This window comes from Chiloscyllium punctatum, chromosome 11, assembly GCF_047496795.1.
Source record: "Chiloscyllium punctatum isolate Juve2018m chromosome 11, sChiPun1.3, whole genome shotgun sequence".
Classification (NCBI taxonomy): Eukaryota; Metazoa; Chordata; class Chondrichthyes; order Orectolobiformes; family Hemiscylliidae; genus Chiloscyllium; species Chiloscyllium punctatum.
This window is the reverse complement of record NC_092749.1, coordinates 64601899-65739403: the sequence shown is the minus strand read 5'-3', so window position 1 is coordinate 65739403 and position 1137505 is coordinate 64601899. Positions and strand designations below refer to the sequence as shown.

Sequence of the window (1137505 nt, the reverse complement as noted above, 5' to 3'; positions counted from 1 at the left end):
CCTTTAAAATGGCTGCCATACATCAACTGAATTGCAAAATGGCCAAATTTCTACAAGCTTTCAACAACACATTGAAGAAGGACAAGGCTAGAATAACCCTTGTGGAATTTCTCACCTGTTATTGTGTGGATATACTCAAAATCATTGAAACAAAGAGAGCTCAGACCGTTGGGTCAGGGTCTTAAAGGGGCCTGAACTGCATGCTCGAAGGTGAGATCTGTGGCAAAATCACATTTTAAGACTCAGTGAAGCCTACTTCGACATCAAGAACAATTCACTGCATCTTTTGAATATGTCCCAGGCATGGAGGCAAGGTTCTCTCTAGACAGGAGTGACTTGTCCATTCACTGGAATATCGCTTGTTAATAACATTATTAACTGTACATCTCATCTCATTAAAATACAACTGTCTATCCTTCCACTCATTGTGTGCAAACTAGATGCTGAGAATTCATGACATAGAAATCACAGTGGGTATCTGGCAACTTCAGCACACCACTTGTTCCAAAGAACCTCCATGTTGTACGCTAGGCACCTACATCTCAGAGCTTGTTCCATGAGGGCTCCCACCAGGTGGCAAAGGTGTTACCTTTGATGCTGTTGGGGAAGGATCTCAAGTGAGTGAATAGCTGTGCGGTGTGCATGCAGGGTTAGTGCTGTCAGGGTTGTAGTGTTCAAAGAGAATGACATTGGCCTTGGTGCCAGGTGGATATGCTAGCAAAGATAGAATGAGTGAGTGATATTGGAAAGGCGATGGTGGTACTTACATTGGTGGATTAGAGAAGGTCTTCCCACATTACTGTGTATTCCTCCAGACATCAGAGACTGCAGATGGTAGACTCAGACCAGGTTGGCATGGCCTAGTGTTCTGGTCTCCACTTCCAGTTACGACGGTACTTGATGTCCCACCTCTGCACCACCATATCCTCCAGAACATCCAGATCACTGCCTGCAAAGCAAAGTGTCAATTTCCCTTTGTCTGCCATATCTGGGCAAATATCAGGACTGTGCAGGGCAGCTCTGGACAGACAGTGCATGTCCCAGTGTACAGAGGACTTTTAAAGATGGCGCCAAGGATTCTGGTCCATTCCAGGATATCCCAGCAGTGGTGAGGTGTTCCAGTCTGACTACTGGTAGAATGGGGATAGAATTGGGAAACAGGTGCACTATAGAGGTGGGATAGGTTTGATAATATATGGCAAGATATATTACTTGGATTTGTGGCAAGATATCCCATGAAACTTGACAAAACTACCACTTAGCCAAAAAAATGTAAGATTCGGCCTCTGGTCTCCAAGCCTGGCTCAATCACAGATAGGACAGTCAGAATTCATTCTATTGGTGCTTAAAGTAATTACCCATCTCCTGAAGTTTGCATAATGGGTCTGGCCGAGTAACAGGGGTGAAAACACCTTTGTTTGCATTAATCACTCACTAATAGCCACCCAGTATATCCTGGATGGCCAGTGAAACATGATTAAATTCCTTTTCGATTTTGGAGTGCTTTTAATCACACATTCTTAAAACTTTCAATCAACCTGTCACCACCAGACAAGAAAGCTGCAGACTCCAATCTAACAGCTGCACCTGTCTGAAAGATAAAGCCTCAAAACCTGCTTCTGAAAGATCTTGAATTAACTGAAAACAAACTGATCTTCTGTCTAATCCTATTGCCAGGAATTGCTGACTCACCTTGCTGCATACTTTGGTTTTAAGATTCTGATCTGCGAAACTGCTTTTTTCTTTATTTTCCTTATAGAACATAGAACATAGAACATTACAGTGCAATACAGGCCCTTTGGCCCTCGATGTTGCGCCGACCTGTCATACCAATCTGAAGCCCATCTAACCTGCACTATTCCATGTACATACATATGCTTGTCCAATGACGACTTAAATGTACTTAAAGTTGGTGAATCTGCTACCGTTGGAGGCAAAGCATTCCATACCCTTACTACTCTCTGAATAAAGAAACTACCTCTGACATCTGTCCTATATCTGTCACCCCTCTATTTAAAGCTATGTCCCCTCGTGCTCGCCGTCACCATACTTGGTAAAAGGCTCTCCCTGTCCACCCTATCTAGCCCTCTGATTATCTTATATGTCTCTATTAAGTCACCTCTCAACCTTCTTCTCTCCAATGAAAACAGCCTCCAGACCCTCAGCCTTTCCTCATAAGACCTCCCCTCCATACCAGGCAACATCCTAGTAAATCTCCTCTGCACCCTTTCCAAAGCTTCCACATCCTTCTTAAAATGCGGTGACCAGAACTGTACACAATACTCCAAGTGCGGCCACACCAGAGTTTTGTACTGCTGTAGCATAACCTCATGATTCCAGCACTCGATCCCTCTATTAATAAAAGCTAAAACACGGTCTTCCTTCTTAACAACCCTTCATCAGGAAGGGCTTTTGCCCGAAATGTCGATTTCGCTGCTCCTTGGATGCTGCCTGAACACCTGTGCTCTTCCAGCACCACTAATCCAGAATCTGGTTTCCAGCATCTGCAGTCATTGTTTTTACCTTCTTAACAACCCTGTCAACCTGGGTGGCAACTTTCAAGGATCTGTGTACCTGGACACCGAGATCTCTCTGCTCATCTACACTACCATGAATCTTACCATTAGCCCATTACTTTGCACTCACACTTGTCCGCATTAAATTCCATTTGCCACCTCTCAGCCCAGCTCTGCAGCTTATCTATGTCTCTCTGTAATGTACAACATCCTTCGTCACTATCCACAACTCCACCGACCTTAGTGTCGTCTACAAATTTACTAACCCACCCTTCTACGCCCTCATCCAGGTCATTTATGAAAATGATGAACAGCAGTGGACCCAACACTGACCCTTGCAGTACACCACTAGTAACTGGACTCCAGGATGAACATTTCCTATCAACCACCACCCTTTGTTTTCTTTCAGCAAGCCATTACTGATCCTTGTATGCATCTGATTAAGCATGAGAGTAAATATTGCTCAAAACTAAAAGAGTGTCCATTTTGATGAGTCACTTCAAGATTGACTTTATACTAAAACACGTTTTTGGGAAATGCTCCTCAATGTTATCAAAATTAAAATATACTGTGTTTGGATAGAAGGTGAGGGGAATACAAGGTCTATCACTCTCCACTGTTTATGACATTACAGGTTAACAAGTCCTCCTTTACTAATGTTGTTAAGTTCAACAAAGACTATTGCAATCTCTGATGAGCTAAATACAAGATTCAGCCTGTCCAGGCAGAGTAAGAAGTTAAGGAGGTGATCCCATGATTTGCATCACAATGATTAGATACTGTTGAAAAGTCGAGAAGCGGACAATAATCAAAACACACTCATTTTTCATAATAAAGATTTTTTTGTTTAGCAATAGATGGTTTCATTTATTAACTTCTTAGTATTGTAGAGGTTTTGAAGTGAAATCTTAACTGAAATACAGGGTGGATTTTAATTTCGAGTGGATTGCCAGCTGAAAATTGTCTGGTACTCTGGTCCATTTCTCTCCTATTACAATGGGACTGTTGCGTACTGACGATTCAATCGCTCTTAGCCTACCAGATTCATATGTGATGTGTGACGGTGAGTTTTAGCATGATCCTGCAGTGAACAAGGATTGAGGAGTGGAGAGCTGAGGAAACTCAACTTTCTTTGACCCACTCCAGCATCTCCTGGTCCTTGGCTTAGACATCCAGTTACTTGTTGGGTCTTTTCTTCCTTGGCAACAGCTTCTGGTTGGGTTTCATCTCTGACAATTCTGTGTCTGTTTCCCCGCTCAGGCCTGGGTTAAAATGCAATCATGGTCTCATTGAGGTCATGAAGCTCTGAACATACATTCACAGCTATGTAAGTACAATGGGCACATCTTCTGCTGTGCTGGTAAAACCTGAAATCAACTAGAACCAAAATGTGAAATGGAGCTGCTCCAATTTAACTGCTGCAAAGTTGCATTCCCTTTGAGTAAGTGGGTGACAATCACCCCCTTTTCTTCTTGCTTCTTGCACATGTTACAGTTTCAAAAACAACAGAAGCATTTTACTGAAAATTTATTGACATTTCCTTGATATCCACTTTACAGTCATAAATAATTCTTTTCAGATTGAAAGTGACATATCCAGCACCTGGGGGAGTGGTGGATCAGATTGCTGTTCTCTGCCAAGTTCTCAGGAAAAATAAATGTATTGGAACTTAAAGAAAATCCAATCCATCAAAGTGTTATAATATGTTCAATTTGATCCTAAATTAAAATTGATGATGTCGTCTTCTGCTTAAATGACAAAATATCTTGCAACTTCAACACCATTGCATCAAGAAAACCTTGGCACCTGATTAGAATACATACAATACAATAAATAACCCTGTGGCTTTGCCAGAAATATCCTCATTATATTCCTCTGCCCGTCAAATGATCAATAACTTACATTCATTGGCATCAAAAAGATGTCACTTGATATTCATTTTTGCTCATACTAAGTGAGAGAATCAGACAAGCTGATCCCCAAAATGTTGAGACAGACAGATTAATTGCAAATGATCAGGACATGGATGAACCCCCTTCTCTACACAAACTGCAGTTAATATCCAATGTTGTCAATGGCAATTCACAAGCAATAAATTGATTCCCGTTGAATGGGAAAGGGTTGACTGAGACACCCAGAACATTTCTGCAATCGTTGACAAAAGATAGAAATTAATAAATCAAAGTTGTTTTATTTTGACCATGTCTGTTTGAGGATTCTTAAAGGAATAAAGTGAATGTGATAATAAATTTCTGGATAGTTTATTATTACACATCCTTCATTTTCTTTAAGAACATTGAAGGTTTTTCATTATTGGTGGATAGTTAATAGCAACAGACAGAGATCTAATTCTAAAGGTCAAATTGTGTATGTGTGAAATTAATATCATTAGTTGGTAAAAAGTGGGAGCAGGGGTGGTCCATTTAGCCCAGCCATTCTGTTTCACTATTCAATAAGATTATGGCTGATTGGATTGTGATTTTAACTCAACTTTTCTGCCAATTAACTCCCATCAGCTCTTCCCTTTCCATAGGGATTTAAGACAGTTTCAGTTGGTTAAAGGTTACATTTTAATAGTAAAGACAAAATGGAACCACAGATGTACAAAGGTGAGCTAGGGGTGCAGGAGCCAAGCAATCAGACTGATAGCGCTGGCCTCGGAAGAAATTCAGAAAGTGCCAGTGTAAACTGTGGGAAAACAGGAGAAAAACGGAAATTGCGATATGTAATGTTGTGATATTTTGTAAAAAGCTGAAATATGCCTGTCTCCCAAAAGAGAGGTTTTGCACTTCATGCTGATAAAATTATGTGTCCTCGCATACACATGAAAATAAATGATTGCTTTATCTCTTTTTCAGGTTCCTAACAATTTATCATGTTGTATAATTCACCCCCACACTCCATAATCTTGATTCCCTTACAGACCCTTTATATTAAGAAATATTTCACTCAGCCTTGATTGTATTCAATGATTAAGACTCCATAGCTCTCTGAGGAAGGGAATTCCTCAGCTCAGTGAACTTTCCTTTTATTGCTTCCTTTACAAGTTTATTCCTCCTCAAATAAGGTAGCCAAAACATGTACGTAAGACTTCTGTGCTTTTACATTCCAACCCTCTTTGTAATTTACTTTCCTAATTACTAGCTGAACTTGATGCTAAGTTTTAGTGATTCATGTAGAAGGACACTAAAATCCTATTTTAAAACCAAATATCCCAAGAAATTTCCACACTGTTGGGAAATGTGAAGTTAAAAATCACACAACACCAGTGCCTTGAAAGCTAGTGCTTCCAAATAAAACTGTTGGACTATAACCTGGTGTTTTGTGTTTTTGAACCTTGTCCACCCCAGTCCAACACTGGCACCTCCAAATTGAGAAATATGAAAGCATTTACTAGCATTTTCAAGACTACTGGAATCAGGTAATTAATTACCATGAGCTACTCTCACTTATTTTCAAATCTACTAGAGAATAAAAGCATATACCTAAATTGAAATGGCTGAAACATTAAATAGTAGATCAATCTTTGCAGCTGAGTATGCAGGGCAGGACTAACCATATCTACAATACTTTTAGTAACATTTGGAAAATAAAGAGCTGGATTTGTTATTGGAGTAAGGTTCCATGCTAAGAGCCATTGTAGTGCTATTCAGAAACACAAAAGTATAGGTTGCCCAAGTGGTCCTCCGTTTTTCACTGCTGGGCTCCTTTCACACCCAGAGTGAAGTTGTTCACCAGCAATTTTAGGAGTAAGGTAAGCTGGGACAGTGGAGGAGTCCAATCACATTGGGTGAGGCTGCCTGAGTTTGAGTAGAGACTCTCTAACACTCTAGAGTGAGTGCTGATTAGCCAGATCAATGTTTGACAGTTATTAGACTTGATGATGTTGGGTTGTTCAATGGCTTTGAGAGGGGAGCAAGTGTGTCACGTATTTACCAGGTAGTCTTTTAGAACATGGAGGGAACAGGCCTGCTATTGTTGATATGTACTCTGAAGAGTACCACTCATCACACCTCTTGCCGCTTCCGAGACCTGGGATAATTTTTATTTTATTTATTCACTGAATGTGGATGTCATGGCTGGGCCAGCATCTATTGCTCAACTCTAGTTGCCTATAAGAAGGTGGTGGTGAACTGCCTTCTTGAACTGTTGCAGTCCATATGCAATAAGTAGACCCATTATGTCACCAGAGATGGAATTCCAAACACTTAGGAATGGCGATATACCTAATGCGTGGCTTCGTGCTGCCGTGACAATGTATCTGCTGTCCTTTTCCTTATAGATGGAAGCCATTATAGGTTTGGAAGATGCTGTCTAAGAATCTTTAGTGAATCTCTACAGTGCATCTTGTTGATGTTACACACTGTTGCCACTGCGCATGAGTGGTAGTGGGAGTGAATGTTTGTGAATGTGGAGGGATTCAAATGAGCTGCTTTGACCTGAATGGTGTCAAGTTGGAGTGTTGCTGGAGCTGCACTCAACCAAGTAAGCAGGGAATATTCCATCACATTCTTGGCTTACATTTTGTACATGGGTGGACAGGCTTTGGGGTCTCTGAGATGAATTACTCGCTGCTAGATTCCTCACTTTTGATCTGCTCTTGTAGCTACTGTATTTATATGGCTGGCCTGGTTCAGTTTCTAGTCAATGGTAACTCCCTGAGAGTGAGAATTCAGTGGTGGTAATGCCATTAAATTAAAAATCAAAGGATGATGGTTATATTCTCTCTTGCTGATAATGGTCATTACCTGGCATTAATGTGGTACAAATGTTACTTTCCACTTTTCAGAACAAGCTTGGATATTCTCCGGATCTTGCTGCATTTAGACATGGACTGCATCAGTATCTTAGGAATTGTGAAAGGTGCTGAACATTGTGTAATCATCAACAAACTATCCCACTTCTGACCTAATGTTGGGGGGAAGGTCATTGATGAAACAACTGAAGATGGAGGAACTCCTGCAAAGACATCCTGGAGCTGAGTTGATTACCTCCAACAACCATGCCCATCTTCCTATGTGTCAATTATGATTCCATCTAGCAGAAAGTTTTCGTCTTTATTCTGATTGGCTTCATAGAGTTACAGAGTCATATTGTCATACAGCATGGAAACACATCCTTCAGTCTAACTAGTACATGCTGACCATAATCCCACCCTAAACTAGTCTCACATGCCTGCACTTGGCTGATATCCCTCTAAACCTTTCTTATTCATGTTCTCATTCAAATGTCTTTTAAACATTGTAATTATACCCACATCCACCATTTCCTCTGTAAGTTCATTCCACATAAGAACAACTGTCTGTGTAAAATAATTGCCTCTCACTTCCATTCTAAATCTTTCTCCTCTCACCTTAAAAGTAGACCCACTAGTCTTGAAATCTGCCACCATAGGGAAAAGACACCTGCCATTCACCTTATCTATACCCCTCATTACTTTAAACATCTCTATACGGTCACCCTTCAACCTCCTATGCTCCAGTGAAAAAAGTCCCAGCCTATCTTTATCACTTAAATCCTCCATTTCTGGCAACATTCTGGTAAATATTTTCTCTCCCCTCTCCAATTTAATAATATCCTTCTTATTAACAGAGTGATCAGAACTGGACACAGTACTGTAGAAGAGGCTTCACCAATATCCTGTACCACCTCAACATGACTTCCCAACTTCTACACTCAAAGGTCTGATCAATGGAAGCAAGCATGCATAAGTCTTCATAACTACCCTGTCAACTTGTGATGCGATTTTCAAAAGATTATGTACTTGAATCCCTAGTCTCTCTGATGCTACCCAAGGGCATACTTTTAATTGTATAAACCTTGCCCTTCTTTATTTTATCAAAATGCAATATCTCATGTTTATCCAAATTAAACTCCACCTGCCACTTCCCAGCCCATTGACCAGCTAGGACTCCTTGATGCCACACTCGGTCAAACACGGCCTTGATATCAAAGGCAGTCACTCGTATCTCACCTCTGGAATTCAGCACGTTTGTCCATGTTTGAACCAAGACTGGTATCTGTGAGAGTGGCCCTTTGGAGAAGACCAAGATGATTAATCCACTTGGAACTTCCCACTTGTAATTTTTCAACCTTGTCTTTTGCACTAATGTGCTGTGCTCCCCCATCATTTTGGATGGGGATATTTGTGGAACCTACTCCTCCAGTGAGTTCTTTAATTGTTCATCACAATTCATGACTGGATGTGGCAGGCCTGCAGAGCTTAATCTAATAATTGTTTCTAGAGTCACTTAGCTCCATCTATCAATTGCTGCTTATGTTGCTTGGCATGCAAGTAATCCATATTGTAACTCGACCAGGTTGACACCTCATTTTTGGGTTTGCCTAGTGTTGCTCATGGCATGCACTCCTGCACTCTTTGTTGAACCAGGGCTTATCCATTCGCTTGATGGTAATGGTGAAGTGGGGTACATGCAGGTCCACAAGGTTGCAAATTGTGTTGAAGTACAATTCTGCTGTTGCTGATGGTCCACAGCACCTCATGGAGGCCTGGTCTCGAGTTATTAGGTCTGTTTGAAGTTTGCCCCATTTAGTATGGGATAGAATTAGAATTAGAATTAGAATTAGGTTTATTGTCACCTATACTCATGTAAAAAGTACAGCAGTACAGTGAAATGTGTACCATGTCGCCACACAAGGTGCCACCTTGGGTACAAAGTACCTAAGTACAGATCTTAATAAAATAGATTAAGCACAAAAGTAGAGTAATAAAAAGAAAAGCTATAACTTCCACATAACAATTCTTCATAGTATAAATTAGGAAGATAAAGAAATACAAGTTAAAAGATAAATGTTACAGTTTTTTCACAAGGTAAAAACAATGACTGCAGATGCTGGAAACCAGATTCAGGATTAGAGTGGTGCTGGAAAAGCACAGCAGTGCAGGCAGCATCCGAGGACCAGGGAAATCAATGTTTCGGGCAAAAGTCCTTCATCAGGAAAGAGGCAGAGTGCCTGAAGGGTGGAGAGATAAATGAGAGGATGGTGGGGATGAAGGTGATAGGTCAGGGAGGAGGGTGGGGGAAGGTAGCAAAGAGTACAATGGGTGGATGGGGATGGGATGAAGGTGGTAGGTCAGAGAGGACAGCGGAGTGGATAGGTGGAAAGGAAGATAGGCAGGTAGGACAAGTCATGGGGACAGTGCTGAGGTGGAAGTTTGGAACTGGGGTGAGGTGGGGGGAAGGGGAAATGAGGAAACTGGTGAAGTCCACATTGATGCCCTGGGGTTGAAGTATTCCGAGGCGGAAGATGAGGCGTTCTTCCTCCAGGCATCTGGTGGTGAGGGAGAGGCGGTGAAGGAGGCCCAAGACCTCCATATCCTTGGTAGAATGGGAGGGGGAGTTGAAATGTTGGGCCTCAGGGCGGTGTGGTTGATTGGTGCGGGTGTCCCGGAGATGTTCCCTAAAGCGCTCTGCTAGGAGAGCAGTCTCCCCAATGTAGCGGAGCCCGCATCGGGAGCATTGGATAAAATAAATGACATTGGTGCTTGTGCAGGTAAAACTTTGATGAATGTGGAAGGCTCCTTTGGGGCCTTAGATGGAGGTGAAGGAGGAGGTGTGGGCGCAGGTTTTTCAATTCCTGTGGTGGCAGGGGAAGGTGCCAGGATGGGGGGCGTGGACCTGACCAGGTAGTCACGGAGGGAACGGTCTTTGTGGAAGACAGAAAGGGGTGGGGAGGGAAATATATCCCTGGTGGTGGGTCCGTTTGGAGGTGGCGGAAATGTCATCGGATGATTTGGTTTATGCAAAGGTTGGTAGGGTGGAAGGTGAGCATTCTGTCCTTGTTACGATTGGAAGAGTGGGCTCTGAGGGCGGAGGTGCGGGATGTGGATGAGATGCGTTGGAAAATTGCGGTCTCTAAAGAAGGAGGCCATCTGGTGTGTCCTGTGGTGGAACTGGTCCTCCTGGGAGCAGATATGGCGGAGGCAGAGGAATTGCGAATATGGGATGGCATTTCTGCAGGAGGTAGGGTGGGAAGAGGTGTAATCCAGGTAGGTGTGGGAGTCGGTGGGTTTGTAAAAACTGTTGGTATCAAGTCAGTCGTCATTAATGGAGTTGGAGAGGTCCAGGAAGGGGAGGGAGGTGTCAGAGATGGTCCAGGATTTAAGGTCAGAGTGGAATGTCAGGGTCAGGGTCTGACGCCTGGAGGAAGAATGCCCCATCTTCTACCTCGGAACACTTCAACCCCAGTGCATCAATGTGGACTTCACCAGTTTCCTCATTTCCCCTTCCCCCACCTCACCCCAGTTCCAAACTTCCAGCTCAGCACCATCCTCATGACTTGTCCTACCTGCCTATCTTCCTTTCCACCTATCCACTCCACCCTCCTCTCTGACCTATCACCTTCATCCCCACCCCCATTCACCTATTGTACTCTATGCTATGTTCTCCCCCCACCCGCCCCCCCCTCCTCCACTCTCCTCTCATTTATCTCTCCACCCTTCAGGCACTCTGCCTCTTTCCTGATGATGGGCTTTTTTCTGAAATGTCGATTTCCCTGCTCCTCAGGTGCTGCCTGAACTGCTGTGCTTTTCCAGCACCACTCTAACCCACAGTCTGCCATCTCTCCACGCTGTGGACTTCCCACAAATGATCTCAATGTCACCACACTGCTGGGTTTGATATCTCTGACAGGCTGACTCATACAAGGCTTCTGTCTACTGGCGAAACCCTCTGGATCACAAAACCACTGGCCACTCTCCTCCAGACATGTGACCTCTGGCTTGGGCCTACTGACCGCTGGCTGACCCACTCAGCTCAGGCCTACTGACCACTGGCTGACCCACTCAACTCAGGCCTACTGACCACTGGCTGACCCACTCGGCTCAGGCCTACTGACCACTCGCTGACCCACTCGGCTCAGGCCTACTGACTGCTGGCTAACCCGCTCGGATCAGGCCTACCGATCGCTGGCCATCCCACTTGGCCCTGGCCCGCCAACTGTCTGGCTGTAGGCCCTCATCTACTGCAGCATTGTCCCTCTTTTCACAAGCCAAGGTACGATAAAAAAGAAACAATAAAAAGAAAAGGAATAAAGTGAAAAAATGAGAAACAGATGGAAAGGACAAGACCCAGGCTAAGCCTGGACACTGCCTCCTCTGCGGCCATAGTCTTGAAAAATAATGCTATACAACACAATGCAAGGCATTTGCAATGTGTCTCCAGTGGACTGCGTGATTGTCAATCTTATTCATTCTGTCATAGGCAGATGCATCTGTTGCAGGCAGATTGGACAGAATGATGCCAAATATGGTTTTCCCTCCAGTTGACTTCCTCACCACCTGCCACAGACTCAATCCAGTAGCTAGCTCCTTTAGGACTCAACCAGCTCGATCTGAAGTCCAGCTGCCAAGCTACTGCTGGTCATTTGCTTGGCCAAAAGTAGTTGAAAATGACAGACAGTCAGCCTCATTGACATATTTAAATGAGCAATCCACCCCATCTATTGCAGATCTGACTTTTGTCCAATCCCAGTAGCAATCACTAACTTGGCTGGAGGTGGCAACACAAATTCAGGCTTCGTGAGGTGGTCAACAGGGTAATGCAAGGTAAGCCCTCACCCTTGGGAAACCTAACAGAGAGCTCTCGCAGGAGAGCCTGGCCCCAAGGTGTCAACCTCTTTTTGGCCTGCCTGGGTACCCAGCAAGTCATACCTGCTGGGAGTGTCCCCACAGCTCCTTCGCTCAAATCACAGTTCAAAATAGGAGGAAGTGAGGACTACAGATACAGAGATCAAATTCAAAGAGTGTAGTGCTGGAAAAGTACAGCTGATCAGGCAGCATCTGCGGAACAGGAGAATCAGCGTTTTGAGCATAGTCCTGATGAAAAGCTTACGCTTGAAACATTGATTCAGCTGCCCCTCGGATGCTACCTGACTGGCTGTGCTTTTCCAACACACTTCAACTCACAGATTAAAGTGACAGACCAGGCACTGACAACACGATTGCAATACAAATGATTTATTCAGACTTGCAGTTATAGAGTTATAGAGATGTATAGCACGGAAACAGACCCTTCGGTCCAACTCGTCCATGCTGATCAGATATCCCAAACCAAATCTAGTCCCACCTGTCAGTACCCAGCCCATATCCCTCCAAATCCCTCCTATTCATATACCCATCCAATTGTACCAGCCTCCACAATAGCCTCTGGCACCTCATTCCATACACATACCACCCTCTGCGTGAAAACGTTGCCCTTATGTTTCTTTTATAACTTTCCCCTCTCACCCTAAACCTATGCTCTCTAGTTCTGGACTCCCCCACCCTAGGGAAAAGACTTTGTCGATTTATCTTATCTATGTCCCTCATGATTTTATAAACCTCTATAAGGTCACCCCTCAGCCTCTGATGCTCCAGGAAAACAGCCCCAGCCTGTTCAGCCTCTCCCTTTGGCTCAAATCCTCCAACTCTGGCAGCATTCTTGTGAATCTTTTCTGAACCCTTTCAAGTTTTGCAATAACCTTCCGATTGGAAGAAGACCAGAATTGCACATAATATTCCAAAACTGGCCTAACCAATGTCCTGTACAGTTGCAACATGACCTCCCAACTCCTGTACTCAATATCTGACCAATGAAGGAAAGCATGCCAAATGCCATCTTCATTATCCTATCTACTTGTGACTCCACTTTCAAGGAGCTATGAACCTGCATTCCAAGGTCTCTTCATTCAGCATCACTCCCGAAGACCTTACCATTAAGTGTATAGCTCGTGCTAAGATTTGCTTTCCCAAAATGCAGCACTTCGCATTTATCTAACTTAAACTCCATCTACCATTCCTCAGCCCATTCGCCCATCTGATCAAGATCCCGTTGTAATCTGAGGTAACCTTCTATGCTGTCCACTACACCTCCAATTTTGGTGTCATCTGCAAACTTACTAACTATATCTCTTATGCTCACATCCAAATCATTAATATAAATGATGAAAAGCAATGGACCCAGCACCTCCACCACCACCCTCTGTCTTCTACCTTTGAGCCAGTTCTGAATCCAAATGGCTAGTTCTCCCTGTATTCCATGAGATCTAACCTTGCTAACCAGTCTCCCATGGGGAACCTTGTCAAATGCCTTACTTAGGTCCACGTAGATCATGTCCGCTACTCTGCCCTCATCAATCCTCTGTTACCTCTTCAAAAAATTGAATCAAGTTTGTGAGACATGATTTCCCATGCACAAAGCCATGCTGACTATCCCTAATCAGTCCTTGCCTATGCAAATACATGTACATCCTGTCCCTCAGGATTCCCTCCAACAACTTGCCCACCACCGACGTCAGGCTCACCCATCTATAGTTCCCTGGCTTGTCCTTACCATCTTCCTTAAGTAGTGGCGCAACATTAGCCAACCTCAAGTCTTCCGGCATCTCACGATTGATGATTCAAATATCTCAGCAGGGGGCCCAGCAATCACTTCCCTAGCTTCTTACAGAGTTCTAGGGTGCACCTAATCAAGTCCTGGAGATTTATCCACTTTGATGCATTTTAAGACATCCAGCACTTCCTCCTCTGTAATATGGAAATTTTTCAAGATGTCACTATCTATTTCTTTCCGTTCTATATCCTTTTCCACAGTAAACACTGATACAAAATACTCCTTTAGTATCTCCCCTATTTCCTGTGGCTCCACACAAAGGCCGCCTTGCTGATCTTTGAGGGGCCCTATTCTCTCCCTAGTTACCCTTTTGTCCTTAATGCAATTGTAAAAACTCTTTGGATCCTCCTTAACTCTGCTTGCCAAAGCTATCTCATGTCCCCTTTTTGTCTTCCTGATTTCTCTCTAAGGTAAACTCCTACTGCCTTTATATTCTTCTGAGGATTCACTCAATCTAATTGCTTAAAACTACATTTGGAAATGGTGATGGTAAATTTCCATTTTGATTTTAATTGTTCACCCATATGGAGAGGGTGGGGAGGCCAGTTAAAATGAAGGTCACTTGTTAAGGCAGGAGAGAGAGGTACTAAGACCAAGTCCTGTGCTCATATTATTGCTTGGGGAGATGTATCCAATTCTTTATAATGTTACATTATGGTATGTCTTTTACATTTAAAATAAGTAAAGGAATGAGGGTTTTCATTCAATTAACTGTTAAGTAAGATATTGCATCTATGTCTATTTTTGGCTTTTCTGATCTACTGGATGTGTCAGTTAGTAATATAATGCTACAGTAAGTGAGCATCATTTGAACCAGGGAAAGTGGCGGACTGGTGTTCCTTGGGGATCAGTCCTTGGACGGATAATTCTTCCAGTTTGCCTGCTTATTGGAGGTTGATAGAATTCAAAGGGATCTAGAGAGAATCAGCAGTTGTGCTAATGAGTACAGAACCATCGAGGGACTGTGGCCTGATGCAGGGAAAATCTGCAAAGAATGCAGAATATCTCAAAAAAAAGATTAAAAAGAACATTTTGCTCAGTTAATCACTAATCAATAAACACAATTTTCTAAGTGCAGTTTCACTAATAACTTAGATGGATTCGAATGCCATATTTTTGTGCAAGTACTCTATAGTTCTGACAATGAATACTTAGTCTTCTTGCGAGAACGTGGAACATAAGATTGCATTAATTCCTTCTCATTTAACAGGGAATATGCACTTTGAAAAGTGCTTTCATCTTGATGATTATCAAGGCAGGAATTGAACTCCTGGAGAGGAAGTTGTTGGACTGAGCAGTCTAACAACTGGAAAGTTGCACTGGGATACCTGGCCCAGTTTAACTGTTGGGTGTCACTAACAGTGCATTGCCAGGTGCCCACCTGAGCTGGCGATGAGAGACAGCTCATCAACATTTGGCCAGCAAAGTCTCTGTAACCTACAGGTCTCTGGAGCAGCAGCCAGCTAAGTCACATGACAATGGGCTAAGGTGGGATTTAGGGACATTTCTTCAGTGAGACTAGGAAGCTCCTTAACCACTTCATCAATTCATAGAGGGCAGGCAAGTCTCCACCCTCACAGACCTATTTGGTATAGAAGCAGGAAAGTGGTCACTTGTCATCCACTCTATTGATTAGATTCCCCACCCCACCACCCCTGCCCCCAGGCACCAATGCACACTTTTGCATTGAATACAACTTAGTTACATCTAATATATTACAACTCCAACTGCAATGAATTTCAAGTTGGCATTCAACACTATCAGAACTTGAATGAGCTGCCAGCCCAGAGACAGTGTAAACTCCACTAGATTATCCTGATTTACAGGAAGAAGCTCATAATGTTTTGTAGACTGGAACAGTTAAATCATTTCTCATAATCTTCCCTATGGCCGAGTCTAGACCTCTGTTAGCTCTTTTCACTGTATAACCACCCATATAGTAAGCACCATTGACATGCTACAGCTGGCAGGCAAGCATAAACATGTTTACGTGTTTGAGCATAATTGGTGTTAACAAGCCCTAAAGAGAAAATAAGTTTTTATTGGATTTGCCCATTAAACCAATTTACAACCCAGGAGAGTTTCGGCAGATTGGGCAAGATTTTGAAAATATTTTCTCCCAGTTAAATCATTTCACACTAAAACAGACTTAGCACATATTAGCTCTATCCTAGAGAGGAATTTCACATGGTTTTTGGTGCTCATCCTTGTGTTAGGTGCTTTGAATCTTCAGACATCTGTTTCCTCTCAGAACATTTTTCCTGTTACCAGTTTCTTTGTCTTGGTCACGCCTACTCTGATGACCTTTTACCTGAGCTGAAGAGATGCTGCTAGACCGAATCCTTGGTTAGTAGGAAGTGCTGTTAATGTAGATAAGGAAAGCTAATATTTCCAGGCATCGGGTGAAAGAATGGGTAAACTTCTGCAATGAGATGCCATACCCTCATTGCCAAATATCACTGCACACTCTGCATGAAAACACTGTTGATTAGGTATACACCTTCAGTATTCAGTATTTTTCTCAGACTTTTTTTGTTGAAAGATAACTTTACAAATAAATGAATGATTGTGGTCAACTTACCCTAGCTGAATAATAACACAATATCAAATTCATTAATGTCTGATTGACCCTATATTTTGGTATCTTTTCTTTGTGTTTAAATATTACAGTGTATAATACTTTAGAAACTTGCCTGTGTGGAGAAAAGTTAAATTCTGGCAATCAGTACCAGCCCAGCTAAATATGGGCCTCCTCATAATCTCAGAACTCCTCCACAAACTCTCCCCTCTGAGGTAAGATAGATAGCCACCATATTTATTTAACCATGTATGGACATTACTGTCCTGGCCAGCATTAACTGCCCTTCCCTAATGGCCATTGAGAAAGTGCAAGTGAGCTTCCCTCACACTGCAGTCTATTTATTATAGGTAGACCCTCAATACTGTAAGGGAGAGTGTTCCAGGAGTTTGACCCAATGACACTGTTTCCAAGTCAAGATAGTGAGTGGCTTGGAGGGTAGTGATGTATTTGTTCCCTTTGTCTTTTTGGATGGAAGTAGTTGTGGGTTTAGAAGGTTTTGTTTAAGGAGCCTTGGTAAATTGCTGCAGTGCATCTTGTAGATGATGCACATGTTTCTACTGAGCGTCGGTGGTGGAAGGAGTGGATGCTTGCGGATGTGGTACTAACCAAGTGGGCTGCTTTGTCCTAGATAGTGTCAAGTTTCAAGAGTGTTGTTGGGGTTGCACTTATCCAGGCAAGTGGGAAATATTCCATTACACTCCTGATTTGTGCCTTGTAGCTAGTGGACAGGCGTTTGGTGTCAGGAGGTGAATTACTCACCACAGTATTTCTAACCTCTAACCTGCTATTGTAGCTCTGCATTTATGTGGTGAGCCCAGTCAGTTTCTGGTGAATGGTAGCTCCCAGGATATTGATAATGGGGGATTTAGTGAGGGTAATGCATTGAATGTAAAGACGGTTAGATTCTTTCCTGATGGAGCCGGTCATTGCCTGGAATTTGTGTGCTGTGAATGTTACTTGTCGCTTGTTAGCTCAGCTTGGATACTGTCCAAAGCTTGCTGATGGTAAGGAGCCTCTTGCAGTCGACAAACATGCTCACCTTATGATGGCAGCAAGCTTGTTAATGAAGTAGCTGAAGATGGTTAGGCCATGAACTTACTTGAAGGAACTGGGACTTTTTGCGTCACAGTGAAAATGTCCCTATCGCTGAGAAGACCTGGGATCAAGTTCTTTCACCTGGATGGGTTGTTTAGAAATACCTCCCCTGAGTAATTCCCGCAGAGATGTCTTAGAGCTGAGATGTCTAACTTTCAATAAGCATAACTGTCTTCCTTTGTGCCAAATATGACTCCAACCAGTGAAGAATTTTCCACCTGATTTCCATTAACTGCAGTTTTGGCAGGGGTCCTTAGTTCCACGCTCAGTTAAATTGGGCCCTGATGTCAAGGACAGTCACTCTGACCTCACTTCTGGAATTCAGGTCTTCTAACAATATTTGCACCAGGGCTGTAATCCAGTCAGGTGCTGAGTGACTGTGACAAAACACAAAAACTGGGCATCTGTGAGCAGGTTATTGCTAAACCAGTACAGCTTGATAGCACTATTGATGACATCTTTCATTACTTTACTGATGATCCAGAGTAGACTAATGAGATAGTAATTGACAGGGTGGATTTGTGCTGATGTTTGTGTACAGGGCATTTCTCCCACTTGGTCTGCTGTAAGTGTTGTTACCATAGCGCAGCATGGTTAGGGATGCTACAATTTCTGAAGCACATGCCTCTAATATTATTGTTGAAATGCTGTTAGAATGCACAGCCTTTGCAATATCTCCTGACTCCAGCCTTTTCTTGATATCATGTGGAGTGAGTTGAATTGGCTGAAAACTGGCTGGGAACTTCCTAGTGAAATATTTACACTGGGATGGGCATTTCTGGCTGAAGGTTGCTGTGAATATTTCAGCCTTATATTTTGTATTGATATGCTGGGCTCCCCCTTTGGTGATATTTGTGGATCCTTCTCCTTCAATGAGTTATTTACTTGTCCACTAACATTCACAACTGAACGTGGCAGGAATGCAGAGTGTAGTTTGGAACTTGTTATGGACCAGGCCAGACCCCCTCAAAATATTTCAAAAAAGTAGCCCAGACCCTGACTTTGCTAGTTGTTTTAGGCAGGTGTAGAGTGGATATTCTAGGAGCTGACTCAACCACTTAGTTTTAACCAAAACAGAATTTATTTGCAAGATTACCAAATGAAACACAAATGAAAGAGAACAGAATATAGCATAACAACCTATCCAAAAACCTAACATATTATCCCAACTTAATGATGCTGTTCCAAATTCCTGGAACATTCCCGATAAACACCCATGGCACAAAAGATAAAAGCAAACACAGGGTCTTACAGGAGAGAGAGAGAGAGATGACAGAGGGACTCCTTCTTCCAAGTAGCTTTTTCTTGGACCAGCTTAAACCAAACCAGAGAAAGCTGAGCTGGGAGAACTGGAAACTCCCCTTTCATTGCACAAGTGTGTTTTTGTTTATTTGAAAGCCCTTTCCCTGAGGCAGTATCTGTTATCTATAATCAAATTGGCCCTAAAACCCATCCAAGTCAGACATATCGGCAACTTGATGTCTTGGACAAAAGCCCTTAATCAGGAATGATTTTCCTGCTCCACGAATGCTGCCTAGCCTGCTGTGCTTTACCAGCACCACTCTAATCTAGACTCTGATCTCCAGCATCTGCAGTCCTCACTTTTGCCTAGTTGATGTTAACCTTACTGCAAATCCTCTTCCAAGGATGCTTACCTTGAAGAAGTTCTCCTCCTCTCTCTACAAGAATCTCAGTGAGTCTCTTTCTTACTGCAACCCCCAGGTTGTCTCCTCTGCTCAGTGATGCCCAGTTGGGGTTCCGCCATGGCTACTCAGCTCCTCACCTCATTACAGCCTTGGTCCAAAAATGGACAAAAGAGCTAAATTCCAGAGGTGAGGTGAGAGTGACAGCCCTGGACATCAAGGCCACATTTGACCGAATGTGGCATCAGGGAGCCCTAGCAAAACCAGAATCAATTGGTATCAGGGGGCAAAACTCCCCAGAGGTTGGTTTCATACCTGACACATCGGAAGATAGTCATGGTTGTTAAAGGTCAGTCATCTTAGCTTCAGGACACCTCTGCAGGAGTTCCTCAGAGTAGTCTTAGGCCCAACCACCTTCAGCTGCTTCATCAATGACTTTCCTTCCATCATAAGATCTGGAATGGGGATGTTCAACAATTATTGCATAATATTCAGCATCATTCAGGTCACCTCAAATACTGAAGCAGTCCATGTTCAAATCCAAGAAGATCTGAACACCAACCAGGCTGGGGTTGAAATGTGGCAAGTAACATTAACATCACACAAATCCCAGGTTATGCCCATCACAAATAAGAGACAATCTAACCACCACTCCTTGGCATTCAATGGTGTTACCATCACTGAATCCCCCAACATACTGGGGATTATCATTGACCAGAAACCCAATTGGACTCACCACATAAAACACAATGAGGTAAAAACAATGACTGCAGATGCTGGAAACCAGATTCTGGATTAGTGGTTCTGGAAGAGCACAGCAGTTCAGGCAGCATCCAAGTAGCTTCGAAATCGACGTTTCGGGCAAAAACAAGGGCTTTTGCCCGAAGCGTCGATTTCGAAGCTAATTGGATGCTGCCTGAACTGCTGTGCTCTTCTAGCACCACTAATCCAGAACATAAAACACAATGGCTATAATAGTAGGTCAGAGGCTTGGAATACTGCGGCAAGTAACTCACCTTCTGACTCCAAAAACTTGTCCACGATCTACAAGGCTCAAGTCAGGAATGTGCCTGAATGAGTGCAGCCCCAACAACATGGTTATGGAGGGAGAATGTTCCTGGAGAATTGCATGCGAGTGCTTGCATTGGAATCACATGAAAACTATCCCGAATTAAGTTGGGGGTAGGAAGGAGCCAGTGCAGTAATCCTACCCACACAGTAGGATGTCAATAAGGCTCATTTATGAACCACTTCAGAGTAATTGTCCGAGTTCACAGAAACTTTGCCTAGGTCATAGATTAAAAACAATTTTCCCAGTTCTCTTTTGTTAGCTTACAAGCTTGTTCGATTTTTTGGGTTCTCTTATTGGTGGTTCTCATTTTCAAGCACAGAATGTATCAGATTGAGGGACCCTACAGCAGGAGAGGGCACAAATGTTGAAATCGACACCCCTATCCTAGTCTCTAATGTAACTGACATCCCAATCCTCCCCAGCCTCCCTGTCATGTCCCACCCATCTGTGATTAGGGTTTCACTGGGAACTGTTGGGCTAAGCCTCAGACCTGTACCACCAATCCCGACAATGGACAGCTGCCAGCTTCTGGTGGACTAGCAGCTCTTAGGGGCATGTTCTTCCGGTGACTGAGGGGCTGGTTTCCGTGGAAGGCCTGAATAGCTTCAGGTCACCCCACAGAAATGACAAGAACCAACATTCTCATTCTCAGCTGGCGTGGAGTAACTCCCATCACTATCACTGCATCTAAACTACTGTTACATCATGGTACTGGACAGCCCCAGAACCAGGATTGTGAAAAGACAAGGCTAAAGTGAACTTTATCTTTAATCTGCGAATAGCACTGAGTCTGTGCAAATGGAGGCAAGTCACAGTGACATCAGATCACATGGAACTACAGCATGAATACACAGGTCTCCTGGGAAAATGGCTTCTCTTAACAACCTCTGTATAAGAATATAAGAATGAGGAGCAGGAGTAGCTTACTTTACTGTTTAATATGATCGTGGCTGACCTAACCTCGTGTTCAACTTCACTTTTTTGCCCACTCCCCATAACGCTTCAAAATATTGCTATTTAAAAATCTTTCTATCTTATCTTTCAATTTACTCAATATCTGGCATCCAGCACACACTGAGATAGTGAATTTCATGGAGTAATGTCCCTTTGAGAGAAGTAGTTTCTTACCATCTTCACTTTAAATCTGCTACTTCTATTTGAAAACTATGATCTTTTGTTCTAGATATACACTCATGGTCAAGAAAGTTTGTTGTCAAGCATGTCAAGTTAAATTAAATCTGAAGTTTCAAGTCAGTAGTGTATATCTGACATCTCTCCATGGTGACAATGGTGACCAGACCAATAGGACTGAAGGCAAACAGTAAGAGCGTGAAGTGCAGATCAATGATGGTAAATGAGGAGTCCAGCCCAACAACGCAAATCCAGAGCTGGGAAATAAAGCTTAGTAGTGGTAGGGGTCCGTTATTGATAGGCATTGAAAGACATAGCCACTGAACTGTTGAACTTGAAAACTGAAGAAAGCCTGTGTCAGTAAATAGTTAACCACAGGAACAAAGCAACTGGTCACAGTCAGGAAAGTATTACAGAGAATGAAAGTATCTACAGCAATGGGAAAGAAATGAACATTCAGGAAATATACCAGGAATAAGGCCACAAAGGATTGGAGCACAGTCTAAGCCATGATCAAACTCCATTGGTAGGAGCCCAATTTGGACAGTTTTATAGAAAGTCCCAAGCATGAAGAAAGAGACATTTGGATAAAGCTGCAGTGACAGTGCTGAGAATTAAACACAGATTAGGACATTCTGTGAGACTCCCAGTGACTGGTGACCTTTCCTGGAAGATGATAGTCTCACAGCAACAATTCAACTTCAATGATGATACAGATGTGAATTTTAGTTTATGGGGTTTAATGTAAGTGACAGGGAAACTAACTTAAAATTGGATACTGGAGTTTTCTTGTATGTATCGATACTATCAGATACCTGACCATGGTTTATGCCAAGAATCCTCAGAACATCCTCCAATCAAGTTTGAGGCTCAAATGCAACAGCAAGAATAAGAGGCAAGATATATGTTACACTGTGTTATAATAGAAGAAATATTATACAAAACTTGCACATATCTTCTCGTCACAGTGACTTTATTAAGTGGAGCTGCTTGTATAAGTTTGGTTAGCAGGCATTAAAGAAACTTCAGTCCTAGCATTGGAAGAAGGTGGGGTAAACCATCTACATCTCATAACAGATGCCATAGTGTTAAGGGATCAGATGGGGAGGAATTTGTGAAGTGTGCACAAAAAAAACTTTCTCATTTAGCATGTGGATGTATATACTAGAGGAGGTACAAAACTTGACTTGCTCTTGGGAAATAAGGCAGGGCAAGTGACTTAAGTATAAGTATGGGAGCACTCTGGGGAAAGTGATCATAATTCTAGGCTGGTTAGCAATGTTATATCATACGGAATACAGGGAGAACCAGCCATTTGGATACAAAATTGGCTCACAGGTAGGAAACAGAGGATGGTGGGGGATGGTTGCTTTTCAGACTGGAGGCCTGTGACCAGCAGAGTGCAGCATGGATTGGTGCTGGGTTCACTGGTTTTTGTCATTTATGTAAATGATTTGAATGTGAATATAGGAGGTTTGATTAGTAAGTTTGTAGATGACACCAAAATTGGAGGTGCAGTGGACAATAAAGAAGGTTACCTCAGAGTACAACGGACCTTGATCAGATGGGCCAATGGTCCGAGGAGTGGTAGATGGACTTTAATCTAGATAAATGCGTGGTGCTTTATTTTGGTAGGGCAAATCAGGGCAGGATTTATACACATAATGGTAAGGTCCTAGGGAGTGTTGCTGAACAGAGAGATCTTGGAGTGCAGGTTCATAGCTCCTTGAAAGTGGAGTCCCAGGTTAGACAGATCTGCAAATCTTTCATGCAGAAGGTGGTGTGTGTATGGACTGAACCGCCAGAGGAAGTGATAGAGGCTGGTACAATCACAACATTTGAAAGGGTAGGTATATGAATATGAATATATGGATAGGTATGTGAATAAGAAGGGATTAGATGGATATGGGCCATATGCTGGCAAATGGGACTAGATTGATTCAGGACCAGAGGATCTATTTCTTTGTTGTACATCTCTATAACTTTATGACTCTAACTCAAAATGGCAGAAAAAGAAGATGCTTAAAAGGCAGCAGTCAGCTAACAAGGGCATTCTGGAAGGGATTTGCTTTTTCAGAATATACTTACAAAGAAGGAAGCCAGTATACAGGTCATTGATTTACATGCATTCGAATCTTCACAACATCCTGTACCTTTGGATTGAGAGGACTCTGTTTCAAGAGAATGAGTCCTTCCTTGATGAAGATAAAGAAGTAAAGTTGTACATTTATTGCATCCTGGTGATTCATCAGCAGCAGCTGCTGTCATAGTTGAATGAAGAATTTTTTTCCTCCATCGTTTTAGAAAGCAGGAAAGTAAGATTGTGTTAGATCCCTCTGTAATGAAAGCACATGAAGCTTCGGAAATTTCTTTAGCAAATTAAGTGACTACAGAATCTGTGATATCGAGAATTATGGAGTTAGAAAGAGATCTTCAATTCTGCAAGGAAGAGGTCTCAAAGCTTCAACACAAATTCAAGACAATCAAAGCTTCAGTCAGGATGGTGCCACAGTTGCACAAAAAGCAGCCCAATGTACACAACCAATCTTTACAATTATGCACTGGGAGTATTACAGTGAGCTGGAATTAGAGTTAATGTATTGAAATACATAGAATTCTTAGAGTAGATGCTGACACACACTTCCCCTGTCTGGACAATCTAGAATTAGGGATTTTAGATTAAGAATCAATGAACAACCATTTAGGCCTGAGATGAGGAGACATTTCTTTATTTAGTGTGGGCTTTCATAAAACAAAAGTTATATTCGCATCATTCATGTCCATTTCATGGCCAGGGAATGTTTACATTGTGAAACATCACTAGCAAAACATTAGAATGATTTCCTGTGAACCAACTGCAACTACAAAATAACTGACCCTTTTGCCTCCCTGCATACTTCTTTTTGACTTTAAATCAACAAAGTTAAGAGTTTTTTTTCCCCCTGAAAAAGATAAAGTTGAGAGTGGTGAGAAGCTTCTTCTGGAATCTTCATGAGCTGATTTGACCTTTGGATAAATTTGCTGTTCCAGTTATTATTCTACAATTATACAGAGTTGGTAGGCCTCAATTTGAAGCTTTTACTGAGGTTGGTATAAAAGGGGACCTTAAGGAAGAAGTAGAGAAAAAAAATGTAAAATATCTGTTCATGGCATGGATAATCTAAGACCACAAGACCAGAAGACATAGGAACAGAAATTAGGTCATTATGCCCATTAAGTCTGCTTCAACATTCAATCATGGCTAATAAGTTTCTCAACTCCATTCTCCTGCTATCTCCCTGTAACCCTTGATCCCCTTAATACTCAAGAACCTATCTATCTCAGTCTTAGATATACTCAATGACCTGCTCACAGCCTTCTGTGGCAGTGAATTCCATTGAGTCACCACTCTCTGGCTGAAGAAGTTTCTCCTTAACTCTGTTCTAAAAGGTCTTCCCTTTACTCTGAGGCTGTGTCCTTGGGTCCTAGTCTCTCCTACCAATGGAAACATCTTCCCAACACCTACCCTGTCCAGGCCATTCAGTATTCGGTATGTTTCAATTAGATCTCCCCTCATTCTTCTAAACTCCATTGAGTAACGATCCAGATTCCTCAAACTTTCCTTATATGTTAAGCTTTTCATTTTTGGGATCATTCTCATGGGCCGCCTCTGAACACGCTTCAGGACTAGTACATCCTAGTTGAGATATGGGGCTCAAAACTGCACACAAAACACCAAATGTAGTCTGACCAGAGCCTTATAGACCCTCAGAAGTACATCCTTGCTTTTATTTTCAAGTTCTCTCAAAATAAATGCCATCATTGTATTTGCCTTCCTAATCACTGACTCAAGCTGCAAGTTTACCTTGAGAGAATTCTGGACGAGAACTCCTAAGTCTCTTTACACTTCAGACTTCTGAATTTTCTCCCTATTTAGAAAATAGTTCAAGTCTCTGTTTTTCTTACCAAAGTGCATGACCTCACACTTTCCCACATCTGTACTCCATCTGCCACTTCTTTGCCCACTCTCCTAACCTGCACAAATCCTTCTGCAGCCTCCCCACCTCCTCAATACTACCTGTTCCTCTACCGATCTTTGTATCATCTGCAAACTTAGGCAGAATGCCCTCAGTTCCATCATCTAGATGGTTAATGTAAAAAGTGAAAAGTTATGGTCCCAACACTGACCCCTGCAGAACACTACTTGTCACTAGCTGCTATTTTGAGAAGGACTCTATTATCGCACCTGCTTTTTGACTTTAGTACAAACTGGATTGTTCCACCAAGTCTTGGAAGCAACGTAAAAGTGTCATGTTGAAGTTGACCATCAAAACATCAATTGGAGTAATTGCAGGAGATAGTCATGTTCTTGAAAGTTCCTCCTGATACTTTGTTGCTATATAAATCGACTAGACTGTCACTTTCTCCTTGGCATTCTGGAATTCATAAAAACAATCCCACAGTGTGTTTCAGGCTGTGCGTTTCAGTGTGTTTCATTGGACTCCATTCAATACGCCATCATCTTTACCATGTGCTTTGAAGCTGCTCTCATGTCTGATGCATAAGATCTGTGACTCTGAGTTAATGATTTTCTTTTCATGTCACCTTGAAATCCAAATCCAGAAGCTGCTATTATCCCACTCTCTGTAAGGAATGGTGTGCTCTAACTTTTCCATTCTCAGGTCTTCATGCTGATTAGGGCTCCAAAATTCAACCAGTGGAAACCCTTCTGATTCAATTACAACTTTCGCGTTGTTAGGGCAGATATTGGAGTTGATACGGAAGAGCTAAGATTTGTGTATTGCATATGCCCTGTTTTTGATCTCAGTTGCCAGACATTTTCTTTAATTTTCCTATAGGATTTTTAAAAAAGTTCAGAAGCTTATATAACCACCTGTGAAACTAAATAATTCCTTGAAGAATTTGTGTCTGTGTGCATTGCTGTTGCTGTATGATGACAATCGATATAAAGTTGAAACAGCCTGCAGACAACCTTGTCTTGTCTCAGACCTCCATTGATATCTTTGCAACTGATCTCATTCAGCCTCTCCTTTCATTTTCCTATAAATTGCAAAGCTGCCTTGTCATGCAAGACTATCAAGATTGTTGATCCTGCTTTGTTAGCAATTCTTTGGCATTGAATATTGTGGATGGCCGAACTGGTCCTCACCCTTAACAATTTCTCCTTTGAATCCTCCCACTTCCTCCAGACCAAAGGGGTAGCCATGGGCACACGTATGGGCCCCAGCTATGCCTGTCTCTTTGTTGGCTATGTAGAGCAGTTGATCTTCCGTAATTACACCGGCACCACTCCCCACCACTTCCTCCGCTACATTGATGACTGCATTGGCGCCACCTCGTGCTCCCGCGAGGAGGTTGAGCGATTCATCAACTTCACCAACACATTCCACCCTGACCTTAAATTTACCTGGACCATCTCTGACACCTCCTTCCCCTTCCTGGACCTCTCCATCTCCATTAATGACGACCGACCCGACACTGACATTTTTTACAAACCCACCGACTCCCACAGCTACCTGGATTACACCTCTTCCTATCCTACCTCTTGCAAAAATGCCATCCCATATTCCCAATTCCTCCGCCTTCGCCGGATCTGCTCCCAGGAGGACCAGTTCCACCACAGAACACACCAGATGGCCTCCTTCTTTAGAGACCACAATTTCCCTTCCCACGTGGTTAAAGATGCCCTCCAACGCATCTTGTCAACATCCCACACCTCCGCCCTCAGACCCCACCCCTCCAACCGTAACAAGGACAGAATGCCCCTGTGCTCACCTTCCACCCTAACAACCTTCGCATAAACCAAATCATCCACCGACATTTCCACCACCTCCAAACAGACCCCACTACCAGGGATATATTTCCCTCCCCACCCCTTTCCGCCTTCCGCAAAGACCGTTCCCTCCGTGACTACCTGGTCAGGTTCACACCTCCAAACAACCCACCCTCCAATCCTGGCACTTTCCCCTGCCACCGCAGGAACTATAAAACCTGCGCCCACACCTCCTCCCTCACCTCTATCCAAGGCCCTAAAGGAGCCTTCCACATCCATCAAAGCTTAACTTGCACATCCATTAATATCATTTATTGTATCCGTTGCTCTCAATGCGGTCTCCTCTACATTGAGGAGACTGGGCGCCTCCTAGCAGAGCACTTTAGGGAACATCTCCGAGACACCGGCACCAATCAACCACACCGCCCCGTGGCCCAACATTTCAACTCCCCCTCCCACTCTGCCGAGGACATGGAGGTCCTGGGCCTCCTTCACAGCCGCTCCCTCACCACCAGACGCCTGGAGGAAGAACGCCTCATCTTCCGCCTCGGAACACTTCAGCCCCAGGGCATCAATGTGGACTTCAACAGTTTCCTCATTTCCCCTTCCCCCACCTCACCCTAGTTCTAAACTTCCAGCTCAGTAACTGTCCCCATGACTTGTCCGGACTTGTCCTACCTGCCTATCTCCTTTTCTACCTATCCACTCCACCCTCTCCTCCCTGACCTATCACCTTCATCCCCTCCCCACTCACCCATTGTACTCTATGCTACTTTCTCCCCACCCCCACCCTCCTCTAGCTTATCTCTCCACGCTTCAGGCTCACTGCCTTTATTCCTAATGAAGGGCTTTTGCCCGAAATGTCGATTTCGAAGCTTCTTGGATGCTGCCTGAACTGCTGTGCTCTTCCAGCACCACTAATCCAGAATCTGGTTTCCAGCATCTGCAGTCATTGTTTTTACCTTGTGGAGTAACGAGTTAACTCTGCGGACTACCAGCGCCAAAGTCTAATTTTCACCCATACACATCCATATATATTGCTGCCCAAAGCTTTCTTCCAATACCAGAAATGCAGCCAACACCCTGATAACATGTGTAAATGAATCCTTCCAACAAGAAGAGGCAGCATTGGCTGCAACTGGAGGCTCTTCCCGACAATCAGCAGGTGGCGACAGAGGTTGCTCATGCTGGTGATTGGTGAGGGCATTAGTGGCACTAAAGGCAGTTGATGGAGCACACCCCAGGAGGAGGCTGAACAAAGCTCCAGGCCAGGGCTAGGCCCAGTGACATAAGGCTTTAAAATCTGGATATTTTTCCATTCTTTTCCATTCGGACTTTAACATCTGGATGTTTTTCTTTATCCTTTGGCTCTGTTTCTTTTAATTCACCTCTTATTTTCTTTTAAATTCTCATTTTATATTTTGTATTTTAAAATGACATCATAAAATGTCAACTTTGTACACTTTTCATTGTATGCCTATATTTGAGCACCCGTGACAATAAAATCTAATTCTAATTTTATTCTAATTCTGAATTTATCCTGGTAGAGAAGAAACAGCTCTGAGGAAATTCACGAGCATCAAGCTTTTAGGTACAGGGCCTGCCAAGGCATCTCTCCATCAGGACTTGGGGCTCAATGGGGGGTCATTTTGGGTTCTATAAGATGAGTTACTCATTATTCATTACTCCCATTATTTCCATTGCTAGCTTATTTGATGTACATATTGCCCAAAATAGAAATTTCCCAAATTGGGTTAGATTTGAATTAGAAGTAGGCTATCTGATAGAGAGTGGATAGGAGAGGCCTTAAAGTGTTATCCCTCTTCACTATCCAAGGCATCAGACACACTCTCAGGGTGAAGCAATGATTTACCTGCACTTCACTCAATCTAGTCTCCTGTATTCGCTGCTCACAATATGGTCTCCTCTACACAAGGAAGACAAAGTGCAGATTGGACAACACTTTGTAAAACACCTACATTCTGTCCACAAAAATGACCCTGAGCTTGCCAGTTGCCTGCTATTTCAACACATCACCACGTTCCCTGGCCACCATCTCTGGTTTGGGCTTGTTGTAGTGCTCCAGCACATGCTGGAAGAACAACATTTTCTGCTTGGGAACCCTGTAACCTTTTGGACTCAATATCAAGTTTAATAATTTTAGGAGCCTGAGCACCTTCTCCCATTTCCTTACCCCAGGCTCCACCTACCAGACCTTGTCATCGATGGGCTGCCACCACAAACCATGCATTGTCAGTCACTAATGGACCCCATTAGCAGCTATTCATTCTCCCAGGCTGACCTTTACACATGCCTTTGTCTGCCCAGCTGTTTTTTTTCTCTCTCTCTCTGGAGTCTATTTCCAACTATCACATACTCTTTCCCTCACCCCCAGCCCACCTTCAGTATATATTTTTTTCCTAGCATTGAAAAGTGGGGCACTGGAAAAGCACAGCAGGTGACCTCAGGAATGAAGGGCTTATGCCAAAACATCAATTCTCTGCTCCCTGGATGCTGCCTGACCTGCTGTGCCTTTGCCCTGCCACACATTTCGACTCTGATCTTCAACATCTACAGTCCTAATCTTTTCCCAGCTACAATCAGTTCTGAAAAAGGACCTGAGATTTAACTCTGCTTTCCCTCCACAGATGCTGCCAGAACTGCGGAGCTTTTCCAGCAATTTCCAATAATTTTTGTTAAAGTGTCTTTACTACCTTCATCAAGCTGACGCTCTTGCAGATGCCATCCTGTAAGGGTATTATAGCTGATCAGCTGAACGATCTGCTTATTTCACTTGGTGGGCCCTGATGATACACAGTTTGTTGACCAACTTCTTGTTGGTCAAAATCTATCTCATTGTGTTAACATAAATATATATACCTCATACCTAATCATGTGTCTTCCTAGTGCTTTAGAGTTAGCAGGTTCACATTCATTTGCTGAGACAAAGTGAGGACTGCAGATATTGGAAAGTCAAAGACGAAAAGTGTGGTGCTGGAAAAGCATAGCAGGTCAGGCAGGATCCAAGGAGCAGGAGAGTCGATGTTTCGGGTATGAGCCCTTCATCAAGAATGTGGGGCATGAGGAAAGGGGCTAAGAGATAACACCTATCGCCTTCCCAGCTACCTTTGCCCCAGCCCCACACCCACCCTCCGATTTATCTCCAATGTGTCAAAGCTTCTCCAATCACAATCCCTGCTCCAGTTCTTTGCCAATGCTGCAAAACCAGAGGCTCAGTCTTTGTTGCCCAGTGCAGGTTTTCTAGGGACTGCTCTGTGACAATTAAACTGATTGAATTGAATTAGCTTTATTGTCACATATACTCATAGGATACGGCATGGTAGCTCAGGCACGGCACGGTGGCACAGTGGTTAGCTCTGCAGCCTTACAGCGCCAGGGACCCGGGTTCAATTCCAGCCTCGGGCAACTGTCTGTGTGAGTTTGCACGTTCTCCCCATGTCTGTGTGGGTCTCCTCCGGGTGTTCCAGTTTCCTCCCACAGTACAAAGATGTGCGGGTCAAGTGAATTGGCCATGCTAAATTGCCCATAGTGTTAGGTGCATTAGTCAGAGGGAAATGGGTCTGGGTGGATTACTCTTTGAAGGGTCAGTGTGGACTGGTCGGGGTAAAGGGCCTGTTTCTACACTGTAGGGAATCTAATCTAATCAGACGTACAATGAAAAGTTTACAGTTGCCACTTACGGGTGTCATCTTAGGAACAAAGATACCTAAGTACAGATTCTTGAATACAAATTCTTAGGAAAGAAAATTAGAAAATAAAAAATAACAAGTCTAGCATTACAGACCTTCAAAGTTATAAAATCATAGGCATAAATTAGAAAAATAATGAGATTAAACTTCAGAATAATAGTCCTTCCACAATAAAATAGTGAAGGATCAAAAAAGAAATTTAAAAAAAGATGTTGAGACAAAAATTACTTAGTCTATTTCACAGCTCTGACCAAAGGACCTGACCCCAGTTGGACTGTCAGGCCAGACTCACCATGATGCCAAAGAAATCGATGCATGGAGTCACAGAATGACTGAGGCCACCACAAGGGGACCCAGACTGCCACCTACGAAAACAGCTACCAGAGCCGCTGGAAGAAGTCTCAGGCTGTCACTGAAGCCGCCTAAAGGAATCCCAGACCAGGCCAGACCAACCATGCCACTGCAAGGATGCTGCAGAAACCTTAAGGAAAATGGGAAATATCTGTAGGAATCTACCAAGGCATCTCCAAGAAATACATCAAAATACTTGCTTTCCAATAGAAATATTCCCACAAATTTGCCCCAATTGTACAGCAAACCCATTAAGTAGTATTACTACAGGATCAACTTTGTTGCTTCCCACATTTTTTAATCAGTGGATGGTTCATGAATTGCCAGAATCTGCATTGCCCCAATTCAGGATCCTGGCACCATTTCAGCCATTGTCAACAGGACAGCACAATTTCAGTGATTTCCCGCTCATTCTGGGAGTGCCAATGTTTTTGCAGAATTGTCACATAGGCTGGGCAGCTCAAGGCCAGCAACGCAGCTTGTTTGTGGGAAACCCAGATAAGCTTTCTTGCACCACTCTTCAGGAGAATTCCATGCTCAAAATGTTACAGGGGTTCTTTATGAATAAACCAGTTTTGATGAGACCAAGGCTTGGTCTATTAACACAACTTCTTAAAATGATTGCCTGGATGCCAGATTTTCATTCTGGAGGTGGTAAGCTATATTAGAATCAGGGGTATGTGACTCTCAAAGTCCCCTCAAAAGAGGATGTCGTATGTGGAGGCATTTTTAAAAAATAAAATGTAACATAAAAGATCACTTAGACCACATTCATGCCACCCAATGCCATTTATGGCCTATAACCCTGTGTGGTCCCTCATACTCTTTTATAATCAGTATGACAATCAAGGGCTATGGGGAAACCACAAGAAAGTGGAGTTAAGGATTACTAGATCAGTCGTGATCTCAGTGAATGACACAGCAGACTTGATGAACTGAATAGCCTACGTCATAGAATAGAATCCCTACAGTGTGGAAACAGGCCATTTGGTTCAACAAGTCCACACCGACCCTCCAAAGAGTATCCAATGCTGACCCATTCCCCTACCCCTATTAGTCTACATTTCCCCTGACTAATGTACCTAGTCTATACATCCCTGAACACTATGGGCAATTTTAGCATGGCTAATTCATGTAAATCTGCATATCTTTGGACTGTGGAAGGAAACCAGAGCACCCAGAGGAAACCTACATAGGTGGCACGGTGGCACAGTGGTTAGCGCTGCTGCCTCACAGCGCCAGAGACCTGGGTTCAATTCCCGCCTCAGGCGACTGACTGTGTGGAGTTTGCACATTCTCCCCGTGTCTGCGTAAATGTAGGGGAATGGGTCTGGGTGGGTGCGCTTCAGTGGGTCAGTGTGGACTTGTTGGGCCGAAGGGCCTGTTTCCACATTGTAAGTAATCTAATCTAATACACAAACTCCACACAGACAGTCGTCTGAGGCTGGAATCAAACCCAAGTCCCTGATGCTGTGAGGTAGCAGTGCTAACCACCACTTCTAATCCAAAATCTTGTAACCTTTTCCCATGAATGATTAAAATTTTTTTGAAAAAGCTTGGCATTTCTGAAATTCTTGCTTACGTTTTACAGGCATCCACTTTCACTCTTAATAACTGTAAGTCACACAATGCAGGAGATGAACCTCTCTCCAGTGAAAATTAGTTGTTTAAATCTGGTCCTTGTGAGTTTAAACCGATGTGGATGAAATTTCACCACATTTCCCCTAGTGCAATAATAGGGTCTCTTTGAAATAATGTGAGTCTGCCAGACCCAGAGTCTTGGGGCTTATTTTTGAATATAAAGAAATCAAAGCCTGAACAATTACTGCACCTCTAATGTATCAGTTAGAATGGCTGCCAAAATCAGGCAACACCGTGACTACTGTATCATGCAATGGCCAGACTGCAAAAAGGTAAAACCAGAAGGACTTGGCTTCCCATTGTCTAGTTATTCCTACGGCACTGAGTCCAATCTATGCTGTCCTCAATCGTGGGAGACGGATAGGGAATTCACACCAGTTGTGGCACTGGTTGACTGCTAGATACAGACAAATGAAACCATCAGATACTTGGTGAAAAAATGCATTAAAAGGTTCCAAAAGCACAAGGTGTTATGGTGGACTTGTTTTAATAAATGACTTTCACCTAACTGTCCCTCACGAATAAAAGGTACAGTACAATTTCAGTGCCTCTGATTTGTTATTTCTTTTTTAAAAATTTTATGTAGTCTTTCTATTTCGATTCATTCTGTTTGCATTCTTTTATTTGAAATACATACACGTTCACAAAAAATTGAAAGATTGATAAAGGGCCACAAAAACACAAAGTCCATAGACAATTGAGTAAAGCTCAAAGATATGTGAAATCACAGATGGATCTCACATTAATTGACAAACTGTTCAAAATCTATAGTATCCATCTTCAAATATTGATTGCAGCCTTAATTGATTAATGTAGATGAAGTGCAACAGCACTCTGTATAATGAACAGAACAGGCAATATCTCCACAAAATAATCTGAATCTGCCTGAGGCATCAATACTTTTCCCTCATTCAGTACCAGTTTCCCCATTCACCTTCCCCATTATTAGCTGCCACATTCACTTCGAAAGTTCAAAATTAAAGAAAAAGGCTCCTTCCACAGGAATGGATGCTTGACCAATGATTCCTTCCTGTCAGTTGTCTAAGTTGCAAAGAAAAGCTTCCTGACTGAATATTGATGAGTCTCACTTCATTTGAAATTAGTAAATTAAAATGTAATGCATCTCCCATACATACAATTTGCAGATTTCTTTATTTATTGGAATGCATGTTCATTCTGATCTTTAAAACAAAACAAATATTATCATGAAGGCATACACATTGTGCATAGTAGGGACATTGTAAAGTAGGTGAAAGAAAAAGAAAGCTATTAGCAATCCAAATCCTGAAGGTGCATGTCATTATAAAACTGACAGCACTATAATACAAGAGATTTGTTTTGGTACTGGATACAAGCTGTATACTATTGCTTAAATACAGTAATGCGACAGTAAACAAAGGGATTAAAGATAGCATTCTTTGGCATGTTAATATCAAAAGATAAAATACAGTATTGCAGTCTTAATATTAGCTGTCCATTAGAGAGACCAGGTCCTTCATGCAGATCTTAAATTTCTCAGGATCAACATGATGGGGTTACAAAAGACAGAGTATACAAATGTATCAAATTAAAGAAAGTTAAAGAACCAAATATAAAATAGCATGAAATCATACATCAGAATATTCATACTTACAAACATCATTATATCCTCTTAATTCCATGAATCTTTGAAATTCTTCCAATCTCATTGCAATTACAAATGAACTAAGAAAAGGTCTGAAGTACACATACTGATGCAGGACAAAATGAAATTTTTCCTCATATCTATTGTTATAGAGGAATTGTCCTAATTTGTTACAACCAGTGGTATGCATTTACAAATCAATATAATAAAATAGTTCAGGGAGTATTTAATTATTTGCTCAAAAGGATTTTATTTTTTACATTTTTATAAATTCTTTCTTATTTTAAATTCTAAAGAAGAATAGATTGTTTATCTTGGCCTAGTAAAATGGACTGGCAGAAATGTAAGAATCAGCTAGATAAAGCTGCTATGAGTGATTGCTAAAACTGTTATTATTGTTTAGTTATATTCTTTAAAAATGGTATTTTACTGCCCTCTACTGTTCAAAGATTCCTGATGAAAGTGTCGCAATTGGAAAGGTAATTCTTTGCAAAAGTTTCAACATCTGTCATTGATATAAGCAAACATATTTTAATATTATGATATTGATTTTTATTAATTAGCTTTAAGCAAATAATTTTGCCTGTTCAGACAATTATATTATTGTTGAACAGCTTGTTTGGGCACTTCTGAGATTATTAAAAGCAGTATAATTCACAACGGAGATGGTTCTAGATGAAGGACATTCATCAACCACTCAAATTTAAGTCTCCATTTATATATTTGTTTCTTGCATACTCAGTTTTTAAAGTCCTGCTTTTCGCGACACTTTTAGAAAATGTATTCTGAATGAGAATCCTAGCCTGAAATGGTTAAAGCCTGTTCAATTTATACCACTGTATTGCCTAAGAACAACTCATTGTTCTGCTTAGTGAGCATCTATCTCCTTAATTTTAATAATTTTGTTTCTCTGCAGTCAAAGCCACATATATACCCACACATAGTTTTGTTTAAACCAGTAATACTGATGAATTATAACATTAATATTCATATTGTTTAGATTAGATTAGATTACTTACAGTGTGGAAACAGGCCCTTCGGCCCAACAAGTCCACACCGCCCCGCCGAAGCGCAACCCACCCATACCCCTACATCTACCCCTTACCTAACACTACGGGCAATTTAGCATGGCCAATTCACCTGACCTGCACATCTTTGGACTGTGGGAGGAAACCGGAGCACCCGGAGGAAACCCACGCAGACACGGGGAGAATGTGCAAACTCCACACAGTCAGTCGCCTGAGGCGGGAATTGAACCCAGGTCTCTGGCGCTGTGAGGCAGCAGTGCTAACCACTGTGCCACCGTTTATCATATTATAAATTCATATTAGCACATTCAATAACATTTCAGTAATTGAAATTTTGTCTGCCAGTTAAACAGAGGATTGTATTCTCCTAAGCAGTTGTAGATTGCACATTTTTATTTGCTTTTGCTACTCAATTTTCAAAAAAAAACTGATTATTAGAGTTAATTGATTTGAGAGGAATTAAACTGGAGCTATGGATTACTTTGAAAAAGATTTTGATATTTGAAAGATAAATTTGGTCAGTTTGGTTGTATTTTCTCTGTTTGAATCCAGCCAACGCAGTAAAGATCACCACTTTAATGTCATGTCATATTATTTCCTGGAAATCTACTGGGATTATCTGTCTAAGCACACCCTTACAGAATGGTCATCTGGTATGACACTGAAGGATACCTGGTGTCTGTGGAGTACAGAAGAATATTATGTTGGCTGCAGAAAGATAAGGAAGGATGCAATCATAGAAAAATACTAGGCCCTTTCATCTATCAGCCACCTTTTTTATTCATTTGTGGGGTATAGGGATTGCTGGTTGGCCAGCATTTATTGCCCATCCCTCGTTGCCTTGAAAAGGTATCAGTGAGTTGCCTTCTTGCAGTCCACATGCTATAGGGAGACCCACAATGCCATTAAGGAGGGAATTCCAAGATTTTGACCCAGTGACACAAAATGGCAATATAATTCCAAGTCTGGACTGTGAGTGGCTTGAAAGAGAACTTGTAGGAGATGGCATTCCAATGTGTATGTTACCTTTGTCTTTTTAGATGGTGGTGGTCATGATTTTGGAAGATACTTTCTCAGGATCTTTGGTGAATTTCTACAGTGCTGCTACTAAGTGTCAGTATTGGAGGGAGTGAAACTTTGTGGATATGATGTCAATCAAACATTTTGCTTTGTCCTGGATGGTGTCAAGCTTCTTGTTGGATCTACACTCATCCAGGCAAAGGGGGAGTATCACCTACATTCTCACGTGAGCCTTGTAGATGGCGGACGGGCTTTGTGGAGTCAGAAAATAAGTTACTCGCTGCAGGATTCCCAACCTCTGACTTGCGTTTGTAGTTATTATAATTATATGGCAAGTCCAGATCAGATTCTGGTTAATGGTAACCACCCAAAATGTTGATGGTGAGCGATTTGGTGATGGCAACGCCATTCAATATCAAGGGGCAATGATTAGACTGGCTCTTAATAGTGATGATCATTGCTTAGCATTGGCACAAACGTTACTTCCTACTTCCAAGCCTGGATATTGTCCAGGTCTTGCTTCATTTGTATATGGACTGATTCATAATCTGAAAAGTCACAAATGGTGCTGAACATTGTGCAACCATTGGTGAACATTCCCAGTTCTGATCTTATAAAGGGAAGAAAGTCATTGATGCAGCAGCTGAAGATGGTTGGGTCTTGGACCCTATTTTGAGGAACTCCTGCAGAGATGTCCTGGAACTGAATTTGCTGACCTCCAATAATCAGAACTATCTTCCTATGTGCCAGGCTGGACTCCAACCCACAGGAAATTATCCCTCTGATTCTTATTGACTCTAATTTTGTTCAGGCTCCTTGATGCTGCGCTCAGTCAATTGCAGAAGTTACTCTCACCTCACGTCTGAAATTTAGCTCTTTTGTCTATGCTTGAACAAAATCCCTAATAAGGTCAGAGGATGAGCAGACCTAGTAGAACTTAAACTGGACATCAGTGATCAGATTATTGCCAAGCAAGTGGTGTTTGATTGCACTATTGAAAGTACCCTCCATGACTTTACTGATGATCGACAGTAGACTAATTGGACAGTAGTTGACTGGGTTGGGTTAAAGAAAAAAGAACAAAGAAAATACAGCACAGGTACAGGCCCTTTTGCCCTCCAATCCAGCACTGACATATTTTGCCCTTCCATACTAAACCTGCCTTCACTTACAGACCTGTATCTCTCTATTCCCTTCCTATTCATTTATTTGTCCAGGTGCTTCTTGAATGCAGCTGTTGTGTCTGCTTCTGCCACTTTCTCTGGCAATGTGTTGCAGGTGCTCACCACTCTTTGTGTGAAAATCTTGCCTCACATATCCGTTTTAAAATTTCGCCCTTGCACCTTGAACCTGTGTCCCCTAGTAATTGACCCCTCCACCCTGGGAAAAAAGCCTCATACTTTCCAATCTATCCATGCCATTTACAATCTTATAAACTTCTATAAGGTTACCCCTCAACCTCATATCGTCCATAAAAGCAAAACCAGTCTATCTATTCTTTCTTCATAGCTAAAATCCTCTGCACTAGACAACATCCTAGCAAACCATTTCTGTACCCTCTACAAAGCAGCCACACCCTTCTGTTAGTGTGGTGACCAGAACTGAATGCAATGGGTTGTCCTGCTTTTTGTGTATAAGACACGTCTGGACAATTTTCCACGAAGTCAAGTAGGTGTTAGTGTTGCAACTATGATGGAACTATAATAGGGATGCTGCAAGTTTTGGAGCACAAGTTTTTGGTACTGTTGATGGAATATTATCAAGACTCTTAACCTTTGCAATATCCAGTGCCTTCAACCATTCCTTCACATAATGTGTAGTAAACTGAACTTAGTAAACATTAGCATCTGTAATGCTGGGCAATTTGGAGGAGTTCAAGCAGCTGTGGAAGCCTGGTGCTAGATGCATTGGAGCCAAGGAGCTTGTACAAATGGAGATTTGTCTGGCAACGTGTGGCTGATTGGTCTGTGGACTAGTGGCCAATTATCAATAACAAAGGCCTTCTGCTTGCCACAACTATGTGAATCTTCCCAGTTACTTGAACAACCTGGGGGCTCTGAATGTTTTTATGGAAGCAATTAAATCTCCACAAAGGCAGGAGGTGTCTCTTTTTTCTGTAATAAATCTTGACCCTGAAGATAGCCTGCTTAATTCCTATTGTCATTAACTGGAAGCCGTGAAAAGTCCAGGACATTTAAAAGCTGGATAAGTCAGCCTGTGCCTCCTGCAAATAGGTAGAATTATCTGGAGAAGGAAGATCAAAAAGCAATTTTCTGACATCACAAAATTCATCTCAGCAAACCCATTGGCAGGGACCATACAGCTCCCTACCCTGGGTTTTCCTCCAGCCGTAACCACCACTTCTCTTTCTATTTGTATCTGTCTGTACATGTACATGGAGGGCGCATATATAAGGAGTTAGACTTTAAATAGTATAGTTATAAGTTGACAGTTCATAAAAGGTTTTCTGTAGTTAGAATCTACTAATGTGTTATAAATAGTCATTTGTGTTAACAACAGAAACCAGATCTAAAAGACAGGTAAATTGGGGAATTACGTATACTTTATAAAACTGTTAGCCTTTGTTACAACTCTGGGAGTATTAGCAGTGAGATGTAATGCCGAACAGAATAAATATTGAAGACAAATGAGTTTACCATTTGAAGAGCTTTTACAGTCAGTCAGCAGCCGAAACTCAACTAGTGACTGAAAAAGATTGCCGTTGAGAATGAAACAGCATCAGAGCAAGCTCAGGCTTGGAACACAAAGAAGCTGGTAAGAAGTGCAGGGGCAAGAGTGTGGCCTAGGAAGAGAAAGAAAGGACTGTCATCCTAGGAACAAAAAGAGAGGTCTCAGCAAAGGAGGCTCTGTAGGGAATACAATAAGTCTTAAGAAGTAGCATTAGAAATTCCAAAGAGAAAGGTGAATGATTCTTTACATACTGTGCAAAAATCAGAAAAGGAAACCAAAGAAATGATAAAAGAGAGTTCCCACCTCTCACAACAACTAACACAGCCATCAAAATTAGGCTCCATTACACACGGAAGCAAGAATTCTGCAAAAAATCCAGAAAAGAAATTTATATAGGGGCTGCAGAATTGGGAAGGCTTCAGAAATAATCCAACCGGGAAAAGAGTTATCTTACAGAAGCCTTGTGAAAGAGTCGAGCAGAAGAAGTAAAGTCAGGAGAAACTAAAGCTGTAAAAGGAATGTGACTCAGTAATAAATTACAACTTACACAAGAAGACTTATAAGTGCTAAGTCAGAGAAGCATATTTAAAACTTTGGGCAGAAGAATGTGCTCATTATCCTAGACCAGGAAAGGCAGAATCATAGAATCCCTAAGATGGGGAAAGAGGCCATTCGGCCCACTGAGTCTTCACCACCTGTCCGAAGAGTATCCCTCCCAGACCTAGACCTCCCACTTAGCCCAGTAACCCTGTCTTTAGCATGGCCAATCTACTTAATCTGCACATCTTTGGACTGTGGGAGAAAACTGGAGCACCCGGTGGAAACCCATGAAGACATGATGAGAATATGAAAACTCCACACAGGTACTCACCCAAGGCTGGAATTGAACTTGGGTTCTGGCACTGTGAGACTATAGCTCCAACCACTGAGGCGAATGGCACCAAAAAGTAGAAAAATTCCATCTTGATCGCAGATGAAAGAACAAGGCTGGAAAAGGTGTGCACCACCACATTGGGCACTAAAAATATGGTAACTTCGTTTTTAGAATCCCTACAGTATGGAAATAGGCCCTTTGGCCCAATAAGTCCACACCGACCCTCTGAAGAGTAACCCACCCAGACCCACTCTCCTACTCTATGTTTACCTCTGACTAATGCATTTAACATACACATCCCTCAACACTATGGGCAATTTAGCATGACCAATTCACTTAACCTGCAATCTTTGGATTGTGAGAGAAAACTGGAGCACCCGAAGGAAACCCGCACAGTCACCCAAGGCTGCAATCGACCCTGGGTCCCAAGGGTTGTGAGGCAGCAGTGCTAACCACTGAGTCACTGTGCCACTCCAATTTTCTTTAAACAAGAGTACACTCTCCATTCCATAGACCCCTTCAGCTGCTTCCAACACTCTACTTCCACCTGACCCCTCCCTCTTGTACTTCTCCTGCACTTGATATGTTCATTGAGAATTGTGTATGTGGCAGCAGTGTTAGGTTCTTTTTCTTGAGATTCTTGTACACTTGAAGCAACTGCAATACGCCAACTTCTGTGAACAGCCAAAATTTACGAAGCAAGGACAAGCTGTGGAGGAACCCCTAACACTCTTCGCAGTGCCTCTCTGAAGAAGGCAGGACAACCCAGTAATCAGTACAGAGAAATTATATAGCAAATAAATAGAACTTCAAAACTGGAAAGCAGTAAATCTTTACAAACAGCAGTAACCAGAACTTAAAGCTCAATGGAAGACTTTAATAGAGTATTACTGCAATACAGAGTTTAACAAGACTGGCAAGTAGCAAAAATGCAAACGTGGTCGAGTAAACTTTACCTAATTGAATGTAAAAAAGCATTGTTGAATGCAAGGTTACAAACTTAACGAACAGCAAATGACATGAAGTATTGAGGTGATACAGATGTAAAACCAATTTGCGGTAATAAGAATGAAGAAAGTCATTGTGAAGAAATAGTAAAATATATATTTCCCTAAAGATTCAAGTTTAAAGAAAGACCAACAGCATACAAAATTGGATATTGTGGGGTCAGCAGATGTTAAGGTACAGTGTTTCCTGAGATGGTAAACACCAAGTCTGAAGCTGAGTGGGTTGGGAGATTGATATATTCAATGTGTCTGATCATAAAATATCCAGCACAGTAGAGACCTTTTGGCCCACTGAGTCTGTACTGCCACTACTACCCACATTAGTTTCACTTCCCTGCACTAGACCTTGAATGTTATGACCAGTCAGGTGTTCCTCCAAACACTTTTTAAGCGGTTGTGAGGTTACCCGCCTCAATCACCCTCCCAAACAATGCATCCCATCCTCAGAATGGAAATCAAGTTCCTCAAAGAAGATTAAACTTTAGGGAAAGTTATTTAAATTGAGCTGGAAGCAGACCCAAAAGGACTCAGAGATGGATCTTCAGTGGGGAAGACTAAACCTAACTCAAGAGGCCAATGGGGTCTATTCAGTTTAGGAAGCATGGACACGCTAAAATAGTGTGCAACAAATTCACACAGAGATCAGGCCAAACACTTGATGCTAAAAATCAGTGTCAATTCTGTGGAACCATAAGGCCGCACAATGTCATAGAGTCATACAGCATAGAAAAATGCCCTTTGGCTCATGATGTCTATGTTGACCAACAACACCAAACTTCATTAATCCCAATGGTCTGCACTAGATCCATAGCCTTTTATGTCCCAACAGGGAATAAAACTTATGCTGTATAAGGTAATTGCTCAGAAAGATTTACTGTTTATTTTCCATTTACTTCTATCTATTTGTTTTGTTTGTCACACATATTTTGGTTAGACATAATGATTTCTACACCAGCTTATGAATTATGAATGAAAAACAATGTAGTTGCACTTATTGCAATCATGCAATAAGCAATCTTGTTAACTAGGAACAACTGTTTCTGTTAAACTCTAGTATCCTTTACCATTGATCATTGGACAGACCCCAGTCAAACTACCGATAAAGGAGAATTCATGATACTGCACTACATTAAACAACCCTTACTCTGAACCATATACAGGCAGAAGCGTCAGATACCATGAGGCAATAACACAAGGTGAGCAGTGGGGTGGATTGAAATTTTAACCAACAATGAGGAGAAGAAAATTCAAATGTGAAGATCTTTTTTTTTGTATTTCCGATTGTAGACTGACATGAGAAAATAACTATTTCAAAAACAACTGTTTGTTAAAGGATTGCTGCACTTTTTAGAAGCGAGTAACCTTACACTTATTGTCACTTTGACATATTTTCTAATTTTCAGTTCAGAAATAGCAATGCTGAATAATCCTTAAGGTTGTAGTATCTTAAAGTGTCATCAATAGTTTTATGACAGAAATGCAGGTCCTAAGCAAATAATTGGAATCAATCAAAATAAAAATGATAAAATCGTTGGAAGGAATATTTTTACCTCAATTCTCTTTCTTTTTACATTTTCTAAATTGAAATAACTCATGCAATCTTTTAGTTTTTTGATTAAGGAAAATTAAAAACCATGGTTATTCTGTGTGTGTTTTCTCGTGCACCACTTGTCTTGCTGTCAGGCCAAATTTGAAGCCAAAATCCTATCACTTATTCAAGCCCAGCCTGGCAGAAAAGACTATAAACAGTAAATTTGTACAAGCTAATATAAATGCATTGTTTCTGCAATGTCTGTTCCTCTGAGCATTTATAAACTTTGTGAAGTCCCTTTTAATCTGTTTTCACATTACAGTTTTATCATTATAACATATCACATTCAAGCTACGAAGCTTGAAGTCAAAACCAGTACCCAATTACACTTCACTATTCATTGGACAGAAACTACAAATATAACACTCTGTGGTATATTTGCCTTGTATCCGTTTCTGTTAAAGTTGAAAAGTTCTGGGGAAAATATTGTTGGACTAATATACAGGAAATGGTAACAGACTTAAGATTCAGCTGAAACAATAGAATCGATAGTCTTTACTAAAAGAAAGTATGGAGCTAATTAAGGCTCAAAATGTTCCCATTTACAGTATTTTCTAAATTGAATTCAAATTGGTTGGCTCATTAAATTTGAATTTCAATTAATGCAACCAGCAACAAAAAGAAAAGAAGATTGCTGAAAGAACTAATTTAGAACTTAGTTAAAAGGACTTATGGGGATGTAATTCCTCCTTCAATGATTCCAGCTGAAGGATTAAGCCAGATATCCTACTGTAACCTCATTTTGACTTTTTTGATTGAAATTAACAGCAGGCATTTCTCTCCAAGCATTTGTGATAACAATAGTGAGTTTACTGTTTTGAACTAATTTGTTTTGCGTACATATCATTGTGCTTTGTCTCTTTTACGTTTTGGCTCTTTTATGTTCCGCGTTGACTGCATTGGCAAAAAAACTTCATTCAATGATTGATCTGTAATCTGTAGCAAACCAGAGAGATCAGCTTCCTTTTTCTTCCTCATTCAAGCAGTCAGAGACCTAGTTATAAGCCTATCTCTTGACAAGCAACGATCAGAAGCAGTTATTATTATGTCAAGAAATATGAAAAATATGAATAACTTTAACTTCCAAAACTGGGAGATTTGGACAGCAGGAGAAATGAAAGTCTTACATTTTAAACTTGAGTCCAATGTCTTTGCAACTCAGTTCATTCTGATTTGAGCAATTTGTTCTCAGGAGGCAGGTTAACAATTAAAATCTTTTCAAGGAGGCAATATGCTTTGATCTTACCAACATTTTTATCTTTAATTCCAGTCAGCTGAGTTTTCTGGAACTTAGAAAACCAGACAGATAAAATTAGATGAAAAGGTCTAGAATTCATAAAGCGAGTGCTTTTATGACACTGATTTAGGGTCAAGCAGAGAAGGCCTGTCTCTTCCAACAGAGTCAAACCTATCTGCAGGTTCCACCTCCCCATCATACTCTCATCTCCCTGTTGTGTTTCTTGCTTATTTACATCAACTCACCAACCATACAGATACAATTGGGAATCTATAAGTAGGTTTGATTTATTTGAAAAGTGCAACTACTAACTAAAGCTAGTGCAAAAATAGGCCTACTCTAGTGATTCACCAACTGCCATTACTCATAGTAACTGCAGCTAGTTGCTGGTCACATGCTGCTTTGCATTTTGGTTCCTCAATGACATTTGTACATCAATTGCATATTCTCTTTAGATAGCATTGTGTCGGCCAGGTCTGGAAAGGGTTAAAACTTGAATGGAGAAACTGTGAGTTACTCAAGCTGAACATGATAACAGCCAAGTCCACGATTGCTGCTACCTGGATAAAATAAGGAAAGGGAATCAGACCTGGTACCTGAATGGAAGATTGGAGCTTAGCAACATGACATGGATGTCCCTGATTGGAAGAAGCTGATAAGGGGATCAAGGATAAAATAGGGTGTGACCGAGGCTCTAGAGTGAAAACTCCAGCGATCAACCTTCTCTGAAGAAGTGATCCCTATGCTTAGAAATGTGGAGCTTAAATGGAGTACCTGGGAGATTGCCTGGCCAGTGTGAGCTCCTATTCTCAAGTATTAGCCTTTATTTTCTGTGACTGTCCAGGGAACATCAGAGAAACCTAGTGGGTATGTGCATAGATTTTAATCTTGTATGAATTTCACGCCTGTTTTTAATCCTTTCTTAACCAAAATGGTGTGAATTGTATGTCTATTTTAACTAACCAATAAAATCGATCGTTTGTTGATGCAGACTTGACTCTTTTCTTCTGTCTACCAAACCAGTAACTGTTGTTGAGGGTGGTAACCAGCCAACAATTGTAATACCTCCAAGCTTCATTTTCACCCCGAAGTGAGTCCCCAGTCGTGATACCCACCACATTCCCACGCTCACTGAGCTCATCCCTCGGTGCTGCAACAGGCACTGCTGTCAGTGGTCCTTCCCTATCTCCTTCTGTGCTACATCCTTTTGCTGCAGACTGTTTCACTTGCCATGCAGCTAACCTGACTTGTCTTGCTGTCCAATGAGCACCCTGAAGAAAAGTGTTAAAAGTTGTGGGATATGCAGGAAATGGATTCTTCCAGGTTTTCAGTTTGAAACTCCTCCCTGTGCTTTGAACGTGTGAATTCTATGATCATTTTCTTCCTCACGAGACTGACAAATCAAGTAAAACAGTGGATAATGAAGGAAACAAGCCCTTCTAGTATATCTCCAGGAAATAAGAGATACTTTTCCATTCTTCACACTGTGCACACTGTGAGTGTAGCCACAGGAAACAATCACTTGATAGAGATTTATCATTGTAATGATTAAAACAGGTTGCACATTGTTTGTGAGCATATTTGTGGTTCGAAAGGACCCCTATGTGTGAGTGGTAGGGCACAAATACTGAAGAAGGTCAATACCATCAATCATTTCAAATAAAATTCATGAAATTCCAACTTCATGTCAAATTACAAACAACTACTATTGTAGTTTTTATATATATATATATATATTTATGTTTTTATATATATATATATCATTTACGGGCCTTGCCTGTATTTCATTCAGTGGCATATGTGGATTTCCAAAAGGTGTTCACTAAGATGCCACAGAAAAGTTATTTATTACACCAGATCAGGACTCATGGAGTTTAGATAGCACATTAACATGGATCGAGGATTGATTAATAGGAAGTTAATAATAATAGGGATGAACAGAACTGTTACAAATCAGCAGGCTGGGAATAGTGGAGAGCCATAATATTCAGTCTTGGGTTGTTGACTATTGACAATCTACATTTAGATAAAGAGTCAGAAAGTAATATAACTAAGTTTGCAGATGATACAAAGCTAGGTGCAATGAAAGAGGTGAGATGGCTGCGGAGGCATGTAAACTGGTTAAGTGAGTTGGCAACAGTTGGCAGATGTATTATTGATGGAAAGTAAATCTATTCAATTTATTAGTAAGACTAGAAAATCAGAAAAGTGTAAGGTTTTTAACTTGCAAATGTTGATCTTCAAAGGGACTTGGGTGTACTCTTATAAGGAACACAGCAAGGAAATAGGAAGGCAAAAAATCATGCTGGTCTTTAGTGTAGAGGGATTCTAGAATAAGCAAGTCAGGATACAATTATACCTTGGCATTGGTGAGATCAGATCTGGGAGCACTGTCTATAAATTTAGTCTCAACATGTAGAATTTTGTAAAAGCAGTGGAAATATTGGGAACTAACTAGAAAACTGGCGAGAGCCAAGTGTTGCCCTCAATTCAGGAAGGCTTGACTCATCTTGTGCCACTCAGGCATTTGACAGGGCTGCTCTCAGACAGTCCTTCTTGATCAAGGATATAGGGTGAAGAACCGACCTACTGAGATCTGCCAACCAATCAGAATCAGCCAGTTCTACTGAATGGCAGTATCACTGGGAGTGTTTGGCTACTGCTGTTAGGACACCCAGAAAAGATGTAAATCACTGGATCTGATTTGAGTAATGATAGATGTCTGGGTGGAAGAGTGTGAGACATGGGGGGGGTGTAGGGAAGGCCCAGCAGCAGGGGAATGACTGTCAGAATTTCCCTTACTTCTAAATGCCAGGTTCTCAATCAGGTACTGAGTGATTTTGAAAAAATGGATATTTACATGCCAGAAACCATGGGTAACCCTGTAAAGGTTTGCTTTTTATACTCCTGGTAAGGCAAGACCCCTGTTCATTACTGGATTAATTACAGTACATAAGGAGTTGAAGAGCCTTACTTAGTGATAAAGGGCAAGCAGCCTCAGGAGCAGTGAATGCCCAGCCACCCACAGTCTGAGAAACTCCAGGCTGGTATCTGAATGTGCAAGCAAGAGCTCTGGCTGAAATTACAAAATAAAGCAAGGAGGCAGCTAAGGAAAGAAAGCTTTATAGCCAGGATTTAAAGAATCCAAGGGATACAAATGAAAAACGAGGATTCTAAAGATGTGACAGAGCGTTTCCAGAGTTTGAAGATGAAGATTAGTAACAAGTATGAAGATGCCAACAGTAGGTCAAGACCTCAGGAGAGAAAAGAACAGCTGGAAAAAGAGAAGTCTCAGAAAGCAAGCAAAAGAACTCAGAAGACTTTGACAACAAAGGTCTACAAGCATGAACCTTCCATAGGATCAGAAAAAAAAAGTCTTGGAAGACTTCAAAACCTAGCCAAAGACTGGGAGTACTCTGAAGAGGAAAAATGCAGAATCAGAACACTTTGATAGTAAGAATGATAACTCCAAATACTCACTGACTCAGGTCAGCGAGACATGTTAGTCTCATTGTGGTGGTAACTTGAATAGAGACCTTGCCATTATCTTAACCATTTGATAGCACGGAAAGCCGACAATGGAGTCAGATGTGTAAACTCTGGAAGTAGCAGTTTCAATGCTATTCAACAGCTTCAGACTTACTTACAAAACAGCAGTACCATCAGGTCAGCATGTTTTTTTTTAAATATGCGGCAGGACCAATAGCTGATTGTGTTCTGGTAAGGTAAAACATGGAATAAAGTATTATAGGGAATGGCACGTTGATTATGGTATTCAACAGAAACCTTAGCCCCCAAAAGAAGTTTGGGCAGCATGGTGACTCAGCAGTTAGCACTGCTGCCTCACAGCGCCAGGGACCCGGGTTCAATTCTAGCCTCAGGCTGCTGTCTGTGTGGAGTTTGCACATTCTTCCCGTATCTGGGTAGGTTTCCTCCAGGTCCAACTCTGGTTTCCTCCCACAGTCCAAAGATGTGCAGTTTAGGTGAATTGGCCATAATAAATTGCTCATAGTGTTCACGGATGTGTAGGTTAGATGCATTATTCAGGGGTAAATGTAGAGTAAAAGAGTAGGGGAATGGGTCTGGGTAGGTTACTGTTCAGAATGTTGGTGTGGATTTGTTGGGTCAAATGGCCTGTTTCCACACTGTAGGGATTCTCTGAACAAGGTGACATTTAATTGGTGATGTTAGCTTTTGAGAATATCAACAGAAACTTTTGTAAGTCAATTATATCAACTAATAGGATGTGGTCATAGAGCTGTGAAGGAAGAAATAATTAGACAACCAATAGTAATTGATGTGAGGGATGAGAATTTATCAGAATTTCTTCAAGACAAGGAGGATTTATATTGGAACAGGTAATCCAATTCACTACACAGGCAAAAATCAAGGCCTAAAACCATTCTGTTCAGTGAAAGAATATTAGGGATTCTACTGATCTGGTCCAATAGGTTAGTGTAAGATGGCATCATCGCCCTCCCTTAAGACAGCAAACTGGGAAAAGTGTGTGAGTGTCAACATAGTAGACCGTACTAGGTTGAACAATATGTGGCTCCAAACAGAATCACAAGTGTAAGAATATCCAGCAGGGGCAGTTTTCTGCCACAAGAGTGGCCAGTTCAGATCCCTCAGAAAATATTGGAAGTTAATCTTTATCAACTCAAAGCAAAGAAAAGGTTCTGCAAGAGGAAAATTCCCACAAAATAGAGACCATGTTACAAGTAAAAGGTTCACATGGAGAAATTTAACAAAAATACGATTTTCAGTCGAACAAGGAAGATTGAAGCAAATTTGATAGTGGTATCAACAATTATTCAGGATTTTCATAAAATAAACAGCAAAAACTATTTTCGGTGGGAACGTCAAAAGGCTAGAACCTAAATGACATGATTTTAAGTTCAATATCAAATGAGTAAAGAGGTATGCCAGTAAACAGTTTTTTTGTTGCTGGGCTGTCAAATTCTCAAGTAAAACCACAAATGGGAGCAGTATCATGCAGGTAAATACATGAAAATAAAATGAATGTGCTCGTAAAAGGACAGATGAATGTAACTGAATGAATAGGTTCTTCTGAGAATGAACACAGTATAATCAGCCAAAAGCTTTCCGTCTGTGCTGCTAAATTCAATGGGATACATTTTCTGTTGCAGCACCTGGACTGTTAGACATTGAGTGGATGTTCTGCTTATTATGGAACCTGCCATATGTTCATTCCACTGATTGTAATGAAGGTGAAGTGAGGATGAAATCTCCCTTATGTTTTTAATTAAAAAGTTAGAAATATTTGTTGTGAAATTATAGTACGAACAATGCATAACAAGGATTAGCTATATACATTTTGATTCATAGGAAGTAGCAGGTGGAATAAAATAGACTTTCAGTTTATTGACCATCACTGAATCTCCTTCTATCAATATCCTGCCATTGACCAGAAACTGAACTTGACATACATACAAATACAAACCTGGGGCTTGTCCACTCTGTCTGCTTTTCTTCTTTTTTTCTTCTACTTTTCTTGGTTTTATTATTCTTTTTTAGTTTTCACTTCTATTTTGACAGGGTCAGGTGCAGTGGCAGTTTCTGTGGTTTTAGAGATGGTTTTTGCAATGGCAGCATTGTGGGCCCGGGTCCTTATGGCAAAGTGGTGACAGAGTTGGTCAGCTATTGAGTCAGGAGTGGGACTCTGGCATGGACATGGCGGTGGCTGGTGAAGCCCAGAGGAGGACTCTGATGGCAACATCAAAGAGGCAGCTATCGACAGCGGTGGAAAATTGGACTCTGTTAAATTATCTTTTCCTTTTGTTTTTAAAATTTATTTTGCATGTTAAGTTACTCAAAATGGTGCCGATGCTTGCCGACAGTTTAAAGTTTTGACTGTGTTTTACGTTAAATAAATGTGACAATAAATGATTCAATTTAGTTCAATTACAAGTTTGGAATCAAATCCAGGCTCCTGGCACTGTGAGGCAGAAGTGCTAACCACTGAGCCACTGTGCCATCTCTTTCAATATATTAGATCAAATGTTTACTACACACATACATGGACAGTATATTATGGATGCCAGAAGTCTGAGAATGTTGAAAATTCACACCACACCAGGCAGATTCTATGGGAAGAGAAACAGACATAATTTAAAAATGTCACATGTCACAAGATTTGAGTAAATAAGAAGACTCTGGAAAGGTGAGATTTCAGGTAAAGGATAACAGGAAAGGTCTTTAATGAGTTGAAAAGCATGAGCGATTAAATGAGATTAAAGGGATAGTCATGCAGGAAAGAAAGATAGGAGAAGCAACAAAAAAATAGCAACAGCATCAAGGGGAAGACTGGTGGATAGTCATCAAAATGGTACTACGTTCCATTGACTGAACATCAGCTATGTAGTCTCTTTCACAATATCCCTTGGTGAATTGAAGATCTGACAAAGGAAAAGTACTGAATGGTGAAGCTGCACCATTCAAGAAGAACTGAAGAGTAACACCATTTGATTGCAAATAGAAACAGAACATTATCTTGTGATTCCTGTGACACATTTTCAATTCTAAAGCAGAGAGATGTGTAAATAATTGTGAAGATTGCAGATTATGGACTCATTCATTCAGGGGATTCACACAAGGATTGCAAATAATCAAAAATCAAAAATAATTCAAAGATCTCTTCAGAGTTTGTTGCTTTTACTGGAAGATCCACAGTCAGGACTACTGGGACTACATCTGGAGTCTCTGTAATAAATAAATGACATATCAGGGACTTCAAAATTGCTTACTGTCACATCTGACAGTGCCTCCAGATCACCAGATGAAGGCAAAAAACATTCTTGGACTCTCATACAAAAATAGAACATCATTCTCATGTTTCAATTTCAGGGAAGAGTTTTCCCACAATATTGTTTATGCATCAATGAGGTAACACACTGGAAATCAAACCCCACTATTCCCAGTGTTCTCCCAAAAGTTAAAGATTTTATAAAAGTACACAAATTCCCCAATATGTCTCATCTTTTGGACTTAAATTTACAGAAAGCGCTGACCAGGTTTCTGTACTTAACAAAAATGACTGTTTATGAAAAATTAATAAATGTTTTTTCCACAGGTAAAAAGCATGAACCATCAAGATATAACTCTATGTTAAAACACTGACCCCCTCAAAACAAACAATTCAATGGTTCCTATGCACAGGGCTCATGGAGATGATCTTTTTCTGTTTGTCAGGTCTTGCTGTTGCTTGATCTTCCTTCTTCAGGTACATTCACTTGCTTACAGAATACATAGAGTGACTGGTTCATGCTTATAAACTCTGTGAAAAGACACAGCTTACTGCAAATGATGAGAGGAGGGAACTGGTTTGCTTCAGGTTTGGGGTGTTTTTCACTGGAGATCCAATGGTTCCTGACCAAGCATTCATACCCACAAGCTGTTCAACCAACTGGAAGCCAAATTCACAGTTATTGTCAGATAGAAAACCTTTGGCATCAACATTGGTCACCATTCCACAGACAAATCAGCTACTGATGCCAGCCAAATCTCACTTTGTACACATTCCATGGTTCCAGCTCACCGGCAACAAAACCTCTCTTAATATTTGAACAAACAACAATGTAAACAGCACTTACAATGGGTGTCAGGTGACATATTTTTAAAAAGATACTGTAATCCTTTCCACAATCCTTGATTTTTAAAAGAGTTCTCTTCCCACCTCATTTGACAATCAAAAATATTGTTCCCCATATCCTTGGACAAACTGAACAGGTACAGCCTGTATTCTACCAAATGAAATAGCAACGTGTCCACCCATGAAAGCTACAAGTCTTAGAAATTCCAGCATTTTTTAAACATGCAGCGCTTCCTTACTAGAACCACCAGTCATGCAAACTGAATCCTCATCGGTTTATCTGCATATTTATCAACCACTATCACTACACTGGCTGCAATATCAGGGCAAATATTTCACTCAGCAGAGTAGTGCTAGCTTTTGGAATTCCTTCTTGCTCAAAGATGCTGCATCTTCACTGGCATTAGAAGCTCTTTCTTCATTTTGAGCTTCGTAATATTAAGTGAAAATGACTGTCCTTAAAGGCTGCAAGTTCATTATTCTGTATCTGCCTGTCACATTCTGCTGTCTTTCCTTATGGGTATAAGGACAGCTGAAGTATTGTATGTGGTGTGAAATATGATGAGACTGAAGAGCCACTCCAATGTTTGAAGAAACAGTCAACAGACTTACCATTTTGTTTATCTTCCTCCCAGTAACTGAAATGTTTTGGCATGCTTTTCAACCTGCTTAACTTTTCTGCCAGAATAATTTTTTTTAAACAATTTATAGAGTAGGTCATGCATATTATCATTCCACGCTCAGTCATGCCTAACAGCAAGAATATTGTTTTATCTTTTTATAGTTAGACTTGCATATCTTATAAATTCAGCCTTCACTTGCGCAGAAGATTTAATTGTCTTCGGCTATTAATTGAATATCTGACTAATGATGTAATGCAACAATCTATGTTAAAAACAGTGGAGGACTTGAGAGAATGTCAACATTTTTAGATATTTACAGAAATGAGAGCAATTGCTATTTTTCTGAATTTTTCAGAGCATGGAATTGTGATGTTGTGAATAATTGAAATTGACCCCAGGCCCTGTATCCTTTGCTCTTGTTTATAATTTCACACATGTATTTCTGGCAAAACGATGACAATACGTTTTCGACATTGATTTCTGCATCATTAGATTCCTACCTAAAGCAGAACATATAATATTTTAAGAAAACGACTGAATGACTTTGCTTCGATTTTAAATTTGGCATAGCCAAAGCTTGCAACCTCTCAAGGTCTAACCGAAACCTAACTTATTCTAAGCAATCAGCAACAGAAAGTGCAACTTCATTCCCAATGTGTTTGTTGCTTTAAGTTTGTTTTCTTCAAAATTTAAATTTGACTATAATCTAATGGAACTAATCACTGCAGTTAATTGTTATATCTGGAATCAGAATCAAAGAAAACTTTGGTAGAACTTAATCGTTGGCATGATGATTCTGATAGCAACACTGGAATTGCACTGTTTCCATCCGGAAGCTGATTCTCAAGCAATTGCTATGAAAAGTCAAAGGACTGGCTATGAGCTTGGTGAAGACATGCAATAATGCAATGGAGTTTCTTATGGTCGATCCCACCACTGCATGACAGTTCAGCTGGTGCAACCCTTCATCCTCCTCAAACATCTGCCCCATCACTCCCTCTCTTAATAAACTTTGCTTTCCTCAACCTAACCACCCCACCACCCACATCATGGCCAAGCTCTTTCCACATTACTTTAGAAATGTCGGAATAAAGACTTAGACCAGATTTTCCTCCAAGCCATTAGGGAAAAGCAGGAGGTGACCTTCCCAAGTGATGAACACCTCTCTGAGCAAAGCGCTTGGATGTGAATTACAGACCAGCTTAGCAACTACAATATTGACCTAAAAGCCTGGATCCAATACAGGAAAAGGTCAATGATCTCACTTGAAAACAATGCCTTGGGATTGTCTCTCGTCTGGGCATAAGAGGTTAAGGGGAACATTGGCTTTGTCAAGCCACTTAGTCTTCACTTCCTCCTGTAGGAAAAACAGACCCATAAGCTGAAGGAAAAGGTGAAGACGGGTAGAGGGCCCAAGCTTGGCTCCTCACCCCAACTGAAGAACAATCCTTCAAGATTGCAGGAGACCATGCTGACCACATGGTGTGCCAAATTGCAAAGAGATCAGAGTAAGAAGACATCAAATCTTGTGCTGCCATGTAGCTGTTCAGCATCTTGTGAGCAATTGTACTGTACTCACAGTCTTTAAAACTTTACTTGTCCCTGGGATAACAAGGACCCAGAGGATGCTCTGTCTTCTGCCTCTCTGCACCCACCATCATTGCAGGGAATCATGCCTGAGTCATGGGAGTTTTCTATTTAGACTCAGTTCTACTTCCTTGTGAGTACAGCATGGTTAGATCTGAGCAGTTGAGAGAAGTTGAGACAACCATGGTCCCAGACCTTCAGAAGACTTTTGGGGAACTGGCCATTACTGAGGCCAATGCTAAAATATGGCTTCTGGTCATTGCTTAAGAAATGCAAAGAAGTTAGAGAAACATATGAAGGGAATGTCAGGAGCAATCTTCAACTATTCGTGAACAATAAAGGTGCTCATTTATTACCATGAGTTCTGCAGCAATTCAGGCATATGGCTTCCTACATGAAGAGTTTAGTAACTGCAACTGAGTCCCACTGAAGAGATTGAGCCATATGCACTCTGAGCAATATCTCATCACTTTGATCATGGACTCTTTTCAGCTACGAAAGAAGAGCTGAAGACCCTGTGTTTCCTATCAAATGCTTCAGGAAGGCAGGAAGCTGCTATTGTGCACACTCATATGTGAGGAAGCAAGAATCAACAATCCTGGACTTCCTGTCTGGGTACTCAGAGTCAATTATCTCTCCTCAGCCTCTCTCCCATTATCCCCAGTCAACATGGGCAAAGAGGCTGTCACTGCACTGCTAAATGACCTGTCTGATCTTCAGAGGATACCTGAAGGCAGTAAAGCATCACATTGATCAGCTGCTGATCTCAGGGTAATACCAAGATGTAGGAAAAGAAGACTTAGGAATTTATAGAGAGCAAATGTAGTATAAGGGTATGCATTATTATCTGTTCCTAGAAGTTGGTTAGTCAAGAAGTCTGACTATGTCATTATGTTCTTCTGCTTAGCACAGTCTCAATAACACTCTCTGCCTTCCATGTGTAACCCAACAACCTTCCATCCCACACTCTGAGCCCTGCCATTGTAGAAGTGGATATGCAATCTCTCCCCGACCTACGCCATCTCTGTTAACATTCTTCCTCTGATCCGTGAATCCCTCACATCTTCTTTTGAGTCTCCTTTAGGTCTTGTGAGACCTATGAGTATTGCCATCTCCAACTGAACCTACCTCTCTCCCAAATCAGGTTCCATCCTGTGACTGTGAATGTTCCCTTTGCCAGTTAGCACTCTGAGTTCAACACACAGGACCTAACTTTGGACACTACGCTTTAAGTATCTCATTCCATTTATCTTCATTATCTGCCTCCACTATCCCCAATCACAGGCATGATACTTGGCCCTTCCCAATATACACATGGCCGGACATCACATGCTGTTCTCCCTTGAAGACTTGTACTGCATTGCCCACCCAATTCCCTGGTTATCCTCGCTGCTCCCATTCCTTCATCCAAACTGCCAATCTAATCTTATGCTCCCTTGTGCCACAGAGTTCAGCAAAGACAGCTGATCATTTCTGACATAATGAGGGTAGGACTTGCTGTCACAACCAATGCATTGGACCTAAGTTCTGTAGTCCTACAACATTCAGTCATGAATGCTGGTGGACAATTAAAAAAAAATCACTGGAGGAAGAGACTCCACAAATTCCCCGTCCTCAGTAGTGGAAGAGCCTGGTACATCAGCGCAAAGGATAAGGCTGAAGCTTTCGCAACGACCTTCAACTAGAACTGCCAAGTGGATCATCCATCTTGACATCCTTCAAAAGTTCCCAGCATCACAGACACCATTCTTCAGCCAATTCATTTCAATCCACTGATATCAAGAAATGGTTGGAGGTACTGAATACTGAAATAGCTAGAGGCCCTGACAACATTCCAGCAACAGTGCTGAAGATTTGTGCTCCAGAACTTGCTGCATCCCTAATCAAGCTGTTCCAGTACAGCTCCAATATTGGCATAAATCCAAAAATGTGGAAAATTTCCTAGGTACGTCCTATACATAAAAAGCAGGGCAAAATCAACCCAGCCAATTACTGCCCCATCAATCTACTTTTGATTGTCAGAAAAGTGATGGAAGATAGCATCAGTAGTACTATTAAGCAGCACATGATCAGGAACAACCCGCTCAGTTTTCCCAGTTTGGGTACCATCAGGGCCATTCAGCTCTTGGCCTCATTACAGCCTTAGTTCAAAAATGGATAAAAGAGCTCAAGTCCAGAGGTTAGGCGAGAGTGATAGTTGTTGACAAAAAGGCCACATTTGACTGAGTTTGAAATCAAAGAGTCCTAGTAGAACTGGAAACAATGGGTATTATTATGGACTAGACCAGACCCCGCAAAACCTCTTTAAGCAGACCATAACTTTGCTAGCTGTTTTGCTAGATATATAGTGGATTTTCCCAGTATAAATTATTTAGGTCAACTGCCAAGTTTTAAACAAACAAAATTTATTTACAAAATTATGGAATGAAAAACAAAAAACAGAAAATAGTGCTAACTTATCCTATCCAAACCCAACGTAATGAAGCTGTTCTGAAAATATGTGTAAAAGTCCCAATACACACATCCTTTAGCGCAAAGAGTAAAACATGGCACAGGCAATTTACAGTTTGCAAGGAGAGAGAGAAGTCAACAGCCTGTTTCACACACAATTGCTGAACTGAACCAAAAAACCAGGACTGGCCACTGCCCTTTCATTATGCCAGTTATTTCTAAAACATGGAAGCCTTTGGCCTGAGGTATCATCTGTTCAAGGATAAACAAAAAGAACCCCAATAAACCATTTACCTCTGCACCAACTCATAGCTTGGGCTGTTTTATGACCCCTCTGAAAATATTGAAGGACACAGTAACTTTGAGTAAAAGGAGCAGCTTTGAGAAAGGGCCATCTTTGTGAAGGTATCAGGGGATAAACTCTTTCCTGGTTGTTGGAGGTCAGTCATCTCAGCACTAGGGCATCTCTGTAGAAGTTCCTCAGAGTAATGTGCCATACACAGCCATCTTCAGCTGTTTCGTCAATGATCTTCCCATCATCGTAAGGTCAGAAGTCAAGATATTCACTGATGGTTGCACAATGTTCAGCACCATTCATGACTCCTCAGTTACTGAAGCAATCCATGTACAAATGCAAGAAGATCTGGACAGGGTTGGGCTGACGAGTGATAAGTATCATTTGTGCCACATAAATACCAGGCAATGACCAGTCCCAATAAGAGATATTGTAACCTCTGTCTCTTGACATTCAATAATGTTACCATTACTGAATTCCCCACTATCACCATTCAGGGAGTTACCATTGACTAGAGACTGAACGGGACTCACCACATAAACACAGAGGTTACACGAGCAGATCAGAAGCCTTGAATACTGCGGTGAGTAACTCACCTCCTGTGTCCCCAAAGCCTGTCCATCATCTACAAAACACAAGTCAGACATGTGATGGAGCACTCTCCACTTGCCTGGGTAGGTGTAGCTCCAACAACACTCGAGATGTTTGACACTGTCCAGTTCAAAGCGCCAGCTTGTTTGATATCACAGGCACAAGCATCCACTTCCTCCACTGAGTATCATCCTGTGCTATCTACAAGATGAACTGCAGAAACGTTATAAAACCTTTATACTATACCTTCCAAACTCACAACTTCCAACTCAAAGGGCAAGCACAGCAGATAAATGGGAACATTACCAACTGCAATTTCTCCTCCAAGCCACTCACCATCCTGACTTGCAAATATATTGCTGTTCCTTAACTGGCACCGACTCAAAATCTGGAATTCACTCCCTAATGGCATTGTTGGTCTAACTTCAGCGTGAGGACTGCAGCAGTTCAAGAAGATAGCTCACCATCACTTCCTCATGGGCAACTAGGAGTGGGCAATGAATACTAGACCAGCCAGCAACACCCACGTCCCACAGGTGAATATATAAAATTGAGGTTTCAAGATGAGGGGATTACTCATGCTTTTGTTGCTGAGTACAACTTTTCTTTTCAACATGAGGTCTAGCGAGTTTCCATTCCATATCTTACCAAACTTTGCACATTTATTACCTTTCTCTGCCCCAATGGCATTGACCACATTAGATTCCAGCCCCATCTTTCTAAACACCATTCCAGGAGCAACTTGTTCCTCAATGGATATCTGCCAAGTTACCAATATTCCTTGCATCTTGCCACCTTTAAAAGACTATTGTGCAGCCAGATGAACACTGGCATTCTGAAATTGCCCTGTTCGCTCAAACGTGGAATCTTAACATGTTGGGGAAGGGAAAGATATTACTGCAATTCCCCATTCGGGATTTAGTGCTCACTATGGATGGAGCAGAGATAAGACTTCTTCACAAGGACCAGGAAAGGAAACTGTACCAGAAGATCCTGGGAGCCAGGTCTGATGTTGGCACAAAGCCCAGTGCTGTGGTGAGGAAGAATAGTCAGTAGTGTCAATAGAAGGTGGTTGACCTTCTTTACTGCACCAAGTTAAATGCCAAACTCTTTTCTCTGCTACCTCACACTCATTCTATCTCTGCACCCACTTCCCAACAAGACTCATGTTCTGCCACTTTCACTATCACCAAAAACATCTTCCCTTGTTCTGTCTCTCTCACCCCTCTTCCCACACAACTAACTCTGTATGGACTGTGTGCTGTCTCCTCACTGTCTCAGGATACCTCACCACATTCCACCACATGCAACAGTGCTGAAAGCTGTGCCACTCACTTTGATCTCACTCAATCCCTCCCTTTCTCTCATTTGAGGAGAAGACAGCCAATAACAGGGAAGAGCGAGACTATGGGCGGAATGGGTGCATGTGACATTCATGTGTTCACTCCCTGATCCAGAGAGAATCCTGGCCTTTTCCAGAGAAGACCGACACTACACCTGGGCAACTAGGAGTGGGCAATGAATACTAAACCAGCCAGCAACACCCACGTCCCACAAGTGAATATATAAAATTGAGGTTTCAAGATGAGGGGATTACTCATGCTTTTGTTGCTGAGTACAACGTTTCTTTTCAACATGAGGTCTAGCGAGTTTCCATTCCATATCTGAGCAAACTTTGCACATTTATTGTCGGAACATCCACATCCTACCAACTGAGTAAGTACCACTTTTCATTTCACTGCGTCTCTCCCAGTACCTCTGCAGTCAGTGGCATTCCTTGCACACTGTTTCTAACCATTGGCCGTGACAGCTTTTCTCTCTTGTGTCTGGCCAGGCACTACTAACGCATCTACCACACCCATGGTGACTAGCCCAGTTCTGCCATAAGACACCTTTTCCAACTCTGAGGATGAAAATATTGAGGCCCTCAGAGGAAGTATTGGCAAGTCTGTCTCCTGCAACCTGCACCAGATGAGATCCTGGCACCTCAGTGGGAACATTTGGTGCAGAGAAGGCAAGAGTACAAGCTGGTGGGCACCTCACTGTGATAGCTGGCTGTGGAAGAAATGCCCTAGATCGCTGGCACTCAAAAGTCTTTCGGAGACCAGACACCTTCTCAGGCCCAGGCAGGAGAGGACCTTGTGATGTCTGTAACCAGGGACTTCACCCCCAGGCAGATGGAGGAACAGAAGTAGCAGACAGGGATGTAGGAGAGAATGGCCCTCATTGCTCAGAAGCTGCAGCAGGGCAGTGAGTCACGTGACCATCGTTCTGTATCCCAGATGTAGTTAAAAGAATTATTCACCCTCTGCTGCCTTCAAGTCAAAACTAAAGTCACCTCAAACAGTGCCATCGAGCTGCAGTACGCAGATGATGCATGTGTATGTGCAGTCTCAGAGGATGTAATCCAAACTATCATCAGTACAGTAACAGAGATATATGAGATGTGTCTCACTCTGAACATCCACAAGACCAAGATCCTCCACCAACCTGGCCTAGCACTGTGAACGAAGCCCTGATCATTAAGGTCCACCACGAAGCCTTACAGAACATCGACCACATCTAATACCTCAGGACTGTCCTGTCAGCCAGAGAGGTCATGTTGTGGCTGTACAGGACATTGGTCAGGTCACGTTTGGAATATTGCATACAAATCTGTTCTCCGTCCTGTCGGAAGGATGTTGTGAAACTTGAAAGGGTTCAGAAAAGATTTACAAGGATCTTCCTAGGGTTGGAGGACTTGAGTTATAGAGAGAGGCTGAATAGGCTGGGGCTGTTTTCCCTGGAGCGTCCGAGGCTGAAAGGTAACCTTATAGGGGTTTATAAAATCATGAGAGACATGATTAGGGTAAATAGAGAGAGTCTTTTCCCTGGAATGGGGGAGTCCAGAACTAGAGGGCATAGGTTTAGGGTGAGAGGGGAAAGATATAAAAGAGACCTAGGGGATCTTTTTCACGCAGAGGGTGGTACGTGTATGGAATGGGCTGACAGAGGAAGTGGTGGAGGCTGGTGCAATTGTAACATTTAAAAGGCATCTGATGTGTATATGAATAGGAAGGGATATGGGCCAGGTGCTGGCAGGGGGGACGAGATTGGGTTGGGATATCTGGTCAGTATGGATGGTGTGGACCGAAGGGTCTGTTTCCATGCTGTACATCTCTATGATTCCGAGACTCAATGACTCTATGGAGAGATCCAGAGCCGCCTCCAGTGTGCTAGTGAAGCCTTCAGCTGCCTGAGGAAAAGGATATTCGAGAACAGCAACAACATCAGATCTGACATCAAGACCATAGTTTGTAGAGCTGTGGATCCTGCCCTCCTAAGTGCCTCTGAGATGTGGGTTTGTCTACACCAGACGCCTCAAAGTGCAGGAGCAGTGTCACCAATGCTGCCTGCATAAGATCCTGCAAATCTGCTGGGAAGAAAGACGCACCAACATCAGCACCCTCAACCAGGCCAACAGCCCCAGCATCGAGGCACTGACCACCCTTGATTGGCTACAGTAGGATGGACATGTCACCCGCATGACTGATACAAGACTCCCTAAGCAGCAGATGCTGTACTCCCAGCTTCGAAATGGCAGGCAAACCCCAGATGGACAGAGAAAGCATTTCAATTATACTCTCAAGGCCTCACTGCAATGTGCGGCATTCCCACAGACACCTGGGATTCACTGGCCCAAGACCATCCAAAGTGGAGGAGGAGCATCCAGGGAGGCATCGAGCACCTCAAGACTTGCCATCGGGAAAGAAATGGAAGCCAAGCGAAAACAGCAAAAGGAGCGTGCTGTCACACCATTCCCTCACCCAATGCTTCCTGTGATCACCACCTGCGCCAAGTGTAGCTGCGGTAGTCACATTTGTCTGTGCAACCATCTATGGACTTACCCTGAGAGTGGAAGACAGTCATCCTTGTCTGCGAGAGACCATCAATGATGATGATGATGATGATGATGATGCATTGCTCAGAAGCTGCAGCAGGGCAGCAAGTCATGTGACCATCTGTTTGTCTGTATGGACAGGTTGGGAGCTGCCATAGAGACACAGGTCTAGCCCCTTCAAGGTCTGCTGGATAGATGCACCAACTTGCACTCCATTGCTCTAGTCATTGGTCCTCAGTACCCAAAGATGTGAAGACAAAGGAATGGGGAATCTGACAAACTATTTGCCTCCTCCTTACGAGTAGACAGTGGGTGTCAGCTGGAGAATTAGTCAGACACAGCCTCCAATCTGGGCAATGTAGAGGTGACTAGATCCTCCACCTCCACCATTCCTTTCCTCCCTCAATTCTTGGAAGTTCAAGCCAAGGAGTGTCCACTAGCCTCTGGCAAATTGACTTTCAGCATATCTAGCCTGTCTCAAATCAAAACCTTCTGGGGTTACATTTGCAAACTTTCAGGGCAAGTGGCTTCACTGCCAAGATGGTTCCCTCCAGATACAGAACCAAGGAATACAGTGACATATAATGGGATGGAGAGGAAGAAGAAAACTGTTTGAGCCCATTTTGGTGGCACAGATGACAATGGCTTGTAAACAATTGTGAACCTTTGGATACATTTTTGTACTTTAACAGTACATCTGGCTGTTAGTCTTCCCATGCAATATAAACCATCCAGCATCATTTATGGCTATACATGAGATTTCATGAATGGAGATCTATACTCAGAATCTATTGTATCACATGGAAGCAATACAGACAATGTATGTACATGTCATTGGGTCATGCTGTTACCTTGACCCTCCTTGTACAGCATTCATATTGTTTCACGGCTTTGTGCTTAAATGTGTAGCTGCCAGGGTGTTGTACGGCTGTGTGTCTGGCATGGAGATGCAACACACATAGAGGGCCAATGCATTAGGATGGCTGTGGAACCTAAGCACTACAGATCTGTATTTAATGTATAGTGCTTGGCTCTATGTGCAATGTTCTTTCCATTTAAAAGCTCTTATACAGGTGAGATTTGCGGCTCCCTCCCTCATAGGTCAAGTCATTTACTCCACACCCACTCCAAGTGTTAGTACAGCCATTTTCTTCATAGTTGTGCACTTTCAATTTCCAGCACTCCTTGGCCAGTGGCTTCCATTTTCTACCTGAGCACATTGGTGAACACCTACATCCTTTTCCTGGTCAATCATGCTGCATACCTGACTATGATGACCTCCTCTACATTGCCCCCTTCCCAAGTGTAACCTACCCCTCCCCAGAACCTGTAGCCTCCAGCCCTAAAGATTGACACAACTGAGTATATTCCCTGTGCAAGGGCCACCATTAATCCCATTCCATCACCTTTCCCTTGACTTTCAGGGTGGACCTGATAGCCTGACAATGGCCCACCCCCTGGAGTGACCAAACTGGATAACCCTAGGTGAGAACTGCCCCAATTCCTGATTGGTGGCTTGACATTTCTGTGATACATTAGCCCTTAGCTACTATGGATTGATTGTGATGCACTTTCTGAACTGTACATTGGACTTCCTGATCAAAATCAGCCAAGATGAAACCTAACCTTGGCCAATCCACTGGTCTAGTATGGAAACTGACTTTGACTTATTGTGCCTGGGCCCCCTGAATGATGAATCCCCCTCCATGGATTTCAGCAAGGAATACTCACCCCACCTAAGGCCTTGAGACAGTTTGTTCCATCTGCAATGTTTTTGCCATGTGAGCTGTAGTTTGGTCATATGTAATATGGATGTAGTTCAGAGCAAGCAGCCAGCTGAAATCCAGTAGGCCCCTGCTTTGGCTTCCTTACAAAGCTTTCTAGATGTCTAGCGTCTTCTGTGAATTTTATAAGATACAAAGCTCAGTAATTTTTAAATTGGGGAAAGACAACAGAAAGTTGCAGCACTGAGAGATTTTGGTCTTGTGCATGAATCACAAGAAGTTACTGTACAAGTTCAGGGGTAATAGGGAAGGCAATAGACTGGTGGCCTTTATTTCAAAAGGAGTGGAGCACAAAAATAGTGAAGATGTGCTAAAACTATTCAAAGCAGTAATCAGACCACACCTGAATACAATGAATACTTTCGGTCCCTTTATTGAAAGGACAATATACAGTACTGGCATTAGAAACAGCTCAGAGATAGTTCATTAGGTCCACTGAGATCCAGGGTATGGAGGCATTTTCTTATGAGAAGAGCTTGAGTACATTGGGCTTGTCCTCATTGAAGATTAGGAGAATGAGAGGACATTTTACTGAAACATTTAAGATTCTTTGAGGACTTGACAGGGTAAATGCAGAGAGATTGTTTCCACTTGTGGGGGAATCTAGGAGGAGATGTTGTAATCTCAGGAGTTGACCATTTAAGAGAGAGGTGAAGAGAAATTTCTTCTCTCAGTGAATAGTAAGCCTGTGGAAATCTTTATCAGACAGGGTCATAGAAGCTGGATTGTTTCATACTTTCAAGGCTAAGATAAATGGATTTCTAATCAGTAAGGGAATAGAGAGAACGGGGCAAAGGTAGGAAAGTGGAATTGATGATTATCAGATCAGCCACAATCTCATTGAATAGTAGAGTAGATTTGATGGGCTGAATGGCCTACTTATACTCCTACATCTTATGGCCTTATGGTCATATGCAGGTGGCTCAGTGGTTAGCTCTGCTGCCTCACAGCACCAGGGTCCCAGGTTTGATTCCAGCCTCAGGTGACTGTCTGTGTGGAGTTTGTATATTCTCCCCATATCTGCAAGGGTTTCCTCCCACATTCCAAAAGATGTGCAGGTCAGGTGAATTGCCCATAGTGTTAGGTGCATTAGTCAAAGGGAAATGGGTCAAGGTGGGTTGCTCTTTGGAGGATTGGTTGGGTTGAAGGGCCTGTTTCCGAACTGTAGGGAATCTAATCTAATTTTAATGAGGTGAGTTACGCTGCTAACAAGGTTTTTAACAAGCAACAATCCTCTTTAAAAGGCAACTCAATGTTCCTATGAGAAACTTGCTACGGCACCTGTGAATAATATAAAAGTGGAGTGTGTTCCTCATGACATTGAGATGGGCCTCACTGAATTTATAGCTTAATGCTGGAAAACATCTCACCCTAGCCTACATTGCTCGGGCCAGTGTGAAGTTCTGCCCAAGATGTAGTCAAGGTGTGCAAGTGTTTTACAAGTAGGAATCTGCAGTAGAACACAGTGAGCTCTGCCCACTGCTGGAGGTAAGGTCACCATAGGCCTCTCACTCACTGAAGAGAGCGACAGCCACTGGAGGCTTAATCTGAGGGTCACCACACCTCAGGTGAGGGAGAGTGTGAGAATGAGAGTTTATGATAACTTCAGCCAGTCCAGGAATTGACACCACACTATTGGTGTCACTCCACATTTGAGACCAGCTATCCAACCATCTGAGCTAACCAACATCTCAAATGATACACTGATGATTTCATTTATAGAGTCGTAGAGTCATACAGCACAGAAACAGACTCTTCAGTCCCAAACAAAACTAGCCCCACTTGCTTGCATTTGACCCATATCCCTCTAAACCTTTCCTATTCGTGTACCTGTCCAAATGTCTTTTACATATTGTAATTGAACCTGTATCTACCACTTCTGCTACCAGTTCATTCCACCTACAAATGACCCTCTGTGTGAAAATGTTACCCCTCAGGTCACCTTTAAATCTTTCTCCTCTCACATTAAAAATATGCTCCCTTGTTTAGAACTTTCCCATCCTGGGAAAAGAAAACTTTTGCTATTCATCTTACCTATACTCTGCATGATTTTTTTAAACCTCTCCAAGTTTACTCCTCAACCTCCTACACTCCATTTAAAAAAAGTCCCAGCTCATCCAGCCTCTCCTTATAACGCAAACTCTCCTGTCCTGGCTATATACTGGCAAATCATTTTTGAACCCTCTCCAGTTTAGTAACATCCTTCCAATAGCATGATGACCAGAACAGTACACAATACTCCAAAGCTGGCCTCATGAATGACTTGGACAACCTCAACTTAGCATCCCAACTCCTATACTCAATGGTCTGAACAATGAAGACAAGTGTACTAAATGCTTCCTTTACCATCCTGTCTACCTATGGTGTAACTTTCAAAGGACTATGTACCTGAGCCACTAGGGCTCTCTGTTTGAAAATGCTACCCAAGGACCTTCTATTAACAGTATAAGGTCTGCACTTGTTTGTTTTGCTAAAATGCAACACCTCACAGTTATCCAAATTAAACTCCATTTGCCACTTCTCAGTCACTGACCCAGTTGGTCAAGATCTCTTTGCAATCTTAAATAGCATTCTTCACTGTCAACTGTACTACCAATTTTGGTGTCACCCACAAACTTGCTAACCATGCCTCCTAACTTCTCACCCGAATTGTTAACATAAATGACAAATAACAGTGGAACCCTTGACATCTAGGGTTCCCTGAATTTGCTGCCCTTGCCCTTCATTCCTAGAGGAATACACTGGCCCTGAATCTTCATTATACTACTTTTAAAAGATTGCCACTTTCCAAATGTGGACTTATGTGTAGGGAGTTGCACCCAAGCTAAGTTTGTCAGATCCCATTGAATGATATTGAAATTGGACATCCTTCAATTTAGACACTTCACTTCTGCCCTATCCTTATTCCTTTCCATAATGACACTGAAACTTCAAGAAGGTGCAATGACATTGAAACTTCATGTCTTGGTGTAAAATGTTCTCCTGAGTGCACTTAAAATAAATTTTACCTGATTGAATCCTTTCACACAAAAGCAACTCAAGAATTAGAATCGCTACAATGTGGAAACAGGCCCTTCGGCCCAACCAGTCCACACCAACCCTCCAAAGAGTAACCTACCCACACCCTTTCCCTACCCTATATTTGCCCCTGACTCATGCACCTAACCTACATATCCCTGAACACTATGGACAATTTAGCATGGCCAACTCACCTAACCTACACATCTTTGGATTGTGGGAGGAAACCCACGCATACATGGGGAGAATGTGCAAACAACACACAGACAGTGCTTTAAGGCAGCAGTACTAACCACTGAGCCACCGTGCTGCCCTGTTCAAGTTAATGTTAGCAAAGTTGAAATCACCTACTACTGCAACATTATTGCTCTCATACTTCTGATTTTCCCATATGTCTGCTTCTCTATCTCCCTCCTACTATTGGGAGGACTGGAGTATAATCCCAGCAAAGTGATCACCCCTCTTTTATTTCTAAACTAGCCAGATAGCCTCATTTGAAGAGTGTTGTAAGATATTTTCCCTTACTACTGCAGTAATGGTTTCTTTGATCAATAGTACAATGACTCTACCTCTCTTATATCTCCCTCTTTCACTCCTGAAACTTTGATACCCCAGAATGTTGATCTGCCAGTCTTGTCCTACCTTCAGCCATGTCTCAGTGACTGCAATAATATCACACATTAGTTCAAAACCTCCCCAACAGAATGAACAAACCTGCTAGCAAGGATATTAGACCCATTCCAGTTCAGGTGCAATCCTTTCAGGTTGTACAGGTCCAAGCACCCCCAGAAACTGTCCCAATGATCCAAAAGTCTAAAGCCCTTCCTCCTATACCATCCCTTTTGTCACACATTCAACTGACGTATCTTCATATCCTTATACGCATCAGCACATGGCACTGGAAGTAATCCAAAGATTACAACTTTAGTAGTCTTCCTCTTCAATCTACTATCTAACCCTCTAATTTCCTGCTGCAGGACCCCATTTCTTTTTTAACCATGTTGTTGTACTATGACTGCTGGCTATTCTCCCTTCCTGTTTGGATGCCCTGCAGCTGCTCTGAGACATCCTTGACCTCAGCACCAGGGAGTCAAAGACCAGTTGAAAGTCTTGCTTGCAGCTACAGAACCGCGTATCATTTCCCTGGACAATCGAGTCCCCTGTCACTAAAGCTGACCCAGTCTTATCCCTCCCTGCTGTGTAGTTGAGGCACCTGTGGTGTTATAAACCTGCCTGCTGCTGCTTTCCCCTAGAGGCTAACACCCCAGGGCTAGTATTCAACGTGGCATATCTGGTTGAGAGGGGTCTGACCATGTGGGACTCTGTGTCCAAGCCCATTAATCTTCCTGGTGGTCACCCAATATTTTTCAGCCACAAGGCTGAGTTCTCCTGCCATTGTGATCCTTACCAACCTCAAACAATATTCTCGGATCAAATTACACAATCTTAGCCATTACTCACCAAATCAGATTTATCTCTCTCTCTCCTTCCCTAGCAAACTACAAACCCTCAAAATAGGGACTTAACATTCTCTCCCTCCCGTTACTACTCAATCCCTAAAACTGGCTCCTAAAGAGATAATCATCTTCGCACTTCCCTGTAACATCACTCTGATTGTTTCTCCGTGTCCAGTGTTAGGTTTTTGTTCATTTTTGATTATTCACTTCTCCATACAAGCTCCTTCCCCATAGGCTCCACTCTGAGATTCTGATTCCCAGTGAGCATCTTCACAGTGTGGTTTTCCCTGTGATGTTATGGCTTGCTTTGCTCAGGGTCCCCCGAACCTGGGCTTCAATCTATCCTGTTTAAGAAAAATGTACAAACTGAGAAACAAAAGAAAAAGCAAAACGTACCTTTACCCTCGGCACTAAATTCCCATGATGCATCAAAATCTCTGAAATACGTATTCATTTGAACTATGCTTCTTTCTGGATGTGATCTCTCCTTCTTCACTCTGCAAAGCTTACAGAGTGCTGTGTGCAGTTCTGGTCACCATATTGTAGAAAGAATATGATTGTATTGGATGGGGTGAGATGGGATTCACCAGAATGAAGCACCTTAGCTTTGAAGAGAGGCTGTATTCATTCAATTGGAGAAGATTGAAAAGGGACCTGATGGAGGTGTCTAAGATTGTGAGAGGCATAGAAACGGTGGGTGGAAAATATCTGTTCATTAGTTGAAGGGTTAAGAACAAGGGGCATACTTTTGAATCGGCATATTTTTTACAGGGGACTTGAAACTTTTTTTCATTCAGAAGATGGTAGGATCTGGAATGCACTGAGGGTATTTGAGGCAGGTAACTTCACAACTTTTTAAAAGTACTTGATGAGGATTTGAAAATGATGGGGCTAGTGCTGAAAAGTGGTGCTAATTTAGATTGCGTGAATGTTTGGTAATTCAGATTTGATGGGCTGAAGGGTCTCTTCAATAGTGTAAGATGCTATGATTCTGTGAAAATGTACCTGGGTTTCATGAAGATTTCAATTTTAAAGCATTTGAAACATTTAGCAAGATTCTTGCCACTTCTGATCGCACAAATATTTGCAGAAATTTCTATTTCACTCCAGAACTGTTTGCTGTATTATATGCATTTGAATAATGACAGCTGGGTCTTTAGTCTAACAATTACATCAGGTTATTTAACAAGCTATTTTGATTTGTTGTTTATAAAATGCACTTTTAAAGGGTGCAAACAGCTTTTGTTGCTTCAAGCACTCTAAACTGTCAAAGCTCAACATTTCAGAAGAATATTATTCACTCCTGATGATGCACCTGGCACAGGATTAAACATTAATTATAAAGATTGATGAACAATTATTAAATTATAGTCAACACAAGAGACCAACACATTATCACTTATTTATTGTTTTACTTCCCCTTTTGTTTCCTGCCCTCAGGATAATGTCAGAGGAGTTTGCATTTTCGCTGGCACGAGCAGATCACCCATAATTCATCGAAGTGGCTGTTGCTTTTGTATGAACCTTCTCAAGGATTTTTGTGGAAGTCGTTCAAGCTGCGAATCTTTTCCTGCTAATCCTGCTTTTTACGTGTTGCCCTGAGGTGTCCACTTCTACCAGGGATCACTGGATTAGATTTCAAAGTCATAACCAGGTTGATTTTCTTATAGGTAATCCAGGGTAACTAATATTGAATTATATGGCTGAAAATTCAATTAGACTACGATCAGATAATTGAGCTTAAGTTCCTGGAATAATTGTTCTTCTGTTTGCTTTCCCTTCTCATGATTAAAATGAAAAATGGAATACAAAGTCTAGGCTGACACTCCACTACAGGACTGAGGGAGTGCTGCAGAGTTGGACATATTTGTCTTTCAGACAATCTTTCAACTGAGGTCTGAGTTTCTTCTCAGGAGAACATGAAAGAGTAAAAGTGTCTTCCACGCTCTCTTGACAAATATTTATCCTTCAGCTTTCAGTATATTATTTAAATGGGAAAAAAAAACTGCAGAATGCTGCAACACAAAGGGACTTGTGGGTGCACAAAGCACAGAAAGCTAGCACACAAGTGCAGCAGGTAGTCAGAAAAGTTAATGAAATGTTGGCCCTTATTTCAAGGGCTTGGAGGACAAGACTGGGGAGTAAGACAAGGTGTACAAGGCCCATCTGTAGCATGACAAGCAACTTTACTCCTCTCAGTTAAGTCAAGATATGACTTCAGGGGAGGCTCCTCAGAGAAGGTTCACTGGGATGTTCTCTGGTCTTATGAGCAAAGGTTAAACTGGTTGGGACACTACTCACTGGAGTTTAGAAGAATGAGAGTTGATCACAATGAAACATACAGGATTATTAAGGGGGATGACAGGGTAAATGCTGAAAGGATGATTAGATTAGATTACTTACAGTGTGGAAACAGGCCCAACAAGTCCACACCGATCCACTGAAGCGCAACCCACCCAGACACATTCCCCTACATTTACCCCTTCACCTAACACTATGGGCAATTTAGAATGGCCAATTCACCTAACCTGCACATGTTTAGACTATGGGAGGAAACCGAGCACCAGGAGGAAACCCACGCAGACACGGGGAGAATGTGCAAACTCCACACAGACAGTCGCCTGAGGCAGGAATTGAACCCGGGTCTCTGGAGCTGTGAGGCAGCAGTGCTAACCACTGTGCCACCATGCCACCCATGGTGGCACTGTGGTTCTCCTCATGGGAGAGTATTTGACCAGAGGGCATGGTCTTAGAATACAGAGGTGCCAATTTAAGTCTGAGATGAGGATGATTTTTTTTCTGTCAGAGGATTGTGATTTTTGAAACTCCTTTTCACTGAGAGTCCTTGAGCATATTTAGAGCTGAGATAGAAGAATTCTTGATCAGTAGGGGAATCACGGGTTCCAGGGAAAGGGCAGGAAAGTGGATGTGAAGAATGTTGGATATCATCATGATCCCATTGAATGGCAGAGAAGGCTTGAGAGACTGAATGGCCAACTCCTAATCCTATTTATAGAGTAATAGAGATGTACAGCATGGAAACAGACCCTTTGTCCAACCTGTCCACGCCAACCAGATATCCCAACCCAATCTAGTCCCACCTGCCAGCACCCGGCCCACGTCCCTCCAAAACCTTCCTATTCATATACCCATCCAAATGCCTCTTAAATGTTGCAATTGTACCAGCCTCCAGCACATCCTCTGGCAGCTCATTCCATACACGTACCACCCTCTGCGTGAAAAAGTTGCCCGTTACGTCTCTTTTATATCTTTCCCGTCTCACACTAAACCTATGCCCTCTAGTTCTGGACTCCCCGATCCCAGGGAAAAGACTTTGTCTATTTATCCTATTCATGCCCTTCATAATTTTGTAAACCTCTATAAGGTCACCCCTCAGCTCCAGGGAAAACAGCCCCAGCCTGTTCAGCCTCTCCCTATAGCTCAAATCCTCCTACCCTGGCAACATCCTTGTAAATCTTTTCTGAAACCTTTCAAGTTTCACAACATATTTCTGATAGGAAGGAGACCAGAATTGCACGCAATATTCCAACAGTGGCCTAACCAATATCCTGTACAGCCGCAACATGACCTCCCACCTCCTGTACTCAATACTCTGACCAATAAAGGAAAGCATGCTAAATGCCTTCTTCACTATCCTATCTACCTGCGATTCCACTTTCAAGAAGCTATGAACCTTCACTCCAAGGTCTCTTTGTTCAGCAACACTCCCTAGGTCTTATGGTCTTATGGACTAACATCATCAAGACAGACCATTTAGTCATTATTTTCTTGCTGTTTGTGGAATCTTGTTGTGAGAAACATAACTGCTGTGTTCTCTATATTAAAAAATCACTACAACATCGATTCAGTCGCAGAATGACATCATTGGCTGTGAACTACTGAGGGACATTCTGTTAGTATGAAAGGCATTGCATCAATACAAGCTCAAACATTGTAATGAGAAAGATAACCATTGTGTTTTTCAAACTACATCAGTTGTGGGCAAGTGTAATTACAGAATGAGTATTATATAGTGCTTTCCCATTGTAAAATGTGGGCAAAAGGAACTCTAACAGCAAAGTAAAAATAAGGGCAGACTGAGTGGGGTTGAAATTCTACATTAGCTCACCAAATCATCCAGAAAAATTATCATTGATGTTCAAAAAATTCTCTGGAAGTTCAGGGTCTAAACTTAGAAACAAAATTGTATCAGCATGACTTGGTGATGTTAGCAGAGGGTCTTTGACAATCCTCGTTTTGAAGACCTGAATATTTCAGTTGTATAGATTGCATGAGTAAGATAGAGAGGTCTACAATATGGTGGATATATCACCAATTTCTGTCATTACTTTTTGAAGAATTTCCCTCCTAATGTTAAACAAAAGAATGTCACAAACAGAAAGGAAATGATCATTACCATACATACAGCGAGACCACCAGATTCAGATCTGAAGGCAGATTACCAAGTGAATGATCTTGTAGACTTTCTGATTGACTAACTGCCTCCACAGGCTCATGTGACTTAAATTTTTAAAACCATCCTGTAAAAAGCAACCTTATCAAAATATGTAATTTAAAGTCTTTGTGGTAATAAATAAAGTGAGAAATATGTCATAATTTTTTCTTCATTTGTATAATGTTACTGCAAGGAGAAAGTGAGGACTGCAGATGCTGGAGATCAGAGCTGAAAATGTGTTGCTGGAAAAGCGCAGCAGGTCAGGCAGCATCCAAGGAACAGGAGAATCGACATTTCGGGCATCAGCCTTTCCTCAGGAAGGGCTGATGCCCGAAACGTCGATTCTCCTGTTCCTTGGATGCTGCCTGACCTGCTGCGCTTTTCCAGCAACACATTTTCAGCTGTAATGTTACTGCATACAATTCCCTGGTCAACTGAATGCACAGTCGAACTGGTCCTGAACAATTACCTTTTGCCACTGTGAGCTGTGACACAAAGTGGAGAGTGAAAGCAGTCTTGGTTGAGCTCCCTCCCCCTGATTTCCCATCATCCCCTGTGGGAAAACTTCATCCCCATTAATTATCTCCCGCTGACAGTTCAGTGGAGATCAGACCTCTGTATTGGGGAATCATGGGTGTGAAACCATTCAAAAACATAGTGTGTTAGTAAACTAATCCTTTGCTTCACTGGGTTGTCCTGTAAAGCAATTTGATGAGTGCATTAATTTGTGTTAATAGAATACTTTTAGCTATGACTTTCAAGAAGTATCAATCCTTTGGATCATAAAATTTCCTATATTTCTTGCAAAATACATAGATATTTCAACATGCTAATGCTTTTGTGAAAATGTGTATTCAAGAATTTTCATAGGTATTAACCCTTATACGTTAATAAATATTCTTGGATAAATTCCTTGTAGGTTAATGAAACTTCACCCAAATAAATCTATTAGCTGGACAGAAGTTGAATATAATTTTCAGATTTTATTTTTTAAGTGTACAATAATCTGACAGATTTCCATCATTTGCACCACAATCGGAGGTTTACCTTGACAGAGCACCAGATGTGCATAATTACATTTGCAAGGTAATCTTTCAGATTCCCAAAGTCTGTCTGCTGTAACTGATATAACCCCAGAAGATTATGTCATATGCATCAGTGACTAAATGCAAATTGGCAGAGAACAGAAAATTAAAGAACTAACAAAGGGCATTCAAATACAGCAGCACAATCTTCATATACAGCTTCGTCAGCTGGATGAGATTTTAACCAGCTAGAGTTTTTGATCCTGTAGTAAGTTTTGCTCAAGGCATAGGCAGGAATATTGGATAAACTGGATGGTGATGCATGATTAATCTACTTCTCCCTTCCAATGATGATAACAAGCAAACGGTGTGCTGCCTGCTAATGTAAACGCTAATAATATTCAGCGCAACACTTTAAACACATTGATTCATGACTGCGCACCTCAGCAGGAGTTCCAATTTTGTGCAAGGTTAGCACCATTTGAAGCTAGCCCACATTACTTCAAGCCAGCAAGCAAGTCCTCCAGACTGAAGCAGCAAAAGCAATGAGAGCAGAGAACCACCAAGGTCAATGCAGACAATGTCACCCCAATAATTTGGATGCAGTGCTAAAAGGAGTTTAACTGCCTCATATGAGCAGTCAAAGTCAGTGAAAATCTGTAAATGCATAACCTTATTAACACTAGCTTTGCATACTGCTCCATTCATGACCATTCCCTAAACCCATTTACCAATACACATTCATAGCTACACTTTATTCTTACAACTTAACGACTGCAGACCTCATATCCATACCTAAATTTGCACTCAATGTTAACTTTTCAACAATGCAGGCAACTTCACTCAAACATGCTGTACACTCATAATGGCACATTTCCCTCTGTCTTGCAGGTGAAGAAGGTGCTTAAGGGATGACTGCAAGACCTAACCTGTGCCTGGTCTCATCCTGATGGAGGAGATGGTACTCGTTACATTGGAACAGCCATGATTAAGATGCAACAGACAATCGTAGAAGATGATGACATGCTCTTATCTAAATTTTCTGTATCCCCTTCATCCCATTATACCTTGTGATTGCAATATAATGGTTGAAGGATGTTCCTTTTGCTTTTGCCTGCTTCTTCATTCTAACCTTAGCCTTATTCCCTTCTCTCTTCAGATATGTGAGAACTCTGCCTCCCCAGACTGTGGTGCAGGACTGGAATGTGGAAGTGAAAGAAGTTGATAATGAAACATTGTCACTTGATCTCACCCTCAGAGGCATCATGTGTTGTTAAGGGGTAACATAGAGACATGAGGGGCATAAAGCCACAGGGGACAAGGAAAGTGCGCCTACCAGAGTTGAGAGTGTGGTGCTGGAAAAGCACAGCTGGTCAGGCAGCACCCCAGGAGCAGGAGTATCGACATTTCAAGCATAAGCCCTTCATCAGGACTCAGTGTTATGCTCGAAACATCAACTCTCCTGCTCCTTGGATGCTGCCTGACCTGCTGTGCTTTTCCAGCACGACACTCTCGATTCTGATCTCCAGCATCTGCAGTCCTCACTTTCTCCTAGTGTACCCACCAGTTTGTCACAGGATAAGCTTGCACAAAAATTCTGCTGCAGAATACTTGATTCAGACAAGGGATTTGATGGGGAAGGCTGCAGAAAAATCTGATTGATGGGGACAATGAATGACTTGGTTCATTGACAGAATGCAAACTGTCCCAGTTGAAGACTAGGTGGATGTCTGCCTTCCACTTGATACTAAGCTTAATGCAGTGTCTGAAGCCCATCCTTTGCAGCATGGAACACAGCTTGGAGATGTTATAGCTCAAATGGCTGTTATCTCAGCTGCCATTGTAGCTCAGACAGAAGCTACTTCATGCCTCAGTGCTGCAGTGGATTCTAATTCTGAGGTTTTCCAATCTCAGCTTGTTACCATACAGACGCTATCATTATGCTTTTAGATACCAGTGCTGAAAAATGATTTTCAGGCTCTCAGAGCAGTCCAACAATCTGTTCTCCAGCAGATTATCTTTTATTGCTGAGATGACACATTCAGTCAGTGGATCTCTGGGCCCTGACCCTGCTGACCACCTTCAAGATCCCAGCATTCATCCTCCTGCCACTTCGCCGATGCTTCCCAGATAATACACAGGAAAAATGGGAGGTCCCCGAGAACCATTTGCATATTCTAACGTGTAGCACAAATGCACCCAACCAAGGGAATTAAAGCAGAAACTGGAAATTGCCACCGATCAAGCATTTGGTGAAAGGCTTAGCACTGAAGGGAAGCACTCACAACAGGCTGAAAGCAAACAAGGGCTATATCAACTCTCAATACTACGTTACTTGATTCATCTAAATCTGAGGATGTGGGCACCTAAAGTTCACCAGAGGATGTGAGGGCAATGGGTTATTTCATTCACAGGCCCATGTATCTGCAAGTTCTGGACATGGGTTGGGAGGGGATAAGACCAGTTTGCAAAGTTGTAGGGATTCTATCACAGGGAAATTCCTGGCCAGCAAAAGTCAGATTGAGATAATTGCCATGTATGTGGCGAGTTCAAGGCTACAAAAATCTTGCACATGGCAGAATGAGGAAGATGAAAACTGGACATGGGTCACAGAGGATTCTCCTCACTGTGCAGAGGTTGTAGAGTAGGATTTTACCCACCATATGAGCAACCAATGAAAAGGGCCCAAAGACAACTTGACTCTGTCAAGGTCTCAAAACAAACATCTAATTCCAGGCATTTCCTCACAGATCAATATTTCCACACAATCTATTTGACCAATTTAAAGCTGAAGTGAAGAAGGAGGAAAGCTATAGAGCCAGAGACACAACACTCAGAAGGCTGCAGGTTTGAACAAACAAGCAGTACCTCAACAAGAGAACCAGGATCTTTAATCCTGTCATGCAGTATGATCAAAGGTGTTGCAGCTACCTGCAGGTACGTGAAAGGGAGTGAAGGTGATGTCTTTATATCACAAATCAGGAAGCACGTGGCTTGGGAGGCAACAGTATGCCCTTGACATTGAGGGTCACTAATGATACTGTACTTCCTCACCACTGACTCCTTTCAAACCTCAACTGGGGACAATGGTAACACTTCACGTTCAGCAGACCACAAGTACATTCATGAGTACACTGATGCCCTTCATAGGAGAGTTTGTCCAGTTAACTGTGGGCCAGAGAGCAAAGGTCAGGTTTGCAGTAACTGTTGGGTTGCCTTGGGAACAAGAACTCTTCAACTGTTGATATGGGTGGTCAGAACTCTATCACATCATCCAGTCAGATTCCTGAACACAAAGGGATTTAATTCCCTCAGTCTCTAGCTTGATTGTAACCACAGGAAACAGTTCCAGCAAGTGTGAGCCTATCATCCAGGGAGCTGCCATAATGCTTACAAGCTGAACAAATCCCATGTGCCAAAATGTTTGACTCCCTCCCATCCCACTCTGCATTATCTCCAGGTCTAGCCCATGGGTGATCAGAGGGACCCACAAAAAGCATGATTCCAGTATGTTACACTCAGACTGATACCAAACAGAACTGCAACACTGCCTGAGTGTCCACCAGGGCATTGTTGAACAGACAATTGGTCTTCTATAGATGTGGTTTTGTTGCTTGGACTGTTCAAAAGGAGCACTCCAGTGCTTGTCAGAACAAGGTCTTCAGAATAATGATTATGTGCTGCATTCCTAAATCGATGACTGTTTGGACCAGCCGCTTGTCTCCTCAGATGAAAAAGCAAAGTCTGATGGGATACTGAAGGAGCCAACACTGATGCTGAGAGGCATCTATAACATCAGGCAGAACTTGGACAGAATCCTCTTCCTTAACTCCAGTCTATGCAGCTCTGATGGATGCTCCCATACTTGCCACTGAGTCCAGAGGCTCATCATCTGCATTGGTTCAGCTGGGGCCTGTTCTCTAGCAGTTCTCTGAACATCATAGATCTCAGTTCTTTTCTCCTTCCCTAACTGCAGGCTTATGTCAATGCTATGCAGTGTTTGCCAGAATGAAACTCTGAAACTATTCTAGATAGCTGACGCAACAAGGTGATTGTCTCTGATCTGGTGGAATGCAGGAGAATGGCATCGATGGTGTACCCTCTGAAGTTCATAACTGTTCATCCTCAAAGGTTCAAGGCGCTGGTAGATATGTGCCAGGGTTAGGTCTCTTCTCATTGTTTTGTTCAGGCTTGGCAGTGGGATCTGGAAGCTGCAGAGAAAAACATGAATATAGTGTTGCAAGTTGCCAAGAGACATTGAAAAATCCTCGAGAGTGACTGGAGGAGTTAATAATTAAGGAAATGGCAGGTGACTTTGAGAAATCCTTTGCCTCTCACTTTGGGATGAACACCTCATAATGTTCATTAAGACATCGGTTTTTGATATTCAGCTGAAAGTTGCAGGTTGGAGGCTTCCTCAGATGGTGTCTACAGATATCGAATCTCCCCTTCAGTACAGGTATGGTCTTCTAGCTCTCCTGGTCACTTGGCAGCTTGGTCCACAAAGGACCTCAGGAGTCTGATGACATGCTCTCAACCCTGACTGGCTGTTCTTTTGGATGTTCTTCTGCAGAAGGAGAGAAGCCTTGAGAGATATTAATATGGGAGCATGATCTTTGGCCTGATAGATACAGATGGAGATATTAGCCCCCAGAGCTGTGATGGTGTGTTTCTGGTAAGAAGAATATAGTATTGGGGAGAGTTCCGAGCTCTGATGGAGAGTCACTGGATTTGAAACATTACCTCTGCTTTCTTCCCAGAGTTACTACCAGACTTGCTGAGTTTCACCAGCAACTTCTGTTTTTGTTGTCGTCTTGGAGAAGTGAGGTGATAAAAGTTTCTGAATAAAAGATGGTTCTACATTGTCAAAGAACTACAGTTGGTGAAAACCAATGAAGTGTTTTGTGATGTGTCCACCTTAGACACCTGTGAGGTGCTCATCCCAAAGTGAGGGGCAAAGGATTTCTCAAAGTCACCTGCCATTTCCTTTATAATTAACTTTTCCATTCACTCTCAAGAGTTTACATACTCTATTTACTTACTCATTTTCTTTCAAATACCTATAGAAGCTCTTTATATTTCAAATTTCTTTCTCTGGATTAATGTTTACTGTTCTTTATATATTACAATAAAAACATAAGACGTAGGAGCAGAATTATATGGGTTGGCCCATGAAGACAGCTTCCCCATTCAATTATTATTGATATGCTTCTCAACCCTATTCTCCAGCCTTCGCCCTATATTCCTGGATCTCCTTGCTAATCAAGGACTTATCTACCACTGTCTTAAATACACTCTACAATTGGCCACCACTACCTTCTGTAGCAATGAGTTCCATAGATTCACCACCCTCTGACTAAAGAAATTCCTCTTCATCTCTGTTTTAAAGGGTTGTCCCTTCACTCTAATGCTTTGCCTTCAGGTCAGAGTCTCTCCTACAAGTGAAAACATCTCCTCCATGTCAATTCTATATTTTGTAAGTTTTAATTAGATCCCTGTTCATCCTTCTAAACTTCATTGAATACAGACTCAGAGTCCTCAATCGCTTCTCATATAACAAACCCATCATTTCCAGGGTTGTTCTTGTGAACCTCCTCAGGATTCCCTCCCATGTCAGCACATCCTTCCTCAGATATAAGGCCTAAAATTGCTCACAATATTCCAATTGCAGTTGACCAGAGTCCTTATTCAACCTCAGTGGTATGTACCTGCTCTCGTATTCTAGCTCTCTCATAATAAAATCTAACACTGCATTTGCCTTCCTAACTGCCAACTGCACCTGCATGTTAACCTTCAGAGGATCCTGAACTAGGATGCCACAGTTCTTCTGTGCTTCAGATTTCCAAAGCTTTTCCCTAGTTAGACAATGGTTGATGCCTCTATCTTTCCTATCAAAGTGTAAAAATCACACTGTGTTCCATTTATTCCATTGTGCCACTTATTTGCTCAATCTCCTAACTGTCCAAGTCCTTCCCAGTTCCTCAACACAATCTGTCTCTCTACCTAACTTTGTGTATTTTCAAACTTAGTCACAGTGCCTTTTGTTTCTTCATTCAAATCATTACTATATAACATGAATAGTTGTAATCTCATTAGCAACCCCTGCAGAACTAGTTAGTAGCTGCCAATCTGAAAAAGACCACTTTATCCCCTCTTTCTGCTTTCTGCCTGTCAGCCAATCTTCTATCCATGCCAGTTCCTTATCCTAAACATGATGTGCCCTTGTCTTATTTAGCAGCCTCCTACGAGGCAACTTGTCAAAGGCTTTATGGCAATCCAAATAGATTATGTCCATGGGCCCTCCTTTGCTTAACTTGTTTGTTACCTCCTCAAAGAATTCTTACGGACTTATCAGGCATCCCTTGATATAACTGTGCTGACTCTGCTGTTTTTACCAAACACTTCCAAGTCCTCCACAATTTAATTCATTATAATAGACTCTAAAATCTTACCAACAACCGAGATCAGGTTAATGATACATTTTCCCATCTTTTGTCTCCCTCTCTTCTTAAACAAGGGTGTCACGTTAACCATTTTCCAGTCTCTGAGACTCTGCTGAAAGATCACCTCTACAATTTTCTTAGTTTTGTCCTTCAGAACACCTGATCCTAGTGATTTATCCACCTCCAGACTTTAAAGCTTTCCCATTAGTAATGACCACTATATTCACCACTTTTCCCAACTCTCTTGAAGCTCTTGGTTTCTGCTGGTGTCTTCCATTCTGAAGACTGATGCAAAGTACCTATTCAGTTCCTCCACCATTTCTTTCTTCCCCATTACAACTTCTCTAGCTTAATTTTCCAGTGGTCCATGATGCACTCTTACCATTTAAATATGAAAAAAAACCTCTTGCAAACTTCTTTTATATCACTAGCTTCCTTATTTTCATATTTCACCTTCTCCCCACTTATTGGTGTTTTTAGTTGTCCTCAGCTGGTTTTTAAAGGCTTCCCACTAATCTTCAACACATTGTATGTTTTTTCTTTTGTTCTTTTTTCCTGTCCTGGCTTCCCTTGTCAGCCATGGTTGCCTCATCCTCTCCTTAGTATGCTTCTTCTTTCTTGGGAGGAGTTTCTGTTTGGCCTCCCGAATTACCCCAGAAACTCCTGCCATTGTTGCTCCACCACCTTCTCTGCTGGGATTCACTTCCAATCAATACTGTTACATCTGATTTCTTCCTCTCAAACTCCAGAGTGAATTCCATCTTATTGTGGTCACTGTCCCTTAAGTGTTCCTTCACCCTAAGCTCCCTAATCAAGTCTGCCTCTTTAAAAATGCACAATTGCTTGTTGCCTAGTGGGCTCTACGACAAGCCACTCTGAGAAAACCGTCTTGTAAACATTTCGCAAATCCCTTTTCTTGGGATCTGCTGCCAACTTGACTTTTTCAGGCCACTTGCATATTGACGTCATCCATTGTTATTCGTAATCATACTTTTCTTACATGCCTTTTCTATCTCCTAATTTCTATTCAATCATCTGACCTACTAATTCTGTGCAATGCTTTTTCCATAAGTTTGATACTTCCTTTAAATTCTTTAGTTCAACACAGATGGTGGACCTTTCCACTGGAATTTCTCCTTATAGTAAGAAGAGCCTTCTTTGTGTAGGCCCATTTGGCTGCCCTTACTTAATTTTAAAATAATTTGTTTTAAAGCTACTCAATAAAACTACTAAAGCTTTTATTATTTAGTTTTATAAATTCTAAATAATTTAGAATTATTTCTAAATTCTAAAGTTAGCTCTTCTTACTATAAGGAGAAATTCCAGTGGAAAGGTCCACCATCTGTGTTGAACTAAAGTTTTATAACTAAAGTTTTATAATTCTACCTTTCAATTAGATGCAGAACTCAATTTTTAACTCTTTGTATTAGTCACTAGTAAAGCAATCAAAGGTTATGGGGAGAAGGTAGGAAAATGGGGTTGAGAAACATATCAGCCATGATCAAATGATGGAACAGACCCAATGGACCGACTGGCCGAATTCTACATTTACATCTTCTGGTATTATGATCGCATTGGTTCACCTTTCACTTTTAGTTTTTGTCTTTAGGGTTTAGACTATTGTTATTGGCCATTTAATACGTCTTTACTGTTGTTCTACCATCCATGTTTTTTGTATTTTCCAAATGCATCATAGCCAACTTGCCCCTTGTGTCTTCAAATTTGCCTTGTCCAGATTTAAGACCCCAAGTTCAGAATTAAGGATCTCACTTTCATAACTAATGGAAAATTCTACTAGATTTTAGTCATAATTTCCCAAAGGCCTCTTTGCAGCAAGGTTATTAACTTGCCCCATTACAAAATACTAAATCCATTAGAATCTGATTCTTGGCTTATTTTTCAACATATTGCTCCAGGCACCCATCCTGTAACACTCCAGGAAATTCTCCTTCACATCATTAGTGCTGATTAAATTTGCTCAATCTATATGTAAGTTGAAGTCACCTATTATTTCTATTAGATCCATCTTCCATGTATTTCTGACTTATAGCATGCGTAACATTACCAAAGCTGTTTGGTTGCCTGTAAATAACTTCCTCCAGTGTTTCCTGCCATTTACTCTTTCTTAACTCCACCCAAACTGATTTTGCATTTTTATCATTCTAAGATCCTCAACACTGCTATGATCTTATCCCTTATTAGAGCGATTCCCCACCTTATTTTCCTTTTACCCATCCTTCCTAAAATTGAGTATTTTTGTACATTCAGTTTCTAATCTTGGTCACCTTGTAGCCAACTGTCGATAATTGCAATTAGCTCAGACTTATTTGCTGTTACTTGTGTTGCCTGCCTTGTTGTACATGTTAGGAGAAAGTGAGGACTGCAGATGCTGGCAATCAGAGCTGAAAAATGTGTTGCTGGAAAAGTGCTGCGCTTTTGTTGCACACGTTGCCATTAACTTTACTTGTTTAAACATTAATTCTGCATTTTGATCTTATTTGATGCTTGCCTTCACTTCATCTTTCTTCTAATGCTACATTCTAATTTTCAGCTTCCTGTTCCCAACTTTTCTTCCCACCAATCTGAGCTGCCTTTCAGATTTCTATCCCCCTGTCAATTTAATTTAAATCCTCTTCAACATCAGTAAATCTCCCTGCAAGGTTGTTTGTCCTGGGCTTGTTAACATACAACTCATTCAACTTGTACAGATTTTGTTTGCCCCAGGCGCAATCCCAAATTTGACACACTCGCTCTCACACCAATTCTCCAAATGCATATTCAATTCTTCTACTCCTATGGTTACTGGCATGTGGCATTGGGAGGAATCATGAGATAATTGCTTTTGAGGACCTGAATTTCAAACTCTTAGTTCCCTAAAATTTGCTTTCTGGACCTCATCCTTCTTCCTGACTATGTTTTAGCACCAATATGGACCACCAGTCTTCCCCAGAAAAATACCCTGCAGCCGTGCTGTGACATCTTTGACTTTGGCACTAGGGAAGCAGCTGGACTCAGACATCCATGGCCACAGAAATCCCTGTCTGTTCCCCAATCAAATTCTCAATCATTACTGCTTTTCTCCTCTTCTTCCTCCTCTGCCTCCCTTATGCATCTAAGTCACCTGTAGAGCCATGGAGTTGGCTATAGCTGCATTCATCTGAGGAACCGCTGCCATCACCAGTTTCAAACTCAAAAGACAGTTAATGAACAAGATGATCTCAGAAGTCTCCTGCATTACTTACCTGGTTCCCTTAGACTGCCTGATGTTCTCTCATTCCCTATATACCATGCTCCTAACTGATAGTGTGACCAGCTCCCTAACTGTGCCATCTTTGCAATACTTTCCCTGCAGATACATTGTAGTGACTCCAGTTCTCAAATCCAATGCTCAAACTTCTGCTGATGGTGACAGTTCCTGCAGGTATGTTTGTCTAGAATTTATGGTAGGTCTATGACTTGTCACATGCTTTTGGAAGCACTTCCAGCTTATCTGAACTGCCCAACCATACATTAGCTATCCAAACTATTAGTCATAATTGGAATTACTCACCATTCTGCTTCTTCACTTATACTAAAGCAAGAACCTTCCCTCTGAGCGTTCATCGTTCAGTCTGGTTCACTTATTTAGTATAAGGCTGACATCTATTACATGTACCCTTCCTCAGTTTCATCACACCTTTGATCTCTTGTGGCATTCAAGGAACTCAGTTTTGCTTGTATTATCAACTCCGTGCTCCCACCGCATGCAACCCCCACCCCACCACCTCCCCGCCCCCAAAGCAAAAACCCCGTGGCAACATATTTTTATTGTATTTATACTATATTCTTCTTAAAGACAGCCCAAAGTTCAATTGCAAATTTTCCAGTGAATACCAATAGCACTGTTAGGGTGGCCTTTCCTTTTGTAAATTCACATTCAGTTATATATATTTATGAAGGGGGTTAAGTGATTTGTTAAGGTCAAAATGGCAACATTGGTGTCAAATCACATTAGACATTGAGTGTCATCACAATTTGTCTGCTCTGTACACCTCCAATGCATATCCTAACACCTACACTATGGCATTCATCAAAATGGCTTCCCTGGAACAGTGAGTGCTTGTGTGAGAGGCAAAGACACCATTTTGCAACCAATATACAGACACTACAGAGCTGAACTTTGTGGTCATAAGTCTTTCCACTTGACAGGATTAGTTCAGCCAATTTATTTGCATGAAATTCCTACTTTTTTAAAAAAAGTATTTGTGACGATAAGACCTGGAATAGATTTTCCTGTTCTTACAACTGGACTGATTGAATTGCCTGACACATAAGGCGCAGAACAGTGAGGCTAGGAGGAGAACAGGTTTAGGCAGAAAATCTCCTCAGCTTCTTTGTAAGAAAGTGATAGACAGATGGAGGCAGATATTCCTATTTATGTGCCACTGGATCTCTTAGAGGTTTTATGCAGATAATAATCAGATAGGAAGGAACACGCCTGATTTTTCATTTTTTTATGATGAGTCTTAATGAATTTCCTGAAAATGGGCTCATGTATATTTCAGTTGAGTCCCTAGACCACCAATAAGGGTTGATGAATTTAGTGGTGTCTTGACTTCTCATGCAAACCGAGCTTGGCTTCGCTCTATGAAATTCATTTTCAATGCACCAACCTTTTGTCTATAAAGCAGGTAAGCTGATTTTTAAATTTATGTCTGAAATACTTTAGATTACTTTACTTACAGTGTGGAAACAGGCCCTTCAGCACACACCGCCCCGCCGAAGCGTAACCCACCCATACATCTACCCCTTACCTAACACTAGGGGCAATTTAACATGGCCAATTCACCTGACCTGCACATCTTTGGACTGTGGGAGGAAACCGGAGCACCCGGAGGAAATCCACGCAGACACGGGGAGAACGTGCAAGCTCCACACAGTCAGTCGCCTGAGGCGGGAATTGAAGCCGGGTCTCCGGCGCTGTGAGGCAGCAGTGCTAACCACTGTGCCACTGTGCCACCGTGCCGCCCACTTTGACATCAAGCATATAGGTCTAAGATATTCAATGTGAGAGACTGATGGTACTTGCTCAAGATTATTTTAATTTACTTACCGAATCTGACTCACCAAAGTTTATCCTGAGAATCGCTTCATTCCAATTTGTATCAACACTGATGGATGTGATTGTAAAATATTGTCATAAAAAATTGTAAAATTTTATTCTCGTACCTTGTACTACTGGAGATGACCTTTTGCCATTTATGGATTATGTTTAAAAAAACAGAAATGATGTGCATGACCGCGGAGGTGGAGAGAGATGAAAGCAATAACAACATTAATTGTTCTGTATTCTCCAATCAAGTGATGAGGGGAAGACTGTTTTCTTTTGTCCCAATCCTTGTTTGGCTACACGAGGTGATGGAATTCTTAAAAGAACGCAGGATTTTCAGTTTAGTACATATTTGTATACAGTCTTGGAAGAAATAAGTCAAACAAGTGCTGTAGAATTAAACATGCAAAGGATTATTGCTAAAACCCATTCAGGTAAAAATATTAAAAATGCATAAATGCATCTTATTTCCCACTTGTGTACAAATAAATATATGTGCAAAAAGGAAATACAACTTTAAAGAGTATTACATGTCAAGATTTATCAAATAAGATGCAAGTAATACAGTGAATGCAATGAAGTTCGCAGATTGTGCCCAGACACTGGTTCTTCATTAATGCAAATTCTTTTCACTCATGGTGAGTAGATTCCCTTTTCTCCTGGAATGACTGCTTTGAAAATCGTTTGGCTTTTTTTTTGCTGCAGGGACGTAGACTTGAATTTCTTAGCAAAACAGGGTGCAGATTTAGATGAAATATTGTGAAGTGTGGTGGGATGGAGAAGGGGTTGAGGACTGGTGGTGGCAAAAGAACCACTCTGCTGCTTCTAGCATCAACATCGGTCTGTAAGTTCAAAGGCAGCATTCGCACATATGAAGTGCTGGATCACATAACTGCTCTCTAACTTAGTCACCAGCAGTTTGCAGATGTTAGGTGTGAATGCTTAATGAAAACTTGTTTGTCCATATCAAGGGCTTCAGCAATTTTCATTTTCAGCCAAGTGATTTAATTTCTAATGTGACAGGCATTAAATCCTGAATGTTCCATTCTCTACCTTGAGAAGATAGGAAGGAGTTACTCACAACCCAAGAGTGAAACTGTCTCTGTTCGAGTCTCTATAGGCTCTATGTCTTCATGGAATAGAGTTTGGCTTAGTCCTGGCCATCTTAAATTGCAGGAGAAAGTGAGGACTGCAGATGCTGGTGATCAGAGCTGAAAATGTGTTGCGGGAAAAGCGCAGCAGGTCAGGCAGCATCCAAGGAGCAGGAGAATCGACATTTCGGGCATTAGCCCTTCTTCAGGAATTCCAATATGGCTAGGAAGAACTGTTTGTTTAGTGTATGGATTCTTCTGTGGATGAAGAACAGTAGAGGTCCTTTGCAAGTCTGTGAGAGTGCTGTCCTGAGCTGGGGTAGGGCTAATTGCAGGGAATGTAGGTAGCGGCGCATGGCTGCAAGCGTGGAGTGGACGATCTGGAGGGAGGTCTGTTACAAATTGTCAAAGGCAAACTGACAGTTGCATTTTAGCACACAAATCTGTTCGGATTTGTTGTAGGTACTGGTTGTCCTGGTTGGGTCCAAATTTTGTTGGTCTGAACGTAGCCCGGAGTCCGTGCGGGGTCAGTCGGTTCCGTAGGCAGGTGCTGAGGAAGGAGATGTGGCTGTGGTAGCGAGTCTCTTTGAGAACGTGGCTGAAGAGCTTCTGGGCAGAGGAGATGACCTGGGGTGTGCAGTGAGAGAGGGACTCACTGAAATCCTTGTAGAGGGAGGAAGAGAGCTTCTTCAAGGAAGGCATCATTGCAAGAGGATTCACAGTAGGTTAAAATCTTCTAGGAGAAAGTGAGGACTGCAGATGCTGGAGATCAGAGCTGAAAATGTGTTGCTGGAAAAGCGCAGCAGGACAGGCAGCATCCAAGGAGCAGGAGAATCGATGTTTTGGGCATGAGCCCTTCTTCAGGAATCTTAAATTGCAGCCAGCATTCTTTGTTTCATTTTAAAAGAACTGCCTTTTAATAAAGACTAACAACTTAATATTTGATAGAACACATTTTTGTAACACCACACAGGTCAATTAATATTGCCATTAAAGCCATTCAATAACATGTTTGTGATAGTTAATTATATTCAGTGTTAAATGATAAATACATCAATTATTTATTACTGTTTATGTCTGTGATAGATACCTGCAAATATTCAGTTACCCTGGGTTAAAAATTGTGTGTGATTCGTAAAATGCAAGAATACAATTTATCAGATATTTGGTACTTCCTTGCATTGCAACTGTAGAGATTCAAAATAAATTTACACCTTTCCAGTTGTCCTCGCTTCCAGACCTGTTTGAATTGACCAGTTTAGAATAACCATCAGAGTGTTACATTGACTGATAATTTATTGCTAAAAGAACACAATGCACCAGTACAAGTCATTATTCACTCATACTGGCAAGCAAAGCAAAATGCGAAATAGCAGCTGCTATCAGTGACTGACTCAAACGTTGAGACAAATGGCATTTGGTACGGCACATTTGAGTTTGGCTGCTTTTGAATTGTTGCTGACATATGCAAATATTTTCTCACAAAGGTGTATATTTATATCTCAGGGATGCCCTTGTAAGGTAGTTACCTGATGCTGGTGTTTAGATGGAATATTTAATAAATTGACAATCCTGTATTACTATGACAGCTTTGCAACAAATTGTTTTTCACTTTCAAGAGCTGATAACAAAGCATTTAAATTTAAAAATTTCTATCTGTCTTTCTACAATTTATATAAAGTAAAGACAGTCTATATATAAAGTTTATATGTCAAAATAAGCATTTAATTATTTACAATACTTCTGCAAGATAGAAACCTTACAAAATCAAGTGATGTGAACTTGTGAAAATGAGAGCAACATTTTGAGGAGTTAGGCGAAATGTGGAACTTTCACAGTAAAGATCCTAACAAAGCCTGCAGAAGAACCTTTGGTTTTGTAGAAATAGAAGATTCAATCACTCAGTCATGATCAGGAAACTAGCCTGAGATCCAACACTACACTGCATTTAACTCAGTTACTCATTGCTATCTTTCTTCAATTAGTGGTGCTGGAAGAGCACAGCAGTTCAGGCAGCATCCAATGAGCAGCGAAATTGACGTTTCAGGCAAAAGCCTTTCATCAGGAAGGCCTTTTGCCCGAAACCTCGATTTCGCTGCTCGTTGGATGCTGCCTGAACTGCTGTGCTCTTCCAACACCACTAATCCAGTATTTGGTTTTCAGCATCTGCAGTCATTGTTTTTATCTTTCTTCAATTGTTAAAGCCCCAGTTGGATGGGGAGCTTGACGCCCAATTATTGATACAGAACTCGACGGTAGGAAGCCACTCCCAGTGCATGATTGTCAAAGTCAGACACAACTGTGAAGGATCATGCTGCTATCTTGCAGAAGAGAGGGCAGGACATCAGAGAGTGAGCATCCTCACTCTGCAGAGAACCACCAGATGGCCAACTAAAAGGTACTGCATCTGATCTCACACAAAAACTCCAAGTGGCTAAAACTTTCCACCAGCAAAACAATTGCCTAACTATTCCACCCAAAACTTGTGTGCTAAAATGCAACTGTCTGTTTGCCTTTGGCAATTTGTAAATTAAAATTTGCTTTCTGACTTCCTGGACTAATTGACAAACTCCACAAGGAACTCAACAGATAACTAACTAGAGGGAACAGCTTTCTGACTGTCCCATCTAATGCTGGAAGGAAGTGATTTGTAAAAATACCTTGAAGTGAGAGGGAACTAAATACAGAATCAATTTGAGAATAAATATTGTTCTCAAACTGGAGGCCAGCATAGAACTGGTTAGTGCACCATCAAATTTGACAGGACATCTCCACCTTCCAAGTATGCTGACTTAACGGTGAGGAAAGAGAGAGCAGCATCCTTCTGTTGGTACTACGCATGATGAGTGATCAAGATTTAAATGCAACAGTGGCAATGCACGTGACACACAAAGATTGGAATTTGATTTGATTTGATTTATTGTAGTTATGTGTAACAAAGCACAGTGAAAAACTTTGTTTTGCGTGCAGTACAAGCAGATCTTAGCAAACACGGACAAGGACAAACAAGGACATACAGGTCACAGACTGCTGGACAGAGTAGGGCATTCAGGTTACAACTGCTTGTCAATTAGTCCAGGAAGTTAGGTGCACAAAGCAATATCAACATTAGCAAAATTGATGTTGTTTGAAGTTAGGGAATATATTCAGCAGTCTAACAACAGCAGAGAAGAAGCTGTTCTTGAACCTATTGGTGCATGTGTTCAAGCTTCTATATCTTCTGCTTGACAGAGGAGGTATTACCAGGATGGGAGGGGCCTGTGATGATGTTGGCAGCCTTTCCACAGCAACGAGAAGTGTAAATGGAGTCCATGGATAGGAAGTTGGCTTCTGTGATGTTCTATGCTACGCAATTAACTTGCTGTAATTTTGGATCCTAATCATATACGAGAGCTAATTCAAATATATTTATTTGTTTTCTGTCTGTTCCTGACAAGATCACTGGCTGTCTAAATTATAGAATAGAATAGAATTCCTACTGTGTTGAAACAGGCCACTTAGCCCCTCAAGTCCATACCAACCCTCTGAAGAACATCCCACCCAGATTCACCACCCTACCCGGTATTTCCCAAAGCTAATCCACCTAACATCTTTGGACTGTGGGAAGAAGCTGGAGCACCCAGAGGAAATCCACACAAACACAGGGAGAAATGTGCAAATTTCACATAGACGGTTGTTTGGGGGTGGAATCAAAATTGGGTCACTGACACCGTAAGGCAGTGATGCTAACCACACAGCCACTAAGCCACCCGAGTCTAGCTTGAAACTTATAGTAAAATGTCTCCCTGGTGGAAACTCAGCAAGTTTGTTTTCATGTCTTTTAATCGCATTTGCACTTAAAAGTGGATGGGTTCCTCACAAATCCAAAAAGCAGTCTGCTAACTCAAAGCACCACCTCACTTTAATCACATATCTTCCTGCTAACCAGGCAGCACTGACTTCCAATTGTCTCAGTTAACTGACTTGAGGATCATCAGCTTTGACTTCAAGTTCTTTTGTGGCCTGATTTATTCTTTCTGATCAATTGTAAGCAGCATATTTTACTTGACCAAATATATGTCACCTTCCCCTACCATCAACCTCAACTTTCTGGATTAGTGGTGCTGGAAGAGCACAGCAGTTCAGGCAGCACCCAAGGAGCAGTAAAATCGACGTTTCGGGCAAAAGCCCTTCATCGGGAATCAACCTCAACTCCCTATTTCTGTTCTCTTGGCCTGTCAGCTCTGAAATAAGTAGATTTCCTTGATTGTGTTGAATTGTTTTGAAAGATACTTTAATTGGGTAATGCAGTACAATTCTATGATTGAAGTGTAAGCAGAAAGACATTAGTAACAGAGACCATCATTTCATATATTTGAACACAGTAGAGCTGATTGCAGAACAATGGAAGTCCCTGGAATGCCAAGGGACAGCTTGTAGATTTTCCACAGCCTGGTGCAGCTTCAAAAAACCCTTGTACAACATTGGTACCTGACACTGCTTTCAAATTTGTGCATAAAGGGAGGCATTTCTAGACAATAACATTATATGACTGACAATTCTGTGAGCCAGAGAAATTTTGCTGAAAATCCGAAATAAAAACAGAAAATGTTGGAAACAGTTCCAACAGAATATAAGAAGACAGAAAATGAGTTAGCATGTCGGACCATTGTGCCTTTGTCACTTTTTGCCACTTAGAGCATAGAGAGAAAAATATTGAGATGGATACTTCAATCTTTGTGTCCATCAGGATAAATGCAGGTATTTTCAGAAAATGAGGGCAATTTATGTACAGGAGAAAATAAACTGATTGGCTAGCAAGTTGATACTGATTCACTGAGGCATTTCCATGGAGGAAACAGTGGGGAAATTTGGGTTCAAACCTTCCAGATCATTTAGAAAGGAGTAAGACTTGAACTTACTCATTTTGTTTGCAGATAATATGGCCCTCTGTATGAATGTACATCACTTCCAGTAAACATAAATGATATTCTAAGCGATCTATGTTACAAGCCTGATTGATTGTCTTAAATTGTTTTTTAGTGTTGGGTATAGCACACTCAGGACTGTACAACAGGGGCTGGCCAAACTCAAAATCATATCTAACAGTGAACATTTTGGGTTTTACATCCCCTGGCTACTTGAATCTGGTTTGTACTAGACCTATTATTGACAATTATAGAACCATAAAAATGATTCATCACCAAAGGGAACATTTGGCCCATCTTTTCCAGGTCAATACAAAGACACTCAGATGCTCTTTCTCACTCCATCTTCTTGCATACAGCCTATAGCCCTGCAACTCACAGCACTTAAAGCGCAGATCCAAGTACTTGTTAAAAGATTTGGTCTCTCTGCCCCCACCGTCAATTCAGGCAGCAAATTTCAGACACCCACAACCCACTGTTTAAAAAATGTTTTGCCTCATGTCCCCTTTAATCTTCTGCCACTTAGCTTCAATCTATGACCCCTGGCTTTTGCATTCTCTGGCAAGGGAAACAGGTTCCTCCTGTCTACTCTTTCTCTACCCCTCACAATTTTGTGAACCTCAATCATGCTTCCCCCAACACCCAACACTGCTCCCCCTCCAGCCTTCTCTGTTCCAACGAATACAATCCTAACCTCTCCGATCTCTCCAGCCCTGGCAATATTCTAATTATAATTTCTCTGTGCTCTCTCAACACAATTATATCCTTCCTGTAGTATGCTGACTTGAACTGCAAACAGGCAAGAAAGACTGAAGGAACATGCTGTTTGATTCAATTAGCCCATCATGGCGATGTGTGCTTGATAACTGGTATCAATCCAGCAATGAAATTTCTATAAAGTATTATTCGGTTTTGGGTAAGCAGAATGTCTTTTTGGGCTTGGGCAGCATCATGTTAGTGGAAAATTCCACTCAGGTTAACTCTGCATAGTTATAGTATGAAACGACAAGCTTGTTCAATAGTTGAGATATTTTTTTCTTTCTAGGATAACATAAAATAGAGCATGGACTCTGCTACTTGACTGCTTTCTTTATGTCCAGTGTTGAGAGATGCTTTTGTCTGCTGAAGCGTGCTAAATATGAAGGTACTATTTAATAATTGGGAGGGTGCAAATTTTTCACAGGATATTTAAGCAGTAAGAGTGAACAAGTTTTGCTTACGTCCTCTGCTGCACATCAGGAATGATTACCAAGCCAAAGAGTAGAATAGTTATAACTAAAAAGAATCTGCACAACCCTCATGGAATTGAAATGGCTGCACAATATCCCAAACTTTCTCAACAGATTTGATGGACCCTTACAGTATAATCTTTGACAGACAGTGAATTGTTTTCATTGGTGTGTGACTGTATTTCCATGCATATTTATCATTTATCTATAAGCTCAAGAATCCAATTTTCAGTACCTTTGGTTTTACCATTCAATGATACATTAACTCAATTATAAGTAAAACGTTCATAATCCAAGTAACAAATAATAGGACATTGCATGTTGTAAAATTCACTGCTGATACTTTGAGCAGTCACTTAATTAAAATTAGCTTTAAAAGTAATTTGTCCATAAAATGTTACTGCCAAATATGCATATATAATTTTACAGTGAAAGTTATTGTGTGTTAATCAATATTGTATATAGTTTTCTGAAAATCAGTCATATAAATGTCAAGGCTGTTTCATACAATAACTTCAAAATCCTATAAAATTTTATTGTTTTTTATTGCCATATAAAAAATGTATTGAAGAAAGCACTGTAGAAAATTAAGGGTACTGCCACACATAGCGAAATAAATGAAGAACATCAATACATTTCAAATTTAATGTTTAATATGTAAGTTCTTAGAATGAAAAAGCAGTTTGTTAAATCTTAAATAATTCCAAATGATTGACTTCATGATGAAGGTAAAATTTGTATGCACAATAATGTGATTTCATCGCCTCTACATTTTGGCAAGCATAGGGACATAAATAGATATTAATAGTTTTTTAATTGATGTTATAGTATTTATTTCATAATATACTAGCATCATAATGTGCAGTGAGAAAAAATGTGTTCAGCTACTTCAACTGTATTGGGATAGTGTAGTACCATGGCATGTGAGTACTGCAGCAGCTCAATCGTAAAGATTCTTACTGAAATGCTTACCTCTGTGTTGCTAATTATATTTGTCTTGAGTATTAAATATTAATGATCTTCATTTTGTTTTCAAAATTTCTTATTTCCTGTTTAGCCAACATCATGATCAGTTTACACCCTTTCCACAGAGTAGGGGCAAATCAATTCATTCTCCGAGGAAGATTCAGGGTAGAGTTTCCCCAAATTTTTATATCGTTATAAAAGCCATGCGACTGAATGCCAATCATACCTATAGAAATTAGCAGATTCCCAGATTGAATAAGTTGGCATGGCAAATGTTTCTCGGTTCACTCCTTGCAACCATTTGAAGACTATCTTCAAATTAAGTTTGATTTCTTTGGAGTAATTAAAACCATGAAGAGGGAGCTTTCAAGAGGATGTAGTTATTAAATCTGTTTAATTTACCAAAAAAGCTAACTACCATACACTAATGAAGCCAATGAATAATTTTCTATAGCTTTTTAAAGTAATTTTCAATTCCTTAATGTCAGGTTACTCAATATTGGTGGATGAGACAATCTTATTACAAGTGGCCTTTTTTTGTGATAGACACCTCAGCTGTGTTAATAAAATTGTCCTGTCAAATACACCACAATTAATGCAACTAAAAAAAAATCTTCAACTGCCAAACAATGCTGAGTTGTGGAAGATTTTATGCCTGCAATTATGCAGATGAGTTTGTGCAGAAATCTTTACCATAACTTCACTTCAGAAAGCCAACGTAATTTCTAGGACAATTTATGCCATGATTGCTATTTGCATGTAAAGCAGAAACCCCACCATTCACATTGTTAAATGATATCTCTGTTTCTAAAACACATTGTCATATCATATTTCATTCTCCACCATATTTTCATATCATTCACAAATTGAGAAGAATAACAGCTAACTCAATCTCCTCAGCTGTCTACTGAGATGCCCAGGGTAAGTATCTCTCTGATCCTTCATTGGTTTTTATGGGTGCCTTCCATTCTCATTCTTGATGCTATCATTGAAATAATGAATTCAAGTTGTAAGGAGGAATCTATTTGATTGAGAACTGGCATTTCTGCCAATATGTAAAAATATATAACAAAGCATCTGTTTCCATGCAGTTTGACTCTATGTCTCTGTATACTCGGAGAAGGATGTGGGGTTATGTGTGATAAATTATCTACTATTTACAAGCTGAATAGGAAAGTCATTTAGAAAGCAGTATTTTATACTTTATTGTTAGGATAGTGCAATAAAAAGTGAAGCACATTTCACAAGGCCTTTTCACAGACCACATCCAGAAAATTGTACTCAGTTTTAATCCTGCCCCAAGGGATAGCATGGCTGGTATAAAATGTACCAGCACAGTACCAAGACAAAATGAACATTATTGGGAGGGCTTGTTGTTCAAATCATTCTTGTGGTTGTGATTATTGGGTATCTTGCATTGCAGCAGCACAAAGAAGAAAAGTAGGCCAGGTGTTAAAAACAGATGCTACCAAGTTATCATGCTAATCCTTGATGTAATTTATCATGAGTTGAAGACATATCACAGACAGCATTGTTGCCTGGCCAGTTTCAGGAAATACTAAAGTCTTGCCACTATAATAGTTAAGTAACTAGAGCAATGTTTGCTAGAGTGGGCTCTTTGTATTTAGAGTCATTGGGCTGAATCTTCCCATTTGAGTTGCAGGCCTGACAATAGGCTGATTTCAGATTCACAAACCCAGAAATGGCAGGATATCAGATACAACCTTTCTATCAGCAGTGAATTGTGAAATGGCCCTGGGAGTACTCGTCACTTAGGGTGGCAGACAGGTGAGGATGTCAAAGGGTCAGTCGAGGCTTCTGAGATGAATGACAGTTGAGGGATCCAATGTGAATACTGTGTGCTGCTGAGGTAAATGCAGAAAGAGGGAATATGTTATTGCTTTAAATGTTGTGCTGCTTTAAGAACTGGATATGTTAATGAACCAAGGATAAGGGTGTAACTACATGGTCAATTGTCATGTGCAGTCCAGAAGAAACAAACTGTTTGCATACAAAACTGTATTTATAGTGTAAGCAGTTAAATGAACCTGTATGAGATATTCAACTAAATGGAATTCATGTTTCTTGGTCTACAGCTGAAACCAACACAGATAAGAATTTTAAAAGAAATAAACACATTCTGAATTTCCACAGACTAACTGTAGCTAAACTACTATAAATTCCCTAGACAGTGGCAGTATTTGTAGAAGGCAGAGACCATTAAAAGATAGCAAACAAATTTCTTAGCATGAATTGGAAGGTCACAAATGTCCTCGCCAAACTTAGACTCTGTAAAGAAAAGATGGAGGTGTGCTTTTCAGATTTAACATTGCAGAACCTGAAAAACAAATCATTAAAATAACGATCGCCTCAGGAAATGAGGAGTTGCACAGAGTCGCACCTCGGGCCTATCTCAGGAGGATTACACAGACCCTATCAAGTTATACAGGAAATGCTAATTTTTAAAAAATCAGCTTCATATCAAAGTAAAGTTTAGGATTCACCATCTAGAACTGATGTCTCACAAACAACAACCATATGAATCAATTAATCAGTTTGTCAGTGGATGCTGTGAAAGTAGTGAGAACTGTGTTTTTCAGAGATTGAGCTGTCTTAACAGTTAATGGTGTTACTAACAGATATTAATATATATCACAGCTTTCCAAAAAGAGCTCTTGGAGAAATAAAAAGGTCACAACATTGAAACATGACTTAGTGCTGGCAGAAAACATAAAGAAATAGAACATAGAACATAGAACATTATAGTGCATTACAGGTCCTTCGGCCCTCGATGTTACACCAACCTGTGGAAGCAATCTGAAGCCCATCTAACCTACACTATTCCATTTTCATCTATATGTTTATCCAATGACCATTTAAATGCTTGTAAAGTTGGCGAGTCTACTACTGTTGCAGGCAGGGCATTGCTTGCCCCTCATACTCTCTGAGTAAAGAAACTACCTCTGACATCTATCACCCCTCAATTTAAAGTTTTGTCCCCTCATGCCAGCCATCACTATCTGAGGAAAAAGGTTCTTACTGTCCACCCTATCTAACCCTCTGCTTATCTTATATGTCTCAATTAAGTCACCTCTCAACCTTCTTCTCTCTAACGAAAGCAGCCTCAAGTCCATCCGCCTTTCCTCATCAGACCTTTCCTCCATATAGGCAACATCCTAGTTAATCTCCTCTGAACCCTTTCCAAAGTTTCCACATCTTCCCTATAACGTGGTGCCCAGAACTGTATGCAATACTCCAACTGTAGCTGCACCAGAGTTTTGTACAGCTGCAACATGACCTCATGGCTCCAAAACCCAATCCCCCTATCAATAAATGCTAACACATTGTATGCCTTCTTAACAACCCTATCAACCTGGGTGGCAACTTTCAGAGATCTGTGTACAAGGACACCAAGATCTCTCTGTCCACCTACACTACCAAGAATTTTACCATTAGCCCAGTACTCCGCTTTCCTGTTACTCCTTCCAAAACAAATTACTTCACACTTTTCCGTATGAAACTCCATTTGCTACCTCACAGCCCATCTCTACAGCTTATCAATGTCCCTCTGCAACCTGAAACATCCTTCGGCACTATCCACAACTCCACCGACCTTAGTGTCATCAGAAAATTTACTAACCCATCCTTCTATGCCCTTATCCAGATCATTTTAAAAAATGACAAACAGCAGCAGACCCAAAACAGATCTTTGCGGTAGACCACTAGTAACTGAACTTCAGGATGAACATTTCACATCAACCACCACCCTCATATTCTTTCAGCTAGCCAATTTCTGATCAAAACTACTAAATCACCCTCAATTCCATGCCTCCATAGTTTGTGCAATAGCCTACTGTGCAGAACCTTATCAAACACCTTACTGAAATCCATATAACACCACATCAACCGCTTTACCCTCATCCATCTGTTTGTTCACCTTCTCAATGAATTCAATAAAGTTTGTAAGGCATGACCTTCCCTTCACAAAACTGTGTTGACTGTCCTTAATCAAATTATTCTTTTCTAGATGATTATAAATTCTATCTCTTATAACCTTTCCAACACTTTACCCACAACCGAAGTAAGGCTCACTGATCTATAATTACCAGGGTTGTCTCTACTCCCCTTCTTGAACAAGGGAACAACATTTGTTATCCTCCAGTCTTCTGACACTATCCCTGTAGACAATCATATCATAAAGATCAAAGCATATACTATACATTCTCCTCCCTGGTATCCCAGAGAATCCTAAGAGAAATTCCATCGGCCCAGGGGACTTATCTATTTTCACATTTTCCAGAATTGTTAACCCCTCCTCCTTGTGAACCTCAATCCCATCTAGTCTAATAGGCTGTATCTCAGTATTCTCCTTGACAACATTGTCTTTTTCCAGCGTGAATACTGACTAAAAGTATTCATTTAGCACTGCCTCTATCTCCTCGGACTCCACGCACAACTCCCTACTTCTCTTCTTAATTGGCTCTAATCTTACTCTAGTCATCCTTTTATTCCTGATATACCTAGAGACAGCTTTAGGGTTTACCTTGATCCTATCTCCCAATAACTTCTCATGTCCTCTTCTGGCTCTTCTTGGTTCTAACTTTAGGTCCTTCCTGGCTAACTTCTAACTCTCAAGTGTCCTAATTGAGCTTTCATGTCTCATCTTAACATAAACCTTCTTTTTCCTCTTGACAAGAGATTCAACTTCTTTGTTAACCCATGGCTCCCTCGCTAGACCACTTCTTCTCTCCCTGGCAGGTACATACCTATCAAGGACATGCATTAGCTGTTCCTTGATAAAGCTCCACATTTTAGTTGTGCCCATCCCTTGCAGTTTCCTTCCCCATCCTATGGATCCTAAATTTGCCTAATTGCGTCATAATTGCCTTTCCCCAGCAATAACTCTTGCCCTGTGGTATATAAATATCCCTTTCCACTACTAAAGTAAACATAATCAAATTCTGGTCACTATCACCAAAGTGCTCACCTACCTCCAAGTTTAACACCTGGCTGGGTTCATTACCTAGCACCAAATCCAAAATGCCCTCACGCCTTGTTGGCCTGTCAACATACTGTGTCTGGAAACCATCCTGCACAATTGGACAAAAACTGACCCATCTAAAGTATTCGAACTATAGTATTTCTAGTCAATATTTGGAAAGTTAAAGACCCCATAACAACTACCCTATTACTCTTGCTCTTTTCCAGAATCATTTTTGCTATCCTTTCCTCTACATCTCTGGAACTATTCGGAGGCCAATAGGAAACTCCCAAGGGTGACCTCTCCTTTCCTGTTTCTAACTGCAGCCCATACTACCTCAAATGTCCTTTCTGTCACATAATACTGTCCTTGACTAACTATGCTATACCTCCCCTTCTTTGTAAAGACATTGTAGCCAGATAAAAACACCTGCAAGCATTAGGTGTAGTTACCAATACTGCCACAGCAGTTATGATGCAGAAAGCAAGCAAATTGTGTACAACGTGTGTGTTCACCCGCATCAAAACTATTCTGTGTTCCATGGTCTCTGCATGCAGTCCAGAGAAAACTGGGCTCACCTATGCAAGAAATTCGATTCCAAAGATGCAGTTAAAAATACAATAGGATACAACCAAATAAATAGCCAAAAGCAAATTAGAGATCTGCATAAACACGAATACACACAAAAGGTGAGCCTTAAGACAGATCTAAGTCAAGATTTGGAGTGAAAGAATCTTTAACCAGACAGTGAACAGGCTTTTGATATTGTGAATGTGATACATTGTGTGGACAAAGTCAAAAGTTAGAAGCTTTTGTTATCATTAACAAATATGTCTCTACTTCCTCAGGAGGCAAAAGAAATTTGGCATGTTGTCAAGGACTCTTGCCAATATTTATAGATGCACCATACAAAGCATCTAATCCAGATGCATTTCAGTGTAGAATGGTAACTGTTCTTCCCAAGACCATACAAAACTACAGAGTTGTGAACTCAGCACAGTCCATCAAGCAAACCAGCCTTCCATCTACTGTCTCCATCTATACTACCAACATAATCAAAGTTCCATCCCACCCCGGTTATACTCTCTTCCACCGACTTCTGTTGGGCAGACGATATTAAAGTGTTAATGTATGTACAAACAGATTCAAGAACAGCTTCTTCCCCACTGTTATTAGACTTTTGAATGGACCTATCAAATGTTAATGCTGACCTCTCTCTCTGCACCTTCTCTGAGGCTGTAACACTGTATTGTGCACTCTGTTCTGCTATTCTGATGCACTTTGTTTGGTACAATCTGGCTATATAGCATGCAAAACAACACCTTTCACTGTATCTCAGTACATGTGACAACAACATACCAGTCAATCAACCAATTAACATGCCCAAAGAAAATTGATAAACATTCAAACCAAAGTTGAAAAGAGAACTTGAGCAAACATCCTACCTGTCTGAATCCAGAAGGATATGTACCTCGAACATTGGAAGTCAATGGTAGACCTTACAACAATAAATGAAACCACAGATAATAGGACAGCCATCCATGAGCCGAACATTCCAGATGAAACAATTTGGAAGAATTATCTGTAAACATAAATTAAAACTATTGAAAATAATTTGTTGTAAATCAGCTTGACTACAATCAAATCTTGTCAAACGACATGACAATATAAACTTAATATCAAACCTGATAACAAAACTACTACATCTCCGGATATGGAATTATTGTCACAACAAAGGTCATGTTTCGAAAGTAAGTTAGGATAACCCTGCCAAGCCATTACTTTTTCAAGTTCTCAGAGACACAAGTCAAACCTGTTGACAAACAGGGGAATATAAAAATGCTGTATACTACACGGATGTGTGGAACTACTTAACCTGCACATAGGATAGAAAGTCAGAGTTATACAGGGAACATGGTTTCCCACAGAGGTATCCAAATTGTGCAACAAACTTAGATCCTGCAAAATCACAACAGCAAATGAAGCAATGGTGTGGAGTGACAGAAACCACCTCAGGGAATTGTAGAATACTCCAAGCATGCACAAAACACAAACAAAAATAAGCTTAGATAATGAAGATATGGAAGAACAGCGGGACAACAACCAGCATACTAACAACATGCAAGATTCCAATACATTTACAATTCAAGAACATCTAAGTGTGCAGTCTTAATCTCCAGACAGTGAGATCATTGTCACAAGATCGAGAAGTGTTGTCCGTAAATAAACTCCTAAGCTCTTCATTTTCCAATTCTTGTTTCGGTGTTAGTAATTTTGCAAGTGTTTTAGAATATACACATACTTGGAGTCTTAACGTATTTAATTTTATTTTGTCAAATTGGTGGATGTTATATTATTGTTGGAAGAGCTGTGTTGCTTTAAATCTGGATGTGAGAATGAGCCAAGGATCAGGATGAAACCATATGAGCAACTGCTGTGGGCAATCCAGCAAAAACATACCAGAGTCCAGATCTATATAGAGTTTTCTGTATGAATTTTTCAAATAAACTAAAGTCATACTACTTCAGCTGTACTTACCAATAACACAAGAAAAATGAGAGAGTTGACACAAGATGGAGGAGCCAACTAATCTGACACCCCCGAGCCATCTGGTCAAGGGACCAAAAGCCAGTTCACCACAGTCAATATTGTCTGGTATATCCATCTATGGATTATAAGTAAATAATTATTTTGTAAATGTCCTGATGATTACTAATTTTATCCTTTAAAGTACATCACATAGTACTCTAACCTCCCAGTTTGCTTTTGCTTCTTTTGAGTACATGCGCTGGAGAGATATAGAGTGTCCCATGCACACTGGAATTAATATGTGATTGGCAAACAAAGTTAATTGCTTTCAAAATTACTTTAATTGGCTGGTCTCTCCTGTCACCACTTCCACACTGCAAAGCATTGACCTCGAACTCTGCATTAAACGCATGCTCTTTGCCTGGGGAAGCAATATTTCCGGCAGATCTGCCAATGTGCCAGACTTTTCTCTGCCAACTTTTTTCTGCAGGCTGCTCCATCAAACTTCTCATCTGAGTTGAGTCCTCTGCTGCAGATGTCATGTGCAACTTTGTCCAATGGCAAACTGGCAGGGTGCTCTACTCTTGTTCCCTGTGTGATTATGGTCACTAATAAGCAACACTGAGACACATGCAGATCATACCATGATGTTACCCTTTAAAGAGCGTTCAGTGCTAATATCTAGATGGGTGGTTCTGAGTGTGAGATCACATGGTGGTGTTTCATTAAGGTCAACCTCTTCCTCATTTCTCTCCTGACCCAGTGCCTTGCTGGATGGCAGTTTTCATGTAACTGAAAGGAGACGCAGGAGAGGCTACGCTTTTGGTGTGGAAAGCAGGATAAAGCAAGAGACACATTCTTAAACTATTTTTGACATGTAAAGCACAAAACATTGTAGGCTGAGAAGGCCATGGAATATCAGAAAAGAATTAGGTAAGAACATGGCAACATCACATTGAATGTAAGATTACTAATGTGAATGGTGACTATCTGGTCTTCTAATCTTCCATAAGTGACCCTGTAGAGGAACTTTTTGATCAGGCTGCTGAGCTGTATACATAGAACAGTAAGCATTTGTCGGTCTGAGAATCCTTCCCTTAGTCAATGATATCTTTCTTTAAATGAATTGAAACTAATTGTGATTACTTCTTGGAGTTTGGATCTATTGTAGCAATGAAAATATTTCTGAGATTGTTTGTGCTCCTTCTGAATAGTTAAGCAGAATTACTATGTGATCACAGCTGATGGTCCTGATGTTGGGACATCAGGCTTCAGTACCGTTGCTCATGCAGCATAATTGTTCTCTCTTCACTGTTACGTGGGCAAGAGGTGAGCATTTCTTAAACTGCAAGATCAAACATCCTCCACTGAGACACCTATTGAAGTCAAATGTAGAAATATGGACGTGCAGGACAAAGTGAAAAAAATAATTTTTAAAAATCTGGACAGATTGAGTGTACATATTTATCTGCACTGCACTGAGCTAACATGAGCACTTAGTGCCTGAAAAAAAAGCAGAAAATGCTGGAAGCACTCAGCAAATCAGGCACTATTTGTGGACTTCCATTATTTAAAGCATTGATCACTTTAGGCTGGATATTAACACACAGTGGGGATCTGTGGGTGTCAGTTTATGACTCACGTGGCAATATTAACTGTTGGACTTATTACAATGTTGCAGGTGCACTTCCTGCCTACCAACTATACAAGGATTTGCTGGGATGAAAGCTGTTATCCAAGAAGTGTTGTGAAGTTAGGTATACTCCAACCTTCCTCACAAGGCTCAGATATGTAATTCTGTTTCTCCTCCCTTCACAATGACAACAAAAAATTTTTTTTCAGGATCTCATCATGTTCTGCTCCTCTCCTTATGGGTTGATAGCTGAAACAAAACCATAAATCCTTCCATGATTAGATCTTAATTGTGGGTGCCAAAGTTGAGGTGAGCCTTTACTGGAAGTTTTCTAGTCACTACATCCAGTGCATTAAAATGGAATCACAGTGTGCTGCTGTGTTAATATCACATTCTTATGTTTGTTACTGGTTTTCTTTAAGACTGTAAAGGAACTGTTGGTGACTACTAATCTTCTGAGCAGATCTTGAGGGAACCCCTGTAAAACCAATGGCACAAGGAGCCTTGAGACTCAGCAGTCAATATACTTTATCCACTAAGAAATGTGTCTTGGTTTTCTAGCTGTCTGACTGATGTAGATCCAAATTGACATTCAAAAGACTGAGTTAACAAGGTATTGCATATAGAATAGAAAAAAAAAATTGCTGCTCCAAATAAAAAAAAGCATGGTAGTTCATTGTCCCTCTCCTCCATTGTTAATTTAACGACAATAACCAGGTTCCAATATTCCACTAGCTTCAGATGTTATCCACACACAATAAAACAATATATTATAATAATATGTTCTATTTTATGTCATTATGATTTATAGAAACTCTTTAAAAAGCATGTGTTAACATTCAGCTACTTAATGTGATGGACAAGGACCTAATTTTTGAATTGTAATTTAGTGTTATTTCAGGGGGAATTTGCTGAATCTGCAGAGGTGCAACAATAATGAAACAAGTCATGCTGCCATTATCTGCATTTTAAAAAATTTAATAAGGGAGAATATACATCTTCAAATGACTTACTGAAAGGATGAGAAAATTCCCTAATCCCAGACACCCAATGGGGCTATACTCAAAACAACTGAGCACTGAAAATAGAGTTTTAAAATACCCCAATTGTGCAACTCACTTCAAGAGCAACTCCGTAGGGAGGGTATCAATCAATGATTAACCTATAATCAGGTTTGTAAAAATGAAAAGATAACTCTCTTGATAAATAATTTTCTACAAATGGTCATTAAAATTAGATGTATGAAGCAGGACTATTTATGTTAGCATGTTACATTGCCTGAAAGTAAACAGACTTCAAGAAATATTCTTGATTCTATGAATGTAGTTATTTCTAGCTCTTATACCAAGTCAATTATTAAAAACAATTAATAGAATACTAATACAAATATTTTAGTTGTCACATCATGACATTTCAGGTCTCTAGAGTCAATATTATTTGTTTTATAGCCATTGGTATTGTGGGGCTTCAAGAGTACACTAGGTATGTTAATAGTTTTCTGCCAACCCATGATAATCTTCAGAAACTAAGATTTAGTATTGCTTTGAACTCTGAATCACTTTGTGCAGTCTATGACTAGATAGATGATTACCACTTATTTCTAATCATTTCAGTATAAAGTCTACTTTCAAAGCATCTGATGACTGGAATAATACATGCAGTATTAGTGACTTAGTGTGTTCTATGAAGAATCTTTGATAGTGTGTCAGAGCAAATTAGCTCCTCAGTGTTGCCAATTTGGCAGACAAAGCTGATTATTCTCTGAAATCACACTGCATATGTGCACAGGATTATAATTAATCACCATAGATGTCAATCATGGTTTAATAATAATAATTTAGTATTTAGAGGCCAAAGTGGGTATTGGCATCTGTGCCATCAGATGTAAAATATAGGGCAATTAATAACGATGAATTCATCTTCAGTTCAGAGCTACAACAATTCACGCATTGTAATTTCAAAAGTCAACTTTAGCAGCTGGACATACGACCCACGATGCAATTGAGTGTAGGATTGGCTACTGAAAAGCACCTGCAGTAAATATATGCAGAATGTGCTCGGCTCTTTTTCCCTTTCAGGCAAATGAGAAAAGCAATCAGCCTGACATTCATCTGACATGGGTTAAGGTACTGAATTCATAAGTTATTTCTCTTTTGCATTTTGCTCTCTGTGGAGAATAGGAAAATGATGTTATTTTCAGTAATGCAAGGCACAGATGGGAATAGTGTCGAACAAGTGCTGAAAACGAAGAGCCTGATGGATGGCTTCCAGTGGCAGGGTCCAGCTATCAAATCATGAAATAAACCTGAAATACACAGTTTGAATGCAAGGCTGCTGAAATTGAGCATATCGTAGGCTTATGAATCAGCCTTTGACTTCTGTTGGAGTATGTTGATAAGGAATATTAAGAACCTGGCTCCTGACACTTGCAGATTTGCTTTATACAGTAAATTTTGTTGCTTTGAGATTTCAGTCAAATATATAGACTGTCAAATGGGCTCTTTTCTCATTAACTAAGGAATGTCATTTTCACAAAAGATTCTACAAACCCAGATGAGTTGCGGTGACATGCAAAAGGCGAGGAATAATTTATTCTTTTAAATAGACTGTTCTCAACAATAGAAGGGAACCTTTTGACTATGTACCAGTATGTAAAAACATTGGTATTAAAATACTACATTTCCACAAAATCATTTAAAGCTTTGAAAGCTGAAGTCACCTTTTATGAGTCAGTCATGTAATTGGTTGCTGCTTCACAAAGCAAATGCTAATTCTGAGAGGAGTAAGCTGGCATATCTCTCCTCTGCATACCGTCAAGCTACTCCTTATCGACACCTGCAGTCGACAGAATCGGTAGCTGTGGGAAAGATGGCATCAAATAAATGGGACATGAGACCAGGTTTCTGACATGATCACCAGAGATATTAAACAGACCATGTTCAAACATTAGGTAAAATTGCTGTTCTACGTGAAAAATAGTTTTAATTGCAATTAAAATGGCAAACAACATATGTTGGTACTCTGGAGATTTACTTTGCTGTAACATGCAATCATTCAAATTAAAGGTGATATTTGACAAATTAGAACTTGATTGTTTCCATGAATCACTTGCTGGTAATAGAAGCAGAATATTACAACAAGACTGCATGTTATTGAACAGAGATTGTGAGGAAGTAAGCTAATTAATGAGCTAATAACAAAGAATCAGTGTTTAGCAATCAGTTGCTGGGTTTGTCACTTTGAGGCCTTTCAATAAAAAGTCCAAAAAAAATTGCTGGATGAACTCATAAATTATTGTGTTTTTTTAAGTGACCCTCAAAGGTAATTTTCCCATTGGTTGAGTTACAGGCATTATTTAAGACAAAGGAGAGTTAACAGTCTGCTCAGCCGATTGAAAGTTAGGAAGGTTATTTTGCATCGTAGTGGGACACAAGGGAGCACTCGGCTTGAGTAAACAAGCGTGCAGCACTAATTATCAGTGCTCTGGGCTCAGAAAGGAGTCCTAATGAAGAGAAAACTTCAATCTGCCCAGTATGATGAATGTCCTGGTCCCTATTGGCAGAGTGAGAGAAGAGCACTTGTCTCAACTGATCTTCTCAGATGCAATTACTGCAATGGAAATGACTGCTGACCCATAGTAAATGATAGGGAGGTTATGCATGCTGAGTGCCATGAGTGCAATGGGCAACTTGTAAGACAGCCAATTACTTTGCACTCAGTCACATGACTGACAAATGCAGCCGACATAGATTAGATGAGAGTGATCTACAGAAAACAGCAAGTGAAATTATTTTGAATTATGACAATACTCTTGACAACAATAGCTTCTTTCATTCCACGACATGCGCCTTAATGATAATTGCTGTGACTTTATCTTACGGTTAGCTGCAGGTGTGCTAGCAGTCTTATTGCATAATATCCCAGCCTCATCTATTTCGGGTTTGTGCAAACTATTTAAACAGTGAAATATGCTGCTTCCAAAAAGTAATTTGTTTCTTCCTGTCTGTGTAAATTTATCATTGCATATGCATGTTTACCACAAAATGTTTTTCAATAGCCCTTCACAAATGACACTTCTTAGTTCTTATTTGACCCTGGCAGTACTGTACTCACTTACAGCTTTTTTTTAAAGTTGGTGTACAATGTTGCATTAGTTTCCAAGTTTATCATGTAATAAATACACCTCGATGGTCATGCTGCTTACAGAACTGTTGAGAATTCTGTTCTTCAAGCATAGATGACTCTCCCTGTCCAATATCTATTTTGCTATTAATAATATATTTATAGATATTGCAGAAACGTGCGTAGTGTCAGCAATATTGTCATCCTGTGTATTATATTTGCTACAGGATTACACTGGCAGAAAGAGTAAATGTGAACTGTTGTTGAGAAATAACAATAAAAACTGAGTTACTTCCAATTCCCAATTTTAAAAAAATGTACTCAGTACCTGCATTTCCATACAGTAATGCAGGGATTTAGCTCAAGTAGATAGATCTGACTTTGTACAGTACAGAAAACCAGATGGTAAAGAGTTGGTAGCCTTTTTTATATCTCTGGAGATTTTCATTTCTATTGAGGAGAGTCAAGATGTACCCAAAGTTTGGAACCAGATCTTGGGGTCATGAATATTGTTGAATCTGATAAAAAATAATGGTGTTTTGCAACAGGATATGAAGAAATGCATTGACCTGGATTCTGCGGTCATTAGCAAATGAACAGTAATGCAATTACAATTGTCCATTATAAGATAGTCCAACAGCCTAGGGTTAGTACAGGGATCAGCTGGGGTTTGGGGGAGGGAAGGTGGCATTGAGAATCAGTGTTCTTTGGAAACAAAGTATAGAACTGTGTATCTCCCAAAGCAGTAAGATTAAAGAATTCTTGTATAAGCATATAGAGTCTGAACCTGTAAGTATAAGAATGTTGAATTTAATATAAAAGCATCAATATAAAGAAACATTGAGAGAGGAGAAAAAAGATGACATTAGGAAAAAGAGTAAAGGTGACAGAAAGAAACAGTACAAAATGTTCTCCTTTAAAATTATCGATTAGTTAAACTATCCAATAATAATTAAAATTGAAGGATTGAGATTTCGGACTTGAACAAGTTTTTCTTTAATGTCAGAGAGTTTGTTCGACAGTGATCACACTATTAAACAATTACTTACCCTGCAATTGGCATGCCAAACTACTTCTTCTGAGTTTAACAAACATCTATCAAGTAATTTTAACAATTTCACACAACCCATGTATTTAAAGATTAGAATTTCTTGGTTAGAAATTGCTGTAGTGCAGTTTCTGCAGGAGGAGGACATGATTTCTGTGTTTAACTGAGTAGAAGTTGCTGATGAAATTTGTTGCTTCAATAAAGGTGGTGGCTGATTTTGTTTTTATTCACTTGTGGGACATGGACATTTCTGGCTGACCAGCGTTTATTACCTGCCCCTAGCTGCCCTTGAACAGAGTGGCTTGCTAGGTCATTTCTGAGGGCAGTTGAAGGTCAACCACATTACTGTGGATCTTGAGTTACATGTAAGTCAGACCAGCTGAGGATGACAGATTTCCTTTCCTGACGAACATTAGTGAGCTAGCTAGACTATTCTGACAATCGGCAAAGATTTCATAATTGTCAGTAAATTCTCAATTCCAATTTTTCTTTTTTGCATTCAAATTTCAACCATTTGCTGTGGTGGGGCTTGAACCCAGGTCCCCCGAACATTAGCTGAGTTCCTGGATTAATAGTCTAGTGGCAATGCCACTAGGCCATCGCCTCTCTGATAACCTCATTGCTACTTTTACTGCATAAGTGGGGGAGGAAAATCCATAAATTATTTTGTTTTCTTAAGTACTAATAATATACCAAAAACCATTAAGGATGTGTTGAAACCATTTGAACTGTCAAGTACCACATAAATTGATGAAACAAACTGGATAGACTCTCCCACCCTCCCCTTTGACTGGAGAATACTAATTGGTGTCCTGGTGCTGGCCTTGGAAGATCTGCTTCATTTTGAAAGCTGGTCTTCATTAGCATGGCAATAGTGGGCTGCTGCTGAATATCAAGGGCTTTGGAGGAGAAGGGGATCCTGATGTCTCAGCTTGGATAAGAGCTTCAAAGGTCTGGTTTACTCAGCTTTGGACATTGGTTTGAATCTTAAAAGGGTATGCTTCCTTACATAGGTGGTCCTCCAACATTCAACTGGCGGGTCCGAAATACAGTTATTCCTGATGCACCAATAGAGTCATAGAGATATACAGCACGGAAACAGACCCTTCGGTCCAACTTGTCCATGCCAACCAGATGTCCCAACCTAATCTAGTCCCATTTGCCAGCACTTGGCCAATATTCCTCTAAACCCTTCCTATTCATATGGCAATTCAGATGCCTTTTCAAAGCTTTTTTAATTGTACCAGCCTCCAGTGACAACAAGATATGTCACTGAACATCTTTTTGAGGCCACTTCTGTGCCATTTGAACACTGGAGCATCCTGAGATTGTGAAAAATGCATAAAGGTAATTTCTTACCATTTTTCTAATTGTCAAAAATAACACTTAGCTCAAAGCACCGGAAACCAATCCCAATACAATTTCTTCTGAGAATACATGCTAAAACTGAAAAGGATGAGGAACAGAAGACTATATAGCAATCTTTGTTCTGCCGCCTCCCCTATGAATCCTGAGCCCTGAGCCAGCTGACCAACGACACCCTTCTGCCACCCTTCTGCTGCATGAGCCCAAACCACCAAAATTGCAGTTGCCACTCATCGGGAACCATCTCTTCATCTCTGGGCCCTCCTCACTGACAGGCTGTTGATGCCGGGTCCTGTACTAGACCCATACTCGCCCTGCAAACATGATCCCCCCGACTCCACTGCCACCATCACCTCGACGATGCCGGGAGTTTCCACTCCGGGTGTAACACAACCGCGACCCCCCCGACTCCACTGCCGCCGTCACCTCGCCGATGCCAGGAGTCTCCACTCGGGCCTAACACAACCAGGAGCCCCCCGACTCCACTGCTGCCATCACCTCAACGATGCCAGGAGTCTCCACTCCGGGCCTAACACAACCAGGGCCCCCCTAACTCCACTGTTGCCATCACCTCAACGATGCCAGAAGTCTCCACTCTGGGGGCCTACCACAACCAGGACCCCCCACAACAGGACTCCGCTGCCAGACCAGGCCCCCACCTCACCAAGGGTCCTGCTCTGGCCACTGTCCTCCACAATGCCATCTTCTCCACCACTGCTGACAGGAAGTAGTTGAAGAAAGCAGAAAATAAAAAGAAAGAAGATGCAAAACAGGTGAGGAAAGAAGGGAGAAAGCAGCCATCTGGAATGAATGGGCCCAGGAGAGTGCCTACCTTACTGCAGCACTATTTTGTAAAAAATTGGCAATGGGCTGGAAATTTTTTCAGAAGGCTAGGGCATCATTCATGTCCCATTTAAATGAATAAAAATATTTTAAAGATCAATTTTGAGTGTTTATTTTTAAGAGATGTTGTTTTATATATTCTGCTCTTCTGAGCTCTTCATAAATTTGAGCTCATGCTTTTCATGCAAAGCCACTGTGCTCATTGACTTAAATTGGCTCCTGGTTCAGCATGCTGGGATTTAAAACTTCACAATATTGGTCTCACCTTCTTCCCACACCTCAGTCCTCCTTTTCCAACAATCAACCTTACAACTTACTTAGAATTCCATGCTTTTCCAATTCTGACCTCTTGCTCATTCCTGATTGTCATTGCTCCATTACAGACAGTGGCTGCCAGGAGCTACAGTCTCAGCTTTAAATTCTTGAACTTATGTCTTCTTATTTACATATTCCTTCAATCCCTTCGTCGCATTTTGGTCGCCTATCCTCAGTGTTGAATTTTATTCAATAATGCTTCTTAGGATGTTTTACTATTTAAAGTTTCTTTATTAACTCTTTATTGAGATTACTGGCAACAACTGCTGGATTTTTTTCTGTTTAACCAGAAGTTTCCAGAAGATTTATCACGTGATAATGGCATAAAGTGTCAACTTTGCCAGCGTTATTACAACAAACTCTGTGTCTTAATCATAAATAGTATTGATTTGAACTGATACATGCATGAAACTATTGTTGAGACTTCTAAATTCCACTTTCACCTATTCTTATGAAAGACAATTTAATTTATGATTTTGCCGAATTGCTTTGGTAGGTCCAAGATTTCAGCTACCCCTATGCAATTGACTTCTTTCTATCTTGGCTTTATTTTGTTTCCTTTATCCAGAATTTTCTCACATGTAACCTTTTCTTTCTAATCAACATGTTCAGAGATGTCATTACACACGTCTGGAGAAGGTGCGAATTGAAAACGCAAACCTCCCAGTACAGAGGGCCCTGTATGTGTGACTATTACATCACCTTTCACCGCTTTACAGTTTCCAGTTTCTGGCCCAATCGGTAGCAAAAATAGAAATTTCTGTAAAAGCTTAGCATATCTGGCAGCATCTGTGGAGAGAAATCAGAGTTAACGTTTCGGGTCAAGTGACACTTCCTCAGAATACAGGTGTGGCAAGCAACTTTGAACAGCCAAACATCTGATTCAATCAAATTCTTAAAATGAGACATAGATTATATTAAATTCCCAAATCAGTGAGATAAGCACATTGCCTCAGTCACATATCTCAGTCCATTTAACGTCTTCAAATCTACTGCTGATACAAAATGCATATCTCAGTGAGATAAGCAGATTGGGACATCTAAATCGCTTAATCCATCAAGCCTCTTCATGCCTGAAACTAATGGTACAAATACAAATCTCAGTGAGATAAACACATTGTCACATCTAAATCTCTCAGTCCTATGGAGAGAAATCAGAGTTAATGTTTTGGATTGAGTGACCCTTCCTCAGAACACAGATGCCGCCAGACCTTCTGTGATTTTCCAGCAATTTCTAATCTTGTTTCTGATTTACAGCATCTGTAGTTCTATTGGTTTTTATCTGGTCCAATTCTTTTTCACCATGAGCATCCAATCCCTGTACCCCTGTAACCTACACATGAACAGTCTAAGTGCTGTCCATTTTTCCCTTAGCTGGAAGCTTAATCACCCCCCATCCAGGACCTCCTTACTCTGCCTTGCTGAACTTGCCACAACATTGAATAACTTCCCTCTTCATTCATGGGATGTAGCCTTAATTATCTAGGCAATCACAAATTAACCATCCATGATTGCCCTGGAAATGTTGGGGTGGGACAGTGGCTCAGTGGTCAGCATTGCTGCCTCACACAGCCAGGAATTTGAGTTCGATTTCACCCTTAGACGACTGTCTGTGTAGCGATTGCACATTCTCCCCGTGCCTACGTGGGTTTCCTCTGGGTGCTCCGGTTCCACCCCACAGTTCAAAGATGTGCTGGTTAGATGGATTGCCATGCTAAATTGCCCATAATGCCATGCCCAGGGATGTGTAGGCTTGGTGAATTATCCATAGAAAATGTGGGGTTGCTGTGGACACAATTGTCAGAATGGCCTGCTTCCGCATTGTAAGTTTTCTAAGATGGTGGTGAACTGCTGCAGTCTTTGTCTCAACTCACTTCCTCCAAATAAAAGGTGGTGCTCTGAAAACAATACAGGTGGTACCTACATCTGTCTTTTTCACGAAATATGAGAAATTTCCTTTGTTGAAGCATGTCCTCAACTCTCTCTTCTTTTTTATCTCTCAATCCATTGAGGACTGCTTCAGTGCTGTTTTGGCCAATCACTTTAAACTGGAAAAAGTCATAAACTTTGCTTCCAACTTCCACACTGCCCTTGTCTCCACAAGGTCCATCTCCAAATTTTCCTTTCATCTTTATTTCCTAGATTTCTGTTCTCACCCTTTACTCCTCTTTCCACAACCAGAATTCCTTGTCTTTTCTTTTCCCATCACACCATCCTTCAATTTCAATTGGTTGTTTTCTGCTATTCCTGTGTCTCCACTGTGATTGCACCATTAACTTAATATTCCATTCTCTCCCCTTGCAGTATTCTGAAGGGACCATTCCCTCAATGACACTGACGTACTTCTCAATCAGCCCAAGACTTTGTACCTTTCCAACAGCACCCTTTTAATGCAAGCACAGCAAATGCAACACCTGCCCGCTTACTTTCTGCAATTTCCACTTATTTCTCTTTTTGACATACCTGTTATTTCTTTGGAGAAAAAGTAGAGTTAACATTTCAGGTCCAGTGACCCTTCTTCAGAACGTTCAGTCACTGGACGTAAAACGTTAACTCTTCTTTCTCTCCACAAATGCTGCCCAACTTGCTGAATTTTTCCAGCAATTTCTGATTTTATTTCTGATTTCTAGCATCCACAATTCTTTAGTTTTCTGCTGTTTCTTTATTTGTCTTTTTACTACCTCCTTTTGTGTTGCACTATTTTTGTCATTTAATCTCTGCTGCCGTCTGCCTAATTACATCCTTTGCTTATTGTTCTTTCCTATCTCCTCCATTTTCCTATCCCTATACTTGCTTAAATAATCAAATATAATATTTTCTAGATCTGATATGAAATCATTGACCTGAAGCAATGAACCTTGGTTGCATTTTAGAAAAGACCACAGGCATTGCTGCAAAATTTGGAAGCAGATAGTGTTTCCATTCAGAAATTGGTGGGGAGAACATAGGACAAGCATGTACTGCCAGTAATATGGGAAAAACCTGGCAGCTCTCTTCCTGAACAGCATTCTGTCTTGCAAGGATGGTGTGCCTTTGCAAAGATCACATCTATAATTGATGACCATTCTGTCCCAAAATTATTACTTGCTGATACTTTAGCTTGCAGTGTTTTTCTTGACATCTCTGTCAGTGATGTTTAGCCATTGGTTTCCACTTCCAGGGACAGGGTGAGGAGGCAGACCCCAAATCCACCTTAGCTGGCACAGGAACTAGTTCCATGCTATTGGCATTATTCTCAACTCTGTATATACCACCTGGGGGAAGTGCTGAGAGAAGCTAGTTTACAAAACGTATCATGGGCGAGGACTTCAATACCTAACAGAAAGGATTCAGTTATACCGATACGAAAAGATCTGACAGAGGATGTACTTAGATGTGTACATGTGATGCCAAGGTATAGGAGGCTATGGGCCAAGCACTGGAAATTGAATTAAAATAGATGCTTGCTTTTGACTAGTTTTCTGTTTTGCAGACCTCTATAGCCCTATGATTAGGTCTTCCAGTGTTGGCAAGAGATCAATCAGGACTGAAAAAATTATAAATGCACAATGAGGTTGGATGACAGCTCTGTCATCCATTATTCTATTCAAGCAGCTGTGCTCAAAGGATAATATGGCTCAATTAACATGACTTTACCTTAATTGTATTTAATCAATTTCAAAATGTTTATTTACATTTGACAAAACATGTCAAGTGATTGCTGTTTCTGCCAATGATATTTTAATAGTCTGAATAATTGGCAGTTTTGTAGAGCTATACTAAAGTCAAAAACCACACAGCACCAGATTATGGTCCATACTTCCAAATAAACCTGTTGGACTATAACTTGATATTGGGTGATTTTTAACATTGTCCACCCCAGTCCAAAACTGGCACCTCCGCATTATGTTAGAGTCAGCATTTTTAAAGACAGCTATTAATCAATTACTTTTAAAACGCTTTCCCACATATACTTTTGCTATTATATGATTAATTGGTTCAATAAAGCTATTAGTTCCAGTGGAATGGAGGGGAGGAGGTGGGGCAGGTGCTAAGTGGAAACCTAGGACATGAAAAGCCATTGGTGTAGATGGAATGGAATAGGTAGGCATGGATGGGTCATGACTGGCACACATTGAATGTGAGAAAGAAATGAATGATGTAAAGGTTGAGGACTAGACAACCAATAATTAAACAAACAACTGGGAAGAAGTAAGTGAGGACTGTAGATGTTGGAGATCAGAGCTGAAAAATGTGTTGCTGGAAAAGTACAGCAGGTCAGGCAGCATCCAAGGAGCAGGAGAATCGATATTTCGGGCATAAGCATAAGCTCATCTCACTTCTCAAGGGTCATCCTTCCATTCTGAGGCTCTGCCAATGGATCCTAGTACTAGTGGAAACATCTTCTCCACATCCACTCTATCCAGGCCTCTCTGTATTCTGTAAGTTTTAGTCAGACACCCCTCATCCTTCATGGTAGAAGACTATAATAGCATTTTAAAAATATGAAGTAATCAAGGGTTTAAAGGGGTAGGGCATGGGAAAAAAACTCAGTAACTATCACTAGAAGAAAAGTACTGGGGTAACTAAAGGGCCCACAAGACAATATGTTCCCTGGATTTCAAAGGAAGGAGCTATAGAGTTAGTAGATGCATCGGTAGTAAACTTCCAAAAACTCTTAGATTTTGAAAAGGTCCCAGAGGATCGGAAAATGGCCAATATAACCCTTATTCAGAAAGGGAGGAAGGCAAAAAGGGTAACTATAGGCCAGTTAGCTTAAAATCTGACATTGGGAACCTGTTAGAGTCTATTGTAAAGGATTTAATAGTAGAGCATTTAGAATTACATAACATAATTAAATAGAGTCAATGTAGCTTCATGAAGGGGAATCTTACCTGACAAATTCATTAAAACTCTTTGAGGACGTAACAAGCAGAATAGATAAAGAAGAATGAATAGGTGTAATCAATTTGGATTTTCAAAATGTGCTTGATAAGCTATCATATGTAAGGCTACTTAGTAAGATGAGCTATGTGGGTTTTGGGGGCAATATATGTGCATGGATAAAGAATTGACTAACTATTAGAAGGCAAAGAGTTGCATTAAAAGGGGCATTTTCAGGATGGCAACCTGTAACTAGTGGAGTACCAAAAGGATTAGTTCTGGGGTCACAATTATTTACAACATATTTCTGTGGAATTCTTTACCAAAGAGGGCTGTAGAGGTTGGGTTGTTAGGTACATATCAGGCTGAGATAGGCAGATTTTTAATCATTAAGGGAATCAAGGGTTGCAGGCATAAGGCAGGTAAGTGGAACTGAGGGTTATCAGATTGGCTACTACTTCAGTGAATGGCATAGCAGATGTGATGTGCTAACTAGACTACATCTGGTCCTACATCTTATAGTATCATGTTCTTTTTAAATTGTATACTGTAGTCTCACTCTCGCCCAGTTCCCAGTTGCCTCACTCTATCTCTCCACTCCATTATTGCTTTCCAAGTGCCCAAGGCTTATGATCCTGATCCTGATCCTGCCCTCTGTAATAGGTTGTCTGCCTCTGGACTTTGACGGATGAATGTAGTCAGCCTAGACTATAATAATGAAGCCACCAAGCCAATACATTATCGCTGTACCGGCAAACTCATTCGGCACCTCACTATCAACACAATCTGATCTCCTGGCACGATATGTAAAATTACAAACTGCCGTCTTTCAAATATTACACTTGCCTGTTTATATTTCAGAGGTCTTATTTTGTTACAGATGCAAAGGAATCTTAAAACTGGAAGTTAAAAAGAGGTCAAATAAATGTCACTTAGAATTTGGTGCAACCTACAAAGAAACAATCCCCGTTATTCACCTTAGGCTTTTAATTCCTTATTGATTAAAAGGCAGAATAATTTTGTGATTATTTACAATCAATTACACACAGCTACTCTCTTAGCAGCAGAATAATAAACAGACGATATGTTGCACAACACAACCAGGACAGTCCCACAGATAATTAAATGTTTCAAAATATACCAATGAACATTAGTAAGTTTTTTTATTGCTAGAGAATGTCTACAACATGGAAGACGGCTATGCAGCCCACACCAACACTCTGAGGAGCATCCCGCCCAGACGGATCCCCCTCCCCTATCCCTGTATTTCCCATGGCTAACCCACCTAGCCTGCACACAGCTGCAATTTACTATGGCCAATTCACCTAGCCTGCACATTTTTGGACTGTGGGAGGAAACCCATGGAGGCAGGGGGAGAATGTATGAAACCCATGGAGGCAGGGGGAGAATGTATGAAACCCATGGAGGCAGGGGGAGAATGTATGAAATCCACACAGACAGTCAACCGACAGTTGAATCAAATCTGGGTCCCTGGTGCTGTGAGGCAACAGTGCTAACCACTGAGCCAATGTGCCACCCTGTCATGGAGAATGCTCTTTACCAGCATTATTTTGGAACTAAGACTGCATGTGAATAATTTATTCATGTATGGCTGTTCAAATTTATAATACTACTTAAGAAATGGCTCTTGCAGCTGAGAAGTATTCTTCAATCAAACATTATTCTGCTGTATTAATGGCAACATTTAATAAAGTTTGAGGACCTCATTTAACAATAACAATTGCTTTTCTGAAAAATAATTTATAAAAATGTATAAATGTATAAAATATATAAAAGTTATTAGCTATATGTCTTAATTTTAAAATAATACTGGACATTTCAATATAAGGTGGAAAAATTGTGTATTTCCAACAGAACTGACTCACCCAATGGAATTTTACGCTCGCCCTTTGAACGCTGAGAGTGGGTAGGAGCTGCGACACCTTCCTAGCTCCATTGCAATTAAGAATGGTCAGGCTTATTACCATTTGGCCTGAAGGGAACAATTTACCTGCTTAATGACCTCATCCCACCACCCAGCAGTGAGTGGGACAGTTGTCATGCTATATATCAATGATTTGAGAGGCTCCGGTGTGGTCCTCGATTCAAGGGCACTAAGTGCTTTATTGGAAGACTTAGCATTGGAAGGAGTGGCAAAATAAGAGCTAACCGCCCCCACCCACTACCCCCCCCCCCCCCCCAACACCACCACCACCACCACCACCACCACCACCACCACCAGACTATCTTGCCGACAATTCACTCACCAGTGTGCTGGAATCCAGCAATGATGTTCATTCCAGTATGGGTGCAGTACCAGTAGCAGCCACCACCTCCTGGATGGTACTATTGTCCAAGAATGTAGTTGACCTCTGGCTGGTCAGCAGTTCTTGAGAGTGTAAGCTGGTTCCCTGGGGTCCTAGATCATAAGAAAGTCCTCCTGTTGACCAGATAAATGACTGAGGGGCACTTACTCAGATAGCCCTCCATGAAAGATGAAATACATGACTCTCGCCAATGGTGATGCCTTTGTCATGTTCATAAATCCAGTTAACCATTTGTAAAACGGACTGTGCTCCAATTTGTGTAAACAAATTAATATTAATATAGTGCTATCATTTAACGTTGAATGATAACCAAATTATCATTAAAGGTTGTTTCAACTGCTTCAGTGAATCACAAGTCTTTATTAAATATAAAGATATTCCTACTTAACAGCAAATTCCAAAAGATGCTCTGTAAACAAAAAAAAAGCCCAGATTTTCTGAAGGACAAATAGTCACTTTTGTTGCTTCAGTGGGAGTTATAGGACAGAACACAGTGGAATTCTTAACATAGCAGACTTCCAAGGAATCGACTGAGAAATTGAAGATTCCAATAGCCAATTATCCTGCACTGGGAACCGTCAAAAGTATCCATTGAAGTTGGAGAAATCGGAAGATTCTGCGAAGAAACTTAGGTAGTGATAAATCTAGCTTAACTCCTGGATAAGCAGTAAATTGACCCCCAATTTACCACACATATCCCCGACAAACCTCCTTTAGAACAATTCTATCCCCTGCATCCTGACCCGACACATTCATGGAGTCATAGAGTCATAGAGATGTACAGCATGGAAACAGACCCTTCAGTCCAACCCGTCCATGCCAACCAGATATCCCAACCCTATCTAGTCCCACCTGCCAGCACCCGGCCCATATCCCTCCAAACCCTTCCTATTTGTATACCTATCCAAATGCCTCTTAAATGTTGCAATTGCACGAGCCTCTACCACTTCCTCTGGCAGCTCATTCCATACACAAAACACCTTCTGTGTGCAAAAGTTGCCCCAAAGGTTTCTTTTATATCTTTCCCCTTTCATCCTAAACCTATGCCCTCTAGTTCTGGACTCCCAAACCCGAGGGAATAGATTTTGTCTATTTACCCTATCCGTGTCCCTCATAATTTTGTAAACCTCGATAAGGTCACCCCTCAGCCTCCAACACTCCAGGGAAAATAGCCCCACCATGTTCAGCCTCTCCCTATAGATCAAATCCTCCAACTCTGGCAACATGCTTGTAAATCTTTTCTGAACCTTTTCAAGTTTCACAACATCTTTCCAATAGGAAGGAGACCAGAATTCCAACAGTGGCATGCAATATTCCAATGTCCTGTACAGCCGCAACATGACCTCCCAACTCCTGTACTCAATACTCTGACCGATAAAGGAAAGTATACCAAATGCCTTCTTCACTGTCCTATCTACCTGCGACTCCACTTTCAAGGACCTTACTATTACGTGTATAAGTCCTGCTAAGATTTGCTTTCCCAATATGCAGCACGTCGCATTTATCTGAATTAAACTCCATCTGCCACTTCTCAGCCCATTGGCCCATCTGGTCAAGATCCTGTTGTAATCTGAGGTAACCCTTTTCGCTATCCACTACATCTCCAATTTTCGTGTCATCTGCAAACTTACTATCTGTACCTCTTATGCTCCCATCCAAATCATTTATGTAAATGTCAAAAAGTAGAGGTCCCAGCACCGATCCTTGTAGCACTCCATTGGTCACAGGCCTCCAGTCTGAAAAACAGCCCTCCACCAACACCCTCTGTCTTCTACCATTGAGCCAGTTATGTATACAAATGGCTAGTTCTCCCTGTATTCCATGAGATCTAACCTTGCTAATCAGTCTCCCATTGGGAACCTTGTTGAACGCCTTATTGAAGTCCATATAGATCACATCTACCTCTCTGCCCTCATCAATCCTGTCTGTTACTTCTTCAAAAACTCAATCAAGTTTGTGAGCAATGATTTCCCACACATAAAGCCAGGTTGACTATCCCTAATCAGTCCTTGCCTTTCCAAATACATGTACATCCTGTCCCTCAGGATTCCAATCAACAACTTGCCCACCACCGACGTCAGGCTCACTGGTCTATAGTTCCCTGGCTTGTCCCTACCATCCTACTTAAACAGTGGCACTACATTAGCCAACCTCCAGTTTTCCGGACCTCACCTGTGACTATCGTTGATACAAATATCTCAGCAAGAGGCCCAGCAATCACTTCTCTAGCTTCCCACAGAGTTCTAGAGTCCTGCTTCCAGGACCGACAGAGCCCATCTTCCAGGACCCCAACACCCCACCCTCTCTCTCTTCAGGGATCATTAAAACTGCTCACTCATGACCCCACAAAGCATCCCTGTGATCTGAAACCCCCTTCTTCAATACCTACCACTCACTCAGTCTGACTCAATAAACCCAACCATTTAAAGGTACTCTGTCATTCATGTGGCAACACCTCCCATTTTGCACCTTGGGATCTTGCCCAGCTGGCACTTTAACTTCACACTCATAGAGAATAATGAACTCCTAGACATCTAAAGCAGAGAATGAGGCTATTTGGCTCACTGTATCCATGCCAGAGGTGTTTGGGCACTCTTCCTTGGGTTTTCCTCCTCCTCATCTGGTTCATCTTCCATTTGGAGCAGACAGCGATCCGAAAACCTCCTGATGAAGGACACCAATGAAGATTTCCCTCTGCTCCTGACCATTTCAACATATTCCCCAATTTAAGAAGATGTTTAGCTCGGTTATCTGCAATAGGGTTCGAGTAGGGAATAGCATTGTGGCCAATGACCACGGGAAGGCTACTCGTGATTTTAGATGACTGTTGTCTCCTTGTCTAACTTGCTTGTGGAAGACAACAGACTATTGTAACACAGTTAAATAAGATGTCATACTACTCAGGAAGCTCCGAATATGGAATTCCATTAGCACAACATGTTAAATGGTCACAAATTTCCAACAGTCCTCAAAAGATTTGCTCAAATTTATCAAGCATGACATTCCCTTAGCAAAAGCGGTGTGACTATTCCTGATTAATCCGTGGCTCTCCAAGTGCAGGTAATTTCTGTCACTCAGATTTTTTTGTAATAATTTCCTCAACACTGAGAATAAACTGACTAGTCTGTAATGCTAAGGTGTATCCTTTCCTCCCTTTTTTAAATAATGGGAAAATGTTTGGAATTCTCTAGTCCTCTTGCATATTACCTGTGGCCAGATAGAATTTCAAATTCATTGTCAGGGCTCCTGATATCTGTTCCTTTGTCTTCTTCAACAGCCTGGGATACATTTCTTCCAGGCCTGAAGATTTATCCACTGTTAAGTCTTATAAACCCATAGTACCTCTTTCTCATTATGTTAAATCCTTCCAACAGTTCACAGTCCTCCATCTTGATACTTATACCTGTGTTGTGAAGACTGATGCAAAGTACTGTTGCTGAACGGTGCCCACATCTTAAATGTCTACATCTGGATTGCCTCTATGGTCTCTAATGGGCCTTACCCTTTCCCCACTTACTCTTTTGGTTTACATTTTTAAATAACCCTTTGGGTTTTTCTTTATTCTACCCGCCAATGCTTTCTCATGCATTCTCCCCTCGTTCCCAATTTTCTTTTATAAAGACAATGTCTTTTTATTTTTCAGAGTTTTTTTTATAGTGGACATTTCTACAGTACTCCAGGGAAGTGAGTTCCACAGATTCACAACTCGCTGAGAGGAGTCGATTCTCCTTATCTTAGTTCTGAACCTACCTCCCTCATTGTATGTCTATGTTCTCTTGTTCAAGACTTTTAACCTATCTTACATTTCTCTTATCTACTTATCCTTTCACAGGGACCATTCAAGTGTCTGTCTGTGCTACTGTACATTTAAATTAACACACAAATGCACCAGCCGGCTTTGAAACAGTTTCTACCCTATTGTTAGAAGACTGAATGCACTCACAAGCTCTTAGCATTCGCTTGTACCTGTGTTTTTGTTTTACCGCTGTTTACCTATTATTTATTTATCTATGCTATTTAACTCTGTGATCTGCCTGTATTGCTTGCAAGACAAAGCTTTTCACTGTGCCTCAGTACACGTGACATTAAATTCAATTCAATTACAGAATATGCCAACCACAGCTGTTAAAAAAAGGGGATAATTTTACTTCTCCCAGCAATTCCGCACTACAAGGGACTTGTTGGATGTAAGGTACGCTGTGCATTTCTGTGAGAGCTGCAATTCCAATCTCCTGCTAGAAAGGTTGAGTTCTGTCTTAACATAAAAGATAGGAGCAGAGTGGCAAGCTGTGGTTCCACTCCTCTGAAAATCTAGCCCAAAATGTGCTTGATGTCACAGTTTAAAAATGAAGTTAGGAATAATGTTATTAAATATGTGTTTTAATGTAATTCATTTTCTGAAGAAAGTCCAAGAACATCTATCTTATAATTTTCTTCACTTTTTTTCCGCTAGAAATGGCTTATTTGTTTCATGTGTGTAAAAGCTAATTGTTTTTTTTCTTCGTTCTTCCTTCATGCTATGGCATTATCCTCCCAACGATTGCGCGTTCTCTGTACCATTCAATGTCACATGGCTGAGCATGTAAACATGAAATCTGTGCCCGGATGTCTGCGAATGCTGCTCTCGAACAAACAACAAAACAAGGACCATCTGCTAGGTACTTCCTCAAGATCAATCCAGACAAGCCACAGGGGCATTGAAAGGCTGAACTCTGGCATCATATGCTGTTAGTGCATTGATATATATAGCTCCATGGTTGCTCCACTTGTACTGAACATTTTCAGTACATTAACCATGTCAACAGCTCAGAACTGTAGCTATTCTTGAATAAACAGCATGCAGAATAGTATATATCACATTTTTTCTTTGCGGTCCCCTCTTCAATTTTTCTGGAATTAGAAACGCGCCATGAAATTATGTGTATGTAATTGGGTAAACTGATGAGATCTAGTTGCATTTAACAAGCTGAGTAACTGACGACTGCTGACTTCTAAGTCAAAAATGGTAGTTAGAAAAACAGCTAAAAGTTGATTCTAACTAGAAAGCCTTTGCCTGACATAACTGCAATTAAAAAGCTTAATATAGGAGAGATCGATCATTATTAAAGAGTTACTGATTTGAATTCCTGCTTTGCTGGTCAATCTGCCAATTCAGTTTGTCCCTGAGGTCCATATTCAGCACCAAATGAAAGCAAAGATTAGAGTAGTGCTGGAAAAGCACAGCAGGTCAGGCAGCATCCAAGGAGCAAGAAAATCGACGTTTCGGGCAAAAGACCTTCATCAGGAATGATGCCATATGAAAGCAAGTTGATCCAGCCCAGCAAGAGAAACAAACTTGAATTGCTCATGTTGGTCTCTCAAATTGTGCTTACCACCTGTCAATCACTGACCAACATTACACATCCAACAGCCTGTAGCCATGCTAGTCTCAGCTTCTTGCATGTCAATCTATCAAGAGAAACTTTTAAAATGAAAGAAAAAATTGATCTTTTCAAATAAATTGAAACTTGAAATTGTAAATTACTCCAAATAATTATTACATTTTTATTTACTTTTGGTGATAAGTATTTTTTTTATGTTTTGTAGACCATTTCTTTCAATGAGTCAAAAAGTTGCGCTAAATTTTACATGTAAAAGAAGTGATAGAAAAGATATATTTACAGTACATTGGATACAAAAGCTCACAGATTCTTTTGCTTAAATCTGATATTTCCCCTGTTCCAATGAGCAATAGATTTTGAAACTATGTCTGGGTGGAATCAATGAAACTAAAGGAAAATTGTGTGATATTGAACTAGACTTCTCATTTATTTTGCAGTAGATTGTTAATAATTTTCAGAGCAGCTGCTGTGAATGATTATGTGAAGATTATGAGTAAATGAGCCATTCTTTCTTGAAGTTTGCATCAACTGAGGTCAAACGTTATTGAGAATAAAAAGTATGAAATGGGATGAAAACTAATTACTCAATTGCCAGAGCAATCACTGTAACTGCTCAATCATGCCGCGAGTCAATACGCACTCACCTAGTAATGCACAGTGAACTCTTACCAGATTCTAAACATTGCTTTTGGAATTTAAACTATTAATTTTACATATAAATATAACAACATCAAAAATGATCGACTTGTACAGAACATGTCATTGATGTGGTTTCTTTAAAAATGAATTTCAGGAATGGGTTTGAAAGCCCCACTGATAATTTGATGTATATTACTGATAAATATGTTCATAATCATTCAGCTTGCAGATTTCTCAGATTTTTTGATCATTTAGAAGCTTTGTTACACCCTCTTATCCATGTTCGATTATTTGACAAGTGAATAATAAATAATTTCTTGGGAAATCATTTGTTATACCATCCCCTGTACTCTACCATCCAAAGGACTTTAAGGTTAACTATGGCATTATTTCTTTAATTTTATACTTATGCTATGAAGGCAAAGCTTAACATTTTTAACTTTGTTTATTTTGTTTCCAGATTCAGACACAGAAGTGACTCTGGGCAAGCACAAGGACGGCAGTAAACTGAAGTGTGTGTAGGTTAAGTTGATCTTAGATTACATTAAATGCTTGGCACAAAATCGTGGGCTGAAAGGCCTGTACTGTGTTGTATGTACTAAGTTCTCTTCCAACTTTGTACCGAAGTTTTTTTGTACCCAGGTACCTTTGTACCTAAGATGGCACTGTGTGAGGCAACATTATACACTTTTCACTGTACTCCTTTATGCCTGTACTTGAGTACACATGACAATAAAATCTAAAATCTAAAAATCTAAAAAAAAGTCACTAGAATGTGTGTGAATCCAATCTCCTTTAGATTTGGCTATTTTCTTGCTTGGAAGCATTGAAAGAAGGAGTTGACTACACTTCTCTTGGACAGAGCATCTATTATTAACTCCCAGCATAACCTTTCAAATAAAATTGTCAATGCATCAAAGGAAAAGAAAACTGTCCACCTTCTCCTAAAATATAACAGTGCTCAATGTTTGGGTAGTACAAACAATGAAGGCAACCTAATCACAAACTATGAGAGGATCTGGTAATGTTTAAACATAAAAAAGGATTCAGGTACCATACCCAGAAGTGTTAGTGAGGGCCTCAATGGAATTGAAGCTGATGATGGCATTAAAGATTCCACTGATGATATCCACCAAGTGTGAAGCATTCAGTGGATGGGACAAGGACCTGAACAGGCAAAAGAGACAATGACACTCCAAGACATTCCCAGTCCAAGTGGTGACTTTGAAATTTTGCTGATCCCCTGGGCTTCTTATCATCTTCCAGTTGATGAATCCAGAAGGCAGAGTCTCATGAGTATTTGGGAGGGAGATTCTCTAGGAAGCCAGGCTACTTTAGTCACTATCAATTGCAAACAGCAGGCAGAAGGTAAACCGCCAGTGACAGAGTCCTTAGATGTGGAAGGAAGAAAAGTCTTGTCAAGGCAGTGAGGTAGTGGTAGGTGCCCGATTTGACAAAAGTTAACTCTCTCCTACTACAAGCTCATCCAACTTAAGTGTTAGTTCATGTTAAAGTTGCAAACGCTGAGTCTAGTTGATTTGGGTGAGGGTTAATACATTTTATAAAGTCAAGTTAAACTTCAATTTCAAATCTTGTGAAACAAATATTTAAACTGCTGTTAAATAAAAGCTATTAACCAACACTACTGAAACAGAAGGAAAAACCAATTAATCAGAAATTATCCACTTTTGTGAGTGGCAGATACTAAAATAAGACACAGTTCAGGACCAAACCAGTGATTGCCACTGGAAATGCCACCCATCAAACTTTGAATCAGAGAGTCTGTTTTTTGAATAGAATGTCTGGAAATTTGTTGGGTACCACATTGTGGGTGGTGGCTCAGTGGTTAGCAATGCTGCCTCACAGCACCAGGGTCCCAGGTTCAATTCTGGTGACTGTCTGTGTGGAATTTGCATGTTTGCCCTGTGTCTGCATGGATGTGCTCCTCCCACAATCCAAGGATGTGCAGATCAGGTGAATTGGCCATGTTAAATTGCTCAAGTGATAGGTCCATTAGTCAGAGGGTATTGGGTCTGGGTGGGTTACTCTTCGGTTGGGCCAAAGGGCCTGCATCCATAGTGTAGGCAATCAAACCTAATCCCATCATTTAAAGTAATCCACTTTTGCATTTCTTTTGCTTTAAAAAACGAATACCAACCTTATTTTCCTGTTTTCTACTTTAGAAATTGCATCGTCCATTAAAAATAAATTGAAGTCTGGACTCAGACACATTGGAATCACATTTCAGGAAAATGTCAATAAGTATTGGATGGTTACTGACATTGCGCTACTGGAGCTTTTTACAAGCATTTGCCCATGTGCTGTACCTTTCCTGAGTACAGAGAAGTATAAACATGAGAAATCCTCAGCTTTATTCTGCAGTAACACACACTCTGAGATCAAAAATCAATGTCCTTTTTTATATACATTTGAAATACTTGTTTGAGCTTTAACAATCAACTTTTATATTCCTTGTTGGTTTTCTCCCATACTGTAACTTCTTGTTAGATTTTAAAAACATTCTTTTACTGCTTTTCTAAAATATTCCCAAATTTCGTGTCTAATCTTTGTAGTATTGTATGATTTTTTACAATTTGATATCATCCTGAACTTTCACCTGGATTAGCAATGAACGGAGCAGGGAGTGAAATCAAAGTGACATTATGGGGAGGCTAAGGGAGAGAGGAATCAGTGACAGATCCTTTGAGAGAGATGCATGGCGAGTGGAGTCAGTGATGTGCTCTGTGGGAATGGGGCATGGGGAGAGGAGTCAGTGATTGGCTCTCTGGGAATGCGGCATGGGGAGAGGAGTCGGTGATGGGCTCTGTGGGAATGGGGCATGGGGAGAGGAGTCAGTGATGGGCTCTGTGGGAATGGGGCATGGAGAGAGGAGTCAGTGATGGGCTCTGTGGGAATGGGGCATGGGGAGAGGAGTCAGTGATGGGCTCTGTGGGAATGGGGCATGGAGAGAGGAGTCAGTGATGGGCTCTGTGGAAATAGAGCATGGGGAGCGTAGTCAGTGATGGGCTCTGTGGGAATGGGGCATGGGGAGAGGAGTCAGTGATGAGCTCTGTGGGAACACAGCATGGAGAGAGAAGTCAGAGATGGGCTTTATCGGAATGGGGCATGGGGTGAGGAGTCAGTGATGGACTCTGTGGGAATGGTTCATGGGGAGAGGAGTCAGTGATGGGCTCTGTGGAAATGAGGAATGGTGAGAGAATTCAGGGATGAGCTCTGTGGAAATGCAGCATGGGGAGTGGAGTCAATGGTGGGCTGTGTCGGAATATGGCATGGGGAGTGGAGTCCGTGATGGGCTCTGTGGGAGTTGGACATGGGGAGAGGAGTCAGTGATGACCTCTGTGGGAATGCAGACTGGGGAGAGAAGTCAGTGATGGGCTCTGTGGGATTGGGCTGTGGGGAGAGGAGTCAGAGATGGGCTCTGTGGGTGTGGGGCATGGGGAGAGGAGTCGTGATATGCTCTGTGGGAATACAGCATGGAGAGAGAAGTCAGAGATAGGCTTTGTGCGAATGGGGCATGGGGAGAGGAGCCAGTGATGGGCTCTGTGGGAATGAGGCATGGTGAGAGGAGTCAGAGATTGACTCTGTCGGAATGGGACATGGGGAGAATAGTCAGTGATGGACTCTGTCGGAATGGGACATGGGGAGAATAGTCAGTGATGGGCTCTGTGGGAGTCGGGCATGGGGAGAGGAGCCACTGATGGGATCTGTGGGAATGGGGCATGGGGAAAGGAGTCAATGATGGACACTTTGGGAATGAGGCTTGCGTAGAGGAGTCAGTGATGGGCTCTTTGGGAATGGGAATGGGGAGAGGAGTCAGCGATGCGTTCTATGGGAATGCAGCATGGGGAGAGAGGTCAGTGATGGGGACTATGGGGATGGGGCATGGGGAGAAGAGTCAGTGATGGGCTCTGTGGGAATGCAACATGTGGTGAGGAGTCAGTGATGGGCTCTGAGGGAGTGGGAATGGGGAGAGGAGTCAGAGATGGGCTCTGTGGGAGTAGGGCATAGGGAGAGGTGTCAGAGATGGGCTCTGTGGGAATGCAGCATGGGGAGAGGAGTCAGTGATGGGCTCTGAGGGAGTGAGGCATGGGGAGAGGAGTCAGTGATGGGTTCTGTGGGAATGAGGCATGGGGAGAGGAGTCAGTGATAAGCTCTATGGTAATGCAGCATGGGGAGAGAAGTCAGTGATGGGCTGTGTCGGAATGTGGCATGGGGAGTGGAGACCATGATGGGCTCTGTGGGAATGGGGCATGGGGAGAGGAGACAGAGATGGGCTCTGTGGCAAAGCGGCATGTGGAGAGAGGTCAGTGATGAGCTCTGTGGGAATGGGGCATGGCGAGAAGAGTCAGAGTTGGGTCTGTGGGAATGTGGCATTGGGAGAGGAGTCAGTAATGGACTCTTTGGAAATGAGTCATGGGGAGAGAAGTCAGTGATGAGCTCTGTGGGAATGCAGCATGGGGAGATAAGTGATTGATGGGCTCTGTGGGAATGGGGCATGGGGCGAGGAGTCAGTGATGGGCTCTGTGGGAAATGGGGATGGGGAGAGGAGTCAATGGTGGGTTCTGTGGGAGAGGGGTATAGGGAAAGGAGTCAGTGATGAGCTCAGTGGACAAGCAGAATGGGGAGAAAAGTCAGTAATGGGCTCTGTGGGAATGGGGCATGGGGAGAAGAGTCAGAGATGGGCTCTGTAGGAATGGGGCATGGGGAGAGGAGTCAGAGATGGACTCTGTGGGAATGGGGCATGGGGTGAGGAGTCAGAGATGGGCTCTGTGGGAGTGGGGCATGTAGAGAGGAGTCAGTGATGGGCTCTGTGGGAATGGGGAGAGGAGTCATTGATGGGTTGTGTGGGAATGGGGCAAGGGGAGAGGAGTCAGAGATGGGCTTTCTGGGAATGCGGCTTGGGGAGACGAGTCAATGGTGGGCTGTGTCGGAATGAGTCAGTGATGGGCTCTGTGGGCATGGGGCATGGGGAGAGGAGTCAGTGATGGGCTCTGTGAGAATGGGGCATGGGGAGAGGAGTCAGTGATGGGCTCTGTGGAAATAGAGCACGGGGAGAGTAGTGAGTGATGGGCTCTGTGGGAATGGGGCATGGGGTGAGGAGTCAGTGATGGGCTCTGTGGAAATAGAGCATGGGGAGAGTAGTGAGTGATGGGCTCTGTGGGAATGGGTTATGGGGAGAGGAGTCAGTGATGGGCTCTGTGGGAATGAGGAATGGTGAGAGAATTCAGGGATGAGCTCTGTGGGAATGCAGCATGGGGAGTGGAGTCAGTGATGAGCTCTCTGGGAATGAGGCATGGGGAGAGGAGTCAATGGTGGGCTGTGTCGGAATATGACATGGGGAGTGGAGTCCGTGATGGGCTCTGTGGGAATGCAGACTGGGGAGGGAAGTCAGTGATGGGCTCTGTGGGATTGGGGCATGGGGAGAGGAGTCAGAGATGGGCTCTGTGGGTGTGGGGCATGGGGAGAGGAGTCAGTGATGGACTTTTTGGAAATGAATCATGGGGAGAGAAGTCAGTGATGAGCTCTGTGGGAATGCAGCATGGGGAGAGAAGTGAGTGATGGATTCTGTGGGAATGGGGCATGGGGAGAGGAGTCAGAGATGGGCTCTATGGGAATAGGGCATGTGGGGAGGGGTCAGAGATATGCTCTGTGGAAATGGGTCATGGGGAGAAAAGTCAGTGATGGGCTCTGGGAACTGGGCATGTGGAGAGGAGATCGTGATGGGCTGTGTGGGAATGGGACATGGGGAGTGGAGTCAGAGATGGGCACTGTGGGAATGGGGCATGTGGAAAGGGGTCAGAATGGGCCATGTGGGAATGGGCATGTGGAGAGGAGTCAGTGATGATCTCTGTGGGAATGGCGCATGGGGAGAGGAGTCAGAGATGGGTCTGTGGGAATGTGGCATTGGGAGAGGAGTCAGTGATGGACTCTTTGGAAATGAGTCATGGGGAGAGAAGTGATTGATGAGCTCTGTGGGAATGTAGCATGTGGAGAGAAGTGATTGATGGGCTGTGTGGGAATGTGACATGGGGAGTGGAGTCAGTGATGGGCTCTGTGGGAATGGGGCATGGGGAGAGGAGTCAGTGATGAGCTCTGTGGGAATATAGCATGGAGAGAGAAGTTAGTGATGGGCTCTGGGAACGGGGCATGTGGAGAGGAGTCAGTGATGGGCTCTGTGGGAATTTGACATGGGGAGTGGAGTCAGTGATGGGTTCTATGTGAATGTGACATGGGGAGTGGAGTCAGTGATGGGCTCTGTGGGAACGGGGCATGGGTAGAGGAGTCAGAGATGGGCTCTGTGGGAATAGGTCATGCGGAGAAACATTAGTGATGAGCTCTGTGGGAATGCAGCATAGGAACAGAAGTCAGTGATGTGCTCTGTTGGAATGGGGCATGTGGAGAGGGGTCAGAGATGTGCTCTGTGGGAATGGGGCATGGGGAGAGGAGTCTGAAATGGGCTCTGTGGGAATGGGGCATGTGGATAGGGGTCAGGATGGGCTCTGTGGGAATGGGGTATGGGGAGAGGAGTCATTGATGGGCTCTGTGGGAATGGGGCATGGGGAGAGGAGTCAGTGATGGACTTTTTGGAAATGAATCATGGGGAGAGAAGTCAGTGATGAGCTCTGTGCGAATGCAGCATGGGGAGAGAAGTGAGTGATGGATTCTGTGGGAATGGGGCATGGGGTGAGGAGTCAGTGATGGGCTCTGTGGGAATGGGGCATGGGGAGATGAGTCAGTGATGAGCTCTATGAGAATGGGGCATGGGGAGAGGAGTCAGAGATGGGCTCTGTGGGAATAGGTCATGCGGAGAGACATTAGTGATGAGCTCTGTGGGAATGCAGCATAGGAACAGAAGTCAGTGATGTGTTCTGTTGGAATGGAGCATGTGGAGAGGGGTCAGAGATGTGCTCTGTGGGAATGGGGCATGGGGAGAGGATTGATTGCTGGGCTCTGTGGGAATGGGGCATGGGGAGAGGATTGATTGCTGGGCTCTGTGGGAATGGGGCATGGGGAGAGGAGTCAGAGATGGCTCTGTGCAAATATAGCATGGAGAGAGAAGTTAGTGATGGGCTCTGGGAACGGGGCATGTGGAGACGAGTCAGTGATGGGCTCTGTGGGAATATTACATGGGGAGTGGAGTCAGTGATGGGTTCTATGTGAATGTGACATGGGGAGTGGAGTCAGTGATGGGCTCTGTGGGAACGGGGCATGGAGAAAGGAGCCAGAGATGGGATCTGTGAGCATGGGGCATGGGGAGATGAGTCAGAGATGTGCTCTGTGGGAATGTGGCATGGGTGGAGGAGTCAGTGGTGGACTCTTTGGGAATAGGTCATGCAGAGAGATATTAGTGATGAGCTCTGTGGGAATGCAGCATGGGAACAGAAGTCAATGAGGTGCTCTCTGGGAATGGGGCTTGGGGAGAGGAGTCAGTGATGGACTCTTTGGAAATGAGTCATGGGGAGAGAAGTCAGTGATGGGCTCTATGGGAATGCAGCATGGGGAGATAAGTGATTGATGGGCTCAGTGGGAATGGGGCATGGGAAGAGGAGTCAATGGCGGGCTCTGTGGGAAATTAGCATAGGGAGAAAATTCTGTGATGGGCTCTCTGGGAATGTGGCAAGTGGAGAGGAGTCACTGATGGGCTCTGTGGGAATGGGGCATGTGGAGAGGAGTCAGTGATGGGCTCTGTGGGAATGTGGCATGGGGAGAGGAGTCAGTGATGGGCTCTGTGGGAGTGGGGCTTGGGAAGAGGAGTCAGTGATGGGTCTGTGGGAATGTGGCATTGGGAGAGGAGTCAGTGATGCACTCTTTGGAAATGAGTCATGGGGAGAGAAGACATTGATGAGCTCTGTGGGAATGCAGCATGGGGAGATAAGTGAGTGATGGACTGTGTATGAATGGGGCATGGGGAGTCGAGTCAGTGATGGGCTCTGTGGGAATGTGGCAAGTGGAGAGGAGTCAGTGATGGACTCTTTGAGAATATGTCATGCGGAGAGACGTTAGTGATGAGCTCTGTGGGAATGCTGCATGGGAACAGAAGTCAGTGATGTGCTCTGTGGGAATGGGACTTGGGGAGAGGAGTCAGTGATGGGCTCTGTGGGAATGGGGCATGGGGTGAGGAGTCAGTGATGGACTTTTTGGAAATGAATCATGGGGAGAGAAGACATTGATGAGCTCTGTGGGAATGCAGCATGGGGAGATAAGTGAGTGATGGACTGTGTATGAATGGGGCATGGGGAGAGGAGTCAGTGATGGACTCTTTGAGAATATGTCATGCGGAGAGACGTTAGTGATGAGCTCTGTGGGAATGCTGCATGGGAACAGAAGTCAGTGATGTGCTCTGTGGGAATGGGACTTGGGGAGAGGAGTCAGTGATGTGATCTGTGGGAATGGGACTTGGGGAGAGGAGTCAGTGATGAGCTCTGTGGGAATGGGGCATGGGGAGAGGAGTCAGTGATGGACTTTTTGGAAATGAATCATGGGGAGAGAAGCCAGTGATGAGCTCTGTGGGAATGCAGAATGGGGAGAGAAGTGAGTGATGGATTCTGTGGGAATGGGGCATTGGGTGAGGAGTCAGTGATGGGCTCTGTGGGAATGGGGCATGGGGAGAAGAGTCAGTGATGAGCTCTATGAGAATGGGGCATGGGGAGAGGAGTCAGAGATGGGCTCTATGGGAATAGGTCATGCGGAGAGACATTAGTGATGAGCTCTGTGGGAATGCAGCATAGGAACAGAAGTCAGTGATGTGCTCTGTTGGAATGGGGCATGTGGAGAGGGGTCAGAGATGTGCTCTGTGGGAATGGGGCATGGGGAGAGGATTGATTGCTGGGCTCTGTGGGAATGGGGCATGGGGAGAGGATTGATTGCTGGGCTCTGTGGGAATGGGGCATGGGGAGAGGAGTCAGAAATGGGCTCTGTGGGAATGGGGCATGTGGATAGGGGTCAGGATGGGCTCTGTGGGAATGCAGCATGGGGTGAGGAGTCAGTGATGGGCTCTGTGGGAAATGGGGATGGGGAGAGGAGTCAATGGTGGGTTCTGTGGGAGTGGGGTATGGGGAGATGAGTCAGTGATGAGCTCAGTGGAAAAGCAGAATGGGGAGAAAAGTCAGTAATGGGCTCTGTGGGAATGGGGCATGGGGAGAAGAGTCAGAGCTGGGCTCTGTGGGAATGGGGTATGGGGAGAGGAGTCAGGGAAGGGCTCTGTGGGAATAGGGCATGTGCTGAGGGGTCAGAGATGGACTCTGTGGGAATGGGGCATGGGGAGAGGAGTCAGAGATGGGCTCTGTGGGAGTGGGGCATGTAGAGAGGAGTCAGTGATGGGCTCTGTGGGAATGGGGAGAGGAGTCATTGATGGGTTGTGTTGGAATGGGGCATGGGGAGAGGAGAGAGATGGGCTCTGTGGGAATTCAGCATGGGGGGATCAGTCAGTGATGGGCTCAGTGGGAATGGGGAGAGGAGTCATTGATGGGTTGTGTGGGAATGGGGCAAGGGGAGAGGAGTCAGAGATGGGCTTTCTGGGAATGCGGCTTGGGGAGACGAGTCAATGGTGGGCTGTGTCGGAATGAGTCAGTGATGGGCTCTGTGGGTATGGGGCATGGGGAGAGGAGTCAGTGATGGGCTCTGTGGGAGTGTGGCATGGGGTGAGGAGTCAGTGATGGGCTCTGTGGGAATGGGGCATGGGGAGAGGAGTCAGTGATGGGCTCTGTGGAAATAGAGCATGGGGAGAGTAGTGAGTGATGGGCTCTGTGGGAATGGGGCATGGGGAGAGGAGTCAGTGATGAGCTCTGTGGGAATACAGCATGTAGAGAGAAGTCAGAGATGGGCTATATAGGAATGGGGCATGGGGTGAGGAGTCAGTGATGGACTCTTTGGGAATGGGTTATGGGGAGAGGAGTCACTGATGGACTCTGTGGGAATGAGGAATGGTGAGAGAATTCAGGGATGAGCTCTGTGGGAATGCAGCATGGGGAGTGGAGTCAGTGATGAGCTCTCTGGGAATGAGGCATGAGGAGAGGAGTCAATGGTGGGCTGTGTCGGAATATGACATGGGGAGTGGAGTCCGTGATGGGCTCTGTGGGAATGCAGACTGGGGAGGGAAGTCAGTGATGGGCTCTGTGGGATTGGGGCATGGGGAGAGGAGTCAGAGATGGGCTCTGTGGGTGTGGGGCATGGGGAGAGGAGTCAGTGATGTGCTCTGTGGGAATACAGCCTGGAGAGAGAAGTCAGAGATGGGCTTTGTGGGAATGCAGCATGGGGAGAGAAGTGAGTGATGGATTCTGTGGGAATGGGGCATGGGGTGAGGAGTCAGAGATGGGCTCTGTGGGTGTGGGGCATGGGGAGAGGAGTCAGTGATGTGCTCTGTGGGAATACAGCCTGGAGAGAGAAGTCAGAGATGGGCTTTGTGGGAATGCAGCATGGGGAGAGAAGTGAGTGATGGATTCTGTGGGAATGGGGCATGGGGTGAGGAGTCAGTGATGGGCTCTGTGGGAATACAGCATGGAGTGAGAAGTCAGAGATGGGCTTTGTGCGAATGGGGCATGGGGAGAGGAGCCAGTGATGGGCTCTGTGGGAATGAGGCATGGTGAGAGAATTCAGGGATGAGCACTGTGGGAATGCAGTATGGGGAGAGGAGTCAGAGATGGACTCTGTCGGAATGGGACATGGGGAGAATAGTCAGTGATGGGCTCTGTGGGAGTCGGGCATGGGGAGAGGAGCCACTGATGGGATCTGTGGGAATGGGACATGTGGTGAGGAGTCAGTGATGGGGTCTTTGGGAATGGGGCATGGGGTGAGGAGTCAGTGATGGGCTCTGAGGGAGTGGGAATGGGGAGAGGAGTCAGAGATGGGCTCTGTGGGAGTGGGGCATAGGGAGAGGTGTCAGAGATGGGCTTTCTGGGAATGCGGCTTGGGGAGACGAGTCAATGGTGGGCTGTGTCGGAATGTGGCATGGGAGTGGAGTCCGTGATGGCTCTGTGGGAGTGGGGCATGGAGAGAGGAGTCAGTGATGAGCTCTGTGAGAATGGGGCATGTGGAGAGGAGTCAGAGTTGGGTCTGTGGGCATGCGGCATTGGGAGAGGAGTCAGTGATGAGCTCTGAGGGAACGCAGCATGGGGAGAGAAGTGATTGATGGGCTCTGTGGGAATGCAGCATGGATGAGGAGTCAATGGTGGGCTGTGTGGGAATGGGACATGGGGAGTGGAGTCAGAGATGGGCACTGTGGGAATGGGGCATGTGGAAAGGGGTCAGAATGGGCCATGTGGGAATGGAGCATGTGGAGACGAGTCAGTGATGATCTCTGTGGGAATGGTGCATGGGGAGAGGAGTCAGAGATGGACTCTATGGAAATGAGTCATGGGGAGAGAAGTGATTGATGAGCTCTGTGGGAATGCAGCATGTGGAGAGAAGTGATTGATGGGCTCTGTGGGAATGTGACATGGGGAGTGGAGTCAGTGATGGGCTCTGTGGGAATGGGGCATGGGGAGAGGAGTCAGTGATGAGCTCTGTGGGAATGGGGCATGGGGAGAGGAGTCAGTGATGAGCTCTGTGGGAATGGGGCATGGGGAGAGGAGTCAGTGATGAGCTCTGTGCGAATATAGCATGGAGAGAGAAGTTAGTGATGGGCTCTGGGAACGGGGCATGTGGAGAGGAGTCAGTGATGGGCTCTGTGGGAATATGACATGGGGAGTGGAGTCAGTGATGGGTTCTATGTGAATGTGACATGGGGATTGGAGTCAGTGATGGGCTCTGTGGGAACGGGGCATGGGTAGAGGAGTCAGAGATGGGCTCTGTGGGAATAGGTCATGCGGAGAAACATTAGTGATGAGCTCTGTGGGAATGCAGCATAGGAACAGAAGTCAGTGATGTGCTCTGTTGGAATGGGGCATGTGGAGAGGGGTCAGAGATGTGCTCTGTGGGAATGGGGCATGGGGAGAGGAGTCTGAAATGGGCTCTGTGGGAATGGGGCATGTGGATAGGGGTCAGGATGGGCTCTGTGGGAATGGGGTATGGGGAGAGGAGTCAATGATGAGCTCTGTGGGAATGGGGCATGGGGTGATGAGTCAGTGATGAGCTCTGTGGGAAAGCAGCGTGGTGAGAGAAGTCAGTGATGAACTCTTTGGGAATGGGGCATGGGGAGAGGAGTCAGAGATGGGCTCTGTGGGAATGGGGCATGTGGAAAGGGGTGAGAATGGGCTCTGTCAGAATAGGGCATGGGGAGTCGAGTCAGTGATGAGCTCTGTGGGAATGGGGCATGGGGAGAGGAGTCAGTGATGGGGTCTCTGGGAGTGTGGCATTGGGAGAGGAGTCAGTGATGGGATCTGTGGGAATGAGGCATGGGGAGAGGGGGCAGTGATGGGCTCTGTGGGAGTATAACATGGGGAGTCGAGTCAGAGACGGGCTCTGCGGGAGTGGGGCATGGGGAGAGGAGTCAGTGATGGGCTCTGTGTGAATGGGGCATGGGGAGAGGAATCAGTGATGGACTCTTTGGAAATGAGTCATGTGGAGAGAAGCCTGTGATGAGCTCTGTGGGAATGCAGCATGGGGAGAGAAATGGTTGGTGGGCTCTGTGGTAATGGGACATGCAGAGTGGAGTCAGTGATGGGCTCTGTGGGAATGGTGCATGGGAACAGAAGTCAGTGAGGTGCTCTTGGGAATGGGGCTGGGGAGAGGAGTCAGTGATGGGCTCTGTGGAAATGTGGCATGGGTAGCAGAGTCAGTGATGGACTCTTTGGGAATAGGTCATGTGGAGAGAAGTTAGTGATGAGCTCTGTGGGAATGAGGCATGGAGTGAGGAGTCAATGGTGATCTGTGTGGGAATGTGACATGCGGATTGGAGTCAGTGATGGGCTCTGTGGGAATGGTGCATGGGAACAGAAGTCAGTGAGGTGCTCTTGGGAATGGGGCTGGGGAGAGGAGTCAGTGATGGGCTCTGTGGAATTGTGGCATGGGTAGCAGAGTCAGTGATGGACTCTTTGGGAATAGGTCATGTGGAGAGAAGTTAGTGATGAGCTCTGTGGGAATGGGGCATGGAGTGAGGAGTCAATGGTGATCTGTGTGGGAATGGGACAGGGGAGTGGAGTCAGTGATGGGCTCTGTGGGAATGGGTCATGGGTAGAGGAGTCAGAGATGGGCTCTGTGGGAATGGGTCATGGGGTGAGGAGTCAATGGTGATCTGTGTGGGAATGGGGGGGGAGTGGAGTCAGTGATGGGCTCTGTGGGAATGGGTCATGGGTAGAGGAGTCAGAGATGGGCTCTGTGGGAATGGGGCATGGGGAGACGGGACAGAGATGGACTCTTTGGAAATGAGTCAGGGGAGAGACGTCAGTGATGAGCTCTGTGGGAATGCAGCATGGGAAAGAAATGATTGATGGGCTCTGTGGGAATGGGGCATGGGGAGAGAAGTGATTGATGGGCTGTGTGGGAATGGGACATGCGGATTGTAGTCAGTGATGGGCTCTGTGGGAATGGTGCATGGGGAGATGAGTCAGTGATGGACTCTTTGGGAATAGTTAGTGATGAGCTCTGTGGGAATGCAGCATGGGAACAGAAGTCAGTGAGGTGCTCTGTGGGAATGGGGCTTAGGGAGAGGAAACAGTGATCGGCTCTGTGGGAATGGGGCATGGGGAGACGAATCATTGATGGACTCTTTGAAAATGAGTCATGGGGAGAGAAGTCAGTGATGGACTCTTTGGGAATAGGTCATGTGGAGAGAAGTTAGTGTGGGAATGGGACATGGGGAGTGGAGTCAGTGATGTGCTCAGTGGGAGTGGGGCATGGGGAGAGAAGTGAGTAATGGTCTGTGTGGGAATGCAGCATTGGGAGAAATGATTGATGGGCTGTGTGGCAATGGGACATGTGGAGTGGAGTCAATGATGGGCTCTGTGGGAATGGGGCATGGGGAGAGGGGTCAATGATGGGCTCTGTGGGAATGGGGCATGGGGAGAGGGGTCAATGATGGGCTCTGTGGAAATGTGGCATGGGTAGCGGAGTCAGTGATGGACTCTTTGGGAATAGGTCATGTGGAGAGAAGTTAGTGATGAGCTCTGTGGGAATGGGGCATGGGGTGAGGAGTCAGTGGTGGTCTGTGTGGGAATGGGACATGGGGAGTAGAGTCAGTGATGGGCTCTGTGGGCATGGTGCATGGGTAGCGGAGTCAGTGAGGGACTCTTTGGGAATAGGTCATGTGGAGAGAAGTTAGTGATGAGCTCTTTGGGAATGCAGCATGGGAACAGAAGTCAGTGAGGTGCTCTGTGGGAATGGGGTCTGGGGAGAGGAAACAGTGATTAGCTCTGTGGGAATGGGGCACGGGGAGAGGAGTCAGTGATGGACTCTTTGGAAATGAGTCATGGGGAGAGAAGTCAGTGATGAGCTCTGTGGGAATGCAGCATTGGGAGCGAAGTGATTGTTGGGCTCTGTGGGAATGGGGCATGGGGAGAGGAGTCAGTGATGGAGACTGTGGGCATGGGGCATGTGGAGAGGGTTCAGAGATGGGCTCTGTGGGAATGAGGCATGTGGAAAGGGGTAAGAATGGGTTCTGTGGGAATGGGGCATGGGGAGAGGAGTCAGTGATGGACTCTTTGGGAATGGGTCATGGGGAGAGGAGTCAGTGATGAGCTCTGTGGGAATGCAGCATGGGTAGAAAAGTTAGTGATGGGCTCTGGGAACGGGGCATGTGGACAGGAGTCAGTGATGGGCTCTGTGGGAGTGGGGCTTGGGGAGCAGAGTTAGTGATGGGTCTGTGGGAATGTGGCATTGGGAGAGGAGTCAGTGATGGACTCTTTGAGAATATGTCATGCGGAGAGACGTTAGTGATGAGCTCTGTGGGAATGCTGCATGGGAACAGAAGTCAGTGATGTGTTCTGTGGGAATGGGACTTGGGGAGAGGAGTCAGTGATGGGCTCTGTGGGAATGGGGCGTGGGGAGAGGAGTCAGTGATGGACTTTTTGGAAATGAATCATGGGGAGAGAAGTCAGTGATGAGCTCTGTGGGAATGCAGCATGGGGAGAGAAGTGAGTGATGGATTCTGTGGGAATGGGGCATGGGGAGATGAGTCAGAGATGGGCTCCGTGGGAATGGGGCATGGGGAGAAGAGTCAGTGATGAGCTCTGTGGGAATGGGGCATGGGGAGAGGAGTCAGTGATGAGCTCTGTGGGAATGGGGCATGGGGAGAGGAGTGATTGATAGGCTCTGTGGGAATGGGGCATGGGGAGAGGACTCAGAGATGGGGTCTGTGGGAATATGACATGGGGAGTGGAGTCAGTGATGGGTTCTATGTGAATGTGACATGGGGATTGGAGTCAGTGATGGGCTCTGTGGGAACGGGGCATGGGTAGAGGAGTCAGAGATGGGCTCTGTGGGAATAGGTCATGCGGAGAAACATTAGTGATGAGCTCTGTGGGAATGCAGCATAGGAACAGAAGTCAGTGATGTGCTCTGTTGGAATGGGGCATGTGGAGAGGGGTCAGAGATGTGCTCTGTGGGAATGGGGCATGGGGAGAGGAGTCTGAAATGGGCTCTGTGGGAATGGGGCATGTGGATAGGGGTCAGGATGGGCTCTGTGGGAATGGGGTATGGGGAGAGGAGTCAATGATGAGCTCTGTGGGAATGGGGCATGGGGTGATGAGTCAGTGATGAGCTCTGTGGGAAAGCAGCGTGGTGAGAGAAGTCAGTGATGAACTCTTTGGGAATGGGGCATGGGGAGAGGAGTCAGAGATGGGCTCTGTGGGAATGGGGCATGTGGAAAGGGGTGAGAATGGGCTCTGTCAGAATAGGGCATGGGGAGTCGAGTCAGTGATGAGCTCTGTGGGAATGGGGCATGGGGAGAGGAGTCAGTGATGGGGTCTCTGGGAGTGTGGCATTGGGAGAGGAGTCAGTGATGGGATCTGTGGGAATGAGGCATGGGGAGAGGGGGCAGTGATGGGCTCTGTGGGAGTATAACATGGGGAGTCGAGTCAGAGACGGGCTCTGCGGGAGTGGGGCATGGGGAGAGGAGTCAGTGATGGGCTCTGTGTGAATGGGGCATGGGGAGAGGAATCAGTGATGGACTCTTTGGAAATGAGTCATGTGGAGAGAAGCCTGTGATGAGCTCTGTGGGAATGCAGCATGGGGAGAGAAATGGTTGGTGGGCTCTGTGGTAATGGGACATGCAGAGTGGAGTCAGTGATGGGCTCTGTGGGAATGGTGCATGGGAACAGAAGTCAGTGAGGTGCTCTTGGGAATGGGGCTGGGGAGAGGAGTCAGTGATGGGCTCTGTGGAAATGTGGCATGGGTAGCAGAGTCAGTGATGGACTCTTTGGGAATAGGTCATGTGGAGAGAAGTTAGTGATGAGCTCTGTGGGAATGAGGCATGGAGTGAGGAGTCAATGGTGATCTGTGTGGGAATGTGACATGCGGATTGGAGTCAGTGATGGGCTCTGTGGGAATGGTGCATGGGAACAGAAGTCAGTGAGGTGCTCTTGGGAATGGGGCTGGGGAGAGGAGTCAGTGATGGGCTCTGTGGAATTGTGGCATGGGTAGCAGAGTCAGTGATGGACTCTTTGGGAATAGGTCATGTGGAGAGAAGTTAGTGATGAGCTCTGTGGGAATGGGGCATGGAGTGAGGAGTCAATGGTGATCTGTGTGGGAATGGGACAGGGGAGTGGAGTCAGTGATGGGCTCTGTGGGAATGGGTCATGGGTAGAGGAGTCAGAGATGGGCTCTGTGGGAATGGGTCATGGGGTGAGGAGTCAATGGTGATCTGTGTGGGAATGGGGGGGGAGTGGAGTCAGTGATGGGCTCTGTGGGAATGGGTCATGGGTAGAGGAGTCAGAGATGGGCTCTGTGGGAATGGGGCATGGGGAGACGGGACAGAGATGGACTCTTTGGAAATGAGTCAGGGGAGAGACGTCAGTGATGAGCTCTGTGGGAATGCAGCATGGGAAAGAAATGATTGATGGGCTCTGTGGGAATGGGGCATGGGGAGAGAAGTGATTGATGGGCTGTGTGGGAATGGGACATGGGGAGAGAAGTGATTGATGGGCTGTGTGGGAATGGGACATGCGGATTGTAGTCAGTGATGGGCTCTGTGGGAATGGTGCATGGGGAGATGAGTCAGTGATGGACTCTTTGGGAATAGTTAGTGATGAGCTCTGTGGGAATGCAGCATGGGAACAGAAGTCAGTGAGGTGCTCTGTGGGAATGGGGCTTAGGGAGAGGAAACAGTGATCGGCTCTGTGGGAATGGGGCATGGGGAGACGAATCATTGATGGACTCTTTGAAAATGAGTCATGGGGAGAGAAGTCAGTGATGGACTCTTTGGGAATAGGTCATGTGGAGAGAAGTTAGTGTGGGAATGGGACATGGGGAGTGGAGTCAGTGATGTGCTCAGTGGGAGTGGGGCATGGGGAGAGAAGTGAGTAATGGTCTGTGTGGGAATGCAGCATTGGGAGAAATGATTGATGGGCTGTGTGGCAATGGGACATGTGGAGTGGAGTCAATGATGGGCTCTGTGGGAATGGGGCATGGGGAGAGGGGTCAATGATGGGCTCTGTGGGAATGGGGCATGGGGAGAGGGGTCAATGATGGGCTCTGTGGAAATGTGGCATGGGTAGCGGAGTCAGTGATGGACTCTTTGGGAATAGGTCATGTGGAGAGAAGTTAGTGATGAGCTCTGTGGGAATGGGGCATGGGGTGAGGAGTCAGTGGTGGTCTGTGTGGGAATGGGACATGGGGAGTAGAGTCAGTGATGGGCTCTGTGGGCATGGTGCATGGGTAGCGGAGTCAGTGAGGGACTCTTTGGGAATAGGTCATGTGGAGAGAAGTTAGTGATGAGCTCTTTGGGAATGCAGCATGGGAACAGAAGTCAGTGAGGTGCTCTGTGGGAATGGGGTCTGGGGAGAGGAAACAGTGATTAGCTCTGTGGGAATGGGGCACGGGGAGAGGAGTCAGTGATGGACTCTTTGGAAATGAGTCATGGGGAGAGAAGTCAGTGATGAGCTCTGTGGGAATGCAGCATTGGGAGCGAAGTGATTGTTGGGCTCTGTGGGAATGGGGCATGGGGAGAGGAGTCAGTGATGGAGACTGTGGGCATGGGGCATGTGGAGAGGGTTCAGAGATGGGCTCTGTGGGAATGAGGCATGTGGAAAGGGGTAAGAATGGGTTCTGTGGGAATGGGGCATGGGGAGAGGAGTCAGTGATGGACTCTTTGGGAATGGGTCATGGGGAGAGGAGTCAGTGATGAGCTCTGTGGGAATGCAGCATGGGTAGAAAAGTTAGTGATGGGCTCTGGGAACGGGGCATGTGGACAGGAGTCAGTGATGGGCTCTGTGGGAGTGGGGCTTGGGGAGCAGAGTTAGTGATGGGTCTGTGGGAATGTGGCATTGGGAGAGGAGTCAGTGATGGACTCTTTGAGAATATGTCATGCGGAGAGACGTTAGTGATGAGCTCTGTGGGAATGCTGCATGGGAACAGAAGTCAGTGATGTGTTCTGTGGGAATGGGACTTGGGGAGAGGAGTCAGTGATGGGCTCTGTGGGAATGGGGCGTGGGGAGAGGAGTCAGTGATGGACTTTTTGGAAATGAATCATGGGGAGAGAAGTCAGTGATGAGCTCTGTGGGAATGCAGCATGGGGAGAGAAGTGAGTGATGGATTCTGTGGGAATGGGGCATGGGGAGATGAGTCAGAGATGGGCTCCGTGGGAATGGGGCATGGGGAGAAGAGTCAGTGATGAGCTCTGTGGGAATGGGGCATGGGGAGAGGAGTCAGTGATGAGCTCTGTGGGAATGGGGCATGGGGAGAGGAGTGATTGATAGGCTCTGTGGGAATGGGGCATGGGGAGAGGACTCAGAGATGGGGTCTGTGGGAATGTGGCATGGGTAGACGGGGCAGTGATGGGCTCTGTGGGAGTGGGGAATGTGTGAGGAGTCAGTGATGTTATCTGTGGGAATGAGGCATGGGGAGAGGGACAGTGATGACCTCTGAGGGAGTGGGACATGGGGAGTGGAGTCAGTGATGGGCTCTGTGGGAATGGGGCATGGGGAGATGAATCAGAGATGGGCTCTGTGGGAATGGGGCATGGGGAGAGGAGTCAGTGATGGGCTTTTTGGGAATGGGGCATGGTGAGAGGAGTCAATGATGGGCTCTGTGGGAGTGGGGCATGGGGAGAGGAGTCAGAGATGAGCTCTGTGAGAATGCAGCATGGAGAGAAAATTCAGTGATGGGCTATGTGTGTGTGGGGCATGGGGAGAGGACTCAGTGATGAGCTCTGTGTGTGTGGGGCATGGGGGGAGGAATCAGTGATGAGCTCTGTGTGTGTGGGGCATGGGGAGAAGAGTTAATGGTGGGCTGTGTGGGAATGGGGCATGGGGAGTGGAGTCAATGTTTGGTTGCATGGAAATGGTCCATGGGGAGTGGTGTCAGTGATGGGCTCTGTGAGAGTGGGGCATGTGGAGATGAGTCAGTGATGGGCTCTGTGGGAATGCAGCATAGGAAGAGAAGTCAGTGATGGACTCTTTGGGAATGGGTCATATGGAGACGAGTCAGAGATGGGCTCTCTGGGAGTGGGGCATGGGGAGAGGAGTCAGTGATGGGCTGTGTGGGAATGGGGCATGAGGGATGTTGTCAGGGGCTGACCCTGAATTTCATTCCTTTGTTCAACACTGGACTGGAAAAATAATTTAGACTGACGCCACAGGAAATCAGTGACTTGACCACTTCGGGACTAACCCTAAGTAACAGTAATTTAGAAAATCATGTTGTTCATGAATTGACTGATAATCTCCAGGGTTAAGTAAAATAAAGAGAAGGGGACTAAAGTTAAGGTGAAGGGAATGACTTTTTGTGCTGTTTGTTCTGAGCATTTTATTTTAATTTTGAAGTACATTCGGTCTATAACTCTGAAAACTAAGGCAGAAGGACCCTAGAAGTAATATTATTTGAGTTTAAGGGCAGTCCAAGAATTGAACGTGATAAAAGGACGGTTCAAGGCTGTGGTGTGCTCTCCTGCTCTACGTGGGGAGTTGGACAGAGTTCCAGTTTCCGGGACCAGCGCATAAGCAGAAAGTGTCACTATCTGCAGTTCCTAGTAGCCTGGGCTTTGGAGCTGGGGCAGAAGCTGAGCACACTGAGGAGTCTTTGTGAATTGTGAGGCTGGGAGAATTGTGGACAGTATGTACAGAGAGGTGGTCACACTTGCAGACTGGGCTGTCCTGGCAGAAAGGGGATGGGTACCTAGCAGGCAGAGTAAGAGGACTAGGCAGGCAGTGTAGGAATCCTCTATGGCCTCCCCTGGGAAATAGATGTGCCCCTTTGGATATTATGGAGGGGAATAGTGTCTTAGAGAAAACTAGCAGCAGACAAACTCACTGCACCACAATCCTGCTGCACAGGAGAGGAGGAAAAAGAGGAATGCTACTGTAATGAGGGATTCAATAGGACAGGGAACAGATAGATAATCCTGTGGCTGAAAATGAGATTCCAGGATGGTACATTATCTTTGGATGCCAGGGTCAAGGACATCTTGGAGCAACTAGAGGACAATCTACAGTGGGAGTATGAACAACTAATGATTGTGGTACACATCACTACCAATGACATAGGTAGTGAAAGAGATGAAGTTCTAAAAGCAGAACATAGACAGTTAGGAAACAAGTTAAAAAATAGGATCTCAAAAGAAGTGGTCTCAGGATTGCTACCAGTGCCACATGATCGTCAGAATAGAAATAACAAGATATATAGGATACATGTGTAAAGGAAATGGAATGAGGGTATGGGTTTCAGATTCCTGAAGCATTGGGATTGGTTCGGGGGAGGTGGGATCATCACAAACTGGGCAGCTTACACTTAGGCAAGGATCAGGACTGATATCCTTGGAGATGTAGTTGTGAGTGAGGTTGGGGAGAGCTGAAACTAAAATGGCAGTGGAATGAGAACGTATACAAGGAAACCCATGCCAGGGTATTACTGCAAAAACGAAACACAAGAAATGAAATAAAGAAAGGTGATAGAGAATTCAAGGTCTCGGCTTGAGCAGGGTAACAGCGAATGGGATTAAGAATGCTGAAAAGATAGGCCTTAAGACCCTATTCCTTAATGTTTAAAGTATTTGCAATAAAATGGATGAATTAGTTATGCAAATAGGTCTTAACGGGTGTGTGGTATGGTGGGAACATAGCTGCAGTGTGACCAGGAATGGGAACTGAATATCCAGGAATATTTTATTTTTAGAAAAGACAAACAAGAAGAAAAAGGAGATAGGGTAGCACTGCTGATTTAGAAAGGACATTAATGCATTTGTGTTGAAGAATGTTAGCTATGGTGAAGTAGAATCCATATGGGTTGAGCTTAGAAATATCAAGGGTAGTGGTTGAATATAGACCCCCAAGTTGTAGTAGTAATATTGGGAAAACATTGAAAAGGAAAATAGAGATGCAATTAATAATTATGCTGTAATTATGAGTGACTTCAAACTGCATAAAGATTGGGCAAATCAAGTCAGTAGCAATACCAGAGGTGGAAGTCTTGGAGTGAATACAAGACAGTCTTATGAATCAATATGTTGGGAACCAGCTATAGCAAAGGCCATCCTTCGCTGAATATTGTTTAATGAGGAAGGAATAATTAACAATCTAGAGTGACCACAATCAGCTTGAATTCTTCATTAATATGGAGAGTGACATAATTGTTTCTGAGACTGGGGGCCTGAAGTTAAATAAAGGAAATCGGTCAGTAAAAGGGTATTAGGCACAAACTAGCTATGACAAATTGGGAATCATTGTTTCAAGGGATGATGGTGAAGACAATGGCAAACATTTAAAGAATATGTGGATAAATTGTAAGTTAGTTGTTCCAGTCTGGCAAAAAAACAAAATGGGAAATGTGGTTAGACCATGGCTGACAAGGGAAATTCACAGTGGTATTAAATTCAAGAAAGAGGCATACAAATTGGCCAAAACAAGCAACAAGACATGGGGATTGGGAGAAATGTAGATTCGAGCAAAGGGAGACAAAGAAACTGACTAAGAGAAAGAATTAAGGTTTGACAGTAAGCTCACTGGGAACATATGAGCTGATCATACATGCTTCAATAGATTTGTGAAGAGAGAAAAATAAATAAGGGAAATATAGGCCCTCTACAGAGAGAAACAGGGGAATTTATAATGGGTAACCATGATGTGGAGCCGCTGGTGTTGGACCGGGGTAGACTTGACCTGGTGAAGGGGCAGCACTCTGAAAGATTGTGATTTCAAATAAACCTGTAGGACTATAACCTGGTGTTGTCTGATTCCTGACCTTATAATGGGTAACAAAGAGATGGCAGAACAATTAAATACACACTTTAGTCCTGTCTTCACAAAGGAAGATATAATAACATGACCAAAAAAGGTGCAACACAGGATCTCATGGGAAGGAGGAAGTGAAATAAATATGAATAGAGAAATAAATTTGAGGAATCTAATGGGATTAAAGGCAGATAAATCTGCAGGGCCTGATAACCTTCATTTCAGTACACTTAAAGAAGTGACCCTACAAATAACAAATACGCTAGTTGTTGTCTTCTCAAATTCTACAGACTCTGGAACAGTTCCTATGTATTGTAGTGTAGCTAATGTAACTCCACTATTTAAGAAGGGAGGCAAAGAAAACAACAAATTATAAACTGGTTGGTACGACTCTGGTCAAGGGAAAAATGCTAGAGTCCATTATAAAAAATGTAATAACAGAGGCTTTGGAAGATAGTGACAAGATCAGACAGAGTCATCATGGATTTACGAAGGGTAAGTTGTACTTGACAAATCTGCTGAAATGTTTAAAAGAGTTAACTAGTAGCATGGACAAAAGGGAGCCAGTGGGTGTGGTTTTCTTGGATTTTCAGAAGGCTTTTGATAAAATGCCACAATAGAGATTACCATGCAAAATTAAAGCACCCGGGATTGAAGGTCATCGACTGAAATGGACTGAGAATTGGTTGACAGAGTAGGAATAAATGGATCTTTTTCTGAGTGAGAGCAGTGGATAGTAACATATAAGACAGATAAGTGTTTTGATATGCTATTCACATTTATTGATGATTTAGATTGGGAAACTACATTGTCATATCTCTGGATTTACAGATGACACAATATTGAGTGGGAGGGTATGTTGTCTGGAGGATACAGAGAAGCTTCAGTGCAATTTGGACAAGTTAACTAAGCGGACAATACATAGCAGATGCAACATAATATGGATAAATGTAATGTTATCCATTTTGGTAACAAAAAATGGCAGGCAGATTATTATCTGAACAGGGATGGGCTGGAGAAGGCAGTGATGCAATGAGACCTAGGTGACCTGTGCATCAAGACCTGGGTGTCATTGTGCACTAGTCATTGAAATTAAGCATGTAGATAGACAGAGCAGGCAACAAAGAAGTTAAATGGTCTGTTGGGCTTCATAATGAGAAGATTGGAATGCAGGAGCAGGGATGTCTTGCTGCAACTGAACAGGGCCTTTGGGAGACAACACCTCAAGTGCTGTGTTCTGTTTTGGTCTCTCATCTGAAGAGGGATGTTCTGGCTGTTGAGGGAGTGCAAAGCAGGTTTACCAGACTGACTGCTGGGATGGTGGGATTGATGTATGGGAGAGAATCAATTGGCTATCACTATATACACTGGAGTTTAGAAGAATGAGAGCGTATCTACAAAGGTCTAACAGGATTGTTAGATAGGAAGGATTTTCTCAATCACCAGGGACTCCACAACCAGGGGTCACAGTCTAAGGATAAAGAGTAGGCTATTTAGCACTGAGATGAAAAGAAATTTCTTCACCAGACAGTGTGAGCCTGAGACATTCTCTGCCACTGGAAACTGTTGAGGCCAGATTAAAGACTTTCAAAAAAGATATAGATGTAGATCTTAGGACTAAAGTGATCAAAGGATATGAGGGGACCATGGGAAGAGGATACTGAGCTGGATGATCAGTCATGATCATATTGAACACAGAGCAGGCTTGAAAGGCAAATGGTCTACTCCTGTGCCTATTTTCTAAGTTTCAGTGCTTCTATGTTTTGTCTGTACAGTCCTTCTTTCTCAAAGGAATACATTTGTATTGAGAATTTCCTCAAATGTCTGCCAATGCTTATCTACATTATTATCTCTAACTTATTTTCGCAGTCTACATTACACAGCTCTGTCTTCATATCCTTGCAACTGCCTTTATTTAAATTCAAGGTGTCAGGCTAAATTTTCGAACACTTAAACTGAATATGAAATTCATCATGTGACGATCACGATTCTGTCATTTATTAATCCAGATAAATATACTTAATTAATTTGGTAATTAACATCAATGAAATAAATGACTAGATAATATGATTAATGTATTGGTTGAGTATTGACCAAGGCACAAAGAGAACTCTGCTGCTTTTTAAAATAATATATGCTGAATGAATCACAGTTGAACATGTGGGTAAGGAGCTATGTTATGTTGACATCAGATCACATGGAACAGGAACTGGGTCTGTAACGTTGTTTTGTTCATGAATCGTGATGATTGCATATTAGGAGAGCACTTATTTATAAGTGCCCTGAAAAGGTGGTAATGAGCTATCTTCTTGAACTGCTGCAGTCTTTACAGTATAGATGCACCCACTACCCAAGAGTATGGTGGAAGCATATTGAAAGATTGAATTGAGGGATTCAGGACAGAATTGGACTACAATCGGAATATCAAACATGTGCAGAGAGAAGGCAGAAAGGTGACACTAGATGCATTTTGAGAGCCAGTGGAGACTAGATGAGCTGAATGGCTTTCTGTGATTCTGTGAAGTTACAAAGCGAGTGACTCAGAGATGGAAGGTCACAGTGGACTTTGTTGACACCTTACACATGTCTACAAATTTATTGTAGGAGTGAGCTTCTTTGATATATGCTGTAATATATTGCATTAGCTTGTTTGCCAGCACACTCTCAGCAATTGAGAATTTAAACTATTAGAGATAAAATGTTATGTTTGCATTTCAACATATTTCTGTTAATATTATGATGTGGCTTGAGTACCATTTGACACTGGAGTTCCTGTGATAAAATTCTCCCAGTATGTTGGCAATGATTCTATCAACATATATATTGGAAGCTGTCAAAGGAAGTATGCAACATACATTCTCTTTACAGAACTATAGCCAGTGAAAATATATAACTAAATTGCTTCAGAATTCCATATTTTACTGCAGAATTCCAGAGGGCTTGATCATAAATTGTACTTTCCATTTGTTAATGAACATTACCTGCAGTTGCAGGTTTTCTTTTCACATATTTAACAGCTTGATTGCCTTTAATAGTCTTTTTGCATCAATAGCATTCTCATTTAAATGAGAAATATTCTGAATAATTATCCCTCATGGTTGTAATAGTACCTTTTGATATACAACAATATCCATGCTATTTAAAAATTGATACTGCAATGTCTTTAATCATTTCTTACTCCAACACTGCTCAGAATATAACGATTTGATGGATGGCTTTAACAACCTTTATTCTTGCAGAGCTAAAATTCAGAACCTCAAAGATTGATGCAATGATAGCTTTAATTTTGTATGAAATTCTATCAGAATTCTAGGTCTATATTACCTTGCAAACAAAGACTCCATTGATAGCTGGTTGCTGCTTTCTGTGGTGTTATACTGAGCATGAATCTAATCTTGAAACCTGACCTGTGCTGGGCTAGATAATCACATCTGGGGAAATACGATTTAAAAGGATACTATCTTTTCTGAAGGATAGCAATATTGTGCAGCAGTGACTAATTCCTCATTGTTCTCTTAATATAATCTCCTTCTTGTGTGCCAGAACTTCATTTGGTGTCTCTACAATAAGGGTTGGTGGAATCTTAAAAATAAGTAAGTATCAACTTTTGGAATTAAGGAGACTGAGAGTTAGCCACGAGAACTGTTTCATGAAGTGTTGGGGATGGTGCAAGTGCTCAGTCAGTAAACTGCCCACCAGCTACCTCAGCATCTCCTGTGAGCACTGAACACCTTACCATCATTTAGTCTCTGAAGTGGTTAGATATTTCAGAGTGGAAATACCTGCATTGAGCTGGCAGGAGGTCCCAATTATTCCAGCAAAGAGACATTCAAATAAAGGTGAGACTACAATTGTGTGTGACAAATGGCATGAGAGAGGCGAAATGAAACATGTCTAACCATATTGTCTTGGAATGTTAGAAGAGCTGTGTAGCCATAATGCAGGGACAGAGTTGGAAGCTTCCTTAATCTGACAGCATTGCAAGGTATCAATTATGGAAGTGTAATCTTTAGAAGGTGAATGTATGATGTCCAAGGTGAGTAAGTAAGAAATTAGGCACCATGTTTTTGCATAAGATTCGGGCATGTGGCATTGTGGTGAATGTATTAGCATGGAAGGAAGACTGGTTAACCAACAGAAAGCAAAAAGTAGGGATAAATTGATGTTTTTTTCTAGCTGGTGATCAGTGGTTAGTGGTGTGCCTCAGGGCTCAGTGTTGGGATTGCAATTGTTTACAATTTACATGGATCTTGATTTTGAGTTGGGGACCAAGTGAAGTGTGTCAAGGATCACAGATGACACGAAAATGTATGATAGATTAAAGTGTGCAGAGGACACTGAAAGTCTGCAGAGAGATACAGATATATTAAGTGAATGGGCAAAGCTCTGGCAGATGGAGTACAATGTTGGTAAATATGAAATAATTCATTTTGGTAGAAATAACTTCAAAATGGACTATTATTTAAATGGTGAAAAATTGCAGCATGCTTCCTTCCAAAGGGACCTGGGTATCCTTGTGCATGAATCACAAAAAATTGGCTTGTAGATATAGCAGGTAATGAAGAAGGCAAATAGAATATTGTCCTTCTTTGCAAGAGGGATGGAGTTTAAATATAAGGAGGTTATGCTGCAGCTATATAGGGTGCTGGTGAGGCCACACCTGGAGTATTGTGTACAGGTTTGGTCTCCTTACTTGAGAAAGGATGTACTCGCACTAGAGGGGGTACATAGGACGTTCGCTAGGGTGATTCCAGAGTTGAAAGAGATGGTTTATGAGGAGAAATTGAGTAGACTGGGACTATACTCATTGAAATTTAGAAGAATGAGGAGGGATTTTATAGAAACATATAAAATTATGAAGGGACTTGACAAGATAGAAACAGGGAGGTTGTTTCCATTGGTGAGTAAAACTAGAACTATGGAGCATAGCCTCAAAATAAAGGGAAGCAGGTTGAGGACAAAATTGAGGAGGAACTTCTTCTCTCATAGGGTTGTGAATCTGTGGAATTCCTTGCCCAGTGAAGCAGTTGAAGCTACCTTGCTGAATGTTTTTAATGAAAAAATTGATTTTTGAACAGTAAGGGAATTATGGGTAATAGTGAACAGGCAAGTAAGTGGAGCTGAGTCCACAGAAAGATCAGCCATGATCTTATTGAATGGTGGAGCAGGCTCGATGGGCCCAGTGGCCAACTCCTGCTCCTATTTCTTAAATTCTTATGTTGCCTTGCTTGTCTTGCTGGGCATGTTGAAGTGCTATGAATGATAGATTTGGCACTCTGTGCTTATGTCAACTCGCTCCAGCTGGGATAAGTATAATTCTGGGAGATTTTTGACAGGAGTCTTTGGTCCTGCTCTATGGCTGTGTGGGAGGGCTTTGATTTTTGAAGTGAAATTTTAAATTCTCTCCTAACACAACAGACTGAATGAGCTGCCTATTTAAAAATGGGAAAAAAAGCAACAGAAGAACTGCTAAAGATACTCACCTGTAAAGAAAGAAACAGAGTGAAGGAGCTGGGTGTTCTGAAAAGGTGAGAAGTCCAATGTGGAAACCGCAGCATTAACACAATCCATTTGAGGATGGAGGCTCACCTCTCATAACATGGCAAAGTCAGAAATGCCATCCATACAGTTGGCCACTGCTGAGGCTGCAGGAAGAAGGAGAGGAAGCTTCAGTGCTGAGGTACCAATAAGCGTGAGGTGAGTTGCTTTAACTTTGGTGCTGGAACCATGTAGTCAGGTACCAAAGATTGGGGAGGGGGAGCACCATCCAGTGATGGTGCCAATGACTAGGAGCAACGTTTGCCATCAGGCAACCCTTCTGTAAGCTGTGGAATGCCAATCAAGAAGGGTCCCCCCCCTTTAAACCTATTGAAGCCAGTGCTGCCATTTTATGAAATCACTCAGCTCTAACCTTGTCTCCAGAGGGTTGGTAAAAATCATAGACATGGACGTTTGGTAGCAGCTGTGATGTGTTAGATTGTACAAACACAAGAATTAGGGAAGCTCTTAAGAAAGAAGCATGTTTTTAATACATTATTTTACCTTCCTTGAGGAAGTAAATAAGCTATGTCAAGCAGGTGGTTAATTTTGTCAGGGTGTTTGAATCATTTTTTGCAATAATGTAACCAAAAATCAACAAGAATGAATACCTCATGAGATTTAACAATTACTAATAAACCAAATGTAGTTAACTGCCTGATGCTGTGTTAAGTCTTAACTAATTGTTGCTAAGGAAAATAATGAGAATCTTACTGAAGAAGAGAATGGAATAACATCTAGAAATGCAAAATGTGATAATTAATAATGAATATTAGTTTTAAACACAAAACTATGCTTGATTAGTCTTAGCAAACTTTTTGAGAAGGTGGCAGAGAGAGTAGACAATGGTATGTAGTAAATGTAGTTCATCTGGATTATCAGAAAGCCTTTGATGAGGTGTCTCATAATGAACTGATGAATAAAGTGGCACATTGGATTACTAGCTGGCTGCATATCAGAAAGCAGTGAGTGGGAGTAAAGGATAGTTATTGAAAGTCTAAAAGGTGGTTTTCCACAAAGATCTGTGCTGTATTCACTGCAGTTCACAATGTACGTTGACAATTTGGACTTTGGAATCCAAAATATAATTTCAAAATGTGTAGATAACTCCAGCTGGTGGGATTGTGGGTGGGAGAGGAGATATAGTCAGTGCTGAGGAGGACTGAAACAAATTACAGAACAACATTAAATACACTTGCAGAATGAATAACTAATTGGTAAATAATATTTAATGTAAATAATGTGAAGTAGCATATTTTGTAGAGAGAATAGGGAGGTCACTTACTAAGTGGAAAATACAAGTCTAAGTGAGTTTGAGGAGTAAACATTATGATCATAGAAGTTGTGCTACAAGTTGAGAAAGCCACTAAAAAAAACTAGTACCAGGATTTGCTTCCAAGGGATATAATTGAAAAGAACAAAAACAGTACAGCATAGCAACAGGCCCTTCAGCTCACCAAGCCTCTGTGCTGTGCATATTCCTCTATTCCCTGCCAATTCATGTAACTGTCATATTAGCCAAATTGAAGGTATTGACTGGACACTCCTGCTCTGTGAGCTGTGGCCAAATCATTAATAATGTCACTTCAACTGGGCCCCAATGGCCTAGCTCTAGCCTTAACCTGTGTCAATTCCTGTTTTCTGTCTCAGTAATCGACCTTTTAAATGTAGGTACCATTTCTGAAGTGGGGAGGGTACCACTCTGGCAGCTGGGTTCTAGATATGTCTAACATCATAGGTACCAATATGTGGTGCATGTTATCATACAGGGACTTTACCTGTGCATTTTAAAGCGAACCTATTTTGTGCTTCTGGGATAGTTCTCAGACAAGCATGGAGGAGTACTCTTAGAGCCAGTTTTGACCCTTGCCTTATTTCACACACTAAGTATTTATTATCTGTGAATTTTCCCATACAGCTTTGACCTAGCTTTAACTGTTTCTCTCAATCAAAGGCCAAACATCCCAATTCAGAGCATCCATTGGTGGGTAATCCCCCCCAGTCACCCATGGGTTTGACATTTACACAACAGTGCCCTGAACTCCCATTTAGTTTCCTATACACCACTTGCTGATTGTTACATTCATACATTATAGTGTAGTCCAGATGGAACCAGAGAATACCATCATCACTCTTGGCTGCTGTTGCAAAAGAGAACCACATGTAGCAAGGATAGTTAACTCCTGATTCGCCTGGTCTCCTGAAGACAAATTAGACGATAACAACAAAGGCTTTCAGTTGCATGCTGCTAGATTCCTAACAGATGTCAAGGTAACATCTGAAACTGTTTTATGTAATACCTATGTAGGCTCACCAGCTAAAAGTAGCCCCACCCATAAGATATATCAATATACAGTTGACCCATGCTTCTTGATCAAATCTTTTCCCCATTATTTGAGTTTTGTTCTTTAAGAATTGATTCCTCCCAAGTGCAGGATAATGATGGTTATAAATCATACTATACAATGAGGTGGCTTGCTGATAATCAATACCAATTATACTTGTGTCGTATGATGGTGGGCTGTGAGAGCATGCTCTTGTCTAATCAAACCGGATACTTGTATAGGCTTTGTGGGTAGAAACGACCAGATAAAATACTAACAGAGGCCACAGGGTCTGGGCTTGTTTGAAAGAAAATGAACATAAGATGAAGGGTAGTTCAGGGTGCCAAGTTAGGGTCAGTGTCTGAATTGGGCTCACTGAGGGTGCTAGAGGGCTCCCTGACTAATTAGAAGGACTCTGATTCTCAGAGACTTATGACATCTTGTATGGAGTTCTTGAGTGAATACCTCAGCAAGGCTAGAGCTCCGAACTGGACCGCTCCTCAAGGGGACGACTTTTATTCACCTCTTTCACTTCAGGTCTGCTACGCACTGAGGCCTTATTCTCCCAGTTGGGTTGGGTGGGGTCAAATGTGAATCAGGTTCTGAAGTCGACAGTTCAAAAAGGACAGTGCTCTAGATTAGCTCAGGGTCAGGGCCTGGATCAGTGACTGGAACTGGGACTGAGACGTGCCTGGGATCAGGATCAGGATCAGTAACTGGGGCTTGACTGGTTTCAGGATTGGGAACAGCGACTGGGACTTGCCAGGGATCATGATCAGGATCAGTGAGTCGGAGCTTCCCAGGATCAGGATAGGGAACAGTGACTGGGACTTGCTGGGGATCAGGATCAGCATCAGTGAGTCGGACTTTCCCAGGATCAGGATGGGGAACAGTGAGTGGGACTTGCTGGGGATCAGGATCAGGATCAGTGAGTCGGACTTTCCCAGTATCAAGTTTGGGAACAGTGACTGTGAATTGCCTGGCATTAGGATTGGGAACAACAACTGGGACTGTCCTGGGATCGGGATCGAATACATGATTGGGACTTGTACTAGATAGGATTGGAAAGAGCGACTGGAGCTTGCCCAGGATCAGCAGGAGCCACAGAATTAGGATCAGGGTTTGCTTCTTCCAATCCCATTAAAAACCGGTGGAACTGGTGGCTATCGTTCTGAGCTCCATGTGCCTTTAATTGGTGTTCTTCTCATAGTCCAGTAAAATTTTATATGTTGACCAGCTTGCCTTCTCGACAACAGAATGGGGATCAAGGACAGGAATGTTCCTGCAGCAGTAATAAAACAAAGAACTGCAGCTGCTGGAGATCAAAAACCAAAACGAAAACAAAAATTGCTGGCAAAATTCAGCAGGCCTGATTTGGAGGTGCCGGTGTTGGACTGTGGTGTACAAAGTTAAAAATCACACAACCTGGTGCTGTGTGGTTTTTAACTTTCGTCAGGTCTGCTAGCATCTGTGGGAAGAAAGCAGAGTTAAGTGTGGAGACTCTTCATCAGAACTATTAACAGCTAACAAGACGTGGTATCCATGCTGAAGCTGAATTTAGGGTCGGGGTGTTGGTAAGGGGAGTCGTAAGGAGAGAGGTGAGCTGATAGGTGGTGATGGAGCCCAGAAAGAAAGACAGAGAAATGAAAGGGGTAAGTAAACAAGGAGATTATAGATAGCAGGCCAGTACAGAAGAGAAGCTGAATAAGTGATAATCAGAGCTAAGAATAGGAGAACCTAAGTGCTGGCTGATGCCCATTTTGTCTTGTTGCAGTTAACTTCCATTGAATAGTGAGACATAATCACCATGATATTTGGGACAGATTTCAAACAACTGCAGCAACTTAAAACTGGGCATCCGCAAGGTACTGTAAGTACACAAAACAGCAAAATTGTGTTCCAGCAATCTAATCAATCTGTTTCAATCTAATCAAGCAGAGCCAACATGGCTTCATAAGAGGGAAATCATGATGTATTTGGAATTCTAGAAGGTGTTCTACAAGGTACTTCACAAAAGGTTAATTCGTAAGAGTCCACCATGTTGGAGGTTGTATATTGGCATGGATAGAGAACTGTCTTGTGGGCAGGAAACAATGAGTGAGGATAAAGAGTTCTTTTCCAGGTTTGTGACTGATGATTAGTGGGGTTCCACAGGGATTAGTGCAGCTATTTATAATTTAAACGAATGACTTGGAAGAAGGAAGTGAATGCATTGTAGCCAAATTTGCAAAAATAGGTGGAAAGGCAAGTTGTGAGAGGGATACAAACAGTTTATGGAGACAACTTGACAGATAATTAAGTGGACAAAAAAGTTGGCAAATGGCATATAACGTAGGGAAATGCAAAGTTGTTTATTTGAAAGGGAAAACAAAAGAACAGAATATTATTTGAATGGAGAAAATCTATAGAAAGTTGCAATACAAAGAGACTTGGAGGTGCTTGTGCATGAAGCAGAAAGCTGGCACACAGGTACTCCAGGCAATCTGAAAGGCAAATGGAATGTTTGTCTGTATTTCAAGGAGGTTGTAGGATAAGAGTAGGGAATGTTCTACTGTAACTGCATAACATGCTGGTGAGACCACATCTGGAGTACCATGAGCAATTTTGGTCCCTTATTGAAGGAAATATATCATTTCATTGGAGGCAATTCAGGGAAGGTTCACTTGGATGATCCCTGGTGTGGAGAGATTGTCTTATGAAGAAAAGTTAAACAGGTTGGGACTCCACTCACTGAAGTTTAGAAGAATGAGAGGTAATCTTATTGAAAAACACAGGATTCTTAATGGGCTTGACAGGATGTTATCCCTCATGAGAGAGTCTAGGACCAGAGGGCACAGTCTCAAAATGAAGGAATTTCTTCTCTATTACGAATCTTTGGAATTCCTTGCCACAGAGAGCTGTGGGGGCAGAAGCCTTGTATATACTTAAGGCCAAGAAAGGTAGATTCTTGATTAAAGTTGATGGGAGGAGGACAGGAAAGTGGATGTGAGGAATGGTGGATCAGCCAGAATCCTGTTAAATGGAAAACCAGCTCCAAGGGGCAGAACAGCCTCCACCTGTTCCCATTTATTATGGTCTTATTGTTTTATCTATAACCCCCATTCTACCATTAAAACCTAACCAGAGGACTAACCCTGGTTCAATGAAGAATGCAGATGAGTATGCACAGCATGGGACACATCTAAAAAGTGAGGTGTCAAGCTGGTGAAATTGCAACATACAATACTTGCATGCTGAACAGCAAAGCAATATGCATTAGACAAGAGCTAGGATATTCCATAACCAACAGATCAGAATTAAGCTCTACAGTCCTGCCAACCCAACAATGAAAGGTGGTGGACAATTAAACAACTAACAGGAAGTGAAGTTCCTCTAAAATCCCCAATCTCAATTATGATGGACATTGTTTGGCATGAAGGTAGTAGACAAGAAGGTGGTGGCAGAGGTTTGCTTTTCAGACTGGAGGCCTGTCAGCAGTGGTGTGTTACAAGGATTGGTACTGGGTCCACTGCTTTTTGTCATTTATATAAATGATTTGGATATGAACATAGGAGTGGAGTTGCAGGTAGACAGATTGATGAAAAAGGCATTTGGTATGCTTGCCTTTATTGGTCAGTGCACTGGATATATGAGTTGGGAGGACAAAGTGAGGACTGCAGATGCTGGAGGTCAGAGTTGATTGTGTAATGCTGGAAAAGCACAGCAGGTCAGGCAGCATCTGAGGAGTAGGAGAATCGACATTTCGGGAAAAGGCCCTCCATCAGGAAATCGTATGAGTTGGGAGGTCATGCTGTGGCTGTACACTACATTGGTTAAGCCACTTTTGGAATATTATTTTAAAATCTGATCTTCCTGCTATAGGAAGGATGTTGTGAAGCTTGAAAGGATTCATAAAAGTCTTACAAGATGTTGCAAGGGTTGCAGTGTTTGAGCTATAGGGAGAGCTGAATAGGTTGGGACTATTTTTCCTGAAACATCAGAGGCTGAGGGGCAAACTTATAGAAGTTTATAAAATCATGGAGGGCATGGATAGGGTGAATAGCCAAGATCTTTTCCCCAGGATAGGGCAGTCCAATATTAGAGGGCATAAGTTTAAAGTGAGATGGGAAAGATTTAAAAGGGACAGAAAGAGCACTTTTTTGCACAGAAGATGGCGCATTTTTGGAATGAGCTGTCAAAGAAGATGGTGGAGGCTGGAACAATTACAACATTTAAAAGGCATTATAGGTATATGAATAGGAAGGATTTAGAAAGATGTGGGCCAAATGCTGGCAAATGGGACTAGATTAATTTAGATATTTGGTCAGCATAGACAAGCTGGACTAAAGAGTCTCCTTCCATGCTGTATGTCTCTATGACTGTATCAGTACAAAAGTCAAGGCTGAATCCAGGAGTACCAAGTGGATGATCCATCTCAGCCTTCTCATGAAGTCCACAACATCAGAGATGCCAGTCTTCAAACAACTGAATTCATTCCACATGATATCAAGAAACGGTTGAAGACAATGCACCGACTGCAAGAATGGCTCCAATCTTCTAATTGTTTGCCATGTCACATTCTCATTCTTGGCCCTGATCTCCTGTAGTGTTCCACTTCCTGTAGTGGTGCAAGCTGAAGGATCATGTTCTACTTAGGGGCTTCGCAGCCTGAACTCAGACCTCCATTTTAATATTTCCTTCCCAATCTTCATGTCTTTTACTTGTTTCAATTATTTTGGCTTCAGTCAGAGTTGACTTTTATTCTGCTATCAGCACCTACTTTGGACTTATGCTTTGTCAATTCTTAACCACCAACAGTACTCATTTTGTTGTTGACAGTTACCTAATATCAGCAGTCTATAATTGTCACAATTTTCTGATAGCTTGCTGAGTTTGTTAAGGAGCAACAACTTAGAGATAATACATTAATTAAACTAGTTAACTGTAAGAATATTATACAACAGTGACAATAAGGGATAGTTTGCTGATATTAAAGCACAAAAAGAATTTAGTGCAAAATTGATCTTGTCAAAAGGTTAGCTACGGTGTTACAGAACTCTTCTCTGTGTCTTCCTCCTTTTCTTCTGGTCTATCTTCCGTATGAAGAAAACAATTCTCTGAGGATGATAAGGACTGCTGCATGCAAGGTCTGCTCAATGAGAGCTGCTCAATGCCTGATGAGGTCTCCCTTCTGCCCTGAGTACTTATTGCAGCAGTTGTTTTAATTCATTTTCTGACCCCTTTTAGCCAAAGGCCATGCGACAGCTATTCATGACTTTGAAGGATTGTTGTCTCATTGCCTGACTTCATTTGACAGTTAATTTACCATTCTAAGAACAAACGCTTCTTAGTTTTGAGCAGTGGAACAATTTTGAGATAGTCGAAGGCTGGGGGTGTTGTGGGGGTCATAGAGGATCAAAGGAATTTCAGAGCTCAAAGTAGGAACTTAACTCTACTCAAGCAACAGTGGTTGTATGAATAGGAGGAGAAGGAACTATCAATCTTTATTGTTATAGAATGGTGGGCACGTGAGTGCAAGAGAAAATGTTGCACTGTCTTTTCTTTAATACATACTTGTAAAATTTTGCATTACTTTGCAACTTTTTCCTTTGTCTTGATTACTGGGTGATGATTCTTCAGTTCTTGATGATAAAAGTAAGTTTACAAATTGATGGATCAATTAATGTACAATTAATGGCCGGTTAGTTGTAGGGCATCTTTGTATCAGTTGGGTTATGCTGGGGATGGAGGTCCAACTGATAGTTAAAGGGTGGTTGTGGTATAATGGAATTCAGACAAATCATTATGTGGTACCTGACCACATGACTCTGATGTTAATAAGAGAGAAGTCATTAATGGACAATGTGAACCTGTGAACAGAGATGTTTTAGACATGACACATGGGACAGATATTTGTTACCCTGCTGTATATTGATGTAAGTGGAATGTTATAAAGCCCAAGTAATTGAAGCGCTTTACTTAAAGATGAGGAGCAAGAAGTGACAGGGATAGTCATAGCTCGGAAATACTCTAAGCAAGTTTTTCAATTTCTATATAGCAGTATTGGGCTAAAGTACGAAATAAAACAATGGTAATTAACTAGAACTTACATCTATAACGGAACTTCTGGCATGCAGATAGCAAAATGAACGGCTGGCGCTGCATTGATATTATTGTCATCCTCCTCCTCTTCCATAATGATGCCTCTTTTCTCCTGTAGTTTCAATCCCTAATGTTATGAAGCGCGCAGTACAGTATGATCGTTCCGCAAACCCTGGTTGCTGACTGAAGGATGTCTCCCCAGCAGTCAATACAACTATTGGAGTACCTTGTGCATGCTGTTCACTTGTGTAATTAGATACCTGGTTATCATAGGCACTTCATTGTACTCCTTGATCTTGAGCATCACTAGTTTGGTTTTGTACATGTGTAGTATATTTTCCAACTTCTGGCAGCTACCTCTATTTGCAAATCCAAAAGGCCTTTCTTGGTCAGTGCATTAAGTATAGGAGTTGGGATATCATGTTGCGGCTGTGCAGGACATTGGTTAGACATCTTTTGGAATACTGTGTTCATTCCAGCCTCTCTGATATAGGAAAGATGTTGTTAAACTTGAAAAGGGTGCAGAAAACATTTACAAGGATGTTGCCAGGGTTGGAGGGTTTGAGCTATAGGGAGATGCTAAATAGGCTTCAGCTATTTTCCTTGAAGCATCAGAAGCTGAGAGGTGACCAAGTAGCCAGGATAAGATAAATAGCCAAGGTCTTTTCTCTGAGGTGATGAGTCCAGAACTGGAGGGCATAGGTTTAAGGTGAAAGGGCAAAGATTCTAAAAGGACTGAAGGGGCAACCTTTTCATGCATAGGGTAGTTTGGAATAAGTTGCCAGAGGAACTGGTGGAAGCTGGTACAATTACAACATTTAAAAAGCATCTGGATGGGTAAAATGAATAGGAAGGGGTTAGAGGGACATGATCCAAATGCCAGGAAATGATTAATTTAGGATATCTAGCTTGGATGAGTTGGACCGAAGTGTCTGTTTCAATGCTGTTAAACCCTATGACTCAATGACTCTATGTCAGGTGTTAGGGACAGCTGTAGGATAGAAGCATCATAGCCACTTCCTGAAAATCTGCTGCCTAGTCATGGTTTATGAATACTTTTTCATGAACTGAGTGCAAATGAATGGCCATAAGTGTACAATTGAGTAAAGTAGGTGCTAAGCATCCATCCTTCAACAGGATGTCCTGAGAATTGTCAGTGATATTGTTTACTGAAACCAACATATATCTTTAAAGTTACTTCATTGTTTGTATTGTCTGAGGATCATTTTAAATCCAATGATTGTTTTATGGTTTGAAAAATCCACTTTACGGAGGCATCGGAAAGCATCAGAATTGCTATTCTGAATAAGGCCACAAGCCTGACAGTCTGCATTACAGAAAGCAAAACAAACCAGCTGTCACTCGCTCCCAGGTACTCTTCTGCTCATGTGGGAGTGACGTCTAACTGCAGAAGCTATCACAGTTGGTTTTAAAAAGAAAATTGAAATACTTGAAAGCTACCCATAGAGTTTTGACAAAAACCTTAATTCATGGACCAATCTTAGGCCATTACCAATGTGTGTTTGCCATTATTGTCTTTAGTGTTTTGGAGCAAACTTTAACTGTAGCAGGCAAGAATTCCACAAAGGATTGATATTTCAGCATATGGTTGGGGCACCCATCATTTTACTCAAACTTTGAGGAAGCATGATAGACTGTTAGAGTTGCACAGGTCACCTGACCCTTTTGTCAGTCAGACTAATAAGTTATAAATTTCTACTTAAAAAGTTGTTTTGAATTTTCATGTATATACTGTTTTAATGCACCTCTTTCCCGAGGGAGAGAAGCAATTTTATTTATTTTTGTTAGATTAGATTCCCTGCAGTGCAGAAACAGGCCCTTCGGCCCAACAAGTCCACACCGACCCTCCGAAGAATAACCCACCCAGACCCATTTCCCTCTGACTAATGCATCTAACACTAAGGGGAAATTAACATGGCCAATTCACCTAACCTGCACATCTTTGGACTGTAGGAGGAAACTGGAGTACCCAGATGAAACCCACACAGACGCAGGGAGAACACACAGACAGTCGCCCAAGGTGGGAAATGAACCTGGGTCCCGGAAGCTGTGAGCCACCGTGCCGCACTGTTTCTTATATAGTTTCCTTGTGCAATAAAAGGAAAATGTGCACGCACACTACACGTAGACAGTTAGGCTCTCCTACACTATGGTTTTACACTATGATCTGACAGTGTGACTGTTTCCCTATCAGATGCTAATAATTTGTGTACACAAAACTTTTGGAATGGTGTTTTTACCAGGCATATGATTATCAAGACTATTAGCACTTGAGGAAAGGTCAGAATTAAACCTTCTTGTTAGAAGAAGTTAAGCTTCACTAGGCTGAATTACGTTTGGAAGCTTGTCATACTTAAACCATCCTTATTGTTTTGCTGTGTGATCTACAAAGTCCTTAACACTTTCATGACAGTTTTAGCAAGCCATGTGTCTGTGAATTTAGGTCTGCAGGTTTTTATTTCAACTTTCCCTCATCTGTTAGATTTACTTTGGATATCAATAACTTAAAGCCATTCTAACAATGGAATGGACCCAATTTTCTTTATTAAATCAAAGTGCACGACAACGAATACAACATAAATCTTACCCATGCAATGCTCACAATTACAAGTGCACTCTTTTACATGGACTTGTCTGAAGATAAACCAGAACAAGGGATCAATTCGGTCTGTCTCAACTTTCTAGACATTGAGCAATCAACATCCCTAATCTTGGAAATATACTCTTTCCATATAAAGAACTATGCATTTACACACTTGACACTATCCAGTGTTCAGCATATGATCAGTTTGACATCTTGTAAACATCACAATGGTACTGTATCATGTTTTCCATGTCAGTTTGATCAATTAATTCATTAAGACTTGCTTATCTTTTTATTGAACATTGACATAAAACTTAGCTTGCTGTCACTTTTCACCAATTTAATGTTATCCATAATATTTACACAGCACAATTGTACAACAGTCATAAAGTTAGCTGATAAATTGTCTATATTATCACATCTGATTCACTGTATCTGTTTTAAACAAAGCTTTGTTAGAGTTACAGTGACAGTTCAGTCCATTAATGCTGACTAACAAAGCTTCAATCTAAACACACACATTCCTTCAGCCTAACACAGAAACACTTTAAAAACCAATGCCCTCTTCCTAATCATTAAGCCATCACCAGGTTTCATATGTTTTTCTCATTGCCTTTCATATCATTTTGGCTAACTAGCAGATTTTAATTTAAACAAAAACAGAAATTACTCTAAAAGCTCGCAGGTCTGACAGCATCTGTGAAGAGAAAGCAGAGTTAAGGTTTCAGGTCCAGTGACCCTTCCTCAGAACTGATGGCAGCTCAGAATATGTTGTTTTTAAGGTAGAAGATAATGTGGGGGCAGGGGGCAAGGAGTAAATGATAGTTGGAGATAGAGCCCAAAGAGAGAGAAGAACAGTTGGACAGACCAAAAAATGGATAATGATCAGGCAATGAGGGTGAATAGCTGTTAATAAGGACTGCTAGTGGCTACCAATTCCATTGTGTGTAATAGCAGATTATGTGATAACAAGACCTAGTGTGTGCTGGTTGGGGTAAGGGCATGGGCAAGTCCAAGTCCTAAAATTGTTGAACTTGATATTGAGTCCAGAAGACTGTAGAGTTCCCAAGGAAACACCGAGGTGCTGTTCACCCAGCTTGCACTGAGCTTCACTGGAGCACTGCAGCAAGCCTGAGAGAAAGATGTTGGTCAGGGAATACGATGGTGTGTTGACGTAGGAGGCAACTGGAAGGTCTGGTTCTTGTTAGCAGACGGGTTAGATTCGCTACAGTGCAGAAACAGGCCTTTCGGCCCAACAAGTCCATACCGACCCTCCAAAGAGTAACCCACTCAGACCGATTCCCCTACATTTACCTTGACTAATGCACCTAACACTACAGGTAGTTTAGCATGGCCAATTCACCTAACCTGCACATCTGTGGACTGTGGGAGGAAACTGGAGTACCCGGAGGAAACCCACACAGACACGGGGAGAATGTACAAACTCCACACGGACAGTTGCCTGAGGTGGGATTTGAAACTGGGTCCCAGGCACTGAGGGGCAGCAGTGCTAACCACTGAGCCACCGTGCCAGAACAGAGGTGTCCTGCAAAGCGGTCACCCAGTCTACACTTTGTTTCACCAATGTAGGGGAGACCACATTGTGAGCGGTGAATGCAGTAAACTAGATTGAGTGAAATAATTTAGATTAAATTTGAGGTTAAATCGATAGGTCCTGGTCTCCTGAAATGTGCTTTTCTAAGGTAGGGGTGTGTAGTGTATTGTTCTTCGCTACCTATGAGGAATCTGGCTTCTCCCCTGACATTCTCCCTTCCGCTGACCACCACCTCCCCCCCCTCCCACCCACCACCCCTTCCCCCATCATCTTATCATCAGTTTCCTGGGAATTGAATGTCTGCTTTCAGGTGGAGTTAAGTTTTGAAAGTAATCCTGTGAAATTTCTATGACTGCTTCTGTGTGGCTTTCACAAGGGCAGTATTTCAGGGCTAGAGACTTCCTTATTTCTGTTACTTTGGGAATGGGTTAGTCCTTAATCTGTCTCATGCTATTTAGGACGCATTTGCTACAAAGACCTACTGTTAATTCTTTAGAACTCTAAGTAGATCTGTGTGGGTTTTATATGAGAATTCTGGGATTCAAACATATATCTCTGACATGAGCTCATAAGCATTTGGAGTAGCAGTTTTTGACTTAGCGTAACTGGCAGAACTATCAGCAGGTAACGTGAAAGAAAGCCATGGTGTTTTCTAATCAACTGCCCCTGTATCACAAGGGTCCAAAACTCTGGTGGCCTCTGTAATTGAGCTGTCAATTTCTTCAAGGATATAAAGAAAGATGCCACATCCTCCTCTGTAAACCTGGGGTCAAATCAGCAGTACCTGAATATGAGTAATTACAATGTGCCCCTGGGCTAAGCAAACGTGGTTAAAGTCAGATTCTCCCTGTCAAGCTATATCAAGTCTTTATCTTTCTGTGCTTCGAAGTCCACCTCCAGTTTCTGCAATTCAGTCTGTCCCTGACACTAGCCTTTGCCTTTTGAGGTGACTTTTATCTTGGGCAGTCTCATCTGTTTCAGGTTCTGTTTATTTCTGCCTGTTCTGACTCTGGATTGAAGCTCAAATGCTAAGCCAACAACTTTCAGCACATCTGGCCTCTCTATTTTATTCTGCATGTCACGTTCTGCCTACTCAATAATAAAAACAGCAGTTGCTGGAAAAGCCCAGTAGGTCTGGCAGTATCTGTGAACAGAAATCAAAGTTGTGGGTCCGGTTACCCTTCCTCAGAACTGAGCTTTCTAAGCAACTGCTGTGTTTGTTTCTGATTTACAGCAACTGCAGTTCTTTTGGTTTTTATTTTCTATCCACTTTGTGATGGTCTTTAGTTCTTTGAGATTTTGGGATGCTCACTTTTAGAAAGTTAAGACTTTATGTCTCTCAAGTATTTTTGTCATTAAAATGAGCCGTGTCTCCTTCTCATGTTTTAAAGAAACTGTTTAAGTTATTGAACTTTCCCGTAATGGTTTTGAATTTATTCTTTAATGTTGTGGTTCTGATCGCCGAGCTGGGAATTTGTCTTGCAAACGTTTCGTCCCTTGTCTAGGTGACATCCTCAGTGCTTGGGAGCCTCCTGTGAAGCGCTTCTGTGCTGTTTCCTCTGGCATTTATAGTGGCCTGTCTCTGCCGCTTCCAGTTGTCAGTTCGAGCTGTCCGCTGTAGTGGTCGGTATATTGGGTGCAGGTCGATGTGTTTGTTGATAGAGTCTGTGGATGAGTGCCATGCCTCTAGGAATTCCCTGGCTGTTCTCTGTTTGGCTTGCCCTATAATGGTAGAGTTGTCCCAGTCGAATTCATGTTGCTTGTCATCTGTGTGTGTGGCTACTAAGGATAGCTGGTCGTGTCGTTTCGTGGCTAGTTGGTGTTCATGGATGCGGACCGTTAGCTGTCTACCTGTTTGTCCTATGTAGTGTTTTGTGCAGTCCTTGCATGGGATTTTGTACACTACATTGGTTTTGCTCATGCTGGGTATCGGGTCCTTTGTTCTGGTGAGTTGTTGTCTGAGAGTGGCTGTTGGTTTGTGTGCTGTTAAGAGTCATAGTGGTCGCAGTAGTCTGGCTGTCAGTTCGCAAATGCTCCTGATGTATGGTAGTGTGGCTAGTCCTTTGGGTTGCAGCATGTCCTCATTCCGTTGTCATAAACTCTTTCATGAGAGAGACAGAGAGAGAAAGAGAAAGAGAGAGAGAGAGAGAAAGAGAATGAGAGAGAGTGACATGATCGATGGTGGTGGTTTAACCTGAATGGAGAAGTTGAGTAGGAGAGTCCTTCATGGTAACCTTAGCCAATGTGAGTAGTGAGCCCACACTATTGGCTTCACTCTACCTTGCAAATTAGCTGTCCAGCTAATTGAGTTAATCAATACCCTTGAGCAAGTAAATGTGCGTTTTTCCAAACTCTTGTTCGTGAATGGTCAATTTATAACATGCCAGCAGCAGATTTTCATCAGTTTAAACAAAGTGGGGTACTTACTAACACACCTTGAAAGATCAAAGTGCTCAGTCAGTAATACGCCACACACAAGAAAAATACAGGTAAATATGGATGTCTACATTACAAAGCTTAAATTAAAATAATGTTTAGCAATTTACATGTCCAGTAAAGAAGAAATGTTTTCCTACTCTTGACTTGTATTTCAAATAAGTTCAGGTATCTGGGGTCAGAAATCCAGATTCACTGCTGGATTTCTTTGAAGTGAAGATTATTTTAATCACGTTGGCTGACACTTGTGGCCTTTGTATCAGGAAGACCTATTTTTGTACAAGTAAACTCAGAGCTTTAGAATCAGACTGGAAAACAGTTAAAAATACTTTTGGTTCTTGAAAGACCACTGGTGACACTGCCTTTCTGTGCAGCTGTTGTCAGTATTATCCTGCAGATTACTCCGATATCTTTTCTGGGTTTTGGGATAGTGTAGGTTCCAATATCAGATAACCAGTTTCAACCAAATGATTGATGGTCATTGATATACAATATAAGTTTCAGATAGTCCTTCAGTAGCAAAGAAACAGTTTCAATCATATGGTCAAAGGCCATTGATAAACAATAGGAAATAATTATCTTTCACACTTACATTATCATAACTGGGTCTTGTCAGATTTCTTTTGTTAATTTTCAAACCTGGAGACACAGACCCTAGGCATAATTGTCTCTGCTTTGGAATAAGCTTCAATTATAGCCAGAGAAGAGATCAGGGATTTCAAGAAAGAGCATAAACAGAGTCAGGAAATGAGCGACAGGCATGAATCTAACTTCTCGGGTAGATGATCTGGCATTGGTCTGCTCCCGGGATCAAGGCTTGAAGATCAGAATCTCAAAGGAGGGGCATGAAAAGAGGGCATGGCATTACTTTTGGAGCCACAAGCAGCAACAGCAAGCTTGGCGCTAGGTGCAAGAAAGAAATGCACTGTTTTAGTGGGAAATCTTCATGGTTAGTTTCCCTGAGTGTGACTAGCATTGCTGTGGACTGTTTGGAACAAATCAATTTTTTCATTGGGGCCCACAGCAGATGTTAGACTGTTATTTACGTACGTTAAAGAGTTAACACATTAAGATGCATATTCAAGGGCATTGTTCACTGGTCTTTACCTAATATGGAGTTCTGGATTTTTGGTTATGTGCGATCTTTCTGACTGCTGTAACTGTGCCATTTGCAGCATCCAGTTTCTAGGGCAATACATTTCACTTTAACTTAGAGCATTATGTTATGTACATATACAAATGTAGGTATCCTAAAATCTTCCTTCATGAACAGAATTATTTCTTTTTGATAGCTTATTTGGATGTTTGTGTATTTATCATTAGATTTCTCTCCCTTTCCTAGTGTGGAATTTATTTCTGATTAAGAAGCTGTTACTGGCTATTCCTAAACTCCATTATAGTGGAGTTGCCATGACAACCCAGCATTCTGGCCTCTTGTATAACAATACATGCTATTTCTGTATGGTGATTATTCTGTAACCCCAGCACAAACAAAATATATTCCACAATTCTGCACTTGAAACTGATAAAGCTTTTAACAGACTGTCAAGTGATACCAGGTCTATAGAATGCTGCTGGAGGACAATTGAATGTGTTAAACATTGTTTTCTCTGGAAGCTGAGGTTCAGTGACATAACAGTATTTTTATAATTAGCTAGTAGTCATAGGTTCGAGAGAAACATGGACATGGCTTCTTAAACTAACATTCTAGTTTAAAAATCTATCGAATGAACAAATTTGTTTGTAATGGACAATGTTTAATTCATCCAATCGTTTTGAGGGAATATAGCCATGTATTTGTCTAAATAGATATGTTTTTCTGATAAGATTCTGCAATTATTATTTTCATTAAGGACCTAACTGTATACATCTTGACTACAAATAATAAAAAGAGGCTAAATACTATAAATCTGAAAAAAAAAATATCTTGAACAGTCAACATCTGAAAGTGAAATAGACATCAACACTTCTGGCTGGGTTCTGAACCTGCTTCTTTTTGCTGAAGGCTAAATGAAAAGTGTATTTTTTAGAACATTTTGTATTGAATGGTATACAGGATCAAAGTGAATTGAAAACAACTGCAGATACAAAGTACAATTACATGCTGCTCAATATAAAATACAGGTGACATTCAGCAACCACACATAGTGCAAAAAAACAAAGATCATTGATTCACAAGACCCTGTAGGGGGATGCAGAATTATATTGGTACACTTAGAGAGTAATGGCTTCCTACAGAGCAAGAGAGGCTTTAATAAGCAATTTCTTTGTACCTCCTTTTCTCTACTGACTTCAGCTCACTCACACAACACCCAAAATCGAAAGCCTTGCATGATCCTTTTGTAGATCCATAAAGTAAAACAAATACAATTTATCTAATTATTCTAAATGAAAACGTTACTTGACAAATTTCATTTTTTCAAATTTACTTTGAGAAAAGTCCAAATCAATGTAAATTAAGCATAAATTAACAGCAAAACATAGTTTGGCACAAGCGATAAATTTTACATGGAATAGCAGATTTAATGGGAACTTATCTCATTGGGTTTTCAGGTAGTTCACTTCATCAGTGTGGTCAATGTATTCAGCCATAATGCTCTTTGAAGTCTGAGTCTTCCTAGGATTCTAGTTTTTTTGTTTCTATCAAGGAACTAGATGGTTCTCCACAAGTAGCAGCATCTGCCAAAATAGAGTTCCATCCAGTGGTGCACTACTTTTCAGAAGCTCTGAACTTTAGTGACCCATTGTTCTGGATTTTCTCTGGCTCTCCTATAATTTGGCCTTTCATCCTGTGACCCTAGTAAGGCCTTTGTGTTCCAAACTGAACAGATGTTGGTTCTATATTTGTGTTTGTTTCTGCACAAGCATCAAGCCTGGATCTTATGTAGTTTGTGTTTGAGATATCCTGAGAGCGAATGTACGGACTGGCAGTGAGTGGACATAATCAAAACTGGAATGGGCTGCCCAGCTGCCATCCCCTTTATAGCCTCCCCCTTCCCCACCAAATTAAGTTTGTACAGTACAGCAACACTCCTCCACTTGCATTCCGTAGACCTATCTTTCTTATTCATGGTTCCATATATGCATAATCACATTTCTGTCAAAGTCATATAGTTTTCATTCCACAGTACATGAATTTCCAGATCATCATCGATTTTTAAAAAATATATCCATTGTGTTGTCATATCTAATCCAAGTGATCATCTCCAGCCATATCTTCTTATTTTGTCCCCTGCCCATCTTCTCCCAATTGTACAGCACCATTGGATCTTTGAAGAATGCTATAAGATGTTATCGAAGATTCTGCATTTTTTCATTAATTTAGCTCCACAAGTTATAAGCTAATGCTATAAAATGCATCAAGTAATAATCCTTGAATTGGTATCTTCCATTGCATCTACAGGTTAATGTAATGGTCTAAGTTATTCACAAACAAACATCAACTCAAACATCTAACAATTACATTCTTTCAAAGAAATTCCCATATAGATCACAGGAATATCATTATGTTACATACTGCAGAGTGGATCATTTATTTAAATTCTGAGACTGTGGTTTACTGAAAAGTAAATAATCCCTTCTATCAAATAATCATAGAATCCCTAGAGTGTGAAAGCAGGCCATTCAGCCCATCGAGTCCACAACAACCCTCCAATGAGCATCCCACACTGATACCCACCCCTCCCACCCCAACCCTTTCCCTGTAGCCTGCATTTACCATGTCTAATTCACCTAGCCTGCACATCCCTGGACACTAGGGGTCAATTAACATGGCTAATCCATCTCTACTGCACATCTTTGGACTGTAGAAGGAAACCCACACTGACACGGGGAGAATGTGCAAACTCCTCACAGACTGTCACCAGAGGGTAGAATCAAAACTAATAACTGAGCTACTGTGCCACCTTTATAGAATCCTTACAGTGCTGAGAGAGGCCATTCAGCCCATTGAGTTTGCACTGGCCTCCTGAAGAGCATCCCATCCAGGTCCATCCTCCTCAACCTAACCACGCCTTTTCCATCTTTCAAGGATTTGGTTCATACTTTCACAGGAGCAGATTAATTCACTTATAAAAGCTCAGAAAAGTGCAGAACTCGGTACTAAATATTCCTGGACAAACAAATTCAGAAAAGTCGGACAAAGAGAGAAAGCAGCATTTATTAAGGAGAATATTAAAGAGTAGTCTGATGGGCATTACAGTTCTCTGTATGGTCGCTCACAAAACATAGAAGGATAGGTGTGTTTGGAATAGATGGAAGTCCCTTGCACAATTAGTATAGTTTAAAGTGAGCAACTAGACTTAATTGAAAGGGAAGTAATGGCAGCAGAGCGCACACCCATGATATGCTCCTCCTGCACTATATAGGAACTCATGGGCACTGCCATTGTCCTCAGTGACCATGTGTGTAGGAAGTGTGTCCAGCTGCAGCAACTGGATAACCCCATTTTGAAGCTAGTGTGATGGCTGGGCTCACAGTGGAGGATCTGCATTGGTGAGCTTATCATGGACAGAGCATTTAGGGAGATGGTCACACTGTAGCTAAAGTCTGAATAGGCAGAAAGGGCATGGGTGACCACCAGGCAGAGTTAAGGAAGGCAGGTAGTGCAGGAGACCCCTATGACCGACCCCTCTCTAGTAGATGTACCATTTTGGAAACTGCTGAGGGTGTGTGTGTGTGTGTGTAGGGTGGGGGCGAGGAATAACCATGGGAACCTGTTGCTCAAAAGGGGAGGAAGAAGAATGGTAAGCTACAGTGATAGGGGATTCAGTAGAAAGGGAGTGGACAAGTATTCCTTGTATACCAGTCACGAAAGTAAACAGGCGGGGAAGCAAATAATTAGGAAGACAAGTGATATGTTGGCCTTTGTTTCAAGAGGATTTGAGTTCAGAAGTCAGGTTATCTTATTGCAATTATGTGATGTCTTGGCAAAACTGCAGCTGAAGAATTGTGTACAATTTTGGTCCCTATACCAAAATGTTCACTAGGCTGATACCAGGAATGGCAAATCTGTTGTATCAGAAGAGATTAGTTTGGCTGGGTGTACATTCACCAGAGTTGAGAAGAATAAGAGGAAATCTGATTGAATTCTAATATGGTTGGACAAACAAGATGCAGGGAGCATGTTTTTGTGGTTGGGGAGTCTTGAACCGGGGTCCCAGGCTCAGGATATTGGATAGGCAGTTTATGATTGAGGTAAGTAGACATTTCTTCACTGAGAGGGTGGTCATCTTGTGGAATTCACTCCCACAGAAGGCTGTGGAGGCCATGACACTGAATATATTCAAGAAAGAGATTGCTAAGTTTTTAGATCATAAAGGCAGCAAGTGTCATAGAGAAAAGTGGGAATATGGTGCTGAGACAATCAATTTTGAACATACTGAATTGTGGGACAGACTCAAAGTGCAGAAAGCCTACTCCTATCTTCTATGTTCCTATATGCTATAGCCAGTGTAGTTCTTGCTGAGACAGATGTCTTGAAGTTTATAAACAATACTAATTATTTACTAAATAAAAACTAAAAAAATCTGTGGATGCTGTAAATCAGAAACAAAAACAGAAATTGCTGAAAAAGCTCAGCAGTTCTGGCAGCATCGGTGAGAGAAATCAGAGTGAACATTATGGGTTGATTGACCCTTCCTCAGAACGAATTATTTCCACATCTGTACTATCAAAGACTATATGCATATTCTTGGTTCTATGGTTCCTTTACATAGAGGAAACTCGATTATCCGAATACCAATTATGCGAAATTGGATTATCTGAAGGAGATCTTGAGGTCCCGATAGAAACATTACATCAAAGCTGTGTTTCCAGCAGTGATCGCGTCTTTTGTTTACAGTGATTAAACAGGCACTGTCTCCAAATGACTGACCTCCCGCCCTCTCTCTCTCGCCACACTTTCCCTGGAGTTCTACATAGGGGTGTACACTAACCTTCTCCACTCCCCCGCTTCCCAGGAATAATCTCTGCAACATGTCAAATATTTGCAGTAAAAAGTTGTGTGTGTGGCTATGTCTGTGTGTGTGCTATTTGGAGACTTACCCCACAAAGTCTTGTTGTTGGTGTGCAGTCCAGATGCCCCGGAGAGGGGCCGGGGGTGGGTGGGGTGGGGTGGGGATGGACGGGGGGGTGCTGCAGCTTGCGCACTTTGTGCTGGGGTTGGGGTTGTACCGGGTGGGGAGCGGAGGGTGGGGTTGGAAGGGTTAAGGGGGCGGGGACTAGTTGGAATGGGTTTAGGGGAGGGGTTGGGAGCAGGGGGTGGGGTTGGAAGCGGTTTAGGGGGTGGGAGGGCGTGGTTGTACCAGGTTGTGGGATGATATTGGATGGCTGGGGGGGACAGAGTGGGGCGCTGTTGGGGGCGGGGTCTCGCATGCTGTGCTGCTGCTGTTGCTAGTCTCCTGAACAAGGAGCAGTCTTAAAGCTCCGAGCTGCAGAGGAAAGGCATTTAATCGATTTTCCAAACAATCAATTATCTGAACAAAATAGTGCCCATTCAGATAATCGAGGTCCCACTGTATAACACACACATCACTAACTGACTGAATGCACTAAAGCTGTTCCATTACTCACAGACTGAGCAACTGAAACAAAGGTGTGGGTCTTTATACTAATATCGCATGTCATGATATCATGTAACCATCCTAAAAGTACAGGTCTATCTGGTCTGGAATCTGTGCCATGACACATCAGAGTTGAGGACAAAATCTACCTGATTAGAGCTAAGAAACATAGAGTCATAGAGATGTACAGCATGGAAACAGACCCTTCGGTCCAACCCGTCCATGCCGACCAGATATCCCAACTCAATCTAGTCCCACCTGCCAGCACTTGGCCCATATCCCTCCAAACCCTTCCTATTCATATACCTATCCAAATCCCTCTTAAATGTTGCAATTGTACCAGCCTCCATCACTTCCTCTGGCAGCTCATTCCATCCCTGTACCACCTTCTGTGTGAAAATGTTGCCCCTTAGGTCTCTTTTATATCTTTCCCCTCTCACCCTAAACCTATGCCCCCTAGTTCTGGACTCCCTGACCCCAGGGAAAAGACTTTGCCTATTTATCCTATCCCTGCCCCTCATAATTTTGTAAACTTCTATAAGGTCACCCCTCAGCCTCCGACGCTCCAGGGAAAACAGCCCCAGCCTATTCAGCCTCTCCTTATAGCTCAAATCCTCCAACCCTGGCAATATCCTTGTAAATCTTTTCTGATGCCTTTCAAGTTTCCCAACATCTTTCTGATAGGAAGGAGACCAGACTTGCATGCAATATTCCAACAGTGGCCTAACCTATGTCCTCTACAGCTGGAATATTGCCTTCTAACTCCTGTACTCAGTACTCTGACCAATAAAAGAAAGCTTGCCAAACGCCTTCTTCACTATCCTATCTACCTGCGACTCCACTTTCAAGGAGCTATGAACCTTCACTCCAAGGTCTCGTTGTTCAGCAACACTCCCTAGGAACTTACCATTAAGTGTATAAGTCCTGCTAAGATTTGCTTTCCCAAAATGCAGCACCTTGCAAGAGATCTTTGTCCACATTGGAACCGATGACATAGCAAGGGAAAAGTGTGAGATTCTGAAGGGAGATTACAGAGCGTTAGGCAGGAATTGAAAAAAAAGGCCCTCGAGAGTAGTAATATCTGGGTTACTCCCAGTGCTACGAGCTTGTGAGGGCAGGAATGGGAGGATACAGCAGAAGATGAATGCATGGCTGAGGAGATGGTGTATGGGAGAAGGATTCACATTTTTGGATCATTGGAATATCTTTTGGGGTAGAAGTGACCTGTACAAGAAGGATGGATTGCACCTAAATTGGAAGGGGACTAATATACTGGCTGGGAAATTTGCGAGAGCTGCTTGGGAGGATTTAAACTAGTAAGGTGGGACCCAGGGAGATAGTGAGGAAAGAGGTCAATCTGAGACTGGTACACTTGAGAACAGAAGCGAGTCAAACAGTCAGGGCAGGCAGGGACAAGGTAGGACTAATAAATTAAACTGCATTTATTTCAGTGAAAGGGTCCTAACAGGGAAGCAGATGAACTCAGGGCATAGTGAGGAACATGGGACTGGGGGTATCATAGCAATTACAGAAATATGGCTCAGGGCTGAGCAGGATTGGCAGCTTAATATTCCAGGATGCAAATGCTACAGGGAGGATAGAAAGGGAGGCAAGAGAGAAGGTGGAGTGACATTTTTGATAAGGGATAGTACTACAGATGTGCTGAGGGAGGATATTTCTGGAAATACATCCAGGGAAGTTACTTGGGTGGAACTGAGAAATAAGAAAGGGATGATCACCTTAGTGGGATTGTATTATAGACCCCCTAATAGTCAGAGGGAAATTGAGAAAACAATTGAGGATTCAACAAAACACTGTGTGTATTCTATAGATTACAACTAGTGGAAAAACAAATCTGCAAGGAAATTACAGTGAAGTACAAAAACTATACAGTACTTAGAGTATTTTATGTGAATTTGGACTTTAACAATAAATATGCAAAAGGAAAAGAAAGGCAAGAGTTTCTGAAGAGTAATTTTGAAAACGTGTCTAAGTATTGTTTTGTCATAGAGAGAGGGATCATTGCGACAACTTGTTCTAGCAAGTGAATCAAGTTAAAAGTGGAATATTTGGTGAAAATATTGACTTGGGTATAAAAGAACGTTTAGGTTAACTATGTGAAAGACAAGGCGCAATCTAGACCAAAGATATTTAATTGAAAAGGTGCCAATTTCAGTGCTTTGAGAACAGATCTGATGCAGGTCGAAAAATCTCAAACATTAGCAGAGAGAAACTGTGAAGGAGTGCAGGGCTGACTTTAGAAAGGAGATGGTTTCGGTACAAACAAAACGTATTCCTATAAGAAGGGAAATAGATTAAATAGAAACAGAAATCGTTATTTTTTATGGAATGTGGGTGTCACTGGAAAGATCCCAGCATTTGTTGCCCCTCCCCAGTTATCCTTGAACTGAGTGTCTTACTAAAACTATTTCAGAGAATTATTAGGAATCAACACATTGCTATGTGATTGAAGTCACATGTAGGACAAACCAAGTAAGGATGGCAGATTTTCTTGTCTAAAGGACAGTAGTGAATTAGATGGGTTTCTACAATATCAATGATAGTCTTATGGTTACCGTTACTGAGATGCATAGTGGTAATCTCACTGGATGAAAAATCTAAAACACCAGGCTAATATTCTGAGGGAATGGGTTTGAATGCTCCCACAGCAGATAGTAATATTTGAATTCAATAAAAATCTAGAATTAAAATGTCACTGTAATGTTAAAAAATGCAGTCATGTCGATAGCTGTAAAATAAAACATTTATTTCTTTTTCCAGATCTCCTCAGTTTTGCCAACAGTCTGTTTTTATTCTACATCATTACAGGAGTTCCTTAGGTTAATATCGTAAGTTCAAACATCTTCAGCTTCTTTAGCAATGACCTTCCCTCCATCATTAGTTCAAGAGGTGGGGATGTTTGCCAATGATTGTCCAACATTCAACACCATTCACAACTCCTGAGATACACAAGCAGTCTGTGACCATGTGGACAACATCAAAGGTTGGGCTGACAAGTGGCAAGTAACATTAATGATACACAATTGCGTGGCAATGACCATTTCTATGAACAGAAAATCTATTTATCAACCCTTGGCATTCCATAGCTTACTGATTCTGCCACTATCAACATTCTAGGGGTTGCTAATGACCTGAAATAATTTGGTCCAGCCATATAAATACTCTGACTTCTAAACTGTACACACCACTGTAACTGTAATTGAAGACATGAGTAAATAATTTGTTTATTGGCTTATGGCTGATTCTGGCTAAGAAAGCATAAACCCATTGTATATAAATATTATTTTGGTCCATTGGGGTGGGAGATGTAAACCTTTCTATTCCCAGAATTATCACACAACATAAAAGTTTAAAAAAGTATGCAGAACGCCCCAATTTACCTATCTTTCTGACCCAGATTAACAGAAAGCATGGGCCAAATTTCTGTACTGAGCAAGAATCGCTAATTATTACAAATAAATAGAATCTAGTTACAGATAGACATTTTTAATGCAGCAATATAGAATTCTTCTAGTTAAAACTCTAACCCACTTATAAAAGCATTTATTTTCATATGCACATACAGACAGATACAAAAGGCAGAGGGAAAGACTGGCAAGGCAATTCAGCAGTCCCTGTCAACAAGGTTTGTTGAGATGATCCTTTTGTCGATAAGAAGACTGCTTCTCAATTTTTCTACTCCAAGTACTTTCACTTATTTGATGGATGAACTGATTTTACATTTAAAGGTCTCTGATTTAATAATTAAAATCACAGCTTACAGTAACAGAGGGAAAATAAACTGGCTAACTTCAGGTGTGAAGTGCTTTTTATTACAGAGCAAAAATAATTCCTTCCTTTCCAAAGGTCCCAAACATTTCTACCCTGAAGTTATTCAGCTCCCTGGGACTCAGTCACATAGTTGTTGGAAGTCTTTGTCATTGATACCTGTTGCGGAAACAATTCATCTGGTAATAAGTTTCAGGAGACAGCAGAGTTCAGGATCATGGTAGTTTATTTGAGCAATTATTGATAGCTTGGAAGTAGAAATAGATTAGATTACTTACAGTGTGGAAACAGGCCCTTCGGCCCAACAAGTCCACACCGCCCCGCCGAAGCGCAACCCACCCATACCCCTACATCTACCCCTTACCTAACACTACGGGCAATTTAGCATGGCCAATTCACCTGACCTGCACATCTTTGGATTGTGGGAGGAAACCGGAGCACCCGGAGGAAACCCACGCAGACACGGGGAGAATGTGCAAACTCCACACAGAGAGTCACCTGAGGCGGGAATTGAACCCGGGTCTCTGGTGCTGTGAGGCAGCAGTGCTGACCACTGTGCCACCATGCCGCCCAAATACTCAAGACATACCAATGCAGAGCTATGTCAAATGCCATCTGTTTTCATTACAAACAAATTCTCATTTTATACTTTTTTCTTGTACTTCTGATGCATTCCCTCCCCCATATACTATTGCATTATAATGTTGGTTGTCCAACCATGATTTGATTTTTAGTACATCATTCTATATTAACAATTAGCTTGTTGCTGTGTTTTGATGGGTTATTTTAATGCCTGAGAAGTCTAACTTTGAATTGTTACCAACAACCCTTATCTCTTAATTCCCAGGGACTTCTAAAGTTTCCACGACAGGGAGTACAGTATAATTCAATATGCACTCCAATCCTCCTAGTTGCTCTCTTTGTAAGAGATAAGTAGCACCCCTTCTGTTTTGTCTGAAATTAGGTTTTAAATCTTCTAATGCTTTTGGTGATTTACATGTATGTATGTCATCTCTTACTACTTTGGAATCTATATCTATCATTATCTTGAAGAATCTTAACTAAAACATACTGGCAGTGTTATAACTGATTGATTAAAAGTACTTAAGAAAAGCAACTAATTAATATGAAATGTTCTTTACTAGGATATCAGTTTCAGCTGCACATCCAGTCTTAAATAAGAACATAAGAACTAGGAGCAGGAGTAGGCCTTCCAGCCCTTCGAGCCTGCTCTGCCACTCAACAAGATCATGGCTAATCTTTTCAATGGACTCAGCTCCACTTATCTGTATTTTCATCATATCCCATAATTCCTTTATTTTTCAAAAAAGTATCTACCTTAGCTTTAAAAGCGATTACTGAAGTAGCGTCAACTAGTTCCCTGGGCAAGGAATTCCATAGATTAACAACCCTCTGGGTGAAGAAGTTCCTTCTCTGTTCAGTTCTAAACCTACTTCCTCTAATCTTGAGGCCATGCCCTCTTGTCCTTGTCTCACCGACCAGTGGAAACATCCTACTTATTTCCAATTTATCAATTCTCTTCAGAATTTTATATGTTTCAATAAGATTCCCCCTTTATTCTTCAGAATTCCAATGAATATAATCCCAATTTACTCAACCTCTCCTCATAAACCAACCCCCTCAACACTTAATCTTACTTAAGTGGACAGCTATTGTTCTATTTGCTGAGACTACATTAGGGAAGTCTTTATCCCACCCTTTAATTTCTGTCAGACATGTCCTGCAAAGCTTGTCGGGGCTTACATTTTATGTTGTTCTCCCAAGGGCAGCCCTAATGCCTGTCACAAGCCCACAGACCAAACAGTTACTTGTGGCCAGGCAAATCTCGATTTGTACACAGCTTATTGGTTCCAGTTTATCTGTAACCTGGCTTTTTCCACTGCTTGAACCAACAGCTGTGTGAACAGCACTTACAATAAGTTTCAGGTAACCTGCTTTTAGAAAGCAAGTGCAGTAATACTTCAACTATGCTTGGCTTTTAAAACAGTTATTTTCCCATTTCAGTTTATGATCAAAAATACAGAAATATACACATCAGTGGTTTTTACAATACCAACTGTATACAAATATAAGCCCCGACAAGCATACATAAATATGAACATAATGCAAATGTGCATTGAAATTTCCTCACATGGGAGCATTAGTTGTCACTTGTATTTCATTCCTAGAAATTTTATTCTGTGATAAAATAAAAACTGCAATAATGAACATGCTACACTGATGTTTCATTTAGAGTTTAATATTGTAACCATGAAAGGAGCAGAGAGTAAAGGTAGGAATGCAAGAGGAGGTGTGAAAGCTAGGAGTTGAGGGGGATGCTGGCAGGGGCGCAGGAACTGTGAAGTTTTGGAGACTGGGTTAGATCTGTGAGGATGGGGAGTTGGGGTGTTACGGAATATGTGAAGGTGGGGTATTGTGAGTGGGCGGGTGTCCGGGATCTGTGAAAGTGGGATGTTGGTCATGGATGAGCAGAGCTTTGAGAATGGGACAGAGGAGGTGAGACCTATAAGAGTGGGTGTTGTCAGGAAGAAGGATTGGTGATAGTGAGCAATTGGAGGGTGGGGTAGGAGATGTGAGGGCAGACCGAAGGAGCTGTCCAAAAATTAAAAAAAGACAAATGAGATGATGAACATGGATTTTATATGCCATTGCGCATTATCGTAAAATGACACAATCTGGGGATTAATGCAGGAGGAATCCCAGTCTGTGTTGAAAACTGAGGAAAATTACTGTTGCCAGTTTGAAGAACTGGATTTCTAACAACACAGATAGAATTGGGCTGGTATCACACTGAATACATACTGGTCCATATGGGTATTTCCTTCCGGATGGTAGGAGGTCACTATCTGAGCCGGATGATTTTGGAATACCCAATTTTATGGAAGTAAAGCCTTAGGTAATCATGCTCAGTCATGTGTTTTTATTGAGCTGTTAGTTCAACAACAAATAATTTTTCCAATTCTGCTTTGACTTGGAAATTCTGTCTGAAATGTAAAGCAATGGCCAGTAGGTGGCAATGCAGGATCTCGTATAATTGAACATCGACATTGTGGTCCCAAGAACATTGAAATAGAGGTTTCAGATTATTAAGAAAAGGTCGTTGTACATTCAATTCCTCTTAGCACTATAGAAATTAGGTGCTCTGGCCCATCAGCAGCTCTGGAATAATGTTCAATCACTTTATGAACAGGTTATCCCCAGGTGCAGGATGGCTTGCCAGCAGCAGAACAAAGTAAACCTTAAAATTTAAATGTCAATCTGATGAACCTGCAACACAGGACTTGTCGTTGTTGGCAATCAATTGCTAATGAGTATGATTGTCCACCTAGCAAATTCAGTGTCACTGGTCATGGGCTCTGTGGGTGCTTGCATGGCTGATGAGTTCATTCCTGGAGCCGCATCTCTGATCAAACATTTGGCAGGGTTTCCCGGGAAGTAGAATTCTGCCTTGGCCTTGACATTGCTGGCATTTCTTTCTCTGGTGCCTTTCTTGTACTTCCTCTTGCTGATGTGTGTTTTCAAAGAATTCTGCCCTGTCGCACAGGAGTTTCCTCCAAGTTGGTTTCTTCAGAATGAGGGTCTCCCAGGCATTGTCATCTGTGTTGCATTTCATTAGGGAAACATTTAAAATGCTTCCTTTGTCCTCAAGTCATTCCGGTGCCTTCCCTCACCAGGGCAAAGGTGATTTGGCTGATATGGCAGATAAAAATGTGTTGCTGGAAAAGCGCAGCAGGTCAGGCAGCATCCAAGGAGCAGTAGAATCGACGTTTCGGGCATGAGCCCTTCTTCAGGAAGCAGAACATACTTTGTTCTGCTGCTGGCAAGCCATCCTACACCTGGGGATAACCTGGTCATAAAGTGATTGAACATTATTCCAGAGCTGCTGATGGGCCAGAGCATCTAATTTCTACAGTGCTGCATTCCTGAAGAAGGGCTCATGTCCGAAATGTCGATTCTCCTGCTCCTTGGATGCTGCCTGACCTGCTGTGCTTTTCCAGCAACACATTTTCAGCTTTGATCTCCAGCATCTGCAGTCCTCCCTTTCTCCTCATATGGCAGATAAGGCAGTCAGAAAACGTAGGCATCCTAAGCACATGGTCGGCCTAGCGGAGTTGGTTTTGAATTATTTTAGCGTCGATGTAGCCTTGCTATATCCGTTCATAAGTGATGGTGGAAAGTTAATGAAGTAGCTGGAGGAGGATTGTTCAAAAAGTATCCCAGTTGCCATGGTGAAGCCCAGTACATCAACGCAAAACATAATGCTGAAGGGACCTCAAGTGTCATAAGTTCTTCAGCTTGGCCTCCTCCAGAGGTTCCCAGCATCACAGTTGGCTGTCTTCAGCCAATTTGATTCACTCTGTGCGTTATCAAGAAATGGTTGAAGTCACTGGAGACTGCAAAGACTTAGGGCTCTGACAACATCCCAGAAGCATTACAGAAGATTTGTGCTCCAGAACTTACCACTCCCCCAGCCAAGTTGTTCCAGTGTAGTTACAACACTGGCATTTATCGGATAATATGCAAAATTGCCCAGGTGTGTCCTGCACATAAAAAGCAGGACACATCCAACCTAGCCAATTACTGTTCCAGGGTTACCTCAGATTACAACAGGATCTGGACCAGATGGGCCAATGGGCTGAAAAGTGGCAGATGGCGAGGTGCTGCATTTTGGGAAAGCAAATCTTAGCAGGACTTATACACTTAATGCTAAGGTCCTGGGGAGTGTTGCAGAACAAAGAGACCTTGGAGTGCAGGTTCATAGCTCCTTGAAATCGGAGTTGCAGGTAGATAGGATAGTGAAGGTGGCACTTGGTATGCTTTCCTTTATTGGTCAGAGTATTGAGTACAGGAGTTGGGAGGTCATGTTCCAGCTGAACAGGACATTGGTTAGGCCATTGTTGGAATATTGCATGCAATTCTGGTCTCCATCCTATCAGAAAGATGTTATGAAACTTGAAAAGGTTCAGAAAAGATTTACAAGGATGTTGCCAGGGTTGGAGGATTTGAGCTATAGGGGGAGGCTGAACAGACTGGGGCTGTTTTCCCTGGAGTGTCGGAGGCTGAGGGGTGACCTTATAGTGGTTTACAAAATTATGAGGGGCATGGATAGGATAAATAGACAAAGTCTTTTCCCTGGGGTTGGGGAGTCCAGAACTAGAGGGCATAGGTTTAGGGTGAGAGGGGAAAGATATAAAAGAGACCTGGGGTCAATATTTTCATGCAGAGGGTGGTACGTGTATGGAATGAGCTGCCAGAGGATGTGGTGGAGGCTGGTACAATTGCAACATTTAAGAGGGATTTGGGTAGGTATATGAATAGGAAGAGTTTGGAGGGATATGGGCCAAGTGCTGGCAGGTGGGACTGGATTGGGTTGGGATATCTGGTTGGCATGGACAGGTTGGACCGAAGGGTCTGCTTCCATGCTGTACATCTCTATGACTCTATGATTCTATGTGATCGATCTAAATCATACAATAGAAACGGTTGTCAACAGTTAAGTGGGTTATCCTCAACAACAACCTGCTCAATTTGGGTTCCACTGGAGCCACTCATATCCTGACCTAATTACAGCATTGGGATGAAACAGCTAAATCCTGCGAGTGACTGCCTTTGATATTATTTAACCGAATGTGGCATCAAGCAGCTCCGCCTTTTGGCGTCATACCTGGCACAAAGGGAGATAGTTATCGTTGTTGGAGGTCAATCATCTCAGCTCCAGGACATATCAGCAGGAGTTCCTCATGAGTGTGTCCTCGGCCCGATCATCTTTAACTACCTTCTTTCATCATAAGGTCAGAAGTGGGATGTTCACTGATGATCGTTTAGCGTTCAGCATCATTCACAACTTATTCCCATTTATCTCCACCCTGGAGGCTCTCTGCCTCCATTCCTGATGAAAGGCTTTTGCCTGAAACGTTAATTTTCTTGCTCCTTGGATGCTGCCTGACTTGCTGTGCTTTTCCATCACCACTCTAATCTCGACTCTGGTCTCCAGCATCTGCAGTCCTCACTTTTGCCTACCATTCAGAAAAGTAATCCCTGTCCAATTGCAGAAAGACAGGGACAATATCAAGGCCTGGGTTGACAAGGGGCAAGTAACTTTCATGCCACACAAGTGCTGGCAATGACCATCTCAACAAGCAGTAAACGTCACTCCTTGATGTTCAATTCCATTACTATCACTGAATACAACACCACTAACAACCTGGGGGTGACCAATGAGTGGAAACTGACCTGGATCAGGCCTGTACATACAGTGGCTACAAGAGCAGCTCAGAGACTAGGAGTTCTGCAGTGAGTAACTCACCTCCTGCCTCTCTAAAGTTTATCCACCATCCACAAGGCACAAGTGTGAGTGTGACAGATTCTGTTTGTCTGAATGAGTCAGCTCCACGAACTCTCAAAATGCTCGATATTTTTCAGGATAAGGCAATCTGTTTGATTGGCATTCCATCTACCACCCTTAACATTCACAGTCATTTCACCACTAATGCATAGTGGTGGCAAGGAACACCACCTACAAGATGCGCTACAGTAATACGCCAAAACTCCTTTGACAGAACCTTCCAATCTACTATCTAGAAGGACAAGAATAGAGGATGCATTTAACACAATCACCAGCTAGCTCCTCTCCACACCACTAACATGGAACAATGGTTGGATTCTTTTGTCGATAAAATGTTGGTGAATGAGTGTCATGGTATTTTGTTCACTATGTCCCAGAATAAATTTTCTGACACAATCTTCAGCTTCTCACCTCACTAAGTATGCAGTCAAGCTGGTGAGTGCAAACTTCAGGGAATTACACAGCCAGGAAGGCTGAAGCTTTCCACCTTACACGCCTTTGTTTCCATAGTTAAAGCCCAGCTCCACACTGCCCAGAAACTGCCTCTGGAACCTGACCCTGATGTTATCACAAAAGCAAGGAAGGTTCATTCTCTATTTCCGGGACAACAATCTGGTCGATGGAGTAATACTGATGGAAAGGAGGTCAGTCCTATTTTGCAGCTGAATGTCTGAGGAGATTACACCCAACAGACCCTGCCAGCTTGCAGCCAAATTACAACTGGGGTCATTGCTGTGTCCTGAGTTAGAAGGGCCAGTCAGCAGTGCAGAAATCAGGTCAATGATCTTCTGCACTCACTGCCAAAGAAGTGAAAATTGAAACCAGATGGGTAGCATTATCTTATCAGTGAAGATATGTTTTTTTTCAATTGCCCTAACAGCAGCCTTAAAATCCAAAATTTTAATTCCACAATCAAATAAAAGGTTGACAACTTACTTCACCCACTTAGCATGGAGAAGTACCTGAAGTAACTCTATAGAGGCCAGTGCACTCTACTTGACCCTTCCTCAGAGCTAGCTTTCAGAGTGAACAGAACCCCGACATTCCTGTTTATATCTGTCAGCCAGAGCTCCCTGATTGGGGTTGTTAACCTGGTCCAATCAGGGAAGTCAAATTCTATGAGGTCCACCTTGCTGACTTTGATATAACCACTACAACACCCATTTTTTAATGTTACTATGCAGTTGACTTTTGAAATGGCAAGATTTTAAATTCATGTTAGCGTGAGGAGCTTGCAAGCTCTACCTGTGATGCATACAGCTCCTTTCATCCTCCACATTCCCTTTTCTGTTGCTGTTCCCATGATCCTGATAACCTTCTACTTCCCTGTGTTTGTTGAATGCTTTTACTAAATGACTATTGTCCCCACTTTTTGCCCACAGACTATGATTTGGATGTTCCCATTCCCTTGTTGGCCTGACACCCTTTCCACGTTACTGTGACCGGTTTGTAGTCCTGGTTCCAGAGTACTCAGATAATGAATTCCCTTCCTACTATCTATGACAGTCCCCAAGGAATCCTTGGAGTCAAGTGGGACCAAATGCCTGATTACTCATGATCAACCCTCTGGGCTGGACTTCGACAAGCACCTTGAATGACTACAACCATGCCTTTGACTGACTTTACCTTCCTCAGAATGATTGACTTTTACACATTACCATTTGCCTGAATCACATTTTCTGCATAAACTGCAGGCACATGCTGCAGATGCGATGTTGAAATAGAATGGTGCCCCACAGCACTGACTCTGACTGACAGATTGTCTGTTCAGTGCTCCCTACTATGCAAGCTGCCTGCCTCTCCCTCTGCACTAAGAAAACAATACAAGCTACACAGGGGCAGGCAGCTTGTAGCTGAGCATTAAAGACTTTGTGTACTAAGAAAGAAATGTGAGGTTAGCAGAGGCTGTCAGCCTCCAAGCAAGCACTAAATTCGATGAATGCTACAAAGGTAGGTTACGATCTATAATGGACATGTATCCATGTCAGCACAAAAGCATGCAGTGTAGAAACATGAAATGTGTATCTGGTCCTACATGCAAAATAAAACATGGCAGAATTTAAAGGTGTCACTGAGCTACAAAATAAAATGTTGAAGGGTGAAAGCTGTGTCTGAGTTGGTCCAGTTGCAAGCATGATGATGTGGTTGCTGACACTGGCAGCTTTGCTAATGCTGACTTACATGAAGTATTGAGGGGAATGGTGGCTATGGAACAAGTAGTGATGTTGTTATTTAGAGTAAAGAGAAGACCTTTTAGAACAAAGAGAAGGAGAAACTTCTTCAGACAGAGAGTGATGAATCTATGGAATTCATTGCCACAGAAGGCTATTGAGGCCAGGTCATTGAGTGTATTTAAGACCGAGATAGATAAATTCTTGAGTATCAAGGGGGTCAAGAATTATGGGGAGAAACATGAGAATGGAGTTGAAAAATGTATCAACCATGATTGAATGATAGAGCAGACTTGATGGGCTGAATGGCTTAATTTCTGCTCCTATGTCTTGTGATGTTATGGTTATGAAGAATTGGTTGGAAGATGACCAGGTCACGTTAGTCAAATTGGAACTGCCAGGTACTCACTCTGATTGATCTGTTGGGAATTTGTACTGTCTGATTTCTCAGTGGTAGAAGAGAATTGAAAGTGGTGGGAAAATAGGAACAAGGTGGTGTTCCAATAAGGTGCCTAATGCATTGAAGTAGAGAGCTGAGTTGTGACTTGAGGATGAGATTATGAAGTCATTATTTAAGGCTTGAGGGCAAAAACTAGGGAAGTCTCCCTCTATGACAAGAATCTGATTTTTCACTGTCACCACATTGGAGAGGAATACTCTGCCCTATATTGCCAATCCTTTATTGCTTTTGGGTTAAAATCCTGGAATTCCCTTTGTAACAGCACTGTGCATGTCCCTATCTCCCAAGGATTGAAAAGTTATACCCAGATAGCTCACCACCACCTTCTTCAGGGGAACTGGGCAATAAAAACTGGGATCCACATCCCATGAATAAATAAGATCAAGGATTTTATTTAAAACTTGAAAACAAGCAAGTAGATTTATGATTAATTGTTGGACTACAGAATCACTGAAAAATTCTGAGTTGAGCTATTCCATTTATTGATAACAATTTTTCCGCTAGGTCCTATTGATAGATATTTTTAAATCAACTTGGTCCGACCTGTTACAATACACCTCTAGAGCAGATGGTACTTAAACCCAGGCCTCTTGGCTCAGAGGTAGAGGTACTGTCATTGCGCCTTAAGAGCCCTCGATAAGCTTTTAAAATTGGGTTCTCCTTTAAAACTGTGTTCTCCCAGCATTCCATATTTGATGTTTCCTCATTTAACTGGAGTGTTACTGAAATAACCAGCCTTCTACAAATGTAAGCAAAAGATTTATTGGGTGCCACACTCTCCTATTATATATGTAGTGATTTGAAAAACAAGAGGTTTTATTCTTAGGAGGAATGAAAACTAACCTTCAGTTGGAGGTGGGCAAGAGGACAATGGCCATTTGACATCATGAGTACTAGCCAATGGTCATTGGCCAAAATGGTTCTAATAATTCATTGACACAATGTAAGTTACCTACCCCTTGAAATAGGCCATAGCAATAAGTGCTCAGGGGCAGAGGACAGTCCTTGTCAGACACCTCTCATCCTCATCTTGAGTTGCATTCTTGAGATGGAAATAGTCCAGAACAGCAAGAGGAGGAAGTATGGAAGAATGCAGCTAGAGAGCAGGTTACTGCCTTATCAACTTTAATGAGACTGAGACATTCTGCACCATCCTGTTTTTCCTCTGACATCAGTGAAAGAATCCCCAGCAGTTATGGTTGTTTATTGTCTTTGTCCAATTGACTAATGTTGCTTATTAACAAGCTCTATAGACTATGACAATTACCTACAAATGGTCAGCTGCCAATATTCAGTAACTGTGATTACAAACACCACGCCCCCAAGTAAAGATCAACAAAGCACCTTTAATTAGCTTATTGAATGGAACTAATGCCACAGAAACATGAAGTTTATGAAAGTGGATCCACAAATTTAGCATCAGGACCAACATCTAGACAAATTGGGTGCAGGTCATCCCATTGTTAAATTGATGTATGTATCGTGACAGTTTTTCGATGTAAAACATGTACCAGTTTCAAGGAGAATTCTGTTCTTGAAAGCCAATCAGATTCTATGCAGATTCTAATGCCCTCAGTGACATACTTAAATGCATCTTCTGCCTGAGTGGTAGACATCTGAAGATGTGTTGTTGATGAAAATGTCAGAGGTACCTGGGCAAAAAGTCTACATGTCTATTTTGAAGATGGCAATGCTACTTTTTGTAGGTTTCTCCTAGAAGGATTTTACTGAGTAACCTTATATCTTGCACAGGCTGATTTCTTTAAAACGCACTTAAATGGTTGCATTAACTAAGAAGTGCATATGTCCTATACAACAAACTATTATTTATTATTTGCTTTATCCTATGGTCCTCAATTATGAATATGATGCAAATTCTTTTGAGTCGTTAACCAACATAGTATTAATAATCCTTGCTTGCAGTGTTCTCCACATCCTGTACCTCTTTTGGTGAATAAGTCATTTCAATACTAGGTCTTGCCCCAGGCTTGTTGTGCTGTTCTAAAATTTATTTCAGACTTCTGCTCATGAAAACTGTAATGGGAGCCTGATTTATCAATTCTGGAACTGTATATACATTTTGTGCAAAAGGGATTAGGTAAGGGGCTCGTAAGGTTATTGGGACACATGCCATGTGATGCTTAGCTTTAAAAAATAGATTAAACAAGCCATTAGTCTTACATGAACAATTATTAAAATAATAGAATTCATCAGCAGAAGAAACAATCTAGGAGGATACAGGGACAAAATATCTCCCAGAAAATTGCAATTAATAATTACCAGTAATAAGAGTTCTTGATTAACCAACACTATGAGTACAAAATGCATTTACACTTCTTTTGGTACAGGAGCTATAATTAATGGTGTGCTGAAATTAGATTAAAGTGACTATCCCTTATTCCATCACAAAAATCTCTCCCATCTGAGTTCCTGCCTTCCCATACCGAAACTACTGCCTGCCCCACCAAAGGAGCCTCCAGTAGGAAGAGAAAGGGCATGAAGTAAATAATCAAAGCTCCTGCTTGAGAATAGCAGTCCCAGCTCATACATTCACACAGCACATGCCATTGAGGCTAATACACATCTGGGATGAATATATAGAATCATAGAATTCCTATAGTGTGGAAAGCAGGCCATTCGACCCATCGTGTCCACACCGATCCTCCGAAGAGCATCCCACTCAAACCTACCCCTATACCCTAAACCTGTACCCCTGCATTTCCCATGGCTAATCCAACTAGCCTGCACATCCCTGGACAGTGTGGGCATTCTCCCATGGCTGATCCACCTAATGTGCACATCTTTGGAATGTGGAAGAAAACCAGAGCACATGGAGGAAACCCATGCAGACCAGGGAAAGGAACAATTTATTGCAGGTGCTGGAATCTGTACTGAAAACAATTTATCATAGCGGGTCAGACTGCATCCATGGAGAGAAAGCAAGCCAACGTTTTGAGTCTAGATGACTCTTTATCAGAACTGAAGTGTGGAGGAGCAGCATTTATGTAATAGTTGGGTGAGGGGGGGCACGGGGGGTATGTTGCAGTGCTGAGGGAGAAAGGATGTTGATAGTGCGGATTAAGTGATCAGAATGTGAGAATGGCAAAACAATGGTGTGTCTAACTGCTTCACTAGAAAGAATAGACAGTCACACTGGTGTGGCGCTGACATGGCTTCCTTCTCCATAAGTTCTGTGGTTGACAGGGCCCTCAACCGCATCTGACCTATCACCCAGGCTTTCAACCTTGCCCCTTCCTGTCACTCACAATAGCATGATCAGGTTCCCATCGTCCTCACTTTCCATCCTGCCAACCTCCACATTCAAAGGATCATTTTCTTCCATTTCAGACAACTCCAGCAGAATGCCACTACCATACAATTCTTCCCCTCTGTCCCCCATCTGACATCTTGCAGGGGCTGTTCCCTCTGGGACACACCAATCCATTCCTCGACCACTCACACCGCCACCCCTTTTCCCGTGGCACCTTCCCATGTAACTGCGAAAGGTGCAACACCTGCCCCTCCACCTCCTCCTGCTCAGCATCCAAGGGCATAAACAGTCTTTCTAGGTGAAGCAACATTTCCCCTGTATCTCCTCCTATTTTGTGTATTGTATTCGTTGCACCCAATGTGGCCTCCTCTGCATTGGAGAAACCAAAGGCAGACTGGGTGACTGCTTTGCAGAACATCTCTGGTCTGCACCTAGATCACGTCAACCTGACTTTCCCGTAGCCAGTCATTTTAGCACAGCATCCCACTCTCATGCCCACTTGTCTGTCCTCGGCATACTGCAATGCTCCAGTGAATCACAGTATAAACTTAAGGAGCAAAATCTCATCTTCAAGTTAGGCATGGAACATAGAACATAGAACATTACAGCGCAGTTCAGGCCCTTCAGCCTTCAGTGCTGTGCCGACCTGTGAAACCAATTTGAAGCCCATCTAACCTACACTATTGCATTCTTGTCCATATGCCTATCCAAAGACCATTTAAATGCCCTTAAAGTTGGCGACTTTATTAAAAGAAAAAGCTTTCATTCCATCAATGTGCAAGTGATCTGTGATGATTTGCGCTAGTGGTCTGCTGCAGGTACCCTTGAGAGTTGCCATGATTGTCACGTCATTGAGAATTCTCACATTCCTACTGCATTTCAAAGATCAAAAGCCGTATAAAGATGACCACTGGGGGACAAGGACTACCTTGTGCGGCCACAGCTGAAGACACCATCATGCATCCCTCTGACTGAGATGGAGCAGAGATATGATACAACCCATTCTCCAACTAAGGCCACGGTGGAGCAGACAATAGGGCTGCTAAAGATGAGGTTTCAATGCTTGGATCTGTCTGGAGGTGCCTGGCAATACAATCAGGCCAGAGTGGTCCCATAATCTGAACATGCCGTGCTCTGCACCATTGGAACAATCAAATAGGTTATGTGATGGGGGCTATGAGTGACAGTAGTCTTCCATGGATGAAGATGGTGAAAAGGAGGAGCATCACTTTTGATAGAATCATGAAGGACGTTCCCAATGTCAGAGGAGTCCAGTCACAGTCACAGTCTAGAGACATAGGGTAAACCATTTAGGACTTCATTCCAGAGAATGAAGAGCCTCTGGAATTTGTTGCCGTAGAAAGCAGTCAAGGCCAAAACATTGCTTGATTTCAAGAAGGAATTGGATATAGCACTTGGGAGTTAATGAGTTGGATGATCAGCCGTGATTGTATTGGATAGCAGAGCAGGCTCTAAGGGACAAATTGCCTATTTCTGCTCCAATTTACTATGTTTCTATGATTCAAGACTTTAATGAGCATTCAGTTCAAAAATATGTGATCTAGGTGCAGTGATCCCTCATTGGCTGCAATGTATAGATGCTCAGAAAGCAAGCAATAAATTTCTGTTCCGAAAGGCAAATGTCGCTTTTGTCTATTTGATTTTCAGTTCACTTTTGCTGTCATACAGTCATAGAGTCATAGAGTCCTACAGCACAGAGACAGGCCCTTTGGCCCAAACTGGGTCATGCCAACCAAAATGTCTATCCATGCCAATGCCTTTTATATGCACTTGGCCCATATCCTTCTAAACCTTTGATATCCATGTATTTGTCCAAATGCTTTTTAAATGTTGTTAATCTACTTGCCTCAACCACTTTTACCTCACTTACACCTGCAGCTCATTCCATATGTATACCACCATCTATGTAAGAAAAGTTGCACCCCAGGTTCCCTTTTATTATTTCCCCTCTAACGTTAAACTGATGCCCTCTAGTCCTCGATTCCCATCCCTGGGAAAAACACTGAATACATTCACCCTATCCATGCCTCTCATGATCTTACATGCCTCTATAAGATCCCCCCTCAGCCCCTACACTCTAAAGAAAAAAGTCCTAATTTGTCCAACCTCTCCCTATAATTCAGACCCTTGAGTCCTGACAACATTCTTGTACATTTCTTCTGCATTTTTCCAGTGTAATGACATCCTTCCTACAGCAAGGTGACCACAACTGAACATAATACTCCAAGTGCGGCCTCACCAATGTCCTGTACAACTACAACATAACTTCCCAACTTCTATCAGCAATGCCCTGACTGATGAAGGCCAGTGTGCCAAAAGCCTTCTTCACTGCCCTGTCTACCTGTGACTCCACTTTCAGAGAACCGTGCATATAAAGTCCAAGGTCCCTCTATTCCACTACACTCCTCAATGCCCTACCATTCACCACGAAACTTCTATCCTGATTTGACTTTCCAAAATGCAAGACCTCACACTTATTTATATTAAACTCCATTTGCCATTTCTTGGACCACTTCTCCAGCTGATCAAGGTCCTGCTGTAATTTCTCACAAGCTTCCTCATTGTCCATGGTAAGTCCTTTTTTAGTGTCATCTGCAAACTTACCAGTCATGCCTTGTACATTCTCATCTAAATCACTGATATAGATAACAAACAGCAATGGACCCAACACTGACCCCTGAGGCACTCCACTACTTACAGGCTTCCTGCCTGACAAGTATCCTTCCACCAATACCCTCTGCTTCCTATGATCAAGCCAATTGTGTATCCAATTTCCCAGCTCCCCCTGGATTCCATGCAATCTCACCTTCCATAGCAGCCTACCACATGGAACCTTATCTAAGGCCTTACTATAACCCATATAGACTATGTCTACTGCCTTGTCCTTGTCAACCTTCCTGGTCACTTCATCAAAAAATTCTAACAAATTTATGAGACATGATCTCCCATGCACAAACCCATGCTGACTGCTTCTAAGCAAACTCATGTGTATCTTATCTCACAGAGTCTTCTCAAGTAACTTACCTACCATAGTTGTAAGGCTTACTCATCTATGGTTCCCAGGTTTTTCTTTGCAGCCCTTCTTGAATAAAGGCACAATATCCATTATCCTCCAGTCTTCTGGGATCTCACTCATGGCCAATGATACAAAGGTATCAGCCGGGGTCCCTGCAATTTTTTCTCTAGCCTTTTGCAGTGTTCTTGGATACATCTGGTTAAGACCAGGAGATTTATCCACCTTCATGCATTCTAATACGACCAACACCCCCTCTACTGTGATATGGACTGTCCCCAAGATATCACCGCTGACTTTCCCAAGTTCCCAAGTCCTCATGTCTTTCTCCACGGGAAACACAAAGGAGAAATATTCATTGAGTATCTTGCCCATCTCCTATGGTTCTACACATACATGCCAAATTTGGTCCTTGAGGGGTCCTATTTGCGCTCTCTAGTTTTTAAAAGAATATGCTCAAATAACCTCTTTGGCTTAACCCTAACCTTCTCAGACAAGAATATCTCGTGCCCTCTTTTTGCCCTCCTGATTTCCTTCATTCAGTAAACTCCTGTATCCCTTATATACCTCCAAGGATTCCCTTGATCCCAGCTGCCTGTACCTGAGCCATGCTTCTTTTTTTCCGGTCAAAGCTTCAATATCTCCTGCCATTCAGGGTTCCCCATTCCTGTCAACCTTGCTCTTCACCCTCACAGGAACACATAGATCTTCAACTCTAACTATCTTACTTTTAAAGGCACCCCCACTTGCCAGAGATCCCTTTGTCACTGAATAAAAATGAATGTTTTGAAATGTTTGAAGGCTTATCTGTATATAATGATCCCATATTGAAAAATGAGAAGTTTGTGGGCATCACTGGGCACTGGGGAAAGAGTATCTTTCGTTTAGACAGGATTGGGTGGGATGAAGCTAAGGATGAGTTAGCTGTGTCACTTAGGTTCTTAAATAGTAGTAGATGTAAGAATGTGAACTTGAAATAAGTATTAACTATGCCATCTATGTGCCCAGAGAAGTGTTGCCTTGTGGTTGCTCTTTCACTTTGTCTATGGTGAAGGGCAACTCTGGATTGCCAGTCTATCACTAGATGTACAGCTTGGTGCCAGGAATTCCTGGCAGTGAAGAGTACTTCTGATTATGGCAGAATATGATGAAAGAGTGACATAAGAACACAATGCATGGATAGAGTTTAAGTAGATGGCATGAGGAAACCAGTGGAGAGAAAACCTCCATGAAGCTCACCAAAATGTACAACTTCTGGAAAAAATTAATCAATTTTCCAAACATCTCACTTGTATATAATAACGATGGCAGCTGGGCCTTAGACTAATGCTACTGAAAAGACCACTTGGTTCTTGCATGCTTACGTTTTCAAATGTGGATAATACAGGTTTTGCCAGGGCCTAAATTGTCCAAATTAGGAATTTGATGTAGACAAATAGTAATATTATTCAGTACCCTCTGTTGAAATAACGTATCCATCAAACTGATAAACATTAATGTTTACAAAATCCTCCTGACATGAATTGTAGATTGAAAAATGGACAAGGAGATGAATGGAGTTAGTCTAACAATCCAAGGCATTCTGGAACTGTAAAAGGCAGATAGGATTTTAGGCTGTGTGTATTTACGGTAAAAGGCTAGTAAATAAATTGGCTTAAAAAGAATAAGCAACAAGTAATAGTTAAAGGTATCTCAATAACTCTCCGTGTTGCTTGGCTAGGGACAATGCCCTGGCTGAAATACATCAGGAATTACTGCGTGAACCAAAGAATTATAACTTGATTCAGAAACAAAACCGAACTTGGTCGAATTCAGATATGATAATGTTGGTGTGTGCGTAGCTAGAGAGACCAGCTAAAGTAATGAAGGAAAACCTTGAAAGTGGAAAGAAAATGACAGATGAGACTGGGTATGGGAAATACAAGGTATTACATAGTGAAATAATACATTTCATTAAAGCAATCGGTAGATGGATATTAGTTTGTTCCCTATTCGGAGAGAGGTTAGCTGGACCTAAGTAAAGGGACATCAATATATTTCCTAAAGTTGATCTGTCACTTGGTTACTGGTGATTGTAACTGGTAACAGGCTTCCTTGTAATTAACTGCTGTTTGAATTGTGAGGTTCCTTTACACTATTTGTATAACAAGATACTAATGGCGTGTGAGAATTCATTGCCTTCTCTCACTTGAAAGGGAGAACATTAGCTAGCTAAAAAATGATATGTTAGTTTCTGTAATTTATGACAACTGTGTTCCCATGCCCCGAGCATGGTTGGAAAATACAGCAGGAACTATAACCAGTCATGGGGTTCATAGCAGCTTGATTTCAAATGTCTGCTTCATTTTGCTGCTGTTATTCAGCACACACCGGCACACCACTGAATTTAAAATACCTCTGAGGGGCAGCTTTGAATAGAAGTGCTTGATAGAGCGAACATGGCTCCGTTAATATATTCAAAAGAACTCAATTGTCTTTGGGAATCTGTGGCTTCACAATGTACTTGGGATTCTGAAGTTGGTAGAACTAAGAACAAGGAAAGGTGCCATGGGACTGTGAAAAGAATATTATTAACTTGCAGCGGATTCACCTTTCAACAAAGTTTAGTAAATCCTGCATAAAACTGATAAGTTAAGATGGTTGAATTCCTTCCTCAAGTAGGTGGATTGGAATGACATAGATTTCGAATCATAGAATTTTACAGCATGGAAAGAGACCCTTCAGCCCACTGTCTGTGCTGTTCATCAAATATTCATTTATTCTCATTCCATTTTCTAGCATTTGAACCATAGCCTTGACTGCTATGGTGTTTCAAGTGCTCATCTAAATCATTCTTAAATATCTTGAGGGTTCCTATCTCTACCAAGTGAGTTCCAAATACCCACAAAACTCTGGGTGAAAAAATAGTTTCCTAAAGTCCCCTTTAAATGTCCTGCTCCTTTCCTTAAAACTGCTCATCCTGGTTAATTAGCCTTCCACTAAAGGGAAAGGTTTCACACCATTTACCCTGTCTATGAACTTCGCATACCTCATACAGATCACCCCCTCAGACTTCTCTACTCTGAGGAAAGTTAGCCGAGCAAGTCTTTCTTCAGAGCTGAATCAATCCAACACTTGAGTGAATCCCTTCTGCATCTTCTCTAATGCAATCACATCTGATTGCATGGCAACTAACTATAGAGTTTTAGGATGTAACCTCCAAGTCAAACACACTGATGCACTCTTTGTGGATTTGCCACATTCCAACTGATTCAATTTTGGCACTGAGCTCCTTTAACAGGCAGGCATGTATAATGGGATATAGTTACATTTACATTACTTGCAGTCCTCTACGGCCTTGAACCTGTTTTGGAGATTTAACCTTTTAAGCTAGTGTAAAGCAGGAGGGGAGAGGTAGGAGAGGAGAGGCTCCCTGATACAACTTTCCCTTTGTTGAACCCACAAAGGAAAGCCAACCTGTTTACAATTAAACTTCATTGGATGTGGGAGTGGAGAACATTATTCAGCAATCCTGGGCAGATCATCTAAATTTCAAATCCACTTTAACCACTTGAGCATCTCTCCATGCCTGAAACACACAGGCATTCTTTGCACAGGATGCAAATAGTGAAAATGTCAGAAAATGTGTGAATCTATTGTACCATTCTTACACCCATATTTGAGGGAATATTTCCACAACTTGCATCAAAGATTCTAGGGTGTAATAGGGAGCTGACCAAATGTCTCCCTATTCACTAGCACTAGATCCATATAAATCTAAGCAGAATGAAAAACATTCCTTCAGTTTTAATGTGTTATCATCTGAAATCTTTATGAAATAGTGAAATTCAGGAATGGAATTGCACTTGAGAGAATCAATATTAATAGTGATGAAAAGGGCCCTTAAGTTTTATGGTCTTACTGCCTTTTCAACCCTAATGATTAGGTGGTTATGACCTTTAAAAGGCCCTTATGCTCCAAATATCTGCCTGGAATGAACTGCAGTCCTCATCTTAACAAAATCTGGATCCTAATGATCAGAAACATCACGTGAAATCTTAAGGGCCATATGGACAGAGATAGTGACAAAATTGTTGAGTCCATCGGTATCGATAGTGTTCCCTGAGAAAAGTTAAGTTTTTAAACAATTTTGTTTTGGAGTAAGGGGAAGGCTTAAATATGAGGAGCTGCATTGGGATAGCTGTTTATCTTCTGTAGCTGGCCTGTTAAATTCAAATGAGGATCACTCCAGATAAATGTGAGATGATGCACTTGGACAGGACAATCAAGGTTGGGGAATACATAATGAACTTTCGGACCCTTAGAAGCACTGAAGATATGAGGGACCTTAGCATGTACACTGGTCCTTAAGATATCAGGACACATAGATAAAGTGATTAAGTAAGCATATGATATATTTACCTTTATTAGCTGAGGTGAGCTTATGTTGGAACTGTACAAAATGTTAGTCAGGCCACAGCTAGAGTATTGTGTGCAGTTTTGGAATCTGCATTATTGAAGGGATGTGATTGCATTGGACAGATGTTGAAGAAATTTGCCAGAATGTTACCTGTGCTGGAGAGTTCAAGTTATGGGGCAGAAGGTTCAGAGGAGAATGAGGAAAAACTGAGAGAGTGGTCAGAATCTGGAACTCGCTGCCTGTAAAGCTGGTATAGACAGAGACCTTCATTACATTTACAAGTAGTTAGTTGTGCATTTGCAATGCTGAGGTATACAAAGCTGTGGGCCAAATGCTGCAAAAGGAGATTGGAATAGATAGGTGGTTGTTTTTGATCAGCACAGATGCAATGGGCTGAAGGACCATTTCCTTTGCTGTAAATCTATGTGACTCTATGACTGTAAGGTGTCCCATTCGGTCAGCCTTACCACTGCTGGATTGGGAAGTTGGTTATGGTACTCCAGTAGTGAGTTTGAACCTGAACTCAAAAACATCCCTCATAAATTCAGGACGACTAACTGTACTGAGCAGCAAAGAGCTAATTTAAGTACCTACTTATGGCAATTCTAGGTAGTGAGATTGCTGCTATAAATAAACTGAATATATTTATGGTGGTGGAAGTGTAAATGTATTTAAATTGAAGTATTAAAAATCTATTTTGTGATTTATCATTTCATATCTCATTGTCAAATGATGCAGTGGATCTGACACATATTTCTTACAGTTTCATCGGTATGAAAATTCGTAGCAAAGCTTTGAAACAAATCTTGGTTCATATATCTTACCTCCACTTGATGATCTGCAGTCCTAGCAAGTGCACTGGAATTAGATGGTATGATACGCTGAAGCTGCAGGAAGTTATGTAACTAACAGGAAGGTGCCTATTTTTGTTGGTCAGATGGAAACATTTATGCTGTCAGCTGATTGCTGATGTCATGTCCCTATGACAATGTGCAGTTTACATAGAACATAGAACATTACAGCACAGTACAAGCCTTCAGCCCTCGATGTTGCGCCGACCTGTGGAACCAATCTGAAGCCCATCTAAGCTACACTATTCCATTTTCATCCATATGTATATCCAATGATCATTTTAGTGTTTTTAAAGTTGGCAAGTCTACTACAGTTGCAGACAGTGTGTTCCACACCCCTACTACTCTCTGAGTAAAGAAACTACCTCTGACATCCGTCCTATATCTATCACTTTGAATTTAAAGCTATGTCCCCTCATGCTAGCCATCACCATCCAAGGAGAAAGGCTCTGACTGTCCACCCTATCTAACCCACTGATTATCTTTTATGTCTCAATTAGGTCACCTCTCAACCTTCTTCGATCTAACAAAAACAGTCTTAAGTCCCTCAGCCTTTCCTCATAAGAGCTTCCTTCCATACCAGACAACAGCCTAAGAAATCTCCTCTGCACCTTTTCCAAAGCTTCCAAATCCTTCCTATTATGCAGTGACCAGAACTATATGCAATACTCCAAAGTTTGGCTGCACCAGCATGACCTCGTGGCTCTAAAACTCAATCCCTCTACCAATAAAAGCTAACATTTGCTTTCTTAATAACCCTACAAACCTGAGTGGCAACTTTCAGGGATCTATGTACATGGACATTGAGATCTCTCTGCTCATCAACACTACCAAGAATCTTACCATTAGTCCAATACTTTTTATTCCTGTTGCTCCTTCCAAAATGAATCACCTCACACTTTTCTGCATAAAACTCCATTTGCCATCTCTCAACCCAGCTCTGCAGCTTGTCTATGTCCCTCTGTAACCTGCAACATCCTTCAGCACTATCCACAACTCCACCAACCATAGTGTCATCCACAAATTTACTAATCCATCCTTCTACACCCTCAACTAGATCATTTATAAAAATAACAAACAGCAGTGGACCCAAAACACCTCCTCCTGTGAAATTCAATCCCATCTGGCCTAATACTCTGTATCTCAGTATTCTCCTGGACAACATTGTCCAGTGTAAAAAAAAATTCATTTAGCATTCCCCTATCTCCTTGGACTCAACACACAACTTCCCACTACTATCCTTGATTGACTCTAATCTTACTCTAGTCATTCTTTTATTCCTGATATACCTGAATGAATTGAATTGAATTGAATTGAATTGAATTGAATTTATTGTCATGTGTACCGAGGCACAGTGAGACGTTTTGTCTTGTGAGCAATACAGGGAGATTACAGAGTTAAGTAGCAAAGGAAAGTAAATAATAGGTAAACAGTGGCAAAAACAAAAACACAGGTACAGGCGAATGTTAAGTGTTTGTGAGTCCATTGAGTATTCTAACAACGATAAGGTAGAAACTGTTACGAACCGGCTAGTGCATGTGTTCAGGTTCTGTACCTTCTCCCCAATGGTAGAGATTGTAGAAAAGCATTACCAGGGTGGGATGGATCTTTGAGAATGCTGGCAGCCTGTCCTTGATAGCGGGTCTGATAGATGGATTCTATAGATGGGGGGTTGGCCTTTGTGATTGTCCAGGCCAAGTTCACCACTCTCTGTAACCGTCTCTGATCTTGAATGGTACAGTTGCCATACCAAGTAGCGATACATCCAGACAGGATGCTCTCGATGCCGCACCTATAAAAGTTGGCAAGGGTATTCGCTGTCATGCCAAATTTTCTCAGCTGCCTGAGGAAGAAGAGAGGTTGTTGGGCCTTTGTAACCAGTGCATCCACATGAAGAGTCCAAGAAAGCTTGTGGATGACCACCCCCAGGAGCTTGACACTCTTCACTCGTTCCACCTCTGTGCTGTTAATGTGTAGGGGGGCATGGGTAATATCCTGCTGAAAGTCAATAATGAGTTTCTTGGTTTTGCCAGCATTGAGAGCTAGGTTGTTCTCAGTGCACCATTTTTCCAGGTCTTCCACCTCCCATCTGCAGTTTGTTTTCATCGCCATCTGAGATTCGACCGACTTTGGTGGTGTCATCAGCGAATTTGTAAATGGGATTAGTCTGGTATTTGGTGACGCAATCATGGGTATACAGTGGGTACAGTATGGGGCTGAATACGCCGCCCTGGGGGCTCCAGTGCTGAGTGTTAGCAATAATGAAATATTGTCCCCAATCTTCACTGATTGTGGCCTGTGGGTCAGGAAACTGAAGATCCAGTTGCAGAGAGTGGGACTTAGTCCAAGATCACTAAATTTAGTAATCAGTCTCAAGGGGATAACAGTGTTGAAGGCTAAACTGTAGTCAATGAGTAGGTTTCTTACATAGCTGTTGTTGGTGTCAAGATGTTCTAGGGAGTAGTGAAAGGCAAGTGATATGGCAGCTGATGTGAATCTGTTGGTCCGATAGGCAAATTGGAGTGGGTCAAGACTAGTGGGGAGGCTGGAATTGATTAATGCCATGACCAGCCTTTCAAAGCATCTCATGATCACCGAAGTTAGGGCCACTGAGCAGTAGTCATTGTGACATATTGCATGGGCCTTCTTAAGCAAAGGGATAATGTTGGCCCTCTTGAAACAGACAGGGACAGTGGCCTGCTGCAGGGAGAGTTTGAAGATGTCCGAGAAGACCACTGCCCAGTTGATCTGTGCATGCTCTGAGTGCACGGCCCAGTACTCTGTCTTGGATTCACATGAAGGAAAACTGATCTGACCTCTGATGCAATGACTGTTGGGATAGGTTCTTCAGGGCTTGTCAGAATAGGTGTTACCTCTCTGCCAAAATTCTGCTCAAAGCGAGTATAGAAGGCGTTGAGACGATCTGGGAGGGATAGGTCATCATCTGCTATCTTGCATTGTCTCTTCTTGGAACCTGTGATATCGTTCAGTCCTTGCCTTGGTCACCAGGTATCTGTTTGGGTCTCTAGTTTGGATTGGTATTTGTCCTTGGCTGTCTTAATGGCTCTGTGAAGGTTATATTTAAATTCCTTACATGTGAGTGGGTCTCCAGATCGAAAGCCTCATGTCTGGTTTATAGCAGGTTCTGTCTGTCCTGATTCACTCAGGATTTCCTGATGGGGAATACTCTGATTGACTTCCTCGGTATGCAGTCCCCTCCACACACTTGCTGAAAAAGTCTGTGGCGTACTTGTCCAAACTACCTGTACTACTTGTTCAAACTACTGTTGAACATGGTTGATTCCAGATAGCACTGGGGTTTATCCTTTGCCTCCTCCAACCAGCACTGAACCTGTATCCGTGAGGTGGTCTCCTGCTTCTGCTTTTGCCTGTAAACCAGGAAAAGAAACACGGCATTGTGGTCGGAGTTCCCGAAATGAGTGCGGGGGATGGAGCAGTAGGCATCCTTCACAGTGATGGAACAGTGGTCTAAAATGTTCGGGCACCTGGACGGGCAGGTAATGTTCTGGTGGTACTTGATTAAAGTCACCAGTTACAATAAACAGTGTCTCGGGTTTTCCATCTCCAGGGTGTTAGTGCTGGAGTACAGCACATCCAGAGCTTCCTCAACCTTTGCCTGTGCAAGGTTACCTATGGAAAGCTTTAGGGTTTTCCTTGATCCTATCTGCCAACAACTTCTCATGTCCCCTCCTGGCTCTTCTTAGCTCTCTCTTTAGGTCTTTCCTGGCTAACTTGTAACTCTCAAGCACCCTAACTGAGCCTTCATGTCTCATCCTAATATAAGCCTCCTTCTTCCTCTTTTTTAGTAAACCATGGTTCTTTCGTTCAACCTCTTCTTCCCTGTCTGACCAGTATATACTTATCAAAGACACGCAGTAGCTGCTCCTTGAATAAGTTCCACATTTCAGTTGTGTCCATCCCTGCAGTTTCCTTCCCCATCCTATACAAGTTAAATCTTGCCTAATCACATCATAATTGCCTTTGACCCAGCAACAACTCTTGCCCTGTAGTATATACCTATCCCTTTCCAAATTATGGGCACAATCACCAAAGTGTTCACCTACCTCCAAATCTAACACTTGGCTAGGTGCATTACCCAGTACTAAATCCAATGTGGCTTCGCCCCTTGATGGATTATCTATGTACTGTGTCAGAAAATCATATGCACACATTGGACAAAAACTGACGCATCTAAAGTAATCAAACTATAATATTTCCAGTCAATATTTGGAATGTTAAAGTCCCACATAACTACCCTTTTACTCTCGCTCCTATCCAAAATTATTTTTGCTATCCTTTCCTCTACATCTCTGGAATTATTCAGAGGCCTATAGTAAACTCCCAACAGGGTGACCTCACTTAGCCTGTTTCTAACCTCAATCCACACTACCTCAGTTGACAAGTTCTCAAAATGTCCTTTCTGCTACTGTAATACTGTCCTTGACTAACAATGCCACAGCTCCGCCTCTTTTACCATCTTCTCTGTTCTTACTGAAACATCTAAATCCTGCTCTATCCATGTCTCTGAAATGACCACAACATTGAAGTCCCAGGTACCAACCAATGCTGCAAGTTCACCCACCTTATTCTGGATGCTCCTGGCACTGAAATTGACACACTTCAAACCACCTTCCTACTTGCTGGTGAACTCTTGCGACCTTGAAACCTCATTTCTGACCTCACTGCTCCCAACCTCCTAGAGACTGGAACTACAATTTAGGATCCCAACACCCTGCTAAATTAATTTAAACCCTCAGCCCTGCTTGGCCTGTTCTATCCAGGCAGACCATCCCACACATCTCCTAAGCAAAGAAGTCAGGCTGTTTTATTGACCCTTGAGCAAGTCACAGCACTTCTACCTACTAAGTGTATGGGCCACCACTTAAATGCTTAAGTCTGGAACTTAAGGAGTGAGCCTCTGCAAATGTGTACACTCTAGTGCTGTCTTTAACCCTGACCATCATAATGAAGAGAGTCCTTGGAACCTTTAAAAAAAGAGAAAATACTATGAATCCATTGTGATTTAATATGGACCACCTCTGACAGTTTCCAATGGTCTGTTCCTGCGGTTATTGCAGACTGTGAGGGGAATCCTTGAGTTTTAAGTTGGATTGCTTCAACCTATTATTAACTACTGTCAAATCAAATCAGATAATGGAAATACTCAATGGATCTGGCAGAAGCTGTGGAGTGAGTTACTGTTCCAAAAACCTTTCTTTGAATGTTTTTACTGGTCTCAAACCAGTTTTAAAATTAATCAACTGGGACACGAAATTCAGCATCACAGTGCCATTTTCTTTGGCGCAACAGCGTATTTTGTTTCCAAAATGACATCAGACCAAGGTGAAGAAGCTTCTGCTGCTAAGTGTGCAGCATGCAATTTTGATGACATTGTCAGTGTAATACTAACCTGACTAAAGTTGCCGTCCAAAATTACCAACAATTATCTCTCAGATGCGCATAACTGATCATGTGCACAGTAGTGGGAAGAAATTCCCAGATCTGTCAATGCTTTGGTATTGACTGCTTGGTTTCTACTGATTGTTCCTGCAATTGTAGAAATGCTAGGTGGATGCAGTCTTGTTTAGAAGTGCTGATGTGCTGATGTGCTAGAAGTGCTAAGGCAGTGCTGTAGACTGATCAAGGGACTTTGTCCTGACTTCATGGATTCTGTTCAAACCATTTGTTTCTAAACATAGCTGCAATAGCTAATAATGAAATAACTCCACAGAGGCTGGTATCCCATCACCAAGTCACGCTTTATATATGCATGGAGAGTTCTTGACACTGATCCAGCTCCCACAGAGCCAGCTCCCAGAGTGAACAGAACCTCTGATATTCTTGTTTATATATATTTTTTAATTTTGATAACCAGTACAAATTACAAACAGTTAACAATGTACAGCAGTTTACAAGAAACAGCAACTTACAGGGAAAACCAGTGGTAAAGCTAAACCCCCAAACCCCACCATACAACCAGCTCACAGAGAAAGGAGAGCAAACCTTAAATCCTATCTTATTATATCAAAAAGGAAACAGTAGACGCAATCATGTATAGACAGTGCAATAAAGCAAACAATAAAGCAGTGCATATATCACAGGCACCCCTGGCAACCCAGCAAACCACCCGTCCTTCCATCTTCCAGCCTCTATAGGGCAGCCCACCCCTATGCCCCTTCTGGCTCTCAGAACACCCAGGCGCATCTTCCAGCCACCTATGGGACAGCTCATCCTGTTTCCCCAACACCCCCCCCCCCCCCAGAACAACAGCAATCAGGACAGCCTACCCACCATCTGGCATCCCTAACCATCCTTCCAGCCACCTCTAGGACAGTACACCTGCAGATGTACCTGTACCTGCCCCGTGTAACAGCACTGAGGACAGCCTACCCACCTTCTGGCTCGAGAGGTGATTTATGAGCCTCCTAGCTCAAAGTAAGGCCTGTTTGACCCACAGACACACAAGACAGTGCAGGTGATAAACTCAACAACCAACAAGACAGAGTCTAACCAAACTTGCCCTTCAGTGGACTGGTACTGATGCTACCCTTGGGTACTTATTATCTCACTTCATGCAAATCTCACCTTAATCTACACCATAAAGTGACAGTAGCTGAGCTGGAGGCTCTGATTATGGAGTGAGTGACATCATTTACCATATCATTGCCTTGTTGTTCATGCAGCTGCTACTGTTCCACTGCAGCTGGTTAGGTTCTTCTTGGATATCTGAAATAAGAAAGGGGGCAAGGATAGGATTGTGGTGAATGAAGTTGGAGACGTATGCTTTCAATGTATAAATCTGAAGAGATAATGCAATGAGAGGGAAGTAGAATGTGAGAATTTGGATTGGGTGTGAGGATTTCTTAATTATCAATAGTCTCTGTCCTACAGCCTCAACTGTGGCTGCTTCAACAATGGGAAGCAGCATCCCTTCCCATGTGCACACTGAGATGCAGCCATTCTTGCCATATGAGGCACAGGTTACTGCTCTCCTTTACATGCCATCTTATTCTGCAAGAAAGAGGTAAGTGTGCCAGAGGATGCCTTGCAATTGTTTATGTGACTCCACATTAATTGAATAGTTGAGTAGTTGGAATGTGTACAAAACAGTCAGATGTGGGGATATGAGGATTGAGGCAACTCTGTATAAAGGTGAAGCAAAGCTATGTGTGTGAGGTATGAACAGTGATGATTATAAATTGTCTGTAGCCATTGACGGAAGCTAATTGTGCATTCCACAATGTGGGGCTAATGATTTAATTGCTGGGATGGAGCATTGATTAAGCACTAAGATTTCCCATTTGAATGAAGTGAAGGAATTTCTTGTGGCATTGATTCCAGGTCCCTGGCTACCTTCCTGACATTGACTTCCACACCTATCTGGCTGCACTGGCTTCACCTGAAGGCTGTCCTTGCCTTCTGTTGATAAGTGACATCTCTTCTTTTCTCCTGCATTGTCTCTAGTGCAGCATCTAATGCATTCATGGATACTTATATTTCAATGACAAGTGTGTGAAACTATATAATATATCACATAAATATAGAATTGAGCATGCATAATTATAAGATTACCATAAAAGGACACTCAGCAATTATGAGGAACACAGAGCAATTATGGAAGAAAAGATTAGAATGGGGTCATCTAAATTAACCTTGGATAAAGGAAGGTCGATTCACAGACAAAGTTTAAATTATGATTGTTTTTCCATTCTTAAGCCCATGACAGTGATATATTGTTCGATTTACTCCATTTTCCCTTTCTATTCCTGTCACTGAGGTAGATCAGAGGGTATTCTCCAAACCATGATTTCTGTATTTCAACTTTTAAAAAACCCCACAAGGAAAAGGTTTAAGATGAAATTATAGGTAGGATTTATTAAAATATTTGGAATGCTGGGGAAAGTTTTGCTACTCTACACAGACACAACAAACATTCAGGAAATTTAGGGACATGAGATAAGATAGGTTTTCATAAAACCAGAAGTATTAAAATTTAGTAACAGTGATTTACAATGTCCCAGAGGTTAATGCCCAGTAATAGTTTCTGCCATGAGCTGGGACAAGTGTTTTTGTCCTCCTTGTCGATGATGTATAGGCTTCTTTCCAACCAAAAGCTTGACAACAGTTTAGACAATGCAAGGCAGGTTGCCAACTCATCCTGAAGACCCATGTTCTCTCTGCAGGTCAAACAAAAATTGACTTAGAATTGTAGAATTTAATCAATTCATCAAGCTTCGATCTCTGTCATGTGACAAAGCCAGGCTGGAATTTCAGGTGTTGATGGCCCATCTCAGTGGGTTAATTCAAAAACTGTTAAGCTAATAATTGAGCTTTATCTCTCTTATTATAGTTTTCATTGTGAAGTGGCAAGGCAATTGTAAAAGCATTGGCGTAATAGTGCCCTTCACAGAGGCAGTAACAGCTCAGAGATGGACGAGTTTATTCAAGTGAATCAAACGGTTTATTGCAAGCTGGTAAATGCAGGGAGCGGCGTTCCAGGTAGACATGCAAGAATATTGGAATCACTCTCATTCATGAGCACGAATTACAGCGTTTTATACAATTGTCAAACAATCATCAGCGGTTTGTCTCCACCTCCCTTTCTAATGTGGTCACTCCCTAGAGCTCTCATTTTAGTTTGATAATTTAATCAACTATCTACTTTGTCAGCTATTCCTGTCCTATCATCCTGTCTAATCTCATAAACCAGCTACCAAACGGTCAGGGTGCATGGCCCTATGGTCTAACTGACATGTCACAGAGGTGTCAGCCATTTCAATATGGTCAACAGACTACATTGTTCTACCCGAATAAGCCTTGCTTAAGCATTCTCAGTCAACTATTTCATGTCTATTCTACTATACTTATGTGTGTGCAGGAGATTCTTCCCTTCAATCAGTATTCATTTTAACATAATATATCTTGATGGTTTCCATTGCTAGCTGGCTGGGTGCAGAAAAGTAATCTTCAATTCCTTTCTGTCAGCTTTAGCTAGAATGTCTATACAATACAATAGGTTCAGAATGTCATGTGATAATCCTTGGCTATTTTATGAATCCAGCAAACAGTCCATTTTAAAAGAACAGAAGTTAAACATGAAAGTATAGTAGAGAAAACTGTTTTATTTTGGAATTTATCTTCCTGCTGTCTGGCCACGACAGCAGGAATATCAGTTCTCTGTGGAATAGCAATAAAAAATACCCAGGAAGGATTTGCACAGGAAGCAATCCATTTGTGCAACTGTAAAATCATAAGAATTATATATCTGCAAATTCTTAAGCTGTGCCATGTCTTATCATAATGGCACTGGTCAGTCTGTCTGATTACTTGGAGCTTTGGCTAAAATTATTTTAATAGCTATTATTCAGTAGATTGTTGATTTTGTTGGAATAAATGAAATAGTACAACAATTTGTTTTGGTATTTTTCCATCCTATGATACATTTATTGTAATTTATTACTGAAGAAATCTTCAGTTTTGCACAAATAATATGACATTTCACACAATATTCAAAGGAGATTTTTTTTTAAGAAAGCAAATTATGTTTTGTTCTAGTCATGTATTCATGCAATGAGGAATGAGGGTAAAGTATTATTTAGGGCTGTTGGAACAGTGCTGTTATTAGATATGAAAATACAATTTACAAACAGGGATTAGGAGCATGAGTAGGTCACTTAACCCTTCAAGCCTACTCTACTATTCAAAAACACATGGCTGATTTGGTTACTCCACATCCACACCTATCTTGGTAAATTTTCACCCCCTTGTTAATCAAAACTCTCTCTACCTCTGCCTAAAAATATTCAAAGACTGAACTTCCACTATCCTTTGAGGTAAGAGTTCCAAAGCTTCATAACCCCTGTGAGGAAAAAAAATTTTCTTATTTCTATCCGAAATGATTTAATTTTTAAACACTAACTTCTAATACCCCTCACAAGACAAAATCTCCTTTTCACTTCCATCCTGTTAATACTCCTCAGAACCTTATATTTTTCAATCAAGTCATCACTCACTCTTCTGAACAGTAGATACATGGTTGCTTCAGAGATATCCTGGAGCTGAGATTATGCCCCCCCCCCCCTGCAATGTCGCAGTTAGGGTTGCCCATAAGTGAAGGACAAAATGACCAACAGCTAGCTCCCCCTAGCCCTGCAGAAAAATGGCTGACAGTAATTAAAAGCTTGGCAAAAACACATTTGTTAAAGGTAACCTTCACAAGAAGGACAAAAACAAGTCTGTATAACCAAGGTTGCTGAGCTCAGATAGAATGTACAGCTGCAAAACAACAGATAAGAACATTTCAGAGTAATTAGGTTTTTTTAAAAGCTATTCACAATATTAAGAGTATGTTCTAGTTAAAGATTCTTCAGATAATCACAGAGATAGATTATAGTATTTATAGATATACAGAATCCATGAATCACTAAAAATATTAGATGAAAAGATTCAAATAAAAAAATTAGTTAACTGGTCTCATAGTGAAGAAGCTGCAACTTATCATTAAGAAACAAATCGCCTACAACTCATTAACTAAAGAATGCTAACAGTAAGGGTAGACAGGAAACTTTGCATATAACAAACTTTATAGTGGAACTAATAACCATGAATTTTAAAGCAGTTAGTAAGAACTAACTTCCTTTGTATCCCTTGTAGTTAAAGCAGTGGGAAATATACAATGAATATAATTATTACAAATTATAACAATTAACTTTGGAATGTGAAGTAATTAAATGTATTGTTATATCCCAAGGCCAGGTGATTGCAATGTCTGGTAAACATTATGAGATCATGAGGAACCTAAGTCTGTCCATAGGACTGTCTATCACTGTTTATGTATTTCACAGGATTGGATATATAGGTTAGGGGGAAAGGCACAATGACCATGTTGTTTGTGATTATTATTGTCACATGAAATGTATAAAAATACTGTATCCCACTGGGAAAAACAAATCATCATTGATCTCTCTTCTGATCTGAGGTGAAGATTAAGGGGATAATTAAGCCCACACAACGAGACCAAATTGAAAGTGCAATTGCTTGACAAAACTGCTATGTGCCTGAATCCTGTTATCCCTGAGTCTTTGTCCCCAATCAGGCGGGTTCGCTTTTACAACCACAGTCATCCTTCTCTGTGCCCGTTATGTCTGTAGGGACTGGAGACTATCTCCTAGTTCCCAATAACTTTAATTAAGACACCTTAGCATTGCACACTGAAACCTTTCATTGATATACTATTGTCTGTTCTTTGTTCAAATTTGCTCTGCCTCTTAAACATGGACATCCAAATCTTTCTGCACATCAACGTTGAAAAGTTACTTATCATTTTAAAATATTCTCCTTTTCTACTTTTCCTACCAAAAGGTATAACCTCACATTCACCGATTGTACTCCACCTTCTACATTTTTATTAACATATCCTCTATGCTGTGCAGATGCATATGAGGACTGCGAAGGCTGTCAGCACACTGATCATGGCATTGATTTTGGATTGCTGTGCTTGCTCAGCTATTCAGAAAATTAGAGGAAATTATGCCGTTCACAGCTAACTGTCCCACCTTGCTTGAAATTGTCAGTAACTTAGATATGTTTTACTATCAGGCTTTTACTCTAAGCCATTATCATAGATTGTAATTAGCTGAATGCCCCCCAGACAATCTCATGGAATTTCACTAGGTACATCTTGCCAACTTGGAAATGTCCTCTTTATCTCTACCTTTGTCCAATAAACAGCCCTCACTCACCAATCCCATGAGTTCTTGTTTGAGAACCTTTCATGTGTCACCTTATCAAATGCTTTTCGGAAATCCAACTATATCATATCTGCTGGTGTCCTCCAAGAACGAACAAATTCATAGTTTCCCAATACTTTTTCTCTCATAAAATCATTTTGAACCTGACTAATTTTATGATGATTTTTAAAAGTGTCTTGTTTAACATCCTGTTACTAATTGATGACAATATTTTGTCAATGATTAATGTCAGATTAACCAGCGTCTGGTTATTGTTTCCTCTCTCCTAACTTGACTGAATAGCAATGTTATATTTCCTACCTACCAATGCAAAATTACCACCCAAAATCCAATTAGCATACTTAAATTTCAATTAGCAACACCTTGGGGACCACTTTTGACCAGAAATTGAACTGGACCAGCCACATGAATACTAAAGCTACCAAAATCTCTTTCTTATGATGGAAGGTAGGACATTGGTATTCTGTTGTGAATGACTTATCTCTTAAGCCTTCATCACCTCAGCATCTACAAGGTATTACTCAAGAGAATGATGAAATTACATTGAGTTATAATTTCACTTTACAGAAACAAATACTCAGCCTAACAAGTCTATGCTTCCACGAAGCCTTCTCCCAGTTTTTTCAATTCATCCACATGTCCTTCCATTTCTTTCTCCTTCACATACATGCCTAGCTTTCTATTCACCTTGACATCCAACATGTAATAATTTCCACATTTGAATGTTTCCTTGGGTGAATAAATTTCTTCTCAATTCTTAACTGCATGTTGAGAATATTATGTGGCCATTGATCTTAGGTTACCTCACAAATAAAGAATGCATTATCTATGTCTGCCCTATCAAAAACCATTTAATTTTAAAGACTTGATTTTTGATTACTCTTCAAATTTCTTCTGCAAAAGAAGTAGTCACAGCCCTTATAGTCTTTTTAGTTAGAATATTTTAGTTCTAGATTCATTTAAAATTGTTTTGGACCTTCTCTAGTTGCTCCATATCTCCAGTTTTCTCCATCTACATGAATGAATACAACTCCGACACTATTCCAGAGGTTCATCACCATTCAGAACAAGGCGATCTGGGTAGTTTAAGCATTCACTGCCTTCATCACTGATTCAGCATATCTTCAGGTATCATCACTACATAATACCCGGCAACACCTCCTAACCATGACCAACTGAGAGTAAGGAAAGGGGAAATTGGGGAAGAGGTAATGGGCAACTAAGGTGAAATATGTAGGGGCTCGGGTAGATGAAAGTGGGTCGGCTCCTTGGGGCTGTGGAGGTCCAATCCCTGGTGGTGAAAGTGGGTTTGGGTCCCAGGGTAGAGGGTCCTGTGGTCCATTTCAGAGAAAGGGAGCTGTGAGAGCTGGAATGGGGAAGGAGTTGTCAGGTCCTGTTGCTTGTCAGCCCATGGTTTGGGGCTGAAAATGATCCGGGTGAGTTATTTTTGTGGGTGCCTAATGTAAGTATGGGATCAGTTTAATGATTACACAGGAGTTGGATAATGTTCTTAATAATCTAACTTGTTGAGTAACTATTTACTTAATGTCATTGGGACACTCTGAGGTCACTGACAGGAATGGATATTTTCGGAGATGGATTCTTTTCAGGTTTGAGGTGTAGGAAAATTTCCCAGCAGAACCTTCAATTTCCTAGGTGATTCCCTCGGAATCTGCTATGATGGGGATTCTGCAGTGTTCCCATGTTTAATTATCATGCATACTGGAATAACAACTGTTGGGCTTAAAGAAACTTTAACACTGCTTCATTCATGCCTGTGTTTAGTACACCACCTAGCTCTCTAGTACTCTAGCTCTCTAATATGTTGTCTAAGACCTCTCTGTTCACATGCTCATTCGAAACTGATGTCTGATATCTAACTGATGTCAGAGCCATCTGATCAGTTATATCATCATTATTTACACAAATCTTATTCTATCACAAGAACACTTCTGGTCTGTCATTCTCTATTTCTGCAGGACCTGAAGGAAAACTACAAGAATATTTGAAAGAATAGAAAGAGCGGCAAGAGAGGAGAGGGAGTGTCATTTTTGATTAAGGAAAATATTACTAATGCAATTAGAGTAGATGTTTCTGAGGGATAATTTAGTGAAAATATAAAGGTTGAATTTCGAAATGAGCCATCGGTGATCACCTTGATGGGACTGTACAATAGAGCCCCCTCCATGCCCACCACCCCCAAGGAGTCAGAGGGAAATTGAGAAGCAAATCTGTAGAGAGATCTTAATTTTCTGTTAGAATAATAAGGTTGTAATAGTAGGGGATATTGATTTTCCAAACATTGACTGAGACTGCTGAAAGTGTTAAAGATTTGGATGGTGAAGAATTTCTTAAATGTGTGAAGAAAATTTATTTATCAATATATTAATGTTCCTTCTAGAGAAGGAGTAAAATTTTACCTTCTCATCGTTAAAAAGGCAGGGCAAGTGACTGAAGTGTTAGTAGGGGAACATTTTGGGACTAATGATTATAAATTAGTTTTAAAATAATTATAGAAAAGAAAAGTATCCCATAAACATTAAAGTTCTTCATTGGAATAAGGCAAATTTTAAGGTATGCAACAGGAACCTTCAAAAGTTGATTGGAGTAGACTGTTTGCAAGTGAAGGCAAGTGGGAGCCCTTCAAAAGTTTGATAACAAGAGTTCAGAGGCATTATGTTTCTGTTAGAGTGAAAGGCAAGGCTGGTAAGATTAGAGAACAATGGATAAATAAAGAGATGGATGTTCTAGTCAGCAATAAACAAACATATATTACATACAGACAGTTGGAATCAAATGAATCTCTTGAAGAATATAAAGGGCATAGGGACATTCTGAAGAGGGACATCAGGAAGGCAAAGAGGGAATATGAGATAGTTCTTGTCAGTTAAGGTTAAAGATAATCCAAACAGATTCTATAAATACTCTAAGAGCAAGAGAGCAACGAGAGAGAGTAAAACACCTTAAAGATCAATGGGGTCATCTCTCTGTTGAACCTCAGAATATGGGAGAGATGTAAACTAACATTTCACATCGTTTTTTACTGTTGAAAAAGAAATGGAAGCTAGAGAACTCAAGGAAATAAATATAGATGTTTTGAAAACAGTTCACGTTACTGAAGAGGAAATGGTGGAGGTCTTAGAAAACGCAAAGGTGGATAAATCTTTGGGACCTGATCAAATGTATCCCAAGACATTGTGGTAAGTTAAAATCTTCGAGGAGAAAGTGAGGACTGCAGATGCTGGAGAGCAGAGCTGAAAATGTGTTGCTGGAAAAGCACAGCAGGTCAGGCAGCATCCAAGGAACAGGAAAATCAACGCTTCGGGCATGAGCCCTTCTTCAGGAAGAAGGGCTCATGCCCGAAACGTCGATTCTCCTGCTCCTTGGATGCTGCCTGACCTGCTGCGCTTTTCCAGCAACACATTTTCAGCATTGTGGTAAGTTAAGCAGAAAGTTACGAGGCCCATAGCAAACATATTTGTATAATCTATAAAAGTGGGTTAAGTACCAGAGGGCTAGAGGGTGGCTAATACTGCACCATTATTTAAGAAAGGCTGTAAGGAGCTGCCTGGTGACTATAGACCTGTGAGTCTGATATTGATGGTGGGTGAGTTGTTGGAATTGATTCTGAAAGATAGGATTCACATGCATTTGGAGAGGCAAGGGCTGATTAGAGAAAGTCAACATGGCTTTGTGAGAGGAAAATCATGTCTCACAAACTTTATTGAGTTATTTGAGGAAGTATCCAAAAGATTGATGCGGACAAGTGGTAGATGTTGTTTACTTGGATTTTAGTGAAGCCTCTGACAAGGTTCTGCATGTTAGATTTATTAGTAAAGTTAGTTCATATGGGATTCAGGATGAGCTTGCGAATTGGATACAAAATTGACTTTATGTCAGGAGACAAATGATGGTGGTGGACAGTTGTTTTTCAGACTGGAGGCCTGTGACCAATAGTGTTCCACAGGGACTGGGTTCACTTCTGTTAATGATTAGTATATATGATTTGGTTGAGAATATAGGAGGAATGGTTAGTAAGTTTACAGATGACACCAAAATTGGTGATATAGTGAACAGTGAAGGAGGTTATCTAACATTACAGAGAGATCTTGATCAAATGGGTCAATGGACTGAGGAGTGAGAAATGGAGTTTAATTTGGATAAATATGCGGCTTTGCATTTTGATAAAACAAACCAGGGCAGGACTTACACAGTTAATGGTCGGGCCCTGGGTAGAGTTGTAGAACAGAGAGATGCTGGAGGTTCCGGTATATAATTCTTTGAAATTTGTATCACAGGTAGACAGGGTGGTTCAGCAGGCATTTTGTACGCTTGCCTTCATTGCTCATCCCACTGCGTATTCAGAGTTGGGATGTCATGTTGAGGTTGTACAGGACACTGGTGAGGCCTCTTCTGGAGTGCTGTGTGCAGTTCTGGTCACCATGTTGTAGAAAGGGTATTAAACTGGAGAAGGTTCACAGAAGATTTACCAGGATGTTGCCAAGAATGAAGGGTTTGAGATATAAAATTAGACTGGAAAGGCGTTTTTACTAGAAGGTAGGAAATTGAGGGAGTGACCTTATTGAGGTTTATAAAAATCATGAGGGGCATAGATAAGATGAATAGCAAGGGTATTTTTCTTGGAGTATGGGAGTTCAAAGCTAGAGGGCATATTTTTCAGCTGAGAGGAGAAAGATTTAAAAAGGACCTGAGGGGCAACTTTTTCACACAGACAGTGGTTTGTGTGTGGATTGAACTGCCAGAGAAAATGGTGGATGCAGATACAGCTACCACATTTAAAAGACATTTAGATAATATACAACACTGGGTAAATACCCCATGTTAATTTAAACCAAGAACACAGAAAAGATTTATCTCATGTGGTGATCATGTGGTAATTGAGAGTTCAAGAACTATCCCAAAAGGTCACTATTTAAAGTAAAAATTAACAACTTTATTTTTTAAAGTCTAACAGAGAATAATTAACTAACAACTATTTACAACCCCTTTCTCTAACCTACCTTTTACCCCCACCCCTCTACAATACTGGTCCATTAAACCCCCCGATTAAGATTTACAGAAAAATTCAAATTTCAAAACCAGCCAGCTATCGAATCTTCTCTTTGTATCTTCCTCTGTAGATTTTCTCTTCAGGTCAGTATTGATGTTTTTTTCCTGTGTGCAAACTCCTTCCCTAGACAGGTACCTCTCAGAGAGCTCTGACTAGCAGCCTACATCTGTTAGTGTTTTGGCAATCCTCTCCCAACTGTTCAATTTTTTTCCGGTTTTATACTCCCAAGGCATTGGATTGTTTCATTGGTGTTAGTATTGTCAAAATACCAAATTCAAAGTTGAATGGAGTTTGGTATTTTGGGGCATAATTTAAACTGATTGAACTAATTTGAATTTGTTTTTGTCTCCAGACAACCCAGTTATTCTAGCTGTTCGACCAAATGTTACATTGTTCCCTTGTTCAGAACACTTGGTGCTGTATCAGGTTGTTCTGGTAGCTTTTAACTCTCTTAAAGCTACAGTACCCTTACACCTTCATAACAATAAGTTCATGAATAGAAAAGGTTTGGAGGGATATGTGCCAAGTGCAGAACAGGTGGGACTAGTGTAGTTTGGGAACATGGTTGTTGGACTGAAAGGTCTATTTCCATGCTGTATGGCTCTATGACTGTATTTCAGCATTACTGCTTAAGGATTAAGAAATTAGAAGCTGTGTAAGGTCATGAATCTGTGGAGCTTCACTGGGTTTGCTAAGTTAACAGGGAACCTGTCAGCTGGTAGGGATGCCCCTCTGGAGGTCCATCTTTGGCAGGTATTGTGGGATCATTTGTTCGGCAACAAGATCCAGTGAATGAGGGTAAATCGAAGAGATGAGGAGTTTGTGACAAGAGGGAAATTGAATGATAAAACGTGTGGATGTGAAGCTGTTAAAATGGAGAAACATGTTTTTAGCTTTTAGATGTAGGGTGTTTGTAAGAACATTGCTGAATAAGAGATACGAGCCATGGTCCCAAGAGTACAGGGTGTTAGGCTCATTGTGATTTAGAAGGACGAAGAATGTGCTAGAGCCCAGGATGGGAAAGGAAACAAATGAGTGATCACTATGTTACCAGCTTTGGTGAGCTTGTTAACATATTTTAAGGTGCTGTTCTATAAATTCTTACAGTGGGTGTGTTAGCTCTTAATGCCAATGCCACTTCCCCTGAGCAACAAGACTCATGTTCTAGATCGCTTGGAGTTTGTGTTATCAGCTTTAAACTTCCTTGAGGAGATTCACCGTCTTGATGCCTTGATCTGCTGTGAGTCCAGACAGTTACAATTCAAGGCAAGTATAATAAATATTGCCATGACCTGTGAGCTCTATTCCTGATGAAGGGCTTTTGCCCGAAATGTCGATTTTCCTGCTCCTCAGATGCTGCCTGAACTGCTGTGCTTTTCCAGCAACACTCTAATTCTGAATCTAGTTTCCAGCATCTGCAGTCATTGTTTTTACCTTAGTGATTGAAGTAGTCAGACAATATTTATCTATTACCTGCTGTCCTTCTGCTCAGCTGAAAAGTGCAAATAGCTGAAGGACACTGTATAGCTCCATCTCAAGGTCATTATTACAGACATAATTCTTTTTTTAAATCTGCAAGAGTCACATAAGGTAACTCAAGGAAGTTTTCAACCAGTACACAAAATCAATTGCTTTCTCCCTGCATCCTAATAGATGATGCTCATTTTATTCCCTCAGAAGACTGGAAGGATGAATGAATCCTAATCAACTCAAACATTGCAACTCCATGACTCATTTCAGTGAACTGGCCTTGCACTCTATTTATAAAAAGTCAGATTTCTTTTATAGTCAGTGAATTCTTAAGTTTTCTAAAAAAAAGTCTGTTGAACTTGTATTTTCTCATAATGATCACTGATTTGTATGCAAAACATTTTAAATGTGGTAAACATGTTCTTATAAATGAAGTATTATGCAAATATATTTGCTCAATTTGTAAATAAAAATGTTAAGAATAGGGTAAATAATTTCTCAACGTTTCCTCTCTCGCTGACTTACAATTCCATTTGAATTGAACTCATTTACTTAGAATCAGAAACTGCTGAATAAGGATAATGCATTTCAGTCACATAGGTCTGTATCAAGCAATTTTGCTTTGCATATGCACCATCTTGTTCTAGCATTTCAGATACTCAGCATTTGCTGATCTTCTCTCCATCTTGTCTATAAGGTTTACTCGAGGCGGGTGGCTTTATGGAGCATTCTCTGAAACAATGTACACATAGAGATGTAAGTTCTGTTACAAACGTGGTTGCTATATTTAGAGTGCCTTTGCATAGCACAAAACTCAGGATAGGGTCAATGTGGGTAGGATGGAGGAGTTCAACTTCAAGTGCAGAGCACAAATTCATTGGGGAGTAGTCCCTGATATATATCCTAATTTAAACTAACTGCTTGCTATATCGCTTGAGCCTGATTAATCTGTGAAATTTTAAATATTGCATAAGTGATAACGGAACTGAGCGAGTAATCCAGTGACCCAGACTAATGCTTGGGGAGCACAAGTTCACATCTTGCCATGGCAGCTGCTGTAATTTAAATCCAATTATGAAATGAATCTGGAATTAAATGCAATTTGCAGGGTCATTTCCATTCCTCATGAGGAATAAGTCTGTTGTGTGAAAGCAAACTTTTGAACTGAAAAGAAAATGGAAATTGAAAGGAAATAACAGTCCAAATTATTTAAAACCAAACCAGAAGTTGCAGCAGAAGGTTTGTGTAAAACTGCTATCAAAATCTTAACCTGGTGAAGTTTGATGCAGAAGAGACTCTGGATCTGGAGGATTTAAATTGGCAAAAAATTAGCATCCTTTGATAACCAACATTTAAATGTTATTGATGTAGAGGTAAGGATAAAAAAGGATTGTGTTACATAGAACATAGAACATAGAAAAATACAGCGCAGTACAGGCCCTTTGGCCCTCGATGTTGCGCCAATCCAAGCCCACCTAACCTACACTAACCCACTATCCTCCATATGCCTATCCAATGCCCGTTTAAATGCCCATAAAGAGGGAGAGTCCACCACTGCTACTGGCAGGGCATTCCATGAACTCACGACTCACTGAGTAAAGAATCTACCCCTAACATCTGTCCTATACCTACCACCCCTTAATTTAAAGCTATGCCCCCACGTAATAGCTGACTCCATACGTGGAAAAAGGTTCTCATAGTCAACCCTATCTAAACCCCTAATCATCTTGTACACCTCTATCAAGTCACCCCTAAATCTTCTTTTCTCCTATGAAAACAGCCCCATGTGCCTCAGCCTTTCCTCATACGATCTTCCTACCATACCAGGCAACATCCTGGTAAACCTCTTCTGCACCCGTTCCAGTGCCTCCACATCCTTCCTATAGTATGGCGACCAAAACTGCACACAATACTCCAGATGCGGCTGCACCAGAGTCTTATACAACTGCAACATGACCTCAGGACTCTGGAACTCAATTCCTCTACCAATAAAAGCCAGTACGCCATATGCCTTCTTCACTGCACTATTTACCTGGGTGGAAACTTTCAGAGATCTGTGTACGTGGACACCAAGATCCCTCTGCTCATCCACACTACCAAGTACCCGACCATTAGCCCAGTACCCCATCTTTTTGTTACTCATACCAAAGTGAATCACCTCACACTTACCCACATTGAACTCCATTTGCCACCTTTCTGCCCAGCTCTGCAGCTTATCTATATCCCGCTGTAACCTGCCACATCCTTCCTCACTGTCAACAACTCCACCGACTTTCATATCATCCGCAAACTTGCTCACCCAACCTTCTAACCCCCCCTCCAGGTCATTTATAAAAATGACAAACAGCAATGATCCCAAAACAGATCCTTGCGGAGCACCGCTAGTAACTGCATTCCAAGATGAACCTTTACCATCAACTACTACCCTCTGTCTTCTTCCAGCCAGCCAATTCCTAATCCAAACCTCCAACTCACCCTCAATGCCATACCTCCGTATTTTTTGCAGTAGCCTACGATGGGGAACCTTATCAAACGCCTTACTAAAATCCATATACACCACATCTACTGCTTTACCCTCGTCCACCTCCTTATTCAATATGATACAGGAAAACCATTAATCTAACAATATGAGGGGGCTCTTGTCTTAAAACATGGCTTATTGCATGGTAGCAACTAGGTTGAAAACCTATTACTATGTTAAACAGTGTAACAGAAACTGTAAAGAAAACCACTCGGCCTTATATCTGTGAAATCCTAGACCCAAAGACCACATGTCATTATCATAGTGAGTGCTGCTTAAGTTATATTTCAGCATAACCCTTCCAGATCCTTTCACCCATATACAGCAGGTATAAGGTCTTTCCCCAGTAAGAATAAGAGACGGGAATTCTTGGAAATGCCAGCTGAGGATTGTGATTTGGATCCAGAACAGTTAACAGAAGCTGAATTGGAGCTAGACTAGGTTACTTAAGCCCACATGGAGCTGAGAAAGTGGAATTTGAGCTGGAGTTCAAGGGTCAAAGAGGAAGAGAAGAAAGCAAACCCACACGGATCTTAAGCTTAAAGAAGGGAGTTAGAGTTTTGGAGGAATTACAGGATAAAGAGAAATAACGGTATTTTCAGATATATAAGTTGGAAGAGGAACTGCAAGCACAAAGAGATAGAATTCAGACATAGCTTAAGGCTGCTCAGGGAACATCTCACCAAGCTGAATAACAGCCCAAGCCCCCACAACCCTTAACTAGGCCTCGAAGCCTGAAAACTCTTCAAGTTCTTTTTCCAAATTCTTCACTGTTTTTAGAGACATAGCAGATTAGCTGCACTTACTTCACACGCTAGAGCACTGATGATCAATAAACAAAAAAAGCCCTTAAAATCTGTTGCGCCCTCTCCCATCCCCAAAGTTATTGTTGATTACAAACAGACCAAGGGTGCTATCTTTAGTGCCAGAAACCTACTATTAGCAATTTGAAACTTCACAAAATTACGTGGAAGTTGGAGTAATTGGGTTGTGTTTGACCAGTGAGCACAATCTGCAAAAGCAGAGTGGATTTATGAAAGGATAAGAGAATTGGTGCAGTTAGGAAGTTCGAAAATTGTCTCCTTATGCAATATTAAAATGCAACTTGAGGAATAATAGGTTACTTTAGCAAGGGCAGGTTTCATGAAGGCCAAGGATCATGAATTAATTCACAGTCCTCTGGATGACAGTAGGTCAAATAGACTTTATAAACATGGTAAGGACAACAAGAGAGGGAGGAAAATGGAATGGATCCTAAGGTAAAAGTGAAAGTGAAAACCAGAAAAGCCAATCCCTATGTTCAAGAAGGAAAAATGTACAAAGCCATCACTTTCTTCTACAGTAGAGAATCTAACCATCTTCTGTTTGTACTCAGTGGTATTACCATTGTTGTATCCCCAGTCAACAATGTTCCAGAGATGGAGAGGGCCCAGTTGTCATTGACCAGAAACTGAACTGGGCTAAACATTTCAATATTGTGCCTGGAAGAGTAGGTCAATGGCTGGAAATTCAGCAATAAGTAACTTGCCTCCTAACTTTCCAAATGCTGTCCATTTGAAGACACAAGTCATCTAAACTGTTAAATCTGTTTATGATTTTTCCAGAATTATTTTTCACAGTCACGGAATATTGCCATAAAAGCAACAGAGACATCAAACATAGAAGCAGTTCATTGAACTGGTGACATCCAGCTCTAATACAAGGGCGGCTTTGTAAGAACTTCATAAAATATTCTGTGACAAGAAAAAAGACTTTGAGTTTGCAATGGATGCATTCATCGTGTAGACTCTCATGCAAAGAAACCAGCAAAGCAGTGACCTGAAAAGAATCTCTGCTCATTTTCAAAAATATAATTCCGACATGATTATTTTTATCCATCTAGAATTCTCCCTAGGGACAAAATGTTGAAATACAAATAGCAAAACTAGGGATGACAATAATGCCTTGTTAATGACTATTTATGTTAAATAGGAAAAGATAAACATGCAGTTTTGAACAGTGACAAATATATTTGAAATGGTGGTTACTTCCCTCTAGTCACACTTGCATTAATAGGTGGAAAATATGCAGTAGACTGTCATTTTCACAGTTGGAGCCTGTTAGCTGCAAGAAGCAGGTGTTGTATCATTTGTGTGTTATCAAATTGTAGAGAAACAGATGGAAGTAGACATATGAATTTGCCCAACAGCAGGTAAGTGCACCGCTCCTGAATGAGCTACAATGACTCACATAGAAGGTGAGATCCCTACTCTCAATCCTTAAACCGTGACATACAGTTAATACATTGGCAGAGTTTGCATTGTAATTCTGAATGGGGGCTAGCGGCATTTTCTTTTCTTCATGCTGTGTTCTCCTTGACTTGTTTCTCAAAATGCATTTGTGAATTCCCAGTAAGCATGAACAAGGTATGAACAAAATTTATTGTTTCTGACTTTCTTGACCCCTTTGCATCCACGTTCAGGTTTGAACAACATGAAAGGAATCACAAATAGAAAAAGAACATAAAAACATAACAACTTGTAGGCCATCTGGCCCTTCGAGCCTGCTCCACCATTCAATAAGATCATGGCTGATCATTTCGTGGACTCAGCTCCACGTACCCACACTCACCATATCGCTTAATTCCTTTACTGTTCAAAACGTTATCTTCCTTAGCTTTAAAAACATTCAATGAGGAAGCCCAACTATGTCCCTGGGCAGGGAATTCACAATCCTCTGGGTGAAGAAGTTCCTTTTCAATTCAGTCCTAAATCTGTTTCCCCTAATATTGAGGCTATGCTTTCTTGTTCCAGCTTCACCTGTCAGTGGGAACATCTTCTCTACTTCTATCCTATCTATTCCCTTCATAATTTTCTATGTTTCTATAAGAATCCCCCTCATTCTTCTAAATTCCAATGAATATAATCCCTGTCTACTCAGTCTCTCTTCATAAGCCAACCCTCTCACCTCTGGACTAAATCCTCCAGTGTCAGTACATCCATTCTCAAGTAAGGAGACCAAAACTGCACACAGTATTCCAAGTGTGACCTCACCAACATCCTATATAGCTGCAACATAATCTCCCTGCTTTTAAACTCAATCCCTTTAACAATGGAGGACAACATTCCATTTGCCTTCTTAATTTTCTGATGTATCTGCAGACAAACCTTCTATGATTCATGCACAAGGACCCCCAAGACCCCTCTGCACAGAAGCATGCTGCAATGTTTTACCATTGCTGTTATTCCTACCGAAATGGATGACTTCACATTTACATAGAACATAGAACATTACAGCACAGTACAGGCCCTTCGGCCCTCGATGTTGCACCGCCCTGTCATACTAATCTGAAGCCCATCCCACCTACACTATTCCATGTACGCCCATATGCCTGTCCAATGACGACTTAAATGCACTTAAACTTGGCGAATCTACTACTGTTGCAGGCAAAGCATTCCATACTCTTACTACTCTCTGAGTAAAGAAACAACACCTGACAACTGTCTTATACATATCTCCCCTCACTTTAAAGTTGTGTCCTCTCGTGTTTGCCGTCCCTATACTTTATTAACATTGTACTCCATCTGCCAGAACATTGCCCACTCACTTAATGTATCAATGTCCCTCTGCAAACTTGCAGTCTTCTACACACTTTGCTCTGCCACTCATCTTAGTGTCATCTGCAAACTTTGACACACTACACTTGGTCTCCAACTCTCAATCACCTTTGTAAATTGTGAATAATTACTGATCCCTGAGGCAGACCACTAGTCACTGATCACCAACCAGAAAAGCACTCATTTATCCCCTCTCTCTGCTTCCTGTTAGTTAACCTCCATTTTTACAGAGTGGTGAGGAGAGAGGGCAGAGAGAAGCAAAGGCTGCTGGGAAGGGAGAGCAGGAGAACGAGTTTTAAAGGAGCAGCAGAGGGAGAGGCCACAGTGAGGAGCAGAGGGCTGCCGGGTATATATTTGAGCAGCATGGTGTGTTGCTTACCCGGTGCTGAGTGCAGGACAACTCCAACCAGCTTGAAAGGATATTGGAGTGGGAGGGAGAAGATCTAGTTGTTGTGGTCCACGTTGGCACTAACAACATAGACAAGGCTAGGAAGGAGGACTGGAGTCATGTAGAAAGTTAAGCAGCAGGTTAGCATGTGTGCAGGTTTTAAGTTCAAGGCAGACTAGGGGTGAAACAAAAAGGAAGGATAACTTAGGACATATTACCAGAGATGATGGAAAACATGAGGATAAGAAAATTAGCATTAAGGCACTTTACATGAATGCTCATAGTATTCATAACAAAGTAGATGAGTTAATGACACACCTCATCGTGAATTATTATGATGTGGTAGGCATCGCAGAGACATAGTTACAGGGGGTGCAGGACTGGCAGATAAGCATGCAAAGATGTACAACTTATCGAAAAGATAGGGAGGTGGGCGGTGGTGGGGGCGGGATTGGTTGCCTTGTTAGTTAAGAATGAAATTAAATCTATGGCATCGAATGACATAGGGTCAGATGACATGGAGTCTGTGTGAGTGGAGTTGAAGAACCACAAAGGCAAAAAAAACCATAATGAGAGTTGTGTACAGACATCCTAACAGCGGTCAGGACCAGGGGTGCACAATGTACCAGGAAATAGATAGGGCATGTCAGAATGGCAAGGTCACGGTGATCATGGAGTCTTCAATATGCAAATGGGCTGGGTGAATAATATTGCCTGTGGATCTAAAGAAAGGGAAATTGATAAATTTCCTAGCCCCAGTGGGCTACATCCTAGTGTTCTGAGGGAGACGGTTGAGGAAATAGCGGAGGTGTTGGCTGTGATCTTTCAAAAGTTACTGGAGTCAGGGAAAGTCCCAGATGGTTGGAAAATCACTGTTGTAATCCCCTTGTTCAAGAAAGGATCAAGACAAAAGTTGGAAAATTATAGGCCGATTCGCCTAACTTGGTTGTAAGTAAAATTCTATAATCCATCATTAAGATTTCTAATGAGATTTCTAAATTCTTGGACATGCAGGATCAGATTAGATCAAGTCAGCATGGATTTAGTAAGTAAGGTTGTGCATGACGAACCTGTTAGAATTCTTTGAAGAAGTAACAAATAGGTTAGACCAGGGAAACCCAGTGGATTTTATCTAGCTCGACTTCCAACAGGCCTGTGATAAGGTGCCTAAGTAAGGTGCTGAGTAAGGTGAGGGCCCATGGGGTTCAAGGTGAGTTACTGGCATGGATTGAGGATTGGCTGTCTGACGGAAGGCAGAGAGTTGGGTTGAAAGGCTCTGTTTTGGAATTGCAGCTGGTGACAAGTGCTGTCCGCAGGGTTCAGTGTTGGGGCCGCAACTGTTCACTTTATATATTAATGATCTGGATGAAGGGACTGGGGGCATTCTGGTGAAGTTTGCCAATGATACAAAGTTAGGTGGACAGGCAGGTAGTTCTGAGGAGATGGGGAGGCTACAGACAGTTTAAGAGAGTGGTCCAGGAAACGGCTGATGAAATTCAACGTGAGCAAATGCGAGGTCTTGCACTTTGGTAAAAAGAATACAGGCATAGACTATTTTTTAAGCAGTGAGAAAATTCATAAAGCTAAAGTACAAAGGAATCTGGGAGTGCTAGTCCAGGATTCTCTAAAGGTTGACTTGCAGGTTGAGTCCATGATTAAGAAAACAACTGTAATGTTGTCATTTAGTCTCAGGAGGGTTGGAATATCAAAGCAGTGACGTGCTTCTGAGACTTTATAAAGCTCTAGTTAGGTCCCATTTAGAATACTGTGTCCAATTTTGGGCAGCACACCTCAGGAAGGACATACTGGCACTAGACCGTGTCCAGCTGAGATCTACACGAATGATCCCTGGAATGGTAGGCCTAAAGTACGATGAATGGCTGAGGATCCTGGGACTGTATTCATCAGAGTTTAGAACTAATAGAAACTTGCAAGATAATGTATGGCTGAGAAAGGGTGGATGCCGAGAAGTTGTTTCCGTTAGGTGAGGAGACTAGGACTCATGGGCACAGACTTAGAATTAGAGGGTGTCAATTTAGAATGGAAATGTGGAGACATTTCTTCAGCTATAGAGTGGTAGGTCTGTGAAATTCATTGCCATGGAGTGCAGTGGAGGTCAGGACGTTAAATGTCTTCAGGGCAGAGATTGATAAATTCTTGACCTCGCAAGGAATTAAGGACTACAGGAAGAGTGTGGGTAAAGGAGTTGAAATACCCATCAGCCATGATTAAATGGCTGAGTGAGCTTGATGGGCCGAAAGGCCTTACTTCCACTCCTGTGTCTTATGATGTTAACCAATCCTCTCTCCATGCTAATACGTTACCCGTAACACCATGCATCTTTATCTTGTGCAACAGTCTTTTGTGTAGTACCTTGTCAAATACCTTTTGGAAATCTAGATACGTTACTTTAACTGGATCCCCAGTGTCCACAGCACTCATAATGTTTTCACAGAATTCCAGTAAATTGGTTAAAGATGACCTGCATTTCATGAAACCATGCTGCATCTGTCCAATGGAGCAACTTCTCTCTAGATGTCTTCCTATTTCTTCCTTGATGATAAATTCAAACATTTTCTGGAGTACAGAAGTTAAGCTAGCCAGCCTATAATTCCCCAACTTTTGCCTACCTCCTTTTTTTAAAATAGTTGCGTTACATTTATTATTCTCCAATCTGCTGGAACTGCCCCCAGAGTCCAGCAATTCTTTATTAAATTATCACAAGCATATTTACTATTTCTCCCACAGTTTTTTTTCGTACCCTGGGATTCACTCTATCAGGGCCAGTTGGCTTGTCTACCTTTAACACCATTAGCATGTCCAACACTACCTCTTTTGTGATAATCATCATTTCTAGGTCCTCACCTACCTTAGTTTCCTTGTCAATTAGAATCATAGAATCCCTACAGTGTGGAAATAGGCCATTTGGCCCAACAAGTCCACACGACCCTCCAAAGAGTATTCCACCCAAAACCCTATCCTTTTGCTTTACATTTCCCCTGACTAATGTACCTAACCTACACATCCCTCAACATTGTGGGCAATTCAGCATGGCCAATCCACCTGATCTGCACATCTTTGGATTGTGGGAGGAAACCGGAGCACCCAGAGGAAACCCACGCAGATACGGGGAGAATGTGCAAACTCCACACAGACACTCACCCAAGGCTGGATTCAAACCTGGGTCCCTGGCACTGTGAGGCAGCAGTGCTAACCACTGAGCCACCGTGCCACCCCTTTAAATGACCAAAGGAAAATAACTGGTATGTTATTCATGTCTTCCACTGGGAAGCCCAACACAAAATATCTGTTCAATGTCTCACCGATTCCCTCATATCCGTTCAATGCAAAGCAAAAATTGATTTTCCTTGCAATTCTGGTCTCCCTGCTATAGGAAGGATGTTGTGAAATCATACCACTTAAAAGGCACCTGGATAGGTAAATGAATAGGAAGGGTTTAGAGGGATAAGGGCCAAATGCTGGCAAATGGGGCTACATTTATCTAGGATATATGGTCAGCATGGGTGAGCTGGACCAAAGGGTCTATTTCCATGCTATACGTCTCTACAACTCTATGACTGTATGACTCACCAATTTAGTCACATTTACATATTAATAGTTGAATAAAATATAATGGGATGATCATGCAGTGAACAATTGCTGTTTGATTGATCAGAAATTAAATGTTACAGGGCATGGACATGCAGCAGAAACTGTAAGTACTTTAACCTTAGTTAGTTTATTAGTCGTAGACCAAGCAGGCAGACTTGCATTGGTCAGGATGCTGTCATGTGGAATGGAGTCTCCATCAACATTTCCTCATTGAAAAGATGCAATATATGGAAAGTTGTGTGCAAATAAATATAGTTTCCAGCATGTACGAATTGCAAGCCTGACTGATCAACTAAAGTTGGTTTCTGACATAATTGTTAGCGCAATTGGGATTATTTCGTAAATGTCCATAGCAGAATCACATCTAATGTTGAGTATAGTGTGCAAACCTTTAAAACCATGAACTGGTTGAACATGGTTGGCACACTGCCTACTGTGGACAATCAAAGGGACATGTTGTTTTATCCTGTCAATCAATTCTTGGGACACATAAGCTTAAACGCCAGCAACGAAACCCATAACACATTTCCCAATTATCTGAAATATAAATTGTAGTTTTGCTTTATGGCAGCATTCTGTAATGGAAAATAGCACTTGTGTGCTTACTGCAAAACAGTAACATGAAACATGTATCTTTACCAAGCGATTGTAGCCCCTTCTCTTCCAGGATAATCTGGTGAAGACTTGAAACTGTTCAGGATCCAAAGTGGTAGCTATTGGCCTTTGCATAAGGTCAGACAATACATAGTGAGTGAGGATTTTATCAGGGTAGCCAACATTATGCAGATCATTTTGATGTGTCTCCAATATCAAACTGACACATGATGCAATGTGTAGGGCCTCATTCATGAAGTTGCTAATAAGTCAGGTCTGGTGGTGCATGGGCATCTCAACATATACATTCACCAGGAATCATAGGCTCATGGTCAATAGTAGCACAGACCCCTTGTCAAATTTATTAATAAATACATGAGGAAAATGAGTTCATGTGTTTGGTCCATTTCAATGATAAATGTGAGTGCAGCCTGGATTTTTTTAAGATGCGTAAAGAAATTATTTGATGCAGTTGTGGATTCAAATACTCAAACTGAAATTCAAACTGTTTATGTTCTGTACGACCAAGAATTCAGAATAACATATGTCATTAGTAAACAGTATTTTTTATTTAACTGATCCAATGCTAATTTTCTAGTGTATAGAGTATTCTAAAAGCAGCTTGCATGTGAACAAACCACAAATCAAATATGGCACATATAATATCAAAAACAGAAATTGCTGGAGAAGCTCAGCAGGTCTTGCAGCATCTGTGGAGAGAAAACAGAGTTATTGTTCCAGTGACCCTTCTTCAGAACAGAGATTTCATGACCCAAAATGTTAATTCTGCTCTCTCTCTCCAGATGGTGGCACGGTGGCTCAATGGTTATTGCTGCTGTCTCACAGCACTACAGACCTGGGTTTGATTCCAACCTCAGGTGACAATCTCCCTGTGTTTGTGTGAGTTAGATGAATTGGCCAGGCTAAATTGCCCATTGTGTTCAGGGATGAATATGCTTTTATATTGGTCCTGTCATGAATTGTATAATATTTTGCTTTATTACTATTGAACTTTTAATTAGCACCTGTTTAATACTTTAGTATAAGTTATATACAGTTGTAGTTGAGGAACCAATATCAATATTAAGTTAGTGAGAAGCAATAGAGGTCAATTATTTTTTTCCAAGCAGTATTTTCTATCATAAAGGGCTAGTTGTAGACAATTTACTCCTTATAGAGTATAAATTTTCCATATTTTTCTGTTATCTATACAGGGATGTGTAGGTTAGGTGCATTAGTCAGGGGTAAAATGTAAGGGAATGGGTCTGGGTGGATTGCTCTTCAGAGGGTCGGTGTGGACTTGTCGGGCTGAAGAGCCTGTTTCTACACTGTAGGGATTCTATATATATATATAAAAAGGCTACCAGACCTGCTGAGTTTCTCCAGCAGTTTTTGTGTTTGTTTCTGATTTCCAGTTCTTTGGTTTTTCTCATTTTACGCCAAATATGGTTCTTAATTTCTGAAACATAGCTGGTTAATGTAGATAACTCATAAATATGGAAAATTCATACTGTATAATGACTAAATTGCCTGCAATCAGCTCTTTGTGATAGAAAATACCGCTTGCAAAAATTAATTGACCTCTCCTGCTTGCTCACTAACTTAATATTGATATTCGTTCCTCAATTGCAACTGCATATAACTTATACTAAATTATTAAACAGATGCTAATTAAACGTTTAATAGTAATAAAGCAAAATATTATACAATTCAAGAAATAATTCAAAATAGGACCAATATAAAAGCAGATTCAGACTGAGGACATAATCCATGTTCGACCTTGACGATTTTCTTCACATGTATATCTGCCACTAACCTCTAGGGGGAGACAAATCAAAATTTTTTGGGCATTATATATATTTCATATTCACTGCTGCAAGGAATGATTTAAAACCTGTGTAATACAAGCAGCTAAACCTATAGAAGATTTCCAGGGATTCTTTAAAAGTGCTGTTCAGCATTCCTGGACGAAAGCAAGTAGCAATTTATCATTTTATTATTTTTCATATTGTATTTGAGAAATTCCATTGTTATATTTTTTTCAAAACGTATTTATTTTAGCAGCCTGTGTGTGGAAGCACAGTCGATATTTTTTCTTTACCGACACTAGGGGGCGCTGTGAGCTCTGTTAAGCAGAGTGTTCCCCCTTTGAGAATTGCCCAGAATTCACAGGACATCATTTTTTTATATATCAGGCTAAGATAAATAACGTTAATTCATGATATAGCCTATTTACATTATTTGTTTCTCTATTTTGCTCATTATTATCAAATTTGCAATGCATTGACTTAGCACATCTCAACTTTGATGATATTAACCAAATAATATACTACACTGGAGTCACCCAAATCTTTCTTCACCATTATTGAACTCTATCTGATCAATTTGAAGTAATTAAGGTCACTCTTATGCCATGGCTCAGGTTTTTGAGAAATAGTTTTGTGATTAATGGTGTAACTCAGTAGGTAGGTCAGTATTCAGAATTTCATATGGCTTGAGATTTGAAATCATTACCAGGCAGTCTTGTGGATGTTTGACTTCATGTTGGTTGTAGTATAATTGTATCATTTTAGAAGCGTCATGAAGTCCAGCAGAGGTGATTGCTGCTTTTTTCACTTTTTCTAACATTAAGGATTAGACTGCTGCAGGCCAGAGATTTGTGATCAAATTCAGATGCTCAGAACAGCGACTTGCTGTGATTTACATCACCATTGCATCTTCATTTTGATATGAAAAAATCCACCATTAGCCTGTCGAGAGATAATCAAAGGTTTCTGGGAATATACATTTCCAGATTTCACTGGAGCGAAGGAGGTCGAGGGGTGACCTTATTGAAACTTTATAAAATCATGAGGGGCACAGATAAGGTGAAAGACAAAGGTATTTTCCCTAGGGTTGGGGATTACGGGGCATATTTTTAAGGTGAGAGGAGAAAGGTTTATAAAGGATATGGGCGGGGCGGGGGGGACAACTGTTTTACACAGAGAGTGGATCATGTGTGAATTGAACTGAGGGAGAAAGTGGTAGATGCAGTTACAATGTTTAAAAAAAAAGGTACATTCATGAATAAAAAATGTTTGAAGAGATGTTGGGCCAAGCACAGGCAGGTGGGACTAATTTATTTTAGGATCATGGTCAGCGTAGACTGATTGTACCAAAGGGTCTGTTTCCACACTGTTTGACTCTATGACTCTACGTTGTCCGCAAGGTTCTAAAACCCATGTGACTCAAGCTGCTCAGCCTCCAAAAGATTTCCAGCCATCTGTTTGAAAGTGCTGGTCCTGGAACAAGCAGGCATGCCCCACCCATTTATTTTTCATCCTGAATTTGCTTCAATACATGGAATCACATCACATGAAGAGCTTGATTACATTTGAGCAGTGTTATGACCAACCAAACATTGCCCATAATCAACTGGAAGGAAGGCAGGACTTCAGGTCGGAGAAAGATACAGAACCTTTCAAATAAAGATTAAAAAGAACTCTCAGTGCTGGAGATCTAAATTAAAAACTAAAAGTGCTGAAGAAACTATCCCTGTTAATAAGGCTGGAGAGAGAGAAAGGTTGAATGGGTGTCAACAAGAAGTGTGAATAGTTGAAAATGGGTTGGCTGTGCTACTGCAACCTTTACAGAACAGGACAGAGGAAGTGTTCACACTTTGAAATTAGTTTCCTATGATCACCTTCTTCCATATTGTTACCCAGACCCCACTGCCAGTTCCTGTTCTCTATGGGTTGTTCCCAGCACAGGGAACCTTTTTTGAAAGCATTTATTTCCCTCCCAGTTTATCATTAGCAATCCCCTTGTCTCCCTCTCTTTTTTAACAAGCTCTATTTCTGGGCACTGTCTCCATCTATTAGACTCACTCCTTCCCACAACCCCTCACCCTCAACCTCGCCTCCCCGATCATCAGCGTAAATACCATCATTTCCCAGCCACTTTCAGTTCTGATGAAGTGTCATTGGATTCAGAACATTAATTCTGTTTTTCTCTCCACAGATGCTGCCAGACCTGCTGAGTTTCTCCAGTACTTTTCGTTTCCAAGAAAGATCTCCTGTGATTGAGAACTGGAAGGCTATCTTCTGAGCTCTGCTACATCAGTCGTGCCACCAGAAAGAGGTCTTAATGGAGCCAACCCCACCTATTGATCTCAGTCAAACAATAGCCATCTCTGTACTGCAAACTTTGCAAGGGCTCATCAGGTAGGGAGAAAACTAAGATTATCAATTACAGTGATAGATGTTTCATGACATTGACCCAGGCATTCAAAATTCAAACAAATATGTGGCTGAAATGAGGAGAGAGGGATTGCCCTTTACATCAAAGCAGCATACTAAACGAGTATTTTGCATCAGTATTTACTGTAGAGAAGGATGTGGAAAATGTAGAATGTGGGCACATAGAAGGTGACATTTTGAAAAATGTCCATTTAACAGAAGAGGAAGTGCTGGATGTCTTGAAATGCATAAAAGTGGATAAATCCTCAGGACCTGATCAGCTGTACCTTAGAACTCTGTGGGAAGCTAGGGAAGTGATTGCTGGGCCCCTTGCTGAGATATTTGGATCATCGATAGTCACAGGTGAGGTGCCAGAAGACTGGAGGTTGGCTAACGTGGTGCCACTGTTTTAGAAGAGTGATAAGGGCAGGCCAGGGAACTATAGACCAGTGAGCTTGATGTCAGTGGTGGGCAAGTTCTTGAAGGGAATCCTGAGGGACAGGATGTACATGTATTTGGAAAGGCAAGGACTTATTAGGGATAGTCTGCATGGCTTTGTGCATGGGAAATCATGTCTCATGAAACTTAATTGAGTTTTTTGAAGAAGTACAAAGAGAATTGATAAGGGCAGAGTGGTAGACGTGATCTAACTGGACTTAAGTAAGGCATTCAACAAGTTTCCTCATGGGAGATTGGTTAGCAAGGTTAGATCTCATGGAATACAGGGAGAACTAATCATTTAGATACAGAATTGGCTCAAAGTAGAAGACAGAGGGTGGTGGCGAAAGGTTACCTTTCAAACTGGAGGCCTGTGACCAGTGGTGTGCCACAAGGATCAGTGCTGGGTCCACTGCTTTTCATTATTTATATAAATGATTTGGATATGAACATGGGAGGTATAGTTAGTAAGTTTGCAGATGACACCAACACTGAAGTGAACACCAAAGAAGGCTACCTCAGAACACAACAGAATCTTGATCCAAAGGACCAATGGGCTGAGTAATGGCAGATGGAGTTTAATTTAGTTGAATGTGAGGTGCTGCATTTTGGAAAAGCAAATCAGAGTAGGACTTTAACACTTAATGATAAGATCCTGGGGAGTGTTGCTGAACAAAGAGACCTTGGAGCTCAGGTTCATTGTTCCTTGAAAGTAGAGTTCCTTGAAAGTAGGTAGTTCGGACAGTGAATAAGGTGTTTGATATGCTTTCCTTTATTGGTCAGAGCATTAAGTATAGGCATTGGGAGGCCATGTTGCTGCTATACAAGATATAGGTTAGGCCACTGTTGGAATATTGTGTGCACTTCTGGGCTCCTTCCCATCTGGAGGATGTTGTGAAACTTGAAAGGATTCAGAAAAGATTTACAAGGATGTTCCAGGGTTGGAGGATTTGAGCTATCGGGAGAGGCTGAATAGGCTGGGGCTATTTTCCCTGGAGTGTCAGAGGCTGAGGGGTGACCTTATAGAGGTTTACAAAATCATGAGGGGCATGGATAGGATAATTAGACAAGGTCTTTTCCTGGGGGTGAGGGAGTCCAGAACTAGACAGCATAGGTTTAGGGTGAGAGGGGAAAGATATAAAAGGGACCTCAGGGGCAATTTGTTCACATAGAGAGAGTAGTGTGTATATGGAATGATCTGCCAGAGGAAGTGGTGGAGGCTGGTACAATTACAGTATTTAAAAGGCTTCTGGATGGGTATATGAATAGGAAGGGTTTAGAGGGATTTGAGTCAGGTGTTGACAGGTGGGATTAGATTGGGTTGGGATATCTGGTTGGCATGGACAGGTTGGACCGAAGGGTCTGTTCTGTGCTGTACATCTCCATATGACTGACAGTGACATCAAAGGACTCTAATAACATTGAAATGATGAGAGCGAGAGGAATTGTTTAAGGGCTTTAGGACCCTGGAGAAACCCGACAATGATGTTACGGAGTTGCTTCGCTCAGGACATAAAGTTCATAAAGGTCTTTCTGGTCTTGGCATCGACATGTGCGTGGTCTTGATCCTCCCCTAGAAGTTCAAAGATTTACACCTCATAGGGGATGTCAAGATGAAAATCAGCCACCTAAATGTTTGTCTTTGTCCTTCCTGCATTGTAATGAGACATTTTCTCCTGTAATGAGGCAAATTACTGGGTTACATGAGATGGAAATCCAGTGAAGCTGATTCATGAGCGGGTAAGGCAATGCCAGACCCCGAGTGAGTGAGTACCAAGTGCACAGGCCAGAATGGCTGAGTGGTTAGGGAGGATAAAGTGAGGCAGAGACATAGAGGAAAGATGCTGCATGTAGTACTGAAAGTGGTAGAACATTAGCCTTGGTAGGAGGTGTGTGTCCATTTGCAAAATCTGAGTGAATAGGACGTAGTGGAAACAGGATAGTTACACTTACCTGCTCACCACACTGCTGGACATCTCTTCTGATCATAGACACCACACTGGGTGGCAACTACAATCTGGGCTGACATGATCTGCTTCTGTGGTGTCCACTGAAGTTCCTGATTCCCCCTCTCCACCACTCTAGGATCTCCAGGTCTCTGTCCACAAACCATAATGCCAACTTGTCTTTCTGAGCTGTTTCCTTTCGAATTGTGGCAGAACACACAAGGAAAGGCAGTTCTTGGCTTGCAGAGTGTGAGTTGGTGCACAGTTGGGGATTCAATATTGTGTCTGCAATGGCCGAAGGTCCCAGCAGCAGTGAGCACCTCTGTCTCTGCAACTGCATCATTCAATTAGGAGAGGGCCTTGGAGCCCAGATATTTATTTAATAAGCTAAACAATGTGAGAAACATCACCTCGGCCATAAATAGGGTAACTCCCAAATGATTCCTAGCCAAAATATGGGATGATTCAACCTATTGTCATGAGGATCAACATTCACTTTTACTTATTATTATTTTTAGAAGCACCTGCTGCATGTTTTCACATTTCTGGCTAACTTTTTCATGTGCTTTAATTTCTTCCTTTATTTTAGTCATTATTGCAATCTAAACTGTATTATTTCATGACATCAGGACCTGCAGTTTAAAAATACCTCATTGGTTGTAAGTCGTTTTGGGATCTACTGACATCATGAAAGGCACTAGAAACAGAAGTTCTTTCTTGTATATAGAGCCCACGTAATCATTGATCACATTCTCCAGTCTGCTGAGGTCAAAGGCCAGCTCCATCTCCGACCCAAGCACAGGGAACGTGCCCCAAACTGACAGCAGTGCACCAATACCCAACCCAATTACAGCCTCTAACCTCCAATCCCAACTCGAGTCAGACTTATGTGGGCAAAGTGAATGAAGTACAGCACAGGGACTGCCCCTCAATTCACTGACAGAATTATGGATTATCTTACTGGGTGAAGATAGAGTCATAGAGATGCATAGCACAGAAACAGGCCCTTCAGTCCAACTTGTCCATGCCAACTAGATATCCTTTATAAATCTAGTCCCATTTGCCAGCATTTGCCCATTTCCCTCTAAACCCTTCCTATTCATATACCCATCAAGATGCCTTTTAAATATTGCAATTGTACCAGCGTCCACCACTTCCTCTGGCAGCTCATTCCATACATGCACCACCCTCTGCATGAAAATGTTGCCCTTTAGGACTCTTTTAAATTTTTCTCCTCTCACCCTAAACCTATGCCTCTAGTTCTGGACTCCCACACCCCAGGGAAAAGACCTTATCTATTTACCCTATCCATGCCCCTCATGATTTTATAAACTTCCAAAAGGTCAGCCCTCAGCCTCTGACATTCCAGGGAAAACAGCCCCAGCCTATTCAGCCTCTCCCTATAGCTCAAACTCTCTAATCCTGGTAACATCCTTGTAAATCTTTTCTGAACGTTTTCAAGTTTCACAACATCCTTCCTACTGGAGGGAGCTCAGAATTGCACACAATATTCCAAAAGTGGCCTAACCAATGTCTGTTACAGCCACATCTTGACCTCCCAACTTCTATACTCAATGCTCTGACCAATAAAGAAAAGCGTACCAAATACCTTCTTCACTATCCTATCAACCTGCGACTCCATTTTCAAGGAACTATGAACCTGTACTCCAAAGTCTTTTTGTTCAGCAACAGTCCCAGGACCTTAACATTAAGTGTAGAAGTCCAACTCTGATTTGCCTTTCCAAAGTGCAGCACCTCACATTTATCTGAATTAAACTCCATCTCCATGTATTATCTCTGGACTCTCGTTAACTCATATTTGTAGGCTTCCCATTTTCCAGCCGTCCCTTTACCTGCGAACATCAGCCCGAATCAACTGTTGAAAGTTCTTGCCTAATACCACCAAAAATTGGCCTTCCTCCAATTTAGAGCTTTAACTTTTAGATCCGGTCTATCCTTTTCCATCACTATTTTAAAACTAGTAGAATTATGGGCACTGGCCCCAAAGTGCTCCCCCACTGACACCTCAGTCACCTGCCCTGCCTTATTTCCCAAGAGTAGGTCAAATTTTGCACCTTTTCTACTAGATACATCCACATACTGAATCAGAAAATTTTCTTGGACAAACTTAACAAATTCCCCTCCATCTAAACCCTAAACCCAGTCTATGTTTAGAAAGTTAAAGTCCCCTACCATAACCACCCTATTATTCTTACAGATAACTGAGATTACCTTACAGTCCAAATTGTTTATCAATTTCCCATGACTATTAGTGGGTCTATAATACAATCTCATAAGGTGATTATCCCTTTCCCATTTCTCAGTTCCACCCAAGTAACTTCTCTGGATGTATTCCCAGGCATATCCACCCCTAAGTAGAACATAAAGCTATCCCTTGTCAAAAACGCTACTCCCCCACCTCTCTTGTGCTCCCCCCCCCCCCCCCCCCGACTTCTGTCCTTCCTATAGCATTTGGAACATTAAGCTACCAGTCATGTCCATCCCTGAGCCACATCTCTGTAATTGCTTTGATATCCCGGCCCCGTGTTCCTAACTATGTCCTGAGTTAACCTGCTTTGCCTGATGAAGAAAGATAGGCAGAAGCTCAAGTAGAGATACCATTGGCATGGGCTGATTGGCTGGATGCCCTATTTCCTATATCCTCTGTTATCATGTGTAGTTGCCTGTTAATGACCATAGTGATGTAAAGTCGATATCCCACCATGTGGTCTCAACATTCCATGTAATGTCAATAGTTGCCTGACAGTAAATGGAAGTAAATTCACAACAGATAAAGGCTGGTTTATTTTGGTTTATTTCCACAAAGCAAAATACATGGTATTACAGAATCAGGTTATCTATGGCATCTGAACTATGTTCTTCAGAACTGCGTAATCTTCAACTAATATTATTTTCAAGAAAATGAGAATCCTAGGAGAGCAGTTCTCAGTTCTGTCAAACCACATAATGTTCTTTCATTGTGACTTTTCAAACAGCTGGGAAAGTCAATATGCTGGTAGCTCCCTCTTGCGCACTTCATCAATTGTTTCCTCTGCTTGGGGGTTAAAAGAAGTGTCTTCTCTAATAACTTTTTCAGGAGGATTAATCGTGAATAATCACAGCATATTCTTTCCGAATTGTTCCCTGTTCGGGTAATGCACACACTACTTATTGCCTTCTCAATCAGCCCAATAACTCCTAGGAAAAGATAAACTTCACCTTGAAGCCTCCAGCTCTCGACTGAGTAATTTTCTTCAGGTTGTGTCAAGCATATAACTGAAACATTAAACTGTCTTTCCAGTTTCCATAAGAAGACCATAAGAAATACCAACAGGAATAGGCTGAAAGATGTGCACTGAATCAATTTTTCCCAATTCATTTGTCTCTCTTTTCAAATTGTGAGCTTTATCTCTTCAACATAGTTTCTAAAATGAAAAAAAAAGAAAGTCATTTCAATAAGCAATATATTCTTACATTATTCACCTTGGTCATACAATTTAAACATAAAATGTAACTTCTCTGTAAAGAAAGATTTTCCGAATATGGCATTTCCCTTATTGCCATGGCAAAAGTGAGATGTCAATATTCATCAATATCCAGCTTTCTCTGAAACAAAAATAAGTGCCTGAAAATTGTGCTCATGAAGGAATTAAGAATAAAAATTTTTTAAAAAATGCCTCTCATTCAGTGGCCATTTGACATTATTTGATACATCAATCATCCACATCATTCCACTCTATTTAACTCACTGCCATGCAATGTTGTCATGTTTTGGTTATGCAAGCTGGAATAAACTGAAGAATTTCTCCCAAGAGTTCCACTGTTTTCTGTTTCATTTGAAAATTCATGTCTGGAAGTTATTTTTACAATTGACTGTGATAACTTTATTCATTTGAAAATTCATGTCTGCAAGTTATTTTTACAATTGACTGCGTTGTTCCACTCATTTGATTTACAATTGTTTTCGAAACTCGCAGTTTGATTGTTCAAGAAAGCAGGAATTGTATCTTAGTGCTATTAAAAATCTTGCATTTGGCAAGATACTGAATTAGGTTTATTGTCACATGTGCTCAGATGAGTACAATGAAAAGATCACAGGTTGCTACTTACAGTGCCGTCTTAGGTACAAAGTTACCTCGGTACAGAATGGTAGTGATGAAGAAAAATAAGGAAAACAAAGTTAAGAAGTTCAACATTACAGTCCTTTTCACTAAAAAGTAGAACAAAGAAACACAGTTAACAATTCAACACCACAGTCCATAAGCACCTAGTCATGCTGGACTCACAAGGGCTCGGCCATTCCCTGCCCCCACACCGGCTGCCTGCTCTCACCTCCTTGCAGGCTGTTCCTGCATCTGCCAGCTGCCTTGGGTTACCTGCTGCTGCTCTCATTGCCAGCCACCTTGAGCTGACTACTCCCGCTGTAGTCCATGTGAGATGTTTTTGTCAACTTTTGCGGTGTAAATTGTTCTACTGAAGTTCCATCGATAAAGGTTAAAGTAAAAATGTAACAGGAAAATCATTTGTGAATATTTTACTGTCGCGATTTGCTGCTGAGTCAATCGTATCAATTAAATTCTTGTCGAAAAAGAAACTAAGGGATCTTGTGAAACAGTGGTAGTGTTCCTACTTATGAGAGAAGGTGTTTGGTACGCTTTCCTTTATTGGTCAGAGTATTGAGTACAGGAGTTGGGAGTTCATGCTGCAGTTGTACAGGACATTGTCTCAGCCACTTTTAGAATATTGCATGCCCCCATCATGGCCGCTTCCACAGCCACTTCCGCCCCTCACAATTCCTCATGCACCACATGTGACATCACTTCTGCCCCTCTCATCATCGCTGATGTCACACATTCAGTGACTTCCACCTCCCCCACTGCTGTGTTTGCCACCACTTCCGCCCCCACTGCCACTCACCTGCATTCTGCTGACACGCTCCCCACAGATCCCACTGTCACTGTCACCATCCCTGCCCGCCAGAACCCTGAGGGGAACACCATCCCTGCTCATGACTCCACCCCCATTCCCCCAACCACCACACCCACTCCCAGCTCCACACCCACACTAGGTTCCAGGTCCCAGCCCTGCCGAGTTTTCACCATCCCTCCAGACCTCCCCCTCGCTGAGGACGAACAATGAGTCCTCAGCAAAGGACTCACCTTCATCCCTCTCCGTCCACGCATCAATGAATTTAATACACGCCGTGACGTCGAACACTTCTTCTGCTGCCTCCGCCTCCAAGCTTACTTTCACAATCAGGACTCCCGCCCACCTTCCGAGGACCCCTTTGCCCACCTCCAACACACTCCATCCACCTGGACACCCCGTGCTGGCCTATTACTCGCCCTCGACCTCTTCATTTCCAACTACCACTGGGACATTAACCGCCTCAACCTGTCTACCCCCCTCCCCCACTCCAACCTCTCACCCTCACAACGTGCTGCCCTCCACTCCCTTTACTCCAATCCCAACCTCACCATCAAACCAGCAAATAAAGGGGGTGCAGTGGTAGTCTGGCACACTGACCTCTACACCACTGAAGCCAGACGCCAACTCGAAGACACCCCCTCGACCATGACCTCACCACCCCCCATCACCTAACCATCATCCCCCAGACCATACAGATCCTCCTCACCTCAGGAGATCTCCCACCCACAGCTTCCAACCTCATAGTCCGGGAACCCTGCACTTCCCAAGATCCACAAGCCTGACCACCCTGGCCGACCCATTGTCTTAGCATGCTCCTGCCCCACTGAACTCATCTCTACCTACCTCGACACTGTCCTATCCCCCCTAGTCCAGGAACTCCCCACATACGTTCGAGACACCACTCACGCCCTCCGCCTCCTCCAAGACTTCCGTTTCCCCGGCCCCCAATGGATATCATCTTCACCATGGATATCAAATCCCTCTATACTTCCATCCGCCATGACCAGAGCCTCCACGTCCTCCATTTCTTCCTCTCCCGACGTTCCCAACAGTACCCTTTCCACTGACAATCTCATTTATTTGGCTGAACTGGTCCTCACCCTTAACAATTTCTCCTTTGAATCCTCCCACTTCCTCCAGACAAAAGGGGTAGCCATGGGCACCCGTATGGGCCCCAGCTATGCCTGTCTCTTTGTTGGCTACGTTGAACAGTCCAGCTTCTGTAGTTACACCGGCACCACTCCCCACCTCTTCCTCTGCTACATTAATGACTGCATTGGCGCCACCTTGTGCTCCCACGAGGAGGTTGAGCAATTCATCAACTTAACCAACATATTCCACCCTGACCTTAAACTTACCGGGACCATCTCTGACACCTCCCTCCCCTTCCTGGACCTCTCCATCTCCATTAATGATGACCGACTTGACACTGACATTTTTTACAAACCCACCGACTCCCACAGCTACCTGGACTACACCTCTTCCCACCCTACCTCCTGCAAAAATGCCATCCTGTATTCCCAATTCCTCCGCCTCCGCCATATCTGCTCCCAGGAGGACCAGTTCCACCACAGAACACACCAGATGGCCTCCTTCTTTAGAGACCGCAATTTCCCTTCCCACGTGGTTGAGGATGCCCTCCAACGCATCTCGTCCACATCCCACACCTCCGCCCTCAGACCCCACCCCTCCAATCGTAACAAGGACAGAACCCCTCTGGTTCTGTCCACCCTACCAACTTTCCACCCTACCAACCTTCACATAAACCAAATCATCCGACAACATTTCCGCCACCTGCAAGCGGACCCCACCACCAAGCAGACCCTACCACCAGGGATATATTTCCCTCCCCACCCCTTTCCACCTTCTGCAAAGACCATTCCCTCCGTGACTACCTTGTCAGGTCCATGCCCCCAACAACCCACCCTCCAGTCCTGGCATTTTCCCCTGTCACCGCAGGAATTGCAAAACCTGCGCCCACACCTCCTCCCTCACCTCCATCCAAGGCCCAAAGGAGTCTTCCACATCCATCAAAGGTTTACCTGCGCATCCACCAATATCATTTATTGTATCCGATGCTCCTGATGCAGTCTCCTCCATATTGGGGAGACTGGACGCCTCCTAGCACAGTGCTTTAGGGAACATCTCTGGAACACCCCACCAATCAACCACACCGCCCTGTGACCCAACATTTCAACTACCCCTCCCACTCAGCCGAGGACATGGAGGTCCTTGGCCTCCTTCACTGCTGCTCACTCACCACCCGATGCCTGTAGGAAGAATGCCTTATCTTCCGCCTTGGAACACTTCAACCCCAGGGCACCAGTTTCCTCATTTCCCCTTCCCCCACCTCACCCCAGTTCCAAACTTCCAGCTCAGCACTGTCCCCATGACTTGTCCTACCTGCCTAACTTCCTTTCCACCTATCCACTCCACCCTCCTCTCTGACCTATCACCTTCATCCCCACCCTCATTCACCTATTGTACTCAATGCTACTTTCTCCCCACCCCCACCCTCCTCTCATTTATCTCTCCATCCTTCAGGCACTCTGCCTGTATTCCTGATGAAGGGCTTTTGCCCGAAACATCAATTTTCCTGCTCCTTGGATGCTGCCTGAACTGCTGTGCTTTTCCAGCACCACTCTAATCCAGAATCTGGTGTCCAGCATCTGCAGCCCTTTTTTTACCTGTATAACTCTATGACTCTGTGAGTCTGAAAATTCCGGTTCAAATCCCACCTGCTCCAGGAGTGTGTAATAACATCGTTGAAGAGGGTGATTCAGAAAATGTAATTAAGATAACATGTTTTGAAATGGGATATAGTGCACCAATATGATACAATGAATGTCAATTTATATTTAGTAACTCCATTAAATTTTGCTTTTGAAGAGCTGTAACCTCGTCTAATCTCGGGTTTCATTTTCATTTCTTCGGGCACATTGTTAGTAGTGAGGGCATAATGGCGGACCCATAACAAGACAAGAACCATTAATGAATTCCCAATATCTATTGGGGGGGATCGTGTTCAAATTACACAACCAAAGTTGGTGAAGAGGGAAAATAGCCTCTTTTATTCAGCAAACACAGCACAAGTTCAAGACAGCAATAGAATCCCAAAATACAGTTCTTACATGTATTAAAATTCCATTACTATGGTGCGACATTGTTGTATTTATAGTATACAAATGTTTGAGGGGCTTCTGTCCTGGGAGACAGGAGATGGGTTAAAACATGTGCTGAGTGCTGGTTGCTACTGCCGATGGATTAAGAGAGTCCTTTTGTCTTTTAAGTTCGTAAATGTTCGTAAAAATACTAAACCTACATGCTCCAAGTAAGTTGTACCTGTACTTAATAAAAGAATAAAGGAGATTAAACTGATTACTGCAGCTGGGTTATGACATTTTTTATTATTTTCTAGTTTGAGTTTCATTCATTCATGCAATTCCAGTTAAGCACTGTTTTGACAGTTTCTTAAAGGGGTAACAGTCCAGTTAAAAAGGCATTTAATAAGTACATACTAATTGGGGAAAATGTTTGGTGTTCTGCAATCTATTCCGGTCCAGGAGACAGTTGGTAAGGGCTGATTAATATTATAATGTTTCATGGAGACTTGAATGGGAACGTTATTGTTTACAATATTGACACCTCTTCAGAAGTAGCTTTTGATGTAGAAATGTGGCCTTATAAGGGTTTAAGGTAAATGGGCTTGTAAGGATTGCTTTCGTGTTTGTCTATCCTGCAACAGTAAAATATACTACAGAACCACGGTTTTATAAATGAATGAATGAAACCGTGTTATCGTAAATAACGGGTTAGTAAAGGGTTATGAATGAATATACAGGAACCCAGTATTAATGAGTATAGTGAGCTAGTGACTGTTAATAAAGATAACCTATAGTACAATATCTCACACAATGTTGTCCAAGAAATTCTTGGAATGGCTAATAGCTGGAAAAATTTCTACCTAACTTGGTGTAAGTCATAGAACGTCTTTAAACAACTTTTAAACAAAGCTTGAGCATTGTATTGGATTCCAAAATCTGGAACAGGCATTTCAAAGGATCAAAGAAACATTGATTTCACATCATAATCCATCAGTATTGACCATGGTTGCAGCAATCAGCTCAGCTCCAAATTTAAGGGCAGTACTTTTTCAAGGACAGCCCAATGAATTTTGACGACCGATTTACCATGTTTCTCTAGCACTGTCAGATACTGAGAGCTACCTAATCATTAATAAAGACCTCTTCTAGTCACATAGTCTTGCAAAAAGTTCTCAGGTTATATCAGTGCTCTGAAAGTGGTTACAAAGACAAACACAAACACATCATGTCTGTACTTATGAAACAGAACCTGCACAAATGCCTCCAAGAAGACAACAATTCCAGCTGAGATTGCTGAAAGTCGCTCATGAAACAGCACATGTACAGGGCAAACTGCAAACAACTTTTGCACTCTCTACGGCAACTGCTGATAATCCTATACAATAACAACTTTAATTTCATTGAAGAGTCATACTGTCAGCCTAATGCAACACAACAGCTAGCAAGTCCAAACAAACTCAAACAAACATGACATGTGGAGATGACAGATGAGGAATGCATTCTGAATTTGCTAATATTACATGCAAGATTGGCCAGAACAATGTGATGTGGTTATAAAACCATTCTTCAAACACAGAAAGAACTTTTTGATGATTATATAGTTTCAGTTATTCTGATGATCAGAGAGTCATTAGAACAGCATAGACTGGAATTGAAAGTCAGCTCCATGCAGAATCTCTAGCACTGATGAGTCCACAGGAATAGCCCAGGGAATTGAATTTTCTGATATGCAAATCCCCTACATCTGGAACCTTCCATGGTGAATGCACAAATTAGTAGGGATTAACACTTACCGGCTAAGCTTCGTTAAATTTGAAACCAGGCAGGTTGAAACCAATTGGTGACTACTCCCTGGCCTGGGACACTTCAGCCCTGTTTCCCCACATACACCAGGATTAACAGCCATGCCACCATCTTTCAGCTCATTCAATTTCTCTGTTTCTCTCTTTAGAGGAAAAGACAACTAATACTAGGATAGAAAGGGCCTAGATAAGTGGAAAGGTGCGCCCTACTTTAGACTCCTCAGCTCCTATGAGAAGAGAAGCCTGGTCCTTACAGCACAAGACCAGTATCATTTCATGATCCTTCAACTGAATAAATCCGACTCTTCAGTCCACTGCAACTCTCCCAGTCACCCTGCTGCCAGGTTCATTCATTGCACAATGGCACAGTGGTCAGCACTGCTGCCTCACAGCACCAGAGACCTGGGTTCAATTCCCGCCTCAGGCGACTGACCTGTGTGGAGTTTGCACATTCTCCTCCGTGTCTGTGTGGGTTTCCTCTGGGTGCTCCGGTTTCCTCCCACAGTCCAAAGATGTGCAGGACAGGTGAATTGGCCAAGCTAAAATTGCCTGTAGTGTTAGGTGAAGGGGTAATGTAGGGGAATGGGTCTGGGTGGGTGGCGGGTTGGTGTGGACTTGTTGGGCCGAAGGGCCTGTTTCCACACTGTAAGTAATCTAATATCACTTCTGACCAGTATTTCCTCTAATTTTCTGAGGTCCTCGCTTAGCATTGATTTTGGGAAGGAGACATCATTGCATGGTCAGTGTAACGATGTGTGGATACTTGGATTGGTTGTGCTCATACACTACTGCACAGCTGAAAGGAAATGCATTCCTATCCACAGGTCATGATGCCTTCTCTTGCTTTTGTTGTCATGGTTTTTTATGGGATGTCCACCCACTCCATTGTTCAGCTGTGCCAGATGTCTCCATCTATCTCTATCCTCAATCTCTAAGGACCAGAGCGCCTCAGCCATGGGGAAAGCATTGCCCCCAACATCTGCCTCCAACATCCCTCACTAGATCAGAAACTGAAATGTCAAGTTGAATATTAGCCTTGGAAAATATGGGAACACAAGTTGGTGAGCACCTCACAGCTCCGCAGGTGGCTGAGAGAGAGATGCTCCAGATCGCTGGCACTCAGAGGGCAGCTGGAGAGCAGGCACCAGCTCAGTCCCTGTCAGGAGAGGATCAGCAATCAGGGATTGCTGGGGAGATACACACAACTGCACCCCAGAGACCCTGCTCAGGTCATCAGAACCGAAGCTGTTGTGGCAAGGGAACCTGGTACACTCACCAGATGCCCCAGGAGAGAGGGAGGAGTCAGAAGGCACCCAGTCAGAGAAGAAACCACATCAACGTCCCTCAAACATCTCTGGCAAGAAGACCCTCGACATGTCTGGCCCACGCAGACTCAAACACCCCTACATCCCTAAGAGAAATGCTATTGTAAATGTCATGAAGGTGAACTATATTAAACAATAAATTGTAATTTCATCAGCTGGATGTAGAATTTTCTTTGAACATGCTCTATTGCTGAACAAAGGACACTGGCTTGAAGTAGTTGTTAATTTTCAGCTGTGAAGCCACTTTCCATTCCATGGAGTTCAAAGTCTACACAGAGTCTAAGCCAAATAATGGCAGCCTTGGAGATACGAACAGCTCCTTCCTGTTCATCATGATAGAGGGATAAATCATACAGGGCAATTTCTCCATTGATTGGCGGCATATCTGGCATGTGTTAAGATGCTTGTAGTTGTTGGAGATCATTCATTACAGCTCCAGACCATCTCTGCAGGAGTTCCTCAGGGTAGTGCCCAAGTCTCAACCATCTTCAGCTGCTTCATCAATGACCTTCCCTCTACCAGAAAGTTGGAAGTAGAGATGATCACTGATGATTCCACAATGTTCATCACCATTTGCTCAGACACTGAAGCAGTCCATGTTCAAAAGCAATTGGATCAGGACAATATCCAGGCTTGGGCTGACCTTCAAAACGAGATAATCTAAACACCATCCCTTGACAGTCAATGGCATTACCATCACAGAATTCCACACTATCAACATTCTTGGGGTTACCATTGACCAGAAAATAAACTGGAGATGCCACATTAACACTGGCTAAAAGAGCAGGTCAGAGGCTAGGAGTACTGTGGCAAGTAACTCACCTCCTGACTCCCAAAGCCTGACCACCATCTCTATAAAGGACAAGTCAGGAGTCTGATGGAATACACATGGATGGATGCAGCTCCAACAACACTGAAGAAGCTTAACACCATCCAGGGCAAATTCACCAATGATTCTTAGACAGCACCTTCCACACCCATGATCACAAGGTAAAAATCCTGAAAGTTCCTCCCTTTGGTTATTGTGGATCAATCAACAATATGTATTGCAGCAGTTCAAGAAGGCAGCTCACCACCACCTTCTCAAGGGCAACTAGGAACATGTAATAAATGCTGACAAGCCATGCTCCAGGAGTGAATTTTTAAAAAGTCAACCGCAGGGATATTAAAAGTTAATCACTTGGATTAAAAAGAACCATGGCTAAAGGTAAGTTGGGCGGCATGAGTTGGTAAACTGATTTTTAGAGTATACCGAAGAAGGGCTGATGCCCGAAACATCGATTCTCCTGTTCCATGGATGCTGCCTGACCTGCTGCGCTTTTCCAGCAACACATTTTCAGCTCTGATACTCCAGCATCTGCAGTACTCACTTTCTCCTCCTTTTAGAGTATACTGCTAACAATGACCAAGGTCATGTTTTACAACCCTTTCTGTGAATGTCGAATATAGATTTGGTAAGTGCACACCTAAGATGGCAGGGTAAGATTTTCTCTCCATCTCTCTGCAACATTTTATTTAAGCCTAGATTGCTTTGTTTCCTCAATGTAGAGGAGATCACATTGTGAACAGTGTACATTAGATTGAGTGAAGTTCAGGTGAAGTGCTACTTCACCTGGCAAGTGTGTTTGGGCCCTTGCATACTGAAAAGGGAGGGAGTAAATGGGCGGGTTACACTTTCTGCGGTTGCAGGGGAAGGTGCTGTGGGGATGTGTTGGCAGTGAAGGAGGAGTGAACCATGGTGACACAGGACGGAACAGTCCCTGAAGAATGCTGACAGAGTATGTGTCTGGTGGTCGCATCCCGATGGATGTGGTGGAAATTGTGGCTCTGAATGTGGATGCTGGTGGGATGGTAGATGAGGACAATGGTGGGAGGGAAGAGAGGGCTCAAGTGCAGGAGATGGGTCAGAGTGGGCTAAGAGCCCTGTCTTTTCTCCCGTTCTTCTCTCTTTTTGGGCTCTATTTCCACCTATTTTTTATTCCTGTCCCCTCCCTCTACCCTATCTTCTGCATAAAAAGACAACCTTTTCCCGGCTACCATCAGTTCTAAAGAAGCTTCACTGCATTCTAAACGTTAACTCTACTTTCTCTCCACAGATGCTGCCAGAGCTGATGTGATTTTTGAGCCACTTCTCTTTTTGTATAGAGAACAACTGCCTCATGAGAACCAAGATAATTGGATGCAATCAGTGAACATTATTAACTTTACCTTGTTAGCTGCATCTTACTTGGCCAAGTTTAACATTCAATACTCTGTAAAGTCAAATTGCTTCCCTGTATCTGGAAGAACATTTTTGTTGGGGTGTTAGTGGATTGTAGATGCACAATTTAAACCATTTTTTAGTTACTTTTACCTAAATTAGGATTTGACCAAAAAAAACTAACTTTTATTGTGTTTAACTTAAATATAAGTGTCTATATTAATTCTTACAAATTGCAAACAGCCATGTGCACACAGAAATGGTTATTCACCATCCTATTTTTAAATTCAAAAACTTCTTGTGGTCAGATGTTCAATGAAAGGAGAAAGATCAGTTATCCCTACTCAAGTGGTCATGAAAGGATGGAGGATATTCAACAATAAGTTACATACTTTGTATATTCCCAATATTTTTACACTTATTTCTCCCTGCTCCTAACAAAATGCTGCAGAACTCAAATATATTCGCATATCAAACTGCATTATATGAACACCGCACCTTTCTTCATGTGACAGTGAGATCTCATATTTTTGAATGAGAATTCAAGTCCAGTGATAGATTCAGGTACAACTTTATTTTGGTACAACTTCACTACAGCTTCAGATTTCCTTCACAGCAAGGCACACAAAAACTTCAAATTGTAAACAGTTAAAACGTAAAGCGCACACGCTGCTCCCTTTGATTCTATTGGTGCCGGGTTATCCCTCTGTGATTGGCTCTCTGGTACAGCGCTTAAAGAGTCAGACAGGCTGGTGGTCCAGCTCCGGTGATGATGTTTTCACAGACTTTAATAATAAGTGGGGCCAACTCTACTGCCTGAAACTGGCTTGAATCTTTTCCTTTGGTGATTCTTTTTTTGTGTATGTGTGAATATATAACTCGGAATCTATATCCATGATTATCTGAATGACCTGAACTAAAACCTATGCTTAATATTGTAACAGACTAATTAAATAATTCAAGAGAAATGACTACTTAGTGTAAAATGTTCTTATCTATGTCAGCAATTGCAGCTGCACATTCCACCTCATCCAGTAACCTTGTTACTTATAGAGCTGCTACTATCCTACTTGCTAAGACTGCATTAAGCATATATTTTCCCACACACTCTTACTACTGTCAGCCATTTTCTTCACAGCTTGTAAGGGACAGTTGTCAGCCATTTTGTGCTACCCAGTCATGGACAGTCCTAACAGACAGTAACATATTATCTTCAACAAATTTGATTTATGATCTAACATGAGTACCTGATTTTGTGTACACAGTTTATTAAGGTAGGTTTTTCTCTTAATCTCTCAACAATATTAAAAAATACTTATCTGAATGAGGAGGCAATGGCTTAGTGATATTATTGTTGGACTGTTAATCCAGACACCCAGGCAATGTTCTGGAGACTTGGATTTGAATCCCACCATAGCAAATGGAGGAATTTGAATTCAAGTTAAAAAAATTGGAATTAAGCGTCCCTATTGTTGATTGTCAGAAAAACCTATCTGGTTCACTAATGTCCTTTAGGGAAGGAAACTACCATCCTTACCTGGTCTGGCCTGCATATGACTCCAGACCCACAGCAATGCGGTTAACTCTTAAGTGCCCTCTGGACAATTAGTGATGTGCAATAAATGCTGGCCTAGCCACATGCCATGAACAAATAATAGTAAAATGTAAAGTAAGTTTCTAAAAAAAATGCATGATTCATGAAGCTGAAGAATCACACACAGGAGGACTGTTTGATTGTTTTATTATGAAATAGTAATAAACTATCCCCCTTTTGGTGAAGTAAATCATCGTGTCTGCAAATAGTGGAGATATTTAAGAGATAGTGTTAAAAACAAATGATATAAGAACATAATGTAAATAATGAAAGATATAGGAAGTGTCAGACCGTCAGTGAGATATATGAAGCACTCATGTGCATAAGGTTGGCCATAATTCAAATACTCAAGATTTGTTATTCATGAGTTATCCAGGTTGTCTCAGTTAAGGAGATATATATCACATTTCACTTCTGTCCCTGACATACCGACTAAATGTTCCATGCTCATACATTAACTATGTGACAACACAAATAATTCTTTCGAAAACCTAGGTTTTCAGGCTGACTAGTAAATCAAGGCTCAGATGGACCGAAGATATGAATAGCAGAGATATAAGCACTGGCTTTAACCTAGTCCACCCTATGCATAAAGGTAGCCAAAAAATTGTAAATCACATCTGAGTATGCATTGCCTCCTTCCCACAGCAGAGCTGCCTGCCCCAACATTTCAACTCATCAGTTTCTGTATGTATATGAGGATCTTAATTCAAAGGCCTAATCTCAATTTAGATGAAACCATACTGACACCTGCATTTTAATACAACATCACGATGGTTTCAGACCAAATAGAAAATTGTGATATAATTGGTATCTTAGAATCTCTAAATCAGAATCCAAGGGCACCCTCATTTGCAGCTCACGAGCTCACAGGATTCTTCACTGTCTGGATAACCAGGAGGGGCTCCACCTTCACTCTTTTGTACATTTGCTTCGAGCATTGCCAATCATCCAGGATTGACCCAGAGTCACCTGGAATTGGAGATCAGTTATCTGAACACCATGTGTAATCCTGGAGAAAAATCATTTGGACATTAAAAAGGGTTGTATTTATCTTAGTAATTTTTTAAACTTTCTCTTTAGCTAAAGTCAAATTATCAAAAATGGAACAAAAGACTATCTGGCCGACAATCAAGGATCTTAGATATTGAGTCTAATGAAATCTAATTAAATTGGAAGACAGCACGTCACAAGCATGCATGTGTTGTTTGGGTAATTGTATGGGCATGTGATAACATCTCCAGGAATCCATTTAAAAAGACAGCTGGAAAATGGGAAGCATTCAGAAATGAGATAATGAGAGTCCAGAGACAGTATATTGCTGTTAGGGTGAAAGGACAGGCTGGTAGGTATAGGGAATGCTGGATCACAAAAGAAATTGAAGGTTTGGTTAAGAAAAAGAAGGAAGCATATATCAGATATGGACAAGATAGATCAAATGAATCCTTAGAAGAGTGTAAAGGCAGTAGGAGTATAATTAAGAGGGAAATCAGGAGGGCAAAAAGGGGACATGAGAAAGCTTTGCAAATAGAGTTAAGGAGAATCCAAAGGATTTTTACAAATACATTAAGGACAAAAGGGTAACTGGGGAGAGAATAGGGCCCCTCAAAGATCAGCAAGGCGGCCTTTGTGTGGAACCGCAGGAGATAGTGGAGATACTAAATGAGCATTTTGCATCAGTGTTTATTGTGGAGAAGGACATTGAAGGTATAGAATGTAGGGAAATAGATCTTGAAAAATGTCTATTTTACAGAGGAGGAAGTGCTGGATGTCTTGAAATGCAACAAAGTGGATAAATCCCCAGGACCTGATCAGGTGTACCTAGAACTCTGTGGGAAGCTAGGGAAGTGATTGCTGGGCCTCTTGCTGAGATATTTGTACCATCGATAGTCACAGGTGAGGTGCCAGAAGATTGCAGGTTGGCTAACGTGGTGCCACTGTTTAAGAAAGGTGGTAAGGACAAGTCAGGCAACTATAGACCAGTGAGCCTGACTTCGGTGGTGGGCAAGTTGTTGGAGGGAATCCTGAGGGACAGGATGTAAATGTTATTGAAAAGGCAAGGACTGATAGTCAATATGACTTTGTGCATGGAAAATCATACCTCACAAACTTGATTGAGTTTTTTGAAGGAATAACAAAAAAAATTGATAAGGGCCGAGCGGTATATGTGATCTATATGGATTTTAATATGGCGTTCAACAAGGTTTCCCTTGGGAGATTGGTGAGCACAGTTAGATCTCAAGGAATACAAGGAGAACAAGCCATTTGGATACAGAACTGGTTCGAAGATAGAAAACAGAGGTGGTGGTGGAGGATTGTTTTTCAGACTGGAGACCTGTGACCAATGGGTGCCACAAGGATCGGTCCTGACTCCACTAATTTTCATTGTTTATATAAATTGTTTGGATGTGAGCATAAGAGGTATAGTGAGTAAGTTTGCAGATAACACCAAAATTGGAGATGTAGTGGTCAGCGAAGAAGGTTACCTCAGATTACAACGGGATATTGGATCAGATGGGCCAATGGGCTGAGGAGTGGCACATGGGGTTTAATTTAGATAAATGTGACGTGCTGCATATTGGGAAAGCAAATCTTAGCAGGATCTATACACTTAATGGTAAGGTCCTAGTGAGTGTTGCTGAACAAGGAGACCTTTATTGGTCAGAGTATTGAGTACAGGACTTGGGAGGTCATGTTGCAGCTGTACAGGACATTGGTTGGGCCACTTTTGGAATATTACATGCCATTCTGGTCCCCTTCTTATTGGAAGGCTGTTGTGAAAGGGTTCAGAAAAGATTTACAAGGATATTGCCAGGGTTGAAGAATTTGAGCTATCAGGAGAGGTTGAACAGGCTGGGGCTTTTTTCCCTGGAGCATCGGAGGCTAAGGAGTGGCCTTATAGAGGTTTATAAAATCATGAGGTGCATGGATAGGGTAAAAAGACCAGGTCTTTGCCCTGGGAGAGGGAGTCCAGAACTAGGTTTATAGTGAAGGGAAAGATATAAAAGAGTCCTAAGGGGCAACTTTTTCACGCAGAGGGTGGTGTATGTGTGGAATGGGCTGCCAGAGGAAGTGGTGGAGGCTGATACAATGCTATATTTAAAAGGCATCTGGATGAGTATATGAATAGGAAGGGTTTGGAGGGATGTGGGCCAGGCACTGGCAAGTGGGTCTAGATTGGTTTGGGATATTTGGTCAACATGGACAATTTGGACTGAAGGATCTGTTTCCATGCCGTGCATCTCTATGATTCTATGACTGCATGACTCTATCTGAGCTCATCAAAATATCAACTCTTACACATCCTCAATTTTCCATCACCACATCATCACCTTTCAATACGTGGGTCGTAAGCTCTGAAATTCCTTCCCTAAACCACTTGTCATAACAATGGATTCTGAACTCAGGTTACTTATCAATAAAGTGAAGTTCTAATTACAACATGTTCTTTTGAAACAGTCAAAAGATGTCTGTGGAATTACATTTAGTGACTGTCCATGATAGTCCTGTGTGAATCAATTGGATATCACACCCATAGAGTGTCAAGGAATTTTCAAAAGAGAGACAGTTAAAAGGGGTTAATGCACCTCTCAGTATAAAGTGTCTACTGTGAATTATAGCTCTAACTGTAGACATGTTTGTGTTTTACGCTTCTAGGAATTTACAAAAAAATGTTAAATAAAAACTGCAATTACTGATCTTTGATTATTAATGCTCTGATGAGCATTAATGGATATTCACAGTTCGTTCACAGCCTGAGGATAGCCATTAGACACCCCTGCACTGTAATTGAAATAAAGTATCTATCTCAATCTGAGTGCTGCACACCCAGAAAGCCAGTTAAGTCAACATTGAGAAGGGAAAGGGACAAAAGCCTGTCAGCCAACTGCAGAATCAAGAATCTTGAACTGACTGCTTTACTGTCAATGTCAGCTTTACTCCAACCTAATGGACATAATTTTCCATTATTTAGTCTTCATAGAAACCAGGGATTTAGTTTTGTATCTTTTTAATTGTTACCTTTTTCTCAATTCATGTTTCTAGTCTATGCCATACCTGTGACATTTTGGTTTTTTTTCACAGATTTTGTAGCTAATAAGCTCATCCTTTCTTTAAGTGAAGAAAACCAGGTTAATTATGGCTGCTTTTAAAACATTCAAACAATTGGTTTGGACATGGAAATCCATGAGACAGTAATTTTTTTAAAAGATGAATCTTATCATAACAAGAGAGGGGTTAAATTAAAAAAGGGAATTAATTCATTGATCTTCACTCATGTGTGCAATCATTAAGGATATCTTGTCCAGATCGAAACAAATTGGGGAGCCTCAAACTGTGGACCTGCCATGACAATTTCCACATCAGAAATCTACTTTCTTCCATTTAGCCACACCTTAAAACTTACCTTTTGACCATGTTTAATAAATGGATGCAACCCTTTTCAAATAACGTTGGAAAACATATTCAAATTAGTGACACCACATGAGTGGACTGCCTGACTCGCAGACAATCAGGAGGGAAGCCCACCTCTAAATATTCAAGAAACATTGGAATAAAAATGAGTTCGTTTTGTGTTATGTCTCATGGTTAAATACCAAATCCTAACCTTAGCCATGATTTGGAGATGCCGGTGTTGGACTGGGGTGTACTAAGTTAAAAATCACACAACACCGGATTATAGTCCAACAGGTTTAATTGGAAGCACTAGCTTTCGGACCACCGCTCTAACCTGATGAAGGAGCGGTGCTTCAAAAGCTAATGCTTCCAATTAAACCTGTTGGACTATAATCTGGTGTTGTGTGATTTTTAACCTTCGTCAGGGTGCCATGTAGCAGGATTTCTCTGCCTGCTCCAACCAATACCCAATTCTTGCCATGAATCAAAATGAGGTGAGATTAGATGAGATGACAATGACAGCCCTTGACATCAAAGCTGCATTAGACTGAGTATGGCATCAAGGAGCCCTAGTAAAACTGGAATCACCTGGTGTCAGAGGGCAAACTCTCCGCTGGTTAGAGTCATACCTGGCGTAAAGAAAGGTGGTTGTGGTTATTGGAGGTCAGTCATCTCAGCTCCAAGATATCTCTGCAGGGTTCCTCAAATTGGTTTCCTAGGCCTAACCATCTTCAGCTGCTTCATTAGTAATCTTCCCTCCATCTTAGGGTCAGAAGTGGGGATGTTTGCCAATGATTGCACAATGTTCAGCATCATTTGCAACTCCTCAGATACTGACACAGTCCATACTCAGATTCAACAATATCTGGGCAATATCCAGGCTGGAGCTGACAAATGGCAAGTAACATTCATGCCACACAAATGCCGGGCTAGGATCATCATCAATAAGAGACAATCTAACCACATCTCCTTGACATTCAATATTGTTACCATCACTGAATTCCCCATTATCAACATCCTAGGGGCTACCATTGATCAAAAAACTCAACTGGACTGACCACAAAAACACAATGGCTGCAAAAGCAGGTCAGAATAGGAATACCGTGGCGAGTAACTCACCTCCTGACTTTCTTTAGCCTGTTCACCAACCACAGGGCAAATAGTCTGTCCACCATCTACAAGGGACAAGTCAGGAGTGTGATGAAATGCTCCCCACTTGCCTGGATGGGTGCAGATCCAACAACAATCAAAAAGCTTGACACCATTCAGGACAAAGCAAACTGATTGATTGGCATTACATCTACAAGCTTCAACTCCTTCCACCATTGAACCTCAGTAGTAACAGTGTGCACTATCTACAAAATGCTCTACAGAAATTCATCAAACATCCTTAGACAGTACCTTCCAAATTCACGGCCCTTGTCAGAAGGACAAGGGCAGCAGATATATGGGAACACCATAACCTTCAAGTTCCCTTTCAAGTCATTCATCATCTTGACTTGGAAATAGATTGCGGTTCCCTCACTATCACTTGGTCAAAATCCTGGAATTCCCTCTCTAATGGCATTGTGGGTAAACCCACAGCAGGTGGACTATAGCGGTTCAAGATGGCAGATCACCACCATCAAGGACAACCAAGGACAGGCAATAAAAGTGCTGGCCAGCCCAAATCCCACAAATGAAAATAAAGAATCAAAATAAATGCTTTGGGCTTCAGTTTGAGTCTGACTTCTATCAATTCTTTGCTAGAATTGAGGTGGAAGGGCCTTTATTACAAGAGGTTTTGAATACAGGTGTAAAGCTGTCTTGCTACAATTATATAGAGCCATGTTAAGACCATACCTGGAGAAGTGTGTGCGCCTTAATGTTCTTGCCTTTAAAAAAAAGTATACTTCCATAGAAGGAGTGCTAGAAAGATTTGCCAAACTCTTTCCTGGAATAAAAGGTTGACTTGTGAGAAAAGATTAAATAAAGGGCATTTATATTCTCTGTAGTTTAGAAGAATGAGAGATGATTTCATTCAAACATACAATATTCTTACATGGATTGAAAGGGTAAATGGAGGAAGATTATTTCCCCTGGGGGAAGGACTTCTAGAAGCAGGATACACAGTCTCAGTGTTAGGGGCTAGCAACTTAGGACTGAGATGAGGAGAAATTTCTTCACTCAGAGGTTGATAAATCATTGAAGCTCTCTACCCCAGAGGGTTGTGAAGGTTCCATCGTTGAGCATGTTCAAGATTGAAATTAGATTTTTTACATGTTAAAAATATCAAAATATAAGGGGTTAGTGAAAGAAAATGGTATTTAAGTAGAACACAACCATGATCTCACTGAATAGCAGAATAGGTTTGAAGGGCTGAGTGGCCTACTCCTGATCCTAATTTTGATGTAGGAAGTGGTCAGGGAATGTGTAGATCAGGATTGTTGCCGCACTTGATTTTATTGTCATCAACTGATTGCTTACTCTGTGCATTAAGTTCGCTTGTGCAGGTAGAGTTCACCTCTGTTAGTGAATATTACTTTCTCATTCATTCTTTGCTGTATTTGTTCACAGTCATTTTGCTCCTGTCGAAAGAAGAGGCTCTTGATAGATTAACTATTTGGATTTTCCCCTTGCCTGAGCAAATTTATCTGATGAGTTTCTCCTGAGTTAGTTCTGATTGTTATTCTGCGCCGTGATGGAAGCGTCTCAGTGCAGTTGTTGGATGAGAGCAGTATTCACCTTCATGCTTGGACAACCCAGTATCACGTTTCTGTCAGGGCTAATGTGTGAATATCAGCCACTTGAGGCTGGTAACAGAGGCAACCGGCACTTTATTGAACTGCATCACTGTGAGGAATTAACACCTTCAGGATTCAATCTATACCTTCAGTATAGATTGCTTAGGGAAATAGGATCAGAAAAAATACTGCTGGTTTGACTGTGCCAAACTAGTGTGACTAAGCCAAGCTAAATGTTTGTTTTATTTATTTTCTGAAAGATTTATTGTCATTGTGGCAGTCTTTACATCTCCTGCTCCTTGCCTATTGTTCAGTGGACCTAAGGCTGCAGTGAATTGAAAACAATGATTCAATGATACCAGGTAACATTCGACAACTCCTTCTAAATCCACAAACTCTACCACCCAGAAGAATAAATAGAGCAAACACATATGAGCCCCACCACCTCAAATTCCCCTTGAAACCACAGACCATTCAGACTTGAAACTCTCTCACTATTTCTTCACGCTTAGTCAGTCAAAATCCTGGATCTTCCTTCCTCATAACACAATGGATGTCCCTGGACAATATAGATTACAGCATTTCTACCTTCTCAAGCTTAATGGGGAGATGGACAATAAATGTTGGCTGAACCAGTGACCTCTATACATGTGTGCAAAAACAAAATAAAAATGCACATTTTGTGCTACACTGCAATTTAGATGATGGCACGCATAAGCTTTTAAAGATTGTCTACTGCCATATCTCACTGTGTATGACGCACAATTCTTTTTTATTATTCCCCATTCAAGGAAGTGAAACATAAGTGGGCATTTGTTACAAAACTGGCTTTGAACTAATCAGATCCTTTCATCTTATTTTTAAACTGAGCACCTGAAGACAAAAAAAAAACAGCATTTTTAAAACTCAAATTATCAAAGGTAATTCAAAAAAACTTACAATTTCCAAATCTATGCCTTCATTGTTGAAACCTGGCTTGAACTTTGATTGGAGGACACTTCTGACGCTATGCATGCTTATCATATTTTTTAATCAGTGTCTCTTCATACTTTTACATTCTTTACCTGTGTTCTTAATTACTATTTACGGAGCCCTGTTCAGAAGGAGCCAATACAGCAGCCTGTTTGAATCTTGATGTAGATGACAGAAGGATTCTTCTGGACTCTTGAACACATACTGAAAAGAAGCACAGATTTAAACATTATATTTAGATTTTATAAGTAAATAACTTATGACATGTGAGGAGTCAAAATAATGTGGAAGATTAGGCTAATATAAATATCAATGATAGTGACTGCAGGGGTCTGAGCACTCTTGATATTCATTTGCAAGATAACTTTGCATTGCTTTGTTCAACAGAAAATATCAATACTTCATTTTACAAACTTACTGTATTAGAAGCAAGAATGCCTAGACCTTCTGCATCACTGTATTATTCCCTAATGCAATGGCTACTATATATATCGTCAAAAGCATTTTCTGTCAAGAATATGCACATCTACTTAAACAGTGAAAGGTTCCAATCTAAAAATCTGGAGGCGAAACATAACATTATGTATGTTATTATTGATGTAGGCACTAATTAATTTGACAACATCTCAAATTTTAAATCATCAGGCATTGCATATTGATTGGATGCCAGATAAAATGATTAGATTCCCTACAGTGCAGAAACAGGCCCTTCGACCCAACAAGTCCACACTGACCCTACGAAGAGTAGCCCACCTCCCTCCCCACTAATGCACCTAACACTATGGACAATCTAACATGGTCAATTCACCTGACCTGCATATCTTTGGAATGTGGGAGGAAACCAGAGCACCCAGAGAAAACCCATGCAGACACGGCCAGAATGTACAAACACCACAGAGACAGTCGCCCAAGGCTGGAATCAAACCTGGGACCCTGGTACTGTGAGACAACAGTGCTAACCACTGAGCCACCATGGGTTTCACTTGCATTTTGCATAAGATATAATCCGGGCTTTTTCCATGCAACACTACGAAACTGTGAAAATCATAAATGTCCTGTACGATATTGCACAGACCCAACCTATGATTCATTCCCATCCTGTCCAGGCCAATATGGAAATTGCCCTACCTGTGAAAGTTCCAAGCAGTGACAGGGGTCATTGGTCAATCACTGGAGAGTCATCAACTATCACTGTTACAGAGATTTAATAGGATCTCAATTATTTGGTATCTTGGAACTTAACAGATTTGATTTGGAAGTGCTTTTGGATCACAACAGCAGTTTCCATAGCCCTGAGTATAGTTCTGGGCCACCATAGTACTGGAAAATGACACTAGACCTTTGCAGAAATGGCGGAAGTTGTCTTGTAGCTTGCCGCCACTTCTGTGAGACTTCTGAGTTTAGCTGAATCAGAACGAGACCTTGATCTGAAAAATAAATATTGAGTGAACTATAAGAAAGGCAGCCAAGGAATTCTTTCACAGGTCCAGGCAGAATGGGCCTTGGAGGAATATCAGAAGAGTAGGACAAGTCTTAAACAAGAAATCAAGCGAGCTAAAATGGGTCATGAAATAGCTTTAGCGAGCAGAATTAAGGAGATTCCCAAAGCCTTTTATTCTTATATAAGAAGCAAGTGGGTAATCAGAAAAAGGATTGTTCCACTTAAGGGGAATGAAGGAAGGTTGTGTGTCGAACCTGAGAGAATGGGTGAGATTCTGAATGATTCACTTTGCATCAGTGTTCACTGAGGAGGGGGACATGATGAATTTTGAGATTAGAGATAGAAGTTTGATTACTCTGGATCACGTTGACATAAGTGGGGAAAATGTGTTGGGTAAGCTAGAGGTTATTAACAGGGACAAATCCCTAGGCCTGCATGGGATCTATCCCAGGTTGCTGAGGGAGGTGAGAGAGGAAATAACTGGAGCCCTGACAGATATCTTTGCAGCATCCTTAAACACAGTCAGATGCTGGAGGACTGGAGGGTTGCTCATGTTGTTCTCCTGTACAAAAAGGGTAGTTACCCGGAATATCCCTACTACCCTTCTTGTACAGGAAACTACAGACTAGTGAGCCTGATGTCAGGGCGGGAAAGTTGCTGGAGAAGGTACTGAGGGATAAAATCTATTTATATTTGGAAAAGAATAGGCTTATCAGTGATAGGCAACATGGTTTTGTGCGGGGGAGTTCATGCCTTACCAACTTTATAGAGTTCTTTGAGGAAGTGACCAAATTGATAGATGAAGGAAGGGCTGTAGATGTCATATACATGGACTTCAGTAAGGCGTTTGATAAGATTCCCCATGGTAACCTAATAGAGAAAGTGAAGTCACATGGTGTGCAGGGTCTTCTAGCTGGATGGATAAAGAACTGGTTGAGTAATAGGAGACAGAAAGTAGTAGTTGAAGGGAGTTTCTCAAAATGGAGAAAGGTGACCAGTGGTGTTCCACAGGGATCAGTGCTGGGGCCACTGTTGTTTGTAATATACAAAAATGATCTGGAAGAGGGCACTATTGGTATGATCAGCAAGTTTGCAGATCACACAAAGGTTGGTGGAGTAGCAGAAAGCATAAGGGACTGTCAAAGAATGCAGGAGGATATAGATAGACTGGACAGTTGGGTGGAAAAGTGGCAGATGGAGTTCAATCCAGGCAAATGTGAGGTGATGCATTTTGGGAAGTCTAATTCTAGAGCGAATTATACAGTAAACATCAGGATCTTGGGAAAAGTTGATGAGTAGAGAGATCTGGGAGTGCAGGTCCATTGTACCCTGAAGGTTGCTGCACAGGTGGATAGAGTGGTCAAGAAAGCATATGATATGCTTGCCTTCATCAGACGGGATATTGAGCATAAGAGCTGGCAGGTCATGTTAAAATTATACGCGACATTGGTTTGGCTGCATTTAGAATACTGTCTACAGTTCTGGTCGCCACATTACCAAAAGGATGTGGATGCTTTGGAGAGGGTACAGGGAAGGTTTACGAGGCTGTTGCCTGGTATGGAAGGTGTTAGCTATGAAGAGAGGTTGAATAGGTTAGGTTTGTTTTTATTAGAGAAAAGTAAATTGAGGGGGACCTGACTGAGGTCTACAAAATCATGAAGGGTATAGAAAGGGTAGACAGAGATAAGCTTTCTCCCAGGGTGAAGGATTCAATGATGAGAGGTCACGCTTTCAAGGTGAGAGGTGAAAAGTTTAAGGGGGAATACATATGGCAAGTACTTTACACAGAGGGTGGTAAGCGCCTGGACTGTATTGCCAGCAGAGGTAGTGGAGGCAGGCACAGTAGATTTAAGATGCGTCTGGGCAGATGCATGAGTAGGTGGGGAGCAGAGGGATACAAATGCTTAGGAATTGAGTGATAGGTTTAGACAGTGGATTTGGATTGGCTCAGGCTTGGAGGGCCGAAGGGCCTGTTCCTGGGCAGTAAATTTTCTTTGTTTGTTCTTTGTTTTATATATTTCTGTCGTCTGTCAATAATAAGCAGAGTTAAAAATCACATGGCACCAGGTTATAGTCCATCAGGTATATTTGGAAGCACTAGCTTTCAGAGCGCTGCTCCTTCATCAGGTAACTAGTGGGGCAGGATCATAAGACACAAATTTATAGCAAAATATCACAGTGTCATGCAATTAAAATAATACATTGAACAAACTTAGATTGTTGTTAAGTCTTTCATCTATTAGAATGAGTTGCAGGTTTCAGTTCATTAATATATAAATCATAGAACTTCTCTTCAGTCATATTCTCGAGATAACTTAAGGTTTTATTAAAAAAAATTACATCTCAGCTCAGACAATGTATTAAAGGTGTGAGGTTAGAGTCTGTCTGTATCGTAATCTTGACTCAGACTGGTTCTATTCCCAAAGTACTCTCTTTCTCTCACATATACACACACCCTTACATAGCACACATACACACACACACTTACACACTCACACAGTCATGCACACCATCTGGCATACACGCGGTTTCTCAGGCACACAACACATACACCCCCATGCACACACCCTCTCATAGGCTTATACTCCATCACGAATGCACACATTCGAACCAAGCACACACACAAATGCCCTCTCTCACGCGTGCACTCACACTCACATGCACGCACTCACACTCTCTTTCTCTGCCTCACATGTACACACATACACACATATATAAGTCTATGGGGTGAATTTGCATTTGCAGAATTGTATTTGCAGATGCATTCTATTTTTGCTCAAAAAGCAGACAACCTACAGGTAATCAATGCATATAAAGCACTTTATAAATTCCTACTTTGGAAATAGAACCAGTGTAACTCAAGATTGGGAGTCAGACAGGCTCTAGCCTCACACCTTTAATGCATTGTCTGAGCTGAGATGTCACCTTTGTTTTATAAAATCTTAAGTTATCTCAAGAATGTGACTTGAAAATAGTTCTGGGATTTACATATTAATGAACCTAAACCTGCAACCCATTGTAAAAGATCATTTTAATTGCACAAAACTATAATCTTTTGCTATAAATTCTGTGTCTTCTGATATTGCCCCACTAATTACCTGATAAAGGAGCAGCATTCTGAAAGCTAGTGCTTTCAAATAAACCTGTTGGACTATAACCTGGTGTTGTGTGATTTTTAACTTTGCCCACCCGAGTCCAACACTGGCACCTCCACATCAATAATAAGCAGATGGAAAAGCGATTGGGCCTGAGAATACTGAGTTGGTGTCAAGCTGCCCAACCTTTTCAGATCACTTTATGATTTCTGAGAAACTAGTTTCTAAAGTGTTGTTTCAGCTGAGAAATGAAGCAGAACCTCAGGTTAAAGGAGACCAACCTATTCCTGTGCTCTCCAAAGGAGCAAGCTCATCTCATGAGCAAAGACTTAAAAGTTTAAACCTTGTTGAGCTTCTTCTGGTACTAACTCATCTTCTTACAATCTTCACCTCGCAACGAATCAATTTTCCCCATTAAACTGGTGATTAAAATAATGGTACGTTGCTATAGCAATATGCACACTCATTTGCATGCTGTACTCTGGATCCTTGGATAATGATGATAACTCCAATTTCCTCTCAATTAGATCACTGCCCAGGAAACCCTTCCTACTTTTGCAACATGCCATTGGCATATCTAAGATGGATCACACACAAACATAGGTGCCTGAGTAGACCCATACACCCTTCAAATCTGCTTTGCCATCCAATTAGATAATGGCTGATATTTTTCTGTTCTGAATTCCACATTGCCAAACTGAAAAAAAATCCCATTTGTGCACACTAATCCGCTTTCTGCTGGCTAACCCAGTTGATATGTTTCCCTCGACACTACGAGGTCCTATTTTATACAACAAATACTTACGTGGATCCCTATCAAAAGACGTCTGAAAATCCAAGTACAGTATATAAGCGGACTCTCCTTTATCCACAGTGCATGTTACTCCTTCAAAGCATTCCAATAAATTGGTTAAACATGATTTCCCTTTCACAGACTTCCTCTAATTACGTTGGGGTTTTGCAAGTGTAAAACATCTTACCCATGACAGACACCAACAGTTGCCCTTTTTTTGCTTCCCTTCTCCCCTACTTGAATAGAGGGGCTATATTAACTACTTTACAGTTTTGAGGAATCTTTTCTGAATCGAATAATTTAGAAAATTAACATAATGAACCTACTACCTTAGACCATAAGACCATAAGACCATAAGACATAGGAGTGGAAGTAAGGCCATTCGGCCCATCGAGTCCACTCCGCCATTCAATCATGGCTGATGCGCATTTCAGCTCCACTTGCCAGCGTTCTCCCCGTAGCCCTTAATTCCTCTAGACAACAAGAACCTATCAATCTCGGCCTTGAAGACATTTAGCGTCCCGGCTTCCACTGCACTCCGTGGCAATGAATTCCACAGGCCCACCACCTCATTAGATACTGATTTTAAGATCCAAGAATAAAGTCATAGAATAGAAAAAGGTAAAGATTCAACAAAAGTCTTTTAGGTTTAGCACTCCAAAAGCTATTAGACATGGATCTGTTATTATTCTCTTCCTACCAGACTCTCGGTGCTAGTGCATGTATTTATGCAAATATCAAGTGCACAAAATGCACAGAGTCATTTTCAATGCAATACACTCTTCCCCTTTTTAGTAAATTGGTGAAATAGCATGTTTCAATGATCCATTTCCAAATCATGAACAGTAAATTTGAATAGATCGTGAAAATACAAGCTTTTTAACAATGTCCTTGATCATCTACAATGAGATGAACGTTTCATTTAAAACTTAGATTCACTTTGTAACATAGTCACTTCAGTATGGTAAAAATGTTCTCATCTGAATAGGATGATATCTAACATCAGATGTGGCCTTATTTAACTCATACTCTTCAACTGAGATGTTAGTGTTGGATTTGGATTTACTGCTTCTGAATGGTGTTTTCAGTGTTTTGAAGAATGACCCCACTTTGTGCGATGATTTGCAAACCACACTCTAGAGTGATAATTGACCTTTATGTGTCAATCACAGGAAATGACTGCATGTCATTGAGGTGGTTTATTTTCCAATATGACTATTACATTTCACAAGCACTTCATCTTGCGATCGATCTCTGACTTTTATATTTCACTCTACATTTACTCTCATTCGATCTTTCGGTTTTAGAATCACAGAATCCCTATAATGTGGAAATAGTTCATTCAGCCCATTGATTCCACACTGACTCTCCGAAGAGCATGCCATTCAGACCCAACTGCCCTACCCTATCCCTGTAACCTTGCATTTCCCATGGCTCATCCACCTAGCCTGCACATTTCTGGACATTATGGGCAATTTAGCACAGCCAATCCAACTAACCTGCACATCTTTGGACTGTGGGAGGAAATTGGAGCACCCAGACACAGGGAGAATGTGCAAACTCCACACAGACAGTCGCTGAGGGTAGAATCGAACCCAGATCCCTGACACTGTGAGGCAGTAGTGCTGCCCATTCTTGACTACATTTGCTACAATTTGATTATTAGCTGCACTGTGCAGCTATTGAAGATGTGTGAGATGGACAGAAATGAATGCAACTGGAGAGTTTGCAGCATTTGAGTGAGGAGTAGCTCTGTTATTGGGAAGAAAGCGATACAGGTCTTTCTTCCATGAATTGCGTTCAACTATAGCCACACTTATTAATTATTTCAAAGTACACATAAACATCATAAACTTCTCTGTTGGCTCTTAACCAATGGAGTATGATTTTTCAATGATTGAACTGGGAGAGTTTGCAAATTTATTGAATGCAACACTGTAGGATGGGTGTCCAACATCCCTTCTTATCAGTTAAAGGATTCAAATAAGGTGAAAATCTGTCAAAGCTTTGGAGTAACTATTTATATTGCTAATAATGTAACAATTTTCATGACTGGGAATCCGTCACTGCCACCAGTAATAACAGATTCCACACAGAATGGCAAAATGTATCTCTGTCCATATTTGTAAAAAAAAAGTATTTAATTTACATGTCACTAAAGTATACTAAGAACTCAAGGTGAATTTGGAATAACCCCACACAACAATGCACAATGAACTCAAGGATAGGTTTCCCACGAACAGCATACTTTGGATGTAGAGCATCGATGAGCCGAAGGCTGCTTTGAAAGTTCAACAGGCATTCTTTACTAAACCCAGCAGCAAAAGGTAAGACCCACGTTGAGGCATCATTTCACATTTATAGAGTCATAGAGTCATAGAGATGTACGGAATGGAAACAGACCCTTCGGTCCAACCTGTCCATGCCGACCAGATATCCCAACCCAATCTAGTCCCACCTGCCAGCACCCGGTGCATATCCCTCCAAACCCTTTCTATTCATATACCCATCCAAATGCCTCTTAAATGTTGCAATTGTACCAGCCTCCACCATGTCCTCTGGCAGCTCATTCCATACATGTACCACCCTCTGTGTGAAAAGATTGCCCCTTAGGTCTCTTTTATATCTTTCCCCTCTCACATTAAACCTATGCCCTCTAGTTCTGGACTCCCCGATCCCAGGGAAAAGACTTTGTCTATTTATCCCATCCATTCCCCTCATAATTTTGTAAACCTCTATAAGGTCACCCCTCAGCCTCTGATGCTCCAGGGAAGACAACCCCAGCCTGTTCAGCCTCTCCCTATAGCTCAAATCCTCCAACCCTGGCAACATCCTTGTAAATCTTTTCTGAACCCTTTCAAGTTTCACAACATCTTTCCGATAGGAAGGAGACCAGAATTGCACACAATATTCCAACAGTGGCCTAACCATTGTCCTGTACAGCCGCAACATGACCTCCCAACTCCTTTACTCAATACTCTGACCAATAAAGGAAAGCATACCAAACGCCTTCTTCACTATCCTATCTACCTGCGACTTCACTTTCAAGGAGCTATGAATTTGCCAACTTCTGGCGCAGAAAAGAAATCATTCACAAATGGTGAAGCAGTTAAATAAGCTTTAATTTTGATTGATGATTCTTTATTCAAATAATAACAACAATCCAAAGAATTTCACTTGGTGACTCCACAGTAGAAAGGTGACTGTTTGACATAATCTTACCGCAGCTACAGCAGGACCTCAGGGATTGTGAATGCTTCTCACTGCAGTTTGAATCCATCGACGTAAACAACACAGTCCAGCTGATCATTGTGTGTGCATGTCTTTTTAAGCTTTTGTGTAGGGATTAGAGTTTAAAAACAGGGAAGTCTTGTTACAACTGTACAAGGCATTAGTGAGGCTGAACCTGCAGTGCTGTATTAAGTTTTGATCCCTGTATTTCAAAAAAGAATATTGTGGAATTGGAGGCTGTTCAAAAGAGACTCAGTTGGGATGAAGGTATTGTCTTATCAAGAGCTGCTAACCAGGTTAGGCTTTTATCTATTAGACTTGAGAAGAATGGAAGATGATCTTATCGAAACACACAAGATTCTGAAGGGACTTATCGGGTAAATGTTGAGCAGATGATTCCACTGGTTGGGTAGTCTCGAAGGAGAGAACATACTCACAAACTGAGGTAACACTTATTTAAAACTGAGAGACAAATGAATTTCTTCTCCCAGAGAATTTTCTACCCAAAGGAGTTGTGGAGGCCAGATCACGGTAAGTATTTAAAGAGAAGTAGATAGATTTTTGAAAAATCATGGAGGTGAGAGTTATGCTGAGCTGACATGAAAGATAAGTTGAGGCTGGGGGTTGGTAAATCAGCTATGAGCTTGTTAAATGATGGAGCAGGGTTGAGGGACTGATTGTCTTAATCCTGCTGCTATCCTTATGTTTTAGCAACTAAAGAAGATCTTCTCACTCTTTATCCCCATAAAACCAGAACAAAAGGTAAGGACATTACAATGAATTCAAAAGATTTGAGCTTAAACTAGGGGCACAACAACAGGATGAGGGAGGAGTTGGCTGAAGTAGATTGGAAGCAAAGACTTTATGGTGAGACAGTTGATGAACAGTGGAGGATTTTTAAAGCAATTTTTCAAAGGGCTCAGCAAAAGTATATGCCAATGAAAAGGAAGGACCGTAGGGAAAGGGGTTATTTGCCATGGATGTCTAAGGAAATAAGGGAGGCTATCAAATTGAAAGAGAAGGCATAACAAGTTGCCAAAATCAGCGGGAAACTAGAAGACTGGGACAGCTTAAAAGGTCAACAGCAAGCCACAAAAAGAGCTATAAAGAAAAGTAATATAGCGTATGAGAAATAAACTAGCTCAGAATATAAAGACAGAGAGCAAAGGTTTCTATAAATATATAAAACATAAAACAGTGGCTAAAGTAAACATTGGTCCTTCACAGGATGAGATCGAGGGAGTTAGAAATAGGATATGAGGAAATGGCCAAGACACTGACTAGGTACTTTGTATTGGTCTTGGTGGAGGAAATGAATAACATGCCAGTGATTGACAAAGAGACAAGGGTAGGTGAGGGTAGGGAAACAATCGCTATCATGAAAGAGGTAGTGTTGGAAAAGCTAATGGAGCCGAGGGTAGACAAGTCTCCTGGCTCTGATGGAATGCACCCCAGGGTCTAAAACAGATGGTGAGAGAAATAGCAAATGCACTTGTGATAATTTTTCAAAATTCACTGGACTCTGGGGCAGTTCCAGCAGATTGGAAGACAGTGAATGTAACGCCACTGTTAAAAAAAGGGGGATAGACAAAAGATGGAGAAATATAGACCAGTTAGCTTAACTCCTGTAGTGGCAAAAATGCTTGAGTCTATTATCAAGGACGAAATAGCAAGGCATCTAGATAGAAATCTGCCATTGGGCAGATGCAGCATGGGTTCATGAGGGCAGCTCATGCTTCACTAATCTTTTGGAATTCTACGAAGACATTATGAACAAGTTGGACAATTGGGACCCAGTAGATATGGTGTATCTAGTTTAACAAAAGGCATTTGACAAGGTGCAGCACAAAAGACTGCTCCATAAGATAAAGGTGCAAGGCATTATGGGCAATGTATTAGCATGTATCGAGGATTGAATAACCAATTGGAAGCAAAAGCAAAGAGTGGGAAACATGAGTGCTATTGTGGTTGCCAATCAGTGACTAGTGGTGTGCCTCAGGGATCAGTGTTGGGACCACAATTATTCACAATTTACATTGATAATTTGGAATTGGGGGCCACGTGTAGGGTGTCAAAGTCTGTGGATGATGCTGAGATAAATGGTACAGCAAAGTGTGCAGAGAACTGTGAAGCTTTGCAAAAGGACCATAGATAGTTTAAGTGAGTGGGCAAAGGTCTGGCAGACAGAGTACCACGTTAATAAAGATGAAGTCATCCATTTTGGTAGGAATAACAGTGAAAAGGACTATTGAATGGTAAGAAATTGCAGCATGCTGCTGTGCAGAGGGACCTGGGTGTCCTTGTGCATGATCACAGAAGGTTGGTCTGCAGGTGCAACAGGTAATTAAGAAAGCAAATGGAATTTGTCCTTCTTTATTAAAGGAATTGGGTTTAAAAGCAGGGAGGTTATGTTGTAGCTGTACAGGGGGCTATTGAGACCACACCTGGAGTACTGTGTGCAGCTTTGGTCTCCTTACTTGAGAAAGGATGTACTGGCACTGGAAGGGGTGCAGAGGAGGGTCACTCGGTTGATTCTGGAGTAGAGAGGGTTGGGTTATGAGGAGAGGCGAGGTGAACTAGGATTATATTCATTGGAATTTAGAAAAATGAGTTGGGGATCTAATAGAAATATATAAAATTATGAAGGAATAGAGCAGGAACGTAGAGATGATGTTTCCATTGGTGGGTGAAACTAGGACAGGATGGCATTGCGTCAAAATGAGGGGAAGCAGATTTAGGACTGAATTGAGAAGGAACTTTTCCACCCAGAGGGTTGTGAATCTATGGAATTATCTGCCCAGTGAAGTGATTGAGGCTTCCTCAGTAAACGTTTTTAAAGCTAAGATAGATAATTTTTTGAACAGTAAATGAATTGAGGGTTATAGTGAGTGGGTGGGTCAGTGGAGCTGAGTCCATGGAAAGATCAGTCATGATCTAATTGAATGACGGAGCAGGCTGGGAGGGCCAGATGGCGTACTCCTGCTCCGAGTTCTTTTGTCCCTATGTTCTTGAAAATAAAGATTCCAATCAAGAAATTGGTTTCCAATTCAACTAATCATGCACCAATGATGTTGCATTTTTCAGAAATGATCCAGATTTCCCCTCTTCTTTCAATTCCCAATGTGGAGTCTACCAGCAAGTATTAGCAAGTATAGATTCTTCTTAAGCAATGCAAGTTGTTGTTAAGATTACAAACTCAATTTAAACAAAAGTCCTTTTCAACTTTGGTTTAAATCATTATTTGGATAAACTTGATGCTTCTATTGTGAACTACTCCTCTACGCAGATGCAAGCTACTTAACTCAAGGGAGATTCCTGCAAAGATGTTTTAGATTTAATGCCTGAACTGGTCAATTTTCTTAGATCAGGGAATGATGTGTATAGTGAGCTGCCAGACAATATGTGCTTGCTCAACTTTGGATTCTTTACAGACAGAACATCCAAACTGAAGAAGCTAAACTGTGAACTGCTGGGAAACAGCAGCATCTTACCACAAATGAACAATACCATGAATGCATTCAAAGTGAAACTGGGTCTGTGTTCCTCCCAATTAACAGTGCAACACTACCCAGGTCTGCAGAAAAAAAATAGAAAGGAAATCAAAGGTAAAAGAGACCTGTGACCAGCAGTGTGCCACGAAGATCAATGCTGAGACCACTACGCTTCATCATTTATATAAATTATTTGGATGTGAATATGGGAGATCTGGTTAGTACATTTGCAGATGACACCAAAATATGTGGTATAATAGACAGTGAAGATTATCTCAGGGTATGAGACCTTGATCAGATGGGCAAATGGGCTGAGGAGTGGCAGATGAAGTTTAATTTAGATAAATATGTTGTGTTGCATTTCGGTGAGGCAGACCAGGGCAGGATTTATGTAATTAATGGTAAGACTCTTGAAAAGCCTCTGATGTAAGTGAGGACTGCAGATGCTGGAGATCAGAGCTGAAAAATGCATTGCTGGAAAAGCGCAGAAGATCAGGCAGCATCCAAGGAGCAGGAGAATCGCGTTTCGGGCATAAGCCCTTCTTCAGGGTATGCCCGAAACGTCGATTCTCCTACTCCTTGGATGCTGCCTGACCTGCTGCGCTTTTCCAGTAACACATTTTTCAAGCCTCTGATGAAGTCAATTTTCCTGCTCCTCGGATGCTGCCTGACCAGCTTTGCTTTTCCAGCACCACTTTTATTTTGTAAATATATTTATTAGCAATTTTTTTTAACTTTACAAACATATAAAATTATTGAAAAAAACAATCACAAATATCGGTATAATAAAAAGAAAAAAACACAAATTACAATACAACTACTATCTACTAACTACTAACCTACTTTATAATACAAAACAAACCCTAACACTGTGCAAAGCAACACCAAAAAAAAAGAAAGGGAAGCAAAAAAAGCAAAAAAAACCACAAAATACAGAACAGCTATGCTCGGTGCAAGGCTCCCAAACAGGGGAACAGGACCATTGTATACATACTCGTATTAACTCAGGAAACCCCCTCCACGGCCCAGGGCTTGACAAATCTAATCATCCTGGTTAAACAAATGCCCTAATTAAGATAACTGACAAATCTATATCCAAATAACTCCAGTAGGGCTTCCATGTCTTATAAAAATGGTCTGTTGTGTGGTGCACCATGTTTGTGAAAAAGTCCAAGGGAATGTGTTCCATAATTAACTTCTACCATCCCAACAAGCCCGGTGGGTTCTCAGACACCCAATTCATCAGTATGCAAGAATATTAAATAGTTTCTTCCCATGCCTGTCTAAAGATGGTAAATTTGGTAAACCATAAGAGGAGAGATATCAGATCTACTTTGACTTCAGTCCTCAATACCCTCCCTATCTCTCCCACCACAGCACTCCAATAAACACAGAGCCTATGGCATGTCCAGAAGCAATGGGTAAGAGTACCTACACTTAATATACATTTGGGGCACACTGAAGATGCCCCTTTTTTAAACTTCGCCAGACGGTCTGGTGCCAGATGAACCCTGTGCAGCACTTTTAACTGCGTAGCGCATGTCCTATTACAGATTGAGATCTTTCGAGTATTCTCCCATATGCTCTCCCATGTTTCAGAAGAGATCTCCACTCCCAGATCTTGCTCCCAGACCTCACATAACCGGTTAATATCCTGCCAGGCCCTGCCACCCAGCTGACAATACAGGGCACTAACTGAAAGGGTGCTTGTGGAACATAGCAGCAACCTCTCTGTATCGGGCTTATAGGGCATAGTGAGATGCGTAGTCTTCTTCTGGATGAAATCCCTAACCTGAAAAAAATGGAAAAGATCTCTGCTGGGCAACCTGTATTTGCGGCTCAATTGCTCAAAAGACATCATAACCTCCCCCTCAAACATGATTTGGAGATGCCGGTGTGGGACTGGGGTGTACAAAGTTAAAAATCACACAACACCAGGTTATAGTCCAACAGGTTTAATTGGAAGCACTCTAGCTTTCGGAGCGACGCTCCTTCATCAGGTGATTGTCAATCACCTGATGAAGGAGCGTCGCTCCGAAAGCTAGTGTGCTTCCAATTAAACCTGTTGGATGATAAACTGGTGTTGTGTGATTTTTAACTGTGTATCCCCCTCAAACAAGTCTCCTAAACTAGAAATTCCACCCTGAGTCCATCATCCCTGGTCGGAACCCTGGCATGCCAACTATAGGTGTAAGTGGCGAAGTCTTGGATAAACAAACCTCACTCTGACACATTGCCCTCCATGCCTTGACTGTACTAATGACAATGGGGTTCTGGCAGTGGTCCATAACTGTCCTCATCTTATCCATGAGCAACAGGTTAATAAGAGGGCACTTTGCTTGGGAGATCTCACTATCCAGCCATATTGAGCCGTGACCTACCCAATCACAGACAAAGGACAGCAGGGAGCTTAATTGACACCTTCTGATGTCTGGGAAATCAACTCCTCCCCCTCCTTGAGGCAACTGCAATTTAATAAGTTTGATGAGGGGCCCGCCCACGATGCCAAACAAAGGAACCAAACCACCCCATAAGCTTCTGCAGCGTTGACCTGGGAAACATTATAGGGAGCATACTCATGGGATAAAGCAAACGAGGAAGAACATTCATCTTAATGAGAGATGTTCGGCCCAGCCATGAAATTGGAGGAGCCTCCCATCTCTGGAGATCTCACCTAATATTGTCGAGCAAGTGAACAAAGTCAGTCCGAAATAACAGATCAAACTTGGGGGTAATAAAAATGCCTAGGTATCGGAACCCTGCCCGTGACCACTTAAAAGAGAACTTAGAGCCACCTTCAACTTCTGGCACATCCTTAATGCTCCCCAAAGGCATAGCCTCCGATTTTGCAAAGTTAATCTTATTTCCTGAAATAGCCCCAATTGAATTGATCATTGTATAAAATGGGGTACAGAGGTCATTGGGTTCGATAAAGACAGAAGGACGTCATCCACATACAGTGTAATCTTGTGTGTCCTTGATCCCACTTCCGGAGCAGTTATGTGGACGTTCTGACGAATAGCCTCCGCCAGCGGCTCTATCACCAACGTAAACAACAATGGTGAGAGGGGGCAGCCTTACCGACTATCCCTACCAATCCTAAAATTCACTCCTTTGGTGATGACTGCGGCCAGAGAGTGGCGATATCAAACCTCCACTCACCTACCAAAGACTCCACCCAACCCGAACTGTTCTAAAACATAAAAAAGATACAGCCATTCCACCTGGTCAAATGCTTCTCTGCATCTAAGGAAATCACCAACCCCTGAACCGATCATTGCTGACAAACTTGGACCATATTCAGCAACCTTCTAATATTATTCGAGGACCTACGGCCCCCTATAAAGTCTGTCTAGTCCTCTTTAATAACATGGGGCAACGCCCTTTCCAATCTCAGCGCCAGGATCTTGGACAGAATCTTGAAATCTGAATTTAATAGAGAGATGGGCCTGTATGAGGCACAATCCTCAGGAACCTTCCCCTTCTTAAGAATTAAGGAAATATTAGCTTCTCTCAAAGATGGTGGTAGGCATTCATACATATAGGAGTGATTGTACATCTCCAACAGAACCCTGACAGAATCCCTACAAACTCCTTATAAAACTCACCCGGGAGACCGTCAGGGCCAGGCACTTTCCCTCTCTGAAGTTGCCGATGCTGCCACATGTATTTCCTGAACTGTCAAGGGGGCATTAAGGAGAGAGGCCTATTCCAAGGTTACCCCTGGGAGGTCCAGGTTCTCAAAAAAGGTCTCCATTTTAGCACGCCTGTCTTTGCAACCTTCAGACTGATGCAATTCAGAGTAAAAGCTCCGAAAAACCTCATTAATCTTTTTAACATCTTATGTAAGGACCCTGGTGCTGTCTCTGATTGTAGTAATGGATTGGGGAGCATGCTTTTTTCTAGTCAGGTACACTTAATACTTCGTTGGCCTATCCCCATATTCGAACAGTCTCTGTCTAGCAATAGCAAGTTCTTTGTGTTTTTTGTCAGTATTGAATTCAAGGCAGCCCGAAGGGCTGTGATCCACTGTAGCTTAGTGACCGAAGGCCCCACAAAATGTGCTACCTCCGCGGCTTTCAACCATGTCTCAACCATGTTCATCCTTCTGTCGTTTCCGGCTTGTCAAATAGGGAATAGCTAATCCCCTAGCAAAGGCCTTAGCAGTCTCCCATAGCATGGACAGACCACGAGCCGTGCCTGAGTTGATAGTCAAGAATTCCTGAAACTACTTCAAAAAGTATTCCACAAATTTGGAATTCCACAAATTAAGGAGAAAAGGGTCCAAACGCCAGTGCCGCAAACCTAGCCCTTCACTCTTGGCCTTAACCTCCAAATATACTGCTACATAATCAGAGATAGCTATATTCCCAATTTTACAACTCATAATCAAATCCAGAAGGGCCGAGGGAGCCAGAAAGAGGTCAATCCTCATGTGACATTTATGTGGGTTGGAAAAAAAGGTGAAGTCCCTGCTGGTAGGGCGAAGACATCTCCAAATATCCACCAGCCCCAACTCCTCACATAAGTCAACCACCTGCTTGGCCTGTGAAAAAATAGTTGGGGGCCCACAAGACATCCTGTCCACTGTCAGATCCAAAAGACAATTAAAATTACCCCCTATAATAATGTGCCGTGTTCCAAAAGCACTCAACTTAGAGAAAGTACTAATCAAAAATTTGAGGGGATGCGCCGGAGGACAGTAGATGTTTAAAATGCCATATTTCTCCCCATGTATCAGGGCTTTAAGTATCACAAACCGTCTCTGCTCATCTTTCACCTGCTCTAATAATGTGAATGGAAGATTTTACTGGATAAGTAAAATCCCCTATTTTTAGTAGTAAAGGATGAAAAGAATACCTGGTCATAACCCACCTGTTGTAATTTCAGGTGTTCCCCATCATCAAGATGGGTTTCCTGCAACAAAACAATATCAACCCTTTCTCTCTTAAGGCTAGAAAGCTCTTTTTTCCTTTTAATAGGTGAATGACTTCCAGGTGCACCATTTAATAAGACACTTAGCCTTATCCACTTTCAGACACCCTTGAACCCCTTGGAGGGAGAACCCTGCTTACAAAGCGCGAGCATAAGTAAATAAAGACTCATAGAATCAAAGAACCATATATACAAAAACTACTCTATCATATCTATAAACAACTATTACCACTACAAAGCTACAAAGAAAACTAACGATACAACCTTGAATGGAAGACTCTTCCCCCTGCCCAGAGGGGGCACACACTCTACACCTCCCCTCCTTCACAGCTCCTTCAAACCCGGACTGTGCCCCAGCCTTAGCCCAGAAAAAAAAAACAAGGACATGATCCTTAAATCAAAAGACCAAGTCAGGATGAGCACTCCACCCATCCCTGGCTTCATGTCACCCCTACTTGTGACCAAAAGAGAAGCAGAACAAACAAAAAAAAGAGTGAGAGACACCAAAGAACATCCACAAAATTTCCCATCAGAAAATCCAGTTATTAAAAAAAAGGAACAACTTATTCCAGTCTTTTCCCCCCTTTCCAAAAAGGAAATTATTAGGAAGGAAGAAAGGAATAAAAGAAAGGAAGGGAAAACATGGAGAAAGATAGAAAAGAGAACAAATATTAACCTTATTCTCCAGGCCAATCCATCTATTTTAAAGTGTCCCTAAAGTTTTTAGCTTTATCCGCTGAGTTAAATGTATAAACTGAGTCCTTGTGGCTGAAACAGAGCACTGCGGGGGATCTCATGGAGTATTGGATGCCCAGGTTCCTCAGCCTCTTTTTAACTTCATCGAAGGACTTCCTCTTTCAAATTACAGCTACTGAAAAATCCTGGAAAAACAGCAGCGTCTGCGGATTTTTTCCCAGGGATCTGGAAGCTTCTCTGACTTTTTGCTTGTTCTTATGTGAGTGGAAGTACATTAGGACCGGGCGGGGATGCTGCACCGGCCCTGACCTGTGCACTGTAACCCGATACGCCCTTTCAATTTGCAGCCTGCTAGACGCGATGTGAAGGCCCAACAACTTCGGCAGCCAGTTTTCAAAGAAGCTCACTGGCTGCTCACCTTCCTCACCTTCAAGGAGCCCGACAATTCGGAGATTTATCCTCCGACCTTGATTTTCGAGGTCGTCGATATGGTCTCGCAAGGCCCGCACCTCTCACTCCAGCACCTGGATCCGACTGGATGAGGACTCCATCGCAGCTTCCGAGGCCTTAGTTCGACCCTCCACCTCCGCCAGACTCTCCCCGAGGCCCTGGATCTCCTGCTCGTGCTTCTGCAGGATGTGATAGGTGGGACCTGGGCACGAACCTCCCCACGGATCTCCTCAATCGCAGCCACAACTTTCAAGCTACGTCTCTCCATCGCCGCAGCCAATTCCTGTGAGTCTGTCAGGTCTTCGGGGGGTTCAGGAGAGGCTGCTGTTGCTGCAGTCTCTGGTATACCTGGTGCTGCAGGGGAGTGTCCTCCCTGCTGCTGCTTGTTTGTTCCTTTTCCCTTTGGCATCCTTCCCACTCCCAAATATTAACAAATATGTGTTCTGTAAGGCTTTAAACTAATATTTCCGTCACATAAGTTGGCCAGGGATGACAAAAAACACCGATATGTCTTGGCTGTTAGGCAGAGCTGTCCACAGCAGTCCTACAGAATTGCTGCCATCTTGCCGAGTCTTCCAGCACCCACTTTAATGTAGACTCTGATTTCCAGCATCTGCAGTCCTCACCTTTGCCTTGCTCTTGGAAATATTGACAAACAAAGAGACCTAGAGGTACAGGTGCAATAGTTCCTTGAAAGTGGCATTGCAGCTGGACAGAATGGTGGAGAAGGCATTTGGCACCTTGTCTTCATTGGTCAGAACACTGAATGTAGGAGTTGAGATGTCATGGTGCAGCTGTACAGGACATTGGTGAGGCCATTTTTACCATACTACATACAATTCTAGTTACTCTTCTATAGAAAGTATGTTGTTAAACTTGAGAGGATGCAGAAATGATATACAAGGCTATTGTCTGGACTGAAAAGTTTCAGCTATAGGGAGAGGCTGAATAGACTGGGGCTTCATTCCCTGGACCTTTGGAGGCTGAGGGGTGACCTTATCGAGGTTTATAAAATCACGAGGGACATGGATAGGGTGAATAGCCAAAGTTGTTTTTCCTTGGTTGGAGTAGTCCAAACTAGACGGCATAGGTTTAAGGTGAGAGGGGAAATATTAAAAAATGACTGGAGGGATAACTTTATCATGCAGAAGGTGGTGTGTATATGAAATGAGCTGCCAGAGTATGTGGTGGACATGGGTACAATTACACATTTAAAAGGCATCTGGATGGATATATGACTAGGAAGGGTTTAGATGGATATGGACCAAATGCTGGCAAAAAGGGATTAGGTCAGATTAGGATTCCTGGTCAGTGCGAAAGAGCTGGACCGAAGGGTCTGTTTCTGTGTTTATGACTCTAATGCATTGGGACTCAGATAATGTAATGAGGTCATGAATAAAACAATTATTATTATGTGACAGACTTCCTACATCTTTGTTGGCTCTGCAATGTTTGTAGTGACTTCAAATTTTGGCAGCTCAGTGTTGAATGTTTTACTGAAGTATTTGATTCTGATTTCTCAGCAGAAGCACTTAGCTTTGTTCAAGATAAGGTTACATTTTTGAAGATGCACTTAGCAATATCTCAAGTTCAGTTTCAGCATAACCAAGGATGAAAACATCATCACTGATGTTTAGTCTGTCTTCAAGTTCTGGAAGTACAAGAGTGAATCATTTACAGAACATCCTCTGTTGCTGAATAGACTCCACAGCTGTTCCACATGAATTGAAAAGAAAGTCGATCGTAAGTAGGGAATACTGTATGATCCTTCAATTCTTCTGCAAGCTCAATTTGATGATCACCTGCATTGAGGTTAAGTTCATCGAAGTGTCTCGCACCATGCACTTTCTCCATGATGTCATTAAGTATTGGTGTCAAGTGCCTTTCTTGTTGTGGGCTTTGAAATTGATATTGCATATGGACACTGGTCCCACTCTGGTTCTCACTCATGGTTTTCTTGATGCATCTATGGGTGAGACCCAAAGGGTAGGCTCATCCCCAATTGTCTCTATAAATGCTGAACTCCTGCTCTGTCTGTTATGAAAACACTTCTGCTGCTAAATCTCAAAGGCTAAACCTTTCATATCTGAATGCAATATTTCTTATCTTTCATCATCTTGCCACCATTGTGGAGCTCTTGTGTCAGTAACCCCTATATAGTCAGCCAGAGGCATTTAAGATTAGAACTGTATGAGCAGCTGATCTTGGATCCTTTATTAGGATTAATCTCTTACTATGCACACTCTGTGTCGCTGTACAAGTGTGCACGATCGTCTTAAATGGACAAAAGGCACAATGCAATTTTCAATAAAATTACAGATGCAGGCACTATCAATACTTTATGAATCCTGTATTAATGAATACCAGAATTCCCTTCACGACTGAGCTAATAAATTACTTGATGTCTGAACAAAGCCTTATCACTTGTCTTCCAGCAAATGTCTGCAACATTTCTACGGAGGTCTTATGACACAGCAGCCTCACTGCCTCTGGAACAGATTCTCTGGGTTTATAATGCTGCCAAACAGATTGAATATTAGTCTGCAAACCCTTCCAGTATGTGTTAATGCCAGGTGGTACAAGTGGGTAGGTACAAAAGAAAATAGGAACCTCTATCATCACTGTCTAGAGCTTCATGCAACAACATGTATGTAAAAGAGATGTGTTGTCACAGATTTTCTGGGTGATCTGTAAAACACTGCTACCATTCTGTATCAGCAGATGCTCATAAGTCTCCTGAAAACATGCTAATGGTATCATGTCAGGAATTAAAAAGAAATTACACAATGCATAATCCAGTGGCATTTCAGTTTAATGCTTTATTCAAATGATGACATCTACAACAATGCAGTGGTCACTCAGGTAATGTGATGAAATATCAGATTAGGTGATATCCACAAATGACTAACACAGAAGTGAAATTGTAACTAAACCAAGGCTAATCCATGCACATTGTTTGAGTGCATGAATCCTATCTGTATTTATACTGTATCAGTGCATTATAACATGTTCCTGTCACATTTGACTCCAATTAAACATGAGAATGATATTGAGCTCTTCCCCGGCAGAAAGCCAGAGCTTCATAATGTTGGAGTTCACTGAGGCAGGAGGGATACACACTTACATTCCAGTTAAGACCATTTTCACATGCAGCAGTGTGAATACTTGTATAATTGCATTCTAAACATGCAGAAATAGCTTTGGCTTCTGAAAGCCTCAGTATTCTATGCATCCCAAAATGATCGACCAACATCCATCAGCTGACTCAGTCCCTCCCCAAATCTCCTTTTTGTTTTCCCGATATTGTGGCACTGAATGAATATGTCACTGAAATCGTTTGTCCTTAAAATTATTTTTTTTCTTTTCACACTTTGACTGCCATTGTTATCACCCTGTGGTTCAACATTTTAAAAAATTTCATGCCATTAAGATCCTTCTCATTCTATTCTGCAAGACTTGTCAAGATTATATTTACTCTTTATTTTACTTTTAAGTTCCTTATTGGTCATGTAGGGTCATGGCTTGTTAAATTAATTCTGCTAATTTTGGATAGCACCCACACTAAAATGGGTGCATTCATATTAACATGATTTGCCCTCAATTGGTATTAGATGCACCAGACTCATTGATGCAAAACAAAAACGATTATTGAGTTTTTCATACCCTGATTGCTATTAATATTAGTGAGCATGTAGTTCCCATGATTCAACAAATCGCAGCTTTAAAAATATCTAATTTAACACACCTATAACCTCACTAAGCTTTAACTTTTAAGCAATGTACTGAAGTGCAATTTGTTTAATACTGAGGGTGTGAAATTTACTGACACTATGCTCTTGGCCTGGTGCCACTTTGTTGTGGTGAAAGGCATTTTGAGGCTCTTTCTGCATGGCCAAATAGCCAAATAGCTAGATGAAAATGTTCTGGGAGTCATGAAGGAACATAAGGCAGGAATATTTTCTCAGTGATGCAGGATGGCATGGCTTGGTCACTACCACATCCATGACAGTGAAAGGTGTGCCCTTTGTCAGGCTGAGAACACACAAAGTTAAAAATCACACAACGCCAGATTATAGTCCAACAGGTTTATTTGGAAGCATTAGCTTTTGGAATGCTGCTCCTTCCTCAGGTAGTTGTGGAGTATAAGATCTTAAGACAGAATTTATGGCAAAAGTTTACAGTGTGATTTAACTGAAATTATATATTGAAAAAGACCTGGATTGTTTGTTAAGTCTCTCATCTTTTAGAATAAACATGTTGGTTTCAGTACTTCCATATATAAATCGCAAAAAGTTTAAAAGTTACATTCTCAAGTGAGAACAATTGGTGTCATGTCAGCCTAGATAATGCACTTAAGTTGTGAGCTGCCCTGTGTGAGACTGTCTGTGCCACAATGGTCAGACTGATTCTAATCTAAAAACTGGATTTACAGAATCTTACATGGAATCATGCAGTTTTTGAGCAAAAGGAAATGTAATGCTGCAAGTACAAATTCACCCCAAAAACTTTTATGTGTATGTGTGCATCTGTGGAGGGGGTGGGAGGGAGGTGGTGGGGGAGTGAGTATGAATGTCTGTGAGAGAGAGTGTGTATGTGCATGTGTGTGACTGTGAAGGGGTATAAGTCTGTGAGAGGGTGCATGTGTGAGTGTGGGAGTGTATGTGTGAGCATATGAGAGACGGTCTGCGTGAGTGTATGGGTCTGTAGGAGTTTGTGTGTGTATTGGAGTCTGTGTGTGTGTGTATAGGAGTGTCTGTGTGAATGTAGGAGTGTCTGTGTGTCCGTCTGTCTGTGTGTGTCTGTCTGTGTGTGTGTATAGTGCAATGGGGTCACCTGTAGTCAGAACACATAGACACTCTTGTTTTCTGTTGGCTCCGCTTTCCTTTCTTCTTATTGTGTGCCTCCATGAGCTGAAGACAGAGGCTAGAATGCTATGATTGTGCACCACCAGGATACGGATAATGTTTCTGACATGGTTGAATAGCTGGAAGCATGTGGAGATAGAGAGGGATGGGTGTAGGATTGAAAGCAATGGTAAGTGGGTGAGGGCAATGTGGAGCCCTGGGATGTTGAATCTTGGGTATTAGATACTGATGATGGGTGAGCAATGGGAATATGGTCCATTGAGCAGCGTGAGAGAGTGGTGTTGTGGAGAAGTCATGTGAAAATTCACCTTGCACATGAAGTCATTAAACTCTGCAGAGCATTACTGTCAGGGCTTTGGATATTGAGAACAGGAATTTATATCCTTGTCTATCTGCTCTTCCAACCCTTCTGAGAATTGTTCAAAGCCTTACTGCCTCCTTACATAAACTCAGCATCCCCCATTTTGGTCTCCTTCACCAGTAAAGCTTCGAGAGTGTCTGTCATCACTCTGTTTGCTGTGCCATCATTTAAATTACACTAAAATAACTCAGTAAGGGGAGGATTGCAAATTCCTACCTCTGAATCAGATGCTTTGGTTTCGAGTCCTGCTCCATGACCCAATTGCAGTTGAAGGTATGCACATAACGTAGCTAAACAGGATGATTCTCAAACTGTAACCCTTCTAACATAGCTGTGTCGGGTGGAAAAAGCTGAAGTGCTTCCTGGTCAGTCATGTTTGATGTCGAATGGCACCAATCTAGGTATAGCCTGTGGCTTCAGGCTAGAGTCCAGTTCAAAGAATAAAGCAAGCTACAGAAAACAGGTGTAAGCATGTGCTTTGTCTGTCTCATGCATTCTCGACACTCATGAGTCTAAGTCTAAATGTCAAATTATTCAGCACAGCTTTAGGAAGAACAGATTGGTTGAAATACATGGCATTTGCACCATGCTTTTGCCCCCCCCCCCCGCAGTGCCCAGTATAAACCAGAAGGGTAAAAAAAGGAAGCAGTGTGAGAACTGCTCAGCCACAGGACCCAGCTCAATTTCAGTTCAGAAAAGACAGGGTGCAAATAGCAAACCCTAAACTGAAAACATGAGACCCAGGTCTAAACCCTGATCTTGCCACACTTATTGAGGTCATGCCTTTTGTTTATAAAGTTTTCAGGCTGGAGTGTTTCGACCACAAGCTGCGCAAGTTACCATAGGTGAAGACCAGGAGTCACACGGTCTTTTAATTTAAAGTCAGTGACAGGATAACGTAATGTTGATTAATTGCCGTTATGAAAAAAATCATGTTGCATCGTGAAAATGAATTTTTTTGTTGTTGGTGACAAATTAACTTTAAATAATCTAGTCCTGTACTACATACTGTTTAATGTGCTTATTTATAATATGTAACTCTCTGGCTTCTCTATACTTAATAATATTTTATATAACCAGAAACAAATGATTAACTGTCTTTAATAAACTACTGCCCAAAGTTGCTTGAAGTTTCCTTCAGCTATTCACATTGTTAACATTGTAGGAACTGGAAGATGGACCCTCAGGGCAGCTTCAATCAGTTACTCATGGAGCATTAACAATTCATAAAAGGAATGGGAGAATAGTGGTTTCAATGGACAAGATATGTACCAAATGGATTCCTTCTGTTTCATTATAGTGGCCCTGGAGTGGGCAGCCACTCAGCTCCTCAGATGAATGGTTAACAGTGTTTAACTGTACTTTAATAAGGTACTAAAAGCTTGTTGAATTGTTTGAAATAGCAAGTGTGCTTAATGTGTTATTTTGAATTTAATGGAAATGCAAAAACATAGTTCCTATTATCTTATAAAAGCGGATGACTGAGAAATGTGTGGGCAGTCTAAGCACAGAATGATTATGACATAGTTCGCCTTCCTGCAAATGCAAAGAAACTAACTCCTTAAAGATTTTTTTTAATATGCTTTATCAGATAATCTCTATTTTAACTCATTGAGCACAACTGACGAAGAGCTCGTAATTTAAGACGCACTGCCTAACACTGTACCCTGATAGTGCTGAAATGTGTGGCTAAGAAAAGACATTGAACTGTACAGTTCATGTTAAAATGGGCTGTAACATCATTGCTTAAACATGCTCTGTTGGACAATTAGTGTTAGAGGTGGATTTTGTTAGGACAGTACAAATCAGTGGATGGAATATTTTTGCCCATCTTGGAAGAAAAAGCAAGAAATAATTGCAAAGAATGATTAGATGTTGCAGTCAAGGCAACTTGGTTTGAGGAGAGCATGCTAGACTGTGGCATGTCCACAGCTATTCACCTCAACAGAGTGTACAGTAGCAGTGAACTCTATCATTATAATATGTATATTTAAAATTCATTTGAAAGCCATTCATTGATTAATTCCCATTTTCTTGAACAAAATCTTATTTTAGTAAAAGACAATAAGTGTTGATCATTCTGACCCTTTAAAAATCATTCACACAAACTGCAAGCATTTGAAACTTCTTTATCAAAGTAAATAAACATTGTGTCATTGAAAGAAGAGATCAGAAAGCCAGAGTTGACAACCAAGCAGCATTTTCCCTGAGGCTCAATTATTTCAATACTCTAATGTCTGTCTGGGCTAATGGTTAAGCTTTTGTAACACATTCTTTAGCTCATTCTGCTTTCATCAAATGTTATTCTTTCAGCTATGATTCTCTTATTTATACAATATTATGTAAATTCTATTGGCTCTGTAGAACTTTACTGATTATTGGTGATTATATTCAATAGTTGCTTCATTCTGAATTCTTCTTTAAACACTTGTTGACCTTTTGTTGAAGGAAATTGCATAAATTGAGTCTTCAGTATGAGTAGATCATAACAAGGTGACTTTCTTCAAGTTTTTCCAATGCAGCATGGGAGAGTCCTCAGAGTCAAGCTCCATGACACTCTGCTGGTTACAACTCAAAACCACATACAGTCGGTTAGTGATCATCAACAACAAGCTTTCTTGGACTCTTCATGTGGACGCACTGGTTACAAAGGCCCAACAACGTCTCTTCTTCCTCAGGCAGCTGAGGAAATTTGGCATAATGGTGAATACCCTTGCCAACATTTATAGGTGCACCATCGAGAGCATTCTGTCTGGATATACCACCACCTGGTATGGTAACCATGCCATTCAAGATTGGAGACGGTTACAGAGAGTGGTGAGCTTGGCCCGGACAATCACAAAAGCCAACCTCCCATCTATAGAATCCATCTACCAGGCCCGCCGTCAAAGAAAGGCCGCCAGCATTCTCCATGATCTATCCCACCCTGGCAATGCTTTTCTACAACCTCTACCATCGGGGGAGAAGGTACAGAAGCCTGAACACATGCACCAGCCGGTTTCAAAAAAAGTTTCTATCATACTGTTGTTAGAATATTGAATGGATTCACAAACTCTTAACATTCACCTGTACCTGTGTTTTTTGTCTTTGCCGCTGTTTACCTATTATTTACTGTTCTATGCTATTTAACTCTGTGATCTGCCTGTATTGCTCGCAAGACAAAGCTTTTCAATGTGCCTTGGCACACCTGACAATAAATTAAATTCAATAACACAATAGTTCTATTCTCAAGCTTTCTCATGCTTTGAGAAAATCATGCAATTGTCATGCCATTTAAACTAATGGGGCCGAAACTGCATTATCGCCAATGCAAGTAAGAAATGTGTGTGTTCTACAAATAGTGGTCTAAATACTTCAATTGCATTAAAGCCAATTCATATTGAAGAAACACACATTACAGCCGAACTGAGTGTATTTATATATTTTCACTTTTATGCTAATCCTTTACTGCAATAACAAGATGCAGCTTATTTTCTTGCAAGATGTTAGGTCCTCTTAATTCCAACATGACTTTGATGTCCATGTTATCTTTAGGGCTTATTTGTTCTCAACATCTACCCCAGCATCTAAGCTTTTGCTTATTATGCGTGACTGTCGTAAGCTATCCAATGGTCTCTCCAGACTAATTAACTGCAGACTATATTGTGTGATGTTAATAACCTTTGACCTACAGGTACTATATAAATTGACATTCTTGACCAATACAAATAACAGCTCCTCCTTCCGTTAACTGCTAATGTTTCCTTTCTACACTCCTGTGACTACACTGCCTGTTTCCTTATATGGATGTACTTCACTCGGCCATATTGTGTACTGCTTGTCCAGGCTTATTTTCTGATGTAGACCATGATTTACTGTATTTTGTTTATTTTCTTATAATTTCTCCCCTTTTACAGTCTCCTATCTCCCTTACCCTTCTTTACTTTTAAAGGTTACATGTGTATATCCTCATTTATAGTTGGCCTTGCCAATAATTAAAATAGTATTTGTGGATGTTATCCCTTTAAAGTATATTGTGACCTGTATTAGTGTTTTTGTTTAAGAAGCAATTATTAGTTTACTTACCTTCACATTGTCATAAAACATTACAGAATGGTGCTTCTTCATTTCACTGGTCACCACTCACCCAGGTCTCAATTCTCACCAAGACTGACAGTTATTGATGAGCTTCTATTTTTACTGAGCTTGATGCAGATCTGAAAGGAGTTATATTCTGATGGAGAATCTATACTACCCAATCTAACAGCAGCATTTGATGTGATGAGCAGTTGGATATATCACAGATAAGAAGTAGATTGAAGACATGTGGGATAGGCAGACACAGTGAATCTGACAAGACATGAGACATGATAGATCCACTCAGTTGGGATCATTAAGGTGTCAATGAAATCCAATTACTCAGGACTGATTAAAGTAACTTATAATTAACACTCCCAGTAGGGCTGCATAGTTCTATCATGAATGTTTTCTTCGAAATTTGAACTGTGGTTAGTCATCATGCAGTTAAAAAACACTGGATACCTCATACCATAGGTTTCAGATTCAAGGAACAGCGAGAAGTAAAGTTTAATGTCAGTAGAAGTGAAACTGACTAATAATATACTGCCATAACTATGCACCATCTGCATGATCTTTGGAAAGGACTGGGTTTGATGCAAGAAGTTAACTTCAGAGAATTTCTTATATTCTGAAATAACAAATTGAATATATCCAGCAGTTTCTCTATTGACAGAAGCAATTCACTAGTAAGAGATTACAGGAAAGATGTGTGGAGCATTTTCAGGGGTTCTCTCTTGCCTCAAATAATTTACTAAAATATAAGTTACTTACTTCCCCACAAGACCGCTCCGCTTGCTGTAGCTGCAAGCTATGCTTCTCACTGTAGAATGGAATAGAATAGAAAACAGAGGGCTGTTTTACATAAATCATAACAGTTCATGACAGTAATCGATCTTTATTTGTTTGTGCTCTCTAAGTAATAACATTGGATTGTTGTAATTTAATGCATTTATCGAAACATTTTATTTTTATTTTAATCACTTTTATTTAGTTGCTCTCTAGCTTTGCTGTACCAGTCCCAGGATCAAAATGCAGACGAGCAATGTGTCCCCGTGCTCTTTTTCTGTTGGGTGTCAAGTGATGTCAGCCCACTGTGGGAAGCAGCTGCCCTCCACTTGTGAATTTCCCTGACAGCACTGTCTAAATCATGAACTTGTAATAAGGGATATATAATTATAATTGCAATAGCTCCACAGAGACCAGTGTCCCATCATCTAGTCACTCTTTATTTATATGTGGAGAGTCCTTGACACTGATCCAGTTCCCTCAGCCAATTCTCAGAGTGAACAGGATGTCTGACACTCCTCATCTTATCTATCAGCCAGGGCTCCCTGATTTTAACCAATTTGTTATTTCAGAATATAAGAAATTATCTGAAGTTAACTTCTTGCATCAAACCCAGTCCTTTCCAAAGATCATGCAGATGGTGCATAGTTATGGCAGTATATTATTAGTCAGTTTCACTTCTACTGACATTAAACTTTACTTCTCGCTGTTCCTTGAATCTGACACCGATGGTATAGGCTACCCAGTGTTTTTTAACTGCATGGTGACTAACCACAGTTCAAATTTCGAAGATAACATTCATGGTAGAACTATGCAGCCCTACTGGGAGTGTTAAATATAAGTTACTTTAATCAATCCAGAGTAATTGGATTTCATTGACACCATGAGGACCACCTGGATGACCTTGCTATACTTACTACAATAACATATATTCTGTAACAGCTAAACCATTCTCTATAATACTAACATTTGCCTACCAAAACATTTTCTGAAGGCAAATTCCCCCTCAATGAGAACATTATAATTTGTTTCGCTAATAATTTATGAACACCAGCAAAACTGAAATAATATTGAAGACAAAATCTAGGCTAAAGTATATATTTCACCAATAAGGACAAACATTTGTAAAGAGTATTAAAAGTGAATTAATTTGAGTTTTTTTCACAGGCAAATATTATTTTCCAACAAAGCACAGTGAACAATTAAATACAGAACTGGGTGGTCAAAATGGTTAGCACATTGACCTTTCACAGTTAGGTTCAAATTCAGCCAGATGGATGGAAAGAAAATACTTTCTTAATTTTCTCTATTCCTACAGGGTACAATCAGGTTTGGAAATCTCAATATAGCACCTTTCAAATTCCCACCCACAACAAAATTCACATTAATTCGGTATCAAAATGGACAATTTTACTCCAGGAACGCATACTGCCTGGCACAGCATGCAAGAACTGAAATTTCTCTCTGGCTTCAGCAGCATAAATTTAATCTTTGTCTCAGTATGTTTTGTGCTTTCTGCACATGTTGTTGTTCACCAGACATTTTCTGCTAGGTCTCATTTAATTTTGCCTCCTGTGGAAAGGGTGGGGAGTCCAATCCCTGAGCTGTAGCGTAAATGTGATAGTTTTGCAATATTCTTGAATTGTGCCCTTCTTCATCAGCAGTGTGCTGAGAGAAGCCATAAGTCTTTCCATTGATGGCAGGGAGGGGTAGCTGCTTCCTTTTCTTAAAGACTCACCCAGAGTTTGCTGCGGAGGTAATACTAAGAAGGTGCTCTGTCTGTGAGTGTGAGGAAGCTGCATAAGGATTGCTCCAGCAATAAGTCAATAGGTAGACCAATGCAGTGTTTGCAGGACAGAGATTATCCTTCCAGATAAGAAAGAAATTCAACACTGTGATGTTTACCAAGATTATTGAGTCACTTATCTCTTAAGTGTCTTCTGCAAGCTTGAATGGAAGTGAATTCTATAAAGTATTGCTGGAAGTCAACTTCATAGGCACTTCTAGTAACTGTGCACGAACATGTGACTGCTCAATTATCTTGATCTTTTGACGTTAAGAACATATGAAGTAGCCCACTTGGCTGCTTGAGTCTTTCAATAAGAACATGATTGATCTGATTGTGAACTTAACTCCACATTCTTGCCAGCACCTTTCCCTGTCTAATCCAACCATCAGTGTACATTATATCAGAATCCCAAGGACAAAGGAAACAGAAAATATTCCTGAAAACCTCAAATTAAGCTTATGTTGATGTTTACATGAAATCCTGGCACTAGTGCAAGGCTACACACAATGAGAGGCGGGCTTCTGTACCCTCAGTGTCAGTTTTGCCATTTAAAGCTGATGGACGTCACATTGTGCCCAGTTCAGGTCAGGTTGAAATTTATGTCCAAAGCCATGATTTGTTGGACTTTGTACAAGACATGGAAGACTAATGGAGTGAGACTTTCCCCTACTTGAAGGATGCTGCAAAATCTCTGCCACAGCTTTTCTGGGATTTATCATTGTTTTGAAGGCCTAGCAGTCTTGACTAGCATCTACCGAGTATGGATCTATAAGATATCTGGAAGAGATACCACACACTGTGATGATTTTAGACACATGCAGTCGGTCTGTGAAGATATGGAATACAGCACTGCTGGAATTATGAATGTAACTTGTATGTAGGGGGAACCAATAAATGTCTTATTATTTACTTTAAGCAACGGTCAAGATTTCTACTAATTAGACCAATGAGGCAGATTGTCCACATTCAAAACAAACCACTGCATTCTGGCAGCAGTGGGTCTTCAACTAAACTCATTGTACTGACAACAAGATTAACTCTCATTTGAAGAAGAAAATCACAGCAGAATGAAAAGAGGGTCAGACCTTAAATAGAGACACAGAAGAAGTAACCTGAGGGACTCCAAGGCAGTGGTGTAGACCACATTACCTCAGACAAAATTGAGTTTTTGAAATCCAGCTTTGAGACGGTGAACTGAAAAGCAATTGAAGATTGGGTGAAAAATCTGTGACATGGGTGAAAAACTCAAATCATGGAACAACCTGAAAGGTGATGCAATTTTGAAAATTTCGCAGCTCTGACCGATTGACCACCATTATTTGTGCCAACCATGAGACATAGAGAAAGAGAAAGGAAACAGAACCATGAAAATGAGATATTTCAGGAACACAAAACACAGGGAAAAGGGTGTGAAGAAAAATTGGGGAAGCTGATTTAAACTGTTTCTCAGTATCAAAAATGAAATTCCAATACTGAGGAAAGATTTTCTCAAAGGGATAAATTCTGCAGTGGGAATAATGGTGAGACTCGGAAGCATTAGAAAACTTCAATTATCATGAAAAAAGATGTTGGCAATCTTCATTTACTGAAAAAAAAGGTTTAAAAAAATGAATAAGAATATCTAGAAAGTATACAAAATATTGCATTGAATTCCCATTGCCCAGGAATGTTTAACAACAGAAATGGCTCCCATCAGACACAAATTGGAAATTCGACATGACAATTTTTTAAAAATACAGAAATGAACATAAAACATAAGAACTAACTGGTTCAAAATTAGATCACAAGACTGAAACAGAATATAATTCCATCTACAATTTGAAGCATGGTTGTTCAACTGAAATATTAGACAAATTTGAGAAAGTGTTAAAAGCTTCTAATAATAATGCCAATTTCAGAACAAATAAAATTCTGCAAAAAGCGAGATTCACTCCAACAGTCCAGAAGCCTCATGAATCAGTAGATGATTTTCTTAACGATCTTTCCTTGTGAAGAACATGAATATGGAGATTTGAAGGCAGAATTAATCACAGATTGCATGTTTGTGGATGTTTCTTATGAGTCTTTGACAAATTTATTATAGTTAAAAGAAGTCCTCAGACTGGAGAAACTCACTCAGCTGGTCAAACGCGCAGAGGTTCAAAAGCAGAACAGGTCATTCCTCAAAGGAGATGAACAGTGATCAGTACAGTGATCTGTAGAGTCTATTTTTTCCCTTTAAGACAAGAAAGTGGAAGAAACACAAGAAAAGCAGACAAAGCTGGGAGGACTAGCGTAAGATGTCAGAATTCCCTGCTAATACAATGGTACCAGAAAGCTTAACAGATATGAACAGTCTTTAAACTGAATACTTTCATTGCAAGAGTCATAGAGTTGTACAGCATGGAAACAGACCGTTCGGTCCAACTCATCCATACCTACCAGATATCCTAAATTCATCTAATCCCATTTTCTAGCATTTGGCCCAAATCTCTCTAAACCCTTCCTAATGATATACCCATCCGGATATCTTTTAAATGCTGTAATTGTACCTGTCTCCACTACTTCCTCTGGCAGGTCATTCCATACACGCACCACCATCTGCGTGAAATATTTGCCACTTAGATCCCTTTTAAATCTTACCCTTCTCACATAAAACTTCTGCCCTCTAGTTTTGGACTTCCTTACCTTGGGGAAAAGACCTTGGCTATTCACTCCATGTCCCTCATGATTTAATAAACCTCTATAATGTCATCCCTCAGCCTCCTATGCTCCAGGGAAAATAGCCCCAACCTATTTAACCTCTCCCTATAGCTGAAAATGTGATATTTTCAGAATTTCAGAACACTGACATTGAAACAACATAAAAACGAAGTCTTCACACAGTATCAACAAAGTAGAGCAATCCTGTCTAATGATGAATTAAAAATCTTCCTTGGTGGCATCAATGATCCAGATATTTTACCATGCAGACATATACCTCAAAGAACATCTTATAAATTTCAAGTTAATACTGGAGCAAGTGCAATGATCAGAACATAAAGTCTTATTTAGCAAATCACTGCTTATAAACAATAAAAAATTGAGTTATATAGTCTGGGAGGAATTCAGTTAAATTTCAAAGATATGCTACAAGCAACTCTGCAGTATTGAGGCAACCAACCATTAAAAACAAACATTATTACATAGGCATATTACATAGGCAAGAATTTTCACCATTGGATGCCATGATGAGGAGGTGCCAGTGTTGGACTGGGGTGGACAAAGTTAAAAATCACACAACTCCTTGTTATAGTCCAACAGGTTTATTTAGAGGTACTAGCTTTCGGAGTGCTGATCCTTTGTCAGGTAGCTAGTGGGGCAAGATCATAAGACACAGAATTTACAGCACAAGATCATAGTGTCATGCAACTGACACGATATATTGAACAACCTGAGATTGCTGTTAAGTCTTTCATCTTTTAGAATGGGCTTCAGGTTTCGATTCACTAATATGTAAATCCCAGAACCTCTTGCAAATCACTTTTCTGAGATAACTTCAGGTTTTAGCTCAGACAATGTATTAAAAGTGTAAGGTTAGAGTCTATATGTATTCCTACCTTGCATCAGACTGGTTCTATTTCCAAAGTAAGAATTTGTAAAACATAACATTGATTGACCGCTTGCATTGACTTCCTGTACATTGTGTGTTTTTTGAGCAAAATAGAATGTATCTGCACACACTCACTCACAGACCCTCTCTTATATACATGCTCTCTCTCAGACAGGCACACACATGCACACACCCTCTCACAGGCTTACACTCCATCATACTCAAACACACACTCTACCAAGCACACAGACACACACACACACACACACACAGACGCACACACACACACACACACACACACACACACAGACGCACACAGACACACACACAAGCACTCTCTCTCTCTCCCTTACATCCATGTACACACACATATAAGTCTATGAGATAAATTTGCATTTATAGAATTGTATTGAAAGAAGTTCTGGGCTTTACATATTAATGAATCAAAACCTGCAACTGATTCTAAAAGATGAAAGACTTAACAGCAATCCAGGGTTGTTCAATATAGTTGAATGACACTAGATCTTGTGCTATAAATTTTACCTGACAAAACAGCAGCACTCCAAAAGCTAATACCTCCAAATAAACCTATTGGACTATAACCTGGTGTTGTGTGATTTTTAACTTTGTCCACTATTGGATGGACCAGCCTGGATGATCTGAATCTTATTCAGAAGGTCAAAGAAGTTAGCTAACAAAAGGTCCAGTCACTTTGAAGAAGACCATTCAAATTTTTAAAGGTCCTAGAATATTGAAGCCTATTCTTCCATCAAAAAAGAATGAGAAAGGATATTAATACTGTAGTCTTTATATGCCTAAACTTCATCACTCCCATTAATGAAGTCAGTTGAGAGTTAAAAGATGTCAAGAACAGGAATTATTTCTTCAATCAAAAAAGACAATCAAATGATCCTCTGGCATATTCCACTTCCCATGCCTAATATTACCAGTGTATTTAGATTTAACACAAATCAATAAGGCAGTAGCAGAAAAATCCATCTGATATCCACTGTTTGATGAAATAATATTAAAGAAAGTGTGCAACATGCTGACCAAATAACTGTTAACATAGACTAAATTTCCAATCAGGCCCTGGGAATGGCTCAGACTGGATCTATTTATTTGCAATGTGTCAAGTTTAATGGTCATTGATTACTTTTCAGGATGGATTGAAATTAAAAACTTGTATACTATGACAGCAGAAATAGTAATCAAAGTATTGAAAGAGATTTTTGCAACTCATGAATTTCCAGATAAAGTGTTTTTTGACAAAGAACCACAATTTGCAAATTAATATTTAAAGTACTTTGTAGAAATGAGTGGATCTGAACATAATACCAATTCCTCAAGATATAGAGTAAAGGTAAAGTTAAAGAAGAAGTCAGAATTATCAAGTTACTTTCTAAAAAGGATGAAAATTTTCACTAGCATTATTGAACCACTATGTGGACTAGAACTTTCTAAATTATTGATGAAAGAAAACTCAAAGCCCAAGTTTCTATTCTAACTAAGAAATTGGTATCAATGTTGCATCCCAAGGGTTATCACAGCTTGAGACAAAGAGAAGTTTTACAGAAATAAACCAAGAATTTTAATAAAATATCTTATACTAAGCATTTACCAAAGTTGCAGATCAAAAGGTGTGAACAAAATGGAGAAAGTTTGATCATTCAAAACAATAAAAAACTTACTTAATACATACAGTAGAGGTTATCGAGAAGACAAAATAGAAGGAATCTTATTCCAATCCATCAGAGTCATTCATACATATTGAGATGAACTGGATTTGAACCGTAATCTGGAAGAAACAGGTAACCACGCAACTTCAGAAAGACTTTCCAAGTGGGGAATCAACTTATACAAGAGTGTTACGACATGGAAGTCAAACCCGTCTGTTACTTAAAATCAAAACACACAGAAAATCTTGCCTTGCCTCTTAATCTGTTAAAAATGAGTGAGTGGACAATGTTCAAAGAAAAAACTTTTTTTTCCTAACTGCAACATGAACACAAAACAAAAACTATTAAGAAAATCCGAGCACCTTTTTTTCTTAACTAATCACTATCTGACTCCAACTCTATTAAAATGCTGCTCCAATAACACAATTATTAAGCATTACATTAATTTATTCTCTCAAAGTCCATACAGTCTCTTATGCTGTCTTTCTTCTGGTCTCCCATATCTGCTGTTTCTCCCTGGGTCATCTTCTATGATTTTTTTTTACAGGTTTTACTGGAAAAGGAAACTTTGGTAGTGCCTTCCGAGAGATTTCTTTTGACAACCCCTTTCAGATGACAAGTGCTCTCATGGTTGATGGCAGCTGCTCTCACTAATTTTCAAAATGACCTCTTTTTTTATACCCCTGATTACACCTGTAATTTTTATAGTCTGATTGGTTTCACACTGTCAGCATCATCAGATTTTAAATTTGATTGGCTTTGAAGAGTTGAGTGTTTAGTTTAAATTGATTGATTAGATTTGAATTGTCATCAAAACAGCAACCAAACTTCAGGTATCCATCTAACAGCCAATGGTCGCATGTATCTACATTGGAACAGCCTGTCTCTTAACTGTTCTGAATACTGCCAGCCTTTGCTGTACCTTAAACTTAGAAAAGTACTTCCTGTCTTAAAGTGATCATGCACTCTTTTCACTTTGTAACAGAGAGAGAGAAAGGACTGTCCTTCAAAGTCAAAAGTAATCAAAATCAGGGAGAATAGTGAAACCTCAGAACTGACTAAATCCTTGGAGCTAGAAATTTGGGGGAATGGATAGTATGTAGATAGAAAAAGATGATATGCCTAATAACAAAACAGAAATTGGGACAAAGACTTGATGGAGGTGGGATGTCGTATATGGGTCTGAAAGGATTAATACCTAAAAGAGTGTAACTAGCACCAGTCATGAAGTTGCCATACAGTTACATAGGCACAGTTACACAATCACAGAGAATGCTCAGCATTTCTGCAGCATCTGTGGAGACAAAAACAGAGTTAACGTTTTGAGTCTGGACTGATTTGTCTTCAGAATTCTCCTTTGCTTGTTGATCCTGAGAAACCACAATTAGAGATTAAACATCTGCATGACAAAGGATACTTTTCACTATCAGAAATAATGGCTCTTCCGATAAAACATTACTAAAAATAAACTCGCATTAAAACATTATTCTTTGAATTGCATCTCTAAACCCAATGGATACGCTCACTCAGTGAAGTCCCGGTGTTGCACAAATTACATATTGCCTGATTCTAGAAAGCTTTCAACCTCAAGAAAGATAAGCCCTTAAGAGGGTGGCTGAAACATTGCCAATAAGTTCTGATAAAGCAATTTATGAACTGAAGATGCAGTAATCTACACCAGCCTTCATATCAGTGGCAGAATTGATGCACCTAGTTCAACAAAAGCTGAAGACCATGAAAATGAAAATGACAGCCTTCTGTTAAACTATCTATACAGCCATATACTTTGCTATCTGTTAGCAACATTTAACTACTATTTATGAAGGACAAAACTGGCTGAAATAAACCCCTGCACGGATAACAATTTTGTACAATTACGACAAAAACGTGTTTTTAATTACATGGGAACACAGAACAAAAGAATCATAGAATGGTCACAACACAGAGGAGTCTACTTAGTTTATTGTGAGTATTTGCGAGAATAGAATACCAAGTCCCACCACCGTCTTCTTTTCCCTATAACTATACAGGTGTTTCCTCCTCAGATAACTGTCTAATTTCATTTTGAAAACCACATTTGGATACGTCTTTGGCGCATTCTGAGTTAGAAAATTACAGATTCTAATTACCCACAACATAAGAAAGATTTCTTCACGTCACTATTTCTTCTTTTGTTAACCATCTTAAATCTGTGCACTCTACAGTGTGATCCTTTTGCCAATTGAACTTAGTTCTCCTTACATACTCTCTCCAGGCTATCCATGAAATCTCTTAACATTCCCTTCTCCAAGAAGAACACTTCCAGTTTATCTACTCCATCTTGCTAACTGGCGTTCTTCATCTGTGGAACTATTCTTACAAAACTTTTCTTCACCGTCTCCGATGTCTTCACCTCCTTTCAGCGAACACAATACTCTTGTTGAAGGTGAACCTTTATTTCATACTATATAATGTTTTAGCTGTTTTCTCAACCTGCCCTGTCATCTTCAAGTGTCAGCCTGTGCACTTACAACCCCAAGTCCCTCATCTCCTGCATCCCATTTAGAAATTTAACTGTTATTCATATTGTCTCTCCTCATTATTCAACCAGATGAATCTTCACATTACCACCCCATGATATTCCCCAGCATTTTACAACCAATGAATAATTTTTTGAATAGTAACCATTTTTGCTTGATCACACAATAGCAGTTTCCTAATGTTACTCTGGATTATGGCATTTCAGCCCTTTAGAGGGGTGCTTAAACTGACAATCTTCTAATGCAAACATAATAATGCTACTGTTAGAGGAACAAGACTGATAGCTCAGAAATTCCCAAAGAAAAATTGGGAGGGAGTACAACATGTAGAACTTTATACAGTTCATGAAAGTGAAACATCAGCTCAATGATGGTTCCTCCATGTTGGAAATTGGGTGAGATAGCAGTAAACAGGAAGAGAAGTTGATCAGAATATCATTTTACTCCTCCCCACTGAGACTCTTTCTCCAGCACCTATAGGAGGGGCATGCTGGATGGAGGCAAGTTTGCCACGTCACCCTCATTTCTCTCCTGTCAGCTCATGTGCTAGCAATTCATCGGCTAACTTGATAGAAATCTTCAATGATTTCCTGTTAAGAAGACCAACATACCATTTGCCATCTCCACCATTTGCTGCATCTGTATGCTTACTTTCAGCAACTGGTATACAAGGACATCCAGGTCTCATTGCCCCTTCCCCATTTCCCAATCTATCTAACCATGGAGTCATAGAGTCAAACAGCACAGAAACAGATGTTTTGGTTTAACTAGTCCATATGGAACATAAGCCCAAACTGAACTCTTGCCACCGGCCTGCTCTTGGCCCATATCTCCCCAAACTGATCTTCTTCATGCACTTACATAAGTGTCTTTTAAACATTGTAACTGTGCACACATTCACCACTTCCTCTGGAAGGTCATTCCACATGTGAACCCCACCCTTTGTGTAAAAAGATTGTCCCTCCTCAGTTAATAACCTGCTGTCCTGCTTTTTCTATATAATTGAATAATGTCACATTTATCCAAAGTTTACTTTGTCTGCCATGCATTCACCCACTCGCTCAACTTGTTCTATGACTCAGCAGAACTAGCTTTGACCTGTGTTACAGTTTCTCTCCATGTCAACATATGAAATAATCAATCATTACCTGCTTTCTGAAGCGCTCTAATGAACTTGTCGAGATGACCCTCCCATAACAATTGCACATATAGGGCTTCTACATCAACTGTAATACTTCATCTAGCTATAAACAAGTAGGAAACAAAGGAATGAAAGAAATTAAAAATATTCATCACACCATCACTTTGCAAATGTTTTAAAAATGATATTTTATTTATTCTGCCATCTGTTCTTTTATTGTACAAGTGAAAATTCAGTTGTTCAAAATTAAAGGGAGCATGTGCAGTACGCATAATTTGTCAACGTGTTAAAATATTTACAGCTCCAGGGCTATTTCAAGACTTGAGTAAATTATCTAAGTGGTCACATCTGTATTGAAGTAAAATTATTAAAAATTACTTATTTCAGATCATACATTAAACTGAGGATCTCTGGACATCTTCAGTTATATTAAAAAAACCCTACGATATACTTGAGTTAAACAAGAAGATCTCAGAGCGTCTGGCTATTATTATATTTTCAGCCAAAGTCAATAATTTATCTCCTTTACTGACTGGGGTACCATGATGTGTACAAATTAAGAAAATAACCTTGTACAGAGGTTGGTCTCCATATCAAATAAGTGATCAAGCCACTGTTTACAGAAAAATTCCTGCAAGGTTTCATAATCTTAAAGATAATATCAGCCATGGAAATTGATGGTTAAGAAACGAGGCTGCAAAAGGCTGCAATTATTATTATCATGGTACGAATGCTTGGGAGGGGATTTATGGAAGTTTTTTTTAAATTATGAAGGAATTTGATAAAGTGAAGAGCGAAAGGCTATTATTTCTGGTTAGTTACTAATAAAGAAACCTCGCAATTAAATCTGTCATGAAGAGTATGGCAGAGTTTAGAAATAGTTCTTTAAAAGGATTATTTGGGTATGTAACACTTAGACACACAAAGTGATTGAAACAGAGATCATGGTTTTTTTTTACAGCAAAAAATAGATAATGAATTTAAGCAAATAAAAATTAGTGCTATTGGGAGCAATGGAATTAGATTACTTTAACAAATGAGGAGGCACAGAATTAATTAGCCTGTTTCCTTATGAATTGTAACTTCATTTTGAGCCTTGTACTTAGTGTGTTAGTATCATGAAATGGTGAGAGCATAGGAGCTATTTGACCCAACGTGGCTGTTCTGGCTCTCTAAGCAGAAATCAACATTGTGCTATTTCACTGCCTTACAGCATATCACTCCAATTTGTTTCATTGTCAGATAAAGAACCAATTCTTCTTTGAAAGCCTCAGATGACCTTGCCTCCACCATAGTCTCAAGCAGTGCATTCCAGATCTTAAGCACTTATGAAGATGTGGGTGTACTGTACCTTTAAGTGAGTTAAAAGCTAGCAGAACTACCTGACAGCACGAGGTGTACTGAGTAACGTAACAATGTAACACTTGGTCGAAAGCTAGATTAGCTGGGTTGCCTGGGCACAAAAAAATCAGATTCAAATTAGGCCAACCATTCAAATTATACACCAAAAAATAACAAACTCCAATCAAGTTCGAATTTCCTATATTGACAAGCTTAAAAGCCAATGTCACAATCTGATGCTTTAGCAGTATAAGACTGGGGAAAATTGAACAGTTGGGACGAGAACTGCCAAGTCAATGACATCTGCAGACTGCCCAGAGACTAGCTCTCTCAAAGGTATCTTTATTATTCAGTAACCTGTGAAGCAGAAATCCCTAAGAATAAGAAAAGAAGATTCAATGATAGGCTAGTTTTTGAAAAGTTGAATTTTGGTAAATCTTAATCGGGGTTTTTATTGGACTAGTATTGTAAAATGGGAAGGTAAAAGATATTTTAGAGGAAAGAGTTGTAAATAGTTGTTAGTTAATTACCCTCTGTTATACTTTAAGAAATAAAGTTGTTACTTTTACTTTAACTAGTTCTTGGCCTCTCAAATTCTCACAGATTACTACACGGGATAAATCTTTTCTGTGTTGCAGATTTAAATTAAGCAGGAGGGTTTACCCCGTGCCATAACAGTTTGTGGGCGCATCGTCAGGATTTTAAGTGGTGTAGACAGCATATCACTCAAATATCAGCATATTTGAATAGATTTGGGGGGGTATGAAAAATCCCAGCAGATTTAAACACTTACAGGTTAGTGTCCTAGATCTTTAAATAAAACTTAAGTGAGACAATTTGCTTCATTTCAATGACTTGTGGTTGATTGAATTAAAAGTGAGAGAAATGGCTCTTAATATTGCTAAAGAGATTCGAAAATGATTCTCAAATTTGCCAAGAAAGTTTCGAAGGAAAGAAAAAGGCCATACTTTTAGAATTGGCAAAAAAGTAAAGCTGAAATTGTAAGGGAATTACTCTAACAGACAAGTGGAGTAGAGGTAGAAAACTAAAATTACAGTTGAAGAAATTGGAGTTAGAAGATAAACACAATGAGAGAGAGGAAGAGAGGGAGAAATCAAAAGATAGAGAGGGAGAGGAAAAAGAGAGAGAGAAGGTTTATAGCTGAGCAAAGAGGGAGAGAAGAAAGGGAGAGACAATAAGAGAGAAGTTGAACTTGAGAAGTTGCAACTTCATCAGCAAAGTCAACTTAACAGAATGGAGGTTAAAAGAGAATTGAATTGAATTGAATTGAATTGAATTTATTGTCATGTGTACCGAGGCACAGTGAAAAGCTTTGTCTTGCGAGCAATACAGACAGATCACAGAGTTAAACAACATAGATAGTAAATAATAGATAAACTGTGGCAAAAACCAAAACACAGGTACAAGTGAATGCTAAGAGGTTATGAGTCCATTCAGTATTCTAATAAGAATAGGCTAGATACTGTTTCAAAACCAGCTGGTGCATGTGTTTAGGTTTCTCTATGTTCTCCCTGATGGTAGAGATTGTAGAAAAATATTGTCAGGTTGGGATGGATCTTTGTCAGCAGACCTGGTAGATGGATTCCATAGATGGGAGGTTGGCCTTTGTGATTGTCCAGGCCGAGTTCACCACTCTCTGTAACTGTCTCTGATCTTGAATAGTACAGTTACCATATCAGGTAGTAATACATCCAGACAGAATGCTCTTGATGGCGCACCTATAAAAGTTGGCAAGGGTATTCGCCATCATGCCAAATTTCCTCAGCTGCCTGAGGAAGAAGAGACATTGTTGGACCTTTGTAACCAATGCGTCCACATGAAGAGGCAAGAAAGCTTGTTGTGGATGACCACAGCCAGGAGCTTGACACTCTTCACTCGTTCCACCTCTGTGCTGTTAATGTGTAGGGGGCATGAGTAACATCCCACCGAAAGTCAATAATGAGCTCCTTGGTTTTGCCGGCATTGGGAGCTAAAGTTTTCTCAATGCACCATTTTTCCAAGTCTTCCACTTCCCGTCTGTAATCTGTTTCATCGCCATCTGAGATTCGACCGACTATGGTGGTGTCAACAGCGAACTTATAAATGGCATTATTCTGGTATCTGGCGACACAGTCATGGGTATACAGTGAGTACAGTAGGGGGCTGAGTACACAGCCCTGCGGGGCTCCAGTGCTGAGTGTTAGTGACGATGAAATATTGTCCCCAATCTTTACTGATTGTGCCCTGTGGGTCATGAAACTGAGGATGCAGTTGCAGAGTGGTGCTTAGTCTGAGTTCACTAAGCTTAGTAATCAATCTCGAGGGATAATAGTGTTGAAGACTGAACTGTAGTCAACGAGTAGGATTCTTACATAGCTGTTCTTGGTGTCAAGATGTGCTAGGGAGTAGTGAAGGGCAAGTGATATGGCATTTGATGTTTATCTGTTGGTCCGATAGGTAAATTGGTGTGGGTGAAGAGTAATGGGGAGGCTGGAGTTGATTAATGCCACGACCAGCCTTTCAAAGCACTTCATGACCCCCAAAGTTAGGCCACTGCGCGGTAGTCATTGAGACATGCTGCATGAGCCTTCTTAGGCACAGGGATGATGTTGGCCCTCTTGAAACAGGCAGGGACAGTGACCTGCTGCAGGGTTAGTTTGAAGATGTCTGAGAGGACCTCTGCCAGTTGATCTGTGTATGCTCTGAGTGCACGGCCTGGTACAACGTCTGGTCCCATTCACACAAATGAAAACTGATATGACCTCTGATGCAGTGACTGTTGGGATAGGTTCTTCAGGACTTGTCAGAATAGGTGCTACCTCTCCACTAAAATTCTGCTCAAAGCGACATAGAAGGTGTTGAGATGATCTGGCAGGGGTATGTCATCATCTGCTATCTTGCACTGTCTCTTCTTAGAACCTGTGATGTCATTCAGTCCTTGCCATAGTCACCGATTAAACAGGATATTTTAAGTGCTGATGAATTGGTACCAGAAGCATATAGACAGCCGTTCAGAAACACAAAGAAGAAACCAGGTCAGACTTATGCTGAGTTCAAAAGAATTAAACATAGTCATTTTGATCAATGGGTGCGTGCTTTGAAAATAGCTATGACCTTGAGGCTCGAAGCGAAATGATTCTGCTGAAGGAGTTTAAAAACTCAATTTCAAAGATGGTAAGAATTCATGTAGAGGAATAGAAAGTTAAGGACGTGAGAAGGGCAGCAGTATTAGCAGATGAATACATGTTGGTGTCTAAGATAATCTTCCGGCCAGAATTTCATCCTGTGAGGGATAGAAGTTCGGAGATGGGGAGATCCTACACTACAAAACCAAGAGTTGAGAGCACTGGTAATGATTTAGCACAGGATAAAAAAGAAGCCCAAGAGGGTGGAAAGGACGTGAAAAGCCTCAGGTGTTTCCACTGTGGTAAAGCGGGGCAAGTAAAGTCACAGTGCTGGTTATTAAAGAAAGGCACTGTGGGAAAAGATGTGGTAAAAAAAAGCTAGGCCAGTGGCATTTGTGAAGGTAGTAAAGGAAACCCCAAGAAAAGTCAAGGAGCTGCAGGAGAGTGCACAACATGGGCAGGGGCTGGGTATGGAGTTAGCACTTCCAAGGAAGACCAAGAAACTGAGGAGTTAAAACAGAAACATCCTGGTATTTTCCCAGACTGTGTGGTAACCAGATCATAAGTCACAGCACGAAGTGAAAAGTAAAGAAAAATATGAAGGAGTTGAGGTTCATTTAGTGGATATTCTGTTTGATGTAATGGTGCAGGAAAAGCCTGAACAGGCAGAGGATCAGGCTGAAGTGTTTAATCCTGAAATGCTAAGAGACTTGCAACAGCCTAGCAGTAAAATTTGACCCTTGGTCCAACTGAATCTCTCTGGGTCGCCCATACCATGTGAAGAAAGTTACTAACACTTCTGACTGACCCTCTGCCTGTTCTTGGTCTTCCTTGCCAGGTAAGTATTGATGAAGGGCTTTTGCCCGAAACGTCGATTTCGCTGCTCGTTGGATGCTGCCTGAACTGCTGTGCTCTTCCAGCACCACTAATCCAGTATTTGATTTTCAGCATCTGCAGTCATTGCTTTTACCTTGGTCTTCCTTGGGCTTCTCCACAACAAGGTGTATCACTCCCACCTTGGATCCTGCCAAATCATTCCCAAGAATCAACTGAATTCCTGGAATTGACATTTGTCACTCACTCCCACTGTAACTTCCCCAGTCTTGAGTTAGCACTCCAACCTGATCTTACATAAGGGAATGCTAAATTTCTGTCTATCTATCCCACAAATTACCAAGACAAGATGATACAAGATATATGTGTGGATGCGTAGTCCGAAAAGGCGGCAGAGAATATTCCGGAGATTTATTATCTGAAAGATAGAATCCTTAGACAGAAATGGAGACCATGGCAGGTTAGTGCAGAGGAGAAATGGGCCGAAGTGCCCCAGGTTGTGTTGCCAGTAGCATACAAGCAGGAGGCATTATGGGTAGCACATGAGCTCCCTGTAGGAGGTCATCTGGGGCATGAAAGACCCAGGCTAAAGAACAAAGACATTTCTATTGGTCTGGAATGCACAAGGATGTGGTCAACTTTTGCCGTGCGTGTCATACATGCCAAATGGTAGGTACATCACAGGCGGCAATAAAACCAGCACCTTTGTTGCTAATTTCTGCATTTGAAGAACCTTTCACCTGGGTTATAATTGATTGTGTCGGTCCTCTCCCAAGAACTAAAAGTGGGAACCAGTACCTGTTAACCGTAATGGATGTGTCAAACAGATTTCCGGAGGCAATGCCATTATGGAGTATTAAGGCAAAAAAAGTGGTAGAGGAATTAGTAACTTTCTTCACATGGTATGGGCTACCCAGAGAGATTCAGTAGGACTAAGGATCAAATTTTACTGTTAGGCTGTTTAAGGAGGTTATGGATAGCTTAGTTATACAGCACTTTAAATCCAGTGCATATCATCTGAATCCCAGAGAGTTTCAGAAAGGTGGCATCAGCCCTCGAAGACCATGTTGAGAGCATACTGTCAGGATTACCTGAATGGTTGGGATAAAGGTATCCCATTCATATTGTTTGTCATTAGAGATGCCCCAAATGAATCTACTCAGTTAACTCACTTTGAATTAATTGGACATGAAGTGAGAGGCCTTTTGACATTAATAAAAGAAAAATTGACAGGATTAAAGTTAGCTAAATGGCACCTTAAGAGGGCATGGTATAGAATGAAGCAGGTAGCAGATAAAAAGCTCTGAGACTCAAGATGTTTTCCAGAGGGGATGACATGTTAGTACTGTTACCAGTGATAGGTGGTATTCCTAGAGGCCTGGCACTCCAACCACAACGCCATAAACAAACACATAGATCTAGATGTCATCTATCAACCCCTCAAAAAACGAACAGGAAATGACATCACCACAAACCCCAGGAACCCCATCCAGGAGAAAGATATAAATAGAAAGCAGGAGACAACAGCTTCGCTTCACTTGGAGGTCGCCACTGATGATGTTACCTAGCCAGGTAATGAAATGTCTGGATATCAAACGTACAGCTCAGCGAGCAAACCTACACCCTAAAGTGATAGGGGATCACTTCAAAGCCAGGTTTAATGATCCCTATCAAATTGAGGAAAAGTTGAGTCAGGTCAACAATCTGGCAAAGATGCCAGATAGAAAAAAAAGGTATTGGGTATGTCATGTGAACATGTTGAAACCGTATTAGACTGGAGAGAAAGAACTGGAGAAACCAATGTTAGTTACTGCCCCGCAGAGTAAGGCATCAAATCCAGATGATATGGAGGCCCTGGAGGAGTGGGATAGGTTAGTCAGCTATCTGTCACAGGAGCACACAACACAGTTGAAAGATTTCTTACTGCAGTATAAGGATGTATGTAAGAATCAGATGGGGAGGACTAATGCTATTGTACATGAAGTAGACATAGGGAAAACAACACCCCTATTAACTTAATCCTTTCAAAGCCAGTCATGTCCAGATGGAGGTGGAGGTCATGCTCGACAAGGACATCATCGAACCAAGCCAGAGCAAGTAGAGTTCACGGATCATCTTAGTTGCCATCCCGGATGGGACTTAACGATACCGTGTGGATTATTGGAAGGTCTACACTGTTACAAAATTGGACTCATATCCAAATCCTAGATTGGAAGACAGTATTGAGAAAGTCGGACAAGCCGGTAACATTACCAAGTTGGACTTAATGTGTGGTTACTGGCAGGGACCTTTATCTGCGAGGGTGAAGTCAATTTCTGCATTTGTAACCATAAGTGGGCTTTATCAGTTTAAAATAATGCCCTTTGGGATGAAGAACATGCCTGCCACATTCCAAAGATTCATGAGCAGAGTTGTGGCTGGGTTAACAAACTGTGCAGTCTATTTGGATGTGGTAGTGATATTTAGTAAGATCACTCGCTACTGTTAACAGAGCTCTTTGAATGGCTACAGGAGGAAAAACTGGTGATAAACTTAAATAAAGCAGAATTCACAAAAGCAGAGGCCACAATCTTGGGACATAACATTGGTCTAGGAAGGTTGACCCCACGGGAACGTAAATGCAATGGCCATCAAGGAATCTCCAAAACCAACCTTGAAGAAAGAGATGCTTCAATTCTGAGGACTCAGCAGATTCTATCAGGTGTTTGTTCCAAACTTCAGCAGCATCGTGGCACCGTTAACTGTTTTGCTGAAGAAGAACACAAAGGTTCAGCAGGCAGAACAATGCTGGAAGACATTCAACCATTTGAAAGCCATATTAACCATCAAACTAGTTTTAGCATCACCAAACTTCTCAAAAACTTTTAACATCACCATCAACACTAGTGACATAGGAATTGGATCTATACTCCAGCAGAAAGATGAGGATGGGATTGAACTGCCAGGTGGTTACTTGTTAAAGAAGAGCAACATCCACCAGAGGAAATACTCCACAATCAAAAAAGAACTGGTGAGTTTGGTACTGGCCTTAGAACTTTTTAATGTGTATGACACGATCAGTGTTTCGGAGATGATTGCGTACATGGATCATGATCCTCTTACCTTCTTAGAACACTTTAAAGACAAAAATATGAGATTATTTCATTGGAGTCTTACATTACAGAATTTTAATTTAAAAAGTGTACACATTGTGGGTCCTACGAATGTAATCACAGATGCGTTATAGCGGACTTAACTGATAAAGTTTAGATGAGATTTGAATTTATTTAATGTTTATATACACACACACACACACACACACACACACACACACAGACACACACGTATTTGGGAAGAAGTTCAGGTGAACTTCTACTGAAGTTATCTTTCTGTTAAGGCAATGTGTTTAAAGAATAGGTAAAAAAACTGAAGCCATCTTTTCATTATGATGGTTCATTTTTTTCTTAAGGGGTGATGTTATGAAGATGTTAAAGAGAGTTAAAGCTAGCAGAACTACCTGACAGCACCAAGTGTTCTGAGAAAGGTAACAATGTAACACTTGGTTGAAAACTAGATTAGCTAGGTTGTCTGGAAATGACAAAACAGATTTGAATTCGGCCAATCAGTTTAAATTATACCCTGAAAAATACAAAACTCTAATCAAGTTTGAATTTTGTTTTTTGACAAGCTAAAAAGCCAATGACGCAATCCGATGCTTTGGGGGTATAAGACTGGGGAAAATTGAACAGTTGAGAGGAGAACTGCCAAGCCAATGGGATCTATAGACTGCCCAGAGAATAGCTCTCTCAAAGATACCTTTATTGTTCAGTAACCCGTGAAGCAGAAATCCCTAAGAAGAAGAAAAGAAGATTCGATGTCTGGCTAGTTTTTGAAAAGTTGAATTTTGGTAAATCTTAATCAGGGGCTTTTATCAGGCTAGTATTGTAGGATGGGAAGGTAAAGGATAGCTTAGAGGAAGAAGTTGTAAAGTGTTGTTAGTTAGTTGTTTTCTGTTATACTTTAAGAAATAAATTTGTTACTTTTACTTTTACTAATTCTTGGCTCTCAAACATTCACAGATTACTGCATGGGATAAATCTTTTCTGTGTTGCAGGTTTAAATTAAGCAGGAGGGTTTACCCCGTGTCATAACACATGCTGGATGGAAGGCTTTTCTTCACATCACCATTGCTTCTCTTGTCAATGACATTTAATCACTACCCTTTCATCAATGGGAATAGTTTCTTCGCTATCTATATTGTTCTCTCATGATTCTGATCATTTCATTAAATCCTGTCTGAACTTTGCTTTCTCCAAAAACAGTTCCATCTTCCTCCAATAAAACAAACTGTGGATGCTGGAGATCTGAAACAAAAAAGGACATCACTGGTGAAACTCAGCAGGTCTGACAGCATCTGTGGAAAGAAAGCAGAGTTAACATTTTGAGTCCAGTGACTCTTCATCCAAACTTCATATTCCTCAATCTGTCTGTGGAACTGAAGATCCTCATCCTGCAACTATTGTAGTGTATCTTTTAAGCACCCTTCCCAATGCTTTCACATCATTCCTAAAGCATTACACCCAAAAATGGATGCAACACTCCATTTGAGATTGAACAAATATTTTAACAATAATTTAAGATTAACATAAATTTCTTGCTTTAGTACTCTCTCCACCTATTGGCAAAACCAAGGATATTATATTTGTCATGGACCATATTCTCAACCTGACCTAGAACCTTCAATGATTTATACACAGGTCATTCTAGACTGCATTTTATATTGTCTCTCTACCTTCTTCCTACCTAAGTGAATTATTTCATGTATCTGCTGCTTGTTTGTGCGTTCCACCGATCTATGCCCTTTTGAAGTTTTACACTATCTTCTTCATGGTCCACAATACTTCCAAGATTTGTATTATCTTCAAGAAACTGTGCCCCATGAACCAAGTTCTAGGTCATTGTTATTCATCAGTGACTCCATATAATAAAGAACTATGGTGTCACCTTAAGTGTTACTGTTAAACATGGACATGCAATCCAACATGGAAGATTCATCTGAAACAAAAACAGAAGTTGCTGGAGAAACTCAGTGGGTTTGGCAGCATCTGCAGAAAGAAGGCAGAGTTAATGTTTCGATTCCAGCAACCCTTCTTCAGAACTGATTCCATATGTTTGTTAATAAAAGGACTCACACATAGAAAGTGCATTTCATGATTTCAGCATGATCTAAAATGCTTCACAGCAACAAAGTGCTTCTGAAATATTGATGTAATAAAGGAACTGTGGTAGGCAATTTAAACAGACCAAGCTCTCATTAATTGTAGTTTAGTAATGAACAGGTTATTTCCTTTTGTGATTTTGATTGAGAGACAAAGACTGAGGAGAAAAACAAACAGGAAGAGAATTAAAAAACCGGTGCTTCATTCATAGGTTGTCACAAAATCCCTTATATCCAGTTTAAGAGCAAATGCAACATTTCGTCTGAAAGATTGTGCCTCTGATAGGACACCACTTTCTCGACAGTATACTGCATGTCAGCTGGATTATGTCTCTGTTATAGGACTTGAAAGCTCAACTTTAGTTTCTACTGATAGTATAATGAAACAGTGACCTTGCTGGAGAATGAGCTTAAAAGATGTATCATGATGGTTGGGGTAGAAATGGAGAAAATAATTGACAAGCTAGAACAAAAACCCAGAAAAAATGAAACCCCAGGTCCAGATTAGATGAATTAATGCATATTTGTGAAAACTGTGTCAGGCTTAGCAGATATTACTATGCACCTAACACTATGAGCAATTTAGCATGGCCAATACACCTGACCTGCACATTTTTGGACTGGGGAAGGAAACTGGAGCACCCAGAGGAAACCCACCTGGGGTGGCACCATGGCCCAGTGGTTAGCACTGCTGCCTCACAGCACCAGGGTCCCAGGTTTGATTCCAACCTTGGGTCACTGTCTGTGTGGAGTTTGCACATTCTCCCTGTATTGGCATGGGTTTCTTCCAGGTGCTCCAGTTTCCTCCCACGGTCCAAAGATGTGCAGGTTAGGTGAATTGGCCATGCTAAATTGCCCATAGTGTTAGGTGCATTAGTCAGAGGGAAATGGGTCTGGGTGGGTAACTCTTCAGAGGGTCGGTGTGGACTGTTGGGCCGAAGGGCCTGTTTCCACACTGTAGGGAATCTAATACACAAATATTCTATTGAAGACAAGGTAGTGACAGCAGACTGATGGACAGCTAATGATACTCTGGTAAGCAAAAATGGATATAAGGCCATACTGATAACCATAGCCTGTCAAGCTTAATGTCAGTGAGTGAAAAACAGGTGGAGTTTATAATGCACTAAGTGATAGAATAGTGTATAGGAGTAAAAATTACAATGAGAAGTGCTCATGCGCTGAATTTTACTTGCACAGATTTGATGGGTCATATCCCCTGTGCAGAGGTTCAATATGATTCAGAATGAATCATTAGTTGGGTTGGTAATATGTTGTCAAACCAGCCTCAGATATTAGAGAAATCAGAGTTTTTAAAACAACAATAGTAGGAAAGCTTTGATTGCTTACTACATTTTTTGGGAAAAGGGTTTGAAATTTTTTTTTGGAGCGACTGCCAAAGCGACATGCAGGAGATAGAAAAGGCATGCCATTGAGTTTAGCACAGGTAAAAGTACTTAAAAGTTTTATGTGTGAGAATATCCAAAACCAATAGGCAACAAATACAATGTGCTTTTCAATAAAGAATGTGGAACAATCTACCATAGGAAACAGATGAAGTAAATAGCTTAGATGCTTTTAGAAGGAACCCAGACGATCTATGAGACTAAAGGGAATAGAAAATGTCTGAAAGGTTGAGATGAGGCTGTTTGGATAAGAAAGAGAATAATCTACCACAGAGTCTAATTGCGCTGAATGATCTGTCTCTATGTTGTGTTTTCAAAGTGATAAAAAGCTTCTGATTCAAAGCAACGAGTACTACCACAAAGTAATTGCTGTTACCTAATAGTTAAGAATGTGTTAACTTACTTCCCAGCAATGTTGAGAGTGTTTTATAATTGGAAAACACTTTTAGCCCATCTAACCTTCCAGCAATCCACAAGATGTGACTTTCAGGGTTATCTTAAAAATCAAAGAAAGAAATTATTCCGATTTGCTATCTTCTTTCACTTTCTGTGTGCTGAGAAACATTTTTCACCTTTAAGTAGAAGACCTCAAGATACACTCTAATACATGTTATTGGAAAAGCAGAAAAATGAGATCAATGTCAGTAGTGGTTTTAAGTCGAGATCTAATATTAAATTCGAACAAAGTGCATCATTACAAAGAGGCAGCATACATCCTGTTCTAATGGACTTTGGCAGTCACCCAGACAGAAGCTGCAGAACAACAGAAAGCAAAGGGAACAGTGCCAACTTCTTTCAATTCTCCATCAGGGTATCCGTAATACTGTCAGCTGATTTTCAACAGGTAGTTAAAAGGTCATATAATCTTCTTGATGCAGGCTTTTCAGTTGGAATGGTAAATGAGATTTTATGACCTCATTAGAAAAGTTTTCTTTCAAAGTGAGAATAAGTGAAGATAGTAGAATAATCTTAAAAGTTGGTTAATGCCATTGAAGATGGCATTTTTGGACTTTAATCTGTGTTGTCGAATAATTTCTATTCTTTTGCTTCTGAATCATTTTTATTATTGGTTTTAATAGAACACAGAGTTTTAAAGAACAGGTTTAACTTAAAGACCTGGAATTTTCGATGGGACAAATAGAACTTATTGTGGAAAAAAATCAGACAGCAAGCTCTGACAAACAGAGGTGAATATTCAAAAGGTTGTTGTGAGAGATATGCGACTCTTCCAGATGGTGCACTGTAACTACCCTCACTTACATACAGAGCTTTGAAATCAACATATTGGTTTGAATTTATTATACCAACCCATTAGTTTTCTACTAAAAAAAATTAAGGTAAGTTAAGGCTTGTGCTTTCAAGAATGTGAATTTTGAAATGCATTGGATTTTCTATCAAAAAAAACCTTTGAGGATGTTATTTTACAGTGTGGAGTTGCATTCTTTTTAAAATTAATTATGGTTTGTTAATTGAAAGAAAGATATTTAAACCTTTCCTCTCTGTCTCTTTTTATTGATTTTGTCTGTCTTTCCCAATTACAATGATACTTTTTGCTTTATTTGTCTTGATTTAGAAGTCACAGCCTTGATTTTAAATCGTTGGTGAGTTCCCTAGTATGCATGAGAAAACAGGAAGCAATTATCCAGCGTTTCACATTTATCTGTGGCTTACGAACTCAGTCACATCATTAACAACATTTTACTTCTGGGTTTCCTGCCCCAGCAAAATCAATTCCAGTATTTAAAGGGGAAGGTAATAGCCAAGTTGAAGGAATTTGGCTTTGGAAAGAAAAGAGAAACACACCTCAGAATGGAGGCAAGGTCTGTGAAGGTTGTGCTGCTCTTCAGGAACTCTTCTGTGAAGGGGCTGCTGGAGATTATGAGGAGTAGGGGTGACATCACCTTCCCCATCAATGGGAGGCAGTTGCCTGCTGCCAAACACAGAAGGCATAGCTAGATTTTTTTGAAAGCTCAGTGTCAGGTGAGTGGTGCCTTGCTCCTGAATAGAACACCTCATGACCTAAGGAAAATTGAGTGTAACGGCACATACACATAAAACCTATTGTAAGAATCATACTGCTTTGTCAAGCCTACTCCAATACACAATTTGTGATAGCCTGTCCTATAGCTCCTCATAGCTTGAGGGTACTCTTCAGGCATGTCTTCTTATGCAGTTCCATAAATACCTACCTGTATCATCCACCACTGACACTAAGCCTAATTTTTGTGCAGTGTCATACCTCTGCCATCACTAAATGCACTCTATCCATCAGATGAATAAATGTCAGTATTCTCATTCATAGTGCTGCTGTTTCTCTGCTCGCAGAAGACAGCACATAGCATCAGGGAGAGAGAAAGATTTGATGCCCCTCATTAGTCTCACAATTAATATCTGCAGGAGAGGAGCTGCTGACAATTTGCAGAAACTTATCATATCTGGCTGTTGAAAATATGAGGACCTTCCAGCTACTGGTGACACAATTAAATAAAAACCACAACATTCAGCACAAATGATAGTCACTGAAATATTATTTATCTATATAGTGATAATTTGCAGTATGGAAAATTATTACCTTGGCAGGACAAACTCATGGGTTTCACCTCCCACAATATCTTATGAATACAGAGCTGAAAATGTGTTGCTGGAAAAGCGCAGCAGGTCAGGCAGCATCCAAGGAACAGGAGAATCGACGTTTCAGGCATCAGCCCTTCCTCAGGAATGCTGATGCCCGAAATGTCGATTCTCCTGCTCCTTGGATGCTGCCTGACCTGCTGCACTTCTCCAGCAACACATTTTCAGCTCTGATCTCCAGCATCTGCAGTCCTCACTTTCTCCTATTTTATGAATACATCAAGCAGTCAGGATGAGGAGACATCAACTTAATGGCATTATTACTGGACTTCTAATCCAGCGACCTAGGTAATGTTTGGGGGTCGTGAGTTCAAATCCCACCTTGGCAGATTTAGAAATTTGAACTTTAAAAAAATCTGGAATTAAGAGTCTAATGATGACTGTGGCAAATGTCTGAAAAACCCACCTGGTTCATGAATGTCCTTTAAAGAAGGAAACTGTCATCCTTACCTGGTCTGGACTACATGTGATTCTGGGCCCACAGCAATGTGATTGACTCTTAACTGCCCTCTGGGCAATTAGGGAAGGGCAATAAATGTTGGCAACACCCTCATCCTATGAATGAATTAAAAATAAATATGGTAATTGATGAGCCCTCATAAAAGTTGAGTCTTCTTCAGTATTGAGACAGACCTATACCAACAGAGATATTCACAACTGGTGAGAACAGTTAAAAGATAAGAGTTGGGTTTTCACTTGATGGCTCATACTTTACGAGTGAGTAGGAACAATTGGTGGAGAAGAAAAAGCCATGCAGAATCCATGAAGGGGCTTCTGCTCAGCTGGCTATAGATGCTGTGCCTGGAGCTGAACAGCAATATCATTGTGCTGTAGCAGAAAATGTGTGATGCACTGACCTGGCTTTCTAAGCACACTAACAATGATTGCAGTGATATTGGAGGAGTTCAATTCAAACATGACTGAGGTGCAGCTGCAGAGCATTGCAATAATGTCTCCTTCATTTACAGAGTGGCTGTCATATGGATCATAGATACCTTCAACACCATGATGAAAACATTAGGTACCAACATGTTTGCCACCTGAGATAGATCCCTTGATGGATCCCTTAACATTGATATTACAGTGTCTCTTTTTATCTAAACCAAAGTGTTCTCCAACAGAATGCTGGCAGTTTTCAACATTTGATTGGAGTAGACCGTTCACAGGTAAAAGGAGGTCTGACAAGTGGGAGGTGTTCAAGAATGTAATGACGAGAGTTCAGAGGCATTATGTTCCTGTTAGAGTGAAAGGTAGGGTTGGCAAGATTAAGGAACAATTGATGAATAAAGATATTGAAGTTCTAGTCAAGAATAAAAGAGAATCTATTTTAGATGTAGATAAATTGGTTCAATTGGAACTATTAATCAATTTAAAGAGTGTAGGGACATTCTTAACAGAGAAATCAAGAAGACAAAAAGGATATATGAGATAGCATTGGCAGGCAAGTTTAAGGATAATTTACATAAGTGGAACAGCATAAGTGGAACAGCAGCAGCATATTAAGTATAAAACTCACTGACCTCAGGCATCCCTGAACCAATTTGATTCAGTATATGATAGCCACTCCACCTTCTGACTGCTCCCTGCAGACTAGGCTGTGATCCCTGAGCTCAGTGAGTTTTACATAGATGATTTGAAGTTGGAGACCACGTGTAGTGTGTCAAAATTTGCGGATGACACTAAGGTGGTAGGGCAAAGTGTGCAGAGGACTATGAAACTGTGCAAAAGGACATAGATAATTCAAGTGAATGGGCAAAGATCTGGCAGATGGAGTACACTGTTAATAAATGTGATGTCATCCATTTTGGTAGGAATAACAGTAAAAAGGTTTATTACTTGAATGGTAAGAAAATGCAGCATGTGCTGTGCAGAGGGACCTGGGTGTCCTTGTGCATGAATCACAGAAGGACACAATTGTCTGCAGATACAACAGGCAATTAAGAAGGCAAATGGAATTTTGTCCTTCTTTGTTAAAGGGATTGAGTTTAAAAGCAGGGAGGTTATGATGCAGCCGTGTAGGGTTTTGGTGAGGTCAAACCTAAAGTACTGTGGCAGCTTTGGTCTCCTTACTTGAGGAAGGATGTACTGGCACTGGAAGGGATGCAGAGGAGGGTCACTAGGTTGATTCCAGAGTTGTGGGGGTTGGTTTATGAGGAGGGACTGAGTAGATTGGGATTATATTTATTGGAATTTAGAAGAATATATAGACACATACAAAATTATGGATGAAATAGATAAGATCAACATAGAGAGGTTCTTCCCACTGACAGGTGAAACTAGGACAAGAGAACATAGCCTCAAAATTAGGGGGAGTAGGTTTCAGATTGAATTAAGAAGGAACTTCTTCACCCAAAGGGTTGTTAATCTATGGAATTCCTTGCCCAGTGAAGTGGTTGGGGATTCCTCAGTAAGTGCGTTGAAAGCTTAATTATATAATTTTTTGAACTGTAAAGGAACTAAGGGTTATTGTGAGTGGGTGGGTAAGTGGAGCTGAGGCTACAAAAAGATCAGCCATGATCTTATTGAATGGCAGAGCAGGCTCGAAGAGCCAAACAGCCAACTCCTGCTCCTTGTTCTTATGTTCTTATTTTATAACCCAAAGAGATTCTACAAATACATTAAGAGAAAGAAGGTAACTAGAAGGAGGGCGGGGCCTTTTAAAAATCAATGAGGTCGTCTTTACGTTGAAGTAGAGGTCAGAGTGATGCTGGAAAAGCACAGCAGGTCAGGCAGCATCTGAGGAGCAGGAAAATCGACGTTTCGGGAAAAAGCCCTTCATCAGGAATGGAGGGCTTTTGCCTGAAACGTTGATTTTCCTGCTCCTCAGATGCTGCCTGACCTGCTATGCTTTTCCAGCACCACTCTGATCTCTACTCTGGTTTCCAGCATCTGCAGTCCTCACTTTTGCCCTGTCTTTCTGGTGAACCCTAGCCGATGAGAGAGATACTAAATGAATATTTTGGGTCAGTAATTACTGTGGAGAAAGAAATGGAGTCTGAAGAATGCAGAGAAATAAACTTTGATGCTTTAAAAATAGTTCACATTACAGAAGAGTAGGTTTGGTATGTCTTAGAGAAAAAACATGGATAAATCTCCGGCACCTGATCTAATGTGTCTCAGAATGTTGTGGGAAGTAAGGGAGGAAACTGTAAGACCCCTTGAAGAAATATTTGCATCGTCTATAACTATGGATGATGTATCTGATGACTGGAAGGTGGCTAATGTTGTACCTTTGTTTAAGAAATGTTGCAAGGAAAAACCAGGAGACTATAGACCTCTGAGTCTGACTTCGATTGTGGATAAATTGTTGGAGGTGATTATTAGAGATCGGATTTATAGCCACTGAGGATAATCATGTCTCACACACTTGATTGAGTTTTGAGGAAGTTACCAAAAGGTTGATAATTGCAGTAGACGTTGTTTATTTGGATTTTAGTAAAGCCTTTGACAAGGTTCTGCATGGTAGACTAATTAGTAAAGTTAGGTCACATTGGATTCAGGGCGAGCTTGCCAAATCAATACATAATTGACTTAATGGCAAGAGATAGAGAGTAATGGTGGAGGGTTGCTTTTCTGATTAGAGGCCTGTGACCAGCAAATGTTCCTCAGGGATCCTGCCCCACCGAACTCATCTCTGCATACCTTGACACGGTCCTGTCCCCCTTAGTCCAAGAACTCCCCACCTACGTTCGGGACACCACCCACGCCCTCCACCTCCTCCATGATTTTCGCTTCTCTGGTCCCCAACGCCTTACCTTCACCATGGACATCCAGTCCCTATACACCTCCATCCCCCATCACAAAGGACTCAAAGCCCTCTGCTTCTTCCTTTCCCACCGTACCAACCAGTACCCTTCCACTGACACCCTCCTTCGACTGACTGAACTGGTCTTCACCCTGAACAACTTCTCTTTCCAATCCTCCCACTTCCTCCAAACCAAAGGAGTAGCCATGGGCACCCGTATGGGCCCCAGCTATGCCTGCCTCTTCGTAGGATATGTGGAACAGTCCATCTTCCGCAGCTACACTGGCACCACCATCTTGCTCCCGCGAGGAGGTTGAACAGTTCATCCACTTTACCAACACCTTCGACCTCAACCTCAAATTCACCTGGACCATTTCAGACTCCTCCCTCCTCTTCCTAGACCTTTCCATTTCTATCTCTGGCGACCGAATCAACACGGACATTTACTATAAACCGACCGACTCCCACAGCTACCTGGACTACACCTCCTCCCACCCTACCCCCTGTAAAAACACCATCTCATATTCCCAATTCCTTTGTCTCTGCCGCATCTGCTCCCAGGAGGACCAGTTCCAAAACCGTACAACCCAGATGGCCTCCTTCTTCAAGGACCGCAATTTCCCCCAAGACGTGGTTGACAATGCCCTCCACTGTATCTCTTCCACTTCCCGCTCCTCCACCCTTGAGTCCTGCCCCTCCAACCACCACCAGGACAGAACACCACTGGTCCTCACCTACCACCCCACCAACCTCCATGTACAGCGTATCATCCGCCTTCATTTCCGCCACCTCCAAACGGACCCCACCACCAGGGATATATTTCCCTTCCCTCCCCTATCAGCATTCTGAAAAGACCACTCCCTCCGTGACTCCTTTGTCAGGTCTACACCCCCCACCAACCCAACCTCCACTCCTGGCACCTTCCCCTGCAACTGCAAGAAATGCAAAACTTGCGCTCACACCTCCCCCCTTACTTCCCTCCAAGGCCCCAAGGGATACTTCCATATCCGCCATAAATTCACCTGCACCTCCACACACATCATCTATTGCATCCGCTGCACCCGATGTGGCCTCCTCTATATTGGGGAGACAGGCCACCTACTTGCGGAACGTTTCAGAGAACACCTCTGGGACACCCGGACCAACCAACCCAACCACCCCATAGCTCAACACTTCAACTCCCCCTCCCACTCCACCAAGGACATGCAGGTCCTTCGACTCCTCCATCGCCAGACCCTAGCAACATGACGGTTGGAAGAAGAGCACCTCATCTTCTGCCTAGGAACCCTCCAACCATAAGGGATGAACTCAGATTTCTCCAGTTTCCTCATTTCCTCTCCCCCCACCTTGTCTCAGTCAAATCCCTCGAACTCAGCACCACCTTCCTAACCTGCAATCTTCTTCCTGACCTCTCCGCCCCCACCCCACTCCGGCCTATCACCCTCACCTTGACCTCCTTCTACCTATCGCATTTCCAATGCCCCTCCCCTAAGTCCCTCCTCCCTACCTTTTATCTTAGCCTGCTGGACACACTTTCCTCATTTCTGAAGAAGGGCTTATGCCCGAAACGTCGATTCTCCTGTTCCTTGGATGCTGCCTGACCTGCTACGCTTTTCCAGCAACGCATTTTCAGCTCATTCCTCAGGGATCAGTCCTGGGCCCTCTTTTGTTTATCATTTATGTAAGTGATTTGGATGAGAATATAGAAGGCATGGCTAGTAAGTTTGCAGAAGAAACCAAAATTGATGGCATAGGAGACAATGAAAAAGGTTTTCTAAGATTACAAACAGATCTTGATCAAATGGGCCAACGGGCTGAAAAATGGCAGATGGAGTTCAATCTAGATAAATGCGAAGTATTGCATGTTGATATAATAAATAAGTGTAGGGTTTATACAATTAATGGTAGGGCCTTGGGTAGATTTGTAGAACAGATAGGCTTCGAGTACAGCTACATAATTCTTTAAAGTTTGTGTCACATAAAGACAAGTTGGTTAAAAGGGCATTTGGCACGCTTGCCTTCATTGCTCAGTCCTTTGAGGATAGAGTTGCAACTTTGTGTTGAGGTTGTACAGGATATTGGGCGTGGCACCTTCAGGAATACTGTATCCAGTTTTGGTCACCCAGTTACAGGAAGGATATTATTAAGGTGGAGAAGATTCAGGAGAGATTTACCAGAATATTACTGGGTATGGAAGAGTTGAGTAATAAAGAAAGGCAGGAGGCTGGGTCGTTTTTCATTCGGGCTGAGGAGATTGAGAGGTGACCAGGTAGAAGTCAATAAAATAATGAGAGATATCGATGGAGTTGATGGCAGTTATGTTTTTGCTAGAGCTGCTTGGGAGGATTTAAACGAGTAAGGTAGGGGATGGGGAGGTGGGATCCAGGGAGATAATGAGGCAAGAGATCAATCTGAGACTGGTACAGTTGAGAAAAAAAGTGAGTCAAACAGTCTGGGCAGGCAGGGACAAAGCAGAGAACAAGGTAGGACTGATAAATTAAACTGCATTTATTTTAATGCAAGAGGGAAGGCAGATCAATTCAGGGCATGGTTAGGAACATTTGACTGGGATATCATAGCAATTACAGAAACGTGACTCAGGGGTGGACTAATGTTCCAGGATATAAATGCTGCATGAAGGACAGAAAGGGAGGCAAGAGAGGAGGGGAGTGGCGTTTTTGATAAGGGATAGCATTACAACTGTACTTGGGGAGGATATTTCCAGAAATACATCCAAGGAAATTATTTGGGTGGAACAAAGAAACAAGGAAGGGATGATCACCTTATTGGGATTGTGTATAGATCCCTTAATAGTCAGCGGGAAATTGAAAAACAAATTTGTCAGGAGATTTCAGTGATCTGTAAGAATAATAGGGTGGATATGGTAGGGGATTTTAACTTTCCAAACATAGACCGGCACTGCCATAATGTTAAAGGTTTAGATGGAGAGAAATTTATTAAGAGTGTACAAGAAAAGTTTCTGATTCAGTATGTGGATGTACTTACTAGAGAAGGTGCAAAACATGACCTACACTTGGGAAATAAGGCATGGCAGGTGACTGAGGTGTCAGTGAGGGAACACTTTCCAGCAACCATATTTCTATTTATTTTAAAATAGTGATGGAAAAGGATAAACCAGATCTAAAAGTGGAAGTTCTAAATTGGAGGAAGGCTAAAATTGACAGCAATAGGCAAGAACTTTGAAAAGTTGATTGGGGGCAGATGGATGGAACATGGGAAGCCTTTAGAAATAAGATAACGAGAGTCTAGAGAAAGTATATTCCCGTTGGGGTGAAAGGAAAGGCTGGTTGGTATAGGGAATGCTGGATGACTAAAGAAATTGAGGGTTTGGTGAAGAAAAAGAAGGAAGCATTTGTCAGTTATGGACAGGGTAGATTGAATGAATCCTTAGAAGAGTATAAAGGCAGTAGAAGTATATTTAAGAGGGAAATCAGGAGGGTAAAAAAGGTACACGACATAACTTTGGCAAATAGAGTTAAAGGGAATCCAAAGTGTCTTCACAAATACATTAAGGACAAATGGGTAACTAGGAAGAGAATAGGGCCCCTCAAAGATCAGCAAAGCGGCCTTTGTGTGGAGCTGCAGGAATGGGGGAGATATTAAATGAGTATTTTGTATCAGTATTTACTGTCGAGAAGGACATGGAAGATATAGAATTGAGGGAAATAGATGGTGATATCTTGAAAATTGTCCACATTACAGAGGAGGAAGTGCTGGATATCTTGAAATGCATAAAGGTGGATAAATCCCCAGGACCTGATCAGGTGTACCCTGGAACTCTGTGGGAAGCTGGGGAAGTTTTTGCTGGACCCCTTGCTGAGATGTTTGTGTCATCGATAGTCACAGGTGAGGTGCCAAATGATTGGAGATTGGCTAACGTGGTGCCACTATTTAAGAAAAGTGGTAAGCACAAGCCAGGGAACTATAGACCAGTGGGCCTGACAACGGTGGTGGGCAAGTTGTTGGAGAGAATCCTGAGGGACAGGATGTACAGGTATTTGGAAAGGCAAGGATTATTAGGGATAACCAACATGGCTTTGTGCATGAGAAATCATCTCATAATCTCGATTGAGCTTTTTGAAGAAGTAACAAAGAGGATTGATGAGGGCATAGCGTGGACATGATCTATATGGAATTTAGTAAGGCGTTCGACAAGGTTCCCCATGGGAGACTGGTAGGTAAAGTTAGATCTCATGGAACATAGGGAGAACTAGCCATTTGAATACAGAACTGGCTCACAGGTAGAAGACAGAAGATGGTAGCAGAGGATTATTTTTCAGACTGGAGGCCTGTGACCAGTGGAGTGCCACAAGGATCGGTGCTGGGTTCACTACGTTTTGTCATTTATATAAATGATTTGGATGTGAGCAGAAGTGTTATAGTTAGTAAGTTTATAGCTGACACCAAAGTTAGAGATGTATTGGACAGCGAAGAAGGTTACCCCAAATAACAATGGGATCTTGAACTGATGGACCAATGGGCTGAGGAATGGCAGATGGAGTTTAATTTAGATAAATGTGAGGTGTTGCATTTTGGAAAAGCAAATCTCAGCAGGACTTATACACTAATTGGAAAGGTCCCAGGGAGTGTTGCTGAACAAAAGAGACTTTGGAGTGCGGGTTCATAGCTCCTTGAAAGTGGATTCACGGGTAGATAGGATAGTGAAGAAGGTGTTTGGTATGCTTTCCTTTACTGGTCAGTGTATTGAGTACAGGAATTGGGAGGTCATATTGTGGCTGTACAGGACATTGGTTAGGCCACTTTTGGAATATTGTGCGCAATTCTGATCTCCTTCCCATCGGGAGGATGTTGTGAAACTTGAAAGTGTTAAGAAAAGATTTACAAAGATGTTGCCAGGGTTGGAGGATTTGAGCTATAGGGAGAGGTTCAATAGGCTGGGTCTGTTTTCCCTGGAGCACCAGAGGCTGATGGGTGACCTTATAGAGGGGCATGGATAGGGTAAATAGACAAGGTCTTTTCCCTGGGGTGGGAGAATCCAGAACTAGAAGGCATAGGTTTAGGATGAGCGGGGAAGGATATAAAAAAGACTTAAGGGAGCAACATTTTCATGCAGAGGGTGGCACATGTATGGAATGAGCTGCCAGAGGAAGTGGTGGTGGCTTGTACAATTGCAACATTTAAAAAGCATCTGGATGGGTATATGAATAAGAAGGGTTTGGAGGGATATGGGCTGGGTGCTGGCAAATGCGACTAGATTAAGTTGGGATATGGTGGGCATAGACGAGTTGGACCAAAGGGTCTGTTTCCATGCTGTACATCTCTATGACTCTAAGATGCAGAATTTCAAGTCTGGGGGCACAGTTTTAAGATGGGAGGAGAGAGATTTAAAAAAAAGACATGAGGCAAATGTTTTACACTGAGGGTGGTTTGAGTGTGGAATCGACTTCCCAAGGGAGTAGTGGGTGTAGGTGCAATTACAACATTTTTAAAAAACATTTGGATTGAGACATGAATAGGAAAGGTTTGCAGGCATATGGGCCAGGAACAGGCGGGTGGGACAAATTTAGTTTAGGATTATTTTCGGCATGGACTACTGAGCACGTCAGTGGACAGAGCATGGATTGGAGCAAACTGCCTCTATCCCTGCTGAAGCCACAGAGATGGTGCCATGACTGGACATTAACGGAGAAATGAAAAAAATCTTTGTTATGCCTCAAGTATATTGACATGTGAGCTTACTTAGCTCTCTTAGATGTTATTTTCTTCACCACTTTCTTGACTTGATCATACTTGGGTACTACATGCTGTGACATTCGAACATGCTTGTCGTTAAATGTGAAAACATGAATTGATGAAAACCAGTGGAAGAATGTTGGAGGAATGGCTGACTGGTTGTAAGACTGCTTTTTGGCAGTGCCTTTGTAGAGAATGGGAAGTATCAGTTGCAATGGCTACATTGGTCAACCTAAATGAAGAGAACCAAGCATTAATAAAGGCTTCCCTGACATCTGAAGATGTAATGTCCTTATCACACAACTCCTCCTGCTCCTTCAATTCTTCTTCCTCCCTTGACTTTGGATCAAAGGAGGATTTGTGTTGTGTCTAGATCTTGATTTAGGGCAGAGGGGCATCTCCTTGCTGGAATCCACTCCATTGCTCCACTGATTACTGTGCAGCCACAGGTCTGGGACAATCAGGGTGCCGTTAGTGCTACTGGTCATCATGGTTCTCATTTGAGCTTCGATCTCAGTTATCATATGTAGCAGCCACGTAGGCTAATGTTCAAACTGGAGAAAGTAACCTTTCAGTAAAAGGACCACGAACCAACCCTTTCTCACTTAAAGTTAAGAAAGCAGCATTTTTTAAAGATGTTACCACTCCCCTCGATTGCCATTGTGTCCTCACCTCAGTTTCAGGAAGCTCAGTAATCTGTGGGCCTGATTTTAAAGTCAAAGAGTATGTTAGTATCGCTTGGATTGAGTGACTAACATGGTTTTGTCCAATCACCTCTTAAAGCAGGTCATATGTGCGCAAGCAGTCGAGTATATTCCGATGAGTCACAGAGTCAGCAAATTGGAGCAGGCTTCAAAGAGTTCTGTCAAATTTGTTGGTTTGATCTCAGTCTCCACCCAAATTGATGTGTTCCAGCAGATTAAAGTCAGGGCGGATTCTATCTGACTGGCTGAAGAGCTTTTACCATTTTTTCTTCTGCTCAGAGAAATCACAAAGCCCTAGTAGAAGCTGACTCACAGAATCAATGCTACACTTGTGCAAATTTGTGCTGGAAAATGTGTGTAAGTGTTGTGGGCAGTTGTCAGAGAACTGAAAACATGCTACTCCGTCACAGCTAACTACAAAATCCAACCAATAGTTAAACAAAATTTCTTCTTACAGTTTTTGGATACATACATAATGCCAGTTGATAACTTAAAGATGTACTTCAGATTATTCAGTAAGTGCCACTCAACTGGAAAGTATGCAAATTGATGCTGGGTTAATTTGTCCATTTTCCTTTGCTGTTCCTCGTGGCTCAGTTACAGTGAGGCATGAGGAAAATAATTGTCCCAGACTAACATCTCACTAATCCGTGATATAGTTCATTGGTGACCTGATATATTGCAGCATGCAGAAAAAAAACTTTATTAACTTCAACCAAAATACCACTTACCATTTATTGCATTCTGCCATCACCTCTACATTTAGATTAGTACAGCTATTATACAAGTAAGAGTTCAAGATATTCTCTGAAATTACATACTTAATTCCTGCTGTAACATTTTATCTTAAAGAATGAGGATTCCTGCCCTTGATGAGCAGCAGTGGAAATCAGAGAAGAAACCATATTGATATTGGTTTTAATTGTTTGCCTTTTTTGCAGAACAATAACGGGACTGACAAACTGCAGCACATGAGCATTCAATTCAAATAAAAGCAACCACTTTTCATTTAGCTCAGCTAATGCTCTGCTGCAACAAGTATTAAATAGATTTAAATCCAGACTTCAGAAGTAGGTGGCATAGTGCAGCATGGTGGCTCAGTTGTTAGCACTGCTGCCTCACAGTCCCAGGGACCTGGGTTCAATTCCTATGTCAGGTCATGTCCATGTGGAGTTTGCACATTCTCCCTGTGTCTGTGTGGGTCTCCTCCCACAATCCAAAGGTGTGCAGGCCAGGTGAATTGGCCATGTTAAATTGCTCATATTGTTAGGTGCATTAGTCAGAAGTAAATGTAGGGGAACAGGTCTGGATTGGCTACTCTTCAGAGGGTCAATGTGAACTTGTTGGGCCAAAGGGCCTGTTTCAGTACTATAGGTAATCTAATCAGAAGCTGTTTATTTTGATATTCTGCACAACTATAATAATGAGATTAATAAATTTTCAAATAAAATGTGCCTGTCTAAATTTTCACTGTGACTCGCTGGATGAGGCTTGTAATGCAGCCACTGATAGTGATAATTAATTAAAGTAAGGGGAATTTTATCTCAATATCAATGTCAATCACTAGATTCTTTAATTAGAATTCTGCCAAAATGAAAGGTTAGCTACTGGTATTCCAATCTTGAAGGTCAATGAACTCCCAGCTTCTGTTCTTTCGAGCTTGAAAAGGAAATAGTTTTGTCCAGGGGAAAAGTGAACTAAATCAATCTCTTGCAATGTTTTTCATTGGGCGCTTTATGAAGGCACATGCACTACAGTTTACCTTATAACAAAATAAGTCGGAAAGACATGAGATCTGTTGTAACCAGGATTATTCCTAATTTAAAAATTATTTGTATTAAATATTTATAAATATCAGAAATCGGTTGGTTTTGTAGATGTCAAGGCAGAATTGATACAGATGATCCTGCAAGAAAAAGCATTAGTTTATTTAGTTATGACTTCCCACAAAATCACAAATCATAAATTTACCCTCATCAGAGCCATGGAACATCAAAGTTTCAGGTCAGTGTTTATAACTGGATTAGATACACAAGCAATGATAGAACAAATGCTTCATTGTTTGTTGTATCAACCATTTAATCCCTATCTAGTTAAGAATCCAAATTTTGCTTTCTTCCAGATAAAGACAGAGTGAAGAAGGGAGAACTTATGTTTTTGCAAAATTCCATTTTTTTAACATATAAGAAAAACTAAAGAAACGCTAGAAGCATTGTACATTTGCCATAGTACTAACTTCAAATGATCCTAAGCAGGTACAGAATTAGACTAATCAGTCTTTACAACCCAACTAAAAACCTTTAATTTCTATGACAACTTAAGTTAATGTTCACTTGCAATGTGGCTGACTAAATATATACCAGTTGGCCTCAAATTGAAGGCAGTGTTATGCCCTCAAGGAACAAGGTACACAGAATGGATTTTTTGTGAATTCATGTGATGATGTGCCCAAAGCTGTTTTGCCAATACATCATATGTTGGTTTTCAGGTTTATGCAATGAAGCACTTTATAATCAACATTAAGGAAAATAAGGCACTAAAGGGCTGTGAATTAAATAGAAATTTAAAAAGCGCTAACTGGAGTGCACAAATACAAGTTTAGATATAATGAGTATAATAAGTATATAATTGACTTGAATAATTTGATTAATCCTTAGAATTTATTGTAAATATAAACAATTTTGCTAAGCTACAAACCATAACTTGAAAAGAATATGAAATAACACCAACTGCATACCTTTCCCATTTGCGAGTCCTTACAACATTGCCTTCAACAACATTTTGGAATTCTGTGGCATCACTATTACCAAAATAAATAAGGCCCTTTTCTATTCTTTTCTCACTATCCTAAACAATTTAAACTAAAATGTAAGTTTTGTAATGTATAATTTGCTTCAGAACAGTTCACAGCCTTAGAATTAGAGGGGGTAAATTCAGAACAGAAATGCAGAGACATTTCTTCAGCCAGAGAGTGGTGGGCCTGTGGAATTCATTGCCGCAGAATGCAGTGGAGGCCGGGACGCTAAATGTCTTCAAGACAGAGATTGATAGATTCTTGTTGTCTCGGGGAATTAAGGGCCATGGGGAGAATGCGGGTAAGTGGAGTTGAAGTGCCCAGCAGCCATGATCGAATGGCGGAGTGAACTCGATGGGCCGAATGGCCTTACTTCCACTCCTATGTCTTATGGTCTTAAAATTTGAACTGCAAACCTTAACACCAAGCAAACCTCTTAGAATGTGTGTTGTGTAATTAGTTTTGGAAGTCAATGCACATGCATACATATTAGTGGCACATTTGATTTCCCAGCCACTGGAGCACAAAATCACACTTTAAATACCTGTTTGATTTGTCTTGAAGGTTGATTCCCAAGCACTCACCAACTGCAGGCACCTTGCCCATTTGGTTTGGAGGCTTAGGCAATGAATATTGGCAGGTTAGTTAGAAGTGGGATATCACAGCCAAGAATCATCCTGACATTTAAAAATGCACATTTCCAGTTGGAATCACTCACTAGCTATTAGGAACAGGACTCCAGGTGTAGTTTTCTCTCTCCTGGCCGAGATGTGCGAAGTCTAGTTTTACCACTCCAAATTCTACATGGTTTCAAATAAAACTTGTGAGCTTTCTGGACTGCGTGATTCAATTGCACTACTCAGGTTGTCAGGAGGCCACGTCATTGTACCATTTCAACTTAGGTTCAAAATTAGGTTGATAAAATAGGCTGGTGTCATGCTAACCACCAACCACTGTGCAAATATAACAAATAGAGACTCCTGCTTGGTCATCAATTGCAGTGAAATAATGTAGATTTCTGTACCCAAACGAAATGGAGCACACAGAAATCTCTTACTGTAATGTATACAAAAAGGACAGAATGAAGACAATAGTTGTTTCATGTTTTATTAATGCTACATTTATGGATCCATACTTGACTGTATCATGGATATAAAAAAATAACACAATATCAAAAATTTCCACAAAATTTACATAGCATGTTATTTCCCAAAAGCATTTCAAATTTGAACTGCAGCTAAACACAGCAGGCACAACAACTTGGATAAATGTTACAATTTCAGAATTAATAGGTGTGCAAAGAATTCTTAAGGCCTTTACAATGGAATCAAATGAGACAAGAAAGAAATTGACAGAAATTTATGAACATTTGCATGGTCTTTATACACTGTGTTCATAACTAGCAGTGAAACAATACTTCAGATAGAAAGGGACTCCATTCAGCATTTGAAGCAATTTTGTTCGATAAATGTTTAGATAGTCTGATTGCAAAACTGTCAAAAAATGTTATGAGGAAACAATTTCTTCTCAAAGCCATTCAATCATTGTAAATTGTCCCAGATGCTTATCTCAGAGGGAGAATCCATTATAATTCATTTTTATGGAGCCATTCACAAGTCCTTTAAATTGCACAGGGAGATCTGTTTGCCCACTTTTACAGTTACTAGTAATATTTCTAAGGAGGAGCTAGGAACAGACAAGATATTGGCAAGTTGAGTTAAATCAAGCTAAAGCACCTATTTGTTAATTCAGCTGCCTTCCTGGAAACTAGTGACAGACCTAATTAAGCTGAAGCTCTAGTTATGGACTGCCCAGGACACAAACCTATTAACTCCTGGTCTGGAGTAATGCCAATATGCCTAATGAATCCCACTGTGAAAAAGAAAATTATATTGCTTTGTGAACAATTTTGTTCTCATTGAAAGAATTATAGTGCATTTTGCTCTGCAAAATACTGATCCTTTGTCCAAATTAACAAAATATATTATAGTGCTGCAATGGCTTAGTAGTTAGCACTGCTACCTTAGAGCACCAAGGACCCATGCTCAATTCTACCCTCTGGTGACTGTGTGGAATTTGCATATTCTCCCTGTGTCTGTGTTGGTTTCTTTCCACAATCCAAAGATGTACAGGCCAGATGGATTGTCTGTGCTATTGCCCATAATGTCAAGGAATGTGTGGATTAGCCATGGGAAGTGCAGGGTTACAGGAATGGGAACTAGGGCGGGATGCTGTTCAGAGTATCAGTGGGCTGAATGGTCTGCTTTCACACAGTAAAGATTCTATGAACTTAAGATCAAGAGCTATATTGCACCTTTGTTAATAATGCATTCATATTACAGCAATCACCCTTTGTGAGTGAGATTGCTAAATCTCTGCCAAACAAAACAGAATGACAGGCATGTTTTTATTGTGTTATTCATCTATTATGAATTAAACAAACATATATTTCATAAACAAGAACCCAAGAAGGTAGGACATTTTATTTCAAAATTCTGTGCTGGCTTTAAAGCTTTAATCTGGAGTTAAAATGTAAAAAGTGAGGCTTACAGGTGTTTCCCACTCATTCATTGTATCTTTGCAGAATGATCCACAGAACTCCATGTAAAATATGCAAATGCCATTGAATTTGTTTGTCTGGTATTTCTAAAGCTCTTCCACTGAACTTACGGTGGACTAGTAGAGGAACAACTTGTGGAAGTTCACAATGGTTGTGTTATGGGTTTAGTGATGAAAAGGTCAATATTAAACCGAAAACAGATCATGTTTTTGTTACATTGTATGTTGTGGGATCTTGTGGTGCCAATCTTTTTCCTACATTCCAACCACAGGAATATTTCAAAAATGCTTCATTCGCTGTTAACCATTTGGGCTGGCCAATGATTCTGAAAGGCACTAGAGAAAAGCAAGTCTTTCTTTCTTTTGTATCATCAAGAGCAGTGTGGTTTCAAGTCATCTCACATTGAGATAAAAGCACTAAGAGTCTCCCATGAGGTGTGTGAAACCAGTGTTTGCCAGTCCTTTATGAGTGAAAAATCAAGTCAAAATTCTTATTCAATAGTAATTGATAGAAATGCCATAATAATCATTCAGCAAGCTTTGGTTGGATTAAGAAGTGTTGTTATGGCAGAATAAAGGGAGTGTTAATCTGCATCTAACCTAATTATGTTTGCTCCTGATACTGGGTGACATAAATAGAAATTGTGTAGCTTTCATAGCATTAATTTTCCTTAAGTTTATAAGCTAGAACATTCACAAGGAAAGTAAATCATGAGGAACAAAAGAGCAGGGAATCTAGTTCAGCTTTTAAAAATTCATTTTGCTCTATGAATGAGTGCCTTACCAACTCATGCATAAAGATGGGCTTGCGGCTGGAGGATTGAAAATATTAGCTGCAGGGTATGTAAGAAGTTAAAGTAAAATAAAAAATGATAGTATAACAACTCTCTTAAGGTTAATGACAAACTTTAGCTGTAATGTCACAGGCTTTAGTTGGGGAAGACTAAAGGAGCAATGCTTTCTCAAAGCTATTTTGGTGTGTGGCCACACAACAATTAGGCATTTGTTATACAGGGAATAATTCAGCTGTGTATGGGATTCAATATTCTCTTAAGATATGCACAAGTGGGCCCACAAACATTAAAGGGGACTAGACTGTTCAACAAACTGGCTGAGCCATAGCAACCAGACATTTAAGGTAACATTGCTTTGGAACATTTCATTTTTGAAAGTTTTGCAAAAGTTTACAACAACCTATAGAATTTAAATTTTCATTTAATATAATTTGACCTCAAGTTTCTTAATTCCATTGCACCCTACTATTTACTGATCTATGGAGTAAATGCATTTTTTTCTAAAATCACATGTAAAAGCGCAAGCACCACCAAAGTCTGTTACATTCAGCCATCTTGTACAGCAATTTGAAAAATGCTTAACATATTCACTACTTGAAGTAAGCACCATTTTTCTCCAGAAAAATGACTCAAATGTTCACCATCATTTCTGACAGAAGAGACCAACATTATTAAATCTTTCAAAAATATTTTTCAGAAAACAAAGGGCTGGATTATTATGCAATGTTGTTTTGACGCTTATAAACTTTTCAAACGAACTTTCACACCCGTAATCTAATGAAGTAAAATATAGGAATTCACAAGATTCTCATAAGTAACTATTCCAAATAACTATTTGGAAAGACAGGATAACACTTAATTTAGTAGTGAATAGGTTAAGTCATCATATTACTTAAAATAAGATATTTAAAGGCATAAACATTCAAATTGGGGTTGATTCGAAACATTAATACATTCAAACATTCTGTATGACTAAAACAGCAGGTTACAAACGCTTCCAGGGCTTGAACCATATATTATACCAATCCTGTCAAAGTGCACAGAAGATGAACACATTTTGATTAATACTGACTGATAAGGAAGAAGGCATTCCATCATAAATAATCAGCTAAAATTAAAGGAATTTTAAAATATTGCCAGATTGTATAGCTCAGAACATATTGTACATCAATCTGTGTGTTTATTTCACACTAGCATGTCAGGGATGCATTTCAACATGCATTCAGAAGGCAGCATTGAATTTCATGTTGTAGGATTCCTTTTCATTGGCAAAACTAACAAAAACCAATTCACCACAATGCCTTCTTTAACACATTTCATTCTTAAAATGAAATATATAAAACAACTATGTAAAGTCCATAATAACGGGGAGTAAAGCTTAGCTGAGATTTTGCATATCCAAAGAATGTAACTGTTCTAAAACTGGAAATATGTAAAATGAGATGGGACTAAACTAGAAATGGAGAATATGTGTTTGAAAATCTGCATTAGAATAAATTGCTATTTGAAGAAAGAAATTATTGTTCTGTTTCAAAACCTATACAAACACATTGATTAAAATATTAAGGATTAAACAGGTAAAAAAACACAATGAAAGTCATGTGCGTCATGATTTTCAAGTAATTTAACAGTTTGGACTTTATGGAATGTCTGTTTATATGCTTCAATTGTTTCAACTAGGGAGATGACATGAATATGTTTCCAAGCTTCCATGAATGTGCTTTTTTATAGATTTGAATTGCCATTAAAACTATTTGTAGCCATCTAGATTTTGTCTTCTGGTGTGATTTTTCAAATCAATCAATCAAATACTGGCTAAATTATGTTCAAAGTATCCTGGGTCAAGAAGGACATACTTAAGTGAAGGTCAAAACTCCTTTATTCTTGCTTTGACATTATTCTCAGAACTTCAGATTTACTCCATCTGATGCATTGTGTCACCTTTCTCAATAAGGATCCCAAAGAAGGGACTGGTAACTTTTAACAAATTCTTTGTCATTCTTCATTTGCTCATACCCACAAGGGAATATAGGGATACAAATGTACTAGGTAGCTCACTGCCTTTATTCCTGATGAAGGGCTTTTGCCCGAAACGTCGATTTCGCTGCTCGTTAGATGCTGTCTGAACTGCTGTGCTCTTCCAGCACCACTAATCCAGTATATACAAATATACTATTCAATCTCTGGCCCACGTTCTCCAATCCAGTTAGATCATGGTAACTTTTAAGAGTTTTCCTTATGGATTTCATCATGGGTAAAAAAGATTGCTCATATCTACTCTACTGTATTCATTTATAATTGTAACCATGTTGATAAGAGAATTCTTTTATCTTCTAAACTTCAGAAAAATCAATTCAAGTTTCTGTAACCTACGTTAATAATGTGAACCCATAATCACTGGTATCATTCAAGTGCACAGCTTTCCAAGTTGTGAGTCAAAATTCTGCAAGCTCTGAGACTGTAATGGCTCTATGAGCTTAACAACTCTGCAAGTGAGACATTTATATATTACCGAAGCTCAACAGTCTCACAGGTTCCCCATTGCCCAGCCTGTCTCTGCTCTCATACATCCACCATCTTCCCCAAACGCTAACAGAGCACATTCCTATTGCTGTCACAGGTCTCTCATTAAATCACACCTCATTCTCCAAATGTCCTCACAGACCTCTCACTCTCATAATGATACCTTCCAATCATCTCCTCCCAAGTTATTACATTACTCCTTCCCATTTTTCTTTTAAATAGTTGACTGGCTTTTCCAACCATCAACACCAAAGACAAATTTCCCAAATAAGGAGATAAAATATTACAGCATGACAGCTGCAATTTTCTCATCTGTTTCTTTTATTACCCTGGAGTAAAATAAATGGTGCCCTTGAGTTTTAATGTTCTGAGCAGAACCAGAGAATTACCTGGAATAGTTACCTCCTGCTCCTCACTCTGATACCTCTGATGTTTCTCATCTAGATACTGTACTATTTCTTAGTGATGCCACCTAAAATCATAATATCAGGTTTCATATGGTTTATTGACAATATTCAATCCTATCTCACTACCACCTTTCTCACAACCCGGTATCCATTGTGACTTACTTTTTATTGAGCTCCCATCTTAGATCAACAGAATATTATGAAGGCTGAAGCCCTACTCATTAACAGCACAGAGGTGGAATGAGTGGAGAGTGTCAAGCTCCTGGGAGTGGTCATCAACAACAAGCTTTCTTCATGTGGACGCACTTGTTACAAAGGCCCAACAATGTCTCTTCTTCCTCAGGCAGCTGAGAAAATTTGGCATAACGGCGAAAACTCTTGCCAACCTTTATAGGCATGCCATTGAGAGCATTCTGTCTGGATGTATCACTACCTGGTATGGCAACTGTACCATTCAAGATCGGAGACGGTTTCATAGAATGGTGAACTCAACCCAGATAATGACAAAAGCCAACTTCCCATCTATAGAATAAATCTACCAGGCCTGCTATCAAGGAAAGGCCGCCAGCATTCTCAAATATCCATCCCACACTGGCAATGCTTTTCTACAACCTCTACCATCAGGGGAGAAGGTACAGAAGCCTGAACACATGCAACAGCTGGTTTGGAAACAGTTTCTACCCTACTGTTGTTAGAATATCGAATGGACTCATAAACTCTTAACATTTGCCTGTGCCTGTGCTTTGGTTTTGCCGCTGTTTACCTATTATTTACTTATCTATGCTATTTATCTATGTGATCTACCTGTATTGCTTACAAGACAAAGCTTCTCACTGTGCCTCGGTACCTGTGACAATAAATTCAATTCAATTCAGTTGTCTTTGATTAATGCACAAACGCACTTTCTTGAGAATTATTTGCACCCCTCATTACTGTGTTAAGCCTAGCATGAAATTCATGACTCGATATTCTGCTTGATCCAAAGATAAGTTTCCACTCACATAACTGCATTATTACAAAACATGATTCCTTCCCCCTCTATAATGTTCCTCAAATCCACACCTGCCTCAACTCTCTGCAGCTGATATCCTCATTCGTGTCTTTGTTATCTTGAGACTTGATGATGTAAGAGTTCTCTTATGATTCAAAGTGAAGTAGGGTACTTTAAATGGTGATGTGACCTCCTAGTAAAAGGCACACCAATATCATCTGCTTTACACACTGACAGAAGCTCAAATAGAAAATGTTTCATAGTAAGATGCAAGTTTTAACACCTGGACCAAGGACAAAACCGCTGGCCTTGCTACTTACAGACTCACAGACTCTCAGAGATAGTCAGAGAGAGGAATATCTGGGGGAGAAGGCCCACAACAGGCCTTACCACGCCAAGCAGAAGTGAAGGTCTGCTTTTGGTTTAATCATGAAGCAGTGTGCTGGCATGAACAAACTCTCAGTTAAGGCAGTAAGGAGTACAACAGCTAAAAACCAAGGAGTTCCCAGAGAGTATTTCACTAGTTGATGTTCATTCTATCATGCTCAGAAAATTAAGCAAATCATTTAAAAGGACACTGGAAGATTCATTGGTGTGAATTGGAGAGATAAGTCTGAAACAGGGAGAGCTTCAGATTTGTAAGCACAGAATAACACTTCTGCTAAGTACACATAATGTAGGGTATGTAAGGAGTTAATAAGGAATACCTCTTCTGTAGCTTTGTGTATTAGTTGCCTTCAGGTTTGTTTTGGTCTAAGTTGATGTTAGCTTGTCTGTTATAGCAAAAGTCTTAAAATATAAAGTCATGCTGTGCAATCCTTTCAAGTGGCTACCGAGAAATTTATATCTTTTAAAAATTAGGAGTGTCTACAGAAATTTTAATACTATTCTACCTTGGGAAGCATCACCTATGTATTTGATCCTGCCATTTAAACATGAAAACTTCCAGCCGATTACTGGATAATGTTTTGGAGCAAGAACCATAAATGAAAATAAAGGTTGGCGAGACTGAACATGATACTCCTACCAGCTAACTCTGTAAAGATGGATGAATGACTCAGCATTCACACTGGATAAAGTGGTGTGTGTATATATATATATATATATATATATAAATGAATGAAGATTGCTCAGCACAATCTTGTTTATTTGACATTGCGGTTTAGTAATAAGTTTTATCCTGAAGTCTGTTAAGATGCAGGCTGTTTGGAAAAATGTACATATTTGGAAAACTATCTAAAGTTATGAATTAGATGCATAGCAGTTGATGGAAATAAGAAGCAGAGTATTCATGCGGCATTAGACTCCTGTATGGAAATGTTACGTCTACTTTGCAGAAATCATGCAACAGCTATAAAATTGACAATTTAACTTATCTGCAGCAGACCAAACTGTCTGTAACAGTACATCTTTCACGGCATTACAATTTGCTTATCTCAGGTAAACTAATCATTGCTTCCAAATATTTAGCAAAAATGGAAGCAGTGATATCAAGAACATGGAAACATAGAGAGGTCTGTGTGTGAAGATATTGTGTAAATCTGATTTTTGATATTTTCAATCAGTCACCATTTACTTTTAATAAGATCTTCCAGACAGAATTTGATTGGATTTTAGTGTCAGAACTCTGTTTAGGAACCACAAAATTGTTACTTGATGAAATTCTGTTGTGGAAAATTACATTTCTCAAGCAAATTGAATTGTTTGGGAGACTTGGAAAAAGATTTTTGCTGGTGGCATAACATGAAGGAATGGATCAGATTGATTATTTAATTAAATTCATCACTTGCCGACCAGTGGGCGGCACGGTGGCACAGTGGTCAGCACTGCTGCCTCACAGCGCCAGAGACCCGGGTTCAATTCCCGCCTCAGACGACTGACTGTGTGGAGTTTGCACATTCTCCCTGTGTCTGCGTGGGTTTCCTCCGGGTGCTCCGGTTTCCTCCCACAGTCCAAAGATGTGCAGGTCAGGTGAATTGGCCATGCTAAATTGCCTGTAGTGTTAGGTAAGGGGTAGATGTAGGGGTATGGGTGGGTTGCGCTTTGGCAGGGCGGTGTGGACTTGTTGGGCCGAAGGGCCTGTTTCCACACTGTAAGTAATGTAAACCAGCAAAGCTCAAATTCGCAGTGGGGCCTTGTAGTTTCATCTTGCCCACAACAACAAGATTTTTTTTGGAGAAAGGGACATTACCTGACAACTGATTACTTTGTCCATATGTAAGAGGATAGAGCAAGTGCTACCTAAAAAAGGTTCTTCCAGGAATTACAATTACTTCAGATAATTCCCAAATGCTTTAAAGTACCACATTGGAGCGATTTCATTGTGGTCAATCAGAAACTGGTAGTTCTTATTGAAGAACAGTGCTACTGGGGAGATGAAAGCAGCTGCAGAAATTGCACTCACCTGAGGCTCAGAATTGTGGATGGCCCTATCACTGGTGAGTGCTACCAGGACATATGATAATAGACAATAGATAATAGACAATAGGTGCAGGAGCAGACCAATCTGCCCTTTGAGCCAGCACTACCATTCATTATGATCATGGCTGATCATCCTCAATCAGTATCCTGTTCCTGCCTTATCCCCACAACCCTTGATTCCACTATCTTTAAGAGCTCTATCCAACTCTTTCTTGAAAGTATTCAGAGACTTGGCCTCTTCAGCCTTCTGAGGCAGAGCATTCCATACACCCACCACTCTCTGGGTGAAGAGGTTTCTCCTCAACTCTGTTCGAAGTGGCCTACCCCTTATTTTAAAACTGTGTTCTCTGATTTGGGACTCACCCATCAGCGAAAACATGCTTCCTGCCTTCAGAATGTCCAATCCTTTAATAATCTTATATGTCTCAATCAGATCCCCTCTCAGCCTTCTAAACTCAAGGGTATACAAGCCCAGTCGCTCCAATCTCTCAGCATAGGATAATCCCGCCATTCCGGGAATTGACTTCATGAACCTATGCTGCACTCCCTCAATAGCCAGAATGTGTTTCCTCAAATTTGGAGACCAAAACTGCGTACAATATTCCAGGTGTGTTCTCACCAGGGCCCTGTACAGCTGTAGAAGGACCTCTTTGCTTCTATATTCAATTCCTCTTGTTATGAAGGCCAGCATGCTATTAGCCTTCTTCACTGCCTGCTGTACCTGCATGCTTGCTTTCATTGACTGATGTACAAGAACACTTAGATCTCGTTGTACTGCCCCTTTACCTAACTTGACTCCATTTAGGTAGTAATCTGCTTTCCTATTCTTGCCACCAAAGTGGATAACCACACATTTATCCACATTAAACTGCATCTGCCATCTGCATCTTGTGCAATGGAGGAATTGGTAAAGGTTTGGAGGAAGTGGTAGATGGGTGGCTCTCAGTATCCACCACAAATACTGGATGCCTTGACCAAGTGCTGAGTATCTATGAACAATAGGTTTCAACAGTTAATTTATAATTTATGATTGCAGCATTACAAAAACACTAAAATCTATTCTGAAATGCATTGCTGTTATGTAAGTTGCACTTAAAATGGAAGCAGTGATATTAATAACAGGGACACATTTTGAGGTCTGTGTGTGAAGATATTGTGTTAAAAGGGTCTTGAGGGACAGCCTTTTCACACAGAAGGTCATAGAATCATAGAATCCCGACAGTGTAGAAAAAGGCCCTTCGGCCCAATAAGTCCACACTGACCCTCCGAAGAGTAACCCACCCAGACCTATTCCCCTACCCTATATTTACTCCTGACTAATGCACCTAACCTGCATATCCCTGAACACCATGGCAATTTAACACGGCCAATTCACCTAACCTACACATCTTGGACTGTGGGAGGAAACCGGAGTACCCGGAGAAAACCCATCAAACACAGGGAGAATGTGCAAACTCCACACAGACAGTTGCCTGAGGCTGGAATCGAACCTAGGTCCCTGATGCTATGAGGCAGCAGTGCTAATCACTGAGCCATCATGTTGTCCCCCTACACTGCCCATGTCTGCAACTGATCTATATCCCGCTGTATCCTTTGATAACCTTCTGCATGATTCACGACTTCACTGATCTTTGTTTCATCTGCAAACTTACTGACCCACCCACCTATATTTTGATCCAAGGCATTTATACATACCTTATATATATCCTGTTGAGTTTTTCCATGACTGGTTCTTATGTGGAATGAACTGGCAGAGGAAGCGGCAGATGCAGGTACAGTTACAATATTTAAAGACATTTGGATAGGTACATGAATAGGAAAGATTTAGAAGGATATGGGTCAAACGCATGCAAATGGACTACTTTAGTTTGGGCTATCTGATCAGCATGGATGTGTTGGACTGAAAGGTCTGTTTCTGTGCTGCATGACTCTTTGACTCTATGATTCAATGACTCAAACTTTTGGCTTTAAAGACCTGCATTTTTCATACACTCTATACTCATTTTGGAATGGGTTGGATAGAAGCAGTACAGCAAGTCTCTTTTACAATTACTCTTTTCTCTTTTAAAGATCAGAAATGCCAGCAGATAGCTGGGGACAGCTCTTCACTGCTAAATTCAGAACCATGGTCAAAAAGCAATGTTACTACCATAATCGGCATCTGACATTCTTTTCAGCCCCTTGATAGTATTACTCATGGAAAAACTGATCCCTTGTCTTTTGCCTAAAAGTTTGATCTCAATTTTACATGAGTCTGTTTGATACTTGACAGATTGCAAAATTTGTCTGCCTAATCATAACAACACTCTTCATTCCATTGATGAAAACACTTCCTTGATAATACATTGCCTACAGTTTTGTGTAGGTAGTTCACTAGATATCAGTACAAAACCTTACAGATTTTGTAAAATAGTGCTGATGCATTGTCTTAAGTCACTGATTACTCATTATCACTTTGGATGAAGATTTAACTAAATTATCTAAAAATGTCACTATTCATTTACACACTGGTCAATTTCATAAAAATGTTGAAGCTATGTTATTTTCACTAACATTGCTTTTTTGGGTAAATATTTGAGACACCTAAAGTTTACACGATACTTAGGAATGACTGGACTGTAAGATACATTGGATTGGATTCCCATGACAAAGCAGTTGAGTTTCACTTCCCTCAGGACAAATGTCAGTCCTATGGATTTTAAATCCATGTGAAAGGTTCATAATCTAAACATGCCTGTAACCAGTTTCTAGAAATGAGGAATTAAACCTATTACAATGGCAACACTAAATTAAGATGTGTATTTGAATTTAATATTAGATTCATATTTTTGGATTAGTATGGAGAGTATTATGAGCAACACCCTAAATTTCCGAACATGTCTGCTGTGCCTGCAATGAAACAAAAAGAAACTTATTTTCTAACAGGACTTTTTTTTTCCCTTTTACAAAAAGTTGTTTAATAAAAGTATAACAAGTGTTTTGTTAAATTCTTAGCCTTACTTGCTGTGCTCATTTTCAAGAACTAAGGATCCACTAAATGAGAGTTAGGTGGCAGACACAACAGCAACTGAATACTGTGGCACAATTTACCCACATTACACATCTCTCTAACTATTGCTTTCTCTGTTTCACTCAGGTCATTCTCGTAGTCTTCATCTTTGTCCACTTTTTCGTGCACTTCCACAACCTAAGTTTCACAAAATATGCAAATGTAGATATTATTAGCAGCAGCATGAAGCAAAACAATTACAACACGTCTGTCATCACATGACAATAACTTCCATATATTTATATATGTGAATATCTAAAAGGTGGTATTAGGCAGATTTGAAAACAACTGCAGAGACAAGCAAACAATAGTAGACTTTAGTTTTTAAATTGGAGGACTATCAAGATGAAAATTTGACTCAAATATTATTTTAAGTTATATACTTTTTTTTCCCTAGAATGGGTGTGGAATAATAAAGATTGGCTACTGTGTCATTGCAGAGTTCATCAATGTGGTTTCATTATTGGCTGATTGCAACAAAACAGCTCAATGTAACACACTTTATTCTGAATCTAGATACTTGCAGGCACTCCATGAAAACAATACTCCAAAAGATGAAAGTGATTTGAGAGGAGACTGGAGATTACATTTTCAAACAAGGAGGCACTAGGCATCGTGGGAAACATGATTCAAGTTGTGATTTGGGCATTAGTGCAGATTAGCACTGTTAGCAATCACATAATATTTCATTTGTTCTAGAAAACCAAGTAAAAGTGGTAAGATTGAGATAAACTTCATACATGAACGCATTATTTTTATTCTATTTTACACATCCATTGCCTTCAAGTAAATTGATACTAGCTATAACAAAGTGCTGTTCTGACAGTTTATAGAACCGAGTGGACAAGGAATTGGTAAAAGAATTTGATAAATGTAGTGGGAGGAAGAACTATTGTAAACAGAAGAATATATTCACTTGATCTGAGAAATTAACCATTTGATTAGTGAACTGTTCCTCCAGTTTTCGACCTAAATAGGGCAAAATGTTTTTAAAGCCAAGATATTTCATTTTCCGTAAATTTATTTAGAAATCTGCGATAAAGTAAGTGTTCAGCATAGGTAATATAAGAGACCTTGTCATAGACAAAAGTTTAGAAAGGACCACCCTAACACTTAAATATTTTTTCATAGTTATCATTAGCCAAATGTTGCTCTAATATACTGCACTGGCATCAAGTTTATCTTTCTAAAAATTGACCCAGACTGGCTCAGGAAAGAAAACTGGCAAAACTTTGTCAAATATTACAGCTAAAAACAAAGACATGAATTTATAGGCCAACTAAGTATATACCTCAGAAACATCATTGCATGCTTTACATAAAATAAATTACACTGTGTAGTTCGAGGAGAGTAGATACTCATGCCAATAATTATACACACAACAGACCTCAAAATAAATTAATTAGATGAATAACTAAATAATCTCCATATATCAGTGGTGCTTGCTGATGAAGGAATTTTGCCCAGGATTTTCTTATCATACAGTCAGCCACAATGCCATATGATAGCTACCCAGGTGGTAAGTGAGGAGGTTCAACAATGAGTGTCCTGAAAGTAGTTCCTGATCTTGACGTTTATTGACATTCACACAGTTGCACTTCTATCAAAAATCATTTGATAGTGATCAGATAGGTAACACTGCAGTTAATTGCCCCTCCTTTTTCATGTGATTTTCATTGCTTCCCTTGTCACCTCTCTGGATGTGGAGTTGTTCTCTCTCCTCCTTGGGCTAATGTAGCTGGGTAAGTGTCACTGGGTGTCTGGAATCTGAAAGTGGAATGTTTGGCTTAGGGAAGAAGGGTACATTAGAAGGCAATAAAGTCCTGTAACACTATCAGCAGTTTGCCCATCATGCCTGCCAGCAGTTTGATGTTGCTGGAAATTTAGAAGCAGTATAAAACAGGCCTATAACACCATCTTCATTGTACACAGCCTTGCCATATGTGCTTTGTTGCAGCTAGCCCTATTTTGCAGAGAACCAGCTCTTACCATGGGGCTGAGGATTTACAAGTCATAGAGTCACACAGTATGGAAAGAGACCCATCGGTCCAACCAGTCCATGCTGACTATAATCCCAAACTAATTGAGTCTGACCTGCTTGTGCTTGGCCCATGTTCCTCCAAACCTTTCCTATTCATGCACTTATTCAAATGTCTTTTAAATGTTGTAACTGTACCAACATCCACCACTTAGAGTCATAGAGTCAAAGAGGTGTTCAGCACGGAAACAGACCTTTTGGTCCAACCTGCCCATGCTGACTAGATATCCCAACCCAATCTTGTCCCACCTGCCAGCACCCAGCCCTCCAAACCCTTCCTATTCATATACCCATCCAAATGCCTCTTAAATATTGCAATTGTACCAGCCTCCACCACATCCTCTGGCAGCACATTCCATACACGTACCACCCTCTGTGTGAAAAAGCTGCCCCTTAGGTCTCTTTATATCTTTCCCCTCTCACCCTAAACCTATGCCCTCTAGTTCTGGACTCCCTGGTCCCAGGGAAAAGACTTTGTCTATTTATCCTATCCATGCCCCTCAATTTTGTAAACCTCTATAAGGTCACCCCTCAGCCTCCAATGCTCCAGAGAAAACAGCCCCAACCTGTTCAGCCTCTCCCTGTAGCTCAAATCCTCCAACCATGGCAACATCCTTGTAAATCTTTTCTGAACCCTTTCAAGTTTCACAACATCTTTCCAATAGGAAGGAGACCAGAATTGCATGCAATATTCCAACAGTGGCCTAACCAATGTCCTGAACAGCTGCAACATGACCTCCCAACTCCTGTACTCAATACTCTGGCCAATAAAGGAAAGCATACCAAACGCCTTCTTCACTATCCTATCTATCTGTGACTCCACTTTCAAGGAGCTATGAACCTGCACTCCAAGTCTCTTTGTTCAGCAACACTCCCCAGGACCTTACCATTAAGTGTATAAGTCCTGTTAAGACTTGCTTTCCCAAAATGCAGCACCTCGCATTTATCTGAATTAAACTCCATCTGCCATTTCTCAGCCCATTAGCCCATCTGGTCAAGATCCTGTTGTAATCTGAGGTAACCCTCTTCGCTGTCCACTACACCTCCAATTTTGGTGTCATCTGCAAACTTACTAACTGTACCTCTTATGCTCGCATCCAAATCATTTATGTAAATGAAAAAAAGTAGAGGACCCAGCACTGATCCTTGTGGCACTCCACTGGTCACAGGCCTCCAGTCTGAAAAACAACCCTCCTCCACCACCCTCTGTCTTCTACCTTTGAGCCAGTTCTGTATCCAAATGGTTAGTTCTCCCTGTATTTCATGAGATCTAACCTTGGTAATCAGTCTCCCATGGGGAACCTTGTCGAACGCCTTACTGAAGTCCATATAGATCACATCTACTGCTCTGCCCTCATCAATCCTCTCTGTTACTTCTTCAAAAAACTCAATCAAGTTTGTGAGACATGATTTCCCATGCACAAAGCCATTTTGCCTATCCCTAATCAGTCCTTGCCTTTCCAAATACATGTACATCCTGCCCCTCAGGATTCCCTCCAACAACTTGCCCACCACTGAGGTCAGCCTCACCAGTCTATAATTCCCTGGCTTGTCTTTACCGCCCTTCTTAAAGAATTGCACCATGTTAGCCAACCTCCAGTCTTCCGGCACCTCACCTGTGACTATCAATGATACAAATATCTCAGCAAGAGGCCCAGCAGTCACTTCTCTAGCTTCCCACAGAGTTCTCGGGTACACCTGATCAGGTCCTGGGGATTTATCCACATTTAACCATTTCAAGACATCCAGCACTTCCTCCTCTGTAATCTGGACATTTTGCAAGATGTCACCATCTATTTCCCTACACTCTATATCTTCCATATCCTTTTCCACAGTAAATACTGATGCAAAATATTCATTTAGTATCTCCCCCATTTTCACTTTATCTGGAAGTTCATTCCACATACAAACCACTCACTGTGTAAAAACGTTGCTGCTCATGTCTTTTTAAAATCTTTCTCCTCTCATTTTAAAACATGCGCCCGGTCTTAAAATCCCCCATCCTAGGGAAAAGACACCTACCTTATCTATACCCCTCCTGATTTTAAAAACCTATATAATGTCACTCCTCAAACTCCTGCGGTCTAGTGAAAAATGTCCTAGCCTATCCTGCTTCTCCCTATAACTCAAACTTTCCATTCCTGGCAACATCTTATTGCATGTCATTGTGTCCTGCAAGAGAGAGAACAGAATGTCATTAATTGTGTTTCATTGTACGTGGGTGATATACCTTACACAATGGAATAGCTGCAGACATGTGAAAGTAGTCTGAGTGAAATGTGAGGCTGGAAGGTGCATGAGGGTGATGTGCATTATGTGTATATTAGGCACAAATCCTGAGTGCAGAGAAAACTAATAGGGGGTGGGTTATATTTTACAGTACAAGAGATCAGTGATATATCATGTAGGAAATGTCATGCAATGATGACTGTGGCCACTGCATTCTTCTTAAATTAATGTTGCTTAGTTCTTGAGGCCAGTCTCCTGGAATTAACCTCACTTTCCCATCATTACCTTTATCTGACAGCCTCACTGTGGAAACATACGCCTCACCTTTATACCTCAATGAACAATGCCTCAATGAGTACCTTAGGTCCCTCTCTCATCCCTCACAAGCTCCACTTGTGCAAGCTGCTACATTCTTTCCAGGCAATCATGCAATAGCTAATTTATAAATTGGGCAGACTGCCTTTAAGTGGAGCAGGCTATTTACACTGTATAAGAGAATGAATGCTGCTGAGACAGCCAACAGGATAGCATAACATAAATCAGGAGGCTGTAACGAATTTGAGCGCTCACTATCTTCATGGTAGCAGAGGCAGATTTCAAGTCATGACCTTCTGCACCCAAAAAATGATGCAGATTAATTTTTACCACCAAATGTGGTCCCCTGTGGGAGCAGTGCACAATGACAGTGTCATTTCAGCTCTATTGTGAGGACCCGAGCTAGAGCCAGAGTGAAATGGAATTCGCACCTGGCTGGGGATGGGGGCACAGGTTGTCCATACCCACAAGGTCTCTGCTCACTTCCCCATACTTAGTCTGAATTATAACACTACTAAAAATTATTTTTAATCTGCTTAAGTACATTTATGATAAGAATCCATACTCTGCAACGTTTTAACTGTTGGAGAGTGACCCATACCTTGATAGCATGAACCACAGCTTCAGGTTTCTGTGGCAATGAATTATATCCACATTTTCCACTTTGATGGCTTGGAGATGACAATGTCCCATCAGCCCCTGACATCCGCCTATATGGAGCCTGTAAAGAACAATTTAGGCATTATGAATTTTAGTCCAATTTTGTTAAATTAAGTTTTTTTTTGTCAACAATTATACCTTACAGTAGAAATATGGCTCAGTTGGAAACCTAATAATGATAAATGATCTAAAAAAATCCTGTTCAATTAACTTGCATCTAAAGTAGCCCATTGTATTAGAAATAGGAAAGCTTCATTCATTGTCTACTTTGAAATACCAAAAACAGAAACCGGCACGTTCTGAACAGACGTTTAAGCTGACTCATCACTTATTGAGCCATGAAGTATGCACATAATGATGGCCTGAGTAATGGTATTCCAATAATCATTTCTTGAGTGGCTTTTTCTCTTTCCTCTCTCACCACCTGGATCAAATTCATGAGACATTTATCCTCACACAATTATCTTCAGCTATACTCTGTGGCCACCAGACATACAATAAAAAGAGGAAAATAGCAAATTCATTTGTATTTTTATAGCTCTGCTCTTCCACAGATGAAAGAATGAAGTATTTTGCACAATGGAAAATATTTACTGCAGTGTAAGGTTTTGAGTATGTATTTTTCTAGACATCCTTTACAGTGCCAGAGGTGGAAAGTGGCCATTAAATAGCCACTTCATTAGCTAATTGGCACAAGACTTTCAAATACCTGACCCACCTCAGGTTAAATTGGGGCAGGGGCAAGAACGTGTGAGAGGAGATTGGAAAAAGTTCAATCTGTCAGACAGTCTCACCTGAAACCTGCTCATAGGGGACGGAAAATTGTGCACACAAGTTGAAATCTCACTATGATAGCAGCTGGATTAAAATTAAATTAGTTAGTAACTCTGGAATCAAATGCTAACTTCATAAATAACTGGATCATTATAAAATCCCAAGTGCTTCATTAATGCCCTTCAGGAAATATTTTTCATCCTTATATGATCTGGTCTACATGGCAGAGAGTTAAATAAGAATAAAACCCAATAAGCCACCTAACACCAACCTCAGCTCCAGAAATGACAAAGGCACACCCTGCCTGATCACTCTGTGATACTCCCTCACTAGTATCTGGGGATTTGTGCCAAAATTAGGAGAGCTGTCTCACAGCCTAACTCAAGGCATTAAACTGTTCAGCCAATACGCATTATGGGATCTAGTGAAACACTGGTACTTTCTACCTCATATTGCTCTCCCTCAGCTGATGAATTAGTTCTCCTCTGTACCGAACACCACATGGAAGTACATTGAGGGTCCCGTAAGGGACCTCAATGTTTGTCACCAAAGTTGGCTTGTTAGCATGACTACTGACAAAGTTGACCAAGTTCTGAAGGACATACTTTTCTGTTTGTATCTATGACAGAAATAACCTACTTATCCTTGATCTTCTTGGTCATAGATGCATCTGTCCATGACTCACAGAGTGACCACATTCCTTTGGCACCAAATTCCATCTCCACACTGAGGAACTCTCCATCATGTTACCAATGACAGTACTAATGTGTACAAGTTTATTTCCTGTTACAAGGTAATGTCCTGGATGAATGTAGAATGAAGATTCTACAACAGCAATCCTTACAATCTTCGCTTTACTCCCCATGCCATGTGCTTGACTTACCAGTGAGAGACAAATTTGACTCAACACAGCCGCTACTTTAACCTGCAGAAGGAATTGGGTGGATAAGGGCTGACGCTGATGCCAAGGTCCTCTGATCTTGGCAGTACATATCTCAGCCAATGTTAGACATAATTTGGAGATGCTGGTGTTGGACTGGGGTGTACAAAGTTAAAAATCACACAACACCAGGTTATAGTCCAACAGGTTTAATTGGAAGCACACTAGCTTTCGGAGCGACGCTCCTTCATCAGGTGAATATTAGACATAGACATCAGAGGTAAGTCACCCAGATGGTTTGAGCTCTCAGCCTGCTGGTTCTCTTGCTGGGTGAATTAGCTTAAAGTCACCCCGATTGTTTAGGGGGAAGACATTTCTTGTCTAAATGGAGCAAGTGGGGTAAAGGAAGATTCTACATTTGGGATTGCCTTTTTTTAACTGTGGAAGTTCATTTACTTTAGCAGCTGGATAACTGAAACAGATGTGATAAATTCAAATCAGGGGAGTGTCACAGATGGGCGGATGATGGTTTTTACAGCAGATAGAATTGGAGGTCAACATGGAGTAACTGACATTTAGCTCAAGGAAGCAGATTGAAAGGGAGTAATCTGCAATTTAAAGTGCAGCTCTAAAAGGACCTGCGTGGTACAGTTTATCAGACAGATTATTACACTGCTGAAAGGAAGGAACTGGAAATTAGCAGTCTCCAATGATGATTTTGTATAAACAAGGAACGTTTGTCAAGAATATGTTATAGGTCATTAGAATATAAAGCAAAGATCAATCACTCTGGGAGGTCATTTAGATTCTAATCATGCTAATTGACACTGGGACTGACAGCAGGGACAATCTGTATGCATGAGGGAGTTGTAAAACTACTTTGAAAGCTTTTCTTAAACAGCACGTAAAGGAAAACCTAGAGTGAATGAGTAATAATGGATCAGTTGCAAATTAATGAGGAGAAATTAATAAGCCAAATTGAAATAAGATAATAATTATGGGGTGTTTATCATAATACTTTTACATTTAATTTGTAAACAAGGAAAGAACAGATGATAAAAACAATGAATTGAAGTAACACATAAAAGGTCAAAAATGGGAAGAACTTCTCAAAGATAAAGTTCTAGATGAAAAATGAAAGTGCTTTAAGGATTATTGGTTTCCATTACAGATGTTAGACTTACATGGAAGAAAGCAGCACCATGAAGAAAGAAAGGAGTTATGAATCTCAGAGTTTACTGGGAAGAAACAGGATTGCAGAAAATATAAAACCAAGTAGTGGAAAACAAGAACTTGATAATGAGTGATTATCAGGGAAAGATCACTCATATATCAGAGGTTGAAGGTTAATAAGCACTTTCCAAAGAATGGAAGGTGGTCTAAAGCTGAACAGAGAGTGTTGCAGAAATCAGGAACATGGAGAGTGAAAGCAAGCTTGTATGTGGGGATAAATGGTCTGTGGATTTGTGAGAATTATGAAGCCAAAAAGTCAAAGGAAGTGCTGGAACCTAGTAACAGGATGAATTCTGGGCCCTGATCCTTGCCTGAACTGTATCACTCTCATGACACAATCTGACAAGTTTGACACCCAATTAGAGGCACAGTGTTCCTCCGGGAAGGGACAAAGGCATGCAGGACCATTGTTGGGGGACTCAAAGGCCTTGTGAGGAGAGCAGGCATCTCATCAAATATCCAGCAGGACAAAGACAATGCAAAATTGGCACCAGGTCGAGGTAACAGTTTTTGACCCACCACTAGGTGACCCCTCAAATCTCAGAAGGAAGCACAGATGGTGAATGGTTTTCTTCTGACAATGAGGACCACAACTGGTGTGCAATAATATGCATGAACAGTTCAATTTCATTTTTAAAAAAATTATTGAAAATCCCATTTTGAACTGGACAGGCTCTTTGCCTCTTTAAAGAGTTTAATTGCTGGTGAATGGGTTTTCCATTCCTCCCTCGTTTCAGTAGTGCCTGGATTGCAACAAGTGTTTCATGACTGGTTCAAGAATTATTTCTGCATGAAGTTAGGGTTCAGTTGAGGGGACTCAGAGCTTGGCTTTCAGACTCTTACTTATCCTCAATAATACACATGGATATCCATGCTGTATTGCAGATAGCCACCCAGCTTTTGATGTGCAAGGTCACTTGTTCGCCAACATACCAGGGGTAATTGCAATTTCAAAACTCACTGGATTTGAAGATGCTTCGGCTACAACCTCATGGAAACAAATCTTTCAACCATTGTCCATGAACGAATTCAACATCCTTTCATTCATATGAATAATTAAGGACTCATGAGATGAGGTTCAGAATCAACTATTAATGCTTGCTGTTTAAAAAAAAAGGCTTAGCCTGAGGCTGTGGATGATTTCACAGGATTCCCCAATGTTTATGCTGAATGAATCAAGATTACAGAGCTGGAAAGTAAGTCGCAGGGGAGGAATTTGATGACATGGCCACAAATGAATCAAAGTGTTTCCTCAGTCTCACTGAATTGGTGGAACTAATGAAATCACATAAATGTAAGGAAGAGGCTCATTTGATACTTGAGTTGATGGCAGACCTCATTAAATCAGGTGAAGAACTGAATAAAAGTACAACAGACCATAATATAAATATGGAAAAGAGCATTGTCTTTTGGAGACTGATAGATCTGCTGTTGCATCCCACTGAGTCCTTGATGAGATTCAAAAATCAAAGGCAAAGTAGTCAATAGGAACAGTTTTTTAATACTGCTGCATCAAGATCACCGTCCACCTGACCCACTTTCTACACCTCCACCTTTAAGCATAGCTCCATCAAATTAATCTCCAAACCCATCACTTTATAACGAAGGTCAGTATGACAAACTACATATATTTGTTGGCTTCTTGCACCATTTCCACAGTAGCCAATCTTTTTGCTTAATTAAAAAAATAAGTTTTTTTAAGGGAACTTTATGGTTTAGGTCTTCCACTGTGTACTTTAGATATCAAGATTTTGTCTGGTTGGAGCCCATTCAACTGAGCCTATTGTCAGAACCTGTTCACCATTTACAATTTCACTGTGTGCAGGATTTTATCCGATGTGATGGTGGCACTTTATTCTACTAACTTGCAAATGATGACTGATAAAGTTCCACAAAATGGACTTGCTAACAACATTAAAGCACATGGAATTAATAAAGAAGCAATGGTGTGTTCCCATGTTCTTAAGGATATAAAACTGGAAGGAAATTATGCAGTAGTGTTTCTTAGTGTTCAGTACAAGGACCACTAATACTTCCTCTAAGGAACATGCAACTGTGGGGACACAGTCAATTCAAATGTACTATGCATTGTCATAAAAAGACCAGTCATAACTGAAAGCTTCAGTGAGAGATGGGGCTGTCATTCAAATCTCAACATTAAAGGTTGGAGAGAGAATATGAGTTGTAACTCTAAATTTGGTGAGTCAGCCAAATTGAGAAAAAAAAAACATATAAAATATATGTCAATTGGTTGGATGGGGAATTGAGTGTTTTCTGTGTTCTCTGGAGGAATTTAAATTAAGGGTTGAAACTCAACAGGAGATGTACTGACCTGGTGACATGGTGCATTTGGGTTATGTTTCATTAAAACCAGACACAGAACACCAGATGTGACAGTCAACCATTTATCTGAAAAATAAAGTGCCGTTGAACACAGGATTACATTGTGTAAATATCCAATGATTGATTAGACAACACAAAAGCTGCAAGGAAATAGCTTTTATGAGTAGCTTGATCCCTTGACTGAACTGTATCAGTTTCCTGAGTATCTCTGAGCAGGCTGACCTGGTGTCGAGGTTTGCTAAAACTGAGAGATCAGCCTCCTTCCAGAGAAAGCACACAGATGTCCTGATGAGTGAAAGATCAAGGGACACTTACAAGTGTGATACATTTGGGGTGTTTGTCTGTGGCCAAACACTGAAGAATGAACAAGGATTGATCACACAGACTGCTTGATAGAAAGGAGTTGAAGAGAAGGTGCCTCAGAATGATAAGTAACTCAGGTACAGGAGCCATTTGTTCAATGAACAGAGCTTGGGACAGAGCAGGCTGATCACCTGTTTCAGTCTGAGCATCAATTTCACTTGATTGTAAGCTCTATATGGCTAGGCTTGTGATGCACTATTATAATTGCTGTATTTTGTAATGTATCTTGTTCAATAAAGAACAATTGCGTCTACCCCATTGTTAGGGCTGCCTTGGGTTATCTAAAGTAAATATGTTGGAACAGGGACAGTAGCAATAAAAGCTTAGGGATTTAAGACTCAATATCAAAGGCTGGAGTGAGAGTAAGAAAAGTATAACTGTAATTAGAGGAGCAGAAAACACAGGAGGTAGGGAATCTGTGAGTGGAGGAGAAGTGAGTGCAGAAGGGAATGAATCGATGCTTAAAGAAGTACAGGTCGTGCTGCTTTAACACAATAGTTGCATTCCTCTGCGACCTCGTGCCATAGAAAATTGTGCTATGGAAAATCATAGGACCATGGTGCTGTGAAGGTTGTTATAGAAAATCATTATACCCATTCAGTAGAAACGTTGTATTATCCAAACAGCTCATGACTCACGTTACAGTCAATTCATGTTATACCAGAATGATCTATACTGAGCTCCTGCGAGGGCTGAAGGATGGAGACAGAATTGTATTCCAAATTCAGTACCACACAGAAAGAAGAGAAGAAAGTGAGAAACTGGAGACCTGTGAGAGTTGAGATAATTGGAAAGCTCTACCAAAGACCTGCACTGGAATAATGTGCTGCGTGTTCTCAGTCTATGCTATATACTCCTATAAATTTATGATAAATGTAGGGAACAACTAACAGATGAACAGCACTGAAGCTTAGCAAGGAATGAGATGGTATGAAGCAGTGCAAAGCATTGAAGGGAAATGGGCTGCACCAGTCTAGCCAAAATATAGTTTTCAAGAAAATGAACATGGGATATAATGTAAACGCATCATTTGGGTCTCACTGGCAGTCAAGAAAAGGGATAGGTGGAAGTAGGCAATGTTTGAAATGCAAAAACATAACTTTGATAATGGATAAAGTGTGGAAATGGAAACCGAACACCGAGATGAGAAGGAATTCAAGGCTAAGCAGCTGATGTACTCCAGACCAAAAGAACTGTGGTAGGAGGATAGATTGAATCTAAGTGCAGACATGTCCTGAGCTAGAATTTCACCATTGCCTGATCCCAGTCAGAAATATGGGGATGTGATAGCAACAATGGCAAGGAAATGAGTGGCAAATCTTTGTCTACTTGATACATAACATTTAATGTTGTTGCTGTTGCCACAAAATGAAAATGAAAATCTGCAAAATGTTGTCATTTTATCCTTTCCAAAGTCAATTTTGAGGTCATGTGTTTCACCTTCCACAGATTCATCAAGCAACACAGAGAAGTTGTAAAGAATGCTATAGGGAGGTAGAGCCTTCGAGGAGGCACTGTCAGAGCTCTGCAGTTCTGATGAAGAATCGTCAAATTGAAGTGTTTTCTTTGTTTCTCTCTGCAGGTGCTACCTGAGTTGCTTGAGTTTTTCTAACATTTTCTATTTTTACTCTTCAACCAACTTCACTACAACAGTTTGGCTAATACTTCACTGCTGTTTGTGGCACCTTTTTAAGCCCGAATTAGCTGCCATGTTTCCTATATTGGTACAGTGACTTTTCAACAAGATAACATAATTGGCTACAAAGTACTTTGCGATACCTTAAGGTTTTGAAAGGCACATCAGAGGTTATTGACATTCTGTAAATGACATTTTAAAATGTTCTTTAATTAGTTTTCTCATTAGTTGCTCAGTTATGGTCTGGGTGAAATTTTCATCGCTTTATTCTCTTTTCTGGTATCTGTAACTTCTCTGCTTTCCATGGGGTGCTATGCATTTCTTTCTCACTCTTACAATTTCTCATTCCAGTTAAGAGGACAGACAGTGGAGGAGCAAGACTTCATGATGCTGAAGAAATGTGGAGATGAAGCAGAGAGATTTGCAAGAGCAGAAAATTTCTGATCAGGTTCCTTGTAAAGACAATGTATTGTTTATAAAGAATGGAACTTTCTCCACTGGAGATCATAACAAGGAAAGCGGGGCTATGACTTAATAGTTGAACAGCTCAATAAAGAGGCGTGAGCCTGACATACTGTAGTCCTTCCATAGGTTTCATTGTTGTTCACTATCCTTGACCTCCTTGACATCATCTCAGTTTTTTGACAATCCTTTCTATTCTTTGCAAAATTTCATTTCTAACACCTTCAATCTTGACCACCAATCTTGAGGTATTTACAGCACCATCACTTGAAATAAAGACTATCAGCAATCTAACTCTTCACATGATCTCTTAGCAATAAGACTACTTTAATTATGATAAAATGTATTGGAGACAACTCCTTCTTTGTTCATTATAGCCTTTTCAATGGTTTTGCTTGGTTTTTGTTTGGAATTTTGCTGCTGTTGCAAATCTCTCTGCTTAATTTCCAAATCTATCAAGTGGGATCCTACATGTTTGCATGGTTTTCAGCCTTTTAAAACAGAGTGTCCAGAAGTAACTCTTCCATTATCACTGATTGAAACATGTTTGCTCAAAAGACAGTAGTATCCTTTGCATCCTTTAATAAATTTGAAAATCAAAATATTATTTTAATTTCTGGTCTCACTGTCAATGTTTTGTAACACAATTTTGACAAAACCACAAATAAATCTGGCAGCTCTGTTTCTCTCAGTTTATTGCTTTTTTTGTGAAAATACAGCATTAAAATACATTATTTCATTGCCTAAAGACAGTATTGTTGTTATTTTATGAATTATGTAACAAACAAGGTAGAAAGATGAATTGTAATCATAAAATGGATTGCAATGTGAATTGAACTACTAGAAAATTATCAATGAACTTCTAAATTGTGCTAAATTTATTGATTCAAATAAAGAGATATGTTTCTTATGAAAGTAGAGAGGTACAATGCCTGTGGCCTAAGTGTGGCCTCACACTTGCATAGTTGCTTAGTATCCTATCATTCTGATGGATAAAAGCTCACAGATGATTGAATTTAGGTAATTTCAAATCTGCATCACACTTAATTCTGCTCAAGAAGCTCATATTCTGGTGATGCACTGACAAATAAGGTCTAATTAATTGGAGCTTTGGTGAATAAATAGAAATGCATGAAATTCCTTGTAAATTAGTGAGTAAAACAATTCCTACCCTCTGTAATAAAGCTAATTTTCATCACTTTATTTATGTGTAGTTTTTGACTGAATTCTCTCCTTGACAGCCTTTATTAACCGTAGGTGATTCATCCTTCTCAGAGCGCTTTCTAATAATAAATAATAAATGTAATAATTTTTGCAGAGTGTTATGAAATATCTCCTTAAATGATTCCCACTGCCCAGCTACTGACCTTCCCCTTAGTCTATTTTCCCAGCCTCACTTTAGGCAATCTTTCTTCATCTACCTTTGGAATTGTCCTTATTTAAGGACACTGGTTTGGGACCCAAGTTGCTATCTATCAACCTGAATTTGAAATTCATCCAACCTCATTACACATTACCAGGTCTAAAATAACTTATACCCATATAGGTTGTGTATTACACTGATCTAAGAAGCAATCTCTGATGTACTCTATAAACTTGTCTTCCATGTTATCCTTGCCTTTATTTATCTAGTCAATATGGAGATTAAAATCAATTAAGACCACTTTGGTATCCTTCTTACACACCTCCAATATTTCCTGATTTGTATTCTTTCCAAAAATGAGGCAACTGTTGAAGGGCTTATAGATGACTCTGAACCTTATTGGCTTATTTCCCTTGCTATTTCTTATTTCTAGCCAAGGTGACTACACATGATAGCTGAAAATGTGTTGCTGGAAAAGTGCAGCAGATCAGGCAGTATCCAAGGAGCAGGAGAATCGACATTTCGGGCATGAGCCCTTCTTCGGGAATGAGGAAAGTGTGTCCAGCAGGCTAAGATAATAGGTAGGGAGGAGGGATAGGGGGAGGGGCGTTGGAAATGTGATAGGTGGAAGGAGGTCAAGATGAGGGTGATAAGCCAGAGTAGGGGTGGGCGCGGAGAGATCAGGAAGAAGATTGCAGGTTAGGAAGGCGGTGCTGAGTTCGAGGGATTTGACTGAGACAAGGTGGGGGGAAGGGAAATGAGGAAACTGGAGAAATCTGAGTTCATCCCTTGTGGTTGGAGGGTTCCTAGGCGGAAGTTGAGGCACTTTTCTGGCGATGGAGGAGTCCAAGGACCTGCATGTCCTTGGTGGAGTTGGAGGGGGAGTTGAAGTGTTGAGCCACGGGGTGGTTGGGTTGGTTGGTCCGGATGTCCCAGAGGTGTTCTCTGAAACATTTCGCAAGTAGGCGGCATGTCTCCCCAATATAGAGGAGGCCACATCGGGTGCAGCGGATGCAATAAATGATGTGTGTGGAGATGCAGGTGAATTTGTGGTGGATATGAAAGGATCCCTTGGGGCCTTGGAGGGAAGTAAGGGGGAGGTGTGGGCACAAGTTTTGTATTTCTTGCAGTTGCAGGGGAAGGTGCCAGGAGTGGAGGTTTTTTTTTAGATTAGATTACTTACAGTGTGGAAACAGGCCCTTCGGCCCAACAAGTCCACACCGCCCGCCGAAGCGCAACCCACCCATACCCCTACATTTACCCCTTACCTAACACTACGGGCAATTTAGCATGGCCAATTCACCTGACCTGCACATCTTTGGACTGTGGGAGGAAACCGGAGCACCCGGAGGAAACCCACGCAGACACGGGGAGAACGTGCAAACTCCACACAGTTAGTCGCCTGAGGCGTGAATTGAACCCGGATCTCTGGCGCTGTGAGGCAACAGTGCTAACCACTGTGCCACCGTGCCGCCCACACCACTGTGCCACCGTGCCGCCCACACCACTGTGCCACCGTGCCGCCCACTTGGGTTGGGTTGGTGGGGGGTATGGACCTGACGAGGGAGTCACGGAGGGAGTGGTCTTTTTGGAACACTGATAGGGGAGGGGAGGGAAAGAAATCTCTGGTGGTGGGGTCCGTTTGGAGGTGGCAGAAATGACGCTGGATGATACAATGTACATGGAGGTTGGTGGGGTGGTAGGTGAGGACCAGTGGGGCTCTGTCCTGGTGGTGATTGGAGGGGCGGGGCTCAAGGGCAGAGGAGCGGGAAGTGGAGGAGATACGGTGGAGGGCATCATCAATCTCGTCTGGGGGGAAATTGCGGTCTTTGAAGGAGGCCATCTGAGTTGTTCGGTATTGGAACTGGTCCTCCTGGGAGCAGATGCGGCGGAGACGAAGGAATTGGGAACATCCCATATTCCCAATTCCTTCATCTCCGCCACATCTGCTCCCAGGAGGACCAGTTCCAATACCGTAGAACCCAGATGGCCTCCTTCTTCAAAGACTGCAATCTCCCCCCAGACGTGATCAATGACGCCCTCCACCGCATCTCCTCCACTTCCCACTCCTCCGCCCTTGAGCCCCGCTCCTCCAATCGCCACCAGGACAGAACCCCACTGGTCCTCACCTACCACCCCACCAACCTCCATGTCCAACGTATCATCCGCCGTCATTTCCGCCACCTCTAAACGGACCCCACCACCAGAGATATATTTCCCTCCCCTCCTCTATCAGTGTTCCGAAAAGACCACTCCCTCCGTGACTCCCTTGTCAGGTCCACACCCCCCACCAACCCAACCTCCACTCCCGGCACCTTCCCCTGCAACCGCAAGAAATGCAAAACTTGCGCCCACACCTCCCCCCTTACTTCCCTCCAAGGCCCCAAGGGACACTTCCATATCCGCCACAAATTCACCTGCACCTCCACACACATCATCTATTGCATCTGCTGCACCCGATGTGGCCTCCTCTATATTGGGGAGACAGGCTGCCTACTTGCGGAACGTTTCAAAGAACACCTCTGGGACACCCGGACCAACCAACCCAACCACCCCGTGACTCAAAACTTCAACTCCCCCTCCCACTTCACCAAGGACATGCAGGTCCTTGGACTCCTCCATCGCCAGACCATAGCAACACGACGGCTGGAGGAAGAACGCCTCATCTTCCGCCTAGGAACCCTCCAACCACAAGGGATGAACTCAGAATTCTCCAGTTTCCTCATTTCCCCTCCCCCCACCTTGTCTCAGTCAAATCCCTCGACCTCAGCACCGCCTTCCTAACCTGCAATCTTCTTCCTGACCTCTCCGCCCCCATCCCCACTCCGGCCTATCACCCTCACCTTGACCTCCTTCCACCTATCGCATTTCCAACGCCCCTCCCCCAATCCCTCCTCCCTACCTTTTTTCTTAGCCTGCTGGACACACTTTCCTCATTCCTGAAGAAGGGCTCATGCCCGAAACATCGATTCTCCTGCTCCTTGGATGCTGCCTGATCTGCTGCGCTTTTCCAGCAACACATTTTCAGGTCCGATCTCCAGCATCTGCAGTCCTCACTTTCTCCTCGACTACACATGATAATCTATTGTACCTATATCACCTGAATCAACTATTCACTGTCACATTAATACTGTCCTTTATTAAGAATGTTTCCTACTTATTTTCTATTTTTGCTTAGATTTCCAGAATATCAAATATCCTTGAAGTTGAGTTCCAGATTCTGACCACCTTGCAAACACATCTTTGTAATAGTTATTAAGTCATATTCATTTATTTATTTGTGCCATCAGCACATTTATACAAAGACTGTGCATATTCAGATAAAGAGTATTAAGTATTGACTTTTGCCATTATTGTTTATTCTGTTCTAATTTCTGTTGTCCTCTCCTGTTTATATTTTCTGCCCTTTTCACATTTTGATTATTATTTGCCTATTCAATACCCTGCACTTCATTTCTTTTTGGTTTGCCTGTCATGGTGATTGGTGGTTGGTGGATTCATTGGGATGGAAGTGGTTCAGTGGTTCTCTGGGGTTCAGATTCTTTCGGGAGGTGAAGCAGAACTGGGGCTGCTGAGGATACTGAAGTTTCTGAGGGTACTGAGGTTGTTAGGGGTATTGGAGGTAGGGGTCCTTCTGGATAGAGAGGTGGGAGTGCCCATCCCTCATGGTTTTCAGTATAGCAATGTGCCTCCTCCTCTCTTTCTCCCAATCCAACTCATTGCTGTTCTTCTCTTCTGCCCCTGCAGTCCTAAAGGCACATTGGGACTTTAATCTATCACATTCATATTGACACATATGCAATGTGTGCTTTACTCTCTTGTTTTGCTTGGGATAGAACCATGACTGTTGCCTGTAAATTATTACATTTCTCAGCTAGCTCAGTCACGGCTTTTTGGGCTACATCATGATCATGGCTCACACATTGTTGCCTGTAAAAGACCTTCTCTACCTGGGCCTGAAGCCGCCACATGTGCAGCACATTCACCTGCTTCCTCTGTTCCTGCTTTTCTTTAAGCTTTACATTTTCACCTTCTTTCCCTTTCACTTGCACCATAGAGCTGGCTATCCCTGAAGTGTGACTTAATTTGGGATGAGTTTACCTAACTCTTTATGTGTTCCCCAAAATAATTTTAGTCCTTTGGATCCTGAAATTCACTCATTTGGACCATTTCCTATTGAGATATTTCCTTAAGGTCTCCTCCTACATTGTGCAGTCTGCCTTGTTCTGCTCTCTTGCTCCTTTACAGTTTATCTGAGGGGTAGGGAAGCAACTGGAGTTAGGGGTTTGGCTTATGCTAAATTCCTGCCCAGTCCCTCTTAGTCAAACGCAGAAGAGGTAAGTGACTCACTCCCCACCTGCCCCCAGACTGACTTGCACAGTTTAGCCTTCCCCCTTGACTAGCCTAGCTTCAAAATGCTACTGCTTTATTTGACTCAATCCACAGAGCTGGTGTGTAATCCAATTACTGGTCAGTTGCCTCTATCCCTGTTCACCCATTTGAATCCTGGCCATCATGAGGGACAGCTGCCCTCTTAAATCAGGCTTAGGCTGGTTGGTCAGGAATACAAGGCTGGTGGAGTTCGACTTTGGAGTAACTATTAGACACTGATCATCGAAAACCACAGGATTCCAATGTTGTTTGTGTTTTGGACACTTTGATCATTTTCTACATAAACTTGTCTTACTCAAGGACTATCCGTTTGAGATAAAAAAGGTCAGTGTCAATTTGTTATTCAATACAATTTTATTCACAAAATATATTAAAGACACAAAGGGGCCAAATGGCTGAATATTATCTAAAATCCAGTTCTGTTGATATAAAACTCCCAATCTTATACTAACTGCCTTACCAATTGTGAGGTTACGTCTATGTTGCAATCCTTATCTAAACTACTACTAGCTACCAGACTAGAACCACTTACTACCCATGCAGTTAAACTTGGCTAGGCTGTGTAGTCAGCACTGATACGCTTGGTGAAGGTATGTCTTACATGTGGTCATCTTCTCTCTCTCTCCAGGTGGTCAGAGATCCACTGCTAGGTCAGATTGAGTCTTCACTAAGAGAATGGCCAGCAGGTGTCTTTTCTTATGCTCCTCTTTACATTCTTCCAAAATGATCTCTGACCCTCAGTCAATTGATCTTCCAGGTCTAGGGCAAGGTGTTCAAAGGGATCCTTGATGTAATCTATTCTCTGATGTGTCAAGGGCACATCCTCTTTTCCATACATGGTCATGGCAGGAACCCAGGACGCCATCCAATCTGCTCACCATACTGTAAAAATACGCCAAGACACAAACCAACCTTATTTTCCAAGGCAAGCTTGGTCAGTCCTTGCCAGCCTTTGTCTTGTGCAGATGCTTTGTGCTTGAACTGTCCTACAATCAAGCCTGACTGTTCAAAAGATGCCCATTCTGGATTCAGGCCTAGCCATTCAGGCTCTGAGCTACCTGGCCACACTCTGTCACTAGTTTCTATTTCCTGATGCCCTTGTAATACAGGTTTGCTCACACAATCTGCTTCACAGTGATAATGACTTGCTGCACAGTCCTCCTGGTTATTACACAGTGCCTTAGTTCTAAATTCCTTATACTTGGTTTCCTCAATGATCTCACTCCTTTCCTATCTATGAATCTTCAACAGCCTGCAATTCACCGTGATAAGACAATCCTTAAAAATTAATATTTTCTTTGAGGTTATCTGACCTAATCTTTCCTGCAGCTAAATTTATGATCACGCCTGTGAAATATTTTAGGATGTTTCATTATGTATAGAGCAATAAATACAAATTTTTGTTGCTCAATGAACTTGTGCGTGACCTCTTGCTGCCTGTTTCAAGCTCTAGTTCCTGGTTCTCCTTCTGTCATTGCCATCATTTGTCATGTTTTAATGTTTATTCTTACATGAGAGGGTACTATCACTAGATAGGCCAGCATTTTTTCATTTTGTCCACTCCAAACTGTCCTTGAGAAAGTGTTGAATCAGTGCCTTGAACCACTGCAGTTCATGTCATATAGGTACAGTCTCATTGCTACTGGGAAGAGTTTCATGATTTTGACCTAGCGACTTGACAATTATTTGGAATTATTACACATTATCTTTGAGTTATTTTGCATTTCATAGAATCTAGAGTATTGAAGCAGGTCATTTGGTCCATTAAGTCCACACCATCCCTCTGAAAGACATCCCATCCAGACTTGCCCCCGACCCAATCCCTGTAACCCTGCATTTCCCATGTCAATCTACCTAACCAGCACATCCCTGAACATTATGGTCAATTTTAGCATGTCCAATCCACCTAACCTGCACATCTTTGGACTGTGAGATGAAACCAAAGCAACAGGTGTCAGACATGGGAGAATGTGAAAACTCCACACACACCTGAGGGTGGAATCGAACCCAGGACCTAGTGCTGTGAGGCAGCAGTGCTAACCACTGAGCCACTGTTCCACCCTACTTTCCTTCCTGTTGCTCAACAACTGATGGATATCCCTCTGTACTGACAACCACAGCTTAATGCCATAAATAAAGGCACAGTCAAAAAGGGATGAAATCAACCTTTGCAGAGAATCCAGGGTAAGCCAGTATTTCAATCACACATACAAAAAGAAGATGCTGGGTCTTATTCCAGAGGGACTCCATAATATCACTTCACACTTAAACAGAGAGGAGACATCATAGCACAACATCCCCCCCCCACCCCCCCCCCACCCCCACCGAGGCTCTCAGCTTCACTTCTGATGAAAGGCATTTGTCCATTCTCCTGCTCCTTGGATGTTGCCTGACCTGCTGTGTTTTTCCAGCATCACACTCTCAATTCTAATCTCCAGCATCTACAGTCCTCGCTTTCACCTATGAATCAATATATCCTCTATTACCAGACTGTAGTGCAGTCCAATAGTACTTCCAAAAGAGAGAGCTTACAACCAGACTGATTCCTGGGATGAAAACGTGTTGCTGGAAAAGCGCAGCAGGTCAGGCAGCATCCAAGGAACAGGAGAATCGATGTTTCGGGCATCATCCCTTCTTCAGGAATGGGGAAAGTGTGTCCAGCAGGCTAAGATAAAAGGTAGGGAGGAGGGACTTGGGGGACGGGCGTTGGGAATGCGATAGGTGGAAGGAGGTCAAGGTGAGTGTGATAGGCCGGAGTGGGGGTGGGGGCTGAGAGGTTAGGAAGAAGATTACAGGTTAGGAAGGCGGTGCTGAGTTCGAGGGATTTGACTAAGACAAGGTGGGGGGAGGGGAAATGAGGAAACTAGAGAAATCTGAGTTCATCCCTTGTGGTTGGAGGGTTCCCAGGCGGAAGATGAGGCACTCTTCCTCCAACCGTCATGTTGCTATGGTCTAGCGATGGAGGAGTCCAAGGACCTGCATGTCCTTGGTGGAGTGGGAGGGGGAGTTGAAGTGTTGGGCTACGCGGTGGTTGGGTTGGTTGGTCTGGGTGTCCCAGAGGTGTTCTCTGAAACGTTCCGCAAGTAGGCGCCCTGTCTCCCCAATACAGAGGAGGCCACATCGGGTGCAACGGATGCAATAGATGATGTGTGTGGAGGTGCAGGTGAATTTGTGGTGGATATGGAAGTGTCCTTTGGAGCCTTGGAGGGAGGTAAGGGGGGAGGTGTAGGCGCAAGTTTTGCATTTCTTGCGGTTGAAGGGGAAGGTGCTGGGAGTGGAGGTTGGGTTGGTGGGGGGTGTGGACCTGACGAGGGAGTCACAGAGGGAGTGGTCTTTTCGGAACGCTGATAGGGGAGGGGAGGGAAATATGTCCCTGGTGGTGGGGTCCGTTTGGAGGTGGCGGAAATGACGGCGGATGATATGTTGGACATGGAGGTTGGTGGGGTGGTAGGTGAGGACCAGTGGTGTTCTGTCCTGGTGGCAGTTGGAGAGGCGGGGCTCAAGGGCGGAGGAGCGGGAAGTGGAAGAGATGCAGTGGAGGGCATCGTCAACTACGTCTGGGGGAAATTGCGGTCCTTGAAGAAGGAGGCCATCTGGGTTGTACGGTTTTGGAACTGGTCGTCCTGGGAGCAGATGCGGCGGAGACGAAGGAATTGGGAATATGGGATGGTGTTTTTACAGGGGGCAGGGTGGGAGGAGGTGTAGTCTAGGTAGCTGTGCGAGTCGGTTGGTTTATAATAAATGTCCATGTCGATTCGGTCCTGGGCTGACAGGTCTGATGTGTGAAGGGAGGCTGAATTGATCAGAATGATACACATTGAAGAATTTGGTGGGGTGGTGGTGGGGGGGAGGCGGTGGGGCGGTGGAGAATGAGGTTGGATCTCACAGAAACCTAGAAAATTCCAACAGAATTTAATGTGAGGAAATATGAGGTCCTGCAGTTTGGCAGGAAGCATAGATGAGCTGAGTATTATTTATCTGGAGAACGACTGTAGAAAGCTGCAGAACAGAGAGATTTGGGAGTCCTTAAGCATAAAACACAAAAAGCTAGCATCCATATTCAGCAGATAGTAGGGAAGACAAATGGAATATTGGCCTGTACTTCAAAAGACATAGGGTATAAAAGTGGGAGGATTTATTAAAACTATCCAAAACAGTAGTCAGATACACCTCAAATACTGTGAACAGATTTAGGACCTTACTGAAGAAAAGATATACTGGCATTGGAGGCTGCCCAGAGAAAGTTCACTAGGCTGATACCAGGAATGGAGGGAGAGGCTTGTGAGAAGAGGTTGAGTGGATTGGGCCTGTACTTGGTGCAATATAGAAAAATGAGAGTTTTATTGAAACATACCTTATTGAAACATATAAGTCAATTTAATGTCATTGGTGGGTTGCATCTAGAAATAGTAATTTAAAACAAAATTAATAGTCACTTAGGCATTAGTGGGGGAGGAGGAGAGAGGACAAGATAGTCGCATAGTAATAATTTTGCTGGACTGGTAAACCAGAGTTGCAGACTCGGAAAACATAGTAGAATTTAAATTTAATTAATGGAGCTGGCATATAAATCTAGCCTTCGTCATGATGTCACAAAACAGCCATCAACTCTTGTCAAAAAATTCTGGTTCATTAATGCCTTTTAGCAGGGGAGATCAGCTACCCTAAAGGTGTACATGTAATGCCCACTTCACAGCAATGTGGTTGATTCTTAACTGCTATCTTTAAAGGCTAAGCAAGTCACTCAATTCATAATCAATGAGGGATGCACAGCAAATGTTGGTCAGCAGTGCTCACATTCCGAGGAAGAACAAACATCAATTTGCAGTTAATTAAAAATGTGAACTGATCTTGCTGAAATATGAAAGATCTTGGGCCAGACCTCATGTATCTTTGGTAAAGTCTAGGTTGTATCAAGGAATTTGGTGGGATTTTTACAGTGAGCCCTAATAAGATGTTTCACTGTGTGTTACCAAAATTGTCACATTAACTACCTACCCCCCTCCAAATTGTCCCTCACATCCAATTTCAGTCCACATTACCACACTCCATTCCTAGAACAATCTATAACTCAGAGGATTTCCACCAAAAGACTGGCATACCTTGTGCCCCAACCAGCTTTAGATAGGTTCAGTGCACCTAGATGAATATTGGCTTTCCAAAGCTTCCCTGATCACCCAAAGTTGGACAAGTGGAAGATGGCACTGCAATGTAATGAAAGGGACCTGGAGGCACTGAACAAGGTGTGGTGCATAGGAGAGGAATCCTCTTTCTGGAGGTCTGAGGAGACCACACCACCACAGCTTGGCACAAGATCATCACCTGAATCAGTGCCGTATCCAACATCCGGAGGAATGGCTAGCAGTGCTGTAAGGTTGTACCTGAGGCACCACAGCAAGTGCCACACTCTTCTCTCTGCTACCTCACACTCATTCTATCTTTGCTAGCTCACCCACCTCCCAGCAAGGCTCACGCTCTGCTATTCCCACTATTGACTGCAACATCTTCCCTCACACTTTGTCACCTCACCCCAACAAAACTTCCACACCACTAATCCCACATGGTCTCTACGGTGCCTACCTCATCTCTCAGGGCAGCTCATCACCTTTCGACCATCTTCACCAGAACTAAGATCCTTGCCATCCACTTTCACCTCATACACGACAGATGAAATCAGATAAATTAATGCAACAAATACAACCCACAAATATTTTATGAAAACTAATTAATAGTCCCTTTCACCTTCCTCTTTTCTAAGAATAGTCCAATTTCCTCAGTTAATCTACATCCTTGTAACCACTCCAGTGAATCTTTCCTGCACTCTCTCTAAAGATTTTGAACCCTTCCTAAATAATTATTCCCAGAACAGAATGCAATATGCCAGGTAAAATTGGTGTTTTATATGTGACTTCCTCGCTTTTGAACTCTGTGCCCCTATTGATAAACACAGGATTGTACATGTTTCATTTACAGCTCTCTCAATGACAATGACCCTGTTTTGAAACTTATGTAAAACTGAGGTGATAAACTAATTTTGTTTGTCTCAGTTTCAGTTTCGGTGTTCCATCCATCATTAGAAGGTAGTGGAATAATGGTGTTTCCTAGGCCTTCTGCTATTTCCTGTTAAGGCCAATTAAGCTCTGGTTGGCTGCCTGCCAGGAGGGACTGACGCTGTTTCCAACAGTTGGTATGCATATGACTAGTTGTATTGCACTTACCTGTTGTGCTGATCTTATTTTACTGATAATCAAATGCTGAAGTCACATCAACATAACAAATATTCAGCACAAAGATGCAAGTAGACAAACTAGCTTTGGAGAATATATAAATAATAGACATATCCAATTCTGATATTTATTTACTGACATCTAACTCGATGTTTTTGGTTAAAAAGAATAATTTCTATAAGAAAATTTCTTCCTTATTTGTTCTTCTAGTACAATTTAATTTGATAAAATATGACTTCAATGCAACAAGTGAATTTTTATTTCCATCCTATCCCCAAACTATTGATTTAATGAATACTATTGTCTAAAAATTGATTTTCACAAAGTGGACTAGTGATATTCTATCTCCACGTATCTCCTGTTCTGCTAACCAGCATGCAAGAAAAAAATAAAATATTCAGCATAAAAATCCCAAAACTGTTTGATCAGAAGCCCTCTTATCCCAACAGTCAATGGGCACTGAAGCAGCAGTAACAGTCGAATACAGTCAGTTCTGCTGTAACGTGTGTTTCTTCAAAGTGAATTGGCTTTGATGCGATTGGAGAATTTAGATTGTTTTTTGCAGGACGTGAGCCTTCCTTACCTGTATTGGCTATAATGCAATTCCAGCCCCATTAGTTTAAATAGCACAGCTATTGCGCAATTTTCTTATAACACAAGATCACACGAGAGCAGAACTATTGCATTATATTGGAACAGACTGTATAATGAATTTACAAACTTGATTAGGAGGTTTGATATTTCAGATTTATAAATTAAGACCTTGTCTGTTCTCCCATGTAGATGCCATTTCTTCAAAGAATGGCAGAAAAGGTTCTCCCAACTATCCTGCTCAATATCGATCTCTCAAACAGAATCACTTGCCAAATTATTTCCATCATTGCTATTTGTGACCAGAACTGTTTCTCTAAATTAAGGCAGGCACTTTACTGGGGGTGACCACACTTGATCAGCTGTCACTCTTTGGATATTCAGGAATCATGAGGCTTTATATACATGCAAGTACTTTCAATGCTTACCTTCATTAATTTATTCCCAGTTTACATTTTAATCTATACAGGGTTTTGAACATTATAAATAACTTTGATAAGCACTCACAGAGTTGCAATGTCAACTCTCTGGTGAAATTTATTCATAAATTTCAAGAATGAATCTGTCAACTTTAGCTCAATGGTAGAACTATCTTTTTCTGAAAGACAAGGTTGTAGGTTGAGTTGAATTCATATACTTCAGCACATAATCTAGGCTGCACTATTGTGTAATATTGAGGAAGTGCTTTTTTTATTGTCTTTTGGATGTCCAGGTTCAAGGTCCAGTCAGCCTTCTCAGGTCATACGGTCATAGAGTCATAGCGATGGTCATCACGGAAACAGACCCTTCAGTTCAACTTGTCCATGTGGATCAGATGTCCTAAACTAATCTAGCCCCATTTGCCAGTATTTGGCCCATACCCAACTAAACCCTTCCTAGTTATATACCCATCCAGATACCTTTAAAATTTTGTAATTGTACTAGCCTCCACCACTTCCTTGGCAGCTCATTCCATATACACACTATCCTCTGTGTGAAAAAGCTGCCCCTTAGGTCCCTTTTAAATCTTTCCCCTCTTACCTTAAACCTATGCCCTCTTGTAAAGAACTGGAGAGTTCTCCTGTTGTTCTAGAAATGCATATACTTCATCACTAGCAGCAAGTAATTTATCTCAATGTTCTTTTTAGGATCTTTCTGTCTATAAATTGATGGCTGATATTTTACGGACTATTTCTTTCCCTGCCTGCCCCCAGAAAATCTCTCCCTGAGGTCACTTAGAAATGCACATTCTAAGGAATGCAGTGAATGTTATTCCTAAATTTCTAGCATTCGGCTCTTCATTCACCATGCCATCACTTCAGTTGCCTATCTGCTTAATCACACCTTCACATACTTTCATTCATTGCCTTTATACTTAGTTAAAGCTTTCTATCTCACATTGTGCATATCCTATCAGACATAACCCTCATTTCGACTCACTTAAGCTGAAGGGACACATGCATTAATGTCAATGGTAGGCAACAGTCGTAGACATTTTTTGACAGATCTGGCTAAATCAATAAAACAATAGTGGGTGTTACTGGCCTCATAAGGATAATCACAGATTCTCTTCTTCACAATCAACTATCTTTCTAGCTCCTCTACCTTTGCCTTCAATGCCAAGAATAAAGAGCTCACAGACCTCATTGTCATTAAGATTGAGATCAGTTGCTTTTGCCATTTCCCTCGTACAGCCTAGATCATCAGGCCAAATTTTCGCAAACGTTCTTGCTTATATCCTTCTGTAGTTTGTCAAAAGTAGACATTGGGCCACTTCAAACTGATGCTGGAAGCCTAGTGATGGGAGATAAGGAAATAGCAGGAGAACTTAACAAGTACTTTGCGTCAGTTTTCACAGTGGAAGACAGGAGTAATATCCCAACAATTAAAGGGAGTCAGGAGGCTGAGTTGAGTATGGTTGTCATTACAAAAGAGATAGTGCTAGAAAAGCTAAAAAGTCTTAAAATTGATAAATCTCCTGGCCCCGATGGGATACATCCTAGAGTTCTGAGAGAGGTGGCTGAGGAAATACCAGAGGCATTGGTTGAGATCTTTCAAGAGTCACTGGAGTCACGGAAAGTTCCGGATGATTGGAAGATCGCGGTTGTAACCCCATTGTTCAAGAAAGGATCAAGACAAAAGATGGAAAATTATAGGCCAATTAGCCTAACCTCGGTTGTTGGTAAAATTCTAGAATCCATCATTAAGGATGAGGTTTCTAAATTCTTAGAAGAGCAGAGTCTGATTAGAACAAGTCAACATGGATTTACTAAGGGGAGGTCATGCCTGACAAACCTGTTGGTATTCTTTGAAGAGGTGACAAGCAGGTTAGACCAGGGAAACCCAGTGGATGTGGTCTATCTAGACTTCCAAAAGGCCTTTGATAAGGTGCCACACGGGAGGCTGCTGAGCAAGGTGAGGACCCATGGTGTTCGAGGTGAGCTACTGGGATGGATTGAGGATTGGCTGTCTGACAGAAGGCAGAGAGTTGGGATAAAAGGTTCTTTTTCAGAATGGCAGCCGGTGACGAGCTGTGTCCCGCAGGGTTCGGTGTTGGGGCCACAGCTGTTCACATTATATATTAATGATCTGGATGAAGGGACTGGGGGCATTCTAGCGAAGTTTGCCAATGATACGAAGATAGGTGGACAGGCAGGTAGTACTGAGGAAATGGGGAGGCTGCAGAAGGATCTAGACAGTTTGGGAGAGTGGTCCAGGAAATGGCTGATGGAATTCAACGTGAACAAATGCGAGGTCTTGCACTTTGGCAAAAAGAATAAAAGCACAGACTACTTTCTAAACGGTGAGAAAATTCGTAAAGCCAAAGTACAAAGGGATATGGGAGTGCTAGTCGAGGATTCTCTAAAGGTCAACATGCAGGTTCAGTCTGTGATTAAGAAAGCGAATGCGATGTTGTCACTTATCTCAAGAGGGTTGGAATATAAAAACACCATTGTGCTACTGAGACTTTATAAAGCTCTGGTTAGGCCCCATTTGGAGTACTGTGTCCAATTTTGGTCCCCACACCTCAGGAAGGACATACTGGCACTGGAACGTGTCCAGCGGAGATTCACACGGATGATCCCTGGAATGGTAGGTCTAACATATGAGGAACGGCTGAGGATCTTGGGATTGTATTCATTGGAGTTTAGAAGATTAAGGGGAGACTTAATAGAGACGTACAAGATGGCTTGGAAAGGGTGGATGCTAGGAAATTGTTTCCGTTAGGTGAGGAGACTAGGACCTGTGGACGCAGCCTTAGAATTAGAGGGGGTAAATTCAGAACAGAAATGCGGAGGCATTTCTTCAGCCAGAGAGTGGTGGGCCTGTGGAATTCATTGCTGCAGAGTGCAGTGGAGGCCGGGACGCTAAATGTCTTCAAGGCAGAGATTGATAGAATTAAGGGCTACGGGGAGAATGCGGGTAAGTGGAGTTGAAGTGCCCAGCAGCCATGATTGAATGGCGGAGTGGACTCGATGGGCCGAATGGCCTTACTTCCACTCCTATGTCTTATGGTCTTATGGTCTCCAATCTCTTCCTCTTGAAGTTCAGTCTGTTCATGAGACACACTTTCTGCACCCTCAATCCTCTTCCCACTGGACTGACAGTCCTTCATTTTAACATGAAATGTATTAGATTAGATTCCCTACAGTGTGGAAACAGGCCCTTTGGCCCAACAAATCCATACTGACCCTCCGAAGAGTAACCCACCCAGACCCATTTTCCTCTAACTAATACGCCTAACACCATGGGCAATTCACCTAACCTGCACATCTTTGTGATGTACCCTCCAACTCTAACAGGGGAGGAAACCCACACAGACACGAGGAGAATGTGCAAACTCCACACAGACAGTCACCCGAGGCTGGAATCAAACCTGGGACCCTAGTGCTGTGAGGCAGCAATGCTAACCACTATACCACCGTGCCACCCCATGTATTGTGTGATCTTTCTTATTAACATGAAGACAATTACTTTTGATCCTCATCAGGAATGCAATGAATATTAAATAACAGAGTTAAGTTTAAAGGCATGAAGGTGGTAAAACTAAGGGAAGTCTTCAACAGAATTTCTCATTGGTAAACAAAGCTATGTACTAAAATGTAAAGACAAGCTCACCATTATATGGTCCATGGTTATTTCAGGAGATCGTGAAATTAAAACACACCAAAAAAATCATTGTGGTCAAATCATATTACAGACATGCCATTTACAAAAAGTGTCATAAATATTTAATAAAAATGCAAATTGCTTCAATATTAGAAGTTTCAATATCATAGTCCAGTTAAAAAATGATCTGTATCAAGTACTCTTACGTCAATTATGCAAAAGATCTGACCCAATTTAAGTTCAATGTTATTAAAAATACAGTGACTTAGAAAAGAAAACACAACTAAAGTATTTCACTCTATGAAAATGCACAAATTTACATGATTTATGCAAATTGTATGATTTATGCCACCTGACTGTCATATGCCCTATCCTGTTGAATTTTTCAGATTTGAAGTAAATGTTTTATTTCCTGTTAAAGTCATTTGTAAATTAAATGGAACTTATAGATTTAAGGTGTGATATCAAGTGTAGAAATCAATTTTGTAAGAAAAGATGGAATGAAGGTTGAGATACTTGTTGCAATCTATAGATGTAAAACATTGCACCAGCAAGACAGTGTTTGACTGCAACTGATAATGCTAAACCTATGTAGCAGGTGAGTCACAGAAGGTGGCATGAATAATAATCTAGCTCCATACTGACCTGGAGCTTATGGGGACATGCTCTCAGTCATAAGATAGTGATAGTGAAGGCATGGGTGTGGCGTAATGAAAAAATGTTGTCAGCTCATTTTTGATACCTACTGATTTTCCCAAAAAGTTTCTTTTCATAGTGTATCACTCAAAAAACAAAACCCTCACACTGGGACATTGAACGAAACTATCATTAGATTCCAAACTAATTAACCAAAAGGCATGAGGTCCTACTGTATAGAGGTTCATGAATTTTATGAAATCTGAGGGGACCTTGTAATAGAGAATAAGGCAGAACATGGACAGAGGGACCTAAACTTCACCCAACCCTCACCCACATTTCATTCAGCAGGAATATTCCAGCTCTTCAAGGTCCTACAAGGAAAGCTAATAACAAATTCTAAAAAAAAACCTCTGAGGCCTCTGTTGGCCCTAACTGTTCTTTCTGAAAACTTAATGAAGAAGTCTAATTTATTTCCTAACTCAGATCAGCAATTAAAATTTGATCTCTGTATATAAAGAAGGGCTCTAATGACTTCAACTGAATACCCTTACTGCCTGCTTACAGGAGCTGGTTTCAATGGAGATGTTTGCATGAAGGGAATGAGGTATATGAATGGAAGAAACATAGTGGGAGTGCTAAACCATACCACGCAGCAACAGCCACAGTTGAACAATGGGAGTTTGACATATTGCTGTCGTTCAAGATGATAAAGCATTCAACTTTTGCCACCTCCTTAGCCAAAGCTGGACTTCATGCAAGAAATGTAGACAGTAATATCAATCATTAAGGGGTTTCTATCTTTACTGGATGATGTAATATGTTGCCTTACATCTTTATGAGGTGTATCTTTAAAGCACTGTCAACCATTCCACCTTCATCATGATACAATATATTAGGCCCATGACTTATTGGGTAATCTGAACCAGCAGTGGTAGAGATCAGGAGAAACTAAGGATTGCAGATGCTGGAGATCTGAGTCAAGAGGGTGGTGCTGGAAAAGCCCAGCAGGTCATCACAGCATCTGAGGAGCTGGAGATGAAGGACTTACACCCAAAAGGTCAATTCTCCTGCTCCTCGGATGCTGCCTGACCTACTGTGCTTTTCCAGCACCACAATTTCGACAGTGATATAGATTAGATGCACTATACATAAGGACCCAGTAAGGTTAGTTTGATTTTCACATGAAGAACCCACATTGTTGCTTCATCAATCCTTGTGAGTGATTGGCATGTTTACATCTGAAGAGAAGAATGCAACATGGCAGCAGCATGCTTTTGAAGATTGATTGTAAAATAAACAAGCCTCAACTACTCTATATCTAACTGAACAAAAGAACTAGGGTGAAAGATAAATAATGCTCAAAAAACATCATGGTTATTTCAACGATTCTGCATCTCTGTAGGAATTCTATACATACTCTGGTCTTGTGTGGAATCAACCTTATAGTTCATCCTAGTGAGATTGTTCAAATTTGGGGCAGTTTAATTAGTGAAGTCTAGTTGCAGCAAAGTTGAAGCAGGCATCCAACCTAAATGCCAGAGTCTAAAGTGATATCTCATTTTAAGCAGAACTCACAGACAGGGAGACTGAAGCTAAATACTGGGTGGGCAAAAATAATCCATCTAGTAACAGGTCCTAGCAATGAGAAAACCGTAAAACAAAACCTTTTCACTGAAACTGGAAGAAATGAAAATAACTGTCAAAAATTTTCAAATAGCAATAAAAATAATGAAAAACCAGCAGAATGACAATAAAATTTCCAACATTTAGTTGGATATTAACAAATCTCCAATTTGAATATGTTGTTTTATAAGGCATTACACTGTTTTCTTAACCTCAATTTTTCTGAATCAGAAAAACAGGCCATTAGATCTAAAATTCGTCTTGGTAATGAAGGCCCCCACAGAACATTGTCAGGTATATCTGATGGCAAAAGGTGAGAAAAAATATGTTCAAGACTCAAAGATACATGACTCTCAGCTTTAAAATACATCACCTGGAACTCATGTTTATCCCAGGCAACAATCAAGACAATATTTATCAATTCATAGGTAGATGAAGGTAGATAGGTACAGAGACAAGGAGCGTGATTATAACTCCATGAAGTCAGAAGTCACATGACACCAGGTTATAGTCCAACAGGTTTATTTGAAATCATAAGCCATCCGACCACTGCATATTCATCAGGCGAAGTCACTACAGAAGCAGCACTCCAAAAGCTCACGATTTCAAATAAACCTGTTGAACTATAACCTGATGTTGTGTGACTTCTAAATTTGTCCACCCCAGTCCAACAACAGCATTTCCACATCACAACTTAATGAAAGTAGTGCCAGCAAACAAAATGACCGAGATCATGATAGCATGTACCCCAATGGAAGTATTCAAAAATTATATATTAGATCACCTCAAAGGTTATACCTTGGGAGCACAACTACAAGGCCATATTTGAGGATGAACAGTATGTATGTGCAACTTGTGCACCATTGGTGCAGTAGCCAATGAACCAAGCTAAGTAATCAATGAAAGAGGTTCATCCTCATATATGTACCAGAAATTACCCAGCTCTTGCTGTTGTATGCAAGACATGTGGAACATTAGAACTTACAAAGTGACATTGGAAACCAAAAGTCACACAAGCAATATGTTCAAGACAGTCAAGAGCCATTCAAAAAAGTGCCAAAGCCAGATCTATGAAATGTCTAACTAAGCCACATGGACATATGATGAGCGTAACAAGAGCATAGACACAGAAACTGAGCAGATATTAAGCACAGTGAACATTAAAGAATGTATTGGCACCATGATAGCAACAGAAGTCTTTGCCATAATTCAGATTACATGTCCAGAGATGAAGGGTGGGGATAATCCCTATTCAAATCTGGATATTGGTGCAGGAGCAAATATCCTTCCACTTTGCACATTGTGTATAGATCCATTTGGTACCTTCTTCATACACAATGTAGTTCTGTCATTGCCAGTGCACTCATGTCTACCAGGTAAAATATTTGTGGTTTGCACGCTGAACAGCATTGCATTATTAATGTGCCATTGCAAGAAGCGGGTGACCCATTGAATTCAATTAAGTTGGCTGTTGTCAGTTGTACGACTGGGTTCAAACCAAAAATCAGTCCAAATGTAGGAAATTTGAACTAGCTCTCATGCCAATGTTGATTTTGAGTTTAGCTTTGTCATTTTTCCTTGGGCAATGACAATGATTGAGGCAAAAGCTTGTAACTGCTTGACTTAGTCCACATAATATATTACAGTACTTCACAATATGAAAAGTCTATTTGTCCCATGGTTAGAGGTTGCTCTATTCTGTGCAGTTGCTTTTTCCTTCCACTTTTTATATATTATCGTGTTTCAACTTATACATGTCCTCTCTTAGTTTAGCACACGGCTGACTCCTTTCATCCCTTCACATTTTAAATAGCCTATACCTCAGTTTGTATTCAGCTGATTGTCTGTATGGACATAGCCTTGACTTGCGTCAGCCTTGCTATGACCTTTGGGAGAAAGTGACAACTGCAGATGTTGGAAAATCAGAGTCAAAAAGTGTGGTGCTGAAAAAACACAGCTAGTCAGGCAGCATCTGAGAGGTAGGAAAGTCAGCGTTTCGAGCATAAGCTCTTCATTAGGAATGTGGGGGGGGGAGGGCAAGGGGGCTGAGAGATAAATGGGAAGGGTTTGGGCTGGGGAGTAGGTAGCGGGGAATGCAACAGGTAGCCAAAGATGGGGGATGATGGTGATAGGTCAGAGCAGAGGGTGGAGTGGATAGGTGGAAAGGAAGATGGACAGGTAGGACAGTTCAAGAGGGTGGTGCTGAGTTGGAAGGTTGGATCTGGGATAAGGTCAGGGGAGGAGAGATGAGGAAAGTGCTGAAATCGACTTTCAGTGAGGCAGGAGCAAGCTGAGGCAATTGATCGAATGGGACAGTCAGGTTTGTGAATTTTGGGGAAGAGGTAGAACCAGGCAATGTGGGGTTCGTGGACTATGAGGTTGGAGACCAATTTCACCAGTTTCCTCATCTCCCCTCCCCTGACTTTATCCCAGATCCAACCCTCCAACTCAGCACTGCCTCACTGGCTGTGCTTTTCCAGCACCACACTTTTTACTATGGCCTTGTTTACCCAGATCTTTGGTGCACTCCTTGCTGCTGTTACCACACTGCTGCATCTGCCTTCTGTTTGTTGTGCCTTGTGTAGCCTTTGGCAACATCTTTGGAGCTAGATTTCTTATGCACTAAATTAATGTCCTTTTGTATTGCACATTTTGTATCGATCTACGAATGGAGGGCAACTTTGTGGTGAGTGCATTCGATTGTGCTTAGGACACAGTTTCTTGCTGTTTGTATACTGACTACAGTATCTATACTGTTGGCTGCACTTAGTGCTTGCAGGTGCTGTTGTCTAACTGCAATATTTTTGTATTTTCTGCCAATGCTGTTAATTTGTTTTATTACCAGGAGGCTTTTTTGGAATGCTTTGATATGTGTTGAGTCAATCATCAACTCCAATATTTGTTCCAACAGTTCTTTTTCTAAGAAATCACACTTGTGGCACATATGAAAGCATCTACGGACAAATTGATCTATTGATTCCTATGGCTGTTGTTGGTAGGACATCAATTCAAAGCAATGAATTTTAACATGGACTCTTCCATGAAGCTGATTTTTTAGTACTTTGTTTATTTTTGCAGAATATATTTCTGATACTCTTCAGATAAGCCCAATATATCAACTCTGTGCAATCTGTCAATACCGAGTGCTAATATTATTTTGACAGTTTGTTGAACCAGTTCTTCAGCTGCTTGGTTTATGAAGCATAGCTGCATTATTTTTAGACTTACTTTTAAGTTTGAACTCATTCGGGTTCCACGATATTCTAATTAATGCTGGGAGATTTAGTTCCCATCCTTCTGCTGATTTTCTGTCTTTTTCAGTCATCAAGGATCTACAGGAATCTTTCATTAATCCTGCTACAAATGGGTCACAGAATATGCCTTCAGCAATGTTTCAGCCTGTGATCTTTGCTTTTGCTTTTTATTTTCATTTTAAATATTTTATCATGCGTTAGTTTAGACATGCTCTTTCTTAGTTCAGTACAGGATGATTCCAAATGGATCTTCAAATTCAGAATAGCTTTTGACAGGCTTTTGATTCAGCTGGCTGCCCATATGGACATGGCCAGCTCAAAGGTATTCTCAGTTTGTAAAGGAACATTATTTTCTCCTGTTTTCTGGACTGCAGGTACTTAAGGATTGCTCTTGTATCTTGTTTGTTGTTTCTTCCTTTGGTCATCAAACTTGTATGGCTGTTTAATTTGTTCTGTTTTATTTCTTTAAAGAGAAAGGTCACTGATGTACACCATGTAGTAATGTCCCTGTTCTATCTAAATGCCATACATACGAGGTATCTGGATTCTACTCACTTGAAAATCTCTGCATTTATATATAGCTAAACAAATATTTATAATGCAGACTAATCTCTAGACATCTCTAGTAATCTTTGTCTAGGGTGTTGCAATGCAACATGACTATGGACTCTGGCTATGTAATTACATGCAGGTACCTGGATCATCTTAGTGAGTTTTCAGATTTGTAGCTCAGGTTAAGGTTCTGGATGTAGGTTTGCTCGCTGAGCTGGAAGGTTCATTTCCAAACATTTCGTCACCCTGCTAGGTAACATCTTCAGTTGGCCTCAGGCAAAGCACTGCTGATAATTCCTGCTTCCCAAACATATAAATAGAAAGCAGGAATTATCAGCAGGGCTTCGCCTGAGGCCCACTGAAGATGTTACCTAGTAGGGTGACGAAACATCTAGAAATGAACCTTCCAGCTCAGCGAGCAAACTTACATCCAGAACATGGTTTATCTGTCCATTGAGCTTCTGAAAGAGACAAAACTCTTAAAATGACAAGACAACAGTCACCATTCATGGTGTTGTCAAGATAGTGTTGTGGTTCATGAGAAGCATCACCCATTAATACATGCTTACACTGGGAGAAGATCACCTTACTCTGCCAGGCAGATCATCAGCCAACAGGTTACCTGACACTATTTGAATCAACTATGCATCCCTAATCCTAATGTGCATACTTCACCGTACCATAGAATGAATATGGAATTGCTCTTTCGGCTTTTAATCCCCTATTTGGTCAGATTTGCTCTGGATATCAATAACCCAAGACAATTCTAACAATGGAATATATCCAATGTTCTTTATTAAAGCAAAGTATGTTATAGAAAAACTGCAAGCCTCTTATCCATATAATATTTACATTCTCTTTCATGAAATCTTTAATACAGACTTGTCCAAAGGAAAAACTAAAGAAGGTGATAAGTCCACTCTCTCTCTCCAATTCTGATTATTGATTGTTATACCATTCCCTGAGGCTAACTAAACTTTTACTGTGAGGAAAGCTGCTTTATACTCTTTTTATACAATGCAGCTCTGCATTCAAACTCTTTGGCACTAACCAGTCTCCAGAAAATGATCAGCTTGACTACTGGATGATATCACAAATCTGTCATGTTTTCCATGTCAGTTTGATCAATTAACTCATTAAGCCTTGCTTCTGTCTCCTTGAAAAGGTGCTTAGCTCTTGCCTTAAACTTTGACATTAAAACTTTAGCTTGTGGTCACTGTTCATCATTTTGTTATTGTCCAACAACAGCACAACTCCATGACAATCACAAATTCAGCTAATAAATAATCACAGCGTCACATCTGATTCACTGTGTCTGTTTTAAACAAAACTTCAGCTTTTCCAGAGTTACAGTAACAGTTCGGACCATTACTGCTCAGTTACAGATTTGATATAAACAAACACTCACATCTCTTCAGCCTAACACAAACACTTTAAAAACCCATGATCTCTTCCTAATCATAAGGTTATCACCTAGTTTCATATGTTTTTTCCTTCTCATTTCATTCTAATTTAATTTTATTTTTGCTAAATCAGCAAATATTAGGTTAATATCCACAGTGTGGATAAGCCTCTCAAGTTATTATTCATTAATGCTTCCAGAGGTACATGACACATGAAATGATAAAAGGGAATGGTGAAAGGTACCTACAAGAAGCCTATGCATAATAAAAAAACAAGTTGAATATTATACAGAAAGATTGTGTAGAATGTCCAACTGATGGTCCGGAGAGATCAGCAGAAATTGTCAAATATGCCTAGAACTAAGATTGTATCAAATCTGTATACAAACAGCATGTGAGTGTGATGAAATGGATATGAAACTGAAATAATACCACAAACAGAAATACCAGATAATCCTACTGAAATTAGAACAAGATCTACTTCACAACACGAACAAAATAATTCTAGCTAGCATTCTGAAACTAGATCAGCCTCCAGTAAAGGTCATCATACCTGAAGCTCAACAGAAAAGAAAATTCCGAATACATTGTCAATTTATTTCTTTCTGTTAAAGCATATTCGGATATAATGTTATTGTTTTGGTTTCACTGACTCTTCAAGAATGAATATGCTATCAGGGAATATGAGAGATGTTGAAATAGGATGATATATACCTTTGGACAGCCATACCTTAAACTACCATCAATTATTATTCAATAAGGTATGATATATTAGTCCCAGGGTCTGTTTGGGCAGTCTGAAGCAGCAATGACATCGTTCAGATGTAGATGTAGACACCCAGTTAATCTGTCAGCAATTTCATCTTCAAAAGAAAACCTCATGTCACTGTTTCACTACTCTGTGGTGGATATATTTATTTGTAGAAAAGAGTATAACTTGGCCCAAGCCCAGAAGTGGCAAACATGAGGATCTTGAGTCTTCATTAGAAGCAGCATTCCACTTTATAATGTAGCCACCTCGACAGTGTGGGTTCAACTTGAACATACACTATGGGCTTCTTTGGGTGATAATTGGTTTATAGGGAGTTAGTATAAACCAAACAATTTTGAATCCACTTTGAAATCTTCATGTGCAGAGTGCAGTAGATGATCACTGTGCAATATCAGGTGAATGTTTATCAAAGTTGGTCTTTGGACAGAAGTAAGTTATTGGAGGACAGATGAAATGGAACAGATATTGAAGAGGACAGATCCTGAGATGGTAGATTGGAAATTGTTCAACAAGTTGTTGCTGATGGTCAGCAGATTACTGTTGGTGCACTTATGAGGAATCTTTAAATCTCCAGTTCACTCAAAGCCTGCCAAGAATGATAACTTGGACAGACCTGTAGTCTGAAGAGCATTAAGGTGAATGATGTAAGCTTTTAAAAGGCCCTTCATGTAATTCAATTAACCTTTGTGTGACTGCTGCTAATACTGTTACACTTTTTAATGAACAGCTAGGAGATATTTTGAGCTGACATGTTCAGAAGAATAAGACCATAAGATGAAGAGCAGAAGTAGGCCATTCAGCCCATCAATATTTCACATCATTCAATTAACTTATAGCTGATCTGATAATCTTTAACTTCTATTTCCCGACTTTTCCACATAACCCCATTTTCCTTTACTGTTTAAAATCTGTCTATTTTAGCCATGAACACACAAAACGATCCCACTTCTACAGTCCTTTGTGGTAATTAATTCCACAGATTCACTGCCCCAATTCCTCCTCATCTCTGTCTTAAATATGCAACTCCTTGTTCTGAGATTATGCCCTCTGCTTTTAAACTCTCTCTCAAAGGGAAACAACCTTTCTGCATCGACACTGTAAAGTCCCCTATGAATCATACAAATTTCAATAAAGTTGCCTTTCATTCTTCCATATTCCATGTACTGGCCCAATCTACTCATCTCTCTTCATATGACAGTCCCTCCATACTTTGTGAGCTTTAACTGGACTCGCCAATGACAGTATACCTTTTCTTAGGTGGGAGCTGAAAACTGTTCAGTGTTTCACCTCTGGTTTGACTTGTGCCTTGTATGGTTTTAGCAAAAACTCCCTACTTTTAGATTCCATCCCTTTTGAAATAAAGACCAATATTTAATTTACTTTCTCTATTACCCACTGAATTTGGATGTTAGCTGTTTGTGATTCATGGGTGAGGATTCCCAAATCCATTTGTTTCATAGCTTTCTGCAGTCTTTCTCCACTTAAATAATATTCACCCCCTCTATTCTTTTTCCTGCCAAAGGGCATATCCTCACTTTCCTCACATTATATTTCATTATATTACATTATATTGACATGCAACAACCATAACCATTTTTTCTTGTGCTACGTATAACTGTGACCAGCAGCAGGTTTTTCCCTGGATTGCCAGCAACTCCAATTTCACTTGGTGCTGCTTCATGCCAAACCCAGTTGAATGCTGTCTTGATATCAAGGGCAGTCACTCATCTCACCTTGTGGGTTCAGCTTTTGTCTATGTTTAGACAAAAGTTGTAATGTAATCAAAAGCTGAGCGGCTCTGGCAGAAACCAAACTGACTATCACCTAGATAGTGCCTTGAAAGCACTGTCAAGTCAATTAATTATTGAGAATAGACTAATAGGATCAGAATTAGCCAGCTTGGATTTGTCTTGCTTTTTTGTGAACTAGACATTTTTTTACATTGCCCAGTAGATGCCAGTGTTGCACCAAATCGGAACAGTTTGGCAAGGGGTAAAACCTGTTCTGGAATACAAGCCGTCAGAATTGTTGCTGAAATTTTGTCCGAGTCCATAGTCTTTGTATTCTCCGCTGCTTCAGCTGTTTATTAATATCATGTAGAGTGAATCAGTTTGGTTGAAGACTGGTATCTATGATGTTACAAACCTCAGGAAGAGGCTAAAGTGAATCATAAATTCAATCCTTCTCATAAAGATGGAAGCAATTGCTTTAGCCTTGACTTTAGCACTGATGTCTGGGTTATCTCACCACTCAGTAGGGTAATATTTGTGGAGACATCTCATCCATTGAGTTGCTTGATAATCTACCATGACTGATGACTGGATGTGGCAGGATGGCAGGGCTTAGTTCTTGATTATGGGATTACTTATCCCAGCTACTGTGTGCTGCTTCTACTGTTTGGCATGTAAACAGACCTGTGTATAAATAGCTTCACCAGGTTGACATCACATTGTGATATGCCTGGTGCTTCATTGAACCAGAAGTGATCATCTGGCTTGATGGCAATTATAGAGAGTGGGATATGACTGTCCGAGTTTACTTATTGTGAATGAATATAATTTTGCTGTTACTGATGACCCACAATACCTCATGAATGCCCAATTGTGCATTGCTAGATGTGTTCTAAGTCAATTACACTTAGTACTATGACAAAACATGATGGTGAGTATTTTCAATATGAAGACAGATGTCACTCCCAACAATAGTGTCATGGATGGTTGAGGTTGAGGTTTTGCCCTCTTGTTGGTGTTTTCACTGCCTGCTGCAGACCCTGTGAGGCAGTTACATTTTTTTAGGACTCACTCAGCTGAGTCAGTCGTGGTGTCACTGAGCCATGTTAAGTGGTGGGCATTGCCACCTCCACCCAGAGTGGAGGTGTTCTGAACCCCTCAGTGCATCCTGCAAGTGGTGTTCAACATGAAAGTACTGATTCAAGGGTACTTTCATTTCTCTGATGATGCCATGAGATTTCATGGGGCCTCGAGTTAATTTGCAGTCTCCCCAACTGAGTATCATTGCCATCACCTCTGGTGGGTCTGTCTAGTGGTGTTTTGGGCATTGTCTCTGAGGTGTGATTCCGTGACATGACTATGTCAGGCTGTTGCTTGACTGGTCTATGGGACAGCTTTCCCAATTTTGGCACAAATCCCTGGATGGGGGTAAGGAGAACATTGCAGAGTTGATAGGACTGTATTTACTGTGTTGCCATTTCGGGGCCGAGATTGATGCCAGGTGGTTCATCTAGTTTTATTCTTTTGTTTTGACTTTGTAGTAGTTTGATATAACTGAGTGACTTGCTAGACAATTTCAGAGGGCATTGTTAACCATATTTCTGTGGGTTGTGAGTCACAGAACATCCAAGATTCTTAGAGGACTTGAAAGGATAGGTGTGGAAAAGTTTTTCTCCTTGTGGTAGAGTTTAGAATGGAGGGCATAATTTCAGAATAAGGGTCACAAATTTAAGACAGAGATGAAGAGAATTTTTTTCTCTTAAATGTTAGTGAATCTGTGGAGTTCTTTACCACAGAGAGCTTTTGAGGCTGGGTCATAAATATATTCAAGGTTGAGCTATCCAGATTTTTAATCAGAAAGCAATTGAGAGTTACAAGGAAAAGGCAGGAAGGTGGAGTTGAGGATTATCTTTCCAGAGTTGAGAGTGTGGTGCTGGAAAAGCACAGTAGGTCAGGCAGCATCCGAGGAGCAGGAGAATCGATGCTTCGGGCATAAACCCTTCATCAGGAATGAAGGGCTTATGCCCAAAATGTCGATTCTTCTACTCCTCAGATGCTATCTGACCTTACTGTGCTTTTCCAGCACCACACTCTCAACTCTGTCTCCAGTTCTCACTTTCTCCTAGATTATTAGATCAGCCATGATTTCTTTGAGTGGTGGAGCAGGCATATTGGGCTGAATAGCCTACTTCTTCTCCTACATCTTATGGTCTTATTTTCTTCCTTAAAGAATATAAGTGAACCCATTAGATTTTTATGACAATGGTCACCATAAGGTTTCAATTTAGACTTTATTTTGAACCCCAGCATGCAGAATTAAATAATGTCCCTAGACATTAGCCTGGGGTTCTGGATTACTAGTCCAGTGACATTCCCACAACATCTCCACCTCCTCTGTGTGTGTAATCTCCCATTCATCAAGAGATCTGATGAAGCAAGATTGCTCTGCAGTCATGTAGATCAGTAATTTAGCAGGGCTAAAGTGATGTCACCAATCTTCAACGAAGATTTGATGGTGTAACCTCCCTTTTGATTTCTCCATCAGCCTTTGGGTAACTTGGATAGTAAGTGATGTGGACAAAATTGTTGGTCTTGTTAAAACATTTGAAGCAATCATAATCGAACAGGGGATCATGGTCAGGGATAACTAAATTAAGAATAACATGTGGAGGAAATGTTTTGTTCGGCATCGCAATAACCATTCCCAAGTGGCGCCTGAGGTTGGATGACCTTGGTAATAATCAAATGGGAGCAACAATCCAATGTTTTATCTTTGATCATAAAAGAAAAGTCATCCTGAAATATTCCCAAGATTGAGATAATATGACATCAGTGGTTCCATATGGTTTTAACTTTGAATGGCACAAGTAATACAATTAGATGTCATGTCCTCAAAAGCTTTGGAGATTCATGACCTCCAACCTGAATTGTTGGCCTTTGTCCAGTACTTAGTGATGTCCAGATGACTCTGGTGTAACTGTTCACCCGACAGCTATGAGAACATTGTTCAGCACAGACTAACAAGTCACTCCGCAGGCTGAATATTGTTTCAGAATTCAAATGATAGGAATGTAAATCAGTCATCTTGTAACTCAGAATTCCTGTTTCTGTGTCCATGATATTGAGAAGACATTGAACAGTTTGGACATAAGAATTTTATTTAAAAAAAAGTGAACTTGTGGCTTTTTCTTTGGAACTGAGGTCAAAATTGTATGTGGCCTGTAATCCATTTGTGGCCATCAGAAGACTTTGGAAAAATGGCCAAGCAATGCTTTTTGAGAGACTTTATTGTCCTTAATTGCTGAAGAGAAACTGCCTTTTAAAGAGACTGTGTTATCAGTTGCCGAGCAACTCTTTCTCATCTCAGTTTCAAAATCTTTGGAAGTCAGAAGGAAGAAAACACCCAAAGCTTGCACTAAAGTTTCAAATCTCTCCCTCCTTCTCTTGGCTGAAGTGATTGGAAAGTTTCACATCTCAGTGTATTGACCACTTTGTAAACACGGAGAAGGTAGACTCTGATTGCTTTCCAAAGACAAAGAACCAGCTTGATTTTCATCTGAACTGAATCTTGTTTGGAAGATCTGCCATTGATCTTTGGCTATCAGCAATTATTCATCCATTAACTAGAAATCCAGTGGACTGTGAGAATTCAATAAATTCTATATTTTGTTCTTTAGACCACTGGCCAGTCAGGGTGGGCTTTTGTTACCCTTTTCAATTTATTATCTCTGAAGTTTTGTTATGTTTTGTGTCACATTTGTATTGGGATTAAAGGGGATAGGCTTCGCATTCCTGATTATAGATTAGATGTTGAATAGTTTTGGAACATCTCGGCTCTCATTCTTGACACATTATCTGGCACTCTACTGACATATCATGCTAGTTTGTGAGAGCTATCTCATTGAATTTGGAACAATAGTCTCCCTAGTGCAATGGTAGTAGATATGGGCTGTAATGGATAAATAGAATGCATTTTAGCATTCACTCTAGTCCTAAATATTGGTCCTTGATTGCATGAATGGCCCATTGCTGCCCAGTTAAGACACTTAAATGTGGTGGTCCTTCACAAAGACAGGTGGATGGAGTTCTCACTAGCATTCCAGCTGGCAGATAAGATCTCTATCTCTTCATAAAATTCCAATCGATGAATCGATCATCAAGTAATTGTCATTAAGTCAAACTCCTTCGTAGTCTTGCTGGTTCAAGAAACATTTATTTTTAAAAGAATTGTTGGCTGTTTCAGAATCATTTGAAGGATTGACCAAAGGATAGAACTGTACCATCGCAATGAGAGTTGCCGACTACTGATCCCATGTATTACTAACTGAAAAACTCTCCTTCCGGTTAATAACCTCCAGCAAGATCTCGCGAGCAGAAAAAAAACTTACGGCTAAGTTGTCTTGTGCAATTCAAGCGTAACTAGCATAATTGGATAAAAAGAAATCACAGAATTGTAAGCAAAAGTTAACAAAATGAGTTTCTAAGGTCTCTTGCACTTGTTTCAAAAATGCATTACTTTCGAAATTAGCCTTACCCACAAAACTGATCATGCTCCTGATGAACTTGTCATTACTGGAATTCTGCTAAGCTCATTTGCAGACTGTTCATGAGGCTCGAAACTTCAAATTGGTTCTTTAGGGTTTAAGAACACTAATGGGCATGTTTCACATTTTGGTTCGTTTTAATGTACCAGGAAACAAACTTTTGTACCTCAATATAACTACAGTTATTGACTACACATTTCCAAAGTCAGTTTCAGTTAAGTAAAATCATGCACTCACAGATGGTGGAATTTGGCACAATGATCAAAAATGTTTATTGTTTCGTAAGGAATCCATTTTCAGCTGCATCATTCAAACTGTACTAAGTTGCCAGTCTTAAATAGATTAGGAAATGCTTATGGAAGTAATTTTAAAAAAATAATTAATGCTCTTGCACACAGCCTGATTATATTTGCAGATGATGAATATGGTGTCATGGGAACCGGTTTGAGCAGAAACTCCAGGGAAAAAAATACAGGTTTCAAACCTGGTGAGATTTTCTGCAGAATTTGTGTCTGGATCAGTGACTGTGCACTAAGTGGAACTCTCTCCCAAAATACATGTTCTCACAAGGTACAAGGGCCACCTAACATCAGTAAGTTTCTACCGATGGACAAGAATGGTAAGCTTGTGGAACAACATCTCATCTTTTGATCAGAAACTTTATCGACTTCCAGACTCAACACTAAGTTTCACAATTTCAGACTGTAAATTCTGTACCCCTGGCCCCTCACCACTAACTTTATTTATCATACAGAGTATACAATACATCTTTATGTGACATGGTCATGAGTACCATCGCAGTATTATAGCACGTGACCTGACGGTATAAAGGTCTCACTCTCCATCTTTCTGGTGTCACTTGCAACATGGCACGTCGAGGAAAATGTACCCTTGTTTGAAACTAAATTGATGAGTCCTAGCCCAGACACACAGTGTCTGAAAATGTTGTACATGTGCAGATACCAGGAGCTATAATAAACTTCTATTGAATCTTTTTACATTACGTAACTCATGCCTAGCTCTTATGTAATGGGAACTAACATAAGTATTGCTTGATAAGTTACCAATGCCTGCATCACTGCATACATGAAGGCAGAATTAATCGGGTTTAATTATAGTGTCAAGTTATAAAGGAACAATTCTCAGATCAGAGGCATCACATCATCCACATTCCCCTACCTCCCTGATTTCTTTTATGTTCAGGATTCAGGTTTTTCTCCTTTTTCGCTTTTAGACAGCAACCTACTTTTCCTCAGCCCATCTTTTGTTTTTTTCTTTCTTACTTCGGCAACATTTCATTTGGCTCTAGAAGATGAACACATCTGACATTCAATCTCCTGGCTTTCACCTTCTCACAGATCTTTTTGCCCTTGAGCCACCAGACCCTTGTTCAAATCCCCATGCACCTTCAATTTTTCCCAGTTCTGCTGAAAGGTCGCTGACCTGAAACATTAACTCTGTTACTCTCTTCACAGATGCTGCCTGACCTGCTGAATGTTTTCAACATTTTCATTTTTCATTATGATAATTGAGTATCAGATTTTGCATCTTCCTTTAACCACAATCTAACTAAAATGATGAAAAATAACTGCAGTGCCAGGCTTTCCTTTTAACAATCTCTTATTGCTGTCATATCCTATTATCCTGTGATTCTCAATTGAAAACACAGCGATAGATTTGCTGACTGCTTCCTCAGATACCTTTTTGTAACTGTACCTGCATGTGGGAGGCAAGCAGCAATTTGCAGGTTAAGATTAATTGCTTCCCTCATGATTAACCACTAGGTCCATTCCGAATATTGCTGCCCTTATGGTCTGAATATCTTCCTGTATTGTACAAAAAGAAAATCCAGAGCAGTCATGAATGTATTCTGTAACTTTCTATCATTACCCACTGGTATGAAGTGAAACATAAGCCCAATTACTACAGTGTGCCCTGACTGAACAACTCATAAAACAATTTAAAAGCAACAATGTCCAAATTCTTCTTGCAGCACAATTAATTTAGTAGCAGCGGTCAGCCTTATAATACCTAATTTCCCAAGAGTTTCAGTTTTTTCTTTCCCCATTCTTTTCTTTGATAAATAATAAACAAACCAATAACTTACAACTAGTCATCTCATTTAGATTGTTTAATACAGGATAATTTATTTCTATCTTCTGTTTTTTCAATGTCAGTAAAAAGGGAAAAATGGTCGATAAAATAAGGAATTTTCCCTTAACTTGTACTCGTCTGGCTCTTTCTCAGATGTAACACAATTGAAGAGTAATGCATTGCCGATACAGTGGAATGCCATCTACAGGTCACTGCGAGCTACAGTATATTTGAAAACAAGTCCAAAATGCTCTGAGGCTACTGAGGTTGCCAACAAGATATGCTTTGCTTCTCCTGGAAATGAATGACAGAGTGTGCTTATATTTAAGCTGCCATCCCTTACTCATGGTAGATTTACTTAAGAAAATACAATTCATTTAACAATACTACATATTACACCATAGCCTTTGTATGAATGTCATTGGAAATGTTGGAATATACCATGTAGATATATTTTCCATCTGCCCACATCAAAACAGTGCACAGTCAATTTATTATAGGAAAATCTCAATAATAAAAGATAGATAGAAATGGACACTTACACTTCCCTTACTAGTCCTAGTCGAGATAAGGTGATGGTGAGCGCAATTCATGCTGCTGAGTGGTTGAATATCTAAGAGTGTATACCTCCAGCTCCTAAATGTAGGGGGTCCCTCTTAAAGGGAAGTTGCACTGGAGAATTGAAGGCTGAAAATATGATGCAAGGTTGAAGATTGAGGGAAAAAAAATGATAAACCACCAAACCAAGGAGAGGGCTCCAAGATTCAGTGATGTCTCAACAGAGGTAGCAGTTTCATGCATTCAAGAAGCAAGGCAGCGTTTGGCGCTGAGGGAGTGCAAACAGATTGTAAGTGAGACCAATGCTCAGGAACTGACCATAAGGACCTAAGAACTTGGCAGCATTGCCGAAAGATCAATTAAGTATTTTCACATTGCTTTGCGTTCCCTCCAAATTATCATGCAGCTTAATAAACAACCAAGCAATTACCCAGTAGCAGTCCTTGAGACACACATATAATTTTTGTGATAAGGCATCTTTGATGGATGTACCAGTGGGCATCAGTGTGTCTACATTAGGGTGGTGAAGTTGGTTCACTGAAATTGGAGCCTGATAATTCCACTTTCTCATAGCCCAAACAGGTAAATAGGGTTCAGAATGCTTCCCTTGTTTCTCTTCTTCCCTTTCTTCCTTTTGCTCTTGAGTTGGCTTCTGGAGCCCTGGAGGCAAGATGGCAAGATTATGGACCAAATGCAGCACCAAACTCCAGTATCTAACAATTGATTCTATCCCTTCCTATTGCAATAGTATGAAATGAAGCTAATCTAATTTACAAATCTTGTGTTGAATTTGTTCCTAAGTAGAACATCAAACCAGATAAATATGGCATCTCCAAGATCACCATTTCTCAATCTGTAACACCCCATAACTTTATACTTGTCTCAGCTCAACTATTCTAACCCTCAAGGTAAAAACAATGACTGCAGATGCTGAAAACCAAATACTGGATTAGTGGTGCTGGAAGAGCACAGCAGTTCAGGCAGCATCCAACGAGCAGCGAAATCGACGTTTCGGGCAAAAGCCCTTCATCAGGAATTCCTGATGAAGGGCTTTTGCCCGAAACGTCGATTTCGCTGCTCGTTGGATGCTGCCTGAACTGCTGTGCTCTTCCAGCACCACTAATCCAGTATTCTAACCCTCATTCGTGCCTTTGAGGTATCTAGACTTGACCATTCCAACATACTTCTGATTGGACTCCGACACTCAACCTTCCATAAACTTTAGGTCACCCATAACTTTCTTATCCATTTCTTAACTCGCAATAAGAACTATTCTTCAATCACTGCCTGCTTGCTGACCAATATTAGCTCTTGATCAAACATCTTGATACTAAACTTCTCAACCTTGTTTTTCAATACCTCCATAGCTTTACCCCTCCAACTCTGTAATTTCTTCCAACCTTGCAAAACTGTCCAAGATATTTGTTCTTCTCACTCTGGTCCTTTACGCATTCCTGATCCTAAATACTCCACCAATGCAGATTGTTCTTTCCAATGCTGAGGTGCCAAGCTCTGGAATTCTTTCACTCCAACAGTTTGTTCTCTAAATTGCTTTCCTCATTTAAGAAATTTCTTAAAACGTATCTCTTTGACCAAGCTTTGCCCATATGATCTAATATTGCAATGTGATTCGACACCCTACTTTTTTTTATAATGTTCATGTAGAGCATCTCGGGGTGTTTAATTATGCTGAAGGCAAAATACAATATAAATAGTTGTTGATAATATAAGCTTTGGGAATCTCTCTGGCATGTACTACATGCGTTTCCCCACACGAGAAGTAAAGACATTGGAATTGACGTGTAAAGAACTAAACTACCTGCTTGAAAATGTTCAAGATGGTTCTGTGGTTCTCTGCTCTAGTGATAGAATGGTAGAAGGGTAAGTACCAGCCATGTATGAAGAGCATACCCCTTGCTCCTGAGCAGCAGCCTCTGGTCCTTCTGTGTACAGTTCTGGTTGCCACATTACCAAAAGAATGTGGATACTTTGAAGAGGATGCAGAGGAGGTTCACTAGGATGTTGCCTGGATTAGAGGGTGCTAGCTATGAGGAGAGTTTGAGTAGATTAGGATTTTTTTTCATTAGAAAGATGGGGTTGGGGTGGGGGGGGGAGGGTTCTGATTGAGGTCTACAAAATCATGACAGGTATCGACAGGATGGATAGCAAGAAGTTTTTTTCCTAAAATAAAATGAGAATAGAAAATGTGACTGAGTGGAATATTTAGAATTGATTCGCTTTTGAAAGGCTGCTGTTCTAGATTGTTTCAACTCATCAATTTTGAAAAGTATAAATTTCTAAACTAACAATTAGAAACAAAGAACCTCCAGACATAGGAGAGTGAGCCAATATGTAAGAAAACACGAAGGGTTTCTACTTTCTCCCAATCTCCAGTTTTAATCAACAGAAAAAAGCGAAAGATCAATGTTAAGTTAAAGTAATAGAGGACAACGAGAAGCATGGACCAGCTGGACCGAAGGTTCTGTTTCTGTGTTGTTTAACTCTATGACTCTAAATAACTAAAAGATGTAAATAGAATAGTTATCATGGGGGACTTTGATTATCCATAAAGAGACCAGGAGAGTGGTAGTATAAGGGATAGCAAGGAACAAGCATTTCTAGATTGTGCTCAGGAAAATTTTCTACGGAATTTTCCGGAAATTTGTTTAGGAATGTTTTGGCTACTCTTGTGGTATTACCTTGACTTCAGGTGATGTACTTTGTGTGACGAAACCTCCAACAGCAGATGGTAATGCGAGATGTGACAAGCATGGAATCTTGAGCAGTGTGTCCAGTCCAACAAAAATGGAGGCACTTCTAGGTGTGGTTTCTGGGAAGGAGGTGAATCAAGTGTCAGTGGGAGAAGATTTATAGGACCGTGATCATTGTATGGTAAGGCTATGGATGATGGTAGAAAGTGATATCGATCAGTCCATATGATTGGCAATCAATTGGAGGAGAGCTGGATTTAAGGGGGCAAGAATGAATCTGGGCCAGCTAGACTGGATTCAAAAGTTGACAGCAGAAAGATTAGCTGAACAATGGGCTACCTTCGAAAAGTAGATGATTTGTGCAAAATCAAGGTATATTCCCTCAAAAAGGAAAGTCTGCACAAACAATTCCAAAGTTCCCTAGATGACAAAGTAATTAGAAATTAAGTTAAAAAAAGACTTCTGTCAAGTAACAAATACAGTTGAGGACCATGCTGAATGCAAAAGATTCAGAAACAAGATGATAAAGCAAATAGAAGAAGCAAAGAGGGATTATGAGAAAAGGCTGGCAGCTAACATAAAAGAAGTCCTTAAAGTCTTTTATAAGCACAACATTAGTAAACAAGTGGTCAAAAAAGGAATTATGTCCATTTGCATTTGCACAAAGAGCCATTAGTCATACCTGAGGTGTTAAATGAATACTTTGCAACTGTCTTTGCCTGTGTGGCAGATGCTGCCTCAAGTTCACAACAGAAGACGAACATTAAGCACCAGAGGATTTGAAACTGATATTTGGATAAGGAGATATGGCATCAGGATCAGTTAAATATAATTATGGAAGTGGGCATGAAATTTGCAATGGCACTGACAATTATCTTAGAATCTTCTCTGTACTTGGGTTTTAAGACAATTGCAAAAATTATGTCCTGGTTCACAAACAATTGTAAAGATTGGCTCAGCAATTACAGACTTCTGTCAGTTTAAGTTTTTCATCAGAACTGTGTTTCTTATAATAATACTCCGGAAATCCTTCAGTCTCAGTTTCGGCATGAACTGCCTGTGTATTCCTGATGAAGGGCTTTTGCCGGAAACGTCGACTTTACTGCTTCTCGGATGCTGCCTGAACTGCTGTGCTTTTCCAGCACCACTAATCCAGAATCTGGTTTCCAGCATCTGCAGTCATTGTTTTTACCTGTGTTAATATATTTAACTGTCTGAGCCTCAATTAATGAAGACATGCCAACGCTTTTTTTGAAATTTGTTAAGGAATGTTTTGGCTACTCTTGTGGTATTACCTTGACTTCAGGTGATGTACTTTGTGTAATGAAACCTCCAACAGCAGATGGTAATGCGAGATGGTGACAAGCATGGAATCTTGAGCAGTTCAGCCAAGACCTCCATCAGGAGATGGTGACAGGGAGGGGAGCTGAAGCATTCAGGTGGATGACTTGGAAACAGGATGGCTTTGGGAAACAGACACCTCACTGGAAGGAGCAGACAGACAAAGGATTGCTCAATCCAATATAAACCACAGGCTTGATGCCATGTAAACATTGTTAACCTTAATTTCCCTTTGTAAAGTCCTATTACCAGTGGAATCCCTGATTCACTATCATGGTTCTTTTCCTGTTTTCAAATCTGATATTACATGTCTGACATAGTTGGCAGGATTCCACAACCCAGGCATCAAGACATGGTGAACAGATTTGAAAGGCATCTGGCCAAACTGAAATAAATGGTGAGGAATTGAAACTAGTAATGTCCAAAAGGGAGACTGGAGCAGGTCTGGAATCATTAGAGGTGTATGTATTAGCATTGGAAAATGATACTTTAGGCCAAACCCAGACAGAGGCTTCCCATGTGCATTGCTATTTTGTTCTGGAGGATAAAGGATGTTGTGAAACTTGGAAGGGTTCAGAAAAGATTCACAAGGATGTTGCCAGGGTTGGAGGATTTGAGCTACAGTGAGAGGCTGAACAGGCTGGAGCTGTTTTCCCTGGAGCGTGGGAGGTTGAGCGGTGACCTTATAGAGGTTCATAAAATCATGAGAGACATGGATAGGATAAATAGACAAGGTCTTTTCCCTGGGGTGGGGAGTCCAGAACTAGACAGCTTAGGTTTAGTGTTAGAGGGGAAAGATATAAAAGGGACGTAACGGGCACCTTTTCACACAGAGGGTAGTGCGTGTATAAAAGGAGCTGCCAAAGGAAGTGGTGCATCTGGATGGATATATGAATAGGAAGGGTTTAGAGAGATATGAGCCAAGTGCTGGCAAATGGGACTAGATTAGATTAGGATATGTGGTTGGTATGGATGAGGTGGACCAAAGGATCTGATCCCATGCTGTACATCTCTATGACTCTAATTAATAGTCCCATAGAAAAATGTGGATTTATTCAGAAACATCAGTATAGGTTTGTTTAGGGACAACCTGCAGGAAGTAACAGGAAGGGCTGATGAGGGGAAAGCTCTGATGGATTTCCAAAAGTCTGTCAATACAGTTACACACAACAGACTTGTGAGAAAAGTTAAAGATAATAGTATAAAAAGGACAGTAGCGAAATTAATACAAAAATAGCTAGGGAAACAGAGACTGCAGGTTAATTTTTTTTTGGGCAGAAAAAAGGTTAATAATGGAGATTCTAAGTGGTCAGTATTGAGAACCTTGCTCTCCTGACATACATGTATAAAAATAATTTCAAAGTTTGTGGAGGACATAAACTTTGAATAATTGTAAACTGTCAAGAAGAAAGTACAGGACCTCAAAATGATTTGACATGTTGGTGAATTGAGTAAAAAGGTGGCAGATGCAATTCAATGTGGAGAAGTGTGACATAATGGGCTTTGGTACAAAGAATGTGAAAAGACAGTATAAAACAAAGGGTACCATTCTAAAGGGTGTCCTAGAGCAGAGACACTGGGGCATGCGTGTACATAAGTCATTAAAGATAGGAGGACATGTGGAGAGAGTTGTTAGTAAAACATTTGGCCTTCTAGCATTCATAAATAGGAGCATAATGCATTGGTTGGATCTCAGCTGGAGTACTGGAGCGCTGGGGGCGTCACTATAAGAAGGGTGTGAATACATTGAAGAGAATATAGAAGAGGTTTATGGTAATGATTCTAAGAATGTGACATTTAAGCTCTGAGGAAAGACTGGAGACATTGGGACTCTTTTCCTTGGAGAAGAGAAGGCTTAGAGGAGATTTGCTCGAAGTTTTCAACATCGTGAGGCATTTGGATCGAGTGGATTAGGAAAAACAGTTTCCACTAGTAAACAGATAAAGACCCAGACAACACAATTTTAAGATATTTTGCAAAACAAAATGTGTGGTGAAAATAAAACAGTTTCAGACAGCAAGTTGTTACATTTTAGTATGTACAGTCTGGACATGTGTTGGAGGCACTCAAGAGCGCATTGGATGATTGTTTCTTTTGAATAATGTGCAATGGTAGGGGGAATAGCAGAAGACTGGCACTGAGCTTAAAAACTCAGGTTTAGTGCAAGTAGATGGGCTGAATGGTCTCCTTCTTCACTATAAGTGATTCTGAACATGGGGATCTCAAAAAACCACACACTTGCACCTATATCTTGCTGTCCTGGATAGGCCACGTGACATTTTCTTCTGCCTGTCCTTCCTCAGAAACAAGACAATGAATTGTTCTTTTTCATAGATGCTGGCACTGTTGAAATGTTGACACTGTCTCCCACCCAGGCAGGAACTCTGAGTCTCCTGTGAGGACTGTCTTCTCTTAGCTTTGAGATTCAAGTTCCAGTTTGGGTTGAAGGAGGATATTCAGTCAATGACTACATCCTTGTTGAACTCCATTTCACCCAGTACCAAAGCCTGAACTGACTCAAGGGAGGATAAATCTTCTCTAAAAGTATTTCTGTTGTGAGCACGGATCATCAGCCCTTCTTACAGAGCTTCAAGTTTCTGCATCTTGAGCTGCATTTTCTGGTCAGGTTGTAGATCCAGAGAACATTACAAACCCAGCCCCCATCTTTCCTCAATAAATATAATGAATAGCTTTAAATAAATAAAGCCAAACAACAGCAGATTGCTTGGGCTGTAAAGGCACATTACCTGACTAGCCCCTTAAAAACCCTGGATGCAGAGCCCATCCTCAGAGTTTATCTTTTGTGAGTGATGTGTATGTTTGTTTAATGAACTGTCTAGTCCAAAACTTTAAAAATAAATATCATGTCAACTGATATGACTCTGTGACATCAGAATTTTGTCAGTTTCATTGCTTCCATTTATTTTAAAGATGGCCAATACCCGAGGGACATCAGTTCGTTAGGGAAGAGACCTCGACCCATCATTTTCTGCGACTTCATTAATGACCCTACGACCATTAAAAGTTCAGAAATGGCTATTGATTGCATAATGTTCAGTGCTATTCTCCAGATAATGAAGCAGTCTGTGAGCAGCTGCATCATGACCTGGATAACATTCAGGTAAATGCAAAGCACTGCAGATGCTGGAAATCTAACATTTAAAGTAGCAAGTGCTGGAAATACTCAGCAGGTCTGGCAGCATTTGTGGAGAGAGAAGCAGAGATAATGGGCAGTTCTTGGAGCTGGCTAGCTTTGAACCAGGGAAAGGCTGTTTAGCAAAGGCTGTGGTGGTGTACCCAAACACCTCCCACCTCCAGCAGAATTGAGTTCTGGGTGGGACAGCCCATGGTTGACTTTCCTGCCATGCCAACAGAGGCCCTTAAGTGGCCAATTAAAGGTCAAATAGAGGCTTCAGCATGACACCACTGGGATTATCCCAAAAGGTAAGCGAGCCTGGCACCATGCAGTCTATTCAATAGGACAACTCGTCAGGTTGCTATATCAGGTGGTAGATTGGTGGGAAACAAGGAAGGAGGAAGAGTCATGCTCATTTGAAAGCATTTAATCTGTTTCTCCCTTTACAGATGTCGCTAGACCAGCTGAATATTGAAACCATTCAGGCTTGACGTTACGAATGGTTAACTTATACCAAACAATGATCATCTCCACGAGGAGAGAATCTAACCATTCTTCTTTGATATTCCATGATATTGCCATTGCTAAATACTCCAGTATTAACAATTCTGGTTTATCATTGAGTAGAAAGCTAACTAGGAAAACGTGAGGACTGCAAATACTGGAGAGTCAGAGTCGAAAAATGTCCTTCCTTAAAAAGCACAGCATGTCAGGCAGCATCCGAAAAGCAGGAGAGCCGACATTTTGGGCATATGCCCTTCATCAGGAATATTGATGATGAAGGGCTTATGCCTGAAATATCAACTCTCCTCTCTTTGGATGCTTAGAAAGTCTAACCACATTAATACTGTGGCAATTAAAGTGAGTCAGAGTTTGGGAATGCTGCAGCAAGCAATGTATCTCCTGATTCCATAAAGCCTGACCATCATCCACGAAGCATAGGTAAGGAGTGCAATGGAATTCTCTTCTCTTGTCGAGATTGCTGCTGCACCCCAGCTGAACCAATGGTGCAAATTGGTGCAATATGTTAGCCAGGGGTTGGGTGTGACCAGCAGGGGCTTGGGTTGAGAAAACTGGTTATAAATGGAAGGTATCTGCAGGGCAGCAACTCTTCATGAACCCAAAAGTATATTATTTTACTCACCTTTTTGAGCCGGGTGCAATTGGCATTGTGCAATTTGGGTGAGTAACTTGAAATTGCATAAGCGTTCTAATATATATATATCACAGGAAATTAATTTACTTCAGTAATGAGGTTCTACCTGATTTAGCTTGTGGCATGAATAAATATGGCAGTAGAACAGTAGAAATAGGCCAGTACATTCATTTAAGCAATGTTAATTCTGCTACAAATCCAATTTTCGCTGGACAAACGAACAAAAAAGAAGTGATGCTAGTAAATGTCTCAGTTTAAGTATTCCTGAAATCCCTCTACTAAAATTTTTATTTGTTTCCTTTAAAGTCTCAGTATTTTATCTCAGAAGTGTCCAAAATCAGTCTGTGTCCGAATGACGTTGGTCAGACCAGTAATTGACCTGGGAATGTGGAGTGGCCTGAAATTACTGTAACCTTTCCTCATTCTGATTGATTGAAAAATTTTAGGAAAATGTCATGAAGCAATTCCAAGTCTAGGACTGAATGAGTTAATTTTTTATCATTTTGTCTATTACGCACAAAGCAGTTGTGCGTACTCTTACCCCAAAGTTCAAAAGTGCAAAATCAGGTCTGAAAGTGGGACCAACAAAGACTTGGATTCACCCAAGCCCGTCTGATCAAGTCATTTTCACACAAAATGAATTTCATGTTCATTCCAGGCTTAATAGAACCTGTTTGGAAATGATGATTGGTATAATCTTTTACAGCTAAGATGCGGTAGATTATGATAACTATGGAACCTCCTGAGGGCACAGCATGTTAAGAAAAATAATGTAATATTCTCAGCTTGGTTTCCAGACATTAGTTAGTGATCCTAACTGTAATGACAATTACAATTCTAATGCTATCAGTTTTAAAGAAACTGTGCAAAGGGGAAACATATAGAACTGTTCAGAAAGGAGACAAAACATTTGTCTTTTCTTAAAGATTTCAGTATTACCTGGGGCAAATAGGTATTGCAATTTGCATTAGGTCAATTGTCATCTGCAAAGAGACAAACGATGGTAAATTTTTAATGCAGTGTCCAAAATGTGAGTGTGCATCCAAATTGCATCCAAATGCTGACTGACCACTGTGGGCTTTTTGACCTGAATTTTCCCAAGCCCATGGAGATAAGGTTGGATTTGGAAGAGTTCTGGAAAAGTGTAAGGGAGTCATGTTGGGGAATTCCCAGGAGTGGGCTGGAAACCAGGTCAACTGCCCCTTTCACAGAAGCCGGCAATGGATATGGTGAATAAAGGCCTCACTTAGGCACAACTCAAGTCTCCTTTTTCTACATTTGGAGCAAATGTCCCGATGTGTGGCGGCTCGTCAGCTCAGTGGAGTCAGCTTCTGGACAGCAGGATGGGTGGCCTTTGGAGCATTGTTCCAGTGATAGTTACAATTCAAAGATATTCTAATACCTACATCCCAGAGTCAAAATACAGGCTCGCTGTAGTTCTGAAAATTTATAAAATTTAGAGGATAAAGTAAAAATAACATGAAAAGTTTAGTAACTTTTCAACTTATCTTGGAGTATACACTTGTGTCTACTCAATGCAAACCGACAAGATGTTATTCATCCAACTGTCATTATAGGTAAAATATTCAACTGTCTGTTAAGAACAGAGTGACTGAGCAGAGGTACAATTGAATGAGGAATTCTTGAAATGTACGATGATAATTGAAAAGATATCCTTCAAAATCAGTGAATGCCTATTCCAGTATTTGTCTAATAAATTTCCGGCCTTTCTCTCACCATATCAACTGATAAAGCTAGTTATCCCATCTGTAAAAGCTAGTTAAGCTGAGTGAGTGAAAGATGAAAAGAATTCTGCAGGCAAGCTTGTGACAAAGAATGGGTGCAATAACTTTATATCTGAAGGAAGATCTGTTTTTACTTAAATTTCTTTACCCAATGTTATTCAATGTGCTTTGAGATCCCAAATCATATTGCAGAAATTTTTAAAATAAAAAACATAACAAGTCCCAATTCAGACAAGACAACAACACATGACACAGAAGTACCAGAATTAACAAACATTGTCTGGACAGATTTGCTGATCCATGATGAGAATGCTAACATGTTGGCAGGATAGTCAATGATACAACAAAGTAAGAAATCAATCTGCTTTGTTCCAGTTGCAGAATGGAACATGGAAAATAAAAATGTCGAACTGAATGGCACAGTATTCTAAACTCTGCACTTGCATTTAGGGCACCATTTTAGTAAAGGTATCATTCCAGGCATCCCTCACACCACCAGCAACAAGTTGCAGGTATGTTCTGGGAGAGGAGATGCAGATACTGCTAATTACTGGGGTTTCATGTCTCTAGGGGTGGCCTAGTCATTGGCCAATTTGTCTGTCAAGCTGGTAATGCTTCGGCAACTGACCATCCTGATTGACAGGTGACTTGGCCTTTGAAATAAAACAAAGAACTGCAGATGTTACAGATCTGAATCAAACACAAACAGAAACTGCCAGAGAAACTCAACAGATCTGGCAGCATATCTGGAGAACAAGTTCTGAAGAAGAGTTACTAGACTCAAAGTGTATACTCAGTTTCCCTCTCTCACTTCCACTCTAGAAGAGTCTTCTCTCTGCATAATGAGTGGAATGCTCTGTGTGGAATGCTCTGCCCCAGAGGGCAGTGGAGGCCCAGTCTCTGGATTCTTTTAAGAAAGAATTGGATAGAGCTCTTAAAGATAGTGGAGTCAAGGGGTATGGAGATAAGGCTGGAACAGGATACTAATTAGGAATGATCAGCCATGATCATATTGAATGGCGGTGCAGGCTCAAAGGGCAGAATGGCCTACTCCTGCATCTATTGTCTATTGTCTATTGTCTATTGAGTCATTTCAAATCAATGTCCTGGACTTCTTCCTCCTTCATTCTGAGTGACTCATGGTTGTTAATGCTGGCACCTTCTCCTGTTACTCCCAAGTGTTTCCCATACTGATCTCTCCCTTTCTTCACTCTCCTCCCAATGGTGTGTCATGGCTGATGGGGTCATTCCCCCACCTTGCTTCCCAATCTGACATCTTACCTCCCTCTCTCTCCACTTTGCTCAATGGTGTCTCATACAGTGGATTGATGGTGAAGGCCGCATTATGGCTCAGTGGTTAGCATTGTTTGCCTCACAGCACCAGGTTTTGATTCTAGTCTCAGACGACTGTGGATTTGCAAGTTCTCTCCATGTCGGCATGGATTTCCTCTGGGTGCTCCAGTTTCTTCCCATAGTCCAAAGATGTGCAGTTTAGGTGGATTGGCCAGGCTAAATTGCTCATAGTGTTTAAGGATATGCAGGCTGGATGGCTTAACCTTGAGAAATGTAGGTTTACAGGGATGGGCTGGATCTGCATGGGATGCTCTTCGGAGGATCGGTGTGGACTCAATTGGCCAAATGGCCTGCTTCCATACTGTAGGGATTCTGTGACTGTCTCTTGGATCACATTCCCAACCTGTTTGATATGTGCATGTGGGAGAGAGAGAGAGTGAGCATGTGAGAAAGAAAGAGAGTGAAAGAGACCAAGAGTTTTTGAGACAGTAACAATATGTTCGGGTGCATGCCTATATGATCAAGAACTATGACAGTGGAAGTGAGCTGATCACAACCACAGACTTAGACAGAGGCTGCTCAGTGCAGAGAAACATCCACTCCCTCCAAAATGTACCAACAAACTGGGGAAGAAGAGCACGAAAACGCAGGTTGAAAGGCAATCCAATTCTAGCCTCTATTTTTATACAGCCAACTTGGAGAATGTACCTCCAGAGGTGAAAAACAAATTAACTTATCTCCTTCAGTTGGGCCCAGTTCCCTCACCTTCTCTGCTGACTAGGATCTGGGGCTTAGTCTGTCTCCCTAGCTCTGTTTCTTAAGCAAAAAAAACCCCAAAAGTCAGCTCTGCTCCTTTTTAAATGTCATTGTTCGTACACCTCCATTCTTAGCTCCATTTCTTTTCAACAGCACTATTTTCTGTTCCTGACCCTCCTGTCAAAGCAATGTTTCTGGCCAGGACATGGAAGGGACACATGGAAGAGTGAATGACAGAGGATAAACATGGTTGGTTCAAAATTGTGGAAGCAGACATTGGTGGGAAGACATGGAGCTGAATTTCCACCTTAGACAGGCATCAAGACTATTTTTGAATCCAAAACCCAGCCCCAGGTGTGTCGTAAGCATTCACAGATCTAGAATGTTTACTTAGGCAGGGCTTGGTGTACTTGGCTACACCATAATTGACATGGTGATGGTTTGTCTTTCCTGTTGAAGTCGGTGTGCTGGCTCTCAAAATCAGAAGGGCCATATATATACCTTCCAGCTTCAGTGAAACACCCAGCTGACAGAACAAGATAGGTATCTGGAGGTAGCATGTCAACAAGAAGGTACCCTCTTTACAAATGTCAGCCCATAAATAGAGAAAGCAAGCAGGCCACCACTATAGGTGGGAGGGCAGTGAATTGGAATGAGGAACCCACTTCAGGTAGTGTTTCAATGCACCCTCATTCTGGTTGGCAGCAGGGAGGACACCCTACCATGGGTGCTGGCACCCTGGTCTGTCAATGGATGCTGCCACCTGACAATTGGTCTTCCCCCACTGCTACTTCCCCAATTATGTCAGAAAATTGAAAGCCAACAGGAAAATCATGGTGAACAGTGTTCCTTGGTCTTGTACACATGTCAGCCTTGTCAGGCACAGAGTTGTGAAACCAGGAGGAGAGTTCAGCTTTTTAGTTTTTGGACCCTGTCTATCTCCAGTCCTGACATTGGAAGAGCCAGAGGAATTTGTCCGGGTGCTGGGATGGGATGAGAAGCATATAAGGCTGAGGGCAGACATAGAGTAGAGGGATTGAAAAATATAATGACTCCTGAAGTTTACAAGGTATCGACAATGCAACAAAATATGAGAAAGTACTTCTCATATTTCTGCACTTCTGCTGTGATTGGAAAAAAAATTGAAATGAGCAACAAAAACTAGAGGAAGTTATTTAACTTAAAGGCAGACTATTACTTTTTTCCTTTCTTTTCAATCTTGGGGTTGGGCTTTGTGTTTTCACCTGACTTCCTCAACAGTTAATTTTCAGTCGAATGGGGCTCATGGGAAATCTTTCTTCTGGCCTGAACCATTTTTATGCCAATTATTTCAGTTTCAACATTTAATTTGCTCTCATTCTTGCAGCGAACAGAGGTCATGCAAAACAAATCATACAAGTCGCTTTGATGAGGAAATAAATAGAAGATATACAACAAAATGATGCACACGTACCAAAAGATCAAGGAAATCTTTCAGCAAATCATAAGACTTAAAGTAAGAAGTGCTTCCCAATGTGTTTATCTGGCCTCAAAGTAAAAGGTAATATCCACATCTAAGTGTCAATTTACACAGGCAAAAACACCAAGTAATAGGAATGAGATTTAATTCAAGCAGAAAGAAGAAAAAATCCAAAGAAACATGTCCATTATTTAAGTCTATAGATATTCATCAAACACTTCAGTGCAGTGTATAATATCTGCAAGCTCTCTATTCTGCTTGGGTGAATTCTTTTGAAGGAATTCAAGCAGACTGCCTTGATGTGTTTTCAATCAATGTTTATTCATTTTACTTACAGACGTGGTTGAACTTAAAATAAATCTGATTTGTGTACGAAAAGGCCAGCAGTGGTTTACATAGTTCACTGAAAAAATATTTCCTGATGCCACATATTATATATGGAAGCCCTCCTCTGAAAGATAATGGAATTAATTTTGAGTTACAAGTAATTTTTAATAAATATGCAATTTTAATTGTGATGTCATATACAGGTTAAAGATTTTTGCATGCACATGTTGGTAAACCCCAAATGAAAGAGTGACTGCCGAAGTGAATTAATCCACTCTATTGTATATAAAGCTACTTGAGGAGACTCCTCTTACACTTCGAAATATTTCTTAACTCTCGCCCAAACACCCAGAAGCAAAAAAGCCAGGAAAAATAAAAAATGCACATCTGAAAGTTACAGATACTAACAATCCCTTTGTGGCATATTGTCATCTCTGTTAGGATGATTATAGATGTCTGAGGCAAGACATACAAAAATCATGTGGACTCATTCATCTTGCCCATAACTTACCAAGGTATTTACAGTTTGCATTTAATTCTTTCCTCACCACATTCAAACAAATTTTGTCAAATCTTTATTTTGTTTTTCTATTATTAGACTAGATTAGATTACATTACAGTGTGGAAACAGGCCCTTCAGCCCAACAAGTCCATACCGACTCACAACCCACCCATACCCTTACATTTACCCCTTCACCTAACACTACGGGCAATTTAGCATGGCCAATTCACCGACCTGCACATCTTTGAACTGTGGGAGGAAACCGGAGTACCCAAAGGAAACCCACACAGACACAGAGAGAACGTGCAAACTCCACACAGTCAGTCGCCTGAGGCGGGTATTGAACCCAGGTCTCCGGCACTGTGAGGCTGTTTAATGGAAACTTCACATTCTCTTCTGTTGGTTGGGCTGTTGGTTCTAAACACCCTTCCGTATGTTTAATCCAAATGTTAAACCTACACTGGTCTGTTTCCTGTATGAATAATGGAATTCTGAAGTTTGTTAATTCATATAGCACTTCTCGTTACAAAGCAAATACAAAGCAAACCTGACAGGGATTAGTAAGAGAAACAGAAGGAATGACAACTAAGGAAAGAATATAAAATTGCTTCGTTTGGATTTTATAGTAAATGGAAAAAAAAGGTAAATTGCCCTCAACCTCAAAGAACATTGTCTACAAAGATTTAGTGATCTCAGAGGTGAGAATCTGAGCAAAAGGGAGGAACGGAGTGAGTTCAAAGTGGGTGCACTTTTGTTATTGTTGGTGGATGAGGGAAAAGGTGGTGAAGTGTTGAGAGGAAATGAGATAGTACGAGTCAGACAAGGTGTGGGATGTTAGAGTGGGAAGTGTGAGTGGGTAAGGGAAGTTGTTACAGGTAAAAGTGAGAGAGACACAATATGTGCCTTGGTGGGAGGTGGGTGCTGTAGCAAAGACAGTAAGGGTGAGATAGCAGAGAGGAGGTGTGGCACTCGTCATGATGCAATAGAGTAGGTTATTAATCTTCTTTCTAAATTGCTGGCTGTTTCTCCAGACTGTTCAGACTGCACTAACTTAGCTACTGACCTTGGACCAGACTACCAATTCCTGATGGGATGGCCTCCTCTGCTGATCTTCTGGGAAGAGGACACTTCCTCTTTTGTACCATCCCATCCACCAAGATCTCCAGGCTCCTGTCAGTGAATTACCTTCCCCTTCTTCGACATATTTAGTATGATGATATTCAAGCTTCAAGAGGTGTATTTTGTCCTTTTTCTGAATGAGAGGTGCAAGTTAGAGGTGTTGAGGTGTTATTTGAATCCAATTAAGTAAACAGCTTGTGACTTCTTGGAGTTTTCTTCTAAGATTTGATCAATAAAATCAGCCTGAATGAGTCAAGCTCCCACAGAACCAAGACTTTTTAGTTTTAGGTTTTCAGTAACATTTGTGCTGGGGTCTTGAAGTTGGATTTGGAAGCTGCAGTACATTTCTCATTGCTACTCTCTCTTTCTCTGAGTTTTCTCTTGATATTTTTCCACTAGGACTGGAGAATTGCCTGTGAGACAATCTATTTAACTGTATTTGCTTTTGACAAAGCTGTGTTTATGGGATGTTGCTAAAGAAACTGTCAATGTGCAGGCAAATTCAGAATGCCAGTGCTTAATTGGCACACAGCAGCCTTTTGAATATTGTTCAGATGCTAGGGACGCTGGTCTTTCGGTGGATACCTCATGAATGGTGAGTTGTTCTGGAAATGGTTGACAGTATAATAGGGTTAGGGTTGGATCACACTGACCCACAACTCACCCAGACCCATTCCCCTGCATTTACCCCTTCACCAAACACTGTGGGCAATTTAGCATGGCCAGTTCACCTAAACTGCACATTTTTGAACTGTGGGAGGAAACCAGAGCAAACCCACACAGACACAAGGAGAATGCGCAAACTCCACACAGTCAGTCCCCTGAGGCTGGAATTGAACCCGGGTCTCTGGCGCTGTGAGGCAGCAGTGCTAACCACTGTGCCACCATGCTGCCCAAGTTATAGGTCTTGAGGTAATGAAAGAGTCCAAACATGGATCTGTGCACCCTTCCATTAGTGGGGCAGGTTTGGTATAGAGAGGTGGGTGGGATTTATGGATTTTCAAATGCTCTTTTACCTCAGCCTGTCAGATGGTTGGTACCTTCAGATGCTCCTTCTCTAGTTCTAGTGATCTTGGCCAAGAGGTTCTTTCATGTCATTGGGAATATCGCATTTTGTCAGCAATGCATTGAGGACACCCTTGAAGTGTTTCCTCCGTCTTCCTGATAACCACTAGCAAGTGACAGAGTTCACAATACAGAGTTGATTTTCAAAGTCTTGGGTCAAGCATGGGGTTGATGTAGCTCGCACAACACAGCTGATTGACAGGAGCCAGTGTCTAAATGCTGGTGATGTTGACCTGAGAGAGGACACTGATATTGATTTACAGGATTTCGCAGAGGCATCACAGGTGATATTTCTCAAGAGTTTTGAGATGTCTGCTGTACTTTGTCCATGTAGTATTAAGCTAGAGAGGCTTTGGAAGTGATTTACAAGGATGTTGCCTAGTATGGAAAATTTGAGTTATAAAGACAGGCTGGATCGGCTGGGACTTTTTTCACTGGAGCATAGGAGATTGAGAGGTGACCTTACAGATAATGAGGAGTATAGATAGGTATAGGTGTTCTCCTATAACGCATGTTTGTGAAACGCGAATTGGTTATAACGCGATTAAGGAATTTAGACCCATTTCTTACAGAACACAAACTTTTCTTACCTGAATTGGTTATAATGCAATTTGACATCCATTACTTTAAATGGTGCTGCTACTGTGTGATTTTCATAAAATGCGAGATTGGAACTATTGCATTATATGAGAACCTCCTATTGTGTCTTTTCCCTAGGATGGGGACATCATGACTAGGGGGCATATTTTTAAGGTGAGAGGAGAGAGATTTAAAAAAGCCATGAGTGGCAATTTTTTTTACATGGAGGCTAGTTCGCCTGTGGAATATCCTCTGAGAAAGTGGTGCTTTGCAAGCACAGTTAAAACATGTAAAAGACACTTAAATAGTACATGGATAGGAACCATTTGGAGGGATATGGGCCAGAAGCAGGCAGGTGGGACGGGTTTAGTTTGGGATTATGTTTGGCTTGGACTGGTTGGACCAAAGGGTCTGTTTCTATGCTGTATGACTACATAACTTTATGGCAGCTAACAAGGCTGCCCATGGACTATGTGTCGTGTCTGTGGTCTTTGTCATCAAACACTCTGGTCTGAATCATACACTTTTTTTTGGCTAAGTCCAGGTTGCATCAAGTTTTTAAGAAGGTTTGTAACCACGAGGTCTAGCATGTGACCAACATCGCCTCATGAATGACTTTCCATGTCCCTATGGCATTCCTCACATCTAATTTCCTCAGCAAACTATCATGTGCCATTTCCAGAACAACTAGTCACTCGGTGGATATTTGCTAAAACATCTGCATCCTTTGTGTCCATGCCATTTTGAAAAGCTGATGGTGCATCCAGACAAACACTGTCAGTCTGGAGCTGCCAGTTCCTGATATTTGCCCTTGACTTGGGGATCTGTGCCCCATTTTCAGTCAGGTCCCAGAATTTCCTGCTGGATGTAGTGCTGCAGAATGGGACTTACTCTTTCTCCAGAGCCAGAAGTGGAGGCCATGACACCAAACCATACCTGTCTGTTCTGAGGTAAAGTTACTCAGCCATTTGGAGGAATGCCCTGTAAAGTCGGGAGAAGATCGACGACCTTCTCTATTCCTCAGGTAAATGCTACTTTCATCTCTCCATTACCTCACACTCACTGTCTCAACTACTATAGCTAATTTCCACTAAAATTTGTAATCAATCACTCTCATTATTGCTTGCAACATCTTCCTCACTCACTTTCACCCCCTGAACCCCGACACTATTAACCCTGCATGTACTCTGCACTGCCAACTCAAGCACTCAAAAGACCTCCACGTCTGCACAAACAGTAATAGCTGGGCCACTACTTTCATCTCCTGTAATACCTGCTTCCCTCTCATTCCAGGAGGAAAACAACTAATGATAGAGTATAAATGGTCAAGACAGGTGATGCCCTGTCCAATGTTGGGATCCTCAAATTTGTGTGAAGGCAAACCTGATTCTAACTTGCCCTGAGCAGGCCCCGTACTGGAAACAATCCCTGACTTACTGTGCCAGGACCCCCTGAGTGAAGCCTATCGCCCGAGACTTGATTGAGGCTTGCTGACAATCAGGACAAGCTTATGTCCTACTTTTGTGGCTGCACTAAACGGGATGACAAGACAGCAGTTCAATAACCCTGGTAGCTTTGGCTGAGGGGGAAAAGTGCAAAAGGGCAAGGCAAAACGCAAAACACCATGGCAACACAATGTGAGACAGGGATACTGTGAACCTCGAAATAGGATCAGAGTGAATGAGTACTAACAGAGAGAGCAACCAGCAGGTGATGCAACCTGTTCAAGTTTATGAATGTCCCTGGGCACGAGCATTCCATTAACATTGGCTGCTGGTGCTGCCCAATGTGCAGAACAGAACTATAGAAGCATTCTGTAAGTGAAGCTGTGATATGCCACATGTGCTCTCAGATGCTGGCACACACTGGATGCCAAAGCTTGTGGGCATGAGGTGCACATGACTAGTGCCAATGAAGTGTGCTCTGTTGCTGGAGATAATTCAGAGTAATCCGTGAGCTGAATTCAACAAGTGCTTGCTCCAGTTTCCTACAAGTTTTCCCAATGTTCAGCTTCTTTGGCAGATTTGGTAAAATGGGAGGCTTGCATTTAACAAGCAAGAGTACCATCATTTGGCAACTCACCACTGCCTAATGAGAATCTCGCCATACTGCTTGGGAAAAGCATAAAAACTGGAGTGAGAAGCTCCTGATATCAGCATGGGCCTTGCCAAACTTGTCAGCCAATTCTGCCACATATCTCGTCATAGTCCAAGTCACTCAGATCTCTACAAGCTTCTGCCCTCTGTTCCTCAGAGGTTACGGGCTGCATTCGTGGATTTCATTCTCCATGTCAGTCCTCACTGAAATGAGACTCCAAAGGCTTGAGAATTGATCTGTGTTTTTCCAGTGGCTGGCTGTGAATTTCGGAAATTGAGGGCCAGCATTGGATGATAGGAGCAGACTGGTAGCGAACTTCTATTTTCCAGATGTTTAGCCTGAGGCCAATTCTTTCATGTGCCTCTGTGTAGGCAGCAACAGAGATTAGGAGCTAGACCTCTAAATGCATGCAGACATAGGTTTATTGATAAAGGTTGGAGTCATCTTGCTCATGAAATGGAGACAACACAGGTTGAACAGTTTTTCACTTATCCTGCAGGTTTCAGGCTACAACATCCATGCAAATGTTCATGCTGCCACAGTAAATTGGGCTGTTGAGTGGTCCAGTTGTCTGGACAGTCATTATGGATCAGACTGATGCCACGCCACAAGGCTTGACTCTCCTTCCACTGGGCTAGATTCAAGTAGGGTCAGACAGTGTAGAATCTATGTGGGTAGAATTGAGGAACTGCAAAGGTTAAAAAAGACCTTAGTTGGAGTTATGTACAGGTCTCCAAATGGTGGTCAGGAGCTGGGGCACTAGATGTATAGAAAAGATGTATCGGAAAGGCAAACTTATAGTGATTATGTGGGATTTCAATATGCAGGTAGTCTAGGAAAATCAGGTTGATTGCGGATTGCAAGAAAAGGAATTTGTGGAATATCTACGAGATGGATTTTTTGAAGTAGCTTGTAGTGGAGCCCACTAGGAACAGGCAATGCTAGACTTAGAGTTGTGCAATGAGACAGACTTGATCAGGGAGCTTTTTGAGAGGGAGAAGATAGAATCAAAGATGATGGTATTACTGTTGAATAAAGGCAAGTACAGAGACATGAGGGAAGAACTTAGCAGAATTGACTGGGAGAGGAGCCTAGCAGGAAAGACAGTGGTACAGCAATGGCAGGAGTTTCTGAGAGTAATTCAGGAGACACAGCAGAGATTCATCCTGACGAAAAAGAGCATGGTACAGGGAGGATGAGGCAACCATGGCTGAGTAGGGAAGTCAGGATTAAAGTAAAAGGGAAAGTAAATAATTTGGGGAAGGGCCGTGGGAAACTAGAGGGTTGGGAAGCTTACAAAGACAACAGAGGACAACAAAACAAGAAATACAGAGGGAGAAGATTAACTATCTGGGTAAGTTAGCCAGTAATATAAAGGAAGATTTTAAGAGTTTCTTTAGATATATAAAGGGCAAAAGAGAGGCAAATGTGGATTTTGGAATGATGGAGAGATAATAGCAGGGAAGAAGGAAATGGCTGAGTAACTAAATAATTACTTCACGTAAGTCTTATCAGTGGAAGACATGAGGAATATCCCCAAACATTCAAGAGAGTGAGGTGGCAGAGCTGAGTATAGTGGTCATCACCAAGGAGAATGTGCTAGAAAAACTGAATGGCCTGAAGGTAATAAATCACCTGGACCAAATGGACTACACCATCGAGTTTTAAGAGAGATAGCTGAAGAAATAACAAAGGCGATAGAGGTGATCTGTCTGGAATCACCAGAATCAGGGAGGGTCCCATAAGACTGGAAAGTCACTAACATGACAGCCCTGTTTAAAAAGGGAATAAGGCAAAAGATGGAAAATTACAGACTGGTTAGCCTAACATCAGTCGTGGGTAAGATCCTGGAATCCATTGTGAAAGATGAGATTTCTGAATACTTGGAAGTGTATCGTAAAATAGGGCAGAGTCAGCATGGTTTCATCAAGGGAGGTGTTATCCACCTGGACTTCAAGAAGGCCTTCGACAAGGTGCTGCACAGGAGGCTACTGAGTAAGATAAGTGCCATGGTGTTTGAGGTAAGGTGCTAGCATAGATAGAAGCTTGGCTGTCTGGCAGAAAGCAGAGAGTCGGGATAAAAGGGTCCTTCTCAGGATGGCAGTTGGTGTCAAGTGGTGTTCTGTAAGGCTCAGTGTTGGGACCACAACTTTTTAATACATTAATGATCTGGATGAAGGAACTGAGGGCATTCTGGCTAGGTTTGCAGAAGATACAAAGATAGGTAGAGGAACAGGTAGTATTGGGGAGATGGGGAGGACAAGTTAGGAGAGTGGGCAAAGAAGTGGCAGATGGAGTACAATGTGGGAAATGTGAGGTCATGCACTTTGGTAGGAAGAATAGAGCGATGGACTATTTTCTAAATGGGACAAAATTCAGAAGTCTGAAGTGCAGAGACTTGGGAGTTCTAGTCCAGGATTCTTTCAAGGTAAACTTGCAGATTGAGTTAGGAAGGCAAATGCAATGATAGCATTTATTTTGACAGGACTTGAATATAAAAGCAGGGATGTATTTCTACATCTCTATAAGGCTCGGGTCAGACCACATTTGGAGTATTGTGCGCAGTTTTGGGCCCCATTTCACAGGAAGGATGTATTGGCCCAGGAGCGTGTTCAGAAGAGGTTCACAAGAATGGTCCCAGGAATGAAAAGCTTAACATAGGAACGATTAAGGACTCTGCGTCTGTAAGCAATGGAGTTTAGAAGGATGAGGAAGGATCTAATTGAAACATATAGAATAGTGAATGGCCTGGACAGAGTAGGTGTTGAGAAGGTGTTACCATTGGTAGGAGAGAGTAGGATCCGGCATGCCCTTAGAGGAAAACTCATTTGAATTGAGATAAGGAGAAACTTCTTTAGCCAGAGAGTAGTGAATCTACGGATTTCATTGCCACAGAAGGCTGTGGAGGCCAGGTCATTGAGTATAGTTAAGACTTAAGTACATACATTCTTGACTATCAAGGGGATCAAGGGTTATGAGGATAAAGTGGGACAATGGGGTTGAGAAACTTATCAGCCATGATTGAACGGTAGAGTAGATTCAATGGGCTGAATGGCCTAATTTCTGCTCCTATGTCTTATGTCTTACAGTCTAAGATTAACTTCCATTCTTACCCATGGTGAGGGTCTTGGCGCTTTGGGATGGATCTGCCTTTGGGTAGAGAACTGACAAAGACATTGATTGTTATCTCAGTGTAAAACGAAATAGCAACATTTGACTTTGAGACACTTAAAGCTTTTATACTGATACAATATGGTATTTTTATAGAACATTCAAATTGGCAATAGTGCAGATCCCTGTTTCTGTATTATTAAATCAGCCTGAACATGACCTGCTGCTTGCTGTTTTAATTTGACAGCCACACTGCTGTGTGTGCAATATTAAGGAGTGATAGCAGGACATAGAAGCAGTATGGATGGAACAGTGTGGATTGGGGAGTTGATGACAGAGAGCTGTAGTTTAACAGCAGGAAACCAATGAATCAGGTATAAACAATAAAAAAAAGCGGGTAAAGGAATATTTTTTGACAGTAATTTGAATACTAATTAAACTGGAGAACTGAGCTTAACAGGGGGGTGGAAAAATGGAAGACTGATAACAAGAGAACACTCTTTGCTGCATGACTCATAAACATAATCTTGGTCTCTGCTATGCAAGTGTTTAAACAAAAATACACACTTCTATTTTTGAACACATCAATTCTCCTGCTGGACTGAAGAACAGCGTGCAAAACCTTCCTGCATGCTGGGAATTGGTGACATGACTTATGGAGAACATCCAGGAAATTACTGTTGTAAACAAGACGGAGCAAGGCATTAAATAAGTCTTAGGCCCAGCAATCCCAAGGAAACTGTATTACAAAGTAAGACCTTTAAAGCTTGGCTATCTTGCTAGAAGGTGATCTATTGCTGATGTGCTCTACTTGTAACATTTATGTGGCACTTCTGAACACTAAGACACAAAAGCTGTGAGGTTGATGCCAGCGGTTCTTTGCCAGATGCATTTCTTTGTCTGTCTCTTTAGGTTTTGAAAGATTGATTCCAACTACTTTATGTTGCCCTTTTTTAATTATCCAATTCCAAGGATGAAAAGCGCTAAGTTCCTAATAACTCAATTACTTGCTGCCAGGGATGGGCTTTGCAGCTCTCCTCTATTCTTTCTCTGAACCTTTCCAGGTTTAGTTGGAGCTTAACGAGGGCTTGCAAAATAAGCAACAATAAACACAAACTAATCCAGGATGTTGGGGCAAGGGGAGAAAGAGAGGATGTTGGCTGCTATGAGGAAGTGGAAGGAGAGATATGATTTGTCGAACATCTATTGAACCCAACAATACATTGTACACATCATGTTTTACATCAGATTTTTAAAAATGAATTATGTATCCTGCTCCAAAAAGTAATTCTGCCTTTTATAATTACAATTGACTGGTTGCTGGGAAACACTTCATTTCAAGGGAACTATTAACAATGAATAAGTAGTTCATGGGTGTATGAATGGGATACAAGGTAATTTTTATTGGTGAGACAACTATAGCTCATTAGACAATTAAATCTCAGTTCTCCAAGGGCAGAAGTAAATTAATTGCTTTTCAAAATCCAGTAGCGCTCCTATTTTTAGATAGTTTGTTACAAATGTCTAAACAAGCGATTTTGCTTTGCTTTGGCTTTTATTTAGAATCTGCAGTTTCAAAAATTGAAAACTTGGGACTTGATAATAACCTGCCAATGACAGCCTGTCAGAGTTTCAAGCTTGCTGACTGCTAGCTATTGATTTCCTTAAAAATAAACTTCAGTTTGCCAATATAAATTTTAGTCTCTATCAAAGCTAAATTATCACAACAATTCTTCAGGTACATATAAATGATTAATTAAATATCTAATCAGAGCAATTCAATATAAGCACTGCCAACCCACTGTGACAGCCTTGAATTTGTTCTTTCTCCCTGTGGTTTGGATTATTGTTACATATCCATGACCAGAGAAAATTGACCACATGCTTCAGCTGGGAGCTTTACTCTGGTGCTTGTTATAAACTTTTACTTCTGTAGCAAATTCAGATAAAGAGACTAATGACAATTCATTAAGGTCAAGTACACAGTGAATTATTAATGTCTATCTTTACCTTTCTATATAACTCAACTTACAGAAATTTCTTGTATTTCTTGAATATGTTAATCAATGAAAATCCTCCAACCAAAGCATACAGCCTGAAGTCTATATTCATTTAACAACTAGCAATGTGAGAGGAGGTATTTGTGTCAGTGAATAAGACAGATGAGCAGAGGGGGCAGAGACTACCTTGCAGCTAATTCGTTCTCAGGGGAAAATTCATTCAAACTGTGGGAGGACAGTTATTCTCACTTCCAGATGGGGAGAATGAGGGCTGTTCACCAACAGATCCTTGAAATACTGTTGTGACACCATAAGGAGAACACACAGAATTTTAGCAATTGATTCACAGACCATAAAAGAAATTTCCCTACACGGAGCAAATATCTTTATATAAAACTGGGTATATAATTTTACAAGGCAGATCCTTCAAATGCTTCCCAGTCTTTCACCCTTTGACAAGGTACTTCTTTGGAATGATTGTCTCCCCTCCTCTCCTGTAGGGGGTGCCTAATGGTTTTCAGGTCAGTGATCAGTGGTAACTCTATTAGTTTATGCAAGTTGCCATTTGAGATATATTTAAGCTTCATTCTATCATCACCTTACATGTAAACATAATAAAGATATATTGAGAAAGTGAACCATTGCTTGTCATTAGTGGTTGAAAACTATCCTTCACTTTGCTTTGGCTGGAATCAACTAACCAGCAGTTCAGCATCAATTCAAATAGTTAGTACAATATTTAGGAAAAAAAAAGACTGAAAATGCAGAGCAGGTCAAGCAGCATCTGTAGAGAGAGAAACAAAGTTCATGTTTCAGCTCAATAACCTTTTATTAAGCTTTTATTTACGGAACCAGTTTTCCATAATACTAAAGGCAGAGATTCAACTGATGAGTCATTAAGTAAATCCAATGGACTCAAACCATTAAAATAGACAATATTTCAAAGATCATTACAATGGAATATTTTCCAAAAGTACATCCCAATTTTTATTGAGTGATATTTAGAGTGGATGCATGCTTTTGGACTTCTGTATATCCAAAATCTGCTCTGTTGCCCCAGCTCTCTTCCCTTGTCCCCAGTAACTCTACGGTCCATTACTCATCACGGACAACCAAAATGTCACATTCTATGTCAACTGTATTCACTTCTGAATGAAGAACCATGGGATAGGAACTTCTATATTCAGAGTTCAAGCTGATCATTCTCACGTGGCCTTATAGCAATGCAAATCTAAGTGTCAAGAGTGGGCTATGTAAATATAAGCTGCTCATTAAGATTTGACATTGGGTCAAGACTTAGCATTACCTTGTCAAAATTCCAGTAGTTCTGCCTACTCCCACTGATGTTTTAACAGAGGTATGCCAGAAAGCCTGGGGCATGTTATATTTATATTTTTTATTTATATTTTTATTTTGTACTTAAATCCTCCATATCTGCAAGTGAGAGTTCAGAGGTATCAGTTTCTGTCTATTGAATATGATAAAGTCTATTCAAACATGACAGAAAGAGCCATTGTATCAAATAAATTAAATGCATAAGGTTAGGTAAGATTGGAATGAGAAGAGGACAGGGCCAAGGAAATGAACCTGAGAGTAAAAGAGAATGAGATGATCCACTCTGTGAAATACTACAGCAAAAGTAAAGTGGAACAGCAAATGACATTTATAATTACAGATGGCTCACTTATGGAGTCATAGAATTACAAAGAAGGACAGAGACCTTTCAATCCAACTCGTCCTCACCGAACAGATATCTTAAAACTAATCAAGTCCCATTTGTCAGCATTTGGATCATATCCCTCTAAACCCTTCCTATTTATGTGCACATCCAGATGCCTTTTAAATGTTGTATTTGTACCAGTCTGCACCACTTTCTCTGGCAGCTCATTCCATACATGCACCATCCTCTGCATGAAAAAGGTCGCTTTTAAATCTTCCCCTACCTATGCCCTCTAGTTTGGACTCCCCTACACTGGGAAAAAGACCTTGGCTATTCACCCAATCCATGCCCTTCATGATTTTACAAACCTGTATAAGGTCACCCCTCAGCCTCCAATAGTCCGGGGGAAAAGAACTCCAGACCACTCAATCTCTTTCTCTAATTCAAACTCTCCAACATTATTGTAAATCTTTTCTGACAGAAATGTTCACAATCTAATCTCATCAGTTTGAATCCTATCTCACCTATAGGACTAAGACTCCCTCAAAAGAAGAGGGGAAGAACAGCTGGAGTTTTGACAAGGATCCAGTCATGACCAGATCTTGGACCAATCCCAAGTCTACAGAAGGATCGTGTGAGAATCCAGCCTCAACATACCAATTACAAGGGCACTGATATAAAGGCATATACAGATGAAAGTCATAAACCGAAGACTGACATTTCCATGCCATGGATTTTCATTGCTGCAACTGTAAAGGGATTTGGTATGACCACACCACATTATCATTTAGATATTCATCCCCTCTTTCATGTGTTTTACTTCATGTTATTGTATTTTGTGCATGTAATTTCATTCTTTGCACCAGTGCATTTCATTTTAGTCCAGCTTAGTTTCTAATGCTGCCTTTGAAATTCTTACATTTCTGATAATACCTTTTCTTTATCTAGGTCAAGCCTTTTTTCCACTTTGATCTTGGGTTATAGCTACTGCACAAGCAGGGAATAATCCAGGATATTCCTCCTGCAAAATTTTCATTGCTCTCAACTCAACTGGCTCTCTTGAAATTCTCAGAAATGCCAAAAGTCTCACACCTGCCAAATCACTACCCAATATAAAATGCACCCCTTCAAAAAGTACATTAAGAACAATTCCCACAGTAGCAATTCAATTGACTGAGTTATCTTATGACTTAACTTTGTACAAAAGAACAGGTTTCTAAATCCATTAGGGACCTCCTAATAATACTTCCTCTTTCACCAAACCATTCAGAGCACAGATTGTTTCATCAGCTAGCATCAATGACTGATCTGCACCATTAACTCTCAAATATGTATCTGTTTACTTGCATTGTTAGAGGGATAAGAGAACACTTTTCCTTTAGAACCTGTAAATCTCCAGTAACTTAAGTCGTTACAGCCTTTACAGTCGTTCCCTTGAATATCCTAAGTCACATTTTGCATTCTGAGGAAACCCTTTTCACGTGCACTATTGTGACTGTGTTGACACCCATTTGTGGGACATCATATCATATTAAGCTTCCCAAAAGGTCATAATTCTGATCTTTTGCCAATATGGCCCTGAAACACCTTCTCAGGAATTGCTTCATCGTGGACTGTCTAAATGACTGCTCCTGTTCTGGTCAATCACTGACCTTTCCTATGTCTAGGCTCCCTTGGACTCTGTAAATGCATCCTCGGACACAGTTACAAGCATATGTCCAATTCTTTATTGACAGACAACTTCACCAAGCTAAAATCACCCATGATTCATTTTTCCTTGAGCTCTAATCTTGCTCAGTTGCATCCAGCAAATACAGCTTTTGGTTTTTCAACACTCACTCACAGATACACTGAACTGTTTATGCCACATGGCTTCTTCTGAACCCCATGCCTGATGGCTCTGAGGACTTTCCTGGACACTCACTACACAAACCACATAGTTCAGCTGTTTTCATCAGCACAGTTAACAGGGGTCTAGTCGAACATAGAGTTACTGTCTCCTTTTGGAATTACTCATATTCTTTAAACACCTCCTTAATGACATCCAAACTGTCCTGAATGATCTACTGAAAACTTGGCAATAAGCTACTCCCCTATTACTGAGTAGAATTGAATGCACCTACATAGTAACACTGTAACTGAGTGTGCTCTGAATGTTACAAATCACAGGTATCTGGCTTATCCAGTAAAATCGGATAATACAGGAAATGATTTCATTAAAAAGTTAAAATATAAGATGTAAATTTTCTCGATCCAACACCTGTGTAATTGGATTGCCTGAGTGCAGAAAAAATAACTGAGACCTGGGAGCAGAATGTCTTTTTTCTTTCAGGGAACCCACAAGATTTTCTATCCCTTGAATGAACAGATATATTGGATGGATGCATATTCCTCCTACTAACATTTACTATTGTCAACAGAGCCAGTTAATTCAAATCAAATATGCAAAGACCATTAAAATTCAGTAACAAACTCTTAACTATTTCAGGAGCAGCTTCCAAACTTTTACATAATTCAGTTTTATTTACATATCTGCTTTTTAAATCTGTTACATGGCGATAAAGTGACAATTCAATTTCTGTCCATCACTTTTTGAAACAAATTTTTGTGCACCCAAGTACTTCATCACACTAGTTAGGTTCAGATATACCGCAATTAAATGCCAATCAAACTAGTTAGCATTCTGAAAAAGATGAGCGAGTTACATTAAATTGATTTTTTTTAAATCGCAAAGGAACTCATCATCAATATTGATCAGATGCAAGTCTAATTTTTCTTGAGGTGTAGCTTAGTACCTGAATGAGAGGCAGGAGATATAAAGTAAGAATAAAGGAAACATAAAGGATGCCACCAATGTGGATTTCACCAGTTTCCTCATTTCCCCTCCTTCCAACTTATCCCAGAACCAACCCTCCAACTCAGCACTGCCCTCATGGCCTGTCCCACCTGTCCATCTTCCCTCCCACCTATCCGCTCCACTCTCCTCTCTGACCTATCACCATTACCCCACCTCCATCTACCTATTGCACTCGCAGCTACCTTCCCCCCTGCCCCACCCCACCCTCCCATTTATCTCTCCCCCACACTTGGCTCACAAGCTTCATTCCTGATGAAGGGCTTCTGCTAAAATGTTGATTTTCCTGCTTCTCAGATGCTGCCTGATCTGCTGTGCTTTTCCAGCACCACACTCTTGACTCTGATCTCCAGCATCTGCAGTCCTCACTTTCTCCACACTGGTGATACTGGCCTGTATTTTCCGACAGGCAGACAGTTGTTATTCCAGGGTAGACTGCAATTGGACATGGGAAAACCCGTAGAGTCCCGATCATAGCACACTCTGAAGGAATTGCCCGATAAAATGAATATTCTGCTGAGAAGTTACCCTACGCTATGATCCTTCCAAAATTCTCCATTTAAGTCACAGAATTCAGAAGATTAGTCTAATGCTTAAGTAGTTATTAAAACTGACCCCATACTTACTTCACACATAACCTGCTTTGCAGATTCTGAACTGCCACCTCTGGGATCTGACATCTCTTTGCAAGGTCTGGGCCCAGATCACCCCCTTCACTCATTAGGAGCTTATCAACCATCAACATCATCTTCCAAACCACTGCCTGGTCCCAATTCAGGTTGGGTAACACAGGGATCAAGATAAAAAGTGTTAACTACTGCTAAAGCACTTTTCAGATGAAGTTTGCCTGGATAAGACTGTCGAGGAGAAAGTGAGGACTGCAGATGCTGGAGATCAGAGCTGAAAAAGTGTTGCTGGAAAAGCGCAGCAGGTCAGGCAGCATCCAAGGAACAGGAGAATCGGCGTTTCGGGCATAAGCCCTTCTTCAGGAATGGATAAGACTGTCACAGGCTTCTATGGTAGCTAGGTGTGTGACTGCAAGCACCAACAGTATATCAATCTCCTCCCACTCACCTACCTCTCCTCTAAGGATACCAGCAGCTCTTCAACTTTCTCCTGCATCAGCTCCAGTCCTCTCTTCACCATGTTGTGAAGGCCCCTGCAGACAGCTGTCCTGGAGACCTGTGCTGAGGAACATTGAAGGGCATCATTGCCCCAACCCTGTCACCACAACTAATGCTGGCATGGCTACTGCAGTATCTCTCCCATGCCTGTGATATGTTTCCACACTGTGATCAACAGCCAGGCCCTGACTGCATATCTGTTTCCTCCCAGGTCAATCACCAAGACAGACTGATGGAACATCTGAGAAACATGAGAGTGCTGATGGATGAAGGAGACTGTGACAAATCAATTAATTAAAATTTTCAGTGTTGACATTTATTGGTAAGAGTATGAAAGGAAAAGAAGAAATAGACTTTATACAGACCTGCAATGACCTAATAGAATCATGGACCAGAATGAAGAAGTTAACTGGCCTGTTCATACATCCCTGTCATAAGAACAGTAATCAATCTCAATAATGGAACTTTAGACTCAACACATGAACAGACTTCCTGGAATTCTCCATCTCCATTAATGATGACCGACTTGACACTGACATTTTTTACAAACTCACCGACTCCCACAGCTACCTGGATTACACCTCTTCCCACCCTACCTCTTGCAAAAATGCCATCCCGTATTCCCAATTCCTCTGCCTCCTCCGGATCTGCTCCCAGGAGGACCAGTTCCACCACAGAACACACCAGATGGCCTCCTTCTATAGAGACTGCAATTTCCCTTCCCACATGGTTAAAGATGCCCTCCAACGCATCTCGTCCACATCCCGCACCTCCGCCCTCAGACCTCACCCCCCTCCCAACCGTAACAAGGACAGAACGCCCCTGGTGCTCACCTTCCACCCTACCAACCTTCGCATAAACCAAATCATCCGCCGACATTTCCGCCACCTCCAAAAAGACCCCACCACCAGGAATATATTTCCCTCCCCACCCCTTTCGCCTTCCGCAAAGACCGTTCCCTCCGTGATTACCTGGTCAGGTCCACGCCCCCCTACAACCCACCCTCCCATCCTGGCACTTTCCCCTGTTATCGCAGGAACTGTAAAACCTGCGCCCACACCTCCTCCCTCACCTCTATCCAAGGCCCTAAAGGAGCCTACTACATCCATCAAAGTTTTACTTGCACATCCACTAATATCATTTATTGTATCCATTGCTTCCAATGCAGTCTTCTCTACATTGGGGAGACTGGGCACCTCCTAGCAGAGCGCTTTAAGGAACATCCCCAGGACACCCACACCAATCAACCACACCGCCCCGTGGCCCAACATTTCAACTCCCCCTCCCACTCTGCCGAGGACATGGAGGTCCTGGGCCTCCTTCACCGCCGCTCCCTCACCACCAGACGCCTGAAGGAAGAACGCCTCATCTTCTGCCTTGGAACACTTCAACCCCAGGGCATCCATGTGGACTTTAACAGTTTCCTCATTTCACCTTCCCCCACCTCACCCGAGTTCCAAACTTCCAGCTCAGTAACTGTCCCCATGACTTGTCCGGACTTGTCCTACCTGCCTATCTCCTTTTCCACCTATCCACTCCACCCTCTCCTCCTTGACCTATCACCTTCATCCCCTCCCCCACTCACCCATTGTACTCTATGCTACTTTCTCCCTACCCCCACCCTCCTCGAGCTTATCTCTCCACACTTCAGGCTCACTGCCTTTGCCCGAAACGTCGATTTCTCTACTCTTTGGATGCTGCCTGAACTGCTGTGCTCTTCCAGCATCACTAATCCAGAACACAAACAGACTGTCAATCAGACAGCTTTGTTCAAACCAGAATTGATTTGAAAACAATTTAAATCATTTTCTTCATTCTAATATCAACTTTAGCTAAATAATCAAAACCAGGTCCATCACAAGTTCCATATATGCTTTGCTTGTTCTAAGATCGATGCAAATATCCATTATCCTGAAATATTTGCAAGAATCTGAAAAAAAAACTCGAAAAAGATTTTGCCCACTTCATCGGCTTTTCACGTTTTTTAAAAATTACAGGTATCCCCTGCTATCCAAAAGTACAGCATTCCTATTAAACCTTTCCTAAGCCGAAATGGCATTAAGCAAAGAAGCATTAATTTATCTTGGAAAAATGTTGCTTTTTTTTGTAAAAGCAAAAATCCTCTTAGGATTTCTTTCAGTTAGCGCAAACAGTTACAAATGTAGATCTTTTGTAAAAGCAAAGTGGCGTAAAGCAGACTTTTGAAAAGTGGGGGATATTTGTATTATTATATTTCAAGAACATTTCAACAAATAAAATTCAAAAAGTTTTTTAAAATGTATTCTAAAGCATAATGTATTCATATGAGGTTATAAATATATACCTTAAAGATGTTTTGATCTGTTAGTAAACTCATTTGCCCCAAAGACAGCAAACAATAAGCAATTCATTAGCTTGTTCTAGTAATCAATAAACATTTCACACTTATTGTATTGGCAAGTCTTTGAATCTGTTATGGTTGTGAAAAAAGAATGATAAAATACAGAGATATCCAAAGGGAAACTTGCAAAGTGTTAAAAGAAGAGGCGAAGAGGGCATTGGTTGCATCTGAGAGGAGAAATGCTGGTAAGTTGTTAAAGGTTATCTTTTTTAAATCAAGTCAGATAACGTATTGATGTGAAGAAGCAAACATGTCATTTGTCAAGTATAGCTACCTGAAGATAAATCATTCTAATTGAAGTCAGTGATTCTAATTATAATTGACATACAATCTTTTTTTGTTTTACTTATCTTACCAAGTATTTGGCCAACCTTCTGAGATATGAGAGCAGCACATGTGTGTAAGGCACATATATTGTATTCGAACTACAAGGTAACAGGAGTAATATACCTTAATCAATGATTTGATTTAATTTATTATTGATACATGTATCAAGATACACAGTGAAAAGTATTGTTTTGTGAGCTAATCAGGCAAATCATACCTTACGTAAGTACAACAGGGTAATAGAACAGAATGCAGAATATAGTGTTACAGGTGCAGAGAAAGATCAACTCTGATATACAAGAGGTCCATTCATACATCTGATAACAGCGGGGAAGAAGCTGTTCCTAAATCTGTTGGTACCTCTTTTTCAAACTTTTGTATCTTCTGCCTGTTGGAAGAGGATGGAAGAGAGTATAACCAGGGTGGGAGGGAACTTGGCTGCTTTACCGAGGCAGTGGGAAGTATAGACGGAGTCAATGGAAGGAAGGCTGGTTTCATGATGGACTGGACCACATTCACAACTCTCTGTAATTTCTTGCAGTCTTGGACAGAGCAGTTGCCATACCAAACTGTGGTGCAAGATGCTGTCCATGGTACATCTATAAAAATTTGTAAGAGTCATTGTGGAGTCATATGCTATCCTGAGTAGCAACCAAACACATTATCACACAACTCAGTGAATAAGCAATAAAGATTAATGTTGTTATTTTGTTTCCATCAATTAATCTGCTGTTTGCTTCTATTTACTTATTCATGGTCTCATTAATATTGATAGCTACAGGATGACTGAGAATATATTGCAAAAGAATTTCTGTACAAGAAGGTTAAAGCAATCTTGTGCCTTTTCCAAGGTTACATTGAATCATCAATCTAACAACATAATTTATATTTTTAAATTGGAGTTTTTTTTGAATTTTGTAATGTCCTTGAAAAAAAATTCTTAGACTTTTCTAACAGCTGCTAATGGTTTTTTAAGTATCAAAACACTTTACAGTAAAAAAATTTATTAAATGTATTAATTCAGAAGATTTATTTTCCTATTATTTTGATTTACCTAGAGCTACAATACATATTGTATCATAAGAGTAATTAATGCAAAGATTCATAGGAATTGCCAATGAAGATAGCTGACTCGGTTAACGTGACTTCAATGTTACACTCTAATATTAAATATTGATAAATATATTTTGAATTTAAAAGCGAAAGTACATTGAACTGCATTAGGAATAAGCAGTAAAATTAAATCTATGCTGGTTGAAAGGTGATCAATTCATAAATATCTAAAATTTTAATCAGTTTGGTCCTGCCTCCCTTTTGAAGCAAACTGCAGTTGGCTAATATCAATGGAGGAAGTTAACATTTTAAACTGCTTCAAACAGTCAATATTAAAGGGTGAGCAAACTTTTTAATAAAACCAGAGCAGAGTAGGAGGAAAACGCCAGAGGTTTAAAAGAAAAAAAGAAAGGATGTACAGAGCAACCTTTAAACCATAATATAGAAAGAAGCATTATACAAGTTATATTTGAAAAACAAAGTATGCATAAGGATCCAAGATAGTGAAAGGTGCACCCAAAGCAGAAGCAAACTTGATATGAGATATTACAATCCGTAAAAAGTTTTGAAATAAAATAGGATATGCTGATAAAACAGTGAGGTATGAAAAGAGAGAGATAAAAAGAATTGGATAACATCAAGGGAATAAGATCCCCCACTACAATTATACAGTTCACTTCAAGTATCAAACTTTCCTCCCCTCCCCTCCTTAGGAGGTTACTGATGAACCGAAAGTGATGGAGCCTATGTAATAGGGTGAGAATTCTTCTCTATCTTGTGCCAAGGGTTTGTTTCCATTGTGATTGATAATAGTTCCAATAAAAAGATGCAAATGAAAATTGACCTTTGGCTTATAATCAATTGTTTATTTTAATTCCTGTTTCATAGTGGTGTTTGCACCGAATATCTTGCCAATTGTAGGCAGAACATCTGGTTCTTCAAAATTCCCTTCTTCAGGTAAAACAACCTTAGGCATCAGAGAATGCTGCTGTTATTCAAGGGTAGATTGCCTTCCCACTTCTTCACCAATATTCCAATTTTGGATTCTCATATTCCATGTTCAATGAATTTGCATCCAATTATATTCATGCCTGTTAAACCAATACCGGCAAGAATATTATCAATTAAATTTGCAAGACAGTTTTGGCCTATTGCCCTTTATCCTTAAAAGAAAGTTTTACCCGCTTAAATTCGAGAAAGTTAAATATTTAATGAATCAAGGGAATTCTGACACCAACACCTTATATTTTCTTTACACCAATGGGAATGTGGTACACAGTGTCATTAATCAAAAGAATGCAAATACCTACACTTGTTCTCTCCAGTCTGCAATGGGCTTTGCTTCTAATTAGCTGCATTGTGCAGATTTAAACAGCAATAGGATCACCAACCAGAAACATCCACCAGAGACAAGGTCTTTTCCATAATAAGCCATAAATCAAGATGAGTTCAGAGGTAGATCTAATTGAATTATAATAGTCAAATCGATTTAAGTGAATTTTAAATTCAAAGTAAACAAATAGAAGTAACAACGTTGTTCAAAGGCTGACAAATCTTAACAGTAGAAATCCTGTGTGACCAGACTAGAGTTAAGCTCTTCTTGAATTTACTCAAGTGCTCAGTTTGTCTTTCATTCCAGACATGGGACCATCATTCTATTTTGACCCCTACACTTTCTTGTTCACTTTTTTCTCCCCTCCTTCCAGGATTCTCTCTCCCATATCATCCCTCCTTTCACAACTCCCCTCTCAGATACTGTGCCCTTGCAATTCTCTCCCCATCCCCCCTCATTTGATGTTCCTGCTTTTTCTCCGTCCCCCAAGGCATGACTCCAAGATAAGCAACATTTTCACTCTGTGCCTTTCTTGTCATTCTCTAGCAGAGTCATCAAAGCACTCAGCGTTGACTTATTATGAACAGAAATCCAAATTGCCTCATCCCATTCTATCATCAAAATCTTTTTGAAGCTAACAATGTCAATCTCCTTCCTGTCTAACTCATCCCACCCAGTGCTGACCATGTGAAATCTCTCAGTGGATCTGCTCTCATCCCCTCTCTATAAATCTCTCTCCAGAAGGTCTACTTACTTACAAACAGGATCCTTGCCATCCATGAACTTATTATGGGTGATTGCATCAACATCATGGACTAAGTATCTGTCAATTTGTGATCCTGTCTCCATATTGGCAGTGTCTGTCCACAGTACTGTCATCCCAAGGACGCTGTCACAGTTATAACATTGACAAAACCTACAGAAGCAGGCCTGAGATAGCAATGGAGATGAATGAATATTGGAGCCTGCAGCTAAGTAAGCTCTCCTCTGTCCACTAAGACACCAGCCAATCCCTCAAAGTGTTTCTAAAACCCATTATCCTCACCTCTTTCCCCATTCCACCATCTACAACCCAAACCTCCTCCATACCATGCATATCCCATCCACTAACCTCATTTCCCTCTATAGCACCCATATTCCCTCGACATATTCAATTCCTCCTCTATAACACATATGCTTCTCCATGCTATCATTTGCTCTCAAGACAACCCATGCCACCTCTACACTTCCCATGCAATCTTCATAGCCACTTGTCCATTGTTCACCAGGTAAAGAACCACAAAAACCTATAATATCACTGTAAAATCTTTGAAATGCTTGAAAAACTACTAAATTAAACAAAATTCATTCAGAAATAATTTTTATGAGCTATGACGAGTATTACATTTCTTTGAAATGGATTTATAAATCGATGTTTGTTTATTTTGATAGGTTTATGAACACTTCATAAATTTCCCACTTTTTTCGGTGGCTGATGTATTCTGCCCATAGTAGATCATGGAAGAGTGCTTCAAAGGCTCACCAGATACCTTTGTTTTATATCAAGCTGAAAATAATTCTCTGTTTCCAAATGACACATTGAAGCCAAGTTTCCAATAATTCTGAAATGGGGGAGAGCTCTGTATTCATTGGATCAAGGAGTCTAATGTATGTGGATAAACACATAATGTTGCTCAATTTGATTGTCACTTGTCTTTTACTGACAGAACCCTATGATCAATACATTAAAAACATTTTCATATTTCATACAGTATAATAATCGGAGTTGACAAAAAAAAGGTTCTTGCTCCACAAGATGATTTCCCCAGATTCTCTTTTTTGAGACAATGTGAACTACGTATTTTATGAATATCGACCGAAATCTATTAAGCAGTGAGGGAGGAGATCAAAAATATTCACCTCTGCAATGGAGTAGGGAGGTTTGTTGACTGTAGAGTCACTGTCACTTATCAAAGGCCAATAAAAATCTCATATAGTGGAAAATGGGGCAGGAATGAGAAACGTGATCCTACTCAGCATTTTTAAAATCTCTCTTTTTCTATTCTAATGCATGCAGACGCATGAGAGTTTAAGCACATGGTCTTAGTGGACTTTACCCTTAATGTAGCCTCTCCACTGGGTACATTTTCAACCAGTTGTCCCATTAGAACAGCAGTTTGGCCGTTATCATCAGATTAAACTTTCACCTGACCCTTACTCCGCTATAATTTTCTTTATCCATGAACATCTAGTTATGGATCAGGCCAAACCCTCTTAAATGTATTCAAAACATAGTTTAGACTGTAACATTTTCTCATTTTAAAGTTTAGTGTAAGTTGTTGCGTTCTAAATGTATTTCGTTTTGTCAAACTACATTTGGTTAAGCAAAACAGACTTTATTTTTACATTCTGGTTAAAATACAGACAACATTAAAAAGAAATGAATTAGCTTAAGTGTAACTCTATGTTTAATGCTTAACAAAATAATAGATATATTAACTGCTACTAATTAACTGTTCTAATATAGTAACATCTCATAAACACACCCTTGGCAAAGGCAAGATCAGTAAAACAGCTTCTACATCCAACTTCAAAATGCCAACAGTTGTTGAGAAACTAAAACTAAAAATCCTGGTTCTGTGGGAGCTTGGCCCACCCTTTCAGGCTACTTCTATTGTTCCAACTTTAAAAAAAAACACTCAAGGCTTCACAAGCTGTTTACTGGATTCAAATAGACAGCTTAATGCCTCTGTCTTAAAACCTCTCTTCAAAAAAAGGACAAAATATACCTCTTAAGGCCAAAATATTGTCACAATCTCACTTTCTTCCAGCTCTCTCATCCTTCTTTCACTACTACCTTCACATGTATAATAAATACTGAAATGTCTTCATTATTCCTCATTAGTGTCTGTATTGAAAGACTTTTCATCCTTGGAGTTTTTGACCTTAACTCATTAACTTTCTCTTTCCTCTGAGTTTACTGTGCCTTGTTCTCCCTAAGTCTCTCCCTTGGTTAACCATATTCACAACCACTCATTTGGCCTTGCCATGCTACAAGGTGTTGATTATCCTGTCATAGCATTTACAGATAAAACTAACTCTGATCACATCTTTGCATCGCACTAGACCAACATCTGGTATATCTCTACCTCTTTTTGTGTCCACCCCTGGAAAATCCTACCAGCAATTCAGGACAATAGCAATTTTAAAATCAAAGACATTTAGCTTCTGGTTTTCCACTTGCCACAACACTTTTGCAGCTGCTGATTTACTCAAACATGCACCTCCTTTTAGGTCCTAATTATTATTATTATTATTATTATTATGTTATAATATTGTTTCTCTCACCCTAACCATTTCCCACTACACCCTTAATCAATGGGATCAAAAATAGTAATGTGGGCACAGTTAGGACACTCTCACATTGAAAGAATCACATGATTACATGGACATGAACACACGACGAAGATAGGTTAGGTGTATCTGTCAGTACCATGTATAGTAGTATTTCATTTTAATGTATAATAAAATACTGTTACTTTGAAGTCTCAGCCTGAACACAGTTCTTGACCTTGTCTTCTCCTTACAGACTGTAAAGAACCTGAACTTACAATGTGGCATCAAACCACAAGAGAAAAAAGGTTCACACCTGGTTTAGCCATGTACTGTCAAATCTGACCGGACCATATAGAACACTATCAGGTCCTACTCTCATCTGCTGAAATTGCTCTACATTCCAAGATCATTCTGGCAGATAAACAGAATCTCCGATTATTTTTCTCTTCAGTGAGCCATGTTTACCCACCTCTCTGGCCTGTCCTATCCACATTCACCTACCAGTCCAAGCAGTTCATGGACCCCTTTGTTGGATCAGCTTAGCTGCCTCTGTCCTATCTCTCCCTTCTCCTAGCCCATCTGGCACAAAATTTCTCTACTCATCCCCCTTTAATCCTGAGTTCACATCTTTCCAATTTCTCTGCCATGCCCTGACTAAGCACATTGTGCGCATGACACCTTTCTCCTGCTTCCTCCATTTCATTTCTACTAAACTGTTGACTATTGAACTTTCCCCCTTGGTCCATATGTTAGCTATGTGACCCTCTTTCCTTTACATCTGCTATCTTCATCCCTCTCTTCAAAAATGTAACTGTAGACACCACCAACCTTGCAAAGTACCATCTTATCTCCAATCTTCCTTTCCTCTCCAAAGTCCTTGAGCATTGTTATCTCCCAAATTTGTCCCCAACTTTTCCAGAACTCCATGTTTGAATCCTTCCAATTGTGTTTCTGTCGCAAAATGGCTCATACCAAAATCTCAAACATGTGACTGTGATGAAGGTAAAATTTCCCTCCTTGTCTTCTCAATCTGCTTGCAGTCTTTAAAACGATTGACTACATTATCCATCTCCAGTTCCTCTCCATCATTGTTGAGTGGGATAGGACTGCTCTCACCTACTTTCAATCCTATCTATTGAATTGTAGCCAGAGAATAATTTCCAATGTTTTCTCTTCCTATTACCTCTGATGTCCCCAGGGATCTATCCTTGGTTCCCTCGTATTTCTTACCTATGTCCTACCCCTTACTAACAAATATGGTGTCAGTTTTCTAATGTATCCTGGTGATCCCCATTTCAACCTCACAAAGAACCTTTCATGGCTCAATGTTTTTAAGCAATCTAATATCCAGTCGAAATTTCATCTAATTAATTGTTGGGTAAACTTAAGTAACTGTTTTCAGTTCCTTTTCTCTCTCTACCTACAAACTCTCTCTCTCTGGCAAAGGTCTGAAATTAAGTCATATTCACAACCTGGTGTATATTCAACCCCAATATGAGTTCCAACCTCAATTTCATGTAATCACTAAGAATTTCTATTTCTACCTCCTTGATTTTGTCTGACTTTGTTCCTGTTCCAGCTCATCTGCTGCTGAAAAGCACATTCCTGCCTTTGTTACTGCATTATTCTAAAATATTCCTGGATGGTTCTTCCAGATTTTACCTTCTGTAACCATAAGGTGATCCATAAAAGTCATTGTCCATGTCCACCAGAATGGGTTCAGTTATCACCCATGTTCATAGTCACCTACATTGAATTCCATCAAGCAACATTTTGATTTTGACATTCTTATCTCCCTTGCTTTCAAATCTTCCATGGTCTTGCCCCAAATCTTGGTAATCTCCTGAGCCTCACACCCACCGAGACATCTGCAATCTTTTAGTTCTGGCCTACTGAACATTGCCAGTTTCAATCATTCTAGCACCAGTGGCTGTACCTTCAGTTGCTTAAGTCCTACGCTTAGGGATAACCTTCCTACACTTCCCTGCTTTCATACTTCCTCTATATCTCTTTGACCAAATTTCCTGCATCTTGATTTAATTTCCCTTTATGCCACTCAATGGCTTGTTTATTCTATGTGAAGGACACTGAGATGTTTATTACATTAAAGGTATTACCTCAACAAAAGTTACTGTTGTTTCTGAAGGCAGGGCTGAATAAAGCCACCAAGTTAGTGCAATATGTCTTTCTTAAACTGACAAAGTAAAATTTATTGAAGTCAATAAATTTCCAGTCAGTTCCCATATCATTCAATAACCTTTGTGTGAGATAGACTAGAAAATCAAATTTAATGGAAAAAGTGCAGTATCTACATATGAAGGAACTCACTTTAAAATCCAGCCAGCTATTAAATTATAATGTTTATTGCATTGGAAAGCAATTTCCTTTTAAGCTCAAGATTCCATTTAACTTCAAACATTATCTGTTTAAAGAATCATCGACTGCTTTGATTTATATTATTGCAAGCAAGAACTATTTCTTAAGAATGCACTGGCAATATATATTCTATTCAATCATATGTACCTTGTAAAACACCATTGCTAGACATGCGGCCCAAACACTTGTTTTTTAAAATATTTCTACATCTTGTCAAAGTGCAGTGTGTTGGAGACCATCTTTCTATAATGTTTGATAACGTCAAGCACTCCTCAGCCAACTATAAAATGGATCAAACACAAAGAACTATTCTCCCTACATTGCATTAATCTTTGCTTAGAAGAACTCTGGAATTTCTCACATAGCTATTCTAATGAACCTTTCAGAGTATCAAAGTCAACTTAATGCAGTTCAGACCCAAATGAAGTTTTGCTCAGTGGGGTTACATCCAGTCAGGTATGGATGGGGAAAGTACAAAATATTTTGTATAAGGGGAGGCAATGACCTAGTGGTTAGATTAGATTACTTACAGTGTGGAAACAGGCCCTTCGGCCCAACAAGTCCACACCGACCCGCCGAAGCACAACCCACCCAGACCCATTCCCCTACACCTAACACTATGGGCAATTTAGCATGGCCAATTCACCTGACCTGCACATTTTTGGATTGTGGGAGGAAACCGGAGCACCCGGAGGAAACCCACACAGACACGGGGAGAATATGCAAACTCCACACAGAGAGTCTCCTGAGGCGGGAATTGAACCCGGGTCTCTGGTGCTGTGAGGCAGCAGTGCTAACCACTGTGCCACCATGCTTGAATGTTAATCCAGAAACTCAGCTAAGATTCTGGGGACCCAACTTCAAATCTTGCAATCGCAATTGGTGGATTTGAATTCAACACAGAATCTGGAGTTCAACATCTAATGATGACCATCAAACCATGAATTGTTAATTGCTGGAAAATCCACCTGGTTCACTAATGCCCTTTAGGGAAGGAAATCTGCCATTCTTACCTGGTCTGTGTTCTTCCAGCCTCCTGCCTGTCTACTTTGGATTCCAGCATTTGCAAGTTTTTTTGTATCTATCCTTACCTGGTTTCGCCCACATGTGACTCCAGACCCACAACAATGTGATTGACTCTTCACTACCCCTTGGGTAATTAGGGATGGGCAATAAAAGCTGGCCTAGCCAGAGATGCCCACATCCTGTGAGTGAACGAAAAAGACAATAAAGTGTTGAAAATTTCAACAGATCAGGCAGCATCTGTGCAGAGAAGCTGGTTTAACACTTCAAATTGGAATCATAGAGAAATAGAAATGTCAGTGTTTGTGAGCTACAGGAAGGGAGTTTTGGGGGGCAGAAGGAGGAGGAAGAAGAAAGATGAAAATGATAGAGTGGCGACCAAGGGAGATTAAGTAACAAAAGATTTAATGATAGAATCAGAAAAGAGAATGAACATAGTGAGGAAATAAAAGTTGTGTTCAAATAAGGCATGGATTGATACATACAAAGCATTTGAATGCAATGTTAAAAAATGAAACGAAATGAAAATCAGCCCAACAAACAAAAAGGGGGAAAACGTGCATGGAACAAGACAGAACAGAGCTAGACATATATGCTTGCAGAACGTGATGCTGCATTGAGCATCACTGGAAAACTGTAACAGGCCATGGTCAGAAAGGTCAGCAGTGGAGCCATATGGAGAATGAAAGTAAGAAGCAAATGGATGGTCAAGCTCATGATTGCAGACAGAATGGAGGTATTCCATTAGGCGGCCACCCAGATGGTTGATCTCTTCCACTTTGCAGAAAATCAAATTGTATCTGGCAAATGCTGGATTATATATTGGAAGAGATAGAAGTAAATCCATTTTTTACACTGAAGGAATATTTGTGAGAATGGAAGCAGTTAAATGGCAAGTGTAGCATCTCCTTTACTTGGACAGATTGATGCTATATAGGAAAAGAGAGGGTGTTGTGTGTGTTTGAGGAGTACATCCTGGTGATGCAGAAGAAATGGTCCTTATGGAATGCTGAAAGTGGGTGTAAGGGAATAAGTATTTGGTGATGGAATCATGCTGAAGTTGGCAGTGATGAGGGAAGATGACCTGTTGAATACACAGGCTGTTGGGATGGAAGGTGAGAACAAGGGGAACCGTATTATCTTCCTAAGTTTGGAAAATAAAATTTTATAGCATTTATAAACCACCCTTAATTGCCCAGAGGACAGTAAGAGTCAATTACACTGCTGTGCAGTTTGAATCACATGTAGGCCAGACCTGGTACGAATGGCAGATTTTCTTCCCTAAAGAATATTAGTGAACCAGATTTTATGTTCTAACAAGCAACAATGGTTTCATGGTATCATTAGACCCTTAATTCCAGACTCTTTATCTGTCTTGGTGGGATTTCAACCCAGATCCCCAGAACATTGGTTGAGTTTCTGAATTAATAATATGATAATACGACTAGGCCCATTGCCTCCCCATTGTATGAGACCATGGATCTGAATGAGTTAATGCTCATGTTACATTGAACTCTATCCAATCTGATGTCACACAGTTTAGGTGTAAACAGTTAAGTGCTGTATGAGTCTCTGAATTGAGATGTCTTCTGTTCAGTTCCAGAAAATTCTTTGTAATTTAAACTGTGCCAGCAGCAAAGAGGCGGTTTCAGCATTCTCAAGACAAACCCTCACCAAGAATTGGTGAAGAGATGCAAGAATAACAGGTGAGTTCAGGAAAGAGGAAAATCCAGCCAGATTGACAAAAGGACAGAGGCCTTATGGTGAAGACAACATTTTGGGGAGCAAGGGAGGCTCCAGGAGTGAAGTCACACAAAAGAAAGAGGAGAAGAAATGTTACAAAAATAGCATAAAGTTCAGAAAGGGTGACAAGGAGATATTCTCAAGTCTCAATAATGAGCATTGCTACCACTATATATACATATACTCCATAATACACAGATGCAAGGGGTAGTGAAATGCCCAGCTGCAGAGGCTGCAGTATCAGGCAAGTTTCAGAACTTATTTAAGATGAAAGAAAGGAAACTTGGGCAAATAGTTGAACAAAAGAAGAAAAGTAAAAAGGAACTTAATATTTAAATGAAACCATAATTTTGATGAGAAAATTTCTAAAGGCCACAGTCAAAGAACTTATTTAAAAAGCTGTACAGAAGCAAATTGCATTGCCTTGTGCTTTAGTTCATTAAACGTGAAAAAATATAAACTTTATCCACGAAGGAGTGAGAAAATTCAATTTTAATGCAAAAGGTGAGAAATCCTGAAAAATGACGAGAAGCCAGCATTTTGATTGTTAAAAATGGTGGGAAAAAGTAAGCAGAAAAGAGAGCATTACAATGAATCAGAATTGAAAAACTTGAAAGCAGTAAATCATTACAGAACAGCCAGTTAACAGAATGTATAACCAAAATAGAAATTTCTGGTGAAACTCAGAAGGCCTGACAGCATCTGTGGTAAGAAAGCAAAATCAATATTTCGAATCAGGTGACTCTTCACAGAACCACACTCAAAATGTTAACTCTGTTTTCTTCCCACAGATGCTGCCAGGCCTATAAGTTTTGCCAGCAATTTCTATTTCGTGTTTCAGATCTCTAGCATTTGCAGTTATTTGTTTTATTATAACAGAATATAGAAGCTTTCATAAAGAATTAAATGCAGTAATGTGAGAATAGAGTTCAAAGATGAAGAAATTACCACAACATTGCTGTACTAACAGGTGCATTGATCTTTGAACACAGAGTCGCAGATAGACCGGGTGGTGAAGAAGGCATTTAGTACACTTGCCTTCACTGGTCAAAACAGTGAGTGTAGGAATTGGGACATCCACAGATGCCTAACAGACAAACAATGCGAAGAGGTCATGCCACAACCTAACTCACTACCATGCTACCTTATACAAAAAGATCTTGGAACTGACAGCCAGACTTCTTCGAACAGCCAATTCATGACAGCCCATAAACTGACAGTCACGCTAAGACAACAACTTGCCAGGATAAAAAACCCTATACCCATCATGTGCAAGACAAACATAATTTACAAGATTCCATGCAAAGATTGCATGAAAGACTATATAGGGCAAACAGGCACTCAACTAGCAATCCGCATACACGAACACCAACTAGCCACTAAACGCCATGATCACCTGTCCCTAGTAGCCATACACACAGATGACAAGGACCACAAATTTGAATGGGACAACACAATGATCAAAGAACAAGCTAAACAGAGGACAGTCAGAGTATTTCTAGAAGCATGGCACTCATCCACGAACTCTTGCCAACAAACACATCAACCTAGACCCAATAGACCAGCCACTGCAACAAACTGGCAACCAGCAGGAACGGAACCAAACAAATTCCAGAAGATAAAGTACAACAGTGTTTCACAGGAGGCTCCAAAGCACTGAAGATGTTACCCAGACAGGAGACAAAATGTCTTCCTAGCTTGGCGAACATACCTACAACCATGGCAACCAGCTCCTGAGCTACAAATCTTTATGCAAACCTTGAAGACAAAGGTTTAACAGAAGAATTCAGCTTTGAGGGTAATCCACAGATAATTTCATTAGTAACTTTTAAAGATTAGTTGAAAACTGTGACTACAAAGCTTTGATATCAAAAATCACAAGAGACAGAATTACTGATGGAATTCTTGATTTAACTCTTTCAGATTCTTGCGGTCCAAGGAGATTAAACTTTGGAGAAAGCTATTCAAATTGTGCTGAAAATAGAAGCCAGTAAGATTCACAGACAGGTCCTGAGGGGAGAGAAGAGCTACCCTACCTCAGGAAAGCAATATAGTCTATGCATTCTATAAAATGTAGACATTTCCACGAGGCACATGATAAACCAGCAGATAGTAATCCAAACGGCCGGTGTTAAGAGTAAGTGTCAGTGCTGTGACACAGTAAGGCCTCACAAGCACAGACAATGACAAGTCATTACAAAGGAATGCTAAGTTGGTAAATACATTAGATGTGAGAAGTAAGACACTCTTTTAGAGCAGTGGAAATACAAAGTCTACGCAGTAGAGTATCCACAACCATTTGAACAAATTCTCACATAAAACAATATACATTAATTAGGTAAGAATTCAGACTCATTTAAGAAGAAATTACAGTGATAAACAAAAGAAGTGATTCAACCAACTCGACTTTCATAGAGCTTATTTATGTAAATTAACATTTTGTTAATTTTAAGCTTGCTACAGGAACAACTGTCACTATCCTATCAAATTAGATACCAAGGCTGAAAAAATTGAGATTACAGTCTACAAAGTGTAACTACAGGGTGGAACAATGCCTCATATGAATATGGGGCAGCACGGTGGCTCACTGCTGCCTCACAGTGTCAGGGATTCGAGTTCAATTCCAGCCTCAGGGACTGTGTGGAGTTTGTACATTCTCCTCGTGTCTGCTTGGGTTTCCTCTGGATGCTCCAGCTTCCTCACACAGTCCAAAGATGTGATGGTTTATTAGGTGAATTATCCAAAGAAATGCAAGGTTACAATGATATGGTAGGGAGGTGCATTGGAATGTTTTTGAAGGGGGTTGTATGGACTCAATGGGTTGAATGGCCTGCTTCCACATTATAGGAATTCTATGATTCTATGAAAAGTATGCTACAAATAACATTGCAACTCAAAGAGTGTGCAAGAGTTGAAAACATGCATGTGGTCCACCAACAACACTCCTCACCTTTGAGCCTACAAAGCTTGTCCTGACCTCCACATTCATGCTGTAGTAGAAGGAGTTCAGCTAGAGTCAAGAAAACAACTTGCTGTTCAGAGTCAAATTGTTGTTAACCAACTTTTCCATTCCCCATTCAAGCCGTGCTTGCTGTTTTATATTGACTGCTGGCCAAGTAAGGCCTTGGTTTTAAAATTCTTTCAATAACAAAAATTGCTGAAAAAGCTCAGCAGGTGTGGCAGCATCTGTGGAGAGAAATCAGAGTTAACATTTTGTATCCAGGGGGTTTCAGTTCTGAGGATGAGTCACTGGAACCAAAACGTTAACTCTGCTTTCTCTCTACAGATGCTGCCAGACATGCTGAGCTTTGCCAGCAATTGCTGTTTTTATGCCCAATTTCCAGCATCTGCAGTTCTTTCATTTTTAAAAAAAAAAATCTTATCCTTGTATTAAATCCCTCCATGCTTTTGCTCCACTATTTGTCTGGAAGTGTCTGCGATTGTTGCAATCATCCTATAATGTGGGCTTGTATGAGAACCCAACCATCGCATTATTGGAGGATCTGCATTCCTCTAATTCAAGTGCTTTACATATTTCCAACCTCTATTGCTCCACTATTGATGGTGGTGCCTTCAGCTGCCCTGGTCACAAACTCTGAAATTCCCTCCTTGCATTCATTTGCCTCTCTATCTCATTTTCCTCTTTTAGGATATTTCTTACTACTTACTTTTCAGTCCAAATGCTTGGTTATCTGATCTAATATTTCCTTTATGGATAGATAGCATATTTTGTTTGATCTTGCTCCAATGATGTGTTTTGGAACGTAGCATTTGATTAACCATGCTACACAAATGAACATTTTTATTATTGTTAGGGGTGCTTAATCAGGCTGACCTTGTTTATGGCAAATATCATTCAGGTCCATGTCAAGTTGGTGAACTCAAAAATTCAGGTTCTTGAGGTAATAATTTTGAGCCTCATTACATTTAATTAAATTCTGCCAGCTATGTCACAGCAGAATAAAAAAAATTCCATCATTCATGGATCATATCTTATTAAGTCGAGGACATGTACTTCTTGAGTTTGTCACTTTCTTATCAAATATTCCTGAGTACTCAGTACTATTGCAAAAAGATGGTTGCATGTGAATCTCATTAATGTAATTAGATATTCATAAATTCAAAGGCTTGCTGAAATATTCCCAGAGGATTTGCACAATAATTAAATCTGTGGCAATAAAAGAACAACGTACACTCAATATACAGATGAAATCTTAGTATTGAAAAGTGGAAGTTCAGCACTACTCAATAAATGTTTGGAGATCTAAGATTGGATAAGTGTAATCAAAGGCTACAAAGGGATGTGCATTGTGCAATATATTCCCGATATTACAGGTCGTTTTGTTGCAAGGCGTATTTTGTTAATGCGAATGCACTGTAATGTGATTGACAAAATGGGGACACTTCCTAAAGCACAACCTTTTAAAACGCGTGGTGGTTATAATGTGATTATATCATGAACACTTTAAGTGTGGTTTCTAAAGCGTGATTTTTCTATAATGTGGGTTTGTACAAGAATGCAACCATCGCATGTTTGGAGGACTAAAAGAGACCTAAGGGGCAACTTTTTCATGGAAAGGGTGGTACATGTATGGAATGAGCTGCCAGAGGAAGTGGTGGAGGCTGGTACAATTATAACATTCAAAAGGCATCTGGATGGGTATATGAATAGGAGGGGTTGGAGGGATATGGGCCGGATGCTGGCAGGTGGGACTATGTTGGATTGGGATATCTGGTTGGCATGGACTGAAAGCTCTGTTTCTATGCTGCACACCTCTATGACTCTGTGACTCTACGATTCTTACCTGTACTTTATATTTGATGGGTTTTTTTTCCTAGCAAATATATCAGCAATGACTTTAGATGAGGAAGTAGCCTAAGGGCTTTCCCTGAAGAATATACTATTACATTCTGCTGGAGATACAGTAGGGAGTTTGGTGATATCCAGCAAAAAGTTTACGAGATTATGGAAATAATACGAATAAAAACTTTTCACAATTTTATTACTTAGAGGAAGTGTTAGTTTTAACTCTGTTGTAACAGGAGATGGATTATTGTCCTCCAAAGATGTTAGGTATTTGTTACTGATGTTAACAGTCACATTTTCCAAACTCTATTTCTTTCCTGTTTTGTAAGTGTTTAGAAGGAAATTACTTCGAAATTTTGTCTGAATTATGTTCAACTTCTTCAGAGATGAAAATTGATCTTATTTCTGATTTATATTAACCAAATTATTAGAATGCTCTCTTGTGGAGCTAGATTTCAATTCAGAGTTGTGACAAGTTGTAGATGAGAAAGGCCATCAGCGTGAGATTAACTGTCAGATTGGCTCCTGGGTAACTGTGCAGTTTGTAGGTGTGTACAATACTGGCAGAAGCCTTCAAGGAGCTGCAACAGAGAAAGTGTGTCTTTCTGTTAGGTTAAGTGCCTAAAGTCTTTCTCGTGTTTAGTAATGAATAAAATCATTAATTTAAGAAAATCTGGTCAAATTGTCTCCTTTTAAAACATGAGTTCATTTGTGTTTGGGAGGAAGGGGTGTACCAGCAAGGATAGGTGGTAGCTAATATAGCTGATGGTTTCAGTGGCATCCCACATGATTCCACATGTCAACTAAGTATGGGCTGTTTGTAAAACACAGACCTCAGACATTCAATACCACTATGCCACTGGTATAGTATTATGCAACCTTCAAAACATCTGCCAGAACACTTCTGGTATGGGTTTCATTATGTGCCATGATTGTAAGGACACTGAGGTGAATGTGCTTTGTATATCCTGGAAGTTTACAAGCAGACCACCATATGATACCAAACAGGACTAACTGCCGACTTGAAGCAGGACCTGGCATTTTGAACCTTGTAAATACTGTTAAGGTCATTGTTCTCAATCACTGCCTACGTGTTCAGCAGCATTAAGGAAATCTCTATTGTCCACACATTCCCAATAACATAATTGAAAGGATTAACTATGTAACCTCCAAATGAGATGTTTCTGATTTTCTGTTGCTGTGAGTTAATAGAAATGGTATGGTGAATATTGCTGAAGGTTTTTGGAATTGGTTTTCATTTCACAAAGATGCAGTGCTGTACTTTGGCAAGATGATTCAAAACATTGGCAGCTATATCAAGAGAAAGCCGGTCTTCAGCGTTATCCTTCCATCATCTGGTCATATGCAGTGAACTTGCGATAAGATTGATACTGTGACCAAGAATTTCATAGAGCTATTCATATCATCAAATAATAATTTCACTGCCAGGAATTATCAGGAGTGGAGGTTTGTATATGGGGGGGAGAGGGAGGTTAGCAGTTGGAGGTTAGACAGTCCCCAGGGTCATGGTAGTGTCCTGTATCCTCCACAATCTCATGTTCATGAGAGCTCTCCACATTTGGTCCTGTACCTTCCCTGAAAACCATACTTTCACATGACCATTGCTCCTCAAATTCCTGCCACTCACTTCTCCTTTGTGACCCTGAGCTGGTGCCAGTGATTGTTAGATAAAGTGATGGTGCTCCTCATTTACAGGCCTATTAATTTCTCACAGCCCAGAAGGTGAGGCTGCACTGGTGGCAAATTGCAGACATATGAAATTTTAAAAAATGTCAAAGGTGAGGGTTAGAGGCAACAGAGTTAGAAACAAGATGTCTATATTCTCAACAATTGCAGTTTTTACTTTTACCAAGTAGCAGATTGAGAGTAAAGGTGGATTTGTGAAAGGGGATAAGGTAGGAATGTGTCCTCATGGATGGTTAACAATTAACCTTTTACCCCCTGTTACACTTCCCTACTACCCCCAAAGAAAAGATGCATAAATTTCACCCTGAATGTGCAAAATTTTGGAAGTATTGGGAAAGATTTAAGATTATTTTGATATAAAACCACTGGAGTTTATTATTCTTAGTAAAGGTCACAGGGAACCAACACATACCAGTACCATTGATCGACTATCCTCCAGAAGTCTGCCACCACATGAAGATACTATAAGCTTTTAAATGCCTACCACAACTTCACTGATTTACTTCCAGGCATTACCATTGAGCTGACCCTGTATGTTTCAATAGAGTCAACAACAATCTCAGCCTTGGTTGGACGTCCTGCCGTGTCAGTGTTTTTGCAGCAATGGTTCCCATAGAATTCTGGCCTCAGTAAGTGTAGCTTGATTCAAGCAATTTAATGATTATGTGTATGACCTGTATTTGAATTATTTGATGTCTAATTGTAATGTTTTGTTGCTTCAAGCTATTTGTACATCACATTCTGCATACTCAGAGAATGGTTGACAGGTGTTATTGTGATTTCCTAAGATTTCAATTGTCCAGAATTGAGGAGCCAAGAAACATAACAAGATAAAATGCGTTCCGTTGATATCACCTTCATATAGTCTGTCAGTGGGTTTATAGATAGATAGCTAATTATAATAAGATAAAAACTGTAAACTATAGTTTTGGCAGATTCATAATGAAGATATTCATCTGATAGGGAATTTATTTAATGGCACAATAATGAGAATGTAATTGTATTTTCTTACAACCACTTACTAATGAATGCATGATACACTTGAATCACATTCTGAAAGAAACTGTAGCTCAAAAACAAAATTGGTGACCGATGACCTGCATAAATAGAGACCAAATGGAAGTGAGTTCAGCAATAATGCTCCAATGATCTCTGTCATGCACTGTACCAGAGTACGTGTTGATCAACAAGCCCATTGGCAGATCACACAAAGGTTATACCACGAGGATCAATTGTATTTTGTTGCTTTCCTGGTATCTTTGTTCTGGACAACTTAACATTTGAGAAGCCTAGCAACAGCAGTCAATCTTTCCCAGAGGACATAATACATTGGGGTGGATAAGTTACTTGGAAGGGCCAATTTCCTTTGGAAGGATCACTTTCTTGTAATGGGAAAAACAAGCTGTCAGTGCAAATATTCCCCAATTAATGGATACCATTGAGAACTCGGGAAAATACATCTCCTCTTTACTATCAAGGCCATTATTTTGAGTTGTTTTAAATGTACCTTGAAAATTAAAAATAATAAATTTTAGATACATCTTTCTTGCACACCATTCTTAGTCTTGGAACATTACTTCAACATTAATGGTAGTCTTCAGTCCATATAGAGTCTAACCCTTCTTCAGTTCTTTGTAAATGCAGATCCTTGGTGACTATTTGCCCAGCGTGGCTAAGTGCTCTGTTTTGTTTACTGTGGGTAGGATATGGAGGCATATCCTCAGTCTACCTCAATTAGAGTCGAGAGTGTGTGCTGGAAATGCACAGCCAGTCAGGCAGCATCCGAGGAGCAGGAGAATTGGCATTTCGGGCATAAGCCCTTCATCAGGAAAACTTATGCCCGAAACGTCGATTCTCCTGCTCCTCAGATGCTGCCTGATCAGTTGTGCTTTTCCAGCACACACTCTCGACTCTGATCTCCAGCATCTGCAGTCTTCATTTTCTCCTTTCGACCCCAACTAGAACATGGATGGATCCCAACATTATTGGTATTGATCTGATCCATACACTAGCGATCTAACCAACTGAGTCAACTCCCAATTATGCCATTCACTGAATCCAATAAGGACAGTTAATTTCAAATTTTCAAAGGTTAGATGTACCAACAATTCTCAAATATTATTTATTTTATTGTGTTAACATCATTTACTTCAAGCAGAAGTGAAGAATCAAGTAAATAAATTGTTCAGGGGAGTGTAAAAGTGCAAAGAGTAAAACATCTCAAGCGGAAAAGCAGATAAGGCAAGGAGACTGGCCTGAGATTGTTGAAAGATGTTTTCTATTTAAGTATTAAGGACAGAAAGCATATATTATCTAGTTGCTGGTAATGAGGGCGTTTGGTATGGCAAAAGATGGGCCTTTCTTTACCCTTGAGTTGTGTACACCAATTAAATAATTCAACGATAAGTTTTTATAAGGTCAAAAATCAAGGTTCTTTATTCCGATACACTTTAGGTCTTGTAAAGGGTTTGCAGCAGGTTGAGAGACTTCTTGTATTAAATATTTAGCAAGTGGATTCACAAGTGAACTTTGAAACTGAAACAGGTTAAGTACTTTGACCAAGTGAGGACTTACAGTCAATTTCAGAGTTGAGTTCTCAGACTAACTGAAGACTGATGGTTCTGATGGATCTCTTCGGCCCTGAGGGTAGTATGGGTACAGTCCGAGGAAAATGTTTGATTACATGACCATCGGGCTAACGTTTCTGAGGTCCAGTGTGTCTAGTTTGGATAGGGAAGACATTTTGATATAATGGGATGTAGAGAGGGTCTAGAAACAGTAGAGAGATTTTAATGGAATTAGACAGCAAGATTAAAATTTAAAGTATTGAGAGGATGTCTGTGTATAGTGTCTTCAAATATTATTTTTCATCTCTAGTATTATATTGCAACCTTATAGTTGTACGTATTATCAACAATTATATTCAGACATCTTAATAGGCTTCTCAGAGAGTTTGATATCGCAGCAGAAAAATCTATAATTTAGCGACATTATTGATAAAAGTTATTTGAATGTCTGTTACAGAAAATGGACTTCACCTTTATAGTGGGACAACAACAGAACATATGTAAGAGTGAGGCAGGATCTATAATTTTTCTTGCAGTCATTTTTGAGAACACTGTCCCTGAACTATCCTGTTCTACAGGCACTCGATGCAAAATTTGGGGATCAAAAGTTGTGCATTGCCTAGCACTGATATCTATATTTCAATGAACAAAAATACTATACCCTACCAAAGAATACTTTAGTCGTTATTAAATCTAATCAACTTGGCCCTCACTTTCATTTTTGAAGATCTCTTCCTCACTTAAAGCCTTCTCTCACACCAAAAATGTTCCACCCACTACATTGCTCATATTCCTTCTCTCTCAAATTCAAGGATTACAGACATCTGACAAGTGAACCTGATGCAGTGTTAATTTAGTTGGACTACATTATGCACCATTGTGTTTTGTTCTCTTCTGCCAGACTACTCAAACCTTTATGATCATCTTTGAAAGATCACACTAAATACTTGTTATTTTTCAGATTATCTCCCCTCTCCATCCCCCCCCGCAAATGAAAAAGTGAGCAGCCTTTGTTAGTCAGATTGAGAGATTTGTTTGACATTTCCTATTGAATTCTTCTGTGACCTTTGCCCAAGGATTCCCTCTGCTTTAATCCTGAATTATTGACCTGTCTCGGGCTTCATTCTTGTTTTGCTTCTGGCCTTCTCCAATAATATGTCCAGGAAACTTTCATCCTGCTGACTTTACTGCATTCACACTAACCGGCTGTCAATGCAATTTCCATTCCACCTCTCATGTCAGTTTATATATAAAAAAAGTTATTTTCCGCAAGTTCTGCCCACTCCATTTCAAAATCACGAGCATCAATTGCCAACTCAGAAACTGAGCTTAACCCCATTGTTCTAGCAAACAATATCATTTCTAACCTCCCTTCCCTCACCAATAGCTTTGAATATATTGTCATTGTTGACATTTCTGTTCAATTTTCCTGCAACCTCAGATCAGATAGAGTTATAGAGTCATTGAGATGTACAGCATGGAAACAGACCCTTCGGTCCAACCCGTCCATGCCGACCAGATATCCCAACCCAATCCAGTCCCACCTGCCAGCACGCGGCCCAAATCCCTCCAAACCCTTCCTATTCATATACCTATCCAAATGCCTCTTAAATGTTGCAATTGTACCAGCCTCCACCACATCTTCTAGCAGTTCATTCCATACATGTACTACCCTCTGCGTTAAAAAGTTGCCCCTTAGGGTCTCATTTATATCTTTCCCCTCTCACCCTAAACCTATGCCCTCTAGTCCTGGACTCCCCGACCCCAGGGAAAAGACTTTGCCTATTTATCCTATTCATGCCCCTAATAATTTTGTAAGCCTCTATAAGGTCACCCCTCAGCCTCCGATGCTCCAGGGAAAACAGCCCCAGCCTATTCAGCATCTCCCTGTAGCTCAGATCCTCCAACCCTGGCAACATCCTTGTAAATCTTTTCTGAACCCTTTCAAGTTTCACAACATCTTTCCATTAGGAAAGAGACCAGAATTGCACGCAATATTCCAACAGTGGCCTAACCAATGTCCTGTACAGCCACAACATGACCTCCCAACTCCTGTACTCAATACTCTCACCGATAAAGGAGAGCATACCAAACACCTTCTTCACTATCCTATTTACCTGCGACTCCACTTTCAAGGAGCTATGAACCTGCACTCCAAGGTCTCTTTGTTCAGCAACACTCCATAGGACCTTACCATTAAGTGTATAAGTCCTATTAAGATTTGCTTTCCCAAAATGCAGCACCTTGCATTTATCTGAATTAAACTCCATCTGCCACTGCTCAGCCCATTGGCCCATCTGGTCCAAATCCAGTTGTAATCTGAGGTAACCCTCTTTGCTGTCCACTACACCTCCAATTTTGGTGTCATCTGCAAACTTACGAACTGTACCTCTTGTGCTCGCATCCAAATCATTTATGTAAATGACAAAAAGTAGAGGATCCAGCACCGGTCCTTGTGGCACTCCACTGGTCACAGGCCTCCAGTCTGAAAACCAACCCTCCACCACCCTCTGTCTTTTACCTTTGAGCTAGATGTCCATCCTTACCTTGGTGCTGAAATAACTCTGTGCAAGTAACCTTTGTGACTATGACTGTGGTACGAGCCCATCCTCATGTTTAAATCCAATCACGGTCTTCTTTCTCCAGATTTTGGGACAGTTCATCCAGCCCTATAATTCATGTTATTACTCTGCAAACGTCCAACCCTAGCCTCTTGTCTCACTGCCTGCAGCTGTGCACTCAGCCAAACAGACTCCAAGCTCTTACTATTCACTTCTTCAACCTTTGTATCCCCTCTTTGCTCTTCAATCAAGCTTTTAGTGAAACGTCGTAGCATCTGTGACTCTGATATTTGTCTGACTGTTTCTGTAGTGTGCCCTGGGATGTGTTTCTATGTTAAAGGTCCAATATAAACACAAATGTCTCTAATGACGCAAAGGAACATCATATACATTAATTTTCTAGTAAGTCAGAGACATTATAAAATTCTGACAGCCAATATGGTGCTATCATTAGTTAATCATAATTCATAGCAAATCTTTATCAATTATGATTCTCACTGCATTTTTGTATAGAGACTCTACAATGATTCAAATTGTTAAGCAAGCAAAATGGAGATTTTGCTGAAAGAATACTACAGCATTAAAAAGACATGCTACAGAATGATGGAAAGTAGAAGTCGGAATTGACCGATACATCAAAGGCTTGCATTTGAGAGCAAGAACATATTTGGCAATGTGTAAACTATACAGTAAGATTGAGACAAATTCAATTTACAATATGGCATTAAAATGCTCAACATCAGTCTCTGGACATGCAAGAGAAGATCCTGAACATTTATGCCTTTGTGTGTCAGTTCCTGACAGTGCACAGTGGCATATGCAATATATGGAAATAGATTGCATTAAAATACTACATTAGAATTGAAGCCTCACTGCAGTCCTCCAAATGCTGATTCATTTTTTTTTCAGTACTCACTTGAGGGAAAAATCATATTCACTTAATGCTCGTATGCATCCAGTGAGAATTTGTTACTATTTTCTATGTTTTAATACAGATTTCTATTTGCAGATCACGCCCTTTGAGATTACAATTACAAAATCCAGCTTCAAGAGCTGAAGTTTCCCATTTTATGGTGAAAAGTTTTATTGAGTGCGATTCACGGTAGCCAGACATGTAAAATGTAGGTACTTGAAAGTGGGATCAGCTAAAGATAGTATGTGCACAATCATATGGGTAAGAAAATATTTATTCAGCAACAGAAAAGTTTGAGATGTAAGGAAATGGCCAAGTCACATGTACTTTGGATCAACAAAGGACTGCTTGCCATATAATTGATAGAACAGTCCAGAATGAAAGGTCATCCAGGTCACTTACTCAGTCCACTCTGCTGATAATGTTGGCCACTTTGTCTCCTTATTACACAGATGACTTTGGAGTGAGGATGGCAAGGTTTTAACTTTGTTTTCGTGGGTGAACTGTGGGGTCTGCCTGAGGCAATTTAATTCATCCATTCTTCTATCCCCTTTTATGTTAGTGTTTCTGTCTTCCTGATTCCCTTTCAGCCTCTCCCATTTCTGTTTATCCCCGTTATGGAATTGTTAATGTCACAAATTTTCCCCTTCAGCCCAAGGCTTTGTGAACTGCAATACTTTTTCGGATTATACACTCTCCCCATGTTGAGACTAGAGTGACTGCCTCTTGTGAAACCTCCTTCCCCCTCCAATAGTTTACCAACCTGTCCTTTGGTCTATGAGATCTCACCCTTCAACTTTGAAAGCTCCCTTTCACTGTAATCATCCCGTCAGTGATTTAGTCCAATGAACCCCAATTCCAGAAGTGAGCTTTCCACCTACCCCAGACTCCATGGGCTGGCACCTGCAAAATACCGACCATTAATGTCCAAACTTACAGGATTGTCCCCTATCCAGTCTCCAGACTGACTTGACAAGACAGACCTGACTGATTGAGATAGCTGTAACCGTCGGACTGCTGGCTGTTGGCCTAGTTCCCAGACAGCAAGAGCATGACGGCGCGAGGGTGGGAGTTCCCAGACTCTGGTGGAACCAACTACCTGTCTGACTACAGTCAACACCTGAGATGTAATCACAGAAGCCCCTTGACTGCGTGCAGCAATAGCCCCTGTCTGACAGAAGTTCTCCTTGACCCCACAAAAGACTACGCCCCCTTTGACATTCGGACACAGTCATTTTCTTGAAACATATTCACTATGTATGATATGTAAGCTACTGGCACATTCTCTAAAAGTGATTTTGACAGAGTCCTGTGCCAGACAGCATCTTGACTGCCCCTTTCATCAATCAGTACTCCAAATTGTGATAAGTTGCCTGTCTCTCCCTCTACACCATAAAGCAATTCAAGCCACAAAGGCTAGCAACCTACAATTAAGTGCAAAGTAAGCGTGCACGAAGAAATTAAGTGAAGAAGCACAAGTTGCATTTATGCAGATGCATGAGATGTGCATTCAAAGCAAGCTGGCAGAAGTATGCATGCTATAAGTTCTCCTGAGTTCTGAAGTGAAGTCCTGAAGGATTGATGTGATGTGACAATTGGTTTGAAATCTACTATGATAATGGGGTGAGTCTAATAGTTTGCTGTTACCCACTGACGTGGATGAATAGTAGAAGATGTTGATGTCCATGGAATACAAGAGGACATGATTGTTAAGGTTCAGATTGCCTGTAGGTTCAGAAAAGCAAGTGGCAAGCTGTTTTCATATCAGGTAATAGTCTCATCTGCTGTCTTGCACAAACAGGAGGGAATTGGAAGTTGCATTGAATTAAGGTGAGGTTAGTTAGTAATTCGATGCAAATTTGTGGAAATAAGGAAGTTATAGTTCATTCGCAAGGTCCAGAACTCACTTCTTGAACCTGAAGGGGAAAATTGAAAATGTTTTTCTCGAATCTGATTTTTCCACGTTTGCTGTACTTTCCTAATATTTTCGCCATTGCCAACAGCAGTCAATGGAGTGAAACATTCTGCTCAATAAAGCTATTAAAAGATCCTTTATTATATAAAATTTAGGATATTTCCCTTTGGAAATGAACTTAATGAAACTAGACAGTGCTTGATAGTCCTTAAGAAATCTTAAGTAACTACCTGGATCAAATGTATTTGTGATGTGGAGGTGCCTGTATTGGACTGGGGCAGACAAAGTCAGAAGTCAAACAATACCAGGTTAATTCAACAGGTTTAATTGAAATCACAAGCTTTTGGAGCACTGCCCCTTCGTCTATAATCTGGTGTCATGTGACTTCTTACTGTATTTGTTGCACTGTTCCTACTTAAGTGCATTTTCTCCCCCAATTCCTTGACATGTTAATTCACATATTTGAGAGGGGGACAGCCTTCACAAGAAGTAAAAACTAATTTATTTACAGTTCTTTAAAATTCATTTCTGTCCTCTATCAGTCAGAGTCAGAGACATACAGCGCGGAAATAAACCTTTCAGTCCAACTCGTCCATGCTGACCAGATATCCTAAACTAATCTATTTCAATTTGCAAGCACTTGACCCAAATCCCTCTAAACCCTTCCTATTCATATATCAATCCAGATACCTTTTTTAGGGTGGCACCATGGCTCAATGGTTAGCCCTGCTGCCTCACAGCACGAGGAACCTGGGTTCGATCCTTGCCTCGGGCGACTGTCTGTGTGGGTTTCATCCCACAATCCAAAGTTGTGCAGGCCAGGTGAATTGGCCATGCTAAAGAGTCATTCAAGAGCTCAGGGAGTTAGGCTGGAAGCTAAAAGCTAGGACAGACAGAGTCGTCATCTCTGGGTTGTTGCCGGTGCTACGTGACAGTGAGGCAAAGAATAGGGAGAGAGTGCAGTTGAACACGTGGCTGCAAGGATGGTGTAGGAGGGAGGGCTTCAGATATTTGGACAATTGGACTGCATTCTGGGGAAGGTGGGACCTGTACAAACAGGACGGGTTGCACCTGAACCAGAAGGGCACCAATATCCTGGGGGGTAGGTTTGCTAGCACACTTCGGGGGGGTTTAAACTAATTTGGCAGGGGGATGGGATCCGGACTTGTAGTCCAGCAAGTAAGCTAGCTGTGTGTCAGGATGTCCAAGACTGTAGGGAGGCTGTGGAGAAGGTAGCACTGACAGGGAATACTTGCGGACACAGAGATGGGCTCAAGTGCGTATACTTCAACGCAAGGAGTATCAGAAATAAGGTGGGTGAACTTAAGGCGTGAATTGGTACTTGGGACTACGATGTTGTGGCCATCACGGAAACGTGGATAGATGAGGGACAGGAATGGCTGTTGAAGGTTCCTGGTTACAGATGTTTCAGTAAGATTAGGGAGGGTGGTAAAAAAGGAGGGGGGGGGGGTGGCATTGCTAATTAGAAATGGTATAACGGCTGCAGAAAGGAAGTTTGAGGGGGATCTGCCTCTGGAGGTAGTATGGGCTGAAGTCAGAAATAGGAAAGGTGCAGTCACCTTGTTGGGTGTTTACTATAGGCCCCCCAATAGCAGCAGAGATGTGGAGAAACAGATTGGGAAACAGATTTTGGAAAGGTGCAGAAGCCACAGGGTCATAGTCATGGGCGACTTCAACTTCCCAAATATTGATTGGAAGCTCTTTAGATCAAGTAGATTGGATGGGGCGGTGTTTGTGCAGTGTGTCCAGGAAGCTTTTCTAACTCAGTATGTAGATTGTCCAACCAGAGGGGAGGCCTTATTGGATTTGGTACTCGGTAATGAACCGGGTCAAGTGGTGGGCTTGTTAGTGGGTGAACATTTTGGCGATGGTGACCACAATTCTGTGACTTTCACCTTGGTTTTGGAGAGAGATAGGTGCGCACAACAAGGTAGATTTTACAATTGGGGGAAGGGAAATTACGATGCTGTAAGACAGGATTTGAGGAGCATATGTTGGGAGCATAGGCTGTCAGGGAAGGATGTGGTGGAAATGTGGAACTTTTTCAAGGAGCAGATACGACATGTCCTTGATATGTTTGTACCTATCAGGCAGGAAAGAAATGGTCGTGTGAGGGAGCCTTGGTTGACGAGGGAGGTTGAATGTCTAGTAAAGAGGAAGAAGGAGGCTTACATAAGGTTGAGGAAACAGGGTTCAGACAGAGCGTTGGAGGGATACAGGATAGCCAGGAGGGACCTGAAGAAAGGGATTAGGACAGCTAAGAGAGGGCATGAAAAATCCTTGGCGGATAGGATCAAGGATAACCCCAAGGCATTTTATGCGTATGTGAGAAACCTGAGAATGACGAGAACGAGGGAAGGTCCGATCAAGAATAGTAGTGGGAGATTGTGTATTGAGTCGGAAGAGATAGGAGAGGTCTTGAACAAGTACTTCTCTTCAGTATTTACGAACGAGAGGGACCATATTGTTGAAGAGGAGAGTGTGAAATGGACTGGTAAGCTAGAAGAGATACTTGTTAGGAAGGAAGATGTGTTGGATATTTTGAACAACTTGAGGATAGACAAGTCCCCTGGGCCTGACGGGATATATCCTAGGATTATGTGGGAAGCAAGAGAGGAAATTGCAGTACCGTTGGCAATGATCTTCTCGTCTTCACTGTCAACGGGGGTGGTACCAGAGGACTGGAGAGTAGCGAATGTTGTGCCCCTGTTCAAAAAAGGGAATAGGGATAACCCCGGGAATTACAGGCCAGTTAGTCTTACTTCTGTGGTAGGCAAAGTAATGGAAAGGGTACTGAGGGATAGGATTTATGAGTATCTGGAAAGACACTGCTTGATTAGGGACAGCCAACACGGATTTGTGAAGGGTAGGTCTTGCCTTACAAGTCTTATTGAACTCTTCGAGGAGGTGACCAAGCATGTGGATGAGGGTAGAGCAGTGGATGTAGTGTACATGGATTTTAGTAAGGCATTTGATAAGGTTCCCCATGGTAGGCTTATGCGGAAAGTCAGGAGGCATGGGATAGAGGGAAATTTGGCCAATTGGATAGAAAACTGGCTAACCAGTCGAAGTCAGAGAGTGGTGGTAGATGGTAAATATTCAGCCTGGAGCCCAGTTACAAGTGGAGTTCCGCAGGGATCAGTTCTGGGTCCTCTGCTGTTTGTAATTTTTATTAATGACTTGGATGAGGGAGTCGAAGGGTGGGTCAGTAAATTTGCAGATGATACGAAGATAGGTGGAGTTGTGGACAGTGAGGAGGGCATTTGTTGTTTGCAAAGGGACTTAGATATGATGCAGAGCTGGGCTGAGGAGTGGCAGATGGAGTTCAACCCTGCCAAGTGTGAGGTTGTCCATTTTGGAAGAACAAATAAGAATGCGGAATACAGGGTTAATGGTAGGGTTCTTAGTCAGGTGGAGGAACAGAGGGATCTTGGGGTCTATGTACATAGATCTTTGAAAGTTGCCACTCAGGTGGATAGAGTTTGTAAGAAGGCCAATGGTGTATTATCGTTCATTAGCAGAAGGATTGAATTCAAGAGTCGTGAAGTGATGTTGCAGCTGTACAGGACTTTGGTTAGGCCACAGTTGGAGTACTGTGTGCAGTTCTGGTCGCCTCACTTTAGGAAAGATGTGGAAGCTTTGGAGAGGGTGCAGAGAAGATTTACCAGGATGTTGCCTGGAATGGAGAATAGGTCGTACGAGGATAGGTTGAGAGTTCTCGGCCTTTTCTCGTTGGAACGGCGAAGGATGAGGGGTGACTTGATAGAGGTTTATAAGATGATCAGAGGAATAGCTAGAGTAGACAGTCAGAAACCTTTTCCCCGGGTACAACAGAGTGTTACAAGGGGACATAAATTTAAGGTGAAGGGTGGAAGGTATAGGGGAGATGTCAGGGGTGGGTTCTTTACCCAGAGAGTGGTGGGGACATGGAATGCGCTGCCCGTGGGAGTGGTAGAGTCAGAATCATTGGCGACCTTTAAGCGGCATTTGGACAGGTACATGGATGGGTGCTTAATCTAGGATAGAAGTTCGGCACAACATCGTGGGCTGAAGGGCCTGTTCTGTGCTGTATTGTTCTATGTTCTATGTTCTAAATTGCCTATAGTGTTAGGTGCATGAGTGAGGGGTAAGGGGTCTGGGTGGGTTAGTCTTTGGAGGGTTGGAGTGGACTTGTTGGGCCAAAGGGCCTGTTTTCATACTGTAGGGAAACTAATCTAAATGTTGTAATTGTACTAGCCTCCACTACTTCCTCTGGCAGTTCATTCCATACGTGGACAAACCTCTGTGTGACATATTTGCCCCTAAGGTCCCTTTTAAATCTTTCTCCTCACCTTAAACCTATGCCCTCTCGTTTTGGACTCCCCCACGGAAAATACCTTGTCTATTTACCCTATGAATGCCCCTCAGGATTTTATAAATGTCTATAAGATCACCACTCAGCCTCTGATGCTGCAGGGAAAGTAGCCCCAGCTGATTCAGCCTTTCCCTATAGCTTAAACCCTGGCAACATCCTTGTAAATCTTTTCTGAGTCCTTTCACAACATCCTTCCTGGAGCAGGAATACCATAATGGCATGCAGTATTACAATATTGGTCTAACCAATGTCCTGTACAGCCTCAACATGACCTCCCAACTCTTATGTTCAGTGTACTGACCAATAAAGGCAAGCATACTAAATGTCTTCTTTGTTATCCTATCTACCTACTGCTCCATTTTCAAGGAACAATGAACCAGCACTCCAGGGTTTCTTTGCTCTGTTAGACTCTTAATGGTAAGGACCTGGATGTGTAAATCCTGCCCTGATTTGCCTTTCCAAGATGCAGCACCTCACATTTACCTAAGTTATCCATCTTCCAATCCTCAGCCCCTTGGCCCATCTGATCAAGATCCTGTTGTACTCTGAAGTAATCATCTTCGCTGTTCACTACACCTCCAATTCCTATGTCATCTGCGAACTTACTAACCATACCTTCTATGTTCACATCCAAATCATCGATAGAAGTGATGGACAGCAGTGGACTCAGCATCGGTCCTTGCAGCACACCGCTGGTCACAGGCCTCCAGTCTGTATCGCAATCGTCCGCCGCCTCCGCCGCCGCCGTCGCCGCCGCCGCCACCGCCACCGCCACGCCACCACCCTCTGTCTTTTACCTTCAAGCCAGTTCTGTATCCAACTAGCTAGTTCTCCTTCTATTCGGTGTGATCTAACCTTGCCAACCAGTCTGCCATGAGAAACCTTATTTTGCAGGATCAATGCAACATATATCAGGCTGAACTGTAGTGGGCATCTCTCCTTCCCAGCACAACATCTGAGTAAATTGTTTTTAGTTTCAGTCTTAATATAATAAGGCAAGCTCTACTTACAAATCTTGACACATAGTTAGTCTTGTCTATATTTGTACAGCAATTGATTGACTCCTACAAATACTGAAAGTTAAATATTATGGCTTCTCTATCATTTGTACAGAAAAGATTAAGAAACTACAATTGGATATCAGAGTTCTTGGTCTTGTGTGGAGAACACATCATTCCTCAACAACAAAACTAACTATCGTGACTGGATTATGCCGGAATATTTGTAAAAACCACAGCCAATTCCCACACAAACAAGACCTTATAACAACTTATGGGGGATTACTGGTAGGGAGAAGTGGAAGGTGAGTATATTTATCCTTTGATCTGTCCCTGTCCTACATGAGTAAACAGGAAATGGAATTGTATAAATTGAAAAGCTTAAGAGGCTATTTTTCCTTTAATGAATCAAATTTGTTCACAAAAGCACCAATTTATGCCATTCCAAACCAATAAGAGAGTGGAATATGTCTCACAAATTCTTTCCAACCACATGCTTGGTGTATTTCTCTACAGGCTCTTAGTTTGAATGACCTGTATTAAGAAACATTTTTAGCTGTTTCTCCTCATTGCAATAGAAATTTAACAAGAAAGCTGAAAAATAATTAATTAAATAAATATGCTTTTATTTTATTGAAAATTAAATGCATTGCATTTATTGATGAAATGTGAATGATTTAACAGTGATAAGAAATGGTTCCAATTAACAGCAATTTGTCTTCACATATTCTACAAGGCTAGTTCATTTAGTATACAGTCTGGAGGCACTGAAATGTTGACATGTGCAAACAAAAATGCACTTACATATCACATCCCAAAGCTCTTGGCAGATTTTTGAAATATAAAAAAGGTTTCCTGGTCCTGGCCAAGGATGAGAACCTGACATAATAATTGCATTGAATACATCACGCCTGGTATGAAACTTTGGCCTCCAGAAGGGCAAATGTTACTGCCCAGAGGGCTGTCACGTCAGCTATGATTCCACTATTTAATTTTTTTTTGGAAAACTGTCAAGTACAATTTCTTTACTGAAGGACCTGTCACAGTAGGAACAGGACAGAGGCATCATTCAGGCACCTTTATTTCTGCCAGTCTGGAAGCCAGACACCAACACACTCCACAAATCTTGGCAGGAGTCAGTGCTGCCACCAGTGGACATGATCTCAAGTCAGCCACAGGATGACTGTTATGAAATTTTATGGCCGTAATAGATAATGCGAACCATAGTGACAACTCGAGCGATTGTAATGAAGCAGCCAGGTGGACCTCATAGAATAGGAATTACCCGTTTGGGCTGTTAAGATGGTCCAATCAGGAAAGCCCTGGCTGACTGATATAAACAGGAGATTCAGTATCCCCTCAATTTAGGGGATTGACTTTGTGCTAGCTGGTATTACAGTCAGTATGTTACTGTTAGTTTTGGCTTCCCCTCTTTTTTTGGAGGGGGAAACCTGATTTCTGAACTGGCTGAATTATTTAGCCAGTTTGTTAACTGGCATTCTTTTACTGAGGACTGATTGTTAAACTCCTGGTGCACATAATGTTTCAGGTGTAGCTCAATTCTCATTAGGGGATTGTTGTTTCACTGGCTGGTTACAGCCTGTGTATTACTCTTTTCTCATTTTACTCTTTTTGAGAAAAGGATAATATTAGTTTTGTGGTAGGGCTTAGCCCTTGGACTCTAGTTTTCTTTGTGTTTTTTTTTATGTGTCTTCACTTTTTATTGGTGTTTGGACTGAGCCCTTGTGGAAGACATACATTTTTACCAGAGGAGCTGTGCCTCTAGGCAGGCCTAGCCCTGGGACTGGGCCTCTGAAGATTGAACACTGTGGTGGGAGGAGAGCACTTGCTGTATCCTGGAGTTTGGGAGAAGACCTTTGGAGTGGACTCTGCCCTTAGGAGTCTATAGGTTTGGACTATGCACCAGAAAGGACTCTGTTTTTTGGTAATTAACTGTATTGTGGTGTTTCCTGGGTCTATCACTGGCACTGTCTTGTGTGTCCCTGGGTCTGGCAGGTCTTGCGGTGAGCTGGGAGGCTCATGAGTCGTCCTGAAAGCTGTCACCCTGAGCCGGAAGGTGGGTAGGCCATCCTGTGAACCTGAAGGTTGGTAGGCTGTCCTGAAAGCCGGAGGGTGGGTAGGCCACCCTGATGCCTGTCGCCCTGAGAGCCAGATGGTGGGTAGGCTGTTCTGAGTGCTGCCTTCCTGAGAAAGGGTGATCTGGACAGGCTGTTCTAGAGCTGGTCAGAAGGTGTCAGAGCAGCCGAGAGCCAGAAGGCACGTAGGGGCAGGCTGTGATCCGGAAGGTTTGTGGGCTACCCTGCATGCTGTTCCCCCTGGGAATGGGACGGGCTGTCCTAGAGGTGGCTGGAAGGTGTCAGGATAGCCCACTGGCTGGATGGTGCATCGGCGTGGGTGAGACCAATGGTATGTAGGGGCAGACCAAGAGCCAGAAGGCAGGTAGCTGTCCTGTGCAGTCACGCTGGGTGGGTACTGGGGTGGGCTGTCCTAGAGATGGTCAAAAGGCGTGTTAGGGTGGACTGAGTACTGGAAGGGGCATGGTGTGGGCTGCCTTAGTGGCCAGAAAGTGGGAGGGACGGGGGGCTTGCTGGGTCTATATTGTATGCACTTTCCTATGTAACAGGATTCTCATGTACAAGTGTCATTGTTGTCTTTTCATACTTGAAACTGGGATTTGGGGTTTGTCCTCATTTCCCTGTAAACTGGTTGAACGGTAGGGTTTGGGGCCTGCCTTTGCTGCTCCTCTTCCTTGTAAAATTGCTGTTGTATACAGCTGTAAATGTTAACTGTTTTTCTGTAAACTCTAATTTGTTTAATAAAGTAAGTGTCTGAGTTTCTGTTCACTCAGTTGGCTCTATAAAAGCCTCTCCTTTATGTGTAAATAAAGGGTGACATGGCAATGGGATACTGGCTTCTGTGGAATCATTTAAACCACCTTCTGTCTTCAGTTTTACAAAGACATACTCATGTCACATTTAGTTTTATTTCAAAAGGTTATACCTTAACAGATCTTAAGACAGTCTTTAACAAAGACAAGGATTCTCATTGATTAAAAATGGTTATGACAATTTGCTTAAACTAGTGCATATTCCAATCTACAGCTATTCAAAGCTACCTTTTCAAATATGAAACAGATCTTCTAAATGCCTATCAGCAATTAGAAAGACATAATATAACCAATCAACCTTTGAGTTCACTGGGGATTTCTCTTTGCATTACAACACCAGCCACTGAGAGCAAACGTTGCTGCTATCTGTCTGTGTTTGTCACCATCTGCAATGCCACTCTAATTGCTGAACTTCATCACTTCTCTCCTACAAACAGAAAGTGTTTAAAGGAAGACCTCCACTTCTAACCCAGCATTGAAGAAGTAGATATGAGCTTTGACCTTCTTTAAACTGCCAGCTGAGGGCTAAGTTTCCAAATAGCTGCAGCCAATCTAGACAGTCTCAACTCTTCCTTACAGTTTGCTTTCCTTGTTGAACTTTGGCCAATTTAAAGTTAGCCTGCTCTACTCTATCTTGTGCTTTCGCATGTTTGGCTCAACTGTGTGTGAGTTGTGTGCAAGCTGTTAAAATTGTGATGTACTTTTACCTGCATGGGTTTTAGCATAATATAACCAACCCCTTACTTAGTTAATCCAAGACTACCTGTTCTGTATCATTCACAGTTAAAACAGATAAATACACATTTAAAGAGCAAACTCATTCTTTTTAAATATAAAAATATCTTCCTCACCTGGCTGCAGCAAAACTTCGATCTAATCTTTCGTTTGTCACAAAAAAAAGGGCTTTTTCTGTTGCTGTTTTTTTTCTACTACTCCACAAAATTCACAGCCAACTACAACTGTTGAATTTGGTGCCTGTAAGTAACTACATTTCATAGATTCTCACTTGAAAGAAATTAAATTTCCCAAACAGCAACACAAAATCCAGGTACAAGTAGAAAGAAATTAAAAAGCTTCCAGAAATTCCGAGGCATAAGACCACAAGTATTTTTGACTATCAATCTTTTTGACATCTTTTCTGCTCTTACAAATAATATGAAGTCACTGTAAAAATATCAATCTTCTGCTCCCTTCTGTGTTAGTCTTCAAGACCCAGAAAATTAATTAATTAAAAAAAAGGAGATTTTATTACACTTACCTGATAATCAGGGCTAGGCAGCCTTTTATTCAATCCCTAGTCACTGAATACCTACCAATAACATCATTATGTATTTTAAATGTCAAAAAGTTGGCAATTCAATGGCAATATGTACCCTATTAGAATGCATAATTATCATGTTTCATTAGTCTTTATATACCATCCCAAGACAAGTGTCTGCAGTTTACTGTCTGAGAAATGTGCATCAAACATTAAAACTATATGATAAATAAAATGTATGTATCAGTTGTGCACACTTGTGATATCCTGGCCTTGTGATGTACATTGCAGATGACACCTTCTAGGTCTAGACCAATTTATTGATAATAACCACAAAATGAAGATAAATTATTGTGGAGAAGCACAATGAATCTCTGCCAGAAATCAATCACGTTTACATCACAAGTCATTAATCAAACAGTGTCACTCCTGTCACCCACTTTCTCAGATACATTTATTAGCTTTTCATCATTCTGCTCACAGGCCCCTGGCTTGTTGCATAGGGACTGGTGTAGGATGGCACATAGACACCTGAAAGGTGTGACGAACAAAACTCTGCTGTTCAGACCCATGCCCTGTCTGGAAAGATTTGACTATCACTTCTCAGCTATCAAGCCCACTCCCAGAAGAACAGCCAAAGCGCATCACTTGATTTGTCTGCAAGGTTACTTAATACAATAGGGCTCTCTCCTGTCAATAACAATCAGTACCTGCTTTGTAATGGGTTAGCACAAGGTTAGGTGAAATGCAAATGGAAATATCTCATACAGACTACGTAAATATACTTGCATCACAGGATTAGATATTGCAGAAATATGCCACTCCTTTTTTGTAAAACTACCATAAATCTTATTTTTTAAATGTTTGTTCTCTGAATGCAATCTCTGAAGATACAAAACAGATAAGTCATGGTTTCTGCAAATGAGATTGAGCATTATCAGATCTATCAAAAAAGACAACCTGTGTTGCGTTGCATACAGAATAGATCAGACTGATACTCACATCCCCATATTTTATATTATTTTATGGTTCAAATTGACACATATTCCCTGAGGTAGGAAAAATACTAAGAATTACATATGCATTCCAGTCTTCCCCTAGTTTGCAATTTTTAAATCTAGTTTTGCCTTTTGTCAGTTTCACCAGCCCCAATCTAGCTCTTCACTGACTCAGTGCTGCAGAGCACATTGAATCTCTGAACAGTTTACTGTAGAATATACAGCACAGAACACAATAGTAAAATACAGGAATAGGTCCTTCAAAAAACCATGTCTGTGCCTAACATGATGCCATTCTAAACTAATCCCATCTGCATGCATTCGCACCCCTCAATTCCCTCCCTGTTCAGGTGTCTGTCTAAATGCCTGTTAAACGCTGCTGTCATATTTAAAACAGGTCACGCCTCAGCCTCTGATGTCCTAGCAAAAACAATTGAAGTTTGTCCAACCTCTCTTTTTATCAACAGTAACAGAAGTTGCTTGAAAAAGTCAGCAGGTCTGGCAGCATCTGTGAAGAAATATCAGAGTTAGTATTTCTGAGGAAGGGTCACCAGACCCAAACTCTTTTCTGCCAGACTTGCTGAGGTTTTCCAACAACTTCTGTGTTTGTGTCTGATTTACAGCATCCACAGTTCTTTCACATTATATTTAGTCTCTCCTTATAGCTAATGCACTCCAATCCAGGTAACACCCTGGTAAATCTCTTTTGCATCCTCTCCAAAGCCTTCACATCCTTCATATAGTGCAGCAAACAGAACTACATACAATATCCCAAATGTGACCTAACTGAAGTTTTATACAGCTACAAAATGGCTTGCCAACTTTTGTACTCAATGTCTTAACCAATGAAGACATACATACTGTACACTTTCTTTACCACCTTATCCACTTTCAGTGAGCTATCGATTTGCTCGTCAAGGTCTCTCTGTAAATCAAGGCTTCCCAGGTCCTGACATTTACTATATGTTTTCCTCTTGCATTTGACTTTCCAAAATGCATCACCTCACTCTTGTCTGAATTAAACTCCATCTGCCATTTTGCCATCCAATTTTCCAACTGATCCATATCCTGTTGTTTCTGTTGACAATCTTCCCCACTATCCACAACTCCACCATATTGTGTCATCTTAAATCATTTCCTAAATCATTTGTATAAATCTTAAACAGATGTCCTAGCACTGATCCTTGCGAAACACCACTGGTCACAAGCCTCCAATCAGGAAAATAACTGTCCACAACTACCCTCTGTCTTCTATGACCAAGCAATTTTGTATCCAATTCGCCAACTCACCATGTCACTTAATCTACTGGAGCAGCCTACTATGAAGGACCGTATCAAATGTCTTAGTAAAGTCTATGTAGATAACATTCACTGCCCTACCTTCATTAATCATCTTCATCACTTCTTCAAAAAAACTTCACCAAATTTGAGACAAGACCTCCCTTGCAGAAAGTCATACTGACTATCCCAAATACATCCGTGAGTAAATCCTGTCCCTAAGAATCTTCTCCAATCATTTTGCTCCCACTGATGTAAAGTTCACTGGCCTATAATTTATTGGATTATCCCTGTTGCCCTTCTTAAACAAAGGAACAACATTTGCAATTCTCCAGCCTTCTGGGATCTCACCTGTGACCCAAACAGATTCAAAGATCTCTAACAAGGCAACCGCAATCTCCTCCTTTTGTCTCCCTTAGTATCCTGGAAGGGATCCCATCTGGTGTTGGGGATCCATCTATCTTAATGCTTTTCAAGGTCAACCAATAACAACTTCTCCTTAATTTCAATATGCCCAGAATATCAACATACCCCTCAAAAATCTTACCATCTTCCATGTCCTTTTCCTTGGCGAATACTAATGTGAAGTACTCATTAAAGACCTCATCCACTTCCTCTAACTCCTTTGTCCTTCAGTGGACCTACCCTTTCCCTAACTACCCTCTTGCTCCTTACGTACATAGTCAGAAGTCACACAACACCTGGTTACAGCCCAGCAGGTTTATTTGACATCACAAGCTTTTGGAGCACTGCTCCTTCAACACTTCCCCTGATGATGGAGCCTTGGGATTCCCAATAACCCTACTCGTCAAGGACATTACATATCACCTTTAAGCCTTTCTGAATCCTTGTTTATATTCTTTTCTGCTTCCTTTATATTCATCAAGAACCTTGTCCGATTTCAGTTTCATAATCCTAATATATGCTTCTTTTAACTTCTTGGCTAATCTGTCAATATTTCATCATCCAAGGTTTCCAAATCTGGCTATCCTTATCTTTTATCCTCATGGAAAAATGCTGGTCCTGAACTCTGATCAATTGTACTTTAAAAGACTTCCACATAGATTTACCCTCAAACAAGCTGTCACCCATCTAATTTCTCCAGTTCCTGCCTAATTATGTAGCAATTAACCTTCCCCAGTATAGCACTTTCATCTAAGGACCATTCTTACCTTATCTATAATGGTCTTAAAGCTTGCAGAATTATGTTCACTGTTCCAAGTATGGTTGCCCACTGAAACTTCGATCACCTGGGCCAGACTCATTCCTTAATATAGTATAGTACAGCCTTTTCCATGGTTGGATTAACTACATATTGTGTCAAGAAGCCTTCCTAGATGCACTGAGCAAATTCTGCCCCATCTAAGTCCCTAGAACTAAAGGAATCCTAGTCAATGTTGGGGAAGATAGAATCACCCATTAAAATACCTTGAAGTTTTTATATATTTCCATAACATGCCTACATATCTGTTCCTCTATCTCCCACTGGATATCAGGAGGCTAATAATATAACCCCATCATAGTGACTGCACCTTTCTCATCCCTGAATTCTACCTATTTGGCCTCACTGGATGTGAGCCCTTTATGATGTCCTCTCTTAGTGCAGCTGTAATATTCTTCCCAATCAGTAATGCAACTCCCCCACTCCTTTTGCATCCCTCTGTTCTCCAATTATCAGTCTCCCAATCAAATACTATTGTTCCTAATAGCATGTTGCATTAAGCACAGTTTAAGTAAAAATTTAGAGACCAATTCTAAATTGAATACTAATACACTACAATGAATAAAAAATGAAGTAGAAAATGTTGTACATGATGCCTGTGTTCTGGAAATAGCACAATTGCAAATCATATGAGATGGGAGGGAAAGTGAAGCTTCCCCCACTACTAATTGGGCAGATTACTGTCATTAGGGGGCACATTAAGACTTTGCCCTCTGACTGACAAATTTTTCTATTTGGTAAGTGGTCATTCAGAGCTGCTTGTAGATGACCAACTGATGACCCAGGGCTGGGGCTGGGAGGGCAGGTGGATGCATGTTTATGTGTATATAGGGGGGTTTTGGGAGTGTGTGACAGTTTTATGTGCTGCAAAAACATGAAATTTTGGACAAAATCTACAAATGGTAACATTTAATAAACAAATCCTTTCCTCCCTTATCCCGGATTCTTATTCTCCATTTGTCCTGGCTTCTTTGAACATAAAGATTATTTCATTTCTTAATCTGCACCACAAAATGGGTGCTTATTCTGGACAGAACATGGCCTGACTCCTTGGGCTCTTACCTCCTTTTCTATATCAGTAGTTGGGTGGCCCAAACATCTCTAAGGAAGTTAAGACCTCAGCTCCATTGAAAGTCACACTTCATGGCACACTTGAGACTCAGAATTAACCGTTGTCTAGTTCCAGCCACAAATGGCGAAGTCTGGCCCCCAAGAGTTTCCACTTCCAATGAAATCAACTGCAAAGTTTCAAATTGTCCTTAAAATTGTGTTGGTTTTCAGAATAGCTTCTTTAAGTTTCTGTTTCTTTTAAAATAAATCACCCAACAGCAACTTTACTACAAAATCAGACAGCATCTTAAAACTTGATCTTTTTCCTAAATTTGCATTAAAATGTTGAGATATTAAAGAGTGGCTGTCTGCTGCTGCAGTTTTATTATTACTGCTGAAAATCAATGTATCACAAAAATACGCATTTTCAATCAAGATTCATAGCTCACTATTTGTGAATAATCCAATTTTAAGTAACTGAAAATAGTCAAATTACATCAACAATTGGCTATGTACATAGGTATATCATACAGTTGATTCCTTTGTAAAATTAAAAAAAAACTTTAATATTTTAAAAAGGGTGCATGTGTCTGCATTTCTAAAAGGAAATATAACTTCACAACCTCTTTGAAAACCCACAAATTAATGTGGTTGAAACTTGCAATAGTGATGATTTGACTTCAGAGTGTGGCTAATTTTATGAGCAGAGCAGGCTCCCAATGCAACGTGTTTTAAAAGAGAAGAATTTACAAACTTGGTTTTTATGGAAAGTAATTTGTGCTTTAATTTCTACAGTATTTCTCATTGAATTGTTGACTTTTGAGTGAATAAACTAACATAACGTGGTGGAAACTCTTGTTCAGTGTTGTTTTGACTCGTCCCCAGTGAAGCCTCTCAATCTGGTTGTACATAGGAAGCAACAATCTGTTAAACTCACGGGCGAGGAGAGATGAATTGGCTCCCCATGGTTATTCACCCAACATTTGGTTGGTTACAACAAGATTAATTTTAAAAGGATCCGTTTCCTATGTATGCCTTTCTTTCAGATGCAAATGAACTTATTTTAAAAGGAACCCATTTAAGCAGGCTTTCTTGAATTAACAAATACAGTGCATGTATTAATTACTAAATGTTAGAAGATATAGTAATGCAACACACATAAATAGAAATGAGAAACAAGAGGTGAGTCCAAAATGAGAAAATTTGAAAGAAAGATACTCAGATCTGCCAAGAATAGACAGTTGAATGTTATTGCAGTGTGTATTCTCAGTAGCTTTGATGTTGCTAGTTCAATAGCTGACTTTGAGGTTCTTGGTTTTGTAGGTTGACAGAAGCTCTTTTGTCCTGATTAATTTCAATAGCAGCAGAGCAGATTACTTTCCATAAAAACCAAGTTTGTACATTCTTCTCTTTTAAAACACGTTGCATTGGGAGCCTGCTCTGCTCATAAAGTTAGCCAAACTCTGAAGTCAAATCATCACTATTGCAAGTTTCAACCACATTAATTTGTGGGTTTTCAAAGTTTTTTTTTTCTCTTCTCTTTTAACTGCAGTGCAGGGGTATTTAAATGGCAATTCATGACAGCTGAGACCCTCCCATCACACTCGTCCACATGTTATGATGTCAGGCTATTAACACACTCAGACCAGGATTGACGCTCAGTCTTAACCTTTGCTTCTGTGTGTTATTGCTGTAGTTATTTTTAATTTTCTTTTTGTCTATTCTTAGAAGGCCAAAACACAAAACCTCTGCAGGAAATTTGCTTGAAAGGGAGGAGGTAGTCAGCCCCTTGTTTTCCCTTCCTGATATATTTCTATCTCCCACATAGAGCTTTACTAGACAATGAATCTGCAGTCATTTTATTTGTGGATCTAGATGACTCCTTTAAAAAAAATACAGACTTTGGAAGTAAAAGTTTACAATTCCATAAGCCTTTGTTCTGATCCATTGTCTTGACAGTGTGTACCATAACAAAGTGCCAATTCAGTCGATCTCTTGTCCAGTCCCTGGTTTAAAGGTGCTGTTTTGAATATTCCCTGAATTGACATTTACATTTAATTGTGAGGAAGACAGTATTTGGTGTGGTCTCCTCTACATCGGAGAGCACAACTAACCTCCTCTCCACTCCTGGAACCTTCCGCTGCCGCAGTAAGAGGTGCAAAACTTGTATCCACACCTCCCCCCTCCCCTCCATTCAAGGCCCCCAAGGAATACTTTGAATCCGGGAGAGATTTATTTGTACATCCTCCAACTTCATCTATTTTATCCGGTGCTCTCGATGTGGTCTCCTCCACATCGGAGAGACCGATTGCAAACTCACAGAACGGTTCAGGGAACATCTCTGGTCTGTAAGGACTAAACAGCCCCACCTTCCCTTGGCCATCCATTTCAATTCCCCTTCCCACTCCTCTAAGGACATATCATTTCTGGGCCTCCTTCACAGCCTACACAAGGTCACCTGCAAACTGAAGGAGGAACACCTCATCTTCCACCTCGGGAGCTTACAACCACATGGCATGAACATTGAATTCGCTAGTTTCCAAATCTCCCCTCCCCCATCCCAAATCCAAGCCTCCGACTCAGATCTGCTCTCTTGACCTGACCTACCTGTCCATTTTTCTGCCCGCCTATCTGCTGCACCTTTCCCACTGACCTATCACTATCACCTCCTGCCTTCGCTCACTATCCCCCACCTTTCCCCCAGCCCCATGCCACTCCGCATTTATCTCTCAACCCTCTCCCCCTCCCCAGTCCTGAAGATGGGTCCTGCCTAAAATGTCGAATCTTTGCTCCTCGGATGCTGCCTTACCTGCTGTGCCTTTTCCAGCACCACACTTCATCAAGACAGTATGGAACTTCAAATGAATATTGATAAGTTAGTGGAGAAAGATGATAGGTGGCTGGTGAGAGGTGTGAAGTGATGCAGTTTGATAGGAAAAATATTGAAAGATAGGATAAAAAAGGGCGTATGATTCTAAAGGGAGTGCAGGATCAGAGTGACTTAGGTGTTTGTGTGCTGAGATCGGTAAAGGTGGCAGGACAAGTGGAGAGATCAGTTAATAAGCCAAGACAGCAAAAGAGCAAGGAGGTGATTTTGAACTTGTCTAAAACACTTGGTTGACCTTAGCTGGAGTATTGTGTATTGTTGTTAATGGCACATTCTAGGAAAGTTTTGAATGTATTGGAAGGACTGAAGATGAACCTTTTATCACAGTGAGTAATTAGGGTATGGAATACACTGAATGGAAATATTTTGGAGGAAGATTCAATCAAGGTATTCAAAGGGCATTGCATTGTTATTTGGACAGAAATAGTGTGCAAGTGTGTGGGGAAAAGCAGGGGATTGGCACTAGGTAATGACACATTTCTGAAGAACAAGTGTAGACACAATCAGCTGAATGGCTTCCTTCTGCACTTTACTAGTTCTGTGAATCCTTGATAACAGAAATCTCAAACAACAATCTAACAGTTATGGATCAACTATTCACATCTAAACCTCAAAGTAAAACAAGGATATTTTGAAAATTCAGAACACCCCAGTCAACATATGATAGAGAGATATACATTATCGTTTTTTTAAAAAAACTCTTGAAGAAATGTCACATCTGGAAAAAAAAGTGTTCTTTTCTTGCTGAATTGACCTGATGTGTTTTAGTAGCATTTTTAATTTAAATTAGAGACTGCCAACATTCCCAGTATTTCTTGTACTTCTACAGTAAAAACTTGTTTTCCAAACCATGCTAGTTTCAGTTTGTTATACCTAGAGCTACATGAGTTGGTTAAAGACCAATAGGCGAGAAGCTATCACATATCAGCAATAATTTAACAACTTTAGACTCATCCCCATCACTTTATTTTCTGAATTCAATGATGCTTCAGAATCTGAGTAGAGAATTGATTTCCGTCCTGCTCATCACACAGCTACTAAAAGTGCAATGGTTCGGACTGAGTAATTGACTGCTAAGTGGCAAGTGTAGACAATATTCACAGAATTTCAACCGGATTACTTTTAGTGTTGAGAATTTAATGCACATTTATATATTTTTAAAAATTCTTTTGTGGGATATGGGCATGCCAGGCAAGGCCAGTATTTATTGCTGATCCTTAATTGCTTTGAGAAGGTGATGGTGAGACATCTTCTTGAAATGCTGCAATGTAAATGATTCGGGTACATCCACTTTACTGTAACTACAATAAGGTGGTGACGTTGCTGGATAGTGATCCAAAACCCTAGGCTAATGTTCTAGGGAAATGCGTTTGAATCTGACCATGATAGATGGTGACATTTAAATTAAATAAAAAGCTAGCTTAATGGTGAGCGTGCACAGAACAACCTCGATTATCCGACCTAGATGGGTGGGGAATATTTTGTTCAGGTAACTGATTGTTCAGATCACTGGTCTGATCGTAAACAAAGAAAGCCATACGGAACATAATTACGTAAAAAAGCTGTTTACAGAGTTTTTATTTCATTCAATTGATAAAATATGTACAAACGCTGGATATTACTTAAAATTCATAATTCTTACAAATAAAATCACTTTTTGGCTAGAGTTTGACTGAAGTTTCTGAAATTTTTTGCTGATATTTCTTGGATTTATCCTGGTCCTCAACAGCATTCGGCATCTCTCTGTTCAGTGTCGCCCTATCATCCAGACTAACCAAGTGTTGTCCCTCCCTCCTCAGCAACTGCCTGAGCCCTTGGTGAGAAAGAGAGAGAAGCGCAAAATACAGGGGGAACACAAGAGAGAGAGAAGATTTTTTCCTTGTGTTTCCTCCAGTCAAGTTTCCCTCCTGTTTATTTTCACGAGTGCTAACTTACAGCAATTTGCTCTCCCCCGTCAAAAAAAAGTTATGTTAAATTTTCTTGTCAATTTTTTTGCTTGAAAAAGAAAGAGTTATCATGTGATAACGGGAGGAAAAAGCAACAGAAAAGTGCGAGCTCATGTTTTGATTTAACTCTCCAGAGAATGAGCTGAGGAAAAAAATTGTTGGGTTTGCAAAATGAAGCGAGTCAATGTTGAGAGGGAACCTTACTGTTCGAGCGCACAGAATTTTCCTACTTCAGTTGAAATGCATGTACAAGGATTTTGAGATCTTGTTTGGATAATTGATATTCAGATAACTGAGGTTGTTCTGTATTCATTGTCAATTGCCATTAAAGGTCCACAGTGCTGGTGAAGCTGTTGTGGCAGTGCCCCTCCCACTGGACCAGGAATCTCAGGTTCAAGGCTTACCTGGTCCTAAAATGTATAATATGATTTTTGAGCAGGTTGACTAGGAAAATATTAACCCACCATGCTGCTGAGAAGGAGGTTCCATCCAACAACTCAACTCTCTCCTCAGTCAAATGGAAAGGCTGAGGTGACAATGAAAATTGTCAAAGCGATCCTGAGAAACAAAACAAGCTGATTGATCAAACATGTATACAAGGCAACCTCAGAGTGGAAACTACCCCTGTTTTGTGGTTACATCCATGCTCACTGACATAGCAGAAGCCTTTTGAGGCTGGTGGGCACTACTGGGGCTGAGATGCATCATCATCTCGACAACATTATTCTAATTTAGTAAGTTTCTGTTTCATTCTACAAGTTTCTGTTTGACTTAATTTGTGCTTTATTTTGATAAAGTGACCCAGCAGGGGCTGTTTGATTATTGTTTTCAACCTCCTGTTTTTGTAAAACAGTGGAGAGAACTTTACTTTGCCCACTGAGTGGAAGGAGCTTTATTCTGTATTTAACATCAGTTGCCCCCAATGTGGGAGTGTTTGATGAGGATACTGTCAAGGAAACTTTTCCATTTTCCTTTCAATTTAAAAGAGTGGAGACGTATATTCTGAAGGCATAACAAAGGTTACCTCAGAGCGCAACTGGATTTTGATCAGATTGTCCACAGGGCCAAGGAGTGGCAAATGGAGTTTAATTTAGATAAATGTGACATGCTGCATTTTGGAAAGGCAAAACAGGGCAGGATTTATATACTTAATGGTAAGTTACAGAACAAAGAGACCTTGGAGTGCAGATTCATAGTTCCTTGAAAGTGGAGCAGAACATAGATAGGATGGTGAAGAAGACACTTGGCATGCTTGCCTTTATTGGTCAGTACATTGAGTATAGGAGTTGGGAGGTCATGTTGCAGCCAAAGAGGACAGTGGTTAGGCCACTATTGCAATACTGCATGCAATTCTGCTATAGGAAGAATGTTGTGAAAATTGGAAGGGTTCATTTACGAGGATGTTACCAGTGTTGGGGGATTTGATCTATATGGAGAGGCTGAATAGGCTGGGACTGTTTTCCCTGCAGCATTGGAGACTGAGAGATGACCTTATAAAGGTTTACAAAATCATGAGAGGCATTGATAGGGTAAATAGACAAGGGCTTTTCCATGGAATGGAGCGAATCCAAAACTAGAAGGTATAGATTTAAGGTGAGAGTGGCTAGATTTAAAAGGGACCTAAGGGGCAACTTTTTCATGCAGAGGGTGGTGAGCATATGGAATGAGCTGCCAAAAGACGTGGTCAATGTTGGTACAATTACAGCATTTAAAAGGCATCTGGATGGGAATATGAATAGGAAGGGTTTAGAGGGATATGGGCCAAATGCTAGAAAATATGACTAGATTTAGTTATGATATCTAGTCAGCATGCTTCTGTGCTGTACATCTCTATGACTCTAAGTAGTCAACTAATGTCACGCTGTACCCACACTACTTTTCCAGTAGCTAATAAAACAAGGTAAGTCAGGAGCAGTTACAAGAGGGACTGATAAAATCAAAGTGAACTGACAAAAACACCACCTTCACTTTGCTAAACCTTCCAGATTATTGTCAATGCTACACTGTGGACAACCCGTCAGAATACAAACACTCAGTACTCTTCAGAAAACTCAGCTCACTTTGCAACGGGGATCCTATGTTGAGAAGTTGCCACCTTGATTGTACATGGTTAACATAATTGACTAGCTATATTCTTGCAATTGCTGGCATTCACATCCAGCTGGAAAAGCTGTTCCTTCACTGTAGATGAGGAAGATCTTATGTCACTAACTGCACAGAGTACGGTTCAATCATCAATCTCTGTAATGCACCACTCCCCAACAAGGACGATGGATAAGCACCAACAGTTATCACAGCAGCAACATTATTCCAAAATAAACATCAACTCAGGAATGAACAGATACCAAACAAGCAGCCAAATACAATCTGCACACATATAATTATAATTTGAATGCTTTAAGGAATATTTATGCAATGAGTGTGCATGGACAGATGAAAGTGGGACAGATTGAGAGGAACAAACATTTTTGGTTCATGAGAGATAGTTTTCTATACAGACCTTGTATATTGGGTAACATCCATATACAAATGCTTGTGCATTTTTTTCTTCATGGAACTGGGGATGTTTAAAGAAATGTGTTTGTATACTGTACATTATGACCTGCCATAGTTATATGACCTTGGATGTACTGGATTTTAGTTTTATCAGACCCATTAAAGTCTGTAAGGGAAGGGTAGTCAGGTTGAGCTATTGCAGGGACAGTCACACAGGTGGGCACATGTGGTTAAAAGCAGACTGGTGAGCAGGCTGGTTGTATAAAAGGCCATAACTTTTCAAATGACACTTTGCCAAATGCCTTCTGGAAATCTAAGTACACCATATCCACTAGTTTCCTTTTCTCCATGTTATTAATTACTTGCTCAAATAACTCTAATAAATTAGTCAAATGTGTTGTTCTTTTCACAAAAAAGGGACAGCATGGTGACTCAGTGGTTAGCACTGCTGCCTCACAGTGCCAGAGACCCAGGTTTGATTCCAGCCTCAGGTGACTATGTGGAGTTTGCACATTGTCCCTGTGTCTGTGTAGGTTTCCTTCAGGTGCTCCGGTTTCCTCCCATAGTCCATAGATGTGCAGGTTAGGTGAATTGGTCATGCTAAATTGCCCATAGTATTCAGCAAGGTGTAGGTTATTGCATTAGTCAAGGGTAAATATAGGGTGGGGGCGGTAGGTCTGGATGGGTTGCTCTTCGGCAGGTAGGTGTGGACCTGTTGGGCCAAAGGCCCTGTTTCTACACTGTAGGGATTCTATTCTATTCTGTAAAACCATCCTACTTCAGGCAGTCTTGGGCTTGGTTTCCCAGGTGTCAATGGGAATGCTGCACTTTTTCAAGAAGACTTTGAAAGTAATCATGGAAGGTTTCCTCTGCCCTCCTGAATCTATCCCCTATAACACATAATTGCACTTCACAACTATGATTGAGAGTAATCTCAGCATGAAGGTAGGACTGTAAAGTACTGTGCAGTGGTCAGTCTTAGCATATTGTCATGAACTGATGCATTTGTGTTCGGTAATCAGTGAGGACAAGCTGTACGCCGAACTCTATAGTTGGTTCCTTCAACATTTGTCAAAGGCCCAGACCGATAGACATTTCCTTCAGGACTTGGCCAGCTCAGTCAGTAGCGCTGCTCCCAAACCACTCATGGCATTGGCCATTTGAGCTTCCCTTCCAGGTACCCTCAGTGCTTCTTCCAAGCTTATTAAAGTGTTTCTGTGTATTGTCAGATTCCTCCTTTATATTAACTACATTTCAAATTGGGGTTAAGCACACATGATTGACATAGATAGACAGATAGACAGACAGACAGACAGAGGGTTGGATGCTTGGATGAATGTTTCACAGTTAATGTGCAGTGTAACTTTAAGACACATGCTTGTGATATCATCACTGTATTATAGCAGGTGACACAAGGCTACAAAAGTTTCAGCCTCCATGGGGCCACCTGAAGCATGGCATGTTTGTTGATATGTGTTGCTCTCTATAATGGAATAGCTTAATTTTGGTCCTAATGCTGAAGTGCCTGTAACTATATATGTCAGGAGCTAAACTACATGTCTGTTGAATCTTTCAGTATCATGTTACCCACAGCTAGTTCCTATGTTACAAAAGCTAACATTAGAATCATTGCACCAGGTACAAAAACTCTTTTGGAGACAAAGCCACATCACAGTGGCAGTTTATGTAGCTGTATATATAATTAATATATTTAAGAATCATCATTTTGGCAAGTAATAGTACACATAAAATAAGTAATCATTATTTATTACATGGTTACAAAGCATTGCAATAAAATAAAAATAAAATACAAAATAAAAGAAGGATTATACAATCACAATCACTGCATCATATGATGCAGGTGTCCTTAATTTATGGAGTACAAATGAAAGGTCTGAAAAATCTGGAATTGCATGAGTGTATCAATGTCCTAGTGATATTTTTACATTGTTGGGTAAAGGAATAGTATTGAGGAAGAAAGACCAAATGAAATACCTAAAAATTGCTAACAAAAGCAATTTCAGAATGTCAACAGATTTCAGGTAGCCACAATTTTCGTCTAAATATCAGTGCCTTAAAATTGCAGTGTTTTGGTTTTGATTGTCAGCAGGAAATGCTTTTATATATGCGGTTCAAAAATAGTCAAGCATTCACTCTTGTCTTCACCAAAATCACATCTGCAGGACAATAGGCCTTTGACTGATGTGACTCAGTGAAATGGATAATGTTCTGTCTACCAGGAGAAAATGTCTGCATTTCAAATGGAAAGGTTAATTACAGCCAGACACAGCAAAAATCTGATATATCCTCCAACAGCTGTACTAAGTATAAGCACGCTGATGTGTGCAGTGTTTGTTAGGGAAAACATTTTTTCAAGACAAAGAACAGAATTTATTTCTGTGCAATTTCATTGAACAATTGACAAAGGTTTTCCTCCTTGGGTAATGTAATATCTAAACTTATTGAATGACAAACCAAATGTTTCTGCTTTCATATCCATTCAAGTAACAGGATGATGGAAGGAAAATATTTTGCTTCAACCTGAATCTATTTTGTGGCAGTTGTTTGATGGCCCCAGTTAGAAACACAAAAGCATGGACAACCTGTGCTCTTATGACCCCAGATTGTCCCAAAGCCTTTTTCCAGTCAGTGATGTACCTTTGTAGTTATAATTTAGGAAACATGGAGTCTAATTTGTAGACAGCCATGTCCCACAAGCAAATATGTCATAATGCCAGATAATCGGTTATTGTGATGTTGTTTGGCGCCAGGATGTCAGGGACTAGTCCTCTGTTATTTAAAAGTAGTGCTCCGGGGTTCTTTAGGTTTACCTAAGAGGGCAGATTGGAAGGTAGCTTAACTTGCATTCAGAAGATCATACCTCTTACCCTGCAGAATACCTCAGTACTGCATTGGAGCATCAGTGTAGATCTTTTGTGTTCAAGTTGATCTTGTATTCTTCTGCAGCAGAAGTTCCAGTTCTACCAACTGAACTATAGTGGGCATTTTAGTGGCATGAAATTTCACTACACCTCTTCCATTTTAAGTTTAAAGCAACAGCATATGATTCTGTATAAATGTCTAATTTTCTATATTTGCACAGGGCTGAGTAAGGAAAGAAGATCAAATGAAGAATTAGGGCAAATCTCATCCTCTCCCCAACCCTCCTCCCTTTCAGCTTTGTTCACTGACATGAACGAATCTGCTGCAGTCTGGGAAGTGTACTGGCTTAATATTTTAAGTATGAATGAAGAGCAGGATGTACGTACAGAGTTCTGTCTCAAAGGTGAGCTCCTATTGTAGTTGTGCTACTGTGGGAAGGTATCAAGAAGTGTCTTTTCACAAAATTTGGAATAACGTCCTTTCCAAACCACTTTCAGCAGTTATTTTCAGTCACTGCAGAAATATGGGATTCGCTTGGCTCTGATTGGTGCCAAGAAATCAAAACAAATTGGCGACAGTGAAATACCTACCAAAAAGTACAATTATTTTTGCAAATAACGGCTTTATTTTAAAGATAAAAAAGCTTTCCACAGGGAAATGCAACCGTTTATTCCATTTTATTGTATTACTGTTTTTCAATACCTCATCCAGTAGAATTTCTTTTCTTGTAACCTGTAACTAAAATCTAAGAACCAGATATCTGGGAAAGGATGCCTGACAGCAATATAAACTGAAACATATGGCTAAGGATGTGTTTTTCAAGGTCTCATTATGAATGCTTGGCTGAGCTCTAAGATTTACTAACAGATTTGTTCAGCAGAGACTTGTGTACACAGATTGTGGGGGAGCAATTGTTTTGATTGATCAACATCCTTCAGGTTAAAGTTCACTTCCTTTTTAAAAAAATGTTTGCATATTTATCCGGACAAGGTTAAGTGGTATGAAATGAAATAAACCATGTAATTTACACTATGAATATCAGTGTGTGATTCACCCTTCTATATATATTGACTGATCAGCAATTTCTTTTGCAAAAAAGATCTTTGAATGGATATTGTTTTCTTATAGTAGGAACTGTTTTCTTATAGTTCCTACTGTATGCCTGCACGTATGTCCTGACATGCTCATGGTGTCTGAATGAAAACAAGAACCCTTCTGATAAGTGGTGACCCTTATCTTCCAGTAGCCTGACTTTGACTAGTTATGATGAATTTAGTGCTGTTGACTCAGACACTGCAAAGAGTAAAGCCATCAAGGCAAGATAATGTGTATTTTGTTGTCTGATGAGCTGTAAGTGAAGGGGTGAGAATCACTTTCAGTTAATCAAAATGGCTGACTTTGGATGAGGTACATGTGCAGTTATTTACACTCGGAAGGATGGGGAAGCATGTAATCTAGCTTACCCTCAGGCTTGCTCTACCTTTTTGTCTCTGACAAGAGGAAGGGAGATGATGCTGGCTGTGTGAAGAGAGGCTGAGTGACCTCTTTTATTCAACAGGGCACAGCAAACTGTTGAATGTTGCAAATAATTCCATCGGGGGTCCAGAAAGGGCAAAATGCATATAAGTTGAAAGCCCTAGTCAAATGCGTAGCTACTAGCTGTGGTGTCCTCACCCGACTGAGAGGTTCAAATTGGGATTACAACAGTTCCCTGAAGAACATGTCCATCTCCACTACTAAAGTTGAACCAATGTTATTCATGCTATTGCCAATGCTCATAAGCTTTTCACAGGTATACTCAATATCACAATGTATACTAGGAAGAAAGAAGATCAATATTTATTGACTTATATTTACTACATGCTCTCAATTTTACATGGGTTTTTCCCTGGAGACTCTCTAAACTGATTCCATTTTTCTTTGTTTGTGAGCTGTGTCACATTTTGTGGAGGGCTTTTCACCTCAAGGCCTAGTGAGGTTTCTCATCATCTCTTCGCAAACTCACTTAATTAATGAACAATGCTGTTGCTATGGTATCCCTCATAAACGATTCAATCCCCATTTTACACAAACCATCCCAAAACACTCATCATGCATTGGATATCCAATAAATAACAAGCATCCCTTGTACCTGCGCCAACTTTGAATTTTGAATAATTTTGACCTTTAAATGAGAAAAACCCATCAGGTCTCAAGAGAGAAACCCTCCATGACACTCAGAATTGACACTAAGCCAAATTTTGGGAAGATTCAATCATTTGTTCCTGTGATCTAAACTCCTCCCTGGCGAAACAAATGCTCACTGTCCAACCTATCAATTCCCTTCTTGTTTCCTTTAGAGTACACTATGTTGACGGATGACCTGAGGTGGGGCCATGGACCAGGTGCATAGAAAGTAGCTGTTCCCCTTAGTCAAAGGGTTAAAAAGAGGAGACCTATTTTTGGAGTGAGGTTTAGAAGGGATTTGAGGAAAATGTATTCACACAAACTGGTGGGAGTCTGTAATGTACTGCTTGGGAGGGATTTGAGGGAGGCAACCTCACAACCTTGAAAAAAATACTTGGATGAACACGTGAAGTGTCATAACATTCAAGGATATCAGCATAGCGCGGGAAAGTGCAACTAGTGCAGGTAGTAGTATATTTTGGTGGTACAGACTTGATAGACCAAAGGGTCTCTTCTATACTGTATAATTCTATGAATCTCATGTGTTGAATGACATCACCTCTCACTCTTCTAAACGCCACAGAAGACAAACCCAGTTCAATCAGTCTCTCAGCATAGGGTAACTAACCTCATATCTGGAATAATACGGCCAATACAATGCATGCTCATAGATATCGGATTCAAAGTGTGTCTCATCAAAGTCTGTGCATTTGGAATTGTAGTGTTTTTTCTAGTACTCTAATCAAGTTTTCAATAAAAGACAATATACTATTTGCCTTCCGAAGTTCTTGCTGTACTTGCTACCTTCTGTTTTCCAAGAACAGTGCTCCTGAACACCAATATTTTTAAGTTTACTGCTGTAAAGAGAAACACGATGCCTACATTTTCACCTTACACTCATCAGGGCAAATGCAAGAATGGTCACAACAATTTACTCTGACTTTAAAAAGTGCTCCGGGCTATAGGCTGCTGAGGCAGAAGATGAAGTGTTGTTTCTCCAATCTGCGGCCTTACTCGTTGGATGGTTACGTCGGAATAGGAAGGGAAATTAAAATGGGTGGTGACTGGGAGGACTCAACATTGAGTTCTCCAATTTCAAATAACCTTCCTTCCCATCCCCCGACTCCCTTTTCAGCCCCTCCCCATCCCTTCCAGCTACTAACCGGATTCATTCCTCATATCGACCAACCAGGTTGTACCTTCAACCTGTGTTCACCTATGCACTACCTCACCACTCAGCCCATCTCCCCACCCAAAACCCTCCTCTCCTCCAAATTTATTTGCAGTTCCCTTGACCCTCATCCCCAGCCCTGAAGAAGGATTATACCTGAAACGTCGACTTCTCCACCTCCTGATACTGCCTGGCTTGCTGTGTTCTTTTCGCTTCCTGCTTGTCCACCTTGAAGCCCAGCATCTGCAGATTTTTTTTGTCTCTGACTAATTGAGCCCAGGCCTTCCACATAGCATATATGAAATTATCTGCATCATAAATTTTCATCAAAAAGTTCTGAATATCAGTGAGACATCAAGAAATTTGTATTATTTTTGTTTAACTCACATGATAAATGCATGTATTAAATGAGGAAAGGTTGCTTACAACTGTCCAGCTGAACACAGAAATGAAGAAAGCAACATGGACTGATAACAGCAAGGATACTGGAAGCTCTAACCTTCCTCTTTCTCTCAATACTTCTCTCAATCTGACAAAATAAAACTGGTGAAAAAAGCACCTAATAAGGTAAGTACTATTGCTGCTGGAGATCTGAAACAGAAAAAAAAACAAAGTGCTGGAGAAACACAGCGACTCTGGTTATATCAGTGGAGAGAGAAAAAGAGTTAAAAGTTCTGAAGAAGAGTTGTATTGGAATGGAAAAATTAACTCTGCTTCTCTCTCCAGAGATGTTGCAAAACCTGTTACATTTCTCAAGCACTTGCTATTTTCTCAAGTACCACTCATGAAGAAATCAAGGTTATCTTAAACCTTTGCCGCTCCTGAACAAACTGGACAACAGCTAAACTGTTGAGAATCAGGTTTTACTCTAACAACTCAAAGACTCAAAAACCTAAACTGCAGCAGCCTGTACCTTCTGCCTGTACCCTCCTCCCTTCTTGCAAAGCTTATTTCTTGTACTGTATCTATGTGTTTGATGTTGTATTTTCTTATTTTTCCCTTAGTTTAATTAATAATAGAACTCTATTCTCTATTCAGTAAACCTTGGAGTTGACTCACCCTCATTTTTGATGTAGTTAATTAAGTTTCACTGAAGTGTAATAATAACGTGCTCAAAAATAAGTAAAATACTTGTTATGACTAGCCAAGAGAGATGAAAAAATAAAGGAACCAAACACCCCATTCATCCAGTATGAATAATATATAGGCACTCCAAGATTTTTTCTTCTAATTAATTTGTTTAAATGTGTTACATCACACCTCTGAAGACATTGGGACTTGAACCCAGGCATTCAAGTTCAGAGTAGGGACACTACCACCGCATCACAAGAACCCCATATGGGAGCCCAAATGAATGCCCAGTTAATATGCATCAGGTTAATACCATTATACACTCAATTGCCCTGCACCCTTCACTTGAGTTGATCATTTTGCCTTGTTCTGAAGCTATTGACAGTGCCCTCTCAGTTTTTCACATACAATTATACAAGTCCTGGGGGAATTACCTGCAGAGGTGAGCATGATCTCAGAGTTTGTTAAGGTCCGAGAGAAGATCGACACATCCATTGAAGAGACCCGGTCCAGGTGGGAGTTGATCTTGGTCATGCCTCTGCAGAGGCATGACCGAGAGATCAATAAACTCGGGCAACATGGTGGAGGTACAGAGCAAAATGCCACGGTCTCCGAGACCGCTGCTGAATCCTCTGTGGGACAGGTCCGGGGCTCTGGAGCACCAGGTCTGGGCCTTAGAAGAACATATCGATGACCTTGAAAATCGAAGTCGTGGGAAGAATATTCGGTTGCTGGGCCATCCGAAATGGAAGGAAGGCCAGCCTGTTGATTTTTTGGAGCAATGGCTCCCAATGGAGTCAGAGCTAGACCGGGTGCGGTTTGAGCGGGCCCACTGGGTTGCTGTGCGTAGGCCTGGGTTTGACCAGTGTGCCTGCCAGTCCTGGTTCGATTTCAGGGAAAAACAAATGTTGCTGGAGGCCTCCAGAGTTTTGGGGAAGGATCCCCATGCCATGGTATACAAGGGTTCCAAAATAATGTTGTTCCAGGACTTCTCTCTGGTTGTGGTTCACAAAAGGAAGGTGTTCAAGAAGGTAAAGAAGCATCTGAGGGATTCAAATATTCAATATTCCATGCGATACGCAGCAACGCTGCACTTCAGTCATGGCGGATCTGTGTATAACTTCGGATCGCCGGAAAAAGTAAAAGAAAATAGACTGTGGGACTTGAACTATATGGATAATGACTTTATTTTACCCCCCTTCTGTTTTTTCTCCTCCTCTTTCCCTCTTTCTCTTTTCCATTCTTCCTCAGGGGAAGGGGGTGTGTGGTGGTTCATTCTTCCTTCTTTCTTTTGACTCTTACCTATAATTCACTCGGTTTATTCAACTATTGGGGTATGTTTCTGAGTTGTCATTTTGTTCCTTAATATTTGCGGGGCTTATAATTTCATATATTTTATCTTACTTTGCTGTTTTATTAAGAGTGCCTAGGTGATAGAATGGAGGGGGGTGAGTTGGTTGTCCACTTACAACTTCTGTATCATAAGATATTGGCATTTGGTTATTCTACTTTGTAATGTCTGGGCCGAGGACATGGCTCCAGCTGGGAGGTTCTATGGTGGGATTACTTGAAGGGAGGAGTGGACAAAGGGGAAAGTCTCCTTTTAATTATGTCTTTATTTTTAGGAGTAGTTCTTAGCTGTTTTGATTTAGTTGTATTAAAGGGTGTTTTTTATATGTGAATTGTTTATGGTTTCTACTCAATGTCTTTTGAGTGGGGCACCAACGACATAGGTAGGAAGAGGGGTGGGGAGGCCATTCAGGAGCTCAGGGAGTTAGGCTGGAAGCTAGAAGCTAGGACAGACAGAGTCGTCATCTCTGGGTTGTTGCCGGTACCACGTGACATAAAGGCAAGGAATAGGGAGAGAGTACAGTTGAACACGTGGCTGCAAGGATGGTGTAGGAGGGAGGGCTTCAGGTATTTGGACAATTGGACTGCATTCAGGGGAAGGTGGGACCTGTACAAGCAGGATGGGTTGCACCTGAACCAGAAGGGCACCAATATCCTGGGAGGTAGGTTTGCTAGCACTCTTCGGGGGGGGGTTTAAATTAATTTGGCAGGGGTATGGGATCCGGACTTGTAGTCCAGCAAGTAGGTTAGCTGTTTTTCAGGATGTCCAAGAATGTAGGGAGGCTGTGGAGAAGGTAGCACTGACAGGAAATACTTGCGGACACAGAGATGGGTTCAAGTGTGTATACTTCAACGCAAGGACTATCAGAAATAAGGTGGGTGAACTTAAGGCGTGGATCGGTACTTGGGACTACAATGTTGTGGCCATCATGGAAACGTGGATAGAAGAGGGACAGGATTGGTTGTTGGAGGTTCCTGGTTACAGATGTTTCAGTAAGATTAGGGAGGGTGGTAAAAAAGGAGGGGGGGTGGGTGGCATTGCTAATTAGAAATGGTATAACGGCTGCAGAAAGGAAGTTTGAGGGGGATCTGTCTTTGGAGGTAGTATGGGCTGAAGTCAGAAATAGGAAAGGTGCAGTCACCTTGTTGGGTGTTTACTATAGGCCCACCAATAGCAGCAGAGATGTGGAGAAACAGATTGGGAAACAGATTTTGGAAAGGTGCAAAGTAGTAGTAGGTGCAAAGGTACAGGGTAGTAGTCATGGGCGATTTCAACTTCCCAAATATTGATTGGAAGCTCTTTAGATCAAGTAGATTGGATGGGGCGGTGTTTGTGCAGTGTGTCCAGGAAGCTTTTCTAACTCAGTATGTAGATTGTCCGAACAGACGGGAGGCCATATTGGATTTGGTACTTGGTAACGAACCAGGACAAGTGATGGGCTTGTTAGTGGGTGAGCATTTTGGTGATGGTGACCACAATTCTGTGACTTTCACCTTGGTTATGGAGAGAGATAGGTGCGTGCAACAGGGTAGGTTTTACAATTGGGGGAAGGGTAACTATGATGCTGCAAAACAGGATCTGAGGAGCATAAGTTGGGAGCATAGGCTGTCAGGGAAGGATGTCATTGAAATTTGGAACTTCTTCAAGGAACAGATACGATGTGTCCTTGATATGTATGTATCTGTCAGGCAGGAAGGAGATGGTCATGTGAGGGAACTTTGGTTGACAAGGGAGGTTGAATGTCTTGTAAAGAGGAAGAAGGAGGCTTACATAAGGTTGAGGAAACAAGGTTCAGACAGAGTGTTGGAGGGATACAGGATAGTCAAGAGGGAACTGAAGAAAGGGATTAGGAGAACTAAGAGAGGGCATGAAAAATCTTTGTGGGTAGGATCAAGGCCTTTTATGCGTATGTGAGAGACATGAGAATGACGAGAACGAGGGTAGGTCCGATCAAGGACAGTAGTGGGAGACTGTGTATTGTGTCGGAAGAGATAGGAGAGGTCTTGAATGAGTACTTTTCTTCAGTATTTACAAATGAGATGGACTATAATGTTGAAGAGGAGAGTATGATACAGACTGGTAATATAGAGGAGATACTTGTTAGGAAGGAAGATGTGTTGGGCATTTTGAAAAACTTGAGGATAGACAAGTTCCCCGGGCCTGATGGGATATATCCTAGGATTATTTGGGAAGCAAGAGAGGAAATTGCAGAGCCGTTGGCAATGATATTTTCGTCTTCACTGTCAATGGGGGTGGTACCAAGGGACTGGAGAGTGGCGAATGTTGTGCCCCTGTTCAAAAAAGGGAATAGGGATAACCCCGGGAATTACAGGTCAGTTAGTCTTACTTCGGTGGTAGGCAAAGTAATGGAAAGGGTACTGAGGGATAGGATTTATGAGTACCTGGAAAGACACTGCTTGATTAGGGACAGCCAGCACGGATTTGTGAGGGGTAGGTCTTGCCTTACAAGACTCATTGAATTCTTTGAGGAGGTGGCCAAACATGTGGATGAGGGTAGACCAGTGGATGTAGTGTACATGGATTTTAGTAAGGCATTTGATAAGGTTCCCCATGGTAGGCTTATGCGGAAAGTCAGGAGGCATGGGATAGTGGGAAATTTGGCCAGTTGGATAGAGAACTGGCAAACCAGTCAAAGTCAGAGAGTGGTGGTGGATGGTAAATATTCAGCCTGGAGCCCAGTTACAAGTGGAGTTCCGCAGGGATCAGTTCTGGGTCCTCTGCTGTTTGTAATATTTATTAATGACTTAGAAGAGGGAGTCGAAGGGTGGGTCAGTAAATTTGCAGACGACACGAAAATTGGTGGAGTTGTGGATAGTGAGGAGGGCTGTTGTCGGCTGCAAAGGGACTTAGATATGATGCAGAACTGGGCTGAGGAGTGGCAGATGGAGTTCAACCCTGTCAAGTGTGAGGTTGTGCATTTTGAAAGGACAAATAAGAATGCGAAATACAGGGTTAACAGTAGGGTTCTTAGTAAGGTGGAGGAGCAGAGGGATTTTGGGGTCTATGTTCATAGATCTTTGAAAGTTGCCACTCAGGTGGATAGAGCTTGTAAGAAGGCCTATGGTGTATTAGCATTCATTAGCAGAGGGATTGAATTCAAGATTCGTGAGGTGATGTTGCAGATGTACAGGACCTTGGTAAGGCCACATTTGGAGTACTGTGCAGTTCTTGTCGCCTCATTTTAGGAAAGATGTGGAGGCTTTGGAGAGGGTGCAGAGGAGATTTACCAGGATGTTGCCTGGAATGGAGAATAGGTTGTACGAGGATAGGTTGAGAGAGCTAGGCCTTTTCTCATTGGAACGGCGAAGGATGAAGGGTGACTTGATAGAGGTTTATAAGATGATCAGGGAAATAGATAGAGTGGACAGTCAGAGACTTTTTCCCCAGGTAGAACAGAGTGTTACAAGGGGACATAAATTTAAGGTGAAGGGTGGAAGGTATGGGGGGATGTCAGGGGTAGGTTCTTTACCCAGAGAGTGGTGGGGGCATGGAATGCGCTGCCTTTGGGAGTGCCAGAGGCAGAGTCATTGGTGACCTTTAAGTGGCAATTGGATAGGTACATGGTTAGGTGCTTAAGCTAGGACAAACGTTCGGCACAACATCGTGGGCCGAAGGGCCTGTTCTGTGCTGTATTGTTCTATGTTCTACGTTCTTCCTCCTGGGCGGTCTCAGACTTGCTTGAACGATCATGGCCAGTCATTCGTTTAAATGGTGCACCTGGAATGTCAAGGGGAGCCACTCACCAATTAAAAGGAAAAAGATATTATCAAGTCTTTAAAAAGAAAGGGTTGATGTAGCCCTTCTACAGGACACACATCTACTTGGTAAGGAGCATTCGAAGCTGCAACAGGGTGGATTTGGCCAGGTGTTCTTTTAATCTTTTAGTTCAAAAAGTAGGGGAATGGCCATTCTTATTCGGAAGCATCCGAATACATCCGGCACATTCTTTTAAATTTGTAAGAGAATTTGCAAGTTGATAGCTCTCGGGGTGTGTCACACAATTATAGGGGGAGATTTTATTTGTATTATTGACCCTGAGGTGGACAGGATACCTAGGAGCTCCATGGATATGTCTCTGAGATCTAGGCAGTTGGCTGATCCGATTAGGGAGTTGGGGCTGGTAGATGTGTGGAGGTGTCTTCACCCTGAGGGTAGAGATTTTACTTTTTATTCTAATCCATTCAAGTCCCTTCAACGTTTCTGAATTCGATATTGTTTTGTAAAATAGGTAATATAACTATTTCCGACCATGCCACAGTATATGTGGAGGTTAAGACTAGTGATGACGGGATGGGTTCCTGACACTGGCATATGGACTCTTTCCTATTGAAGGATCGTAAGTTCATAGAACATTTCTCGCAGGAATTCAAAACTTTCTGGGATATCAATTCAGGCATCAGTCAGTACTCTCTACCACTTGCTATGTAATAAGGTATCGAAGGACATGGAACGGTTATATAAAACCTGCAATCAAGAATTGGGGATGGAGATCTCCTTAGAGATGTGGGACGATATCTGGGAAAATGCCAGGAAGATCTCTATCTGTAATAGAACTCTGGCTATTCAATTCAAGAAACTTCATAGGGCTCATACTTCATATAGCACCAGAGCGACTTGCAAAGTTCAAGGTAGAAGCATCCGCAATGTGCCCTAAAGGAAAAATAGAAGTTGGTACCCTCACTCATTGTTTGTGGACATGCCATAAGATTCGCAGATATTGAGATAGCGTAACAAATACCTTGGCAAAGATTTTGGGAACGGAGATTGGGTTGGACCCAGTGTCTCTTCTTTTGGGTTCCAAATTTCCCTTCTCTAGATGCATACGGAAAGAAACTATTCACTATCCTTTTGTGTGAGGAAAAACATCTTAGTAATTTGGGTATCCAAATGTCCCCCAGAACTTTGGAATTGGCATAGGATGATTATGAAATCTATCCCCCTGGACATCCTTACGAATATGGCGCACCAAAAAACAGAATTGTTTTATAGAACATGGCAGCCCTTTTTGCGCTACATTGATGCAGATGTATTGGCCATACTGTTTAGGGCCTTTGCTTAGCCGTGAGGATGGTGTTGGTTGGTTCAGGAGAAAGAATCCCGTATAAATATGGGCTTTGTTATGACTTGATATAACTTTATCTTGAATTTATATCTTGTTATTTATTTACTTTTTTATATTATTTTCTCTTTTCTTGGTTATTGTTAGTAATATATGATATCTTACTTTGTGTTTTGGTAGTTTGTAGAATAGATTAGTAGTTAGTTTTCTTAATTTTATATTGGTGCTGTTATTATATTGTAAAATGGGAAACATTATTTTGTACTAATTTTGTAAAAATAATCTCAAAAATCTTTTGTTTTTCAATAAAAATATTTATAAAACAAAATCACACAACACCAGGCTATAGACCAAAAGGTTTATTTGGAGACACTAGCTTCTTTATCTAAGATCACCTCTTATTCCTCCAAATTCCAATGAGCAGAATCCCACCTGTTTGGCCACTGCTCATAAAACAGTCCCTCCATACCGAGAGTCATCCTAGTTAACCTTCCCTGAACAACTCCAGCTAAATAAATATTTCCTTAAAATAATAAGACCAAAACTGCTCATGGTACCCTGGATGTGGTCTCACTAGCAGCTTGTGCAGTAAGACTCTTCCACTCTTATACTGCAACCACCTTGAAATAAGGGCCTTCCTGATTATCTGCTGCATATTTGTACGAGTTTTCTGTGTTCTGTACACCATTACCCCCAAATCCCTTTGTGTTGTAGCTTTCTACAATTTTTGTCCTTTTACATAATATTCTGTTGAATAACTTCACATTTTCCCACATTACACTCCAGTTGCCAACATTTTTCCCACTTTCTTAATCAATATCTCTCTATAAATTGTCTGTATCCATCTCGCAACTTGCGCCTATCTTCATGTCATCTACAAATTTGACTGCAGCAAATTTGTTTTTTCCTCCATGTCTTTAGTATATATTGTAAATAGTTGCATATACACATGATAAAGCTTTGAGTTTTTTGAAGAGGTAACCAAGAAGATAAATGAGGGTAGGGCAGTGGATGTAGTCCTTTGACAAGGTCCCACATGGCAGGTTAGGTTGCATGGGATCCAGGGAGGGATAGCTAGTTGGATTCAAAATTGGCTCGATGGTAGAAAGCAGAGGGTGATGGTTAAATGTTGTTTCTTGGACTGGAGGCCTGTGATTAGTCCAGTGCCACACGGGTTGGTGCTGGGACCTTTGTTATTTGCTATTTACATAAATGATCTGGATGTGAATGTATAAGACACGGTTAGTAAGTTTGCAGATGATACAATATTAGGAGGTATCACTGATAGCGAGGAAGATTATCAAAAATTACAGAGGAATCTTGATCAGATGGGGAAGTGGGCTGATGATTGCCAAATGTAATTCAATACAGATAAGTGTGAGGTGTTGCACTTTGGAAAGTCAAACCAAGGTAGGACTTATAGAGTAAATGGTAAGGTCCTGAGGAGTGCTGTGGAACAGAGGAACCTAGGAGTACAAGTACATAGTTCTTTGAAAGTGGCATCACAAGTAGACATGGAGGCAAAGAAGGCATTTAGCATGCTGGCCTTCATTGGTTGAGGCACCCAGTATAGGAGTTGAGACCTTATGTTACAGTTGTAAGTTGTTGGTAAGGCCGCACTTGATGTAATGTGTATGGTTTTGGTCACCCTATTATAGGAAAGTCATAGTTAAACTGGAAAGTGTGCAAAGAAAATTTACAAGGATTTTGTCAGGACCAGTATGCCTGAATCATAGAGAAAGGTTGGCCAGGAAAGGACTTTATTCCTTGGAATGTAGGGGAATAAAGGGTGACCTTCATGGGGTGTAGGAAATCATGAGGGGCATAGATACGATGAATGCATGTAGTCTTTTTCCCAGGAATGGGGAATTGAACACTAGAGGGCATAGGCATAAGGTGAGAGGGGAGAGATTTAAGAAGGACCTGAGGGACAATGTCTTCACGCAGAGTGATGCGTATATGGAATGGGCTGCCAGAGAAAGTGGTTGAGGCAGGTACAATAGCAACATTTTAAAAACATTTGGATAGGTACATGGATGGGAAGGGTTTAGAGGGATATAGACCAAATGCGGGCAATTGGAACTAGCTGACTGGGCACCATGGTCAGCATGGACCAGTTTGGGCCAAAGGTCCTGTTTCTGTGTTGTATTACCCTATGACTCTATGACCTGTGGACACCCAATAGTTACAAGTTGTCACCCTGAAAAAGAACTCCTCACCCCCAATTGTTGTTTCATGCTCATAAGCCAATTCTCTATCCACACCGATATACTACCTCCAACACCCTGGCTCTTATCGAATGATTCAACCTTTTGTAAGGTACCTAATCAAATGCTTCAGGAAGTAATAATGCAACACATCTACTGATTCCCCTCTCCACTCTGGCTGAAAATTCCTCAATAAAAACTCTAATAAATTAGTCAGACACCATTTCCCTTTCGCAGTGTCATGCTGATTCTGCTTGATAAGATTATGATTTTCCAAAGGTGCTGCTATTACTTCCTTAGTAAATGATTCCAATATTTTGCCAGCAATGGATGTTATGTTAATGGGCCTGTAGTTAGCCAGGGATCAGTGCTCAGACCGTTAACTATTGCAACAATATATTCTAATGACTTGGAGGAAGGAAACAAATTTTCTGCAGCCAAATTTGCAGATGACACAAAGATGGGTGCAAGTTGTGAGCAGGATACAAACAGTTTACAGAGAGATATTGATTAAATGGGTAAAATTTTGGCAAATAGATATAATGTGGGGAAATGTGAAGTTGTTCATTTTACCTCTGAAAGAAACATTTGTTCTTAATTGCATTGCATTTCTCGGATTGTTAAGTGAATAGTTTCACCTTAGTTGATAGCTTGATAAGAAGAGGTAACATTGTTTGTCCAACTTTTCTGTACCTAAGTGATGTCATTTGTTCAAATAATGAAATGCTAGTTCCTGGGACCTAGGGAGTATGAAATAGGCTTTTGTTTTCACAACATGATTCAATTTACAAAAGGTGGGGATGATACATATTGACCTTCATTTAAAGACAATGGAAAAAGTTAAATAAAACATTTTGAAAAAGAAACACAGTCATTAGAATTTAGGATAAATGTGGGAAATGCAACACCTTCTGTACTATAGTTTCACCATGATCTTAATTTTTCTGAGATACAGTTTAACTTGAGGAACAGGAAAGAAAAGGAATTACCTGTGGTGGCAATATTCAAGAATTCTAGTCCCTGGAGGATCCATGCTATTTTCACAGTTTGTGGAGTGAACATTTATAAAATCTTGCTTAAGGAACTCTACTTAATTCAGAAATACTGGTTATTGCTGAAAAAAGGACACATGTTGTCAAAGGGGTTTTTTTTTGCCTTGTACTCATCAGGACAATTTACAAGAAATACCAATATTTGTGCTACACGAGAAAAAAATTAATGATGTCAGTTAGCACCCATGTAGTAAGCACCCAGTAATGAACACATTCTTCATGGCAATGCCTTTTCCAATCAGAGTGCACCTTGCCAATCAATCAGCACTGTCACTTCATAAGTGTGATTTTTTTTCTCTTTTGAATTGGTATTCTTATGAATTGTCCTGATGAATGCAAGATGACAAGCTTCAACAAAAAGCAACCCTTTTCAGCAATACTCAAGTTCTGCACTACTAAATGACTATTTAAATATTGGTTATTTGTACTTTGTTAGGTTAAGAGCAACAGAGGACAGCTATGATCATGGATGTCAGATTGAAGTTTGGGGGTGCTGTGACCAGCAGAAGGAAGGCTAAACACTTCACTTAGGGGTGAGGTGAAAGGTACTGCTCATTCATCTCCACAGCCACAAGCAGTGTTATCAAAATACCCAACATCTGGAGCAAAAGCTCCCACTTCTCTTTCAATTGTAGTTTTTCCACATCCTTGGAAACTCAAACGGCAGAAGTTGGTTTAAATCTGATTCCCAATTATATGAGGTGAACTTGTTTTAAATATTCTATTGCAGTGCACCACCTCTCCAAAAGGGACCCTCATTATCTACCATTGTTAAAGTAGGAAAATAGAAGCAGGAATATATCTGGCAGTTGTTCAATATCAGTTTTGGTAGAACTCCTGATTTCTTCCTGTGTGCTGTTATGTTGGACTGGAGGGGAGGTAGACAGTGAATTTAATATTGGGATCTTCCTGCATCACATTTCTGATCGGTTTCTGCATTAATTATGTGAAACTATAGACCAATCAGAAAATTTCAAACACGTTCAACCAGTTTCCATTGCTGGTGTTCTGTTGCCTTCACGAGCTTTTAATCTGGGCACTTTACCCACTCCGTCTAAATTTCTCTCCCTCTTGGAGTAATGTGAAAAGCTCTGCTTTACCTCCTTCCAGTTCTGCCTCCTACCAGCTCCCATGCCAACCCTGCTTCCTTCCTTCTACAAATCTCATCTGATTTCCTCTATTCTACTTAGCACTGTTATTGATAAAATATCAACAGGAGGTAACTTCTATCTGCCATTCCACATCGTGAATATCTGTCACAAATTTGACTCGACCACATTGTGAATTCAAGGCCATTTGGATACATTAAACCCCGGATGACAAGTCATGCTTACATCAGAGGTGTCAAAAAACAAAGAACCTAATTATTCCTAGATTAATTGCCATAAATAGATCTTCAGCAATAACACAGTAGCAATTCATCACCTTTTGACAGCTTTGTATTATTCATCTTTCTTCAAAGCATTTCAATATTCCATGAAAATCTTACTTCATCTATTAAACAAATGTTTGGCATATCAAACATGTATCTATGATATATAGAAAAATATTGACATACTTCCCAGAATTACAGTTGCATAATCATTCAGACAACACTATAAAATACGCCTGGGGCTCAATGACTGAGATGATGGTGATTACTACAACTTGTTCTCATTAGGAACCAAATTTATTGTGACAATGTGTTATATCTGTGCTTACCATTGACAAATGCCTTTTATGAATTGTATGGGTCAAGGCTTATTACCAGTGCTGTGATCAATGTCTGACAAAGTGACTGAAGAACCAAAATTAGACTTGACATGTATGAATATAGATGATCAAAGTAGCTGTTTATTTCTTTCTAGCAATTGATCAGCTTAATTAAATTTGAAAAAGTATCATTAATAACATTCTTGGCAAACAATGATTAGAAATGCAATGGGAAGCATTCAAAATAGTGTTCAACAGAGTTCAGAGAAAGATATTGCTCTCAAAGCAAGAATAAATCAACAACAATGGTTTATGGTGAATGAGTGAAAACATTGGGAAAAAATGCAGAAAAGATAAAGATAAACAATGAGTACACAAATCCCAAGGACAGCACTAAAACAAATTAGGAGAGTTTTAAAAAAACACAATTAGAATGCATAAGCGGGAATTCAGAACTAAATAATCAGGGAACAAATATTAAGGAGTGAAATATTCCATGGAAATTAAAGAAAAAAAATGGCTAAGTGATAAAGATCTCAGGCAGCACAAGCAAAATGGCAGTAATATGAAACAATTATTTTAATGCAGTAATTACCAGGATATAAAATCAGGTGGACATGTCATCAGAAAATTAGATTAGAAATTACATAGCCACATTTAAGATACTTACTTTATTTTTCTAATTCATTGAGCGGATTTGGGCTTTGTTGGATGGGCCAGCATTTATTGGTCATCATTAATTGTCCTTGAGAAGGTGGTGGTCAACTACCTGATTGAAGCATTGCAGTCCATTTACTGTTGGTAGTTCATAATGCTGCTTAAGAGCATGTTCAATGATTTTTACCCAGTGCTAGTGAAAGAATAATGATATACCCCCAAGTCAGGATGCTATGTGGCTTGCAGACCAACTTACAAATGGTGGTGTTCCCACTTATCTGCTGCTCTTGTACTTCTAGATGGTCGTGGCCATAGGTTTGGAAGGTTCTATCCAGAACGTGTTGGTGAATTCTACATCTTGTAGATGGTATACATTACTACCACTGAGCATCAGTGGTGGAAGGAATGAACCTTTGTGGATGACAATGAAGCAGGCTGCTTTGTCCTGGATGATGTCTAACCTTTTGAATGTTGTTGGAACTGCACTCGTTGAGGTAAGTGGGTAGTATTTCATTACACTCCTGATTTGTTACTTATCAATAGTGGACAAGATTTGGAGAGTCAGGAGTTGAGCCACTGCCCAATTTATGACTGCTGATCTGCTCTTGTAGCCACAGTACTTATATGGTTAGGTCAGTTCAGTTTCTCATCAAGGTTTACTCCCAGAATGTTGTTAACGTTTTGATAATGGAGGATTTAGTGATGGTAGTGCTGTTGAATTCCAGAGAATGACAGTTAGATTCTCTCTTGCTACAGATAATAATTGCATAGTGCTGTGTGGCTTATTGCTTATCTGCTATTGCTATTGCTTATCTGTCCAAACCTGGATGTTGTCCAGGTCTTGCTGCATTTTGACATGAACTGCTTCAGTATCTGAGGAGTCACGAATGGTGCTGAACATTGTGCAATTAGTGAAACTCTCCACTTCTGGCTTCACAATAAAGGGAGGTCATTGATGAAACTTTTGAAGATGGTTAGGTCTAGCACACAACCTTGAAGAATTCCTGCAGCGATGTCCTGCAGCTGAGATAACTGACTTCCAATAACCACAATCAACTTGCTATGTGCCAGGTATGACTCAAACCAAGTACTTTTTTCCCCTTGATTCCCAGACTCTATTTTTTTCCCAGGATTCTGTCAAATGTAATGTCAATGTCAAGGTCAATCACTCTCGCCTCAACCTCTTTGTCCATGTTTGAAGCAAGGCTGTAATGAAGTCAGGAGCTGAGTGGACTTAGTGAGCAGGTTGTTGCTAAGCAAGTGCTGCTTGACATCATCGTTGATAATAACAGCTTAACTAGGGAACAGCAAGTTCTAGATCAAAAGTCTTCAGTACTCTAGCCAGGATGTTGTCAGAGCCAATAGCTTTTGTGGCATCCTAAGCCTTCAGTCCTTTCTTGATATCACATGGAGAAAATTATATTGACTGAAGCCTGGCATATCTAAGGAGGCCAAGATGGATTGTAGACTCGACACTTCTGGCAGAATTGCAAACATATCCATCTGATCTTTTGCACTAATCTGATGGACTCTCCCATTACTGTGGATGAGTATAATTGTGGACCCCCTCTTCAAGTGAGTTTTTTAATTTCTACCACCAATTGCCACTGGATGAAGCAGGATTGCACAGCTTGGGTCTGATCCATTGTTTGTGAAATCACTTCATTCTGTCTATCACTTGATGCTTATGCTGTTTTGCACAGAAGTAGTCCTATGCTGTAGCTTCAGGTTGACACCTCATGTTTTATTACGCTGGGTACTGCACTTAAGTTACCCTCCTGCACTCTTCACTGAGCCAGGGTTGAAAGTAACATGCATTTGTCACATTTTGCAGTTTTGTCTGAAGTCAGCGTTTTTCCTTGTTTAACTCTGTGGCACAAGGCAAGGGATTTGCCTCTTCCATGGAGATTTAGCACTGGTAGGATGAGTTAGGGATGTAAGGTCTGTGGATTGGGGTTGGGGTATGGATGAATGGAAGAGGGATCCAGGGATGATAGAGATTGGTTATCACAGGATGGAATAGTAAGGATAACTAAAGAAGGGACTGAAAGGGTCATGTTAGTGCTGTGTAAATGAATGCACATCTCATTGTTATCTGGAAGAGATTTTACAGGTTTGTAAGTTAATCTACAAAATGTTGATTGTCTCCATTGTGAGTGCTTCTGGAGTCTGTTACAATACACTGCTCATACCATATACGTACCACCCTCTGCGTGAAAACGTTGCCCCTTAGGTTTCTTTTATATGGTTCCCCTCTCACCCTAAACCTATGCCCTCTAGTTCTGGACTCCCCAGGGAAAAGACTTTGTCTATTTATCCTATCCATGCCCCTCATAATTCTGTAAACTTTTAGAAGATCACCCCTCAGCTTCTGACACATCACGGAAAATAGTCCCAGCCTGTTCAGCCTATCCCTATAGCCCAAATCCTCCAACCCTGGCAATATTCTTGTAAATCTTTTCTGAACCATTTCAATTTTCACAACATCTTTCTGATAAGAAGGAGACCAGAGTTGCAAGTAATATTCCAACAGTGGCCTAACCAATGTCCTGTACAGCTGCAATATGACCTCCCAACTCCTGTACTCAATATTCTGACCAATAAAGGAAAGCATACCAAACATCTTTTTCATTATCCTATCTACCTGCGACTCCACTTTCAAGGAGCTATGAACCTGCACTCCAAAGTCTCTTTGTTCAGCAGCACTCCTGAGGACCTTACCATTAAGTGTATAAGTCCTGCTAAGATTTGCTTTCCCAAAACGCAGCACCTTGCATTTATCTAAATTAAATTCCATCTGCCACTTCTCAGCCAATTGGACAATCTGGTCAAGATCCTGTTGTCATCTGAGGTAACTTTCTTCGCTGTCCACTACACCTCCAATTTTGGTGTCATCTGCAAACTTACTATCTATACCTCCAATGTTCACATCCAAATCATTTATGTAAATGACAAAAAGTAGAGGACCCAGCACTGATCCTTGTGGCACTCCACTGGTCACTGGCCTTCAGTCTGAAAAACAACCCTCCACCCCACCCTCTGTCTTCTACCTTTGAGCCAGTTCTGTATCCAAATTGCTAGTTCTTCCTGTATTCCGTGAGATCTAACCTTGCTAACCAGTCTCCCATGGGGAACCTAGTCGAACACCTTGCTGAAGTCCATATAGATAACATCTATAACTCTGCCATCATCAATCCTCTTTGTTACTTCTTTAAAAGACTCAGTCAAGTTTGTAAGACATGATTTCCCACACACAAAGCCATTCTGACTATCTCTAAACAGTCCTTACTTTTCCAAATAAATGTACATCCTGTCCCTCAGGATTCCCTCCAACAACTTGCCCACTATTGACGTCAGGCTTACTGGTCTATAGTTCCCTGGCTTGTCCTTACCACCCTTCTTAAACAATGGCACCACATTTGCCAACCTCCAGTCTGCTGGCACCTCACCTGTGACTATCGATGATACAAATATCTCAGCAAGAGGCCCAGCAATTACTTCTGTACCTTCCCACAGAGTTCTAGGGTACACCTGAATACGTCTGGGGACGCATCCACCTTTTACCGTTTCAAGACATCCAGCACATCCTCCTCTGTAATCTTGACATTTAGCAAGGTGTCACCATCTACTTCCCTACATTCTTTATCTTGCATATTCTTTTCCACAGTAAATACTGATGCAACATACTTGTTTAGTATTTCCCCCATTTTCTGCAGCTCCACAAAAAGGCCGCCTTGCTGATCTTTGAGGGGCCCATATTCTCTCCCTAGTTACCCTTTTGTCCCTAATGTATTTGTAAAAACCCTTCAGATTCTCCTTAATTCTATTTGCCAAAACTACCTCATGTCCCCTTTTTAACCCTCCTGACTTCCCTCTTAAATATACTCCTACCGCCTTTATACTCTTCTAAGGATTCACTCGATCTATCCTGTCTATGCCTGACATATGCTTCCTTCTTTTTCTTAACCAAACCCTCAATTTCTTTAGTCATCCAGCATTCCCTATACCAACCAGCCTTTCCTTTCACCCCAATGGGAATATACTTTCTTGGGATTCTCGTTATCTCATTTGTGAGGGCTTCTCGTTTTCCAGTCATCCTTTTCCCTGCAAACATCTGCCCCAAATCAGCTTTGGAAAGTTGTTGCCTAATACCATCAAAATTGGCCTTTCTCAAATTTAGAACATCAACTTTTAGATCTGGTCAGTCCTTTTCCATCACTATTTTAAAATGAATAGAATTATGGTTGCTGGCCCCAAAGTGCTCCCCCACTGACACCTCAGTCACCTGCCCTGCCTTATTTCCCAAGAGTAGGTCGTTTTGCACCTTCTCTAGTAGGTACATCCACATTCTGAATCAGAAAACTTTCTTGTACATGCTTAACAAATTCCTCTCCATCTAAACCCTTAACACTATGGCAGTTCCAGTCTATGTTTAGAATGTTAAAATCCCCTACCATAACCACCCTATTATTCTTACCGATAGCTGAGATCTCTTTACAAGTTTGTTTCTCAATTTCTCTCTGACTATTAGGGGGTCTTTAATACAATCCCAATAAGGTGATCATCCCTTTCTTACTTCTCAGTTCCACCCAAATAACTTCCCTGGATGTATTTCCAGGAATATCTTCTCTCAATACAGCTGTAATGCTATCCCTTATCAAAAATGCCACTCCTCCTCCTCTCTTGCCTCCCTTTCTACCCTTCCTGTAATATTTATATCTTGGAACATCAAGCTGCCAGTCCTGCCCATCCCTGAGCCATGTTTCTGCTATGATATCCCAGTCCAATGTTCTTAACCATGCCCTGAGTTCATCTGCCTTCCCTGTTAGGCCCCTTGCATTGAAATAAATGCAGTTTAATTATTAGTCCTCCCTTCCCTGACTGTTTGACTCGCTTCTGTTCTCAACTGTACCAGTCTCAGATTGATCTCTTTCCTCACTATCTCTCTGGGTCCCAGCCCCCACCTTACTAGTTGAAATCCTCCCGAGCAGCTCTAGCAAATCTCCCTGCCAGTATATTAGTCCCCTTCCAATTTAGGTGCAATCTTGTACAGGTCACTTCTACCCCGAAAGAGATTACAATGATCCAAAAATATGAATCCTTCTCCCATACACCAGCTCCTCAGCCATGCATTCATCTGCTCTATCCTCCTATTCCTGCCCTCACTAACTCGTAGCACCGGGAGTAATCCAGATGTTACTGCTCTCCTTTTTAAATTCCTGCCTAACTCTCTGTAATCTCCCTTCAGAATCTCAACCTTTTCCCTTCCTATGTCGTTGGCTCCAATGTGGACAATGACCTCTTGCTAGCCCCTCTTCCCCCGTGAGAACATTCTGCACCCTCTCTGAAACATCCTTGATTCTGGCACCAGGGAAGCAACACACCATTCTAATTTTTCCCTATTGGCCACAGAAACGTCTATCTGTACCTTGGACTAGACAGTCCCCTAACACAATTGATCTCTTGGAACCCGATGTACCCCTCATTGTATGAGAGCCAGTCTCAATACTAGAAACATGGCTGTTCGTGCTGCGTTCCCTTGTGAATCAATCATCCCCTACATTTTCTAAAACAGCATACTTGTTTGAAATGTGGATAGTCACCAAAGACCCCTGCACTAGCTGCCTACCTCTCTTACCTTTCCTGGAGCTAACCCATCTATGTGACTGTATCTGAAACTTTCACCCCTTCCTATAACTGCCATCCATCACATACTGTTGCTGTTGCAAATTCCCCATTGCCTCTAACTGTCTCTCCAACCGATCCATTCGAATTGATAGGATTCACAACCAACAGCATTTATTACAGATATAATCTGCAGTAACCCTTAAACTCTCTTTAAACTCCCATATCTGACAAGAAGCCCATATCACTCTACTAAAGGCCACTTCTGCTCCTTCACAATCTATAGACCCAGAAAATAACGCCATAGTATTCCTCTACAAAACACTGCTCCAGGTTAAATGAATAGTTATGACTTATATTTTAAGTTTAATCAAGAGACATAACTCAAAAAACATATAATCAAGAAAGCACCTACTCTACTCACTACTGCAGACTTTCTGTAGGCCACACTTAAACACAATTCACTCATCTGTTTCTGTGCTGTGAACTTCGCACAAACAGTTCCTCCAAAATCAGTTTTGAATTTCACTGTTTGTTAATTTTCTCAGATGCACTCCGATATCCAGTGATACATGGATTCAAACAGCAAAGGCAGCAACTGTGCAGGTACAATGTGGTGTCAGTTTCATTCTCTCTCTCTTTCTCTCTCTCTCTCTCCTGCACTGACCTCACCATATGCTTCCTTTGTCTGTTCTTCTCCCTTTTAAAACTGCTGTTATTTTGACTTTTTTTCCAACGTTCCAAACCAATGCAACATCATTTAAAACAGTAATTGATGCTCCTGGAATTCGAGGAAATAACCTCCAACACCTAAAATACCTCAAAAAAGGAGCAGCTGTTACAGCCAGAAATCTTGCCCGTCCTCCATCTTGGATTCGTATGGTACTCTTGAGCACAGAAGCAGAGATATTGTAGGGTGCACTGAACAATATGTGGATGGACATGTCACTGTCCAGCACCGTGCTAGGGGGACTACAATCAGTAAGAAAATACGGACAGAATCAGTCAGGGTACTTCTTCTACCAGAGTCCAGGGGACAATGTTCATGTAGACTGGTAGTTAGGCCAATGTTAGTCTGCAGGTCAGTCAGGTTACAAAAGGATGTAACTTGAAAGGGTTCAGAAAAGATTTACAAGGATGTTGCCAGGGTTGGAGGATTTGAGCTATAGGGAGAGGCTGAACAGGCTGGGGCTGTTTTCCCTGGAGTGTTGGAGGCTGAGGGGTGACCTTCTAAAAGTTTACAGAATTATGAGGGGCATGGATAGGATAAATAGACAAAGTCTTTTCCTTGGGGAGTCCAGAACTAGAGGGCATAGGTTTAGGGTGAGAGGGGAACCATATAAAAGAGACCTAAGGGACAACGTTTTCACGCAGAGGGTGGTACGTATATGGTATGAGCTGCCAGAGGAAGTGGTGGAGGCTAGTACAATTGCAACATTTAAAAGGCACCTGGATGGATATATGAATCAGAAGGGTTTGAAGGGATATGGGTCAGGTGCTGGCAGGTGGGACTAGATTGGGTTGGGATATCTGGTCGGCATGGACAAGTTGGACCGAAGGGTCTGTTTTCGTGCTGTATATCTCTATGACTCTATGAGTTGTGGTGCTGTGGAGATTTCAATCTGAAAGTGTTTGGTTATTTTTTCTAACAATGAAATAAGGGAGGGATTGAGAATCCTGGAAATGAATAGAAGAGCATTTAGTGGTGATGCAAGAGCAGGAGAGGTGGCAAGACAACTCAGTAAACAAGTAGAATATGCAGGGGCACGAAGGATTGATCATTTGGCAGGATGAGATGGGTAAGAGCCATTCAGTGGAGCTGATCCATGCAATAGTGAAGTTGTAGTCTATAAGCCTTAGTGAGATGAGTGCGCAGTGTCAGATCCTGCAAGTGTAAGAAAGCAGAGGAATATGGTAGCATGTACCTTTGTAAAACACAGAGGTCAACAACCTTCTTCCCGCTGACTCCTTTTTATCCAAGAGCTGCTGTTTGAATCTACATATGGTGGTGTGGCCTCCTTTGAATGTTATCAGATAAAAGGACTGCTCTCCTCTACAACAGCCATTCATCAGAACCTCCAGGTCCCTGTCAGCAAAGTGGGGAGAAAGCTTAGTTCTCAGGATTATGTCTTCAGTGATAATGTTCAAGCACCAGAATGAAGAAAATGACAGTTCCTAACTGCAGTGTCAGATGTGATGTGCTTCTGGGCTTTAACTATGGTGCCAGCAGCATAAATGCTAGAAGATGATGGCAGTGTTCAACACATCTGCTTCTTTGGCCATAAAAATTGGACAAAAGGCTTGCCAAAAATCCAAGCTGCAGAATGAATGAGGTGAAGTGTGGAAGACGAAATGGGAGAAATTGTCGTAACCCATGGTAGACTAGGTGCTGGAAATCTCACTCAACAAACCACTTTAACTGAAAAATAGAATGTCCTTAAAATCCCTGTGTGCTTCAATGTATGCCAAACAGGAGGCATGCCAGCACATTTAACTCTCTGACTAAGCTAATCTCAACAAATAATTAATCTCGCGAAACCAATCTAATGTGACATATTTACAAGAGAAAATAAAATTTGAAAAACAAGTGCTACTTGTACTCTTAAATCTCTTCTTATTGGTAATGTAGATCAGTAGGGAACTTGTGGCTGTGATGCAGATTTTACTGTTTGACCAGCACATCAGTTGGTAGCTGACCTATAGGTGCAACATTATCAACTGACAGCAGGTTTCTCAAATGAAAAGCTTCTCCAGGCTATAGGTTGTATGTTGTTTGCATGCACGCCTCCCAGCATTTCAAACTATGGTTGTAATCTTATGGGCAACAAGACAAAAAGAACGGAAGTTGATGACTTTTCAATTGTACCATCAGGAATGGCATGCTGTTCACACCTGAGGAAGGAGCAGCTCTCCAAAAGTTAGTGTTTTCAAATAAACCCATTGGACTATAACCTGGTGTCATGTGATTTTTGTCAAAATTCCAGGTAACATGCCCAATTTCCAACCATCTCTTCCTTCTCAGAGTTCAATCCTAACTCTTTCTTTCCCTTCTTTGACATCCTGTCTCCTGGCTCACATTCATTACAAGCTGACAGATACTTGATTGCAATTCCTCACACTCTGTTTCTGTTACAAGTGATGGCTTCATGGTAATGTCAATCCAGAAATCCAGAATAATGTTCTGGGGGCATGGGTTCAAATGCCACCATGGCAAGTGGTGAAATTTGAATTCAATGAAATCTGCAATTAAAAGCTAGCCTAATTATGACTGTCAACTGTTGTTAACATCTATCTGGTTTACTAATGCCCTTTAGGGAAAGAAATATTCCATCCTTAGCTGGCCTGGCAGACATAAAACTGCAACATGAGTGATTCTTAACTGCCCTCTGATTTGGCCTTGCAAGCCAGTTAGATGCCTCAAACAACAAAAAGTCTAAAGGAAACATGACCAATCCAGCATCGGCCCACATCTCAGAATGACACAGTAAACACAGACATCTCAACCCTCCTTTCCAACATCTGGGGTTTTGAGCCAAAATAGGAGAGATGTATGACAGACTAGTCAAGACCTGTCATAGCCATACTCACAGAATCATTCCTTACAAACAATGTTCCAGACACTGCTATCATCAATTATGTTCTGTCCCACTGGCAATGACAGACCCATCGAAAATGGCAGCACAGTGATATACAATCAAGAGGGAGTTACCCTGTACTTAAAAACTAAGAGGACCAGATGCTCTCTGCTATTAATTTGATCATGGCTGATCTCATTTTGGTCTCAAATCCACTTTCCTTATGACCCTTTAATTAAAAATCGATCTCCCCTTTAAATGTATTCAGCATCCCAGCATCCAACACTCTCTCTGGGGTAGTGAATTCTACAGATTAACAACCAATTGAGAGAAGTCATTCCTTCTCATCTCTGTTTTAGATCTGCCACCCCTTAGCCTAAAACTATGACCGCTCATTCTAGATTGGCCCATAAGGCAAATTATCAACTTGACATCTACTTTGTTATTCCCTTGGGTTTCTTATATACCTCAATTAGATCTCCTCTCATCCTTCTAAAATCTAATGAATAAAGGCCTAAACTGCTCAATCTTTACGCATCAGGCAAGCCTGTTCACTCTGGAATTAGTTCTCACCGAAAGTCCTCAACATTAGATTAGATTACATTACAATGTGGAATTAAGTCCATTAATTTCATAGACTTTGTGAAATCTCATGCTACCAGGCCAAACATGGGCAAGGAAACCTTGTGCTAATTATCACAACTGGCTACCTTACTGGCTCGGCTGGTAAATCAACACTCCTCTATGTTGAACATCACTTAAAGGAGTCATATCACATTAACACGATGCTTATGTAAACATTGTCCAGTCTCCATCATGTGGTGTAAAAGTCTCAATGTCCTAAATTGATTTGCAACAGAGGTAGCAACTCAAGACTGGGCATCCATGGTCTGCCTTTGGCCAACAATAGGAATGGATGTGGATTCAACAAAAGTCTGTTAACTTATGACCAGGCATTTCCCCATACTACCATCACCATCAAACCAAGAAATCAACCTTGGTTCAGTGAAGAGTGCAAGATGGCATGCCAACAGCAGTGTGCTGAGAAATGAAATAAAATGATAATGCATGAAGTTAAAACACAGGCTAAACAATGGAATCAACGCGCAATAGATGAGACAAAGTTAAGTCTATAACTAATGGGTCAAATTGAAACTCCACAATCTTGCCCAACCAGTTGTGAATGGTAAAGGATAGTTAAATAACTGCATGTAGGTTTGCTCACTGACCAGTTAGGTTCATTTTCAGACGTTTCATCACCATACTAGGTAACATCTTCAGTGGGCCTCCGGGCGAAGAACTGTTGATAGTTCCTGCTTTCTATTTATAAGTTCGGGTTTCTTTGTCATTTCTGATGGTGATGAAATTTCCTGTGGTGATGTCATTTCCTGTTCTTTTTCTCGGGGGTGGTAGATGGGATCTAACTCGATTTGTTTATTGATAGAGTTCCGGTTGGAATGCCATGCTTCTAGGAATTCTCGTGCATGTTTCTGTTTGGCTTGTCCTAGGATAGATGTGTTGTCCCAGTTGAAGTGGTGTCCTTCTTCATCTGTGTGTAAGAATACTAGTGGGAGAGGGTCATGTCATTTTGTGGCTAGTTGATGTCCATGTATCCTGGTGGCTGGTTTTCTGCTTGTTTGTCCAATGTAATGTTTGTTATAGTTCTTGCACGGTATTGTGTAAAAGATATTAGCTTTGCTTGTTGTCTGTATAGGGTCTTTCAAGTTCATTAGCTACTGTTTTAGTGTGTTGGTGGGTTTGTGTGCTACCATGGTGCCAAAAGGTCTGAGTAGTCTGACAGTCATTTCCAAGATGTCTTTGATGTAGGGGAGAGTGGCTAAGGTTTCTGGACATGTTTTGTCTGCTTGTTATGGTTTATTGCTGAGAAAGTGGCGGACTGTGTTCATTAGGTACCCATTCTTTTGAATACTCAGTATAGGTGATTTTCCTCTGCTCTGTGTAGTTCCTCTGTGCTGCAATGTGAGGTGGCTCATTGAAATAATGTTCTGATGCAGCTTCTTTTGTGGATGTTAGGATGATTGCTTCGCCCGGAAGCCCACTGAAGATGTTACCTAGTAGGGTGACGAAACGTCTGGAAATGAACCTTCCAGCTCAGTGAGCAAACCTACATGCAGAACCTTCACCTGAGCTACAAATCTTCTCAAAACTCGCTAAGTTAAATAACTAACCAAAAGGAGAGGCTGAACTAATATCCCTCTCCCCAATGATGGGATAACCTTGCACATTAGTGCAAAAGGCAAGGCTGAAATATTTGCATCCACTTTTATCAAAACGTCAAGTGGATGATCTATCTCAGCCTTGTCCTGAGGTCTCCCAGTATCACAGATGGCAGGGTTCAACCCATTTGATTCACTCAATGTGATATCAAGAAATGATCAAAAGCATTGAATACCGCAAAGGCTGTGGACCATGACAACATTCTAACTATAATATTGAAGACTACAGAACTAGCTGTGCCCATCCCCAAGCTACTCCAACACAACAACAATACTAGCAGGTAACTAAGAATGTCAAAAATTACCCAGATATATCCTGGGCACATATAGCAGGACTAATCCAGCATAGCCAATTTTCACCCTAGCAGCATATTCTTGATCATCAATAAAGTGATAGAAGGTGTCATCAACAGTGCTATCGAGCTACATTTACTTAGGAACAACCTACGCATCGACACTCAGTTTCAGTTTTAGCAGGGGCTGTCAGTTCCTGACCTCATTACACTCTTGGTCTAAACATGGGCAGAAGAGTTAAAATCCAGAGGGAAGGTGAGAGTGACTGGAAACAACACAAAGTTAGCATTTGACTGGGTATTACGTACAGGAGCCCAAGCAAAACTGGAATCAATGGGAATTCAGGGAAAACTTTCCAGGGCTTGGAGTGATACCTGGCATGAAGGAAGATGCTTCTGGTTGTTGGAAATCAGTTGTCTCAGGCCTGAGACGTCACAGCAGGAGTTCCTCAGGGTAGTATCCTAGGCTCAAACATCTTCCACTACTTCATAATGTCATACCGCATGGAAACAGACTCTTTGGTCCAACTCATCTACATTGACCAGATGTCCCAAACTGATATGCTTCCATTTGTCAGCATTTGCACCATATTCCTCTAAGCCTTTCCTATTCATAAACTATTCCAGGTGCCTTTTAAATGTATCTGCCTCCACCACTTATTCTGACAGCTCATTTCATATATGCACCATCCTCTGCTTGAAAACGTTAACTCTCAGGCGTTTTTAAAATCTTTCCTCTCTCACCTTAAACCTATGCCTGCTAGTTTTGGACTTCCCTACCCTGGGACAAGGACCTTGGTTATTCACACTGTCCATGCCTCTCATGATTTTATTAACTTCTCTAAGATCGCCCTTCCGATACTCCAGGGAAAAATGTTGAGCAGTGTAATGTTTGCTGATGATTGCAGAGTGTTTCCTTGTCTCCAGGGTAAAAGACAATTGTGGATGGGCAATAATGCTAGCCTAGCCAGTGACACCTACAACCCATGAGCAAATCGTTAAGAATTCCATTCTCTCCATCTGTATTCTACCAATTTATGTAATCCAATGACCATCTCTCATAAGAAACAATCTAATTACTGCTCCTTGACATTCAGCGGTGTCACCAACACTGAAATCCCCACTATTAACATTCTTTTAGTTACCATTGACTAGAAACTCAACTGGACTTTCCATAAAAAATGATGGCTATGAAAGGAGTCATAGGCTAGTAGTACTGCATTAAGTAACTCACCTCCTGACTCCCCAAATCCTGTCCACCATCTACAAAGCACAAGGTAGGAATGTGACGGAACTCTCCTCACTTTCCTAGATGGGTGAAGCCCAAACACTCAAGAAGCTTTACACCATCCAAGTCAAAGCAGCCTGCTGGATAGGCACTACACCCACAAACATCCACCCCCCTCCCCCGCCACAGCCCCCCCACCTACCACCGACTGTCAAAGCAGCAGTGTGTTATCTACAAGATGCACTGCTAAAATTCAACTAAGATCCTTCAGCAGCTCCTTCCAAATCCATGATCATGACAAGGGCACCAGATACATGAGAACACCACCACCTGCAAGCTCCTCTCCAAGCCAATAATCATCCTGACTTGGAAGTATATTGCTGTTCCTTCACTGTTGTTGGGTCAAAATCCTGGAATTCACTCCCTAAGGGCATTGTGGGTCAACTTACAGCATGTGGACTGCAGTGGTTTAAGAAGCTCACCATCACCTTCTCAAGGGCAACTAGGGATGGGCAATAAATGCTGGCCAGCCATTGATATCCACATCCCACGAGTGAAATCAACAAGATGGATAGGACTGTGGAAAGTACTGATGTTCAGAGTGACCTTGTTGTACATATTTTGAAATTCCTTCCTTAATGGCATTGTGAGTCTACCTATAGCACATGGACTGTAGCATTCAAGAATGCAGCTCTCCACCACTAACTTTGCTAAGGGTAATTAGGGATGGACAATAAAAGATGCTAGGTAAAAACAATGACTGCAGATGCTGAAAACCAAATACTGGATTAGTGGTGCTGGAAGAGCACAGCAGTTCAGGCAGCATCCAACGAGCAGCCAATAAAAGATGCTGGCCAGCCAGCGTTGCCCATATCCTGCAAGTGAAAAAAAAGTGGAATATTTCATAGTAGCACTTCATGTACCTTCCAATTTCATCAAAGAAGAATGCATCCACCGGGCTGTGCATTCAACAGATCACGCTTTGCATTTTCTCCACTTGTAGTATAATGCCACCAACAATCACATTTTCTCCTACTGTCCCCTTTCAACATTCCAAAACATCCTTTCTTTCTGTGACTCCCTGATCCACTCCTCATTCAGCACTTCACTGTGACTTCTTTCCGTGCAAGTGCAAAATATGCAGCACTTGTTCTTTTACCTCATCCTTTCTCACAATCCAAGGTTCTGAACACTGCTTTCATATGAATAATGATTCACATTTACTTTTTTCAATTTTGTATAAAGTGTTATCACTCACAATGCGGCGTCTTCTCTCCTAGGGAGACCAAATGTAGATTGGATCACTGCATTGAAAAGCATATTTGTTCAGTCTGCAGGCAGGACCCTGATCTTCCTTTCTTTCATTTACCACTTCAGTTATGTTTCTATTTCATACTTAAACCTTTCTGTACTTGATTGGCTGCCATGTTCGAATGGAATGGAACACTACATTGTTATTCAACTTGGCATTTTACAGAGTTTTAATTTAACACTGAGTTTAATAATTTCAGGTCATAGCCTCTGCCCCAATCAGCTTGATTAGATTTCTCTTCTTTTTTAATCCTGTTACTGCCACTTCAGATAGCTGCTAATATGCCATTCACATCTCATTTAAATTTAGCTTTTATTTATTTACTTTACCCATTACTATTCTTTTGGCTGTTACATCATGAAACCCTTTGCTATTTAATCAGCAGTGTACTTCACACTGTTGTAAACCTTCCATTTGGTTTCTCACCTTCCCCACTTTGCTTCCAAACCTTTGAATTGTCCTCATTTCTGGTGAAAAGTAACAGGCTTGAAAACATAGCTCCATTTTTCTCCACAAATGCTGCCAGACATACTGAGTTTTTCAGCAATTTCTGTGTCTGTTTCAGTCCTGTTCATGAGTGGCTTCAAATAGAGATGAATTTAGATGTTTTACTTATCTTTCTGCTAACAGTCATAGTGTTATAGAGTTGTACGGTCATATAGCACAGATAAAGACTCTTTGATCAAACCAGTCCATGCAGACCATAATCCTAAACTAACAAACTAGCTCCACCTGCCTGTGCTTGATCCATATCATTCCAAACATTTCTTATTCACTTACTTATCTAAGTGTCTTTTAAACGTTGAAACTCTAGCTGCATCCAGCACTTCCACTGAAAATTCATTCCATGCACAAACCATTCTCTGTGTAAAGAAATTGCCTCTTGTGTCTTTTTTAAAACGTTCTCTGACCTTAAAAATGTGCCCCCTAGTTTAGAAATCCCCCACCATAGTGAAAAGACACCTGCCATTCACCTTATCTATATCCCTCATGACTTCATAACCCTTTACAAGGTCACCTCTCAACCACCTATGCTCCAGTAAAAAAAGGCCCAGCTTATCCAGTCTCTCTCTATAACTCAAACCCTCCATTCTAGGCAACATCCTGGTAAGTCTCTTCTGAACCTTCTCCAGATTAATAATATCCTTCCTATAACAGGGTGACCGTAACTGGGCACAGTACCCCAGAAGAGGCCTCACCAATATCCTGCACAACCTCAACATAATGTCCACCTCCTCTATTAGTGGGCGGCACGGTGGCACAGTGGTTAGCACTGCTGCCTCACAGCGCCAGAGACCCGGGTTCAATTCCCGCCTCAGGCGACTGACTGTGTGGAGTTTGCACATTCTCCCTGTGTCTGCGTGGGTTTCCTCTGGGTGCTCCGGTTTCCTCCCACAGTCCAAAGATGTGCAGGCCAGGTGAATTGGCCATGCTAAATTGCCCATAGTGTTAGGTAAGGGGTAAATGTAGATGTAGGGGTATGGGTGGGTTACGCTTCGGCGGGGCGGTGTGGACTTGTTGGGCCGAAGGGCCTGTTTCCACACTGTAAGTAATCTAATCTAATCTATTCAAAGGTCTAAGCAATGAGGTGAAGCAAGCTAAATGTCTTCTTAACCACCTTATCTAGATGTAATGCAAACTTCAAAGAATTATGTACCTGAATCCCTGGGTCTCTCCATTCTACAACACTTCCCAAGCCCCTACTTTGAAGTATATAAGTCCTATCTTTGTTTGTTTTACCAAAATGTAATACCTCACATTTATCCAAAATAAACTCCATTTACCACTCTTCAGCCGACTGACCGAATTGACTAAGATCTCTTTGTAATCTTAGATAACCTTCTTCACTGTCCACTTACAGCACCAATCGTGGAATGTAGGATATCCAGCTCCTCATATAATTCAAAGCAGGCAAGCAGGAGGCTGGAAGAGCACAGTAAGCCAGACAGCATCAGAAGTTCAAAATTTCAGGTATAATCCTTCTTCAGGAATGGAGGTGGGGGTAGGGGGAGTTGCAGATAAAGGGGAAGGGTTATAGGTGGGTAAGGGGCAGAGTAGAGAGATGGTGACAGGTGAATATCTGGTAGGTTGATAGGAGGAACAAATCTGGTTGATAGCTGGAAGGAGGGGTCAGCTGGAGAGATGGAAGGGAGAAGTCAGGGCTGAAAAGGGAGTTAAGGTGAGGTGGGAAGGTTATTTGAAATTGGAGAAGTCAATGTTGAGTCCTCCAGGCTGTAGGCTGCTCAGGCAGAAGATGAAGTTCCTCCAATTTGCGGTCTGATTCACTGTGGCAATGGAGGAAACCAACGATTGACATGATATAGAGGAGAATCCTCATATAATTCAACCCAGTAATTTATTCAAAACTAAGCTCATTAAGGGTTGTCATGCTAACATCATAGAATGCAATTTCAATGCCTTAGTGCTTTCTACTGTGCAGTTTAATATTTTTTCACATTCAAATCAACTTCCACCAGTTACTTATATTAAAATAAGGAATTTAAGAAGTAAAACAAACATCTATATTTGTTTTCATAAATAAATGTCAATAATAGTTGTTTTGGTTCCACATGATTTACATTGTCACCAGATATAAATCCAAGAAAGTCCAAGCAATAAAACAAGTGATAGCACAGTTTTATCTGTCATTCCTGATGAAGGGCTTTTGCCTGAAACATCGATTTCGCTGCTCCTTGGATGCTGCCTGAACTGCTGTGCTCTTCCAGCACCACTAATCCAGTATTTGGTTTTCAGCATCTGCAGTTATTGTTTTTACCCAGTTTCATCTGTGTCAACATTACTTATCTATTCTCACTTTGACGTTTAACAGTTAACTGATTACTCTGGTAATTTTAGTAAACAATTAATACATGATCTAATTAGAACGTATCATTTAGCTTTGGATATAGACATTTTTCTTTAACACTTGCACTGGAATCTGTCTGTTGTTGTGACTTCCACAGACCCAGGTTTTATTAAAGTTGGAAAAACTCCATGGATATTTCAAAATTGTGGATGCCATTTATAGGATCAAGCAAAAATTTGAATATCTAAAATACTGGACAAAATTCTAGACTTCTCATAATTTTTAAAGGATAAATGAAAGCTGAAATGAGTCTGCAGGAAATACACAACTAGCAAGGCCTGGGAATAGAGACTGCTGTTCTGGGACTATTGTTCAGCCTGGAATTCCAATTTTCACCACCCCTCTAAAAGAACAATCGACCAAAACTAACAGGCCCTAGCCTGAGGCAGGTTTTATACCTTGGGCTGAAAAGTGCAGATGGTGTGGGGCCTACAGAGATACTGGACATTCTACCCCAATCAAAACCCATTCACACAAACACTAATCATCTAACTAGCCAAATAACTTCAGAAGAGAACATCAAGACCTTAAAGAAAACTATAGATCTGAGGGCAGATAATGAGGCTCAGTCAGTATAACTGCCAGCCCCGATCTCACCAGAGAGGTGTGGCTTTTCTCAACAACAAGCTTCTGCACGAATAGCTTCCTGACAGGCTTCCACTCCCAACCAAGAACCAAGAATCACAGAGGCTGAATCAAGACTCTGAACAGAGAAGCTGAATCAGGAAGCCGAACCAAGAGCATCATTGGAACAAAGGACAACTGAGAGGGGGAGAAGCCAACTAAGCACCATCTGAACAAGAGCTTCCAGACACGGGCCTGTTCTGAATCAAGAGAACCGATGGCAATGACCTCAACAACCGGGTGCACCTCAAAACCACATTTTGAGTGGAGAGCATAAACTCCCGAGACCTCAAAGTTCTGACTCATCTAGCAAGGAGGGGGAAGGAGGATGGTGATAGTGCATTGGGACCCCAAGGGTAGGAATTCTAATTAAAGTGTCTGAAACTAAACACTGTTGTTTCCTGTGTGTAGTATACTTATAGGATAGTATTCTCATAGTAGTCACCTAGTTACTTGTGTATTTTAAGTACCACCATTCTGCGAACTGATTGTGGCAATTTCCTGTTTAATTGCATTAACTATTTTCTTATATTAAAATTACCTTTAGTATTTTAAATAAACACAGAGATTCTTTTGCCCTGAAACATGTCAACTGCCTCTTCATTTCGCATTCCATAAAGAAGTCCATTGTCCAGAACCAGGGATCCGGGAGTGATTTGAACCACTTAAAAATCAGAAATAACTGATTAAAAACCAGAAACTACATGTTTTAGGACCCACTCCACCTTTTAACGAAGCAAATTTAGTCAGAAGAGAGAAGGGGACAGGCCATGATTCATGCAGGCAGGAAAATAAAACTCAGCAGGGACATTCAAAATTAGTGCAGGTTCAAATACACCAGATTTTGACTGTTACAAGGACCTTAATCTGCAAAATGGGCATCATAATTTGATGAATGAGACACAAATTCTCTTGAAGAGTATGTAAGGTCGGTAAATGTCATGATCTGAAGTTCTTTAAATTGCCTGTTCTTTGATCTAAAAGTGAAATAAAAGGCTTAAGTTACCAAGACAAATTTACAGAAAAACCAGACTGCTAGACTGCTTTGACTGTTCAAATTATTGTTGGGGATTAGGGAAGAAAAATACAACAACTCACCAGAACAAAGGACCCGATACCCAACATGAGCAAAACCAATGTAGTGTAAAAAATCCCATGCAAGGACTGCACAAAACATTACATAGGACAAACAGGAAGACAGCTAACGATCCGCATCCATGAACACCAACTAGCCACGAAACGACATGACCAGCTATCCTTAGTAGCCACACACTCAGATGACAAGCAACATGAGTTCGACTGGGACAATACTACTATTATAGGACAATCCAAACAGAGAACAGCCAGGGAATTCCTAGAGGCATGGCACAACATCCACAGATTCAATCAATAAGGACATCGACCTGGACCCAATATACCGGCCACAGCAACGGACAGCTGGAACTGACAACCGGAAGCGGCAGAGACAAACCACTATAAATACCGGAGAAAAGATCACAGAAGCGCTTCACAGGAGGCTCCCAAGCACTGAGGATGTCACCTAGACAGGGGACGAAACATCTGCAACACAGCTGGGAGCTCAGCGAACAGAACCACAACAGCGAGCACCCGAGCTACAAACCTTCTCCCAAATTTTGAAGAAAAATACAGTCTGTTAGTACAGTTGAAATAGAATAATTTGTTGTCTGATTCCCAAAAGTTAATATTATGTCATTATGAATGTTTGCCTGAGTTTCCAAAACCATAATTAGCTCAGCAGTTCTAAACTCACAGCTTAATTGATCATTGAAGGAGGCTATTTCGGAATTGTACATTACAATATAATACAGCACAGGAACAGGCCCTTCAGCCCACAAAATCTGCGCTGATTACTAATCCTGATTTGGAGGTGGGGGAGGGGGTTTTGGGGAATGTGGATAGCAGCTAAAGTTTGGTATAGAGCGATATGGAATGTATGAGTGGACACGAGGGATAGGTTAGACATGTGATATGGCAGGGAAGAGCTTTGGCTGTTACAAGGGAACAAGGAGGAAGTCAGACATGAGTTGGTATGCTGGAACTATGGGGGTATGAGGGGACATGGAGATTGCTGATGGTATGAATTGCATGGAGGGCCATGGGGCATTTAGGGGTGGAGTTTTAGGTGGGGGGGGAGGCGGTTGTGGCATGGTCAGGGTGGAGGTGCATCGAGCAGGTTTCAGTGATGAGGGCTAAAATAGTTAACAGTTCTGACAGAAAGGGGGCAAAATTCCAGAAAACTGTTTACATTCTGACCAGCTTGTTTGCTTGCCACCTCTGTGGTCATGTAATGATCTGCTTCCAGGATTAGTGTGCCCAACTGAATCCCATCTCCCCCTCCCTAGAGTTAAAATTGGGCATTGAGGTCTGCAATTTGGGGGATCACCCAGTGAAAACCTGTCTGTGCATCAAGACAATAGAGCGTTTTTGAATACAGACCCGGTATTGGGCTTAATTTTAACCTAAATCAGAACTGGACACATGAAAGAAGTAGGAGTGGAGAGAGGAAGCTGCATTAGCTAAACAATAATTCACACCTATTGTACTTTAACTGACTGATATCATTTATTTAAAGTGAGGCCCCTTATCCTTGGTCAAATTAATAGTAAAAATATTGAAAATCAACAGAAAGACAGTGAAAAACAAAGTAGCTCATTTTAACTTCCTACCCATTGCAATCCCATGCCATCAGGGAATTTAAATTGCCCCAATATTTCAACACCTCCATGTGACTGGTTATCTGCTTTGAAAAATATCACAGGCTTATTTTCTTTGTCAATTATTTATAACATCAAGGAGAAGTTGGAGGCTGTATTGTCAAACCACATGTTAATTACAAAAGCCTCTTCAGTCTTAGGCACTCATCTAACTGTCACAAATACTGACATTATGTGAAAATACAAGCATAACTAATTGCTCAGCTTGTAGAACAATGTGCTCCTCTGGGAATTTATGTCAAAGCTGTTGTTAGCTGTTTCAGAATGGTAATTTCTTTCCATAGATCTTTTCAAGACCAATAAGAATCATTATTATTAATAATATTGAAATATGTATGTTATTTTTATCCAGTCATGGCCACATACCATTGATTCATGCCCTGCCCAGTGGAAGTGGAACTAAGGTTATTCGACACAAAGCTGAAAATGACATTTGATTTTTTTTTCTTAAGTCACTTCTGAATAGTTTGTGTTGTTTTCTTTGAGTTTTTGCTGTTATCAATCAAATTACATTGTTTTTATTCAGCCAGTGTTTGGTTTTGTCAAGGATAACAATAGATGTTAACCAGAACATCAAGGAGTCAAGGTGAGGAAGCATTGAAGAAAGTAACTGAGAAGATATTGTGGTTGTGGAGGTTGAAAGGACATATGGTGAGAATAGTGATTAAAGTAAGACTGCCAAGATGAAGGTTAAGAAGAAAGTCTTAGACTAGATGAAAGGACTCCGTTCTGAGAGCTCTTATTTGGAGCAGTATTGAAAGAAGAATGGGTGACTGACAGGAGGAGATGTGGAAAACCATAAGACCATAGGAGATAGGAGCAGAAAGTAGTCCATTCAGCCCATCAAGTCTGCTCTGCCATTCAATCATGACTGATAAGTTTCTTAACCCTATTCTCCCGCTTTTTCCCTGTATCCTTTGATCCCCTTGACAATCAAGAACCTATCTTAGTCTTAAATAAACTCAATGATCTGGCCTCCAAAGCCTTCTGTGGCAGTGAATAGCACAGATTCACCGCTCTCTGGCTAAATGAGTTCTAAAAAGTCTTCCCTTTATTCCAAGGCTGTGCCCTTGAGTCCCAGTCTCTCCTACTAATGGAAACATCTTCCCAACATCCATTATGTCCAGGCCATTCAGTGTTGTGTAAGTTTCAATTAAATCCCCCTTATCCTTCTAAGCTTCAAAACTCCATTCAGCATAGACCCAGAGTCCTCAAACATTCCTCACATGTTAAGCTTTTCATTCCTAGAAACATTCTCGTGAACCTCCCTGAACATGCTCCAGGGCCAGTACATACTTGCTGAGATATGGGGCCCAAAACTGCATTCAATACTCCAAATGAATAGAGCCTTATAGAGCCTCAGAAGTATATCCCTACTTTTATATTGAAGTCCTCTCAACGTTAATGTCACCATTGCATTTGTCTTCCTAACTACTGACTCAAGTTTTATCTTAAGAAAATCCTGGACTAGAACTGTCAAGTTTCTTTGCACTTCAGACTTCTGAACTTTCTCCACATTTAGAAAACAGTTCCTACCTCTTCCTACAAAATGCATGACCTCAAACTTTCTCACATTGTTCACCATCTGCCACTTCTTTGCCCACTCTCCTAACCTGTCCAAATCCTTCGGCAGCCTCCCCATCTCCTCAGTACTACCTGTCTCTCTATCGTTGTACCATCTCCAAACTTTGCCAGAATCCTCTCAGTTTCTTCATCTAGATCATTAATGTATAAAGTGAAAAGTTGTGGTCCCAAAACTGAGCCCTGCGGTGATCACTATCATTGTGGTAACACCAAATAAAGGAAGTGAAGCTGAAGGTACAACAATAATGGCAGTTTTGTTTTGGAAGTTTAAAGAACATCAATCGGGGAAAGTGAAGCAAATGTTTTATCACCATTCTGCACCCACCCATCAAAACCCTTATGCTTGTACCTACAAACAGAGCTACACAGATCTTAACAAGTCCATTGAACACAGCATTCAATTTATCCTGTAAAGATTGCGTGCTAGTAGGCCTGATTGAAGGAATGAGATATCTGCGTCCTCGATAAATTCTAATGCTGGAGAATTCTTCAGAAGCGTGATTATCATAGCATCTCATGTTTTAAATGACACAATATAAAAATAGGTATTGCAGAGTGATCAACAGCAACAAGCATCTGAGTGGTCCTATTCAAAATGCTGGCACTTATCTCATCTCGAATTTCTGGCATACCTTCCTGATAATAACTATAGGGAATTAACATACTGGATTCTGGTAAAATGCAATCTAAGGGCACCTACAAGTAGCATTAGGCTGTTACCACAAGAAGCAGTAACTACATTCTAAAGTTTAATAGCTCTTAAGACCATAAGACTACAAGACAGGAGCAGAAGTGACCTTTAGAGTGTGCCACAACATTCAATGAGTTAATAGCTAATCTGATAATTCTCAACTCCACTTTCCTGCCTTTTCCCCATAACCCTATCTCAGCCTTGAATACACGTAATGAGCCAGCTTCAAAACAGCCTTCTGCAGTAAAGAATTTCACAGATTCACAACCCTCTGGGAGAAGAAATTCCTCCTCCTCAATTCTTTCTTAAATATGCAACCCCTTAATTGAGATTATACCCTCTGGTCCCAGACTCTCCCATTTCTGAACATAACTCGTTCAAATCTTATATGTTCCAATAAGGTCACTTCTCCTTCTTCTATGTTCCAACAATTCAGGTCCATCCTACTCAATCTCTTCTCACAAGACAGTACTTCCAGACCTGGTATCAGCCTAGTGAACTTTCTTTGGAATGCCTCCATATTTTTCCCAGCATATTTTTCCCTTAGATAATGGACCCAAAACTGTTCACGGTATTCTGGCTGTAGCAGCTCTTTCCAAATAGATCATCATTTTTACCTTGGGATTATGTTTTAGTGTGAAGCAAGTTTGGGTACATGATGGAAGTGGGAGTGAACAGCACATTTCCTTGCTTTAACTGCCCTCCCCAAATGCATTTCTCAACAGTTTTTCAACTGAATTCCTTTTGTCCTTTCTCCGCCCATCTTCCATTGATATCTTCCTGTAAACGATGGCCTTCTTCGACATCATCAATCGAATACCTAATAATCATATTATTCGCAAACAACTTTGTAATGCTGCCTACATTTAACTTTAAATTATTGATATATACTAGAAACAACAAGGGCTCCAGTACTGAGCTTTGTAGGATCATTATCCTTTACTTCTTATTACAAAGTCAATTTTTAGATCCGACTTTCATGGATCAATGGGCTTTTAATCTTCCAACAAGTCCAATTTAATTGCAATTATGGAAGCTGTGAAGACAGTTTGTGTGTCCAGAACAGTCTTCCTTCTCATTGTTTAGAACTGTGAGATCATGTAGCATGGAGAGGTTTTTGATCAGCAAATGTAAAGGTCTGTTGCACATTCATGCCAGTTGACACTAATTTGTTGTTCTAAAATTGCAGCATTGCCACAAATGTTTTCAGAAGTAGAGCAATTATATACTTGTGATAGGTCTGTGGCAAGGCCTACATGACTTAACAAGCTACAAAAGGAAGTAGAACAGGACAGCAGACAAACTACATCCTTCCCTGATGCGCTCAATTTTTTTTATGTTCAGTTTGAGCAGAAGATCAGTGAAATGGTGTCACCTTCCCCAATAGCCCCAGATGCATTTGTTCCCTCAGTCACTGCTGCAAACGTCAGATCGGCTTTCTTGAGAGTGAACCCATAGAAAGCAACTGACCCAGATGGAGTCCCTAGCTGTGCACTCAGATTCTGTGTGGGCCAGTTGGCAGGAGTATTCTCGGACATCTTTAACCTCTGTTTGCTACAATCTGAAATCCCATCTGTTTCAATACAACCATCATCATCCCAGTACCAAAGAAAACACATGCATTGTGCTTCAATGACTACCACGCAGTGGCTCTGACTTCCGTAATTATGATGTGCCTTGAGATCCCGCATCTCCGCCCTTGAACCCCATCCCTCCAACTGCAACGAGGACAAAACTTCCCTGGTCCTCACCTTTCATCCCACCAACATCGCATCATCCTCTGCCATTTCCACCACCTACAAACAGACCCACCACCAGAGATAATATTTCCCTCCCCACCCCTATCCAGTTTGTGTAAAGACCGTTCCCTCCATGAATACCTCGTCAGGTCCATGCCCCTTGAACAACCCACTCTCACCTCCTGTCACCTTCCATGCTACAGCAGGAATTGTAAACCTGCAACCACACCTCCCCCCTTACCTCCATCCAAGGCCCCAAAGGAACCTTCCACATCCATCAAAGTTTCACCTGCATTTCCACACGTCATTTATTGTATCCATTGCTCGCAATGCGGTCTCCTCTACATTGGGGAGACAGGCCGCAGAGCGCTTCAACCCCACTTCCTGTGGCCGAAAATTTCAACTCCCCCTTCCACTTTGCCAAGGACATGCAGGTCCTGGGCCTCCTCCACCGCCACTCCCTTACCCCTCCAATGCCTGGAGGAAGAACACCTCATCTTCTGCCTTGGGGGCCTCCAACCCTATGGCATAAATATGCATTTCATCAGTTTCCTTATTTTTCCATCCCCCCATCTTACCCCAGTTCCAACCTTCAAGTCATGACCTGTCTCATCTGGCCCATCTTCCTTCCCACCTGGGCGGCACGGTGGCACAGTGGTTAGCACTGCTGCCTCACAGCGCCAGAGACCCGGGTTCAATTCCCGCCTCAGGCGACTGACTGTGTGGAGTTTGCACGTTCTCCCTGTGTCTGTGTGGGTTTCCTCCGGGTGCTCTGGTTTCTTCCCACAGTCCAAAGATGTGCAGGTCAGGTGAATTGGCCATGCTAAATTGCCCGTAGTATTAGGTAAGGGGTAAATGTAGGGATTTGGGTGGGTTGCGCTTCGGCGGGTCGGTGTGGTCTTGTTGGGCTGATAGGCCTGTTTCCACACTGTAAGTAATCTAAAAAAACCCTATCTGCACCACCCTCCCCTCAGACCTATCACCTTTACCCCAACCTCCAACCACCTATTGTACTCTCAGCTGCCTTCTCCTCAACCCCACTCCCTCCCATTTATCTCTCCACCCCCAAGGATCCCAGCTTCATTCCTGAAGAAGGGCTTGTGCCAGAAACATCGATTTTCCTGCTCCTTGGATGCTGTCTGACCATCTGTGCTTTTCCAGCACCACATTCTTGACAGCCATAGCTCATGTCAACTCTAGCCTCCCAGTCGGCCTTGGTCTCTTGCAATTTGCCTACTAGTGCAACAGGTCCATGGCAGACATAATCTCCCTAGTCCTCCACTCAACTGGTTATTAAGGATACCTACATCAGACTTCTACTCATTGACTATAACTCCTTCTTCAACACGATAATCCCAACCAAACTAATCTCCAAACTCTGAGACCTAAATCCTTTGCTCCAACCTTTGCAACTGGATCCTTGACTACCTGACACACAGATTGCAACTGTAAGTGAGGATAGGAAATAGCATCTCCTCCACGGCAATCAACACTGGTGCCCTGCAAGGCTGCGTACTCAGCACCCCAGCTCCTTATAGAACTCATGACCATCTGGCCAAATTTTGTCCAAACTCCAACTGCGCTACTGTTGTAGGCTGGCTATCAAACAATGATGAGACAGAATACAGGAAGGAAATAGAATGCTTGGTGACGTGGTGCAAAAATAACAATCTCTCCTTCAGTGTCAGCAAAACTAAAGAGCTGATCATCAACTTCAGGAAGTAGGAGGACACGCCCCTACCTACATCAATGGAGCCGAGGTGGAGATGGTTGAGACAGTCAAGTTCCTAGGAGTGAGATCACAAACAATCTATCCTGGACCACCCGTATTGATGCAATGCCCAAGATGGCAAAACAACACTTCTTCTCCCTCAAGAATGTAAGGAATGTCAACATATCCAGAAGGACCCTCACCAAAATTTTACACATGCACCAGAGAAAGCATTCTATCAGCAACTGCTCTGCCCAGGACTGTAAGAAACTACAGAATGTTGTGGTCACAGCCCAGACCATCACGCAAGCCAACCTTCCATCCATTTACTCCATCTACACTTCTCGTTGCCACAGAAACGCAGTCATCATCAAAGACCCCTCCCACTCTGGTCATTGTCTCTTCCCACCTCTTCCCTCAGATAGAAGATACAAAAGCTTAGACATACACACCAACGGGTTCAAGAGCAGCTTCTTCCCCACTGTTAATAGAATTCTGAATGGACCTCTCAAATTTCAAATCTAATGTTGATCTTGTTTTTTTGTGCACCGTTTTTGCAGCCATAACTTTGTATCCTAGGCTCTGTCCAATCACCCTATGATATTTGTGTCTTTGTATGTTATGTTACGATGCACTTGACAATAATAAATCAAATCAAATCAAATCAAATCATGATGGAAGCTGGGTTAGAGCTGGAATAGGAGAAAGTGAGGATTGCAGATGCTGGAGACTAGAGTTTAAAAATGTGGTGCTTAAAAAACACAGCAGGCCAGGCAGCATCTGAGGAGCAGGAGAATCAATGTTTCGGGCATAAGCCCTTCTTCTGGAATAATCAGGCATCCAGATTTTGCTGATTATTCCATTTCCTATTAATTAGCAGCACAAAATAAGACAAAGGCTGAGGGAACTTATGGCACAGTGTAGAGACCTCATCTGTAAACTAATCAGCCCCAGTTTGACTTCTACCTGTTCCAGAGGTGTGTAATAGTCTTGAACAGATTGAGAAGGAAACATTGTTTTAAAAAGTTATTTTCAGACATAGGCCAACACAAATTATGGGTTCTGCCTCTCCCTGTGTTTCTTTTCTAGTACTTTCAATTAATTTATGTTTGCTGCACAATTATCCTAAAGCACATCCTTGAAAGTTAGTAGATTTCATTGGCTTTGGTATTTGAAGCTGTATCATTACAATCAGTAACAACATCAACTTTATAAAATGGTTCCTTTTCTTCAATGATCATACCATCACGCCTTATCGCAGACAAACATTGCCACATTGGATGCTCAAGTCTCTCCCTCTCTCATTCACTCTGTTATAGACCGACCAAACCCCTTCAAAATATATTAAGAAGATAGCCCAGACCCTAACTTAATCTTATTTTAAAGGCAAGTGTCAGGTGTTGCATTTCATGTACATTTTGACTGATCAAACTATCAGATTTGAAGTAAAACACATGTTACTCATATACCATAGTAAAATACATAGAATCATAGAGTCATAGAGATGTACAGCATGGAAACAGACCCTTCAGTCCAACCCACCCATGCCGACCAGATATCCCAAACCAACCTAGTCCCACCTGTCAGCACCTGGCCCATATCTTTCCAAACCCTTCCTATTCATATACCCATGAGGAAGAAGGGATTGGATAACTGTACTGGAAAACCTAACAGAATAATAGATTAATTTACTACTAAACACTAACTGTTCTAATATGGTAACATCCCACAATTCTAGCATCAGCAGATAAAGCCTCTACTCTTTGTAATCTTTATTAATGACTTGGATGAGGAGATTGAAGGAAGGGTTAGCAAGTTTGCATACGACGCAAAGGTTTCTGGTGCTGTTGACAGTATAGAGGACTGTTGTAAGCTGCAGCGTGACATTGACAGGATGCAGAGATGGGCTGAGAGGTGGAAGATGGAGTTCAACCTGAATAAATGTAAAGTGATGCATTTTGGAAGGTCGAACTTGAAAGTTGAATACAGGATTAAAGACAGGATTATTGGCAGTGTGGAGGAACAGCAGGATCTTGGTGTGCAGGTACATAGATCCCTTAAAATTGCCACCCAAGTGAACAGGGTTGTTAAGAAAGCATATGGTGCTATGGCTTTCATTAACAGGGGGATTGAGTTTAAGAGCAGTGAGATCTTGTTGCAGCTCTATATAACTTTGGTTAGACCGCACTTGGAATACTGTGTCCAGTGCTATTATAGGAAAGATGTGGATGCTTTGGAGAGGGTTCAGAGGAGGTTTACCAGGATGCTGCCTGGAATGGATGGCTTATCTTACGAAGAGAGGTTGACTAATCTCAGACTTCTTTCATTGGAAAAAAGAAGGAAGAGAGGGGACCTAATTGAGGTGTACAATATAATGAGAGGCATAGATAGAGTTAATAGCCAGAGACATTTCCCAGGGCAGAAATTGTTAACACGAGGGGTCATAGTTTTAAGCTGTTTGGCGGAAAGTATAGAGGGGATGTCAGAGGCAGGTTCTTTACACAGAGAGCTGAGAGCATGGAATGCGTTGCCAGCAGCAGTTGTGGAAGCGAGGTCATTGGGGATATTTAAGAGACTGCTGGACATGCATAAAGAGTTCGTACATTAGGTTTACCTCACATGAGGATCAATGGTCGGCACAACATCGTGGGCTGAAGGGCCTGTTCTGTGCTGTACTGTTCTGTGTTCTATGTACACCCTTGGCAAAAGACAAATTTAGTTCAACAGATTGTCTCACATGTAATTCTAGCATCACAAATAAAGCGTCAAGAGAAAACGTTGACCGGAAGAATCGCAGGGAGAGAGGTACTGCCACTTCCAAACCCAGCTTCAAGAACCTCGCAACAACTGTCGAAAACTAAAAACTAAAAATCCTGATTCCATGGGAACTTGCCCCATACATTCAGGCTGCTTCTATTGTTCTTACTTTAAAAAAAATCCAAGACCTAATAAACTGTTTACTCTAATAGCTCTGAGTAGGTTGCTCGGTACCACTCACACTTCTTCATTAAGTAAAACCAAGACAAAACATACCTCTTAAAGCCATAGTCTCGTTACAACTCTCATTGTGTTGATTTGGCCAATTCTGAATGTTTTCACATGCATATTAATGCAGCCAGAACTATATTTCAGGATAGAGAAACAGCACTACGTGCCCAAAAGAACAGTTTTCAACCAAACAGATGCAGAAGGTTACAGTCCAGTCATAACACACACAAAAATTGTCTTTAATTGGACTGTCCTAAAATGTTTTAATTTGTGTTTTCCTTATTACTAATGGATTATTGTCACCCAACATTAAATCATATTTTTCTAAGGTTCAGAGGAAATGTGCTCCCTTGGAATAACATTCACAAGCCAATAAATTCTAAGAGTGGAGTGCAGTCAAGTAAATGCTATAATTGTGCAGGCAGGAGGTTAATTATCACAGTTAAGTTTTATATCATGTGATGGCATTTCTACCATTAAAAAAACGTTTAGCAGTTTTTCAACCCACTGTCACCAAAATTTATATCAGATTGGAAATTAATTAGGTAGGTTTAATAACAGTTTTTTTGTCAAATCCTTAGGTCAAAATTACCATTGAGACCGAGTTCATCAAATAATTCATTAAAATGTAGCTGTCAGGGGAACTCCATCTCCGTTAGTCTGTCTATGAAGAAGGAAAATTTGCACTGCACTAAATCACATCTCTTTACATCATGGTCACAAATGAAGGGCCCACTTCAACAGTAAAATGTGCTATAAATCTTCTAAATGCTGTAGCTGTTTAGTATGAAAACAATCATCTCATCTCATCTATAGCAACATCACAATAATTGTAAAATACTTTGCACTTTTGCAGCCAAGAAATATTGTATACTAATGATGTATTAATCCTGAACATATTGCAAATGTTCAGCAGCTCCCCTTTTAGGTTGTGTTATAATCTGAACCCTTTTTTCTGGAAAAATGCAAACATTTATTGATCTGTTGGTTTGGCTTCTAATTATCCAAAAGGAAAGAATACACGCCAACAACTGCGGGCTTTATCTTTGTACTGCTGTGATACCTTTATATCTTTACCTTCAAAGTCTCTCTCTCGACAAAAATAAAAACATTTCCCAGCACTTCCTCGTTCATGTGCCGCCCTATGATGGTGTCATTCACAGATATGGTGCCAAATCTTGTCATCCCAGAGCATAAAAGACGTGCATAGGCAGGATCCAAAAGACTTGCAGGCAAGACCCAATTTCAGGGCTCCTCCCCTAATCCCATCATGTCATATTTCTGATGGGAAGAAATAAAAGGTTTAGGTTCCCAGTGTGCATGTTGCAATCCCAATGTGACTGATCCATTGCTGAGTCAGTGATGTCAGGACCACTGCCATTTTTAATCGAGTCAGTAGTAGGAGATGCGGTTTATACCAGCTGAGAACTGGAGTGAGGCCTATTCTAGAGTTGTGACAGGGAAATGTAAAATGGATTGCTAACTTCACATTATAATCACGTTGTTAGTCAAAAAATGCCTGTAAAGCAGTGAGTGATCATAACTTCCTTTTTAGAAAAGGTGATGAATAAATTGATCAAAATTGTGAAAGTGAAAAGGTTTTCAAAATATTAAATTAATTTATCCAATGGATAAAGGCCAACTTCTTATTGAACAGTATTAGTTTTCTGATTTTAATTTGTATTTGCATCTTAGATTTTCATCTTTTCATGGGTTGACAGGTCAGGCAGTTTTCAGGTTTTGAGGCAGTGGGATAGATGGCAATCTGAACAACTACTTCAAGGCCTTTACTATATTCAGATCTGGAAGTGTTGTGAACACATTTGTGCAATGGAATCTCACTAGGAATGCTTGGCTGTGGTTCAAAAACCTAACAGTGAATTCAGCTTGCAGAGGTTTATTGAGATTGTTATCAAGGGGTAATGGCTGCTTAGCATTCAAGGCAGAACTGGGCTGGTGTCCCAGCAAAACAGGCCTTTTTCAGGAGACTATGACCGAAATTCCAGTCCAATCCTGCCACCTCACCATGAAGACAGTGTGAGTGGGCAGTGATGGGCAGGATTCAGAACTGCACTGCATAGAAATCTCCTGACTCATGAGTCACATCTCAAAAGGAAAATGTAACCCCACTACTGAGCCAGACTTCACATATACACTGACATGAATAAGCTTTGTGTTTCCTTCAACATTCCTGAACCTGTCATTATCTTTGTCAGATACTAGGGCAACCACTGCCATTAGGTTTGAAATTTTATATCTTGATACTAATTCCATCCACCTCCTCAGCTATTGTTCCAGGTTAAAGCTGACTGTTCAAATCTATGTTCTAGTTGATTGTGCCTCTCTGAAGAATCAAGTTTTTTTTTCCTTCTGTCTGGTAAAATGATCACTTACATGAAAAGCTGGTGCTGCTGCCGTTTGTAGGAAAATTTCACATTGATGCAATTTTGGACCAAAGTGGATTTTCTTTCACTAATGATAAATTATTTAATTCCATTGTCTCAGAAATCGAAAAGGTACAGTGATTTGCAATGATTTTTTTTCTCAACTGAGCACTGATAACTTTAGTGAGGAGCAGCTATTAACTTACCGAGCATCAATGATAGGTCAAAGATAATAAGTAGCAATAGTATTCAATTGAAAAACAGGTTTGCCATTTCATTTGATTGCTTCCATTAAGTTTAGTTTTTATCTAATGAGCAGAGGCCATTTGCTAACATAGCACTGTCAACAATGTGACGTGGATTACCTAATATCCTACTGAAATGAATTGAAAGGGTGGTTCAGAGGGGCTTAGTTATTAATTATATGAAGAGATGATTAAGCTAAACTCAATAGTGTTATGATACTAATACCTTATGCTTTATTCCCAAGTAACCAATGCAAGTTGAACTGTGGCCCTTTTCTCAGCAACGGAACTCCTGACAGTCCTCCAACTCAAGGCAAGGAAAGAATGACAGATTTTAAATTTTGTTTGTGTATTGGTATTGGGAAGTTATGTTGATGTGAACATTAAGAAAGATACTTTATTTCTTATTAATCTAATTCACATACATAATGAAAACTAAATAAGTTAACACAATAAACACGTGTAAAACATTTGGTTTAATATCAATTAGATTGTGCCCAATTCTGTGAATCACAGTTGAGGAAGGCTATGGAGACATCAGAGAGCATGCAGAAAAGACTCCCAAGAATGAATCCATGGATAAGGAACTTCAGTTTGTGAATACAATCGAGGATCTGGAGCTGTTCTCTTTGGATAAGAGAAAATTAAGAGGAGGTCAGATTGAAGTGTTCAAAACTGCAGTGCCTCAGAACAGTGTACTTAGAGAGAACCTGTTTCTATTGGCAAAAGCATGAGAACCAGAGAACAGTGATTTGAGGCCTCAAGTTTCCTCAAGTTGCCCAGAGAACAAGATGCATTACTCCAGCTGATTTTGAACCACTGTTTTGTACAGGTTTAATGTAAGCCCCTTCATTTTGTTTTCTATGTTCCAGTTGATGATGTCTGGATGCTACATGCTTTATTAATCTCTCTCAACACATCCTACCATCATCAAAGACTTACATACATATATTCATTGGACTCTCTCTCTCTCTCTCTCTGTTCCTGTGCCTTCTTTAGAAATTTCCTTTCATTTTTGTTTTATTTCTCTATGCTCATCCTCCCAAAATGAATAATTTCTTACCTTCCTGCATTGAATGCCCTCTGTTACTTGTCTATCCATTTTACTAAATTATTTTTAAGATTCTACACCATCTTCCTCATGATTTATGATACTTCCAAGTTTTGTGCCAATTGTAACTTTTGAAATGATACCTTGTAAATCAAGATTTCAATGGTCAACGTACATCAGAAGGAGCAGAGGCCTGAACACTGATCCCTGGGGAGGTCTATCATAAAATGGAATCATGCTCTTTGAGATATTTATAAAGTAAGGACCCAACTGAATACAGAGAGATTAGTTTGTAAATTTTGTTTGTCATTGATAAATCCCGTACGACATTGTTCATTAATTATGAGTGTGCTGTTGCAGCAGTTCAAATGTCACAGATCACATCTTGTGCCACAATGATAGTATCCTGATATCCGGACTCAAGTCCCACCTGCTCCAGAAGTATGCCATAATATGTCTATATAGGTTGAGTAAAAATACGATTAGAAAGTGAGGACTTCCTGAAGAAGAGCTGATACCCGAAATGTCGATTCTCCTGTTCCTTGGATGCTGCCTGACCTGCTGCGCTTTTCCAGCAACACATTTTCAGCTAAAAATACGATTACACACCATATAATCATGACCCTCATTATATTCTCTGTCACCCCATCTATAAATGCAAGCAACTTAGTTAAACACAATTGACTGATAACAAATCCATTCTGGTTTTTCTTAATAGACCCACATTTGCCCAAGTAATAATTAATTTTGTCCTGAATTATTGGGCTGAATTTTCCCAGGTCCTGAAAAACATGGGCAATGATGAAACAATTGGGAAAATATAGTGCAAACGTAGAAATCAGATTCTTGACATCCTGAAATGAAAGTTTGATTTTGCGCAGAATATTTCAACCTCTAATTGAGAATCTCGCAAGTGAATAGCAAGGGGCCTATTTGCATTAATTAGCATTTTGTTATTACAAATATTGCCTCGTTTATCTGTGCATTATTATTTTCCCAAGCAGTGGTAAGAAAGTAGACAGTGACAATTTCCAATATGAAAGTCATAGTTGGCACCAGGTAGCTGTCACTCACCAACATGCTTTCTGAGTCTTCATGGTGGCCAGCTTCATGTGGGGTATTCTATGTGCAATGATCACCCCCATCCTCCAACCAGAGAGATTGACATTGACCAAGCACACCAGACTCACCCCATCACCATGGCATATCTCGGAATCGCTAATAATCCAGTTCACCAATCTAATACTGTACTTTGGGGTTCACCAATACTTCTCAGTGCAATACTTCCAGGCTGCGTTGTGCTCAGGAACAATAACGTTATGCATCAGAAATGGGAAGAACTCAATGCTTGATTTCTTAAGACAGGTACACAATCCTTTATCCAAATTCCTTGGGGACAGTTGTTGTTGTGATTTTGGGATTTTTCAGATTTCAGCATAAATGACATTTTCACAGTGAAATTAAAACATCTTACTAAACAGTAGACCCATGTGTGTCTACTACGAGCACTGAGGCACAACTGATGCCTGCCAGCGCTGTGCCACGCTACCACGTCATACCTGAGTCAAAGGTGTTTGAAGTTGGGTCACCTGTTCACATGCTAAACAACCTTGTTATGCAAAAAAACTTCGCGACAAAAACTTTGGATTTCAGAGCTTTTCGGATTACGAAATTTTGGATAAAGGATTGTGTACCTATACTTCGTTTCAAAGAATCATAGTATCTCAAGAGTGCAGAAGGAAGTAATTTTGCTCATTGAACCTGCACCAACCCTTCAAACAGCATTCCACCCAGACCCACAACCCTGCAATGAGCATCTTTTTAACCATGGCTAAACCTAACTTGCACATCTTTAGATTACGAAAAGAAACTGGAGCACCTCGTGGAAAGAAGCCATTCTTGAAGAAGGGCTGATGCCCGAACCATCAATTCTCCTGTTCCTTGGATGCTGCCTGACCTGCTGCACTTTTCCAGCAACACATTTCCAGCACCTAGTGGAAACTCACATTGACACAGGAGAGCGTGCAAACTTCACACAGATAGTTACCTAAGACTGGAATCAAACCTGGGTCACACTGGTGCTGTGAAGCAGCAGTGCTAACAACTATATGCCGCCCCACTTTGTGCTTACTTAGATGCTCGCAGCTTCTATATCTAGCCTTGCCTTACTGTACATTGCTGCCACATTCAGAATTTAAAGGTTCATATTACTTCGCCTTGCCTTTTAGCACAGACAACAACCAGTCATCTGTCATGTTTGGCAGGAATGACCATATTGTTGAATGTCACCATACTACATTAATAACATGCCTACAGAATGCGCCAAAAGCTGATGCAGCAAACACACTGAAAATGCTTCAACCAAAAGATCATGTCTCAAAACTAAGGTGATTTTGTCAAGGCAATTGTGACTGTTCCAAAGAAATTTCACTGGACACAAAACATCAACTGTGTTTCTCTCTCCATAGATACTGCCAGACTGCTGAGTTTCACCAGTATTTTCTGTTTTTATTTCAAGAAGATGCTTTTGATAATCAGAAGATCCTACGGAAAGGAGCCATTGAAGGCATCATTGGTCACCACCACCATGGGCTTCCATTCGGGTACAGTACCTTACATCATTTGGAATCACTAAACTGCAAGACTCAAGCTCATAGGGTAGAAAGATAAAGAGTTAAGTAAAGGTGTTGAATGCAAACAATAGGGTACCTCAAACCTGACGGAGTTAACAGGGTGGGCAAAGAAGAATGAAACATGAAGGTTTGGGAGGGCTGGGGAGGAGGGGTCACGCTAGATAATAGGCTGGGCCTGAACTCACTCTGTGAAGGGGTAATTTGTGTTGCCTTCCATTTACATCCTGTGACAATGCTGCTCCTTTAACAAGGTTAAGTTGTCCTTGGCTTTTTTTTTCCAAGAGGGGTCGTAAAGGCAAAGGTTCGATTTGTCTGGGTGAGGGACTTTGCTAATGGTTAACAGATACTGCTTAAGGCAATAATCAGGGAAATGGATTTTTGAAAAGGGAGTGGCCAATTCGCCCAGTTCAGAGATTTTTCTAGTTTGATTTTTAGTTTTAGCTGGGGACCCCAAGAAACTACTAGGAAAAAAGAAACAGCTACACTGAATAGAGGCTCCACATCGATTCTCTCTCTTCCTCTCTGCCATCTGTCTTGTAAGAACCTGTGTTTGAAATTACCTTTTTGCCAAGGCAGTGTGTTTATGGGATGTTGCAGGTAATTGGAATGGTTCTTTGTTAAGTTAGATCGTGCTAGTCAGGTTTTCAAGTTGTTGTTATTCTAAATTGAATTATTTTGTTTTTATTTCCTTTGGTGGTGTGTAAATAAATTCTATTTTACTTGAAGCCAAGTGGTTTGATCAGCTGCATCACGCCTGCAATGTCCACCTTAACATTTGCCTAGAACAACTGGAAACGTTAGGGTCTGGGTTACCTTCTTAAAATATTTTGAGGGGGTCTGACCTGGTCCATAACAGATTGGGGGCTCTTTTCAGGATTTATTCTATAGTTCCAATTTGGAATTCGGGTTCTTGAACTCAAAGGCAGCGAGTGGTAGGCTTTAGTGTCTTTTGCTCCAGGTGTTGAATTCGATTGCTTTAAACAGTGCTGGTGCAGTAATGACTCTTTCAGTTGCCAAGAGTTTTCTGGGGTGGAAGAAGTGAATTTGGGGCTTTACAAAAGGTGAACAAGGAAAGGCTGCTGGAATTGGCAGTCAAATTGGAGTTGAAATTGCCTGTGTCTCTGAAAAGTGATGTGGTTATTGCAACAATAGTTCAGCATTTGAATTTGCAGTAAAGACCATCAGAATCTTTGGAGATGGCTAAAATTCAATTTAAAATGAAGCAGCTTGAGTTAGAAGCAAAAGAGAAAGAAAGAGAAAATGAAATGATGATTAAAAGCAGAGGAAAGACAAAAGGAAAGAGAGAGAGAAGAAAGTGAGAGAGAGAGAAGAGAAAAAGAGAGAGAAGAAAGGGAGAAAGAGAGAATTTGAACTTCATAAATTGGCACTCAGCCAGGAAAGTCAGTGAAAAAGGATGGAGATGAAGGCAGAAGGTAAGCTGAGTAAGGAAGAGCATAAGGATGAGCAAACCCATTGGAGCCAAAGGCCAGGATCTGTTTAAAAATATCCAAGCATTGCCGAAATTTGATGACAAAGATGTAGAAGCCTTTTTCATCTCATTTGATAAAGTGGCTAAACAAATGAAGCGGCCAGTAACCATGTGGGTTTTGCTGATCCAATCAAACTTGTAGGTAGAGCTAGTGAGGTATTTGCATCACTATCAGAGGAGGTATCTGAGGCGTATGAGGAGGTGAAGAAAGCCACTTTATGTGCATATGAGCTTGTACTAGAAGCCTACAGACAACGTTTCAAGAATCTAAGGATAGATCCTGGTCAAATCTACATTGTATTTGAAAGGATCAAACAAAGTAATTGTGATAAGCGCATTAAAAATAGAGCAAACCTATGACGTTCTGAGGTGATTATTTTGGAGGAGTTCATTAATTCACTTCCTGAACTAGTGAGAATCCATGTGGAAGAGCAGAGAGTTAAAACAGCAAGATTAGCAGCTGAAATGACTGATGATTATGATTTGGTCCATTAATCAAAGTTTGGCTTCCAACATCAATTTCAATCCGTGAGGGATAGAAATTGGGGGAAAGAGAAAGCCTCACGTGGTAAGGGAAAAGTAGATCTAGGTGAAGATCATAAGGATAACTTACCTCAGAGTAAAAAGGAAACCCTTGAAAGGGAAAGAGAACGTAAAAGTCTCTGATGTTTTCACTGCAATAAAGTAAGCAATATGAAATCATAGTTATGGTGGGTTAGGAAAAGCACTGGGAAGCCAGATGTAGGAAAGCAGGAAAAGCCAGTAAATTTTGTTGAAGTGGGAACAGAAAGCACAGTGGAGGCTAGAAAGCTGCACCAGAATGTACAAGCTGGTCAGAGGCTGGTTAAGGAGGAAGTGCCAGGTCTTCTTAAACCATACACTTGCAAAGGTAAACTTTACTCAAGTACGCCAGGAGCAGCAGGTCAAGAGGTTACAATATTAAGAGACAGAGGATCCTCTCAATATTTGATGTTGAAAGATGAGGAGATATGTACCTCCGAAGGACTACTGCCAGACTAATGCTAGTAAGTGGAATTCACAGTGATACAAGAAGTGCTCAATTATGTAACGCGAGGTTAGACTGTCCAGTGAAGAGTGGAGAAGTCATGGTAGGAGTACTGGAAAAACTCTCAGCTCCTAGAAAATAATTTGTCCTTGCTAATGAAATAGCTGGTACACAGGTAGGAGTGCTGCATACTGTGAAAAAGGCAGTGGAAAATCAGGCAACTGAGCTATTACAGGAAACATCTCTTGGGATTTTTCCTGACTGTGCGATAATGAGGTCACAAAGTCACTAGTTGAAACAGGAGAGAACAAACAGTACAGATAAGAAGGTTGAAGTGGAATTAGCAGAGATCCTGTTTGATCAGATGGTTGAGACAAACCAAGAGCAAATGGATGATAAAGTAGACATCTTTAGCTCAAAGAAATTAACTGAGTTACAGCAGAAAGATGAAAAAAAATTAAGGCAATTGTATAAAAAGACATACATGGAAGAATAACCTAGATCTACCCCTGAGTGCTACTATCTTAAAAATGATATCTTAATGAGGAAATGGAAATCATCACACATTCAGGCAGATGAGAAATGGACAGAAATTCATCAAGTCATATTGCCAGCAGGTTATAGAAAGGAGGTGTTGTGGGTAGTGCATGGACTCCCAGTAGGAAGTCATTTAGGGGTAAGACAAACTCAAGCCTGGATTGCACAAGGATGTAGTTGAACTTTGCCAGACATGTCATACATTTCAGGAAACTGGAAAACCACCGGCAATAATAGAACCCACACTTTTAATATCCATTCCTGCATTTGAGGAACCTTTTATAAGAGCCTTAATTGATTGTATAGGACTCCTACCTAAAACAAAAAAGAGGCAATCAATATTTGTTAACAATAATGGACATGTCCATTAGATTTCCAGAGGCTATTCCATTAAGCAATATCACAGCTAAAAGGATTGCAGAGGATTTACTCAAATTTTTTCACAAGATACAGATTACCCACAGAGATCGAGGGTCAAATTTTACATCAAAATTATTCAAGAAAGTCATGGACAGCTTAGGAATAAAACAATTCAAATCTACTGTGTACCATCCAGAATTGAAGGGAGCACGAGAAAGGTGGCATCAGGCATTAAAGATCATGTTGAGGACTTATAGTCAAGGTTATCCAGATTAAATTGGATAAAGGAATTTCACTTGCACTTTTTGCCATCAGAGATAGACCAAATGAATCAACCAAATTCAGTCCATTTGAATTAGCTTTTGGGCATGAAGTGAGAGGACCATTAAAACTAAATAAGGAGAAATTGCTGAGCCAGAATTCAAAGACCACATATTTGGACTGTGTGTCAGATTTTGGGAATGATTAAATAGAGTGGGGGAGTTAGCTGGGTAGTGTTTAAAAGTATCACAGCATACAAAGAAAGAGGAAACAGACAAGAAATCAAAAACGTGCAATTTTGCCATCAGAGTTAAATTGAGTGTTACTTCCAGTATTGGTGAACCTTTAAAAGCAAGGTTTAGTGGACCTTATCAAGTCGAAAGGAAATTGAGTGAGGTGAACTATTTGACAAGGACTTCAGACAGAAAGAAATCTTACAGAGTGTGTCATGTGAATATGCTCTAAAGGTATTTTGATAGGAAAGGAAAACAAAAGGAGAATGTGTTATTAGTTACAACAAGGAGTGAAGGATCAAGTTCAGAGGATTCTGAATTGGACATTCCTCAAATTAAATTGAACAACGAGGAAGTTATCAAAAATTGGGATAAATTATTTGAGTTACCTTCCACAGGAAAATCAAAATGACCTGAAAGGGTTATTGCAATCACATGGGAAGATATGTGGAAATAAGCTGGGAAATACGAACGTAATTATCCATAATGTAGATTTAGAAAATGCTGTTCTGATTAAGCAACATCCTTATAGGCACAACCCCTCTAAAGTTGGCACAGGTTCAAAAGGAGATTGAACGCATCCTCCAAGATGACAAAATCAAATGAGTTATAGTAATGGGAGCTCACCCATTGTAATGGTGAAAAAACCAAATGGTACCAAAGTTGTGTGGATTATTGCAAAGTCAATGCAGTTACAAAGACTGATGCATATCCAAATCCACATTTGGAAGACTGTGTTGGAAAGGTGGGAGAGGCAACTAAGTTGGACTTGCTCAGAGAGTACCGGCAGATATCTTTGACCGAAAGAGCGAAGACAATTTGGCTTTCATAACGCCGAATGGACTGTATCAATTTAAAATCATGCCATTTGGTATGAAAAATGCGCTAGCCACATTATAAAGACTAACCAATACGGTCAAATCCAGATTACCCAATTGGGTAGTATACATTGATGACCTGGTGATTTTTAATCATACGTGGAAAGAACATTTGCAACATTTATCAGAATAGTTCAATCGACTTCGGGAGACAAGCTTGATGATAAACTAAGAGTGAATTTGCCAAAGCCCAAGTCACCTCCTTTAGACATGGATTAAGGACCCCATGGAATGCATAAACAAAGGTAACTGGGGAGTTTCCAATACCATCCCTTGCAGCAGCCAGCACCGGATGCATAGGATTGGAGGATCCCTCCAAGTATGCTCCCATTTAAGCAGATGGTTGTGTTTGAATTTGGGAAAAATTTGAGATGTGATAAAAACCCAAGTGATTTATGAAGTAATATTTGAAAACTAAAGTCATCTAAGATAAAGAACAACCAAACAAAACATAAAATTGCCTGGAATCAAACATAAATATTTGAGTTTCTGTTTTAAAGTTTTCTGAGAATATTTTATTGGACTATAAAAGTTTCTCTGGAGCTCATGAATGAGATAGGATAGTAATTGCTGGGATGTGGAAGGCTTGTCTTATGAGGAAGGTTTGCACAATTTAGGCCAATACTCACTAGAAAAATGAGAGGAGATCGAATTGAGGTATATAAGATGCAAAAGAGGATTAACAAATTAGATGTAGAAAGGATGCCCCTTGTGGGGCAAACACTATAATTTTAAGCTAAGGAGTGGCAGATTTAAAACAGAGATGAGGAGGAGTTACTTCTCTCAAAATGTCATGAATCTGTGGGATTCACTATCTCAGAGAGCTGTGGATGCCAGGACACTAAATAAATTTAAGGAAGAGATAAACAGGTTTATAATTTAGGGTTTTGGAGAGTCAACAGGAAATTGAACTTGAGGCTGAGATTTGTACAACCATGATTGTATAAAATGGTGGAGCAGGCTTGACGGGCTCAATTGCTACTGCTGATCCTGTTTCTTATGTGCTTACACATACATTTAAAATGACAAAAATTAATTGAGGCTACAAGACAGAGACAAAATAAAACAGCAAATAACAGAGATTGGAAAAATGTGTCTTGGTGTAACTCAGTCAACTTGATATTAGCATGCATTTTAGTGGAAGGAAACCTTAAATAAAAGCAATAAATCAATGTTTTTCTCTTGGCAATGTTTGTGGCCTTGTCTTCTTTCTAAGAGAACTGAATTCGATAGTCAGGCCAGAATCTGAGGCATAGAATGCAGAGATAAGTAAGGACTAGCTATCCAGATCTTTTGGTAAGATCAAAGAGAGTCAAAATGCATTACATAGAGAATCATAGTTACAGTGTTTTCCAGCACAGAAACAGATCCTTTGGCCTAACTACGCTCACCTGCTTCAGGCAGTTTCTCTTGGCCTGCAGAACATGCTCGAAAGTGTGATAGTTCAGTGACTACTGACAACAAGGCACCAGAAACAGCTTCTAAGATCATTAATGGCTCCCAAAAGATATTTATTGCTGGTCCAATGAACATATCAGGAGTCGGAAACCTCATATTGACTTTCACAGGACTTCCAAGACTTGCCTGAAACTATTTAATCTGAACTAACCAACCCATTGTACTTCTGTTCAAGTGCTGAAAAAGAGTCACAAATATTGCAACAAATCGAACTATTGGCAATGATGTGTCTTCCTTAATGCCTCATTCAATGCCTGCATGAGTAGGGCTCAGTTGTGCAGTGGCCTATTCCACTTAACAATACAAAATGTCATGACAGTTATATTGATAGGATAAGTAAATGGACAAAACGATGGCAAATGGAATATAGTGTTGGAAAATGTGTAGTTGCTCATTTTGGAAGGGAGAACAAAAGAAAACATTACTTAAATGGATAAAAATTGCAGAAAGCTGCAAATCAGAGGGACCTTTTATCCATACAACCTGGAAACAGACCCTTTGGTCCATACCAACCAGACATCTCAATCTGACCTAGTCCCATTTGCCAACATTTGGCCCATATCTCTCTAAACCCTTCCTATTCATATACCGATCCAGATGCCTTTAAAATGTTGTAATCGTACCAACCTCTGCCACCTCCTATGGCAGCTTGTTCCACACATGCACCACCCTCTGCGTGAAAAAGTTGCCCCTCAGTTGTCTTTTAAATCTTTCCCTCTCACCGTATTGGGATCTTAAAACAATTTGGATTCAGTTAAACACATTGATACATTCGAACATGAACAAAATTAAAGAAAAATGACAGAAATTTGATTTGAACAACTGTGGGCTTAGAATACTAGCAAGAAATGTCTTCAAGGTGAAGGGAGACCTGGAGAATTTAAAATTAATTTGTGATCTTGTTTTGTTACTATAGAGTAAATTGACCTGCTGGTGAAAACTGGAGGATGACAAACAGATATATAGCATAACTCTAAGTCAATTTTATTCAGAGATCACGACAAATAGAATACGGTGAGTTTTTATATGGGTGTTGAGAATCTAAAATCTAAAAAAAATTTGGCAATTTGAACAGATCGCCTCACTCAAAGCTTAAACCTATGACCAGAGGAACAGGAGTAGGCCATTCAGTCCCTCAAGCCTGTTCCACCCTTCACTGAGATTATGGCTAACTATATATATATCTCCCTTTGGCTCATATTCCATTATACTTTTGCTTAACAAAAATGGTCTCTCTCAGATTTAAAATTAACAACTGACCAGCATCCACCGCCATTTGTGGGAGAGAGTTCCAAACATCAACGGTCCTTTGGGTGTAAGAGTGCTTCCTAACATCTTCCCTGAATGGTCTGGCCTCAATTATCAGACTATGCCCCCTAGTTCTAGAATCCCCAACCAGTGGAAATAGTTTATCTACCCTGCCTTTTCCTGTTAATGTTGTGAAGACTTCAATCAGACCATCTCTTAACCGTCTCAATTCTAGAGAAAACAGGCTTAATTTGTATAACATCTCCTCAAAACCTAACCCCTGAAATGCAAGTAACATTCTCATAAATCTACAATGAATCAGCAAGCTACCTTTAGCTTCTGACAGACACTAATTGTGTAAAAAGTCACAACAAATCATTTAAGCACAGTAAGAATAGAAAACGCTTGAGGGAACCTAACTTCCACTTGAAACTAACTTAGAGAAGACAAAATGCTTGAATTTATAATTGTAACTACAATTGTAAAGTAGATAAGAAAATTATTATGTGAGGTATCAATTGCCAGACATTTTAAACCTCACAGAGGGGTACTGTGGGTTGATAAGGAAGCTAATATTTCATGACTGACTCAGTTTAACTACAATCATACAATTAAGGTACATTCACTGATTAACTTAATGTTATATTATTCTACTTAAGTATAGCTAATGCAGATGTTATCACTTTAATATCATGTAACTGTGCTTAGCTTCATTTGACAAAGAAATGCAGCATGAGATTATAGAGTGAAGACAATAGTCAAATGTTGCAGAGATAGAGCTCAAAGAATGAGGTGCTTCTGTTTTGCATTTGAGTCCAGTCTTTCAAGCTTGAAAAGGACAGAGGTGGTATACTCCGAGCCCATTGACCTTTAACAGCCATGTCCTTGCAGTGCCGCATTTTCGTTTATTGAACGCAATGTTACTTTTGTATTAGTTAACTTTACAATGTTGCATTTAAGTTTGCAATTGTGTTGCATACCCTGTACAGCATGGAAACAGACCCTTTGGTCCAACCCGTCCATGCCAAACAGATATCCCAACCCAATCTAGTCCCACCTGCCAGCACTCGGCCCATATCCCTCCAAGCCCTTCCTATTCATATACCTATCCAAATGCCTCTTAAATGTTGCAAGTGTACCAGCCTCCACCACTTCCTCTGGCAGCTCATTCCATACACATTCCACCCTCTGTGTGAAAAGGTTGCCCCTTAGGTCTCTTTTATATCTTTCTCCTCTCACCCTAAACCTATGCCCTCTAGTTCCGGACTCCCCGACCCCAGGAAAAGACTTTGCCTATTTATCCTATTCATGCCCCTCATAATTTTGTAAACCTCTATAAGGTCACCCCTCAGCCTCTGCGCTCCAGGGAAAACAGCCCCAGCCAGTTCAGCCTCTCCCTGTAGCTCAGATCCTCCAACCCTGGCAACATCCTTATAACTCTTTTCTGAACCCTTTCAAGTTTCACAACATCTTTCCGATAGGAAGGAGACCAGAATTGCATGCAATATTCCAACAGTGGCCTAACCAATGTCATGTATAGTTGCAACATGACCTCCCAACTCCTGTACTCAATATTCTGACCAATAAAGGAAAGCATACCAAACGCCTTCTTCACTATCCTATTTACCTGCGACTCCACTTTCAAGGAGCTATGAACATACACTCCAAGGTCTCTTTGTTCAGCAACACTCCATAGGACCTTACCATTAAGTGTATAAGTCCTGCTAAGATTTGCTTTCCCAAAATGCAGCACCTCACATTTATCTGAATTAAAATCCATCTGCCACTTCTCAGCCCATTGGCCCATCTGGTACAGATCCTGTAGTAATCTGAGGAAATCCTCTTCGCTGTCCACTACACCTCCAATTTTGGTATCATCTGCAAACTTACTAACTGTACCTCTTATGCTCACATCCAAATCATTTATGTAAATGACAAAAAGTAGAGGGCCCAGCACCGATCCTTATGGCACTCTACTGGTCACAGGCCTCCAGTCTGAAAAACAACCCTCCACCACCACCTTTGAGCCAGTTCTGTATCCAGATGGCTAGTTCTCCCTGTATTCCATGAGACCTAACCTTGCTAATCAGTCTCCCATGAGGAACCTTGTTGAACGCCTCACTGAAGTCCATATAGATCACATCTACTGATCTGTCCTCATCAATCTTCTTTGTTACTTCATCAAAAAACTCAATCAAGTTTGCGAGACATGATTTCCCATGCACAAAGCCATGTTGACTATCCCGAATCAGTCCTTGCCTTTCCAAATGCATGTACATCCTGTCCCTCAGGATTCCCTCCAACAACTTGCCCACCACTGAGGTCAGGTTCACTGGTCTATTGTTCCCTGGCTTGTCCTTACCACCCTTCTTAAACAGTGACACCATGTTTGCCAACCTCCAGTCTTCCGGCACTTCACCTGTGACTATCGATGATACAAATATCGCAGCAAGAGGCCCAGCAATCACTTCTCTACCTTCCCACAGAGTTCTCAGGTACACCTGATCAGGTCCTGGGGATTTATCCACCTTTAACCGTTTCAAGACATCCAGCACTTCCTCCTCTAATCTGGACATTTTGCAAGATGTCACCATCTATTTCCCTACAGTCTATATCTTCCATATCCTTTTCCACAGGAAATACTGATGCAAAATATTCATTTAGTATCTTCCATTTTCTGTGGCTCCACACAAAGGCCGCCTTGCTGATCTTTGAGGGGCCCTACTTTCTAACTAGTTACCCTTTTGTCCTTAATTTATTTGTAAAAACCCTTTGGATTCTCCTTAATTCTATTTGCCAAAGCTATCTCATGTTCCCATTTTGCCCTCCTTATTTCCCTCTTAAGTATACTCCTACTTTCTTTATACTCTAAGGATTCACTCCATCTATCCTGTCTGTACCTGACATATGCTTCCTTCTTTTTCTTAACCAAACCCTCAATTTCTTTAGTCATCCAGCATTCCCTATACCTACCAGCCTTCCCTTTCACCCTGACAGGAATATACTTTCTCTGGATTCTCGTTATCTCATTTCTGAAGGCTTCCCATTTTCCAGCCATCCCTTTACCTGCAAACATCTGCCTCCAATCAGCTTTTGAAAGTTCTTGCCTAATACCGTCAAAATTGGCCTTTCTCCAATTTAGAACTTCAACTTTTAGATCTGGTCTATCCTTTTCCATCACTATTTTAAAACGAATAGAATTATGGTCGCTGGCCCCAAAGTGCTCCCCCACGGACACCTCAGCCACCTGCCCTGCCTTATTTCCCAAGAGTGGGTCAAGCTTTTGCACCATCTCTAGTAGGTACATCCACATACTGAATCAGAAAATTGTCTTGAACACACTTAAGAAATTCCTCTCCATCTAAACCTTTAACAGTATGGCAGTCCCAGTCGATGTTTGGAAAGTTAAAATCCCCTACCATAACCACTCTATTATTCTTACAGATAGCTGAGATCTCCTTACAAGTTTGTTTCTCAATTTCTCTCTGACTATTTGGGGGGGGGCATCTATAATACAATCCCAATAAGGTCATCATCCCTTTCTTATTTCTCAGTTCCACCCAAATAACTTCCCTGGATGTATTTCCAGGAATATCGTCCCTTAGCACAGCTGTCATGCTATCCCTTATCAAAAATGCCACTCCCCCTCCTCTTTTGCCTCCCTTTCTTTCCTTCCTGTAGCATTTGTATCCTGGAACATTCAGCTGGCAGTGTGCCCATGTCTAAGCTATGTTTCCGAAATTGCTATGATAGCTCAGTCCCATGTTCCTAACCATGCCCTGAGTTCATCTGCCTTCCCTGTTAGGCCCCTTGCATTGAAATAAATGCAGTTTAACTTATTAGTCCTACCTTGTCCCTGCCTGCCCTGACTGTTTGACTCACTTCTGTTCTCAGCTATACCCGTCTCAGATCGATCTCTTTCCTCACTATCTCCCTGGGTCCCACCCCCCCACCTTACTAGTTTAAATCCTCCCGAGCAGTTCTAGCAAATTTCCCTGCCAGTATATTAGTCCCCTTCCAATTCAAGTGCAATCCGTCCTTCTTGTACAGGTCAGTTCTACCCCAAAGAGATTCCATTGATCCAAAAATGTGAATCCTTCTCTCGTACACCAGCTCCTCAGCCATGCATTCATCTGCTCTATCCTCCTATTCCTGCCCTCACTAGCTCATAGCACTGGGAGTAATCCAGATATTACTACCCTCGAGGACCTCCTTTTTAAATTTCTACCTAACTCTCTGTAATCTCCCTTCAGAGTCTCAACCTTTTCCCTTCCAATGTCGTTGGTTCCAATGTGGACAACGACCTTCTGCTGGCCCCTCTCCCCCGTGAGAACATTCTGCACCCTCTCTGAGAGGTCCTTGATCTTGGCACCAGGGAAACAACACATCATTGTGCATTTTCTCTGCTGGCCACAGAAACGTCTGTCTGTACCTCTGACTACAGAGTCCCCTAACACAATTGATCTCTTTGAAGCTGACGTATCCCTCATTGCATTAGAGCCAGTCTCAATACCAGAAACTTGGCTGTTTGTGCTGCGTTCCCCTGAGAATCCATCACCCCCTACATTAACCAATTCAGCATACCTGTTTGAAATGGGTATATCCACAAAAGACTCCTGCTCTAGCTGTCTACCTCTCTTCCCCTTCCTGGAATTAACCCAACTATGTGACTGTATCTTAGACTTTCCCCCCTTCCTATAACTGCCATCCATCACATACTGTTGCTGTTGTAAATTCCTCATCGCTTCTATTTGTCTCTCCAACCGATCCACTTGATCTGATAAGATTCGCATCCAACAGCATTTATGGCAGATATAATCCACAGCAACCCTTAAACTCTCTTTAAACCCCCACACCTGACAAGAAGTACATATCACTGCAAAGGCCATTTTTGCTCCTTCACAATGTACAGACCCAGAAAATAACACCGTCTTATTCCTCTACAAACACTGCCCCAGGTTAAATTAATAGCTATGGCTTATATTTTAAGTTTAATCAAGAGACTTATCTCCAAAAACATATAATCAAGAAAGAATCCACTGTACCCACTACTGCAGCCTCTCTCTTGGACAGACTTAAAACAACAATTAACTTATCTGATTCTGTGCTGTGAACTTCGCCCAACAGTTCCTCCAAGATTAGTTGTGAATTTCACTGTTTGTTAATTTTCCCAGACTCACTCCGATGTCCAGCGATACACGAATTCAAACAGCAAAGGCGGTAACTGTGCAGGTTCTCTCTCTCACTCTTTCTCCCTCTCTCTCTCTCCTGCACTGACCTCACCATGTGTTTCCTTTATCTGCTCTTCTCCCTTTTAAACTGCTGTTGTTTTGACTTTTTTTTTCCAAAGTTCCAAAACAATGCAACAGCATATAAAACAGTAATTGCTGCTCCTGGAATTCGAGGAAATCACCTCCAACACCTAAAATACCTCAAAAAAAAAGAAGCAGCTCTTACAGCCAGAAATTTTTCCCATCCTGCATCTTGGATTACCCAGAATCCAAATGCGGCTAAACCAAAATTATTGAGATAATAGCTGACATTAAGGGAAAAGAAAACAGTCAGTGATAACTGATTTAATGGGAACTTCACTAAATTCAGTGAAGATTGATACAAAAGCTCAAAGATATCAGTGGTGAGATGAGAGTGACAGACTTTTACATCAAGGCTGCTTTAGACCGAGGGTGGCATCAAGGAGCTCTCACAAAACTGGAATCAATGGATATCACGGGGCAATCTCTTCGGTGGTTGGAGTCATACCTGACGCATAGGAAGATGGTCGTGCTTGTTGGAGATCAATCATCTTAGCTCCAGGAAATATTTGCAGGAGTTCCTCAGGGAGCATCCTAAGCCCAACCATCTTCAGCTGCTTCGCCAATGATCTTCCTTCCACCATAAGGTCAGAAGGGGGAATGTTCACCGATGATTGCACAACGTTCAGTACCATTCATGACTCCTCAGATATTGAAGCAGTGCATGTTCAAATACAATAAGATCTGGACAATATCCAGGCTGACAAGTGGCAAGTAACATTCGTGCCACACAAGTGCCACACCATCACCAATAAGAGAAAATCTAACCACTGTCCCTTGGCATTCAATAGTGTTACCGTCTCTGAATCCCCCACTATCAACATTCTGGGAATTATCATTGATCAGAAACTCAACTGGATGCATGACAAACACAATGGCTACAAAATCAGGTCAGAAGCTAGGAATATTGTGGCAGGTAACTCGCCTCCTGACCCCCTCAAAGCCTGTACGCTATCTACAAGGCACAAGTCAGAAATGTACAGGAATACTCTCCACTTACCTGGATGAGTGCAGCTCCAAAATCACTCAAGAGGCTCGACACCATTCAGGACAAAGCAGTCCAATTGATTAGCACTACATCAACAAGCATCCGCTCCCCCCATCACCAATGCTCAGCAGCAGCAGTGTGTACTAGAGACAAAATGCACTACAGAAGTTCACCAAAGATCCTCAGACAGCAACTTCCAAACCCATGACCACCTCGAAAAATAAGGTCAGCAGATATATGGTAACATCACCACCTTAAAGTTCTTCTCCAAGTGACTTACCATCATGACTTGGAAATATATCGCTGTTCCTTCACTGTTGCTGGGTCAAAAACCTGGAATTCCCTCCATCATGGCATTGTTGGTCAACTCACAGCAAGTGGACTGCAGTGGTTCAAGAAGGTAACTCACCATTGTTACGACACAATGGTGAACCCCTCTGTTAATTGAACCAAACACCCAGAGAAGCTCACTTCACCTCATAATCTAGGCGAAGGTGAGTACTGCTGATGCTGGAGATTAGACAGTCAAGAGTGTGGTGTTGGAAAAGCACAGCAGGTCAGGCAGCATCCGAGGATGTTTCTGGTAAAAGCCCTTCATCAGGAATGAAGCAGGGAGCCTAGGGAGTGGAAAGATAAATGGGAGGGGGTGGGCCTGAGGGGAAGGTAGCTGTGAGTGCAATAGGTGGATGGAGGTGGGGGGTAAAGGTGTTTGGTCAGAGGGGAGGGTGGTGTAGATAGGTGGGAAGGAAGATGGACAGATGGGACAGGTCATGAGGATGGTCCTGAGCTGGAAGGTTGGAACTGGGGTAAGGTGGGTGGCGGGGAAGTGAGGGAGCTAGTAAAATCCACATTGTTGCCATGGGGTTGGAGGGTCCCAAGGTAGAAGATGAGGTGTTCTTCCTCCAGGCATTGGGTGGTAAGGGAGTGGAGATGGAGGAGGCCCAGGACCTGCATGTCCTTGGCAGTGTGGAAGGGGGATTTGAAGTGTTCGGCCACAGGGCGGTGGGGTTGGTGTGGGTGTCTCAGAGATGTTTTCTGAAGCACTCTGTGAGTAGACAGCCTCTCTCCCCAATGTACAGGAGACCACATCGGGAGCACCAGATACAGTAAATGTGTGGAAGTGCAGGTAAAACTCTGAAGGATGTGGAAGGTGCCTTTAGGGCCTTAGACGGAGGTGAGGGGGGAGGTGTGGGGGCAGGTTTTGCAATTCATGCGGTGGCAGGGGAAGGGGCCGGAGGGGTCGGTTGTTGGGGGCGTGGACCTGATGAGGGAGTAGCAGAGGGAATGGTCTTTACGGAAAGTGGATAGAGGTGGGGAGGAAAATATATCTCTGGTGGTGGGGTCCATTTGCAGGTGGCAGAAATGGTGGAGAACGATGTGATACACAGAGGTTGTTAGGGTGGAAGGTGAGGACTGGGGGGGTTCTGTCCTTGTTGCAGTTGGAAGGGTGGGGTTCAAGGGTGGAAGTGTGGAAATTGGATGAGATTCACTGGAAGGCATCATCAACCATTTGGGAGGGGAAATTGTAATCTTTAAAGAAGGAGGCCATTTTCTGTGTTCTGTGATGGAACTGGTCCTCCTAAGAGCAGATGTGGCAGATGCAAAGGAATTGGGAATAAGGGATAGCATCTTTGCAGGGACCAGGGTATCTATGGGAGTCGGTGTGTTTGTAGAAAATGTCAGTGTTGAGTTGGTCACTGTTGATGGGGATGGAGAGGTCCAGGAAGAGGAGAGAGGTGTCAGAGATGGTCCAGATGAATTTAAGTTCGGGGTGGAATATGTTGGTGAAGTTGATGAACTGTTCAACCTCCTCAAGGGAGCATGAAGTGGCATCGATGCAGTCATCAATGTAGCGAGGAAAAGGTAGGGAGCAGTTCTACCTCCTACCCAAGATCCATAAGCCTGACTACCCCGACTGACTTATCGTCTCAGCCTGCTCCTACCCCACTGAATTCATCTCCATATACCTCAATACTGTCCTATCTCCCCTAGTCCAGGAACTCCCCACATACATTCAGGACACCACCTACGCCCTCCACCTCCTCCAAGACTTCCGTTTCCCTGGCCCCCAATGCTTCATCTTCACCATGGACATCCAGTCCTTTTATACCTCCATCCACGATGACCAGGGCCTCCAAGCCCTCCATTTCTTCCTCTCTCGATGTCCCCAATAGTACCCTTCCACTGACCCTCTTATTTGCTTGACTGAACTGGTCCTCACCATCAACAATTTCTTCTCTGAATCCTCCCACTTCTTCAGACGAAGGAGGTAGCCATGGTCACCCACATGGGCCTCAGCTATGCTTGTCTCTTTGTTGGTTATGTGGAACAGACTACCTTCCGTAGTTACACCAGCACCATTCCTCACTGCGAATATGTTTCATTTGAAAAGGTATGTTTCATAGAGAGTGTTTCAATGGCAGTTATTCTCTCGCTAGCAGTTACTCTGTGTGACTTTCAAACTACCTACCTTTTTATGCCCCCAACATTGGATCATCTCACTGGTTTGATGTTGGCAAAAACAATAAATTCAAATGCGATTGGATTTTAGTATCCCCCGGCATAATTTAAACTGAGTGCGTTTTAGTATCCTGGGGCATAAACACATTTGGGTTTTAATAAACTGGGGCATAATTTAAACTGAGTGATTAAATTCCAATTGTTGTCAAAACAGCAACCAATTTAGGTATCCATTTCAGAGCCAAATGTTACATATTTTTAATTTTCCAGTACACTCTGAGACTGCTAGTTAGTCATATGACAGGTGCTTGCTAGCTCTCAGTTCCAACCAGTATTCATTCTCTCTTAAAGGTAGAGTACATGCCTTCAACTTCATAACGCCATCACCTTCTCAAGAGCAACTATGGCCGGCCAAGATGTATGCCCTTCCCAATTTGTGCTTTAACGAGGGAAGGGCATTAAATACTGGCCAGCCCTAGTTGCCCACATCCCACAAAATGAATAAACAAAAAAAAAATCAATCATTGGGTTTTGACTGCAAACGCCTCTCAATTTCTTGAAGAGATAAACAACAGTTCATATTATGCTATTATCTTAGTAAAGTGACAATAATAAAAATAACAGAAAGCATGGACCCATGGGTTATCAACAACTTCAGGAAGCAGACATGAAAAAAGTATTAGGTGATATCAATCAGTATCCATCACCCTCAAAAGCCAATTAGTTTGATCATGTATCCTTTAAACCAATTAGCAATCTGCCTTGCTTAGCCTAGGTGAATCAGAATATCCTGATGAAATTGATCATGCTGTGGATTATGGTTTGCAAGGAGTTAATAGGGGACAGCTCTCAGTGACTAATGTGCGTGAGAAATTTGAACTTATCCTGCCAACAAGTGAAAGTGGAAGCCCCTTGAGGCACTGAAAAAAAAATCAGAGATTGGATGTCAAATTGCATCCTGAGCTGAACTGGAAAACAGAGGTTGTAGTACTCCCATAAACTTGCTGCCCTGCTTTAATAGGTATTACTTATAACCTATAAATATTGTAGTGCTGTAATAGGCATTACTTACAATCTAAGTAAAGTTTCCTTGGTTACTGCATTAGATTGTCCCCTGTTATCTTTTTAGGTCGAAGTCTCAAATGAACAAATGATTATTAGGAGCAAATTACTGCAGATGCTGGAACCTACACTGAAATCTGCCGGAAGTTACAGTGGATCAGGCAGCTTTGATGAAGAGTCATCTAGAATTGAAACATTACCTTCCTCATTCTCCTCAGATGCTGCCTAAACTGCTGTGGTACCCAGCACTTTTGTTTTCAAATGAATATTGGGATTTGACTATAAATTATGTAAGAACTAAACATTATCACCCTTGAAGCAAATTTCCAAGCTATTAACTCTTCTCTCAAATGCTGTGTTTCCAACATGTTCCATTTCTATATCTAGTCATTTGTTGCATTGCTGTTACCAGAATTTTGCAGAGTAAGATTTGATTATCATTTAGCTATCATTATACAAGTCACTGACTAAATTGTTTTTGTACAGCCAGAGGTTGAAGAGGTTATGAGAAAGATAATTTCCAAAACATGCCTTTCCATGTCACTTCTTTTCTCTCATTTATCAACGAGAAGCTGTCAATACAAATATATGGAGGAAACGATATCGAACAGTCTGGTCCATGCTTTGGACACTTTGACTAGCTTATGTATTAAAAACACTTTTACCACGTACTCTTGTTGGTGAGGCAAAGGGACATAGAATTCAGTTTGCAGTTCAAACCAATTTTATTAATAAAATAAAACTTATTAAAAACACCATGTGAGCACTACCCAAATTCCCACAATATTTACTCTTTACTGAGCTCAATCCATTTGAGAAAGGATATTACCTGCATGTTTGAACTGGGGCATTGGAATCTCCCTCCGCTCTGACATATGACTGGCTCCCTTCAACGGAGGTTGATCTTACAGGTCAGGATGGATCTTCTCTCTCGCTCTCTCCAGATACGTTTTTAAAAAAATTCATTCTCAGGATGTGGACATCATTGGCTAGACCGGCATTCATTGCCCGTCCCTAATTGCCAAGAGGGCAATTGAGAATCTAGCACAATGGTGCTAGAGTTATATGTAGATCAGACCAGGTACAGATGGCAGTTTCCTTCCCTAAAGAGCAATAGTGAACCAGATGGGCTTTTCCTGACAATTAATAATGACTTCATGGTCATCATTAGATTCTCAATTCCAATTTCATCATCCACCATTTAAACACAGGTCTGCAGAACATTACCTGGGCCTCTGGATTAACAGTCCAGCAATAACACCATTATATCATTATCCCTGTTTTCAAATCTCTCCACGACCCTTCCATTCCCTATTTCTGCCATTTTCTTCAACCTTAGAACCCTCCAAGATATCAACACTAATTTAGTTCTGTTTCCTGGGGCATCATCAATTTTGATTGTTTCACTATTGCTGGGTGTGCTTCGGTCGCCCTCGGCACCAAGTCCTGGAGTTGGTATGAATGGTTGCTTCACCTCACATGAAGGTAAACATAAAGTTAAATAGTCATAATCAGTCTTACATGTTTCTACCAATGCAGCCACATAGCAATGATATATAAATAATGATATATAACATCACTTCGCTGGCTTCAAGCTAATGTTTATTTCAATTCTCCTATATTCTATCCTTCTCACAGCCATGCTTTTCACAGCCTTCAGATTTTGCAGTTCTCCTGGGTGTTTGTTATTAGTCAGATTGACTAAACAACACCCCAACTTCAATTGTCTAATGCTGGGTTTTGTGTACTGGAGAAAGCAAATATAAATTGAAGATCTGCAGCACCCCATACATTGCATGGAGAGGATGGAAAAACGCTTTCTATGATGGAAGAGTGAAAAACTAAGAATCAAGCTCCTTTTCTCTTTGGTGGTGAATTGTAAGGTCATATATCTGAAGCAATCACAGATAACCTCAAAAATGTCTCTGAACTCAAGAGACATATTAAACCAAACAGCCCAGATATCTACAGCTAAGTATAGGTTGTAAACATATCAAAACCTACAAATGTGAATCAAGTTAGAAGCATCACCTAGATTTGTTACAGTAGCACTGATATAGTTAGCCAAATGAAACCATTAACTGCTGCAAAAGCACAAAAGGCTGTTGAGGAGTACATTTAACGACTTGCATTTCTATCGTAATTCCCACTTACAAGATGATGCCTCTTATCACTTTACATGAAAGAACAAAAGTCAGTGGACCAATGCTAAATAATAATTTATGATGAGAACTTGGGAGCTTTATTATTACTTTTACCTGTAGAGCAAGATCCTAAGAATCAATAGTTTATAGAGATAAACAGAATTATTACAGCACAAAAGAAGGCCATTCAGCCTATTCTGTCTGCAATACCTCTTCAGATCAACATTTCATTAGTCCCATTTTCCAAATTCCTCCCTGTGATCCTCTACGTTTTTCCTTTACTAAAGGCATGCAAACTGCCTTTAAATGCATCAAATGAACCTGTTTCAATCGACCACACCTCAGGCAGTGCATTCAAGGTCAAACCCTAACCACTTGCTGCCCGAGAAAACCTTTTCTCATATTGTTTTTGCTGTTATTGCAAATTACTTTCAATTTGTGACCCCTTAAATCTTGATCCTTTAATTCACAGGCATACTCGGTGTATCTGAGTGACATGGGCTATTGGGAAGTCATTGGATGACAAGGGCTGAGAGGCCCATCTTCGTGTTAGGAACAACTCGCACTATCTTTTATGGTTTTCATAAGTGATGTGATCAGATTCTGTCTCGTCAGCAGCTAGTTTTGAAATGACAGTGATTTTGCTAAACACTTTGGTAACAGCCCAACTCATGCCATCAAAATTCAGACACCTACCAAACTCACAAAACAAGCTCAACATTGGGAGAACACAAAGCAGAATGAGCTCCTGGCTGATTGCATTCACCGCTTGCTCTGAACAAACCCCATGCTGGAAACCAGGCATTAACTGTTCAGAGTACTGGCCACACACAGCCCACATCCACAGACAATGGCACTTGATATATGCCAGCCTCTGAGAACCAACATGACACATCAATGAGCACTTACGCTCTGCACTCTGGCTGGTAAATTTTGGAACATCTGCTGTTCTGAGAACAGCATGTGGTAAGACAGGATGGTATTTGGATTTCAGAGTGCCATGGGAAAATGATTGTTTATTAATGAGCCGAGTTTGGTAACTTATGATGAGAAAACCTGCCCGACTAGGTGGTGACAATCCTTCAGCAGACGAGGGTACTGCAGATGCTGGAGATTAGAGTCAAGATTAAAGTGGTGCTGGAAAAGCACAGCAGGTCAGGCAGCATTCGAGGAGTAGGAAAATCGACGTTTTGGACAAAAGTCCTTCATCAGGAATGGGCATATGCCTGAAACGTCGATTTTCCTGCTCCTCGGAAGCTGCCTGACCTGCTGTGCTTTTCTAGCACCACTCTAACCTTAACGGTGACAATCCTTCCTCAAGAAGGTTGACTCAACTTCAAAGTCATAAAAAAATGTTGGATTCAGCCCAATGATCTGGACTGGGAAGAGAAGAAGAACAAACTCCTAGTGTTAGTATATCCAACCATTTTACAGTCTATTCTCAAGTTGTCCTGCTGGAATTCTATGCTCTTTATTTCCCCCATGAAAGACTTCCTAAATTATAGCAGGCCCTTTGAAAGTAGCTGTGCTCTAGCTTCCCTTAAATGGCACTCTCCTCTAAAGAGACTTCATGGCTTTTCATGGCTACTGCAGCATGATGGTCTTTATCGGTACTGTCTTTTCCAACTGCAGTCAAAAATAACTGCACATGCTTTATACTCAAGGAGTGATCAAATTTATTCTGAAATAATTTCAAAGTTTCTAAGAAAATAGCACACAGCAAAATGAGACTAGCACCAAGGAGCATGGCATCGAGGAGCCCTAACAAAACTGGAGTCAGTGAGTGTCATGAAGAAAACTCTCTACAGGTTGGAGTTATACCTAGCTCAAAGGAAGATAGTTGTGATTGTTGGAAGTCAGTAATCTTAGTTCCAGGGCATCTCCTCTGATGTCCCTATCTTTTTCTAGGCCCTATCTTTTTCTGCTGTTTCATCAATGATCTTCCCTCCATTATAAGGTCAGAGGTGGTGATGTTCGCTGATGAATGTGCAATATTCAGCACTATTTACTACTTATCAGATATGGATGCAGTTCTTGTCCCTGTGCAGAAAGACCTGGACAACATTCAGGTTTGAACTGACAAGTAACAGGTAAAATTCATGACACACAAATGCCATGTAATAGGCATCTCAAGCAAAACAGTTTTCAACAAGGGAGAATCTAATATCTTCCCTTGATATTCAATGGCATTACCATCACTGAATCACCTACTATCAACATTCTGGGGTTATTATTGATCAGAAACAGAACTGGATTACCCATTTAACTATTGATGTTACAAGAGTAGGTCTGGGGCTAGGAATTCTGTGACGAATAACTCACCTCCTAAATCTCCAAAGCCTATGTTATAGAATATTCCCCACTTTCCTGCTTGGGTGCAACTCAAACAACACTCAGGAAGCTTGATACAACCAGGCCAAAGCAGATTGTTTGACTGGCACAACATCCAGAAATACTCACTCTCAACTACCGACATTCAGGAACAGTAGTATATACACCATCTATAAGATGCAATATCTACAATACGACATGAGGAGTCATAATTGATACTGGTCACAAAAACATCTGCTCTTCTAACTTAATGGTAGAGGAAAGGTTATTAATGAAGCAGCTAGCATTACTATAACAGAATCCCTCCACTATCAATAGCTTGGGGGTTAACTTTCACCAGAAACTGTACTGCACTGGTATATAAATTAAAATGTGTATAACTACAGTGGCTACAAGAGCAGATCAAAAGCTAGGAATCTTGCACCAAGTAATTCTTTTCCTGACTTCCCAAAGCCTGTCTACTATGTACAAGGCACAAGTCAAGACTGTGATAGAACATGTCTCACTTCTCTGGATGGGTGCAGTTCTAACAACTCTCAAAAAGCCTCACACAGGACAGGCTAAAGCAAGCTGCTTAACTGACACCCTAATTACTATTATCAACATTCATTCCCTTCACCTCTGATACTCAGTGGTAGCAGCATGTACTATCTACAGTATGTAATGTGGTAACTTGCCAAAGTTTCTCCAATAGTACCTTCCAAACTGACGATCTAGAAGGACATGGGCAATATATTGCATGGGAAACTACCACCTGCAAATTCCTCTCCAAACCATAGCTGTAGCGCATTTTGTTGATGGTATTCTCTGCTCCCACTGTGGAGGAAGTGAATATCAAAGGTGATGGATGGATTGCTTTGTCCTAAATGGTGTTGAACTTTCTGTTAATTGCTGGAGTCACAATTATCTGGCAGTCGCAATGTTCCATCTCACTTCTGACTTGTGATTGTGAATGCTGATTTAGGGTGTCAGGATGTACATTACTTACATCAGAAATTCCAATCCCTATCCTTGTTTTAATAGCCACAGTATTAATATCACTAGTCCAGTTTACTTTCTGATCAATGGTAAACACCAGGATGTTGAAAAAATGAAGACAGAATCAGAAAATGATATGCCGATGAGCTTGATATCAATGTTGAGCAGTTGGTAGTAAGTGTTATTAGGGGTGAACTTCACAAATATTCTTACAGTAAAGAAGTGATAAAGATCATGCACCAATTCTTATGATAAATAAATTCATGTTTTACCAACCTAATTGAATTCTTTGCAGTGATTATACTTTGATGAATGAAGGTAGCATAGTGGATACTGGATGTTTAGACTTTTAAAAATCTTTTGATAATAATGATGGTAATGCCATTGAATATCTAGAGGTAGATGGTTAGATTGTCTTTTGTTGGAGATCGTCAATGACTCTCATGGAACAATTGTTACTTGCCATTTAACAGCCTGAACCTGGGCACTACACAGGTGTTGCTATAAAGAATATTGGCTGCTTCAGTATCTGAGGAGTTTTGAATGGTACAATCAATGAATATCTATCCTTTGAACCTAATGCAGGAAGGAAGGATGAAACAACTGAAGATAGTTGGATCTAGGACAATATCCTGCAACAAAGACTTCAGAATGACATGACTGACCTCCAACAACTACAAGGATTTTCCTTTCTGCTAGTTATAGCCCCAACCAACGGTGAGTTTATCCCTTGATTCCCATTGACTCCTGTGTTGCTTGGGCTCAATGTTGCTATACTCAGTCAAATGTTACCTTGATGTCAAGGAAAGTTATTCCCACCTCATGTCTGAAGTTCAGCTCTTTAATCCACATTTGGGCCAAGGTCAGGGGCTGAGTGTTGACGGCAGAACCTAAGCTGGGCCTCAGTGAGCAGGTTATTGTGGAGCAGGTGCCACTGATAGCCCTGTCAATGACCCCTTCCATTCCTTTCCTGATAATTGGCAGGAAACGTGGCTGGATGTGTCCTGCATTTTTGGGGACAGGACATATTGGGGAAATTTTCCACTTTGCCGAGTGATATCAGTGTATTGGAAGAGCTTGGTAGGGGCACATATTAGTTCTGGAGCATAAGTCTTCCATTCCACTTCTGAAACGTTGTTAGGACCCATATACATGACAGTATACAGTGCCTTCAACTGTTCCTTAACATCACATGGAATGTATCGTGGTTTAAAGCTTGCATCTATGATGCTGGGGACCTGAGGGGCACCAAGATGGATTATCCACTTGGCACCTCTGGCTGCATAGACCTCAGGCTTGCTTTTTGCACTAGTGTGCTGCTCCCCAATTACGGTGGATCAGAAGATTTGTGGAATTGCATCTTCCTTTTAGTTGTTCTGCATCACCATTCATGACTGGATGTGATGGAACTTAGATCTGATGCATTGGATGGGGGATTTTGCTGCTTGGCATGCAAGTAACCCTTGGGCATATCTTCACCGGCTTAATACCTTTAATTTGGATGTCTAGTGCTCCTTCTGGCATGCTTTCCTGCAAACTCCGTTGCACCAGGGTTAATCTTCCGGGTTGGTGGTAATGGTACAGTGGCAATTGCACCATGAAGTTACAGATTGTGGTTGCATATAAGTCTGCTGCTTCTGATGGCCCACAGTGTCTCATGGTTCCCAGGATTGCCAGAACTATTCAAAGTCTGTCCCATTTAGCACAGTGCCTCTGATGTGCACACAATAGACTGCATTTCCAACGTGAAGATGCAAATTTGTCTCCACAGTTACTATTTAGTGATCATTGCAACCGATACTGTCATGGACAGATGAGTCTGTGGCAAGTAGATTGGGGAAGATGAGCTCAAGTAGATTGTTTTCTCCCTTACCCATTCCTTAACTGCTTGTTTCAGATCCAGTCTAACATTTCTGTACCCTGTGATTCAGCCAGCTTGGTCGGTGGTAGAGCTACTGAGCCTTACTTGGTGATGGACATTGAAGTCCCCACTTGAAGCACATTCTCAGCCCTTGCTGCCCTCAGTATTTTCTCCAAATGGTGTTCAATATGAGAATGGTGGTCAGCAGTGGTAATCAACAGGATTACCTTGACCCTTGATCTGATACCATGACACGTTATGGGGCTTGGAGTCAATGTTAAGGACTCTCAGTGCAACTTGATCCTGACTGTATACCACTGTGATGCAACCTCTGGTGGCACAGAATATTTACGGGAGTGTGACGGTGTGCCTGAGACATTGTATGTAATGTATGACTTGATGAGTGTGACAATGGTGACTCAGACATTGTACAGCTCTCCCAATTTTGGCACAAGGTCCCACATGTTAATAACAGAGTTTGCAGGTTCTGGTTTCACTACTTTTCTCAGACTATATACCACGCTCAACATTCAGTCAACAGAGTGCAACTTTAAATGAATCTCGGCCCTCCAACGTTGTCACTATCACAGTTGCAGAACGCTGCTGAACGGAATCTCCTTTTAGAAACACGAAGCTCTCTCCTTTCATAAAAAGGAAGATTAACAATCCTCTGAAAATCCAGCCCTGTATTTTTAAAATAATGAGATCAAACAATTTCACTAAAATACTATTTCTTCAATAAAAGCTAACTGGCCAGTACCTTCAGTTCAGCGCAAAGGGAACTTATCCATTATTCCATGATGCATTTGATACTGTGATGTGGGCACTTGGTTGCCAGCACTTATCATTAGCTTTAGGACTGCACATCATCTCAGACTTGGACCAACTGCTGAACTACTGCCAAAATATGACACTGGTAATGGTGTTATTGATCGGTACATTAATCTTAAGGGCTGCAGCAGGAATTGTGTTCCCATGGCTTTTCTTTATTGCATTTCATTTTATTTCCTTAGTAGCTAGATCTCACAGATTACAGATGGGAGGAAGGCAGCTCTAAATGCTGCACATCTCCACGCGAAATGTATAAATGAGTCACTGTGGTACAGATTTAGATAATACATGGCTTTCTACTTTAATACAACACTTCAATTATTAGTTTGTGGAATTACTTAGTTAAATCTTAATTTCTATTAAATTTAATGTCTATGAATTCTTTTAAAATGGGAGTAATTGCTTACACTTCAAGGACCAATTTCAATAAAATGGATTGCAATGTGCATTTCTCTTTTCTGGATATTTAATTAGTTATGTTACAATGTATATAATCGTTAGCTTGACTTGCTTTCAACTTTTTTTCAACAATAATAAAAGTAAAATAATAAAAGTAAAACAATGTTTTATTAAAAGAGATTCATACCTCAAATAAGTTAAAGCCCTGGAATCGAAAAAGGACTTTGCTAGAAATGAATAAAGTCAAGCTATTTAGTTTCAGTAAGCAAGCGATGCAAGAATATGAAGTGATAGCATACACATTCATTTGTAAAGGGTATCATCAGGCTTCCATTTTGGTCAACTTTACACTATCATTATCAACAACTAGAAAGAAAAGTAAAGGATAATATTTAATGAATGTGAGATTCTGTCGCACTCTTACAGCAGGTTCTCAAGTAGCTGATGGACAGATTGCAGGGTGTTGCAAAGAGATTGAAATTAAAAAACACACAATTCAAATCAGTTCCAGTTATAAAACTCTACTGGCCAAGAAACAGTGGAAAAAAAAATCACTTGGTGTCATAGAGATGTACAGCATGGAAACAGACCTCGCATTCCAACTTGCCCATGGCAACTAGATATCCTATATTAATCTAGTCCCATTTGCCAGCATTTGGCTTATATCCCTCTAACCCCTTCCTATTCATATACCCATGCTTATGGCTTTTAAAAGTTAATTGTACCAGCCTCCCCTAATTCTATTCATGCACCACCCTCTGCGTGAAAAAGTTGCCCCTTACATCCTTTTAAATCTTTTCCCTCTCACCTGAAACCTATGCCCTCCAGTTTTGGACTCCTCTTCCCTGAGGAACCGACCCTGGCTGTTCATCCTAACCACACCTCTCATGATTTTATAAATGACTGTAAGATCACCTCTCAGTCTCCAGCACTCCATGGAAAATAATCCCAGTCTATTTAGCCTGTCTCTATGGCTCAAGCCTTCTAACCCGGGTAACATCCTTGTAAATTTTTTCTGAATCCTCTCAAGTTTCACAACATCTTTCCTATAGCAAGCAGACCAGGTTTAAATCCAGTATTCTAAATGTGGCCTAACTAATGTCCTATACAACCAAAACATGACTTCCCAACTCCCATACTTAATTCAATGACCAATAAAGGGAAGAGAACAAAATACCTTCTTCACAATCCTGTCTACCTGCACTTCCGCTTTTAAGGAACTATGAACCTGCATTCCATAGTCTCTGGAGGAGACAATAGGAATACATTCAGAAAAATACATACCAGCGCTGGGAAAGATCAATGGATTCAAAGGAATCAGCATGACAACACAATGGGATCCAGATATCATGGGGACTTGCAAAAAAAAAAATCACATTTTGACACAGGTTCAGAGATTGGACTCTGAGCACGAGCAGCAACTGGAATCTACCATTCTAGTTTGCAAAGCAAGCAGTGAGACAGTTTCTTCATTGAATGAATGACAGCTTCATTGTAAGTTGTGGCAGTGTTGTCAGAAAGGGTCTCGAGGACTTTGAGCCAGTGACAGTGAAGGAATGGTGCTATACTTCCCAGTCAGGATGGTGACTGACTTGGAAGGAAGTTTGTAGGTGGTGGTGATCCCTTCCTCCTACCGAGCTTGTGCTTACTTTAAATTAAACTGCATTTACTTCAATGCAAGGGGCCTAGCAGGGAAGGCACATGAACTCAGGGCATGGTTAGGAACATGGGACTGGGATATCTTAGCAATTACGGAAACATGGCTCAGGGATGGGCCAGACTGGCAGCTTAATATTCCAAGATACAAATGCTCGCAAGTAAAAGGACAGCTGGAAAATAGGAAGACTTCAAAAATGAGATAACGAGAGTCCAGAGTCAGTATATTCCTGTTAGGGTGAAAGATAAGGCTGGTAGGCATAGGGAATGCTGGATGACTGGAGAAATTGAGGGTTTGTTAAGAAAAAAAAGGAAGCATATGTCAGATATAGACAGCAGAGATCGAGCGTATCCTTAGAAGAATATAAAGGCAGTAGGAGTATACTTAAGGGGGAAATCAGGAGGGCAAAAAGGGGACATTAGATAGCTGTAGCAAATAGGGTTAAGGAGAATCCAAAGGGAGTCTACAAATACAGTAAGGGCAAAAGGCTAACTAGGGAGAGCATACATCAACATCAAACATCAACAAGGCGACCCCTTTGTGTGGAACCACAGGAGATGGGAGAGATATTAAACGAGTACTTTGCGTCAGTGCTTACTGTGGAGAACAATATGGAAGACACCGCATGTGGGAAAATAGATGGTGACATCTTGAAAAATGCCCATATTACAGAAGAGGGGGTGTCTTGAAACTCATAAAAGTGGATAAATCCCCAGGACCTGATCAGATGTACCCTAGAACTCTGTGACAAGCTAGGGAAATGATTGTTGGGCCCCTTGCTGAGATATTTGTATCATTGACAGTCACAAGAGAGGTGCCAGAAGACTGGAGGTTGGCTAATGTTTTGCCAGTATTGAAGAAACGGGATAAGGAAAAGCCAGGGAACTACAGACCAGTGAGCCTGACATCAATGATGGACAAGTTGTTGGAGGGAATCCTTAGGAACAGGACTTACATGCATTTGAGAAGGCAAGGACTGATTATGGATAGTCAACATGGCTTTGTGTGTGGGACATCATGGCTCATGAACTTGATTGAGTTGTTTTGAAGAAGTATTGAAGAGGATCGATGAGGACAGAGTAGTGCATGTGATCTATATGGACTTCAGTAAGCCGTTCGACAAGGTTCCTTATGAGAGACTGGTTAGCAAGGTTAGATCTCATGGAATACAGGAAGAACTAGCTATTTGGATATAGCACTGGCTTGAAGGTAGAACACAGAGGGTGGTGGTGGAGGGTTGCTTTTCAGAGTGGAGGCCTATGACCAGTGATGTACCACAAGGATCAGTGCTGAATCCACTGATTTTCATTATTTATATAAATGATTAGGATGTGAGGTATAGCTAGTAGGCTTGCAGATGACACCAAAATTGGAAGTGTAGTGGACAGCAAAGATGGTTACCTCAGAATATAATGGGATATTGATCAGGTGGGCCAATGGGCTGAGGAGTGGCAGATGGAATCTAATAAATGTGAGATGCTGCATTTTGGAAAAGCAAATCAGAACAGGACTTTTACACTTTATGGAAAGGTCCTGGAGAGTGTTGCTGAACAAAGAGACCTTGGAGTGCAGTTTCATAATTCCTTGAAAATGGAGTCACAAGTAGATAGGATAGTAAAGGAGGCATTCGGTATGTTTTCCTTTACTGGACAGAGCATTCAGTATAGGAGTTGGAAGGTCATGTTGCAGCTGTACAGGACATTAGCAAGGCCACTTTTGGAATATTATCTGTAATTCTGGTCTCTCTCTTATCGGAAGGATATTGTGAAACTTGAAAGGTTTCAGAAAAGATTTATAAGGATGTTGCCAGGACTTGAGCTATAGGGAGAGGTTGAATTGGCTGGGGCTGTTTTCCCGAGAGTGTCAAAGACTGAGGGATGACTTTAAAGACGTTTAAAAAATCATGAGGGTGACAGATAAGGTAAATATCAAGGTCTTTTCCCTTTGGTGGGGGAGTCCAGAACTAGAGGGCAGAGGTTTAGGGTGAAAGAGGAAAGATTTAAAAGAGACCTAAAGGACAAACTTTTCACACTGAGGGTGGTGCATGTATGGAATGAGCTGCCAGAGGAAGTGGCAGAAGCTGGCACAATTACAACATTTAAAAGGCATCTGGATGGGTATATGAATATGAAGGGTTTAAGGGGATATAGGTCAAGTGCTGGCAAATGGGACGAGATTAGTTTTGGATATCTGGTCGACTTGGACTGAAGGGTCTGTTTCTGCGATGTACACCTCTATGACCCGTTCCTCTAGGTGGTAAAGGTCATGGATTTAAGAGGTAAAGCTTGTTGGATATCTAAATCATTGGAGTCACAGCACCCCGTGATTTCGACCATTAGACCAGAAGATATAGAAGCAAAGTAGGCCATTCCGGTGTGCATTGTCATTCAATGAAGTCATGATTGATCTGGTATTCCTCAACTCCACTTTCCTGCCTGTTCTGGTTCCTTACTGAACCAGATTCAGTAATCTGGTTCCTTACTGATTAAATCTTTGTGGACCACAACCTTGATTATAATTAACAACACAGCCTTGACGGCCCTCGGTGGTAAACAATTCCAGATTCACTGCCCTCTGACCAAAGTAATTTCTCCTTTTATCTCGGTTTTAAATTTGCGATTCCTTATCCTGAGATTACTTTGATTAGGGTCAACGGAGAGCTCCTGTAGTTCCTCTCTCCTCTGGTATTGGTGTGGCAAAAAGGCTCACATCAGAGGTTCCTCTGGAATGTCAAAATTCACACCGGCATTCTTGGAACAGTTTTCTCAACCCCAGGAAGTCGGTGATTCTGGAGAGTACATGTCTGTATTATCCCTGTTTATGGCTAAGAGAGAAATCATTTGAGGCTTTGTGCAGCATGATTTATGTCCTTTCGTGAAGATTGTTATATTTACATCCTTGAGGTTAGGGTGAGGGCATGGGAGCTTTTTCACTTCCCAGATCTGTAGGATGGATATATGGAGTTTTGATGTGAACAAAAATTCACCGGCTTTAAAATCCTGAGCTGACATATGACTGGGAGTTCAAGCTTTAATTTTGCTTTCATGTGATTACTTGTTGCAGCTCTTCCATTAGTGTTAGATTCCCCCATGGATTCTACCACAGTTATCAGGATCAAAATTTTTTTTCGGTGTGGATGGATAACATTGTCATCCTCAAGAACAGAAACATTATTTTGTGAATGAGATGGATTTTATTCATTTGACATGAGTTTATAGGTGTTCCTGATGTCCTCTGAAGTGCTTTGCATGTTTTCTTTATGGCCAGCAAGTTGTTGGATCTCCTGGGCTTTCACTTCCCAGCACACATCCTTACTCTTCATCATGTGTGTTTGGCTGTCAGTGTTGAGCTGTTGAAATGCTGTCTTCTCAGCTTGTGACCTTGGTTTGTTCTGCCAGGCAATGGAGGTTGTTAGTTTTTGTTTTAAGAAGTCAAATATTTCAGTATCACTTTCAACGAACCATTTCTTCTAAAGACAATCCTTGAAGCTAATGCCTGGCCTTGAGTCTAATTGGCTGTCTCTATTTGACCCCACTATTATGCCACTGAGTTTGATGTGCATTCAGAATTTCTCTCTTCAGCCAACTACATTAATGCTGAGGTATTAGCTTCTTCATGTCTTACATAATATCTTTCTATGTGGCATCTTATCAAATGCATTCAGAAAATCTAAAAGCATTACAACTGCCTGTCCTCTCCTATCAACTCTGGCTGTTATATCCGCAAAGAACTCTAGCAAACTTTTCAACATGATTTCTCAAAACCATGTTGACTCTGCTCAAATGAATCAAAATTTTCTAAATATCCTGCTATTTCTTCCTTTAAAATGGAATCTAGCATTTTCCCAATGGCAGATGTTAAGTTAACTGGCCTACAATTTCCTGCTTTCTGTCTTCCTCCCTCCTTCACTAGGAGCATCATGTTAGCAGTCTAGATTAGAGCGGTGCTGGAAGAACACAGCAGGTCAGGCAGCATCCGAGGAGCAGGAAAATCGACGTTTCCAGTAAAAGCCCTTCATCAGGAATGAGGCAGGGAGCCTCTGGGGTGGAGAGGTAAGTGGGAGGGGGTGCGGCTGGGGAGAAGGTAGCCACGAGTACAATAGGTGGATGGAGGTGGGGAAGAAGGTGATAGGTCGGAGAGGAGGGTGGAGCGAATAGGTGGGAAGGAAGATTGGCAGGTAAGACAGGTCATGTGGATGGTGCTGAGCTGGAAGGTTGGAACTGAGGTAAGGTGGGGGGAAGGGAAATGAGGAAACTGGTGAAGTCCACATTGATGCCCTGGGGTCGAAGTGTTCTGAGGTGGAAGATGAGCTGTTCTTTCTCCAGGCGTCGGGCGGCGAAGGAATGTGGTGGACGAGGCCCAGGACCTGCATGTCCTTGGCAGAGTGGAAGGGGAACTTGAAATGTTGAGCCACGGGGCAGTGGGGTTGATTGGTGCGGGTGTCCCAGAGATGTTCCCTAAAGTGCTCTGCAAGAAGGACATTAGCAGTTTTCCAATATGCCGGAACCCTCTCAGATTCCAATGAGTTTAGTGATTTCAGCCAATGCCTTCATTATCTGTGCAACACCTTCCTTTAAAACCACTTGGTGCAATTTGGAGCTGACCTCGCTTCTCTATTATGTTTGAGATAAAGTGTACACAATCTTGTAGCACAGAAATTTCCTCCCCTTTTGTGTTTATGTTATTCTCCCCCTTTACTCTATTACTCTTCCCTTTTTGTGCTTTTTCCTTTTTCTCTTGCTGGCTACAGGCAATTCTCTTGTTGGTGGGCTACAATTTCCCTTCAGTAGAACACGAAGAGCTGTGAATGAGAGCTACTGACGAAGTGAACAGTAAAGGTGTGAATTAACCATGGCAGAACTGAGTGCCATGGGACAGAGGGTATAATAAGGTGAGGTGTCTAAAAACCTCCACCAGCCTTAAAATTTTCAATAGAAAAAATAGTTTTGGGGAGAAATTAATTCATGTCATATTACAGTTGACCAACACTGTGAGTGTGTTATATCCTCTGGTTATTAACCACCAGTGACTTATTGTTGGGGTGATCCGCTGCCACTAATCCTCTTACTCCATGCTGAATATAAGAACCTCACTATTATCAGTGATAGACAATGGACCAGTAGACAGTTTTAACAAGAGGAGAAACTGGTCTTGCATAACAAGTTTTTTTAATGTGATGTCAACAGGTCTAATTGACATTAATTAGTTAGAGATAGTTACAACTATCAGGGGCCATGTCTGTCAAATCTGTCTCAGTCAGGACCCCTTGCAAGACTGCCTCTTTCTCCACACAAAGATTGTGTTACATCATCAGATTGGGTGGAGCTCAGGCAACTTTAACATCAAATCTTTCAGAACCATTACCTTACACGATTCTAGACGAATGCACATTGATTCCCTTACTAGCAGGCAGCCACACGTCACTAACTGTGCAGACTACGTGGCCTTCCTCAAAATAAGGAATACTGCATTATAATGAACAAATTTCTCCTCTTTGTTTTAGTAGCCAATGCAATGAAGAGTAGAATTGCATAAAGGTCCTGTTCCTCAAAATGTGTGACCCATTGTATTACAACATTTGTATTCACACAGAACATCTGCTCATCTGAGAAGCAGATATTTAACTGTTTAAAAAGCTTTTATGGTAGAATATGAATGTCTGCACACAAAAATAGATTTATATCACAAAATTAATTAGATCATGGAAACACTGGTGTATAAATATCAGGAAATATACACTCCACTGTTGACAAAGCTTTCCCAAAAAGCAAACATGAATAAAGCTTTGTCCTGCACTTGCTTTTTCATTAAAGTTAATGTGAAAGGAAAACATAGCCACAGCTATTTGGTGTTGTTAAGTACTGATGGGGGAATAAGTTGTCCTTTACAAAAAAATCATCTGGCTAAATCATTTTGCATTACAAAAACCATAACACATTTTCAATGTGAAATGTTTCAGTAAAGTGTTCATATTTTCAATTATCTGAAAGGAGCAACAATTTCTGTTAGTCAATAAATTATAATGATGAAAGAAAATATGCAAAACAAAATTACCTGCTTACCAGCACAAGTTGGTTTAAAAAATGGTTAGATATTTAGAAAATAAATACTGAAAGACTGGAAATTGTGAGGTGAAACATACAGCAAAACTTAAAGATCTTCACTGCAAGGGAAACTGTATGAAATGAGTTAGGAAGTTGCAGAATGCACTTTCAGGATGATGATTAAGGCAGAAACAATTTCATATTACCAGAATGATTGGATGGGTGGATAAAGAAAACCTTGACAGTAGGAAATGGGAAATTGTGTTTTGATAATTTGTTCAAATGGAAGGTAAAGAACAGATCTAATAAAACTATTTTTCTATTTGCATTTTAGAAATAGAGAGAGGTTATATCATATTTTTGTCAGCTTAAAACAACACAAGATTTGATAAACTAGATGATCATAATATAAATAACCACAAAAGTAACTCTACCTTATTGTAACCAATATAATTTAAAGCTTGACAGTAAATGTTCTAATTGACTGAATATTATTTATTTGCTTGCCTTGAAACTGAGGCCATACATTCACAACTCATTCATGGTTATTTCCGCTCATGAAATGGTTCACAAGGATATACAGTTAACTATTAAGCAGAGTTATTAACTGAAGACAGTCAGGTCTCATTGAAAATATATCATCATGTCAATCAATTGCCCAATTCAGAATATCAGCACTCTGGAGAGCTGTGCGTGACTGAAACCAAGCAGCAATTCTTCAATGTTCCTGAGTGCTGGAAAACCATCGTAATACTTGAAACAGTCGCAGACCTTGCGACCAAGGTAATAATAATGGGCTCTGCTTGTACTACAACAGAAAATCGAGGTCAACCGAAGCACTGAAGCAGCAGATTAACCCATCTATGCTCTGTTCCATAATTTCCTGCTGCAGTACCACTATTTAAAATTATGATTTAAAGGAGAAAGAAATCCCCAATGTGCAATTTTTATTTGAAGTACTATACTTCCCATTTTTATGGAAAAAATGGGTGAATCATGAATTTCTGAAGCTATTTTTTTAAATACCTATCTTCTTGACAACATGATGAGTCAGGAGTAAGCTGCCCCTTATTTCTCTGCTGCTTCTTGATGATAAATGTCTGAAATATGCCAGAGTGAAATATCAAACTTGCCTGACAGCTGCTCAGGAGCTGCCAATCCACAGAGATCATGCTATAAGCTGAGACTGCAGATTTTGCAACCAATTTAAAAGGTTACACCTGGTAGTCTGTGGGTCATTACTGGATTGCTGAATGCTAGCCTTGACTTTCATTGAAACTTGACCATGTTCATTGTATTAGTTTGTAGCAGGGTACATCAATGGGGAATCTCAAACAACACTGGAGATTTTTTCCACACTGGAGATTCCTGGACTGAAACCTCCTGTTAGAAAATATCAGAGACCCAGCAAACAATGGACAGCAAAAAGGAGAACTATCACTGAAGCCACAAGTCCCTTAACAGGATGAACTGATTTACAGGATTTCTGAAGTTTAAACATCCAACAACACAGCCAACCACTGTGACACAAACAATGAAAAGGTAAATTGGTAAGGGGGTAGACTATTTGTTCAATGGGGGGGGGGGGGGGGGGTGGTAGTAGTGTTCAATAGTGAGTACATGGAGTATCTGGTGGGTAGGATGCCACAATCTGGCACCATTTTTGAATAGGTTGAGAATGAAAAGAGTAAAAAGATATAACTGAAAGAGAGTCTATCTTCATTCCACTGTCTCTACCATGAACCCTGAGCTGGCGAACTAGCCATACCTGCACCGCTACTCCTCTTTCACCACCTCATTGCCGTCAGACCCACTGATGTAGGCATCGCCACTCTTTAGGCACCATCTCTTCGCTGCAGGGCCTACCTCGTCAAGCAGAATCTCACACCAGACCCTTACTTGGCCCACAACCAGGAGTGCCCTACTCCGCTGTCACCACTGCCTTATGGATTACCAGAGATCCCTGGGCTCTGTGCCGCCTCAATAACGACAGGACTCCCTGCTCCAGGCATACTATTCTGCCACTGCTGCAGCCGTCACCTCACCAATGCCAGAAGTCCCTCTCTGGGCCTACAGCAGCCAGAAGTCCCTAGCTCTGCTGCTAGGCCAGGTCACCACAGCATCAAGAGTACGCCTCTGGCTCCCCCAGTTGCCAGCAGAGCCATCTTGAAAAGTTCTTTGGTGCCAGTACCACCTCCGATTGCTGGAGGAGCTTTGCCGCCATTGCCACTAGTCAACCAGATGGGTTTATCTGATAATCAACAATGTTTACATAGTCACCGTTAGAATGGCATTTGATTTCAGATTATATTGAATTCAATCATTTTCACAATCTGGGATTTAAACCCATGTCACCAGAACAGAAACCTGTTTTCTGGTTGATATTAGGAGACAGTGAGGACTGCAGATGTTGGAGATCAGAGTCAAGAGGGTAATGCTGGATCCTGATGAAGGGCTTATACCTGAAATGTTGATTCTCCTGCTCCTCGGATGCTGCCTGACCTGCTGTGCTTTTCCAGCTCTACACTCTCAACTTCGGGCTGACATTACAATGGCACTGCCTCCCAGAATCCAGGAGCCTAGACAGTTTTCTCTCTAAGGCTGTATATAGTGTGACAATATTCAATGCCGACATCCTATTTGCCTTCATAATCAATTGCAGTGCCCACATGTTGACTTTTTTGATACATGTACAAGGATCTCTATGACCCAGAGATCATTTTTGTAACAGAGTTCTGCAGTGTCTCTCCTCTACAGTTTTATTTGAAAAGTAGTCTTCTTTTCTATTTTACTTGTCAAAGTTCACATTTTTTATTTTTATTTACCTATGCATAAATCCTGTCTACAACCTTTTGCAGACTCTTTATGTCCTTTTTACTCTTATGTTCCTCCTTCTCTTTCTGTCAAGTAAGCAACCGCACATTTGACTATTTCATCCAGGTGACTGAATCAAACTTTAAATAGTTGGAGTCCCAGCGTTGTTACCAGTGGGACTCATTCTTAAATTTACTGAAAAAGTAAGAGTACTATGTGCAATTTAAGAATTTATAAGTAATTTGGTTGAAAAGGCTTTATTTGCACATTAATTCATAACATAAGTTCATAAATATCAAAGTACAAGGGATATTTGTAGAGTCTAATTGGGAAATTCAATGTATTTTTCAATTAAATATAGATTCAAAAAGCAAAATTTTAAAATCAACAGATCCACTTTATGATATTATTATTTAAATTTACATTAATCGCACAAGAAAGTCACTGACAGTCACTTAAAGTCCATTTGAAAAAATCTTAAATGGTCATAAAGCTGTCAAAATAAATACACATTCAAATACATGTGCAAAAACATACTTAAATTTCATAAAACTGTGAATCAAACCAAGTTCATAGTCACATTGACAGCTGTATCAACAACACGAGCTGAGTTGAATCAATTCGTGGAATTTCAAACTCAACCTGCATTCATTTCAAGATTTTTTCCACAAATGTATTAGCAAAGCTTCCAGTGGTAAATATTGTAAAGCTTTTGAAGTATTGGATCCTTTCACCATCTGTTTCACTGCTTTAAAGGCTGAATATATAACTGATATATCAATAAATAACTCAACCATCTGTTTTACTGTTTCAAAAGCAGAAGAGAAGGCCGACCTCTCAATCAATGAAAAGATCAGAGCTCTGGTCTCAAATGGCACTTTACATTTTGAATCTCAAAGGGTTCAATGGTGTCTACTGCATAAAGTACTTTAATGCTTCTGATTACTTGTACAAAGCTTGTCAATTTGATATTCGCTTACTTTTAAAGAATAAAGCCTTATAGCCAATCACTGAGGTAAAACAAAATCACTCAACATCTAATTCTAAGATATGTGCTTGTCAGCAATGTTTAAACTAACCTGTTGAGAACCTTTTGACAGGTATCCATCATGGTAAATGCCATTCCGATCTGCAAACCAAGTTATCTTCAGAAATCCTTCAAAGCCCAATGACATAAAAAGTGTGAGGCTCTGAAATCACCACCCCACATTGGGAACATTAGCAATGAGATTGGTGCATGTTGGATCACAACCTGTATTTTTATTCCATGCCCGTGAAAACAACAGAGGGTGGGAATGAGATCAGGAACTTATTTCCATACATGATGTAGATTTGCCCTGTGTTGGAATGGCAAAATGTTGCCCAAAGTGTGTATAACCAGCTTAGATAGATTAAAAATCTGTTGATTTATCTGGGCAGCAATATGTAATTTTCAAAGTATTACTCTATTTGTTAATTGTGCTATGTTTAGCATTGCTGCCTTGGCACAAATGGGAAGAGTCTTATAACTATGCACTGATTACAGGATATTTTGCAAAGTGAATTGGAGAATACTTGAGTTTTTTTTAAAGAAATAAACATTCAATCCTGCACTCTATGGAAAGGGTTACCTCTCCTCCCCAACGTAAACACCCAAGGGCTTACAGAAAAGCAGGTCCAAAACATTGCTGCTGTGCTCAAACAATAATCAAACTGGGGAGGCTCACATGACAGATCACACTTGGGTTATTCTGAACCTTTTCCAGGTAGATTGTATTGCAAGCATTTTAAATGTGAAGCCTTTGAAAATGTGAGTGTGCAAGGAGTGACAATTTTCAGTTGCAGATTGAACCTGTGCCAAATACAGTAAGCAATTAAAGAGCAGCACGACTACTTGTTGGATTGTAACAGAACAATACAAAATCGTGGAATTGGGTGTCATGTATTATATTGTGTAATATTGAGAATTGTTCTCTTTATGTGGAACATGGCTCTAGCCACTTCTTCATGCCACTGGGATTGATGCCCAAGAATATCAGTGTGGGTGGGAGTGGGGGAAGTCACACCACACCAAGTTATAGTCCATCAGGTTTATTTGAAAACACAAGCTTTCGGAGAGCAGGTCCTTCATCAGGTGAAGTCAGGTAATGAAGGAACAGATGATGAAGGAGCAGTGCTCCATAAGCATGTTGGACTATAAACTGGTGTTGTGTGACTTCTGATTTAGCTTTTCCTGTCATGTGTACTCAAGTATTGGAATTCATGAATACAGTGAAAGCTGTACAAAGTCACCATTCTCTGGCATCATCTTGGTTACAAAACCAGTATTTAAAAAAAACAGAAATAATAAGAAGAGCCAAATAATAAGAAAACATCCAGATCTTAAAATCTAAAATCTTATTTCCATAAAGTTGTTTGGAGCACCCAACTACCAATACAGGCATATGGGGCCTAGCTATAGCCTGGACTCGCGGTCAGCCAGTGAGCCTTGCATCGAACATCAGGAGGAGCCATGTTTTTGCTGCCGCTAATGATGTCACCACCGCACCTGAACACTGGAAGGAGCCATGTTGTAGCTGACACTGACGCCACTATATCCAATCACCAATACTGCCTGCTCACACTACCATGTTGATGCTGCAAAATCGCCGCAAAAGGCTTTAACAAAAAGAAAATAAAGATGAAAGAAAAAAAGGAAAAGTAAAAAGAAAAAAAAAGAAAGAAAGCAGACAGGACCGGACGAGCCTCAAGCTCAGCCCTGCTACTCCGCTGCCAACTGCCATCATTGTTCAGAAAAATAGGAAACTACCACCTACATGTTCCCCTCCAGGCCCCTCACCATTCTGACTTGGAAATATATTGCCATTTCTTCAACGTTGCTGGGTCAAAATCCTGGAATTCCCTCCCTAACAGTATTGTGGGTCAATCCACAGCAATTGAACTGCAGCAGTTCAACAAGGCAGTTCACCATCACCTTCTCAAGGGTAACTAGGGACAGGCAATAAATTCTGGCCAGCCAGCAATGTCCATGTCCCACAATTAAATAAAGGAAAAACTATAAAATCATCTGGACATCTAACACGTCTGAACTTGACAAATGGCAAACTGATTTTCTCATCATAAGTATACCTGATGGGTCAATAATTATTATAATTAAAATAAATATAACGTTCACATGCCGTTTACAGCATAAGATATGGTGTAACCAGCAACAATCAAGCCAGCTTGGTCACCGTAAACAAGGTTACAACATAGCTGCAGAAAATGTGGAACTGGAATAACAATATTTTTGAGACTGCAGCAGACTGCGGTGAACCTATGACTTGACTGTAGGTCTCTGATGATTGCAATGGAAGTTGTAGAGTTGAAATAGAATGATGGTGTTGCTAAAGATTGATTGGTAAAAATCTATTATCTTACAAACCTTTCTAAGACTCTTGGAAAAAATGTATCCACCAATTATGAACCAAATCGAAATGTAAACTAAAATAATTTGCTAATTCAATTATGTGAGCTGCAAATAAATTTTCTTGTTTTACAGCCTTCTATTATGGTGACATTATTTTAGAATGTTTATCCAGTTAAATGTGGACACTTCAAAATACTAAAACGGTCTTACAGCATTAATGGAAATGATATTTATTCTAAAGTTTTAGCAAAAAAAAAGTCTTTTAAAAAAATCTCAATGTCTCCATCCTGCATTATCATGCTCCCATTTCTATATTTCCCCATGTAGTCAGCCGGCCTCTTCATTTATGTTTGCAAAGCCAGGATCTTAGCTCCTTATTCTTTGTCAATTCCCTGCCCTGGAAAATAGTGGATTAATTTCCATACGTGCGTGGACAAAGCCTAACTTCAATCTGCGACAACTGACACATGCTGTCTGATCAAGTGTAAAAAAAAATTGAGTTTTCATGAATAACAACATGGAACCTGTTCAACTCCTGCTAAAATCTTTGAGGCAAAGCTATCAATTCTCTTTCTGTCCCTTTCTAACGTCGCCTCCTGACACATACCTCTTTCCTGATCAACATTGAAATCGAAACCTCAAACCCTACGAGTCCCATGGTTTAAATGTTTACTTGCCAACTTTACAGATCTATAATCACACTGTACTCAGTCAGTTGCTCATCCATGTAACCCTCACCTTAAGGTTTATTTTTATGAATGCCACTTGCAATGATTTTCCAAGTTGGAGACTACAGAAACTCCTAGTCAGGCAGAAGCTCACAATTTGCAGCACTAACTAATGACACCTGTCTCGCAGTCTAACACTGCTCCTAATGTGTTGACTTCAATAGCCATGTCTTCAAATTCATCCACAATCTCACCTCACTGCACTGCTGAAATCTGAAATGATGTTTAGCATCAAGTTGTGATCCTAATTCAAATTATATCTGATTTTCAGTGTAGCAGACAGTAATTATAAAGGTGAAAATTAATTGCAAACGTTGGCAATGGGGTGACTCTGTTAGTTAATGATGGTATCAACACAAAAGGGAGGTATAACCTAAGTTCAAGAAATAAGGATGTCCATGTCGCATTGGCAGAGATGAGAAATTATAAAGGCAAGAAATAATTTGTGGGAGTAGTGCACAACCCTCATGACTACATAATAGGTTGGAGTAAACAGAAAGAAATAGTGGGCACTTATCACAAAGGTATAGAGAATTATATAGGACTTTAATTTATATATAGACTGAAAGAATCAGATGGGTAAATGAGATCTAGATAAAGAGTTCATAAGATGGTTATACATCAGTTTTTTTAGATAGCACATTCTGGAGCCAACCAGAGAACAAGTTACATTGGACCTGATGTTCAGCAATGACATAAGATTAATTGATGACCTCATAATGAAGGTGTCCTAGGTAGCACCAATTATAATTCTGAATTTTACATTTAGATAAAGGGAGAGAAAGGTGGGTCCAAGACTAGATTTTTAAACTTATTTAAGGACTGTTATGGTACACGAGAGCAAAGCAAAGTGATTTTGCAAATTAGCTTATGAACTAAGAACTAAGAATTGGAACCAAAGGTTATTGTTTAATGATGAACAGTCACTCATTAAAATCAAGACCAGGAGAAATTTTGTCTTTCAGAGGATAATGAGTCTCTGAACGTTCTTCCTCAAAAGACAGTGAAAGCAGAGTCATAGGATTTTTGTTTTGGCAAACCTACCTGGTCAGAAATGGCCCCATCATATTTCTGCCCTCTAAAGGCTGGGGTTGGATTAAGACCAGCCTGTTGACCCTTGCTGCAGAGCAGAGATTACCAGGACCAAGCAGTTGACAAGACAGGATGGCCAAAACACCTACCTTGGTTCTCTGGAACACCATGCAAGCTGTCTTAAAAGTCATTAGGCCCTCTAACCCTTAATCTCCTACCCAGACCCTATTCCCTTCACCATTTCACCTCTCGATCCATTCCAGACATCATAAATATTAGAAATTTTAATGTTTAAAATTACACACCAGGTTATAGTCTAACAGATTTATTTGGAAGTACAAGGTTTTGGAGCGCTACTCCTTCATCAGGTTGCAGGATTCAATTCAAACATTCTAACAATCTAATAGCATTTTCATTCATTCACATTTTACAGGAAGAAAAATGTCTCAGTCATAAAACGTACTCAATAATTCTAAATCCCCTCAAGTGCTCAACCTGTGAGAGAATAAGCAACCTTTATTTCATTCCCTTTTTTGTTTCAGTAGCAGGAAGAGCAGGACCGTCGACCAGGGGTTGACAGGAAGGTGAATCAATGATTTAAAAACCTTCCTTGTGAATAGGCGGAGTGCAGGCTGAGCAGGAGTGGACACGGGACTGCTGAGTGAGTGAAGCAATATATTTGGGTGGTTGCGTTACCCGAAACACTACTTAGGTAGTGTCTCCCATCCATCCTCCTCCTTTCACCAAAAGAAAACTGTTCAGTGCACCAGATTGGTAAGGTACGTGGTTATTTTTTATTCTTTGGGAATTTAGAATAACGGGAATGGTGGTTAGGGCAGTTGAATGTTCCTCCTGGAGAATGTGGGAGGTAAGGGTCACCACTCATGTCCCTGCTGACTGCAGGTGTGGGAAGTGCACCCAATTCCAGCTCCTCAAAAACCACATTAGGGAACTGGAGCTGGAGTTGGATGACTTTGGATCATTTGGGAGGTGGAGTGGGTTATTGAGAGGAGTTACAGGGGGGTAGTCACACCTCAGGTGCAAGAAAAAGTCAGATAGGTTACAGTCAGGGGATGGAAAGGGAACTGGCAGGCAGTGCAGGGAACCCCTATAGTCAGTCCCCTCAATAACAAGTATAGCGTTTTGGATACTGTTCGGGGAGTAACAACTTACCGTGTAAGCCATGGGGTATAGGTCTCAGGCACAGAGTCTGTCCCTGTTGCTCAGAAAAGAAGGGGGAACAGGAGTAGAGCATTAGTCATTGGGGACTCCATAGTTTGGGAGACAGATAGGAGGTTCTGTGGGAACAAGAGAAACTCACGATTGACGTGTTGCCGCCCAGATGTTTCAGATTGTGTTTTTGGGAACCTTGATGGAGAGGGGGAGCAGTCCCAGGTCATGGTCCACATGACTAACAACATAGGTAGGAAAAGGGATGGGTATTTAAGGCAGAAATTCAGGGAGCTCGAATGGAAGCTCTTTGCTAGAGCAAACAGTGTTGTTATCTCTGATTTGTAACCTACGCCACATGCTAGCAAGACGAGGAATAGGGAGAGAGAGGAGTTGAACGCGTGGCTACAGGGGTGGTGCAGGATGGAGGGTTTCTGATACCTGGATAATTGTGCTCATTCTAGGATAGGTGGGACCTCTACAAACAGATTGGTCTATACCTGAACCAGAGAGGTACCAATATCCCGGGGGGGGGGGGGGGGGGGGAATGTGCTAATCCCCTTCGGGATGGTTTTAACTATTTCAGTAGGGGGATGGGAACCTTAATTGTAGTTCCAGTGTTGAGGAGGTTGAGTGCAGCGAGGTCAGAAATGAGGTTTCAAGGTTGTAAGAGTTCACTGGCGAGCAGGAAGGTGGTTTGAAATGCATCTGCTTCAACGCCAGGAGTGTCTGGAATAGGGTGAGTGAACTTGTGGTACCTGGGACTTCGACGTTGTGGCCATTTCAGAGACATGAATAGAGGAGGGACAGGAATGATTGTTGCAGGTTCTGGGATTTAGTTTCAGTAAGAATAGAGAAGATGGTAAAAAAGAGGGAGGTGTGGCATTGTTAATCAAGGACAGTATTACGGTTGCAGAAAGGATCTTTGAAGACTCATCTACTGAGCGAGTATGGCTGATGTTGAAAACAGGAAAGGAGAGTTCTCCCTGTTGTGAGTTTTCCATAGGCCTCTGAATAGTTCCAGAAATGTAGAGGAAAGGATAGCAAAGATAATTTTGGATAGGAGCGAGAGTAACAGAGTAGTTGTTATCGCAAACTTTAACTTCCCAAATATTGACCAGAAATACTATATTTTAAGTACTTTAGATGGTTCAGTTTTTGTCCAATGTATGCAGGATGGTTTCCTGACAATATGTAGCCAAGCCATCAAAGGGCGAGGCCACATTGGATTTGGTACTGGGTAATGCACCTAGCCAGGTGTTAGATTTGAAGGTAAATGTTGAGAGTGTGGTGCTGGAAAAGCACAGCAGGTCAGACAGCATCCGAGGAGCAGGAGAATCAGTATTTCAGGCATAATGATACAGGTAAATTTCTGTTGGGTGTGGAATGATCCTTTGGGACCTGGGACAGAGGTGAGGGGAGTGGTGTGGATATAGGTTTTGCAATTCCTGTGGTGGCGGGGAAAGGTGCCGGTGTAGGCTGGACGAGGAAACCATGGAGGAAATGGCCTCTCCAGAATGCTGATAGGGGTGGGGAGGGAAAATATCTCTCTGGTGGTGGAATCCATTTGTAGGTGGCAAAAGTGGCCGAGGATGATGTGATGTATGCAGAGGATGATGGGGTGGAAGGTGAGGACCAGGGAGTTCTGTCCTTGTTGTGCCAGAAATTTACCTGTACCTCCACCAATGTCATCTACTGTATCCATTGCACCCAATGTGGTCTCCTCTATCAACCTGTCAATCGGGTTGACAGGACACCTACTTGTGGAATGTTTCAAAGAACATCCCTGGTGCACCCGCAACAACCAACCCCACCACCATGTGACTAAACACTTCAACTCCCCTGCACACCCCATCAAGGACATGCAGGTCTTGGACCTCCTTCCATCACCAAACCCTTACCACACAATGCCTGGAGGAAGAACATCTCATATTCTGCTTTGGGACCCTGCAACCATGTGAAATCAATGTGGATTTCAACAGTTTCCTCATTTCCCCTCCCCCAACATTATCCCAGTCCCAAGCCTCCAGTTTGGCACCGCCCTCCTGACCCATCCGTCACCTTTCCCATCTATCTTCTCCAACCCCCTCTCTGACCTTCTCCCTCACCTTCATCTACCTCTCACATTCTCAGCTACTTTTCCCCTCCCCCAACCCCACCCCTCCTCCCATTTATCTCTCATCTCCCTGGCCCACAAGTCTCATTCCTGATGAAGGGCTTATGCTCAAAATATCAATTCTCCTGCTTCTCGGATGCTGCCTGACTTGCTGCGCTTTTCCAGCAACACAAGCTCGACTCTGATCTCCAGCATCTGCAATCCTCACTTTTTCCTAGTTAGATTTGGAGGTAGGTATGCACTTTGGTGATAATGACCATAATTCGGTTAAGTTTATTCTGTGATGATATGGGATAGGTATATACCGCAGGGACAGAGTTATTGCTGGGGGAAAGACAATTATAATGCAATTAGGCAAGATTTAGGATGCATAGGAATGGGAAGGTAACTGAAGGGATGGGCACAATTGAAATGTGGAGCTTATTCGAGGAACTTATGCCCAAAACGTCGATTCTCCTGCTCCTTGGATGCTGCCTGACCTGATGCGCTTTTCAAGCAACACATTTTTCAGCTCTGATCTCCAGCATCTGCAGTCCTCACTTTCTCCTTATTCGAGGAACAGCTACTCCATGTCCTTGATAAGTTTATACCTGTCAGGCAGGGAGGAAGTTGTCGAGAGCGGGAGCTGTGGTTATTAAGGAGGTTGAATCTCTTGTCAAGAGGAAGAAGGCGGCTTATGTTAGGATGAGATGTGATGGCTGTTAGAGTGCTTGAGAGTTACAAGTTAGCCAGGAAAGACCTAAAGATAGATCTAAGAGGAGCCAGGAGGGGACATGAGAAGTCATTGGTGGATAGGATCAAGGAAAACCCAAAAGCTTTCTACAGGTATTTCATGAATAAAATAATGACGAGAGCGAGATTGTTGCGAGTAGAGTCAGAGGAGAAAGGGAAAGCGCTAAATGAATACTTTTAGTCAGTATTCACACTAGAAAAAGGCAATGTTCTCGAGGAGAATATTGAGATACAGGCTACTAGACTAGATAGGATTGAGGTTCACAAGAAGGAGGTGTTAGCAATTCTGGCAAGTGTAAAAATAGATAAGTCTCGTGGGCCGGGTGGAATTTATCCTAGGATTCTCTGGGAAGCCAGGGTGGAGATTGCTAAGTCTTTGGCTTTGATCTTGATGTTGTCATTGTCCACAGGAATAGTGCCAGAAGACAGAAGGATAACAAATATTGTCCACTTACTCAAGAAGGGGATTGGAAACAACCCTGGTTATTATAGACCAGTAAGCCTTCTTTAGTTGTGGATAAAGTGTTTCATAAGGTTATAAGAGATTGGATTTATAATCATCTAGAGAGGAATAAGTTGATTAGGGATCATCAACACAGTTTTGTGAAGGATACGTCATGCCTCACAAACCTTATTCAGTTCTTCGAGATGGTGACCAAACAAGTGGATGTGGGTAAAGCAGTTGATGTGGTGTATAACGATTTCAGTAAGGCGTTTGAGAAGGTTCCCTACAGTAGGCTACTGCATGAAATATTAAGGCATGGGATTAAGAGTGATTTAGTGGTTTGATTCAGAAATTGGCAAGCAGAAAGAAGACAGAGGGTGGTGATTGATGGGAAATGCTCATCCTGGAGTTCAGTTACTAGTGATATACCGCAAAGATCTGTTTTGGGGTTATTGCTGTTTGCCATTTTTATAAATGATCTAGATGAGGGCATAGAAGGATGGATTAGTAAACTTGCAGATGATACTAAGATCGGTTGAATTGTGGATAGTGCTGAAGGACGTTGCAGGTTACAGAGGGACATAGATAAGCTGTAGAGCTGGGCTGAGAGGTGACAAATGGCATTTGATGCAGAAAAGTGTGAGGTGATTCACTTTGGAAGGAGCAACAGGAACAAAGAGTCCTGGGCTAATTGTAAGATTCTTGGTCGTATAGATGAGCAAAGAGATCTCAGTGTCCATGTGCATAGATCCATCAAAGTTGCCACTAAGGTTGATAGGGTTGTTAAGAACCATATGGTGTGTTAGTTTTTATTGGTAAAGAGATTGAGTTTCGGAGCCACAAGGTCATGCTGCAGCTGTACAAAACTCTGGTGCAGCTGCAATTGGAGTTTTGCATGCAGTTCTGGTCACCGCATTATAGGAAGAATGTGGAAGCTTTGGAAAGGGTGCAGAGGAGATTTACTAGGATATTACATGGTATGGAGGGAGGGTCTTATGAGGAAAGGCTGAGGGACTTGAAGCTGTTTTCGTTAGAGAGAAGATTGAGAGGTGACTTACTTGAGACATATAAGATAATCAGAGGGTTAGATAGGGTGAACAGTGAGAGCTTTTTTCCTCAAATGGCGATGGCTAGCATGAGGGGACACAGCTTTCAAATGAGGGGTGATAGATATAGGACAGATGTCAGAGGTAAGTTCTTTACTCAGAGTAGTAGGGGTATGGAATGCACTGCCTGCAATAGTAGTAGACTCATCAATTTTAAGGGCATTAAAATGGTCATTGGATAAACAAATGGATGAAAATGGAATAGTGTCAGTTAGATGGGCTTCAGATTGGTTTCTCAGATCAACACAACATCGAGGTCTGAAGGGTCTGTACTGCGCTGTAATGTCCTATGTTCATTAACCAGGTCAAAGACAGATAATCCTTTATGAGATGCATAAAAATGTCAGTGTAAATGTGAACTCAATCATCTTGAGAAAAGTGGTTTTCAAACTTTTGAAACTCAGCAAAGCATTCATAATTCATCTTTTATTGAGAAATGTTAAGAAGCTGAAAATGTGTTGCTGGAAAAGCGCAGCAGGTCAGGCAGCATCCAAGGAATAGGAGAATCGGCGTGTCGGGCATCAGCCTGAAGAAGGGCTGATGCCCGAAACGTCGATTCTCCTGTTCCTTGGATGCTGCCTGACCTGCTGCGCTTTTCCAGCAACACATTTTCAGCTGGGAATGGTCATAGGATCATAGAGTTATACAGCACAGAAGCAGACCCTTTGGTGCAACCAGTCATAGAACATAGAACAATACAGCACAGAACAGGCCCTTCAGCCCTCGATAAAAGCAAATTACTGTGGATGTTGGAATCTGAAACCAAAAGAGAAAATGCTGGAAAATCTCAGCAGGTCTGGCAGCATCTGTACCTATTTCTCCCCTTTTTTTAGCTTTGACAAGGTGTCAGTTAGACTCGAAACATCAGCTCTTTTCTCTCCTTACAGATGCTGCCAGACCTGCTGAGATTTTCCAGCATTTTCTCTTTTGCCTTCGGCCTTCAATGTTGCACCGACCTGTGAACTATTCTCAGCTCGTCCCCCTACACTATCCCAAAATCATCCATGTGTTTATCTAAGGATTGTTTAAATCTCCCTAATGTGGCTGAGTTGACTCCATTAGCAGGTAAAAACAATGACTGCAGATGCTGAAAACCAAATACTGGATTAGTGGTGCTGGAAGAGCACAGCAGTTCAGGCAGCATCCAACGAGCAGCGAAATCGACGTTTCGGGCAAAAGCCCTTCATCAGGAATAAAGGCAGTGAGCCTGAAGCATGGAGAGATAAGCTAGAGGAGGGTGGGTGTGGGGAGAGAGTAGCAGAGAGTACAATGGGTGAGTGGGTGAGGAGATGAAGGTGATAGGTCAAGGAGGAGAGGGTGGAGTGGATAGGTGGAAAAGAAGATAGGCAGGTCGGACAAGTCAAGGAGACAGTAACTGAGCTGGAAGTTTGAAACTAGGATGAGGTGGGGGAAGGGGAAATGAGGAAGCTGTTGAAGTCCACATTGATGCCCTGGGGTTGAAGTGTTCCGAGGCGGAAGATGAGGCCTTCTTCCTCCAGGCGTCTGGTGGTGAGGGAGCGGCGTTGAAGGAGGCCCAGGACCTCCATGTCCTCGGCAGAGTGGGAGGGGGAGTTGAAATGTTGGGCCACGGGGCGGTTTGGTTGATTGGTGCGGATGTCTCGGAGATGTTCCCTAAAGCGCTCTGCTAGGAGGCGCCCAGTCTCCCCAATGTAGAGGAGACCACATCGGGAGCAACGGATACGATAAATGATATTGGTGGATGTGCAGGTGAAACTTTGATGGATGTGGAAGGCTCCTTTAGGGCCTTGGATAGAGGTGAGGGAGGAGGTGTGGGCACAGGTTTTACAGTTCCTGCGGTGGCAGGGGAAAGTGCAAGCATGGGAGGGTGGGTCGTAGGGGGGTGTGGACCTGACCAGGTAGTCACGGAGGGAACGGTCTTTGCGGAAGGCGGAAAGGGGTGGGGAGGGAAATATATCCCTGGTGGTGGGGTCTTTTTGGAGGTGGCGGAAATGTCGGCGGATGATTTGGTTGATGCGAAGGTTTGTAGGGTGGAAGGTGAGCACCAGGGGCGTTCTGTCCTTGTTACAGTTGGAGGGGTGGGGTCTGAGGGCGGAGGTGCGGGATGTGGACGAGATGCGTTGGAGGGCATCTTTAACCACGCGGGAAGGGAAATTGTGGTCTGTAAAGAAGGAGGCCATCTGGTGTGTCCTATGGTGGAACTGGTCCTCCTGGGAGCAGATCCGGCGGAGGCGGAGAAATTGGGAATACGGGATGGCATTTTTTGCAAGAGATAGGGTGGGAAGAGGTGTAATCCAGGGAGCTTTGGGAGTCAGTGGGTTTGTAAAAAATGTCAGTGTCAAGTCGGTCGTCACTAATGGAGATGGAGAGGTCCAGGAAGGGGAGCGAGGTGTCAGAGATAGTCCAGGTAAATTTAAGGTCAGGGTGGAATGTGTTGGTGAAGTTGATGAATTGCTCAACCTCCTCGCGGGAGCACGAGGTGGCGCCAATGCAGTCATCAATGTAGTGGAGGAATGTAGCCGCTCCCTCACCACCAGACGCCTGGAGGAAGAAGGCCTCATCTTCCGCCTCGGAACACTTCAACCCCAGGGCATCAATGTGGACTTCAACAGCTTCCTCATTTCCCCTTCCCCCACCTCATCCTAGTTTCAAACTTCCAGCTCAGTTACTGTCTCCTTGACTTGTCCGACCTGCCTATCTTCTTTTCCACCTATCCACTCCACCCTCTCCTCCTTGACCTATCACCTTCATCTCCTCACCCACTCACCCATTGTACTCTCTGCTACTCTCTCCCCACACCCACCCTCCTCTAGCTTATCTCTCCATGCTTCAGGCTCACTGCCTTTATTCCTGATGAAGGGCTTTTGCCCGAAACGTCGATTTCGCTGCTCGTTGGATGCTGCCTGAACTGCTGTGCTCTTCCAGCACCACTAATCCAGTATTTGGTTTTCAGCATCTGCAGTCATTGTTTTTACCTGCTAATGGAGTCAACTCAGCCACATTAGGGAGATTTAAACAATCCTTAGATAAACACATGGATGATTTTAGGATAGTGTAGGGGGACGAGCTGAGAATAGTTCACAGGTCGGTGCAACATTGAACATTAGTGGTGCTCTTCCAGCACCACTAATCCAGTACATTAGCAGGTCGTCCATTCCACGCCCTTACCATTCTCTGTGTAAAGAACCTGCCTCTGACATCTGTCTTAAATCTATCACTCCTCAATTTGCTGGACATGATCCCAAAGTAAACTAGTCTCATTTGTTTGCTCCTGGACCACATCCTTGCATACTTTTCCTTTCATGTACCTATTCAAATGTCTTTTAAATGTTGTAACTGTGGACTCGTCCACCACTTCCACAAGAAGTTCATTTCACACATGAACCACCCTCTGTGTAAAGGATTTGTCCCTCATGTCTTTTTTAAAATCTCTTTCCTCTCACCCTGAAAATGTGTTTCCTGGTCTTGAAATTCCCCCATCCTAGGGAAAAGACAACTACCATTAACTCTACCTATACCTCTCATTACTTTATAACCTTCTTTCAGGTCACCTCTCAAACCCCTATGTTCCAGTGAAAAAAAAGTCCCAGAAAGTTTCTTAAAGGTCACAAGCTGCCCTGACCTTTTTTCAAGTATTTGTTTATGGTTTCCAGTGTGAAAATTAAAACAAGTGGTTATAAGCAACTTCTAAGTCTTGGGGCCCATGTTGCCCTGTGGTTTGTAAAATCATTTCAATATTTTCTTCAAACTCAACGTTTATAAGTGGACCTTTCCATTTCAAAACCAATATTGTTGAAAACAACAGATCAGTTTAAGCTGTAATAAGAATCACAGGTTTGGACTGTAACAGAGGCTGTAACTTATTTAGTTCATCAATCAGTGAAAACAGTATTACTGGACTGCAGGTCAAGCATTTAAAACCAGAATGTTGAGTCTCTCAATTGCACAGACCCAAAATATTCCTTCCATCAAGATTACCACATACCTATAATCTTGAGTACAATGCAGTAAAACTTGCCATATTTAATGTCCAAGGTAAAATAATAAACTGCTCCAAATTGAAAGAAATTGTGAAGTGCCTGAAGGCTTGAAATTAATTGAGCCTGAACATTTAAAAAAGGGCATACAATCATTTTAACATTTCTAAAGGCACAAGTCTGTATACAAGTTTGAAGAAACTGTGTTCTCGATGACATTAACTTATACATTGGATTTTGTAGCCATTTATACAATATTACAATATTCAGTCTTAACACAAAATATCTGCTGCGTGAACAGCTCCAGAACAAACTCATCAGGCCAGAAAATTGCTTTGAAAGCAAGAAGCACCATTGAAGAGCTGAAAGGTCACTTATCAGTATGGTCAGTTTCTATTTTGGTCCACCTAAATAATGCTGTTGAAAACAGAATTGTCACCAGGATTTGTTAACACTGTGGAGCGTCTGGATCTTCCGAACATTCGGTGTCTGGACAATCACTTGCTGTCACAGGTTTTATTAATGGTGCTTAGCTAAGCAAACCAGCTCGTCTCAGAAGTTATTCACTGCCTCTGGTCTTTCTGCATAAAGAAGTGACCTTTGCTTTCAATTTCAAACCTGGAAGCTTCTATACAACATCGTTTTCCAGTTTGGGGGAAAAGATATGACAATAATTTTCAAAAGTGATGGAAGTTTCTGTTTAAGTGGATATTTGTTTTTATATTGAAATGATACAGCAGGTAAGTTCTTGAAATGTTATGCCACTAAGTCATGCAGGTCAGGAGATCCCAGGTCCTAATTTGGACAGCAGTTGCCAAAGGGGAGCCCAATAAAGATTAAGAGGTTAAACTGGAGAATGCCTGTCCAATCTGAAGTTATAGGCCTGACTGTCATCTACTTCCTGGACTGTGGAGGCACGGATTCCCTGAACAAGTACATCCCAAGTGAATGCCTGACCATAACCAATTCCCTGCATTGGTATTGGAGGCTCCCCTTAACTTATTTTGCCAGAAGCCTATGACTTACTGAGGTAAGACACCATGACTGGCAGCTGTCTTCATTGACTTCAGTGAAGGTTTCTTCCCTAAGACTGAGACATGATTGCCTTCTTACTGTGTATTTGCTGTGTTGGCTGTTGACAAAAGGTACTTGGTGTGAGATTGATGTAGCATACTGCTACAATATGTACATGCCCTTGACTGAGGACAGCTGACCAACAAGGCAAGCCAACTTTTTCTGTGACTGCACAAATACGTCAGCTGAGATATGGCTGGGATGATAGAAACATCCAGATATATGCTAAGTGAATGGCTGCTAAGAGAGCAAGTGAACAGCCCTGAAATGAAGTGTGGTCCAATCCACAAGCTTGTCCCTGTACATGGAATGTTCTTGCAGAAGCCTTTTGATGTCAACGTACCCTGCAATGAGGTCTGTACTGAAATGTCCTGCACTTGATCATAGAGGTACTGTGAGCAACCAGAGGGCTTAACAAGAATTAGAAGCCAAGATCTGTGAATGAAGGGTACATCTGGCATGTGGTGGTGCTTGTAGATCATGTCTTGTGATGTTATTTTTAGCTAACATGGAGATTCTTTACAGTGAGCAGTGAGCTGAAGTCATCAGGTATCCACACTGTCTTCCAAAAATTCTTAGCACCTGGTTTGCTCAGTGATAAGTGGTAAGAGAGAATACTGCATTTTAATAAGGTGAGATGGTAGTTTAACAATGTCCTTAATAAGCAATAAAGGCTCATATAGGCAACTCACCACTGCCCAGTGAGAATCTCTCCTTGATACCCAGATTTGGAGGAGCCAGAGTTGGACTTGAGTGGACAAAGTTAAAAATCTCACAACACCAGGTTATAATCCAACAGGTTTATTTGGAGGCAGTAGCTTTCGGAGCGCTGCTCCTTCATCAAACAATGCTTTGAAAGCTAGTGCCCCTGCGAATAAACCTGTTGCACTATAACCTGGTGTTGTCCGAATTTTAACTTGATACCCAGAATTTAATTTAAAGATGCAGCAAATTGGTATCCAATGTTGAGATAGGCCTTGCTGAACTTTGCACCTGACTCTTCCATCTTTCACACCATAGCCCACCATGGCTCAGACCCCTCTTAGACTCCACCCCATCGGACTGGCAGAAATTCACTAGCTTTGATTTGCTGTGGTGGCTGAAATAAAGTTGGTACAGCAGGCTGACATGGAATAAAAAGTATCATGATTTGCCATGATACCATGCTTTGATCTGCATGTTATGCCAAATGTTAAAATCTCTTTTGATTCTGATACAGAATCGGGGTTGACATGTGGCACTCATAAAGCAATGTGCATCTCAATGGTATTCTGCAATATGAGAAATGCCACAAACTTGCAAATCCTTCTGCTCACTCCACCTGCTTCTGTCTGCGGAAGGAGCTTGTTCAGCTGCTGAGTCTCCACATTACACTCAAAATTCTTTCAGCAGTTTTTTAATCCACTAATTTTATTCTCAGCAACTACATTCTTTATTGGTGAAAATATAAATGCAAAAAAAAATTTTGTTTTCAAATGATACACTTCTCACAGTTTGACTTTTCTCTCTCTTTTTAATCGCTTAATTAGAAAGGTTTGTGTGAAAGCCTTAGTCTATTTCAAAAGCTTATATTATTGTCCAAAGCTTTGATCAGATAGGCCTATGGATCAAGGAGTGTCAGATGGTGTTTAATTTAGATAAAGGTGAGGTGTTGCATTTCGGTAAGACAAACCAGGGCAGGACTTCCACAGATAATGATAGTACCTTAGGGTTATTGCTGAATAAGTAGACTGAGAGGTGCACCTGAGAGGAGTCATAGGTAGACAGAGTGATGAAGAAGGTGTTTGTATGTTTGCCTTTACTGGTTAGTGCACTGAATACAGAAGTTGGGAGGTCATGTTGCAGCTATACAGGACATTGGTGAGGCCACTTTTGAAATATGGAATGCAAACCCCATTCAAATTTACTAACAACTACAGTCAAAGCAGAATAATATTAGGTTAGGTTCAAATTTAATGTTGATTCTAGTTACATCCACCTTTTGACAAGTGGTGGTAGAACAAAATCTATGGGTGGGCTCTCATTGTGGAGTGGCAATGTCTCTTTCTCTTAGCCAGGAGGCCTGAGTTCAGTTCCACTTGCTCCAGAGGTGTGTAATAACCTCCATAAACAAGCTGATTATAAAATATCCAAAATCTACTGGAGAGGAAATTGAGTCTCACTGATTTTCTTTATTGACATTCTACCCAATCTTGTGTTTTTTTCACATGGAAAACTGGAGCAAAATTTCCCTCAATGATTCCAAACTATGGAATACAGGGTTGGAATGCAGGGAGATCGAAAGACGCTAATTAATTTGACAGCAGATAAGTAGGGTTTTAATTTAATTTATTTCAAGATGTTTTGCAACAGCTTCTATTTGACATAATTGCCAAAAAAATTCAGTTGTTTGACTAAATGCAGGTGTCAAATTGATAAATTTAAAAACTGGCAAGTGCTGAGTTCAACCATAAAGTTCAACTAATGCATTGCAAATATTAATCTAATGCTTGCTGCATTTGTCAAAAAAACTCAGTCTTTACAGTGCAGAAACAAGCCATTTGTCCCACAAAGTACACACTGACCCTCTGAGGGCCATCCCACCCAGTCCCACCCTATTTTTGTAACCCCATATTTTCCATGGCTAATCCACCTAGCCTGCATATGTTGGACTGTTGGAGGAAACCCACACAGACACGAGGAGAATGTGCAAACTCTACACAGTCACCTGAAGCTAGAACTGAACCTGAGTTCCTGGTGCTGTGAGGGAGCAGGTCTAACCACTGAGACGTGTTCCACCGCAAATTAAATGAAATTAATATCAGAACAAAATTAGAAGGAGCAAACGTCAGAATTGGTGATGGTTGAATGATTAGAAAAGTGACAGTTTTTTAATGTGCTTTAGTTATGCTGAAGGGATGTGTGTGTTTGTTTACATCAAATCTGTAACTCAGCAATAAAGGGCTAAACCATTACTGTAACTCTGGACAAGCTGAAGTTTTGTTTAAAACAGACACAGTGAATCAGATGTGAAAATGTGAATGTTTAGCAGCTGAATCTATGATTGCGATAGAATTGTCATGGAGTTGTTACTGATGGACCAGGGAAAGTGGGAAAAAAGCCGTGAAACTTGAAAGGGTTCAGAAAAGATTTACAAGGATGTTGTCAGGGGAGAGGCTGAGCAGGCTGGGGCTGTTTTCCATGGAGCATTGGAGGCTGAGGGGTGACCTGATAGAGGTTTACAAAATTATGAGGGGCAAGGATAGGATAAATAAAGGTTTTTCCCTGGGGTCGTTGAGTCCAGAACTAGAGGGCATGGGTTTAGGGTGAGAGGGGAAAGATATAAAAGAGACTGAAGGGGCAACTTTTTCACGCAGAGGGTGATACGTGTATGGAATGAGCTGCCAGAGGATGCGGTGGAGGCTGGTACAATTGCAACATTTAAGAGGCATTTGGATGGATATTTAATAGGAAGGGTTTGGAGGGATATGGGCTGGGTGCTGGCAGGTGGGACTCGATTGGGTTGGGATGTCTGGTCGGCATGAACGGGTTGGACTGAAGGGTCTGTTTCCATGTTGTACATCTCTATGACTCCATGAGTGTTACATTTATAGTGTTACAATCATAGTAGCAATTTGATATAACTTCCATGATTTGATTGTGATATCTGAAACCTTTATGGACAATGGATTGTTTTAAAGAGAATTCTATTAACCTAATATGGTTACTGTGATCATTGACAGGCCCAGACATTCCACATGGAATTTGAGTGAATGATTTTATTGTCATATGTATTTTAGAGAGAAGAAAACAGCAAAATAAAGTGAAAAGCCTTTCCATTGTCACCATGATCGGTGGCATTTCAAATGGTTAAAGAGTAAGAAAAAAACAGAAAGATATAACTTAAGGTCCATCAGTCCAAGCCAGCTCATCAATGATGCTTGCGCTACCATCGCTCACTATCATCTGTATCAAACCCAACCAATGCTGAGTTGCCATTCTTCAGGCGCCATCTTACCCTGCTGGGCCAATTCTCCTCTGCCACTTCCTAGCTACTGCCTGCGCCAGACCATCCAATATCAGAGTCTCATGTCTCATCATTGGCCCCACCTCATTAATGTTGCCTTAATGCCCTTCCACCACTGCCAGCACCAGACCCAACCAACAACAAAGTCACAGATTTTCAGATGCCATCATTTGCCACTGGGCCTACCTTGCTGATGTTGCCTCTGCCAATGTAGCAGACACTGACTCCAATATCAGGTCCCATGCTTGCCCTGGAAAAGCTGTGCTGGGATCCCTCGCCGCTGCTGTCCAAGCTCAGAACATGAGGTTAGTAAAGGAAAGGAGAAAGAAAAAGAAAGAAAAGCAGTTGGAGCAGACAAGCCCCAGCTCAGGAGCCTTATTGTGCCACTATCTTGGTGATGTCATGATCAAAACGTTTGTGTCAGGATGAACATTAAACCTTGTAACTCCACAATAATTGACTGAACTGTCACAGTAACTCTGGAAAAGCTGAAGTTTTGTTAAATAGGTTAAAATTCATCATGATGATGAATATATGAAACTGGCTGCATTGGAATTATGATCTTACTCAAGGGCATTCAAAGTAAATGAGATGTCAAGTAATTTACAACTCTTGCTTTACTAATACTCATATGATAATCTCTCCTCCTGATTATATGAAGTTATCAGTGGACTGTCCATTTGAAAAACAAAGTGACGAATGATTTGGAAGCCAGACTGTGCAAAACCAATCTGAAATGTTAGCTAACCTTTAAAGTGGCAAACTAAGAAGAGTTCAGTAATATTAAAAACAAAGAACTACATTTGCCTTTATCTATTTGATGCTTATAATCAACAGAGAGACCAGAGTGTTGTACCGAAACAAATCAAATTGGATCCAAAAGAGAAAATGCTGGAAAATCTCAGCAGGTCTGGCAGCATCTGTAAGGAGAGAAAAGAGCTGACATTTTGAGTCTAACTGACCCTTTGTCAAAGCGCAAATCAGACAGTTGAACAATCCCTATTACGTGCCAGTTTAACAGAAAACTCATAATTTATTAAATAATATTTCCTCTTCTGTTGTAAAGCAGACTTCAAGCAATTAGCACCAAATGGAATGGATTTTTACTCCATTATTTATTGCCGCATTTTATGCTACTAAAGCAATGTTGCTTTATTTAAATCTAAGTGGCCCTGCCCATGTTAAAGAATACTAATAGAGAAAAAGAGCAAAACCTGAAGGGTGAGCTGAATGTAATAGCTGTTTCATGACATTAAGGGTTAAAATATGCATTTCTGCTGTAATCCACTAGTCACAACTCTAATAACATGGTGAACCTGGACATGAATTATACAGATTGTCAATGTCAGGCTCCAGACAAAGGACATCACACAAAAATATTCTTTTCAGCAGATGCAAGACCAGACAGCAATTATTTAGGTTGTGGGGTTACAGGTTACTCAGTGAAAAATGTTCCAACCTTTCTAGCAGAAGTCAGTAGTTTTTGTACAAGTATTCTCAAGACACTTTATACTTTAGACTTGATGTCGTGTCAGGGAGAATAGAAAGAATTAATTTATATTTATAAAATTTTATTCACAACCCCAAGAAATTGCAAAATATTAAATATGAAATTATTTATTTTTGATGTGCAGTCACCATCATTATGTAGGAAAGTGTAAGGTCGAAATATTCATGAAGTAACTGTTTAGATTAAACTGAATTTGAGTTTTTGATTTATTTAAATCTGGTTGTGATCCCATCTTTCCTCCTCTTTAGTGCTGCACATTAAACTAGAATTCACCTCAGGCCTGCAATCAGGCCACTGAAAGTGCGTTACTCTTATTTTTCGTGATCACAGGCAAATCCTGCACACTTCCACAGACTTCAATAGGCATAGATACTGCTTGAAAATATATACCATAGTGGCAAGTAAAGTACACAAGCCCCCACCTTCTGCTGCCATAGTTCCCAACTGTAGTGACATATTAAAGGGGTCGCAGATGATATAATGGAACATCCAATGTTACAATCGTCACCACCAGATTTCTTCAATCTAATGAAGATGAAAATTTATTCCACGCATTTCAACATCACTGATCATTTATCAGTTACTTTATCACAAATTGGCAATTTTGAGTCACAGATTTTCACTCAAAGAACACAGATTGCAAAACCATACCTCCTTTAGAGATGGAAAAAAGAGCATCATCAAGCTACATTCAAATATTTTTGCTCCCATGTGCACATAAATCATGGCAATTGAAGGATAATTGCAATAACCTAAATCAGTTTTTGTTCATTCAGGTAATTGAATCAGTTTTCATTTTTGTTGGTATTGCTAGAGTGGAATGGCTAACTGAGAGCACTGAATTGGGGAAAATGTTGCTCTTAAGGTGTTCAACTATAATTCATTAGAGCAGCTTTCTCTTGGCATGAATTGCCTTCTTTGCAGAAGATGTAGGAGTTTCAGGTTAATAGCAATAACAATGTTTATGAGGTGGAAATCAGCACTGGTATGATCTGAAACGATAGAAAGTTGATGCATCGAACAAAGCCAGATAACTTGGAATATACATGAACCTGAGCAAATTTGGGATTATTTTTGCTCAGTCTTGAATTTTTGCTAGACTTGAGGTATTGAAAATGAAAGCCATGATGAGTAATCCGGAGAAGATTACAGAGCTTCTGGGAATGAAAACAAGCTGAGTAGAAGGTCTTCCTTGCTGCTTCAGCATTTAGTTTACAACATGAGGGCCTGATTATAATTTTAAAAAGCCATTTTGAATTAGATCACTGTTCAATCTTTTAAATTTTGAAGAATACAGTCCCTGTCTTTTCACGCTCCCCAAGTGAGTAAGAGTTAAGTTGACATAAAGACAATTAAATGCCATGAGATGGAGTAGAGAGGATAAGCTGCCATTTGGTTTATAAAGGGCTGGACATTGTGAAACTTGAAAGGGTTCAGAAAAGATGTACAAGGATGTTGCCAGGGTTGAAGGATTTGAGCTATAGGGAGAGGCTGAATAGTCCGGGGCTGTTTTCCCTGGAGCATCGGAGGCTGAGGGGTGATCTTATAGGGGTTTATAAAATCATGAGGGGCATGGATAGGGTAAATAGACAAAGTCTTTTCCCTGGGGTGGAGGAATCCAGAACTAGAGGGCATAGGTTTAGGGTGAGAGGGGAAAGATATAAAAGGGACCTAAGGGTAAAATTTTTCACGCAGAGGGTGGCACGTGTATGGAATGAGCTGCCAGAGGAAGTGGTGAGGGATGGTACAATTGCAGCATTTAAAAGGCATCTGGATGGGTTTATGAATAGGAAGGGTTTAGAGGGATATGGGCAAAGTGCTGGCAAAAAGGACTAGATTATCTTAGGAAATCTGGTCGGCATGGATGATTTGGACCGAAGGGTCTGTTTCATGCTGTACATCTCTATGACTCTATGAATGTGGGTGGAAGAGCATAAATGGGCATGGAGTATAGGAGGGATCTTGGGTAGTGGGTGGCAGCACATATGTTGACATGGAGTAAAAGGGGTTGTGGGGGTGGATACATTAGGAAAAATCTTAGAATCCTTACAGTTTAGAAGCAGGTCATTTCACCCATCAAGCCCACACCAGCCCTCCGAAGAGCATCCCAACTATACCTATCCCATCCTTGTAACGTTGCATTTCCCATGGCCAATCCATGCAACCTCCACATCTCTGACAATATGGAGCAGTTTCCCATGGCCAATCCGCCTAACTTGCAAATATTTGGACTGTGGGAAGAATCGAGAGCACTCAGAGGAAACTCACACAGACATGGGAAGAACGTGCAAACTCCATACAGATAGTTGTCCAAGGCTGGAATTGAGCCTGTGGTCCTTGGTGTTGTGCGGCCATTGAGCCACTTAGCCACCATGCCACTCAAAAGGTACTAACATCTTCCACACAGCAACTTACCTCTCCCAAAGGTCTCCAGGGCCATTTCAAAAGACCTTACTTCTTCAAAAGTGTACTGTACCTCTCCAAAGAATTATGGGACCTTTCGCACTTATAATACTAAGTGAAAAGTGTAAAGTCATGATTTTGACATGCCACTAAAAAAACTGATCAGCCTAAGGTAGCTACACTTCATCATTGCCTCCGTAAACCACAAATATGAAAATTAGAACCGACTTCCTTCATTCCCCCGGGAAATTATATATCTTATTCAAGAACGAGACTTTCAGAATCACGCCTCTTCTGTCAATTTTAATAATGACGCAGAGCTTGTCCCTTGACCTGAGAAATGAGGTCTCAGTGTTTGATTTTATCTGTCAGTTTGTATACTTTTGAATTCCTTTTCCACATTATTAGCAATAAGATCTGAAATAAATATAATCAAAATTTTAAATCTGGACTTATCGTTACTTTTGTACAATCTATCCAGTATATGAGTTGCTTCTATTTAAATTAACATGTGTATTCTAGGGTGGCTGTGTTGTACAATTGGTTTGTGAGTTTAGTTAATTTAGGAGACAAGAGTGAATTGTTTCACTTTCAACCTCCCCAGTTTGCTACAATAAATATTTACAATCTTTGTAGCACAAGGCAGTGCCAATCTCGAATAAAAAAAGTAGTTGTCCTTTGTCTACTGCATTAATATGGAGCCAATTACAAGGTTTCCTTGAGAGAAAAAAGAGCAATTTTATTATCTACCGGTCCCAAGAAAAATAATGAAGACATTATGTCAAGTCTACACACAGAGGTACAAAGTTAAAAGAACGGATAGTATCTAGTAAACAAAAAGGAAGATGGAAGAACTGTGCACTTTAAAGTCCTTAGGAAACATGAGACAGAAGATTTTAACCTGAGACCATGTTGGTTTAATTGATGTCTTACAGGATCAGCAGTAGTGAATATTTAATTGTCCTTTGACGTCTCAGTGTCTAATGTTTTCTTTTCATCTGTTACTTCTTAGAAGGCTGAGAGAAAGGCACTTTATTTTCTTGAGAGACTAAGAAAGAAAACTTTGTCCTGTTCTGCATCACAAATACACCTCCACTGCTCTATTAAAACCTTTGCTGAAATACAAGCTAGTTTGTGTATTTCAAAATTTGAGTTCGTCGTTTTGTAAGTTTAAGAACTGCAGTGAAATTTTTAATAATCTCTAGCAAACGAACCTTATCATAAAGGTGTAAATCAAAATAAGAATCAAACACCTTCTCAAACCTGACTTAGTAGATTAGTTTCAATACCTTCGAGTATTAAAATGTGAGAATGATATTCAAAAATCAATAGGTCCTATTATGTCACAACCCTGACAATTTTTTTGCAGTGTTTAAAATGACACTTCCAGTTGGAAGTGGCAGCAATCAAGTAGAAGTTACTTCAGGATAGGCCAACGAATGAAATTTTAGGAGTTACTATGTGGACACTGAAAAGAAAACTGGGGTTATCTTTCAGTGAAGTAAAATGAATCTTTTTGTGGCACATGTAACTTTCCATGTTCTCGATGGTATGGTGATACAGTAGTTAGCACTGTTACCTCACAGCACCAGGACCTGGGTTCAAATCCAGCCTTGGGCAACCATCTATGTGGAGTTTACACATTGTCCCAAACTCTGTTTGAGTTTCCTCTGGTTGATCCAGTTTCTTCCTATTGTCCAAAGATGTGCAGGTTAGGTGGATTGGCCATGCAAAAAATTGTCCTGTCGTGTACACTGATAGAAGAGGGGGGATAGCCATTGTAAAAACCCCATGCAGAGTTACAGGGATGGGGTGGGATGCACTTCAGAGGGTTGGTGCAGACTTGGTGGACCATATTTCCTCTTTCTGCACAGTCGGAATTCTACGTTACTTGATAAAGTGGAATTATCAGCTATTCATAGCTGGATAGATTTCTTAAATGTAGCGATTTTACTTATCTGCTCTGTCTTTGAGCTGTTGGTACATTTCCTGCATCCATTGCTTGTTGTGACACAGTGATAACCTTCCCAGAAGCAGGTAGCAGAAGCAGGAAGTCATTCTGGAGCAAACAGGAAGTGTCTGAATACCAACTCAACTTGTCCACCAATGCCTCAATCATAGCTTCGTAAAGGGTTAAGGAAATCAGGAGACTAGAAGAGAATACAATCCCCCCACTACAAAATGTAAAACTTCAAGTGAATTAGCAGCACACTGAAAATAGGATAGCCAATTTACTTAACAACTCCTTCTATGGCTTGAACAACTTTGAAATGGAAAAATATGGATATAAATTACCATTGGCCTCACGGCTTGCAAGAACGGCATTAATTTTTCATCATTGCAACAAGAATCCCAGCAACACTGAAGCAATGACATTCTTAAAAGCTTCCAGACCTTGCACGCACAGCCAGAAACCTGTACACCAATTGGTGGCAACAAAATTAATCTGAAATGATTTTCAGAGCATTCTCTGAATTGTGTCTACAACTGCATTAGAAGAGATCAATATGACAGGACTTATCGCCTTGTTAAGTCAGCCTGGTGACATTTCACAGCTACTGAACCTTAAATAACACAATCACTTAATAATGTATAATTTTCAATTCAGCAAGTGATATTTTCCTGTTTTAGATGTGTGATATTGAACTGCTGCTGATTCTACTTACAGTTGCAACTTTTGGGTAGGACGGAGATCCTGGAGTGACTCAGTCATTCTGTCCATTGTGAAAAGGACAAATTCTTCATTTATTAAGTACCAGGGTGTTAGCATCAATGACATTGATGTACTGTTGAAGAAGTCAATCTGCATATTTGAGAACATTTGTGAACATTGAGGTGTTCTAAAGTTAGTGTTTTTGCCATAAATATTGAATACGGTCAAAAGCATCCACTTAGAGGGATAGAGTCATACAGCATGGAAACAGACTCTTTGGTCCAACTCCACAGAGCTGACCAAACCTCCTAATCTGATCTAGTCCCATCTGCCAGCATTTGGTCTATATCCCTCTGAACTCTTACTATTCACATAGCCATCCAGCATGGCTTTGTGCATGGGAAATCATGTGTCACTAATGGATTTGAGTTTTTTGAAGAGGTAACAAAGAAGATTGATGAAGGTAGAGCAGTAGACATTGTCTAAATGGACTTCAGTAAAGCGCTTGGTAAGATTTTGCATGGTAGCCTGTTTAGTGAGATTAAATCACATGGGATCCACGGGGAGTTAGCCAATTGGATACAAAATAGGCTTGAAGGTAGACAGCAGGTGGTGGAGGGATGTTTTCTGGACTGAAGGCCTGTGACCAGAGGTGTGCCACAGGGATCAGTGCTGAATACACTGTTTTTTATCATCTATTTAAATGATTTGGATGTGAATGTAGGAGAAATGGCTAGTAAGTTTGTGTAGTTGGCGTAGTGGACAGTGAAGACGATTGTCTCAGTACAACGGCACCTTATCAGATGGGTCAATTAGCCGAGGAGAGGCATTTGGAGTTTAATTTAGATAAATGTGAGGTATTGCATTTTGGAAAGGGTGGGACTTCTATAGTAGATGGTAGGGCCTTGGGAAGTTTGCCAAACAAAGAGACTTAGGAGACAGTGATTGCCAACTGCACATGCACACAATCAAACAATCTTCAAAATTAAAACAGAAGCTCTGTTTTGTTTAGCAGTTTATTTCTGTTATCTGATTTACTGTTACATTAAAATTACATCATTAACTGGTCTTTTTAGTATTTGTTACTATATTTATGAGCGCTGTCACTGCCAATACGGAGGCTTTTTGGTGTCAGCAAGCACAGGCTTTAAGAAAATAAGAGTTTATCATCTTTAACAAAATCTGCATTGCATGATCCTTTATGTAAATGCATAGAAATCTGCATCATAAGCAAGTGAGAATAAAGTGAGAAAGGTGTGAATAGAATAGCTAATCAGGACATTATAGATAGCGGTTTATAGATAGCTGTTCTTTTCTATTTTCCAAGCTTCTCTAAGGCAATCAGAATATTCATTTTCATCAACAAAAATACAAAGACAGAATTTTATACACACGTGTCTAAGGTTATATCTGTGTTGCAGTTTGGTTCCTCAGATCAAGACATTAAAGAATGCTACGTCTGATTTTAAATCATCAAACTGTCTATTGATTTAATCTTTACTTGAATCAGATAATTCACCAAATTTGGAAAGCAGAGTTAAAAACCCCTACTTCACATTCTTATGAAAATGTATTAGCATATGGAGTGTAAACAAAGATTCAAAAACTCAGGAGTAAGCTTCTTACTGACTGAGGAATAGAAAACTTAAAGCACAAGAATATTTAGTCAATGCTTGGTCTTTTGCTTTTCAGCGTGGGTAATTGACTTTGGACTAAACATTGCACTTGTGTATCAGATGCCAGAAACTGTATAGAGAATATTAATAAATATCATGCAGATCAAATCAAACTGCTGAAAAGAGCAGATTCCTGCCAGACCAAATTTAATGCAGGGAAGCATGAAATTATTCATTATGGTTGGAAGATGAGGGAAAGCAATCCAAACTAAATAATGCAATTTAAAAGATGTACAGAAACAGAGAGATCTGGAAGTATATACACAATAAGTTGAAGAGGCTATTAAAATTCTATAAGTGAATTTTGGTTTCATAAATAGAAGCATACAGTACAAAAGTAAGGAGATTATGCTGAACTTTCACAAAATACTTGTTAGATCCAAGCTGGAGAATCGTGACCAGTTCTGGGCACTACACACTCACAGCAATGTCAGACCTTTATACAGAATGCAAAGGACCTTTACGAGAATGATACTATACATGAGCGAATTCAGTCAGATGGAAAGACTACAGAAGTCAGTGTTGTTTTCAGAATGGTGAAGATGAAGGGAAAGTTAATAGATTTAAACCATCTGCAATATTTTAAAAGAGGATTTATTTTAAATAAAAAGGAACCTGTCTTCGTAGCAGAAGAGTTGATAACCAGTGGACACAGATTCAAGGTAATTGAAGCAATATGATGAAAATTGTCACAACACAATAGGGAAAAGTACATTGATAATTATACCCTCTATATCACAAGCCAGTACAAGTGGATATCTACACAATTAAACTATTATGATCAATTTGCTTGACAGGTTCCTATTCAAAATTAAAGAAATTCTCATCAGGTTCTGACATTAATAGGAAAAAACAACACTGATTGCAAGCAAACATGGTGTTTAATGGATAGCAAAAATAGTTGACTAAAGCATTATTATATGACTTAAGCTACTCCCTTCAAATCCCAAGTACAGACACATTCATTCACAAATAAAACAGACAAAAACAGATGGTTTCACACAAATATTATGGGTGGAAAAACAGAGAAAGAGAAAACAAATTCTGCAAAACAAAGTGTTGATCACAGGGTAGTTCGAGTTGTTTCTCACAGTTCTTTGGCTCTTAGTGATGACATGACGCTGCTTGTAGAGCGATGGTTAATCTTGGATTTAACAGCAAATCAGGTGAACTTAGTTCCTTTCTTCCATTAGGATTCCTTCTTTAAAGTGCCTTAACTCTTTCTCTTTTTTTGTATTTTTCACTTGCAGAGGGGCAGAGATGCTTCTTGCTTGCAGGCTCCTGATGTCTCTGTATGAACTGCCCTAGAGGACTGTGAAAGTGTAACTAAAAAAAGCAAATCCAAACGCTGTTGCTCAGCACCTTTTCCCTTAGTCTCCTAGAGCCAGCCTGTCTTGTAAAGTATCCACCTCACTACTCTGAAAAGTAACGCAACCTTGTAGCTAAAGTGTGTATTACACAAGTCCACTTGACGCTCAAGTTAAAAAAAAAACTCCTGATCTTCTAGCTGCACTGCAATGTTCATTAAATAAATTAGACTCATTGCACAACTGTTTTCAACAGGTCGCCAAACAAAACGAAACATCATTCCAGTTACATCCACCTTTCCAGTCTGGGAGAGAATGATAAATTGTCAACAATGAAGCAACTATATTCAAAATAACTGATAATTACATACAGTTACCCTGTACTCATGCTTTAGATTGCACATTCTATTTCTCATATTTTGATTATGGACAGTTCTACAAATAAAAACAAATTTTAGGATTTTGGGATTCTCGTTTCTGTTTATCTTTTGAAATTGGTAATTATGGTATATACAAACACACAGTTTAAATATATAAATAATATATATAAAAAATATTCCACAGGGACCACCACCAGTTTGGATTGATAATATCAACAATCTGTTGCAAAGACATGGAGTTAAAGAGATCTACAGAACAGAAAAAGGCCCTTCAGAATATTATGTCCTCTCTGGACAAAAATGACAACTGAACTATTCTAATCCCATTTTCCAGCATTTATTCAACCCATCTGCCATCCTTACTGGTCTGACTTGCAATGTGACTCCAGCTTCATAGCTGATTCTTAACTGCCCTCTGGATAATAAATGGTGGATCAGCCAATGATGCCCACATTCCATAATAGCTTCCTTTCCACAAGGTATAAATTGAACCAGAGTTATCCCACTGATTCAATTGAGTCCAGTTTTTTTACAGCTCCTTGATGGCCAAACGCTACTTTGACACAATTAACAAAGTTTATAGAGGTTGCGACAGAAGTAGGTAATACTATATATAGATTTGTCTTCTTTCCATTTAGTTTCCCATCTTCAAGATCTGAATTATGCAGAAGTGGGAGTCCACAGATATCTTAGGATTGTAGCTTGCATGTTTAATTTAGTTCCACTAGTGTGTCAACACTCTATTACATTCACAAATATATCAATATTGTTGCTGGTACTTTTTCCAAAGTTACCTAATTTCATATTAAAACTAATTACAGTAGCTATTAAGAATCGATAGTTACAGATTTCCAAAGCAACATTGTCAACTCACAAATATTGCCCAAGATGGGATGAAGTACTAAGTTTGTTCTAAACCTCTGACAGCTTTGAAAAACGTCCCTAAATGGGACAGTGGTGTGAGAATACCAATCACTTTTATTTATTATCACCAGTTTAAGAAGTGCTAAAAGCATGTCACTTCCAAGCTAGAATGAACAAAGACATTAACCCACCTGGGGTAACATTCGGTTTTCTTCCTCTAGTTGCTTCACTCTGGTCTCCAGCTGTTTGACATAAGTAACTGCTGGCTCTGAAACAAAGAATAAACAGTCACATTTCATTAACACAACAGAGCCTTTAGATGACAACCACTTCCTTTCAGCATCTTTGAAAACAAATTTAAATTCTAAGATCACGCAACATTAATAAGGACCTGATTGTGATCAAGACAGCTGCTGTCACTGGAGTTTTACATCAAACTTCAAATTGCTTTAACTCAACAGAATTAATTACTGCTTAAGCTCACAATTATTGCTAATTTCAGCTTTATCATGAATCTTTAAACTCATATCTTAATGCTGGCAACACAAAGGAAGTGTACTGAAAAAAGGTAAAAATTCTTAATAAACCTAAAAATTTCATGCATGAAAATGACTAAATAACTGTCCCAAGTCCTTTCCAATGACTGAATGAGATGATATGACCTGCAAAAATGTTTCATCTTTACCATTAGCTTTAATAGGTTTCTCAATGAGTAATAAGTTGAAAAAAGTTACTGGCTTATAGCAAGAAGACAGTTCATATGGAGATTCAGTCATTCACAATTACATACCACATCAAACAGATTTTGCAGATTTAATTATTGGAATTCATTATTTATTTTGGAATTTGAAGATCAGTTGTTCATTTGAAAAAGTGCCCGATAGTAAGGAATACTTTATACCTGTAGACAAATTACAAAGCCACAATCTACTCAGTGGTTTAAGGAGATGCTACAAACTGACACGAAGGATTTCATACATCCTTGACTTTTTTCCGTCATTTTTGTTTCTTTCCGTCTCTATTCTTTGTATAAATATTCTTCAAAGAAATGTCTGATATTTGCACATGAAGCAATGCAAAAGGAAATGACAACCAGCACTTACTTTCATTTCATTGTATTTACAAGTTATTAAAATATTTTAATACCTGCTACAAAACAAATAATAAATGTGTGTTTTGCCACTATCCTCCTAAGGTTGGAGTACTGTGAGAAAGATAATTAACAGTCCTCTGGGCAATTAGTTATGGGCAATAAATGCTGGTCTAGCCAGTAATAATCCGAATCTCTGAATGAACATGTAAAAAAAATCTAGTGTTTTCTCTCTAGAAATGTTTATAGACAAGGTCGTTAACAGGGAAAGCAGCTGAAATGGGCCAGATGCTTGAGATTCGAACATAATGAGGTATAATTTGTTATAGTTAACATGGAAGATAAAATCAAGTGTAAATTGTTGAAGAAAGAGCCCAGGCAATTACATCAAGAAGATGCACCTGTGGACACTAATATGCTTCGTATTAGCTTCTGACTGGACTTTCAGCTGATTTTACTGGATTTTAACAAATCATGAGAGCCTTAATTAGCTTTTAAAAACTTAATACATTCTTACAATAATCATATAACAATGCTGTGTTGTAATCTTTACATTTTTAAATAGAGTCAATAAGCATGATTGAAAAGCCACTTTCCTTTGGTTGCAGCTTGACTTCAGCTTTGTGGCAAAATGCTTATGTAGAATGATCGGAACACTTTCTATCATTTGAGAATTAGGTAAGATGTAAAAAGCAAGTCTTGTGAGCTAATCAGGTTATATATTGCTTTAAGCAGTTATAGATGCTCAAAGCCTGGAGGAAGTTGAATCATTTGCTGATGGCCTCCTCTGAGGAAGGCATTCCGGTTGGCACCACAACCATTCACACTACGTCCACTGAATGTGAGTTTCGACTTTGAGTTATAACCTCATCCCCAATAAAAAAAATTGCTGATTGCTTTGACCCTAAACAGTGGATGCTAAACTACACCTTTGATCTTGGTTGCCTGACAGCTCTTAATTCAAAGGTCTGCAAAGTGACATAAATATTGCAGGATTTTCTCAATATTTTTATAGCAGCTTGTTCATAAAGTTGAATTCTATAAGGCCGAACCAGCATACCACCTACATCTGGCATTGAATGCATGAAATATTTTTATCCACAAATCTTGTAGATTATTGTGATACAGTCCAAGAAAGCTCAACATCAGCCATGGTAAGTATTAAAGAAAGAATGAGTTGTACTGATATCTTGATCAATTGGGTCAATGGGCTGAGGAGTGGCAGATGGAGTTTAATTTGGATAATTGTGAGGTATTGCATTTTGGTAATACAAACAAAGACAGGACTTACACAATAAACGATAGGACCCTGAGTAATATTGTAGAACAGGGAGACCGAGAGGTTCAGATAGATACTCCTTTGAAATTTGCATCACAGGTAAACAGGGTGGTTAAGAAGGCATTTAGAATGCTTCTCTTCATTGGTCAAACATTTGAGTCTAGGAGTTGCGATGTCAAATTGAGGTTGTACAGGATGTTGGTGAAGTCTCTTCTGGAGTACTGTGTACAGTTCTGGTCGCCCTGTTATAGTAAGGAAATTATTAAACAGGAGAGGATTCAGAAAAGATTTACCAGGATGTTGCTGTGAACGGAGGGTTTGAGATATAAAAATAGACTGGAAAGACTGGAACTTTGTCACTGGAATATAGGAGGTTGTAGGGTGATCTTATTGAGGTTCATAAAATCATGAGAGGCACAGATAAGTGAATGACAAAGGTCTTTTCCTGAGGTTGGGAGAGTTCTAAACTAGGGGGCATGTTTTTAAGGTGAGAGGAGAAAGATTTAAAAAAGGACATGGGGACAACTTTTTTTACACAGAGAATGGTTCATGTCTGGAATGAACTGCCAGAGAAAGTTGTGGATGCAGTACAGCTACTACATTTAAAAGACAATTGCACAAGTTCCTGAATAAGATAGTTAAAAATCACATAACACCAGGATATAGTCCAACAGGTTTAATTGGAAGCACACTAGCTTTCGGAGCGCCACTCCTTCATCAGGTGGTTGTGTGGCGCTCCAAAAGCTGGTGTGCTTCCAATTAAACCTGTTGGACTATAACCTGGTGTTGTGTGATTTTTAACTTTGTACACCCCAGTCCAACACCGGCATCTCCGAATCTTGAATAAGAAAGGTTTGGAGGGATTTGGGTCAAGCACAGGCAGGTGGGACTAGTTTAGTTTGGGAACATGGACTGGCTGGATCAAAGAGTCATACAGAATGGAAACAGACCCTATGATATAGTGCCTTTCACATGCTCTGATTTTCCCAAAGTACTTCAAAGCATTATACAACATAATCCTTGCTCTACAGATTATCTCATTAACTCAAAGTCAAAGCCAACAATAAATTTAATTCAAAGGCATTACATTAATTCTGATGCTGATTTTCCCAACAGCAGCATTATCCCTGTCAAGTTGTAGTTCACTTTCAACTATCTGAGAATCAGCAGCAGCCAGCCTAGAAAATGTTGTCATTCCTTGTCGACACTCCTTATCAATGACTTGCTGCTAATCTACACTGATTTCTGTCCTTAGGCCAAATACCCAATGTGGTACCCTGGCACCGCACACATGCAAATCATCTGTTAGGTGCAAAAAATACAGAAATGCGCACTCAGGTTGACCTTAGACCTGAGCATCACTTATACAAAAAAACTCTTCAACTCACAAAGCTCAAACCTCTGCAGCCAAGAAGAAATAATATTTGTACAAAGATTTGAAAATCCCTGATGTAATCTGCCCAATTTCTGATCTGCTTCTGCCACGACCTGAGCAATCAAGGCAACTCAGGCTGCGGGATAGAGTGATGGCCTGAGTCTGGATGAGATGCTCTTCTGAAAGTCGGTGCAGACTCAATGGACTCAATGGCCTCTTCCCGCACTGTAGGAATTCTATGATCAGAGAAATGTGACTAAATTCAATCTCATACAATGCAGGACAGACAGGTAATAATGTTTACATGGTTCAGAGCTCAATGAAGTATTTAAATTTTCAAATATATATATCTGTTCCATGCCTATAATTTATGACATATGTATTGGTTTGTAATTTTAGAATAATTTTAATGCAACATTACCCTTCCATTAATATTCCATTGACCATTTCCCAGTCACCTGCTGCATTTGTTTATCAATTTTTAGTACAATATGATTTCATGCTTTTTAAATCCTGTTTTCTTAGTCTATATGCATTTTTCAATAAAAGTCACACAGCAATCCACCCTTGGGTTTATGATCATATTTCTTGAATGAATTACAACTACTAAGGTAGTATACCATGTTGATACATACATGTATTGGACATAGAATGGTGTATCCGTTCTTTTAATGGTTTCTGTTCCGAAGCAATTCTACCACATGTATTTCAAAAGAGTGTATGTTTCATAAATGATAGATAGTACTTTTTAACAACAAAAAATTAAGACATTTCAAGCCCCCCCCCCCCCCGCTCCCGCCAGCAAAGCAAGCGGTGACTTTGTTACATTCAACAAGGAATTGCTTTGTGATGGTGTTCAGCATTATAACGTGAATATTTATTTTATTCAACATACGATACTTGATGGATAGGATAGCAGGACACTTCAGCTTTCATGACAGTGATTTTCTTGGTTCCTTTCTAACAGATTTCAAAAAGGTGATTAAGTCAGATCTCAAAGGCAAATGTCATTTTAGCTGTAATGGTGCGTGAGCTTTGGCATGTTGGGACTTCAACTCAGCTATTGCTTACACTCTAACACCAGCCATTTCTCTGGCAGGTAAAGGACAGAAAAATTCTCTTGATATCATCAAGTATTTTTTCCCCTCTAATAATGTGCTAGCCCATATTTGTGTGAATACACAATCCAGCTGGAATCATTTCTGGTACTAAATCTCAGATGTCAAGGAAGTGGAAGAACAGTTCCCTACTGAGTTTCCCTCAACCTGAACAGTCCCAAATTTCATCATTTTACCATTGAAAGCCTGTGAAAATCCAAGTAGCCAGTATTCATTAAATGTAACATCTGCAAACATATTTGCATATAATTGGAGCCAACAACTGAAAATGTGGTGGAGGCAGGTTCAATTGAGGCATTCAAAAGGGAACTTGATGATTTGGATTGAAATGATGTGTAAGGATAAGGGGAAAAGGCAGGAGTTTGGCATTAGGGAAGAGAACCAGTGCAGGCACAATGGGCTGATTGGCACTGTAACAATGCTATCATTCTGTTTTCCCCCACTTTTGTTTGATAAAAGCTGTTATAATATTGCACTGGGATAATAAGCAGAACAGTACAGGTTTTTCGTGCTTTTAGTAATCAAATTTAGTTCTACAAATAGAGTGAGAACATTATATTTCCTTCAGCACAAAGCCAATTCATTTTATAAGCATTTGCTTCAGGTATCTATTTGAATTAATCTAGTTGTAAGTGACAAACCTTATGAACACAAAATGCTATCTGGTAGAAATATGTGAAACAATGCTAAAGTTTTTGAGTCAGAATTTCACCTTATTGATCTGCTATTGAAACATATTCAGTAAGATGGTGGAGACATCTACAGTAAAGTGTCTCTAAGAGTCATCATCTGAAGCATTAACATTGCTTCTCCAGCTCAGATGTTGGCTGACCTGCTGATTATTTCTGACTTATTTTATTTGAATTTCATATTTCTATCATCTTAGCTCTCAAATTAGAAATGCAGTAACGTTGGTAATATTTGGGTATTAAGGCGACACAGTGTCAGAGATGTGGGTTCGATTCCAGCCTTGGGTGACTGCCTGTGTGGAGTTTGCACATTCTTCTTGTGTCCAGGTGCTCTGGTTTCTTCCTAGTCCAGGGGTGTGCAGGCTAGGTGGGTTAGCCATGATAAATGCAGAGATATAGGGATGGGGTGGATCTGGGTAGGATGCTTTTCAGAGGGTCAGTGTAGATTTGATGAGCTGAATGGTCTGCTTCCACACAGTAGGGATCCTATGATTCTCTCCAAGACTTAACATTGCTCCTAACATGTGATGGTCACAATATCCAGCCAAGATCTAACCAGTGTCATAGAGACTTAATATAGTACAGCATGGAAACAGACCCTTTGGTCAAACCAGTCTATACCGAACATTATCTCAAACTAACTAGTCCAATCTCCCTGCCCCTGGCCCATATTCCTCCAAACCTTTCCTATTCATTCACTTATCCAAATGTCTTTTAAACATTGTAATTGTATCCACATCCACAACCACATTCTCAAAAAGTTTATTCCACACGCGAACCACCCTCTGTGTAAAAATGTTTCCTCTCACGTCTTTTTTTAAAGCTTTCTCCTCACACCTTAAAAACGTGCCTACTAGTGTTGAAATCCCCCATCTCAGGGAAAAGACACCCACCATTAACTTTATCTTTTCGCCCTCATAGTTTTATAAACCTCCTAATTCCAGTGAAAAAGTCCTAGCCTTTCTTTATAACTCAAACCTTCGTTACCCAGCAAAATCCTGGTAAATCTTTTCTGAACCCTCTCCAGCTTAATAATATTCTTCCTATAACTGGCCAATCAGAATAGGACACAGTATTTCAGAAGAAGCCTCACCAATGTCCTGTACAGCCACGTGACTTGCCAACTCCTATACTCAAAGGACTGAACAATAAAGGCAAGCATCGCAAACACCTTTTTAACCACACTGTCTATTTGTGATGCAAATTTTAAAGAACTATGTACCTGAACTCCCAGGTCCCTCTGTTCTACAAAACTACCCAAGACCCTACCATTAATTGTATAAGCCCTACCTTTGTTTGTTGTACCAAAATACAATATCTCACATTTACCCAGTTTGAACTACCATTTGCCCATTGACCCATTTAATCAAGATCCCTTTGTAATCTTAAAAAAATCTTCTTCATTGTCTACTATACATTCAATTTTGGTGTCATCTACCAACTTACTAACCTACAATCCACATTCTTAAACATGCCCTGAGTTCATCAGCCTTACCTACAAGACCTTTGCATTGAAATAAATGTAATTTAGTTCTTCAGAGATATCACATAAACCTTGTCTTTATTTTTAAATTAAACAATATACCACCTCTTAAGCCATTCATTTATTTTTTTTTATACCTGCTTATGATAAAGTTCAATGATTGAAATGTTGTAGGGTTTAAAATTTCAGTGTCATTAGGACTCTAATCTTAATAAGCTTGTATTTTGTTCTACCTAAAAGTAGTCACAAATGGCTGATTTGACCTAGACAATCTTTTGGAGTCTCCTAACAACCTTTCAGTTAACTTCTATATTTATCTTCTATTGAAATCCTTTGGGGTGGGCATATTAAACAGAGGACAGACTTGCCTCTGTACAGTAGTGCTTCTAATCATGTTCACTGTTTATGATTATGAAAATTACATTTACAAAAGTAAGGGAATTAATTCTGATGACTTAATACTTAATATGTTTGTTGATCTAATTCCATAATATTTAGTACGAGATTGTTTTTTTAAATCAACATAGGGATTGAGACTCATGATCTGGTCCTATTGAGACAGGCAGCTTGCAAACAGTGTCCTGCTTCTTCTTTTGCAAGATTGTGACTTTTAAAGCCAACTGGGACATATGCTACTCTCTAGTCGAGTCCGTATCAGGGTGCCAAGTATATGTATTCTCATGACAATTAAAAGAGAAAGTATTTGGGAAACACAGGACTGGTAGCATCTATCAAGAAAGAAACCGAGTTAATGTTTTAAATCCAATAGATTCTTTTGATGCCTTATGCTGGTTCCACAATTTCCAGTTTTCTGGTCTAAGCTGACTCTTCATTACTGTATATATGCTGTTCCTCTATACAACTATTCACCTCCACATTGATCTGAGACTCTCTGCTTCTTCCTTGAAAAGAGATGTGAATAGTCTCCATTCACCACCCCCTGGCTGAGTTTGATCTCAATTTAAATAACTTCTCCTTTAACTCATCTCACTTTCTCCGAGTGGAGTGTGCAGCTATGTCTACCCACTATGCCAATCTCTTTGTGGGGAATGTTGAATATTTGTTCCAGTCCCACTCAAACCCTCACCCACAATTCTTTGTCCATAATGTAGATGATGTAATCAGTGCTGCTCCCTATTCATGTGCAAAATTAGAAAAAAATCTTTAATTTTGCGTCCAATCTTTCTCTCACCTTGACCAAGATAAAGGTTCAAGAAGGTAGCTCACCATTACCTTATCAAGAGCAGCTATGCAATAAATACTGGTCAGCCAGTGGCACCCACAAGTGAATAAAAATGTTGCTATAGTTCTACCAGACCATAAAGCTACTATTTCATTAGAGAAATAACTGGTTGTGGTTTCAGGGTTTGAGGATCACCACACTTCAGGCAAGGTTGAGAAGAGATTCCTTCCTGGTAACCAGTGCAGAATATCCAGGAGAAAGTGAGGACTCCAGATGCTGGAGATCAGAGCTGAAAATGTGTTGCTGGAAAAGCGCAGCAGGTCAGGCAGCATCCAAGAAGCAGGAGAATCAATGTTTCAGGCATGAGCCCTTCTTCAGGAATGAGGAAAGTGTGTCCAGCAGGCTAAGATAAAAGGTAGGGAGGAGGGACTTGGGGGAGGGGCGTTGGAAATGCGATAGGTGGAAGGATGTCAAGGTGAGGGTGATAGGCCGGAGTGCAGGTGCCCATGGCTACTCCTTTGGTTTGGAGGAAGTGGGAGGATTGGAAAGAGAAGTTGTTCAGGGTGAGGTCCAGTTCAGTCAGTCGAAGGAGGGTGTCAGTGGAAGGGTACTGGTTGGTACGGTGGGAAAGGAAGAAGCGGAGGGCTTTGAGTTCTTCGTGATAGGGGATGGAGGTGTATAGGGACTGGATGTCCATGGTGAAGATAAGGCATTGGGGACCAGGGAAAGCAAAAATCATGGAGGAGGTGGAGGGCGTGGGTGGTGTCCCGAATGTAGGTGGGGAGTTCTTGGACTAAGGGGGACAGGACCGTGTCGAGGTATGCAGAGATGAGTTTGGTGGGGCAGGAGCAGGCTGAGACAATGGGTCGGCCGGGGCAGTCAGGTTTGTGGATTTTGGGCAGGAGTTAGAAACGGGCAGTGCGGGGTTGTGGGACTATGAGGTTGGAGGCGGTGGATGGGAGATCCCCTGAGTGATGAGGTTAGGGATGGTCTGGGAGATTATGGTTTGGTGGTGGTAGGTGGGGTCATGGTCAAGGGGGCAGAAGGAGGAGGTGTCCGCGAGCTGGCGTTTAGCCTCAGCGGTGTAAAGGTCGGTGCGCCAAACTACTACCGCACCTCCCTTGTCTGCCGGTTTGATAGTGAGGTTGGGGTTGGAACGGAGCGAGTGGAGGGCTGCACGTTCCGAGGGTGAGAGGTTGGAGTGAGTGAGACGAGTGGAGAGGTTGAGGCGGTTAATGTCGCGGCGGCTGTTGGCTATGAAGAGATCATCTCCCAGACCCACTCTGGGTAAGATCTTGATTGGGCCACACTTCCACTCCGGGTGGAGTGTCGGCGAGCGGACTTCTGCGAGGAGTCGGGGGCGGCACTTGCCCGAGCTGACGCCGGCCCGGCCCAGCCACGACCGGCTTCCATCACATCTCCAAGTTTCTCTGTCTCCTTCACATCTGTTTCAATGATACCATCTTTTACATGCCTCAGGCATGTCTTCGTTTTTAAAAAATGATAATTCAGTTGACGGGGCCCTCAGCCAATCTGTATTACTGCCCACTCTCCTTCCCCAAGGAATGATAGAGTTCCCTTTGGGTAGCACGGTGGCTCAGTGGTTAGCACTGCTGCCTCACAGTGCCAGGGAGCTGGGTTCGATTCCTGCCTTGAGCGACTGTCTGCACATTCTCCCCGTGTCTGTGTGGGTTTCCTCTGGATGCTTCGGGTTCTTCCCAAAGATGTGCAAGTTAGGCAAATTGGCTGAGCTAAATTGCCCCTAATGATAGGTGCATTAGTCAGGGTAAATATAGATGAAGGGAATGGGTCTGGGTGGGTTATTCTTCAGAGGGCCAGTGTGGACTTGTTGGGCCTGAAGGGGGGTGATAAACCGCCCCGTGTTTACCGTGGAGCAAGGCCCACATCGGGAGAGCCAGCAGTATCCATTTTAAAGCAAACAGTATTCATTCTAAAACAGCAGCTGCCAGCCTGACCACATGATCGGGAGAAGGGGGCCCAAAGACAGATCCGAATACACACCAGACCAGACACTAGTCAGGACTCCAGACAATGGTCATGACTCACAGATCGAAACCCACCTTATAATCTCATCAAGGTTCCAACTGACACACACCCATAACTTGATCATGCAAAACAGTCCTATACAAAAGGCAAACACCAAACGATCAGGATGAATCTAACAGACACTTTGGAAGTAACAAAGGGGGGTGCTAGCCTCCAGCCGCCATGGAGAGACAAGCAGATAGCACCCGGACCCATTTACGTAAAGGTAAACAGCACAGCATTTGTGTATGCTGCCGACTCTCCGAGGACGGCAGGAAGTTTGACATTCACACATACTCCAGCCATGATTGCCACCATTCACATTCATTCATACCCAATCTCCTACATCCTGACTCATGAAGTATATAACTTGTAACATTGCACGTGGAACGAGAGAGCGATCGAGATTCAGACCTCGGTTGGTCTCCACCGGCGTTAAACACTTTAATAAATTACCGATTGTCGAACCGCACTCTGGGCTCGGACTGAGATCATTTCATCCGCGCTAACAATTGGGAGCTCGTCCGGGATGACGACGGCTGCTGGATCTCTGCAAAGGCTCTGGGTGAGTATCTTTACTCTTTTACCTCTCTCGTAAAAGTTCCCCAGAGCCCCGCAAGGGACTCCGCTGCCGGCCGTTATCCGAACCTGTGAACAGAGTGGGTCTGGCAGTCAGGTAATGATAGAGTGCTCTGTAAGAGTGTGTGTGTGTGCGTGTGTGAGTGATCCTCCGCAGGTGAGCGATTGGGATCGCAAAGCACTGGTAAAGGTGTGCATGAGACCGTTTTGATTTTTGTTTACTGTCATTTATTGTTGACGGGTTCTAGTAACTGATGGACTGAATTTCCCTGGACCGACGATTTTAGGCATGAGACCTCGACAGATTGACCCCCCTGTGTAAAACACCGACAAAACAAAGCCTTCCTGGATAACCTCTGCAGTGGGAGTTTAGAGGATCCCATTGTACGTTGAGCCCGGTTTTTATTTTCGTGCCATTCCTTGAGTCCGCGGTAGGGTCTGGAAGGCCTACGCATGCGACAAGACGGGAAGTCCTCCAAACCAGCCCGACGAGCGGAGCCTCTGGGCCAAGCTTTCACCCATTGCCTCCGCAGTCCCGGGTGGTGGTCTCTGTGGGATTCGCGCGGAGAGGTCTGAGTTCACGCCCCCCCCCCCCCCCCCTGCACACAGGCCCCTGGTTCACGCCCAGTGCTGGCGGGTACACACAGCCGCTGAACTTCAGACGGTGAGAGAAAGACTCACGGGGGTTTTTTTTTAAGGTTGCGAGCCCTGGTACAGGCCTGCGCCGCGCCCTTTTTATTTCATTTTTTTTGTTGTTTTTCTAGTGGTCTGCGCTCACGCCGTTCCCCCCCTTGCACACAGGCCCCTGGTTCACGCCCGGTGTTCGCGGGGCACGCACGGTCGTTGGGCGTTAGGCAGTGAGAGCGAGACTCACAGTAACCCGGAGTCGCGCAATCGGGTATACACACGCGCCCCATTTGTACCTAACCCACACCTGCCTTCGTCGACCCGGGGGGGCTAGGGTCCGATTTCAGGGAGTGGGCTCCCCGACTGGGAGGTGAATAAGTTAGCGCCAGTTAAATCTCTTGCGCTCCCACACTGGTAGTGTTGTCATTTCTAAGTCTTCTTTCCATTAAGCCCGCTGCGCCCCCCCCCACCCCCCACCCCCAACATGGCTGGCTGCACGGCAGGTGATTTAGAATGGGGGCCAGAAGGCTCCCTTACTCGTTTCATAGCCAACAAGAATAAAAAGGTCATCAAGGCTATGCTCCGATCGGGCTGGCGGCCCGTCGACCCGCTGGATGCCCAGTGGGAGTGGTGGACCCGCCAGAAAAGGGATAGATACGAGAAAGCCTGCGTCCTTGTGCTTCAGACACATGTTAGGCTCGCTAGCAAGGTCCAACTATACGTGCAAGATAAGCAGAAACAGGCCTCAGAACACCTCGAAGCCCAGGCGCTTGCCAACCGTACGATCCTACCGACATTATCTGAGCCTCCAAGTGCCCCGCCGTCCCCCACCTGGGACTGGGAGGGGCTCGTGGACAACACAGGCCCCCGGGAATCACACGCGAGTCTAGCTCGCACCGCCCCGGTTAAAGTTGAATATACCCCTGGGGGTGGGGAGAAGGGGAAACCAGCGTCCAAAACCCACAACCCCCGCCTTAAAATGACATACGTCTCCTTAACCCCGGGTGATACCATGAAACTCCTGGACAGGCTCCCCACCCTCAAGCCCCGCCACAACAATGCTGAATTTTGGCAGCGGCTTAGGGAGATGCAGATCTGCCACAACCTCCACAATAGGGACGTGGCCGGTCTGGTCCGGACCAAACTCCCGGAGAACCTGTGGTCCAGGCTCCAATCTGTGCACCAGAATGGGTCCTGGTGCGCCGATCTCAGCGACAGCCGTCGCGAACAGGAGGCCGCCCTTGCGGACTTTAAGGCCGATGTCAGCGAGGCCCTCGGCTACACGCCCGTCGACTGGAACGCCATTGTGGCCGTCACCCAGAAACCCGGCGAGGGTGCTCAGGAATATGAGGCCCGTAAGTTTGAGGCCTTTCAGGCGCATAGCGGGATCCCCGATGCTGACCGGCAGAACCCTGCATTTATCCAAATATATAAGGACGGGTTAGGCCCCAAACACCAGGCTGTCCTCCAGACAGGCCTGGTACCCTACGTCTCTTTCACGGAGCTCGAGAATTGGGCCATGTCCCCTGATAACCAAGCCCCAGCCACCGTTGCGGCACTGTCGACACCCGGGCCGCTCGTTTGCTTCGCTGCAGACAGACGGGTCACTACAAGTCTAACTGCCCGCTCTCCTTCCGACGCCCCGGAGACACCGACCCAGGTCAGCACCGGGGCCGTTCCCCACCACGACATGCCCACCGACGGCGCCCCTCACACCCCTGCGAACAAGGAACTCCCAAGCAGGGAACCAACGGCGACCCAAGGCCGCAAAAACCCCACGAACCCCGCAGCCCTAGCCCGAAGCCTTCCTCCCCCGACTGGGATCAGCTCAGTCACGGACAGCTGCTCGAGCTCTTACAGCTACTCACCCGGCGTAAGGACTGAGTAGCATTGGCCCCCGCCGAGGGAGCCGACCCCCGTATCTGGGTTTCTGCATCGCTTGGGGGCCGCCGATGCAACATTTTAATAGATACGGGGGCGTCAGTCTCCCTCACCGACCTCGACCTCCCTTCCACCCATCACTCCATTTCCATCACGGGGGAGGGGGGAAGCTCGGTTGTTGTGGCCCGCCGTAGCGAGGCCACCCTTCTGGAGATCGATGACATTCTACTCCCCGTCCACTTCTGGGTTTGCCCGAACTCGGAAGGGACGATCCTGGGCATTGACCTGCTGGGCGAACTGGGAGCGGTGGTGGACGCGTTCCACCGGCGCCTCCTATGGACGTCCCGCAAATCCCATAAGAGCGCCCTTGAGGGTAGATGGGTCCCCACTAGATCGGTTGCTGCACTCGCGCCCTGCGTCCCTATCACCTGGGACTGGACCGGAGACGGCACCTTCGGAACAGTCTGCCAGTTGGTCCCGGAGGTCTGGGCCACAAGCAAGCAGGACTGCGGCCTTGTCCATTCCCCTCCCGAGCGGATACTCGGACCTGTACCCCCCGCACCGACAGTACCCAATCAAACCCGAGGCGCTGTGCGCCGTAGAGATCATTGTGGCCGAACTCACTGGCCGCGGTGTCTTGCGACCCGCAGTGTCCACTACCAACTCCCCCATATGACCAGTCCGTAAGCCGGATGGGAGCTATCGGCTCACCATCGATTATACGGCACTCAACCGGGTCACACCCAAAGAGCACCCCATGGTTGCCAGCCCGTCCACCATCTTTAACGGCCTAGAGCCTTCCCACTGGAACTTTACGGTCCTGGACGTGGCAAACGGCTTCTGGTCCATCCCGCTGCACCGTGACTCTCAGGACAAGTTTGCCTTCACGCTGCGAGACAGGCAATACACATGGACCCGGCTGCCACAAGGCTTTCACAACAGCCCCAACATTTTCCACAGGGTCATGAGTCGGACCCTCGAGGAATGCGACCTATCCCCCTACTCTAGCACCCTCTTGCAGTACGTGGACGACCTCCTGATCGCGTCCACGGACACGGCGCTCACACCTGGGAGCCCTGATCACCGTCCTGCGCACCCTCGCCCAGGCAGTTTTTAGAATCAGCCCCACAAAGGCCCAGATTGGCCTGGCCACAGTCCGATACCTGGGCCACGACATTAGCCAGGGCAGCAAGACCCTGCCTCCCCATCGTAAGTCGGCCATCGCCGACATGCCACGGCCGGACACAGTCAGGGGTATCCGCCGCGTTATGGGTCTTTTCAACTACTGCCGCGCCTTCATAGCGCATTTCGCCACCATCGCTGAGCCCATCCAGCGCCTGGAGAAGGGGGGTAGGCCCGGGGCAGAGAGGGTGGAATGGGGCCCCGAGCAAGACGATGCCTACTCCAAGCTAAAAGCCCAACTCCTCAGTGCCCTGGCCCTGCGCCTTCCAGACCTCTCTAAGCCCTTTCACGCCTTCTATAGCCTGGAAGGGAGGTTCTATAGCGCTGTGGTCACCCAACTCTCCGGGGACCGAATGAAGCCCGTAGGGTACTACTCTACTAAGGAGTCCCCGGTCGTGAGGGGGATGCACCACTGCGTGGCCGCACTGGACTGCGCCACGTGGGCGGTCCAAGTGTGCGAGCCGGTCACCATGTCCGGTCAGATCATCCTGCACACCGGACACACTATAGTGGAGCTCCTGAATACGGGACGCCTCCGAACCGTCTCTGACGCCCTTAGGGCAACCTGGGAGGCAGTCCTCCCCCTCCGGGACCAATCCATTAGAATAGTTAGGGACACGGGAATGAACCCCGCGGACGGAATTATAACTGTAAGGGAACCCCACCACTGCCAGGCCGTCATGGATTCGGCTGAGGGGGACTACGTTGCTGATAGTCCTATCTCGGACCCGACCTGGTCTTATACGTTGACGGCTCACGCCGGTTGGTTGAGGGGTCCTACCGGACGGGTTGGGCAGTGATCGACGACACGGGGGCCACCCGACAACAGAGGAGATTAGACGGCGATACCTCAGCCCAAGTCGCGGAGCTGGTCGCCCTCACGGCAGCGCTCCACATGGGAGCGGGCAAGCGGGTGAATATTTTCACCAACAGCCAGTACGCTTTTGGGGTAGTCCATGACTACATGACAGCTTGGAGCCGCTGGGGTTTTGTCACGGCCGGCGGCGGCCAGATAAAACACGAGAACACCGTCCGTGACTTAGTGGTGGCAGCGCGCCTTCTCCTGCCCTCAGCAATCAGAACAACCCTGATACAACTACATCACGAGCGCGACCACGCAGGCCGGGAGGGGACCCTCGCGAGGCTGCAGACCGACTGGTGGTGGCCCGGACTTGGCCGCGACGTGGCCAAGCACTGCCGCCAGTGCATTGTCTGCGCCCAACATAACCCAGGGAGGCCCTTGCGCATTCCTATGGCCCACCAACCATGGCCCAAGGGGCCCTGGGAGAACCTCCAGCTCGACTTTACAGGACCCTTGCCCGCCAGCCGCGTCATAGTCGACCACTTTACGCGCTGGGTAGAGGCTTTCCCGACATGGGACTGCACATCAGCCACTGTGGCCAGAATCCTGGCATTCGACATCTTTCCGCAATGGGGGGGTCCCCCTCCAGATTGACTCAGACCAGGGAACACATTTCACGGGACGCGCGATGAAACTGGCCTGCCGCCTCCTGGGTATCAGGCAGCGCTTCCATGTCCCCTTCCACCCCCAGAGTTCGGGCATGGTCGAACGCATGAACCAGACCCTCAAAGTGGCGATCGCAAAAGCGATCGCCGAGACCGGTTAGAGCTGGGTGGACGTCCTGCCCTGTATTCTGATGCGCCTCAGAGCCACCCCAGGCCATGCCACTGGCCTCACTCCCTTCGAACTCATGACGGGCAGGGCCATGCGACTACCCGAGACCGTCATCGAAGGGGGTGAGGACATGGCCCCACTTAGGGATAGGATGGCCCAGTACATCAGACAGCTAGACTCGCAGTTGTGGGCCCTCAGACAGACCGCCCGCGATCAACAGGATATCAGGGACCAAACGAAACAGCAGCAACAACCGCCTCCCCAATCCCTCCCGGGCGTTGGGGACAAAGTCCTGGTCCGGGCCGCCCCCGACCGGCCCGGCTTCGCCCCTCAGTGGCTGGGGCCGCACGAGATCATCCTCACCAGTGACACCTGCGCCTGCATCAATATGAAGGGGAAGGGCAGGTGGAAACATTGGTCCCAACTTAAACCTTTCCCCCAGGGCCCGACTGGACGGATGACAAAGACTTAGTCTATGGTCCCCGTCCCTAACCACAGGGGGCCAATGTGTGGAGTGGCCGGAACATTGGCCCAGCCACCTGACTGGCAGCCACCACCGACTTATTCCCCTGCTCACCCGCACTCCCCCGACACGCCTGACGAGATTTTAACATTTTCTCCCCTGACAGCAACAGTGGTCCGGGGGAGGGGGGGAGGGGGGGAGCCGCAGAACACATGTATGTTTACTGATCATATACCCTGACGAGGGTGTCTCTCTCTCTCTCTCTCTCTCTCTCTCTCCCTTTCTCTTTTCTTTCACAGATCATGTCCCACCGGTGCACTGTCCTCCACCTCCTCCTCTTCGCCATAGGACTTGTACCCTATTCCTCCGGAGCTTCAGACAACTTCTACCGCCATGGCGTTGCCTTCAACTCATCCGGTGCCATCTGTATCCCTGCGAGGGATAAGCCTGACGAGGTCAACACATTTTTTAAGGCCTGGCTGGAGGTCCTCCCGGACATACAGACAATCTGCCTACTCTGCACGTCGGAGCGCGACCCACGACCAACCTGCCTATGACGTGCAGAGGCTATGGACCTGGGGGAGTGCATGTTCGGAACGATGTGCGCTATGCCAGATGACCTCACTTCGGCCCCGGCTTTCTACGTGTTCGCGATGCGGGACCTGTCCGTTTGCGGTTACTATGAACCGACCAATGCCGCCGTGATTTCTCTGTATTTGTGTTTCTCAGCCCCCCCAACCACACCACTAACAACCATGACTCCCGAGATACTACCATGCCCCTCTCTGAGGCCGGGGCCTGCGGGGGGACTGGTATTATGGGAGGAGGGGGAAGTCCTTTATGATAACATCCGACATGAGGTCGTGCCCGTGCTGGTCAATATATCGGGCACCCGGGTACCGGAATATTGCACAGCACAGGTACGCAGCCTATACACCATGATGGGGACAGAGGTGATAGAGAGCGCTATAGATGCCATGGGGGCAACCCACTACTGAACCGACATATACAACACACAACGACACAGACGGGACATTATCAGTGACGCCCTCACAGGGCTCAACACAGGAACATCCATGGTAAACTCCCTAGATACCCAGGGCCTTAACGAGAAAATCGAACAGCTAAAAGGGGTGATGAGAGACCTGTTAGCGAGATCCCTCACACACCAGGCAGAACAGGCATTTCTGGGGGAAGAGGGAGCACACCTTCAGCTCGATGGCATTGCAGTCCTGGAGACACATGCCCACACCATCAACCGCCTTATTGATCGGGAAAGGGAAAATACAGCTCACGTTCAGGAGGGGCAGCTGTGCCATGCGTATGGCCTGTGGATGGTAGCCCAGATCTGACACAACCTGGATCAGATACAAAGGGGGGAGGTGCCCGACTGGATCGATAGCACCAAACTGGCCTCACTTGCAGGACGCTCTGGGACACTTGATAGCCGGACCCTGAACGGAATGACCCGGGTGTACCCGGTGATTCCCAACTGTGAGGTCAGTGAGGCAACGGGAGTCGGGATGGTCCTCCTGATCCCAGTGGTTACCCCGGGGTCTGGGCCATTTTCCCCTGTTCCACATCGAAAACATTGGAGTAATACGGGAAAACGCCTCCCTCAAATATATTATGGCACACGACACAGCCATCTCCCGAGACGGCGCAGTGTACGTGGTGCCGCTTGCAGGCTGCAAACAGCGAGGGGCAATCACAATCTGCCCCCACCCTTTACGGCAGAGTGAAACAGCGGAATGCGGGTTCAACCGTACACAGGGCTGCACCCTTGAGATCGAACCCACGGGCCCCCACTTCACTAGGGCGGGGTATGGTGGCAGGGGACAATATTGTGTCTCTACCCTTGAAACGTCTTTCTGGTTCAACGGACTGCAATGCCCGATTCCCCAGCACGAGTTCAGCTTCACCCCTAGGGGCCCAGTGACGATTGGATAAGCCTGTATCTCGGAGGTCCGAGTCAGGAGCGCGAGTCTATACAGGCCGCCGATGAATTCAGGAACACCTTTAGGGAGTACCAGGAGCCTGAACAAGCCCCCATCCCACATTTGGCCGAGGTCTTGCAAGAACTTAGGACATGGGTGGGACACTCAGTAAAGCTATACCATCAATTACAAGCCCATATCGAAGACCTAGAGGAGGATGCAGAGACAGCTCTGCAGATCCAGGGCTGGGCCCAGAGGGTTTGGAACTGGGGCCTGAATGTCAACATACACCCCTGGGTCAGAATCATCTCCCATGTCATCGTGGGGGTACAGTTACTGCTAGCTCTGGCCTGGCTCCTGGTGGCATGTCACTCATGCCGCCAACATAAGAAACGAAAGGCCAGAAAGGCCATGCTCCATGCCATGGACTCCTGGCGAGCAATCAGACACCACGAGCTCACGGGGCTCGAACTAATGTAACCATCTCCCGGGACTATCCAAAGGCCCCATGACTGCAGCATGATGGCCGGCGGAATGTACCGGGCAGGGTAACAGCTTTTAAGATGTCGGCTTCGAGGGTGTGGACGTGGCCAACCCCGTGCCGAAAGGGGGGACTGAAGGGGGGTGATAAACCGCCCCGTGTTTACCGTGGAGCAAGGCCCACATCGGGAGAGCCAGCAGTATCCATTTTAAAACAAACAGTATTCATTCTAAAACAGCAGCTGCCAGCCTGACCACATGATCGGGAGAAGGGGGCCCAAAGACAGATCCGAATACATACCAGACCAGACACTGGTCAGGACTCCAGACAATGGTCATGACTCACAGATCGAAACCCACTTTATAATCTCGTCAAGGTTCCAACTGACACACACCCATAACCTGATCATGCAAAACAGTCCTACACAAAAGGCAAACACCAAACGAACAGGATGAATCTAACAGACACTTTGGAAGTAACAAAGGGGGGTGCTAGCCTCCAGCCGTCATGGAGAGACAAGCAGATAGTACCCGGACCCACTTACGTAAAGATAAACAGCACAGCATTTGTGTATGCTGCCGACTCTCCGAGGACAGCAGGAAGCTTGACATTCACACATACTCCAGCCATGATTGTCACCATTCACTCTCATTCATACCCAATCTCCTAAATCCTGAGTGGGCGGCACCGTGGCACAATGGTTAGTACTGCTGCCTCACAGCGCCTGAGGTCCCGCCTCAGGCAACTCTCTGTGTGGAGTTTGCACATTCTCCCCGTGTCTGCGTGGGTTTCCTCTGGGTGCTCCGGTTTCCTCCCACACTCCAAAGATGTGCAGGTTAGGTGAATTGGCCATGCTAAGTTGCCCGTAGTGTTAGGTAAGGGGTAGATGTAGGGGTATGGGTGGGTTGCGCTTCGGCGGAGTGGTGTGGACTTGTTGGGCCGAAGGGCCTGTTTCCACACTGTAAGTAATCTAATCTAATCCTGACTCATGAAGTATATAACTTGTAACATCGCGCGTGTAACGAGAGAGCGATCGAGATTCGGATCTCGGTTGGTCTCCGCCGGCGTTAAACACTTTAATAAATTACCGATTGTCGAACCGCACTCTGGGCTCGGACTGAGATCATTTCATCCGTGCTAACAGGCCGAAGGGCCTGTTTGCATAACGTAGAGAATCTAATCTAATCTTTGTAATCAGTTTGCACCCTACTAGTTTCCAGATTCAAAGAATCTTCCACCATTACTTCTGCCACGTCCAGCAGGATGCCACAATCAAACACACATTCTCTCGTGAGTTTTGAGAAGATTTTTAGTTCAGGTTGAGGTTCTGGATGTAAGTTTGCTCGCTGAGCTGGAAGGCTTGTTTTTAGACATTTCGTCACCATACTATGAAACATCATCAGTGAGCCTCCGGTGGAGCACTGGTGGTATGGCCTGCTTTTTATTTATGCATTTAGGTTTCCTTGGGTTGGTCTTGTCACTCCCTGTTCTTTTTCTCATGGGTTGGTAAGTGTGATCCAAGTCAACGTGTTTGTTACAAGGGTTCCGGTTGGAGTGCCATGTTTCTTTGAATTCTCACACGTGTCTCTGTTTGGCTAGTCCTAGGATGGATGTGTTGTCCCAGTCGAAGTGGTATCCTTCCTCATCTATATATAAAGATACTAGTGAGAGTGGGTAATGTCTTTTTGTGGCTGCCAATAAATGCAAACAGGCCCTTTGGCTGCCAATAAATCTACATATGTATCCTGGTTGCTAATTTTCAGCACAAATCTCCCTCTCACAAAGCCAAGTTTGAATGTGGAGAGAAACAATCAATCTTTTTGGGGTTCATGTGCATTAAAATCCTAAATAAAATGATGGGTTTGGCAATTTACTTTACAAAACTCTTTAATAAGAAATAGAAATGCTAAATAACTGTGTATTCTTTCAAATTTGAGGTGACTGTACTGGAGTCTGAACTGGAACAGACATACCCAACATCATCTGGAAGAATTCAGTAAAAATGTTGTATAGCATTAAAACAGCTGAGAAAGATTACAGAAATTTATATCTTAAAATATGGAGATAGCTTCTGAACAACTATTCAAAAAAAATTTACATTTATTGTCAGCCAATCATGGCCAACTCAAATTTTGACACAAATGCTAACTGATCTTATTACATCTCAAATATAATGGCGAACATAAGATCATAAGACATAGGAGCAGAAATTAGGCCATTCAGCCCATCGAGTCTGCTCTGCCATTCAATCATGGCTGATAACTTCCTCATCCCCATTCTCCATTCCTGTTACCCTTGATCCCCTTGACAATCAAGAACCTATCTAGCTCAATCTTAAATACACTCAATGACCTGGCCTCCACAGCCTTCTGTGGGAGTGAATTCCATAGATTCACCACTCTCTGGCTGAAGAAGATTCTCCTTATCTCCATTCTAAAAGGTCTTCCCTTTACTCTAAGGTTGTGCCCTTGGGTCGTAGTCTCTCCTACCAATGGAAACATCTTCCCAACATCCATTCTATTCAGGCCATCCAGTACTCTGTAAGTTTCAATTTCAAGAAGTCTCATTCCTCTAAGTTTCAGAGATTATAGGCCCAGAGTCTTCAAATGTTCCTCCTATGTTAAGCTTTTCATTCCTGGGACCATTCTCGTGAACCTTCTCTGAACATATTCCAGGGCCAGTACATCCTTCCTGAGATATGGGGCCCAAAGCTGCGCACAATACTCCAAATGTGGTCTGACCTGAGCCTTATAGAGGTGCAGAAGTAAATCCCTGCTTTTATATTCAAGTCCTCTCAAAATAAATGCCATAATTGCCTTTACTTCCCTAACTACTGACTCAACCTCCAAGTTTACCTTGAGAGAATCCTGAACTAGAACTCCCAAGTCTCTTTGCACTTCAGACTTCCGAATTTTATCCCATTTAGAAAATAGTCCATGTCTCTATTCTTCGTACCAAAGTGCATAACCTTATACTTTCCCACATCGTACTCCAAATGCCACTTCTTTGCAGATTCTCCGAAACTGCCCAAATTCTTCTGCAGCCTCCCTGCCTTCTCAATGCTACCTGTCCCTTTACTTATCTTTGTATCAGCTGCAAGCTTAGCCAGAATGCCCTCAGTTCCTTCATCTAGATCGTTAATTTATCAAGTGAAAAGTTGTTGTCCTGACACTGAGCCTTAAGGAACACCACCTCGTCACTGGCTGCCACCCTGAGAAGAACCCTTTTATCCGCACTCTCTGCTTCCTGGGGACAGCCAACTTCTATCCATGCTAGCACCTTGCCTGTGACACTTGGACCCTTATCTTACTCAGTAGCCTCCTCTGCGCACTTTGTCAAAGACCTTCTTGAAGTCCAGATAGATAATATCTATTTGCTCTTCTTGATCTAACCTGCTCATTATTTCTTCAAAGAATTCTAGCAGGCTTGTCAGGCATGACCTCCCTTTGATGAAATCATGCTGACTTTGCCCTATTTTACAATACAATTCCAAGTATTCAGAAATGTCATCCTTCACAATGGATTCCAGGATCTTATCCATAACCGAGGTTAGGCTAATTGATCTGTAATTTTCCATCTTTTGCCTTACTCCCTTTTTAAACAGGGGTGTCATGTTAGTGATATTCCAATCCTATGAAACCCTCCCCTGATTCTAATGATTCCTGAAAGATTATCACTAACGCCGCCAATATCTCTGCAGCTATCTCTCTTAGAACTCTGGGGTGTAGTCCATCTGGTCCAGGTGATTTATCTACCTTCAGACCATTCAGTTTTTCTAGCAACTTCTCCTTGGTGATGGCCACCATACTTACCTCTGCCACATCATTTTATTGAATTTTTGGGAAATTATTCATGTCTTCCACCATGAAGACTGATGCAAAGTAATTATTTAGTTACTCAACCATTTCCTTGTTCCCCACTATTATCTCTCCAGTGTCACTTTCCAGTGACCTAATGTCCACTTTTGCTGTTTATATATCTAAAGAAACTCTTTCAGTTTTCCTTTATATTACTGACTAGCTTGCCCTCATGTTTAATGTTCTCCCTTCTTATTTTTTTTTTGTTATCCTCTGTTGTTCTTTGTAAACTTCTCAATCTTCTGGTTTCCCACTGCCCTTTGCCGCATTATATGCTTTCTCTTTTATCCTTGACTTCCCTACTCAGCCAGGGTTGCATTATCCACCCTGTACCATGTTTCTTATTCCTCGGGATGAATCTCTGCTGTGTCTCCAGAATTACTCCCAGAAACTCCTGCCATTGTTGTTCCACTGTTTTTCCTGCTCGGCTCCTCTCCCAGTCAATTCTGCCCAGCTCCTCCCTCAAGCCTCTGTACTTGACTTTATTCAGTTGTAATATGATTACCGCTGATTCTCTCTTCTCCTTCTCAAATTGTGGAGTAAATTCAATCATATTATGATTACTGCCTCTTACGAGTTCCTTCACCTTAAACTCCCTATCAAGTCTACCTCATTGTGTAACACTAAATCCAGAATTGCCTGCTCCCTAGTGGGCTCCACCACAAGCTGCTCCAAAAAGCCATCTCATAGACATTCCTTAGCAGAGTCTCTGCCCTCGTTTTATCTACGTCATTGGTACTTATGTGGACCACGTCCACTGGATCTTTACTCTCCAACTCCAAGTTTCTCTAAAACTTCTTTTCTTCCAATCCAATATCAACCTAATTTTCCCAGGCCATCTGCATATTGAAAGCGCCCATAATCACTGTAACTTTGCCTTTCCTACACATCATTTTTTATCTGCTCATGTATCTTACGCCCAGCTCCTGACTACTAGTTGGACTTATGTATAGGCCTCCATACATTTTTTTTTACCTTTGTGGTTCCTCAATTCTACCCACACAGATTCTACACCATCTGACCCTACTTTATTTCTTACTATTGATTTAATTTCATTTCTTACTAATAAGGCAACCCCACCCCTCTGCCCACCTGCCTAATTTTTCAATTGGATGTACAGCCTTGAATACAGTATTCAGCTCCCAATTCTGATTCCCATACACCCATGTCTCTGTAATGTCCACCATGTCAAACCTGTCAATTTTGATCTGTGCCACAAACTTATTTACTTTATTCCTTATACTGTGTGCATTCAGATAAAACACCTTCAGTCCTATATTAACCATCCCTCTTTTCTCACTGTCATTCTTTTGTCCAGTGTGCTTGAAGTTTGACTACTAACCCTTTTCAAACACTCTGTCCTATTTATGTCTGTGTTGTCAATTTTAATAACCTCGCCTGAGTTCCACATTCTTACCTCCTCCTTTAATTCAGGTTTTCTAAATTCCCCTATAACTGAACCTCCCCTCTCCCCCAAATTTAGTTTAAAGCCCAGCCTATAGCCCTGATTATGTAATTCGCAAGAAGTCTGGTCCCAGTAAGGTTCAGATGAAGACCATTCCATCGGAACAGGTCCCTTCTTCCCCAGTACTGGTGCCAGTGTTCCGTGAATTCAAACCCATTTCGCCCATACTAATCTTTCAGCCACACATTTACCTGCTTAATCTTATTGACCCTGTGCCAATTAGCTTGTGGCTCAGGTTGTAATCCAGAGATTATTACCTTTTTGGTTCTGCATTTTACTTTAGCTCCTAGCTATTCATATTCCCTGAGCAGATTCTCTGCCCTAGTTTTATCTATGTCATTGGTACCTATGTGGACCACGTCCACTGGATCTTTACTCTCCAACTCCAAGTTTCTCTGAAACCCAGATGAGATATCCTCAACCCGAGCCCCAGAAAGGCAACACAATCTTCCGGACTCTCGATCCTGCTCATAGAGAACAGGCAAAGAATGGCTCAGAAACAGCTTAAGGGCTCCTGCTAACAGTGATTTATGTGGGTTGGGTGGGCAAGTTGGTCTTAATTCCTCTAACTTTTCATGGGTAACTACTAAGCAAGGCGAGTCCACAGCCTAGTTAAGTCTCTGACTCAAACTCAGAATGGAATTTTTTTTTACGAGTACTCCAAATACTGGGTAATTGCCCTCCGGAAGCCCTACTGGGAAATCCTCCTATGGTCAGTTGTATTAGTACTTCTGTATGTTTCTGATGCATAACTCCAGGCTACGTTGTTGCAACAAGTGTCTTCCTATCAGATTGTCTGGGACATTATCCCTTAAATAGCCACAGAATCAGACTGACATCAGATTATTCAATGTAATTGGGCTGGAGTTCAACACTTACAGGTAGAATGCCTGCCAATAGTTTATGTTACATGTGAAATACTTGATTTAAGTTGCTATCTTACTATAAACAGTATGCAGACAACAAAGCTGACACAACCGTGCATGCATTTCAATTGGTCCCAGAGTAACATCTGATGTGGCTGCCTCAATTATTAACTTACGTCCCTGTGTCTTAATAAATTGATTTTGTTTAATGTAATTGCCTTGAGAACAACATCGGAAAATGAGAATGAAAAAGACTCTAAGCAGAGGAAGGGTAAACAAATTGAAATTATCTATCATTCTGCTCATTTTACAGATTCACTTGGCAAGGATAGGCATTCTGTGCAATTACAGATAGAAACCTGAGAAGTTCTGTTGGTAATATTAATGGATGAACGCTAAATGCATTTAAAAGGCAATCTTCTCTGCTCTGCATTCAAGACTGAGACCTCTGCATTGACTCTTCAAAACTAAATGAGTTAATGCCTACACCAAAATAGCAAAAAATGGTCACAGAAATGGATTAAATATTATTCCACCAATATAACCTACAGCACTTAATAGGTTTGATTCACATAAAATTCTCTTTCCCAAAATTCTTCAGATATTCTACTATCTGCCAGCATAACTCTAATGGAACAACAAGAAAAACAACAGTTGCATCACCAACTTCAAAAAAATAAAGGCAATAAAATGGAATGGTTCCTCCACATCCTGCCTTTACAGCAATAAAGGCAGAAACACTATAATGGACAATTGAAGAGGACATGATTTTGGTGATGTGACAAATGAAAATAGACACACATTCTGATCTCTACTCAGCTATTCTTACTAACAGTCCTAATAAAATATACACAACTGCCAAAATTGTTTGCATCAAAATACAATCCCCCGATACAAGTACAGTAATATTTTCTAATTAAGTGCTGTCACATTGGGTCTCTTAACTGAAAATTTATTATTCTTGCAAATAAATAAATTCTGTATGTGCCTTGGGAGACTAGATGAAGAAATGTGATTAATTGCTATCGTGGTAACATAAATTGGAGTCTGTCACATTCATAGCATGACAATTATCTTACAATGGTCTGAACTACAGCTTAATGATTGTAATTTTCCTGCTTAAATTGGTGGTGGTGTTCTGATGAAATTTGTGAGGTATAAAAATGAATAAATACAAACAAGTGCTTGACTTCACATCATTTTCAGTTTTTGGCTACATACATTCAATTAATCGTGCAATTCATCCTATGTTGGTAATGTTACCATTTCCTGACTACAAATTGTACTGTGCTGCACCAGCAGTAATTATCATTTTGCAGCAGCTCCTATTAAAGCCAGCTGTAAATGAATGGCACACCTCAGTAAAACATTAATTAAAAACAACTATGAGGGTGGATTTTGCTTGAATAAGTAAAACTAGAATTACCAATACTTTTTTCCAGGAAATATTGAGCCAAATATTTAAAAAAACACTTGACTGATTTATGGTGTTTTGAACTGAATATATGCATAAGTAACATTTTTGATTAAATATAAATCTATTGTGTGCCATCGCTCCATTATCTCTTACTTTGATGTAATATGAATACATCAAGAATTATTTAATTAATAAATATTCCCAGAAAAACAAAATGCAGATTTCATTACTTATTTTTAGTTAAAAAGGGAAGAATTTTTAAGAAATCAATGTTGGACAACTACTTACAAGACAGAACTTCAATGTCAATTAATTTTAAAACCCTTCCAGGCCAGAAATATAAAGTCACATGAATATGAATATGTTCTATTAAGGACTGATCATCTCCAGGTACAAGTTTGGCATCATTACTCCTGATTATTGCTGATAAAGAGTGATAAGAAAGGGACATAAAACTTAAAAATCCATGTACCAGAATCCAAACACAGGTATATTACTGTTCCTTCACATATTGAGTCCTTCCAAATCTGATTCATAAGTGTTCAAAAACTGACATCAATACCATGGGCATTTTGATCACACTGCTAGAAATTCTGACACAATGCTGCCCTGCCAAAACATGTCTAAACTACCTTCACAAGGAAGCAATCCTTTCAAAAAGACTCTATTCTGTCACTGAACCTCTATCGAACAGAAGCACTATTGGGATGCTCTTTCTTCACTGACAGGCTCTCCCTTGTCAGCAGAAATTTACCTGGCAGTTGATGGTGCATCATAAGTAACAGCAACTCACAGAAAAATGTCAGGAACAGATGGGCACAGCAGGGAGGTGGAAATACCATCCACTAGTAATGACCTGGAAAAGGCAAAGCCAGTACTGTCTTCCGAAAAAGTGAATTTAAACTTTAAGTCTCATTCACTTATCATCTGGGGCCTCACTGATGTACACTGGCTCCCAGTCTGGCAGGCTCAATTTTAAAATATTTGACCTTGTTTTTAAATCTCTCCACGATCTTGTCTTGTCTCATTTCTGTAACATCCTCCAGCCCTACAAATCTTTGAGATTTTCTTCTTATTCATTCATGGAATGAGGGTTTTGCTGACCAAGCCAATGTGTATTACCCATCCCTAATTGCAACTAATCTTTGTGTTGTTATAAGTCTGGTCTCTTGTACATATCCTACTTCCACCACTTTATCATTGGTGGCTATTCATTGTGTTGCCTGAGCCCTGGGTTTCTGTCCCTAAGCCTCTCTGCTTCTCTACCTATCTCCTTTCTGTTAAATCTCCTTTCTACCTTAAAATGCCTTTTCATCCATCTGATGTGACCTCAACTCAAACTTTGTAACACTCATGGGATATTTTCCTACATGATTGGTGCTACATAAATTAAAGTTTGCATTGTTGTCATAGAACCCTTCATCCTTTATACATCGCCCTGTCTCAGAAAACCTGGGAATCTCTTTTGGTTCAGCTATCATTCACCTTTTCTAACTTTCCCCTTCCTGTCCAAAATAACCTTTCTGGTATTCTCTTACACATACAGGGATTTTGTTTTTTGACATTAAAGTTGTTGCAGTAATCCAGGATGTTATGGTAATGTTTTATGCATATGAGTCAACGAAGTGAAAGATTGTCAGAATCACTGCAGGACAATGGAAACAATACCATTGGTTGAACATTTGTTCTTGGATCAGTGAATTCTGCTGTCAACTGTGATGGTTAATTGACAGCTATATTATGGGCAAGCAGCATGGTTACCAGATGGTATGTATTAGCGGCACAGTATATCAGACAAAAGACACTGCTTGACATCAGCATGGGAATCCAAATCTTTTCCTGCATAACTACCAGTGCACTTGTGCTTAAACAATCCAAGGCTATTCCTCTTCTGCTCTATGCATCAAGATCATTCTCTTTCAAGGGTACAAATTCACTAGCCTATTCTCCATTTATCAACAGAAACAAACATAGTGAATGTTGTGCACCAGCAGGGTAAATATATACTGATTACTGTATGTCTCTGAACACAAAACAGGATGTTTTTCCAGAAATTCAATGGTCCTATACTCAGAAGTTTGATTCTTCTTAAGTATTCTTTGGCAGCCTTCCATTTTCTGAGTAGACCGTCTCTGCCATAGTTGTAACTTCTGTGTTGAATTTTGCTTGGTGGGGCAGAGTTCCACTCTGCAATGCTCAGTCCCAAGTATATTTGCTGCAGTTGAATACTGTGGGTGAAGAGGTCATAAGATTCTGTTAACTATTGAAGCAGAACTTTGTGTTTCTAGAATCAGAATTAGTTTTATTATCGCATGTACTCACATGAATACAGTGAAAAGTTTACATGTCTCTAATTATGGTGCCATCTTAAGTACCAAGGTACCTCAGTACAGATTCTTAAGTACAAATTCTTGGGGAAGGAAAAAATTAGGAAAATAAAGAAATAAAAAGTTCAGCAATAAGTTAGAAAAATGGAGAAATAAGAGTTCAGAATAACACTCCTTCCAACTCCCACCTTGCTGGGCTTCACCTCAAGACCAGCAGTTGAGTCCATGTTGAGGCCACGAGTTCAATTCCACACTGAGGCCACGAATTCAACACTGCCAGCCACCAATCACCTTCCAAAGATCATGATCGTTGTGGCTGAACAGCTTGTCCACCTCGATGTCTACCATCTTCATATATTGTTAGCAATTTTTTGTGGTGGGGATATGGATGCCTAGCAGGTCTGACTCAGTGACCAATTCAGTGTTCAGTCATCCTTCAGTAATGAACCTGGTTGAACCAGCACATATATTGTTGACTTCAAGACCTCTGAGATGGTGTTCTTGCCTTGCTAGAGATTATGGGTGTACATCTTACACAGTGAATGTAGAAACAGTTCATTCTTTTCTCCTGTAGCTTTTACAATTTGTGAGTTGATTTCAGCATTGTGTAACAGATTGCTGGTTATTATGGAGCAAGATATATGAAGTTTCAGCATTGCATTGCCATAGGAGGATTGACAATGATTGACAATCTATGAGGATTGACAATGTCATGAATCATGATACAAAACAGCCTTGATCATCTGAACATTAATTATCCGAATTTCAGATTATCCCAATGCTTGGGTAAACTGTGTTATCCAAACTTTGATTATCCGAACAAAATACTCCCCACCTGTGTCATTTGGATAATCGAGGTTGCCCTGAATCTGTCTTCCTGATGCTGACGATTAAACTAAACATTTAACAGATATGAGGAAGTCAGCCTATTTACAGCTGAAGGGTTTTATGGAATTGACTTCCAGAATGGAGTCAATTATACTCTCTGATGACAAAAAAAGCATAAATTGCTTGAGAAACTCAGCAGGTCTGGCAGCATGTGTGAAGAGAAAAACAGATTTGGAGGTGCAGAGTTAACATTTCGAATCCAGTCACTCTTCTTCAGAACAGTTTCTGCCAGATCTGCTGTTTCTTAATCAATCTTTGGATTTTTTTTGTTTCAGATCTCCAGCATCTGCAGTTCTTTGTTTTATTCTCTTGTAGTACACTTCTGTCTTGATTTCCAGGTGGACAATGCAAAGGCAGCATTGTATCAATTCTGTTATGCAGTAGATACTTGCAGTTGAAGTGAAGATACAAGATTGCAGCAAAAACATTAAAAGTGACACATTTAGCAATTTTATCCTCCTAAAATGCATAACCCTAATAAGACAGACACAATTTAGTAATCACCAACTCTTAGAAGAAATTCCCCGACTGCTACGTCTTTGTCTTCTCCTGTAGATTGGACGTCTCAGGAGAAAAACAAACCAAATGGTTTGAGACAGTGAGTAAATACTTTGTATGGATTCTGCTTTTTAGATACTGCTGTGGGATGATCCACCACCAGAATGCTTGTATCTGAATTGAATGGATTGGCCACTTTCTGGGAAAAAAAACTGTTTCAAATTTGCCAGGAACTCCTCATGGAGGAGTCGGAGTAACAGTAAATTTTCACCAAAACGAGGACATTGAAATTTTCCTTTCCGTTCCAGCCTGCAATATATACTCTCTGCAACCTGGGCAAGAAGCTGTCAGTAATACTGCCAAATGACATATATAAAAAAATAATAAAATAGATACTTTCTTGATAAACTTGTGACCGAAACTATTGTTCCTCACAAAAACGAAGTATAATCCATATTGTTTCATGAATTTGCTGGATTAAAAGCAATCATGTTACATTAACGTGGATAGACACAATACATGGTGCTAATTCTTTTGGCAAAGCTGTAAGATGCAAAGGTGAGTGATTTGCAATGCTAATATAGATTGACTACAAATTTCTCTTGTGACATAGTACAGTAATGGAAGTAATTAGAACATTGATTAACATAGCATCAAAGTGTTCAGTGGCATAACTCTGACCAGCATGGAAAGACTGCAAAAGCAAAAGCGACAGTCTGGTTTTAATTAGAATTATATGCTTGTATGACAAAGCAACAATTGTTACTTATGATAGATGGTTAATGTAAATAAAACCCAATGAATTGCACAAGAGAGGAAACAGAGTGAATGTGTGAGGCTTTTGTGAAAGAGTTAGAAATAATTGCTAAATTGGTATGAGTTGTGTACTGAGCATGAAATTCCAAACTTAAGGATCTTAGCAATGGAGTTTCAGAGATGGTGAAAGACTTTGCTATTGATTTGGACCAGAGGGAGAGCATTGAGTAAGGGCAGGAGGGCATGGGAGAGGATTCAAAATTGAAAAGAGCTAAATTGAGGGAAAGGCTGTAGTGGAATATTCAGAACAGGAGGTGGATTTCAAACACAATACTGTCCTGGAGGCTCTCCAGCTTTTGCCTTTAGTCAACCCTGCATTTAAATGTTGAAAATAAAATGTGCCAGTTTATGAACTAACATGCTTACAACATTTATTATTTGGTAAAATAGGTTTTCAATGCTGAAGAAACTAATCGGGTATAAGAGATAATTTGCGATAAAAGATCAATTGTGTAAAATAAACAAATGAATGCAAGCAAAATGAATCCTGTAAGGTGTGTGCTGAAGAAAACAAGTAATTCCAACAAAACGGCAGAAAAGGATGTCAGGATTATGTTTGATACTACAACCGAAACTGGTATTGGAAGATTTTGAGAAATATAGACATATTAACTTTCACAAAAACAAAGAAAATCTAGAATTGCGCAATGAAAGTAAAAGGAAACTGCAGTATATTTATGGTAAAATATCCCCACAATGAAGTAACATGCAAAAGAAAACTAACTATGAAAAGCCTACAAACAAAACTCATTTGTAAAAAACAGCGTCAACTATAAAGCAATTGGCAAAACAATGATGGAGATTAACAACTGAAGCCATCAATTTTAAAACCCTGTGGCTTGAAATTAAATAATAATGTAAGCATATACTACATTTAACAAACTAATCATATTCTCAAAATTAAAATCAAACTCGTCAAATGCAACTCAATAGTTTTTCTCTTATCTACCTAAAATTAGGAATCCTGGCAAAAGACAGAAATGCATGATCTTTCTTTTCTAATTCATTGAAACTTCATCATAGGTAGTTTCTTTTATTAAAAGTAATTCTCAGTAAAGTAAGAAATATTCAACCATGAAGTAATCAATAGGCAAAATGATCACATCTTACTGTTGTCATGTTCCCATAGCATTCATACACTTGCTCTATGTGCACACTTTTGACGAGAATCATAAGCAGACGCACATTGAAGTTACTTCACAAGTGACAGGTCCAAATAAGTTGTGAACAAGCAGGCAAAAATAGGTTGTCTGAGTGCTTTGCAACTTCAGGATCAAAACCTGATTCAATATACTATGTGGTAAGCATTTGACTAATCCCTTAAATATAGTTTATCAATGGATGCATATAGCACTTGCATTAAATTGTACTTTTTATTTATATGTAATAGGGATAATGATGATGATGGGCATTACATTTCTAGGTCCACACTAGACTAATGTTGGTAAAGTTAAAAACATGAAAGTGGGCATTATACTTTCAGACTTATTTCCAATAACAGGTGGCGGCAATAATCCTCCTCCGATCAAGAAATTTAAGACAGGAATATTGCAGCTTTCACGTGTTTCTTACACCAAACAAATTAAAGTGTCCCTTTAAATGGGGCAACACACTCTCTAATAAGAATGGAAGTACTATACAATGTAAATCTCAATCCAATATTCTGCTGCTGTTTAATTTGGCTTGTTCATTTGGCTCTATAGGTTTAATATCTGCTCAGTACATCTTTAGGTCAGTTAGAAGTGAATAATTGATTTTTTTTTGGTCTTTCCAAGTTTGCATTAATTTTCTTTATTCTTTCATGTGATGTAGGTATTGCCAGCAAGGCTAACATTCCTAATTGTCCTTGAATGGAGTGGCTTCCTGGGTCATTTAAGAGTCAATCATGGATTTATCTAGAGTCACACTTCAGCCAACAAGTTGAGGACAGCAAATCTCCTTCCTAAAGGACATTAGTGAACCAGATGAGATTTGGAATAAGTAATCAAGTGTTTCTTTGTCACTATTATTGAGACTAGCTTTCAATTTCCAATTTTATTAACTGAATTTAAATTCCACCAGCTGCTATAGAGAGATTTGAACTCAGGTCTTCAGAAGATTAGCCTGGGCGTCAGGAATATTGGTCAGTGATAGCTTCGCTGCACTGTGGTATGTCTACCAATGTTTTCCCTTAAATGTTTGAGGATGTTTAGTTTGCTTTGTTTGCTTTTTGATGAACACCTCTCAAAATCATCACATATTTATGGTAAAATGACAATAAATCAGTGAGCACAACAATAGGTGTTCATCCTGGTCAATCACATTGTCCCAGATAAAGATCCATTTATACAAGAATGTTGCAATGGAAAGGAAATTGAAGAATGAAGTTCAGCAACAATAAGCTTAAATTTTGTTGCTGAGTGCAGACCTGTTAGATTTAATCGATTTTTAAGTTTATAAAGTATGGAAATATCGCAAGTGGAAATATTCCTGAGTTGCCATCAGAATGTACAGTATCCTTCAGTCTGACTTTGTAAAATATCTTTTTTTATTTGGTGTTTTCAAATGAAACTGTGGACTGAAATTAGAAAGTGTAATTTCAAAACAGTGTTTAAGAGGTGGCTGAATGTTTTTAAAACAAGTAAGTCGATACTCATATCAACCATCGTGTAAAAAGCACTGTTTGAACAAGTAGTAATTGAAGTTTCAGTTGCAGATTATTTGGACCCATAAGCAGAGTGTTAGCAACAAGAAGTTGATTGGCTGTGGACACGTGACCAATTATCAATAACAGAGTTTTTTTGCCTGCTAACAACTGTATAATTGGTTCTCAGGTAACTGAACTGCTTGCAACTGGGAACAATTTACAATGAGAGGAACAATCTGTTCTTCCCCTGCTTCGGAACAGTCTCTCTGTTCTCTGCAGTCAAAACTCACTGTAAATCTGAAGAAAGCAGCTTATCTTTTTCATTATGCAGGAGAACCTCAATTATCCAAATGTGAGGAGCGAGCACTACTTCGTTCAGATAATTGATTATTCGGTTAATCGATTAAATGCCTTTCCTCTGGGGCTCGGAGTTTTTAAAGTCTGCTCTCTGTTTGAGATACAGCAGCAGCACACAGCGCGTGAGTCCCCGCCCCCAACACCCGCCCCAGCCCAGCACAGCCCCCACGTCCCCCCAAACCTGTCCAACATGGCACCCTACTCTGTCCCCAACTCCCCCGCCCCCAACCCATCCAACCCCACCCCCTGCCCCAACACGGTCCCCCGCCCCCAACCCATCCAAGCCAGCCCCCAATACTGCCCCACTCCCAAACCCATCCAAACCCGCCCTCCCCTGGCCCCAACATCACCCCCTTTCCCCAACCCCCTCCAACACCGCCTCCTAGCCCCAGTCTCATCCAACACTGCCCCAAACATGCCCCCTCCACACTGAACCCCGTCCAACCCCGGTCCCCCACCCCCAGTCCAACACCGTCCTCCCCCCGCCCCTAAACCCATCTAACATTGCCCCCTGCCCCCAGTCCAACACCACCCCTGCCCCGGTCCAACTCCACCCCCAACCTCCCAACATCATACACACCCACCCCCTCGCCGGGGCAGCCGGACTGGACATCAACAATATGACTGCTGTAGTTGCCTTTGTGGGATAATTCTACACAGATACACACACACACACACACACACACACACACACACGTTTCACCTTTGCCCTGTACAGGACAATGTTGGAGAGATTATGCGGGGAAAGGGGGTTTAGGGTACACCCCTATGTAGAACTCCAGGGGAAGTGTGGGGAGAAAGGGCGCGAAGTCAGTCATTTGGAGATGGTGCCTATTTACTCACTGTAAATAAAAGACGCGATCATTGTTGGAAACACGTCTTTGATGTAATGTTTCCATCGGGACCTCGAGATCTCCTTCGGATAATCCAATTTTCGGATAATTGATATTTGGATAATCGAGGTTCCCCTGTAGTTGTTGTAAGCTGTGACTTTAACTGGTAAGTCAGACATTTTCTGTGCATCAACCACCTTATGTCACATAATAAAGTTCTCCAAAATTGACATAGGAACACAGGAACAGGCCATTCAGCCCCTCATGCCTGCTCCACCAGTCAATATGTCAATCTTCAGTTCCATTAATTTCCCCATTATTGATGATTTATTTAAGTTCATTTTATTTTGATTCTGACCCCAATCCTCTAATTTATTTTAGACTTCCAGCAAGCTATCCTCCTTTACTGATGTAAATGCTAATTATTCAGCATGTCTGCCATTTCCCCATAGTCATTGACAATAGTAACTTCTCAGCCTTCTTAACCAGTGACTTCCATGTTATATAACTATAAAATCTCTTATCGTACTTTGTGTCCATTGCAAATTTCCTTTCATAATCTTTTTTACCTGCTCTTACAGGCCACTTTGTGGCCCTTTGTGGATCTTTGCATTTGTCCCATACTGAGGGATCTGTACTGATCTCTGTATTTTTATAACAATTTATTTTAATTTTGTGCTGTCCATTACCTCCATAAATGATAATGGCTTTTTTTTTGTGAGGTGGAGTTTTTCCTTCTCATGGGTACAAACTGCTTCTGAACAGCATTAAACGTTTCTTCGAATTCCCTTCACTGTTTCTCGGTTGTTTTGTCTATTGGCAGAACTTCCCAGTTTACTGTGGACAGTCTCTGCCTCATACCATTAAATCCTGTCTTACTTAAATCCAGAATTCTAGTATCCAAATTTTACTTATCTCTTACAAATGCTACATAAAACTGAACCATGCTATGATCACTATCTGACAAATGCTGACAAACAACTAAGTTATTTGCCCATTACTAGATCCAATATTGCTTGTCCCCTTATCACATCCAAGACATATTGCCATAGGAAATTATTGTGGACACACTCTAGAAATTCTCAACCCTTCTGGCAAGTTAAAATTAAAAACGATGTCTTCAAATGAGATTATTAAGGGTTAATTAGAAGGCAATGCAAAACACACTTGTCTGTATATCATGTTGTTTAAACTGATTCACTCATTAGTTTGCATATTTTTAAATATATATTAAGTAGATTAAAGTGCATGTGTCATCTTGTAATCATTATTAGGTACTTTAACCCTAATAATACACTTGATGCTGTGAGCAGGGTCTGAGCAAAATATTTAAGCAGAACAAGGATAACATGGCTGTTGAAACATTGCATTGGTTTTGCTGTGTTAGTGAACTGGTTGGATGAGTTAGGATCCCCACAGTATTGGAAGAGGGATTTGGAGCAAAATGTCGGGAGTTACTCTGTGAAATAAAGGTTTCTCTGGAGCAAGTAGCTTCCCCAGAGCAAATTCCAAGAGTGTCACCCAAATGGGGTGGATTCTGCTGAGCAGCTCCCATATGTTATCTCAGGAGGCGTTAGAATTAAAGGAAGCGATTGGTAAATTGACTGCTGCGTTGGTCACGCTGGCAGCCTAGGTTGGCCACCATCCAGCAAAACAAGCGGGTAAAACCTGAAAGATGAATCCAACAAACGTGCGCCCTTTATTATCTTCAGCTGATTGAGTGAGAGAGAGAGAGAGAGAGAGAGAGAGATCTACAATGATACTGCAAGTGCACTCTGGGTGTTGAGTAAATTTATTTAGTCATTCCACTGGTCCATGCTATATCTATATATACAATACATATAATGTAGTTAAAGCCAATTTATTCACTCATTAGCTTTTATATATCATAAATATATATTTAGTGGATTTAGCTAATAAATTAGCTTCATATTAAAGTTTACCTGTCTTCTTGTATTAATTTTGATCAGACCATAAAGAACCCATTAACTACCTTCAGCCTAACAATGAACAGGTGATTGTCTGTCTCTTACAGTCTATGCTAAGATTAACATCCCTCATTCATATTATACTGCCTTTACTACATAGGTGCCAAATTTCAGCATTTATACAATCTAGCCCTTCTGAACTGCTACCAGGCAGTTTATATATGAGCTTTCCATTAAGTGTATAAGTCCTGTTTTGATTTGTTTTCCCAAAATAATACACCTCATATTTATCTAAATTAAACTCCATCTGTCACTCCTCAGCCCATCAGCCCATCTGATCAAGATCCATTGTAATCTGAGGTAACCTTTTTCGCTGCCCACTACACCTCCAATTTTGGTGTCATCTGCAAACTTAGTAACTAAGTATACCTCCTGTGTTCACATCCAAATCATTTTTATAAGTGGCGAAAAGTAGAGGACCCAGCATCGATCCTTGTGGCACTCCACTGATCACAGGCCTCCAGCGTGAAAGACAGCCCTCTACCAGTACCCTCTGTCTTCTACCTTCGAGCCAGTTCTATATCCAAATGGCTAGTTCTCCCTGTATTCCATGAGATCTAACCTTGTTAATCAGTCTCCTATGGGGAACCTTGTCGAACGCCTTACTGAAGACCACATAGATCACATCCACCACTCTGCCCTCATCAATCCTCTTTGTTACTTCTTCAAAAAACTCAATCAAGTTTATGAGACATGATTTCCCACGCAAAAAGCTATGTTGACTATCCCTAATCAGTCCTTGCCTTTCCAAATACATTTAAATCCTGTCCCTCAGGATTCCTTCCAACAACTTGTCCACCACCGACATCAGATTCACTAGTTCCCTAGCTTGCCTTGCCACCTTTCTTAAAAAGTGGTACCATGTTAGCCAACCTCCAGTCTTCCAACGCCTCACCTGTGACTATCAATGATACAAATATCTCAGCAAAGAGCCCAGAAATCACTTCCCTAGCTTCTCACAGAGTTTTAGAATACACCTGATCAGGTCCTGGGGGTTTATCCATCTTTATGTGTTTCAAGACATCCAGCACTTCCTCCTCTGTAATATAGACATTTTTCAAGATGTCACCATCTCTTTCCCTCCATTCTATATCTTCCATGTCCTTTTCCACAGTAAACACTGATGCAGAATACTCATCTAGTATCTCCCCTATCTTCTGCAGCCCCACACAAAGGCCACCTTGCTGATCTTTGAGGGTCCTATTCTCTCCCTAGTTACCCTTTTGTCCTTGATGTATTTATAAAAACCCTTTGAATTCTCCTTAATCCTATTTGCCAAAGCTATCTCATGTCCCCTTTTTGCCCTCCTGATTTCCCTTTTAAGTATACTCTTACTGCCTTTATACTCTCAAGATTCACTCAATCTATCCTGTCTATATATATGCTTCCTTCTTTTTCTTAACCAAACCCTCAAGTTCTCTAGTCATCCAGCATTCCCTACACTTACAACCTTTCCTTTCACCCTAACAGGGATATACTGTCTCTGGACTCCTGTTATCTCATTTCTGAAGGCTTTACATTTTCCAGCCGTTCCTTTACCTGCAAACATCTGCCCTCATCAGCTTTTGAAAATTCTAGCCTGATACTATCAAAATTAACCTTCATCCAATTTAGAACTTCAACTTTTAGATCTGGTCTATTCTTTTCCATCACTATTTTAGAACTAATAGAATTATGGTCGCTAGCACCAACGTGCTTCCCCACTGACACCTCAGTCACCTGCCCTGCCTTATTTCCCAAGAGTAGGTCAAGTTTTGCTTCTTCCCTAGTAGGTACATCCACATACTGAATGAGAAAATTTTCTTGTTCACACTCTCCTCTCAATCTGAACCCTTACCTTTCCCAGTCTAGGTTTGTAGAATTAAAATCCCCTACCAATAACCACCCTATTATTCTTCCAGATAACTGAAATCTTGCAAATTTGTTTCTCAATTTCCTGCTGACTATTCGGGGGTCTATAATACAATCCCAATAAGGTGATCTTCCCTTTCTTATTTCTCAGTTCTACCCAAATAACTTCACTGAATGTATTTCTGGGAATATCCTCCCTAATCTTAGAGTTAGATTAGGGCCAATCAAAGGTATTAGTGTAAATTTGTGCGTGGAATCTAACGACATAGGGGAAGCACTTAATGAATACTTTTCATCAGTATTCACTTTGGAAAAGGGCAATGTTAGTGATAAAATGGCAATACAGGCAACAAGATTAGATGGGATTGAGGTTGACAAAGAGGAGATTTAGCAATTTAGGAAGATCTGAAAATAGATAAGACCCCTGGGCCAAATAGGATTTATTCTCAGATTCTCTGGGAAGCCAGGGAGGAGATTGCAGAGCCTTTGGCTTTGATCTTTATGTTATCATTGTCTACAGGAATAGTGCCAGAAGACTGGAGGAAGCAAATGTTGTTCCCTTGTTTAAGCAGGGGACTCAGGACAACCGTGGCAATTATCGACCAGTGAGCCTTACTTAGGTTGTCGGTAAGGTGTTGGAAAGGTTATAACAAATAGGATTTATAATCATCTCGACAGGAATAATTTAATTAGGGATAGTCAGCATGGTTTTGTGAAGGGTAGGTCATGCCTCACTAACCTTATTGAGTTCTTTGGGAAGGTTACAAAACAGGTTGATGAATTTAAAGTGGTTGCTGTGGTGTATATGGACTTCAGTAAGGCATTTGATAAGGTCCCACACAGTAGGCTATTGCACAAACTATGGGATTGAAGGTGATTTAGCGGTTTGGATCAGAAATTGGCTAGCTGAAAGAAGACAGAGGGTGGTGGTTGATGGGAAATGTACATGCTGGAGCTTGGTTACCAGTGGTGTGTCGCAAAGTTGTGTTTTGGGGCCACTGCTGTTTGACATTTTTATAAATGGTCTGAATGTGGGCGTGGAAGGATGGGTTAGTAAATTTGTGGATGACACGAAGATGGGCAATGTTGTGGATAGAGCTGAAGGATCTTGTGGATTACAGAGGGTAATAGATAAGATGCAGAGCTAGGCTGAGAAGTGGCAAATGGAGTTTAATGCGGGAAAGTGTGAGGTAGTTCACTTCAGAAGAAATAACAGGAATGCAGAGTACTGGGTTAATGGTAAAGTTCTTGGCAATGAAAATGGAGAGAGAGATCTTGGTGTCCACGTGCATAAATCCCTGAAAGTTGCCACCCAGGTTGGTAGGGTTGTCAAGAAGGCATTTAATGTGTTGATGTTTCTTGGTGGGGGAATTGAGTTTCGGAGTCACAAGGTCATGTTTCAGCTATACAAGACACTGGTGCAGCTGCACCTGAAGTATTGCATGCATTATAGGAAGGATGTGGAACCTTTCAAAAGTGTTCAGATGAGATTTACTAGAATGTTGCCTGGTATGTAAGGGAGGTCTTATGAGGAAAGACTGAGAGAACTGAGGATGTTTTCTTTGGAGAAGAAGGTTGAGAGGTGACTTAATCGAGACGTATAAGATAATCAGAGAGTTAGATAGGGTGGACAGTGAGAGCCTTTTTCTTCAGATGGTGAAGGCTAACATAAGGGGACACAGCTTTAAATTGAGGGGTGATAGATTTAGAAGAGATATTAGGGGAAGTTTCTTCACTCAAAGAGAAGTAGGGGCATGGAACGGCCTGCCTGCAAGAGTAGTAGACTCGCTGATGTTAAGTGCATTTAAATGGGCATTGTACATCAATATGGATAATAATGGAACAGTTTAGGTTAAACGGGCATCAGATTTTTTTCACAGGTTGGCGCAACATCGAAGGTCGAAGGGTCTGATAAAAATGACTGCACTGTAATGTTCTATGTTCTATGTTCTACGTTAAGCACAGTTGTAATGTTACCCCCTTGTTAAGAACGCTGCTTCCCTATCCTCTCTTGCCTCGCTTTCTATCTTTCCTGTAGCATTTATACGGAAGAACATTAGGCTCCAGTCCTGTCCATCCTTGGGCCACATTTCAGTAATTGCTATGATATCCCAGTCCCATGTTCCTAACCATGCCCTGAGTTCGTCTGCCTTCCCTATTTGGTCTCTTGCATTGAAATATACGCAGTTTAATTTATCAGTCCGACCTTGTTCTCTGCTTTGTCCCTGCCTGCCCTGACTGTTTGACTCACTTTTTTTCTCAACTGTATCAGTCTCAGATTGATCCCTTTCCTCACTATCTCCCTGGGTCCTCCCAAGCACCCCGAGCAAATCTCCCTGCCAGTATATTAGTCCCCTTCCAATTCAGGTGCAATCCATCCTTCTTGTACAGGTCATCTCTACCCCAGAAGAGATTCCAATGATCCAAAAGTATGAATTGTTCTCCCATACACCAGCTCTTCTGCCATGTATTCATCTGCTCTCACCTCTTATTACTACCTTCACTAGCTTGTAGCACCGGGAGTAATCCAGATAATACTACTCCCGAGGATCTCCTTTTTAAATTCCTGCCTAACTTTCTACATTCTCCCTTCAGAATCTCATCCTTTTCTCTTCCTTAATCATTGGTTTCAATGTATACAATGACGTCCTGCTGGTCCCTCTCCCCTTTGAGAACATTCTGCACTCTCTCTGAGACATCCTTGATCCTGGCACCAGGGAAGCAACACACTATTCTGATTTTTCGCTGCTGGCCACAGAAACGTCTATCTGCTCCTCTGACTAGAGATTCCCAACACAATCGATTGCTTGGAACCCAACATACCCCTCATTATATTACAACCTGTCTCAATACCAGAAACTTGGCTGTTCGTGCTGCATTCCCCTGAGAATCCATCAATCCCCAATATTTTCCAAAACAGCATACTTGTTTGAAATAGGGATAGGCACAGAAGACTTTTGCCCTCAAAGAAGGAAGAATGCTATTGCTTACTAACACCAAGAAAAACAATAAAATGCATTGTAAAATACGTGCAGAAACACAGGTATAGAGTTTAAGGGAAACAATATCGTATAAAAAGGAAAAGAAAAAGAAAAGCTTAAAAGTCCTTTGAGTCTTTGAGACCATAATTGTTTAATTGATGCATTTTACCCTGTATCTATGGAGATATTATTGAGTTCCTACTGAATAGGTGTTTCTCTGATTTATTTTATCACTATCTTATCTTTCCAGAGACTGAGAAGAAACAGGGAGAGACAAAGAGAAAGAGAGAGAGAGAGAGAGACGGTCTTTCAGTTCTACTGTTACAAATCTATTTCTCTCTCTCTACTGCTTTGCCAAAACAGCTGATTGAAGCAATGTTTATTTGTGTATTCCCACTGACTTCACTGTTTTTCCAAACTGGATAAATTGGAAGTCAATCACCACCCATGTGGGGAATATATCCATGAAGTTGTAAACTGAATAGGAAGTGCAACCTTAACTTTCAATGCCATTTGACAATGAAGTTAGTTATTTTTGGCTCAAACTGGTTGTTTGTTCCAATGGTTTCATGAACTGGCTCAACCTGCAGTCAACCAAGGTCTTTTTAAGTCAATAAAAACCAAAAGGGTTGTGGATACTGTAAATCAGAAGCAAAAACAGAAGTTGCTGGAAAAGCTCAGCAGGTCTGGCAGCATCTGTGAAGAGAAATCACAGGGTCACTGGACCGAAAATGTTAACTCTGATTTCTTTTTCACAAATGCTGCCAGACCTGCTGAGCTTTTCCAGCAACTTGTGTTTTTCTTTTATAAGTTAACGGTTATTTTTAAAACATTTTTAAACAATACTTAAATCCATAAAAATCCCAGGTATTAAAACCAGTTAAAGGAAATCAAAAGTTTTGGATTACCACTTTATCACCATCAGAACACATTAATTTCAAGAGAATTGCAAGGAGTGGCAGTATCCAGCTCAAGTTGATTCAGGGACTCTATGGATGGAACTGAAGGAGGTGGGGAACCTGGCTATTCCTTTTCAGATGGACTTGCCAAGAGTTTCCCTGATGTTTCTTTCAAAAATGTATTAGCCGAACATTCTTTTTATTTTATGACAGCTGCTGTCTCCTTCTTAAACACAGCTCCTTTCTCTCTAAACTGCATCAAATGTCTCAGTGCAGCGTTGTTGGATTGAACTCAACAGCATGAGAGTATTCCCTTTGTGCCGCAGAAATTGGGAGTTTACTTTTCTACTTTAATGACCTGAACCCAGATAAGAGCATTGGAATCATGACTAGATTGGGGTTGAATGCAGATATGCAGCCCTGATCACTTCCTACAGTGAAACAAGCCTGGAGGAAAATTTAGCTTTACCATATGTCCCAAGACTCTGTACATTTGCTGAATACTTCACCCTGTCACTCAGGCAGCCTGCATCACCACGTTAAAGTCCTTGCACAATGCTTCTGCCCCAATATCCAGCTCCCATCAGTCTCAGTGAACTATTGACCCTTCTGCTGTGACATTCTTTCCTACCACAGTTACTAATTCCATGGCGGGAGAGCAAACTAATGTTTCGAGTGTAGATGACTCTTTATCAGAGTTGAAATGAAGTGTGGACGGGATAGCATTTATGCTATAGTTTGGGAGGAGGGGGTGTTGGGGTAGTGGGTATAGGGTGGTAGTGGAGTAAGCATGTTAATTGTTCTGATTAAGTGATTGGAATGTAAGAATGGCAGAACAGTCGCGTGTCTAACTGTCAAACTTGAAAGGACAGACAATCCCACTGGGACAGGAAGAGGGGAGAGAAGACATGATAACAGAATATAACAAGCTAAAACAAAGGGAAGAAATGGGAGTTGGTTCACAATTTGAAGGTGTTAAACTGATGTTAAGTCCAGAAGGCTGTAAAATGCTACTTTGAAGATGAAATGCTGTTCCTACAGTTTGCACAGTGATTCGTTGGAGCATTGCAGCATGCAGAGGACAGACGTGGGTATGCGAGCTATGGGAAGGTCGGAATTGGCTCCCTCCCAAACTATAGCATGAATGCCGTACCCTCCACACTTCACTTCAGCTCTGATGAAGAGTCATTTAGACTGGAAATGTTAGCTTGCTGCCTCTCCATGGATGCTGTCTGGGTCACTATAATCTCCAGCATTTGTTGTTCAGATTTCAGCATCTACAGTAATTTGTTCCTACAGTTACAAATTCAACTGAAGCTCCTATCAAATTGCAAGGGTGAGATTTCTGCAATCTTGGGAGATTCCTGAAACAGTAAAAATTGTCAGAAGATTAACAATGACCAGCTATAGCATGTAACAGATACTTGTTCTATAGCTTTTACTTCGACATATACTTTCAAATTTATAACAAAGTTAGTCGATACTTATACAAACACACATATATATTAACATATCAACAGGTGGAACTTAGAGAGTAAACTTTAAATTTTTCATTATAATGATATATTATTTGACTTTAAAAAGCATCTACAATCAAATACAAGTTTTTCAGATGATCAAGAGAGCTTATTTCATGAAGCATAGCATGGGATTATTGAGATGGAATGATATGCTAATGATGAAATTAAAAGAATTGTCCCTATAGCCTGATAATAGCAAGCATCAGCTTTGAAGATTTCATTCTCAATGTGATCAAGCAGTTCAGAAATCCAAAGCTATTTTCACAGCCTTCATAAGTACTGAATGACATTATTGACCTGAAGCTCTTTCTGGTGTTGAAAAGATTTTTAGAAGAATCCCTATTCTCTGGACATGGTATTATTCATGACACCCACAATGCTCAAGGTCATGTTGTCATTCATATTCATCAATGTTACAAAATCCCAAATGCAACAGGACAGGAAAGGGGAATCAGCATATGAAGTCTATGCAATATGAAAGAGAATGAGAGACAATATCTGTACTTCATAACTTATAATGATATCTGGGTTTTTGTTAGATGTTGATCAGCCTTATTTAAAGCCCTTTCTACCTAAAGACATTGAGACCTTGCTGTGGTGTAATTCTCCAAATCCCTCCAGTAACTCATCAAATTGGCTATCACCTTGCGCTCAATCATGAATGATTCTGGCGTATTTGACGAAGTGAAAATTACAGTTTTTAAAAATCCTCTTCTCATTCAATGCAAAGTCAACAATAGTGAATGTGTTATGGATCTTTACTCTGCCTGAAATAGGAGTTCTAAGACTATGCGATCCCCACCACCATTCTGGCTGGAATGAGTAAACCCAGCAAAGATATCAAAGCTGGTCTCTTGGCATGTATGATTCAACTATCACTGAATAAATCAGCGGATCTGTCAGGGAACTACATTTACATAGTACAAAATGGATATCTGCAAATTTTGATCATTATTTGATGAAGAAATGTTAGATTTAGGAACAATCTTGGGTCATAGAGTATTTGATGTTTACAGCATGATCTTAGGACCTTCAGCATAACTTGCTCTTGCTACCCAGTTTTCACAATCCACCTAGTCCTATTTGCCTGCATTTAGTCTATATCCCTGCATACTCATCCATATACTTGTCCAAATGTTTCTTAAATGTCAAAATTATATTTGCCTCCACCACATCCTCTGGCAATCCATTCCAGAAACTCACCAACCTCTGCGTGAAAGAATTGCTCCTCTGGATCTTTTTGTATCTCTCCTCTCTCACCTTAAACCTCTGCTCTCTAATTTTAGACTCCTATACCATGGAGAAAAGCTGTTGGCTCTCTGCCAATTCTATGCCTTTCATGATCTTCTGGACCTCCAATAATGTCACCCCTCAGTCTACTATGCTCCAGAGTAAAGAGTCCCAGACCATCCAGCCTTTCCTTATAATTCAAACCTTACAATACAGGTAGCATCTTAGTAAATGTTATTTAATAATACTCTTTCTATGGTAGGGCGACAAGAACTACATGCAGTACTCCACATGTGGCCTTACTATCATCTTGTAGAGCTGCAACAAGATGTCCCAACTCTTATTTTCAATGCTCTGACCCGATAAAAGTATGCATGCCAAAGAGCCCTCTTCACCACTCTGTCTACCTGTAACTCCACTATCAAAAAGCTATGAACGTCTACTCCTACATCTCTTTGTTCTATAATATTCCCCAGGGCTATATCATTGACTGTACATGTCCTGTCCTGGTTTGACCTATCAAAATGCAACACCTCACATTTATCTGAATTGAACTGCATTGGCCATTCCTCAGCCTACCTGCTCAAGATCTCGCTGTATTCCCAGATAACCTTCTTCATTGCTCACTATACCACCAATCTTGGTGTCATCTGCACACTCATTAACCATATCTCCTAAATTCTCATCCAAATTATTTATATAAGTGACGAATAACAATGGACCCAGCACCGATCCCTGTGGCACACTGCTTATCACAGGGCTCCAGTTTGAAAAATAATCTCTAATATCACTTCCTTTCTTCTACCTTCAAGCCAATTTTGTTATCTAATTGACCAGCTTTTCCTGGATCCCATGAATTTTAACTTTATTCAACAACCTACTATGCGGTACCCTGTCAAAGGCCTTGCTAAAGTTTAAGTAAACAACTTCTACCACTCTGCTTTCATCTACTTTCTTGATCACCCTTTCAAAAATCTCAATCAAATTCACAAGACATGATTTTCCACACACAAAGTCGTGCTAACCAACCAAAATGAGTCAGAGAGGTCTACAGCATGGAAACAGGCCCTTCAGCCCAACTAGCCCATATTGCCCAGTTCTCACAATTAAACTAGTCCCATTTGCCTGTGTTTGGTGCATATCCCTCCATACCTATCCCACCTGTCTAAATGTTTCCTAAATGACAAAATTGCACTCACTTCCACTACTACTTCTGGCAGCCAGTTCCAGACACTCACCACTGTCTGTGTGAAAGAATTGCCCCTCTAGACCCGTTTGTATATCACCCCTCTCACCTTAAGCCTATGCTCTCCAGCTTTAGACTCCTCTACCGTGCTGTTAGCTATATACCTTATCTATGCCTCTCATGGTATTTTAGACTTCTATAAGGTCACTTCTCCGTCTCCTATGCTCCACGGAACCACATCCCAGCCTATCAGCCTCTCCTCATAACTGAAACCCTCTAGTCCAGGTAGCATCCTAGTAAATCTTTTCTGCACTCTTTCTAGTTTAACAATATTCTTTTTATTGTAGGGCAACCAGAACTGCATACTGTACCCCAAATGTGGCCTCATCAACTTCTTGTACAGCAACAAGACATCCCAACTCCCATACTCAATTCTCTGATCGATAAAAGCAAGAATGCCGAAAGCCTTCTTCACCATCCTGTCTACCTATAACTCCACTTTCAGGGAGCCTTAGATCTCTTTGTTCTATAACACTGTAATACTTGACATTTAACAAGTAACTGAGTAAAAAAAAATCATCTTTCACTTTCATCTTGTCCACTTGTTCCTCATGAGACTATTCTGATGCAGAAAAATCCAGTGGTCTGATAAGCATAGCTTATAGTCAACAGCACATTGCACTGGCATTACAGGGAAACAAAACAGTCTAATTATAAAATATTTCACTTTCTCTGGCATTTACATTCACACCATTCATGTATTAAGCAATCTATGTCACGTGTGAAAAAGATTAAACAACTATTTGCACATAAAAGATTGAAAAGGAAAAGCAGTGGAAAATTTCAATAGGTCAGGCAGCATCTGTGATTAGATTAGATTCCGCTACAGTGTGGAAACAGGCCCTGAGGCCCAACAAGTCCACTATGACCCTCCAAAGAGTAACCCACCCAGATCCATTTCCCTCTGACTAATGCACTTAATACTATGGGCAATTTAGCATGACCAATTCACCTGACCTGCACATCTTTGGACTGTGGGAGGAAACCAGAACATCCAGAAGAAACCCGCACAGACACGGAGAGAATGTGCAAACTCCACAGACAGTTGCCTGAGGCTGGAATTGAACCAGTGTCCTTGCTGTTGTGAGGCAGCAGTGCTTACCACCGAGAAACCTTGCCTTTGCAAAGAGAAATAGTTAACATCCAACAAAATAGGTCATCGACCCAAAACATTAAGTCTGTTTCTCTTCCCACCAAAGCTGCCTTTCAGATTAAAGTTAAAAATCACACAACACCAGGTTATAATCCAACAGGTTTAATTGGAAGCACACTAGCTTTCAGAGCATCGCTCCTTCATCAGGTGATAGTGGAGGGCTCAATCTTGTTTCCCTGTAATGCCAGTGCAATGTGCTGTTGACGATAAGCTATGCTTATCAGACCACTGGATTTTTCTGCATCAGAATAGTCTCATGAGGAACAAGTGGACAAGATGAAAGTGAAAGATGATTTTTTTTTACTCAATTACTTGTTAAATGTCAAGTATTACAGTGTTATAGAACAAAGAGATCTAAGGCTCCCTGAAAGTGGAGTTATAGGTAGACAGGATGGTGAAGAAGGCTTTCGGCATTCTTGCTTTTATCGGTCAGAGAATTGAGTATGGGAGTTAACATATTGAGCGAAAATTTACAGTGTGATGTAACTGAAATTATACATTGAAAAATTGATTGTCTGTTAAGTCTTCCATCTGTTTGAATGCCATGATTGTTTCACTTCTTTCATGTGTAAATCACAAAACCTTTTTTAAAAAGTAGCATTCTCGGGTTAGCTGTTAACAATGGTGATAGCTAGACAATATGTTGAAGGTGTTAGCCCCCTGTGTTCTCTGTCTATGCCATGATGTTTAGACTGATTCTAATCTAAAAAGTGAGATAACAGAGTTTTACATAAATTCATGCAGTTTTTGAGCTCAGAGTTCTACTTGAATGCATGCAGTTTTTGAGCAAAGTACAGTGTAACCCTACAAATACAAATTCACCCCACAAAATATATGTGTGCATGTGGGTCTTTGTCTGTGTGTGTCTGTCTATCTGTCTGGGTTGGGGGTCGTGAGTGTGAGAAAGTGTATGTGTGTGTGTAGTGAGTGTCTTAAGTCTGTGAGGGGGTGCATGTGTGAGTGTGGGAGTGTGTGTGTCTGTAAGGGTGCGTGTGGGTGTCTGTGTGCGCACCTGTGTATATGTGAGTCCGTGTGTATGTGTGTATAGGAGTGCCTGTGTGTGTGTGCGTGAGAGTGTGTGTGTGTATAGGAGTGTCTGTGTGTGTGTGTGTGTGTGTGTGTAGTGCAATGGTAGTCACCTGTAATGTGACATGAACCCAAGGTCCCGGTTGAGGCCCTCCCTATGCGTACCGAACTTAGCTATCAGCCTCTGCTCGGCCACTTTTCGCTGCTGCCTGTCCTGAAGTCCTTCTTGGAGATGGCCATCCGAAGGTCCGAGATTGAATGTCCTGGACCACTGAAGTGTTCCCCCACTGGGAGGGAACCCTCCTGTCTGTTGATTGTTGCGGTGCCCATTCATCCATTGTCATAGCCTTTGCTTGGTTTCCCCAATGTACCATGCCTCAGGGCATCCTTACCTGCAACGTATAAGATAGACAACGTTGGCTGAGTCACATGAGTACCTGCCATGTACAAGGTGGGAGGTGTCCCCACGCGAAATGGTGGTATCTATGTCCACACTCTGACACGTCTTGCAGTGCCTGCCGTGACAGGATTGTATGGAGTTGTCCTGAGAGCTGGGCAGCTTACTACGAACAATGATCTGTTTGAGGTTTAGCGGTTGTTTATAGGCAAGTAGTGTAGGTGTGGGGAAGGTCTTGGTGAGGTGCTCATCCTCATTGATAATGTGTTGCAGGTCACGAAGAACATAGCGTAGTTTTTCAGCTCCTGGGAAATACTGTACAACCAAGGGTACCCTGTCAGTTGCAGTACGTGTCTGTCTCCTGAGGAGGTCATTACAGTTCCTTGCTGTGGCACATCGGAACTAGCGGTTGATGAGTTGGGCATCGTACCCTGTTCTTGTGAGGGCATCCCTGAGTACTTTCAGGTGTCCGTCACGTTCCTCCTCATCTGAGCAGATCCGGTGTCCGGGTAGGGCTTGTCCATAGGGGATGGCTGTTTTAATATGTTTTGGGTGGAAGCTGGAGAAGTGTAGCATTGTGAGGTTGTCTGTGGGGTTGCGGTAGAGTGTGGTGCTGAGGTGTACATCCTTGATGGAGACACATGTGTCCAAGAATGAGACAGATAGTCAAGAGTAGTCCATGGTGAGTTTGATGGTGGGATGAAACTTGTTGATTTCACTGTGTAGTTTTATCAGTGACTCCTTGCCATGGGTCCAGAGGAAGAAAATGTCGTCAATGTACCTGGTGTACAATGTCGGTTGGAGATCCTGCATAGGGAAGAAGTCTTGTTCGAACCTGTACATAAAAATGTTGGCATACTGGGGTGCAAATTTGGTCCCCATGGCTGTTCCATGTGTCTGGATGAAGAACTGGTTGTCAAAGGTGAAGACGTTGTGATCAAGGACAAAGCGGATGTGTTGTAGGATGGTGTTTGGAAACTGGTAGTTGTTGGTGTTGAGTATTGAGGCTGTTGCCGCGATGCTATCATTGTGGGGGATGCTGATGTAAAGTGCAGAAACGTCCATTGTGACGAGGAATGTTCCCGGTTCGACTGATCTGTGGGTGCTCAGTTTCTGTAAGAAATCCGTAGTGTCGCCACAGAAGCTGGGGATCCCTGTACAATAGGTTTCAAGATGCCTTCAACATAGCCGGAGAGATTCTCACATAGGGTCCCATTGCCCGACACGATGGAACGTCCTGGTGTGTTGGCTTTGTGTACCTTTGGAAGGCAGTAGAAGTCGCCTACACGAGAAGTACGTGGGATGAGGGCGCGTAGGGAACTCTGAAGGACTGGATCCAAAGTTCTGATCAGTGTGTTTAATTCTCGGGTGTGTTCTTTGGTTGGATCAGCTGGTAGTTGCCTGTAGTGTTCCTGGTTGTTCAGTTGTTGGTATACTTCCTTGCAGTAATCTGTTCTATTCTGAATGACAATGGCTCCTCCTTTATCTGCTGGTTTGATGACAATGTTGTGATTGGTTTTGAGAGCCTGGATGGCATTGCGTAGTGAATGGGTGATGTTTTGCTCTACCTTGTGGGTACGGCTGATGAATCTGGCATTTATATATTTCCTGACAGTTTGAGCATACATGTCAAGCCCAGGGCAGCAGCCCTCCAGTGGGGTTTCCGATTAAGTATTTGCAGTATTTTCTGTTTTTAAGATTTTCAGCAGCTGCAATATTTTGTTTTGGACACTGAATGATGCCAGATTGTGGTGACTAAACACATTTTGCTGTATCTTCAAGATAAATATGAAAATAAATAAATCATTTGTCCAATTAGAAATTATAATTGAAGATTTTCTTTCAGAAGTGCAAATATATTTCTCAAGCTAACTTCACCTAACAATTTAACCATTCCAGTTAACGGTCATTCTTAATTGAGGTAGTAAGTGAATCTCAATCTACCTGATCTTCAATGCCTCTCAGCAGGACTATGACACAGATTGTGATCTTATATTCTAAGTATGGTACGGCAACCTGCCGGCAAAGTTTAAAGTTAAACACCTTCAAAGTTTAGTTCTTCCTGGAAACAGAAAGCTTCCTTCCAAAATAGTTTGAATCCTTTGTCTCTGCAAATGTCTGCAGATTCTGTCTCTCAGAACTCTCTAATAACTTACCCACCACAGACATTAGGCTTACCGGTTTGTAGTTCCCAGGCAGCCTTTCTGAAATAATGGCACACATTAGCCACCCTCCAATCTTCAGGCATTTCACCTGTGGCTATTGATGATTCAAATATCTCTGCTCGGGGCTCTATAATTTTCTTCCTAGCCTCACACAAAGTTCTGGGATACACTTCGTCAGATCCCAGGGATTTATCTCCCTAAAAGCATTTTAAGACTTGCAACACCTCCACTTCTGTAATCTCTCTTCAAGACATTATTAGTTATTTCCCCTAACATTTTCATTTTTGTGTTTATTTTTCCTGGATTTACTTTATTATTCGGGTGTTTTTGATGCAACTGTGGGATCGTGCTTTTTCTGCCCTATCTACATTATTATTACCACAAAGAGTTCCATACCAGGTTTCTGCTGCACTCTTTAAAGGATAACATTGAGGGCCAACAAAATGAGATAGGTCAAGCTAGATCAAAATATGTTACACTTTTACAGGAACAATTGTATTTCATAAGCTGTTTTGGATTTTCAGTGTAATTGAAGTGACACAAAAATGCCCAAAACATATTGAGGCAAATTGCAATAGAATATGAGAGGGTCATCCTGCTTTGACTTTGTACCAGATGCAGTGTGAACATAATTAATCAGTGGAAGAGTAGGCTATTGGCTTATTCTGCCTGCTCTGCCTTTAAATAAGTTCATGACTGATCTGATTGCAGCTTTAGCTCCTTTTTCCTGCTTGCCATCGTTACTCCAACAGCCCATAACACTTGACTCCCTTGTAAATCAATAATCTGTCTAACTCAGCCCTGAATATATTAATTAATCCAGGTTATGCTGTTGTCTAGGATAGATCATTCAAAAGACTAATTATCGTTTGAGAGAGATTCTCCATCTTGATCTCCATGTTATGGTAGGAGACCCTTCAGTTTCAATCTGTGTCTTTTAGTTCTAGAATTCACCAGCAGGTGGAACATTCTCTTAACATCCATCCTGACATGTTGTATCCTTTCAGAATCTTACATGTTAATAAGATACAGAATTTTACATGTTATCAATAAGATAAACTTCCATTGTTCAAAACTCCAGTGAGTATGGACACAATGAATAAAGGTGAAACATAAATGTCCTTATTAGAGAGAGAGGGCCAGTGGTGCTTTAAACTGAGGGTCACCACTTCATGGTAGGGATAAAGTTGAGAAGCAGATTTCTTCATGGAAATCTCTGCCAATTTTGAAAATTGAACCCATACTATTGGCGCCACTCTGTATTACAAACATCCAGTATGACAGCAATTAATGCAAAGTTAAGTTTGAATATTTACAAAAGAAATCCAATCGATTTTTGGGGCATTTTGAATTCATGTCCCTTCCCCCTTGTTAGCAGTAAGATTCAACTGCTCTTAAGTTTCCATAAGCAGAGCTCTATGAGTGTGTGGCAGAGCCAGCAATGCAAGTTCCATTTGTTTACCTCATTCATTCTAAATAAATTCCAGCCACAAATTGGGAAACAATATCAAGTACAACATTTCTTCAAATCAGCTAATTAAATTGGACATAACGTTGTCATTATCAGATGTCAGTAAATTTTCTGTTTTCTACTTATAAAGATTAAGCTAGTGTTTACACAGTACTAATTTATGTCTAGTATCAATTAATGACCATTGCACAAAAGAATTATTTAATTGCTCTAGTATAGATGATCATGTCATAAACATAAGCTCTTTGCGTGTTCTGATTACTTTGAAGATATAATTCCACATTTATAATGAGCTTCATTATCTCATTGCCACATTGAAATTGAACATTCTGGAACTGCATTCATTCCCTTTTAAGAAAAACAACTGCTTCACAGATCAATAGGCAATTTGAAATACTCTGTACTGCTCAACAGGAATGTTGTACGTAAGGAAGCCAAGCAGCAGGAATTTGTAGCATGTTTCTTAATGTATTTTCACTCTTCACCATTTTTACTAAATTCAGAAACTGGAAGGTTGCCTACATCAGAGGCAGGAATGCCCAATCAAATGGGCAATGTGCAACAATTTTGTGAAGTTAGGAGGAGTCTGGAGCCATTTAAAAATGACCGGCTTGGTTGGATTCCATGGACCTCATTCATAAGTCACTAATAACGAGCATGCAGCAAGCAACTAGGAAGGTGAATTGCATATTGAAAATGCAGTATTTACTAAATAAGAGACACTATGACACGATCTCTGAGTGGTAAATTTAAGCTAAGTGCAGGGAATAATCCCAACGGTAATGAGGTCAGACAGGTGGACCTCATAGAATGACATCCCTGATTGGAACTATTAATCTGAACCAATCAGGGAGCCCTGGCTGATAAAAGGTTCTGTTCCCTCTCAGAGCTAGCTCTGAGGAAGCCAGACCAGTGTCGAGTACTATGCACATGTAAATACAGGGTGACTTGGTGACAGTTTACCGGCTTCTGTGGAGTTACTTCACTAATCATTGTACATGGCTTTTCTCAACCACATAAAAACCATCGATTTTGTCGAGTGCTGCCCTTTGCCACTTGTGCCTACTCCACAATGAGCTTCAGGTTGTGATTCTTACAAATGGAATCAGCACAAACCTGACCGTGGTGAAGATTGGAGTCAAACAATGCTGTGTCATTGCATCAAATCATCTGTTTTCCTCTCTGCAACACTGTGCCTTGCTTCCAGGAAATTATCCTGAGATGTGGCGGTGAGCTACAGAACAGACACAAAACTGTTCAAATTGCCTTCAATCCAAAACAAAAACCATTCTAACCTCAATCGTTGAATATCAAGATGCAGATAGCACCCGTGTGTATGCTCACCCAGAAACTGAGTTTCACATCACTATTGATTTTTTTTTCAAAGCAAAATAGAAAATAGCCTTTCACTAAACCCTTGGAATTCAAACCAGCTCTTTCAAATTGTTCCCAATTCACAAAACATTCTTTCTTTTGATCAATAAAAAAAATCCCAGAAAATCTGGACTGCTTTCTGTGTCTTGGGAGCTTCCTTTTGACAAATACAAACATCAAATAAATGATGAAGTTCATGATCGCCCCTAATGTGGCCTTTTTGATCACTGCTTTTGCAAAATCCTTGAAATCTGGTTACAAGAAAGGTGGTTTAACTGCAGCATCATCTCCTCGCCAATTTCCCCATTACTGACACAGAGGGTCATGGAAGTGTGGAATTAAGAAAAATACATGAAGTGAGACATTAGTTTTAAATAATTTAGCCAATGTAAGATTCCAGTGTATGGAGGACAACGGAAAGAATTTCAAGCAGTTATGAAAGCTTAGGTGAGAAAGTATTCTAATCTTTGGCTGGTTGGAACCTTAGATAAGCATATTCATCCATTGATTACTATAAAACAGGAGCGAAGATAAAGAATTATGCCATGCTAACTACATTAGCTAAAAGTCTCTACTGCTTAACAAACATAAACAACACACATGTACAATACAGGTAATAATGGGTCATGAACTAATGGGGAACTAATCTGACCAATAACAAAATAATAGTAATTTAATCAGGTTGGCAAAGGGTAGGTTTCATCCGAGCCAAGGGTATATCACAGCTAGATTCACAAGGGGTACAATATCATGCTTTTTGTGACTCTCATAACACAATCAAGAGAGGAGGAGCTATGCTATGGTCAACAAGGATGAAGCAGCAAGAATAATGGAGACAAAATACCAATCAACTGCACTGTCCGATGCTGGTGTTCAGAAGAACACAGCATCCCTGAAGAAGTGAAAACCCAAGCCGATTAATGGCAGTCTCTGGTCTGTGAATGACCTAAATGGCTTTTTGAGAAAAGCACCAAAACACATTGAGAGTCTTTGTCAATAACATGGAAAGTAAAGTTGAGGCACCTGTGAGACTGCACAAACCTCCAAATAGCCCACCAACCCAACCCTTCAAAGGCTCCACATATGACAAAGTACCCACACTGTGCAATGGACTTCAAGCTATCAAAGAATGGAGTGACAACAAGACAATGTTAATCATTACAGACTGTTTAAGAAAAGGAAGCAAAGGTAAAATTCATCCCCAACAAGGTCTCATCTTCTACAAAGTACAAGAGACACCTAACTTAACTCAAACCATAAATGATTAAATTACGAGTTTTGAAGAGAGATCACGCTGCACTCAAAATTTAACATTGTTTCATTCTCCACAGATGCTGCCAGACCTGATAAGTTTCTCCAGTATTCTTTGCATTTGTTTCAGATTTCAATATTCACAGCATTTTGCTTTTCCTCAAACTCAAACTAATTTTCTGCCCTCACAGAATCAAATACAAGGAATCTTCACCATTCAAACTATAAATCTTATGAAATGTGCTTCCAAATATTTGCACCTCTTAACACTCCATCTGACAGTCAGAATCACAGCAGCAATTTGACAATTATAGCCTGAGGTTCTCAGTCACATGTAATGCTTTACATGAACTACCAGACGCCACAGGTGAATAGATATATTAAGTCTCCAGATAATTCACAGGGTATGGTCCTCAGACTTAGAGCACAATCAGTAGCTCATTGTTATGGGAACATGTAAAATACCATCCCACCTAACTGTGAATAACATGAAGGCAACCTGAGTAACACTGATATTAGTACTCGCATGCACTTGAGAGATCAATATTGCAATAAATATCATGAGTCTGGTCAAAGGCAGGGCATCAAACATCACAATTAATGACTGATCAATGCAGAGAATTAAAGATTGTTGGGATTACTTGCCGAAATGGATTAGATTAGATTACATTCTCTCCGTTCTCTACAGTGCGGAAACAGGCTCTTCGGCCTAACAAGTCCACACCAACCCTCTGAAGAGAAACCCATCCAGACCCATTTTCCCTCTAACTAATGTACCTAACACTATGGGCAATTTAGCATGGCCAATTCACCTGACCTGCACATCTTTGGATTAGTCACAGAGAAACTATACCAAAATGTGAAGTGTGACAAACAGAGCTTCATGAATGTAGTGAAGAGAGGGAGAATGAAGGATGATCTTATGAAGCAAATACCTCAGTGTTTAACGGAACATTGGCACCTGTTCATCATCTTGGGTCATTTATAAGGGTAGGGTTCGATGCCTCAAAATGCAAATCATTTTCAATTAGAAGCTTGAACTCACAAATTTGTGTGCACTACTTAGCACCCTTGCATGTTTTATTCAAATTCTGTTAATTCATAATGAACAATTGTTTAAAAAATGAAGATTGGATAAAGGGACCCTGGAAAATTAAAGAAATCGAGACAATTACTGATGTTAATCATTTTGTTTATTCCCCATTTTATTTCATTAATATACTGAAAATAATACTTTCTTCTGCTTCTTAAGAATGAGGATTCTCGACAATTAGAGTTAGTTCAATTTACTTTTCAACAAAATAATGAGATGCAAGGGAAATCACCCTAATAATCAAACAGAGAGCGAAGAGTGTCTTGTACATTGACTGTTAAGAAATAATGAAGTTGGTATGTTGTATGTACAACAAAACCACGTGAATTATCTTTTCAAAAGCTAATAACAGTGTTCTCATCAACTGAGGAGGGGGAATTAGATTCCCTCTTTTTACCTTGCTCTCTGTCAATAGCAAATAGCTATTTTTAATTCTATCCTAGTATGTAGATATTATACTTCCATTGAAATTTAACTTGATCAAAATGAATGAGTCAATGTACAAAATTGTCTTGAGTGGAGTTTTTTTTTAACTGAAGTTGAACTCCCCATAGCCTTACCAGATCATAGGGCTGCTCTCTCATTTGATAGAGAGGACTGGTGGTGGTCTAATCTGAGGGTCACCATGCCTCAAGCGAGGAGAGAGATTGCGAAGAAGGTTCCTTTTCGGTGACTGCAGCCAGTGCAGGAATTTAATGCATATTGTTGATATTACTCCTTATTGCTGGCCAGTCGTCGAACAAACTCAGCTAACTGACCCCTATTTGATTATCTACTACCATGAGAAAAATAATACAATGTGGCAACAAAAACACACAAAATGGAAAGAAGTTGAGAAAAAAGACACAGGTATGGTGTCTGGACAGACTGGGAGACAAAGACAGTCGAAGATAAAAGATTTGAATATCCTTTAGGCATTAGGTTTTACACCAGAACTGAATGTGAATTTGAGCAGTGAACTGAGTGTGAACTAGGGCAGTGTGGAGTAGGGCAGGGATCTCAGTAAGGAGTGAGACGGTATAGAGTGAGTCAGTGTGAAGTGGGGCAGGGAGCTCAGTGTGGAGTGGGGCAGGGAGCTCAGTGTGGAGTAGGGCAGGGAGCACAGTGTGGAGTGGGGCAGGGAGCTCAGTGTGGATAGGGCAGGGATCTCAGTAAGGAGTGAGACGGTATAGAGTGAGTCAGTGTGAAGTGGGACAGGGAGCTCAGTGCAGAGTGGGGCAATATGGAGTGGGGCAGGGAGGTCAGCGTGGGGTGAGGCAGTGTGGAATGGGGTAATCTGGAGTGAACCAGTGAACTCAGTGTGCAGTGAGAAAGTGAGGCAGGGAGCTCAGAATGGAGCATTGGGCAGTGAGCTCAGTGCAAATTGGGGCAGGGAGCTCAGTGTGGAGTGGGGCAGGAAACGCACTGCAGAATGGGGCAGGGAGCTCAGTGTGGAGTAGAGCAGGGAGCACAGTGTGGAGTGGGGCAGGGAGCTCAGTGTGGAGTGGGGCAGGGAACGCACTGCAGAATGGGGCAGGGAGCTCAGTGTGGAGTGGGGCAGGGAGCTCAGTGTGGAGTGGGGCAGGGAGCTCAGTGTGGTGGGGGCAGGGAGCTCAGTGCAGATTGGGGCAATATGGAGTGGGGCAGGGAGCTCAGTGCAGATAGAGACAATATGGAGTGGGGCAGGGAGGTCAGTGTGGGGTGAGGCAGTGTGGAATGGGGTAATCTGGAGTGAACCAGTGAACTCAGTGTGCAGTGAGGAAGTGAGGCAGGGAGCTCAGAATGGAATGGGACAGTGTAGCATTGGGCAGTGAGCTCAGTGCAGACAGGGGCAGGGAGCTCAGAATGGAGTGTGGCAGGGAGCTCTGTGTGGAGTATGGCAGGGAGCGCAGTGCAGTGTGGCAGGGAGCTCGGTGTGGAGTGGGGCAGGGAGCTCGGAGTGGAGTGGGGCAGGGAGCTCAGTGTGGAGTGGGGCAGGGAGCTCAGTGTGGATTGGGGTAGGGAGTTTAGTGTGGAGTGAGGCAGGGAGCTCAGTGTGGAGTAGGGCAGGGAGCTCAGTGCGAGGTGGGGCAGAAAACTCAGTGTGGTGTGGGGCAGGGAGCTCAGTGCAGAGTAAGGCAGGGAGATCAGTGTGGAGATTGACAGGGAGCTCAGTGTGAGGTGGGGCAGGGAGCTCAGTGTGTAGTAGGGCAGGGAGTTGTGCAGAGTGGGGTAGGGAGCTCTGCGTGGATCGGGGCAGGGAGCTCAGTGTGGATTGGAGCAGGGAGCTCAGTGTGGAGTAGGGCAGGGAGCTAAGTATGGAGTAGGGCAGGGAACTCAGTGTGAAGTGGGGCAGGGAGCTCAGTGCAGACTGTGAGAACTCTGTCCCTGTTCTTGAGTTTTGGAGAATGAGAAGTGATTTCATTGAAGCTTACAAAATCTTGAGAGGTCTGGATAGATTGGACATGGAAATGATGTTTGCACTGTTCGAAGAGACTACGATCCAAGGGCACAGCCTGAGTGAAGCGATGACTCCTTCAAACTGAGATGAGGAGGAATTTCTTCAGGCAGAGAGTGGTGGATTGTGAAATGTGTTTGTCTACATAGTTTCTTTATTGGGCAAGGGATCAGGCAGGGGTCAAGGCCAGAATGGAAGTGGTACACACAAAACAATCCAAATTTTTGGCAGCATCTGATGGCCACAATTGCAACCACAGCATAAGCAGTGGGCACCTATTGTCTAATACAGTTAGTACAAAATTAGCTCCACCCACCCGGAAATAAACGACTGTTCCTGGGAAGAGCTAACCAGCATTGTACATTGTGCCTTAAGATCGAGCCGGTGTTCTGCCTAAAAGTTTGTAAACAATCTTCTACACTTAGTATTAGTGGCATAGACGAATACCAGCAAAAAACAATTTGTGATGGTGAATCTACTCAGGACACTGCAAATCATAACTGATATTATAAGATGGTGACAGCTGTGAGGACTTTGCCAATGGTAAGAACGCCTAATGTCTCAGATTGGGGTGAGTATGGCCGTGAATAACAATGTTCAAAGGGCCCTGTTCGGTGCAGCAGTAGTCCCAAATCTATCCTACAACAGATTTGGAAGATTACTGAGCCATCACTGTGATAGTGGCTCCATGGAGCATGAATCTGCTGCATTCTCTCAGGATCAATTTATACTCTGAGGCTGCATTTTGGCAATACTCTGGCTGTTCCCAGTCAGCCAACCCAGCCCAAAATCATACCACCCTGCTGAGATAGTGCAGGTTGAGCCAGGTCTTATAGGCCCAGTGCAGCTGGAGGTTGCCCTCCAAGGCCATCTCAGTCTCTCCCTCACTGAAAGCTTTTCACCATCCATGCTGCAGCCAGTATAGGAACATTAGAACAAGTGAAGGAGCAAAGGAAGGAAGAAAAAAAGAGAATTAGTTGATGTTTGTGTGCAGTCTGACATGTGTAGACAGCACACACTGCTGATATGGTGCAAAGGTACATGGAAAGCATGTTTATGGATGTGGTGACAGTCAAGTAGATTGTTTTGTCCTGGATGGTGTCAAGTTTAATGAGTGTTGTTGAAGCTGCACTCATCCAGACAAGTGGGGAGTATTCCAGCACACACCTGACTTGAACTTTGTAGATGGTGAACAGGCTTTGGGAATCAGATGAGTTTTTAGCCTCTGACCTGCTTTTAGCCAGAGTATTTATGTAGTTAGTTCAATTCAGTTTCTGGGCAATGGTAACCCTACCATGATAATGATACTGAAGGATTCAGCAATGGTAATACCACTGATTTTTAAGGGGAGATGGTTAAATTCTCTCTTGTTAGAGATGGTCATTTATGTCACACAATTGCCAAGCAAGGTTACCTGATCCCTATTAGTCCAAGCCTGGATATTGTCTAGTGTTTGCTGCAGATGGAAATGGACTGCTGAAGTGTATGAGACGTAGTGAATGGAGCTGAACATTGTGTAATCATCAGCAAACTGTCCCTACTTCTTATGATGGAGGGAAGGTCATTAATGAAGCAATTGAAGCTGCTGGTTCTAAAATACAACTCTGAGGAACTCTTGCAGAGATGCCCAGTTATTAAGAGGATTATATTTGACAGAGCTGGCATCAGATGTTCATAAAATAACGTGGATGTAGTCAATGCCACCTTGCAGTGTGGGGAAGTCTGCCATCCCAACAGTGCCACATGCTCATTCCAGCCATTGGGATCTGGCAGGAGGGGATGAAATGGAGTTAGCTTGAGTGTCATAGAGACATATAGCATGCAAAAAGACCCTTTGGTCCAACCAGTCCATAATCCCAAAAGAAACTAATCTCACATTCTGCTCCTGGACCATATCCCTCCAAACCGTTCCTGGTGGTCTAAGTATCTTTTAAACGTAACTTTGCCCACATCCACCACTTTCTCAGGGAAATTCATTCACATACGAACCACACTCTGTATGAAAAAAAATGCCCTTTTTGTTTCTGTATAAAACCTCAGTGACCTACCTATACAATAATGTCTGCAAACCTTCATTTGTTGTAAATATTTCCAGCATCAGTCTGGAAGCAGCCAGGTTAGTGCCACAGCCAGAGGTAACTTAACATTACCTGAAGCTGCAGTTGTAACTAAAGGGAGTGATTGGTATCTGTAAGAGTATATTTAATGAAGTTTAGATACTGCATCCATTATTTCTCACTGATATTCAGGTAGGTGCATATGGTTTCCTGTTGAAAGCTCCTCTTTCCTGCACCCTATCTTCCAACAACTTCTCCTGCTCTGTGTGTCCTCTGCTTATTTTCCTAGTCATGCTGTATTTCAAAGGGAATGTTTATTACTATGCCTATATCTGGGAGAAACTGGTTTGCATAGAGCCATGAAGTCAGCAAAATGTCCTTCAGCAACCTCCATGCCACTCCCTCTAGAATGGACAACTTGAAAGAGTTATAGAAAGCATTGAACTATTGCGGAATGCAGCAAAACTAGGAGAAAATAATCAAATCAGCAAATTGATGATCACTTTAGTTCTGGCGGGGTTGGCAGGAAACCCTCCTGCTGCTGAACATATGTTCAGCTTTGTGATGTTAAGTAAATGCTTATCGAAAACACTAAGTTCCAAAATGGCAACCCAAGACATTGACCTGATACTGATTGCCATTTCACAATTTGTGTTAAAACAGGGATAACGCAGCCTGGTTATCTGAGGAGAAATGTTGCCACCAATCTGCCCCTGATATTGGAAAGAGGGGCTTTGTAGTGCTTTGTGGTGAAGGACAAACCTCAAAAAGATGAGGCACTTGTCCTGATAATAAGATAAGGTTATTGTAATACAGAAACTATATACAGGTTATACTAACCCTGGGAAAATTAACTGTTATTAACAAGAGATGGTAAGGCACATGAGTCTCCATGAACAGGCCAACCGTTGTCTGCCCAAACTGTCTGGTGCTGCACCACATGACTGTACTAAATATCAGAAAGGGCAGAGCTTCAGTTTAGCCCAAGTTAACCCTTTCATATCCTTTTTCCTTGTACAACAGCCTGCATTCCTCCAGTAAATATTACCTGTATCCACAACCATATGAACAACATAGCGATTAGTATAATTCATAGCAGAAAGATGTCCATCAACATCAAATGCTGTTTAGTTCTCCCACTGGCACCTGCACCACCCAAATAATGGGCACTATTAGTCCAATCTTATTTCAGAGACCTTTAATGCTGGCCAGTTAGATATCTGGAAAATCGTCTCCAAGACAGTTTTCTAATTTCAATTATTTCAGTTCATCCTTCATCAGAGTATTGTTATCCTGCTAGTTTATTATTGAATTAGAAGATGGCCACATGTTTACTGAGGATGGGTGAAAGGATCTTAATCCTTATAAATAGTTTTAGTGCAATTTTGACAATTACTCTTTATCCACTATTGTTAAACCGAATGACCCCAACATTATATTGGAATTAAAAACATTTGTCCAACAATTATTATTTCATGTGTCATAAGATTGCTTTCATTTTTCTTTCAAGAAGTAATTTTCCCCAAGAATATGGGAAGTACAAACTTAATGACTTAGCATATAGCTCTCTACCAAAAAAACATTGCTTATCTTCTCTTGCTATTTAATTCCAGATAAGTACCAAGCAATGTGTGACCTTCATAAATTGCAGTCTAATTAGTTCCTTCTCAAAATGTCAGTGCAAGAATGCCACAATGATACAAGTCTGTTAATTTAATGTAAACCAGCTCAATTTGAGTTATCTTAGTGATAGGAGATTGCAGTGTCGGATTATGAAACATTCTGTGTGCAGTTAGATAATGTTTGTTTTATGTTCATTTTTAGCTTTAAAGCTAAAGGGTTGCTGGAATTTACAAGTACAGCTGGTTTTAAAAAATCCCATTTGAGAATGCTGCAATATGACAGTCAAGCTACGTGGAATTTGCCTGTGAAACATCTTGGAACTACTTGCAATCCTGCAGTATCGTTGATACAACAGATACTCAAAGTTTGTGAGAAGATTTGTAGCTCGGGTGCTCATTGTTGTGGTTCTGTTCGCCGAGCTGGGAATTTGTGTCGCAGATGTTTCGTCCCCTGTCAAGGTGACACCCTCAGTGTTTGGGAGGCTCCTATGAAGCGCTTCTGCGATGTTTCCTCCGGCATTTATAGTGGTTTGAATCTGCTGCTTCCGGTTGTCAGTTCCAGCTGTCCGTTGCAGTGGTCGGTATATTGGGTCCAGATCGATGTGCTTATTGATTGAATCTGTGGATGAGTGCCATGCCTCTAGGAATTCCCTGGCTGTTCTCTGTTTGGCTTGTCCTATAATAGTAGTGTTGTCCCAGTTGAACTCATGTTGCTTGTCATCTGAGTGTGTGGCTACTAAGGATAGCTGGTCGTGTCGTTTCATGGCTAGTTGGTGTTCATGGATGCAGATCATTAGCTGTCTTCCTGTTTGTCCTATGTAGTGTTTTGTGCAGTCCTTACAATGTATTCGCCAAAAACGGATACCCGTGCAATTTCATCAACAGATGCCTAAGGGAAAGACAACGGAAGGAGGACATGCCGCAACCCAAAGGACTAGCCACACTACCATACATCAAGAGCATTTCTGAACTGACAGCCAGACTACTGCGACCACTAGGACTCATAACAGCACACAAACCAACAGCCACTCTCAGACAACAACTCACCAGAACGAAGGACCCGATACCCAACATGAGCAAAACCAATGTAGTGTAAAAAATCCCATGCAAGGACTGCACAAAACATTACATAGGACAAACAGGAAGACAGCTAACGATCCGCATCCATGAACACCAACTAGCCACGAAATGACATGACCAGCTATCCTTAGTAGCCACACACTCAGATGCCAAGCAACATGAGTTTGACTGGGACAACACTACTATTATAGAACAAGCCAAACAGAGAACAGTCAGGGAATTCCTAGAGGCATGGCACTCATCCACAGATTCAATCAATAAGCACATCGATCTGGACCCAATATACCGACCACTGTAGCGGACAGCTGGAACTGACAACCGGAAGCGGCAGAGACAAACCACTATAAATGCCGGAGGAAAGATCACAGAAGCGCTTCACAGGAGGCTCCCAAACACTGAGGATGTCACCTAGACAGGGGACGAAACATCTGCGACACAAATTCCCAGCTCGGCAAACAGAACCACAACAACAGATACTATTACTCTTGATTAAAGTGTGCCTGAAACCCTCCCAGACTAAAGGAGCGAGAAACACTAGATCACTCCTAAAATGTGATTAATTATATTGGTATCTTATGTTGCAATTTATTTTAGAAGGTTTGTTGTTAGAAATTCAATTTCTTCAATGAAATCAGCAAATTAATGTGTCATTTGCAGTGTAATATTTTGTTTGTTCCACAAAACAATGATGAACGGATTCATGAATGATTTATCTCATAGTCCATTGAGTCTGTTCAGGAAGTCACAAAAAGATTTGATTTGTTCTCCAGTGCTTCACTTCTGAGCTCAGAGTATGACATGCTCAACAATGTAAATACACAGAGGTCTGTCTGTGAAATGAACGTCCAGAGGAAGTTACAACATTTAAAATACATTTGGACAAGTACATGAAGAAGAAAGGTTTGGAAGGATATGGGCCTATTTAGTTTGGAATTATGGTTGGCATGAACAGTTGAGACTGAAGGGTCTGTTTCGGTGTTACATGCCTCTATAACTTTATGATCCTTTCAGAGTGTTTTATATGCCATCTAGAGACTAAATAATTGCTCTTTATTTAATGAACAGTGTTACAAAAATCTTAGCAGGGAGTATTTAATTTATTAAAATAATGACCATGAACATGCAGGAAGCAAAGGTCAGCTTTAGTTCAGGAAAATTAGCAGTTCAAACAAGAATGTCACCCCAATGTTACCCTCTCTTAAATCATGCGATGTTTTCATTTCTCATCATTAAATAATAGAACTGGAAGTTGATCTTATCCCCTCATCCAAGGTCCCAATTTCTAAAGTGAAACCTACAACCATAACTTTAAATTAGGTTAAATGATGGGAATGTACAAGTGAGTTTTTGATGAGAGACACTGTCAGCCCCACTCAAACTGCAACATTTTATTTGCTTTGAAAAATTATAGTTTTCGAAGCGTAGGATTTGCATCTTTAAGCTTTTAGTGAAACTGAAAAGGAATTTTAAATGGTGCACAGTTAGCAATTTGACAGATAGAGAAGCAAGAGCTGCGAATCTCCCTGCTGAACATCAAAGAAAACTGGAAACATTTCAAAGATGTTTTCAAACAGCAAAATTACTGTCAAACTGATGCAACTGTTACTATCACTGAGGCAAAATAGCTCCTGACAGCAGTGTCCAGTGACAGGTAACAGGCAGAGCTACAAGATATTTCCTTGGTGTGACAATCTGTTGCTTAAGAAAATTGGGAAATTATTGATGTGGTGTGTTGCATATTTAAGTTATTGGTCTTACTGGCATTTTTCCATTGTAACATTTTAAAATTATGTTCCACTAATTTCTGTTTCATTCTGATCGGTAATGGTCATAATGATTTGATATAAATATATAAAGTTCCAAATCTAATGTAAGCATGATTTAAAGCACCATTATTTAATTCTGTAAATAATCTTTATTCTTCACAAGCTTGCTTCAAATATACATTGGTTAGAAATTTAGGCATAATTTAAAGGACTACTGTTTTATTCTGCAGATTATATCTATTTCTTGCTGGTACAACTGCAACATTTAAGAGGCATTTGGATGGATATATGAATAGGAAGGGTTTGGAGGGATATGGGCTGGGTGCTGGCAGGCGGGACTAGATTAGGTTGGGATATCTGGTTGCATGGACGGGTTGGACTGAAGGGTGTATGACTCTAAGTCATAATTCAGGATCCAGAACTGTTGGATCTGCACTTCACACTCAATCTCGTAAACTGATTAAACAGCATGCACTTCTTTTCAAACTGATGGACAGCTGGTCTATCATGTAGACCCTTTATTCTGACAAAATTAGGTTTGAGAAATCTGCAAGAAATGCAGGGAAAATACTGACCTGGAAATTCCTCTGCAATGCCCCAAATTGATCAAAACAACAAGAGACCACTGCAAGTGTAAAGCACATCACATAATATACTTTTGTCTCCAGCGCCATCATTCTTCAGCAAGAACTCAAACAACCTCCTTTTGAGCACTTGAAGCATATCTGGACTCACTATATGTGCCAACTTGTTCTAAAGATCAAAGAACCTGTGCCAACAGAATAACCTCCTAATGTTTAGTTCTATCCAGGCCCCCTCTTACCTTTGAAATTCAACCAATTTATCATTAAGGATGCAACCTAATCCAAGTAAATCAGCTGACTCTTCAACTCAATGCTTTTCTGGAGTGAAACAACTCAGCTCTCTAAGCCTAACAAAGGAATTTTCAGTCAAACAACCCTCCAACTACATACATAACATAACCCTCCTCTGATCTTCAGTTGCAACCTCCACATGTCTCCTATTGGCTTGGAAAGCCAGGAACAAAATTCACTCCACTGTTTCCTGGAGCCTGACAAAATTCTGCAGCATCTGGATTAGTGGTGCTGGAAGAGCACAGCAGTTCAGGCAGCATCCAAGTAGCCAGGTTATTAACTGTTTGATGTTAGGAATCTCATCCATTGAAAAGATCCTGCTGTGGAGCCACTGCCAATCAGTCCCAGCAGGACGTCTGGGTGCTATGGCCATGTTGATGACTACATCAGACCTAGAGTTCTCAAAAGGTAAAGGTAAAACCTGGATATGACACAAACTGGTCTGAGTCAACTTACATTCCTAAAAATGGATGAAAAGCACTATGGAGGCCACCAGGACACCAAAGAAATGTGTTTGGAATAACCAGCACAAATCAGACACGTGATGGTGAGGCATGTGGTGGTTGGTGATGGCAGAGACTTGTTTCTGCAAGTGTGATTTTTAACAGCAGCATGGACTTCCATGGGTACCATCATGCCCAGAGGGTCCTTATACCCAGCCTGCAGTTGGGCTACTAACCTTCATTGGGGGGCAGTTTCACCACATGGTGGAAGGATTGCTCAGCACAGACAGAACACCAAGTGAGGCATCAAGAGACCCTTAACTAGAAAATAAAGCAAGGAAACAGACTCTTCAGTCCAACACGTCCATGCCAACCAGATATCCTAAATAAATCTAGTCCCATACACCAGCATTTGGCTCATATCTCTCTAAGGTCTTCCTATTCATATTCTTATCTAGATGCCTTTTACATGTTGTAATTGTACCAATCTCCACTACTTGCTCTGGCAGCTCATTCCATACACTCACCACCCTCTGCATGAAAAAGGTGACCCTTAGGTCCCTTTTATATCTTTCCTCTCTCGCCTTAAATCTATGCCCTCTAGTTATGGACTCCCCCCATCAAGGGATAAGACTCTGGCTATTCACCCTATAAGTCACTATAATGTCTCCCCTCAGTCCCTGAACCTCCAGGGAAAACAGCCCCAGCCTATTCTACCTCTTCCTATAGCTCAAACATTCCAACACTGGCAACATTCTTGTAAATCTTTCCTAAACCCCTTCAAGTTTCACAACATCCTTCCTACAGCAGGGAGACCAGAACTGAAAGCAGTATTCCAAAAGTGGCATAATCAATGCCCTAAACAGCTGCAACATGATCTCCCAAATCTAATACTCAATGCACTGATACCATCACTATCCTGTATACCTATGACTCCACTTTCAAGGAACTAAGAACCTGCACTCCAAGGTCTCTTGATTCTGTAACACACCCCAGGACCTTACCATTAAGGACCTGTCTTTAGTTACCCACTTAAGAGCTTCAATTGGTTATCCTTCACTTTCCCCATCAGTGACCAAGTACCACTGCACCAGAAGGTTCCAAATGAGGCCTCAAGGCCTTGTATAGGACATAACAGTTTTTATTTTATACTTAAGTATCCTAGTAATGCAAACTAAATTTTCTTAGCACTAGTCTTGCATCAGTGATCTTGTTCTGTAACATCTAGGTCATATTGCTGCACAATGGACTTTAGTTAGGGACCCAGCAGAGGGCAGATGTGCTTGATACTAACCCGATCCTTCTCACAATGCTACATTAATCCATAACAAATATCATCTGCCAGGTATAGGCCCATTCCCCTAGTAGATCCAATAGTAATGGTTTTTTTTCATCCAAGGTCTATTATAAGTCTTCATGGCAGCCGCAAGTATTTCCCTAATACAGTGACCCTGATTTCCAAATCTTCATAATTTTGAATGTAATCCCATATATAGGTGTAATTTTAAAAGTCTGACATAAGCATGTTGCCTGCACTTAAGAATGGCTATTTTACACTGTCCTGCAATGCACTTTGGCTTGTGTACAAATCAACTTAGGAGGGGACTCAAGAATAGAAACCGCGTTAGCAACTCAGGGACTACCTGTGGTGTTCAACTGGTAAATTAAGATTAGAAAGTGAGAAGCAGTATTGATAGTGAAGACCTATTGGACTTAAACAACCTTTTCACGTGAGTTCCAAACTCAGCTCAAATAAAGTCATATGAATCATATGACTAGCTTCCCAAGTTCATTCATAAAAGTTGTAATCGACTTCATCTTCACTGAGTATAGCATTAGTTACCTAAATAATAATAAGACACCTCAGTGGATAGTATCATGCTGTTAGTTTAGATCTACAGCTTGACTGTGACCCAGCCCTGGAAGAGCACAGCAGCCACCAACTAAAAACCTGTCAGGCAGTTTAAATTGCCACTGCAAATTGTAACAGTTCATTCCAATGCCTTCCCATAAATTGCAATATTAAGCCCAGAGCTCTCGTGGTGTAGTTGTAGTATTCATACCCTTGTATCAAGAAACTGGGGTTCAAATTCCAGCTATAAAACATCAAAACAGTTGATTAAAATTTCTGCAACATTAACCCTTTTTGTTTGAACCAGAGAATAGTATAATACCAGAAGAAACTTCCTACCTTAAATATGCAGATTAGGCTCTGTTATCTCTGTTATATCAAGTACATTAATTTAAATTATATAGGTACAAATGAAAGAGATAAATCAGCTTCTTGTTTTTATTATTATGGACTGCAAGCAAGTACACATTTGTATAAATGTTTAAATGTATAAGTACCAGTATGTGAACAACTGACCAGACCAGGTATTCTGTCAGCACAAAATATCAATGAATTATAGAAAGCCACACTTCAGGTGGACAATGCCAAGTAACCTATTCTGAACAAACAATGTTGCTGTACTCTGCTCAGATCTCATGTCTTGAGCATCTGTGACTAGGTCAAACTGGTATTGGGAGCCAAGGTAAATTGAAGCAGGAGTGAGGTCATGTTGTTTGGACACTGGACTGAGTGATACTTTACCCCCTTCACTATTAGGTTAGATTAACAGAAGGTGCTGGATGTATGGTTCAGAAGGCCCAGAGCATGCACTAAAAACAGGGAGGATCTGATTGCTAGGGCGAGGCAGAAACTGGCATGAGACAGCATACCACTCCCTCTAAAAAGCTGGACATCAGATGTGAGGTTCTCGGTGTTGCTGTGCATGGTACAGGTATGACCCATTCCCTGAACCTGCATCACATTGGTCACCTTAACAATCTTCTACTTCACCTGGAGATCAATAATAGACTGTGTCTGCAGGGACACCATGTATCAATCTCTAGATGGAGTGAGGTGGAGTGGAGATGGTATAGGACATACCCAACATCTCCTTCATCCTGATGGCCCTGTTTGTGTGTGGCTTCATCAAGCTGTGTGTGTAACCTTGATACAAAAATACCAAGTGTCATTCTGTGCTGAGGTTCTACCTATTCCTGGTGTTGCACAGAATGCTCCAAGTGTTTGGACTGTACCATATTATATGTCCCTCACGGAAAATGAAAACATGTTTTCAATCGGTGGTCGGCACATAACACCCTTGAGACCCTGATGTTAAAGTTTGTTCCCATCAGATGTTCTCTGAGCAGAATATTAAAGTCATTTAGCAGAATGCCTCATCATCAGAACGTTCTAACTAACACCAAGTAGAAGCTTGGCTGGTGATGAAAGTCAAAACTTTCAGCGTGCCTGGATTCAATGTGTCACCACACACTCCCTTCGAGGTGGCTGCAATGGTGAAGAGACTGTCCCACATCTCTTTCTGGAATGTGCCTTTGCAAAGAAGGTGAGAGATTTGACTTTTGTTGTACAAATCCATGCTGCAGGACTCTGTGGTCTATGGGCTGTTCCCTATGATGCACATTGAAATAAAGATAATTTTGCCTTGGAAGACCAACAATTCAGTGAATGGTGCTCTTTGCTTTGCCTGAATCATGTTTCTTTTCCAATGTTAAAGAGTTATCCTCAACTGAGGGTTCCAGACTGGCACATTCCAAGACCCAAGACTGTTTGTTGAGGGATGCACTAAAGCTTGGGCAGCCGTTGCTACAGCACAGTGGAAAAAGGTTGCTTTCGGAAATCTTTCTATCATGGTAGACAAAGGGCTAACTTATACTAACTCATGCTAACACCCCTTGGCTTGTATTGTGATTTAATCAGTTTCTCAATGTATTCAGTAATTGTTCTAGTTTTGCATTTGGTTTGAGACACCTAAGTATGCAAAATGCTCAAATAAGAAATGTGATTTCTTTGTATTTTATTTATATCTGATTTGAATTATTTTGTAATGTACTTCTCAATGTTAGCGGGTTTTGAGAAGATTTGTAGCTCAGGTTGAGATTCTGGATGTAAGTTTACTCGCTGACCTGGAAGGTTCATTTTCAGATGTTTCGTCACCAAACTAGGTAACATCTTCAGTGATGCTCCAGATGAAGCACAGGTGGCATGGCCCGCTGTCTATTTATGTGTTTAGGTTTCCTTGGGCTGGTGATGCAATTTCCTGTGGTGATGTCATTTCCTGTTCTTTTTCTCAGAGGGTTGTAAATGCGATCCAAGTCAATGTGTTTATTGATAGAGTTCCAGTTGGAATGCCATGCTTCTAGGAATTCTCGTACATGTCTCTGTTTGGCTTGTCCTCAGATGGATGTGTTGTCCCAGTAGAAGTGGTGTCCTTCCAATCTGAATACAAAGATACTAGTGAGAGTGGTTCATGTCTTTTTGTGGCTAATTGATGTGACCCACTCTCATTAGTATCCTTACAAACAGATGTGGGAGGACACCACTTCAACTGGGACAACATATCCATCCTAGGACAAGCCAAGCAGAGACACATATGAGAATTCCTAGAAACATGGCATTCCAACCGGAATTCTATCAACAAATACATTAACTTGGATCCCATTTACCACCCTTGAGAAAAAGAACAAGAAATGACATCACCACTGGAAATGATTTCACCGTAGGAAATGGCATCACAACCCAAGAAAACCTCAACACATAAATAGAAAGTGGGCCATGCCACCAGCGCTTCATCCGGAAGCTCACTCATGATGTTACCTAGTATGGTGATGAAATGTCTGAAAATGAACCTTCCAGCTCAGCGAACAAACCTACATCAGAACATACAGATATTTTATGAATAAAGCACAATTTGCAAATCTGTTCTGAAATTATTTTATATGTAGGTGAATTTTCCAATTCATGAGCAATCGGTAACCAGGGTGTAAATTGTGCTCGTTTAGAACAGTTCGCTCTGACTTTTAACCAATTTGTCAAACAAAACCTCTGGCAGGAACTGATGCAATTAGTCAATGTTTTAAAAATCACTTTTAAAGTTTATGAAAACGGGGTTATTATTGTAATAACATTGTTTTTTCAGTATCAATTAATTGCCTGTAAGGAACCCCATTTTAAATGGCTGAACATTTCTTTTTAAATAAAACAGAAGCATTTTCTCGTTTCTTAAGGGATCTTAATTATTTTTTAAAAGCTTTAAATAGTGTTCATCAATGTCGTTGCACCTAAAAGATAAGTAATGAGTGCAGTTAGCAGAAATCTGCAACGCTGATTAATTTGAAGTGAGACAGTGGTCAGCTCCGCGGACAATGTCAGCTTCCAGATGTAATGTTTGCAAACCAGCAAAAAAAAGGTTGCAGATACTGGATTTGCACTGAACTTGATTTGCACTTAAAATTCCATGATGTTTTGAGCTGGTTAAGGCAATTCTGAATAGATTACCCTGAAAAATCAGCACTTTTGCATGGAAACTATCTCATGGTATTTACGAGTCTAATGCTGCTGTCGATGCCAGTATCACACCACAAATTTTGTTCTCATGAGGTTGTGATCATTGGATTTAGAGGAGCTTAAAATAGCTTCCAAGATTAACTCTTTCAAAACTATTACAGATAGTTCTCCTATAACGCGCATTTATTAAATGCAATTTGATGGTAACGCGATTTATGAATTACGGACCTTTTTTAATAAAGCCAACTCCCACTCACTGTTACATGATTCCATTCTTGGCGCAAGCAAAACCCAGCCTCAGGTTCCTCTGTCTGCAAAATGCAAAGTTAATGTGTTCAGCTAAAATAGGATGACAATCGGCTCTGAAAACCTTGAAACTTAGCCTGAAACTGGGAATTGTGGTCTATATTTAGAAGGAATTTTATTTCAAACCCGGGGGGAGAATCTTGAAGAGGATTGGACTTCCACATCAGCACTATATGGCTCATGCTCTCTCTGGTGAAGTGCTTCATGAAAGGTGCAGTGTTGTTGTCAGTGATTTTAGTGTTAAAGTGTTAAATTTACTGTACTATTTCACTGAAATATACGATTTAAAGATTTACTTAGACTGAGCTATCATTTGTGTGAGACTTCACAGTGGCTCAGTAGTTAGTACTGCTGCCTCACAGCACCAGGGACCTGGGTTTGATTCCAGTCTCGGGCGACCTGTATGTGTGGAGTTTGCACATTCACCCCGTGTCTGCGTGGGTTTCGTCCGGGTGCTCTAGTTTCCTCCCAACCATCCAAAGATGTGCAGGTTAGGTGAATTGGCCATGCTAAATTACCCATAGTGTTTGGGGTTGAGTGCATTAATCGGGGTAAATATAGGTTGGGGAGATGAATCTGAGTGGGTTACTCTTCGGAGGGTCAGTGTAGACTTGTTGGGTCGAAGGGCCTGATTCCACACTGTAGGGATTCTATGATTTTTGTTTTGATATTTACTCATATTTTTGGTGGTTTGCCCTTGTTTTTCCCATTGGTGCTTTTATTTATATTGTGTGATTTTCTATGACACAGTGTCATACAAGAACTACTTGTACCTTATACAACAAAGTGGTGAGTGGGGATCATTTTGAGTGAGAGTTGTGGTGACCCAAGTGGTGTGAGTGAGTCTGGAGGGGATTAGTGAGGAACTGACCAATATTTTGGGTGGCATGGGTATTGAGGAGCTAACCACTACTGGTGGTGTGAAGGAAGACAATGACCTGTATTGGGGGTAAAGGAAATAAGGTGAGTATTGTCAGTAGTTGATAGAGCTGGGGGGGCTTGATTCGTCTTGAACATAATCAGGAAATGAGGGGAGAGACTGAGCATTGCGATTGGTGAAGGGTGAGTGTTGACAGGCATGAGGGAAGTGAGTGAGTATCTCGAGGGGTGAGGGAGGGGGTGGATATTATCGGGGACGAGCATTTTCAGAGGGTGAGGTAGGAGGTGAACATGGCTGCAGTGTTGAGGGTGACAAGTCTGTTTTTTAAAAAAAGTGTAAATCAATGAACTGAAGATTAAATGGTATAAAAGAGGAGGTAGCTTGACTCAAATCTTAGTTGCCACTTGACCTCCTGATTCTATTAATTGTTGGACACCCTCTTGTTCCAAACAGTGCAGAGGCTCTAGGTATATGAACAGTTTACATCACAGAGAGCAGCAGTATGTACCACTGCTGTACCACTGACAGGAAGGACTGGACCATAGTCACAGGTGAGGTGCCGGAAGACTGGAGTTGGCTAACATGGTGCCACTGTTTAAGAAGGGTGGTAAGGACAAGCCAGGGAACTATAGACCAGTGAGCCTGACGTCGGTGGTGGGCAAGTTGATGGAGGGAATCCTGAGGGACAGGATGTATGTGTATTTGGAAAGGCAAGGACTGATTTGGGATAGTCCGAATGGCTTTGTGCATGGGTAATCATGTCTCACAAACTTGATTGAGTTTTTTGAAGAAGTAACAAAGAGGATTGATGAGGGTAGAGCAGTAGATGTGATCTATATGGACTTCAGGAAAGTGTTTGACAAGATTGATTAGCAAGGTTAGATCTCACGGAATAGAGGGAGAACTAGCCTTTTGGATACAGAACTAGCTCAAAGGTAGAAGACAGAGAGTGGTGGTGGAGGGTTGTTTTTCAGACTGGAGGCCTGTGACTAGTGGAGTGCCACAAGGATCGGTGCTGGGCCCTCTACTTTTTGTCATTTACATAAATGATTTGGATGCGAACATAAGAGGAACAGTTTGTAAGTTTGCAGATGACACCAAAATTGGAGGTGTAGTGGACAGCGAAGAGGGTTACCTCAGATTACAACAGGATCTTGACCAGATGGGCCAATGGGCTGAGAAGTGGCAAATGGAGCTTAATTCAGATAAATGTGAGGTGCTTCATTTTGGGACAGCAAATCTTAGCAGGACTTATACACTTAATGGCAAGGTCCTCAGGAGTGTTGCTGAACAAAAAGACATTGGAGTGCAGGTTCACAGCTCCTTGAAAGTGGAGTCGCAGGTAGATAGGATAGTGAAGAATGCGTTTGGTATGCTTTCCTTTATTGGTCAGAGTACTGAGTACAGGAGTTGGGAGGTCATGTTGTGGCTGTACAGGGCATTAGTTAGGCAACTGTTGGAATATTGTGTGCAATTCTAGTCTCCTTCCTATTGGAAGAATGTTGTAAAACTTGAAAGGGTTCAGAAAAGATTTACAGGATGTTACCAGGGTTGGAGGATTTGAGCTATAGGGAGAGGCTTAACAGGCTGGGGCTGTTTTCCCTGGAGTGTCGGAGGCTGAGGGGTGACCTTCTAGAGGTTTACAAAATTATGAGGGGCGTAGATTGAATAAATAGGCAAAGTCTTTACCCTGGGATCGGACAGTCCAGAACTAGAGGGCATAGGTTTAGGGTGAGAGGGGAAAGATATAAAAGAGACCTATGGGGCAATGTTTTCACACTGAGAGTGGTACGTGTATGGAATGAGCTGCCAGAGGAAGAGGCAGAGACTAGTACAATTGCAACATTTAAGAGGCATGTGGATGGGTATTTGAATAGAGAGGGTTTGGAGGGATATGGGCCGGGTGCTGGCAAGTGGGACTCGATTGAGTTGGGATATCTGGCCGGCATGGATGGGTTGAACCGAAGGGTCTGTTTCCATGCTGTACATCTCTATGATCTATGATCTATATGCACTACCTTTATAAACTCCTTTGAATGGCAGGATCTTCCCTTTAGGTAATAGCTTCCTGCCACCTAGTGTCCCACTCCTACCCCAGCAGCCAGCCAGCACCTCTCATCCCCTACTGAGCCGGAGCCTTGATAAGGCTTGTTCAGCTAATGACTGAACTTCCTCCTCCTGACCTTTCCCTCACCCAAGATCCTGACAGCCCTCTTCCAATACCCATCACACACATTCCCTCAGCCCCCTAGAACCCAACATTTCCCTCCAGAGGACCTGAAAAGTCCCTATTTCCCCCGGAGACTTGCAACACCTCCTCGATATCCCCAGAACCAAATACCAACCCGTCCTGAACCAGCAACACACCCGAGAGCCTTCCTCCACCTTCCCTCTCAACCTCTGGAATCAACAACCACTTCCTCTGTCCCCTGAACTTCACATCCACCATTCCCCTCCCTCATCCAGACCCACTCTCTGCACCAGCACAGACTTCTCACAAATTCTAACATGTCCTAAGCATTTAATCACATTCGTGACACGATTCTCACCTTGTGTCCTCACTCCCCAACTGACCTACTGCCACCCTGCCTACTTGGTACTTTGCCACCGTAAACACCTAGCACATTACCACCATGCTCACCCTCTACCCTGGCACCCACCCACATGGCATATCATTGAATTGGCACATTATCTGCCTGTTACCCCACCTACCTGACATATTTGTACTTTCCCACTTAGCACCAACATTCATCCTAAGATGAGTGCATATGCAACAACTCTGATGTGCTGCACATGGCCATTGGCTTCTGCACACATTTCAGGAAATGAGCCACCAATAAGAAAATTAGAAGGAACACTGCCTGGTACACCAACTCTGGCACTTATAAAGAACATAAAGTTGGCTCAGTTCCAGAGGACTATCGGGCAGATCTCTCAAAACAGAGACAGAGAGATACATGTGCTATGTTTATCCTTTCCCAGAAGCTGCCAAAGTGCCTATCTGTGGTGCTGGACATTTACGTCACAGAAAATGGTAAGTACTGCCACTGAAAAGGGGCTGTAGTTTGCCTTGCCCTGATTACCCAGCATTACAATGATGGAGTCAGATTAAAGATTTCCACTATATTTAGAGTCAAAGCATCATTGAGATGTACAGCATAGAAACAGACCCTTTGGTCCAAGTTATCCATGCTGACCAGATATCCTAAATTAATCTCATCCTATTTGTAAGCACTTGGCCCATATTCCTCTAAACCCTTCCTAATCATATACCCATCCAAATGTCTTTTCAAATGTTGTAATTGTACCAGCCTCCACCACTTCCTCTGGCAGCTTATTCCATACACACACCACCCTATGCATGAAAACCTTTCCCCCTAGATACCTTCTAAATCTTTTCCCTCTCGCCCCGAAACCCATGCCGTCTAGTTTCGGACTCCCCCACCTTAGGGAAGAGACTTTGTCTATTTTTCTATCTATGCCCCTCATGATTTTATAAACCATTATAAGGTCACCTCTCAGCTTCCAACGCTTCAGGGAAAACAGCGCCAGCCTACTCAGCCTCTTCCTATAGCTCAAGCTATCCAACCCTGGCAACATCCTTGTAAATCTATTTTTGAACCCTTACAAGTTTCACAACAACCTTCCAATAGGAAGGAGACCAGAATTGCACACAATATTCCAAAAGTTCTGTAGAATCTCTGATTGGAAGACTCCATCAAAACTCCAAAGGTTCTTTTTAGTGTAAAAAAGTAAGAATGGAATGGCAAACTGACTATGAGAAAGGGAAAACACAATGGATAAGGTGTTAGAGAATGCTTCAACTCTTTCTCATGATAACGGTTTAAAAGAAAATACAAAATCTGGTGCAGGTGGTAACTCTGCTCTCTTGATTATCACTTTCTGGTCACACATCAATCATTATCTGCATGATTCTTGCTTGATTGTTTCATCTATTTGGAATGAATGCAAAATGCAGACAGAAACATTATTGTAAAAGAAGCAAAACATATCATAAACAGGAACACTACCAAACTAAAGACTTCAGTATTTTGACGCATCCTACTTCACAGGGCGGCAACTTACAGAATTTGTGAAAGTATAGTTGATGAACTATAATCACAATAGCCTTTCAAAAGGTGAAAGTACATAACTGAAGTACTTCTGTTTATTGGCATGAATCATGAATGAAAATATGGTCCACTTCCTGTGACTGTTATCTAGAATAACAGTAGTATTCTCAGAATATTTCCCCAATTCATCTCCAAGATTTAATGCTAATTAGTAACAAGTGATTGTCATTTTCTCACACATTGCTGGATTTATTGGAAAATTAGATTAAGATCAAAGTGCCTATCTGTGGTGCTGGACATTTACGTCACAGAAAATGGTAAGTACTGCCACAGAAAAGGGGCTGTATTTTGCCTTGCCCTGATTACCCAGCATTACAATGATGGAGTCAGATTAAAGATATACACTACATTTTGAATCAAAGCATCATTGAGATGTACAGCATAGAAACAGACCCTTTGGTCCAAGTTATCCATGCTGACCAGATATCCTAAATTAATCTCGTCCTATTTGTAAGCAAATAATACACATAAAGTCATAACAGACATTAAAGACCAAAAGCTTCCTTTCTTTTTGTCTGAGTTTGATTCAAACATCGAAGTGAGAATTCGAAGAACAATGTAATAACCCCACTGTGACCAAAAGTGGGATTAAAAAAATGAACTTTTTAAAATTCACTCTTGTGATGTGGGCATCACTGGTTGGGACAGTATGTAATGTCCACTCCTAATTGCACATGAGAAGGTGGTGATGATCTGCCTTTTTGAACTGCTGTAGTTCATGTGTTGTAAGTCAACTCACAATGCCATTAGGGAGGGAATTCCAGGACTCTGATCCAACAACATTGAAGGATTGGCGATATATTTTCAAGTTAGTCTGGTGTGTGGCTTGGAGGAGAACTTGCGGTGGTAGTATTCCCATGTATCTGCTGCCCTTGTCCTTCACATGGAAGTGGTCATGGAATTGAAAGGTGTTGAACAAGGAGCCTTGGAGAATTTCTGCAGTGCATCATCTAGATGATACACACTGCTGCTACTGCGCCAATGGTGAAAATGAGAGATTTATACTTTTGTGAATGAGCAGCAACAGGCTTAATATGGAACCTCCAACAGTAGGTGGTGATGTTAAGGGAGAGCACTGAGCAGAGTACTGGAGCAGTTGTGTCAGGACCTCCAGTACCAGATTCCACTGAGTTAGTCAGCTGTGGATCTCATTCTAATCTTAGTTCAAAAATGGACAAAGGATCTAAGCTCCAGATATGAGCTAAGTGTGACTGTACTTGACATCAAGGCAGCATTCAACCAGCATCAAAAAATCCTGGCAAAACTGGAGCTAATGAGAATCAGGGACATAACTCCCCAATGGATGGAGTTGTACCTAGCACAAAGGAAGATGATACGTAATTGTTGAAGCTCAATAGATTCGACTTCATAATTCACAACATGCAGTATGGTGTCCTCGGTCCAACTATCTTTAGCTGCTTCATAATGGCTTTCTTTCATCATAAGTTCAGAGGTGGAGATTTTCAATGATGTTTGCACAATGTTCAGTACCATTTGTGATGCTTTCGATATTGAAGCAATCAGTGTCCATATGCAGCATGACCTGGGCAATATCCAAGCTTGGATAATATGTGGCAAGGAACAGTCATGCAACACAACTACCAGGCATTGACATTCTACAACAGAGAATCTAAATATTACCCCTTGAGATTCAAATGTAATGTCCTCACTGAATCCCCCTCTATCAATATCCTGGGGGATGTAATTGAACTGCAGCTGAACTGGACCAGTCATATAAATAATGTGGCTACAAGAACAGATCAGAGGCTGGGAATACTGTAGCAAGTATTTCATCTCCTAACCATTCATTCACAAATCAGGAGTGTGATGCTATCCACATGCCTGGATGGGTCCAACCACACACAAAAACGCTACACTATCCAAGAGAAAGCTATCTTCTTGACTGACACCCCATCCACCACCTGCAACATTCACTGCCTTTATCACTGACACACGGTGATAACAGTGAGTACCATCTACAGGATGTCCTGTAAAAACTCACAAAGGTTCTCTTGAGAGCAATTTCCAAACACACGACATCTACCAGCTAGAATTCCCTTCCAAGTCGCAGATAGAAATATTTCTTCACTCTCACTGGGTTATAATCCTGGAACTCCCTCCCTGACAGCATTGAGCATCCAACAAATGCAGCAATATGAGAAGGCAGTTCACCTCCACCTTCTCTGGGGTAATTATGGATGGGCAATAAATACCTGTCCGAGTCAGGGATGCCCACACCCCTTGAATGCATTAAAAAAATCTGTTGTCCTTTGTTTTAGCAAGGCTTTGCTGAGGATTGAATAGCTTTTTTCTCTAAACATGCCAAGCTCATGCAAATGTGATGAGCATGATTGCAAAGATTTGTTTCAAACAACTGGCCTCTGACAGTACAGTTGTTGCACCCTCCATTCTGACGGAAGCTTTGATGAATCAGTCTTAAAGCTTTGAGATCTCTTTCTTGCAGAATTGAAGATCTCTTTCTGATTCCACAATTTTTGATATCTCAGATTTTGTGACCACTTTACTGGCTGTAGACACGTCTGAAGCTTCATTATTGAACTAGCAGAAGGTTAATTGCTTGCTTCTACATCTCCTGGGCAAGTCCTGAGTATGGGCTGAATCTGGCATGGTTAGTAAGTTTGACAACAACATCAAAATTGGTGGCACAGTAGACAGTGAAGAAGGTTTCCTAAGATTACAAAGGGATCTTGATCAAATCGGTCAATGGGCTGAAAAATGGCAGCTGGAGTTCAATCTGGAGTATGCATTTTGGTACAACAAACAGGTGCAGGACTTATACAATTAATGGTAGGCCTTGAGCAGTGTTGAAGAACAGAAGGAGTTCAGGGGTCAAGTACATAATTCTTTGAAATTTGTGTCACATTTGGACAGGGTGGTTAAAAAGACATTTAGTATGCTTGTCTTCATTACTCAGTCCTTTGAGTACAGTCTGTTTTGATATAACACGATAGTTCCATTCCCATGCGATCCTGCGATATAAGAAAATCATGTAATAGCAGCACCATTTAAACCAATAGGACTGGAATCATGTTATAGCCAATACAGGCAAGGAAAGCTCACGTTATACGAATGATGGTCTAAATTCTTCATTCGCGTTATAGCCAATTTGTGTGGAAGAAATGCACATTATAGTAGAACTGACAATATAGGAATTGGGAAATCATGTTGAGGTTGTACAGGACATTGGTGAGGCCTTTTCTGGAGTATTATTCCCTTTTCTGGTCATCCAGTTATAGGAAGGAGATTATCCATCTAGAGAGGGTTCAGAAGAAATTTTTCAGGACGTTGCTGGGTATGGAAGGTTTGAGTTATAAAGAAAGTCTGGATAGAATGGGATGTTTTTCCACTGGAGCATCGGAGGTTAAGAGATTACCTTATAGAGGTTTATAAAATCATGAGGAGTATAGATATGGTTAATGGCAGGTATCTTTTCCCTCGGATGGAGGGTTTCAAAAGTAGGGGGCACATTTTTAAGATGAGAGGGGAAAGATTTAAAAAAGATATGAGGGTCAAATTGTTTTACACAGAGACTGTTCACTTGTGGAATTAACCTCCTGAGGAAGTGGTTGAAGTAAACACAATCACAATGTTTAAAAGACACTTAGACAAGTAAATGAATAGGTAACATTTGGAGGGATGTGGCCCAGTAGTAGGCAAATTAGACTAGTTTAGTTTGGGATTATGTTTGGTGTGTATGGGTTGGACTGCAGGGTCTATTTCTGTGCTGCATGGCTTTATGACTCTGTGCTTTGGTCCAGTCTGAGTTATGTCAAGATTTTGTCTGGAGGGTTTCAGCCACAAGACCTAGTGAGTTTCTTCACCATACCTTACCATATGTGCCACATTAATTACCTATCCTACCCATGTGGCAGCCATCACAACACATTAGGGAATCATATTACCATGCATTCTAAGCTGCCCTGCTCATTCGTATATAGATGCTCAACATATTGATGAAGGGGAAGATGGCTTCATGATTCTCCTGAAGGTCCTGGTCAAGGGGGTGATGCAGAAGAGGGGTGCTCTGTTTCTGGAGGATCGGCAGAGGAGGCCATGCCACCAGGTGCTGTTCAGTGCCACCCTGTTCAGTGTCATATCGATGGTATAGAGGAAGGGCCAGTAATGGCATAACAAGGTCAATCAAATTCTCTGCTCTATCTCTGCTACTAGACCCATCTCCCACAAAACCTTATTCTCTGCTCTCACCAGTAACAACTTCCCTCAATCACTGTCGTACCTCACCCCTGCATGCCCACTGGGCAATGTGCGCCTACACTACTCATCTTGAATTGCCCCTGCACTGCCTCCCCACTCTCTCGGAGCATCTGTGCATTTTGCCTTCTTGCACTAGCACGAACAGCTGTGCCTCCCACTTTCACCTCATTCAATCTCTCCATTTCTCTCATTACAGGTTGGAGCATCCCACAATAGGTCAAGAAGGGCTTGGACAAATAGATTCCTCAGTCTCTAGAAAGATAGAGACACCTGACTCAAAGAGGAGAAAACCAGACTACTCCACTGGGGATGTCCTGCGAACTAAGTAAGAATAACTTGTCATTCCCCTGCAACGCTCACAATCATGTCGCTGTCATTCCCATGCATTGCATACCACTTCTAACCACTCAGCAAGACCAGCTTCTCTCTTTCTTTGGTTTTGCAGGTATACTCACAGGGTCCACCACCTCTGTGCAGAAATGCTTGGCACACCTCCTGGAGCTCTGAGGATGACAGTAATGTGGCCTCAGAAACAGTAGTAGTATGGCTGCCTCCTGACTCTTGCACCAGCTCAGATACTTACACCAATGGCTCAATATGACTCAGGTCCAGCTCCCCTAGGGACTGGTGAAAAGGTGCACACAACTGTCACTTTGTCAACCCAGCCAGTGGTCCTGAGGACTGAGGCATGGGGAACCTGCTACATACATCAGGGAGGTAAAAACAATGACTGCAGATGCTGGAAACCAGATTCTGGATTAATGGAAGAGCACAGCAGTTCAGGCAGCATCCAAGGAGCAGCGAAATCGACGTTTGGGGCAAAAGCCCTTCATCAGGAATACATCAGGTACCCCTTCCTCACAATGGCATTGCCAGGAGGCACCTGGCTGGAGGAGGAACCACATGAGGATCCTCAGAAATCTCCACTCAGGAAACTCCAGAAGTGACAGGTCCCTATACCTGTCCACTTTCGCCCTCCAAAGCTGAAGTTGACGAGGGTCGATCTGCCTCTGTTTTCTCTGGCCCTTTCTGCAGTTGCTTGACCAAACCCCTAGGGCCAACCTGCTGTCCTGATGAGTGGCTGTGGAACCAGAGAGCAGACCAAAAAATTGTGGGGGGAGAGAAAGAAGAAAATATATTGAGTGCACTTTCATGGCATAGGTGACAATTCAATCTATGTGATTTTGCACTTTTTAAAAAATAAATGTCGCTGATTTCACCTTACTTTCATCTCTTTATCTAGCCTCAAGTGAAACAGCACAACGTAAGGTAAACACTCCTTGGCGCATGGCTTCCAACCTCCACATCAACATGTTAGCGAAGCTCTAAACATCCTACTCCCCTTGCTGGTAACCCGTCTCATAACCACATGACCTTCGCTGCTCCCCAGATTGTCACCCAACCCATCCACATAAACCTACATCTGTCCACCTTACCAACCCAAACCCTGGCATACGAAGTGACTATTCACTGTGTGATCATTTGCTGCCCCTTCCTTGAAGTCAGGGTGCTCTTGACAGTGGGTGAACCACCTTCCTTACATACATTTACTTTTCTATGCTGCAACTGCAACCACTGGGTGCACATGATACTCTCTAAAAAGGTATCCATGATGGGTTCCTGCTGGTTAAGTTCCTTCATGGTTTAACGAGATGTTCCTTTGGACACTTACCATTGGTGTTTTTCTTCCCTACCCCTGTGAGTTTCTGTGTTACCCTAAGTCCATAACAAATAATAACAAGAGTAGGCCATTTGGCCCCTCAAACCTTCTTTGTCATTCAAAAGGATCATGGCTTTTTCGTCCTTTGCCTGTAACCCTCAATTCCCGTACTGATCAATAATCTATCTCAGCCTTTAATATATACAAGAACTCTACCCCACAGCTCTCAGTGACAAAGAGTTTCCAAGACTTACAACCCTCTGAGAAAAGAAATTCCCCCTCCTCACCTGACTCATAAATTTGCACCCATTTATTCTTAGATTATGTCCTCTGGTCCGAGGCTCTCCCACGAAGGGAAACATCCTCTCTACATTTACCCTGTCAAGTTCCTTAAGAATCCTATTGTTTCAATGAGATCACCACTCATTCTTCTACAATCCAGTGAGTAGAGTCTCAACCTGTTTAGTATTTGCTTGTAAGACAATCCCTCCATATTGGAGATCATCCTTGGGAACATACTGTAATCTGCCTCCTATGAAAAAATATCTTTCTTTAAAGAAGGAGGACAAAACTATTTACAGTACTCCAGATGTAGTCTCACCAGCACCTTGTACAGTTGCAGTAAGATATCCCTGCTCTTACACTTCTATCCCCTGGAAATAACGGCCAACATTCCATTAGCCTTCCTGATTACCAGCTGCAGCAATGTGTTAGCTTTCTGTGTTTCATGCACAAATATCTCCTTACCTTGCAGGTTATTCTAGTTTTTAAATAATATTCTGTTATTTTGTTCTCCCTTCCAAAACAAATATCTTTACATTTTCTCATAATACACTCCAATTGCCAATGTTTTACTGGCTAACTTCACTTTTCAGTATCTGTCAATTGTTTGTATCCCTTTCACAACCTGCTTTTCCACCTATTTTTGCGTCATCTGCAAATTTGACTACAGTACTTTCATTTCCTTCAGCCAAGTCATTAATATCCAGGTAGAAGATCCTTTATCTGAAATGCTCAGGTTCAGCTGTTTTTTCAGAATTTGGAACTTTTTGATTTTCAGAATGTGACAGTTTAATAGCAAAAGTTTTAAAAATCTTACCAGGGAAGCAGACTTCTAACTAAAACGTGCTTGGCCACGCCACCCCCAAGTCGCCCCTGAGTGACACATATCGAGTGGGTGTCGACTTGGGGGCGTTCACAGAGAAACCCCAGGCCTGTCGGTGCTTGATCACGCTCCCCCCCACCCCCCATGTTGCATCTGAGTGACACACATTGAGTGGGTGTCAACTTGGGGGCATTCACAGAGAAACGCCAGGCCTGTCAGTGCTTGGTCATGCCCCCTGTGTTACATCTGAGTGACACGCATTGAGTGGGTGTCGACTGGGTTAAATGCTCGCTTTTCAGTTTTTGGATGTTCGGATAAAGGCTCTTCTACCCATATTTTGTAAACAGTTATGGTCCCAGCACTAAACCCTTTTGAACATCACAAGTCCCAGGTTGCCAACCTGAAAAAGAACCCCTTATCCCCACTCACTGTTTCCTGCCGATGAACCAATTGTCTATCCATGCCAATATACTACCTGAAACATCATGGACTCTTACCTTTATGATTTAGCTATTCATGAAGTACCTTGTTGAATTTATTCTGGAAGTGTAAATGCAATACATCTACAGGTTCCCCTCTAGTCACTCTGGTTGAGACTTCCTTGAAAAAGTCTCATATAATAGACAGGCACGACTACCCTTTCATGAAGCTGTGTCGACTCTGTTTGCTTAGATTTTGATTATTTATTGATTTCTCCCAAATGCTAATTGCATACTCTCCCTTCAGCCTTCTCCCGTGCTTTCTTCAGCTATGCCACAAAATGTGTTGGTAGCCAGCCTATTCCACTGCTGAGTTTGTACTCACATTTTCACCAGTGGGTTTGGACCATTGGTCAGGCAGTAATTTACCCTAATGGGATCACCATTACCCATTCCTTTATCTTCCCAACTGTTGTTCACTCTCCTGGCTCAAGCTCCCCTTATTATTTACTCCTTCCTCTCTCACCTTTAATGTCTGTCTTCAGCTTGTTCCTATATCACTTGTTCCTAATAAATCAATTCTGAAGAAGGGTCACTGGACCCAAAATATTGACTCTGCTTTCTCTGCACAGATACTGCCAGACCTGCTGAGTTTCTCCAGCACTTTCTGTTTTTGAGTCAGATTCCAGCATCGCAGTTCTTTGCTCCCATTTATAACAATGTCACCTATAACAGAGAGATTTCCTACCATTTGTTATATTCAGATATTCCACTTTCAATAAAAGTTCCAAAGCACCAAACAAGAGTTACTTCTACCCAACTTGAACACAGGGAACAGCATGAGAATACTTCCTGTATCCACAAATCAAAGCAATGTCAACACATTTAGCTCTTGTGGAATCAATAGATTTGTAGAACAGAAATGCGGAAGCTGTTTGAGGAGCACTTGTTTTGAGTGTGGGATAACTTTGTCCCACTGAGACAGGCAAGGAATGGTGAGGTAAAGGAACCTTGGATGGCAAGAGCAGAGAAGCTTCTCATCAAGTGGAAGAAGGAAGCTTTCTTAAGGTTGAGGAAGCAACGATCTGGCACAGCTTTAGAGGATTACAGGGTCACTAAGAAAGTACTCTAAAATTGACTGAGGTGAGCCAGGAGGGGGCACAAAAACGCCTTGGCGGGAAGGATTAGGGAAACCCAAAAGCATTCTACATTTATGTGAGTAATAAGAGAATGATCAGAGAGACAGTAGGGCTGGTCAGGGATAATGGAGGGAATTTGTGCCTGGAGTCTGAAGAGGTTGGGGAGGCCCTAAATGAGTTTTTTGCTTCAGTATTCACTAGAGAGATGGATCTTGTTGATAGTGAGAACACCATGGACCAGGTTAATAGAAAGTGGATGTGCTGTAAATCTTGGGAAGCATCAAGATAGAGGGGTCCTGAGGGGCGGACCAGCTACATCCAAGGTTACTTCGGGAAGTGAAGAATGAGATTGCTGCACCTTTGGCAATGATCCTCATTCTCCACAGTGTTAAAACATGGGGTAAACCCCTCCCCCCGCTAATTTAAACCCAATACACAGAAAAGATTCACCCCATGCTGTAATCTATGAAAGTTCGAGAAGCAAAGAACCATCCTAAAAGTCACTATTAAAAATTAAAATTAACAAGTTAATTTTTTTAAGTCGTACAGAGAATAATTAACTAACAACTATTTACAAGTCATTTATCTAAACCTATCTTTTACCTTCTCCTCTACAATACCAGTCCAATAAAAGCCCCGATTAAGATTTACAGGAAAATTCAAATTTTAAAACCAGCCAGCTGTCATATCTTGTCTTCGTATCTTCCTCTTAATATCTGCTCTCCAGGTCAGTGTCGATCTTTTTTCCTGTGCAAACTCCTTCTCCAGACAGGTACCTCTCAGCGAGTTCTTACCAGCAGCCTACATCTGTTGATCTTTTGGCAGTTCTCCAACTGTTCAATTTTTCCTGGTCTTACACCCCAAAGCATCAGATTGTTTCATTGGTTTTAATATTGTCAAAATACCAAATTCAAACTTGATTGGAGTTTAGTATCTGTGGGCATAATTTAAACTGATTGGCCAAATTTGAATCTTTTTTTTGTCTCATAGCAACCCAGGTACTGCTAGCTGCTGGACCAAACATTACATTGTAAATTCTTCAGCATTCTGTGTGATGGCTAAGTCCTTCAGCTCTCTTAAAAGTACAGTACTCCTTACACCTTCATAACAACAGGAGTAGTACTGGCTGATTGGAGGGAGGCAAATGTCCCTCTGTTCAAGAAAATCCCTGAGAATTACAAACCAATCAGTCTTCTGCCTATGGTAAGTAGGTTACTGGAAAGGACTCAGAGATAAGATATATGACTATTGAAAGAACATGGTTTGATTAACGATAGTCAGCATGGCTTTGTGAGGGGCAGGTCATGCCTCACAAGCCTCACTGAGTTCGTTGAGAATGTGACGAGACAAGTTGACAAAGGTCTAACACTGGATGTGAAGTATTTGGGTTTCAGTAAGGCATTTGGTAAGGTTCAAACAGAAAGTTAGGAGGTATGGGAGACTGGGAAATTTGCCTGTCTGGATGCAGAATTGGCTGGCTGAAAGAAGACAGTGAGTGGTAGTGGATGGAAAATATTCTGCATGGGGGTCAGTGACCAGTGGTGTCCCGCAGGGCATCTGCTCTTTTTAGTTTTTATAAATGATTTGGATGAAGAAGTGGAAGAGTAGTTTAGTAAGTTTGCCGATGACACAATGGTTAGTGGTGTAGATAGTGTCGAGGGCTGTTGGGGCTACAACAAGACATTGACAGGCTGCAGAGTTGGACTGACGGATGGTGTTCGTGATTGAAGTGAATCATCTTGGAAGGTCGAATTTGAATGCTGAATACAGGGCTAAAGACAGGATGCTTGGCAGTGTGGAGGAACAGCGGGATCTTGGTGTCCATGTATATAGATCCTTCAATAGTTGCCATCCAAGTTGATAGAGCTATTAAAAAGGCATATGGTGTTTTGGCTTTCATTAATGGGGGATTGAGTTTAAGAGCTGGGAGGTTCTGCTACAGCTCTATGAAATACTGATTAGACCACATTTGGAATTTTGTGTCCAATTCTAGTCACCTCATTATTGGAAGGAGAGGATGCTTTAGAGATGGTACAGAGAAGATTTACCAGGATGCTACCTGGATTGCAGGGCTTGTCTTATGAAGAGAGGTTGAGTGAGCTAGGGCTTTTCACACTGGAGAGAAGGAAGAGAGGTGACTTAATAGAGGTGTACAAGGTAATGAGAGGCATAGATAGAGTAGATCGCCAGAGACTTTTCCCCGGGGCAGAAATGGCTGCCACGAGGGGTGACAATTTTCAGGTGATTTGAGGAAGGTGTAGAGGAAGGGAGATGTCAGAGGTAGATACTTTACACAGAGCGTAGAATGCACTGGTAGTAGAGTCAGAGACATTAGGGTCATTTAAGTGACTGCTGAACAAGTACATAGACAGCAGTAGTTTGAGGGGTGTGTAGGTTAGGTTGATTTTAGATTAAGATAAATGCTCGGCCCAATATCATGAGTAGAAGGGCCTGTACTGTGCTGAACTGTTCTATGTTCTATGTTCTAATTCAAACAACAGCTTGCTGCCTTGATGAATTCACTGCTATTATGATCCACTAAACAGAAATTTGGCAGATGGCCAATTAAATACTGGCAAAGGATGACAATTGCATTATTGCTTCCATTATCGGGCTATCAGTCATTAAAACATGATGATTATTTCATGGAAATAGCTTGACTAATGCAACATAATGAACAATTTGCTGCATTGCTACGATAAAGGGACTGAACACATTTAAACAACATTACAAAGATCATAGGCTCAGTATGCTGAGGAAGAAGTGTAAGTTTACATATATTGATGCAAAGATTGAACAAAGTATAACACAAGCAGGAAATTAATCATCATAAAAGGATTAGGGTTTACAAAATCAACATTGGATAGGAGTGTTAATTCACTGAGTGAGGAGGAGGGAAGTAGAGTCTTGTAACACTTGATTTTTTTTTCATCAATTCTTGAATATGAGTGCCATTAGCATTTACTTTCCATATTTAATTCCCAGAGAAATCAGGTGGTCTTCACGAAATATTGCAATACTTTAATACTCATGAGACTTCTTTAAATGTGCAACTAAGAATCAAGTACATTGATATGGGGTCTTGGTGAGGCTAACTAACATCTTCCCAAAAAGGAAATAACAAATCAGTTCAGTTCTTGGGACAGTCAGACAGTTTCTGGCTCACTTCTATTGATATCTGCATTCATTTCTAGATTTTTACATTGAATTATAATTCTCAAACAGCCAACTAGTGCCCACAAGACTATTTTTTCAGTAGTATGACTGTTATACCACCACAACCTGGTTTTGATTAAAGGACAGCATGTGGTTTTGGTCAGCAGGAGCATAAACATAAAATGTCTGCAGTGTGAGTGTGTGTCAGTCTAAGGGTCCCCAATTTATGAACGTTCATATTTATGAACACAATCTCATACACAGGTGTAATTTTAAAGATCTGACACACAAACATTTCCTGTACTTACAAACAATTCTTTACATTGTCCTGCATTGTGTTCCAATTTGGGTTTCCAGAATGGAACCCATTTGCAACCTATGGAATGGCCATTAGTAAGAAAGCATCCCACATTCTCAACTGTCTCCATGGATGTATTATTGGCTGAAGTTTTGGCTCAAAGGAAAAGCCCGTTGGGGATTGAGGACAAAACCTATGTGATTGGCTCACTCAATACCCTATGGAGTATGTTTGCTGGATCAGTATTGCAACCTTGACTGTCTCAATAATTCTCACAAAGTACCAGCAGAGGTGTAATGCCCTTACAAGGCTGGCAAAAATAAATCAAGAAAGCACCTCATATATGACCAAAGAGATTTTACTTCATCTTTTACTCATCAATGTCTTTATGTGCCATCAGCTGGACATCAGGCAATCTTTTTGACTGTGAAAAGAGAAACCTCGGAAGATAGTGACACTTACTGCTTCCCACAGGCATATTTCATAATCTTGAAGAAATGCATTGGAGGAATATGGAACGCCTGCTCTCATAAAAGGGAAAACAGCACACATTCATATTCTTTTAACATTTAAATAATACATTCTCTCTCTCTCGCTCGCTTTCACTGTCTGCAAAGTACAAAGTTGCACACAACAATGACAGCGAACCACAATGTCAGAGGGGTACCAAGACTGAAAATACTGTATCTACATAAATAGAAATAATTTTAGAAATTACACAAAAGAACAGAGCAGTTTTTAAATTTGGAGATGGCAAAAGGAAGTTGGTAAAGGTTAAGCATCATACTTAAGGGTACTCTTTGAAAAGGGTATTTCTTCAGGTCAAATGTTTCGCAGATAATAGATTGAGAATAATGTGTCTCGATATCATAGGGAAAGAGAAAATAACTGGATAATCCACTTACCATCTAGCACTTGAAAATTTACAACTTCTGCAATCACCTTATAAACCCCATTATATCAAAGTACATGGACAAGTCCAGCCAAGATATACCAGATCCAGATGAGTGAATACATTCCTGTTTTAATCCCTGAGGTTTATAAAAGTTTGAATGTTTCAAAAGTTGTTTTAATCAATTTGATATGCATTTGACAGTGTGCAAAGCTATAAAGATACAATCCAGCCAGATCCCTTGAGTAAATCAAAATTGAAATTGGACTCAGAAGTAGAAACGTTATTGTATTGCCCATATATTACAACATTGTACCCTTCAGAAGGTATAATTCGTGCCTCAGAAACGTTTTCAGAGGATAAGCATTATTGAGTATGAAAACTTGGGAATAGAAAGTAAAAAAAGTGACATTACATGAAGCCCAAATCTGAAATCTTAGAGATTAAGGGTCATATTTTCACAGAGTTAGAAAGATTCTGTGGATGATTCGAAATGGTGGTGAGCACCTGGATGCCAGAAGTTGCCCCCTGTTCTGATAAATCTCATTTTTAACAGCAGAGGAAAGGGAAGTGGTATGATTCATACAAAGGGAAACATTAACTCAACAGAACCATATGACCTCAGTAATGAATTCAAACAGAATTAATTTTCACTGTTGTAAATTTTTAACCAACTGTGTGGGAGTTATGAATACATGTAAATATTCTTGAAAAGCAGAAAAAGGTTGTATAAATGTCATGAACTGAAGTTTTTTTAAATACAAAATCCTTTGTGAAAATATGCTGCAGGTGTCAGTGTTTGCTAACACAAATTCTCTACAGGATTGATATAATTGACTGGCCAGCTGATGTAGCATCTGTTCCAGCCTTACTTGCTGACACTTTATTAATTGTTAATACAGTCAGTTCTGCTATAAGGCAGTAGTTCCATTCTCATGCAAACCAGTGTTATAAGAAAATCACATAATAGCAGCACCATTTAAACTAATGGGGCCAGAATCTCATTATAACCAATATATGCTTTACAAGTTTGCATTTTGGAAACAGTGTCCCCAATTCATCAATCATGTTACAGCAAATTCGAGTTAACAAAATGTGTGTTATAGCAGAACAATCTGTATGATGGCATTGTGCAAGCTTGCCTTAGTTTCAAAGGCTACAATTATCTCAACAGATGGTTCTGTATACACATTTTGATTGACAGTTTAAAGAGGTCATTAAAGATTTAGCCACTATTGATACAAGTCCATATGACTTTGGAGCAGAAGTAGGCCATTCAGCCCATTGTGTCTACTACATCATTCAATGAGACCATGACTGAACTGATAATCCTCAACTTCACTTGCCTGCCATTTCCCCATAACCTTTGATTTCCTTACTGATTAAAAAAATCAGGCTCAGTCTTAAATATGCTTAATGACCATGCCTTAACAGCCCTCGGTGGTAAAGAATTCCACAGATTCATGAGAGAAAAAATTCCTCCTCATTTTAAATATGACAATTCAAGGCAGTATTAACCACCGCACCAGTTTTAGCTATACCAAAATTTTTGAAATCCTGAAAATTTTTAATTGAAGCTAGTGACATAGCAGTTGCAGTTGTACTGCTACTCTCCCAAATCTGAGAATACACCTTCTTTTCCTACATTCTCCTACAATGGATATAACCTTTCTGCGTCTACACAGTGTTATAACGCAGTGGTGAACCCTTCCACTCATTAAAACAAACACCTAGAAAAGCTCACCTCACCCCATAATCTGTTAAAGTATGAGTGACAGAAAACTCTCAAATTTAAATGAAAAAAAATCAATTTATTCTTTAACTCTAAAAGTGAACATTAAACAACTATTTACAACTCTAAGCTACCTTTCTCTTAACTACTTATTGTCAGCCTTCAACTCTATAGCAATATACTGTTCTGATAAAAACCCATATTCAAATTATGTCAACTTAATTTCAAAACAATACAGCGGCTATCATTGGTGCCTGTCTTCCTCTGGCTGTAGATCTCTCTGGGTCATCTTCAGTCTTTCGCTGCAAAGATGTTTCATATGAAAAGGTACTTTTGACACAGCGTGTTTTGCTAGCAGTTACTCTAGCGATGGTAGTTGGTCTCTTTTTTTGGCATGGACAAGTTGGACTGAAGGGTCTGTTTCCATGCTGTACAACTTTGTGACTATGAACTGTCAAAATGTCTGCTTCTTTATACCCCCAGCATCAGATCATCTCATTGGTTTAATGTTGGCAACAATGAATTCAAAATTGATTTTTTTTCGTATCCTGGGGCATAATTTAAACTGAACGGTTCAATTTGAATTGTTGTAAAAATAGCAACCAAAACTCAAGTACTTGTTTCACAGCCACATGTTACATACTTTCAATTTTCCAGTACACTCTGAGATTGTTAGTCAGTCACATGACACATGCCTGCAAGCTCTCAGTACAAAATAGCTTTCACTCTCTTAAAAGTACAGTACACGCCTTCATCTTCATAACACCTCCCCCCTTAAGAAAAATGAACCATCATAATGAAAAGCTGGCTTAATTTTCTCTTTTCTAATTCTTAGCCCATAACAATGAATTACCCAGGGCATTAACTTAAGTTCATATTAATCTCTGCACACACGTATATATAACATTGGTATCTGTTCAATCTTATCCATACTTTCTGTTAAATCAGCGATAATGCATCTGTTAACTAATTCTTATGACCCGTAACAAGAACATTTGGCAAATTAAAAGTCTGTAACATCCGACTCCAATGAAATAATATTAAACTTATCTCTTTAAGTTGTTCCAAGAATGTAAGAGGATTGTAATCTGTGTACACAACTGTCTCCGAGATATTGTTTGTCACATAAACATTAAAATGTTGTAAGGCCAGACCCAAACTCAATAATTCTTTTACGATGGTAGAGTATTTTCTCTGGAGGGTGTTGAGTTTCTTTGAAAAGTAACCAACTAGCTGTTCAATTCCATTGTCATCGTCTTGTAGAGTACAGCTGCAACTCCTATGTCACCAGCATCAATTATAACTTTGAAGGGTTTCAAAAAATTTGGTGTAGCTGAAATTGGTACTCCTGGCATTGTTCTGTCCACCAAAATTTTGTGTTCTTCTTCAGTAAATCTGTTAGCAGTGCCACTACGCTGCTGAAGTTTGGACCAAACTTCCGGTAGAATCCACTTAGTCCCAAAAATCGAAGCATCTCTTTCTTCGAGGTTGGTCGTAGAATTCCTCAATGGCCTTCATCTTGGCATTCCTTGGGGTCAACTTTTAATGACCTATGTTATGTCCAAAGAACCTCACCTCTGCCTTCATGAATTCTGTTTTCTTTAAGTTTATGACCAGTCTTGCTTCTCTTAGTCATTCAAAAAGCTGTGCCAACTGTACCATATGATCTCACTAAAGATCACTACATCATCCAGATAAACTGCACAGTTTGTTAACCCAGCTATGACTGTTCATGTGTCTTTGGAATGTGGCCGGTACGTTCTTCATTCCAAATGGCATCACTTTGAATTGATATAGCCTATTTAGGATTCCAAATGCTGAAACTTCTTTTGCTTTCTCTGATAAAGGTACCTGCCAAAATCACACAATAAGTCCAACTTCGTGACATAACTGGCTTGTCCGACTTTCTTTATATAGTCCTTCAATCTTGGTATTGAGTATGAGTCTGATTTTGTTATGATGTTGACTATCTGATAATCGGCACAAAATCATTGAGTCCTGTCAGATTTGGGAACAAACACGATCAGCGAACTCCACTCACTCTGATTCGGTTCAATGATATCTTCGTTGAGCATTTCTTCCACTACCATCTGGACCTGTGTGGCTTTGAAAGGATTAAGTCCGTAGGAGTGTTGTTTTAACAGAACAGCATTCCCTACTTCCACCTCATGCACAATAGCATTAGTTCTCCCCATCCTATTCCTGCATATGTCCTCATACTGCTGCAACAAACTTTTCAACTGTGTTATTTGTTCCTGACACAGATAGTTCACTAACCTATCCCACTCCTCAAGGCCTTCCACATTGTTTAATGTATTTTGAGGCACATCAATTCCACGACAGATTCCTCACTCTGCGGAGCAGTAACTAACAGCTGTTTCTCCAGTTTCTTCTCTCTTTTACAATAAGGTTTCAACATATTCACATGACACACCTGATAAAGTATTTTTCCTCTCTGGCATTTTACTAGATAGTTTACCTGACTCCACTTTTTCTCAATTTGACAGGGATTACTAAATTGGTTTTGAAGGGATCTCCTACCACTCGTGACAATACTAATACATCTTCCCCATGGAAAAACATCTGAATTTCAGAGTTTTTATCTGCCACCTGCTTCATTCTATGTTGTGCCCTCTTCAGGTGCTGTTTAGCTAACTCACTTACCTGATTTAATCTCTCACTCACCTCTGATACATAATCCAATTGTGAGATCTCCGACCTTGGTCCTGTCAATTTCTCTTTTATTACTTTCAAAGGCCCTCTCATTTCATGACCGAATGTTAATTCAAAGGGAGAAAACGGAGCAGATTCATTTGGGACATTTCTAATGGCAAACAATAAATGGGATACCTTTATCCCAATCATTGGTCTTCAGGATTTGTTGCCACCTTTCCAAAGCTCCCTGGGATTCAGGATGACATGCACTTGATTTAAAGTGCTGTGTGCCTAAGCTATCCATGACTTCCTTAAACAACCAAGCAGTAAAATTCGACCCTTAGTCTGACTGAATCTCTCGTAAAGAAAGCTACTAACTCCTCTACCACCCTTTTTGCCTTAATACTCTGTAATTGAATTGCCTTCGGAAATCTAGTAGACATATCAATAATGGTTCGCAAGTACTGGTTCCCATTTTTAGTTCTCGGAAGAGGACCTACATAATCATAACCCACGTAAAAGGTTCTTCAAATGCGGGAATTGGCAATAAATGTGCTGGTTTCATTACTGCCTGTGTCTTGCCGACCATTTGGCATGGATGACACGTACAGTAAAAATTAATGACATCCTTGTGCATTCCAGGCCAATACAAATGTTTTTGTACCTTAGCCTGAGTCTTTTGTACACCTGTGTGACCTCCTATGGGTAGTTCATGTGCTACCCGTAACACTCACTGTCTGTATGCTACAAGCAACACAATCTGTTGCACTTCTGCCAATTTCCCCTCTGCATTAATTTGCCATGGTCTCCATTTTTGTCTTAGAACTCTATCTTTAAGATAACAACCTTCAGGTATATTCTCTGACTCCTTTTCTGAGTATATACCAACATTTCTATCGTTTATTGTATCGTTTTTCTGTTGTAAGTCCATTAGCCTTTCAGGACTGAACACCTCTGCCTGACCCACTGCCTGTTCAGGTTTTTCCTGCACCATTATGTCCAACAGGGTGTCCACTAACCGAACCTCAACTCCACCATCTTTCTCTTTAGCTTTTGCCTCGTGCTAATAGTGGGATCTTGTTACTACACAGTCTGAAAAATTCCAGGGTATTTTTCTTTTAATTCCTCAGTTCCCTATCTTATTTTGGCTTCTCCACAACAATGGATGTCACTCCCACCTTGGACCCTGCTAAATTGTTCCCAAGAACAAACTGAATTCCTGGAACTGACACTCTGGCAATCAGTCTCACTGTCACTTTCCTAGTCTTGAGTTGGCACTCCAACCTAATCTTACATAGGGGAACACTACATTTCTGTCCATCTATCCCACAAATTACCACTGTTTCGGGTAACAGGTCAGAAAGAGTGTAAGTATATTCATCTCTTACTATCAGCGACTGGTTAGATCCTGTACCTCTCAAAATTATAACTTCTTTCCCTTTTCCCCCATTCTTTCTGAGTAAACTTTACCTGCTGAGGCGAATTCTTTATAGAGGTCAGGTACTAACTCCAGACCCAGCTCCTACCTAGGCTATGCACTCTCCTGAAGCTCCTTGACTTTTCTTGGGGTTTCCTTTCCTACTTTCACTAATGCCACTGGTTTAGCTTCTTTTACAACATCTTTTCCCACAGTGCCTTTCTTTAGCGATCAGCACTGTGACTTTATGTGTCCCATTTTACCGCAGTGGAAACACCTGAGGCCTTTCACCTTCTTGAGTTTCTTTTTTAACCTGTGGTAAACAATTACCAGTGTGCTCTACTCTTTTTTCACAGGATGAAATTCTCACCAGAAGCTAAACTTTGCCTTATGCACCAATGCGTATTCTTCTGCCATCTCTGCTGCTCTTCTCACTTCTTGAACTTTTTATTCATCCACGTGAGTTCTTATCATCCCTGGAAGTGAGTTTCTAAACTCTTCCAGCAGAATAATCCCTCTTAGAGTCTCATAGGTCTTATCTATTTTTATAGCCCACAACCATTTATCAAAATCACTTTATTTAATTCTTTCGAACTCAACATAAGTCTGACCTGGTTCCTTCTTTATGTTTCTGAACCGCTGTCTATACTCTTCTGGTACCAATTCATAAGCACTAAAAATAACATATTTGATATCTTCATAATCTCTTGACCCCTCGTCTGACAGCGCTGCAAATACCTCAACAGCTCCGTCTACCAGGTAAAAACAATGACTGCAGATGCTGAAAACCAAATACTGGATTAGTGGTGCTGGAAGAGCACAGCAGTTCAGGCAGCATCCAATGAGCAGCGAAATCGACGTTTCAGGCAAAAGCCCTTCATCAGGAATAAATGAAGGACTTTTGCCCGAAACGTCGATTTCGCTGCTCGTTGGATGCTGCTTGAACTGCTGTGCTCTTCCAGCACCACTAATCCAGCTCCGTCTACCAGTTTAATCTGAACTAGCATTACCCACACGTTCTCTGACCATTCCATCTGCCTAGCCAATTTTTCAAATGAAATAAAGAAGGCTTCGATATCTTTCTCATCAAAATGTGGCATTGTTTTAACATATTTTTATGTATCACTACCTTCTTTCTTCATCTCCATCCTGTTAAGTTGACTTTTCTGACTACGTCACAACTTCTGAAGTTCAAATTCTCTCTTCCTTCGTCTTTCTTCTCTCTTTCTCTTCTCTCTCTCTCTCTGCTCACCTAAGTACCTTCTCTCCCTTTCTTTATCTTCTAACTCTATTTTCCTCAATTGAATTTAAGTTTCTCTATCTCTACTGCACTTGTCTGGTTCTCTGACACACTAAGTGCTTGACTAACTCCCTTACAATTTCAGCTTTTCTTTTGTCCCTGATTAGACCCAATTCTAACCTATTTGCTAATTCTAAAAGCATATACTTCTTCTATCTTTTTAAACTTCCTTGGCAAATTTGGGACTCCTCATCAAACACCAGAACCTCTTTAGCAATTTTAAAGGCCATATCTCTCACTTTTAATTTAACCAACCACAAGTAACCGAAGTTAAACAAATTGTCTCACTTAATTTTATTTAAAGATCTAAGACACAAATTGGCAAGGGTTTATATCTGCTGGGATCTTTCGTACCCCAAATCTGTTCAAATCTGTCCCAATCTCAGACTGGGTCTGTCTAAATCTGTCCAAATCACAGACCTGAGCCACCACACTGTTACGACACAGCGGTGAACCTTTCTGCTAATTAAACCAAACACCCAGAAAAACTCACCTCGCCCCATAATCTGTTAAAGTATGGGTGGCAGAGAATTCCCAAGTTCCACTATTTAAATTCAATTTATTCTTTAACTCTAAAAGTGAACATTAAACAACAACTACTTATAACTCTAAGCCCTCTTTCTCTTAAACACTTATTGTCAACCTTCAACTCTATAACAATATACTGTTCTGATAAAAACCCATATTCAAATTATGTCAACTTAATTTCAAAACCACATTGGTGTCTGTCTTCCTCTGGCTGTAGATCTCTCTGGATCATCTTCGGTCTTTGCTGCAAAGATGTTTCATATGAAAAGGTGCTTTTGATAGTGAGTGTGTTGCTGGCAGTTACTCTGCTGATGGTAGTTGGTCTCTCTGTCTAGCTGTCAAAATGTCTGCTTCATTATACCCCAGCATCGGATCATCTCATTGATTCGATGTTGGTAAAAGAATGAATTCAAAATTGATTTTTTTTGTATTTTGGGGCATAATTTAAACTGAATGGTTCAATTTGAATTGTTGTAAAAATAGCAACCAAAATTCAGGTATTTGTTTCACAGCCAAATGTTACATATTTTCAATCTTCCAGTACACTCTGAGACTGCTAGTCAGTCACATGACATGTGCATGTAAACTCAGTTCAAAACAGCTTTTATTCTATTTTAAAAGGTACAGTACACACATTCACCTTCATAACAATGGTTAAGTCCCTTAGGAATGGATTTTTTTTTAAAAAAAGGAACAGTTAGTTGAGATTTAGAAGTTTTCAATAAGTTTATGAATTTGAGGTTTTTTTTCATGAATAAAAATGAGAGATCCCTAAAGTTTTTAGACATGTGGGTTATTCTTCTGCACATGACTCCTGAAGTCTGCCCACAGTGGATACTTGCTGGGTTGGCATTGATTTAACATGAAGGGTGTAGTGGGTGAGGGGAATGAGTTTGCATGGAAGCAATGGAGGAGATATGGAAAGTTGGTGAGGGTGCTAAGAAGATATGAGAGGTAAGGGCTGAAGGGTCAACTTGCTTTTAGTACAGGTATTATGAAGTCCTAGAGAATTCAAGCCAGCCTTAAAAATATCCACCTTGTCAGTATTTACTTCTGTTAATAGGATTCCTATGAGTTAAAGGTAACAATGCAAGAAGATATTAGGAGTTAATTAATCCTATTCAAACATACAGAAAGAACAATCAGCTAGAAGGTAGGTGAATTCTATTGTGTGTACTTGATTGAAATAGAACTGTCTGAAAGCTGGTTGCATGTACAGTATTAAAGGAGTCGGTTAGGCTCATGGATTGGGAACATCAACAACAAAACCTGAAGTAGAGAAAATACAGTGTAAGCTGAGAGACTGGGTAGAGGAATGAACGTGCCCCATGAAAGAGATCATGAACTTTTTAAACGGAAGTCTTTTAAAAAGAATGGGAGCTCAAACAGTAGCAGTCCACAAAAAAGTTAGAAAGCACCATAGAAAGTACAGTTTAACAAGGTCAAGAAATATATTATGTATTAGGAATACCATCAGAGCACAAGACATGTGATCAGGAAGTGTTAAGTTATTAAAAGCTGCTAACAGCAAGAATTACAAATTTGTGTGACGCGCACAAAGATACCAGATACAGATTGACAGTCATGTGACATAGTAATACTTGAACTAAAATGGGGATTCCTTACTAAATGCATAAGGCCAAAGCCAGGATAATGGCACAGGTTTTAAAGAAAGATTAACATATAAAAGCAGATTCTCCTATAGCAAGAAGAATAATTCTGAAGATTTTCTTGTCTTTATTAGAAACAAATACATGTAAATCAATTGATATAAAACAGCACTTTTCCAGAGAGATCACCTCAAAAGGGAAATATTCTTTGCCTTCCAAAAGCAGTAAACATACTGGGTACACCCTGGAAGTTAAATGAATGTGGCAATGGCTCAAATGATGCCTCCAAAGTTTACCTCTTCTCAGTAAAGTCCATCCCATTAAATAGGGTTCTCTACAGTTTAAAGCAGACCCATGTTTTATTGGCACCATTCATCACTGATTTTTTTTTTGTAAGGTGGTAAGAGGGAATTTGAAAACATTATCATAAAGCAGAATTCAAAATTGGAAGTCAGGCTTCAGGAGCTTTTCATTTTATAGGCTTAGATATTAGACTAGATAGGGAGCAACTCTAAATGAATAACCTTGACTACACAACGTTAATAGGTTTCCGATAAATTAGGCCATATACTCAGAAAAGGAAGACTCTAAAACTAAGAAAGAGGCAGACTAGTAGACAAGTTTAGCCAGGTAATTAATCTAGTTATCCACACAATAAAGCTGGATGCATGTTATGTTGTGTACTAATTAAGCACCAAGTTAAAATATACTACATTTGGAGTTGTGCCGATAACTAATTAGACATATTCTTTTACAAAGTGTAGAACAGTGTCAAATCAGAATTCTAGCCTGGACCTCCTGAAGGAAAGAAATTAGTCAAATGTAATGGAATGTTTCATAATCTTTCCAAGGGTTATTCAAGTATATTAGGACAACTTTATTGGAAAGAAATTGTAAATATTGTCCATTAGTTTGGGAATCATGAAAAAAATAAAGTACCTTAGCTGCAGAGACACTTGCATGGGTAGAAGCAACAAATATTGCTCTGTATTTATCTAGTATTTTCAAGGAGCTCTTATATAAGGGCCAATTGGAAATACACCTAGATTGACAACTAGCCACTGTAATATAATGTTCATTCCACAAAAAGACTGAAGATCATTCTTCTAAGTATAAAAGACATTTCAGAAACAGTCTACTTCACAAATAAAATTAGGAGACACAAGTAAACAGCTATTCGATCACTTTAAAAAAAGAAACGCTTGTTCAATTGGAATATGTGAGTTTTCTTCAAACGTTATATGTGGTGTTCTAATGATTTGTGACAGAAAGCCGCAACTGATGATTGACCTGATCTCTCACCACTCTCTGGACAGATCCCCAAGTGAAGGTCCATAAATCTTGTGACTGCTTGCACTGAACTGCTGCTCATGCTGTGATCCACTTCTCGAGCTGAAGTGAGCTGGAGTCCCTGATCCTGATCATCTCAAGTGGATAACTAATTGTGTCCAAACCCCTGGACTATAAGTACACAATGCCCTTGACTACCTATGCTGGGGCTTCTTGACTAACAGCAGCCCAACTTTACTTGGTTGAACAGTATTAGCCTTTAACTTTGAGTTGCAACCATTTGGTGCATGCTCATGCAGTGAGTTTGATGTGTAAATGAGTGTTACATAATGCAGGTGTGAGATTAACATAGTAACATTCCCCATATCCCCAGTGAAAATATTCCCAGGCTAACCAGTCTTTCTTCATAACTCAAACCTTCCATACCCAGCCAAGTTTAAGTTATAAAGAAATGCTGATTAGACTGGGTTTGTTTTCACTGGAGAGTTGAAGATTGAGAGCAACCTGCAGAAGTTTATAAAATAATGGGAGGTATAGGTAGAGTTGATCGTAGTTTTCTTTTCCCTAAGGTGGGGAATTTCAAGACGATGGGGCACATTCTTAACGGGAGAGGAGGGAGATTTTAAAAGGACATAAGAGGCAAATTTTTTATAGAGTTCGGTTTGCACGTGGAATGAACCTCCTGAGGAAGTGGTGGATGCAGACACAATTACAATGTTCAAAAGATATTTCAAAAGATACGTGAATAGCAAAGGTATAGTGGGATGTGGGCCAGGAACAGGCAGGTAGAACTGGTTTAATTTGGAATTATATTCGGCGTGGACTGGATGGACCGAAGGGTCTGTTTCCATGCTGTACGTCTCTATGTCCATGCTCTTGACTGATCACTGTGGGCAATAATAAAACCTGCTTGGATTTATGTCTATGCTAAACACCAAGGCAAGATAGATGTGCTTTGAATTTTTAATATTTGACTGTGGGGCAAATCATCAAAAGGCAAGACAATGCAAGGCAAGGTAAGGCATGGATATTGTGGGCATCCAGGTCAGCACAAAGTAAGTGTCTTCTTAAAATAGGAGCAAGCAGCCCTCAGATACAGCCTGGTCCAATTCTTAAACTGGACAACTATCCCTATGCATGGTTTCTTGCAACAGCCCTGCAATGAAAGGTGTCAGTGCACCCCAAAGTGCAGCACTGAATTGCAGAAGTGAACTATAAGTGGATGACATGCACCATTATGATGCAGTGAATCTTGTATATGCTAGACACCATCAAGGGACATGGGTTGCATGCAGCTGCTACCCATGGAGTGTACCCTTGCTGGGTGTCAAAGATGGAGGTCCAGAAAAGCCAGCAGTGAGCTGGAGTCACCAGGTAACTGCTATGACTTTCATATTGGAGTTTTCAGCATTTAGTTTCTATCCAGCAAGTGGGAGAATGGGGGTGGGGGCTAAATGTTGATGTGGTGAGATTAAATAACAATAAGGATGATAACGAGCATTAATCCATACTAATAACTCTCTCACCACTCACTGGTGAGAATTGCAACTCAGCATCCAGACCTTGCTTGGAGAATGTGACATTGTCCCCCAACATTGCAAAAGACATCACTCGAACTCTCACTTAATTTTCCCACATCTTTCTCCGGCCAGGAAGATTCTGCTTTATGTTTCTATGTAACGGTCATGGAGCAGCTTTTAATACATTTGAGTAATATCAAGAAAACAAAGAAGTAAACTATGCATGCCCCTTCATTCTGCCCCAAGCAGTTTCTCATGGCCTGCAGAACATGCTCGAAAGAGTGACAGTTCAGTAACAACAAGGAACCAGGAACGGCTTCAAAGATCATTAGATTCATAGAGTCATGGAGATGTACAGCATGGAAACAGACCCTTTGGTCCAACCCATCCATGCCGGCCAGATATCCCAACCCAATCTAGTCCCACCTGCCAATACCTGGCCCATATCCCTCCAAATCCTTCCTATTCATATACCCATCCAAATGCCTCTTAAATGTTGCAATTGTACCAGCCTCCACCACTTCCTCTGGCTGCTCATTCCATACACGTACCACCCTCTGCGTGAAAACGTTGTCCCTTAGGTCTCTTTTATATCTTTCCCCTCTCACCCTAAACCTATGCCCTCTAGTTCTGGACTCCCTGACCCCAGGGAAAAGACCTTGCCTATTTATCCTATCCATGCCCCTCATAATTTTGTAAACCTCTATCAGGTCACCCCTCACCTCTGATGCTCCAGGGAATACAGCCCCAGTCTGTTCAGCCTCTCCCTGTAGCTCAGATCCTCCAACCCTGGAAACATCCTTGTAAATCTTTTCTGAACCCTTTCAAGTTCCACAACATCTTTCCGATAGGAAGGGACCAGAATTGCATGCAAAATTCCAGCAGTGGCCTAACCAATGTCCTGCACAGCCGCAACATGACCTCCCAACTCCTGTACTCAGTACTCTGACCAATAAAGGAAAGCATACCAAATGCCTTCTTCATGATCCTATCTACCTGCGACTCCACTTTCAAGGAGCTATGAACCTGTACTCCAAGGTCTCTTTGTTCAGCAACATTCCCTAGGACCTTACCATTAAGTGTATAAGTCCTGCTAAGATTTGCTTTCCCAAAAAGCAGCACCTCGCATTTATCTGAATTAAACTCCATCTGCCACTTCTCGGCCCATTGGCCCATCTGGTCCAGATCCTGTTGTAATCTGAGGTAGCCCTCATGGCTCCCAAAAGATATTTATTGCTGGTCCAATGAACATGTGTGTGTGGACATCACATTGACTTTCACAGGATTTCCAAGACATGCCTGAAACTATTTAATCTGAAATAATCAACCCATTGTACTTCTGTTCAAATGCTGAAAAAAGTCACAAAGTCACAAATCAAACAACTGGCAATTATGTGTCTTCCTTCATGCTTCACTCAATGCCTGCATGAGTGGGGCTCAGTTGTGCAATGGCCTATTCTACCTTAACAATACAAGAGGGACAGTTATATTGATAGGATAAGTAATTGGACAAAACTCGGCAAATGGAAAATGTGTAGTTGTTCATTTTGGAAGAAAGAACAAAATAAAACATTACTTAAATAGTTAAAAACTGGAGAAAGCTGCAAATAGAACATAGAACATTACAGGGCAGGACAGGCCCTTCAGCCCTCGATGTTGTTCTGACCTGTGAAACCAATCTGAAGCTCATTTAACCTACACTATTCTGTTTTTGTCCATATGTCAATCCAACGACTATTTAAACAGCCTTAAAGTTGGCGACTCTACTACTGTTGCAGACGGTGCAATCCACGCCCCTACAACTCTCTGAGTAAAGAAACCACCTCTGACATCTGTCCTATGTCTATCACAAACCATTCCCCATTATTCTACAAAACAGATGGACTGTTTATCTATTCAGCATGGAAACAGACCCTCGGTCCAACTCATCCACACCAACCTGACATCTCAATCTGACCTAATCCCATTTGCCAACATTTGGCCCATATTCCTCTAAATCCTTCTTATTCATGTGCCCATCCAGGTATCATTTAAATGTTGTAACTGTACCCGCCTCTACCACTTGCTCAAGAAGCTTCTTCCCAATACACACTATCTGCTATTTGAAAAAGTTACCCCTCAGTCTCTTCCCCTCTCACCTTAAAACTGTGCCCTCTATTTTTGGACTCCTCCACCCTAGGAAAACAATCTTGGATATTCACCCTATCCATGCCCTTTGTTATTTTACAAATTCTCTGTAAGGTCACCCCTCAGCCTTCGATGCTCCAGAGAAGAAGTGCACAGCCTATTCAGCTTCTCCCGATAGCTCAAACCCTCCAGTTGTGGCAACATCCTTGTATTAGTGGTGGGCAAGTTATTGGAGGGGATCGTAGCGAACAGGATTTACATGCATTTGAAAGGCAAGGACTGATTATGGACAGTCAGTATAGCTTAGTGCATGGGAAATCATGTCTCACTAGCTTTATTGAGATTTTTGAAGTAACAAAGAGGATTGATAAGGCAGAGCAGTGGACGTGATCTAAATAAAGTATGAAGAGTTCATCAGGATGAAGGGTTTTTGTCCGAAACATTGGTTTTCCTGCTCCTTGGATGCTGCCTGACCTGCTGTGCTTTTCCAGCACGACTCTAATCTAGACTCTGATATCCAGCATCTGCAGTTCTCACTTTTGCCTAGTGAGCTAAATGGACTTTAGTGCGATGTTCGACAAGGCTCTGAATGGTGGACTGGTTAGCAAAGTTAGATCACATGGAATACAGAGAGAACTAGCCATCTGAATACAGAACTGACTTGAAGATAGGAGACAGAGAGTGGTAGCGGAGGGTTGCTTTTCAGACTGGAGGCCTGTGACTAGCAGTGTGCCACAAGGATCGGTGCTGGGTCCACTGCTTTTCATCGTTTATATAAATGGTTTGGATATGAACATAGGAGGTATAGTTAGTAAGTTTGCAGATGACACGAAAATTGTTGGTGTGGTGGTCAGTGAATGTTAATTCAGAGTACAGTGGTACCTTGATCAGATGATACTGGAGTATAAAACAAAAACTGTCGTGTTCTATCTAACACGATTTGGAACTTTCCGGAGCAGCAGTACTTTGTCACTGCAGGAAAAGCCGAGGATGGCCAATTGAAGCTTTTAAGTGAGTAACTAAAGACAGGACCTTGATCAGATGGGCTGATGAGCTGAGGAGTGGCAGGTGGAATTTAATTTACATAAATGTGAGGGGTTGCATTTTGGAAAGGCAAATCAGGGCAGGCCTTATACACTTCATGATAAGGTCCTGGGGAGTGTTGCTGAACAAAGAGACCTTGGAATGCAGGTTCAAAGTTCCTTGAAACTGGAGTCGCAGATGGATATGATAATGAAGAAAGTGTTTGGTATGTGTGCCTTTATTGGTCAGTGAATTGAGTATAGGAGTTGGGAGCTCATGTTACAGCTGTACAGGACATTGGTTAGGCCACTTTTGGAATACTGCATTCAATTCTGGTCTCCCTGTCTGCTATGGTTAATTTAGAATTCCTGCATTCAATTTAGTCTACATCCTTTGCAGGTTTTTAGTGTTGGAATCTCAGATGTTAGCAAAAGGAACTGCTTACAGCTAACTAAGTTCATATTCCATTGATTTAAAAGGCAATAATTTTATTAAAAATTAGCTTGAAAACCATATATGGCTTTAAAATGGCTTAAAAGCTGCATCAAGCTGAGATAAAATTTCATAATAGGCAAGCTTTACAAAAAACACACTTGGTGATATTGTAATGACAGTAGTATCTAACTAAGGCTGTGAAGAAATGTTTACATGCTATTTCTGCTTCCTACTTTGTCCCTTAGAGGGAAATGATGTCTTAGCAGCATATTGACTTAGCACACTGACCTTTTGCCTCTGGAATATGAGACTGGATCAAGCCCAAGCAGCGTTCTGCCAGCCGTCTCAATTTCAGCAGTTTTAAATTAATTCCTGGTAAGGGTTGGTTCACAGCACAAAACTAGCTATGGCTGCAAAATGTAGGAGCTGTTCCATTGTCATCACTCACTTTAATGAGTATATTATTTCACTCCATATTTCCAATTTCTTATTCTCTCTGGTACCTCTGGTACCCTCTGCCACCAATCGAATGAAGGTCTTGGATTGCTGAAAGTATCAATTAAAACACAATGATGCCATTACATTACATTTCTGAGCAAAAAGCTGTCCCTAAAGCAAAATGAACTCACCAGTGAATATACTAACAGTATTCTTTCTGCTGAGTCAGAATATCATGAGATCAAGCAATATGCCACCTCTTAAACAAGTAGGTTTATATACAGTGCAGCCTGTCATGAGGAGGAACATGGTGACTAAATCCACTGAATCGCAGGAGAGGCTACATGTCATTCTCCTGGTGACAAGGAATCTTTTCGTGATCAAGTTGGAGGCGGAAAAAGGGAGAACTCACTCACTCACACCAGGTTGTCAATCCAAGGCTGAGGTAGATAGATTCTTAATCAGTCAGGGAATCAAGTCAAGAGTAATGGGGAAAAGGCAGGAAAGCAGAGTTAAAGATTATCAGATCAATTACGATCTCACTGAAGAAGACTCGATGGACCGAATGGCCTATTTCTGCTCTTAGTTTATTGTCTTATGATCACATGATTGAGCCAATTATCACAATTAATGCCTGAGCTCACTGGAATTTAATAGTGACTGCAGGATTATATGCCATTTGAATAAAAGCAAAATACTGCAGATGTTAGAAATCTTATATGTAAGTAGGAAACGTGAAAGAAACTCTAGCAGCATCTAGAATTAGCATTTCATGTCTGATATGACTCTTCTCCAGAACTGAACTGAAGAAGAATACTAGACTGAAAACATTAACTCAATTTCTCTCTCTAGAGATGCTATCAGAGCTGCTGAATTTCTCCAGCATTCTCTGCACTTTATATACCAGTCGCATGACTTTCCTATGCCTTCAGGAACATTCTGTTAGATTTGAGTTCATGAGCAGAATTTAATGCCTCTGACATGATTTTAGCACATTGTTTAGAGAACAAGGGATATACTTGCTTCTGACTGTGGGGTGTGAGGAATTCTGAGCAGATTATATACCTTTCAGTCACTCAGCTAACTAGAATCATAGAATCCCTACTGTGCAGAAAAAGGACTTTCCAGCCCATCAAATTTGTACTGACCTTCTCTACAGCATCCATCGAGGCTGAACCCTATTCCTCTACCCCACATTTACCATGACTACTCCACCCTAGCCTGCACACCACAGAGCAAGTTTTAGCATGGCTGATCTAGCCGATCTGCACAACTTTGGACCATGGGAGAAAACTGGATTTGAAGCCTCCCCAGTGTAGTGTGGTTATGACTAGAGACTCAACAGAACATGGGATTTAAATAGGTGTCCAGAAACTGATCCATTAAAATGGCATAACCTGTTTTTGTTGATGCCTTCATGACATCTTATCAGGGCTGCAATTTTCTGCCACAGCAAGCAGGGAGTCACTTAGAGTCAGTGAACCCTCAGCCCAACCCAGTCTCCTTTCACATCACAGGTTCCAGGCATGAACCAAGCTAGTAACACATGTGATTTAAGTTTTGATTTTTGTTTTGTGTATTCAATAGTGGCAAGTTTGTGTTGTAGGTTCTTGTCTTGCAAATTGCATAATAATTAGCTCATGAGTTGCACTGGCAGAAGTGGCTTAAGAACTTGCCTTTTCTGTTTTCAGTCTCTCTTTCTTTGTATTTTTCGCTGATATTTTTTTAGCAGCAAAAACTTGATTTAACAGGAATGGGCAGTTCAGAGAGAGTAACACAGTCCTTTTGGAATCTAAAACTGGTAAGAAGCCACATTCCTGAGGATTTGCCCAAACGGGATATAGTTTGCCTGACAGCCTTTGGAGTTATTCTGCCACTTTTGCATTGGTGTGAATCATGTTGCATCAGTGCAAACATGGCTGTATAAATGTAACTAATATGTGGTCAATCTTCCCTAATACTCTAGTAAATTTTTAAAAATGGAATGGACAAGCTCAGTCACGTAAAATTACACAGATATGTTTGTAAATAACAGCATTTGCCTGCACTTAATTTCTAACTTGAAATATAATCAATTTTAGAGTCAGAAGCACTTGAGAGCTGCTTTGTAGAAATATTTTACCCTCCATACATTAGGCATTTTCAGTCTGGAACCTAAAAATAAAATGCAAACTTCTGACCCTATGTCACTTTTTAACATCCTTAATGGCTGATATTAGCAGAGGTTGTACAGGTCTCCCTGGTTGTCTATTTGTGTTTTCAACCAGAGTTCAAAGTGCAAGGAGCAGAAAATATCCAAACATAAATCAATTAAATAAGAAGAGATGGTTGGTCCTGCATTGCTGCACATCAAGCAGCAGCAACTAGAAATGAATCAATGTGCCCGTAATTCAGAGTTCATGAAAGTTACTGAAATACTCTGCCGAGGATTCTAAAGGCTTAGTTTCTTCACAGTGATTTGATCTGAACTGCACCTTGACACTCCAATATTGAGTGTGAAACTACTCAGGCATTTCAAAACTATATAGCTATGTAATCAAACAAAATTTTAAAAGCTGATTTGACATAAATTTAACAATATAAAAGACTTGCATTTATGTTGTGACTTGCATGATCACTGGACATCCCAAAGTGCTTTACGGCCAATTTAATACTATTCAATGATTGTCACTGATCTAAGATTAATTTACAGGGATACTTGATTCATGAATACTATTACAAAACAAAGTTATGGGTTACTTAAAACTATGCAACTCTGAAATAATCATTTATAAATAGCACCTCCATATGCTACAGTTCACGAAACATCTCACCAGATAAACCTATTAATCTCTGACATGAGTATGACATAATTGAAAGAGACCAGATTTAAATTTCATTATTTCTTAATTGAAAAACAAACAACCACTAGTTTCTTAAGGATGTTAATTCATTTCACTCCAGTATAATCACATACTGTCACAACATGCAAGGGAACTTAATCCAGTGGAGAACAAGCACTGTTTTGTTTCTGATTCATTGCTCTTCTAAATCTGCTTTCCTTTTAAATAGACAAAAAAAGTCACAACATTGTGCATTAACGATCAAACCAGCTGCAGTCTTAATATTGAAATTAAAGATTCCACCCGATATGCCCTAGTAGCACAAATATTTGATAAAAATGCAATGACAGAAATTATTCCAACAGACTCAGATTTATTGAACTATTAGAATAATCAATTGATTGTTCATTCTGTTGTAATGAGTCCTTGAAAAATGTAGAATGGTTAAATGATTGGACCTGAAGATAATAATTAAGGCAATAATATGTCAATACATATTTTTCACTCAGAATATACACTTGTAAATTCACTGATATTTTTGTGACATGCAGTACTTGAGATCTGACTTAAATTCCACTGATCATGAATCCACAGATTGCCTCGTTTACAATGGAAGGGATCATAGATTTTGGATGACCAGGTGGTCGTCACTTTGTCATTTAAAATTCACCTCTGGAACTTCACTTGGTGGGTACTGTCAAGCCTGAGCAATAAGCAAATGTTGTTCTAACTCTCAGCAGCCTCAGACGTAACTATTCTTCAAAACCCATCTGATCCTGGAAATAATCTACAGTTCAATTATCTGATTTTGCTAAGTACAAAGGAGATGGAAATTATGAGATTTTCAATATATAGTATAACATAAATGAGTGACAAAGGATTCGGCAAATGTATATCAGCAGAACAAAGAGGAAATTTGCATATCACAGCCATGAATGGTGTAAATCTGTTCTATTGAATTATCTGTGTTTTAAGAAAAACCCTCTGGCACTATTCTTATGCCACAGTTACACACAGACTTTCCAGAGAATTGCATACCTGGGTATTCATTTCAAACACTAACTCTGATTGCACATCTCACAGCCTTCCAACCTCTGGGTAAATAGGCTAGGAACTTTACCATTGCAGAGAGAAAAAAAATGAAGGTGGATATAACTCAAGTAACTATAATTTTCATTGCACAGATATTATGTTACTTAATTCAGTAAGGAAAGAACTTAAGTGCCAGTACAAACTGAAATTCAAAATTAGAAGGATTTCCTGACATCAAGCAATGGCTTTGGTTGAGAAACCCAGGCTCACCTGTTTTGTCGTGGGGAGAGCGAAGCCAGGTCTGAGTTTTCTATGAAGTCTGCTCCCCCTTCAAAAGACTAGACAGCAGCACACCGTGCGCGAGACCCCGCCCCTGCCCCAGCCCCCCTTGTCCAACACTGCCCCCACTCTCGCACCCCAACCCTGTCCAACACCACTCCCCCGTCCACCCCTAGCCCTGCTTGCCCTCAATCCCATTCAACACCGCTCCTCCATCCGCCTCCCAACAGCATCCAGCACTGCCCACTGTCAACCCCCACCCACATCCTACCCCTAAACCCATCCAACATTGCCCCCTTCCACCCTACCCCCAACTCCCCAAGCCCATCCAACACTGCCCCCCATCCCCTCTCCGTGACAGCCCGACTGACCACCAACAAGCACGCGCGTGCGTGCGCGCGCACACACACAACCTTTTACTGCAATGTTTTGACAGGTTCCACCTTTGTCCTGTACACGACAATGTTAGAGAGATTATCTGGGGAAGGGGAGTGTAGGGTATACAACTGTGTAGAACGCCAGGGAAAGTGTGGGGAGAGAGCGCGGGCAAGAGGTCAGTCATTTGGAGACAGTGCCTGGGCTCCCATCGATGTCCAGGCCTGTTCTCGGCAGCATTTCCGTAAGCCAAGTTCACTTTTAATCACTGTAATTAAAATACACGATAAATGTTGGAAACACATCTTTGATGTAATGTTTCAATTGGGACCTCAAGATCTCCTTCGGATAACTGATATTCAGGTAATTGATATTCGGATAATCGAGGTCCTCTGAATATGGTCACGTGGTTGAAATCTATGACTCTTTGTATTTTGAGGAACCATTTTGTGTTAAATTGGCAAGAAAATGACAGCTTCACAGAATTAATCATTAAAATATAGATTCAAGTGTCAGTGGACAGAGAGCAAAACAGAGGCATGGAGCAAAGTAAACATTTTATAGCTTCAACCAGCACCACTTTCAGTCTTTTAAACAGATGTCCATACTTAGGCAGATACAACATTCAATGCTATCCTGGAAAATGCAAAGTCATTCAACATGATCACGACTGATCCTCTATATCAATGGCATATTCCTGTTTTCTACTTCATACTTATTTTTTAAAATGACCAAACTTTCTTGAATATACTCAGTGACCCAACATCAACAGCTTTCTGTGAAAGCGAATTCCACAGGGTGACCACCTTCCAAGTGAGGAAATGTCTCCTTATCTCTATCCTAAATGATGTCCGCTTTATCCTGGGACTGTGCCCCCTTGCTCTATATTCCCCATCCAGGGAAGCATCTAGTCTGTCCAGCCCGATTTAGAATTTCACATGTTTCAATCAAATCCTCTCTCATCCTTCTAAACTCGAGTGAATATTGACCCAATCAAACTAATCTCTCCTCATAGGACAATGCTGCCAAATGTTGGAGGGGGTGGTGTCTCAAATTTGTATAGTCGGTAGGAGACAAAAATTGACAGCTCTGATCATACAGGCATCTGATGTATACTCTGGTCAATATTATTTTCGGTTGAAATCGGTGGGAAGGAAACGTGGGTATGATGTATGATGGGTAAGCCATCCATTGCCAACAGTTGTCCATCTTGGCCTACATTGAAAATTAACCCTTGGATGCTGACATCACAACACAAAGGGCAGACACTTCCTGGGCCCTGAATGACACGGGTGTGGTGAGACATTTGGGTAAATTGTGTGACATGTCAAGTAAGGCCCTTCTTGAAATCAAGATTTAAAAGTCACATTTTCCAAATCAATCCTCAATACGAGACAAGATTCTTGCTAAAGAGTGGTGAGAGGCCAATTAATGGGGATTACCATTCATTATCATCATGATTATTACTTAATCGCAAGTCATTAAAATGCACGTTTCCATCATCCCATGCACAAGACAAGAACTAGGTGCTGATAATTCCCAATGTGAATGGTGAAGAAAATAGATGGGGACTCTAGCTCACTGCTTATTTATATTCACTCACGGAATATGGATGTCACTGGCTGGGTCAGCATTTACTGTCCATACTTAGTTACCTTTGAGAAGAAGGTAGTAAGCTACCTTCTTGAACCACTGCAATCCATGTGCTGTAGGTAGACCCAGAATGCCCTTAGGGAGGGAATTTCAGGATTTTGACCCAGCAACACTAAAGGTAATATACATCCAAGTCCAGATGGTGAGTGGTTTGGAGGGGAACTTTGGAGTGATGTGTATCTGCTGCCCTTGTCCATCTCAACATCAACAATTGTGGTTTGAAAGATGCAGGGCAAGGACGCTTGATGATAGTTTGAAATACATCTTTTGGGTTATACACACTGCTGTTACTGAGCAGTGATAGAGGGAGTGATGTGATGCCAATATATAAACTGCGTTGTGCTGGATGGTGGCAAGCTTCTTGAATGTTGTTGGAGCCAAGTAAGTCAGGAGTATTCCATCACATTCCTGACTTGCCCTGACACTGACTTACTGTTATAAAGTTGAAGGTGTGTACTGTACCTTTAAGAGAGTGTGAATGATGTTCTGAACTGAGAGATCACAAGCACCTGTGATATGACTAATTGGCAGACTCAGAGTATACTGGAAAATTGAAAATATGTAACATTTATCTGTGAAATGGATACCTGAGTTGTTGCTGTTTTGACATCAGTTTAAATTATGCCTCAGGATACTAAAACCCAGTCGAGTCTGAATTTATTGTTTCATCAATATCAAACCAATGAGACGATCCAATGTTGGAGATATACAAATGCAGCATTTTGAAAATTGGAGACAGAACAACTGCCATCGAGAGAGACACGAAAGATTAAGAAACACTCTATCAAAGGTACCTGTTCGTATGAAACATACTTGCAGTAAAAAGAAAGAAGACGACCCAGGGAGATCTTCAGTTTGACAAAGAAGGACACTGAAGATGACAGCTGCTGTGTGATTTTGAAATTAAATTGATGTAATTTCAATAAGTGTCTTATTGGAACAGCATATTGTTATCGAACTGGAGGCAAGTAATAAGTAGTTAAAAGAAAAGGGGGCTTAGAGTGGTGAATAATTGTTGTTTAATGTTCACTGTTATAGAAAATAATATCGTTTATATTTTACCTCGAAGTAGTGGAATTTGGGAGTCCTCTGTCACTCATATTTTAACAGATTACAAGGTGAGGTGAGCTTTTCTGGGTGTTCGGTTTAATTAACAGAAGGGTTCACAGCCGTGTCTAACAGTTACTCACTGCCAGATTTCAAGCCTATGACCTCCTTTGTGGACACTGTATTTATAAGATGAGTTCAGTTCATTTCCTGGTCAATAGTAACCCCCCAGGATATCGATAGTGGGGGAATTCAGTGATGGTAATGCCATCAAATATCAAGAGCTGATGATTAGATTCTCACTTTCTGGGGATGGTTATTGCCAAGCAATTGTGTGGCATGAATGTTACTTGCCACTTGTCAGCCCAAACCTGGATATTGGTCCAGATTATGACACATTTGGACATGGAGAGCTTCAGTATCTGAGTAGCCACAAATGGTGCTGAACATTGTACAATCATTAGTGAACATCCCCACTTCTGACATTCTGATAGAGAAAGATCATTGATAAAACAGCTGAAAATAGCTTGGCCTAGGCACACCCCTGAGGAACTCTTGCAGAGATGATCTGGAGCTGAGATGACTGACCTCAAACAGCCACATTTTTGGGGAGGGTATGACTGTTGTGGAGAGTTTCCCCCAGATTCCTACTGACTCCAGTTTTGTTAGAGCCCCTTGATGCCATGCTTAGTCAAATGCAGCATTGATGTCAAGGGTCTTCAGTCTCCCCTCACTCTGGAATTCAGCTCTTTTGATCCAAGGCTGTAATGAGGTTAAGAGCTGAATGGCCCTGGTGGAACATAAACTGGGCATCACCGAGCATGTGCCACTTGATAGTACTGTTGACACCTTCCATCACTTTAGTGTAGTCATTGGCCGGATTGGATTTTATCTGTTTTTTTATGTATGGGACATACCTGGACAATTTCTATTTGTCGGGTAGACACCGGTGTTATAACTGTACTGGAACAGCCTGGTTAGGAGTGCAGCAAGTTCAGGAGCACAAGTCTTCAGTAATATTGACTGGAATGTTGTAAGAACCCAGAAGCTTTGCGAGATCCAGTGTCTCCAATCGTTTCTTGATATCACGTGGAGTGAATCAAATTGGCTGAAAGCTGGCATTTGTGCTTCTGAGGAACTCTGAAGGAGGTTGAGATGGATTTTACACTTGAGACTTCTAGTTGAAAATTGTTATGAATGTTTCAGCCTTATCTTTTGTGCTGATGAGCTGGGCTCCACTGTAAATAAGGATGGGGACATTTGTGTAAGCTTCCCCTTTTCCAGTGAGTTTTTTCATTGTCCACTACCAGTCATAACTAAGTGTGGAGGGATTGAAGAGTTTAGGTCTGATTGGTTAGTTATGGAATGCTTAGCATTGACAATCACTTGCTGTGTATGCTGTTTGGCTCACAAGCAGTCCTGTTTGTAGTTTCACCAGTTTGAATTTCACATTTAGATATGTCTAGCACTGCTCCTGGCATACCTTCCTGTACTCTCCATTGAACTTGTTGAATTTGTGGCTTGGACACATAACACCAGCATCTCTGGGTACACTTCGTAGACAGTGACGATCTCATACCCTCTTCCGTCAACTGAATATATAAAAGTTTGTATCCACATACGAATACATTCAAGAACAGTTTCTTCCCCACTGTTATATGACCTCTGAAATGGGTCTTTAATGTTAATGTTGATGTCTCTCTCTCTGCACCCTCTCAGCAGCTGTAACATTGCATCCTACACTCTATTCTGTTACCTTGATGCATAGTTTTATCTGTCTGTAAGCATGTATGGCCACACTTTTCACTATACCTTGGTATACATGATGGTAATAAATCAAATCAGATCTGACATATGCCAACCTCAGGAGAAAGCGAGGACTGCAGATGTTGGAGAGTCAGAGTCAAAAGGGTGGCACTGGAAAAGCACAGCAGGTCAGGCAATATCCAAGGAGGAGGAGAGTTAACATTTCAGACTCAAGCCATTCATTAGGAATGTGGAGGGGGAAAGGGAATGAGTGATAAATATGGGACTGGGGGTGGGGGGGTGGGGGGGGGGGGAGGGGGAAGGTGGATGGGAAGGTAATAGGTGGATACAGGTAGGGGGTAATTGTGATAGGTCAGTAAGGAATGTAGAGCACATAAATGGAAAGGAAAATGGACAGGTAGGACAGGTCAACAGAACAGTGCCGAGTTGGAGGGTTGAATCTGGGATGAGATTGGGGGAGGGGAGATTTGGAAATTAGTGAAGTCGATGTTGATGCCATATGGTTGTAGGGTCCTGAGGTAGAGGATGAGGTGTTCTTCCTCGCTTAGATTTGATGGCGGAAGAGGCCCAGGATTTCCATGCCCTTGGGGGAGTGAGGGGGGAGGGGGAGTTGAAGTGGTCAGCCACAGGACGGTGAGGTTGATTAGTGCGTGTATACCAGAGATGTTCCCTGAAATGCCTCCGTGAGTTGATGTCATATCTCCCCAATGTACAGGAGACCACATTGAGAGCAATGGATGCAGTGGATGAGGTGGGTGGATGGGCAGGAAAGTCTCTGCTGAATGTGGAAAGATCCTTTGGCGCCTTGGACGGAGGTGGTGGGAAAGTGTGGGCGCAGGTTTTACACTTTGTGCGACAGCAAGAGAAGGTGCTGTGTGTGGAAGGTGGATTGGTGGGGCGGGGGTGGGGTAGAAGGGTGGGGGGTTGGACCTAACAAGTTTATCATGGCAGGAATAGTTTCTGCAGAATGTAGATAGGGGTGAGGAGGGAAATATCTTTCTGGTGGGGTTTGACTGTAGATAGCTGAAATGGTGGAGGATAATGCACTGTATCGAGATTAGCGGCATCACATGGCATCAACAATCAACTTCACTAGTTTTCAAATCTCCCCTCCCCACCTCATCGCAGATCCAACTCTCCAATTTGGCACCCCTGGACCTGCCTGACCTGTCCATCTTCCTTCCCACCTATCCACTCCACCCTCCCCTCTGACCTATCACAATTGCTCCTGCAATCCATCTGCATCCATCTAAAGACTTCCCACCCATCTTATCCACAGCGCCATCCCCACTCCCCTTATTTACCTCTCATTCCCTTCCCCATCCACATTCCTGATGAAAGGCTTATGCCCCTCAAAACGTCAGCTCTCCTGCTCCTCAGATCTTGCTGTGCTTTTCAGTGCCACCTTTTTCGACATACCAACCTCATGACATCCTGATGACACATCTCAGCTCTATCTACAGTATGTTTCTGCACATAAATGCTGCAATTCGAGAATACCACCATCTATTATTGCAATGCTGCTGCAAGAATACTGTCTGTGTTTGAACAGGCTCTCAGCTTGCACACTAGACTAGACTGCCTCCCAGGGCTGTTCTCTTGCTCTTTTAGTACTCACTCACTTTGAGCTTATTTCAATGGTCAGAAAATCCGTGCTTTGCCTTGCCTTAAGTGCAGAACATCTGCAAGACAAAAGGTCCTCCACAAATCTGGCCTGGCATTGTGGAGCAAACCCTGGATCATCAAGGTCCACCGGGAGGCCTTAGAGAACATTGACCACTTCCAATACCTCAGGGATGTCCTGTTGATCAAAACAGCTATTGATGAAGAGATCCAGCATCATGTCCAGTGTGCTAGTGCAACATTCGGCACATTGGAAAAAGGGTGTTTGAGAACAACAATAGGTCCAACACCAAGATCATGGTTTACAGAGCTGCAGTGGTTTCCGCCCTCCTCTGTGACTCTGAAAAGGGCCAGTGCAATGCTCCAAGCCAGCTCCCCTCAGGTTATTTTAAGAAGGTAGTCTAGAACCTAACTTTTTCTGATTTTAAAGGCAGATGTGACGTGGGTGTTCTAGGTATAATGCAACTGGTCAAACCATTCGACTTTAAGCAAAACAAAATTTACTTAAACACTACAAGTGAAACACGATCAAAGAAAGCAGAATTTAGAATAATTTAACATTGGAAAACTGAACCAACCCAATACAGTAACGATTACTAATGAAGTGTTCCAATCCATTCCACAAACACATCCTTGGGCAAAATGGTAAATTCTATTGGAGATTCTTACAGGCAAGAAGGAACAACATCTAAATGAGATTTCAGAAGAAGGTCACAGGAAGCTGACTGAAGCTTGCAACTCCCCTGGACTCTCACATCTTGTGACGACTTAGCTAAAACAAACTAGAGAAAACCTGAACTGAGGAAACTGGCCACTCCCCTTCCATTGTTGAACTAAACCCTTTGACACTTCTGTCTTTATTACTTGTCTTCAAAAAAATCAAAGACAAAATAACTTTATCAAAGTGACAACATTGACACACTGTCTACAATAGATAACTCAAGGCGCTGGAACAATACCAACAAAATTGCTGGTGCAGGATACTGTGAACCCGCTGGAAAGAAAGATGCACCAATACCGGCATTCACAACCAGGCCAACATCCCTAGCATTGAAGGTACTGACTACCCTTCATCAGCTATGATGGGCTGGGCATGTCATCTGCACAACCAACACGAGACTCTCCAAGCAGATGCTCTACTCCCAGCTTTGAAATGACAGGCGAGCCACAGGGGGACACAGGAAACATTTCAATGATACCCTCAATGCCTCACTGGTGATGTGCAGCATTCCCACAGACAGTTAGGAATCATTGGCCCAACACCGACCAAAGTGGAGGAAGAGCATCTGGGAAGACGGCGAGTACCTCAAGACTTGCCATCAGGATAAAAATGGAAGCCAGGTGAAAACAGCAGAAGGGGTGCGCTGCCGCACCAAATGTTCCATCCATCCCTTTGCTCAACCACCTTTTGCCCCAAGTGTAACAGAGTCTGCAGTAGCCATATTGGTCTGTGCAGCCACCTACGGACCCCACCTGAGAATGGAATAGAGTCACCCTCATCTGCAAGGGACCACCAATGGGCTCACAGTACCTCTTTCGTGTCTTGTTGTTTAGTCCAGACACAAAGGCAGGTAGCTTGTCATTAGTCAAGGTGCGCACATGGATCTGTCATAAGGGTGGTAAGGTAAGGATCCTCTGCTCAAACTGGATAAGGAACCTAATGTCAGGCACTTCACCATCAATGGGGAAGTGATAGTGGTTACCTGAATGAGCTAGTAAGCAATGCAGAGAGCCTGTTGGCTTAGGGGTGTGAGGATGTGGGAAGCACTGGTGAGGTTGAGAGTAAGTGAGGGAAAATGTTGCATGCAACATTGTGGGTGGTGGAGCACAGGACGCCATGGCTCCTGGGTGCAGTGTCAGAGACAGAGTGAGTGTGATGTGCAGACAGGAGATGGTGGCATTTAGCCTGGCAGAGCAGAGAATGTCATTGACCTTCTTCCTGCACTGCTGAGTGTCTGCCCCAACGGTTATTATCCACACTGACTGGGGGCAACCCCAGACAAGGCTGGAAGGATCTGGTGTCATGGCTTCCTAATCCAGTTTTGAGGGAAAATGACATTCCTCCTCTGCACCACTCCATACACCAGGACCTCCAGTCTCTCTCCGCAACACAAGGTGCCAAATCCCCTTTATCTGCCATGCCTGGGGCAAATGTCATGAACAGCACAAGGCAAGCCAGACCAACAATGCTTGATCAGGTGTTGAATGTCTTTTAAAGATGCTGCCAATGATCCTGGGATATCATGGCAGTCGTGAGTACTTCTGGCTATGGCAAGTGGGAGAACTGGTCTAGCACTGGATAAGCTATGGGAAGGGCAGAAAAGAAGGCAAGAAAGGAGGGGTGGTGGCGTTTTTGTAACTAGGCAAGATATTTCTGAAAAATTATCCGGTGAAAATATGGGTAGAAATTACAAACAAGAAAGGAAAGATCAACTTGATGCTATAACCCCTCCCCCCCAAAGCCAATAGTAAGAGGGAAATTGAGAAATAAGTATGTAGATAGATCTCAGATATATGTAAGCATAATAAAGTTGTAATAATGGGGGATTTTAATTTTCCAAACATTGACTGGGGCTATCAGAGTGTTAAAGGTTTGGATGGTGAAAAACTTGTCAAATTTGTTCAACAATTTTTTTATTAATATGTTGACGCTCCTATTAGAGGAAGAGCAAAACTAGATTTTCTTTTGGACAATAAAGCAGGGCAGGTGACTGACATAAAAGTGGGAAAACACTTTGGGTCTACCGATGATAATTCTATTAGTTATAAAATGGTTTAAGGAAAAGGATCAGCCTTCCATAAAAGTTATAGTTATTAACTGGAGTAAGGCAAATGTTAATGGGATCAGACAAAAACTTTCAAAATTAATTGAAGTAGACTGTTCACAGGTAAAAGAATGTCTGACAAATGGGAGGCATTTAAGAATATGATAACGGGAATTCAGAGGCAGTATATTCCCGTTAGAATGAAAAGTAAGATTGGATGAATAAAGATATTGAGATTCTAGTCCAGAATAAAAGAGAATCTTATTTTAGATATAGACAACTTGGTTCAATTGAATCTCTTAATCAATATAAAGAGTATAAGGGCATTCTAAAGAAAGAAATCAGGAAGGCAAAGAGGGAATTTGAGATAGCATTGGCAGATAAGGATAAAGATAATCCAAAGAAATTCTACAAATACATTAAGAACAAGAAGGTAACTAGTGAGAGGTAGGGCCTCTTAAAGATCAAGAAGATCATCAAGGAAATGGAAGCGATACTATATGAACATCTCACGTCAGTTTTTACTGTGGAGAGAGAAATGGAGTCTAGAGAAAGCAGAGAAATAAACTTTGATGTTTTAAAAACCATTCACGTTACAGAAAAGTAAGTTTGGGAGACTTAAAGAATATAAAGATGGATAAATCTCCATGACCTGATCTATGTATCTCAGAACATTGTGGAAAGTAAGAAAGGAAATTTTGAGACCCCCTTATTGGGCTAACTGAGAGAAACCCTCCAGGAAATGCAACAAAAACACTTACTGATTTCTGGAAATGTTCACTCTTTGGAATTCTTAATCTTCATTTGTCAGGCTCTGGGCAGTAATTTTATATCAAACCATCCATTTCTGGAAGAAATTCTCACAGAAACAACTTTTAGTTGGCAGGGATGACATATTACATTCTGAAATTTAAAAATGGGTGAGACAAAGCAGAAAAACCTAAGCCTTTATGTCTGGCCTCACAAATGTTCACTTAGACAAGATACAAACATCCCCTGAAAGCCACAGAACAACAACCTCAGCAATAACATTTCCTTCAGTGGAAGAAGAGGTAAAAAAAAACAGATGAACCTTTCATCTGAGTGCAATTGTGCTGTGGTACGCACTTTTACTAAACTAGGAGCATTCCATTTCCTATCATTTTTAAACCATGCTAAACTTTAATCCTGTTCAAAATGCAGTAAAATCAATATAAATGTGCAATTTCCTTTCATATGTGCAAGTACATATGGGTAAAAGCAGAAAATACCGTAAAAATTGAAACGCTTCTCTCAAGTCTTGCTTGAATATATTCATGAGATATTGTATTAAACTTTAATTTAAAAGACCTCTACTATTTCAGAATAATCAGATTCAGAGGATGTAAATCATTACAACTTCTGCTTGAAACAATTTTTTTGTCATCTATAACCTAAAGCATCAATGTATTTATATTTTCTTCTTTTATGGACTATAAGATGGTGATTTAATGATGTACAATTTCATACATCAGCTCACATCAGTGCCTTCTGAGCTGAAATTCATATCTTAAATGCTGGAAAACATGTACTAACCCTGACATATCAAATGATTGAATTGAACTGATCTGGTCCGCTGGTTAAAGAAAGTGTACAGAACAAAAGACATACAAGAAATGACTTCAATTACATATTAAAATAATTCTGGAAGGGAGTTGCAAATATTTTGAAATGACATAGAACATGTTTTAATCAGCCCGGAGTAATTGTATGCCCTTAGTTTTCCATATATAGTGCGGATCACATCTTTAATTTCAATATGAGTTATATGACAGTTGATGTTCACTTCGCTAATCTCCAGCTTTCAGTTAGATTTGTGACTTTCGTATCTTGGTGCTGCTGAGACCCAACCTAAACGTCACTTGAAACCAAGGTGTCAGCATCATTGCAAGGGCCTTCATTCCCCCTGGCAATGTTACAGAAAGTACAAAGTACAGCAGAAGTTGACATGATTATTCAAGATGTATAAAAGTAGCATGCAATGGCACACATGTTTCTCTAGCATTAGACTGATTCAGGTCTTCAAAATATGTCTTTTGCACACTGAAAAGCAGGCTAGAGAATAAATTAGAAATGACCTAGAAAAGTTAAGCTGCATGGAAATTGGAATGCCCAATTTCTTTGGGAATTCCTGACATGATTCACAACTTGCTGCTGCTCTGTGTCTGAATGAGATATGTAGCATCTAAAATTTGTTTGCCCACCTCAGTGTCTGGAGCGTTTGTAGCTCTGAGCTGATCCCACATTGTAATGTTTCCTGTAGCACAACAAATGGTTTCTGTGCTCTGCAAGGGTTTAACCCTGTTTCATATGATATAGTATGATGAGGTTGTTTGTTTATAAATGGACACAGCAGTTAACCCAGATCTATTCTGCCACAGGTGCAGCAATGGGCTCTTTATCATCAGTAAGGTATTCGTTTCTGATGATGTGAGACTTTCTTTAGCTCCAATAGACATTGATACAGTTCCTGGTATTTACATATATGTTGCAATCATTGACATTGCTTAACTGGCTAATACTGAGCAGTTTGGTTGCAAACTATAGCATGCTTTGCTCAGTGTCATGTTACAAGTCTCCCCAGTAAGATGGCGACTGAGACGTTTACAAAATCAGGTCACATGCCATGATAGAGTAATGACATCATCAGTATATCTCTTAAAAGGTATATAGCTTACCAGCTGCAAGACATTAAAAAAAATTGTGGTTCAGGAACCCATTGCTCCATAAAGGCATATATATTCCTGGTATTCTCTCTCACACACACACACACACACACACACACACACACACACACACACACACATAGTCACTGTCACTGCTGTGCCTATAAAAGGGAGGTTGCACTATTGGATTAAAAGATCACTCAGGGTCAAGAGAGATATCAATTCAGCCAGGGAAGAAGCTCCCCTCTTCATTGATATGAGTAGATTGAGTAGATTCCCCCTAGTGTGGAAACAGGGCCTTGGGCCCAACAAGTCCACATGGACCCTCTGAAGAGTAACCCACCCAGACCCAGTTCCCTCTGACTAATGCACATAACACTATGGGCAATTTAGCATGGCCATTTCACCTGACCTGCACATCTTTGGACTGCGGGAGGAAACCTGCCAAGAGGCAATGGCCAGACAATTGGAGATCAGTAGATACATAATTTACTGGATTTTATTAACCCTACAGGGACAGAACTGAAGATGGCAGGACCTGTAAAATGGCAAGGGAAGGCAGGAGTGAAAATTGGAATGCCCATCAACTTCTGTGCTGCCATGTCATCTTGCCAGTGGTGGGAAAAGTGACAGATTGCATTCCCAACCAGAATTGAATCAAACCACCTCAAATTCCCCTACAAGCTACTCATAATATTGACTTAGAAATATCTCACCATTCCTTCACTGTTCCCTCGGATATTTCTACAATACTGGACCTTCAATTTTGGTGTCATCTGGAAACTTATTAACTATACGTCCTTTGTTCACATCCAAATCATTTTTTCAGATGATGAAAAGTAGTGAACCCAGCACCGACCCTTGCGGCATACCACTGGTCACAGGCGTCCAGTCTGAAAAGCAACCCTCCACCACCGCCTTCTGTCTTCGACCTTTCAGCCAGTTCTGTATCCAAATGGCTAGTTCTCTCTGTATTCCATGAGACCTAACCTTGCCTACTAGTCTCCCTTGGGGAATCTTGTCGAACACCTTACTGAAGTCCATATAGATCACGTCCACCACTCTGCCCTCATCAATCCTCTTTGCGACTTCTTCAGCAAACTCAATCAAGTTCATGAGACATGGTTTCCTGTGCACAAAGCCATGTTTAATGTTTATCTTTGTTGATTCTTTCAATCTATGAAAAGTTATTAAAGTCTGAAGTGTATAATATCAGATCACAGACAATAGTTTTGCTTTGTCTCCGTGATTCCTTACAGCCCACACCAAGATGGTGTCCATGTTTCTGGTGGTGTGGTATGTATTTCTCTATTTCCAGGAATCTGCAGGTCACCTTGGAAGGAAGTGGTAAGGTTTGTGAGGGAGCAGGAAGATTTGAAGGAAGCAACATTCACCAGTTGCAACAGGACACGATAAGATGGTCTGAAAAGGGACTTTCACACACCATTGTGGACTCGACTGTACCTCCATTTTAGATTTCTGTTCACAAAGCCTCCTTGGCCAACAACCTAGTTTAGCGGTCAGCCTGACCTGGGACACAACTTGTCACAGGCAATATATTAGTAACTCCAATACTCAGAGTACAACAGGATCTTGATCAGGTGGGCCAATTGGCTGAGGAATGGCAGATAGGGTTTAATTTATATAAATGCGAGGTGCTGCATTTTGGGAAAGCAAATCTTAGCAGAACTTATACACTTAAGGGTAAATCCGAGGGAGTGTTGCTGAACAAAAAGACCTTGGAGTGTAGGTTCATAGCTCCTTGAAAGTCAAGTTGCAGGTAGATAGGATAGTGAAGAAGGCGTTTGGCATGCTTTCCTTTATTGGTCAGAGTATTGAGTATAGGAGTTGGGAGGTCATGTTGTGGCTGTACAGGACGTTGGTTAGGCCACTTTTGGAATATTGCATGCAATTCTGGTCTCATTCCTATTGGAAGGATGTTGTGAAACTTGAAAGGATGTTACCATGGTTGGAGGATTTGAACTAAAGGGAGAGGCTGAATAGGCTGGAGCTGTTTTCCCTGGAGCGTCGGAGGCTGAGGGGTGACCTTATAGTGGTTCATAAAATCATGAAGGGCATGGATAGGACCAACAGACAAAGTCTTTTTCTCTAGGGTGGGGGAGTCCAGATCTAGAGGGCATAGGTTTAGGGTGAGAGGGTGAAGATTTAAAATAGACTTAAAGGCAACCTTTTCACGCAGAGGGTGGTGCGTGTATGGAATGAGTTGCCAGAGGAAGTGGTGGAGGCTGGTACAATTGCAACATTAAAAAGGCACCAAGATGGGTATATGAATAGGAGGGGTTTAGAGGGTCATGGGTTAGGTGCTGACAAGTGGGACTAGATTGGGTTGGGGTATCTGGTCAGTGTAGATGAGTTGGACTGAAGGATCTGTTTCTGTGCTGTACATCCCCATGACTCTATGACAAAGCAATCAGCAATAACTCTACCTGGAATACACTATTATAAGACACAGACAAACTTATACAGAAATTGAAGGCAATTGGCTATGTCTGGGAGAGGAAGGAGTTGAAGCCACATGAACAAAACTTTTTCAGCACCTGTTTGATAACTGAATGCCTCATGCTACAAGAATATATGACTGCCCTGCTGAAGAATTCAAGGAGTTAATTGTAGGAAAACTGTGTCTTCAAACAGACAGCTAACACCAAATATAACAAGGAACAGAGGAGTTGCTTCTGATAAGGAAGCAAGATGTAGACAGAAGGAATTCAAAACAGTAATCAGTGTTTTGGATGAAAGGAATCTAAAAAAACTCAACAATACTATCACATCAATGCCTGAAGGATAAAAAAAACTGTACAACAAAGCAACTCTAGAACTCTCTGGAACTTCAAAGAACAACACTGCATAAGGACTGAACCCTGGACATTTCCAGAGATTGAAGCTATTGGTTGGTATCATAGCTAAATTCCACCATTAATCGGTTAATAGCTAAGTTGAGTTTCGAGGGGCCTTTCTTTGATTGCTACATGCAATAAAGTTTAAATCATTGGATCACAGTTTTTCTCTTGGTCAGACAAGAGAAGATCATCTGAAACATATGAAAATGTGTTGTGATCCAAGCTGATGTTTTTACTCAACAAGTCAGATTCCAGACTAAAGTCTGGCTTGATAAATCAGATTTAATCTTTTTCTTAACTTAAAGAGGTGGTCTTTCTCTGAAACACAAGCACTAGTGCTGCAGATTTGTCTTAAGTGATGAATCAGAAGTTATTATGCAAATCACAGATAAGTTAGAACACACCAAACTATTTACCTAAAACACAATTCGAAAGACTTTTGAAACATACAGTAAAAATACCAACTATCCCAACCCTATCCAACATTGGAGAAAGTTTGCTTCTCCATCACACAGGTTTGACTTTCCTGTTCCTTTCAATTTCTGGTCCTGAGAGTTTGGTAGCTTTTTCCTTGGTTGAGTTTAAGCTTTCTCAGTTTAGAATGACCTCTTCTGAATTCTAGCCAAACATTTACTGTCTGGAACTTTTATACTAAAACATTTAGATTTATAAAATCAATGGGGTATAGAGAGAGTTAATGGTAGTTGTCTTTTTCCTAGAATGGGGGATTTCAAAATCAGTGCACAGTTTTAAGGTTAGAAAAGGGAGATTTGAAAAAGACATGAAAGGCAACTATTTTACATAGAGGGTGGTTTGTGTGAGGAATGGTCTTTTGGAGGAAATGGTGGTTTAAATGACACTTAGATGGGTACTTGAATAGGAAAGGTTTGAAGGGATATGGGCCAGGAGCAGTGAGTGGGTCTAGTTGAGTTTGGGTTTATGTTCAGTATGGACTAGTTGGATTGAAGGATCTGTTTCTGTGTTATTTGACTTTATGACTCTAGTTCTGACTGATGTTCTTTCTAAGAAGTAATTGTTTCATACATCTAACTTCCACCAGGACCTCCGTGAACTGAAAACAAAAGCTTTCCCAGCAAAAAAAATACACAGGTTCACTAATCCTGCTAAACTGAAAGAAAGAGAATACAGAGGAACCTCAATTATCTGAATATTAATTATCTGAATTTCGAATTATCCGAAGATCTCAAGGTCCCAATAGAAACATTACATCAAACTGGTGTTTCCAACACTGATCACGTCTTTTGTTTACAATGATTAAAAATGAACTGGGCTTACTGAACTGCGGCCAAGAACAGTCCTGGACATCGATGAGAGCCCACTGTCTCCAAATGACTGACTGCCACCCTCTCTATCTCTCCACACACTTTCCTTCGAGTTCTACACAGGGGTGTACCTGAAACCCCCCTTCCCCAGATAATCTCTCCAACATTGTCCTGTACTATCCAACATTGGGGGGCAGACAGGGGCAGTGTTGGGCAGCTTTGGGCAAGCTTGTGGGTGTGGGGGTAGGGGCAGACGGAGAGTGTGGGCAGACGGGGGTGGGGGTGGGGGCTCGTGAGTGCTGTGCTACGGCCTAGTCGCCTGAACGGGGAGCAGACTTAGCAAATGCTTGCTGTGTCAATCCCATTGAACTGATGGGGGTGGGGGGGTGGGGTGCAGGGGGAGGAGGCTTCAGCAATGCTGCAGGTCCCTTACACACAAAAGTGTGTGTCTGCTCAGAAACAAACCCTGAGACAGAGAGACAGAACAAGGCAGGCAGAATGAGGGAAAAGGAAACTTCAGAAAATTCTGAGTTCCAGAGGAGAGACATTGAATCAATTAACCGAATAATCAATTATCTAAACGGATTACAACTCGTCCATCTCATTTAGATAATCGAAGTTCCTCTGTACTCCTCAATGTTTACTCTGTCCATGCATAGAAGTTTCACAATCCAGGCGAATTCCCATTATCCCCCTAGGCTTGGAGATGGGATGGTGCCTCCTCCTCTCTATGTCACAGCCATGGTGTAGACCAAGTGCTAGCACATCAGCAGTTCCATAGCTGTATAAGGTACTGCTCTATGTTCCCTTCCAGTATACAGCAATGGCCTTCAAATAGCTCACCACTTCGCTGCCACAAATGTGGCTTCAGCAAAAATAAATCATCTTGTTGAGTGACTTTTCAAATAGCCGCATAACAGGTCTGACATTGTTATATAAGGCTTCTTGATTGAGGGGTCTGAAGAACAAAAATGCTGCCTGGACATGCATTGCCTGTTGAGTGTCTTTAGCTTTTTGATTCTATTTCATACATTGACCATATTTAGTATCCTGGTTTAGTGGCGACATGATGTGGTCTTGGGGTACCCACATGAAATCCATCTATATGTGTCAACCTAAGGTAGCAATGCCATGAGAGTTGCATAGGTAACAGTCAGCAATGCACCATTCAGACAGAAACCTAAAGTTGACCTTCATAACATTACTATTTGTAGCTATACACCACACAAGTCTAAAACACGAGGGATAGAACATTATTCTATAAATATTTTTAAATCAACCCAGCACAGATATGCAAAGACACAGCTCTGTAGCAGGTGGAACTTGACCCCGGGCCTATAGGCTCAGAGGGACATTAATAATTGCACCACAAGAGCTCCTGTAACCTTACTTTATTTCACACGCATAACCATTTAACACATTTGGTAATTGCTAACAAAATCCATAGCTTTCTTATGCAAAGTGTAAAATCTCAGTAAAATTATTCTGCAGACATGCAACATTTCATGTTTGCAATAAAAATATGAACTCCTAATAAAATTTTGTTAGAAAGTTCAAATATTTAATATGTTCAGCATTTTACTATTTGACTGTGGCATGAAAGTACAATGTTACCCAAACCTATAGATGACGTACTTGATCTGATAATGTTTACTTAAAATTTAACTTGCACATCAATTGTAATCTTCACACATAGAATCTTCAACATTACAAGGATAAGATGCAGCATATTGAGCATAAGAGAAAACAGCAAAGAGAAATTTAGGATAAAGAGCCAAAGGCATGATTGAGGTGAAGAAAGTCCAGCTACTGGGGTAGCTAGGGTAGCTGGTTGCATGGAGCCAAAAACAGATTTGAATTAGGCCAAACAATTTAAATTATACACCAAAAAACACCAAACTCCAATCCAGTTTGATTTTAGAATACTGACAATCTTAAAAGCCAATGACACAACCCAATGTTGTGGGTAAAATTGAACAGTTGGGAGGAGAACTGCCAATTCACCAGCATGTAAAGACTGCCTTAAAATTAGCTCTCTTAAAGGTACCTTTATCGATCAGTAACCTGTGAAGCAGAATCCCCAAGAAGTAGAAAAGAATGCAGAGAAGAATCGAAAATTGCCTGGTTTTGAGATAAGAAGTTTTGTTTTGTAAATCTTAATTGGGATTTTTATCAAACCAGAATTGTAGAAGAGAAAGTAAAAGATAGGTTAGAGGAAGTTGTACATAGTCATTAGTTAATTATTCTCTGTTATATTTTAAGAAATAAAGTTATTAATTTTTACTTTAAATAGTCCTTGGCCTCTCAAATTTCCACAGATTACTGCATGGGATAAATCTTTTCTGTATTGCTGGTTTAAATTAAGCAGGAAAATTTACCCTGTGCTGTAGCAATTCAAACAAAGAGTATAAGAATAAACCCAGCAACTACCACTTAACCTCGGAGGTTCAAAAGTTTTGAGAAACAATAATCTGGAACAAAACTGATAGTTACTTATTCAAGTTTGGATTGATTCAGTAAAGCACCCACGGATTTTTAAAGTGTTTGACTAACTTGGATCAGCTTTTAACGAGGTAACAGAGAGGAACATTGAGGGCAATGTTACGGTGTATATGGGCTTCTAAAAGAATCTGAAAAAGTGTCACATGATATATTGCTTGCTAGCAATGTAGAAAGCCATGGAATAAAAGAGTCAGTAGCAGCATAGATACCAAATTGGTTGAATGACAAGAAAAGGTTTGTTGCCGTGAATCAATTTTGTTTTTAGACTGGAGGCAGTTATTAGGTCGAGTTTACCAGAAGTCAGCAGTAGAACTGTTGACTCAACATGTGGAAGTACTGTGAATTGTGCAGAGGATAGCAACAGATTTCAGAAAAATGCAACTTCCAGACTGAATGAGCAGACATACTGTAGATGGAGTTTAATATAGGGAACCAAGAAGTGATATATTTTGTCAGAAAAAATTAGGAGAAAGAATTAAAGAGTATAATTCAAAAACAGGCAGAGGAACAGAGAGGTCTGCAGTTGTATGTGCACAAATTGCTGAAAATTATAGGGCAGGTTGAAAAAGTTGTTACAAAGTCATACAGACTCCTTAGCTTTATCAGTAGATGTATGAAGTATGCAAACAATAATGGTATGATGAAGCTTTATAAAACAGTGGTTCAGGCTCAACTGGGATCTTGTATTCAATTCTAGGCACCACACAATGGAAAGGCTCTGAAGGCTTTAGACAGAATACAAACACAATTTGCAAGAATGGTCCCAGAGATGAGAGATTTCAGTTGCACAGATAGGTTGGCAAAACTGGGGATGTTCACCTTAAAAAATAGAAAGGGGAAAGACACTTGACAGAGGTATTCAAAGTTCAAAGAAATCTAGACATAAGAAATGGAGAAAAATTGCTCCCATTGTCAAAAAGGTCAAGAGCCAGAGAAGACAGATTTAAGATGATTACCAAAAGAGCCAAGGTGACATGAGGACTTTTTAAAATGTATGTAGACACTAGTTAAGACTGGGATGAAGATTTGCGTTGTGTCTGAAAATGTGTGGATTACCTCAATCCCCAAGTCACATGGAAACTTGCCACTGTTTGTCTGCCAATCCACTTTGATCTTCCACTGGAAGTGGGCGAATGGAACCCACATTTAATGCTCCAAGAAAATTGCATCTACACAGCAATTAAGTACTAAACCTACAAATGACCCTATTTTAACTTGCCAAGCAAGTTTAAATTCTGCTAATCTTTAGTCAGGACCAAACTTGAGTGCTTAAACCAGATTTGCAAACAAATGTGTCTTTTTTGCACAGCACTCATTCACAACAAGTTTTCAATTTCTCGCCGATATAACATTTTCACTCTTTGCAGTGGTTTTTGAATCAGGTATCAGCAACCCAGTCTCATAAAAATTTAGGAGAAAGTGAGGACTGCAGATGCTGGAGATCAGAGCTGAAAATGTGTTGCTGGAAAAGCGCAGGTCAGGCAGCATCCAGGGAACAGGAAAATCGACGTTTCGGGCATAAGCCCTTCTTCAGAAATGAGGAAAGTGTGTCCAGCAGGCTAAGATAAAAGGTAGGGAGGAGGGACTAGGGGGAGGGGCATTGGAAATGCGATAGGTGGAAGGAGGTCAAGGGGAGGGTGATAGGCCGGAGTGGGGTGGGGGCGGAGAGGTCAGGAAGAAGATTGCAGGTTAGGAAGGCGGTGCTGAGTTCGAGGGATTTGACTGAGACAAGGTGGGGGAGGGGAAATGAGGAAACTGGAGAAATCTGAGTTCATCCCTTGTGGTTGGAGGGTTCCTAGGCGGAAGATGAGACGCTCTTCCTCCAACCGTCGTGTTGCTATGGTCTGGCGATGGAGGAGTCCAAGGACCTGCATGTCCTTGGTGGAGTGGGAGGGGGAGTAGAAGTGTTGAGCTACGGGGTGGTTGGGTTGGTTGGTCCGGGTGTCCCAGAGGTGTTCTCTGAAACGTTCCGCAAGTAGGCGGCCTGTCTCCCCAATATAGAGGAGGCCACATCGGGTACAGCTGATGCAATAGATGATGTGTGTGGAGGTGCAGGTGAATTTGTGGCGGATATGGAAGTATCCCTTGGGGCCTTGGAGGTGTGGGCGCAAGTTTTGCATTTCTTGCGGTTGCAGGGGAAGGTGCCGGGAGTGGAGGTTGGGTTGGTGGGGGGTGTGGACCTGACGAGGGAGTCACGGAGGGAGTGGTCTTTGACTCCCTCGTCAGGTCCACATCCCCCACCAACCCAACCTCCACTCCCGGCACCTTACCCTGCAACCGCAAGAAATGCAAAACTTGTGCCCACACCTCCCCCCTTACTTCCCTCCAAGGCCCCAAGGGATTCTTCCATATCCGCCACAAATTCACCTGCACCTCCACACACATCATCAATTGCATCCGCTGTACCCGATGTGGCCTCCTCTATATTGGGGAGACAGGCCGCCTACTTGCGGAACGTTTCAGAGAACACCTCTGGGACACCCGGACCAACCAACCCAACCACCCCGTAGCTCAACACTTAAAATCCCCCTCCCACTCCACCAAGGACATGCAGGTCCTTGGACTCCTCCATCGCCCCACCATAGCAACACGACGGTTGGAGGAAGAGCGCCTCATCTTCCGCCTAGGAACCCTCCAACCACAAGGGACGAACTCAGATTTCTCCAGTTTCCTCATTTCCCCTCCCCACCTTGTCTCAGTCAAATCCCTCGAACTCAGCACCACCTCCCTAACCTGCAATCTTCTTTCTGACCTCTCCGCCCCCACCCCACTCCGGCCTATCACCCTCACCTTGACCTCCTTCCACCTATCGCATTTCCAACGCCCCTCCCCCAAGTCCCTCCTCCCTACCTTAGCCTGCTGGACACACTTTCCTCATTCCTGAAGAAGGGCTTATGCCCGAAACGTCGATTCTCCTGTTCCTTGGATGCTGCCTGTCCTGCTGCGCTTTTCCAGCAACACATTTTCAGCTCATAAAAATTTAAACAGTATTTAAAATTAGGAAGGTGTCACCTTTCATTACATCAATTAAAAATGAGTTGTTTAATTACTTTATTCAATGGTAATTGTTGAGTTTTTTTGTCGAGCCACTCTATATCGCACTTTGACCTCCTTTCCCTTCTAATCCACTGTTCCAACTGTGCAAAGCCTAAGCGTGCTCCAAATCAAGCTGCAGCTTAAGTGCTTTAATATCAAACCATCACTCTTTCACACACACACCAACTGATTTTCAGAATTCTCTATAATTGATGTAGTCTTTGTTACTAGCATAAACACTGTTTTCAGTCATTACATTTGCACTGCCCATAAGAAGTAAAATCTGTGACTGCTAGTTTCATCATCAATAAATCAAGAGCAACAAAGATGCCAGATGCAAATCTGTTCGAGAAATAATTCGAAAACAGTAAAGAAACTACGAGCTGAACATTTGCCAAATGCATCAATTTACTGACACTTGATGCGACATGAACCAATGCACAGATTGGAACTGTATATTTAATATAACTTCAAAATACTTTCAAGTCAAATGAACACTTTTCAACTAGTACGCTAAAACAATAGAGACTTTTCCAGCTATCGCTGATGCTTCAGAGAGCCTCCCACGTATTTTCTTTACTTAATATTTCTGATCAATCTTTTTCTTTACTACATTGTTTAGTCAAAAGCAAGGCATGCTGTCAACACGGGAATCATATATGTCAGTGGGTACAAGGTTTGGCAAAAGACGCAGAAAACTTCAAGAGTCAAGTGTGAGGAAAATAGGAGTTTCCCATATTTCTTCAGCAACTGCAGTAAAATGTATGGAAAAAAGCACTAAAATCTGCAAAATCAATATTTAAAAGAGAAAAATAGTTTAATGTTTTAGATTTGATCTTTCATTTCCTATAGCTTTGATTCACATTTTACTTGTTGACCAAATCACTATCGAGAACTTGCTGCTTTCTTTATTTATATGAAAAATACCTTTTGATTTGCCAGTCATGCTTTGTTCCTCTGAGTCTTCACTGTGCTTGGGACATCAATGACATAATAGCAATTATTTCCCGAAAGCAGCTGGAAGCAGATAGCTTGCCCATTTGTGGCCATTAAAACACTCTAGATTTTAGTAATAAGCAAGAAGATTCAAGAGGTACAGCATGGTGTATCAGATATTTGTTTCTCTAAAAAATATTATCCAGTGAGTCTAGCCAAAAGTATGGAGAACACATAACAATGTGACCCAAGATTGATGGAAAAGCCCACGCTCTTGACATGCTATTTCTAGTTTTTTCTCTATTCATTTATAACGTAAGAACCAGAATCAGGAGTCAGCAATTCACCCCCTCTCCACCATTCACTTCAATCATAGCTCAGCATATCTTGACTTCAACTCAAGTAAGCATTCCTGGCTGGGCCAGCATTTATTGTTCATCCATACTTGTCCCTTGGAGGTTGCTGGAGCCTTTACAGAGGAGTTAACAGTCAACCACATTGCTATGGGTCTGGTGTCACATGTAGGCTAGACCAGGATGGCAGGTTTCCTTGCATAACAGACATTAGTGAACTAGATGGGTTTTTACAACAATTGACTGTGGTTACATTGTCGCCATTTGGCTAGCTTTCATTTTCAGATTTTGATCAAATGCAAATTTCATCATCAGCTATGGTGAGAATCTAACCCACTTCTCCAGAACATTAACTGAGGCCTTGGAATACTGGTGGAAGGCAAATGTTCTCCTTCCTCAGCGCAGACAAGATAAATGTACAAATATCATTTCCTTCAAGAGCACCAATCACATTGTCGGGTTATTGATCTCACACCTATACTTAACTTTGTCCTGAATGCATCCAGTGACAGAAACTGGGAAGAAATTCATGTCGGGCAGGGGCAGCATTGCAGATCCCCTTTTTATTTTTGCTGTGACTTTTGGTGCTAAAGAGTTAAAGGTCCTAAAGTAACATTGACAGTGACTCAAGAAAAATAAATGTGCTAGTGCATCAGGTAGGTTAGGGGTATAAAATGTAAGGTACGTAGGGGGTTTAGGGTACCAGGCAAGTGGATGCGCTTAGGATAGAACGAGGATTTCGGTTTGGGCACGGGAGATCAGGCTGGGGAGTGAGTGGGGGGGAAAATGGGTTGTTGTTTCCAGCACGGTTCGGTCAGGTGTCAAGGAGAGGTTATTTTGTTTTCCAGAGGGTTGAAGTCAGGTCATGCCCAGAGAGTAATAGTGTTGGTTGTAGTGACATTGGGACAGGTCAGATCTACAGGGATGTAGGTGTAGCTGGTATCAGGTCCAGCAGGTTAAGGGGATCAGGTCAAGTTGTGTCAGGGGTTGGAGAAGCTGTAGGTGGGGAAAGGCGACAGTTGTGGTGATTTGTCGGGGCAAGTTTAGTGTTTACCTATGAATTAGAAAGGTAGTTAACTTTTCCTTAGTAACTGTTATAGAGTACAACACAGAGAGAGAACCTTCAGTCCAACTCGTCCATGCCAACCAGATATTCTACATAAATCATGTTCCATTTGCCAGCATTTGGCTCATCTCCCTCTAAACCCTACTCATCCAGATGCCTTTTTAAATGTTGTAATTGGACCAGCCTCCACCAATTCCACTGGTAGGTCATTCCATACACTCACCACTATCTGTGTGAGAAAGTTGCCACTTTGATCCCTTTCAAATTTTTCCCCTCTCTCTTTAAACCTATGCCCTCTAGTTTTGGACTCCCCACCTCAAGGAAAAGACCTTGTCTATTTACCCTATCCATGACCATCATGATTTTATAAACCTCTATAGGATCACCTCTCAGCCCCAGATGCTCCAGGGAAAATAGCCCCAGCCTATTCAGCCTCCACCAGAGCTCAAACTCTCCAACCTTGGAAACATCCTTGTAGATCTTTTCTGCGCCCTTTCAAGTTTCACAACATCCTTCCCATATTAAGGAGACCAGACTGAAGTATTTCAGCCTAACCAATGACATGTCCAGCAGCAACCTGATCTCCCAACTCCTATACAGTACGCAATGCACTGACCAATAAAGGCAAGCATGCCAAATGTCTTATTCACTACCATGTCTACGTGTGACTCCACTTTCAATGAACTATGAACCTGTCTCTTTGTTCAGCAACACTCTCCAGAACTTATCATTAAGTGTATAAGTCCTGCCCTGATTTTCTTTTCCAAATATCATCACTTCACATTTATCTAAATTAAGTTGCATCTGCCACTCATCAGTCAATTAGCCCATCTAATTAAAATCCTGTTGTTCTCTGAGGTAACCTTATTTGCTGACACAACTCTAGCCTGTTGGATTTGCAATCTGTCCACTTCCATTGCCACCTTGGTCCAAACCTGTCTTCCGAGAATGGAAATATCGTGGTTTGGAGCCTTTCGAAAGAAGCTGGGACTACTGAATAGTCAAGTTTCCCAACATGGTCTTCCAGCCTTCTCCACAAAAATCCAGTCCGTCTTTTTGATATTAATCCCTGTTGTGATGCTACACCATCCGATGTAGTAGGTTTCCCACCATTTTTTGGATTAGTGGTGCTGGAAGAGCACAGCAGTTCAGGCAGCATCCAACGAGCAGCGAAATCGACGTTTCGGGCAAAAGCACTTCATCCTTACCTTCCCACCATTTATCCCTGTTGTACCATCTGCCACTAATCATATATTACTGTTTTTTTCCTCATTTGGTCTGCTCCATCATCAATGGGCACCACATTCTTGTGAAAACCTCTCCTGAAAATATATTGCAGTGTTATCCTTCTCCCATCTTTAAAATTGATAATTGGACTAACCTGTATTTTCAATAGTGTTTCGAACTTGCCCCTTTAACCCACCGCTGCTTGAGCTTGGTGGCTACTTTAAGTAATTAATCGGGGATTCTATGAAAACGCAAAGAAAAATATTTTGGCTGATTCAAACTTCAGAAGGAATATTGGACTGTCAAGTTAAATAAACATTATTTAAAGTGATAACAGGCACATTGGTGATGATGTGTTTTGACTTACGGTTAAAACATTTAAAATTTAAAATCTGACTGGCCACGCAGCTGGTGCTGCTCACGCGACGGGAGCACAAAGACTCAAAATGGCGGCGGCAGTGGGCCTCGGCCAACACAACATCGAATACCCTATCTTAAGTGAGTCAGAATCTTTCAAGTTTAAGGTTCCTTTCGGAGGAGCAGAATTGTCCATCGGAATCTTGGATATCCCAGGCAATTTGCATCCATGTGGTCCCAACACAAAACTCCAGTCTACGCTACTCCGACGACTATCAGGCTACCGGAATATCTGTCCGTTGTGTCGGACAGGTGGGGAAAGCTTGTTTTGTTTACAGCATTAAGTAGTGTATGTTGGTGTGTTCATTCATTATCACACTGAGCAGCTGGCTACACTGAAACAGCTTTTAAGCGTATTCCTAAATTAATGAGAGTCAAGGGAGGTGGGTGGCAAGGTATATAGTGCCAAGGTAGGATGTCTGGAGTTGGTGAGTAGGTTGAAGGGGTGGCAGGTTGGTATATGTGACAGGGTAAGCAAGTTGGGTACTGTGGCCAGGATGGATGAGCAGATATGAAGGTTGAGGTCCAGTCAGGTTAGATGGAAGGTTGGTTTATGTGGTCAGAGAGGAGTCACATAAGGAAGTGGAGCTGGTGAGAGTCCAGCCACACCCAGAGTGTGTGGGGGTGGGGTGTGTAATTAGGGTCAGGCCCCAGAGGATGGAGATTTGGATCAGGAACAGGTTGGGATCAGAGCAGGAGGGAAAGGTAGCAAATATAATCTGGACCTTGTTGGTGAAGTTGGACTTGGGTCCAGTGCAGACTGGCAAGGTCTGGTCCAAGCTTGGCTGGATATCAGTAGTCAGACAGGATTAGGGGGAAGTCAGATCACTTCCAGGGAGGAGTTTGAGAAGAGTTGGTATCCATGGAAGTGGTCTGCTATCAGTTGTACTGGAAAGTGTGAGCTACTGGGGTTGGGGTTGGGGAAGGGAGATTCAATATTATCCAGGAGACAGAATAAGTTTTAATCTTCATAATTTCTCAATTATTCCAGCTGACCGTATTGAATCAGAAGTATGTCTCCAACTCTGACATAGAGTTGGGAAATTTGTTTAGGAGCCTTTCTTTTGCAGCTGGCAACAGGAAAGTGTAACATCTACCACGTGGAAAGAAAACAGAGTTCCACATAATTGAAATTCAGGCTTTAAATGAGCAATACTAATCTATGTAACAACTTAGAACATAGAATACAGAACAATAGAGTGCAGTATAGGCCCTTTGGCCCTCAAAGTTGCACTGACCTGTGAACTAGTCTAAGCTCATCCCCCTACACTATCCCATCAGCATCCATGTGCTTATCCCAGGATTGTTTAAATCTCCCTAATGTGGCTGAGTTAACTACACTGGGAGGCAGGGCAATCCACACCTTTACCAATATCTGAGTAAAGAACCCGCCTTTGACATCTGTCTTAAATCTATCACCCTTCAGTTTGTATTTATGCCCCCTCATACAAGCTGATGTCATCATCCTAGGAAAAAGACTTTCGCTATCTATCCTATCTAATCCTCTGATCATCTTATCCGTCTCTATTAAATCGCCTCTTAGCCTTCTTCTCTCCAATGAGAATAGACCCAAGTCCCTCAGCCTTTCCTCAAAAGACCTTCCCTCCAGACCAGACAACATCTTGGTAAATCTCTTCTGTACCTTTTCCAATGCTTCCACATGTAATGGAGTGACCAGAACTGTACACAAGTGTGGCCGCACTGGTGTTTTGTATAGTTGCAGCTTGACATTATGGCTCCGGAACTCAATCCCTCGATCAATAAAACCGAACATACTGTATGCCTTCTTAACAGCACCATCAACCTGGGTGGCAACTTTCAGGGATCCTTGGATCCAAGATCCCTCTGCACATCCACACTACAAAGAATCTTTCCATTGACCCAGTACTCTGCCATCCTGTTATTCTTCCCAAAGTGAATCACCTCACATTTAGCTGCATTGAACTCTATTTGCTACCTTTCAGCCCAATTCTGCAACTTATCCAAGTCCCCCTGCAACATTCTTCCACATTATCCACTATTCAACTGACTTTAGTGTCATCTGCAAATTCCTAATCCATCCACCTATACCTGTGTTTAAGTCATTGATAAAAATGACAAATAGCAGTAGTCCCAAAACAGATCCTTGTAGCACACCACCAGTAACTGGACTCCAGGCTGAATATTTTTCATCATTCACCACTCACTGCCTTCTTTCAGAAAGCCAGTTTCTAATCCAAACTGCTAAATCACGCTCATTCACATGCCTTTGCATTTTCTCCAACAGCCTACCATGTGGAACCTTATCAAAGGCTTTACTGAAGTCCATGTACACTACATCAACTGCCCTACCCTCATCTACATGCTTGGTCACCTTCTCGAAAAACTCAGTGAGATTTGTGAGACATGACCTGCCCTTGACGAAACCATGTTGACTATCTGCAATCAAATTATTGCTTGCTAGATGATTATAATCTATCTCTTATAATCCTTTCCAAAACATTTCCTACAACAGACATAAGGCTCACTGGTCTATAATTATCTGGGTCATCTCAACTGCCCTTCTTGAACAAGGGCACAATATTTGCAATCCTCCAGTCCTCTTGTAATAAACCTGTAGACAATGATGACTCAAATATCAAAGCCAAAGGCTCCGCCATCACCTCCCTAACCTCCCAAAGAATCCTTGGATAAATTTCATCCAACCCAGGAGACTTGTCTACTTTCACCCCTTATCGAATTGATAACATCTCTTCCTTACTAACCTCAATCCTTTCTAGTCCAATATCTCACATCTTCGCTTCTCTTCTACAATATTATCCTTTTCCTAAGTGAAAACCGATGAGAAATATTCGTTTAGCACCTCTCCAATCTCCACAGGGTCCACACACAACTTCCCACTTCTGCCTTTGACTGGCCCTATTCCTACCCTAGTCATCCTTTTATTCCTCATATACCAATAGAAAACTTCAAGCTTCTCCTTTATTCTATTGCTAAAGGCTGCTCATGGCCTCTCTTTGCTCTTTTTAACCCTCTCTTTAAATCCTTCAGAGCTACTCTAACTCTCCATCGCCTCATCTGAACTATTTTGTCTCACCACTGCTATTTGTCACATAAGCTTCCCTCTTCCATTTAACAAGAAATGCAATTTCTGTGTAGACCACGGTTCCCTTAACTTATCCCTTCCTCCCTGCCTGACAGGGACATACCTATCAAGGACAGGCAATATCTGTTCCTTAAACCAGCTCCACCTTTCAATTGTCCCCATCCCTTGCATTTTGCCACCCCACTCTATGCATCCTTAGTTTTGCCTAATCGAATTATAATTCCCCTTGCCCCATTGATAACTCTTTCCCTGCGGCATGTACCTATCTCTTTCCATCACTAAATTAGACATAACCAAATAATGATCATTCTCTCCAAAGTGCTCATCTATACTAAATCAAACACCTGGCCTGGTTCTTTGCTAAGCACCAGAAGGAGTATGGCCTCTCCTCTTGTCAGTCCTTCAACATACTGTGTCAGGAAACCCTTCTGCATACATTGGACAAAAACTCATCCATCCGACATACTAGAGTTACAGCATTTCCAGTCAATGTTGGGGAAGTTAAAATCCACCACAATCACCCTGTTCCTTGCACTCTTATCCAGAATCATTTTGCCAATCCTCTCCTCGTCTCCCTGGAACTCTGCGGAAGCCTATAAAAAAACTCCCAGCATTGTGACCTCTCCTCCCCTGTTTCAAACCTCAGCCCATACTACCTCAGTAGACAAGTCCTCGTTAAAAGTTCTTTCAGCTGCCCTTATACTATCCTTGACTAACAAGGCCACACCTCCCCTCGTTTACTGCCTTGCCTGTTCTTAATGAATGATCTAAACCCTGGAATCTGCAACCTCCATTCAATACTCTGCTGTATCCATGTCTCCAAAATGGCCATAACATCGAAGTCCCAGGTACCTATCCATGCTGCAAGCTCACCCACCTTATTCTGGATACTTCTGGTGTTGAAATCGACACACTTCAAACCAGCTTGCTGTCTGCCAGCGCACTCCTGTGACCGTGAAATCCTGTCCATGCCCTCCCTACTCTCATCCTCCTGTGCACTGGAACTACACCTCAGGTTCCCACTCCCCTGCTGAGCTAGTTTAAACCCACTCGAACAGCACCAGCAAATTTCCCACCCAGGATATTAGTACCCCTCTGGTTCAAATGAAGACCGTTCTGTTTGTAGAGGTCCCACCTTCCCCAGAATGAGCCCCAATTATCCAAGTACCTGAAACCCTCCCTCCTGCACCATCCCTGCAGCACGTGTTCAGCTGATATCTCTCCCTATTCCTTGCCTCACAATCACATGGTAACAAACCAGAGATAACAACGCTGTTTGTTCTCACTCTCAACTTCCACCCTAGCTCCCTGAAATCCTGCCTTACATCCCTATCCCTCTTTCTACCTATGCCATTGGTATCTACGTGGACCATGATTTGGAGCTGGTCACCCTCTATCTTTAGGACCCCAAAGACACGATCCGAGACATCATGGACCCTGGCACCTGCAGGTAATACACCAACCATGAGTCTCATTCGTTCCCAACAAATCTTCTATCTGACCCTCTAGCTATTGAGTCCCCAATGATTAACACTCTATTCCTTTCACTCCTTCCCTTCGATGCAACAGGGACAGAAGTTGAAACTGGAAAAGGCAATGTAATAGTAAATAAAAAGAGAAAGAATGACATTGTATTTTAACAAGTTAAGGTTCCCACAATTTTGAGTTTATAAAGATGTCAATAATTTGATAGTATTTCCTCCATCTGTTGTTCATAAACAAGTTATTAAATAGAAGTTTTTTTATGTTTACTCACATTCACCTATTTTGCTGAGGCATAGAGTGTAATTTGCTTCTCTTTCAGAGTAACCTTCGACCACGTGAAAATGTAAACAGGGGTTCATAAATGTATATGAAGTATGGACTTGGCTGATTTCAAAGATGACTCACCTGATATGAATCCAAGCTTTTACTGATAGCATGTTATGGGAAGCAAGATAGTAAGTATTGTGTTTACCATTTTACTTAAACCTGGTCTCTTATACTAAATTGTTGTTCTAAATGATATGAAGCTTTGACAACATGAACATAATCCTTCAGTAAATCTATAATAGAAAGTAGAAATTTGATTTGGAGAATTGTGCAAAACCGACAATATTGGATCATCCACTAGACATACACAGTGCCCTTTATTCAGTTCCCATTTACTGCAACAACCCCTTCTGTGCTTTTGAGATCCCAGGGCTGTTTCTTAAATTGGCGTCTTCCCAAAATCTGAGTGTGATAAGCCTTGGAAATGCAGCATGATAATCCTGTACTGAAGAGCATGGAACCAGATTGTATAAGGACCTTTCCTGAAATTTCTTACTGAGATGATGACCTATGATTCTATGACCTGACTCTTGTTATTTGCTGCTTTTCACAAATATCCGTAGATGTGTGTGCAGTTTCAAGAAATTATCCTGAAGCCAAACAAATGCCTCCCATTTTCAGAATAAATCAAAAAGCATGGGGCTCTGATGGTTGCACTTTGGCATTTACCCGAGACAGTTTTTGACAGATCTACAAAATTATCAGCAGGGTAAAGTGATATCAATATTGAGGTTCAATGAAAGGTGGCTGTTGCTGGAAGTGCTGATCGATTTGTAGTGTCATTCTTCCTCATGTTGATTTTGCTGCTTCTTTGTTCTAAATCTCAACCAATGCTCAAGCAGCAAACACTGGACAATTCAGAATGTCAGTACATCAATACTGCAAGATAGAACAGAGTTACGTTCTTACTCTGAGTAGAAAAGTAGTAATGATATTTGCTTTCATGAAAGGATGCAGGCATCAACAGTCAAGTTACTGAAGTACTCTATATTCTGGTCCAGAATTATGACAAGAGTGGTCTATTTCAATTGAAACATAAAAATTCAGAACTAGATGGAATGCAATGGAAACAAGCAAAGCCAGTGGCGAACAAACAGATTGGCAGCTTTTGACTCCAATGGTGGAGATAATCTGGGGTTGGCTGTAACAGACCTTGTGGCATCTAGTTTAGCAGATAATCATGACGTGGTACTGTCAGTGTTAGAAAATGCAGGAAGTTTTAATGATAAACCAGAACAATTCCAGAGTTGCATGAACGGTGGTACGATGACTCAGTGGTTCGCACAGCTGCCTCACAGCACCCAGGACCTGGGTTTGATTCTACCCTCAGGTGACCATCTGTGTCAGTACATTCTCCCCGTGTCTGCGTGGGCTTCCTCCCACAGTCCAAAGATGTGCAGGTTAGGTGGACTGACAAGGCTAAATTGCCCCATAATGTGAAGGCTAGGTGGATTAACTATGGTTAAAAATACAGGGATAGGGTGGGATGTTATTGAGAGGGTTGGTGCAGATTTGATGGGCTGAATGGCCTTATTGTGTGCTTTCAGGATTCTATGACAGAAGGTTAAGCTGTTTGGACTTTAGAAGCTGGATTCCAGAGGTGTGTAATGACATCTCTGAATGAAAAAAAAGAGGAAGGAGATGGGGTCTCAATTGGGTAGTTTGGTGGTGGATTATTAAGTAAAAGAGCTGCGTTCTGACCTGCTCCTGGGCCTGACTAAAATGCCCATGAACAGATTCAGGCAGTGGGCTGAAAATCCCAATAACCTGCCTCTCTCCCACAGTTATGTTCATGAGTGGATGTCTTTGGAGAGGGAGCATGCGGTGTCCGGGAGCAGTCTCGAAGCTTTTCATGGGAGTTTGGCACTGTAGGGACTGAGGTGCATTATTGGAAAAGTATCAAGCCATGTCCATTGGTTATCCTGAAGACAATAGGATAGGTGGGCAATATCTTTTCCAATCGGACCATTTGATTGAGTGTGCTATCTTTTTTCCCCATTTTGTTTTGATTTTGGTCTGGTGGACAATGTTTATAATTTATAAACAAAAAATAGCTGAGTTCTTTATTAAAATAGAGCTGAATTATTTACGGAATAAAATGTTGTGTGCTTTTCCATATGGCACAGAAGACTTTCCGATGGAGGCTGTTGCTGCTCACCCTCTACTTTATCACCTTCATCCACTGCTGGGCAGTAGCGGTCCCCAGTGGAGAGCCCTCTGCATGAAAATCCTCCTGCTTTCCATTGAGGACCTGGGGTAGAGGATGTTGTATGCAGCAGTCCCATGCAACACCGATTAAAGAGGTTTGTGGGACCCCAACCAACTCTGTATTTTGCAGTGCTGTAAAATCTGTGAACCGCATATGAGTTTAGACAAAAAAAATTTGATTGTATCTCAGCCCAAAGTTCCTGATCTTAGGACATCCTGTGCAAAAAGAAATTGGCTGTCAAAGGACTGCTCCTGGGCTTGGTTAGCTTAGTCATTAGTCGTTCCAGACTGTGGCCTGTGGAAGGGGTATAACTCTCAACTACTGCCTCTCTCCCATGGTTACATCTGCACCTGGGAGTGCTTGAAGATGGAGCACATGGTGGTTGACCAGCACCCATGAAGTGTATAGGGCCACTGTGGGGGCTGGGCTATATTTTATCCCCTCCCATGATATTTTGATTTAGTTCCCTTACATTTTCCTTTGAGGTTTTTGGGTTAATATTACAATACTTCTAGTGTTTTTTTCTCAGTGAAGGTTAAAACCACTCACACTTAATATTTTACCTTTGTTACAAATTCCAACAATTTATTGTTAAATCTTCCATCCAATTGTTTCATTGTTAGGGATTTAAATTTTGTTTCAAAAAACGTTGTTTTCTGACCCTTGCTGTTCCTAATCACCATCCATACTGATCCTACTTGCTAATCTTTGAAGCCAAACTTCTTTGTTACTAATGTCCTATGTCATCCTTTACTATCAGGATTAGCCATCTATTTTCCATTCTGTATGTCTATTTTGAAAAGATAATTCAACTATATCAATCCCATAAGGTTTACCTGGATCTATGAATCTGTACAAGGTGCCAACCTTAAATGACTACTGGTGACAGGATCAAAGTATCCAGAATCAAGGTTTTACACAAATGATGGTTAATTTCCAGTTTCATTTACTACAGGTAAGATCAAGAATGTTCACCCCTACTCCTGACATCAATGATACACTTCCATCATTATAACTGAATGAGGAATGTATTTGTATCACTGGAATCTACAGCAGTTCCCCACCTAAGACTAGTTGATTGGCCACCTTCACAGAAGCACACAGTGCCACTGTGTGCAGCTGCCATGTCTGATGGGTAGGAGACATGTATTTGTCTCTTTTGGGCTTTCCAGACCTGATACCTGCCATTAGTCTGTATGCCAGATATATCACTAGTAACATTGATCCAGGAACCAATAAAAGGATTGATGTCAATCAGCAAGTGTTTGTGATCTGTTAGAACAGCAGCAAAAAGATACCCACTTTCCTTTAGACTAGTTTTGTGCAGGATATTTGTGGTCTAGACTAGTCCCTTGGTGACATCCCCAATTTCTTATGGTTACGAAGTAGATACTTCAAACTGTTAAGCTCCCAGTAAACTGGTTCCTTTTGGCTGCTCACCCATCCCTTTCTATGGTTGCAATCAAGTTAACTTCAAAGAGATGCCTTCCCTTGTGGATATCATTTTTCCAGATCCAAATGAACATGTGTTAAAAAGACAAGGACTTCAGACCACTAACACACACAGAACTCACTTTAACACTTTCTGTACATGTCTAGAAACAAAAACACAAACATGTCTGTGTGACATGGCTCCCTGCTCAAGAGAGGTTGGCTCATCAATCTGTCTTTTTTTTTCTTTTTTAGGCTTTCCATTTGACTTTCCCTAATGTGACAGTTTGACATTTCTGAATCTCTCTCCAGATGGCTACTGAATTTATATCCACAGTTTTATCAGTCTTTTTAAAAATCACATGTTGGAATTGAAGTTTGAACAGTAATCCAGGGCTATGATCTGTGGTCATGACAATCATGGTCATAAATACTGCAGCTGAAAGTTTGTTACGTAATTGACTCTGTAAAAGGAATCATACGATGATTAAAGCAATGCTGTATACAATTTTATCTAGTCAATCAGTCTCTTAGATGATAACTGTACTTGCATGGAATGGATACTTCACTCAATGAATTAACTCCAAATCAGTTGACGGTATAGCCCCTTCAAAAATGCAAAATTGCTTTCTTCCTACTCCACAAGGTACTCCAATTTGCTCCACTCTTTCTTTGTATTTGAATGCTTTACATGCAGAAAAATGGGCTTTCAGCAACGCTAAGGTATCAGAAAAAAATTCAAAGAGCGGTGAGAAATTGTGCAAGACTATTTGAAACAGAATTCAATTTTAGAGATTTGGTGTATTGTAAAGGAGAGTGTCACAGAGGATGAAAAGCTCCGAAAAGGCACCACTTATCAAATATTGCAATCTGTCAAGTTATACACTATGATAAACTGGAATTAATTACAAAAATACATTTTTGAACAGCTAACTGTGAAACATCTTACATCCCAAATAGTCATGTGTTTCACCATCTAAAGTCGTAAGGAACAGAAAACAATAGATCAAAACTGGCAGAATGCCAATGTGAGTGATCACAACACACAAAAGAGAGCTATCATGAAGTGGAAACTTGGGTAACATATGTTCCACAAAGGAATGGAAAAATTATGGGATGTACACCTATGGCAAAGTTTAAATATTGTTCAATGTTCAGGATTATGCTCAAGAAGAGAGTTCCATTGACTGCCAGAATGTTGTGATAAAGAGAAGAGGAAAGCAGCACAATACAAGTACTGATAGATATCCAGGTCATGTATTGGAGAAAGAACACCGAATTAGACAAAAATGCAATCTCTCTGTCGAAAGCCTGGCAGATGTAAAAATGAGAGACCAAGTAGAATAGAATACCCAATAGGATTGAGGTCACAGAATGATCTTCAAACAAGAAGCAGAAGTCGTCATGATTGGGAATTTTCAAAGTTTTTAGGATAAATGAAAAAGAGAGGCAAAACAAAAGAATATTCAATAGTTTGAGGAAGTTTGGGGTTTAGTCTCAAACCAAAGGATCTGTTTCTATGCTGTTAGACTGCAAGGCTCTATAACTGATAAAGATCAACCATCTTATCACACAGATGAAAATGTACTGAAACATTTTTGCAGATGGGATTTATAAGGCTAGCAGCTGGGCAGTTTTGAGAGTTAATTGGTGATTCCAATGTCGGAGCTGACTCTCCCACAACTGGATAAATAATCTTAAAAATCTTCTTTGGCTCATTTATTCACATTTCCTTGGGAGTGCAGTTCAATCAACATAAGTAATTACACTCTTGCTAGATAATTCTATTCAGAGAGAAGTGTTTGTGAAGCTTCCAAAGAGGCAGCTGCAGAATGAAAACTACGGAAACTAAACAAAAATGTCTGCCTTGATTGATGCTTCCAGAGTCTGATCTTTTTTAGTGAGATCTGTTTTGCTAAAAATATTGTTCAAGTAAAAGCTGACCTTGCGGTGTTTGTTGATTTCATAAAGGAAATCATTCAAGCATTTATCATCTTGACACATGTTGATGATTTCTGTTTAGAAAGTAGTGTAGAATTTGACAAATGTATTATCAATAAGATCAGGAGATAACAAAAGTGAACATTAGATTCATAGAGCTTGTAAATGTGTTGATTGAGGTAGCAAGCAGATAAGGCCAAAAAGAAAGGATTAAATTAACCATCCTATTTAGAAAGTTTCATTTCTATCCTGGTTAATTATGCTAGGTCATCACAGAAATTAGATGTTTAAGCCACAATCAAGACAGAGTAATAGTGAAACATGATTGGTTGGGCATTCAGGCCAGACCAGATGTAAATTTTGATGGGTAGTTAAATCCTCCAATAAAACATGGTAAAGCAAAAATTATCTTAAGGGTAAATAGAACACTTTTTTTGAACATCTGGAGAAATGTATAATTTAGTTGCCATTCAAAGATGACCTCAAGAATACAAAGCTAGGCATGTTTAATGATTCTGCAAATGCTAATCTTTCTAATGTGTATTCAATCCAGTTAGTTTCCAATCGTAGCCTTTATTTCAGAAAAGCTAATCAAAGGCCAACAGCTCTCCTGAACTCTGTAGCACCACTGGTGAGGTGGTGCCCGTTCAGTATTACATTAAATAAGAGGTTGAGGGATCAAACTTGGGTAATGTAACAAATCAATGGATAATGCTAAGGCAGGAGAGGAAAATATTAATGTGAAAAATGAAGTTAACAGAATAGCAAGGAAGGAAAAAAAGTCTGATATATCAGTAATCAGGATTAAATGTTACAAAGGAAACAAAAAATGAAGTCATCTAGACTGGAAACGTTAGCTTGCTCCGTCTCCATGGATGGTCTCTGACCTGCTGTGATCTCCAGCATTTCAAACAAAACTAATGCCTTTGTATCTGAATTCCATTAACATACATAACAAAGTAAATGAATTGATAGTACGCATTGAAGTGAACACAGATAATCTGATTCCTGCGACAGAGACTTGACTGAAGGATGACATGGATCAGGTCCTGAATATTAAGGGGTATATGACATTTAAGAAAAATAGAAAACTAAAAACCACTGATTCTTGTGGATACGTGACTTTGTCTGTCAGGTATTTTAAGTGAGTTCCCGTAGAACAGTTGTACTGAAAATTTTATATCCATTGAATGCTACATAGATAATCCCATGGTGTAGGATAGTACACAGTCTACCAAAAGTCCGAATGTGACAAGTTATGGACTTAGCTTGATGATTTGAAATAATACTGGAGAGAAAGGACATCTCTAAAACTAAACAAATGATGTAAATCATCATTTGTCTAGTTATTTTACATAATTAAAATCAGGTATGGAAATTTGGACACTGGCCTGAGAGGTCCTCAAAATGTAATGTTTTGTACAGAATTTTGGGTAGGTTGATTAAATGGTTTTGAAATTTTGGTTGCATTTATAAACTCCATTTTTTAGTTTTAGAGAGTGAAGGAAATCTGTTAATTACATGCAAGTGTTGACCATCCATTGCAACCCCCTATTATAGATACAGCTTTTTTAGGGCTTTTGCTGATGCAGTGGCAGTGTCCCTACCTCTGGACTACAAGACCTGGGTTTGAGTCCTACCCGCACCAGAGATGTATAATGATATCTCTGAATAGGTTGATTTAAAAAAAATTGGAGGGCTTACAGGGTGAAAGCTTGTTATGTCATAGTGTATAAAGATGTAACCAGTTCTATCCTTCATAAACTAGCTTTCTGGAATAAAACATGGGAAGTGCATGTAAGATTATTAATGTATTAGAAGTTTGGTTCTGCTCTTCTCCTGCACCATCTTTTATTTTCTTAAGATTAGGATTTAATTCCATATAGTTGGTTGCCTAGTATCAGCCTTTGACTGAACTCCAATTTATATTTTATTGAAGGTACGGTACCACTGTCAAGCTGTAAAGTTTATGCTTTTTAACAACAACAATCATTTAAGCAGCTGAACTGCAAAACCAATTTCATTTTATTCGCATCACTTAATTCTTCGTGTGTTCAGGCAGTAATAATTTTTTTGTAGCTAATGCCTAACTGGAGTCCCTTCTGTGAATCATTGAACTTCATCAGTTGTAGATCAGTTTCATGATATTCAATAATATTGTCTCCGATAAACAATTCCAGCCCATTTAGATGAAAAATAGAAATGAATTGTGAATATTGGCCACAAATAGGGAAAAGAATAATTGATACCCAAAATGGTCTTCTAAAAGTAATTCCCAAAATAATACAAGCATCAGCAAATTATTGCTTTACCCTTCTGATGATTAGCCTTAGAATGATTTTTTTTGTCTTCCAACAGCTATTTTTGTACATTTTAGTGTGAAACTTTGAGAAACATTGTGATGCCAATGAGGACCTTGGTTGGAGAGCTGCATGTTCCCATGTCAGTTCTTTTTCAGGAAAGCCCATTGGATCATTTGTGCCACTCAGGCACTTAACACTTGGGACCTTGTGGGGAGGATTGGAATTTTATTTAAATGGAGAAATACTGCAGAAAGCTGCAGCACAGAGACATTTGTGGATCCTTGTGCAGAAATCACTAAAAGCCAGAATACAAGTTCAGCAGGTAACTGAAAGGGCCAGTGGAATATTAGCTTTTATTGTGAAGGAAATGGAATATAAAATTAGGGAAGTCTTGCTAAAATTATACAAGACACTAGTCAGACCACAGCTAGAATACTGTGAACAGTTGATCCTCTGATATAAAGGAAGGTATAATGGCATTGGAGGTTATCCAGAGAACATTGATCCTGGGAATGAAGGGACACATTTAAGACAGAGATGAGAACTTCCTTCTCTCATAGTGTAGATTATCAGTGGAATTATTTACCAGTGAAAGGTTTTGAGGCTCAGTCTTTTAAATATATTCAAAGTTGAGACAGACAAATTTTTAATCAGGGAATCAAGGGGTATGGAGAAAAGGCAGGAAAGTAGAATTGCGAGTTATCAGATCAGCCATCCTCCTCATATCTGTCTTAAATGAGGCTCCCCTGCTCTGAGATGATGTGCTCTGGCCTGATTCTCCACAAAGGGAAACAACTTCCCCATTGATCGTTTTCTATTTTTTTTCAAAAAGGTCCCTTCTCAAACTTCTAAATTCCAACATATACACACTCAACCTCTTCTCATCAGAAAGTTCCTTCTGAAACTGATGGGTTTATTGAGAGGGGGATTGAATGCAAGAGAAGGGAGGTTGTGTTACAGTTATACAGTGCATTCATAAGATCACATTGGGAATATTGTAAGCAGTACTGTTCACTGTACTTTAGAAAAGATTTAGAAGTAGTTCAGAGATGGTTTACTAGACCATGACCTGAAATGAACAGATTGCCGTCTGAGCAAAGGGTAGACAGGCCAGTATCCTCTGGTGTCTGGACAGTTAGAGGGAAGTTTGAAACATATAAGGTACTGAGGGGACTCAACTGGGTGCATGTGGGAAAGCTGTTCCCAGATCTTCCTCCAGTGGGAGATGCTAGAACTAGGGATCATAGTTTTAAATTAAAGAGTTGTCGCTTTTAAGACAAAGAGGAAGATTTTTTTTTCTCTCTCAGCAGTTTAAGAGTCTTTTGAATTCCTTCCTCAAAAGGCAGAAGTAGTCAGAATCTAGTTTACCGAGGGATCAAAAATTATCAGGAAGATGTGGGACTGTAAAGTTGAGGTTAAAATTAGATTGGCTATGATCTTATTGAATAGTGGAGCAAGCTTGAGGGGCTGAGTGGCTTACTCTTGTTCCTTTGTTCATATGTTTGTCAGAACGTGCATGTCAATCTTTTCAGAAAAAAGCATGTAAGCTCCACACTTTACTGGAGGGTCATGTTATGGAGAGTACGGGAGATCACTAAAATATCACAGATCTGTTTTTAGTGACCTCTGAACTTAAATAGAGGACACGGCACAATGGACAATTGTCTCTTCAGATACTCAGTTGCCTGCTTAAATAGTTGTTTTTCTGATTAGATAGCTTCAGTTCTAACAGCCCTATGCCTCGGTCTCTGGATCTTGGAAAAGGTTGAGTCATCATCTCTTTAAAGGATACCTCTTCTTCCCCACAATCCATCCACAGAATCTGGGGTCATTGTCATAGATGGTGTGTGAAATGAGAAATTGCAACAGTCTGGACTGGTGCAAGCTAACGGTCAAGGTAGATGGAGAGAATATGAGCACAGGTATGCTGGAAGCTCTTGTGCTCACAGACTAGCTGAACATTGATGAATCCAACTGAATGGACATTTGGTGCCTTGATGACCATTAGATGCAATCAATGATACTCTGCACTGAGAGAATCCAACAGAGGAAGCTAAACTTACTGGCCTCTGTTACTGTGAGACTGCAACTTGCTGAAATTAAACATTCTGCCAGCTTTCAAAAAGAGCCTCAGTGACCTGTGAGCTACAACTGTGTGCCCCTGCCAGGGAGGTGACATCAAGGTTCTTGCTAGGCCCCACAAGCAATGCATTTCAAGACCTCAGAGAATGTAATAGCTATTGGAATGGCATGGTGCTGCAGGCTGAGACTTTATCATCACAAGGGCATGAATCTCTGTGACCATCTGTTGGGTAGAGTTAACCTACTGATGCAATGACTCTCCAATGTCTCCAAGTAGCTAAGAATATGTCGTCTCTCATCTTTGTTTCTTATGTCCAGGGCTCGGCCTGTCCTGTAAAAGAAATTGCTCCTCATCATCACTGGTCTCTAAATCTGAGCACTATCCTTTAATGAAGTTGTCTTTCTTTTGTTTAGCTTGATTCCCTATGATGGCTTCTCTTAAGCCACTGCAAAGTTAAGATAGGGACAATCTTCTGCATTGCTGAGTGTGTACAGGACACTCTCCCTGCAACCTGTGCAGACCTGATGGCATCTGTATACTACTGACTGAGTGTCCTCCTTGGCCAAATTCCCATTTATGGGGATATCTGATGTTGATGGTATGCAAATCATGCACCATTACCAAAATCCTAAACTGGTCCTCAGAAAGATTGTAATGAGATCACTAATGACTTTAATTACCCTCCCTCCAAAATTGTTTCCCGAGCATGCCTCTCCCCTCCTGATGAAACATGGCAGGGTCGGGAATGGTGAGTTCTTAAAGTGAAACAATCCTGCCTACATAATGAGTTAGTTGGAAAGATGACTAAAAATTTGGACAAAGGGTTACGTTTACAGAGCACATCAAAAGGATGTCGGAGGTACTGAGGTGACAATGTTTAGCAAGGTAAATCCTTAGGCCTTAGGTAGCAGAAGGCACGGCTGCGAGTGGTTAAGATTGAGATTGCACAAGAAAGAAGAAGGAGTGCGGATGCAATCCCAGGATATCACTGCAGCTGTTGATCAGGGTCGTGTACAAAGCTCAACCATCTTCATCTGTTGCATCAATGACACTTCCTACGTCATAAGATCAGAGGTTAAGTGATTGAACAAAAACTTGGCAGATGGAATATAATGTGGCAAATGCTAAGTTATGCATTTTGGCAGGACAAATAAAGAAGCTGAATATTATTTAAATAGAGAAATACTATAGACAGGTATTGAACGGGGGGATGTGGGAGTCCTCCATGGATCACAAAAACTGTCACCCAAGTTCAGTGGGTAATAGGGAAGGCAAATGGAATGGAAGGTCAGAAATTTTTTTTTTTTGCTTTTGATTAGGTGAAACACCCATAGCTTGAAAAAAAATAGCATTCTACTTTAAGTTTGTCCGCTTTGCAAAAGGTCTAGCTGAAGATGACTATATAAAACAGTTGCTCATAATGAAAGGAGGGTTTACAAAGTGTTAGGAAATTGGTTATTCCAGTGTGAACAATTTAGTTTTAAAGTTCCAAACCATGAGTGTTTGGTTAAACTTTTGAAGGGTTTCTTGAAGCTGAGAAAATCTGTGCTTAGTTTTAGGAAGACTCAGGCAAGAGTTTGTCAGAATCTGAAGATAGAGAATTGAAATTAAGCCCCATGGATGTGATAGAGAATGAAAATATCTTTAGTATTAGCACATTAAAGGAATGATTTTTGGATTAATGAGATTGTATTTTATTGGGTGTTTCTAAATCTTTAAAATTAGGTTATATATAAATAGATTGGTTTATTTTAATTTATCTCAATTATTTTGCAAAATAAACATCTGCTGTATTGTTAAGAGATATCCTGTTGCATTGTGTGTTTGTGTTTCAGTGAAAGACCACCTAATTAAAACAGTAAACCCAAATGTGATCTATCAAGTCAGATTTCAGGCTGTGATCTGACATGTCCAAGAATAACATCAGATGGGATCACAACATTGTAATCTCCGTATCTATGGACCGCTGACCAAAACTGGCTTTTGTGAAAGTGCGGTCAGCTTGCCATGAGTTATATTGCTGAAGCCCAAAGACAAATCCCTGTCATTGTGCCTCTTGGCTTGAATGTGGGCTGCTCATGTTGTCCTCTGTCATCGCTTGAAGATCGAGCTAGATGAAAGTACAGCCCCATAAATTTGAAAAGGATAATCAAATTGGATCAATCTCAAGCATACAGCCAACAGATTTCATTTGAAATATTTGGAGCACAGTGAATGATTTTATGAAGTAGTATTATTGTGGTTTTATTCAACCTCATTGCATTCCACCTCATTCTCCCAGTAAATCATATCGTATATGAACAGCAGTTATAATTATTAATATTGCCTAATTTGAAACATAATTGCTGAGTTGCCTTTTTTAAAGCCCCATCAATATTGAAAATGTACCTCCCTTGCTCTTGCTCGTGCCCACTCTTTTACATTTTCAAATATTCTAGGTATGTGAGCGTGACATTTTTTACATTTGTATAGTTGATTAATCTTTTATTTCAAAGAAGTTAATGGTGCTTAACATGCCATGAAATCAAGTCTTTCACATTCTCTTAAATGACTTCACAGTTTTCACCCTCATACCAATTACTTCAAGTCCACAGTAATTTTCTACCGACAGGGACCATTACAGCAGGATATGGTGATTCACTCTATGGCTAGCGCACACTCATTCTTACCCTTTTGAAGTCTGTTGGATGAACCTGAATACTTGAACAAAAAAAGCAATAAAGTGAGATCAGGGCTACCCAATATATCTCTGCCGACATTCAATAAAGTCAGCAAGTAGCATGGTTTTATTGTGTTATGTTGGAAACCAAAGTAAACATTCACATTTGCTTATTTAGCAAAGATTTTCCTAGCAGCAATACCCATCCTACAGTTACTGGCTTAGGCTGAAACAAAGGATATCTACTTCTCTTCAGTATTTTAAAGAGTAGATTTAGAGTCATAGACTTGTACAGTACAGAAACAGACACTTCAGTCCAATTCGTCCATGCCAACCACCTATCCTAAATTAATCTCGTCCCATTTGCTAGCATTTAGCCCTGTCCCTCTAAATCCTTCCTATTCATGTCTCCATCCAGATGCCTTTTAAATGTTGTAATTTTAACAGTTCCAACACTTCCGGTGGCAGCTCATTCCATGCACATACCACCCTCTGCAGAAAAATATAGCTCCTTAGTTCCCTTTTATATCTTTCCCCTCTCACTTTAAACCTATGCCTTCTAGTTTTGGACTCCTTATCTAAGGAAAAAAAACCTTGGCTGAAATCCACACTCCTCATGATTTTATAAACCTCTGTAAGGTCCCTTGCTCCAGGGAAAATAGTGCCAGGCTATTCAACCTCTCCCTTTAGGTCAAACCCTCTAACCTGGCAACTTCCTTGTAAATCTTTTCTGCACCACTTTCAAGTGGGGCGGCACGGTGGCTCAGCAGTCAGCACTGCTGCCTTACAGTGCCAGGGACCTGGGTTTGATGCTAGCCTCAGGTGACTGTCTGTGTGGAGTTTGAACATTCTCCCAGTGTCTGCATGGGTTTCCTCTGGGTGCTCTGGTTTCTTCCCACAATCCAAAGATGTCCAGGTTAGGTGAATTGGCCATGCTAAATTGCCCATAGTGTTCAGGGATGTGTAGGTTAAGTATATTAGCCAGGGGTAAATGTAAAGGAATTGTTTGGGTGTCCCTCTTTGGAGGGACTTTTTAGGCCAAACGGCCTGTTTCCATACTGTAGGGATTCTATGATAAAGTTTCAACATCTTTCCAATAGCAGGGAAACCAGAATTAGACCAGTATTCCAAAAATAGCCAAACCAACAGCCGCAACATGACATCCCAATTCTTATACTCCATGCACTGACTAAACAAGGCCCGTGTACCAAACTCCTTCCTCACTATCCTATCTACCTTCAAGGAACCATGAACCTGCACCATACGGTCTTTTTTTTTTGGCAACACTCCCCAGAGCCCTACTGTTAAGTGTATAAGTTCTGCCCTGATTTGCCTTACCAAAATGCAACACCTCGCATGTATGTAAATTAAACTCCATCTGCTACTCCTCGGCCCATTGGCCAATCTGATCAAAGCCCTATCATACTACGAGATAACCACCTTCATTGTCCTCTATGTCACCTATTTTGGTGTCATCTGCAAACTTACTAACCATTCCTCTTGTATTCACATACAAATCATTTATATAAAATGACAAAAAGCAGTGGACCCAGCACTGATCCTTGTGGCACACAGCTGCTCACAGGCCTCCAGTTCAAAAAAACAACCCTCCATCACCACCCTCTGTCTCCTATCTTCAAGCCAATTCTGTATCCAATTGGCTAGCTCTCCCTGGATTCCGTGTGATCTTGCTAACCAGTTTATCATGCAGAACCTTGTCGAATGCCTTGCAAGGTCAATATAGACAATGGCCACTGCTTTGCCTTCATCAACTGTCTTTGTCACTTCTTCAAAAAAATGCAATCAAGTTTGTGAGACACAATTTCCCACACACAATGCCATGTTGACTATTTCTAATCAGTCCTCACCTTTCTAAATACATGTGTATCCTGTCCCTCAGAATCCCCTCCAACAACTTACCCATCATTGACGTCAGGCTCACCAGTCAATAGTTTCCCAACGTTTCATTACCACCTTTCTTAAATAACCACATTAGCCACTCTCCAGTCTTCTGGCACCTCGCCTGTAGTTATCGATGATACAAATGTCTCAGCAAGGGGCCCAGGGGTCTCTTCCCTAGATTCCCACAAATGTCTGGGATATATTTGATCAGGACCTGAGGATTTATCCACCTTTGTGTATTTTAAAACATCCAGTACCTCTCCTTTGTAATATAGTCATTTTTCAAGATACCACTGTTTACTTTTCCAAATTATCTAGCTTCTATATTCTTCCACACTGTAAATGTGAACAAAGTCAAAGAGAAAAATAATTACAAATTCTTATGATGTCAGATCCTTGCCTGCCAAATCAATACTGTTTTTACAGTAAAAATGTATAATCTGAATGAAACAAAAATCATATCAGGAATCTAATCAAATAACTTGCAATGTCAACTGAACCACAAGATTAGGCCACAGACCTGAGATTAATATATAGGTGGGTATTTAAAATGAGAACTTCTATTCAGAATTCTTGTTGATAATTCTACACAATTAATCTGAATTGACCGGACAGGAGTAGAAATGTGATATTCAGAGGATCTGGAAACTGTTCTATTATTAATGCTGATTTACCTGTATGGAATGTTTGTTGTCAAACTCCTTTGAGGTCCTTGGACCTACTCAACTAAACTTGATGAGATGATAGTTTGGGCCAAGGGACATGTCACAGGGTAGTTGACATTAAACCATCCCCTCTGGGGTGGTGGGCAGGGAGATTAATTAATGCAGGATTAACTAACTAGCAAAACTAATTAACTAAGTAGAAATGGGGTGGGTATATGAATAGGAAGGGTTTGGAGGGATATGGGGCGGGTGCTGGCAGATGGGACTAGATTGGGTTGGGATATCTGGTCGGCATGGATGGGTTGGACTGAAGGGTCTGTTTCCATGCTGTACATCTCTATGACTAGGCAGATGAAGTACTGTAGCTGTATGATGTGGGAGCTGGCTAATCTCTTTGCTAAGTGCATTGATCACATCTACAGCTGGTATTGGTTGCTGGAGTAACTCTGGCTCAGAATTGACAAGCTGAAATCTGAGCTTCAAACATTGTGGCACATTCGGCAGGGGGAGAAGTACCTGGATGCTTTGTTTCAGGAAGCAGTCGTACGTGGTAGATTAAGAATCACAACCAGTTGGTGGCCAGATCAGCAGCGTGCGACTGCAAATGAGGCAGGAAGAAGAATCTAGGTAGAGGAGCCTCAGCTTTTGACCTTGTCTAACAGGTATGATGTATTTGCTCCCTGTGTGGATGAGGACGGGAGCTGCAGGGAGGATGGGCCAGTTGACTATGGCACCATGGTATAGAAGGCTATTCAAGAGGGGGGGAGCAAAGAGACAGGTGGTAGTTGTAGGGGATTCTATAAGTAGGGGGATGGATAGTTTCTTTTGTAAGTGGGATCGAGAATCCCACATGGTATGTTGCCTGCCCGGTGCCAGGGTGTGGGATATCTTTGACTGACTTGAAAAAATATTTAAGAGGGAGGGGGACGATCCAGTTGTTGTGATCCACATCAGGTTAAATAACATAGGCAAGACTAGGAAAGAGGACCTATTTCGGGATTACCAGGAACTAGGAATCAAATTAAAGAACAGGTCCTCAAGGGTCATAATCTCCGGATTACTGCCCGAGCCACGTGCAAGTTGGCTTAGGGGCGTGAAAATAAGGAAAGTAAACAAACAGCTAAAAGATTGGTGCAGGAAAGAGAAGTTTCTTTTCATGAGGCACTGGTATCTGTATTAGAACTGGAAGGATCTGTACTGCTGGGACATCTTCACCTGAACTGAGCTGAGACCAGTGTTTTAGTGAAAAGGGTCAATAGGCTGATCAATAGGACTTCAAACTAGAAAGTGGCGGGGAAGGGAAAGGTAAAACTCCAAGAAGTATAAGGACCAATGGGAAGCAAATCTGCAGATTAACATCTCTGGGGGTGGATTCCACACTGAAAAATATGAAAAAAATGAGAAGAAAGGAGAACTCAGGAGAGGTTATTAATGTCTCCAAGACACAGAATAGGACAGAGTGTTTGGAAAAGGCTAGGAAAAAGCAGCATACCAAAGGGTGAATGAGGCAACCATGGCTGACTAGGGAAGTCAGGGACAGTATAAAATCAAATGAGAACATATATTATGTGGTGAAGGGCAGTGGGAAGACAGAATAAAACCAAAAGAGAAAGTATATTATGTGACGAAGGGCAGTGGGAAGCCAGTGGATTGGGAAGCCTACAAAGACCAACAGAGGACAATGAAGAAAGAGAAAATTAAATATGAGGGTGAGCTAGCCTGCAACATTAGGGCAGATTGCAGGAGTTTCTTTAGATATATGAAGGGCAAAAGAGAGGCCAAAGTCAACATTGAGCTGCTGGAAAATGATGCTGGGGAACTGGTAATGGATAACAAAGAAATGGCTGAGGAACTGAATAAGTACTTTGCTTCAGTCTTCACCCTGGAAGACACGAGTAATAGCCTAAAACTTCAAGAGAGTTGGGGGGCAGAAATGAGTATGGTGGCCATCACCAAAAAGATGCTAGAAAAACTGAAAGGTCTGAAAGCGGACAAATCACCTGGACCAGATCAGCTATACTCTCAACTTCTAAAGAAAAATCTGAAGAGGTAGTGGAGCCTTTAGTAGTGATCTTTCAGATACCACTGGAGTTAGGGAGGCTCCCAGAGGACTGGAAAATTGAGAATGGTAACCCTCTACTTAAGAAGGGAGTAAGATGGGAAAAGATGGGAAATTATAAGCTGATTAGTCTGAACCTCAGTCATGAAGTTCATTGTGAAGGGTGAGATTTCTGAATACTTGGAAGTGCATGGTACAATAGGGGCAAGTCAGTGTGGTTTCATCAAGAGGAGGTTACATCAAGGAGATCCAATGGATGTTATCTCTCTGGACTTCCAGAAGGCCTTTGATAAGGTGCTGTACAGGGGACTGCTGAGTAATTTAAGGGTCCATCATGTTCGAGGCAAGGTACTTGCATGGATAAAAGATTGGCTATCAACCAGATAGCCAAAGAGTGGGAATAAAAGGGTCCTTCTCAGAATGGAAGCAAGTGACTAGTGGTGTTCCGTTGGAACCACAACTTTTTACTTTATACATTAATGATCTGGATGAAGGAACTGAGGGCATTCTGGCTAGGTTTGCAGATGATTCAAAGATAGATGGAGGAGCAGGTGGTATTGAAGAGGTAGGGAGACTGCCAAAAGATTTAGACCAGTTAGGAGAGTAGGCTAAGAAGTGGCAGATGAAATACAATGTGGGAAAATGTGAGGTCATGCACTTTGGGAGGAAGAATAGAGGCATGGACTATTTTCTAAATGGGGAGAAAATTCAGAAACCTGGAGTGCAAAGGGATTTGGGAGTCTTTAGACCAGGATTCCCTAAGGTAAACATGCAGGTTGAGTCAGTAACGTTGTCATTCATCTCGAGAAGACAAAAATATAAAAGCAGGGATGTAATTCTGAGGCTTTATAAGGCTTTGGTCAGACCACATTTAGAGTATTGTTTACAATTTTAGGCCCCATACCTCAGGTAGGATGTTTTGGCCCTGGACTGGGTCCAGAGGAGGTTCACAAGAATGATGTCAGGAATGAAAGGCTTAACAAAACAGGAACGTTTAAGGACTCTGAGACTATACTCGATGGAGTTTAGAAGGATGGGGGGGCACATCTGATTGAAACTTACAGAATACTGAATGGTCTGGATAGAATGGATGTTGGGAAGATATTTCCATTGGCAGGAGAGATGAGGACCCGAGGGCACAGCCTTAGAGTAAATGGAAGACCCTTTAGAATGGAGACAAGGAGAAACTTGTTTAGCCAGAGAGTGGTGAACCTGTGGAATTCATTACCACAGAGGGCTGTGGAGGGCAGATCTTTGAGTATGTTTAAAACAGAGATAGATCGGTTCTTTGCCAAGGGAATCAAAGGTTATAGTAAGAAAGCAGAAAAATTAGATTGATCAAATGGTGGAGCAGAATCGATGGGCCACATGGCCTAATTTCTGCTGCTATGGTCTTATGGTCAAATTTGGCCTCCTAGAAGAGAATCCCACAGTGCTATCTATACCATGTCCCTGATGATACTGCATTTCATAAAACCTAAGCTATGCATTCCAATAAAGACAATGGATTTACATTATAAAATCACATATGTATTTTGCATTCCATTCTCTGCTCATATTTTGTTTGTTTCACAACAGTTATATTCTGAGACTCAATATATTACTGTATAACAAGGGAAAGTGAAATGCAGAGCCATGGAAGATTTAAAGAAAGAAAGGCCAAAAGTTGATGAAAACAATAGTAAGTGGTGAGAGAAAGGGAAGGTACAGATCGAATACAAGACAGAGAGCAACAGAATGCAAAAAAGACCAGACCACAAGTAATTGCTGAAGTAAACTGCCATCTGTAATCCCCATGAAACTTGGAGTCAGACCTGTGCTGACTTAGCAAAAAGGATGCACTATAGTTCATGCAAGTAAGGCCAACTATTCTGCTTTGTGTGTGTGCAGTATATAATATGTATACAAAAAAGCTGTGTCTTCTGATAGGAGTGTTCCTTCTTGTCAATTGTATGATGCTGATTACCAGCATTGATTAGAGAGATGTGAACATTGGGTGTAAAGAGGTGAAAAAACAGCCATCTTCAATACGTTGAATAAATGGCCAAGTACAATTGTCACCGTTAAGTGAGCTATCTGAAAGAAAGGAGAAAGTGAGGACTGCAGATGCTGGAGATCAGAGCTGAAAATGTGTTACTGGAAAAGCGCAGCAGGTCAGGCAGCATCCAAGGAGCAGGAGAATCGACATTTCGGGCATGAGCCCTTCTTCAGGAATGTCGATTCTCCTGCTCCTTGGATGCTGCCTAACCTGCTGCGCTTTTCCAATAACACATTTTCAGCTCTGATCTCCAGCATCTGCAGTCCTCACTTTCTCCTTAAGGAGTAGTCAGCCTGGAGTATGGCCAGGTCAGGTAGTGTTACGGTCAGAAAGGTCGTTGGGAATGGTCATTCTGGTGATCAGTAGGTATCCAACATGCTCATTGGCTCATACATCTGATGCCCAAAGATCTGGAGACCTAGAAGGTCAAGGACAATATTTCATGGAGAGTGTGATATTATCGATATTGTCTTTGACACCAATAATGAAACACTGAGAGTATTAACAATCATTGGTGAAATAAATGCAGATGTAAATTTTGAAGCTGAGGATTTTCTGAGGATGCGGAGAATGATTAATGGAATCTTACAGTAAAAATTGTAAATCAGAGTGAAACTAAGGAAATCAGATGAAAATAAAATGGACAAAAGTAAAAAGGCAAAAAATAGACATTTTTGTCAAATATCAGGTTTTTTTAGCAGAATGCTTTTGTGGGAATTTATGTATTTCATACATATTTGATTAACATTGTTAATTTATGTTATTGTATGAAAATGGGTAAGTACAAGACTTGTTGAATAAAACATGTATGCAAAAAACGTTACAAATAAATAAACAAACAAAATAGTTAATTGAAATATTTTCCTCGTCCTATTTTTAACCTTAATACCAATCTTATTCACTCCAAATGCCCAAAAGGGTGAATACCTTAACTAGTATTTCATAACAAAATCTAATATTTTATAAATTATTTTTAACTTTCAATGTTATATATCACAGACATAAGGCATCATCAGTTTTTTGCGTAATAATTTGAGTGTAATTCTAATGAATCTTCAGTTTAAATCTGTACATAATAGCATTGATGCCTAGGAGTGAGTTAGAATCATCGAGTCATAGAGACGTACAGCACAGAAACAGACCCTTCAATCCAACTCCTCTATGCTAACCAGATATCCCAACCCAATCTAGCCCCACCTGCCAGCATCCGGCCTATATCCCTCCAAACCTTTCCTATTCATATTCCCATCCAAATGCCTCTTAAATGTTGCAAATTGTACCAGCCTCAACCACTTCCTCTGGCAGCTCATTCCATACACCCTCCGCGTGAAAAAGTTGCCCCTTACGTCTCTTTTATATCTTTCTCCTCTCATCCTAAACCTATGCACTCGAGTTCTGGACTCCCCCATTCCAGGGAAAAGGCTTTGTCTATTCATTCTATCCATGTCCCTTATGATTTCATAAACCTCTGAGGTCACCCCTCAGCCTCCGAGACTCCAGGAAAAACAGTCCTAGCCTATTCAAACTCTCCCTATAGTTCAAATCCTCCAACCCTGGCAACATCCTTGTAAATCTTCTGTGAAGTTTCACAACATCTTTCCAATAGGAATGACACTAGAATTGCATGCAATATTCCAACAGTAGCCTAACCAATGTCCTGTACAGCTGCAACATGAACTCCCAACACCTGGACTCAATACTCTGACCAATAAGGGAAAGCATACCATACGCCGCCTTCACTATCCTATCAATCTGCGACTCTACTTTCAAGGAGATATGAACCTGCACTCGAATTTCTCTTTGTTCAGCAACACTCCCCAGGACCTTACAATTAAGTGTCTAAATCCTGCTAAGATTTGCTTTCCCAAAATGCAGCACCTTGCATTGCTTAAGAAACATTCATAACATCAATCTCTTAAATTCCTCAGCATTTCATTGCAGCAATGCATTTGTCCAGCTGATACATTTCTGCTGGGTATTAGAAGATTTATCAAAGATCAGTTAACCCTTTCTCTGTTTGTGCATTCACAGGAAAGTATTGTCTTACTGTGAGTTTTCTAACAGACTGAATAATTTACGAGTGACACGGAACTGAGCAATCAATCAGCATCTGTTCTAATATTGTTGAAACACTTCTTAAGATGAGAATCATGCATTCAATGAGCTCTAACCTAAAATATTAGCCAATTTATTAATCTTGCCTCAAATGTTGAATTAGCAAGAAGGACACACAAACGTTCATGCATGTAAGACCAACCATTCTACATATAATATTTAAAAAGCTATGTCTTTTCATGGGAATGTTACTTCTTGTCTATTTTATGATGCTGATTACTAGCATTGATTCAATGAATAAGATACGCCTTTCTCAAATTCTGAGGAGGCGATTACAAAACATGCCTCAATAGCAAAGATGTGAGAGCAACATGAAATTTTAAAGCATTGTATGCAGGCAATGGAAGTCAGAAAAAAGTTTTACAATTTCAGAAACATAATAGTGATATTATTACTCATTATTTTGCATGCTAAGTAATGAGTAAAAGTAAAGGACACAAACATTTCTAAGCTTCAAGTGGCTGTTGCGCTCACCAAGTTATTTTGATTCTTCAGGTTTGAAGATCAGGTATAAGACAAGTATTTAATACAAGTTATACTTAAATATATAAGCTTTGATTCTGCAGTACCAACAGAAGTGATTTGCCATTATTGCAGCTCAGAGAGGCCCAGTCGTGCTTCACTCGGAAGCTGCAGTGCACAATCTGTTATTTCTAAGGCCTAACAACTTCGATTGCTGCCCTGCAGATTTAAACTGTAAATATTGAAAAAGGGAGAGTATGGGCTCATAACCACTAATTGGAAAATTTCCCAAGTATTTCCAGGATATAAAGAGCTTCCTTTCAATTTATGAATATTTAATGAGGAAGCTAACATCACAAAAGGATTTTTTCATCTTTTAAATGGGTTTGTGTAAATTATTTTTTAAGAACATTAATCAAACTTTTCTAACCTGACTCAGCAGACCTCACATTATTTTAAAATAAATGGATTTTTAAACAAAACGTATGATTATTGTTAAAATGGCAGCACAGCAATTTCTAAAATTTCTTGACTAATTTTGTTAAACCGTCAAATCAATTTGACAGCCTGATTTCTCGAGCCATTTAGATGTTTCATTGTGTATCACTTCTTAAACTGCTCCATATAATTTCATCAAAATACATATTGTTACAATCTCAGCAGAGCCCAATAAGTATACATAAATATTTGAATTCCAAGATGTTAGGTGAAAGAAGGGCTCATCTAGATTTCACATTTTAAGCTAATACTTCCTCTACATAAAGTGCAACACTGGTTCTATCTTTTGCTCACTACGTTAGCCACCAAGTCTCCAAGACTAAACTACAACCCTCTCTGTTTGTAAATTCCGGTTTTATAGGAAAACCTGGAACCTGATCTTAAAATGGCTTCCCCTATCCTCTTTTCCATAGAATCTGGACACATTATTTTGTTTTTAGGTTGAAATACTAATCCGTTATGGTTGGTGCAAACTCTTTATTCATGGAAGAAAAGGAGTAGTTTATACCATAACTGTTTATAATCTGATATGCAATCACTCAGGGGACTTTGGTTGACTTGGGTTAATTCATTGTAGATTTAGAAATTACTATCTTTGAATCCAAGCACAAATACTTTGCACCTAACTTTTCAATACAATAATTTGGCCCTTTGATATCTAACAAATAAACCACTCAGATTTATTCAAAAAATACCTATGCATGCTGGAAATCTGAAATGAAAACAGAAAATATAAGAGAAACCCAGCAGCTCTGGCAGCATCTGTGGAAAAGGAGCAGCTATGGTGTTTCAGCTCAAAATGTTAACTCCGTTTCTCTCACTCAGATCTATTTTTAGGCAGACTCTAGCATAGATCACACAACCTGCTTCATTAACTCTACATTTAGAGCTATTATAAACTAATAATCCAAAAGAAATAGTCAAAAAACTTCAATAATCTTATAAACCTCACAGTTCTAACAGTTTGAAATTCATAATTATGTTCAAAATTATCATAACTTTATAAGAATTGGTTTATCGTTTTGATTTTATAAAATAACCCATATCAAATATATCTGATTGAATGTGTTTCTTCCAAAAGCCTTTCAACTGTAGTAGCCTACTCCATATAGATTTTGTTGTTTAGTCACTAGCATCCACCATCAACAATTTGTCATTTTCACCCACATTACAGAACTCCACTGAGACAGACTGTGGGAGAGAATCCCCACCTCATTTAAACTCAAATTCTTGCTATGTGCATCAAAGTGAATAGGTCTGTGATACAAATGATATACATATGAAACAACAGCTGTTGGTAAAATTAATTCTAACCCTTTATAACTGCAATGGAACAGGTTATTATTCTAAATTTCAGCTGAAAACGTTTTAAATACTGTAATCCGTGAGTTTGACAGATATTTATGAGCAAGAAATGTTTGGCAGACAGACTGCTGCTTGAACACTCATGGATGGCTGTAAAATGACAAGGAATGAGACATTTCCAGCAGGGATCCAAAGGGACTTCCTAGCACACCCTTCAGGATTATCTTGCTTCCTGTGAGCATATTTCATTCTGTCAGTATACTACTGAGTGTGCGTGTCATGTCTCACAGCTACTGCCACAGTTAATGGATGTAGTCAACTCCTGGAGTGACTGTTGAGTGTATAACATTGTGGCTCAGAGGCATGACTGCTACCCGCTGAGCCAAGCTGTAACAAAGTGTGACTTCTGGAGAGTGGCATCTGTGTGTGATGAAATAGATAAATAGAGAAAACAGAAGAAAAAGAAAAACATTAATATAGCATCTTATACAACCTCAGGCTTCCAAAAGTGTTTTACAAGCAGTTAAATGCAGTTAAGTTGTAGTTACTGTTGTAACAGAAAGAGGAAGAGAGATAGATAGTTGGATCCTGATCTCTTAGAGGAATTATATTCATTTGAATCATTAACAAAAAAATTGGACAAATGAATAAATGGTTTACAGTTTATTATAGTCACGAAAAACAGACATCCAGTATATCTGTGTAGATGAGCAATGACTAAATTATATCTGAAGAAAATTATGGGAGAGGTGTATAACCAGACCTTTTAGTGGGTATAGTGCTCATGACATGTGCCCATTGCCCTGCACCCATTGGACATATTGCAAACAGCACACAGACATTGTGATTATGGTGTTGTAGGTTTGAGTAAAAATCTCAACCATTTTGAGAAGATTCCCTACCATCTAAAGTTACTGGGCTTCTACCAGAATCTTGGAACTTTTTGAAATTAAATTCAACAAAGAAAATCCCAGCAGCTGGGCTACGCTGGAATATACAGTCCTAGGGACAGTTTGTCTGAAAGCTGGGGAAACCTATTCACATCTCAGTCCTACAAGAACAATGAACTAACCTTTATGATAAACTGAATTCAGACAACATGAAGTCTGCACAGATTCCAAGACCTCCAACTTCAATGGCTATTCAATCCCGTAAACACAGGAGATTCCATACAATCAGGAAGCTTATTCACCCCAAATGGAAAAGGGCATTTTCACTTACTCTAACAATCAGGAAGATCATCAATAAACACATCGACCTAGACCCCGTTACACTGACCACTAGAATAAACAATTGGAATCAGCAACTGGAGGCAATAGGAACGAAACCAAATCAATTCCAACCGACACAGTACAGCAGTGCTTCACAGGAGGTTCCTCAGCACTGAGGATATCACCTACAGAGGGGACAAAACATCTGCAAACCAACTTCCCAGCTCAGTGAACATAGCCACAACAACTGCAGGAAGATCAATTCTCTATTCACCCCAATGGAAAAGACATTTGCATCTACACTTATAATAAGGGAGGTCAAATCATCTTGGAAGAAACAATGAAAAAACTACTGTAGAAAACCAGATTTGGTGGGGAGATAAGAGGCCTGTAATTTGGTATAATTGGAGGCTCCGATCCCAAGTGAAAACAAAATCAGAAGGAATTGAAACAGAAGAGGGAAGGATCCCCTAGAACTACCACCAGGAGAAGGATTACTGCACCAAGACTGATCCTCACAGCCATCTCTAACCTCTATTGGTTGTCTATGAAGCACAGACTTAAAATCAAAGACACCGGAGAGCACTGACACCAATCCAATCAACACTGCCAACTTCAGACACCACCTAAGGGAAAACTCGCTTGCAAGAGATACCAGAAATTAGAAGAATTGAGGTGCTCACCCAGCAGATCTAAATGTGTCTTGCCACATCACTGGACACAGCCCAGACCGTGGGCCTACAGTGTGCAATGTCCATAACAGAGCACCAGCTACGGCGAGTGCGACCAGTCACCTGCACTTCACAATCGTGTTGTTCCAGTGGTGAGCTCAGTTTCATTGAGACACTAAAATCCAACTAGTTAGCAGGAAGGAGAGAGGTGGGTTGGCAAAGGTGCAGGGCATCCCAAGATCAGGAATGTCTCTTTATTCAGGTACTTGAGATCATATTACTGTTCTGTGTGTAACAGTAAATAACTTGTGTTAGAAAAATAGTATATTTTAGTCCTAGCCAGTGTACTTGACTGTGTCAATCTACTGCCTGTAATTTGCCTTTTTCTTTTGTTTTCTTGTGATGTATTCACCTTTCTGTTATTTTCTGGCAATATTCACTTTTGGTTTTTAATAAATGCAGAGATGCTTTGCCCCTGAAACATCTGCCTCCTGTTTTATCACATGATATTCGCTAAATAAGTCCAGTGTCAGAACTAAGGATCTGGGGGGATTCAAACCTCCTAAATCAATATCAACAAATTACTGATCACAAACCAGAAACCCTACAGTGTGCAGCACTATCCATACAGTTTGGTCCTCCATAACTCTCAATGGGTTACAGACACACTCCCTCAGTTAACACTCCACTTGTGGTGAACCTGATAACCCCACCTCCTGCAGCATCCCATGTTCTCCATGCATCGTCCTTGTCTCTTCAACATTGAAGATTGATGCCCCTAATCCACAGTGTTGAGTCTTGCCTACTTCCCTCCCACAATAGTATTCCTTGTTAACTCCCCACTTCTGACATTCATTCCATTGACTCCCAGGACTTGCAGTGGCCTGTCCCCTTGACCGACTTGGATGGATAGTTCCAGTTGAACTGATTGCATCCATGAATTGTCTGACTGCTTGCACTGGCACTGTCGCACTGACTGTGGTCCACCCCACTGTGAGCAAATGGTCCCCTTGATTGATAGCAGCCCACCTTGCCTGAGAACATGAGGATTCAAGTTTGAGACCTGACCATTTGGTTGATGAACATGCAGTGGGTTTGCTGCTGCTACTAGCACATGCTGTCGGTGTAAGATTAAGATGGCAATGAGCTGAGCATTGACATGTTCAGCTCTTTTGACTGATGAGTGCTGAGAAGCAAAACAATCTGCCTGGTTTTGTATCTGCTGAAAGGCATGTGGAGATAGGAGCACTGTGCACATTTAATATTTAGCTGAGGGACAAAACACAAAAAGGTAAGATGAGGCATGGATACTGTGAGCATCCACGTAGGGGCAAAGTGAGTGTGCACATGGATTGTGAGCAGACCTTCCTGACATGCAGCCAGATCTAATCCATGAGCTGGGCAGCTGTCCCTGCATCCTTCTAGCAACATTCCAATGAGAATTCTTAGTGCATAGTGCAGCAATAAATTGCAGGCTATGCCAGGAGGATGCAGTGAAACTGGTATGTGTTAAATGTCAATGTCCATGGACTTGAGGTGCTTATGTCTGCTGCCTTGGAGAATACCTTCAGACGTTAGTGTAGGTTGGTCAAGAGGAGCAGGCAGTGAGCTGTAGTTTGCAAATCACAGGCAAAAAATAGCCAAAGTAAATAATACTTCAGTAGACCAGTGCTGTTAGTAGTGTAAAGCATTATCATCATTCAGCATGTGGAAGGTAGAGGAGGTATAATCTTAAGAATGTAAGTTTGCTTGCTGAGCTGGAAGGTTTGTTTTCGGACGTTTCATCATCATAGTAGGTAATATCATCAGTGAGCAAAGTCTGTGAGAAGATTTGTAGCTCGGGTGCTCGTTGTTGTGGTTCTGTTCGCCGAGCTGGGAATTTGTGTTGCAGACGTTTCGTCTCCTGTCTCGGTGACATCCTCAGTGCTTGGGAGCCTCCTGTGAAGCGCTTCTGCGATGTTTCCTCTGGCATTTACAGTGATTTGTCTCTGCCGCTTCCGGTTGTCAGTTCCAGCTGTCCGCTGCGGTGGTCGGTATATTGGGTCCAGGTCGATGTGCTTATTGATTGAATCTGTGGATGAGTGCCATGCCTTTAGGAATTCCCTGGCTGTTCTCTGTTTCACTTGTCCTATAATAGTAGTGTTGGCCCAGTCGAACTCATGTTGCTTGTCATCTGAGTGTGTGGCTACTAAGGATAGCTGGCCCTGTCGTTTCGTGGCTAGATGCGTGGCACTCATCCACAGATTCAATCAATAAGCACATCGACCTGGACCCAATATACCGGCCACTGCAGCGGACTGCAGGAACTGACAACCGGAAGCAGCAGGTACAAACCACTATAAATGTCGGATGAAACATCACAGAAGCGCTTCACAGGAGGCTCCCAAGCACTGAGGATGTCACCGAGACAGGGGACGAAACGTCTGCAACACAAATTCTCAGCTCGGCAAACAGAACCACAACAATCATCAGTGAGCCTCCAGTGAAACACTGGTGGTATGGCCCGCTTTTTATTTATGTGCTATAATTTATGTGACACATAAATAAAAAGCAGGCCATACCACCAGTGCTTTACCGGAGGCTCACTGATGATGTGACCTAGTATGGTGATGAAACATTTGAAAACGAACCTTCCAGCTCAGCCAAACTTATATCCAGAACCTCAACCTGAGCTACAAATCTTCTCAAAACTCACTAGGTATAATCTTAGCCCTAATTTTGTGAAGAAACAGCAACTGGAAGAATCCACAGTTGAATCTAGTGGAAGAATTACATTGGTTGTCCGTGCAGTCTTGTGATAAATATAGGAAAAGAAAACAGATTAGCTTGCAAGTATTGTGAAGTAACTAAAACATGGACTGAGAAATCTACAGTCACGGGCAATTTAAAGTTTTATCGAGCAAAACTGGAGCTGAGCAGAATTCTCCAGAGGACTGCTGCATACTTATGGGTGGCCCCAACAGAAATAAATAACTTTAGGATTGGTGTGTTTTATAAAAACATTCTTATGGAGAACAACTAATAAAGATGAATGCATAACATACATAGTTATGAACTGTACTGTTAAGTTAATAGAGCTTTTATTTTAAATCTTTTATATATTTATATCTGTAAAAAATAAAGTGTTATGATGTGGTTCTATTGGTTAAATCAAAGAATTGATTTTTAAAAAAACATTAATAATCCCTAACAATTTAAGTCGTATCAACAGACTACGAGCTATTGAAATAGAATTTATTACATCTCAGTAAAATTATTATCCTACATTTTCATATTGAATTCCACTAAAATAATGGAGAGAAGTGTTCTACGAAGTGACAAGTATTTCTACAATTAATTTTGCCCACAAGATTTAAACCCTAATTTGTTCTGGAGATTTTGTGAAGGGAAAATTTCCTTATGTAGTACCAGACGTTGGCTGTTTCACCAGAGCACAGTTGATTATTAGTATCTTGTATCAAAGCGACATACAGAGATTTTCTGACAAAACTGATCCACAGAAAATTTTGCTTTTAATCAGTATAGCAATCATAAGTTGTTAGCTATGACTTTACAAACATGTAATTTATATAAAACAAAGCAGGTTCAAATAATCACTAATTACAAAACCTCCAAGCTCACTTATCAGATTTAACATTTATGAATTTCTACTTATGATAGTGTATGGCAACTGGATAATAGATATTCAAAAAACATACGCCAATAAAATTAGAGATGATAACATAATGAGATGAGTAAAGAAATAAGCATCTTGTTATTACTATTCTCTGCACTAGATCACATAGATTTCTGATACACATGAGACAGCAATTGATGTAAAGCCATGCTGTTCTTTGTAACTGGTCTAAATTTCAGCTGTGGATTAATTAAGTAAATTGCGTGTTTGTCAGACATTCATAAGCTGATAAAATCTTGAATAAAGGTTAGAGAAAAAGATTTGAACATGATGGCTGTAAAATGAGATGAAATGGAACATTTCCAACAGGGTTCCAAAAGAATTTCCTCAAAGATATCTTGCCTCCTGTGAACCTCTCATTTATCCTATCACTATACTACTGAGCATATATGTCACAAGCTCACTGCTATGCCATATTCAACTACTATTTGACATTTTCACAAATCCTATTTAGCTCAGAGTTACCCTCTCTGGCACTGTAGATCATAAGAGTATCATCTTGTCGTTACACGTAGTATTACTCCAGTTTATCAAGTTAAACTGGTGTTATGCCCTTTCTTTTCAGTAATCACTATGATGAGCCATGTAAATACATGACAAAAAAATGGATATGCACTTTTATTCCTTCAGGCTGAACAATTTCTGCTCAATTTTAATGAAAAATTTTGGAATAAATGCATATTTTATTTAAACTAGAAAATTCAGATAATGGGATTGAAAGCAAGGCATTACGTTATTGTTATTGATATTAACCTTGTTAATAAACCTTAAATCTCATCAGAAGCTATAGAGTATTAGAGTAAAGGAAAGACCTTGTTAGTACAGAGATAAGGAGAAATATCTTCAGCCACAAAAGGCTTTGGAGGCCAGATCATTGAGTATCTGGATGTAGGTTTGCTCGCTGAGCTGGAAGGTTCATGTACATGTGAGCAAACCTACATCCAGAACCTCAACCTGAGCTACAAATCTTCTCAAAACTCGCTATCATTGAGTATATTTAAGACGGAGATAGATAGGTTCTTGATTGTCAAATGGATGGAGGGTTACAGGGAGAAAGAGGTGAATGGGGTTGAGAAACTTATAAGCCACGATTGAATAGCAGAGCAGACTCAATGGGCTGAGTGGCCTAATTGCTGCTCCTATGTAATATGGTCTAACAGTATGCATATCAAATATTAAAAACAGATTATTAAATTATTGAGAAATGCCCATGTTTTGATTATGAGTCAAACTTTACAATAACATTGAAAATTCCACACTAAGATAAGGGAAATTTAATTGGAGTGTGCAGAAAAGTGAAACCCATTAAAGTGAATTCAGGTCAGGAGCCAAAACAAGCTTCCAGACTTTACCAGGAGGAGTTTGAAGATGAATTAATGGAGGCAGAGTTTGGTGAGACAGAGAGGAGGTGATCAGTCCCTCCTTTGCTCTCACTGCTGAGTACTTCTGTTATTTAACATCAGAGTAAGTTCTGAGGGAATTTGGGGTAAAGGGGAAAGAGGAGCCAGTGGGGAGGACACTGAGACTGTGCAGGAAATAAAAATCAAGGCTGAGATTACATGGGAGCTTGGAGACAGAGAGGGGGAGAGAGGTGAAGGAGCCCGGTGGTGGAGGAGACTGGGGGATTAGAAACAGTGGGCGACAAAAGTGATATCACGAGAAAAGCTGTAATTTCATTTACATTCTAAATTGCTTTCAGGTTAATTTTTAATCTATTAAATATTTCTCCAATTTAACTTTAAAGGCCTGTAGGAAATTTAACAGTCCAAATTAAAAACTATTTAAATAATTAGCAAGTGTAGAGCCAGGGGATATGTTGGACCTGCATGATGTGGGAGCTGGCAGACCCTATTATGGTTCATAGTGACCATGATACCGATTGCTCAAGGAACACCACTCAGAGTTTATGAGCCAGTATCGAGCTTCAAATAGTGCAACACATCAGGGAGGAAGAAAGTGGGCTGGATGCTGCGTTCAGGAAGCAATCACACTCTGGATGTTAAAGAAATTCAAATATGGCCGGTGGGCAGGGGCAAGAGAATATGGCTACAACTGAGGAAGGTAGAGGGATCCTGAATTTCGCACTGGAGGATGCTCAGCTCTTGACCTTGACCAACAAGTATGAGATAATTGCTCCCTGTGTGGATGAGGAAAATGACTTAGGGAGGATGGTCAGGCTGACCACTGCACCATGATATAGGAAACTATTCAAGCAGGGAAGGCTAAAAGAAAAGGGGCAGTGGTTAGGGATTCTATAATTAAGAGTATGGATACCCAGCCTTTGGAAGCAGGATCAAGAGTCTCACATGTTGTGTTGTTTGCCTGGAGCCAAGGCAAGGGACATCTCAATTGGCTTGTAAGGATATTGAAGTGACAGGAGAAGGGTCCAGTTGTTGTCGTCCATGTTGGGACCAACAAAATAGGTGACAGTAGGCAACGAAATATGTTTAGGAATATCAGGAATTAGGAAACATAGAAGAAGAACAGGGCCTTAATAGGTATAATCTCTGGAGTTTTACCCAAGCCATGTGCAAATAGACTTAGAGATAAGAAATCTAGAGAAGCAAACGTGGAGCTAAAGGAGTGGCCTGGGAAAGCGAGGTTCCATTTCATTGGGCGCTGGCATCAATATTGGAATGGAAAATGCATAATTGGGTGGGTTTCACCTGAACCGATCTGGAACCAGGATCCTAGGGGGGAAAAGGCTAAATAGAATGGGCACAAGCACTTTAAACTAATACAAGGGAGAGGGGGCTCAGCAGTGGTTATTAACCATTCCAGAACAAGTGATAGGGCAAAGAGTATGGAAAGGAGATAAGGGGAAACTCTGAGAAGGAGACAGTCAACACACTTCTGAGAGTGTTGTATCTAAACATATAAAACAAGGTAAATAATGCAGGTTGAAATTGGCAATTACAATGTTGTGGGCATCACAGAAACGTGGCTGCATGGGAATCAAGAGCTGGCAACTAAATATCCAAGGATACCTCCTATCAAAAAGACAGGCAGATGGGCAGAAGGAGTGGCTTTACCTTTTTATAAAGTAAGGAAATAAAATCAATAGTAAGAAGGAAAATAGGGTTAGAAGGCATAGAATCTGAGAGCAGAGTTGAGGAACCACAAGGAAAATGACCCTGATGGGTATTACATACAGGCCTCCCAACAGTAGCCAGGATGTGGGGAAGAAAATATTTCAGGAAATATAAATGACATGTCAGAAAGGCACAATTGCATTAATCATGGGGGACTTTAATATGAAGGTAGACTGAAAAAATCAGGTTGGTAGCTGATGCCAAAAGAGTAAATTTGTGGAATGTCTATGACGTACCTGTCTTAGAACATCTTGTAGTAGACCCCACTAAGGAATGGCAGTTCTGGATTTGATGATGTGTAATGAGGCAAAAGGTGAAGGAACCCCTTAGAAGGAGTGAGCATAATATGATAGAAGTTACCCTGCAGTTTGAGAGAGAGAAGCTGAAATCAGATATAACGGTAGTACAACTGAGTAAAGGTCACTACAAAGAGATGAGGGAGGATTGGTGAGAGTTGATTGGAAGGGGAGTTTGGTACAGAAGACAGTGGAGCAGCAATGACAGGAGTTTCTGGGGGCACTTAAGGAGGCACAGCAGGAATTCATCCCAAGAAAGAAGAAACATATTAAGGGAAGGATGAGGCAATCGTGGCTGACAGGGGAAGTCAGGTGCAGCATGAAAGCAAAAAAAAACACAGACCATGTGGTGAAGGTTAATGGATTGGGAAGGTTTTAAAAACCAGTAGAGGTCAACTGAAAAACGCATGGGGGAGAAACATTAAATATGGGGTAAGCTAGCTTGTAATATAAAAGAAGATTGCAAGAGTTTTGTTTTAGAAGTATAAAGAGTAAGAGGCAAGAATGGAAAATTAGTTTGGATAAGTAATAATGGGAAACAAGGAAATGACAAAGGAACTGAATGGATATTTTCTATCAGTCTTTTTAGTGGAAGATACCAACAATATGACACAACTTCAAGAGAGACAGGGGGAGAGGTAAGTGTTGTGGCCATCACTAACGAAATGGTGCTGGGGAAGTTGAGACGTTTGAAGGTGGATAAACCATCCGAACTGGATGGACTACACTGCAGAGTTCTGAATGACGTGGCTGAGGAGATTGTGGTGGCGATCCTTCAGAAATCACTGGAATCTGGGAGGGTCCCAGAGGACTGGAAAATGGCATCTGTTACTAAGAATGAGAATGTGGAGTACTTAGAAATGTATGGTAAAATAGAGCTGAGCCACAATGGCTTTGTCAAGTGTGATTATTGTCTGATAAGTCTATTAAAATTCTTTGAAGAGGTAATGAGCCATTTAGACAAAGGAGAGCCTGTGAATGTGATCTACTTGGATTTCCAGAAGGCCTTTGACAAGGTCCCACACAGGAGGCAGCTAAATAGGATAAGAGTCCATGGTGTTAATGACAAAGTACTAGCAAGGATTTAGAATTGGCTACCTGGCAGAAAGCAGAGAACGAGGATAAAGGGGTATTTTCCAGGATGGCAGCTGGTGACGAGTAGAATCCCGAGGAGCCAGTGTCAGGACCACCTTATACATAAATAATGTGATGAAGGAATTGAAGGCATTCTTGCGAAGTTTGTAGATGATACAAAGGTAGGTGGAGGAACAGGTAATCAGTCGAAGAGTATGGTGCTGGAAAAGCACAGTCAGTCAGTAGTGTCCAAGGAACAGGAGAATCGAGCATAAGCTTTTCATCAGGAATGTGGGGGGCCCAAGGATCTGAGCAATAAATGGGAGGGGGGGTGAGGCAGGGGGAAAGGTATCTGGGAATGCGATAGGTAGATGGAGGTGGAGATGAAGGTGATAGGTCAGAGGAGAGGGTGGAGCAGATAGGTGAGAAGGAAGATGGACAGCTAGGACAGGTCAAGAGGGCGTGCCAAGTTGGAAGGTTAGATACGGGGGGAGGGGAATTGAGGAAACTGGTGAAACAGCCTACATTCTCATCGTCTGGGAACGCCACATCACCTGGTTCTACCTCTTACCCAATATTCACAAACCTGACTGCCCCGGTCGACCAATCATCTCAGCCTGCTCCTGCTCCACCGAACTCATCTTTACATACCTTGACACCATCCTATTCCCTCCGGTCCAGGAACTCCCCACCTACATTTGGGACACCACCCGTTCCCTCCACCTCCTCCATGACTTTCATATCCCCAGCCCTCAGTGCCTCATTTTCACGACGGAAATCCAGTCCCTATACACATCTATCTGACATCACAAAGGCCTCCAAGCTCTCTGTTTCTTCCTCTCCCATCAATCCAACTAGTACCCTTCCATTGACGCACTCATTTATTTGGCTGAACTGGTCCTCATCATCAATAATTTATCCTTTAAATCTTCCCACTTTCTCCAGACCAAATGGGTAGACACGGGCACCCGCATGGTCCCCAGCTATGCCTGCTAGTTTGTCGGGTACGTGGAACAGTCCATTTTCCGCAGCTACACCAGCACCATCCCCCACCTTTTCCTCCACTACACTGATGACTATATCGGTGCCAACTCATGCTCCCAAGAGGAGGTTGAACAATCCATCAACTTCACAAACACATTCCTGCCCAACCTTAAGTTTAGCTTAATATTCCAGGATAGAAATGCTACAGGAAGGATAGAAAGGGAGGCAAGAGAGGAGGGGAGGTGGCGTTTTTGATAAGGGATAGCATTACAGCTGTGCTGAGGGAGGATATTCCTGGAAATACATCCAGGGACGTTATTTGGATGGAATTGAGAAATAAGAAAGGGATGATCACCTTATTGGGATTGTATTATAGACCCCCTAATAGTCAGAGGGAATTTGAGAAACAAACTTGTAAGGAGATCTCAGGCTATTTGTAAGAATAATATGGTGGTTATGGTAGGGGATTTTAACTTTCCAAACATAGACTGGGACTGCCATAGTGTTGAGGGTTTAGATGGAGAGGAATTTGTTAAGTGTGTATAAAACACTTTTCTGATTCCGTATGTGGATGTACCTACTAGAGAAGGTGCAAAACTTGACCCACTCTTGGGAAATAAGACAGGGCAGGTGACTGAGGTGTCAGTGGGTGAGCACTTTGGGGCTAGCAACCATAATTCTATTAGATTTAAAATAGTGATGGAAAAGGATAGACCAGATATAAAAGTTGAAATTCTAAATTGGAGAAAGGGCAATTTTGATGGTATTAGGCAAGACCTTTCAAAAGCTGATTGGGGGCAGATGTTCGCAAGTAAAGAGAAGACTGGAAAATGGGAAGGTTTCAGAAATGAGATAACAAGAATCCAGAGAAAGTATATTCCTGTTAGGGTGAAAGGAAAGGCTGGTAAGTATAGGGAATGCTGGATGACTAAAGAAATTGAGGGTTTGGTTAAGAAAAAGAAGGAAGCAAAAGTAAGGTATAGACTGGATAGATCGAGTGAATCCTTCGAGTATAAAGGCAATAGGAGTATACTTAAGAGGGAAATCAGGAGGGATAAAAGGGGACATGAGGTAGCTTTGGCAAATAGAATCCAAAGGGTTTTTACAAATACATTAAGGACAAAAGGATAACTAGGCCTTTGTGTGGAGCTGCAGAAAATGGGGGAGATAGTAAACGAGTATTTTGCATCATTATTTACTGTAGAAATGGATATGGACAATACAGAAAATCGCAAAATAGATGGTGACACCTGCAAAATGTCCAAATTACAGAGGAGGAAGTGCTGGATGTCTTGAAACGCATAAAGGCTGGTAAATCCCCAGGATCTGATCAGAAATACTCTAGAACTCTGTGGGAAGCTAGAGAAGTGATTGCTGGGCCTCTTGCTGAGATATTTGTATCATCGATAGTCACAGGTGAGGTGCCGGAAGACTGGATGTTGGCTAATCTGGTGCCACTCTTCAAGAAGGGTCATAAGGACAAGCCAGGGACCTATAGACTGGTGAGCTTGACATTGGCGGTGGGTACATTGTTGGAGGAAATCCTGAGGGACAGGATATACGTGTATTTGGAAAGGCAAGGACTGATTCAGGATAGTCAACATGGCTTTGTGCGTGAGAAATCATGTCTCACAAACTTGATTGAGTTTTTTTAAAAAGTAACAAAGAGGATTGATGAGGGCAGAGTGGTAGATGTGATCCATATGGACTTCAGTAAGGCGTTCAACAAGGTTTCCTATGGGAGACCGGTTAACAAGGTTAGATCTCATGGAATAAAGGGAGAACTAGCCATTTGGATACAGAACTGACTCAAAGGTAGAAGACAGAGGGTGGTGGTGGAGGGTTGTTTTTCAGATTAGAGGCCTGTGACCAATGGAGTGCCACAAGGATCGGTGCTGGGTCCTCTACTTTTTATCATTTACATAAATGATTTGGATGCGAGCATAAGAGGTACAGTTAGTAAGTTTGCAGATGACACCAAAATTGGAGGTATAGTGGACGGCGAAGAATATTACCTCAGATTACAACAGGATCTTGATTAGATGGACCGATGGGCCGACAAGTGGCAGATGGAGTTTAATTGCTGAGGTAATGGATAAATGTGAGGTGCTGCATTTTGGGAAAGCAAATCTTAGCAGGACTTATACTCTTAATGGTAATGTCCTTGGGAGTGTTGCTGAACAAAGAGACCTTGGAGTGCAGGTTCATAGCTCCTTGAAAGTGGAGACCCTATAGATAGGATAGTGAAGAAGGTGTTTGGTATGTTTTCTTTTATGGGTCAGAGTATTGAGTACAGGAGTTGGGAGGTCATATTGCAGCTGTGCAGGACATTGGTTAGGCCACTGTTGGAATATTGCGTGCAATTCTGGTCTTTTTCCTATCGGAAAGATGTTGTGAAACTTGAAAGGGTTCAAAAAAAGATTTACAAGGATGTTGCCAGGGTTGGAGGATTTGAGCTATAGGGAGAGACTGAACAGGCTAGGGCTGTTTTCCCTGGAGTGTCAGAGGCTGAGGGGTGACCTTATAGAGGTTTACAAAATTATGAGGGGTATGGATAGGATAAATAGGCAAAGTCTTTTCCTTGGGGCAGGGAGGCCAGAACTAGAGGGCATAGGTTTAGGTTGAGAGGGGAAAGATATAAAAGGGACCTGAGTGGCAAGCTTTTTACGCAGAGGGTGGTACGTGTATGGAATGAGCTGCCAGAGGAAGTGGCAGAGGCTGGTGCAATTGCAACATTTAAAAGGCATTTGGATGGGTATATGAATAGGAAGGGTTTGGAGGGATATGGGCCGGGTGCTGGCAGGTGGGACTAGATTAGGTTGGTATATCTGGTCAACATGGATGGGTTGGACCGAAGGGTCTGTTTCCATGCTGTACATCTCTATGACTCTATGACTTGGACCATTTAGGACACCTCCCTCCCTTCCTGAACCTCTCCATCTCCATTAATGGTGATTGACTCAACATGGACATCTACTACAAACCTACCGACTCCCACAGCTATCTGGACTACACCTTCTCCCACCTTGCCTCCTGTAAAAATGCTATTCCTTATTACCAGTTCTTCTACCTACCCCGCATCTGCTTCCAGGAGGACCAATTCAATGACAGAACAGACCAAATGGCTTCCTTCTTCAAAGACCGCAATTTTCCCTCCCACATGGTCGAGGATGCCTCCAGCATATCTCATCCATTTCCCGCACCTCCATCCTTGAACCCCAACCCTCCAACAGAGTAAGGACTGGACCCCCACTCCTCACCTTCTACCCCATCAACCTCCGGATACATTGCATCATCTTCTGCCATTTCCGCCACCTACAAACAGACCCCATCCACCAGGGATATATTTCCTTCCCCACCCCTACCTGCATTCCATAAAGAACATTCCCTCCATGACTCCCTTGTCAGATCCCAAACCTCCCATCAACCCACCCTCCCCTCCCCACACCTTCCCCTGCCACTACAGGAATTGCAAAACCTGCACCCACATCTCCCCCCTTACTTCTGTCCAAGGTCCCAAAGGAGCCTTCTCTATCCATCAGAGATCTCTCTGCACTTCCACACATGTCATCTGCAGTGTCTGTTGCTCCTGATATGGTCTCCTCTACACTGGGGAGACAGGTTACTTACTTGTGGAATGCTTCAGAGAACATGTCCAGGACACCCGCACCAACCACCCCCACCACCCTGTGGCCGAACACTTTAATTCCCCCATCTCACTCCCCGCCAAGGACATGCAGGTCCTGGGCCTCCTCCATCACCACATCCTCATCAATTTCCGCCTGGGACCTTCCAACCACACAGGATTAATGGGGATTTCACCAGTTTTCTCATTTCCCCTCCCCTCACCTTATCCCAGGTTCACCTTTCCAACACGGCACCACCCTCTTGACCTGTCCATTTTCCTTTACACCAATCCGCTCCACCCTCTTCTCTGATCTATCACCTTCACCCCCTACTTCATCTCTCTAATGCATTCTCAGCTACCTTCCCCCTAGCCCCACCCCCCTCCCATGTATCTCTCAGCCCCCTTGGGCACCCCTACATTCCTGATGAAGGGCTCATGCTGGAAAAGTTGACTCATCTGCTCCTCAGATGCTGCCTGATTGGCTGTGCTTTTCTAGCACCACACTCTTCAACTCTGATCTCCAGCATCTGCAGTCTTCACTTTCTCCTGGAGGAACAGGTAATATTTAGGAAGCAGGCAGACTGCAGAAGGACTTGGACAGAGTAGAAGGGTAGGCAAAGAGGTGGCAGATGGAGCACAATGTGGAAAAGTATGAAGTTATGCACTATGATAGGAATAATAGAGGCCTAGACTATTTTCTAGCTTCAGAATTCTGAAGGACAAAGGGACTTAGGAGTCCTAGTTCAGGATACTCTTAAGGTTAAACAAGTTTAATTTGTAAGCTAGGAAGACAAATGCAGTGTAACCATGAATTGCAAAAGGGCTAGAATACAGGAGCAGAGAGGTATTACAGGGTCTGTATTAGGCTATAGTCAGACCATATTTGGAATATTGTGAGCAGTATCTAAGGATATGGTGGCCTTTGACAGAGTCCAGGGAGGTGCACAGGAATGATCACAGGGATGAAGGGCTTGTCATTTGAGGAGCGATTGAGGACGATGGGTCTGTACTTGACGGAATTTAGAAGGATGAGGGGAGATCTCATTGAAACTTACAGAATACTGAGAGCTTGAACAGAGTGAATGTGGAGAAGATATTTCCACAAGTATGGTAGACTAGGACTCACGGAAACAGCCTCAGAATAAAGGGATGCTGCTTTAGAACTGAGATGAGGAGGAATTTCTTCAGACAGAGGATAGTGAATCTGTCACCGAAGGTTGTGGAAGCCAAGTAATTGAGTGTATTTAAGACAGAGATAAGACAGGTTCTTGATTAGTGAGGACAGCAAGGATTATGGGGAGAAGGCAAGAGAATAGGGTTGAGAAATATGACAGCCATGATTGAGTGCTGGAGCTGACTCAATGGGTCAAATGGCCTAATTACACTCCTATAGCTTATAGGCTTTAGGATAATCAAATAGATTATTGAGTGATATTTAAACCTCAACTATGATGGGTGTTACCTACATGTCAGTTGATAGGGTTCTTGCATTTAAATCAAAAGGTTGTGGATTCAGGTCCCAATCCAGGACTTGAGATGAAAAGATTATGGCTGATACTCTATGCAGTACTGAGAAAATGCTAACCTATCAGAGATGCATCTTTCAGATGAGACATTAAACTGAGGCCCTTGCCACTTTCTCAGGTACATACAGGATATCCGATAATATTCCAGTAAACTCCTGTTCTTCACCAAATTGCCATTCATGAATTTGCTTACCCATGTATTCTCTGCACCATACTTGCCATTACATTGCTAATGTCTACTTACCCAATGTTTCTCGGAACAAAGACTTTAAAAATAAAACAAAAATGTAAAAACCCTGAAAAAGATCTAAGACCATTCAAAAAAACAGTAAAACTTGCTTCATTTTATAATCTATTCCTCTTGTTACTGCTGTATGACTTTTTTTTAAATTCATGTACTAGAATATCCATTTTTCTCAGTACCTCCAAAATTTGCGGTCTCTCTCCATTGAAATAGTACACTACTTTTCAACTCTTCCCCTTAATGTCAACATGCTTGCATTATACTGCATCTAGCAATTTTTGTTTACCCATTTAATTTACCTCTGTCCATGTTCAAACTCCTTATGTTCTTTGACCACTTATCATTTATCTGGTATCAACAACAAACCTAAATGACCATATTTTCAGTTCCTGCGTCCAAACTGATTTCACAAATTGATAATATGTGACAAACCAGGTCTGCTCTGTGTGACACTATTGATATTAAAAATTATTAGTTACAACATGTCAATGGAAAACACCCCTACTTATCCTTACTCTTCCTGTTAGTTTACCAATGTTGTATCCATGCAAATATGTAACCCCAAAGCCATACACTTTCGAGATTGTGTAGAAACGTCTGAAATGGTACCTTCTCAAGTGCCTTTTGGAAATCCAAGCACACCAAATCTACAGACTTCTCTTTATTCTTCTGACATGTTACTTCCTGAAACAACACTAAAAGCTAAGAAAGTTATTATTTTGCTTTCACACTGTCTGACCATGTTGATTTTCAACATGTTTCCTTCCTTCTCTCCCTCCCTCCCTCACTTCCTTCTGTTGTTTAAATTGCAATGCCAACAGCTTGGATTTGGGATAATTTGTAGTCACCACTCTCTTTCCATCACTGGGTCTGAGGGCCAACTTCAATTAGAGCAGTAGGAAAACACTCTGGAGAGTAGCATGGGAAATAGCGGATACATCTCTGAGCAGGGGCATGAGCAGAAGCAACAATAACAGCACTAGATCCAGCAGCACAAGCAGAACTCACACTCGAACTAGCTGGTTTTTCCTCAGTTATAGAGTCAGAGTCACAGAGTTGTACAATATAGAAACAGACCTTACGGTCCAATTTGTCCATGCTGACCAAATATCCTAAATTAATCTAGTCCCATTTGCCAGCATTTGGCCCATATCCCTCTAAACTCTTCCTATATGTAACCATCCAAATCCTTTTTAGGATCCCATTTAAATGTTGTAATTGTCCGAGCTTCCACCACTTCCTCTGGCAGATCATTCCATTTATGCATCATCCTCTGCTTGGAAAAAGTTGCTCCTCAGGTCTCTTTTATATCTTTGCTCCCTCATTTTAAACCTATGCCCTCTAGTTTTGGACTCCACTACCCTGGGTAAAAGACTTTGTCTATTTACCCTATCCATGCCTGTCATAATTTTAGAAACCTCTATAAAGTCACCCCATGGCCTTTGACACACCAGGGAAAATAGCTTCAGCCTATTCAGTCTCATGCTATAGTTGAAACCATCCAACCCCAGCAACATCCTTGTAAATCTTTTCTGCACCCTTTCAAGTTTAACAATATCTTTCCTATAGTGGGAAGACCAGGATTGAATGCAGTACTCACAGAAGGGAAGGACACTAAGATCCAACTGGAAGTGGGTGAAAGTCCCAACACAGGGTTTACAGGCAGAAGATCAGCTCTATTGACATGTTTCAGGAGTCTAAGGCTATCATGGTAAGTCATTGCTAATATCTGCACCCTTTTGGAATAAGGCCTCCACTGGGAAGGAGTAAATGGGACTGCATTGCAAGCAGCTAATGATTTGCACTATTGGGTAGAGCACAAAGGCATCTATATAATAAATTGGACAAAAATGAAGCTTTATAAGGATGAAATAGTTATTTTCCTACAATTAGGATCTTTAGAGAATCTCAGCATTTCTCATCTCCTTTGTAATGTCCTTCCAAGCTGCTTTGTCAATCCAGAAGATCACCTCTTGGGAAGAGCACCTCACAATGTTTGGGAAAACCTGGAGGAGAATCTACAAGAATTGTCCCTGAGATGGTCATTCTCTGTCTAAGCCCCATGAAGATGAAAGGTTTAGGATGTGACATGGACATTGGGGAGAGCAGGACACCAAAGAAATCTAAGGATGGTATTCTGACACAGAGTAAACCCTCTTGCTTAATTTAAGCCAGCAAGACAGAAAAGATTGAACCCATGCAGTAATCTATGAAAATTCAAGAAGCCAAGAACTAGTTAAAGTAAAATTTAACCACTTTATTTCTTCAGGAATAACAGAGAATAATTAATTAACAACTATTTACAGCTCCTTCTTTACCTTCCCTTCTATAATACTAGTCCAACAAAACTTCCCATTTAAGATATACCAAAAATTCAAGTTTTCAAAACCAGTCAATTGTCAAATCTTCTGTCGGGATCTTCTTGTGTCTTTTCTTCTTCTTGGGGATTATTCTTCACAGGTCACAGATCGATAAAGATACCTTTTAAGAGAGCTATTCTCTGGGCAGTCTGCAGATGTCGTTGACTTGGCAGTTCTCCCCCTCAAAAAGCATCAGATTGTACCATTGGCTTTTGGGATTGTCAAAATACTAAATTCAAACTTGATTGGAGTTTGGTTTCTTTTTGGGGTATAATTTAAACTGATTGGCCTAATTCAAAACTGTTTTGGCATTTCCAGGCAACCAGCTACCCTCGCTACTGAACTACATGTTACATTGCATCTTGTTCAGAACACTTGGTGCTGTCAGATAGTGCTGCTAGCTTTTAACTCTCTTAAAGTTGTAGTACACCCATATCTTCATAACAATGGTATAGTGGGCAGTGGGGCATTTGTAGGAGATGAAGGGTTGCAAGAAGAAATTGAACAGAGTTTTGATATAATGTAAGTGGACAAGAACGTTATTGCTTTGATGCAGAGCTTCCCCATATATCAAGAGACCTTTTCATAGTCTGCTCATTTTGCTTAATTAGAATCAAAAGAGTAATAGAGATGCACCGCATGGAAACAGACCCTTCGGTCCAACTTATTCATGCCGATCAGATATCCAAACCCAATCCAGTCCCACCTGCCAGCACCCAGCCCATATCCCTCCAAACCCTTTCTATTCATGTACCCATCCAGATGCCTTTTAAATGATGCAATTGTACCAGCCTGCAACGCTTCCTCTGGCAGCTCATTCCATACACGTACCACCCTCTGCGTGAAAACGTTGCCACTTAGGTCCCTTTTATATCTTTCCCTTCTCACCCTAAACGTTCACCCTCTAGTTCTGGATTCCCCCACCCCAAGGAAAAGTCATTGTCTATTTAACCTATCCATGCACCCCATGATTTTATAAACCACTATAAAGTCACCCCTCAGGCTCCAACGCGCCAGTGAAAACAGCCCTAGTCTATTCTATAACTCAAATCCTCCAACCCTGGCAACATCCTTGTAAATCTTTTCTGAACCCTTTCAAGTTTCACAACATCCTTCTAATAGGAAGGAGAACAGAATTGCACCCAATATTCCAAAAGTGGCAAACCAAAGTCCTGTACAGCTGCAATATGACCTCCAACTCCTATACTCAGTGCTCTGACCAATAAAGGAAAGCATACCAAACGCCTTCTTCACTATCCTATCTACCTGAGACTCTACTTTCAAGGAGCTATGAACCTACAATCCAAGGTCTCTTTGTTCAGCAACACTCCCTAGGACTTTACCATTAAGTGTATAAGTCCTGTTAAGATTTGCTTTCCCAAAATGCAGCACCTCACATTTATCTAAATTAAACTCCATTTGCCACTTCTCAGCCCATTGGCCCATCTGGTCAAGATGCCACTGTAATCCGAGGTAACCTTTTTCGCTGCCTCCTACATCTCCAATTTTGGTATCATCTGCAAACTTACTAACTATACCTGTTATGCTCACATCCAAATCATTAATATAAATGACGAAAAGTAGTGCCACACTTGGTCAAATGCAGCCTTGGTGTCAAGGGCTGTCAACACTGGGATTCAGTTCTTTCCTCCATACCTGAACGAAGGCTGCAATAAGACGAGGAGCTGAGTGGCCCTGGTGGAACCCAAACTAAGCAGCAGCGAACAGTTATTCCTAATCAAGTGCTGTTTGATAGTACTGTCAATGAAACCATCCATCAGTGATTCAATGTTAATTGGCTTCCTTGGATTTGACCTGTTTGTGTGTACAGGACGTACCTTGGCAATATTCCACATTGTCTGGTAGATGCCAGTCTTGTAACTGTACTGGAACAGCTAGGCTAGTGGAGCAGCAAGTTTTAGAACATGAATCTTCAATACTATTTCCGAACTATTGTCAGGGCCCATAGCCTTTGCCTCCAACCATTTCTTGGTATCACGTGGACCGAATCAAATTGGCTGAACACTGAAGCAAACAAAACAACAAGTGCTAGAAAATGTCAACAGGTCTGGCACCATATGTGAAGAGAAACAGAGATAGCATTTTGAGTCCAGTGACCAGTGATGTTAACTCTGCTTTCTCTCCACAGATGCTGCCAGACCTGCTGAGTTTTTGTTTGTCTCAGCTCTGCAGTACCCACAGTTCTTTGTTTCGTGTTAGTGGCTGAAGACTGGTATCTGTGATGCTGGGGACATTTGAAGGAGGCCAATATGGATGATCCACTCAGCACTTCAGCCTGAAGCTGAATGCTTCAATCTTGTCTTGTGCACTGATGTGCTGGCCTCCCCTATCAGTGAGGATGGGGATATTCGTGGAGCCTCCTCCTTAAGTGTTGTCTAATTATTCACCTTCATTCATGATTGGATTTGGCAGGATTGCAGAGTTGAGATCTGATCCGTTGGTTGTGGTATCATTTTGTTCAGATTATCACTTGCTGCTTCTGCTGTTTGACACACAGTTAGTCTTGTTTTGTAGCTTCACCAGATTGACACTTAATTCTTAAGTATGCCTGGTGCTGCTCCCGGCATGCCCTCCTGTACTTTCCATTGATTACCTCACTTAACAACAACGGTAGAGTGAGGACTGTGCCAGACCATGAGGTTGCAGATTGTGTTGAAGTACAACTCTGCTGCTGTTGATGGCCCACAATGCATTCATAGATGTCAAGTCTTGAGTTATTAGATCTGTTTGAAATCTATCACATGAGCATGATGATAGTGCCACACAATGTAAGATACTATCAATGTGCAGATAGTACTTTGTGTCTGTAAAGATTCGTCACCTTTACCTCTTGCATCATGGACAGATAGGTCTGTGGCTGATTAGTAAGGATGAGGTGAAGTATGTTTTTCCCTCTTGTTTGTTCCCTCACCATCTGCCACAGTCCCAGATATGTCTTTTTTGACTCAACCAGCTCAATCAGTAGTGGTGCTGCTGACGCATTTCTTTGTGGTGGACATTGAAGTCCCAAACCAGAGGACGGCTACACCCTTAACACATCAGTGCTTCCTCCAAATGGTGTTGAACATGCCGGAGTGCTCCTGCATTATTTGAGGGAAGATGGCATGTGGTAATCAGCAGGAGATCTCCTTGTCCATGTTTGACTAGGTGCCATGAGGTTTCACTGTGTCCAGAGAAAATACTGAGGACATCCAGGGCAACTCTTTTTGACTATATCCCACTGTACTGCCTCCTCTGTTGGGTCTGTACTGCAAGTGAAACAAGACATATCCAGAAATGGCAATACTGATGTCTGGGAAACTGTCGGTGTGATTCCATGACTATGACGATGTCAGATTTGCTGGACCCTAACCCTTTCACAGATTTCCTATTTTTGACTCTAGCCCCCGGATTTTAATAAGGAAGTTGATGGGTCTATGTTTGCCATTGTTCTGAAAGGTTTAATGCTGAGGAATGCAATAGGGATTACCCAGTCTGATTATAATGTTTAGACCCAGGCAGGGAGACCATCTTTGGGCCTTAAAATGAATAAAACCTAGCTTCAAAATAAAAACCAAAACAACTTTGGATGCTGTAAATCAGAGACAAAAATAAAAATTGCTGGAAAAGCTCAACAGGTCTGTCAGCACCTAGAGTTAACTTTTCAGGTTGACTGATCCGAAATGTTACCTCTGATTTCTCCAGCAATCTCTAATTTTGTACCTAACTTCAAGGTCTCCCTCATAGTCTTTATGGATTAGATTCCCTACTGTGTGGAAACAGGTCTCTCGGCCCAACATGTCCACACTGAACCTCCGAAGAAGAACCCACCCAGACCCATTTCCCTCTGACCAATGCACCTAACACTATGGGCAATTTAGCATGGCCAATTCACCTGACCTGCACATCTTTGGACTGTGGGAGGAAACCGGAGCACCCGGAGGAAACCCATACAGACACGGGGAGAATGTGCAAACTCCACACAAACAGCTGCTCAAAGTTTGAATCGAATCTGGGACTCTGGTGCTGTGAGGCAGCAGTGCTAACTACTGAGCCACCGTGCTGCCCCCATGCTAATGTATTTTAGAGCTCATTGCTATCAGTCAGTAAACTAATTATTATTTGACACATGAGTCTTTTCTCATTGGACTAGGTAGTTTTCCTCAACTACAATAAATCCTCCAGGATCTAGTTGATCCTTGTCAGGAATGATGGTGGTGGCAGCAAATCTACCAGGTGGACCTGTAATGAGGCTCCATAATGTAACATCCACATTCCTATATCCTTTAGAGACTTGGATGACCTATCGCAGAGATCTCAAAGAAGTAGAGAAGGCTGCTAGCAATGTCTTCACAAAATCCTTCAAATCCAGTAGCAAGAAAGGTGGTCCAACAACAGCATGCAGTCTGTCCAATGTCAAGGGACTAATCACTCCAAACAAACACCAATAGGCAAAACTTCTCAATCAAGTGCCTGACACAAAACTTCTGAAACTCGGGAACCAGAAGACTCCCAGGAGGATAGCAGAAGTTTTTAGAGAAGTCATCAAAACATCCCAGAAGATGTCTAGGATACTCATTGGTTACTGGGAAACTTTGGCTTATACGGAAAAATAGCCCTAATAGGGAATATGAAAATGCAAAGTTGAGGGAGGGCACAAGCCTCCAAATGAGCACACCAACTCTTCAGCACCAACCGCCTGACATTCACAAACTGCAAGCTACATATGGATTTTTCAGACATCTGAGAACGCATTGAATTGAAGACGAAATAATATTTTCTTGGTCTTGAGGGGCTACTGAAGAAGAAAAAGAAGAGAATAGGGACTGGGCTGAAATAGTCCCAATATATTTTATAGACACACTTCAGAATGAGTACAGGAAAGAGAATCTCACCCATAAATTCTGACGAGGTTCAAAGTTCAGCTCCAGCTGTGAAAATGAGTGAACATCAGTCAATTACCACAAAACCTGTTAAACCAGCATCTAAACATCCTGACAAACTTTGCTCAATTCAAAATGGAAGAAGCAAACTTGACTCATTAAACAATCTGCACATTCACATAAAACACATTTAGATTTATTAGATTAGATTATTTACAGTGTGGAAACAGGCCCTTCGGCCCAACAAGTCCACACCGCCCCGCCGAAGCGCAACCCACCATACCCCTACATTTACCCCTTACCTAACACTACGGGCAGTTTAGCATGGCCAATTCACCTGACCTGCACATCTTTGGACTGTGGGAGGAAACCGGAGCACCCGGAGAAAACCCACGCAGACACGGGGAGAACGTGCAAACTCCACACAGTTAGTCGCCTGAGGCGGGAATTGAACCCGGATCTCTGGCGCTGTGAGGCAACAGTGCTAACCACTGTGCCACCGTGCCGCCCATAATGTATATGGTTGATACAGTTCAAAGAATGTCAGGGAAATCTGATATCGATGCAGATAAATTGCATAAATGTCAACTTCACTTTTCCACATTTACCTTAGCTTTTATCCACATTTTTTGAAGCTTTTTTATTCACCCTGAAGATAAGCTATATGTTAAACAAAGCACCAGGATTGAGTGGTCAAGAGTTTGTAAACGATATAATTGCCTAAGAAAAGTTGTAAATGTTGCTAAACTGAAAACATGTAATATTCTTGGTGCATGACAGACTTGTCAGCAATTATAAAGGGAAAGGTAAATTTAACTTTTCATACACTTATTCAAAATATTAATCTGTCTGATTTACTAGCCCTGAGGTATGCGATTATATATTTCTAGTTGGTAATATCTGCTGGATTGTACAGTAAAGAATGGCGCTGAATGCAAACTTATAGGTGCTTCTGGTATCACTTATCATGAGAGTAATTGGCCTATATAAAAAAAGCCTTTTATTGTGAATTATTTTGCAACATTCTCAGTGGCCAACATCAGACCAAACCTATTTCTGTTGTAATTGAGAATCGATTTGAAATCACACCAATAATCTGTGACTGACAGTATTTGTACTGTATAAGCCGGGCCACCAACAAATTGAATTTTTTTTACACAAACCCAGGGAAGAAAAATCTTTGAACAAATGCTCCTGGTGTTACTCAAGGCAAATGGGTTTCCTGATTGAAAGTCTCCCCTGCAGTTGAATACTAACCTTTCAGCTCATTACACTAATAAGCCTTGGATACCTTAACTACTGGTGAGACAATAAGCCTCTTAAATGAAAATAAAGGACAGAATGTTTTGATCTAAAAAAGGCAATTTTTAAAGTGAACTAAAGCAACATTTAGCACAGATACTTTACAGTATTCACACCTCCCCGCAGGCTTAAACTGACAGTTTTCATTTCCTTCGCTTTTCAGATTTGCATCAATAATTAATTTTCCATGAGTAGAAATTTCCACAAATTGTTGGTTTTAACAAAAATATTCAGCGGGTGCTGTGTATGCCTCCATAAGTTTGGTTTCAATCTGTATTAATAAGATGAACATATGGATAAGATTTTTTTGTTCGGAATTATCAGCAGAAGAATCAACATTGCAATGTTACTAAACTTCTGAATGTTTCCTGAGAGAGATATTGCCTGGACAGCGAGTGACACAGTGGCTTAGACTCTGGCAATTCACCCCTAATGTGAGTTATATGGGAACGCAGATGAATCCTCTGACAACTGTAAAATGAACTGGGCACTCTATAAAATGGCAAATATCACGTTAGTTCAGTTAGAATCCCTACAGTGTGGAAGCAGGCCAGTCAGCCCATTGGGTCCACACTGACCTGCCAAAGAGTATGCCACCCAGACCCGCCCCCCTACCCTATCCCTGTAACCTTGTATTTCCCATAACTAAACCACCTAGCCTGCACATCCCATGTAATTTAGCAGTTCCAATCCACCTAACCTGCACATCTTTGAACTGTGGGAGGAAACTGGAGCACCCAGAGGAAATCCATGCAGACACGGGGAGAATGTCCATGTGGAGTTTGTACAATCAACTAAGGCTGGAATCGAACCCAGGTCCTTGGCACTGTGAGGCAGTAGTGCGAACTACTGAGCCACTGTGCCATCCCAAGATGCAGTTAGATAAGATGGTTAGAGAAAATGTTGTTGGCAGAATAAAATGAACTTCACTCCGAACCTGTTCATACTACTGATATACAGTGGGAGGCATAATCCATGCTTCGTCCAGTCACTACAAAACTGGAGCATTGAATAGATGGGCCAGTCCTCAGCCAAGATCCAAGTGTGACAGCTGCTTATGGCAGTGCCTTTCTTGGGAAACTTTTTCTTGCCATTGTTCAAAAGAGAACCTCTATTCACCAGAAACAAAAAAAACAAAGGGATATTTCTGTAAGTAATAGAAAAAACAGTTGTGCTCAGAATTATGACATGTCCATTGAATTACATGAAACCAATATAATTTACAGAAAGGCTTTCTGTTTGTTATCCAAAAGCAACCAGAAACTTATTTTAATATCAAAGCCAGTACAAATGTACTCAAGAAGGTCAACATGCATTCCTTTCCTTATCAAATTGTTTGCAGTGGAAAAAAAACAATTTACCAGACTTGATGCTAAAGCAACATCCTGTATGCCTTGCCGGCACTGGAAAATTCCAAAGATTATAACTATTGTAAAGAGCTTTCATGGTGCATTGGGCCTGCTTTTGGGATATAATTGTCAACAGAGGCAGGAAATAGCTCACCCTGCAGTCCTTGTTAAAACAGACTGTTTCATTGTTGTTGGCATAAACTTGAAGAGAAATGGTACAGTATACCTCCATCTTATGACCAGTCTTGGGCGTAAAGGAGGGTAGCCCTCTTTGAGATTATCCTGTCCTCCTGAGAACAACTTGATCCAAGGATGAGAAACACAATCCAGGCTGTAACAAGCAGTGGAAGGATGTGGGTGAAAATGAGCAGGACATGCATCATTTTAGGAGAAAGGGTGACACCAATTTCAGCAAAGTCAGTGGGCAAATAACACATTCAAAAGAAAAGCTCCTCTCAAGCAATTAAATCATAACTTAGGCTCGATGCAAAGTCCTCAAGAAAAACTCTTTCAAAAAATGTTGTGGTACATTGGCAATTAAAATTGATTATTCCATCATGTTACAATTGATGAAGTGAGCTTAAAAAAGCAAAATTAAAGCATAACTTGAATGTTCAAATATTCTTCACAAGGTGACCATGTGCTCACTCAATGTGCTCCTCGACATTGCTAAGTTTTAGTGTAACTTAGAAACATAAGAACTTGAGCATTCTCCTCCATTACATAAGATTTTAGCTGAGCTGTATCTTGTTTATGTTAAATGTATTCGTTTGTCATACTTTCATATCATTTACAATATTTCGAAAGGCTGTCGTAGTCATGGAAAATTCAATTCTCTCAGCTTTCGCTCTGCTTAAGCGACTGAGGATGTGGAGAAGAGGCCCATTTCCCCTCAGCCCCATCAATATTAGCTCACTATCCAGATTTAATATGCCAGGATGAATGCTCTGAGTCCTGAAAGTATGGGGGGAGTAGTCCAGCGAATAATTTAAAGCCCCTTAATAACAGGAATACTGTTACTTCACTACTCCACTCACTTACTAACCTGGAAACTGTCACTCCCTGCCATATTATTAACTGTGTGACCATTTGAAGGAGGGTTCTGCAGCCAACATTAATTTATTTTCTGGTGATAAATCACAGGATCCATTGACAGACAGGTAGTTGTCACACATCAACTTTGGTATATCTACCGTGCTAAATATTGACCATCACTTTGAAGGGAATGCAGCAATTGAGAAACCAAGCACAACTGAAACTTTGATTGTGACCGTGAGAGCCCTGGGCCTCAATTCACAAGCTTTGTCATATGCCTTTCGTAGTCTGAACAGAAGGAGGGCATGGTCACCTTCAAAAGCAACAATGAACAATGTTATACCAGCTGCAGCAAAATCTCTTGAGCCAGAATAAAAATACATGGGCCCTTTCCAACCTTAATAGACACTCGGTCAACTATTTCATGAATACTTTGCTCTTTAAGGAAATCTTACTCTGTTTTGCTTCAGTGTCAATTGGTCTTTAACACTCAATTTGTCCTCCAAATTTAATACTGGTGCAAAGTGGGTTGCATGTCATACAGGCACTAAACGTTCACATATACCAAACCTGTTCAGAATCTGCTTGCTTTACAGTACTGATCTCATGTTAATATTGCTTGTTCCTTCTTTTGTTCTTAGTTTCAATTTTCCTATTGCTCCTTACTCTAACTTCCAGCAACTGCAATGGTCAGACTTCTGCAAAATGTGACACTTTGCATAATAATTGACATTTTGTGGGAAAGATAATGGTAAATACTCTCAGCAGAGTTTTTTACTTCTTTACTGCATAGTCCTTCCATTGTTGGTTTGGTCACAGCTAGAGCATTGTGTGCAGTTCTGGAATTCACATTATAGGAAGGATGTGATTACACTGGAAAGGATGCAGAGGAGATTTATCAGGATGTTGCCTGGACTGGAGAGTGTTAGTTGTGAAGAGAGATTGAAAAACCAGGGTTGTTTTCCTGACATCAGAGAAGACTGAGGAGAGATATGAATGAGATGTATAAAGTTGTGAGGTCATAGATAGGGTAAACAGGAAGAAACTCTTCCCTTTGGTGGGTGGTTCAATGACCAGTCGCATAGATTTAAAGTAAGGGGCAAGTGGTTTAAAGGGAATCTGAGGAAACATTTCTTTCACTTAGAAAGGATGTTGGAAATCTGAACTCACTGTCTGTAAGGGTGGTAAAGGCAGAAACCCTAATGACATTTAAAAAATGAATGCAATCATTTATTGCCACAAGTATTCAATATAAAATATAGTGAAATGTTTGTACAATCACCGTACATCAGTGCCATTCTTATTAACTTAAAATAAAATAAAAAATAAAAAAAGATAACTGAAAGAGAATCTGACTTTCCTTTCTCTGCTGCCAAAACTCTGCTCCAGGCTTCACCAGCTCACACCATTCTGCAGCCAGAGGCCTGCTCTAGGCTTCACCAGCTCACACTGTGCTGCAGCCAGAGGCCTGCTCCAAGCTTCACCAGCTCACACCTTGCTGCAGCCAGAGGCCTGCTCCAAGCTTCACCAGCTCACGCAGTGTTGCAGCCAGACGCCTGCTCCGAGCTTAACCAGCTCACGCCATGCTGCAGCCAGAGGCCTGCTCTGGGCTTCATCAGCTCACACTGTGCTGCAGTCTGAGGGTTGCTCTGGGCTTCACCAGCTCATGCTGGGCTGAAGCCAGAGGCCTGCTCTGGGCTTCACAAGCTCACGCTGTGCTGAAACCAGAGGCCTGCTCTGGGCTTCACCAGCTCACACCGTGCTGTAGCCAGAGGCCTGCTCTGGGCTTCACCAGCACACACCGTGCTGTAGACAGAGGCCTGCTCTGGTCTTCAACAGCACAAGCAAGAGTGGCACTCCAGGCTTCACAGGACAGCTGACTCTGTAGCCACACTGTCACTGAAGACACCATAGCTCAAGACCCCATCAAAGCCTCCTGCTTACCGAAAGAGCTCTCTTTAAAAGATAAGTATGTGAAAACTAAGAAGAAGGGGAGAAAGGGAAAAGAAGTAGTGGACCAAGGGGTCAAGCCCAGGGATAGGAGGCCAGACACTGTCTACTCTATCACTGCCATCTTGAAAAGGTCTTCAGATGTGCATTTGTAATGCCAAGGCATATAAGGCTATGGGCCAAGGGCTAAAACTGGAATTTGAATAGTTATGGGCTTATTTTGTCCCATGATGTGGAGATGCCGGTGTTGGACAAAATGTAAAATCACAAGCTTTTGGATTGTTGCTCCTTTGTCAGGCAACTTCACCTTATGAAGGAGCAGCGCTCCAAAAGCTTGTGCTTTTAAATAAACCTGTTGGACCATAACCTGGTGTCATCTGATTTTTAACTCTGTCCACCCCAGTCCAACACCAGCACCTCCATATCATGTGACAAAAGCCCGTAACTATTCAAATTCCAATTTCAAGAAGTGTCAAATCACCATGAGCTGAGACAAACCAAGTCAAATCAACATGCTCTTCAAACCATATTAGACCTGAATAAAAACCGAAAGAAGCATAGATGCTGTAAATCAGAAACAAAAAAAGAAGTTGCTAAAAAAGCTCCGCAAGGCTGGCAATGTCTGTGAAGAGATATCATTTCTGAGGAAAGGTCACTGGACCGGAAACGTTAACTTTGATTTCTCTTCACAGATACTGCCAGGCCTGTCGAGCTTTTCCAGCAACTTCTGTTTTTCTTTTTGTATTTTAGACCTGATCCTGACAAGATAGAAGATGTATAAAAGGTGTCAACAATACAAGTCAAAGATAACTTGCAAAGATGCCTCAGTTTCTTATGCTTATATTCTGAATTCTGTGACGCAAGTATCTCCTCTTGGAGATTTATTCTGCAGAGATACAAAGATATTCTGGAAGGTCAATAGTGTAATTTTCAATCTCTCCAAATGTTTTATCTTCCACAAAAGTGTTCTGGAATATTATGATCCCTCTAAACTTATTATATTGTACATTGATGAATCCCAGAAAGCCCTGGACATATGTCTGTTTTCAGATGATGACCTCATTGCATTTGGTTTCAAAGTCCTTATGACAGCTCTGTTGAACTAATCCAACAATGAAAACAAAATATTTGCTCTAGTTATCAGAATATAAAGGTTTTATATAAACACTACTTTGGCAAATGTTCTTACCAACTACATACCATTATAAATTATGTGTTGAAAACTTCCTTGCTGTGCACCTCCACAAGTACTGCATCTACCTGTCCTAAGGTATGATTTTGAAGTACATTACAAACCAGGCTCATAATACTGATTCTCTTAGCAGACTTCCAAATTAAGCTAAGAACAAAAATAATCTCCAAGGATTACAAGTGGATATTGTTGTATCTGGGTTTTTAAGTGGTCTCTACACTGATCGCGTTCATTTGATCATAGCTGAGCAGATTTAGCAAGCTACATCTAAGGATATCTAGCTCTGACAGCTCAAGATGATCATCCTCAGTGGATAGCTCAATCATATTTGACAGGTCCCTGAGCAAACACATTCCTTCTGGTCACGCTGAGATTATTTTGGATTCTCTTGGAATGTAATTTTCAAAGGTAAAAAAGTTATTCTACAAGTTGTATGTCAAGATATGCTTGATCATACACACTTAAATCACCTGGGCATAGAAAAATTCAAGAGTTTGGCAGAAGATTTCATCTATTGGTTCAGCACCAATAAGGACATTATTTAACTGGTCAACTTATGAGAAAAATGTCAACTCCATGAACATCAACTCTCAAGGGAATCGCCCAATCTACATAAAATTACTTCTGAGCTGTGGAGCAAAATTGCGACTAATATTTTCCATGTCCCAGGAAATGATTACTCTTGGTGAGACTGACTATTTTACCAAATTCCTTTTTGTGAGACCAATTTTAAAAATGTTGTGCAGCAGATGTTGGTGCATTAACTGTCCTATTCAGTATGTTTGAGGTTCTGTCAACAGTCTGCAATACACTAACACTCCCTTCCAAGACATGTAGGTAATGATGAAGCCCATGATCATTTAATGTAATGCTACTAACCAAGATTTCTGGATAGCCATGTTAAATTTATGTACTACTCCTATCCTCACCAATAGCTCTCATGTTTGGATGACAGATCCAAACAGCCCTTTAATCACACATTCTTACCTTCCATCCACATGCAGTGTTGGAAAGAAGGAAGAAAATGGAACACAATCAAGATCAATGAGCATATTAACAGCTATGCCAACTTAAACCAAGACAAAGCATCAGAGTTTAAAATCTTCGGATGAATACATTTGCCTGTGGAAGGGTACTATGACATTGTGTACATCCCAGGTCATACAATTGTGGCACAAATAATGGTCAAATCCTGCTACAAAACATATGACATATATGAATTGTACATAACTCACCCTCCTTCAGTGAAAGTAATGACTGTGATACTAGAAGTATCATTGCAGACAGCAACCAGTCATCCATAATGCTAGATACACATCCATCCACAATGACAAATGGCTCACTGCAGATTGAAGTTACATAGCCGAGTAATGATATTCAATAAGAACTAGATCCAGACATATTGTATGTCCAACAAAGCATTATCTTATTCTGTAAGCATAACATATTATTGTATATTTTTGTACATCTTTATCTGAACAGCTTTCCTATTTTCAATGGGAAAGTGTGAGATGTATTGTTGCACAGTTCTCAGAAAGAAACTGTATCTGTTAAGAGGGCTAGATGACATCACAACATGGTGACATTCTAATCCAAAAAGCCTTCATCTTATCTCTCCATATATTCAACTGGCAGTCAAGTGAGTGGCCATTCATTATTGAGTCAGTAAATGTAACAGTAAACTAAGTAAAAACAGCACCCAGACTATATATGTAAGCCTGAGATGTTATGATAGTGTACTTAATTGGTTGTTAATAAGCTTCCAGATATCTGACTAATATGAACCTGACTCAGTTGTCTACATTACCTAGACTAACATATAGAAAACCATGGAGCTCATCAGCCTACAGCACATGTCCTATCCTCTCTTGTTTGCCTGGTCTAAAGCCACTTGTGCCAAATCTGTGATGTTTGGAACACTTTTGCTTTCTTGATGCTCCATTTGTGCAGTACCCATTTGTAATGTCAGTACAAACGGTCAGCAGTGGCTATGCCCTGCCAAGTGTAACTCCTCTTTGGCAGGGCAATATGATATCAGTTCATGCTGAGTACTGCGGCAGCAGCAGTATGGGTTCCATTTGTGTTGGTACTGCACTCATGAAGACACTATCAGGTATTGTACAGTGCCTTTCTCAACTGAATGGATATTGGCTCACTGTAAATATCAGTCCTCAAACAATTTTACTCTTGCATGTAACAGCAAAATCATACTCAAGCTACGAACATTTTCTCATGGGATTTGATTTCCAAATTATATCAAAATCCACTTAAATCTACTCTCATTGGCACTTAACAAATAAGTTACAAGTCACCTGGATCATAAAATACAGTTCAAGAGGCTTAAATAGGCAATATTTATAAGTTCCTAGTCTTAAAAAAAGGTAATTTCTTTGTTTTATGAGCAGACTTTCACTGTGAATGGTAATGCCACTGCTCTTGATAAGTTGTGTATGCCATGACATAAAAGAACTGTTCTAATAAAGTTATGGCATATAATTAATCAAGACTCATTCAAATAAATATATAAATCTCATTTAAATACTTTGCTGTCATGCTTTCAAGCTACCAAGACTGAAATGTTCGCAACTGACATCTTTTCTGTCCTGTAGTTAAAGCTGTCATCTCAATACTCCAGAAAATTATCGACATAAAAGTGGTTCTTTATTATGATTGCAGAATCAAGTGTGAGAGGGGGGTGAAGGGAGTTGGTTAGAATAGCATTCTTTGGCATACAGGAATGCAATATTAGCACTGACGGCACTGAATTGAGAATCCATCAATATGATTAATGTTGTTCACATGATTTCAAAACTGATCCTGTATTCATTCCAAAAAATGTGCAAACATTATTCTGCTCTGAAGGACTTGCATTGAAAGAGCATTGTTCATATTCCAAGAACATCGCAAAACATTCCACAACTAACAAATTATTTTTGAAGTGTAAGTGCTGTTGCTATGTAACAGACACATCAGGCAATTTACAAATAGCAAATGAAACCAATGACTGGTTGATCTATTCCGGTCATGTTAAGGGAGTTGGTCTTGTAGAACAGTGATAGTGTCTCTACCTCTGAGCCAAGTGGCCTAGATTCAAGTCTGACCTGCTCCAGAAGCGTATAATAACATCTCTGTACAGCTTGATTAGAAAATACCTTCTGGTGATGTTGGGCGAGGAATAAATAATAGCAGGGAGTTGGGAAATTTACGACCTTTCTTCAAGTAAGTTTAATATCTTGTCTGAAAGACAACAATGATGCAATCATGAAGCATATTTAAGCATGTGATGAAGGTTCATGAAATATTCTTGTTACAATTTGAAACTTGAGTCCTAAATAGGAAGAGCTTTGCAAAACATTAAGTTTGATTCATATTTCTATACTGTATATGTTAAGAAGATAAGGGTGTCATTTAAGTTTCGTTTTTGAGTTCTTGAGTAATAAAGGGTAATCTGGAGGTTTGTTTATATGTATTTAAATGGGTTTCGGAACCCTTGCATTGAATCAGTCAGTATTGTAGTAACAAAGGTAGAGCAGAGCAAAAAAAAAAATCATTGTTTAGATTCCAACATCACAGAATGACACAATCATCTAGAAGGTCAGGTAATATGCAGGTCTGGTCAAAGTGATAAGCTGCTGTGATTTTAGCAATCTACAAAACAGTTAGAGCTGGGAATCAAATCCTGAGTAACTTAAGAGAAAAGCATCCTGAAATTCAATAAGTCTATTATATAGATACAGGACAGTGGAGGCTAAAAGGCTAGGTCAATAAGAAGATTTGCCAGGCAACTCCTGGAAGCTGATGGTTGGGAAACACACGTATACTTCTTCATTCATTCATGGGATGCAGGCTTCCCTGGCATTTATTGCCTATCCCTAATAGCCTTTCAGAACATGTAGTGAATTTCTTGAACTGCTGCAGTCCGTTTGGGGGTTCACGTACATCCATGGTGATGTCAAGGAGGGAATTCCAAAATTTTGTCCCAGAAACTGTGAAGGAATGGCAATACATTTCCACATCACAATGGTGAGTGGCTTGGATGGAACTTTCTGCCCAGTTCTGCCCATCCTTCAAGACAACATTGACCACAACACCATACAACCCGGTCATGGCAGTGTCTGCAAGACGTGTCAGTGAGCCAACACACGTGGGGACGACTCCCACCATGTACGTGGCAAGTACTCATGTGACTCTGCCAACGTTGTCTATCTCATACGCTGTAGGTAAGGATGCCCTGAGACATGGTATATTGATAAGACTGAGCAGAGGCTACAGCAACGGATGAATGGACACCGCACAACAATCACCAGGCAAGGGTGTTCCCTCCCAGTCAGAGAATACTTCAGTGATCCAGGACGTTTGGTGTCAGACCTTTGGGTGATCATCCTCCAAGGCGGATAATGCAAAGTAGCTGAGCAGAGGCTGCTAGCCAAATTTGGTATCCATGGGGATGGCCTCAACCAGAACCTTGGGCTCAGGTCACACTACAGTTATTGTAATTGTACCTTCCTTAGTCTTCTTTCTACCTTCTGTTGAACATATGGTGCTGGAAAAACACAGCAGGCTAGGCAGCATCCGAGGAGCAGGAGAATCGACGTTTCGGGCATAAGCCCTTCGTCAGCCTGCTGTGTTTTTCCAGCACCACATTGTTTAACTCTGGTCTCCAGCATCTGCAGTCCTCACTTTCTCCTTTCTATCTTCTATGTATGTTTTGCGAAAATATATCCCCCAGGTTTGAATACTTGAATAAACCCCATCCATTTGTTTGATGTCAAAAGAGTATAGTGCAAGTTATGTGGTAATTGGACTTCAAAAACAGAGGGTTGGATCATACGATTTTTTTTGGCTCAGCCTGAGTTTGCACTGAGTTTTTTGGAGGATTTGGTGCCATAAGGCAAAGCAAGTTCTTTTGTCACATCTTACCAAACTTGTATTATTAATTACCAACACAAATCTACAGCATCTCTCATGTCCAGTTTCTGCCCTTCACACTGTGCTTCATTCCCAGGATAACTCTCTGCACTGCAGATGTTATAGAGTTCACCATCTTTGAAAGCCTGTTATGCAATTGCATAAATACTTTCAATCTGGAGCTACCATTCACAATTCCTGACAGTTGCCCGAAACATGACACAAAGGGAAAATCAATGCCCTGCTTTGTGGGCAGCTTCCTGGAAGTCCTATTGGATGGGACAGGATTTCCTCTTGCCCAAGAACCAGTAGTGGAGATCACAATGGAGTCCTAGCCATCTGGAGAAAAGCCCAGAACTGTTAAAGTAGGTCAGAGTCCTTCTCCACACCGTCAGGCTAAGTGCCACCATCTTCTCTTCAATATCTCACACTCACTCCATCTCTGCCACTGTACTGACCTCCCGTCAAGGTTCATGCTCTACCATTCTCACGATTGGTTGTAACATCTTCCCCCCTCCACTCCCCCCCACGCACTCACTCTCAGCTACCCCAATCCCCTACACCACTAATCCCTCATGCTCCCTCCCAGCATCAACAGTAATAGCAGTGTCACCCACTTTTGTCTGAATTAATACCTGCCTCTCTCTCAATCCAGAAGGGAAAAAGCCCACAACAGGGCAGAAAAAGATCATGATGGATGGTGGGATGCCCATAGTTCAGCTGATGTGGAGGGTGTTCTGTCTCTGACTAGCCTGATCTGGACTGGTATTGGAGGCTGCTGTTCCTATACCAGGAACCCCGGAGCTAAGACTATCCTCCTTATTATGACTGATGACAACAATAACGTGAGTGTAATATCTTTGGCTGAGGAGGCAAAGGCAAAGTAGGGATGCTGTGAGCATCCAGTTAAGCTCCTCAGAGTAATTAAATGTTATGTTAGCAAGCCTGAGTGTGCAGTGTCCTTGCTGCAGCATTACAATGAAAGTTGCCAAGATGCAGCATTAAAGCGCAGAAGCATCTTGTAAATAGAACAAATGAGGGCTCTCAGAGGCTGACATATATCAGATGCCAATATATGTGGACATTGGATTGGGTGCAGGTGGTGTCCATGAAATGTGACCTGAGATGTTGGTACCTGGTATGCAACACGGAGGTGATTCGGAGCAAGGAGAGAACTGAATCTCTGGTTTCCTTATCAAGTTTTCCCAACATCAAATTTGTTTGGTGAGTTTAGTTAGATGGGAGGCTGAAGTTTAATGAGGTGAGTTGTGATGTTAACAAGAAATTTAACCAGTAATAATCACCATCAATTGGCAGCTCCCCACTCCCTAATGAGAATCTCATCCCACTGCTTATGAAATGTATAACAGATATTATGAATTTGTTCCCAACAATGAGATGGACCGTGCTTGACATGTCACTCAATTCTGCCACATATCTCGCCATAGCCCGCATCACTCAGGCCCCTGTAATGTTCCGCCCAGAGGGTTTAGGAGGAAATACCCTCTAGCCTAGTTTCAAAAGGGAAACAAAAAAAAATTGTCAATCACCTTCATTCCGAACAGAGGAGGAAGACTATAAAATAATTTAATTCATCTCTCACCCTTGCCTATGTCAAAATGCATCCTTTCAGTTCTCACTTGTAAATGTGCACCTCTGGGCTCGATGCATCAACTTAATGGCTGCCACCTTGGATATTAAGAAGCCAAATGGTCCACTGCTGGTATGCTCAGCATGAACACAGCGTGTTAAAAAGATGCCTCTCACTCCTAGCATTGAATTCCATCCCTCCACCCACATCATCCTGCCCTGACATCACTAGCCAGTCTTGAACCTGAAGTTCTGAGTATACTGAGGCAGGTACCAACTAGAGTCAGAGAGTTGCTCAAAAATCTTGTTGCTATTTGTTTGCTACAGTGCCACTGTAGCTACTGGCTGAGGTGCTGGTGTCATTTTCAATGACAAATCTTTGCTTCTGAATCGTTTTTCGAAATTCAGTCTATTTCACAAATGGAGCTCACTTCAGTTTATGGTGGCTTTGCTCTGTGGACAGGAGAAATTGTTTAAGAGGTGTAGCTCAGGAAGGAGGTAAAATCTAGAGAATAGAAAGAGTTATATGGAGGATGGGAAAAAATTCTGGCTGTAACAGCTCCTCCTTTTTTGAGGTATTTTAGGTGCTGGAGGTGATTTCCTCGAATTCCAGGAGCAGCAATTACTGTTTTATGTGCTGTTACATTGTTTTGGAACTTTGGAGAAAAAAAGTCAAAACAACAGCAGTTTTAAAAGGGAGAAGAACAGACAAAGGAAGCATATGGTGAGGTATCATTGGACATCGGAGTGCATCTGGGAAAACTAAGAAACAGTGAAATTCACAACTGATCTTGGAGGAACTGTTGGGCGAAGTTCACAGCTCAGAATCAGATAAGTGTATTTTGTTTTAAGTGTGGCCCACAGAAATTCTGCAGTAGTGAGTAGAGTGGGTTCTTTCTTGATTATATGCTTTTGGAGATATGTCTCTTGATTGAACTTAAAATATAAGCCATAACTATTAATTTAACCTGGGGCAGTGTTTGTAGAGGAATAAGACGATGTTATTTTCTAGGTCTGTAGATTGTGAAGGAGCAAAAATGGCCTTTAGTAAAGAGATATATACTTCTTGTCAGATGTGAGAGTTTAAAGAGAGTTTAAGGGTTACTGCGGATTATATCTGCCATAAACGCTGTTGGCTGCGAATCTTATCAGTTCGAATGGATTGGCTTGAGAGACAGAAGCAATGAGGAATTTGCAACAGCAACAGTATGTGATGGATGGCAGTTATAGGAAAGGGTGAAAGTCTGAGATACAGTCACCTGGATGGGTTAACTCCAGGAAAGGTAAGAGGTAGGCAGATAGTGCAGGAGTCTTTTGTGGCTATACAAATTTCAAACAGGTATACTGTTATGGAAAAGGTGATGGATTCTCAGGGGACCATAGCACAAACAGACAAGTTTCTAGTATTGAGACTGGCTTGAATGCAACAAGGGGTATGTCAGATTCCAAAAGATCAAATGTGTTAGGTGATTCTCAAGTCTGAGGTTTGGACAGACGTTTCTGTGGCCAACAGCGAAAAATCAGAATGGTGTGTTGCTTCCCTGGTGCCAGGATCAAGGATGTCTCAGAGAGGGTGCAGAATGGTCTTGTGGGGAGAGGGGCAAGCAAGATGTCATTGTCCGCATTGGAACCAATGACTTGGGAAGGGGAAAGATTGAGATTCTGAAAGGAGATTACAGAGAGTTAGGCAGGAATTTAAAAAGGAGGTTCTTGAGAGTAGTAATGTCTGGATTACTCCTAGTGCTACGAGCTAGTGAGAGCAGGAATAGGAGGATAGAACAGATGAATGCATGGCTGAGGAGCTGGTGTATGGGAGAAGGATTCACATTTTTGGATCATTGGAATCTCTTTTCCGGTCGAAGTGACCTGTGCAAGAAAGACGGATTACACCTAAACTGGAAGGAAACTAATATACTGGCAGGGAAATTTGCTAGAGCTGCTCAGGAGGGTTTAACGTAGTAAGGTGGGATGGTGGAACCCAGGGAGATCGTGAGGAAAGAGGTCAATCTGAGATTGGTACAGTTGAGAACAGAAGCTTGTAGACAGGAACAAGGTAGGACTAATAAATTAGACTGCATTTATTTCAATGCAAGGGGCCTAACAGGGAAGGCAGATGAACTCAGGGCATGGTTAGGAACATGGGACTGCAATATCATTGCAATTACAGAAATGTGGCTCAGGGCTGGGCAGGATTGGCAGCTTAATGTTCCAGGATACAAATGCTACAGGAAGGATGGAAAGGGAGGTAAGAGAGGAGGGGGAGTGGCATTTTTGATAAGGGATAGAATTACAGCTGTGGTGAGGGAGGATATTCCTGGAAATACATCCAGGAAAGTTATTTGGATCAAACTGAGAAATAAGAAAGTGATGATCACCTTATTGGGATTGTATTATAGACCCCCTAATAGTCAGAGGGAAATTGAGAAACAAACTTGTAAGGAGATCTCAGCTATCTGTAAAAATAATAGGGTGGTTATGGTAGGGGATTTTAACTTTCCAAACAGACTGGGACTGCCATAGTGGTAAGGGTTTAGATGGAGAGGAATTTGTTAAGTATGTACAAGTAAATTTTCTGATTCAGTATGTGGATGTACCTACTAGGGAAGATGCAAAACTTGACCTATTCATGGGAAATAAGGCAGAGCAGGTGACTGAGGTGTCAGTGGGCGAGCACTTTGGGGCCAGCAATGATAATTCCATTTGATTGTAAAATAGAGATGGAAAAGGATAGCCCAGATCTAAAAGTTGAAGTTCTAAATTGTAGAAAGGCCAATTGTGACGGTATTAGGCAAGAATTTTTGAAAGCTGACTTGGGGCAGATATTCGCAGTTAAAGGCACAGCTGGAAAATGGGAAGGCTTCAGAAATGAGAGAACAAGAATCCAGAGAAAGTACATTCCTGTTAGGGTGAAAGGTAAGGCTGGTAGGTATAGGGAATGCTGGATGACTAAAGAAATTGAGGGTTTGGTTAAGAAAAAAAAGGAAGCATGTGTAAAGTATAGACAGGATAGATCGAGTGAATCCTTAGAAGAGTGTAAAGGCAGTAGGAATATACTTAAGAGGGAAATCAGGAGGGCAAAAAGGGGATATGAGATAGCTTTGGCAAATAGAATTAAGGAGAATCCAAAGGGTTTTTACAAATACATTAAGGGATACTAAACGAGTATTGTGCATCATTATTTACTGTGGAAAAGGATATGGAAGATATAGAATTAAGGGAAATAGATGGTGATTCCTTACAAAATGTTCATATTACAGAGGAGAAAGTGCTGGATGCCTTGAAATACATAAAGATGGATAAACCCCCAGGACCTGATCAGATGTACCCAGAACTCTGTGGGAAGCTAGAGAAGTGATTGCTGGACCTCTTGCTGAGATATTTGTATCATCACTAATCAGAGGTGAAGTGCCGGAAGACTGGAGGTTGGCTTATGTGGTGCCACTCTTCAAGAAGGGTAGTAAGGACAAGCCAGGGAACTAAAGACCAGTGAGCCTGACGTCAGTGATGGGCAGGTTGTTGGAGGAAATCCTGAGGGACAGGATGGACATGTATTTGGAAAGGCAAGGACTGATTCAGGATAGTCAACATGGCTTTGTGCATGAGAAATCATGTCTCACAAACTTGATAGAGTTTTTTGAAGAAGTAACAAAGAGGATTGATGAGGGCAGAGTGGTGGATGTGATCTATATGGACTTCAGTAAGGTGTTTGACAAGGTTCCCCATGGGAGACTGATTAGCAAGGTTAGATCTCAAGGAATACAGGGAGAACTAGCCATTTGGATACAGAACTGGCTCAAAGGTAGCAGACAGAGAGTAATGGTGAAGAGTTGTTTTTTAGACTGGAGGCCTGTGACCAGTGGAGTGCCACAAGAATCAGAGCTGGGTCCTCTACTTTTAGTCATTTGCGTAAATGATTTGGATTCGAGCATAAGTGCTACAGTTAGTAAGTTTGCAGGTGACACCAAAATTGGAGGGGTAGTGCACAGCAAAGAGGGTTACCTCAGATGACAGCAGGATCTGGACCAGATGGGCCAATGGGCTGAGAAGTGGCAGATGGAGTTTAATTCAGATAAATGCGAGGTGCTGCATTTCGGGAAAGCAAATCTTGGCAGGACTTATACAGTTAATATGAAGGTCCTAGGGAGTGTTGCTGAACAAAGAGACCTTGAAGTGCAGATTCATAACTCCTTGAAAGTGGAGTCGCAGGTAGATAGGATAGTGAAAAAGGCGTTTGGTATGCTTTCTTTTTTTTGGTCAGAATATTGAGTACAGGAGTTGGGAGGTCATGTTGCGGTTGTACAGGACATTGGTTAGGCCACTGTTGGAATATTGCGTGCAATTCTGGTCTCCTTCCTATCGGAAAGATGTGAAACTTGAAAGGATTCAGAAAAGATTTACGAGGATGTTGCCAGGGTTGGAGGATTTGAGCTATAGGGAGAGGCTGAACAGGCTGGGGCTGTTTTCCCTGGACCATTGAAGGCTGAGGGGTGACCTTATGGAGGTTTACAAAGTTATGATAGGATAAACAGAAAAAGTCTTTTCCCTGGTGTCAGGGAGTCCAGAACTAGAGGGCATAGGTTTAGGGTGAGAGGAGAAAGATATAAAAGGGACCTAAGGGGCAACGTTTTTCACACATAGGGTGGTATGTGTATGGAATGAGCTGCCAGAGGAAGTGGTGGAGGCTGGTACAATTGCAACATTTAAGAGGCATTTGGATGGGTATATGAATGGGAAGGGTTTGGAGGGATATGGGCCAGGTGCTGGCAGATTGGACTAGATTGCATTGGAATATCTGGTCAGCATGGACGGGTTGGACCAAAGGGTCTGTTTCCATGCTGTTCATCTCTATGACTCTATGACCTGAAGTTGGATACTCCTCTGAGATGTCACCCTCAAACAGTCAGATCTAAGAAAGAAAGATGGTGCCTCAATGAGTTCTGAATGAAGTCCTGACTGGAAGAGGCCAGACTGCAATGGCTACATAAACAATGGAACAATGAGCTATTGTTATAAGTGATTCATTTTATAAGGCTATATTAGGACAAGAAGCAAGGAATGCTGACTACTAACTGATACGTATGTTCTTCAAATTTCTTTAATAAATAACATACTAAGGCATCCATATGACCTGCACATACTGATTTAAAACAAAATACATTGGGCCAATGAACTATCCAACACTGTTTTAGATTGCAAAATTGGCCATGTTACAATTAAAATGAAAAACAAACTGTATTTGATCATGTAGTGTCAGGAGTACTTAAATATGCTTCAACATGTCTATATTCATCTGTATCAGAATCAGAATTTGCATAATAATCTGTATTATTCAAGTTAAAATTCAGACTGCAACACAAGAAACACAATCATTGCTGTAGTACAGATCAATTCTCTCAGTTGTGAAATTGGTCTCTGTGATTTAAGGATCAATAATTTATACCTCAGATAAATAGAGCATAATAAAGGTAATTACCTTCCAAGGCCTGTTGTCGATTCATCTGTGCATTTTTTGTTTTAGATTACTTACAGTGTGGAAACAGGCCCTTCGGCCCAACAAGTCCACACCGACCCGCCGAAGTGCAACCCACCCAGACCCATTCCCCTACATTTACCCCTTCGCCTAACACTACGGGCAATTTAGCATGGTCAATTCATCTAACCTGCACATTTTTGGACTGTGGGAAGAAACCGGAGCACCCAGAGGAAGCCCACGCAGACACGGGGAGAATTGTGCAAACTCCACACAGTCAGTCACCTGAGACGGGAATTGAACCCGGGTCTCTGGCGCTGTGAGGCAGCAGTGCTAACCACTGTGCCACCGTGTTTATTGCTATCGCTCTTCTGATAATCTGTTTCTGATAAAATATTTGGAGATAGGAGCAAGACTGTTCATCATTTAAGGAGAGCAATCAAGAGTGAAAATTCTGCCACAATACAGCCCACAAGAACTCCAGTGCTCCACCACTAAACATGCTGTGCAAATTGCTAGCGTTGTCAGTCTGAATAGATGTTGATTTGCAATGTGTAATAGAGAAGTTATTTCAAACAAAGGCAGAACATAATGTCCTTTCATTGCAACTATGGACATATACTTACTATTCACATTCCTTCTCAGTGATTGGATGAGGTTATTTTATTCAGTGCTGCAGAGCACCAATCAATGTCACCAAATTAACGTAATCATTGATGGTGAATCGTGAACAAATGTACATCTTTACAGTGCAGCCAGAAGCTATAGTATAGTTCTGATGCTGACTTGTAGGACACACAGTTCTAAAACAATTAGAAGTGCTTATTTCAGGTTGGAGGTAATTTCATGGCTGCTGATTTGCTGAATAAATCAGAATCTATTTTTATGAAGTGATACTGCTAGGACCTTTACCTGAGGATTAAGAGTTGAATTCCATAACTGCACCAAAATTCTACACACACAGTAAATTACTCGCCTTATATTGATTTATCACATATTGGGAGGTGATGCCCTAATGGTATTATTGCTAGACTATTAATCCAGAGACCCAGGTCATGTTCTGGGGACTTGGGTTCGAATCCTACCATGGTAGATATTGGAATTTGAATTAAACAAAAATCTGGAATTGATCGTCTAATGGTGACTATGAATCCATTGTCAATTGTTGGAAAAACCTACCTGGTTCACTAATACCCTTCAAGGAAGGAAACTGCCATCCTTACCTCATCTGGTCAACATGTGACTCCAGACCCACAGCAATGTGACTCTTAACTGCCCTCTGGGCAATTAGGGACAGGCAATAAACGCTGGCCTAGCCAATTATATCATCATCCCATGAATTAATAAAAAATTCCATTACTTAAAAGTTAATTTTAACCCCTGCCACTTTAAAAAAAGAAAGTGCAGAACAAAATGGTATAGGTGACTGGGGTTTAGTTACATGGATAACACTTTCTTTAGCTTTGGAGGATGGTTCTTCATTTTGGCAGAACTAGATATTTTTAGAGATTCTTTGAACACAGACTGCATGGAGGTCATACAACAAGGTCTCTATATGTCAACAGGCATCAAAACTTTATGAACATTAATGGAAGAGCTTAACTCAGGGCAACAAACTATTGACGTTGGGACATTCATAGCTGATGTTCCAAAACCACTAGGTGACTGTCAGGAGCTTCACTTCTAATCTTTAATCAGATGGGGAACAGAGTTCAGTCAGTGGCAAATTCTATGGCAAATTTCCCATGGCCACATGAATTACATTGTGTACACCATCCAACAGGAAAGGGAACTTCTTTCCTTGTGGCCTCTTGAATTCAGAGTGCTGTCCTGGCAGTCTGAACTAGTGTCCAACAGCTGCACATCCACTCTGAGTCCAGTTGTCTGTTCTCTAGCAATCGCCAGAGGCTTCTGACTGCCCTATTCATGGTTTTCACTATTCAGGACTTACCAGCCCTTCACTTCTACTTCTGCTCCTCGCTTCCAAATCAAACTTCTTTTCCTTCTTTTTCTTCTCCCATGCTCCAGATGCCATCCCTCCTTCAGCCTGCATTCTGGGTATAAGCTCTGCCCCCAGTCTGCCAAGAACTTGGTCTCAAAATACATGGGGTCATTGGGTCCAACCGATTTTCCTGCCTGATATACTCGTGGTGTAATGACCTCTACTGGTGGCCTCTCACTGCCCTGCACCGATTGGTCCATTTCAGTGTCGGCCATTATGATGTGAATTGGTGTTTAGGTCTCCCATTAAATTGGAACTCCCTGAAATTTAGCAGCGTTACAGTGGACTATTGGGATTTTGCAGTGTTAGGGGAGATTCCGTCTGACATCACTGAGAGAACTGATAGAACTGTGAGTGGAGGAAAATTGAAGTTTGACAGAACTTCAGATGCATGTAGATTCCTGGGGGTATAATCTCACGGTGCTGGTTAGCTGGATGAAAGATTAGAGCAGAGAGATTGAATTTTGGAAGCCAACTGCCTATGCCAAATGTCAATGGAAATGCATCAAATACTATCTTGATTTGACTTTGAAGATGTAACAGGCATCAACATATACCAGGTGTCTGCTCACACAGATTATCTAGATCGTCTCTCAAACATTGGACAGAAATGTAATGGTATAATCAAAACCTAGAGTCTTACCAATGGATATCGTCAATCCTAAACCATTGAGGAGTAAGATTGCATGATATATGTAATTCTTCATGAAATGAGAAAGGTACAATAATGTATGTTTGTGGGGTACTCAGAATGGCCTTCTCGCAGAGCGCTTTAGGGAACATCTCCGGGACACCCGCACCAATAACCCCACTGCCCCGTGGCCCAACATTTCAACTCCCCCTCCCACTCTGTCGAGGACATGCAGGTCCTGGCCTCCTCCATCACCACTCCCTCGCCGCCTGACACATGGAGGAAGAAAGCCTCACCTTCCACCTCGGAACATTTCAACCCCAGGGCGTCAATGTGGACTTCACCAGTTTCCTCATTTCCCCTCCGCCCACCTTACCTCACTTCCAACCTTCCAGCTCAGTACAATCCTCATGACCTGTCCTACCTGCCAATCTTCCTTCCCACCTATCCGCTCCACCCTCCTCTCTGACTATCACCTTCATCCCCACCTCCATCCACCTATTGTACTCGTGGCTACCTGCTCCCCCGCCCCCCCCATTTATTTCTCCACCCCGGAGGCTCCCTGCCTTCATTCCTGATGAGGAGCTTTTGTCCGAAACGTTGAATTTCCTGCTCTTCAGATGCTGCCTGACCTGCTGTGCTTTTCCAGCACCATTCTAATTTAATCTCCGATTTCCAGCATCTGCAGTACCCACTTCTGCATACTCAGAATGGTGTTAGGTAATCTTAGAAGCTCAAACAACTGTGCCCCTCATAAGTTCCTATAGTTTCAAATAATCAGCCAAATGCAGAATAAAGCTTTATTTTTAGGAATGAAAAGCCACACCAACTTGTCCCCAGTATGAGAGAGAAACAGGGAGACTAGGATCACTATTTAAGCATTGCACATTTGTAACTGTGATAACAAATAAGATAGATCAATACTGCAATCTTGCAAACCCATGAAGTGTTGTGAAATTCTGACCACTGCTTCATCAAAATAATGTTGAAGATAGACCATTGCCTCACTGACAGTATACAGTCATTCATAGAACATAGAACATAGAACATAGAACAATACAGCACAGAACAGGCCCTTCGGCCCACGATGTTGTGCCGAACTTCTATCCTAGATTAAGCACCCATCCATGTACCTATCCAAATGCCGCTTAAAGGTCGCCAATGAATCTGACTCTACCACTCCCACGGGCAGCGCATTCCATGCCCCCACCACTCTCTGGGTGAAGAACCCACCCCTGACATCTCCCCTATACCTTCCACCCTTCACCTTAAATTTATGTCCCCTTGTAACACTCTGTTGTACCCGGGGAAAAAGTTTCTGACTGTCTACTCTATCTATTCCTCTGATCATCTTATAAACCTCTATCAAGTCACCCCTCATCCTTCGCCGTTCCAACGAGAAAAGGCCGAGAACTCTCAACCTATCCTCGTATGACCTACTCTCCATTCCAGGCAACATCCTGGTAAATCTTCTCTGCACCCTCTCCAAAGCTTCCACATCTTTCCTAAAGTGAGGCGACCAGAACTGCACACAGTACTCCAAATGTGGCCTAACCAAAGTCCTGTACAGCTGCAACATCACCTCACGACTCTTGAATTCAATCCCTCTGCTAATGAACGATAATACTCCATAGGCCTTCTTACAAACTCTATCCACCTGAGTGGCAACCTTCAAAGATCTATGTACATAGACCCCAAGATCCCTCTGTTCCTCCACCTGACCAAGAACCCTACCATTAACCCTGTATTCCGCATTCTTATTTGTTCTTCCAAAATGGACAACTTCACACTTGGCAGGGTTGAACTCCATCTGCCACTCCTCAGCCCAGCTCTGCATCATATCTAAGTCCTTCTGCAGCCGACAACAGCCCTCCTCACTGTCCACAACTCCACCTATCTTTGTATCATCTGCAAATTTACTGACCCACCCTTCGACTCCCTCATCTAAGTCATTAATAAAAATTACAAACAGCAGAGGACCCAGAACTGATCCCTGCGGAACTCCACTTGTAACTGGACTCCATGCTGAATATTTACCATCTACCACCACTCTCTGACTTCGACCGGTTAGCCAGTTTTCTATCCAATTGGCCAAATTTCCCTCTATCCCATGCCTCCTGACTTTCCGCATAAGCCTACCATGGGGAACCTTATCAAATGCCTTACTAAAATCCATGTACACTACATCCACTGCTCTACCCTCATCCACATGCTTGGTCACCTCCTCGAAGAATTCAATAAGACTTGTAAGGCAAGACCTACCCTTCACAAATCCGTGCTGGCTGTCCCTAATCAAGCAGTGCCGTTCCAGATACTCGTAAATCCTATCCCTCAGTACCCTTTCCATTACTTTGCCTACCACAGAAGTAAGACTAACTGGCCTGTAATTCCCGGGGTTATCCCTATTCCCTTTTTTGAACAGGGGCACAACATTCGCTACTCTCCAGTCCCCTGGTACCACCCCCGTTGCCAGTGAAGACGAGAAGATCATTGCCAACGGTACTGCAATTTCCTCTCTTGCTTCCCACATAATCCTAGGATATATCCCGTCAGGCCCGGGGGACTTGTCTATCCTCAAGTTGTTCAAAATGTCCAACACATCTTCCTTCCTAACAGATATCTCTTCTAGCTTATCAGTCCGTTTCACACTCTCCTCTTCAACAATACAGTCCCTCTCGTTCGTAAATACTGAAGAGAAGTACTTGTTCAAGACCTCTCCTATCTCTTCCGACTCAATACACAGTCTCCCACCACTGTCCTTGATCGGACCTACCCTCGTTCTCGTCATTCTCAGGTTTCTCACATACGCATAGAATGCCTTGGGGTTATCCTTGATCCTATCCGCCAGGGATTTTTCATGCCCTCTCTTAGCTCTCCTAATCCCTTTCTTCAGGTCCCTTCTGGCTATCCTGTATCCCTCCACTGCTCTGTCTGAACCTTGTTTCCTCAACCTTATGTAAGCCTCCTTCTTCCTCTTTACTAGACATTCAACCTCCCTCGTCAACCAAGGCTCCCTCACACGACCATTTCTTTCCTGCCTGATCGGTACATACATATCAAGGACACGTCGTATCTGCTCCTTGAAAAAGTCCCACATTTCCACCACATCCTTCCCTGACAGCCTATGCTCCCAACGTATGCTCCTCAAATCCTGACTTACAGCATCGTAATTTCCCTTCCCCCAATTGTAAAAACTTCCTTGTTGTGTGCACCTATCCCTCTCCATAACCAAGGTGAAAGTGACAGAATTGTGGTCGCCATCACCAAAATGTTCACCCACTAACAAGCCCACCACTTGTCCCGGTTCGTTACCGAGTACCAAATCCAATATGGCCTCCCCTCTGGTTGGACAATCTACATACTGCGTTAGAAAAGCTTCCTGGACACACTGCACAAACACCGCCCCATCCAATCTACTTGATCTAAAGAGCTTCCAATCAATATTTGGGAAGTTGAAGTCGCCCATGACTACGACCCTGTGGCTTCTGCACCTTTCCAAAATCTGTTTCCCAATCTGTTTCTCCACATCTTTGCTGCTATTGGGGGGCCTATAATAAACACCCAACAAGGTGACTGCACCTTTCCTATTTCTGACTTCAGCCCATACTACCTCCAGAGGCAGATCTCCCTCAAACTTCCTTTCTGCAGCCGTTATACCATTTCTAATTAGCAATGCCACCCCCCCTCCTTTTTTACCACCCTCCCTAATCTTACTGAAACATCTGTAACCAGGAACCTCCAACAGCCATTCCTGTCCCTCATCTATCCATGTTTCCGTGATGGCTACAACATCGTAGTCCCAGGTACCGATCCATGCCTTAAGTTCACCCACCTTATTTCTGATACTCCTTGCATTGAAGTATACGCACTTGAGCCCATCTCTGTGTCCGTAAGTAGTCCCTGTCAGTGCTACCTTCTCCACAGCCTCCCTACAGTCTTGGACATCCTGACACACAGCTAGCTTACTTGCTGGACTACAAGTCCGGATCCCATCCCCCTGCCAAATTAGTTTAAACCCCCCCGAAGAGTGCTAGCAAACCTACCCCCCAGGATATTGGTGCCCTTCTGGTTCAGGTGCAACCCGTCCTGTTTATACAGGTCCCACCTTCCCCAGAATGCAGTCCAATTGTCCAAATATCTGAAGCCCTCCCTCCTACACCATCCTTGCAGCCACGTGTTCAACTGCACTCTCTCCCTATTCTTTGCCTCTCTGTCACGTGGCACCGGCAACAACCCAGAGATGACGACTCTGTCTGTCCTAGCTTTTAGCTTCCAGCCTAACTCCTTGAGCTCTTGAATGACCTCCCCACCCCTCTTCCTACCTATGTCGTTGGTGCCAATGTGTACCACGACTTCTGGCTGCACACCCTCCCCCTTAAGGATTCTGAAGACACGGTCCGAGACGTCTCGGACCCTAGCACCCGGGAGGCAACAAACCATCCGAGAGTCTCGCCCATGTCCACAGAACCGCCTGTCCGTCCCTCTAACTGGAGAGTCCCCTATAACTAGCGCTCTCTTCTTCTCCCCCTTTCCCTTCTGAATCTCAGAGCCACAGACCCCTTCACTGCAGCTTACACCTGCAAGGCTGTCCCCCCCAACAGTTTCCAAAGCTGCATACTTATTTTTTAGGGGAACGACTACAGGGGAACCCTGCACTGCCTGTTTCTTCCCCTTCCCACCTCTAACTGTTACCCAGCTACCTCTGTTCTCTGGCGTAACTATGTCCCTGTAGCTTCTATCGATCACCCTCTCAGCCTCTCTAATAATCCTCAGCTCATCCAGTTCCAGTTCCAGTTCCCTAACTCGTTCGGTGAGGATCAGGATCTGACTGCATTTCCTGCACACGAAGCCGGCAGGAGTATCGGTGGTCACCCCTACCTCAAACATCCTGCAGGAGGAACATTCCACCGCCTGTGCTGCCATGACTGTACACTGTCTCCAAAAACAAGAACACTGAGTCAATAACCTGTGGACTTTAAAGTTAGGTTAGAGGAGGAGGGTGGGAGGGAGGCCCTACGGAAGTAGGACCTGGGGTCTAGAACACACCCACTCAAATACTAATCACTTACCTTCCCACCCAGCTATGCGCTCCAACCTCACTTCCGCTGCCCGCTACAGGTAAGTAATTTTGAAACAAACTGTCTTACCTTAGCTGTAGTCTCCCGGGTTCGTTTTTCCTCGGCCGCTGCTCCCATTCATTCCCTGTTACAACATCTCATCAACACATTGTCAATAAAAACACTAGCTCAAAACAAATGCTGCATTTCTTGCTTCTGAAAAACCAATAAGTTTTGTTTCAGTTACTTTCGTAAACATTTTCTTCCATTTAAAGTAGTAAGTGAATGAGAATGTTGAAGAAGTTAAATATGATATCTATCTGTTTACAGCGAGAAAGTCCAATTTTAAATGACACTGCAAAAGAAAAATATTACTTCAGTAAGCTAACTGTGGATGGAGCAAAGAACTATCTTCTTGGACAGGAATCCTGAGGACACGTAATTGCAACTGACTGCTTCAAGTTTCAAACTCCTTAACAAAGAAAACAGGTTGAGAATGTTCCAATCAGCAAATTGCAACAGAAGTGAAAGTTAATCCTAAACAATAATTGTAAATGAAAACCGACAGCCAACAATGGCTGCCAAAATCAAATTGCTCAAAGTCAGTTTTGAAACAGCTTTTGATTGTCATCTTGAACCATACGCCACCCGTTAAAAACAGACTTGTTCTTGTAATAAAGCCAAAAAGATTTAAAAGTTCTTTCCTGCCTGTTCTTGACAAAGAAGCCACAATTTGTGACTTGACCATGTGCATTGTTGTTGATGCACCCAACCTGCAAACCTGGAGCCACTTCCTTATTTATTTGATTGTAATCTTAGACCAAGTGGGATCTATGCTGCTGGCTCCCTGAGCTCTTGGCAGGAGGGTCATGCAACATGTACAGATAACACAGTGTTCTCATAAGGAACATCACCCTTTAATGTGGAATTTGTATTGACTATAATGAGGTCAGCTAAGTGACCTCATAGAATATGAGTATATATGTAAAAAATATATAAAATGTGGGTTATTAATCTGGTCCAATCATGGAGCTATGGCTGACAGATATAAACAGGAGTGTCAGAGCCTCTGTTCACTCTGAAAGCTGGCTCTGAGTAAGTTGTATCAGTGTCAAGGACATGCCACATTTAAATAAATGGTGGTTTGATGATGGCATACCTGCCTCTGTGGAGTTGTTTTAGTGATGACAAGAGAAAAGTACGGTCTTGAAGAAATCCACTTGCAGCATTCATCTTTGTGTTGGGGTAAGCATTTCTGACATCATGCTATTATTTGGGAAGCTTGACTTGTTTGATCCTGCTTTTGAAGACTGGGCCCAGTATGCAGAAATAATGCATCATTTTTTCCAGGCAAATGACAATGGGGCAGATGAAAAATAACGAGTAATTCTCCTGACAGCTTGTGGACCTTTTTTGGTTATTAGGAGCCTGACTTTCCCTGAGGTACCAGATACTAAAACCTTTCAAGAGCTGACGGATTTAGTTATGCAATATTATGATATGAGCCTCCTCTAATTCTGAAACACTATCAGTTATAAACAGCAATTCCAGAATCAGAGTTATCCAAATTGGGATTTTTGACTAGGTTAAGATGATTCGTAGAGACATGTAACTTTGGTTTAACCCTTAATGAGATGCTGAGAGACTACTTGGCGTGGTGGGTTTAATGATGTGACCATGCAAAAGTGCTTACTTGCTGAAATCCATCTGGACTTCGAACAGGAACTACAACTGGCATTGTCTTTGGAAAATGCCGCTAGTGGATCATAGGAGTTACAGGGTATTCTGATAGAAGTGACAGCCTTGTCAGTCTGACTGAGCTTGGGGAACACCAGTTGGGTGAAGGCAATGACATAGCCTCACTCAGAACATACCCTGAATGGAGGGACTCCCGGTCAGCCCACAGCAAAACCCCAAAACAAAGCCAAACCTCACCAAATGGTTAACATTTTCTTCAGGATCTGGGCCGGCAAGCCATTGTAGTTGCTGCCAGTATGTGGACTCGACAGCAAAAGTGTCCCATTAGACTGAAATTGACTAAGAGACCTCATAGGCTTCTGACTCTTCCGGAACCTGTGAATTCTCCCTCTCCGTCAAGCGTTGAAGACACCTCAGAATCTGACAGGGCTTCAACGCCTTTACTGCTTGAAGTGGAGAATGAATTTCTTACAAGATGTTCTGGGCACAAGAAGCAAGCCACTGTGTGTTCCACACTGCCCATATCAGAGGCAAAGTTGGAGAAATGCCCCAGGAGGAGCTACAAAAAGGAGAAACAGCCTATGCCCTCGGACTCAGAGGGGGAGGGATGTAGTGATTGGAATAAGGTCAGTCAGATGGACCTCATAGAATATGAGTTCCCTGATTGGGGCTGTTAATCTGATCCAATCAGGGAGCTCTCGCTGACAGAGAAGAACAGGCGTGTCAAAGGTTCATTTCAGTATGACAGCTGGCTCTGAGGAACCTGGATCAATGTCAAGGACTCACCATGAGTAAATAAAGGGGTGACTTGCTGATGGGATACTGGCCTCTATGGAGTTCTGTCAGTGTTGTACTAAATGGAAGGAAGCTGCTGTCCTGGAGATGTGTTGAAGTTGCTCAAATATAAGTTTACCCTTAACCAAGCAATGTTGACTTGCCTTAATTCACCTGAAATTGCCCCAGTGACTGATAATTTTGGTGATGGGAAAGCTATTAGAAATGATAGTTCAGGACAAAAGTTAACTGATTGACTTGTTGTTATTGGATTTATCCTCGTATTCTTTTGGGCTAGGCTTTAGCATTCACAATTCTTCAGTCCTCTGGCAACAGCCCATGAGTCGAAAGAAGATAGAAAAATGATGGTCAGTCTGTCCACAATTTCCACTCTTATTTCCTTAAATGCCCTTGGGTGCATTTCATCTGGCTTTGCTGCCTTATCGAATTTAAGTTCAGACAGCGCATTCAATATCATTTCCTTATCTACTTATACCCTTCAAGTGTCTCAACTGCCTCCTCTTTCACCATGACCTGAGCAGCATATTCTTCTTTAGTAAAGACAGATGTAAAATATTACCCTGGTAGTTTAAAACATCAGCCTTATACCTCCATCTATGCATAATGCTCATTTAGTCCCTAATTTCTTGCAGCCATATTAATATTTATAAGCCTATAGAGGACTTTCAGATTTCCTTTTAACTTCATTGCTAGTCTTTGCTCATGCTCCCCCTTTGTTTCTGTCACTTGTTTTTAAAATTCACCTCTGAACCTTCTACATTCAACCCAGTCCTCAACAACTTTAGTCAGAAGCACACATTTTCAGTTTAAAGGCTACCTCTTTTATGAAGCAGGAAGCTCTGAATTGTTTGTCCTCTCTTTCCTCATCTTGGAAATATACCTAAACTACACTTGGACCATCTCTTATTTAAAAGCAAGATTAGAGTGGAGCTGGAAAAGCACAATGGGTCAGGCAACATCCGAGGACTCTAATCTCCAGCATCTGCAGTACCCACTTCTGCCTATTATTTAAAAACAGCCCATTCTTCAGATACAATTTTGCCTACTAAGTTTTGAAATCACTTTCTGAATCCAATTTTTTTTCTGAAGTTGACTTTCCCTTCAATTAATTATTCTTTGTTTCGAATATAAACTGTCCTTTTCCATATCCAACCTAAACCTCATGATACAATGATCACTGTCCGAATAAGTTTCCCTCTCCTGACATTTCATCCAATTGGCTCACGTCATTTCCAAGAAACACCTCTAGCAATCTCCTTTCTCATTGAACTGCAAATGCATTGCTTCAGAAAACTCACATGAACACAATTTAATAACTCTTGTCCCTGTCCCTTACACCATGGTTATCCAAGATATATTTCAATATTTAAAATCCCCCATTATGATTGTTCTATAATATTTGCACTTGTTTCCAATTTCCTTGCAAATTTATTCTTCTGTATCTTTCGAATTAGTTGGTATCTTGACTGCAATGTAATTGCACTATTTTTGTTCTTAGCTATAACCAAATTGATATTGTTCTTGACCTTCCTCGGACATCCTCTCTCTCCAGCACTGCAATGTGCTTCTTAATCAATACTCAACTGTTCACCTTTCCTTGCTTTATCCTTTCCTACACATCATGGCCCAGAACTTCAAACTAACAGTCATCAGATCAAAAATGTCACTTTTCATATTTTTCAAGGCCAAACTCCAGCTTGCCACCATCTCAGTCTACTATTTAGGGCTTGAAACTGTGCAAGGGAGGTTAAGTTGCATGACACTAAAGAACCTGGGAGTGCCTTTTAAGAGAAACCGTGAACAACAGAGCGATTAACACAGAAAAAGTGAATGTAATGAAGCCTCTGTAGGTATTATGCAGCTTTTGAAAATTATTTCCTCTGTAACATTTAAACACTTAACATTATTTTCATTGATTAATTGTAAGGTGTTGATTTTTAAATTTGTTTTAAAGATTTAATGAAAGTGTTATTTAATAACAATTCTAAATGTAATTAGTTTCTCTTATTTATTTTAATCTTCAATGTTACTTCATTATTTCCAGTGAATGGTTGTGAGCAAGTATCATAAGTGGTTAAGAGGGCAGAATTGTAGGCTGATACTGTGGGAGTGGGCACAGTGGCTGGTGAACAGCGTGGGAGGAGGTTGGTGGGAACTATTCAAAGTCTAAGTTTATCTCAGGGTTGGGGGAGTTTTTCAGAGGATTCCAGATGATGAGCAATTGCCCATTAGAGTTTCAACTTCCCAGGCTATTCCAGTGGGGTCAACTGCATTGGGATTTCCACATGGTCCTGGTATGCACCTTCAACCCAAGCTGCTGCAATGACTATTGTCCCATCAGAAGATCTGAGCCATCCAACCCAGGAATATTTCATACCCTTTATTTGAGCAAGGTCTCTGATATTATCACAGCATCGTATGTCAATGTGGCGATCTGCTTCAGAACACTAATAAATGCTCACTTTGTGATATTATAAACTTCAAGACTTTAATAACTGGTCATAGATTGAAATAATCAACAAAGATAAACTCTTACAAGGAAATAAGCAGCAATAACTCTGGAATAAACTATTATGGGACAACAACAAACTTGTACAAGAGTTGAAAGCAATTAACCATGCCTGGAAAAAGAAGGAATCGAAGCAAAATTGTTTTGACATCTGCTTGTTAATGGACTGCTTTATTGCTACAAGCCCTGCAGAAACGTTTTGGGTTTAATTGCAGGAAAGCTATGTTTTCAAGCAGATGGTTCAGCTTTATGTAACAAGGAACAAAGAAGCTACTTCTGATAAGAAGGCAAGCTGTAGACTTGCAATATTTTGGATGAGAGAATCTAAAGAGTCATCAATAATATCACATCACAAACCTGAAGGATGAAAAACTGTATAAGAATCTGACATGAGAATAATTCAACAGCAGGACTTCGAAGAATAATACTGCACAAAGATCGAACCTTGAACACTGCCAGAGATGCATCTGTGGGTTAGAATTGCAGCTAACTTTGACCATAATTAGGTAATAGCCAAGTTAGGAGGTTTAACTTGTTTACGTGAGAGGTCTTATTTGGTTGCTACATGCAATAAAGTTTAGATCATTGTTTCAGTAATTGATTGTGAGATTTCTTAATAAGTAACCGAAGTAAAGGTAACTTGTGATTTATCCACAACAACATACAGTACTGTAACCCTAAGTTAGACTTTATTATTTTCCCTCTTATGCTGAATCCACTGAATAAATATTTCCTATTCTAGAGCTACACTACAATATTGTTTGTACCTTGGTATTCTTCTCTAGTGTGACTTCCTGGCATCTACCTCACAGCCAAGTGAACCCTCCTCAGCAAATTTCCCCACAAGAAAATTATTTTCAATTTTGATTGGGTGCAATCTGTCCAGCCTGAAGAGGCTCCATCTCCCCCAGAACTGATGGAAAAATTCCAAGAAGTGAAAGCTGTCTGTCCTGCATAATTTCCTCCAGTCATGCAATCATCCCCTCTATCCTCCTATTTCTGCACTCACCTGTGCATAATACTGGGTATATTCCAGAGATTATTACTTTTGAGCTTCTACTCATTAACTTCCTATTTTGCTCCCTAAATATTAGTTGCCACACTAATTTCTCCATTTATATTATTGGTACCAATATGGACCACAAATGCTGGCTGTACTTTCTGACTCCTTGGGATGTTGTGCAACTGTTCAGTGACGTCCTTGACCCTTGCACCATACTGGATTTATGCAGAGCCCTGGGCCTGACTCTCCAGGTGAACTTTCATCTATATTCAAAACTAAACACTGGTTAGAGATCAGGGACTCCTCACTACCTATAGTTTCTTCTCAACTGACTGACTTCATAAAGTGACCAGATGACCCAGCCTTAATGGGAGAGTTTTAGTTTTTCATTAAATGTCTCAGTGTCCTGACAACTTTCTTAAAATAGCTCTACACACATAGTCAAACAAATAAGGAAAATGAACTAGCAATGAAGGTAGAAAAAAGCTGGAAAGTCAGTTCAATGGTCTTTACTTCCTGATTCCGATGTTGAAATGATCCTACTTCATCTAACCAGGGCCTGTTCAGTTGTCTTTATTTGGAAGGTTTCACTGGTCTGTAAAAAATACTGATTCACTTGAACAGTGCCAGTTCATGGCAGGTGCTGCAGGAAAGGTCATTGGTTTTCTTTGGGTTTAAATTTAGTTTTTTATTGCAGAGAACTGGCAGTTTCTACTGGAGAAAACAACACACTTTTTGCTCTCTTTGTATCTGTGTTCCTGTAACTTGCTTCTCGTTCCAACCTGCTCAGCCAGCTGAGAACCACTCAGTTTCAATTATAATCAACTCCATAGCACCTAAACATCTGCACATTGCAGGAACTCAGACACAAAAAATAGAGTTCACAATGTGTATTGAATTCCTCATTGTGAAGTTATATAACCATCCAGATAAATATTTGCTTTTAAGAACAGTTCTTTCTCCTTGCAATCTCCAATTTTTCAAGACACAAAAAAGAACATGGTTCTTACAAGTGGTAGAAAAGTGATTATAATTTACTTAGTTTTCATGCACTAAATTGATGTTGCATATGCTGCATTGTAAGTATGCAAGAAATTCAATCACTGCTATAAATTAAAATGATTCTTAGGCCTCCTTAACAACCAAGTGATATGATTGACAAGTCTTTTTTTTAATATGTGTAAATTGAAGCATGTGAAAGTTAGCAATCCGGTAGTGTAGAGTTATGCAGTGAGTAAACTAAACTAGGAGTTAAATGTCTTCCCTTTAGCCAGGTTGGTCAGGCAAGATATTGCGCCCATGCTAACGGGGCACAGTTTGTTTACTGACCCACTCTGCCGCTCACTGCTGCTGAACAAATTGCCTGGACAATTTCCAATCCCTTGGTGGGATGAAGATCTTGCTTCTTCTATCGATCTCCCAATCTAAGATCTCCAAAGGTTGAAAGGAGGAGGCAGTACCTGGGGAGTGACTGACCTTGACAGTTCTCCTTGGGCAGCTCTGCTGAGTACTTGCCTACAGGCATAAGTTGACTTCAAACTGAAATCAAAACAACCTGATATTCATACTCCAGGTAAGATAATAATGTGAGTATGTTATACTGGAGGCTCATTTGTTCTATCTTAATGAGAGCCTGTGAGCAAGTGTATTGATTGTGCCTCTTGATTAGTTTTGTGCTACTGTGCAATACCAACTCTGGAACCGAAAACAAACCAACCTGGAGAGATTTCTACTCCGCATAACTGTCCGACTTCACACTTAAGAAAATGGCATTTATAGAATACGATCACTTCATAAGGAGATCAGAATATTCACACATAAACCTACATTAGCAATGGTCTGATTTTATATAAAATCCAAAGAACTGTGTGTTAAGAAAATATTCCAATATGTTTTGATAGATTAGCTACACAGTCAACACTGAATGCAGGTCGGTCCCCACTTGCAAATATGAGGCCTGCTTCTAATTGGTGGTTTTTCTCTAATTAACAAGTTCTTTTGTCTTCCGCCTTGTTTCATAAATTTCTTGCATTGTAGCAAGAAGTTTTAATTCTGAGTCCAGCTCCGAGATGATTCGGGTCCAATAAATGCTCGAGAGATTTCTTAATCATTCTAATTCAATGTTAGATATTTCCTTGGTATGTCTGAGAAATAAATGCAATGCATCCTGCTCCTGTGATTTATAATCCAGGCTAACTCTGACATCTTTCAGTTTTCAAAGTCCAACTGGGAACTGAGTTTCTCAACTATGAGAATATTCTCAGTGAAGGAAATAATTCTCCATTATGTAGGCAAATTTTTCATTTCAGCTATGAGTGAGGGAAATGTTGTGTTCATGTGTGGTAAGGAGTGATGATTTACAATCAGCACTAAGGACATTGCAACTCCCTTATGTGACTAGCTCTGAAGATTAATGCAATTTAAATCCTGCTGACTGACTGTACATTTAGGTTTGATTAACTAATGCAGCACTAATAATATTAACTGGATAGCAGCAAACAGACCCACGATGGAATATTCAAAATATGACCGTACGAACCATCAGAATTCCATGGATGGAATGTCCTCAGTTACTAAGTGCCATGGGCCATAGCGAGAAAGTTGGAAAAAGTCACATGAGATGCCAACAAGGAGCATCTCACCATCATGAGCAAATATGACCCACTTTCCATCCAAGAATTGAACATCAAGATGAGATTCTCATCAGTGAGCAGCAAGAGGTCTGTTGTCATCATTGCCTATGCTGGCTTCATTTAATTTATATTTTCCCATTGCCCCAGCCAAAGAAATGAAACTAAGTAGTGACAATTCCCACCATGGAAGTCAGAGCAGTTCCCTGGTGAATCCAACTCACCACTTGCTCCTCCAGATCCCAATCCCACTAATGGCTGTGATGCGCAAGTAATATATTGCATCTTGGAAAGATTTACCCTTGTTGCATAAGTTCCCATAAACTGCACATGGTGCAGGAGCTGATCTGAGACTGTTGGACTTGGCTCTCCAAGAAAGCCACCAATCTGCCCGAAGAAGCAACCAAACAACGATGTGCCAGAAGCAACACAGCCCAAGTGATGGTGGAGTTGTGGAACCTTTGTGTCAGATTGCCTAGTGCCTGGAACAAAGCTCCCTGCTGCTCCTGTGTCTGCTGTACATTTGAATGAAGTTGTTGGATTACTTCGACCAGGCGCCTGTTCTCCAGCAGTACTCTGAGTGCCAGTGACCTGGGGTGTTTATTCCACTGACTGCTGTGGAGACATGGCAGAGAAGAACCCAAGGCAGGTGCTCTGGTATGAATCCAGATAAAATACCACTAAGGTATCAGTATCTGAGCTTGTTATGTGGAGGAGGGGATTGAAGAAGGGAGCCTTGCTGATCTATCTTCCTCAGAGGTGGAATAGGGCAGGTCTTGTGGGGCCAGCCTGTTTGTCACTGAGTTTGTACTGGTGCCACTGAGAAACTGCAGAAGAGAGGGGATGTGCTGCAAACGAGATGTAGAACTTTGAACACATTAGAAATATATCCACAATGGCAGTAATGGGAAAGTAGCACAGTAAAGGACAATGGTTCTTACTCATTACAGTTTCGGTATCACCACAGGGAGTGGTCTCAGTCCTTGCTGGGGGATCAAGTATATTTCATGAAAGCAGTTTTGTGATTTCAAAATACCCGAATTGTATTGGCTTATGATCTGCATTCCTGGATTAGCCAGGAATAATCTGCTTCAAAATGTTGCCATTGACTGCAATGCTGTAGAAAAGGAAAGCAAATCTTTGCAGGTTATTTGTCCAAGTCACAGCAAAATTAATATAAATTATTTATTTATTGTCACTTGCATTTTTACAGTGAATAAGACAGTAAAATACAGTTAAACGCTTCAACATTTGCCACAATCCTGCATTATTTTGAATAATTTAAGAATAAAAAGGATAAAAGATATAACTGAGAGTTTTGAGCTAGCTCACCAATGACATCTGTGCCACCACCTCTCCTCCGTCGCACTTGTCCCAGATCCACCAACATAGGAGTCACCATTCTTTAAGCGCCATGTCTTGACTGCTAGATTCATCTTGTCCCACAGCCAGGAGTCCTGCCTCAGGGCATATCATGTTGCCGCCGCTGCAGCTGCTGCTCACCAATCGAGGATTCCCTGCTTGAGGCCTACTGCAACCAGGAGACCCTGGCTCCACTACCAGATCAGGCTGCCATTGCCCGTCTCACTAAGAATTCCGCGCCAGCTTCCCTCCTCTGAGATGTTGCCTTCCCATCTTCAAAAGTCCACTGCCATCTCCGATCGCTGGAAGAGCTTTGTCGCTGCCAGATCCAAACAACAGAAGAATGTCTCTACTGCTGCTGCATCCAGTCACCATAAGGAGCGGCTATTCTGTGTCTAGCTGCCATGCCAACTTTGCCGACTAACTGCCACAAAAGAATCCAAAAGCATAAACAAAAAAAAGAAAAGCAGCAGAAATAAAATGAAAGAAAGCATGCAGGAGCGAATGAATCCTGGGCAAGACTCCACATGCAACTCTGCTACTCTGTCGCCATCTTGGATATGGACATTACGGGGAGGATGTTTCTGACGGTTGAGGAGTGTAGATCTCGGAATCTTAACAGTAAACAGTAATATTCTGGATAATAATCTGTGGCGTCATCGGAAAAGCAGCCTCTAAAGGGGATCTTATGGTTGTGCCCAGAATGATGAGGCAGCCTACAAATTCTAACAAGAACCAGTCTACTTCAGATAAATTAGTGCCAACCTTCCAAGATGTTGTTAAACTTCAGGGGGACGCCCCTGACACTGATAAGCTGTTATAGTCCAAGTTGGACTGTGTGTATGACACTGACACTCAACTCTGGACTACTCCCGTGGGTCAAACTTGTGTGTATGATGATCTTGTTCTATGGATTATTGAATGTGTTCATTGCACAACTCATGGTGGTGCCAGAGGGGTTAGTGACTTACTTCTGAACACCTGGTGGCATCCCCACCTGCAGTTTGTTTGCTCAGAGGGTTAGTGGCCATTGCTTGATCTGTCAGGAGCATAGCCGTGGCAAGAGTGTGCCCTGTGATCAGGGGAAGATAACCCTTCGCCTGGCAGTCCTTTTGAGATACTCCAACTGGATTACATTGAGTTGAGTAAATGCCAATATTATAAATACATTTTGGTTATTGTTGATGTATTTTCTAAGTGGATTGAAGTCTATCCTGTTACCAACACTGTCGCTGAGACTCTGGTGAAGATTTTGCTTAAGGAAATTATTCCCTGATCCGGTACAGCTGCATGCATTAGCTCGGACAATGGACTACACCATGTGGGTTATATTAATGAAGAGCTCTGTTTCCAGTTTTCTATTCATCAGCAATTGCATTGTGCTTATCGTCCTCAAGCTGCCAGCCTTGTTGAATGTTTTACCCAGACTCTTAAGATTAAACGTGCCAAAGTAACGGATTAGTGGTGCTGGAAGAGCACAGCAGTTCAGGCAGCATCCAGGTAGCTTTGAAATCGATGTTTTGGGCAAAAGCCCTTCATCAGGAATAAAGGCAGTGAGCCTGAAGCGTGGAGAGACAAGCTAGAGGAGGGTGGGGATGGGGAGAAGGTAGCATAGAGTACAATGGGTGAGTGGGGGAGGGGATGAAGGTGATAGGTCAGGGAGGAGAGGGTGGAGTGGATTGGGCAGAGGAAATTACCTGGGAGTTGCAGTGGGAGAGGGACTCCCTGAGATTCTTGTAGATCACCTCATCCCCTCCCCCACTCACCCATTGTACTCTATGCTCTTTCTCCCCACCCCCACCCTCCTCTAGCTTATCTCTTCACGCTTCAGGCTCACTGCCTTTATTCCTGATGAAGGGCTTTTGCCTGAAACATCGATTTCGAAGCTACCTGGATGCTGCCTGAACTGCTGTGCTCTTCCAGCACCACTAATCCAGAATCTGGTTTCCAGCATCTGCAGTCATTGTTTTTACCTCGTGCCAAAGTAATGGCTGAGACTGTCCTCTCCTGGGTTATGCTGCTCCCTGTGGCCTTATTCCAGATGTAATCCGCACCTGCGGGCAAGACATGACTATCCCCAACTGAGATTCTCTACAGCCGCCCGCTCCATACTCCTTGGAACGATTCAGCTCCCTCCTCAGTCCACATCCACCACATGACCAAGAAAATGATTTGTTATTTCTTGTTCTAATTAACGTTGTGAGTGCCTTTCACTCCCAGATGCATGCGGTCTATGGCGATGTTCTCTCCCTTTCAGCCTCGTCATGGGTGGAGCCTGGTTCGTTTGTGCTCATCAGGAACAGGACTCACAAGGGTCTTCAACCTCACTGGGATGGCCCCTTCCAGGTTTTACTTACTACCCCTACAGCAAAGTCTCTGGTCACTCGGCATCGTCCACCTGCATCATTGTAAATTGATTGGCCGCACCAATCAAAAGGGGGGAGAGGAGGAGAGAAAACCTCAGGATATCTGGTACTCATTCCACAAGCAGTTTTACCCGATAAAGCGAATGATTAGACGTCTTGGGGCTGAAACAATCTCAATCTATGGCTCTATTTGGGTTTTTGAATTTTGCCATTGTTTTAATGCTAATCTTATTCCAGATACTTGAACTAAGAGGAGGGACAAGTGGGTGATCACTTACGTACTGACCTGTTTAATCACATACAACATTCTGATGGGGAAAGCCACTAAACATCGATGCGATCCAGAATGATCCGAGATTATCTACCACCAATACCAAGGAGATGTCGTGCAGTGCACCGGACCAGACGCTTTTAATGTGCGGAGCTTGACTAAGATTGATTATTGCAATGGATTTTTACATCAGAAAGACCGTATGGTCCACCTGGACAGTAGAAATTAGTGGAAATTACTGTGTCAGTACCAAACTTGTCTTTTTGATTTTACCTGCAGACATAAACCTAGTGAAGATTGAAATTATCAACCACGTTCCTATGGTGAATGTTTTAAGGAGGCCCGGGAGCACCGTCCCTTTTTGCAGAATGGGCCTACTCGAGGAAAGAGAAGCCTGATTGGCAAAACGCCTCAATCCACAAAAAACGTATTTATACAGGCCCACAGGACACTCTTCACCCCAGAGTCAGTAGTATATTACTCCTTTCTATCAGTAGATAATTTATTTGCCCCTTCCCCAGTCCCTGATCCCAATCTATTCGTCAGGCTCCCGACTGCTGACCCTCCGACACCATATTAGCACTCCTGCCACTTGTTTGCTGACAACTTCTAATTCTATTACAGGGTCGTATGAGAATTGCTTTAATGAAACTGGCTATGGGCATGCAATTGTTCATGTTCCACATAACATCTCATGCCTATTTCAGACTTGTCCTGTCCATTCATGTAAGACAAAGGGGCCTTATACCTCCTGCCCGTGCATACAAACGGCTTGAATTCCACTGGCTGGAGGACAACAGGCCTTATGCGGCATAAGTAATTATACCCATCTCTATATACGGACCCGGAACGGAGCCCTTCCCTTTCATGTTTATAGGTCTTTTCTCTTTTCAGAATCTGATACTGTCACCAAGACCACGTGCAATAGAACTAAGGAAGAACCTAATGGGAATGGAATTCTGAGAACCATTATCTACCATACAGTGTGAGCGCTCAGCAGTCACTTTGCCCATTTCTTATGGTGCTCAAACGACGCCTCTTGCAAAATGTCGGCCCTTTACTCATGTAGAACCTGACCATTTCAGTAATCTATTTTAACAAACCCTCCCTCGTATACACCAAACCTCCCTCGTATTGTTTCTTCAGCCAAGAAAAAGCTGCCAATTTTCTTGTTCTTGATGGCAAAGATGTTCCCCATAAGGTCGCTATCGGAGCCCTTGTTCCCACAACAGTACCTTGCCCTGTGAGCTATTAAACAGAACAGGATACAGTCTCTCATCAACTATGTCCTGGATAACCACATGAGCAGGAAGAGATATCATTGACAGCAGCTTGAACTTCTGGTTTTGCTCTCAGCCGACTTTTGCTCCAATTGGAAGGATCCCAAGGGACTGGGTGACAATACAGAACATTCGATAAGCTAGGGAATCCTGAGTTTGGGAGGATTGATGGGGGTAATAAGTCAAAAAGAACTGCAATTACCTCATCTGGGACTATTCTAGGAAATAAAATCAAAGAGGCTCTGGAACAGATTAAATTGGGATTATCAGATCTGCGTCTTTAGTCTATGCAGAAGCAGTACGCCTTAAAGTATATACTAGCCTGGGAAGATGGGGTCTGTACAATTGTCCAAGACAAATGCATTATGGACATTCCTAATCACACTGGTAATATTACAAAGATACAAGATGAGATCTAAGTGTTCCTTGACAGAATTACTGAAGGGACCAGTTGAGGAGACTGTGGATCAGGCTTTTGGTACAATTGGCTTATCAATTTAGTTATACATATTGGAATCATTCTCTTTGGTCTGTTTGTGGGTATTGTTATTGTTAAGTCTTTAATTGCTAAACTTATGAGCTCCCTTAGCGATATAGACTCACCCCAGAAGATGCTCCTTTTGTGATCCGATGGCTCACTCACACGTGTTGATGGCGATGATAAATGTGACCAGGTGAGCGGCAAAGGTGGTGGTTCTGCTCTAGAGGATGCTGATGGCTGGAACACCTTGAAGGGCATTTGTTTGGATTCGCCTTCCCTTTTAGTGATCGCAGTGCAATTAAAGGGGGGGGGGGGGAAATGAGGATGTGGGCATCTGGGAGATAGGACAAAATAGCTGAAGGAGCTGCAGAAAATGGCTTCTGCATTGTTAAATTGCACTAAACTAGACAGAAACAAGAAACCACAGACTGCTGTAGATCCAATTAATTGCAGAAGTAACGGCTGAACCCTAACCACAAGGCAGGACAAATACAATTCTGAGAACAAGTTGTTTAAAAAAAATCCACGATAGGCTAAGACAAAAGTGCACGCAGACTTCAGAGAATTTGATTTGATTGTTACCAAATGATCATGCTCCATACCGGACTATGAACAGTGTATATAAACCCTATGCAAACCCTGTAAGTCATCGGATTCTTTTGGTGATCTAGGAGTATTCATACTTCTGGGCAGATCAGAGTCTACTGACCTGGCCAAATCAAAGAATAAACGATTGCTTGTGTGATGGACAAAGTGTGTTTACTGACCGATCGCAGAACTGAGAATCCAGATACCCCCCCCCCCCCCCCACAGATCCACTACATTTTGTCATTTATATAAATGATTTGCATGTGAACATAGGAGGTATAGTTAGTAAGTTTGCAGATGACACCAAGATTATCTCAGAGTACAACGGGAAAGATATAAAAGGGACTTAAGGGGCAATTGTTTTCACACAGAGGGTGGAATGTGTATGGAATGAACTGCCAGAGAAAGTGGTGGAGGCTGGTATAATTGTAGCATTTAAAAGGCATCTGGATGAGTATATAAATAGGGAGGCTTTAGCGGGATATGCAGAAAATGGCAAATGGGACTAGATGAGGTTAGGATACCTGGTCAGCATAGATGAGTTGGACCAAAGGGTCTGTTTCCATGCTGTACATCTCTATAACTCGATGACTCTTCATCAGAATTAAATAAGGTGACCATGTGGCTGATGTTACAACTGTGTGGTTGAATGTGACTTTTCAAGTTCTTCTGTCAACAAGCTTGAGTTTCCATTTTATATAAAAGCAGTTGGGGTGGTGGCCTGATATGTGGCTTCAACATTGTGGAGTATTAGAGTGGTTATAGAGATAGTGTTGCATCGTATGAGAAAAAGCATAATTGGAAATCATTAACATTCTAATAAGAAATTCTAACTCTTTATCAACTCCAAATGCTGCCTGATACCACACCTGAATTAGTCAAAGGAACTGCTGAGCAAGGAGCAAAATTCTCACATTGAGAAACAAGAACAGCTATGGTAATAGTAACGACTTGCTCACTTCAAACTTTTTTACCAGAAGGAGGAGAGATGAAAAGAACAGCAGTTGGTGTGGTCAGCAGAGAGAGAAGAGACTGTAGGTTATTTGTGAGCTATTGAACAGAACAGGATACAGTCTCTCACCAACTATGTTCTGGATAACCACACGAGCAGGAAGAGATATCATTGACAGCAGCTTGAACTTCTGGTTTTGGCAATTGAGCAGCATCCGGAATGCACATCCACACAATTGAGGAAATCTTCAGTAGCACATTTATGGATGCTGTCATTGCACATTTTAAGAGATTGCAGGGGGTGGTGGGGTGGGGTGGGCAGCAGGCGATAGGGATGGGAGGGTGTGGGTGGGGAGGGGGTGGATTGAAATGTGGAGATTGGGTCAGGGATGACCAGATTTTCAAATGTCAAAACTGGGACAGTTGATGAAGCTTAGGAAGGCAAGCCTCCACGATGATGCACTGTTGGGCAGTCACCAGAAGCCTGGAAGATGGACAGCCTATGATGGTAGGTCATGTGACAACATCTCCCAGAATATGTCCAACCAAAGTTGGTGGCCCCAAAAAGCCTTTGGTTGAGTGTGCTCCTTGATTCTTACATGTCATTGGTGTCTAGCTATCTCTCATGGAATTGTGCGCTACTTGGGCCTTTATGCTTGGTTCTTGTATCTCCCCAGCACATCAGAGAGACAAAGCAGCATCTACGAATTAAACCATTGAACAAATCAGATCCATCATCATTGTCCATTAAATTGGATAGTGATGCAGATACTAGGAGGACTTGAATTACCCAAAGACCAAACGTGGCCTTCTTTGATTAACAAGTTCCTTTATGTCTGTAAATAGTTCCCATTCCTGATCCGCCTCTAACAATTATTCTCGGACTTTAGGATTTCACAATAATAAAATCTGAGATATTGCATTTGGTTCAACCAAGAAACTCCTAATAACCTGATTAAAAACCTCTTAAACCAGTGTAAGCCACATAACACTTTGATTGGTGTGTCCAGTTTAAATCTCCCTACAATTTAAGCTCGGCTCCTACCCGAAACACATAAAATCATCTTAATATATGAGGAGAAAAACCTTGACATTTCTCCAAATCTGATCTACTTCTGTCCTTGGATTTGGTGATTACCCTTAGATTACCTTAACCTTTCAGCTCCTGTTTCTGCCCTATGTTCCTGTGTGCGGACCCCTCCAGACAAGATTCAATGATTTGTTTGGAACATTTATAATCTCCAACATGGCTGGTCAATCCGTCATTGATTATACGTCAGAATCACACTGACTGAGTCTGATGCTTCTTCTAACTGCAGTCCTAGTCGTAGTCACAGAGTCATACAGCACAGAAACAGACCCTTTGGTCCAATTCATCCATGTTGACCCAGGTTCCTAACCTAAAATAGTCCCATTTAGCCCATGTCCTTCTAAACCTCTTCTGTTCATGTACCTGTCCAAATGTCTTTTAAATGTTGTACTTGTACATCCACCTACCACTTCCTCTGGCAGTTCATTCCATGTATGAACCACCCTCTGTGTGAAGAAATTGCCCCTCAGGTCCCCTTTAAATCTTTCTCTTCTCACTTTCAAATCCAGGCACTTCAATTTCACCCCTTTTTATAAAAAGTTACGTCAAGCATTTAAATATCGAGCATTTTCCTGTCGATCAGGATGTCTGAGAGCTGATCTTCCTGGTGCATTTCATCTAGTTTAGCCAGTTACAGCCAAGTAAACATGAATTAAAGGTCTATACTGCATTTTTGATTTACAATACCTCGCCTCTGGTTTAGAAATAGCATCGCATAAAATAATAGCCCTTAGTTGGATGAAGGTTTAAATTCTCATTTCCTTCCTCAATGGAAACTCATTGCAGAAACAATGACCAAATTCCAATGCTATTGCATGAGGTGATCAATTTTAGGATTGCATCAGGCAAAGGCAGGAAATGTCATTTCCCTACACCATTGTGCCATGATTGCAGTCAGATAATGTTGAAAATCTCATGCTAGGTCACTGACTGTATTTCACTTCTCTGTATTTGTGCCAAGAGTTGCTCTTATTTGCAACACTTTGAGGTGAGATTTATTCTTCTTGTCTTCCACATTTTAGAAAGTCCAATTGGAAAGGATTCTGATCCTACACTTCCAGTGACAGACCACACGAAACAAGGCAGACTCCAGCTGATGAACTGGAACTCGGTGGTTACCTTGCAAGTTGGAGGATGGCTATCAGGGTAGTTTTTGGAGTGAGAATAAGTAATTTAAGTACATGTTTTATTGCGGGGCAAGATGTAAAACTATAGATAGGGTGGAAATAAACTTAATGTAGCTGAAGATGAGAGTGCTGGAAAATAGATGAAAAAACACAGAAGTTTCACAGTAGAACTGTTCATTGAGGATCATTATGGGAAACATATTGTTCCCACTCTGGATGCCGATGAGAAGGATTTCTGTAAATCTAGGAATGCACAGTTAGATAGATCCCTTAAATACTATTCTTTTGAAAACTGTTAAGTGCAGTAAGTTGTGACAAGGTTTTTCAGGGAAGTTTACATGGAGTGCAAGTAAAGGAAGGAGACAGATGAAGAATTGATACTTTGTGAAAAGGTGACGTGTTGACTGAAATCTCTGATATGGTTCATGTATAGAGGGGAAGGTGCACACTGTGTGTGTGCATGTGCGTGTGTCTGTGTGCGAGAGAGAGAGAGAGAAAGTGCACGTTGCATGTTTATAAGGGGATTAGAGTTTTGGTTAGAAGCGTCATATGTCAATAGGTTATATCAGTTTATTTCACTCATTACTTGTAATAAATAACAGTTCTTCTTCTCAGTACATGTTTTCTATCGACCTTGGTCTAAAAGACAGGTCAATTGAGGTACTGTGACAGTGAATTAAACACTAAAATGCATACTTCAATATAAAACCTTGAGAATTTAATATCACTTGAAGAACAGTGGGATATGGTTTATGGCACGTTGTCCTAGTGGGTCATAATACTTAGATTAGATTCCTACAGTATGGAAACAGGCTCTTCAGCCCAACAAGTCCACACTGACCCTCTGAAAAGTAACCCACCCAGACCCATTCCCTTACCCTGTATTTACCCCTGACTAATGCACCTAACACTCTGGGCAATTTAGCATGGCCAGTTCACTCAACCTGCACATCTTTGGATTGTAGGAGGAAACCCACACAGACACGGGGAGAGTGTGCAAACTCCACACAGACAGTTGCCTGAGGCTGGAATCAAACCCGGGTTACTTTGAGGCAGTAGTGCTAACCACTGAGCCACCATGCCACCCCTAAGTGTATAACTAAGTATTATACTATACAAATAGGATTATAATTTCATTCAAAACATAGAATTATTAAAATAATGGTGGTGGTTTTATACTTGGGTAATTCTTAAATTGGATCTGACTCAAAACTATTACATCACTTCTCCTTAGCTTCAAGATAAACCTCAACTTCACTGCATTTTGCAATGTTTACTGAATAGTATTATAACCGTTTCAAAAGGTAGTTAACTTCTTCATGTACTTGTAATGTTATTATGTGTTTAGCCCAGATTACAGAACATTATGCCTGTATGACCATTTCCTGTTTATACATCTAAGTCAAATGCAGTTGTGACTTTAACTATATTTTTATTCCGGTCACCAAGTCTAAATCATGGAATTTCCTCTTCAACAGCATTCTACTTGTACACACATCAGATGGACTGCAAAGGCTTAAGAAATTGATTCACAAGTGTAACGGATGTGCAATAAATACTTGCCTAGTCAGCTGTTGTATAAAGTAACAATTCTGAAAGGGTTAATTTAAGAGAATGCAGAAAGCTCCACCCAGTCTGATGATGGCATAAGCACTTGGAAGAGGCAAAGGCTGAACTTTATAGAGTGAATACCTATACCTCAAGTCTCATAACAGTTGCTAAAACCATGTTTACCTTATTAATGTAACTTGTACCTCATAGCTATGGCGCAATAACACAAATCTTTCTTAAGAGGAAAACTTCAGATTAATGCTACAGGTCTGGCTGAGAAGGCTAGAAGTTAAAAGAGAAATCTAAGTTCACAACAAGTGCTGCAGCCATGGTAAGCAGATAGGATGAGGTATGATTTCAGTATGGGAATCCATGGCTACGCAAGTAATCTAAACCAAGGTCACAGCACTGGTAATATTGTGAAGCCAGGAATTTAGGCAACAAGGGAATGATTTAAAAGTCTAAACAGACATGGTCTAGCAAAAAAATGATACTAAGATTATTGAATGTACGAGAAGAGTGAGAGATCTATAATTTCAGCTACCCAGGTAGGAAAAATTTAGTGGTACTGCAGGCACTGAACTTTATTTGGAATGCTCATAGAAAAAGAACAGGTATTATTAAGCTGTTAAATTGACAACTTCGCCACTGCAAAACATCTATTTTACCTGTAGAAGATAAGAAGCCTCCATCTTGACTGCAAAAGTGCAGGAAAATTCCCAGTAACCAATACAGAGATATAATAGCTAACCAAAGAGTTAAACAGCAAGGAAAATAAAATAAAATTGCTTCTGCTGAAAGAATCAACAGAACCTAGTTAGGACCAAGAATAAAAGCAGTATTGAAATACAAAGGAATTAAAATTAAACCTTCAAAGTAAAAAGAATAAATAATCACATTAGGAAGAAAAGGCAGGAGGAGTAAAATTGCCTGTATAAAGAACATTTCATTTTATTATTCTTTATTTTTGATTGTGGACTGAAATGGGAAAAGGGCTGGTTTATAAGACGGCCCTCAGACCCAGTCAAAGAAAGAGGGTGGTAGCAGCAAACTATCCCAATCATGTTCTGGTAGTGGTTAGCATCATTGTATATACAACACCAGCAATGCTTTCACCCCATTAACCAATTCAACAAAAGGTGAAGAAAGATACTTAGCATTTAGAGTAGACCTAAATGCGGAAAAAATATTCTGGTTGTCAGAATTGCACTATACCAATCTAGGAATTGGATGATTATTTTTCCCTATATTATCAGGATTATTAATTCAGATCAGTCATGGTCCTATTATTTCTTTGATGTGAATAGTCACAAGAACTACTTTGAAATTCAATAAGTCCTAAAAATAAATATGTAGCTCATGCTCACCGCAGTCATGGTACATGATTAGTCTGAAATTCAGAGCTTGGAGATGGAAAGTTGAAAGTTATACACATTTTCTACAAACTTCGATCAATCTCTGTTTATATATTTTACTTTCCTAGGCTCGTGTTTTGTAAGTACACACACATTGAGCTACATTGAGAGGAGATGGAAAAATCAGTAAGAAAAACGTGCCGCTCTCATAAATTTCCACAAAGACAATATCATTTTGCTTCCATTTTCTCTTTTTGTTTAGCTAACTAATGGTGACAGCAAATTTTAGCTAAAATAGGCAGCATACAACACATCTAAAAAGAGAGCTCCAGTCTCATCAGTATAATGCTGGCAAGCCCACAGGCAACAGGGAAAAAGTGCAATGCCTAAGTCTTAATTTATTCAATTGATCAACAATAAATGTGCATATTTCTGATATTGCTCTTCTTGTATTGAATTCAGATCCAACTGAGATGCTTTTTTTTGTGGTTTAGAGAGAGAGGTGGATATGTTCGTTTTAGTAGTCATCAAAGTTCATTATTGTTCTTCCAGGTTTCTGAACTTGCGGGTAAGGGTTGCATGTCTGATTGGTGGCTCATGCATTGATATAAAGACCACCAATGTCGGAACTTGCATACAAAACAGACATTTTACTGAACACAAATACCTTGAGCAGTACTCTCTTTCACAGTTTTGCACAGCTTTAAAAAGTATTCATATTTCCACAATTATGTCGCTGTGATGGCTGGCTCATACTTGCAGTTTCCCTGAAAGGCTTTCAATCTGGACAAGTGTTTAATATTGTATCCATGATCAGATACAATATAGTCAAAAGATTAATGTGCAGATGCCTGCAGATATTCCAATTCAGTTATTCAATCACTTAGCTTCTTCAGGGGAGTACTGACTATAACAGAGCAACTCACATAAGGAACCCAGTCAGCACCTCCTTCACCCACTTATATTAATAGCCTCTGGGTAATTTTAAGTACAGTGAAAAGTTCCATTTATAAAGATTTTTTGATGTCACAAAGGACATAGTGGGGCATAGTCAGACAAAAAAATTGTGTTAGGTCAAAGGAAGTTTTATTAGGATTAGTAAAAACTTAGTAAAAGATGTCAATTAGCATGTTATTTGAATATGAGGATTGAGCATTTTAAATTTCAAGGTGTTGCTGGATGAGGAACCAACATAGGCCAGTGAGCACAAGGACAAATGATACAATGGACTTTATGCTATTCAGCATGTAGACAATACAGACTTGGATGAACTGCAAGTTAAGAGGCTGAAAGTTAGGTAAAAAGTATTGGAATAATCAAAGCCAGAGGTGGCAACAGCTGAATGTGAGTTTCTGTGCTAAGAAATAAGATGAAGCAGTGATAGGAAGATGTCACAGTGGTGGAAGCTAATGACCTTTGTGATGGAGAGGAAGTGGAAGCTCAGCTCAAGATCAACTAGGAAGTCAATGTTACAAACAGTCTAGTTCAGTGTGAGACAGTGGCCAAGATGGAGAATGGAATTAGTGAATAGGCATCAGAGGTTTTAGTGAAAGCTGAAGAAAATGGCTTTGATTTTTCTGATGAGTAATTTGAGAAAATTGATGTTTATCCTGCACAGGATATCAGATGAGCAGCCTACCAGAGAGACAGTGGAGGGATCAAAGATGTGGTGGTGAGGTAAAGCTGGTTGTCATCAGTGTACAGGTAGAACTTGGCATTACATCTTGCTAAGTGACAACTTGTAAGTGAGGAACAGGTAGGCTGCCCTTGTACAGAGGTACAATTAAGGGTTGTAATCAAGTTTTAACAGAGCTAGTTTCTGTAGCTTGACAGCATGGTTTAACATAGCTGGTGAAAAGCATCATTCTGCGTGTACATATGGAGGAATGAAACTATAAACTGAGGGGATAATAAACTAGGTTGGCAATGCAATTTTCACATAATGCAACATTCGTATTTGTCAGCAGTTACAGAGATAAATCTCCTATTGTACTTTGGAAATAAACTTTGGTGAAATATGTTTATATTGTTGTCCGTCAGAACAGTCAATTATTGAATTTTCACATTTTAATGAGAATGCATCACAATTTCATTAGTCTTCAACCATTACATATTTTCCAATGTAACTGCACTGTGCAAATCACAATCTTAATAATACACGTCTACTCTCTCTTTGGTCTTTGAACATTATCTGATTTTTGCTTTCTCCTCCATAACATTACCTGACTTGTCCCCTGCCTCAAACCATCTATTGCTAAAACCCTCTTCCAAGCTCCCTCAAGACCTATTTCAACAGTTGGTCTCCCACCTTTCAAACTCATAAACCTGAACTCATCCAAAACTCCATCATTTTTATTCTAAACCACACCAAATTCTAATCACCCTGTGCTTACCGATCTAAATTGGTTCCTGGTCTAACATCACCTCAATTTTAAAATTCTCATCCTCCTGTCAAAATACCATAATTTCTCCATCAAATCTATTTCTGTAACCTCATTTGGTTCCATAACCATTGAAAGAATTCTATATTTTGATTAGATTCCCTACAGTGTGGAAACAGCCCCTTTGGCCCAACAAGTCCATACCAACCCTCCAAAGAATAATCTTCCCAAACCCATTTCTGTCTGACTAATGCACCTAACACTATGGGCAATTTAGCATGACTAATTCACTTGACCTGCACATCTTTGGACTGTGGGAAGAAACCGGAGCACCCGGAGGAAACCCACGCAGGCACAGGGAGAACGTGCAAACTCCACACAGACAGTCACCCAAGGTAGGAATCGAATCCAGGCAACAGTGCGAACCACTGAGCCATGGTACCGCCTCAAATTTTCACCTGTAGAATCTTGCATACCCTCACTGCCTTCATCTTACCATGTTGGCCATACCTGCAGCCATTTTAACCCTGAGATCTGGCTCTTCCAGTCCCAGAGGCAATCATGTAATTCATTATTTTTACATTAAACTAAATGATGCTATTGCAAAAAGCAGTAATAAAATTAGATTAGAATTCATTATCTTACTGTACATTTCCAAATAAATTAAGAAAATACAAGTTCTTCAAATGAACGAGCAGTAATTATTGACCATATTTGAAAGGTTTTATGCACTTATAATAACTTAAGATTTAAATTAATTGCAAAGCAACTTAATTCCCATTTTGCTACTTTATAAAATAGATACATGTGAGACATTCAGTGATCTGAAAAAAAGAGAATAATATAAGCTAAACTGATGCACAACAGAAGAATTTCAATCAAATTGTATCTCTTTCCAAAATCTGGACAGCAGAACTTAAGTGGTGAAAAGCATAAGCAATTTATCCATTGATTTCCAACCTAATGCATATTTTCAACTTTAAGATTAATCAGCATAATTTACTAATTCCTATAATACAAAACATAACTGTTGGAATATTGCATGCAATTCTGGTCTCCTTCCTATCGGAAAGATGTTGTGAAACTTGAAAGGATTTCGAAAAGATTTATAAGGGTGATGCCAGTGTTGGAAGATTTGAGCTATAGGGTGAATAGGCTAGGACTGTTTTCTCTGGAGTGTCAGAGGCTGAGGGGTGACCTTATAGAGGTCTATAAAATCACGAGGGGCATGGATAGGACAAATAGACAAAGTCTTTTCCCTGGGGTGGGGGAGTCCAGTCCATAGGTTTAGGGTGAGAGGTGAAAGATATAAAAGAGACCTAAGGAGCAACATTTTCACACAGAGGGTGGTGCATGTATGATCTGAGTTGCCAGAGGAAATGGTGGAGGCTAGTACAATTGCACCATTTAAAAGGCATGAGGATGGGTATATGAATAGGAAGGGTTTGGAAGATATGGGCCACATGCTGGCAGGTGGAACTAGATTGGGTTGGGATATCTGGTCAGCAGGGACAAGTTGGACCGAAGGGTCTATTTCCATGCTGTACATCTGTATGACTCTATAATATGAAGGGATTAGTAATTTGTCGTGCAGTGTTTGTTTTTTAACCCGAATTATTGCTTTCATGCTCTAAATCAGTGATCCTCTGTATCACCCTTCTATTGAAATTTTCATAGTAACACTTCATTTTGCTTAGCTGACAATTAAGCATCAACATAATATTTAATAGCATACAAGAAAATTGGAAATAATTTGTTTAGTCAATATGTACATGATACTGAAATGGATACTGAATCTGTGCAACTTATCCATAAACACTGAACATTACTGTTCATAAAAGTCCATTCATTTTACACAAGAAATTATTGATAAATTTCAGCATCATATTCGTAAGTGCCTGTCACACAGCACAGCATTCCAGCATCCTTTCTTTCATAGGTTAAAAATCTGATTTCCCATATATTAATTTTGTATAATATCCATTGGATTGTTAGCCATCACTGTCTGTGCTTGCATTGACTGTAAGATTTATTATTAATTCCAACTTATCATTGTTTGCACTTTTTCACTTTTTCCTTTAACAACAGTTGGTAACGTTACACAATTTCCAGCCTCTTTGAGCTGGAACCTCATGATCAATAAAATTTGCCCCTTCATGAGTTAGTATACTGGGACAGATTCCTGAATAGATGTGTTCTAAGACGTATTTTTTTTCCAGTCTGGTAAGAAAAGAGGTTGCATCTCTTTGTTCCTCATTATTATTGGATTGTAGAAATTCGGTCAAAGTTGTTCTACACACTCTGATGGTGCCACACAGTCTTTGGGTAGAGTGTTGAGTGGTCTAGTATGAAATCTTGCTGGACACAGACATGTCAGCTCTGGTAATTGTAATTCTACATAACTGGTTAGTGTACATTGTACCTTTCACTATCATGAAATTTACTCTACGTTTTCATGTTGACAGATGCCTCTTCTTGTTAAGACTCTCCAGTCTTATTGCTTACCCATTGTAATTAGATAGGCCCTAAGCCTTGGCAAAGAAAGGACAAATTGAGCTCTGTTTCTGCAGTGATGTGATTATTTCATTCACTGAGCATGCAAAAGGATCTTAGTTAAAACCAAGTAGCAACATTTGTGAGAGTTGTTGGTGTCATAGCGTGGATTCTGTGGGTTGAATGTACTGTTTCCACATTCCACGGTATTAAACCATGACTGTTTTTAATGGGGCCATCCACAATTTAAGGAGAAACCTAGATTACTCTAGCTAGTTAACACTGTTCCTTCAACTAATAAGACCTAAGTAAAATACTTACTGTTTGTTCATCCCTGCAGTGAGAAGAACTTACAATTAGTTGATGGTTTCTCATTATCTCAGGATGTCCCAAAGCACTTTACAACCAATAAAATACTTTTGAAGTCATTTTTATAGCATAGGGAAATGATTGCCATTTTCAAATTGACTATGTTATAAGATACACATAGTCTTTTTGTGATGTAGATTAATAGATTCCTATTGATCAGGACACTGGGAATGCTCCCCATGGTGATCTTCAAAGTAGTGCCATGACAACACTGTTCAAAAGACCAGACAGAGCCCTTAATTTAATATCTCATCAGAAAGATGGCACCTCCAACTGTACACCATCTCTTCAGTTGGATACTGGAGGGTCAGTTCAAATTTCTGGAATGGTATTCAATTCATAATCTTCTGAAAAGGCCAACATATTACCAACTGACCCATGACTGATGCATTGCAGCACATGTAATTTTCAGTCTCCTTGAAATGGTTCAAAGGACAAGTTAGAACAATAATTTACATTGACCAAGTATGTTTTGTTCTTATTACACAGGGTTTTGAATTTTAGTTTCACAATTCTCTATATTCATAAATTACTAATATTCATTATTATTAACTAGATAAGATAAATTCTACCTTTATTATGTCAGATTCCTAGATTTTTAACCCAATGATAAAACTTTGTAAATCATTCACTTTTCCCATGTTAACCATAAATCAGTAACCTTGAGAAATGGTATATTTTCAAGATTGTCTTCCCAGCAGGTACGTTTTACTTTAAAAAAATCCCTCTCTGCACAGATTTGAAAAGTAATTGCAAGGCAGCGTGAGATTATCTGTAGCCCATGTGGATTGGACTTAATGTCAGAAGTCACTACGTAAGTTACAAAACTGTTATAGAGAGCTATTAATGTAAACATAAATTATCATAGGGACACAACATTTACTTTTCTACATTCCTGGTAACTTTTGTTCTCTTTGCTTAAATGCGGTTTATTACTTTAAAACCTGTCTGATAAAAAATGCCCCTGTTATTAAGATAGTCAGTCTTCAGCAAAAAAAATCTAATGGGAAGTGGGCGAACATTAAAGAGTCATATGGTTTTATTGAAAAGGCAACTGGCAAATAGATAATATCAGAAGTGGGCCACATTTCATAACCCAGAGATTTACAGGACTTTGAATCTTTAAATTAACTTTTAAATGAGCTGTGGAGTGGAATTAAATGATTTGTACAGAGGTACTGACATGATGGATTGATTTCATGAACATGTTAACCAAGAAATAGTGCAGCACTCAGTATATATAACAGTTTGAGTTTCTTGTGTAAGTGACTTCATAACCCTTGGACCCCCATGGTCAAGCCGTTTACAGGACTTCACTTGAGCAATCATCAGGGTGAGCTCTGTTTAAAATGAGGAGAGATAATGTAAATAGCATACGTGGGTACTGCTTGAAATTGAAGCAGCTAGTTCCATTTGTATGTTATCCATGGTACAGGCAAAGAGAAAGTCACCATACACTTACCAGACCATAGGTCTGCTCTCTCATTAGATGGTAGTTTAACAGGATGGTCACTAAACCTTAGGTGAGTGGAGAGATTGAGAAAGAGAGCCCTCATGATAATCTCAGCCAGTGCAGGAACTGAACTCATGCTGTTGGCATCAGTCTGCATTGCAAACCAGATGGGTAGCTAACTCAGCCAACCAACCCTCTACACACAATGGGACAACAAACAATTGAAAGGAGACTGAGTTGTACTGAATTGTGAACTTGACCTTTTTATCTCACCCAGACAGGTTCAGATCAGATTGGAATTAGAGTTGAGGTGGAAGGTGTGAGTTCATCTTTTTTTAAATTCATTTGTTGCCCATCCCTAATTGCCCAAAGAATCAACCACATTGCTGTGGGTCTAGAGTCATATGTGGACCAGATCAGGTAAGGATGGCAGATTTTCTTCCCTAAAGGAATTAGATGTTGTTTTTCCTAACAACTGAGAATGGGTTCATGGTCATCATTAGACCATTAATTCCAGAAATTTATTGAATTCAAATTTCGCCATCTGCTGCAATGGGATTCAAACCTGGTTTCTGGCGATAATACTGCTAGGCCATTGTCTCCCCTACATTATTTAAATACATTTGTCTGAATCTGAGAAGGAAGATAAAACCTAGTCATCACCAATTTAGCTTTAGGAATTGAAATTATCAAAATCATAAAGTACAGGAACTTTGCCTTAAAAAGCAGCCTTTATGACATAGTGAATAATCAGACATCAAAGGAATCCTTTAGCCAGAAGCTAACTATATGTGTAACTGAAGCAAAATGCCATTTCAGTTTATTATCATTCTTTAATGCTTATCAAGTCTGTACTTGTTTTGTTCTGTGACTATAGGCCACTTGTGTTGGATTACAAATAGGCTGAAGAGCGAAAGACTCACAGTATTTAAATTTTAAAGATGGGAATAGATAATGAAGTCAAAGTTATCCCTACTATAAATAGTTATACATCCCTGCAATATAGTGCCACATGGATTACCAGCACAATTATATGCTATCACCCCTCTACAGTTGGAACTGAAAGTAAAGAAGGGAGAAGGAGTAAACTAAATGCAGGGAGAGAGGAATTATATAGCAGATTATTAAGTAAACGAAAGGGTCTCCATTAAAGGTAATGATAATCAGTGTGGCAGAAAAAGATTTTAAGTTTAAAATTATGCGAGCATGTAGAATTTGCAAACACAGTTTTAACAAGAACAGTCTTTTAAAAAGACTGAATTAAGTGTTCTATTTCTGAATGCCCACTGTATTTATAATTTTCTTTATTTTTGATTGTGAACTAAAGTAGGAAAAATAACGTTTTCAAAACCAAGAACTGTAGAAGGAATTGCTGCACTTTGTAAACGAATGACATGAATTCAGTGTGAGTTGTATTTTCACTGTTGCTATACGAACAGTGGAGAAGGAGAGGTATGACATCATGGCACAGGTGTGAGGGGTGGTAGAGTGTGAGAATTGCTGGCAGCAGGTAGCTGTTCGGTTTGTACAATTGTGAATGGTTCTGGATGCCAGAAATCATCAGAATGATGATATGATGACAACTGTAATTAGTTCCTGGCAGTTGAACAGCTTGTGGACATAGACAATAGAGGGGCGGAAGTTTTCCAGACTGTTGGAAGAGCAAGTTCTGTAAAAGTATTTAAAGTACTTCAAATGTTCTATTTATTTAAATAGAAAGTTAATTACTTTTCCCATCAGTTGCTGTAAGCTGTTGCCTTTAACCAGTAACTATGAAACTTTATAATGAGCCTGTACTGCCTGCAAATGAAAGAGAGGACACGAAGCAGAAGAATTCATTTATACACTCACTGCCTCGGGAAAGCAACCAACATAACCAAAGACCCCTTCCCTCCCATCTTGGATATTCTCTCTTCCATTTGAATACATGTCTGAATAGATTCAAGAACAGCTTCTTCCCTGCTGTTATCAGATCTAAGAATGGACCTCTCAAAAGTTAATGTCGATCTCTCTCTCTTGACCTTCTCTGCAGTTGTAACACTATATTCTGCACTCTGTTCTGCTGCCCTGCTGCACTTTGTATGGTACAATTTGCCTGTATAGCACGCAAAACCACACTTTTCATTTTATCTCTGTACATGTCACAATAATAAATCAATCATCAATCAGTGGAGAGCAGAAGGTGTTAGGAAGGAGCACCATGTCAAACTGTGTGGTCTGGTGACATTGAACAATGCTTCCCAGTTTTGTTCCTCCATCTATAATACCAAAGTTTGTCTGTGTCTGCCTGTATGTCTGAGGTTTAAAAAGGGGTTAGAGTTTCAACCTGTGTGGAGTTTGCACATTCTCCCCGTGTCTGCATGGGTTTACTCTGGGTGCTCCGGTTTCCTCCCACAGTCCAAAAATGTGCAGGTTAGGTGAATTGGCCATGCTACATTGCCCGTAGAATTAGGTGAAGGGGTAAATGTAGGGGAATAGGTCTCGGTGGGTTGCTCTTCAGAGGATTGGTGTGGACTTGTTGGCCGAAGGGCCTGTTTCCACATTAGATTACTTACAATCAGTAGAATTAAAAGTAATTGTTGTTTACCTGTAATCAGAATTTATTTACTTGAATTAAATAGTAGTTCTTAGAACATAGAACATTACAGCGCAGTACAGGCCCTTCGGCCCTTGAAGTTGCGCCGACCTGTCATACCAGTCTGAAGCCCATCTAACCTACACTATTCCATGTACATCCATATGCTTGTCCAATGACGACTTAAATGTACTTAAAGTTGGCGAATCTGCTACTGTTGCTGGCAAAGCATTCCATATCCTTATTACTCTCTCTGAGTAAAGAAACTACCTCCTATATCTGTCACCCCTCAATTTAAAGCTATGCTCCCTCGTGCTTGCCGTCACCATACTTGGAAAAAGGCTCTCTCTGTCCACCCTATCTAACCCTCTGATTATCTTATATGTCACTATTAAGTCACCTCTCAACCTTCTTCTCTCCAATGAAAACAGCCTCAAGTCCCTCAGCCTTTCCTCACAAGACCTTCCCTCCATACCAGGCAACATACTAGTAAATCTCCTCTGCACCCTTTCCAAAGCTTCCACATTCTTCTTATAATGCGATGACCAGAACTGTACACAATACTCCAAGTGCGGCCATACCAGAATTTTGTGCAGCTGTAGCATAACTTCATGGTTCCGGAACTCGATCCCTCTATTAATAAAAGATAAACATTGTATGCCTTCTTAACAACCCTGTCAACCTGGGTGGCAACTTTCAAGGATCTGTGTACCTAGACACCGAGATCTCTCTGCTCATCTACACCACCAAGAATCTTACCATTAGCCCAGTACTTTGCATTCCGGTTACTCCGACCAAAGTGAATCATCTCACACTTGTCCGCATTAAACTCCATTTGCCACCTCTCAGTCCAGCTCTACAGCTTATCTATGTCTCTCTGAAACCTACAACATTCTTCGTCACTATCCACAACTCCACCGACCTTAGTGTTGTCTACGAATATAGTAACCCACCCTCCCACACCCTCATCCAGGTCATTTATAAAAATGACCAACACCCGACCCTTGCGGTACACCACTAGTAACTGGACTCCAGGATGAACATTTCCCATCAACCACCACTCTGTCTTCTTTCAGCAAGCCAATTACTGATCCAAACTACTATATCTCCTACAATCCCATTCCTCTGGATTTTGTACAATAGCCTACTGTGGGGAACCTTATCGAATGCCTTGCTGAAGTCCATATACACCACATCAACCAGTTTACTCTCATCTACCTGTTTGGTCACCTTCTCAAAGAACTCAATTTAGTGCAATCACGGTTTAAATCTGGATCAATGTTTTCTGTTAAATTGAGACAAGAAAATTGGGACCTTTACATTTTTTGATGAAATAATTAACTTTTATATCATTAATGTTTGTGCAGAGGCCCACCAATCAGCACACTTTCCCAAGACAATCATAAGAACATCGTATTCACAACAATAACAGATGTATTGACTGTTCAAATACAAATCAATAGGTATGACCTGACAGTCACTATAAAGATGTGGCTCAAAGAAACCAAAGTTAGGTCCTGATGTTCAATTGTAGGTGACACTCAGGAAATACAGGAAGCTGAGGAGGGAAGGTAGGGTAAAAAAGGGCATGAGAACTGTCGTGACAAATAATCTTAGTTCTAAAGTTTAAAACACACAATCAATTTGGGTAGAACGAAGAAACAGGAATGGGTAGAAAATATTGGTGGGACTGCTCATAAGCCACCAGAGAGCAGTATAAGTAGAATATAAAAATACTTTGAGGAAATTTGAGGACGATAAGTGAGTGGACAAAACTTAGCAGGTGGAATACAATGTGAAGAAATGTATATTTCTTCACTTTAGTCGGAAAACAAAGCAGTTTAGAGGCTGGGAAATGTTGAATAGCGTAGGGATCTGGGTGCCGTTGCTCATGTGTTAATGGAAGTTAATATGCAGGTACAACAACCAACTGAGAAGGAAAATGGTATATTGGTCTTTATTATAAGGGGATTTGAATACAAGTGTAAAGATGCCTTGCTGCAATTATACAGAACTTGGGTAAGACCATACCTGGAATATTATGTGTAGTTTTGGTCTCTTAAGGAAAGACAATACTTATCATAGATGGAATGTAATGAAGTTTAATTAAAATAATTCCTTGGATGAAGGGTCTGTCCAATGAGATAAATTGGGCCTACGTTCTCTGGAATTTAGAAGAATGAGAGGTGATCCCATTCTAACATATAAAACTCTTACAACGATTAATAAGTGTGGCTTTACTTTGTCCTGGGTTTTTTTTGAAGACAGGTTTTAAAACAGAGGTTTAGAACTGTCAATTTGATTCCAATAAAGTAAACAGCTGTGAGGTCTTGTTTTGTTTTAAAAGTTTAGCAGTTAAGTCATCTTTTATTCTGTTAAGTTTTTGAATAGAGTTCAGTTCTTCCAATTTCTTCATTGCTTTGTTGTATTTTTATTATAGAATATGAATAAAGTGTGTTTTGATTCAATTCTGGTCATTTAACCAATTGAATTGCAGCTGGAATGCAATGCCTAGCACTTGCCTTTAAAGAAGGAAAAAGTTAGGGTCTAGGCTATCTTCTCAGTGTATTTTGAGAGGCTGCGGTCTGGTCCATAACACAAGATAGATGCAAGAAGGATATTTCCCCTTGATTGGGGAGGTCTAGAACCAGGAGACACAGATTAAGAATAAGAGCTGACAATTTAGGACTGTTCACTCACTCAGAGGGTTGTGAACATTTTGGAATTCTCTACCCACAGAGTTGTGAAGGCTCAATCACTGAATATGTTCAAACGTAAATCAATAGATTTCTACACATTAAAAAAAAATCACAGAACGGAACTTGTCCCCACAAGCTATTGATTCAGAGGCAAGAGTGCTACCAACTGAACCACAGCTGACACACTGGCAGTTATAAACACAGATAAGTTTTCTTCTTTTATGTTGAGCATTGATCATTTCATGATCACAAGAAGAACATCTCTCAGCAAACATTCCCATGAACCTACGCCAACAATGCCTCTTCACATTTCTCTTCGGAGAGAAGCCATCCTGTGCTTTATGATTCTCCCCTTCTATTTCTTGTTTGCAATGCCTTACCTAGTGAGCTTACAATTTATTCTCAATGTGTAGACATTTTGTACTGTAACCCATACTAATTGAGAGTTGGGTTAAGACTTAAAACATATAGTAGGCAAGAAATCTATGTCCATCGGAAAGAGAAAAAAATCCATCACATTAGTGAGGAGTTAAAACTCAATTTCCTTGCACATAAAAAAAGTGGTTATGAATTCCTCAGATTTGCTGTTACTCTTCGACTAATAATACAGCAGAAACCTACTTTACAAGCAAAAACAGGATTTCCCATAGCACTTTCAATGGCAGAACAGAATAAGCCTGAAGGAAGGTTAGGGACAGAATGCCAAATCAATGTGCTATTCAGTTTACTTGAAAATGCTCAGAATATGTTAACAATATGGTTAATATTTCACGTTGCTGCTTGTTAGTTTACTTTCACTGGAATATAGTAACTTTATACAATGAATGTTGAAATAAGACGCATTGTATCATGAACATAAGTTCAACTTTCTTAGTAAACTCTTTTTAAAAAATAATTTCCATTTCTTACAAGGCAACCCCGTTTTGCAGCAGATTGTTCTATTGAATTACCTTCTGCTTTTGAAGACAATGAGATTACTAATGAGCTGAAAAACTGAATCTTTTCAAGAAACAACTGTTGTTTTTCTGTGAGCCAAGAGGAAAATACAACTGCAGGGAATTAATTTTAGCCTGCTACAGGACCAAATGAATTATTTCCTAATTAAAGCCACTGTATTAAAAAAATACTACCCATGTCATTTTACATCCATTTGGGTTAGAATAGTCTCAATGTATCATTTTAGAAGGACATCCATAAAGTTGTTCATGGTATTAGAACTAGCTACACAACAGCCAATATTTTGGGTTACTCATATTGGAGGTGATAAAAATCAGTATGGTTTAACTTTTTCCTCTACTCCTATTATTCTGGGCTTTTAAAAACAATATTGCTTTTACTTCACTATGGTGGATGTCCTAGTCCTATGGAATCTGTTCCATTTTCCTTTTAAAGTGGACATCACCACTCCAGAGACAACAGAATAATATCAGAAATCAAGCAATACCAGGTTATAGTCCAATAGATTTATTTGAAATTGCTCCTTCTTCAGGCGTGGTGTTAGGGAGGTATAGGACACAATATTTATAAACAAAATGTCAACACTTTAAAAACTAACTGCCCTTGTAGAATCCTTTAATCAGTTAGGGGGTAGACTGCTGATTAAAATGCAAAATCTAGATACCTTTCGAGTCTTTGTCCCTAGTAATTAAAGGTTGTATAAATGTACAAGAGATGAAATCTCAGGTTCGACAATGCACTTTAGGTGTGAAGTCCTGCTTTGAATCGGTCTCTGTTTTAAACTGAGGTCCAGTTTTATTCTTTTTGACAGTAAAGCATCTTGAATGAAATAACTTTGTGTGTCTGTTTCTGTGTGTGTGAGTATATAGTGTGGTGGGGTTACCTGTAGTGTGACATGAACCCAAGATCACAGTTGAGACCTATCTTCATGGGTATAGAACTTAGCTATCAGCCTCTGCTCAGTGATTTTGCATTGTCACATATCTCAAAGTTGGAGGCTGAATGTGTTATTAACAGTTTGCTTATAAATACTATATCTTATAGCTCCATGTCATACCATATCTGAGGAAGGAGTGGAGTTCCAAAAGCTTGCAATTTCAAATAAACCTGTTGGACTATAACCTGGTGTTGTTTGATTTTTGACCTTGTCCACATAGTCCAACTCCAGCATCTCCACATCAACAGAGTAAAAACTCGATATGTGCAAGAAGTTACTTTTGTTTTCTAGTTATGGAACTTTCCTAATGGCTGGATTGTACCATTTAGGCAACCTACCCAAACAGTTAAGGACAATGGCAATGTGGAGGATTGTTTCCTGGTCATTTCGAGTAGTTTTTTTGAGTTTGTGCACTGCTAATGTTAAATTGCTGTCAGCACTATTGCTGATTTATTAAGAGAAAGATAAAGTTGCTGTAATCCCAGAATATGGTTGCTCTCTCAGTAGAAAGAGACGACATGTGGTGAGTCTAAACCGAGAGATACAGCACCTTAAGCAAAGGTCGAGAAAATAACCTCAGCTGCCACAGAGGTTGAACCCACACACATTTAACATCACTTTATGTTGCAAACCAGCCATTCAGCCAAACGAGCAATGGGATGTTGCAATCCACGCCACAATTCCAGCTGTCTGTAAAACTGCAATTCATAATGCAGATGCAAAGTAAAGACATTTGCAATGCAGCAAACAGGTCCACCACTTGCTATATTATGCTATACACAGACAGAAAATGATCAAGGGAACAATGAAACATCTTGATTATCATCAGCATTACAAATCATGAAAACTGTTAAAGTATTTGCTGCTAACGTGAATCTAAAAGCAGCCTTTGTGAAATCCAGGCTCTCACTATGCAACATTTGACCAGAAATAAGTAGATATGAATTAAGAAGACAAGGAATACATTGTTTTTCACGTGTGAAATATTTGTAAATCTCCCTTCTTTAACAATGACCCTGATGTTTCCTCATGCCAAATGCTGTTGTTGAAGACAGTTCAGTCCCAAAAAGATCGGAAATGTTGACTTTAACAGTGGGAGTAAATTTCTCTCAACTTATCTGCATTTGAAGATGAGGTTTAACTGAAAAGGTGTCCAACTGACAAATAATTTTAGTAGCAACTAGCACCATGCTGAATAAACAAAGGCAAGACAATGTGATATCAAGGTCAGTATTAGTTTCTTTGAAGAGACAAAGGACTGACACTCCTTGCCTGATCTAGATTTAGATATCCATAAGACCATAAAATGTCTGAGCTGAAGTAGGCAATTCAGCTGATCCAGTCTGCTCCAGCATTCAATGAGATCAAAGTTGAACTGATAATTCTCAAATTTCAACTTTCCTACTTTTTCCTGATAACCCTTGATTCATTTTCTGATTAAATAACTGTCTATCTCAGCCTTGAACATATTTAATGACCCAGGCACAACAACTCTCGGTGGTAAAGAATTCCACAGATTCACTCTTCTCCAAGAGAAGAAATTTCTCCTCATCTCTGTTTTTAATGTGCTTCTCCTGATTCTGAAATTATCCCTTCTGACCCTAGACTTCAAAAAAGGGAAACAACCTTTCTACATCTCAGACTCTCTGAGAAGGGAAAGCAATCTTTCCACAAAGATTCTCCTACATGGGGAACCAACCTTTCTACATCTAACCTTTAAGGCACACACATCACTTTGCATCTCAATTCTGCTCAACATTTTCACTGCTTCAATATTGAAACCATTCATAATACATTGGTAGACAAAGGAATGTAATGGATAGACAACCTACACATAAATATATATGTAACAATAAAAGTTTGCACTTACATACTACATTAATATAAGAAGTGAAGATATCAAATTTGATGGTTTTAGGTACTGAAGGTCAAAAAAGGTAATAGCTTTGACAAAGGGTCAGTTAGACTTGAAACATCAGGTCTTTTCTCTCCTTACAGATGCTGCCAGACCTGCTGAGATTTGTCCAGCATTTTCTCTTTGGGTTAAAAAATGTAAGATGAGTGAGCAGGGTTGGGTGTGGGATAGGATGTAGGCAGCAGTGAGATTTGAAAAGTTTTGGTTTTACAGCAGGTACAGGATGGGAAGGCCAGTAAAGGGAAGTTGGAACTGTAGTGTCTACAGGTGACAAAGACATGAATAGTGTTTCAGCAGCAAATGTTTTCTGATAAAACCAAAGGCAAGTGATCCTACGGAAGTGATGGTAGATGTCCTTTTTGATGGAAAGACTTAGACATTTATTTTGGGGTTGAAGAGGATATTACTGTTACAAGTAGCCTTGTTCAGTCCTCTTCAGTCAAAGTGCACTGGAGTCAATAAATCAGTGATCAAATATTTTGTGGTAAAGTAAGTCTTTTGGTACTATGGTAGCATCCCTGTCTCTGAACCAGAAGCCCTGAGTTCCCAATGCCAAGACATGATTATCAAGGAATGTTCATTCATATGGTTAATCCTTCTAGCATAGACCAAAGGCAGTTAATAACTGTGGGAAAGGCTCCTAGTCACTTATGAAATAGAAAAAAATTGAAGTCCCTACCATCACTATGCAGAGACTACGCTACAATATGCATTCGTCTTGACTCAGCAACTCAGACTTTTTGGAAAGCTGGATGGCTCTGTTCGCTAACCAGTTACTTTGGATCAGATTGGTATCAACAGCATGGGGTTTGATTTCTGTCCAGGCAGGGGAGGATTTGCTACTCGTATTTTTTTACACTACCTATGGTCAACATCACTGAGAGTCAGACCTGGCTTTGAACAAAGAACTCATGAAGCAGAAATTTCATGAATGTGCCCGAAAAAAATTCAGGTAAAAGTGACTTGTTCTTGATTTTTCGCCAAATTTCATCCAAACTCATTGATTAATTTCTGGCATAAAACCTGCTCAAATTCTAAATCAAGGATCAAGCTTTTTGTCATTTATATAAGTGATTTGGATGTGAACATGGGAGGTATAGTTAGTAAGTTTGCAGATGACACCAAAATTGGAGATGTAGTGGACGGCGAAGAAGGTAACCTCAGAGTAAAATGAGATCTTGATCAGATGGGCCAATGGGCTGAGGAGTGGCAGATGGAGTTTAATTTAGATAAATGTGAGGTGCTACATTCAGGAAAGGCAAATCAGAGCAGAACTTATATACTTAATGGTTAGACCCTGCAGCGTGTTGCTAAACAAAGAGACCTTGGAGTGCAGGTTCATAACTCCTTGAAATGGAGGCACAGGTAGATAGGATAGTGAAGGCTTTTGGTATGCTTTCCTTTATTGGACAGAGCATTGAATATAGGTGTTGGGAGGTCATGTTGCAGCTGTACAGGATGTTGGTTAGGCCACTTTTAGAATACATTGTGCAATTCTGGTCTCTCTCCTATCAGAAGGATGTTGTGAAACTTGAAAGGGTTCAGAAAAGATTTACAAGCATGTTGCCAGGGTTGGAGGATGAGCTATAGGGAGAGGCTGAATACACTGGGGCTATATTTCTTGGAACAACAGAGACTGAGGGGTGCCACTTAGAGAATACTGCATAGAATTCTAGTCACCATGCCACGGGAAGGATGTTGTGAAACCAGGAAAGGTACAAAAAAAGTTTACAAGCATGTTGCTGGGACTGAAGGGTTTGAATTATAAGGAAATGCTGAATAGGCTGGGACCTTTTCTCTGGAATGTAGAAGGCTGAGGGGGTGACCTTATAGATGTTTTTAAAATCATGAGGGATATGGATAGGATAAAGAGACAAGGTCATTTCCCTGGGGTGGGTGAGTCAAAATCTAGAGGGTTTAGGGTGAGAGGGGAAACATTTAAAAAGGACCTAAGAGGCAACTTTTTCACACAGAAACAAGATGTCTAAAACCAGACCTGGGACCCCCAAGTCTGAAGGAAATCCAATCTGTGGAGGAGACGGTGGCAGCATTTCCCTCTCCTAGGTGTACCTGCCCATAGGGTTGATGGAACTGCGCAAATGGAAGTGGGGGCAAAGAGAGGGAATGGGGGCGATGGAATTTGGAGTAGAATCTTGATGATGGCTGACTCCAAATTATGAAGATATTTAGCCTGGGATGCATTAACTGGCCATAAACCCAGTTCAGGGATGGCTTTGGAAAAGGGTGAGTGGAGATATTGTGCTTGACTTCATCTCATGACCATCTTATGCATCTTACAGATCCCGATTCGGTGGTTGCACCATCCAGAGGAGTTGTCTGAGTACAAAAGTGAGGAAGAGGAAGCGCACATTTCTGAGAGTGTGCTGTCACCTCCTTTTGAGGTAGCAGGCACCAGCCCCCCTACTAATTAAGAACTGCACTGAATATTTTAATTGCTTATCCTGTTTTTTCAGTATTTGTGTTACATTCTCTCACAATTGAACTTGCTTTTAAAATTCAACTTTGTGGTCAGTCACTCATGTGGGATGAGCATATGCTATAGTGGCTTTAAGAGTGGAGATAGAATGGGGAGCACTGAGAGAAGAGCCCAGAACCAGTGTGCATGATGAAGTTGTCAAAGGCAAAGGTGGATATACAGTGTTCACCTTGCATGTGAAGGCTCACTTTGCGACTGAGTGTATTGGAATTGCAGCAACAGCTAGGTGACTATCTCACTGATTCCCTGGTGCACTGTGAATAGACGAGTCCATTTTGGTTCTGGCTTTGTTGGGATGTTTATAGTCAAGTAGTGAAGAGAGAATGGTTGCCCTTGTGATGAGCCCATAAGGCAGACCCCAGTGTCTGGAAGATGGGTGAGATTTTCTGTGGAGTGGCACCAGTTTTGGGAAAGGAGCCACAATGACTGAACAGGACTTGCCCAATCCCACAGGTAGCAGGTTAGTGGCTACACTGGATGGCAAATGTGCTCCAGCATCACAACCCATATAGTTATCTGGACACCACACTGAGGGCTTTATACCCAACTGGACTTTGAGGAATCTCATGTTTTTCTGATTCCTGAACCAGATGTGCCAACTGTTACCCTGAACCAAGCAATGATGGCTGCTCCTACAGAGCTTTTTAGTTATAAATGCCAGCATTTGTTGCCCATTCCAGATTTGCAGGGATGGAGACACAGGAGAGGACTGACCTCATGATGTACACTGCTGGGATCATTAACTGTAATACTGTTCCCCCCACCCCAACATCCTCCCTCCTTTCACAGACTCTCCCCTCACTCCCACTCCCATGCTCAGGCAGATGTGCCATCTCTCATTGTCACCACTGCTCCTTCAGTCATCAGCTCTTTTTATCCCGTTTCCTGTCTCTGATTGGAGCCCATCAAAAGGAAAGAAGCAGTCTATGATTGAAAGAGAACCTTCTCAACAGATTCTGTCACTTCCACATCCAGGAATGACCTTTCTCTTCCCGGTTGCCCCCATGACTGAATCTTCTTAGACCTCTTGGGAGTCGGAGGGTGAATTGACCCACAGTCCCCATAGTATTATTGAACACTCGCTGGCTCACACAACACTCCAGCAACCTGTCATCTGGTCAATACTAGGATTTGTGAGGTACCATCTTGTTGGAATGGTAGTTGTTCCTGTCTTGAAGAAGACAATGTTCGCATTCCTACCGCTGCCACTCTGCCAACACTCCTGCTGTTCCCTTGAAGGCTGCCAGCATTTGCTATGCCAAGGTGATGTAATCAGGCCCAAAGTTGCTCAGGGCATCCTGAAAGGCCATCGTCCTATTGACATTCAGCAGCCTTCCATCAGTCATGCTACAACCAGTGGGAACCACGCCATAGGAGGACTAGGCAAAGACCAGGACTGGACTGTTGACAAGCACAAATGAAATTCACAAGGCTAAATAGTTCTGTTTCCTTTTATAATATTGGAAGTGTTATGGAAAAATATTTACGGAAATGTTTTTCTTTGTTGGTGTTATTTTTACAAATCTTTGGATAAGAGGATGGTATGAGGGGACATTGCAGAGGCACACTGTGGAATAATGCAGTGATATCCTATGGAGACTAAAGGCCAGGATATGCTCACAGGCAGCCCAGCAGGAGTGAAGGGGATCATGGATATTTCATCCTTCTCCTCATGCTCTTCCTCCTAGGGAGGTTTCTATGTACATGGATCATAATGGCTGTGTCTCATCATAGCAAGGATTCTGGGACTGCAGCAAACCACATTGTTTTTGTTCTGTTTGAGTGATTGGGTGGCAGAGGGAGTAATGAGCCAATATATAGAGGACATCCTTTGGCCTCCATGGATAAAATCGTTTGTTTTTCTTAGTGGCCCAAAGAGAAAGATGGTCTCAAAATAGAGGCATCCTGCCATGATAGCGGGATGTATCATATGTTGGTTTGGGGACGGTTGCACATAAATGCTACGTGAATGGAATGAAACCTTTTGAGGATATAGTATGCCTTTGCACTGATGTGTCAACTTGCAGGACCCATGTTGGAGAAATTGACTGCTGCCTACACTGTTGCCATCCAGTTTCCCTGGCAAACTCAGACATTACTTCTCTATTTAAAGAGACATTTGTCATCTCTCCTTTCCTTGCATAGGCAGCCACTCTCATCCTCTGGATATAGCAATGGAAGTCAACCTGTTAAGTATGGGTTGAAGATGACAATGAACTTTATGATCACCAGCAGCACCTTCCATGCCTCGTCTTGAAGCTGTAACATTTGATGTAACATTAGCACAGCTCTGCGACTGGGTTGTTCGGGTAGATTTTAGGTTCATCAGGCAGTGCTCCTGCTTCAGATGAACTAGAAGAAGTTTTCCTTGAAAGTCCCTGGTGGATATTACCTTCTCTGAAGGACCCTTCTCCTCTTTGGTCTGTGCACAACTCCTATCCTGTCATAGTGCTGAGAAACAACAATTACAGATCCCATATTTATGACACCCTTAGATCACTGAAGGTCATAAAACTCCTTTGTCCTTTCTGTCGGGATAAAGCAATACACATTTATAAACCCAGTACGTGACCAGAACTCCTCCAAAATGCACTTGTGTTCTTTGATAAACTTTGCAAGAATGACAGTCTGTCAAAAAGTCAAGTGCACGTCAGATGTTGGTCTTTCAATAGCGTCATGAGCTGGTGAGTGAGCTAATGTTGTTCCAACGTGGTATCTTGCTCAGGTCTCCCCTATACTCTGCTGAAACCACTGAGGACTCAACTTCCTTAACTTTGGCCCCCTTAGTATTATAGAAGCAAATTTTACAACCCAAGATGATTCAGATAGTGATGTGGTAAAACCTCTTCACTTAAAACCAAAAAATCTCAATGCCCCTTTTGACCATCCTTTGTGATACTTAGCAATTAGGCAATAGTACAGAAAACTTTAGGTCTGTATTGTACAGAAGTACTCAGCTCCTCATCTGTATCTGGTACTACTGAAGCAACAGTGTGTGAAATTTAGATTGATGCATCTTATTCTAATAAGCCATCATGGGCATTAGAAAGGTCTATAAAGAAGTTTGGACGTTGTGCAATTCAACATAAAATACAAGTAAGGGATTATTGTCCTTGTATTACACCCATTTCTCACCAAGACAGAAATCAGTCAATCTGATTGGAGCTGATGGCTGCATTCAGTGTATTTTTTCAGAAGGGTGCTACTTTTTTTAAAATGGGAGGTGTGTGATCTATCATCAGTCAGGCTTGGAGTTAATTTTAAATATAAGGTTATTCTACTGAAGCAAGTTATGACTACAATCCTGCCCTTGACCACACTCCTTTCCTCAAACAATGATGGCAGCCAACAATAAGTGAAACAAAATGTTGTTTAATTTGCTGAAGACTTAGCTCTTAGGGATAGTGCTGCACAAGTTTTAAAGTATTAAGTATCCAATTCACCTTCAATTAATTGTGTCACCATTGTGAGGTTTATCAGATTGTTTCATTTGAAGACAAGCTTTAAATTTAAGCTAAATGAAAGAGTGATGCACCTGTCGTCAAATCTGTCTGACTGCAAGTGTATGTATTTTAATTGTTAGAGATCAAGGAATGAGTTTGCATTGCTTTGTTGGGAAGAAAGTGCAAGCTTTTTACACTTGGATTTAGTGGCAGCAGTTGTTGCATTTACCATGATATGACCCTCAATGTCTCAAAATCCCAAGAAGGTGATGGAGGTATTGAGTGAGCGGATGTGCTGTCAGTTATCCACTTATGGCTAAGATGAAGGGATGCTAAGTTACAAAAAGCCAATTAACATTTCTACCTGATACAATGTCAACATGTTTCATGTAACCATCAGGACGTGTACAGAGGAAGTCATATTAAGATCAAGTTGCAGACTTCCCAATAATTAATGAATATCAGAGAGTCAGCAATTATTTTTGAGAAGAGCCTTCTCGACTTTGGGAGCTACTGCAACCAGATGTACAGAGAGACTGTCTCTCTCTCAGGATTATATCCTGCAGTTTTTTTTTTAAATAGATTTTGGGTGAGTTGCTCTGGTTTAACCAGGCTTTATTGCTGCTGGTGGTTTTAACAGATTATCCGAAAAGTGACTACAATACCTGAGTATGATCACTCAAAGTAACTACTCTACACATCAAGGATGTCTGACTCCATTGGAAGCTGGAAGCAATTGTGGAACTTTTATTGAAAAGAATTGTAATTCCATGGACAATTGAATAGGTGATTAATATACAAGAGAAATGTTACTTCCTGTCATTAAAGTATAAGTTGAGTATAAAATAAAAGTAATATTTACTCAATTGTTCTTCCTAGGTCATTTGTTACAGTAAAAGTTTTTAGGATGTGAAATCTTGTGTTTTTGCTTTAGCTAATAACTGGAAGTTCGAATGTCTCATTAAAACTTATCGTCCTTTGCAGAGATTGAAACAATTGGTAAAATTGGCAACCAGTTTCAAACTTTGGTACAGAGTTACAAATCACACTACACCAGGTTATAGTCCAACAGGTTTAATTGGAAGCACTGGCTTTTGGAGCACCACTCCTGTTGGAGTATAACCTGGTGTTGTGTGATTTGTAACTCTGTATACCCCAGTCCAACACCGGCATCTCCAAATCAAAGTTTGGTGATAGACAGCAACTACAAAGAAAGACTCATGATATCTTTCTGTCGTGGTAAAAGATTCAAATTACAGAATTTCACTCTGAAATACAATTCTCATAATGAAAGCTATTTTCCAAACAGCTAATTTTAACAGACATTTAATCGGTTAACATGTCATTCATTTTGCTCTAAATTGGTTTTCCTGCACAACCCCAGGGAAAGCACAAATACTATCCCTCACTAAATAAATCTATGAAAACACAAATACCTGAGACCCACTCATGTCACTTAAAATAAAATGGTTTATTTGCAAAAAATATAGCAATCCTTACAAGTTACAGATCACAGAAAACTGTCCTGATAATCAACTCAAAATGCAGATTGTACTCTGTTCAATACATCTGCTTAGCATTAGAGAGACCATAAGCAGCTTCCAGAATCAAGAAGAATGTGGGAAGTTTGAGTATCACACATTAACTCTGCAGATTTTTTGCTTAGTATTTGAATAAATGCTTTGCCCCTGACCTTTGCCTTATGCACCATGCATCAGTCAGACTTTACATTCACACCAGCGTATACTCATGGCATTTAAAACAAACAGATCTATTTGACAGCCTGGCCTCATTCCTAAATATATAAGCTGTCTCTGTTCTCTGGGATGGGACATTTGAAATCTCAGTGATAAAAGGCTTTAGAGAGAAAGTATCCCAACTCCACAGTACATTCCAGACCCATCACCTGTCCTGTTTTAAATCATGACTTGCTCATTTTCCAAGTGATTTTCAGTTATACCCCAACTTTAGAATGAAACTCTGAACTTTAAAATGTTGTCTAAACCAAAAATGTTGAATTTCAGAACTGGAGAAGATCACCAGAACACAAAATTTTAATTCTGTTTCTCTCTCCACAGATGTTCCCAGACTTGCTGAGTTTATCCAACAATTTCTGTTTCTAAAGTTGGGAAAACTTTACAAGGAAGCTAGAGAGAGCTTGAGGTGGATTCCGCTCACTGCCCGCTCTGAACAGCCTCTGTATTGGAAACCAAGTACCAATGTGTCAGGGCACACTCCTTGGGTACTGGCCACATGTACCCCATTTCCATGGACATTGGCATCAGACATGTACCAGCATCTGTGAACTCTGATGGCACATCCCCGGATCACTACAGGATGTTTCTACACTTCAGTGTTGAATCTTGGGCTACATTGGCCATTAGCATCATCATGCCCATGTAAAGACAGTGTGGTTAGGGGCATGCATCAGCCCATGGACTGGACCAGATTGCATCTTTAGGCTGTTTGTTTGCTGTCTTGGTGCTAACCCACTTTATGCACAGCTGGATGCTCCTTGCCTTAGCTTGTCTTCTTGTGCTTTGCTCTCTCTGCGAGAGACTCTCTTCAGGCTCATACAACTGCTATCTTGCCTTGATGTTTAGCACAGACATATAGCACAAGAAGTTGTCATATATGTCAGCAAACCTCAGTCAATTCAAGGAAAATAGCCTTCAATTAGGGGTCCCAGCAGAGTTAACACAGACTGGGATACCAATCAAAGCACTACTTGGGACAGTCAGAGTCAGGATTCTCTCCTAATAGTGAGGAGCTGAATAACAGGTATCATACCAACTACCTTGACTCTTTCTGCCCAGTTGTGGGCTGTTTTTCTCCAGAATTGAAAGAATGGCAGGTATTATGGGAAATGAAAATGGGTGACACCGTTATTACAGTTGATGCAGGTGGGGGAGGTGTCCTGAGTGAGTAGGCAGCACAGAGGGCATTTAGGGTTAGTGGTGTCAGGCCTTGGAGTGGGTAAGAGTGAGTGAGGGAGATGTTACAAGCAATAGTGAGACCAGTAGAGCAAGAGCCTTGGTGGCAGTTTGGTACAGTGGCAGAGGGAGAGTAAGTGAATGGTATCAGAGAGAAGTTGGTGGAAAGTATCCAAGTAGAGTGGAGAAGGATAGTGACCTTCCTGCAGTGTTGAGCATTCCTTCAGATGCCCGAGAGTGGCTTTAACCTGGGTGGCAGCCTCAGAGCAGACCGGCAAGATATGTTTCAAGGTTTTCACAGCTGGTTTTGGGGGTTGTGGAAGTCCTGCATCAGCACCGATCCATCCAGCAGGACCCAAGGGATCTGACCTAACAATGGGATGACGATTTCCCCCTGTCTGCCATGTCTGGGCCAAACAATGGGAACTATGCTGGGTATTTCCAGACCAAAGGTGAACAATGGGCTTTTGAAGTTGGCATGGGTGATGTCAGGTGAATTCTGGGATAACTACTGGGTAGCAAGTTGTTCTGGGGATGATGTGTGGTAAGGTGAGATTGAATAATGTGAGAGACATCTTAGGAGCTTGGTATGTAATTAATGAGGTGAGTGTTGTAAGATATGGCATGGGAACTCACTAGGTTGAATTGCAAAACTCCTGTAAAAGCTCAATGGAGACACAGTGCCATTTGTAGGGAAGAAGCTGCTCTGGGAGTCTTCAATATTGGCTCCAAGCCTCATGAAATTGCATGGCATCAGATTAAACAGGAGCGCAAAAACTTCTAACTGATGCTGTTTTCTTCCCCTACATCTCTATCCCCTTCCCAGCTGGGGAGTCCATACCCCTCCACTGGAACGCTTAAACACCAGTCGAAATTAGCACTGAGGATGGCAAGAGTACAAAATACACTATAAGTAGGGCACTTAAGTATCCACCACATGAATGGCTCAACAACACTATTACTGACTGAGCTTACTGAATCCTAAAGGACAGAGCTGCTCGAACTGAATCTCCAGTAGGTGGTGAAGGAGACAACAAGAAGGACACACATTCTTGGCCAGATTCTCACCATATCAACCTGCCCTCACCAATCGACCTGTTGCAGATGCATCTGTCCATGAAATTATCTGTAGAAGTGACCACTGCACAGTTCTTGTAGTGACCAGTTCAGTCTTCATTTTATGCACCCCCTCTAGCACATTGCGTGCCACTGCTGCAATGCAAAATGGGGTAGGTTTTAAACAGATATACAAACTCAAGTTTGGAGAGCTGGGGTCCATCAGCAGGAGAATTGCATTAAAGCACATACTGTAGCCTCAAGGCCTGGCATATCCCACATTGTGCCATTGCTATCAAGGCAGGGCAAACTGATTCAATGAAGACAGCAGGACTGAATACCTGAAAACCAGCAGGCAAACCCTAAAAATGAGTTGTCAATCTGGTGAAGCTACAACGTAAGACTATTTACAAAAATGCGCACAATAAATAGAGTTAAGCAATCCCACAACTAACAGATCAGATCTAATCTCTGCAGTTTTGCCACATCCAGTTAAGACTAGTGGCAGACAATTAAACAATTAACAGTAGGAGGTGGATCCTCCACAAATATTTCCATCCTCAAGGATGGGGAAGCCTAGCACATCATTGCAAAAGACAAGAATGAAACATTCGCAACAATCTTCAGGCAGAAGCCTTGAGTGGATATTCAGTTCGGCCTTGTTTGGAGATCCTTAACATCACAGATGCCAATCTTCGGCCAATTAGATTCACTCCATGTTACACCAAGAAACAATTAAAGATACTGGAGGCCATAGACACTGACAACATTCCAGCAATAGTATTGAAGAGGTGTGCTCCAGAACTTGTCCCGCCCCTACATAAGCTCCTCCAACACATTGTCACACTGACATTTACTCAGCAATGTGGAAAATTGCCTAGATATAGCCCATTCACAAAGAGCAGGACAAATCCAATGTAACCCATTGCTGCACCACCAATCTTCTCTTGATCATTGCGAAGTGATGGAATGTCCTGGCAACAGTGCTATCAAGTGACACCTATTTAGTGATAACTTGCTGGCAGATGCTCAGTTTAGGTTCTGACAGGGCTACTCCACTCTTGACCTCATTACTGGTTTGGTCCACACAAAGAAAAAAAAATGAAGTTGAGAGATATTACACTCTTCAATTGCTTACGCAATGACCCTTCAGTGTAAGATCAGAAATTGGAATGTTCACTGATAATTTCAGCCTCCAAACAGTTATATTTTGCAGATTTTAGAATTCACAGCCAGAGATTTTACTTTTACAGGTAGTACAGTATGTTCAAAATAAATCATAATCTTTGTACAATCTGAGGAAAGCAAAACACAATTGATCTGAAAATAAATGCATAAAGATGTCGAGTTCCTTGGTCCTCAGTTTCTTTCTGAGATGTCATTCAGCCACGATGTTTAAATTATCGTTTCTGGGTATCTTTTGTCATTTTGTTTTGCACTCATTTCTTATTGTCTTCAAAATGTTATTGCCAGAGGCATTATTGTTGTCAGCCTACAAACAGGAATTTTGATTGAATTGTTAAGTTCCTTGTATTCATCTTTTACCATACATAGCTACCTGATTGTCAGTTTATACACACTAATCCTCAATAAGGAATGTCATGTGATTTTGAATGTGGCAGTGAAGCATATGTATTATCAATGATGGCCATCAGGTCCAATCTCCTCTACCTTCTACTCTAATACAGAGAGCCTCAAGCAATTTCAAAAGTTTAGTGGTCACTCCGCACTATGGATTGCCCCCTGTCAGCGCCAGCTGTTTTTATTCAGCTTCTGCAAACCTGGCAACCGTGTGTTGCTTATCACAATCCTGTTAGGAATTATTAACATTTAAAAAGAAATCCAGACATCCTGTGATTAACCAATAGGAATACACCACAAGGTTTTTATTTTATAGGCAAAAAAAAATTGTATTTGAAAGGTTTAATCAAAATAAAAGGTTATAACTGCACATTATGCACTCATTTGTACTTATTTCCCCCAAGCCTTTTCCTTATAAGACACATCAACCTTAAATTTCTGTAGGTACCGGACAAAAGTATTTTCCATAATCATCAGGAATTCACTTTAATGCTCTCAGTGCAAACTATTCTCTGAGATAAGACATTTTTCATACTTCTAGACTATGACTGCCTCAATCCTCTGTTCTTGTGTTCTCAATGTTTCTCAGCCAATTCTGTTGATTTTCTTATGCATGAGGCTCTGGGAGGACTGCTACAATTGTCTTCACTAACTCCAAACTATCTCATATTCCAGTATCTTTGCCCTAACAAAATTAAAGTGAGATTTAATCTCACCCACATTCCATGTGGCAAAAGATGCAGTCAGTATTCTCTCTGTTTAAATAAATCAATTATCATTTACTTTGCTTCTCTTGTCAGTGAACTGGAAACAGAACATAGAAGCTGCAACTAACCCTCAGCAAAATTGAATTCAGTCCCAGATAAATTGAGGCCAGAGAATCTCTATTGACTCCATACATATCCATGATAAAATGCAATGGTCTTGAATATCTTCAAAAAGATTTTTAGATCTTTCATCAGAGGAAATATATAGATCTTGAAACCAGAGTTTATCAAAGGTGATTAGACTCTGAGCTCTAATTTATAAAACAAAATATCACTCCAGATTGGTTTTACTGAAATTATTGCATGACTCCAATTCATAGAATCCAGCAGAGGCTTTTCAGCCCATTGAGGTCTGTACTTCCAGAATGACAATAAATCTATACTAGTCCCACTTTTCAGCACTTAGCCCATAGTCTTGAATATTATGATACTTCAAGTATTCATCCAAGTACTTTTCAAAGGTTGTGAGGTTACCTGTCTCTTGAGCTAATTAAAGCTGTTGTTTCATGCTCCTCATTTTCTACCTTCTAACCTCTTAAGTCATTATGGCCCCAATCTCTTTAGTGCAATGAGTTCCAAGCTTGGCTGAATTTATCTAATTCAGGGCTGCAAATAATTTCTTAGCTGGATGTGTCCATTTCCCATGGTTAAGACCTAATATTAAAAGTTATCTTCCACTACACAAGAATCATGAGCTAGGTAATTACAACATGCTGTACCCTTCAACTTGCACCTTTATACCAGAATCAGATATACTGACACAAGAGTAATAAGGTCCACTCTCGCCACGAGAGCACCCTCTCCTCCACACTGGGCCTGCACTCCCCACAAGGACAGCCTCTTGCCCACACTGGGCCCACAACTCCACGAGGGCACACTCTCCCCCACAATGGGCCCCACACTCCCCACGAGGGCACCCTTCCCCCCCCCCCCACACACACACACACACACTGGGCCTACACTCCCCATACAGACAGACAGCCTCTTGCCCACAATGGGCCTGCAGTCTCCAAGAGGGCACCCCCCCACCCCATACTGGGCCCAGACTCCATACATGGACAGCCTCTTGCCCACACTGTGCTCACATCTCCATGGGGCACCCTCTCCTCCACAATGGGCCCGCATTCCCCACAAGAGTACTCTCTCCCCCACACTGGGCCCACACTCCCCACTAGGGCACTCTATCCCCCACACTGGGCCCGCACTCCCACCAGGATACTCTGTCCCCCACAATGGGCCCGTACTCCCCACTAGGGCACCCTATCCCCCACAATGGGCCCGCACTCCCCACAAGAGCACTCTCTCCCCCACACTGGGCCCGCACTCCCACTAGGATACTCTCTCTCTCAAACTGGGCACACACTCCCCATGAGGACAGCCTCTTGCCCACACTGGGCCCACATCCCCACAAGGGCACCCTCTCCCCCACACTGGTCTGAGTTCCCCATCGCCTACCGCTCCCCTCAATCTGGGCTTGCCAGCCACTGACTGTCAACGTTCCACTGGTCCCAGCTATTGTGTCTTTGGAAAAAGCTTGTTGTCATAGATTGTAAATATTTACTTCATGGTTCAGTACTTTTTTTTAATTTAGGAATTAAAATTTAATTGAAGATGTAGAATAAATGCAACTGAAGCACCTTGATGTCTCCTACATTTAGAAGCTTGTGGTTACATTGCTTTGAGAGGTTAACCACTAAAAAAAAGGTTGGATTACGAAACTGCATGTGGCTTTGCAATTGTGAGAGTGCTGATGTTAGCAGACTCCAGATAGCTTGGGCTGGAGAAGTCCCTGGAAACCCACAAGCAGCATTTTCTCGCTGAGAAATAATGGAGCTCAGAGAAACCCTCAGAGTAGTGTCAGCTTAGAGAAGTTGGTTGTTTGTGAAGGAGCTAGAATTTGTTTTGTGAGTCGACACTGGAGCATAGCCTTGAGAATCCAAAGGATGCCAAAGGTTTGAACTTCCAGGATATGATTATTCACTGAAGCTGTCTGTGATGAGTTAGAGTGTGAGGAAGCTCTGAAGCTAGACTTTCAAGTGTGAAGAATCAGAATCCCTTCCAAAGGAGCCACAGTCTTATTGAGATTTGGTGTCCGCTAGTGCCATTAACCTCTGAGGGGTAGCTGACAAATTTGTGGAATCTGCCTTCACCAAATTGACTACTGAACATGCAGTCTGTGGGAACTGTGGGTGGCAGAGGTTTGGAACTATCTTCTACAAATGGCAGTTGATGCAAGATCAGTTGTTCACTTTAAAACCTAGGTAGATTTTTTTTATTATTAAGCAAAGTTATTAAGGGATATAGGCCACAGATCAGCCACAACCTCATTGTGGCAGGACAGGCTCAAGGGACTGAATGGTCTACTGCAGTTCCCATGTTCTTTGACCACATGCATTTGCTTACTCATATTTACCTCATGTTAATTCTGAACATTGGAGTCTTAGTTGTGTGCATATTGTAGATTGTTGCAGCTTTATTCTCTTAGTAAGCATTTGGGATTTCCCATTTGGTCGACTTTAAATAAAAACAGTTACTGTCCCTAATGAGAAGATACTTTAAATTTGATTATCTTCTCTGTGATCATAACAACAGTAATTTCATTCAGGATGATCACAAGACAGCTCATGTATAAAAGAGGAGCAGCAGTAATGGGATTTGCCTTAAAGCCTGGATTCAAACTAGTCATACAATGAGCTGGATTTTTCCTGTCAAGACTGGGTGTTTGTACTGAGAAACTTCCTGACCCTGCAGATATGTCTTCATATGCACTCACTATCCAAGGCTCCATGCTCCCTATGCCCCAAGCCACTTCTTTGCCCCTTGAAGGCTGCATGGTAACTTATCCAGCATAGATGAGAGGTGGGGAAACAGAACTATGTGCAAGTTAGAATATAGGCAGCAGGCCTACTGAGAGTGTACTTTTAAATCAATCCTCGATTTAAACTAACTGAACACAAGAGCAAGTGTATAAGCCAGTTATCTAGAATTTGAAGTCCCAATTTAAAAACAAAAGATATTAAAACAAGTAAATAACAAATTATTCAATTGCCTCTCTAATTAATTTAGGCTATAGAAACACTTACAATTTGTAGAGAAGCATAGGACACAGTCGCCAGAAAGTTAATGAAATTAATTGCCAGCCTATAAAACCTCTGGAATCAACTAAAAACTTTGTTCATACCTTAAATATTTGCTTGACGATCTGAGGTGACTTATAGTCAATCAAATCACTAGAAAGTCAGGTTAAACATTCCTTAGATCATACAGAATGTTGGGCTTGCAAGAGGCAGCAATTCTGACATCTTGATTTGCGTCCCAGGAGAATGTGAAATACTGCTTACATTAAACACTCAACCTCTGAGCACTGACAGACATATTGCTTCTTCAATCAATCAGTGACATATTTTACAACCCATAACTTTCACATTGAAGAGTCTGAAATTATTGCTGGAAAAATATAAGCACAGAAATTATTTATTTGGATGTCTTTCGGGTGACAGATAGAAACCTCATTAGGATTCATAGAAGCTTCTTCTGTGCTGAAAAGGTACAGATGAAATGCTAGTACAATAAAGCACTGAGCTTATGACGTGCTCTGTGTACCGTTTACACATAATGTCATTTATAATTTCAGTAAAATATGCTGTTTGGGAGGTGAACATTACTGGATAACATTTATTATAATATCATGCTAGACATTTGATGGCAGGTTAGCAGTAATGTAGTGTACCCAAAGCCTTGTATTATAAATGAATCTTCAGCCACTGTGGGAATTTGAATGATATTCCAAAGAAAATTATCTTTAATTATGTATGTAACTTTGTAAGCAAGCAAATGTTTCACAATTACATTTGTGCATAATCGTCACAATTTTCCTGAAATAGCAAACCAGATTGTTTATAAAATCCTTCAAAATGTAGCATTAGTGGTTAATTTTATTTATCTTAATCATGAGAATAACGCTCTATATTTTACACAAGGATAACGAGTTAAATTGCAGAAGGGTTTTGTTATATGGATGATGTATCACAGTCAAAATCACATTGGTTTTCAGGCAACAGATGGGGCTCGGGGAAGAATACAGAAAATATTGTTTTCTGTACAGTATACTTTCTATGCATGCTATTTACACTTCCTGCTCTGAAATCCTCTTTCCCCATGCCTCCCCATGAAATCTGGAAGAAAAGGGTCATGCTAAATGCACACACAAAAGCTTGCTTTAATTCTGCTCGAGAATTAGTTACTATTATGTATACAGTTTCAGTAAATGGGAGCCATTTAAAAAGGTGCAATCATTATACTTTCATTTGACAGAAATGTCACAAATGATGTAAAAGATTTCAGAAGACATTGAAAGCTGCAGCTCACATGCCCAAAATCTTAAAAATAATTAGATTAAAAGCAATTTTAAAATTAAAAATAAAATCTTAAAAAAATAGAAAAAGTATATAATATGAAAGGTCAAATGTAATGTTATTAATATGGCATATTGCCCAACATCTGGAAATGTTTTGGTATGAAAGCAGATGAATTTAGGTTTTTTTTTTACATAACAAGCTGGGTAATTAGCATGAATTTGGAACTTTATACATTTACAGATCAGTTGTTGAGGGGTGCTACACAGCTAAGTTGCAAGACAGCTAGGAGATAGTTCCTTATGACTTAAAGGAACAGGAAGGGAAATAGTTGCAAATGATTTTCTGGCTTTGAGTGGAAAAGTGGGAACAAGTCAAGCAAAGGCACTCAATTAGAAACAGAGGAAAGGCATTGAAAGAGCATGGTCTGGTCAAACATGTCAAAGGCTAAAGCCAGGTCAAGAAAGATGGGAAGACATGGTTTAACATTGACACTTCAGAGGGTGAAGAGGGGATTACCAGGGCACTATCTGAGCTGGAGAGTCTGATCTACAAGGAAAGATTGGATAGGCTGAGATTGTTTATCTGAGAGCAAAGAAGATTGAAAGAGCACCTGATTAAGGTACATAAGATTTTGAAAGGAATAAATACAATGGATAGGAAGGCACTTTCTCCATTAGTACAGTGGTCAATAACCAATCTTTAAGGTCAGGGTTAAAGCTAAGAGGGGAGTTGAAGAGAAATCATTTTCAACCAGAGTATAGTGGGAGTCTGGAACTCACTGCCTGAAAGAGTGGTTGAGTTAGAAACTCTCATAACATTGGATTAGTATTTGACATTCATGTGCTCTAACATCCAGGGTTATGGACCAAGAGCTGGAAAGTAGGATTTGCACAGTCAGATCTTTGTTGATCACCACCGACACAATGACCAAATAGCCTCCTTTCTGGGCCACACAAGTCTGAGAAGGATCATTTTGTTTCTCTGGTAAACCAGATCATGGCAGGTTTTGAGGAGAGGAAAAACAGTACCAGAGGAGAATATTAGAACTATCACCTCTAAACATCGTTGGTCATAAGATACAAACAGTTTATTCCTCTCTCTCCCAACCACAATGCATCTACTCATGAAAAAAAAAGTCTAATCTCATTTTGTTTGTACCAAATGTCTTCTCAACATGGGTTCTTTCAAATATCACTACCAACACCACTGACATGCTCCCAAACAAAAAACCGAAAGAACTGCGGATACTGGAAATCAAAAACAAAAACAGGAATTGCTGGAAAATCTCAGCAGGTCTGAAAGCACCTGCAGAGAGAAATCAGAGTTAACTTTTTGGCTCCAGTCACCCTTCTTCAGTGGTCGACATGATCCTTTTTACTATATGTAAAAATTGACATTTTATACCACATTTTTAACCTGCTGCGCTTTTCCAGCAACACATTTTCAGATCTGATCTCCAGCATCTGCAGTCCTCACTTTCTCCTCGAAGATTTTATATCACAGTCTGTGTCATTCCATATATAAGTCAATCCTCAATGATTGCAAATGCAACAAAAGACCATCAATATTCCTGAAGACATGTAGGGAATGCCTGCCTGCCCAACTAGAGTAAGATTTACATTATCTAGCACCATAGCAACCAAAATACTTCACTAGTCAGAATCTCTAATATCACTCCCACCCTTTGATATCCACAAACTAAATACACTTTAAACCATTTGACTTTTCATTGAAGGTGATATTCCTCATTTGAAATTATTTATGTTTTTCTGGCTTCTACTTCTTTCCCTTTATTGAGCCAACAGGGTAGGTGGCTGAGCTGTTTGCAAAAATGCATCTTTGTAACCAGCCAGGAAGTGCTGCATAGGAGAACACAGTGTGACAAGCACAGAGAAGGATTTGTTTTCACATCATCCATCGCTTTCCTTGCTATTAATAGTGTCTTAATTATTGCTTTCTCCAGTAAGCTTTATAAATGCTGTCTTTATTGTCTCCAACTATCAGCTTTTATTTTCTGAGATGCTCAAAAGCAATACTACATGAGTCAATAGAGTTTTCTTTTTAAGCTCTTACTTTTGTTGTTGCTTTTGTAGTAAATCCCTGATATTTTATTTTAATTTTTATTTACAGGTACCACCCTATCCAATGCTTGTTGGATAACAGCAACTCTACTGTATGTCTTAAACATGATAAAAGGGGAACTACACTATTTAATTAACATCCACCCAAGACACATAAAATAACGCTGAGGTTTTATTTAGGCAAACCAACATTCTGTGGCCTTTTTCTTTCTGCAACAGGTGATGCACTTTGTAAGTAATTTGGTACCAGATAGCTTGTGTGTATTAATGTGCACTAGTTTAAGGGCCATTAGCGTGCCCATCAATTATCTGGTTTTAATGACATTTATTGTACATTACTTTAAAAGATGCTGATACATTTGGTGTGATTTTCAGTACAAGTTTGGTATTATCCTTGGTCTAAGTATTTCAGATACCTTATTCAGCAAAATAAATTCGACAAAAGAAATTAGAGAACAATTGGACAATATAAATCACATGATCAGCAGCAAAAAGATATTGGCAGAGGACTAAAAAGGACAAGTTTCTGCTTTTGTTGCTTTTATACATACAAGACATCAAATACAGGAGCCTGTGGAAACATTTTATGATTACAGAAGTAATGAGTGTAGAATCTTAGAGACAAAAATTGCTGCACAGAAATGTAAGGAAATAACATAAATAAAACAGATGAACAGATAAATAATGTCAAACGTAAAATGTATCTATGAACTGACAAGGTAAACACTGATTGCAAACTAAAGCATCTTTGTTAATTAAAGAGACAATAGTCTGGATACGTACCTACAGCATTCATCATTGTTAATATGGCTTTTTATAAAGAACCACTTATTTGCCACATATTTTGCTTTGATAATATAAGTTCAGATATTGCATATTTGGGGTTGGATGTTTTTGAGATGCCATCATCCCCGGCCTCTCGGGTAAAATTCTGAGGAGGAAGCCAGCCACAGTGCTGACTGCTGCCCCAGAGAAATGTAATGCTGGGACCAGTATTCATTGCTTCGAGGTGAGAATTTCACTACTTTCTTGGGAGAGCGGTCAGCCATTCAGGAAGCCTTCAGTTATGTTCTGTGTTTTCTTAACTGCTGTGATAGCCACTATCACGTGAGGCACTGACCACTTCTATCATTTGGCTGAATCTTAGGATATCTTGACTAAGTTCAAGGTTGTGTTGCGTATTTAGATGGATTGTTGCCATGAAGCCCAGTGAGTTTTATCTCCTTATTTTACCAAATTTGCCTCGTTAATTACGTACCCTGCCCCATGGTGTCTGTGACGCCTGGTTTGTGCCCCATCTTACCACTTCTTGGAACAACTCACTACTAAGTGGATCTCCCAAAATTCACCAGCTTCCTTTGCCTCTACACATATTTAAAAGCCTTTTGTGCACTAGACATATACCATCAGTCCAGAGTTTCCCTGCATGGGGATGAGCAAGTTGACACCCTGCTTTATTGTCAGGGTCCTGGGTCCTCCTGGATGATATGGTGCAAACTTCCACCATCCTAAGGACCAGCAGTGGAGGCCACAACACCAGATCTCCATTGGACCACATTTGCCACCTGGGTTAAAGCAGTCTTAGCCATCTGGAGGGATGCTCAGCAAGGTAGGAAGAAGTCACTTCTGTTCTCAACTCTGCCAATGTAAGTTCCACCGTCTTCCCTCTGATACCTCACACTCACTCTAGCCCTACTAATGTAACCATCTCCCAACAGGATTCTATCACTCTCACTATTGCCTTCAAAATCTCTTCTGCACATACTCTCACCCACCATAACCCTCAATAGCAATAAATCTAAACACTCTCTGTAGTGCCTACCTGCCCATTCTGGACACTCCCCGACCTGTGCCAACAGTAACAGCTGTGCCACCAACTTTCAACTCCCATGATTCCTCTCTTTCAGCTGGCCTCTCTCAGAGTCCATGAGGAAAACAGCCCACAATGGAGCATCAAGAATTAAACTGGGTGGTGTGTTCCCTGTCATTTGGCTCCTCACCCTTATGGATGACCACCCAAGCAGGACCTGAACCAGTATCAGATGATGCCTTTGCCTTTGTATGCAGGAAACCAAAGGCTGTCCCCCTTAACTTGACTTGAGGCCGACTGAGAACTATGACAGGCTTCCTGCCTTTGTGTCTGTGTCAAAGACCATGGCAAAACAGCAGTAATATGAGCCTGGTATCTCTGGCTAAGGGGGAAAGGCACAAAATAGCAAGTGAACATTAAAGTAGGGTCAAAGTGAGTGAAAGCTTTGATAATGAATGAAAAACTTGAAGATGTAGCCTGGTTCAGTCAATGAGCTGGGCGTGTGTCCCTGAGCACGTTAACTGGATCCCAATGGGAGTTGCTAGCTCAGTTCAAGTTGCAGTACTGAAGTTACAGAAACATCCTGTAAGTGGATTGGAAATGTGCCATGAGGGCTTTTAGAGTCTGGCATATGTCAGAAGCCAATATCCATGGATGTGGGATGTGTGCATGCCTTGTACCCACAGACCATGCCCTGAGATGTTGGTGCCCGGTTCCCAATGTGGAGATGGTACAGAACAAACAGCAAATCAAATCTGCCAGGAGCTCACTCTGGTTTTCTTATTGAGTTTTTCAAAGATCTGCATAATGAAAAATGTGCAGTGATTAAAGATTTAAAGAGGGGCCCAAACTGGGGTGATGGTGTAAGGTGTTCATGGTTGGAAAAAATGATAGCAGTCTCTGAGTTCATCATGGGTAAACTCTGGGTCTCCCAAAAGTGTTTAAAAAGGTGTTGCAAGTGTCAGATTGCAAACACTTGTGAACTGTCTGTTACTTCTAAGATGAAAGAGAGTTCAGTTCAAGAGTAACTAAGTAGATCTAGATGCATGATTATTATGTTCAACCTAGGCTAGACTGGTATGACCTGGATTTGCTGTTGTGGCCTCCATTACTGTGTGGACTACATCCTCCCCATGTCTGCATGAGTTTCCACTGGATGCTCCAGTTTCTTCCTACAGTCCAAAGATGTGCAGATTAATCGGATTGGTCATACTAAATTGCCCTGTACTGTCCAGGGACATACAGGCTAAGTGGATTAGTCATTGTAAATACAGGGTTATGGGGATAGTGTAGGGTCTGTGGCTGGGTCAGATGGTCCTCAGAGAGTTGGTGCTGACCCAAAAGGCTGATAAGCATCTGCTCACACTGTCACGATTCTGTGAGTTTCAGGTTGTTTTGGAGAGGACTGGATGTAATTTTTTTTTACATCAGCTTGCATGCTTCCGTACAAATTAATAAAATTGACAGACAGCTCCTTTTGTGGGTTAGATCTTCTAGCATGTGGTGTGATGCCAAAATATGAGTTTGTGTTTGACACAGACTAGCAGTAGAGAAGGCAAAGTCAAGACTATCTTTAGGCTTAGACTTCAAAATAATGTTACTTATTATACTTTAATAATAAATACTACTGTACTTGATAAATAATAAGTATACCAGGCTCTGACTTAGAGTAAGGAATAATCTATCTTTACACACTGCCACGACTCGTTCTCATTTTAGAGTGTTGCAAGCTTCTTCCAGAGAGTACTCTGAACTTGCCCACGCTGTGCTAATTATACCTTGTGATGTGTGACTCCATGATACCATTGCTATGCTGTTCCAGAGTCCTAATGGCCTCACTTAACAGTTAATAAGAGATGACACTAGAACAGCTCTCTGTTCTTTGAGTAATACCAAAGACTCCAGTCAAAAATTTATCAAAAAGATAACAGATGAATCTCACAAAAAGTGAAGCATTCATTAAATAAAAGGGAAAGAAATCTTCCTGTAAGGTAATGAAAATGTTAAAACTAACCATTAGCAATAAACATATTCTCTAATGATATCAAGTTGAAATTTAGCCCAGTTTCCTGAATTAAAATCCTGACTAGTTTGGGCAGGGTTCAGGAGACCAGATTCTGGCTGCCAACAATTCTCTATATGTGATTGCTGTTGCAATGTCTCAAAATGTTTCATTCCTGCCTCCTGTGAGTGCGTTTTCGAATACCTGGTAGACGGCTGATATCATATTTTATATTGTAAAACCTACACAACTTATGTGGCTTGGCATCAAATTTTCTTTCACAATTCAATTCCGTGAAGTGCCCTGAGATGTTTTATTGCTTTTCATTGCCTTACATAAATACAGGTTGTTGTTGATATTGTATGTTACGCATAGTCTGTAGAGCAGACTTCTGTTGTTATATTTATTTCTACTTGGTGCTGGAACACACTATTCCAATAAGATCAGCTTGCTCATCAGTTCATCAAGCATAATGTATTTCAATCCAATTTACTGCCTTCGCTGCTCAAAAAGTGGTCTCCTCTATTTTGGGGAAATGAAGCATAGACTGGGCGACCACTTCACACAACACCTATGTTCTGCCTGCAAAAAAAGACCCTAAGCTTTCCATGTCCTATCACCTTAACACATCGCCTTGTTCTTCAGCCAACATCTCTGCCTCAGGCTTGCTGCAGTATCCCAGCAAAGCTCAGTGCAAGCTGAAAGAACAGCACCTCATTTTCCACCCGTGAACTCTACACCTCTTGGACTCAATATCGAGTTCAACAATTTTAGGGTTTGAGGCATCTTTTCCCATGTACTTACCCCAACACCCACACACCAATCCATTGTTAGTCACTAATAGTCCCCCATTAATAGCTATTCATTCGCCTAGGCTGACCGTTATCTACTCCTTTGTCTGTCCAACTGTTCTTCTTTCTCTTTGGATTGTATTTCCATCTATTATTACCCCCTTACTCCCTATCTTCTGCATTAAAAAACAAATTTTTCTGAGCTACCATCAGTTCTGAGGAAAGGTCACCAGACCCAAAGTGTTATCTCTGATTTCTGTCCAGAGGTGCTGCCAGATCTGCTGAGCTTTTCTAGCAAACTCTGTTTATGTTTCTATTTCTTTAGACATGCTTCAAACAAGTCAGAGGCTTTGCTTTATAGGAGGAAGAGAACAGATCCAATGAAAGCCCTCACAGCTCCCAGACTATTTCAACATGCATTTTCCTTTAGGCAGAACTTCCAAAAGGCCCATCTTCTCCACAGTTCAGCATATGATTCTTGGCTGCCTGAAGCAGCTGTTTTTTGCCTACTTAAACTGATTGTGGATGGAAGATTAACTAGCAGCACTTAAATGAAGCTGGTTGGTTAAATCATCATTACTTTCTCGGCAGGAAATTATCAAATTCACAAAGATATTAAAATATGCCTGGTTACTTGAACTAACTTCAAGTTAAGTGAATAACACAGAATGTTGAAGGGAGTGTGGGTACCACATAGACCTGTTTAACAGACCCGATTCTCCTGAAAATGCAAAGGCTTGGCATTTAAGTGGTAAATGATATTTAACATGGATGATATATATTAATTAGTGCATTACCGACATTTCAGAAAAGGACAAACAATTAAGAGCAATACTGCAGTCCAGCAAAGCAATTTAAAATGGGCAAAAAGCAATGGTTTATTTCTACGGCTATAAAGTTTGAAAGTAACAAATTGATATTGAACTTGTACAGGACCCAGGGCAGACCATCCATTGTGTATTGTGCACAAGTTGGATCTCCATTATATGATGGAGACAAAGAAGCATTGGAACAAGTGCAAAATAGATTTACAAGGATTGTACAAGGATCAACATATTACAGCTTTGGAGAAAGATCGAAAGAGCTAATTATTGGTGGTCTGATAAAAATCTTGAAAATTATCAATGTGTTGGACTGAATAAATGTGGAGAAAATGTTTCCATGGTGGATGAAATGAAAACTAATGGCCCAAAAGCGCAGGTAGTCATGAATAAATCCAAAAGGGAACTAAAATATAATTTATTTATTCATAAGGTGGTTTGAACATACAACTTTAATAAGAAGTGATTGAGGGAAATTGCTTAGATGCTTTCAAAAAGAAAATTAGATGAGTACAAAAGTAGAAACAGAACTGAAAGATACATTGGTAGACTGAGGCAGATGGGTGTACACATGCCAGCACGAACAAGTTGTGCGACATGTTTCAATTGTGTTCTACATTCTGCACAATTCTTTGTTACATTCATGAGGTTCCGACCAAGTCAAAGGTGCCTCAAACAATTATGGAGCATGTAGGGGAAGATGCTGATGAGGTGGAAAACAGCAGTATGTTCACTGATTTGATGCTAACTCCCACTTCTGCCAGTTTCCAGTTATATTTCATAAATGTTATTTCAAAGTCGAGTAAGTGCAAATTAGTTCCACAGTATCGTTGGACAGAACTTTTCAAATGAAGAGCTTCTGCTCATCAGTCAGTTGAAGAGTCAACAGGGAACTCCAACACAGGCTGTCCAACAGTCATTTATTGTTTAGTGAGGTGCTAAGAAAATTGGCCTTAAAAAGTAGTCAGCTCTTAGTCCTGGCTGCGTCATGTTCAAATAGTGGCCATTCTAGCAAGACATCCCTAAAGAAGAGGAACTAATGGAAGCTGGATTGACTGTAAATCTGGAATAGCAGCACAGCCTGGCTGGGATATCTGTTCGAGGGGAGGCTGAGGGTTTGCAGTTAAAATGAGTAATAATGTTATGGGGAGCCCCAAAGGAAATCTCCCCTTTTCAGACACCAGCTCACCCAATAAAAGCTGTTGGCTACCTGCTTAGTGTGGAGCCTCCCCTGCTGTGGGTAATAATTGTGACAGAGTTAGGAAGGGCATTTAAGTGGCCACTCATTGATTACTTAAGGATCTCAGAAAACCTGAGGGTAGCTAGGCCAGCTGATGTCTCCACTGCCTCCATAAAATGACAGAAGGATTAGAGTTCATGGGTAAGCTCCAAGTAGGCAGGCCAGGCACTGTATTATACAAAACCCTGCCTTAAAACCCACTGACAAGAATCATAAAATGGAACCATACATATAGCATGCAAGAGTATTGTTGTCTCCACAGAATTCAGATGTTATGCATAAAAATGTCTTATTTATCACATGATATATTGTGAAGATGCTGCTCACTTAACAAGGTTATGCTGTCTTTGGGTTTTCTTCAGAGAAATCATAAAAGCAGTGATTCTGAAAACTGGTTTGGATGGGTTTTGAGGCCAATTTGATTATAGCTAACAGATACTACCTCAGGAAAAAGGCTTTTAAGTTTTAAAGAAAACACTTGTACAATGAAAGAGAAGTTGCCAGTTCTCCCAGCTCAGCTTGTCTCTGGTTTGATTTGGTCTTCAGCAGTCTGGCTATTCACTGAAAGCAGTCGGGCAGTTTGAGGCTGCTGGTCTAAGGAACAGTTTCATGGAAGAGGGTGTTCCATGCTGCCACCTCTCTCTCTCCTGTAAGACCCTATGTTTGACTTTACCTTTTGTGCCAAAGGGTATTTATGGAGATCGTTGCAAGAATTGGGAATAGCATCGTTAAGTTTGGATAATCTGTTGGGTTTTTGGAAAGGTAAAGTTATTCTGTATTCTGTTCTCTTTTGTGTTTCAATTGGTAACCTTATAAGTAAACTCTGTTTTGTTTAAAACTAAATGGTTTGACCAGCTCCATCCCTCCCAAAATATCCGTGTTACACATGCTTACAACAATGGTATGGTCCACAACAGATTGAGGGCTCTTTGCAGGATTGTTCTATAGTTCCAATTTGAGATCAGCGTTGCTGCACTCAAAGGCAGCGAGTGGTAGGTGTTAGTGTCTTTTGTTCCGGGTGTTGACTTTGGTTGGTTTAAACAGTTCTTGGGATTGCAATGGCTCTTTCAGTCATCAAGAGTTTTCTGCAGGTGGAAGAAGTGACATTCCAAAAGGTCATTAAGGCCAAGCTTCTGGAATTAGCAGTCAAGCTGGAGTTGGAGCTGCCTCCTCCCATGAGGAAAGGAGAGATAATTACAGCAATAGTTCAGCATTTAAATTTGCTGAAAGTGCCACCTGAATGTTTAGAGATGACTAAAATTCAATAGGAAATGAAGCAGCTTCAGTTCGAGGCAAAAGTTAAGGAGAGGGCAATAGAAATGAATCAGTTTGAATTACGATAAAAAGGAGAAGGGTGGGGGGGGGGGGGGGGGAGGTTGAAATTCAGAAATTAGCACTTAGACAGGAGTTCAAAAATTCACTTCCTGAAGTTGTGCAAAACTCATGTGGAAGTGCTGAGATTTAAAATAGCAGGATTAGCAGCTGAAATGGCTGATGTTTATGAGTTGATCCATTAGGAAAGTGTGGCTTCCAAAATCAATTAGGGAAAAGAGAAATCCTCACGTGGAAAGGTAGATCTTGGTGACGGTCATAAGGATAACATCACTGGATAAAAAGGAAACCCTTGAAGGAGAAAGAGAAGTAAAAAGGTTTTTGTGTTTAACATTAATAAAGTAGACCACATGAAATCACAGTGTTGATGGGTTGGGAAAAGCACTAGGAAGCCAGATGTAGGAAAACAGAATAAACCAGTGAATTTTGTTGGAGTGGTAACAAAAAGCACCATGGAGGCTAGAAAGCTGCACCAGAATGTACAAGCTGTTTGGAGGTTGGATAAGAAGCATCTGAGGCTGAGGAGTGACCTTACAGAGGTTTATAAAATCAAGAGGGGCATGGATAGGATAAATAGCCAAGGTCTTTTCCCCGGGTTGGGGGAGTCCTGAATGAGACAGCATAGGTTTAGGGTGAGAGGGGAAAGATATAAAAGAGACCTAATGGGCAACTTTTTCATGCAGAGGGTGGTGCATGTGTGGAATGGGCTGCATGGGGAACTGGTGGAGCTAGTACAATTGCAATATTTAAAAGGCATCTGGATGGGTGTATGAATGGGAAGGGCTTGGAGGGATATGGGCCGGGTGCTAGCAAGTGGGACCAGATTGGGTTGGGATATCTGGTCAGCATGGATGTTTTGGACAGAAGGGTGTGTTTCTGTGCTGTACATTTTTATGACTGTATGATTCTAAGAAAAAAAAGTGTCAGATCTTCTTAAACCATATACATATGAAGGTAAAATTTACTCACATAGACCAGGAGCAGCAGGTAAACAGATCACAATATTAAGAATTACAGGATCCTGTCAATCTGTGATGTTGAAAGATGAGGAGGTATGTACCTCTGAAGGATTATTGTTAGAAAAAGTGCTAGTAACAGGAATTCACAGTGAGACAAAAAGTACTCAGTTATGTAAAGTGAGGTTAAAGTGTCCAGCGAAGAGTGGAGAAGTCATGGTAGGAGTACTGAACAAACTCTCAGCTCCAGGAATACAACTTGTCCTTGCTAAAGGTACACATTAGTTGGTACACAGGTAGGAGTGCTGCCTATTGTGGTTGAAAAGCAATGGAACTTCAGGTAACTGAACTATTGCAGGACACACATCCTGGACATTTTTCTGGACTGTGTGATAACAAGATCATAAAGTCACCAGTTGAAACAGGAGTGATCAAAGAATACAGATAAGAAAGTCGAAGTTGAATTAGCAGAGACCTTGTTTGATCAGATGGTTGACACAAACCAGGAGCAGATAGATGACAAAGCAGACATCTTTAGCTCAGCTAAATTAACTGAGTTACAGCAGAAAGATGAAAATTTAAACCAATTGTATCAAAAGGCATACACAGAGAATAATCCAAATGTATCCCTGAATGTTAAAAATAATGCCTTAATGAGGAAATGGAGACCATCACGTATTTAGGCAGATGAGAAATGGGCAGAAGTTCATTAAGTCATATTACCAGTGGGTTATAGAGAGGAGGTGTTGTGGGTAGTACACAAGCTACCACTAACTAATAACACATTCTCCTTTGTCCTTCCTTCCCTGTCAAATACCTTTTGAGCATATTCACATGACACACTCTGAGATTTCTTTCTGTCTGGAGTCCCTATCAAATAGTTCACTTCACTCAATTTCCTTTCCACTTGATTAGGTCCACTAAAACTTGCTTTTAAAAGATCACCTATCACTGGAAGTAACACTAACACCTTATCTACGATAGCAAAATTGCAAATGTTTGATCGTTTGTCTGTTTCCTGTTTCATTGTATTCTGTAATACTTTTAAATGCTGTCTAGCCGATTCTCCCCATTCAATTTACTCATTCCCATAAATTTGACACATAGTCCAAATATGTGGTCTCTAAATTTTGACTTACCGAGTTCTCCTTAATCAATCTCACATCATGCCCAAAAACTAATTCCAATGGACTGAATTTGGTCGATTCAGTTGGTGCATCTCTGATTGTAAAAAGCACAAATGGAATTCCCTTATCCCAATCATCTGAATAGCCTTTACTATGAGCTCTCAACATGGTCTTTAATATCTGATGCCACTTTTCTCGTGCTCCTCTGGATGGTACACAGTAGATTTGAATTGTTTATTCCTAAACTGTCCATAAATTCCTTGAATAATTTTGATGTGAAGTTAACCCTCGATCTATTGGTAGTCTGATTCTAGTGAAAAATTTGAGTAATTTCTTGACAATCCTTTCAGCTGTGATATTGTGTAATGGACTGGCTTCTGGAAATTTAGTCAATATTTACATTATTGTTAACAAATAGTGATTCCTACTTTTTTTTTTAAGGTAGGGGTCCTACTTAATCAATTAAGACCATTGTAAAAGGTTCCTCAAATGCAGGAATGGATATTGTACATTCTAGTGCAGCTTACTGGCCTCCACTGTGCTTTTTGTTACCACTCCAACAAAATTCAATGGTTTATCCTGTTTTCCTACATCTGGCTTCCCAGTGCTTGTCCCAACCCATCAACACTGTGATTTCATGTGGCTGGTTTTATTATTGCCCATGGTTTTCCAATTACCTGACAAGTATGACATGTCTGGCAAAATTCAACTACATCCTTGTGTAGTCCAGGCCAGTAAAAATATTTTGATATTTTAGCTTGAGTTTTTCTCACTCCTAAATGACTCCTAAATTCGGTAAGTCAGAATTTAGAGACCACATATTTGGACTATGTGTCAAATTTATGGGAATGAGTAAATTGAATGGGGAGAATTGGCTAGACAGCATTTAAAAGTATTACAGAATACAATGAAACAGGAAACAGACAAACGATCAAATATTTGCAATTTTGCTATCATAGATAAGGTGTTAGTGTTACTTCCAGTGATAGGTGATCTTTTAAAAGCAAGTTTTAGTGGACCCAATCAAGCGGAAAGGAAATTGAGTGAAGTGAACTATTTGATAGGGACTCCAGACAGAAAGAAATCTCAGAGTGTGTCATGCGAATATGCTCAAAAGGTATTTGACAGGGAAGGAAGGACAAAGGAGAATGTGTTATTGGTTATGACACAGAATGAAAGACCAAGTTCAGAAGATTCTGAAATCAACTGCCCTCAAATTAAATTGGAGAATGAGGAACTTGTCAAAAATTGGGATAAATTGTTGAGGTAACTTCCAGAGGAAAATTGAAATGACCCAAAAGAGTTATTACTATCACATGGGGAAATATGTGGAAATAAACTGGGAAGTACTAACCTAATTATGCATGATGTAGATATAGAAGATGCTGTTCCGATTAAGCAACATCTTTATTGGCATAACTTTCTAAAGTTGGCACAGGTTCCAAAGAAGATTGAATGTATCCTCCAAGATGATATAATCAAAATGAGTTATAGTGACTGGAGCTCACCCACAATAATAGTGGCAAAACCAGATGGTATCCAACAGTTATGTGTGAACTAATCGCAAAATCAATGTAGTTACAAAATCTGATGCATATCCGATTCTGTGTTTGGAAGATTGTGTTGAGAGGGTGGGACAAGCAACATATATTTCTAAGTTGGAGGATACTGGAAGGTACCTTTGTCAGAAACAGTGAAGGCAATTTCAGCTTTCGTAACACTGAATGTACTGGATCAGTTTAAAGTCATGCCATTTGGTATGAAAAATGCTCCAATCACATTTCAGAGATTAACCAGTCAGGTCATTGTTCGATTACCCAATTGTGTCGTCTATATAGATGGCCTGGTGATTTTTGAGTCACACATGGGAAGAACATATGCAACATTTATCAGACTTGCTCATTCGACTTCAGGAGGTAGGCTTGGTGACAAACCTGGCTAAAAGTGAATTTGCCAAAGCCCAAGTTACCTTCCTGGACCGTGTTATTGGATATGGATAAATGGCCCCTTGGGATGCAAGAACAAAGTTAATTGGGGAGTTTCCCATACCATCGACAAAAAGAGCAGTACTACAGTTCCCAGAATTGAGTGAATTTTATCAAAAATGCATGCCAAATTTTAGCAGTACGGCTACTCCACTCATTGAATTGTTAAAGAAAGGCAAGAAGTTTCAGTGGACAGAGGACTGTCAGAAGGCATTTGACAGTCTGAACGCTGTGTTAACCACTGCCCCAATATTAGCCACACCTGATTATGCAAAGCTATTCAAGGTGACTGTTGATGCAAGTGATGTGGATGTTGGTGCTGTACTCTTGCAGGAAGACGACAAAATGGTAGAAAGACCTTTCGGGTATTTCTCCAGGAAATTGAACATTCATCAGCAGAAATATTCAATAGTTGAGGAGGAGACTTTGAGCTTGTTGTTGCCGTTACAACATTGCAATGTTTCTGTTATGAGTAACATATCTGAGACAATCATGTACACTGATCATAACTCATTGACACTTGTGGAGAAACCTCAGGACAAAAATGCCAGACTGTTTAGATGGAGCTTGTTGTTACAGCCATTCAATTTGAAAATTGTGCATGTGACAGGACGAGAAAATATGATTACTGACATATTGTTAAGACTCGAATGAGAAACATAGGCATTCAGTAGCAGGAGTAAAACAGACTGAAATGGAAGTAGTAGTGCATGTTTGCAGTCAATGTAACATATGAGCATATTATAGAGTATTAACAGTTAAGATTAAGGGCTTTTAACATGAAGCAATCTTTGGATATTGATAGTTCATCTTTTTTTAGCGGGGGCGGTGGAGGTGTGATGAAGCTGCTCGTTTAACAAGGTTATGCTGTCCTTGGCTTTTCTTTCAGAGAGGTCATAAAAGCAGCGATACAGGAAATGTAAGGTCTTCGAGCCAAGTGTTCCCAGGGACTGCGGATGACCACAACAACTTAATATGTAAACCTGAGCATCTGAGGCAACTGAGGTTCATACTTCTGCTAATGCTGGTGCTTCTGGTGCTGATACTCCTCTTGCTCTTCTTCAGAGGCCCAAGGTTGAGCTGCACAAACTACTCCCATATTATTGGCAAGCCTGGCAGCAAGGAAGTGCCACTGCAACTCCGTGAAGGTAAAGACAGGTGATGTGACTGCTATGGGATGTGAACAGCATTGGCTCGGCCACCATTTATTTCCCATTCCTCATGGCCCTGGAGAAAGTGGCGGTGGGCTAGCCTCTTGACTTGCTCTGCATGTGGTGTAGATAGACCCATGATATTGATGGAAAGGGATTTCCTGAACTTTGACCCAGCCATAGCAAAGGAACAGTGATGTCATTCCAAACCTGATTAAAGCTCTCCCAACATGTCAATTTCTCTGAAGATGCAATCCTCTTTATTCAGACATCTCGGTGACCCTGGTGAATAGCTGGCAGCTTGGGAAATAGGTCAGTTCACTGGTAAAGTCAGAATGCATGTTGAAAGCGGTACCTAATGATCAATTTGAATGTTTCAGTTAGTTGCTCATCAGTAGCATGGGAGATTCACCCACATCTTCAAACTATACCTGAAAAAGGGAAATAGCAGGCAGCATGATTTCAGAAAATCCACCTTAGGTTGCTTTTAGGATTAATCAGGTACCTAAATTTGCTCCACTTCACAAAAGAAAATCCTCCCTATATGCCTTAATTTCTTTCTCTGCTAAATACATTTTCATCATCATTCTGAACAGGGTTGTAATGGTACTACAGATTGTGTTAAAAGGTGATCTTTTACTGGGCACAAGGAGTCTTAAGAAATAAGCAGAAGCTCAGCAAGTACTTGAAGGGTCACCAAGAGGGAAGATCAGTAAAAAAATGATTAAACACACATGTATAGAATGCATGTAAATAATAATGAGAACCTGAACATTCACAAATGCATTATCATTATCCTGTAGTGATGTTCTTTTGCAGTGCACACCATGATGATATATCTACTGTTTGTCATCTCACAACATTAGGAGTAGAAATAGATCATACAGCTGAGATTTTGTTCTGCCATTCAAAATGATCAGAGCTGATCCTTGGCCTTGACTCTACCTCCCTGTCCATTCTCCAAATCTCCCAATTCCCATGCAGAGCAAAAAACATAAAGTAATCAAAAAGCACATCCTCTACGTGACAGGCTTTAAAATCTTCCAGTAGTGAAACTCAATTTAATGAAAAATGGGATTATATATTTTTTCTCCATAATTCCCAAGGACCCACATTCAGAATCACATTCTCAGAAATTCCATGCTTTAAAATTATATTTCTGTAAAGTTGATGTATGAATCCTTAATTAGGCAGTTTGAATATTCTTACTAAAACAAGTCTGAAACCTGTCAGCTCTAATATCATGACATATCCAGAATCTCATCACTATAGTAAATACAAACCGAAAGAACCACAGATGCTGGAAATCAGAAACAAAAAACAGAAATTGCTGGAAAAGCTCAGCTGGTCTGACAGCATCTGTGGAGAGAAATCAGAGTTAGAGTTTTAGATCCATCGACCCTTACTGAGAACTGTTTGTTATATTCATTAACTACACATTACCTGTTTTTGTCTCATCACTATAGTGCTATGCTTCATACAGCTCTTCATAAGGTTTAGTTTGAGACCACTTTGGAAGAATATAATTTCACCAGAATTCCTCCTGGCAAAAGACAACTTCATACTGAGAAGGGTACAGGTTTCTATTTTGGAGCCACAAAGCACTCTGGTGTGAACCAGTGTGTAAGGTATTGCTGGTTATAAATGCTCTCTTGTCATATTGCACATCTGAGTTTGTCTAGTTTATCCCATGAATAAGAATCAGCATTGCCACACCCTGGATAAGATCCAGCCTAGAAAATGAGGATAGACTTCAAATCACCTGAACAAGTGTATTCCAGCTAGAGGACCAAGTATCATGGATGCTGAGTGAGCTACGTTTTATTTGAAAAGTGTTAGATTTTTAAAAGGTTTAAGGAGCAAACATTCACTTACATGTACAAATGTTAACAATAATCTAGAGGACAGTGAATACAAAAGCAAACTACTGCAGATGCTGGAAATCTGAAATTAAAAAAATTAAAATGTTGGAAACACTCAATCAGACAGCATATATGGAGAAAAAACAATTTCATGTCAATGACCTTTCATCAGAAATTGCAAAGGTCTTTTGACCAGGGTAGGGGAATCCAAATCTACAGGGCAAGGTTTGAGAGGAGAGGGAAAAGTTTTAAAAAGCATCTGAGGGACAACTTTTTCACACAGTGGGTGGTGTGTTTATGGAGCAAGCTGCCAAAGGAAGTGGTTGAGGTGGCTACAATTACATTATTTAAACAGGTACATGGATAGGAAAGAGTTAGAGGGATATGGGCCAAATACTGTAAATGGGACTAGTTTGGTTTAGGAAGCCTGTTTAGAATGGATGAATTGGGCTGAAGGGCCTGCTCCTCTGCTGTATGACTCTATGACTCCAACTGTTGTCAAGGGAAAGGGAAATATAAAACAAAAAAAACGAACAAGGTGGAAAAGACTAATGATGAGAAAAGCAAACTTCAAGCCAACCAGTTCCTCAAGAGAAATAAATAGTAATGAATTAACAAATGCAAAAGCAAAACCCAGCAGATTTTAGAAATCGGAAAACTGAAAATGCTCAGTAGGTCAGGTAGCACCTGATCCACGTCTATGGAACGATAGACAGTTCATTTTTCAGGTCAATGACCTTTGATCTGGTGCTGCCTGAAATGCTGAAAACGATCATGACAGTTTTGTTCTTATTTCAGTAATCTAGGTGAAGTGGCTTGAATATAAGCTGTAAAGGAATATTTTAAACCCCTCGCTCTTCACATCCCCCATTCTTCAACCTGCTTTCTTCACCCACCGCAAACTTCACACCCCTCTTTTCACTCCCCCCCTTTCTTCACCCCCTGTCTTCACTCCCCACTCTTCATCCCCTTTTCTCACCCTCCACTTTTCACCCTCCCCGCTCTCCACACCCCACTCTTCATCTCCCCACTCTTAACCCCTCCTCTTCACACTTCCCTCTTCACTCCCCACTCTTCACCCCCCTCTTCACCTCCTCTCTTCACCTGTCCTGCACACCCCTGCTCTTCACCCCTCCTCTTCACACCCCCCTCTCTTCACCCCCCACTATTCAGCCCCCGGTCTTCACCTCCCATTCTTTACCCCCCCGCTCTCTACACCTCCGCTCTTCACCCCCCTCTCTTCACCCCCGCTCTTCACATCATCCTCTTTTCACGCCCCCCCTCTTCACCCTCCACTCTTCATCCCCCACTGTTCAGCCTCCTCTCTTCACCCCCCACTCTTCACACTCCTCGCTCTTCACATCCCCAATCACCACCCCACTCTTCACCTCCCTCTCTTCACCCCCCATTTTTCACTCCCCCCTGCACCCCTACTCTTCACCCCCCTTTCACCCTCACTGTTCACCCCATTCTCTTCACACACTCTCTCTTCACCCCCCTGCTCCCTGCTCTTCACCTCCTCTTCACCCCCACTCTTTACCCCATTCTCTTCATACACCCCAACTCTTCACACCCTCACTTGTTAATACCACCACAATATATATAAAGAAGCGAACAATGGTAATAAATACTCCCCAGAGTATCACTCATTTTTAACAGAAGCCTGAATTTCCAAAAGACAAAGGATTCCTCCAGCTTGCTGCACCATTTAGTAGCTGCTCAGGGCTACCCCTGATCTCTTTCTTTGTTAAGAATTTCTTTCTATGCTGATTGACTTTGGGATGATTCAGAAGTGGTCAATTCCCAATGGTACTCAGTTTATATATTATTGCAAATTCATCATTAGGATTGAAGCTTCTGAATTATTTTAAACTCCAGGCCTATCCATTACTCCCATCTTGATTTTGGAAAAAAGTCCAGGACTAAACACTTCATTGTACCATGCACACCCGTAAGTACATAGTTAAATAAGTTTATATTCAGAATAATTAGTAATTAATTTGAAACCTAGTGAAAATCCATCTATTACATATAGTCCTGTGTTCAAATAGGGTAAGTGGACTATACAGCATTTAGTTTAAATTGCTACAATTATGAATGAATGGACACCGCACGACAATCAACAGACACGAGTGTTCCCTCCCAGTCGGAGAACACTTCAGTGGTCTGGGACATTTAACCTCCGACCTTCGGGTGACCGCCCTCCAAGGTGGACTTCGGGACAGGCAACAACACAAAGTAACCGAGCAGAGGCTGATAGCCAACTTCGGTACCCATAGGGAGGGCCTCAACTGGGACCTCGGGTTCATGTCACACTACAGGTGACTCCACTGCACGACACACACACAGACAGACAGGCACAGATGCTCCTACACACACATACTCATGCAGACCCTCTCTCATACGCCCACACATACACCCCCACACACACCCTCTCACAGACTTATACTCTTTTACACTCACACTCACACACATTCTCTCACAGACAATCATAAACCGTGCCCCCCCCACCCCCCACCGCCAACACACACACACGCATACATACACACATATAAGTTTGTGGGGTGAATTTCTACTTGCAGAATTACATTTTACTTTGCTCAAGAACTGCATGAATTCATGCAAGATTCTGTAAATCTCTTTTTTTTAGATCAGAATCTGTCTGATCATTGTGTCACAGACAGCCTCACAGGGAGTTAATACCTTCAATACATTAGCTGGGCCGACATGACACCAATTGTTAAAGTTCACTTGAGAATGTAACTTTTAAAAGAAGTTTTGCAATTACATATGAAAGAACTGAAACCAACATGGTCATTCTAACAGATGAGAGACTTAACAAACAATCCAGGTCTTTTTCAATATATAATTTCAGTTACATCACACTGTAAACTTTTTCTATAAATTCTGTGTCTTACAATCTTATTCTCCACAACCACCTGACAAAGGAGCAGTGCTCCAAAAGCTAGTGCTTCCAAGTAAACCTGTTGGACTATACCCTGGTGTTGTGTGATTTTTAACTTAATTTAGTATAATGTGGCTTGATACAAAGCTGTCCTTGCTGGTTCTTGTTGAAGCCTGCAGCATGTGACTTTTGAACAGCCTCCTCTTTTCCATCTTTTCTGAGTGCAGCCTAGTGCATCTCCTTCACTCACTGGCCAGGTTTGCAGCTAGCCATCAATGTCTAGAGGACATCCATCCTAACCCCTATAGAACATCGAATCCTCGGCAAGTTACCTTAAACACCTTTTGAATGTAGTTTCTTTCAATGTAAACCTTTATGTATAAAATGTACATATTTATGTTCTGCACAGAACATAACAAAAAGTTACTACAATCAAAATGAAATCAGAATGGAAATCAGTTCTGATGAATCCATATTCAGAGTGAAATATTAACTCTATTTCCTTCTCCACTGTTGATGCCAGACTTGTTGAGAACTTCTATTATTTTATATTTCTATTTTAAAATTAGAACTGTATATTTTCATACACTTAATGAAGGTAAGCTTGAAAAAGATAAGAAACACAATTCAGGTTTTAACTTAGTCATGACAGACTTTGAAAATAAATTCCACTTAATTGAACAGTACCTGGAAATATATCAAATTAAGAGTAACCCAAAAACATTTATATTCACAATTAAACATCGTGAAATCTTAGCTAATGATTGAACTTGGAAGAGAATTTTAGAGACAATCAGTAAATCTTAGATTACTTCAATTGAAGTAAAAAGAAATTGACCAGCTTCTCAGGATTTGTAGCTAAACACCTAATGACCCATCAAAGATAATGAAAGATTGAGTCATCAATTAGATGAACTGCAATCCACAGGTATACACTGCACAGCCTCAAGGTACATTACATCTCTGTTTCGATTACTACAGCTATGCATAAGAAAATACTTATTCTGTCTGCACGACTTCAAGCACTCCCATCATCTATAGCAAAAGATCAAATGCAACATAGTTCATAACTATAGAATTATCATTGCCTGCAAGCTGTAATTAGCCAGACACAACCATGTCATAATTGAACACAAGAAATATGAAGATAGGCTTATTAATTTAACAGTTAAATAGTAATGATGAAGAGAGAGACATCTCTTGCATTCATCAGGACAAACAGGAGAATGCCTAATTTCAAAAATCCACAATTTATACAACCAGAGAAAAGGGTGCAAACTGCAAATCAACTCTTAAAGGCCAAGGTGTTGCCTTGGCAATATGAACGTGGAGCTATATGCTCCTATGTTTCCACTAATTCAAAAATCTTGCTGAGGCAAGTGGAGAGCTGGCGAGTGACCCATATTATCTCTTTCAGGAAAGACCATTCAAATCATATATCACCAGGAATTGGAGAGGTGACCTATGGGTCCATATCTTCAAGATCTAGGGTATGAAAGGCCAGCCCAGCAAGAAAGGTCAGCCATTCAGAGCTATGGAGAAGGTCTAGCTGCAAAAGGAAAAACACCCCATTTTTCCAAGATCACAGGGTGTGTTTGAGAAATTGGTAGTTTGGGAGACATGAGGGGCGGTGGGTGGTGGTGGGGTGGTAGTAGAGGTAAAGGGAGTCAGAAACAAGAGCTGGGATCGGATCACAGTGGAAGCCTCCACGCTCTCACCCCCACCCCCACCCCCCACCGCCTCCCCTCCCCCCCACCCCAGCCTGATGTCTAGTCCCTTGATCAGGAGCTGATTGACTTTGATCAAGGCATCCACCTCTCTTCCCCATAATCCTGAACCAAAGTGACAAGTTGCCCACACAGGTTGACCTATCAGTCAAATCACATGGAAAGAGGTCTGTCTGTATCTGGATTAATCTGACTGAAAGTAGCATAAGGACCTTAAGTGATCCTCGATTAGCCACTCAATTGGCAGCAGGTCAGGGAAGTTGAATGTAACTCTGGTGGAGGTGAGAAGAAATGGGGTTTGGGTGCATTAATACACTGCCTAAATAAGTGCCATTCCTGACTTGAGAAGGAGATTCCACCCTGAGGAGTTTGAAGTACTAAACCATAATCCATTTCCAATTCCTCTGAAAGAGAACTGTTTCACTGGAAGGAGCTAACATAAGCCAAAACAGACATTTAATTTTGATTATTATACTCTTGGGATAACTCAGAAAATTACGTATTCAAAATGCTACAGTATTACAATTCAAGTCTGGACATAGTAAAACATATTTTATGATGTTTCATAAAAATGACTAATGCAAGTCAGCATTTTCTATCTGTGATTATTGCTTTGCAGTGTGAGATTAGCATCCTCTGCACTGCAACACTTGCAGATGGTGCAAACACGAAACTCATTCAAATACATGTTCAGTCCATCTCTCAGTATTGAACAAAAAAAAGGCTTACATTGATGACTTCTCAAGATGAAAACTTTTTGAGTAACAGAAATCTTGGTGTACACATCATAACTATATCATTACCGCACAAGATATATGTGCTGATTTCATGGCTTATGGGTTATGTCTCTGTAAAGAAGAATTCCAGATGGATACACTAGGTATTTGCCCACACTGATCAGAGGGCATATTTTCAAAGCCTTAAAATTCCACTGAGTATCTTTGGCAAGAATTATGGTACAATAAATCATGATGAATCATAGGAAATTCTTAGAGTTCTTTCAAGCTGTTGTAACTGTTCTTTCTATCAAGACAGTTCAATATCTTGACTGTGAACTTCAATATATTAGGTTCACATTGTTCACATGTCAGACAGAAACTGCATAGTAAAAATAAAGACTGTAATGTCAAAACTTTATGTAAATATATAAATACCATGATCCACATAATTATGAGAATGACATAAGATCACATGGAGATGGTCTCTCCAGCAGTTATGTTAGAGGTCAAGCCTCATCCACTATTTCTAAATAAAAGGTAATGTTTCCCAATATTCAGGTTCCTGCTATTTTTACCAACTCAACTCTCAACGCAACTAAAGTAGAATAACAAAAAAAGCCATAGAGTCATAAAGCTGTACAGCACAGAAACAGACCCTTCAGTCGAACTTGTCCAAGCTGACCAGATATCCTAAATTAACCTAGTCCCATTTGCCAGCATTTGGATCATATCTGTCTAAATCCTTCCTGTTCACATACACATCCAGGTGCCTTTTAAATATTTTAATTGTACCAGCCTCCACTACTTTCTCTGGCAGCTCAATCCATACACGCACCACCCTCTGCTTGAAAAAGTTGTCCGTTAGGTTGCTTTTAAATCTTTCCCCTGACATCCTAAACCTATGCTCTCTAGTTTTGGACTCCCCCACCCCAGGGAAAAGACCTTGTCTATTTACCCTATTGATGCCACTCATGATTTTATAATTCTGTATAAGGTTACCTCTCAGCCTCTGATACACTGGGAAAATAGTTGCTGTCTGTTCAGCCTCTCCCTTTAGTTCAAATCCTCCAACCCTGGCAACATCCTTGTAAATCCTTTCTGAACTCTTTCAAGTTTCACAATATTCTTGTAAAGCAAGGAGACCAGAACTGCACGCATTGTTCCAAAAGTGGTGTAACCAATTTCCTGTATAGCCAGAACATGACCTCCCAACTCCTGTATTCAGGGAACTGACCAATAAAGGCAAGCATACCAAATGCCTTGTTTATTATCCTATCTATCTCTGACTGTACTTTCAAAGAGTTAGAAACCTGCACTCCAAGGTCTCTTTGTTCAGCAACACTTGCCAAGGCCTTACCATTAAATGTATAAGTCCTGCCCTAATTTGCCTTTCCAAAATGCAGCACCTCACATTTATCTAAAAGAAACTTCATCTGCCACTCCTCTGCCCATTGGCCCATGTGATCAAGATCCATTGTACTCTGAGGTAACTATCTTCGCTGTCCATTACATCTCCAATTTTGGTGTCATCTGCAAACTTACTAACCATATCTCCTATGTTCACATCAAAATCATTTATATAAATGACGAAAAGCAATAGATCCAGCATCTCTCCTTGTGGCACATCACTGGTCACAGGCCTCCAGTCTGAAAAGCAACCCTCCACCACTACTCTCTCTTTTCAGCTTCGGGTCAGGATTCATTACAGCATTAATTGAGCTAACTGAGCAGATCTGGTTAGCAACTGCAGTAAGAAATAGCAAAGATCAACTTTTTAAAAAGACATTATCAAATCCATATACCCTTCATCAGCATTTCCAAAGGATAGTCATTTTGCCGACAAAGTTAAACATGGGGTACAAATTTCACTTGGTATCACTTCTTAGAAAAATGTCCCAATACATTTCACTTCATATGTGAAATACATTAAGTCAGTGCTAATTGTTGTTGTTGTTGTTGCCCCAAGATTTTCTTGCAATCTATTTCAGAAAATGATATTGTACTGCATTTATTTTTTACTAATAGATGACCACATCAGCTGGCTCTGCTGCTTATAATAACTGGACGAGGGTGAAAGAAATATTTTCTTCTACATTATTATAGCAGGTTGCTGTCAGTTAGGATTATGCATTGAGTTGTTTTTTTATGGATTTAATTTATATATAAATGTTCAAATAAAACAATAAACATATTTATTGGAACACCTAGTCTTGTAGGCCAGATAATTGCGTTATATAGATTACTTACAGGCTGAAAAAAATCAAACATCTTGGCATAATGTGTCTAAATTAATAGAGTGGAAAATATTTTTTCTGGTTTAAGTGTTGGGGTTGCTATCCTCACGTATGATGTTTTGTGACTTTGGCAATATAACTTACTGTGGGGTGGGGGAGGGTAAAGGATGTTGTCAAGAATTGTAGTTTCCCTCCTCAAAGATGTGCTGAGAGAAAGAAGGTCTACTCAGGAAAGGGTAAGAGACAGACCTAAGGAGTAACGTTTTGAGGGTGAAGAAAGGAATACCTCTGCACTATTGAAGGTGTAAACTTGGACATTCATGCCTCTGCCGATGTTAAAATGAAGGTACAAGGGTTCTAAAATTCACAGACTGAGAATCCCACCGAATTGTTAGATGAGGGTAGCAAGCCCAGTACTCCCAATCACCATTTCAAAGTTGAGTATTTCAGACCCCTAACCCCTCCTCAACATCCAAACCTTTGATGGAATTAAATCCATGTTCATGTCAGGGTCTTCTCACCCACTGTTAATTGAAGTCTTTAGAAGGCCAACTAAGGACCTTAACCTGTTGCCAGCGACCAGTGAGGAACTACAATGCAGGGAACGTGACAAACAAACACTGGTGAACTCAATGTCTGATTGAAGGACTGAGTTTCAGAAAGCAGAGGTTCCACTGACAGCCACCTCCCCATCCCTGCTGCTGACCCCTAAAACAAATTAAAACTTTTGAAATTCATCTATTCTCCTGCCCATATCAATGTTACCAAACAACAGCCGTAACGTTGTCTTATCTGCTTTACACATACAATTCAAAGACTGGTTCATAATCAACATAAGATTTAAACACATGGACAGCCCAAAGATCATGAATCAGAGTTCTTTATTCCACTAGCATTAGGTCATTACAAGCAAGAAGGGAAACTAAGGACAAACAAGAAATAACCATGTGGAGTTACATTGGGCTGAGGAATCTGTTTGTCTGATCCATCTCCCTCATTTCACCAAAGACGTTCTTTCTTTTCCAATGAGAGTTTTTTTTTGCTGTGGCTGCCCCTCCAGACCAACACCCCACCCCCCCGCCCCCACCCCCACCCCCACCCCCACCAGTATCTACTGGTAGAAATCCTGCATCACTGCTCAGCTCCCTTGCTTATTGCCCTCTGTCACAGCTACCACCTGCTCCTGTTAGATTTTTAACATTTTTTTCTGACTTTTAACTTTTTGGACTCATCTCATATCTATTCTCATGATAAGTAATCAATAAACTCACTCTTGTTGATTCAAAAAGGGCTCCATAAACCGGTTCCTTTTAGAATATATGTTATTCTGGTCTGGAAGAATGGGAAAGCCCTCAGTTCACAGGCCCTGGATGGGTGATGAACTCTCTGTCTTCATGAAAATGGCTTGATGGCATGAAAATTGAATTGGAGAACAAGATATCTATTCAGCAATGGAACCAACTAATTCAGAATTGAAGGGTGAGGGCTGTCTACCACACTTTTATCCACAAGCAAAAATTACTAGTGTTAGGAATAGGGGAGGAAATCCTGGAATGGGAGTTAATCCACAATTATTAAAGATCTTCAGACTCAACACAACTCCACAAACAACCTGGCCGTGTCATAAAACTCAGTGAATGAAGTTTTATATTTTCCATGCGCTCTTAGTGGTTTTGCTACAAACCATAATGAGCTTTGCTTTGTCTGAATTGCTGGGCAGTGCAACTATTCTACTTGTCACGGAAGATTATATATTATTGGTGAAGATTTAACACATTTGAGGAAAGTGTGCAAACTGCCAGGAGCTGGCAAAAACATAACAGTGTCCTGAGGTGTCATTTTCTTAACAGCATAGGATTCCTTATTCTCCTTTTCTTCTCCTGGTAGTTCCAGGCAGTTGCATCACTTCAAACTTGATGCTATTACCAAACCCTTTATTCCCTTCCTAATGCACCATTCTCTACAAGGACAGGAGAATGCAACACTTGCCTTTTTAGATGTAAGTTTGTTTGCTGAGCTGGAAGGTTCATTTTCAGATGTTTCATCACCATACTAGGTAACATCTTCAGTGAGCCTCTGAATAAAGCACTGAAGGTAAAACCTGCTTTCTATTTATATGTTTGAATTTCCTTGGGTTGGTGATGTTATTTCCTGTGGTGACATCATATCCTATGGTGATGTCATTTCCTGTTCTTTTTTCTCAGGGGGTGGTCAATGGGATCCAAGTCAATGTAATTGTTGATAGAGTTCCAATTGGAATACCATGCTTCTAGGAGTCTCGTGCATACCTCTGTTTGGCTTGTCCTAGTCAAAGTGGTGTCCTTCCTCATCTGTATGTAAGGATACTAGTGGGAATGGGTCATGTCATTATGTGGCTAGTTGATGTTCATGTGTCCTGGTGGCTAGCTTTCTGCCTGTTTGTCCAATGTAGTGTTTGTTACCGTTCTTGCAAGGTATTTTGCAGATTACATTAGTTTTGCTTGTTGTCTGTATATGGTCTTTCAAATTCATTAGCTGCTATTTTAGTGTGTTTAATATATCCAGAACCTCAACCTGAACTACAAATCTTCTCAAAACTCACTTGCCCTTTTACTTGCTGTTTCTTTACTAATCAAAGCCCCACAGGTGGAACCTCTACTTTCTTGTACTGTGTTCAACTTAATATTGCATATTCATTGCTGATAATGCAGTCTTGAAAAGGAAGCTCAATTTCCCACTCCGCTGATGCTATATCTTATCAAACCCACCACATTAAGTACTTATATTGTTCCTCATGTTCAATCCCTGTCCCATCAAGCCACATGCTGTTCCCAGAGCAACTCATTACTTAGCATCAAAAGATTGGTATTCCTTGAACCCATGTTATCTCGAAGTCTGTGTGCTCCCAGAAGTGCACTAACATTCTGAAGTTGGCATGATCACTCAAAGACAGATTGTGAACATATGGGAAATGGGAAAAGTGATTCTCCAACAGAGCCCTGAAAGTACTGGTGGAAAAAGTAGGGCAAAGGAGGGTTGTCCTCAGAGAAGAGGCCTCACTAACAGATTCTAGCTGCATGTTTCAAGGTCACCAATAGGGTCAGTGCTATATCCACAGTCTAGAGGAATGGCCAGCAGCACCACAAGAAGGTGAGTGATATGCTTTGCCATGCCAAGGTAATTGCCACTCTTTTCTCTCTGCCACCTCACACTATCTCTACTCCTTCATCCACCTCCCACCAAGGCTCATGTTCTTCCACTCTCACCATTGCCTGAAACACTTCCCTCACCTATTCTCACCACCCTAACCTCATTCACTATTAACCTTACATGAACACTGCCTTGCCTCCTCACTCCCTCAGAACACTCACCGTCTTTCACCCAGAGCTGTGCCACCTACTTTCATTTCACTCAATCCCTCCCTTTCTCTCCTGACAGGAGACATTAGACCACAACAGGGCAGACAGTGACCATAAGGATGGGAGAGTGCCTGAGATACACTCCACAGCACCTACAAAGAGAGAATGCTGGTCCTCTCAGAAGAAAATTAGGATGGCTCCTACGAGAATGCTGATGCATCCATGTCCCACCAACATGAATAAATACCGCTCGCCATTCCACTTCACTGTTTATATTAACATTGCCACCAATGTCTTCCATTACATGCTACTTCTAACCATTGTTTTTTTTTTCTCTCTTGTGGCTTCCAGATACAGTCAGCACAACTAATTACACCATGATAAACGAGCCAACTGCCCCAGAAGCCATCACAATTCTGAGGACCAAAGTACTGTGACCTCAGAGGAAGCATTGGCGAGACTGCCTCCTGCACCCTGCACCAGCTCAGTCACTGACCCCACTGTGGGAACGTTAGGTGTAGATGGTGTGGATTACAAGCTGGTGAGCACCTCACTCTCACAGTTCTATAATTGGCTGGGGAAGAAATTTCCCCGGATCCTGTCACTTGGAGGCCTGCCAGAGATCCTTCGGCCCAGGCAGGAGAGGACCCTAAGATGTCTGTAACCAGGGACTTCACCCACAGGCAGAGGGAGGAAGTGCAGCAGCAGGCAGGGATTGGGAGAGAATGGCCCTCATTGTCCAGAAGCTGCAGCAGGGCAGCGAGTCATGTGACCATCTGTCTCCATGGACAGGCTGGTGGTTGCCATAAAGAGCTTGGCCATTGTGTGCCTGGCCATTGGTCCTTAGGCCTGCAGATTTGGCAACGGAGGGAGAAGGGTATTCTGGCACACTCTGCAGGTAACCTCTCCTCCCCCTCCTCACAAGGAGACACAGAAGTTCCAGGAGGCACAAACCAGAGGAGGAACCATAAACAGCTCCCTCAGAGGTCTCCTCTCAGGGTACTCCAAAGGTGGTCAGGCCCTCTATCTCTGCTCTGCCTGCTACTCCAGTCTTTGAAGGTTCCCGCCAACGAAAGTCAACTGACAAGAAGACCCTCTGCATGTCTGACTTGTCCAGACACAAACACACCCCTGGGTTACCCAACCAAACTTCCAGGGTCCACTGCTGAACAGGGCCCCTCCACCCCAGCTGTGGAACTAGGGACTACACAAGGTCAGACTGGAAGGGAGAGGAAGAAGAAAATAGATTTAGGGCAATTCATGGCACAGATGACAATTCATTGATTCATTTTGTTCTTTTTTATAAGCGTCATTGATATCAACTTATGTCTGATTGTTAGTCATCTCATCTCCAACACATCTCCTCCACTTCCCGGTCCTCCGCCCTTGCGCCACACCCCTCCAATCGCCACCAGGAGAGAACCCTACTGGTCCTCACCTACCACCCCACCAACCTCCATATACGTTGTATCATCCATCGTCATTTCCACCACCTCCAAACGGACCCCACCACCAGGGATATATTTCCCTCCCCTCCCCTATCAGCATTCCGAAAAGACCACTTCCTCCGTGACTCCCTCGTCAGATCCACACCCCCCACCAACCCAACCTCCACTCCCGGTACCTTCCCCTGCAACCGCAAGAAATGCAAAACTTGCGCCCACACCTCCCCCCCTTACTTCCCTCCAAGGCCCCAAGGGACACTTCCATATCTGGCATAAATTCACCTGCACCTCCACACACATCATTTACTGCATCCACTGCACCCGATGTGGCCTCCTCTATATTGGGGAGACAGGCCACCTACTTGCGGAACGTTTCAGAGAACACCTCTGGGACACCCAGACCAACCAACTCAACCACCCCGTGGCTCAACACTTCAACTCCTCCTCCCACTCCATCAAGGACATGCAGGTCCTTGGACTCCTCCATCGCCAGACCATAGCAACACGACGGCTGGAGGAAGAGCGCCTCATCTTCCACCTAGGAACCCTCCAACCACAAGGGATGAACTTAGATTTCTCCAGTTTCCTCATTTCCCCTCCCCCTACCTTGTCTCAGTCCCAACCCTTGAACTCAGCACTGCCTTCCTAACCTGCAATCTTCTTCCTGACCTCTCCACCCCCACCCCCACTCCAGCCTATCACCCTCACTTTAACCTCCTTCCACCTATTGCATTTCCAATGCCCCTCCCCCAAGTCCCTCCTCCCTACCTTTTATCTTAGCCTGCTTGGCACACTTTCCTCATTCCTGAAGAAGGGTTCATGCCCAAAACGTCGATTCTCCTGCTCCTTGGATGCTGCCTGACCTGCTGCGCTTTTCCAGCAACACATTTTCAGCTCTGATCGCCAGCATCTGCAGTCCTCACTTTCTCCTAATCATTTTGTATAGCCCTTAATGTAACTGTTCTAGCATGAAGCTGAACTACATGGCCACACACAATATACCATGGATTGCAGTCTGTGCTGAGAGACTGCCAGTGCCATCTGGAAGCAAGAAGAACAATATGTAGACAGGGCATTGGGTCATACAAACAATTTTGGCCCTCCTTGTGCAACATTCCTATTCTTTTGTGGCGTCTGTGTCCAACAGTGTAGCTGTCAATGTGCTGTTCAACAATGTCGATGATGGGTTGTTGCGACACAATCACCCTGGGGATTGGGGAGTCCACAGGTCTGTGTTCTGGACAGTATCTCAGTCTGTGTACAATGTTTGTTCTCTTTAAAAGTCCACGATCGGTGTTAATTGTAGCCCCCACTGATGACAGGTTAAGCCACTTTCTCTGCCCACTCCAGGTATGGATGGAGCCACTTTTTTCTCCATTGCTGACTTTCCATTTCCATCCTGATGGAAAATGCCAGTGAGTGCTGCTCGGCTAGTGGCTTAAAACCTCCAACGCTTTGTATTGCTGAGACCCTGAACATCAAACTCCCTTCCTGATATACCAGCCATAAACCCCAGAGCCTCCACATCTCTGAAATCCTCGCCCAACCCACCTATATGCCCCTAGCCCTGCCCAGCTTTCCCACACAGCCTCAGGCAAATGAAGTGATCATGCTCAGTGCAGTAACATACTGTCCTTCTTCTTGATCTGGCATGATCCTGACGGTGGACAATCCATTGTCATTCACAACTCCCCCTTTCCCAGCAATGTGTACTGTTGTCCCATCACAACTGTGTTCCCATGTTCCCCCAGCCTGCAGCCCCTAGTCCTGACAGCTTAATCATTTCCCATGGCAACCACCACCCTTGCTTCTCCAACATCCCTTGTCCAAATTTCTGTTGACTGCAACCTACCCCCTTGAGCAATTAAACTGAACAGCCCTAGATGAGACTTGCACAGTCCCTTACCTGATGGATATACATTTCTCTAATTATATTCACCTTAACATCCACCTCCCAGACTAAGATCTATGGAGCCACAGTCCTGACAATGACCCATTTCCCTCATAACAGAGACAGGGACCCCCTCACTGAGACTACTCTGACTGGATACCTGACCTTGTCCAATCTTCTGCAAGCTTCCCCTGACTGACAACGTCCATGGACATTGGTGAGGATTCCATTTGGACATGGCTGCTTGCTTGCCCCACATGTACTGTGTTAGCCTGTTATGCTGCTAGCACATGGTATAAGTGTGAAATGATGCTACACAAGGTGTGCGTTCCCTCAACTGAGGACTATGACCAACAAGGCAAGCTGTCTGGTTGTACGGCTGCCCTAATTGTCAACGCAAGATTTGGAATAGATGCTGTAAGCATGCAGGTAGCCGTTGAATGAGCAGCCCTGAGATGCAGCAAGGTCCAATCCATGAACTGAGTACCTACCCTCTGCTCAAAGTCTCCTTTCTACAGCGTCTCAATGAAGTCTGAACTTCCTGAGTACATAGCCAGTATATTGGAGAGGTGCCAGGATAGTCATGAAGGGTTGACAAAAGTCAGATGCCAAAGCCCCCTGTACAATTGGTGCCTATGCTCCATGCCATGAGCAGCAGTTTGGAACACTATATGGAGACTGCCTAGTAAGAAAATAGTCATACTACTTATGAAAAGATGGAGCAAGATGCTTCCGAAGTTGAGATAGGGACTCACCGGACCTTTTGTCCAGTTTTACCATAGCCCATATCACTCAGACCCCTGTAAGATTCCAGCCAGCATTTCAATTGGTTAGGGATGGAGAACATGAGCAAATTCATGATGATATGCAGCTTCTAAAATGAGCACTGGAAAATGTTACAGTTCATTCTCACTCAAATTAACTGAAATATGTGGAAAACAAGATACACTAGAAAATAACCTTAGAAGCATATCTGACCAAGTGGAAGAAAGTAGAAACTCCGAGAACTCATTTTGTGAAGCTTCCCTGCAGCATTCCTTTAATAGCTCTGGTTAACATTTTGATTTTGATTTGGTCATCATTTTCTGAAACTATTTTACAGAAGGTACAAATATCTATGGACTATGTACAGAGTGAAATGTGGAACAGTTAAGCAATTCTAAAAGAAATGTAAGTTCACTTTCTTACAAATTCCACACAAAAATTATTCCAAGTGATGGACAACCTACATCAGACCAATTTAAGCACTGACCTTTCTGCTAGGTTCATCTAAGAAGCCTCATAGTGTTTAGGTTCAAGGGACAAAAACAATACATTCAAAGTTCAATTCTGGAGTCTCTGAATAATTAAACAAATAAAACCTCAACAGTTATCCAATGTTCACTTTAAAATGCATGACGATGTATCTGTGCAACAGTCTGGAAATAAACAGGTAGCTCATAACTTTGTCAGTTCAATGGGAAATGGTCCTAGCCTGATATAAATTGTGTCCTTAAAATTCAAAGTATCCCTGGAAAAAAGTAGCACTTGGATCAGTTTGTAACCCAGCTAGTATGAAAAAAATTTTAAAGAAACCATTACTACAATTCAGAATTTGTTCACAATTTGATCTTACAAGACTTTGAAATGCTTGTTAAGTCAAATTCTCCCAATTATCACAAAATGCAGCAAAAAAACTGCAGGAAGAGAAAGCAATACATAATGGAGTTGGTGTGACAACGTGTTACATTAGCAATCAATGTTGGAGTTTCTCTTCTTTTCTAAATACATATTTGGTCCCAACTTCAGATTTGCACTACAATAAGTGATCTCACCCATAGTAGAATGAGTGAGAGTGAAAGGACATTATTGATTTTTAATCTGATTAGGCTTCAGGTATACAGAGATTGGTTATTCGAAAGATTGGAAGATCTAGAGATGAGCAATTTTAATGGCCAGCCCTTAAAGAGTAAAGTTTAGTGCAGGCAGGATAGAGGAGCAATTGATCACTGTGGCACAGCGGAGACATATATATAACATTCCTCTCTTTTACAGTGACAAATTGGAAGTGCTGCTCCAGGATGAGCACTGACAGGAGATGGCTCTATTTGTGGCTGAAAAGCCTAACATAGACAAAATGCCATGATGAAAATCTCCACTTCTGCTTTCAATGTCCATTCTACTCTCCTCTCCATCTGATCTATCTCGATTCCTCCCTTCCGTTTCTTAAATTCTCTGGTTTCCATTTTTGGGGATAGAGATATCCATAAATATTCATGACAAACCTGTTGATCATCACAATTACCGAGACAATGTTTTCTGACACCCTATTTCCTATAGGGACTCAAAAGAACCAAAGAAGAGTACAGCACAGTAACAGACCTTCAGCCAACAAGACCGTGCCATCGCATGATGTCTTTCTAAACTAAAAATGTTTTGCTTCTTTTCGATCCATAGCTCTCTGTTCTCTTCCCATTCATATATCTGTAAAAATGTCTCTTAAGCATTGCTGTTGTATCTGCGTCCACCATCACCTCTGGCAGCACATACCAGGTAATTACCACCCTATGTTTAAAAAAACTTGCCTATAACATCTCTTTTAAACTTACCCACTTTTACCTTAAACTTATGTCCGCTGTTGGAAAAGACTCCAACTATCTATTCTATCCATGCTCTCTCAATGTTTTAAAAATTACAAAAATCTCAGCTCAACTTTCGATATTCAAGTGAGAACAAAGTTTGTTCAATCTCTTCTCATGATGCCCTCCAAACGAGGCAACATCTGGTAAGCCATTTCTGCAACCTCTCCAAAGTCTCCATCTCCTTCCGGTAGTGTGGTGACCAGAACCATAGCCAATATTCCCAATGTGGCCCAACTTTTTTGAGGGCGGCACGGTGGCACAGTGGCACAGTGGTTAGCACTGCTACCTCACAGCGCCAGAGACCCGGGTTCAATTCCCGACTCAGGCTAACTGTGTGGAGTTTGCACATTCTCCCCGTGTCTGCGTGGGTTTCCTCCAGGTGCTCCGGTTTCCTCCCACAATCCAAAAATGTGCAGGTCAGGTGAATTGGCCATGCTAAATTGCCCGTAGTGTTAGGTTAAAAAGGGGTACATGTAAGGGTATGGGTGGGTTGTGCTTCGGTGGGTCGGTGTGGACTTGTTGGGCCAAAGGGCCTGTTTCCACACTGTAAGTAATCTAATCTAAAGCTGCAACATGGCTTGCCAATTTTTATACTCTATGTCCCAATCGATGAAGGCAAGCATGTTATATACCTTCTTGACCAATGTGTCCATTTGTTTTATCACTATCAGGGAACTATGGGCCTGTACACCTTGATCATTCTGCATGTTGATACTACTAATGGTTCTGCCATCTGCAGTATACTTCCCTCCTGTATTAGATCTAGCAAAATGCACCACCTCACATTTGTCCAGATTAAGATTCATTTGCCATTTTCTGCCTAAGTCTCCAGTCTATCTAAATCTCCTCATTATCCTCAGCTCCCTCAATCCTTGTGTCATCACAAACTTACTGTTCAGACCACTTACATTCTGCTCCAAATCATTTCTATATACATTACAACAGAAGTGCGAGCACTGATCCCTGTGGAACACCACTGGCCACAGATTTCCAGTCTGAAAAACACTTTTCCACTGCTAATTTCTGTCTTCTATGATTAAGTCAAAAGTCACACAACACCAGGTTATAGTCCAACAGATTTATATGAAATCACATGCTTTTGAATCGCTGCTCCTTTATCAGGTGAAGTCTTCTGTATCCATCCTACCAGCTCATTATGGATCCCATGTGACTTTATTTCTTGCATCAGCCTGCCATGATGGACCTTTATAAAAGGTCTTGCTAAAGTCCATGCAGACAACATCTTCAGGATAGGAGTAAGAATCACCAACCTGTAATTATCTCTGTTGCCCTTCTTAAACGAAGGAACAACATTGGCTATTCTCCAGTCGCCTTGGATTTCTCCTGTGACTAAAGAAGACACAAAGATTTCATTCAAGGCATCAGCAATTTCCTCACTTCCCACCCTTAGCTTTCTGGGATAGATCCCATCATGTCTACCTGATTTGTCTACCTGACTGCTTTTTAAAACACCCAAAACCTCCTTTTTTATACTGACATGTCCCAGAATATCAATATACCTGTCCTGAGAATCCCCATCCACCATGTCCTCCATTGTGAAAACCAATGCCAAGTATTCAATTAGGAGCTCACCCACTTCCTCCAGCTCCAATTATAAATTCCCTCCTTTGTCCTTGAGTGGATCTACCTTTCCCTAGTTACCCTCTTGTTCCTTCTATATGTATAAAATGCTTTGGGATTTTCCTTAATCTTGTTTGCCAGAGACATTTCATGGCCACTGTTAGGTCTCCTAATTACTTGTTTGAGTTCTTTCCTGCTATTTTTGTATCCTGTGAAGGCTCTGTCTGTCTTCAATTTCCTAAACCTCGATTCCAAACTCCCAGTTTCTCTATCTCCAGCCCATCTGCACACAAGATGCTACCTTCCGCAGGGATACTTCTGACTTGTCATCTGTTTTCCTCAACCTCAACTTCACCACCCCTACCCCACCCCCCAACCCAAACATGGTTAACAGAACTGTCAGCCATTTCTGACCTCATTTTTGGAACTTCTGCCATCACACCTTCCCTCCCACCCTCCCAGAATGATAGTCCTGAGTTTCCACCTCATCTGCTCCAACCGTCCATTCACTGGCACTTCAATACACCATCTTGCTCCGGTGCTAGCATTTCTGTCTCAGACCTTCTGCAATGCTCCAGCGAAGCATGTAGATGGAGGGACAGAACCTCAATATCAACTTAGGCACTTTACAGCCTTCAGAACTCATCATTGGGTACAAACAACTTCAGAACATTTCATTTCAATTACACATCCAATCTGCATTAGCACAGTGGCTCAGCACTGCTGCCTCACAACTCCAGGGATACAGGTTTGATTCCAGCCTTGGCTGGAAGTTTGCTACCTAACTTGCCAACCTAATTGTCATAGTATTCAAGGATATGCAGGTTAGGTGGAGTAACCATAGGAAATGCAGAGTTATGTGGATAGGGGGATGGGTTGGGATGGGATGCTCTTCAGAGGGCAGTATGGACTTGATGGCCAAATGGCCTGTTTCCGTAGTAGGGATTCTATGATCTGCCCCAGTGTTTGCTCTCAGCAGAGCAGACTTATTTCCTGCTATTAACATCTATTTTTCATCTACGTCCCTTCTCTACCACCATTTGCACTCCCTTTGTCACTTGTTCTTGGGTACCTTCATCACCCGTATCATTTGGTCTTCCTTCCCCATTTCTTTACAGTCTAAAACACATCGCTTTCCCAGACCCCTTCAGTTCTGAAGAAGAGTCTTCTGGAGCTTGAAACATTAACTCTGTTTCTCTCTCCACAGATGCTGCCAGACTTGCTGAGATTTTCCAGCACTTTCTGATATTGTGCAACTCTTGGTATTCTTTTGGTGAAATTTTATAAACACTTCCCAGTGGTTTGAAGGCATTGATCCTGTAAAATGCTGTGGGTGTGGCCTGCACACTGCCTATTCAGCTGCCTGCTGTTTTACAGGAGTAGGTGGAGGTTTTGGCTAGTGTATTTACCCTATGCCTTTGACTGTTAATTGGCCAATTAAGTACCTCATCCTCTCCCTGTGGGAGAGGATGAGTATTTTATCCATAATAATACTAGTATGCAATAATTCTTGATATGAACACTTACATTCATGTGGCCAGATACCATTTTTACATTAGTGACAAGGGAACCTGAGGAAGATCAGCACTACCACCTTTCCTATTGTCTGAAACCCAATAGATAAAAATATTCTTTAATAGCATTGTTTGCGTTATGCACTGTATCTTGAAAGAGTAACAATCTTTACATTCTTGATAAGCACACTGAAATCTCAAAACAAATGATATCAACCCACCATGTCAACGCACAGGATTTCCAACTAGTGATAGAACAGATGTAAATTAAGTCGTATTTGTGTTAGAAAAAACACTTTATGTACAATATTAATTGCAGGACTTGAGTTTTGAAAGATTGTGAAAAGAAAGATGTTTTTCAAAGTTTGCAGACTTACCTGGCGTGGTTTCTTTAAAAGAGGTCTCACAGAATCTCTACAGTGTGGAAGCAGGCCTTTTGGCCCCTCAAGTCAACATTGACCCTACAAGGAACATCCCACCCAGACCCAGACACCTACCCTACATCTCCAATGGCTAATCCACTAACTGGCACATTAATGGAAACCATAGGGAAATTTAGCATGGCCAATCCACTTAACCTACACATCTTTGGACTGTGACAGGGAACCAGAGCAGACCCACACAGACACAGGGAGAATGTGCAAAACCCACACAGACAGTGACCTGAGGGTGGAATTGAACCCAGGTTCCTGGTACTGAGAGGTATTAGTGTTAACCACTGAGCCACTGTGCCATCCGAATGTTGGATATACTTCACAACCCCCATTCTCCTGCCTTCTCCCTGTAACCCTTGATCCCTCTGCCCAATCAAGAAGTTATCTATCTCTATCTTAAAGACATTCAGTTACTTAGCCTCCACAGACATCAGCAACAATGAGTTCTGTAAACTAACCACCCTCTGGCTGAAGAAATTACTTGTCATCTCAATTCTAAAATATCATCCCTTCGCTGTGAGTCTGTGCTCTGGGTCTGATTCTCTCCTACTAGTGGAAACACCTTCTCAGCACGCACTCTATCCAGCGCCCTCAATATTCTGTAAATTTCAACGAGAGTACCCACAATGCTTCTAAACTCAATCGAGTACAGGCCAAGTTTGCTCAACCACTCCTCATATGACAAGCCTTTCATCCCTGGGATCGTTCATGTGATCATCCTCGAGACTCCCAATGCCAGCCCATCCTTTTCCTTAAGCACAGGGCCCAAAATTTGCTCACAACATTTCAAATGCTGTCTGACTCAAAACAGCCTTATACATCTCTGCTCTTCTTCTCTGGCCCTCTCGAAACATTTGCCTTCCTAACTGCCAATTTAACCTTCAGGTTATCCTTAAGAGAATCTTGAATGAAGACTCCTACATTACTTTGTGATTCATATTTCATAACCATATCTCAATAACTGGAATAAGTATGTTTAATTTATGGTGTGTGCTGGGCTAGGGATACAGCAGAAGTGCACTCCTCCAGCTTCTGTCATAACACATGGAATAAAATTTGTGGAAGAGAATGATATTTCTGATGTGGGAAATCACAAAAGATAATATGGTGCTGTTTTAAATTTTGATGTCTTTAAAGATATGATCATTCTTGAATACAATCTATTACGACACAGTTACCCACAAATTTTACTTCTATTCAATTGGGATTGGTAAGTAAACTGTCATTCACAGGATTGAATCTAAAATCCAGACTAATGAAAATATCTCCTTTGTCTACTGAGAGTCAGCTTTCTATGGACAATTAGGTTGATCAGGTCTATTCCATAGAGTCGCAGAAATCTACAGCACAGAAAAAAGTGGTCTTCTGCCTATTGAGTCTGTATTGGTGATAGAGTGATCCGCAGAATAAATCTACTTCTAATTTTAGTTTGTAGGGAACAGAAGAAGGGAAATAAGAAAACAACACATCTCCCCTGAGATTAAAAGGGTAGGAAAGACAATGAGGGGAGAATTTAATTAGGTAATACAATCAGATTTACGCCAATTCAGTTTTTCCAGCCTGTCAATTTTACGAAACCATTAATCCCCATGATGCTTTCGCCTTGTCAAATCACTGAGTTGAAGGCTATTTAAGAATCCCATGTGCTGTCAGTTAAAGTTAGAAGACAGTGCTAACCCTTAAATAAATTGCTACTTTGTTTAGGATACTCTCCTTAGAGGGGCCTTTGTGCTACAGTGATAGTGTCCATACCCCTGGACCAGGTTCACCTGGGTTCAAGTGCTGCCTGCTCCAGAGGTATGTAATAATATCCCTGTGGAGGTTGATTAGGAAAAATAGGTATAATAATAATAATCCCTAAATGCTCAGCACAGGGACTTCCCTCATATTTTAACACATGCACTGCTTAAATACAGAAGAACTATGACCATGTTAGTTTCTAGCAGGGAATTTTAAGTTCTTGTTAATGCTTGGAAAGCCAGGTACTGGCTGATATGGTCTGGTACATCTTCAGGTCATGGAAGGGTCTATGCAAATGCAACTTATTCCTTTCCAAATGAAATCATAACTCTACAAAGTTAAAAGGTGATGTGCTAATCAACTGTGAATCCATTCCTGCAATCCAGCTCAAACGTCATTTGAAAGCAAGTTGAATTTTCTCAATTTAGTCTCTCCTACAGTGATGGGCCTATTAGTTGCTCAGGAACACCTTACCCTCAGCAGTTGGCTTCCTGTGGTTTTTAACTGAAATCACTCTCACCTCCCTTGCAAATTACAAGAGGCACTGCTGTAACTCAGTAAGGCTCTTTCAATAGCACCTTCCAAATTGGCAGTCTCTGGCACCAAGATGGTTCCCTTCAAGTCACATACTATCCAGTCTTGGAAATATATCATTGTCCTTTCACTGTCACAGAATCAAAATTGTGGAATTCCCTTCCCTACAGCACTCTGGATATCCTGACATCTAAAGGACTGAAACAGTTCAAGAGGAAGGTCACTACCATTTTCTCCATGCCATAAAAACCTACTGAGTCAGTAACATCCTCATCCCATGAACAGACAAAAAAAGACTCTCTGCTCAATCAGTGCCAGGATCAGGAGCTGGATCTGTTATAAGAAGGATTTCTCATGAAAGCGACGGTGTCATTGGTTCTGAGGGTCAACCTGTTTGCGGATCTGTGGGACTACACCAATGGAAAGGAAAGCTGGAGATAACTTCTTCCTGGGATACTCATTCTTACCTGGGGATCCTGCTACAGATTTCAGAAAATGCTGTGCAGCCATATCTTTGAAGGAGGTCAACCTCTCCAGCAAAGCAAGTGAGGAAGCAATTGACCAGAGTAGTCAGCAACAGGTGTGTGCTCTCCATAACCTGGGGACAGTACACCAAGAAGGTCATGGATCTCAGGTGGGCAAGAAAAGTGAGCAGCTTAAACCTTTCAGGTACCAGCCTCCCATTCTGACCTTTCCCATATTGGACTGCAGAGCACACCGCAGCCTAATACAGTACACCTTGCTGCTCCTCTCATTCCACTCTCTGCAAACACTTCACTTCTCTATCTGAATCAGATATGCCCTCACTTTATGACCCATGCCACACAGTAACACTCCACAAAGGTTATCTTTCCCTGCTATCCACACAGACTATTACTCAGCTTCATAAATCTCTGCTTTCTTCACAATTCATTGGATGAAATCTGGAAGAAGGCAAGATAATGTTGGGATCCCACATCTATGGCATTTTTAGGAGGTTTTGTACTCCATACATTTACCAAAATCCACTTTCCTTCACAATGGAAACTCCTTCCACCATCTCCAGAGTCACTGGATAAGCAAAGTAATAAAATTGGGCATTTTAATCTGACTTAGAAATACTCCTTTCCTGAAATCCAATAAGTAACACCCTCCAAACTATGAGCATTAAATCTACTTCTTCCTTTGGCAAGCACAAATTAATTCTAATACAGACTGATTTGGTGGTGCTCGAGTAATTTTATGCACTTCTTATCATTTCTTGTGAATAGGAAAATAAACTAATTAAGCATAGATTATTGTTTCAAGCATAATTATTTATTGGCATTCTTTCCTATTTTATTTAAGAACTAGATTTAATTTGCACTTTTCTCAATGCTCAGCAAGGACAGTGCGATTATAACGCTACAATGCAATAACAACTGCATTGTCCTTGATACACTTTAAACATGCAGCATGTGCTGCAAATAGAACATTTCTATCAAATGGAAAGGGCTTGCACAATACTAAGTGAGTATATTCTGAAAGCTGATGAGGGTGAGACAGCTGTAGGGAAGGAGTCATTGTCCAGGTACAGCTCATTTCCATACTCCAGCTTTCTGCTTGAAGATTATTCTCCTACTGCTGCTCTGCGCCACCACATGCTGCCCTCGGGCAGCTGACTGGGGTAAAGACCGTCACATATCGCCTGCTGGAATGTGCCTTTGCATAGGAAGTCTGGGGAAAGATGCAGTGGATTTTGTCAAGGTTCGTCCTGAACTGCTCTCTGAGGCAGGGCTCTGTGCACTACTGTCTATTTCCTGAGATTCACACCAAAACAAACACCAACTGTACCTGGAGGACCATCAACACAGTGAAAGATGCTCTTTGGCCTGCCTGAAACTTGTTGGTCTTCCAGAGAAAGGACTTGACCTCAACTGACTGTTGCAGACTGGCACATTCCAAGGTCCAGAACAATGTGCTGAGGGATGCAATAAAGCTTGGGGCAGCTGCTGCCAAGTCACAGTGAGGCAGAACCACTGTATGAGGTCTTTCTGCTGAAGTTAAATCGGGGTTTATTTATGTACATGACCATCCAATGCTTCAAATGCATCTAAATATAATCTTGCACTGGTAAGAAATTACTTTGGTTTGTTTGTTGAATAGAATCAAACTCCAAAGTTTATTTGTTCCTTCATATGCTTCAGTATGTATTTAAATATATTTTTATGAATAGAATATATCATTGAAATTTTTTTAAAAATTCTTCTATCAACAAATGTAGATCTTTTTTTAAAAAAATACTATCACACAAACCAAGGACCTTCACAGAATCACAGAATTGTTACAGTACAGACAGAGGTCATTCAGCCTGTCATATCTGCATTGGCTCTCTGAGCATTTTAACTTCGTGCTGCCTTTTCACCTGCAATAAACAAAAATGGAAGCAAGGCATTCACTTCTTGGATAAAATCATTGATGTGTCATAAAACTTGATGATCTTTTAAATTTAAAAAAATTACTAAAATGCACCCTCAATAAGACTTTTAGATACAAGGGTAGAAGATGAAATATAATGTGAGAAAAGGTTAGGCACTTTTGCAGGAAGAATGGAAGAGCTCAATATTATTTAAAGGAGACAAACTGCAGAAAGCTATAGAACAGGGGGATTTGCAAGTCCTGTTTCATGAATCAGAAAAAGCAAGCATCCAAGATCAACTGGTAATAGGGAAGGCAAATTAAATATTGGCCTCTACTTCAAAGGGAGGTTTTGCTAAAACTGTACAAGGCACAAGTCAAACCACAGTTGGAATACTGTGAACAGTTTTGGACCTGTTATCTAAGAAAAGATATACTGACATTGGAGGCATACCAGAGAAGGTTCACTAGGTTGGTACTTGTTATGGAAGGATTTTCTTATGAGAAGAAGTTGAACACATTTGACCTGCACACATTAGAGTTCAGAAGAATAAGATGTGACCTTATTGAAACATGGTACGCTTCTCAGGGACAGAATAAACACTAAGTTGTTGTTTCCTTTTGTGAGAGAGCCAAGGACCAGAGAACATCTGACAGATGCAACTTAAGAGGCATTTCTTTGCTCAGAGATTAGTGAATGTGTGAAATTCCTTACTGCAGACAGCTGTCAAGGCTGGGTCGTTAACACCACAACAGCATTAGAAAAAGAGGCCATTGACGCCCCCGAGCCTGTTCTGCCATTCAATTGGACTGAATCTGACGTTCCTCATGTCCACTTTCCTGCCCTTTTCCCATAACTCTTACTGTGCTATTCTCCTACTGATCACAAATCTCTCTGTCTCGGCCCTTAATATACATGACGACCCTGGCCCCGCAGTTCTCTGTGGCAAGAAGTTCCAAAGACTCTCAAACCTCTAGAGAATAAATTCCCTCTCCATCTCAGTCTTCAATTGGTGTCCCTTTATTCCGAGACTATGCCCCTGGTCCTAGGCTCTCCCATGTTTGGAAACATCCTATCAGCATTTACCCTGTCAAGCCCCTTGAGAATCCTGTATGCTTCAATGAGATCAAGTCTCATTCTTATAAACTCCTTTGCTAATAAGATAATGCCTTCATTCAAGGAATCAGCAAAATGAATATTCTGTGAACTGCTTCCAATGAAATTTCTTTACTTCAACGTATGGACCAAAACTGCTCACTGTACGCCAGACATATTCTCAATAACACCTTGTTCAGTTGCAGTAAGGCCTCTCTACTCTTATACTCCAACCCCTTTGAAATAAGGGCTAACATTCTTTTTTTTATTTAACCTATTTTTCTAATCAACCAGTTCAGCGACTTTTTACCTACCTGTAGAGCAGGTGGGACTTGAATACAGGCCTCCTGGTGCAGGGGTAGAGACACTACCACTGCAAATTAAGAGGGGCCCCCCAACATTCCATTAGCCTTCCTGATAACCTGCTTCAACTCTGTGCTAGCTTTCTTTGTTTCAAGTCCCTTGTGTTGTAGCTTTCTGTAGTTTTTCTCCATTTAAATAATCTGTTCTTTTGCTCTCTATTCCAGAATTATTAACTTCACATATTCCCACATTATACTTTTTGCCCACTTATTTACCCTATCAATGTTTCTCTGTAAACTGGCTGTGTCCCTCTCAGACCCTGCCTTTCCACCTATTTTTGTGTTGGCTGCAGACTCGGCTGCAGTACAGTCACTTCCTTCCTCCATGTCATTAATATATCTTCGTAAACAGTTATGGTCCCTGCACTATTAATGATCTGGATTTGAGGTAATTGTTGCTAAGTATGTAAGGAAGAAAGTGCAAAGCTATCACTGGTTCTCAAGTGGGGTTGGGGAATGGGGAGGTGTCCATCCCCTTAATTTAATTAGAATTATGGAATTGCTACACAGAATCATAGAGATGTACAACATGGAAACAGACCCTTCAGTCCAACTCATCCATATCCGAAATAAATCTAGTCCCATTTGCCAGCATTTGGCCCATATCCTTCTAAACCCTTCCTGTTCATATACCCATCCAGATGTTCTTTAAATATTGTAATTGTACCAGCCTCCATGACCTCCTCTGGCAACTCATTCCAGACACACACCACCTTCTGCGTAAAAAAGTTGCCCCTTAGGTCCCTTTTAAATCTTTCCCCTTAAACTGATGCCCTCCAGTTTTGGACTCCCTCACCCTAAGGAAACAAAACCTTGTTTATTTACCCAATCCATGCTCCTCGTGATTTTATAAGCCTCTATAAAATCACTTCTCAGCCTCCAATGCTCCAGGGGAAACAGCCCCAGCCTGTTCAGCCTCTCCCTAAAGCTCAAATCCTCCAACCCTGGCAACATCCCTGCAAGTATTTTCTGAACCCTTCCAAGTTTCACAACACCTTCCAATAGCAGGGAGACCAGAATTGCACGTAGAATTCTAATATTGGCCTAACCAATGTCCTGTACAGCTGTAACATAACCTCCCAACTGCCACACACAATGCACTGACCAATAAAGGCAAGCATACTAAACACCTTCTTCACTATTCTATCTACCTGCGACTCCACTTTCAAGGAATTATGAACCTGCACTCCAAGGTCTGTTTGTTCAGTAACAATCCCCAGGACCTTACCATTAAGTGTATAAGTCCTGCCCTAATTTGCCTTTCCAAAATGCAGCACCTCACATTTATCCAAATTAAACTCCACTTCTTCAGTCCATTGGCGCAACTAATCAAGATCCTTCTTCGCTGTCCACTACGCCTCCAATTTTTGTGAGATCTGCAAGCTTACTAACCATTCCTCCTATATTCACATCCAAATCATTTATATAAATGACAAAAAGCAGTGGACCCAGCACCAATCCTTGTGGCACTCCACTGGTCACAGGCCTCCAGTCTGAAAAGCAACCCTCTACTACCACCCTCTGTCTTCTACCTTCAAGCCAGTTCTGTATCCAAATGGCTAGTTCTTCCTGTATTCCATGAGATTTAACCTTGCTAACCAGTCTACCATGAGGAACCTTGCCGAACTCCTTACTGAAGTCTAAATGGATCACGTCCACCATTCTGGCCTCATTAATCCTCTTTGTTACTTCTTCAAAAAACTCAATTAAGTTCATGAAAGACGATTTCCTACACATAGACATGTTGACTATTGTTATTCAGACCTTGCTTTTCCAAATACATGTAAATCCCAGTCTATAGTTCCCTGGCTTTCCCTTACCACCTTTCTTAAATAGTGGCACCACGTTAGCCAACCTCCAATCATCCAGCACCTCATCTGTGGCTATCAATGACATAAATATCTCAGCAAGAGGCCCAGCAATCACTACAGTGCAGAATGAGGCCATTTAGCCTACAGAGTCTGCATGAACCCTCTGAAGAGCATTCCACCCAGACCCACCCCACAATCCCATCCACAGGCCTAACTCACCTAACCCACACATCTCTGGACATGACAGGGTTATTTAGCATCGCTAATCCACCTAACCCGCCTACCTATGGACTATAAAAAGGAAACTGGAACATCTGCAGGATACCCACACAGATATAGAGAAAATATGCAAACTCCACACAGACAGGCACCCAAGGCTGGAATCAAACCTGGGTCCCCAGCACTGTGATACAGCAGGGCTAACCACTAAGCCACGGTGCTGCCCAATTTCCAGCATCATTTTGTCATTTGTGAAAACGTTGAGAAGAGATAATGTTCTGAAGCATTGAGAGAAATGGATAATCTCGGAAATATTAAAGCAGTTAGACAATTAATCCTTTCAAGAACAATGAAATAAATATTTAGATTTATTCAGGTAATTAAAGCTAAATAATACAAGGCTGCACAGAGAATACCTCAATGGCTTCGGCAGCTCAGAGATCAAGCAGTAAAGGCTAAACAATGTAAATTGAGAGGTTTGATAAATATTCAAAAGTATTACTTTAGGGTGTGGAGAAAATCTTCATAACTGTTTCTCAACAAGGTGAAAAGGTTGGATTAGTCACTGTTAAAGCAAACAGCACATGGCTTGTGAACCAAGTTAGATCAGATGACAATAGGGTCTGTGCGTTCTCTTACTTCCTTAATTAAGCAGATCATCCTTTCATGGGGAGACTTCATTATCTCTTTGGGGAAGCGTTGAATCAGAAGGTGCCAAATTTCATATTTGTCACAATTATGTCTCATGAGTTTAGCTCTGATTTAATATTATTACACTGTGTCCTTGAAAATAAATTTGATCTGTACAATACTCTCATAAAAGCAGTGGGATTGATCAGATTCTCCAATGTAATGTTCTCAGAAATTGCAAATTTTAAAAATCAGTGACTTCAGGTAAAATTCAGCATGTATCTCCAAGTACTTTCTTTATATCAGATTACTTACTGAAGAAAACATTATAAACATATATACACACAGATTCATATCTAGTGACATTTTTACACATATCTTCTACATCCTTTGGTCTCAGACTCAAAATTCTGGGAAAAGCTGACATCTTGACCATGTATTGAAGTCAAATAAAGCTGGAAAGACACTAACTAATTATCTTATTCTCTTCTAGCAGGCCCTATCTCATCAGTAAATAATGACTTATAACATTAATGGGGAGAACAAGTCTTTGCCAAACAAAAAACGTTTGCTTTTTTTTGGACTGTAAACTTGAAAATGGGAAATGATACTTCTTTAAACCAAGTGAGTGTAGAAGGATATATTGCAATTCCTTTAAAAATTAGCTATCGAATTCATTGGGTACTGTATCTGTAATGTTGTCATAATCAAGCATTGGTGAAGTCTATGAGAGAACTTGGCTGTATGGCTGTGTGTCCAGATGCAGTTTTGCCCAGTGACAAACTTCTTTGTCGGCTTTTCAATCAGGATCAGTTGTGTGGGAGGGTGAAATGTGGAATAGGATTCAGAAATGCTTCAATGAGATTTAGATATGTTCAGTATGTGGCAAATGCATGGCTTATGAAGTATAAGATGGGTAAATATGATACTATCCATTTTGGTAGGAAAAATGGTAAGGCAGATTATTATCTGAATGGGGATAGATTGGGAAAAAGGGAGGTACAATAAAACCTGGGAGTCCATGTACACCAGTCGCTGAATCTAGGTATACAAGGCTAGCAGGCAGTAAAGAAGGCAAACTGTGTATTGGCCTACATAGTGAGAAGATTCGAGTACTGGAGCAGGGATGTTGTGCTGCAGTTGTACAGCCCTTGATCAGATCACACCTGGAATATTGTGTGCAATTTGGTCTGCATACCTGAGGAAGGATGTTCTGTTATGGAAGGAGAACCTACAGAACTTAGAGCTAAAGTGATCAAAGGGTGTGGGGTGAAAGTAAGAACAAGGTACTGAGTACTGATGATCAGCCATGACTGTTCTGAATGGTAGAGTAAATTTCTACTTTCTATGCCTCTATGTGTGTGTGTGTGTGTGTGTGTGTGTGTCTATGTCTATGTATGTCTGTGTGTGTCTGTATCTGTCTCTATATGTGTGTGTCTCTACATATATCTCTGTGTCTATATGTACATGTGTCTCTATGTGTGCTTCTGTGTATGTGTGTCTCTGTGTTTGTGTACCTCTATGTGTGTGTGTCTCTCTATGTATGCCTTTGCATATGTGTCTGTACATGTGTATGTGTGTGTGACTCTACATATATGAATATACTACATATATGCGTGTGTATCTGTGTACGTGTGTGTGTGTGTCTCCAAGAGTGTCTGTTTGTATTTGTGTGTGTGTATGCCTATGTTTGTGTCTCTATGTATGTGGCTGTGTGTTTGTGTATATGCATATGCCTGCAAGTATGTATTTGAGTGTGTGCCTGTGAATGTCTCTATACGTGTGTCTCCATGTCTCACATGGGTCTCACATATGTGTGTTTCTATTTGTGTGTGTCTGTGTTCAGGAGTACACAGCATAATAACAATGTCTTGATTGGTTCCTGGGTAAGTGGCTATAGATATGTGTTTGGACGGTACAGCAGGAAAATCCAGCTTGTGGAAGAGAGAACTCGCTCTCTCTCCCCCCACACTTTTGTAAGTCGAGAAGCAAAGGAAAATCCTGAGCAGCTAGCTACTCTCTCACCCCTTTGTGAAAAGGAAAAAAAGACAAAATAATCTTGACAATGAAAGGCAAATCATCACTGGTGAATGAATGATTGGTATTTGGAGTGTTCATAACCTAGTGCCCTCATCAAGGAGTCAAAAGGAATTGGAAGAAAGCATCTCATCGATACTTGCAATCAGCACTTGTCTCAGACCTGTGCTTCACTGATTCTTATTTGTTCATTCTGCAATCTGAAATAATTGTGCCTTCTCTTATTTCTATGAACATCTTTTTGTTAGCGTTTTTTGAAAGAGGGTACAATTTAAGTTAATCATGTTTCTTTTCTGCCATCAGTTAAATACAATCTATTTACATTAAGTAGCTGCTTTTCTGTGAAGTACAGAAACTGAAGAAGTGTTTTTTTTCAAACTTGGTTTGTCAGGCAAATAAACTGTGGACTTCGAATAATTTAATAATTTGACTCCATGGATAACTGGGTTTGATTTCCAGTCCATTAGCCCGGTTACCATATGTAACTGAAGTTAATTTTGTACTGATGCAACTGGAAGTAGCTCGGCAATGCAAAAATTCACTTAACAAAGTAAATAGCACAGCTAAAACATGATAGGAACTTATGAGAGAATTTAAAGAGAGTGCCTCAGTATTTGAGTTAACTCTTGCTCATCAATAATTTCTACTATGAATGGAAAAATCAATTAATAAAATAATAAGCAGGCAGTCAATTGCTCTTTTGATTCGAGTCAACTAACAAAATTCTAGCCGATTCAGCTGAGTATAGTCACTAGATATTAAATTCCAGTTGCTGAAGTACATTCTGAAAAATAACATTTAGGAAATTCTGTAATTGTCAGACTCCTGAGACAAATCTTCACTGATCCTTCCTCATAGAGAGTGAAGCCTCAGTCACACCTGGCAAATGGTTTCTGGAGGCAATGGTGAAAATTGTCTCTTTAGATTGGTTGCACTGTCTCCAAAGACAGCAGCTACATTTCCTTGATTGCATGTTGAACTCTAAACCCAGCAATAATGACATTTCATGGGTGTGTATCAACCTTGACCAGCCCCTGGAGAAATCTAGTGGGCAGAAAATAAGTTAGTGAATTCCGACTTTCAAAAGCGAAGCACATACAATTGCTTTAACGTGCAGAAATACCCATAGAATACAAACGTGAAAGTTCCAAAGAACTGGGAGGATATGGTATTACAAAACTACTTCCCATGAAATAGAAATTGATGACAGTTTGATGAAGGTGAACTGACAACAAAGAAATACCAACAATTCAATTGTACTTTTGTACAAAAGGTAAAGCACTCATTTGTGGCCAAAATGATCATGGAACTGGAATTGCTTATCAGTGGGCCAAAGCAGGTGATAATAAGTCAGGCACCTATTCCACCAATGGAATCAGGCTGCCAGTTCATTATCACCTGTTCTGTGCAGTCTTCCAAGACAAATCTATCTCCTTGGATTAACTTCTCACTTGACCCTCTTTCTCTACTGTCAAGGACAAATGTTCTTCCCAGGTTTCCAGAATAAGCATCATTATGTAGCAGTTTGCTTGATGGTTAGAAGTAAATGAACAGTTAGCTCTGCCTTTTGTAGGGGTATTGCTTTTCTAAAATGAGTTCAGATAGCTACATGCTACAGTTAAGATGTGTAGATGTGCCTCTCTGTTACTGCAAGTATTGCGCTTTGGCAGTCAGTCTGGTGGGAAAACCTATCAGATTTCCAATAAATTGAACTTACATTATTTACCAGCCCTGTGTGAGAGTGTTAACCTTGTGGTAGGATGGAGACTCGTGCAACATCCAGTCACAAACATCTTTTCTATCTGGTGAAAAATTACTATTATACTTTGAGAAATTAAGTCCTGTGGGATTTAAACAAAGCCTTGGCACTCAGTTTTCGTCAGGGAGGGATAACAGAATTTCAGATTACTTCCAAGTCAGGGGACCTTTTTCAGATGGGAAACTGATTTATGTCATGAGTGAGCCCTGAATTGATATGGAATGGCTGGATAGGCTGGGACTTTCTTCACTGGAATGTCGGAGGTTGAGAGGCGACCTTATAGAGGTTTATAAAATCATGATGAGTATAGATGGAGCTAATAGAAGGTATCTTTTCCCTAGGGATTGAGGATTTCAAGACTCAAGGACATATTTTTAAGAGAGGAGAAAGATTTAAAAAAGACATGAGGGGCAAACATTTTACACAGATGGTAGTTCGCATGTGGAATGAACTTCCTGAGGAAGTGGTCCATGTGGACATAGTTATAATGTTTAAAAGACACTGAGATAAGTACATGAATAGGAAAGGTTTGGAGGTATATTGACTCTGAGCAGGGAGGTGGGACTAGATTAGTTTAAAATTATGTTAGGCCTGGACTGGTTGGACCGAAAGGTTTGTTTCCGTGCTGTATGTCTCAATGACTCTCTAACTCTAAGAAGAGTCTTCCTCTTTCCCAGGAAGGCAGATACAGTCAATTGTCTGAAAATCTCTTTTGCACCAAAAAAGGACAGATATGAGTGTAACTGAAGTGGTGAAAACCTCAGAGCAGTGGAGGCTCAACGAGCTTTGGGGTTTCCATGTACACAAAGGGAAAACAAAACATGGTCAGGTATTGCCTAATGGAATGATTTGTCTATCCATTATAAGTTCATATCCAATGATGTTGAACATAAAGGTGAATTTTTTCTAGAGTTGAATAATGCACTTAAACCTGCAGTAACTGTTCTGCGTAACATTCTTTCAAAAGGATGTTGTATCTGGAAATGGTCCTCAAAGAGTTAATTGTTCTTGTTACTTTGAGGTCCATCTCTTCACATGATGTCCATGGGTTGAGCCAGTGAGTCCTACACCGGTCTTTGTAGGGAGCAGATATATTTGGTACAACTCCTGAGAGTCATAGTAATTATGCCTGATTTATAATGTCATTGTATATATTGGAATAATGCATAAAAAATCAACTTGTTAACTGAAACCAGTGTCTCTTTTGTAAAGACTTAACATCCTCTACCACTGAGCATTAAATAGGCTAAATAAAGCAATACAAAACATTCCATGTTCTGAGGAATACACTTCATTTGTCAAGTGATTTAATTAACATTTTGAACTTCTTCATAGCAACTGACAGAAAGGTTAGAGAGCAGCTTGTTCCAGTAGTATGAGGGAGTTGAGGTTGTTTTATTCATGACTAAAGGGCTGAATATTTAAATTATTTCAGATCTTGACTCTGACACAGACCAAACTATCCTTCAGGACTTATGTCTCCTCCATACTTTTGTAATATCCAAACTGCAGGTTAAGGTTCTTGAAACAGCCAAAATGGGGTCTGTTGAATTCAGCATTAAATTCAAGTTTGCATTTCCTGCCTGTCTAATTCATCTGCTATCTTCTTCACCTTGTGGGCAGAAATGCATCAAGTACTTCCACATCCAGGTCCTTCTTACCATTTTTAAAGGCAGCTGGACTCTGCTTGATTCTGTGAAAATCTGAACCATGGGCTTGAAATCATCAAGATAGTTTCAAAGAAGTCATATTGGACTTAAATATGCTTCTTTCCTCACAGATGCCGTCAGAAGTGATGAATTTCTGTTTTTATTAGCCAGTTAATCAGGAAACACAGCTACATACATAACAGTATTCTAACCTCCACTGCATAAAACACGAGATGCTGGCTCAATTATGAATTTTAAGTCAGAGATTAATTGAAATTTAGATTTTGCCAAGAGTACCAAGTGATATAGAGAAAGGTGTGTGGATGAAGTGAGGATACAGGTTAGCTATCATTTTATCGAATAGGAGGACAGACTCAAAACGTTGAATAATCTACTCCCGTTCCCAACCTCTTCGTCATATTTCCTCATCAGTCTGTCCACCAACCATACCCATCTTACAAAGTTTTGGTAATCCCTCCCTTATTACATCCAAAGATTTCAGGAAAGACATTCACAGAATGGGATCTAGCTATTTTCCTTCACACTTTGAAATAAGTTTTAAATCCTTTTTTTTCAGAGATAATCCATTCTTTCCACTGCATTCACAGACCCCCTTCTCAATATTTGGCCTTACATTATTATAATTGACCAAGGCACATTGGTATTCATCAATACTTTTGCTAAATGCTTCACATAACACAGCAAAATAACCCCTGCTCCATCTACCAAAGAAAAGTTTGACAACGTGAGTTCAGCATTAAAAAAAGAGAGTTGTGAAAGAAGGATGTAGGCAGACAGAAAACTGCAAATGTGTAGCAAAACAAAGCAGAAGTCAGCAGAAAAATAAGTGTCTGCCCCACACACTAAAGCAGATTGCAAAGGACTATTCTTCTAGATGAGACAAGCAAGTAAAATAGCATGGCACATTTGTTAACTTTAACTGATTGCACAAAAGTTAACTTTATCAGTAGTATCAGTGAATCTGATCATGAATGTTGCCCTGAACATTCGCATTACCATAGAAAAAACAACAGCTAAATGATTTGACAGAAGCCTCACGTTACATTAGATTAATTTAGAATGCCTTTGGAGGGATTAAAGAAATACATGTTTTAAAAGCATCAATATCTGGTTCAGTTCACAACAAGATATGGTTTCTACACCCTTGGTTCTTGATATCCTATAAGTAGGTTTAACTCATTGTGTACAAAGAATGTTGATTCAAATAATGTATTGGAAATCTTATGAAATAGAGTAGTCACCCACCCCCGTACCCACAGCGGATACGTTCCAAGGCCTACCACGGAAGCCCAAAACCGTGGATAGGTGTGAACCCATTCATTTCAATGGGAAACATACCTTTCCAGCAGCCCCCTGTTCCTGGTTCCAGAAGGTTCCTTACAATATGTTTGGGCCGCGGTAACCCGCTGGTAACTGAAACCACAGAAAATGATTCCACAGATACAGGGGTCACCCAGTATGTAGAATAACAGCTCAATTTAGATTGTCAACTTAACAAAAGGGAGATAAAAAAATGAATTTATCAACAAAATCAAATAAATTATCAGAGTCCTATGCAAATGGCGAAGTCATACCTGGTAAATTTTCCAGTAAAAATGTCACAATAGAACTGATTCTCGCATAAAGATAGAAATCAGACAAGGATAATTTCCTTTTTCATTGATTGTATAGATATGCAGACGGAAGCATTTGGAATTGTGTGAGAAATATAAATATTACAAAATTTTAATGATAATACAATAATTAAACTTGAGATCTTATTGAAAGTTATAGCAAAAGTCATCATAGTCCTTCCAGACCATTGGTTTGCTCTAGATGATTGGCCAATATATCATAGGGCTGCTGGCCTATGAGAGGGATGGCTGGTGGTGGCTTAATCTGAGGGTCACCATATCTCAGGTAAGGGGAGTGGTTTAGAAGGAAAGATCATCCTGGTACCCTCAGCTGGTGTGGGAATTGAACCCAGATTGTTGACATCATACTGCATTGTAAACCAGCCATCTATCCAACCCCCATGCATTGTGTAGCTTGAAGAGTGTTCTTCTTTTTTTGAAGTGAGGTTAAGATAGAGGTATTGAGCAGAACACTTCAAAACAATAAAGTAAACAGCTTGTCAGGCCTTGGTTTTTGTTAAATGTCAGAACAATAGAAGCAGCCTGAATGGGTGGAGTCAGGCTCTGACAGAACCAGAGTTTTAGTTTAGCTTTCATAAGTTGTTGAGATTGTGAAAGCTGCGATATTATCCCTACCTTTGCTACAGCTAAACACTGGAATTCTCTCTATTGGCACAATTGCAAGTAAGACAATCTGTTTTACTGAATTTGCCTTTGCCTTTGGGGTGTTTATGAGATGTTATTATCTTGGAACAGTTGCTGTTCAGTTGTTAAATTTTCTGTTATTCTGTTAAGTTATCCAATCAAGTTAAGCTATTCCAATTTTTCTTTCTTGTTTGTATTTTAGCTATAGTATGTTTAGCTTAAAGCTGAGTAGTATAACCAATCAGATTACACCTGGAACATTACAACACCTTACACTTGCTTTTAAATAAGAAAAGATTAGGGTCTAGGCTATCTTCTTGACATATTTGAAGGGGTGAAAAATGTGTTGCTGAAAAAGCTCAGCAGGTCAGGCAGCATCCAAGGAGCAGGAGAATCGACGTTTCGGGCATAAACCCTTCTTCAGGAATGAGGAGGGTGTGCCAAGCGGACTGAGATAAAAGGTAGGGAAGAGGGACTTGGGGAAGGGTGTTGGGAATGCGATAGGTGGAAGGAGGTTAAGGTGAGGGTGATGGGCCGGAGAGGCGGTGAGGGCGGAGAAGTCGGGAAGAAGATTGCAGATCAAGAAGGCGGTGCTGAGTCTGAGGGTTGGGACTGAGATAAGGTGGGGGGAGGGGAGATGAGGAAGCTGGAGAAATCTGCATTGAATGCCTGACCTGCTGCGCTTTTCCAGCAACACATTTTTCAGCTCTGATCTCCAGCATCTGCAGTCCTCGCTTTCTCCATATTTGAAGGGGGTTTGGTCTGCTCCGTAACAATCTTTGACAGGAAATTTACAGTTGTATTCAGTAAAACATTTCAGAATTGTAAGCACCTTTATTATACGGAGTTTTAAAATGAATATTCAGAAGAAAACACCATCAGGGCCATTAAATCGCTGCTTATTTAACAGATGTTGAATAGCATACACTAGACTCCCTACCTATTAGTAACATCAGTGTGAAGAAAGGCAAAGAAATAAGCTGCTCAATTTTTTCCAACTCGCTGTTCGCATCATCTCCTGAGAGAGGCAGACAAGAAAAAAAATGAGTCCAGAAGCTGGAGCTATTCATTATTTACCTCACAATACTTAAGCAATCCCCATCGCTCCATCCCTCAGTATTTTTCCAAGGGATGTTCAACATAAAACTAGACAAGGCAGTAATAATCATTCCATCTACTGGGCCAGTCCTAAATACAGTGAAATTATGATGAATCGAAAACAGAGAATCTGCCAAACATTTGTGCTCAGTGAAGCTTCAAGAAAGCCAAGGAAGATTCTTTGTAATCCAGTTTGCCTACAAACACATTATATCAAAAAAATCCCAAATGAAAATGCAGTAAAGCAATATTTATGTGGATAGTGTCTTTGTTTCCAATCTGTTCACACTCACAATGGCCTTCCCTTGTGCAGTAAAGGGCACTGCAAAATGCTGTGATTTTGACCTGGAAAAATCAAACTCAGTAATTTTTTTAATATTTGATATGTTGTTTTAGGAGGCATCTGTTTCAGTCTGCCAGGTCATCAGTGTCGCCATGGCTCAATTCTGTGTTTTCATGCTGCAGGACATAATTTCTATGACTTTTTGCAGCTTCACCTAAAGAGACAAGTGGCTGGGCAGGCAGGTATTCATTGGACTGTTCAAAGACCCTCTCTCTTCGGTTGCTTAGTTGAAGAATCAATCGCGCTACAATTGCCTCATCTGTCAGTTCTGTTGTGCAATGTACAGTGTGCTCCATTTTGGTGTAAGATCCCATCGTTGCTTTAGCTGGAATTTACAGGCTAGTCTCCTGCAGACCATTGAAAAGAACCTCTTCATTGGGCTGAATGGCTTCACCTTATTCCTCCTCAATTTCGGCATCATGTACATTCTGTTGCCCATCTGAACCTAGGATGTCAGAAGCAGTTGGCAATTGTGGCGTCTATCACAATCTTTCCCACAGCGTTTATCATGAACAACTCTAGAAGAGTTGAATGGTATTTCTACTTCTTCGCAATGGCACTGAAAACCTGAGTGATCTGTTACTATTATTGGTATGCTTTCGGATTCCTAATCACCCGCTGAACCATTGGCTGAAGCTTGCCCAGTGTTAGAAGACAGGGACATCAGTTTGTTGCGCAAGACCTGCAAGGCCAGGTGCATAGGTCAGTTGTCTACAATAGTGATAATCGTCTGTTAAGTGGGACAAGTTGCAGTTAGTCAAGAACAGAGAAAGGGATTTGGCCAGAAAGTGAGGTAAATCATTTAATTATTTAAAAAAAAGCAAAACCATGAAACTGGGAAAGGGAATTAAACCCCAGGAGCCCAAAATAAATAGAAGCAGTGCACAGGAAATTATACAGGAGAAGGATCAGGGGTTTAGTTAGAAAACACCCTTCAGCTATTGGCAGAATGAACTTTAGTGGTTATAAAACCAAGTAGGATCTCAGGATATATTGGTCAAGGACAGAGCATAATTCCCAGTAAGTAATTGCTTGTACAAAGCTTTAGTACCAAAAAACCTTTCAGCACGTGTGACTATGACTATTGTGTATGAAACCAGTGAAGTTCATTTTGCCAATAGCTGAAGGGTGTTTTCTACTAAACCCCTGATCCCTCTCCTGTATAATTTCCTGGGCACTGCATCTATTTACTGTGAGTTCCTGTTGTTTAGTTCTTTTTCCCAGTTTCATAGTTTTGCTTTATTTAATTAAATAATTTATTTCACTTTCTGCCCTCATCCCCTTCTCTGTTCAGGACTATTCGCAACTGGTCCCATGTAGACTGTTGAGAGAGATTCTCAACTTGACACCGCTCACATGTTCACACTTCTTTGTGAAATTTCAATGGAAACGTCGAAAAATTATTTTGTAAGTAAGGTGAAAACAGTATAATTTTTCAGGTCAGATAAATCCCAAAATATTTCACATCAAGAATTTATTTCCAACATTTGGAGAAACCTGTACTGATCAAGGGCACTCAGAACAGAATTGTAAAAAGATAGGTCATGTTTGGAAAATCTTGCTGAAGTCATTGAAAAAGGACGTGAAGAAATTTAGCGGTTATGGTTAACTAGGCTTTCAAAAGTATTTGATGAGATCCTGCAAAATAAACCTGTGGCAAGGTACTAGAAGATAGATTGCAAGACATTATGATCATATGGTTTGGAAGACAGTCAGATTAACAAGGATTACATGGGATACATGGCACAGAACCGGCTTTTGCAGTCCATTTACTGCTGCTTTTGAGATCTTCTCAACTCATCTAAATCTATCATTCCAATCATTCAGTCCCTTCTCCCTCATGCCAATACTAAAACCAAAAATCTCAGATTATAAAGATATGGATCAAAATGTCCTGTGTTAGAAAAAAACACAGGTATGGTCTTCCTTTGAGTCTGTTGGAAAGGGATGAAAAATGAGAATACACATGGGGCTGTTGTTGTTTATTGTGTATGGAAATGATATAGACTTGTGAAGAGAGTGATAAAACATCAACACTTGTTACAAACATCAAATTTCAAGTAAGTCAAAACATAAATAATCACCATGAAAATAAAATCTATGAAAAGAACTAAAATAATTTTTAATAAATATTTTACTTTTTTTAAATTTCAGGATGACAACAGGATGGTCAGTTATCCTCATATCCCTTTTATATCTTTCCCCTCTCACCCTTAACCTATGCCCTCTGGTTCTGGATTCCCCTACTCCAGGAAAAAGACCTTGTCTATTTATCCTATCCATGCCCCTCATGATTTTATAAACCTCGATAAGGTCACCCCTCAGCCTCCGACACTCCAAGGAAAACAGCCCCAGCCTATTCAGCGTCTCCCTGTAGCTCAAATCCTCAAACCCTAGCAACATCCTTGTAAATCTTTTCTGAACCCTTTCAAGTTTCACAACACCACATTACAAGAACAGGGGCAAGTGCAGAAGCTCTGCACTATTTGGCTTTTGTCTTCATCCTCAAAAGCCTTTCCAAAATTAACAAAGCTGAGGTCAGGAAAGAAATGTAAGATTCACAACTCACCTGTTTTGCTTATTATCATTCAGGACAAAAAATTCTACTCATCAGGTACCAATGCCACTGATCCAACTTATACCCCTCTTACCCTAGATGCAATAACGATGATTTACAGAATACATTGTGACATCTCCCTTGAAATCTCTATCTGCAAAAAAGCCAAAGACAGCAGTTTTATGGTCATGTTGTCAGTTCCAAATTCCTCTTTAAATCAAATATCATGCTGAGCCAAACAAGCCACATCCCTCATGGTTGCAGGGTCAATATCCTGCAACATCTTACAGGATAGGGCACCATGGAGGCTCAGTGGTTAGCACTGCTGCCTCACAGTCCCAGAAACCTGGTTTTGATTTCAGTCTCAGGTGAATGTCTCTGTGGAGTTTGCACATTCTTCCTCTGGTTTCCTTCCACAGCCCAATGAATTGCAGTTTAGGTAGATTAGCCATGCTAAATTGCGTATGGTGTCCAGGGATGTGCAGGCTAGGTGGATTAGTTGTGGGCAGTGGGGTGGGTCTGGGTGGGATGCTCTTCAGATGGTCAGTGTGGACTCGATGGAATGAATGGCCTGCTTCCACAATGTAGGGATTCTATGATTCTTACATTATACTATTTGGAATCATAATCAACAGAGGGTCATGAAATTGGCCCACCACTACCTTGACACAGTAAGCAGGGAGATGTAATCTTGCCAGCATCAACTACATCCCAAGGACAAGGTCATAGAGTCATAAAGATGTACAGCATGGAAACAGACCCTTTGGTCCAACCTGTCCATGCCGACCAGATATCCCAACCCAATCTAGTCCTACCTGCCAGCACCCGGCCCATATCCCTCCAAACCCTTCCTATTCATATACCCATCTAAATGCCTCTTAAATGTTGCAATTGTGCCAGTCTCCACCACTTCCTCTGGCAGCTCATTCCATACCCGTACCACCCTCTCTGTAAAAAGGTTGCCACTTAGGTCTCTTTTATATGTTTCCCCTCTCACCCTAAACCTATGGCCTCTAATTCTGGACTCCCCAACCCACAGGGAAAAGACTTTGTCTATTTATCCTATCCATGCCCCTCATAATTTTGTAAACCTCTATAAGGTCACCCCTCAGCCTCCGACATTCCAGGGAATACAGCCCCAGCCTGTTCAGCCTCTCCCTATAGCTCAAATCCTCCAACCCTGGCAACATCCTTGTAAATCTTTTCTGAACCCTTTCAAGTTTCACAACATCTTTCCAATAGAAAGGAGACCAGAATTGCACACAATATTCCAACAGTGGCCTAGCCAATGTCCTGTACAGCCGTAATATGACTTCCCAACTCCTGCACTCAATACTCTGACCAATAAAAGAAAGCATAACAAATGCCTTCTACAAGGTCTGAAGATCAAAGCTCCACTCTGTTAGTAGTGTATTGTAGCAATAACCTGAATTATGTGATTTCTGAGAATGAGCTGAGGATGGCAACAACTGTGCCAACAGTTGAAGGATATACAGAGTCACAAATCAGTGAGAACCCTGAATGATGAATGATAATAAATAAGTTTATTGCCTCCGCCATGGTAGAAAATAAGATCTTGCATGTAGAAGAAAAATAACTATGTCAAGCAAAGAAATTCAGAAGAAGACAGACAAGGAAACCATTGGGCACTTACGTTATGAGAGATAATGAAATAAAGTAAGAAAGGAAAGTGCAGATGTTTTGAATTAATTATTCACAAAGTAAAAACTTTAGGGAAATTTCATATCCAGACAAGCTATCAGAAAATCTTATAACCTTTGTAAATGCTAGTAAAACATCTGTTAAAAAAAAGCAGAGAGAAAACATTCCAAGTCCTCAAGGAAATGAGGAAGACAAGGCTTTCAGTATGATTTTCAGTGACTGCACACAGTTGTAGCTGAAGAGCCAAGAGTAATTTCTGCAAATCAAACTTAAATCTGAGCTATTGACAGATAAACAAATCACAGACTGGCTAATTTAGTACTAGAAACTAGAAAAAGCATCAAGAGATTCTCTTACTCATCATCTAATAAACAGAGTTAATGTAACAGTCAGTAAATTACAGCTCTATACACAAAGTCCAGTCAGTTTGAGGATTTTTTTGATCATCCTCACATGGAAAGGATTTGGGGAAAAAGTAATTATTTAAATTTTGAGTTTAGAACCGTAATGACTTAGTACCAGTAAATAAAAAGAGTTTCTGAGATACTCAGTGATTTAGCTGAGGAAAATTGACTTGATAATGTGCACTAATGGATTAGATGTGGTAAGCAATTTGATGGCGAAGGTTTGTCTCTTTGGGGCTTCCGGCCTAGTGTCCACTCTGTGGAGTAAGATGAGACATTCTCGTGTTTCTTCTTCCAGCAGGTAAACAAGGAGAGCTCTGTAATCAGCATGCAATGGAAGAAGATGGCTTGGCAGCATTATCTCAGTCCGACATCTGGAGGAACAGCAATTCCTTTTATGCTAATCTGCATGACATGAAGACCACAGACATCACGGAGGTCTGACACAACAGCACGCACGGAAGACTTGATTGCCTAAGATCTGCTATAGGTGTATGACAGTATGCTTCTCACAGGTAGCATGTGTGAATCCATGAGGAAAGGCATCACCCTCATCTACAAGCAGAAGGGGGAATCAGAAATTGGTGCCCAATTTCACTGCTGAATGTAGATTATAAAATCTCCTTGCAGTTACCCAAGCAATCTTCTATTACATACCGCCTTCTGGAATGTGCCTATAGTAAAGAAGGTCTGGAGAGAGAAGCAGTGGTGTTTTGTTGAGGTTCATCACAAGCAGCTCCATGATGCAGGAATCTGTGTTCTGTGGCCTGTTTCCAGGGACGGACACTGAGACAAACATCGACTGTGCCTGGAGGACCCCCAACTCTGTGAAAAACACTCTTTGATCTGCCTGAAATTTGTTGGTCTTCCAGTGTAAAGAATTGAACTTGACCGAGTGTTGCAGACTGGCACATTTCGAGGTCATGGACGACGAGCTGAGAGCTGCACTAAAGCTCGGGGCAGCTGCCTCCAAGGCTAAGTGGAGAAAAACTACTGTCTAAGGCAGGGGTGGGGAACCTGCAGCCTTAAGGCCGCAGGCAGCCTTTTAGGTCATTGTGTGTGGCCTTCTGAATGAATCCAAATTTTGCAGAATAAATCTTTTATTTTTTATTAGTATGTATTTTTATTTTAATCTTAAAATGAATGTATTTAAAATACCAGAGAATAAATTCAGCAAAATAATCCCCACTTATTGCTGCGAACCTATATTCTCCTACTTAACCAAAGTCAAGACGCCCTTAAGGTCACAAATGACGGATACCCACCTAGAGGATCAGCTAGAATTGCAGACCTCCATGCTGCAACCAAATATTCAAATGTTTTCCTACAAAAAGCAGTCACAACAAAGTCATTAAAAGATTAGTTAACTTTAGAATCAACATTTATTTTCTTTTTTTTAGTTAGTACATTGTAGTTAGATTTTTACAAAATAATGTGAATTTTGAAGAATATATAATTGAAGTTTCTTGGATGCGGCCTTATTAGGTTACAACTATCATAATGCGGCCTTCCAACATAAAAAGGTTCCCCACCTCTCGTCTAAGGTTTTCCTGCCTAAATATAATGAGGGTCCATTCAGTTATCAGGCCCTCTCATTGTCTCAATGTATTAAAATGGTGTCCTGCATGAATAACAAATGCCTTGGGTTTTTGCAACTGCTGGGAATGTCAAATTACAATGTTTGTTTTTCTTGATATGCAAAGACGGTACAGAACTGCTTTAGTACTGGTGAATGAAAATAAAGATTTTTTTTATGAATAAAGTATATTTTTGCACTAAAAAAATGATGGCTTGTCTTTGCAATGTCTGAAAAGCTTCCATGGTGTTGGAAGGTTTTTGATCTCTCAGGCAATGATAGATTCCTAAAAGACAATCTAACTGTTATGTTATGTCGCACAGTCAGTATGCTTTTTGGAGACTTTCTCATGATATCGTGATTGTTTCAGAGCATGTGACCAGAGGGCATACTCCGATTTATTCTGGCAGATTATTTGAGACATGACATGTTTTTGAAAGCATGTTGCTTTACTGCAACTAACAACTTAAGGTTAGCTTAGGTACCTGAGCGATGTAATATTTATGTACAATAGATGTATTAATATCTGTTGGTTTCTTACATTTTTCAATATCTACATCGAGTTTCTGATGATAGTTCCTTTAAAATAACAAAAGCATTGTTGCACCAAGTAAAGCACCCTGCTGGAAACAAACTGACATCATGGTCAGCAGCTATTTGTAAACAACACGATAACATCTTGATAGCAAAGGTTTCAACAACTAATTGAAGACCAACCAGACAACAGCTTTGGACACCACAGAGTTCAGACAATCAGTAACACCAGGTTCTGTGATTAGACAATGACACAGATCTCTAGATAAAACACTGACCACCCAATAGAACTCATTTTGTCAATAATGTCAGTTCATTCAAGATAAACCTGATTGTCTAAGAAGTGTTCTACTTTAAAAATAAAAGGGTTGAAGCTATAAATCCAAACAAAACTAAATTCTACATACATATACAGAAGCACCTCTTTATCTCTCTATGGGAACCAACGATGATTGCTGAGCTGATACTTTAAAAAAGGCAGTTAAAAACTAAATACACTGCTCCAATGATCCCATGAAGAAAACATAAAAATAAAATTTTAAAACATAAAAATAAAAATGTTTTTATACATGCAGCCTACCTGTGTCCAGATATGGGTTGGTTCCACTATTTACATTACCTAATTCAATGTGGCAATAAATAAAGTTTCTTGATATCACCACCCCCATTTTGGTGTGAACGCCAACTAGAGTCAGAAATCTAGCACTTTAAGCCTGCAATTCTTAAAGGAGCAATTTTAAAGGGACCAAGACCAGTGGAGCTGTAGTTTTAAAGGGATCAAAGCCAGTGAAACAGCAGTGTTATTCAGACTGAAATTAAGGCAGAATACATAGCTTGACTTGAACATTGCAAAGTTTATAAGGCAAAATCACGGAGTGCAGGCACATTAGTATTAATTGGGCATCCAGTATCACATTTACTAAATTACAACTGATCAATCAATAGATGATTCCCCAAAAAAGAGCTCTAAAAATCTTGCTTGCCATTGGTAAGGAGAGGCTTCACAGAATTAATATATTTGGTTTTTCCATGAATAATCAGAAAGATTCATAAACTGTCTGGATGGTTCTTGTAGACCAGCTCAAGATAAGAATTAACTTCAGGATTATCAGATTTCAACTCATGTCAAACAGAAAGCAAACCCGAGTCTATTTAGCAATTTATTAGAAGATGCCACAGCAAAGGGTATAAATGTGTCATCCTGAAGTGCAACTATCAGAAAGGCTGATTGAGTTAGTCACCACCTTTAAGCCAATTATAGACCAAGTATAATAACTGGAAATGTGCTAAGGAGTGGCAGATGGAGCTTAATTTAGATAAATGTGAGCAATTGCATTTTGGTAAGACGAACAAAGGCAAGACTTATACTGGGAGTGTTGCTGAACACTCAGGGGGTTCATAGTGTCATCGAATCACAGAGGTGTACAGCACGAAAACAGAACCTTTGGCCAAACTCGTCCATGTGACCAGATATCCGATATATATATCTAGTCCCAACTGCCAGCATTTGGACCATATCCCTCAAAATCCTTCCTGTTCATGTACCCATCCATATGCCTTTTAAATTTTGTAATTGTATCCCCTCCTCTGGCAGCTCATTCCCATACACACACTACTCTCTGCATGAAAAAGTTGCCCTTGGGTCCCTTTTAAATCTTTGCCCTCTCATCTTAAACCTATGGCCTCTAGTTTTGGACTCCCCTATCCTTCGGCTATTCACCTTATCCATGCCCACCATTTAATTTATAAAGTTACCCCTCAGCCTCCAATGCTCCAGGGCAAATAACCTCAGCCTATTCAGCCTCTCTCTATTCTTGAACACTCCAATCCTGGTAACATCCTTGTAAATCTTTTGTGAACCCTTTCAGGTTTCACAACATCTTTCCAATAGGAAGAAGACTAGAATTAGGGGCGGCACGGTGGCACAGTGGTTAGCACTGCTGCCTCACAGCGCCAGAGACCTGGGTTCAATTCCCGCCTCAGGCGACTGACTGTGTGGAGTTTTGCACGTTCTCCCCGTGTCTGCGTGGGTTTCCTCCGGGTGCTCCGGTTTCCTCCCACAGTCCAAAGATCTGCAGGTCAGGTGAATTGGCCATGCTAAATTGCCCGTAGTGTTAGGTCAGGGGTAGATGTAGGGGTATGGGTGGGTTGCGCTTCGGCGGGGCGGTGTGGACTTGTTGGGCCGAAGGGCCTGTTTCCACACTGTAAGTAATCTAATCTAATCTAATCTAATCTAATTGAATGCAGTATTCCAGTAGTGCCTAACCAATGTCCTGTACAGCTGCAACATGACTGCCCAACTCCTACACTCAATGCACTGACCAATAAAAGTAAGCATACCAAATGCTTTCTTCACTATCCTGTTTATCTGTGAGTCTACTTTCAAGGAACTATGAACCAGCTCCCAGAGGTCTCATTGTTCAGCAACACTCCCCAGGTCCTTACCATTAAGTGCATATGTCCTGCCCTGATTTGCCTACCAAAACACAGCGTCTTACATTTATCTAAAATAAACAATATCTACCAATCCTCAGCCCATCTGATCAAGATTCCATTGTACTCTGAGATAACCTTCTTCATTGTCCACCACACCACCAATTTTGATGTCATCTGCAAACTTACTAACCATACTTCCTATGTTCACATCCAACTCATTTATATAAATGATGGAAAGTAGTGGACCCAGCATCGATCCTTGTGGCACTCCACTGGTCACAGGCCTGCAGTCTGAAAAACAACCGTTCATCACCACCTGCTGTATTTTACCTCCGAGCCAATTTTGTATCTAAATGGTTAGCTCGTCTTGACTTCATGCTAACCAGTCTACCGTGCAGAACATTGTCAAATGCATTGCTGAAATCTACGTAGACAATGTCCAACACTCTGTCTTCATCAGTCTTTTTCATAATTTCTTCAAAAACTCAATTAAGTTAGTGAGTCACAATTTCTCACGCACAAAGCCATGTTGACTATCCCTGATCAGTCCTTGCCTTTCCAAATACATGTAAATCCTGTCCCTCAGTATCCCATTCAATGACTTACCCACCACTGACATCATATTCACTGGTCTTTAGTTCCTTGGCTTTTCCTTACCACCTTTCTTAAATAATGGCACCATATTAGCCAATGTCCAGTCTTCCAGCACCTCACCCATGGCTATCGATGATACAAATATCTCAGCAAATGGCCTAGCAATCACTTCTCTCACTTCCCACCAAGTCCTGAGGTACACCTGATCATATTTCAGGGATTTGTCTACAGTTATGAGTTTTAAGACTTCCAGCACCTCTTCTTGTATAATATGGACACTTCCAAAGGGTTCAGGCACATAGTTCTTTGAAAGTTGCATCACATAGGGTGGTTAAGAAGGCATTTAGCACACTTGCCTTCATTGCTCAAACCACTGAGTATAGGAGTTGGGACATCGTTTAGTATGGACAGGACATGGGTGAGGCCTCTTCTGGAGTACTGTGTGCAGTTCTGGTTTCCCTGCTTTAAGAAGGATATTATTAAAGCAGAGAGAGAATTTATTACAGATTTACAAGGATGTTGCCAGGACTAGAGGGTTTGAGTTATAAGGAGAGATTGGATAGGCTGAGACCTTTTTCACTGGAGCAGAGGAGGTCTGGGGGGGTGACATTATAGAGGTTTATAAAATCATGAGGGGCATAGATAAGGTAAATAGCAAAGGTCTTTTCTCTTGGGTAGGGGATTTCACATTTTTAAGGAGAGGGGAGAAAGATTTAAAAGGGAGTTGAAGGGCAACTTTCTCACACAGAGGGTGGTTCATATTTGAAATGAATTGCCAGAGGAAGTGGTAGACACAGGTACAATTACAGTATTTAAAAGACATTTTGACAGGTACATAAATAGGAAAGGTTTAGAAGGATGTGGGCCATGCAAGTGAGATGAGTTTAGTTTGAGAAACTTGGTCAGCATGGACGAGTTGGACTGAAGGGTCTGTTTCCATGCTTTTGACTCTATGACTCTAAGTTGTCAAACAAGAACATTGCTTACCTTTCCAGGTGGTATAGAATCTCCAGATCAGGAAATAGAGTTAGCACCCTGAAAAAGTATTACATTTTGAATGTGAGTATTAGCCTTATATGCTCTGCTTTACCCATTTGAATAATTATCAAATTTCTAATATGTGCCTATGTACAACCATATAAGTTTTAATTTTAGAAGAAGGAGTGTGTTGTGATATGTCACACATCAGCATGTCAGAATGCCTTTAAAATATATTATTACCATCCCACATGATGTATTACTAGACACATCAGATCCCAGACTGATATCTGGCTTGATAGATCTTATTTTTGCTTTATTTAACAAGGAAGTATTTTACTGCAATACAAGCACACAATGATCTGATGTTAACAATAAAACAGAAGTTTATTACATATAAGGAAAAATAAAATAGAATAAATCAAGCTATTTACATAGACACAACTTGAAAGATTTCAAAACACACAGTGAAAATATAATCTCACCTATCCCAATACCATTACATTTCAAACACCAGAAAGAATCCTCCTTCTCTATGGTAGGTTTGACTTATTGTTTGCTCTCAATTCCTGGTCTTAAGAGTTTGACCTCCTCTTCATTGATTATTCACACAACTGTGCTTAAACTTTCTTACTTTCAAATAACTCCATCAAGTTTCTAACCAAATGCATCTATTCTGGAACTTGAGGTAACATATTATCTATTTTTTCCAAACTAACTCCTTTTTCCAAGAGAAACTGGTTCATATATCCAACTTCAAGCTGGACCTCTACACACTGAAAACAAATGCTTTGCAATTTAGGTTTTTTCCCAAAGCAAAAAATAAATTCTTGATTCTTCTAACTTAAATCAAGCTAATTTTCCTTCAGTGTTTACTCTGCCTGCTCAAAAGCACTCCCACTGCAAACATATTCACATTATCATTCCCAGGACTCTCTCTCTCATACAGATTTAAATAATATAACTCATGAAATACTAATAAGTTAATCAATAAACTCTCTCATACACACAGACCAAAACCCCCATGCCACCAGTTAAAAACCCAAATTCTAAAATAAATTCTATTGAAATTAACGTAAATCATACATTTTACAACACAGCATACTCATCATATCATCGTCACATTGTAGTATGTATCTTGAGGGTATAAAGATTTCATACTCCACCTAAGACTGGGAGATTATTTGAAGCTATTAAAAGCTTAATGCTCTATTATAACTTAGGAACATAGTAACATAGGAATCGGAGTAGGCCATTCATCCTCTTAAGCCTGTTCTACAATTCAATAAGACTATGACTGTTCTATGGCTAACTCCATATGTCTGTCTTGGGCTCATAACTTTGGCTACACTTGCTTATTAAAAATTTACCTCAGATTTAAATTTAACAATCGAATTAGCATGAACCGCTGTTTGAGGAAGAGAACTCCAAACCTTCACTATCTTTTTGCATGTAGAAGTGCTTTCTAACATCTCTCCTGAATGACCTGGCCCTAATTCTTATGGTACATCCCCTGCTTCTAGAATCTTCAACCAGTGGAATTTTTAAAATCTTTATCTATTCTGTCTTTCCCTGTTATTATCCTGAAAATTTGATTAGATCACCCCTAAGCCTTCGAAATTCTAGAGAATAAAAGCCTAATTTGTATGACCTTGCCTCATAATTTAACCCTTGAAGCCCAGGTATCATCCCTATAAACCTATGTTGAACTTCCTTCAGGTCCAAAGCATCCTTCCCATGGTCTGGTGCTCAGATCTGCTATGAAGGCCAGTGTTCCTTTGGCATTTTGACTTTTTCTACACCTATTCGTAGCATTGTAAAGAGCAATGCATCTGAACAACCAAATCTCATTGGACATCCACTGAACTTGACCTTGTGCCATCCAAAATGTACCCTGATTTTCAGTCTAAAATCAATAATCTCACATTTGCTTTATATTAGATCCATCTGCAACATTCATCCAATCTACTAACATCCAATGTAATTGATGGTCTGATGTCCACGCAGAAACATGGGTGCATTAGCAATATCATATTTGCATATAGGCAGTTGGAATAAATGTCTGTTACAATCTTCAATGCCACAATATCCACACCTAGCTTCTTATGTTACAAGGAATAGCAGAAGCAATGCCACATCTAGTAAAACACTCTGGTAAAGACAACATCATATCAATGGAAGCTGGGTAAAAGGGCCCAAAATTAAACAAACTCAATCAGTCAGGATGGAAAGGAATGATTATGTTTATGTCTTGTAAGATGATCTATTTAAGTGGAGTACCATAGCACAATCACATTTTCACGAATGTGTGAAAATAAGATATATCAATCAATGAATCTAATTACAATCAATTTACTGTGCAAATTACACAGAAATAAAGCAATTTAATGATTCAAACCAAGCTTCACCTCATTCAACTTGATCTGCTTTCAGACAGATTGAAGGAGGAGACACAGACACAAATACAGAAAGTGCTGGAGAAACTCAGCAGATCTGGCAGCCCCTGTGGAGAGAAACAAGAATTGACTCGTGAAGAAGAGTCATATCTTAAAAAAAATTAACTCTTTTTCTCTCCCCACAGATGCTGTCAGACTTGCTGAGTTTCTCCAGCATTTTCTGTGTTTGTTTCAGATTTCCAGCATCCACAGTATGTTGCTTCGATAGAAAGACACAGCAGTCTAGACAAGTTCACAAGAGACTTTAATTGTTATACTGCAGGTATTGTTCTAGAAGAGACAGGGCAATATAAGTCAATATTCATATAAATTACTCAATTCCATATAGCATGTTGCTTAGAGATTGATAGCACTAAACCAGAGATGCAATCAATGGCAGATCTGAAACAGGAACAGGGGACTTGTCTAATATTCACTGTTTCAGCTCTCCGTTGAGTCTACTTTAATCTTTCCTTTTGCTGTTTTTTGAACAGTGAAATTGAGATGTACTGCACTATTATTGTCAAACTTTTATAATAATTCACATATCCCCAATTCACTTGAGTTCATTGAAATAACCTAATAAATCAGTTAAATTGGAATTTTTCCATTCTGTAACTGTAAATGGCTGTCCCTGTTGGAATTTTCTTTGTAACACTTGTGTTGTAAACATCGGTACAAATATCACTTCAGTGTGGTGTTAATTAAGAGGTGAAGTTGTTTATTGGTGAAATGTATGATTCAATCATGCTTCAGAATGACTCTGAAGATGGCCTTCCTCACAGGTTTGACAGTAAATGAGCAACATTTCGAGCTAAATTTCCATCAGGATCTTTCAGATGTAACTGTGTGCTTAGTCATAGTCTGTTTACCCATATCCTTTTTTTTGTGTTAAGGCTACACCTGGTCTACAATTTTCACCAATGAGAAAGGTCAGCCCCAATTCCTGTTACTGTTGATATTGCCAATTTGAAGTCCCACATAAATGTGTGCACTTCCAAATCTGCAAACACAATCTTTCTGACAGTTAACATTTGCCACTACTTAATAAAGATCATAAATGATAGGATTCTGTGAATCACAGATATTTGTTCACATAACATTCAATGATGTTCTTAGCAGATTGCATTTCAGCAAAAAAGCATATAAGGGAAATACTGCTGACACTATACTATGATGAGAATTGCATTACAGACTGAGAAAATACTTGTTTCTTGCAAATATCAGCATGCACACAAATTCATAACGCATGTCCACTAACCCCTCCAGAACAGCCACAATTCTATTGACCTACAGGAGGAATAGGAACAGAGATGCACATCGAGATGAGCAGTCATTTTATCAATTGCTTGATAGCCCAACAGTGAGATATGGACCTTGTCTTGTGCCCACAATGAAATGGAATCTCTTAGATTCTTCTCATTTGGGTTGTTTTTGGGTTAAAAAGAATTTCACTCCCAAACAAAATCATTCCAGAGATTTCTGTAATGTGTGAATTATGGAACTCCTTTATGTCTGTTGTTAGATGTAATCACTTTCCTTATAGTAACCCAGTGACTCGACACTTCAGTTTTGCCAACCCCATCATATTATACTGTTCCCATGTTGAAGCCTCTGTCACCCACTCCTGTAGTAACCATGCCCTCCAATGCACTATTGTCTCCTAGCCTTGCATGTTGAATCTCTCCCATTCACAATTAATGTACCCTCTGCATGCTGTCTCCAACTTCCAGAAGTTCCAGACTGACTTCTCCAACTTCCCCACCACAGCAGTGATAATGATAACCCACACTGGCTTTCATTGAACTGACACCTGTGACTGACTATCATCCATCCCACATTGACCAATTTGGTTGAACAGCCCTGAGTCATAAATGACTGGACTCTTGACTTATCTCTGGATTAGTGGTTACAGAAATTCTCTGGAAGAGCACAGCAGTTCAGGCAGCATCCAACGAGCAGCGAAATCGACGTTTCGGGCAAAAGCCCTTCATCAGGAATAAAGGCAGTGAGCCTGAAGCGTGGAGAGGAATTACACCGGCACCACTCCCCACCTCTTCCTCCGCCCACAGCCACCTCTTGACTTATCTCTGTATAGCTCTTACTGTGAGTTCCTGGACTGGCTCCTCTAGAACTGTAGGACTGGTGGTGTCTATTCCCAATAAGGACTACCTGACCCTGGATGCCCCAAATAAGGACTGACAATGTTTAAATTGCTGGACTGATATGACCCACTTTGCTGGGATCCCAGGACTGAAAGCTATCCCCTTTGTCTTAAGCAAGAACTACTTCTCTTCAACTTTGAGACATGGCCATTTGGTTGAAACACATGCAGTGTGGTTGCCGTGCAGGTGTGAGATTGATATAGTGACATACTGTACAGTAACATGCCCATAGAATCATAGTGCAAGCAGTCCATTAACTCCACACCGACCCACCAAAGAACATCCCACCCAGACGCACTCCCATACCCTATCTTGTAATCCTGCATTTCTCATGGCCAATCCACCTAATCTGCACATCTTTGGACTGTAGGAGAAAACCAGAGCACTCAGAAGAAACCCATGCAGACATGGGGAGAATGCACAAACTCTACACAGACAGTCATCCAAGGCTGGAATCGAATGGAGGTCCCTGGCGCTATGAGGCAGCAGTGCTGAGCCACCGTCTTTGAGTGTTCACCGCTGATAACGATGATGAGTTGCCTTGCTTTGTGTCTGTGTTAAAATGCAAGGCAAAACAGAAATATTGTAAGCTCCAGCTAAGGGAACAAAGCACAAAAAGGCAAGGCAAGGCAGAAATTCTGTGATCATTAAAGTAGAAGCAAAACGGGTTAGGTGCTAAAGGAGCAAGCAAAAAGTCCTGAGATGCAACCTAGTCAAATCCAATCCCTGTTTCTGTGTGCAAAGAGTCCTGGCAATAGGGTTATGAGGAAATGTGCTAGTGCACTCCAGATTAAAGCAATGACATGCACAACTATATTGCCAAATGGTTCTGAGATGCAATATAAAGGTATGGTGAGGCTAGTATGTGTACAATGAAAATGTTAAAGAAAAAACAGTAGAATTGGCAAATGCGACGTACAGGTCAGGCTTGTTTTGTATACTTCAAAATTGGGGGATAAGTAGGAGCAGTGTTATTCATTTCCAAGTTTCACTGTTTGTCATTTTTCTTGTCTTCCCCTTGAGAAGGGGAGGGATACCAGCTGGAAAGGGGACTTCTCTCAGGCATTGCCTGCTGTATTGAATTATGAACTAATCAAACATTGAACAGGCCACTAGTGGGCCCTATGTGGGAACAGGGAACAAGTGCTTCCTCTGCTCAGCAGCGCCACCAAGGAAATGGTGGCTGTTTCCAGGATGACACCCACCAGAGACCCAGGAGCACACATTAACCAAGTCCAGAGGTACATGATAATGGAAGAGGTTTCACAGGGTGGGGTTCAGGAGACCTGGTGTTGTAATGGCATCGGCAGCAAGGGATGTGAGCTGGTTCTCCATGGGGAACTTTTCTCCTCCACTTCATGTTGTTCGGTCCCTCGATCAAGCAGTGAATACCTTTGAGCCAGTGACCCTAGCAGGGTGGGGTGATTAGTCTTGCTGAGATGGCCTTAATTGAAGTAGAGGTGGGGAGGCAGCAATGACTTCACCCACTGCCCTCCCATCTGATGAAATGCCTTCCTCACCTTGAATGCGCCATGGGGAGGGAATAACGTTCCACCCAAAAGCAACATCACCAAAAACAAGGAGGACAACAGAAGAGAGACCTGGAAGAAGAATAAAGAAGAGCAGATTGGATCGTGTGTCTATGAACTGGGTTCAGAAGGGTAAAGAATATTTGTGGGGACAGAGTCGATATTGGGAAGATGTTCACATTGGGTAGGAGAGACTAGGACATGAGGTCACAGCCTTAGAGTAAAGTGAAGACCTTTTAGAACAGAGATAAAAAGGAGCTTCTTCAGCCAGAGAGTGGTGAATCTATGGAATTCATTGCCACAGAAGGCTGTGGAGGCCAGGTCATTGAGTACATTTAAGACTGAGATAGATAGGTTCTTGAGTATCACGGGGATCGAGGCTTATGGGGAGAAAGCAGGATGGGATTGAGAAACTTATCAGCCAAGATTGAACAGCGGAACTGATTTCTGCTCCTTTGTCTTATGGTCTTATGAGATAAGGTATTTAAGGTGAGACAGTGACCATTGAAGTAACCTCTTTTGGTAATTTTGTTTTCATTTCAATAGGATATAGTTGGTGCTGGCAAGACTAGCATTTGTTGCCCATTCGTCAATGTCCTTGCATTGAGTGGCCAATTGTTAGGCCATTACAAAGGATGTGGGTTTGGGGCCACACGTAGTCCAGAGCTGATAATGATGGCTGGTTTGGTTAATGTGTTGAAAATCCAAATACCATTTTGCTCTTTCTTTTTTTAAAATTCATGATCTATTTATTTTGAAGTATAAAATTGCTTTGTATTAAGACTTACCAAAAGGCACCATCTTTTTTTTTGCCTTTGATAATTAGAGTCATAGAGGTGTACAGCATGGTAACAGACCTTTCAGTCCAACTCATCCATGCCGACCAGATATCCTAAATTAATCTCGGCCCATTTGCTCGCATTTGGCCTATATCCCTCTAAACCCTTCCCATTCATATACCCATCTAGGTGCCTTTAGATGTTAAAATTGTAGCGATCTTCACACTTCCTCTGGCAGCACATTCCATACACACACTACCTTCTGTGTGAAAAAGTTAGCCTTTCGGTCCTTTACATATCTTTCCCCTCTCACCTTAAACCTATGCCCTCTAGTTTTAGACTACCCTAACCTGGGTGAAAAGATCTTGGCTACTCACCATATCCAAGCTCCTCATGATATTAAAAAATTCTATAAGCTCACCCCTCAGCCTCTGACACTCTAGGGAAAAATGTCCCAGCCTATTCAGCCTCCTCCTATAGCTCAAACCCTTCAGTCCAGGTAACATCCTTGTGAATGTTTTCTGTTCAATTGTTTTTCTCATTACATGGCTTTGCTTACTCAAGAGGAGGAAGCTTAATTTATTTAATTTACAAAGTATTCACAGCTCCTGCTTTTCACAGGCAAAGATTATCCTTTAATCTCAGCTTTTTGCAACTTTGTCAGGTTTTGTTTGTTTTCTAAGTAGTCAAGTGTAGTAAGGGGAGCAGAGTACTAAGCCGAACCATCAGTTACATCAGGGTGAAACTGAGGACTGCAGATGCTGGAGATTAGAGTCAAGAGTGTGGTGCTGGAAAAGCACAGCAGCTCAGGCAGTATCTGAGGAGCAGGAAAATCGACGTTTCGGGCAATAGCCCTTCATCAGGAATGGCCTTCATCCTGATGAAGGGCTCATCGATTTTCCTGCTCCTCAACATCATCTACATCAGTTTGAGGTAAAAAAAATCAAGGTTTACATTTGTCGTATAAGCACTGCTTGCCTTGCAATGCAGCCTCTCACTATCACTTCTACAGAGGTCTGGAATTTTTGCCTGATTGCACTTTTGTTTTGGTGTAACACCACTGCTTTCAGCACAATTAGGGCAAAATAATCACCAGATATGAAGCCCAAATGGCATTCAGCATAGTTCAAGTTTCCATACGTTTCAGTAGATTGTGTCAGAAATAGATTGCAATCTCATAACTGAGAGAGAGAATTAACCGCCATTAATCACCATGCTGTGCACTCATTTGCAAAGCTTTCAAGATGTTCTGTATCTACAGGCACAGGAATACTAACTGGGCATGATCTTAAAAGTTTTGAATTTCGTTTACTTTACTAAGAAACATTCTGCTGCACTCCAATATAACTAGCACATACTTTTTTGTTGCAGAAAGCTATTTTTAATCATTGCAGATGGAAGAATGATTTAAAATGCTTATTTTTATGATGAAACTATCCTCATAGAACATAGAACAGTACAGCCCAGAAACAGGCCTTTCAGCCTTCCATGTCTGTGATGGCCATGATGCCATTCTAAACTAATCCCATCTGCCTGCACATGGTCTGTATCCCTCTATTCTCAGCCCATTCATGTGTCTGCCTAACTGCCTCTTAAATGTTGTTATCATATCTGCTCCAACCACATCCCCTGGCACTGTGTTCCAGACACCCACCATCCTCTGTGTTAAAAAAAAATTGCCTCACAGATCTCTTTTAAACTTTTCCCTCTCACATTAAAACTTTGCCCCCTAGTATTTGACATTTCCAGTCTGGGATAAAAAAAATCCCTGATTACAATTTCAATCAGGTTGCCCCCTCAGCCTCCAACACTAGTGAAAACATAGAACATAGAACATAGAACTTTACAGCACAATACAGGCCCTTCGGCCCTCGATGTTGCGCCGACCTGTCATATCAATCTGAAGCCCATCTAACCTACACTATTCCATGTACGTCCATATGCTTGTCCAATGACGATTCAAATGAACTTAAAGTTGGCAAATCTACTACCGTTGCAGGCAAAACATTCCATACCCTTACTACTCTCTGAGTAAAGAAACTACCTCTGACATCTGTCCTATATCAATCGCCCCTCAATTTAAAGCTATGCTCCCTCGTGCTCGCCGTCACCATACTTGGAAAAAGGCTCTCCTTGTCCACCCTATGATTATCTTATATGTCTCTATTAAGCCACCTCTCAACCTACTTCTCTCCAATGAAAACAGCCTCAAGTCCCTCAGCCTTTTCTCATAAGACCTTCCCTTCCTACCAGGCAACATCCTAGTAAATCTCCTCTGCACCCTTTCCAAAGCTTCCACATCCTTCTTATAATGCGGTGACCAGAACTGTATACAATACTCGAAGTGCGGTCACACCAGAGTTTTGTACAGCTGTAGCATAACCTCATGGTTCCGGAACTCGATCCGTCTATTAATAAAAGCTAAAACACCGTATGCCTTCTTAACAACCCTGTCAGCCTGGGTGGCAACTTTCAAGGATCTGTGTACCTGGACACCAAGATCTCTCTGCTCATCTACACTACCAAGAATCTTACCATTAGCCCAGTACTTTGCATTCCGGTTACTCCGACCAAAGTGAATCACCTCACACTTGTCCACATTAAACTCCATTTGCCACCTCTCAGCCCAGCTCTGCAAGATTCTAAGTTTGTCCAACCCCTCCTTATTTATAATACACTCCAATCCAGGCATCACTCTGGTAAACCTCTTTTGCACCCTCTCCAAGCCTCCACATCCTTTTAATAGTGTGGTGAACAGAATTGCACACAATAGTCCAAAGTGGCCTAAGTTACATTTTATACAGTTGCAACAAGACTTGCCAACGTTCATACTCAATACTCCATCTGATTAGGCAACCATGCCATATGCCTTCTTTACTACCTTATCCACTTGTTTTGCCACTTTCAGGGAGCTAATAATATGCACCTCGACATCCCTCTGTATCAGAATGCTCCTAAGGGTCCTGCCGTTTATGTATACTTTCCTCTTGTATTTAACATCCCAAAATGCCTCACCTCTCACTTGTCCAGATTAAACTTCGTCTGCCATTTCTCCACCCAACCCCCAATGATCTGATCAATCAACTTGATCAATGCTGTATCTTTCATCATTGTCCAAAACTCCAGCAATTTATGCATCGTCCGCAAACTTACCAATCAGACCACTTACATTTGTATAGGTTACAATCTACAGAGGTTCCAGCACTGATCTTTGCATACTCCACTGGTCACAGACTACCAGCCAGAAAAGCACCATTCTGCAACCAACCTATCTTCTATGACTATACCAATTTTGTATCCAATTTACCAATTCACTGTAGAATCCATGTGACTTAGCCTTCTGGACCAGCCTACCATGAGGGAGCTTGTCAAATATGTAAAGTCTGTGCAAACAACATCCACTCTCCTACCCTCATTAATCATTTTCATTACTTCCTCAAAAAACCCCATTGAATTTGTAAGTCAAGACCTTAATTGCATAAAGCAATGCTGACTATCCCTAATAAGACCATTGTTTTCCAAATGTGAGTAAATCATGTCCTGAAGAGTGATTTCCAATAATTTCTCTAGCACTGATATTTCTAGTGATCAACAGGCAATAATCTTAAACAAAGGAACAACATTGACTATTCTCCAGTCCTCTGAAACCTTGCCTTTGGCTAAAGAGGATACAAAGATCTTTATCAAGGCTCCAATAATCTCCTCCATTGCCTCCCTCAGTATCCTTGATAGATCACATCAGACCCTGGGGACTTATCTACCTCAATACTTCCTTCTTAATATCAACATGACCCAGAATATCCCTAATCTTACCATCATCCATGTTTTTCTCCTTTCACTCATTAAGGACCACTTTTTCTGGCTTCACACATAAATTCCATCCTTTGTCCTTGAGTGGACCTACCCTTTCCCTAGCTACCCTTTTGCTCCTAATATACACATAAAGTACCTGGAAATCTCCTTATTCTACTTACCAGGGACATTTCATGGGCCCTTTTTGCCCTCCTAATTTTCTTTAAATTTTCTTTCCTGCTTCCTTTATATTCCTCAAGAAACTCGTCTGATTTCAGTTTCCTAAACCTTGCAAATGCTTCCTTTTCCTTTTTGACTAAACTTTCAATATCTCGTTATCCAGGGTTCCCGAATCTTGCTAACAGTTGAATTAATCAAAGTTCACCAAGTTACCATTCCTAAAAGTATGAAAGAATACTTTCTTTAAAATTCACAATTCAAAATGTGTTGGTTCATGGCAGATGTGACACGAAGCAACATGAAAGTGAACTTGAGGAAAACACAGAGAAAGAAAGACACTGTATTGAGGACTGGTGCTATCTGTACTGGGATTTGGTGGTGCACCTTGAGTGGAAACTCTCCCAGAATTTCTGTGTGTTGGACCATCCAGCACAGATATAGCCCTGAAGCTGTGAAGAATTGAAATTGTTCAAGTTTGCAATATAGATTTGCCAGAATGACATTTGATGAAGGCAATTCACTATTAATATGTTTTTAGATTCATTCAAAGGATTGTGGACAGTGATTCATTTGAAAAGACTAAGAAGAAGTACCTAAACTGCTCCTTTATTTTTTCAAATGGAAAGAGTTCACAAGAAAATTGGAATATTTAAAAATAAAACACTGCTTGGAAGATACATGGCTTAGGCTAATTACTTGGGCCAGCTCCCTGGAAATCACATGCCTGGGTTTATGGTATTGCTTTGGATATTGTTGAAGTTCATTAGGTATAGCCTACTGAGAAGAGCAACTCCCCAACTCATACTCTGCATTGCAGGGGGAAAATAATCCTTTCGGGAATTCCAGTGAGGGACCTGAAAAATCGATGCATTTGTTCTCCTGAAAAGCTTCCGAATTCTTGGCATTTTCTGAACAAATTGTGGCGAAAGATCCTAATAACATCGGCTTCTGTTTAGTGACACTTTTCTATGTCAGCTAGAATGCTGACTGAAAGCCATCTTGAATATTTCATACCACATCCTTTGATTTCCCTTCAAGAATGAATAATTACTGGCCAAAGTGTTTCTTTTTTGTTTCTAAAATTAATCTCTGCAGTCAAAGTTTTTTTCTCCTCTCTACTTTATGATTTTTGTGCATTGCGTCTGGGGGTTATTTATAAGGGTAACTATTTATTTCTAAGAATGTGTTAATCAGCTCTGCGTCTTTGCTAAATAAGTCATATTTTATAGTAAATGAAAAAATACATAATTGTTTATTAAAGAAACTTTGTTGATTAATTAAAGACTTATAGCATATCATTGGCCATATTGGTGGCTGGGTAAAGCTTGAAATTTATAGTGTGACTAATGGTGGAGTCGGACTAGAAGGGCAAAGGACTGCACTTACCTCAGATGTCACAGTAACAGAAGTTAAATTAGGAGGACAGATTATTCAAACTTTGGTTTGGATTCCTCAGAAATTAGAAGGTTAAAAGATGACTTAGACATAGTCATAGAGATGTACAACATGGAAACAGACCCTTCAGTCCAACTCGTCCATACCGACCAGATATCCCAACCTAATCTAGTCCCACCTGCCAGCACCCGGCCCATACCCCTCCAAACCCTTCCTATTCATATACCCATCCAGATGTCTTTTAAATGTTGTAATTGTACCACCCTCCACCACTTCCTCTGGCAGCTCATTCCATACACGCACCACCCTCTGCGTGAAACTTGCCCCTTAGGTCTCTTTTATATCTTTCCCCTCTCACCCTAAACCTATGCCCTCTAGTTCTAGATCCCCCCACCCCAAGAAAGAGACTTTGTCATCTTTTACCCTATCCAAGCCCCTCATGATTTTATAAACCTCTATAAGGTCACCCCTCAGCCTCCAATGCTCCAGGGAAAACAACCCCAGCCTATTCAGCTTCTCCCAATAGCTCAAAATCTCCAACCCTGACAACAGCTTTGTAAATCTTTTCTGAACCTTTCAAGTTTCATAACATCCCTCTGATAGGAAGGAGACCAGAATTGCACATAACATTTCAAAAGTGGCTTGATGGAGTTTAAAATATGTTAATGATAAAATAGGGTAGATAGAGAAAATCTAGTTCCTAGTTGGAGAGTTTGCATACAGGAGGAATGATTTAAAAATAAAGCCAGCTCTCATTCCTAATATTTAGGAATACTTGATTTGGGAGATTCCCAACTCAGACTTCCACTTTCATGGAAAAAAATCCAGCTACACGATCCTGTGACATAAGAGTTACACCTGTTATTTCATACAGTCCAAAGGTGTGCACGCTAGGTGGATTGGCCATAGTAAATGCAGGGTTACAGGGATAGGGTAAGAAGTTGGGTCTTTGGTGGGTCAGTGCAGACTCAACGGGCCGAATGGCCTCTTTTTGCACTGCAGGGTTTTTGTGATTCCATGATTCTATATTTCAATGTTATGATTTAACCAGTGGTAGGACAGGCCCACACCTAATATTTAGCCTAGAAGGTGTCACAAAATGGGCTGGTAATGAGCCTGGCAGGCTATGCCTCAGTAACAGGTCTCCTGGGTGTATCACATGTCTATCTCCAGACATTACCCCACCTCTGTTCCTTTCCCCTCTCCTAGACTTGCCGACCTTACATCCAACCCCTTTGTCAGGACCTGCTACAGGGTCTACTTATCTCTGCTACAGGCAGTGGTCACTGACCTTGGTGGAGCTGCCATTGCTGGAGCACTATCAACCTCTTGATTGACTAGCTGTTCTTGATTTCCTTGAGCTATGAAGCTAAAATCCAAACTCCAACCATTAAAGAGCCAGTATATAGAATATAGCACAGTACAGCACAGTACACACCCTTCAACCCTTGATGTTGTGTGGACCTTTTATCTTACTCTAGGATCATTCATCTTATTCTAAATTGCCATAGAGTTATGTTCATTAGTCAGAGGGAAAGGAGTCTGCATGGGTTATTTTTCAGAGGGTCGGTGTGGACTTACTGGGCCAAAGGGCCTGTTTCCACATTATAGGGAATCTAATCATATGTTGTATAGCTACCAATACAGTATGAAAACCAGCCAAAGGGTGTTATAGTGCTGGAGAATCTTAGCTCTAACCAGATCCAATTCTACAGTTGTAACTGTTTAGACGGGAATTAGAATAATGAATATCATCAGTCAACACACCTGAAGTCATGTCTGTTTTAATTCAATACCCACAATGGTCTTGTGATGCATTGATAGTATCCCTACCTTTGGGCCATAAGGCTTGGGTTTAAGTCTCAGAGGTGTGTAATGAAATGTCTAACCCATGTTAGACATTTCATGTTGTAACATGAATTACTGGACAGCAACCAGAAGAGATGATCTGGCATGTTCTCTCCTCTCTTAACAACATTTTTAGTGCAGTCTACTGCCCCTGTGTAGGTTGATTTTCAGCAATGATGAAATGGAAGACTTTACTGATCCATAGTTCAGAAACACAGGACCATCTCATGTTTATCAACTAAGAAATCCCAAAGGTTCTAAAGATAATTTTTGCAGGTTTCATTATAATTCATAGCACTGCTTTTCTGAAACTTTATTTTCACTTTCTTTCGAATGAGAAAGATGTCACTCAATGTTCTGAATTCTTGGTATCATCAATGCCCATATCACAATAACAATGTTTCTACTACAGCCAGATTAGATTAATTTCATGAAAAAGTGCCATACACTCAAGACTGTATTGCAGCAATCAGCTCTAAATTACATGCAAAACCATGTCTTACCTTTCATTAGCTAGCCACCTGGAGCAAAAGGTTCCTTTTGCTTTTGTCATTGGAAATGTGCACAGTATGTACTTCCTGCAGCTAGCTAACTATAGTAATTATTTCTGTCCATTACTGCTATTCAACCACAAGCATTTAATCATAAAATGATTACAGCACAAAGACGGTCAATTGGTTTATCTTGTTTGTACTGTCACTCTGAAAGAACAATTTGGTTAGTGCCTCTTAACTGCTTTCTCCCCTCAGTCTGGAAGAACATAGAACATAGAACAATACAGAACAAACAACAACAAGCGCAGTACAGGCCCTTTGGCCCTCGATGTTGCGCCGATCCAAGCCCACCTAACCTACACTAGCCCACTATCCTCCATATGCCTATCCAATGCCCGTTTAAATGTCCATAAAGAGGGAGAGTCCACCACTGCTACTGGCAGGGCATTCCATGAACTCACGACTTGCTGAGTAAAGAATCTACCCCTAACATCTGTCCTATACCTACCACCCCTTAATTTAAAGCTATGCCCCCTCGTAATAGCTGACTCCATATGTGGAAAAAGGCTCTCATGGTTAACTCTATCTAAACCTCTAATCATCTTGTACACCTCTATCAAGTCACCCCTAAACATTCTTTTCTCCAATGAAAATAGCCCCAAGTGCCTCAGCCTTTCCTCATACGACCTTCCTACCATACAGGCAACATCCTGTTAAACCTCTTCTGCACCCGTTCCAGTGCCTCCACATCCTTCATATAGTATGGCGACCAAAACTGCACACAATACTCCAGATGCGGCCGCACCAGAGTAATATACAACTGCAACATGACCTCAGGACTCTGGAACTCAATTCCTCTACCAATAAAAGCCAGTACGCCATATGCCTTCTTCACCGCACTATTTACCTGGGTGGCAACTTTCAGAGATCTGTGTACATGGACACCGAGATCCCTCTGCTCATCCACACTACCAAGTATCCGATCATTAGCCCAGTATTATCTGACCATTAGCCCAATAAATCCGACCATTAGCCCATTAAAGGTTTTTCCTCTTCACATTGTTACAGTTGTAGTGAAAATGGACTATCGATGTTGAACAGTCATCATTCGATTTTAATGCCTGAGGCTTTTGTACACTATGATAGTTTTGAGAAAGGACTCTGATGACCTGCAATGGCTGCTTTGATCACCTGACAAGCACAGGGGACCCACACGAAATCTATAAAATTGGTTAAATTGGAATTAATATCTTAATCACCAGGCAATGAAATTTAGTGAGGTATCAATATATTCCAAGATGAAAGATTGTCTCTAACTAGCCAACATGGAACAATAACACAGCTAATGATATGGACAAATCTCAAAACTCGCGACATACATCAGAATCCAGAAAGGAATTGTACAGCAACAGCAGCCTTTGAGCAACAAAGGATACAGAAAGCAGCATAGACTGGGAACAGCAAGATTACGGAAAGCTTTTCTCTCTCACAAAACCTCAGAAACCAGCAGTGAAAAAGCAATTTGGAATAAAACCACTGCTCACCAAGAGATCAAGGTTATCTGGAAACTACGCTTTCTAAGGAGAACAACTAAACAATTGAGAGTTGGGTTTCCCTCTCACAACACAAAAACTGAAAACGATGAACTGTAATGACCTTTACCTTCATACGTATATCGAAACTGTTTCCGCTGCCCCCTCCATTTGTTTTGCAGTTGATTACACGTCTCTGTGTGTGTTTGATGTTACTTATTAAAATTTTGTTTCAGTGTAGTAGGTAACAGAAGCTCTCTTCTTTATGCAAGGAAATATTGTAATTAATTGGTTCCTTAATTCTGATCTAGTTAAGTGCGATAGCTAAATGCCAAAGAAAAGAAAATAATTATTTGTTGTGAGCAACTGAGAGGTGGTCAATAAGAGAGGAGCTGATCACCCACCTCATATAGTCGTAAAATATTTGGGGCTTATTGTGCAATTAGAGTCCATTGACAAATGAATAATTTGGAATGGGGAAACAACTTGTTCCTTTCAAAGTTGTGTAAAACAAAAACAAAACTACAAAAAGGTTTTTTTTGAGTTGTCATCATTAAAAGTCCATGTTTGACATTAATGTTTTCACTGAACAAGACAAAATTACTTCAGAAAACTAAAAGCCTTGTGCTTAGAAGAAGTAAAAGTTGATATCGAAGCACTTGGAGGCGCAGCTCACCTGAAACCCAGGAAAACAGAAACTGCAAAAAGAGAGAGAGGGATGGAGAGAAGAAAGAGAATTCCAAGAGAAAGAAAGCAAACAATAAAGGGAATTTAAATTGAGACCACTTTACCTGAGAAGGTTCTGCTGAGGGAGACACAATTCACTCTGACTTCAAGGCTGAAGGATTCAGGTTTATCTATTTACTACCGGTTTTTGATGTGGAAGAAATTGATGCTTTATTTGTCTGTTTTAAAAGGTGACTTTAGTGGTTAAAGTGGCTAATTCATTGGTAAATGTTGCTGTTACCCAAACCCTGTGAAATCTCATGAAGTTTACTCCCTTTTACTCAAGGAGAGCACTACTGATTATGAGGCATCAAAGGGGGCTATTTTCAGTGCATACCAGCTAATGCCAGAGGTGTACAGGCAAATATTCTGTTCCCTTAAAAAAAAACCTGATCAGACGGCATAGAGGAAAAACATTGGAGTCTGTCAGAGAGTCAAGCTTCAGGAGCAGTGTCTGTAGCATTAAGGATACCCTGTGTCTGCTCTGACATGACTGTGAACCAGGGAGTTGTGACAACAGATTACTTTCAGCAACCAGAGAACGAAATCAGCATTCTCCAAGACACTGGGGCCTCACAGACCTTATCAGTAGGGAAAACATAAGGTTTTCCACCCAGACGTAAATTAAATTCCTGTGTGCTGATGAAAGGGTTCAGAGAGCAGAGGTGGCACTGGTTTAAAAATACTTTGACAGAGAACTTGGTACAGGTTTGGTAACAGTGGACATCATCCCAACCTTATCAATGTCAGTGATAGATATTTTATTGGGGATTGATTGGGCAGATGGTAAAATACACCCATCAAACAGAGAAGGACAGAGAGTCTGGGAAGGCTGAAGGAAGCTAACAGGAAGTGGTGGAAAAGCAGGGAAGCCTGAGAGTTTTAGAAGTCCCACAGAAGGCAGTAAAGCCCATGGGGTTTGGGGATAACTGAGGAGCGGCTGCTCAGTTTCAAAAGGGCTGATGCCCACCAGAAATGTCCAAAAGAGTCATGACAGATTTGGAGGAAGTTAAAAGGAGCCAGACTAAAAACCTTAATAGAAGGGAGGGAAAGCCAGAAGAAACAGAGATTGAAACCTCGATTAGTGGAAGAGCCGAAGGGGAGTGAAGCAGAAGCTCAATATCCACTCCATGGTACCTGAGAAAATAGAATGGATGAGGGAAAACCCATTCCCAGAAACAAAGGGAATAGGGATGGGAAATTACTCCACAATAACCAACACTGATAGATGCCATCAGGATCAAGCGAGTGAAGTAACCACAGAATGACTCATTGGAAGATCCAGAAAACAGAATCAAGTCTCAGGCCTCAACCAATCCACTTGGGTTAACTGTGAATGATATGCAGGATACAAACCTGGACATCTTACTGCAGCAAGTCTTAGATACCCACCATGACCCTCCTCAAAATCAAATCTGTAAAATGTGCGAATCCAGCTTGATTATAGAACTGGAAGAGGTTTAATATAAATCTCTTGCTTTTATACACTAGGCCATACACTTTATTAATCATTCTCTCGACCGGTCCTATACTTCAGTGATTCATGAAAGTATAAATCCAGGTCCTTCTACTCCTATAGTCTCTTTAAAATTGTAGCCTTTAGTTTATATTATTTATCTGCATTCGTCCTCCCAACATAGGAAGATAGGAAATAGAGACAGGAGTATACCACTCAGCATCTCAAACCTACTCTTCCAGTCAGTAAATCATGATTGATCTGATGTGACCTTTACTCCACTTTTGTGCCTGCCCTCCACAATCCCCATCTTCTTTGTCAATTAAAAATGTGTCAAATTCAGCCATGCTTATACTCAATGACCCAGCCTCTACTGTTCATATGGGGAGAGAATGCAAACACGAGTGACCCTCTGAAAGAAGAAAGGCCTCCTCATCTGTCTTAAGTGGGATACCCATTATTTTGAACCTGTGATCCTTAGTTATGGATTTCCATACCATCGATCAAGAACCTTTAAAATGTTACATGTTTTGGCCATACCTTTCATTCTGATGAATTCAAATGAGTACAGCCCCAAATTACATAACCATTCCAAACAAGACCAGTCCTTTAACCCAGGACTCAGTTTGGTGAACCTTCTCTGAACTACCTCCAATGTAAGCATGACCATCCTTCAGCTTGATGACCAAAACTGCACACAACAAGCTAGGTGTGGTTTCACCAATATTTAGAGCAAGGTTTCCCTACACCCTTTCCTTTGTAATAATGGCAAACTTGCTGTTTTGTTTTCTTTATTACTTTCTGTACCTGTGTGCTGACTCTTGATGATTTGGGTACAGCAGGACTGTCCAGTCATGAGTAGTTAGGTTCACATTCTGAACTGGCTTCAGCAGGGTTCACACAGACCCAGGCTGCCATTCAGCCTGGGTTTTCCTCCACACCCAACCTGTTTCAGAGAGGTTGTTGGGAGGGAAAAGGTGGAAAAGAATGGTCCATGTGGCTCACTCAGTCAGAGGGTTCAAACATGATGCCCCTCTCCCAGACTCACACTCCTGCCCTCTGCCACACACATACACCTTTTCTTAATCCTCTCACACTCACTCACCTCTCTCACACATTGACCCTCTCTCAGTCACTCACTCATTGACACTCATTGCTACATCACTATCTCATTCAGAGACATGCACAGTTGTCTGATCTCACAAACTCATAGACACATTCCCTTGATCTTAATCACTCACTTATACATTTTCTCCTGGTCTCACTCACTCACAGACACTCTGCCAGTCTCACTCATTCGCACACACATTCTCCCTATCTCATTCACTTACTCTGACACGCTCTCCCAGTCTCACTCACACTCACACACACTCTCTCACTCTCACCCACTCACACACACTTTAGATTAGATTACTTACAGTGTGGAAACAGGCCCTTCGGCCCAACAAGTCCACACTGACCTGCCGAAGCGCAACCCACCCATTCCCCAACATTTACCCCTTTACCTAACACTATGGGCAATTTAGCATGACCAATTCACCTAACCTGCACATCTTTGGACTGTCAGACTCTCTCAGTCTCAATCACTCTTACACACACTCTCCCAGTCTCACTCATTCTCACACACTCTCTCACTCTCACCCACTCACATGCACTCTCCCAAGTCTCACTCACTGTCACACACACTCTCCCAGTCTCACACACTCTTGCACTGTCCCCGTCTCACTCACTCACATATTCTGTCTCATTCTGTCATGCACTTTATTCGTGTCACACATAAACATACACAAACACACACTCACACATTCTCCCTGTTTAACACATGCACACACAACACACACACTCTCCTCATCTCTCGCACACATGCACACACTCTCCCTGCCAAACTCACTCACACTCACATACTGTCCCTGCAGTGCTCACACATGAGCAGTCTCCCTATCACACACACTCACACATGTTCTCCCTCTCTTGCACATACATGGAGCCTCTTTCCTCCATAATGTCTCCTGTCTTTGGGCCTTTATTCCACAGCCCCAGCCCCAGACAGCAGACAATATGTCTCTCCCTAGTAACAGCTGAGGCAAACACAATGAAACTTCACACAGAGGACTACTCTTCCAATCAGAGGAGGGTTTTTTTCTGACTCCTGTTTGTGACATCCACAAAGATCTGGAGTAAAGGAACCTGATTTTGCTTTCTCAAAACCCTGTTGACTTTGCCTGAATTGTTATTGTTATTTTCTGAATGTGACACCACTACAAATTGAATAATGTGTTCATGCTTTTCCCAGTAACCGACATAAGGTTGACTGGCTTGTAGATTTTTTTTGGTCTCCTTCCTTCATTAAATAGAGTTTCTAAATCCTGTACAACCTTTTCAAAATGTAGGAAGTATTGGAAGATTATGATCAAAGCATCCACTATGGCTACAGTCACTCTTTTCAGACTCTAAGATTGCAAGCCGTCAGGCTCAGTGATTCCATTAATATTCTCAATAGTTTTTCTCCAGTGATTCTAAGGATCTCCCTCCCTTTTGCCTCATGACTTGCTGCTATTCTTGGTGTACTTTTTGCATCTTTCTTCTGTGAAGACAGATACAAAATATTTGCTCAAAACTTCTGCCATTTCCTTGTTGGTTAAATTTAATCCTTCAATCTCATTTAATCATTTTCCGTTTTATGTACTTGGAAACGTTTTATGGTCAATTTTATACTTTTTGTTTGTTCTCTCTTCGTACTGTAACTTTTCCCTCTATTATCTTTCACATAATTTGCTGGTTCAATAACTTTCCAAATGTTCTACTCAATTACAATCACCTCACATTCCTTTGCAGTAAATTTCTTCTGCGATTTGTCCATCCATTCCACCCACCCATGTATGTCCTTTTGAAGTGCTCCGTTGTCCTCCTCATGGTTCACAATGTTGGTAAGTTTATTAATCGCCTGCAAACTTGGACCAACGTCTAAGTTATTTATATATGTATCTCATGAAGACCAAGAATCCAAACACTGCTCACTGGAAATTCCCCACTAACTCTTGCTTCAGACTTAAAAACAACCATTCTTCATTTCCTGTGAGCAGTCTATTTCATATCCATGTTGATAATCAGATGACCTATTATCATTATGACCCATCATCATTACAATCCTTCTGCTTTCAAAGAATTGCAATCAGCGCTCTCAAATATAGTTTGCCAGTGCCTTATGTAAATTAGGACCTCTGATGGCAATTCAATTTTCTGTCTGTTCCTGAATGTTGCACTATAAATATTACATTATTAATGATATTGACTTGAAAGGTCAGTTCAAAGCATTTTCTTAGAGTGGCTTCATGTCAGAAATTGCATGCCACTGTGGTATGTTAATTATTCCCAGATCTGCCATACAAGTTCAATAAGTGGCACTTAATTACCCTAACCTGTCCAGATAATGAAACAAAGTAATGAAGCTGCATTTAGTCTTGCAACTCAAGCACTTTACATCAGATGAAACAAAAAAAAGTTGCTGAACATGACATGACGGTGAGAGCACAATCACCTGATAAGGGTAATTTCGAATGTAGGTTATTTTAAATCTTCATTTAACAGTGCTTAGAATTAAAGATCCCTGTTACTAATCGAAAGGATATACATCGCATTCCAAAGCAGATAGGTTTCATGGTTTCTCATCTTTATATCTGTCACTTTTCAGTTAATTGGAGATATGTAAGCAATGTCCCATATTGTTGCTTTCTGAACTGATTGTCAGTATTTTATAATGGTTTCTTAAAAGCCAGCAGTAATGAAACTCAAGGAACAGTATTGTTTAAACAATCATTAAATGTTTTTATTCCACTCATGAGGCTACCTAGCTGAGCATCTGATTCGCTAGTGATTTATACACTCAGACATGTCAAATCATATTAAATCCCATGCTCCCCCAATCCTATCCATTTGTGTCTTTGTTTTCCCATCACAAAGGAAGCAGCAGACTTGTTTATAACAGCTTAGCCTTGAATGAGAAAGATGCCAACTATCACTGCGAAACCATCTTGATGTGTGTGTCGCCTGGGTGATGTGAGCTTTCCTGGATCTATAAGATACCTGGGATGAGTGAAATGCTTGAAGACTATTTTGCTGAAGAAAAAAAATGCTGAGCTCAAAAATAAAGCTGACCACAGAATGCCGCCTTACAGACAGAGCAAAGGTATGTGAAACATAACGCTCGAGAATGTTATCACCCGCCGACAGAGAGGTAATGGGAATAAATGACAACTGGGATGATAAGGATCAAACAAAAAGAGAGGAACAGGTGACCTCGAGGGCAAAGTACTGAAGCTGTTCAATGATTATTCATGGATGAGATGAGATGATGAGTAACCGAGAGTGAACTTGCAGATGGTGGTTTTCCAATATATCTGCTGCATTTGTCCTTCCAGATGGTAACAGTCACAGGTTTGGAAGGTGATGTCAAAGGAGACTCGGTGAGTTGCAATGCATCTTGTAGCTGGTCCACACTGCTGTCAGTGATGGAGGGAATGAATGTTCGGATGTGGTGCCAGTCAAGCAGGCTCCTTTGTCCTAGATGGTGTCAAGCTTCTTTGCCTTGTTGGAGCTGCACTCATCCAGGTAGAGTGAAGACTATTCCATCGTAGTCCGGACTTGTGCCTTGGAGATTGTTAGCAGATTTGGGGGAGTCAGGAGCTGAGTTACTTTTTGCAGAATTCCCAGGTTGTTGACAATGGTGAATTCAGTAATGGCAACACAAATAAACATCCGAGGGCAATGGCTAAACTTTATCTTGTTGGAGATGGTCATTACCTGGCACTTGAGTAGTGCGAATCTGACTTGACACTATCAGCTCAAGCCTGGACATTGCCCGAGTTTTACTGCATTTGGATATGGACTGCTACAATACATGAAGAGTCATGAATAATGCTAAACACTGCAATCATTGGTGACTTTCCCACTTCTGACCTTATGTTGCAGGAAGGTCATTGATGAAGCAGAGAAAGATGGTAGAACACTACCCTGAGGAACTCCTGCCGAAATGTCCTGAATCTGACATGACGGATTTCCAAAAAATACAACTCTTTTCCTGTGCACTAGCTCGCACTCCAACCTGTGTCGCTCCTGATTCCTAGTCACTCCAAGTTTTGCGTGGGATCCTTGATATCACATTCCAGAAAATACAGCATTGAATTCAAAGGTAGTTGCGTACAACACACCTCTTGTCATTCCTTCCAATGCAGGCAGACTTTGTGCAGTCTGCTAATTTAAATGATATCCCATTGAGCACTGCACAAACACACTGTACTGTGCAATCCTGTACAAACGCAGTGTCCTCTGGAATCCTGCACAGACACACTGTCTTGTGGAATCCAGAAAAACCACACTGTCCTGTGGCATCCTGCACAGACACACTGTCCTGTGGAATCCTGCACAGACACACTGTCCTGTGGAATCCTGCACAGACACACTATCCTGTGCAGCCCTGCACAGACACACTATCCTGTGGAATCCTCCGACACCACACTGTCATGTGGAGCTCTGCACAGACACACTGTCCTGTGGAATCCGGCACAGACACACTTACTTTGGAGCCCTGCAAATAACACATCGTGCTGTAGCACCCTGAATAAACACACTGTGCTGTGGAGCCCTGCAGAAACACACTGTGCTGTGGAGGCCTGCGAAAAAAAAACACTCTGTGCTGGGGAGCCCTGCATAAAAACACTGTGCTGTAGTACACTGCAAAAAAACACACTGTGCTGTAGTGCCCTGCGTAAACACACTGTGCTGTGGAGCGCTGCATAAAGAAACTGTGCTGTAGCGGCCTGCATAAACACACTGTGCTGTAGCGCCCTGCATAAACACACTGTGCTGTTGAGCAAAGCATACACACACTGTGGTATAGTGCGCTGCATGAATATACAATGCTGTGGAGCCCTGCATAAACACACTGTGCTATGGTAACCTGCATAAACACACTGTGCTGTAGCGCCCTGCATAAACACACTGTGCTATGGAGCCCTGCATAAACACACTGTGCTGTAGTGCCCTGCATAAACACACTGTGCAGTAGCACCCTGCAGAAACACACTGTGCTGTGGAGGCCTGCAATAAACACACTGTGCTGTAGCGCCCTGTATAAACACACTGTGGAGTATTGCCCTGCATAAACACACTTTGCTGTAGTGCCCTGCATAAACACACTGTGCAGTAGCGCCCTGCTTAAACACACTGTGCTGTAGTGCTCTGCATAAACACACTGTGCTGTAGCGGCCTGCATAAGCACACTGTGCTGAGGAGCACAGTATAAACACACTGTGCTATGGTGCCCTACATAAACACACTGTGCTGTGGAGCCCTGCATAAACACACTGTGCAGTAGCGCTCTGCACAAACACACTGTGCTGAGGAGCCCTGCATAAACACACTGTGCTGTGGAGCCCTGCATAAACATACCGTGCTGTGGAGCCCTGCATAAACACACTGTGCTGTCGCGCCCTGCATAAACACACTGTGCAGTAGCACCCTGCAGAACCACACTGTGCTGTGGAGGCCTGCAAAAAACACACTGTGCTGGGGAGCCCTGCATAAACACACTGCGCTGTAGCGCACTGCATAAACACACTGTGCTGTAGCGCCCTGCATAAAACATTGTGCTGTCGAGCCCTGCATAAACAAACTGTGCTGTGGAGCCCTGCATACACACACTGTGCTGTAGAGCCCTGTATAAATACACTGTGGAGTAGCACCCTGCAGAACCACACTGTGCTGTGGAGGCCTGCAAAAAACACACTGTGCTGGGGAGCCCTGCATAAACACACTGCGCTGTAGCGCACTGCATAAACACACTGTGCTGTAGCGCCCTGCATAAAACATTGTGCTGTCGAGCCCTGCATAAACAAACTGTGCTGTGGAGCCCTGCATACACACACTGTGCTGTAGAGCCCTGTATAAATACACTGTGGTGAATTGCCCTGCATAAACACACTGTGCTGTGGAGGCCTGCATAAACACACTGTGCTGTAGTGCCCTGCATAAACACACTGTGTTGTAGCGCCCTGCATAAACACACTGTGCTGTGGAGTACTGCATAAACACACTGTGCTGTGGAGCACAGCATAAACACACTGTGCTGTAGCACCCTGCATAAACACACTGTGCTATGGAGCCCTGCATAAACACACTGTGCTGTAGTGCCCTGCATAAACACACTGTGTTGTAGCGCCCTGCATAAACACACTGTGCTGTAGCACCCTGCAATAACAGACTGCACTGTAGCGCCCTGCATAAACATACTGGGCTGTGGATCCCGCATAAACACACAGCTGTAGCGTCCTGCATAAACACACTGTGCTGTAGCACCCTGCATAAACACACTGTGCTGAAGTTCCCTGCATAAACACACTATGCTGTAGTGCCCTGCATAAACACTCTGTGCCTTAGCGCCCTCCATAAACACACTGTGGTGTGGAGCCCTGCATAAACACACTGTGGTGTCGAGCCCTGCATAAATACACTGTGCTGTAGCACCCTGCATAAACACACTGTGCTGTGGAGGCCTGCATAAACACATTGTGTTATAGCACCCTACATTAAAAAAATTTGCTGTAGAGCCCTGCATAAACACACTGTGCTGTAGCACCCTGCATAAACACACTGTGCAGTAGCGCTCTGCACAAACACACTGTGCTGAGGAGCCCTGCATAAACACACTGTGCTGTACAGCCCTTCACAAACACAATGTGCTGTGCAGCCCTGCATAAACATACCGTGCTGTGGAGCCCTGCATAAACACACTGTGCTGTAGCGCCCTGCAAAAACACACTGCGCTGTGGAGCCCAGCATTAACACACTGTGCGTTAGTGTTCTGCATAAACACACTGTGCTGTCGCGCCCTGCATAAACACACTGTGCAGTAGCACCCTGCAGAACCACACTGTGCTGTGGGGGCCTGCAAAAAACACACTGTGCTGGGGAGCCCTGCATAAACACACTGCGCTGTAGCGCCCTGCATAAACACACTGTGCTGTAGCGCCCTGCATAAAACACTGTGCTGTTGAGCCCTGCATAAACAAACTGTGCTGTGGAGCCCTGCATACACACACTGTGCTGTAGAGCCCTGTATAAATACACTGTGGTGAATTGCCCTGCATAAACACACTGTGCTGTGGAGGCCTGCATAAACACACTGTGCTGTAGTGCCCTGCATAAACACACTGTGTTGTAGCGCCCTGCATAAACACACTGTGCTGTGGAGTACTGCATAAACACACTGTGCTGTGGAGCACAGCATAAACACACTGTGCTGTAGCGCCCTGCATAAACACACTGTGCTATGGAGCCCTGCATAAACACACTGTGCTGTAGTGCCCTGCATAAACACACTGTGTTGTAGCGCCCTGCATAAACACACTGTGCTGTGGAGTACTACATAAACACACTGTGCTGTGGAGCCCTGCATAAACACACTGTGCTGTGGAGCACAGCATAAACACACTGTGCTGTAGTGCCCTGCGTAAACACACTGTGCTGTGGAGCACAGCATAAACACACTGCGCTGTAGTGCCCTGCATAAACACATTGCGCTGTGGAGCCCTGCATAAACACATTGTGTTGTAGCGCCCTGCATAAGCACACTGTGCTGTGGAGCACTTCATAAACACACTGTGCTGTAGCGCCCTGCGTAAACACACTGTGCTTTGGAGCCCAGCATGAACACACTGTGTTGTAGTGCCCAGCATAAACACACTGTGCTGTGGAGCCCTGCATAAACACATAGTGTTGTAGCGCCCTGCAAAAACACACAGTGCTGTGGAGCACTGCACAGACACACTGTCCTGTGGAATCATGCACAAACACACTTACTTTGGAGCCCTGCAAATAACACACTGTGCTTTAGCACCCTGAATAAACACACTTTGCTGAGGAGCCCTGCATAAACACACTGTGGATTATCGCACTGCATAAACACACTGTGCTGTAGTGCCCTACATAAACACACTGTGCTGTGGAGCCCTGCATAAACACACTGTGCTGTAGCGCCCTGATAAGCACACTGTGCTGTAGCGCCCTGCATAAACACACTGTGCTGTAGCACCCTGCAATAACAGACTGCACTGTAGCGCCCTGCATAAACATACTGGGCTGTGGATCCCGCATAAACACACTGTGCTGAAGTTCCCTGCATAAACACACTATGCTGTAGTGCCCTGCATAAACACTCTGTGCCTTAGCGCCCTCCATAAACACACTGTGGTGTGGAGCCCTGCATAAACACACTGTGGTGTCGAGCCCTGCATAAACACACTGTGCTGTAGCACCCTGCATAAACACACTGTGCTGTGGAGCCCTGCATAAACACATTGTGTTATAGCACCCTACATAAAAAAAATTTGCTGTAGAGCCCTGCATAAACACACTGTGCTGTAGCACCCTGCATAAACACACTGTGCAGTAGCGCTCTGCACAAACACACTGTGCTGAGGAGCCCTGCATAAACACACTGTGCTGTACAGCCCTTCACAAACACACTGTGCTGTGGAGGCCTGCAAAAAACACATTGTGCTGGGGAGCCCTGCATAAACACACTGCGCTGTAGCGCCCTGCATAAACACACTGTGCTGTAGCGCCCTGCATAAAACACTGTGCTGTCGAGCCCTGCATAAACAAACTGTGCTGTGGAGCCCTGCATACACACACTGTGCTGTAGAGCCCTGTATAAATACACTGTGGTGAATTGCCCTGCATAAACACACTGTGCTGTGGAGGCCTGCATAAACACACTGTGCTGTAGTGCCCTGCATAAACACACTGTGCTTTGGAGCCCAGCATGAACACACTGTGCTGTGGAGTACTGCATAAACACACTGTGCTGTAGCACCCTGCATAAACACACTGTGTTGTAGCGCCCTGCATAAACACACTGTGCTGTGGAGCCCTGCATAATCACACTGTGCTGTAGTGCCCTGCATAAACACACTGTGTTGTAGCGCCCTGCATAAACACACTGTGCTGTGGAGTACTGCATAAACACACTGTGCTGTGGAATCCTGCATAAACACACTATGCTGTGGAGCCCTGCATAAACACACTGTGCTGTGGAGCACAGCATAAACACACTGTGCTGTAGTGCCCTGCATATACACACTGTGCTGTGGAGGACAGCATAAACACACTGCGCTGTAGCGCCCTGCATAAACACATTGCGCTGTGGAGCACTTCATAAACACACTGTGCTGTAGCGCCCTGCGTAAACACACTGTGCTTTGGAGCCCAGCATGAACACACTGTGCTGTGGAGCCCTGCATAAACACATAGTGTTGTAGCGCCCTGCAAAAATACACAGTGCTGTGGAGCACTGCACAGACACACTGTCCTGTGGAATCATGCACAAACACACTTACTTTGGAGCCCTGCAAATAACACACTGTGCTTTAGCACCCTGAATAAACACACTTTGCTGAGGAGCCCTGCATAAACACACTGTGGATTATCGCACTGCATAAACACACTGTGCTGTAGTGCCCTACATAAACACACTGTGCTGTGGAGCCCTGCATAAACACACTGTGCTGTAGTGCCCTGCATAAACACACCGTGCTTTAGCGCCCTGCATAAACACACTGTGCTGTGGTGCCCTGCATAAACACACGTTTCTGTGGAGCCCTGCATAAACACACTGTGCTGTAGCGGCCTGCATAAACACACTGCGCTGTGGAGCCCTGCATAAACACACTGTGCTATAGCGCCCTGCATAAACACACTGTGCTGTGGTGCCCTGCATAAACACACATTTCTGTGGAGCCCTGCATAAACACACTGTGGTGTCGAGCCCTGCATAAACACACTGTGCTGTAGCACCCTGCATAAACACACTGTGCTGTAGTGCCCTGCATAAACACACTGTGCTATAGTGCCCTGCATAAACACACTATGCTGTGGAGCCCTACATAAACACACTGTGGTGTATCGCCCTGCATAAACACACTGTGCTGTCACGCCCTGCATAAGCACATTGTGCTGTCACACCCTACATAAACACACTTTGCTGTGGAGCCCTGCATAAACACACTGTGCTGTAGCATCCTGCATGAACACACTGTGCAGTAGCGCCCTGCACAAACACACTGTGCTGAGGAGGCCTGCAAAAAACACACTGTGCTGAGGAGCCCTGCATAAACACACTGTGCTGTAGTACCTTGCACAAACACAATGTGCTGTGGAGCCCTGCATAAACACACTGTCCTGTAACGCCCTGCATAAACAGACTGTGCTGTGGAGCTATGCATAAACACACTGTACTGTGGAGCCCTGCATAAACACACTGAGCTGTAGCGCCCTGCATAAACACACTGTGCTGTAGCGCCCTGCATAAACACACTGTGCTGTGGAGCTATGCATAAACACACTGAACTGCGGAGCCCTGCATAAACACACTGTGCAGGAGGGCCCTGCATAAACACATTGTGCTGTAGCGCCCTGCATAAACACACTGTGCTGTAGCGCCTTGCATAAACACACCGTGCTGTAGCGCCCTGCATAAACACACTGTGCAGGAGGGCCCTGCACAAACACAATGTGCTGTGGAGCCGTGCAAAAACACACTGTGCTGTGGAGCCCTGCATAAATACACTGTGCTGTAGCACCCTGCATATACACACTGTGCAGTAGCGCCCTGCACAAACACACTGTGCTGTGGAGCCCTGCTTAAACACACTGTGCTGTAGCACCCTTCATAAACACACTGTGCTGAAGTTCCCTGCATAAACACACTGTGCTGTGGAGCCCTGCATAAACACACTGTGCTGTTGAGCCCTGCATAAACACACTGTGCTGAGGAGCCCTGCATAAACACACTGTGCTGAGGAGCCCTGCATAAACACACTGTGCTGTAGCGCCCTGTATATACACACTGTGGTGCATCGCCCTGCATAAACACACTGTGCTGTAGCGCCCTGTATAAACACACTGTGCTGAGGATCCCTGCATAAACACACTGAGCTGTGGAGCCCTGCATAAGCACACTGTGCTGTGGAGCCCTGCATAAACACACTGTGCAGTAGCGCCCTGCATAAGCGCACTGTGCTGTGGATCCCTGCATAAACACACTGTGCAGTAGCGCACTGCATAAGCGCACTGTGCTGTGGAGCCCTGCAGAAACACACTGTGCAGTAGCGCCCTGCATAAGCGCACTGTGCTGTGGAGCACTGCATAAACACACTGTGCAGTAGCGCCCTGCATAAGCACACTGTGCTGTTGAGCCCTGCCTTAACGCACTGTGCTGTGGAGCCCTGCATAAACACTCTGTGCTGTGGAGCTATGCATAAACACACTGAACTGTGGAGCCCTGCATAAGCACACAGTGCTGTACTGCCCTGCATAAACACACTGTGCAGGAGTGCCCTGCACAAACACACTGTGCTGAGGAGGCCTGCAAAAAACACACTGTGCTGAGGAGCCCTGCATAAACACACTGTGCTGTAGTACCCTGCACAAACGCAATGTGATGTACCGCCCTGCATAAACACACTGTGCTGTAACGCCCTGCATAAACAGACTGCGCTGGAGCCCTGCATAAGCACACTGTGCTGTGGAACCCTGAAAAACACACTATGCTATGGATCCCTGCATAAACACACTGTGCTGTGGAGCCCTGCATAAACACACTGTGCTGCAGTACCCTGCAATAAAAGACTGCGCTATAGCGCCCTGCATAAACATACTGGGCTGTGGATCCCGCATAAACACACAGCTGTAGCGCTCTGCATAAACACACTGTGCTGTGGAGCCCTGCATAAACACACTGTGCTGTGGAGCCCTGCATAAACACACTGTGCTGTAGCGCCCTGCATAAACACACTGTGTTGTAGCACCCTGCAAAACACACTGTGCTGTAGCGCCCTGCATAAACACACTGTGCTGTAGCAGCCTGCATAAACACACTGTGCTATGGAGCCCTGCGAAAACACACTGTGCTGTGGTGCCCTGCATAACACAATGTGCTGTAGCACCCTGCATAAACACACTGTGCTGTGGTGCCCTGCATAAACACACTGTGCTGTAGCGCCTTGCATAAACACACTGTGCTGTAGCACCCTGCATAAACACACTGTGCTGTCGTGCCCTGCATAAACACACTGTGCTGTAGCGCCCTGCATAAACACACTGTGCTGTCGTGCCCTGCATAAACACACTGTGCTGTGGTGCCTTGCATAAACACACTGTGCTGTCGTGCCCTGCATAAACAAACTGTGGTGTAGCGCCCTGCATAAACACACTGTGCTGTGGAGCTATGCATAAACACACTGTGCTGTGGTGCCTTGCATAAACACACTGTGCTGTACCACCCTGCATAAATACACTGTGCTGTAGCGCCCTGCATAAACACACTGTGCTGTAGCACCCTGCATAAACATACTGTGGTGTGGAGTCTTGCATAAACACATTGTGCTGTGGAGCCATGCATAAACATACTGTGCTCTGGAGCACAGCATAACCACACTGTGTTGTCGAGCACAGCATAAACACACTGTGGTGTGGAGCCCTGCAAAAACACACTGTGCTGTGGTGCCCTGCATAAACACACTGTGATGTAGCACCCTGCATAAACACACTGTGCTGTGGTGCCCTGCATAAACACACTGTGCTGTAGCGCCCTGCATAAACACACTGTGCTGTAGCACCCTGCATAAACACACTGTGCTGTGGTGCCCTGCATAAACAAACTGCGCTGTGGCGCCCTGCATAAACAGACTGTGCTGTGGTGCCCTGCATAAACACACTGTGTTGTAGCACCCTGCATAAACACACTGTGCTGTGGTGCCCTGCATAAACACACTGTGCTGTAGCCCCCTGCATAAACACACTGTGGTGTGGAGCCCTGCATAAACACAATGTGTTGTTGGGGGCTTGCATAAACACATTGTGCTGTAGCACCCTGCATAAACACACTGTGCTGTGGTGCCCTGCATAAACACACTGCGTTGTAGTGCCCTGCATAAACACACCGTGCTTTACCGCCCTGCATAAACACACTGTGCTGAAGCGCCCTGCATAAACACACTGTGCTGTGGAGCCCTGCATAAACACACTATGCTGTGGAGCCTTGCATAAATACACTGTACAGTGGAGCCCTGCATAAATACACTGTGCTGTAGTGCCCTGCATAAACACACTGTGCTGTGGAGCCGTACATAAACACACTGTGCTGTAGCACCCTGCATAAACACACTGTGCTGTGGAGCTATGCATAAACACACTGAACTGTGGAGCCCTGCATAAGCACACGGTGCTGTACCGCCCTGCATAAACACACTGTGCTGTAGCACCCTGCATAAACACACTGTGCTGTGGAGCTATGCATAAACACACTGACCTCTGGAGCCCTGCATAAGCACACAGTGCTGTAGCACCCTGCATAAACACACTGTGGTGTGGAGCCCTGCAAAAACACACTGTGCTGTGGAGCTATGCATAAACACACTGAACTGTGGAGCCCTGCATAAGCACATAGTGCTGTACTGCCCTCCATAAACACACTGTGCTGTAGCGCCCTGCATAAACACACTGTTATGTAGCACCCTGCATAAACATACTGTGGTGTGGAGCCCTGAATACACACACTGTGCTGGAGCACCCTGCAGAAACACACTGTGGTGTGGAGCCCTGCATAAGCACACTGTACTGTGGAGCTATGCATAAACACACTGAACAGTGGAGCCCTGCAGAAGCACACAGTGCTGTACCGCCCTGCATAAACACACTGTGCTGTAGCGCCTTGCATAAACACACTGTGCTGTAGCACCCTGCATAAACATACTGTGCTGTGGAGTCTTGCATAAACACATTGAACTGTGGAGCCCTGCATAAACATACTGTGCTCTGGAGCACTGAATAAACACACTGTGTTGTCGAGCACAGCATACACACACTGTGTTGTAGTGCTCTGCATAAAAACACAGTGCTGTGGAGCACAGCGTAAACACACTGTAATATACCGCCCTGCATAAACACACTGTGCTGTAGTGCCCTGGTTAAACACACTGTGCTGTGGAGTCTTGCATAAACACATTGTACTGTGGAGCCCTGCATAAACATACTGTGCTCTGGAGCACTGCATAAACACACTGTGTTGTCGAGCACAGCATAAACATACTGTGTTGTAGTGCTCTGCATAAAAACACAGTGCTGTGGAGCACAGCGTAAACACACTGTAATATACCGCCCTGCATAACTACACTGTACTGTAGCACCCTGCATAAACACACTGTGCAGTAGCGCACTGCACAAACACACTGTGCTGTGGAGCCCTGCTTAAACACACTGTGCTGTAGCACCCTGCATAAACACACTGTGCTGTGGTGCCCTGCATAAACTCACTGTGCTGTAGCGTCCTGCATAAACACACTGTGCTGTGGAGCCCTGCGTAAACACACTGTGCTGTGGAGCCCTGCATAAACACACTGTGCTGTAGCACCCTGCATAAACACACTGTGCTGTGGAGCCCTGCATAAACACACTGTGCTGAAGTTCCCTGCATAAACACACTGTGGTGTGGAGCCCTGCATAAACACACTGTGCTGTAGCACCCTGCATAAACACACTGTGCTGTGGAGCTATGCATAAACACACTATGCTGTAGCACCCTGCATAAACACACTGTGCTGTAGCACCCTGCATAAACACACTGTGGTGTCGAGCCCTGCATAAACACACTTTGCTGTAGCACCCTGCAAAAACACACTGTGGTGTGGAGCCCTGCAAAAACACACTGTGCTGTGGTGCCCTGCATAAACACAATGTGCTGTAGCACCCTGCATAAACACACTGTGCTGTAGCACCCTGCATAAACACACTGTTATGTAGCACCCTGCATAAACATACTGTGGTGTGGAGCCCTGAATACACACTCTGTAGCACCCTGCATAAACACACTGTGGTGTGGAGCCCTGCATAAGCACACTGTACTGTGGAGCTATGCATAAACACACTGAACTGTGGAGCCCTGCAGAAGCACACAGAGCTGTACCGCCCTGCATAAACACACTGTGCTGTAGCGCCCTGCATAAACACACTGTGCTGTAGCACCCTGCATAAACATACTGTGCTGTGGAGTCTTGCATAAACACATTGAACTGTGGAGCCCTGCATAAACATACTGTGCTCTGGAACACTGAACAAACACACTGTGTTGTCGAGCACAGCATAAACACACTGTGTTGTAGTGCTCTGCATAAAAACACAGTGCTGTGGAGCACAGCGTAAACACACTGTAATATACCGCCCTGCATAAACACACTGTGCTGTAGTGCCCTGGTTAAACACATTGTGCTGTGGAGTCTTGCATAAACACATTGTACTGTGGAGCCCTGCATAAACATACTGTGCTCTGGAGCACTGCATAAACACACTGTGTTGTCGAGCACAGCATAAACACACTGTGTTGTAGTGCTCTGCATAAAAACACAGTGCTGTGGAGCACAGCGTAAACACACTGTAATATACCGCCCTGCATAACTACACTGTGCTGTAGCACCCTGCATAAACACACTGTGCTGTGGAGCCCTGCATAAACACACTGTGCTGAAGTTCCCTGCATAAACACACTGTGGTGTGGAGCCCTGCATAAACACACTGTGCTGTAGCACCCTGCATAAACACACTGTGCTGTGGAGCCATGCATAAACACACTATGCTGTAGCACCCTGCATAAACACACTGTGCTGTAGCACCCTGCATAAACACACTGTGGTGTCGAGCCCTGCATAAACACACTTTGCTGTAGCACCCTGCATAAACACACTGTGGTGTGGAGCCCTGCAAAAACACACTGTGCTGTGGAGCCCTGCATAAACACACTGTGCTGTAGCACCCTGCATAAACACACTGTTATGTAGCACCCTGCATAAACATACTGTGGTGTGGAGCCCTGAATACACACACTGTGCTGTAGCACCCTGCATAAACACACTGTGGTGTGGAGCCCTGCATAAGCACACTGTACTGTGGAGCTATGCATAAACACACTGAACTGTGGAGCCCTGCAGAAGCACACAGTGCTGTACCGCCCTGCATAAACACACTGTGCTGTAGCGCCCTGCATAAACATACTGTGCTGTGGAGTCTTGCATAAACACATTGTACTGTGGAGCCCTGCATAAACATACTGTGCTCTGGAGCACTGCATAAACACACTGTGTTGTCGAGCACAGCATAAACACACTGTGTTGTAGTGCTCTGCATAAAAACACAGTGCTGTGGAGCACAGCGTAAACACACTGTAATATACCGCCCTGCATAAACACACTGTGCTGTAGTGCCCTGGTTAAACACACTGTGCTGTGGAGCCCTGTAACTACACTGTGCTGTAGCACCCTGCATAAACACACTGTGCAGTAGCGCCCTGCACAAACACACTGTGCTGTGGAGCCCTGCTTAAACACACTGTGCTGTAGCACCCTGCATAAACACACTGTGCTGTGGTGCCCTGCATAAACACACTGTGCTGTAGCGTCCTGGTTCAACACACTGTGCTGTGGAGCCCTGCGTAAACACACTGTGCTGTGGAGCCCTGCATAAACACACTGTGCTGTAGCACCCTGCATAAACACACTGTGCTGTGGAGCCCTGCATAAACACACTGTGCTGAAGTTCCCTGCATAAACTCACTGTGCTGTGGAGCCCTGCATAAACACACTGTGCTGAGGAGCCCTGCATAAACACATTGGACTGTGGAGCCCTGCATAAACATACTGTGCTCTGGAGCACAGCATAAACACACTGTGCTGTGGAGCCCTGCATAAACACACTGTGCTGTAGCGCCCTGCATAAACACACTGTGCTGTGGAGCCCTGCATAAACACACTGTGCTGTGGAGCCCTGCATAAACACACTGTGCTGTAGCGCCCTGCATAAACACACTGTGTTGTAGCACCCTGCATAAACACACTGTGCTGTAGCACCCTGCATAAACACACTGTGCTATGGAGCCCTGCATAAACACACTATGCTGTAGCACCCTGCATAAACACACTGTGCTGTAGCACCCTGCATAAACACACTGTGCTGTGGAGCCCTGCAAAAACACACTGTGCTGTGGTTCCCTGCATAAACACAATGTGCTGTAGCACCCTGCATAAACACACTGTGCTGTGGTGCCCTGCATAAACACAGTGTGCTGTAGCGCCTTGCATAAACACACTGTGCTGTAGCACCCTGCATAAACACACTGTGCTGTGGTGCCCTGCATTAACAAACTGTGGTGTAGCGCCCTGCATAAACACACTGTGCTGTGGAGCTATGCATAAACACACTGTGCTGTGGTGCCTTGCATAAACACACTGTGCTGTACCACCCTGCATAAATACACTGTGCTGTAGTGCCCTGCATAAACACACTGTGCTGTAGCACCCTGCATAAACATACTGTGGTGTGGAGTCTTGCATAAACACATTGTGCTGTGGAGCCATGCATAAACATACTGTGCTCTGGAGCACAGCATAACCACACTGTGTTGTCGAGCACAGCATAAACACACTGTGGTGTGGAGCCCTGCAAAAACACACTGTGCTGTGGTGCCCTGCATAAACACACTGTGCTGTAGCACCCTGCATAAACACACTGTGCTGTTGCGCCCTGCATAAACACACTGTGCTGTAGCACCCTGCATAAACACACTGTGCTGTGGTGCCCTGCATAAACAAACTGCGCTGTGGCGCCCTGCATAAACACACTGTGCTGTGGTGCCCTGCATAAACACACTGTGTTGTAGCACCCTGCATAAACACACTGTGCTGTGGTGCCCTGCATAAACACACTGTGTTGTAGCCCCCTGCATAAACACACTGTGGTGTGGAGCCCTGCATAAACACAATGTGTTGTTGGGGGCTTGCATAAACACACTGTGCTGTAGCACCCTGCATAAACACACTGTGCTGTGGTGCCCTGCATAAACACACTGCGTTGTAGTGCCCTGCATAAACACACCGTGCTTTACCGCCCTGCATAAACACACTGTGCTGAAGCGCTCTGCATAAACACACTGTGCTGTGGAGCTATGCATAAACACACTGTGCTGTGGTGCCTTGCATAAACACACTGTGCTGTACCACCCTGCATAAATACACTGTGCTGTAGTGCCCTGCATAAACACACTGTGCTGTAGCACCCTGCATAAACATACTGTGGTGTGGAGTCTTGCATAAACACATTGTGCTGTGGAGCCATGCATAAACATACTGTGCTCTGGAGCACAGCATAACCACACTGTGTTGTCGAGCACAGCATAAACACACTGTGGTGTGGAGCCCTGCAAAAACACACTGTGCTGTGGTGCCCTGCATAAACACACTGTGCTGTAGCACCCTGCATAAACACACTGTGCTGTTGCGCCCTGCATAAACACACTGTGCTGTAGCACCCTGCATAAACACACTGTGCTGTGGTGCCCTGCATAAACAAACTGCGCTGTGGCGCCCTGCATAAACACACTGTGCTGTGGTGCCCTGCATAAACACACTGTGTTGTAGCACCCTGCATAAACACACTGTGCTGTGGTGCCCTGCATAAACACACTGTGTTGTAGCCCCCTGCATAAACACACTGTGGTGTGGAGCCCTGCATAAACACAATGTGTTGTTGGGGGCTTGCATAAACACACTGTGCTGTAGCACCCTGCATAAACACACTGTGCTGTGGTGCCCTGCATAAACACACAGCGTTGTAGTGCCCTGCATAAACACACCGTGCTTTACCACCCTGCATAAACACACTGTGCTGAAGCGCCCTGCATAAACACACTGTACTGTGGAGCCCTGCATAAATACACTGTGCTGTAGTGCCCTGCATAAACACACTGTGCTGTGGAGCCGTACATAAACACACTGTGCTGTAGCACCCTGCATAAACACACTGTGCTGTAGCACCCTGCATAAACACACTGTGGTGTGGAGCCCTGCATAAGCACACTGTACTGTAGAGCTATGCATAAACACACTGAACTGTGGAGCCCTGCATAAGCACACGGTGCTGTACCGCCCTGCATAAACACATTGTGCTGTTGCACCCTGCATAAACACACTGTGCTGTGGAGCTATGCATAAACACACTGACCTGTGGAGCCCTGCATAAGCACACAGTGCTGTAGCACCCTGCATAAACACACTGTGGTGTGGAGCCCTGCAAAAACACACTGTGCTGTGGAGCTATGCATAAACACACTGAACTGTGGAGCCCTGCATAAGCACATAGTGCTGTACTGCCCTCCATAAACACACTGTGCTGTAGCGCCCTGCATAAACACACTGTGCTGTAGCACCCTGCATAAACATACTGTGGTGTGGAGCCCTGCATAAACACACTGTGCTGTAGCACCCTGCATAAACACACTGTGGTGTGGAGCCCTGCATAAGCACACTGTACTGTGGAGCTATGCATAAACACACTGAACTGTGGAGCCCTGCAGAAGCACACAGTGCTGTACCGCCCTGCATAAACACACTGTGCTGTAGTGCCTAGCATAAACACACTGTGCTGTAGCACCCTGCAGAAACATACTGTGCTGTGGAGTCTTGCATAAACACATTGTACTGTGGAGCCCTGCATAAACATACTGTGCTCTGGAGCACTGCATAAACACACTGTGTTGTCGAGCACAGCATAAACACACTGTGTTGTAGTGCTCTGCATAAAAACACAGTGCTGTGGAGCACAGCGTAAACACACTGTAATATACCGCCCTGCATAAACACACTGTGCTGTAGTGCCCTGGTTAAACACACTGTGCTGTGGAGCCCTGCATAACTACACTGTGCTGTAGCACCCTGCATAAACACACTGTGCAGTAGCGCCCTGCACAAACACACTGTGCTGTGGAGCCCTGCATAAACACTCTGTGCTGTGGAGCCCTGCATAAACATACTGTGCTGTTGCGCCCTGCATAAACACACTGTGCTGTGGAGCCCTGCATAAATACACTGTGCTGTGGAGCCCGGCATAAACACACTGTGCTGTAGTACCCTGCAATAACAGACTGCGCTATAGCGCCCTGCATAAACATACTGGGCTGTGGATCCTGCATAAACACACAGCTGCAGAGCCCTGCATAAACACACTGTGCGTTAGCGCTCTACATAAACACACTGTGCTGTGGAGCCCTGCATAAACACACTGTGCTGTAGCGTCCTGGTTAAACACACTGTGCTGTGGAGCCCTGCGTAAATACACTGTGCTGTAGCGCCCTGCATAAACACACTGTGCTGTGGAGCCCAGCATAAACACACTGTGCTGTGGAGCCCTGCATAAACACACTCTGCTCGAGCGTCCTGCATAAACACAGTGTGCTGAAGTTCCCTGCATAAACACACTGTGCTGTGGAGCCCTGCATAAACACACTGTGCTGAAGTTCCCTGCATAAACTCACTGTGCTGTGGAGCCCTGCATAAACACACTGTGCTGAGGAGCCCTGCATAAACACACTGTGCCGTAGCACCCTGCATAAACATACTGTGCTGTGGAGTCCTGCATAAACACATTGGACTGTGGAGCCCTGCATAAACATACTATGCTCTGGAGCACAGCATAAACACACTGTGCTGTGGAGCCCTGCATAAACGCACTGTGCTGTAGCGCCCTGCATAAACACACTGTGCTGTAGCGCCCTGGTTAAACACACTGTGCTGTAGCGCCCTGCATAAACACACTGTGCTGTAGCACCCTGCATAAACACACTGTGCTGTGGAGCCCTGCATAAACACACTGTGCTGTGGAGCCCTGCATAAACACACTCTGCTCGAGCGTCCTGCATAAACACACTGTGCTGAAGTTCCCTGCATAAACACACTGTGCTGTGGAGCCCTGCATAAACACACTGTGCTGAAGTTCCCTGCATAAACTCACTGTGCTGTGGAGCCCTGCATAAACACACTGTGCTGAGGAGCCCTGCATAAACACACTGTGCCGTAGCACCCTGCATAAACATACTGTGCTGTGGAGTCCTGCATAAACACATTGGACTGTGGAGCCCTGCATAAACATACTATGCTCTGGAGCACAGCATAAACACACTGTGCTGTGGAGCCCTGCATAAACACACTGTGCTGTGGAGCCCTGCATAAACACACTGTGCTGTCGCGCCCTGTATAAACACACTGTGCTGAGGAGCCCTGCATAAACACACTGTGCTGAGGAGCCCTGCATAAACACACTGTGCTGCACAACCCTTCACAAACACAATGTGCTGTGCGGCCCTGCATAAACACATTGTGCTGTCGAGCCCTGCATAAACACACTGTGCTGTGGAGCCCTGCATAAACACTCTGTGCTGTGGAGCCCTGCATAAACATACTGTGCTGTAGCGCCCTGCATAAACACACTGTGCTGTGGTGCCCTGCATAAACAAACTGCGCTGTGGCGCCCTGCATAAACACACTGTGCTGTGGTGCCCTGCATAAACACACTGTGTTGTAGCACCCTGCATAAACACACTGTGCTGTGGTGCCCTGCATAAACACACTGTGCTGTAGCCCCCTGCATAAACACACTGTGGTGTGGAGCCCTGCATAAACACAATGTCTTGTTGGGGGCTTGCATAAACACACTGTGCTGTAGCACACTGCATAAATACACTGTGCTGTGGTGCCCTGCATAAACACACTGCGTTGTAGTGCCCAGCATAAACACACCGTGCTTTACCGCCCTGCATAAACACACTGTGCTGAAGCGCCCTGCATAAACACACTGTGCTGTGGAGCCCTGCATAAACACACTGTGCTGTAGCGCCCTGCATAAACACACTTTGCTGTGGAGCCTTGCATAAATACACTGTACTGTGGAGCCCTGCATAAATACACTGTGCTGTAGTGCCCTGCATAAACACACTGTGCTGTGGAGCCGTACATAAACACACTGTGCTGTAGCACCCTGCATAAACACACTGTGCTGTGGAGCTATGCATAAACACACTGAACTGTGGAGCCCTGCATAAGCACACGGTGCTGTAGCACCCTGCATAAACACACTGTGCTGTGGAGCTATGCATAAACACACTGACCTGTGGAGCCCTGCATAAGCACACTATGCTGTAGCACCCTGCATAAACACACTGTGCTGTAGCACCCTGCATAAACACACTGTGGTGTCGAGCCCTGCATAAACACACTGAACAGTGGAGCCCTGCATAAGCACATAGTGCTGTACTGCCCTCCATAAACACACTGTGCTGTAGCACCCTGCATAAACACACTGTTATGTAGCACCCTGCATAAACATACTGTGGTGTGGAGCCCTGAATACACACACTGTGCTGTAGCACCCTGCATAAACACACTGTGGTGTGGAGCCCTGCATAAGCACACTGTACTGTGGAGCTATGCATAAACACACTGAACTGTGGAGCCCTGCAGAAGCACACAGTGCTGTACCGCCCTGCATAAACACACTGTGCTGTAGTGCCCTGCATAAACACACTGTGCTGTAGCACCCTGCATAAACATACTGTGCTGTGGAGTCTTGCATAAACACATTGTACTGTGGAGCCCTGCATAAACATACTGTGCTCTGGAGCACTGAGTAAACACACTGTGTTGTCGAGCACAGCATAAACACACTGTGTTGTAGTGCTCTGCATAAAAACACAGTGCTGTGGAGCACAGCGTAAACACACTGTAATATACCGCCCTGCATAAACACACTGTGCTGTAGGGCCCTGGTTAAACACACTGTGCTGTGGAGCCCTGCATAACTACACTGTGCTGTAGCACCCTGCATAAACACACTGTGCAGTAGCGCCCTGCACAAACACACTGTGCTGTGGAGCGCTGCTTAAACACACTGTGCTGTAGCACCCTGCATAAACACACTGTGCTGTGGTGCCCTGCATAAACACACTGTGCTGTAGCGTCCTGGTTAAACACACTGTGCTGTGGAGCCCTGCGTACACACACTGTGCTGTGGAGCCCTGCATAAACACACTGTGCTGTAGCACCCTGCATAAACACACTGTGCTGTGGAGCCCTGCATAAACACACTGTGCTGAAGTTCCCTGCATAAACACACTGTGCTGTGGAGCCCTGCATAAACACACTGTGCTGAAGTTCCCTGCATAAACTCACTGTGCTGTGGAGCCCTGCATAAACACACTGTGCTGAGGAGCCCTGCATAAACACACTGTGCCGTAGCACCCTGCATAAACATACTGTGCTGTGGAGTCCTGCATAAACACATTGGACTGTGGAGCCCTGCATAAACATACTGTGCTCTGGAGCACAGCATAAACACACTGTGCTGTGGAGCCCTGCATAAACACACTGTGCTGTAGCGCCCTGCATAAACACACTGTGCTGTGGAGCCCTGCATAAACACACTGTGCTGTGGAGCCCTGCATAAACACACTGTGTTGTAGCACCCTGCAAAACACACTGTGCTGTAGCGCCCTGCATAAACACACTGTGCTGTAGCACCCTGCATAAACACACTGTGCTGTGGAGCCCTGCATAAACACACTATGCTGTAGCACCCTGCATAAACACACTGTGCTGTAGCACCCTGCATAAACACACTGTGGTGTCGAGCCCTGCAAAAACACACTTTGCTGTGGAGCTATGCATAAACACACTGAACTGTGGAGCCCTGCATAAGCACATAGTGCTGTACTGCCCTCCATAAACACACTGTGCTGTAGCGCCCTGCATAAACACACTGTGCTGTAGCACCCTGCATAAACATACTGTGGTGTGGAGCCCTGAATACACACACTGTGCTGGAGCACCCTGCATAAACACACTGTGGTGTGGAGCCCTGCATAAGCACACTGTACTGTGGAGCTATGCATAAACACACTGAACTGTGGAGCCCTGCATAAGCACACAGTGCTGTACCGCCCTGCATAAACACACTGTGCTGTAGCGCCCTGCATAAACACACTGTGCTGTAGCACCCTGCATAAACATACTGTGCTGTGGAGTCTTGCATAAACACATTGTACTGTGGAGCCCTGCATAAACATACTGTGCTCTGGAGCACTGCATAAACACACTGTGTTGTCGAGCACAGCATAAACACACTGTGTTGTAGTGCTCTGCATAAAAACACAGTGCTGTGGAGCACAGCGTAAACACACTGTAATATACCGCCCTGCATAAACACACTGTGCTGTAGTGCCCTGGTTAAACACACTGTGCTGTGGAGCCCTGCATAACTACACTGTGCTGTAGCACCCTGCATAAACACACTGTGCAGTAGCGCCCTGCACAAACACACTGTGCTGTGGAGCCCTGCTTAAACACACTGTGCTGTTGCACCCTGCATAAACACACTGTGCTGAAGTTCCCTGCATAAACACACTGTGCTGTGGAGCCCTGCATAAACACACTGTGCTGAGGAGCCCTGCATAAACACACTGTGCAGTAACGCCCTGCACAAACACACTGTGCTGTAGCGCCCTGTATATACGCACTGTGGTGTATCGCCCTGCATAAACACACTGTGCTGTAGCGCCCTGTATAAACACACTGTGCAGTAGCGCCCTGCACAAACACACTGTGCTGTAGCGCCCTGTATATACGCACTGTGGTGTATCGCCCTGCATAAACACACTGTGCTGTCGCGCCCTGTATAAACACACTGTGCTGAGGAGCCCTGCATAAACACACTGTGCTGAGGAGCCCTGCATAAACACACTGTGCTGTTGAGCCCTGCAAAAACACTCTGTGCTGTGGAGCCCTGCATAAACATACTGTGCTGTAGCGCCCTGCATAAACACACTGTGCTGTGGAGCCCTGCATAAATACACTGTGCTGTGGAGCCCGGCATAAACACACTGTGCTGTAGTACCCTGCAATAACAGCCTGCGCTATAGCGCCCTGCATAAACATACTGGGCTGTGGATCCTGCATAAACACACAGCTGCAGCGCCCTGCATAAACACACTGTGCGTTAGCGCTCTACATAAACACACTGTGCTGTGGAGCCCTGCATAAACACACTGTGCTGTAGCGTCCTGGTTAAACACACTGTGCTGTGGAGCCCTGCGTAAATACACTGTGCTGTAGCGCCCTGCATAAACACACTGTGCTGTAGCACCCTGCATAAACACACTGTGCTGTGGAGCCCTGCATAAACACACTCTGCTCGAGTGTCCTGCATAAACACACTGTGCTGAAGTTCCCTGCATAAACACACTGTGCTGTGGAGCCCTGCATAAACACACTGTGCTGAAGTTCCCTGCATAAACTCACTGTGCTGTGGAGCCCTGCATAAACACACTGTGCTGAGGAGCCCTGCATAAACACACTGTGCCGTAGCACCCTGCATAAACATACTGTGCTGTGGAGTCCTGCATAAACACATTGGACTGTGGAGCCCTGCATAAACATACTATGCTCTGGAGCACAGCATAAACACACTGTGCTGTGGAGCCCTGCATAAACACACTGTGCTGTAGCGCCCTGCATAAACACACTGTGCTGTAGCGCCCTGGTTAAACACATTGTGCTGTAGCACCCTGCATAAACACACTGTGCTGTGCAGCCCTGCTTAAACACACTGTGCTGTAGCGCCCTGCATAAACACACTGTGGTGTCGAGCCTTGCATAAACACATTGTGCTGTAGCACCCTGCATAATCACACTGTGGTGTGGAGCCCTGCAAAAACACACTGTGCTGTAGTGCCCTGCATAAACACACTGTGCTGTGGAGCCGTACATAAACACACTGTGCTGTAGTGCCCTGCATAAACACACTGTGGTGTAGCACCCTGCATAAACACACTGTGCTGTGGAGCTATGCATAAACACACTGAACTGTGGAGCCCTGCATAAGCACACTGTGCTGTAGCACCCTGCATAAAAACACTGTGCTGTGGAGCTATGCATAAACACACTGAACTGTGGAGCCCTGCATAAGCACACTGTGCTGTACCGCCCTGCATAAACACACTGTGCTGTAGCGCCCTGCATAAACATACTGTGGTGTGGAGTCTTGCATAAACACATTGTGCTGTGGAGCAATGCATAAACATACTGTGCTCTGGAGCACAGCATAAACACACTGTGTTGTCAAGCACAGCATAAACACACTGTGTTGTAGTGCCCTGCATAAAAACACAGTGCTGTGGAGCACAGCGTAAACACACTGTAATGTACCGCCCTGCATAAACACAATGTGCTGTAGTCCCTGGTTATACACACTGTGCTGTGGAGCCCTGCATAAACACACTGTGCTGAGGAGCCCTGCATAAACACACTGTGCCATGCATAAACACACTGAGCTGTAGCACCCTGCATAAACACACTGTGCTGTAGCGCCCTGCATAAACACACTGTCTGTGGAGCCCTGCACAGATACACTTTCCTTTGGAGTCCTGCACAAACACACTGTCTTGTGGAATCCTACACAAACACACTGTCTTGTGGACCCCAGCACCAACAAACTGTGCTGTGAAAGCCTGCACAAATATACTGTCCTGTCGAAACCTGCACCAACACACTACATTTGGAGCCCTGCACAAACACACTGTCCTGTGGAGTCCTGCACAAACACACTGTCCTGTGGAGTCCTGCACAAACACACTGTCCTGTGGAGCCCTGCACAAACACACTGTCCTGTGGAGTCCTGCACAAACACACTGTCCTGTGGAGCCCTGCACAAACACACTGTCCTGTGGAGTCCTGCACAAACACACTGTCCTGTGGAGTCCTGCACAAACACACTGTCCTGTGGAGCCCTGCACAAACACACTGTCCTGTGGAGTCCTGCACAAACACACTGTCCTGTGGAGTCCTGCACAATCACACTGTCCTGTGGAGTCCTGCACAAACACACTGTCCTGTGGAGCCCTGCACAAACACACTGTCCTGTGGAGTCCTGCACAAACACACTGTCCTGTGGAGTCCTGCACAATCACACTGTCCTGTGGAGTCCTGCACAAACACACTGCCCTGTGGAGCCCTGCACAATCACACTGTCCTGTGGAGTCCTGCACAAACACACTGTCCTGTGGAGCCCTGCACAAACACACTGTCCTGTGGAGTCCTGCACATCACAGTGTCCCGTGGAGTCCTGCACAAACACACTGTCCCGCGGAGTCCTGCACAAACACACTGTCCTGTGGAGTCCTGCACAAACACACTGTCCCGCGGAGTCCTGCACAAACACACTGTCCTGTGGAGTCCTGCACAAACACACTGTCCCGCGGAGTCCTGCACAAACACACTGTCCTGTGGAGCCCTGCACAATCACACTGTCCTGTGGAGTCCTGCACAAACACACTGTCCTGTGGAATCCTACACAGACACACTGTCCTGTGGAGTCCTGCACAAACACACTGTCCTATGGAATCCTACACAAACACACTGTCCTGTGGAGTCCTGCACAAACACACTGTCCTGTGGAATCCTACACAAACACACTGTCCTGTGGAGTCCTGCACAAACACACTGTCCTGTGGAATCCTACACAAACACACTGTCCTGTGGAGTCCTGCACAAACACACTGTCCTGTGGAGTCCTGCACAGACACATTGTCCTATGGAATCCTACACAAACACACTGTCCTGTGGCGTCCTGCACAAACACACTGTCCTGTGGAGTCCTGCACAAACACACTGTCCTGTGGAATCCTACGCAAACACACTGTCCTGTGGAGTCCTGCACAGACACATTGTCCTATGGAATCCTACACAAACACACTGTCCTGTGGAGTCCTGCACAAACACACTGTCCTGTGGAGTCCTGCACAAACACACTGTCCTGTGGAATCCTACACAAACACACTGTCCTATGGAATCCTACACAAACACACTGTCCTGTGGAGTCCTGCACAAACACACTGTCCTGTGGAATCCTACACAGACACACTGTCCTGTGGAGTCCTGCACAAACACACTGTCCTATGGAATCCTACACAAACACACTGTCCTGTGGAGCCCTGCACAAACACACTGTCCTGTGGAGCCCTGCACTGACGCACTGTCCCGCGGAGTCCTGCACAAACACACTGTCCTGTGGAGTCCTGCACAGACACACTGTCCTGTGGAGTCCTGCACAAACACACTGTCCTATGGAATTCTGCACAGACACATTGTCCTATGGAATCCTACACAAACACACTGTCCTGTGGAGCCCTGCACTGACGCACTGTCCCGCGGAGTCCTGCACAAACACACTGTCCTGTGGAGTCCTGCACAAACACACTGTCCTATGGAATTCTGCACAGACACATTGTCCTATGGAGTCCTGCACAAATACAGTGTCCTGTGGAGCCCTGCACAATCACACTGTGCCGTGGAGTCCTGCACAAATACTCAGCTCGCTCGCTGCATACCTTAACCCAAGCTCATGCAATGCCATTGCCACAAAAATGCAGCTCTTTCTGGGGAGGCACATTCTGGCTGGAGTAGGTGTTGGAAGAAACTGTACATTCTGTAACCTGAAATAATTTATAAGGCACTATTGAGCACAGTGTTCACCAATATTCTCTGTTGTAATGTTTGATGCCATTGTGTGCAAGCTGGACATAGTGGGGGCAGTTAATGTACCAGCAGCAAGTCAGGTAGCTAGGTAGTGCTGGAGAAACGCGAAGTGATAGAAGATTCCAATGATGGGGAAATCCCAATATTCCCTCTGAGACTAGCAGCCACCAGCTCATAGTGACATTGCCTGTACTTTCTCGAATAGCTTAGAAGCAGAATCTGCACCTGGTGAGAAAATGGGCATGAATAGCACAGGTGGTAAGGTGGCACAGGTGCCAGTTCAATGGAAAAAAAGATGGCTATGGGCTGTGCTGCGAATAAAGATACTTTGGGTGCAGCTTGCAGGAAATAAAACTGTTGGCTATTCATACAGGAATGCTCAACACATTGGAAAACCCACTAGAAAACCAACTGTCACTATTGAGGAGCATGGAGCATTCCAGCAGTAACCTCGAACATGGTTTGCCACACAACATGGAAGCCATGCTTTCCAACATGGAAGTGGTCACTACCTCCTTGAGAAGACTTACAGACCTAACCATGATGCAGTATTTGATTGATAGTGTTGTGATTTCTGTTCCAACAGAAAAGACAGTGCAGCTACAACACTCAGCAGCTTAACATCATCAAGGGAAAAAACGGCCAGCTTAATCAGCACTCCATCTACAATCTTTGGACTATGGGAAAAGATAGGGACTAAAGACACAGATATGAGGGTCCTAATAGCCTCCTTTTAGATTATACAATTCAATCATTCTATGAAATCCTAGCAGCTCAAATAGTTGACAAATGCAATATTGTTTTCTTTGGAGGAGAATATTTAATATCAATCTCATTGAAAAAGTTTTAATTATGCAAAGCTGCTACCAGTAAATTATGGACAATTCATTCAGTTACTTAAAAAATGAGGGGCAGCTCAATTTAGAGATTAATAACCAAAAGTTTCACGGAGCCCTCAAGAGTGTATACTATTTGCAAAAAATATTGTTGATATCTTTGTGACTGGTGGGACTGTCACTCACAGCTTTTTCAGAAGCAGTAAATCTCTGGTGGCCTAAATAGATTAGAGACAACCCATCAATTTATAGACTGTGAGATTTAACTTCTCCTCTTAGCACATTGACATCCAAAGTGTCAATGTCATAACATTCACCACTGTTGATGTGCTGACATTTCTAAATGAGAAAATGAGATTTCAATATCAGAAATGTATCCAGAATCATTTTTAATCGAGCAACAAGGAATTGTATAAATTTAATACTTGTGGGTTGCTCTGAAGGGTAATTAATAAAGTCAGGCTCTGGCTGAGCCACACAAAACAGAAGGCTGAGATTTAATTCTGAGTCTGAATGAGTTAGCTGGTCTCACCTGTGGTCTTGGTATAATATAATCTGTCAGAGAATAAGATAAATGGAGTATTCATCAAAGGCTGTTGAACTTTTAACTTATTCCTTTATTCTCCTAGTTTAAACTATGCAAGATTTTAATGTTAATTATTACTATATTTCTCTATTTTTCTACTATTTTTTGAAGTAATACTTAACTTTTAAACTCTAATTTCTCTTACCACTTTGCCCCTATATCTTTTGTTCCAAGGTACTGGGTATCTAAGATGGCTCCATGTGTGGCAACATTATACACTTTTCACTGTATTCCTGTGTTTCTGTACTTGAGTACAAGCGACAATAAAATCTAAAATCTGAATCTAAATCTCTGTTAGAGAAAAGGGGAAAAAATCATCCACAATTCCTGCTTGTAAACATGATCCATTGAACATGTGTGAACGTCATCCAAGGATCCAGGCATGGCTCAAATATATAATGGCCAGCTTGCTGACATGCTTTGCCTTGGGGAAAAAGTGAGGACTACAGATGCTGGAGATCAGAGCTGAAAATGTGTTGCTGGAAAAGCGCAGCAGGTCAGGCAGCATCCAAGGAGCAGGAGAATTGACATTTCAGGCATTCCTGAAGAAGGGCTCATGCCCGAATATCGATTCTCCTGCTCCTTGGATGCTGCTTGACCTGCTGCGCTTTTCCAGCAACACATTTTCAGCTCATGCTTTGCCTTGGCCCAATAATGTAGAATGACCACATCAGTGAGATGTTGGAGAGTGTGTGCCCCCACTACATTTGAAAGCAGAGGTGACCTAAAATAAAGCAGGTGGCTATCACATTAAGCCTGCTTAACTCAGAGTCCACATGCCTTTGGGCTTATTGAGACTCTTAAATGGACTATTAATTGCCACATAGGACCTCGTTGTGACTCTGTGGCAATTTTCCATTCTGCAGGAGAAGGTAGCTTGGCAGTTTTGACAATGGGGCCTGCTATTTGACAAGAACAGAAGAAATAGCTGCAGGACGAGGCAATTCAGCCCCTTGAGCCTGGTCTGCAGAAGTGTGAGGGGGGAAATCTATGTTGGCAGGTCTTTATGCCAATTGGGGATAACAGCCAAGATGGTAATCGCTCTTTGTCTTCCTCTTCTGACCTTGCTAGCATACCACCACCACCACCATCACCAGCAGCTCCCAACTCCACCAGCCTCATCATGCTCTCCCAGCTGTGGCTGTTCAAAACCTCCTGAGTACCTGAAATCTAGGAACATCTTCACTTCTTTGTGTGGACTGGTCGTAATCCAACAGTGCCATTACTCTCTGCTGGGGTTGCTTGGATTACAGAGCCGCTGACTGAGAGGTGGAAGCCCTCCTTTGCTCTAATGAAGGCCAGTGATAACATATCATTGCCACAGAAACTCATGTTGGCAAGTTCTGAAGCCAAGTAATCCATCCAGCGTGAAATCTAACTCCAGATCCTTTAAGAATTCATATGAATGAAAGATGTAGGAGCAGACATAGGTCATTTGGACAATCAAGTCCGATGATATCGTGACTAATCTGCCATTTTCCTGCCTTATTGCCCTACTGTTGATTATCTTACAGATTAGAATCTACCTGTCTCAGCCTTGAAAATACTTAACAAACATACTTTGACAGTCATCTGTGGTAAAGAATTCTCAAAATTTACCATCCTCTGAGAGAAAAGGTTTCCCCTTATCGCTGTCTTCAATGGGCAACTCCTTAGTCTAAAATTATGCCCTCAACTCTTCCATAAGGAGAAACAACCTCCCTGCATCTATCCTGTCAAGTCTTCTAGAACCTTACAAGTTTCAGTAAAGCGTCCCCTTGCTTACTTAGTACTTTTGGAATGTTATTAATAATGGTGGTGGTGGTATGCTAGCAAAGTCAGAAGAGAAAGACAAAGAGCGATTACCATCTTGGCTGCTTTCCCCAATTGGCACAGAGACCTGCCAACATAGATTTCCCCCTCACACTTCTGCAGACCAGGCTCAAGGGGCTGAATTGCCTCGTCCTGCAGCTATTTATTAAAGTATTTGTTAACTCTTCTGCCAATTCCTGGCTCCCCATTATTATTTCCCTGTCCTCATTCTCTATGGAATCTATGTTCACTGTTGCCTCTCTCTTTGTTTCCATATATTTAACTAATCTCTTACTGTGTCTTGTTTGTTACTTGCTAGTTTGCCGTTTTAGTTTATTTTCTCCCTCTTATTGTTGATCATCTTTAGTTGACTTATAAAACTTTACGATCCTTTGATTGACCACTAATATTTGCTACATTATATGCTTTTTTCTTTAAATTTGATATTGTCCTTAATTTCATGAGTAACCATGATTGGTTTGGTTTATTCCCTTACTGGAATACTCCTTCCTCACTTGGATACATCTTTGCTCTAGTTATGAACTATATATTTTTTAAACATTGTGCATTGAACATCTTTGCTGCTTTCCTAGTTCACTCTAATGAACTCTGCCCTCACTCCCATGTAATTACCCTTAGTTAACTTTAGCACAGTTGTTTCTACCAGGTTACTCACACTCAAACTGAAACTAAATTCTACCACGTTATGGTCACTGTTCCTTAGTAGATCTTTTATTCTCAAATAATTTCTTAAACTTGCCTCATTACACGTGACCAGATCTAAAATAGCCTGACCCCTGGTTGGTTCCATAACATATTGTTCAAGGAAATTATTCCAAATATAATCAATTAATTCTTCCTCACCGCTACCTTTGCCAGTTTGATTTGCATGAAGTTTAAAGTTGGCTGTGATTAATGTACCACCAGAAAAAAAGCAACTTCCAGAATGTTTTACTGAAATATATTGAACAGTTAGGAGATGAACTAACATGCAGAGCTCCAAGCTAATAATCTCAGGATAATCTGAGACAGGGGTAAGTTGGCGTAGGAGATAAAGGGAACACAATAGAGACCCTTGCTCTCATATAAAATGCACTTGTACTGCAACAAATAGTTCTTTGGCCTGTATTTTATTATGATTAATGATAGAATAGCTTTCCTTATTCACCTTGTATGCAGCTCCCACATGCATTTAGTGGGCTTTCTAGTGAAGACTGCAGTCATTTCATACTGTATGAATTCAGTGCCACATATAAGATCTGTGTAGTTTCCAGTAGCAGGGAAAGCAACAACCAAATTAAAATTTCTTCACTGTGACAAACATGTTGCAACAGCATTTTTTTAAAAAATTATAACTGTATTCAGGAACTGAAACAAAGGTTTGGGTGTACATGTGATATTATAGGGAAAACATTAGCTAAAACCAGAAGAAAACCATAGAAATGCTGTATTTGTTTTAAAAAAAGGCAACATTTATTTTCTTCTAATGGAATGGTGATAATGAACTTACTTTTTCAGTACCAGTGAGGCTATCCATCAGTACCTAGCACATACTACACTGCTAAAAACTCCACTCCAAGATGAAAACAATTGGTCACTAGCGTAAATTGTTCACTCTGTACATTCCATCAGTGAAAACTGTAACAGTGCACACCATGGAGAGGCAGGGTCTCATTAGCAATAACTTCAAGATTTCCACACTTAACTGCATGTGTGTAGATACCAAAAGGTTTTGTCTGCTTTACCCTTCATAACACTGAGCTTTCCTGTTTTTTGGTACTTAACATATTCTTTAAAACTTGCTGCATTGTTTTAAAGAGCAATCTCAGTAAAACATCATACTGTCTAATACATTACTTTGGTTTGGAGCATGGAAGCATACACTCTGCTAATCATTTAACTATTTTGAAAGAATGACCTCTGTATTTTTCAAGTAAGAATTGTGCCTTAAAAATGTAGAATTATAGATACATCAAATTTTTAGTAAATTTTATTCAAACAGGCTATTTCTCAGTTATCTTCAGATATAGAGTCTATTTCTGCCAAGCTAGTTATCTTGGAGACGATCAGCAGAACAACTGGGGATACTCATCTACTACAAGCAGGGTTCTCTGCCTCTTTCCAATCATTCCCTCTTTGGCGCAGTGTATCCCCGATTCAACAAGAGCCTTTCCCTTTATACAAATCCCCAAATAAGATAACCACTTTTTTTTCCCCTTTTGCTCCATCACAACTGCCACAACAGGATTGTTATCTTCCCTTGCTGCTGCTCACCTCTGAGGTCCTTAAGATATTTTTATCTACTTCGTTAACTTGGTAGGTCTCTCTATCCATTTATCCTACTTACCCTCTTTATAGTCCATTTCCTTACTCACTACTAAGTTTTTGTTTCTTCTTGTTCCTTTGCTATCATTGCAACATCAAAATAATGGCTGTGAGACTAACTTCTGTGAAAAAGGCCTCCATTACTCCTTTCTATTGCTTTTGGTTAACTTACTTAATCCTTCTTCTATTCAGTTTCTTATTTCTCTTACACTTTTTCTCCCCTTTGTAACTGAAGTCTAGAACAAATAGTGCGTTACATCATTGCTCCAGTAGTATCAACCAAGGAGCTCCTTGAAAACAGTGCCTGCGTGGACTAACAAAAGGAAATGGATATTTTAAGGTACAATTATGTTTTCTGCTCCTTGAGGTTTTGTAAATTAAGTGGTAAGCGCAAATGTGAGGCTTTCAGTATAGCATACAACCAATTCTGTGGCACTCATTTCAATTGAAAGCCTTGAAGCAAACATTTAAAGCTCACTGTTTGCTAAACGTTCCATGAAGTATATAGAAAATAGCACTATTACAAAGGCTCATACCATGTCTATTCACTTGATAAATTCAATTTGCAAGGCTGGAGGAGCAAATATTTTCCTAGCATTTGGACCAAAATGCACCATTTGTGCTCTGCTGATGTAAAAGAATTTTAATGCATCAAAATAAACGTACTGCACTTATTAAATATTGGTAGTTGTGAAGCACTTATATAGCAATTACACATTCTTATTACATGTTGATGTTGTTCAGGTTTCAGGGAAAATGTATTGGAATTACTGTTGTGAACACTTTCCTAACGATATATGGCTCAAGTACCATGAACACATGACATTCACATGAAACTCTTTCAGTGCCAACGTATTGGTTCATCAGCAAATAACCAGGAAAGAGATGGAAGTTGTTGCAGAACTTTATCCCACACACTTCCAATGTACATTGTTCAGGCCATTTACAGAACTGAAGAAGTCAGGAATGATCTTGATTTACGGAGTGATACGATGTGATTTTGAAAAATGGATTACAGTGTTATTGTTCAGAGACATTGCGAACCTTGGGAAAAGAGAAATGGATTAGAGAAGGGGTTGTGAAGAAAGGGTTAACAACAAGGCTGTGAAAGCAGAGCATTGTTTGTTGTGTTGAAACAGGATGTATGCAATACTTACTATTATTTGATTCATTCATGGGACATTGGTCATGGGCATTGCTGGCTGGGCCAGCATTTATTGCCCATCCATAGCTACTATTGAGAAGGTGATTGTGGTCTGCCTTCTTGCTCAGTGCTAGTATGGAGGGAGTTCCAGAGTAGAAACCTGCCAACACTGGAGGAATGATGATATATTTCCAAGTCAGGATGGTGAGTGGCTTTGAGAGGAACTTTGAGAGGTGGTGTTCCCCTGTATCTGCTTCCCTTGTCCTTCCAGATGGACTTGCTCATGAATTTGTAAGGTAATGTCTAAGAAGCCTCAAGTCAATTTCTGCAATGCACCTTGTAGATTGTACTCACCGCTGTTACTTAACATCATGGTTGAGGGACTGAATGTTGATGGAGGTGCTTTGTGGGCTGCTATGTCCAGGATCATGTCAAGTTCCTTGAGTGTTATTGGAGCTGTACCCATCAGGCAAGTGGGGAATACACCCATCACACTCCTGACTTATACTTTGCCAATGGTGGACCTTCTTTGGGGAATCAGGAGGTGAGTTACTCACTGCAGTGTTCCCAGCCTCTGACCTGCCCTTGGAACCACTGTGCTTATGTGGTGAATCCAGTTGAGTTTCTAGTCAACCTGAGGATGTCGATAGTAAGGGATTCAGTGATTTTCTTTTTGGAGATCATCATTTCCGGGCAATTACGTGGTGTGAATTTTATTTGCCACTTTTCAGCCGAAACTTGAACTTTGTCCAAATCTCGCTGCATTTGGGCATGGACTAAATTGATATCAGAGGAGTTGGAAATGTACTGAACATTATGCAGTCATCATCGAACATCCGCACTTCTGACCTTATGATGTAGGGAAGGTCACTGATGAAGCAGCTTAAAATTGTTGGGCCTAGAAAATCACCCTGAGGCAGCGTTCTCTCTAATTGTCCTACAGGCTGTGTTGGCCTTCAAGGCCCATGCATAGCAGCGACTTCCAAAACTAGAGCTCAGTGCCACAACCAGCATGCTGACACCACCCGCCATGCGTGACACACTAAGCAGCTGCATGCACATGCAACCTAGAGGGAATGTTGCCCTGAGGAACTCCTGCAGAGATGACCTGGAGCTGAGATGACTGACCTCCAACAACCATAACCATCTTCCTTTGTGCTAGGAATGACTCTAAATGGCAGAGAGTTCCCCTCATGATACCCACTGAGGTTAGCTTTGCTAGAGTTATTTTATCCTGTACTCAGTCAAATACAGCCTTGATATCAAGAGCACTTACATCAAATTGCTGATTACATCTATAGCTGTTCATTGCAATGATACTGTTAAATTGAACTGAACAATCAAAAGTAAAATATAACAGCTAGTAATACCAAACTGATCAAAGTTCACTGATATCCAAAAGAGAAACGTAGACAAGCTCTTTTAAAGACTATTTTTTTAGAATGTCTACAAAGTGAAAACAGGCCATCCAGCCCATCAAGTCCACACCAACCCTCCTAGAGCATCCCACCCAGACCCACCCATCCCTGTAACACTACATTTCCCCAAGTTAACCGACCTAACCTGCAAATCCCTGGATACTGTGGACAATTTTAGCTTGGCCAATCCACCTAAACTAACCTGGACTGTGTGAGGAAATCAGAGCAAACGCACACAGACAGGGGGACAATGTGCAAACTCCACACAGATTGTCACCTGGAATTGAACCTGGGCCCCTAGTGCTGTGAGGTAGCAATGCCAACCATTGAACCATCATGTAGGTAGATCACAAAAAAATGTCAAAACAGAATCAGTCAAAAGGAAGACAGAAGATAAGGATCAATGGGACGAGCTCAAGAAAGATGACAGAAAATACATCAAATTCTTAATACAGAGATTGAACAAACTAACCAATTCATGGTAAAAAATTTTAAAATGCATTTGCATTAGAGCTGGTAGTGTTGGGGAACCTTCAGACTAGGGTTGGGGTGGATGGTGAATTACTGGTGAATGGGGTATTGATGAAATCTTCAGATACAAGGTAGCGAGGCTGTGAGATTGGGGACTGGGGACGGGGTGTGTGGCGACAAATAATCCATCTCCATTCAGATCCTATCACCTGGCAGCTTCTATTCCACAAGCCCCCAGTGGCATAGCACAGGTTGGAGCAATCCGTACTTTTAGAACTGGATGGGAAATGGATAGTTGTGAATCAGTCAACCATTCCACTTCAATAGAAAAGGATATCAAAAAAGGTGTTAAACAATCTCCTGCATCTTGCCCACTAAGAAAAGTGAAAATTAGGCACTCAATGAGTTTAACAGCTCAGAGATTCAGTTCCTCCCAACTTAAAGAGACAGAAGAAGAGTCAGCAGAGACAATCTTCACAACAGACTGAAGAATTAAATGGACCTAGTTAACTAACTATTCTTACTTAAGTGTACAACCATCAGGGAGATCTAGCAATGGTTAACTGAACAACTTTAATCTTGAATATTAAACTGTGTGATGTTACAAATATTCAACCTGTTTGTACCAGATTCCTGTTCATTATTCCAATTCACATCCATCCATATTATAGTGAAATTTCCAAGTTTTCATCATCTTACCAAAGAATTGAGAGCTTGTTTAAGTCATTAAAAGTTGTATTCAGACTCAGGAACTTTATGACTCACAGGGCCCTCAGCTTCCCAGTAAATGTGCTGGTTTGTGTTTTCTGGCATTGTTTTATGCGTTTGAGGTACAGCGAATTTATTTGATCATGAAACGTTAAGGATGGGTCCAGCTCTAAGTTGATATTTTGTGACTGCAAAAATGTGGACTGTGGAAAATTGTAAGCGATGACTAAAAATAGATATACATTCCCAGCTTCATGGAAGAAAGCAGTTGGCAATTCATGTTGAACATTTATGGGCAACACATACAAAGTAAAAAGACATCCATTTCTCACCCAAACAGATAATAAGTGGCAAGAAACTGCCAAGTTATTTTTATAAATAATGCAATAATCAGAATCAGTTTGCCCTGAATCATGCTCAAGCAATGCTGTTAAAATGATAAACCAGTAATTTATTCTGAAAGCTGTGTTCTTTTAAAAATCGATTCTGGTATTTCTACACTGCAACAATAAATTAAATAATAAATCAACATGGTTAAGTTTTTCATGTAGGTATGTGCTTTGAGGTCTAATGTCATTTTAAAAACTGATTACTCTTGTAAATCTTTATAAATTCCCAATGTGTGTATTTTTAAAAAGTTGTATAAGAAACCCTGTTCAGATATTTTGAAGTTAGTGGTTTCTGTTGAGGATTGAATTACTACAGAAGGCACACAGCATTCTCCAATCCTTGTGATAATGGACACTTGCATTGTGCATGTGGGAAACACTTTATTAAATGGATGGATAATATTAAGAAATAATTAGTTTACACGATCCAGAGTTCAAATACTTATAGAGGAAAGAAACCTGGTGGAAAGCAATCAGATTATATTGTTTAACACTGTCGGGACATTTTATTCAACGTAAAACATTCCACCACAGTTTCAAATGCATTCGCTCTCCTAGATTTCCCAGGTTCAATATCTACCTTACAGTATCACTTAAATATGCTTTCATTTCATGCAAAATGAACAAAGTCAGTAATTGATAGGATTCCCGGTGTTTAAAGTTACACTGATTTAAATAATACTCCAAAATGGCAACAAGAAGAGAGAAAATTTCAAAATACACAAGACTTTAACAAAAAGTTAAGTGGCCAATCCATGACTATAAGTCACCATTGTGTCTGGACAGCTACACTTTGGTTGTGCAAAGACAGTAAATATTTACCCAGAAAGGGACACTGAAATGTGGATTTATGTCTAATCATTATTGTACATAAAATTAACTGAAGTCACTGCAAACTAGCTGAAACTGATCAAACCCACTTGCTGAAAAGCTACCTGAAATAATGTCAATGCCCAAGATTAACATTCAGTGAATAGTTTTCTGGATTTTCTACAAATTTACTGTAAAATCCATCAAAATATGTACAATTTTAAAAGGGTATTGGGTATAGTTTGAAAAGTGGTGGCCATTATGCAAGTAATGGGCAGCACGGTGGCTCAGTGGTTAGCACTGCTGCCTCACAGCACCAGGGTCCTGGGTTTGATTCCCGCCTGTCTGTGTGGAGTTTGCACATTCTCCCGGTGTCTGCGTGGGTTTCCTCCGGGTGCTCCGGTTTCCTCCCACAATCCAAAGATGTGCAGGTCAGATGAATTGGCCATATGCTAAATTGTCCACAGTGTTAGGTGTGTTAGTCAGGGGTAAATATAGGGTAGGGGAATGGGTTTGGATAGGTTTCTCTTTGGAGGGTCGGTGTGGACTTGTTGGGCCGAAGGGCCTGTTTCCACACTGTAGAGAATCTAATCTAATCTAATTGAGCCCATTGCTCATGTTCTGATATCCCACCCTGATGGATAGTGACATTTAAATTCAGGAATTGAATGGCAGTCTGATGGTCCATGTAACCTTAGTCAATTGTTGCAAAAACCTATCTGGTTCACTAATCCCCTTTCAGGAAGGAAATCTGCTGACCTTATCTGGTCTGGCCTAAAATGATTTACAACAATTGATTGACCCTTAACAGCTTAGCAAGATACTTTGTTGTACCTAATCACTCCAAAGTCTCATAAAATGAATAAAACTGGGCAGAATACCCATCATTGATCTAGACACCAGAGACAACAACAATGAAACCAATCCTATTGACAACACACATTCCTCTTTACTAAAAATGTTAGGCCTTGTGCCAAAATTGAGAGATCTATCTCCCAAATTAGTCAATTTAGTCATTGTAACAGAACCATTCTTTACAGAAAATGTCCCAGAGACTACTGTCACCAGACCTGGATATGTTCTACCCCAGTAGGACAGACCCACCTGGGATAGGGTCATGGACCCCTCAAAACATTTCAAGAAGGCAGCCCAAATCCTAACTTTTCTAGTTGCTTTAAGCAGGTGTAGAGTGGATATTCCAGGAGTGATGCAGCTGACCCAATCACTCAGTTTTAAACAAAACAGAATATATTTATACACAAACAAAAGAGAACCAAATTTAAAATAACATAACTTTTTGAAAACCCAATTGATTCTATTGCAACTTAATGATGCTGTTCCAAATATTTGCCACAACCCATAATACATCCCTTGGCAAAAAGATAAATTCAAATACAGGTTCTTACAGGAGATAGATTGCAGAAAGAGAGAGAGAGAGAGAGAGAGAGAGGATGAGAATGGAGCTGTTTCTTTGACCAGCAGCCTCAAACAGAAACAGCTTGCTAAAATCAAACCAAATCAAACCAAATCCTGAACTGGAAGAACTGGCCAATCCCCTTTCATTGTACAAGTGTTTTAAAATAACACTTCAAAGCTTCTTCAAGTAGATAAACCCAGACATATTGGAAACTCTCTCTTTACAATCCCTCTGAAAAAGAAACACCAAGGACAACATAACCTTGATAAAGGAGCAGCATCATCACAATGGTGACACAGTGGTATACAGTTGGGAGGAAGTTGGCATTAAAATCCTCAACGTGGAACTGCCGTAGTGTTAAAGGTTTAGATGGAGAGGAATTTCTTAAGTGTGTACAAGACAATTTTCTGATTCAGTATGTGGATGTACATACCAGAGAAGGTGCAAAACTTGACCCACTCTTGGGAAATAAGGCAGGGCAGGTGACTGAGGTGTCAGTGGGGGAGCACTTTGGGGCCAGCGACCATAATTCTATTCGTTTTAAATTAGTGATGGAAAAGGATAGACCAGATATAAAAGTTGAAGTTCTAAATTGGAGAAAGACTAGTTTTGACGGTATTAGGCAAGAACTTTTGAAAGCTGATTTGAGGCAGATGTTCGCAGGTAAAGGGACAACTGGAAAATGGGAAGCCTTCAGAAATGAGACAACAAGAATCCAGAGAAAGTATATCCTGTTAGGGTGAAAGGAAAGGCTGGTAGGTATAGGGAATGCTGGATGACTAGAGAAATTGAGGGTTTGGTTAAGAAAAAGAAGGAATCATATGTCAGGTACAGACAGGATAGATCGAGTGAACCCTTAGAAGAGTATAAAGGAAGTAGGAGTATACTTAAGAGGGAAATCAGGAGGGCAAAAAGGGGACATGAGATAGCTTTGGCAAATAGAATAAAGGAGAACCCAAAGGGTTTTTACAAATATATTAAGAACAAAAGGGTAACTAGGGAGAGAATAGGGCGCCTCAAAGATCAACAAGGTGGCCTTTGTGTGGAGCCACAGAAAATGGGGGAGATACTAAATGAATAGTTTGCATCAGAATTTACTGTGGAAAAGGATATGGAAGATATAGACTGTAGGGAAATAGATGGTGACATGTTGCAAAATGTCCAGATTGAAGAGGAGGAAGTGCTGGATGTGGATTAAAGGTGGATAAATCCCCAGGACCTGATCAGGTGTACCAGACAACTCTATGGGAAGCTAGAGAAATGATTGCTGGGCCTCTTGCTGAGATATTTGTATCATTGATAGTCACAGGTGAAGTGCCGGAAAACTGGAGGATGGCAAACATGGTGCCACTGTTTAAGAAGGGGGGATAACGACAAGCCAGGGAACTATAGACCAGTGAGCCTGACCTCAGTGGTGGGCAAGTTGTTGGAGGGAATCCTGAGGGACAGGATGTACACATATTTGGAAAGGCAAGGACTGATTAGGGTTAGTAAACATGGCTTTGTGCATGGGAAATCATGTCTCACAAACTTGAAACGGTTCAGAAAAGATTTACAAGGATGTTGCCAGTGTTGGAGGATTTGAGCTATAGGAAGAGGCTCAACAGGCTGGGGCTGTTTTCCCTGGAGCATCGGAGGCTGAGGGGTGGCCTGATAGAGGTTTACAAAATTATGAGGGGCATGGATAGGATAAATAGACAAAGTCTTTTCCCTGGTGTCAGGGAGTCCAGAACTAGAGGGCATAGGTTTACGGCGAGAGGGGAAAGATATAAAAGAGACCTAAGGGGCAACTTTTTCACACAGAGGGTGGTACGTGTATGGAATGAGCTGCCAGAGGAAGTGCTGGAGGCTGGTACCATTGCAACATTTAAGAGGGATTTGGATGGGTATATGAATAAGAAGATTTGGAGGGATATGGGCCAGGTGCTGGCAGGTGGGACTTGTTTGGGTTGGGTTATCTGGTTGGCATGGACGGGTTGGACCGAAGGTTCTGTTTCCATGCTGTACATCTCTATGACTCTATTCATACCAGACCTCGTGAAGTCAGGCCAAACACGAGCAAGAAAACCTCCTACTTTCTACCTCTCAACTGATGAAATAATGAGGGACCACATTTTGCACATCAGGACCTGCATCTATCTTCAGACAGATGTACAAAGTGGATGGTTCATCTTGGACTCCTCTTGCGATCCCCGGCATCAGAGATACCAGTCTTCACCCAGTTTGAATCACTCCACATCATATCGAGAAATGGCTGCAGGCACTGGACATGGAAAAGATTTTGGATCCTGACAACATTCCAGCAATAATACTGAAAACTTGCTCTCCAAATGTAATCATGCTCCTAGCAAAGTTGTTCCAGTACATCTACTGCACTGGCATCTACCCACCAATGTGGAAGCACACCCAGGTATGTCTTATCCAGAGAAAGCAGGACGAAACAACCTGTTCTATTAAATTACGCTTGACTATCAATAAACTGTTGGAAGGGGTCATAAACAGTGCTGTTGAGCATCACATGCAAGATAATAACATACTTACTGCTGCTCAGTTTGAGTTCTGCCACAACCACTCAGCTCCTGGTCTCATTGCTGCCTTAGTCCAGACATTGACAAAAGATTTGAATTCTATGGTGAAGTGAAAGTGACTGGCCTTGATATCAAGGCAACACTTGGCAAAGAATGGCATTAAGGAGGCCTAGAAAAACTAGGGTCAATGGGAATCATGGGAAAGACTCTGATTGAAATCACACAGTGCACAAGGGAAGATAGTTATGACTATTGGAGGTCTCAGCTCGAGGATATCTCTGCAGGAAGTTTTCAGGGTAATGACTGATGCTGAACCATCATCAGCTGCTCAATGGCTTTTCCTCCATAAGAATGTCAGAAAGGGGATATCCACTGAAGATCGCACAATGCTCAACGCTATTCACAACTCCTTAGATATTGAAGCAATCCATGTCCAAATGGAAAATATCCTGGGTTGGGCTAAGAATTAGCAAGTCACACTCATGCCACACAATGTCAGGCAATGGCCATCTTCAACAAGTGAAAATCTAAGCATTACCCTTTGACATTCAAAGTTATTAGAATTGCTGAATTCCCACGATTAACAGATTGAGATCTACCAAAGGCCACAGCTGACCTGGACTAGCCATATAAGTACTGTGGCTACTGGAGTGGGTCAGAGGCTAAGGATTCTGCTGCAAGTATCTCATTTCCTGTCTTCACAAAGCCCACCACTTACAAGTACCTGTCTAAGTCACATGCAATCCTGGAATAATATCACTGTTCCATCACCTCTTTGGGTCAATATCATGGAAATCCTTTCTGAACAACAGTATGGAAGTACTTACATTTTAAATAGTTCCAGACGGCAGCTCACCAACACCATCTCTGGGGCAGTTAGAATGGATAATAAATGCTGACTGAGCCAGCAATGCCCACACCAATGAATGAAGATTCAAAACAAAAACTATTTTTATGCTGTATACTCTGTGTAAATCAGTGTTTAAAAAAACATGGTCACTCAGTGGTGTGTGTGGATTGTTCATGTTACTGAAATTGTAAGTTTCTTCAGGATGGAATTATGACCACTTTCTATGTGGTGAGATATCTGGTGTGGTGGAGTTTTATATACATACTACAGAAACAAAACACAAGTGGAGGGCTTCAATTTCATGCTCCCGGATCTAGAAAAATATCCATTTGTATATTGTCTTTTAAATTATGGCGATAATTAAATTGAATTCATTAAAAATAAAATCTGGAGCCGGAAGCCACACTCAGTAATAGTGACTATGAGACCACTTTTGGCTGTCATAAAGGAACACTTAGTCCTTAGGGCAGAAAATCTAGTGTCCAGATGCCTTTGACTCCTAGCTGCCTTCTGAGATGAGGTAGCAAGCCACTCATTTCAAGGTCAATTAGGGATGTGCAATAAATGCTGGCCTTGCTAGTGATGCCCAAATCCCAAGAAGAAGTAAAGACAACTAAGTTTCAGAAAGGGCATGTAAGAATATATAGTATTTACTTGCAAGGAAAGCCTTTATTTTCCTTTGAAAAATACTTCGAAGCGAGATGTGATAAAGGGGGGTTAAATCTCTCAAGGAGGCCCTTGACAGAGGCAGGTTTCAGACAGGCATTTCTCATTTGTTTCGACACCTATTGCAATCTCTCCAGTTTTAAAGTGGTACATTATGGTGTAAAATCAACAAAGGGTTTTATCTAACTGAGGGGCATTGTTATTCACAAATACATTTGATTTTAAATGGCTCAGATATTACGTGTAATAGACCAGATCTATAGTTTACATTTTTCAGAATGAGAGTTTTGCATGAGGCACTCAGAATATAAGCAAGTATCTATTTACAGCTAGTTTTGAAGAGTCTGAAATTACCAAAAACCATTTTGTTGGCTCCTTGACCTGATTGTATTTAAAGCAAATATAAGCCTCACAGACATTTCTCTTAATGTTATGCTGTCTTTTTCTTTTATTTGTTCATGAGATATGGGCATCGTTGGCTCAGCCAGCATTTATTGCCCATTTTTAATTGCCCTGTAGGTAGTGGAGATGAGCTATCTCCTTGAACCACTAAACTTCTTGTGTGTAGGGATGCCCACAGTGCTGTTACAAAGGGAGTTGCTGTGTTTGGGCCCAGTGACACCGAAGGAACAGCAACATATTTCCAAGTAAGGAGAGAGTCTGGCTTGGAGAACTTAGTGGTGGTCCCAACTATTTGCTGCCCTCGTCAAGATGGGAGACATTGAAGATTTGGAAGACATTGTCATAAGAGCCTTGATGAGTAACTACAGGACATCTTGTTGATAGAGCGCTGTGCATCAATGATAAAGGGAGTGAATATTGAAAGTGATGGATGGGGTGCCAATAGATGGTGTTAATCTTCTTGAGTGTTGTTGAAGCTGCACACCTCCAGGCAAGTGGAGAGTGTTCCATTACACTCCTGATGTGTGGCTAGTAGATGGCTTTGGGGAGTCAGAAGGTTAACTAGTTGCAGCAGAATTCCTAGCCTCTGACCTCCTTTTGTAGCCACAGCATTTATCTGGCTAGTCCAATGTTACTTGCCGCTTGTGAGCCCAAACCTGAATTTCGTCCAGATCTTACTGCATATACACCTTGGCTGCTTCAGCAGCTGAGGAGTTGTGAATTGGTGTTGAATACTATGTAATCATTGGACAATATTTCCACTTCTGACCTTATGATGAAGGGAAAGTCATTGATGAAGAAGACAGGATGTAGGACACTATCCTGAGGAACTCCTGTAGAAATTGCCTGGAGCTGAAGAGATTGACAGCCCACAACCACAACTATCCTTCCTTTGATTCCAACCAGTAGAATGTTACTGCTTTCCCCACCCCACCAAACCTCAGTTCCTAATTACATTTATTTTGCTAGTTTTTCTGAAGCCATGCTTGATCAAATACTGTCTTGATGTCAATGTTACTCTAATCTCAACTCAGAATTCAGCTCTTTAGTCCATTGTTGGATGAGGGCTGTTGGATGAGGCCAGGAGTCTGCACAATATTAAGACGATTGACTAGAAATCCATCAGAAATTGCATTTCACCTCTGTGGCAGAAGAGATTGCAGCTTTTTTTCAGTTTTGTGGGAGATTTGGGAGGAAGGTTCAATCATGTAACTTCATTTAAAAAACAATGAAAGAGCCTGGAAGCACCATTAGGAGAAGCAATGGCGTGTTGTAGATATCTCACAACATAGCCTATTATATTTAAACTGTGCTTAACTTTTCCTCTTTCTGCTCTTATCATTTATTTCTCTTTGCTTTTTTCTGTCTTTTTTTATCACAGCTCAGTCAATGAAGACTTTGCAATGTTGTTTTTCTTTCTCTTGTCCAAGTACCATACTAAGAAGTCCCAAAAGTAATTAAAATAATGGCTCCTGAGCAGATGTGAGCAATAATAAATCATTTGTGTATTGCTGGCAAGACTTTCCTGAATTACTCCACTTTGTGAAATGTGTGCACACATATTCAGAGGGAGAAGATATAGGGTTTTAATAGATTACAATGATGAAGGTTCAGCAATACATTTCCAAGTGAGACTGGTACATGATGTAAAGGAGAACTTATAGATGGTGATGTTCCCATGCACTGATTGCCTTTATCTATCTGAGCAGTAGAAGTTGAAGGTTTGGAAGATGTTGTTAAAGAAGTCTAGGTGAATTGCTGCAGTGCATCTTGTCAGTGGTTTATACTGTAGCCACTGCGTGAATGATTTAAGGCGACAGATAAGTACTAGTCAAATCAGCTGCTTTGTTCTACCTGGAGGTCAGGTTTCTTAAGTGTTCATAAAATCACTACAGTAAGGAGGCAAGCCATTAAGCCCATCAAGTTCACATCGACTTTCCAAAGAGCATCCCACTCAGACACATCCTATCCTCCTTATCCCCAGATTTACCCACATAGCCTGCACATCATGGGCAATTTAGCATGGCCAATCCACCTAACCTGCACATCTTTGGACTGTGGGAGGAAACTGCAGCACCCAGAAGAAACCCATGCAGACATGGAGAGCACATGCAAACTCTACCCAGCCTGTCGATTGAGGGTGGAATCAAACCCAAGTTCTGGTGACGTGAGGCAACAGTGCAAACCAATGTGCCACCATACCACCTTTAAATTGTTGATGATACGTTCATCCAGGTGACTGTAGGGTATTCCGCTGGGGAAAGATTTTGGGGGAAGGAGAGGATGAGTCACTCACCACAGAATACCACGCTTCTGATTTGCTGTTGAAACTACAGTAATTACTTGCCTGGTCTAGTTACATTTCTGATCAATGGTGACTCCAGGAAATTGCTCGAATAGGAGTCAACAATAGCAAAGCTATTGATTGTCAAGGGGACATGCTGAGGCTTTTTCTTGAAAGTTACTTGCCATGTATCAGTCAAAGCCTGAACCTGTTCTCTAAGTTTTTTGGCAAACTGCATGGATAATTTTATCATCCGAGGTGTTACAAGTAACACTGGACACCACAGTCACCAATAAACATCAACTGATATTGTGAACAATGGACAGGAGGTGATTGATGAAGCAGATGAAAATAGTTGTGACGAGGTCACTGATCTGGGGAAATCCAGTTGAGATTATAGAACATAAAATCATAAGGAATAGGCCATTCAGCCGACAAGCCACCATTCAATACGATTATGGTATATCAGACTGTGGCCTTAGTCCAATTTTCTGATTGTACTTCATAATACTTTACTCCCTTGACAGTCAAAACTGAAAGCCTCCAGCTTGAATAGATTGAGTGGCCCAGCCTCCACTGTTCCCACCATCCTGACTTGGAAATATATTACTGTTCCTTCACTGTCAGTGGGATAAAAAATATCCTGGAACTCCCTCCCCAACAGTACAGTGGATCTACCTACTGCACATGGACTGCAGTGGTTCAAGAAGGCAGCTGAACATCACCTTCTCCATCACCTTTTCAAGGGCAACTAAGGATGGAGTATAAACACTGGCTAACCAGCAAAGAACCAAATCCCATGGATACACAAAAAGAGATGAGAATTTCAAAGTTTGCCAAGTCTCTGAGAGAAAAGAAAATCCTCCTCATCTCTGTCTTAAATGGGAAATCTGTTATGTTGAAACTCTCCCCTTTAGATCTCGAATCCCCAGAAAGGTAAACAACCTCTCAGACTCTGTCACACCTAGCCCCTTTAATCAGATTATTTTTCAATAAAATCATATCCTATTTTTCTAAGCTCTGTTGAGTACAGGCCCAACTTAGTCAACCTTTCCTCACAAAAAAAAACTGCTTCATCCCAAAATTCAGACCACTGAGCCTTAATGGAGATACAATGGCTCAGTGGTTAGCACTGCTACCTCTCAGCACCAGGGTCGCGGATTTGATTCCAGCCTCAGGTAACTGTCTGTATGGAGTTTGTACATTCTCTCTGTGTCTATTTGGGTTTCCTTCGGATGCTCCGGTTTTCTCCCACAGTCCAAAGACATGCAGATTAGGTGGATTGGCCATGCTAAACAGTCCAGCAGCATCCGAGGAGCTGGAGAATTAGCATTTTGAGCATAAGCCCTTCATCAGGAATGATTCCTGACAAAGGGCTTGTGCTCACAATGTCAATTCTCCTGTTCCTCGGATGCTGCCTGACAGGCTGTGCTTTTACAGCTCCACACTCTTCGACTCTATCTCCAGCAACTGCAGTCCTCATTTTCTCCCTACTAAACTGTCCGTAGTGTCCAGAATGTGCAGACTAGGTGTATTAGCCATAGTGAATACAGGGATAGGGTGGGGCGGCTGGTTTTGGGTGGGATAATCTTAGGAGGTTTAGTGCAGACTTGCTGGGCTGAATGGCCTCTTTCCTCAATTTAGGGACTCTATGATTCTCTGAACTTCTTCAAATGCAAGTATATATCTCTTTAAGAAAGAAGTTTAAAAAATGTACAGAGTATCCAGATATAGTCTTACTAATGTCATACACAGTTTTTATGATGTGGACGGGATGTGGGTGAGGTTAGCATTCATTGTCCATCCCAAACTGCCTTGCAGAAATTGGGAATAAACTGCCTCCTTAAACTGCTTCAGGCTTTGTACTTCATTTTTCTTGCTTCTCAAAGTTCCAAAATGTCAAAAACAGTTGAATATTCAGGTCCCAGTCACAGTCCCTTTGCAACCATGTATCTCTAATAGCTATCATATCACACTCATTTCTCTCTATCTGAGCTAGCACTTCAATTCTCATGATTCCTGCGCACCCACCCACCCACCATTTTGCATTCTGTGGCTTGCCACCCTCAACACTTCTTCCAAATGGTGTTCAACATGAAGCAAGTACAGTTCGTTGGCTAAGAAACAGTCGAAGTGGTAATTGAAAAGGTGTTTCCTTGCTCATGTTTGACCTTATGACATGAGACTTTATGGGGCATGGAGTAATGACCATTCTCTCTGACTGTATGCTCCTGTGCTGTCACCTCTGGAGGATCTGCCCTGTTGGTGGGTCAGACCATGCCCAGACATGATGATATAGCTTTGGCTTAGTCAGTGTGCATGACTATGTCATACCATTGTTTATGTCATCTATGAGAAGAGTTTGGCGCAGGTCCCCAGATTTAAGTGAAGAGGACTCTGCAAACTCAGGTGTACCTTTGTTTTGTCTGGTACTTGGGTCAAGACCAAGTGGCCCATTCATAGAGTCACAGTATCATACAGCACGGGAACAGATCCTTTGGTCCAACTAGTCCATGTTGACCATAATCCCAAACTAAACTAGGCCCACTTGTCTGTGCTTGGCCCATCCTTCCAAACATTTCCTATTCATGTACTTGTCCAAATGCCTTTTAAATTTTGTAACTGTACCTGCACCCACCACTTCCTCTGGAAGTTCATTCCACACATGAATCACACTCTGTGTAAAAAAGGTTGCTCCTCATGTCCTTTTCAAAATCTTTCTCCTCGCACCTTAAAAAATATGCCTCCTAATCTTGAAATTCCCCACCATAGGGAAAAGACACCTGCTCATTCACCTTACCTATACCCTTCATGATTTTAGAAACCTCACCCTTCACCCTCCTACACTCCAGTGAAACATGTCCAGCCTCTCGCTGTAACTCAAACCTTCCATTCCCAGCAACATCCTGAACCCTCTCCGGCTTGATAATATCCTTCTGATAACAGGAAGATCAGAAGCGGACACAGTACTGCAGAAGAGGCCTCACCAAGATTCTGTATAATGTCAACATGATGTCCCTGAGCTCCTAGGTTTCAGTCAGGTTTATTCTTACTTCCATAGCAGTACATGGCCCTTTCAGAAGGAAGTTAAAAGTCAGCAGCTATTGATCTGAAGTCATGTGTCGGCTCAACCAGATCAGGACGGCAGATTCCCTGCTCTAAAGGGCATTAGTAAACATGGTAGGTTTTTTTTAACAAAATTCAGTAGTTTCACAGCCACTAATACATTTCCTTCAAATTTATTTAATTAATTGAATTCATTAAATTCTCCAGTTACTGCAGTGTGTTTGAATTTGTGTCTCTAGATTATTATTCGAGAGTGTTGCGCTGGAAAAGCACAGCAGGTGAGGCAGCATCCGAGGAGCAGAAGAATCGACGTTTCAGGCAGGAGCCCTGAGAGATAAATGAGTTGGGGCTGGGGGGAAAGTAGCTGAGAATGCAATATGTGGATGAAGGTGGGGAAGAAGGTGATAGGTTGGAGAAGAGGATAGAACGGACACATGAGAAAAATGATAGACAGGTCAAGAGGGTGGTTCTGAGTAGGAGGCTTCGGACTGGGATAATGTGGGGGGAGGGGTAATGAGGAAACTGGTGAAATCCACATTGATCCCGTGGGGTTGCAGGGTCCCAAGATGGAATACGAGGCATTCCTCCTCCAGGCATCGGGTGGTTAGAGTTTAGCGATGGAGGAGGCCCAGAGCCTGTACGTCCTTGGTGGAGTGGGAGGAGGAGTTGAAGTGTTCAGCCACGGAATGGTGGGGTTGGTTGGTGCGGGTGTCTCAGAGATGTTCTCTGAAAAGATCTGCAAGTTGGCGTCTTGTCTCCCCGATGGAGAGACCACATCAGGTGCAACAGATACAGCAGATGACGTTAGTGGAGGTACAGGTAAATTTCTGCCGGATGTGGGAGGATCCTTTGGGACCTTGGATGGAGTCCCAAGCCTCCAACTCAGCACCGCCCTCTTGACCTGTCCATCACCTTTCCCACCTATCCGCTCCACCCTCCTTTCCAACCTATCACCTTCTCCCTCACCTCCATCTTCCTATTGCATTCTCAGCTACTTTCCCGCCAGCTCCACCCTGCTCCCATTTAGCTCTCAGCCCCGGCCCACAAGCTTCATTCCTGATGAAGGGCCTATGCCCAAAACGTCGATTCTCCTGCTCCTCGGATGCTGCCTGACCTGCTGTGCTTTTCCAGCACTACACTCTCGATTCTGATCTCCAGCATCTGCAGCCCTCACTTTCTCTTCACTGGATTATTAGCCGAGGAATACAATTGCTTTGCTATAATACCCAATGAAAATCTTCACACATTCACAGAAAGCAAACTCAAAATAGCTCATACACTCTTCAGCAGAATTCTGCTGGTGATCACAGTCTCTCAACTGTGGATAATATTCCAATATCCACTCATAATTCATGACATTTCTCATCGTTTTACCCATTGGGAAATAAGAGAAAACAACGGCTTATTATTCCAGCATTCATAACAGCAGTGGAAGTCATCCATTAATATTATTGGTAATAGATTTCAGTAAAGGACATTCACTACTATTTTGGAGAGTTAAATATTTCTCCCACTATAACTATTTCTTCCTTTTCTTGCTCTCTGGTGTGAGTAAACAAAATCAATCTTAGCTTTTACAGTCAAGTTTTAATGTGACAGATAAAGAATAAGGAAGTATAGAGAGATGAAGATGGGGAATAGAGTGTAAAAGAAAAATAGAGGAGAAAGGAGAAGAGGTGTTACCTGGCTATCCCTGCAAGTTACTGAGATGACCTGTGGCTTTTCTCTTTGTTTATGTTAAAGATACAATCTCCATAAAAGGGTGTAATTTTCAAGTGGTGATGCGTGTTGCACTTGGTTGACTGAAGAGTTGGCATAACCTCCCTTCATTTCTTTTCAAGAAGGTCTGCCACATTAATTGCAAGTTGAACATTTAAGTGGCCCTTTCCCTGGCCCTGAAAGCCCTGAAGGTGAATGTCCTACTAGCTGATAGCTGCCAGAGGCCAGCAGTGCCTCTGTACTCAGCAGTGCCACCAACGAAGCAGTGGTTGCTACCAATATGACAGCTACACAAGACTCAGAGCATGAAGAGACCCAGATGCAGGTCAGCTGTGATGAGAAGGAGGTCACGGGGAAGGAAGAGGGGTGGAATGGGGTGGATGAGCAGCAAGGCCAGTGGGTGGCTTTTAGCAGCTGTTTTCTGATGGTGACTAGTCCAGAATACTTCTAAATGAGGGAATCATCTCCCAGCCTCCCAAGGAGCCTGCAAGCAAGCACGTCAAAATTGGCATTGCCATGGTGACTCCTTAATTCACTGCTGAGCTACACAAGAGGCAGCAGGAATGAAACCCTTAATTAGGCATTAACTAATTTGGAGCCAAAGTTGGTGTTAGATCAGGAAGACCATCCACAGTCCTTCCAGACACAAAAGTAATCATGGAAGGGGCAGGATAGCGGTGGAGTCTTTATCCAATTCCCTCCTGCCTCCTTAAAAGCCTCCACCTACTCCCCCCCACCCCCCCACCCCTCCCACCACTCCCAGAAGTCACAAGGGCAGACAGCACAGGTTTCTGTCCATGGCTAGAAGGTGTTGGAATTAATTATATCTGACAGACTTCAGCATCAAATCATGGTTGTGACTTGAACAAAAATACTAAAGAAGCACAGCCATCAAGTGTACCAATTAACCCATAACCCTGTCTTCTCCCAAAGAGGGATGTGAAATACCCTGTGACACCACTCCAGGAACAGCAGCTGGTGCCCTGGCTGATAATTGCAATGAACCAGTGTCACCAAAACCACTGAACTGCCCTCAGTGCCTGACTGCAGTTTGTGGGATCTTGCTGTGAACAAAGTGGTTGCTGTGATTTCTACATTACAATTGTGACTAAACTTCAAAAGTTGACACTTTGGAATGTCTTGTCTTGTGAAAGGATCCATATATGTGTGCATCCTTTGTTACAATGCCTCAGTAATGTGCCTTGTGACTGGCAACCCCACATCCAGGATTTATTAAGCATTGGCAACTCTGCAAGCTGAAATTTGAGATTTTGCTGCTGAGTACTTATTAGGGAGCAACTGTATTATTAAATATATAAAGAAAATCTCAAAGATGGAATTTCCTTGCAGTTATCTTTAGGACATTCTACACAACGAATCCCTACCATGGTAAAAGTATGCAGTGAACAACCAGCTGCATATATTGAATCAATTTAATGGTAGGCCCAGCAGACCTCAAAAGATGAGGAACAAAATTAGATCTGACAAAGACAGTTTGGTTCAGAGAAGAATATCTTTAGAATTAGATCCCTTATGCTGGCATCGTTACAAAAGCAATAACATTTATGTTCAGGGGTGCAACCATCAAAACAATATCAATAGATCAACAGTCCGTGGCAGCTATTTTAAACATTTTAGAGAGTCTGAACAGAAATAGGCCAGAAATAGCTGCTTAATTTTGTTCCATCATTCGATTAGACATTTCATCTTGATTAACCACCTTTACTTCACACTATTTCATAACCATATCAAATGAAAGAAAACTATCTCAATCTTGAAATTTTCAACTGGGCGCCTCAACAGTTTTTTGAGGCAGAATTCCAGATTTCCATTATCTTTGATGTGGAAGTCTTTCATGACATCACCCTTGAATGGTACAGCTCTCTTTTATAGGTAATGACTCTTTGTTCTATACTGCCCCACCTGAGGAAATGGTTCCTCTCTACCCACACAATTAAATCCTTTAATCATCTTGAACACCTCAGTTAAATAACCCTTTAATCTCCTAATGGAAATAGCATGAAATTTGATGCATTGTGAATTGGGAGAACTGGACAAAGAACTGATAGAATGGAGTGTACATGCTCAAAGGCTGCACCTTGCTTTTTGTTTGTTTAATTGGTCTTTACTGAGGTAATCCTTAGTTGATCAGTCCTCATGGCTTAGGGTGCCATGAGGTTTGATTCTCTCCTGCACTATTGAGAGACCAACCTACCCCACCCACCCCCCCCCCCCCCCCCACCCCGGTAAACTATACTGTCTCCACTCTACTGTGCTACACCAACATCTGTGGCTATTGTCTGACTTGGGAATCCCAGCAAACTCTTTATTTACACACTATTATATGCCATACTGATCTCCATAATGCAGCTCTCTAATTATTCCATCCCTTCTTCTCAGAGTCTTGGTGTCCTGCAAATGCTGATTCCAGCACATTCTCATCATATTGCATCGCCCACTGCCAAGTTTTCATGTTATCGTTATTTCAACAATCCATTGGTATTATTTACATTCTTACCATCTCGCCCACCCACTCTCCTCCTCCCACAAAGTCCAAAAATCAGAGAGTGAGTTTTTATAGAACTTCCACAGCTTGCCCTGATCTTGGTCTCAGTACTGCTGAATGAATGGGGAATAGCTAAATCACAAAACTCTCATGCCCACGTTCAGCAGGTAATTGGGAAGGCAAATGGAATGCTGGCCTTTACTTCAAAGGGAATAGAGTATAAGATTAGAATTTAGAATTAAATAGTCATGTCATGTGTACTCAAGTACAGGGATACAGGAGTGCAGTGAAAAAGTGTACAAAGTCGTCATTTTATGGCGCTATCTTAAAATATGAAATACAAAACCAGAATTTTTAAAAAAGCAAGAGGAGAAATAAAAGAACCAGAGGCAAAAGGAAAAGAAAACTGTTCTTGAAGTCTTCATACAAAAGGAAAGAATTCTGGATGAAGTGAAGGTTTTGCAGAATGGAGTTCAGGATACTAGCCAGGAGAGCAGTGAGTTAATAAAAGATTGGATAAGGATTGGATAAGGATTTCAGTGGCAGACAGAGTAAGATAGGCTTGAAGACATGAGAAGTTCTGAGGATCAAAGTGGGTCTATTACTGTATTGTTAGGATGAAAGTACCTAACTGATTCTTTAAGGTCTGTTCAAAATGATTACAAAAAAACACACATTTTAAGATAAAGCATATTTATTTTCTTAATCTAGTTGTTATGTACTGGAAACATACGCAAATTAATGAGTGAATCTATTAGCATAAACTACAAAGTATACAGATATATACAAACAAGTGAATCTCACACTGCCTTCAATCCATCAAGCACTTTGGCAACAGTGGCACTCAGAGCTCTCTCAGGTTCCATGGAAATGGTCTCTCAAACCCCAGCCAATGGTGAAAATTCTAATGAATGGACCAAAGTCCCAGACATTAATGCTATTCTCAGTCTAAGATTACTGAATCTCCATTTTATAATGGCTACAGTACTTTGCCATTTTCAAAACAGGCTGAAAAACAGAGCCAGGTGGCTCCATGCAACTGTACAACAGAACAGTTTTCACAGACAATTCAATGTCACGTGGTTACCTCTCAGTCAAAACAGGTTGGTTTTGAATTAGGCCTGTTTTTTTTTTGTGCTGTCTTTCAATTGCTTATTGCCTGGGGAATGGGGAATTGGGAATAGGCAGGGAATAGAGGGATATGGGACACATGAAGGTAGATGTGATTACTATAGAATGGCATCAGGGTCAGCACAGATATGGTGCACAGAAGGGCCTATTCATGTGCTATAGTTACTCAAACATTGCTGTGATTCAAAGACCTATTTTGTTAGTACCAAAGTGTGTTCCTCCGTGATGCTTCCAGTGGACACACCGTGGTTTTCCAAGCAGCAAAATGGAAATAGATTGTAGAGCAATCATAACCAGAAACATTTGACATCCATTCTGATTCAGGAGGTTTTGCTAAAACTATACAAAACAGTAGTCAGACCATAGCTGAAACACTGTTCAAAGAAGATTCATTAGGTTGGTAATTAGTACGGAGGAACTGTCTTATCAGGAGAGATTATACTGTACTTATTAAAATATAGATGAATGAGCGGTGGCCTTTTTTAAAACGTACACACTTGCCACAATGCTGGTCTTTTTACAAGGTTAAAAATCACACAACACCAGGTTATAGTCCAACAGGTTTAATTGGAAGCACTTGCTTTCAGAGCGCTGCTCCTTCATCAGATGGTCTTTTTACAAGATTACTATGCCCTTGAGTGTTTTTCTAGAGAGGGGGTAATTGGCCAGGTTCGAACTAAGCTGGGTTTGAAAGGTTTATTGGGGCCCTTTTTATTTACCCCTAACAGTTAATGCCTCTGAACTAAGGCTTTCATGTCTTTTAAAAAAAGGTATAATCAAAGGGGAGTGGCCAGCTAGCTGTGTAGCTCGCCTCTGTTTAGATTAGAGTTTTCATTCAGTTCAGCAGCAGTGTGTGTGAAGAAAGGCTGCTGGGGCAGATCCAGCCTGGTACTCTCTCTCTCTCGGACTTAAAACCTATAAATCCTGGTTTGTTTCATTTTTACCTTTGTGTTAAGGGATGTGTTTGTTGGGGCTGGTGCAAGTATATTTGGAACAGCATCATTAAGTCAGGATAGTCTATCATGTTTTGGATAGGATAAGTTATCCGGTATTCTATTTTCTGTTCTTTGTGTTTCATTTTGTAATTTTGTAAATAAATTCTGTTTGTTTAAAACTTGGCACTCAGATCAGCTAATTCACTCGGGGAATATCCACTATACACTTACCTAAAACAAATAGCAAAGTTACAGTCTGGGCTACCTGCTTAAAAATATTTTGAGGGGTGGGGCAGGTCCAGAACAGATTGGGGGCTCTTTGCAAGATCTAAACAGTGAGTGGTAGACAATAGACAATAGACAATAGGTGCAGGAGTAGGCCATTCTGCCCTTCGAGCCTCCACCACCATTCAATATGATCATGGCTGATCATCCTTAATCAGTATCTTGTTCCTGCCTTATCTCCATAACCCTTGATTCCACTATCCAACTCTTTCTTAAATGAATCCAGAGACTGGGCCTCCACTGCCCTCTAGGGAAGAGCATTCCACACAGCCACCACTCTCTGGGTGAAGAAGTTTCTCCTCATCTCTATCCTAAATGGTCTACCCTGTGTCCTCTGGTTCGGCACTCACCCATCAGCGGAAACATGTTTCCTGCTGCCAGAGTCTCCAAATCTTTAATAATCTTATATGCCTCAATCAGATCCCCTCTCAGTCTTCTAAACTCAAGGGTATACAAGCCCAGTTGCTCCAGTCTTTCAGTGTAAGGTAATCCCGCCATTCCAGGAATTGACCTCGTGAACCTATGCTGCACTCCCTCAATAGCCAGAATGTCTTTCCTCAAATTTGGAGACCAGAACTGCACACAGTACTCCACGTGTGGTCTCACCAGGGCCCTGTACAGTTGCAGAAGAACCTCTTTGCTTCTATACTCAATTCCTCTTGTTATGAAGGCCAGCATGCTATTAGCCTTCTTCACTACCTGCTGTACCTACATGCTTACCTTCATTGACTGGTGTACAAGAACACCCAGATCTCTCTGTACTGCCCCTTTACCTAAATTGATTCCATTTAGGTAGTAATCTGCCTTCCTGTTCTTGCCACCAAAGTGAATAACCATACATTTAGCCACATTAAACTGCATCTGCCATGCATCTGACCACTCACCCAACTTGTCCAGGTCACCCTGTAATCTCCTAACATCCTCATCACATTTCACCCTGCCACCCAGCTTAGTATCATCAGCAAAACTGCTAATGTTATTGCTAGTACCATCTTCTGTATCATTAACATATATTGTAAAAAGCTGCGGTCCTAGTACTGATCCCTGCAGTACCCCTGCCATTCTGAAATGGAGCCGTTTATCACTACTCTTTGTTTCCTATCAGCCAACCAACTTTCAATCCAAGTTAGTACTTTGCCCCCAATACCTAATTTTGCTCACTAACCTCCTATGTGGGACTTTATCAAAAGCTTTCTGAAAGTCCAGGTACACCACATCTACTGGATCTCCCTCGTCGATCTTCGAGTTACATCCTCAAAAAATTCCAGAAGATTAGTCAAGCATGATTTCCCCTTCATAAATCCATGCTGACTCCGACCTATCCTGTTAAAGGTGGTTGAGTATTTTATTGTGGGCGTTGAATGGTTGGTCGAAATAGTGCTCGGATAGCAATGGCTCTTTCAGTCACCAAGAAAGTTCTGGAGGTGGAAGAATTGACCTTGGGCTTTATACAAAAGGCAAAGAAGACCAAACTGAGGGAATTAGTAGACAAGCTAGAGTTGAAGTTACCTCCTAACGTGAGGAAAGATGAGTTGATTGCAGCAGTAGCTCATCATTTAAACTTGCTGGAAACCCCATCAGGATCTGTAGTGATAGCTAAACTTCAACTGCAAATGAATACATTTCAGTGAGAAGCAAAAATGAAACAGTTTGAGTTACAATTAAAATTGGAAGAGAAAGAAAAAGGACAAAGGGCATCAGCTGAAGAGAAAGAAAGAGAGTGTGAACTTCATAAAAAGGCACCTAGAAAGGAAAGTCAGCTGAAAAACATGGAGATGAAGGCTGAAGGCTTCCAGAATCAACTTCAGTCCATGAGGGATGGAAACTGGGGAAATGAGAATTCTTTACTTGGAAAGGGAAAGGTAGATCTCAGTGAAGATCATAAGGATAACTTACCACACGGTAAAAAGGAAACCCTTGAAGAGATCAAAGGTAAAAAGCTCTGGTTTTTTTTTTGCAAGCAGGCCATATGAAATCAGTGTTGGTGGACTAAGAAAAAGGCAGATGTAGGAAAGCAGGACAAGTCTGGGAATTGTTTTTCATAATGGTAACAGAAAGCACAGTGGAAGCTAGAAAGCTGCATCAGAGTGTACAAGCTGACTGGGCGTTGGTTAAGGAGGAAGTGCCGGATCTGCTTAGAAAATGTACCTGGAAAGGTAAAGTTTATTCACATAGGTCAGGAGTAGCAGGTAAAGAGGTTACAATATTAAGGGACACAGTCAATCTGTGATGCTGAAGGATGAGGAGATATGTACTCCTCAGGGACTATTGCCAGAAAAGGTACTAGTAATGGAAATTCATGGTGAGACAAAAAGCGCTCAATTATGTAAAGTGAGGCTCGAGGCTAGAGAGTCCAGAGAAGAGTGGAGAATTTGTGGGAGGAGTATTGGACAAATTCTCAGCTCCAGGAATATAATTTGTCCTTGAGAATGATACAGCTGATTCACCAGTGGGTGTGGCACCTACTGTGGTTGAAAAGTCATTGGAGACTCAGGATATTTACCCTGGAATCTTCCCTGATTATGTAGTAATGACGTCACAGAGTCACCAGTTGAAGGAGGAGAGATCAAAGGTTACAGAGAAGGAAGTTGAAGTGGCATTAGCAGAGACTGTGTTCGATCAGATAGTTGAGACACAACAGGAGCAAATAGATAATCATGCAAATATCTTTAGCTCTGCAGAACTTATTGAGTTATAGCAGAAAGATGAAAATTTAAAAGTTGTATCAAAAGGCATGTACAGAGAGGAATCTGAATTGCATCCCTGAGTGTTATTACTTGAAAAAATGATGTCTTGATGAGGAAATGGAGAACATCACATATTCAAACAGACGAGAAATGGACAGAAATTTATCAAATTGCCTTGCCGGTAGGGTATAGAAGGGAGGTGTTGTGGGTGGTGCATGAGCTGCCACTTGGAGGTCATTTAGGGGTGAGGAAAAGACAGGCTAAAATACAAAGACAATTTTACAGGCCTGGACTGCACAAGGATGCAGTTGAATTTTGCCAGACGTGTCATACATGTCAGGTAATTGGAAAACCACGGGCAGTAATAAAACTTGTACCTTTAACACCTATTCTAGCATTTCAGGAACCTTTTACAAGATACTTAATTGATTGCGTAGGTCCCCTACCTCAAACAAAAAGTGGGAATCAGTATTTGTTAACAATAATGGATGTATCGGCTACATTTCCAAAGGCCATCTCATTACACAATATCTCAGCTAAAAGGATCGTAGAGGAATTACTCACATTTTTTACGAGATATGGACTACCAATAGAGATACCATCCGGTCAAGGGTCAAACTTCACATCCAAAATATTGAAGGAAGTTATGGACAGCTTAGGAATAAAACAATTCAAATCTATGCTCGACAAGATTCCCCTTGGGAGAATGGTTAGCAAGGTTAGATCTCATGGAATACAGGGAGAACTAGCCATTTGGATACAGAACTAGCTCAAAGGTAGAAGACAGAGGGTGGTGGTGGAGGGTTGTTTCTCAGACTGGAGGCCTGTGACCAGTGGAGTGCCACAAGGACCGGTGCTGGGTCTACTACTTTTCATCATTTATATAAATGATTTGAATGTGAGTGTAAGAGATATGGTTAGTATGTTTGCAGATGACACCAAAATTGGAGGTGTAGTGGACAGGGAAGAAGGTTACCTCAGAATAAATGAGATCTTGATCAGATGGGCCAATGGGCTGGGGAATGGCAGATGGAGTTTAATAAATGTGAGGTGCTACATTTTGGGAAAGCAAATCTTAGCAGGACTTCTACACCTAATGGTAAGGTCCTAGGGAGCGGGGCTCAAGGGCGGAGGAGCAGGAAGTGGAAGAGATGCGGTGGAGGGCATCGTCGACCACGTCTGGGGGGAAATTGCGGTCCTTGAAGAAGGAGGCCATTTGGGTTGTACGGTTTTGGAAATGCCCCGCCCCTCCAACCGCCACCAGGACAGAACCCCACTGGTCCTCACCTACCACCCCACCAACCTCCATGTACAGCGTATCATCCGCCATCATTTCCACCACCTCCAAACGGACCCCACCACCAAGGATATATTTCCCTCCCCTCCCCTATCAGCGTTCCAAAAAGACCACTCCCTCCGTGACTCCCTCATCAGGTCCACACCCCCCACCAACCCAACCTCCACTCCTGGCACCTTCCCCTGCAACCGCAAGAAATGCAAAACTTGTGCCCACACCTCCCCCCTTACTTCCCTCCAAGCCCCCAAGGGATACTTCCATATCTGCCACAAATTCACCTGTACCTCCACACACATCATTTACTGCATCCGCTGCACCCGATGTGGCCTCCTCTATATTGGGGATACAGGCCGCCTACTTGCGGAACGTTTCAGAGAACATCTCTGGGACACCCGGACCAACCAACCCAACCACCCCGTAGCTCAACACTTCAACTCCCCCTCCCACTCCACCAAGGACATGCAGCTCCTTGGACTCCTCCATCGCCAGACCATAGCAACACGACGGTTGGAGGAAGAGTGCCTCATCTTCCGCCTAGGAACCCTCCAACCACAAAGGACGAACTTAGATTTCTCCAGTTTCCTCATTTCCCCTCCCCCCACCTTGTCTCAGTCAAATCCCTCGAACTCAGCACTGCCTTCCTAACCTGCAATCTTCTTCCTGACCTCTCCGCCCCCACCCCACTCTGGCCTATCACCCTCACCTTGACCTCCTTCCACCTATCGCATTTCCAACGCCCCTCCCCCAAGTCCCCCCTCCCTATTCCTCATTCCTGAAGAAGGGCTTATGCCCGAAACGTCGATTCTCCTGTTCCTTGGATGCTGCCTGACCTGCTGTGCTTTTCCAGCAACACATTTTCAGCTCTGATCGCCAGCATCTGCAGTCCTCACTTTCTTCTGTATCAGTTTAAAGTCTTGCCATTTGGTATGAAAAACGCTCCAGCCATATTTCAGTGACTGACTAATAAGGTCATTGCTGGATTACCCAACTGTGTGGTGCATGTTGATGACCTGGTAATTTTTATTCACACATGGAAGGGTCATTTACAACATTTATCGGACTTGTTCAATCAACTTTGGAAGGCAGGCTTGGTGATAAACCTAGCTAAAAGTGAATTTGTCAAAGCCCAAGTCACTTTCCTGGGCCAAAAAGAGCAGTACTACGGTTCCTGGGATTTATTGGATTTTATCAAATGTTTGTGCCGAATTTTAGCAGTGTGGTTGCTCCACTCACTGAATTGCTAAAAAAAACAAGAAGTTTCAATGGACAGCAGACTGTCAGAAAGTGTTTGACAGCCTGAAAGCTGTGTTAACCACTGCCCTGGTATTAGCCACATCTGGTTACACAAAGCCATTCAAGGTTGCTATCGATGCGAGTGATGTGGGTGCCGGTGCTGTGCACCTGCAGGAAGATGGCGAGAAGATAGAAAGACCTATCAGATATTTTTTCAGGAAGTTGAACGTTCATCAGCAGTAATATTCGACAATTGAGAAAGAGACTTTGCACTTGGTGCTGGCACTACAACATTTCAATGTCTATATTACCAGCAATGCATCTGAGACAATCGCATACACTGATCATAACCCATTGAAATTTGTGGAGAATGTTAAGAACAAAAATGCCAGACTCTTTCAATGAAGCCTGTTGTTACAGTCATTCAATTTGAATGTGCATGGGGAGGTCGAGAAAACGTGATTGCTGATGCATTATTGAGACTCAAATGACTGAAGGAGGCGTTCGGTGATGGGAGAACTACAGACTGAATCTGAAAGTAGTTGTGCATGTTAGCATGTTTATAGTCAGTGAACGTATATGTGTATTTTTAGAGTACTAACTGCTATTTCTTGAGGTTTTGAAAAATGAAGCCATCTTTGGATATTAATGGTTCATTTTTGTTTTCAGGGCAAAGGTATCACAATGTTGGTCTTTTTACAAGGTTACTATGCCCTTGAGTGTTTTTCCAGAGAGGGGGTAATTGGCCAGGCTCCAGTTTGGGTGGGTTTGAAAGGTTTTTTGGGGCTCTTTTTTGTTTACCCCTAACAGATAATGACTCCGATCTAAGGCTTTCATGTCTTAAAAAAAGGTATAATCAAAGGGGAGTGGCCAGCTAGCTGTGTAGCTAGCCTCCGTTTCGATTAGAGTTTTAATTCAGTCAGCAGCAGTGTGTGTGAAGAAAGGCTGCTGGGGCAAGTCCGGCCTGGTACTCTCTCTCTTTCTCTGACTTTAAACCTGTAAGCACTGGTTTGTTTCATTTTTACTCTTTGTGCTAAGAGATGTGTTTATTGGGACTGGTGCAAGTATATTTGGAACAGCATCATTAAGTTGGGATCGTCTTTCATTTTGGATAGGATAAGCTATCTGGTATTCTATTTTGTGTTCTTTGTGTTTCATTCCGTAATTTTGGAAATAACGTCTGTTTGTTTAAAACTTGGCAGGTGGATCAGCTAATTCACTCCAGGAATATCCACTATACACTTGCCTAAAATAAATAGTAAAGTCCCAGTCTGGGCTACCTGCTTTAAAATGTTTGGAGGGATCGGGCCTGGTCCATAACACAGATCTTGGGGGATTTGGCAGGGTTGATGCTGAAAGGTGCTTTCCCTTTTGGGAGAATCTGGGACGAGAGGGCATAATCCCAGAGTAAGGGGTTACCCATTTAGGACAGAGATTAGGTGGAAATTCTCCTCTCAGATGGTAAAGTCTTTACCACTGAGGGCTATAAGATTGGGTTTTTTTTTAAGTATATTCAAGGCTGAGATAGACATTGTTTTAATTAGCAACGATCATTGGGCAATGGTAGGAAAATGGAAGAAGGTTATCAGATGAGCCATGATCTTATTGAATGGTAGAACATGACATGATGGACTGAATGGCCTGTGTCTTTTGGAAACTTAAAAAATACTTAAAGGAACAGATACAGGAGATGTTGCGAAGATGTTTCCCTTGGTGGGGTGTCTGTAACAAAGGGGCACAATTTAGAAATAAGGGAGATCTCATTTAAGCCTGAAATGAGGAGAAATTATTTTACTCACAGGGCTGTACATCTTTAGAATTCTTTACCACACATGATTAAAGAAGCTCAGTCTATGAGGATGTTGAAAGTAGAGTTTGATAGGTTGCTGATTACCAATGGCACACTGGTCTTGTGGGGGTGTAAAAGGCATTCGATCAGTCAAGATTGTATTGATTGATCTGACTAGCTGAATGGGCTGAATGGCCTACTCCTGTTGCAATATTTCTATGTTTCCTCTTCTGCGCATTTTCAATTACTATCACTCTGGTCTTCAGATGTGATGCTTGGTCTGAGGTTTCCGCATAGTAATGGAAGATCAACTTTCAACTATCTACACTTTACCAATTTCACCTATGAATATCCATTGTTCTGTGATTCAGTAAAGTTAGTCAGTGTTTTTGATCATTAGCAACTCCTGGTTTTACTACTCTCTCGGCTTCTCCATTGGTCTGTGGATAAAAAGGAGAACTAGTGATGGAACTGATTCAACTGTGAATCTCTCAATTAATTTAAATGTCGAGTGTGTCTCACCCCAATCTTTATAAAGACCTTCCTGGGAGACTGGAAGATAATATGGACTCTAGTGGTGTTTAACTATTGATGATGCACGTATTACATCCATTGGACAGACTGCTGTGCACAAGCTCTACACTTAACAATTTTGATAACAATTTATTCCCCCTTAGGTTTTTGTGCTTCAAGTCTCTGATTGAAACCTAGAAAATTACTATGATCAAATGTTTCATTTGTTCCTTATATCTGTGTAAGTGCTTGTTCACTGAACTGATTTTTGATCAACCTCCTGGGCAGAATTTCCTGGTGTAGATGCATTCTCTATCTGCTTTTTATGCTTCTTGAGTTTCCTGGAACTTCCTCTCAGACGTTCGGAAAGAAAATGTTTGTACTTCCTCAATGAGGACTAAATCATTTGCTTCATATTGATCCAACGTAGCTCTCAAAACTATGTTAGCTGTGGTCAAAGTTTTCACTTTTCCATAGACTGCTGTAATTGTAATACATTAACCCAAGTCTGAACATCTGGATATGTAATGGTATTTTGACTATCTCTTCGGAACCTAATACGTAGCCAATGGTTTGTGATCTGTCTCAGTTTGAAACTTCAATCCTATCAAATCTATGGCAAATATTCACAACCCCATGTTACTGCCAAAACGTCCTTCTCTGTAGTTACATAATTTTGTTTTATTTCAATATACTCTCGATGTAAAGTGGTATGGCATTCTTACACTATTATCCTGTACCTAGATGAGTTATGTGTTTAATTCTATTGAAAACACATTTACAGCCACCACTGTGAACAAGCACATCTGAAGAAAGTCAGCTATCTTTTGTTTTCCAAAACGTTGTCATCTGTTCTGGTCTCCAAAACCACTGTTGACCTTTTCTCAACTGATCTCGAAAGACTGTGTGATCATAGCCAAATTTAGCATGAATTTCACAATGTGCCTGAACATTCCTAGAAACTGCTGGATTTTGTTGACAGTCTTTGGTTGTGGAAATTTACGATTGCGATTGTTCAGCGAGCTGGCCCAAAATCTATGTAGCGTCCTTGCAAATTCACAATTCTCATTCCAATATCAAGCTTGCTTTCAATGACGTACTCATGAGATCACTGTAGATATCAGGATGCTAATGTTTTCAGGGCTACATTATCTGTGATCAGCTCCTGCTCCATTGTGTCATGTATATCACTCCTTGTTTTCTTCCTAGGATTTGACATATTGCACATTTAAATATTTATGAGGCTGATGATATTCCAAAAGTTAGGCAATTAAAGCAATCTCTCCCAAAAGATGTGAAGGTGATTAACAACCTCGATTCGTAGTCCATGGGTATTTTCCATAAACTGCTGTCAGTCTCCAACGTTGTGAAGGGTTTGCTATTGGCTAGTTTCACCAGCCTATCTGCCTGAGGTGGATGAACTGGATAGAATTCCAGATAGATTGCTTTATTTGATTGTCTGTGGTGTGCACATAGCCTGAACTCACCCTTCAGCTTGGGAACCATGGCAAGCCCTGAACACCACTCTGTGTTAGCTCTTTGATGGGTGTTATTATTTCACTGAGTAAGAAACTGGCAAGCCATGTTTTAACTTCCTTCAAGCACGAGTGTGCTGCCATCCTGACATCTGCAGTGGCCTCTCCCTTCTGCCACATGAATACATCACTAGTTATAGACTCAAGGAACATACCAATTCCATGCTTCTGCTTTTCCACGTATCTGTTTAATTCATTGCAACTGCTTCTTCTACAATTCCCAACTTTGACCCCTCATATGACCTTCTGCGGTGGCAGGAGCTGTGACTCAACTGGTGCTCATTTAGGGCTATCATCACATGGGCTTCAGTACACCTCTGACTTCAATAACTCTTCCAATGCCTCCCTTGAAGCTTGCTGTTGACTTTATTCTCAAAGATTCTGGTCTGTAAATCCAACTTATGATTACATTTAAAACTCCATAATTGCGTTTGTTTTTAATTGGCCTTTACTAATACAACCCTTAGTTGATTAGACCTCATGGCTAAATTGCCATGAGATTTGGAACTTGAGGTATTATCCCACACAGCTGAGAGAGACTGATCCCTTAGCTCAGACTGCCTCTACCCCTATTGTGATGCATCTAGGACTCTGCCTTCGCAAAGAGTAACTACTGTTTGACTTTTGGAAGTTCCAGCAACTTTTTTATTTACTTGTCAAGCATGATATGGACTTCTGTAATACAACTCTCTGGCACAGATTGTTCCACCCTCTCTTCTCAAACACTCAATGGCATGTGACTGCTGATATCAGTGATACATTATAGATTGCCACGTTATTAATATATATGCAATCTTATTTTCATACATTAGTGAGGTGTCCTTGAATGTGATGCTGTTAGGGGCCACAGGGAAATACAACTTCTGCCAATGAAAGGAACAATCTGACAGTGAAACTCAGATGGCCTGGTTGAAAACCACTGAGACAATGAAATGAATACTGAGTTTTTGGCAATATACTCTCAGACCATGAATTAAGACTGTTAATCACATTCTTCACACTTTTTGGGATGTTTTGCTTTTTAATTGCCTCACTTTTGGAATATCATCAGCCCCAGAAATATTTGAAAGTGAAATGTTTCAAATCCTAGGAAGAAAACAAGGAGTAATATACACAGCACTACAAAGTTGGAGCTGATCACTCATAATGTAGATCTGACAGCATTACTGAAATCAGTTGAATAAGAATTATGAATTTGGAATGACAAGAATTAAATTATGGGCCGTATCACTGAAAAAGAGAGGAATCCTCGTGAATCCTAAGAGAGCAAAAGCAATAAGTGAATGAAATGGGTTCAATGAACCAGGCAAATACACTATAACATTCACCTCAACCAGGCAAATACACTAAAGCATTCACCCTAACCAGGCAAATACACTATAACATTCACCTTAACCATATAAATACACTAAAACATTTACTGTATATTTTTCAAAATGTCTCATGAGGGCTACTTTTGATTTTCAGGTGCTACATTCTCATTCTTACTCAGTCCTCTATTACATAGCACAGTCACTTAGTATTTGTGTTGACAGGAAAAATTACTCGGAATAATATTGAAGCAGAGTTATGTAAATTCATCAATATCCTCAAAAATGATCAAATTCATTAAATTTAAAACCACACACACAGAGATTATTAATTTCCTAGATACCACAGTACTTAAATAAGCACAAAACAACATAGATGAGTTAGCAACTTTTTTTTGTTGTCAAAATAACTCTCACATACTTCTGCATGCAATAGTTCATCTCCTTAAACATATTTTCCACAGACAGGTCAGGCCATAACAAATGCATTTCCAATGCATATTCATGAAGTTAGAATATTTTAACCAGTTAGGACCCTTTTTACTGCATCTCAGATCTTAATTTCAGATTTAAATTGAATAATTCACACTGTGTGACCTTTAAGCGGCAATTGGATAGGTACATGGATAGGTGCTTAAGCTAGGACAAATGTTCAGCACAACATCGTGGGCCGAAGGGCCTGTTCTGTGCTGTATTGTTCTATATTCTATGTTCTATGTTCTATGTGTGCATTCCTACAGCATTCATTATATTTCTCCCCCTGAATATATGCAACCTTAAGCTAAAGATACCACAGTCACCTGTAAATAATTCCTTACTTCAGTGGTTTGAAGTTTTCCTCACTCCCAGTTAGCTACCTGCAACATTATTGACAGGTTTGAAAATGGTCTCTCTTCTCTGCAGCCTCCTCACCTCCTCCCAGCCACTTGCAGCCTCCCTGTCTCACCCAAGTTCATTTGCCTCCCCTCAGTCTACACCCAGGCCTTGTCATTACCTCACAATCCTACTGCAGACTCCTTTTCCCTTTGTTGGCTGCTTGTGGCCTCGCTGTCTTCCCTCAGGCCCCTTGCAGCTTCCTTTATCCTACAATTACTCCAGACCAAATGGGCAGCTGGCCACATCCCAGAAAAAGTACCTCTCAACTTCCCTTCCCAAGATTGGCAAATAAATTCTTCCAGCCTTAGCTGACACCCAGTCTTGGCAAAATGTTTGGGCATCCACTCCTTAAATCACATTTCTAGCCCTCCTCCTTGGCTTCACTCACCTGCTTCTGGACCTCGAATTTTGGAGCCTTGCACCAAAACCACAGCTCTCAGCCAATTCCCAGCTCCCAGAGTTCAGCCTCCAGCTCCTGGTCCATACCTCCTCACTCTCATGTCCCTTACTCCTATGCCCCCATATACTTGTGGCATTGACCCCAACCCTATCAATGCCTTTTCAAAGCTAATTCAGCTCATCATCCCTCACATCACTTAACTTGCAGCTATACTTAGACTTTATTATGTCAGCCATGGCTTAGTTGGTGATACCCTTGCCTTTATGTTGGAAACTGGTGGATCAGAGATCCAGATAAATCTGATACTCCAGTTAGATTGCAAAGCACTGCTGCATTGTTTGAATATAAATTTGTTTCCCACGTGTTAATTGCCAGGGAAACTTCAAACAGGGAGTGACATAACATGAGGTAACAAGGGGGCTGACATTTCTCCCCTCTCAGCAGTAAGCTACCTTTTCTGGACATATCAGTTCTATCCTCCAGGACTACATAAGGAGAAGGGTTAAAAACTCAACTTCAATTCTACTGGAGTGGACTAGTGGGACTAAACACTCTCATGTGTGCCTGCTGGGTTTATGCAAGTGTGATTGAAGATCGCACTTGAAGAACTATTCCCCAGTTACCCTTGTGACACAGATAATGACTAACTCTAACCCTGAGTGTTGAAAACCAGTTAGAAACAAAATAAGACAACAAAGACATCTCTCTCTCTCTTTCACTTGGAATTCAAACATGGTAGAAAGGCATCAGAATGACAGAATCACAGCCAATCTGCAAGAATAAGACTGTGATGCCAACTGTTCACCTACCAGCACAAACCCTACTGGCACCCTTCACTACAATGGCCACAATGTTCAACTACCTTCTCCTTACAAACCATTCAGAGACTGTGTCTCTATAACCTTTATGTAACATAAGTAATTCTTCTCATGCTTAGTAATTACTAAATTTGCTTTTTGTTAATTCAAGAAAGCATGGTTAAATTTGCTCCTTTTAAAACAAAAGTTCATTTGGGTCGAGGGAGAAAGGTATCCACTAAAAAAAAGGCTCCTTTTAAGATTAATTTGTTGCAACAAACCAAGTAGTGAATACAGAAGGGAAGTTAATTCATCGGTCCTCACGCTGGAGCTGAATAGGTTGGGATATCCTGTCTGGAGCTGCAATGAATGAGGGAACCTGGAGTCTGTTTGTAACAACACAAGGCAAGTCAGCCAGAGCTGCATGTCGATTGGCATCACAGTTCTCAAAGAACTACCAGCTCTGGTGAAAAAAGCTATTGCTCACTAGTCTTGTGTATTTGTTGACTGATGACTCAGAGATGTTCAAATGTTTCTAGCAGAGCTCTAGAAGGAGCCTGATGCAATAAAATTCAGAACAGTTGTGATGTTGCTGTGCAAAGCAGGGTGATCTTCAGGATCTTCAGGAGTAGAGCCAGAGCAGGCAGGCAGCACCTGGCCTGGCACACTGAGCCTCATGAGAAACTGCTGGACCAAAATGTGAGGGGGCTTTGCCCATTAGAAGTTGCCAGTTGAGGGTATGGTGTCCTCTGAGCTGCACCTCTCTCTGCCCATTCCTCTCTCTCCATCTCTCTGTCTCACATGGAGTGACATTTCTGGGAGGAGCAGACTGTTGCTCACTTTGTTGCTGCTGCTGCTGCTCCTGCTAGTGTTTGTCTGCTGCTGTTTTTGCTGTTTTTGGTGCTGGTCATCTTGGTCGTCATCTGAGACCCAGTGGAACACACACGAACACTGAACTGCAAGGTGGCGTTCTGACATACAACTTCTCAGTGCAAGCATTATGAACAAAGCCTTTCCACACAAACAAACAAGAATGTCGCTGTTTGAACTCACAGAGTCAGAGGGCACAAAAACAGATCCTTCGATCCAACTCATCCATGCCAACCAGGCATTTTGAAAGTGAAACAGTCCTATTGCCTGTGTTTGGCTCATATCCCTCGCAACCTTACCTATTCATATACCATCTAAATGCCTTTAAAAGTTGCAATTGTACACACCTCTATCATTTCCTCTGGCAGCTCCTTCCATACACACACCACCCTCTGTGTGAAAAAGCTACCCCTTAGGTCCCTTTTAAATCTTTCCCCTCTCACTTTAAACCTATGTGCTCTAGTTTTGGACTCCCCTCCCTTGGGGAAAAGGCCTTGGTTATTCACCCCTATGCAAGCTGCTCAGGATTTTATAAATTGTTATTAAGGTCATGCCTGAGCCTCCCACACTCCAGGGAAAGAAATCCCAGCCTATTCAGCTTCTCCTTATAACTCAAATCCTTCAGTCCCAGCAACATCCTTGTAAATTTTTTTCTGTACTCTTTCTGGTTTAACAACATCCTTCCTACAGCATGGCAACCAGAATGCTACACAGTATTCTAAAAGTGGCTTCACCAATGTCCTGAACAGCAGTAAAATAATGTCTCAACTCCTCTACTTAACGCTCTGACCAATGAAGACAAGCTTGCCAAACGCCTTCTTCACAAGCTTACCTACATGTGACACCACTTTCAATGAACTACTCTATAAACTTACACACCTTGGTCCCTCTGTTCAACCACACATGGTTAGTTGCAGTAAGCATGGGAAACCCATGCATCAACTGTTAAATTACAGACGTTACATTACTGTCTCTTGAATTGAGCAATTAGCATACAGAGGGTGATAAGTATATGGAAGGAGCTGCCTGAGGAAATGGTAGAGGTCCATACAATTACAACATGTAAAAACATTCTTCTGTGGAGGTTGCAGTCAAGTACAGAAACTCACAGGGTGTGGGTGAGTAATGGGAAACTAGTTTCCCAACACACTGATGATTTTTCCCATTTTAACCTCGCATCCCTTCCATCCCTAACACACGCAGTCCTGGAAGTGAAAATGTATTTCTCAGGTCTGAATGGAGTGTTTGGTCCCAAGGTTCTTGGATCAGAATTTTCGAATGAGTTGCGATTCAATATGTGGTGTTAAATGTAATTGCAATTTCTGAAACAATCTTCATGGCATGTTTCAAATTCTAGTGCGAAGGCACCAGCTGCTCCCCAAGCAAATGCAATGCAATGTCCGAATTCAGTAAACTTACTACCAGCTGTCGAAGATACCATTGTCATTGGTGGCACTTCATGATCGAAATTACATGGGCTTTTGGAATTGTTCTTCAATTTTCTGAATAACAGGCACTGAGGGGACAAGTTCCCCCACAACACCTGATCCCTCTCTCCAGTGTTGAATATTCCATGCCTGCATCCCCACCCTAGCAGTATCCAACATCCATCCTGCCTGTTCCATTTAGAATTACCTGCCATCTGCTCCCTGTCTGTTTTCTAACCTGATAGCGATCTAACTTATAAAGCTGCCTGGCTGTTGGGCGTGAAGCCTGTTGAGACCATTCATAAGGAACACTGCTATTAAAATTTAAAAGCATTTGTGGGGAATCTTTACTTCCAGATTTCCTATCTACAAATCCTTCCTTCTCTTCCTGCATTCCATGTGCTTTAACATCACTGTTCCATATTTGACCATAATATAATGACAGATACTTAGTCCTTCAAAGTGCAGTCCTCTCAGATGCAGTATACTGCAAGTTGAGATCTGTACTCAATGTCAAACAACTCAACTTATGTAAGACCTAAATACAATTGTGATTCAACTTTATTTCTTATATGCATGGCCCAACAATCTAATTATGATATTTGCAAATCTTCAGTTCAATTTACTGTTACATTGTAAATAATATTTACAACACACGTCTTGTAGCGGGGCAGCACGGTGGCTCAGTGGTTAGCACTGCTGCCTCACAGTGCAAGGGGGTTCGATTCCAGCCTCAGGTGACTGTCTGTGTAGAGTTTGCACATTCTCGTTGTTGTGGTTCTGTTCGCCGAGCTGGGAATTTGTCTTGCAAACGTTTCGCCCCCTGTCTAGGTGACATCCTCAGTGCTTGGGAGCCTCCTGTGAAGCGCTTCTGTGCTGTTTTCTCCGGTATTTATAGTGGCCTGTCTCTGCCACTTCCGGTTGTCAGTTCGAGCTGTCCACTGCAGTGGCCGGTATATTGGGTCCAGGTCGATGTGTTTGTTGATAGAGTCTGTGGATGAGTGCCATGCCTCTAGGAATTCCCTGGCTGTTCTCTGTTTGGCTTGCCCTATAATGGCAGTGTTGTCCCAGTCGAATTCATGTTTCTTGTTGTCTGTGTGTGTGGCTACTAAGGATAGCTGGTCGTGTTGTTTCGTGCACATTCTCCCTATGTCTGTGTGGGTTTCCTCCCAGTTTAAAGATGTGTAGGTTAAATGGATTGACCATGCTAAATTACCCATAGTGTTAGGCGCATTAGTCAGAGGGAGGTGGGTCTGGGTGGGTTATTCTTCAGAGCATCAGTGTGGACTTAATGGGCCTATTTTCACACTGTAGGGAATCTAATTGTCACAGAAACATGTTTTACTGCAATTTAATTGGAGACAGTTCACTCAGTTGGCTGAAGGGCTGCTTTGTAATGCAGAAAATGTAGGTTCAATTCCTGCACCAGCTGAGGTTACAATGAAGGACTCTTCTCCTTAACGGTTTTCTCTTGAGTGAGTTGTGGTGACGCTCAGGTTAAACCGCCACCAGGTTTCTCCCTATTGACAGGGCAGCTCGATGGTCGGTAAGAAAACGATGACTTTACCCTTTACAACTATTTCATATCAAGCATAAAAAGCAAAGCTTATTTTGGCACAGGGATTTAAAACCTTAACAAAAAGAGTTGCTGTTCTGACATTGTTATCTAAGATGGTGGTGGTGGAATAGGCACTTTCCAGGTTCCTGTGGCCAGGTCTCATCCACTCCATCGGCTTTTCTTTCCTTTCTTTTCAAATATTTTCTCTTTTTTAAAATTTTTAAATCTTTTCTCCATTTTATAGTTTATTTTTGGCAGAAGGCTGTACGAAGGCGGCTTCATTAGGGCCTGAAGTGTGGCAGCAGCTGGTGAGCCTAAAGCAGGATCTAGGGGATGGCGGTGAGGTGGTTGGTGAGTCCGTGGTGAGGGGGATGGCAGTGAGGTGGTTGGTGAGTCCGGGGTGAGGGGGAAGGCGGTGAGGTGGTTGGTGAGTCCGGGGTGAGGAGAATGGCGGTGAGGTGGTTGGTAAGTCCGGGGTGAGGGGGATGGCGGTGAGGTGGTTGGTGAGTCCGGGGTGAGGAGAATGGCGGTGAGGTGGTTGGTAAGTCCGGGGTGAGGGTGATGGCGGTGAGGTGATTGGTGAGTCCGGGGTGGTATGAGGGAGATGGCGATGAGGTGGTTGGTGGGTCTGGGGTGAGGGGGATGGTGGTGAGGAGGTTGCCGAGCCCAGGGCAGTACGAGGGGGATGGCGGTGAGGTGGTTGGTAAGTCCGGGGTGAGGAGGGTGGTGGTGAGGTGGTTGGTGAGTCCGGGGTGAGGAGAATGGCGGTGAGGTGGTTGGTGAGTCCTGGACGGTACGAGGAGAATGGCGGTGAGGTGGTTGGTGAGCCCGGTGCGAGGGGGGTGGCGGTGAGGTGGTTGGTGAGTATGGGGTGGAACGAGGAGAATGGCGGTGAGGTGGTTGGTGAGTCCGGGGTGGTACAAGGAGAATGGCGGTGAGGTCGTTGGTGCGTCTGGGCAGTACAAGGGGGATGGCGGTGAGGAAGTTGGTGAGTTCGGGGCGGTACAAGGGGGATGGCGGTGAGGAAGTTGGTGAGTCCGGGGTGGGGGGATGGAGGTGTGGTGGTTGGTGAGTCCGGTGTGGTATGAGGAGGATGGTGGTGAGGTGGTTGGTGAGTCTGGGGTGGTACGAGGAGAATGGTCGTGAGGTGGTTGGTGAGCCCGGTGCGAGGGGGGTGGCGGTGAGGTGGTTGGTGAGTATGGGGTGGTATGAGGAGAATGGCGGTGAGGTGGTTGGTAAGTCCGGGGTGGTACAAGGAGAATGGCGGTGAGGTGGTTGGTGAGTCCGGGGTGGCACGAGGGAGATGGCAGCGAGGTGGTTGGTGAGTCCAGTGCAGTACAAGGGGGATGGCGGTGAGGTGGTTGGTGAGTCCAGGCAGGGGGACTGGCAGTGTGGTGGTTGGTGAGTCCGGAGTGGTACAAGGAGGATGGCGGTGAGGTGGTTGGTGAGTCCGGGGTGGTACGAGGGGGATGGCGGTGAGGTGGTTGGTGAATCTGGGGTGGTACAAGAGGGATGGCGGCGAGGTGGTTGGAGAGTCCAGGGTGATACGAGGGGTTGGCGGTGGGGTGGTTGGTGAGTCTGGGGTGGTACAAGGGGGATGGCGGTGAGATGATTGGTGAGTCCAGGGTGGTACGAGGGGGATGGCGATGAGATGGTTGGTGAGTCCAGGGTGGTACGAGGGGGATGGCGGCGAGGTGGTTGGTGAGTCCAGGGTGGTACGAGGGGGATGGCGGCAAGGTGGTTGGTAAGTCCAGGGTGGTACGAGGGGGATGGCGGTGAGATGGTTGGTGAGTCCGGAGTGGGATTCTGCAATTATCATCAAGGATGAAACTGGCAGGAGGGTGAGCACAAGGACCTAGTACCAGCTACTGCATCAGCAAAGGTTCACGGCAAATTCAGCGCTGAAATAGTTTTGCCCCAGCATCCAGTGGTGCCGAATTCTTCAGGTCGCTTTTGCAATGTCTTCTTTCCCAGAATCTGCGAGAAAACTGGTTCTTGGGGCAGCTTCTGCAGAGTCTTCCAGCCCAATAGTTCAAAGGCTTGACACATCAGTCTTGCTGCAGTACTGTCTTTTCCCAAACCCAGGAGTCAGGAGTGGCTTTATCTTAAGTTTTTAAGAATGGTTTCCTTATTTATGCTGTGGTATAAAAACTTTTCACTGATTTTTTTTGTAAAAAATACAAGTGACAATAAATGACTATTTTACCTCCAAAATGCTCATGAGGAAATAGGAATTTCGTGCTATTTGAAAAAATTCCAAGTAAAAGTAGAATGTTTACTAGGTTAGTATTTTGAATTGTCACCATAAAACAGACTGATAAATATCAACATACAAAGGGGCTCTTTCTTATTATGTTTTTATAAATGACCACCAAATCAGTTATTAAAATGGTTATTTACAAGCACTGCCCACAAAGGTCAGCACAACAATAACAAAAGAGAAGGTAGAGATAAAGAAAAGAATAAATTAAAAAGGAATTTGAAGGGACAATAATTCCCACCAGGCAACCAGGTCGCCACCTCCTTCTAAATGAGGGTTCCTTTCGATACAAAATGAGACCGTGTTCCTCCAGACCAAGGTGCTACATGGACGGCAGCATAAGAAATGCAAAACATGCAAGTTACAGTGTAATATAAGAATGATGAATAATAAACATTGTTTTAGCAGCAATTTGAAGTTGTGCAAAGAATTTCAGATGGAAAAGGTTATAAAGTGTTAAGGAGCCTGATAACTGGAGGGAAGAAACTGTTGCACAATCTAGCCGTGAGAGACCGAAGGCTCTGGTATCTTCTGCCAGATGGCAGGAAGGAGAAGCATTTAAGTGAGAGGTGTGTGGAGTCTTCCACAATGCTCTTAGCCTTTTGGATGCAGCGTGTGGTGTAAATGTCTGTAATACAGAGGAGAGACCCTGATGATCTTCTCAGCTGTCCTCACTATCTGTTGTAGGGACTTATGATCGGAGATGGTCCCATTCCTGAACCAGGTAGTGATGCAGCAGCTCAGGGTACTCTCAATGAACCGTCTGTAGAATGTGGTGAGGATGGGAGGGTGGGAGGTGGGCTTTCCTCAGCCTGTGCAGAAAGTAAAGATGCTGCTGGGCTTTCTTGGCTATGGAGCTGGTGTTGACAGACCAGGTGAGATTCTCCCAGGCGGACGCCAAGAAACTTATTGCTCTTCATGAACTCCGTGGGGGAGCGGTCGATGTCCAGCAGAGAGTGGTCACTCTGTGCCCTCCTGAAGTCAACAACCATCTCTTTGGTTTTGTCCACATTCAGAGACAGGTTGTTGGCTCTGCACCAGTGCATTAGACACCGCACCTCCTCTCTGTATGCTGACTTGTCGTTCCTGCTGATGAGACTCACTATAGTGGTATCATCAGTGAACTTGATGATGTGATTCAACCTGTGCATTGCTGCACAGTCGTGTGTCAGCAGGGTGAACAGCAGTGGACTGAGCACACAGCCCTGGGGAGCCCCCGTGCTCAGGGTGATGGTGTTGGAGATGCTGTTCCCAATCCGGACTGACTGAGGTCTCCCAGTCAGAAAGTCCATGACCCAGTCACACCGGGATGTATTTAGGTCCAGCAGACCCAGCTTTCCAATCAGGTGCTGGGGAATGACAGTGTTAAATGCAGAACTGGTGTCTAGGAACAGTAGCCTGACGTAGGTGTCCTTCTTCTGGAGGTGGGTGGGGCCCAGATGAAGGGTGGTGCAAATAGCATCATCTGTTGAGCGGTTGGGTCAATACGCGAACTGTAGGGTGTCCATTGAGGGGAGAAGCAGGCTCTTAATATGCCTCATCACAAGCCTCTCGAAACCTTCATGATGATGGGTGTTAGCACAATGGGCATTAGTTGTTGAGACAGGACGCTGAAGACTTCTTCGGCATGGGGACAATGGTAGTGGTCTTGAAACACACTGGAACTATGGAGCAGCTCAGGGAGATGTTGAACATGTCTGTGAGAACATCCACCAGAACATCAGAGCATCCTGTGAGCACTCTGCCAGGGATGCTACCTGGTCTAGCAGCCTGACATGGGTTGACTGTACATAGGGTTTTCCTCATGTCGGCTGTGGTAAGACACAGCACTTGGTCACTGGGGGGGGGGGTAGACCTCCTCTGTGCCACATCGGTTCATGCCTCAAACTGTGCATAAAAGCTGTTCAACTCATCCGGGAGGGAGGCATCACCAGCACAAACAGGTGTTGCTATTCTGTGGTTGGTGATGGCCTGGATGCCCTTCCACATGCTCGGCCTATCACCGCTGTCCTGAAAGAGGCTGCACAGTCTCTCTGTGTGCATACACACTTTGCCTCTTTGATGGCCCAGGTCAGGTCGGCCCTCGCTATTGTTAGGGCCGCATCGTCATCTGCCCTGGAGGCGGAATCATGGGATCGCAGCAGTGCATCCTTGCAGTCAACCACAGTTTCGGGTTGGGGTGAGAAGTGATGGTCCTGGACACAGTAATGTCGTCAGTACACTTGCTAATGTAGCAAATCATCGACACCGTACACTCCTGGCAGTTGATGGCAACGCCATCGGTTGCCATCTCCCTGAGCACGAGCCAATCTGTGCGCTCAAAACGGTCTTGAAAAGCAGAATCGCTCCTGCTGGCCAGGTTTTCTCCTGCTTCCGAACCAGTTTGACATGTCTGACGAGTGGTCTGTATGTTGGGATTAGCATAACAGAGATGTGGTCTGAGGAGCTGAGGTGGGGCTGGGGCTCTGCCCTGTATGCGTTGGGAATGTTTGTATAAACCAGATTCAGCGCGTTCTCCCCTCTCTTCACCAAGTCCACCTGCTGATACACAGTCTGGAGATTCACATGTTTGACAAAGGAAAGAATAAATTAAAAAGGAATTTGAAGGGACAATAATTCCCACCAGGCATCCAGGCATCAACAATAAACAGACCATCAGGGTGTGTGTTCTGCAGTCCACTATTAGCCCCATACAGTTCACAGAGTGCCTTCTTAGCATTAGCTCTGGGAGGAGTATACACCCTGACTATAAGGACAGCAGTGAATTCCCATGGCAAATAAAATAGCCTGCATCTGACAGTCACAAACTCCACCAATGATGAGCAGTAAGTGGAGACTAGCACGGAGTCTTGGCATAATGGAGATACATCGAAGATACTTGTCAAAATATTTGTGTTGACATTGATTGTTGACTATTAGTTCAAAAACTATTGCAGGCAAAGCAACTACAAAGGAAATGAAACCAATAACAGTGCAGTGAGATAGCAGAGAGGAGAGAGGTCAGAGAGCCTGAGGTTATACATGGAGCAGTAATAGAGTCTAGGATGAGAGTAGAGTAATCAGAGACGGTAATATTGACAGCAGAGTGATCAATGAGAGACAGAGAGAGAGAGAGAGGCTGGGAGTGACGCAGTCAATGAGGGACAGACTGGGAGTGGAGCGGTCAATGAGGGAGGGACTAGGAGTGGAGCAGTCAATGAGGGACAGACTGGGAGTGGAGCGGTCAATGAGGGAGAGACTGGGAGTGGAGTGGTCAATGAGGGAGAGACTAGGAGTGGAGCAATAAATGGGGAGAGACTGAAAGTGAAGTGGTCAATGAAACTGGGAGTGGAGCAGTCAATGAGGGAGAGACTGGGAGTGGAGAGGTCAATGAGGGGGAGACTGGGAGTGAAGTGGTCAATGAGGGGGAGACTGGGAGTGGAGCAGTCAATGAGGGAGAGACTGAGAATAGAGCAGTCAGTGAGGGAGAGGCTAGGAGTGGAGCAGTCAATTAGGGAGATACTGGGAGTGGAGCGGTCAGTGAGGGACAGACTGGGAGTGGAGCAGTTATTGAGAGAGAGACTAGGAGTGGAGCAGTCAATGAGGGAGAGACTGGGAGTGGAGCGGTCAATGAGGGACAGACTGGGAGTGGAGCAATAAATGGGGAGAGACTGAAAGTGAAGTGGTCAATGAGGGAGAAACTGGGAGTGAAGTGGTCAATGAGGGGGAGACTGGGAGTGGAGCAGTCAATGAGGGAGAGACTGGGAGTGGAGCAGTCAATGAGGGAGAAACTGGGAGTGGAGCAGTCAATGAGGGAGAGACTCGGAGTGGAGCAGTCAATGAGGGAGATACTGGGAGTAGAGCGGTCAATGAGGGAGATACTGTGAGTGAAGCAGTCAATGAAGGAGAGACTGGGAGTGGAGCAGTCAATGAGGGAGATACTGGGAGTAGAGCAGTCAATGAGGGAGAGGCTAGGAGTGGAGCGGTCAGTGAGGGAGAGGCTAGGAGTGGAGCAGTCAATGAGGGAGAGACTGGGAGTGGAGCAGTTATTGAGAGAGAGACTAGGAGTGGAGCAGTCAATGAGGGAGAGACTGGGAGTGGAGCGGTCAATGAGGGAGAGGCTGGGAGTGTAGCAATGAGGGAGAGGCTGGGAGTGGAGCAGTCAATGAGGGAGATACTGGGAGTGTAGCAATGAGGGAGAGGCTGGGAGTGGAGCAGTCAATGAGGGAGATACTGTGAGTGAAGCAGTCAATGAAGGAGAGGCTGGGAGTGGAGGAGTCAATGAGGGAGAGACTGGGAGTGGTGCAGTTAATGAGGGAGAAACTGGGAGTGAAGCGGTCAATGAGGGAGAGGCTGGGAGTGGAGTGGTCAATGAGGGAGAGGCTGGGAGTGGAGCGGTCATTGAGAGAGAGACTAGGAGTGGAGCAGTCATTGAGAGAGAGACTAGGAGTGGTGCAGTCAATGAGGCAGAAACTGGGAGTGGAGCGGTCAATGAGGGAGAGGCTGGGAGTGGAGCAGTCATTGAGGGAGAGACTGGGAGTGGAGGAGTCAATGAGGGAGAGACTGGGAATGGAGTGGTCAGAGGTGGTAAAGCTCAGAGCAGTGCTAACACTCTGTAAATTGGTGAACAACACTTAAGGGAAAAAAAATCCATGTCACAGCACATAGAGAGACATGGGGAATTAAATATACAGGTAAACAACTGATTTAATCTACCTATACTATAAACCAGGTCACCTAAGTTGTTTAAAAAGTAAAAATAAGCCATTTTGATTAAACACGCAAGTCTGAACTGCATTTGTTTTGGCTAAATCCAGGGTGCTTTCAGTTTTTTGGAGGGGTTTCCACTGCAAGACCGAGTGAGGTTTCTTGCCATAACTTTCCAAACTTGCCATATTAACTATCTACCTACTCCTCCAATACCCTCTTTCCTAATATTCACCCCATCTTAATACACACTGAAATAAGGCCAATCCTTTATGTTGTATAACCTCTTGGTATGTTTTAGCACCAGGTGAGGTTCCTCCGACTCGGCATCTGATATGGGTGGTGTGTAACACATGGGAGCTCATCTCTTGCACCAGGACAGCCTCGGTAGAATTTCACTTTTTTCTTCCAGTGGCAAAGGCATTGAGGTGACTACATCCATCTTCGATTCTGAGGACTCATAGCCCTTTGCAGATAGGGTGATCCCAGAGGTTCTGGCAGCCTCTCTGATTGTGCTGAGGGGCAGGGCACAATTTGCTCCCGTGCCATTTGTGAACTTGTGGTTTTCATATGGCCCACGTGCCCAGGCAGGACCATCGCACCTCCCCAAACTTCATACTGCACTGGCCCTGACTTTGCACCGACCCTGCCCCTTACCCTGTGGGGCCATATCCGTGATTCTTACACAAACTTTGTCCCCTTTATCAAACTGTCTCTCTCATTTGGCAGATTCTTGTGTACCCTTTATTAGAGCCCACCGCTGAATGGGCCTGAAGCAATGGGCAATACTGTCTTGTCCTCTTTGAGCAGACCAAGTAGAGGTTTGTGGTCCATGATGATCACAAACTTTCATCGATAAAGATACTGGTGGAACTTTCTGACTCCAAATATGACTGCCAATCCTTCTTTCTCTATGGACTATAACTTGTTGCACTATGAGCTGGTGTTGTGCCATTTGTAATGTTGTCCACTCCAGTCCATCACCAGCACCTCCACATCACTTCTCCATGTGGCCAAGCCTGAGCTTTGTTCTGGGGTTTTGCTGTGGGCTGTCCTAGAGTCCCTCTGATCAGGGTATGTCCTGAGTGAGGCTATGCAATTGCCTGCACTCAAGTCATGTTCCCCAAGCTCAGTTGCACTGGCGAGTGTGTTCACTTCCATTGGAATACCCTGCAACTCGTATGCTCCACTGCCCACATTTTCTCATAATAAAGCCAATTGTAATGCCTATATGCTTCAGCTGAAAGGCACTTTTGCATCATTACATCATTAATCCCACATACCAAATGATCTCTAAGCATCTCCTTAAAGGTTAAACCAAAGTTACCTGCTTTTGCCAGTTATATTAACCTCATCAAAAATCCCAAAATGGATTGCCCTGGTTCTCCAATTGCTGAGTAAAAAACAAGAGCGACTCAGAATTAGAAGAGGATTGGGGTCATAATTTTTCCTTAACTATCTCTGCCAATTCTTGAAAGGTTTTAATATCTGGTGCCTAATGGCAAGTTGGGTTTCTTATAACAGAAAAAGCTGCAGCTCCACAGGCTGTCAGAAGAATTACTTGTTGCTTTTCATTACGATTTGAACATATTTTGTTCTTCAAGATGCTCTTCAAAAGCAAGACTTCTCTATTACAGCAGCTTAATTGCATTAATGCATGATATAAAGTCTAGTTCTAAACCAACTGGTGGCCGCCATGCTGTGGTACCAGCTGGTCACTTTGGTCCCTACTCCTGGCTTTGTCGCTGACATCCAGAGAACGTTGGTCGACTTCTTCTGGGACAAAAAGATGCACTGGGTCGCCGCGCAGGTTCTGAGTCTCCCTATTGAGGAGGGCGGTCAGTCACTGGTGTGCGTCCGCACCCAGGTCGCGACGTTCCACCTTCAGACCTTGCGGCGATACCTTTACGTCGAGCCTCCTAGGCGACGTATTTTTTCCGCCAGGTGAGTAAACTCAACTACAACACGCAGCTCTTGTTCGTCGACCGTGACGGTTTGGAGGTCGCCCTCAAGCCACTGCCTGTCTTTTACCAGGACCTGACCACTGTCTGGAACATGGTCGAATCGCGTTGCGCCTACCCTCCGGCTGGAGTAGCGGCTGTCGTCAGGGAGCCGTTGCTCAGGAATCCGCACCTCCGTACTCGCGGGTTCGAGTAGCTGTCGGAGGGGAGGGCCGTGGCGGCGAGGGCGACCAGGGTCGGGGACATGCTGGGTGCCGGGGGCCTGGGCTGGACACTGCCGCAGGACATAGCGAGCAGGGCAGCGGTAGACGTGGCCACCGCCATCCGACACCTTAAAACAGCGGTGCTCGGACCCGACGTAGTGCACCAGTTGGAGGACGCTCAGGTGTGCGGTGGGATCCCGTCCGTGCTCACCCCAGCCCGGACGGAATTTCACATTGGCCCCAAGGTCCCGTACTTCCCGCGGGAGCCTGTGCCCCACAACCTGAGCCGCCTCCGGAATTTTAATTTTGTTCCTTTCCAGGGGGTAAAAAGGAGGGCCCTGCATCAACTGCTGCTGCACACCATCCACCTCTTCTCCATCATCCACCGCCCGGACACGCCTTGGTGTGCCCATTTGCCACCGGGCGGTGGGGATCCCCAGTGGAGGGCTCTCTACGCGGGAGTCCTCCCCCTTTTCTCTCGGGGATCTGGGGTGGAGGGTGCTGCACGCAGCAGTCCCCTGCAGCCGCAGATTGCGGTGGTTCACAGACTCCCAGCCCAACTGCTTGTTCTGTGGCGCTGTGGAGTCCGTGGACCATGTATATATTGGGTGTGGGCATTTGCACTCCCTTTTTGATTTTCTCAAAAGCCTCCTCCTCTGCTTTTAGTTGCACTTCAGTCCCACGCTCCTGATCTTCGGGCACCCGGTACGGAGGAGGGAGGGCAGGTCCGAAGACCTCCTCGTGGGTCTGCTCCTGGGCCTGGCCAAACTGGCCATCAACAGGTCCAGGCAGCGGGCCGTGGAGGGGGTCGTTAGGGCCAACTGCCTGCCCCTCTTCCGCGGTTATAGTAGAGCCTGGGTGCCCTTGGAGAAGGAGCACGCGGTGTCCACCAACACCGTGGATTTGTTCAGGGAGAGGTGGGCACCGCAGGGAGTGGAGTGCATTATTTCCCCCTCCAACTCTATTTTGATTTAGTCCCTACCCTGCCCTTCACTGTTTTGATCACACAACACTGCCCTTTGATGTGAAGGGCACAGTGCTTGTCACTGGCCACCCAGGTGTTTTCCTATCTTCCTGGTGGTAGAAATTGAATAAAGATTCGTACACCTTGTGTCTTTCACTGTGTCTCACACCTACACACACACACCATGGGTGCTAAATAAAAACAGGTGATTGGAAGGGCAATAAAACAAAAAAAAAGTCTAGTTCTCAACCTACACTCTTACCTGTAGAAGTAAAGTTAGGAGCTGACATCACTTTAGAGTACTAAGGCTTGAACTTTCTAATCTCAGAACACATCTAGAATACAGAAAATCTTGAACTGCCAGCCCACTGAATACAAATTTAATTTCAAATTCTGGATTTACATAAATGTTCAAAGTGGCATTCTGCCAAATGTGGGTTACTGTGTATTTATTAAAATATAAACTTCAATACTAAAGTTCACTTCCCTTATTTAAACATTCCTATTTAGTTATTCATAGTCATAGACTGATTTTAATTTTCTAATAACTTTTCACCTCAAAGGTTTTTTTCCTACAAATTATTCTCCATATTATTCCTTTGCTAGACAGAAGCTAGAAGTTCTCAATGCTTTAATCATTAAACATGACATGTTCAACACAATTTTCCTTCAGTTCAACCCTTTTCTGATCTCCACTTAATCTTCACGAGAAAATCGCTGAGATTAGGTCAATTGAGGATTTCAGAATGGAGACTGTTAGCTTTCTCCCAGGCCAAGGTCTTAAGGGTGACTGGATCAAAGCATGTAAACAGAGTTAAAAAACAGATCCACCATGATCTAATAGAATGACAGCACATGTTGAGGGAGCTACATTGTTGACTCCTGCTCCAGCATTCTCAATAATCAATCATTGGTTTATTAATTTAAAAGAAGCTTAAAGTTGCTAGATTTCTTTTCAACACCTTTCTACAAAGTCAGTGCCTCAAAAGCCATATAAAAACATTTTCTAATCAATCTGAGTTTCCAGATGAACACTGTCATGTTTATGGAGCCAATGGATAGAATGGGCTGGCATGACTAATCTGGAGTCATTGAAGTGTTATATTCACTGCTTAGTATTTCAATTGAGCCATTTGTTTTGGCTCTTTATAATGTGAAGTTATTTATAATGTGCTACATTGGCACTGTCCTGCAGTCCCATTCCATCAAACTTTAGTCTGAGTTTTCAGCAGTTATTTTCGATTAGAATCTGGATCAAGATCACCCAAGTTCATTTTAATCGGTAAGCATAACCACCAAAAAGCTGAAGACCAGACAGTTCATCTTCTTTTATAGAATATCAGAGGATATGGTATATATTGAGTTGTACATCATTGACAAGAATAAAGATTCAAAGTAACTCTACAAGGCTTGCAATATCTGTGGATAGAGAAACAGGTCAATGTTCCCTATCCATTTTAGATTCAAAGCAATAACTCTGTTTTCTCTCTACAGACTGAGGAGATTCTCTAACACTTTACGTTTTCATTTTAGAGTTCCAGCATCCACAGTACTTTTCTTTTCATTGAAAGATGAATACATAATTAAAATATCCAAAAAACTATAGCATGTTACTAATAAATGAAATACTTATCTGAGGAGAACAAAAAGTCATCGCAATCATTGATCTGTAAGGAAATTGTTACAAATCAGCAGTAGGATTACATGAAATTGATTAAACTACACCATAGTATAGCAGAATGAAAGACAAGAAGTGTGAACAACTTGCTAGATTTTAAACTAGTTATTAAACACTGAAATATAATTGATTATAAATATAGACAAATCTGTGCCAATAAGTGCATGTTTAAAAATAACTAATTATGTCCTCCCCTGAAGGCACTAGCTAATAGCTAAGGCTGAAGCTATACTTAGAAGTTCACCATTCTCCAGCACTAATCACTTCATTTTTCCAATGACTCCCATTATTTCACCTCTATTACTAACTCAGGGCAAAGTAGAAATTGAACCTAGGGCAGCATGGTTCTCCCTTAGAAGTGCATTTCCTAACTGAGTCATTGAACGCTCAGACCACATATAGTTATCTCTCTCAAGTTAGATGCATTTAAGAGCCACTTTTATCTCTGCAAGTACACCAAAGTAGGAAAAAAGCTTATAATAATAGTCATAAAATGTGCAGATTTTTTGAAAATTGACAAATTGAATCATAGTTATAATACCAAAAGAGGTCCTTTGACCTGTCCTGCCAAAACTGACAGATTGGAAGAGCAGTTACTTAGTTTTACTCCACGACCTTTTTCTCCACAGCCTTGCAGATGGTACTCTTTTAGATAATCATCCAATTTCCTTTTCAATCCCCACTTTGACCCTGTCTCCACAACACTTTTTGGCAGTGCATTCCAGATCCTAACCACCAGAAAATAATTTTCATGAATCCATTGCTTCTTTTGTCAATTACATTAAATTTGTCTCCTCTCATTCTTGATCCTTACATGAACAAAAACAACTTTTCCCTATCGATTCTGTCCAGACTAATGGTTTTCAATACCTCGATCCAATCCCCTTTCAGTCTCCTCTATGAAAAAAAAGTCTCAACTTCTCCAGTCAATTTTCATATCTGATGTTCCTCATCTCTGGAATAATTTTCTTTTTTTTCTGCACCTTAATGCACTGAGATCCTTCCTAAAGTGTGATGCCCACAAGTGGACACAATACTCATTTCAACTGAGCAAGGAGTTATACAGTTGTATCAGAACCTTATTGCTTTTGTATTCTGTGCGCGTCACTGATAATCCCCAGAATGCCTGATGCTGTATTAACTGCTCCCTCAACTTATCCTGCCATCTTCATTGCTTTATGTACATACACACTCCCAAGTCACTCTGCTCTCACATCCCCTTTAAATTCTACTCTTTGTTCAAGATTGTCTCTCTGAATTTTTCCAATGGAAATGAATCACTTCACAGTTCTCTGCATTAGATTTCACACACTCCTTTTCAACTATTCCACCAACCTGTTTCTGCCCTTTTGAATCTGTACATTCTCACTCTCATGGTTCAGAATGCGTCCATGTTTTGTATGTCTGCACACTTTGAAGATGTTTCTTAAACGCTAGGTTACAGGTCATTACTATAAGGAAAAGTAGGGGTCCTAACACAAATTCCTGAGGAACTCCATGATAAATCCTCAAACAGTCCAAAAAAACAAGCATACACCACTCTCTTTTGTTTCCTGTCGCTCAACCACTTCTATATCCATGTTATGACTGTTCTTTTTATTCCTGAGCTCTATATTTTGCCCATAAGTCTACTCTGCAATACTTTATCAGATGCATTTGATATCTGTATACATTATATCAACAGCATTACCCTCATTAACTCTCTAAAACCTCATCAGAAGACTGAAGTAAGCCATGTAAAAGTTATTCTTAACATTTGTTAATTTGACTTTTGTACTGACTTCCCTAAAGTAGCCTGTATTTGCCTAGTTTCCATTAACTTTACTCTGAATTATCCTTTCTTAAAGATTCCCCACCACTGAGGTTAAATTTATCTGTCTGTAGATGCTGCATTTATATGTATCCCTTTTTAAATTCGAGTGGTCCATGTGCAATTCTCCAGACGTCTGGCACGCCTCCAAGTCTAAAAACGATTTTTAAATTAAGGACCAGTGCCTTTGCAATTTCCACTCTCACTTCTCCTAATATCCTTGGAGGCATCTCATCCAGTCCTGTTGCTTTGTCAATTTTAAATACAGACAGTCAATGTAATGCTTCTTTTCTTTTTATCCATTTTAAACACAATGTCTGAACCACCTCCGCCTTCACCATGACCTGTGCAGCATCTTCCTCAGTAAAAAAAAATGCAACTTGTTCATTTATTAACATACCAATCTCCTTTTTTAGCCAGTGAGTAAATAGTCCCACTGCTCATCAAACAATGATTTTACTATCTACATGCTGATAGAAGACTGATAGATTTTCTTTTATGTTAGATGCCAGACTTTCTTGAAAAGCTCCCTGCCTGTCTAATTATTTTTCTATTCCCTTCTGAATCTTCTCAAGCTGGCTTGATTCTCAACTGAAATATCCACCTGTTATCTGTCATAAGCACATTTTTCCTGATTCAACTTAATTTCTACTTATTTTGTTATCCAAGGTTTATTAGGTTTATTTGCCCTATCTTTCCCTTGTAATTTTCCTATCTCATTGAGGGAACAACTCACTGTCTCTTTTAAGACCATATGATCTTAAGAGATAGGAGCAGAATTGGGCTATTTGGCCCATTGCTCCAGCTCCACCATTCAATCATGGCTGAAATGTTTCTCAACCCCATTCTGACTTCTTCCTGTAACCCTTGATCCTTTTACCAATCAAAAAACTATCTCAGTCTTAAATATTCTTAATGACTTGGCCTCCACAACCCTTTGTGGCAATGAATTCTCGAGATTAACCATTCTCTGGCTCAAGAAATTTCTCCTCAGAAGTTCGGGTTTCAAGGCAAAATTGTCATCAGGGAGTGATGAGTTGCCTATTAAGAGAGATCACAACTTGTTAACAGCCTTATTAACTGCACATCTTTCTCAGCAATATGAAGCTTAATGTCCTACCATGCAACAATAGAAAACTAGACCCTAATAATTCTCGACATAGAAGACAGATTGGGTACTGGCAACTTCAGCTCGCTACTTGGTCCAAAGGATCTTCACGTCACACACTAACACTCTCCATGGGCACTGGCCACACACACCACAAGTCTATGGACACTGGCCTCTGGCATGTGCCAGTCTCTAAGACCCCTTCATGTTACATCTCCGATCCATTAACAGTATGCTTCTACACTCAATCTGTCACCTCAGGGTGCAATGGCAACTATAATTGCAACGCTGCTACAAAAGACACTTTGCGCTCAGAACCATGCACCCAGCTCAGTGAGTAGACCAAGCTCCATTACTGGGCTGGCTTGGCACTCAGTCATTTTGTGCCTACCTGGACGCTCATAGCAGCCCTGCTCTGCATCACCTTTCTGCACTCTGCCTCTCTACCAGAGAGGCCAGCCTCACAGTACATCTGTATTGTTAAACTATTTAGTCCTGGAAGCTTGTCACAGTTGACAGCAGTCCTCAGGCAAGGAAGATAATCCTTGGTCAGGAGGTTCCAGTGGAGTTCTCATTATAGTCCGAGGGCTTTGTCATGGTCCGTCAGTTGAACCGCTTGGGCTGATGAGTGTCAGCATCCTCTCATCGGGAAGGAGCTGAATGTGAGATAGCATAGCCCACCCGTCTTGACTCTTCCTGCCCTACTGGGGGCTGTTTTCCTCCTGGATTGAAAGATAGCCAGGAATTGAGAGAGATGCAAGTGGGTGGCACAGCTGTTATGGTTGATGCAGGTGGGGAGATGCCCCAAGCATGTGAGTAGGAAGTGCAGAGGGCATGTAGGGTTAGTAGTATCAGGGGTTGGGGTGAGTGACATTGAGTGTGGAAGACATTGTGGGTAACTTTGAGAGTTGTCGGGCATGAGCCTTGGTGGGAGGTGTAGTGAGTGTGAGGTATCAGAGAGATGGTGGCAGAGTACAGAAGGTCATTGACCTTCTTCCTCTATCTCTGCATTTTCCTTCAGATAGCTATATTTGCATAAACCCAGGTATCAACTGTGGACCAAGCCAGCGTGATCTGGTGTCATAGCTTTCATTGCTGCTCCTGGGGGAAGGCAATGCCTCACCTCTGAACCTCGCCATCCCCCTCCAGGATGCTGTCTGCAAAGCAGAGCACCAATTTTCCCTTGTCTGCCACATCCAAAGCAAACATCAGGAAAATTGTAGGCCATTCCAGACTAACATTACTTGTCCAGGCGCACAATGGCCCTTTAAAAATGATACCAGCAACAGGGGTTTCGGGCTATCCCAACACTGGCAAGTTGTTTGGGAATGGCAAGGAATAGAATGGGAATAGAAATTGGGCGAAAGGGGTACCACAGAGATTAGACCCTGCTGGCCTGCTTCATAGTAATACCAACCTGCTGCATACTCCTCCTGGCCTGCTTCACATTCTTTTGCAATAATTCTTACAAACTATTTATGAAGGCAATGTGCTGTCTGAATACTGTTCAAATATAATATGCTTTGGGTTGCCCATCATAAATCTGCTCCATAAATTCAGTTTAAAAAAATCCTCATTGGAAATTTGTAGAGCAGCACAGTTCAAAAACACACTGATGCTGTTGGAACAAACATTGAAATTAATGTGCAATTGAGCAATATCTTAAATGGGGTAGAATCCTCATCTAAATCCTCTTGCAGTTAGAAAACAGCACTATCTAGTTTCTGATTACATTCCAGAAAACAATCACAATGTTAACAGAAATAAAACATTCTGTACGTAGGTGTCAATTCAAGTCCAGTGTTTATTCAGGTGCATTATACACTTCAAGAACCTTATCAAGGATCTTCACTTTGGAGAAGATAAATAATGACTATTAAGTCTTTTGCAGAGAAAAAAACATTAAAATAATTTGCATTCTCTCTCCACTATACCTCATTACCAGAAAGTTTCTCAGCACAGCATCAAACAGATAAAATTAAGATAACATTTATAAATGAGAATAAAACATAGCATAACTAGAGTGTATCAACAGCTGGATTCTCCTCCCTAATAATGCTCAGTAATTTATTCTGAGCTGCATGATTAATGCTATCAAGAGGTCTGACAAAATACTTATGAATGAACTGTTAGTTTTAATGAGGTTCTAAAGCATACCTCATTTCCTGTGTGTACCACCATTTACTGGCTGTTGTGACATTATTTTTCTGATGCTGAATCTATTAAACTTTTTGTAGAGAATATGATCTACTCAAACTGAATTACTTTCACTCAGAAACATTCTTCATATTCGGCGCATTAAATGTCATGATCACATCACACATCAAGATACAAGCAAGATAGAACATGAAATATTCTTGAGGCATTCAGCAACGTTTCTACCTCATGTCCTGCAATTCTCAAAATTATATCCTTCTAAAAATCTGTTGAGAAAAGCATATGTATCACAATGCTTGCAGAATTCTGCTCTTTGTTTGAAACTGTGCAGCTATCCAGAAATCATTCTTGTCAGAACTGCGAATCAGGATAGGGAATGTAAACTGAGTGATACTGGATTAACTACTGGCTACACACCTAAGCTGACTTTCCTGGGTCAGTGAACAAGGAGAAAGAAATCAGGTGGGAAACTCAAAAGGGCAATATCACCTGTCTTACATTATGACAAACATTGGAAGGTCCAACCTGGAGATCATCCAAGGTCACTTCACTACTAGAGAACTTTATGCCCTATCCCTACACTAACGCACAGGTCACTGTCTCCTAGTCTTCTCCATTGTGTTGGGGAAGACTGTGTTTCTCTATTTTGTTTTAAAATAGAAATCCTAGAAATGGTCACCCAATGGTAAAGTCAAACCTGAGTACCTGTACTGTCAGGCAGCAGTGCCACTCATTGAGCCACCATGCCACCCGTGTGCTATAATGACAAAATTCTGTCCTTGCAGATCCTAACCAAATGTCTGCAATGGATTTTGATTTTTTTTTGGTATGATTGATTGCAAACAACATTAGCCACTACAGCTGATGGAATCATCTTACTGCATTATTGATTCTGCCATTACACACTTGAGTAATAAACTTGAAAAATTCTTCATTAGGAATTAATGTCTTTTCTTCTCTCCTATTCAGGTCTTTCACCACCTTTTCTGACAGTTCTTTCTCACATTTGATACTACCACAAATATTTATACTGTGCATTTTAACAGAATTAAATGTTCAATGCTATTTCAGAAGCATTTCAAAGGAAGACATCTCTGAACCACATAAGGAGAAATTAAATTAGATGGTCAAAATTGTGGTCAATGTGGTAGATTTTTAATAGCATCTTAAAGGAGAAAAGTGAAACAGAGCTATAAGGAAGATGTTCCAAAACTTAGGGCCTGGACAACAGAAAGCACAGCCACCAATGGCATTAAAATGGTACATGTCATGAAGCCAGGAGTACAGCAAACAAATCTTTGAAGGAATGCGGCTAGAAGAGATGAAAGATAGAGGATCAAGGCCATGCAGGAATTTGAAAATAAAGATGGGAATTTTAACATCAAGACATTGCTTAGCCAGAAGCTATTGTATGTCAGCAAGCACAGGTTAAGAGGTGACTGGACTTTGTGTGGATCAAGACACTGGTAGCAGAGTTTTGAATGGCCTGACATTTATAGCAGTTAGAATGTGGGGAGGCCAGCCTAGAGTGCACTTGAGTCAGCAAGTAACACAGGCTTGACTGAAAGTTTCAGGGGATGAGCTGAAACAGGGGAGAAGCCAAGTGTTACTATGGATGTGGAAATAGATTACCATAGTGATAATGGATTGGAGGTCAGAAACTCATCTCAGACTTCAATATGATACCAGGCTTACGTGAAGACCGACTGAATCTCAGAATGTTTTTAGATCAAGGGTGCCAGAAAACAGTTTGAAGCAAGGACTGTAAACAATAGTTTCAGTGTTCTTGAGATGGAGGAAATTTCCACTCATCCAGAACTGAACTGCAAATAATCAAACTGATAATGTAGCAATTGAGGAGGAATTGAAAGAGATGAGATAGAGCTGGATGTTCCCAGTATACATATGATGCCACTGTAGGCAGTATGTTGATGAGAGGGGAGGATCCATGGGGTACACTAAAGGCAACAGCAGAGTAGAAGGAAGAGAAGCCACTGCAAGTGATACACAGGCTATTGTTAGATAACTGAGAACGATACAGGGTGAGAATAGACCAAGCCAACTTGAGAGCAGAGAAGAACACTGGAGGAAAATTGTGCAGTCAGCCAGGTCAGAGGAAGCAGTAGATCAAGAAAGATTTGAAAGTTTACCTCTGCACAATTCCAAAAATGACTACTAGCCTCCAGTATCATCCCTTTCTTCATATATACTTATAGAGAAATCATTAGGTGAGGATCAGAAGTGGCAGTCCTAACTGATCTCTCCCATTTTTAGTTCAAAATGATTACGCTGATTAAACATAGAACACAGAATGTAGAAGCAGGAGTAGGCCATTCAGCCCTTCAAAGCCTGCTCTGGCACTCAATATGATCAGGACTGATTATCCAACTCAGTGCCATTCCTGGTTCTCCCCATATCCTTTGATCCTTTTAGTCCTAAGAATGTATCTACATCTACACTTTAATCTCTTCTTCTGTCACAACACCAAATCGTCAGACCTAGAAAGCTGATATAATCCTTTTTAATGGAACAAACAGACTGCCTACAGGACACATTCTTTTACAAAAGTTATTATAAACAAAAATAATATGGAATCAAATCAGAAATAAATAAAACAACAAGTAAACTATGTTGTCAACAAGTAGGACTTTTAAATTCTGTCACTTCAGGCACAAGAATACAAGAACTGGGAGGAACAGGCCACTCTGCCCCTCAAGCCTGTTCCACCATTCGATGGCTGATCTGAGCGAGTCTCCACTCCTGTCTGCTCCCATAGTTCTCAGCTCTTTTGTTGATCCAAAATTTAACGGACTCAGCATTGAACATATTCAATGATCTCGCCTCCACTGCTCTGTGGGGAAGAGAATTCTACAGAGGAAACAACTTCCGGAAAAAAAACAAAACTCGCCTTCTCTCTCTGCATTATTCCTACCAACATAAGAAATAGAAGCAGGCCATTTGACACTTCAAGCCTGCTATACAGTCAACAAAATGACGCCATATTTCATTGGTTTTTTACTCTTCTTTCGTATTTTTTCCCCATAATCTTTGACCTGAGTCAATCAAAACATTGTCTAATGCCATCTCAATTATATTGCTTGTTGAAAGAAATAATTCCAAACACATACAACTCTGTGAGAGAACAAATGACTTCCTTTCTCCACCTTAAATGGGATAGCCCTTATTTTGAAACTAGTTGTAGATTCCCTGAAGAGGGGAGCATCCTCTCACCATTCACCTTGTCAAGGTCTTCAGAATCTTATTTGTTTCAGTAAGATCTGCTTTTATTTTTCTAACTCCAATGACCAACCTGCTTAATCTTTCTTCAAAAGCCACTCTTTCCATATTATGGATATGGGTAATCTTCACTGAACGGCCTCCAATGAAATAATGTCTCTCCTTAAGTAAGATGGCTAAAATTGCTCTTGGTGTAGTCTTAACAATGCCCTGTACAACTGTCACAAGACTTTCCTCATTTTGTACTCTAATCAAGGCAAACACTACATTTGCTTTCTCAATTACTAACTATTTTTGCATGCTGACATTTCATGATGCATGTACTGTGATCCCTTTGTACCATAATATCCTGCAAGCTTTCTCAATTTAAATAATGCTCTGACATCTAATTCTTTCTGTCAAAGTGAACAATCTTACTTTTCCCCCATTACAGTGCATCTGAAAAATTTGTGCACACTCACCTAATTATCTAAATCTTTCTGTACACTCAATGTCCTCTTCACAACCTACTTCCCACCTATCTTTGTGTCATCAGCAAACTTAGTTATCATATCTTCTGATCCTTCACCCGAGTCACTGATCAAATTGTAAACAGGGGTCCCAGCACTGACACTTGTGGCATTCCATGAACAACAGTTTGCCAACCCACAAACACCCTGTTTAACCCTATTCTCTATTTTGTTCTGGGCAACTAATCCTCTAACCAATGTATTTTAAGTTTGCATTTATAATTAGTCACTTGTTCTTTTTGTATTAGAGGATAAGTTTGTTATAATAGATATCTTTGTTTATTCTTTGTTTATTGCTGAGACCTAGTGTGAGTTTCTTTTATCTTAAAAGGTCTTGCAGTCAGACATTAACCATCCTAGAAATTATAATGGTTTTATTTCCCACTTCTAAAGACTCATGGAATAGTGATCTAAATTTCCAAATCACTATTCCCACCACAGTCACAAAAGTGCATCCAAGAGACAAAATTGATTTATATTTTGCAATCCTTGTGAACAAGACTGGCAGTCATCTAATGGAATAGTTCCGACCTGAAAAGTCATAGGAGGAAGTGATGTACCTGGCAGAGGGGAAATCAAAACTCCCACAGCTGATATGGTAGATCAGCAAATCATAGGTTCATTACAGTGTAGAAGGAGGCCATTTTATGCATCATGTCGTAACTGCTGAATACTATGATTTAGTGCCAAACTCCTGCCTATTTCCCATAATCTTGCATGCCATTTCTGTTTAAATAACCAACCAACGCTGTCTGGCATGCCTCAATTGAATCCTCCTCCAACACACATCCAGTGGTACATTTCAGGCCCGAACTACTGGCTGCACAAAAACATTACTTCTCAGTGTAGCTACCAGAGTTAACAACAGTTCCTCTCAACTTTGTCAGAAGTTTAACTGGATTAGTAGTGCTAAACAGAGACCAGCCAGCTGAAGAAGGACAAATTTATAAAACATGATGTAATATGCAAATAAAGGCATAGAATTTTATCATAATAATTCATAAAAACAGCCAACTGAGCCCGCTCATTGACAGCATTCTCCTCCTCCCCATATTCATCTCATCCTATCGGCATCACCCATTCCTTTCTACCTCTTCTGTTTCACAGCAACTTCTTAACACGTGAATAACATTTTCCTCAAGTATTCTTTGTAGCAGTGAGTTCCCTCCTGAATTTCCTATTGAATTTAATGATGAGAATCTTCTCTTTTTAGTGCATGGTTCTGGGCCCATCCACAAGCAGAAATATCTTTACCATATCTATTCTATCACACTTCATAATCTTAAAAAAAATCCTTAATAGTGACCCCCTCAGACTTGCCCTGAGAAAAGACACCAAGCTGATCCAGTCTTTAGTGAGAGATACAACTTTTCAGTTATGGTATCATCCTTGTAAACTTCTTTGCAAGTCTTATTGTCATTTTATATCCTTTTAAAGATTCTCCCTTTCAACCTCTCTGCTTGCCTGAGGTGTGTTCACCCCCAGGTTAAACCACCACCAGTTGTGTCTCACTCTCTCTAATGAAACAGCCCTATGGTTCTCGGAGACTTTAGCAACGTTACCTTTACCTATATTCTTTAAAGAATACAGACACTAGACTGTGCGCAGTAGTCTGAGTGTATTCTAACTACAGTGCATTAAAATGATACCAACTCCTTGAAAAAGAAAATCCATCCAGATCTTACTGAAGAATGAGTGATTGTCTGAAATGTGGCAAAGTCAGAATGTGCAGCAAAGGTTTGAAACAATACAGTACTTTGTATAACCATACAAAGTTCTTTCTTTCTCTGACGAATAAACAAGTCTAACATCATTCCTGGCTGGTACAAATTTCATATTAAGGACAAACAAAGGTCTCCTCCACTACAGGTCCAATAAAAACATACTTTACAACTCATTTAGGTAACATGGACTAAGTATATAAATATTATCTGATAAAAAAATGAAGGTATCATATCACTCAAGTTATTACTTAGACAGTTATTATTTTCCTTTATCCAATACTCTTCCCACTTTTATATCCTTGGAGCAAAGCTCGAAGTGACAGAATTTCCATAGTATTCTCCTGATCATTGATTTTGTGGATCTTTCACTGTAGTTAGGGTGATCATGAGAATCCCCTTAGAAATAATGGAATAAAGCACACTTGCATTACAAGTTTGCCATCTGTGTGACAAAATTTCTATTTGCATACTGTCAAGGTGGAGCCACTATTAAGCAGGATTCTGGAAAGAAACTGACAATAGAAACTGGTTTGCACCAGGTTGCAATTTAAGAGTGGTTGATTGTAAACAGTAATATTTAAGAAGCTAGTTTTTTTGCCACTTTCAGTTAACTTGTAACTGTGAGTTTTGACAAAATAACAATTAAAACACTAATGTAAAAAAATGTTCAGAGGTTAGATTAAAGCAACTGACGATTCCAAATTTTTAGACTTTAATTCACCAACTTCTCGATCCTGGGCTATAGAGGTACTTCTATTGTGCATAACTGATTACCTATTAACTTTCTCAACCTCAAGTTCTGTGTAAATCAGGTCAGAAATTTATAAGTGTAAGTTGAACTAATAAAGTAAATGCAAACAACTTCACTACATTTTATGGCTTTTCAATTTGTTTCCTCAAGTTTTACAGAGCTGAGCTTGGGACTTGCAAGAAACATTTTTATTTGTTTCTTGTGGCTCACAAGAATAGTAGTCACAAGTGTAAATGACTTTTTTAACCACCTGACAGCCCAACATGAATTGTATATCAGAACACCTCAAATAAATCATTTAAATATATGTTTGAAGATGTTGAATAACTTGGAATAGTATCAAGGGCTTACTGTGACTAAAGAAGTTTTAAGCTGAAAATGCAATGGCTATTGATGAGGATATTAAACTGGTCAGAAAGTGTCATCATCACAGTCACTCAAATTGCTACAATTCTGATCAATCTCCCTACAAACTGATAAAATAACACACAACCCTGATAGCGGCAAACCAATTTTCTACATAAAGTTCCATCTTTTGATTTACTACATGTTCAGAGTCTGTTTCAATGTTATCTCCTCCATTAAAAAAAGACACAGGTCATTTTGTTTTACAGCTGTAACCGCTGTGTAGGAAATCTTGGTTCTATTTAAATAAATGATAATTATCACAATATAATTTTCCAAACTGTTATTTTTGGGAGTCTTATCCTGCTGACCATTATTGTGAGTGCACATAGTAGAAACAAGCATTTCCTGAAACTGCAATTGATGCAGAAAGCATAAACTATTTATGATGCACAGATTGTGTTGTGTCATAATAAAACAATTAACATTTATAGTGAGAAGCTGCAGTACCTGCAAAGGCTAGAAGCAGACTAAGGGAGTTTCAGTAATACAGATGATACATTAAACTTTCTTTAATAGGGCTATATTTCTAATGAATCATAGAATTCCTACAATGTGGAAGCAGGCCATTCGGCCCCTCGAGTCCCTACAAACAGCATCCCACCCAAACCCACACCCCATCTTTGTAACTCTGTATTCCCCATGGCTAATCCACCTATCCTCCACATTTCTAAACTATGGGAGGAAACCGAAGCACCTGGAGGAAAACCAAACAGAGAGATGTGCAAACTCCACACAGACAATTGCCAGAAGGTTGAATTAACGTGGGTCCCTGGCATTGCGAGGTAGCAGTGCTGACCACTGAACCACCATGCCACCCTAAATTGATTAAACCTGCTGCTGTACAGTGCACATATTAAAAGCAAGAAGATAATTAAGGCAAGGAGCAAACAGACCTTACCCAATTCTTCTTCATTTTTCTGACAAAGTTTTTTTCTAAATCCTACTCTGATTTCTGGGCCCATCGCATGTTTCATGGGCAATGTCACAGAGGTGGGCAGCACTAAAACACACTAATGTTTTAAGAGGATTTCTTCCAAAGTATAAAAGATGACATGATAGATTATGATTTATTTTCATGGCACTGTTCTTCAGGCTATTTAAAATTTATTTTCAAATCTTGTTTCTCATTTATTTTCAATGCATGGTTCCATAACTTAAATCACAAATATCCATTTAACTAGAATTCACCTTTTTCCTCCAGTTAGTAACTTAAATAAACTTACACAAGAAAATATTTTAATATGCACAAAATGTCTGACACTATTTTCCCCAGCAAGAATCCATATAGGGAGCATAACAGTACCACATATTAACTGTCCTGGATAAACTCTTAAATCCTTAGGGCCTACATTGATGAAGTTTTAAACTGCACAATTCCCAACAATTCTGTTGTCAAAATGTCTGAAAAATGACCAATAATTGAAAATGTAAAAATAATCTTTTGTTTATTTTCCAAAAAAACTACTCACCAGAAACCATTTATGCAATCACCCTCATCACTATCCCTCGAAATCTTTAACGAAGACCTAATCCGTTTCTGGGCTTTCATCCATTTCATCATTGACCCTTTCTGACTTGCTACTTCTAACTCACAGTTATCTGCATTCTTCTGTGCATATTTTACCGTTAAACCACTAGTCACTCAGACTTGTCATTCTACTTACTTGACACACAGACAGTTTGCATTCTCATGTCACTCCCTCAGATGAGAATCTTCAATTTCAGGATTCTCCAAAAACAGAAACTTTTTTTCACAAACCTTTTGACCTAAGCTGCCTATTAAATTGGACCCCTCCAACTCCTTTGTTAATCGCCATCATTTCATTTGGTATAACAAAGTTAATGTAGTAATTTCTTTAAAAATGCACCAAAAACACCTTTTTTTGTTAGATTAGATTCCCTACAGCGTGGAAACAGGCTCTTCGGCCCAACCAGTCCACCCCGACCCTCCAAAGAGTAAGCAGTTTATGAGTGATCCTCATCTAAGAATTACAAAGAGTATTTCATGTATGTTTGCATAACAAGCTATTTTAAAAAGCTGTGCACAATAGTTTCTTGATTCTGTTTGCTTTGCAGAATATCAGTGAAATACCCCATTTGTGACGAAGAGCTATGCACAATAGTTTCTTAGAATTCAGGCTTCTTTTGAGCAGGGAGTTGAGAGCTGGTGTCTCAGGAAAAGTGCCCAGCAGCAGAGCAGTGAGCAACCTTTCATCACTGCATCTGTCAGCAAGGAAAGTAAATGAGAAACTGAAGCTGAAATTTTAATGAATACTGACACCATGCATCTAACTGGAATCCCAATCCTACCAATATTGCTGAATGTAGTATTGACATTAATCTACAAAATTGAGATGAACCTGCATATTAATATGCAGGCGATTATCAAAAATTCCTCACTGGTTGACAGTGCAACATTTTGTGATGAATTGAATTGCAACAACTTCAACCTCAGGTATTGACTCCTCAACACTATAATTACCTCACTGCATTGGTATTGATTATATTCAATACAGCATGTTCGTCTTTTTAATGTTCTTTGTACTGAGAGGTGAGAAGGTTAGTAACAACTACATGCCAAACTGATGTTTCTGGACCAGAAAAGCAGCAGTTTGAAGTAGAAAGGCATTTGGAAATTCAAGGAAAATATCAAATCCACTGGAAAGATTTTTCTCTTCTTGAGTGCAACAGATACAGGTGTACAGGTGATTTCCTTTATCAGAGCGCAATTTTCCTCCAATTCCAATTTTCCAGTCTGTGTTGCCCCTAGGGAATTCCTATGACTGGGTCCTATTAACAGGAAAATGTAAACATCACCTTTGCCATCACCATCTTGTTCATTTCAGATGAAATAATCTGAATGTAAACTACTTTTTCCTTCTTGCTATACTTCAGGTCATGCCACTAACATATAGAAGAGAGTCAGAGACTTATTGCACATTTGACCAATTATGTCTATGCCAGGTCTCTCAACTTCACTCATTCCACTTCACCACAGTTTCCTTGTAGCCAAGCATTTTTTTTCTCTTTTTAGCCTTGTGAAAGCTACCTCATAAAATTCAACAAAGGTTCTATAAATACATTTTTTTTTAAGAAAGATTTCAACAAACTGCTCTGCGCTAATGAATAGAGACAAAGGTATTTACCAGTCAAAATTATTTGTTTGGATTAGAAAAATGTAATTTTAGTCTCACCAGCTCAATTTAAATGGATATCACTGTTAATTGTTATTATATTGTGATTATGTCAATTTGTTTTCTTTTCAATATGGCCTTTAGTTTTAAAATTGGTTTTATTTCTTTTCTGTTCAAAAGCTGTTTTTGTCAATAAATTGTAATATTTCTACTCATTTACTTACTCATTTGTATGCTGGAGGTGGGTACAGTTTAATTAGACAGCTTTACATGTCACCAGGTACCATTCTTATTCAAAACAGTCAGGGGTTATATTACTGAAACCTAATGGTTGACTACTGCTTCACCAATATCTCCTTTGGTAGAACAGCAAATATTTTGTTTATTTCAGTTCAAAGACAGATTTTTCTTCTCTTTTGATTACCTAATTAAATAGATACCACCCAAGACTTTATTAGTTTTGCATCTTTATTAATCTAGTACCATCTTTGGCCCTTCTTCCCTATCACATTAACAATAAAGAAAATGCTTGTATTCAAACCACCAAGGAATACTCATTTTAGTCTCATTATGAACTTAATAGAAACTCCAAATCTATCCAAACTTTGAATGTTCCTGTAATATCTGGAAACTCTTCTGAACGCTCAACTAGAAACAAGATAGAGCTGTCACATGACAGGTAATGTGTCTCTCACTTCTAGTCACTGCTTTTCATAGCAACTTCCCTTGTTAATTTTATCCAGTATAGTTAATGTAAGCCCTGCTCATTTGCTCTAAGTAGTAAACAAAAATCCTATACCCACATCTCATAGTCTCTTACACTAAGGGAATTTCTCTCAGAATTCCAAATGAATATCTATCCTTCCTCCTTATGAAACGTCCAATGACATTAAAGCCCACACTTGGTAGTCTAATCACTACTTTGTATCTTTGTTTTCCTGTTTTCAACCTTGATAGTGTTCTGCCTCATAGTCCTTGACTCATCGATTTTTTTTTCAATTAAGAAAATGGAAGCAATTAACAGAAATGAATTCCACCAGGACATTGTGTAACTTTGTCAAATTTAGTTTTTGATTTTTATTGAAAAAAACTTTTTACAGGAATCTACACTTTTGGACTAAGATTAATTCCTAACTTCTCCAATGAACCAGCAAACACCTAATTCATACACTTCGCTATCAGCTTAGCTAGTTTTGATCAGGACATAAAGGTACCAGAATTAACTTCATTAGTGATGAATATCAGTTTGGATTCTGCTTGAAGTATGTTTTCTGGGTATCAGCTGAGATCAGGTCAGAGTTCACTGTTGATGCACTGTGATATATGTGACTGTTCACTATCAAGTATAAGCTCCGACGTGATGTATGCTAACTGAAGTAAAGTACAAATACTTATAAAATCATGCCCCGATCAGTGGCTTCTTTCTTCCAGTGAGGACTGGAGAAAAGGAGAAAAATAAGACCAAGAGAAGGAAGTATCGACTTTACTGGGAAATCTACTTCAGTTGTTCTTACATGGCCAAGCAACATACAAATGAAACTCACTTACAAATAACGTAATTAATAATGATAGTAAAAAAAGTTTAATTTTTAAAAGACACAAAGAAGGGAGTGTTCTGACATACTTCCTCTGATGGTTCAGTGATTAATGCACTTATTAATGTTTTAATAAGTTATTAAAACCAAAGGGATTTCAGGATTAATCCTGATCCTATGTTAAGTCACCTTATTTCCACCAAATGATAATCATACCAATGAAGCTCAGTGCTCAGGTATGGGAAGGTAAAACAATTATTAACCCAAGGTTCACAGGCCTGATGTATCTGCAGTGACCCCTCCTGGACAGTACACGTTGTGGCCTTAAGTGATAATATATTCAAACTAATATGAATACCACATTTAAGACATATCTGTCAATAATCAATGCTATAACGTACACATGGAGAATGGTCGTGTGGCTGAAAACAGACACGGAAGAAGATTCATTACACTTAAGGCCAGATAAAGTAAGGAGAAACACAACTTAAATATTTGGCCTCAATTCAAAACTTTTGATATGAATATTAAAATAAATAGCGTAATGATTTAAAAGTTTAAAACTCATGAGAAACAAAGAATTAGATAAAATACTTAAGGTCAGAAGAATACAGAGAATTAATCTTAACCAGAATAACTGCAGTCAACACACCACCATGCTGGTAATAAGATACTGATGTTTACTTACATTTAACACTGGACAGAAATATATTTGGTGACTCTGTTGTAGTGAACAATATGATACAGCGTTTAGACAACCATTGACCATTTATACAGACAAAACTCATCAATACAAACTCAAGAAAACACACCAAGAAGTTCTAAAGTAGATCCCATCTATCATTACCATCCCAGAATAGCAGCACCTCTTGCAATTAAATGTTTACTGTACCTGCACTTCTACCTAGCTTGGAGGCCATTGAGTAAATAGGAATTGTTATTTCCATAAAAATGAAGAGTCTTTTTGTTTACTTAACCACTACCATCCTAAACAAAATACAGAAAAACAAAAATGGAAATATGTGGAGTATTGAATACTTTTTACTCTTTGGACACTTGTAAATGATTTAGAATGCACAAGGTCTGTATGACAAAAACACTGTCTAACAGTTTGCATTAACAAAGTTTGTCTGTAGCTTAGAGAAGAACACAAATATAAAAAGTCACAAAATCTAGGCATTGAAGCAACAGGAATTAACAGTTTCTATAAGAATATCTGTTGTCCTGTATGATTCCAAAAGTCTTAAAATTTGAAAGATAATATTTATCAATTTGTCAAAGTGGGACACAGGTATCCAGCTTTACAAATTACAACAATAAAACCTTAACACTTGCCATCACTTGCCATGGTAAAACCAGAGATGGTAGAGTCAGTATTATTCCTGAATCATTTCTGGATATGACTGCTTTTGTTTTGGGTATATATTTTTACCAATATTTGTAATTCTCACAATACATGTTCTTTTTTAAAAATTTTGAAAAACATTATCAGAAATTGAAATTAAATTTAAAAACCATGCCGTGTTTCTCTACTGATCAAAGGTACTTGTCTCCAAATTTAAATCTCACAGCAGGTATCAGGCTTTGTAGCAAACAAATGCCTAGATTTAGATCAGTGCTCGAATAAAGTTTGGGCATTGATCTGTAAACATCATGGTAAAACTGCCTGGCTTGCAATAATTTAAAAAGGAGTTTTTGAGCCTTCACTACCTACAATTGCAAACTTTTATTTCTTAAATATTACCAGCAGTGAGTTTGTTTTTATTCTGCAGGTTGTGAAGATCTGGAATGCACTACCTGAGAGTATGCAAAGGCAGATTTAACAGCTATCCAAAATGAAGGATATATCTGAAATAGTTTAAAAAAGAACAACTACAGTGAACAAGTAGGGATGTGGGGTTTGTTCAATAGTTCTTTCAAAACACTGGTAACGATACAATAGGCTAAATGGACTTTTTCTGCACTGTAAGATGCTACATTGTAATTTCTTTTGGTCTCAGTTCTGTCCCAGTGACCTTTTTGATTTGCAGTGTCCAATTCTCAGTCTTCTTAAGTGAATCTTCTTTCCTTTATGCCTTGCCATAAATGTACTACTAGTCAGATCCATCAGCTTTTAGAACAATGGTCAGTGCTGCCCCCATTCCCATGGCACTCAGCTCTGTGTGACTTTTCCTGGACACATATGATTTGGACATAAAGGACAAACACGTAACAGTTTAAATTGCAAAGAGACTCCCTACTGTTACCTCTGATTACTGTATTCACTGGTTGATTCAGATTTGATTTATTCTTGGTATTTACTTCCTTAACTGGAGCAAACAAGTTAATTGTTTTGTGTTTAATTAGGATTTGAAAATGTTTTTGCTATTGCACAGAATTAGCAGCAAGACAAACCACTGACAGTGCAGAGTACATACAGAGTAAAGATTCTACAATAATACTCCCAATAACATGCCTTAATTCTGACCTCAGACAAGTATACAGTTGTAGCTTTGCTCAGTAATATGATGAAATTGTCGATATTATAAAATTTAATTTAAGTTGGGGACAGACTCACATGTTGAAATGAACTGAAACTATTTGCATTTCACTTGGCAGGCTGTTGAAGTTAGGGGTGGCTTCTGACCTAGATCTTGGCAATGAGAGGGCAATGTTGCTACCTAATCCAATGTTAGGCAACAACAGAAATGAAATCCAAGAACGCTCAAGATCCTGCTTCAGGTATCAAATATTAGAGATTTTGAATTAAATCAACAATCTATGACTTGACTCCTGAACCCAACATGAATTGAACTGAAGCAAAAATTAGTTTGGTGATTCCAGTTAGTGCAGCTCAGCAGTCACCAAATTCTTGATTTCAGACCTCTCTGACTGCTTGGTGATCATGATCATCTTATTGTACATTGGGAATTAGATCTTGCTGCTCTTGTAATACCTTCCCTCAAGATCATAGTCACATAAATAGTGATTATAATAGGAACAAATGTTCTGGAAAATTACAGATAATTAGAATACCTTATGTTAAGATTAATTAACAAAATGAAAAAAAGCATATCACTGAAACCCAGGTATCATCTTTTTAAAATGGTACATCATTCAGCATGAAATACAGAGCTTGATTCGAGCCTTAACACTGTGCAAGTAAATTCACTAAAATTAATTTGATTGTAAGACTACTGTTAAAATTTTAGGCTTTTCCCACTTACTTCAAATTCACTACTAACCCTAGCTTGAGTTTAAGATTAGAAATAGCATTTACAACTGGGAAGAGTTTTATATAACTTAATGTATAAGTGAATAAGTCTCAAATATGAAATTCAGATATAAATGTCAATACGATGGGGGCTTAATTCTTTTATGCAAAAAGGCACAAAGCACTTCAAAGAATAAAATCTATTTTCCGAAACCATGTGCAATTAAACTAATTGCAATTAATCTAATAAGTAGCTTTCATTATTACAAAAGCAATACAAAGGCTTTAATCCTAATGGGCTTTAATTATATACACAGCACCAAAAGCCTAAAAACCCACCATTAGGGTCATACTTAGGTATTTCTACTCAAGACAAGCTGTACACTATTTGCCTATTATGTTCACATGGAAAAGATTTTAAATGCATTTTATCAGATTAACGAGTACATAAACACATTTACACAATATACACCCTGTCAGACTGATATAAGGTGCCACATGAAGGGCATCAATTTATCGTGCAATGGAAATTATTCCTCTTGGTGGAGAAAAGAGTTGCAATTTATTAACAGTGCATTAAATAATCTGTGCAGCTGAATTTTAAGTAGGATCTCCTGAAATTTCACAAACAAAATACACTACTCTTTTGGAGGTTAGCTTCTATGTGAAATATGTTTGCTCTGAACTAAGTATTGTGTTTTATATATGGTGATGTAAATGCATTGATTTCATGCAGAAATTGTAGCGTCATAGTAAAAGACCTGCAAATTGGTCTCCTGACTAATTTTACAATTAATAATTTATAGGTATGGCAGTACCGTGAAAGATAGGCATGATGCACAGCAAGCGAACATGCATCAGTAAGTTTTCATGTCATAATTGAGCACATGCGTTATTGTTGCATGTGGTCAGGCAACGCACTCTATTAATGCACTGAAATCTATGCATTAAACCCGCAAGGTAATTCAAATATTGTGGCTATGTGCCTGTAGTCTCTGCAAAAACACCTGTGGTTTCAGTAGGTCAACCAACCCACCATTCATCCCATTGTACACACTTCTGTGATGAGGCGAAAGCTCGTCTGGCGCTGCTGCTGCCGCCGATGGTCTCCGCAGGGTCCCTTCCTTGCTGCCGGTCAAGTGTTTCACATGCTCGGGACTGCCACCGTAGTGTTGTTTGAGGCGCTCGGGGCTGCCGCCTCGGTGCTGCTGCAGATGCTCCGGGGTCGGAGTGCCCACCATCATGTGCTTCGGGCGCTCGGGGCTGGAGCTGACCATGTGCTTGGGCAGGAGCTCGGGGCTGCCGGTGCCCAGGGTGTGCTTCTGCTGCTCGGGGCTGCCCCCGGCCGCAGCGCGGTGCTTGTGGAGGTGCTCGGGGCTGCCCGCCGCCGCTAACTGTTTGTGGTGGTCAGGGCTGTCGGTGCTCCCCGTGCTGGAGGTGCTGCTGCCGTCGCCAAGGTCCCTCAAGCCACTTGTGGCGTTCAGGTGGAGGAGGCTGGACTGGCTGTCTATGGAGCTGCGGCTGCCCGCGCTCTTGTCCTCGTCCAGCATCAGGCACATCTCCTTCAGTTCCAGGTTCTCCTTCACCACCTCATCCTGCCTCACCTCCAGCTCCTTCATCTTCTGCAAGTACAGGGCAACTTCTTTGCGCATCACTCCCGCCGTGTACCTGCCCAGCCGCTGCCACTCCCGGGACACCTTCTTGCCTTTCTGCCGGTCGTCGTCCAGGAAGCAGCAGAGGTCCCGCAGCTCCTGGTTGTCCTCCTGCAGCTTCTGGTTGACCTCCTTGAGCCCTCGGATCTCGGTGAGGTGGACCTGCAGCCGCCGGTTCACCTCCTTGATCAGGTTACTGTGGTCGATCATCACCGTCATCTTCTCGGCGTCCGACCTCCGAAGTCTCCTCACCAGCTCCTCCTTGCTCCACTTCATCAGCTCTTCGTCCGCGATTTTGCACAGCTCCTCCCTCGAGCCTTCCGCGTTTTTGGTCATCTTCCTTCAAAACCCCCTCCCGATTAAAACAAAAAAAAATTCCGACCAGACCTTTCTTTTTTTTATTTTTATTCTTAAATTACTGTCAATGTTGGTTCCCACCTCCGACCAGACGCGAACGCTCCGTCCCCGGGAGAGGGGGGGCTGTGCAGCATCGTCCTGGGGTGGGTGGGGGGGGTTTCTCTTGTCTGCAGGCAGCACCTCAGCGAGTTCCCCCCCTTGCCCGCTCTGGCGGCGCTGCCCGCTCGCAGCACTGTCTCTGCGGAGCTGAGCTGAGCGGAGCAGATCAGCCTCTCCCGCAGCCGCAGCCACAGCCGCCAATCCCCGCTCTCCGCCCGGAGGGAGTCGTGCCCAGGCTCCCGGCGCATGCTCCCTTCCTCCGCTGCCGCCTACCCCGGGCAGCCTGGGAGCTGTAGTCCTTCATTCAGGCACCATTCCCCACCCCCCCACCGGCGAACTCTTCATTTCAATTCATCCTTCTTCCACTGCCGCAACTAGCGGCTTCTCATATGATGACAGTGTTCCGTCACTCCATTTCGAGCACATGACCTTCTGATCGAAAAACCTCCCTACAAGCAGTCAGAACATTTTCTTGTTAACAGTATCAACCCTTGCCTGCTGTCCCACTGCTGAAATATGCACTGTGCATTCGTAATTTGCACAGCATTTAATGCCTGCGACTTTGATTTCCCACTTTTTCCAGACATATGAGCCAAAGTTGCTCTGGTCTTTCCTAATAAGTCAAAAACCTGAGAGTAAGTTCTGTAAACTTCAATGTCACGGGTTGCTAGCATATGGGAAATGAATGCTGTTGCCAGAACCATCTTGAGTAGCACCAGCTACTTGGTGGTATTAGTCCAGCTATTGATACCATTGTGGGAGGTCACCCGCATAATGACTTACACAGAAGCTTAGCCATGTTTGCATTCAATAATAATGGTTTGTTACATAAGAGATAGTTTCATCTTACATTATTATCTCTTGTGAGAAGCAGACTCAATCTAAGAACACACAACTGGTACAAGGAGAACCCTTTGCAATTCTCTAGCTCCTCTGAGGAACAGCCCTTTATGGTTATTTTCAATCAATCTCTTCAACCTCTGGAACAGGTTGGACCTCTGGAACAGGTCTGGCTTTTAGAGGTAGAGATGCTATCACTGCATCACAAGAACCATAATCATTTATACCCCGAGTATTTATTTAGTGATGTCAGTTAACTCTTTCAGGTACTGAATACATTATGCAGCAGTGAGTGGTGAGCAAGCAGGTAGGTGGAGCTGAGTCCACGAAAAGTTTAGCCATGATCTTATTACATGATGGAGCAGGCTCGACAGGTCAGATGGCCTAATCCTGCTCTTAATTCTCATGTTTTTATGTTCTTAAGTGTTATCTCTGCCATACTTGTTTATTAGTTCCCAAAACTGAACACAACTGAATATGGAGTGAGAATCCTAAGTCTCTTTCCACTTCATGTTTAACCATTTCAATACCATTCAGGAAGATTGCACATTTTCCATTTCTCTTGTTGAATTGCAGCATCAAATTCCCTCTGATATTGTTGGCCATTCACCATTTATGTTTATTTCATCTAGTTATTAGTTCTGAGATCTCACCATTTCTATGTATTACCAAGATCTGAAATAGTCTATATTCTCCATCATACTCACCATACCTTAATTGTGATTTTCCAGGGATTCTGATTCAAAGTGTTTTTGATTCAGAGGCTCACCACTAGACTGTTTTATGCCTTTGCCTGTAAGTATCCAGTTAAAGATAGCTGTAAGTCCTGTGAATAAATCACATGATATAATCTTTATAATTTGGCTAATCCAATGTGTTCTCTTAATGACATAGCCTCCATTTGCTGTGGACAAGGTGTTACAATTGAGATTTTTGTCCTGCTATCTCATAGCTCATGGAATGTTTAAGCGACCTGACGTGCTCGTGTGCAGCATCCAAGATTCACAGGTTCAGTAGGAGCATTAACATAACAATATGGATATTTAAGTTTGAAAACAATTCTATTACCAAGACATGATTGATAGAAATGGCTGTTTGCACAACATTGCAGTTGTGTGAATTTGCATTAGTATGGGTACTAATTTGACAAAACATATAATCTAGTCAGTATCAATTGTGCAACAAAATTATTATTTTTTTCAACTCATGAGGAATATCCAAACAACTATAAACCCTTGACATGCAGGGGGCTATATTCAACTTTGACCAAGGTTTGAGACAGCCATTAAACACCCTACCCAAGACACTGGAAAAGAATATTTATGGGGTATGTACCAAGCACTTAACCATCGATTACAGTATCTCAGTGTCAAATTTCTTTTATAATACTTTAGTGGAACTCCTCGCCTTATTTTACTGTGTTAAAAGCACTACAAATATACAAGTTGGTGTTCTCTGTTGTGTTCTAATACAACATAGGCTGCTACATCATAAAGGAGAGGGTAGGAGTGTAGATGCTGGAGAGTCAGAGTCAAAAGGTATGGCCCCCTATTTATCTCTCAGCTCTCTTGCCCCTTCACATTCCTGCTGAAGGGCTTACATCCAAAATGTCGACTCTCTTGCTTCTCGGATGCTGCCTGACCCGCTGTGCTTTTGCAGTGTCACATTTTTCAACTCTATTACATCATAAAATCAGTACAAAGATGTGCAGGTTAGGTGGATTGGCCATGCTAAATTGCCCATAGATTCCAGGGATGTATGGGTTAAGTGGATTAGCCATAGGAAATGCAGGATTACAGGGATAGTGTGAGGGATAGGGCTGGGTGGGATGCTCTTCAGAGGATTGGTGTGGACTTGATGGTCTGAATGACCCGCTTCCACTCTGTAGGGATTCTATGATTTAAATTCAGAATTTACAAAATTCACAATTTTCATCTGTTTTCCACATATTAGCTTATCTATTGGAGAGATGCTCGAGATTCTGTCTCCCGGTACACTTGTATGGTGTAGTGCTAGGGTGGCGCTGTAATGGTTGGATGCTGGACACATCAGTCCAACAGGTGACAGGCCTTAACATGACTCATACAATAGTTTTTTTGGATTTTCCATTAACTGCAAAAGACCCAGGAGAATCAAGCAGTGCACCTGTCCGTCTTGCACTAAAAGAAAAGACTTCCTCTTACATTTTCAGCATGATTGTACTATTCATTACATGTACACTTTTGTTCTTTAACTGAGTTTCCACTGCCTTGTTGAAAGCATCTTAAAATATCATTGACCATATTTTATCTCACCAATTTTTTTAAAAGCCTGTTTCCTGGACAGGAATATAAATTGCTGAGTTACAATGTCTTCATGTATTTCTGTTCTCTGTCAACTATTCAGTTTAATCAGTTCTATTTTGGTACTTATTTGTTCATTAGACTTATAAAAGCAATATTAGGCCATTTAGCCCATTGCATCTGCTCTACCATTCAATCATGCTTCTCAACCCCATTCTCCTGCCTTGTCTCCTTCACCTTTGATTCTCCTACTAATCAGGGACCTTTCAGTCTTTCTCTTAAAGATATTCAATGATTTGGCCTCAACAGCCTCCTGTACCAGCTGAAGAAATTCCTACTCGTTTCAGGTCAAAAGCATCGTTCCTTCACTTTGAGGCTGTGCCCTCAAGTCCTAGCCTCTCCTACTAGTGGAAACATCTTCTCCACATCCATTCTATACAGGCATCTCAATATTCTGTAAGTTTCAATCAGATCCCACCTCATCCTTCTAAGCTCCACTGAGTATACAGTCCTCAACTTCTCCTCATATGGCACGCCCTTCATTCCTGGGATCATTCTTGTGAACTTCCTGTGGATCCCCTCCAAGGCTAGCACATCCTGCTTTGTGTATGGGCCCAAAACTGCTCGTGTCACCAGAGCATCATACAGCTTCAGTAGTACATTACTGCACTATGTTCTAGCCCTCTCAAAATGAGTGCAAACATGCATTTGCCTTTCTAACTGCCACTAAACTTGCAAGCTAACCTTAAGAGAACCTTGAACTTGGACTCCTACATCCCTTTGTGCTTCAGATTTCCAAAGCTCTTTTCCATTTAGAAAATAGCCTGCCTCTCTATTCTTCCAACTAAAGTGCACTCGCACATCCCCACACTGTATTTCATCTGTTACTTTGCCCAATCTCCTAGCCTGTGTCATCTACAAACTTAGCAACAATGCCTCCAGTTCCTTCACCCAGTTCATTAATGTTTAACATGAACAGTTGTAGTCCCAACATTGAGCCATACAAAACTCCATTAGTCTCTGGATGCCATCTGAAGAAGACACCTTTATTCCCACTCTCTGCCTTCTGCCAGTCAGCCAATCCTTTATCCATCCCAGTGCCTTTCCTGACCACCATGGGCTCTTATCCTATTTAGCAGCATCCTGCACAGCACCTTATCAAAGGCCTTCCAGAAATCCAAATAAATTACGTCCACCAGCTCTGCTTTGCTTAAGTTAATCATTATCTCTTTCAAGAATTCTAACAGATTTGTCAGGCATGACCTCCCCTTGACAAAGTCACACTGACTCAGCCCTACTTTACCATGCATTTCCAACTACTCTGCAATCTCATCCTTAATAATGGACTTAAAGAGACTGAGGGGTCAAGCTAAGTAGCCCATAATTTCCTGTCTCTGTCTCCCTCCTTTATGAAACAAGGTTATTATATAAGTCATTTTCCAGTCCTCTGGGACCCCCCTGAATTCAATGATTCCTGAAAGATCACCACCAATGCCTCCATAATATCCTCAGTTGTGTCTATCAGAATTCTGGGTGTCGTCCATCTAGTTATGGTGTTTTTTTTCCACATTCAGATTTTTCAGCTTCCCCAGCATGTTCTCTTTAGTGATACACTTGTCCTTCAGTTTCCAAAAGAAACAAGTGATCGCACCCATAATGTATGATATCTATCTTTTCACTTAACAGCTGCTGATGAAACATCAACGCATTTCAAAGATTTTCTGATTGTGATTTAGCTGTGTTCCAGGCTTTGTGCCACTTTCTGCTGCATTTCTGTTAAAATTCACTACTAACTAAAAAAAAATGGATAGGGCTGAACTTTGTAGGGAGGTTTATAAAATCATGAGGGGTATGGATAGGGTACATAGACAAGGTCTTTTCCTTGGGCTGGGGGAGTCCAGAAATAGAGAAGATACATTTAAGATGAGAGGGGAAAGATATAAAAGGGATCTAAGAGGCAACTTTTTCTCGCAAAGTGTGGTGTGTGTATGAAATGAGTTGCCAGAGGAAGTGGTAGAGGCTGATACAATTACAACATTTAAAAGACATCTGAATGGGTGGATGAATGGGTAGGATTTAGAGGGATATGGGCCAAGTGCTGGCAAATGGGACCAGCTTAATTTAGGATATCTGGTCAGCATGGACGAGTTGGACCAAAGGGTCTATTTCCATTCTATACATCTTTATGACTCTACAGCACTGCAGTACTTGGAGTCTGGTATCTCTGGCTGGAAAGTAGGATGTGAAAAGGCAAGGCAGGAATGTTGTGAACATCCAGCAGACTTAAAATGAGGGAGCGCTAAGGGAAGCAGCCTAGTCCCACACATGAACTGGGTGTGTGTGCCTGAGTGCTAAGTGTCCTTGCTACAGCATTACAATGTCAGTGCAATGCAAGTTCAGCTTCAGACTGCAGAAGTTTCTTATAAGTGGATCAAAGGTCTGCTATAAGGGTTCTTAGAGGCTGGAACATGTCTTTGGACATGGTTGCATGTGGTTGGTGATCATGGATGTGCCCTGAGGTGTCGGTTCCTGATATCGAAGATAGGTATCCTCTGGAGAAAGCAATGAGCTGGAGTAGTCAAGGTGCCTGCTCTGACTTCCACGTGAAGAATTCTGGATGAAGGGTTTGCCCAGAGCAGGTGGTAGGCCTCACTAGATTTCTCACTCGATTATCAGATTCCTACCAGGTTTCTGTGCCGAAAATGTAAGAGGAAGTCTTTTCTTTTAGTGCAAGACGGACAGGTGCACTGCTTGATTCTCCTGGGTCTTTTGCATCAATGCATATTCTCTGAAGATTAGCACTTCTCATTTTAGCACCTACAGAGGATCTTTTACTAATACATCTCTTTTTTTGGTTACATTTAGTTTCTAGCACTTTCAAAATAGGCATTTTCAATTGTTCTAGCTATCCCCCATAATTTGTCAGCATTTGATAGCCTCTTACATATCAAGTGCACTTGTGCTGCCAAAGAAACCGTGTCAATGTGTTATAAAGGCAGGAATGCACTGCCACAGTGTTCTCAGGTGGCCCAATTGAAAATGGCAATCTTTCCTGAGAATTAGCAGCATCCTTCAGTTTCCCAATACTCTTGTACAAGGAATGGAGGTATTTTTAAAAATATTTATATATTGAGGGTTACAATTGGTATAATTATGTTGTTACGTTTTGTACTCTTAAGAAAAACATGCACCCACATAAGCTTTGTCATTTCCAAAAGACATCCCAGAATTCACCACAGATCAAAAAAATGAAAGAAAGCCAAGCAGGAGGAAAATATAATAAAGTACACAAGGTCAGGAGCAGCAATCAAAGGTGGAAAAAAAGTGACAAAAAAACTATGAAGATGGTCAGATTTATAAGATTGCTATGCTGGAGAACTGTGTCTTTCAGTTAAGTTAAAATTAAGGGAGTCACGTGACTCATTCTAATGTATACCTGACAGCAAGCCTGGCTGGTTTGATTGTTAGAAATTAAAGGAGGCTGAGATTGTTTTACTGAGAAGAAGGTTCAAGATATTTATTCCTGCAGACAATAGCAGCAGCCTATACGCTAACAGAGGATATACCAGGTGTCTCTAAATGCCCAGAAAACTGAGGAGAGCATTGGGTTGTAAATAATTGTGATTTAAATTGTCCATTTACTTTCCAAGCTCATCTGCTCCATCCATTTCTTTTTTGACTTTCGTGATTTTTTTTCCCCCTTTCCTCTACTTATCTCTGATCCTTGGACTGCATTGATGGTGATGAGCTGAACGAGTGTGGACTCAATAGGAAGCCCAGCACAGACCTGAGTCAAAGCCCAGCACAGACTTGAGTTGAAGCCCAGCACAGACCTGAGTCAAAGCCCAGCACAGACCTGAGTCGAAGCCCAACACAGACCTGAGTTGAAGCCCAACACAGACCTGAGTCAGAGCTGATTGCAAATTCATCTGCTCCGTCCGCTTTTACTTTTTTTTCCCTGCTTTTTTACTTAATCTTACTTACCTTTGTAGGGAGCTTCAGCGGGGGCTGCATTGCTGACTTCAGCCCAACATGGTCTCATGGCGCTGATGTCATTGGTAGAGGCAAGATGACACCAAAGAATGGCATCATGGTTCTGTAGCAGTGGTGCAGTGACGGGACTCGTGCTGGTGAATGTCTCAGTGTCGGGGTGAAAAAGCCTGGATCCAGACCCATGGCTAAGCAATTAAAAAGGACAGTAATGCTAATCTTTTTAACTTATTTCTTTATTTCCTACTTTATACCTAAGATTTTCTACCTAGGTACTTTTGTACCTAAGATGGCGCTAGATAATGGCGACATTGTACACTTTTCACTGCTCTCCTGTATCCCTGTCCTTGAGTATATGTGACAATAAACCGTAATTCTAGTTCTCATAAAATCTAATTCTAAGCTGAAAAGGAGAATTTCTACCTGGATACTTAGCTTTTGGGATTCACATTGCCATGGCAACAGGCTATGAGAGGAGAAAGGTCTAAAATATTCTTGAAAATTCAAAAAATGAATCTGCCAGGTTTCAAGAGGGGGAGAGCACAAAAGGCAGCAAGCTCTGTAGTCTACCATTCAGAGACATGGGTGGAACTTCATGCTAGAATTAAAAAGATAACATTCATGAGAGGAGTTAAAGCAAGTCTGGAAAATTTGCTTAGCTTTTGCTTGAGGAACAATCTCTGAGGGAAAAGAAAAGTATGATTGTTCTGAGATTAATAGCTCTTAGTCAAAGGAAGGAAGAGAACATGAAGAAACCTTCAAGAACTAAGACTGGCTCCAGGACAATTGAATGCCTTCTTCAAAGAAAAAGTAAAATGCATTTGTAAAACACATTTTCAGTTGTGCTAAAAGAGAAAGGGGAGTGTTCTGCTTCATAGTCGAAAGTATAAGATGCCAAACAATTGTTTTAAATTGGAAATGCTGTTTAACCTTTCTTTCTTGATAAAATCTTAAAAAGTGAAATGATGTGTCATCCTTTTAGCCATTAACTGTATGTTCTCATGCCTTTTTAACTGTTAACAACCTCCACAGAGATCGCGTAAAGGAATTCAGTATAGCTATGTCAAAGGCTGAGAGATGGAGCTTTGGGATCAAGGAGATCATTGCATTATTTTTGAGATATTTGAGTCTTGAACTTAATTCATGGAGGATTTGGGAGTTAGTGGAATTTATCAAACATTTGGATAAGGGAACTTCACCTAGAATAAGAACATGTCTTTCAGGGGAGTTTTTTGAAATGTAAAATGATAGGAGCTAACTACAGAATCATTAGATAAATCAAGTCTACACTAACAAAGGATTGAAACTGAATCCGAGAAGCAAAGGGAGAAGATGAGATAGAGATGAGAAATCTTATTCTAATGGAAGGTGAGAATGAAATAAAAGCAAAAAGTTACTTTGAGAAACTTCTCCTTTAAAACCAGCTTTCAGAATAATTACATGATCTAAATGTGTTCTGGTCAAATAAAGAAGAACTTAAGGGCACAATATGGAAATTGATTTTTGAATGGAAGTATGAAGAACAGATTGATTTGTGTTTAGACCTTTGATTGCTTTAGGCTTGTGTTAATGAGCTCATGTCTGATTGACTTAATTGTACGCTGCAAGCAGTTATGTATGTGTTCTTATGATCATTAACACCAGAAGCAAGTGCATTGCATAAAGGAATTTAAGATCAGTATAGTCTTCAGCTGAAGTATGGAGTTGATGATGGAATTAGGTTGACCACATATTCATACATAATTCAGTCCTTATTTAAAGTCATTTTTGAAGAAAACTTGTTACTCTTATACCATGCTATTCACTAGAATCAAGACAAAATCTAGTGTGCAGGTGAAGCAGAATTTGAGGTAAGATATAATAGATTGTTCGTGCCTGTATTATTTCAGTGCTCAATGTAATATACTGCATTCCGTCAGTTTTTTTTTCAGATATTGTCAGTATTTTTAGATTCTTAATGGAAATTACCTATGTAAACTTGGTGACTTACAATTATATCTGCCTGCTAATGAGGGTACTGGAGTGCTTCCAGTGGGGAGAGGGTGTCACTATAACACGACAGGCTTATATAGTCAATCTCTACTTTAAATGTGGAATACATATAAGCATGGGTGAAATTTCTGCTTTAGACTCAATCAGTAATAACACAAAATTATGCTAGTTTTCAGAAGATAACTTTCTCCAAGTTTCTGCTCAAACCCATGTACAGGTATATTGCAAAACCAGTAGAACTGGACAGTGTTTTAGAATATTATTTTCATTTGCTTTAAGAGACATTCTTTTGTACATTTAAAAGTGGTAACTTGGTGCAGTTAAAAATGGATTTATCACAATAATGAACATTCTTAATCAGGATGCCAATCCAGCATTTTTGAGTAACCCAATTTTAAATAGCTGAAAATAGCAATAGTCATCAAGTCTGAGGAATTCATGATTTTATGACAGTAAACATGTTTATGTTATAGGAGGACAATAGCATACCTACTAACTTACAATTACTAAATACATCAAAGTTACGTGCATTCCAAGATTTGACGTACTTAGGACATTGAATTTCACATGTCTGTCTAGAATCCATGAAAGTTGTAGATTAGGTTACTTACAGTGTGGAAACAGGCCCTTTGGCCCAACAAGTCCACACCGACCCGCCAAAGCGCAACCCACCCAGACCTGTTCCCCTACATTTAACCCTTCACCTAACACCACAGGCAATTTAGAATGGCCAATTCACCTAACTTGCACATTTTTGGACTGTGGGAGGAAACCGGAGCACACCCACGCAGACACGGGGAGAATGTGCAAACTCCACACAGACAGTCACCTGAGGCGGGAATTGAACCCGGGTCTCTGGCGCTGTGAAGCAGCAGTGCTAACCACTGTGCCACCATGCCACCTAATTAGTGGTCTTTACTTATCTTAAAGTCAAAATTCAGAGGTGATGTTCTGAGTGGCATGGTGGCTCAGTGGTTAGCACTGCTGCCTCACTGTGCCAGGGAGCCGGGTTCAATTCCTGCCTCGGCTGACTGTCTGTGTGAAGTTTGCACATTCTCCCCGTGTCTGTGCGTGTTTCCTCCTGCAATCCAAAGATATGCAGGTTGGTGAATTGGCTGTGCTAAATTACCCATAGTGTCAGGTGCATTAGTCAGTAAAATGTAGGGGAATGGGTCTGGGTGGATTACTCTTTGGAGGGTCAGTGTGGACTTGTCGGGCCAAAGACCCTATTTCCACATTGCAGGGATTCTATATCTATGTTCAAAGTGTAGCAATTAGAAGTGATATCTGTTGGACAAATGAAGCTTGGGGCAGCCATCTCCTTTGGCTGATGTTCCTACGCTTTAATAGCACTGAGAAGTAGTGATGTTTAGTAGAATCTGGGCATGAACTGGAATTTGACTTTGGCAGTGTGACTAAAGTTTGGTAGCATGAAGCATCTTCTAGAGCTGGCAGGACTGATTAAAAGTGCTCTGAAGTATTTTAGACTGGGGATGGAGTATTAGGTTCTGTGTTCAGATAGATTCTTGGGAGATAATTCCATATGTTCACTTTCCCAATTTAACTGGAAAATTAAGCACGAGGCAAACAAACGTTTTAAAAGAACAAATCCTACTTGTGTCCAAGTTAACGTGACTTAATTTTTTAATGACTCCATAAATGGTAAGCAGTGCTTCTGCCTTATTTGAAAATTGAAAAGAACTGTAAATGTTTTCGAATCAACTTACTTAAATACATATAACTACATACTTCTGGAGCAAGTGAGACTGTGAAGCCAGGTCTCCTGGCTTAGAGGTATGGACACTACTCTGTTCCACAAGAGTTCTGCATCTCAAACAGACTATATGCATTGTTGCAACATTTTGATGAGAACATACAAAAAATAAATAACTTGCATTTATAGCATCATTCATGATTTGGTCAGTGTATCACAAATGAAGCACCTTTGAAGAATCAGCACTAAATTGTAACAGTTAATGAGCACATAGAAATGTCTAACAAATAGCAAATAAACAAAGACTGGATTATTAACTTTAGATGTTGGGTGAAGCAAACCTTCTGAACTAGCTTTTTGCCAGCACATCCCTGCTCTTCACCAAGTAGCGTCATGGTATTTTCCACGTTTACATAGTGGGTAAATAGCACTGTTGTTTCAAGTTTCATCCAAAACATGGCACGACGCAGCCCTTAGTGACTGCACAGAATCAGATGAGCTAGTGATTGTTAACTTTGATATGCAGCTTATGTTTGAGCAGTAAGCTGAATAAAGATATTAACTGGTGTTTTCTTTTTCTCAGCTTTGTACAATTTCTGCAATTCATAGAATACATAAGAAAAACAATAATTGTTGTTTAATCAGGACCAGTTTTCCTTGCAGTTATGTAAGCACGCATGTATAAACACATGCAAAACACTTATTGCTGAAAAAAGACTTTCAATCCATCTTTTAACTCATAAAGGATTTTGTAATTTAAATACAATCTTTTCTTAAACTACATAAGAAGAGAGAGGTAAAATGTGCTTAAGGCAATAGATATTCTATTATAATGGGGCAGGTAACTGTGTGATGTGAATTAATTATTGGAAATATAATTCACATGGAATAGAGGTATTTAGGACTCCTTGCACAGAAATCATTAAAATCCAATGGACAAGCACAAAATATAGTTAAAAAGGTTAAATGAAATGATGGCCTTATCTCAAGAAGTCTGGAATCCAAATGAGTCACTGTTATATAAAGTTAGACCCTATTTAGTATAGAGTTCAGGATAAAGCAGCTTTGGTTTTGAAGAGAATCTACTGTGTAGATTTCCCAAACTCACACTAAATGGATTACATTATGAGAATAGGTTGCATATAGACTAGGCTTACATTCCCTTGTGTATGTAAAATTAAGAAATAAAGCAAAGAGTTTAACATGATTAAATTACTTGATAAGGTAGATGAAGAGAAACTATTTCCTCTCAAGGGAGAATGCAAAACAAGATAAAATTAAAATTAGAGCTGACACATTGACAGTGATGTCAGGAAGCATCTCTTCACACAATCTATAGTCGAAACCTAAAACTCATTCTCCAAAAAATAACTATCACTTGGTAAATTGAAAAATTCAAATCTGAGATCTCTACTGGTGAATGCAATGGTGTAATGGTATTGTCACAAAACTAGTCCTTCAGAGGATTAGTTCCTAATGCTCTGAGAACCTGGGTTTGAGTACCATCATAGCAGATAATAGAATTTGAATTCAATTTTTAAATAAAGGTAGGCATGAAAATTCGACATTGACCATGAAACTATTGCCTGAAAACCCCATTTGGTTCACTACTGCCAATTGCGGAGAGCATTCTGCTGTTCTTATCTTGTCACAGAGTTATACAATACAGAAGGGGCCTTTTGACCCATGACGTTTGTGCCAACTTATTTGTACTAATCCCACTTTTCAGCATTTAGCCGATAGCCTTGAATATTATGACATTTAAAGTGCTCATCCACATCCTTCTAAATGTTGTGAGGTTTCCCACCTCTACTACCCTCCTAAGTAGCCCACTTCAGGTCCCCATCACCCTCTGGGTGAAAAATGTTTCTTCAAATCCCCTCCTAATTTCCTGCCCTTCACCTTAAAGTTATTCCCCCTCGTTATTGATCCTTTAACAATGTGGAGTAGTTGCTTCCTATCCACCCTGTCCATGCCTCTTATAATCTTATATCTCTCAATCAGGTCCCATCTCAACATTCATTGCTCTAAGGAAAATAATCCAAACATATCCAGCGTCTCTTCATAGGATAATCTTCTCCAACCCAAGCAACATCCTGGTGGATCTCCTTTGAACCCCTTCCAGTGCAATATCCTCCTTCCTATGTCATTGTAGGACAGCAGCTGTGTCTCCGTCTGTGATCAGACTTGTGTGTAAAGTGGCAGATAATCTATCTCTTGAAGAACAGATCTTTTTTTCACTCATGGGACGTGGATGCCCCTGGCTGGACCAACATTTATTGCCCGTCCCTAGTTGCCCTTGAGAATGTGGTGGTGAGCTGCCTTATTCAACTGCTGCAGTTCATGTATTGTCAGTAGACCCACAATGCCCTTAGGGAGGGAATTCTAGGTTTTTGACCCAGCAACAGTGAAGGAACCATGATATATTTCCGAGTCAGTGGCTTGGAGGGGAACCTGCAGTTGGTGATTATCCCATGCATCCTCTGTCTTTGTCTTTCTAGACAGAAGTGCTTGTGGGTTTTGAAGGTGCTAAGGACCTTTGGTAAATTTCTGCTCTGCATCTTGTACGTAGTACTTGCACTGATGCTACTAAGTGTTGGTGGTGGAAGGAGTGAATTATTGCAGACGTGGCATGTGACTCAGCACATACATAGGAAAAGCAGCCACAAACCTTAGCCAACTAACAAAATAGGCTTGTGAGATAACAATTACTGGATTAGTGGTGCTGGAAGAGCACAGCAGTTCAGGCAGCATTCAACGAGCAGCGAAATCAACGTTTCGGGCAAAAGTCCTAACTGACCGGTAGGCCCAAGATGCTTGTCCTCATGAATGGTACACTCGACACATTGTGACACAGTAGTGAAGTCTGGACAACCCAAAAGAAGGCTCAAAAACATTTATTTTCAGTGTTTACATAATATTCTTGGCATTATAATTGAAAGGCAAACTCACTAGTGAGGCAGTCCTTTCTAGGGTAGTCACCATATTGAATATAAAATAACCTAGTCCATGAACAGAGTACAGTATTAAATAATCCAGATTCTGTACAGTATAAAACAACCCAGTAATTTTACAACGTGTAGAATACCTTTAAATGTCTCACTCTTCTAGCATTATATAATGTTTCAAAACATGTCATGGAGAATTTAAAAACTAAGTGTTATATGCCAGGCTATATAAACAGATGTTAGGACAGATGACGGAAAATTCAGACAAGGAGACAAGTTTGACAGGGGAAACAGAGTGGAGAGGAGTAGAGAGGGAATTCTAGACCATAGAGCCCCCATATAACTGTGTGTATGGCCAATAATAGGGAAGCTGTTAAAATTAGGATTGCTGAAAGAAAATAGAATTCAAGTAGCAGAGAGCTCCCAGATGACAGTGAGGCTGGAGGAGATTTCAGAGATAGGGAGGGTCAAGTTTGTGGAGGGATTTGGAATGATTGAGAGTTTTTAATTTGAGGCTTTGGATTGCTGGGAGCCAAAGTAGGTCAGGAAGCACAGGATAATGAGTGAACAGGATTTGCTGCGAGTCAGAACAGAAAGAGTAGAATTTTGGAATTTTGGATAACTGCAAGCTTACAGAAAATAAGAAAATTAGTTAACCCGGATATGATAGGGAATATAAACAATCTAATTCGTTATGCAACAATTTTCTTCTGCCCGGTGGCAACAGACTAAAAGCACTGTTGTTGACTTTTAACTGCCTCCGGAATTGCCAAGCAAACCACTTGTCATATCAAAGAGCTAAATGTTTCGAAGGAATTAAGCTATACAGTCCACCTCACCACTCTAAACATCAGAAACAACAATGGCAAACTGCAAAGTGCTCCTTACCAACATATGGGGACCAGTGCCATATGGGCAGAGTTGTCTCAAAGGCTCAAACAACAACCTGACATAGTCACACACCAGAACAATACCTTCCAGACAATGTGTCATTACTACCATCACCATCCCTGGCTATGTCCTGCCACACCAGCAAGGCCAATCCAACAAAGGCGTCACCACAGTCATGAGGCAGTTGCCTGGGGAGTCTTCAACATTCACTCTGGACCCCATAAACACTCATGACATCTAATCAAGCATAGGCAAGGAAACCTCTTGCCCACCTGCACCCCCCAACTGCTCAGCTGATGAATCAGCATTCCTCCATGTTAAACACCATTTGGAGGAAACACTGAGGGTAGCAAGGGTGCAGAATGCACTCTGGAGGTTAACTTCAATGTCCATTGCCAAGACAGCAATACCACTGACTGAGCTAATTGAGTCCTAAAGGATATAGCTTCTAGGCGGGTCACGGCAGGTGGTGAGGGAACCAATGGGAGGGTAAAAAACATACTTGACCCCATCCTCACCAATCTGCCTGCTGCAGCTGCATCTGTCAATGATAGTATCTGTAAGAGTGACCACCACACAGTTCATGTGGAGACTAAGTCCAGTCTTCACATTGAGGATAACTTACATTATGTTGCATGGCTTTACCAGCACACTAAATGGAATAAATTTCAAACAGAGCTACCAACTCAAGACTGGGTATCCCCAGAAGATACTTTGGACCATCAGCAGCAGCAGAATCATATTGCAGCACAATCTGCAATACCATAGCTCAGCATATTCTCCCCACTCTATCATCACATTAAGAATCAATCTTGGTTCCATACAGTTTGTAGGAGGGAATGTCAGAACAGCACTAGGCATACCTAAAAATGAGGTGTCTAGGTGGTGAAGCTGAAAAACTGAACTACATGTGTACTAAGCAGTATTAGCAGCAAGTGATAGATAGAGTTAAGTGATCTTACTGCCTGCAGATGAGATATAAGCTCTGCAGTCCTGCCACGTCCAGTCATGAATTGTGATGGACAATTAGACAACTCAATGGAGGAGGAAACTCCACCAATATCCCCAATGATGGAATGCCCAGCACATCTGTGCAAAAGATAAACTTCCATTCAACATGGAGAAAAGAACAGAACTGCAAAGTGAGGGTCAGGTTTACTACCCTTGATATCAAGGCGTCACATGCTCCAAGAAGGAGCCCCAGTAAAAATAAAGTCAATGGGAATCTAAGGGAGAAATCTTCACTGGTTAGAATTGTATCAAGCGTGTTACGGATGTCGGAAATCAGGCATCTCAAGCGCAGGACAAAACTGCAGGAGTTCCTCAGCGTAGTGATTTAGCCCAAACCATCCTCAGCAGCTTCATCGGTGACCGTCACTCCCCCATGATTGTACAATATTCAGCACCATGCCTGATTCCTCAGATACTGAAGCAGTTTATGTCCAAATGCAGCAACACTTAGGCAATATCCCAGTTTGGGATGATAAGTGGCAAGTAACATTCATGCCACACAAGGGTCAGGCAGTAATGATCTCCAATATGAAAGGATCAAACCATTGTCCCTTGACATTCAATGGCATTACCATCACCAAAACCTTCTACTATCAACATCTTAAAAGGACAAGAAACTGAACTGGACTAACCCTATATAAAACTTTGGCTATATGAGAAGGTCAGAGGCTAGGAATATACACTAATTGACCTACCTCCTGTCCCCAAAAATCCTGTTCACTGTCTCAGCACAATTCAGGAGTTTGATGGAATACTCCACAATTATCTGGAAGACTGTAGTTATAAGAGCAGTCAAGAAGCTTGGCACCATCCAGAACTAAGCAACCAACTTGATAGGCACAATCTCTACAAACATTTAATCCCTTCCATCACTAATGCACAGTAAGAACAGTGTGTAGTTCACCCAAAGGTCCTTTGTCAGCACCTTCCAAACCCAGGACCATGACCATTAGAAGGACAAAGATAACAGATGCATCACCCCAACAAATACAAGGCTATGAACCAAGTGCTGAAAATGGGACTAGAATAGTTAGCTAGCAGTTTTTGACCAGCGCAAACTCGATGGGTTTAAATGCCTTTTTCAATGTTGTGAGCCTTGATGACTATAAGGTCACCCTTCAGCCTCCAATGCATAGAGACTTATAAAATCATGAGGGGCCTGGGTAGACTGAATAGTCAAAGTCTTTTTCCTAGGGTGAAGGAGTCCGAAACCAGGAGAACATAGGTTTAAGGTGAGGGGGGGGAGAATTAAAAAGGACCTAAGGGACAACTTTTCAACATAGACTGATGCATGTATGGAACGAGCTGCTAGAGAAAATAGTGGAGGCTGGTACAATTACAACATTTAAAAGGCATCTGAATGGGTATATTAATAGGAAGGGCTCAGAGGTGAATGGGCTAAATGCAGGCAAATAGAACCAGGTCAGATTGGGATGTCTAATCAGCATGAACAAGTTGTACCAAAGGGTCTGTTTCCATTCTGTATGATTCTATGACTCAGGTGTCCCCCCACACCCCACCCCCATCAAACCTCTGACTTGGAACTATATCATTGTTCCTTCATTGTCGCTGTGTCAAAATCCCAGAATTTATTCCCTAACAGCATTGTGCCTACATCCAATGGACTGGAGCAGATCAAGAAAAAAATTCAGCACCACTCTCTCAAGGGCAAACAAGGATGAACAAGAAAACCTTGCCCATCCAGCAAAGCTCACACCCCCTGAAAGAAGTTTTTAAAAATGTTTTGGTTTGGCAAAAGTATTACAGTTACCAGACCAAAGCAGGTCAATGGACTTTAAGTGTGGATCAATGAACAGGCTCCCTCAAGAAGGGCTTTTGCCCGAAACATCGATTTTCCTGCTCCTCGGATGCTGCCTGACCTGCTGTGTTTTTCCAGCACCACTCTAATCCAGGTTCCATTGATTGAACGGCCCATTCTTATGCCTATATACTCAGACTGAACATTTCTAATTCAAGTCACAGAGCCCAGACTCTGGGAAAAAAAAAATCAAAAGAAAGCTCAGGCTTTTGGGATAGAGAGAGATCTTTAAGTAAAGATTTAAATAATGGCATAAAAGAAATCAAAGACAATTCAGCGAATATGCTTAATACCATTATTGTGAAATATGCACATTTTTTAATGCACCATTTTGAACTTGGGAGGTTAAATTTACTGCAAAAATAAAATTGCAAATTACACACTTTTAGAAGGCATTTTGAGGGATTTGTTGGACCAATAGTGATATCGTGCCAAAGTGGTGAATTTGCATAGGCCAAACCCCTTATGAATGTGAAAGTAGGAATTTGCAATAGGGAAGAAGCATTAATACAAAAATATTTTTAAAAGTGTGACAACAGGAAGTCAAGCTGTGAAGACGGGAGGACAGGCAGCTATTGTTACCTGTCAGTGTGTCTCAAGGTAAGTTTAATTCTTAAACAATCAAGAACAGATGAAAATAAATCAATTGAGAAAATCTAACCTGGATCCTCACTGTTGTAGCATACATTTACAACATCATTGTCTCATATTTTGATCTTTTAAGAATTAAAAGATTAAACCAATTAAACTAAGGGACAAATTAATTCATTAAATCATTAGTTGTGATTTTGTATATCCCCCTGTCTTTGAACATAGCAAACTGTGTTACAGGACAACAGTGTGATAACGGTGCCCCTTTGATTATCCTAATACATTTTTAATTGAGTTGTTGCCCTTCGCTTTCAAACCCGATATATACAAGGCCTTGATTTAATTATGGTCAAATTGCTTTTTTGTAGGATGTGTGAAATTCCCAATTATACTGATAGTCTCTTCACAATGCAAAGGGGCGACGTCACCAGTGCAATGTTTGCTTCAATTGAAAAAAAGGTGATGTTTTCAAAAACGTCCTAAAATATAGCAGATATGACATTCGAGTAATAATTCTTTGTTAATGAAAACTTATCTTTTTCACAGCAAATTCTCATATCATAGGGCACTGAAGTCACCCGTAATAACCACAGAATAATTCAACTTAAGTCAACCATAAAAGTAGAAGCTTACAATATAGAGGATTGGTTTAATATTCATGCTTTACCATGTGAAATCACGGGGAACATTTTCTAAAAATATCCAAGCTCCTAAAATATCTGTGTTAAAGTTTTTGTCGTTGACAAAGGGTGATTCAGCAATGGTGACCCATGACTCCTGACCACAGAGAAGTACATGTGATCTCCAATTTGATTGCTTCATTAAGTGAGAACTCTGGAATCTGTCCATAAGATGTTCTGTTTTAATTTGGAGTGGTTTTAGGAATCGCTGGTGACCTTCAAATTCTGCAAATTATTAATATGCAGAATCACATGTACACTTTAAAAACTCATGACTATTATTGTTCCTATTGAATTATTAATTACAGCATGAACAGCATTCTTCAGAAAGAACATTTTCTCCTGTTCACATTCATGAAGATAAATACTGTGGCTACCAGATCAGTCCAGAGGGTAAGTGTTTGCAGCAACTCACTCCCTGAAGACAGTCCACCATCGACAAAGCACGGGTTAGTTATCTGATGGAATATGTTTTACTTGCCTCCAACAACACTCAAGAAGCTCAAACCATCTCGAACAAGGCAGATTACTTGATTTGTACCCTATCTACCATCTTAAACACTCACTCCCTCCACCACCAATGAAAAATGTTTGCAGTACGTGCCACCTATTAGATACTCTGCAGCACATTTTACAAACTTCCCCTAACAGCTCCTCTAACTGAGTGGAAAAAGACAACAATCACAATAGAACACCACCTTTCCATATCAGAGGCAGGTATTAACAGATATGAGAATGGGTGACACAGTCATTATTTGTGGAACAGATGGGGAGATGGCCTGCGACAGTAGGTGGACAGTGCAGAGGGAATGCAGGGGCAGTGGTGTCAGAGGTTAGGCTGGATGACAACAATTAAGGGAAGATGTTGTAGGAAATAGTGATAGTTGCAGAACATGACCCTCGGTGAGTGGTGGATTCAGCTGCAGAGATAGAGATGGTGTGAGGTATTACAGAGATGTTGACAGTGCAGTCAGACTAGTGCAGACAGACAAATAGGTCTTTCAAACATATCATGTTACAATCAGTGTGCTGCATCACTCTAGTACCTGCACCGTGTGTGGCAGTAGCATTTGCTCCAAATACAGTAGTGCTCGTAGTGTTCAGTGATAAAACTTAGAATGGAAAAAAGTTGAATGTATTTAAGACAGAGATAGATAAGTCTTTAATCTGTAAGGGGACCGAGGGTTATGAGGTGAAGGCAGGAGAATGGGATTGAGCAACATATGAGCCATGATTGAATGATGAATCAGATTCCATGGGCCAAATAGCCTAAGCTTGTTCTATTATTTTATGATCTTAGGGTCCATTGTTAAGGATGTAATAGCACAGCACTTAGAAATACACAACATAATAAAGAAAAGTCAGCATAGCTTCATGAAAGAGAAATTGTGTCTGACAAATTTCTTATAATTTTTTGAGGAGGCAAAAATGAAGAGGGTAAGTGATGGCCTACTGTTATCACTAGACTATTAATCCAGAAACTCAGCTAATGTTCTGGGGACCCGGGTTTGAATCCTGCCATGGCAGATGGTGGAATTTGAATGCAATTTTAAAAAATCTAGAATTAAGTACCTACTGATGACCATAAGATCATTATCTGGATTAGTGGTGCTGGAAGAGCACAGCAGTTCAGGCAGCATCCAACGAGCAGCGAAATCAACGTTTCGGGCAAAAGCCCTTCATCAGGAAGATCATTGCCAATTGTCAGAAAACACAATCTGGTTTACTAATGTCTTTCAGGGAAGGAAATCTGCCATCATCACCTGGTCTGGCCTATTTATGACTCCAGATCCACAGGAAAGCGATTGACTCTCAATTGCCCCCTGAAATGGCCTAACCAGCTATGCAGTTGTACCAATTGCTGCAAAATCTCGAAGAAATGAAATGAGGTGGAATTCCTGCCACCAACCTAGACACTGGATAAGACAATGGCAGAAACTGCCCTGCCGACCCTGCAAAGTCCTCCTCACTAACGTGTAAGGGCTCATGCCAAAATTGGGAGAGCTGTCTCACAGACTAGTCAATTGACCCTTCCACTCACCACTGACAATATCTGATCATGGATGCAAAAAGATCCTGTCCTAGCAAAACTAAAACAGCTGGTGGTAATGGGGGAACCAGAAGGGCCATCACAACCATTCTGGACCTGGTGAGATCAGATCACCATAGAGGACGGCATATTATTTTGGGGATCGAAAGTGATTGTTTTGAATAAAGGTCACTGCCAGATACTGGCTAAAGTCCAGGGATATCCAGGGGTTTCCAAAATGAAGATGCTAGCAAGAAGCTATAACTGATGGCCAGGGTTGGATGCTGACTTAGCTGTGTTGGTGCAGCAGTGCCCAGTCTGCAAACATTCATGGGAATGGCTAGGTAAACCCTGGACTCAGTTGCATGCCAACCATGCCAGCCCTTTCATGGGCTCAATGATCCTGGTCTTTGAGGATGCCCATTCAAAGTGGCATAAAGTTTGTTCGGCCAAACTCAGGAATAACAATTGAGAAGCTGTGGGGGCATCGTTTGCAATACATGGACTCCTGGAAATATTGGTCATGAACGATGGGACTTCATTTACCAGCAGGGAGTTTCCTAACATTAAATGGCATTCAGCACATAAGGACAGCTTTATTGTCCAATGGTATGGCAGAAAGAGTGGTCCAACAATTGAAGACAATTTTAAAGAAGCAGTCTACAGCATCACTAGATACCAAACTGTCTAGATTCCTGTTTGATTATAGGACCACCCCTCACACTACTACAGGGATAGCTCCAGCAGAGTTGCTGATGGAGAGAAGACTCCACACCAGGTTAAACCTGATATTCTTAGATCTGGGAGGGGAAGGGTGAAACGGCAGCAGGAACACCAATGTCGGTGACATGCCTCCTCTAAGCAAGAGAGACAGTTCAATTCAGGGGATGAAGTTTGGTGCTGGAACCATGGAAATGGCCCTGTATGGGTACAAGGCAAGGTTGACATGAGGTCAAATCCAGTGACTTACAAAGTGCGCGAGTCAGTGATACAGTCCAAAACAAACACATAGATCACCTGAAGGCAGTTACCTTGCTAACAGGGCAGGAGCCAAACATACCCGGCCCCTCAGAACAGCCAGAAGGCTTGTCAGAAACGTGGGTTCGCCCCCTCCATCTAGAGTCAAGGAAATCTCAGAGTCCGAGATGGATGCAGCCTTGATACTGTTACTGCCGGAAGAAGAGGAGGAAACTCTCCTGAGATGCTCCAAACGCAAGAGGTGGGCTACTGTCTGGTACAGCAAAAATGTCGCAAGTAAAGCCACAAGAGAAAGACCAGGTCTACATCCTCAGACTTGAAGTGGGGGGTGGGGTGGGGGGGGGTGCTATGTAGTGATTGGCACCAGATGGATCTCATTGATTATGAGATCCTTGATTAGGGTTGTTAACTTGGGCAAATCAGGAAGGCTGGCTGACTCCGGAGATTTAGAATCTCCTTAGGTCAGTGGACTGGCTTCGAGCTGGCTGGTCACAGCCAGTACACTGTGTACAAGTAAATAATGGGTAACTTGATGACAGAGGCTGAACAGCCTGGGGATGTTTTCCCTGGAGTGTCGGAGGCTGAGGGGTGACCTTATAGAGATTGACAAAATTATGAGGGGCATGGATAGGGTAAATAGGCAAAATCCTTTCCCTGGGGTCAGGGAGTCCAGAACTAGAGGGCATAGGTTTAGGGTAAGAGGGGAAAGATATAAAAGAGACCTAAGGGGCAACCTTTTCAGACAGAGGGTGGTACGGGTATAGAATGAGCTGCCAGAGGAAGTGGAGACTGGTACAATTGCAAAATCTAAGAGGCATTTGGATGGGTATATGAATAGGAAGGGTTTGAAGGAATATGGGCCGGGTGCTGGCAGGTGGGACTAGATTGGGTTGGGATTTCTGGTCGGCATGGACGGGTTGGACCGAAGGGTCTGTTTCCATGCTGTACGTCTCTACGACTCTATGACAGGATACTGGCCTCTATGCAGTTATTTCATACGCATAAGAAAATCTTTTACACAAAAAGAGCCTATGGTGATGGAGGTAACATATTAGCATCGATAGAGAATGGTTTAAGTAACAGAAGACAGAGGTGGAATAAAGCAGGCATTTTCACAATCGTGTCCTGTGCCTAGTGTAGTGCCATAGAGATCAATACTCGACCCAAATGATTTGGATAAGGAAAGTGAATGTACTACTGCTAAGTCTGCAGGTTATGGATAACTGGGAAGCCAAGTGATGATGATTAACCACTGAGTATGTAAAGGAATGTAGACGGGTTAAGTAAGTGGGCTAAAACTTGTCAGATGAAATATAATGTCAGAAAATACGAGCTTATGAAATTTAGCAGGAAGAATAGAGGAGCTGAATATTATTTAAATGGTGAATGACTTCAGAAAGCTGCAGGACAGTAAAAGTTGGAGATTTCATAGGTTTAGGGTGAAAGGGGAAAGATATAAAAGAGACCTAAGGGGCAACCTTTTCACACAGAGGGTGGTATGTGTATGGAATGAGCTGCCAGAACATGTGGTGGAGGCTGGTACAATTCCAACATTTAAAAGGCATTTGGATGGGTATATGAATAGGAAGGGTTTGGAGGAATATGGGCTGGGTGCTGGCAGGTGGGACTAGATTGGGTTGGGATATCTGGTCGGTATGGACGGGTTGGACCAAAGGGTCTGTTTCCATGCTGTACATCTCTATGACTCTATGACTCTATGACTCCTTATGCATGAATTCCAGATCAAACAAACAGTGAAATTCACAGGTGACCTTTGGGAGACCCAGAGGTTTATAAAATCATAAGAGGCATAGATAAGGTGAAGAGCCAAGGTCTATTTCCCAGAGTAGAGGAGTCCAAAACTAGAGGATTAGATTAAAGGTGAGATGAGAACGATCATAAAAGGGACCTGGTGGTAGCTTTTTAACACAGAGGGTGGTGTGTGTATGGAATGAGCTGCCAGAGGAAGTGATGGAGGCTGGTACAATTACAACATTTAAAAGGCATCTAGATGGGTACATGAATAGGAAGAGTTTATAAGATATTGGCCAAATGCTGACAAATGGGACTAGATTTATTTAGAATACCTGGTCAGCATGGATGAGTTGGACCGAAGGGTCTGTTTCTGCGCTGTACAGCTCTATGCCTCTATAAACTAACATCTAAGTTCAGCAGGTAATAGGAAAGGCAAACAGAATATCTGTTTATATTTATAGGAAGAGGTGTATATAAAAAAAGCAAAATGTTGCTAAACTATACCGAGCAGTAGCTAAACCACACCTAATATACAATAAACAGTTCTGGTTCCCTAATCTAAGGAGAGACATACTGGCATCAGAAGCAGTGAAGTGACAGTTCAGTTGGTTGATTCTATGTATGGAGAGATTTTATAAAGAAAATAGGTTGAGGAGGTTGGGCCTATATTCATTAGAGTTTAAAACAATAACAGGGATCGTATTGACAAGATTCTTATTGGACTTGACAGCACAGACGCAGAGAGGTTGTTTCCCACTGTAGGAGAGTCTAAGACCAGAGCGCATCACCTCAGAATAAGTGGTCATCTATATGAGACAGAAGTGAGGAGGAATTTCTTCTTTCAGGGGTTAGTGCATTTGTGGAATTCTTAAATGTAGAGGGCTTTTAAGATTGGATCATTAAGTATGTCCTAGTATAAAATAGACAGATTTTTAATCAGGAAGAGAAACAAGGATTAGAGGGAAAAAGCAGGAATGCGGGTGATCAGATCAGCCATGATCTCATCGAATGGTGAACCAATCTCAGTGAGTCAAATGGTCTTCTTCTGCTCTTGTGAGTTACAGCCTTATGGAGGATTCAATGTTAGTGGCATTCAAAGATTGTTAAGATATGGGGCACAAAAAGAAATATGAAAGAGCAATCATAACAAAAAAGAGTGAGGATAGAGATGCCTTTGGTACATGCAGCATATGTTAGGAATTGGGGAACTACAATAGAAGATTGGATCCAAAGTATCGTTATGTAATGAGTCATCCTAAACAAAAAAAAACAGGTTTTCAAAATGATGCACAGCATTAGAAGTTTTATTGATCAGGCAAAAAAATTGTCCTACTTACATTAAAACCTCTGTCCAGCAATGCATGTTCGGGTCACAGTTTCACTCAATTATATATTGTGTTGGACTGTAGGCACACAAAATGTGAAGTGCATTGGTTGAAATAATACCTAGATTTTATAAATAAAAAGAAAAACAATAAGGTTAAAGATTTTGAGAGTTCCTTTTGCTTTGGATTTTACAGTGACAACACATAACATCTGTAAAAACAATGGTTATTCCATGTAAAATAGCTGGAGTCAACCACTGTATCAGCACAGATGTCACGTGTAGTGAATGTGAATTACCCTTACTTTTCAGCAAGCCATCATTGGAAAAAGGCTCCAATGAAACTGAACAAGGAATAGAACAAGATAAGTGTTTTAGGGAAGTCAGTGGATTTGCAGTTTACTCAATCTGAATATTGTTTTGTCCCCTTAAAGTAATCTTCTTTTCTAATCAAAATATTAAATAAATGTTAATGGGTATCACTGTGTAGGAGTTTAAAGGAACAAATGGCTAATTGTCTTCAAACAACATTGGCAGTTTGCTCATCCATCTTCTCACTGGTTAAAAATTCTACTAAAAGCATGAAGGAAAAAGGACAGCAACGTTAAATTTACGGAAGAGATTAATGATAAATGTTTTATGCATAAAACATAACGAAGTTCACTACAATGGCCCACTGTGAGTCTTTGATTGGCAAGAGACTTTAATGATGCTTTAGCAAGTGCTTGAAGACATAAGATAAAGATAAACTACTTTCACCTCACTGTTCGCAGACCTGACAATTAGATTTAACCAAGCTCCAATAATACAGTAAAGAACAAAAAAGTGATTGTGAATAAGATAATGGAAAAATAGTTAGGGACTAGACTGGGGCACTAATTAAATTTTTAACTGACAATGGGGATGGTATTTGTCAAGATGAATCCAAATATATAGAGTCATAGAATCATCAAGATGTACAGCATGGAAACAGACCCTTTGGACCAACTCGTCCATGCCGACCAATATTCTAACTTAATCTAGTCCCATCTGCCAGTACTTGGCCCATATCTCTCTAAACACTTTCTATTCCGATACCCACCCAGATGCCTTTCAAATGTTGCAATTGTATCACCCTCCACCATGTCCTCCGCAGCTCATTCCATACACACACTCCCTCTGTGTGAAAGCGTTGCCCCTTAGGCCCCTTTTATATCTTTCCCAGCTCACCCTAAACCTATGCCCTCCAGTTCTGGACTCCTCCACCTCAGTGAAAATACCTTGTCTATTTACCCTATCCATACCCCTCACGATTTTATGAACCTCTATAAGGTCACCCCTCAGCCTCCAACCCTCCAGGGAAACAGCCCCAACCTATTCAATGTCTCCCGACAGCTCAAACCCTCCAACCCTGGCAACATCCTTATAAATTTTTTCTGAACCCTTTCAAGTTTCACAACATCATTCCGATAGGAAGGAGACCAGAATTGCAAGCAATATTCCAAAAGTGACTTAACCAATGTCCTGTACAGCCACAACATTACCTCCCCAACTCCTGTACTCAATACTCTGACCAATAAAGGAAAGCATACCAAACGCCTTCTTCGCTATCCTATCTACCTGTGACTCCACTTTCAAGGAGCTATGAACCTACACTCCAAGGTCTCTTTGTTCAACAACACATCCTAGTGCCTTATCATTAAGTGTATAAGTCCTGCTAAGATTGCTTTCCCAAAATGCAGCACCTCACATTTATCAAAGTTAAAATGTGTGAAAACAATGTACATTGTCATGTTCACTACTACAATGTGCCCTATAATTTTTTTCATTGATGTGCTGACTTCTGAGGAATTGGAAGCCATTCATCAGCATGCACAGAGTTTCCGAATAGATCAACCGTGCAGCTCAAAGGGAATGTGATGGCAGCGTAAAATTCCTTTGGTAATGTAGTTTGTGAAAGACGTCATGCAGCAATAAAAATGAGGAGTTTCACAAAACCTCAATGGACCAATCAATTTGTAGACTAAAATCTGCCTTGGTCTAGGCTAGACCTGGGCATTTTACGGCCCGCGGGCCATATCCTGCCCTTTGGTCGTTCCTGTCCAGCCTGCAAGAGGTCAGTCTTAAATTAGAACATAAATGAAAAAGTATTTACGCCATGCATGCAATACAACTGTGTTGCTTTTGTTTTGAAAAGGATGCTTTTTTTATTTACGTATGGACACACATGCGCGTGTATGTGCATGCATGAACAGCTAAAAGTGACGCTTGCTGGCTAGCCCTCAAAATGTCAGCTCATGCCAAAAAAAAGGAAGGTTGATACAGAATGCCATGTTTTTAACAAGACATGGACTGCTAGATATTTATTTACAGAAGTCGGAGGTAAAGCCGTGTGCTTGGTTTGTGGTGCGCAGGTCGCTGTGTTCAAGGATTATAACTTGAATCGCCACTACTTGACCAAACACACCGAGAAGTCCAACAACTTGACTGATCAAGAGCGGGTAAGGGAGTTGGATGCTTTGCTAGCTAAGCTGCATAACCAGCAAAGACGTTTTACTAAACTTCACATATCCAGAGATGCAGCTGTCAAGACAAGTTATGTCAAATCCCACAAAATTGCCAGAAACAGTAAACCGTTTTCTGATGGAGAGTTTATTAAGGAGTGCTTGTTGGACTCTGCAGAACTAATATGCCCGGAGAAAAAGGAGGCATTTGAGAATGTGCCCCTCTCCCAATGCACTGTAACGAGAAGGATTGGGGACATCTCGAGAAATCTGGAGCTTCAGCTGCAGCACAGAGCGGTCAACTTTGACTTTTTTTCCTTGGCTTTGGATGAGACCTGCGATGTACGTGACTCAGCCCAGCTCCTCGTCTTTGTACATGGGATAACTACGGACTTTAAAATCACGGAGGAGCTGGCAGCCATGCAGTCAATGAAAGGCACAACAACAGGTAATGATTGGTTCACGGAGGTAAATGCATGTTTGGACACGTTGGGATGAAAATGGGACAAGCTGGCTGGTGTGACAACGGATGGTTGTCCAAATTTAATGGGAAAAAATGTTGGACTCAAAGAGAATGCAGGATAAAGTGACAGAAATTGACCCTGAACAGAAATTGATATTTTTGCATTGTATTATACATCAGGAAGCGTTGTGTAAGTCAATGTTAAAAATTAACCATGTGGGTGATGCTGTAACTAAAATAGTGAACATCATCAGGGCAAGAGCTTTGAATCACTGGCAGTTTGTTGCACTTTTGGAGGAAAATGAGATTGAACATCGTGACATAGGCTATCACACAGCTGTCAGGTGGCTCAGCCTGGGCAAAATGCTGAAAAGTGTGTGGGACCTGAGAGAAGAGATTCAAGATTTCTGTGTGAAGAAAGGGAGGATAATTCCACAGCTTCCAGATGCAGACTGAATTGCAGACCTTGGTTTTGCTGTTGATGTGACTGCACTTTATGAATGAACTAAATATGAAACTGCAGTGCAAGGGCCTTTTTGTGCATGAAATGTACAACTTGGTGAAAGCTTTTATGAGAAAGTTGCAGCTTCTCTCAAGCCAAATGGAGTTCAACATTCTCACCCACTTGCCAACACTGAAGGAAGCCGCACCTTCAGCTGATCACCTCCACAGGTACTCATCTATGTTAGAAGCACTGCATGGTGAATTTTCAAGGTGATTTCAAGACTTTAAAATGGTTGAGAATGAAATACACATGTTTTTTTTCCCCGTTTACATGCAATGTGGAGAATACACTTAATGATGTTCAGCTTGAACTCATTGACCTGCAGTCTGACACACTTATGGCAGAGTACTTTAGGTCAGTCTCACTGCTTGATTTTTACTCTTCCCTCAAAGAGGAGAACTTTCCCCATATGAGGAGGCATGCACAGAAGTATCTAGTCCTCTTTGGATCTACCTTGTATATGCGAACAGACATTCTCAGTGATGATGTTCAACAAATCCAAATACAGATCCTCTATCACTGATGATCACCTCTCAGCTGTCCTTCATATAGCCACCTCAGACATTCACCCAGATTTCCGTGCACTTGTTCAAGCCCAAAACAGACTGGACTTTTCTCACTAAATAAATAAAATGAACTGAAAAACATCAAAAGCACTTATTGCTTTTTGTATAGAGTTGTTTGTTGTTTGTAATACTGAACAATAATGAAACAACTTTTCATTATTGGTTTGTGAGATTAACATGTTAAAAATAAAATGAAATACTGAAATTATTGTTTTTACTGTTTATTTCTTCTTTATTTGACCTACTCCACAATTTCATATGTTTATTGTAACAGAATATCCTTATTCTTTTGATTATAAGTTTCAGTGCAAAACTATATAGTTTAGTACTTTTTACATGGGGAAAAAATTAATACTGAGCAGAATTATGTTCAACTTCTTGTTGGTTCGGCCCTCCAACACAACTCAGGTTACTCATGTGGCCCCTTGGGAGAATTAATTGCCCACCCCTGGTCTAGGCTGTCTGTGTGAAGAAGCTACTGCAAATGATTTGGGACTACAATTCATATTGACTGGCTTTGGGGAGAAATCCAAATATTTCTTGGACCAATTAAAAATGTGTATTTGATAATTTAAACTGGTTGTTTAACAAAGCTAGTTAGGACCCATTGGAAATAGGCACCAGGCTAAAACATGTTATGGTTGAACAAGGAGAAAATAAAACACTAAAGAAATTAAATTGAAGTAGATGTGCACTTAATTATCCAGCCTTGGTGATCTAGATGATACAAAATCAGTCATTTTTAGAATGCTTTACATGCCAACCTTCTCGACGGATATTCTAATATTTTAGGTTTGTCATATTTGTGATGGCTGGGAAAGAATAAATGTTATCCATTGGTCTAGGAAGAAAAGAAAATTAAAAGGGTAATTAAAAACATCTTAGCTGCTTAAATAATGGTGCTAGTACCATTAGCGCTGGTTAGTTTGGAAGGTGAAGCTGAGTGATGCTAACAGCATGAGTTCAATTCCCACACTGGTTGAGGTTACAATGAAGGACTCTCCTTCTCAACCTCTCCACTTGCCTGAGGCGTGGTGACCCTCAGGTTAAACAACTATCAATTACCTCCCTAATGAAAGTGCAGCCCTATGATCTGGTAGGAATATGACAACTTTAAAATAGAAGCCATAGATACAGAGGTGTACTTACATAATTAACGAAACTTGCTCTGACTTTTCAATGTAATAAGAACTAGAACATAGAACATAGAACATAGAACAATACAGCACAGAACAGGCCCTTCGGCCCACGATGTTGTGCCGAACTTCTATCCTAGATTAAGCACCCATCCATGTACCTATCCAAATGCCGCTTAAAGGTCGCCAATGAATCTGACTCTACCACTCCCTCGGGCAGCGCATTCCATGCCCCCACCACTCTCTGGGTAAAGAACCCCCCCCTGACATCTCCCCTATACCTTCCACCCTTCACCTTAAATTTATGTCCCCTTGTAACACTCTGTTGTACCCGGGGAAAAAGTTTCTGACTGTCTACTCTAGTTATTCCTCTGATCATCTTATAAACCTCTATCAAGTCACCCCTCATCCTTCGCCATTCCAACGAGAAAAGGCTGAGAACTCTCAACCTATCCTCGTACGACCTACTCTCCATTCCAGGCAACATCCTGGTAAATCTTCTCTGCACCCTCTCCAAAGCTTCCACATCTTTCCTAAAGTGAGGCGACCAGAACTGCACACAGTACTCCAAATGTGGCCTAACCAAAGTCCTGTACAGCTGCAACATCACCTCACGACTCTTGAATTCAATCCCTCTGCTAATGAACGATAATACTCCATAGGCCTTCTTACAAACTCTATCCACCTGAGTGGCAACCTTCAAAGATCTATGTACATAGACCCCAAGATCCCTCTGTTCCTCCACCTGACCAAGAACCCTACCATTAACCCTGTATTCCGCATTCTTATTTGTTCTTCCAAAATGGACAACCTCACACTTGGCAGGGTTGAACTCCATCTGCCACTCCTCAGCCCAGCTCTGCATCATATCTAAGTCCCTCTTCAGCCGACAACAGCCCTCCTCACTGTCCACAACTCCACCTATCTTTGTATCATCTGCAAATTTACTGACCCACCCTTCGACTCCCTCATCTAAGTCATTAATAAAAATTACAAACAGCAGAGGACCCAGAACTGATCCCTGCGGAACTCCACTTGTAACTGGACTCCATGCTGAATATTTACCATCTACCACCACTCTCTGACTTCGACCGGTTAGCCAGTTTTCTATCCAATTGGCCAAATTTCCCTCTATCCCATGCCTCCTGACTTTCCGCATAAGCCTACCATGGGGAACCTTATCAAATGCCTTACTAAAATCCATGTACACTACATCCACTGCTCTACCCTCATCCACCTCCTCGAAGAATTGGTCACCTCCTCGAAGAATTCAATAAGACTTGTAAGGCAAGACCTACCCTTCACAAATCCGTGCTGGCTGTCCCTAATCAAGCAGTGTCTTTCCAGATACTCGTAAATCCTATCCCTCAGTACCCTTTCCATTACTTTGCCTACCACAGAAGTAAGACTAACTGGCCTGTAATTCCCGGGGTTATCCCTATTCCCTTTTTTGAACAGGGGCACAACATTCGCTACTCTCCAGTCCCCTGGTACCACCCCAGTTGCCAGTGAAGACGAGAAGATCATTGCCAATGGTACTGCAATTTCCTCTCTTGCTTCCCACATAATCCTAGGATATATCCCGTCAGGCCCGGGGGACTTGTCTATCCTCAAGTTGTTCAAAATGTCCAACACATCTTCCTTCCTAACAGGTATCTCTTCTAGCTTATCAGTCCGTTTCACACTCTCCTCTTCAACAATACGGTCCCTCTCGTTCGTAAATACTGAAGAGAAGTACTTGTTCAAGACCTCTCCTATCTCTTCCGACTCAATACACAGTCTCCCACCACTGTCCTTGATTGGACCTACCCTCGTTCTCGTCATTCTCAGGTTTCTCACATACGCATAGAATGCCTTGGGGTTATCCTTGATCCTATCCGCCAGGGATTTTTCATGCCTTCTCTTAGCTCTCCTAATCCCTTTCTTCAGGTCCCTTCTGGCTATCCTGTGTCCCTCCACTGCTCTGTCTGAACCTTGTTTCCTCAACCTTATGTAAGCCTCCTTCTTCCTCTTTACTAGACATTCAACCTCCCTCGTCAACCAAGGCTCCCTCACACGACCATTTCTTTCCTGCCTGATCGGTACATACATATCAAGGACACGTCGTATCTGCTCCTTGAAAAAGTCCCACATTTCCACCACATCCTTCCCTGACAGCCTATGCTCCCAACGTATGCTCCTCAAATCCTGTCTTACAGCATCGTAATTTCCCTTCCCCCAATTGTAAAAACTTCCTTGTTGTGCGCACCTATCTCTCTCCATAACCAAGGTGAAAGTCACAGAATTGTGGTCGCCATCACCAAAATGTTCACCCACTAACAAGCCCACCACTTGTCCCGGTTCGTTACCGAGTACCAAATCCAATATGGCCTCCTCTCTGGTTGGACAATCTACATACTGCGTTAGAAAAGCTTCCTGGACACACTGCACAAACACCGCCCCATCCAATCTACTTGATCTAAAGAGCTTCCAATCAATATTTGGGAAGTTGAAGTCGCCCATGACTACGACCCTGTGGCTTCTGCACCTTTCCAAAATCTGTTTCCCAATCTGTTTCTCCACATCTCTGCTGCTATTGGGGGGCCTATAATAAACACCCAACAAGGTGACTGCACCTTTCCTATTTCTGACTTCAGCCCATACTACCTCCAGAGGCAGATCCCCCTCAAACTTCCTTTCTGCAGCCGTTATACCATTTCTAATTAGCAATGCCACCCCCCTCCTTTTTTACCACCCTCCCTAATCTTACTGAAACATCTGTAACCAGGAACCTCCAACAGCCATTCCTGTCCCTCATCTATCCACGTTTCCGTGATGGCCACAACATCGTAGTCCCAGGTACCGATCCACGCCTTAAGTTCACCCACCTTATTTCTGATACTCCTTGCATTGAAGTATACGCACTTGAGCCCATCTCTGTGTCCGCAAGTAGTCCCTGTCAGTGCTACCTTCTCCACAGCCTCCCTACAGTCTTGGACATCCTGACACACAGCTAGCTTACTTGCTGGACTACAAGTCCGGATCCCATCCCCCTGCCAAATTAGTTTAAACCCCCCCGAAGAGTGCTAGCAAACCTACCCCCCAGGATATTGGTGCCCTTCTGGTTCAGGTGCAACCCGTCCTGTTTATACAGGTCCCACCTTCCCCAGAATGCAGTCCAATTGTCCAAATATCTGAAGCCCTCCCTCCTACACCATCCTTGCAGCCACGTGTTCAACTGCACTCTCTCCCTATTCTTTGCCTCTCTGTCACGTGGCACCGGCAACAACCCAGAGAACTGCATTATGCTCACTTATCCAAAGAATTGATTTGCAGGTTGTACCTTAAATTAATTTTCTTTGAACATTTGAACTGCTTCCGAGCAATGTTCACTAAAAATCCAAATCACTTATGAAATAGTTCCTCTCCTCATGGAAAACATCAAGAAATGTCAGTTTCCTGCAGTTATTTCTGCTTTGAACAGTTATGAATGCATGACCAAAATTTAGGTGCAGCAGAGGTTAAAGTCACTGATGTTTTAGAATGATTTTTGAGCATGTTTGGTATTGGTTTTTGAGTAGTGCATTCATTTTCCACAAATAGATTTTAATAGCATTAGAATTGTAATGTTAAAAATATAAAATCTCCACACTATTCTGAAACTAGTACCACAACTGTGGATAACTGATAGTTTGATGGCTCTGAACTTTAATTTTATGTTATCATTAAGATAAAGATCACCTTAAGTGAGGAATACAGTGTCCATATTATCCATAATTGTTTATGTGAGTTCTGTTTGTTTAATACGGGTTTTTACATTCTGGCATTTTCTCCTGAATTTCAGCAAATCTTGATAAACGTTCCCTTGACAAAGTTGGAACAGATTCCACTGCAAATCATGATGTAATTTTGGCTAATTCATATAAGGAAGTTCAGCTCAAACTATTAATCTAATCTGCATGCCTAGTTTTATTCTATACTTGCCTTGTTAAAGAAACAATATCATTTTTATTCATTTATATACCATAAGATTTAATTCATACATTTATTCTAAATGCATTTCAGGCCCATTGTAATCATTTACCCTTTGTACTTTAATTGCAATCATAAAATAGCAAAACCAGTTCCTTTATACATTTCTACAAAAGAACCAGCTACATTTTATGATAGCAAGGCATAGCATCTTTTGACTGAAAGTTAGTTTGACATAACAGAATGTTCTGAACACAGAGTACAGCTCTTGAGATAAAAAAAATTAAATGAACAGGAACAAGGACAAAGTTTCTTGAATTTATGTAATATTTCTACAATCTTGTGCCATCCCTAAGCCCTTCCTGGCCAATTAAGTATTTTTAAAGCATAGCCACTGTTGTAATGACAGACAAAATGGCAGCCAATTTTCTCAACACGGTAACAACATCAGGATTGTGGTAAATAACAACATAAAGTGTTTGATGGTGTTGTTTGAGAATAAGGGCAGAAATATAAAGGGTATTGTGTGTTCTGGAAAAATTGAGCTACAATGTGGTAACGTCCATTTTTATGTCGGGAGAAACTTGCATAATCTTTTATGCTTTTCAAAAGTAGTGTATCAAGCTTCTTGCTAGGCAGCAGCAAGATGTCAATTGACAGGGATTATTGCTTGTTAAATGCCTTGTTGAAGCCACAACTCACCTCATTAATATTCAGCCTTCTATCTTACTAAACTCACCATACCAGCTCGATGTCAGGAAAACTCGACAATGAGAACTAGAGTAATCCTGTTGAATTCAGCTCGCCACTTGTTTGAAACAATATCCATTTTGCCTAAAATCAAACCGCAGCCCAAACACAATCCATGCACCCTTCCCTCCGGATATTAGCAACCAGCATCAGTCGTCCCTCTGCAATCAACCTGGCGCTTCTAGAATGCAATGGATGCATGTTCTGGAAGGAGAGATTTACACAGTAGAGACATGTGACACAAAGGGACAGGCACCAAGATCACACACCGGCCTAGGCTGCATCTCAGGGCTACTCACTTGCTATCTGAGTGTTCCATGATCCTGCACTGAGACGGATCTAGCCAGACTTCTTGTCCAATTTTGTCCATTGTGCAATAGCCCCCATCACTCACACCTCATTAAGTTTTCAACCAACATTCTTCTTTAAATAGTACCAGTGAATATTTTTCATCAGTCCTCTGAAAAAGTGAAGATGGAACCAATGGTTAATATTTCATTGAAAATATGGCACTCTGATATTGAAAAAGTTCCTTAATTCTGCAATGGGCAACTAACCCTGGTTATATACTCAAATATGAGAGTGGGCCGTGAGCCTGCTTACTTACTTCTCCAGCAGATAGAGTACAGACTATTGATTGTTGAACCCTATTGGACAGTTAAATCTTTGGGGCTGAAGCACTTTCAAAAAGTGATCAAATCACTGACTTAAAATGGCCACAGAGATCACTTGACCCACAGAGGTTGGCCATGTTTCATGAAATGAAATGGATTATATTAGGACATCTGAGCTGAAATTAATATTTTTCCAAGCAGAATGAAGCCAATCAAACATGCCCCCATGGGAGGTATGAAAATATTCTTCTATTTGATTCACACTGTTAAGAGAATCTTCAAATGTCGGATATAACCCACCATCAAAAAGCTTAAAAACATACCTTCATTGGACATAGATGGTACAAACAAGCTGCTATATTAATGTTTGCTTTTGGCAAATGATAGATTCCAAAGTTACAGAACTGAACAGAGACTGAGAAGTCCCTCACTCAATCAGTAAGATAACAATTCAACAGTACTGACTGGGAATGAGAGCCTGAGAATCCAGAACTTAAAAAATAATTGCAATATTTGTGACAGTCTAAGGAACTAACTAACTAACAAACCATGGTCTCAGGTTAAAACCTTATTCCTCTATGAAATCCAAAAGATTTCTATACTATACTAAAAATACTATACTAAAAATACTATATATTACTTTAAGCTAGACAGAATCCCATTTTAATTTTATGCGTGTGTTTGTGTATGTGCTCATGTTAGGGCAAAAATGACTGCACAAAGGTTGTACACTTGACAACATATACTTGTTATTTTCCTCAGGGAGAACAGATCATTTTTTTTCATTTGAGAAAACCTTGTGATCATCTTATTATTGGGAGCACAAATATGCTCCCTATGATTACAGTGTCAATTGGAGAAAGATGTAGAAAAAATAACTTAAATATTTGATGCAACAAACAAAGTGGATCAAAATAACTAGAGCCAGTTCACTCATTCTCACCTGGTCGTAACATACCACACAGCGAGGGCTAGGGTCAGGTATTTTTAAAAATGGATTAGAATGTTGAACCACATTTTTAAAATGCATGTCAGTATGTTTCAACTCCTATTTACAGAATTGATCTTCTTCCACAATTATCTCTATAGAACAATGGAACTTTCAGCCCGTCAATTCCACACCAACCCCCCAAAGAGTATTCTACCCAGACCCACGTCATTCCCACAAGCATGCATTTCCCACAGCTAATCCACCTAGCTTGCACACTATGGGCAATTTAGTATGGCCAATCCACTTAACATTGGGAGAAAACCAACAGAGACACGCGGAGGATGTGTGAATTCCATACAGACAGTCACCCAAAGCTGGAATTGAACCAAGGACCCTGGTGCTGATAGGTAGTGCTAACCACTGTGCCACCCAATGATAAAGTAATGGTAATCTCAACTTCATGAGTAATCCAGAGGATACTGTTAAATCTCTGGGGACACATGTTCAAATCCACCATGGCAGCTGGTGAAATATAAATTCAGTTGATAAAACCTAGAATTGATAACTCACTCAGTGATAATGGCCATGGAAATATCATCAACTGTCATGAAAAGATATGATTCATTATTGTCCTTTGAGAAACAAAATCTGCTGTTTGAATAGGCCCTGTCTGACTTACATGTGCCTCCAGACCAACTGCAGTGTTGTTGACTCCTAACTGCCTCACAAAATGGCCTAGCAAGCCACTCAGTTTGAGGATAATTAGGGATGGGCAACAAATACTGGACTTTACCAGTGACACCAACAACCCACAAAAGAGAAAAGTTTAAAAATGCTTTCTGCTTCCCTAACTGGCCGAAATGTTGATGATTGTAGCATCCCTGTCAAGATTGCATTGTTCAGGATGAAACTTCACCAAGCAGTTGAGCACAACAATCAAAGCCAATTTGCCAAGGCATTGCTGAAGGACAGCTACATTTGAACAGTTCATTTGAAATGTTAAACTGAGGCTCAAATTGCCCTCTTGTGTGAAAAGATCTCATGTCTTCTTTGAAGAAAAACAAAGGAGTTATCCCTCCATGTCCTGATCAATAATGACAATGCTATATGTAGGCCCATGCTATACACAAATTATCTGTTATCTTTCCTACATTACAACAGTGGCCATGTTTACAAAGCACTTAACTTGTTCTAAAGTTAATGAGACTTGGAGCCATCGAATTGTCATGAAAGACAATATGCAAATACCTTTTAATTTTTTTAATTTATTTCAAGTGATGCATTCATCAACTAAACTATCAGTGAGTTTGCCATTTTCTGAGAACTCTGTTGGTTAATATAATAGGAAAGCTTAACATTTCTTGAAGAGGAAGTGATAACAAAAACAAAAACATGACAATGTAATAAAGTGTTATTGTGCATTGACATTTAGGATGTGTCTTCCACACTTAGCGAACCAGAAAATATGTACTGTACTCCCTTTAATCATTGTGGTTACAAGGAGGACAGGCAGTAGCAGAGAGTAGACTAACTATGAAGGTTCTTCTATTTGAATGAGATGGCTGTGCACCGAATTCTTTCCATGGATTTCCTTACATGGATGGAACTGTCTCAAAAATGTTCCAAGAGATTTTATCGTAAACCCTTTTAAAGTAAAGTTGTGGATTGAAGGGCATTACCAGCAGCGCAAGATGTGTATTGTACCAAGGAAACTGCTGAATGAGACCATCATGTTCCTGACAGGAACAACAAGCTGTGCAGCATGAATTATTAATATCATGAAATATAATGGAAATATTGACTTTTGCATTAAATTGATTTTGTTTGCCCAGGAAACCAATCAAACATCTTAATAATACTGTGATTGAAAATACTTGCAGAATTTTTCTTTTCATTTCATGTTGTAACTCTAAAACCCAAAACTAAAACTATATGCATTAAAAGTGAAAATAGGTATATTTTAGTTCATTGCAAAATCATGTTTATAGAAACAAGAGTTGTAAAATTTAAGGTCTTGAGACTCTGAAAGTCTGCATGATATATAAGTTAGGAGAAAGTGAAGACTGCAGATGCTGGAGATCAGAGCTGAAAAATGTGGTGCTGGAAAAGTGCAGCAGGTCAGGCAGCATCCAAGGAGCAGGAGAATCGACGTTTCAGGCATAAGCCCTTCTTCAGGAATGAGGAAAGTGTGCCAAGCAGACTAAGATAAAAGGTAGGGAGGAGGGACTTGGAGAAGGGGCGTTGGAAATGCGATAGGTGGAAGGAGGTTAAGGTGAGGGTGATGGGGGGTGGGGGCGGAGAGTTCGGGAAGAAGATTGCAGGTCAAGAAGGCGGTGCTGAGTCTGAGGGTTGGGACTGAGAAAAGGTGGGAGGAGGGGAAATGAGGAAGCTGGAGAAATCTGCATTCATCCCTTGTGGTTGGAGGGTTCCTAGGCGGAAGATGAGGTGCTCTTCCTCCAGGCATCATGTTGCCATGGTCTGGTGATGGAGGAGGCCAAGGACCTGCATGTCCTTGGCAGAGTGGGAGGGGGAGTTAAAGTGTTCAGCCACGGGGCGGTTGGGTTGGTTGGAGCGGGTGTCCCAGAGGTGGTCTCTGAAATGTTCTGCAAGTACCTGTCTCCCCAATGTAGGGGAGAGAATCTTCTTCCCGACCTCTCCGCCCCCCACCCCCTCTCCAGCCTATCACCCTCACCTTAACGTCCTTCCACCTATCGCATTCCCAACGCCCCTCCCCCAAGTCCCTCCTCCCTACCTTTTAGCTTAGCCTGCTTGGCACACCTTCCTCATTCCTGAAGAAGAGCTCATACCTGAAACGTCGATTCTCCTGCTCCTTGGATGCTGCCTGACCTGCTGCGCTTTTCCAGCAACACATTTTTCAGCTCATGACATATAAGTTGCTGGCCCTTGTGATGGTATAACCCTTTTGATGGTATAACCCTTTGCAGGTGTAGACTTCAAACTTGGTTATTGTTGACTTATATATATGTTGGCGTTTTGCATGTAGTTCAAATGTTGATTGTTACCTTCCATGTTTTCATTATCTGTGTATTTTGTGTCTGTTCTACATATAATTCCACAGACAGCAGAGATCAAGTCAGTCCTTTGAAGAGTATAAAGGCAGTAAGAATATACTGAAGAGGGATGTCAGGAGGGCAAAAAGGGGTCATGAGATAGCTTTGGCAAATTGGGTTAAGGAGAATCCAAAGGGATTTTATAAATATATTAAGGACAGAAGGATAACTAGGGAGAGAATAGGGCACCTTAAAGATCAGCAGGGCAGCCTATGTGTGGAGCCACAGGAGATGGGGGAGATCTTGTATCAGTATTTACTGTGGAGACAGAAATGGAAGATATAGAATGTTGGAAATAAATGGTGACATCTTGAAAAATGTCCATATTAAAGAGGAGGAGGTGCTGAATGTCTTAAAGTGCATAAAAGTGGGTAAATCCCCAGGACCTGATCAGCTGTACCTGAGAACTCTGTGGGAAACAAGGGAAGTGATTGCTGGGCCTCTTGCTGAGATATTTGTATCATTGTTGTGGTTCTGTTTGCCGAGCTGGGAATTTGTGTTGCAGACTTTTCGTCCCCTGTCGAGGTGACATCCTCAGTGCTTGGGAGCCTCCTGTGAAGCGCATCTGCGATGTTTCCTCCGGCATTTATAGTGGTTTGAATCTGCTGCTTCTGGTTGACAGCACACAAACCAACAGTCACTCTCAGACAACAACTCACCAGAACGATGAACCCGATACCCAGCATGAGCAAAACCAATGTAGTGTACAAAATCCCATGCAAGGACTACACAAAACACTACATAGGATAAACAGGAAGACAGCTAACGATCCGCATCCATGAACACCAACTAGCCACAAAATGACACGACCAGCTATCCTTAGTAGCCACACACACAGATGACAAGCAACATGAATTCGACTGGGACAACACTACCATTATAGGACAAGCCAAACAGAGAACAGCCAGGGAATTCCTAGAGGCATGGCACTCATCCACAGATTCAATCAATATGCACATTGACCTGGACCCAATATACCGACCACTGCAACGGACAGCTCGAACTGACAACCGGAAGCGGCAGATTCAAACCACTATAAATGCCGGAGGAAACATCGCAGAAGCGCTTCACAGGAGGTTCCCAAGCACTGAGGATGTCACCTAGACAGGGGATGAAACGTCTGCAACACAAATTCCCAGCTCGGTGAACAAAACCACAACAATAAGCACCCGAGCTACAAATCTTCTCACATACTTTGAATATTTGTATGATCAATAGTCACTGGTGAGGTGCCAGAAGACTGAAGGTTGGCTGATGTGGTGCCACTATTTAAGAAAGGTGGTAAGAACAAGCCAAGGAACTATGTCAGTGGTGGGCAAGTTGTTGGATTGAAATCTGGGGGACAGGATGTACATGTATTTCGAAAGGCAAGGACTGATTAGGGATAGTCCCTAATGGCTCACATGTCTTTGTGTGTGAGAAATCATGTCTCACAAATTTGATTGAGTTTTTTGAAGAAGTACAAAGAAGACTGTTGAGAGCAGAGAGGTGGACATTATCTATATGGACCACTGTAAGGCATTTGAAAAGGTTCCTCATGGAGACTGGTGAGAAAGGCTAGATCTCATTGAACACAGGGAGAACTAGCCAACCAGGGATAATCACCATGGCTTTGTGCATGGGAAATCATGTCTCACAAACTTGATTGAGTTTTTTGAAGAAGTAGCAAAGAGGATTGATTAGAGCAGGGAGGTGGACATGATCTATAAGGACTTCTGTAAGGCATTTCACAAGGTTCCTCATGGAGACTGTTAAGCAAGACTAGATCTCATTGAACACAGGGAGAACTAGCCATTTGGATACAGAACTGGCTGAAATGTAGAAGACAGAGGGTGTATTGGATGCTTGTTTTACAGACTGGAGGCCTTTGACCAGTCGTGTGCCACAATGATTGGTGTTGGGTCCACTGCTTGTCATAGTTTATATAAATTATTTCGTTATGAATATGGGATGTACAGTTAGTAAGTTTGCAGATGACACCAAAATTGGAAGTGGACAGCGAAGAACGTTACCTCAGAGTACAACGGGATCTTGATCAGATGGGACAATGGGCTGAGGAGTGACAGATGAAGTTTAATTTAGATGAATGTGAGGTACTGCATTTTGGAAAGACAAATTAAAGCAGGACTTATACACTTAATGGTAAGGTCCTCATGAGTGTTGCTGAACAAAGAGACCTTGGAGTACAGGTTCATAGTTCCTTGAAAGTGGAGTCACAAGTAGATAGGATAGTGAAGGAGGTGTTTGGTATGCGTTCCTTTATTGGTCAGAGCAGTAAGTATAGTTTTTGGAAGGTTATGTTGCAGCTGTACAGGATATTGGTTAGACCATTTTTTGAGTATTGTGTGCAATTCTGGTCTCTCACTTATTGGATGGATGTTGTGAATCTTGAAAGGGTTCAGAAAAGATTTACAAGGATGTTGCCAGGGTTAGAGGATTTGATCTATAGAGAGAGGTTGAATAGGTTGGGCTGTATTCCCTGGAGCATCAGAGGCTCAAGAGTGACTTATAGAGGTTTATAAAATCATCAGGGGCATGGATATGGTAAATAAATATGGTCTTTTCCCTGCAGCGGGGGAGTCCTGAACTACAGGGCAGAACTAGAAAAATTTAAAAAGGGACCTAAGGGGCAATCATTTCATGCAGAGGGTGGTATGTGTATGGAATGAGTTGGCAGAGGAAGTGGTGGAGGCTGGTACAATTACAACATTTAAAAGGCATCTGGATAGGTATATGAATGAGAAGGGTTTGGAGGGATATGGGCCAAGTGTTGGCAAATGGGACTAGACTAGGTTAGGATATCTGGTCAGCATGGATGAGGTCCGATGGGTCTGTTCCCATGCTGTACATCTCTGTGTCTCATTGCCTCTAACTGGAGTATTGCACACTTGGTTTCTGCTTCTCCTTAGTGCTGCTCCATAAAGTGATGTGACTTTGTAGGATCCAGACTCACTGTATGCTTTGGACACTTGCCAGGTTCTTAGGTTAGAATGTATGATTCTGACCTTTTGTCCTCGATGGAAACTAGGCACCTCCCGACCTGCAGGTCAAACATGCACCAACTCATTCTCCCTTGGTTTTCAATGAGTAATTCCATATTTCCGAGATAAACGTCATCACTAGTACTGAGAGAAAGCCTATGTCCAGGGGTATAAGTTTTTGGTATGCTTTAGCAATGTTAAAATCCTCCTTAATCACCTTACTTTAACAGTACAAAGCATTTGCACAGTGAGACTATTGGATTTGGGATCGTGTGGTGAGGTTAACACATGTTTTAAGCCCATGTGACACACATAGCTTGAAAAAGCTCTGCCATTGTCAAATACTTCTTCTTCAGGTGGACAAAACAGATTGAATATTGCACTCATAGCATCCATATCCTTTCATTGCCTGACAACTGGAAATTCAGAAAATAGCAGATGTCTAAGTGAAACCGCTTGCTATGGAAAATGAATAAATCTGTTATAATTTTGGATCAAGGGACTGATGGAACATTATAAGGTCCTGTGAAGGTCCTGTGGTCAGTTCCTCTGGCATACCTCACATAGCCTCAATGTCTTCTCTATATCTATTGAATCCCAGCTATTACACAGTGTTCTGTGCCAAACATCTTGTTAGCTCTTATGTGCATAACTTTTTGCATGCTTCATTTTCCCACACAATGTAACGTTTCTACCTCTAGTTAAGTTCTCATAAATCAAAAGTAGATAATTTATACAGTTAGTATTGTTCACATTAGACAAAACAAAGCTATTGATTTAAATGTTACTACATCCGGTGCCATTCCACATATAAATAGGAAACAGGAATCATCAGCAGTGCTTTGCCCTGAGGCCCACTGAAGATGTTACCTAGTAGGGTGATGGAACATCTGGAAATGAACCTTCCAGCTCAGTGAGCAAACCTACATCCAGAACCTCAACCTGAGCTACAAATCTTCTCAAAACTCATTAGTTCTCCCTGTATTCCATGAGATCTAACCTTGCTAACAAATCTGTCTGTAACTCAGACTTGAGAGTCCCCTTACACAATCAATCTCTTGGAACCCGACATACCCCTCATTGCATTAGAGCCAGTCTCAATACCAGAAACCTGGCTGTTTGTGCTATGCTCCCATGAGAATCCATCACCCCCTACATTTTCCAAAACAGCATACTTGTTTGAAATGGGGATAGCCACAGAAGACTCCTGCACTAACTGTATATCTCTTTTACCTTTCCCGGAGTTAACCTATCTATGTGACTGTATCTGCAACCTTTCCCCCTTACTGTAACAGCCATCCATCACATTTCCTTGCTCTTGTAAATTCCTCATTGCCTCTAACCGTCTCTCCAACCGATCCATTCGATCTGATATGATTCATAACTAATGGCATTTATTGCAGATATAATCCTCAGTAACATATAAACTCTCCCTAAACTTCCGACAAGAAGAGGATATCACTCTACTAAAGGCCATTTTCACTTCTTTCATTCTACAGACCCAGAAAATAGCTCTGCCTTATTCCTCTACAAAACACTGCTCCAGGTTAAAGTAATAACTATGGCTTATATTTTAAGTTTAATCAAGAGACATATTTCAATAAAACATATAATCAAGAAGGAACCCACTCTACTCACTACAGCAGACTTGCTGTAAGGCCATGCTTAAAATATCCACTTATCTGCTTCTGTGCTGTGATCTCTCCCAAACAGGTTCCTCCAAGATCAGTTGTGAATTTCACTGTTAATTTTCCCAGATGCACCCAATGTCCAGCGATAGATGAATTCAAACAGCAAAGGCAGTAACTGTGCATGTTCACTGCTCTGTCAGTTAGCAGTGTGGGTTTCGTTCTCTCTCTCTCTCCTGCACTGACCTCACCATGTGCTTCGTTTGTCTATAAGTCTCCCTTTTAAAAGTGCTGTTGTTTTGACTTTTTTTCTTCTCCAAAGTTCCAAAACAATGCAACATCATATAAAACAGTAATTGCTGCTCCTGGAATTCGAGGAAATCACCTCCAACACTTAAAGTATCTCAAAAAAAGAGCATCTGTTACAGCCAGGAATTTTTCCCATCCTCCATCTTGGATTACCCAGAATCCTTATTGAAATTGAAACTCTTGTGTGGTCCGAGACTTTTTGAGTCAACACTAGAATGCCCCACAAGAGGAAGCATCCACTCCATGTCAATTTTATCCACATCTTTTATCATTTTGAATCCTCACTTTGATCTCCCCTTATTCTTCTAAATTCCAAAGAGTATAGGCCTAAACTGTTCAATCTCCCTTCATATGACAAACTCCTCATCTCTGGTTTCAATCTAGTGAATTTCCTCTGAACTTCCTTCAATTCCATTAATCTTTCTTCAAATAAGGGGACCAAAACTCCTTGTGCACAAAACTCTCAGTGTGGTCATATATCATTATCTGCTGTTCCTGAAATTGATTTCATTTGTGTTCATGAAAATTCATCAAAGTGACCTGAAACACATGTTCTACCTCAATGCCCTTACTGTCTACTGTAAGTCACAGAGGCATAGAGATGTACAGCATGGAAACAGACCCTTCGGTCCAACCTGTCCATGCCGACCAGATATCCCAACCCAATCGAGTCCCACCTGCCAGCACCCGGCCCATATCCCTCCAAATCCTTCCTATTCATATACCCATCCAAATGCCTCTTAAATGTTGCCATTGTACCATCCTCCACCACATTCTCTGGCTGCTCATTCCATACACATACCACCCTCTGTGTGAACAGTTGCCCCTTAGGTCTCTTTTATATCGTTCCCCTCTCACCTTAAACCTATGCCCTCTAGTTCTGGACTCCCCGACCCCAGGGAAAATACTTTGTCTATTTATCCTATCTATGCCCGTCATAATTTTGTAAACCTCTGTAAGGTCACTCCTCAGCCTCCGACACTCCAGGGAAAACAGCCCCAGCCTGTTCAGCCTCTCCCTGTAGCTCAGATCCTCCAACCTTGGAAACATCCTTGTAAATCTTTTCTGAACCCTTTCAAATTTCACAACATCTTTCCGATAGGAAGGAAACCAGAATTGCACCCAATATTCCAACAGTGGCCTAACCAATGCCTTGTACAGCCACAACATGACCTCCCAACTCCTGTACTCAATACTCTAACCAATAAAGGAAAGCATACCAAATGCCTTCTTCACTATCCTATCTACCTGCGACTCCACTTTCAAGGAGCTATGAATCTCCACTCCAAGGTCTCTTTGTTCAGCATCACTCCCTAGGACCTTACCATTAAGTGAATAAGTCCTGCTAAGGTTTGCTTTCCCAAAATGCAGCACCTCGCATTTATCTAAATTAAACTCCATCTGCCACTGCTTAGCCCATTGGCCCATCTCGTCCAGATCCTGTTGTAATCTGAGGTAACCCTCTTCGCTGTCCACTACACCTCCAATTTTGGTGTTATCTGCAAAATTACTGACTGTACCTCTTATGCTCACATCCAAATCACTTATGTAAATGACAAAAAGTAGAGGGCCCAGCACCGATCCTTGTGGCACTCCACTGGTCACAGGCCTTCAGTCTGAAAAACAACCCTCCACCACCACCCTCTGTCCTCTACCTTTGAGCCAGTTCTGTAAAATGGCTAGTTCTCCCTGTATTCCATGAGATCTAACCTTGCTAATCAGTCTCCCATGGGGAACCTTGTCGAACGCCTTACTGAAGTCCATATAAATCACATCTACTGCTCTGCCCTCATCAATCTTCTTTGTTACTTCTTCAAAAAACTCAGTCAAGTTTGTGAGACATGATTTCCCACGCACAAAGCCATGTTGACTATCCTGAATCAGTCCTTGCCTTTCCAAATACATGTACATCCTGTCCCTCAGGATTCTTTCCAATAACTTGCCCACCACCAAGGTCAGGCTCACCGGTCTATAGTTCCCTGGCTTGACTTTACTGCTCTTCTTAAGCAGTGGCACCACGTTTGCCAACCTCCAGTCTTCCGGCACCTCACCTGTGACTATCGATGATACAAATATCGCAGCAAGGGGCCCAGCAATCACTTCTCTAGCTTCCCACAGAGTTCTCGGGTACACCTGATCAGGTCCTGGGGATTTATCTACCTTTAACCATTTCAAGGCATCCAGCACTTCCTCCTCTGTAATCTGGACATTTTGCAAGATGTCACCGACTATTTCCTTACAGTCTATGTCAGTCTAATGGAAGTTTGGCATTCTTTTTCAGATTTGTTAATCTGCTCATTGTGTCTATTTTGAGGCAACCATTTTGGAAACAAGTTTACAACACACATCAAAGTTGTACCCCATATTTTTGCTAGATATCATTGTCGTCTTGGTGGTGCACATCAGGGATTTGTGCCAAATCATTTCCAATTGTTTGTGATCAGATTGCACAGAGAACTGTTTTGCAACAGGTACATATTGAATCTTATGGTAACAAACTTCAAAACAAGCATTTCACACTCCACATCAGAATTATTGGATTGCACAATAAATAGGCTTGGGATCAAAATTCAATTGGTTTTCCATTCTGCACAATGCACACTCTTACATTTTCTGCGATTTATTGACTTCCAGAATTAACTTCGTCTTTAGTTTGTACAACTGTAGATATGTGTTTCTAATGGCAATGCCTGTTGAGTGATTTGAACAGGTGTTGAAAGTCCTTCTGCCACATATAATATGACATTTTTAAAAATACAGACATATAGTCATCCAGCACAGAAACAGACTCTTCAGTCCAACCAGTCCATGCTGAAAATATTCCCAAACTAAACTAGTCCCATCTGCCTACTCCTGGCCCATGTCCGTCCAAACATTTCCTATTTATGTACTTATCTAAGTATTTTTTAAACATTGTAACTGTGCCCTCATCTACCACTTCCTTGGGATGTTAATTGCACACACAAACCGCCCTCTGTGTAAAACATTTGCCCCTCATCTCTTTTTTTTTAAATCTCTCTTCTCTCACCTCAAAAATATGACCCTTAACCTTGAATTCCTTCATCTTAGGAAAAAGACACCTTCCATTAACCATATCTATACCCCTCATGATTTTATAAACTTTTATAAAGTCACCTCTCAACCTCCTGCGCTCCAGTGAAAAAAGGTTCCAGCCATTCAGCTTTTCTTTCTAACTCAAACCTTTCATATCCAGCATCCTAATAAATCTTTTCTGAACCCTCTCCAGTTTAACAATATCCATTGTATAACAGGGTGACTAGAAGAAGCTTCCAGAAAAGGCCTCATCGACGTCCGATACAACCTCAATATGACTTCCCAACTCCTATACTCAAAGGATTGAGCAATGAAGGCAAGGGTGCTAAACACTTTTTTAACCACCTTGTCTCTATGTGACACAAACCTCAAAGAATTATGTACCCGAACCCCTAGGTCCCTGTGTTCAACAACACTACCCTAGGCCCAACCCATTAATTATATAAGTCCTGTGTTTGTTTGTTATACCAAAATGCAATACCTCACATTTATTGAAATTTAACTTCACCTTCCATTTTTCAGATGATTGGTCCATTTCACAGAGTCATAGAGATGTACAGCATGGAAACAGACCCTTCGGTCCAACCTGTCCATGCCGACCAGATATCCCAACGCAATTTAGTCCCACCTGCCAGCACCCGGCCCATATCCCTCCAAATCCTTCCTATTCATATACCCATCCAAATGCCTCTTAAATGTTGCCATTGTACCAGCCTCCACCACTTCCTCTGGCAGTTCATTCCATACACATACCACCCTCTGTGTGAAAATGTTGCCCCTTAGGTCTCTTTTATATCTTTCCCCTCTCACCCTCAACCTATGCCCTCTAATTCTGGACTCCCCGACCCCAGTCAAATGTCTTTGTCTATTTATCCTATCTATACCCCTCATTATTTTGTAAACCTCTATAAGGTCGCCACTCAGCCTCCGATGTTCCAGGGAAAACAGCCCCAGCCTGTTCAGCCTCTCCCTATAGCTCAAATCCTCCAACCCTGGAAACATCCTTTTAAATCTTTTCTGAACCCTTTCAAGTTTCACAACATCTTTCCGATAGAATTGCATGCAATATTCAAACAGTGGCCTAACCAATGTCCTGTACAGCTGCAACATGACCTCACAACTCCTGTACTCAATACTCTGACCAATAAAGGAAAGCATATCAAACACCTTCTTCACTATCCTATTTTCCTGCGACTCCACTTTCAAGGAGCTATGAATCTCCACTCCAAGGTTTCTTTGTTCAGCAACACTCCCGAGGACCTTACCATTAAGTGTATAAGTCCTGCTAAGATTTGCTTTCCCAAAATGCAGCACCTCGCATTTATCTGAATTAAACTCCATCTGCCACTCTTCAGCCCATTGGCCCATCTGGTCCAGATTCTGTTGTCATCTGAGGTAACCCTCTTCGTTGTCCACAACACCTCCAATTTTGGTGTTATCTGCAAAATTACTAACTGTACCTCTTATGCTCGCATCCAAATCATTTATGTAAATGTCAAAAAGTGGAGGGCCCAGCACTGATCCTTGTGGCACTCCACTGGTCACAGGCCTCCAGTCTGAAAAACAACTCTCCACCCCACCCTCTGTTTTCTACCTTTGAGCCAGTTCTGTATCCAAATGGCTAGTTCTCCCTGTATTCCATGAGATCTAACCTTGCTAATCAGTCTCCCACAGTAAATACTGATGCAAAATATTCATTTAGTATATCCCCATTTTTTGTGGTTCCATACAAAGGCCGCCTTGTTGATCTTTGAGGGGCCCTATTCTCTCCCCAGTTACCCTTTTGTCCTTAATGTATTTGTAAAAACCCATTGGATTCTCCTTAATTATATTTGCCAAAGCTATCTCATGTCCCCTTTTTGCCCTCCTGATTTCCCTCTTAAGTATACTCCTACTTCCTTTATTCTCTTCTAAGGATTCACGCAATCTATCCTGTCTATACCTGACATATGCTTCCTTCTTTTTCTTAACCAAACCCTCAATTTCTTTAGTCATTCAGCATTCCCTAAACCTACCAGCCTTCCCTTTCACCCTGACAGGAATATATTTTCGCTGGATTCTTGTTATCTCATTTCTGACGGCTTCCCATTTTCCAGCTGTCCCTTTACCTGCAAACATCTGCCTCCAATCAGCTTTCGAAAGTTCTTGCCTAATACCTTCAAAATTGGCCTTTCTCCAATTTAGAACTTTAACTTTTAGATCTGGTCTATCCTTTTCCGTCACTATTTTAAAACGAATAGAATTATGGCCGCTGGCCCCAAAGTGCTCCCGCACTGACACCTCAGTCACCTGCCCTGCCTTATTTCCCAAGAGTAGGTCAAGTTTTGCACCTTCTCATTTCGGGACATCCACATACTAAATCATAAAATTGTCTTATACGCACTTAAGAAATACCTCTCCATCTAAACCTTTAGCACTATGGCAGTCCCAGTCGATGTTTGGAAAGTTAACATTACCTCTCATAACTACCCTATTATTCTTACAGATAGCTGAGATCTCCTTACAAGTTTGTTTCTCAATTTCCCTCTGCTGAAGATCCCTTTGTAATCTTATAAAAAATGTCTTCACTGTCCACAATAGCAAACACTTTGGTGCCATCTGCAAACTTACTAACCATGCCTTCTATGTTCTCATCCAAATTGTTTATATAAATGACAAACAAAAGAGGATCCAGAACTGATCCCTGTGGAGCCCTGCTACTGGAGGCCTCCAGTCGGAAAAGCAACCCTCCATCACAACACTCTGTCTTCTGCTGCTAAGCCAATTATGTATCCAAATGGCAAGCTCACCCTGAATCCCATGTGACCTAACATTACCAACTGATTTACCATGGGGTGAATGGCCTCCTTCTGCCCTATGGTACTTCTATGATTCTGTGATTTGATGGATCCTTAATGACAACTGTTTCTCAGAAAGGCTTGGTATCGATGTTGCTCGGTGTAGCTTTTTTCCTCAGACAACCACGTTTGGTGCTTTGTGGCATTTTGTGTGAAATGTTGTTTGACATACTTCTCTCCTGAAGTCTTCCTTTGCTGTTGTGTTGTCTTGGGCCTAGCTAATGAGTCGTTGTCGAGGATACACAAGCAATTTTCCCACAAAGCTGTGTGCTTGCGCATGCATGCAGTTGCCCCAAGGGTCTAATGTACAGTAGCCAGTATCAGCACGGTGATCGCAGCATTGATCTACATTTCTGGAAGTCACTGCTGCATTTGGGCCTTTTAGGCCAGTACAGTTAATAAGAAAATTAGAGAGAATGATGGACACAACATAAATATACAGAAGATAATCATTGGGATCACTCATTTCTTCTGTGACTGACTTGTTTATCTCTATTGAGTTAGATTTTCTAGTATATTGAGTCATCGTCATGTCTAACTTACTCCTCTTCTGCAGCTTTGTACCTCAATATTACTTCTGCACTTAGTTTTTGATTTTGAGGCAATGCTGTATCTTAAGAACTGTTGTCTCCATAAAGTCTAGTCTTGTGACCTAAATGATCTGTCTCTGATCTTGAATCTACTTGGAAGAATTATAACTTTTTTCTAATCATTCTCAATGTGCTAATTAATTTTATTACTATAAAATATTTTAAATACAGAACATTGGTTAGGCTACTTTTTGAATAGTGCATGCAATTCTGGTCTCCTGCTATAAGAAAGATGTTATGAAACTTGAAAGTGTTCAGAAAAGATTTACAAGGATGTTGCCAGGGTTGGAAGGTTTGAGCTGTCGGGAGAGGCTGAATAGATTGGGTTATTTTCCCTGAATCATTGAAGGCTGAGAAGTGACCTTATATAAATTTATAAAATCATGAGGGGCATAGATAGGGTCAATGGCTAAGGTCTTTTCCCCACAGTGGAGGAGTCCAAAACTAGTGGGTATAGGTTTAAAGTGAGAGGGAAAAGATTTAAAAGGAAGCTAAGGGACAACTTTTTCATGTAGAGGGTGGTGCGTGTATGGAATGAGCTGGAAAAGGTGGGGAGGGCTGGTACAATTACAACATTTAAAAGGCATCTGGATGGGTAGATGAATAGGAACGATTTAATGGGATATTGGCCAAATGCTGACAAATGGGAGTAGATGAATTTAGGATCTTGGCATGGACAAGTTGAACCGGGTGGTTTGTTTCTGTACATACCTATGATTCTGCAATTTCTTGAAATGTGTTACATTTCAAAATAGCTTCAAATCTCAAATTTTTTGAGCTTGAATTCTTGTACTTACCAGTGATGTTTTTCATTGAGTGAATGTTGAGTTCATTAGATTTTGTACCACAACCATGTTGCAGTAATTCCTTTATTTGCCAGTCATTTGAAATCTTTGTTTTTGTCATACTGTATTGAACTCTTCAATAAAGCTTTAAATTGGACAGACTGTTTTGTAGTAATTTCCTGCTTTCAAGCTTTTTAAATCTACTTCTTTGTATTACTTTCTGGCTGTACACATTTTGGAATTTATCTCCTTCCTTAGAGTTTTCTCTTTTTTTTCGATGATCAAAATGATAGCCCCTCACTTCTGGGGCTTTCTTGCCTCTGCACCGAAGATGGAGTTTTCTTACTTCTTTCTGAATAAAGCCAAAGCACTCTAAAAACCAAGCACTTTCTTCTACACAAAATATTACATGACGTTCTCCAGCTGCAAATTTCATAAATTTTCTCATTGAAATTTAGGATCTTGAAATGGACGAGTTGGACCGAGCGGTCTTATAAAATCATTATATTTTCCTGTTCCTTTTCTTCTACTATACTTTTCCATGTGATTTCTTTAAATTTACTCACTTTCAGTTTAAATACATTCTAAGGCTTTCCCAATTCTATAACCTTGGTCTAAGTTTATTTTCTGGCCTTTTTGCCCTTCCTTGCAACTGCGCCTTATGGACCTTCATGTCTATTGCAGAAATGTTTATTGTGAGAAGTGAGAATTCTTTTTTACATTCTTTTATTTGCACCATTTTTCCTAATGTTATTCCCTTTTCCCTTAGGGATCTTTAAGTTTAGCTCTTGGCTCCACCTGTTGTTCCTCACAAAGCCTTACCGAGATAGAATATTGTGAAGCAAAGAGATGGGGAAGAATTTCCAAAGAGCATTCAGGAGAATTTTCTATTTCAATTTTTTTTTGGTATAAAGGTGAAGAAGGCATTTCCAGATCTGTTTCTGGGCAATAAAGTGGGACAAGTGGATCAAGCAGATTCAAAGATTGTCAGGCAAAACTGTAAATGAAAAGTGGTGCTGACTTTGAAAAAGAAGATAGTTTGAGTACAGTTGAAATTCTTTCCTGTGAGGGGCAGATGTAGGCCAAATCCAGAGTTCACTAGAAGATGGTTGAGGTAGAAATGAAGATGAGCCAAAAAAAATAGATGTGCGTCTAGCAGATGTCAAAGTGATAATTCAACTGAGATCCAGGCTAAATATAGAAAGTTCAGAGAGGAAGTGAGAAAAGATTTAAGAAGAGGCTAACAGGCAACAAAAGTCTTTGATAGACATTTAAATAATGAAGCTGTGTCAAAAGAAGATGTGGGCTAAATAGGGACAAAAAAGGTGATTTATGCATGGAGGAAGGGACATGTCTGATATATTAAATGAGTATTTTCCATCAGTCTTTACAAAGGAAAAAGATACTGCCAAACTCATGGTGGAAGAGAAGGTAGTTGATACACTGACAGAGTCAAAATTGGAAATTGGGAAATATTAGAAAGGGCTGTCCAATTGGAAGTTGATAAATAACCCAGACTGGATCAGAAACATGCAAAGATGCTGCAAGAAGTAAGGATCAATATTACTGAGGCACTGTTTGTAATCTTCTAAATCTCCCTGTGGAGACAGTGGTGGTGATAGAGATCTGGAGAAATACAAGTGTCACACTCATTCCAAAAACAGGAAAATGTTAACAACATCAGTCAGTTTAGAAACAATCGGCTGAATCTTGTGTTATTTTTAGCTCAGGCTGAATTATGTCAAATTCTTTTGGAGATTGTTTTCGCAATGAGGCCTGGTGAGTTCTCTCACTGTATCTTACCAAACCAGCCTAATTAATTACCCACCATGCCCTCTGGCATATACCTTGGCTGGTTCTAGCCTCGTCGTACAACAATTCTCACAACAACTCACCACTCATCTGATATCCACCATCTCCATGCCATCTTTAAAAGATAGTTATGCACCTGCATTTGGAAGATCCCTGCTCATCCAAAGAACAGAATTTGAAAATGATGGAGATGGATGCTAGCACCTGTGATTCACCAGCAGGGACCTTGGGAAACCAGCTGATGAAAAGGTGTTTTCTTCCTAGAGAACTGGCAGAAGAGGCTGCACCATCTGACCCTGGCAACCTGTCCCAGATTACTAACCTGATCAGTGCAGTCTCCATGGTGCGCAGAATGGGCAGCAGTGTTGAAGTAGGGTCAGTGACCTTCTCTGCTGTGCTAGGGTAAGTGCCACACTCTTCTATCAGCCATTTCACGCTCATTCTATCTCTGCTATTTCACCCACCTCCCACCAAGCTTGTTTCCTCCAAATCTCCCAAATCACTAACCCTACAAGGTATTAGTGCTACCTCCTCACTCCCTCGGGAACACTTTTCCATCTTCTGCTGTCCTGCACCAACTCAAAGAACCTGTGCTACCATTTTCTTTTCACTCAATCCCTCCCTCTCTCAATTGCCTGGAGAATGCAACTCATCATAGGGCAGGAGGTGTGCCTGACATTTTGCTCCTCACCTTGACAAGGACAGAATTCTGGCCCTCGCAGGAGGTGATCAGGACTGCTCAAGTAGGGACAAGACGATCCTGTAGTGTCTGCAATCAGTGACTTCACTCATAGGCACAGGGGGAAACAGCAACAGCAGACAAGAATGTGGGAGAGAATGGCCTTCATTGCCCAAAAGCTGCAGCAGGGCAGCAAATCATGTGATCTTCTGTCTGTTTATCTGTATGGACAGTTTGGCAGTTGCCATGAAGATCCTGGGCCAGCACGCTGAGATAAAGGTATACACACCTAAACCCCATCACTGCACCCATTGGTCCTCAGGATTGATGTGTCCTGTGGGTATCCCCTCCTTACAAGGTGACAGGTTGATGCCAGGAGATATCCCACTAGAGGAGGAACCACATGCAGGCCCCTAACAAATCACCTCTCAGGACACTCCAGAAATGGCCTCCATCTTCAACCTGTCGGGCCCCCTCCAACTCCTGGATGTTCACGCCTAGGGAGCTTAACGCCTCTAGGATAAAGACCCACAGGATATCTGAACTAAATATATGTGCTTTAATCATATGTTTGATTGCTAGTCACTCTATATAAGCCTGAAAGACTTTGTAACACCATCCAACATTGATTTATGACCACAGACAAAGTTGCATGGATTAAGGTCTGTTGTGAGAGTCTATTGTATAATTTGGGAGTAAGATGAACTATATGCAAAGAGGGCATTGGGTGATACAAACACTTTTGGCCCTCCTTATACCATCCCCATTAGTTATGCAGTCTCTGTTCTAAGAGTACATCTCTGAATGAGTTATCTAGCAGGATCTATTGCAGGGAGGTGCCAGAGACGGAGGTGGGGGGGATTGAAGACAATGTTTTCAGATGGCCCTGGATTAGAAATTCCACCTGACTGTGTCATGTACAGTACATGGCTCTGTGACCAATGTCATTGAGCCATTGAGTCATACAGCGCAGAAATTGACTAATTGGTCTAACCAGTCCATGCCGAACACAATCCCAAAACTAGTCCCACCTGCCTAATCCTAGCCCATATCCCTCCAAAACCTTTCCTATTCATGTATTTATCCAAATGTATTTTAAATGTTGTAACTGTGTCCACATCTACCACTTCCTCAGGAAGTTCATTGGACCCGTAATGATGTGAAGGTGCCAGTGTTGGACTGAGGTGGACAAAGTTAAAAAGCACACGACACCAGGTTATAGTCCAACAGGTTTATTTGAAGGTACAAGCTTGTACTTTCAAATAAACCTGTTGGACTATAACCTGGAGTTGTGTGATTCCACACGTGAACCACCCTCTGTGTAAAAAATCTGTCCATCATGTTTTTCCAATTGTCTCTCTTCTCACCTTTAAATGTGTCCCCTAGTCTTGAAATCACCTTGAAATAGGGAGAAAAAAAACTACTATTAACTCTGTCTATATCCCTCATTATTTTATAAACTTCTATAAGGTCTCCTCTCAACTTCCTATTCTCCAGTGAAAGAAATCCCAGCCTATCAAGCCTTTCTTTATAACTCAAACTTCCATACCAGGCAACATCCTGGTAAATCTGTTCTGAACCCTCTCCATCTTAATAATATCCTTCCCATAACTGGCCGACCAACTCTGGACACAGTATTCCAGAAAAGGCCTCACCAATTTTGTGTGCAACCCCAACATGACTTTGCAATTCCTTAGAAGTCAAAAGACTGAGCAATAAAAGCAAGCGTGCCAAACAACTTTTTAACCACCCTTTCTATATGTGATGCAAACTTCAAAAAATTATGTACCTGAATCCCTAGGTCCATCTGTTGTACAGCACTACCCAAGGCCCTACCATTAATTGTGTAAGCCCTACCCTTGTTTGTCATACCGAATGCAATACCTCACATTTATCCAGATTGAACTTCACCTTTCCCTTTAAAAGCCCTATCATCAGTGGATGCTGCATGCCATTCTCTCACACATGTCCATCACTTACCCGGTCTATTCTGAGCCATTTCCTTGCCCATTATGTACTTTCAATTTCTAGCACAATGAAAGACAACAGTGAGCACTTCTCAGCAAATGGCTTTGAGCTTCCATGTCAGTGAACCTGCAAACGTTCCTTCCTGGAAGCCCATCCTGTAAATTCCATAAGCTACATGCCTTCCCAGATCCCACTAAGTCCAACTGGGCTAGGTCAACAGAGAAGCCAATGAGGTTGAGAGGCAATCTGATGGAAGTTAATAAAATAATGAGAGATATAGATAGAATTAATGGTAGTTGTCTTTTCCTGAGTATGGGGGATTTCAAAACTGGCGGCACATGTTTAAGGTGAGAGGAGAGAGATTTCAAAAGGACATGACAGGCAAAATGTTTACACAGAGGATGGTTTGCATGTGGAATGAACTTACTGAGGAAGTGGTGGATGTGGGTACAACTACAACTTTTAAAAGACATTTGGATAAGTACATGAACAGGAAAGGTTTGGAGGGATATGGAAGGAGCAGACAGGTGAGACTAATTTAGTTTGGGATTACGTTTGCCATGGACTGGTTGGACTGAAAGGTCTGTTTCTGTGCTGAATGACTCTATGACTCATGCAATTTTCGAGAAAGTATATAGTCTGTACAGAACTAATTAACCCCACAGTAACAATGATGCACAAAATATTTTAAATTGACCATTCATTCAGAAGTTTCTTTTAAAAAGAATTGTTAGAGCATTCCTATAAAGGGCAATCAGCACTTTAAACAATCAATGGCATAAACCACAAGCACAGGAAACTTCACTGGAATAATTAATGTCTAGACCCTTCATTAGATGGGAGCTGCCAAAAACGCTGTTTGTCTGCAAATTTGTAAAAATGGAACTGCCACAAGCCTTGTGACCCCATGAATGAATTTCTCATTTCACAGCCTAGTCGAGTTGTGACAAGATCACACAAATGGGTAAAGAAGAATTAGGTTTAGGCACAATGTGGGAGCACCAAGAATTGGGCTGGATCACTGTGAGATGATGATATCTCTCAATGCAGCATGTATTCAATCTCCTTTTTAGCCTTCTGTAACAGAAGGTAGTAGACAATTACACTTGTAGCAGAAGTCTTTCTTGATATGAAAAGACAAACTTGCTTTTTGGTGATTTTAAAGTGATATGCTAAGTCATCTGTTGCTTTGGCACTCCTGTGAATAGTGTTGAAAATTCCCTCTTGAAATTATTTGTGGTGCTGTGCTTGTTTAGCTCATCTACCTTACAGGTAATAGCTTTGTTGTGTGCATGCTCTATAGGTTCAAGAAAGGAGACTCCTGAGAACATGGGCCCCCATCATTTTTCTTTCCTTGTAATGAAGAATGACAACTTGTATGCTTTGATGGGCCATGGGAGTTGGAAGGTGCATGTTTGGAGAAAGTAAGGCTTCGACCAAAGTATGGCATCCAAAAGAATGGAGATGATTCTTCTGCAGCCAAATCAACATGTACCTAAAGCTCTTGATCATTATATGAGCAATCCAAAATTGCCCAAGACTCACAGCTGTTTCTGTGTGCATCTGAAGTCATTGATGGCAACAATAGGAGTTTAAGTTGTCAACTTGAAGTTGAAAGTTGCCTACCACAACATACTACCTGGAATTGTCTTCTGTGGCAAGAGTGGCATGATGCATCAATACCTAACTCTGCATCAGGAAGTGGAAGGAAGCGAGAAAGTTACTGAAGTTATGGTCACCGGTGAAACAACACTGAACAAAGCCCTTGGATCCCGGTGAACTTCATCCAGGTTATCTTAAAAAGGTGGTTAGTGATGTAATAGCTGTGTCAGTGTTAATTTTCCAAAGTTTGCTCGATTCTGCAAAGGATCCAACAAGCTAGTAAGTAGCAAATATAACCCTTCTATTCAAAAAAGGAGGGAAGGCAAAACAAAAACTGGAAATTATCGGCCAATTAGCTCAAAGCCTGTTGAGGGGAAGGTGTTAGAATCAAACATCGAGTAGGCTAAAGCTTGGAATGTAATGAATTTTGGAAAATTAACATCATAGTTTTAGCTATAAGCAGAGGTCAAACACACTTGGATTATTTTTATGAGAGTTTCAGAGAATGAGGGGCAATTTGTTCGAGGTATATACAATTACCAGGGGCATGTATAGGGTGGATAGTCTCTTTCCCAGGGTGGAAATGTCAAATATTAGGGGCATAAGCTTAAGGTGAGAGGGAGAAAGTTGAAAGGAGATGTGCGCAGAAGGTTTTTGACCCAGAGGGTAGTAGATGCCTGGAATACATTGCCAGGGGAGGTAGTAGAAGCAGGTACGACAGTAAAGTTTAACAGGCATTTAGACAATCAAATGAGCAGGCAGAGAATAGAGGGATACTGATCCTATGCAGACAGATGGGTTTAGTTTAGAAGGTCATCATAGTCAGTAAAGACATGGTGGGCTGAAGGGTCTGTTCCTGTGCTGTACTGTTCTATGTTATCCATCTACTACCTCATGGGTCACTTCTTTTAAAACCCTCAGGTGAAGTCCATCAGGACTGAAGACTTACCAACCCACAACTCTCTCAGTTTGCTCAGTACTGCTTACCTAATGATAATAATTACACCAAGTTCCTGTCTTTCTTCATCCTCCTGACTTCCAGGTATTGCTGACCTTTTTTGGATCCTCTATAATGAAGGCAAAAGTAAAATATTCAATACGTTTGATATTTTTTACAACCTACTGTTAACTTTCCTTCACTATCTCTACAGGATGGACACTCACTTTACACACTCTTTTCCTTTCTAGATACCTATACAAACTCTTGTTTTCTGTTTTACTTGCTATTGTTTTTCTTTGGAAGCAAACTTTGGAAAATTAACATAGACACAGCTACTACATCACTAACCACCTTTTTTAAGATAACCTGATTGAGGTTCATCAGGATCCAAGGGCCTTGTTCAGTGTTGTTTCACTGGTGATCATAACTCCATTAAATTTCTCGCTTCCTTCCACTTCCTGATGCAGAATTAGGTATTGATGCATCATGCTACTCCTGCCATGGAAGAAGACAATTTCATATAGTTTGTTGTGGTAGGCAACTTTCAGCTTCAACTTGACAACTTCACCTCATAAAGTTTCAGCTAGCTTCCTCTCAAGTTCTAATTTATTTGCCATGATTGATCCTTCAGTCATTCTCTGTCATTCCTCATATTCTGACCAATCATTTGGCCTACTACTCGTGACTGTGCTCTTTCTGAGGTGTCTGGCCCTAACTCAGAGTTGAGGATTTTTCGGAAGGTTACATATACTGGATAATTGCCCATCATAAATCTCAATGTCCAGGGGAATTCTTGGGATTTCTATTGCACAACTCCTGTCTCTGCTGCTAGAATGACTGTCATCCCATCTGAACATCTGGGTCAATATGGTTAAATAGACACAGTGCAGATTTATAGAGAGGAGATTGGGTTTTACAAATAGAGTTTTTGAAGATGTAACCAGTAAGTCTGCTGGGGGAAGCCAGGAATAACTGATGTCACTCCTGGAGTATTGTATGTAGTTTTGGTCTCCATGAGGAAGAACAGATCCACTCTCTGGATGTATAATGAAGGTTCAACTGAGGAGCAAATTACTGCAGATGCTGGAATCTGTACTGAAAACAAAAAGTGCTGGAAATCACAGTGGGTCAGACAGCATCCATGGAAAGAAAGCAAGCTAATATTTCAAGTCTAGATGGTTGCTCTAATGAAGAGTCATCGAGACTCAAACATTACCTTGCTCTCTCTCCACTGATGCTGCCTGACCCACTGTGATTTCTGGCTTTTTGTTTTGTTTTTAGAAGTTTCAGCTGATGCTGGGACAAGTGGATTGTCCATTGAGTTAGATTAATTAGACCAGGCCTCTATTCCTTGAGGTTTATAAGGATGGTAGGTAATCTAATGGAACATGTACAGTTCTTAAGGTGTTATGCAGAGAAAATGTTTCCCTCCTGAGAATCTTTGGAATTCTATATTCCACAGAGCAATGGGTTTATATATTCAAAGCAAAGATAAATAGATTTTTGGAAAGTAAAGGAATAGGATATGTCGATGGCACAGGAAGGTGAAGTTCTAATGGAAAAGCAGTCAGAATCAAGTTGTAGACCAACATACCTACAGTGACCTAATTTCTACCTCTATTGTTCCAGTGCTTAAGACACTCCTATCATCAAACTTTTGGCTATCTTCCCTGATATCACTTAATATGGTTCAGTGTCTAATTTTGCTTTAAAGCTCCCCTGAAAAAAAATGCCTTAGTACATTTTCTTATGTAAATGGAATATAAATGGAAGTTGTTCTTGTTTTTGTTCATATTTAAAGCTTAACTTGTAGCTTAACAGCTGGACTGTCACTTTAACCTGCTGGTTAACTTCTGCACATTATTTGGCCTGTATTCTAACTTTGACAAGTTATGTTTGGTTGCTGAGGAGATTTTTTTGCCGTTGCTGCAATTTTTTTTGGCTGCCTTAGATCCAATTTGACTGCAGCCATGGGTGGTCTGAAAAGGTAACTTTTGTCTAGAAGGCAAGAGTGAGCTGGAGCAGATCATAACAGAGTGAAGAGGCCGTTGTGCAGGGTATAATCTCCAAAGCAGGTACTCAGCAAGCCCTTAATCATCTAGATTGTACTCTTGCCTCTGAGTCAGAAGTTTATGGATTTAAGTCTCATCCCAGGACCACAGCATAACAGTCAAAGCTGACCCTCCTGTGCAGTACAGAAAAAGTGTTTCACATTTGGAAGTGCCTTCTTCCAGATGAGCTACAGGATGATGGAGAAGTTGGGGAGGGGGAGGGGGGGATGTTTATCTCTGGTTCCTTAGCCAATATTTATTCTTCAATCAAATTTATATTATCTAGTCATTATCATGGCTATTTTTGGACATTTGCTGTGTGCATATTGGCTGTCATGTTTGCTACATTACTACAGTAACTACACTTCAAATGTACTTCATTATCTGTAAAGTGCATGAACTTCACTGAACAACAAAGACTGAGACACCTTCACTTAAAGAAGGAAGTTGTGAGCGAGCTATGTCATCTATTACAGCATCAACTCATGCCTCCCCCCAGGACATGGACTGTGTTGCTTTTAAATGATAAGAACACCATGACTTTTAACCTTTATGGATACGCTGTTTTCAGGCTACAACAGGTGATGTCAGCAGCATCGTACAGTTTGAAATCCATCACTTTAGGAAGGTTACCGAGACACTCCATGCCAGACAGAATACCAAACTTGAACAAAACAAAGAAGTTCAGATGCTTTATACCTGAAACCAAAGGTGAAATTTCTGGAGAAACTAAAGAAGTTTGGCAGCTTCTGTGGAGAGGAAAACAGAGTTAACGTTTCAAGTCCAGTGACCCTTCTTCAAAAACTTACTAAACTTGTTGCTAATGGAACAGAGCAAAGTAGGAGGAGATTGCATCAAGTTTGCTTATGTGGCAAATCTCACCAGATGGGAAGCTGCCAAATTTTGTACCCCACACCACACCCTCTTCGCAGTCTATATCAATTGTAAGGAATTCAACTCTGTCGGCACACAGATCATTTATGACCAATGGACGTGCCTGCTATCCTACACCAGTCATGACTCATTCATCCTGTGCTAGGTCCATTTATTATGATGTGCTTATTCCAGTGAAGCCTTTAGATTATAGGGCAGATAATGAGCCCAAATGGTAGTTATCCTCTGGAGCGATGGATCATGAATTCTGTCAGGATTGCCAGCACAGCTGAAAAGGATGCTGACAGTAGAAACCATGTCACCACAAGAACCATGATCAAACAATGAACATGCTTGTTCCTACTCCATAGACCTGGGGAAACTTGGCACTAACTGCACGGATGGGTATCCAAATTGGCTGTGGTTCTGCTGCAGGCTGCACAACGTTGGCATGTCTCGTTCAGTGCCATAACCTTGGCTTCCTGTTAACCTATGATGGCTCCATATTTTCATCAAGGGAGATTTGGCTGTGCAATGTCCTTTCTGCTGGTAGCTTGCTGTCTGGAGTTGTGGTTACCTTCCCCTGCAAGAAAGAAAGAAGATTGTTGCTAAGGTCTAGTGAATTGTTTTACATATGTCGCGATCCTGATAAATTAGCTGGCAATTGTCAGTGAGTGTCTGAGGAGAAGGAGATGGATTGAAATGTGGAGCAGTGATCAGTTGAAGTGAGGCAGGAGAGAGGAGCATTTTGAGTAGAGAAGCTGGAGGTTTGAGAATAAAGCAATGTTGTTGTCTTGACAACTCCCATGGGATCAGTAAACATCTTTCAGCATTACAGCCATGTCCTGGAAATTAAGCATTGAGTTCTTCGAGGTGGCATTGGGGTGGTTATCTTATTCAATGGAAACAGGATCTCCATTCTCCTATCCATTATCTGTACTAGGATCCCCAAGGTAGCATTGGTCCACTCTCTGTACTCGCTAAAGCAATTTCTCTTGCCAACAGTGTTTTCCGGTAGTTTGAAGGCTGTTTGCAACTCTGAGAGGTGAGCCTGCCTTTATGGGGTGGTAACAAATGGTATATTCACTCCCCTAAGCATGCATGCAAGCAATAAATTGTATGAATAGTGATTGCTGCATTTTCTAATAGGCATGGGGCATGAATATCATGTGCTGTGTGAAACAGCTGTAAAAGACACATGCAGTGCACATCACACCTTCTTGGATGTGGCCAAATTTTTTGGCAATTATTTCTTATACATGTGAGGAGACCTTTCAGGGAATTGTTTGGGAATTATTTGAATTGTGGAACACAATCCAGCTTTGTTGGTGTAAAATGGAATTGTGCCTAACATAGTCTCGACCTTTAATGTCCCAGTTCAACTATTCAAGATCTAGAAAAGACCTAAATATGAAAATCTGAAAGACATTCTGAGATTAATTGTTGGGGGAAATTCTCTGTGGATTGACAATTGATTGTTTTGGTTGTCTATTTTAAAATGTCTGAAAATTTTCTCTTTTCATTTACAATTGGCATTATTGTGTAATTAATATGTAAAATTTTTAAACATGTAGAGTTTTCTTGATGAGGAACATATAGGAGACATTTCTTGTAGTAAACTGCTAAAAGCTATTTAAAAATTGTTTCTGATCCCTTCTTTCTCCTCTTCATTACCCCCTACACAGGGTGGCACTATGGCACAGTGATTCACACTGCTGCCTCGCATTGCCACGGACTCAGGTTCAATTCCAGCCGTGGGTAATTGTCTGTGTGGAGTTTGCATGCTCTGACTGTGAGGGCGTGGGTTTCCATCAGGTGCTCTTGTTTCCTCCCACAGTCTAAATGTGTAGATTAGGTGGATTGGCCATGCTAAGTTGCCCTATAGTGTCCAGGGATGTGCAGACAAGGTTGATTTGCCATGGTAAATGGGAGGTTATGGGGATAAAATACGGAGTGGGACTGGGTGGGATACTCTTCAGAGTGTCAGTGCAAACTTGATGGGCTGAATGGCCTCTTTCTGCACTCTAGAGACTCTCATGATTCAAATGGCAATTCCTTCACAGTAAGTCTTAACAGTAAGTATCAGAATTCAATGAAGCAAGACCAATCTCTGACAGTTGCCCTTCTCTGACACCAATACACATACAATTCTAGTTAGAAATGCAATATGACATATAATATCATTGTCTGATTTTTTCCCTTCCTAACCCAAGGGCACTAAGCACAATTATAGCACTTAACTAACTCCCTGACTGAAATCAGACAGCTCAGCATAGACCACGAATTGAATCTGTGACCTCCCTAGTGTGCATTACTGGATAAGCTTACGGAGCCATTGGGGAGTCTGAAACAGCAGTGAACATTTCACAGTACCAGAAAAAAAATTTACATTCAATCAAATATTCCCTCTGACTTTGGTTGAAGGCATTCATATATCATTTTATTTAGAAGTGGGAGAGTGTTGAAAAATTATTTTCACACAGCTGATTTTGAAAAGCTGCCAAGTTTAAAAAGACCAATTTGACACCACAGCTGTGGTCTAAAGTTCCAGGTTTGTTGTCAGGAGTTGCTGGACTAATTCCAACATGTGGTGCAATTTAATTGGACAAGAGCCAACCATGAACAGAAAAATAGGCTCCTGATTGAAGTGGCTTTGTAGTCAGCTGGGAAGTCAATACCTTTAAAAACTTACCTTTAGCTTTGTTTTTATTGTCTGGTCAATTCCTTGTTATCTAAAAATTTACATACCCAAAATTCTCTCCATAAGAGGCATATCAAAGGTTGGACCATTTGCAACGTAACCTTATGTGACAGTGAAGGTTGAAAACTGAAATAGGCAAAAATAAAATCACAATATTCTCATCTGTGCATTTTGTCTGTTCAACAATCTCCATTACAATATATGGAAAGTACAAAGTACAACTTGAAAAATACCATTCCCCCACTTTGATCAAGTCTAAATATTGTTTATGAAAAGGTGATGTCTGTATGGACTGCATAGCAAGGTAATTATGATGTAAAAAATGCTAATTCTTATGATACAACTTGCACTTATAATCTTTTGATATCTACAATAGAATGTTATTTGTTTTGTTCATTCACGCTTTAGTTCCCATAATTTTATACCCTAAATAAACAACTTAGATATTGAATATTAAAAAACACACATTTGAGGAGATGTTTCAAGACAGCAAATTTATTATTTTGATATCGTATTTTGATCTATGATCTCTTGCAATGTTTATCCATGTTATGACATAGTCCATTTCAAATCATATTTTCAATATCAAATTATGTCACACTGAAAGAGGCACCTGGTAAACACAAGGTAATCTATATCTATGGTTTAATTGGTGAAGTTTTAAGTACTGGCCAAACTAATACAGTTGTCAGTGAAATGTGTTTTGTTTTCTCAGCAGACTCAATGAAAGTGGCTTTTTAAACAAACAAAAATTACTCCACAGAGTCAGGCACTGACTTGTTACTCAAAAGATAGACAAGTATACAGGAGGAGTGACATTGCAAAAAAAAGCTGTGTTCCCTCCTCTGGCATAATAATACATAGAACAAAAACAGATACTTTCAAGGAAAAAAAGTGCGACTGCGCTTCAAGTCAAACTAAAAGGGAAAACAAATAATTGATTACATTCAGACTGTTTCACATCTTGAGGTTAAGTCTCCCCCTCAAGGATTAAGCCAGGATTACAGCATCTTCCTCAATAACAAGAACTAAACCCTGGACTGGTTTTTACACCCTTGCCAACAGATTTGAAGTTGCAGTGGCACACAAATTCCAGAGGGCACCCTTCCCACCACTTACCTTTAAAAGTGGGTGGGGAGGGGGGGGGGGCGATCAAACCGTCTACCTTCCTATCCTTGGGACTACTGCTGCCCTCAAGTGGCCAATTAATAATCACTGAAGTCTCTCATTCTAACATCACTGGTAGTTAACCCATTTTGAAGGTGTTTTGGTCTCTAGATATGCAGTGTGCAGGCCCCTGGATTTGTGAACACATTGTGGTGCCAATGAAGCAAACTCACAGCAACAAAAAAATAGTTCCAATGTTTTGTGGATACCTCATGTAAATTGATGGTTAAGGGAGAAAACCCTTATTAAAATTCTGGAGTGGAACCCAAAGGCAGACTGATCGCAAAACAGATCATCTTTCTGGAAATTCCTGAAACAAAACTAGTGCCAAATATAGTGCTTTTTCAGATGGGGTCTGAGGCATGAATGATTTTCTAGCATTTGGCCATGTCACCTTCGCTATAAGTTTTACCCAAGCTTGAACACGAGAAAATACATTACTTTTTTGTAGTACAAAATGGGGGTCAGCATCAATAAGTGATGGGTCTAAATTCCAATATAGGGAGATCTTCTGGCAATCTCCAACTGTGGAAAAGGCCACATTATCCTGAAGAAGGGCTGATGCCCGAAACGTCGATTCTCCTGCTCCTTGGATGCTGCCTGACCTGCTGCGCTTTTTCAGCTCTGATCTCCAGCATCTGCAGTCCTCACTTTCTCCTCAGACCAGTAAGGATCTACTTACTTAACCCACCATGGTCTACCAATTTCAAAGGGTGCTTGGAGTTTTGAATCTCTGTTCAACAAATGGGTGGAATATATCATAACAGGCAAACAAACAAGAATTAAAATGATGCCAACTCTTCAATTAACAAGGTGGAATATCAAGATTATGTGCATTGGATTGAGAGATGACTGGTCACTAGTGCATTGCCAGACAGCAGTGTTTGACATGGACGTTGATAAGCTTCTCACTGATAAAGTTTCCCGACATGGAACCAGGCTTACTCAGAGCACATCACTGAAAGATAAACATCACAGTCATCTGGCAAGGGAAGAATTCAGAGAGAACGCATGATCAAGATATTGATCTCACTGTAAGGAACCTGCTAGTCTCAATGATAGAACTTCCCAGAAATGGCTCATAATGTGTCCTCTCCATGTACCTGTTAGCCCAGACAGGCCAGTTCAAGTCATGCTCCAGTATAAGGTAATAACCATTTCTTCAAGGAGCTTGACATCATTATCTGCAGAATCTTTATCAATTACTGCATTTCAATCCAGATACAAGCATGGATTATGACACATGGCCCTTCCACCTTAGGCTGTCTCTTAGAAGGATGTACTAGCAGAGGACATAGTGACATGTCCCAATATTGGACTCCTGGGCCCACCAGAAAATTCAATCCATGGTTTCCAAAATTAAAGACAAATATTTTACAAGCTGGTCATGTTATCATCAGTTTACTATATTCTGGCATGGCAGATGACTGCTTTCCCTCATTGATCAATGGGACACTCTGTCTACTCACCATGCCAATCGACAACGTTGTCATACAAAGTACCTTCAATTGCCTGAATAAAATTGTACTGGCATAAAGGTACTGGGAGGTGCATCAAATGAAGTTCAAAACTTGCATTTGCATTGTCCTTTGTGAAAATAGTTGTAAGCATTTATGACCCATTTCAAATTACATTGCTGCATTGTAACAATCTGTTTGAAAATGCCTTGAGAAATCATTTGTCATATGATTGGAATTGGAAAAAATAATTCAAAAATATTTACCTGTAGGGAAGTTACTAGGACCTACATAATTACACTAATAGTTTGGACTGCAAAAATGTTTTCATCATTAAACGTGAAATAACTAAAACTAAACAACTAAGCAATTGCAGCCACAAGGAATACTGAGAGTTAGCACCAGAAAAAAAAGGCAGATTGTGTTAAGATGTAATTGTTGGCTGAAGCTATTGATCTTTGCAGTGCAGTGACTAGGCTTTTCCTTCATGTGCCTCAATGATCTTACCCAGTGGAAATTCAAAATCAGAATAGGTGAACTTTAAAGTCTGGAAGTAAAACTTGTTCTGAACATTTAGAATCTTTACAGCTCTATTGCAATATTTTCTTCAATGAGATGGATTCCTTTTGTGTTATATTCACTTTTATGGCTCCAGGTTAGCAGCCAGCAGTCCTGTTTTAGTGGCAGTCCTGACTGTGTGATCCTTCTTGGCCATAATCCCTGGCTTACTCAAGTTGGTTCAATTACTTCCTTCTCTGCCGTTCATAGAACTGATTGACACTCATTGGTTTGACTGATGGTTACCCTGAGTAATGCCTAGGACTCTTATATTACTTGCTTCTGACAGGGAAATTGGAAAACCTCAAGACAAAAAAAAGTGTACTCACCAAAAACCTAGAAGGTAGAATGGTAGTGAAAGCAAATGCTTTGTGAAGTCCAATTACTATTTAACCACCTAGTGCTGATGTGAGCTTACAACCCAAACCATTCTGCAATTTTAAAACATAGTCTTGAAAAACATAAACCCCAGGAATGAGTAACTCATTGTCTTGCAATAAGAAACCATTTCCACTCTTAGAAACTGAAAATTGGCATGTTTGCCTTGTCTGCTATACAAGATACTTACCATTAGTTGATTCGGGTGCTAACAGATGGAGATATTTGTGGCCCATATCATCACACTCTCTCAGCTGCAAAAGGTCATGTGCTGGTTAGGGAGGGACTGATAAAGTTAATTAAAATTTCTTCACTTTCATGTCACTCACCAGCTGTAATTCAACAATTTCTAAGAAATAATTTGCATTGCTGCATTAAAGTTGTATGCGTTGTAAGTGCTACATCATTTATGCAGTAAATGGTGTGAAATCAATGTCAGGATATGTAAGGTGTAGGAAGTGATAACATTCTATAAGTAGATGTGATTAGTGTAGTCAGAAGACCTAGACAGCTGAATAAAGTCAGTGAAATTGTCCCAGTTTTAAACTGGGAAATTTGTCAGGTTATTCTTGTTTCAAGGCAATGATGCTCATGTGATATCATCTCACTACTGCTTCACTTGGCTAATTAAGCAAAAATAGGAAATACCATTCTAATTCCAAGACAATAATGTTATGCTGAGTTTGAACTGCAGTAACATTTATTGTCGTAGTATTCAATGGTATGGGCTTAGTGCTGGAAGTGGGACTATTGTAACTGTGGCAGTACAGACTCGATGGGCCAAAGTGCCTCTTCTGTGCTGTATGATTTGATGCATCGTATTCACTGAAAGGAAAACATCTGAATCTGAATTGTTCTATAATTTCTTTGTGTTGTTTCAGTGTGTGTTCACATCCTGGCTAATGGTTTGAGATTGACAGTTGAAGAATCCAACTGGGTATCATCATATTTTACAGCAAAGTTTCTACTGAATTACAAATTGAATTTTCGATGTCTCATTTGTTGGTTTAGCATTTTTTTTAAGAAGACCTGAGTAGGCCATACCCACTCTGTCTTAGCAAATCTATTACTGAAACACTCAATCATCTCATTAGACTTTAGATTATTCTAACGCTTAAATTTCAGTTCTAATTTTGACTCAAAGGGTTTTCTGTGTTTCCCTGTCCACAGATGTTGAATATTTTCAATGGTTTTTATTTTTATATCAAATTTCTAATACCTGTAGTATTTTGCTTTTATTTAAGACAATTAGTTTTTTTTAGTGGGATTCAAATTTTACCTTAGCCTAGTTGCATGAAAGGACTTATATCATGCTGTATCTTTGAAAAACTGGTCTTCTTCCATAAAATTTGCAGAGAAGCAGGTCGTACCTGTCTGTACACTGGAACCAGACCTGTCAATGATGCTGGTTTGAGCTTATAACCCAAACCAGTCTGTAATTTTAGAAAGTAATCGTGAAAAATGTAAACCCTAGGAATGAGAACAGGAATCTCAGAACAGTGACCCATCCACCCTTTTTAAAGGGCTTCTCTCCAGCAAAACTCCAGGCTTTGAGTTCAACTTAAATGCTGCCGAACATACCCTAACTTACCAAGTCTCATGCACCCATTACCGATATGTTCTCTGAACTATATTTGTTCCTGGACCATATACAATTCGGCTTTAGAATTTCATCCTCCCCATTACTTATAATCTCCTCAACTCCTACAACAAACATTCCTCTCAGCTACATTCCTGTGCAGCTGTGTCAAAAAGTACAATAAACTTGTATATTTAAACAAATCAGCAACACATTCCAAAAAAACAATCGTCTGAAATCACTACACTCCTCCGATTCCGGCCTCCTTCAACATACTGAATTTTAATTGATTCGCTATTAGCAATTATAATTTCTGGTTCATTAACTCTTGCATCTCTATTTATCTCTTTAATACCTATCTATTTGAACAAGACTTTTGATCACCTACACCAAAATCTTCCACGTAACTGAGTGTCAAATTATGTTTGACAATGGTCAGAGAGTCATAGAGTGATAGAGATTTACAGCATGGAAACAGACCCTTCGGTCCAACTCATCCATGCTGACCTGATATCCTAAATTAATCTAGTCCCATTTACCAGCACGTGACCAATATCCCTCTAAACCCTTCCTATTCATATAGCCGTCAAGATGCCTTTTAAATGTTGTATTTGTACCTCCACCATATCTCTGGCAGCTCATTTCATACATGCATGAAAAGGTTGTCCTTTAGGTCCCTTTTACATCTTTCCTCTCTCACCCTATATCTATGCCTCTAGGTCTGGACTCCCACGCCCCAGGGAAAAGACCTTGTCTATTTATCCTATTCACGTCCTTCAGAGCGGCAATTACCCTGTTTGGAAAAAAAAAGACTGTAGAAGGAGCATTGAGTCAGTCCGTCCCACACATAAACAGTCTGCAGGAAGAGCTGAATTTACCGCAATTCAAAAGTGAAGACAGACCAACTTTCTTTACTCGTGAATTTGGGACATCAATCAAAGGGCAAAGAACAATACAGCACAGGTACGGGTCCTTCAGCCCTCCACCACTATTTTTCCCTTCTATGCTAAAACTGTCCTCACTTACAGGATCTATATCCCTCTAATCCCTCCCTATTCATGTATTCATCCAGGTGCTTCTTGAATGCTGCTATTGTGGCTGTGTCTACCACCTCCTCTGGCAACACATTCCAAGCACTCACCACTCTCTGAGTGAAAAACATGCCTCACACATCTCTTTTAAATTTCCCACCTTGCATCTTGAACCTGTGTCCCTCAGTAATCGACCCCTTCACACTTGGAAAAGTCTTATACTTTCTACAATATCCATGATATTCACAATCTTATAAACTTCTATCAGATCACCCCACAATCTCCAGCATTCCAGTGAAAATAAACCTAGTCTATCCAATCTTTCCTCATAAGCTAAAATCAGGCAAAATCCTGATAAACCTTTTCTGTACCATTTCCAAAGCATCCACATCCTTCTGATAGTGTGGTGACCAGAACTGTATGCAAAACCTCAAGTGTGGCCTAACTAAAGTTCTATAAAGCTGCAACATAGCTTGTCTATTCTTATACTCAATGCCCTTCCAATGAAGGCAAGCATGCCATAGGCATTTTTACTACCTTATCTACCTGTGCTGCCACCTTCAATGATCTATGGACCTGCACACCCAGATCCCTCTGCATTGCTGATATACCTAATTTCCTGGTTTGAATGTACACCAAGAATAAATAATATCTTTTTCAGAGGCAAAATGCCATGAGAGAGTATTTGAGTGTTATTCTTTCTATCTCTCAATTTCCAATGAAGAACAACATGTACCGCACCGGTCCTCATACTTACAGAAGCATATTAATGTGTTGAAGCAGTTCAGAGAGATTTTACTTGAATAATACCTGGATTGAGCAGATTGCCTTACGATGAAAGACTGAGAAAGCTAAGCCTGTATCCTCTGGAGTTTAGATGAGTCAGAGGTGACTTTATTGAAACATGTAAGATCGACAGGGCGGATCTGAAAATGATGTTTAATAATGGGAAAACCTAGAACTAGGGATCATAGTTTAGCTACATGTTTAGAAATGGTTACCCATTGAAAACAGAAGGAAGAAAAATTCTCTCAGTGGTTTGTAAATCTTTGGAATTCCCTTCCTCAAAAAGCAGTGGACACAGAATCTTTAAATATTTTAAAAGCAGGCGTAAATAGATTCTTGAAACCAAGGGGATGGAAGATAACTATGGAGTTGAGGTTAAAATGAGATCAGTCATAATCTTATTGAATGGCAAAGCAATCCTGAATGGCCTGTTCTTGTTCTTTGTTCATGTATTCTTATTAAAGAGATTTCTCCTATTGAAGACCAGCTTGTCCAAATACAACTCTGCAATGAGGTGTTTTGATTTTTAAGTCTTTGAATCAAGTGTTCCCAATTTACCAAATGCCTCATTAGCAAGTGAAAATTCTAGCAGGTCTATCTATCTACCACACAATCATATTGAAGAAGTGGTATGCTGAGGCCATCAATAATAAAACCTTTCCAACAATGACAACTGCTTCTTTTCTCTCTGTCACTGCTGTAAAAAAACACATGAAAGTAAAATCTAAGAATCTAAAGTTGCCAAGACTCACAAAGCTACCCTTTTTGCTGTAGGATGAATCCTCACCACTGTTCATTATGTTATATGAACTATCTGGTAGGTTTGTAGACACCATCATCTCACTTGCTAGGGACCCACAAAGTCTGCTTGGTCGAGTTTGGTGGAGGAAAACCACTGGATAAAGTAGAAGATGTGATTGTCTTCAACAAGATGTAGTTTATTGTATGATAGCTTCTGGGTACAAGTTATAGACCCATAGAGTCATAGAGATGTACAGCACAGAAACAGACCCTTTGGTCCAACTCATCCATTCCAACTCATCCGATCCAAAGATAATCTAGTCCTATTTGCCAGAATTTGATTCATATTCCTTTAAACCCCATCCTATTCATATACCCATCCAGATGCCTTTTAAATGTTGTAATTGTACCAGCCTCTACAGTTCCTCTGGCAGCTCATTCCATACACACACCATCATCTGTGTGAAAAAAAATGCCCGTTAGGTTCCTTTTAAATTTTTCTCTTATCATCTAAACCTATGGCCTCTAGTTTTGGACTCCACTACCCTGGGGAAAAGACCTTGATGACTCATCCTATCCATGCCCCCTTCAATGTGGATTCTTGTCCAACACCTTACTAAAGTTAAATTCCTATGGTATGGATTGTTACAGAAATTGTGAGATGTTAAGGCTTATTCTTTTGAAAGCCTAAACTATCCTCCGCCCGAGTCTGTACGATATCTTCATTGTGGATGATAGTTTTAACCTTAGTTGACCCTTACAGCCTTATTGCTGCTTCCTCCGTAAAACTACACTTCAGCAACATTGATAACATCTCCTCAAAATCTCATTTATTTTCATTTAGTAATTTGCTTCTCACCATCCATCCCCATGAAAACACTATTTAAATCATAATGCATTGTATCTGTTCTTTATTGGTCCAGAGCTAAATGTGTGGGGATTATGTTTTAGGCGTTTGCTAATGACACGTCTGTTGAAAGACCTTAGTGCTTTCTATATTACTTGACTCATGAGGCAGTTAAAGTGCGTGCTCGTGCCTGTTATTATGATTTATTTTACCTGGCATAGGTCACAGAGGCTTGATGGATCCTCCTCTGCATCTGACCAGGAAACTCTCCCACTTTATATCTGGACTAGGAATAATTGGAGTATGTATTATATTACAAATGTACCTTTCATCATGTCCTGGAGTGGGACTTGCACTCAGAGCTTCCATCTCAAAGGCAGGAAACTACCCAGTGTGCTATGAGACCAACAGCCATTAAAGTGCTTCTTTATGAAATATGTTGTCAATAAACAGACAGGATTTTAAAATGGTAATACTGGCAGACTCCACACCCCCAGGAACTGCCCCAGCTCCACAACATTCCAAAGGGTCACTGATGGAGTGCCAAAATCATTTTTTACTAATGGGGAGGTCTGTCTACCTTTTTGTGGTCATTATCAACATTCAAAGTATCAAGTTTGGAGAGAAGTTGCTTGTCATAGTAACTAGTCATATTTCTTGAAATGATGAAATCTGAATCCACATTAAGCTTTTGGAGAATTATAGTATAGAAGGAGGCTATTTGGCCCATTGTGTCAATACTAGTTTAATGGAAGTGCAACCAACCTAGTCCCACTCCCTGACCATTTTTCCTAGATCCCTATGTGTAGCAAATACATGCTGAAAGATAGCCATATATCAGGTGTATGGGAGACTGAATTATCAAAGACGTATCCTTATCCTCTCACTGTTGAGTAGCAGTAACATGGTTCTGTGTGGCTCTAATACTATTTTGTGATGTGTAATTCATTCCCTCACCCTTCCTTGAGGCAATGCTAGATGTTTTGCTATTGCAAAGCAAGAAAGAACAAGTCTCAAGCACACCTCATATTAAGCGTCAGCAATTTTGTACTTTGTCAGCAACATCTATTATAAACCTGAAGCAAAGCTGTAATGTCTCTAAGCTGTTGTTTTATAACTCTAAGTAGTAAATTGTTGATTTTTTGGGCATCTGGATATAATCTGATGGGATGGATTATCCACCTGAACAACTTCCCAACTTTTACATCATAGATGTCAATTTACTTGAATGACTTTAATAAGCAGGCTTTGCAAATGAGGACTGATTATGGAAAGTCTTACCCTGTTCTTTGTCCAGTAGCTGAATCGATCAGAGATAATAGACAAATTTTATAACAGTGTCTGCTTGTTAAAACACCAAAGTAGTTATCTGTTCTCGTATGTTTGTCCAGTTTATAACATAAAAATAAATATAGAAATTGATACTGACATACATGTGCTATATAGCATTAAACTTTGATGAATTATCCAATTTTTAAGCTGTATGTACAGTTCCTGAGTTAAAACATTTTCACATCAACACTAGGTGGCGCATAAGAACAATTTATGATCTCAAAATCACAAGCAGTGCTTCCTGAAAAGCAAGGCTGTCTTCGGTATCTAGTTACTCTGGGCTTCAGGCCCGTACACAGGTGGGACTACAGATCTGCACTCCATCACCTCTTTCCAAGCCACTCTCCCCTCACTACAATCATTCTACATTGTAATGTGGTCTTCCACATCTACCCTTTGCTGCAACAGTTCCTGGGCCTGATTGAATTGCAGGAATTGGGCAAATATTATGCTACACACAATGAAGATCCCTTCGAAAATCTGTTAGGATGGTAGAAGTACTTTGTAAACTCCTTGTACCAGAAACCTCATCCTCATAATCTCTAGTTTCATCATGGCATGTGTTGCATGATTATTGATAACATTACTGTGGTGAGGTCCACAGTGTGGAACATCATCTAAAAAGCAGCAATCCTAATGCTGCTCATCATCAAGGATCTTATCAAACCATTTACACAGTTCTAGCTGTTTTAACTCCTTTTAATTTAAATGGTCACTTTGTGGAATTTAAACACAGTCTTTTGCAAATCAGCTAATCAGGCTCCTTCTTTATTTTTATAGATTATAATTACCCTACCCTGTAAAAGTTTAATTTGAAACATAATTATCTTAGCATTAAGTTATTCATGCATGTTTTATACAATTAATCACATCTATTTCATATCTAAGGTTGCCAGTTCCTCAGAACAGAGGATGCTCTGTCAACCAGTAATTCGGAGATCAAAGATTTTCACTAGCACCCATTCCAAACATTTCAGGAATTTATTGTGCTTTATTTAGATAAATGAGCTTGCCAAAATAATCAGTTTTCAAAAATGAGCCAAAACAGAACGCATTGGAATCTTGCTTTATTCATAGATAGAATCTGATCACAATAAGGTCATTGTTAGATAATCATTTTGGATATTGTGATGAGGCGTGAGTTAAAGTTAATGACATGAAAAATTTTATTGCACGAAACCTGAGCTAGAAACAAGGTTCATGTAGTTTTTAAAAAATCTTTTTGCGATCCTTAAAATTTGGATTAAGTGTATGTTGCCATAGCAACCCAGACTCTTGGAAAGGGCTAGTTGGTTTGACAGCCAGTGTGGATCAGATTGGAGCCAACATTGGGGCTCGATCCTTCTTTCAGCTGACATGGATTCAGGATCTGCCTCCTTACCCAACCAGGAGTGGGATTTTTAGTACTTTGGACCAGAGAATGTGGTTCACATCAGTAACTACAACTTAACCAGTAACGGGGTAAGGTCTTGAAAGCCAATTTCAGGGAGCAAGAACAGAGATTAAAAAGCAGGAACTCAAAGCAATTGTCTCAAGATTCACCTCAGTTCCCCATGCAAGTGTGTAGAAAGAGGACAATTGAGTAATTGAATACATGACTGGCATAGATTTCTGAGGCATTGTGTCTGGTTTAGGGGCAGTTGGGACCTGTACAAGATAAATAGGCTACATCTTAGCAAGAGTGCGACCTACATCTCACGGGGAGATTCAGCAGTGCTGTTGCAGAGGATTGAAACTAGGCTGGCTGGGGAATAGGAAACTAACAGGAAGCTCAGGTTTGAAGGAAGTGAAAAAAAAATAGTAAGCACAAATACAAGAGCTGAAGGATAGGTAAGAAACAAATAGGATCAGAACAGAATAATATTAAACAAGTCGAATTACAAGCAGTCTATGTGAACGTTTTTTGTTCATTCATGGAACGTCACTGGTTGGGCCAGCATTTATTACCCAGCCCAGCCCTAGTTGCCCTTGAGAAGGTGGTTGTGAGCTGCCTTCCTGAACCACTGCAGTCCACCTGCTGTAGGTTGACCCACAATGCCATTCGAGAGGAAATTCCAGCATCGTGATCCAGCAACAGATATATTCCTTAGATAGTGTGGTGAGTGGCTTGGAGAGGAATTTGCAGGTGGTGGTGTTCCCATGTATCTGCTGCACTTGTCCTTCTAGATGGAAATAGTCATGGGTTTGGAAGGTGTTGTCTGATGGTCTTTGGTGAATTTTTGCAGTGCATCTTGTACACAGTACATTTTGCTGCTACTACGGAGGGTCAGCAGTCTCCTTGCCTCCCTGCATCTTGACTGTCTGAGTACGTGCAATTTATATCACCCAGCATGGCAACAGTGAAGGGTGTTAGCATGACCCCATTGGATGATTCAAATTCAGCTCGTGCCTGCATTGGCTAAAGGCCACAGAACATTCTAGAAGGTCAGGTGTATGGGAGGGGGGGAATGTATTATGAGCACATACCTGAATGCCATCTAGTCAGTGAAGACTCGGCAAAGACCTGTAGCAGAAAATCATGCAACAACCCAAGACGACGGAGGAGAAGGTGAGCCCTTACCGGTGAGACACACCTTCATGGAAGAGAGCCAGCCCAATGTCAGAGCGGAAGGAGATTCCAATGGCTCAGTTCAAACACATGGATAGTTGTGGTTAATGTTGTTTCTCAGATGGATAGAGTTAGGTAGAAAACAGATACTGTATTGTGGGAACTTGAGAAATGCTCACAGTGTTTTTAATTTGAAATAATTTGGAGATGCCTGTGTTGCACTAGGGTGTACAAAGATAAAAAAAATCACACAACACCAGGTTATAGGCCAACAGGAAGCACTAGTTCTCCGAGCTCTGCTCCTTCATCAGGTGGTTGTGGACTAAAGAGCAATAGCTTATTAATAATTTTTTTTATTTCAAAAATATTCTTTTTTTATAGAAATTTAACATTTTTACAAATTTACAAAAATAAACAAAACTCTTATATACAAACATTGATATACAATTAAATCAAATATACAATAGCCAAAATTTAACCAAAGAAAAAAATACCGAAAAAGAAAAAAAACAAAACTCAACTGTCTACTAATCTAACCTACAACTAACCAGAGTGTATATTTAAATCTCTTACATGCTCGGAATGTGTTACCATCAGATGTAATAAAACCCGTATTCGTGCGGGATTCCTCTCCTAAGGGGCTCCGGACCAGCCAGGTTTGTAATCTCAATTAAATAAAAGCCCTTGTTAGGATAGCCGAAATATCTGTATTTATGTAATTCAAGAAGGGCTGCCATATTTTATAAAATAATTCGGTCTTTCGGTGCACCATATTTGTAAGGAAGTCAAGGGGAATACATTCCATAATTAATCTGTGCCAATTTGAAAGTCCAGGGGGCCCCCAGCCACCCAGTTCACCAAAATATTTTTCCTTGCACAGAAAGAGAGAATAGAAAATAGTGTCTTCCCGTACATGTCCAGGGAGGGAAAGTTCGAAATGCCCAAAAGGAGAGATACAGGGTCCACTTTAATTTCCATTCCTAAAATTTCTGTCAGGGTACTTGCTACTTTAGTCCAATATCTACGGATCTTATGAGAGGTCCATAGGCAATGTACAAGAGTGCCCACCTCTATTTTGCATTTGGGACATATTGGAGATGCTCCTGCCTGAAATTTTGCCAATTGATCCGGTGCTATATGGGCTCTATGAAGTATCTTCAGCTGGATAGCCTGGGTTCTGTTACAGATAGTAATTCTTCTAGCATTTTCCCAAATATCATTCCACGGTTCTATAGAGATTTCTAGTCCCAAATTCTGTTCCCATGTTTTAAGCAGATTGTCCATATCTCACGATACTTCATCATGTAGTAAATGATAAATAGTACTGACGGAAAATATCCCCACTGGTCGTAGGACACTACATTCTCTATCTGATTTATAAAGACTATCTAATAACGTAGTCTTCTTCTGTATATAGTCTCAAATTTGGAAGTATCGAAAGAGGTCTCCATTAGGTAATCCGAATTTCTGACGCAGCTGTTCAAAAGACATCAGGACCCCATCTTTAAATAGGTCCCCTAGACATGAGATACCCCTGGATCTCCAGAGTTTAAAAGTGGCATCTGTAAACCCTGGTTGGAATCCCCATGCTCCCACTATCGGCGCATAGAGGGATGTTTTATGTGAGTTACCCTCATTTTGCCGCATTATATTCCAAGCCTTAAATTGTGTTTAGTATTATAGGGTTTTTACAGTGATCTGTAATGATTTTCCTCTTGTCTGAAAATAAAAGGTTAGTAAGTGGGTATTTTACTTGAGAGGCCTCGATGTCCAACCAGATTGATTGTGGATCAGACAAGACCCAATCAGCTATGTAACTTAATAGGGAGCCTAAATGATATTTCTGAAAATCTGGCAAGTCCAATCCTCCTCTTGTCTGTGGAAGCTGTAGCTTCTTCAGCTTAATGAGGGGCCGCCTATGATTCCAGATAAAGAACCCCAACCAGCCATATAATTTACGTAGAGCCATCCTCGGAAGCATCACCGGAAGCATTTTCATAGGATATAGGAGACTGGGCAGGACATTCATTTTAATTAGTGCTATTCTACCCAACCAGGAAATTGGAAGGTCTCCCCATCGCTGGAGGTCCTGCCTTATCCTTTCCAGTAAATGCACAAAGTTAGCCTTGTATAACTGACCAAATACTGGGGTAATAAAAATGCCTAAATATAAGAAGCCCTCCAGGGACCAACGAAAGGGAAAAAGGGATCCGTCCACTAAGTGGGGTGTCATAGCAAGGCCACCCATTGGCATAGCCTCCGATTTTGAAAAATTAATTTTATAGCCTGAGAATGCACTAAATGTATTAATAACTTGGATTAGGCGAGGTACGGACATCAGAGGATTACTGAGTAATAGAAGAACATCATCTGCATATAGGGTAATTTTATGTTTACCTGTACCAATCCTCGGGGCCGTTATATTAGGATCAGCCTGTATAGCTTCTGGTAGTGGTTCAATTATTAGCATAAATAACAATGGCGAGAGAGGACATCCCTGACGGCAGCCCCTACCCACACTGAAGCTATCCGAACCTAACCCATTGGTAACCACGACTGCTTTGGGATCACTATACAATGTTGAGACCCATTTGGTAAACACCTGTCCAACGCCAAACCTTTCCAATGTGTAAAACAAATATGACCATTCAACCCTATCAAATGCCTTTTCCACGTCTAATGAGACTACTACTCCTGGTATCTTTCCCTGATGACAGGCTTGAATCATATTCAAAACCCTTCTAATATTATTGGATGATTTACGGCCCTTAATAAACCCCGTCTGATCCTCCTTTATAATATGTGGCAGTATCCTTTCTAGTCTCAATGCTAACGTTTTAGAAAGGATTTTAAAATCTACATTTAGCAAGGATATTGGTCTGTATGACGTACAATCTTCTGGATCCTTTCCTTTTTTAAGGATAAGAGAGATATTTGCCTCTTTCAATGAAGGTGGGAGACAGCCCTGACTATATGCATAGTTATACATGTCCATAAGTGGACCAGCCAATATTTCTGTAAACTCTTTATAGAATTCAGCTTGACAACCATCTGGGCCTGGTGCCTTACTGCTCTGAAGTTGCCTAATTGCATCAAGTATTTCTTGGACTGTTAGAGGAGCATTTAGGACGATACCTGTTCCGGAGTTAGACCCGGAAAGGTCAAATTTTTTAAAAATGACTGCATCCTCCTAGTCCTATCTTCACAATCCTGCAATTTATATAACTCAGAATAAAATTCTCTAAAGATCGCATTAATCTTTTTATGATCATGAGTCAAAATACCTGTACTTTCCTTGATAGACGTAATAGTCTGAGGGGCCTTTTTCTTTCTTTGCAAGAAATGCGAAGTATCTACCCGATTTATCGCCATATTCATATAACCTTTGTTTTGCAAATAATATTTCCCTCTTAGCCGTTTGAGTAAACGTAGTGTTTAGAGCTGTCCTAAGAGCCGTAATCCTTTGCAATTTAATAATAGAAGGTCTATCAGTGTATGCTGTTTCAGCTGCTTTTAAGCGGGCTTCAAGCAGATGCTGTTGTTCTCCCTTCAATTTTTTCTGGGTCGCTGAGTAGGAGATGATCAAACCTCGCGCTTAAGCTTTGATGGTCTCCCACATCATTGATGGGTTGCTAGCTGCACCTGAATTAATTTCAAAAAAATTTTAAATTCTTGAGAGAAGTACTTTACAAATTTACTATCTTTCATTAAGAAGGGGTCCATACGCCAATGTAGAGGGGATGTCCCATTGTTCCTCGCCTTAGTTTCCATATATACAGCAGCGTGGTCGGAAATTGCTATACTACCTATTTTACAGGATGATATGGAATTTTAAAAAAATCGAGGGGGCAAAAAACATATCAATTCTGGTATGACATTTATGTGGGTTGGAGTAGAAAGAAAAATCTCTGCCCTGTGGATGAAGACATCTCCATACATCTACTAATCCTAATTCTTTGTTCAGATCCACCAATTGTCCAGATCTGGGAGATACTCCTGCAGTACTCTTGGGAATCCTATCTATTTCCGGATCCATAATACAATTAAAGTCTCCCCCTATAATCGTATGACGGGCACCAAAAGCCATCAATTTTGAAAAGGCTTCCATTATAAATTTAAAGGGGTGTGCCGGGGGGGGGGGACAGTACAAATTTAAAATCCCATATTCCTCTCCATTTATGAGGGCTTTAATCAAAATATATTGTCCAGATTCGTCTTTTATCTGATTTAGGATTTTGAAAGGGAAATTCTTCCGAACAAGAATAACAACTCCCCTGCTTTTTGAGCTAAAAGAAGAAAAAAAGGCCTGATCAAATCCACCCTGTCGTAATTTCAAGTGTTCTTTATCCAATAGGTGTGTCTCCTGTAGGAGAGCTATATCAACTCTTTCTTTCTTAAGATTTGATAATATTTTCTTCCTTTTGACTGGCGAATTACTCCCCTTGACATTCCAGGTGCACCACTTAACCGACTGATCAACCATAATCGTCCGGGCAAATCCGAGACCCCTCGGGAGGGGAAACCCTATCCAGAACATCCCGAGCATAGAGTATATAAAATTTACAAAAATAAAAGGCTCTCTAATACACTCACAACAGTATAATAAAAAACTATTTCTAAATAAAAACAATATAAAACGTATCTAAGTGGAGATTTTCCCCTTTGTTCCCAAGGGGTGTTACTTCCTCTCCAAAAGTCCATCATATCCTCTCCCAACCAATGCCCCACCCTTGACCCAGGCGCTCCTCAATAAAATGAGGAGAATTCAGATATAATACAAAGCTAGAGTTAACAGTGAGCACCCTACCCCCACCCATACCAACACCTGGATATATTTGGTAATGTTAATACCAAATATAAACATAACTATAAAATTACAACCTCAACAAATAATATTTAAATATAATAATACAAAATAACAAGGGAGAAACAACCCCACTCCTAAAGACAGAGGTAAAATAGAATAAGGTAACCACCTCCCCCCACCAACACCAACCAAACCCCCCAGTATATACACACACACATAGATACCCACATATATATACATAAAATAATAAAAGAAAACAACCCCGGGGGGGGGGAGAGAGAGAAAATCAAATCCCTCTCCCCACCCCCCATCATAATATTAAACAGTAAGGTAAGAAAAAAAGAAAAAACGAGGGGGGGGGGGATATAAACCAAAGCTGGGGGGGGGGGGAAGGCAAACCAACATCCATTATCTCTTACAGTTTATCTAAGAGAGTCCAAGAATTCCTTAGCCTTTTCTGGTGATCCGAAGTTATACACGGATCCTTCATGGTTAAAGCGTAGCGTCGCTGGGTAGCGTAAGGAGTACTGAATATTTAAGTCACTTAAACGCTTCTTCGCCTCATCGAATGCCTTCCTCTTTCGGACCAGAACTGGAGAAAAGTCCTGGAATAACATGATCTTGGATCCTTTATAGATCATAGCTTGGGGGTCTTTTCCAAGATTTCTAGAAGCTTCTAGGAGTATCTGCCTCTCCCTATAGCTCTGCAGCCGGAACAGGACCGGGCGTGGGCGCTGGTTCGAGCCTGGCCTGCGTATTGTGACCCGGTAGGCCCATTCTACCCTCACCTGGCCTGATCCAGCCTCCAGATTTAAAAGCTGTGGCAGCCACTGTTCGAGGAATGCTGTAAGCTGGCCTTCCTCTTCCCGTTCGGGAAGGCCCAGCAAACGAATATTTTTTCGACGACCTCTATTATCGAGGTCGTCAATGTAATTCTCTAAGGTCCGGACTCACTGTTCGAGAGTCCGGACCTGATCCACGGCCGATTGAGTTGTAGTTTCTGAGGTCGCGGCCTTTAACTCCGCCCCTCCGACACGGCGCTCGATTTCCTGGATGTCTCGGTTGTGCTTCTGCAGCGCGGCCGAGAGTGAGTCCCATCAATTTCAGGATTCTTCAATAAAAGCGTCGATCTTCGCATCCAGTTTGGAAATCATCTCCACAAGGCTTGTCACTGCAGGTAAGTCCCCCGGGGCGGCTGTGGACGCCTCAGCTGCAGCTGGAGAATTTGGGGGAGGGAGTCCTACTTGCTGAGAGCTGCGGGCTCCCTTCCCTTTGGTCATTTTTACTAAATATTAGATTGTTTAAATTTAATATTAAACAACGAATTAAATTAAACAGCTATTATAAATGATTTGGTGAGTATGGAGGGGGTGGGTGACCCACTTTACCCAAGTCTTGGGAGGAGCACTATAGACTCAGACTAGCTGGGTCGCCGCCATCTTGGATCCCCAAAAATGTTCTCTAATCATAAAATATTTTGATGATCTGTACAATTGGTCATGCTATACATACGTATACATTCCATTTCTTTCCTACAGAGATCAGAATTAATAATTCGTATATACAGGTCTGTATGTTTACCATCCATATATTTAGCTGAGGCATCAGCAGAGCTCACTTACAGCGTGGGCCCCCTGTTCTTCTTTGGCAGGCAGACGTTACACGGTGGTCTTTCCCCACCGCGCCTTGGAGGCAGCTGCCCCAAGCTTCAGCTCGTCCCTCAACACGTAGTCCTGGAACTTGGAATGTGCCAGTCCGCAACACTCAGTCAGGGTCAGCTCCTTCAGCTGGAAGATCAACAGGTTTCGGACAGACTAAAGAGTGTCTTTAACCAAGTTGATGATCCTCCAGGCACAGTTGATGTTCGTCTCAGTGTGTGTCCCGGTGAATAGACCGTAAAGCACGGAGTCTCACATCATGGAGCTGCTCGGGACGAACCTCGACAAACACCACTGCAATCGTCTCCAGACTTCCTTTGCACTGTCACACACCTCCTTCTGGAATGTGCCTGTCTCGTCTCCTCCACAGCCGCTTCGAGGGCAGCGTGCCGTGTGGCAGAGAGTCCGGGCCTGCATAAAGGATCTCACAGGCAGACCCCTTCTCACCACCAGCCAAGCCATGTCTTGGTGCTTGTTGGAAAGTTCTGGCGATGAGGCATTCTGCCAAATGACTTTGAGTCTGCTCAGGGGACTGCTCGACAGGATCCTCCCTCTCCTTTTCCTGAAGGGTCTCAAGGACACTACGTGCTGACCACTTCCTGATGGACTTGTGGTCAAAGGTGCTTTTCTTCATAAATTTCTCCCCGAAGGACAGGTGATATGGAATGGTCCAACTACTCAGAGCGTTCTGCGGCAACAAGGCCAGGCCCATCCTTTGCAACACGGGGACAGATAGGACCTCAGTACGTAGTGACACTTGGTTTTTGTGTACCGGGGATCCATGTACAGCTTGATGCAGCCACACACAAAGGTGGTCATCAGGGTGAGGGTGGCATTGGGTGCGTTTTGTCCCCCTTTGCCCAGATCTTTCTACAGTGCTGACCCTGGAATCCGAACGCCCGATTGTTTGAAAAAATTGGAATCTGAACAATTGTTTCGAGAAAATTTTGCCCTAAACCCCAAACACATTTTCAGAATCTGAACATCACATGAAGTTCAGGTCGCACACTGTGTTCAGTTCGTCCCAGGCAGTAGTTGTGAAAGCATCTCTCATGTGTCCATCACTAGTTTACCTCGTGTTTTCACCTTGAGTTGTGCTGGTTTTTTAAAAAAAATTATCACCCTTGTGCATTCACCATGGCACCCAAGAAGAGCAGTGAAGCAAATAAGAATAAGAGGAAGTCCGTGAGAACGACAATTGAGTTGAAGAAAACGCAGGCCATTGTTGAAAAGTGGCATCCTAACAAGGCAGTGGTCAATAGGAGCAAAAACATCTTCAACGACAATGTGATTGACCACTTTAGAAAAATTCAGAAAAGTTGTCAACACCTGACAACTTTGGAAAGGTGGTTCTCTAAAGAAAGCCAGTCCAGTGAGCCCCAGCCCTCTACAAGTGGTCTTAGTGTTATGAGAATGAAGAGACAAAGAGAGCAAACAGCAGAAGCACACAGTTACCTGATGGTGGCACAGTGGTTAGCACAGCTGCCTCACAGACCAGGGTTCAATTCCCGCCTCAGGCGACTGACTGTGTGGAGTTTGCACATTCTCCCCGTGTCTGCGTGGGTTTCCTCCCACAGTCCAAAAGTGTGCAGGTGAGGCAAATTGGCCATGCTAAATTGCCTGTAGTGTTAGGTGAAGGGGTAAAATGTAGGCGTTGTGGGTCGGTGTGGACTTGTTGGGCCGAAGGGCCTGTTTCCACACTGTAAGTAATCTAATCTATTATGGAAGGTGACTCACCTTCCAAACAGTAAACCCTCTCCCTCCTTCCTCCTCTCCAGCTTCCACATGCACCATTAGCACTCCTCACTAAGGTAAATGAAGTTATTTTCATGTTAGTACATTTATTTTTTGTTTTTATTATTATTACTTGATATTTAGGTCATTTACTCATCTTATTTTACCTTAACCATGTGTATTTGTAGTTAAGTGTGTCTTGAAAATGTTTTTTTTTGGGTCCAGAAACGGATTAATTCACTTTCCATTATTTCTTATGGGGAAAATAGTTTCAGAATCCAAACTTTTCGCAATCAGAACAGCCTTCTGGAACAAATTAAAGCCAGATTCCGAGGCACCACTGAATATTGAGTCCCTTCGGACCCGGTCCATCTTTGATCTCCATATAAAATGGAAGATGGCCCGGGTGACTGAGACAGCACAGATTCTGAGAATAGGCCAGACCTGTGCCACATATAACACTGACAGTGCTTGTTAATAAAATCCAATTGAACAACAAACCAAATATTATTTCCTTCTATCTTCCTCACTGTCAAAAGCACTTGGGTAAAGTATTTTTAATACATAAACTGGTCAAAGTGTCTAAAACATGACCTTCGGTATTTACAGAAGACGTGAACAATTACTTAATTCTGAATTCTTTTAAAAAACAGACTTCTTTTAGTTTATAACCTGTAAATCTTTCCCCTATTCACCTTCAATCTGAAAGAAACCTACAATAGTCAAATTACTTACTATCACCAACCAATGAACTTACAGTACAAAGTGATGGTTTATTTTTGTGCTGGGCCCCCGATCCTTTGCTTTAATTTGTCTTGGGCTGTGTCTCACTTTGGATGTTAACTCTCCTTGCTAACTGTGTGAGGCTTACTTTTTAGCACCACTTCTTCACCTGTCACTTTTGGAATACTACATTCAATTTTGGTCTCCCTGCTACAGGAAAGATGTTGTGAAAGTTGAAAGGGTTTAAGTTTGAGCTGTAGGGAGAGGCTGAATAGTCTGGGGCTATTTTCCTAGAGTGTCAGAGGCTGAAGGGTGACCTAACAGAGGTTTGTAAAATCGTGAGGGGCATGGATAGAGTGAATAGCCAAGGTCTTATCTGCAGGGCGGACAGGTCCAAAACAAGGGGGCATGGGTTTTAGGTGAGAGGGGAAAGATTTAAGGGATCTGAGGGACAACATTTTCATGCAGAGGGTAGTACGTGTGTGGAATGAGCTACTAGAGGAGGTGGGTAAAAACAATGACTGCAGATGCTGGAAACCAGAGTCTAGATTAGAGTGGTGCTGGAAAAGCACAGCAGGTCAGGCAGCATCCGAGGAGCAGTAAAATCAACGTTTTTGCCTGAAACTTTGATTTTACTGCTCCTCAGATGCTGCCTGAACTGCTGTGGTCTACCAGAGGAGGTGGTAGAGACAATTAAAACATTTAAAAGGCATCTGGATGGGTACATGAATAGAAGGGCTTAGAGGGATATATACCAAATGCTGAGAAATGGGAAGAGATAAATTTCGGATATCTGGTTGGCATGGACAAGTTGGACTGAAGGGTCTGTTTCTGTGCTGTTCTGTTTCTACGACTCTATGACTCTATAACTTCACAAAAGTGTTAGGGAACAAGGGTCTTTTGTGAAGGACTTTAGTACTAGTAAAAAGAAAGATGAAAATGTAATGAGATTTAAAGCTGATTAACTCCCCAGAGCCTGATAATCTACACACCAGGATACTAAAGGAGGTGGCTATGGAAATAGTGGATACACTGGTTGCCGTCGTCCAAATTTCTGTAGATTCTGAATCATTCCCTGCAGACTGAAGGATGGCAAATGTTTTAGGAAGGAGAAGGAGGAACTACAGACTAGTTCGCCTAACATCGGTGGTAGGAAAAACGTTGAAGTCCATTGTAAAGGATGTGATAGCAGAGTACTTAAGGATATGAAGAGTATTACACAAAATCAACATGGATTTGTGAAAAGTTTTGACATACCTACTGGAGTTTTTTGAGAATGTCACTAGTAGAATAGATGAGGGAAATTAGCGGATGCAGATAACTTGGATTTTCAGAAGGTTTTTGATAAACGCCCACATAAGAGGTCATCAAAGCAGATGGGATTGGCGGAATATATTTACAGCCTTCTCCAATTTTTCTCTACAATTGAACGGGCAAGTAGAGCATGAGGTCAGAACAGTTTCTTCATTAGAAAAATGCTTACTTCTTGCTAACTAAACTACCGACTCACCCAAGTCCAGGATGGTCTATGGGAAGAAAGCTGAAGATTCAACTACTTACCTGACCAAAGACGTTGACTCCATTTGGACACCTGTGGGACTATCGATAGTATGTAGGAAGGAAGAGCCCTATCACACAGACAGCAGGCCACACTGTAATGGATGCCACCATGAGAGATGGATGAAACAAAGGACAATATTCTGAATGTGATACCATGACAGGAAAGATTTGGTCATTCAGGAGCTGTAGACCAGCAGCAGTTCTTTGTTGTTTGTATAGCAAAGGTGTTATATGACAGAACTGCGGAAACCTCATCTTACTGCAGATCATTTGTTCACTATTGTCTGAACTCTGTGAGAATAAGTAAAAGAGACTTCTGGCTGTCATTGTCAAGAATAGAAACAGAATCAATAATGCTCAGATCATAGTTGAACCAAAGAGAACACATTCCAGATGATAGTGAAACCTTCAAACACTGAATTTGTGAAGCTAGAGACTCAGACAGAGATGGCATAGAGGTAAATGTTAAAATGCACTCTGTTGTGTCAATATTAATACTGGAAGGAAAATGCTTGTGGGGGGGGGGGGGGGGGGCTGGTGGTGGAGAGGCAATGTGTTAAAATGGTGTAATGATCTGTAAGTGTTAGCATTGAAGACTGCCTTAGACCACAATGACAATTGTTTTGTGGGAGAAAAATGTAAGATATTGAAGGAAGCAGACCTAGCAGGTCTCATTGTCTCTGTAATATAACAGCAAGGAGCAGGAATAGATTATTCAGGCCCTCAAGCATGCTCCAACATTATAATATAATCAAACCTGAACTCATCTTAGCCTTAACTCCACTATCCTGCCTGCTAACCATTACCCTTCAACCCACGATGAATTAAAATCCATCTATCTCTTCTTTAAATTTAGCAATAACCATCACATCATTGTAACTTCAATATAGCAACAATTGAGCAGTAAAATACATCTTGTTTGAGACACAAGCTTTTTGTCCTTAGTCCTCTAAGTGATTTCCCTCCACAACACTAAGACAAGCAAACCCTGTAGACACCTACCCTGAAAGAGGAGAGGATAGTAAATCTATCTTTTTGTGAGTGGTAGTATATATAAAGCTCATACAATTTGTTGAGAAGTGATAGTTATTATTCATCCAAAAGCAGTCACCTACATCCCCACCAGAACCCTGCAACTATACCTGATAATGAACATGGTCATCCCTTCACCTTGACCAATGAACCACTATTTTAATTGGTATACTTGCAGTTCCAATTCTTTCCTGCTGGTGGTGGTATGGGCCTATTTCAATTCATTGTTCATCGTCAAGACCACCAAGAAGAAATAAATGGCACTCCAGCTTAAAGTGAAAATTTGCCATTTGTTTTGTACATGCAGATATTTTTATAATGTTATATAATTTCATATAAGCAAGCATAAAACTAACTCCTGAAACTGAATAGATGTTTGCCCAATTCCATGAAGTTTTATTATTTCAATGCAGATGCTACATAGGAACAGAAGCAGAGCAGTTAGCTCCCCAAACCTCAGGTCTCAAACTGGAATTAACAAAATTCTGGGCAGGGACAGAAATATCCCAGTGGGTCTGGGAAATAATGGGAAAGTAATAGTCAGATCAGCATGACGTAAATGGTAGAAAGTCATGTGTGGTAAACATCTCCACAGAAAAAAAAAATCTGCAGTAAGAAACACCCACACATACCTCACTGGAATCTGTCACTACACACATTTCCTTAAAAGCATTATTAAAAAACTCTTATTTGCTGCATTTTAATGTAATAAATATTGAGACAGTATTAGAATTTGGATAGGTGTGGGAGAGTGGTGTGTGGTGAGAGGTGGGTTCACTCTAATGCATTTCAAAAGGATTCTTTCAGGCAAAAGGTGTTCAATAATCTGTGAGCTAGACCACGGTTGATTTATAGTTGAGAGTGTGCTGCAAGAAAAGCACAGGTCAGGCAGCATCCAAGGAGCAGGAGACTCGAATTTTGGGCATAAGTCCTTTATCAGGAATGAGGCTGGGAGCCTTGGGGGTGGAGAGAAAAATAAGATGGTGGTGGGGCTAGGAAGAAGGCAGCTAATAGGTGGATGGAGATGGGGGTAAAGGTGACAGGTCAGAGAGGAGGGTGGAGCAGATAGGTGAGAAGGAAGATTGACAGGTGGGACAGGTTATGAGGATGGTGCTGAGGTGGAAGGCTGGAATGGGGGGGGGCAATGGGGGAGGAACGAGGTGGTGCAGAAATGAGGAAATTGGTGAAGTCCACATTAATGTCCTGGGTTGGAGGGTTCCGAGGCAGAAGATAAGGCATTCTTCTTCCAGGCGTCGGGCAGTGAGGGAGTAGAGGTGGAGGCGGCCCAGGACCTGCATGTCCTTGGCAGAGTGGGAGGGGGAGTTGAAGTGCTCGGCCACAGGCCAGTGGGCTTGATTGGTGCGGGTGTTCCCAGAGATGTTCTCTGAAGTGCTCTGCAAGAAGGCGTCCAACCTCCCCAATGTAGAGGAGACCTCATTGGGAGTAACGGATACAATAAATAACGTGTGGAACTGCAGGTGAAATGCTGATGGATGTGGGAGGCTCCTTTGGAGGGGTGAGGGGTGTGGGGTGGGGGGGTGTGGGCAATTTCTGCAGTTGCAGGGGAAGGTGCCAAGACGGGAGTGTGGCTTGTTAAGTCTTATGCCCAAAACGTCGATTCTCCTGCTCCTCGGATGCTGCCTGACCTGCTGTGCTTTTACTCTGATTTCCAGCATCTGCAGACCTCAGTTTCTGCACGGTTGATCTATATCCTATATCTTCACTCTACCTACCCACGTTGGTTATAGAGGGCCAAATCTTGTGTTTTTTCACTAAGTGTCAATTGAGTCAGGTATTTTTAGAGGGTTCTTTGCCCGGAGATCCTAACATATGTTATGAAACTTGCCATATTAATTGTCTTCCCTGTTCCTATGCATCCCCCTTGTCGGATTCCAGCTCCATCTTATTGTGCACCATTCCAAGAACAACTCACCAATATTGTGGGATTGACTAGCATCCCTGGCACTGTGCCATCTTTCAAAGCTTTTACATTCTCAGATAAGCACTGTCAGTCTGGGTCTGCCCAACACAGTTCCTGATATTACTCTGACAGACAAGAGAAATATGATGCCCTACTTTGTGAGCAGGATATGAAGGTTGGGGTGGTGTATAGGCAGGATGTCATCATGCCCTATGACCAGTAGGGCATGACTCCCGATTGTGCCAAGGTGGTCTGAGGTTATCACTTTGGCTTGTGCAAATACAACCATCTGGGATGGGGAGAGATGGTCAATGTCATTTTTCACTATCAGTGTAAGTGTCGTCATCATCTTCTATCCTAAACCTCACACTCACTCTCTCTCTCTCTGCTACAGTGCCCACCTCCCACCACAACGCTTATTCATAATAATAGAAGCAAGAGTAGACCATTTGGCCCATTGAGACTGCTCCGCCATTCATGAAGATGACGGCTGATCTATCCATCATCTCAGCTCCTCCTCCCTGCATTATCCCCATAACCCTTAATTCCCCTACCAATGCAAAAACTCATCCAACTCTGTCTTGAATATATTTAATGAAACTGCCTCTATTGCTTCCTTGGGCAGGGAATTCCATAGATTCACTACTCTCTGGAAAAAGCATTTCCTCCACATCTCTGTCCTAAATCTACTCCCCCAGTCCTAAGTCTCACCCATCAGCAGAAACAATATACCTGCCTCTGATCTATCCCCTTCATAATTTTATTTGTTTCTACAATATCCCCTCTCATTTTTCTAAATTCTAGCGAGTACAGTCCCTGGCGGCTCAACTTCTCCTCAGTGTAACCCCCTCATCTCCGGAATCAACCTGGTGAACCTCCTCTGCATCGCCTCCACAGCCAGTATATCCTTCCTCAAGTAAGGAGACCAGAACTGCACACAATACTCCAGGTGCAGCCTCACCAACACCTTGTACAATTGTAGCAGAACCCCACCCCCGCTCTTAAATTCAACCTCTCTAGCAATGAAAGCCAATATTCTGTTTGCCTTCCTGGTTATCTGTTGCACTCGCAAATCAACTTTGAGTGATTCATGGATAAGGACTCTTAAATCCCTCTGCTCATGAGCATGCTGCAATCTTTCACCATTTAAATAATACTCTGATCTACTATTTTTACTTCTAAAGTAGATAACCTCACATTTACCAACAATGTACTTCATCTGCCAGATTCTTACTTTCCATCCCTCTCATCATTGACTGCAACATCTTCCCTCACTCACTGTCACCCATGCCAAACCTCCTGCCACCTAGTCCTGAATGACCTCTGAGCTACCGAGGAGAGAGTGAGGACTGCAGATGCTAGAGATCAGAGCTGAAAATGTGTTGCTGGAAAAGCGCAGCAGGTCAGGCAGCATCCAAGGAACAGGAGAATTGACGTTTCGGGCATCAGCCCTTCTTCAGGAATGAACCTTCCCACCCCCAGACTATAAGCTATCTCCTTTGACAGAGGACTGCTGCCAACAAAACAAGCTTCCTGGCTTTGTGTCTGTACTAAATGGGAAGACAATACAGTGGTATTGTAAGACAATTAATTATGGATAAAGGGTGATGCAGAAAAAGACAAGGAGCATCCAGGTAGGCTCAGACTGAGTGAATGCAATAACAGGACACAAACAGCCTAGTGATGTTGCCTGGTCCAGTCCAGGAGCTAGGTGTGTGTCCCTGAATGAACAGTGTCCTCGCTGCAGCATTATGGTGATAGTTGCCAGCACAGGCCAAGGTTCAGCCTTCAAATGTAGAAGTATCCTGTAAGTGGTTTGAAAGTGTACTTTGAGGTTCTTGGATAGAGATAAATGAACTGCAAATGCTGGAATCCATAGTAGACAGGCAGGAGGCTGGAAAAACACAGCAAGCCAGGCAGCATCAGGAGTCCTGAAGGGTTTTACCTGAAACATCGATTTCTCCACCCCCTGATGCTGCCTGGCTTGCTGGGTTCTTTCAGCCTCCTGCCTGTCTACTATGGATTCCAGCATTTACAGTTCATTTATCTCTATCTGAGAACCTAATAGTACACTTTCAAACCATTTACAGGATACTTCTGCATTTGAAGGCTGAACCTTGGCCTGTGCTGGCAACTATCACCATAATGCTGCAGCGAGGACACTGTTCATTCAGGGACGCACACTCTTAGAGGCTGGCAAATGTCAAAAAGCAATGTCCATAGACATGGTTTGAGTGTGGTTGGCACCTGGAACATGTCCTGAGACGTTACTGCCCAGAGTACAACATGGAGGTTCGTTAGACCAAGCAGTGAGTTGAAGTCACCAGGTTCCTTCTCTGACCTCCATGTTGAGAATTCTGAACATCTATCCTGTTTGGTGCTTTTGGTAAGATAGGAAGTGGAATATTAATAAAGTTAGTTCTGGCATTAATAAGGCATTTAACAAGCAATGGTCTCCTTTAATTGACACATCAGAATTTCTGCATTGTCTTTAATACCTCTTACCTAACCAAAATCTATCACTCTGAGTTTTGACATTTTTAATTGCCCTAGTCTCAGCAGGTATTTGTGGATAGTGTTGCAGCTTTCTGGCCCCCTTTCCTGCAAAGGCCATGAGACCATAAGATATAGGGGAAGAATTAGGTCATTCACTTCATCAAGTCCACTCCACCATTCAATCATGGCCGGTGTTTCTCAATCTCATTCTCCTGCCTACTCCCCATAACCCTTCATCCCCTGAATAAAATCAAGAACCTGTCTATGTCTTAAACACACTCAGTGGCTTGTCCTCCACGGCCCCTGTAGCAATGAGGTCCATAATATGGCCAGCTTCTGACTGAAGAAATACCTCCACATCTCAGTTCTTTATGCCCTTGGGTCCTAGTCTCTCATACCAATGAAAACCAATGTGACGTCACTATTTAAAAAGAAGGAAGCAGACAAAAGGCAGGTAACTATAGGCCTATTAGCTCAACTTCTGTAGTGGGGAAAATGTTTGAATCTATAATCAAGGCAGAAATAGTGAGACATCTAGATAGAAATTGTCTGATCAGGCAGACAGTATGGGTTCATGAAAGGCAGATCATGTTTAAACTAATTTACTGGAATTCTTTGAGGACATAGGAGCACAGTGGACATTGGGGAGCAGGTGGCTATGGTGTTTCTCGATTTTCAAAGGTATTCGAGGAGGTGCCACACATATGGCTGCTGCATAAGATAAAAGGTGCACAGCGTTACAGGCAACATATTAGTATGAACAGATGATTGGTTAACTAACAGGAATCAAAGCATGGGGATAAACGGGTGTTTTCTGGTTGGGAGTCAGTGGCTCGTGGTATGCCTCAGGGATCAGTGTTGGGACCGCAATTGTTTACAATTTACACAGACAATTTTGAGTTGGGGTTCAAGTGTAGTGTGTCAAAGTTCGCAGATGACACTAAAATGAGTGGTCAAGCAAAGTATGCAGAGGACACTGGAAGTATGCGGGGGGGGGGGGAACATAGATAGGTTAAGTGAGTGGGCAGACGGAGAACGATGTTGGTAAATGGGAGATCATCCATTTTGGGGGAATAACCACAAAATGGGCTATTATTTAAATGGTGCAAAATTGCAGTGTGCTGCTGTGCAGCAGGACCAGAATGTCCTTGTGCTTGAATCACTAAAAGTTGGTGTGCAGGTGTAGCAGGTAGTGAAGGAGGCAAATTGAATATTTTTCATCATTGCTAGAGGGATAGAGTTTGAAAATAAGGAAGTTATGCTGCAGCTGTATAGGGTGCTGGTGAGGCCATACCCGAAGTACTGTGTACAGTTTTGGTCTCCTTACTTGAGAAAGTATGTACTGGCACTGGAGAGTCATTTGCTTGATTCCGGGAATTGAAAGGGTTGCCTGATGAAGATAGGTTGAGTAACTGGGACCGTACTCATTGGAATTAAGAAGAATGAGGGGAGATCTTGTAGAAATGTGTAAAATCATGAAGGAAATAAATAAGACAGAAGCAGTGAGGTGTTTCCAGTAGCTGGTGAAACAAGGAGGAAGCAGATTTATGACTGAGTTCAGGAGTAACTACTTCACTCAAAGGGTTGTGAATCTGTGGAATTCCCTGCCCACTGAGGCAGTTGAGGCTACCTTGCTGAATGTTTTTAAGGCAAAGATAGTTTTTTGAACAGTACAGGAATTAAGGATTAATGTGAATGGGTGGGTAATTGGAGCAGAGTTCACAAAAAGATCAGCCATGGTTGTGTTGAATGGCAAAGCAGGCTTGATGGGCCAGATAGCTTACTCAGAGTTCTTATGTTCTTCTCCATGTCCACTCTATCCAAGCCTCTCAGTATTCTGTAGGTTGCAATCAGATCCCTCAATCCTTCTAAACCTAGAGTCCTCAACCACTCCTCATATGACAAACCCTCCATCCCCAGAATCATTCTTGGAAACATTGCCTGGACTCCCTCCAATGCCAGTAAATCCTTTCTTAGATACACCACCCCAAACTGCTCAATATTCCAAACGTGGTGGGACCAGTGCCTTATACAGCCTCAGCAGTGCATCTGATTTCATATTCTAGCTCTCTTGAAATGAATGATAAAAGACATTTGTCTTCCTAACTGCAACTGCACCTAGTGTTAAATGTCAGGGAATCCTAAACTATGATTCCTCACGTTCTTCTGTGCTTCAGATTTCTAAAATCTTTCCCCCATTGAGAAAATAGTCTATATCTCTATTCCTCACACCAAAGTGCATAACAGCACACTTTCCCACATTCTATCTGCCACTTCCTCGCCCACTTTCCCAGCCCACTTTCCCAGCCAATCCAAGTCCTTCTGCAGATTCCTCACTTCCTTGATGTTATCTGTCCCTCCATCTGTCTTGGTGTCCTCTGCAAAATTAATAACAATGCCCTCTGTTCTTTCATCCAGATCATTAATATATAATGTGAATAGTTGTGTCATTTTACAGACCCCTGCAAAACTCCACTGGCTGCCATCCTGAAAGAGACCCCTTTATTTGCCTTCTGCCTG

General features: G+C 41.5%; 1 protein-coding gene across 4 annotated transcripts; it reads right to left on the bottom strand.

The window, feature by feature from the left end:
- Window positions 1-322420: 322420 nt before the first annotated feature.
- Window positions 322421-1042856, bottom strand: LOC140483058 (coiled-coil domain-containing protein 85A-like). 4 transcript variants are annotated; one of them, XM_072580968.1, is made up of 4 exons: window positions 1041435-1042856; window positions 582230-582306; window positions 339239-339358; window positions 322421-334193 (listed from the first exon to the last, which is right to left on the bottom strand). In XM_072580968.1, exons 1-4 carry the CDS (start codon window positions 1042384-1042386, stop codon window positions 334029-334031), a joined length of 1314 nt encoding a protein of 437 aa, XP_072437069.1. In that variant the 5' UTR covers window positions 1042387-1042856; the 3' UTR covers window positions 322421-334028. The 4 variants fall into 4 exon arrangements, with proteins under 4 accessions (XP_072437069.1, XP_072437070.1, XP_072437072.1 ...); XM_072580969.1 differs by lacking the exon at window positions 322421-334193 and adding an exon at window positions 335744-335822 and having other exon boundaries at window positions 1041435-1042855; XM_072580971.1 differs by lacking the exons at window positions 322421-334193; window positions 339239-339358 and adding an exon at window positions 416049-416075 and having other exon boundaries at window positions 1041435-1042853.
- Between the last annotated feature and the right edge of the window lie 94649 nt (window positions 1042857-1137505).

Coding starts and splice junctions, on each gene's coding strand:
- LOC140483058 (XM_072580968.1), bottom strand. CDS start 1,042,386: ATGACCAAAAACGCGGAAGGCTCGAGGGAGGAGCTGTGCAAAATCGCG. Junction 582,307..1,041,434: donor TGTGTACAATGGGATGAATG/GTGGGTTGGTTG, acceptor TCTTTGTTTCAG/AGCCAGCAGTTACTTATGTC. Junction 339,359..582,229: donor AAAACCGAATGTTACCCCAG/GTGGGTTAATGT, acceptor TGTTCTTTACAG/GCTCCATATAGGCGGATGTC.